Here is a 1133640-nt window from a genome sequence, read left to right on the forward strand (position 1 = left end):
TTCATTGCAATCATATTATTTCATCTATATATGTTTAATTTGTCAAGTCTATTAGTTATATCTAGCTAAAGCAATCTATTTACACTTAACCCTATACCACTCTGGTCAATTTTGAGTATAGATTAAAAAAGGTTTTTTTTTTTTATTTGTATAGAATCTTTATAAACTTATTTGGCAATATTAAATGGCTTGTCAATTTTTTCTCTGTACATGATCTTAGTAATATAAAATTAGTTGGATTTGAAATCGTATATTCGGGACATTTTGTTTTCAAATGGCGCCTTCTATCTGTAGATAGTAAAACACTTGTATCACGTTTATTTACCAATGTCACTAAGGTTGGAAAAGTTTTTAAATTTATCGGTCAATGCCAAATTAACGACATAGTCTCGATTGATGCTGTTCTATAAAATTTCATAAATGGAATGTAGAAAAAATAATAATTTTAATCTCAACTTTTTTTTTAATTCAATCTTTGCCAGTTTTTTTTTTTAGTAGTCTTAAAAAAATATTTTTTAGTAACAAAACGTATAATTTAAAATCACGCTTAGGTAAAATAAGAAAAATAAAAATTATGAAGTCGTAATCAAAAACATGAACTAATTTATAAAAATAAAAAAAAGCTATACAATAGCAGTCAATAACAAATCATAAACGAAAATTTCAACAGCATTCGACATGACCTAGAAACTTATCAGTTCGTCAATGGACGGTTTCAAACATGCGAAAAAAAATAGACACTTAAATATTAAAAAAAAAGCCAGCGCGCACACTGTTAATTCACTTAGTTTATTAGTGCCGGCTATTTATACAAATACAAACAGCTCGACGCAAATACCAGCATTTTATTTCATACTCGACCAGAGACTAACGTGCGCGTGATCATTGTCAAACTCGTGTGATTACGTTTTCAAATCGCGAAACATTGTGAACATGTGTCATTGTTAACAATTATTGATAAACGGAATTTGTAAGTATTATACGATTTATTATTACTACATAAGGTCATTAATTTCATAAATATAATTTTCAATTACGTATAAAATTAAAACGATACGCGTAAAATAAAATTTAGATTTTTTTAATTGAAAATTGGATCAGATATTTTTTTAAATTAATTTAATAATATTTGTTTTTGTAATATCATCGTGTTCGATGTTATGAAATTTTAAGTCGATATTAATACAAAGTAGTAAATTACAATAATAAATTATTTATATTATAAATAAATGATAGGAATTGACAGTGATTTATAAATCGAAACATTATTAACCGTAGTAAGCGATTATGTATAAAATAATATGTTTATGAAAGAGTTTCTATTACTTTTAGACGATTTCAGTTTTTTTTTTTAAATAAACGTCAGCGTAATGAGATTAATGGCGCAGGTATTACAGTACTAGACCACTACTGACCGGAGGTGAATGACCTCTTACCATTATATGGCCTATTTTCTAGGCGAAACGGCTTCCATTGAAAAATAAAGTGGAAGAAAAATATCGATATATAAAAAAAATATTACAAAAAATTTAACGAGTACAGTGAGAGTTATATAACAAGGAACATGTTTAAATTATCTAATATTTTGATATGGTATCATATGTTTCTCTTATGTTTTATCTGTCAATGTTTTTTTTTCCTTCTTGGGTGTTCTGGAAATATATCTACATATATTTAAGAGATAAGCTCGTCTTCTTTACTTAGTAACTCATTTTTATGACTTTAATTTCGGAAACTTTTTTTTTTAGTCAATGAAAGTACTGCAAAATTTTTACGCACTAGGCTGAACTTTTCAACCATTTGTAAAATACATTCAGACGGTAATTTTCAATTGATAGTCAGTCCTGAAACCAGAGAATTATGACATTTATTAATTTAAATACGAAAATAATTTAATCAAGAGGAAAAGTAAGTTCAACATAGGATTTTTAATTAATTTACGCATCCTACAAAGCCTATTGACTAAAAGACAATGTGACATTACTTGGTGGTGGTAGAGCTTTGTGCAAGCCCGTCTTGGTATTGTAAATTTAAGAATGGTTAATATTTCTTACAAATCAAATGTCTATAGACGATAGTGACCAAGTGGTCACCATAGATTTTTAAAACAAGATATAAAAGGGCGTATAACTAAGTAAACATTACAAGTAAAATATTTTAGCATCAAAAACGTTGCACTCAAACCTTAAAATACAACCTTGAAATTTTACTCTCATAGCGACGTAAAGTGTTTCATTTCAAACATGTTTTTATTCCTTACGCACCGGTTTACAGTTAAGTATGTACGCTCAATATATTATCGTTAAGCTTTGTGTTATTAAATCATTATAACTTATTCGATAAATTATTTCATCAAAATCGATATTTCATTATGGATACATTATCTATTCTCCTCAAATCGTAAGTAACTTCTGTTGTTCAAGATGTTTTTGAGAAAAGCAGGTTTCCTCACGATGTCTTGTGCTTAAACCACTGCGCATCTCATCTCGAACTCTTCCGTACCAGTAGATAAAGGAATAACATTAAAACAGCATGTCTCGTCCATTCAATAGACGCATTAACTTGCAACGCACATCACTACTACACGTAGTATTATTGAAGTAATTCTATACCCGTTTCCTTATTATCGTTATTTATTACTTTTATGTTTGAACACGTTTACAATTTAATTCTTAGATTGTATCTGATAGTATTAAACTTCATGTTTTTAGTTACTTGTTGATTAATCATTTCTATATAGGCTTAAGTATATTTCCAACATTTACCTTCGATCTATAAATAGATTTTATATGAATAATAATGTTATCTTCATGTTCTAGATATTTAACGTAACCATTATTCGCCGTATTGTAACTTAGTAACCGTAAATGTAAGATTATTAGGTTATGGACATCAAAAAATATTTACGAAAAATAGCTACAATAAAAAGTGATCCAGCATCCTCATCACTACTACCATAAATGCTGGTTCTCTTTTAGTTTGCAGGTGATATTTCAACAAATAAATTACAAAAAAATATATTTTAAAGTCAATTAAAACCAAAAAAAAAATTTAGTCTCTGTTAATTAATATATTTTTAAAATATATCAAACAACAAAAATATTCCATCTAATAATAATACAGAAAACAAAAGCCATATCTATTTTTTTGTAAACTATTATATTCAAGTTCCACCTGACAGTTCGAGGTCATTGACGTTCCAATGTTTGTTGTGATCGCATAATAATTATTATTGGTCAGAACGTAGGATTCGTCGTATATTTACTATCAAAGGGCTGTGAATAATATAATTGTAACGATCTTTGCCTTCATTACATTCATTATTTCGAACCAAAACATAGAATGGAAACAAACAAAAGAATTTACAGTACCAACAGTGAACATTAATTTTGAAAAGAATTAATAGTACATCTATAAAAGCTATTTCTAAACACAACGTTGAATTTAAAAGTTAAGGGATTTTTTTACGAGTTAGATACGTAAGTGAGTTTTTAAATAATTATACCAGAAATAATTGTAAAATGGCCTTTTTCTAAGTAAGTATCACGCGAATGATACCTATATATAATAGTGATCAGCGGTTTTCATTTAATAAAAATAAACTTCTTATCAACTTTAAGACAATTATGAGATGTTCCCATTTTATTTATATTTTAGATTATATACATGGCATTGTTTACTACTAAAAAGTTGCATGCACAATAAGCATGCTCTATAATAATACTTTCGTACTTATTTTTGAGCATGAGCGCTTTACATTTGGTCGATTAAAGCGTGCTTTGTCAGTAGCATGCTCTTTTCGTATACAAATGCTACTTAATGATATAATCGGGTCGATCGCGGGACGTAAATAACATACTACAAACATCAATATATTAAATAACATAACAACACGTGCAAACCTATTTCCGTTAGTAATGATAAACAAAGATTTTAATAATATTAATTAAATTTAAATTAATGTTCAATATTATATGGAAAATTACATTGTAAATTTAAAATAAATTTTCCGATCTACGGGGGTCGTGAATTATTTACATATCATTGATATAATAATTAAACAAATATAAATTAATGATTAGATAATTTTAGATTTATTAAGAGCTAACTAGCTTTATGACACTCAATGTATTTACTTTGTAAATCAAGCGGCTATTAGTCTAACTGATAGTAACAAGCATGTATTTCATTTTATCATAGTTCTAGTATAGCATTAGCATTAGCAGCCCGTAAATGTCCCACTGCTGGGATAAAGGCCTCCTCTCCCTTTGAGGAGAAGGTTTGGAGCATGTAAATACATACAATACATGGCGATATCCGTGGTCGAGTAGTGTGTAAACCGGTTTTCATGGGTACACCACTCGGGGGCACTGAGTTCAATTCCCGGCCGAGTCGATGTAGAAAAAGTTAATTAGTTTTCTATGTTGTCTTGGGTCTGGGTGTTTGTGGTACCGTCGTTACTTCTGATTTGCCATAATACAAGTGCTTTAGCTACTTATATTGGGATCCGAGTAATGTATGTGATGTTGTCAAATATTTATTTATTTGCATTGGATGAACAATTTGGTTAAGTTTATTGTTATATATAAATTCTCAAAAGGATAATATCTAGAAAGGTTTTGATAAAATTGAATGAAATGAGCACTTGATAACAGAAACGTGTGCCCTCTGCTCGTGTAATGTTATGAGATTAAAGTAAAGGGCAAGTTAAAATGTTTGCTCTGCAAAAGTTTAACATCGCTGTTAATATTTATCTCCTTTTAAACTTTATTGACTATTTAATACAATAATATATCTCAGCTAATAAACATTATGTTCGTTTTATTTTTTTAATTAATCTTTTTTGTCTTTTTTTATTATATCTAAAATATTTATTCGAGCTCTACGTTTGGTGAAATTTCATCCGACACGTGCATACTTGTTTGAAATAATTAATTTCACTGATATAACATAGAGTCTGTTTAAATTTGGCTTACAAATCAATTACATATTCGATAACGGTATTTTACCATGTTCACTATTCAAATGAATACACTTATTGATCTATTAATTCGTTAAAACGAGGACCTATTCCTTAAATTTTTGGTGAATAAATAAAATAAACTTAACAAATTATTATATTATAATTTTCTTATGTCTGTACTCACACAAGATATAATGCACGCCGATAATTTTTATTAACTAATACGAGCGTAGAAGATCATTGGTAAGTTTGAATTTTTATAATAACAGTCAGCTGTTTTTTAATAAGTCTTGTCTAATTTTTAATTAATATCCGTTGAACCATCATCACAATTCGGTTTCCAGAATATTAAATTATTGAAACTTTCGATTGGTTCAGATAGCTACTGAATTCCATATGTACGAAGTAAATAGCATAAAAATAGATATGAGATAAAAATAGCTTTATATTTAATTAAAAAAAAATATTTTTCTTCCAATAAATAAGACGTTTTATTTCAATATATATTCGTATAATTATATATCCGAATTAAAATAAATAAAACTAAATGTACATAATAAATGTATTTAATACAAATATATTATTATTATTAGTAAATAAACCTTATTACTATTATTCAATATGAGATTACGCACTAAAGTATTTATTTTATTATTAAACGAATATTTTCGAAGATATTACAGATTTAAAATGCAGGGACATAGCGGTTTGTATTGTAAAATGACAAAAAGCTGTGTGTGTGTAAGACATTCTGTAGTATATTTAGTATCAGCATTGCTCCCATGCGAAGCCGGGGCGGGTCGCTAGTTAGATTATAAATAAAAATTAAGTACATTATTCCTGATCGCATTAGAACACTCGCCATGACTGTGTTACACCAATTGAATTTCGTATACTTTAATTTTCTAAATGTGGAATTCGTTCTCAGTTTTTTTCCGTAATGATTTGTAATTCCCTTCGATTTCGTTAATCTTATAAAGCGATTAATTTCTTTTTATGTAGGAGAAGTTGAAAAATTCTAAAGATTTTCCTTTTGATGTTTGATGAAATTGAAAACGATGTCGTACCGATTGCATATTACGCGTAGGTATTTCTTATATATTTTGTTAGGAAATTTAATAAAAAATACATTTTCCAAGAAGTAAGAAGAAGATAATTAATTAAAAAATATAAATAATTACGTAATATATATTCTAAGTCAGTAAGAAAATATATTTTCTGTTAAGTCGGTAAAGATCGTGCCTCAGATATTTCACAGTTATTATGGGAATATAAATTATGTTGTAATTGACCTTCAGACCGTTCTTAAGAAAAGTAAATGACACATTTACACATTATACAAACGAGTATTATTATAGATATTCCGAAAAAGTTTCAGAAAAATTTAAAAATCAATATTATAACATGCCTTTATAAATAAAAAATATTGCCCAATACAAACAGATGTTTTAAGACTAAGACAAAATGGATTCCTTATTAAAATCGTAAGTAATGTATAATATTAATTCGGATACTTCGCTAACAAATTTTATACGTTACCAACTCCATTGATTCAATTAAAATAGTAGAGTACTCACTGACGCAAACGAATTGTTTATCTAACCAAGTTATTTCAGATATTCCTGGAAATACTTTTATATCTGTTTATATTCAATTTATCGAATCGATTTTTTTAGAAAAACTAGCAGCTTAGTCAGCTCACCAGTCGAATATAAACCAACTAGGAACTCTCAAATAAACACAAAACATTTTATCGAAATCCATCCGACCGGTTAAGTGGAGTTCACCATATTTTTAAACATAACTAGCTGCAACAGACGTGACGTCATTATTCAAAAAGGGAAATGAAAAGTCTTGTGGTTAAATAAAGGGAAAACTGATATTAATACATTGGTGTATGTAATCACGTTCATTTTAAATATAACTATTTTTTTATGTACATAAACGTCATTAAAGTTCAAATTTAGATAATAGATTTCTGAGACATCTCACTTTTCTCGCAGCACAGTGAAATCAGATTAAGCCGACCACAGGCATCGAACCCTAAATAAGATTCGCCGAACGAAGATTGAAGATCGAGAAAGATATCGATCTTTAATTATATAATGTCTTGCTCTTTAAATAGCTTCTAAATCAGCTATGATAAATATATATTTTTTAAATATATTTTTATTTATAATAGTTAGAGTTAGGCATATTGGGAAATGGGCCACCAGTAGGCAACTCGTTACTAATATAACTTTGGGAACTAAGACATTACGTCTCTTGTGTCTACCCTTATCTTTCAAATTGCAATACAGCGATACTAAGTATTGTGTGGCGGTAGAATATATGAACAATACATACCCCATCTGGGGCTTGAACAATGCGCTCGTAAACAATCTCGAAACATCATTTATTTGTGAATGAATATATCTAACGAATATAACAAGCGAGTACGACTTGTCAAAGTGTTCTTTGTATAATTATTTGTAAATAAGAATAGTATTAGCAGACAACTAATGAAACTTTGGCTCTTTGCCTCCATTTTGATCTCCAATTGTAGCAATGACGAATGATAATTCGTAGGGGGATTCATAAAATATACATCGAATTATAATAATTGGGTTTTTCACAGTTTTATCTCGTTTTTTTGTAAAATATTTACATTACTGTTAAGTCTATGTTGACGAAAAATAGCAAAGAAAATATTTTAAGCAGAGCAATATGTACAATGTACTCGTACAATGTTTGTAGATATAAAATAGTTTTGGGGCAAATTTGCTTTGATATTTTTGATACAAAGAAAAGCATTTTAAAATAATTTGCGTTTAAGTATAATATCAAAATCAAAATAATTATGTACTTTATTCAAGCAGAATATTAATCATTGAAAATATAAACAAATTCTAAACGAATATTAAGTTAAATACTAACGAAGCCGCAAGCAAAACTTGTAATAAACTATCCAATTTAAGTATTTTTTTTTTTTTTTTTTTTTTTTTTTTTTTTTTTTTTTTTTTTTTTTTTTTTTTTTTTTTTTTTTTTTTTTTTTTTTTTTTTTTTTTATTTAAGTTTACAAAACTGACTTACAACTAGTGCATACAAAGTAATATCTAAGCTAAACAGAGTGTAATGAAGTTGCAGTCTTCTGGATGTAAACCTAGCATGCTTTAAAAAATATGTAGCTTAGTTAACAAGAACAGTACTTGTGTAATTACTGACTAGTTAATTTTTTAATTATTACATAAAATAATGTGATTTTGTTTTAAGTTTATTTTTAAGAGAACCAACAGATTCACTGAAGACATCTAAGTGTTGACGACTACAATTCGCAAGCGAGCAAATACGGTAAATTGGCGAATGTTGGCCAAGATTTGATTTGACATCAGGCAGGCTAAATATTTTACGATTTTGTAAACGGCTACCTTGACGCGGAATGTAGAAACTAATCTTAGCAAGTAGATCAGGTGCATCAATATCTCCATGCAATAATTTGTATAAAAAAAGAAAGTCGGCAGCTTCTCTTCTATATTTAAGAGTTTGCAGTTTATAATTAATTAGGCGTGCGTCGTAAGAATTAAAATTTTTAGCATTTAGATCTGTGTACGCTAAGTAATATAGAAAACGTTTTTGTACACGTTCTATTCTATCTGAGTGCACCTCATATCCAGGATTCCAAACAACTGAACAATATTCTAGGATACTCCTTATTATACTATTGTATACTAATATTGTCAAGCTTGGATCCTTAAAGATTTTCATTAATCTTAACACCAGACCAGATACTTGCGAGGCTTTTGATATGATGGAATCAATGTGACCTCTAAAGCTTAAGGTGTTTTCTATTATCACCCCAAGATCCCTAACATTCGTTGATTCCGTAAGAGGCGTACCGTCGATGTAGTAAGTGTGTTTTAGTGGCTTTCGTTTTCTACTAAATTTAATATGAACACATTTATCCTTATTTAGAGTCACACGATTTGCAAGACACCAACAAACAAGGTTGTCGATGTCACTTTGTAGGATTTCGATATCCTCTAGTGATTTAATTTCCCTGTATATTTTTAAATCATCTGCGAATATTTGATATTTAGATTTAATTACTTTTCCAACATCATTAATGAAAACAAGAAAAAACAAAGGTCCTAAGTGTGACCCTTGCGGTACACCAGAGGGTATTTTACATTCAAAAGATTTAAAACCTTTAATGGCAACTAATTGGGATCGATTCTTTAAGTATGACTCACACCAACGCAACAAGGAACCATGAATACCCATACATTCCAATTTGGTTAAAAGAATGTCGTGGTGGACTAAGTCGAACGCTTTTTTAAAATCCAGATATATAGCATGTACCTCATTATTCTTATCTACAGCTTCAGAAATATCAGATATGTAACTAACTAGATTAGATGTTGTGGATTTATGTGGACAAAAGCCATGCTGGTATGAATCAAAGTAAGGTTTTAAATGAGAATACATCTTTTTTTGAATTAGTGACTCAAAAACTTTCCCAAAAGTAGATAGTATGGATATTGGTCTGTAATTAGAAATATTATTAATGTCTCCAGATTTATGAATTGGCGTTATATAAGCAACTTTCCATTTAGCTGGGAATATTCCCGATTGGAGTGATTTATTATATATTTTTGTAAGGGGGTTAACTAAAACTTTAGCACAATTTTTAATAAATGTAGGTGATATTAGATCGGGTCCCGCCCCTTTATTGCAATTTAAGGATAGAAGTTGTGTTTTAACCTCATGATCTGTTACAGAACATTTGGCGTATGTGTTATTTGTACATTCAATACCAGTTAAATATTTTGGGTTGAAAGGTGGAAACTTATGTGTGGTATCATAGATCGACTGAAAATTATAAGAAAAAAGATTACATATTTCCTGTCCTCCTGTAGCTTTTCTATCATTTAATATCATTTGATTGGGAATCGACTTAGAATTGCATTTTCTGTCTTTAAAATATTTCCAAAAATATTTAGGATTGTTGCGAATATGGTCTGATATATTTGTTTTGAAGAAATCATAGCATTCAAATATCATTTCGCTTGAGCGATCTCTTAAGAGGTCGTAAGTGTATTTATCCATAGGATTTTTATACTTCTTGAATACTTTATGATATTTTGATTTTTCCTTAAGAGTACGTATAAGAGAACGTGAATACCATATGGGATGCTTGCCATCACGTGGTTTGGATTTTGGGGTATTTTTGTAAATAACATTTAGTAAAGTCTCATAAAAAACTTCTATCATTTCATCTACAGAGCTACAATTTTTCCATAAATGTGCCCAATCAATGTTTGAAAGTTCCTCAATAACAGTATTATAGTCACAAAACGCAAAATTATATTCAGGTTCAGTATTTCTTTTAAGATGGTTTTTTTTAGTAGAATACTGTAGGTCTATTAATAAGGCTGGGTGATGACAATCAAGCGGGACTAAGGGTTTTTCTTCAGATACTGTAAGAAAAGATGGATGTGAGCTAAGAACTAGGTCGAGAATTCTTTCGTTATAATTAGAAATTGAGTTGCATTGATGTAGGTTGCAAAATAACATTGTGTCAATAAATAAAGAATCCACGTTATTGTTTGTACGAACAGGTATTAGACTACGACTGTAAGTGCTATATTCCCAGACAATATTGCTCAAATTGAAATCCCCAATCACCACGTTTATTGTGCCGTCATCGGTGTTAGAGTTAATAACTTGTGCAGTATTTTTAAGAAAGTAATTAAGTTCCAACTCCTTTACTGGAGGTGGAATATAGACACCACAAATATTAATTTGCGCCCTTTGACCTATTTTAAATGAAACCCAAAGATCTTCACATATAGATTCCCAAGTGTTTTTTCTCAGACTCTCAAACTTTTTGTGTATGGCAATTACAACACCACCACCATCTTTCAAATAAGATGAAGTTGTACTGCGATCGCGCCTAAATACTGAATACCGAGTGTCAAATAATTCATGATCAAATATTGTATCATTCAGCCAAGTTTCCGTAAGAATTATGACATCATAATCACAACAGAGAACAGATAAATAGAGGTCTTCAGTCTTGGTCCGCAGGCCCCTCACATTTTGATAAAAAATTTTAATATTGAATTTTAAAACTAAAAAAGCACAATAAATACTAATTCAGGTATAAAAAAAAAAAGTAGAATAATATAACTATAAAATTACTTAAGACTATTTAAAAATTTGGTATTTCTTATTAAAATTGCAGGTGAATGCTTATTTTTACGAATATAAATGCGGCTATTTCGGATCCAGACAAACTCGTATTTCTTCTCTTTTGCGATTAGTCTCGTAGCTGCATGAAGTTTTTTGTTCGTTGGGGATAGGTGTTCACTGACGTATATTGATTGCTTATCACCTGCGATGCCTAAGTGAGTCGAATTGAGTTTGTCGTTTTCATTCTTTTTGTTGAAATTTTTTACCGCTGCAAGTATAGTATCACGGATGCGCGGGCTGGTTAGTTTGACTATGATATTGCGAGAGCGCTTAGAGTCAGAATTAACCTTAGCAACGCGATGGAATTCTTTAATATCACTATCAGCTATGTCACACGAAACGACTTTAGTGAGTTGTTTCACAATAGTAAACAGGTTTTCAGACTTATGCTCCGGAACACACTGTATTTCAATATTACAGTCTCGAGCACGCTGCTCAAGCTGTTCCATAAGGCTGGTGACTTCGTTAAGTTGTGCACGTAGAGATGTGCTTTCTGTTTTTAATTGAGAGATATCCGTTTTGTAACGATCGTTAATGAGTTGTTGTTCGTCAAAATTATCAGATAAAAATTGCACTGTATTAGTTACTTGATCTAACTCCTGTCGCATTATAGAAAATTTGGAGTTTAAATCTCGCACTTCACCGCGAATTTCACTTAATTTCGTATTGAAATCGTTTAGGCTTAATTGTTGGTATTCAAATTTTTCATTCATTTCTCTACGAAGATTTCGAATTTCTTGAAGAATAGCATCTTGGGTGTCTATGTTACTTACTAGGGAAGCTGGTGAATCTTTTTCAGATTCTTTAAAAATCTTGCCTTGATCGGAAGGAGAATTTTTATTCCCTGATTTTGATTTCGGCCCTTGACAGATTGGGCAAACCCATTTAGCTCGGCTCGATTGTGCCTCATTGAATTTAATACAGTCTACATGAAATTGACGGTTACATGATGTATTTGTACATTTAACTCTCTTCTGAGTTACAAGTAAACTATTGTTACATGAGTAGCACACAACCATACTTATAAAAAAAAAAAAAAAATTTGGTCAGTGTATTCAGGATTTGATCTTCGTACCCCTTGATGTCTTTGAATTTAAGTCACTCTTACTTGCGCGCTGCCATTTATGCAGATGGTATAGGATTCGAAAATGTTGTTCAGTAGAGTACTTAAGCTTTGCGGCAAATAATAATCAGTGCCAAGTGGGTGGAGTAAAATAACTTTGTTCCACTAACACTTAATAACAGCAACTTTGGAAGATAGTTTTAGGTACAAAAACTGCACTTTTTGGACACGATTGACATGAATTATAGTTAAACTAATTATAGGCACTATAGTCAATTGCAGACTTTACACTAAAAGCTATTAGAACTATTTTATTTTATTTTTTCAATCGGCACAGGTACAAACTGATGTTTACACAAGTACTACCAAACGATGAATGAAAATATAAGGAAAGGTTATTTATTAATTAAATCTTTTATTGGTTATAAAATTTTATTCTTTGTTACAATTCTCCAATGAAAACACCATGTTGTGGTAAGTAATATAATAAAATATTACATTACGAAACGATTCGCCGAGGCCGCTTGGTCGTTGACCAACTGACGAGTTCAACTTGCAAGGCTGTCGTTATGATATTCACAATTTATAATGACTGAATGATCGAGTGACAATAATAGCAGCAGGTTTACATTAAATCGGACCGACATTCATCTCGCTGACCCGCTGTCATCCCTATTCAAACTGTTTTAAATATTTATTTATTTATTTGCTATATATCGTACGTCTATCGGTGCCACGAAGGCAATTAGCGATTTTTTTAAAAAAAGACTACTAGCAATACCCTAAATTAATTAAGAAATTACTAATATTCCTATTTGCCCCACCAATATCCCGAGGGGTCAGGATCGATCCTGTGACTTTTTACATCGCTAGGCGGCCCGTAAACCATTGAGCTGTTGACGCTTATGTACTACGTGTAAGTACAGGTTGGCATTACGTCAGAGCGATTTTATCACTTGATAGTTTTCGACTTTTGCTGTTATCGATACCAACCTCGTCAAATATACAAAGATCATGTTTACATTACGTCAGGTTGACATTTTTATCGCAGATTTTTACTAGCTCTCGGCTATTTCTATTCACAATATATATTATAAATATACTTTTATATATGCGAGATCCCCAATTGTTGACGAGTGCGTTAAAACGAAGTACATTCCGCCGGAACGATATTTTTAACACTTTTTTGTTGCCTATAGTTTTATTGGATACGACTTTTGTAAAAAACTAACCAATATTTATATCAATATGTGTACATCGTTTGACGTGATGTGAACCAGCCCTAATGTTCAATTTATCATTCGCAATTGTAAATTTATACTCAGTATAGCGTTTATTCGATTATTTAAATAGCGTGTTTGAGTTGATTTTTTTTTTATTTAAGATAAGATAATTAATAGTTTATTAATATATTTATGTTATTATTTCAAAAATATCATTAATATTTTTTAGAATAAATTTCGACATAGTTATTAACTGGGATACTTATTGAGCTTACGAATAGGTAACTGTTTTCAACTCGTGGATTTCAGTTTGTGACGAAAATGCTTCAAGAACTTGTATACAATCTCTTACTGAATCTCACCAAAGGATGAAAAATGTAATCCTTGGAATTCCAGTTCGTAACAAATTACATCAAACCGATTAAATGGTTTAACTTTGACAGCGTAACAGACGTACAAAGTTACTGTCGCATTAAAAATATTAGTACAGCTAAAGTAACGACTGTATCTCATTTGCTGAAGAAAGTTACCAAAATAATCAGTAGAGACAATTAAAATGTAACATATATTATTACAATCAGTCTAAATCATAATTAAAATAATGTGTTTTGTTATTAAATAAAATCAGTAATTCCTTATATCAAAATTAATTTAATATCGTGTCAATTAATAATTACAACAATTCAATAATTTAATTTCCATTGTCATTCTAACATAAATTAATTAACTGAATGTATAATTCTGTAAATCGCACGGTAGAAATATTATAAGCCTTGGCGTTGAATATAACGTCAACGGCCTTTGTATCGTGTGTACCTTCATTATAATTATTCTATAAATAAAAATAAAAAATATTATTAATAATTATAGTCAACTAGACATTCCTTTCTGATAAGCCTAATTTGTCAGTAAATACTCCAAGCCCCAAATCACAATGGTATACTGACAGTTCAACTTGCACTTACAGTAAATGCCCTTAGGATTTCAAGAGACTGGCCCAAATCTTGTGCTTGAAAATCTCTTTTACGTTTACGAATATTTGTTGCACTACACATATATGTACATAAGTAGGCGTATTGGCAAGTGGTGGTAAGGTATATGATTGGGAACTAAGATGGTACGTGGCCTGTAGTTACACTTACTCATCTTTCAAACTGGAACACTACTACTAAATCTTGCCGGTACTGAGTATTGCTGTTTGGCAGTAGAATGTATCATGAGTGTATCATAGAAGAGCTTACACACAGCCCTACAACCACAAGTATTATGCTTCTGAAACAACTAGTGCATACATTTTAGTTAGTTTGTAGTATTTTTTTCGTGATGCAAAGATCGAACAAACACAGCCCACAGTTAAACAAGACTGACTATTAATACATTTGACAGTTATGTAATAACTTCATTAATTCAAAAATTTGAATAATGTTCTTAAAATTAAAAAAATAATAATTAAAAAGCATTTTTCGGTATTTAATATTGCTTACTTAGTTTACTTTCAATATTTATTTAAATATCATGTCTTTTTTACTCTTTTTAAAGTTAATTTTAATATATACGTATATAATTCCGTTATTTTATCGTAATATAGCCTTAATTCTTTTATATTTTCACTATACAAAGTTACTGTGACCGGTATGCTAACCTTTTATTTCTCGTTCTGCTTAAATCTTTTTAATGACTATATTCATTTAGGTATAAATTTAAGTGGTGATAAAACTAGTGGTTCTTAATCCAAGGTCGTAGATTCAAATCCGGGTAAGAACTTCTAGAGATAAAACTGTTTTCATACATTTCGTAAAAAATAATTATAATAGTCTAAGTAACAACGGCCGATTCAATTGAACTTACGGATTTCCTTCACTAGCACATCTAGAATCGAATCAAACTCCTTTATTCGATATGAAAGTATTACACTTACATATTGATTGTCAAATTAAACAACTGAAAAGAACCGACGAAAGAAAATCAGTGTTTTTTTGTTTTTTTTTGTTAAAATAGCAGACTAACAGAATTAATTGGTGGTAGGGCTATGTGCAAACTCGTATGGGTAGGTTGGTACCTATCTTGGTACCAATTAACAGTACTCTGTATTATTGTGTTCCGGTTAGAAGGGTGAGTGAGCCAGTGTAATCACAGGCACAATTGACATAACATCTTAGTTCCCAAGGTTGGTGGCGCATAGTTGATGTAAGGAATGGTTAATATTTCTTACAGCGCCTTTGTCTATGGGCGGTGGTGACCACTTGTCATCAGGTGGCCCATATGCTCGTCCGCCAAACAATGCCATAAAAAAATAGTTTCATTCTCAATCTACCGATCAGCTGTTACAGTGATAATTCAATAACATAGACATTATATCGAAAATTTTAAAATAATCATTTAATCAACTACACCAGTCTTACTACAATAATACGATAAGGATCTCTGTTGACGAATACTTATAGACTTTTCCTCCTTATAAAGATCAATCATCATAAAAAAAGATATATTGATTGAAGCGTGAGGCGTTTTTGTCAATCGCTTTGTTAGATTATTCATTAACGAACGGACTTTGTATTACGATTTCGATTCGCAAACCTTGAACTGAATAATATATTAAGCGATAAATTGAACTTTTCGATTTACGATTCAGTCGGAAAATAAATTTCGAAATGTAGACAAGCGTCTATATACTGTGTCTATTAAAAAATTCGCATTCTAAATTTGAATATGTAAATTGTCATTCTATTTTTGTCTTTGTAGTCTAAAATACATGTTCGATTTTTAACTGACCTCGTAAAAGGAGGAGGTTCTCAATTTTTGGTTACAACATTTTTTTTTAATGAACTGGTTGTAACTTTTTTTGCATTTACTATTACTACAATGATTCAAACTACTTTCGAAGATCTCTTTAATTTCAAAAATATTTTAAAACAATAAAGAAACAAATCCAAAGAGTCCATTTGAGTAGGTACCACCAACTCATCAGATATTCATCTCAAGGTTCTTAATATCTTAGACATTATCTATGGGCACTTATTATGAGGTGACCAGGAATACTATACTAGAAAAAAATTTTTATGTTACAATTTTTACAGAAAAAAGATTACTTAAATAATAATAATACTTTTAGAATAAAAAAAAGTTAATTAAAATAAAACGAGAATAATAAGATTACAATGAAATAATTGTACTTAAAATAAATGAAATGTTTCCCAGAGGGAGAAACGACATTCAATCTCGGAAAAAGTGAAATTGGAAAAGTTTTAAAACATCGAGTTCGGAAAAACTTGTACCTTATATAAACAATTTAAAAATCGTACTTACTTTTCTCAATATTAATTATGATAACAAAATAGAAAAGTAATTTTACGTGAGGTAGCGTGTCAATCAAATTACTTAATAATTAAAGTGACAGCACTTTGTATTCGCTTTTGTTGCTTCTTTATAATGTTCCGCTCTAACTGCATTTTATTTTATAAACACTAGTGAACATCAATGACTAGTTTTTCATGACCAGGAATGTTTTATTTCAAACGTAAACATCTAACAATACTTGACATCATCTTCTTGACTTCATAAATTACTATTACCAAAATTTTATATATCACAATCTTCCTATTAAATGTTCTGTGCGTGTGTATGTCACTGAACTCCTCTTAAATGGTTCCAACAATTTTGATGACATTTTTGTATATAGTTAATGTGTCCCTAAATAGTTGAGTTTGGACCCAGTCCAAAAAGTAAGTAAAATTCGTATTTTATGCCGACGAAGTCGGGCCGAGCAGCTAGTTATTTGATATTTCATTTAAAAAATAGTAAGTGTTTATCTTGTATTACACTATTTGCCTAGTCATTAGCAAATAAGGCATGTTAAAGAATATTATATTTATCCCACAATAATAAATATTTTAATATTATAAATGCAAAAGTACAGTCTGCCTGTCTATTACACTCATGGCTAAGCCACTGAATCTTATCTGCTTAAATTTGGTACAAAACAAGATTTAACCCCAAGGACAGACATCGGTCTGGTGATGTTTGGATAAACAAGTTCTTGAAGTATTTTCGTCATGAACTAAATTCGAAATGAGCAAAGCAGTTAGTTATTAATAATAAAAACATCAAGGTTTACTATATTAAGTACATAGTTCCAATAATAAGAAAAAGTAACTACTGAATTTTTTGTCTCTTGATAGAATTTACATTCAAAGGCGGTTTTTTAATTATATCTAAGTTAGAGTAAAATAAGTAGGTAATAGTGTGAAAATAAGCATTAGTTTTGTCTTCTAAATGCTATTATTATAATACTAGCCTGCTTATAATAAAATAATATTCTAGGACAGATTGCCACTATAACAGTTAGTTTGTTCAAAAATATTCCATTAGTAACAATTTAACCCAAAACCTATTCGCACTAATCACGAGGCCAAAGATCCTATTTGTTTACATTAGCAAAACAAATTTTATAAACTTTGACCCTTAAAACATCAGAAAGATAAGGTTGAAATTGTTTATTGATGCCTCACACAAATTCTAATAATATTTTTTTTATTTATTTTAAGGTAATAAGAAAATGGCGTCCGAAATGACGTTCGCTAATGCGTCCACGGACAGTGGACTGTCGGAAATGGTAACGAACCACTTGAAAGGCGTTGGAAGAATGTTCTACTTACACTCGCCAAAGGAACAATTATATCAGAAACCAGAAGATGTACCGAATTTTTTTAGACAGGTAAGTCATTTCCACTTGTCTTTCAAATCCTGTTTTTGTAAATAAGAAAGGTTTGTTTTAGTTAGGAGTGAAGTATCACCATGATCCTATTTATTGGTCTCTAGCGACTGGCCCCGGCTTCGCACGGTTGTAATTTATTAATAAACAATGTGATATGAAATAAATATATTATTTATACTCTATAGCTCAGAAAGTTCTTGGTGGTAGGGCTTTGTGCAAGCCCGTCTAGGTAGGTACCACCCACTCATCAGATATTCTACCGTCAAACAGCAGTACTTCGCTTATTCGTGTGTCGAGGTATCTTAATAAATAATCCTTGGTTATACCTCTGCTACCGCGGAATACTGTTCACGTGTCATTACGACGAACGAGTCGTTAGAGAGACAGATGCGGCGGATGTCTTTGCTCGCAGAGCGATCAAGCGCACCGGATGAGAACCCGTTCGAGGAGTCCATTTAGCAATCATTTTATTACTAATGGGAACGAATAATTAGTGATCCCATCCCTTGCAATATAAGCAAGCCGACTGGTTTTATTCCAGTAAAATAACCGGTTATCGATGTACAGAGGCATATTGAATAACATGTAAGCTAATGAAAAAGTTCCTCTTCAATATTCTCAATTAAATTGACGTTATTCATAAATAAATCACTATTTATATTTTTATTGAGAGTTGAAGTATCATCACGTAATGTCTTAAGTCTTTGTAAGTGTTGAAAATTAAGCCACTTGCATTATATTAAAATGAGTACCACAGTTTTTATTTTAGTTGGAGTTTGATAAAACATTGCGGATTGGTGATTGAAAATTTGATAATAGATGCTCCCAAGCAGGAACTACCACTAACAATACTTTTAACAAAACCAGTTATAAAAAAAAAAAAACTGCGTTATATTAGACGAAATTCTTTATATAAACACGAAATATCATTTTCTAACGTTATTTTATAATAGAATACGAAACAAACTCATAAAATACCTTTACAAAGACACGTGTCTAACATCAAGGATATAATTTTGTAACGCTTAGAAGAAATAATTTAATCAAAATTCAATTTTAACGTCTCCACGAAGAAAATAGACTCGCGCTCTATACATCTGATGAGATTATTAACCTTTTTACTCTGTCATGAGCGAGCTAAAGTACGATATCCATTAAATCGTAACGTTATTTGTCAGACGATTCCGTACAATCATATAACTAAGTACAGTTATAATAGTATTTGCTTTAAGATTAACTTGTATTATTGTTGTTAACTTGTATTATCATTGGCTCACATTGTCGATGTGCATTGCCGTCTTTACCATAGAAAACATGGTACACGTGCCCAGGACCCCCTGAGAGGGCCCAGATGAACCAACAACTTCTTTCACACGTTTGTTCTCACGTTGACTGCTATATATATTTTTGAAAGTGATATATTTGTAAGAAATAACTAACATATTTATCAAAAAAGGCTATAAAATAGCCATAAGATTGTACAACCAATCAGATTCCTACGAATATACGAAAATTACCGCACCGTTTATTTGAAGGTATACATAAGGACTTGCCATAAGCAAATTATTTGTACATAGTAGTAAATTCATGGTGCCCAAGGGCCCCAGCATAGCTTGAGATGACTCTGTCAATGTGCTACTGACGCTGGGAACTAAGATGTTATACCTTATATGACTGTTGTGTACACTGGCTCACTCATTTGTTACTAATCCATACAAAATAAAAAAGGACCGTGATATATGACAAATACAACAGTGAACTTATATGGCTATTATTTTTTTAATGTGAAAAATCTTTTATCGCCTTTGGGTGTGAGCGGCTCGGACGTCGTGACCACAAACGGCATGATATATATGCGTATGCGTGCCTTTATACTTAAGAATAATATATACTTCGTAAAGGAAACTCATAGGCTATGTTTATTAATTTTATTCGATATTTATTAATTGGTTTTCTTTATTCTCCTTTGAAGTCGGTTAATAAGTGAATCTTAATGGTCAACAGGCATAAAGATCCGAGCGCACATCGACGTCTAGCGAGACTTTATTATTAATTCATTTTCATAAAATTAACAAATAAATCAATTAATTATGTAACATGCTACGATAAATTATTTACGTATTTACGAGAGCATAGTTATATAAGTATATATAAAGTTATTTCATATAAGTTAGATGTTATAAGTAAAACATGATTGTACGGCTACAGATAATGAGGTCTCGGGTGGGTAACCCAAGTCGGGTTTATAGAATTTTCGCTTTCCCGTCGATAAAATCTCAGAAGGACGTTCAGTAGGTAGTTGGAATTTCAAACGTTCCTTGAAAAGCATGTATAGTACGTGGATTCCGGGCCCGATTTCTCACCGGTTGGGTCAGATTGCAATTCTATCGTACTATGAGCGGGAATATAAATTGCAACCGTATTAACGCCAATGGTCCATAGTCCGCTATTCTCCGTCAAGAATGTCACCGAAGTCGAAGAATATAAAAATAATACATACAACTTAAAGTATTAATTTGACATAAGCGAAATAATCTGAGCCCTCTCGGCTCAAATAACATACAAAATTAAAAAGAAAAAGCAAATATCCCACTGCTGGGAAAGAACCTCTCCCTGTTGAGTTTGATTAAGGTACGAAGCTTCTTGCACTACTGTGCGGATTGCCCGATAGTTGACACACATGTGAATTTCATCCGACACAAGCCAATCATACTAACTTATAACGGTTACGATACGCTCTCGATTTTAATTCGAACCAAATTCGACCAAATCGCAACTAAATCGTTGATTTAATACAATATGAAAATTTTTGAACGGTAACGTGACATAACGATTACGTTTTGATTCGATTGCAATAAAATAATAATTCGCTATCAAAATTGTCCCGAGTGTCCCCACACATGGATGTATCCATGTGTGGGGACACTCGGGAAATAAGTAATAAGTTAGTAATAATAAATAATAAATAAGTCCAAGAAATATCAATGGTATTTTCGCAAGTTTGAACACGCAGCCTTTAAAAAGAATTCGCGTTTTCTAGCTAATGTGCCATCTCAGTTTCATTATTACATTTTACATAAATTAACAGCCTGTAAATTTCCCACTGCTGGGCTAAGGCTGCCTGCCTTTGAGGAGAAGGTTTGGAGCATATTCCACCACGCCGCTCCAATGCGAGTTGGTGGATACAGATGTGGCAGACAGACATGCAAGATTCCTCACGTTTTCCTTCACAGCCGAACACGAGATGAATTATAAACACAAACTAAGCACATGAAAATTCAGTGGTGCTTGCCTGGGCTTAAACCCGTAATCATCGGTTAAGATGCACGCGTTCTAACCACTGGGCCATCTCGGCTCAATTTCAGTATATCATTAGCATATTTATTTAAATACTTTTAAATAGCTATATATGTTTGAAAATTGCGTTCAACGGTCCTCTATTAAAAAGTCATTACTCGCTGTACAAAAGTGTGCCAAGCGTTAATATGAACAACAAATTCGAGATTAACAAAAAACAAATCAAATTGAATATAAAAAAACACATAAATTAATACTAGTTTTGTAATTATTTCGCATTACAAAACATTTTTTATAAACGAATTATCGTTACGACGCAAGATTGTATTAATTTAATCTGGACAAGTTGAACCGCAAGGTCATAATCATATTGTAACCAGAATCGCTGGAACTTTCTAAAAATATAAAATTTAAAGAATTTTAAAGGAATTATATCGTAAGCTAGCTGCTCTGCGCGGTTTGTCGCGTCAGTCGATCCTCAGAATAATTCCACTAAAAAAATTGTCACTGTATTTTGGTTCAGTCAAAGTTGGATCGGCAACGTATCTAAATTAATAGTATTCCTCCCTATTGTTGTCTTACACTATCTTAATGTTCGTGATACGATTGACAAGAATTACCTTTTTTTTTAATTTTACTTGTAGTTTAACGGTTTTTAAGAGGTTCACCTTCATGAGCTAATAGTTTCCTCAAGAATTGGGCTTTCAGAAGCGATAAATAAATTAAAACATTTTAAGGCTGATCGTAACAGAGATTAGCGTATTAAAACAAAAAAAAAAAAAAACAAAATAGTAGCGCTACGACTTCTTACGAGATACGCAACGCAGCGCCACCTACCCGGTTCAATATCAACTCTCCAGACTCCTGAAACACGCACAAAAATATTTATCCGAAAAGAATAATTATTTATATGACAAAAGTGGTTGATACGACTGGCCTTGCGTTTCTTTTCAATTGAATATTTTTGTATACTATTATGACGCTCATGAGCAAACGTAAGGATACAAAATTTACATGACATTTTATTACGCTCTTGCATTCAAGAGACAGATCGCGCAGGCCAAGCTATAATTTTTTTTTGTCGCAATTTGAGCTATATTAACCAAGGTCTGCAACATTTTTTTATTATATATATATATTATATTAATTTTAAGCTCAACACAGCGTTCATTGAAAACTATTTTTTCTTACAATTAATTTATTTTTATTTTAAATGACGTGAATAACACTTTTTTATCTTATTACAATTTGCGAATATACGCGCGATTTTTTTTTAAGCTAATTGTCACAGTTTTTGTCCAGTACATTGGCAATAACAATATTCGGTCAAGTTCGGGTCATATAGATGAAGGGTTCAGTAGCTAAAATGAAATAGTAGTAAGTAGTCTATAGCTAAAATAGTGCGATGACCTATTACACTTTTTTATTGAAAAGTGTATATATAACCATGAAATGGCCCAGTGGTTAAAACACTTGAATCTTAAGCAAAGATTGCAGGTTCAAACCCGACAAGCACTAACTATGTGTCTAATTTATCATGGGATTACGGCGGCTTAAGAAACATCGTGAGGTAACCTGCATTAGTCGGAAAAGTCTGTCTATCATTTGAGCATCGTGGTTTGAACCTTAAGTACCTCAAGGGGCGAGGTGCCTGTTACCATTGGAATATTTACAGGAATATATATAACTTATTATATTTTATTAATAATGTATTGTATAGTACAGCAACATCCCATATTATTGGGTTCAAATCAATTACATTGCGGTTGGTTGACAGAATTTCATTCAGCATATACTGGTTTTCGACGACATCTTAATTCACAAAGTCCGCATGTAAAACCATGATCTTTGTATTAAGCCCATGTATTCTAAGGACTGAGTTACTCCGGCTTTAGTTTAGACGCCATTAACGTCATTTTTAAATTAAAAAATCGCGGATCCCTAAAACTGATCCGGAGTTGGAATCCAAAAGAATTAATGAATAATTAATTTACATTCAATGTGTTTACAGTTTTTTTATTAATATTATTCATGACACGTATGTCAGGAAAACAATAGTGCGCAATTGGCACAGACATGCAGAAAAATATAAAAAAAACTTCTTTAAAAAACTTTTAATGTTATCGTAAATTAAAATTTTATTTTTAATATGTAATACATGTTCATAAAAATGCATTGATAAATAACGTTATTTGTTAACGTTAAAAACAACTGAATGGTTCGTTGAAAGCAATTTAATAACACATTATACATAATCAGTTGGCTCTGAAAAAATACGTTATTTTTTTACTTTTTAATAACGAACGTAAATCGTAGAAATGTTAACGTTGTAACGTTAAAAGTAACAATATGATTCGTTCAAAACGGAATGTCAAATGAGTTTCCATTTATTATCGTTTATAGCACATTTTATTCCTTAGACTTCTGACCTAATTACGATTCACGAACGACACCGGAAGATTAAATGGACCCGATCTTTTCAAATTTAAACGTAACTATAAAACGAATACCATGTTCTAATATATTGGTTGAGAATGAGCTTAATATTAAGTATTCTATCACAATTAAAAAATATTAAAAAAAAAATAGAAGCATGGGGCATATTTTAAGAAATTACAAATATTTCTATTTATCTCTCCAATTAAGGTTGTGTTAGGAATGAGGACGACAATAGCTCGGAATTGAAACTGCGACTTTTTACATCGCTAGGCGCCACAAATCATTGCGCTATTGACACTTAAAAATTTAAATTACCTAGAAATAAACTGACTAGAAATGTCTTAACATCCAAAACCAGCTTAGTGATATTTATAGTACACCTAGGTCAAAATATTCCTCTAAAATATCCGTTATAAAGAGTCTCAAAAAACAATTTTGAATCAGCATATTACGGTATTGAATTAAATTTAAAGCTACTACCGGTTCGGAATGTATGTACCGAAATGAACCGTCAAAAAACTCAATAGTTACTCTTTCCCACATTTCTAATTACTGAGTTTATGTTAATAAAGTACAATTAAATTGAATGACCACATAGAGATCTTGGTAACTCTTCCTTTCGTTAGAAAAAAAATGATATAACGTAAGTCTTGTTTCCATGTAAGAATTATTGTGTGACTATTTGAAATTGGAACAAATTTACTAAGAACATTTCGCAACTGAATCGCTGTTCTAAATTTAAATTAGCCTTTATGTCACATTTGAAAACGATGACACGAATATCTTAGGTCTTCTAAAATTAATTAAATGTATTTCTAATTGCTCTTGACATTGTTTTTATTGGGAACTAGTTTTCTATTGATAGTATTCACATTAAACACGTATGTTGCACAAGGCCTTGCATATAAACGAAGATTATTATAAACGAAAATAGTATTCATGATAATTTAATAAATGTAAATAGGTAAATGAGTTCGTTAGCAGTTATAACATAAGTAGTAGTAAGCTTATAAATGTCCCACGGCTAAAGCCTCCCTTTGAAAAGACTTGGAGTTAATTCCACCACTCTGCAATGCGGGTTCGACACATGTTATGAATTATAAACACGAATTGGCACGTGAAATATTGCTTGCCTTTGAACCATTGGTAACCACTGATCATATTGGCTCATATAAACATCGCGCATACTACTTCCACCCACATGGTATTCTATACTTAAATGGTACCACGAGTTCACCAACACCATCATACCAATATTAAATCAAATCAAGTTTATTCAAGTAAACTTCACAACGAAGCGTTTTTGAATCGTCAATATTAAAATACTACCATCGTTTCGGAAAGCAGCCTCCAGCGAGAAGAAACGGCAAGAAACTCGTATAGTTCTCTTTTCAAATAAACTGATTTAAAATGCTGTTTTTTTACAATAATTAGTGTCTTGTGATGGAAACTGAGCCTAAATCCAGGCGTTTTTTTCTAAAAAGTTCTCTTTTAATGAATAATAAGACTTATTTATTAATTTAGTCTTAATAAACTTTTTAAATTTCGTAATTAGTTAAATACGTCGCCGCTCTTTATATTGTATATGTACGATTAATCTTTTGTATTATTAATTGAGGCCTTGTATCAAAAACTTCAATAATTTCAACAACACATCTATTAATAAACCTAGCCTACCGACCCAACTTCGTTAATTTAAAATAAGTTAATTCGTTTATTTTATTTCTTAATTTATGGATATGGTCAGACTGACCGAATAACATTCAGCCTAGGAATCCCATACAGAAAAATCAATTTATAGACAAACAAAATTTAACAAACAGGTCTGCCTAGATGATCACGACAAAAATTTGTTACAAAAATAAGACGTAAAACGGTTGTTAAACTTGTTTTTTAAAAACTTATTAACGCGCAAAATATAGAAATAGTCCAGAAATATACAGAAAACATGCTCTTATAAAATGTGAATAAAATTTTGAGCCGGAAGATACAAAACACGTTTGAAGCTAATAGTAAAACAAAGGAAATAATAATTGAATAATAGATTAAAATGATTTATATTGACATAATAATTATGATAATTACAAAATATATACAATATAAAAAAAAATAATAAATAAAAAAACTGTAATAATTCTCGAAATGGTGTTTGCAGTTAAATATTCTTTAAGTGTGATAACTGTATTAAATTTTAGTAGATTCACAAGCTAAAATTGCGCTTTGATACATGAGAGAAATAAGATAATAGCCCGAAAATAAATAAATAAATTACAGAGAAAGTAATAATTTAGATTACATTTAAATACTTATAAATAATTAAAGGTGACAATAATTTCCCGTCAGGTAACTAATGTCTCTTTCCCGCTATATGGACAAATATGTCAGCATATTGTGTGTACAGAGTGATTAGTGAATATTTCTGGCCGTGCCAGCGTCTAAGGGCTAAAGAATAAGTCACTTATATCATTTTCTCGCTAGCCGACATATATATATGTTTTTCTTCTTGTATTTATATCTCCAAAGACATTTTAGTGTGCCAGTATATTTTCACTAGGCAGTATAACAATTTAATATAACGATTAAAAAAAAAAATTATGCATACATTTTCGTATCCGACTGTACTCGATTCTTCAATAAACATGACCTAATTGATTTGACTTTTCTGAGTATTAATTAGTACACAATAACTGATGACAGATTGCAATTGTTTTCATTTATTAACTTGACACTTGGCGATGTGTACATGTGTTAACTTTCTGCTTAACAATTCGATTAATTATTTATCGAATTACTGTTGGGTGTTTAATATTTGCTGTATTATTATCATGCATGATTAACAAGCATATATTTTATTGTTAAACTTAAACTTAAATTACAAATATTTTTATAACGTACTTATGTCCGAGCATATAATAACTCCTTGATATAGACGGATGTTTAAATGTATTATATAATTGTTCGAAAGAGGTTTATTTCGAAATAATTATATTTAAAATCCGTAAAGATAGATTCGAAAGATGATCACTTTTGGATATAGACGATGGAACTCTTCAATAAATATCAGCAAATCTAACACGATTGCTGTTATATTATTGTTATATATGAGTATAGGCTATTGAAGTTTTATTTTTGTTATAACTGTTTGACGCTTCCGAAAACAATAAGGTTATGATGGATCAGAAGAAAACTTATCTTTTCTCAGCTATAAACAATAAAAGATAGTTTGAAAAAAAAACAAAACATTTTAATTATATTTGTTATCTAAAATTCATACAAATATTTTATACTTAAAATTATAACTAAGACACATGATGAAAAGCAATTAAACAAATGTGAGTAAAACAAGAAAACATTATCTGGCATCAAACATTCACATGTGTGCGTGGTAATCGTTAAAAATAGAATAAAAATGATTGATTACCAACAAGATATACTATGATTGATTGGTGTATAACGTCTGTATACACTCCATCTTCATTCCTTAGCTACAATGTTTGCTCTAAGCATTCTATAAATGAACCATTCGCAGTAAGTTCCGCCAATCGTCTAGAAGATAACTATTTTGAATTTAGAATTAAGGGAACATTTCATTCATTACACTACGACGTCCATCCTTTTTACTATTTTCTATACTTATATGTACATTTTACATATATAAATATCTCTGTATCATTTATTAACAAGGTATTACCTGACGTGAATTGTAATGCATATAAATTTGATTGTGAATATATTCAATACGTAACTCTCTCGCTACCTATTGTACATTGATAGAACTGGACAAAATCTTTAGGCAAAGGAGTCTGCCCACTACAACTTGTCATACCATGATCGTGCTATGAAAGTATAAAGTATAGAAATAAGCGTCATACTTATAGCCCACTAGACCGTATAAACAGCGTATCATACCCGAGTATTACAATTTTACAAGCACTTTTGAATCGTCATTTAACAGACCATATTAAGTGAAGCGACCACCGGTTCGGAATTCAGATTCTACCGAGAAGAATCGGCAAGAAACTCAGTAGTTACTCTATTTCAACATCTAGAAATACAACGTCATGATAGTTAAATACAATTATTTTTTAGCATTTTTATCATTTTATCATTAGCAGCCTGTAATTTTCCCACAGCTGGGCTAAAGGCCTCCAAGACCTTAAATACAATTATATATGTATGTAATATATCCTGCCATGAACAAGTATATTGACCACAGTATCAGCGTATAATATACGTGTCAACACATATCTTTATAGTTCCTTTTCTTCAAGTTGCAGTAGTTCATTCGTGTTTTCACATGACAGACGCATAAGGAAGCGTGAATACTTTTTTTTATATTAATAAGCGGTTATATCCCGTACATTGCACGGAGCACCGGTAAATATTCTTGCCGGCAAGTGTTGCCGCTCCGTGTAGGGCTCGCAGTTGGTGACGGAGCGTAGGTACGCATAGTTTTATATTTCCCAATTGTTAGAGTATTGTGTTTCCGACACGTTCCTAGCACGGTCATGGTATGACACGGTGTAGTGGGCAGACCCTTTAAATGTATATAGAAACGACAATTACTGTATAAAATTTTAACTCAATCGGATGAATGATATTTAAATGCATAGAACACGAATAAGATTATATTTTGTATGGAATATTAATCAAATAATACGTGAAGTGATTTTATTAATAGTATTTCTAAAAATAGAACAAACACAGCGTTGAACTTAAAACCTCTGTACATAGAAATATATAGGAATTCAGTCTACAAATACAACAATGTTGTAGTTATTATGAATAAATAATATCAGCTTTATATAACACATGGAAAATTGTTATTATATCGAAATAATAAGAGACAATGAAAACTGATAACCCTTTGTTATAGACGTATCATCCACGCGTATTTACTTTTATCTTATCTGTAATAATAAAATTATAATACAGCCCTGTTATTCCATACAAAGAAAAGTGTCTTTTTAAAATAAAATAACACAGTTTTGACGCAAAAAAGGTTTTATTTTCTAACACATACACGCATACAAGTGCACGCTTCAATAATTTTTTTTTTGGTTTGTCTTAACCTCTCTCTCTTTTTTGAATTAACGAATACATATTCCAAATTCAATTTAAGCACACTCACACACTCACACTACATGTAATTCATAATACTAGTGTGAGTACTCGAAATTCAACCATAATCATAATTAGGAAAAAAAAACAAATTTGGATTTGTAAATCGAACTGATGTTCATATTAAGCAAAAATAAATTAAAATCGGTTGACAAACAGTGGAGAAAGATGGCTGCGAACTTTTGTCTTTGTCTATTGAAACACATATTTAGTCTCAGGCTTGAATGAAAAATGGTCGAGCATGTAAGATTCGTCGATATCGTGTTCCGAAAAGGCAATATATCAGTTCGCAAATATGTACTTATTTAAGCCCGAATAACTTACAACCAAATTTGAACTACAATCCACCTTTGATCTAATCCTAAAAGGATACTATTTTCGACAAGGCCCTGCTATATTTATATTTGTTTAAAAGACGTTTTCAATGAAATAAATATAAATTACATTCAACCTTTTCTGTTCGAACCTCATTCTTCCTCATTAGGATAATGCGGATATAATTATGTTGAAACTGCTTTGTGTCTTAGAATTAGATCTGGACGTCTTCCGTTATATTATTTTGGTCATCTATTAGGCCCCCTATCTGAGATGTGGGAATGTAATAACATTTTATCAGTACCAGGACCTAATTAACAAAACAAAATTGTAAAGTCACTGATTCTATTAGAATAAAGGAAAAAAAGGTGTATAATATATAATTTCAATAGAAATTAAAAAAAATATTATTAATTATGGCGACGAACCGAGATGCCCTAGTGGTTAGAAAACCTGAATTATAACCAGTGGTTCAAAACTCGAGCCAGAATTTTAATTTTCGTGTACTTAATTTGTGTTTATAATTTATCTCGTGCTCCGCGGTGAAGGAACACATTGTGTAATAGCATGTTTTGGATGAAATTAAGAAGAGGACTTAGCCCAGCTCTGGGTCATTGGGCAGTTACTTTTTTAATTATCATTTTTTTTATTTCTACTCTGCAAGTGTCTATGGGTGATTTGATCGCTTAGATTTCATATAGTATTCGATAAAAATTTTAAATCTAGTGATTTATTTATTTCATTAAATAATATCAGATTTCATCCAACGCATAATTAGATACTGATAAAGTTTATTATTTAACATTAATTTATTTAGTGATTCTAATACAAGAAACAAAAACAATTTATAAATTTAAATAAAATCGATTAAGTTCCATTAAACAGCCAATCAGATTCCAGTATTACTTTACCAATTGCATCTCATTTAGTCTTATAAATAGCTTCGTCGGGTTCATCAACGTCAGTTCTCGTTCAGCTCAGGTTACAGCGGTTTAAACACACCACAACAGAAACTCGACGCTTTGACGACAGTTTATATAAATTATGTGTTCTTACGACCTCATTATAGTAAATTACTTTATCGTATCAACTTTATAATTAATATTAAAAATTCAAACGAGATTAATAAACGCGGGAACGATGAGATAAAAGTAAATGAATAAATACAGTAATAGACAATTTACGAACAAAATAAATCAATTTGACGAAATGTTAACTTCTTCTTAATCTATACTAATAATATAAGCGCGAAAGTAACTCTGTCTGTCTGTTTGTTTTTTTACGTTTACGGCCGAATTTGATGACATCATCAAGCATGTTTGAACAAACCAAGCCTCAAGAATGGGCATAGGCTAGAGGCCTTTTAGGTCTAAAAAGTTCCAAAACGTAAACGAAGCCGCGGGCGACGACTAGAACGTAATTATATTTGTCATCTGTCCTACATAACATAACATAACATACATAAGCAGCCCGTAAATGTCCCACTGCTGGGATAAAGGCCTCCTCTCCCTTTGAGGAGAAGGTTTGGAGCATATTCCACCACGCTGCTCAAATGCGGGTTGGCGGAATACACATGTGGCTGAATTTCGTTGAAATTAGACACATGCAGGTTTCCTCACGATGTTTTCCTTCACCGCCGAGCACGAGATGAATTATAAACACAAATTAAGCACATGAAATTTCAGTGGTTCCTGCCTGGGTTTGAACCCGAAATCATCGGTTAAGATGCACGCGTTCTAACCACTGGGCCATCTCGGCTGTCATCTGTCCTAAGCTATCCTAAAGTTTTCATGCGATTGTGATGAAATTTGATTGTGATAGTTGATCTTCGTACGCCCGAAAAGGTTCCAAGCACAAAAAATAAAATTTTTGTTTGTATTGTCCGTCAATGCAAACGTCCCTTATTTGACTGGTATCTAGTTAGAAATAAAATGGTATCTTCGATTATAAACAATTGAATTATAATTTAAATCATCCTCAATCCTAAAAATATCCACATTACGCTAACATCTACGTATTTACCTAAGCTCACAGATAAAACAATGTTTATACCATTCGCTACACAAATACTATGATAAGATCCTAAACCCAGCCGTAGTTAACATTAGAAGCACATATTATTACATGAAATGAAAATACAAATCAAATAGGCCTTTATAAACTGTGAGTAACATAATAATGTAAGATTAAATTAATTATAAACCTACTAAAGGTTCAAAACATACAAAGAAAAACCGTCAAGGATATAACATAGATATACATGTATACATAGAGGTATGTATATTACCTAATAACTGGAATACATATCATCGATTCTGTTATGTATTATCAATGTTATTATGTGTTATATGATCACAAATAACGGCACTTCATGTTAAGTCCTAAGCAACGGAAGATAATACAAAAAACACCAAACACAAGTAGTATTCCCTGGCAGTCAATTGAAACCACGATAATTTCAATATCATCCTACTATACTTTTATAATGCTCAGAGGAGCAGCGGATAAAGTCTTTCAAAAAATAATAAAAAATGTGATCTTCATTGAACGATTGGCAGGGTCGCAACAGGGTAGATTTAGGAAAGGGCATCCTGGGGGACATGAAAAGTCAGTGCTTGACGGATTTGTACTTACGTTTTTCGAAAAAATCATATTAACAAAATAGAAAAATTAAGTAGGAAGATATGTTTGCTTGTATCACGGATATTGAAATTCAATCGTTAGTTATAAAAGTTATGACGTATCGGAATGCCTCTTTAATATATAATTTAAAACCGGTATGATAGAAATTAATTTGAAAATAATAATAAAGGACACTCCCCTGACGACCTCCATGGTCGAGTATTGTGTACACCGGTTTTCACGGTACGCCACTCCGAGATCCAGGTTCGATTCCCGGCCGAGTCTATGTACAAAAAGTTCATTAGTTTTCTATGTTGTCTTGGGTCTGGATGTTTGTGGTACCGAAGTTACATCTGATTTTCCATAACACAAGTGCTTTTGCTTCTTACATTGGGATCAGAGTAATGTATGTGATGTTGTCCAATATTTATTCATTTTATTTATTTCCCCTGTTGCCTCAGGGTCTCCGGGACTCTAAATCCAACCCTTCGCAGCAGAAGTGAAACATCGTAATCGATACTTCTTGTAAGAGGTTATCATTATTATTAAACAAATCGAAAATTAATAAAACTATAGTCTCGTTAGTAATTAAATAATCTTATTAATATAATAACATATATCCAAAAACTATATAATATACTCACCGGGCACATAAACGACATCGGAGAGCGAGCGTAACGGCTTAAGACAGCGACATCACGTTTGCCGTCACGGCATAAGTCAAATTAATTGAATATCTCGAATTTAAGAAAATTAAGGACAATATCGTGTTTGAAATATTTATACACGCCTAATAATTATTATTTCTTATTGTTTCAGTCGTATCCATACTTCCTTATATTTATGATAATAGAACATATAGTACTGAGGCTTGAAGGGAAGAAAGGCATCCGTCTCAACGACGGCATAACCAGCATATCACATGGTATTATTCAAGAATGTGGAAGGTGAGAACTGATAACTATTTATTTTAGTAAAGCTAAAAACATTCCTTTACACCAGAAACCTGGTACATCTTCCTTATCTTTAATTTTTCCTTCCAAGTATAAATCTCATTAGTGTACTATAAAATGTAGCTTGTTTAGATTCAATTGGAACTTGATTGGTACAACACTAATATTTTCGGATTTCTACCTACTGGTACATGGTATTTTGGTATAGCGAAATTTACCATACTTAATATTGCATGATAAATTTATAATTTATTTGTACTATTATCCTTTCCTTTAATCCGTGAGAGTGATTTCGTGAAAAGCGATATTTGATTTGCCCAGAATTAGCCGTGATATGTTAGAAAGCCATATACCGAAAATATATATTATTAATAATTATTAGTCAAGCTTATAATAATCAAACTTGTTGCCATCTCCACGTTACACAACTTCAACTGATCTAAGGCTTGCTCGCTGTAGTAAACGAAATAGGTATTATTTCCGATCTGAACTTTCAAGGTCACGGGTTCGAACTAAACGTGACCATAAACGTGATCGTATAACTGCAATTTTATCTATCTTGTGTTATTTATAAAAAGCCTTTTTCTGTTATGAGTATCGAATTGAATGTTCTACTAATAAAAACCGAAATAGATTAACAATTAAATAATGTACGATATTTGTAATTAAATTTACGTTATTATTTGTTTTAGGTTAATATGGCGAGGAGCAGAGTCATATTTGTACACCTGGATATACTCAAACTTCCGACTTATTGAACTACCCTGGGATAATACTCTGACTTGGTACGCGGCGGCATTAGGCGTCGACTTCTGCTATTATTGGATGCACAGAGCATGCCACGGTGAGATTTAATTTATTAACATATTATTAATGTATGCTATTATTACAATATATTTTCTATTGGAGAGAAGAGGGGAGGCTTATTTGATTCCACATATTAAAATGTGATGGAAATTCATCCCGATAGGTAGAATATTAACACAATTACTTGGTTTCAGGCCTTGTTCTGGCATATTCTGACGCGAAATTATTATTATATATGATAATAAATTCGGAACATTCAAACCTGTCCAATAATTCATAATTTTTTTTTATTTTGGTTATTTACAACAACGTAATATGAACTAGTGTTAACTTTTTTTTTTTATAGAGGTTCACATCCTGTGGGCTCAGCATCAAGTACATCATACGTCTGAAGATTTTAACATGGGCGTTGGCATACGTCAGTCAGTTCTTCAAGGATGGTGTGGATTTGTAAGTACTAATATTATGAGGGCGGTCCTTCGCCTGTTACCTATAATGTGACAATCTAAGACTCGAATTTGAGCATTCGCCTGCAATCAATTCAATTCAATGCAATCAATTCACCGGTAACCGAGAAGCTATCTGGAAACCGGCTGTCTTGGTATGGGCATGTTATGCGGAGGAATGAGGACCATGTTGTGAGAAAGGTTTTGAGTATGGATGTGGATGGATATAGAGGTAGGGGACGACCCAAGAAACTGGATGGATTGTGTGAAAGACGATATGGTTAGAAAGAATGTTACTTGTAAGATGACGTCTGACAGAGAAGTATGGAAGAAGAAGACATGCTGCGTCGACCCCAAGTAAAATTGGGATAAGGGCAGGAGGATGATGATGCCTGCAATCAATTCAATTAATCTTTATAATATCAGACACACTTGTGCTGATCACTGTTATATAAATAAGGTTTTTTTTTTTCAATATTATAAATTCGGTACTTGGTTATCAAAGTATTGTATAGATCTATTCACTCGAATGCTAACGCCACCTTAAACTTTAGGCGTTTTAATAAAACAAACTTAACAAATATATCTTATCAAATTTGAATTAATTGACTGTTTTTCCTCATAGTCGACTCATGAAGGCTTAGACATCTTGATATTATCAGTGTCACTAACACCTACGAATGCACGTCGATAGTAATTTAGTAAAGGACGCGTCTTAATGAGTGAATATATCTATCTGCTAACAGATACCTATCTAAATGTTGTTGCGAATCTTTTGTTAGTATTCCGAATAACATAGGTTTGAATACTTCTCTGTTTTTTGACATTCCAAATTTGAATGTATTTATTCATTGTTTTTGTGGAATACGTGTGTTTTTTGTACCAGTATTTTTGAAACTTTTATAAAACCTCATTACGTAGATAGTAGAATGATAAAATGTTGTCTTTTTTTACGTAGGACGTATTTATTTAAGTTTTTTCTTAAAGTTTATTGTAAAAAGGATTGTTTGAATATAAATGGAAATCTTAATATTACAGTTGGATAGGTTAAAAATAATCTTAAAGAAATAAAAAGTTAAGAAAAACATTTAATATTTAAGAATACTCAGTTCGTTTAAATATCGTTTCTAAGTATCATAACCTCGACAAAATTATATTTATAGCTTTATTATCATCTTAGCTTATCTTAGCATCTTAAGGAAAATGTAAAATTTGCATTTCTCATACAATTCACTATTAGTTAAATACCTTCATTGCTAAACTACTACTGAATACGTTCATAAATACATTATTAAGAATATTAAATAAGGATTAATTGATGATTCATTATTTTCCAACAGATATTCTACCTTCCATTAGCACTGGCGATACCACCCGCTCAGTTCATAATGCACCACCAGTTCAGTTATCTGTACATGTTCTGGATCCACACGGAAGCTATCAAGAGCTTGGGACCCTTGGAGTATATCCTGAACACACCCAGCCATCATAGAGTCCACCATGGTGAGTATTCAAACTTGCGTAATTCGTTTTTTTTATTTTATTTCATATTGACAGACGGACTAGTAAATGGGCCATCTTATAGTGAGTACGCGGTCCATAGACAAGCAATGTAAAAAATAATAACTTTATATCGCCAATGAGCAGCCTGTTTAAAATGTTGATTTTAAGTACCGTCTGGGTACTCACTCATCGAAAATTCTACCGCCAAGAAGCAAGAGTTAATAATTTTGTGTTCCGGTTTTAAGGGTGAGTGACCTACCTAGTTTAACTACAGACACAAGGGACGTAACATCTTTGTTCCCAAGGTTGCTGGCACATTGTCAATGTAAGGTGTAGTTCAAAATTGTTTTGAGTGGTACACCAAGCAATTTTATATTAAAAACATGTATTTATTTTGCTAACGGTGAAAAAAAAAAAGTTTTAAAATAATCCTCTTTTTAAGATTTTGTTACCTAAATAATAAACGAATACTAAAAAAAAACAATACAAAAAATATTTTCTAATTTAGCTTTGAAAAAAATGGCGAAGGTGCATTCCATAGTTCATATAACTTTATTCAAAATAAATGAAAAAGAAACGGAGCTCGAATTGCTAGAAACAAATCATCACGAGTCGCGACTGCTGCAATTCAAATACAAAACAGCATTTCACTCTTTAATAAAACAACGTTCATTTTCAAATACTTAATCGTTTTATTGTTATTTAAAAATAGAACAACGGTAAGAACCAAAGAAATAAATTTCCTTAAAAATATAATAACTATAACAACCTTGCACCGAAATATATTTTTAAAATCACTTATAGAACACATGACTGCCTCGTTAGCTTACGTATGAGATAAGACTCAAAATGCTCAGAAAATTCCGACACTTAAGCTCTTTCCGTCGTGTTCTATTCGCTGTCCCTTCGGATACTGAACGTTAAGTAGGAATATATTTCCACGTGCTGAAGAAAACCACTCCTAAATCTAATCACTGGAATATTCGACACTTATTTTTCGTCACTGTCATTTCAGCTTGTTAATTTATTGGTATATCAGTTATGCAAAAGAACTCGATAGACCAATTAATTTATAGAATGACTAGCAGACCCGGCCAGGCGACTGCGGCTTCGTTATACGTTGAATACAATATAATTCAATACATAACGTAGCCATAATATTAATGTTTAGCCAAAACCCTTCAATGAATCACGCTGTATAATGGTACAAATTTCACGTCAATACTCAGTGGTTTTTGCGTGAAGCGCGTACTTGATTAATTACTTGATAATAAGGTATCATCTTAATGTTCTTAAATTTATTTGTATATGCATATTTGTTTTAATAGTTCGTATTTTTAAATGACCCTGATTAAGTATTTATTGCTATTATTATTTCCTTTATAAATCCCTTAATAATAATTCGAAATTTAAATGTATCTCCAACGTAAACCGACTGGTACGGAAAGGTTGCTATAAAATAATAGTTATCTTGCAATAAAAATAATATGAATAAAATCACCAACAAAAAGTATTCACAACTTCAAATCTATATATAAAAGTATCTAAATGTTAAAATAATGATCTTATATAAATGCTAACACTTAACTTAACATTATATACCGTACTATATATACCGTAACTTAACATTACCGTTATTGAAAAACGTCGCGTGTAAAATTGATTTCAATTTAAAAATAGGAAAAGTAGTCGTTACCTCTTCTATTTACTTGTATATTATATGTTATAAATGTTCTACATTATATTAGGTACCATAGACACTGCAGATCGTTAATATTAATATCGAACTGATAAATCTTAGAAAGTAATCACTTGAAATTCTCTCCTGTAAAATATATGTAGTTCGACATACGACCTTTTGTATACTAAGTATACATATTTGGCATGCAGGTTATTTTATTAATAATATTTATCATAGCACAATCAGCTGTTTCCCGATGTACTAAATATTTACAGCCCCATACGTTACAGTCAGCTACTTATTTATGGTATCGAAAATACATTGTAATGCAAATCAGACTCTATTGGACTCAGTTATTTGTACCCACGTAGTGCTTATATCATTATCATATAAAATAGTGGAATTTGATACAGTAAACTATTATGTAACTGAGATTTTACTTGGTCACGTGTTCCCTAACTTTTCACAGTCAAAAACTCGTCTCATGCCCGATATCATAGACAAGGTCATGCAACAATTAAAAGTCAGAAGAAATTATCTTGTATACGTTGAGAGAAATTATGGTGTAATGGCATAATTTTTGAGATGAGTTGAGTCGAAAGCAAAGATACAGTTACAGCCAGTAAATGTCTCATTCCGCGTTAAAAACTCCTCTCCTCTTGAAGAGAAGGTTTTCAACTTCATTCCATGACGCTACTGTATTGCTTTTTACAGAATTCTGTAGCACAGCTCCTGTATGCGGGTTAACGAAGCCGTGATTTAATGTTGTTACAACACCAGTGTTATATATGTTTATGTACAATGGCTGAGTTTTCATATACTTAATAAATATTTACACTTCGTCTCGTCTCGCTTTCGATATTGACTTATATTTAAATTTTAATCGAAACCAAAGGATATTTATAGAAATTAAATAGATGATAAAGATACACCTGAAGTCACATTTGTAATACTATCATCCTAATAGATATCTTTACAAAAAAGGTTAAGATGTTCAGAAATACCTCATATCATATTTTCCTACCGAACAACTTTTACACTTACAGTTTAATTTAATGGTTTTCATTATTCCGTATTTGCAGTAATAAAAATTTAATTTGTTTCTGACAATTATTTTGCTCAAAAGAAGCTAATTAATTTATTAACTTGCTAACCTCGACGAAGTATGGAAAAATACAGTGTGGTTTTCTTTTGGAACTACGTTTCATTACTGGGTTTGCCGAAGCAGTTCATATTTGAACGAATAGTTTGAAAGTTATTCTTGTAAAATAATTTCCAAAATTACAGCAGTGAATCTATTCTTTCTACGTTAAATTATCAGTCGTGTGCGTGACACAACTTCGAGTAAAACAGTAAAAAAAAATCAAATTATATTATATTTATTGTTTTTTTTTTTAAATTAATAATTAAATTATTTAAAGTGAAGGGATGCGTTTCGAGAGAATTTTTAGTTTTATCTATATACGAATTATTAATTGCACAGAACTTAACATTAGCGGCCTGTTAATTTCCCACTACTAGGCTAAGGCCTCCTCTCCCGTTGAGGAGAAAGTTTGGAGCATATTCCGCAACGCTGCTCCAATGCGGGTTATTGGAATACTGTGGCAGAATATTAAGAAAAAAAAATCAGTTGGAAAAAGAACTTTATTAACATTATGTATCCTACATATACAACCTTAAACATCTATACTATGTATGGATGTGTTCTGGTTAAATGTTCAATTTCCTTAATCTACTTTTTTAAATGAAATATTGATAGTATAAAATATAAAAGTAACTAAATTTAAAAATCATAGTAAGAATTTAAACAAATCTATTTTACACCGGGAATAAGCCGATTCCCGTGACTGCAGTGAGGTAATACAATTTATCAATAGTGTTAAGCGCTGTCTAAATATACAGTAGAGTGCGGTTCGTAAATGTTCCAGAATGTGTCAAAGCTATTTTCCTTAACTAGAATGTAAATATATCATCATCATCAGATTAATCTATGAAAGAGAGAAGAAAAATCATAATAAAAGCCGAAAAATTGATAAACGACACAACAGCTTAAAGTCACATAAAGTGGTTTTAATACAAATTGAAAAAATATTTATTAATAAATATTTGGTGTAGTTGAGTACACCCACACAAATACACCAAATATTTACTATGCTCTGATTTTCATTGCCATTTTTTTTTGTTTTAGGTAGCAACAAATACTGCCTTGACGTGAACTACGGTGGAGTCCTGATTGTTTGGGACAGGCTATTCGGAACTTTCAGGCCCGAGAACGACAAAATTGAAATCGTATATGGACTTATATACAACCAGCCCTCTTTCAACCCAATGTATTTACAAGTACGTACAACTTTGATACTTATTTATAAAAGAATAAAGCTCAAAATTGGTATTCCGATATAAAGAATAATTTTGGTGTATTATTCATGATTTAATGTAGGACTTTTTCTTGCTCGTACGTCAAATGAAATTAAAACGTTATATGGGTTTCAAAACGTTCGAACATAAAACATGCTAATGGCACCCGCTTGGCACGATTGGCTTGACATACATATTTTGTAACGTATTCCACGCTTCAATCGCAGAGCGTTCAGTGTACTTAGGTTATAGGACTTTGTGCAAGCCCTTCTGGGTAGGTACCACCAACTCATAAGTAAATACAGACACAAAGAAAATAACACCTTAGTTCCAAAGGTTGGTGGCGCATTATGTATGATTAATATTTTTACAGCGCCATTCTCTTTTTGCGGTGGTGACCACTTACCATCAGGTGGCGCATTTGCTCGTCCGCCTACCAATAATATAAAAAAAGAAATAAAAAAAAAAATAGAACAGTTACTCTTTTACAATTAAACGTAATATAACTACAAGGACGCTTACAAAATGTCCTGTCATCTTCTTGTGAATTTCGAATTACTAATGACCGAAAGAGACAAATATATGTGTAACGATTGCTGTAACGCCACTATTCACACCATTGACATAGTCCATTTATTAAATTGATAAAATGTATATCATTTTTAAAGAGAAATTTATACGAGGTGATTTTTGAAGTAATATAATTGATGAAAAAAATATATAGACTCTCGAATTTGTCGTAAAATACTTCTGATTGTTATTGTTATGATATGTCTGATATATATATATATATATAAAATAATTAGAGGAAAGGACCCGTTCTCATTGTTTTTTTTTTTAATATGCGTGACACGCAAGAACCTTTTTGAAGATCAAACATATTTAAGCGACGAAGCGCATCATCGCGGCACGATCGCTTTCACTTGACGTGAAGTTCATTCGACCCTTTATAACTATTAATTTGCGTTAATAATAATTAATCTACTCGTCGACGAAAGAAAATATCTCAATTTAAATCAGCAAGCGTTTCCTCACGACATGACGCTTACAAGTTTCGGACATTTGCTGTGTCTAATATAAAAAATATATCTAAAGCCGTATGCCCCAAGAGAGTTAAGTAAGTTTTATAAATATCTTTACAATATGATAATCATTTTCTACAGATATTCTACACGGGTTATGTGGTCGAGAAGTTCCGTCGATTAGAGACGTGGGGGGATAAGATTAAGGCCATTGTCTGGGGTCCGAGCTGGGAACCGGGCACCCCGAGGCTTGGAGACGAAGATATGAAACTTGATGTAAGTATTACAACTTTCATTATCTCTAATACTACCAAAAGAAAAAAGTCTTACGTATTTTTGATAGTTATCGTTTTTTTTTTTTTTATTTTGACATTACTAAAAAGATCTAAAACAATATAGCTAAATATGACACCGAGGCTGAATAAAATTAAATCAGTGCTCATTCGTTTTGTAAAAAAAAACTATTCCGTCTTTTTTTTAATCTATTGATAATCTCTTATGAAACTTGTTTATTTATAGATGATTTATATTTGAAATTTAATAATTTTAGATCGAGTTAAGGGAGAAATACGACGTATTTCTACCAGCCTGGTGTAATTTCTACATCGTCTTGCATTACGCTGTGGTTTTGTACGGCTTCTTCGAATTGACTTCCAAGTATATGGTAAGTTGAAAACCGTTTTATTTCAAGATTATGAACAACATTCGTATAAAAATATATTTTGATCAAGGGGGCTCTTATAAGCACTTTTGGATCATTTTTCAGGGTTAATTTAAATAAGTTCTTTAATTTTCCGATCGTAAGGCAAAGGTTCTGGCTTAAGGACGAGTGAGAATGTATAATTACGGACACAAGAGTAGTCATAGTTAGATAAAGTGGTTTTTATTTCTTACGCAGTCACTGTTTATGGCTGCAGGTTACCATTAAGCATCAAGTAAAATGTTTCGTCATCTTTTTTTTTTTGAAAGGGTATGATAGATACGGACAAATGGGTCAGCTGATGGAATGTCATCGCCATCATAGACATTTCCACCTGACATCTCCAATGCGTCACCTACTTTAGGAAATAAGTTGTTGTATCCTTTGACTGTGGTTTGACTGGCTCACTCACCCTTCAAACCGCAACACAACAATGCAAATTAATGCTGCTTCGCGGCAGAATATATGGTGGTCCCTAAGGCCAAGTTAAACTAAATACAGCGTGTATTATTCGGAGAGGTAGATACTGAATACTCAGATAAATCAAAACATTGAATATTAATATTAACTAAAAAACTGGTCGTTTTGCAGTTACGAAAATTTGTATTCTGTTTTGATTTTGTATTTACTTTTATTGCTTCATTATAAAGCTCAGCGCACTCCATCTAGTTTTTGTTGTATAATTTCAGACCGACCATTAATGGTTACTCTAGAAATCGATTCGTCTTCCATGATACAATATTGTAATGATTGTCTCCAGGGAGACACATTCCAAATAGAATTCATCGGCTAGAATAAAATATAATGCCACTCGAATTCAGTATTAGGAGCCAGGAGTTTCGAAATAGGACAGACAGTTTTAGATTTTATTTATTATTACCCACACAAATAAAGGTTACGCAGTACAGACATCATTTAAAGAGCAAGACGAAAAGCTTCTATTAAATTTAGTAAATTTATATGATGAAACGATTTAAGTACAGTTCAATGAACAATTTGAGTTTGTTCGTTTCGTTCGGGATTTGAGGTAATTAAAACTTCGTTGAAAAATTTTATTCGAATTCATATCATATAACTTTTAATTATAGTACTTAGTACTAAAATCAAAATTATAATTTAATTATACTATATTCTCGAAGCTATCTGGAAACCGGCTGTCTTGGTATAGGCATGTTATGCGGAGGAATGAGGACCATGTTGTGAGAAAGGTTTTGAGTATGGATGTGGATGGATATAGAGGTAGGGGACGACCCAAGAAACGATGTATGGATTGTGTGAAAGACGATATGGTTAGAAAGAATGTTACTTGTGAGATGACGTCTGACAGAGAAGTAAAGAAGAAGAAGACATGCTGCGCCGACCCCAAGTAAAATTGGGATAAGGGCAGGAGGATGAGGATGATGATGATATTCTATTTATAACCTGAGCCCTAAATTTTTTTTTTTTAATATTGACAATCAAAATTGATATTTGATATATATTCGTAGAAACGTAAACATATTTTCTAGAAATTGCGACAAACATAAAATTGTTACTAATATGAAACATTCTAAACACTTTTGCAACAGGATTTTGATTTTTTTTACTTGTTCACAGGGCATGACGCCATTATCGGTGATAATCTTCGTTCTCTACGTAATAGCATCCCTTACGATAATAGGGATGGTATTAGACAATTCAAAATACGCACCTATGTTGGAAGTACTGAGATGTTCAGCGTTGGCCTTCCTCACTAGGAGTATAGCCACGAGCCCGGCCATCACGGCTCTTCAAGTATTCTACGTAACATCGGCTATGTTCTGGTGTTTGCATACGTTGAAACTTCTCGAAATCAAGAAGAAAGTTGACTAGTTTATAATCATGAAACCAAAAGACAATTGATATTTAACGCTTTGAAGAATATGCTTTTTTTAAAGACCTTTTGATTTATTAAATGATTAGATCTTGAATGTAATTGCATTTAGAATTCCTTAGTATATTAATTCTGAATGGTAACAAGGATTTACATATTTTTTTTTGTATAAATAAAACAAGTCTAACAGTTTGTATTTAACAATTTTAAAATTCTGAAAATCATCCATCATTAGTATTAATTATAAATAAATAAAAAAATACTTTTTGTAATTTTAATGTATCAAGATTGTTCGAATCGAATTAAAAAAAAAAAACTATTCTTTGAAATTCTTATTTATTGAAGGACTACAGTAAACATTAGTTGTATTATTATTCTCACGTGCCAAATGTTTAAAAAACAAATAAGTGTAATTTTATAAAATAATCCTATTTATAAGTTACTGCCAAATATGTACATAATTAGGTCTAATATATAAATAAATGATAACGTTTAAATAACTAGTCGAATATTTCGTTTCTTATCATTGCACTATGTAGACTTCGTTGTTTTACGTGTGTTTTTCATTAATAGTAATAGTTATGATTGTAGCATTTGAAAAAAATAATTTTTGATTGGTTAAATATTGTTTTCATATCATTGTGTTATTTAAGCGTCGAATTAATTGATTTGTATAATTTTTAGTAAGAAAATAAATAATGTGAAATAAGACTTTTTTTTTTATTTATAAGCACTTTTGAATTATCATTTAGCCAACTATTTTAAGTAAAGCTACCACCGGTTCGGAATGTAGATACCACCGAGAAGGACCGACTACAAACTCAGTAGTTACTCTTTTTCAACATCTAAAAATGCAGTCATGTTAGTTAAATACAGTTATATAATATGTACGTTATGTTTCCTGCCTGGAAGTCAACAAGCATTAACTCCACGCTTTTTTATCATATATATAATCTTATATCGAATAATATATTTATTATTATCGAATATTCATTAACAATGGATTTTTTACAAATGATTTGAATTTATGAAACGGCAATGTTAAAAGTTAAAAATCGATCGTCCAAACGGGAATATCACAATACTAAATATTTCAGTTTTTCGGTAGAATATCTCATGAATGAATACCTGAAGTACCTGAATAGGCAGTATACCACAAAGCTCTACCGCTAAGCATGATCACAGAGACCATTCTCGATGGAAATTAACCAACTTCGAATTAGATATACTCGTAATAACGCTTAAGTGTATGCGCAATGCTTTTGGTGCAATGGGATGGCTATCCAACTTAACCGGAGAGGGTTCAGGAGCAAACCAACGGCCCAACGTGTTTTACATAAGTACACCTAATTTAACATTCAAAGATAAAACATTTTCTACCAGTGACAACGTAAAATTTAAGTAAAATAAAAGCTTCTATCATAATGTGTTAAAGGAAAATGTCTCGTGCTGTACATTTCATAACTAAAATGAATAAGTTTCGCTAAATGCAAACACAAATGTGTTTGTAAGTATATAAGCCATCATTGCAATTGTAAATGGCATATTTTGATGAATAATCCGATCTATAGTAGTATCTCAGTAATTACTGTAATATTGTAAGTAATTTTCACCAAACAAGTCGATACAGTTAATACACGAAGAAAAGCTAAGTTATTATTTATTTATTTAATCTAATCGTAAACAAAACCTACTAATACTAAGATATTCGCCAGTTCTTTTAGCTTAAATCCACATTCCGAACTGGTTGTAGTTTTACTTCAAACTCTTAGACTGAAATGCCGATTCAAATGTTTTTAATACAGCCTGCTTAAATAAAGTATGCTTTGACTATATCTCTCGAGATTGCATTAAGTTATAAGCAGGCGCTGTAAATAAAATGTCACAGCAACCAACACACAGATCAATTGCACTTCTGGGCGTACAATTGGGTGCATAAACTTACGTACACGCTTTTTTCCTTCAAGGTCATAAACCACTAAACCGTAATCTGACACAACAGGAAAGAGTTCTGGTTTTTATGTTAAAAGAACTGTCAAGTTTTAATTGCAAAATTGATATTTCAAATACAGAACTTTTGTTTCGAGGTATATTACTTGAAGGATATTTATGCCATACTTATTTGAAGAGAGTATACAGGAAATAGCGAGTGCCTATGTGAAAATGATGCCAGTGTCTCTTCCATTACATTACATTACATCGGTATAAGCTGGATGCGTTCAAAAGTTAATTAATATATATATACCAATACGTCCTAGTACGAGAGACTTGAACAAAAAGAAAAAAAGAAAGACTTAGACCGAGAGAAACAATTTAAGAAATTTCGTACTTAGAATCAATTTTCTGCCCTGTAAAGTGCCTCTCTATCATTCAAGGTTGGCCGCCTTTTGAACTTTCCTTAGATAGCTAGAACATGCCTAAGAAGTTCTTCTAGCCTTTGTTGCGAAGTCAAGAGTTTTTTTCTGCCAACAACTCATTTGCCTTGTATTATATCCATTATTGTTAATTGCAAATTGTAACGCTCGCAATATATTAATCTAAACGTATATTGTTAATTTACATAAACATTAAAAGTTTCATCATTAATTTGGCTTAAGTAAATACTTAAAAATTAGATAATTTAATAATCGATCACACCTTTTCAATCTCGAATGACATTAAGAGATTTTCAACCTTTAAAAGGTGGTACAGAGTGATTGAACACTCACTAATTTACACCCTACTCATGAACTACTGATGTAAAAAGGTTCAAGAATAGCCACAGATTAAATCAATTCATACAGATGCATTAAAAATAGTTACTGTATAAATCTTGACCAAATGGAATGTTTTTTTTTTTTTTTATGGCATTAGTTGGCGGACGAGCATATGGGCCACCTGATGGTAAGTGGTCACTACCGCCCATAGACAAAGGCGCTGTAAGAAATATTAACCATTCCTTACATCACCTATGCGCCACCAACCTTAGGAACTAAGATGTTATGTCCCTTGTGCCTGTGATTACACTGACTCACTCACCCTTCTAACCGAAACACAACAATACAGTGTACTGTTATTTGGCGGTAGAATATATGATGAGTGGGTGGAACCTACCCAGACGGGCTTGCACAAAGCCCTACCACCAAGTGAATATGAATAGTGAAATTTAATTGTTATTACAGATCCATAGAGAAGAGAATTTAGGTAGGTTTGATAGGCCTTCTCTTAAAGACGTGTAAGGACGCTTTTCAATGAAGCTTAGCTAAATAATCTTTTGGAAAATTAAATAGATTTATTTATGTAATTTTTATGTTTAACAGATCTTTTTAAAAAAAAATCTGGTACAAATATTTCTTAAGCATTAAAATGCTATAATTTTTGTTACAAAGAAATTGATTATTCACTTTACCAAGATCTGTAATAGTTAAGTTCTATATCGTATTTTGAATTAATTTCGAATATCTGTAATATGCTATTCTGTGTACATTAAAGCGAAAACCCCAAACGAAGCAATTTGTAATCTCTTCCGTTCACAAAGAATTTTCTATTACGTTACAAATTAAATTTTTGGAACACCTCAAAAATAGCTTACATGGCTAACGAATATTCAAACTAACTTTGTTAGAACAATTTGTCGAGATGGAATGTCGATATTCAAATCAGGGGTCGATCTACCAGGAATTTGGAACGTCTTATATCCAAATTTTTTTTCACAGAGTGAAATCTTCTGGAAGGTCTCCTAGAGGGTGGGATAGACCAACGAAATAATTCTTATATATTTGTGTAATAATAGACACGTATTAAGTCCAGAGAAAATTCGATCTACTTATATTTGTATCAATTAATTAATTATTCTACCCTTACTTATCGCCCAACAATATCGAATATCAATAACCCACAAAAGCTTATCTTCGTGAATCCTTAGTAAATATAACAACCATTTTCCATTATGAATCGAATAGTATTTAATTTGATTTCGGTCATCAAAATTTAACAAAAGGACTAGTCGTTATAAAATTTTAGATTTTTTCAGGCAATGTGTTCCGCATACTTTTTTTTTTATTTTAGCCAGTATGAAGACAAAAATACTAAGAGAATTCCCATTTTTTCAATTACAAAAATTTCGAACTCACAAACCTTTATCCTTATTTATACTCTTAAAAGGCGAATTAATAAAGAAAATTATCTTGTGCTATCCTACTTTATATAAATACTCTGTGACATGTTTCCTAAGTCACTGATTTAGGCACTGCGTTGTCTATCAACCTCTAAATGTTAAACTTATTGTTAATATTTGATATACGTGGTAAGGCTTTGTGCAAGCCCGTCTGATTAATGTACCACATGTCATATATTGTAGCAAATAGCAATATACTGTATTGTTATGTACCGGTTTGAAAAACGAGTGATCCAGTTTAACTTTAGGAATGGTTAAAATTTCTTATGGCACAAGTCTATGAGCGATAGTGACTACTTACCATCAGGTGGCCCATTTGACCGTCCAACTAAATATTGGACAACATCACATACATTACTCTGATCTCAATGTCAGTAGCTAAAGCACTTGTGTTGTGGAAATCAGAAGTAACGACGGTACCACAAACACCCAGACCCAAGACACATAGAAAACTAATGAACTTTTTCTACATCGACTCGGCCGGGAATCGAACCCGGGACCTCGGAGTGGCGTACCCATGAAAACCGGTGTACACACTACTCGACCACGGAGGTCGTTGTCTACTTACTTACTTAATAAAAGTAAATAATCTAAAGACCGAATCCTTTTTATAACAAAATTTTAGATAGCAAGAATCACAACTTATAATAATCGAACTGACTTCACTCCGGTACAAGCTCTGGTTATAGAAAGCGTACCCGATGTCTATAACCAACAAACGCTTCCTTAGAACACTTCTCTTTTCAAATCAATCTTGCGTTCAGAAACAGGACTAGGGACAGGACTCTTCAAAATATATTGTACTATTGAGATGCTCTTTCAACAAAGGTCTCTTCATGTTGGTTTTGTCATATATTATATTATCTGTAATGTTAATTTTCGTAATTAAATATAATCACAAAACTTAATTCGATAGTTAAATGTTTAATATTATAATCACACTACTGAGCCTTATTAAATCAATAAAGGAATCAGTACTTGAAGGTTTTTCCGTCAATCTGCGGAACCTTCAAGCTATTATTGGTATGGATGTTAACATGGAGCTCTCTATATTTACTCTGAATCTATTCAAAAGTTACTTATCCTGTTTAAACATAGGAGCGGTTCGAAAATAGGAATGTTTCTGACATTCAAATTAACCATTACTTAGATTCAATTGATAAAGATATAACGCGTTATAAAGAGTTAATTAGTTTGTATTAAAAAATTATAATTAATTTTATGTAGCATTAAATAACTAGTTTTAATTACAAAATGTATTACATCCGTTCTTGAAATTATATCCCGCAATACATTCCCGATAAAAACAAAATAACGATATTATTACGAGTGGTATAAATACATTATTTTCGGACTTAAACCGCGATCATGACTTTTTGACAGTCAGCTTCTGTCCGAGAAGGATGTAACTCTTTTGAAACGTCAGTCGAAATAATTAAAAACGTATATATCGGCGGAAAATCACGTATTTAAGAAAAACACGTGCCCGGAAATTATTGTTTTAATTATTCTTAATAATTTAAAACTGTTTGATTATTAAATTAATTAATTAGTTTGAAATATTTCACCGTCCATAAATAGGTGTTATATTGAGTGAATAGTGCCCCCACCCATTTTTTTTATAAAAGGCCGCACGCCAGCCGGTATCGGGAGGCTTGTTCGAGCCGTCGGAGCGATCGGACCTCCTCAGCTTAGAATAAATCAGAGAAGAATATTTCCTGTGTTTAATTTCATACTTTCGAGGATGGATATAAATCCAAACCCTGACATTCAGCAATGCTGACGTCATGTTTTTAAAAACAAACCGGGACAAGCCGTTCCGTCATATATATAATAACTGAAATAATATATTAATTTGATAAATAAATATTGAAAAAGATTAAAGTACACAATGATACTGAGCGTTTGTAATAAAAGCTTATATTAGTTTTATAAAATCGTTGATACGTTAGTTAATAAGTCTAGATGTTAAGAAGGCGTGTATCTCCACCGACGATTACAGTTTCAAGCCCGGGTAAGCACCGCTGAATTTTCATGTGCTTAGTTTGTTTAGAGCCGAGATGGCCCAGTGGTTAGAACGCATGCATCTTACCCGATGATTGCGGGTTCAAACCCAGGCAAGTACCACTGACTTTTCATATGCTTAATTTGTGTTGTGAATTTTCATTAATATTTTTCTACTATCCATACTTGTAATAGTATTTGTACGTACATAGACATACATTTCTAGAAATATAACAAATCATATAATCATCATTTTAAATGAATATTACAAAATATATATTTGATATCGTATACGGACAACACTAAGAAATATAAAAATAAAATATATTTAAAAGAGTATTCAGCTATCCACCATTGGAACAACGTGGTCGAATAAGCTTCAAAACCTTCTCTTTAAAGGGAAAGGGGCCATCCCAGTAGTAGGACATTTACAAGCTTTTACTTTTACTTTTAAAAGGGTAATTCAATCAGTGCACAAAACAATTTGTGATTATTAATATTGAATTTGGAACATAAATGTTCAACGGCGCGGAGGCAAATTACTGTAGAAAAGATTATAATAAAAAGAGAAAAAAAATAAGGCATTAGCTTAATTTTGTCATTCTACATCTAACAAAATAAAGAAAACCCTGCTTTAATACATCCTTTATATATTTTAGTCGGATATTTCGTGCGAATAATCCATTGTGACGACGTACCTTGTTCCTTTAATTACACTGATTGGGTCTCCTTACAAACCGAAACGGAACATACATAATTGTTTCTAGGCAGAAGAATAATTAGTTAACATCGTGCTGTTCCTTCTGGACTAGTTGGAAGGTATTTAAAGAGACTGTGTAAATTTCGTACAGTAGATATGTAATCGATAAATTTAATTTCATTGAAGACTTTAATTCGAATGAAAGTATCTACATATACCAGGAATTACGATAAAAGATTGAGGCCTAGACATTCCTGTTTGACTTACTATAATTACGGTAATTTTTACGACAATTTTTTTATTCACTTTGTACGATTTTAGTAGCATTAAATTTCAAATGAGCCGAGATGGCCCAGTGGTTAGAACGCGTGCATCTTAACCGATGATCTCGGGTTCAAACCCAGGCAAGCACCACTGAATTTTCATGTGCTTAATTTGTGTTTATAATAAATTCATCTCGTGCTCGGCGGTGAAGGAAAACATCGTGAGGAAACCTGCATGTGTCTAATTTCAACGAAATTCTGCCACATGTGTATTCCGCCAACCCGCATTGGAGCAGCGTGGTGGAATATGCTCCAAACCTTCTCCTCACAGGGAGAGGAGGTCTTTATCCCAGCAGTAGGACATTTACGGGCTGCTAATGCTAATGCTAAAAATTTCAAATGACTATTACAGCACAAATTTGAACAATAATTGAATTGAAAAATAAATACAATTATATTATTAGAACAGTGACCCACAATCAACTCACTTCACTTGATTATCAATTACTTTAAAAGAGACACAGTAACTGTTTACTGTTCGTAAAAATTTGCAAATGATTTCGCCAACAACAATCTATAAAGTTCATAAATGATTAATGTGTGGGGAAGAGTTAGCAAACTTTTTTCTCGTTTGTGTTTGTGATCCACTTATAAACAAACAATAATTTTGAATGGATCCTTAAAAACTGTTGACAAACTCGACTTAGTCGTGTTGACTGACACATAAATTAACACGCCTCAAGGATACAATTTGTCTTTCGTGAAAATACAAATTTAAAATATAAAATCCTTTTATTTAATGCAAATAGAGTATTTTTTTGTATTCGTTTAAATATATGCAAAATATGTTTTTATACTGATTTTAAAAATGAATTATTTGCGTAAATTTGAAAGTTTCAGTTGCTTTATTAAGAAGATAAAATATTTGAATTCAAAAGACATTGGAACATATAAGATTCTTATGAATAAAAATCTAATATCATAAAAACATTAAATAGACACTAAAGAACACTCTCTGTTTGTTATTGATTTCATAAAAACTTATGAAACGTCATTAAATTTATTAGCTTCATTCCTTTATTACATTTGCTTGGTTCCATTCCTAACTTAGCAGAAGTTTATTTATTGTGAAAAGACAGACGGACTAATGGTCCACCCGATAGTAAGTGGTCGTCATCGCCGATCGAGATTAGATATTTAAAAGAAATAACCTACTAGCGAAACAAATTCTTCAAGACTAGCTGAACCCGCGGCTATACCCACGCGAAATTTATAATACATTATATCGCATGCAAACCGTCACCCCCATTTCAGTTTCGAGTTGAATTACGTCATTCCCCGGAACTCAAACTACCTTCATACCAAATTTCATCTAAATCTGTTCAGCTGTTTAAGCGTGACCAAGTTACAGATGGAGTTATTTTCGAACGAGTGTTTCACTGACTGGTATGTCCGCGAGGCAAAATTGAATACTATTATGTTAATAAATCGATGTTTAATTTTGACAACGAGATATCAGTCCATATAAGTAGGTAATATAAATATACTTCAATATTGTCATTATACACGATATCGTTGTCAACTAATCTAGGGAAATTTTAGCATTAGCAGCCCGTAAATGTCCTACTGCTGGGATAAAGGCCTCCTCTCCCTTTGAGGAGAAGTTTGGAGCATATTCCACCACGCTGCTCCAATGCGGGTTGGCGGAATACACATGTTGCAGAATTTCGTTGAAATTAGACACATGCAGGTTTCCTCACGATGTTTTCCTTCACCGCCGAGTACGAGATGAATTATAAACACAAATTAAGCGCATGAAAATTCAGTGGTGCCTGCCTGGGTTTGAACCCCAAATCATCGGTTAAGATGCACGCGTTCTAACTAGTGGGCCATCTCGGCTCAATATTTACGGAAAATATTTAATTAATTGCGGACGAAATTATGAATTCCGATAGCTGACATTGTATGTTAAATTAGATATTAATATACATTTATAATACATGATTGAAATATTATATCTTAGTCTTCTAGATCTAAATCGAATGTCAGTTTGTAATTCGAACAACTAACATTTTTACATTTATAATTTATAACAACATTGTTAAAGGAAAATATTTCGGGTAAACCAACAACCCGCAATGGAAAAGAGTGACAGAATAATTTTTTTGGGCAATCTTTAATTTAACTTTGCTTTGAAATAAAACTAGTTTTTAACGGATTTAATCGCGTATATTAATTATTTTAACATCCCGACGTTTCTGTTCGAATTAAAAATAAATATTATTGGCGTTGTAAATGTGTAATAATCACGAAAATCTAAGACAACATTAACTTTGCTTTTTTAGGACTGTTCGTAAAAATGACTGTAAATCTTGCTATAACACAACATTTATATTCAACAAATGAAATTGTAATAGACGACAAGTTTTTCAAAAACATATTCAAAGTAAATTTTAATACAGGATATTTAAGGTAAGGTTCAACAATCAAATATAAAAACAGAATAGAATATTCTTTGATTGTACTTGTACTTGAGTTCATCGTTTTCACATAATGAAGCTTGAGAAAACCTCACTGAACTGCCTAAAAGTTGTGGGCACAAAGCGCTTTCTCGTTTCAGTCCACGCGTTACTCTGAAAGTCGACGCACGTTGCGACTCACTTTCACGAACTTACGATATTTGTCAGGAATATTAAATCGACGGCAAAAGATAAAAGTGACTTTCTTCATAGTTCTACTATTATAGTGTTTATTATTTTTAGTGGATATTTATGGTGAGTATTTAGTTTTATTTTAACAGCCGATGCGAGTACATATCCCACTGCTGGGTTAAGTCATTTCTTTTTTGAGTTTGACTCAAACATAATTCCACTGTCTTGTTTAATAATAATAACAGAACAAAACGATACATAAAATTTATATTTCTAATAAAAAGTGTAACTGCGCAATTTTTATACACATATATAGTTTAATTTTTAATTGTAATTCTTGTGAGACTAAATAAAATAATAATAATAAAGAAATTAAATATTATGCTTACAGAATAAGATAACATTATTCTTATTATTAAATAAGATTCTTCTCTCATATTGATGTTTGATTTAATTTATGCGTAACGTGCGCAGATTTTGACGAGAATTAACATAAGACATAAAATATATAGAGATACAAATTCCATATGTCACTCGGATGTTACAATATGTTAGAAATATACTTCTCATAGCTTCTCGCAAACATAGCTTAACGGATTCAAATTATACATATTAATCTAACACTTATTTATTTTGTTTGACTCAATTGATAATAACTTAAATCTTAGAATTTAAATAAATTATTTATAAATGTAAACTGTTTTGGTTTCTGAATTATTTAATGTTTTTTATATGCTGTAATCACAATAGGACTGTATGTTTCCTTAATTAAATATATGTAAATACCACACTAAGTATACCATGGAAAGTATTGATAGATTGTCATCAATTCGTATATTAATTTTTGAACTCAATTGGAAGGTTGATCTATATTTTGGAAGAGATTTTTTTTTTTGATATTACATCAACATCGGTACTACATACGTATAAATGCTAAATGATTAATCAAAAATCTGTACTCAGTTATTTTATTATAATTTTAACGAATCGGCTTATTTAATTTTAACAATACCAGCCAATAAAAACCTTAAAATTGAGTCTATTTACTACAAATATGCACATTTGTATACTTTTAAACATTTTTTACAAACATAAATATACTTAGATCGTAATATCTGTTTCAGCTCGCACATCTATTGAATTCAAATGACGATATTAACGCGTAATCAATTTAATCCGACGTTGCGTCACACTGGACTATCGATTTTGTTAGTCTGAAATACAATGCAATAATATATAATGAGGTTTTATTGTACACTTGATGATTTTCGCTTGTAATGGCGTCTTATATGTGTGTGTAATCCCAATCGCATTGTGGTTTTTTTTTGTACTACAACGTACTTGTATATAGTTGAGTAGTATGAGACACAGAACACAGAAGTGTAAGTGCATATACTTTTTTGATTTAGCGAACGGACAAATGGTACCACCTGATGGTTAGTGGTAACCGCCGCCTATAGACCATACCGCTGAAAGAAATAATCAACATCCCTTACATCACCTATGCGCCACCTTGGGAACTTAGATGTTACGTCCACAGACATTTTTAAATTTGCCGTTTCATAAATTCAAATCATTTGTAAAAAAAACATTCGGATTGTAGGTTCTTCTCGGTAGAATCTACATTCCGAACCGGTGGTAGCTTCACTTAATATAGTTTGTTAAATGACGATTCAAAAGTGCTTGTAAAAGCCTACTTGAATAAAGTATATTTTAATTTTGATTTTTGATTGTACCTGTTGTTACACTGGATAGGTCACCCTTGAAACCGGAATACAATAATTTTTAATTAAAATATCTGTTAATTTGGAATTAAAATATCTGATGAGTAATACCTACCCAAACAGGCTTGCAGTAAGTCATTGAACAGCCAGTGAACATGTGCCACGTGTGTTCTATGCTTTCTTTGTTATAATCCGTTGGAACAACTTTGCGATACGAGTGTTGAGACATCAGATGCATCAGCACAACGGATTTAATTACTTTCCAAAGCAAGACATTGTAACAGAAACACTGCAAACTAACTATCTCTGAAATGTTTTCAAAGTGAACCGTTTTTGGTTTAATATCTCAACTTTTATAAACTTCCTAACATATTATGTTGTTTTGTTTTTATAAATTTGATAGGTTGTGTACAAAATGTATTTTTTTAAGGTTGTAATAATTCGCTTAACAGTTTGTACTTAAAGAATCATTATAGAAAATACATTTAAAATATTAGAAACATTTATTGATTTAAATACATATTATTATGTAAATGTATATTTCCTTCAAAGTCAAACTTCAAAATAGAAGTGTTACACTTACTTATTGATAGTCAAAAATCTGCCACCGATTCGTTAATTAATACCTCGCTCCTGAGAAGAACCGGCGAAAGAAATTCATCGAGACTTTTTTTTTATTAATTTTTACAACTATTGACAATAACAATCAACATATTTTCATTATTTGAAACAGCCTGGAGGCACACACACTCTTTAACGATTCTCTTAAATTTTACAATCGAATATTTAAAACGTATTGCCTTGCCAAGAAAACATGCCCTAATGATATATAGGTATAAATGTTTTAATTAATGAAGAAAAACTATCTATCGAATACGAAACGCGAACGTAATAAACTACAATCTGCGTCCGAGGGCGTAAGCTTGTTAATACAATGCAAGACTCGTCGCAAATCATTGATTGGAAAGTGGCACTCGACTCGTATCTATTTCTATCAACTTCCATCAGAGAAAAGTCCCTTTATCAGTTAATCTAATTCGAGGCGCTCTTTCCGTGACTTTACTATATATAATTTACTGTTGTATTTGAGAATCTTTGGTACATTTAGTCTCGATAAAAATAATACAAGTTCGTACGTTTGCTTCGCCCTCGTATGGGTGGGAGAGTCTGATGTCACAAATATTTTTTTTTATTTTTTTTATTGCTTTTCATTTTCAATATAACAAAGAAATACCAAGGAGGCGATCATATTTTAATTCCCAATGTGTTTTATCATCCAAGAAAGTAATAATAATATATTAATCTTTTACACAAACATACCTTACAGCGACAGAGGCCTATTAAACGATCATATTGTAATACTGTGTGCATTGCTACACAAAAGAGTTTCAGACTCAATACAGTCTAGCAAGACAAGGTCGCCTATCCCCTTAATCTCAGATAAATACACATGCGGGTGAATTGCATCCAGCACAATTTTTCTCACGATGTTTTCCGAGTACGAAATTAATTGAATACACAAATTAAGGCGTATGCTTAATTTCAGTTCATTTAAAACCTTTTTCTCGGCAATTGTATTCCTGACCCTATATGCATACCAAATTTAACCTATTTTCAGAGATAATAAGCTGAGGACAGATAGAAAAATCATAAAATAAGAAAAAATATATATATATGATATTAGATAAAAGTTTTTTTGTATACACAGAGTTTATGTTCTTTTGACAATTTGGACAACGGTGACTTGTTTTAATGAACGGCTATTTTTACTCGAGACAATAGAACATACACATGCATTAGCATTAGCAGTCCGTAAATGTCCCACTGCTGGGATAAAGGCCTCCTCTCCCATTGAGGAGAAGGTTTGGAGCATATTCCACCACGCTGCTCCAATGCGGGTTGGCGGAATACACATGTGGCAGAATTTCGTTGAAATTAGACACATGCAGGTTTCCTCACGATGTTTTCCTTCACCGCTGAGCACGAGATGAATTATAAACACAAATTAAGCACATGAAATTTCAGTGGTGCCTGCCTGGGTTTGAACCCGAAATCATCGGTTAAGATGCACGCGTGCTAACCACTGGGCCATCTCGACTCTATACACATGTGAGTGAATAAATATTGGTGAACTCTATACCGACTTTACAAGAGATAAAATAAACAATTGGTCGACTTTTTTTTAAAATACTTTATTGACCCCCACGAAGTAAATGGGACAAAAGGCGAATTTAATGCCTGAAGACATTCTCTGCCAGTCAACCTTTAGGTCAAACAGAAAACCATGAAGGCGGTAATTAATAAATAATTAACAATATATAAAATTATAAAAAAAAACATATACTTAGACTTTTTACACTTAGACTTTAGTTGCTTTAATGTTTAAATATTAATCATTTTATTTTATATTTAAGTATTTATATAGAATATTAATATAGACAATTAGTCACAGTTCGTCACAGATACATAGAATACCAGCGTTGGGCTTTGGAACCCAACTTGGAAGTCAAATCACAAATGGTACACCTATTTAAGACTCGATTGCTGTTATCGCTTATCAAATCTCTATTTTTTTTTATCTTTGCTTTATTTTGTTTTTTTTTTTAATTTTATTATTAGTAGCTAACGATTCCTTAATAAGAAAAAAAAAACATGAACTTTTGTCGCTGTAACAAATTCGATCGATGTAACTGTACGAGTTAGTCTTCAGATACGGCGGACTACGGACAGCTACATTCAAAGTTTACAGTCGCTCTCAAATATACATTGTAATAATATGATATTGCGAGCCGAGATGGCCCAGTGGTTAGAACGCGTGCATCTTAACCGATGATTTCGGGTTCAAACCCAGGCAGGCACCACTGAAATTTCATGTGCTTAATTTGTGTTTATAATTCATCTCGTGCTCAGCGGTGAAGGAAAACATCGTGAGGAAACCTGCATGTGTCTAATTTCAACGAAATTCTGCCACATGTGTATTCCGCCAACCCGCATTGGAGCATCGTGGTGGAATATGCTCCAAACCTTCTCCTCAATGGGAGAGGAGGCCTTTATCCCAGCAGTGGGACATTTACGGGCTGCTAATGTAAAATAATATGATATTAGTTTTCACAATATTGTATTTAAAGTAACAAAACTTTAAATGAACAATGACGAACAAACATATTTACGTATATTTTTGCTAAATTATTTTACTTACTAACTGTTTTACTATTTAGTATTAGTGTAGTTTCTTCTTTCGCGACGTAGGCGCTCCGTGAGAAAAGATTTTTGGGAATTTCAACTTGAAGGAATAACTTTTAAACAAAAGCGGGACGGACAGTTAGTAAAGTGATAATAATCTGTCAATGGCCAGCTTCTGGGCTAAGGCGTCCTCTTATTTTTTAAGAGACAGCTTGCAGGGTATTTCGACACGCTGCTCCAATGCGGGTTGTTGAATAAAATTTATAATTTAATTGAAATTAGATACATGGAGGTTACCTCGCAGTATTTACCATTTCTATCGAGCACGAGATGTGTTAAAAAACACAAATTGTACACATGAAAATTGAGTGATGCTTGCTTGGATTTGAACTCGCAGTGGGTCATCTCGGCTTAACGGATAGTTTGTATTCATGTAGTGGCAGTCTTGAATACCAATTATAAGCTTGATGCGTGTTATTGTTTTGTGAACCAAAACATCTAAAAATCTGTTATATAATTGCTACTGTCTTACAACCTTACTATATGATATATTTTTAACAAACTTTCGAAATTCGAGCACTTTTATATGATGTTAGCAATTTTTCCAATGCAAGTATCGTCTGAGGTGTTTTTGTCCTTGTATTTTTGACATTCAATAAGTAAGAATAATGCTTCTATATCGAATAGAAATTTACAATTTAGTTAAAACATAATTATAGAACCGTTTTATCGTCCCCGCTGGTGACTGGAGCGTTGGTTATTTTTTATTCAAGAATGAGAATAACGTTTAAACGAAGAAATGAAGGTAGAATTCTTGCAAACAGTCTACACGGCAATTTGTACATTGGTATTTTTAAATTAAGGTTTTATAAATAGAGTTTAATAATTATACTTTACTAATTTCTCAATACAAATGATTCCAACTGGTCTCACCTCGACACATAAATAATTGCACTTAACGAAACTTATTATCTTAAATTATAACTTTTTTGGATTGGTGCTTTAATTTTCCATGTAACTTTTAATTTATGAAACAGTGTAATTATGCATTATTCCAAGTACAAAATATATCGATAATATTTTTTTAGTGTTGCCTTTGCTTGATAAGAAGTAACCACCACCGACTATAGACATCTGCAACACCGATGGGTGGATTCCTGGCATTTAAGAAATGAGTAAATCCTTTTTGATGGTTCCCAAGTTAAATCGGTGAATAGAATAAGTCCATATAACGTTTATAAATATATTTTTACCAGTTACTAGCCAGCTTTTACGCTTGCAAAGTCAAAGTCAACAAGGATTTGAGAGTGAGAAAATGCACACATAACTTTTCTAATATTTTCTGAGTAGTAGTCTCGAGGAATTATAGTTACGGCTCAAATTTTCACCGAACGATGTTCACATGCCAAATTATATGCATTAAAGCCTAACAAGCAATCTCACAAACAGTTATATAAACTACGCGAAACCGTATAGAAATAAAAAAAGCAGAACGTTCGAATCCACGATATTTATCCAATGTAAACACACAAGTTCATATTGATACGCAAATATTCACATTTTATAAGGTCAATAAAAACTCCATGAATTTTCTATTACGTACTGAATTGCGTCCTAGCAATATTTATTTTACCTCGAGCAATAGCCGCCGTTCCCTTTGTGTGGACGTCGGTTTATATTTCCCTGGATACAAAATTAACTCAGGTTATCACAATCGCTAAGTTTTTCGCATCTCATACCCTACAAAGGCTTTCGGATGAGGCGTCCCCAACGTTCTGTTTTGTTAATCTGTTGTCTATCTTGATAAACACTTCATTAACAATTAATTTTATTTGTGTTCTACTTTCAAATTCTGTTTTATGAGGCTTCAAATGACAGCAAAGAAATGTATCAAATGCCTTTTAAAAGTTTATATTTGCATTAAAAAAAATTTACAAGTATTCGTGTAACATTAGCAGCCCGTAAATGTCCCACTGCTGGGATAAAGGCCTCCTCTCCCTTTGAGGAGAAGTTTTTAGCATATTCCACCACGCTGCTCCAATGCGGGTTGGCGGAATACACATGGGGCAGAATTTCGTTGAAATTAGACACATGCAGGTTTCCTCACGATGTTTTCTTTCACGAGATGAATTATAAACACAAATTAAGCACATGAAATTTCAGTGGTTGAACCCGAAATCATCGGTTAAGATGCATGCGTTCTAGCCACTGGGCCATCTCGGCTATAATAATAACAAATTATTTAAATAAGACACAGGTAATGAGAAATATAAAAAATATTTAACAAATAAAAATATTTAAAAAAAGAATTGTTCAAATGTGAAAAAATAAAACAATATTAATAAAATACATTAACATGCTTCGACAGCCAATTTTAATAATGAATAATATATATTATTAATAAAAGTATATTCATTAGTATTAAAGTTTACAAATCGTATATATAGGTATTTCAGCTCGCAACTTTGCCTGTTAACAAAGTACGACTAGCGATAAAACAAAGCATAACTTTACAGCAAAATAAACACAAAAACAATAGAGAAATGTTTTTTTTTTATTAAAACTAGATATTCATTGTACTACTAGTTCATTGAAATATGTATCCAATATACATAAAACTTATACCAGAAGAGACAATACGTTTCATTATACAGTTTTAGCCCGCGGCTATACCTGCATGTTAGGGATAATGGTACTAGGTCTCAGCTATAAGAAAGTAGCCTATGTCCTTTCTTGGAGTTCAAGCTTGCTTCATACAAAAAATCATTAAATACGACTAAGCCGTCAAAATCGTAAAAAACAGACAGATTTTCTTTCGCATTTATAAACATTATATATAATAACATCAGTACGTACATCAGTACGCTTAAATGTTTCGACCACTTTAAATTTAAACAAGTGCGAATTTCATATTTTTGTCGGTTTTAAGTAAATAGCGTTTGACATTGGCTTTACTTTAAGCAGACGCTGACACAAAAATAAAGCTGCCTAGTATATATCAGCCCTAGCAAATATACAGGCCATTAGTTTAATTAATACAGCGACCTAGATTAGCACGAAGCAGTGATAAAACTAAGTCACTGTTAGCGAAAGCTGGGAGCGGCGTCAGTAAATTTCGCTAGGCAATGAAATCGATTGATGCATTTGGAGTTACATCATCGCTTTTTAATTGGAAAGCTGGAAATAAACTCTGCGAAGTTATAGGAAAACAAAGACGTTAGTTTTTATGTCGTGAATTATATAAATTTGTAGTGTACTGCTTAGTCTTTGGTTGGAACATGAGAATCTTAATCAAATCTTGCGGTCATATCCGGGTTCAAACCCAGGCAGGCACTAATGAATTTTCATGTGCTTAATTTGTGTTTATAATTCATCTCGTGCTCGGCGGTGAAGGAAAACATCGTGAGGAAACCTGCATGTGTCTAATTTCAACGAAATTCTGCCACATGTGTATTCCACAAACCCGCATTGGAGCAGCGTGGTGGAATATGCTCCAAACCTTCTCCTCAAAGGGAGAGGAGGCCTTAGCCCAGCAGTGGGAAATTTACAAGCTTATTAAGTAAAAAGAAAATGTCTTTCCAGTAAGTTAGCCAGGATTAATTAGGCGCATTGAACTTATCAATGTTGATGTGAGTACATGGTGAAAAGTACATAAATGCGCTATATTGATTCGTAAGTAGCAGTCTGTTACTAAAAGACTTTTTGCAAAGGCTTCCTGAGGCCTAAAGTCCTTTTGAGAAGATAAGTAAATTAATCGACAACGCTGCTCCAATGCGGGTAGGAGGATACAATACAAATTGCAGATTTTCATCCACCACGTGCAGGTTTCCTTACGATATTTTCTTTTCTTCCTTTCCTAGCATGAGATAAATTATAAATACAAATTAGGCACGTGAACTCAGATCTTAAGTTAAGATGTTGAGATGATGTCTTATAATCATTATGCCATCACGGCTCATCTTCTTTTATCATATTTTAAGCTCGCGACAACTTCGTAATGTTATCAAAATTAAATTATAAATACATTTTATTCAAGTAGGCTTTAATGAGTACTTGAATTGTTAATTTTCAGATTCATTCAAAGAAATGGCAAGATACTAAGTTAACAAGTAAAGCAAATGACGTCTGAGCAAGTATATTACGCTCATCCTAGTGTATAATTAATACAGGTCGTTAGTTTCACCAGAAAAATTGCCCAGTACACACTTTTTTTTTCCTTTCAAAGCAATTAGTAGATTTTAAATGACAAAATTTTTACAACTCTGAATACTCATTAGTAAAAGAGGTTCGTCCGTAATGAGTTTTAGCTAAATTTAGGAACGTAAAATTTGTTACTAGGGTTTTATTTTCAGTAAAGTGAAGCGTTAGCTATATTGTTGTTTTTTTTTTTAATATTTGAGACAATTTTTTTATTTGAACATGTAATTGAATATTACAATTTTTATATTCACATAAAGATTTCGCTCTGAAGTGTAGTGGCTAGTTTATCAGGCTGTAAATCCAGAAGTCCTCGGTTTAAGTCCCGAGCCAATAAAAGGTTGACAATGTTTACCGTGTGATGGTCAATATTTAAAGGCAATATCTAGCGGCTCAACTCTTAAAGGTCGTGGTGGATGTGTGAGGGCAAAAAGCTAATAATAACAATTACAGAGGGTACTTTGCATATATATTTCTATTGCTAATAAATAATATATCTATATACCATTTATGTCTATATTTTTTGGAGGAGAGGAAATGCTGTATATGGTATAGGTTGACAATTTTTCTTTTAAGTTATTTCGGTAACTGATGCCAACAAGAAAGGAATTAATGAAACTCAAATTTAGAACTCGCTTAAAGGTTATATAAATCGGGTTCTGAGAATAAAACACCAATATCATCGAGCAATATCGCCATATTGTACCGTCAGATAAGCTGATTGGGTAAGGTAAGCAAAACAAATTCTTGATAAAATATTTATTTTCCCCAACGCCATTAACAAACAAGGTTATATCTAAAGCTTATTTCAACGTTATTCTTTATGTATGTTTGTATCATATTAAGTCCACTAAAACATAAATATGCTATAAAAGCTGTTATAACTATATTCGAACAAAATGAAAACCTCAAAATATTATTTATTACATTTTTTTTATTTAATATCAGTTATCAATATGGCGAAATTGGAGATATTGCTCGATTATATTGGTGTTTTATTCTTAGAACCCAGTTTATATAACCTTTAAGAGAGTTCTAAATTTGAATTTCGTTAATTCCTTTCTTGTTGGTATCTGTTACCGAAACAACTTAAAAGAAAAAAATTGTCAACCTACATCATATACAGATACATTCTCAAATACCTTTAAAAATATGAAAAATATTATAAGTAATATAAAAAAAAAAAGAATTAAATTATACAAAAAAAAAAACGTGGTCAATATTTTATTGCAAGCGGTACTTTTCTTGAGTTAGTTCATATGTCAAGGCCATTGACGTTTCGATTTAGATCACACACCTATTATACCCAGACACGAATACCATTTTATCTTTTGCAAAATAATTGCAAACTTACATAAAAGTACAAAAGTACAAGCGACAGAAACAGCAATCTAATCTAACTTGAATTAAAGTAAATAAATAATCATATAAAAATATGTAGTTTTTTTTTAAATAAAAAATAATCTGTCTGTATTTATGTCTGTTACGCTTTCACAGCCAAACTACTACACTGAATGTGATGATTTTTTTTATGTGAAGCAAGCTTTAAACTCAAGGAAAGACATAGGGTATTTTTTAATAGCTAACTCCTGACGACCAACCCTTAAAACGCAAGCGAATCCGCAGATGACAACTAGTCTTTTAATTATTGTTTGTATAAATGTGTAAATTGTTGACCGAACTCACTAAAGTTGGCACATAATTTTATATGTATTAAATCTTACAGAAGCTTTTATTTTCTGATTTGCAGGATCAGTGAGCCAGTATATCTATAGATACAAGGAACCTAACTAATCTTAGTTTCCAAGGTTCATGACGCATTGGTGACGCAAAGGATGGTTAACATATCCTACAGTGCCAATATCTGGGCTGTGGTGATCACTTACCATCAGGTGGCCCATTTTCCAGTCCGGCTAACTAAAATAAAAAAAAATAAAAATAATCTTATGTTTAGTTGCTCGGCATCCGATCGCGTTACCCACGCATATACACAGATAGAGCAACGACGGAATTTTGCTTTTCTAATATATTAACTTAAATTCGCCTGACGGAGTGAAATAACACAATCATATCATAGATTAATTAATCACGAAGCCCCATAACATATTTCGAATCGTGTTACGGTATTGAATCAAGACGCAGCTTTTGCAGAAATGCATTTAAACAAATTTAGCAGGAGACAGATAAAATTACAGTAGTGTGGATCGAGTAATTGTATTGCAAGCCGTGCCATTAGCGCTTTCAATTTAAGATGCAATTAATTATACAAATGGATAGCGATTAATTCCATATAAACCTAGCTTAGAACAACAAACGGTTATCTTGTATGCAAATCGTAATTTAGCAAATGGATAATAATAATAAGTCTCAGTGGAATCTTGTTTTGATAACGTTAAAATCTCGCTTTAAATCGAAATAGGTACGAAATCTTCTATAGAAAATGTATTTTTTCTAAACGGACCAAGGCAGAAATATTCTAATATTCATTTATATTTTAACCATAGATATCAGAATCGAATAGAAGTGACATTCGATTTTTTAAATCAATGTTAACACGAATGTTATGTTGGTTGTTGTCACGGACCATACTATGGGTTTTATTAACATTTATAGAGGAACTGAACAAAAACAAAAGAACTCTATAGAATTCAATATAAAACTTCTATAATATATTTATATACTAATTTTTTCAGCTTCACTTCAGGGGTTGTAGTTGTTAAGTGTATTTCGTTTATTCTATTCCAGACTACAATCTATATCTGTGCTAAATTTCATCTAGATCTGTTAAGCCGTTCTGGCGTGATAGAGCAACAAATATCCACCCAAACATTCGCATTTGTATAAGTAAGAAGCATTTTCCGACTAAAATGTCTTATATAACGCTATAAAAGGACTTGTTAGAATCCATCAATATATTAATATTCTCTGTAGCGCGGTTCAAAGGTATATGCCACAAGATAATATTATTATCTGAACAAAAATAGAAAATTGATATCCATTATAAAAATCATTACTCGAATGTCATGTCAGTATTCTCGTTCCATTTCGTTCGTTCGTGGAAAATTTAAAGGTCAAATTTGAGTGTTACGTTATGTAACGTTCAGTTAAATTTTAATAACAGAATGATTTTACTTCTGTCTCATAATTCAGTATACAATATATTATTATTATATTTTTTTTTAAATTATAGAAGTTCTTGCATCAGCTGATAACAATTCCAAACATCGCCAATATGCAGCAGCCAGCAACATTGGATAAAAAGGAATAATTTCCCTCCCTTGTGACTGCTATACTGGCTCACTCACGTAAATATTGAAAATTGTTTCAATATTTTAATTTTTGTGCTCAGTATCCACTGCTTCTTTTTGATCGTTGGTATTTCTCTAAAGAGCTGATGACTTAGTGGAGAAATAGTTTTATTTCACAATAAACAAAAGACAAAACGTATCTCTTATAGTCCAGATACAAACTGTAATGTATTTACATAGAATATTGAGCATGTAAAACAGATTCGAGGTCGATTTTGGAAGGTCCATCATTGTACATTGAAAATACACAGAATTTATTTCATTCAAAACTAATTAAGTCTCTTCTCCGGACATTCAGATCACGTTCCGTAAAACGGGTACTGTGCAATGCTTAAGCTTAGCATTGTTCTTTGTACGTCACGAATATTTAAACAGATTAGTGTTCTTATGAAACTTTTGGTATGTGAAATATATTTCTACTAGACTGTACAACGTACATGCATCAAGAAAAGCAACGATGGCATTGAGCGTCATCCGCGTATAAGTGCATCTTGGGTTGCAATGCTACAAAACAAGTGTGTTTTGTACTTTGTATAACTTAATTTAATTCTGTGTATAATAAGATTTCACGTGTTCTTTTTTTTTGAGCTGTCTATTACAAAATTAAAATCTCATGTCAAAACAACATTGACAAATAAGGCTTATTACTCGATATAAGATTATATTAATGATAAAACAGCTCGGACTTAGTATTAGTTCATTTTAATTATTATCATACTAATTAAAAATGGTGGAAAAGATTAACTAATTAGTTTATTGTCGGTTCTTCTCGGTACAATCTACTTTCCGAACCAGTGCTGATTTTATTAGTCTTTTTTTATTTGAATTAAGAATATTTCGATTTAGATTTTTATTGAAATTATATATTTTTTCTAGCTAGCTAGCTAAAAGACTAGAAATCTCGTGGTTTTGGTGGTGGGAAAATTCTCTACCGGAACATTAAATGTTATTGAGTTCTACCACAAAATTAGGAAGCTGTCAATTTTGTACTCCCGTTTCTCTAAAAAGCACTTAAAACCCTTAGTCTACTAATCAAACCATCGTACTCCAAAAACATTAGAGAGAGGTAAAATATATTGGTTAACTTATTAGTGCACTATAATAGCCCACGGTTTTTCCTGTAAGTGAAACAGGAGAGACAGGTGTTAGGTTAGTTTAGGGTTTCTGTGCCCCAAAGGTATTTATACGTGATGACCGGTTAAGGTGAGAAGCATAACAAAAGAAGAAACAAACTAATTTTCGCATTTATAAAATTAGTTAGGTTTTAGCTTGCCACGTGAGAAAACGAGTTATACCCCTGCATGCGACCTTTCTTACTCTTTCCTTTATATCTGTCTGTTTGTATTACGCACGGTATATTTTATATAACGTTATTTAAATTCATTTCTTTATTATTGTTTAATTCGCATGGGATTTTAGTAACGTATAGTATTTTATATTTCATGCCCTTAAATTCACAAGCATTGATAATTTATTTTATTGTTTCTGTTATCAATAAATAATATATAGAAAAAGCAATTCTTCGTTCCAATTTGGTGTCCCACGACACATCTCGTTTTCTTTTTCCTAATTAAAATTTACTTTCATTATACCCTGTTCAAGTTAGCTTGATCTTTTTGACAGACGGGCTAGTGATGAGAAACAGAAAATATAACATATATAAAGCAGTCGATGGAATGCGTACTTCAAATTAGAATTAAAAAAATTTAACTTATTTTTCTAAAAAGAGTTATACCAGCTAAAGACGCCCCAAACACTAGCCAAAGAGACACCAACCAAAAGGACCTCGATTCGTAACAATAACTTAACAATGATCTTTAATAAAGATATTTGTAGCAGTTACTGCCTGTTATTCGCGTCCATACCGTCCGACCGATGTAACATTGTACAAGCGTCTATTATTTTCAGTGGTTCTATTTAAATTTTACTTTGAATAATATATAATAGAAAAAGTCTCAAAATTTTCGAATAACGCTTGAATCCTATGAATTTTTTGTATTATATGTATTTTTCTAAATATTTTTATAATTTTTAAAATCATTAAATTAAGAAAATAATATGTTCGTCATTGCAAAATTATGTCGATTAGAAAAATTTACATCTGTCAAAAAGATCAAGCTATATTGTACAGGGTATAGCAAAATAATTTGGTATAAAGTACCATCAATGAGTCTTTAGCATAACACTTAGAGTATAATTTCTTCAAAACATCGTTGAAGCGATTATAACTGGAATCCAGTTATATATTTTATTTTACAAAACTACTCTGGAAAACCTCTAACAAAGGATTAAGAGAGAGAAATCCCAAGACGAATAAACTTAGGTCTTGGAGACTTAACTTTGGTCATCCTCAAACTTCGCCTACACTTTAATGGTAAAGGTCCATTAAACAATATTATTGGTAGCAAGATTTGCTAACAAGATAAGGCTTTAATTAAAAGTTAATACTTAGGAATAATATAAATTTTAGATTACTATAGATATGTTATCCTTAAAATATAAAGAACAATAAACTAAGAAAAAAAATCGACATGTTGAAACCACGTTCGCTATTTCTTAATTTTAGTCTAATTTTTCTCCCCAGTGGTTACAAGAGATGAATTGGAACTGATGATTTCGAGATTAAACCCGAGCCAGCACTTCTGATATTTCATGTGCTTAATTTGTCTTTATAGTTCATCTCGTGCTCGGAGAAAACATCGTGAGGAAACCTTCATGTAGGATGAAAATATGTTACGTATCGATCAACCTGTAATAGAGGTTGAGTGAGTTCCAAATCATTTCTCAAAAATAAAAGTGACCCTAGCCTAGCAATAAGACATTCACAGGCTGCTCACTTTACTTTATTTTACCCTACCCTCACCTCACCCCATCAAATGAGATAACCCACTTATCTCAGCGCAGCAAATAACAATGGTGTTTTATGACCTAATTATACATACGAACAATTCTTTATAACAAAAACCTATTCAGTACTTGTCCAGTCAATGCGAGGGAATTGTTAACCTGCATTTCTATAAATACCAAAACTGTGAAAGTTTAAATTGAATTTTTGTTTTGTTAACTTTTTACTTTTAAATTTTATTTTCAAATGTACTAAAGATAAATTGTTGCTAAAGGACACGAGGATCTTTTGCATGGTAGCATGTGTTAACATTAAAATATTAAGTATTCTTTATATAGTGCCAATTATATAAGAGCCGAGATGGCCCAGTGGTTAGAACGCGTGCATCTTAACCGATGATTTCGGGTTCAAACCCAGGCAGGCACCACTGAAATTTCATGTGCTTAATTTGTGTTTATAATTCATCTCGTGCTCGGCGGTGAAGGAAAACATCGTGAGGAAACCTGCATGTGTCTAATTTCAACGAAATTCTGCCACATGTGTATTCCGCCAACCCGCATTGGAGCAGCGTGGTGGAATATGCTCCAAACCTTCTCCTCAAAGGGAGAGGAGGCCTTTATCCCAGCAGTGGGAGGTTTACGGGCTGCTAATGCTAATAAAAAAAAAATGCCAATTATGTAAAAATAATACTTTTTTTATTTAAATTCTTAATCCTTAAGATTATTTACTTGTACTTAGTATCATGGACTCATCATTATTTCCACCGTCAATCATTAATTCTGCATTTCATTGTGTCTGTATAAAGAGTAATTACGCCAGTGTGATTACAGGCACACCAAATCTCAGATCCCATAGTTACAAGCACATATAAATGAGAAGTGTTTTTATCATTGCAGAGTAAGTTGACGTGCCCTTGTTTGTATGTCTGCTGTCTTTGTCTTTGTCTCTTTTATTTAACAGAGCTATTGCGGCTTTACTAAAATCCGCACAATGTACAAATATACTTGTAACGCGATAAGCTGGTGATATACTTGTGACTATTGATTGATGATATGCCACAACTGTGTCGTGTACACTGTGCTACTGTTGTTTTGTTACTGAAAATCGAACAATTATCGATCGAAAATCGTTTTTTTTTTTTTATGGTATTGGTTGGCGGACGAGCATATGGGCCACCTGATGGTAAGTGGTCACCACCGCCCATAGACAAAGGCATTGTAAGAAATATTAACCATTCCTTACATCACCTATGCCCCACCAACCTTGGGAACTAAGGTCCCTTGTGCCTGTGATTATACTGGCTCCCCTTCTAACCGGAACACAATACAATGTACTGTTATTTGGCGGTAGAATATCTGATGAGTGGGTGGTACCTACCCAGACGGGCTTGCACAAAGCCCTACCACCAAGTTCTTGTGTTTTATGTATAATAAGGATTGGTTTATACATATTTTAGTGCAGTATCTGTTATTGAAAATAAGCTTATCATCGAGTACCCATTTGTTCGAATGCCTGTTTAAAAAAATAAATATATCAAGTAAATTGATTTATACTTAAAACAACTGTAAACGTCTGAAATGTATTAAACATACTTTCTAATAATTACTAAATGCCGCGTTGGCTATAATTCATTACGGTCGTTGTTAATAGGTTCTTTAATTAAGTATGCTCTGCGATTTCATCCTACAGATTCCATTAAATTGTTGATTCATATCAAGATTTATTCATTTGTATTCAAGCGCTTTATAGTTCTTTATTTACAATTGCCATGACGTGATACCATCATGTCATACATGGAGTAAGCATATGTCGGATTCAGCTCTGGATCGTTCTCATCGACAGAAGCCAAAGTTATTTTATTAAATGTCTACAAATTCCACCTATTCCACTATTCCAATAAAATATGGACATATCTTCAGGAGGAACGATAATTTTTATCCCACAACCAAGTTCACCGAATAATGTTCAAGATAATAAAGAAAATTATTGGTAATATACTCGTCCAAATATGTATATTTCTTATGTAGAATTGAGACCAAAAATCACAAATCCGAACAACGCTGAATTATTCATAGTCAATTCTTCTTCTTTAGCTACAGCTGACTTACCGTCTAGTGGGCCATTCACTTATCTGTTTCCCTTGAATAAAGACACGCCTATGAAAACAGTTTTCCCAAAAGACGTTTTTATTCAAGAGAAGACTTTCTTTTATAACTACGAATATATAAACATGACTTTTCTCCGGAGTGAATCAATAAGCTAATATGGAGTAAGACGCTGCTCATATTTATGGGGTATCTCCGGAGCCTAAAAGCAATTTGTTACGTCAATTATATTTGATATGGATACGTTTAGAACATATTGAAACAATGAAATTGATATCAACAGAGTATTTTTTTAGTTTGTTTTGTTATTCATACTAATTGTGTCCCTTGGGTTCGAAGGGGATAAAATAGAAATCGACCCAGTGACAATATTGAAAAATGAGATAAATGGCATAATATGATGGTAAGTACCGGTATATAGCAAATAGATCTTATAGTCTTACGGACAATTCCTTATTATCTTATAATTGTGTCTGCGTAAGCTCTGGTAATGATGGTACGGTATAAGAGCCGAGATGGTCCAGTGGTTAGAACGCGTTCATCTAAACCGATGATTTGGGCCTAGGCAAGAACCACTGAATTTTCATGTGCTTACTCGGCGGTGTAGGAAATTCAGCAACATGGGTATCCACCAACCCATATTGGAGCAGCGTGGTGGAATATAAACCTTCGCCTTAAAGGGAAAGGAGGCCTTAGCCTAGCAGTGGGAACTTTACAAGCTGTTAATTGTAAGCTATGATATGGTGTACTCGTAAATACAAATTAATCACATGAAAATCGGAAATGATTGTCCGTATTTGAGCTCGTATTTTCGTGTAAAATCAGCTTTTTGTCCATTCAGCAATCTGGATTCATAAATAAGTAATTTAAGGTAAACATTTTCTACACAAATACTCAAAGTGCTCCTACTTTCAGAAAGCATTAGGCTCGTCCGTCGCTTCCGCCTGTTTTAGTGTTCTCCAATCATTTCCCTCAATACCTTAACCTAACTTACGATAATTCTGACAATATTGAACGAAACCGTCGCAAAAGCACAGACCTTTTCAGTCAATTACCGAACTGACGTAGGTATTAAGCAACATTTCAAGTAAAACATTCAGCTAACGGAAAATTTTACTGAAATTGTGTAACAAAATTTTATGTTTTATAAAACTTGCACAATGTTTTCCAAATCCTATTTGCCGTCGCTCATATTCCCTGCAATTTTACAGGTTCTTAAAATTTAAAAACGACGCGAACATTTTTATTCTCAGGTAAAGTTAAACGAAAGTCTGTACGTACACTGTATATTTTAAATTTGGCATGATATTTTTTACGTTACATAGATAGGCGTACGGCATGTGGACCATGTAATGGTAAGTGGTCGATACTGCCCAAAAACATTGGCACCGTAATAAATATTAATAATAACTCATAGTACCAATGCGCTACCAAATCTAGGGAACTAAGATGTAACCTCCCATGTGTCTGTAGTAAGATTGACTCACTCATCCTTTAAACCGGAACACAAAAATACTAAGTATTACTCCGATTTTAACATCTTATTTCAGTGCATTTGTGATGTAAGGAATTATTAATATTCAAAATCAAAATCAAAATATACTTTTTCAAGTAAGCTTTTACAAGCACTTTTGAATCGTCATTTAACAAACTATATTAAATGAAGCTACCACTATGTAGATTCTATCGAGAAGAACCGGAAAGAAACTCAGTAGTAACTCTTTTTCAACATTTACTTCGAAAATAATATATAAACAAAATTCTCACTTTTTGTATAGTATTAATTAATTTTTACCATCAATTTAAGCAAAGGTAGAATTATTCAACCATCACAAATAAAATATCTTACATTCGTCCATACATAATAGATAAAATAGGATTCCATGGAATGGTATTCGGCATCCAACTAATATAAAATTTAGCTGATATCGATTGAGCCGATACCTTATAATTCATGTGATGGCTCAGATATCCCTAAATATTTGAAATTTTCCCGCAAATACCTCGGCGAAGTGAGTTCGAGATCCGAATTACTTTATAGTTCTGAAAGGTCAGGTTGACACGAAAGGTTAAAATAGCCTTAATACAATTTTGGACAAGCTACAGATGCAATTTAAAAATGTCACAACACCTTTGTTTATTTAGTTTGCTTTTGTTAAACTAGTTATTGTATAAATCATGACCTCGTGAAATGGTGGCAAGAATGCTTTTGCCGGTGGGAAGACTTGGGAAGCTAAAATGTTATGTCCCTTGTGCCTGTAGTTACACTCACCTCGCCGCGAAGCTTGTCCTTTAGTTCATCTCAAACATTACTAATTTATTTCATTGTATCTGTTATTTAATACATAAATAGTGGGTCGCCCGTGAACCTTCGCGTTTATTCAAAAAAATTTTGCAGGTTTTGTTTTGATTTAATTTCGTTGTAAACTGCAAGTCACTTATCTCCATTTGGCGCCAAAATTATGAACAATTTTTAAAATGATATTTTTAAAGTAGTATTCAGCTAGAGTTGGAGTTTATCGATAACAATTTACTTTAATTTTGTTTACGAATTTTTTTTTATTTTTCTCATGCAGCCGTAGTACAGTTCTCTATTCGACAATTTAGTAATGTGTAGTCAAGAATTCTCTTTAATTTTCTGCACATCAACGGCTACAGCTTTAAAGAGCTGTATACAATGTGACCATGTATGTAATAAGACCATGATCATTTTTTTTATGTACAGCTATCGTCCCATAATCGGCTTACACTATTAATACATAAGATATATAGTAAAAGCAACTTCGATCCAACCGGGTATCAAACGACATATATATTTTTTATTTTATTTGAAATAGCCCGGTTTCGCCTCAGATTACATCCTCAAGATGCAATCGTCTAAAATTCATTAGTTTTGCAATATCCTTTAACGTTTCTTAACGATTGCTATAAATTTTACGATTAAATATATTTGAACGTTACCTGTTGTAAAATCGTATACTTTGTCTCACAAGAAATATTAACCTATAACTCTTTGTTATCTTGATTTAAACTATAAGGCTGAAGAGTTTATGTAGTTGAATATGCTCTTTTAAAGAACAACAAGTACGTTTTGAAAAATTCGCTTCATAATTTAAATATTCTTAAATGACGTGTACAGAAATACGCGTCGCATGATCGTGAGTATTATTTATTTATGTTTCCTTTTTTTATACCACTGCCATAATTAAAATTCTAAACGAAACGCTCTGATTGGTTTAGACAATATGTAAACTATGTACAGCAATTTCTTAATAAAAGGATATGTTACCTATAATAATATTTTCTTTTATATTTATTTACAAAATTAAGCATAGCTCCTTCTATCAAGTGAAGGCTACGCTTTAAACTGTCCCCTAGAGAACGCTTTCCTGTCTCATAAAAGCGTCCTATAGGTTAAACAAGAACTTTACCTGTTCCTCGAACTTTAACTCGATTGTCAATGAAATACATTTAATGGTTTCGGTATTGAAATATTGCTCTTATAAACTATACCTGGGCACAAATTTAAGAACCTATATATATATATATATATATATATATATATATATATATATATATATAATAGGTTATTAAATATTCGTTATGTACTGTACATAATAATTACTTTTCTTTAACAAAACGTAAACAATTCCTTCTATTTGCACTTAGTATCGTTGTGTTCCGGTCTGAATTAGGTTTGAAGAATTTGAGGCGATTGAGCCCACACAGGGTAGTGTACCTACAGGCTCAAGGGATGTATCATCTTAAATCGCAAATTTGTAGGCGTATTGACAATGTAATTAATGGTTTTTATCTCTTACAGCATCAATGTATATAGTCGGTGGTGACCACATACCATAAGGTGGTATCTTATAAATGTGTGTATTTTGTAGAAACCGACGGTTAAGGCTATGATTTATTATAAAATCTTGTAACAAAAAAAAACTTTAAACCAACCAAATGGATAATGCAGACATTTAAATCGAGTACGTAGGTACATTTAAACTAGTTTTTAGGTCTTAAAACCGCTGAGCGAACTTTCACAAAGGTTTTTCATTAAAAATTCACAATTCTATTTGCTCAGCGGAATTAATGCAGATATCATTTGTTTTTTTTAATTTAATGTAAAATATAAAACCGAATTCGTTACTGATGAGAATTCTTTTACGTAAGCTCCGCTTGGGTTTCCACACAATCATGAATTATTTACTGTAACTGTGGTAATTTATTGACTGCTTTGAATGCTTAATTAGTTTATTGGTTAGGTCAGAAGCTGTAGACTGAAAAGTGAAACCTCAGCTTAAACCACAGGACGAACCAATAAAGCTACAAGGTTATTCTGTCGCAATAGAAAGTGACGATGTTTATTATTTCGTGTATCCCAAAACCTTTGGAACAGTGTCGAGTTGCCCTCCTATTGGATTATGAGAATAAGAGAATAGAGACTATAGCTATCTTTGTCACTCATGCACATCTACCCCATATCTACTGCGTAGCTGGTGCCAAATAAGATTGTTAAAGTTTTGACACCACATATGTGTTTATTTTTTTACCCATAATAGTCTAACATTTGGCCATGTCTGATCTCATGTTAAGCATCGACATGGTCTATGATGTATCACGCATGCCATATCACATATCTGCTGATACCCGTTAACTCTAGATCTGAAGACACCGACGTTTTTCTATCGGGAAATACAGACTCAGACAATTGGGAGGGATCAGTACATGATTCACTTATTTCACGCACTAATAAGTTTTTCAGTTATTTTATTAGATTAACTTCCATTACTTGCGTTTCTGCTGATTTTAAATGGAACACCGTGGTTAATAAAACTCTATAATCTAAATTAAGCACCGTTATTCGAAAGAGGTTCTGCTCAGTAGGTAGAATAGGTTCTAAATATACAATGCTCAAATTTGACGCCAATTACTTATTAACAATTCAGATTGATAATATGTATAAATTCGCAAACTTAAATTATTACCATTTCAAAAAGTTATAGTTATAGGCTTAAGTCTCAGTATTTGCACATTTTTTTTATTTTTAAAATAGTTGTAATGGAATAGGCTTGTCCTCCATCTCACCTGATGGAAATTATAGATGAAGACGAAGGTGGTACACGCCCATCCAAAAGAAACCTGGTCAGATTTCAACTTATCAGGAAAAATAGACCCAGGTAGGTCGTTCCAAATCTTGGCGACTCTCACCAAAAACGAGCTATCAAACCGTTTAGTTCGACTTTTGGATATGTCAATAACGTATGGATGAAACTTTTGCCTGCGCCTAGTAGTCCGATAAAGGAATGGAGATGGCTCAATCAGTTCGAACAACATTTTTTTTTTTCGAGATATGCCTTAACAATTTCATTTGTATCATCAATTAACATATACACTTATAATTTACATACCAATTCGAAATGTTAATGCTAACTAGGGTCATGCTAAATAGAGCATTCAGAGAATTCTGTAGTTACTGTTTTCCACAAAATGAAATTAAATATATGTAGATTATATGCCCTTTATATAAAACATCTAGTCATTTACGACGAGTCTGCAAACCTTCGATGCTATAATAAAGATCGAAGACAATATTTTGTCACACTAAAGCCTCATGCATGCGAATATTCCCTCATATTCACGAATATTATTAATCGATGCCATTAAAGAAGACGGATATAGAACTCTTTATAACGAAGAAAATTTGAGAATACAATGTTCAAAGACGGATGATCTATAAGTTTGTCATAATTAATAAGGTAATGGAATATATTATGTATTTTATACAAGCATAGGAAATAAAATCATAGTTGACTTCGTCCAATTAGGACATTATAAGTACGTTTAGTAAAATTTATATCAAGAACTTTATGTTTTTTTTGTTATTAAAAATACGTAAGCAGGCTGAACCATACCTTACATCTTCAGTGCAGTCCCTTGTGTAGTTATTCTGACTCAATCGCCCTTAAAAGCGAAATACAAAAATATTAAATAATACTGTAACTCTAGGAAATTTTGACTTAGGGTTGATATTCATCTTGTTCTTGACGGTGAATGTCAACGTGGTCAACATGAAGGTAAACATCGTGAGAAAATCTGAATATGTTGAATTTAAATTAAATTCTGTCACGTGACGTGTATCAACTGACCCGCATTGCATCGGCGTGGAGAACTAATCTCCAAACCTTCTCCTGAAAGGAAGAGGAGACCTTAGTCCAGCAGTGGATTTACAGGACAAAATTAGAAGACAGTTCATAAAAATACGCAATCTTTCTTACAACATATACATAAGCTCACGTACTCACAAAGAGAAAAGAAAAGTAACCAATTATAAAGTATACCATTAGTTCCCAAAAGGGAATTCAACTCGGTCTAGCACAGGAGTAGCATTATCTAGAAAGTATTCAATTGCGATCGTGAACGGAACACCGAGTGCAATCATGTTCTAAATTTAAAAATAAATCAAACCTACATAATATTTGAAGTAACACAATTGTTCCTACTAAACGCCTGTAGATCATCATATATGCGTGTTTTACGCACGCACTATCATAATATTTATACTTTACGAGATATTTGCAAGGCGAAGTGAGCCAGAAATAGATGATGGTCTTCATATTTAACACATCAAGCATTCTCTATTAAATTTCATTGTTTGAAGCGTTATTCTTGGCTGTTGTTGATGGGTGTATCTGCAGCGACTTGATTAATCGTTAGAAGAAAACCAAAAAACCTAGGAATTTTATAACGTAACTATCTTTAGCCACTTCAACACTATGTAGTTACTATTGTGTCTAGTATGTTACTAGTTCATTATACCTACATGTCTCATTTACATACCTCTACTTCTTTTGAGTTTTAATTGAAGGTACGGTTGTATGCTGTAGGTTAGATTTTAATAAATTGAAATTTCGAGAGGTGTCGTGGGACATTTTGTTAAAAAGAAGTTAAATTCACTATATATTATGTTTTAAATAAAAGACTACCCAATAAAACAGAATACCAACGTTCAAGAATAATTAAATGATTAAAACAATAACAAAAAATAAGTTTAAATAATATTTAATAAAACTGTATACTATAGAAAGAGATAGAGAGAAAGGAAACGAGAGGGAAAGTTCTGCCAGTTCTCTACTGTAAGCCGTGTAGAAAAACTTCGTTCCAATAAGTTTCTAGTAAATGTAAATTAATCCAAGAAATGTAATCACGTTTTCTATATTTTATTATGTATAGATCCAAAAAAATTAAACATGCACAGTGACAAGCTCTCCAACATGCAAAGAATTTACATAAATTCAGACACGACACATTCGTACAATATGCATTAACTTGTAGCTGCAAGTGCATATGAAGATGTTATATTTCATAATGGCTTATTTAAAAATTACTATCTAATACAGAACTGTCAAATGTTTACTTTCTATCCTACTTAATCCAAATTTAATTCTTAATAATTCATATTAAAAAAAAAAGTAAACAAAGCTAACTTATTTGAACATTAAAATGTGTTCTTTTTTTAAATGGGTTAATAAAACTAACCAAGAAGTTACCATTGCTATTTAAAAAAAAGGTATGAAATTATTTTGTTGTGGTCTAGAATTATTCGCTATTATATCTGAACCAAATTTATATTGGACCTCATTTTGGATGACATAAAAATAATTACTGTAATCGGACATCGCTAAAAAAAGTTGTCGCTGTACGTACAATAAAAATTCTGAAGAATTGAGAACCTTTTCCTAAAAATAACATACATTGTTGTTGACAAAAGATTCGAAATATGACAAAAGACGATTAAAATTCGGTAGAGTACGAAACAAACATTAAACCTTAAGTCATTTAATTTTTACTGACAAAAAATATGATGTATAATTAATTATATAATTTTATTTTTTTTTGTTATTTATTTTATTATAACATTATAATATTATTGCCAATTGTGAACCTATTTGAGAATTGTCATTTATAAAGAGGTCATATATTTCAAGAATAAAAATCATCTCTATTGAACTTGAACGATAGGAAATTAGTCGACTCATATCGTGTTGTGTTTATTTTGCTAGATATCTTCGCCGATCGATAACCAATTGGAATGGTTTTTTTATTTTAGAGCGTATATATCGTCCCATTTAAAAATGCATCCAATAGGTGTAACAATAATGGACAAAAAGTATTTTCATTTTGCATCATAACAACCCGTCTACAGAGCTGCACTCACTTATAATTTACTAGTATTTATTTTGTTATTTTTATTTCTCCAACCTTTAAACATTATCTAAATTTGTAAGCTTTTATTTAAATGGAACATTTGTATTAAAATATACCCAACATCCACAGACAGCTGTAGCGCTGTGTTAATTACTTGGTGAAATAATGAATAAGCCTGCCGTATTCAAATCTTGAAGGCTAAGCCTTAAGAAAATGTTACCGGCTTAGCAATTTCACGAATAATTTGTACTGAAAATTGTTGTACGGGAAATATTTAGGCTTTAAGTATTTTCCAAGACACCGACACATACACTTTTATATATACATTCAGAAAAAATATAATCACATAATTTTTCTAACCTGAACCTACGACCTATTCTGGTTTAAAAAAGTACAATTTACTATTGTACATCGAATTGAGTGAAAATCTAGAAATAGTTTATTCGTATCATGTATGTACAATGGAACTGACAATTTTGTCTCATATTCTAATATTTCATAAATTCTAAGTATATGCAAACATCTGCCACAACTACCCCTCCCCCAATCCCACAATTTGGGTTTCAGTCACTATGGTTTGCTTCGAAATTTTTATAATCGTACTTATATTTTTAAAGACCTTTTAAGCAAAGCTGAAAGTATATTGAAACAATTTATCAATCGTGAGTAATCCATATTATTTATTATCGAAATTTGTATAACGTGACACGTTTACATGGAAATGCTTCTCAAGGAAGTCCTCTAACGATAATGGTATTCGTGAAAGCTACGTATTCGTTCTGTATTAGTGTGTGTGTAACTGTGGATAATGGATTCATATAAACACTAAATTAAAACAAATATATATAACTTATTGTAAGATAGCGACTAGTTAAAACCCTCAATTTATTAATAATAATAATAATGCCACCGCGTATAATCTCAAGGATTATTTTAACCCAATGACTTATTGATCCAACCCGGAGGTGGAAACAACTCTCGGTGGTATTAACTGCTTCGTTATTCTAGTGGCTAACTTATAAGGTGGCAGCTCTCGAATTCCTGGGTTCAAAGCGGGTTGAACCGTCAAGAAATTCTCCTTTGATTTTGCGCACGAACTATCTCCGGTCGTGTCAGCTTCGCATCCCATCGAGAGTGGAATATTGAGTGCCCCTGAGTATACGCACACACCCAAGCACTATAATATCCCCTGCCATGACCTGAATTGGTCAGGCAACCATTATCATTCCAGATCTAGTGCAAGAGACGATAACTTATCCTGAGGTTGTTTGACTAACCGACTATATCAGCGACAATAGATTTTAAATATTTTTCAAATAGTTCCCATGATGTATGTAAACTTGTATTTTACATAAGATGTTTCCAGAATTTTAATTCGATCTATTCTAAGGAAAGGTTTCCATTTGTTTGATGTACTAGCCCCCTGATATTTGAAAGGCAAAACCGATGCCGGCGGATACACTTAAATTAAAATATGTTATTAGTTACGGTAAAGAAAATACTTATTTCTCTACGGGTTAAGAAATCAAAGGAAAACTAAGGGCTTTTATTCTCTTTTGCAAAAAAAAAACTTTATGTATGTAACAAATAAAATAAAAATATTTTAAAAGATAAACCATTTTCATTCAAATTCATTTATTTAGTTAGAAATGAATCAATATCATCATTTTTTTATTTTTTGCTCAATATATAAAAAAAGTTGAAATAGTCTTAATAATAAAGGAGTTAAAAAAAATGAGTAGGAAGTAATGATGCTATATATAAAACCATTACTTTCTTAAGAAATCAACCCCGTGTCATTAGTTAATGCATTTAATTAAAATATTGCTAGTGTGAGGAAAAATATCCTGTCTCTCGTATCGAATAAAGACCATCATGACATGAATATTCATTTTCGTCCTTACTAAGAAAATAGTTATAATATATTTTGTCTTTTTTTGTCTTATGTTAAAGTTCTGATGGAAGAAAAAGATTAATCACTGTATATATTCACCGGTTAAAGTCTTGTATATATGAGTATAAGTACGTACTTATTATTAGTAGTTGGAAAGTTCTAAAAGTAAGTACCTCTAGAACTTTCCTTCGTTTCCTTTCCTTTTAGAACTTCGTTATAGTACCGCTTATAGTTTTATTCTTTAGTATATTTTTAAACATTTAACTACGAGTAAAACTTTAATTAGTCCTACTGTCGAAAAATATATTTAACTAGCAGTTCCCCGCTGCTTTACTGGCGTGGACGTTGAATATTTATATAATATAACTTAAAATATTACGTTAATTTAAGACCTCTTTGTATACCATATTGGTGTGTATTCCACCCCTTAGGGGTAGAATATGCAGGCTTAAATATGTATCTACTAATTTTTAAACAGTCCCCCAAAACTTTTTAAGTTACAAACTTTAGTTTCTAACTTAAAAAGTTTCTAACTTAAAAAATGACGGTTTTCCATACGAACTTTTAAACCCTTAGGGGTAGAATTTCCAAAAGCCTTTCCTAATGAGTCAACTCAATAAAACAATCCTACTCATCAAATTTCATGACCCTAACTTAAATAGTTCACTAACCTACTTATACCCTACTTAAATCAGTCAGTTAAGACATGTTACTTTATAAGTATAGATCAACATGTTCTCCAAATGACGTCTCTATCTAACTCATGTCTGTTGAGTTTTAACAATTTGCAAGTAACTTACCACCAGTTCACAATTATACTAATAAGATACGAAGGTAAAAATAAGCACAATTATGAAAAGGTAAACGAATATCATAAAAATTATAGCAAAAAATCTTGCTTCTCTAAACACTCTTAATTTAGTAAAAACTCGGCAGGAATAATTAATTTCTTATTCATCCTCGTTTTTAACGAACTCCAACTTGACGTTGATTTTAGCTTTATGAAATGTTTTTTTTTTTTAAAGTCTACAGATCTACATTTAGTCTCAGATGTCATACCTACTGATTTTATAAAGTAAGGCAGTTAATTCATCGCTTAAATGGAATAACTTTTCTTGGATTAATTTGATAAAGGATATTAAGGATACTAATACTAATTCTCTATTCGATCAGAAAACGTGTTACTCTAGACTAGAAACTAATTTAAAGATATTTTTTGATACATTAAACAAAATTATGAAGTTAAAACGTGCTCTCTAAAAGATTTCAATGTGAAGAATATTTGCGACATAAATAATATCCAATAACTGCAACTAAAATTTGAAAATAGAAACCATTTCTTTCGCTTTTGTATTTAAATAAAATGAACGCTAACAGACCTACACTCTCTAAATAAATCTGTTTGACTCGTTTCTGTCAAGATACCGAGTGAATTTTTCAAGTGTTCGTATATGACTACAAGGATGTCTACTATATTGTGTACGTTAGTGTGACTATAAGGTTGAGGCCGCATTGCGGTTTTTTCCAGCTAGTGGTTAACCGCTACAACCGCGAAACCGCTTGAGACACACGCACTACGATTAAAAACCGCGAAACCGCCCGCGATTCTCACAGTTTGAAGATGGATATGTATGTGTTGTTGCTCTGATATTAAGAAATAGAAAGAGAAGACGTCAGCGTACATTTCACAAATATTGGATTCATCCACTCACAAGCCGTAGATTTGAGAAATGATTCTCCATAAGAAATATCAAAGCTTAGAGAACATCCTGAGAAATTTTTCAATTACTATAGGATTTCAGTAAACAGCTTTGATAAGGTTTTACACATTGTGTGTCCACACATCACCTTGATCTCATAATCATCACGCGGTGGTCTACCGAATACTGACCGAAAACCGCCCGTGGTTATTGCAAGTGCGTGCGCGCCAACTAAATTCTATGGGTTACAAATTTTGTCGCGGTTTTTACCCGCGAGCATTTTGTAACATTTCGCGGTTTTAAAATCAGTCGCGGGTAAAAACCGCATTGTATTAGTATGCTTAATACACAAATTCACGCGATTAAAAACCGCAGCGGTTTAACCGTAGTGCGGCCTCAGGCTAAGGAATAACAAATACTTTCTTACGATAAGTATTTGAAACGGGATATTTACCATGTTTGTTATTTTTATTTGGTGGATCTCAAACATCTACCCTCAAACTTCAGTCTCGTTTAATAACATAACATAATAAAAATAACCATGTTAATTTTAAATCTTAAATACTTTATTTTTAATATTTTTGATACTCAATCACGCCGAACGGCTGAACGCATCTGAATTAAATTTGGTGCAGAGGTAGATTATAGTCTGAAATGGCACATACATTTTTTATTTTTACTGGAAATATGCCTAAATAGCCTAGGAATCTTATATATTAATAGCGTAAGTCGATTTTTGTTCCAGTGATTATGGCACGATAGCAAATCAGTAAGGGTCTCATTTAACCGCCTACCGATATCGTAAAAAAAAAACAATAACTTAAAATTACGGAATATAATAAGAGAAAAGAGGAATAAGTGTTAATATAATTTTACGAAAATCTTATTGCTCCCTGTGATCTCTTCCAGACAACCTTTGATAAGGGGATTTTTAAAATCAATAAGATCCGTATTTAACTAAAAGGGACTGTAGTCTATATATATATATATATATATATATATATATATATAGTATTTGTTGTTCCAATATATACATATATATATAATATTTGGACGTTGAAAATGAAAACAATATTTCCTATAAGTGAACGCTGTAATCTCCAGGCAAATAAACACTGCGTAGTTGAGCCCGAGGGCGTGATATGTTCATTTTTTATATATATGTACTAATATATTTAACTCCCTTATCTTATGGACAAGAGATCTTACTCCAGCAGTAAGATAATTACTAATTCTTACTATTTTATTATTATTAGCTCGTAAATAAGAATTTATTATTAGCACATTGAATGAAGTGATAAGTTGGTTTTTCAACAAGACATTACCAAGATAACGACAATTCATTTACGAGCTACGTGTGTAATCCGTAAATCGTATTAGCCCTAAATGCTGGCATTAAGATAAATATCTTCCCACCAATTCAATTTAAATTACACAATGGAACTGATTCCTTTCAGCCTCTAGACGGCACGTAATAAATTTTCCTCTTTTCTTTTCAGATGTGAAAGTGATCTCTTTTGTGGGATCTCACGATATTACCTATGAAGCGTAAATTATGTGCGACTCCAACTTTTACGTGTGACGACGACATGGAGCAATTAAATGTGGTAAGAGAAATACAATACATACATACATTTTAATTATATGATCTATATATAAATAGGCTAATACATAACAGTACCATTATCTTCTCTGTTTATATTTAAAAAGACCATATATTTTTCTTAAAATTTTTAATGATAATTATAGTCGAATTGCGACCTCTGGGACTTTATTACATACTCTACATCTCTACAATACATACTCTACATTATGAGAAGTTTAAAACAGTTTTGAGAAAAATGCTTTACGGTCAAAATATAAGTTATTTTTATTGTTCTTTTGTTTCTACGAGTTGATAATTATGTACCCAATATTCTTATTTTCATGTGGTTTCTTATACTAAAACATGGTAACATTACCAATATGACGTAAATCCAAATAATAATACTGAACAAAAATCCATTTAAATTCACCGTCTGTTCATCATACCTGCTGCTTTGTAATGTATAATTAAAAGGGCTTACTTGTCCTGTTCTCCACAACAGAACATCGGGCATTGTAACTAGGTTTGTCCTATATCAACAACAAGTATTTTCCTTACTCTTTCTTGAAAATATTTCTTATTATAAAGAAAATATTATTGGACACATATTAGATAGGATGTATGTTACGTTATTTGTAAGACCCTTATATTTTATAACTCAATTTCCGAATGTGACAGTTTTGTAAAAATATGTCGCAGTTATTCTCAATAAACGAATCGCCTTGAATGTTTTCTAATTACCCATTTTGATAACGATATATTTAAAAAAGAAATGTTTAAATATAGTCTTGAATTACTATCAGTATTTAAAACGGGAAATTTACCATGTTTTTTTATTTTTATTTGGTGCAGCTCGATAGTTCGACTTTGTCTACAAATGTCTTGTTCACGAGAACAATACTGATAGTAATAAAAATAACCTTGTCTTAGAAATAACAAATACTTGGTGGTAGGGCTTTGTGCGAGCCCGTCTGGGTAGGTACCACCCACTCATCAGATATTCTACCGCCAAATAACAGTACTCTGTATTGTTGTGTTCCGGTTGGAAGGGTGAGTGAGCCAGTGTAATCACAGGCACAAGGGACATTACATCTTAGGTCCCAAGGTTGGTGGCGCATAGGTGATGTATGGAATGGTTAATATTTCTTACGGCGCCTTTGTCTATGGGCGGTGGTGACCACTTACCATCAGGTGGCCCATATGCTCGTCCGCCAACCAAAGCCATAAAAAAAAAAATAAGACCAGAAGTTATTTGTTTAATACAAATTTATTTACTACCCTCAAGAAAACAATTTACAAAACGAATCTACTTTGAAAGCAATTAAATTTAACAAACCAAAATTAAATTAAACGAAAAATAATAATGAAACACCTCTGAAACTATTACAAAAATTACGGAACAATCTAACAAAAAACCCAACGGATAGAATGACGTTGCCGAGATGTTGACCCGATAACAGCCGAAAAGCAAAGAGAGCACAACCACACAACCGTCTCGCCCCAGCGCCGATGCAAAAGTGAAGCACCGCACGGTATTGCTCCGTTCTCGTGTTGCTATCCCTTCCACCTGACGTCATCGCGCCGATGTACTAGGTTGAGAGGGATTTTCCTCTAAGACTTGTTAATTTAAAATTATGGCATAATAATTATAGCAATAACTGAAAGTTATAAATGAAAGTACGGGTTTAATTGTAAAACATTATTTATTAACTCATTTAGGAACAAATAGTCAATAGTGTGCAAATGAATAGAATTAAAAATAGAAAAGAGTTACTCGATCTCATCTTTGCTTTGATTTTCTGAAGTTTCCTCAATAATAGATTCCTCTGCAACTGAAAAAGTGTGTACTTTAGGCTCGGTTCCTTCTTCTTCTAATCTGTCTTTATGCATTTTAATAAAACTTTCATGTGCATTTAGCGCTTGTCTTCGCTCCCTACCTTCAAACAAAGTATTTTCCCAAGAAAAATTAATTTTAAAGGGTTGGTCCTTAACCGTTTTACTAGCTGTATTTTTTAATTCTTCGTAATGGTCTAAGTACGATCGCTTAAGACTTTTCTTATCAAGAGATAGATAACTTTTTTTAACTTTCGCTTCTTTTTTGATGGCTTCTGGAAAGAGTATTGCTACGGTGTCATTAAAAATAGTTTTCTGATTTTTCATAATCTCAAGCATTCTTCTTTCTTTTTCAAGGCGCTGTGCTTCCAGCTCTCTCAACGGTTTTTCATGTTCAATTAATTCAGCTCTATTAATTCTTTTCTTAACAGCAATAGTTTTTTCTATAAGTTTCTGTATTATTTTTTGCCATCTTTCTTCCTGACCAACAACTTTCATTTTCTGTTGTCTTCTGGCTTCTGCTTCTTCTTCGTGTTTCCTTTCTTCTTCTTCTCTTAACTTACGTTTTTCTTCTTCTTTTAGGGCTAATAACTCACCTTCTTTTCTTTTAATTTCGAGTAAAATTTCAGGGTTATTTTTCATCCAATTGTCTTGCCATACTATGAAGGTCTGCATCACTTTAAGCTCTCGTATAAGCATACTTTCCATGCGACCTATATAAGCTGGATTTTCAATCATAAAAATTGGAGGATATAAAAACATTCTGAAAGAACCATTTACATCGCTTACTCCGATAATGTTTTTAGCTAACGGAAGTGTATGTAAGCTTACACTAGTAAGCATGTTGCCGGATAATGTTTGAATCGCTATCGGCTGATCGCTCCTGAGAAGCAAATCCCACGTTTCTAAATCTCCTTCAGAATTTGTTATAAATAGTAAACTAGGTTTATATAATGACCAAGTTCCATCGGTTAAACGATAAGGTCGCTTTTTCCAGATAAGTGGTCGATCTTTTAATTTATCAGACCAAATAGCAAATATTTTACCACCTACAGTTACTGTTATTTGATTAATAAAAGGATTTTTTTGTGATTGAGTTATAATACCATCATGTATGTTACATTTGAATTTCAAGTCGCAATACTCCGAGTTCACTACTTCTCCGGTATTAAATTCATGTCCTTCCCATGTGATCCGAGCTAATCCACCATGTTGAGAACCACAATAAAGGATAGTATTTAATTCAGATTCACTTTGTGGTAATATGTCACACTCAAAGTACTTTCGCCCCGTCCCAGTGTTTCTAGGAACATAATTATACCTAATTACAGGTAAATTCATCCCGAAACTTTGAAGGGGTAAAGTTTGTGGTTGTCCCGCTTCACCCAACAAAATCTTATAACATGGCTGCAAATTACGATCCAATACCTTATAAGGCGAAACATCAACTAATAAGCCTGATGGTCTTTTAAGTATTCTTTTAGATTTCTTTACTTTTTTACCCTCAAAAAGCGTTACGTTTTCTACAGATAAATTCCAAATCAGAATTGTACCATCTTCTGACCCTGTGAAAAACATAACAGACTTTTTACCATCACTTAATAGAGATGTTGTACCGGTTGCCGTGACGCTGAAGTTAGGAGAAAGCCAGTTAATCGCAGTGACTCGGCCATAATGACTTGTCATTAAATTACTCAAAGCAGTTGACTGTACAACAGCATTATCCTGAACGTTCTTCATCCATCCCATATGTGCATTCATAGCAATTTTATATTTTTCTCTTGTTTCGCTTAAAACTTCAATTTTTTCTACATTTTCTAATTTATTCGTTATATCCCATACCACAATTTGCCCATTAATGCAACCACCGACTAATATGTTCTCATCAAAAGGACAAAACGACAGTACTAGAACTTCCCTTGGTGATTCTAAGTATAATTTTGGTAATAAACTATCAATGTGACTCCATATCAAAACGGGATTTAGTCCATACACCGCTCTTTGAATTGGATCGGGGCGAAGACCTACACTTTTCATTACTGATGGTGAATCATCAGAATATGATATGGCTACTATTCCAGACCACATAGGATGAAAAACGGCTGATGATATATACTTATCTTTTGCTCTCACATCAGTAAAACAAACATACTCTTCGAAGGTCATTGTATCATAAACATCCATTGTTTTTTCTGCTACTAAATTAGGATAATCGTTGCAATAAATGTCCATTACTGTATTCAGTTCTACAATACTGTCCATTTCAGTTCTCTTTTCATTCATAAAGTTATTAATTTTTTTTATATACGAAGGCCGTCGCATACATTTTAAGGCATTTTTGAAAGCTTGTAAGCCAACGTCATCGGGAGGTTCTGTTATCTTTTCCTCTTCTTCGTCTGAACTTCTTTCTTCTTTAATTTTTTTTTCTTCTGGCTTATTTTGACCTACATCTCCACCGGCATCGGCATCGTCGGCCCCTCCCATAGCGTCAGCAATTGATTGAGTCCACATATTTTGAGGATAACGTAGTTCAGTTTGTGCGTAATTATGGATTTTAAATGGACTCGCTTGAGAAGCACAATCAACCCTACGTCGAAATACATTATTAAACTTTTGCCTATAAGGAGTCAATTCTATATACCCATCACGAATTGAACTGGTATCTCTTACTCTAAATCTATTAGGTTCATACTGTTTTGGAAACTTTGTTTTGATTTCTATTTCTAATAATGGTCTTGTATTTATGGGTTGTAATTCCTTTAACTCAATTTCACTACCAAGACTTTTCCAAGGTCGAGGTTTCTTCTGAACGGCTTTCTCTAATTTTTTCTCTTGTCTCTTTATAAATCTATCAGATTGCTGTTTACAATGATCTCTCGCTTCAGTTGTACAGCATACATAGAATTCATCAACATCGTTTGATTCATCCACAATGTAACCCATCAGTACAACGTCACCGGTATATTTATGTAAGTGCTCTTTCAGGGGATAAAATTCAGATAACTCGCCACCTATTTCAATAGTTTCCATTATCAGAGATTTATTTATACCTTTCCAAGGGTATTGAGCATTAACGTGAGTTCCCACTACCATTTCGATTTGGATTTGTGTTTCTTCACCAATTACTAGTCTATGTACACCTTCAACATCATATTTCGGTATGAATCTCTTTCTCCGAGGCAATGGTTGCGTTGATGTCATTTTTTCTGGCGTTCTTTTATCTGCAAATATTTATCAAAATATTTTTAGGTAAACAACAATATTGATTGCTGTTGACGTTACGCTTGAGTTGTAAATATTGACGTGACATTAGACTTTTTTTAATTTATATTATTGTAAGTACGAGGTCTTAGTTACTAAATTATTTAAGAGCTGCATATATATAAGTACAATTATAATAATAATAACTTCAACTTAAATAAATAATTATACAATACAATATTACCAGACAACTGTTTCAGGAACTGGTACCTTCCCTTAAATTACTACAAGATTTGGCAGTGTAGAAAAAAAAAAGTGTTGTGTGTTTGAAAACAAATAGACAACATTTCTTATTCTTATTTTCACATTTTTTCTCAATGTTCTGTGTAGGTTTAAGGTTCAGATTTTTCGTCGTGTATTTTAGAAAATAAACACTAAAAAAACATATTTTATAGACAAACCTTACAGATAAGACACAAGTAAATGTTACATATAAAATAAAAATGAAATTTCATAATGGATTTTTTTTTCGCGATGTATCTTAGTTCATAATTATAAAAAGTTCCAACATTTATATTTACATTTTTAATTCTCATGTCTATAAAATACACACGTGTTGCAATCGTTATCACTAAATTATATTTCCGTTTCCGAGACATACTTCTAAAACTTTAATATTCTTTCAGAGAATCCCGTAAATTTTCCTGTACAGAGAATGGCATTTTAATATTACCATTATTTCTTTCTCTGAAACGTGACATTTAAGTGTTCTCCATGTTCGTGAATAAAACATGTCAAAAAGAGTCGGCTTTTACCAGCCGCTGTAATTTATGAAATATAAAGTTAAATGTTTTACGCTTTTAGCTGAACCATATTATAATAAAATATAACTTTTATAGTTAAAATTCAAAAATCAAAACCAAAATGTTCTTTGTCAATATGCCATGGCACAGTAATAAATTAATTTAATTGAATAGAACCGGCAAAAACTCGGTAATAACTCTTTTCGACCATGTTAAATTGTATTTCAAATTTGTTGAGTTCAACTGTTAAATTAGAGCAACAAGTTGTGTTAAATAAAGGGACACAATGTTGGAATAAATTAAATTAACCTTTACCTGTTGTAATTTGCTCATTTTCAACACGTTCTTCTTCTTCAAAGCTAGATCCAGAAGAGTCAGTTTCGTCATTTTTGATAGTCGCTTTTGGATCTTCATCTTCTGAATCACTCATTCTTCGAGGAATACCTAGTCCTAAGAAAATATACATAACTTACATATTTACATATTCTACTCGTGTTTTCTTAACAGCGACCGCAACCTAGACAACACAGGGGATAGAAATCCTGAATTTTGACCGAATTTTTTTCGATAAACTTCAGATACGCATAATAAATTTTAATGTATGTGTACTTAGTACTTATATCTCATCTCGGGCTCATATCTGAAAGAAAACATGAGAGTCCTGATTGTGTCTGAAGACATTCTGTTACATGTAAATTCAAATACATAGTCGAGCCGCGGTATGAATTCTATCCCATTTTCCTCAATTCGACAGAAGGCCTTTACTCAGTAAAGGGAGATTTACAGGCTTTTACTGTACTGTATACCTTTTTTATTTGCTTTTATACGAGTCAAAGTCGACGACACTCTTACTCCAGGCAAAATAAAACACGTATGATCGCTCTTAAAAATGAAGTTTTAAACTGTACACAAATTTATTTATTTATATGAAAATATTGGTCAGGACTTCGATTATGAATATACAGTATATTTTTATTCCGTTGAACCCTTTCACTCTTCGGAGCTCTTTGTCTCGAAAAATACGATATGTATTTTTCGCTCCGGATGTAAGCTACTATCTGGAGCTGTATTTCTATGCCATTTTATTCAGTGATTTTCTAGGTCGTATATTTTTAAAAATAGTTAAAACTAGCAATCACAGTGAATTTTCACTGTGTTTTGTATGTTTAATTGCATAAGAGATGACACGAGGAATATTAGGTGTTTACACAATATATCTAACTGATAATCTTTCAGAATCTATTAGCCCGGAAACAACAAACTGTAGGTACATTTATAACATCTGAGTAGCTATTTTGTTTTTGACCTCATAATATTGTTAACAAAATATTTCTGTTGCAAACACAGAAGCAATTTATGTTATGAAAGAAGTTTCCAGAATATCAAACATACGATATAAAAACAATTCAAATAAACTTACCTATTTATTAATTATATATTATATGTATAACTTTACCAATTTATACGGTGCTATGTATACGTGGTACGTAATTCGTTATATCAAATGAATAGTGCCTAACAAAACTACAAGTGATGTGCGCATGCGTCAACCAGCTTTCTGTACCAGGCAGAGATTCCCACCGTTTTAGAGCTGTCCCCTTTTTAACGGTTAAACACGAGTAACTAGCATAAAAAGTTACATAGATTTATCGAGTCCTAACACTAAGGCACGAAACCGCTATCTTTCAAAAACTCTGTTAGAAATATATAAAGAAATATATATCTATATATAACGATACTCCATAGTAATTCCATACATCACTTATCGTATATCATTTTGTATAGTATATGTATATATGAATGTAATATTTGTAAAATTCATTTACTGCATGACTGGAAAGAATTCCAGATACAACGCCGTTTGAGGCATGGGGGGGCGAACATTGCCAACTTACGAACTCCGGGCTATTGACAATTTATTAACAGAAAACCCAACAACTTTTATGGAACCATTCCGAGCCTGAAACCGGACCTTAAATGTACAGCCTTATGCAGCTAGCCTAGTGGCTAGTGATCGAGCTATTTACTACTATGTTACTTATTGTACGTTTTAAAAGTTATATTATAATACATTAACAGCCTATAAATTTCCCACTGCTGGGCTAAGGCCTCCTCTCCCTTTGAGAAGGTATGGATCATATTCCACCACGCTCCTCCAATGCGGGTTGGTGGATATACTATAATAAACAATATATCATATCATCATAAATGTGTGCAATAAAATGTTCGTATTTCATCAGATAAATTATTATATAAGTTTGAATTTTGATCACACGCGATAACAGTAGTAATTGTATCGGCCATAAGGTATAGATTCCTATAACAGTGTCGCGATAAAAACTTCATGTTTGGATAAAATTTCATTGAGTTCAGACCAATGTTATTCCAAAAGATGAAACGCTTTGTGTTTTACATCTATTATTATTTTTTTAAATTGGTAGGCGGATGAGTAATTAGGCCACGTGATGTTAAATTACTGCCATCGCCTACAGACCTTAGAACCGTAAGAAATATCAATGCGCCACCAATCTTGGAAACAAACGGTGGAATATGTAATGAGTTTGTGGTACCTATCCAAACATGCTTGCACCTACCACTATGTTAACGGCTAACCACCATGACGGTGAATAATTAACAGTCACTGCATCAGTAGAAAAATCTTCGCAGTCCCGTAAAAAGGATAAAGAATTTTACATTTTCAAAGGAATAACTTATAATCATATATTATATGTTTTTTTGCTGAACCCATATACCAATAATGTTTGCACAGCTTGAAAAGTAAATATCGTTGATTAAAATAACGTTTTGTTTAATACTAATGTCATAATTTAACATGCTATCTTTAAAATCTGTAAAATTATTTAATATTGGTAATATTTACAGCGTTAATAATAAAAAAATTAAGGATAACCTAATTTATTTTCCATAGGCAGCTCTATCACACCGCAAAGAATCAGCGGCACCGCTAACAGCAGACAGAGACGGCACGATCTTCCGTCACGCTCTCACCTACCCGCTCGCTTTGGTACTTCGACTTCGAGTATTACAGGTAATCATTTTAATTAATTTAAGCCTTTAATTAAATTGAGGAACATATTGTAAAATTACTTTATACTATATTGGTTGTTCTATTATTTCAAGAGCGTTTTGTTGAAATTGATGGATATCGCTCAAATTATTGCGTTGTGTTATTGTTATTTAACGTTTAATAATAAATTAAATTAGTGGTGCTATTTCAATAGCACACTAGCGATCCGCTCCGGCCTCGCACGGGTGCAATGCTGATACTAAATATAGTACAGAATGTCTTACAACTTTTGCAGTTTTTCAGTCATTAGACAATACAAGGCGCTTTGTCCCTATGTTTTAAATCTGTAATATCTTCGAAAATATTCATTTAAATTACGTACTGTAAAGGGCCATATTGATCTATATTAAATGCATAATGTATTAAAGGTAAGTACTTAATTGGATAAGGATTAATGATGTATTGCTTAAAATCGCTTCGAAAATAATCCATTATTTCTCTTTTAAGGTGTACAATACTGTAGTACATTATTTTGATCTATCTCGTATGGTCCAACCAAGGCTTGCAATGTAAGTGTAAAAAAATGTGTTTATTTACGATATCAAATTAGAAACCTCTAAAATAACCAGTGTTCCTCTACTATACTGTGCATGTATAATACATATAAGCCATTATCTTAATTAATATATTTAAAAAAACGGATTAAAATCCGTTGTGTAATTTTAAAGATCTAAGCTTACAAGGGACAGACAGTGGTAAGTGGTGGTAACAATGTGTTGTTTTATACTATTTAATGATAAGTGTTGTCCAGCCGATTACGGTCATGGTGGCTAATCTCATGGGAGACCAGCCAACTACGGAGGACATATAATATTGCAATTTATTGGACAAAGTTCAAGGGCATGATCAACGGCTGTATGTGTTTTCCGAAGCAAGGGAATGTACACACTTACAATTTCCAAGAATTTGGACTCAGAATTTTTCGACAGAAAAAACCTAATAACTTTATATTGGCCGACCTGTTTGAACCCAGAACCTCGAGATCTGTGGCCGTCAATCCTTCCATTAAGCCATTCAATCAACGAGGCAATCATATAAATATATGTTGATGTGGCTCTAAACCAAATTCCTCTTTTTGGGTATTAATCAAAGTATTTTTATTTTTAATATTAATAGCTTACACTAACAAGTGGTCGTTGCAAGGAAGCGAAATTTTTCATGTTCCATGTGTCATTTCTTCTTCCCTTTTACACAATACTTCGTTCATAAATCAAATTTCACTCCGATCAAAACAATAAACATTTATATCATTGATTAAATAAATTTTAACCATTACTTACATCGTCAATGCGCCACCAACCATAAATACTGAGATTTTATGACCCTTGTGAGGTGATAGGGCTTGTGCAAGATCGTCTAGATAGGTAGTAACCACTCATTAGATATTCTACCGTCAAATAATATTACCTTATATTGTTGAGTCCCGGTTTAAAGGATGTATGGAACCACTGTAACTATGAGCACAAGGGACATAACATCTTAGTTCCCACGGTCGGTGGCGCATGGGCGATGTAAGCTTTGGTTAATATTTCTTAAGGCCCCGAAGTCTATAGGCGCTAATATACATTAAATAAACTATTCACCATCTCCATGCCTGTAATATTAAATTATTATAAAAAAAAACTTTAAACATGTAAACTGGTGAATTCTTAGTAAAATATTAAAAACGAGATTCTTTTAATTAATACTGAGTTGATTACGATTCGAGTCCCATTTAAAAAGCAATAACTTCGCTTAATGGTTCTTTGTTGCCCTAAAGTACTCTTATTATGTTTAAACAACTTGTTGCAATAAATAATGCGAAATTTTGGACGGTTTTTATTTGGAACGATTTAGGTTGGCGGACGGGCAAATCAGCCAGCTGATGGTAAGCGGTCACCACTGCCCATAGACACCAGTGCGGTAAGAAATATTAATCATAACTTACATCACGAATGCGCCACTAACCTTGGGATCTAAGATATTAAGTCCCTCGTGCCTGTAGTTCCACTGCCTCACCGTTCAAACCGGAACATAACAATACTAAGTATTGCTGCTTGGCGGTAGAATATACGAATGGGTGGTACCTACCCAGACGGGCTTCCACAAAACCCTACCACCAAGGATGGATGTTTATAACTCAATCACGCCAGAACGGCTGAACGGATCTGATTGAAATTTTGCACTGAGATAGATTATAGCCTAATACACGAAGGTCACTTTTTATCACAGAAATATTTGTTTCCTCGGGATGGATTTGTTATCTAACACATGCACCCCATTCACCCGAATAAGCCGCAAACGCAAACCTTGCATGCTAGTTGCATTATACAGTACACATCCTGTTACACGTAAACAAACAACACATGTCATATTATTTCATAGTAAACAGCTTGATTTAATTATAATTACAATTCAATAGCTCATGCGGATATTCCAGGAACATCATCGTATTCACGATCATATCAGATAATTGTATTGAATACATCTAGTATCCGATATCATTGATGTTGAATTGAAATAATAATTTGTATCTGTTTCAATGTATATGTTACTGTAAAAGCTTGAACTAAGGTAAATCTTAAGATTTTCCGGTATAAACTAAGATTTACCGACGTGAGTTTGTAAATGTAAGTATTTATTATAAAAGGACTTTTACCATTCCAACCTAACCTAATCTAACAAGTAAATTTTTTTTTGGAAAACTTACTCCATCAACTTATCACTAAGCACTTAAAATTAATATTTGACTTAGGTAACATACAAAGTGATACGTCTTTAAAGGTGTAAACAACATTAAATTAGAGTGATGGTAAAAGCTCGAATCCAAAAGTTTTATGGATATTTACCATTCATAATCGGTAAATCTCAGCTTTTACTGGAAAATTTTAAGATTTACCGTTGTTCGAGCTTTTACAGTAACATATATGCCGATGTATATAATTTGTTCAGGAGAAATATTGCAAGTTTTAACTTTCGATTTTTGCGTTGTTTATTGAATTGTTTTGTCGAAATTATGATAGTTGTACTATGATCACATTTTCTTTTCCTAAGAAGATGATAATCTCATGTTGGATCAGTTCCGATAGCCATTCATTTTTTATGAACATAACCCGATTCTATGCCCATTATTGACACCAGATATAGAAACACCGGTCCATAACAGAGACACGATTTTTTTGTACATAAAAAATGTTTTAATTATTTATAATTAGTTCAATAACTGACACACTTATCTACACAATTGTATTAGTTGAGTCAATGACAGTCACACTGTTAAACTTATTTAACTGAATAAACAATTTATAAGACAGAACTAGGGATCTAGTATCTAGAGCGAAACCTTAATCGTCCATCACCCAATCAATACTGTCAATTCTCCGTTTATATTCTTATGTTATTAATTGCATCTTGTGGCGATATATAGGATTGATTAACATCAGCCAATAAGAGTCACCAATTAAACAACTCATTAACAAATTAAAAAAATATTTAAAAATAAGAAAAGTAAAGAAACTTGAAGAACTTGACGATCCCGTGGTCGAGTAGTGTGTATACCGGTTTTCATGGGTACGTCACTCTGAGGTTCTGGGTTCCATTCCCGGCCGAGTCGATGTAGAAAAAGTTCATTAATTTTCTGTCTAAAAGTCTGGGTGTTTGTGGTACCGTCGTTACTTCTGATTTTCCATAACACAAGTGCTTTAGCTACTTACATTGGGATCAGAGTAATGTATGTGATGTTGTCCAATATATTTTATTTATTTATTTAACTGCGTGTAAATGTCTCACTACTGAACTGAGGCCTCTCCTCCCATTAAGGAAACGGTTTGAAGCTTTCTCCACCACGCTGCCCCAACGGGGTATGACATAACTTCAATGGACATGCAGGTTTCCTCACGATGTTTTCATTCAGCGCAAAGCACGAAATGAATTATAAGCATAAATTAAGCACTGGATATAATGGTTAACTGTTTTTTAACATGCAATCATATGTTAAAATGCAAATGTTCTAACCTCTGGACCACCTCTGCTTGTTTTTAATTACTTACGACAAATCAGCCTTAATTATTTTAGGCACGTAATACTTTGTAATAATTTCCCTAATAGAGATATTTTAGAAAATTTAAGTAATAATCACTAAGAGTATCCGTGTCGTGTAATCAATTTACGTCGGTGAGCGTACAGAGCGAACATATGTTAAACATTACGGGCCGGAAGAGAATTTCTATTTAAGAATTAAATTAAATTTGCATATAAAAAGCGTTGAATGTATTCTTTTGTGTATCGCATTGATCACGAGTGTTCAATAATATCAATCAATTGGTTAAAGGTTATCTTGTAAAATAAATATTTTATGTATTCGATTGCATATTAAAATACTATGCATATTACGTGTAACATTGGTGCAACAAGTGTACAGTGTAATCACAGGCACAAGGGACATAACATCTTAGTTCCCAAGGTTGGTGGCGCATAGGTGATGTAAGGAATGGTTAATATTTCTTACAGCGCTTTTGTCTATCGGCGTTGGTGACCACTTACCATCAGTTGGCACATATCATCCGCCAATCAATGCCATAAAAAAAAAACTTCACGTCACACTGTCAATACGAGCATCAGGGATGATCTTGTAACTTTTATAGTTTAGTAGGGTTAGTTAGCTTTTATAGACTAATGTATAAAATTTTACAAAATAATTGGCTGGCATCATTCATAAATAAGTGCTTAGTAAGTAGTAAGTACCGACAACTATGCAAGTCAAAAGAAAACTTCGAATCTTATTTAAAATTAGCTGTGCCCGCGACTTCGACAAAAACGAATTTAACAAAAAAGTTCTTGTTCAGTTCGCAGATTTTACTACTTATTAATTATATATTAGGCAGCTTTTTTGACATTAAGTCGTTGGTAGGAGGCACACGATGTGACCGCGGCTGGCTGGGCTGCTTGCTGTACTGGACATTGCAGGGTGACTTTATTATTATTTTATCTATAAAGCCTAAGTTACTCCTTATTATATCAGCTATCTACCAGTGAAAGGCCCGTCAAAATCGGTCCAGCCATTCCAGAGATAAGCCGGAACAAACAGACAGACAGACAGACAAAAATTGTAAAAAATCTTATCTTGGTATATGTACCGTGTGTATGCATTTAGTAAAAAGCGGTTATTTTAATATTACTAACAGACACTCCAATTCGATTATGTGTATAGGTAAATATAAAAGTTTGGATAAATTGATGTTTGATACTCAATCACCCACACACGCGATGCTGCAGGGGGAAACTTATTCTTTACATTATATATCGTTATATTCTCATTTTATGTTCTAACCTTAGCGGCTTCAAGCCACTTCAAATTTCTAGACTTTTTTTACTTGTGGTCTATTAAAGGCCGGTAACGCACCTGTAACCCCCCTGGTTTTGCAGATGTCCATGGGCGGTGGTAATAACTTTCCATCAGGTGAGCCTCCTGCTCGTTTGCCCCTATAACATTAAAAAAAAAAACTAATAGGAAGATATAGATATTTTCTTAAGTACAATAACAACAACAATAACTTGTTAATACAAATATATTTACTCTCATTATAAGCGTAACATTAAAAATACATTAAAATACAACCATAAATGCAATACATTTATGGTTGTATTTTATAAAAATTAGTATTCATAAAAATTTAGTCGAACCAAGTGAACGCATGGAATGAAAAGTGTTAGCTTTAATAGCAGGTCAAAAACCGAATAAGTGCAAGTGGTCCCCGTGGGGTATCCCGAGTGCTTAATTTGTGTTAACAATTCAACTTGTACTTGGTGAAAAGTGAAAAAAAGGTGTAAGGTGAAAAGTTCAGAAAATAAACAAGTGTCGATGGAATATTTCCAACAATCCGACACTCCAAACACAAATAAACGTGTTGCCGCCGAGCAGTAACACTCAGTATTCCAGTTTGGGATAATGTGCCAGTGTACTCCAGGCACAAAGGATGTAATATCCCATTTTACCCAAGATTGGTGGCGCATTTTTTATGTCAGAAATTATTAAAATTTCATATGTCATCAATATCTACGGCCAGTAATGGCCACCTTACCATCAGGCCCATTTGCTCGTCTGCCTACCGATGACAAAAAAACGATAAAAATTAATGGAAAACTACACAAATTATATAGTTTACAAACCTATATAAAAAAATATATAATAAATCGCGCCAACGGTTGCCAGCCGACCAGACAAACCGTGTCGAAGTATATTAAACTCCAAAAGATACATAAAATTTAGCCTTTGATTCATATAAGGAATACATACATATTTGCATCATCCAAACCAATTTTAATATTCCTCTCAACCCTAAGCAGACATCCTTTACATGTTGCGTATGTAGTAGACAGCGAAAATATAAACATAATTAAAAATATTTGTTTTTGCAATGTATGTTATAAAAATATGGGTTAAGTTGAAAACTTAATTTTTGGATTGACTTAATAAATTATACTAAAAATTAAGGAAAAAAAATTATTTCAACTAAAGAAATATACTTAATTAAAAATTAAAATATAACTCAATTGCCCTATTAATAATAATAATAAGTCCATCCATTTCTTCCTTACACTCTAATGTATAAGATTGTAAGCCTCCAACTAAGGTATAAAAACCTGTAACAGGGTCTTACACTTCCATAACTAACATCAGTTCTATACTATCTATTTACAAATGCATTGTAATTTTTAAGCTATGTATGTATGTTATTAAATATGTGTGCGTGCGTGTGTATATATGTACTACATTCGAAAAAATAATAATAATTAAATTGCTCCCGTACGAAGCCGGGACGGGTCGAAAGTAACATCATATTATAACAATTTCACACAGCATCACATTACTTGCCTTCTCTCCTGAAACCTTAAAGCCTCTCGTTACCACATTCATAATTGTATAAATTGATTTCTAGCTTGCTTTAATAATTTATATATCTCTCTTAATAAAACCAATAGTATAAAAAATAATAATAATGAAGTCACCTACCCGAAACATATATTAGATTAAATGACTTTACTAATTAATACAATAATTTAAAAAAATCTAATAACTTATTCCCACAAATGGACAAAGGCCTCCTCTTCTATTTAGAAAGTTTATTCTTCCACGCTACTCTGAGGCAGTTGAGGGTAGATTAACAAATCTAGTGAAATTGAATCGTACCTTTCTTTCAATAGTCGGAATAAAATATTTAAAACTGTAAAATAATGTGATGAATAAAAACGTTTTTGTTATGTTAGTGCTCAAGTATAGGAAACGTATTTTTTTTTTTTTTAAGAAATAAATATTTTAACCATAAAGTTGTTATACATGTAAAAAATATTAACAGACATTCATCTTAATCGCCGAACATGTAATGATTTATTAACATCAATACATCATATTTTTATATATATAATATAATATCAAACTGGGCAGTTTATGTATATCAATATGCTAATAGGAATGTCAGTGACATTTATAAAATATATTTGGAGGCAAAAAAATGAAAAATTTACGTTGTATAGGCTGACTTTACTGGCGAAAATGAATAAGCCCCTCCTGTCACCAGTGGAGACAATAAGACTGAGTGTTCAATTACTCCAAGTGTTTCTAATGCAAAAGGCACGAGATATAATTATGAATTATTATTATTCTGTAATTTAATTCATTAATATAAACTTTTATAGAGATAAGACGGGCAGTGTCCCTATTTTCTTGATTTTCTGCTTATAATTGTTTTTATTTAAATGTGGTGGTGCCACTCATTAAAATGATGTCGCTGTGTACCGGGTTGGAGGGTAAGTGAGCCAGTGGAATTACAGCAACGCGTACACAAGGGAGCATGCCGTTTGCCGTTTTGGAGTACGAACCGGTCTTACCAACAAAAAATAATATTAAAAAATATATAATAATATTATATAAAACCGTATATAATAGAAAGAGACAGAGAGAAAGGAAAGAGAAGGGAAGGTCGCCCGGACCGGTTAAGAAACGTTTACCAACGTCATCGTTTCGATATGTAACATACATTTCTTATGTAAAATCTATTTTAAAGCTCAGTAATATCCAACACTGAGCTTTTGTTATAACTCTTCACATATCCCATGAAATATGTATTCTTCCACACACGTCTGTGAGTCATATCGTATGATATTAAAACGCTAGACGATGTCCGTCATTTTAAATTTTATCCGCGTTACACTTTTAAATTCATGCTACTAAATAAATGGACAAGCTGATGGTAGGTGGTCGCCAACCTTGGGAACTAAGATGCTATGTACCTAACACTGGCTCACTCACCCGACAAACTGTAAAACAACAATACTAACTATTGCTGCTTGGCGGTAGAAAATATGATGAGTGGGTAGTACCTACCCAGACGGGCCTGCACAAAAACCTACCGCCAAGTAAATTTACGAATTAACAATAAATAGCTTAAGATTTGAATTAATTTAAAATAATATTTTGCAATAAGGACTATTCCCATTGGACAAGCGTTTAATTAAAGCCATTAGCTCAACGAAAGTTACTATAAATTATTCACGATTTCTATTTTCACATGATAATTTTCAAATAAAGTCGCCTTTGGGTATACTTGTCAGTTGGATAATGTTCGTATTCATTTAATTGAATCAAATTCTACCCACGAACGAATTTACCTTGTTGGAAGACTTCAAGCGCCGTCTCGACAAAAACTATTTACAATTATATTAGAAGTGCCCTTAAGGTATTCAAGTTATTTTCATCACAGTATTCTTTGATAGTAATCGACTTTAAATAAACACAATATGCTATCTCAGATTCTAGATAATGTTGATTCGAGATCCGATAAAGAAGTAACTATTAATTTAATTATTAAGTTATTTCTATGTAATAGAAAGAGAAGATGGTAAGTGATCACCACCAACCATAGACATTGATATTGTAAGAAATACTAACCACCACCAAAGTTTCACCAACCTTGGAAGCCAAGATGTTATGTCCTTTGTGCCTGTAGTTACGCTGGCTCACCCCTCAACGGGAACACAACAATACAAAATAATGCTGTTATTACCGTAGGTAATACCTACCACCAAGTAAAGTTGTTCATTTTTTTAATTGATACAGAACATCCACTACGTTTAAAAATGATCTTTTAACAAACTTTCTAAATAAAAACTAGTATATTTAAAAACTAATATAAAATTATATACTATAAAATTTATCTAATTCATTTTTTACTTTAAAAAAGACACATTTTAACGCATTCTTGATACTATGCAAAATGTAAATGTTAGTGAAATGGCTGAAATTATAACCACAAGCAACCGAAACTAGAAGGTAAAGTAACCTGATGGTGATATCCCAGAGGTACTAACAATCAAAAACTTCGGGATACGATAGTGGTTCATGTTTCACAACAAAGTTTGACACAAAATTAAACGAGTGATAAAACCCACCTTTGGCTAAGCTGCACTAAGCTGAAGCTTAGTCAACTTAAGAATCTTGATACTTGCCGCATGCAATTCTAGCTAAAGATCTTGGAAAACTTTTAAATAGTGTTTTTTTTTCTGGGAACAGAGCTGCACTTTGAACTAAGATCGCGTGTTTTATATAGATTTTCTAATAACATGAAGTGGGTGTTTAAGGTTTACAACTGATAGATTACAATTATTAAACTACTAGTAGATCGCCCGCGAAACCATAATGTTACTAGTATTAAAAATACGTTTCTTGTCTCTTCGAGATAAGAAAACCCCGAAATCATTGCTTGCCTCGAATCTTCCTCACAAATCCTATTACGAAACTAGGGGATCGGAATATCAAAGGGATTCATATTTTCCGACCAAAAAGAGGTTTGTGAATATGTTGTGATAAAAATGATTGTCACATTTCTGAATGTATTTTGTTCTGTAACAGCGGAATCTTTCATTTGTCCGTGATAGGTATTGTATTTTCATATCATATGTACTTCAGAGATTCAAGTGGAATAATAAATATTCTCGATATATTTTTTTTTCAATCGAATACTCATTGTTTTCCTGCTTAATATTAAGGCTGATAGTTCAATCACGAGATACACCTCAAAAACCTTCCGATACTACAAAAAAAGGAGTTAACGATAGGTCAAAACGAATCGTCTATCACTGACCGTGAATTGAATCAATGACGCGTCCAAAAATACAATGATATTTACGACTAATAAACAGCATTAAAGAACCTTTATATTTTGAAAACATACTTAATACTTTTTCCCAGACAGATAATCCCACGAGACAATGGATAAAATATTTAACGAAATATATTTGGAGGGTTAGACTTGCTTTTAGTTGATTATTTATTAATACTAAGTACATTTATATTATCATTATAAACAGAATAAGTGCCTCGCTGGTCTAGTGATATAAAGGCACAAATCCCGAGGTCATGGGTTTAAACCCGAGGACAGGCTTATGAAACTTATTGGATTTTTCTATCGCAAATTTTAGTAGCAATTCGGAGCCTGTATGTTAGAAGCGCACTACTGTGCATCGGAAAGTACCTAAAGCTGTTCAATTTGCAGAGTGATTCAAGAGGAAGTGGTTTATATGTTACTGTAAAAGCTCGATCTAAGGTAAATCTTGAGATTTTCCAGTAAAACCTAAGATTTACCTACATGAGTTGGTAAATGTAAGTATTTATTATAAAGGGACGACTTTTTCAGACTTTTACCATTCCAACCTAACCTAACGTATGTTACGTAAATCCTAAGATTTACCAAGTGTGTTTAAGGTAAAAGTTCGAATCCCAAATTTTTAATGGACATTTACCATTCAAATCGGAAAATCTTAAAATTTACTGTAGTTCAAACTTTTACAGTAACCTATATATAATACATGCATATTATCGTTGAGGAAAAGCGAGAATTGCAAGTTTCCAAGTCGGAAAAAAAAAGTTTTTTCTTTTTGTTTGTAACTCAATCTTAAAAAGGTATATACACCCTCATTGTATTTTGAAGTCGGAACGGTTGACTAGTATATTATAGAACATAAAAAAATCTGTTTACATTACATTACATTCAGATTAATTTTTTTTTAATTTTCATTAATGTACAATACCTTCTTTGTAATTTTATGTATTTATAGTATACGAAAAGCAAAAAGATAAATTCAACGAAAAAGGTAATGTAATTAAATACGATATTCGCGAAAGAAAGTGTAATAACACAAAACAGCCTTACCGTCTAACAACCGTTCTATTTTAAAACAACAAAAGTATAAAAGAACTAATTACTTTTTATGTAACGGTTTATGATACTTTTAAAAATATTTGGGTGATGCCCAAACAAATAATCTAAAATATTTTTCTCATAATATGAATAGTTGGAGGGTCTAGTGAGCCACCTAATGGTGAGTCACCACTACCTATATAAATTGGCGCTGTTAGTAGTGCTAACTATACCTTACATCACCAAAGCACCACCAACATTGGACACACCCTTCAAACCGAAACACTGTTGTCCGTAGAATATCTGCTACACCAAAATCTCTACCACCCAAGTATAATCTAGAATAAGAACAATAATATCTTAGCACATTGATATGTTGTAATAGATAACTAATTACTAGTCTTTTTTAGGCTACACCAAAACAGAAAAACTAAAAATAAAATAAATAAAGTTACTGAGACATACTCAGTATGAAAAGTCTTGTTCATCATGTGTGATCCAGACACCCCTAGAGGTTACCTTTGGATAATTGAAAATTAAAATTTGTTTAGACGGATTATTTGCCTACCAACACATACTAATACATACTATTATTTTAAATAAAAATACGATGATAGAAACTGTGGAAAATAACATTTACTTTAGAGACTTAGCCAGCATTTCCTACCTTCCAATTATTTGTCAAAGCTTGACAAGTGTCAGGTAGAATAAAGCTCCGTCAGAGGTGTCACAAGGTCCTCAGCAAAACCTCGCGGCCATTGTGCGGACATTTGCGAGCTATGGTCGTTAGATAGTTGCTTTTATAATATTCGTGGACCGTTTGATTTTATCATTAAATTATATTAGTTTCGTAATTCATTTCGGTTTTAGTAAGTGTAAGATTAGGAATAGTATTATAATTATATTATTTGTTATATCTGAATTATAACAAATTATTAAGAATAATCCAATTTCTGGTTTTTAATACTAGATGCTTTTTTACGAATAGAAAATAATATGCACTTACTTTTTGTTAAAAAAAGTCAAAACAAAAAAACTCTCATATCTTTTTTATATTTAAAAATGTTGTCAACATAATCAAAATATCAAGTTTTCATATGATCTTAGTTTATTCGTATACGAGGCCAAGAACTCGAATTCCTCCTTAAGCATGCAGAATCTCAAAACTCAACGTACAGAGGAGAAAATTTGCAATTTCCAAAAAATGAAAGCTCATAGTGAGTCATTGCAGTTTTAAGCAGAATTTTTGTATATTATGGTGTAGCTATAAATCCAGCTAGGTCTCATAAACACCAACGCCATCAAGAGATCTTTTTTCGTGCTCAACTTGTGCTACGAGAAATCTAGTTTATTTTCTTTTTATTTTAATTGACACTTTCGAAATTATTGCTTGACGTACATTCCATGGATGCGTCGACCGGAATTTCTTTTGGGATTCCTTTTTGACCTTTGACTAAAAACCTGCAATTTGCTCGCTAAAGGGATTTTGAAACGAGGCAATTCAGTAAGTGAGATCGTTCCAGTATTGACAGATTCACGAGTCTTGCTGATTTTTGTTGTATTTGCTGGCAGTTTTGTTTTTCTTTTATAAAAGCCTTTTAAATTAACCCGTTTCATTCTGAACCACTTCTTTATTTACATTATATAATAGCTCTTTTTCTTTGTTTGTCAAGTGGCATCAGGTGGCATCAAGTAGCTTTTGCCTGTTCGATCACCTACATCATAAAATAATGACAGTGGTCACTCTTGCTATTATATATTATATGAATTAGATACTCGATTCTCTCCTTAAATGAAAATTTTTGATATCTTGCTCTTGTTTCGTATAACATCAATTAATTATTTTTTGATATTGTATGATCCATTTCAACATCAACTTTCGAGTTTAGTGAATAGCGCCACAGATTAAATTGATAAGCTCCCAAATTGACATCCTACGCGTAATTTTGCTTGACTTGCAAAAATAAATCATTCAATTATTATTTAACTGTTACTAACGGAAAACGCTTACAATATCTAAATTGTATATTTAATTAAATTAAATACCAATTTGCTAATATGCTTCCTTGACAAATTTAAAATTTGCAGAATGCAATTCTTGCTTCTTATTTCTCCACGTTTTATTTATTTATTTTCTCTTTTTGGTGTACAATAAAGTGTAAAAGTAGTTTTGATGGTCTCAAAGCTCGTATATATTCTACTGCTGGACAACATTAAAATCTCTATTAAAGTAAGGGATTTAATACTAACACGAAATTGTAAATGAATCATACATTCCAAACTGGTGCTTTCATGTGTTTGAACCCGTGAACCAATTGAACTATATTCATCCACTTCTATATAAGCTCTATTATATTAAATAATCCATCAAATATTTCAACTCATAAATAAAATTTTCATATTGCATACTTAATTCCATATTAAAATATAATGTAACGTTAATACGCTGCAGAGGAAATTCCATTATAATAAATGAATATAAATGGAAAATATTAACGTTATTTATGGAGACTCAACAAATTGGATCAAGTTATTAATGAAATATAATCAAATTACTAAAGTAGTTAGCAGCCGCAGTCAGCAACATCGTTGCTTATTTTACTAAATGACAATAATATTTGTACCAATAATTTTAGAATTTGGTAAATTGAATTTCGAATATTATTTTTTAATTAAGTCTTTCAAGCTTCAATTTTGGATGTATTGGGCTCTAATAATTTAATCAACAAAGTAATTACAGCCTATAAATACATCTTTGTTGAACCAAGGCATCCTTTTTCAATTAAATTGCAATTTCAAATTAAAATTGATAGATACCCAAAACTAAACCCAGTGATTTATGTCCAAATTCGAACCCACTGTTTTTAAGTAAGACTTATTCAGATTAATTAATTAAGTAAATAAAAATACATTTTAAGGTTAAATTTTTAAACAGGTACTTATTATTACTTTAATCTTATTCAAAATGTCTATGCGTTTCCTTGTAACGAAACGAGAACAGTTCGTACGAACATATTTCTACCATCGAAGCAAAGCCGTGCAAGTAAATATTGGAATACTGAGTTCTTTTGAAGGACACATTTTATTTTATTTATTTGAGGTTCTGTTTTTCCTTGAAACGGCCAAAATACGGTACTCCCAAGTATATAACAGAGATTTAGTCGACGTTCCTGCTAGATATACGAAGTCCAGGATTCAGCTCCTCACAAAATACGAGTATGCTCAATTTGGACGTTTTTTATTCTATTACTTTAGTTTAAGACTAATTGTTTTTCCTTACGCGTCTATGATACAATTAGAATCGTGATCCATATATCTAAGAAAAATATTGCTCGTCATAATATCAAACCTTAGGAACCTTTGACAACTTCAAATTATGTATAAATATTGAAGATTATTTGTTTATACATATATCGTCACCGTAATTCAGTATTCCATTTAAGTGATTGAAAATGATGGATGGATTTTTTCTATATTTGCCAAAGTAAGAACTATTGAATCACATAACATTAATGATCACGTAATTATTTGTCTGTAATAATATTGGTCGCATACCGTCCATAAATACCATAGCTTGACAAATAACATCCAGACGTTTGTTATAAACAACATATTTGGTCGACAAATTCCAACGTATCTCTGCAATCTACGTCGGTACTGAAAGCATTGAGATATTTATACACATCAGCTATTTTCTATCAAATAAATTTTACATTAAATTCGTAATCATTTTAATGATTTCTTTAAAGGATTTTTTTTTTGTTACAGATCGTATGTGGCATATCTACTATGGTTATGGGCAGCGTGGCGTTTATAGAAGAAAGACAGAAATTCAACATGGGTCTAGGTATTCCCGCTGGAAGTCTCAGTGTTTTAGCTGCCGGTAATTATTTGTTAAAATCGTTTTTATTTGTAATAATTGGAATTCATTTGAGTCATCTGTATTTATGTAATACTAGCTGACCCTCCTTCGTGAGACTTCGTACTGCCATAATCGATAAATAAAAAAGCTAAGCTTTCGTATAAAATAAAATTTCAAACAAACAATAGGAATTCGTAATTAATAAAAAAAATGCTTGATGTAAATGAGGTTTTATTAATAATATTTTCAATTAATTAATATATATTTGTAGTATAATAGTAATTAATATATAATTTATTATTATATTTTATTTTTGGACTACTGTATTTGTCTTTCATGGATCAAAAATGAAAAGATACGACAAATTGCTTCGTTGCTACTTACATAGCTACCCATCTGGTACTGTGATACTTCATAATTTTCATCGGTTATAGCGAAGACGGCCATATCGCTACCTTTGCTAACATTACATATGTACTTTAGACTTCACAGAGTTACAATGTTCTACAATAATGTGAGTTTCAAAATCTTTGGACAATATTGGCGAGTATGGCGCAATCCAACGTTTGTCTACATCAACATTTTCTCCTTTTACCCTCACAACTTCCAATCGACCATTGTCCGCAACTGATCGCCGACGATACAATGAGTATCCATCATTTCCCGTGATAGTTTCAGCAATCAGGTCTCTTGGGAATCGCTTGGAACACTTGCTGTCGACCATACAGTTGAAAACTCTGCGAGGTATAGACCTTGCAGAGTTTAGATACACATAGATACATGGGTATCATGTGTTTGGTAACTACTGCATGCAATTTTGGGTCAACTGTTTCATAGCATTTATAATTAATGTATTTTTCTGATCGAAGCTGTCTTTGGTTCAAACGGATGTATGTCAATCGTTCAGTCTCAATTTTGGCATGCATGTCAACTGCAAACTGATGGAAAAGCACCTCAGAATATGATAATAATAAGATTTACTTCACCTTCACGGATCATGAGTCTTTATGAATAGAAATTCATAGCAATAACTTTTTGTGGGCACCTGTTTGGCATCAGCGCCTGTTACTTGTGTAACCATTTTTATATTAAAATGGTACCTATCTTCCCCCGCCAGACGATCAAAGGAGATTGTAACACATCATAAGTCCTGTGTGTTTCAGATACATGTTTCAAATCATTATTCCGACGATGAAGCACAATATCTCTAGATTGTAAATTTTCTCCTACAATGACATCATGCACTTCGTCAATGGTGAGCGAATTAAACCTCTTTGTGTGTCATCGGCCTCATCGGCACCGGCTCATCGGCAGGTGTTTTGTCAGCTCGAACGACATTATTATGGCTTTCGGATGGCATTCGATCCAATGCTCTTTTGAAAATGTTTACTAAATTGTAAAAAACTATTATAGTATAATAGTTTTAACCTTGAAAGTGGCCATGATGTCATCTGGAAACAGCTGTTATATTTTTGAAGAAGCCAAGAAGTGTTTAGAATCATTTCTCATCCCAGAAACTAAAGAGCGTAAGGGATCTGGTGGTGCGACCAATTGTGGAAATTTTACTTTGCCTCCAGCACAACATAATCCAGCAGATTTACCACTGTTTTGTAACATCTTACAATATATACCAATTATTGTCATTTCCCCAATTTTTACCGATTTGTCGGCACAATAATCTATTGCTGGATCACAGTGGAATGCAGGATCGTTTCAGAATCACAGGAGCACTGAGTCAGCGAGATCCCTCAATTTCATTATGTTACTAACATTTAATTTTATACGACTATTTTCTCGATCTGTTTCTTTCTGGTCATTAGTACGGTTAGCACGTGAAGTAGCTCTTCGCATATTTGATTGACTGCGACGACCTAATTCAGCTCATGTTCTCCTCAGCATCGTAAACAAATTAAGAAAAATTTTCGCGCACTTTGCGGTAAAGTGTCATTATCACAAAGTTTAAAAAAAGAGCACATCGCAAAGGATCACTGAAGTAAAAAAAAGTTCTCGCGCACGTAGTAGTAACCGTCACTCACAAAGATAGAAGCAAAGAGTCCAATAATATATAGGGGGATAGAAGGATGCAGAATGCACTCTTTGTCATAAGAGGAATCAATCGACAATAAATGTTCGATCTATTTGTTGGTTTGTTTGTTGGTTACCATGTTGCAAAAATACGATTATGGCGTCGATAATGACATCGATACCGAGCATTGATACTCAATGTTTATTGAACACTAAACATCGATGTTAATTGATGACATCGGTGTTTTTTTGTAAACTTTGCGTCGTCCTAAAGGGAAGAAATTATTAAATTTTAGAAATAGATGTAACTATGTTTTAAATAAACCAAAATCAATTTTAAAACATCTATGTTTTATTGTCTAACATCGATGATTATCGAAAATCAATGATAATCGGCCATCCCTATTTCTAAGGAAAAACAAAGTTGTTTTTATTAAATTCCTAGCGTTATTATCATACTTACTCACCTTCTAAACCTTCCCTGGACTTCCACAAATAATTCAAGACCAAAATTAGCCAAATCGGTCCAGCAGGTCTCGAGTTTTAGCGAGACTAACGAACAGCAATTCATTTTTATATATATATATATATATATAAGATAGCATAGTATGCTGTGTGAAGTTTGGTTACCTTTTTTTTTTTGTGGCTGGTTACCTTTTCTTTTTTTCTCGCTGGAAAAACGCGTTACGCGCTTCCCCCACGTGATGGAAAGTGGGGGGGGGGGTGTGGGACTCCCCGGAGCCCTGGACGCCGAGTGCGAGTGAGCCTCGGGCCGAGATGGACAAAATGCTGCCCGAAGCTCCATCGACCGTCCAGGATGAGGCCCAGATACTTCATCTGGGCCTGCACTTTGATCACCATCCCCCGGACGGTGATACTCGCCCCTCATGGGGGTCCTTGCCGTGGACCGTGGAACAGGAGGGCCTCCGTTTTGGATATGGAGACCCTCAAGCCCAGCGTTCCCATACGGTCCACGGTGAGAGCCGTTCCGACCTCGGCGAGGCGTGCCGCCTCCCGAAAGTCCCGCCCAGTCGCCGTGACGAGGGTGTCGTCAGCGTAGCACAACAACCCCATCCCGGGAAGGAAGGGAGCTCGCAGGAGCCAGTCGAAACCGACGTTCCACAGAATTGAGCCGAGAACCGACCCCTGTGGAACGCCGCAGCCTACCCGACGCCGGACCAGTGGCTGGTTACCTAGCCAACATTGGTGATTTGGTTCTCTGACGCCAACTGTATGTTGAGACGCTTACACGCTCGATAAACGGATTCGCTTACTTCATTCTTCTCCACCAGAACCTCAAGTCATTCTAACAAACACTAATGGACGAGCGATTGAGCCACCTGATGGTTAGTGGTCTCATTGACTAAAGAATGAGTGACTGGACTGAATTAATGACTAAGGAATGGTCAATATTTTTTACAACACTAATGCGCCAGCAACTCTGGGCACTAAGATGTTGTCTCTTGTACCTATAGGTACATTTGCTTACTTACACTTTAACCAAATCACAACATCCATTAGTATTTCTGTTTGGTGGTAGAATATTTGTAGCGTGGGTGAACCTCAATGAACAATGAACTTCTATCAATGAAACCCCTATGAAACTTTATATGTATAAATACATTATTTCAATATGAATTTCCTCGCACCGTTTTCCCTCAATCATGAAATCAAACATTTATATTAATTTACAAATTGAAATTCTCGTTAATCCAGCTTCGATTTAGGTCCACGTCTTCCGATTAAAATTAATATTTCAATACAGTAAGAAACGTCAATCCAGATTCATCAAAGCAAAGTTTCCAACCTTATTCTTCACGGAATTGCGATTGTATGTAAATAAATATTATTTTTGATAATGTAAGAGAAGAATTAGATACTTAACATATGTATATATTAATAAAAGCATTTAAGGAATTGAACAAATAACTGAGACGAATGTTTTAAATAAAAGTTGTGGAATATTTCTATTATTTTAGATTTAATTGTATTCGTATTTTTTTCCTCGAATAAAGAAAAGATAGAAAAAATTATATTTCCAAAGAAATCTTGTCCGTGACTTTGGTTTTTTTTTACGTACAAACATCACTAAAATTTCATGTGTCTTACTTGTGTTTATAATTCTGAAAACATCCTGAAACTTGCATTTATGTCACATCTGCAATATTATTTAATCCGCATTGGACAACGTGTTCCTTAAATAGAGAAGCTTCTCCCAGAAGTGGGATAATAACTGATTGTTATTTTTACTTTATTACTGATTAAATTTGCTTAAATTTACTATTTAATTCCAGCTCTCCCTATTTAATTATGTTTGTTTTAGCGAAAGGCACATACTAACCGCTACATGTATTGTTCAACTTACAAACCTTATTAAAGAACATCGTATTGCCTTGCTTTGTGTATTCATGTTGAATGTTTATATAATTATAATTATACTGGTCATTTCTCCTTCAATGAATTTTATTCACTCAGCTATGAATAATACTTATCAATAAATTAGTACATTCATAATTGTATGTATAGAGAATATGTAAATGTTCAACACTAATTATCGCATAATATAAAAACTTTATTTAAAAAAAATTTACATCCGAATGATTCCACTGGAAGAGTCAGCCTCAATTCGATATTCAAATTATATTTTTATTGCTTGTTTCCGTAATGTTGAATTTAAGACGCGGTGTTCTAATGACAAAAATTACATTTCGTTTGTTAAAATATAATATGTAGCTTAGGAGGTACACAGAGATAGATGAACGAAGCCTATGTTCATTTGTTCCTTTCGCGAAAATCATAACACCGGGAGTGTTATGATTTTGCTTCGTCGTAGGGTAAGAAAGATTTGCTTTACCCGTATTACCATTTCTAAATATACTTACAAGTAACTTTGTCTTTCCCATGGGAAGTCTTGTATGTTCCGAAATATATAATAAATCTACCTTTACATATAATAATTCTAGCGAGTTTATAATCTGTCGAACAATATTAACAACGACAAATATAAAATGAACTAATTTGTGTTAGTGCGTGTAGTTAAAATTGTAATTTCACACCGTTTATATACTAACGATCCTTACAATTTTACGATAACGTACATACATATCTCAGCATCTAGGATTACATATATAATTACATCAAATGTTATTCTTATATACTACAAACTTTTGCCTGCCCGCGTCACTGGAGACCGCCCACTTCATTAGACAAGGTTAAAAAAAAGGTAAAATATTAACGAAAAAAAAAAATTAATAGCCTATATCCATCTAAGGTTTTTTTAGCTTAGACGACCTCCGTGGTCGAGTAGTGTGTACACCGGTTTTCATGGGTACGCCACTCCGAGGTCCCGGGTTCAATTCCCGGCCGAGTCGATGTAGAAAAAGTTCATTAGTTTTCTATGTTGTCTTGGGTCTGGGTGTTTGTGGTACCGTCGTTACTTCTGATTTCCATAACACAAGTGCTTTAGCTACTTACATTGGGATCAGAGTAATGTATGTGATGTTGTCCAATATTTAAAAAATCTAAAGACGATGGATCGAAGGATCGAAGACGAAGTCCGCGTCGATGAAATATATATTTATAAAAAAAAACTATCATAATTATTATGCATCTACTTATTTATATCCGTGTATCCCGCATCGCGGATTAACATTCAATTAAGTAACACCCACGGGTCAGCCAACCCAGTCACCGTGACCTCATATTTATAAATACTCGAAATTTCATTTGTTTTCACGTGGGCTTGACTCGTAGGTATAATTAAATTTTATAAGTAAATATACCACGAATATTTACTTTAGCAAACACAAGTAACGTTAAACGTCACAGGTGATATAATTGTTTATGCGTATTGCAGTATACATATATATGATTTCGGGATAGGTTAATGTGATAAGCGAAGCGGGTCTTAACTAAATGAAAACGTAGTTGTGACATTTTGGTTTTATCTCAAGTTTATTTCACTGGCATAAATATTTTCTATATGAACTGTAACGTGACCAAGGCTTAATGAATAGAACTGGTTTTTGTGCATTAGATCCAATACTGTTTTGGTTACTTCAATTTGCGAAAACTCGCAATCGAGTATCTGAGTGTAGTAGATAATTTATGAATCAAATGAAGCTTTACAAAGTTATTTATAATAAACAATATAACGAAAATGATTTAGCGATTTCTAATTTTTCTATTAATCGTTTTTTTACTAACGTATTATAGCGTTACGTTTGTTCGTTCGTAAATTCAGGGTAAGTAGCGATTACTGGTTGAGTAGCTTTTGTTTTGTTAGGACTAAAATATTTATCATATGTAAAATTTAATGAAAGTAGTAATGTATTAATTAAATAAAATGATTCTGTATATTTAATCATTCTATTAAATCCATTTTCACCTAATATCTCGGATCTATCTAACGGAGCGCTCAAGCCTTAATCAGCACCAGCAGCATTAAACTATAAAACAGGTGACAGAGAAATCAATATATTTTCCAATTGATATAAAACTTGGATGTACAAATTCGAATAAACATTGGATATTTACATCGCATTGCGATATCTTTACGTTCAATTTATTCCCCTAAAGTGACGTTTCGAAAGTGCTTCTAAAAGCCAAGTTGAATAATTCAGAAAACTGAAGCCTCGGTCGTATCATTATAATAGATTTATCAACAGTATATGTAATTTTATATTTAAAATAATCTGTTAAATAAGAAAAGGATAAGACTTAGTCTTTTTAAATACCAGAGCTATATTATATGAATTTTAATTTATTATCAGAAGAATATTCGCACTCAATACTCCTTAAATTCGAAGACATCATTAATTAAAAATTATATAAATTAAGATATTGTTTATACATATAAATGTAAAGTTACTGTATGAAGTTTATGATTAACCTCTAATCGTCTATTAGTTTTAATTATTTCTCGCAAATACATAATCTATTAAATTTACGAAGGTCTTATGATTAATATAATTAGAATTATAAAGTAACTTTCTGTTATGCAGCTGTTTCAATACACACATCTCGCGGTTGGGGAGTCACTAGTGGAGCTGGCGCGGGAGCTGCAGTGGCACTGCTATGGGCGGCTTCAGGATGCCTTTTGGTTGCTTTGATCGTACAATGTTGTAGGACGATAATAGATCCACCAGGATTTGATCACGGGTAGGAAAATTATTGTTCTTTATTTTCACGTAAGATTTTATACGTAAACTAATACTACAACTAACGAACTATCAACTATTTAATTTTAGGTTTTAAATTGCTTTATAAGACTTGAAAAAGAGGATTAAAAAAAACATAACATTTACGATATAACATTACAGAGACGGTTCCGAAGAAGACTCGAAGCCATCATCGCGCGATTTAGTTGTAATCGCTTGTGTACAAATAACTTTAGCAGCAGCTACACTTCTCAGCGCAGTGGTATGCGCACGCATCGACTACAGTGCATGACGCGAGCCACCGGGCGCGCTTACGCGACGTCGCATAAGCGAAGCGCCCGCTCCCGCTCTCGCCTCCGCTCCTAACGTACCGCCACCCGATAACGTAGAACGCGAAAAGGGAGGGCGTGTCGCATGGCTTATATAAACTTTTATTATACCATTATTCATCGTACAGTTAATGGTTTTATTAGGTTGTGCTTGACGCGCAGTTGATGTGGGATTTAAAACTTTCGTCATATCGTTGAAGACTGTTAATTATGGTGATTATTATGACTGTCTTTGAGTAAACTTATTACAACCACTCTGTTTCACGCATCTTAATAACAAAGTTAAATGATATTAAATAACAAAGGTAGTTTAATAGATTTAGTCAAGATATTATTACATGTATAATTATTATAATATTTTGCAGTTTTAAATTATCTTTTAAAGATATGTATCTTTTAAATACGTAAATAGATGTTTAAATGTAATAAATATAAATATTATTAAAGTGTAAAATTTAATTAATTTTATATATAAGGTAAGTTTGGTTGTTTTCGTTTGAAGGTATCAAATGTTACTTTTTACTAATGACTTCATGTAATATTCATTATAAACGTCTTCTGGGCATAACAAGTTACTGTAAAAAACTCCTTTCTTATTTTTTTTTAATTAACGTAGTATTATAAATTTCCGAAATGGCTTTTACACCTCTGAATTTTTAAATTTGTTTACAATTCATTTCGCTTTCTAAAATGAAGAATAACATCCAATGAGGATATTTTAATCTTATGTTAAAATTAAAATATATATTATAAACATGGCTATACAGTTTTTCCTGACATACCACGGCCAAGAATAATTAGTGCGTGAAAAAATATACTATAGACGTGATAATTTCAATAAAATTTTACTTTATTTTTTTTCATAAAAGTCTAGTGCTATTAGTTCTGGCGCTGTGAAGCTCTGGCAATCCGAAGGGTTCGGTTAGTAAATAGTAATTGAAGATTTTCTAAAATAATTCTATGTAGGAAGTTAGGGAGTTAGTGTAACACTCGCGTGCCCAAGAAAGCACGTAAATTCAATGGTCCTATCCTCTATCGGTTTTCTGTTCCGTCTTACTAAAATAGTTTAAGACGTTTGCCTTACAGACTTGTACCATAGCATATTTCCTGCGTAGAACTGTCCTCAAATTGAAATATTACAATTATGATTTACTAAGTATAAAAAAAAAAGATTTATATTAAAATAATTTAGATATTATATAACATTTCAATGTATACTAATTGCTTTCGAAATATAAAACTAGCAGGGTGTAAAGTTTTAACACTAACCGATTACCAGTAGTTGAACAGTACTGCGAATTGTTACTTTATAGTAACAGTAGGTTTTCCTAGATTTATAATTGTATTTCTATTGTAAAATTTACTCGTATTTAAGTTTATTCTGTTTTATATTTATACTTGTATTTTTATAATAAAACAGTTACTTTGCGTTGGATTTTTATTTCATGTGTTATTTTAAACCCTTCTTCTGTTCATCCGTGGTTCATTTTTCAACCAGAGTATCGGAAGTGAGACTTATTGGATATAACTGGTTTTCCTGCCACCATCTATCCCACGATATATGTTTTAATTGTTTTTAATCTAATCAACTTAAAGTTAAATATTCAATAATATTAAAATCGTCTTAAATTATGAATTTGTTTACATTTTAGAAATGGCCTCATAAGAACACGTGAATATTTACAAAAGATTTTCAACCTGAGCAAACATCTCTAAGCATTTATTTGCTTAAATTTGTGTTTTCATATTGTGCTCAGTGGTGAAAGAGAACATCATAAGGAAACCTGCACCTATCAGATGAAAATCTGCCACATGTGTATCCACCAAAAAACATTGGAGAAGCGTGGAATTAACTCCACACCTCAAAAAGTGAAGTGGCTTTAACCCAGCTGTTGGAAATTTACAGACCGTTACACGTAACTAATTTTATATTTATTGAATAGTTTAAATTCAATTCAATTTATTTAAAAAATCCGTTCTTCCTAGCCTTTGATCTATTTGAATCTCCTAATTACTATTTGCCCAATCGATACGAAGGTCGAACATAAACTGTCAAAGAGTCCTCAATCAACAACTATTTTCGATAATTGATTTCGGTCAGTGAAAGTCTGCATACTTTAAGTTAATTTTTTTAAATGACAAATATCAACTTCACCATGTACCACCCACTCATCATATATTCTCTCCACCAATCAGCTCTGCTCTGCTTATTTTTGCCGACTTGTTTTTGCCAGCGTAACTACGGACACAAGAATATAACATCTTAATTTCCAAGTTGATGTCGCAGGCCGCCATTTACTTAACATCAGAAGACCCATTTGAATTCAATGAACCTGTTCGAAATAAAAAAAATAATCCGAAAATGAGTTTGATGTTGGTTTTACGAAGTTTCAGAGAAACCGATCAAAATCAATCAAAATATTCTCTATTCAAGTAGGCTCATAAAAGCACTTTTGAATCGTCATGTTTGAATTAAAAGTGTGAAGTGAAGTGAAGTGAAGTGTTTCCATGTATATAGGTATATAGTACGCTGAAATATGTGCAGACCCTTTGAAATACATCCCTCGCACTGTAATTACAGTGTCTAAATATACTAAACAGGTTCGACAACTTTTATAGGAAGGTATTTTAGTATTTATGTAATGAAACGCAGGAAATAATCACAGTAATTCATGTGTGTAACCAACCTCTAAGGGATTGTCATCTATAAATTTCTAAAACGATTTGATCGATAAGACATCACAATGCGATCTTTGTAAGAGTAGCTCGGTGAATCAATATTATCATAGAGAAACAGCCTTTTTTTAGTACAGTCGACTTCAAAAAAGAAAGAGGGTATATATATTTGAAGCTTATTTTTTAATATATGCAATAGATATTTTTTGACTTGATTTGGAATGCTCTTTTAAAGTGGAAATTCAAATTTGATTTTATTATTTTTTATTTTATCACAAAGTAGGTAATATTAATATCATAAAGTAAGTAATATTTTATGAACAAACAACTTTGTCTTTTGATAAAAATAGATTTTCACCAAATTACAATTCACACAGTAGTTCGTCCATACCGAATTTCTTAGGATTATAAATAATAATTAAAATTAATTCAGTACAATAATTTCGTTCGGTATTTTCCACTAGCCACAACGTTTTGGTCCTAAAAAGTTAATCCTGCTTTTAATTATCAGTAAATTGAAAGTATGTAACAATTAAGTTATTTTATGAAAAAAAAACTGTAAAATATTTGTTATGTTTTATTCCTTTCTAACCTTATATTTATAGAAATAAGATTCATTTTAGAACGTACTTATGTTAGTAACGATGTACAAATTGTTACTGTACTCGACAATATTTAGTAAATTAATTATTTTCCAATATTTTATGAATATTATATTCTTATTTTTCTTTTGATTTCTAAATAGAAAATATTGTATAAAATGTAAATTACAAAACATTGAATTCATAAAAAAAGACATAATTAGACTTCATTTTTACTTTTTACTTATTCATATTTACTCATAATTAATGTGTAAAAAGTTAATCTATGCCTTAATCAATCGATTGAAAGGAGATCGATATACATACAGTCCCGTCTGAATTTAAGATGCAGTTGGCGCAAAAAAAAACAGATCATCGCAAATTGGAAGTGGCCTAGCTCATAGTCAAGTCTTAGACCACGGGTGAGGTGCCATAGAAAGTTTCTTATAAAAGTTTTTGGGGGGGAGGAAAGACCTGAACATTGTTTGCACCTGAGCTTTTGTTGTAATTAAGACGAGGCAGCACAGTGAGGTGAAATTTATTTATTTAATTTATGAGTCTCAAACAAAAGATACACACTGAAGACATATTCCTCATATTAAACAATATGTGGTTTACAAGTTGCGCCTTCCATTATAAGAGACCAAATCAGGCACTTTTAAAACCCTCTTAAAAGGAGAGGCACCCTAGCAGTGGGCCATTTATAGGCGGTTACTTTAATCGCGTTCACCATTTAAATCAGGAAGACTATCCTTTTTCAATTGCATAGTATAATGGTCCAAACGGCCAACAGCGTCACCGGGAGGAAGGACATTATGTGCTATATATTACACTGTCATAAGTTTAAGCGCGGACGAGTATTAATGAAAGAGACATTTCGACTCCCAGGAAGATATCGCCGTGGTCCAGGTAAGCTATGACCAGTAAAGTAGTTTACTTCAACCGTAGGGTTGACTTAATGAAATCAAAATATACAATATTCTAGTAGATTCTTGCAAACACTTTTAAATCGTTATTTTACCGGATGGAGATTCTTTCGAGAAAACCGTCAAGAAACTGAGAAACTGAGAACAAGTAGTTTCAGGTAACAGTTACGTAGCTAATACAACCATTGAATTACTACTAATACCGTATCAAGTAATACTTACTTTTTTTATCATCTATATAATTATTTATCGAGTAAAGAGCCTTAATTAATCCAAGTTTTTTTCAATTTAACGCACATTTCTTTAATTTTAATTTAACACAAAGTTAATATTAAAAGCCTTTAAATTTCCCACTGCTGCACTGCACACGAGAGCCGAGATAATTGTGGTTAGAACGCGTGCATCTTAACTGATGATTGCGGGTTCAAAACCAGGCCATCATCACTGTATTTTCATGTATGTGTTTATAATTCATCACGTGCTCAGCGGTGAAGGAAAACATCGTGAGGGATGTGTGCAATTTCAATGAAATTTTGCCACCACTCCGCATTGGGGCAGCGTGATGGAATATGCTCCAAACCTTCTCCTCAAAAGGAGAGGACGCCTTAGTCCAGCAGTGGGAAATTTATAGGCTGTTAATGTAAGCACATGAAAATTCAGTGGTGCTTGCTTGGGATTGAACCCGTAATAATCGATTAAGATGCACGCGTTCTGTGAATGTGATGTTCATTCGAATGTGATTTTAATTTATTAATTGGCAATTCAGAGAAATTTTACTTTAGATAATGATATTGACGACCAAGTTAATAACCTCAATTTTATGGAAATAGCGGAAAATATATTTATAGTGAAAAGTTAATTTAGTTTACGCAAATCTAATAATTCTCACAATGGTCAGGCCAAGAGAATTCAATGAGAATAATTGTTTGAAACACAATTATACAGTGAATTAATTAAACTCCATTCGGTACATGAAAAGACCTTGTGTTAATACAAAACGTGTTTATTGTTTACGAAATGAATATAAATGAGAGAGAAATTCAGTTTTTTTAATTTCCTCATATCAACTCATGTTTTATTTGCTTAACAAATTTAGGTAAGCTCTTTCATTGTTAGGGAGCTGACGAGCAATTCGTTAAATTATTTGACGTAATTTCGTTAAACCATTCTTCGTTGATCCATCGTCGCTAGCTCGTTCATTTGCAGATCATGAATCCATCAAACCGCATTGGAGAAGCGTGGAATTAACTCCAAACCTTGTCCTCAAAAAGTGAAGTGCTTTTAACCCAATTATCGGAAATTTACAGACCGTTACACGAAACTAATTTTATTTTAATTCTGTGCTCGTTCATAGCTCGTTCATTTGCAGATCATGAGGTGTAGGTTTCACTAATCGAGCAAATAAATAGCCACCCGTTTTTTTTTCAAGAAATACTCATAAACTTTTTGGAGTTTTGTATTTGCCAGTATTATACTCCCTTGTTTTGGGAAAACCACGCGAAAAGCATGCGAATTCATCTCGTGCTCAAAACGTGTTAGATTTTATCTCATTGTCCAATGAGACGGCACTTGGGGAATAAAATTAAGAGAATGATTGGCTCGTTCATTACAAGACGGTAATATGATTGGTCAATTGGTGTACGCAATAATTTCCTGTACTACACTTATAATCGTAAGCTGTGCTTAACAAAATCTTGGTCAAACTTCTCTGGTTCAAGGAATTATTCATGCCATGTTATTGTCTAAGGTACACTCTATGTGTCTGATTCTATATAAATGTTATATGAACTGCACTCGTAAAATATACTTCGTAAATTTTATTGTCGGAGTCACGTTTTATAAATCACTCTATCCAGAACGATGAAGGAATTATGTAGTCGAAACAGATATAAAATGCATGATCCCTCCGGCTGCATCTTACTAAGGGAAATTATACAAAAATTTAAAAAAATAAATAATTGAAATCTTGTATCTTTAAATTTTTTTTAAGTTTTTCTCATAATATTAAATTTCCAAAACATTTTTGTGGACACCAACCTTGGTGACTGAGAAGTTATGTCCTTTGTGCTTGTAGTTACACTGGCTCAACTTCCAACCGGAACACAAAAATACTATATACTCTTTCTTATAAAATAATAGGTATCTCTATATAATATTCTTAGATATATTTATACTAGACTAGCGACGCGCCCCGGCTTCGCATGGGTGCAATGCTACTACTAAATAGTACATTATTTTGATCTATCTCGTAGGATGCAGCCAGCGTTTGCAATGTAAGCGCAAAAAATGTGTTTATTTACGACATGACTTCAGACGACATCTCTACTAAATTGTGCATGTATTATATATATAAACCTTCCTCTTGAATCAATCTATTCTTTAAAAAAAAAACCGCATCAAAATCCGTTTTGTAATTTTAAAGATCTAAGCATACATAGAGACAGACAGCGGTAAGCGACTTTGCTTTATACTGTGTAATGATATATATAATTTCTATAACAGTGTTCCTGATCTGAATATGTACAGAAGTGAATAAAATACAAGTAAGTTCTTATCCTTTATTAAATGTACCGAATGAATTATTTTATTTTTAACAAAAAGGTAATAAAACTTCAGGCAACAATAAGTTTTGTTTAAGGCAATAAAATTCGAATGTATAATGTGGAATAGATCGAGAGTCAGAAAATTTCAACAATAAATCACTTAAAATCGTCTTTACTTTTGTTGAAGTTTTATATTTATAGACAATCCGATTCCTTGGTCCAGTGTAAACTGTGTGTTAGCCCCGCATTGATACAGGCTGATTTTTTACTTATTTACATAGTATTTTAAATTAGCGTACATTTTTAAAGAGTCTAAATTACTCAAACACTTATTATAATAATAAACGTGTGTTAAATCAAATCAATTATTACACAAACATAAATCAATATAATTAAATTCATAACTGTTTGATCATCGAATATTAGTTTCGAAATTCAACAGTTACAGAAACTTTATAAAGGTATGAAATAAGCGACCCCGTCCAACTCGTAAAATCATTAAAATATTAAATGAAAATTTTCAAACCTACTTACTTATAAATCTTCCCATTCATTGTACAAAATTCTTATTTTCCAATAGAAATACTTCCAAAAAAATTAAGTACTTAAACTTTTATGCTCACTTAGTCAAAGAAACGGCGCGGTTCTTAAAATGGTCTTCTTAAAAAAAATTATACTTGTAAATCACCAACGGCCATATTAATTTAAAGTCAATGATTCACAATAAAGCTATGATATGCGAAGCAATAGAATGCTATACATTATTTTTGCTTATGGTAGAAGTATTAAAAAAAAAAAAACAACTTTTACTGGGTTCCTTAACCTCCACTAAATAATATAAAAACCAGTTAAATAGCCTAGTGTATAATATAATATACAGTTTGTTTTTAAGTTTAACGTTTAATTTGTGGGCGGGTGGTGCTCTTTGGCGAATGAATAGATGGATAAGGCTCTTAATATATAATGTGTATACATATTAAGGATTATTGAGTCTGACCCAGTTTAGATTAAATATTTAAAAACCTTAAAATTTAAAGAACATAATTATTGGAGTCCGACTTACACACAATCCAACGCTTTGTGCAATTCCTGGGCTAGTACCACCCAGCCATATATTGATCTCCTAAACTATATCAATTTTTATATGTAAAGGAACAGACTAACACATACGTATTACATACCAAAAAGTCAAAAGTCAAAAATCTTGAATCAATATAGAAGTGTTTACACTTGCTTATTGATTGTCAAAAATCTACCACCGGTTCGGAATTTAACACCTGAGAAGAACCGGCGAAAGAAACTCAGCGGGATATTTTTTTTGTTTTTTTTTCCATTTTGCATGTATATATTATAATTATATTTTAGTTATATGAAACAGCCTGGAGGCGATCATTTCATTCCCAAGGTGTGCAGTCAACTAAAAAGTCATTAGTGTTGTAATATCCTTTAGTTTTCACTGTTGCCAATTAATTGCCAGTCTGAGAATAAATATGATTTTTTTCTCACAAGCCTAATATTTTTGGGACAATAGAGACCACTTATAATCAGGTGCCACATCAACTATCTACTAAGATAAATAAAAAACGATAGGTGTCATAGGTTGCCTGGTTGGCACGAAATTGTTTTATATATATTACATATATATATTATTACAGACATATTTTATATTTATTACATATTAAGTAACAGGCACAATAAAATAAACGCAAAGCAACGTTTGAAAATAATTAAATGAAAATGATAAAATTATTATAAAAATTCCCTTGTGAATTAAAACAACAAAATAAAATAGTTTAAAATTAACTATTTTTTTCGTGTTCCTGACATCAAACCCTTTCATTTGATACCCATATCATGGGGGTGGATTTCAAACAGCCAGTCCGCCATCTTGGGGAGGCCACCATGTTGGATTTGTAATGACGTTTCTTAGCTAGTCATGTTGTCATGTATTGTCAGAGTTATCAGAAATCAGAGCGTGTGCAAAGTTTCATCCTACTCGAAGATCGGGAAGTGGATCAAAATAAAGATTCCAAGATTTTCTTACATATATAGTTACAAGTGAAGCTAATATAAGCGTGTTAAAAATAATATATATTTTTAAATAAAACCACATACGATAGAAAGAGACAGAGAGAAAGAGATAGAAAATTTGCGTGGTTTTTCTGAACGTGACTATTTTTACCAGTTCATTCTAATGTAAACCGCATAAAAGATCTTCGTTTCAAGAACAAAGTAATATAGGCAAACTATTTAACAAAGTTGAATCCTCGATGCATCAAACTTTACAGGAAATAAATTAGTATTTTAATGCGTTTGTAATTTGTGATTCAAAACTAAATAAGCACTTTCGAGTTTTTTATTACGAACTAATTTCATATTCGAATTTTCAAACTCTTAATTCCCTAATTGGGAAACTTTCTAGAAAAGTATTATTAAACAATCGGCTTTATTACACTGAAAACTGAAAACTCATTTATCGAATAGCAATTACGTGACTTCGCTTGGCGTTATTTAAATTTTAAAATATATTTCTATAATTTATTTAACTTTAATAGAACTTACCTATATCCTAATCCACTTATCTTTATTTTAGAATCACGTATTATATTATTCGGAATCAAAACCAAAATTAAATATTGTTTATTCTCTTTTGAATCATAATGTTACAGAGTTGAATTAAATTTAAAGCTTAAGTGCCGAAAACCTGACGGTAAGTGGTCACCACCGCCCAAAGACAATGGCGTTGTAAAAAACATTAACCATTCCTTACATCACCAATGTGCCACCAACCTTGGGAACCAGGATGTTACGTCCCTTGTGCCTGTAGTTACACAGGTTCACTCAACCGTCAAACCCGAACACAACAATACTGAGTACTGTTTGACGATAGAATATCTGATGAGTGGGTGGTACCTACCGAGACGGGCTTGCAGAACGCCCTACCACCAGGTAAGTTCACGCTTTTTTAACATTAATGTAATAATATTGCATTGACTAATATTCCTTATCCATTTTCATTATTTAATTTCACATTGCAAAAAGCAAATTTAATTAAATAGAAAACATATTAAATCAATGTTAAAAATAATTTTAACTAAAGATATCTGTAGACTATTTCAAGATCTAGGAAATCACTAGTCACCCTTGTTATCTTAACAATATTCTTCTTGGTATAATATATGTCTATTCGGAATTGGTAACTTTACATTCAGATCAAAAAGTGTTTACTAAAATAAAGTACAATTTTATTTTGATTCTTATTGTTGACGAAATACGAACTACACAAAAGTGTCGAGTCAACTGTGAATTTAACAGAAGATTTATGCTTCAACGTTATCGGTTTTATAGCCCGTTGATTTCGGAGTTCTTTGGGCTATTAGTGAATACCTTATCGTCAATGACGGATGCTATATACAATTGACCGAGGTCTATTTATAGTAATAGCCCGTGAATTATTGTCGAATGGGGGTTGATAGACACATAGACAGTAGATTTTTATTAGACACATGTAAGTATTCTCACGATATATTTTAAACTCAAATTAAGGGCATAAATCTTCAGTGTTGCCTGTCTGTAAAAAACAACAATAATTAAAAAATATATTATATAAGTCTGTACACAGCGAAATAGGTAGCAATGACCAGGGAGCAAGAATTCAGCCTTAAGTTATAAAAATAAATAACCACTTAAAAATTACTTACTACCTATTGACATTTTATTGCGTTGAATAAATATTGCTTCTATATACTAAAAAGCAAAAAGTATATAGAAATACATTTATATTTAATAAACGTCTAGTGCTCTTATGAATGTTTTTTTTAACCGACATTTCATTTAAATCTTATTTTTTTATACATATTTGCACTCAAAAGCTCATATTTCGAAAAACGTTTTAAATATATTATATTGAACATGCCACGGGCAGAGGCGCTACCTATAGTGGCAGTTGCTATAAATAACAAATAGCTAATATAACCTATAATTAGTATACATGATTGACATTAAACATTCTGTTAAAAAACTGAAAATTATAAGTTTATTATGGTGTAACCACCAACGGTAATTCTGCCTGTAATGATCGCCCTTGCATACACATTACACAAATAAATACTTTTTTATTTTTTTATATAGTTAGATATAGTTTGGCAGACGAGCACATGGGCCACCTGATAGTAAGTGGTAACTACCGCCCATGGACAATGGCGCTGTAAGAAAATATTAACCATTATTTACATCATAAATGCGCCACCAACCTTGGGAACTAAGATTTTTTGTCCCTTATGCCTGTACACTGGCTCACTCACCCTTCAAACCGGAAAACAACAATACTGAGTACTGTTGTTTGGCAGTAGAATATCTGATGAGTGGTTGATACCTACCCAGACAGGCTTGCACAAAGCCCTACCACCTATTAAAAAAAAAAATGTTTAGTGGACGTCGATTTAAAAAAAATGATTGGTTTCTTTAGAGAAAAAGACACAACATTGTTTAACGTATTACCTACTGTACATCATTTATAAGCAAAACATTTATTTTTATTTTAATAGTTATTTAAATAACACAGTCTAAACCGGAAATGAAAGGTAGAAAAACTTAGTATTGTTAAAAGTACGGATACAAAACTCCCTAGAATTTTTAATGTATACCAAGCGTTCGTAAGCCGCTCAACAAAATTTGTTATTCGGAAATTGCAAATTATCATAACAAGACTTTTGGTATTAACGTCACAGCGCTGGAATCATTTCATAAAGCGCTTAATGCTTTATTCAGTAACGGTAAACATTCATTCATTCATCGTTGTAACAAAAACAGCTTTCAATTATTTGCTTGGTGGATTCCAATTTTATAAACATACTCTCTACAATTTTTGGACGTTATCAACAGACTTGAATAATTAATTTTCAAAGAAAATCTATTTTAATTTAGCTATATATAACAGCTCGCTTCTATATATATGGATATGTGCGTTTATATTATATATATTTATTATGTAAATTATTTATATACATACATATAATAATACTTTAATTGGCAACAGTTTATTTTGCCCTGTACTCCACAATAGTATACAACGACCATATCTATGGTACGTGGTCGGCATATTAAATTAGTATAAACATGAGATAATGAGATTTTGTTTTTAATTGAAATTAACCCGAAAAGTAATCATAAAACAACCGCTTCAAACAAGTTAAACAACGGAGTCAAATCCTTTTTGTGCCTTCACGATACAACAGTATTACGCCGTTACAGACGAAGATAGAACTTTAGAAACATACATATGGTCCCATGTTGAGAACTGAACGCGAATATTAACTTGATAGTTTAATTAATAAATAAATTTAAATCTTCATTACAGAGTATAAAACAAAGTCGCTTACCGCTGTCTGTCCCGGTGCTTTGCATCTTTAAAATTACACAACGGATTTTGATGCGGTTTTTTTAATAGATAGATTGATTCAAGATGATTTATATGTATAACTTTTGTGCAGTATTTTTTGTTTTAGTAACTGATAAAATTCCTCTTAAATTTGCTCCACATAGGTAGTCCGGATTCCACTGCCCCTCATTATATAATTCTTATTCATTGATTTCTATTCTTATAAATGCCAATAGTAGCTCATTCGCTAAACGTCAATTTTACTTTTCTTTTTTTTTTTACAATAGCAGCCCGTAAATGTCCCACTGCTGGGATAAAGGCCTCCTCTCCCTTTGAGGAGAAGGTTTGGAGTATATTCCACCACGCTGCTCCAATGCGGGTTGACGGAATACACATGTGGCAGAATCTCGTTGAAATTAGACACATGCAGGTTTCCTCACGATGATTTCCTTCACCGCCGAGCACGAGATGAATTATAAACACAAATTAAGCACATGAAATTTCAGTGGTGCCTGCCTGGGTTTGAACCCGAAATCATCGGTTAAGATGCACGCGTTCTAACCACTGGGCCATCTCGGCTCATTTAATATATTTTAATTTAAAGTATATTTTCAAATTAATTTAATATTTATTTAAACAATTTCTGGATCTGGATTTAAAGTTTATCTGGATCCTGTGTCGATAATTCTGAGTTACGTATTTTAGACCTCACAAAATCTTTAAAAGAAAATTTGCTGTTATAGGTGTACATAAAATTTTAATCACATAACTTATTATTTTTTCCACAGTGGTCACAGGTTAGATTGTTTATAATTGATACATTATAACAAAATTCAATTTCAATACACGAAGAAGTCGTCTGCCTTGTTTTCCTAGTTGGTTAAAAATATTATTTTTTTAATTAATTGATTTTAATATAAATAAGCCATATTACACAATACAAGATTATATTAAAGATAAAAAAGCGTGGCCTTAGTATGTATTGATTTCTAGGCAGGATATATAAAAATGTTATTGTACTTTACTGACATACACTGTAATTATAATGGCAGAAAAGAGTAATTACTGCGTTTTTGCTGGCTCTTCTCGCTAGAATCTACTTTCCGAAACGGTGGTAGCTTTACATTTAATTTACCACTTTAACATAACGATTCAAACCTGCTTTTAGAAGCCTTCTTGAAATAAAGAATATTTTAATTTTGATGATATTCATCATTCATTCATCCGATCGTTTGTTTTTTTTTTACATATTTTTTTTTTAATAGTTCAAGTTCAAAATAACTGTGAAGTCTTATTCTAAAAACGAATATCGTGGTCACCTTATTAGTAATTCACAGACAGAGTTACTAATAGCTGCGTAGTGAGTGAAGGTGAGCTAACACCAGGATCAAACAACTCGTGTGTTTTCCTAAAATTAATTCCGTGACAGTTCTGTTTGTATGCTTGCTACATATCAACAGCTTATTAAATATTGTGGTGGAATCCGAATTCTAATTATCCCTTTTTAGCCTGCCATTTATAAATTGCACCACGCCGTAAGTCCCAACGTACAACCGAAATTGGTACAAAATAGAGAGCCAACTAAGTTACCACTTTTTCCTTTGTGTAAATTGAACACGTCTAGCTGATTGTACGTAATTGTTCTTTGGTTTGTAAACTAATTTCATTTAACTTTATTCATATTAAATTTTCATTAAGTTTATTATTCAATAAGCATTTCTTTATTTTTAATTTTTATTATTAAAATTAATAAATTAAGTATTTTAATAAACGATATACGTACCGGTAAGTTTCAAGTTTGTGAAATTTATTTCACATCGCAAAAGCGATTGAATAATTCATTTCAACGGAAAATGCAATAACGTTTTGATATTAAATTTGTTCAACCGCAACTCGCAGCTCAGTAGTCATAAACAGAATACAAATTAAAATTAATTATTCATCTATCGACCAATGATTACTTAATCATTCATTATATTAATATGCAAGTTAGATCTGTTGAACTCTTTAACTTTTCATATCCATGTACATATATTAGTAAGGTTAGATGGAAACTGTTTTGATACGTAATTTATCGAATACAAAATAGATATAAGGTAATTTCGAATCCCTGTGCTTAAAATAGATTGTAACTCAATTTCCAAGGATGTTGGAATTGATTAGGTAAGAAATTGAATACGCCGCTAATATATATGGGCAGTGGTAATGATTTACTATCAAGCGGGCCATTTGAGTGACAGTCATAAAAAAAATCTCTGTAAATTATCTAGCTATGGATAAGTGAGTCGAGATGGCCCAGTGGTTAGAACGCGTGCATCTTAACCGATGATTTCGGGTTGAAACCCAGGCAGGCACCACTGAAATTTCATGTGCTTAATTTGTGTTTATAATTCATCTCGTGCTCGGCGGTGAAGGAAAACATCGTGAGGAAACCTACCTGCATGTGTCTAATTTCAACGAAATTCAGCCACATGTGTATTCCGCCAACCCGCATTGGAGCAGCGTGGTGGAATATGCTCCAAACCTTCTCCTCAAAGGAGAGGAGGCCTTTATCCCAGCAGTGGAACATTTACGGGCTGCTAATGCTAAAAAAAAAATGGATAAGTCACATGCTCCCCCTACTTTGAACATTCGTTTCTTAAATCACACACTCGATGGACACGAGAGGACGCACATAAAATTCTGACAGTCACTTGTATTAGTTATCTTATTATAATTATAAAAACCACACCCACATATATATATCGGTATATATTTTTTTAAATAATTGCTACAATGAAAAAAAAAATACGATACAATAGGTATTAGTATGATTGTATTTAGGAAAATCGTAGATACGCATGCCGAGCGGGGATGCGAAGGACGCGCGGGTTAAATCTGATATTTTGCTGGCTTTAAGCGTGCTCCTAATGTTCAAGAAAATAAATTGTGACCGTAATTATATTTACGAGTGTCATACACATATTATATGTCATAACTACGACGTCAGCTGCGTGGCTAGCTTATTGAGGCTGCTCGGATCAGACGATATTAATGAATTTAATTGAATATTTAACGTCATTAATTAAATTACAAACATTAATTTGCATAGCCGAGTACCGACTGCGTTTCTTGTATTTTCTTTTACAAAATATGCATTTTAAGTTGATTGTAAAATTTAATTTGTTATAATCTTTTATATTTATGGAAAGGTGCTTGCTTGTAAGCAAGCACATTTCCATCGTTACTAGAGTAAGTCAAGAGAGAGTGTTTCAATAAAAAAAATCTATAAACTGTCTCGTTGATCTAGTATCTATATTTGTCGTCGCGGAGTGCGGATTAGAATAGCACTCCCAATCTCTTCCCGTGAATGTAGTAAGAGGTGACTAAGAGACTTTCTTGTGGTTCACACTGAACATGGTCGGAAGGTACTTTTTGGAGTGCTTGTCGACCATAGCGTTTAACATGCTCGGTGCGCTAGACCCTATGTGCCGAGAGGATAGAGACGCCGACCGCCTGGCAACGGAGATGTGCTAAGTCCATGAATATTGCTCGTCCAATTAAATCGGGTGAGTTGAGGGTCTTGGACCTGGATGATACCACGATGATTATGGGGTGCTACGTCCCTCTAAATAGGTCCCTCGCAGATTACGAGGATCCAAGATTTAATAAGGAGATTGATAAAGCGACTCCGGTCCATTCCCCCGGTTCCCCTTCCATAACCGATTTGGTCCGATCATGGTTCTCAGCCTCTATAGGATTCCGGGGTGGACGTTGGTATTAGCTTCGCCTTCATTGGGATACAGGTTGAGGTGGCTTTTTAACGGCTGCCTCCGTACTGCCATTATCTAGGGTGCGCTTACCGCCTTTGAACTTTCTGGCGGATATGGACGCGAGAGTCTATGAGCACACCTGCGTTCTCAGTCAGAACGGCAAAACCGCGAACCTTCGAGTGCGCTCGGAGCCATGTCGGCCTCTGAGGCTTGGATGAAATAAAGGGATAACTCACCTTCCGACTTACGCAGGTAAGTGAGAGGAATCCCATACAAATCGATACGAACTCGAGTTATATGGGATTCACGATACAACTATTTTATATAGAAGCTCCAAACGATTCCGAATGTTGATTCTACTGAAAATAACCGACAAAAAACTTAGTATTTTCCATTTATAATCTTATACGATTATATTTAAGTAAATATTTAATCCTAATATCCTGCACGACCTTCAACGAATTTCAACACCAAGCTCTTCTATCACCATTCACTTGTTTCTTTTTTAATATAAGGTTTTAAATTTAGCTACAATGATATAGCGTATTTTTATTTTATTATTACATTCTCATCGTCATTATCACCCTATGATATTAATATCAAAGTTTGTTTCGAAGTTTTAACATCAGTCATGCAACTAGAAGCAGCGAATTTATAAATAAAATTAAATTCCTTACCTTGTTACGAGTTTTCTTATTAATTTCAATAAAAGTTTTATCAAAGCAGCGAAGCCGTTTAATATTGCGTCAAGCTAAACCAAAGAAAAAACTTCACAATTTATTTATCCTTCTAATAATAATTCCTATTCAGATAAATGTTACTTGATTTAAAACTTTTTACTTAATTAATTGAAGTTTAAATTATAAGCTGTTCCCGCGACTTCAACCGCGACAAATTTATTATCTCTTAATGAGATTCAAAGATAGCTCTTTGTCAAATTTTCAGTGGCTAATGCCTGGTGAAACACAACACAAGAAAAGATGGGATGTAATTAAAAGCTATCATTGCCTAGTTAAATTGTTATTTAGAGACCACAAGGCAGCAAATAACGGATAGACATCAGGTTCATCCACACCACCTTAATGTACGGAGATCCACAACAGCGCGATTTTTAAGGCAGTTTCTGCCTCGCACAACCACTCTAAGGAACCAACTTTCGCCTTAGGCTTTTTCCTTACCGATACGACTTCAAGAACATTAAGGAAAGGATTATTACATCTATTTAATCCTTAAAGGCCGGCTACGCAGCTGCAACCAGGCCACCCCCAGCCCGTGAGCCTGATGTCCATAGGCGGTGATTATATATATATATATATATATATAAAATCACCGTATGTATATGTATATGTGTATGTATATATATATATATATATACATACATATATGCCATATTTTGTAAATAACAATTTGCATAAATCAAGTCTATATGAAAACACAATAGCAGGAAAACTGCTATCGATAAAAAAAATCCAACATTATACATACTACACTATCCCCTAACCACCCCCCCCCCCCCACTAATAATGCCATGAGACACTTAGTGCAATCCATCAAGAGTCCATATACATTACACTATCGCTAAATCACGTTTAACTTAAGAGTATTTTATGAGGAATACCTTTAGAAGATACGACACGACTTAGGAAAACTTGTCCTAGAACTTAAAGTAATATGGCAACTATTATGACAAAATGATTTATAATATACTTTTCCCGTGACTCCTATCACATCAAATAATATATTATTTATATTATAATATTAGGGTAATGGATACTGACAGAGGAAACCGATCGGTAGTTTTGAAAATTAAAACACTCGTACATGTTATAAATATGCTGAAATGTAGGGATTATCGTGTAAGATTTCTAAGCGAGTGGGGGGAGGGGCAGAACCCATACACAGAAGCAAATGAAAGCCATTAGCGAGGAACAATTCGGTATAAACAGCGATTCGAATGTGAAAACGTGAACGTATGATTATTATTTTACTTTATTATTTGGTAACTCATGGCATACCTAAATCTGACCATTGTATCATTAAGTAACTATTAATTTGATACCCAAGCTTAACTTTTTAACCACAGCTTAATAGCAGCTCTGTACGATGATATAGAAATCATAAATTGTTGTTTCAGAGAATATAGTAAATACACTACAGTAGCAATGCAAAATTAACAGAATTTTGAAATCGTAAATGAGTTTCGTTCATTCATTATCAATCCATTCCATTTAGTTCACTTAATTGAACAATAACTTCAACAATACAAAGCGTAAGTTTCCTACACAGTTGAGTCACTGTTTATGTCTTGTACAAAGGTTAATCTGTGTCAGTCATGACATTATCTTATACATAAATGCATATACGTATATGTATAGTAGTGGTACATATTTATAGCTGTTTTTTTATACATTTAAAAAACATTTCAACGTCAATTTAAAAATTACTCGTGGCTGTACACTTACATAGATTCAAGTAAAGTCGTTTGTGGCAATATATGTGACAAAATTTTGGTGAAAATTCCTTGCAATAAGACTTTTAGTTTCTAAATTATTCAGTAGATTTGAGTGAGCGTCTGTCAACCTTACGATAAAATATTTAGGCAAAGATTTTGGGTGTATATTTTTACTACAGTGAGTAAAAGAGATAGCATATCAATGAAAGTGGTAATCACGGTTGGATGGATGCGTCACACATTTGTAACGAAAATCACTTACTACTTTTTGTATTTTATTATATTTGAAATATATTCCACCTAATATAATTTGATTAATATGTTCTATCTTCATAATACTTGTCATAGTATTAGTTAATATTTGTAACCACACTAAGCGACTTGTAGTCGGAACTTCTTTTATCAAAATTGGGTACATTTGTATCACGTACGAAAAAACCATATTATAGCAAATGATTATATACCTACATTACATGTAATAAGATCTAGTTTTCAATGAACTTTTTTAAGATTAATTACATTTTGCCTTCCTTACCCACGTTCTTAAGAAACCTTTCTCACTTAGCTAATCAAAGGTAATTTGTTTTAACTGTAACGACACGTTTCAATCCAATTAATCGATCTTAGAGTAGCACTTGTTGAAAAAGGACTTAATTCCTTAAAGAAAAACTACTCAAACCAACTTTTAGTCATTATTTACTATTTAGAGTTTTTTTTTTAATTTAGAGTTAGTAATCCAGTAAATTTTAATTAGAAGTAAATATTCTCCCTTCGAACCGGACCAGAGGTAATAATATTTGGCTTTATAGTAAATATAAAAACAAAAATTATAAATTACAAATTATTATTTGCGTATTTTAAAATAAGTTCTACTAAGTAGAACCGTATAGTATACGTCTTATTAAATATCGCGAATTAGAAAATTAATAAAATAACCAATACCATACATTATTATATATAAATGGGAATAGCTCTTAAAAATCAGAACTAATTAATAGAAATTTATATATGTATATACAAGAACATTTAATATTGGATGCCGATATCCAAAGATATGTTACAATATAATTTATCAACGATGCCGCCTTTTCATCTCTGGTCGTGACGTGATGGGCTGACGGTTCCCTGGAAACGGAAATAAAATGCTTTGACATAACAAGACATGCGGCGAGTTATTGGTTCTCATTCCAGAAAACTGCGTTAAACGACTGCTTTGACGGTAAATACTGGATTATTTATGTGTTTTTTCACTGTTAAAAAGCGAAAGCGAAGAATGTAAATATAAATCTTGTTTACTGAACTCGTTTACTCTATTAATAAAATAATGCTTTATTTTAATTTGTTTTTAAGGTCCGTTTACGAATAAACGACTTATATCTTTATTCGTAACAAAATTATAATTAATGTGATTTCGATTTACAAGGAAAATTTTCAATAAATGTAATTATTGATAAAATCACTTTTCCGTTATTTATTTTTAAGGAAGAATAAATTAGTAAGCCAATTACTTTCTTAATATATTCAATATACGTACCTTCGATGTAGAGAAGAAATATATAACAGGGAACGTAAAAGTAGATTTATCACTCCATAATTAACACTTTTTCCCTTAGGAAGACTTAAATTATTCAAAACAACAACATGTACAGCGTGTTTCCCAGTGCTGGGCTAAGGCCTACTCTCTCTTTTGATGAGAAGGTTAGGAGGATATTCCACCACGATGTTCTAGTTTAGGTTCGTGGATTTAAATGTGGCAGAATTTTGGTGAAATTAACATGCATGTTTCCTCACGATGTTTTCCTTCATGAGATGAGTTATAAACACAAATTAAGCACATGAAAATTCAGTGGTGCTTCACTGGGTTTGACCCGGCAATCATCGGTTAAGATATACGCGTTCTAATTGGGCCATCTCGGCTCATTTAAATTATTCATTGCTTTAAATTATTGTTTTCACCATTCAAAAATATTGTTCATTCATTATTCTTCATCATGACACTTTTTCTAGTGAAAGGTTGGTCCCGTATTTGCCATGTAAGGAATAGTTAATATTTCTTACAGCGCCAATGTCTAGTGATGACCACTTAACATCAGTCCCAAAAAGGACATCATTATCCTCATTCACGTTCACACAAGTGAAGGTTATCTAATATATCTCTACGCTACCTTATACGCATAAATGTTCATCTTAAGAGATTATGTACATGAAATCGCGCAAAAAAAAAAATACTGTTGAATTTTTTTTTTTGTAAAAAATATGAATCAATTTCAAGAAAATACTTTTTTTTTTTTATCATAATATTTTCAAAATTATATTTTGGTCGAATAATGCTAGGCTTACTCACTTAAGATTTACGTAGAATATCGATCAATTTTCTTCCGAATATACTCACAAATCCTCTCCTAACCGTCGTCTTATAACCCCTGGTCACTGATGAATCGTGTCCATAAATCTGGCGCTTGAGGTCAATCAAGCCATGACATCGTTCTATATTTAACCCTTTTGTGTTATATTACTTGTGACAATCTCGGAGCGGCAGTCAGGGCTAACACTTCAGTCATTGTGTCACACAATGGCGGATCACATTCTCTAAAACACAATAGCGCGTATCTTATTTTGTTGGCGCGCTTATGTTTTCGCACAATGTCTACTCCTAACGATATTTTGAGTTTTACTAAGTACATATTATGATAAGAGCCGAGATGGCCCAGTGGTTAGAACGCGTGCATCTTAGCCGATGATTTCGGGATCAAACCCAGGCAGGCACCACTGAATTTTCATGTGCTTAATTTGTGTTTATAATTCATCTCGTGCTCGGCGGTGAAGGAAAACATCGTGAGGAAACCTGCATGTGTCTAATTTCAACGAGATTCTGCCACATGTGTATTCCGCCAACCCGCATTGGAGCAGCGTGATGGAATATACTCCAAACCTTCTCCTCAAAGGGATAGGAGGCCTTTAGCCCAGCAGTGGGAAAAATTTACAGGCTGCTAATGCTAATATTATGATAATACTTTATACTTCTACATAGTATCGAACGAAGTCGCTTTCCGCCGTCTGTACGCTAACTTCGCAACAAATATTGTTTTTATCAATAAACAAAGTTATTTAAGAGGAATGTTTATGTGTATAATACATGTTTATTAGTAGAGAAAAGCCGAGAATTTTAACTTTTCTAAGCGAAAAAAGTAAGAACTTTTATTTTTATATTTGTTCTTTAATCTAAGTTGCATATAGACCCGTATGATTTGCATGTACTACCGGGACGGGTAGCCAGGTATTAAATCGACAATAATAAAACTCGAGGCAAAATAAATCTGCCTATACTTTGTACTACCTATGAACATACATATTTTATCAGAGAATCGCAATACGTTTGCGTACCCGAATACACTTACATACATACATTTCCAGATAAACTAATTTCCGGAGATTGCTTACTAGCGAAGTCTATTCATCTGTCACTAATTAAAATGCCGATAAACCGAAACACAATATTCAACAGACCAGTTTATCACATTCAAAATTGATCAAAACTAAAACCTCGACAGTTTGTGAGACCAATATTGTTAAGAGGTAAATTTTCTATGTTTCCCTTTCTCGTATTTGCGCAGAACCTTATCCAATTAATAAAACATTTTTACATTATTATCATAGTTTTATACTAGACCTAACATTCGAAGCGTCCAGAAGATCTGTAGTCGTAACAGCAAGCCACGAGCAGCTGAACCATCACAGTAGTTGAACGAAGTTTTTTATAAGCTAAAGGTTATCTTACATTAACAGCCTGTAAACTTTGAATTTCGTTGAAATTATACATATGCAGGTTTCCTCACGATGTTTCCCTTCACCGCTGACCACGAGATGAATTATAAACACAAATTAAGCACATGAAATTCAGTGGTGCTTGGGTTTGAACCTGAAATCATCGGTTAAGATGCACGAGTTCTAACCACTGGGCCATCTCGGCTCTTATCTTATATATATTATCTTATCCATCCTAATAGGTGCTAGGATCAAAGAGATATATAATTTTATATTTAACATAAGGTTTTTTTTATTTTCCGAGTTCTCAATCGACCAATGTAAAGTTACAAATAGAGTTTTCTGCAAGTCATCCAAGTAAAACTAAGTTTTAACTTAACAAGTCGAGACGAGAATTTCACTGTTTCAACAAATCCAACGCCGCGCTACTTTATGTTAAGAAGTTGTTCTTAAAACTAAGAGAACTCGGAGTGTTCTGGTTGCGAGAACAATACACATCAATCGTAAGTGCTAGATAAATTTGTATTTATTTGGTGGTAGAATTTAGGCATGCCTGTTTAGGCTTATGCTTCTATTTATAAAATCAATTAATATTACAAAGAGTTCGAGTTTTTGTTTGGTTTTTTTATTTCGATTTCATACAAATACAGCTGGTCCGATTTATATTGAACTTTATTTTGTAGTTTCAAATCCTAACAAAGTTTATACAGTCGGGGCTAGGCCGTTTCTATAAAAAAATCCGCAGACATTTTTAACTTTGCCGTTTCATAAATTCATATCATTTATAGAAAATAAATTGGTAAAAAGGCATATTACTCGTTACAAAATTATATAGATGATAAAAAAACGTAGAGTTAATACTTGTTGACTTCCAGGCAGGATATATCACATACATATAAAAATTAACTAACATGGCTGTATTTTAAATGTTGAAAAAGAGTAACTATTTTGTTTCTTGCCAGTTCTTCTCAGTAGAACCTACATTCCGAACCGGTGGTAACTTCACTTAATATAGTTTGCTAGACGACGATTCAAAAGTGCTTGTAAAAGTCTACTTGAATAAAGTATATTTTGATTTTATGTTAGTGTTGCCATAGTTTTATGATGTGGCATATTTATTTAGATAAGTGAAGCTTAAGCAAATTAAAAATAATTCTTTATTTAAAAATTTAAAGTCAGCAACGGCAAATCATATACTATTAGTCTCTATACTTTGCAATTCAAACTAATGGAATTAACGCTTATAAAATAAAGTGAAATTATTCACGCACATTTTTAATGTTCATTATTCGTAAGTATGTAAAAAAGAAATAGTTTTACTTTTTTTTATTTATGAAACCTTATTGTATTTGAATTCCTTCGATATAGATCAATAAAAAAGGAACTGTCATTTTTACAAATAAATAAATTTAACAAAATAAAAGTGTTTTAAAATTGGTAGCTTTAATCGATTCCATGACATTTTCTAAAAAGGGAAATCCAACTATTTACCTGTAATCTTACTGTAAGATTTCATAGATGATTAAGTGGTGTCTCCGAGGCCCATTAAATAGTGTTATCGGATACTTCGTTTAAATTAGTCTGGAAGTTCCTTCAAAGCTCACTAATGACGCGCTCCCGTCGCAAGGGCGGGTATTAGCGACTTAGAAGAGAATTAATAATGGTCCAATTCATGAGACATTATAATAAATAGCTTATAAAGTATACAGGTAAAAAAAAACTTGAAATAAATTTTTACAAGTAATAATGAAACGTCGAGCGTTACCAATGGTTACTAAGTGTACAATATAGAGTACAATGCGAGTAAGTAAACACTGTAGTTGGATTATGTGACAGCATAAATACTTTTTAGTCCAACGTGCTGCCAGGTAAAATCCTCAGTTATACTGGAGAAAGTCTAAACTCTATATTTAAAATATCGGAACCCTTTATATTCGTTATGAGTCTCCATAAAGGATTTTCCAAAAAATTGGTACTTATTTACGTTATTATACTTATATTCTAAGAGGTGGACTTATAGTAAAAGTCTTAAAAGCAATAATTTACAATGGCAGTTAAAGCCTTTTTCGAATGATAAGAAACAAATACAATGCAATAGAATAGATTATTAATTGTTATATTGTTATTTCTATGTAATAATTGTCGGTTATTAATCAACAAATTTCTTATAAAGGTAGAAAAAAATTAAATCTTGGGAAGTAACAGCACGTAAACATCCACCAATAGATTAAAGTCTATCCATTTCTTGAGGATTATTCCCCTAAAGTTCTCCATTCGGATTGGCGGATACAGATGAGGCAGATTGTGTTTTTCTTTATACCACCAATCACAAGATGGGTTATAAATTCAGCATCTGAAAATTCAATAGTTCATCCTCAGATGGTTATCGTATTCTAATTACTAACAAATGAGCTCAAAAAGCACCTGAAATAATTTGGAATCCACTATATCCACATCTACTGACCATTATAGGTATACATAACATTATGCCAATAATGGAGAACGTAACGAAACAGGGTAATCTTGAATATTTTCACTAGTCCACTTGGATCTTTAAAATCAAAAATTAAAATTACTTTATTCAAGTAGGCATTTACAAGCACTTTTGAATCGTCAATTAACAAACTATGTTAAGTGAAGCTACCATCGGTTCGGAATATAATCTACCGAGAAGAACCGGCAAGAAACTCAGTACTTACTCTTTTTCAACATTTAAATTTACAGCCATGCTAGTTAAATACAATTTTATATATGTATGTAATATATCCTGCTTGGAAGTCAACAAGTATTAACTCCACTCTATAAAACCTATCAGGATCGAGAATTCCTGACAAACCGAAATTTCTCATTGAAATCCAGAATCTATTTTCATAAAATAATAGCGCTGATCAAATATATAACAAGCGCTTGCAAAACTTTACACGCCTAAAGGAACGTTAATAGTTTAATTCGGTATAACAGCTGCAACGAGGAACTCAAAGTTGGTTTGCGGTTTCCTCTAACTTAAGCCCAAACTGGAAGAGCGCTTCACCTTTGCTTAACTCTTAATTAGAGAACCGACGCTTGTTCAATATGTTAATATCCCACCAGATCGAAACAAAGTGAATATGTTTACAAGATTAATCTGTTTGTTCGGATATTAATGAACAATATCGTCAACATTACTTGGTCGTATAATACAACAATGTTTGGAAAATTATTCCCGAATTTCAAACAGATACGTCCATTTTTGTCTGTTTATTTTATCTTACATAACGTAAAAGAAACATTAATCTTCTTCTAGTTCTCCGCTTTATTTAACTAATACCCGGCCGCTGAGAAAATGCGGTCCTGACAGAACCGGCGAAGGATTTACGATAATCTATACTAATATTAAAAAGGTGAAAGTAACTCTGTCTGTCTGTCGCTCTTTCACTACCAAACCAATGAACCGAATTTGATGAGATTTTGTAAAACTTTAACTCCAAGGAAGGACATAGGCTACTTTTTTGCCTAACACATGACAAGCAACCCCTTAAACGGGAGCGAAGCCGCGGACGACGACTAGTTTCTATATAATTTATTTTCACTCCTAACAAATATTATTAAAAAATATTTGCACATCTTTTTTTTTTAGTAAATTGGAAAACGATATTTTTTTAAATCCGTACTTGACTCTATCAGTGTTGTATCTGTTATGTCATGTTTTTATTTTTATAATCATAATCATCTGAAAGACGTAACGAACGTCAACGGCCGGAACTTATCGTGTCATTACTCTTACTGAGATAAGATAGGGACGTATAAGGTTGGGCTGTACGTTTTACGCCCTTGGTAGGCACGCTCAAACGATCTCTAACAAACATTTTTATCAAATATTTATGACGATCTCATTGTTTTTTTTTTTTTATATACTATCGATAAGACTTAGTTCGCACATATGACGTCATGAATTAAATTCACAAAAACAATTTTAAAAATTTTAAACTAGCAACTCTGTTGTTTTGTTTTCCTAAATAATATAAAACCTACTCTAAACACCACACTGAAATATCTAAAATTTCCTACTTAACTTTTTCTGTGTCAATTACGAAATGACAAGCATATACGTATCTTCAAAATTAAATGAGTATTTGGAAAATTACATACTGTAGGTTTTGATGTTCATCTATAAACACACACACACGCCACACACACACACACACACACACACACACACACATACACACTCAATCACATATTATTTAATGATATAAAAATGTTAAGAGAGCCAATAATAATTAAAATTAGGTATGGACATAATCTCTTGCATCATATGGAAATATATGACTACGAATTGACATTGGAAGGACTGCAGATGACCTCAGCTTCAGACGGGATAAATGGCGTACCCTTTATCTACTAACCAAATTACTAAATATTCGTATTTCTTGGAGTAGTGGTGCAAAAAGCTTCATCAAAAGTATAACACCTCGCCTTATTGCCTCCACTGGTGACAGGAACTTCAAAACTACAGGAAAGCCTAGAGATCGGAATTGCAATTCAACGGGGAAATGCTGCTAGCATTTTTGCCACCATTCCCCGCAGTCAAAATTTATACAGTAACTATTTTTAATTCATATATGTATATATTTAAGCACCTAATGTTATCAATCCTTAACTATATTAAAAAGTATATAACAACAATGACTAGTCCAATTTTCCCAATTCATGATCAGAATATACGGATTTAATAATACGTAATTGCCGTAATAATCGGGCTTCCTTCAAGGCCATCGGCTTGGGGGGCGTTTTTTCTCGACTGCGTCAGACGGTTAATTAATAGCTTGTCGATGTATAGAAAATATATTTTGTTAAAAAATCTGAAAAGTCTGAAGTTTACCTTTAAATTGGAGTCTAATTGTGGATTTTTTAATACACACTACAAAAATATAACTACATTTGCTTTTTTTTTAACGCCGTTTATAAAATATGTGATATGCTACCTGAAATCCTACCTCTTACGCCAGGAAGGATATATTAATATTTTAATATATTTCAAAATAGGAGGAAGTTTTCTGTTCGTCTTTATTTATAATATATATAATTTTTTTATGTATATAGGTATATTTTTCTTGCAAGGCTCAGTATAGCTCTAAGCTACCAGCTCAATTTCATTGTTATTGGACAATGTTATTTTATTTACAAATCAACCAGGAATGAATGGTGAATTATATAATTTAAATTTAATTATTTTATTTAAATTCGAAATAATATATTTTGTAACCAATATAACTTAAATATAACACTCAGATTTTTCTCATAACAACGGGATTTAAATTTCACTTTATTCGACAAAAATATGATAGAAATATGAAAATAATTTTAACACATTGAACTATTCGAAGCACGGAACGAAACAAATTCTGGCTTTTATCGAGATAAAATACCCACCGTGCCTTTGCATACCAAACAGTTCGATACAAAAGATTTCTGAACTACAATTGATATGAATTGAAGATGAAGAATAATCAGTGATCAGATACAAGAGAGTAATGTTTAGGAGTCGTACTTCATTACTGTGTTATACTAATAGATTATGTTATATAATATTAATAAAAAAAAAGAATCATTATTTTGTAACGCCAATACTTTGGATTCAAATATATTCATCTTAATTGTTTTGTAGTAAACTAACGGCTCAACATTCCGAAAATCTGGGCTTAAATCCCGGACCTAACCGAGAACAAATTATTGAGTTTTTTCTCAGTAGTAGCTCGATATTGAGAAGTTGGCAGGGAAACACTGCGCGTAATCTCTCTCCGATAGTATCAGAATACCATCCATAAAAAAATACCAATAAAAAGTAATTCCACCAAAGGAAAACCGGCAAAAAAATCTATCAAATAATAACGATGTGTCCATAGCTTATCTATGATATATATACGAAAGGTCGAACGCTCACGATAACCATCATCAATCAAACCTTGATTCTCGGATATTTTGGATTAAATTCCATTAATAAGAATGACTTTTATAACTATCACATTATGTCCCAACGAAACAAATCTCAAATCTGTAAAATGGAATCTTTTGTGTGTGTAGAACAATATTTGCGCCTTACTGTTAAGACATTTTATAAATAATAGACATTGCTTCCACCAACATTTTATAAATTTTATGATGAACTGTTTTGAAGTATAATTTATATGATTAATCATTACAGCTGGTTAATGTTTACTTGGTTGTAGGCCTTTGTGTGAAGCTGTCTGGGTAGGACCGCTCATTGGGTATTCTACCGCCAAACAGCAATACTTAGTACTGTTGTGTTCCGGTTTGAAGGATACGCGAGCCAGTGTGACAAGGGTCAATAAATCTAGACACGCGGTAGCGTGTCAGCCAAGTTCTAGTAACAGAACTGGCGTGCAGCACCGTGTGTAATATTACACGAACCATTTGGAGCCACTTTTGACCTCCTCATAACTCAAAAACTGTTTGACATAAATGTGTCAAATTTGGCTCATATATTGAGACTCGCGAGATACATATGTGTTCCAAATTTCATGAACATATCTCAAACGGTTATTTAGATATTAACGTCTAAAAATCGTCATTTTTATCACTGACTGACCTATAGATCAAAACTATAACCTACTTCCAGGTGACCTAGAAAGTTGAAATTTGGCATGCAGGTAGATAATTAGGCCAATATAAAGGAAAAAATCTGAAACTGATGATTTTTTATCATTTCATTATAATTTTTCATTTTATTGGGTCTACAGGAACACTTATATACTTAGTTCCTGTAATAACTGTAATAAAAAAAATGATGTAAGAACCAGCAATCAAAACTTATGACAGCCGGTCTTAATGTGGATTTTAAGGTCTTCACGTGAATATATAACAAGTTGAAAACCACCCTTAAGTTTTTTAAATCCAAATATTTCCGTTTTATTACTTATTAGTATCGCCGACTTTGGTATTTATTACGTTATTAACTAGCATTTAACGCACATCAATGGTGCAAAATCTATATAAATACTTTAAAAACAAATAATAATAGGCATTTCGGTACAAGGCGCGCGACGTGACGCCGAAGCAGCGGGATAGAAGCGTTGCGATTAAACCTTAACGCGGACGTGTCTGAGCGAGTGGCAACCGCGCTCATAAGAATTATTTCAATGCCTTCCGATGGAAGCTGCCTAGTCTATTCGACTGCATATTTTTTGTTTGAGTATACTAGTATACAACAATAAAATAGGTTTCGTGAGACTGTAGTAGAGTATGTATATCGTAACAGGAATGATTTAAGTTTGTACTCTAGCGCTACAAACGGGGATCCTTATTGCTTGGAAGAACAGTATCGAGTGAGCATGCTGATGTCAGCAAAGGAGTGGTGAATGAGTCCAATGGAAAAATAGAGAAAGTACATTGAGGACGTCGACAACAGCAATAGCGCACGTAAAATAACAATTCAATTTAAACATAATTTAATTTGCGAACTAGAAGCCAAAGCAAGTCACAGATATTAAGTAATGTACATATATGTTCAAAGGAAACAATTCTCTATTTGCTTAGCATATTCTACTACTATACACAAATCACAAGGCCTTCGCCTTGACGGTGCTCTTTTCGACATAGGCTCCTCTATATTAAGTAAAAAGCAGGCTTACGTTGGCCTCTCTAGAGTTAAAAACTTAGATGGAGTACATCTTATCAATTTAGGTCCAAGTCAAATCAAGACACAAGAGAGCTCTATTGTAGAGTACAACCGTCTGCGCACATTATACCACCCCTACTTGGGCAAATTAAGTATAAACAGAAAACGCGTAAAAAATATCCGGACACTGAATGGGCAATTCACTCGAACATTTCAGAGGTACCTACAAGAAAAATAAGAACGTATCAAAAAAAGACAATTATACCCCGTAAACATAAGAAAATTGAATAGCTTAATAAAAACCATTTGGTATTAATTTTGTTATTAATAAGTACCTACTAATAATTTATATACAAAAAGTAGTGATATCCCATCAAAAACATAAATGTAAAAATGAGAGCCAAGTTAAATATTATGATATATACCTTGGTTGTTGTCTTCAACGACAAAAGAAGTGAGATCTAAATTTGTGCCAAGTTAAATAGTCCTTTCTGAAATTTATTTATAACTACATAAAATATCATTTCTTCTTATAACTTGGGGTAATATATTGTTGCCTAAGGTCTGACTTGGCTAGTTCTCATATACAAATTATATTATATCCTTCGTAAGTTCTAAGCCTGTTACAAATGCATTATAAACACAAATTAAGCACGCAAATATTCAATGCTACTTGTCTGGATATGAACTCGCAATATCTGGTTAAGATTCATGTTTTCTAGTGACTGGACCATCGCAGCTCTTAATGTACGTTAATACTAACTAAGCAATACTGAGCTGTCCTCCATTCTTCTTAGATGTTCTGAGTTATAATTTGTTATTCTAAACACAAACTACAATTTGTGTTTATAAACATATAAGAACTAGCTAAGTCAGACCTTAGGCAACAATATATTACCCCAAGTTATAAGAAGAAATGATATTTTATGTAGTTATAAATAAATTTCAGAAAGGACTATTTAACTTGGCACAAATTTAGATCTCACTTCTTTTGTCGTTGAAGACAACAACCAAGGTATATATCATAATATTTAACTTGGCTCTCATTTTTACATTTATGTTTTTGATGGGATCTTAGTTTCCAAGGTTGGTGATGTAAAGAATGGTTAATATTTCTTACAGCACATTGGTGTTAGACTTTGGTCTATTGGTGTCGGTGACCAGTTAACACCGGGTGACCCAAGTACTCGTCCGTCTACCAATTACATGAAATAACCTTTAATATTTCACGATCACGTTCTGTGTTGAGTTTGGAGTGTGTCCTTATAGAATAGCTCTACAGTTACTAAACTTTTATACAATATTTTAATATTCACTGTAAAATCGTGCCAAAATTCCAGGAACAATTTAATATTTCACACAACGTATGAAATTGTTTGAAGCATCGTTCATAAATGATTGAACCGTTATTAAATGAACTCATATCTATAAATGGAACCTAATGTAAAGCAAAATTTATTTAATATGCACAGTGTTTTATTATAAAAGAATCTTTTTCTTCAAATTTCTCATTCCCTTTTACAGATCTGATATATGTTAAAAGGCTTTTTTTATAAATCGGTTGTTTGTTATTCGGTTCAAAGGTGTTGGAGACCTTCTTATAGTGGTTAAGGCACCACCCCAAGAAGAATCCTAGTTCCATAAATCACACTTAAAATGGGAGGTCTATTTAAATTGGATAAATCGTGTGAACGTGATTCATTTTAAACGCTTACAAAGCTCAAGTGCTTACAGATGGAAAATGAGTTTTCTTAGCACTTTTACCTTGTTAGAAAAAAATCTTATATTGATGGATATAAAAGGAAACACGCAAAAAGGTTTCGTGTGTGACACGTGAGATATATAACGGTTTTGCGTCAAAATCTTTTACTAAAACGTTACAAAATAATGTTGCTGATATTGACCTCGTTATTATACTCTCAAAGAAGTTTATTTTAATATTAACTGATAGCTGTTGGAGCGCGTGAAACATTATAGTGTAGCTGTTTGCAGCTTTCAAAAGAGAATACAAAATCAAAAGCGAATACAAATTCCCCATAGTATGTGCTTTTGTAATTATTAATTTACGTATAAATTATTTGTGAATTAGAAATCTACCATTAATTATTAAATAAATAGATTTATAATTAAATCGATTCGTGTGGCGTTTTATTTTTTTTCGCTAAATATACAAACTTTGTAGAAGACAACCATTCGGGATATTTATATTTATATATATATAACACGACCTGTGTTACTGTAGCAGTAACAGTAAGAGTTCTTAAATGAGCCAATGTCGGTCCAAAATTTTTTTATTAAAAATACTCCAAAGGCACAGACAACTTGCCATAAATAAAAAAAAAGCCTAATCTATTGGGTAATGGCTTGTAGGCTTCTCAACGCTTGAAGATTATTCAACTGCAGATACGATGCGAAGGATGAGATTCCGATCGGGATTATTCTGTCTAAAGTCTGTGATGTTTGGTTTGCCATCTTCGTGTCCATCACGCGCTTTTATCACCTGGACAATCTCTTCCAACAGTATTATATGGCTTCTCAATATATATTAATGTAATTTAAAGTATGTTCGTAAATAGGCAAAAATATTTTTTAGAAATTATAACATATATTTGATTAAGTAAATCTTATTATTCATTAAAAAGGATACTTTTAAAAAAACAGCTGGATCTAAGGTCGGGTTTCATCATGGAAAACTAATTATTGTGTCTTAAATATGTTTATTCGAAAAGAGCAACTCTACGAGTTTCTTGCCGTTTCTTCTCGCTTGAGGCTGTCTTCCGAAACGGTGGTAGTATTTAAATATTGAAGATTCGAAAACGTTTAATTGTGAAGTTTACTTGAATAAAATTGATTTGGATTGAATTGAATTAATACGAGAAATAATTGACCAAAATTATATAATTCAAAAAGCGTACAATTTTCTAATAAAGAAGACGGTTATTATCTAGACACGCGGTAGCGTGTCAGCCAAGTTCTAGTAACAGAACTGGCGTGCAGCACCGTGTGTAATATTACACGAACCATTTGGAGCCACTTTTGACCTCCTCATAACTCAAAAACTATTTGACATAAATGTGTCAAATTTGGCTCATATATTGAGACTCGCGAGATACATATGTGTTCTAAATTTCATAAACGCATCTCAAATGGTTAGTTAGATATTAACGTCTAAAAATCGTCATTTTTATCACTGACTGACCTATAGATCAAAACTATAACCTACTTCCAGGTGACCTAGAAAGTTGAAATTTGGCATGCAGGTAGATAATTAGGCCAATATAAAGGAAAAAATCTGAAACTGATGATTTTTTATCATTTCATTATAATTTTTCATTTTATTGGGTCTACAGGAACACTTATATACTTAGTTCCTGTAATAACTGTAATAAAAAAAATGATGTAAGAACCAGCAATCAAAACTTATGACAGCCGGTCTTAATGTGGATTTTAAGGTCTTCACGTGAATATATAACAAGTTGAAAACCACCCTTAAGTTTTTTAAATCCAAATATTTCCGTTTTATTACTTATTAGTATAGCCGACTTTGGTATTTATTACGTTATTAACTAGCATTTAACGCACATCAATGGTGCAAAATCTATATATATACTTTAAAAACAAATAATAATAGGCATTTCGGTACAAGGCGCGCGACGTGACGCCGAAGCAGCGGGATAGAAGCGTTGCGATTAAACCTTAACGCGGACGTGTCTGAGCGAGTGGCAACCGCGCTCATAAGAATTATTTCAATGCCTTCCGATGGAAGCTGCCTAGTCTATTCGACTGCATATTTTTTGTTTGAGTATACTAGTATACAACAATAAAATAGGTTTCGTGAGACTGTAGTAGAGTATGTATATCGTAACAGGAATGATTTAAGTTTGTACTCTAGCGCTACAAACGGGGATCCTTATTGCTTGGAAGAACAGTATCGAGTGAGCATGCTGATGTCAGCAAAGGAGTGGTGAATGAGTCCAATGGAAAAATAGAGAAAGTACATTGAGGACGTCGACAACAGCAATAGCGCACGTAAAATAACAATTCAATTTAAACATAATTTAATTTGCGAACTAGAAGCCAAAGCAAGTCACAGATATTAAGTAATGTACATATATGTTCAAAGGAAACAATTCTCTATTTGCTTAGCATATTCTACTACTATACACAAATCACAAGGCCTTCGCCTTGACGGTGCTCTTTTCGACATAGGCTCCTCTATATTAAGTAAAAAGCAGGCTTACGTTGGCCTCTCTAGAGTTAAAAACTTAGATGGAGTACATCTTATCAATTTAGGTCCAAGTCAAATCAAGACACAAGAGAGCTCTATTGTAGAGTACAACCGTCTGCGCACATTATACCACCCCTACTTGGGCAAATTAAGTATAAACAGAAAACGCGTAAAAAATATCCGGACACTGAATGGGCAATTCACTCGAACATTTCAGAGGTACCTACAAGAAAAATAAGAACGTATCAAAAAAAGACAATTATACCCCGTAAACATAAGAAAATTGAATAGCTTAATAAAAACCATTTGGTATTAATTTTGTTATTAATAAGTACCTACTAATAATTTATATACAAAAAGTAGTGATATCCCATCAAAAACATAAATGTAAAAATGAGAGCCAAGTTAAATATTATGATATATACCTTGGTTGTTGTCTTCAACGACAAAAGAAGTGAGATCTAAATTTGTGCCAAGTTAAATAGTCCTTTCTGAAATTTATTTATAACTACATAAAATATCATTTCTTCTTATAACTTGGGGTAATATATTGTTGCCTAAGGTCTGACTTGGCTAGTTCTCATATACAAATTATATTATATCCTTCGTAAGTTCTAAGCCTGTTACAAATGCATTATAAACACAAATTAAGCACGCAAATATTCAATGCTACTTGTCTGGATATGAACTCGCAATATCTGGTTAAGATTCATGTTTTCTAGTGACTGGACCATCGCAGCTCTTAATGTACGTTAATACTAACTAAGCAATACTGAGCTGTCCTCCATTCTTCTTAGATGTTCTGAGTTATAATTTGTTATTCTAAACACAAACTACAATTTGTGTATATAAACATATAAGAACTAGCCAAGTCAGACCTTAGGCAACAATATATTACGCCTTTATTATTTTTATTATTTGTTTTTGCTTTGCTTTTTTTCGTTTCTTCTTATAAATATAATGACCAATATGTTCTAGGAACGAAAAATCCTTCAAATAAATTGCGTCTTCGATTCTCATGACGGATATTTTTTGCATAGATAATTATTTTCTATTACATAATAAACTTCGATGAAATGTCAACGAGGTCGGGGAAAATCGGTCCGAGCGCTTTCAACGACAAATACAAAAGTATTGTGCGAGTTCTATCGAAGCCTTTGAAAAATTTCTACGGAAAAGTCCGCAACAGGAACTGGTTACATTTTATGTGTATATAATAAAACTGCTTTTAAGTATTTAATACAAATTGTTTTACAGTAAAGTAAATGAACTACGGCCTCCTCTTAAGCAAAAGGTTTGAAGCTTCTAGTGTTTTGAATGCACATTACTGTGGTAGAAGTACAAATATGGCGTTGGGAACGCTGGTGAGAGCACAAATGGCGACTACCAAAGTCGGACTGCAAAGAGCAAATGGCGATTCATAATAGAGATAGTCCGATAATAAATAGTCTGTTCGAATACCATACAGAACTGCTAAGGAATCCACAATCCCCAAAAAACAAATAATTTAAATTAAATAAAACACTCAAAATTTAAATTGTGATGCTGCCAAGTAATAAAAATATTAAAATAAAAAAATATAAACTCCTGGCTTTGTATTAATTGTTAATGGTACCCCATTGTCTAAACAATTTGGTGTGATACGTCTTTACAAATTTTAATACATCTATCATCAAATGAAATTGCTAACAAATGAAATTCGTTCTAAACAACAATTCGAAACAATTGAACGTGTAATACAAAATAAATTACGAATGAATTTTGTTCGAAATTTAAATTTTATCAATAAAAACTATTTTTGCAAACCTAAATCCGCTCGTGTTCGTTCGGAATACCAAATCCCTTATTAAGTATTCTAATATTTAATATTCAATTGAGATTTTCGTAATCGCTTATTGATAATTTTATATTTTATGTAATTGTTTTATATTTCTTTGTATCGGAAATTCTTAGAACTCTTCAAAGAAGAATAAAATGTGATTTGTAAAATTTCTTAAACAACATAACTTTGATGTATTTTCGATTCGTCGTTGTCAATAAAATCCCCGAGGGATTTAATCCTTTTGAACGTTCTTTTAATAATATACATTTATGTGTCCATTTTAATGGCATATATTTACATTGAAAATTCATTATTGAGTTCAATTTCATTTTTAATTTCTTTTAGATAGCGGAATAACCAACCAAATCTGTGCTTTTTGGTACAGATTTTAATAAATAAGATTAAGATTAATTAATATAGCACCTTAAGGCTCTAAAATGTTTTTAGTGAATAAATAGTGTGAATATGTTTTTTTGTAAAAAGCCGAGATGGCCCAGTGGTTACAACGCGTGCATCTTAACCGATGATTGTGGATTCAAATTCAAGCAAGCACCATTGAATTTTCATGTGCTTAATTTGTGCTTATAATTTATCTCTTGCTCGGCGGTGAAGGATAACATCGTGCGGAAACCTGCATGTGTATAATTTCAACGAAATTCTGCCACATGTATATCCATCAACCCGCATTGGAGCAACGTGGTGAAATATGCTCCAAACCTTCTCCTCAAAGGGAGAAAAAGCCTCAGCCCAGCAATGGGAACTTTACAGGCTGTCAATGTTATGTAGGTGTAAAGTGCCCTAAGTCCACCTCTTCAGGGGCACAGAGTATGACAACGTTTAATGATATGGCAATCAGTCAGTTAGACGTGACACGCAACAAACAAATAAATTACTAAACAATCCCATTTTCACATTACTAGTCTAGCTTCCCTTAAACGAAATCACAGCGGGTAGTCGTAGTTTAATTGAAATACATACGTAAAGGTACGTCTTTGTATAAAACAAAACACTGCTCGTATAACTCAATTTCTCTTCGGTACTTTTTTTTTTCACGTGTTCATGCGACCGACTAACTTTGTTTGGCTTCGAAGCAATACGTCTTGTTATATAAGAACCAATATAGAATGTGTAAGATAATTAAGTTTTATACATAATAGACTTGCGACAATACTGTCAGTACAATGCAAATTTATTTATCATTGAACTCATACATACATACACAAATAGAGGCGATAAAATCTTGTAAATTAAAAATTCAATGTAAAATTTGGAAAAAAAAATCAATTAAAATATTCCATAAAAGGAAATTGCTGCGTTGCGGTAGAATATATGGTGAAGTGGTGCTATCCACCCAAACACGCTTGCACAGAGAACTACCAAAAAGTAAACAAGTTTACATACATACTTATAAAATAAATTTGTCATACAGTATGATAAAATAACTATCCCGAGAGCCGAAGTCGTGGACACGCATCTAGCTTACAATCCCAATCATTTCAAAGGTTAAAAGTTTCACAAAAATGCAAATAGAAGCGTAATATTGGTTTGATCGTAAAATGAAATAGGAATATTCCAATATGAAAATAGTAGCGATATTTTAGTTCAGAGTGAAGTTATTGAGCGAATCGTTTACGTGCACCAGACGTTACGTCTTTGCATGCATAGTTTATTTAATGCTATATTTATACACAAATATAAAAATCACATTAGTAGCGACCCGCCCCGGCTTCGCACGGGTGCAATGCTGATATTAAATATACTACAGAATGTCTTTATATACCACGTTCACAGATTTTTCAATCAGCTCATATTTAAGCTACTTAATTGGATAAGGATTAATGTTGTATTATTTAAAAATTCTTCGTAAATAAGTCTATATTTCTAGTAAAAAGTAAAGAATAAAATATGGTTATTGTGAGAAGAGATAGACATATACCATCGCGGACTTTTTTGTTGATCTTTTTAAGGTGTACATTATTTTGAACTATCTCGTAGGGTACAGGCAGCATTTGCAATGTAAGCGCAAACATGTGTTTATTTACGTTATCACATTAGAATCTTCCAAAAATTATCAGTGTTTCTCTACTATATTAAGCATGTATTATACATATAAACCTTAATCTTGAATCATTCTATCTAATAAAAAACACCGCATCAAAATCCGTTGCGTAGTTTTAAATATCTAAGCATGCATAGGGACAGACATACAGCGGATTGCGACTTTCTTTTAGACTACGAGTGATACGGAATATTTATTTGCGAGAAATTATTTAACATCGGATTATACAGTGAGGGAATAGGAGGCGCGCCTGGGTTTGTCCTCAAGTATGATTAGACGCCGCCGCCGTGGCCAGAACGATATCACCCTGTAAAAAGAAACTCGAAACCCCTTGTGGTGAAAATGGTGCATCACCGGCAGTTGGTTGCCAATATTTCACGAGTGAAATGCGAATGAATCGAATGAGGTGTATTGTTACAGAATATCATTGCATTGTATTATAAATGTAATATTTTATTAAAGACTGTATAACTTTTAAATTTTAATTTTGTAAATACCTTTAATAGTGATTACTTTGTTTTTGTGAATGCCGATGGTGTTTTAAATAAATAAATGATATGTCATTGTCGCAGAGGAACGTCACTCCGAACTTGTTACTTTGCATCATTACATCTGACTGGTCTTTTACTGTTTTGTCATAGTATATATTTTATACTTATTTTTTTTAACAGGAAAATAAATTTATTAACATACGAATTGATAACAGTAAGATATACAAATATTAATTATAAATAGCATTAGCATTAGCAGCCCGTAAATGTCTCACTGCTGGGATAAAGGCCTCCTCTCCCTTTGAGGAGAAGGTTTGGAGCATATTCCACCACGCTGCTCCAATGCGGGTTGGCGGAATACACATGTGGCAGAATTTCGTTTGAAATTAGACACATGTAGGTTTCCTCACGATGTTTTCCTTCACCGCCGAGCACGAGATGAATTATAAACACAAATTAAGCACATGAAATTTCAGTGGTGCCTGCCTGGGTTTGAACCCGAAATCATCGGTTAAGATGCACGCGTTCTAGCCACTGGGCCATCTCGGCTCATTAATATCATATAATAAATAATATATAAATTAATATCATATAATTTTATTTATTAATAAATAGCACACGTAAAACGTATGATGTGAAAAGAAAAACATAACGTTTATTAATAATTATACAATTTTAAAAACATACTTTTGTGGTAATTTCGTAACGTATGCATGAACACAGTTAAGACTGACAAAGAGATTATTGATCGTTCATGTTCAAAAATAGCTCTTTCGACTTCTATGTCATGTATCATGTCGAAACACATGTGACATACTCTAATCCACGTGCAAGTTAACTCACGATGATTTCCTTACTGCAAACCCTAAATTACAAGGACGAACTAAACACATAATAATTCAATAGTGCTCGCACGGTTCTAAACCGCAATCAAATCTTAAGATTCACATGCTCTAGGCAAGTTTGACGTTAAATACATGACATATATCAATATGACGTAACAAAGTTAGTTCCAGTATACCAATTAGCAGCAAATAGTACAGATGAAACATCTTTGATATATAGAACCAATTACTTTTGATCTATTGGAAATAAAGTCAGAAGTCCTTTTGTATGACACGACAGATGTGCTCATATTAAAAAGGAAACATCTGCCATATCCAATTAAGTAAAAACATACTTTATTGACTAACATACCTTATTGAACTATGTATAATATCCACAATTTATTGAAAAAAAAAATCGAAAAAAGTCAGAGCTTCCATTAAATATTCTAGTAATAGTAAAAATTTGTTGATGTCCCACTGATGGGCGAAGACCTCCTCTTCCTTTTGAGAAGGTTTGGTTTACTCCACCACGCTATTCCAAATAAATGTTGGTGGATACGCGAGGCAGATCGATCCACAACGTGCGGGTTTCCTCACGATGTTTTCCTTTATCACCGATCTTGAGATAAATTTTAAATAAATAATAAGCACATGAAATTAATGGTGCTTGTCTTGTATTTGAATGAAAAACATCAGTTAACGTAACCATTCACGTCTTGTAACTTCTGAACCATCACTTATTCTCTAATTTTGTTTAATAGAAAATGAATTATTTCACATATTTAATACTTATTTAGTATGTTTGAAAGCAACTCCATCTTTAACAAAACAAGCGCCCGGATGCAAGCAATGTTCTTACGAATTACTATCCCTATAAAAATATATTCGTGGTTCAATTCCGATGCCTTATGGCTTAACCAACATCGGTGAGGTGCCCAACGCGCTGAGTTTGTCGTTACCCATGCAACCTGTATCAAAACGGGTCTTCTTGAACGTGTTTTGTTTATTGTTAATATTACATGTTTTTATAATGGTTGTAAATATAAGTGTAGATAATCCCGAACGGTGATACGATAGAATATACATATAATATAATTACATAAACATATACATAAGCATAACATACATAAGCAGCCCGTAAATGTCCCACTGCTGGGATAAAGGCCTCCTCTCCCTTTGAGGAGAAGGTTTGGAGCATTTTCCACCACGCTGCTCCAATGCGGGTTGGCGAAATACACATGTGGCTGAATTTCGTTGAAATTAGACACATGCAGGTTTCCTCACGATGTTTTCCTTCACCGCCGAGCACGAGATGAATTATAAACACAAATTAAGCACATGAAATTTCAGTGGTGCCTGCCTGGGTTTGAACCCGAAATCATCGGTTAAGATGCACGCGTTCTAACCACTGGGCCATCTCGGCTCTCACATATATTTTACTAGAAAATAAATAGTGTCTTATCATTACAATTAGACGTTGACAGATTATGAAATGATTTCACGACAAACTGAACTCAACTGTAAGAATTTAGTTTCCAATAAATCTTTTCATTGCAGCGAATCCTTACCAAACTTGTCGCATAATACATGATTTATAGACTTATTGAATTTTTAGATATGAGGTCAGTAGCGCTACCATGTAAGAACGAACTCACCTCTAAATACGATCGTGAAATGTCAGAAATGATAAACGATAGTGACCATAAATTTGTAACGTTTAAAGGACACACTTATCAAAATTACCAAATCACCGTAAGTATGTTTTTAACATTTCACCAGTAATATGAAGTGAGTATTAGAAAATACCACTACAGTTGCCATAATAATGCAGAACAAAGATAAAGGAAAATAAAAGGACAAGGGTCTAGTCTGAAAGGGCTATAAGCGGGTGTCATGGATAAGATTAAACATGACATGACAATTATAAATTATGCCACGCTTAATAGTTATTCAATTATATTATATTGGAAAACAGCAGATACTATTATGGATTCGGTTGGACTAAAACTAAATTCTTGAGTTTTTCTGCCCAGAAATTATCATTACGTGTTGGTATTCCAAGCCGTCTACATCGGGATTTTTTTAAATCAAATTTATTCGTATTATATTTGCGACGTACATTTAACTCTTCTTACACCAGTTCTATACATATTAAGTCGAAGAAAGAGATCCAAATAAGACTGTTTTTTTTTTTTAATTTAAAGCGCACTTATTTTAAATAACTTATATTATGATTAGAGAAGTGACGAATAAAGTTCTCCCTCGAGCCCTCGTTTTTAACCTCTGAACCTGTGTTCGAGCCTTCGTTCAAGTTATTTTCTAAGTAACAAGTTCGAGTTGTCATCTTCGCCCGAGAAAGGCATAGCAAGAAGTATAAATCACTCAACACACCATCAATGTACAAATATGGGATCTAAAAATGGATCTTCCTTGTGTCTCAAGCTCCGAGCAACAAAGAGATCCTTTGTTGTTTTTTTGTAAATAAATTGACGGTAGAGCGGTATTAACCTAATACAAACCCGATCATTGAAAAATATCAAAATTCTGTTAGTCTAAACCTATCTGAATGATCCAATCAATAAGTTCCAACAAATGTTCTTAATTCTGTCGTATGAAGTCATTTTAGTATGCAGGGTCAATCGAAACTAGAGTCACCATAACTTCTATAAAATTTTGGTAAAATTCCTATTTAAGCAAATGCATATCTTTCTCCAAACTAACTATCTTCATTTGTACTTTTGCCAGGTAATAACGAATCATTAAAGTTATTAATCTGGACCTCGTAGACTATTCTCTTATTCGTAAGCAAAACTAATAGAATATTGACTATAGTAACCGACCATTAATAGTCATCGACGTCAAAGTTATTATAAAACGAGAAAAATATTAATTTAAGTACTAGAAATTTATAATAGTTGGTATTCCTACTTTGGACGAGTCGACTTCAGGAAGTCGAGTTGAGATACATTTTGCGATATCAGATCTGTGACCTTTTTACTTACGAAAAATTCGAATAAACTTCAATTTTTAGATGTTAAATAACTATGGAATAAAATACATAAATGTTGTATAATCTGTATTAAGAAGGAATCCAAAATACATTTTAAAACAATGTTATCCTTTGTAGTGGATGAATGTCTTAACCCTTTCTGTCGTGATAAATTTAACAATCAAAAGAATGAGACAAATAATTATCTATCGACTACATCTATCAACGGCTACAAACTTTGAAAACTTGATATCCATTCATACTTATACTAAATTCATACTATGAACGGTGATCCCCCCCTATGGCGGTTCTGGAACCATGAAAATTGCACATGAGTTTGTTACATACCGTGAGTAAGTACTAAGTAAAAAGTTTTGAAAAGCCATTTTTAAGGGAGTTAAAATGCAGATGAAAATTGGCATAGAAGGACATATTTTCCAGCAGCACGACCGTTGGACGTAACCGCTCACCCGCTCCCCGCACAGCCCCTTTTGACTTTAAGATACTTTTACTTCAAGTTAATAATTTTAGTCCAGTCATTATAGACATTGGGAAATGCAAATGAACCGAGAAGGCTGAAACTTGGATGTTATAGGAGGGGCTTATAAAAGCTTAACTTGAAATCGACATTTGTTCGTGCAGAGAATCCGAATTACAATTCAAGGATTAATCTAGCAGTAATTTATTTAACAGATTTGTAAAATAAATATGTTTTAACGCAATTATGAACACTGTTTATTTCAGTTATTTATCCCTGATAAGGAATTGTTTGGATTGATCCGTCAATTTCAATCCCTCCGCAAGTTTCATCAACACATTTCGTTTTCTGCCAAGTACAATCACTCTGTGGGACGAGATTTGACCAGCAGTTTTTCGGAACCAATACTACTTGGGAATCTTCAAGAACACCTACTAGGTTCTCGTTTGCCACCTATTTCATAAAAAAAACATTATCTTAATACATCAAAAAAATATTTCTATGTGGTCCTCTATGTGTTCCTAAACAATTCAACCTATTGTGATAAAACATTGGGTTATTACTTCAAGAGTACCTGTTTGTCCACAATAGTACGACGTGCGAACGCCAACAAAGGGTCTGGCGCTTATTTTACCCGTGCGAAGCCATGACGAGTAGCTAGCTTATGAATAAAGGATTGGTATAACTTCTTGAATTTCATTCATCAGAAGATTCATTCTAAAGATATAACACATGACGTTCGAAATTTTATGTTAATTTTTATCTCATAAAAAGTAAAGGCAAAGTTCAAACAAATTAAATTTTCAAACCGAAGAAAAGGTCCCGGGAATTTGTAACGCCATTACGGTCTATCGAGACCATTTGCATAATTTGTACTGTAATCGAGTTCACTTCTAACAACGTCCTTAAGTGGGATCTGTGATGTCTTATCTCTAGAAATAAAATTGTTAAAGTTAAAATGTAGAAGTAATAACGTGTTACTTTTTTATTGTAGGGAATTATAATAATAAGGGGCGATGACGTGATATACCTGATTGTTAACTCATTTTTTTTGTAAAATAAAAATTGGTCAAATGCGTGGGTTGTCTAGAAAAAAATATTACAAACCAAATTTATAAATGCCGCACCATTGGCCTAAGTACCCTTCCCCTGTTAAGAAGACAATTTGAAGCTCATTTTAGCTCGCTGTAACTGAACTTTCAACTGGGCTGTCCCGTTATCTGAATCCCACAAGGCAGTTTTATATGAACAATTAATATCATAAACGTTTTTTTTTTTTGTAATATTTTTAAGCTAACGATCAAAATGTGGGTCACTTGACGGTATGCAGTCACCAACGCCCATAAACATTGGCGGTGTAAGAAATAGATAATTATAACCTTTGTGTTGTGTTGTTACACTGGCTCACGTATCGTTCAAACCGAAACACAACAATACTAATTATTCCTGTTTGGTAGTATATATCTTATGAATGGTTGGTACTTATCCTAAATGAGTTGGTAAAGCTCCACCACCGGGTGCGAACGCCCATCCATATAGCCTATGTTCGCCTGAAGCTATAAACGAAAACTATATCAGAATTAAATATTCACCATATTAGCGATTTTTGCGTAAATCCATTTCTCGGATCAACAAACTTAACTCTACTATAATAATAAAAACTTAGATGTGTATACAAGTATAACGACGAACATCTCCAGTAACTAATGCGGCGGTTACTTTGAATATGTAACGATAAATTCAGCGATTACCATAACAATTCAATTCTTCGATATTTCCATTTAACGATCCGATTGAGTCAAATGCTAAAGGAATGAGAACTTCTTGAACTCCACTAAATAAGTTCTCCGTAAACTTTTCGGGATTTCATTATTTGACCTGATTTGCCACATGATAGTACTTTTATTTATTTTTACGTTTATTTAAACGGATTTTTATAACAAAGATAGTGACTTCGAAAATAGACAATTATTCTTGTCCATCATATACTCACTACTTTAATTCATCGAAATATTTAAAGAAAGGAGCACAACCAACATAGCGCCAAACAGCAAAACTTTGTATTGTTTTATTCCGGTTTGAAATTTGAGTGAGCCAGTGTAACATAACAACTTAGGTACCAATTTCGGTGACGCATTGGAGATATAAGGAATAATTAATTTTACTATGGCGCCAATGTCTATGATGGGTGGTTGGTTAATTGTGGCTCATTTTCCGGCTCGCCAACCTATTTAAAAAAAAAAACCAAAAATGTATTTTTTGATTTAACAATATCTGCGGAATCTTACAATCAAATAATATAGAGTTTTTGTTTTCAAGTAAATTATTTCATCATATCTCAAACTTTCAATGGCTAAAGCAATTTCGTAAGAACGAAATACAATTCTCATCTCAGTCGAGAGCCGGAGCTCTGACTTGACTTCTCACGAGCAGCCAACGTCGTGGTTTATTCTATAGCACGGTTCATTGGTTTTCAATGGAACGTTGTTTTTTTAACTTTTATTGTTGAGAAAGATTTAGCTATTTATAAATTTTAATATATCTACCTTTATATAAATAGTCAAGCCAATGAATGTGCATAAAAAGAGTAATCTTCTAAAAGCTGACAAAATTTCTTATACTTCGCCTTTGCATAGAAGGTTTCTATTTTTAAGTTTTCTCGAATTATCCATTTCTAAGAATCGACTATTAGCCTCGCAACGATGGAAAACTCATCGCTGAAGTTAAACATTCTGGCCCGCTCTATGTCTTCTTTAATCATTCGTTGACTGGAGTTTATCTATACTTTTATTTACTTACCTTTTGATTTAATTAATCAAATTAATTATAAATACAGTCTGTGCCCTGTCAAACATATCTCTTAAATGTATGCTGCTGGTCAAAAGTCTACTCTATTTTATGTTAAGGTTTTAATGGACATTTACGCTATTCCGATGGGAGTAGTGGACATATATGTAACAGATTTTTGTCCACAATGGCCCCATTCACAATATTTACCTTCAACGTCGACCACAAGCTGAAATATAAACGAAAATTGTAGTGTGCTTGCTCGGGTTTGAACCCGCAATCTTCCCTTTAGACCACTATACTGTATGCAATACATTTTTTTTGTTTAATTGTTGAATAACTTCTAATCGCCAGGGTGATTAGAAGTTATGTACACCATTAAGTTATGAACACCGGTTATATCACCGGTAAAAAGTATAAAACATGCTCAAAAATCAAGGAAAACTAATTCCAAGCTTCTGTGTCTGTTTTATACAGTTTATAGAATTTAAGATGTTTTCTCTTAATGATCGACTCAATATAAATTTACGATTTGATAAAATATCAAATCAAAAAACAAATATCTCACAAACACTACCTTCATAATATTTGAACAACGTTATATCACCTCAATGTTCACGAATCAATGAAACATAACCAAACATGCGAAATAAGCGAAAATAAAAGTTCCAATCAAAATCCAATTATCTGGGACGCATGTATTTCAGTATATCAATTGTATTGTTCCTCACAAACAGTATCAGAACGATCAATACGTTCAATTAAATTAAGTTCTCAATGAAACAATTGGAAACTACCATGAACTAGATAGAAGCTTGTAATTGGGTATAGTGCTCTGATGAGTTTTGTTAAACATTGTACGTCCTGTCTAACGCCATATGGGTACTAAGTAAATCTTTTACTTGTAGCTGTGTAAATATGTTATTGAATTATTTACAGACCCACTGATTTTCTTACCGGTTCGTCTTAGTAGAATCTAACCGCCTGAACATTTCTAACTGATAGTATTTTTTAATTATTTCTTACTTGTAGTCAGACTGGCAAATGGTCACCGCCGCCGGACGTAGATACACTGACACCAGTGTTGTACGAAATATTAACTTAACCTTACATCGTCAATGCACCACCAGCACTGGCTCACTCAATCTTCAAACCGGAACACAAAAATAATAAATATTAGTTTTTGCCGGTAGAATATATGATTAATGGCTACACAAAACTACCAAGTGCAAGCAATACCTACACACTTAATTTATCTCGTTAAATTACGGTACAAAACACCTTTTCGAATAAAGCATATTTTATTCAAATAAATTTCAGAAGTTCTTAGAAATATTTTTCAAATTGATTCAAGATGCTCGTAACATAACCAAGAATATTATTTGCATAACGGATCCTATAGTTTGTAGGTGTTTGGTCTTGTTGGAAATTTAGATTTAACGAAGAAATGTCGTTGGAATTCTTGGTAACATTTCATGCAGTCGTGAAATTTTTATATTTATTTACGACTTTTGATATATTTTTTAAATAAAACTAGAACTTAGATATAGCTATTAGTTTTTTTACTTCATTCGATACTTTACTCTACATAATATGCCATAGAAACATTAAATTGATATAGATCCATCGTCAGTCTGTCGCATGTGTGGCGCCGAGCGACAGAAACCTCGATCGCAAGGTTTCTGTCGTCTCGAGATAATATCTAAACAGCAATCAATTGGACATTATTACTTATTCAGCGTAATTATTCCATAGTAACTGCATTTGTCGTAACTTGTTTGTATAGCCTGCCTCGTTGGTCTAATGGCTAATAAGGCTGCATATTCCGACGACACCTCTGTTTGGGCACACACTTATGAACTATAATATGTCCTGCGAATTTGGCCTCCTTTGAGATTTTCTGCCGTGGCCGAAATCGGCCAAGACGAGTTCATCATTGTCGTACCTATTACAAAAACCGTGTTTTATATATATAATAAATACATTATATTGTATAAAGTTTGCCAAAATAATTAAGACGAAAAATTGTACTTAATTCAACAAAGAAATACACGTAGACGTTCATTTGTACGAAACTAAAGCTACGAAGGTGAGGAAACTTGTAGCATAATTTAGAAAGCTTTACTGATGTTGATATTATTAAGGAGTTTAATGTATAAAGTTGTATAATTAACGTCATGTTACCTCAGGTGGCTTGCATAAAGTATCGATCGATAAATATATTTCCGGATATATGGTTTTCGCTAACTTTCTACTTAAATTATAAATTTGCAGTCAAACCTTGGAACTGCTGGAATGCTTGGAACTCGAAAAAGGAAAGGAATTTTTATTTTTTGTTTGTGTATATTATTACATTCTGACTTTGCTTGTGGTACAAAATGGCAAAATACATTTATGGCATGATATCTAATAAATCTCAACAACGAATTATACCAAAATGTACCAGTAAATCAGTGCAACCTTCCCAAACTATTAGCGTTAAGCTATACATGGCAGCACGTGTAAATAGTGAGAGAATATTCCAAGTCTTGCTAAAAGTAACCGAACATTCAGGGGTCTAATTATGCAATTAATGAAATGAAAGCAATGGTCATAAAGCTGGTCATCGGGGCGTAATCGCAGGGCGATTAATCGAAGTTTTCGAGTAAATCACATTTTCCAAACGATCTGTTACGCAAGGATTCTTATAATTTCCGAAATTCGGAAACTTAATACTTTTTTCAATGGAGCTTCTACCAATTGATAATAATACCAAGTAGATATATATATTTCTATTTTATTCTTATGTCATACCAATGACATAAGAATAAAATAGACTACCCTAGACTAGACTAGACTAGTCCGTCTACCAAGACGGACGGTCAAATACGCCACCTAATGGTAAGTGGTCACCATAGATATTGGGGCCATAAGAAATATTAACAATTTTTAAAATATTGTTAATATTGGGAGCTAATATGTCCCTTGGGCCTGTAGTTACACTGGCTTACTCAGTCTTGATGGAAAAAATATTTTAAAAGTTTACCCAGTAATATTGGAGGCTTTTGACTAGCATTAAGCATTAACGGGCTGTTAAACATGTTACAAATGTGAAAAAACTTTATTTATATTGTTTCATCTTAATGTAATGTATGTTTTAATTTGATAGTTTTTCTTGCAAATGTCCGCCGTTGCGTCGATCAGGACAGAATCTTTTAAATATATTTTTTTACATGGCAGGCCTCGGTGGTAGGGCCACCTACTTGACATATATTCTACCGCCAAGCAACAATATTTTGTGTTGTTGTTTTGGTTTGAAGGGTGAGTGAACCAGTGTAACTACAGACACAAGTGACATAGTTCCCAAGGTTGGTGGTGAATGATTCAATTTTTTTCTTATGTCTACGTGTGCCTATAAATAGTCTATGTAAACAAATATTATACGTCATTAAAACTATTATGGTCATTCTGGATAAACTTAAAGCAGAAAGAACATTTAGTCTCAACGAGTGATTCTGTTGATCTTTGTTTAACGTACAATAAAAATAATGACAAGAGTTATTACGCACATTGTACTTGTGTAATTTAGACTAAAATATTGTGATATGTTATTAATAAATGTCTAAAAATTAAATATAGAATAAAACATTTCAATATAGAAGGTTCTCGACAGGGAAACATTAATAAAAAAAACAACGACTCGTCTTCATTTTCCACTTTATTTTCACAAGATCAAGAACATCAACAAATCTCTTAATAATTACAGTAACGAAGATCTACAGTACAGTAGCAGCAACTGTGCCGACATATTTACAATTTAAGCTCTTTGGCCTGTACAAAAAAATAATATACACAAAAAAAAAAAACATTAAAAATAATGTGAATAAACTCGCAAATCAATGTCAAGGTAACGAATTTAAAATTATTAATAAAATTTCAACGAACCATCTGAAAATAGCTTTAAAAACTAATATTAGAGTGCTTTAATGCAATACGGCTCCATACATTCCGTCGAATACTGCGATCGGTTTTATTGCTAAAATTTACACGAAATATTAATTTTAACAAATTCCACAATAAAAATCTACGTGTCGATAAAGAAACATTTAAACGTGATAAGAGAAGAAATAATTTGGTAAAACGCGTTAATCATTTACACGCCAATCAAAATTCGCCCCAATCACGAGAGCAATAAGACATAAATCGCGATGAATGTGTCCTATATATCGACACTGCGGAGCTATTCTGTAAAGCTGCGTTTCCACAAAATGAAATATGGCAACTTTTACATGGTCAACACTCATTGGTAAACATTTATTTGATACTATATCCATGTTGACGTCTTATCGTCGGTAATTTTGTGAACGATTGCAAACAAATCCACAACAGAGTGCCAACTATTTCAGTGAAAACGCATCATACAAATCATAATCGACACTCGATGACGCTCGACCCGATCGAATAATATTAATACCCATCTCAAAGTGACAACGCTTTTATCACGTAACACTTTTTGACATTTCACACGTACATCGTCGACATTATTTTTTTGTGTACAGAATAACTCCACCGAACTGAACGCACGAGATAATCTATCCTAATTGCAATTTACCGTAAAGTACGAAGTACTACAACAACGTTATTAGGCCGAGGAACTTTCTATATAGTTTAAGTAATTCATCTCCTGGCCTATAACGTTGTGAATATAAAGCGTAGACTACGTAGAGCAGGCACAGAAGGGTTCAGTACATTTGGCTTATACGGGAAACCTTAGGAATATCACATCCACTATAATCCCTTGGGGTCAAATAATTTTAAAAGCAATGGAATGTTTTTTTTTATTTACCTTGATACTTTGAATTCGATTTATTTTTTATTTTTATTACAAAGATATTATTGATATACGATTCGATGCGTATCGAATGATAATAATAATCGATTGTTTTGAATCGAATAAAAAACGATCAAGGTAAATTGTTATTACAACTTATTACCAATCCCCAAGGGATGTTAGGAAAAAAGCGACATTAATTACCACTAAATAATTACACTAAATGTTTATCCTACGAATAGCGTTGAGCTGAGATCTTGTATACTAATTCAATAATTTATTTTACATCTAATAAAAAAATTTACTATACTACGTTAAAATCGATAATCTATCGAAACGAAATCGAATAAAGAGAATCGATTCGTCTTTTCATTGTGAAAATTGTCACTCGAAAGTGATGTGAAATCTGCATTTCGATAGAATATCGATCGAAAATATCGACAAATTCGGATCGTTCCGCTATTTAATATAAACATATTGTGATGCGTTTCATAGTTATTTAACGACAATTGTGATATGAGAGACAGGGTTGATATTAAATTGAATTATATATTTTTTTTATAGGTTTCAAAGAACATTTATCCATAATTCAACCAATAAAACAGTGACATTTGAATTGAAATCTAAAATTTCACATTCAGTACTTTTTTTCACTCATTGTTCTATTCGATGAAGGACAATACAAGAGATTGTTTAAAATATATTTAAAAATCGAAGACAAAACATTTAAATCGACAAATCGCTAAGAAGTTAATAATATTCGTAAAAAAATTGTGAAAAATTCTTAGAAGCAATAATCATAATAATAAAAATATTTTCAATCGATAACGTCACATCACTGAAACTCGAATATTTGTGCATAGATTAAAAATTTCAATACAATATTATTTTGTCGCTTTATTTATTACGTATACATAAAAAAACGTTTATTCAACCAACCCACACATTGGAGCACCGTGGTGGAATAACCTCAAATAATCTTCAAACGGATATCTCAGTCCAGAAGTGGGACGTATAAATCTCTTACTTTGCTTTTTTTCACATTTGTTAAATTAAATCTTATCTTTTCATTTTGTAAATATCTTAAATAACAAATCGATATTTGAGATACAATAAAAATATGTAAGTAAAAAATTATTTCAATCGATATATTATGTAAAATTTGAACCATATTTACATATTAAATTGAATAATTAAAATTTTCTCATTTGCAAAGAAACAATGCGTTATAATTATGATCACATGATTATATATCGATCGTTCAAACTGGACAATTATACACAATTTTGCCTCTAAAACTTTAATGATTTTGTTTAGGATGAACTGAATGAATTGAACAATGCTGTCCTCTGTCGAATTTCAAATCAGCGACAGATAAGAAATAAATCAGTGTTTAACTTTATTCCCACAAAACTTACGTTTACTTTCTGCGTAACGTAAACTTAAACGTATGATTATGTCACTCACTCAAATACAATCTATATAAAGCCGTGTGCACACTTAAGTAACTAATTTTGTATGGATTGAATAAAAGTGACGGTTTGCTCTGACCAATACAATACAATAAGAACAGCAATTTCTTGCTTGGCCTTGGGTGATGAAAGAAATTGTCAAAGTCGATACCAGTCTAAGTTGTTAAGAAGAAAAATTGCATTGACTTGCCAATTATGTTACTTCATAAAAACCTTGTGTGGTTGTATTAAGTAGTGAAAAATATCTAGTTGATGAGTACCATTCAAAAAAGACGTATGGAAAAGCACCATTCACTTAATTTAGCATGACTTGAAGTGAATTAGTACTTAGACATCTAAGCATATTAATTAAGTGGCATTTAATGTATAAAAAACATTAAAATCTGGCCGTTGAGAGAATGGTTATCTGACTTCTGACCTATGGTCACCTAAAAATAAATAATTGTTTTCTAATTTGTTTAAAAATTAAAAGGACAATACGATAAATTTGTTTTAAGTTGTCAATATATCTCTTTAGTTATAAACATTGTTTACTGGGTATAAAGTTAAACACTGAGACCTCTTTTTCTGTCATCATTGATTTGACATTTGAAAGAAGAAGAGAGCATTATTTAATCTCCCTATGCAACATTTATAGGTAAATTGGCTAATCTTTTAATTATATTATTTATAAGACTATGGTATTTTTACTATAAATTCTTCCCGAGTACAAAGTTGCATCGTCCATTCAATTAGGGACTGGACAGGAAAATATTCTCTCAGAAACCGGACATTGAAGCATTTTTCAAGTTTAAGTAAATTTGATATTTAGAAATGTAGATATTTTATTATAAAATTGGATAAGATTTAATTATCACTTGGGTACAATTATAAAATTATGATTCAATATGATTCAATCAGAATTGGAATAGATATTTTAATTCTTAGACCAAAAGTAACCAACTAAATATAAAAAAAAAAATCATGAATAATTTCGACAAATATAAAATACACGTTTAAAACCGAACCACCTAGATTAGCACTTTCAAACTAAATTAAAATTAAATGAGCACCAAAAATTATAATTTAAAAAATTTAGTACATATAGTAAAGTTCAGCACCTCGGTACTAGTAAATTAAAAAAAAAAACAATTTTTAATCCGTGTCGAATCGAGCTACCGGTAGGGCAACCGATCCCTATCTTACCTAACATCACAAAAAAATGTACAAATAATTTCATTCAGTCGAAATTGGCTCAAAACTGATATAAAAAAAATATAAAGAAATTTGATAATAAACAGCGGCTTTATTCTTTATCTACATAGATTAAATAATTAATTTTAAAAAAGTGAACATAATACACTGTGTCTCTGTAAGAAAAAACCTTACATTACTTTATAAACTAATAGCTTTTTTAAGCTACATTTATACTATTATTTATGCAAATACTATGTGTATACTCGGTGATTTTGGTAACTACGTATGATGAATTATTAGACATCAGTCGAATTTCATATAGAATTCGATATCAAAAACTTAATACGACGTTTATTACATTATATTCTGGTGGCTCATTGTGAAAACAGTTTAAGATGCCTACAATTGAATGAAAATCTCCGAATCTCACTCATCCGCGTATTAAAAATGAACTTTGTATTAATTACAACGATGACAATTACGTATATAGATTAAATGGTTATAGTACATGAAAAAACAATATTTATTTTGATGTATAGAAACACATCGAACTTCTTATTACGTATGAGTCACCAGCTATCAAACCAAGTTCCAACATCCGAAACTATACGAACTACAAAAACGTAGAATTATATTAAAGATAATTACACAATGCTCCCACACTTGCCATTGGTTAGTGATAGGTTAGGTCCCAGAGGCCTGCCTAGCGTCTGGCTGAAGGAATCGAACCCGTTACTCATGTACTGGTTGTTCTGCAAGCCGATCAAAATCTCGACCAGTGCGTTCGAAGCGCTCTGCGCGTTCAATAACTCGAATATGATACAATTACATTCGGGATCCGGGATCTTCGTGCTCTTCGTACTCGAGCTGGAGCTAGTCGAATTGGTTCCGGAACTCGTGGGGGGGTTGGGGTGGAGCGGACAGGTGATTTGAAGATTTTTCGGGTACTGGGTGGGTATACCCGATAGGTGGTTCGCGGCCGCTCGGGCGTAGAACACGCACGTGTGGCCGTCCGCGTCCGGGAAGTTTGGGTTGCCGTTGTGCTGTAAAAAACGATCATGCTTTATTATTATTTTCTCTTTCAAGGTTAAGAGAGTTCGTTGCCTATGATTATGGACCACAATATTGCCTCGAAGTTTTCTTGGTTAACTTATATAATTTTTCTGTCAATTTTTTTTTTAATCAGATACAGTTGTTTATTTCCGTATTATTTATATATACAAGTGTCTCGGATAAAATGTTAGTCCTATTCTCTAGTCACGCGGGATCGTCATCCCATCGGATTGTGAGAAGTAAATAAGGCAAGAAAATTGAACAAAATATTTTTTTCCAAATTAATTCAAATCAGTACCAACAATGCATCAAAAAGTATTACAAATATAAAACTTCCTTTGCGACATCGTCAAGCACCTTCACTATATGACGTGACAACTATTCTCCATCCGAGTATAGCGTATGTGCATATCTCACCCATATGAGCAGCTGCGCGGCGGACAGGTGTCCGGCGGCGGCGGCGGCGCGCAGGGCGAGCGCGCGCTCGTGCGGCGCGGGCGCGCGCGGCGGCGGCGCGGCCAGCAGGCGCGCCAGCGTGCACACGGCGCCGCGCGCGCTGGCCGCCCGCAGCGCGTCCGCGCCGCCCGCCGCCGGCTCGCTCGACAGGAACGCGCGCCGCTCGTACTTCAGGCGGATCCATCTGAGACGATTAGAATCGCGTGTCATCCAGATGTTCCACATTTTTGATTCATTATTTCGTTGTTTACGTTTATTGTTCAGTACAAAAAAAAAAACAATTTGAAACGATATCTGAATGAATAGATATCACTTCTGCAATAGATAAAAATTACTAATAAAACACCTATTTCGAGAGTAAGAACTTATTGTATTTCTTTTGCATTTAAACAATTTATTGGTTTTATATAATATAATAAAGGAATTGATTTGCCAATCGGTCAATTATATTCAACGTACCGTTCTTTCTCTTCCCTCGTTGAAGTAGCTATGGGCTTGATGTGCCCCCGTAGATCTGATTCCCATATTGAATTAGCTAGAGCATTTCCCATCGTCACCATCACACTCACATGACCCAAGCTGTTGAAAATGAACAAAACAATATAGTCGAATATATAATATATAAGTTTTGATACTAACTCCAAGACGCTATTCGCGGATTAGTATCGTAGGAAACTACATGTGTCGGATTCGACACATGTAGTTTCACTCACAATGCTTTCCTTCACAGCCGAGCAAGATTACTAGTCCAGAATTGAACTCAAAATCATCGGTTACGATTCATTACTTATAATCACTGGACCATCACAACATTCTGGGCCGACAATTTACTTATATTTTGATGTACAAAGTAATCATCATTATTTTTAAATTTTTGGTTACATTTTTATTTTTAAATTTTTGGTTACATTTATAGGTAACACTTACGGCCACTCGTCCAAATCCAAGGATCGCACCCTCGATATATGCGAGCCGAGGTTCCTGTGTATACCGGAACACTCGATGCATATCAACACACCCAAGTTTAAGCTCGCCCAATCAGGATCTGTAGATCAAAATATACCGAAATTAAAACAAAGAATTAAATAAGAATAATTTATACCATTTATTTTAATGACAGTTTGAATCAGCAGGCCATCTTTGATCGGATTTATTGCTCAATATAATTTGTTTACAACGAATCATGGTGAGTGTTTACTTGACACTATTCTTACACAGTTTATCTTTTTAAACGTCAACGTGAAACTGAATGTCAATAGAATATTATATTTATCTATAATTCAAATATATAATTAACTTGTATGGATACTTAATTTTAAAATAAATAAATAGGCACTAGTCACTTCTCAGTACCGTGGTATTGTGTTAAATGTAGAAGTAAAATATTTATTTTTGAAGGAATTTTTATTCCTAATAATAATTGAAATAACAAGTGTACCCTGAGCGCCGCAGTCGCAGCACTTGTCGTTGCCCTTCACCCTGCGGATGTAGTACGTGGCGCGCACGTCGCCCGTCGAGTTGGCGCCCGTAGGCATCGGCTGGCGAGACGTCTGCAATTTTATAATAAAACATTTTAGTTACAATTCAATTACTTTGATATGGAGCTGGTTACGGATTGGTAAAGACTTATAAATATAGATTAAGATTAACTTCATCAGAAAAATGTATTTGTGTTAAAATGTGAATTTGGCAAAGTTTCTAATAATTATATTTTAAATATCATTTCATATCAAACGTATATTGAGTAATTCAGTTAAATTTCCTAAAACCTAAATATAATCATTTTGTAAGTAATCACAATCGTCATAAACGATGGGTGGGTGTGCTACCCACCCGACGAGGTCACAAAGGCTAGCAGTGACCGTGAGCGGCGCGGACTCACCCGTCCCTGCAGCGAGGCGAGTATCTGCGCCTCGACGGCGGCGACCCAGGCGTCCCGCTCGGCGGCGCAGGCGGCCGGGGTCCCGCCGGCGCCCACCTCCCACCTCCACCGCTTGCCGTCCAAGCTGACTATTGTGAATTCGCACGATGTCGCGCTTTCGGCATCTGTAATTATATTTTTAATGTATTTAGATTATGAAAGATATTATCTCTATTTAAATATTGATTAATTATTATATATCACGATCCGGCTCGAAGGACCACACGTGTGTGAGTAACTAAAAACCAGAAAATAAAAACAAGATTCATTTTACAAATTCGCAAATTACATTACCCTTAGTTTTCTCTTTTCATTATTATTATTTTTTAGGGTCAATGTTAACCAAAGTACAAAATACGACATACCTTCGTCACCATCCTTTTTAACGCCGCTGCTCTTCATGCGTCTGTGCCTCTTCTTGACATGCGGCGTGTCCTTGTCTGTTCCGTTGGTGGAGCACACTTCCACCTCGGAGGCGAGCGACTGTCGACTAGACGCGGGTTCCTTCATTGTATCGAACGCCGACAATAAAGCTTTATCTGTTGCTCGTGTTGGTTTGTCTTTGTAACCTGGAAGAGGAATAAAAACATGACGTCCGACCGACCATAGACACATAATCAGTTTTTATTTAATTACTCTCCACTCTACAATTTACTTTAACATTAAAATCAAATAATATTAATTAAACATTCCCTCGGAGATTTCACCAACAAACAAGCATTGCTTTCTCGACACTTAAAAATTTCCACTTGTCAAAATTCACAATTAGTTAAGTTGTTGAAGTGTCAAAGCTGAATAAGCAAACAAGAAAATGCATTCAAGTATTAACAAAGTTAGTATTGATTGTTATTTAATAGAACATACCTAGAGACAAACCTCCGATGCTGTCATGTATGTCCATGCTAGTGTACCCGTTGTATCCGGGTACCGTTGTGATAATAGACTTGGACCCTCGAGGTTTCTGTCCCGGAACCTTCACAGTGACGTACTGTAGTGATATCTCTTTACCGTTTACATCCTCCATGTAATCCTGTAAATAGTCACAACATTTCACATCAATCTGTATTAATATTATAAGTGTGAAATAAAGTCTGTCTGACAGTTTGTTACGCTTTCACGGATAACCGAATGAACTGAACCGAACTTGATGAAATTTAGTTTGAAGCAACAAGTCAGTAAACGCCAGTAAGCTGAGGGCAACAACTGCTAATAAATATAATATTACAGGATTTTGTTTTATATACCTCCTCATTAACTAAACTTAATCTACTTACATGTAAACTAGGGTGATAAGTTAATCTTCCATCATCACATAAAGTTACATATTTCTTCTTCCATTCCTTATTCAGTGCTTTACTGCTCTTTTTGTACAAATAGCCCTGTTTTAACGGTATCGCTCTCCCAGATCCGAGCTCCCCATTTTTTAATCTATCGTCCCCCTTTTTCGAGGGCGTGAAGAGATTTGATCTTCTCCTCGACTTCCTAGATGTGGTGGGAGTGGACGAAGGTGTGGGTAGGTCTTTGACATCCTTCGATGATTGTAGGTTGTCCAAGCAGTGTGGTGCTGTGAACTTGACATTGTTGTTCTCCGTTGCGATGGATACGAGACCTGATGATGATCCGTGGCTGCCGAGAGAGTTGCCCCATCTTGATGAAGTGTCAGAACCATTTGTGCTGTGTATTTCGACAACATGAGTGGATGATATCCCGCTGCTATTAGACGACGCGTCGAAAGACGAAGTGCCACGGTGAAGATGATGTGACGACGCGGATAGGGTATGGTGGCCGCGTGGGAGGGAATCCTAAAATAGAACTTAGTATTGTAATAGATGCCGTCATAAAATTATGAAAAAACGAGTATTTTTTTGTTCAAAGTTGTTTTTTTTATTTCACAAAATTTAATATAGTTCATAAACTAGATATTTTCTTTAAGCTTCGATCTTGAAACAGATCTTGTTATATAGCCTAAAAAGATCGATCCAAATGATTTCTATTTTTAAATTTTATAAATGTAGGCAAATGGCCAAAATGATCGTTAATCACCACCACCGTCCTTAGGCATTAGCAATATCCTATATATCACTCCCACTACTTAGTAACTAAAATGGGTGGTACCTATCCATACAGTCTTGCACAAATAAATAAATGACCCATAAATCTCTTCGATACTATAAAAGTATAATAATATAGATGTTATGAATGTGGAAAGAAATGCCTTCAGATAGAATTAGCAGATTAATATCTTAGAAATTCTTCCAACAGGTTTTTTTCAAATATTTGGCTTTACGATCAACTTTTATTTAAATTGTAAATACACTTGAATAACTTAGCAGTGTTTGCATAGATTTGTCCCTCTTATATTTGATTAAAAACTAAATAGACCAGAAATTCAAATACATTTATTTTAATAATGGTTTTTAGTTTATTCAATGAAAGACATATCAAATATTTAAAAAATAATACTACAAAGGTTAATTCTAGTTTTGAAATATCATACTTATTTTGAATCAAAGATAATTCAGATAAGAATTTATAAACTTTTTCTCTGTTATCATACAGATAACTTTACCATATGATAAACATTACCTTGAGTTATTGTATTCAAATAATCTCTGTTAATAAAATTATTCAAAGGACAAACAAAAGAAATTGATTTATTCTCATTTTGAGAGGATACAACATAGTGTTGTACGTTCATTATATCACTTCAGCATATGGGCAAATGGACAATCTTATGGTGAGTGGTCACGAGTTGTAAATATACATTAGCGCTATATAGAAATATATATATACTAATAATTTCTGTTATCAACAAAGTGCCACCAACCTAGGGCAATAAGATGTTATGTCTTTTGTGCCTGTAGTTAGACTGGCTCACTCACTGTTCAAACCTGAACACAACAACACTAAGTGTGGCTGATACTTGAAATATTTCTTAAATATAAGATAAAAAGGGAACAAAATGTATATAAAAAACCAGACATAGTGAGTGTCTCATACATACATCCATTTCTATCTATTTAATCTCCAACATTTCTTTAAGTAATTAAGACACTTAGAATAGGACTTTATTTTTGTTATATTATTTTAATCAGTGTACACATTGCTGAAGAACCAATTAAATAAATCATTTATTTATAGATATATTTTTATGAATAAAATTTAGTATGAAAATAAATTCTAAATCAGCAAAAGCCATAACAAATGCTAATAAAATTATATTCGGTAACAATTTAGAAATTCTCTGCAAATCTGTATGAGTTGGTATGACACACTTGTATGTTACTTCACTATCAAACATCCATACATTGTAAAGCTGGTAACCATCCTAGAACCCATTGTTTGGAAACCCTGTCAAAGTAAGAAAGGGCATTTATTTCTTACAATGTCTTTGCACTATAGTTAAGAAGTCATAATATTTAAAAAATAGTTAGTTCAGCGATTGTTCTTAGATATTTAATTTCATTAAGACATTTTATACTGAGAAATGGTAGGACTATTTCAACTATTGGAACTATAGGATTTCCATAAATGTTATCTATAGTAAAATTGGAGCTTTGTAGGTAATTAGAAATTATTATTTCATCCGTTATCTAAAAATATATCTTTAATGTTATTTGAAATGTAAAGTATAGGAAATAGTTCATTACTATTATTCATTTTTTTATTTTAATAATAGGCGTAATATTTAAAACCAAAACTAAGTCATTTATAATATTTTGAACACATTACAACAAGCTCTTACAGTTCATATGTAATCCCTGATTTTAATCTTATCTAGGTAATTATGATTTATTAGTAAATAAGGAAAGAATATTATTATTTTATTTACCTTGATTTTTATAATGCAATCAGTATTTTATGGTACAATATAATAATTCTGGCATGTTTCAACTCAACCAAATATTTTTATTTTATTTATAGAAATGAATAACACAAATATATTTGCATTAAGTAGTTACTTGATTTTTGTATAATTTATGTATTACTATAGTCTGGTATTTAAAAAAAAAAACTCATACGTCTGTTTTTGTGATATTCAACTTTCTTGTTTAGACCACAGTAAATATATATACTTAATAAGTTTATTGAGAAATATTTTGCTTTTTATTTAAACTTGATTCACAATCGAAATCAAGCAAATGATCTTGAACCTAAATCTTAGAATGAGCCTTAATGAAGCGTGGAAAACGTTCGCTTCTAAATACGAATAGTTTCTTACCTTATAAAGGAATGTTGAATGGTTATGGCTTGGTGAGTTTGCCACTGGCTGTGGAGTAACCGGCCTCGAACCACCAGACAGACATTGGGATGATGCCGATAATCTCGTACCAACTATCTTCTGACAAGCTGTAAATAAACACCAAGATATCACCACATAGGAAATCACCACGCAACGTCACTTTACAATTTTAATTCAAAACACGAAAACAATACATTCACAAACGGTAAAGATCAACAACACGAACATTCAAATTTAGCCGATTTTCGTCGGTCGCGTTCTTCGGCTCTTTGTATATTGTAGCATGAACTCCGACGCCTCAGGCTCGATATTGGCGACATGTTAGATTTAAAGATGAGAGTTTTCTCCATATCGCCATTCAGAATTCGATTGTTTTTTCGGAAAGTCATTCGCGAAACGACAGTTTACCAACGGAACGCTGCATATGGAATGTCAAAATATGTAAACAATGCGGAACGAATGAACGCGAAGAATAGAACGAAACGACCGCACACCCGAGAGCCGGTGTTACCACTGCGCGATACGATCTCCCCACGCAAAACTTCATCCACTATCCGATATCATCACGCAGGCCGGGCCGTAACGTCACGCATAACTAATTATACGCAAAAAAATATTATGTAATTGAAACGACATAATATATGACAATGTTAAATGAATATATTTGGATAAATTTAATAGTTAGATCATGATTATATCGATATTCATGACAACTTTCAAATGATTTTTTAAGCACATTTTTTCATTTTAAATTCCTACAACAAACATAGAAAAAAGAAAATACCTTTATTTTCTACTATAATTAATAAAAAACGAAGAATATAACATACTAACCATCTTGAAACACACGTTCTACGTTTAAGCCGTACGTTGCGCACGTCTCGTAGTAAGAGCACCTCCGTAGTTCATTCGACAATTTACGAGCGCGGTTGTCGTCCACAACGCGCGGACTGCTTTCACTTATGGCATCTGGAAGAGTAACCGATCATTAAATAGGAAATAATCAGTTAGAAACATCGAACAGAATTATAATATGTAAATCGGAGTTACGCGTAACGTTTTTATAATAAAGACAACGTTAAAATAAAACTTTCACTTGTCGGTTGGAGTAATTTACAAAAAAAATATGTTTTAAATATTATGTCATAACAAAACAAGAATACGTATATAAGATAATTAAAATCTTCACAGACAATAACAAACAATGGACGACCTTTGATTATTAAAATATAAAAAGTCACAATACTTGTGATGGAAGGTTAGTTACTTACCTTGAGTCCCAACTAGTATGATCGGAATTTCAGCTGAATTCCGATAGTGGGACATCTTATTGAAGTAATTCGAAACGGTATTGTAGCTGATATCGTTCTCGAGACTAAATACGAATATTACGGCATCTACCCAAGCAGTAAACTGTAACAATAAAAAATATAATTATAACAAATGTATCGTAAATATTAGCTTTGAAATGTTTCAACATAATTCAATTTATTTCAAAGGCTAATGTTATCAAAATTTCTTTGGCGAAAAAAAATATTTTGGAAAACCGTAGTAACAGCAGGAATGCAAAATTATACCTATAGAAAAAGCCGCACCCCAGGTTTTTACCCATAATAATTACGAGGGGTAATTCCGTTCTGTAAGGGTTATGGAATAGGAGTGTAATATTTTACACATATGACATCGGAGCGCTAATGCTAGGAGAATAACATAATAACCACAAATGGAAGGAAAATTATAGAGATATGAAAGTAGGTACTTTTCCCTGACGTAACAATAATAATTTTGGAATCGATTAATTAAACCAGGAAAAAGAAAACCGTTTGCGTAAGCAAATGCCGACATAAAGTGTATGAATAACTCAGTTTCCACTTCAAAAATATATGTGCGTAGGAGGGTGTCACCCCTTTCCTCTTCAATAGCATTCAACTGTGAAAGTCGAGTCATCCGTAGTGCGTGATGCTGATGAGAGGAAACTATAGAAAAAAAAACTGTCCTAAGTACTTCTATAAACGAGGCGCCATCAAATGTATGCATTGAATCAGACCCCCGTCTCAGCTTATAAATAAAACCGTCGAGAAATTGCAATTGAAAACATATTTAATAAATAATTTGGTAACTTAGGAATATAAAGTTAGATTTTGATTAAAAAAACAATTCAGATTGTTTAAATAAAACATTTCAAAGTGCTACTTATCAAACATGTACCTAAATTTTAACAAATTATATAAGCTAAAAACATTTTACTTGCAAGTATTACAAAACAGTATTTGTATAAACGAAACAGCCATTTATCAATTTTAATTGGAGAAAAAATATATAGATAATTTGTAATGAGCAACAAATTAACTAACAATAATGTATCTCACCAAAACATAACTGTGTAATTGTTTCACTGATTGTGTCGAAACGCTTTAATAATTCATAGGTGCGTGTTATAATAAAAAAACACTTCCAAATAGAATCGAAAAACAATCACGTTGTTAACAGTACTGAACACTGGAGGCGACTGGGCGGGCGGGCGGATTGGAGCCTAGGCGCGAAGCCTTCACGTAACTCTATCTCGCTTTTACTCACTGATAGACCTTTTGCAAGAGAGAAGGGCAACCTAAATGCATCGCTCCTGAACCTTGCAATGCTCCTATATATATATAGACATATGTGTATATAAGGTCAGATGATAGATAATGGATTTGCTTGTTTAATATCACATAACTAATTCTGCCTCTATAAAGATCAATGTACAGATCATTTACGTTATCTCAATGATATAACTTTATCATTTTTATGGTTTGATATAGAATATCAATATGTCAAATGACACGAGTTGATGCATAAATTGAGTGAACATAAAGTAGACCTTTTTATCCTCATTATTGATTAAACTATGTTTACAAATTACTTATTAAACAATGTCGAAGGCTGTCACTTGGACGTTAAATGAAAAGGAAATAAAATAAAATTTGCTACGACGTTTCAGGCTTGCGTGCACTCAATAAATGCGGCGAAGTGAAAAAAATATTCAAGATTTCGCCTTTAACTTCGATGAATCTTTACAAGGAAACATAGATAGACTTTAAAGAATAACATAAGTTATATTATTTTAATTTTTTTTACTAAAAGTAAGAAATCATTTTCGGATTCGTATTATCATAGTAACAATAAATAAGAATATTTTAAATTAACTAATGTCATGCGATATCATTCAGTAAATGTACCGCACTATCATTATAGTACATTTACTTGAGGACATAATGCTGTGCATTGCGGAAAAGGACGTTTTATTTTAGAACGAATTTCATTCATTTCGCCATTGTTCCGTTGATAGTGCACTATTCATTTTATCTTTTGAGGGCAATGTACCAGAAGGAGTATTGTTTGACAGTACATAATTTGATAACAGATTCAGTACTAACAAAATCCTTTCAACTTTATTGATTCGAAGTAACAACTCGAAATAGATTTAAAATAAATAGCTGATTTAAAAACAAAATCAAAAGATGTTTACTAAGCGTCTTTTTCGAGAACGTTATTTTCGCTATATCTCGCAACTACTATTGAAAGATACGACTACACCGACAGAGAATATATCGCTGTTCAATAAACGCGATGATCTGGCTTGAGACTTTGAGCAGATTGAAATGAAATTGCCGCTTATAAATAATTCAGATCTCGCATCAACGTGTCGACGGTAATGTAACGTAACTTGTCTTAATATTAATTTACATATCGAGTGTCATATATGTGAAAAATATTTTAAAATAGAAGAAAATACTCGCATCTTTAATTTCATACATTTCACGTGAAAGAAACAATCAAAAAGTAGTGTCATTTCAGTGGCACCGTAATTGCTTTACAAAGCTAAAAAGAAGTTGTGCATATCATTAAACTAGAGATCTTTTGTTACCTTGTTACAAGTAATCGGGAACAGGTTCCGAAGCCCTCACGAAACCGGGGTGAATCCCGAACAAAAGATCTTTACAATGCACGTACGTACTTGTTTTTTTTAAACATGAATAGAAAGAAGCAAGAATAATGCGGGCAGGTAACTTGATACTGAGGTACCCTTGTGGCTCTTGCCTACAACGTCATCCATAGTATGTGATACTGTGGCTAGGTTTTACTTTGTGGTCAGACTACTTCCGTTAAATGTACTTGTATAACTAAGATGCTTAAAAGTAACGAAAGGAATAATGGGAATTGAAATCTCGAAATACAAAATCTTAAATCATAATATTTTGCTCTATAAAAATAGACCTCGATAATAATGTAATCATTAAATCATTTTCTTAAGGTTATTAACCTTTTTTTAACCTTGAAACCTTTAAGCTTGGCATTATAATAACGACAAAGTAGTCCAGATGTATCTTTGTATGTATACTAAGTTCTCAGATCGTGATCTATAGTTGAAAAGATAAAAAATATTGAGCACCATTGGTTCATGGCTCATTAAGCCTATAGAAATCAAAACAAACGTGACATTAAATTGAGCTGTGAATTTTAACAGACATTTGATACAAGATAAACAACTTGAAGAGAAGTTTGTTTCTTTAATATTTATCACATTTAAATGTTAAAAAATCTTTCAACTCATTAATAACAATTATTGATGTTTATTCTGTACCTTAAGTAGATTAATATTCTATTTCTTTGTCTGACGGCTTGGATACAATTAATCACGAATATAAGTGCCTTAAAATAACAGATACTTCATGCAACAGTAACCAAGCACGTGTCGAAAATTATGCTCAATTAAATATTAAGTCGCGAGCGACGGAATGTGTGTAGTTAAAATAAATTACATCCAAACCGTAACAAATACTGCGGTAATAAATATAAAAACTAATTATGACATAATTAAAGTACCCGTCCTAATAAAGATGAATCTAGTACAGTTTATAATATCAACAAGAGCTTAGCAGTACAGTATACAACATTTAACTTTACAAATTTGTTAAAATTTCCACTGTAGGTCTAAGAAGGTCTTTTCGGGAAGCACAAAACGGGAAAACCCATTTTATCGAGTTACAACTTTATAACCGGGCGCCCTAACAACTACGAGGGCGGGAAGTGAATTTGATAAGCAAATATATCGCTAGATAACTTTATTACGAGCATTGAATATTATTCTGTTGTATTATTCATGTATCGCTTTATATCAGTGTAATGTAATTGTTTCTTTTGAATTATTGTTATGTGATATAATAAAAAAGGACGAAGTTCACCATAAAACTAAATTAATACTTTATATAAGTAACCGAAGTTGTATTATTGTTATTTAAAATAGCACATTCCTCAAATATCTTCATTATTAGTTTTTAAAATTTTCACAAAAGAAAAGGGCGAAATATATGTACCAGGCAACACTAAATTGAAGTGAGCAACTTAGTGTCAAAATAGCTTCGCCTAAGTATAGTTATTCAGCGCTTGCCATCTCAAATGAACATTAAAATTCAGCTCACGATCGCCATACCAGAGACAAACTCGAGCGTTCCATTACATTTTCAAATATTTGACCTTCGCCATGACAAAGTTTGTGAGTTGACAGAAAATGTTAAGTAGAAAAGTTTTTCAGTTTTTAGGATTGTACTAGAATATTAATCCCAATTGCAAATTTTGCAATCTTAAAATTATTGTTGTAATATTATGTTTTCGTCATACATCATGAATAATCAAAATTTTGTTTGTTTTGTTTTAAGTATAAGAAAGTTAAGTATTATTCTCAGTTGTTTAAAATAACTCGATCAAAAAAAAAAAAAATGAATTATGCACAATTCTATACATTTTTAGTAATAGTCATTTTAACTTGCTTAAATACATCTCAGATATTAAAATATAATTTAAATATTTTCGTATTATTTAATATTTTTTATAAAGTTAATAATAACTTGAATTAAATGTTGTCTCAAAAATATATAAGATAATAGTATTTAAAAAATATAGACTTTTCTTAACGTAATAATATATTTTAATTTTATTCTATTGTAAGTAATAAGTTGTTTTGTCAAAATGAAATCATTAATGTGTACAATTCTTGCAAGTGAATAACCTGTCAAAAGCGGGTCTTATCTCTTGACAGCTGAGCAAAGACAAAATAGACTCTTAAAATAATGAATATGGTAGGGAGTTCAACTCCCGTCCCAGACAGGGCAATGTACAATGAACTATAAACTTTTTATAGTCTATTAGAACTTTCACATAATCGTTTTGAAATTAAACTTGTTAGATTTAAACGTAATCTCCATTATTACAACAGTAAATATAAATAAATTCAGACTCCTTTGATGTATTCCTCAAATAACTTAAATTAAATTGTTGTACCTATAATTTACGTAAGCAATTTAAAAATAAAATTGTTATTTCTAAATTTTCTAACAATACAAATTCGATTTTTGACTTGTTTTATTTTAAAAAGGTGACTATTCAACATAATATTCTTAATTCAAAAATATTACTGGTTTTAATTTGAGAACACTTCTCATATACCTTTGTCAATATGAAATGAGTATAAGCTGGTAAAAACGTAGCTTATTTTATATTTTACCCATTCTTGTCTAACTTTCCGTTTAAATATTAACTACATACATAGATTTTTTTTTGCTTTTTTTGCTTCTAGAATATTCAGTTTGTATGCTTTGATTTAAGCTAATACTAGTCACATCGCGCATCCATTAAAGTTGAATAGGTGCGTAGTATTGCCAACATTTCGTTAAATCATTTTGAAATACTTCGACTAAATATTTTGTACTAAGCTTTTATAATAAATTGACAATCGCATTGATTTTATATTTAGTTTGAAGCAAGACTAAAATTTAAAGCAGGCGAAACTGCGACGCGCTACTCTCTCAAATAAAATGATATACTACTTACTACCTACTGAAAAATGACTGAAGTGATACGCGCTACTTCTTCTGGTTTAATTTGTATTATTATTGGTTACATTTTTTGTTCAGCTAGACATTAATATAGATTATTTTTTACAAGTACACATGAACTCGTATGAAAATAACTCGTTTATAAACAGAAGAAAATATTACACTGAATTATTTAAACAAATGTTAATAATTGTGGTGGTAATTTCGTTTAACCACAAAATGGAAAGTGTCAATATGAAGCACCGCTGTTGGATTAATCATGAATGTAACGTTCGATATTTGTATAATATATTTAAAGCCGAAATTGGCCAGTGGTTGTAATATGTGAATCTTAATTGAACATTACGGGTTCCCTGGGAAAACCCCGTAGACCGTTGTTTTTTTTTATATATAATACTTAATTTGTGTTTATCACATCCAATAATGAGACGTTTAGAGGCAATTTGGTCATTTATTTTGAGACGTAGACGACGTTCTTCATGATCTTTGTAAATCCATTAGGTTAATTCATAAGGTTCATTTATAAGGTCTGATGATGACATAATACAATCATTTTAGTTCTTTTTTAACGTATACAGGAATTTCAAGGTCTTACAAACGACTGTCTTATAACAGCTAGAAAACTGTCACATCAATTTGCTCATTGCTCGTCTTTTCGTTTTTATTATCTATAAAAAAAAATCTCCATAAAATTCTATCATCAAATGTTATTTTTTCGTCTCACAAATATGCAAATAGAATATTTAGCGAATAAATGTTCCATTGTTTTAAGAGCTCGCGTAGCTACCGTTTTTCCACCTAAGAGACGTATAAAATTTTACGCTTTTTGAGCATAGACACATTGAACAGAAATTGTTAGTAGAAGTAGCTTGTATTGATATGGAAACTTCAATAATGATAAACACAACTACACTTTATACATATAACATACTTATTTACATGAACATTATTTACGTGAATTTCTTAAGTATACATACTAATTATATAAACATATAAAAAATTGCTATTGAATAATTACTGCATGGACTGGTGAGCAGTATTGCCCCGTTGAATCGCAAATCCTCTGGACGAAAAATTAATCAACCCTTCCGACATATGTAACATAATATCAATAATATATTATACCATTTCTGTTTTCCTGTTCTGAGGACCAAACAAAAGCTTCATTCTCATTCGCTGCAAATGTATAATGCCGGAATGAGTAAAAAATTCGGAAACAAAATAAAATATGAAATTTTTGGCGACACCGCTACAAAACACGATCACTCGTCTGTAAAAATTCACTTCGTATCTCACTCGTGAAACGTTGTAACCGCATTGGCGATGTAAGGAATAGTTAATATTTCTTGCAGCGCCATTGTCTATGGGCGGTGGTTACCACTTACCATCAGGTGGCCCATATGTTCGTCCACTCACCAAAAACATTGTATATCACTCACTGACATTTCACAATCTACATTACCTACGTCCCTTCGTTAAAACAGTAGAAGTTTACAAATGAAACAATTGTTTCAACGTAAATATAATTACGATCGCATCCTAAATGTATTTTGTATGTACATTGGTAATGAAACAAATACGTCACATATCTATGAAAGCTATATTGAATTGAATTTTTTAATCAACGCTCACAAAGAATTCCTCAGAGAATTTCCTGACTGAATAGTTCATACGTTAGTTCATGTTTTGTTTACGAATCGGTGCGCTTGAGAATTGGAAAATGAATTATTAGATTTAATACAGATACAAATGAAGATATTGTTTTAAATATTCACATATTAATTTGCAATTCACAACTCTGAAATCGTCATTATTAGGGCGAGGTGTTCGATTCTATAATGATATACCCAGGATTTTCTTATAATATAATATTGGTCATGAGAGCCGAGATGGCCCAGTGGTGAACGCGTGCATCTTAACCGATGATTTCGGGTTCAAACCCAGGCAGGCACCACTGAAATTTCATGTGCTTAATTTGTGTTTATAATTCATCTCGTGCTCGGCGGTGAAGGAAAACATCGTGAGGAAACCTGCATGTGTCTAATTTCAACGAAATTCAGTCACATGTGTATTCCGCCAACCCGCATTGGAGCAGCGTGGTGGAATATGCTCCAAACCTTCTCCTCAAAGGGAGAGGAGGCCTTTATCCCAGCAGTGGGACATTTACGGGCTGCTTATGTAATGTCTTATGTTTATGCATCCGTTTTAGACGTTAGTCGTCAGGTGCTAAGTATGAAAAATAGCCTGCGTCCTTCTTAAGAGTTCAAGCTTCCTTCATAACAAATTTCATCAAATTCGGTTCAGTGGTAAGGCTGTGAAAGAGGAACGAACGAGTTACTTTCGCATTTATAATATAAGTGTAGATTATATATTACGTAATAATTCACTTGGTAGTGGCTTTGGGCAAGCCAGTCTAACACCCACACATCAGATATTCTACTGCGAAAACAGCAGTAGGTAATCAGTATTGTTATGTTCCGATTTGAAGGGAGAGCGAGCTAATGCAACTACAGGCACAAGGGACATAACATGTTAGTTCCCAAAGTTGGTGGCGCATTGGCGATGTAAAGAATGGTTATGTTTTTTCAACATTTACTAAAGAAGCAAGACATGTAGGTACAAGAATATATACATGATTAAAAACGTGGAGATATATTAGTTTATTTTAATACAGGATATATACATATAACTGTATACAGTTGCTCTGTATAATGATATAACCAAACCGCTTTCTTGTCGGATGTCCTCGGTATAAACTTCATTCCGAACCAGTGGTAACTTTACGTTTAATTAAATCTTGTTAATCACACAAATTCTCTTGAAAGCGTCTTAGTATTAAATTTATTTCGACTTCACAAAACACTAATTACCGACATTCACTTTGGATGTCAAAACTGAGTTTCCCGAATAAATTAATAATTTTTGATCTTTGTTTAATTAAATATAAACAAAACAAAAATTTCATTTAAAGCCTTCAGACTCATTTATTTTTAAACATATTGTTTAAAATTTTGAATTTCTCCTTACTACTCTTTGCCTTATAAACTGGAAGGGCTTTGAATGTACCCTGGATAGGTAAAACCCTCATCAATTATTCTACCATCAATATTTGAAGGACAAGTAACCCTTCGTGGAGGTTGTATTGTTTATTTTCGTGATAAGTTAATAGTTTAATTGTATTTACTTTAAATACTTATGGATTTTAATTTGAGAAAAATAGTATTACGTGTAACCCACTCATCAGATATTCTACTGCCAGCGATACTTAGTACTGTTGCGTTCCGGTTTGAAATATGAGTGAGTCAGTGTAAATAGAAGCACAAGGGACATAGAGCATAAGCCTAAGTTGGTGGCGCATTGGTTTTAAAAAGAATGATTAATTTTATGAGTAAAGTCTATGGGTGCCGGTGACCATTTGCCATCGACAGCCCATTTGCTCAGCCACATACGTATAACTTAAAAAATATGCTCGAAAATTTAGGTTTTATCAATGATGTTCTAGTTTATTAGAATATCATTGGGTTTTATTTAATTTAATTTTTCTTAAGTACATTTTCAGTCCACGCTCATTCAATGACAATGTTAATAAAAACCGTACTTACAAAGAATATAAAATGTAATTTTGGATATTGTTATAGGAATGTATGATTGAGTTTTCAGAATTAAATTATTTAGCATCAGAATCACGATCCATTTTAATATAATTCATAATCATGATATATTTAAAACGCTATATACATTTGCATGTATTTATCTATAAACAACATCACCCTAAAGCACGTAGGTGCTCTTTAATCGATCAACTTTTAAAAACAAATAAAAAAATTCCCTCATGGCGCCGTACAGTCGCCACGCGTGACCTGAAGGGTCGATTAATTGAACTATTCGAGGCTAATAAGAACCTTAAAACAAAACGCGGAAGCGCTCGAATTGAATGACGTAACAGTGGGCACATAGATCAATAATATCATGAAGAGGAGGTGACAATTGAGTTTGCCTTGATTGCAGCACGAAGCTTAGGATCATCAATGCAAACATGCATAAGCGTACGTATAGCAAAGGTACTTTTTTATTCATTCGACTCACCGTTTTCTATTTTTCTTTTAGTTCTACTACTTGATAAAAGTAACCTTTAGTTTAATCAAATTGAAACATTAAGCATTGTCTATATCCGCGTTAGCGGGCGCGTTTGTTCGTGTGTTCGTGTGTTCGTTTGAGTAGACATCGTAGCAGTTCACTATTTCATATAAGGATTAATATTCAGATTTAACTTTTGACAGTAATAAGGAACACTTTGGATTAAAAATTACATACTTTCAAGAAAAATGTTTATTTAATAATAATATTATTCAATTTGTATAAACAAAATACTTATTACAAAGGTAAACTACATGAAGGTTGTTCTTCTTAAATTCATCACTGTAATGATGTAGTGTAATAAAGATATAGCGAGATAAATAGAAGTGTGATAATATGGTTGTATAAAGGCGTACAACATGCAAGTGTTTGCAGTGCATTGGCAATGTTCCGAAAATGTATTTCCGTAGTAGGTTAAAGAGCAAAAGTTACATCTGAGTGTAACTTTTGCTATGTAAACGTAGTTGTTAAGCCAAAACGACAAATGAGAAAACTCTCCACACAAAACGATCGTGAAACGTCAGTAAATTGTTATGCGACAGTGACTATTATAATTATAACGTTTAAAGGATACAAGCATCAAAATAGAATATACCTTCGAGTGAGAAACTATGTGAGTTTTTATAGAATAACATTACTGAATACTTTTGTTTGTAACTTTTGTAAGTATATCTTTATAGACTTGTTGTAATATCAATAGTTAAATCAACCAAATAAAAACAAAAAAAGACACGAACGTTACACGAGATGAAATTGAAATCATTTGACGTCAAAAAACGTTTCAACCAAAGATTAAGTACACATTTAAAGCGTCGCATTCGAATTTGACATCGCTCAAAAATAGTGAATAAAGTATTCATTCTAATTATTTCGAAATCGATTCCACACATACACATAAAACCATGTCAAAGTAACTACGTACATATAAATAATAGAGCATCGGCAATTACTGAAGTGTAGAGACACAGACAATCGTATCTTATACATCGTCCATTACTATCGCCATTAAAGCTTTTACGTTCTACGTTTTCGTATCGATCGTTATAATTGACGAAAAGAAATAAATTATTTACTCGAATGTTGATATCGATTTTCAAGGTAATGTATTTGTTACGTTACGTTATCTAAGTAGACGACAAATGGCTGAGCGGACATAGCTTTTAGGAACGGAAAGGAAAATCCCCTGGGAGAAGAGCAGCTCAGGAACGCACGATTGAGAAGAACTTCTACCTTCCATGGAGGAAATCTATGTACATAAAAGCGAAATAGCACTCGCTGATTAATCATTAAATTTTAGAAACTGTAACACCTACAATCTTGAAATTTGTCAGGCAGGTTACTTATGTAGGAAGGTTTGGCAGGTAAGATGTAGACATCTGCTAAGAATGGATTTTACTCCGTTCTTAGCAGATGACAATGAAACCTTATCCATAACATAAATAATAAAACAAACTTTGAGGAAGTTTGTGTTTTATAAATTTCGCGCGGAGGTACATGTTCCGCTAGTTTCTTATAAATACAAGTGGAATACAATCACTCACATCATGTCTTAATCATCCTGTAGAGACAGCCGCCCAAAATTCTGACATAGGCATTACGCGCATCACGCGGGATGTAATTACTTAAACAGCCGATTACCGGCCGGCCAACTTAGATAGCGCGTATCGCACGATTTGGTCACTTTTTTATATCACATGTAATCATTTATAATCAAGAAAATGTACTAAAACCAAACCAAGTATTACTGTTTGCTGGAAGAATATGAGTGCGTACCTAACGAGACTAGCTTGTACAAAGAACTACCACAGATTTCACAACTCAATACCTTTGATTAAATATAGTACGGTTATTCTGAATTAAGGTATTATGGTATAAAAGATAAAACAGCGTGATGTTAAGTGTATATTTATTTACTCGCGGGACTATTTTATTTACCACTATATTACAATAAACTCGCACACATTATGTAAAGCTACCCGCAGAATAACTGTATTCTACCGGTAAATAGATAAGAAATTTGTCAATTTAAAAGTCTAATCGAATAAAGAATTTAAAAATAATTATAATGTAAACATTATCTAAAGAACTTAAGCCATTTCTATTCTCTGTTTGATCACTTTAGAATATACAGTGAGCCATACATTTAACATATTAAATATTCTTTGTGATGTCGGACCATAAGCCGGAGGGTGAAGAACTTTGATATATCACAGAACCTTACAAATTAGCTGTCGACTGTAGGGAGGGAAACTTTAACATCGTGAAATTATCACGCACACATTTGTAATTTTATACATAAGTACACTTACGAGAATTGACAGCAATTTAAACAGTCATTATGACTATCACATGTCAAAACGAACTATTGTTGTTAGGAAAGGCGAACTTTATTTTATGTTTTTGTTGTAAAGCAAATCAGATTGGCAAATGGGCAATCTGATCGTAAGTGGTCATTACTACTTATAGACATTGCATATAAGAAATATTAATAATTCCTCACATCACCAACATTGGGAACTAAGATATTATGCAATTTGTGCCTGTAGTTCCACTAGCTCACTCACCCTTCAAACCGGTACACTATATTACTAAATATTTCTGTTTGCCGGTAGAACATATGATGAATAAGCTAGACTACGAAGTAATTTAATTGTTAAAAACTAACAACTATTTCGGAAAAGCAGACCTTGCAAATTGAACTTAATATACTCAGCGGTTTGTTTTAAATTTCTTTTCTCAAATTGTGTTCTCTAGTTATTTCAAAAAAGTCAATTAGGAAGTATAATTTTATATTAAATAAATGTCTTTGTTTTGACCAGACCGACGGATCTGATATAACATCATCGGATATTATTAATAGTGATGCGATTCGTAATAAATACTATCAGATATAAGTCGATACAACAAAATTGATTTAGAGATTATAACATTTTTTATCATGTATCAAACTTACCAAATAAATGAGTTCATATCCAAATATGTTATATATTTATTGAGTCATAAATATATTTCACTGGAATATCAAGATTACACATAACTATTACCGTCACTCAGTAATTATTTACATTTTGAACAATTGTATTATTTGTCACAAAACGCACATTTAGTCGACCTGGTAAGACGCCACACATACATCTATTTAATTTTATCCGTCCGTATGAGACCGTGTGAGTCCGTGCGAGTGAGAAATCTGTCGTGTGTGAGTGTGTAACATCAAACAAAGAAACAACACACAACTTAATAAAAAACTTAAAAAAAAAACGATGGCCATTATTTTTTTATACTGGCAAGACCTCAACCTTCTATTTTTTTATTATCTTTATCTTAACTTATTTTTATATACATATAGCTTCCCGGCTTCACACGCGTAGAATATCTGCATACTACGTTTATATTATATAATCATAGTACATATATATTTCCCAGTCGCCACGATTTTTTCCGAGATAATTTTTTCATAACATCTTCATCAAACATTTTCATACATAAACTTAAATAATTATACACTAAAATGTTCCTAATCCATTTGTGATAAGCGTATAAAAATCCGTTCGTTAGTTTTAGAGCTTATCACGTATAGACAGACGACGCGACTTTGTTTTATAACATGTGGTAATATTTATTGGGCAGTGTAAGAACTAAGCTGTTTTAGCATTGGCTCATTCACTCATCCAACCGGAACATGGCAGTACATGTAATTACTGTTTAGCGATAAATAATAATTAGTTTTAACGAACCCAACCCTACCAAGTAAACTCGAACGAATCGAATCAATTTTGCTGATTACATAAAGCCCAGATTACACGACAAATCCAAATGAACACAACCTACATTACCCGACTACGGAATGTATATGATTTCAGATTTCAAGACGGCTATCATTACATACGATTACATGGATCATAAACTACCTATTATACTTTGTTGGTTGTTAGAAACGTCCTGTTCATATATAAAACTAAGGAAACGATTAATACCTCACAAATCAATCGAACAATATAACCAACAATTTAATAACTACGTTCAACAAATCCGCGTTCCGCGATTCACTCACCCACGAGAATTATCGACAAAAAAGCGAAGCCTCAGTTTGTCTACGAAACTAGGTCGCAATTACCGGTGTAAACGGGCACAATGCAGCCAGGACACGGCAGTTGAAAGGAAACCTCGGGCTTAGATTCAAAGACTGCTCCATATTCCAGGTCCATTCATCAGCTCATAATGGTCAGTTATTTTGCATCTTAAAGGAATGGAGTTTAATGAATGTTTCACATGTGAATTTTTAAACGAGCTTGTGACTTTGAACACAGATAACCCTATCCACATTTTAACCCTCCTCTTATTACCCTTAACTTTACAAAATAAAAAACAACAGCATTTTTAAATTAATATAGAAAGGCGATGCAAAAATCCAGCCAAGTGGGAGTCGGACTAGCACACGAAGGACGGTTGTATGGGAGCCCCACATAAATATTTATTTTATTCTTTTTTTAGTATTCTTTGTTATAGCTGCAACAGAATACATCATCTGTAAAAAAATCAAGTGTCTAACTATCATAGTTCATAAGATACAGCCTGGTAACAGACGGACGGACTGACGAACGGAAGAGTCTTAGTAAGAAGTTTCCGTTTTACTTTTTTGGCACGGAACCCAAAAAAAATGTTTAAACAAATATTATATTTTTCCTCAGTCTGAGTATTTTGATTATTCAAAAGGTGTTTATATTTCTAGTTTTTCTTGTGAGTAACGTCATATCTCGCAATACTGTGTGTGCATGGCACATAGTATACTTCGTTGCTATAAATTATAATTACCTATAATAATAAAAATACATTTATTTAAATTACTGTTCGCCATATTTATTTAATTATAACTCATTTTAATAAAAAAAAAAAATTATGATTCGCATCTAGCGGGCGTCCCATGACGGAACATTTTTCTAATTAACCTCTGACTCGTTTAATTAACTTTTAAAGTTTCATTGTTTGCGTGGATAATAATTGCATTTTCGATATCAAATCATCGATTTTGAAATTGCGAAATTTGCTAGAAGCCTTTGTATTATTCATGTTTTTTATTGCGAAGAATTATTAATATCGTAGAACTGCGCAGCTGTTACCAGTTGGCAGTCTTTGTTTTCAACCCTATCGCTGTGTACAAGTCGTGACGTCACAATATTACAATCTGACCCGGAGGGTTTACGCTTAATATAGTCCTCTAAATATAGGTCCCTGGTAGAGAACGACGTAACGAATAATCGCACTGCAATTTACTATGGTTATACTTCATTGCAAATTAATGTGATGGCAATACACAGTTATAAGTTTAAGATTACTTTGATCCGAGTGACGTTGACTTAGCTTCTCAGCACTCTGATGGATATACTTCTATTACTAAACATTTAGAATTATTTGATTAATTAATTCTAAATATTATGTTCTATTATTATCTATGATACATACATTAAATTATTTGTGTGAAAGGACAATCTCAGATATAAATCTTTTAAAAAATATAATTCAACCCAGACAGGTTATGGATCTAACATTAATTATAATACTTGTTTAAATTTATTTTATTTCGTTTTAAAAACAAACAGTTCCTACATAGAATATACACTGAACACAAAAGTCATTAAACCAACTGAACAAATTAAGTTGCCATAAATGTAACCTCAATATTTTCTTAAATATTTACAACAAAACGTTATTATTATAATATATTGAACTATAATAAATGATTCTTTATTCAAATATCCTAAAAATGGTGCAATAATATGACGACAGATATTATATCTAACTGATAAAAACAAAATTCGAATCAAACGTCAGTTACCTATTCACTGTTTACATCACTTACTGAAAATAATTATTGTAAGCTTTGTAATCGTATAATTACGATGAGCCGACGTGATCTAACAGTGCTCTGTAAAACCCCACTTCGTATCTCAATCGAGGAACGTCATAAGCCGACTTTAGGTGATATGCAATTTTTATACATAATTTAGAACTAGGTGTATAATATAACGGCTGCTTCACAATATATTTATGATAATATAATGTTTATACAGAAGAATATACAAAAATATTCCATAAAAGCTGATTACATTCTATTAATACAAGAAATAAGAGTAAACTTTAACCCCCTACTTTCCGTTTGCATACGGTACAGAGAACGTTTTTGGGCAATGTTATACGCATATATAAGATACCGGAAAATATAATAAAAATTACCATTTAAAAAGTGTATTAAGACTAAATTAAATTAATAAATAAATCTTATTATGCATTAAATGAATACTTTTTAGAAAAAACGTTTGGATTTAGACTCGAGTTCCATCATAGGACTAATTTAACACTAATTGTGTAAAACAGCATTGTAAATCTATTTATTTGAAAAGACCAACTATGTGAATTTCTTGGCGTTTCTTCTCGCTTCAGGCTGCTTTTCGAAACGGTGGTTGTGTTTAAATATTGACGATTCGAAAACGCTTCATTGTGAAGTTTACGAATATCAATATAAGTATCGAATTAAATACATTTGATTGGATTTGATTTATATGTGTATCCTTAAAAATTATTATTATTACAGTCCATGTCGCTTATTACTTTCTGTCATTTTACGATCGTTTTCTGCGGTGTGTTTCGAGTTCGTTCCTGTCGAATAGCTTTACTGACCACAGCTCGATTTTAGCCCGTACTCTGATTTCGGGTTCTGAAATTGTATTTAAAATTGATTTCGTTCCCGATGAGACGGAAAAATATTTTGGAAAAACCTGAGCAAGAGCATGAGCAAAATTTAACCGTGAATATTCCAATATTATACGTTCCATCTAGCAGTAGTTAGGAGTTCTATAACTTGGGGTTATCAAATATTTATGCATGAATAGGAATATTGGCAATTAAAAAAAAGAATTGTTCATATTCTTTTTTTGAAATAATTGATTTATATATTTGGCATACTGAAACAGCTTGATGGAGAAGTCAATTTTAAGAGAAGTGGTTATCACAACAGTGGGAGATTCACCGTATACTACATTACTATTTTTTTAAGTAAACGACAACGAACACAAAATAGCCTTCGATATGAAATACCAATATTATCATATCCAACTTTAGCCAATATTCCATTCCCAAGCGTTTTGCGGTAGTTTGGAATTTCATCAGTTTTCAATGGTCGTTGTTAACTAGACTTAAACAAGCTCATAGAACAATACTATATAGAATATACATCGAACAGGAGCGGTTATTTATCTTTAACCTAATTAAATTGGCATTTAATTAAGTCGAAGAAAGCGCTTTCGGTCGAATTATTTCAGTATTAAATCGTGGTCATAAAAATGGTAGCGTCATTTAAATTCTTAATTATAACTCTTTATAACAGAACAAAAATAATACATTTAAAACCTTTATCTACAGGCTACTAAAGGCTACTTTTTACGTATAAACATTCACCTTTGAACTAAACACTTGGGGCGGAAGATACAGAAAGTTAAAATGTTTTTGTTGCCTTTTATTAAGAGAATGTGGCGTTATAAACTGGGTCATACATCATACATGGTAAGTGGTGGTGATTATACTGGTTCGCTCGCCCTTCAAAACGGAAACATTGTACATCAACAGGAAGCAGAGACACCAGTGTCACAACGTGCGTGGGTAGTGTCCCCAGACATGCGAGGCGTACCTTTTATTGATGGCAATAAAGGACCAAGTATAACCACTACTTTTATTATATATTTTCATTTTAAAACATTCAAATTTCGAACGTGATTCTGTAACTCCAGAGACACATCAACGAAAAAAAAAAAATCAGTAAAGCTTTGTTATTAAAATAGTTCCGTTGTTCTTTTATTTATTTTATCAGATTTTCAACTCACTTTTCTCTTTCGTTTTCAATCAGTAATTGAAAATGTAGGGTCTACGATATTAATGAGACATGACATTAACGACCCCAGGGTAGACGCCCTCGAAACCTTCAGGTCGATAACATTTAATTTGTCTACTTGGTAACACTAATAAAATATTTATTCAATCAATGGACTATTGTACTTGGAACTGCTAAAAAATATCCAATGACTTCGAAAGTAAATGAAGACTTTACTAGTTCCAATTTAATCTCCTTGCTCAATCGTAGCGTTAATAGTTGCTGACTGATATAGTCACGGCGGTCTCCTTATTATAGTACACCAGTGTGAACAAACAGCATTCTGACATTACCTGAAATTGAGCGCATGACGGACGATTTTACTTGCTTTCCGATACGAAAGAGTGCAAACACTCAATGAATCTTGCTCCGAACTGGTATTGAAACCCAGGACCTCAAGCCTGAAGCCAACGAGGCAATAGAAATTTAGTCAAAATTTCTTCTGAATTTTAATATTTTTAATCACACAAGTTTAAACTAATTATCATATAATATTATAGATATATATTAAGAAAATATTAAGCATGCCTGCATTAACAGCCTGCATTAATAGGAGACGTTTTTTGTACCTATACCAAAAAAAAACTATAAAACCAATTGACATAAAAAATATACCAAACGATGCAGCACGTATCGGAGAAAGTTTAAGTATTTAATACGTGGCAAACAATGTTTGCATGAGGTTTTTAAAAAAAAAACTATGCCTACCGCTATGGCTATAAAAATATTAACCAAGAAGTTTTATATGTATTTTAAATAAATATATCTGGATAATAAATGTGCAAGTCACTGCAGGAGTACTGTACGTAAAATATTTCCTAGGATATAAAATATTATGCACGTTCGCTATTTGGGTTACACTAACACGGACGTCCTAATCTAATTCAAACTATATACCTGCTGATTACTCTATTAAAGTTAGTTTTGTGAACAAAAATTCCGAGAGTATTTCCCGACGAGACCACCAGATACTTAATATAAGAGTTTACACGTAGCTTGTAAAAAAAATATTTATGAATAATCGCTCGCTTAATTGATCTCTTCTTTTAAGATCTGCCAAATTAATGCCAGTAGAAATTACATTAAATAAAAATATACAATATATATAGTATGTATACAATTACTTAAAAGAACATTTTATTGTAAATTAGGAGACACGTCCACTGTGAGATTTTATAAGGACGAGGTAATCTATACTAATATTATAAATTTAAAAGTAATTCTTGTTTGTTTGTCTGTTGCTCTTTCGCGGCAAAACCACTGAACGAATTTAAAGGAATTAATTAGTTATGAAGCCAGCTTGAACTCCAAGGAAGGGCAGAGGCAACCAACCCCTAAAACGTGACCAAAGCCGCGAGCGAAAACTAGTAATTAATAAATTTACCGTAAAAACATATTAAGTCATACAACAAAGCATACGTTCTATTTTGCAAGTGAGTTTGTAGTCTAATAGTTTTTCATCATTTATTTATAGTACCTATAGGAATGCTACAATTCAAACTTCATAAAGCCGTCCTGCGTCTGATAACTCTTCAGACGTGTCAGTATACTGTCCCGTCGGATCATGATAGTAAAGAAATAGAGTGCACCTGTGTTTGTGCACACACTTACACACTCATAATACCTGTGACTTAGACAATCCTTAAGATGTGAATCCTGAAGTTTGGTCAAAATGCCTTTAAAAATCATCTTCGATGGGACATACTATGCGCGTATTTATCTTCCTAACGCGACAATAAGACAAACTGGAATATGACAAAGAAAAATTAGCGTTTGAAAACCGTACTTTTATGAGACTTACCATAATATTACAGAAATTACATTCGATCGGATTTCAATTAATTGTACGAACACGGCATCCTATTTGCTTATTTGCCTATCTGCCTTTATATTGCCAAGCTAACAATAAGAAGTAAAGCTTTTGTAAAATATACAAATAAATCGAAATAAAATAATAATGTTAAAAAATAATATACTCATCGCATTTTAATTTAAATAATTATTATATGGCAACTTTTATGTAGAAGTTTGAATAATCGATGGCACATGAATTTATTCACTAGTGTCAGTGTATTAAAATTCACATAGGAACAATGTTTTACGTAGCGTTTTATGTCGACGAAAGTGTTTTGATCTTTAAAGGTCATATGGAGTGCTTATTATTGTATACAATCAAGACAAATCTAATAACGAAATTGTTACAAATATTCCAATTCGTTTAAAAAGGTTTATTTCAAAAATCTTGTTGTAAAACTTTGTCTTAGAATCGGTTAACTTAAAAACGATATATGTATGTCCACATATGTGTGTCGCCATCACAAGCCACATAGTAACCTACGTGCTATAAATTCCCTTGTAGATCATCGTAGATTGTAAAATAGAAGCTATAAAATGTCATGGTAGTTTTGTGGCGATAAATAAACTGAAACAACCATTAAAACTCGCCACTTCCCTTTATAGCGCGAATCGATGAGAGTATCCTCTTGTCTGACACTCCATTCACACATACGACACGACAATAAGTGCATTGTACCATGGCCTTATAATATAAATACTAATAGTTAAATTAAAAAAAAAAAAAACAAATTCAAAATAAGAACTCGAGTCGATCAGAGGTTTGATTCTTGATAAATGAAAGTTATTACGCTATTTCCGTTTTTTTAATTTCAATCATTATATAACCAAGCAAAGATCAGACTTAATTTCTTATTTATTAATAAGTTCTTATTTTATTTATTTGTTAATAATATCTAAAATATATGAAGCATTTTTATTTATTGTACTTATTATAATTTATTATTTATATTCCAATGAAATAATTGTCAAGATTATTATGACATCTGTATTCATTTTTAGATTAAAAATTGAATATTTTCATAGTAAATTAATATTTAACGTGCATCTTGTTGTATTAAAATTAACTAGTTAGTACATACTTATGTATGGGTCAAACCTAACAACCGGATTCCACGCAACCGGTAAAACTGTTTACACACTTGATATCGGTGACAAAACAATCGTGTAATTCAATGATGAGACTGTTAAGATAAAATTTAAGTTGTTTTATGCATATGATATTAATTGACGTTTTACTAAATCTGAAAACGTTCCGTGTCAAACAACGAAACTGCGCCCTGGTTGCTCGCAGTAGGTCACTTAAGCTTAGAAGCGAACGTCTCGTGTCTTCACTCTGTAAATGTTTGAGCGGGGTCCCCAAGAGACGGGGTCCATTAAGTCTAACAAATACGCCACTTTCTCGTATTACGAAACTAGCTGTTTTACTCGTGTCTGCCTGCTAATTTACTCCGGATAGTTAAACAAACTTTTTACATTGAAATTAAAATCTTAATCTAAATTTCTTAATCTTAATAATAATAAAATAACAGCCGAAGAATGTTCGAAAGCTGGGCAAATCCTTCTCGGTGAGATAAGGCTACAGAATGCTGCTCCAGAGCTGCTCCATGAATTCACATGTGGCAGAATTTCATCACTCATCAACAGTATTCCTCCCTTCAGCATGAAATAAATTCTACGACAGTAAGACAAATTGAATGTATGACTTATCGTGTGCATGAAACAGGTATGTATGGACCAAATTTCAATTAAATTTAAAGAACAGTTCAGAATAAGAAGAGTTTATTAGCATAGGTTGCAAAATGCGAAAAAATATTTTTAACGCTTCTTAAACAACCTCGTTAGTACTTAGTGACTAGCATATAAGGACACCGATCCCGAGATTTCAGATTTCATTTCACGAGTCGTACTAATAAAATTTCAAAGGATATTTCTGCTAAGTAACTTGGTAACAACTAAAGTTTGATTGTTGGCGGTATTACTCATTCGTCTCGAATTCGCCATTCCAACTATTTTTTTACTATTGTATCGGCTGACGAAAGGTCAAATGGGCCATCTGCTGTTAAGTGGTCATCACTGCCGAGAAATGGTGACAATGACCACCATTCCTTACATAAATAATGCGCCACCAATCCCAGGAACTGAAATATTATATCCTCTGTGCCAGTAGTTTCACTAAATCACTCAATACAATAAAATAAGGTTACTCGGGGGCAAAATATATGATGAGTAGGTGATAACCCCCCACCAGAGAGACTCGCATAAAGCCCTATAACCATGTTAATAGGAACGGAGAGTGCAATTTTAGTTTGCGCACAAAATTGTCCTCTGTGCAGTTAGCAAGTCAAACATTAACTAGAAGGGCATGATGATGATATCTTTAATAATTACAATAAAACAAAACACGCTAACGTCCCCTTGTTCCAAACAGTATCATATTTCAACATGGCTACCAGGATCGCATAACTATCAGGATATGTCCGAACTATTAATCACATTACACAACTGGCTATAATCGACACTGGCTGCTCCCAAACTTGGCAACATAATCGGATCCAAGACAAATCAAGATCATATATTCTGTATCATATATCAGGATGTATTGGCACGCCAAGGAATCCAAACCGCATAATAGTACTTAGTTAGGATTTTATGTGAATTATTTAAAACCTTATAATAAGACCACCTAGCGGCTAGTTTGATACTGACCGTTTGGTCTATTACCGTACGTATTCCAAACTCAATTCATTGAAAAGAAGACGTTGCTTTTCTTTTTTATGGATGGTAGAAGAAAGAGAGAACGATAGTCTATTACCATATAGAAATTTCGATACTGTTTATATAATATAGGCACTGTATTTATTTATACCATAATTTTAACCAATGTTACTTATAATGAAATAAAGAGAAGTTTATGTAGGACACGGCATAATTAAAAAAAGTATAAAACAAAATATTGACAAAAAATAAAATAAAAACAATAAGCCAAGTATATACTCCTTAATCCACAAAAAAAACCAACAACAAAAAAAAGAAAAAAAAATGCAAATTTAGTACATATCTTTCCTTTTTATGAAACTCTTAACTTTTATCTCTCTTAATCATTTTCCTATCACAATTTTGTATTAATATCAGTAATCTGTTATCTCTAAAAACTGCAAACTTATCACATTAGTGAGAAAGATAAGTAACATTTACGGATGTATAATGATATTACAGATTAAAAAAGAACTTAGTAAGTAACCTAACCACCAGAGAAGTAAAAACAAATGAACAACTATGAAAACTAATTGACGCGATGTCATTGGTCGAGATCTTGGAATCTTTAAATATAATAATTAAATAAATCTTTATTATAAAAATTGCGAATTTTTTTAATATAACTTTGGAAATAAAATTAATGTGGATATAATTATTTTAGTGGAACAGTGTTATATTATAATTCCAGCTATATTAATCAAGAACTGTTTATAGTGTACAGCTGTGCTATTAGCAAACCGCGTGACATACGTAAATGAAAGGTTTGTTTAATTTTATTCCCTTTTCGATTGGAATAGCTTTTAAAACTTAATCATAGATGTATGCCTATGTTAAAGATTGATTAATAATTTCGAGAAGAGTCGAAATAGCCCAATGGCTGGAACACGTAAAGCTGATCGGTATGTTGCTGGTTCGAATTCCAGCTTAATTTTTGTTTACAATTCAGGTGGTGCACGGTGTTGTAGAATGATAGAAAAAGTATAGAAGAAGGTAAGCCGCATTTGTGCGTTAAGATTCTGTTAGATGTGTTTATAATTTATAAATATAATCTACTCGGGAGTGATGGGAAACAGCATGAGGAAATCAGACTATGGATGAATATTTGACATATGGACATCCAACAATCCGCACTGGAGCACCGTGAAAGCATGGAAGTAGCTTACTTTCTTCTTAAACGGAGAGCCTCAGCCCAACAGTGGGCCACTTACAGACTGTTATTAACGCCGTAGCAACGTCATATAATAAGTTCCGTATATTTTCGTTAAGAGAGACCAAGAACCATCGCCCACCAGTATTACTTTACTTTACTAAAGTAACATCCTAGACATCATTATGTACTATTGTGTAAGTAAATATCAGTTACGTAAGCTATTTTTGTCATTACGAACTATTTATATATTCTGTAATTTAATTGTTCACTGACCTGCATCTCCGGCGCGCCGCCCTCGTCCCTGATGAGTAAAAGGTAACTGTGGCCATCGATTATCACCTCCTTCTTAAAACGCCCGCCTAAATATATAAAAAAAATATAGTATTTTATTTTCAACATGACTATCTCCTACTTCGCACGGGTGAAAGTTATTAATTAAGAAAACCATATGATGTACATGTAGTTTAACATATGGCACTCAGGCGTAATATAGATTTCTAATAGAGAAACAATCTTTAGAATTGGATCATTAGTTCGTAGATTACCCATTACGTACAAACAAACGAATACCTCTTTATGAGATGAATTAATTAATAACGTAGGCATTATTTCATTCTTAATAGTTAGTATTTTAATAGCTGTTTCTATATAAATGAATGTTTTCTAAATTAGCTTTGGATATACGTATAAACTGTATAATGTATTTTATTTACAAAATAAATAAGATATATACTTCAGCGAAATTCACGCTTCCATTAATTAAAAATCCATTTCTATTAATTTCTTTTTTTCGAAATGTTATCACTTATCGGATTATACTACTCTCAAGGGTAGCTTACGAAGTTCAGCGAACTGCTGTTTTTTATTCAATTAAAAACCGGTATTGCCATCTATGATCACCGCACAACATTGCACGATAAAGCCGCAACTCAATAGCAGATGGCGCTAGAATCGAAATCCATCTAGTCACAACCTCCGCTAGGTGGCGTTATTTTATTAGTTATCAATGTTATTACTAGATGACGTTATTTTGATAGTTATCAATGTTATCACTAGATGGCGTTGTATAATTGTTATAACATGAAACATTTTTAAGTTAGATGACGGTTTATACCTTCAGGGCTTTCTTCTTGCATGTACGCCCCCGTTAGATATCTGTGGACCAAGGCTGATTTGCCACTGTCCGGGGAGCCTAGGACTCCTACACGCAACTCGGTAACTCCGCGTGACGCCGTCCATTCTTGACTGTTTACGAATGAATCTGAAATGAAAAATATAAATTGAAATTATATGCATAGTGACAAAGGCACTTTTTACTTTGTAGCAAAAGTATCTAAAATACATTTTTATTTATTATTTTGTTGTACGTGTAAATTACTGACCTACTACATTTCTATTTATTTACTTTAAGAAAATCGGAATGATAGATAAACAAGCAGATTTAATCCTCAGTTATCCGCACTAGTGTATTATAACACGTCATATTTATATAATTAATTTGTTTAATACCGTATAAAACAGGTTTCATGCCAAGCATTTACGAAGCATCATTAAAAAAAAACTCGTCCGTAACACCGCTTATCCGTTCATTACACACGTAACGATATAATTAAAGAATTGTAATTACACGAAAGAAATAACGGGTTACTTGGCAGTTATTATAATCTACTACTAACAACAGTAGAAAAAAAAATTAAAACAATTTTACTAACTACTTCTTAACTTGCTTGGAATTTCGTAAAATAGCACAAGTTTCTTAATAGGTATTCAAAATAGTTGAATGAAATTATTTTAGATTAATCAGAGAACGACTTTAATCTCGTAAAATAAGAACTTTCATTAATAAAAATGAAACAAAGGAGAAATAAATATTTTATCATATTATGTTTAATTCGGTTCAAAACATTGCGTAATTTTCGCCGGCGCAATCATACGTGAAACGTCATTGATACGTTTTCTAGCGAGACGGACGAACAATACCGAAGTTTAATTGGCGATTGTTAGAAATCCTCCAAGAAAATAGTGAAATCACACACTCTCACGCGCACACATATAAAGACTCACACAAAAAAACCAAACGAGTGAAGGATTATCATAATTGTACGAGGGTTTTGTACGAATTAGATTAGGAACACCCAACCCTATTATCAATTTTATATCAACAGAAAATGACTTCTCCAAAGTAAATGATGATGAAACGTTCGGATATTGCAGGTTGTCAAAAAAAAAAACAACTAAAATTTAGTGCAGATGGCGACACAGTGGTGTGGACTAAAAGAAAACTCAAATTATTGCTAATCCATATATATAGTTTATATGAAGCAGATAGAAAATAACTAACCCGTTTTAATGTCTACCTTATAATGGTAAACATCCTGAGTCCATTAAATATTACCTACTGTTTTGTTTTCTTAAGAAGTGAAGAAGACCGCAGTCTGGAGATCGGAAGTCGCGCAGTTACACTTCCTCGTCACATACATGACGCTATTAAAAGTCCTGCGGCCGAGATATCCGATCATGTCAGATTGACGTCTCAAGGGATTATGAAAGTGAAGATACGCGTAGATGTACATTAAATCTCTAGTCTCGTATATGGATTAATTCGTTGTAAGGGCGTAGACCCAACTCACACACAGCCTTCTGACGTACACTCAGATTATTTAATACTAGCGAACCGTCCCGGCTATGCACGGGTTTAATTTATTAATAGAGAAAAATAAATTGAAATTGGATCAGTAGTTACGTGGATTATCCCCTACATACAAACATAGGGATTTTACTTCTGTATTATATTCGTAGAGACTAATCAAAGATATTGAGATAATAGACAAGTACTAGTATCATAGAATATATATATAACAACAGAGTGCAATGTGTTTGAACGCGCCTGTGCATTATACACACACATATCCGTTTAGAATGTTCACAGAAACCGTAATCTACCAGAGGACATTATTAACATAACTGTCAGATGTGGATTAAGCATCGTTATAGAAGTGTTCTTATCCTATTTAACATCTAATGAGGTTAATGCGTTTGACACTTTCATGTTACAATAACATAAAAACCTTAATTTCACTATACACTATTGATAAAAAGCGTGTTCTTATTCAAGAAATATCAAACAGGATACACAGTTGGATGGACCTACTTTATTTTACAAATTTTAAATACATTTTTGGACACTAGAAGAGTAAACGCCACCGTCACAAAACATTTAATTTCAGTCAAACATTCTAAGATATAATTACAACCTACACTAACAGTAATTAACTTTAAAACTACGTTTATATTGCATCTTTAAATAAACTGAACATTTAAAAAAATCCTATAATAATCTTCATGTACTATTAACTTTCTCAAGCAAAATTAATACAAACAACATTAAAAACATAGAATAATAAACATGACGATGAAATACATAAAGATATACAAACATACATATTCCTTACAAATAAATATATATATACTAAGCTACCTATATATATATATATATACTACCTATATATATATATATATATATATAGGTAGCAGACGGATAATTAAATCCGGTACCCAACAGGCTGAGGTTCGGGGTGACAGGTTGAGAAACTGAAACTATTCTAGCCGAATCTAGTCTGCGAGCGATTTGCTATAGAACTCTAACCTCAGGTGGTAAGCGAAACTATTATATTTTTCTGATTACGTCAGCCGATGACGCAATAAGCGATCAATGAGCGTTTAGATCAAAATATATGTAATTAGTTAATCGGATCAGCGTTTCAGAAGCTGGTGATAAATAAGATATTGAATTATATCATACTGGGGACAAATTCTACTAACTTATAACGGTCCCCGATTCCTTGCCTCACATAATTAAACCTCAGCTTAATCATGACTGAGGACTAATTCTACTTATATTGGACATTTGGAATACGAAAATGGCTGGACGGCAACGATTACATTTCGATTCGATTGCGATAAACTGTCGATTTGTTGGTAGAATTTCTGCCCTGGATTATTACACCTTGCGTTTCGTTTGCGTCAGGGTTATTGTGAAACAGTTTTATAACAAATGTATTCCCCTGAATTCTGAAACAATGGAAAGGCATCGAACTCGCTTCTGTTTCAAGTGAAGAATATTCCGATGAGACGTTTTTTTAATACCACTACCACTGCTGAATTAATGTTAGGCTTAGCCTCCTTCTCCTTAAGGAAGAAAAGGATTACTAGAATTATAAATATTATTAATATATTACATATTACTAAGCAACATATCAATAGTGAGTATCTTCTGATATGTTGGTATAAGTTTCAAATTAATCGTTAATAAAAAAAATCAGTAAAATTAATTTCAAATATTGTTGTAGGTGCTGTTTTTACACTGCACGTTGATATTATATATATTATATATAAATTACTTTAATTATCAGTTATTAAACGAAATAAACCTTCGGACATAATGAAAGATTTTATACTTTTATATAATAGGGTTGACAAAACAATATTTCTCAAGTTGCAATTATTTCGAATACGTATTCAGACAAACATACAAACGATAAAGTTGTGACAACCCTGTTACCGCACGCAGTACCTACATTATAATAAAATCATTTCACACATTTACGATCATAAAAATCCCATCGAGTAGTAATGGGCGGGTTAAATTTGGTATATGAATGTTTAATGTGACTCCCCGCAGGTTTCAGCGTAGGGTCCTTTAGACCCGGTGATTTATTAGTTGGCAATAAAATTAATTTAATGCGGGAACTTCATGTAATGATATGTAAACAAAATTATCGTTGTAATGACGGGTTAGTTAGATTTATTTTATAATCTACAATTATATTATAAACGTGAAAGTGACTCTGTCTGTCTGTTATTCTATCACGGACAATTCACTGAACTGAATTTGATGAAATTTCGTATGAAGCAAGTTTGAACCCCAAGGTTTTCAAGGCTTTAATATGTGTAACGCCTAACGACCAAGCCCTAAAACGCGAGAGATTATAATACTCTCTATTATGTTATCATTTTATAAAAATATATATTTATTCAATCAAAAATAAGGTCGAAGTAAATTTCTGAATATTTTATTGATAATCTTAATAAATTTGTTACCTATTACTTTATAAATATAATATATACTATTATTAGTATATATTATATTTATAATTTAAGACAGTTATTTATAAATTATTTTCTTACGATCGCTAGAGCCGTTCCGATCTAATGCGAGTATGACTCGGTTAGCTAACTAGAATTAGGTTTATCGTAGTTATATAAATAGTCTATGCCCTATAATAAACTACATCGGTCTTTATATATTATATATAGATTCGTACAAATATATCTAACTTGTTGTCGCCCGCGGCTCCGCTCGCGTATAAGGTTTAGGCGTAAACAAAGTGACAAACTTACCTTGGAGTTCAAGCTTGCTCTATACTCAGTGGTTAGGCCGCATTTACAATAATAGAGTAGATTATTCCGCTTGTATTTTAATAAAAATAAATTGATAAGTGACTTTATAATTTGTAATAATTATTGTATTAATAAATTTATTACAATCTATGTAAAATATTTCTGTAAAAACTTTATTGGTTTGTGTATTTTTATATGGTGTATTTACGTAGGAATTGTATACTAAAACTATTAAAATATATTTAAATTCAACGAATTAATTATTCGTAATACACAGAATAATCTAGAACAAGCTTAAATTAGTAGCAATGTTACCATTATGGTGCACTCTCTTGAGAGGAGCACTCGTTTAGGCGCGAAATTACTCATTAGTGCATTCGCAAACCATTTCAGCACATCAACACACATGCATAACATTTAATGAGGGCATACTCCATTATGTTAATATTACTCCGTTCGTATTCGCTTTTATTACTTAACCAGTAAGGTTTATAATTGAATAACAATCCATTAACACAAATTATACTCTATATTGAAATGATATACAATTATACATATATAAGTTTACACACAGATATTTGAATTGCATAATTATGTATGTATCAAGTATTTGGCAGTAGCTAAATACTCCGTGATACATTGAAACGCTTATAAGTCTAAACTTGGGATATTTAAAGACACAAGGGACAGAGCATTTTAGTTTCCAAGGTTGGAGGCGTGTTGGGGATGTATGGGATCGTTAGAGGTCGGCAGAGGTGACCACATACTATCAGAATTAATAAAAAACATTTTAAAGGATATTGAAAGGTGAGACAAGGTAAGTAAATATATATATATATATTAATATAAGCATAATTTACGCACGTGTTGCTGGGCTGGATTTGAACAGGCGTTCCTCGTTAATGATCCTAAACTAAATGTCAAGATATTTCCCATTATATTCAAAACAATGAGCATAATATCATCGATTATACGCTCCGTGATCCCGGCATTGAAATAAATAGGTTTGGGTAAGGTCTTCACGAGGCCGTTCATTGTCACACGAGGTCAAGTATTGTTCGAACTTTTAACTGATAAATTACCAAGTCTTTTGAACTGGCTAGAAATATGCTTGTAAAAATCATTTAAAAAAATATGTCATTTTTATTTTGAACCGCAAAAAAAAGTAGGTTTCGACAGTAATTTAGCAAATTAATACATCTTGTATCGACCGATGACCATTAAAAGTGGACCATTATAATTATATCGGTATTTAATGAGTCATTGTTGTAACTCGCCGCTAGATGGCTCTACGACACATCTTCTATACCACGACAATTGGGATACACAGATAAGAGGTTTGCCGGTTTTACTAGTATAATCTATATTTGTATCATAAAGTGGGTGAGCTTGTATGGTTGAACGCGCTAAGCTCAGGAACTACACGGACGATTTGAATAATCCTTATTGCGATGGATAGGCCGTTTACTGAGAATGAGCTATTCAGCTTCATGCTCCGATACTAAGAAGCGAAGCAGACGCTACGTCAGTGTCTTGAATGCAAGTGAATACTTACGAGTACGAGTAGCGTAGTAAAATAATAATAAAGATATCGACTACCTACTTTTAATATCATCAATGGCAAAAAGATTTATTATTTTTAGCTAAATTAATTTAGTAGAGTATAAAATTATCTACAATTTTTGTCACAAACATGTTTTTATCGAATTAATCATTCATGAGTTTGAACGCAAAATGCGCGCAGCGCCCAGCCATACAACATAATGTACACGAGGTAAAACACAGATTTAGTACACTAAATACGACAAGCCGCCGACCAAGCGTGCCCAAAGTTTGTTCTATGCACAAACTTGACGCACTACTACTTTAGTTTGTATTCGTGTAATTGTGTCGTTATAAACAGCAAAACCTCTTCTAGTGTAGTAAATTGTAAAATAAGTCAAAGGATGAGTTAATATATTAAATAATTTTGTCGTTGAAAACATCTGTAATATATTATGAAGTTTAAGGTGACGTCATCGTAGGTATAAAAAAGATGACACCCTCGGTTTTCATCCTATTCAACACATGCGGTATCCAGCAAAATCTTAATCTACGATTAGCACCTATTGGTGCAAAGTTAGTAAAGGTGGTACTAGTTATTACTAGTAATGATTTATTCAGTAACTATTTTAAATTTTATTTGTTACAATTATCATATAAATGAATATATTGCTCTGTATGTCTTATTATTCGCAACTCAAGTGATAAGTATTATAACAGACTCAAGTCACTTAAGTGATCGGACCTTCGAGACGCCTATGAGAATGAATTCAGATAGTATTACACTACACTTTGAAAGCTTTTAGTGAGTATATGATTACAATCAATGTAAGCCTAAGAACAATTTTTATTTGGAGGGGATTTCCTTTTATGTGAATATTGAACGAGTTGATAACTGGATGTCTTATCATTTTAGCAATCAAATCTTTTTTAATACAAGTTATGATATAATAGGCCCATTAGTGCAGATTCCTTTTGACGATGAGTTTCTCGCCAGTTCCTCCCGGTGGAATCTTCATTCTGAACCGGTAGTAGCAATAAGGCAGATAAATTTTATTTATCTTGTAATATCTAATAGTGATTTTATAAAGTATACATTTGATTCGTTTTAATTCAGTCAATTTATTAAAATACCAGTTGTATGAGAGTACCTATATAGATTACACAACAATTGTCAGATATTTAATAATACTATTGTAATAATAATAAATTTAGTAGTGCAAATAGGAAATATTACAAAAAATAAGCTTATATACATATATGGGATTACAAAATAAGTATGACTATAATTTTATATTACTTTTAGCAAAGTACTCTATTTACATGTGGTTTGGCACTTTTCAAGAGCCGAGATGGCCCAGTGGTTAGAACGCGTGCATCTTAACCGATGATTTCGGGTTCAAACCCAGGCAGGCACCACTGAATTTTCATGTGCTTAATTTGTGTTTATAATTCATCTCGTGCTCGGCGGTGAAGGAAAACATCGTGAGGAAACCTGCATGTGTCTAATTTCAACGAAATTCTGCCACATGTTTATACCGCCAACCCGCATTGGAGCAGTGTGGTGGAGTATGCTCCAAGCCTTCTCCTCATAGGGAGAGGTGGCCTTTAGCCCAGCAGTGGGAAAATTTACAGGCTGCTAATGCTTGGCACTTTACAAAGAGCGACACTTATTATCCTCTATAGGTTATTTACATAACCTGTTAAAGAGATAAATATTTACAATTAATATAAAGATTGAGATAAGTTACGCAGTGAGAAAAAGATAACTTTCAAATAATCTTGATAAGATTTATTGAAAGTACTCCAACAGATACAACATTTATTGCGACAGAAATGTTTCACTCAAACTTTACACTCCGAACGCTGCTCTCAAATTTGACCTTGAAAGTTTACTATAATAACAAGCAAAATATCTTACTTTAAAATCTGTACCATAATCTGTGGTTACATGATAGGCATTGCCAAACTATACAGAAGCTATAGCAAAAAAGTTGATTTTATTTTCACTACGAATTGTCGCGCGCGGCTTCACTAAATAGTAGGCACAAAAAACCTATGTCCTTCGTTGGTGATAAAGCTTGCTTCATAAAAAAATATATCAAATTCGGTTCAGTGGTTTGCCCATGAAAGAGCAACAGACATACAGACAGAGCTATTTATATTATTATTATTAGTATAGATTAATAGAGATTATCTTACTGTTTATAGATACAAAGTCAATATACATTTGATTTATTATTTTCAATTAAAAAAAATAACAGTTTCCGAACAGAGTTCTAAGGACGAAATAAATTTCACAAAAACAATTAACGGAACAGCTTCCTATATAAAATAAATTCAAGAGACTTCTAAATTTAAATTTCTTTAGCTGACCGTTCTATATTTGAATACAGCTTTTGTGTAACATCTAAAAAATATTATTGAAGATTGACGCTACCTCAAGGGACAAATAATGCCATTTATACACATAAATCTGACACAACCTCTCTGTTTGATCAGAGCCGTGTGACATCAATGGTTCTCTAAAATAGAGCACGAGACACATCTGCCTCCTATTTGTAGGAAATAGTCCACTCCTAAGACCACGCACAAAAGAAAAATATTTGCCAAAAACTTTATACAAATTGACACTCTATACGAATACAATACAGCCTAGTATTCTACGAAATATTTTAACAGAGTAACCTATTGTTGTTCTTAAAGTGGACCCACGCTGTGATCTTTTCGATGGTCCGATTGATTTATATGATTTATTATTTGAATTGAAGTTAAAAGACAAAATATCGCAATGAACTGACACGGCTATCGACTTCATTAATGGACGCGAAAGGAAACCGCTTCTCATTGTGCTGTCATCTGCTTAAGTTACGGGCGATACGAAGACAAATTATTTGAACAACTGTCCAAGTTTAAACAAAGTGTTACGTCAAACATCGTTTCATTTACGAGTCGATGCTTGCTGAATGATTAATATCTAAGAATAGCTTTATCGTCAATCATTCGTTTAATAAATGTACTTATAATTGTGTATAGTCTTAACATTTACAAGCATATACAAAATTAAAATGTATTCTATTTATTTTACTTTGTAATTTCATTTGTTAAAGAGAGTAATTACTGAATTAATTTTTGTTTAATCTCGGTACTTCTCACTCCGAAACAGTAGTAACAGTCTTCTATTCTCTCTTGAGGAGAAGATTTGGAGCATATTCCACCACGCTGCTCAAATGCAGGGACAGGATTTCATTAAAATTAGACATGAAAATTCAATGGTTCCTGCTTGGACTTGAACCCGCAATCATCAATTAAGATGCCCCATCTCGGCTTAAAACAGTACTATGATCGTAACAGCTTCCGGAGTAAAATAAACAGCCAGTCAGTTTCTTACAAATAAATTGTTTGTTTTATAATGTTTCATGAAACACAAATACGAATTATTACGTATAAATAATACGGTACAATCTTAAGATTGCGTTATCGCATTGTCACAATACATACGTTTATTATGAAATATAACACACAGATTTAATAAAGTTAGGCATTTCGGAACTAAGTATTGGAGTTATTTGGCAGATGCGCGTATACCAAAGTGTTCGCGTGAAGATGGCATCCTGAAATTGCCTTTTTATTCCACTTTGAATATAAACGCCTGGCTTGACCTCGGAAGCCTCATAACAACGGATTAGGGTGCGGAATCGGAAAGAGGATAATAGGTCCATTTCACGCCACCCGACGTCCTTCCGGGCGTAAAGGGTAAAGACTCGGAAAAAAATATTTATCCTGGTTTCCTTCACGTTCGCCATAAGATCTATTTTTATTGCATAATTGAATATTATATAAACGTGTGAATAGCGGTAATTACGCTGCAAAATAAAATGTTCTTAATTTATTGGTCAATTCTTATTCAAAAAATAAATTTGATTATTTTTATTTAGGAGAGATTTACCTAATAAATTTTTCAAAAAATAGTCGGTAAGCTCTATTAAATTATACAAATATAATTAACTTCATACGTATTATAATTGATGCAATGCAACTGATTCCGTTTTAATGAATTTTGTCGAACATTACATTAAAAAAATTACTTGAATATATTACACCTTTAGGGCACGTACCTGCTTTTATTGGATACATTGAATTCTAAATAATACAATACATTAATAAGAAATCAATACGACTAACATATTAAAGCCTTATTTGCACGATTAAATTTAATTAAAGTCTAAGATTTATACGGGTATATAACTATAAATTCGCAGTATTTATACGTGGGGGTACGTGACTCGAGAAATTTGCTGCCAGGCGCCATCATTGTAATTATATCGAGACCGTATACTCTGGGGACAAATTGGATAATTATTTTACCGTATTAAACCCGTTGTAAATATATATTAAGGAAATAGGTTAATTATTAACGATAAATTTTAAATAATAATAAATATTATATCTTAGGGTGTACGTGACAAGTGTTGATGTTATCATAAATACTAGTTTCGTCTGATCGTTTTATATTACGAGATGTATTAATTATTAAAAAAGAATACTTACTAAACATTCTACGACCTCTATTAAAGTTCAGAAAGGTATATATCTAGATATATATAGCATTTTCAGTAATATTCGTCATCTGTATTGTTAAATAGATAATTATTTGCGTTGTTATCACGAAAGTGTAATTGAACGAAATAATCCACTGGATACAAACATTCCGTACTTACCTCTTGGTTTTCAATAAAAACGGCGTTTAATATTTTAGCTAGTTCGTTGGTATGATATATATATGTGTATCTACAAATTTCGATTAAAATTTAAAATATTGACTTAATCACAGTAGGACATTTGCAAGCTGTATTTAATATAGTATTCTGACATTTATTTTTTGCTGAGAAGGTTTTGTATTTTGTTTCTAAGAACAACTAAAAAGATAACAATCCCCTTATAACTGGTAGACTTACTTGAAGTACCGTTCAAGCACGTTTTTCCACTACAGTACAGTAATTTAGCAGAACAGTTGATACTTGTTTAGAATATACAAAAATTACCGTGTGTTTTATGCAATTATTAACATTGCAATAAGCGTCACTAGCTCAACGGTATAAGTTCCCTATCTAGCGATGGAAATTCGCAGCTTCAATCTTAAGCCGGCAGGCTCTTATCGTTAGCTTTCTGACGCAAGCTGTACTAACTGAATAGAAATGTTAGTAATGATGCGATCAAGTCGTTGCTTTAAAAAAAATACTTCCATGTAAGGTTAGATAGATAGATAGATAGATAGATAGATAAAAACTTTATTGCACACAAACATAAACAGGAAAAAAAAAAACAGTAATAACAAATATAGGTAAAAGAAAGTGGTGTACAAGGGCGGTCTTATTGCTATAAGCAATCTCTACCAGACAACCCGTAGTAGTAAAGAAGCAAAGTCAAAATATATGGGTAGTGCAAATAATAATAAGAGAAGCGAAGGTAATCCAAACAATTATAAAAACCTAACTACATACATACATACATATATATATATACATACATACATACATACATATACGCATAAATACATACAAATATACTAAATATATATAAATATACTTATAATATATACAAAATGAATTTAAGACATACATATAATGCACTGTAAATTTAAAGATCATCAACTTTAAGTAAATAATAATTGAATAAACGATTTTTAAAGGAGTTTATAGATTCTGACTGGCGAATATCTGAGGGGAGAGAGTTCCAAAGCTTGGCAGATTTAGCTGTGAAGGAATTGCTAAAATAATTGGAATGACAGGTCGGTAACTTAAGGCGATTGTCATTCCATGAACGGAGACCAAGGCTATGTGTTTGGCCTGCGCCGAGAAAACAGAAAGACTCTTTTAAATAGGAAGGAGAAAGAGGATTGTAAAGGATAGTGTAAAGAAGAAGGAGAATGTGAAAGTTACGACGGAGTCTTATAGGAAGCCACTTAAGTTGTAGACGGAAGGAAGAGACATGATCATATTTTCGTAAACCGAAAATAAATCTTATGCACATGTTTTGCAATCGCTCTAGTTTGTCAAATTGAGTTTCGGTTAAATCCAAGTAGCATTGATCTGCATAATCAAGTATTGGCAAGAGAAGAGCATTGGCTAAGGATTTCTTAATATTTATGGACAGAAGGTTTTTCCATTTTCGTAACCGCCCTATTGCAGCAAACAATTTACGACTTACCTCTGCAATTTGTGGAGTCCAAGAAAGGGAATTATCTATTAGAATTCCTAAGTTTTTAACAGATGGAGTGATGTTTAAAGCAAAGGAGTCAAATAGAATAGGAGGTAAGGCGTTTATATCCACCTTCGCAAGTTGTTTTGGGCTTCCTATGATGGTAATCTGTGATTTAGCCGCATTTATGTGCAGTCCATACGACTTACTCCAAGTACAGATTTTATCCAGATCGCAGTTTATCCTGTGAATAGCGTCCGTAATGTCAAGTGAAGGCGCAGCAATGTACAGTTGCAAGTCGTCCGCATATAGATGATAAGAGGAAAGAAGTTTAGGAAGAGAATTAATAAATATAGCAAAGAGAAGTGGTGAGAGGACACTTCCTTGTGGGACTCCACAAGAAAGTGGAACTAGGGTAGAATATTTATTATTAGCAACTACACATTGCCGGCGATTACCGAGAAAACTGCAGAACCAGGCAAGAGCACTATCGGAGACACCGATTGATTTTAGTATGGCAAGTAGCACATCATGATCAACGGTGTTGAAAGCATTGCTAAAGTCCAATAGTACCAAGACAGTCAGCAACTTATTGTCCATATTGAGACGAATATCGTCACAAACTTTGACAAGCGCTGTAACTGTGCTATGCCCAGATCTGAAGCCAGATTGATACCGACTGAGAGTATGGTTTTTAGAAAGAAAAAGGTTGAGTTGAGAAAAGACTATACGTTCTAATACTTTAGACAGGAAAGGAAGTATGCTAATAGGACGGAAATGTGAAAATAACGTAGGGTTATTGGTCTTAGGGAGAGGAATGACATGTGCAGTTTGCCATGCAATAGGGAATTCGTTTGAGGATAAAGAAAAATTAAATATATGAGAAATAATAGGCGTAATAAAATCAAGGATTAATAGGATTAGTTTTCGACTGATACCATCACTACCAGTCGCATCCGATTTAATAGCTAAAATATGTTTTTTTACTTCGTCTGGAGTGACAGGCTCGAATTTAAAAGGAAGGATAACGTCAGGAGGCAGGGAATTAATATTATTTAGGGTGACTACTTTGGCATGACTGTCTAATAATGCTGTAGCAGTGGCAAAATACTTGTTTAATGCATCAATGTCAATGCTTAGCGGCAAATTGCTACGTTGTCGGCCGATACCTAGGGAGCACAAGAATTTCCAAACACTGGCCTGACTTTTATTTTCAATAGAGTCGTGGATAAATTTTCTTTGTGCGTCTCTGCAGGTTTTGCTGCATCGGTTACGTAGCTTCTTATAATGCTCGTAATTAGCATCAGAAGGTGTTAGTTTATATTTTGATTTAGCCGCATTACGTTTTGACATCAGCCTTTTAATATCCGGGGTTAACCACGGAGCTGGAAGATGTTTGAGTTTGATTGGGCGGAGTGGAGCATGTTTATCATAGAGTTGGGTTAGTAAGGAATTAAAAATGTCAAGTTTATCATTAATAGAAGGAGCATTAAAAACCATATCCCAGTCGATGTCATTCAGGTCAGACAAAAAGCTTGTGTTGTCGAAATGTTTAAAGTTTCGACGCATGACAATGGTTGGCCTGGTTTTTGGGGGACGAATCCTGTAGGACACGTAAATGAGGTCGTGGTACGAGAATGCTTCGGCAGGGCACTGGCCATGCGTATCCACAAACTCGGCAGATGAGACGATCTTTAAGTCAAGTGTCGAGGGTGTGCAATTGGGAAAAAAGTGTGTTGCATCAGTCGAAAGTAATGTAAAATTGAGGCTGCTTATTAAGTTTTTAAGACGCTTGGCACGTGAATCATTTTTAAGGACGCACGTGTTAAAGTCACCCAAGATGATAGAGTGGTCGACAGTAGGACTATATAGTTCTAGTAGATTTTCCAAATGTTGAAAATAGTCTATAAGTAATGAAGGGCTGTAGAAAACGCCGAGCAGTATCTTTTTGGAGCCAAATATTAGTTCCAGAAAGATATGCTCGGAGAAGGTCGAGTATTGTGCTGGTGATTTGTCGATAATCGTAAAAGGAATATTGTTGCGCAGGTAAATTGCAACACCGCCGCCACCTTTTCCCACGCGATCATTTCGAATGAGGTGAAAATTAGGTAAAGAATAATAGGATGAAGGTAAATTAGGTTTAAGAAACGTTTCAGACACCAAAATAGCATGTATATTATCGTTGTTAAAAGAGGAAACAAAGTCTGCATAGTGTGAGGGAATGCTTTGAGCATTAATGTGAACAACATTGAAGTTTCTAGGGTAAGGAGAAAAGGCAGAATCAAGGAGAGAAGAAAGAGGCACAGAAGCACTATGAAAACTATTATCAGATGATGAGGAGAAGGAATGAAAGTTGTTATCGCAATCAGAATCAGAATTAACATTACTTTCGTTTAAACTCATAGAGGTAATAATAATACGTTTATAAAAATAATAATAATAGATAAATAACTAAGCGCTGAATAAAAATAACAATAAACAAATACGTAAAAAAAATATATATATATAATTTATTTAATATTATTTATAATGAACGGCCGGTCTTCACCCACCAGTTGCACGAGAGAGATTGCTTAAGGTTTAAATTAACCTCAGAAAACTAATAACAAACTTAAAAGTTAAAAATAAATAAAAAATAAAAAAATAATATTTTACAACAAAAACAAGAATCACAATAACAACAATAAAAATATATATAAAGAATTTTAAATAAAATTCTGTTAAAACAAGATATCTAATTCAATCTTCAGTCAATTTAGTTGTCTATGATATCTATATCTATGACACTTTAAAATCAAATATTGTAAAAGGACTTGCGTCCAGAGCCATAAAAATCGTCAAATACATTTGACGTTAAATGTCAAATAACTCAATGTTGACTCGATGTAAACAAGATTGAAATAACATTGAATTAATACGAGGGTGTTAAATTTAGAGCATAATCTATCTTACTGGCAAAGTAAATTAAGACAATATAAAATTTTAGTGAAAGTAAAAAAGAAAAATAATAATAAAATTAGTTAAATTATTTTTTGATAACCCTCTTTGAACGAGTTTGGTTGATAACTTTACCATCTTTCTGGCTTTGACTCGTCGATGGAAAACTTGCACCTGAGGTACTCGCAGCAGCAACTCCAGATGAAGAGGAAACAGCGTTGAGATCAGCCATTTTGAAGATACGGTGATGTGATCCGTCCGATCCAAGAACAACAATTTGGCCATCCTTCGTCCAACACTTAGTGACTCCAAATCGTTGTCTGGCAGCCAGGAAGATGTTATGCCTCTCCTTGGTTAAGAACTCCGACATAGTCACACCAGAATTCTTAAGTGCAGTTTTAGCGAACCAAATTTTGTTTCTTAACGCTAAATCAGTGAATTTAATCAGAATAGCCCTGGGTTTATCAGCATTAAATTGGCCTAAACGATGGCAACGCTTCACAGTGTCTACACTAATATCAGACAACTTTAGGTGATCATTGAGTGTCTTTATCGCTACCGAACAGACTTTTTCATTTTTAGTCTCTGGAATACCATGTAACAACAGGATTTTTCTGCGACTCCTCATCTCCATTTCTTCATACTTTCGTGTGAGGATATCGACCTGCTGTTGAAGACCATCAAGAGCAGTCAAAACAAAACTCCTAAAAGAATTGAATTGTGCAGTAATATTGGATGTCGGGCTGGTAGCTGGGATAGAATTCTGCAGATTACGCTGGAACTCTGCCATCCTAGCGTTAAAGTGTTCACTCAATTCGGCGATGCTGTTTTGTATTGAGTCCATAGTAATAAAATGTGTCAAATGTGATGATGTTGATATTATAAACCTTGAAATGTGCACAATTTGCTGAGGAATTTTATTCAGGAAAGTAGAACTGGCAGGTATAAAACCTTTAAAGCATGTTCATTAATAATATTATATTAAATATAATATATTTTTAATTATAAAAGGGAGCAAAAACAAAAACGATGTGTAACTTATTTCACTCCTACCCACGAAAAAGTCTGTCTTAATTTAATGATCATTTATAAATTGTACTATTAAAGTATTTAAGCTGCAACATACCCAAGCAAAGCGTACTATTCGTCAGCATATTTTAAATAGAAGCTATCTCAGTTTATTCGGCTGGTATTCCAACGACGTTACGCCTTAATTACACATAATAAGTTCAGCTCAAGTTACGGCTAAGTTAGACTCGCTAAATCTCTAGAGTAATGTGGAAATTTGTTTAAGTTTCGGTAAGTAACGAGGGAAGTGTAAATATTTCACTAATAAGTCTATTAAAGTTTAAACATTTACTTGATGTTTAAGTTCGAAATAAGTAACGAGGAATACAAAATTTAATTAATTTTTTATTAATTATACAATTAATTCTACATAAAAGTAATATTCGAACAAGATATTTGTGATTTGCGTTCAATCAAGTACACTCACTAGTCACTAGTTCACTTACTCTATTTTGGCTTGTTACTGTATATTAATTGTATCGAAAACAGAATTAGATGAGCTCTAGTTTTTTTTTACTAAAACTCCTATAATTAGGGTTGCCTTCGTTTCAACACTACTAATCCAAACTTATATACTAATACTAGCTGAAAATGCGGCTTTACCCGCGCGAAATTTATAAAATACAAACTTCTTTAGGGGTGGAGTTCCGTTAAATTCGCTCTTAGCGGATGTCTACATCCTATAACCAGCAAAATTTCAAGTTTGTAGGTTTTATAGTTTATGAGATAACGTGATTAATCAGTGAATGGTATGTTGCTTTTATATAGATTAAAAATGCGAAAGTAACTCTGTCTGTTACGCTGTCACAGCGTATGACGCAAGCTTGAACCCCAAGAAAGCACACACATACATTTTTATATCTAAAATCCTTCTCCTAAAACGTGGGCGAAATCGCGGGCGGAAACAATTAAAAAATAATTATGTTCTTAATTTGAAATTAAGCATTAAACATTGTCAACATTTTACTAGATAACTTTTTGGTCATCGCTCATCACTACTTCTAGCACCAATGAACGATGCTCCCTATTGCTGTGCCAGTGGAGTCATAGGCACAAGGGATATAACATCTGAGTTATGAATGAAAATATATGAAATGTTAACTATATTTCTAACAGTGCCAACGTCTCTGGGCAATAGTGACCAGCCACCATCAGATAACTTTTTCTCGATGATATATAAAAAAATCACGAACAATATAAAAATATACATAGCAAATGTTACATAACTTCAAAAATGTATCTTTTATTATAACAATATACATTTAGACACGTAAGTTAAGCAAACATAAATAATTTAATACAATTTTCATTACAATTTACATACTTGGCAGCTCCGACAGTAATTTCACGCTCCACGGAATCTCAAGCAAAACACGCCGTAGTTTTTATTCAACCCTTTCTGGTCGACTTTTAGGAAATGTATTGATAAATATTTCGCGTGAAATTGCTTCACGATTCGCAATCTTCGCTAATATTTGAGGCAACCATAGTGAATTCTGAAAGTAGAATTTTCAACTATTCATTTAATTTATTTCAAGTTTTATTTAAATGTAAAATAAATTAAAAGAAACAAGACACTGTAAAGATATATTGAAGAATATTTTGATATTAAATGTACATATATTTCCTTACATTGGGTGTTTTACCCTGGTCACGTGCCTCGAAAAGCACGGTGAGGTCAATGGTTGAGTCTGTACTCTCTCGTCATTTCGGATTGCGTGCCTACCACACTATGAGAGTACTTTTGCACATCAATATATTTTTCGATCACAACCAGTTCGTAATTTAGATTAAAATATTACTAATTGTTTAAGATGGATCGTTGTGAACAAAATTTTATTAGGAGGACATTGTTATGTATTGTGGTAGAATCATTCACAAATTGGAATCCATATATTTTTTACAACAAAACAATTACATCAGCTGTATAATGATAATTACTTTAACGAGACATTACTAATATTAAAGTCTGTGTCACGATTCTAAAACACTAGTTTATTTTCTCACGAAGGTCAATAAGAGGTGTGTTCATTCGAGTCACGCGTTTTATTTAGAATCAAATAAATAATAAAGGTATATATAAATTAAATCATAAATGGGCGTGGAACTTGACGCACCGCACACAGGCGGGAACGCCTTGACGGCTTTGAATTTACGAGATCTGACTTCTGAAATTATGAGAACAATAATAGAAGAGCGACGATTTTTTTTTAATTATTTCAGTAACGCAGACGGCGAAATCAATAAAACAATTTTTCCGCAGTGCACGTAGTAACTAATCATTTGTTACATACGTCAATAATTAAAGTGACAACACTTTTTAACGTATTAACATATAGCCCGTCGTTTCGCACTACCGGGAATTCGCATTCGCTTTTATTTTTGTATTCGCTGTTGTGTATTTGTTTTATAATCAGAGATTGAACAAATGTCGTTTGAAAAAAATAATTTAAAACTATCAAAGTACTATAACATATTATTTATGTATAATATTCACGAGAATTGGGCACGACAAAGTACCCTACACGCCTTTCCATTAAAAATGATTAAGTCTGCAAATAAAAAAAAAATGTCCAAGAGATAGTTTATAAAAACCTCAAGTCGAGAGCTGTAATTTAATTAAAACGAACAATACGCCCCGGTCGCTCAGATAAGTACATCTGCCCTGGTTTACCTGCAAGACATCTGGCACTGAGTTCTTTGTGCGATCCCTTCGCGAATAGATCACGAAATCTTTGTGTGCAAAACCCTAATCTTAATTAGTGACGTGGTGGTTAAGACTTACTTATCGATAAATAACATGTAATTTTTTTTTATTATAAGTATTAGCTCTAAATTTAAGAATTATTCTTATTTTAAAGATGACGAAAATATTATACAGAATGAATCATTCTACTTTATCTTGTCGTCTATCATCAATAAAATGAACAATCATATCACGTTTATGTACTTGATTTCATACACAATATCTTATTGTATTGTATTAAATTAAATATAATCTTAGATATTTGAGGTTATCGAACCTCTTTTGTTTTCTGTTTTACAGATAAGTAAAAGTAGGTTATTCAACTAAATAGATAAGATACAAGCTTTACTAAGGCTTTTCTGGACTAAGTAATCGACGAATCATCAAAATAACATAAAATTTCTGATTTGATGTAACAAATCACAAACACAAACATTGCTAACCAAAATATGACAATTTAATAATAGAATATTTTGGACGATATGACACATGCCAGTCAAGCTTTGCTTTCGTGGACGCATCATATTTAAAAGATATTAAAATATTATCGGTATATGTTTGAATAATTCAGGAGGATATTTTAGTGGAGATTTATAGCGAGTATCGATAACATATGCAAAACTTCACATCACTACATTTCTCCCTTTGCCAGTACCGCCTCACTCACAACTTTGTTCATAACTACATGTTTTCCGATACGTGAATTTTTCGGTCTGACGGATCATTATTAAGTCATTTATCGCCGGTTACTATGGCGACGCCCACATTTTTTTTCTCACATTCACGCGCTAATGATATGTTTTGGTTAATTTATTTATTTTATTTTTTATTAACAATGCACAAGCGAGACAATTGCATTCCGAAATATTATTTACATTTTTTATTTAAAATAATATTCGATATCTTGATAAGACATTTCGAATTTGGAACTTCTACTATAATTTAGTGGTGGTCTCCAAAGGTTATTCCCACTTACTGACCAGTTTTTTTGCAAATGGCAATACTTTATTTTGATCAGAATGTTTAGTGAGAAATATAACAGAAACAATAAACAGAAACAATAAACATAATTTAAATTTCACTTGTTAGTTGTACCAACTCATTAATGATTTTAATGATAATATCTGGTAACCTCTTAAAATCAGGTGGACTGTACATCTGCCTTTTTCATAAAAAAGTAGCAATTATTTTGCTAGTAACATATTCCATAAACAATACACAATGAATATTCTGTACCGCGGATAAAAAATATACATAAAACTACCAGTCTTTAAATTTCCTTCGTAGCAATTGAATGTCACATTCCAAATTAGGTTTAACTTAACGTTGGGAACGTTTATAGCGGTTAAAGGGCAGTTAACCGACGCTAACCACCGGTTAATGTCACCACTCCGGTTACCTGAACAATTAATTAATGTACTTGACTACTTGTGTATTTCTAAAGATTATTTCAACTTGTATACGTGACGCAATATCCGATCACTAACCGATAAATGTTTTATGCAAATTTGTAATTATATATTGTTTAATATATTAAAAATATTGAAGCCAAGTTAAACAAAACTTATTATACTTTTGTTGGATATACATAAGAACAATATGAACAAATAATGCTATTTAAATACTTCCAATACCAATAACGTAAGCTGTCGTGTGAAAAAAAGTAATTGTTCTTGCTTAGCAAGTTTAGATATTGGATGGTACGTTTTTATGATCTCACTGACACTCGAGGCGTTATCTGAAAGTATTATCGATATGGAATTAACGACGATGGCGTCGATTCTAATTTTACAGTACTATAAATATTCCGATATGTCACGTGTCGTGTTCGGGCTTAAAAAGGTAAAGTAGTTCCGATCTAATTAGCAAGGAAATTGGTAAATCAGATTATCATAAAATATAACAATAATACGGAATTCTCAAAATATTTTTACTGCTCGATAATCTAGTGGGTAACTGACGCAGGCGCAGATTTCAAGGTCATGGGTTCCTGTCGCAACATTAAGACAACTATTTTGGTCAAGTAAATTCCGCAATGGGTTCCGCTGTTACTGATAACAGCCTGAAATTTTAAAGCAGTCAGTATGTACACTAAAATTAAAGTAATGAGTGACTATATTTGTAAAACAATAGTATAAAATTTATTAAGAATATGTAGCAAGTATTCCCGCGTGCTCAACCTATCCTCAACTAGTATACAAATCGAAGCTATGTATTGAAACTGCAAAGCACGTGCTCGATCGTGCGATTTTACGAGTGAGTCGGCGAATCACAAACGATTTCCGTTTCCGTTAACTCAGCCACGTGCGCGCGACGAAACGTAGCTGCGCTTGCGCAGGCTATACGTAAGATTCTATTGTTGAACATGGTATGGTGTTTTTTATATTTTTAATGAGATGAGAATAATATTTACAAAGTTTCAAATATTATCCAGTATATTGTTGTTTTGTAACGCAAAATTACTTAATAATGATACAAATAAATTCATGTTATATATACCTACTTAATTACTAGTCTTACTTCACTGTAATCATGATTGACGTACATTAAAACAAGTACCTACAAGTAAAGCAATAAGTAAGTATTACGTTCGTCGGATTTTGAAATGTCACTCTGATTTCTACAAACATATTTCAATTTTATTAAATTAATATAGTCTCCTATAGAATATACATCGTAATTGAGCCTTATGTAAGGGCTAAACTACACTGTCTAGTGAACAAATGTCAGTAAATTAACATTAAAAAGAGCGAGGCAATGTTTGCGATGTTGAATGCGGCGCAACGATTACTGCGGCTTTACGGTGGAAAATGAGAATCTATGTACCTCTATGTAATATGTTGTTTGTTGTTGTATTTTTAATTTTATCGATATCGATATAATATAAAACTTTCAAATTATTTATTGCAGTTACATATTTTACAATAATTTTAGGTAAGGTAACACGAGATTTAAAACTAATGATTAACGTAAGTGCTAATACATAATTTAAGTAATTAAATTAATCCAATTACTAAAATAATAACTTTTATGTTCACCCGTTTAATTGTACCAAAATCTGTTTTATGTAATATTAATTGTCGATGCCAACTTTCAATTTGTAGCGGCCCATCACTAGTCAAGTGCAATCTTGTCCCGCATGGAGCCGTGTTACCATGTTCGTCGAGGTCGATATCTCGCTTGATTTGTCGACGTAACTACGGTTTTAGGGGTGAAATTTCTTTCTTTATAAATATATATTTTTTAAATGATACCTACGTACGTATGTGCTACATGGATTTCCCCGTTTGTTTTAGTGGCTATATATAAGGCCGCAGATGCCGAGGTTCTGGGTTCAAACTCCAGATCGGGCCAATAAAAAAACGGAGTCTGGAACTTCGAAGTATGTACACTTCTCCGAAAGTACATAAAGACGCTGCTCCTGCGTATGAACTCTTTCCAGTCGTGTCGAATTTGCCTTTCCATCGGACTATGATACACATACACATACATACATACACTACAGTATGTCACGCGTAGGTGGACAGTTCCCTTGAGATCAGCTGCCGTGGTCGACATCGATCAGGACATAATATACTAAGGGTAAGCTCTTAAGTATAGAACCGATTATTATGGCGTGATAAAATCAATTCGTTAGCTATCTTTTAAGAGAAGATATTAAACTGGAGTCGAATAATTTATATAATCTTATTTAGAGGACTGAGTGGAGTTAAAAGGTTCTGTTCAGTAGGACTATTCTATAAGAATACATTCGAAACTCAGCACAAGATCGCGACAGATCGAATAAGATTGTGAGTGTCAATAGTTATATACGACAGTGTTATACTTACTATTATATCATTTGAGCGATACATACATAGTACAATGTATGGTTTTTTAAAACATGTTTCCAGATAACGTTCAAAAATGTAATATAAATTAATTTATATCGATAATTAAAGTCTGTGTGTGTTTTTTTATAATGAAAGTAAATAATTAATAAATTGTTAGTAGGTACTTCCAGCAATGAAATGATTACCTCCTGACAGATACATACTAAACTATTATTGTAAACAAAATTGATTCCGTGGGGTTTCTTTGCTGGTTCTCATAATTTATCGCCAGTTGAGCGACAACCCTAACTTCCTCTCCGACATTCTGCAGCATCCGCTCCACGTTTTATTTGTTTTTAAATTGTCGGTCGCATTCGCATCCATATTACATAAGATAAATTCACTTTAATAAGCAATTTGATAAAGATTCTTGCATGCGTACAAGTCAAGTTTAATATTTTAAATATAACATTTTCTTCTTAGCAATAACTGCACATCAGTTAATTGAACCCCAAACATAACGCTTGGTTACACTGACGGAAGGAATACTAATAATAATTTAATGTGAAAGTATGTTTGGTTATTTGATACGCAAAAACGGATAGACGGATTTTGATGGAATTTGGAGTAGTAATAGGTTACCAATAGGTTAAGTACCACCTGAACCCTGACTGACTTTTGCTACATATTACTTCGTGGTAATTGCCAATGATATTGGACGATCAACCCACGCGATACTGCAGATTCGACCTTGAGCCTTGGATATCTTATGTTCATAAGACTATAAAAAGGTCCTTGAAAGAGGCATTTATTATATATCATGATAAGGTTTATACGATGGCATCAACTTACCCGCGAAGGAAACACGCGACGCACAAAAACGAATACATTTGCAACACTGATTAATTGGACCTTATATAGTCGAACCATTTATTTTGAATCGTCAACTTTATTGATAAAGATCTTACACAACAGTTACAGCAGCGTAAGTTTTATAAAAAATAAATATATTCGTGCCAAGTCTTAATTTTTTTTATGAGAATTTAAGCATAGACATTAGACTATTACACATAATTACGATATACCTATATAAATACTTATATATATTATATACTTAATAGATTAAATTATTCTGTTAAAAAACCTCAACCAATTATAAATGCATCAAATATAATATGCAGGACGCAAGCAAGACAGAAACTGATAGCTAAGTAAAAAACCTATTGAAAAAAATACTTATGTAAAAAAAAAACAAACATTAAGTTCGCTGGAATATAGGTTCAATAATCATTTTTGAATTTTTTTGTTTCAATTCCGTGTAGTAATGACAAATGTCGACCGATACTAAAAAAGAGGTACCTACTACAAATTTTCATATTCTGATGTCTTAATTGAATTGAGTACGAATTTAAACTATAATACGACCAGGTTTTACAATTAAAAAATATATTATAGATAATACGTTCTTTTTTTAACCATTCGAAAACGTCTCTTATATGGATCAAAAGTGGCTAACGGCTAATGGAGCAACTGAGGTTGGAATACGAGAAATACGAGAAATAAGTAAAAACTTTTACTTTAATAACGCTCCAACTGATATATCAAAACTTTCAACGTGAAATTTACCACGAAAAGAGAAAACAAGAAAAAACTTGGCTATGAGAGACAAGACGAGAAAAAGATCTCGACTTTATGAAAGTCCGAGGCGAGTCCGGACCGTTCAAGAGTTTTAAAAGTTCCTTAGCCATCTTATTCGTAGGCAATGGCTTGTTAAAATATATTTATATCATATTTTATTATAATATTTATAAAATATAAATGTTCAGTTTATACTAATAAGTGAAACTACTAAATGTTATTTCTATAAATTATTCCTTATTATGGCTATATACCGATGAATATAATAACATATATTCCTCAAACCCTAAAACCTTATTTAGATTCTAGGTTATCTGGAAGAAATCTCTTTAGAGATAGCTTTCCTTTGTAATACTTTAATCATTCTATTATATTTAAAAGAATAGTTGATTGTCATTTGATTTATTAACCTTTAAATGACTCTAAATTGTCAAATATACTTATTTAAAATAAGTTCTTCTCAGGTCTGAGTGGTTCCTTTTCGAACATATGTGCTAAGTAAGTGTAGTTAATAATGCTTCTATGTTTGAAAAAAAAACTAATAATTACAAATAATTCCGAATACGAAAATAAGCGTCATTTGCTTTGTTTTCCTCAATCTTGATGAGTTACGTCTTGAAAAGTCGAATTGGGTCACGTGACTACCGACCTCCATATCCAATGGCATTGCAATTGGCTAGACGTTCCATTTTCAAAATCACGCTGTATTTTCCAGCCTCCGATTTTTCGCATGCAAAATTGGAACGGTGCGCAATGCCCGCATCTTCTTGGTTCTTTTATTAAACGATGCTCTGTAATTCTGTGGACCGATACTACCATTTGACATCGAAGCTCGGTATACGACTTCAATTACTTTTTTCGAAGAGATAGTACATTTTTATTTTGACTCGAAAAAGAACTACTGCGAAATAATTTCGTTCATACAATCTTGCTAGAGTTGTTTCACGCTTTCTTTCTTGATCAGATAAAAAATATATATTTGGAGCAAGAAGTATAGTTTATAAATGTAAAGTTAATAGAATACTATTCAGATGGAAAAAAACCTAACAAATAATAGAAATAACAAATAATATAAATCTCGAAAATAAAATCAAAGTATTGTTAATTATTTTCACCATAGCATGTCCAAGCCAAATCAGAATTGGCTCTAACCTAGTGCCCACTTGCCAAAACTATTCATCAGATTAATGAAACTTATACGGTCAGTGATACTTAAAATGGACTCAATGTCATTGAATTCGTGACCAAATCTGCTGATTCATTGATTGTTTACGGCTATGAAATGCCAGTTAATTTAATAGCAGGTAGTGAATCGAGGAATCAGTAAATGACTCCAGCACTAGGTGCGTCAATAAATTTATTGGAAGGGTATAAAAGTTTTAGAAACTATATGAAACTTATAAATTGCGTTGTTGTGGTTTACATTATTTTTAGAGTTATTCTTTTTGGGGTTCCGTTGGAGTCAACTTTGTGTTCTTTTCTATTCTTCTCTGTCTAGTCATACTCTCGGCTCCTCCCTTTTTGAAATGTTTGTAAGATTCCACATTTAAACTATCTAAAAGTTCATCTCGAAGGCTTACCTCTTACTTACTTACGGCTTACTACGCAATTTATGTAGATACCGAAATTATCTATTTCTTATCGTCTTTTCTGAATTTTGCTTAATTTTAAGCGTATATTTGAAACTATTAGTTTAATTTTCTGAGGATTAAACTCATAACAGGTAAGAAAGTCATTAAAATACAATATTCTTTCATCTCGTAATATTTGAGAATGACAAATTCTAACGACGAATTACATAAAACATTTTAGGATATAAGAATGAGAACTATGATTAACGATATACTATAAAATACGATATGTATCTAAAATCGCCTTTTAATCAAAACCGACATGATCTGTGATATATCTTATCACGTACAATGGTCACGATTTGAAAGCAATTAGGCAAAGAACTAAATTCAACCGAAAATGATCGTAACGGCATTATTCGATAAGGTGCGCCTGATTAAATTAGAATCTTTTATTACGGTGCACGGTTAAATAGTTTAGAGGTCATATTTTTTGCTTCGTAAAGGTGATCTAATGATTACGATTCAATTGTAATCAAGTAATTATTGTAATGTTTTTTTTTTCTATGAAATACTTTGGCAGACGGGCAAATGGACCATCTGATGGATAAGAGGCCAACGCCCATAGACATTAACGTCGTAAGTAATTTTAACCATTCCTTACATCTCCATTGCCTCACCAACCTTTGGAACTAAGTTGTTATGTCCCTTGTGTCTGTAGTTACACCTACAGACTATTTAAGAAACATATGTATTTATTTAATATGATAAAATTCTTAACTTTGAAAAAATTTTATTCACATTTGTTATGTAAACAAAATCATTAACCAAAGTGACAATTATGTCATTACCTTGTATTTGTTTAAGTCATTTCCGTTGATAAATAATTCTTAGTATTTATAGACTAAAAAATAACAAAACCTTTGTGCAAATTAACTCCTACTAAGTAATTTTCTTGAAAGAATAGACTTTAAGCGAAACAGCAGTACAAAAGAATGTCATCCTTTGAAATTAGAGAATTTCTCTGTAAGTGGCTTTGTAGCGATGTTAGAAATTCCACGAGAAATGGAAAAGAAAATCTGAATTCAGCTCAACATTGTTTAAATTAGGATTTATTTTAGGTATTTATTATTTTACTCTAAATCTTTTAAATTCTGATGGTATAATATGGTCGTTTTTAACATAAGAATTATTTAGATAAAAGACTTACGTTATAATTACTATACAAATAATGTATACGTGGAATGCCAGAATTGAAACTCCAATTTTCTGAACCAGCATTTTCGTCACCGGTGGAGGCAATGCGAAAATTTATATATTTTAAAGAGATGGTTTGCACTATCACTCCAATGTATCGACGGTATATGTATTTATAAATGTAAATATAAATCTGTAAACGGATACATGCCCCGTGTAACGTAGAAAACCAGTCCATCTAATACTGTCATCATCACGATTAATTCCAGAGGAGATTCTTAATATGTGCATTAACGGCCATTTGTGCTCGAAGCACAGCGACGATTCCAGGTGGAGATATTTCACCTTAATTCCATAGACACAAAATTTATCTTCATTTTAGAGACCATGCAATTCCCAATCGTACTCCCGAATGATTCTCCAGAGCACCATAACACCACCGGTTCTATATCTTGAAAACCTTTTCAATAACATAACAGTCCTCTTGCCCCAATAAATTGCAACTTGAACTATCCCGGGACACCATTAGGGCACGAGAGGTAGCGAGTTATTTCAGAGTAATATGAGAGCACTTGTATGAATTTTGTCAGCGACGTTGAACGGAAGAAACGTTTTAGAAGTTGCTTCTACAAATACTTGTGTGACAACTTGAAATAACTATTGACTTAAATTGTGTAAACTGAAACTGTTTGTTTTGAAATAAGTGATTTTTATACATTTATCGTAACAAAAAATGCGATTTTTGTAATACGGATTCAGTGGAATTTTTTTTGTTATATATATAATTTGTTTAACGTTCAATTTTGATGATCTTGCAATGCAATCTTTTGCAAGCATCATTATAATTATTTATTTTATTACGGCGATGAAGGAAAACATCTTGAAAAAAACTTCTTGACTAAGATAAATTTGTGACAACATTATTATATCAAATCGAACTACAACAGTGAGGTGAAATTATTTTCCTTTTTCTTAAAATAGAAAGAAGGCATTTGATTAGGTTGAAGAAATGCCGTTTTCTTCGTACTGTTCCTACTTTTACTGGGTATTTATTATCTTCGGGTATTCCACAAACATGTTAGAAGTATCACGCTTATTATTGCATGTACATCCGATCCGGAAGATCAGACACGAGATTTACGATTAACGATTATATAAATCGTTGTAAAATGTCAAGGTTTAAATGTTTCACCAGCTTATCGTTAGAAGATCGAACACAGGGCCTGCCTCGGAATCGAGTTGTCAAGTATCTTGGTAATCTGGACAACGTTTCCAATAATCCCGCTATAGTTTTTTCTTTAGGCCGAGGTAAAACGAATCGACATTAAATGAATTTATTATGAAGGCTGGCCGCGCGAAAGTTTTGCAATTTTCGATAGAGGCTTTATGTAATAGGCGTGTTCGAAACCAATTTACGCGGTAAATGATCTTTTATATAGATATATAGATACGGTAATCAGGTACGAGTAGTCACTTATTACGTTTTGATTTCGTTATTCTAGTCTGATTTATAACATTTGATCGATACGATTTCCTTTGAGGAAAATCTAGAATATAATAATCGTATCTTAGATTTACTATTTCAAATATTATTACAAAAATATCATCTAACCGTCACTTGGAAAATATTGAATGAGGTTTATATCCCCATAAGATATATACATAAAAAATTCGCCAACTATATATTTTCCGGTACTCGCTAACGCGTCGTAAAACAACTACGTCCGTTCTGAAACTCTAAACTGAAATAAAACGAATGTTCAATATCTATAATGTAAATATATTTGTTCAGTTAATATCGGTTTTTTTTCTTTTCTGAAGTTTTGAAGATGTCAATCTTCAGAACTTCTCGAAGTCGCCGCTTCAAGTGGCGACGGCACAGTGATACATGATTTTTGACGACCTCCGTGATCGAGTAGTGTGTACACCGGTTTTCATGGGTACGCCACTCCGAGGTCCCGGGTTCGATTCCCGGCCGAGTCGATGTAGAAGGAATTCATTAGTTTTCTATGTTGTCTTGGGTCTGGGTGTTTGTAGTACCGTCGTTACTTCTGATTGCCATAACACAAGTGCTTTAGCTACTTACATTGGGGTCAGAGTAATGTATGTGATGTTGTCCAATATTTATTTATTTATACAGATTCCGGATTATTCTCCTAGGACTACTATATTTCCAGGAATTATAGTAAAATGAAGTCTACCTACGATTGAAGCTAACAAGGAGCTTAATTAAATTAAAATTCGTTTATATTGTGGGTGAGTATGTTGATCTAATCAAGTAAATATAGGTATACGAACTTTTAGGTAGCTATTTTTATGATCTATAATTTCTTTTTTATAGTATTGTGACATATCTATAAAATAAAATAATCTTCTAATGTTTTTTTTTTTTTTTTTAAATGTATATACCACCCAACATAGACATTGTACTGCCAAGCCTAAGTAATACTTAATATTTTTGTGTTCCGGGCTGAAGGGTGAGCCAGCATCATTACAGCCACAAGGAACGTCAACGAACATCTCAGTTCCCAAGGTTCGTGGTGCATTGATTATGTAGGAAATAGTTAAATTTGGTGACGTCATATCTATGGGCAGTGGTGACTACTTACGATAAGGTGGCCGTACAACAATAAGAAAGTCGTGGTAGCATTAAATAAAATCCTCTAAAAATATTGAAAATGTTTATAAAAGTTATTTAATTAGCGTAAATTTTTAAATCGTTTGTTACGATACGAACTAAATGAGATAATAAATAATATTTCGCTTTCATTAATAATTATTTTCAAATAAATGAAACTTGATAATGATTACGTTTTCATTAGCCGAGGTTGTCACGAGGGTGCACCCGTCCTAACACAGCCTGCCACAATTGGCCACAGTCCAATTGACTGAATTGGACATATTTGTTACATATTAGGTCATCTCGCTATTCTGAATTCAATGTATCCACGAGCAGAGATCGTTAATTGGCTCGGTTTTGATTTCATACTACCTACGCTCAATGTTGGTATATAATAAAACATTTATTAAAATAGTCTTGGCTTTCCGGAGTCTATTTTTCTCTTTTTATCGATAAAAGATAGCCCAGTTGGTGGAACATAGAACTGAAAGATCATGGGTCGAAATTCAGATGAAACTATTTTTTTTATTGCCTACGTCATACATTCTTCACCGTGTCATCACACATACCATCAGTTGGCCCAAGTGTCCCATCTATCTATATGACATACAAAAATATGATATTTTAATTCTAGTTAAATTTGTATTAAAATTAGTAAATGTTACCATTTTCAATGGATACCGATACAAATTTTGTATGTACATTTTGTTAATTAGGATATGATAACATATACCTATCACTGTTATATCATTGCAAATATTAAGAAATAAAAAATAGTTCTAGAACATAATTGTAAGTATAAAGTTTATAGAGCAGTTTTACTAATATAATAAATTTTATTTTTTGTGTGTTTATTGTTCACAACATCCGATTAATGATATATTTAAGTAACAACTATATATAAAAAATATATATGAAAATTACAATCCCAGGAAACACTATAATAAATAACTATATATCGTCAGTTGAAAGGAAGAAAAGCTGAAGCGCCAAAATTGTGCATTTGGAAAATGAGGTTTAAAGTTAAATTAATAAGTCACATAATTTTTATTAAAAATAAAATATGATAAAATTATAAAAATCGTCGCAACCACAGAGTTTACAACGGATAGCGATATCTAGATTAATGTCAATGTATTTGGATTTTTTCCAACCGAGCCGTTATTCTCACCGGGCATACAGCCAGCCAACAGAGATAGGAACATTGATTTTTATCTCCACATTTTGTTCAACTGTAAATTATAATTGGGAAAAAAATCTTATTCAAATACAGATAAGCTGAATATGGAAACGAATTTACATCATATCAATCCCATAATAATTACCAAACGCAAAGAAGAAAAAGTAGCATTAGCAGCCCGTAAATGTCCCACTGCTGGGATAAAGGCCTCCTCTCCCTTTGAGGAGAAGGTTTGGAGCATATTCCACCACGCTGCTCCAATGCGGGTTGGCGGAATACACATGTGGCAGAATTTCGTTGAAATTAGACACATGCAGGTTTCCTCACGATGTTTTCCTTCACCGCCGCTACCACCACCGAGCACGAGATGGATTATAAACACAAATTAAGCACATGAAAATTCAGTGGTGCCTGCCTGGGTTTGAACCCGAAATCATCGGTTAAGATGCACGCGTTCTAACCACTGGGCCATCTCGGCTCATTCATTCATAAAATTCAAACACTTCCCCACTGAAAAAAACCAAATAATACAATTTAAATTAACTTGGCAATGATTATATTACATTACAAAAGTTAGTAATTCGAAATTACAATTGAATAAATGGACGATTTTCATGCGTGTGTTTGATCAGTACAGTATCTACATTTACTCAGATGTTTAATACTAGCCTGACCGTGGCTTTGCCCGCGTTTGAAGGGGAATGTCGGTATGAGTCTGGTCGTTCGTTAGATTTCATACAATATTAACGAGAAATTTTATAAAACCGCTAGGTAGTCTACAATGTCAATTAAATGACTTTGCTAATGATCGAAGTAACATACTAATAAAAACTAAAACAATTGTGCTCGCGAAAATAATGGAATGAATTTAAAAGTCATAATATAGTTTACAATTTATTAGATTCTGGCAGAGTTTCAGAGCAACATCGAAGTTTCAGTCAAGTGCTAGACGCTAAGTTGACTCGAAATTACACTTTAGCAGTGACCTAAATTCAAGAATTCAATACAATGTACTCTGGCGAACTACATTTTATCAAAAATAAACTTGAATTTTACTAACGAGCGGCGGCGGTCGGTATTCGAGTTTTCAATAGAATGGTTCTGCATTTTAATTTAGTCATTCTTTTATTTAAAATTAAAAATACATAACAATAAAGCAAGCCTCAAAAAGATTTTATTTCGTCAAAAACAAATAGGTACATACGTTGAAAAATTTTAGACACGGACTCGTTGGCGTGAGAACTGAGAGCTCGCAAAAATGGCGGCGATGACACTGGGTTCTATTTTTAAAATTGAAATTTTTATCACATACTTTAAAGAACGGATGGAATTTGCAATACCGCGCTTTGACAGTCTTGATAGTCTGTAATTGAAATAATAGGAACGCGAGGAACATGTTTATGTTGGTTATCAGCGTTCGTATGGGTATCACAAAATACAATATACATATATAATACTGCGCAGTTATATTCATCTATACTTAAACTGAGGCTATTGAGATTCCATTTTTAAAAATACTCCCAATGTTTCCTACTTTTATAAATTTTAGGAAAAATTGGGATTTTTATGTATAAACGTTAAAAACTTATGTGTCGAAGGTAAATAACAAAATATATATATAATATAATTTATTAAGTCTAATTTTCGTATAATATCTTTTCTTTATTATTTATTTTCTTATTCCATACAAATATCAACCGTTAAAATTGAATTTATAAAATAAATTTTGAAATTATTTGGAACTGTCATAAATAATTAAATTTAGATTCGTCTATATCGGAAAACCATCGATTAATTATTTTCTAAGTTAACAATTTTCCTATGAAATCCAAAATGGCAAATCGATGCGGTATCGATATGATCACACGACTCGTTCACATATTGAGATGGAATGTAGGATACCTATGTTAATTTCAATGTAATCGAAGCGCGAACTCGTCGAGTGGAACCCGAAACCTGGGATTCTTGTTACCATCCGTATGTTTATATTTCCAGAGGAAACCGCATGTGAAGTGCTATGAATTGACCATTGAGTATATAAAACGTATTTTGAAGAACTGTAACATTTTTTTTTGTTTTATAAACAAAAGACCTGACTAATAATTAAATTTTATAATAAGTTAAGTTGCAATTTTAGTTTCATTACTTATTATTGTACATTTTATTGAAGGTAGGCAGATAGTACGATATGGTAAGTGGTCACCACCCCTAATAAAGATCGGGACGGAATAATCGACATGACCCGAAGGAGTTTAGACGCAGTACCAATAGCTTAACGAGTTTTCCGAAGTACGGGAAAGTACATATGTACTTCCAACTTTCAGACTCCGAACTACGACTGTTTTTTTTCTGCAGAATGTCCCTTTAAGTATTTAAGTTATTAGTCCTTTAAGTTATTGGGTAAACACACTCTAATATGATATAGGTACATATGCAAGAATAACTTTGTATCGATTATTAAAATCGATTACATGCACTTGTGTTTCTTCAAGAGGAAACTCAGAAACGAATTGCTCAATCGCCTCTGATTGTTGCTGGTCTATAATAATATTTAATATCCCAAACGAATTTCCGATTTCTAACATCGTTTAACAATTTTCCTTGGCCCACTTAACCCAACAAATAGATCGTAAATTTTTATATTCTAGAAAATACTCGATGTACCGGAAATAATTTAAAATTATTTACGTATACTGTCTACCTATCCTGTACGAAATTATTATCTTGTTCAATTTAATTATTTAATCCATAACTTGCGGATACAATGACAATATTACAAAAAAGAAAAACTTTGTCTACTTTAATTAAAATCATTCACTGAAGTATGAAAATATATCAAAATATATTACGAACAAAACCGATGTGAAACTCACCTAATATTGTTCTTACTGATGTCATTGATATGTAGATCAATGACAAGCGTACACAACGACTTTAACCGAAGATAACGATGCAAAACATTTAAATAAGCAAGGAATGTAAAATTGACACAATTTATTTTATTAAAAAAAACAATATATTCAAAAATCGAATACAATTTAGATCTATGATAGCGTCTCGAATGTCCCTGCCACATTTGACATTTCGTGTAGAAATCTTGGTGTAAAAATACTTCATATAAAACCACAACCTTATTACTCGACTTTAACATTGTAAAAAAAAACCATTAATTTTATTAAACGGGGTAATAAAAATACAAAAACAATCATTTCACTATTACGTGGCGACCTTTAGGGTTGGCACGCGCCAGCCAGGTGCAATCGGTAATTAGACGTAAATTGACGTTGGAGTCAGTGGGTGGAAAACGGTTATATTTCAACCCAATTAAAGCATGGAATGTTTAAGTTTCAAAAAAAAAAACAAGTTATATAAAAACTTTTTTTTAAATAATCTCATAGATCTCTCTATTTCATTCATACTCAAACGCATGTTTAGTAGTTTGTAATTTTTAATAGCCTGTTAACGTGCCTCTTCTTGAGGAGCTTATATCGCCACGCTGCTCAAACTGGGTTGGTGGATGTAAATAATTGTGAAAGCCTTTTCCGCTTGGAAGATCAATACAATAAATACATTTATTATATGTTAAGGTAATAAGTTTAGGATATTTTATGAATTAAGAAAATAAGATGACAATTCAATACTACAAAACGATTATCAAAATATTAATGTCAATTAATTTTATAATTATAAATTAATTTTATTACGTGGGGAGCACGTAATAAAATTCCTTGACTTGGCAGAGTATTATAAATACATGGCGTTAATTAATTTCTAGCCGTTAAAAAAGGGTTTATAGATCATGAGCACATAGTATGAATAAACGTCACCATTAAATGGTGATACTAATAAAATAAAAAAAATATATCCCGCTGAGTTTCTTTCGCCGGTTCTTCTCAGGTCCGAGGTGCTAAATTCCAAACCGGTGGTAGATTTTTGACAATCAATAAGCTAGTGCAAACACTTCTACATATTGAATAAAGATTTTTGACTTTGACTTTGACTTTGACATATATTTTTTTATGATTCTTTAATAAGCGATCAGCGAAGCAGGAATAAAGACAATCAAACCTTAGATTTACGTATTTCATACTATTTGCTAATAACAGCAGCATATTGTCCACTTCTAATTATGATTTATATATCTTTATTTATAATACAATATTATTATAACACTTAACTACATATCCACTTTAATTTGACTTCCAAAATTTCGATAACAATTTTGTCGACGTTCAAAACGCCTTTTTTCGCAAATCTATATTGTGTAGGTACTGTAGATTAATCGAGTTCTGGACCAATTAAATCGCGTCAATTTATTGTCAAATATAATTCATATGGCTTTTGTTCTCTTAGGTTGGTATAGAGTATAGATTTTTGTAAGAGACGATTTCTCTCTTCCACACGTCGTTGAATTTGACGTACGAAAGAACAAGACACGCTTGGTGGTAGGATTGAGTGGTACCCGTCTGGGTATGTCACTAGGATTTCTAACGCTAAACATTAATGCTCACACTGCTGTATTACGTTTTAAAGAGTGAGTGAGCCTGTGTAGCTGCAAGCACAAGGGACATAACATCTTAGTTCCCAAGGTTGGTGGCGCGTTAGTGTTGTAAAGAATAGTTAAAATTATGGCTAAGATGTTTATAGACGATGGCGACCACAAACCACCAGGTGGCACATTGGAATATGTATTAAAAAAATCGCTTTGTTTAACATTTAACCCCCTAAACAATATTTGTAGGTAAATATTTAAACACAAACAACACGTTTTCAGCTAAATTCATTTCGTTGACATACACAGAAATTATGAAGGAAGACAATAAAATATGATATACTGGACACATTAAGAGGGAATGGGGGAAATACGTATCGTGACGTATGCGTGACTGAATGCATTGCAATACAGTGACAAAGTCGTTACATTCAGTTTACATTTTATGACGTTACAATTCTAAAAACTACTAAATATATACTGCTGTGATTAATTCTTTATAAAAAAATTATATTAATTATAAAATATACTTTAATTTTAATTTGTTTTTATTTCAATGAAGAGACAAACTTCTGTGCATTAATAACAGGTATAATCTCTACATAGTATAAAATAAAGTCGCCATCCGCCTTCTGAACGCTTAGATCTTTAAAACGACGCAATGGATTTCAATGCGGTCTTCATATATAAAAAAAGTGATTCAAGAGGGAGAGTTTATCCGTATCATATATTATAGTAGAGAAAAGCTGAGTATTTCTACTTTCCTAGCCGGAAAAAAAGATTTTTCTTTTTTATGTTTGTACTTCAAACTAAAAGTTATGTATAGACAGACACTTATAATACCCGTGTGAAGCGGGTAGCTTAGTATCCTATATAGAATAATATACATAATTTCGTTCGAGGATTAGGCGGTCACCTTTTAAACCACAACAATGGCGGTAGAATATCTGATGAGTGGGTGCTACCTGGTTGGTGGTTACCCAAGTAACCAAATATATAAAAAAAAGATGCATATTCAACTATTATTTTTTTATTATTATTCTCTTTTATATAGTCATAAATCTATAATAACGTATATATATGAAACCTTCAAAAATGATAATTGTTTTCAAAATCTAAATTTCTTATGGGAATGTCTAGTGAAGAAACACAAACATCGCGAGCGATAACATGCGGACACCACATATGTTACGCATAAAATACTAACATGAGTGTGGACTCATTCTGATCATATTAAATATATATAAACATATACTAAGGTCCAATATAGATTAAAAAGGAAACAAGCCCATTTAAAATGTGCCGCCTTTAGACTGAATCGAATCATAGAACATTTGTAAACTAAACTAAAAATTATTTATTCAAAATTATACAGAAATATTATTCCACTACTTTGGTTCAGAAATGAAAATACCCTGACCTGAGAACAACCGGCGAAAAAAACTTTTTGTCAGATATGAGAACTGCATTAGTTCTTACATAAGTACTTACCAATATGTAATAAGTAGTAGAAAATACGATTTTCATGAACACAATCATTATAAATGAAAATAATTTATTAACATTCCGGTTCTCATAACCCTTAGCAACGAAATACATTTGAGACTGTGTTAGTTTCGTTTATATAATAAAATTATTTTATATATATAAAAGATTACTATTTAGATTAATATTTTGATAATATTTGCGTTACTATTACCTTGATTAACTACTTTATATATAAACAATTTTAGTACAATTCAAATGTTGCACGCACTTCGACATTGTACAATAAAATTAAAATCCACTTGGCTGTATATAAAACGACTGCTGCCTGGCATATGTGAGATAAAAAATATATATCTAAGGATAAATTGTATTAACGCTGCTAATACTTAATATGGTAATTACGTACTCAGTTTTAAAATTATATGGTTTCCATTATAGCTGAGCAAATTCAGCACGCGTATAACCTTGTAAAAATGTTAATATTTGTACCGAGTGTAATCATCAGTACAAATATACAATTATATGCATACATATCCACGGATAATATTAAAGTTTCATATGTTAGTTCGTAATTAACCAAAGGAAATTAGTTAGCTAGAGTACAATTTCTTTTGGGTTAGGTTAGCCACGAATCTACTTTTTTTTTTTAAATATTAAAATGAAATGTCATGAATGTGTATTAAGTACATTTTTTTTTCAATTGAATATACATGTGTAGCAGTGTGTAATATACATTTGTTACAGTAGAATTACTTTTATATAAAAAAAATTGCTTTAATACGGTTAAGAAAAATTGCATCGATTATCGAATTTATATTACAACTTAAATGTAGAGTATTATATATTTTTTTATATTATATAGGAATATTTTGAACAACATTTAACCAAATCACTGACAATATCAGTTCAGTAAATAATTAAACTAAACTATTATTTTACTCTAGATAACCATCGAAATTGTTATTATATTGTGTCAATTAACAAACTCGATAGATTTATTACTAATAAATTCAAATTAAGAATGCCATACATACATATAAGTACAAAAGAGGTAATATCGAATAGACTTTAGCTTGCATATATTTAAAAACAATGTAAGTCATTACGTTACTGAAGCAGGAGTTTGTCGAATTCAAAATGAACGACAAGTTCAGAAAAACTTGACGTTACGACGACCGAAAATGGATAACGCGAAAATAACTCAGACGATTTTTTTCTCCTCAAATTATCCATATACAATTTTAAAGTTGATAAGATCACGTTTTATTTTTATAACTGCACGACTGATTCTTATTCTTATTTATAATTGTTTAAAATATAAAAACTTTTTTGTGTTGTTAGTATTCGAATGATGTAACATGACATAGTTGTTGGATTTGATATTACTATTATCATTTGAAATTGAGATAGTACGAATAGACATATTTATGTATTGGACGCCGCGGGCGATATTAACAGGTAAACAACGTATACAATAATTATAATAAGAACAATCATTTAATTCCAAACTCAAATACTTGTAACTCTTTGGAACTTGTCTCGCCGCTCGACTGACAATTAATTTTCTTGTAATTTAAACAATCGGGAACTAGTTAAAATTTATTTAAAAACAATTGCTAATATACAATTATTATTATTATTGCTATGCAAAACTAATTTACGTGTTGTCTTACAATCCCTTTATTGACTTCATTAATAAACGTCTTGGAAGTAGTTAACAAATAAATTACTGCCATTAAAGGCCTAGGTGCCGGCATTAAGAAATAATAGAAACGATCGGGTTGAGTATCCAGCGATATTTCCAATTTATTTCATCCTTAATAATATTTTTTTCTAGCATCTTAAATATATAGTTTCTAATATTGCACAATGAAAATCTGATATTTTCATAAATAATAATGATTCATACACTACCACTCACCGGACTTCCTTTTCTCGTTCACGAGAACCAGAGACTTAGTCCTCTTGACCCTCAGAGACCTACGTCTTATGGAACGCATCAGAGCCTCCGGCATCCTAGAAAACCTCGGAGAATCCACCCTCTTCTCCGGCATAAAGAAATTCTTCACAGCCAACATTTTTCCTTACAAAACACGTCCATTAAGTGCAAATATCATTCCATAGTTCGAATACGTTTGTAAAACTGACACAATGTATACAATTTTCAATGCAATCGCATAAAATAACTCTATTTCCTTTCCGAGACGGAACCGATTTCACAGCTTTTTTATCACTTTTAAATAGCGATGCACTATATCCGTCCGTAACTATTGTTTGATATCAAAATCTATTGTGTTATCGAATCACGATTCGAGACACGCTAATACACTTATCCTGCCACCATATTTGGGAAGACACGATATTGTCCTGGTTAAAGTTCGATGAAATTCATTCTCGTCCGCGCGACACGTCTTACCTCGTCGAAGGCCAAACGCGAACTGGCTTATTACGTATGGCCGCCGAACATACCGGTACATTGTACGTGAAGATTATCTCTTATCAAGTTATTTTTATATTGAATATATTTTTAAAGGTCACGTGAGTAAATATTGTTCCTTATTATCAATGATTCAAATTAGCAGACTATCCGGAGATAAGTGTGTTAGTGGACGATTATAAATATCTGTAGAGTCGATATCATATTATACGCTGAAATCAACGACTGAATATTGAAGTTTAACTTTTATGTTTACGAATCATTTCATTTCTAATATGGCTTATTTCAATGGCTCAAATCGGTCTAATTAGTTGTTACGATAAACATTCCATTCAGTTTAATATTTCGGACGTCGCTCATTTCTGCGCGTGCTCTTTGCTTAATAAATAACACCAATAATTCATTTACCTCATTAAATCCAATGTAAGTACGAGTAATAAGCACGAGGGCTGACTAATCTGATATGAATAACAATTCAGCATTATATCATGACCTTGGTTTGTTGCAATATTCTTTACTATTAAGTTTACTTTATTTATTTTATACTTAAGTCCTACGCCGTATTTTTAAACCAGTTCTATCTAACTAATTGATATGAACTTTTGCACAACTTGTGCTAGTGTAATGTAATTTGTTCAAAATCGCGGTCGATATAAAATATTGTGTCTAAATTCTATTTACGTAATTGTATTATTTTTTAATAAATCTAAATATCCTTAAATACAATAATAAGACGGATTGCGCAAGGAATTTAAATGTGTCAAAATGTCTTTAGACAAGCAAGTTTGGTCACAATTTCTTCCTTCACCTTCACGCAGAAAATGAGTTGGCACATTAATCAAAAGTTACTATTACACCCGAGATCTTGGATTATGATCCAGATATTTTACTGGATCAACTCGGTTTGAAAACTTATTAAAATCAACTTTATGCAAACTTGACCCTGTAAAATCAATAAACCAAAACTTTCAAGTATAAAAAGAAATTAAAAATCAACCAGATCGAATATACGTTAATTACATTGGGTTTTACAAATACTTTAATAAACACAGCGGTTATATAAACGAATCTAATTATACATTGTTTGTTTCTGTATTGTTATCAGACTAAACCTTTTGCAAGAAAAGTGATAGCGAAATAATAGACAATATTATTCAAGTCACTGGTGATATAACATTATCCGAATGATGTTTACGTAATTTAATTGTAGAGAAGTCATCACAATCAGTTACACTGATAACGATAAGGTGATTTACCTTTATGTAATAAGGTAAGAGTAGAAAGCGCCCGCCTATATACAGAAGATGAAACCAATGTTATTTCACATATTACGTAAGACTTGGAGCTAGATATTTCTACGTACGTAATACTTGAGCAGTCACGGATACAAAAATGTTCATTTATTGGATGTATCAAATAAATTCTCATATGCATTTGACGACAAATGTTGACCTTCATCGTTCTTTTCCAAATAAAGTTACAAAAACTACGATTAACTTTTCCATACATATGTTTAAAGACCTAATAAAATATTCTATTAACGATACACGAATAACCTATTACCCAACAAAACTATTTAACTTGTGATGTTATACATACGACAGTTTATGTTAGAAATTAGCAGATTCCAATTTTATTTTATCAACAAAGTAAATGAAATAAAGTAGAACCAGATAATAGGGAACAGGAAATAAAAACGAAAGATTATTGTCAAGATCATACACTTAATACCGTTCTCATAGGTTATTATCTAACTCAATTGCATCAAGTCCTCCTCCACGTCGCCTTGCTATTTAAAGTGTAACAAATCGTTCTCGCTTACATTTGGGTCAGACCTCTAGAGGGCGTTCCTCGATTCAAGCAGGTCTGATATCATATTACTGTTTTAATATTCCATGCACCTCGCCCGTTGCAGCGCTTGCTTTAGAAAGCATCACCGACTTTCCTGAATCATGAATTATTTAACTTGTTTTTGTTTGATTTTATTTTATTCTATCTCGGGTCCTACAACTTTGTACTGTTGTCTATATTGATTACCTTTATGATCAAATTTGTTTTATTGCACTTATAGTTAACCTTTGTCAATTTCCTCTTTAAATTATTCGGTTTCATAGTAAGATATACATTTCTAAACAGATGTTTTTTCTTATATCATTGATATTTCCTCGTTATGTCTCAATAGGTTTTAATCACACTATAACCCTTATTTCAGCCTTATTTTACTCACCGAATAATTGTGTTTCACATATATTATTATTTTGGAAGACATTAATGTTAATCAAGTTACCGATGTATTCCCAAGCGCTTTACGCTTTGTTTCAACTTCAAGAATCGTGCAAATTCTTGTCGCGGCATCGACTTCACGATATTGCGCTTACCATTCCACCGCCTGTTTTATTACGAGACTTCGTTACTTCATTGGTGTCTTAAGAGCTAAATCACAATGAATTAAGTTTTAAAATGAGACAACTTTAAGAGGACATAACATCGAAAAATTCAAAATAAAATATGTTCTATTTGTATATCTAAATGATGCCTAACAATTTTACATACGATAAATAAATTCGGTATTCGTATCATTTACTCTCTTAAAACAAAAGTGCATGTATTTGTACTCACTTTGCGAAGTCAAACTTTGCCTTCGAAATGTTACATATTAAAACATTGCATCCATTATCCACCCTAGAAATGTTGAATGTCATTATCGTCGTTCCTAAATAAATTATCTTTACTATTAAATCTGTCCTAAAAATCATTGACGTTTTTATTATAAAGTATATTATGCGTTTGACAAATAGTGCATAACACTTATTTTATAGGCACTAATAAGGCTCTTACATGCACTAAAACTAGGTATTACGTGGTTACAACGCTGAGGCAACAAAACTGATAACTACAGTTCAAACAAGTTGTATACTAGATTATGAAATTTATTGCTATAACGTTTTAAATTCACTATGGGTTCCTTACAGTATTTCATGCATTTAGGGACATTTGTTAGGGTATAATTTAATGAAGAAAATATCACTTAATAATGTTTATGAATACCCAAATGCTTGGAACACTATGCTCTCCTTAAATGTTAACATTTACAAATAACACTAAGTTTTCGTTTGTAACAATCACTTCAATCTTTGCTTTTATTTTCTTTTGTTTTAAATACTATCGACTCTCTACCAGCTAGCCGAATTTAACTGATTTTTTTTTTTACATTAAGAACATTATTAAAGAAAATTCGATATTAAATATTACATCTCTTTATGCCTTATAATTTCAAAATTGTATATAACGAATTGTTCTCCATTTACCCGACGGAGCAATAAGTTTGCAGCATAACTGTAGAACTATTTGATTACAAAAATTTAGAAACCTTGTTAAAAATAAACGAACAAATACTTTTAAAAATATATATTTGCCAAATGAGTATCTTCTCGCAATTAATAACGCATAAAAGATCATTATTTTTCCGTAAAAGAACCAATTAAGCGGGTACCTACAATTATGGAGCTAATTATTTATCCCGATTTCGAGAATGTCGTCCTCCCACATCTGGATTGGGACTTGAACCGGTTACCGTATTCCTTGTTGAGTTGTAGCTTTAGAGTATTCCTTCGTCAACGAGATAATAGCACATATTTATTTTATTAGAATCTATTTAGATTTAATTTTAACTCATAATTATTTCGCAAAAAGTGATTCAGTTTTTTTGCTCCTAATAATTATTCTTCATGTTGATTAGTCGAGCAACACACTCTTTTTATCTTTTAAAATACCCCAAAAAGACTTCAGATAAGTACTTTTTTTAATACATGTACTTTTTTTCTATTAGAATACTAGATGTTTACAAAACAGGTTTTATATAAATCGAGATATTGTTACTGTTGATGCATTCGATGTTTTTACTTTGTATTATAAATTAAAAAAAAAAATTACATTAATATATCCAACGACAATTTAATATAAATATAAGCAGTCGTTTATTGTAACAGACAATAGCAAATTAATTCAAACAACTATTTCGAATACTAACTTGACAATCAAACCAGTGGTCGAGGGTTTAATAAAATAATCCCACATGAAACGAATTTTATCACCTATCTCATAATAGCAACAATCGAATTTTATTACCATCCCATAGGTAAGGTACACAATAAAAAAGATCATGTATCACAAAGAAGTACTGGGCCTTAAATACAACCTTGTTTGGCGCGTGGGCAGGAGTCAATGTTACTATATAATACTGGATTCACGCTCACGTGATTCAAAATACATAATTTAGTCTCAAAAACGTTCGAAGTTGATTTTCAAATGATATGTAGGCGTTTGGGTGGACGTTGCCTTGATTGTAATAGTCATATTTATTAGGAGATCACCCGTATGTTATGCAAGGTCAGTATTTGTTATGAAAACATTTTGATTGTCATTTTATTTTATCATCATGATATCTTAACTTAGCACTCATAATTGGAAACTAAAAAAAAATAAAAACATTACTAATATCTTAAGCTGATTGAAAAAATTAATGAAGAACAAATAGATTGAACTTCGAATATTCGAGAATCAACCAAATCAATAACAGAGACAGCGTTGTCACTAGCTCTCCTCTCAGCTATGTCCTCCAGTAATCTTGTCGACAATAGTACTCGACATAGTTGCACTGTACCTGAAACAAACATAATAGGTTGAATGTAGATACGTTTTCTCTAATAACAATCATTAAACCATCATCAAGCTAGTTCTGAGATCGTAAAACGAGAAAATAAACTCTAAGAAATGATGCATTTAAATTCTCATCAAACGTTAGTAAAAACGCGGTTGTATAGCTTTGCACAAAAGATTCCGTTTTATTGCTCCAACTCTGTGTACCAATGAAAGTTTTTACGACCAGTGTTAAAGAAATAAAACTTTATATAAATCTAATGTTATTGGCTTTTTTAAACATATTAAGCGTCAGTATAGAAAGTGTTTTAAAATAAAACGTAACATAAAAGTATCGTATATAAAACGTAACGTAAATCTAGACATTCTTATACAATACAAAATTTACTAATGTTATATTAGAAATATAACATATCTGTAACTTTTCAATCGGCATATTTTCAATAAATTATTTTTGACGTTTTATTGCAAGTCTTTTTAATTGCATTGTTAACGAATGTCGAATGCTCTGACTCATCTATAATAACAATATCAGAGGAATAAAAAGCACACCCTAATGTCACTTCTCAGAAACTCGTACGCTTTAATGATATGGAATTGCGCCAAAATATATTAAGGAGATTTAAGGCAAAACAATAATCCCTAAAGACGACAGACGTTTATTGAAATATTTTATTCAATGAGTTACCTATTTTGATTAGATTATTCTATGTTAATTAGATGTAATTATTCACATGTTTATTTAGGAGTAATATCATTTTTTTATTGTCGATTTTAATTTTATTATTTCTAATTTTAAGTCGTTTATTAATTTACCTCAAAGTTTACAAATTTTCTAATGAATAAGCTTTTCAAATTGCAATGTTTGTAACTTTAAAGATTAGAGAAGTTATTCTCTGTGTATATTTTAAATAAAATTTCGCTTACTTTATAAAATTTCTGTCATTTCAACTAGCCTTAAGTGTCTTCACTTTTAGAATATACTAATCTTTAATATAACATTTTGAATTAATATAGTTTAAAGTTAGGTAGATAAAAACTTTTACATTTTACGATACAATTAATAATATCAGCACATCAAATTAGTAAAGTGGAAGGAGTGTTTGTTACATAAAGCGAACTGCATTAACGCTAATATTAAAACCCGTAGTTACTACATCTAATATTTCATGTAAGTAAAAACGCGATAACGTTCTGTTTTTTTAAATCGCCCCACTCACCTCACCTTGGCATAAAGGCTACGACCTATTTTCACGTTTTCGCGATATATAATAATAACCGCATACATAATATTAACGACGGATCGAAAATAGAGAGTACACATTTAGCATTCTGATAGGCGTTATTTGTGAGCCAAAATAATAACTATGGAACATAAGAATTCGAATAATTAAATATCTCTTGAAATACATCTGGCGATTTCATTGTGAATAACTGTAGAAAATTCGAAATTTGAAACAACAACAAACTCTCTTTTACTTTTCGTGTAATAAAATGTATGTTAAAATACAAAGTCGTAAACCTAAAAGTCCAATTTGATTAAAACAAACCATATAATGCGAGTTAATGTACATATAAGTACTTGTAAATGTTGATAATAAAACGAACTATTTTCAGAAATACCAGCAGCATAAAAGAGGTTTTGTCCATGAAAGTTTTATACTTAAGATCAATAAAGAGAATCTTCGGGTCTAGATTGAGTCGCCATATTTCAATCGATATACTTAAATATGTATAATAATTAAAACAGACACAAGTATACTCCTTATTCCTTCAGATATTGAGCCAGTGTAATCACAGGCACAAGGGACTTAACATCTTAGTTCCCAAGGTTGGTGGCGCATAGGTGATGTAAGGAATGGTTAATATTTCTTACAGTGCCTTTGTCTATGGGCGGTGGTGACCACTTACCATCAGGTGGCCCATATGCTCGTCCGCCAACCATTACCATAAAAAAAAAAAGATAATCCAATTGACTCGACCGGAAACAATTCAGTTGCGGGATCAACGGCTTTATGGACCTTATGTACTTTGTAAGGGAGTAACATTGTCAATTCCCAGAAACCGAGCTCCTACTGAATAATTTCTCGAAGGAAAAATCCAATAACTTTTGATGCGGGCCACCCATAGGTTTGAAACCTGGACCTCTTAATTTGCTGCTTTATAATCTAGCACCAGCAAAGCTGTCAGATTTACATTACCATGTTACCATACCATCAAATCAATGCACATCATCTGATCTCTCTTAAAACGAATACCAAATTATGCTGGAATCGTTACTAAAATAAAGGATGTTTATAATACAGATACCAAGAAATAAAATATATGTAAGATTTGACGTCACTGTACAGTCATACTATATTAAATTTAGATCATTGCAAATCAAACATGAGACGAGAAAATTATTCTCAGACGCTACCAGGAAGAAAATAAAACGTCTGTATTTAATTTTTTGTTTGTTTTCTTGTTAAATATTATATGTAAATATTACGAACCGTTATTAACCCCAGCAAACTATACTATATATACTCCTATACTAATACTATAAATGTGGAAGCAACTCTGTCCGAAATTTGGTATGAAGCAAACTTAAACTCCAAGACAGGATATAAGCTAACACATGACAACCAACCCCTAAAACGAGAGCGAATCTGCGCGCTATATCTAGTAATAATATATATTTGCCTATTTAATTGAAGGTGTTTAACTATGAATATGTTATTTCTTCTTCATTATAATGATTAATTTTATATTTATCAGAAAGAGATATCACTATTTAATCAAACACCCGCTTGACGTTCACATACAAGATGGAAAACGTCTAAGAACACATTTCAACTGTATCTCAATGCACACGTTTTATAAAAATAAATTTAGAATAAAAAAAACTGACATGATAACAGTACAGATTTATCCCGAAATATATAAAGGTTACCGACTAAGAGAAAGATAAATAATATACTAAAAAATCTGTAAAGAAATAAATATCACAAGTAAATCAATATGCAGACACAGCGAGCATAAACTTAACTCAAAATCGAAACAGTCTTGAATAATGAAGGAAGCAACACAGAAATGTATCTAAGAATTAAACAAAATTTATTCCATTCCCATAGAATAGGATGTTTTTGCAATACGAGAATATCTCATCACCCTAACACGCTCCGGTCGCCATAAATATACCGTCATAATACTTGACACAATTGTCGGGGCCCGATTTCTTTACGAGCCAAAACCGATAGTATTTACGACCTTTTCTTTTCATCCGTCTTTCCAATATTAGACACGTTCCAATGCTTCCGATAGGAACGATTATTTAGTTAATTTATGAATACGAGAAATCATTCGAGCGTTATATCGATTATCGTTATTTAATTCGATTAACATTCTTTATGGTCGTAACTTCTTCCGAGTGGGTTATCGAGTCCTTTATCGTGTTCTTATGATCGCAGTAAATTTGCCTCTAGGTACATTTTTTTAGGTTACATGTATTTTGTTCTCAACGAAGGGTACTCTATTGTATAACATATTATATGAGTACGTTATCATCGGCTCGAATACCCGAACAGATTACAAAAAAATATAATTTATATTCAACTGAGAGCAACCCCGGCAAGAAACTTAATATGTATTTACTAATTTACTAAAATATATATCTAAATTATTTATAATTGTATTTATAAATTTTAATATTGTTTAATATCAAATAGCCTGTTAGATTCCGTTATGTTTTTATATAGTTTTACAAAAATTCACTAACATTTTTATAATACCTCTATTCGTATTTTTAATTCAAATATGATTCTTTATAATATTAAACTATCTTGTGACAAAATCGATGTGTTTTCTTTTTTATATTTATTGTTTACTATGCAAAAATATCATAATTAGCGCAGGAGGTTTTAAGCAAGTAGGTTGCAATAACTGGTTTATCGCTATAGCGATCTGTTCCAGGCAAACTTGACTAGAACAAAGCTATTGTAACATTTTATTATATTATGCAATTAGAATAAAAAAACAGAATATATTCAATAATATAATATGCAATATGAGGCAGTTTGAATTGAATAACAATATAAATTAATTGTCACGTTACTGAGAAATAAAAATACGTTCACGCAATATATGGTGACAATCAAAACCAATTTTCTGAATAACGCTATGTTGTGCGTTAAAGAGAAATACACGTGACTTACTAAGGAACTATCGTAATATAATAAAGTTGAAATCACCCAATTCTAACCTACGATTGTCGAAAAATACAAAAAAAAAAACATACGCGCAAAAAATATTATATCACCTCCTTCTTTTGAAGTCGGTTGGTAAATAGCAATTATAGACGCTAGACTTTCTCCGCAATGCTATTGTTGGACAGACAGGCGGGTAAAATATTAAAGTACTATGTGAATGATTAGTAACGACCCGCTGACGAGCAAAATTAAATTGCAGAGAAGGTTTTCAAGAAATACAATTAGTGTAATGTGTTTGTAGATTGTTTTGAAAACCTTTGTTTGTGCCTGTGTACGTGTGTATATGTCTATGCGAGTAAGTCTGTGTGCGTAGTAAATATCGATTATTTATTTTATTCATATGATCAGAAGATTCATAAGTTATATTCATTGAAAGCCAAAGAGGAACTCGATATATTACGCGGTTTTGTAATTCGATATTATATAGTCGAGGTGACCCAATGGTTACAATTTGGGAATCTTAAACGATGACTGCGACTGATTTTTATGAGCTTAAGTTGTTGTGTTATATTCATCTCGATGTAGGCAGTGCACGCATTGGAACGTCTGGAGCAGCGCGTTAATCATGTTCAACGTGATGATTAACCTCCAAACCTTCTATAAAGAAGAGGACGCCTTAGATTAGTATTTCATTACGGTACGGTACGTAATCAATAAACGAAATTTCATACGTCAACTGTCCTATCTTTATAGCAGCAAGTTCTACTAAATTAAAAAGCCGCATTACTACTTAAACGAAATACATACTTCAGAATCAGTTAGCGTAACAATACCTAATCCATAACGATATTTAAAACAATTGCACTTAAATGAGGGTTCGACAACGGCAAATTACTTAGCCGAAACGGTTTGACATCTGGTCATGAAATCGTAACTTATATATTACATAAAGCTTTTATTCTTATAACGATAAGGTCTATTCTTGAATATATTCAATATAAAATAGTTTATGCATTCGGGCGAAAAGAGTCACGCTAGGTGACAAGGGCGCTGGCCACGAAATTGTTCATTCGATGTAAAATTATGATCGATCGGTTTATTATACATATTGCGGTTTAGTCAGATAAGTTAGTTTATTGATTCTTAGGTAATATGTTAATAACGATTGTCGCTGGATATTTAACGCATCGACTGATCTGAAACTTAAATAATATTGTATGAAATCTAACGAACGACCAGACTCATACCGACATTCCCCTTCAAACGCGGGCAAAGCCACGGTCAGGCTAGTATTAAACATCTGAGTAAATGTAGATACTGTACTGATCAAACACACGCATGAAAATCGTCCATTTATTCAATTGTAATTTCGAATTACTAACTTTTGTAATGTAATATAATCATTGCCAAGTTAATTTAAATTGTATTATTTGGTTTTTTTCAGTGGGGAAGTGTTTGAATTTTATGAATGAATGAGCCGAGATGGCCCAGTGGTTAGAACGCGTGCATCTTAACCGATGATTTCGGGTTCAAACCCAGGCAGGCACCACTGAAATTTCAAGTGCTTAATTTGTGTTTATAATTCATCTCGTGCTCGGCGGTGAAGGAAAACATCGTGAGGAAACCTGCATGTGTCTAATTTCAACGAAATTCAGCCACATGTGTATTCCGCCAACCCGCATTGGAGCAGCGTGGTGGAATATGCTCCAAACCTTCTCCTCAAAGGGAGAGGAGGCCTTTATCCCAGCAGTGGGACATTTACGGGCTGCTTATGCTTATGCTTTATGTGTTTGAATTTTATCGGGTAAAGTAACAGAGGATGCTCTTCAATAAAGGTCATTCACGTATAATGCAATGGCTCCGATTGGACCACCACAGTGCGAATAACTTGGTATACTATAGTCATTTGTTTCTAAGTTATCTAAAATATAAATATTCAATTTTTCCGTTTCTGACAAACCAAGAGAAACCAATTGAACACTAATACTGATATTCGCAGTGTGTACAAAACGAATTGTTTCTGTTATTTTTACAAATATCAACTAAATTGCTCCTATTTCGTACTCCTTAGTAACACGTATAGAAAATACAGAGCTAAAACGACCCAGTGCTGGTACGAGATCCATTACAGTTCTACTAGATATGTATCTAACTTACATAGAATGATAACAATTGAAAAATCTTTATTATAAAATCTTAGCAACTTTTTAATGAGTTCAATATTTAGCCAGCAGTAACATTAAATGGTTGTTACTGTTATTACCAAATTACCAATAATATTATCAGAAATTCTAAACTAAAGTTTTTAAATATAAAGTACTTTCTGTTTAATATAACATTTCTAATGCGCAGATAATATATGTACCTAAATAGTTGCTACGAATTGAGTTCGAAATTAAAAAAAAAAAAACGAAAATGAAAGTCTCTGAATTCCATCAATATCATCAAATCCATATAACACATCTAATGGAGTCATTATATGCACCCTGTGAGGGCCAGCCCTCGAAATTGTAAAGAAACTTGCTTCTGATTGCCTCCCTCTGCACGTGGCTTTCCACCCTCTCATTATACCACCCCAGCTAGAATTACTTAGAAAAATCACAAGCCCACTTCAAATACAGACGACATCAAACCCTTGGACGAGAATTTATTTATACTTATCAAGAATATTTTCTATTTTACTTAACCGATTTATTTTATCTATACTTATATTCATTTATATATTTAAATTTAAATTGCAATGTCATTTCATGTAACTAATAATAACCAAATTATGAAAAAAAAACAACAACAATTTAATTGCGATTTATTCGAAATGAAATTCGTGGGGTTTCAGTAGCTAGTGAGTGCATTTTTTTTTATAACATTGGTTGGCTGACGAGCATATGGGCCACCTGATGGTAAGTGGTCACCACTGCCCATAGACAAAGGAGGACAAAGTTCATTTATCGGAGACTCGAATAATGAGGTAGTCAGATGTCAGAATGACTAAATCCTGAGTACTTACAGATACAAAAGATGCAGCTTGTTATATAGTTAATACTAGGATGAAATTTTAGTTTAGTTCATACGAGTTTAGTAAAAACCAAATATTTTACGGTAAAATTTTATCACTATCTTTTATTAATGATGTAGGTAGATTGACGAGCACCTGGGCCACCTGATGGTAAATGGTCCCCATCGTCCAAAAGACAATAGCACTTTAAGAAATATTAACCATTCCTTACATCGATAATGCGCCACCAACCTTGGGAACTAAGATGTTCCTTGTGCAATACGGGTGTCACTCAAAGCAATACGGGTTTTTGGCGCTAGAATATGTGATTGTTAATAATTGTAAAAAAAAGCTGGACACACCTCAGTAGTTCTTCATATCTTCTTATAGATATGTGAAATAAAATGTGTATCTGACTTAGTAATCCAATCGATCCCATTTATCACTTTAAACCTGTCCAAAAAAATTATGCTTGCGTCTTATTAAATTAAATACGCCTTTAAAATATCAACGACATAACATATTAGATAAACCAACGATAGGTTGTATCTGTTTTCGCTACTATATAAATTAGTCGTTTAACAATGACTTCAGTCATAAACATCCGATAGAAAAGGATGCTCCCCTGACGCCAGCCATTAAAACATAATCCAGGCAAATATAAACGGGCGGTTCTGACTGCAAGTGACGTGTCATGAAGTAGACTTGCACATGTATTATCGGCACCATCTCGTGATTCATATCTGACTGGATAAACGTATCTTGTTTCAGGGATATGACACACCCTCTTGTACTGACAAGTGCAATGCACCGCATGGATATGACATTTAATTACTATTAAAATCATGGAACAACAGTGCTGTTATGTGAGAACTCACTTGGTATGTCACTCGTGAAATATTGAATACCGATTTAATGTTGATAATCTATTTTGATATATCTATATTTATATGCATATCACTCTTTTGACATTTCACGATCGTGTACTGTTTTGATTGTCGACTTGAATAGCTTTACTGTTTCGGTTTCTATTATTTGGTTGTAAACATTCAGTAGTTGTTTAAATTAAGAAGGTAGTATGTTTTCATCTGGAATTAATAGATTAATAGTAACAAATACAAAACAAAATGAAGTTTAATGCTAATCTTATTGTATCTGATTAGAACCTGTCACTTTCATTAATATGCGATACAATCGTTTACAGATTCAGACTGCAAAAAAGACGGCATGCTTTAGATAAAAAAATTTAAAGGCACGGTTTACATTGATACTTATATTGAATACTTTATGAGTATATCAATGATTGTTTGCTACTGCTTGTTGTTTGAATAAACAAATATAACAAATGCGAAAGTCTGTGTCATCAAGTAAGTATTACAAATTTTATAAAATCTCGTGCAGTAGTTTTGCCGTCTAAAAGTAACAGACCAAGTTGTTCGCGTTTATAATATTAGTATAGAACTATAGATACTACATTATTCCACTTAAATACTTTATTATAAAATTAATTTACTTTCAAAGTTCCGAATACAACTTCGCCGAATTCAAAATTTCGCGAATCCGTAATTCACATCATAGATAATTTCGTCCAATTATATCGCGTCAGTTCAATTTTCAAATTGCTTCAAATTAATCCTTCTGTGCTTGTAATACGTTTTCAATATTGTTAGTATAACTTATATAAACCACTCTCCTACACTGTCGAGACGTCACAAACTAAACGAACCAACATTGACCGTTCAGAATAAACTTAAAACGGTTAATCAGACTTGATTAAAACGTGGTTTATTTTCCAGAAACTAAGGGAAACTTGAGCAGGGAAAGATCAGACAGTAAACAAACTATAAAGTGGAAAGATTTATTTAACCACTGAGTAGTTTATATTAACCCCTGCTCTAGGGGTGGAAAATCGATGGACTCTGGAAAAATAATCGGTGTGTGAAGAAACCGTCTCTGTACACGTGGATGGTTAACGCTGGGGAGCGAGAAGTGCGTAGCAAAATGAAAAGATACAGGGTGTTCGACTCATTTACATTTTTTTCATCGTCATATCTAATTAACTTATGTTTAACTGTATACCGACAATTCAACATTATAAAGGAGTTCTATTAATTTTGATCGATGTATTTAAATTGAGCTTTGTTGCAAAACGTAGACGTTTGAAGATAGAACTAAAGCAAGCATTGATTTATTAACATTTTTTTAAATGAAAATTTCCTTAGATGTGATTTGAATATCGGAAAATATTATTGGTTTGCATCGCATTTTGATTCAATAAAATAAAAAGTTAAAAAATATTAAACTAAATGCTATTATTTACGATTCAAGTCTCTTTATACATTTCCATTTTGCTTATGTTATTTGGACATTGGTCTTTCTTAAGGGTACCGAGCCAACAACGCAGAAAGTATTAGTGCCCAAATATGTAATGCGCTGTATTCCCTCACGATTATAGTCCGGTGTGACGAATACGACACGACCGGAAACATTTGAGGCGAAGGTCTAATAAGGTTTTCATGCTTTCAACAAGTTCCAAACTCAAACACGTTTTATGAGACCTACCCAAGATTTGAACTTCGAAACTCAAACCCCGTAGCTGCATAAGCTAGCCACTAAACCACCTCGAATAAACGGCCCATTGAACGTTACAAAATTGCTTCCTTTCCTAGTGACACAATTACAATATTTCTTAATGCATTCTTACCTAAATCTCATGTCTCTAACGACACGTAACGGTGACGTGACTTTCATAGGAAACTACGAATACAAGCAGTATTAATGACGTTTAAAGTTGCAACATTACGTCCAATATGCCAACGTAGTTGGCATTAAATATTTGCTCCATTTACGTCGTTTCATTTAACATTTGTTATATGAGTTGCGAAATTCTGATAAATGATTTTCGTCGTACCGCTGACACGTAGGGTAACAGTACTTATTATTGATTGAACAGACCCTTTTATTTTTTTTATAAAAAAAGATCGCTCAGAAATTCTATTAAAAGTAAGGAATTCAGAAAGCAAAGTCATACGTAACACTTAATATTTTTAGGACATGATATATATATTATAAAATTACTCAAATAATATAATTGCAAGGGAATCACATTTGTACAAAATGTGATTCCCTTGCAATTATTCTCAGAACGAAGGTCTTGCAATCATGATACACTACCAGGGCCTTTTATAACACTTGAAAAATACGGATTTGACAGATGTTAAGGCCTGCCTCTCTATATACTCTAGATACCTAGTTAAGGCACTCACAATATATTCACTCCACTTAAACTTTAGTAAGAGACATCTTATAATACCCGTTGGTACAGATCGAGTTTCTTTATTATTCTTGATATATTTTAGTATAATTGATATTATTAGTTATTTCTAGTACCGTAACGTTATTTATAAATAGTCTTTAAAGTACTTAAAAAATGCTCAGTAATTATATCAAGTAATGAATGAAGATTCGAGCCATTAAAACCACAATTGGCGAAAAAACTCAAGAGGTACTCACAACAGGAGCCCAATTAAAACGTATTTAAAAGCTAATCCCACACAAAAGAAACGCAGATACATCTGTAAACACACAACTAAATTTAGCACTTAATTCCGTTACATTACGGACTATAGTTGAACAGTACATAAAGACAACTATTTTGACGTGTCGAAGCGAAAACCCATTCAGTCTAAAGAACAACATAATTATCATTACAGACAATATGAACCTTATCACTATGCAAATAAGTAACAATACATACAGTGGATAACGTAAACAACACGTCACAGTTCATTAAAATTCACCTCGCAAAATAGAACTAATTGAATATGACGTTTTCGTTTGTGATACGACACTTGGGGCCAAAGATCAGAAGAACGAAAATTTTAGTCGTGTGAAATTTAAAAAAAACAGTACGAAGATGTAGTTTTTTTTATAAATTATAAAGTATAAAGCTATGTTAAATTGTTGGCCACATCATAAAAACTCGAAAACTACGTCGGCTTTAGTAGACCCCCCACATCTACATAGAGCTAGACAATAATGACCGACTTATTGGTTCAGCTAAAGTTTTCAATGATATTAATTAATTTTTGCTCGAATTTCATAAGTTTAAAAGTACACTTAGAAATAAGGAGTTACTTATATTTAAATTTTTTTGTATTTTTATGATATTTTTTTTTTTTTACTGAATAATTATACTTTGATCTACTTTTTTTTTTATGATGATATGTGGAGACTTGATAGGTTTTTGTGTCTTATAAATTTTTAATTATTTATTTACATATTTTACCGACAAACATTAATACTTAGTATTGTTGTATTTTAAGTGTGAGTTCGCCAGTAAAAAATAGATAATATATCTTACGGCGCCAATATCTATAAGCGATGAATGATGATGACTACTTATATGTAATACTTATAAACATATACAAAAAATAAGGCTGAAGAGAGTCTGTTCTGAGGTCCTGGTTTTAAAACCATTCGAGAAATATATTATATTTTTATGTCTATTTATTATATTGGAACATAAGTCTAGATCGGTAATTAATATTATAAATGCATGACTTGTATCTTTTGACATAAATACACATTGGCAAAGTAGACTATGCCGTGGAGTAGGATATAATACTTGATAATAAAAAAAAAATATAGAAGGCCGAATTAATTCCTTATATTTAAATTTTTCTTTAATTATTATAATTAAATATCATTAATCAATTAACCAATCTTATGTGAAGTTGTTCTTACTTTAAACATTATCAATAAATTATAGCAATAAAGATATATCCAATTTACCTACTTTTTATATATAAAGATACTCTGCTAATTTTATAAATATTAGAATAATTTATGTTTCGGTACTTGAAAGCTTAACAATGTTACAAAAAATACGATTTCTTATGAATCTATATTTACTTATCGTAATATCAATAATATAAAAACGTAATCCGTCTTGTATGTTGTTTGTGACAAATATTTGTATATATTTTTCAAGTCCATGTAACTTTGGTTTCTATTTCAACTGTAACCCTTTCAAACCCTTTCAAATTAGCTATTCAAGTCCAATGTTACCAAAATAACACGACCCGTTTCTGCAAAAGGAAAAAAAATGTCAAAACCAATTCGGTTGGCTTTGGGAACACGATCTGAAATTCTGCAAGAATTATTAAGGGGGGCGACCCTCGACTGCTCTATTTTTTATGCGACTCTTGCGAAGGGAAGGCAGGCATCGGAGATAAAGACGTGATTTACTCCACCATTGGATGAAATTCGCGAAGGGTGACACCCAAATTTTGTGGGACGTCTTAGTCGTGACTTTTTTCATCAATCAATGTTACTCTGAATGTGAAACCAAAACATATTGTGTTTTTTTATGTTTGGTCTTCTTTATATCGAAGAATTTTGAAAAAATAATCTCAATTGTCAATATTTATTTGATTGAAAATCGATTTGTCAGAAGCATAACTTTGCTCTAGTTTAAATAACATTTTATTATGAGTAACGGTTTCATTTTTGCAAAAAACAACGACTATGTATAAAAAGATTAAAAATATATATGATTTTCTATCGTTTATTTACAAGTTTCCTATGTTTTGTATAAATCTTTGTTCTTTTAGGTCGAAAGTAAATATAAACTTATGCGCTTAAAATACACAAATTTGACCAAATGAAATTAAAAAAATTAAACATTTTTTCACTAAGCGTCACATCTTATACTATGTTATCACTTATTAGAGTCTTCCTTTGTAACACATTTCCTTGTAAATATTCTCAATAATATTATTAAAACGAACACTATTTATACTTTACTATATTCGTACTTACTAATATTATCAAGAGGTAAAATTTGTTTGTTTGTATATATGGGAGATCCCCAGAACTAAAGATCGAATAAATAATAAAAAAGTGTAGACAGATAAGTCTTTTCAGCTATTCGAAGGTTTTTAGCGATTTGCGCCAGGATAGACTTTTGGTTAATTGCGTTTTAATATAGACGGTACACACATATATAGTGTAGTTGGTTAGTTATTTTGATGCGTACACACTTTAAATCTATGATTATTAAAGACTCTCAAAGCTGAGGACGCATCGAAAAAAATAGCAAGCAGTAATAATAAAAGCAAAAAGTAATGACGTTTGGACAGTGTCAAGCGTAGCTGTCACGTACACAAAGATAATAATGTTGTCTAAGTTTGTTTTAGTTCTTTTGTAATGCAACTGAATACATAAATAAACTTTAAATGTAATTTTAAAGGCAGTATCACACATAAACTATATTTTTTTTATTTATTTTGTTCTAAGAAATTCTTATTTGTTAATAACACATAAGCGAAGTATAGGATAGGTGGTGTTCAATAAAACACGAACGTAAATCGCGAACACAAATCAAAAGCCAACCAACACTGCTATCCGTGTTCAATAGATTTATGACCCGTATCGCTATTATGCCGAAGGTAAATCATAATTTCACGCCATCTATAATTTCGTAGTCTCGGATTTTTGATCTGATCGAAGGAGCTATTTTGCGATTACTGTAATAAATTTCAAGACCGTAACCTTCACTTAATATATTACACGTATACGTGAAACTTAAGAGCAAAGTGAAGTAACAGCCAGTTCCTATGCTGGTCTAATGTCTTATATTCCCTTGAGGAGAATTCAGATTTATGAATAAATGAGCCGAGATGGCCCAGTGGTTAGAACGTGGCATCTTAACCGATGATTTCGGTTTCAAACCCAGGCCGGCACCACTGAATTTTCTGTGCTTAATTTGTGTTTATAATTCATCTCGTGCTCGGCGGCGGAAGGAAATCATCGTGAGGAAACCTGCATGTGTCTAATTTCAACGAATTCGATTCTGCGACATGTGTATTCCACCAACCCGCATTGGAGCAGCGTGGTGGAATATGCTCCAAACCTTCTCCTTAAAGGGAGAGGAGGTCTTTAGCCCAGCAGTGGAAAATTTACAGGCTGCTAATGTATATATAATATAAATGAATAAATATGAAGGTTTCATGATGTTTCGATGGTGATAATAATAATTAAGGAAACGAAAATATTAGTTTATTGTCATGAATCAAAAGAACATATGGTTTAAAATCTTCTCTTTTAACTGAAAAGTCCCCGTTACGTTATTAAAATAAATAAGAAATATTTATTTTCACCAGACAACAATACGTCGTATTATTGTGTTCCGGTTTGAAGAGTGAGTGAGCCAGCGTTACGGGCACAACGGACATACCATCTTAGTCCCAAGATGGGTGGCGCTTTGGTGATATGAGGAATGATTAATATTTCTTAAAGTACCAATGTTTATGGGCAGAGAATATCATTTCCCATCAGGTGGTAAACCACCAACATACCAAAAAAATGAATGCTGAATCAGTTTGCTATATTTAATTTTAACGATTTAAATAGATCCTTCATCGAATTTGAAACAAAAACACTTCACCTGGCTCGAATTGGGAACTATAAATATGAATTAGGTTAAAGGTATTTGCACGCTAAACTCTAGATCTTTTTATATATTTGATTTAAATTTCAAACGCGATCGTAGCTTTTTATTCAGCCGGTAGTCAACTCGTGACAGCGCCAGATGCAGCTGTGTTGAAACGTCGAGAAAAATAAAAGATGATCCCTGTTAAACCGCGAATCTATAGTTCTATACTAATATTATAAATACTAAAGTCTAAACTAAACTCTTTCACGACCAAACCACTGAATCGAATTTGATAAAAATTGGTATGAAGCACGCTTGAAGCTCAAGAAGGACATACTACATTTTAATACTTGGTACTTGACCAAACCCGAAAACGCGCAAACTCGAAGTGCGAGCTACAACTAGTGTAATGAAGTATATTATATATTATATTATATTAAATCGATAAGATACATCACTAACACTATACTACATTCCCTCATTATTGATTTAACATTTAAAAAAATAAAACACAACATTGTTTTTACTTATTACCCGGAAAATTCATTTATAGGTTAACTCGATAATCGTCATAATATTTTATACATTTTTAGCATTAGCATTAGCAGCCCGTAAATGTCCCACTGCTGGGATAAAGGCCTCCTCTCCTTTGAGGAGAAGGTGTTGGAGCATATTCCACCACGCTGCTCCAATGCGGGTTGGCGGAATACACATGTGGCAGAATTTCGTTGAAATTAGACACATGCAGGTTTCCTCACGATGTATTCCTTCACCGCCGAGCACGAGATGAATTATAAACACAAATTAAGCACATGAAATTTCAGTGGTGCCTGCCTGGGTTTGAACTCGAAATCATCGGTTAAGATGCACGCGTTCTAACCACTGGGCCATCTCGACTCATATTTTATACAACAATACCTATATTACAAATTTACAAAGGCTATTAGTAAGGATCATATTAGCTTAAGGAATTTATAACGTAGCCGAGTTCTCATAAAGAAAGAAACCTCAAAAATAAAAACAAAATCTAAGTACAAACAACTAAAATCTCCAGTTTCTTAAACGTATAATACAAAACAAACTCAAACAACAAATATAAACATCTTAAAAATTGATAATACAATATTTTATTAGAAAACAGCTCAATTCCAATCTCACACAATCCCCCTGTAACGTCGGATTGCATAACGCGAAAGATATTTGACGCGAACACAAAGCGTCGCTACTGGATAAAAGTGCAAGAGACGGACACATTAATACGACCGACAACTAAGGCGCGGTTTACACGAACTAAGCTATCGCTGCGTTACCTTTAGAATTTATAATAGTTTATTAAAACTGATTATAGCTAAACTAAAGCAGACGGCGCTTTTATTCTAAACGTATGTAAAATATATGTAATTTATAATTTCCATACAATCCGTTTGTCTATCAAATATGACAAAATTATGATAGTTCATGCACTTCATATACAAACATATTTTATCGACCAAAACAAATGATAGTTTATTCGAATAACTTTATAGGAGCACTTTAAATCGTTACTTTACAGAATTGTAATAAAAACGTAATTTATCACCGCCTTACAATATAGATTCTACCGAGAAGAACCGGCAAGAAAACAACATCAATTAACCCCAGAATCAATCTTATGATAAAAAAAAAATATTTTAACAGGACTACTTTTTTAAATATTCTCTCATCACACGCAAAAAAAAAACATTTAAAAACGTTTGCGTTGCACTCGCTAAATGCGACTGTCTGTACGTAGCCTTATAATAAATATAACGAGGTTTTGTTAGTGGACTTGACAGATGTATGAAAGCGCAGTTTTACAAGAAAACTGGAATCGTGAGACTTAGCTTCCGCGTTAAACCGGTTCTAGCGCTAATAAAACTTACGGTCGGAATTGTTTAAATCATGAGAAAAATTTCGTACACTTTAAATAAAAGCCGTTTTTTTTAAAATTTATATACAGATACAATTACGCGATTCTTATTAATAGACATTTACGTATCACCTGTTATAATAATTAAAAAGTAAGTATTTCCAACATACTGTTTAACGAAACAGTTCGAAAATTATTGAAATAGAAACGAATTTTATAAAAAATAGAACATACTGTAATAAAACCAAATCGACTATGCATTTAAGACTACTTATTCAATCGTAATCGATTGATCTTATAAAGAATTTAATCTTGAAAAACGACAATCATTTTTATCGCCGTAAATCCAATTACAACACGCTCTATGACGTTAAATAATATTTGATAAACGTCCTTAAGAAATATTGTAACACTGAAGGGTCATGACCCTATCTTAACTGTCACGAGAAACAAAGGCGACTAGACTTAGAAGGTGGAATCGTATTTGACGTACGTCACGTCACTAGCGAAATGCATTTTTAATGGGCATTGAATGGAATTACACTATAATAGCTACTGAACTATTGTGTCGCTTTTTAAGAACCCTTTGATAAAATGCTACAGCAGAACAAATATAGTTTCGAAAAAAAAATCTAAACTCTATTTTTACATACAGGTTTTATTATAATCATTATTTGTGCAAACACTTTATAAACGATATAATGCTTTTGATATAAAAAAAAAAATATATATATATTCGACGCGCTATCAAACGAAATATCAACAATACCGTTTCATAACAATTCTTAAAAAACTTAAACGTAAGCTTTCGCCTACATAAAAATCAGGTACATATATTTAAAAAAGTTTTATATCAGTATATAATGTATTAATATATACAGGACTCGTGAAAACCAAACAAAATGGCCCGAAACTCAATCAACCTCCCGGTGTCGTTATCAGATGGAAATAATTGTATTATTATTCTTACGATAATAACACACATCCCAAACCTAACTACATCCGCAAAGTGTCAAATTTAAACATCAATTATAAATCGATTTAAATCGCATTCCAAGATTTGTTTGCACACTGACTATGTTACTAGCCGTGATGGTCCAGTGGTTACAATACGTAAATCTCAATCGAAGATATTTCAGAAGTTATTCAGAATTCATGAGCTTCATTTGTATTTATACGTAGTCAAGCGACCGGCTCTCCAGAAAAAAAAATCGTAAAAAACTTGCACGTGTCCGATAAGAATCTGTCATGGTTATCCACCAAACCGCATAGGAACAGCATCGTAGAGTAAGCTGCCAAACTGCTCCTCAAAAGGCTGATTACTTTACTATGACTATGTTATTTATATAATAACAGCTAATAGGGGAAGTGTAGTATTAGTAAGATCATTCTACATTGTCAGACATCACTCATCAACAAGTCCATCAGTGACCTCCCGATTCCTCAAAAAAAAGGAATGTGATAAATGCTGATATGCGTCATTGTCTACAATAATTATAACGTTCAAAGGTTACACGAATCAAAATAGCGTATTACAATTAGTCAGTTTTTATATTTCACCAGTGAGACGCGAAGTAAGTTCTTTCAGAATAGCACTATTCTTAACTCTAGTTCGAATAAAGGTATGTCTAACGTCATCGGATTTCGAGAAGGCTAGTGATGGATCTTAAATTAATCTATCGTCAAAAATTTTGGTTCAATAGTAGTTGATGATATCTTTTTCTAAATAATATAATTTACTTCCGTCAATCTACTATTGCAAAACATTTCAAAATATCACGGACTTTCTGTCTAGCACAATATGGCAGAAAGTAATTTCTCTAGTGTTCTGATACAAGGTATTTCTGTATTTTTTGACAGTTAAGAGTGAGCAATTGACTATTACAAAATACTACATCTTAATGTCAAATCAAAATGATCATCATAGAAATTTACAGCAGGGAAACGGATCAGTCACGTAATGGTTGAAACTGAAACTACGCACAAACAGCGCTAAATGTTATATTATGTGCTAATACAAGATGTGTAATAGAAAATGATACAACAGATAAAATATAAACAGGATATATTAAGCGAATGAACTTTGACGACCTCCGTGGTCGAGTATTGTGTACACCGGTTTTTATGGGTTCGCCACTCCGAGGTCCCGGGTTCGATTCCCGGCCGAGTCGATGTAGAAAAAGTTCATTAGTTTTCTGTGTTGTCTTGGGTCTGGATGTGGTACCGTCGTAACTTCTGATTATCCATAACACAAGTAATTTAGCTACTTACATCGGGATTAAAGTAATGTATGTGATGTTGTCTAATATAACTAACTATTCTGTTTATTACTAGCTTTAACAATATTCTCACAATTTCGATAATTTTGATATTTAAAAATTCCACGAAACTTTATTCAATGTAAACAATATTATAAAGATATTTATTCATTAAACAAATCAACATACAGCTACGTTAAAGGTGCGTCAGACAATATAATGTTAAAGTTCACGACACACTACACCGCGTAAATAACGATAGAAACCGTCGCAATTCATAGCGTCCGCTATTCAGTGGGCCAGATGATAAGAAATGTTAGCGAATTGTCTCTAAATCGTCGGGGATCGGTTCAATAATCTACTACGGGTCACGATTGAATAGGGATGCCATACTACTGGGATTTTGAAGATTTGTATCGTACTCTGCCTCGTTCTGGCTGTTCGGTATGCACTTTGACAATTTGAAGTTTATCACAGTCAAATAATACTTGTTATGTTACGAGAAAAGCGCTTAGGAATTAAGGTGAACCTGAATCAAAGATGGATGTATCACAAGTGAGAAAACTAGTGCGAAAATAACTAATAAAATGACGACGAAAATAAATTAATCGCACATATAACAAGTAAATGAGAAAAGAGTGATGACTATGAGGAAGTATTAAATACTCGAATGAGTATATAAATTAAAAAAAAACTAAAATAGGGCTGTAATAAAATATTGAGAGTGTCTACCGTCCGCTATTAAAAGCTCGATTGACGTCATAGCCTTTGAAGACGGACATTTGAATGTAATGAGATATTGTTCGATTTGTCAAAACAGATGCCTAGCAAAATTTATTCGCGGTCTCAGTTTTGATGATTTTAACAAATGGCAGCCCTGGAAGAGGTTACTCGATTGTTCGCTTCGTAAATATAACTCGGACATTTTGCCAGAAATATTAAACAATGAAACGATTTTTCATCTTATCATTGGATCAAAGAAATTTACTATGTATGTTTCATTAAATTATTTCTGACAGATCTGACGTTTATCCTTCTTGACTTACATATAGTATTATATATACGAATAATTGTGTTCGGATGTTTGTTGATTCTAATGAAGTTAAGGATATTGTCGATGGTGATGATGTAAAGCGGGCACCTGCAATAGCTCGAGTGAGGTAATGTTTGTAATTAATTAAACCAATGTTGTAGTCAAACGAAAAAAATAAATATATCTTTTAAATCAAAGTTACTTACAGTTACAAATTCCTAACGGCTCGGAATGTAAAGCAAAACTTACCCGTCATTTATGAGTAATAGGTATATCAAAAATATAAAAGGACCTAAAATTGTTTCACGTGGAACTCCTTTGGGATACACCTTAAATATATATTAATGAAAACTTTTTTGATTATTGTACTAAAGTATGAAACAATAATTTTACCAAGATATTACTTAAAAATACAATTTCAGCTTTAACTTTATTATAAAATTATTTTATAACTAATAGTAGAACCATCTGTTGAGATAATGTCTTCTTGTATTACTCATCTAAAATTAAACTTATAAATATTTTCTCCTTTATTCAAACGCTGAGTCTCTCTTCAACTCACATGCCAAAACAATTTCTGAATCTGTTATTTTTGCTCTTTTTTTCTAAAACTTAAGTTTAACTGGCACGGAATTCAGTAGCATTAAGTCTACAATACATACAATTCACTTTGTGCTCTAGATCAATCAATAAAAAAAATACATTTTGAGTAATATTTTAAGCTTCTTCAACGAATATTTAACAAACAAGTCATAACATCACGTCGTAATATCCTTGGCAAATTCTTATTTCTATGAACAAGTTTAAATTGTAATATTGATTCACTGACAACAATACTAAATTTTGTACATCAAATAACGCTAATAAGGAACGAGAAATCACAATGAGGATTACCGGCAACAAAAACTTGATGCTAATTCGAGCAGCTTACACGGCCTTAGGCGTTATGTGTTGTTTGACGCATAAGGGATTTTTACGCGGTATGGCTATTGTGACCGGCCGAGGGGAACGTTCTCTGGTTAGTTTCCTTGGCAACTTCTGCGTGAATTGTTTCCGACGTGATTGTTACCGCGTATTAAATGCGTAAATTCGTGTTCGTTTGTATGAACTGTCTCGCCGTATAATACTGTCTTCTTTTTTTTGTTAAGTTAAATTTCAAGGTCATATTGTAATGTAAATTTCATATATGCCGTATTAAATTTATTTTTTTTGGAACATTGGAAGTACTAAGCAAAAACAATGTGTGTGTTGTGCTTATGTTGGCATTTAATAAGTGCCTTTTGCGTTAGATTAACTTGTAAACATTAACTTAATAATCTTTTCTCATTAATGATAATTTTTAATCTGCTCTATCTTTAAGCGTTTCTTTTCACTTCTGTCAATCTGAACACACACGATCACGTCACTTTATACTTAGTGGTCCTTCTTTTTATATCTTCTCGTAGATACAACTGTTTCGCATCTTATTTACTCAGACGAGCACTAGTTCAACCATCACGTAACGTCCCTTATTAAAAATACACAATAATAAAAAAAATAACATTTTAATGCACATAAGTTTTTGTTACTTATTAGTAATAAAAGTTACAGAAAAAAAAATCAGAGCCAGAAGACGGTTATATTCATGAAATTTATAAAAAAAAACCCAATTAAGTGTTAACGGAGCAAACTAAATGCGTTTATTAAACCCATTACTAAAATATTTTCTTCTAAATATGTAATTATCATTTAAACATGAGGTATGGGATTCGAAACTTCATAATGTTGATTTTTTTTTTTGTTAATTGTATGCGAATTTGAATGGACAGCTTAAATATTATATACAGTACAATAGAACATAAAGTTAACATGCTTATATAATACATACATATTTTATTTTCACATACCACTTCGCTTTCTATTTCTAAACAATACAAAAGACGATATAAAAAAACTTCAATGTGGACGTAAAATAGAAATAATGAGAAAAAATATGGATTTTAGTTTAAACTAGTCACCGCCAAGTGCCGGGTATCAAAAGGTACCTTATACACCTTGGGGCTAAGCTATTTAAGCTAACTTCATACAAAATTCGATCAAATTCCGTTCAGTGATTTGTCCTTGAAATTGTAACAGATAGACAGACGGAGTTACTTTCGCTTTTATAATGTTTGTATAGATACTACTTTTCATTTAAGCGACGCAATTACTTGTAATACCAGAGAAAAAAATAATCAATGCTATATATAACACCCCACAGTAATATCTGCTGTTTAACCGTAGTAATAATTCACGAGTGGGTGGTATACATACTCTTACGAACTACGAACATAGTATTTCTCTATTTGATGGTAGGTATAGGCAGTCGGTGCCATATTTGAGTTGTGTTTTCGTTCGTAAGGCGTTATCTTGTGTTGTTCATCAAATCTCACGAATGATGAGTTGGCTAGTAAGTTATGTGTAGTTGGAATATTTTTGACAACAAGGATATTTAACGCACTTTTAATAATATATAATAATTCTATTATTTCAAGTTATTTCTGTGTATCAAAACAACCGCTTCGCTGAGCATTAATTTAAAAAAGGGAGAAAGAAGTATCAACGAGTCAACGGCAAGGTATCCGCTTCTAGAATAAAACTCCGCAGATATTTTTAACTTTGCCGTTTCATAAATTCAAATCATTTGTAAAAAAAACATCCTTAAAGACAGCATATTATTCATTACAAGATTATATAAATGATAAAATAGCGTGGAGCTATTAGTTTTTGACTTACAGGGAGGATGTATTATATACATATGTAATTGTATTTAACTTTGATGACTTTTTTTTAAATATTGAAAAAAAAAGTAACTACTGAGTTTCTTGCCGGTGGTAGATTCACTTAATACAGTTTGTTAAATGACAATTCAATAGTGCTTGTAAAGGCCTATTTGAATAAAGTATATTTTGATTGATTTATATGATCTACGGACCATTCCGCGTAGAATGTTCATAATCTCATACCTAACATCAGCTGTTTTCACGCGATTGAAACTTAAAGTAAAATAAACTACATAATATCGTTTTGCATATAATATTCTGTATATTATTTACAAACAAAATACAAATGAACACACAAATAGCGTTACAAATCACCGCACTTACACGTCCAATTGACCACCTTTCAAGATGGTACATGTATGTCATCCGAGATGAAAGAGAAACACGAATACATATTATTCGCAATAATAAAAGTAATCTATATAAAAGGGGTCGTATGATAATGAACCCACATTTCAAATGAGAAATTAGATTAAACCGTGAAATAAACATGCGAATACCCCCCTTAGATTACCTTCCGAGTAACCCGGTATGTGACATCGATTTAAAAAAAAAACATGATATTAAATTAATTCATAAACCTATGAATATTTGAAATTTGATAAATAAAACCTTTTTATTATTATTTTTTTTTTTGATTAAGTACAATAATAATAGTAATTTGTAATTAAATTACTTTAAATGCGATTTGGTGTCACTAACAATTACTTATTATTCTTTAGAAATAAATACTCATATAACATTTATATACATAACAATATTATCTCAAAAGATGTACATGTAGATTATTTTACTCGTGTAACTACAGGCATAAGATGAAAGGCAGCACAAGTGTTAAAACATCTCAGTTTCCGAAGTTGAGGTGCATTAGTTAAATAAATAATGATTAATATTTCTTATGGCGCAAATGTTTATGGAGAGTGGTGACCACTTATGGGTGGCCCATTTGCTCGTCCGCCTACATATGCTATAAAACTGATCTGATTATATGGTTGGTTAACGGTCACACGGACTTTTTCTTTAACAATTAGATTTTCTAGGCGCTTTGCATGTTATGCTAGTATTTCGATATTAATTACTAAATCTCGTCTCATATCTGTAAATAAAACGATTCTGATTTTTTCTCTTAAAGCATATTGTCCTATACAGTGTTCTTAAAGTGTGTTATGGAACGAGTATCGTGTAAGCCGTCCACTCGGACACAATTCGCGAATACTGGGGCCCACGGGGACAGTGCTTTGTTGTGTCACGGAACAGACCATTATATCGCGTAAGGAGTATCGTGTTAGCGACCATTTGATTGCTCCGGTTTACGTTGTATACATAGTTCTGGTTTTAAATACGATGTTACGGTGAATTATGATGTCCTGGTTTCGGTTATACGAATGTGTTTTAAGGATGGAACGCACCTGCGCGAATGAGTGACAGCGATTTCAACAAGAAATTATAAAGTTACGGTTATATATTTGCGATCAAAATGTATGCTATAATTTACAGTAGCTACTGTTTTAGTTGAGCGTAGGTGTGATAAGTATCGTATTATGTTTGTTAATTGACATCGGTTAAAAATATTGCACCTTGTTAAACTTGATTGAAATATTGAAACAAACAAACAACTCTACATAGGATCGATTAAGAACTAAAGCTAGTAAGTATGTATTTATATTATGTCGGTATAATATATTACTTTGGGGTACTACGTCGTTCGTCTTCTGGCTAACTGAAGCGTTTGATTCAAGCCTTGTTTGATTAAATTAATTTGGTCTTTGGGCTATGAACTTTCCAAGTGGCGGTCCAGGTTTTAACACTGGTCTAATCTAGTCAGCGTTTACACTCTCACGTCTAGGAAAGCATGTTCAGCCGTTAAGCCGTGACCAACGTCTTAACCCGGGATATATTATTTCGGATCTTGATATGGATACGGATATATGAATAATATTTTACCCGTTTCAGATACAGTTACGGACACGAAATTATTTCAGATTATCCGATGGTTCCGAATAATTCAGAAACGAATATTCTTACATTATTTAGAAAAAATTACAAGATATTAATTTCACTCTATTCTTAGGCTATTATTCAGTATAAGGCAACTATAACCAAAGGAAAAAAATAACAGCCTTGAAACACAAATAGCCACTATCTTTAAGTACTTATATAACATATAACTCAATGTAAAAGCAAAATTATATTATATTTTTTTCTATCGCTTTCGGTCACGATTACGGAGCTTCAGAACAACCCAGGTCCTAACCTCTGTCGAATTGTCGTTCCACTAAATTATGATAGTGTACACCGTTGTCTAGCCTTCGTTGACAATAGTCACCGTAAACGAAATAAAATCGTTCAGGATAATAGCTGGGGTAATAGTTGTTCGGACAATTTGTAATCATGGAGCTCGAGACTCCATTCGACTTAACAATAAATTTCAAACGAGGAAAACAATATAAACACGAGTTATAAAGATAAGCTTGCGTCCTTACAGGGACAAAGGTTCTATAATAAATGTAAATTACCATTTTTGTATTACTAAGTTATAGACCTAAATAATGAAAGTTACGTTAATAGGTATTCGTTGATTTACATTTTCATCAAACCAGATAATTTTATACGTAATTAAATTAATGAAAAACAGTAGGTATTATGTTCTGAGTTTCTTACAATCTTAGAAACTAAATAATGGTAGATTTTATATGTAGGTACATAAATCTTGCAAATGACGATTCATAAGTGCTTGTTGGAACATCTTTTATTAAATACATTTTACCTCAGTCAGTTTTATTAAATAATTAGTTGAAATATATTTATAATTGTAACAATTAATAATAATTTGATAATATAATACGTATATACAGAAAACACGATATTATATAAGAATTATATAATATCTACAAAAAAATTAAAAAAAGGAATTTTATGTAGTATACTTGTGATACACTCCACATTTTCAATATTATTTCTATCGCTCCGATAGCCGTGATCGTCTAGTGGTTAGGACCCTACGTTGTGGCCGTAGTAACCCAGGTTCGAATCCTGGTCACGGCAGTGTTCTCACTGTCATGGCGGAGCAATTATTTTTATTATTATTTAAAAATATTAAATTTTTATGAGTGTATCGGTATGAAAGAAACTTTACTTTAATATTTAATACATGATTTAATTTTTTTTATATTTATTTAAGATGATAGAAAATTACTGAGTAACACCTCACAAATCGAAAGCAATTTTACACTTTATTAACGAAAAATTTATTATATTATTAGCAGTATTTTTGAGTATATACGTTAAACATATTTTTATTGATTATTCTATATAATTCTTCTAACTCATCCTCAAATTGTAAAAAATAAACAAATACTCTTACACATAGTACATAAAGTATATTTGTTATAAAGACATTATTAAATTAAAGAAAAATAATAATTATTTAAATTACTAGTAGCGCTAACTACAATAAAACGTTGTAACTACTTCATTATAAACCATTACGACATAGTTGCATAACGCTCATCATAGATGGCGTTAGCTTCTCATATACTTAAACTATCGTAAAACGGTTAATAGGTGGCGCTGGTACATCAAAATAGCTCACAAATGGCTCACTAGATGGCGGGACAAGTCGTTACGATACAATTCGTATAAGTTTACTTTCTTTGGTCTGTGAGTTACAGTTATTATTATTTAGTTACTACCTATAATCTTTACGTTTGAGATTACATTACTTCGTGCAAACACATTGTGTTATTGATATTTAAATCATACAGTTTATCGTTGATTGCAATGCGATATACTGGATATTATTTAATAAAAACTTTCACACATATGAAATATGTATTGAAATGATACAATATAACAGATATATGTTTCTCTGTTAATAATTATGGGACAAAGACGACAAAATGTTTTGAAAATAGACAACATTGCACAATTTTATCTTAACGTTAATCTTTATTTAATCGACCCATAAAAATAATAATAGAAAAATCATTGATAAACTCGGCATATAGCTCTTGTATTGCTTGAGGTTATTTCAAACAAATTACAATACTTGTACTATGAATTGTCTTGTCATCAGAATTTTAGGGTTTGAAAATTCAGCTCAATCGGTAATACTGATTTGCAAGATGTGATGTAATAGCGTATCAACAGGTAAACTTAAATAAAATCTTATAAATATGTACACTCATTTTGATGGTATCATCGTACAAGTAAATATTTTCTTCTTCATAAGGTAATGGATTTTAAAATATAATAACATAAATAGCTTATTGAGGGTCGTGCAAGCCTATTTTGATCAACGAGACCCCGCAACGAGCTTTACGTAAGTGCGGTTAAATTTTTATTCCAATGTATTATATTCTCATATAGTTAAATAACCAAATATTAATAACTCTAAATGTCTCTCGTTCTTCTCTAATACAGGGTTTTGTCGGAATATATGTAGACTTTCAAATTTCAAAAAAAAATGTCCCATTAATCAATCAAAAAAATAATTTAGTTTATAAAATGCGAATTTTAATTATAAATTAACTTTATTATATAATAATGGCAATGACATTAAAACAAAACCATTTAGATATAATAAAACTAATGTATTTAAAATCGACTGTACTAGTTGTTGAATTTTATTAAACTAGCCGTACCTGCGGTTGTAACCGCGCGATATCTAAACACTTATCCATCAGCACACAAAACATCACCACAATATTACCTACCCAAGGGAAGAGTTAAAGAAGTAGCTTATATCTTTACCCGGGACTCAAACTGTTTCCATACCAAATTTCATATAAATCAGTTCAGCGGTTTAAACGAGAAGAGGTATCAGACAGAGTTACTTTCGCATTTATAATATTAGTATAGATATACATATATTAACAGTAAAGTAAGTTTCGTAATCAATATATTTACGACTATTACTATTTACATATTACGACTATTACTATTACATAAATAAAAATCTCGCTATCTGTTTGTTTGCTATGATAAGTTATTCAAATCACGGTGAAAAGTGGAATGTGTTTATTACGAATTAAGGGTAACGATGGCTCACGATATTTATATGCCAATAAAAAGCTAATTCCGAAGGAAAGAAACCCATTTCAACCTTATTAGATATTTACTTCTGGGATTACGATGGTTCGCCCTTTTCCTTTATAAATACAGTCTAATTAGTAGGCATAGGCAACCTTTATAAATATACATATACCTAAATATACATATATATGTATACAATAATTATTCTGTACTTGTGTATGTTTACTGAATTAATCAGGCTGTAGTGATTTTGATAAAAGGCAGTGTATATTTCAATGGATTTCTGGATTATTTCTATTAGACCCGGTAAGTGGCGATGTGATCGAGTGCAGGATACGTTTTATTCACTCAATACACAATTACAATTCTTATTTCAAGGTCGGAAAGGGTTTCTAGTGTGATATTTATATATTTTAATTCAAATCAAAACGTACTCGATTCAAGTAGACATACTTATTAATAGACGTGTCGTACATATCACTCAATGTAAGAATGAATAGATAGAAGGTAAAAATTGAGGAGTGTGCTCTTTTAGGGTTCCGTATCTAAAGGGTAAAACGGGATCCTATTACTAAGACTTGGCTGACCATCCGTCGATCTCATGAGATACAGCGTGGTCGATGGTTCAAGAACCATGATAGTAAGAAGGTTGAAATTTTCACAGATGATGTATTTCTAAATAATGAAAATGTAAAACAAAAAATACTATCAAACAGAATAAAATAATTATTTAAGGGGGCTCTCATACAACATGATATTTTTGCCGTTTTTATAGATAATGTTACGGAACCCTTCGTGCGCGTATCCAGCTTGCACCATTTTATGTGCCCATAGACATTGGTTCTTTAAGAATCATTCATCATATCACCAATGCGTCACGAGATGTTATATCCCTCGTGTCTATATCTACACTGGCCCACTCACCCTTCAAACCGGAACACAACAAAATTAAGCATTGCTTTTTGACGTTAGAATATATGATGAACGGGCCTACGGTACCTTTCGAGAAGGCCTTGCACTATATTCTACCATATAAATTGTTTTTGTGTACTTATAGTTTGTAATTTCATCCGCTTATTCTCAGCCTGTAAGGGTCCCGATGCCTCTTACCCTCATGAAAAGGTCGGAGCTTATTGAACAAGCTGGTCCAACGCGGATTGGTTATTACGATGGAATGGATTTGGTGGAATGTGTCAGAATGTCATCAGACACATTGAAGATTACTCACGATGTTTTCCTTTGCGATAAAATACCGTTTGAACCCGTAATCGGATTGGTTAAGTTATTTGTATTATTTAACATCATACCATCTCGGCTGATACAGTTACTACTTTCATTTTCATAAAATGTAATGTCCAAAACAATACATTAACTGTTACGACCGTGTCCGTATCTCCAACTTCCTACAAAATTTTAACAATGAATTCAGAATTTTTCTTTCTTCAAATGTGTGTGTTAAAATAAATGACATATTTATAGAAATTTATAATTTATAGTTTACACACATATAAATAATAATAATAATGTATTTTTTTTTTATTAAGACATAAATAAACTTCTTGTAAATATTATACAAGAATATAGTTATATTGGTTATTACCTACATATATGTTAATTAATATTAAAATCGTACAATGATCTGATAAACGAACGAACACCTGGATATAATCGTTCAATTTCATTCATTCACTCAATAGTTTTATCCTGCTACATTGCGCTACATTAATGTACGTCAAAATGTCAAATCGGAAAATATTATAGCAAATATTGAAATATCGGCTATAAATCACGTCCGCAAAACAGCAAAGTCACGTAATCGCGCGACCGACCACAACACGGCACATTTTATAAGTCAAACCATACTCAGTGACGTACAGAAATTAAAAATAATGTTCCCCTGACCGAATTTCAGCCATAGAGTCTATTCCCATGGGAAACCAGTCGGGCAGGGGCGGGTTTCTCATTCCATCCGACTAGGCCCTGGCTTGGGTCGGTAAAACTTGGTGAGATTTTTTTTGGATTTTCCTAGACATCTTGCCAAAATTATAATCAGATTATTACTGCAGTTTCAGAGAATAGGGGGTGCAATATTTTTTAGACCTACGTCAGCTCCACTCACTCTCATCGTCCGTCCCGATCTGACAGATGAGATGCAGGACCAAGATTAAGTCAGGGTCAACTGAGGCCCATCAAGTCAGGGTCCTCAGAATCTATTCGTATAAACAAGCCACCAGACCAATACAATTAGAGCTACTTATAATTTCTTAAGGAATCATACAATTTTTCACGTACACGTTTACGTTAAAACGATCGTGAAGCGAAATCAGCTATAAAAGTATGATCAATTGCACTGAAATCAAGCGAGATAACTACAGATTAAGGCTCAGTAGTTCAACGGTAAACGACTTCACGGAAATAGACATTTTAGAATTTCCGTAATAAGGTATTACTAGTATTTAAAAAATAAAACCCATGCAAGCTAAGCTTTTATTTACAATTCGCAGTGCTATTCAATGAAAACTGACGGTGAAACGCAATTTTGATGCTAATTAAATTATTACAATATTTAAATATGGAATGTATCATTTTTAAGAATTAACGGTCGTATTCTGAGTTGAGTTTCGAGTTCCTATAGAATATACCTTAATAAAAATCGTAAGAAAAATCATAATGTTCAAGATTTTCCAATCACGCTAATTGAATCTTTATTCGCATTTATACGATTTACACAATACCAAACAATAATTTGCGATCAATTTTAATATGACAAGCGACATCGATTCCTAATGTACGTGTTTTAGGGGTGAAAATACAAAAGCATTTGACATATTTAATGTGAATGCTAAGTGGTCTAATACTCCATTAGTGCGTTTATTTCTTTAGTTTTGTTTCTTGCTCGCTAAGCCCCGCTTAACCTAATTCTTTACTGCGAACACTTGTATTGCGAGTTCTAAGGCAATTATTTTCTTGTTTACAATTTGTGTTAATATTTTTAATATATTCAAGTTTTAAATACTACAACTAGTTACTACAACAACATTTAAATCTAAATTGCTGCATCGAATGACATATTTTTTATTACTTCATACACGGCAGGGTGTACTGGAAAGGTTTGCCTGTTTAGTTGAACTGCACAGGTAAACTGGAGCGTGTATGTTGCACAACTGTGCAGGTTTCCTTACCTTACCTTACAGGTAAAGCGAAAAAAAAAATGAATTTTTATATTATATTATTTTTTATTTAAATTATTAATTTTTTTTTTAAATTAAAAAATTTATAAGTGGGCAAAATGGGCTTGATGTTCGTCGACAGATTTCTTAGCGCAAATAAATAATTTATCGTAGCAAACTTTTTTATTTTATAAAAAAAATAAAATCCCGCTTAGTTTCTGTCGCCGGTTTATCTCGGGTCTGAGGTGTTTCTTTTCGAACCGGTGGTAGAATTTTGATAATCAATAAGAAAATACTATGTTGAATTTAAGTGGTTATTATAACCGTCTTCATCACAAGCAAAACATGAAATATCCAAAGTCATACTCGATATGCGATATTGACTTAAACAATTAAAACTTAAAGGTCAAAATGGCGTATCACCGTAATTTGGATTAAACTTAAAATATATATAATTGCTTACACTTTACCTTAAAACATTGATGATTTAATTTGTTGTCTATATCTTACCTGAAACAAAAAGAAAAACGAAATATTTACATATGATTTATAAATTTTAAATTCTTTTGTTCATATTCGATACGTGCTGGGATCGTATGTCCGATTAAGTTTAAATTCTGTGCACTAATTGTTGGTTTTACGTGAAGGTTTCTGGCTTATTTACAAGATAATAGTCATTCTGGCCGATTGAGGTCACGGTGGTCAGTTTCATAGGAGCCTATCTACGCAGTACATATTGTACTGCACAAGTGTGTGCACAAACATAGGCGCACTCTTTATTTCCTTACTCTCATAATCCTAATACATCCGAAACGGATGGAAAGAGTTCAGCCGCAGGATCAACTTTACGTACGACACTTCTGACTGCCACTGACTACGGGCTATTACTGAGAAGTTTTCGACAGAAAAACTCAAAAACTTTTAATGGCCCGATCTGGGGTTCGAGCCCAGAACCTCTGGATCTGTGGCCTTATATCTAGCCACTAGACCAACGAGGCAGTGAAACGTACAAAGGTATAAGTAGCATGCAGGTTTTATCAAATATATTTTTATTTTTGTATAACAAAAGAATAAAAACATTGCCATGCATTAGCAACCTACATTGTTTAATATTGTGTTAATATTATAACTAAAACGTTCTTACAGTCTACATCATGGGGTCTGTGGTTTATAGCATCAAGTTTATACGCGTTGATGTACGATTTCGATAATTCTATTCATGACCAGTTATAATTTTTTCTAAACGCGTAGATGTAGCCACGGTGTTTATAGTATTATAGGCTATCGACTACAGAAAACAAATATTGTATTTTTTGTTCAAGTTTTAAGGCAAATGAGCGACCTGATGGTAAGTGGTTACTACCGCCCTAAGACATTGACGGCGTAAGAAATATTATCTAATCCTTACAACACAATTGCGCTAATTTGCTGCTACGCAAATACTTTTTCAAATTATTTTATAAATATAATGATTAGCGACGTGAAAGCGACAATACAAAATATCGATGAAACATACAAACATACATACAATACAAACAACTAACAGACAGTCATATAATGTAAGATCAGAAATAAAATATCAATTAAAAATAATACAATGACAATATTCCGAATTTAAGTGACAATAACACACATTTTTTTTTATCAACACACATTTATATATCACACTGGCAGATAAAAACTGTAGTAACCATAGTAACGGCTGTTCCTATCTTTAGTAAGGAAAACAAAAGAGGTCCGTGATCGTTGGCTGGCCTCCTTTGACATTTAACAATAAATTTGTAAGACTCACAGATTCCTCATAACGAAATCAATGCAAAACGCAACCAACAATTTTAATACAATAGCGATACAGTATGCATCGCCATGCATTCATAGTGCTTGGAACACAAGTACCATGCTCTACACAAACCGTTCAATTAAGGATACCGAGCTGCGGTATGTTGGCAGACCGCACGGCTGTGTTCCCACTATCGTCGAACTGTGCCATAAAAATAACTACTTGCCTCGTTATTGTTTTAACTATTTGTGATACGGGCAGAGCTATGTCCGGTCAATATTACTTTCGACCGAAAAAATCTGAGGATAGTTTAAACAAATATATTACGCATCAGACGGAATTGATATGAAGTCGATGTATTCAACTGTTGCCAGTATTTGGTATGTACGTCACAAAAATCTAACTATAGTGACCAAACAATAGTAAAACACCGGAATGTCCGTTACGTCCTGCATAACCTAATATACACACATACACATTGACATACTCCAAAATTGTGTATTTTTTAATTCTATAATATGTTTATAGTACCTATGTTGAAATAGTAAGTTAAATCGTATTTTTTGAAGATTTTAGGTAACCGCCAGTAACCGGTTATTACCGGTTTTAACCACCACGATATAATATGAAAGAATACTTATCCATTCAACTATGAATTTGTTTCTTATCTAGATGTAAAGTACTTAAATTATTATCGTGTTTAATTGGTGTTCTCTCAGTACAGTTTTAATTTCACACATGTTCGTGTAGAAAGCTCAATGATTGTATTCATGCTCCATAAACATATATATTTTATGGGTTTTCTGTTAACCGAACAGTTAGTTTAAGTAGTTCACTTTATGGCAATTAACTTGTATTAAAGTTTATAAAAATTTAAATTATAAAAGTCTATTGACAGAGACCTGCTTTGATCTTTGACTTTTATTTATAATTGGTAGGAAGGCTTGCAAATGTGCCGCCTGATGGTAAATGCTTACCACCGTCCGTTAATATTGGCGTAGTATGAACTATTACTATATTACATATTTACTTGGTGGTATTACTAAGTAACGCGGTGATGAAGTGGTACATACCCAGATCAAAGCAGGTCTCTGTCAATAGTTTTTTTTTTTTATGGTATCCGTAGGTGGACGAGCATATGGGCCACCTGATGGTAAGTGGTCACCACCACCCATAGACAATGGCGCTGTAAGAAATATTGACCATTCCTCACATCACCAATGCGCCACCAACCTTGGGAACTAAGATGTTAAGTACACTGGCTCACTCACCCTTCATGCCGGAACACAACATTACTGAGTATTGCTGTTTGGCGGTAGAATATCTGATGACTGGGTGGTACCTACACAGACGGGCTTGCACAAAGCCCTACCACCAAGTAAACGCAACGTAGTTTAACGCAAAAACAAAAACACACACAAACGTACTTTTTAATTTTCGAATTAAATAGTAAAGTATACCGTTAAGTTTTACGGGCAGTGCATGCCAGTAACCAATTTCACTTCGAATTTATATCCAACAAAAACTCGCTATACACTTCGATAGACCGCATTGTCAATCAAGTATAAAATTGACTTTTGAAACTACGCAGAGTCACGCTCACCTTTGTTTAGAAGAGTTCTTTTATAGTCAAGATAAAATAAAATACTCAATGAAATAAGTTTTGCTCTTGTATTAATTGATGGTTCTTCTCAGTCTCGTGAGTGTCAGTCAAATGAAGTGTTATGTATTAAAAAATTAAATATATGTATGTATATTTGTAATAAATAAACGTATTCCGAACATGAGATTACCATTGATAAAATTCCATTATTAAAATAATATAATTTTGAACAAAAACGAAAATATCTTAATTGATAAATTGATGATTCAATTTTTATTTTATGATTACATATTAAACTCGTGTTTTCCATATAAATAACAAACAATTAACACATCATCCATTCCCAAATATTATGATAGTGCACGTATTTCCTTTTAATTAAAATATAGACCTTTAAATAGATGCAATACAATATAACAAAAATAAAATAAATAAATCCATAGGTTTTTAAAATAACGGATGATTCATAATGACAATATACTCGTTCAACCAATTACAAATGCGAAAGTAACTCTGTCTGTTACGTCTTCACGCTTAGACCGCTGAACCAGTTTAGATGGATTTTAGTGTGGAGATAGTTTGGGTTCCAGAGAAGGACATGGCAAATTTTTTTAGCTCATCTCACGAGGAGGTAAGAGTTAAACAGCAGGTATAGCTAGTTTATAACATATAAAATTATTTTTTGTGATTAAAATTAAAAAAAAAAAATTGCGGATTACATTTTTCACTGTTTATAGAAGACCTTTGCGGTCTTTTAATTCCATAATACAATATCTTTAGCAGACACGGTGACATCATCGAATAATACGTTCAGAATTCGTGGGTTTGAATTAATGAAACAATGCGGGGTAGCTGAATTGTTAGACGTCTGAATTTAAATTGGGTCTCTATTAACCATTTGTTTCCAATAATCATTTGTAATCATGAGTCTGTTTGTTTATTCGTTACGCTTTCACGACTCAACTAATGAACTGATCATCATAAAAATAAAATTTTAAATGAATAGGAAATAGGTAACCTAACCTACCTGTTGCCCCATTCCAAGCGAACGCAACAGAGACCAAAATAGCTACTACAAACTAGCTTAAAACTAAAATTACTTAACATTTTTATCCCGTTCAAAGTTCTTTGATCACACACTTTTTATCCGTTAATAAGGCTTTTACGATTATTTATATATATCTAGATAGCGTGTTGCATTACAAATGAATTCAAAAAAATCCCTACTTTATTATCTTGGTGTCCTCGACAGCTACGCTTGACACTCGCCAAATATCATACTAGTTTAGTGGTGTGCGTGTACTTAGTAGCCACAATTTTATCCGACGCGCTCTCAGCTTTGACAGTCTATCTAGATTTATAAAATTATCAAAGACATGGACGATAAAAATATTTTGTGCAAAGAAATAATAGAAAAACAAATGTTATGACTGTAGTGAATTGGCTCCAAATAAATGAAGTATTCTTTTGATACGTGTTAAGGGTCTATCCATGTGCCTTTTCATCTCCTTTATTTTAACATAGGTTCAGTTTCATAGCTAAGATGGCTTAAGTGGTTAAAACACTTAAATCTCGGGCTTTAACTCGTTTTTATAATTAATCTCATGTCAGAATCAGAAGAGTCTAATGAAATTCCATCAAACGAATCCGCATAGGAAAATGGTGTAATAAGTCCCAAATCCTCAAAAACCCTTCCTTACTTAGTTTATATATTGTTACATTTTTACTTTAGTTTCATAACATTTTAAAATGCCAATGCAAAAATTTCAAAGAATTGGCATCGAGCATCTACGTTTCTGTTATTGTAAGAATTTAATCGCATCAGCATTGGAATTACTCGACATTTGGCAAACCTTTGTGAATGGACAGCGAAAATGTCGGCTTCCCACCTTTTATGATAGCTGTTTGGAATTTGCTTAGTTAATATTTTATATTATCTTGGTATTTGTTTTATATATAAATCTTCTAAAAATGTCACATCAGAATTGCATCTTATTATTAAAGAAATATAAAAGATATCGATAATGTTATTAGTACACTTAAATTATAATCATAATATTATAAATGAATATATTTATACGGAAGAGTTGAAACCTGCAGAGAAATCTTTTAAGAAATTCGAATTCAACAAGTTGCGATTTAAAAGTTATGCATATTTCATGAACTTCAGCGAACTCAATACTCATCTAGATTGATAGTGCTATTGAACTTTCGTCTTAAAATAGATGAAAATGATTCTAAGTCTTTAACACTTGACACCAATGAAATTGGCGAAGACCGTCTTGGAGTACAGCCAATAAATGCAAGTCAAGCGCTGCAGCTATTAAACAAATCATCCAAGCAATGAACTGTTAAACGATAAGCAGCTTCCAGCGCTGCAGCAAATCGATTTCAGTTTGAGTTGACTCATTACGTAGTGAAATTGAAATGTTTGAATTGAACTTTAACTAGATTTTAATTGATACCTAAATATCTAACGAGATTTTACTTTTACTGAAAATTAATTAATAGATTAGAAAAGCCAAAGAATAAACAAGAATATTGTCATAAAATAAACAATAACTTATTCGAAGAACAATTACTTTAACTTTGAAATATAATTTTGCTTCGACATATTACGAAAAATTTCTTTATTTATAATTCTTGTCCTAAACGAGCTATTAATGTCTTACGTACCCTAAACCACTACCCCTAAGGGTAATACTACAAACCACTGCCATTGCTAATTTAGAAATACCCTGAGGTAATACCAGCAATCAGGAAAGCCAAAAAATTTTATTTTACAGACATTTACCCTGAATGTGTAGTCGTTTCACGTGTCACTAGGTGGTAGGACTTTGTGCAAGTCTGTCTGGGTAGGTACCACCCACTCATAAGTTATTCTACCGCCAAACAGCAAAAATTATTATTGTTGTGTTCTGGTTTGAAGGGTGAGTAAGCCCGTGTAACTACGGGTGCAAGGGACGTAACTCTTAGTTCCCAAGGTTCATGGCGCATTGGCGATGTGACGAATGCTTAATATTTCTTACAGCGCTGAGACGCTACCAACTTACCATCAGGTGGCCTACCTGTATCAAAAGTACGATGGAAACTTTTTATGTCATAATTAGGTGGACTGGCAAATGGGGTCGTAAGTGGTTACCACTTTTCCTTAATGTTCTAGCAACGAAAAAAAAGAAGCTGGATAGACTCTGTGAAGAATGACATGCGTCAGAAATAAGTACCTGAATGGTTAGAGATGGAAATAGTCTCATGGCAGTTCATTTCCGTAGTATCAACTTGCTGAAACTGTGTGACTTTTTCATAAATTAAATCCAATTAAAGCATGTTATTCAATTCTTATTTTCACTTCCTATATGAATAAAGTATTTTTACTATGATATTTATACAAATATTTATGGAAGACCAGCCCTAAATAAATGTACCCCTAATAATGTTGATCAATGGATAAATATTTGCAGATAAGATTATCACATAATCATTCTACCATTACTAAGATTGATTAATTAATTAACGTGAGTTTAACTTAACTTAAACGTAATCTATATTGTGAATTATAATAATAATGTTAAAGTCATTAAATTTTCGACGCGTTTGAGTATAAACCGTTTCCAATTTAGATCTTAATATCAATTTCAACCAAATGCCAATACATTGTGCTTAATATCAAACGACGGTATTATAATGGTTATTCGATATTCAACCAATATACAAACTTAATCTACTCAATATGCTATCACCAAAAACACATTGAAAATTATAATTTAACTAACTGCCCGTGCCGAATTCGCACGGGTCAAATGGGAATTTTATTTGTTTTTTTGAATAAAAACAAATTGATATGATTGCAGTGATAAACTCTGTCATCATAGATTTGTGATTTGAAAGAAGAACATAAAAATTAAAAAAAAAATCACCCCTTAAATTATAGGTGAAGCCGTTAATTTTAAATAAAATATGCTCTTTAAGTTAGAAACATTGAACACTATTTTTGGGCTACTGATTAAAAACGAGTTGATACGTATCTGTAAATATATTCAAATTTCACGCGAGCAAGGTCGCGGACAACAGCTAGTAATGTATATATCGCTTCATCGAATTATAATGGCTGTATTCTAAATTGGGGTTAAATATAGCAATTTTTACTTCAATACCATACAAACTTACTTATTCCATGTTCACAAACTTATGGATAAATGCTATTATTATTGTAAATGGGAACGAAATACATCCAAGGCAATATAACGTGATAATCTGTCGCACAAATTCCGTCGTTAGGAATACGTCCTCTTTCTATTATTTGTTCTTTAAATAGAAACGAGCTAACCTCGCTAACGGAGCCATGGCCTAGAAAGCATTTTCCATCCCAACCATTTATACTAATGCGTCTGAAATTCGGTTATCTTAGTAATAATTGATGTGACAAAAATTGTATTATAAGAAGTTTTCGTCTGAATGTAATTTCGTTGACTGTTTTGCTAAACTATCTTATATTTCTTTTAAAATTTGGTATACGGATGGGCAAATGTGGTAACTACATGATGGTAAGTGATCACCATCGCTCATAGATATTGGCACCGTTTGACATATTAACCATTCTTTACGTCGCTACCAAACTTAGGAACTAAATTGTTATATCCTCGAATTTCTCTCACAATTTAAACCGGAACCCAATTATACTAATTGCAGTTTGACGTCAGAATATGGTGTGAGTGGGTGGTGACTTGGCTTGCAATATGTACTACAAAGGTCCAAGTGCAATGAAAAACAAATAGAAGCAAATCGGTGCGTTTATTTAGAACGAATTAATGCCCCGACGACACGCAAGGGAACAGCCATTAGCATAAACGATGAGAACAGCAATCAATTCTGAAATAAATTGCGACATTATCCGAAATCGTTAACTCCAAAAGGCAATTCGATTTGAAACAAATTGTGATTAGATATTAATTCAACGTAGTTAACGGATTTAATTTCAATACATAATTACTGAAAGAAATATTTGAGCAATTTGAAATACGTTGTAAGACAATTCAGGTTGTTTTATTATTGAGATGGCGACAATATTTATAATTCATAACCCTACTAATATTATAAATGTGAAAGTAACTCTGTCTGATACCTCTTCACGATTAAACCGCCGAACCGTTTTTGATGAAATTTGTTATGGAGATATTTTAAGTGAACGGCATAGATTGGTTTTTATCGCAAAAATCATCCCTTAAGGCTGTGAAAGGGGAAAAGTTATTTCTTAAGTAAGGAATATAAAACTCATTACAATTCAACTTCTCGATAACTGAAATAATGTTTCTTTCGGCATTTTGATCTATCAGGTTAATGTATTATAAAGTTTTATTTTGCGCGTATAACACAGCGGGTTCGGCTAGTAATAAATAACTTTGGATCTATGGAGACATAGTTACGAAAACTGTCTTATACATTATATAAATGTCGCTCGCATACATTACTTAAATGCACATCACATTGACCTCAATAACTCAACAGGGGAAAGGGTAACTGTTGATTTAAAGTTTGCAGATTCTATTCAGACGCTTTGAACTATCGTCGTAACCACTCCTGGCGGAAGAGTAATGTTTGCATAGTTAACGATAGAAAGTTACTGAACTTTCGAACATTCATTAAAAATTTGACTGAAATTGGTAAGGATAATTAATAGGTATGATTGAATCTGAGAAACGATTGCGTCATATGTTTATAAAGTGCCAGAAATATATCATTTCGATGTCTACGATCTTTAATATATCTGAATCTTGGGATATCTTGTTAACGGATAGTCGTCGTAATAATTGGAAGCTTCTGTCGATAATAGGAGTGAAATCGTTGGACGAGTCATTAATCTGTACCAAAACATTACTTCTGGTTTAATGACTTGTGGTTTATGACAAAAGGTTGCCACAAAAACTGGGAAACCATTAATTACATATCTGATCTATGTGATAATTATAATTAAATCGATGAAGAAGTAACATAAGAGAAAGTTTTATAAACGTGTATAAAGAAATATGTTTATAAAAGTCACGTACTAATGAAATTGTAAATGAATATTTTAACAATTCTTATTTCGGAGAGTTGTGCCTTTCGTATCAAATATCAGATAAAATGTTCATTAGTATTCGACTTTCTACAAATCATACGACTTTTAATTTATTAAAATTGGTCAAGGTTCTCATTTGTAATAATCGAAAGTGGCGTCTAGATGGTACCAGCAATGCTTAGAACCAAAATATATTATCAGGTAAAAATAAATAACGGTAAGTTTTTTTGTAGGATAAGCCGAAGAATCACGATGGCTCGTTCCAACTCAATTTGCAGCGGATTTGTTTAGTTATTACAGGTAGTCCTAAAATACGGGAGATGCGGAAAGGGTAATAGAGGTTGAAAGTATTAGAAAAATAATTTTTACTGATACATATTGATTTCGACAAATTCTCGGTATATTTTTGACGGTTAATATTACTGACGACCAGCTATTAGAACACTGCAAAAGAAATAACGAAACACCAATTGAACTACATATTAAGAGCTATGAATGGAACACGCTCTGAACAACCCAGGAACATAGATCAATCTGGGCTGGATCTTTCAGGATTGGATTCTTGAATGAACAAGGAAGCAAGTCCGTTAAAGCGGACATCGAAAAAATCTAAACTTCAAGACCGATTAGGATAGAGACATCTAGTCAAATAATTCAATTTGATACGCGCTACCTGTTTGAAAATACAGTTATCCCACACAATTTAAACGCTATTTTAATTTCAGACAAATCAACTTTTACAAATGTAACTTCATTATTTAAAATCATTTTATTTCTAGCGAAATGCTTCAGCGAAACGTTTTTTTTCAGTAAGGAAAAGAAAGTTATATTTAATAAATTAAATACACGAATAACAATGTTGGAGCTATTAAATTTTCACTGCGTTATCGATGCCGCTTTTAAACTGTTTCCAATTTAGATCTTAACGACAATTTTACTCGTGACTGTGCACGCCTCGAGTTTGATACACGAGTCCAAGATGCTCTGAGAAATATTCCTTAGTTTTTGCTACGATACATCTTCATATAACAAATGTATCACCTTATGAATAGTTTTACAACAATATGATTTTCGAATATTGCTTTCATAATTGGAATTTGGAGAAAATCAATTAAATATATAATTAATTAAATAAATAGTTCCTTTAGACTACACTGAACGGTTCCTAATGTTCCCTGTGAAAAAAACCCCTCTAAACTACCCGGGGCATTTTTCAACATCAGTCACAAAGGAAATAAAACAGTTGAGTGCTGAAACAAAATGCAACACGGCAACAACTACCGGCACTTAAAAGTAGCATTGAAATATAAGCCTTGTCGTTTGGAAGTAGAATAATTGTGAGCGAAACGAAAATTTATCGTTGTTAAAAAACACTCCTCTGCTTCCGTGTCTACAGAGTTGTCGTTAATGGAGGTAGATGAAAGCACTAATTTTAATAATCATCATGGTTGGGAACGAGTGTTATCTGATGGTTCATAATCGATCCTTACATTGCTCTATTAATTATAATATATTAACTATTTTGTATTCACTTACACTGATTTACGTGTTGTCGAAGAAACAAACGACATCTGTTGAAAATAATTTAGCTTATTTTTAAAGATATTATAATGTCTTGTAGACCACAATGATTAATTTCCATTTGCTCATCTACCAAAGACAATGACAGAAATATCCAGTTCATTCTCGCTACCTAATTTCCATTTGCAAATGGTTCTGAAAGCTGGAATTAGTGCCAGTGTGTGGTTCAACCGATCGATCGAGTGAGACGGTTACTCGAAAGCCATTTTGAAAGCTGTTTGATTGCTCAATTCACCAACCTTCGTTTCAAGATAATTGCCTCTTCACATGTATTCAACAATTCACGTTTAAATCAGTCGTAATTAGGAAGACAGGCAGTAATTATCACTACCATAAATTTCTATTTAAATTTATCAAATATTTAAACTGAAATCTTACTTTGGGATATTTCAGTAACAAGATTAAAAATAAGAACTAACTTTAGTTGTATCAAAGCCGAGGAAACGTAGGGCAGAATTACTTACGTTTCGTTTGTAGAAGATTATATATGTATTTAATAAAAACTTAGAAATAGCTTATTTTTACGTGGTGGTTTTGTGCAAGGCCTGGGTAGGCGCACTATCCACTCATCACATCTTAGCTCCCAAGTTTGTGGCGCACTGGTGACGCAAAGAATGGTTAATATTTCTTAAAGCGTCAATGTCTATGGTCAATGGAGACAACTTATCATCAGGCCTATTTGCCCGTCGGCCTACCTATATAATATGAAATGGAATCCTCTAGTTAAAAAAGGAAAGAAAATCTTGCAAGTTACTAATCTATTGAAATTTAATATGTACTCTCGGATAAAACTCTCTTGATTAGGCTATACATTGTTCGAATAGCCCTTGGCTGTATTTGCCCAACCGAAATGCAGTAGGACATTTTAAGCGGAAGTAACTAAAATATAGGTACTAGGTTAACATTTTTATATTTGCAGAGTTGCTGGTTGAAATTATTAATGAAACCATTAAGACCATTATCAAATTTTTTCTTTCTTTTAAATTTTCTTGCCTCACAGTTTGTTTTTCATGAAAACAAAATTGTACTTGTATTCAGTAATTTTAATTTTTAATCCAGGGCATGATGTTCATTACCCCGAAGGTAGTTTTTTTTTTATGACATTGGTTGACGGACGAGCATATGGGCCACCTGATGGTAAGTGGTCACCATCGCCCATAGAAAAAGGCGCTGTAAGAAATATTAACCATTCCTTACATCACCTATGCGCCACCAACCGCGGGCACTAAGATGTTATGTCCCATGTGCCTGTGATTACACTGGCTCACTCACCCTTCTAGCCGGAATACAACAATACAGAGTACTGTTATTTGGCGGTAGAATATCTGATGAGAATTTTTTTTTTATCTGAAGATAAAAAACTTCCATTATCACAACTCATTGGCAAATAATTTTCATAAATAATTACGCTAGTTTAATGCTATGGTGTATAATGTAGGTACATATGTGCATTGAACACGTCTAAGATTTTTTTTCTTTATATTCAGGTTTCCACATTATTTAGTTCCTTTGGAAGATCACATATACAATTTGCCTCATTACTTCTCCAAATAACCACAATGCTCATATTCACACTCCGTCAGCGGGTAGATATTTACTACTCTTACTCTTTACCATATAACTAATCGAAATGAGGTTCAACGTTGTTAGTTAAAGTGGACTATTTTATATTTAACAATTTTTATTTAAGATTCACCGCTAACCATTAAGGTACCGTAATAGCACCAATAAAAAGTTACCTGTACGTCCAAATTTACCAATGAATTGCATTTGTAAAACTATTGTTACAGCTCGTTTCAATACGACTCGTTCGAACATTGTCCGACGCGAAATCTGACATTTATTAGTTACGGAGCAATAACATCACAGCTCGGGTGCAGACCATCAATTTAATAGAGCGGCCGCAACAATCCGTAACTTGGCCGTCTGGGAGCTATCACATTCACCTATTATATTAATTAATTTCGAGTACAAAGTTCGTTCCGCCGACACAACCACCCTTTGTTGCTTATTGCTTCTGCATGTTTATGGAATGTTTTGTTTTGTATTATTTATTTTCGGAAGGCAGGAGAGAAACGACTACAAACGTGTGCAAACCCTTCAGGTATCGTCTTTAGCACTAACACTATTAAACATATATGTACAAACCCACGAGTTTAAGGATGTCTAACCTTTCCATCTTGAAGCATAAATGTTGTGGACCTACCTAGACTATGCAGTGTCCTAATACTGTCAAAAATATAAATACTACTGTGACTAAGTAGAATCAGATCTTATTAATTAATGTCTATTTCGACCTAATTTGTTTTTTGCTTTCCAACGAATCTTCTAAAACCTATTTAATATATACGAGTACAGAATGTAGACTAATTTAATCGCAATAATTTTCACTAAAAATAACCTTTATTGTAATAAAAATATTAGTTAAATGTTATTCTGCTTTCAAGTAAGTCAGCGAAGACAAAATTGAAGATTAATTGCTTTCTTTTTTCAGTGGCAATTATTAAAATTAAGTCAACAATTATAATCTATGATTATTACTTTACCAAAATGAAACAAATTTATTCTTAAAAAGCGTAAGGGAATGAAAGTATTCCATTCCATTCCATATTGGCGTACTTAAGAAGACATCAGTTCCTATAAAGGGGATCTTCCCTTTTGCTTTTTAACAAATTGTAACGTGCTGCAGTGCTGAATTGAACTTTCCTGTTTCAAATTTAAAGTCTAATTTTGTTCCGAACAGAATTGACGTCTGAGGCTGTCAGAAATCACGTTTCGAGGATTATGTCACAACTCCCTCTTATAGTTTAAAGTGAGGGTGCAAACTTTGCGTTGTACATCTAAGGTGTGAAATTCATATAACGAATATACACATGTGTACATGCATATAATATGTATGTTATATAAATCACTATAACTATGACGATAATTAAGTATATTGAACGAATCCTATAAAAAGCATCTTTACTATTTTTTTACTATGTATCTTTACTCTTACATAAAGTTTATTAGTATGAAGGTTAATATAGAAATTACCAGTCCGATTTGAAGAATATTTTTCCGTTACACTATACATCTTGCTCCGAATAAGTAACTTTTTAACGTGAGGAGGATGAAACTGCGTGGAACAAAAAGTAGGTACATTCAAATGTTTAAAATAGTAATGCATATTTTTGACATATAATTAGTATGTCTAATATAAGGAGATTATTTGTATATTACCAATAACATAGTTCGCTTTTATTCAATTATTCAGATTGCTTATTTAAAAGTGTAATTCAGCGCAACGCGAATTCGTGCGAAAAGACGTCTCCCCGCCGTGGTTCGGGTAAACATATTTACATCACTTACGAATCAATTCGCAAGTTCTTGCGATGTATTGTGCGAGCTCGCTGCTTTCTGCGATGCGACGTTGCATTGCATTTTTGTGTGTCCACTGTTAATTATCTGAGCAATTAATTTTACAACTACATTACTGGTTAAGTAATGTATGAAACGTTCATGTTATTTGCTTGAGCAAGGAATAAGCTTAACACAACAATATTTTAGATCTTGCAACAATTGAGATAATGTATCTATTTCACCCTATTTCATAACCATATCTTATTAAATTGCATGGCATCATCATGTATTAAATTAACGCCACCATATTATTTTGCAAATCGTTGCAATAAGTTTGTAAGAATGTAACATTTTTTATTTTTGAATTGTTATGTTACATTTCATCCAAACAAGCAATGAGACGAAGAAAAAATCTGAGAGTTGAAAAGAGATATGGGCATATCAAATGTATCTACGGAGTAAACTAAATTTGATGTAACTGGAGTCGCGAGAAACAGCTAATTCATAATAAAGATCAAACAGTGAGATAATGGTTGACACAGCGACCACTGAAACCTAAAGCGCAATCAAAATTAGAAGTAATGATACATTTTAAGATAGCAAATACGGTGGAAGGCTTAAAATATTTTATTACGAAATTAATTGCTACGCAGACTTAGTAGAGTAATTTTGTGGAACTGGTTGTCGCACGCGACTTCGTCCTCGGTTTAAGGATTGGTCGTCAGGTTTTAAGTATAAAAAAGTAGTCTATTATTGCCTTCCTTTAGCTTAAAGCTTGTTTCATACCAAACTTCATGAAAGTCAGAGTAGCATAGAGAGTTACTTTCCCATTTATAATATTAGTATACTCGTAAATGATACTTTGAAACATTTTCGTACGAACAATAGCATGACTAATGCTGAGTTTATGTAATTTCATTTTCATAGGAAAAACGTAGTAAGATAAAGGTCATGATGAAAATTTTGAAACAATTGAATTCAATGTCTTTAAACGTCAATAGCGCAACGGGCCGCTTAGATCCTAATGCAAATGATAAGTTTAAAAGGAGGGGTATTTACCCCTAAGAATATAATAAATTTGGGTCATTGATTCTATTCTTAAAATATAATAAAACAAAACGTCCCTTTATAGACAAATTCCCGTTATAGAAATTTCATCTATCGAGAGAATAGTTCTAAAGATTTGAATATATGAAACATTTTCTTATGAGAATGCACACGAGCCGATTGTAAGTCACCTTTGTCACTTGAGTATACTGCACGTCGCCATTAAGCTGTACAAGATATAGTATAACGAGAGACTTGATACGTCTTGAGACTTGACTTTTAATATTTTGTACTTTTATTAAACCAAGCCGACATCATAAATTTTAGTGTATTGTTGTTTGAAGATAAACGTATCATATTAAGGAACAAAAAAAATCAGACAGGTACATACTTTTTATAATTAAATAAAATCTTAATATGAATATTTTAATAAGTATTGTTTAACAACTTGATATATAAGACGACGAATTAAATCTTAGAACATGCTAATTGATTAATTATATTTCGATTGTGCAAAAGTAAAGAGAAAAATAAACATTTTTTTTTACATTAACAGCCTGTAAATTTCCCACTGCTGGGCTAAGGCCTCCTCTCCCTTTGAGGAGAAAGTTTGGAACATATTCCACCACACTGCTCCAATACGGGTGGGTGGAATACACATGTGGCAGAATTTCTTTGAAATTAGACTTCAGAAAATTCAGAGGTTTTGAACCTGCCTGGGTTTGAACCCAAAATCATCGTTTAAGATGCACGCGTTCTCGCTCCACTGGGCCATCTCGGTTCCGAAAAATTAACGTATGTACTTATTGTTTATTTTTATCTATGAATAAAAATGCCATAAAAGATCTATCCTGTACCGACGAGAGAATAAATAATAATACAAATTTGTTCCGTATTCTTAAAAGGAATTTGATATGCGCTGCGCAAAAATGTTTTCACATTACAAAGTTGTTCCAAGCAGACTAACAAAAACTTTGATAAAGTATAATAACATTCCTTATAAATTAAGAACGCAGGTGGTAGAAGATGATTTTATGGTGGTAGAAGCGATAAGAGCCAGCTTATGGTGAAGTGAGGTAATAGTCTGTTTATTTCCCACTGCTGGGCTGAGGCCTGTTCTCTATTATATAACGGAGAAGGTTTAGCGCGAATCCACCATGCTGGATTTTGGGACAAACCCTGTGCAAACCACATACTGATTATCCCACGATGTATTCCTTCATCGCCGAGGAAGAGTTGAAATTTAAACACAAATTAAGCACATGAAAATTCCGTGGTGCTTGCTGTGGTTAGAATCTTGACTCGCAATTTTTGGTTAACCACTGGGCTCTCTCTAATGATGGCCACCCGAGATTATGGTCAAAGGCACTGGAAGCTTTGTAATTCGGTGCATTTCAAGCCAAAACCTTGTTAACTATTGTATTTAACGTTCACGGTACAACACACAAATACGTCTTTTGGAAATTATTTAACTGGTTATTACGTACTAGTTCGATGTAGTAAAAGTCAGTTACTGTATTATTCTTAGCCTTGTTTGATATCAAAGATAACTGACATAGCGATGATTTCCTTACATAAAGACAAAAGGTATTACAAAAGTAAAATAAGAGCCTTCAAATATCCCGCTGGTGGGCTATGAATTCCTCTCTTTTAGCAGAAGGTTGGAGCTTATTCCACCACACATCTCCGTTGAGGATTGGTAGATACACATTTGGCAGAATTTAATTGAAATCAGACCTTGCACATATTTCTTCAGAATGTTTTCCTTTACCGCCGATCACGAGAGGTTATATAAACAAATTAAGCCCAGTGCAATTCAATGGTGCTTACTTTGATTAGAACCAGCAATCGTCGGTTATGTTTAATATGCATAATTGCTTTGGAAAAAGATTAGATATTTCTAGAAAAAAAAATGGAATGTAAAAATAGATGATCGATCTGTACTATCTACATACATACATAATAAATATAAACGCTAACGCTATACTATTAAATATTATAATTGGAATGTCATCAAAAATATAAATTGCCAATTAAATATTAACGAAAGAATTTTAATAATTTATAACATTAATTATTGGTTCCATTTAATATAGTAGGCCTGACGGCGCCTCTAGGTAAGGAGTGGCTCGCTACTCAGGTGGGCAGTCGCAAGAGGTACCGAAATTTTTGAGGATTCTTTCATATTTTTCTCAATAAATGTTTCTAGTAGTATATAATAATTATTTTCGATAAGAATTAGATTGTCATTTCTATTAATTGCCCAAGTATAAGCCATGATTTTTCAGATGGAAGCCCGCCCTCGTCTTTAAAATATACATATAACTCTTATTTATCAAAATAGCAACTAAGGTAAGTACATAAACAAAATTCTATTATCTACGTAAGTACACAATGTAAACGAAGATACGAACAAAATATTGTAAAATGTTTGCAAAACATGTCAATTAAACTTTTCATCTAAATTGGACAACAGCTGTTCCGAGACATAATAATAAAGTTCTTCGAAATACAATTCATTTAAGGGATTAAGAACTTTATTGCCTTAAGTTTAAAGTATACTTAGAGCCACTCGTATCTTATTAAATTTTGCAAGCCACCTTTGTTTGAAAGTAAGAAGTTCCACGTTTTTCTTATAACGGTTGACGCGACATTATCAGATAAAACATTCTAGAAAGTTTCAACGATTTTCTACTCGTGAAATGTGTGTGAAAGGCGATGTGATTTTCGATAATTTGTTTTAGGAATATTTATTAAAGAAAGGTTTGGAATAAGCTTCGTGCCTTCTCTTCAAAAGGGAGAGGAGTTCTCAGGAGAAGCAGTGAGACAAGGCTGCCTGGTTAGGTACCAGCCACTCATACCTTGTTTTAGCGTTAAACATAACTAGCCACTTAGTATTATTCTATTTCAGTTCGCTGTTCGGTCAATTTTGATGGCACATTGGTGTGATGATTATAATATGTATACAGAATAATGATTAATCCAAGTTAAGAACAGGTAACTTTAATCAAGCAAGTAAACCCTATACTTTAGAATTAGTAAAGCTAGTTTAAGAAGAGCTAACGAGTAACAATTCAGTCTTTAGAATTAAGCATCGGTAATCTTAGACATTGCGGTTATCGTAAGTAGGTGCAAATTTAGGACCGGAACTTGGCAACGTTTTGTTCAAACTTCTCGCTATCGAAACAAGCCAACTCGAACTAAAGACAAAACCAGAGGTTTTCGGGAATCCGTCTGCTTTCAGTGAAGTTGGGACCAACTATTTATAGTGACAAAATTTAAACCTCTATCTAGTTAAGAAAATGGATATCGTAATCTTTCGAAATAATTTAATACTTTACAAATATTTAAGTATCTGTACAATTATTTCTTAAAGTACAACCTACTGAGGTAGATTTTATGATAAAACGGTATTTCCTAAAATTACCTTATATTAGAAATGAATGTAAGAAAAAAATCTCAATGGTTCTTAGAAATTAATAAAACATCATTGACGATATATTATAGCATGGATTTAATGAGATCAGTTCATTACGTAAGACGATTCAAGTGCTCTGTCCATATTGTGAAGGAAATCTGACCTAGATAAATCCTTTAAATTGCGGTATAATCTAGTTCACCTTTGATTCTACAGGCTATTCTAACGCATAGTATTAATTGATAAATATCGAATAATCTACCTGATGGTACGTGGTACGTCAATAAATGAGACATTGGGCGATCCTTATAATACAATGTTGTTATGCGAGGTGTCTAAGACGTAAGTTATCTAATGAGTCTGTAATTCACCTAATTTTGACAACGTGAGATGTACAATAATCGTACCATCAAGTATAAGAAAAATATATTAGGTATTGATACACATCAAATTTGTACACACAATCATTAAATATTGTTAAGTGAAGCAATATAATGTTTTATTTACAACAAATCAGATGACATCGCCTTTTTCATAAAAAGCTATTTTTTTAAAAAACAAATGCTTTGCAAGAATCTACTAATCCCTCTTAAATGAACATTTTGTGCGAAATAAAAGCTGGATGATATTCTAGCTCGTATTGATGTTTAATTGTAGACACATACGTTTCGCAGACATGGCACAATAAGTAATTGCCTTGGAAAGTTGTAGCTTTGTGTTCAGATCTTCCTTCATTACAGATATACTGCTTTGTGCCGTATTTTAACAGCCAATTAGTTGAAATGAATTGAAGCGTAATCAAATATAATTCCTTTTTCTGAGTGAATTTACTTTGAACCGCTTTAATGGTTTAGTGGCTTGCTTTGAAAGCTGAAGGTACTGATGTCATGGGTATAACTAAAGACCCATGTACACAATTAGGTACTTAATTGATGGTAGGTGGTCTATCACATTGACATTGGACCGTGAGGAATATTAACTATACATCAACGCGCCTTCAATTTGAGGAACTAAGATATTATGTCCTTGGACCTGTAGTTACACTCAAGCATGCCTTTCAAACCAAAACATAATAATTAAATTTGTTTTGCTGCATGGACCTATGTTTAGGCTTTTACAAATAATACCAGTAAAAAAAGTCGAATAAACTCACGTGCAGGCACAACGATCAATAAATAGACGAATACACTTTATGATAAGACTTCGATAAAGGAATAAATATTTTTATAATACTGAACCACAACCTTTCAATGTGAAAAGTTATGAAGAATAACCAAACGCCTGAAGCAACTTCCTGCTAGTTTCACAGTTATGCATCGCCGTATTTGTTGCAAGTTGCAACTAATAAGCCTTCTAGACTCCGGCAACGTCTCCGTTATCTTTACAAAGTTGCTTTATTACTTCTGACGACGTATGAGAGAACTTAAACAAAACCATTTTATATGATATTGTACAATGTCTATTTTAAACTTGAATTAGATAAGAAATAATTAATGAGAACCACTTTTAATTAGTATTATTAACTGAGCAATATTTTTTTACATTAGCCCAGTTTGTGGTAAAGGTTGATTGCTTCGTGGCTTGGTATACAGTCACTAAATCTTTGGTTCAATCCCCAGGTTAGGCCGATAAAATTTAATTTAAATATAATCAAAGGTGGAAATCTCGAGAACTTCATGCGTCGGACGACATTTTGACGGTTGGTATGTACGTTGGTACACCATTTCCCAATCAATGGGAGTTAGCTCCTTTATTCAAATGAATATAACTTCAGTTCTTTTGTTGAAAATGTCAGATTACTGTTAAGCTTTCGTTGATATATTTTGCTTTATTTTAAAATAAACAAAATAATGACCAATTTAATTAAAGCATTTAAGAAATATCAAATATTCAAATTTACATTAATCACCCCCTCATCAGATATTACTCCACCAAACAATAACACTTATTATTATACTTAGTAATGTTGTTTTCCAGTTTAAAGGTTGAGTGAACCAGTCTACAGGCAAAGGGACATAGCTTCTTAGCTTCCATAGGTGGCGGCTAATGTCTATGGTCGAAACCACACCATTACCATGAGGTGGCCTATCTGCAGAATTAGAAGAAAAAACAACCACATTGATTCGTAGGATTATAAGCTTCAAGCTCAAATTATACATCTATATAATTAGAGAGGCACGTTCATTGTATTTGTTAATAATAACGCATATCATTAAACGTACCCACCCATTGATCGCATAACCCTTCATTTGACCTTTTCATCGAGTGTCACGGATCGCTTCATAATCTGAGACAGTTTTGAGGACATTTGTTATATTTAAATTATTGAAGTGTATTCTTTATAGCCATCATATATAAACATCATGTAGCCATCAATGAAGTAACAACCGGTGAAGGTACCACCGCTAAGGTCAGGTTTTATCTTTTTAGTTGATGGATACGAATATACCAGTATCTCGTCTTCATCAGGTTTCTTTACGGCATTTTCTTGACGTCCGAATACCAGGATGGTTTGAATTATAAACATAAATTTGGGAATCGAACCTGCAACCAGCAATTTGATGAATATGATTATGATTGCGCCATTTCGGCTGAGTAGCCATTATGAACCAAGATTTAAAATTTTGGACGAATGTTTTAAATTTAAAATACAAAGTCAGACTAGTTAATGAGTAACATTTAAAAATATCGTTTTATAGCGACGCTAACGCGAAAGTATAGTATTATGTTTTCAAAGCAAAATACAGTAAATAAAGAGTGTTGAAGTTTGACGGCGCAACGACTAATGAATGGATGATACCTACTGGGCAACACTATTCAAACATTAGGTATATAATCCTATTCAATATTAAAGTGCAGATTTTTGTAATACTCAAATCAGAAAGTATAGGTTTTCTGGTTTGTGTTTTATATATTATTGTATTGTTTTTACAAATAAACAATTATTCTTTCCTATTTTTGAAACGAAGTAGGTACTTTAAGACCTCTTTTTCTCTTTCCTTTCTATTGTAAACGTTTTCATATAATAGATTTTAAAATAACATGGTTATTTTCATTACTATAAAAATTTGAAACGGGGTATTTATCATGTTTTTTATTTTCATTTGGTGGAGCTCGATATTTCGAGATTATCTACGAATGTCTTGTTCACGAGACTAAAAGTCTCATATCATTTGTCATTTATATATTCTTAAGCGTTGTTAATTTATTCCATTGGGTCTGTTTATTAATAGATAAATAAAGCGAAAATAATTTTGTTGCATCCGATCTCCCACGACAAATTCTTTTATTTTAATCGACTTACGTATGTCCGCTATCATACTATATATGACATGATAAGTACTAAATGCAGGTATAAATAGAGCTGACTTACCTAAAAGATGTATATTAACTCTTGCCTTGAGGTAGCCGGATTGTAATGCTCAGAAAACAAGCCGGAAGGACATACCACATACATAGATACAATATTATTAAAAATGGAAGATATTAAGGACATGGCATCGTAAAGGAGAGTATGTGGCTCATAAAAATTTACAACTGGGACTTGGATAACTACGTACTTGAAGTATAAAGATATCGGACATGAAACGTATAACATGACCAATGTAAGCAGGACAAAATAGCAGCATACCGATTAAATTCAATCATAGTTACAATAATTTGACGACCTCCGTGGTCGAATAGTGTGTACACCGGTTTTCATGGGTACGCTACTCTGAGGTCCCGGGTTCGAGTCCCGGCCGAGTCGATGTAGAAAAAGTTCATTAATTTTCTATGTTGTCTTGGGTCTGGGTATTCTGATTTTCCATAACACAAGTGCTTTAGCTACTTACATTGGAATCAGAGAAATGTATGTGATGTTGTCCAATATTTATTTATTATTTATAATTTCATAGTCTTGCAAATACAGCCGGTATTTTTTTTAGAGTTTTTCTTTCAAAAAACTCCGATTAGCCGCACGCGGTTTGTTTTGTCTTAGAAGATTTCAAGTTTATTCTGCCACGTTGAAATAGCAGAAATTTCCAAATGGACAAAATACGTAGAATCTGAACCCCTCACTGTATTCAAATCTGAGCGAGCACCACTAAGTTAGGGTTTTTTTTACGATGTGCTGTAAACGAAAACATCGTAACTGCATGAGTCGCCTGAAATTCTGTCGCATTCGTATACTCAGACCCGCATTCGAGCAGTCAGATGGAAAAAGTTATAAATATTTTGAGAAAAAAATTCTTAAAATAACGTCGTTATACATAAGACAGAATTACTAGACTATCCAGATTAATATTATGAATTAACGACTTTTTATTTAGACTATGCAAGTCTGGGGAGCTACCGTAATTTTAGTATTTAGTATCGTTGAGGTCCGGTTTTAAGGGTAAGTGAGCCAGTTAGATACAGGTATACGAAACAACATTTAAATAAAGGTTAATATTTATTACAGCGCCAGTCTATGGTCGATCTGCCAGTCAGCCTAACTATATAAATAAAATAATATTAACGCAATAATATATTATAAATCGAAAATAAAGTCCCATCATACAAATGTAGTGAATATTATTCATACAAATTATATATATGGGTTCAAACCTTGTTGGATCCCTTTAAAAGGGTTATTTGCTTTAATATTTCATGAGGTTTAATGTGAATCATCTAAGCTTAACGTGATTGTTGTTTTGCTTAACGAGTCGTTGAAATACTGAGACCTTTTGTATTTTCTTGTAAATTGTTTAATTTCTTGTAGTTATTTTGTAATTTTTATTAGCTATATCTTAATTGTGTTAAGTGAAAAATATTTATATTTAAATTAAAAAAATATATATAATTCATATTTTATCTTCTTACTTACTTAAGTTATGAGAAAATTACTGATTTCCTTGCAGGCTATTTTCGGTTGAATCTAAATTTTCAACCGTTGGTAGCGTTAGCAAATTAAATAAAACATTTAATCTGGTAATTGACATTTCAATTAAATTTAATTTTTTTGGTAAATAAATTTTGTATAATTTAATTTTGATAAAATATAACTATCAATCAAACAATCTACTTTTAATATATATTTAATATTTAACTAAATACAATAAATTTACATATTCTAACTTAAATTAAAAAAAAAAAAAAAAACATAGCTTATGAGACGTTTAAAATGACGCTTCCACGATCATCTGATTTAACTAAACGTTTGTTTGTTGATGAAATGAATTAGAATGACCTTGAAGTATTATTAATCTGGATTTTTGGCAATATGAAGGTTAAGTGAGTTCAATTTATGATGCAATTGTCAAAGGTGTATATGATATTTCTTTTCAGATACATACATCGATGAAGTTCTAATTATTTTCTATTTAATTAATCCTGAACTAACTTACTGTAGAACTTATGAAACGATTGAGTGCTTGTATTAAGTTTTTTTTGTAAAATAAATGTAAAATAAATCAGTCTTTTAATGTCCCATTGCTGGGCGAAGTTTCCATCTCGTTTATTGAGGTTTGCAACATTATGCTTCATTATGTTACTAACCATTTGCGGTTTGGTGGACTACCATATAATGGAATATAATATTACATTTTAAAAGATAAATTACAGCAGAACGCCGATTATCCGAATTAATTGGGACCGGGGTCGATTCGGATAATCGAACATAGACTGGTAATAAAGAAGAACGAGCTGTCACATATAGAATAAACCTTATCAAGTTTGACAAACACAGTTCTGCAACCATAACAGTTGAAATATATCTGGACTCCAGCGAGTTCCAACTTATTACAACAGCACAAAACAAAAATAATTTGGTTTAAATTTTTTACATTACGCTTAGGACCGATTCGGATAATTGGCGATTCGGTTAAGCGGCGTTCGGATAATTGACGTTATACTCTTACTTAAAAAATCCACCAGTTTGAAGTAAATTTTATAGTAAACGTAACGTGAGCAAGTGGGCAAACCGATGGCTAGTGGTCACCATCGCTGTAAGAAATAATAAATATTCCTTACATAGTCAATGTGCCACCAGTCATCAGAGCTAAGATGTTACGTCTCTTGCGCCTGTAGTTTAACTGGCTATTGCTGTTTGGTGGTGAATATATAAAGACGCACCTACCCAGACGAGCTTGCACAAAACTCTACCACCAAACGAAATATAGATTCTACTGAGAACAACCAGAAATAAACTCAACATATAAAGATAGTCAATATTTTATGTAATACTAGTCCCAACATTGACGAATTTCAAAATACCAAGAAAAGAAAATGCTCTGAAAATAAAACCACAACATACGTTCAACTGACTTACTGTATAGGTGAAATAATAGCCATTATACATAAAAGGCACGCTGCACTGTATTACTCTTTAAAAACGCCACACCTAAACAAGAAAATAAGCTCACTTATAAAGTAACATTGCACCACACAACCACGCCGCGTAACATGTAATGCGAGTTTATAATAAAATACAAGTATTATTCGTTTGTTCAGCTGCTCCACGTGTAGAGAGCTCGGGCCGGAAATGTTAAATTCTATACAAAATGTGATGACTTTTCCGACTAAGGTGTTATTTTGTCGACATATTTATAAGCGCACATATAGCTCTAACAATCATAACTTATACAGCAATAGCTTCCGCCCGCGGCTTCGTCCGCGTTTTCTCAGGTGTTGGTAATGCCCTTTTCTGTGCCCCTGACAATGTGCGTGTATAAATTTCATTATAACTACTTCAGTAGTTACCCATAACAAACAAACACACTTTTGCATTTACAACATTAATTAGGATTTAATCTTATAAATATGCCACCTAATGCAGCTTAGGAACATGCACAGTCTCCCATCGTTACTCTGTAAGAGCCGAGGTGGCTCAGTGACTATAACTCGTTAATCCTAATCGAAGATTGCGGTTTGAAACCCGGACTAGCACTGAGTTTTTTGTTTTGAGTGCCTTATTTGTGTTTACAATAATTCGTCTTGTTATCGGCGATGAAGACAAATTTCGTGACGATACGTGTATGAGTCGGATGAAATTTTACTACCTAGACTTTACCAAACCATATTGGAGCACCATTCTTACAATAATAAGCTCAAAATTTTCTTTAAGAGAAATAGAGCACATTCACAGGCTGCCGTTTGTTTAATTATACTGGCTCATTAAATAAACATAAATTCTACTAAGACATGAGACAAATCTAGTATGTGTAATGATAATTCTAATAATTTATTTATTTATAAAGACTATTTTTCTATATTTGTACATATTTTAAACCTATAAAAATAACAGTATTCTATATATTAATCCAGGACATATAGCTTATGCTTAATAAATGTCAGTATATTTATAAGTCACAATAATTTCTGACAGACAGAAAAAAACGTATTATAATTTTCTATTGATATTTCTATTGATGTAATATAAATTATATTTCTCATACTGATTTCTATTCATCATTTATATAAAAAACAAATGCAATATTGTTTAATATGCTATAAAATATAGCGGCGGCTACTGGCAATGCCGACAGAACTGGTAAATTTTATGCATTTTATACCCAAGAAAGTTTTATGAAAACTTCAAAACTTATCAACACTGGTCGAAGTGTATGTAACTTAATAACTTGGCTGCATTAGTCTGACAAAAACTACAAAGAAGGCTGTCAATTTAAAGTATTTATTTTTTTAGTTTCGGCTTTTATTTGTGCCAAAAGGGCACAGATTATTACTAACTTTATTCAATAATAAATAACGAGTTTGATATTTTACATATCAAACATGACCTGACATGACATATGTCAGACTGTAGTAGATTTATTTGTAGACGTTCTCAAGAATAGTTGAATTGTTTTAGAGCGTAATTCAAAAGTCAATGGTGAATTGACAGATAGCAATCGGAAACCGGATGGTTAATGCATGAAGAAGAGTTTCAATAGAAAAAAGCGTCAATTAGACAAATGTACTATCCGTAACCAAAACGAATGACTCTTTGAATATAGTGACCGGGCTACAAATCATACAAAAATGAAGACAGACTTAGGTATTTATTTAGATTAACTAAAAATTACACCAAATAAACCTTAATACAATATTTATAACTTAGTAGTAAATGAATTACGATTTAAGGTGGAATGCAGCGTTTGATAAGGAAAAATAAGGTAAGGCTTAAGTGACAGATGAAATACCACAACACATCCACTGTGCATAATTATAATATCCTTTATTTAAAACCAGCCGAGATCACATCGCATAATCATTATTCGGACAAAATAATTCGGGAAGCACGTGAAAACGGAATTTAATATTTAATTTCCATGGCGAATTGCTTTGTATTAAATAACAGCGCGAACAAGTAACAATGGGCGTGGAACGAATTCTACTGATAAAATATTCAGAGTGATGGAGGTACCCGTCTCGTGCGGGATGGGGGATGTTTATGAAAGAGAGAACTTCTTTTAACTATTATGTTATATATGAGAGGCATATATCTTGTATGAACGTGCTACTTTATCTCAAAAGTCAATATAATATAATAAATGTGAATTATATACAGGTAATTGCGCGAAGCAAACAAGAATAGGTATTTGAAATAAGAATTACTTATATAAATATGAAAATTATATGAATAACCTTTAGCCTCGCTATTGTAAACCGAGACGAACTAAACATAATCGATGTTTGGTAGCGAATTTATTTTAATTAGATTGTCTATATTATCTGTAGGAATTATAAGATTATTTTTTCGTAGAAAAAATGAACGTATTCGTTTAAAAAATATATTAATAAACATATTATTTTATATAAGATTTTTTAAACGGTAAAAGAGCTTAGCGTTAATTTTCGTTAATTTTAAAATGGAATACATTTAAGTGTATATGAGTATTACATGTTTATCGCTGATAAAAAATCAAGTATTGAGTTTCTTGATGGTTCTTCTTTGTAGAATCTACGTAACGGAACTAAATAGCTTTAAATTTATCTTTCACAATCGTTTCTCGATCGATTTAAAACTGCTTGTAAAAGTTTATTTGAAATAATTATATTATTAATTTTGATATATATTCTGAAAATGATTTAATTTGACATTTTAAATTCGATTGTCGAGTAACAACAGTAGCACAACACAAACTAAATGAATAGGATTAGAAGCTGTTCGAGAAACAAATTTTCCTACATAAGATAGTTTCAATGGATTTTATTTATTGATTTAAAAGGTGCTTCGATGAAAGTTTTACAGCGAAGGAAGTCGGTAACTACGCAGCGCTAAACAACTCGAATGAGTTTCAAAACTGCAAACAGTAACTGGAAAAACTTTGCACAAAAATGGTGTCACGTACATTTATTTTCTAAATTTTCATGTTTTATAAACATATTTTAACAAAGTTGTAAGAATATATAATTAATTAACAGATCTCAAATTCAATATTATACAAATAATTTAAAAAAAAACGTGCAGTATGTGTTGATTTTTTCATACCGAATATATAAATGAAACCATTTTTTTTAGTTATATTTATTAGCAACCCATTACAAGGAATTACTAATTTTATTTACATGAAATTTAATTGGTGGTACTGTAAAAGTAAATACTAAGTTTCTTCTCGTATAATGACCATTAATAAGATCTTATAAAAACTTGAATAAAGTAAATTATAATTTTGAATATTATGCGCAAACGAGCAGAAGGCTCACCTGATGGGAAATGGCCCATCGCCATGGACAATTGCAAAACCGGGGCGCTTGCAGGTGGGCTTTTAAGCAATGAATAGATCAGAACATGACATGCAAATTATATGTATTGCAAAGAATATAACATGACCGAAGAGATACCAAGCGCAGTATCAATGACTGTAGACACGGGCTTTCCGAGGCGCGAAAGTGTAAAACTGGCAATTTTGTAACTACATATAGGTAGTGAGAGCATCTTGAAAGAAAATAACAATATTGCTTTAAAAGCCTAGATGCAAGGGAAATTTAAAGATTCATATTAATAAAACACCAATGATGAAGTCAATGGAAAAATATGTAAGCGTAAAAATGAGGTTTCAAAATCATTAGAAGTAAAATTAGATTTATAAAACGAAAAACATCCCATTAAATATAAATCATCAAATTGCGATAATGTTACGGAGAAATATATTACCGGTAAAAGAAAGACCCTATCAAATGGAGATAACAGGATAAAAGCTGTTTGTTATGCAAATTGGCTGAAAGTTGACTTGAGAGGTCTACCTGAATATTCAAGGAATAAAAATACTTTCGAATTATCTTCGAGAGAGATGTATTTTATTTCACTTTCCATTTCTTTCTTGCATGTTATAAAATTTTACAAAGTAACGCCTAATCTCCTAACCTGCATGAATATTCAAGAACCAAATCTTAATCCATTTCTTCTCCTAATAATCTTATTTTTTATGCTTTATTTAAAGCCATTCTTCGGATATTTTCGTGTTCTGTGTAAATATTCTGTTTTGTTTATTTACTTTTTGTATTTTCATTATTTGCTATTTTTCGTCTGGCCGTGTATGTGTCATAAATAGAGTTATATTATATTTTATTCTAAATGTCGAAGAAGTTTATTTAAGCAATCGATCCAGAATAAATACTCATATATTTTCATTGCAGTAATTTGACTTATTGGCAATTCTCATCATCGGCTCGTGTGATAAAAATCTTAGAAGAAGAGTCGAGTCCGTTATTACGTCAGAAACGTTTAGCGATTGCGCAAGCGGTCAATGAGAAACGGCATTCAAAACAGGAAACTGACAGATTGCAAATGACAATGTTTAATAACCTTAAATAGACAGCGATCGTAAATTCCAAGCAAGGTTGCTTGCTAGATTGTTATCACTAGGGTTAGAAAGTACAATACAAGTTTTCTGAGAATTTATAATGAATCTTTTTATTATCTTACACAATCATTTTCATGAAGAACATAACGAGAGAAAAGGTGCCTTCCGATCTAGTTGATCGGTCTCGATCGAGATTGACTTTTGGTTATGCCAATTTGGTGTAATATGTAATTCGTATTTGAAACCATCCGATCGTTTTTACCTCAACAACAACATCTAATTAGACGATCGAGGTCTGTACAAGGGAAGAAGACCTCGGAATATTTCATTAATTTTTTTTAACTTTTATATATACTAAAATTTGGGACCCGGCCTGGCCTATTGAGTGACTAATTATCATCTACTGACCAAGTATGTTGTGATTTAAAAACTCTTTACAATTCTTACTTTTTACTCTTTTTACATTAATTTCATACATGTGCAATAGTTAGAACAGTATTATGTGTGAAATGAATTATTTATCACAAAAAGAATTGTGTTAACAAGCGTTGAACACTAAATTTAATTAGTGGATGATTGAATAAAATATTTCCTAGACGTAATTAACAGTAAAACACGTGTTAATGATTGAAGCGATAAATAGAATTGTCTGCAAGATTCCGTTATAATTACGAGCGGATATGGGCCAGTGGTTAAGATGTGAATCATAATCGCTCGTCCAAGTCCAGGCTAGGGCCACTGAATTTGTTTAGGTTGTGTTTGTAGTAATGTCGTATTCGGAAGTGAAGTAATACATCGTGATGGACCTGCAATTATATATGTTGAACGAAAATCTGCCACATGTGTTTTCCAAAATCCATGCATGGGAGGAACGTAGTGGAAAAAAGCACAAAATTGTATGGTACCAAATTTAGTTCTTAAAAAATTTAACTTTTTGATTTATATAATAATAAAAAAATATAGAAACGTAATTTACAAGTAATGACCTTAGAATGATAAGTGCCGACTAAGGAATTATTTCGCCCAATTTTTTCACAAAAAAAAATAATCGGTAAGCAGTACAAAAAAATAAAGAATTACGAATATTAACATGTTACATAGTTTCATAATAAAATCTTTGCAATTAGACGAAACACCTACGCGTTTAAGTACAAAAATATTTGTTGCAATTTTTTTTCAATAATAGAAACCAAATAAAAAATGTACACAGAAGTTCAATCACCATCACACAACAATATGGACTCAAATATGGTCCTAAAAGATATTTCGAAAAATGTATTGTGTTGCGCTGACCGCACAGGAAGTAGACCCATTCGGCAATACTTCGCCGATTGCTGTGATGAATATTAAGTCGTTGAATTACTTTTCCCATGGAATTTAAGTGCATTGCTTTTGATGTCAATTTTTAAAATTCAGTGATTGAATTTTCTCAGTAGTGTTAAGTATGCCTTGCCTTATTTCAAATAATTAGATGTTATTAAAAACTAAATAAAATCACAATTTCTGCAATATTTATGATTTTACTTCAACTAGACTCCAAGCCGTTATAAGCGTAACATTTTATGAAATCAAATATTCCCAATGTAAACCTTAAATTTTATAGATGCTTCTCACGTACCAAGTGGTTCTTAAGAGAGCTCAAAATTAGCTTCAGAAGGTAAACGAACGCAGATTTCTGTTCCCTAAGGATTTAATAATTGGTATTATTAGTATACTTAAACAAGAATCGTGAGCGTATTACTCTTATTCTTTTTTTTGACGTTGTAATTAACTAGACATCCAATAGATGTATCATAGATGTATAGCTAATAACAACGGTCTAGAACATTCCGTAAGGACCTCTTGTCATGTCGGAATAATTCCTATCTAGTCGTCTACTTATTAATATATATATATATATATATATAGTTTTATACCCTTAAAATAATATATATTGTATCCTAACTTTAAAATCTGTATTATTATCCTATAAATACGATCGTACAGAGTGAAACTGTTCGTAATTCATTGCTTAAACTTTCAGCATATTGCGGTGACCGATGATTTAGAACTGCTTTTTAGTAAAAGATATGATATATGTAAAAACTATATTTTTAATAATATAATCATACATTAAATAATCTAACTACATATGTATCTTAATTTTTTACATTTTCAGAGAATTTGTCTCCAACTCAAATTCCAAATGTTTTTCCAAAAACCTTGTTTCTTTATAAGATTAGGTTTAAGATAAACCAACGCGAGACGTGAGACGTGAACGAGACGTGTACGTAATCTGAAACGTTCTAATTTTTTATTTCGATTCTATTTTCGTCCAAAGTAAATGTAAGTAAGAAAAAAAGAATATAATAACAAGCCTCATATATACGATGACATCTGACATATATATGACGTCTTGCATCTTACCTTAGTGATAGATATATCATTATTATATTCTCGTGTAGAAGGTTCGCAGTATTATCACGCGCTCATTGGTCAAATCAAATAGCGCGCGCTTTCTCGGCTTCCTGTTAGACACTTCCGTCCCTTATAACGAGAGGCAAGATATTACACAATTAAAAACGTGAAATGTATAGGTTATTAAATCCTGGAGTCAATAAAGGTACGAAGTAAATCTAATTACCAAAAAAATTTTTTAAAATTTTACTTGTATTGAATTTAGAAACAACAATCTACGACATGTATGTCTATTAAAAACATAAAAATATTTAAATTTGGTCAAGGAAATAATTACTCAGACCTGAATTCGTACGAGATTTAATTTTCAAAGCAATCTCCCAATACAATTTTCATATTTGATCCTGGCAATGAGGTTTTACTTTGCGGGTTTCATTATTTGTATCTATCTTTTCCAGACAATGTGAATTTCAGCAACGTTTTCCTTTCTTCATTTGTACGTAATTATAGAGCCCTAAGGCAGATTAAAATTCAATTTACATTCAAGTTCAAATAAGAGTATTAGAGTATATTTCCCTTGTGAAGTATTTCTGCTTAAATTATTATGCGAATTTAATTAACTTATACTATAAATCTTTGAAGACTTATTATGCCTTTATTATTATAGCGATTTGGTATGCTTGAATTATATGTTATGTTAGTAGCAATGTATAAAATTGCGATAGGCTTTGAATTACAAAAAATATCAATTAAACTGTTCTCAATGTTAAGTATGCATGATATATTTCCGGTTATTTTGAACATTGAATTGTCTGGAGACACTATTAAACGGATGAGTTGTCTGTTAGCTTGTCCTGTCCTGTAACATGTCCAAATATTTGACGACGACCACACGCTACGATGACGTACTGAATTTCTAAATCACCCGAGAGACCTCGTTAAGAGGTTTCTAACACTCTCCAAATTCGTTCCCACATAGAAATTAAATACATTTGAATTTCGTCATAATTGATCATAATAAAGGAAATTTACTTATTAACCTTCACTAAAAAAGATCAAAAATAATTTTCAAGATAGGTATTTAATTTCTTAGAACGGAAAAGGCTTTAAGATCAAAATTTATTACAATCCTTTGCTCGTAATATTATTAACATTCATAAATGTATACCGATATTCTGATTTATCTTTAAACAAAGATTTTGTATTATAAGCATTATTTATTAATATTTTTTGTTCTATATGAAACAAATATCTATTATACTGTATAGAGCTTTGATTTGTTTCCTGTGTTTGATGTAGATAAGTTTTACAATTACTATAATATATATGTACACTTTGGTATGCAAACACTATAAAAGCTAAACTAAATGTTTCAGCAAAACTGTATTAATGTTTATTTGTGACCATCAGAACCCCCATCAATATGATGAGACATTTAATGGCACCCAACGTGGGGCCCTATAAACTTAATTTATGTGCATTGCGCGACATTTAATAAAACGACACGGTGGCACATTTACTTTTAGGATAAAATTTTCCTTGTTTAAAAGTAAAATATTTTATTAAAGAGGAATCCATAATCCATCCATTACTCATATTAAGCCACAAGAGTATTAAATTCACGCTTATCATATTTTACATTTGCATTAGCAGCCTGTAAATTTCCCATTGCTGGGCTAAGGCCTCCTTTCCCTTCGAGGAGAAGGTTTGGAGCATATTCCACCACGCTGCTCTAATGCGGGTTGGTGGAATACACATGTGGCAGAATTTCGATGAAATTAGACTCATGAAGGTTTCCTCACGATGTTTTCCTTCACCGCCGAGCACGAGATGAATTATAATCACAAATCAAGCACACGAATATTCAGTGGTGCCTGCCTGGGTTTGAACCCGAAATTATCGGTTAAGATGCACGCGTTCTAACCACTGGGCCATCTCGGCTTATATCACATTAATAATTTCAATTTAGCTAGTAAAACTGCTTAGCGCAACTACTTGTTTGATAATATTATGTACTAAAAAACCTTCCCCCAAATGCTCTACATTTACTGGTCTGAATTCATGTATATTGGTTTATAATAGCATTTTGAGTTAGGCATTACAAAAAAATAAATAAACGCCTCCTCATCAGTATAAATGTATTGATCATTAGCATTTACAAACGAACTAAAGTCGCCATATTTTCCTTTGTAACTTAAGGTATCCTGCCATTTGTACCGCTTTATGTAAATGTATAACATATGCTAAGTCGTCGTTTAAACTATCCATTAACATTTAAACTGCTCCGTCTGCGTACCTTCACGACTCTGTGCTTGTCTAGACCTGAACACAATAACATTTCAACGTGTGTAAGCACTTTCAATTAATGCTATTGTTTAGCTTAGATACGCTAGAATAGTAACTGTGAAATGAGTAAATTTTACTTAGTTTTGCGCTAAATTGTAACATTAATTACCTAGCAGTGTCTATCTTTTGTTTTAGGTACGAATGTGTATTTATAAATAAATCTGCCACCCAAACTAATCCCAAATTTTAAATATCCTAATGCAAAGATTGCTCGGAAGAAGTTACACATTTTAATTTAAATTATGTAATGTGGTGTACAATAAAGAGTATGTATGAATAAATTATATAAATAATAATAATTATAAATTTACTATTGAAAAATTAATACAACTAATAAACAAAAAAAAAAAACACTTTTAAAGGCTAATGTGAAGGCGGACGATGTTTTAGTGATACGTGTAAAAAATAATAGAGGAATGATAATCCACACATACACTCCGATACAATTGTTTTCAGTATACCAATGTGAATTATGCCAGTAGTACAGATAGCGAGCAAACAACCCCTAAGACACTGAACGTGGCGCGTGTTTCGGTCCGATAACAGCATGATCAATTCATATCGTTTCAAATTTTCTGACATGTTGCGTATAAAGGATACATCGCAGTTTCGTTGTCGAGGATCAATTTTTTTTTTTTTTATGGGTTTTATATTGCTGTAAACAACTCTGATGTATCAGGGTGTGATCACTTTATAATTTCCAATAGTTAAGATTACCAATACTTTTGTGTTTACTGATTTTGATACATAAATATATAAGTAGCATTTTTATCATTCATTCAATCTACATCGTGAGCCTAAGATCTTTCTTAAATGATATATAAATTTGATATGCTCCAATTTTTTTTATTAGTTATAAAATTGTATAGTTTATGTTTACAAAGACACCGAAATTTAGTCCCATGGGACGAAAATTGGGACATAAAGTTGGCAGGGAATTAATAATGCTGGGGTCTTAGTAGGTACTGGGTAACCTTTTATGTATAATATGGATAAATGTGATCACGTCGTATTTGTATTAGTTATTTTGAAAAAAATAGGAAGTATAGTTTAATTTATTTTTCTTCCTTTCTAGTCGAACACAGACAGTCCCTGTTAAATTGAACATGAATGTCTGGTCACCACAATGACTCTTACCATGCATACTTTCAAGTTGACGTGGAAAGAAGATTTTTGATTTACCTAAATATATTACTGAAAAGGGAAAACATTTATTTCACATAAACGAATCCGTTGGTTAAACTTTATGAAAATTAAAGCAGAAACTACTACCTTTGTTTTCAATTGAAAAATATTTTCATATATAAAATTTTAACAAAAGAAACCTCTATTTATTTTCAATCTACTTCCCTGGAACGTACAGTTTGTCTTTTTCGCACTGAATCAACTCGCCGCAAGCAATTTACAAATGATCTAAAACCTGGTCCTTTGAACATTGCACGCCACATTTTTCCCCCTCTGTAACCCTTAACTCTCCGATGACCTAACTGACACACTTCCCATAGGATACAAAGCTCAGACCATACGAGATCCTATTCCTCGGTATAGAGAGATTAAAATAGGATGAAATAATTTCAGATAAAAGAAGATATTTTTGAATCGAGAACATGTGGGTCACATTGTATGAAACATATTATAAATATGGACACCGTAATATTACCGAGAATTCAGTTCGTTTCGGAATGTGTTAGGTACACATTCCTTATGAAGCGAATGTTTTATGTTTATTGCACAAAGTTAAATGTGAAATATTCTGTCCAGCGACAAGACTATTAATAAAATTAAGTTAAGCAATATAATAATATTTTTAACAGAGTCTAATAATAATTATACTTTTACCATTTGAAAAACATTTATTTATTTATTGATCGTCGAAACACCATCGGCATATTCAAAAAATAACGACTAAAAGTATAAAATAAGTTCTTTTAGAGTATGATACACAACTACAGGCGTTAACATTATGCATTTATAACAACAAAACTAAACACTACCCTCCTATAAAAAAATATAAATTCTTAAAAAAAAAAAAACAAGAGATGAAAGAACATAAACTAATACAAATAATATTGAAATAAAAAAAAAAACAAATAAAAACACGACTTGTATTATTGAACCAAAATATAACCCGAGAGATATACAAGAGCTTGATGTTGGATGAAAATTTAATTTACAGGAATAATAATGTAACTTCCACTACTAAGTACTACGCCAAAGTATTAGACCCTATTACTAATCAAGGTATACATTGATTAATACATATAACTATACTTACGTATATTTTTCATTATCCCGTAGTCTTCAACACGTTCATTTTGTATTATTACGGCTATCAGAAAACTCGTTCTATCGCAGTGGATGTTAAAGGATACGGTTTTTCCCTTTTATTTTGCCGAGTGCATGGGATTGGCTGCGCTCCAGCAGGCAATATTAACTCATTCACGCCTCTCCGTTACAACACTGTCCTTTTTCGTTTTTTTGTTAGCGGACCTAACGGAAGGGAACTACGAAGTATGACCGCACATAACTTGTTATGAATTTTTGTGTACTGGAAAATCCTGAACTGTTTATAAAAAACTTTTTAATATATAATGACATCTTGAATCTCTCTCGAATACTGTATCTACACGGTGGGATGTTTCAGTTCCCAAGGTTGGTGTAGCATTTGTTATGTAAGAAATGCTTAAAATTTCATACGGCGCCAATATCTATGGACAGTTGTGACTTAGCATCAGGTAGTCCATTTGGCACAAAAAAAAACCATCAAATTATATTTACAAAAATAATGATATCTCTATCCCTGTCGTAGTAGACCCACCTCAACATTAGTGATACCTTCACCGAAGTACTATTGAGTTCTCGAGTTAACTATTTGATTATTTCAACAATCACAACAATATTGAATATTTTGATAGAACTAAACAGAGCAGTGACAAACATCATCATATAAACATGAGATGTAAACATAAACTTGTACCACAAAGTTTCCGATTCCGTAAAGTATTATTGACTTTCGAATTCCGAGGCGAGATAGTTTTATAATAAAATCTAAGAAGATTCCATTACATGTTCATAACATTACGAAATTTAAATCTTACGTTACAAAAACACAGTTATAAATAAGACCGATAATTTTATTCGATATAAAATTACATCAAGAAAGTGTTTGTTGATTTATATGGATAAAATAATTTACTGTTTTACTTGGTATCTTCCTATGAGCGAATCTTTCTCTATTGAGATACAGGGAGTGTATTTCATTAAACCTTCTTCCTGCCAAAGCTTGCAGAGCTCCTCACACATTCAAATTAATCTTACAATTGAAAATATCGCTCAATTTCAAATATCGAAACCTCTAGATTGATTCGAAACGAAGTATGTGTCCCTTAGAAAAATATATTGGTATGTTTATTTAGTTTCTTCTTTTATTCGAATATTTTTTAAAACATCAGCCAGTTCTATCGACAGTCATTCCAGTCCAAACTTGCAAGTAAGTTATTATTAAGATAGATATTATAAATATATATCCGTATAGGTGGCTATTAAAAAAATAACTCAAATTATTCATGTACTTATGGTAATACCCAATCGCAATAAATGTTATGAATCGAGTCGAGCTGGTGTATCGAATCTTTAGGTAGCGAGAGGTTTATCAAATATGTTGTCTTAACTACCGCACTACTAACCAATATTCATCGCACGAACATCGTGTTTTGTTGCGAGATTCCGTTCAAACATCATACCAATAATACAAGCTACCACATACATGTATCATAATTACATTAAAATCCGCTAAGCAGTTCTTTGATATGAGTTATTTTTCAGCTCATTAATCTAAGTCGTAATCAATACTGGTTGCATTTTTCTGAAAATTTACCGATGTTTTTATATCAATCTCATTGAATATTCGAATTCTCGTACATGAAAATGTATTTAAAACATTTTTGTAAAGATTTTGTATCGGCAATCTTTATAAAAAGTTTATAGATATATTATTAAAGAATGCATTAGCATTAGCAGCCTGTAAATTTCCCACTGCTGGGCTAAGGCCTCCTCGCCCTTTGAGGAGAAGGTTTGGAGCATATTCCACCACGCTGCTCCAATGCGGAATACACATGTGGCAGAATTTTGTTGAAATAAGACACATGCCGGTTTCCTCACGATGTTTTCCTTCACCGCCGAGCACGAGATGAATTATAAACACAAATTAAGCACATGAAATTTCAGTGGTGCCTGTCTGGGTTTGAACCCGAAATCATCGGTTAAGATGCACGCGCTCTAACCACTAGGCCATCTCGGCTCGGCTGAAGAATGGCTTAAGCCTTACGAATAAAACTAAATTTGATAAGGACCGATGCAATTTCGTAAAAGACTACCAAATTGCGTCGGTCGGATACATATCCTGAGATGATAATAGCTTTTTTTAAATTTGAAAGTCGACAGTGTAACGCTTCCGTTCCTCGGAATACGCGTATCGTTCGTACTAAGAATTCTTTCGTGTCGTATTGCTGTCTCATCACAGATATGAGTGTGCACTTGCGTTTCTCGCTTGAGAATGATAGCCAAGGCCGAAATCAGCCAGGACAACATTAACTTTATTATGTTACCAGGTGTGCCCGTGACTTCGTGCGCGTTTAAATTTAACAAATAAGTTATTTTTCTGTTCGCAGATTTTACTATAACTTAGTAATTCTACATTAGGTAGCTTCTGTGATATTAAGTCGTTGGTGGAAGGAACCCGACGTGTCGGCGGCGCGAGAGCTCGATACGCGCGATAGTGGTCAGTATTTCGACATTCCAGCGTGACATTAGAATTATTTTATATATAATTCTCAGCCTAAGTTATTCCTTATTACAATCAGCAATCTGCCAGTGAAATTCGCATCAAAATCGGTCCAGCCGTTCCAGAGATTAGACGGAACAAACATGCAAACACGAAATTTGTAAAAAAAAAAAGTTATATGTAACACGTGTATACATACATATGCATTTAGTAAAAAGTGGTTATTTTTATATTACAAACAGACACTCCAATTTTGTTATATTTATAGAAGATATAGATTATGAACGCTATTTTAAAGTCATAATATTATCATAATACGATATTCTTACTGGCTGTTTAAATACTTTTGCACCCATTGAAACTTCTATATAACCTCTTCAGCGTTCTCATTACATTAAATCGGTGAAATCATTAAACCTATTCATAAAATAATCTAACATTATGATACGTGCTTTCATCTGTAATTCAAGACCTCTCCACAAAACCGTAACAAATGGACTGTCAACCACAGCAATGTTAATTTTGACTTCACTGATATTAAATACCTCGCGAACTATTCCATAATGAGCGACCCTCGTTAACATGCCGCTAATGTTCGGTTTGAACCGTCTGTTAACTTTGTTAATTATCTCATACGTCTGATGTTTTGCCGATTTCACAGGTAATTCTGTCCCGTATTACTGTTATGAAACCCGCACTCGTAATAGAAACTTTGCTTTACTTATTATTGGTTAGGCTTTGAACACACATCTAGGTAGGTACCAACAGTCAACACTTATATACAGCCAAACGGCATGTTGTGGTTGGACATGTAGGATGAGATAAAGCAATTAAAGTACCAAAAAAAATAATAATCATTATTTGACAATTCTTAAGTTAACAAGTCTAACTAGTGAGAATGTATATAAAAAAAACGTGTCAGAAACTCTCGCTCTACCAAAGCGTAGTAATTTAAACATATAAACATTTTTAAAGAATGAATATTTCAAAACCAAGAAACGGAGACAAGAGATATACCACCTTAGTCCTCAAGGTTGTGGCGTTTTGGCGATGTAAAAGATGGGTAATATTTCTTACAGTGTCAATCACTATGAGCGGCGGTTAGTGCTTACCATGAGGTGGACTATTGGCCAGTGTCCCTGGCTGTATTTAATAAAAAAATGGTTGGTTAATACTCTTGCATTTTCAACGACAAATTGTTCTTTTTCTATATTATATTATTTTGCGAGTAAACACGTACGCGAGTGACCTGATGTTAAATGATAACCGCCGCCACGAACATTTGCACTACCAGCGGAACCGCAAACCGTAGCCGGCTTTTGAGGAAATCCTATTGTATATTATTTACATGTCGGAATAAATTACAGTGAAAATATTTTTTGATTAAGATTCCAGCGATGTACATTTTGTTAATTTTTACATTTGTTTCAAATGACGTGAGCATATGATTCATTTTAAGATATATATCGAAGAACTTTGTGACTATGGTATGAAAGCTATAATATAACTGAAATTTATATTTGTAAATTTATTAGTGTTGTTTGGTGTTTCTTATGTATTGATATGATGATACCTATACTAATGATATAAAGAGGTAAAATTTTATTGTTTGTAGGTAGAGGGTATATTATCAAATGATTCGAAGATAAACAATTAAATATAATAAAAAAATATGACATTACAAGAACGATTATCGGGTATAAAATTTCGGTAAAGCCACACTGTTATAATTCTATAGTTATTTTACAAAAAAAAAAATAGTTGGTAGTTTTTACGCGCAACAATATAGCAATGATAAAATTCAGTTTTGTAAACTTACTACACAACTTATACTACGACTTACTGTAAGCATATTTTTAATATTAATCATTACATTAACAATACGTGAACACATTAGAGAATGGGCATTGATGAACAATTAATTACACGATATAACGAATGTAAACTAGTGCCATGTAAAGTATATATATATAAACGTCATAGAATTTCTACTGTAACTGCTTACTGAGTTCCCTCAAATGTTTTGTTAAATTATGCGAATTATGTATTGTATAACGATTTTTAGTCTTACTCATATATTATTTTGTAGTTATAAAATAAGTAGTTTTACAAGAAATTTAATAATAATATATTTATAATTCGATGTGTACATCTCGTGTTTGGCGGTGAAGTATAAGTTCCCTAGGAAACTTGCACATAACAAGCCAATTCAAAAGTTGATGTGACAAGGATGGTACCTACCCAGACGGGCTTGTACAGAATCCTACCACCAAGGCATTTAAGAATTCGTTTAAATTCATAGTTCCAGTTACTTTGTTGAGTAGTCAACCATGTTTATGTAATTATGTTATGCTGTTACGGTGCTAATGAGGTTGTCGCGGCACCACGCTTAATGTAGGGCGCACTCATTTCTACATTTGACACTTTGAAGAGAAGTGGACTTTTTAACTAGACCTAGTTCTGTATGAGAAACAAAACATTGCCATTATTTTATGAAATGGAAATAAAAAAGTTTGTACAGTTCTAGCACTTCTTTTGAAATTCTATCCTCGCAAATTCGTATTACTGGTTACTAGCGGGCTTCATTCGCAAACATAAAACTCGCAAGAACAATTCGCTGTTTTATTAAAATTATCCTATTTCATATACTATAGGTACAAATGCCGCAGAATGTCAAAGTAAAAATCTCATTTTCATTCATCACGTTTGAATTTAAAATTATCAATGTCATTTTTGTACTGGTTTGCGCCCGGGGTTCGCTCGCTTATGAACTGGTGTTCTAAGTGATAACAGGTGTTAGGTACCCTGTTTCCTATTTTATGTCTGTCTGTGTTAAGTACATGACACGTGAAAACGTAACAAACAAACTGACTTTCGGATTTATAGTACTAGTTGGGCTGTTGATTGATTCCATGTTACTACACACACTTGGCAGTAACTCCTGTTAGTCAGTTCATCAAAAAATGTATAAAGCAACATCAGATGTACGCTCGGTCACATGTCGTTGCCGTTAATATATTTTGTTTGGACAGGAGGAACATTTTGAACCGACGCATTTCCAATATAGTTCTTGACGGTAAAATATCGACGAAGCGATTGAATTTTAAAAGCCATCAAATTTATCACGAACTATTACATATTACATTAACACGGTCTGTGAATATGTTACGATTAAATTTAACTCGAGAAATTATTCGACGATTATTTTACAATTAAGCTCTTAATACTTTTTGGGTAACATCAGTTATAATTATTTATATAATATTCTCATAGGTAGTGTGGGCGCTCGCCCGTCTACTAGACTTTTAATTACAATGACTTATTACTTATTTACGGAAAAAATGCCCATAACATATTAGGTACCTAGTGAATTTATCACTGAGTATTCACAAGTAGTTACACGTAATCCCATATCTGCCCATGGTGTCGTTTCCACCCCACGGAACAACTCTTTCAAACCTCTTTCAGAATCAGTATTTAGAAATGTTAATTGAAGCTACATTAAGGGTTTGAATAAACAGCGTAATATGTGAATTTTATGAAGATAGGGTTAACATTTGGCGCAATATTATAAATCTTAAGTGATTATTAGAGCAACTTATTATGTTACAAAAATGTATTACACTTTTAAACAGCACTATATTATCGTAACTCGCTTAGCCGTTACAGGTAAAAACAGGAAAAACTTTACGTCAATAAAAAAAAATACAATTATATTTTAATACCTTTAATGGATCAGACCAACAGCTCTATAGAAAATGAGTATTGAGTATTTTCCTGAATAAACGTTTGATGGATCAGTTCACACGAGACGAGATAAAATATTGTATATCACGTGATTGATCGACTGTGCGATAGGTTGCCATTGAAAAACTTTCCCAACTAAGAGGAAAGTATAATATTAGCTAGGGAATTCTCATAACGTGATAACTTAATGAAACGATCTTTGGTATCTAGTAAAAAAAATAAATTATTATTTAGATTGTAGCCGATCTATGGATATTACTTTTAGTTTTGGTAATAAATCGGGATCGTGTTTATAAAAATTTTACTGGATTTTTCAGAAATTAAAAGCCTAATTCAATCGTTTACTAACACAAATTTGCTTTATGTTCTAGACGCGACGAGCCATATTTATTGATTAATTCGGTATCTACTCTCTTAAAAGTTTTTAAAAACCACGTTAAATAATGAAATAAGTCTTATAACACCTTATTTGAATAGGAATTAACACTAAGGGAGTTTGTTTACGACGTCAGTCGCTTGCGCTACGTGATCTCGCATAGCTATTGAATTTAAGTGTCTGTTTTTTGTTACACAAATATAAAACCACTATGTAAGCGTTTTAATAGTCGATTCATACGATTTACAACGCAAAAGCACAATGGCGTTTGTTAGCATTTCGATGACACCATTGCCCGTATATTTAAGGAACATTCATGATATTACGAGTGATAGAATTGTATATGAGCCGCAATCCAAAAGCGTCCCAATAAAAAAGGTTTTGTGCGTTTCAAACAAGCATATATGTGATATTTAGTAACGAGACGTAACTCGGAAACGATCGCGTACCGATGTCCAACATATAGGAAACGGGCATTAATAAATACAAGCAAATCTTTTCGCATCGCACGACAATTTGTAGTAATATTATAAATGCGAAAGTAAAACTTTCGCTTCACGTTTAAGCCGCTGAAATTTAGATAAAATTTGGTATGAATTGGGGGGTAAAGTGCTAGGTGACTGTTTGTGTGCTATAAAGTTTTTTAAAATCGGTAAAGCCGCGGGTTCAGCTAGTTTCTATATATAGCACAGAAATTTATATTGAATTTCATTATTACGAAAATTTCAAGTCAAAATCGCACTTTGAACTTAAATTATTCAATTTATATAGGCTTAGGTGATCTCATTTTTTCACCCGCACGAGTGTTACAAGGAAAAGGAAAATCAACATTAATAAAACTCCAGCTATATCCGTCGAAGATAAAGGTTGAACATCTCATTTCCTCCAACATGGCCTATTTGATGATAAATTGCGCGTGTCTTTAGACAAATCGAAGTGTTTCAGATATTTTAAGATAACGTTGTGATCGTCCTCGAATCATGAAATACTTTCGAATATATAACATAAATTCGTTCAGTTATTTGAAATTATGAACATGAAAAATTTATAGATTACATTATTTACTTTTTAATTTAAACGAATAAATATTAAAAAAAATCCTTACCATTAATTACAAATCCGCTCTATAACGAACACAATTTATTATACTGGATTGTATTATCAATTGCACCAAATGACCTTTTTTTTAAATGTTGAAAAAAAGAACTAGTGCCGAGTTTCTTGTCAGTTATTCTCAGTAGAATCTGCATTTCGAACCGGTGGTAGCTTCACTTAATATAGTTTGTTCAATGACGATTCAAAAGTGCTTGTAAAAGCCTACTTGAATAAAGTATTTTACATACATTACATATTTTGATTTTGAAAACTGTGTACAAAATTTCATTTTAAGTATTTGTGTAGAATTTATTTAAAATTCAATTTATTACTGATTTTAAAATCAAAGTTTACTATATCAGCTTTAAATACATGATACAAATTTTGTAAAATTACGTTAAAAAAAACTAAACAGTTGTTATAGAGCGTTATTATTTCAATGAACGCGTAAATATTTAGTAGAGGCGAATGAATGAATTTTAAAACACTTGAGTGAACCAGTAAAGTCAAATATAAACTAAACGCTGTTTAAAGCTTGTCACATTTCAGTTCGTCGTTCCTTTGTCACGGTCGTTTGTTTGTTTATTGCCCTCACACCTGGAAAGGAATCCGTTCAACAAAATTAATCATCCGTCAACCCCTAGAGCTACGCCCTGATTAATTACGCTCGCGACAATTACCGTCAAAGCCTCCCCTAATGTGATCGGTGATCTCATTCGGTTCGTATTCATGAGATACACTTCGGGAAAATACGTTTGAATATGTTTGTTTTATCCCTTTTGCTGTTACAAAACGCGTCTAGTATTTTAATGATCAACTGAGTAATGAAATCATTTTGAAATAAGTTTATTAAAAAAAAAAAAACTGTAGCAGGACTATGTATGTATATTTTAAATCGAAAGTCGATGTATTAAACGTTCTGCTCAGTCGCAGGTACATCACTGTACTTAGTTATTCATAGTCGGTATAGTAATAAAATGTATATACATAATCGAAGGAATATTGGCTTTGTATTTCAAAGCTTAATCCCGATAATACTGGTAGTTCGAGAAGCTTGTTTACGGGTCAACGAGAGTCGAATAATCTGGGTGTCTCGTAAACAAAAGGGTTAATTATAATGTCTTTGTCTATTAATTGTAGAGTTACAGTGATCGTTGCGACTATCGTTTATCTTTGACTTGGTGTGTACTAAGCTTTAGCAATAACACACAAAGAGAATATCATCAGACCTGTCTTTACATACGACCCAATAACCATTTATTTAGCGACAACTTGTTTTCATATTCGCTTTTTTTCTATGCCACCAAGGTCATAAACATTAGCGTTTAAAAAATATTAACTATTCCTTACATCGCCAATGCGCCACTAACCTTGGGAACTAAGATGTTATGTCTCTTGTTCCTGTAGTTACACTGACTCACTCACCCTTCAAACCGGAACACAACAATACTAAGTATTGCTGTTTGACGGTAAAATATCTGGTGAGTGGGTAAAACTTAGCCAGATGGGCTTGTACAAAGCTCTATCACAAAGAAGTGAATTTAGGGCATCATTTACAATCATAAATATTGGATATTAACGTAATAATAAATGTTACTCAACATATGTACGATATCCTTTTTTTTTAGCATTAGCAGCCCGTAAAAGTCCCACTGCTGGGATAAAGGCCTCCTCTCCTTTTGAGGAGAAGGTTTGGAGCATATTCCACCACGCTGCTCCAATGTGGGTTGGCGGAATACACATGTGGCAGAATTTCGTTGAAATTAGACACATGCAGGTTTCCTCACGATGTTTTCCTTCACCGCCGAGCACGAGATGAATTATAAACACAAATTAAGCACATGAAATTTCAGTGGTGCCTGCCTGGGTTTGAACCCGAAATCATCGGTTAAGATGCACGCGTTCTAGCCACTGGGCCATCTCGGCTTACGATATCCTTACAAATACCGATTTATTGAGGCAAAAATATTATAATAAGATAACCGCACTTACAAATATTCCTAGACAAAAGCCGAAGAAAATTAAATTGATTTAAACTTACTGGCAACATCAGCTTTAAATAAAAGTAGGAAGACAGGAAACGACAAGACTAACAAGTGTTTGAGATAAAGAGATGGGCCGATACAACGATTCAACAAGTGGTTTACATACTGACCTTTCCCGAGGCTAATGTCTATCGTAGTTTTTTAAATTTACCAAATTGTTGATGTAAAAGTCAATTTTATTATCTGTATCGCGTATTATTTTCGTTTGAATTATTCTGTGCTCTCACCGAATCGAACGTGAGGTTGAGGATGATTAATCTACGTTCCTTTTTTAAATGGTGATAACGTTTCATATATAAACATAATTGTTTGCAAAAATGATTAATAATGTATAATCTTTTTTTATTTATTTTTAATGCTCACTGCCTGGTGTTGACGTTGCATTATAAAAAAGTTCTTTCATTATTTTCTGTTACAAGTACTGACTATTTACAACGTTGTCACAATATTTTTGTAGAATTTCTGAGACACTGACAAATTCATACTACGTTTGAGGTTTCGTTTAATAATAATCTCGGACCAACTTGTTCTGGATTAGTTAACGATTCTAAAGGCTGAAGTCAATTGATTTATTGCCTCTTGATGGTCACGTGGTGATTTTTAATATGGAGGAACTTACGTGAGGTTTAATATGTTTGCATTTTTATTTTAACATTTTACACGATTTTTTTCATACCGTTTATCAAATAATTGTTAAGTAGTTTCGTTTTTAATGAAATTTCCTCAACGGATACTTTTATAGTAAAACAACATATGAAGCTAAGAAAGTATGCCAATCTGGTCGCCTTATTTTAAAGATTCGATTATGCAAACTGCAACGGCAAAGGGATTTTAATACCATTTTCCATGTATCTTAGCATGAAGACTGGTTGAAGACTTTCATCTTAAGGCACTGTGGGATCGACGATGTGAAGATTCGTCGTAACTTCCCAAATGCTGCCCAACCTAACTGAATTCTTCCTTTCAACTCGTCCTCAAAGTTGTTTCTACCTAATCGCAATGTCTGCCCGAGGTAGACATATTTTTGAACAACTTCGAGGACGGTGCCGTGTATCGCAATCGGTTCCAGTAGAACATGTTCATTGAACATGACCTTGGTTTTATCCAAGTTCATCCGTAGGCCGATGCGCATAGAGATATTAGCCAGCTCATTCAGTATTTTTTGTAGGTCCTGCAGCGTTTGTGCCATGATGACGATGTCGTCTGCGAATTTCAAGTGAGAGATGTACTCGCCATTGATGTTTATGCCACGCCCAGTGCGTGTTACCCGTCATGACATACGGAGCCGAAACGTGGACACTCACGACAAAGCTGGTCCACCGGGTTAAAGTGGCTCAGCGTGCTATGGAAAGGGCTATGCTCGAGTCTCTCTGACGGATCGCATCAGAAATGAGATGATCCGTCAGAGAACCAAAGTCATCGACAAAGCCCACCGGATTAGTAAGCTGATGTGGCAGTGGGCCGGCCATATTTGTCGTAGTTGTTTTAGAGTGGAGACCGCGTCTCGGCAAACGTAGTGTAGGACGTCCTATGACATTGCGCGGTGGAGTGACGATTTGCGCAAGACGGCTCGCAGGAGCTGGATGCAAGTTGCCGAAGAAAGACCACAGTGACGTGCATTTGCCTATGTTCAGCAGTGGACGAAAGCGGGCTGATGATGATGATATTCATAGAAATTTGGGTTGTAGTTAAGTGTAACATAGAAGCTATTTTGGCTTGACACCCAAATGAGTAAATCCATATATAATTTTTGAAGCCGTATTTAAATATAAATAAAACAGTAACCGAGAAGCTATCTGAAAATCGGCTGTCATGGTATGGGCATGTTATGCGGAGGAATGAGGACCGTGTTGTGAGAAAGGTTTTGAGAATGAACGTGGATGGATATAGAGGTAGGGGGATTGTGTGAAAGAGGATATGGTTAGAAATAATGTTACTTGTGAGATGACGTCCGACAGAGAAGTATGGAAGAAGAAGACATGCTGCGCCGACCCCAAGTGATTTGGGATAAGGGTAGGAGGATGATGTCTCTATATAACATTTGAATTATTACTATTAATACTCAGTTGAAATACTGTATTCCGTTAATTTATCATTCAATTGACGATCACCAATTATACTTACCAGCGTTGATAGAACAAATTACACCAGTTTAATTAACAAGATCGTATTAGATTACCGTTTACAAAGCATCAGTATTCAGAAGTAATTATCGGCCTATCGAATTGCGGAAGCGTCACATTAATAAGCAATCGGATACCGATCGATTGGTTGGCTTTTACAAAATAATTAAGTTCAAGAATAATGTTTACAATTTGAAGATATTATTCTTGTTCCAGTCGGTATTACTAGACATCGGTAACTTTAAATATCATTAGCTAATTGATCTCTAGTTTCCGAAACGCTTATTAAAGCGGTTAAGTGAACCTCTGAGAGAGTTTCAGCCGAGATGTTCTACGTTGTATTGAAGTTTCAGATCTTATTTTATTCAAGTTATCCAAAGCCCAGTAATACAAATTGGAGGTTAACCTAGGAATTCAATGAGGTACATAATAACGTCAACGTCTTCATCGTCTTCGTTTTCATTTTTTTTTAATAAGATATTTTAAAAATTATTGTTTTCTATTGTATAATTTTATTTACTGCCTTGGTGGTCTAGTCGCTAGATATGTGGACGTAGATATCGAGGTCCTGTGTTCAGACCCCAGGTCGGAAGAAGAAAAAGATATTGGGTTTTTAAATCGAAATTTTCAGTAACAGCCCAGAGTCTGGAAGTTCGGAATGTGCACACTCTTGCCACAAAGGGAATAGAGCTTGTATCTGTCTCTGCGCACACATTTGTGCACTATAATATGTCCTGCGTAGTTTGCTGATCTCCCCTAAGATTGTCCGCCGTGGCTTAAATCTGTTAGGATGGTCAGTAACAAAATGTGTAATGACATGAAATATTGGTGAATATCGTGTTACGTAATTTACACAAATTATAATATTTCTTGCCCGCTCTCGGTGGTGTCTACACTTTGAATCGATAGTAACGTTTGACTTTTCAAACAAAATATAAAATATATGTACGTAATATGTTCTCATGAAACAACAAATTGACGTTAATAAAACAACAAAAATCTTACGCAATAAATGTTTATGACTAAACATCAATGTTAATTTTGAATTATGGGGCAATATAAAAGTGATACGAACAAAGTTTGCGTATAGATGCTAAAGTTTATTAATAAAATATTGTATTTATATTTACTAGTTGAAACCTTGTATTATATGAAAAATTGTGTCGTGGGACGCACGTTTGGAAGTTTCTTTTGCTACTGTGAATTAAATAAGAGACACGATGATAAAAAAAAAACTACGTTTGAGAATAATTAAATGACAAGAAATATTTTTTTTATCAAAAAAAGAGTTATAGATCAGCTAGAGGGGCACATGTGGTCACGTCACGATTTCTGCCAGTTCGCTCTACTGTAGGCCGCGTTAAAGAACTTCGTTCTAAAAACAAATTAATATAGGAATACTACTTACTAAAGTTGACTCCTCAATGCATCAAACTTTACAGGAAATAATCTATTTATTCTATCTATTTATTAAACATATAAACCCAAAACAAAATAATACACTTGCTCAAAAAATAGTCAACTATATACAACAAGATAAATTAAAAAGTGATAGCTTAGATACAATGTCACTCGCATAAATTTAATTAAATGTTGTAGAATTATTGAAAAGTGCTTTTAAGATACCTTACATAAATAATATTTTGATTCGAGTGACGAAGATAAAAGTCAATTATTTAAAAATTTCAAATATTCAACTACAAGGTGGATGTTGAACAAAAAACGGAAATGCTTATTAAATTGTTGAAAATAAAAATATTGCGAGGACGACGTTTCTCGTTACTTATTCCGTTTGGGCGATTTCTCAGCGTATTGTTCTTGGGGTTCACGGGAAATTTTAATATTATTTTCATTTAATATTTGCGAAGATTAAATTTTTAAGAATAACAATGAAAAAGTTTGAAGAATAAAACGAATAAATGCAGAGATCTGAATAGTGTTTACTTTTAATTTTAAATTTAATAATTACTCAAACCCTTTAACTTGTTGTTAGGTAATACAAAGGTTAATGGGAACAGGTTTAAATATTAATAAACATAGGAAAGTATATTTGAACGATCATTGATTTTAATTAAGTAATATTAAAAAATGCTCGATAAAAGTATTTAAAACCAGAAGACATTTCCATGCTTCAACCATTTTAATTTCTTGGGAACTTTTTCAATATTTCTTCGAATTGTTTGGTTCAGCTTTGCATACAGATTCTAGCTTATTACCTCTATATTTTAACGAAATACTTTTGTATATAAAATTATTTTAGATGTATAATGCCTCTCAATATTACATCACGCATTATTTGAATCAACGATTCTCTTTCCGAACATAGAACATTCGATCGATTTTATTTTTTTTAAAATAAATAATCGAAGGCACTAAATTTTCGGCTACTCGAAACAACTCAATATATAAAAATTCTATATTCAAAACAGAAATCAATAACACAAGCGGAATGTGGCCAATAAAGTATCCAATATATTTCAAAACGTGTGACCTAATTTCATTCGCAAGTGGAAAAATTCGATTCGGAACAATCTTCCATTGTACCGTATAATCACATCAAGAGTTCCCTTGCAAGTAGCAGGTGCAATCCGCGAATTGGTCTCATAAATTGCGAACCTCATAATACCACCCCCGTTTTCCAATTTCGCATATATTTTCCCACGACAAAAACCGTTTTGTACAACATTCCTATTTTATAGTGTGTATTTTCCTTAAATTAAGGCAATTTTCCCCGTGATGATCCAATTTGAATTACAGCGCTGTCCCTTAATAAAATATTGTTCACGGCTTCTGGCTGTCTCTGATAAGCAAAAGGTATCTCGAAGTATTTTTAATATTAACTATTTGAAAATAAGCGTTTTCTCGCAATAACATTGCGCTATTGCTCGATTTCACTGAACTAGTTTGAATATTATTGTGATTGCCTCTGTTTGCAATTCTTCAATACGTTACCGGACCCAATATTCTATACATTTTTGTTTTCTGTTTCGAGTGCTGAATGCACAAAAGTTGCCCCTTTTTTTGTAGAGTCGATTTTGAAAAACAGCGTAATTCATTCAGTATCTAATATACAACTATTATACAACAAAGACACATTAAATAAAGTAAACCATTATGTGCCTATTCTTAGAATAAATAAAAAAAATTCAATCCCAGGGACACCAACAATCATTTTGGAGTATTACACCAAAACATTGCAAGGATCTCCATGGAACAATGGGCTTAACCTACATTCTAAAGTCATTCAATCCTCTTTTTATGAACCGCTCATTGTTCTAAAATTCTTCATTACTGTTTAATTATTCTCAAAATTTTAGTCTTTGTTTTGTCAGTCACAGGGTAAACAATTTGGAGAATAGATCATAATTAGTTGGCTGAAAGTACTAGAGTGTAAGCGAACATTGTGTGGAGTCCGGCGTATCTTATCTCTTATCTACCAAAGGGAAATTCCATACAAACCTTGAATGAACAGATTTAAGCTTTGGGGTTTGGTGCAAATGAGAGAAGACAGCGGTATTTATGACTTTTTATCGCCGAGAACCTTAAAATCAATCGGGACGTGCCATATTTGTTTTGTATATGTTACATAGTACGTGAAAAATTGTTATTTATATTATTTATGATGTATTTATTCTCTTCATAGCTTTACGGTTAGCATTGAGAGAAATTTGTTTATTACTTAAACCGTAAGACCTTAATCCTGTTCGCTGATACAGGCGTCTCAGGCAGAATCCTAACTGACAATGGTTTGCCAACAACAATATCTATTGTCAGCAATGGAAATATATCTTGGAAAAGATGTTTTACCGTGTGCGTTTAGATTTCGAATGTGTATTAATCTTTTATGATTATATAAAGCATTTTTATGTTAACGCTTATATTTTTAGATTTTTATTTCCCTTCCAACTTTACACTAAAACGTTTAAGTTTTCCGCCGGGACAAGACGTCCCGTACAGAGTGACGGACAATGGAATACAGACATCTTTTGTTTCTTATGACAATACATAGACGAATAATTGGAACGCAACTGTTGCAATCTTGCTTTTTTTACAGTTCCAACAATCGCTTTTTCAAAAATTCATGTAACAAAGAAAAGTTTACCTATTTCTTTGTAAAATCAAAATCAACTTTATTTGAGGACGTTTTTGTAGTTTAAATTATCTATTAACAAGATTTGCATTTCTAAAGATAATAGTAGAAATCATTTGGCAGCAATTTATGTAAATGGTTGCACACTAAATTACATAAAAATCAACAATTACTCATTTCTTCATCTTTCATCTATGTAAGTTACACTTTGCCAATTTCTTTCACCGGTTCTACCCTGGTGCGATTTTTATTTCCGAATACGTACATTTTTGACACTCAATAAGCAAGTGTAACGGTTCTATTGAATAGATTTTTGATTTTGTCATTGTATATTTATCTTCGCAAAAAATATTTACCTATGGCTTTTAAAGATTTTTTTTCATCACGAATTTCATTTTCAAACAGTTTTTTTTTATCTAAAACCGAAATTAAACAATAATAATCAAACAAGTTTTAGATCATCGACTACGCAACACCGACAATTGAATTTGAGTGCCTTTCGTATGTATACGTATAATAAATAATGTAACAAGATCGCTGAAAACATGGCAATAAATCAAGATATATTGACGGGTATCCATGCAAAATGTGGTCGTGTGTTTCCGATATAAGCTTTTCAATGAGGAAAACACGCTGTGAATTTTGATAGCGGGAAGAGGGGCGTAAAATTGCATTTAGGTGTTGCGTCCCGTGGTGAGGGTCGCTTTATTTATTTAAGTCCAGATAGATGTCGCCACTTATAATACTCGTGTTGGAGTAGTTGAGCCGAGGAAAGGTGCTTCGATTTTTTTATATAAATTCTGTATAGGTATACATATACCTAAACAATTATTAGTATATCTTTGCTTGGAAATGTTATGATTTATGATGAAATACGTAGCTTATTATGCTGTAATTAAATTGTTATCTTAAACCTATCATAAAATATTGATAGATATCAAAATATATTACTACACTCTTGATTAATCATTAAGTAACCACAAGTAAAATATGTTCATAAATAAAGCCTACGCGTTAAATATCAAGATACATTTCTCAATAAACATTTAAACCGTAATCACAAACCAAACCAACAAACATGCGTTTATTTCTATATTCAGAAACGCCAGTTTGTGCATCATCCGACACCTACAAATAACGCCCAAATCATTTTAATTATTCAAAGCGCGTCTAATATGTTTCACGAGCTCATTTTAATATGTTCACGCGATTTCGACACTTTACTGCTAGTAATAGGAATCATTTTCGTGTATGCATATTATTTTGGGATGTTAAATTATTAATACCTAATCTATGGCGAGTAATGTGAATATAACGTTGCCGAATAGCCTTCAAATGGCTCGAAATAATTACACGTTAATCAATATGTTAGAATGCCAATGGTTACTGAATATCATTACTATTGCATAGTATTATACGTATTTAATTATACTATATTTACAACCACCAATGTTATATGCCCGTCGAGGGAGATAACTATATATCAAATATTTATTGGAGTTTGGAATTAATGTCGAATAATGTTTTGAATACAATGTAATGAATGTATATTTAAAACCAGCTAACGCCCGCGGCTTAAGCTTAAAAAGAAGGCTATGTACTTCTTTGTAGTTCAAGCTTGCTTCGTATAAAATTTCACCAAATTCGGTTTCACCGTGAAAGAGCAACAGATAGACAGATAGTCAGTAAGAGAACAGAACTATTTATATATTATACGTTGACATATTTGCTTGTCTGCCTTAAAGAAGTAATAAATAATTTAAAAGGCTATTTTTCGTCCCATCACGTAGTTATCAGCATATTTTATGTGTGTAAGGAATGTAAGTAAATTCATAAAGAAATATTTCTCATAATATGCAGTGCATATAGCTTGTTAAAGCGATTCAATGCGAACTCCTTGAATACCCAATACATACTCGAAGCATGCTTCAGTAAAGAGTCACTTCACTGCACTTCGGTGAATTGTTAGAACACAAGTTTAGTTCATAAAATGAGAAATACAATATAAATAATCGATTCTTTAAGAATGGGAAATAAAAATTATACCAAAACATGTTTTGAGAGTCTAAAAAAAGAACTATATTTTATTATGAGTTTTTAGAAATCACCTGGTTTAGTAAACTTCTTAAAGGTGGTCGTAAGGGTACATCCCGACATAATCCACATTTCCAAGCCCGTTGTTTTAAATATAACTATCAAGATAATTTTGTAAGATGACATAGAGAGATAGAGAGAGGGGGAGAAAGAAAGAGAGATAAAGCTTTAGACAACTGAAACTTGTAACTGCACAACTTATCATCAAAAAGTTAGATTATAAGGATACATAAGCCGGTAAAATTACAAGCATGAGGGACATTAAATCTTAGATCGAGTGGTTTTGACCACCAAAGCAGTTCTTTATATTTATTTGCTCCAATTCAAAGCAATTTATATTAATTTAAAAGGTACAAAGGACCGATGTTTATTTTCACCTTTAATAGTGTATATTCGATACCAAGACAGTAAACTTTATTTACTGATCATCAAGAGTGTAATGGTTAGTACGTGGTTGGTAGTTATCGTTTACAAACAGTTTTATTATGACTCTTTTTAATGACCTTTTAATTACCGTCGCTTTTATTGGCGTAAACTTTACTTGCTTATACCTACTTTATTTCTAAGCATATTTATATGAATGACCCCAATTAATATTATAAATGTGGAATAACCTCTTCACGCTTAAACCGTTGAACTGATTTAGATGAAATTTGGTATGTTGAAAAATAGTTCATTATTCTCTCGTAACTCAAACAAATTTGATAAAACAATACAAGCAAATAATCTCATCATTCGTAAATTCGTACATTAAAAGATTATTCAATTATTTAGTAAACAATTTGTTCTGATCCTTGCTCAAAGAAAGCTAGCCTCGTAAGTGTTTATTCGCAATAAGAACTCGCATAGCCTTTAAATTGCCTACATCAATCGCAGCTAAGACAGTAAATACTTATCTAGGACTAGTCCTTATGTCGTCGGCATAGAGGTCAGAATGAAATAAATCCATCTACCTGTTCACTTTGCTAACTGTATTTAGTAAGTTCTGTTTTCTTTTCATTGTATCATGGAACTCGTTAATCCGCACTTAACCTAATTCTTAGGTTTACTAAGCATCTGTGCGTGGTTTCTGATACAAGAAACTTTGTCTTATGTTAGCTTGGTACATTATAATGTTATTAAATTAACTTGTCGAGATTGCCTTTCTTGATATACTTAATTACTTAACTGTGTATTTATTATACTTTTAAAATGTAATTGTAGAATATCCTATAGAAATTACTTTTACTTTTTACGAACGTCGTCGTCCATAATGAGCTATTTAAATTTGGATGATTACAATGAGTTTATTCTCGGTAAAATGCTAGTATATTTTGTCACAATGTTCAAGGTCTAATATCTATTTGATTTACCTGTATATGCTTTGACGTGTCAGGGCAGATCATGTCCTTAGAAGAACTTATAACTTCTTTTTTATTCTTACAACTTACAAGACTGAAGGCTTCGACCATGGATTAAGATAATGCAAGGGTGGTGCGAATTACGGAAAGCATGAGCTAACATTTAACCTTAAAAAAGTAAAATCACGACCAACATATTCAGTTTCCAATATATTTAGTACTAATACTTGTTAAAACTAAAACAATATATTAATCAAGTATCAGTTTTGAGCACTCATTGTTATTTCTAACTTTTTTTTTTGTTTATATTTGGAATAATTTTCAAGGTCTTGTATATTTTGTTTAATCTTGTGTAAGGCAAAGCGAAAAGCCTTATAAAATACAGGTATGCTATAAAGAAATATATTAAAATAAAGATATCGAAAATATGCTATTTTACAATTAAATCACGATAGCCTACACAGGTATGCCTACAGAATTTCTGGGTTCGTTTAATAAAACCGTAATACCGTAAAAAACTCACTGCGAAACTCCAAGCTTTTGTTTCATCCATCCACTATCGAAACTCCAATATTGATATTTACCTGAAACAAAAAGAGAGTAACAATAAAGCTATGGAATTGATGTTCATACAGTTTTGGCTGCGTGGTAGTCTCTCTGATAAGAAATAATAGTCCGTAAATGTGCCATTGCGGGCTATGGGGTCCTCTCCTTATGAAGAGCCTTCACGTTGAAGCTTTGAAGCTAATACCACGCTGCTTGGAGTGAATTATTTTATCGAAGACCATGAAATTAATTATAACACAAGTTAAGAGCAAATATGGCTTGGCCCGTTACCTCGATTGAGAAACACGTGTAACGACTGGACCATCTGATATCATTTACCACAATTATTATATAGGCATTAAATAAGATCACGGATGATACATACCTGTTCGTTAACCGTTTTTCGATCCTTCAATTTCTTTTAAATACTTTTATGGACATAATATTTTACCCTTTCACAGTACAATGTCCAGTAATGTAACTGTCGGCCTCAGTGGACCCATATGACGGATGCTGTATGACTTGGAAGGGTTAATAACTATCCAGCGTACCCTATACGTATCTTTTTCTGATGTGTTTGAATGTGATCCAATGTGACCACACTATTTATTAATAGTCTTATAATTTCTTCAAATTAGTTTTAATGTGATGTTTTAGTAAAAAAGTAAACAACAAAAAAGATTTGATATGTATTTATTTAAATTAATTAATAACTGCCAGCGTTTTTAAAACGGGTAACATGACGGTTTAAATCTATGATTTATGTTTAATAATAAGTTATAAGCATTAATATTATAATAAAATTAGTATTTGTTAAGTAATCTATGATTTATCCGATCCTGCTATCTCAACCCACGCGTCTATTTTATTAATTATTCAAATATGTCATATCTCTTAAACTGTCCAAGCACCAACGTTTATATAAAGAAACAGATAATGATTCATACAGATATATGTCGCAGCCAATTTGTTAAGCTAGTTGTCTGCAGCATATAGGTACATATTAAAAAAAAAATCTAGCAAAAAAAAGTCTATAGCTAATTTACAAGAAGTATATAAAAAGTAGAACTAACAGTATAAATATCTCGCTGCTGGGCCTGTTCCACCTTTGAGGTTTGGAGCTAATTCTACCACGCTGCTCCGTGCGGGTTGGGGGTTTTACCACCGAGCACGAGGTGAATTATAAACATAAAATAATCACACAGAAATTCAATAGTGTTTGCCTGGTCTTGAACGGTTAAGATGCAAGCGTTCTACCACTCGGCCACTCGGTTATCATTTAAACATTGATCTTTTCACTAGAATTGTAAAAAATTATTTATTTCTACGTTGATATACCTAATAGCCTTTACTTCACTTAAAATATAATGTACTATAAGTATACCATAAGTCCGGTCTGGTACTAATAAACAAATTATCAAATAATTAAAAAGTGTCTTGAAAAATCTATAAGTTCTTGCGTGCGGAACACAAACAAAACTTACCCCTTTATAATATTAGTGTTATAATTTTTGTCGGCAACATGCCGTTTCCATTACTTTTGCCGTCTTTACAGACCATTTGCGACCCGAAATGTTTTTAATTAACCAAAACAAACACCGCAACCGACTAATTACGCATTAAAAGACTAAACCGTACCGAATCGGCCTTGGATTTTTATAAAAAAAATAATATAAGTTTAATATAATAAGATTCATAATAATCTGGTAATATTATCGTCATAAAAGAGATAGAAATATTTTAACAATTAAAAAATATTGTAATTCTCGCTGGTTAATTTCCGTAGAATCTTCATATCGACTGATAGACCTTTATTAGTAAAATTTACGATGGAAAAATGACTGTAATATCCTCATTAAACAAAAGGATATTTTTGTTTAAAAAATCATTATGTTAAGAATTTTTTCATCACATTCGAAGAATTTTAGCCGAGTTCAAATTTAATTTCTGTGTATTTTCTCGGTGTCTTACCAGTTTATTATTATTAATTTTGATTATTCGATTAATCGAAGTAGGTGTGTAGGAAATCAGTTGTAAAAAACAATAGTTTTATATTGAAAATAACATTTTTAGGCTTTAAGTGTGTACGGAAGTGTGTTTTATACGCAGTTATAATTTATTCTATAGTGTATTTTTTTTTTATGGCATTGGTTGGCGGACGAGCATATGGGCCACCTGATGGTAAGTGGTCACCACCGCCCATAGACAAAGGCGCTGTAAGAAATATTAACCATTCCTTACATCACCTATGCGCCACCAACCTCGGGAACTAAGATGTTATGTCCCTTGTGCCTGTGATTACACTGGCTCACTCACCCTTCTAGCCGGAACACAACAATACAGAGTACTGTTATTTGGCGGTAGAATATCTGATGAGTGGGTGGTACCTACCCAGACGGGTTTGCACAAAGCCCTACCACCAAGTAAATTCTATAGTGTAGTCAGTTTTAAAATCGAATTGTCTTAGAAAAACTTGTTTTTTTTATTATAATTTGATATTTGAGTAAAACTTATTCTGGCTCATTATGAAAAAATATGAGTGACTTTGTAACATACCTACACAGAGCACAGGTTGATATGAAAACTACATGTAGTGAATCGCTAAACCGCAAATTAAGTGTCAAGTCACTCGAAAGAGACAACTTCACACCTTATCTGATTTAACAATTTTTCTTTAATATTGGACAACAGCACATACATTACTCTGATCCTAATGTAATTAGCTAAAGCACTTGTGTTATGGAAAATCAGAAGTAACGACGGTACTACAAACACCCAGACCCAAGACAACATAGAAAACTAATGAACTTTTTCTACATCGAATCGATCGGGAATCGAAATATATAAATAGAATCGAATGTATAAATTTGCTACTGGATGTATAATATAGTATAGTGGTGGTGAGAAAAGAAGAATATTAATTTATCATAGTATTTTTTTTTTATTTCATTGTTTATAAGAATATTATTACATTTAACTATTTGAATATAACTTAATACTACGCACCATTTTTATTTATATAAATTAATCTTAAGTAAATTGCATCAGATATCCAAGCCTTCGATATTCATGTAGCTCTACGTTAAAGGTTTCTTTGACTTCCAAAAAAGTTTCCGCAAACACAGTATAATCCCATCGCAATAAAGGGTATCTCTTTCATCCGTCTCGCTCGCCGACGTAAACATTTTTATTCATTTGCAAACATCGCTCAGGTCCGGTAGGATTTGGGTTGTATTGTTTGAAGTGGACAATATATATTTACACGATAAACAAGATACGGTTTAATTAATTGTGCGATCATTTTATGGATGAAGGCAATTCAAGGGTTAGCTAAATGTTCGTGTCGCAAACACATTTCCAAATAGTTGTTACCCTTTATAATAAATAAGGTAAACGTTACATTTTACATTTTTGCCTAAAGATTTATTTAATTAATTAAAAATAAAGCTGTTTTAGTATTTTTATATGCAAACGCATCACAGTTGTAGTTGACGAATTCAAATAGAACTTCGTCAAGTTAGTCAGTTTCCATTACATAATAAAATAACATCCTTAAGTTCAATAAAAAATATGAATACTATTCGATCAGAACGCTTTTGCCGGTGCCGAACAATTACCTATTGATCGGCGTTATGATATCTGATGTCGGTTCGTACGGTATGGAAACATTTTTCTTTACGATTAATTAAAATAATTGTTCTAGCCTTAGACTTTGATATCGTTGTAAATATTTGATCCACAAGAATTTTGAAAGTAAATTTATTTTTTTCATACAAAGTGATTTAAAACACCATACTATCGAGACATTGTTTCAATAAAATCGAATCAAAGTTGTAAACATAGCAACAGTCATTCGTATCTTATTTCGTTTGGTTGTAGAAATGAAATAATAAAACAGTCGAACACCGGCTGTTGTCCGCGTCTCATAAGGAATATATTTATTTTATCTCTGTTGCTACCTTTTATTGGTATTTTGGGGACAAAATATCCCCATCAATAAATATACAATGTAGTTCAATTACTATAAATATAAGTGACTTTTATTTTGTTAAAGTTAAAAAAAATTTTACGTATTCACTCTGTATTAAATAATAAAATATTTAGCTTTTAATGGATTCTGAGACCACAAACACAAAAATAGCACTCGTGGCTTCGGAGATACAAAACAATACAAAAAACATTTAATGGAGGTAGACGAAAAATATCGAAGCACGCAGCGCGGCTAGTTTTCAGTCAGCTGGTGACCTGGCTCTATCATAACTTCGGTTGAAATAACTTAAGAAAATTTAACCGAGGTTACACCCGAGTTATGACATTCATCAACTAACAATAATATTATAAAAGTTTATGTATGTAAAACCATTTACTTGATATGACCGTAATTTTACTTATTTTGCGATCTAAGCTAAGCGCTTGTTAGTCACGAGAGGCTGCCGCTGCGTTTGCGTTTAGTAAATTAAGTTTACTAACTTTTTTTTACTGTATTACATTTGAACGTCACAGCGAGCCTAATTTTAGCCGTGCCAAATTATATTGCGCGTATTATAGTACCTACTTATTGCTAATTTAGTCGGTTTCGTTTTTCATTAATAATTTACGTTAAAAAATCTGTTGAGTTTTATTCATTCTTAATGATACCATTGAAGAAAATACCCAATTTAAATATATTCACAAAAAAGGAAATTATTTATGTCTGGTAACATTTTATACGTAAAAATATTCATAGACATAATAAAGTAAAACAGAAAATTACTCCCACGTGATAGTTGCCGACATTTCAACTGCCCTCCCTAAAAAACATAAAACGCGACTCCGCCCTTTGTTCCCTGTTAAGCTCGTAAAGGGAACCCTTGACGAAGATTTGAGTCATTTTCATGCAGGCCCGCCTTATCTCTAATAGCTGCACATAAAAGGGTGTACGTGGCACTAAACCGCACACTGACGCAGTGTTCACCTGTGTGCGTATTAGTGCCTTTTATACTACCTATAGTGCCTATTATAGACTGGAGACCTTATTTTATTTGACGCTCAGTCACACGCACTTGTTATATTTAACGATGTAAAAGATTCAAAATGTTACAAATTTAATAGATCACCGATGTTTATCGAAATCGTCTTTGTTAATTTTACGATGCGAAATCTCGCGAAAAGCTTTGACAGTTATTTTTTTTCTCTACGTTAAATTATGAAACTGTATACTGAAAATATATAAAACAAATAACCGTGTAATACTTAAAAATTTAAGATATGAATATCCATAGTAAAATCGAATTAGTTTTTCCACGACTAAAATTTTATAACTTCAGACACCTTTTTTGCGTCAGAAGTTTCAATTGAATGCTACATTTAGTCACTCAAACTTTCGACCTTGGAATTCTAACCAGTATCGCGCCCAAAGAAGTTTACTTCAAATATCAGACAAATAAAACTTACCTCTTAAAAATACAGTATGACGAGACAAATACTAAGAGCAATATTGTTTAAGTGAACATTCCAGTAATCCAGTTGGATCCTACTTATTGAAGTAGAGCGCTAATTTCTACTATACACTGATTCCGAAACTGCGGAACACTGACGAGCTCTAGGAAGTCTTGAGGTTGAAGTGGGCTTTGTGAGAGCGAGAATTCTGAACAATGCTCGTCAGTTGGTATTGGATGTTTAAGATATTGTTACATCGTTCCGAGTGAATTCATTTACGTACATTTTGTGAAAACTTTTTTTTTTACATTATCAGTCTGTAAATATAGTATATATGTACTCGGATACGTTGCGAAACAATATTTTTAAAATCTTATTTTATGATTACAGCTTTGATATTTAACTTATTTTTATTCTGAACTTAAAGTGCCTGGGAGATCAGATCACATTCAGTATTTTCAAATATTTTGTAAAAATATAAAAACTTTTTTTCACACAGGTATTACTGACCACGATAGTCGTAAAAAATAATCTAACATTTCAAATTTAGAGATAAAAAAAGGATCACTTGAAAATAAAGATTACAAGAACAAGAAGTTCAAGCTTTTCGGTTAAAATTGCGAAGCGCAGCTGCTAATATAATAATATTATGTACCTTCTCCAAAACACGCTACATTTTCTGGTATAAGTATTATGTATTTTTAAGCACCTGTTTTTTTTTGAATAAAGTATTACTAAAACAACTTCACATATATTAGTATAAATATACCAGTCACCATTTAATGACACAACATTCGACTCGATATATTTTATCAAACGAACATATAATACAGGTTTAACAGCTGTTTATTTATTCGCACGAGTCACACTCGAAACCCGAGACAAATGGAGCCACGCTGTCTGCATGATTGATGTCTGGCATCGAGACAGACCCATCGCGCCACAGCCCGAAAATCACTTTGGTGTTATATATATATGTAGATAGAGCTGTAATAAAAAAAATCACCTACCGTTGACGTTTCGTTTTTGATCCATTTTATACATAGGATATGCTCGAATAATTTGGAATAATACGGTTTTTATTAAAACACGGTATTATAAAAACATCAAAATAATATATCTTGTCTTTGAATGATCACAATTTAATGGTAAAAAATCTTAAAAATATATCAACGGACAACATCGCTTTTTATCCTATCCTGGGGGACATTTTTATAATATCCTTTTTAGTTACATAGTAGTAATAATAAATAGTTACTAACTTTCTGCATTTTTAATTTTATACGTTTTTAAGATTACTACGAGCAAACTCAAGTCAGATTTTTTGGCTTATATTACAATCCATTAAAATTAAGTCATTTTGAAATCACAGAAACCATATTAATTCATTCCTACTTATGTAAGGTCTTAAAATAAATTTATATAAAACCAATATTGATTATAATGTACAATCAATTTGATAGTACATTTTTGGTAAACAAATGTATACATTCAATTCCATGATAATCGCCCGTGGCGCGATAGAAATAAAATAAAAGAAAAAGAACTTTTTTTTATATTATAATATCAATAAGATAATATTTATACGTCGCATATTAATAATAATTGAGGACTAAGAAATGATTTGTAAGTTAGGTGTACAAATTGTAAAAGAATAGTTCATTCACTAAGCCCTGTCTTGATTAAAGGTCTAAGACAGGCGTAGAAGGTCTCTTAAAAGACTACAAATAAAATTAAAATATTTACTACTAGTTGAAGTCTGCGTTTTCTCTCGCGTTTAAGGGTTTGGTCGTAAAGTGTTATGCATAAAAAGTAACCTATGTTCTTCCTTGGAGTTTGGAGTGGTTTGATGGTGAAAGAATGACAGACCTACTTTCGCACTTATAATATTAGTACAGATGTATGCGTGTACCGATGGGAAATTGTAAATAATATTGTATTGCATTGAATAAAAATATAGTATGTGTATTAATCACAAAACAGTTGAAGTAACCAAGGCATTTAGCACAATCTCATCAGTTATAAGCCGTCCGAAACAATTAAGAACTAAACCTAAAATTATCTTGAATAGCAACTGAAGACAAATTTCAAACCTAGTAGCAAAAGGGTTTGTCTACTCGAAATGGCCCGTTTGCTTTATGTACCAAACGATAGGGCTATGTTGAAGTCTGTACGGCGAGGTGGAAAATTGAGGTCGTTTTTTGCCACAAACATGAATCGCGTCTTTTTTCGAAGTAATTTAATTCCCGTGTACACGAGTATATTTTTAAAATAAAAATGAGTTTCGTGGTTTATATATAGTTTACGTATAACAATATCGTTCATATGAATTCTGTTTGGCCTTGAAAGTGTAACAGAAAAAAAGACAGAGTTACTTAATATTATGAATATGATTCATAATATCAGAATTACTAACAAGATTACTTGCATTAAAACATCGTTAAGGATTCAATGTAGATAGTAAAAGTACAATAACAACTTGTAAAATTCTCACTGCTGGTATAAAGCCTTTTGAGAGAAATTTTTAGAGCTTATTCCATTAGACCTGCTAAACAATTCATAAAATTGAATCCATGTTCAAATAAACTGTATCAGCCAAATCATATTCCGATGTTTTAATGCAAGTAATCTTGTTAGTTATTCTGGTATTATGAATATGAATGACAATATTAGTGTAGATTACGATACCTACTTTAACTACAATCAAAAGACTATAATATTATAATCTTAATTCCATTTTTCCTACTGTTGATACTAATTTCACTATCGTTCAATATGTCGTATAAAATAATTTTACATATACTTTGTTACATATAAATACGTTAATATAATAAACCTCAACAAAAATGTTTTTCTGTAGCATTTTATAAATGAATCAAATAAAATATTAAGCAAAATATCCGACAGTAGCAAGAACTTAAAAGGTTTTCCACGAGGTTTGCAGAATGCCTCTAATAAATCACGCCGTATAAAGGCGGAGGTGAAACGTTTAAAAAATGTCCAGTCATCCACCAGCTTTATACTAAACAAGGGATACAATGCCGAGCTCTCAAAATAACTGCTCGAGCTACAACATCTAATTCGTTAAGGATTTTTATAAAATTAGACAGATATCGAAGACTTTCTTGGTTGATCAATTGATATTTTATACTTAACATGATACGATGTCCTCCTACGGTCATGGCAACCGTTCTTAGCGGAAAGTAGCCAGCTGTATATTATATAGTGCACATAAGGCAAAGGTCCAGTCAAAGTTGTTCTCTATATTCGCTTACTCCCTCGTTTCGATGGGAAGGCAATACAACGGAACCGAAAATAGATTAGGTTCAGGACCAACAGCTCTAGCGATATTCCAAACTTCGGTATTGAGTCAATGACTTTGTTTAATCCGACCCTAGATTTTATTCGAATCAGGCATATTATATTAAGTAAATTTTGTTAACATTTTGATTAGTCGGTGTAATTATTTTTTATCGCTCTGTCTTTCTTTATCGCTTTTCTTCTTAATGTATATGGAATTTCAAGTTTGGGTACAGTATTTTGTGGAACTTATAACAATCCGCTGTTATAAGTAACTAACCCACAGAAACTTTTTACGTCTTACAATAAATAGTTGATGACGCTACATAAAAAAAAGCACTTTTAAGACTAAATATACACTCATTATATAATTAAATCTATTATATAATGCAGCTTAGCCCACGTTTTAGCATTACAGGTGTAAGGTTGTCGTAGATTTTTGGTATAAGCTTGTCCTTCCTTGGGGTTCAAGCTTGATTCACACCAAATTTCATCAAATTCGGTTTAGAGGTTAAGCCGTGAATGCGTAACAAACAAACATACATAGTAACTGTCGTATTTAGAATCTTAGTATAGATATTGTTTTATAAAACCAGATGCTTCTGTTTCTGTCTTCTGTTCACGCTGCTGCGTGATGATTAATTATATCAAACACTACATTTGTGTAAATCCAACGCAAACACATATGCACATTTACGTTCTACAAAGAAACTCCATTTAAAACCCCCCTCGTTACTAAAAGAGCGTGCTTATGCCGAGAGAAAATCTTCATGCGAGAATGACACATCAATTACTATTCAGAAAGAAAATTATACACAACATATATTTACAAATAATATATTCTATTTAGGGCTTTGTGCAAGCCCGCACAAGTGGTACGTTACATATTCTACCGCCAAATAGAAATACTTAGTATTTTTGTGTTCTAAATTTGAATGGTTAGTGGGATATAACATCTTAGTTCCCAAGGTTATGGCGATGTCAGGAATTGTTAATATTTTTTACAGCGCCAATGTTTACGAGTAAGTATATATATATAATATAGGCTATTTTTGTCCTATTAAAATTGCATTTAATCCAGCACTTAACAGTATTAGAGTCGATGTAAGTTTGTGAAATCAAATTTAGTCGCGTTATCGATGAATATGTTATGAATGTATCTCATTTTTGAATATCTCCAGGGAAAACCGTCATCTACCTTAGTGGACAGTACTCTGTATATTGATCTAGGATATAAGACTCGCCGAGTTTAATTTTAATTCGTGCCTTGGTGTAGACGTTATTTTATCTGGATATCATAACATTCTAATTCTCGCCAGCTAAATTAATATTCTAAGAAAATATTCCAATATAACACTCATGGTTTCTATAAACGTGCATTACTATAGATTGAATCGAATACAAGAAAATCAAAGTAGGTAACGCGCCTATTTCATTAGTAAGGCAATCAGAACATTCAACGCCAAGTCCCAAAGCAATCTGCCGAGTGATTGCGGAACACGCCCAGCGATGGATAGAACATTAATTATTAACACCGCGCAGTCTCATTTGAGATGTATGGAAACGATAAGGGAATAAAGGATACAATGCAATGAGTTTTTATGTGCGTCGGGACGTATGAAATATTTAGTCGAATATTAAAGGACATAGAAGATTTCAATTTTGGAAAATGAGGTAACATCATAATAATAGTAAATAATTAGGTCCCAAACATGTTCCCTCTTTGCGGATAATTAAATTAAATTTTGATTTATATAAATGTATAGGTATCTATTTCGATATAGATGACCAGGGAACGATAAACACTAAACGCGTTTCTATATAAAATTTAATTCAGCGAAGTACAACCATACAAAAAAAGATTACTCCAAAGTAACACAAAGTAATTCATCAACAATTATTAGTTAATTTTCAGTGTTCAACCGTAACCACGGGGGTATATTTATCTAATGTTGAAGAACAATGAGAGTCCCTCACGGCAGGAAGTAACGCCTTAACGCAATTTCACCCCTCAAACACATCAGAATTCACAACGCGCTTCAGCTTCAGCTTCCTTCATCAAGGGCTTTTCAATAAGAAACGCGTCTACAATTACGCGTAATATAAAATCATTTACATCAAACCTATAGAAAAATCTATTAACTACCGTACATTTCACAGGTATATAAACCTATCACATAAAATACCTTTTAGGTAATATATGGTCAATTTTGAGCAAGTTCATTTCAAATGACTAAAATTTACCATTGAAACAGAGTTAAAATACCTTTAGATAGTTATACAATCGCATGTCATGTTCAGTCACGTCGCAACAGAGATTTTAGTACAGGTCCAAGAACCAATATTCCGCTTGAGGATTCAGTTTAAGCCTTACAATAGATGACATCGTGTACGGTCCCATTATATGTATGTCTGATCGTGAAGTCTCGTTTATACGTGAATTTCGGAAGAAGCTCTAACCTATAGTTTGTTTTTTATTACTGTCCTGAGATAGCCAAACATTTTTTGTTTATAATTAAACGTCATTGACCTAAAACAATTGAATGTTACAAAAGGCGGACTAAGCGATATCTAGGCGTTATCCACCAGATATCGAGGATAGCGGGAAATCATAACAAAATACAATTATAAACAAAAAAATGCGTTTACATTTACATTAAATATATTATTTACTTTGTACAGACAGCTTGTTTGATTATTCCGATTGCTGCTATATATTGGTATCACCTTGGTACCCAAAAATATGTTATACAAAAAATATATCAAAGTCGTACATTGTAAGCAATATTTGTAAAAACTTTGATTGTATTAAAATACTTTCAAGCTACTTTTTTTAAATATTTATCAAAATCAAAAATCAAAATATACTTCATTCAAGTAGGGTTTTACAAGCACTTTTGAATCGAACTATCGCCGGTTCGGAATGTAGATTGGGCTATTTCTTAAGACATACACATATACTATCGTGTACTTTTTTAAGGTGTAAAATACCGTAGTACATTATTTTGATATATCTGGTATGGTTTAGCCAGCGTTTGCGATGTAAGTGCAAAATTGTGTTTATTTACAGACAGGCAGACAGACAGCGAGAAGCGACTTTGTTTTATACGATGTAATGATAAGCAATACGAGTAATTTTGAATATTTAATTCATCGATCAATTCCTGTTCACATCGTACTAGAGATTAAAGTTTAGAAAGCTGAAACCAATATCCCGGCCGCAGACTTAGTTTTTCGTCTAACAATAGAGCATGTCGTGTGCTCTCCCATTGTATGCCCGTCTGCCCGGGACGTCCCGTTTGAACGAAACTCTTTGGTGTGAGTTATAAGCGAAGAAGTTGTAATATAAAGGTTGTAATATTGAGAACGATTTTAACGTTGAATTTTTAGTAAAGTATATTCTACATTTTTTTAAATGTATGTAATAATAATAGTTAGATATTAATGTAAAAAACGACATTCCGGGCATATTCATGAATATTGTTATAAAATGCAAAATTAAATTAACTGTAATGTAAATATATTATTTATTTTAGCTGACTAATATATTAATCTTTTTTTCGTTGCTCTTGAAAACTATTTTAAAGTATAAACATTCACTTATATTTGATCTTAATTAGCTATCTTTTTCAGAACATTGTCAAATCGGACTTGAACTATACAAAAACTTTCAAATGCAAAACGATAAAATAACCGTTCGGAGAGAGAGCTCGTACCAAGATCCGATAATTTGCAACGTAATATTGATTATCATCGTCTCGTTTCTGCAAATTTGCGTCCCTCGCCTCACCGTAGTGGCAATATTAAATTTCCTGTCAAACGGCACACCGTCTAATGACGAATGCAAATGGCCACGGGAGGCGCAAGGAGGCGCCTCCTTAGGGATTGCACGACGCCATTGGGAGGTTGTTATGAATGATTTATTCCTTGTAAAATATATTTGCGGATCGCTGTAATGTTTCAGAGGAATTGGCAAAGAATTTAACGATCCGGATAAAACAAATAATGAAGTTAAATCAAATGTTTTGGAAATGGAATATTTTATTAAACTTGTACCATTATTTGTGTTTCCGCCGAAGGGATTTAGTTTATATAACCCTAAAACATCCCCTGTATCCGAGGACCGTGTAACATATTACAGGGCGAATTGTGATTCAAATTGGATCAGGCGAGACGTTAATTCTTAGCAGAGTATACTAAAATGTTTCAACTGTTCAAAATTTTATTTTTAATAAAGATTCAAAATCGTTAAGAAGAATTAACAAGAAGTTAAATTATAGGAGGTATATTATGTATCTCATAACTAACAGGCGATTCTCTGTGAACTCGTACTCTGTCTCATCATAATTCTCCTGGTAATATTTAACATGTTTAAAAAAAAAACAATTTTTACTTGTTAGATGTTCAACGATTTACCCTGATATATTAAAAGTGCACCATAATTTATTGCTTTTTTTACAAGATTACAGCGATTACCGTGGTGGAAATAGAGGTCCTAGTCAGTCCATCAGTCAATATGAGATAAGAAATTTATTATTAAACTAAAGGCGAGATTACGTCTACACTGGTGGACTCTAAAACTGTATAATGACCAATCCCCTTACCGTATACATTTAATATGCTAATTACACAAACGTTACAAAGTGAAGCAATGAGGCTTTTAATTGCTAGACAATAATTTACATTTTATATAAATTAGGTATTAGCTACACTGTATAAGAAATAGTATGCATTACCGACATTAATTATTTAATAAAGAAAATATAATGTAATACAAAAATATTCTCTCGGGATCCAGAAAGAAAAATAATACGGAAAGAAGCAGAAAAAAGCCATTACTGGATACAGTCGACTTATTAATTTGAAAATTTAAAAGGTACTTTCCCTTTTCTTATTAGATGTCGGTTTTATTTTAAGAAATCAATACATTTAGGACACATATTAAACGCATATACCTAATTTTAACGATTTTTTTAACATTTCGTTACACGTAACATTTTCTTTGGTTTCACGATTATTTTTCAAAAAGATTTTAAGTAATGTTTTTAAAAAAGATCTTTATTGCTTATTCCAAAACGTTTCAATATTAAACAATTACAATATTATTATTTTTTACACCATTAGAACAAATTAATCACAATTTCGTTTAACGACAAGATACAGATTTAACGAACGACAATCAATTTTATATTCAGTTTACTATACTGATATGGAGAGTGGGTATGTGTTTGATTGTTAAGAATTCCAGTATTGTGTTATATTATATCAGTGAATCTATAAATAAACACAGCTAGTCGACGGCCTTATCAACTGTAAAGAATTGCACATTATTCTATTTGACCAATTCAAATTTGAGTGAAATACGTTTTTAAGCTACGGGTACGTATTATCGGTTGTGACAAGATTTATTGGTTCAGTTAAATAACGTTTGAATGCTGACACTTCACGTCAAGTTAAACTTTACAATATACCCTTCACTTTCTAGCATATGAGTTTTAATATCATTTATCTCGCTCGCATCACTAATTTGCACGTGAGTGGTTGGGTGGTTGCAAGCGGTTTTCGATTTACCGACCACTCGGGGTCATAAACGATTTCAAAGGGTGTATGGAATACGATTGCCGATTACGCTTTGTCGTGTAGTGCCAATTGGATTTGAGTATTCCACATTATTTGGGCCTTTGTGAATAGAAAATTATGATGATGGAGTGATTTTGAAGGTACGAATTATTTTATTGACAAACGGAAAACGTAAGTTTTTAAGCCTCATTATAAAAAATGAAGGTGTCGCGGTTAGAATGACATTTCAATTGCTATATATTAAGTAGTAAACGTAATAGTAACAGCCACCATTAAATTAATTAATAACGGTTGATTATTATTAATGAAGAAATGGTTATAAGATTATGCCATTAACTGGCAAATTTATTTTTAAAGTCTTGGTAAATGTCTTACTTTTATTTCGACTCATAACTCTTCAAGAGATGATTATTATTTTTTTATCTCAACTAATAGTTAATTAAAATGACTTCATCTTCAAATCATAATCTTCATCAATGTATCAAGTTGTCAAAGCGCTATAGTTTTAAGTAGCTTTTATTTAATGCAAGAGGTCTCTCGTTGCAATGTACGGGCGGTCACTAAAGTTATAATAGGATTATTGTACGGCAACAAAGCGATCTAAGCAGATTGCAAGTCAAGCATCTATTACTAGTTAGGATAGTGCTAGTTACTTTATAGGCTTATGTTATTAAGTCGTTTGAATTAATTTGGACATGCGAGTGTCCATTAAATGTAATTGAATGTAACGGCTTGTAAATATCCCACTGCGGGAATAATCAAACCACATCAAGTATTTTAAAATTGACGACCTCCATGGTCGAGTAGTGTGTACACCGATTTTCATGGGTACGCCACTCCGCGGTCCCGGGTTCGATTCCCAGCCGAGTCGATGTAGAAAAAGTTCATTAATTTTCTATGTAATCTTGGGTCTGGGTGTTTGTGGTATCGTCGTTACTTCTGATTTTCCATAACACAAGTGCTTTAGCTACTTACATTGGGATCAGAGTAATGTATGTGATGTTGTCCAAAATTTATTTATTTATTATTATTTACAAAATTACGCTTTTGGTTGGCCTGTCTGGGTAGGTACTGTCTACTCCGCAATATAATTAGTATTATTGGGTTCCGGTTGGAAAGACGAGTGAGCCAGTGTAACTACAAGCACAAGGGAGATATTAGTGGCCTTTTATTATTGAATCGGTCACTCTTCAAAACGGAACACAATGACCCTAAATATTGCTGTTAGGCGTCAGTATATCTGATGAGAGGGAGGTATCTACTTCTATACAAAGTTCTACAACCAAGAGAAATGTATGCTTTAAATAATGGTTTTCTTTTTAATAACTATTCCAATAAAGTCTACATGTGCGAAAATGCTCTCGAGTTTATTTTATATTCAATATTTTATAGGTCTTCTTTAAAAGAAAAATCTGTGTCAAGGGTATAAAATTTCATTCTCACTTTGGAACCTAAAATCCGATTTTATAGTGAGATTTACATAATGAAGTCTGTAAGAGTAAGTGCCGGTCGGAATTCAATAGCCAACTCGGTTTTAATGTTACCATATTTTTCTACCGATAATCTCGGAATATTTTCTTTTAAAATATTTACTGCTATTGATTTAATATAGAATTATACACATATTTGGTTTCAAAATTGCATTTTTTTATAAACTAGCTAATAAAAAAAAATATTGATAATTATTGAATTTCTTGAATATTTTCGTTAATGCCAAATTAAAAGTAATTGGGTCTTCTGTAGAGACGAGTCTCGAAGTCTGGAAGTTGCCTGTGTTTAATCTCCCTTGCCACGGAATGCACTTAAAGCCGTTAATCCTGAACCTGAGCTGATTCTTGTCGTGACGGAATGCCGTCACGTCGGAGCGTGATAGAGAAAGTATAAAGAGTGCACTTGGGTTGAGTGTGTTTGCGAACATACTTGTGCACTGTTAAGTGTTCGGTGGACTTGGTTAGTCTTGTGAATATAGTATATCGAACAGGAGGACGTCATAACCAACAGAATACATTTCATATTTTAATTAGATCTCAATCAGTGAGTCAATATTAATTTAATTTATGTACGTCATATCTTATATTCGAATAAAGTAAGCGACTTGTCATTTTAGATAAAAAAAGTAGATCAATTAATCACAAAGTTTAATATGATAACTAATCATTTTTATTGAGACGCTTTTAAGGTAATTGTCGCGAGAAAACAATTAATCAAAACGGAGCTCAGAGATTTAACGGATGATTAATTTTAAGGGGAAGCGATTCAGGTGCTCGGGGCTATAGAAACGATATTGAACTCAAAATGTTTCGTGACAATTGCGAGGCATATTGTCAAAATAAATAATAGATTAGCCTTATTTAAAATTAAATGTATTATTGTTTTAAATTGGAAACATTATAAATGTAAAGGTAGGAATGTTTATCCGATTAAAGAATAATTTGCATCAATTTTATTATATATACGTATAGTTTATTAACCCCATAAAGAAATCAGATAACGCTGAAAATATAACAGGTGGATCTTAATCCAATTTGTTTTTCTTTTCAATGCAATGATTTACATTGAAAATGCGGAATGGACTGAGATCTGAATATGATTCTTGTTTATACTTTTTTACTTATCTATGAAAAGCGATATAAATTATTCACAAATTTAACAAAGTTTCACTTTAAGTAATAATAAGTAAATATAGGTAATTTAATTTAAGTGAAACGTTGCAAGGTTGAAAACAATAACACGTAGTTTCCGACTTCCCAAAGTCAATACTTGAGGCATGGTATCCGTTTCTATAATAAGATTCAACAGTTATTGTTACCTTAAGCTATCTCTTGTCAAAAGTACGTTAATGAATACGGCGTACTATTAAATTAATGATAAAAATAGTGGTCTTAGTATTTGTTAATCCTCAGGTAGGATAAACATAATTGTAATTGTACTTGATTGGAGCTCTAAATTAAAATCGTGGAAAAGAGTAACTCTTAAGTATCTTGCCGGATGTTTTCGGTAGAATCTACTTTTCGAACCGGTGGTATCTTTACATTTAATTCAATACTATAACATGACCATTCAAATGTACTTTAATGTGACCATTCGAATTTAAACAATATTATATAAAAGTAAAGTATATCCTCTAAATAAAATAAAAATACATACTTATCACTTTAATAAAAGACTAAAAAAACATTTACTCTAAATCTAGAAAAACAAAACACAACTTAAAGCCGATTTAAAAGAGTCAGCATTTTAAAACAAACTTTAATATTTAAGTAATAATTTTAAGAGACATCCACGGGAATACGTTGAGTATTTAACTTTTTAGTTATTATAAAAATAATATATGTACACATAAAATAGAGACAAATGTACGATATTTTTGTAATCAGTTTTTAAGCATTCTTCCGTTACATTTATTATATATAGCGTATAATTAAAAGCAAATATCTAGGAACTGAAGCTGAGATGGCCCAGTGGTAAGAACACGTGCATCTTAACCGATGATTTCGGGGTCAAACTTAGACAAGCACCACTGAACTTTCATGTTCATTCAATTTGTGTTTATAATTAATTTCGTGCTCGGCGGTGAAGGAAAACATCGTGAGGAAACCTGCATGTGTCTAATTTCAACGAAATTCTGCCACATGAGTATTCCACCAACGCATATGCTCCATACCTTCTTCTCGAAGGGAGAGGAGGCCTTAGCCCAGCAGTGGGAAATTTACAGGCTGTTAATGTAAACAAAAAATGTCAATGTAATAACTGAAAACGAACGACAAATGACTACGATTTAAAACTTGACCGATAATGATATGATTTCGGTTTAAAACTTGACTAATAAATAATGTATGGGTACTAATTCAGAGGTCGATTCTAAATTTAAGGAAAAAATTGGCTTTTCAAGAAATTCTCAGTAAGTTTTAGTTTTCAGACGTAGGAAGTTGGTAGTGATCAATCTGGTCGGTTCACACCTCATCTCTCTCCGGTCTTGTCTGAATAACGCTACATTGGAGTGGAGACAATAAGGCAAGTAAGGCTGTGTATTTGAGCAAAGCCTTTGAACAGAAATCAGTGATCGAAATTTGGACCGACGAACCTTAAAATGTTCTTTATATTTTCAACTGTATGTATTCCAAGATATACAAAGCTCAAAAACTGTTTCGGGTTTAATCCTGGTGTCTTGGACATAAATTTAACGTTTGCCAAAATGCTCGATATGTAAAAAGTTAAAAGACAAGAAGAAAATATTAAGTACACATATAATATATTACGAATAGAAATACCACAAATTGCTTTAAACTCCACCACATTTGAATGCACGTTAAATATATATAAAGCGAAGTGCATTTTCATAATAGTCCCAAAATTTTAAAGGTGTCCTAAAAGGAAAATAGGAATAAAATAGTGCTGGGGTGAAAATGTAAAGAGCGTTTCAGTGGAAGTGAAAATGTTTTTGTACAAAAGGAGTATTTGTTCTGGAACCGACTGCTATCTTTGTTATCATTTATCTCAATGTTCATTAATTCAGCAGAGTAATGAAAATCTACAACTAATTGCTTCGGATATATGTTACTTGTATTACAATATTGTACCAAGTTGGGTACTTGGATTGCTAGACATTAAAAGATTAATTACTTGGTATAAAAATTAACTACATATATACGAACCTGTAAATAACAGATAATTTATACGAACAGCAAAGTTCGCCTTTGGATTTTTCTTTAATATTTATTATAGTGTTTAAATTTATGCCAGTACTGTCTGGTGAAAAACTACAAAATAATTTTAGCTACATTTTCAACTCCACATACTGCATACAATTTATTTTACCGTTGTTTTTAAAGAATGGTATTGATATGATCCCTGTGCATGCATATGCGGGATCACGTAGCGGCTCTCAGACGCACTTCGTTTAGCACTTTTTTACACCACTGTACACAAACGCTTCTAATATTCATGCACGTCGAAATATTTTCAATTCAGAAATGTTATGCTATTTTTAAATTATTTTTAAAAGAATATATAATCGCGTATTTAAATATAACAAAACGATTTACAGTCCCCTCCTTTTTAAAATTATAATGACGTCACATTTAATATACTTATATTATTAAATAACTAAATTATACATTTATATTCATAATAGTTGCATGAGGAGCAACAGGCGGCTTCAATGCTAAAGCAGAAATCTCTTCCAGACAACTCGGAAGTTTGGACAGTGGAGTGATTGTAAAATATATATGCGAATAGGAACAGTAATATCAAATTACGAAAATTAATTAATTTTCTCGTTATAAATTAACGTGACGCTTGTCTTAAGAATGGATATAATAAAAACACAATAGATCATTACGAATTTGACATAAATACTATAAGCGCTTTTATCCTTGTATCATTAAGGATCAATTTAAGTTACACACCTGCGTTTGAAGAGGGAAATAAATCAAGCAACAACGGTATATTAGGATTGCGGCAACAATTCCATCCCATCAACGTCCGACACCAATGGGTTAAGATTAATGTTCCCGAAACATAAACAGGATATTAGCCACTCTTCATTCCCTACTCACTATGGATACTGCGACCACACTTTTGGAAAATTTCGGACTCCTTTCAGATATTATGTGGCAGTTGAGCGAGATCATACATTAATATATCGCTAACTCGACGGTTCCACTGCTGACGATACCGCAATATATTTAAAAATATGTAAACTGCAAAAGTTAAATTGTTAATTTTGGATTCTAATCGTTTAAGAATATAATAGAAGCAAAGAATGATTTTATTTTATATCATGTGACATCGACAAATCAATCAAATAAATTCATAAATCTATCAATTAATAAAATTGAAACATCACTAGCGCAATGGTTAAGGGGTTGTAAATTAAATATTGAAGTAACATTAACATAATTGTATTGTCATCCTACTGTACATCTTCAAGAGGGACTTATCGGCCGTCAATCCATTACTGCAAAGCAACATTTTGCCTCCTCACCTCGTGATCCATTAAATGATGTCCGATAATAGTCTTAAAGCTACTTTTATAACAACAAAATATTCATTATCTATATTAATAATTTCGTGCAGGTCTACGATATATCCTATCCACCTCTATCTATCCACAATCATAGATCGTTAAAAAATTATGTTTTTTTAGTAAATAACATATATCAGCAAAATTCGTATAATCGAGATATTTCGATATTAAATCTATGAAATTTAATGACACGAAGTTCAAAGGGTTCATGTTTGACGTTTACGAGTGCATTTCGAAAGTAAAATTATATTTATATTTGTTTAATTTATTTTTTTTATCGGAGCGAAGCCTATCATCTAGTTTATTTATAATTAAGCATGATTAGATACGTAAATTATTAGTAATTCTGTCATCATTTCAGAGTTCTGCAGACGTTGTATTTTGCATTTGTCCAATGAGGCACTTGATGATGCCACTGCTCAAATACATTACAGCCGTATCAAATTTTAAAAAACATAGTAGCACCATTTATAGGTACGATTAACAAAAAACTAATCTAATTTAATCTAAAAATTTCCCCATATTTCCAAGAAATTAAAATAATATAACTTTATCACAACCTACTTTTAAAACTTACATGCTTTAATAATTATAAATGAACTAAAGTAGTCACGGAAACTACATAAAACGGGCTATAAGTAAAACGGCTTAACAAGACTTTGCTAAATAATTTAAACTACCATTTTAATAACAATGCGGTATGAACAGGTTGGTTTAGAATGAGCACAGGTGGCAAGTAAAGCCGAAATTATTAATGGGACCTCCGCGCAAGACGAAAATAGCAGAAATAATTTTGAAGTTAAATAACATCTCGCGAAATGCATCAATTCTTAAATGTTATCCTTTGATTCTGAGGTTTTTATGGTCACACTAATGACAATCATTATAGATATATTTAGATGAAAGTTTGTATATTATTAGCATTAGCAGCCCGTAAATGTCCCACTGCTGGGATAAAAGCCTCCTCTCCTTTGAGGAGAAGGTTTGGAGCATATTCCACCACGCTGCTCCAATGCGGGTTGGCGGAATACACATGTGGCAGAATTTCGTTGAAATTAGACACATGCAGGTTTCCTCACGATGTTTTCCTTCGCCGCCGAGCACGAGATGAATTATAAACACAAATTAAGCACATGAAAATTCAGTGGTGCCTGCCTGGGTTTGAACCCGAAATCATCGGTTAAGATGCACGCGTTCTAACCACTGGGCCATCTCGACTCTTATTATTAGTTTGTATATATATAACATAATTATTATACATATGGTAAGAGGGATGAGCGTGTTTGGTGATAAATCGATGTCACCTTTAATTTGAAAAATATACAATTTTAGAAGGTATATCTTGTGTTTTATTGATTGGTTCAATTTTATTAGCTAAACGATTTAAAAAAAAGAATAGCATATATTTAAAAAAAAAACAAAAATCTATTGCATACGTCTAACAAACACTGCAGAAGGTAATGTCGCTGCGGTAGTATATTTAATTTAATTTATTTTTCAGGAGTTAATAACGATGATTTATTTTTGTACACGACTGAGTCCGTTGAGGAATGTTTGTTTCACTTTGCATATATTGATTATATATTATTGAGCCGTATGAGTACATACGGCTCAAAAATTAATTGCAATTGCTTATAACTTAATAGTGTGGGTAGTCGAAGTGTATTTGTTTTCAAGCATAACGTTGATAATTTCGAAACAGACTTACATACAAAACTCGCTGAAGATAGCTCCAAGTTCCCGGCGAAGTGAGTTTATTAACGAGAGGCCATCGCCCCGGGTAAATAGTCTAACAGGGAACAGGTTAATTAGCGTATTTATATTAAATGAGATACATGACTTGGTCGAGTCTGCTTCATATTTCAGAAGAGGTGAAGTAACTTTCAGCGAGCCTTGCACTAATGTTTTTCATATGCAAGTTATGTTCAATGTTTCAGAATCGAACGGGGAATCAAACTAATTCAAAAGTTTTATACGCTTCAGTATTTTTAATTATTAACTACAATAACGTTAACTGGAGGTTAAAAACCGGACAATCATCGCGGTGTTTTCTTGTATGTGCTTAATCTGTGTTTATAGTTAAACTTGTGTTCAGGGATAAAGATACATCGTGAAACTGGTATTCTGTCCGTACCTGATGAAAACTTGTATCTACTAACCCACATTCGAGTAGCCTGGCGGAATAAGTTTTAAACGTTCTCCTCAAAAGGAGATGAGGTCTTTGCTCAGCAGTAGGGTATTTAAAGGCTTATATGTTTTTATTTTACTCGTAGAGCTCAAGATATCAACTGCAATAAATTAAAGTAAAGATAAATACGAAATGACAGAGTGATATTTATAAACATAGGGCGTGGTTAATTTAAGTATCACCTGAAGAAACAATCTCGTTCACAAACACAGCAATAAAGTTGATCACCGGGGAGAGCGCGTCCGGTCTATTTTAATTCGCATCCTGAGCGCTACGTACCGATTCCACTGGAGGTGTGAGTGGAACATCAAGAGTGCATTGTGACGGAGAAATGTGAATGAGTTACAATAAGTAACGAGTACAATCGTATGGGCAACGGGCCAATTGTTACACTTGGGTAAATTATATCGAACGGACCATGTACGAATACTTGCCAATTTGAGCTATACGGTTTAAAAAAGCAAATGAAAACCTTAAAACTACACAAATAATCTCACATTGAATCAAATATATATAATGGAAATGTGTCAAAGACTTTATATTGTTAAGAAACGTTGTACAAAAGTGAAAAGTAGAGAAAAGGTGTCTTACCATTGTCAATGCTGACTAACGATTATTTGAAGCGGAAGGGGCATCCAGGTAATCTTGTATTGAAAAGAAGATACTTTTCATCAAATAAAATGAAATAAGTATATAAGTACCTTCAACGACGATCTCAACTCTAAATTCTATCGAGTTTGGCAGTAAAACCGAAGATATTTGCTCCGAAAAAATATTTCAATAAGACACATGCTGGTCATAGCCTATATTTCTAGCAGCCTCGTACGGTACCATATTATGGCACTTAGGGCGTTCCGAGCAACATTAAATCATTGATTTAACTAATACACATTCTTGGTATACTTTTATTTACGTGTATACGTAAACCTTCGTTTACAATGAAGCTTACCATAAAAATAATAGTAAGTTCCGCCCATCAATATGGGCATATACATAATACAACGATATTGTAATAAAAGTAGAACGTGTGGCCTCAGCGTTAAACGTAACTGCGTTTCAATAATTCAGTAAGCGTGTGTCATGTTACAGCATGAAATGCGGATCAATACACTCCATGTAAAAAGGCGAACCAATAAATAAAAGAAAAATAAACCATCGACTACATTACGCACACATTGCATGAAGATTGAGATGATGTATTCGATGGTAGGCTTTATACGATACGTTACAAGAATGTTCAAATAGGATTGAATGATTTGATCGCAGATTTACCGAAACGGTACGGAAGAATTCTGTGTTTACGGTCCCAATGATTTGCTTGCTACGGTAATCGAAATAGTACAAAAAATTTGGGTAAACAAAGGAATAGATATAGGATGCTTAAGATACATAGTGACTGACACGTTTGAACATATTATGTGTAATTTATAAAAGACAAATTTGAAATAAAAAAGATAGATTTTGTATAACTTCAATGAATGAGCATTATTGTAAAGAATTGCTTATTATTTTTTAAATGGTCTTTAGAGACAAACTCAATATGAAAAAAAAAATAGCCGGGCCCTTAAAACAAAATAACTGGATGATAAATGTTGACGCGGAAGTCATTCAGACGTAATAGCGAAATCGCCCGAGCGACTTGGTCGCGATAATCGAACTGTAAGTTCTATTTTTATTATTTCGAAATACACACACATTCTATTGATTTAGTACATTTGAGAAATAATTGTTTTACGATGTCTATAATAACTAAAATTATAACAAATTATTACTAAGAACCCGAAATTGGATCAAATGCTATACGTTTGGCGTGTATTGATATTAGCATAGAAGCATCTCTGTAACAAAGAGTCACGTCGCTTGGAAGCTGTCCAGGTCTGCTTTATGCGAGAATATGTATGACTTGGCTCTGTTTGTATCTGTTGCGTACGATCGATCGACATTTTAAAGTCTACTCTTAAGAAACATTTTCTGTGAGCTTCAATTTAAAGTGAATTCTAGGATAAAGACGTTAAGAAGTTTGATGTTATATGATACTTGAACAATGAATTGCAGAGGCAATAGCAACAACAATCATAAAATATAGGCATAAATTTTAAATTATATATTTACATAAAATCTAAAAAAAATATTTTATGAAGGATATTTTCTAATAGATGCAATAATGACTTGTACATGATAAATCAAAGCTAATTACTTTTTTAATACAGATAATACATATTTAGAAGACAATTTTATAATAATAATATCATAATGCGTCCTGAATACACTAAGGAGGAGAGGCACTCATTAATTACAATTAACAAAATTGTATCATCACAAGTATAAAAATAATACACAGCTTGCGTTTTAATTGTAGATAAACGAGTGTGGGTGATCAAGTTTGAGACCTTGGTATATTCCTGAAGGCGTTATTCGAAACGTTTGCGAAAGCGAAATTAATATTTCAACGCCCAAACCTAGACATGAATTGTGGGAACCGCGGTGTATACCAAATATCACTTTACTTTGAACTATTAAATATATAGTTACAGTGCTATGGCATGACTAAAACGCTTTGTAATATAATGTTAATGTACTCATTCTGTTAACTAATTACAATGTACTTATAACCATAAATGTTAATATACATTTCATTTCATTAAAATTTAAAATGAATGTTAAAGATAATAAGTGTAAAAAATGTTTAATTTTGGCTACGTTTTAAACATCACTCGAAAAATTTGTTTACTTTATATGTTTACGCTTCGTACTAATATATTATTATTAATAAAAACCTAATTGAATTGAATATTAATTAGATAATATTAATAAGTTCAGACTGCTTGAAGGTTTAATAACTTCTCACGAAAGACAAATTAAGATTATTAAGCCCCACGTTGGGCGCCATAAAATTGCTCATCATATTGATGGAGGTTTTGATGGTAACACATAAACATTGAAGCGTAACTTTATTTCTTGGAAGACATATCATATCTAATGTTTGAAATAATTCTCGTAGTTGATAACAAGTAACTTTTTTAATAGATAGACTCTTAAATAAATTGGATGACATTGTATGATGCTATATAACTATGTACGTCATACTGAGCGTCATGTAATTATTAAAATAAATGTTTTTTATAAATTAATAAGTTAAATTTAAATTATGAATATTTGGTAATTTTACCCATTTTAAATATCAATAAATTAAAAATGCAACCTATTTTTGTATTGAAACAGCGCAGGTTTAACGGAGAATACAATATTCTGCACGAGCTGTTAAACAAAGTATTGTTTTGAGTTCACACCTCACTGAATCCGCAGCTTCATTATTTGTTCTCTTATCCAATATACAGAGTGTATTGAATACAAATGTATCCATTTATAAAAACATATCTAAAAACAAACCAGGATTATATAAATATTTTAGTAAAAAAACCTCTATTTTTCTTTCTAGTGGGTATTAAATATTATCGATTTCTATCATTTTTACTTGCATAGAATACGAGTACTTTGGACTCTATACAACTATAAAAAGGAAAAGTTAAATGAATTTATCATAAATATCATTTAAATTATGCATTTTATTCTATATAAATTAAAAATGAAACGAAACGAAATATTTTTTCTTTGTGTGCCAATCACGTGAAAACTGTATCGCACGAATTGTCCGTAGAAATATGTGTATATGATATTTATTAACATTTTGGAATTCCGTTGATCCTTCACGCGATTGTTTTACATAATATTTGAAAAAAAAAAATCAATAACAAAAAGTGTATATAGCGAACTTATTTAGACATAATATGTCTAGTAAAACTAGACATATCGTTAAACTTAATCTTGTTAAACAAACTGTATGTCGTACCCAAAGGGTCACCATGATATACGACAGCTATTTGTAATTTATGCAAATGTTAATTAAAAAACTGAGCATGACGGCGATCATGAAACTCGACATATTGCGATCAGAACAAATATGGCCGTCAAAACGACCTCACAAGTGACCGCATGTGAAATTAAACGTTTGTATTCTGCGGGCAGACACCGTCGAGAGCAGACGGTAGGACGGCTTGAAGTTTTTAATTACTTTTATAATTAAATGCACGTCGCATGTAAATTGTTTTTAGTGGCAAATGGAATGGACAAATGGTTAGGAAAAAAATATGTCTATGGTTCGTATTCTTCAGTTAGCCTGACAACTTGGTTAATAAAAATTATTTTTAATTTTAATTAACGAATTTATCATGGCAAATACCTAGTTCAAAGGCATGATACGGATTATATCAATAATGTCTAGGAGCATACGACATTTTTAAAATATTATAGGTATATAAGATCCAATTTTGTAACAAAGTCCTCGTCAAAGAGTACTTTAATATACATTCTCTCGGTATCGATGGAGTCGGCGTTCTCTTTATAATTGCAAATTATTTATTGAAGATAACTTTTAATTATCTAAGTAACGTAATAACTTTACCTTTTCAAAAGTTTATTTTAATAAATTTCAATATTTTTTTTCTCTTCTCAAAGTTTTCATTTAAATATAAATAAAAATCTCCAAGTTTTCTATGTCAAAGTCTCGGCTTATGTGAAAATTGCTTTCCGAATAAGACGAAAGCTACTAATAACGAAGGCTACGCTGTGAAGCCTCTCATATGCCGCGTGATCAAAAGAAGATCGGGAATATATTCAGAAGATTTCTTTGAAAATTAAGTGTCTGGTTTTGATCTTTACGAAATGTCACAGCTTTTATCTAGGCTGAGTAATTAACGCCTAATTGTATATGCTGTGTAGGAATGTTTTATATATGTATATTAAGTCTGTGAGGGCCAACTGTTCACAATGAATTTACTAAAAAAAGCATTCAGAGAATCGCGTGGAAATACCTCGTTAAACATTTTTCAATTTATAAACTTCACATTCACGAATCACATTGTTCACAACAATACATTCCATCCCATTTCATGTTCGAGTACTCTCAACTTGTATTTTACTATTTTGAACAATATTCTATTTCCATTCTATTTACTGTAAATATTATTATTTTATCCTTTGTAAAACTACTATTCAAATGAAAAAGTTATATTCGTTGATACTTGGGTGATTTATCAGAATTGTATGTATTATCTAGTAGTTTCCACAAGTTGACCATAAATAATATGTCATAACGGAACGTTGAAAGTTTGCTTCATAAATTGCGGTATACCCTGTTTTTACTGCTTTGTATTTATGTATTTTAGTGTATCAAATGATATGATATATTTATTTACTTTTAGTAGGATGAAGTTGCGTGAAATTATGTCATAAAATAGTAAACATTTAATTTCTATATTTATTCCCTCATAAGAAGCAGGTGTCTTTAATTTATTACTTTAAAACAACATTTTATTCCAAAACGTGATACAAAACGTCGTTATTACTAATAAAACAAAAAATCGATTCTATTCGTAATCTGATTATATTTTTATTGAAAAATCGAGAGGAAAAACCTGAAATAAGAGCCCATACAATCAACCTGTCGAATAAGTCTAACAATTGCGTTTCTTAAGCGGACGAGCAACGGAAAGCCGAAGAAAACCACCGAGAGCTAATTTTGAACCTTCCTCAAGACCTGTTAGGACGTGATGCGCATCCTTACACAGTAATAACGTTTATACGGACATGATGAAACGAGTTTTAAAAGCGGTGCTGAGTATATTGCTTTACCCACTTTTTTACTTGAACGGATATCGATGTTGTCGAAGATTTCTCTTCGAAATAAGTGCATAAAACCTCATATTACTTTCATTATACACCAATCTGATAGACTAATCTTATACGTATGCGCCTTACTGCAAATAACATTAAATACCAAATTCTAGACTTTGAAGATCACAAAGCAACAGTGTTACCGCTGTTACCTGATATAACAATACATATCACTTCTTACGAAAGTGATAAATTTTCACAGCACATTAAAGGCAACGAGGAAAATACAATTCATTGTAACCACAATACCTTCTATTAATTCTGAAGACTTCTAAATAGGGAACAAAGTATAGTAACGTATTTGTACCATAAATTGGCAGGGCATTGCGAATTCAATGGTTATTGAATACATTTCATATTCATCGCGGCAATCGGTTAGGGATAGCCGAATAAGGCGGCTTCCTGCCCGGCAAACGGAACACAATCAACATTTCATAGCCGTTTATGGAGCAAGTTTAAGATTTTTACTTACCAAGTTTAGAGGTCAATGCGAACCTTTTTTTATAAGGTAAAAATGTTGTTACGTAGACATTACTACGAAATTTATAAGCAGGCATTGCGAAAATAGGAAAGATAATTGGTTTTTAAAAATAAATAACCCTATGACTTTTAAATTTTGATAACTGTATCGATTTTAGTTGGTTGAAATATATTACACAGTAGTTAAAACCCGCCTGGTCCAATTTAAACATCAAAATTTAGCCGCTCAGGAGGAGTTAAGCGGCATACACGCGGAAAAAATTAATTGTGAATATATATAATTTATATATATGTAACATTATCAACTGCACTAATATCATTTCTGGTTTAGAAAACAATAACCTTAACTATTATAGAAGACAATCTTCGTTTACTGTCTCTTTTATTTTGCCTTTATGCAGCACTGCATTTTTCGGACGTTTAGAAACATTTAAGACGGCATTTCAGCTAACATTCTACGAAGTTCTATTAGCTTTGCATTGCTAATTTTACGTTTTCCCTAATGTTCGAAACGTGAATCGTTAAACGAGTATTTGTTAAGGACATGAACGTTTAGAAATAGAATTAAAAATCTAACGTAAAATAAAATCAGTGCTATAGTAATAAGTTAAGATTACATCAAAAAAGTATGATGAACATTTACTGAATGGAAATTTAATTACTAATTAAATTCCAAAAAAATTATAGCAACAAATATATTAAAGGACAAGACAAGATTATTAACAGTATTTAAAACGGGATATCTACCATGTTTTTTATTTTTATTTGGTGGAGCTCGATATTTCGACATTATCTACGAATGTCTTGTTCACGAGACTCAATAAAAATAACCATGTTAATTTAAAATCTTATAAAGACAAGATTAGACACAATTTTGTAAAGTTTTTCGCTTTCTTTTATGTTCTAGTATTATAATTATCTCAGGTTCGTTGTATAGTCGATAAAAATGATGCCAAATTATATCAATGTATGAACGTGACAGTTACTCTGTTACAAATCTTTTTGCAGTAGTTACTATCACTGTGGAATAATAATAGTTACTTAGTTGACTTAAATATTATATCTTTTACCTGTAATTATATTCGATCACTTTTCAAACCGGAACACAGAAATTCGACGTATTGATGTTTGGCAGTAGAATTACTGATGAGTGGGTGCCACCCACTCCGACGGGCGTACATAAAGCAATAACACCGGTTAACAGTTCATAATAACTCAATAGTTTTCCTCGAACATAGATAATGTAGAAAAATTACCCAGAAACTACTAGTCTGTTGGTTTTTAAATTACTTGAAAAAGCAATCAGTGAACTGCAATTTTTTCCCGAATCGCCTTTGCTTCCAATGTTTGCCGTTCGCAATCTCATTGGAGTTGTTTAATGTTGCGTAGTCGCTGAATTCGATGAGAACTTTCAATGAAAACAACTTTAACGAAGTGAGTGTTTGGGATTGCAGTTTCCAAGATAGAGAATTCGTATAGTTTTATTACTAACACTTTGGTCTTTGTACGGATTTTCATTTTCTCTAACAATGAAAGAAATATTTCACAAATTTTATGAATTAACAATTGTTTGAATTTAGGTAAATATACTCGTCATAACAGAGTAATTTCAGTTATTTATTACGCAAAATACCGTCAATTCATTTAATGGGGGCTGAAATAAAACAAAAAAAAAATCGAAGATTCGAATTTATTCGTTAGTTTCTTTAAATATTAGATATCAATCACTTTCATTATATTTTAGTGGTACAAAGTTCAAAGTATGTGATGAAAAAACTCAACAACAAAACAAGACAGTATAATAGAATATATACCTATATTACTACAACACGGCTTTTTTATTCTACGAATATTATATATACATATATATTAGACAACGTACATAAAAAACTCGAAAATATCTAAATATTGATCAGGTACTTTCCATGAATGCAGATAATTTTGGAGTATATTTTACCACGCTGCCTCACAGCGAGCTCTTTAATCGACAGATTTCCTAACAATGAACTCTAGCGCCGAGTACGAAATAAGTCAACGAGGCAAACACTTATATCAACAATCAAAGGTTAATATATATATATAAAAACAATAATAATTAATAACAGCAATAAGTGTTTATAACAGGTCTATCCTAATTGAAGATTGAGATTGCTAGCCTGGGCAAGTACTAAATAATTGTTACCTGTGTTTATAATATATCTTTAGTTCAGAAAAACGTTGTGGGTAAAGATAAATATACCACATGAGTCTCTTGTGTATTAACCAACCTGCATTGGAGCAGCGGCAGCGTAGCAAAATAATCTCCAAGCCTCCTCAAAAAGCCTCCGATCCGCAGAGCGACATTTACCCTGTTATTTTATGTGCCTATAAAATTCGTTTCGGTATTTTAATATAGATCTGCTATATTAGATCCATGCATGTTTTCATCTTTAAAATGACCTTGAAATTAGGAGTGTTCTTTATATTATTGAAGATAGGTTCGCTACCTCATATTTTACTTGTATATGTCTCGTGAAAAATACTGTTTTCCCTTGTCTGTGGTATTCATAATATACCGCTGCTTTCAAGCACAAAGGCTGAAGCTTTCTAGGAATTTTCACGTTTGAAACAAAGGCATGTTCGTACTTGCTCCTTTTAGTTACTGTTTAAAAATATTATATTTATATAATTATGAATTGATTAAACTATACATAATGTATACATATACTTACTCGTATCATTGCATTTTCATTAACACTTTTATTTTAGTAAAAAAAAACTTCAGGATTATCTGATTTTTAAAAAGTATAAAACATGATTTTTTTTCTGATAGTACAAAAATGCTAATGTAAAAATAGATATATTTTTATAATATAATTATACGCGATAGAAATAATATTTTTTAGTAAATAAAATTTTGTTGTTCATTTAAATATAGTTGATTAAAAGTGTATATGAAGGTAATAAAAAACAAATAATTATAGAAACAGTTTTTTACAAAATGAATTAAACAAAAGTTGATAATGCAGACAGTCTACAAAAATAAAACGCAACCACAACAAACAAAATAATTTCATTCAAATATTTAATATATTAAAATGCCTCTGTAGCGTTGGCTAAAATTTTGTACAAATAACCGAGGGCAACACTCCGGTACTGCACAAACACAACTGAACAAACTTTAGCATTTTATATTATATATTAAAACACTGTAAAGTGTGAAGCATAAAAAGTTTTAGTTTAATTGTATATTAGTGTGTTAAAAATGTAGCAGAGTAAATTATTCTCAATGGAGATAAGTAAAGTGCGCGGGAGAAATTATTATGCCAATGAGTGCGTAGAAATACAAGTTTATTTTCTTTTCAATGTCATCATTTGTTATGAACATCAGACTGACGACTTCTTCATCGACGACAGATGATTTCCATTTTTTTTTTTTATGTAGGTACTATTTTTTTGTTTTTTCTACAACATCACATAAATTACTCTGATCCCAATGTAAGTAGCTAAACCACTTTTGTTATGGAAATCAGAAGTAACGACGGTACCACTAACACCCAGACCCAAGACAACGTAGCAAACTAATGAACTTTCTCTACATCGACTCGGCCGGGAATCGAACCCAGGACCTCGGAGTGGCGTACCCATGAAAACCGGTGTACACACTACTCGACCACGGAGGTCGTCAGATTTCCATTGTCCGTTTGGACAGTAATCCGACACGATTGGAAAAGTTTTGTTATATTTAAAAAATGGAGATCTTTAACATACTTGCCTTCTTAAACGATCGGCTTAAAGTCATCAATAAAATATTTCATATTTGGTCAATCATAACTCATTGACTAGTAGATTAGAGTACTAAGAAAACTTATTTCGCGTTTAAAATTATCCCAAATATTGATTTTATTTATCCATAGTATATGTTGCCTTATGTTTGATTTGAAATATGCACAAAATCGTCATCATTGTGCGATACAATTTATGATATTTTTACTTTATTAGTACATAAACACTCTTAGGTTCGATGATTTAACAGCTCGTGTGTTTTCATTTCGTAGTCTATGAGTTTTCAAAGGGATCCAGTGTTATTTATATAAGCTCCTATGTCTTAAACTGCGTAAGTCACAGATCCGCTTATTGCTTATTCAAGAGCTACCGCAGAGTTATCTAAACGTACGCTTTCTGTAATAAACCGTTCAACCACGAAACATCTTGAGAGATACCTTTGAGACCTTTGTCACTTTGTTTACATTGCTCTCTCGATGTTTTCTCTGTTCTTATTACAAAAAATATTATGTGTATTATTTTTAGGTAGCGAAATAAATCTTCTTGAAATATCACTATCCAATTCTAATAAGTTATTTTTGTTATGTCGACCTTTCACATTCTCTTAGAATTTATGTTTGAAATCGATTTACATGTGTATGAATAATATTGATGCGAATTATTAAAAACATTTAAACAAAAGAATAAAACTGGGCTTACTACTCTACTTAAAGGCTTTTTGTTTTCATTCAATATTGAAGTAAATGGTATCATTGAAAATTTATTTATAGATAAGCCTCGACTTAACTTTTAAAAACATCCTTTACGGACATAAGATACTTCGAAGTCGCTTGAAGAAGACACGAGAGTTCGCAATCAAAAATATTTTGATTGTCGTTTTCTTGAAACAATTGAAAGAATTTTGCTTACAAAGGCACACACTTGAGCACTACTACGTCAGACATAATCATATACCTACCTACCACTTAGGTACGTAGGTATATGATATACTTGGAATAAATTACAATTTATCTCCTAAACTCATATTCTTGACGTTATAGCGTTAATAAATAATTTATTAATTTCTATATTTACCGAATGGTTATATGAATATTCATATCATAAGCAATAAAAATTATATTTAATACTAGGCAATTAATTGATAAAAGTCATATTATCGGTCGTTCAACGACTGACCTTAAATACATTAGCTAGAACTGATTATGAGAGCAATGATGTATTTTCAATTATGAATATCGAGGTCAAAACAGTGGAAATAGATTACAAATGAACACAAAATTGATTTAAAATAGAATTACATTTCATATTGACTATAATTATTATCAAACAGAAACGAAAAAGAGAGCCGAGATGGCCCAATGGTCAGAACGCGTGCATCATAACTGATGATTGCGGGTTCAAACCCAGGCAAGCACCATTGAATTTTCATGTGCTTAATTTGTGTTTATAATTCATCTCGTGTTCGGCGGTAAAGGAAAACATCGTGAGGAAACCTGCATGTGTCTAATTTCAACGAAATTCTGTCACATGTGTATCCACCAACCCGCATTGGAGCAATGTGGTGGAATATGCTCCAAAACCTTATCCTCGGCGGGAGAAGAGGCCTTAGCCCAACAGTAGGAAATTTACAGGCTGTTAATGTAAGAAATGAAAATAAGTTTTGCTTCATTCTATTTTAGTTTTCTTGGTGTTAGGGCTCTGTGTAATAAGCTATTCATTCCACGCCAGTCATGTGCCCATTTGCCAGCTTGCCTTCCAAGTTTCAATAAAAATCATAATAATACAGAGTTTAATATATTGTTTCATAAAAATCATGTTTTTATCAATATTTTAATATAATGCGTTTAGAAAAGTAATATTGAACTAAAGTCATAAATACAAGTGATGCACGACGATCACTTGGAAGGTCAAGCAGCGAGGGTATTGGGTAACGCGGTCAACGAACGAACGATTCGTTGATACATATTTTATTATTCGTTGTAACTATGTATCGGTTTTTGATATACGATATTATTAACAGATGCTTTAAAAATCTCAAAATGCTTCATAGGAGAGTTGAGAATAATTCAAACATCAAATTTGAATGTAACGCATGTAAGGTCTCATAACGAAATACCATTTTCTGACGTAATTAATTTTCACCACTGTAAACAGTTCTGAGTTTAATATATTTTCATTTTTGAATTCTATGATAATATATTTCTGATGACTTTCTAATATCCTTATTTTCCTTTCTAATTATCTATATGAAACGAAGTAATGAAAGATTTTAATGTGCAATTCTTGAATTTTGAGCTGTTTGGTTCTATACAACAAATAATATTACCATATAGTTTTAAACACTATATAAATTGTTGTGTAACAATTCGGTATTATTTTTTACAATTTCGTACTATTGATTCAAGAAAATTAAAATATTTCAATCTAATATTATTTGAACTAGTTAAATTTTAACAATTTAGTTACAAGTTCTTATAATGTAGAGAAAGTTAAGAAACGTAAAACTGTATTTGAAAGCACTCCTAGAATTTCAGAGTTGGATTTGACTTTCCAAACTCAAAAAATAAAAATATATATTTTTTTCTGATTGTTATAAGTAGTTGGACCGGTAAATGGGTAAATGGTCACCACCAGCATTTTTTACATCTTCAATCCCAGCGTTGGGAATTAAGAAGTGATGAGGGGGGGATGTCTGTAATTACACTGGCTCACTCGACTTTCAAACCGGAATACAAGAACGCTGCGTAGGTTGTACTGTTTAGCGATAAAATGAGTGATGAGTTGATACTTACTCAGACGGTCTTCCACAAAGGCCTAAGAAAGTAAAAAAAAAATCAAAGTACTAAAACACTAAGTCATCAACGATCAATATTTTTCTTCTAAATAAAGGCAAATAATTCTAATAACTTTAACTGGTGTAAACTGGTTAAAGTAGTCATATGGTTTTCCTTGAACATTTTAATGTCGTATATTGTGTAACCGTTCAGGTGCAAATTATATGTCAGGCGGGTCTATTTCTAGACTCATTAGCACGATCTTCATTTAGCACAGTGTACCTACATAATAAAAACTCTCAACCAAGTGAATAGACTATAATAAATAACATTCTTATGAATGAAAACTTGAATGTGTATTGAGACGTGTATGCTATTATATATTTTAATATTACTACCCACAATACGTCATTAATTATAAATAAAATAATCTATACATATAATAAAATTGGAGTGTCTGTTTGTAATATTAAATTAACCACTTTTTACTAAATGCATATGTATGCATATATTCAGTCTTTTTGTTCCGGCTAATCTCTGGAACGGCTGGACCGATTTTGACGGGACTTTCACTGGCAGATAGCTGATGTCATAAGGAGTAACTAAGGCTAGAACAATATGTATTCTGTTTAATTCAAATGCGCACGAAGTCGCGGGCACATCTAGTTATAAATATAATTAACTAAGATACGCGAAATGCTGTATAAAGAGATCTTATCGCTTAATCACGATTTCTTCAAGATATTTTCGATTAGAAAGTTTATATATAATAACATTCATATAAACTCTGTTTTATTTGTTCATGTATATAGAAGTATTATCATATTTTATTTTCTGTTTTAATAAAATGATTATTTTTAGTTTTTTACGTTTGTCGCCATTGTGAATATTTGATTATTCCAAAGATTGACTGGCATAGAAAGACTAAATAGAGTTCAATGTATATTAATATAATTCGAGGAAAATCAAGTTGAATAAATAAGTTAAATAAATCTTTAAGTTAGGATACCCATGATCGTTTAGCAAAGTATTCATATTTATGATAAAATCTCTCAGACACTTATACTTTGCTTTACCAATTAATAATAAGTCTGATTCACGTTTATAACAAAGCAAAACTTACGACACGCGAGAATTTAATTATGATTAGCATTTTAATTTAAGCTCAACCTACGCGTAAAATCGATTCGTTTAACCCATATAGTTTTCATTCGTTTTCCCCACATTTCTCCTTTACAAATAGTTGGTTCTAACTTGTCACTTAAAACGGTGCTAAATTTTCAAACTTTTGGGTTTTGTGAGTTATTCCGAAGTGAGTTTAGGACCGCTGTTAGTACGATAAGAAAATCAACGACAAATTATCGTCAATTTCGTGTTTAGTTAGGACGTTTTTGATCGATGCATAATTATGGTAGATTTGTGCCTAATTTTTGTCGATATTCCTTTTTTTAATTAATTGTTATTAATCTAGCCGAAGAACCGATTAAGTCGAAACATTTTTTCATTAAATCACAAAAAATACTGTTATAATAAGTATATATTAAACATAATTTATTTTTATATTCCTATTTAATATTAGCATAATCTTTATCTTCAACTACGAGTGGGGACGATAATAGTCCAAGAGTCAGATCGAACCTAACACTTTTACATCGCTATGTGGAACTTAAACCGTTGCGCTATTGAGACATTATTATTTTCTCTAGCGAATTAATTTCTAGAAAACCAACACTCAGTACAGGATCACGGAGAAATCAGTGAAACTTTTTAAACAAGCTTTTATTAATGTGGACAAAGTATTGTGATCATTAGCTCCATTACGAAGCGCATAATTGTACGACAATTAATTTACTTCCAACTTTGAGAGAATTTACTTAGCCGCTAATTGACTTTCATTTTCGCTAACTTTATAAAACTTAACAAAAACAACAACTTGAGTACGTCCGTAACTTTAAAATAAAATCAAATATATAATACAATCTATACTAATATTATGAAACACGAAAGAGAATCTTGAACAGCAAGGGAGCAGATAGCCGGAAGACCAACTTATAAAACGTGAGCGAAGACGCGTGTGACGATTAGTATAAATATAATTGACTATTCACAATGGAAGAAATAGTGACAAAAGAATGTCTGTTCTCTTTAATAGGAAAATCCTTTAAGCAGCAATGGGATCTACACGACATGTTACATACTTTACGTTATATATAAAACGCCTTTCGTAATGCCAGTTCAAACGTCAAACTAATAAAATACTGTTGTAGAATTCACGAGTTCCAACCAGTCACGGGAAGGAAATATTCTCAAGCATTTGCCTCATGCGCATCTTTTATTCACTGAATATTTTATAGAATATTGGACATATCTCTGTCTTTCAAAAAAGATTCTTACAATTCCTTTGTTTATAGAATATGCTTTTAGATTTTATGTGACTTTGTACAGAATAAGCAATGGGCAGATTGATAACGTGTATTATTTATACATTCTAGTGAGGGTAGCTCTCTGGTCTGGACCACTTACCGAATATTTGCTGTGCAGTTAAACTTTCTTTTGTCCCTCCGTTAAAGGTGAATGACCCGGTGTAATTATAGAACTGCAAGGGATGTGACGACTGAGTTCTGGGTTTGACAGAATGTTGAACTGTTTGCTAAATGCTATAAATTTGCCAATTCCCATTGAAACAGGTAGGAATAACTGCCAAACTTACTCGTTTTCTCATCGACCCAAGAGAAGATAATCCCCAATTTTTTTAATTCTCCACATTCTAATTCCTGTCTTCCATAATAATCTTCTTTTTAGTCAGCTATGTATATTTAAATTTATTCAATTACTTTTATATTTATTTATTTATAACCAACCATTTTATTAATTTACCACGTTAATTTACTAACTTTCACTAAATTAACTGCTGTACCCGCGGCATTGTTGGCGCAAAACAATATGGTATTAGTCGTAACAAAAAAGGATACAAAAATCTGCTTAAAATAACACTGTTATGCCGGAAATTGAAATAGACGCTCTAATTAGATAGCTTTTCAGTACCAGCGAGTCATTAGACGTTCAATCTTGATGAATAACAATTAGCATTTGATTGATAAGAAAAGTGTAAACACAAATTAATTAAAAATAAAATATGAACTACTTGTAACTTTTCCTGAACTTCTCATAAACTAGGATAAAAATTATAATACAAAATTGACAGTGAAAGCATGGCTCCTAAGTCAATTATTACAACAAATGCAAAATTATCGCTTTGATTCGACCGTTTTCGAAAGATTTCGGTAGACTCAGAGAGCATAACGACACATCATTGTTTTTGCATCTACGTGGAAATACAAGCTGGTTTATTTAACACATTCTAGCACCAAAGCGACATAGACGTGCCTGCGATTGAAACGATTCCGTCCTACTCGAGCGCATAACGCACAACTTTGCACATTGAAATTAGCTATTGAATATGCTCGTAAGCTTTGGTATCGCATACACCGAGCATATCGATCAGAATACGTCCAGTTTTACTTTTACATACAGCTATTCTATATCTATGTACATATATCCAGCGATTTTAGAATTTAGGTACGTGAAGCATGAACGGAATTTAATAGAATAACTCAAAGGATGTTCCGGAGTTTTAATTAATATTTCCATCATATATGTATTTATATAACAAGAACATAACATCATCTCAAGTCTTCCAAAAATCTTTTAGCTATAACATTATATTATAATGAAATTTCTCTTTCAAGTTCGTATTAAATTCTTCGGAAAACCCTGTAACAAGGCATGTTTACGTTCTTATTTAATCTTGTGTTCGACAAGAAAATGTTCTTTTAATCACATGCTTACCGTATTCGAAGGTAAGCATAAAGGTCATGGGGTGAAATATTAAGGGGTATAAATAATAATAAGTGTTAGAAGTTATATTATATTGATAAACAATAAAATTCACCAGTTAGTGATGTTAGTAAGTTGCGTAATATATAAAATTATATACTGGCAACCAAAGACATTGGATGTTATTAAATTAATCAAAAAAAGCCCTAATTTATAACAATACCTATTTCATTATTTATTTGTACATATTACCATTATGAAACACAATAGGACATTTCAAATGCCATCTAACAGAAGTTACTAATGATAAACTAAATATACCAAGGTATGTTCTGGACAGTTCTGAGCGTGGGAATTGCTATTTTCGGCAGTACATATTTCAATATATGAAATTTCTTTAGCAGGCATTTAGTTAAACGTATCAGATCTATTTTATTCATTAGATTAAACTGACATTAGAGAAAAAAAGACACAATTATTTAACTAATCACTGCTGTAAGCTGTTCCTATTTATGCATCATCTGGTAAAAAATAAAAAAGTACGAAAAGCCAACATTATACTGGCTAGATTCGAAGTAAAATTCTTAAGGAATCAAATTAGACGACTGAAACCGTAGCCAGACAAACGGAACGTTGAACATCATCGTAGCGGAAATCGAATCGACGTGTTTGCTGATAATTTAAAACAGACTTGCGACGCAAATTGAAATGGAAAGTAAACTTCGTTTGCGTTCTTACTTCTCGTCGAAGAAAAACTCAGTATCCTTAGAAATATGGACGTCGTTTCATTTGTTTAAACATCTGATTTCAATCGTGAAATCATAACATAATCGTATTGGAATAAGTAAATTTATAAATATAAAGGTAGTACAAAGTTTTTGAAGTAAAAAATCTGACAATTTCGAAAAGTTTAGAAGGATGGTTTAATTTTTAATTTCAATCAATGGTTCTTTGAAGCGTATGGATAACTGATAAGTAAAAAAACCTTTTACAACCTTTAAAATTTATGGGCTTAAAAATTGCAAATACATCAAACGTGTTAAAAAAACGAATGAATTGTATTAAAATACGTAAATCAATCAATTCCAGGTATTTTGATAAAGGAGTTGTGTAATAATTCTTCAAATCAGAATAAAGTTGGCTCGTTGGAGGCTAGCGCAGGTGTGCCGGATTGCTAACAAATCTGCAATTAGTCTCACTGCGTCCCAGTATCCATCTCAACTGTAGCTCTACTTTAAGAGCTCAGGTTTAGATTGTTAGTTCTACTTGAATATGACATATTGTCTTTATTAATAGATCTTTGAAAATGTACAGTGTTTTAAAAAATAATCTTATATATCCGTCATATTATTTATATTATATTAAGACATTATTAAATCAAAAATCTAAAAAGTTGTCTGAGAATTTGTTTTTAATAAAGTTGTGTTGATATGCAAATGACACAGTATTGAAAATTATTAAAAATAAAACTTGATACACAAATATTATAACTTATAAATCCAAAAAAATATATAAAGTTAGCCCTTCTTACCTGTTTGTAGTATTTAGCGAAGGGCGAGAACAAAGGGGGATCGTTATGTCCGTAACATGCCTTTAATCCTTAGTTATTTTCTAGTTACGCGGTTTCAGTTTTCCTTCAAGGGTCGACGAAGGGTCGGATTGTAATGTAGCGAAAATATTGTATAATTTTCCAGAACCAAACTCAATTCTATTTGGAATTCGTAAGTGAAATATTTACCTTTATTAAAGTTGTATATGTGAACATATGATGTTATTTCAAATAAGATATTCATATAAATCTAAGACGGTGTTCATTAAAATATATGTTTCAAAATGGATGTTAATGGAGTCCTCGTATTTTGCTTGCATCCGGCTCGAAGGACCAACTTTACGTAGTTCAAGAGCGTTTTGCTGCAACGGAAATTACAAAGGATGATAATTCTACTTTAATACAGTCACGTAAAGTTATGGGAAGACTGTATATTAAATAATACTAGTGTTACAACGGTTCTGTTAAATATTTTGAATTTAATGTACATTAAAATTGACTGTAGTTTGGAACTTATTGAGTTACAAGTTGCATTATTTATTAATACTGACCAAATAGATTGGTTGGTTGTCATTGACCACAAGGCTGGCTAAGATAGACTAATTAAGAATGATTAATCAGTCTCGTAGTATTAGTTAACAGTCTGTAAGCAGTTCATTTCAGATAAACCAAACGGGTACTGATTAAGATGTATTTTTGTAACATGATACGGTTCCTTATTCTCGTCACGATTCTTTTTAAATGCTTTCGCATTAATTGAAATTTCGACATAATAATGTCCATTATTTTTTTTTTCTATATGACAAGTTACAAAAATAGAATGAATAAATATTAATATTTTACGCTTAACCACCATCTTTTGCGTTGAACCCACAATTACGTTGTTTATTCCAATCAGTTTCACGTTGAATCTGTCAAACAACAACAGTTTCCTTATAATATAAAGTTCAGTATCAGCTTTTTTCACCATATAGTTTTATAAAACAGGATAACAGATTGAATTTATAACACATTTCACTGATCGCAGTGGATTATCACGAATTGAGTAAAATATTTAATCGATTATGAAAAGGTAAAAATTAATTAAGAGCTTTTGTATTTTAAGCGGTTAAAAAAAACATCATACGCTTGCCTAAATTAATTAAATTTTGTCAACCCGCAATAATTATCCAAACCTTTACTGACCATGTTATTTCAGCAAAATTGAACACCACATTGAGAGTTTTACCTGAAACAAAATTAAACATTTTTATTATTATCTACCCTCATAAAATATTGTTTTATGAGACAAGTTATATTTATAAGGAAAATAATTGTAAGTAATTAATATAAAATTATAATCTGTGCTGTCACGAATTTATATCGAGAGAAGCGAGGTTTTTCTTCTGGTAACAATTATGTAAGTAGCGAGTTGTATATACTTGAGTATATAAACCAGATGCGTAGGTCCAATAACAGAGTCATTTGGTCCTCATCTACCTTTAACAAATATTAAACCTACAAAAATAATTCTGGCGTTTTTTAATAAAACTTTGCAAATCAATAAGTATATTATGCCCAAAAAAAAGTTATTTAATTTCAAAGGTAACGCGATAACAACGCTAGCAAAGCCGCAGGCGAGAGAAAGTATGAAACGAATACAAAACCATCAAAAGTCCAGGTTTTTTGCCCAAACTGGTCGTACGCACCAACGACTCGACAAAGGTTCAATTTTTTAGTGGTTATTTTGTAACAGGATTCGACGCTGAATAGGACCGCAGATGCAATTTTAAAATTCTCGTTATCGAGTTACTCTCCTGACTTTGGAGCCGAAATCTATTAATATATAACTCGCATTTTCAACTTCAGCCAAATTGTTCAACGTTAAAATGAATTTACTTTAATGTTAACAGTTTAGGGATCTTTAATATGAAAGACTAATACATTTGTTTTGTTAGCAGTTACTGATCTACGCAAAATAGTATGTTTTTTATTAAGAGATTATACTTAAGACCCAAAAAACTTGTTTAGACAAATGACATAGAAACGTGAACGTTTTAACTGGTGTATGGAATGTCTATAGCTTTCTGGGGCACAGCTTTATCCTAAGATTACTCTCATTTCTAAACAAAAACGAGGAATGAGAACATATACTCTAAGCATGGGACTCCGAGTTATCTTTATTGAGACGACAAAATACGTACTATGCGTAAAATTAAACAATTGTAAAAAATCGAAAAATAAATAGTTTATTTACATGACCAAAAAACTAACTCACTTCTATGGCAAGTTTTATTAAAAATATGTGTTAAGTGAATCTAGCTATTTCGATTATAAAGTACAAATCAAACGTCCGATGCTCCGTGTATCTTCAACGATTTAATAGGAAAGAATTTCTCACGATGTTTTCCTTCATCGCCGTGCACGAGATGAATTTTAAAAATAAATGAAGCATGTAAAAATTCAGTTGCCACGGTTTGAATTTAGAACCATCGACTAAGATTCACCGCACCCCTGAACAATCACGGATCTGTTAGAGGATAAATAAAAAAAAAATGACAAATAAAAACTTAAAATAATAATTGAAATTGTTTACATAAATTAGCAGTTTATGTAAGACACGTCAATAAAATATCACGTCAATATTTGTAAAAACCGTATAATTTGTTTCCATAGTATTTAATGAATGGCAATTCTGTTAATTTATAGCCTATAAAAGACACACTTAGGCTATTTTAAGAGTCATCAAACGCTAAATAACGTTGTTAACGAATAAAAGCAGAAGAACTAGGAGGAACTAACCGTAAAAACGTTAGATAAAATACGATTACTGCGCCGATTGAGAAGTTTTAATTGTATCCTGTACCGTTTCGTTTTAAAATATTTCAGTTAAAATCGTAAAACGAAGTTGGAGGTTTAACAAAGGACTATATAAAACGCAAAATTTGATGAAAACTTAAAAAGTAAAAATGCAAATCCAGTTTTTAGAAATCATAAAACTATAACTAAATTGGTGAAATAAAAAACCAACATGAAGATATTGAAACAATTGAGTTAGCTCTACTGGTAAGAAACACTCTAAACTGTAGGCCAGACAAGATCGAGAAATATCACGCCTCCCTATCATACCATAATTTTTTTATGTTATGATAGGTAGGCGGTCGTGCAAATGGGCCACCTGACGGTATGTGGTCAACACCGCCTACAAACAATGGCGCTATCAGTAATATTAACCATTCTAACTAAACTAATGGGACGTTATGTCGCTTATGCCTGTAGTTACACTGGCTTACTCATCCTTCGAACCGGAACACAACAATACTGAGTACTGCTGTTTGGCGGTAGAGTATCTGATGAGTGGGTGGTACCTACCCGGTCCGGCTTGCACAAAGGCCTCAAGTGTCATATGCGATATTGACTATAACAAATATAACATTTAAAGTAGGTATAAACACATCCATTAGCGTATCACCGCGAAATGCTAGTCCTGCTTCCTGAGTGACAGTGACAGACCGGACAGATTCAAACATTTTGAGTATTTGTTACGTGCGCGGCGGAATTCGCGTGCGTTATTCACTAACTCATTCGCAACTAGCGTCCCATCGCCATTCAGAAAAAACACGACCCAACACTTGAGTTATAATAAACTTAAAAATCTTTCTGATTCATGTCTTACGCGACAATGTCGAAGTGTACACAATACTCTTATCACCTAAAATTTTAATACGGTTGACTGTAGAAGTCATTTCGTAATAACCTTTTTAACGCAATTCATATTTTTCGCTACAAGCATATTGTAATATAAATTTGATAAAATATTGTACAAAGACCCTTTCCTGAAGGTATCAACTTTATAAAATCATTTGGCCAACCATATTGTGAGACTCATAGAATGAGGCTCATTTATATCAGATTGGATTTTTTACCGAAAATTTCATCAGTCGTAATTAGTTTGAAACTACCTTTACAGGCTTTTAAAATATCGTTACTTTGTCACAATATGTATATTAGCCTGCAATAAGTCGAGTCAATAAAATAAGGAAATTCAAATAGAGAAACACGTTAGTTTGTACGTTCCGTCTTTTCTTATTTAAAAATATATTATTGAGGCTGTAGTTGGTACGAATCTGCAATTCGGTTCCAAGCTTATCTGTCTAGATTAAGAGTGATTTATTCCAGTTAGCTTCGCCATTTATTTGGACACATACTGCTAACTTATTTTATAGAAAGGTCTATTGGAATACCAATGAGTACCAGAATCAAGAGAAGAATGCATTGGAAAGTTTATAGGAAACCCAGTTCATTTTATTTATTTTATAAGTTCTATTTAAATTGTTGAATTTAAGAGGATAGATTGTATTGAATTTCACTCCTTCTCAAAAATGTAAACTTATCTTCTAATAGTGATTTGTGAGACTAAAAATTTTAATTCACTAGCTAATGTTGTGTATTTAGGATTCATGCATTTGGAACGTTTTTCTTACGCTGCAATGTACTTGTGGCGTATGACGTACTTCCGTTCTCGTATAGGACGTTTGAATCGTGTCTGTGCTGTCTTTTAAAATCAGCCAAAAATACTATCACCTTTGGCTCGTGTTCTTAAAGTGTGTAAAAACAAAGAAAGCGCTCCCGCGAAGAATAGTGTCTTAATGACTAAAGCCAGAATTTCGAGGTAACTTTTCTCCATCTTTATTCATCTAAATACAGTCCACTGTCCTATCACGAGTGCTCAGGTGAAGGTTTAAAGAAAATTGCGAATCATTTCCTACATGACATGCATATATTTAAAATGACACACGCTAATGTAATGTGTACTTTATACATTCTTGTAACTACATATAAAAACCATATAATATATAATAAAGCGATCACATAAGGACATAAACCATGAATACAAAATTTTCCTATTTCTAGAACTCAAGTATTAGTAAATCCAATAAAGTTTATAAAGCAAGGTACATGATGAAAGTACTACAGTCTACTCTGTACCTTCAGCAAGTTAAGTAAAAAATGCTATTCCATAAACAGTTCCCACTGAAACATCAACAACTTACATATTGACTAAAACTTCTCGTGAGAGCGAAATAATTTTGTGTATGAAGGTATTTCATTAGTCTGCGTTGAAATTGAGCATAGTTAACGATGTGAGAGTCACTTTAATGTGTCGAGTTGTACTGCAGCGCGGAGATTAAATGCCGCTGAAATAGTTGAATAACCCGAACATAAACGTATAAAAAGGTTCAAAGTGAACGATTATCTCTGAAAATGTTAATTATTTATTTAAAAGGTTGCAATTCGTCCAATTTTTAGAGTAAAAAAATGTTATAAAGTTTATTAAAGTAATTAATACTAATAAAACTTTATTTTAAGCTTAATTTTTACAAAAAAAATGCAGCCCCGACTTCTCATATATTACGAATCGTGAGTCAGATTTCTCCTCAAACAATCACAATTTTAAAATACAATTAACATCTAAAATTTACAATGTATACATTACATATGTAAATATGTGTGTGTGATTATTTATTATGCTTCAAATTCAGCCCATGAGTAAAATATATAGATTGATATTGAACCTGCGACTAATATTAATGACAACCACATTCGGACTATTCATTGCAGACCACTGCGCTAACCATTCGCCGAATTCAGAAGCAACGACGACTCACCTATTCAAAAACCATTATCTTTTTCAGTTTCCTACTCTTTTCTTCCTCTCCATAGAATGGGTAAAGTATAGTCTATTATATAGCAGTGTACTTCCTATTTTTTTTTTATTAGATTTTTTTTAAATATATAATCTGAAAAGGAACTGAATTCCAAAACAGAACGAAATCTAGTTTGGAATTCAAGGCTGGTATAAAAATTGTAAAAAAAAATCAATTAAAATTTGACAACTCATTCGATAGATAGATCAAATGCGACCTTATGTTCAGTAATCACTTCCACCCTTAAAACTCTACGAGTATTATTTAAATCAACCCTTAAACGATCAATAATATTATACATATATATTATTGTGTAATACAGAGTATTAACGCTTTCTTTAGCGAAACCGAAGAAATAGTGAATGATAAAATATTTTGGTCATGAACCCTCGACATAAGGTAAATTAACTCTACATAACGTAATATCTTGTTTACCGCAGGCGTTACACGAAGGGATAGGGCGTTATAATATAATTTGTGAAGCCCTAACAAATAATTTATAGGGTACATTATGAAATTATGGTCCCGAATAGTTTCGTTACTCCTAATCTGTGTTTATTATTTTATTTGTAATGTGCTGAAACGCTAGTTGTAAGCGACCTAATTTGAGAGAACGTTTGATTTATAACCTCGTTTTTTGGGTAGTTTATATTAAATGTATTTATTATTGCATTATTATTGCAGTATATTCGAAATATACTAAATACGTTTTGTTTGTTCAGACGAATTCAATAAAAAAATAATAAGATATTGTGTAACAGAAAACGGAAACGTAGTTTTTAAAAAAAAGTGGTTATTTAAATATGTTATCTATATTAATATTATAAATGTGAAAGTAACTCTGTCTGTCTATTATAAAATAACTGCCAAACCTCTGAATAAAATTTGATGAAAATTGATATGACGCAAACTTAAACCCCAAACAGGAGGGACATAGGCTACTTTTTTTATACCTAACACCTGACGACTAACCCCTACAGCAAGCAACGGGCGACAACAAGTCTTTATAAATAAATTTTCACCACATACAATTTCAGTATCCAGTACTTCAGATGAATACTCACAGGTTGGTTAACACTGATGGTCATTGCTCCGCTCCTTAGAGTCATAGCACTGTTATAAACAGAGGACAATAAAAAAATCTAGTACAGCGTAAATAATATATAGACTATTTATATAAAACTTGCAATATATTTGATACATCTTCGTTACTTAAATAAGAGAATTAACTAGCATTCTTTATCGCTTAATTTACAGTACGATTTTACACTATTTAGAAGCAATTTGTAAGCTGAGTCGGAACACCTCGCAACACCTCGCTACCTCTTCATTGTTTAACCGCTCGTTATTCAAATGAATCATGTGCTCAGCTCTGAGTTTTAAGCGATTATCATATTTATGACGCAAATAAAATCCATAGCTTTTAAAAGATATTTAATCCGATTAAAAGCAAATTTCGTTTTTAAAATACTTTGAGTGGATAATGGGGGTTCTGTGCAATGTGTATTTAACACAATAATACTGGTATTAAAATATCTGCTTAATGGGAAGCAACGCAGATTTCTGCATGTTTATTGGAAAAAAAAATGTTTAAGCTTATATTTTTAACTTAAATAAAATTAAAAAATAGGTTCTCAACTATTAAAAAAAAATCAGGTCCCCGTCATATGAACCTGTATATGAAAATGATGATTTTTTTTTTTCAGATGGATAGAAGATCAGTAGGATTCAGAAGGATATCACTATCCATTTATTTAAATTCGGCGAAAAAAGACGAAAAAAAGATTTTATATTATTTATCTTCTAAGAGATTCTTTTAACATTTAGTATAAAAGTCGATTAAGTAATAGAATATTATACGCGCTCGACATGGAACAGCTTTTATTTTCTTTGTAAAAAGGAGTATGTAGGTCACAATCGACTGCCTGGGTTTGTTTACATACCAGCTTTGTTAGTTACCTACAATCCTACGAATGACTAATAAAAGCGTTATAGTATATTTGAAAAAATATAGTCGGATTTTATACTATTTACTGGAACTTGAACCTAAAGCGGGGTGGTAGTACCACTACACCTAAAGTGAGTTACTTGGAAAAGAGGTTCCATAAATTTAAGTTTCAACTCCTTGAAGTTGTAGAACAATAACTATTTTTGTTTATTAGAAAATACATATATTATATAATGTACTAGCTATCGCCGGCGACTTCGGTCGAGTTTTAGTTATTGATCATCAAGCGTTACACTTAAAATACCTATCCTTGGGAGTTTAAGCTTGCTTTACTTTCGTTGTGACAAAGTAACAGGCAGACAAAGTTACTTTCGGATTTATAATATTAGTATAGACTACTAACGAATAATGACTATGTCTAAATATAAAAAGTTTTTTCACAATCTAAGTTGCGATGCCGTACCCGTTGTCCTGTAATTAAAGTCCCAACAATTTAGGGTTATGCCGGTTTATTGGATGATGTCATGACATTCCAGGGAACAATGGACTCGTTTCGGATCCCACCATTCATCTTCATTAGGCGAACGACAAAATCCGCTTTTGTATTTTTTCAGTTTAACTAATGTTTAAAAATAATTTTATATTCCAAGTAGTACTGCAGAGTTCATTGATCTTTTATAAGTATATTATATTTTAAATAACAGCATCAAATGTCTAGTAGATAGCCTTACAAGGCTGCATATCCCGAGGTTTTGGGTTCAAAGAAGTCGAAGAAGAAATAAATCGGAAGCAAGCAAAGTCTATACTGCCGTATCTCATGTCGTTGTTCCTGAGACCGAACTCTTTACGATTGTGTGGAGTTCCTTCCCTTTGGATTGTGAGGGTGAGGATTGAGAAAGCATTGTTTGAGCAGTCGGATTATAACTCACTGCATAGTTGGTCAATCTCCATTGAAACTGAAATCTATTATTAACTATAGATTAATAAAGTACAAATATATCTAGTGTTCGAGTATATAACGTCTGTCTGTCAGGATTCATCATTACGTATACAATAGGTAATTTTATGACGAAGGTTAAATACATCACTACTACTACTTAAATACATGTGTATTGGTGTATATAAATTTATATTTCTATTTAATTTATCTTGTACTGTTGATTTACCTAATAAAGATAAATAAAAATATATGCAAGGCAGGCGACGTTCTAAAGGATGCATTTCTTACTTATTGACCTATTCATATATGACCTACATATTATTATTTATTTACTCAATTCTAAGGCTTAATTGATTATTTTTATTAAGCATTAGTTCTGTTATGAACTAACATCAAATGTGGGTAATTTTCCAGGCCCCAGTTATTATTCTAAGGAATTGGAATAATAAGTAAGCCAACGGGACGAGTTAGAATAACTTACGTAACCAAAAGTTTGGTGGCAAGTTTGTCTGAAGTTAGTAGACATCCTACATAGCCTATTCTAGTGGTAAAGATAACATCTTATATTTACATATTTTGTGCTGCACTGCTGGACGAAAGCCTAAACGAAAGAATCCTCTCACATTAATCCCACACCAGCCACCTTTTTTAAAACATCGGTCCACCTCGGCACAGTGCAAACGTAGGACACACTACGTTTGCCTAAGCGTGGTCTTGCATGATTTGCTAAATGCTTTGCTATATTATACATACAAACAGCTCTTGATTAATTTATCTTTATAAATGTATAACATAGTTATGTTACACTGAAATACTTACACAATTTAATTTTAATTCCAGAATGCCGTTAACAACTTTACCGAGATCAAAATACTACTATAAACTTTTTACGACTCCAATATGGGACTTTGGGAAATTGTATCCACTCATCCTCTCACTATCCCATGAAGCATTTACTTAGATAATGCTCAAAATGTTATAAAAAATGGCCAACTGCCATCCTGCTTTGTATAAACACCAATTGTTATCCGACCGTATAACATTTATATATATCAGATGTGATGGTCACGTGACAATCTTCTACTTCAATGGTCTCTTATCTCTGCGCGTATGAGTTAATAATAACGACTGCGATTAGTAAAGATATAACCAGACGTTGAACTTTATCAAGTTTATATTTAAACTAAATATTAAACATTATAAATTGTTCTATCAATACCAACGAATATATATAGATATTTTACTTTTAGACTTGAGATATATTTATTTATGTAGTATAATATATTCAAGTTTGTCTTACATGCACTTTTGATTTGTCGTTCAATAAGATCTTTAGTAAATGTTAATCGACTTTTATACCGTCTTATAATATTGAAATAATAGTGTATATTATAACTAAAAGAGTGATGAACATGGGCGTGCATGGGGAGGGGATAGGACGACCTAATAAGACATGGATGGAGTGTGTGAGTGATGTGAACGATCAGATGACGAATAATAGAAGAATGGTCTTCCATTCCAAATAGTTTGGGACTAAAAAAAAAAGAGTGAGATAGTTATTTAACATATTTTCAGTTCAAGTATTGGTTTTTAATACAACGTTTTTGAAATCCGTTTTATACAATTGTCTACGTTTTTTAAAATGATTTTATTCACACAATAATTGTACCATTGTTTCAAAGAATGTTTAACTTGTATAATTTCACTTTTACTTGCGTAAACAACTTTTAATTTGAGGGTCGAATATGATAAGAGAGTATGAGTAAAAATTCATTGTGTACACTTAATTAAATGTAAACAGTTAAACAATACGCGTTTTCATTTAAACAATAGAACTCACGGTTTCATCTCACGTTATAAAAAACGAGGTCGGAAAAAAACAAAATAAAACAAAAACTCGATCGACGTTCGTCATTTAGTTACGTAGTTTTAGTTTTTAACGACACAACCGATCAACATGCACATTCACATTCACGATACCTAGTAGTACAGAAAAGAATATGGGTTACCTGTACTGTACGGTCCTCTTACTTTACACGCGAACGAAGCCTCGGGCGGAACTACTAATATTCATATTTCGATCGTGGTAGATATTTAAATGCGATTTGCATTTTAAAATAATTACTTGTTCGACCTTTATTTCGTTGGCATTATTATAATTAATTTATTGTTTTAACAGTTTGATAGCTTCCTTATACGTAGTTTAGACTTTAAGCTGCGTCATAGTACTTGCCTTTTAAGATTGATCCTTGTTCTGGGATCAAAATTTATGTTGGACCAAAGTAACCTTAACAAATACATGGTTACTCTTTGAATAATGAAATTAATACACAGATGTATTAATTTCAATCAAACTTCAGATTTTTATGTATCTGATAAATTTACTTATTTTTAAAGTTTTAATATACACTAATCTCGCAACTTTAGACGTCTCCAGAATTCATTTGTCTGTTTTAGGAGTTAGAATATGACTGTACGTAAATTCAAAGATTTCATTGAATCTTCTTTATATTTATATATCAAAAAAGGTCAACTTTCATCCGACACCTTATTATAACATTAGGTATGAATTATGTCGTTACTTATTTGCAAACTCGAACAAGATTTATATGTAGATTCAAATTTTATGAATGTCAAAAGGACGATGGCATATCAGGATGCCACATAACTTTTAAATAGGTTCGGCATATAATATGAAATTAAAAAAAAATATTGTAGAATCTAATTCAGGTAGTTTTAAATGGTATATCATATAATTTTTACTGAGCGTTTATCACAACGTGCAATACTAAATTTATAATGATTGCTTTGACTATTGCCAATTCATTTTCCAATATTATTAAAATAAATATCTACTGAGTAATGACAACAACGAACAATAGGAAAGTATATTCGTTCAGCTAATACATTACTTTGATTTAATAATTTTGATAACTTTCTGTCTTCACAAGTATATGCAAATGATAATAATAAGCATTAAATCTATACATTTAATAAAATTGGAGTGTCTGTTTGTAATATTAAAATATTCTCTATTTACTAAATGCATATGAATACACGGTACATGTACCAAAATAACATTTTTTATAATTTTTGTCTGTCTGTCTGTTTATTCCGGTTAATCTCTGGAACGACTGGACCGATTTAGAAGGGATTTCCACTGGCAGATAGTTTTTGTAACTAAGGCTACTTTTCTTTTAGAATTATATATAAAATAATAATAAAGTCACGCTGCAATATCGAAATACTGTCCAGAACTGCGCACAGTCCTTGCGCATGTATACTTGTATATATATGTCACGTCAGGTGCCTCCTGCCAACGACTTAACATCACAAAAGCTGCCTAATACAGAATTAATAAGTTATAGTAAAATCTGAGAACTTTTTTTGTTAAATTTAAACACGCACAAATTTGCGGGCACATTTAGTCTGTAATAAAAAGTACTATTTTAATTCATTTCCTTAATGTTAATTAATATAAACCTCATTTATTTAAATAAAATGTTTTTTTCAACTTATTCCATCATTGACTGTCTCAAAGATTCATCCGTTCATAATGTTGTCACTGGTACTCAAATTAAACCTTTTCGTATCTTGTTATTGAAAGGTATTAGTCATTCTAACGATCTTATTGTTAGTGTCGCGTGTACTGCGCTCGCTTAAGTATTAGAAATACCTAAGATAGAAAATGTTTATCACACGTAATGTAAACATACATCAAGGCTTCAAGGAATTTATATGTGTTGTATTTAGAATAATAACAACAAGGTTAACTCTATTGTTATATATTAGATTCAAGATTTATTTAAATAACACAGTTGAAACGAAAGACTGATTTATCCGATTTTCAATAAATTTTCAGCTTTACAAAAACTTGTTTACATAGTATTTAAAAACTTAGTCACTTTCCATCGTCTGTACGCCCGGATCTTTTACACTATGCAACGGCTTTTAATGTTGTTTTCATCAATAAACAGATTTAATCAAGATGCTGTTTTCGATGTGTGTTCGTGTTCGTTAAAGAGTGAGTGAGATAGTGAATCTTATGTTCCTTGTCAGGTATAAGTACATGGGATTGTTGTGCGATTCTCTAACTAAACGCCATTATTATAAAAAAAAATATCCTATATAATTCACTGCTTTTTAAATTAACAGTTTATTGAATCTTAGTAAGTATTATTAAAGATATTTCAGATATTTACTTGGTGGAAGGGTGTAGGTGCTAGCCCATCTGGGTAGGTACCACTCACTCATCAGATATTCTACCGCCAAAGAGCATACCTTGTTTTCCGGTTTGAATGGTGAGTAAGAAAGTGTAACTACAGGCATAATGTATGTACACGATAATGTTGGTGGTACATTGGCTATGTAAGGAATGTTTAATATTTATAACAGCGCCATTGTCTATGGGGGATGGTGAACACTTACCATCGGGTGACATATTTACTCGTCTGCCTACCTTTATCCTATAAAATATATTACATTAGCAGCCTGTAAATTTCCCACTGCTGGGCTAAGGCCTCCTCTCCCTTTGAGGAGAAGGTTTGGGGCATATTCCACCACGCTGCTCCAAAGCGGGTTAGCTCGACTCCAAAAAAAATATATAAGACATTTTTTGAAGCTTGTATACGCCAAAAATGACAAATGAATGTATCAATTCTAATTCTACAATAAAAAAAAAACATGTTTTCGTCATGCTCGAAATTAACAACTCTCTATAATAATATTAACCTTAAACAAATAAGAACCGCTTCTAATAATATTCTGAGAAAATAAATCATTAAAAAAATTGGAGCTCATAAAATAAAATTCCCATAATTATTCACCCTTAGTGGTATTATTTCCTAAAATTGAAATTGAACTAAACGGGATTATTCTTTAACGAATAGAAATGATAATAATTATTATTTACGATTAAGTAAAACATTACTTCTAAAACACTGATTTTTGACATATTATTTCCCTTTAATTATTTTTACCAATAAATATTTTTTTTAATAACAATAATCTTATTATTAAAACAATAGTTTTACCAAAATAACTATAACGTTGACGTACTTTATCATCACGTTTGATTAAAAAAACTATACAAATGTATACTATATTGCATTCTATGGGTATAAGAAATAAGCTTAGTCCAAATAACCTCCCGACTGTGAAATCACGGGTACACCGTTTCTTGAACGGTAACGGTACGGTTGTATAGAACTGTTAAATAAGATTGCTAAAGTATCAGCACACGTTATTTACCTACTTATGATCACGTGCTACTATATCAACGTCATGTATATGATATTTACGTTTTTAATTCTAGCTCTGTATATTTATATGCATTTATAATTCAACAACGCGTAAATATCCCACGGCTTAGAATAGCCCCCTTTCTCCTGAGAAAAGTCTTTGAGTTTTATTCCTTCAAGATACTCCAGTGCGGGTTTATGGTTACATGTGACCGAACAGTAATATAAAAAAGCAGTCAATTGTGTCAGAAAATATAGATGTAGAACATCATATGTGTATGTGTATTTGACACACTTTACTGTGACAAAAGTTCAAAAAGAAATTCGCGATGGAATTATACTAATTTCTTTAGTTATAATTCGATATACTTTTAGTATATTCCCTTACAGTCTATAGATCATACTATGTCAGTAGCGGTATTACCAAGTGCCTCGTATATATATATATATATTATAGCCAATTGAGAGTGCTCCTGTACTCATGCACACCCCCCTGCACTAAACATATCCTGCGCAGTTAGCTAATCATAAGTATTGGCTGTTGTGACCTAAATTTATTCAGTAAGCCTTTATTAAATATATTATTTATTTTATCATACAAAGTAAATATAAAGAAAGAGAGCAATGTTAGATAAAATCAATGATACATGAAGCTCAAAGCCATTGTAGATAAAAAAAAAAAAAACTAGAGCTGTCGTGGGACTCCCGGTTGGAACGAAGTTCGTTTCGCTATACATTATTATACTATTTAAAAATTAATTTGTAATGAAATTACCGACAGTATAATATCTTCCTGTATTATTAGTAGCTTTTGTTTATGCTCAGTCAGCAAAATCTATCGCAAATTTCAAGAATAGTAAAAATAATTATTTATACACATATTCTGATATCTTACACTTGCGGTTTTTAATCTAGTTTTAAATTGTTTGGAGTGAAGTGACACGTACGAAAAAAACTCAGTTCCAATCAGACAAAAAATTATAACAACTACGAATTTTTCTTCGTAAAACATCGAAACGTTCGCTACTTCGCTTACGATCGACACGATATTAAAAAGATCATAAAAAATACGAGTATACTTAAATAAAATTTCTGGATCTAATTTAAAAACCAAAAATAATCATACCCGCTTGATTTACGTCGCAATAAAACAAAGTTTGAATTTAACGCGTTTTTGCAATGCTTACTCGTGGGCAGAACCTGTCGGTTTAATAACGTTCATATTGACCTAATAATCCCAACGATTTTGGCCCTTATAACTATCGTAAAAAGACGCCTTTTGGGTGAGAGCGTTTACTTGAAAACAAGATTTTGTTCGGGCTAAATAAATGTGGTCACAAATGAGTGATCCTCCCACGTGGTGTAATACAATATTCAATCGGTAGCTCTACGACGACTAATATACTGATGACAAATAAATTGGTATATAAGACTTCTAGCCGGTTTAAAAATAAAATTGTGTTAACTAGAGAATTTACATGGTACCTTAAACATATATGTCATAGTTTTGTTTTTTATGTATTTTTGATACTAAAAACTTTCACGAGCTTTGGAACAACCTGAGTTATTATTTATCAATGTGTTTCTATTCACGAGATAAAAATATGTCGTGGGCACATAGTTCAAAATTAAATCAGTAGCACTTTTGTATGGTTATCGTGCCTAATTTTTTTTCTTAAAATAAGACTTTATTTTAAGAAAAAAACTGACGTACTAAATATAAAATTATATTATTCACTTCATTCAAAACGACAACCTGAAGAAATTACTATTAGATAATATTTATGGCTTACAATAAAGTTAATAACATGCTATTTTTTTTTTAATAACGTAAATGCGTAATTCCCGACGTGTGCTATCATCTAATGGCTGTATCCCAATACCCGGATTCAAACACATACGACACTTTTATTCTGAGATAATAAAAGTATTTACTTGGTGGTAGGGCTTTGTGCAAGCCCGTCTGGGTAGGTACCACCCACTCATCAGATATTCTACCGCCAAATAACAGTACACTGTATTGTTGTGTTCCGGTTAGAAGGGCGAGTGAGCCAGTGTAATCACAGGCACAAGGGACTTAACATCTTAGTTCCCAAGGTTGGGGGCGCATAGGTGATGTAAGGAATGGTTAATATTTCTTACAGTGCCTTTGTCTACGGGCGGTGGTGACCACTTACCATCAGGTGGCCCATATGCTCGTCCGCCAACCAAAAAAGTAAATCTCAGTGGTATTCAAAATAAAGTATCTTCATATTTACGCGATTCAATTTAGCGACCATTTCTTAACGCACCATCTAGAGATGGTTGATGGAGATGCGTTAGAACGCATCACCATCCTTGGTCCACGCATTCATGGTACTTGAGAACAAATTGTATTCTCTTGAGCTTGTAGTTACACTGACTCACTCGCAACCGAAACACAAGAATACAAAGTATTGCTGCATGGCTTTACGTGCTCTACGAGGCGAGAGAGATCAGTAAGGTATTTCCACTGAGCAACTGCAAATTACATTGTCAGCAGCCGTACAACCCGTAAAAATACTAGATCAAAGACGTTTGAGGACATAAATTTAAAGCACATATTCAATATTGATAACGTATTTACATTTTGATATAACCCGTGAGAAATTATTACGATAATCTAAATCTGATATAAAAAAAAATACTATAAACTAAACTACTGTATTCTCACACAAGTTGTAAAAAAAAGAAAATGCTCATGAGAGCCTGTATAAATAATATTTTGATTTGGCACTACGGGTCACCTCGTGCGGGTCGTTTCGACGAATTGAATACAGCGCGAACGAATTCTTAGGCAACATTTTATCAATAGAATTTGAACATTTTATTCTTCATTTTATAATAATTCTCCACAATCTTTTGAAATGTTTTCAAGGTGGGATAGAGAGTTCAACAAAGCTATGATTTTTTATTATACAGGCAGATGACTATACACTAGCGCTGTAAAAATATTAATCATTACTTATATTGTAATCATTGGTTATGTAAATTTCTTACAATCTTCTTTAAAATTTTATATGGCGCTTAGATCTATGGGCAGTGGTGACACTATCAGGCGGCCATAAAATCACCAATGCACTACCAACCTTGGGATAATACTGTCTCAATCACCCATCAAACTGGAGTACAACAATAATAAGTGTTGCTGTTTTGAGGTCCTATATCTAATGAGACTCACTTATACCTACATACACAGACGGGCTTGCACAAAACCCTACAACCAAGAGATTAAATAAATAAAATAAAAGGACACGATAAAGTCGATAAATGGCTATTTACAACAAAAAAGCTTACTTACAAAAACACAGACATTATGGCGTCAAGGTTACATAATTTCTGCAAACAGTCTATTGAATATAAACAAAAATTTCAAACACGGGCATTTGCTTCCATCGATACCGGTCCGAGCAAACATCCGAGCAAACTGCTCGCGGCAATGCATCATTGATTGTATTGATTCAACAATACGACCCTAACCGCCAAAAATGTGTACATTTTTCGGGATAAACACCGTTCAAACATCATTTTAAAACTTTGATCAGAACGGTTATATGGTTAAACTATATACCCTTCCTATTTATTGGTATATAATTAAAATAAAAGGGCCGTTGAAAACGATTTGGCCAAATATATAGAACACGTCAATCGAAATCGAAGAATTTATTCGGCTATCACCAAGTTTTTATTTTCTTAAATCCATCTCGAGTTCTTTGGTGAAGTAAAACATCGCATGCTTTCCTATGCGGGTAGATACACATACCGCACTTCACCGTACTGGAACAGCATATCGGAATCACCTGTTAAACTATGCTAGCAATAATAGGAGTAGACCTGTCTACTGAGTTGGCTCATGATGGATGCAAGCATAAATAAATGGAATTCGAGACGGATACATTTCGCGTCATTTTTACTAATCAACACCATTGTGGATTTGTATAAGTCGGCATTCAAACCTTATACACAGGAGAGATATTTTCTTAGTAAACGTAAGGGGCATTTACTCGCTTACTACAATGTACTTTAATTTAATTATATATAACATCCCCTGAAGTCTAGTCCAGATGCTCGTTTCATTTTATTAGTATTAATATTTTTTATTTTATTTTCAAGTACCTGCCAGAGCTAACATTTGTGCTTAAAGTTGATTGACTGTTTATTAACTTTGTACTTTACACTGTAAAGTTAATAAAATGTTCTTTGTCGTTAAAGGTTACGTTTTTTAATTAAAGTAATTTCGAACGAAAAAAATTATAACCGCCGTAAAAAACTTGTGCAATGAAAAATTTCCTCCAGATGCTTAACTTATATTTGTTCGTCTAGCCGTTAGTTAAACTTTACCTCTTTCGCCTGTTTAATCTAGAAACTATATTAAGAAAGTTTAAATTTAAACCTCAAAAAGTAATTCGGACATTTATTCGACCGAAAGGTCTATGAAACTGAAACATTATTATGCACTAGTTACACTCAAGTATGTATTGTATCGTTTACCAAATGAAATAAAAAATTTAAGCTTAGTTCACCTACTAAGTACACCGACTACGTGATACCATAAAAAATTGGCCTATTGGGAATATTCTTTTATATATTTAATTTTGTGTTTATATTCAACACAGTTTTTTGAGTTACGAAATGTTTGTTTTATTCTGCATCTTGCCAACAATATTTGAGGCCTTTTAGCAAAAAACATAATAAGTTTATATTTTACTTTTACGCTTTTGTCTTTTTATAAATCGGTTAATAAATCATTTCCTTTTTTTATAAAAGTATGATTGTTTATGAGTCCTAATTACTGTAATTAGGTAATAAATTAACAATACATCAATAACGTAACGTTTGCTCTTTGCCTAGTAATATATATTTCGATCGTTACGCACGATTACACATTGTTGTAACAAAGTACGAGTTTATTGACCGTGGCCTCGCTAGAATTTGATTACGTCCAACGCACATGTTGTAGATTTATATTATAACATTTAACAAAGCAAATTTTCAAACATATGTCATTTGGATAATTTGAAGTTCACCGAGATCGACACTCGTACACGTCGGCTAATCTTAAAGACCAGCTAATTGCGCAGGAAATTTTATACAAGCTTATATTACTTGTTAGTACGGTTATAGTGTGTAAACCCATATGAATAGGTACTACCCACTTAACACATATACTACCATCAAAAAGCTATACTTAGTATTTTTTTGGTTCGGTTTGGAAGGTGATTGAACCAGTGCCCAAGCACATGCACAAAGTAACAGTAAAATACCAACATATCACTTCCCAATGACTTACCATCAAGGGGCACGACTGCTATTAATATATATTTTTTAATTCAAAATCTTTTTATTACTCTACGCCGAGATTTCATATAAATACTTTGGTATCAGTGGTATCTGTAATTTTATAGACTATCCACGAGACCAACTAAGCAGTTGTCACTTATCCTACAGGAGTCTACAGTTATTTACTACATTAGACAAGCCTAAAATTCTCAGTAGTAACCTGGATAATGTAAGTATTGTTTAAATTTATTTTATTGGTGATATAAGTAAAGGTCACGTGATGAACACATGGTTGATCTCTACCTAGATGGACCGACCTCATTAAAAACAATTGAATCACAATAGTCCATTGCAATCGTACAGATGTCGACAATTTGACCAATGACAGTCTCGGTTGAATTATTGCCCTAGCGAAAATAATCTATTTGATTTTGAACAAACACATATTATAGTATCGTAATATATTTCTAGGCTATAAATGATACTTAAATTAAAATAATCTTTTCCATTCGACTATTTGCGTGGCTTTTCTATTATTTATTTTCTTCGTACCAAGTTTCTTAAATGATGTCCAAACCTCGATAGAATATTAAATAACAGCCGATTATAAAATTAATTTTAAACAAAAAAGTATTTGCTTGGCTTCGAACCAAATCTTTAGTCAAGATTCACACGTTCCACTGAACCATTTCAGCTCACCTCCTCAAGCATTTGAAAAATGTAATCATTGAGCTTAGCCAATAATAGAACGTGTTTATCAGACGATAAGTAGGGGTTCCATGATTTTTACATGTTGGTACATATGTTAACATAAAGAAGCTCATTTTGCAAAAATGAATTTGTATTGAAATGAGCATTTCTGATTTGTAGGGTGAGTGAGATGATAAACGATTTAGATTTATGGAAAAAAAATGGTTTATTCATATACGTTATGTGTATTTAGAATTCCTTCGTGCACGGCGGTCGGTGAAGAAAACATCGTAAGGAAACTTGTATGGCTTGGTATTCGCCACGACCATAATTCGTACCGCAGCAGTGTAGTGGAATACATTCCAGAGTATCTTTTTAAGAGAGGCCGTGTCCCATTGCAATTTTTGTGACACTTGCGGACTCAGATTGATATTATACGTAGTCAGCCAATATGTAGGCAGTCGTAGGATCAAATATACTTAAATTCTTTGCCTAATAATACGATCACAGTAGAATTAAATAACCCAAACCGCCAACCACTTAGATGGTAACATAACGATCATGCCTATGGAACCATTAACAAAAAGTACACATCAACGGCCTTGCTTACAAACGCAATTTAACGAGTGTGTAGTTAAACACATACTTATCTCTTTTTGTCATCACTAGTTCGGCATTCGACAGAAAAAGACAGCATTATTGACCAACATACAATTATTGGTAAAGCCGTAATTTTAGGTACATGGTAATATACTTTTGTAATACAATTACGAAGGTAATTACTTTTTATTAACAATAATCTGGACTGTCAAAGTTGAATGTTATATTTAAGTGCACAAAATAAATTCAGTTGACAGTGAATCCAATTACGATGATAATAAAAATCAAGAAACCGAAGAGAATCGCACACAACCACATTCACACGAGAACACCGCTAATGATCAATCCAGTTTTTGGACAAAAGACTTAAGACTGAATAGAATCAAGTAACGAGAGCCTCGTGAGGTTCTCAGGTTAATTGGCAACACCCCTTGACCCTAATACTCAAAGGATACAGGATCAAGTCCGATAGAGAAATAACTTTTGAAATTATTTTTATATTTACATGTTTAATATAGACATTTAAATCAAATCTACAATTAGTTCCGAATCATTAAACGCATATTTCCTATTATTAATTTTGAGTCCAATATTCCGAGTTTAGTTTGCTATTCACAATGAGAGCTAGTCGAATTTTGTAGCGTTGAATTTTATGTTATTACTGTTTAGAGCCGTACAATTGCCTCAATGGGCCTCGGTTAATGTTCTGTAACGATTCACCAGCTTACGAACACCCATTTGTACTTTACAAGATTTTCCAATTTACTCTAACTCCGTAATGGATGGAGCAATGAAATGTTATTGAATATTGCCATAACTTTCTCTTCTAAAACACTTCGGTGAGATCTTTTTGTAATAAAATTTGTTTAACACACCGTTCCACGTTTTATATTACTCACGCGTGCTATGAAAATTTCAAGGATATTTATTATTGTCTGAAATTGAAATTTAATAATTAATATTTTATATGCTAACCACTTATATTACCGCGAACGAGATATAATTTGTATTGCGTTTCTGATGGTGAATGTTTTAGTGTAATTACAGGCACCAGAGAACAAGACATTTTATTTTAAATAAATTAATATTATGTCGAAAAAACAAAGATATATGAATAGGAAAGTAAGTAAAATTCTGTAAATAATCTAATGCTGGGCCTCATCTTTTTTAAATTTCGTAGAGGTAGGACTGACAAATGCTGTTTAGCTGTAGAATATAGACAGACTTGCACTGTACCTGTTTTTAGAATGTTTTGAGCTTATGCCACATACACACACACACAAACACACACGGTAGATGCATTTGGGGCAGAATTTTATTTAAATTTTATTTATGACACTTGCACACGCCGTTGTCGTAAGACATTGCATTTTTTAAATTAAAAATTGCCAAAGAAGTGATGTCACTGCTGTAATTCTTACAAGGAAAGTACTTTCGGGAATTAAATCAAGCAAAAAATCACCAAATTGAACGAGTCTGATTTTATTAATTTTCATGTCGGAAGTATTTAAGAAGAAACTTTCACTTTTATCAGTGACTGTTCCACCAAACCAATTAACTATTGTGTAAGCCAGTGGTGTTCGAACCGTGATCTGTTGAAAACTATATTAGGTACTACATGAAGGCACTTTAAGTGCTCCTTGAGAAAAGTTAAGTAAACATTTAAAAACTTTTACAAAATGCTTTTACTGTGTCTCTTTATATAAAGCATTACAATTTCTTAACTTTGTAACAGAAGCTGCTCAGTAGTCAGTACCCACTATAGGATATGAGTTTTGTTTTCTATAATGCATTTATGGTCGCGAGAATTCTTCGTTTTATTTTATATTTTTGTGTGTGTTCGAGAAACTTAACATAGACATTTAGGGTTACCGTCAACTACAAAAGTAATGAGAGCCAAGGGTTTTTACATAAGGAATATTTTTTGCAGTTGATATACGCGACGATATATATCTATATCAAAAATGCTTAACTTTTACTATATTTCAACAAATATATTTAAGAAACTGTATACATATTAGTAATTTTATATATATATTTAGATAAGAAAACAAGCCACAATGACACAGTGCTTGGAACACATAAGTCTTAACCAATAGTTAGCAATGGGAAACGAATTCCATGTTTTTTATCATTTGTTTATTCTTGTATTGTGATTTGTGTAATAAACCTAACAAGATATCAAATGCAACAGATAAGTAAAGTCAATATTCGTGTTTCATTGCTATAATTGACATTGAGATAAGAGATCGGATACGAATGTCATAGACTTGAAGTGCATTCGTTTTATTTACATAAATATTTTTTTGTTATTAATAATAAATCGATACGGTATCGATGTTTTCTCGAATAGTTTTGTATTTTTTTTTATTTGATTAAGAATGTGCTCCTGAATCGAATACAAAACACACTACACAAGAACATGAAATTTACACTTGTATACTTGTAATAACTCTTAGCTTTTTTATTATATATATAATGTTGTAATAGGTAATATGTTTTCTTATTAATGATTTTTATTTCAATAATACATTTGAGCGTTCTCTATCAGCCACCTGTGCCATTTCATTCAAAAGTTTATTACTCTAAGAGTGTTTTTCCTGCATTATACAGTTATACAAAGTTTTACAAGACTAAATTCATATAGCTGATCATCATCAAGATATCACAATGTGCTATTTAATAATTATTAATAATTATTAATAATTATAACATCTGAAGAATACACGCATCGAAGAATCATAACATCGTAAGTCAGTTCCCGACATTTCACGAGTGAGATACGAAGTTCCAGAATAGCACTGTTGTGCATGTCACCGACGTATTTAGCACTACCTGCATAAAAGAGGATGTACTCGTAAGTCCGAGCGGAAGTGACTAAAACACGTAATAACAATGAATTGAACAAAGAAATATTACACAATACGGCACCTAGGTTAGAGTTATTACCGTTTTTATTAACCGCTTGCCGCTCCATTTGCTGCCTTACAATGAACTCGGTAAAAAACATTTTTAATGTCAAGTTCGTGCGTTATAGTTGTCTGTTAAATATTTTTTAATCTGTATTCAATGCTGTCATTTAATTTGTTCATTCGATTCGCTTCGATTGAAACAAAACGTAGCATTTCGTCAGGCGATTGTTTTTTTTTAATGATTCTGTCTGACGATTTTTTTTTGCTTGTTCAGCAGTTATTAGGAGAATACTTTACACAATCGAAGTGAAAATACGTAGTAACAGAAATATACTAAAAAATTGTGTACATCAAGAATTACGCATTAAAAGTTGTTACGTTCAAAGTATTTTTTTTTAAATGGGCCTTTAGAAACTTTTATTAAGCTTCATTTGTTAGTGTGTCATTTATTTGTGTGAGTCAAACCTGGCACATGAAGTTTGTACAAAGCTCCATATGCAATATGGCACTATCTGTGCTTTGCGATGATAATACTACATATTTATGTAGGTATAAAATAATTGGTTATTTTTAAAATCCATCGCAATTGTTTGACATTCGACGTATTAAACCATTTCCGTACTTTGCACTACTTTTTTTAAAATTTCTTGATTGTTCATTGTTCATTGATGATTTTGTATTTATTAACAAATTTATTAATAATTATATTTTGAATACAATAAAATCTTTATTGTGTTTTACCCGTATTGAGACATCATTTACCTCTGTAACACTTGTTTTTTCTAGGCGCAAAATAAAGTGATGTTATAATATCGAGAAGGTTTTTTTTTTACGTTTTAGTAATTGCTTTGATTTGTTGAAAATATTTTCTTGAAACACTTTCGAAAATCATCCATTTTTATCGCATTTAAAATATTACTTAAATTTCATTTACTTTAAATTAGTGGCTGACTATATATACTTACTACTCTTTTAATGGTAATGTTTTACTATACTGTATATTCGCTATAACTTTACAAGCAATTTCGTATTTACGATTCTAACATCAATTTGACTAGACAAATACAAACATATCACTTGCCAAACAATCAAATAACTAATTTACCTCTAAATCAAACAATTGAGTCTTTAATTAAACTCTACTTTGCTTACGGTAATCGATAAATAGGTTATCCAGCGTGTCTTATCAAAACACAGCGTCAGCGTCGCCTTAGAAACGCGAGATAATGCGGACGTAAACAGAGCCGTATACGGCGTTACTGACTCAAAGATGCTTCAAAACCTTACCTTCTATAGCGACGACGTGGTCACGAATCTGCTGGGCCAGTAAAGGATCAGGGACGAGCTCGACCAGGTCGTATAAAGCGTATATCGATGGGTGCACGCTCTCGAACCTTTGTATCTCCTGTCGTATGGACAGGGACGTGTTCAAACATGCCTGTGTGTGCTGCCGGTTGCACATAGTGCTCCTGAAGCCCAGCATTGAGCTCGAATATATTATAAACACACCACAACACTACACCGGACGATGCTTTCCCATTTCAATGCTACGTGAATGGCCCGCACATAGCGGACCAGTAAACTCACTTGTTCTGTATTATTATTTATTTTGGGATGAGAGAAAACGTTAAAACACTTGCCTCGATAGTTCTAATGATAAGAATGTTGATGTAAATAAAGTAAACAACCAATCAACACACGATGCACTGACAAGAACGCGAACAGACCACCCCGGCGGCGGCCATTACCGAACTGTGACATTCCAGACGCGTCCTAAACGTGATCCGTCAAACATATATTTTATTATCAGCGCCATCTAGGTTTACACGACAAAATCACTGCTGTGAAACTGCATACATTACTACAAAGGATTTGGATAAGATGGCGCTGTTTTAATATTCACTTCTTAGTTTAAGATATTTTATAAATTAATTTAATAAAAATTATATTAAATTAATGCATAAACAGTACAAATTAACTATGTCAGGAAGATTTACTTATTATTATTTTTAATACTTAATTAAATACGTAATTGATACTTGTGTTAACCGACGTTTTCGACGACATTTACCTATCATCTTTAAGCTTTAAGTTTGTGTATTATAATTATTAAGAAGATGCTTATCATTGTTTACAGTATTTTATCTTATCTGATTCGTTTTTATCTAATTAGCAATTTAATCTCAACCAAAAATTTATGAATAACATAATGACGGCGTTATTAATAAATTTTATTACTTAATAATACTTACGAACTTGTACATCTTATACAGAAGTTAGTTTGAGTAAAATCCCTCATTGCTACTAAGTTTTCGACCTTCCGAGAATATTATAATTAAGGAATCTCTTTGATTTCGAAAATTACGCTATAATTTTCGCTCTTGGTGAAGCTCTATTTACAAAGTCTTAATTAAAGACAGTTCTGAATACTCTTATTTCATTAGCCTTAGGTAAGTGTCTCCATTCTTTCGTTTTTTTTTTTTATTATTATTAATTGAATACAGCGAAAAGGACGTAAAACCAAAAGACGTTTTTTTTTTTTCAAATCAGTGATCTTATTACCTATTAATAATATAATTGCGAAAATTTTATTAGTATTTGAATGTTAAATACCTTGGAGAATTAAAGTCATTTTAATAAGAGAATAAACAAAAGCGTTGGAATAAAACTTACGACACTTTGTTAATTGTACATGATTTGTATTAATCGTTAATCTACACGAAAGGAAGCAGGCGGAGGGCAGATAAATAATTAATTACACTAATGAGTTTACTAAAAAGAAATCAATTCGTTTTTCTTAATTTAAAAGTGTATATTAATTGTATTATTGAGCATACCTGATTTTAAAGTAAATTTAACATTTTCAATTTTCACTTTTAACAAACACTAAAAATATAGATATATATATACAATAATTGTCTATGTAAAAAACAATAATTTGACTATCGAAAAAACCAGAAGTATCCAAAAATATTAAGCTCAGATAATTACAATTAATTTCCAGACGAATTTTCTATGTTTTCACCGACTAATGTCGGCAGATATAAATTCTTTGTAACTTCAGCAATAATATCAACGTATTGCCTTAAGGTTGGTTTAACGTTATCGTGACGGTATTCCACAGGGAATGCCAGTATTGCCAGGCAGTAAATTGTTTGGCAAGTCACAATAGAAAAGCATTGTATGTAATATTAATGAGCAACGCGCGCTGGACCGCGGCGGTACGTGAGCTGATGTAATTATTATCACGAACAAATATAGTACATTCTATTACAATACTATATTTTATAAATATATACTAGCTGTATCTCTTACTTTACAGTATTACTATATATAATTAGATATACGTATGTCAATGAAATTGTAGAAGTACAATTTAAATATATAAGTAACGTTAATTCGTATTTAATTATTAATTAAGGTTAGCGTGCTAAAGATAATTAAAAATGTAACGACGTCATAGGTGATAAGCTTAGTTAACGATCTCCTACAATATTTATCATATGAGAAACATTACTGTAATGGAAAAAAATACAATAGTCCGCTGAATTACGTACTTTCACAGGATTTATTAGGGCGTTTTGGTTCACTCTGCAGTCTGCAAAGAGCCGCTGTTTGCTAAGATTCAAATTAGCAAGTATTAACGAGCCTAATGGCAATGTAAAAGTCACATGTTGTTAGCTATTTTCGACCCCACGTCTAGGATAAGCTTTACGCTTGATTGCGTGAATAGGAATATAAGTGACTCTTCAATAATAATTAAATTTCTGTTAATAATTGCATATTATATCGACTTTAAACAATCACTGATACGATATATCTGCATCGTAAACGCATATAATCTTTCTTTTTTCCCTGGACCTATTTTTGTATTTTTGAGGTCGGCTCTGCATGTCTTTTCCTTCGATTCTCCTCGTTTATTATCTTGCTCGTTGACAAACATCTCTCTCATTAAGCACTCTATCCGTTACTTCTTAACTCGTCCTCTCCCCCTGCCTCCCTCTACGCTCATGCTCGTTACTGTTTTAGTTACGTGTTATTATATCGTAAACGCATATATAAACATAAATTTTATTATATAAAGTTATATATAATATTTATTAGTTTATGTAAAGCAATAAAATATTATGTACAATAAAATGCAGGATTTTACTGCACAGAATATTGTTCGAGTGCAATTATTGTTTATTATTTGTTATGTAAAATATCATTATTTGCCTTAACCCACTAAATGATTTACAACAACTGGCGTTTTATTAAAAAAAAATTGCCAAGGTCGTTTATTTTCATTGAAGAAAAAAATGAAATTCGAAAGACCAGAAGACCAAGTCCAAATTTGTCACAAATTATATTAGAATCACTGTTAGAATTGCGTACTTATAGAATGGATATTATGGGTGTGATACAGGGGTCCGAGAGGAGTACAGGGGTCTTAAAAATCGTATAAGCATATAAAATTGAAAACTTTCTAAAAATTTACAATTTCCAGAATGTAATAAATGAATAATTAATTTCTTAAATTGTCGTTCATTCGAAATTATATTCGTTTACTTGTTAAGTCTCCAAAATTTATCCAGGGACAACCACAGATAACTTAAATATAATTAACTGGTCAATTTGATTACAAGAATTCATTATCTGTACATCTATTTTATATTTAGAATATTCATTATCTGTACATCTATAAACCATTACGTGCCGAGTTAGCGAATGATGTATCCGCTATTTCCACAATGAATACCCACAGGTGACTTTCAATGGCATATAATTAGTACAATCCGCTTGGATTGTGACTATTCAATCAATGTAGATCATTGTAATGCGTCAATCGAACCTTTAGCTGGAATGACTTAATAATACAACTAGGAGAGAATTGTTCGCTTGTAGTGGCGCTTAGCTTATAAATATAAGCATCCTACATTAATCACAGCTTAGATATATTTGATAGAATATTTTTAAATATTCCTATAAATTCCATTTATGTTGTAAGCCGATTTTTTTTATGATGTAGCTTGGTGGACGAGCAAATGGGTCACCTGGTGGTAAGTGATTGCCACTTTAACTTTGACTTTGACATTGCCAATGCGCCACCAGACTCAGGAACTAAGGTTTAAACTCCCTTGTGCCTGTAGTTACACTGACCCACTTACCCTTCAAATCGGTATACAATAATATTGAGTACCTACTGCTGTTTGGCGATATAATATCTGATGAGTGGATGGCAAATAAAAATATTATTTTTAGTCTAACTATATATTTGATATATCGATCATTATTTTGACGATCTGCCTTCCTGCACAATATAAATAGAAATATTGTCGTGTAAAGTAAAGTAACAGCCTATAAATGTCTGCGCTAAGGCCGGTTCTTCCTTTGAGGGGAAAATTTGGTGCTATTTTCACCACATTGCTTCAATGCGGGTTGGTACACATGCGGCAACAAATTAGACATATGTAGGTTTACTAACGATATTTTCCTTCGTTACAGAGTATGAGGTGAATTATAAATAAAAATTAATGACATAGCTGGGCTTTCGAGGCTCGACTGTGATGGAACATCTACCTTGATAATTTTGTTACGTTTACGTATAAAAATATATATATATATATATTGACAATTTAGTTTTATTTATTAATATCTAATTAACATATATACTAAATAAATCTTATTATTCATTAAAAGAATACTTTTTAGAAAAAAAACTTGGATTTAGGCTGGGGTACCATCACAGGACACTAATTGTGAAAAAAAGCATCGTAAATATGTTTATTTGAAAAGAGCAACTATGCGATTTTATTGCCATATCTTCTCGCTGGATGCTGATGTCCGAAACGGTAGTAGTGTTTAAATATTGACGATTCAAAAACGCTTCATTGTCAACTTTACGTGAATAAAATACATTTGATTTGATTTGATTTAACAAGACTTTAATAGTCTAAGCTTATTATTTTATATTCAAAACTTTACTACGATGATTTTATGACTTTACTTTACATTTCAAGGATTAAGAAAATTACGTTTGCGGCCGACAGAGGCTTTAAAAAAAAACGAAATCATTTTTAAATTAACTTTAATTATATTTAAACTTATTACAAATTAATCCTACGAACGGCGATTCCATTTCAAAGTGAGAATATGGAATAAACGTTCTTACAATTTTGTTATTAAAAATGTATAACTTTGTAAAATGGTTACATAATTGCTGCATTGACAATTTGACATATCAAATATAATTCAATAGAAATGTAACGTCGGCGTTCTTCATTCGATAGTTATATGTAATTAGCAACAAAAGATTTTACTTGAATACAAGAAGAACAATTCAAGAAATTAACTTGGTGGTTTTCTTTAAATAATTTATTTTTATTGTTATTGTTATTGTTATGTCTGTAACTTTGTTCTATCTATCTATAATTAGTATTTTTTTATGTGCTGGCATATTACACTCCCAGACAACAGCTTTTAGTAAGCGTTGAGCCATAAAAAAACAGAAAAATGATACCTTAGCTCAATTGCTTAATTTTACTAATACAACAGACTGACCCTTACATACATATTCACAATTCTAGTGTAACCTACTCTTAACACCGCAAACTTGCCGCTAATTTACCTATATCTCAACTGGCTCACCCAAACAGGAACAAGGCAGGTAAAACTATATTTGTCGCGGTAGAAAAAAAACGTTTTGTATTGATTTAATTTCATTGTAAACTGACGACGTCTGTCCGCACGTTTTACATTTGATTTTATTTAGCACAGCCATAGCATAGCCATAGCGCCGCTCTCTATCCGGCCAGTTATATTTTTCCGCTCTCTAAAATTAATTATTTGTTAAATAGTAACAATGTTTATTACTTTGTAATCAAAAATCCTCGTTATTTCATGTACATCTACAGCTGGAACTCAAAATAAGACCATAACCGATCTTCTACATGCAGCAATCGTCCCATAATCACTGGGACAACAATCAGCTTACACTATTAATATATAAAAAGATTTTCTAACTGTTAGCTTGTAAAATAGAAAATTACTTACAAGTTTGTTTAAAATATTACAGATGACCATTTTTGGATGAAATATTACGAAATATAGTTCATACCTAATCATGTTTAGATTTTGTCTCACATAAACCCTTAGCACAAACTTAAAGTTTCAGAACGTATCACTTTCTTTCTTTCCAACTTAAGAAGAAACTACTTCAATTTAAAATTCATGTAAAATATATACACGGCTTCAAATAATATTAATTTATTTTTATTTGAAAATAATATTATTTCAGTTGTACGCATTAAGTTAATAGTATGTTGATTTATAGTTTCAAGATCGATGGGGTTTTCGTATTGTTTTTAGAATTAATAAAATTATAATGCTAGCATTCTTGCCACCATTTCACGCGGTCATTATTTGTACATTATATATTTTAAGTTTTTAGTACTATATAGTTAAGGCCTTAATGTAACTAATTGTAATGTACTTTACATATTGCTTCCGATAATGGTCATGACGTAAAATGAGTCAACAGTAAACAGAACAGTTATAGTTCAAGACTGTTCAAGCTGATGCTAAAAATTGCTAAATGAGTAATTTTTTTTAAAGTCATATTTCAGTGTAAGTTAATGTATAGTTTTAAATTATGTTGTCATTCTTTTTTTTAATTTATATTTTCTATCTTCAAATAAAAGTTATATCGATGAGGTGTTTGTTGTCATTGGTTAGTTTCATTTATTTATTATTCACTTAAGACACTCAGGAACAGGTATTTTATTTACCTGCTTACGTACTTTAGAATGTTAGAATATAATATATTAGCGCATGCGAAACATTTATTTCGAGTGCTATAAAACTAGCATCTTGGATTTTATTTCTTAAATAACTGTAGAAAATAAATCAAAGTTATTTCTGTTCTAAAACCAAGTTATGTACTTCAAAATAACATAGCATATCTTCAACAATTGTACAAAATTCCTTTAAAAGTATTTTTTAAGTTAAGCCACATTCAAATTTTTTAGTAAATCCTACAGTTATATTGAAAAGTTAGACGGTTAAGTTGCACACTTTCTACAAGTTTCGAAGCGCTTATCTCACCAACTTAAATATAAGAGATAAGCCTAAAACTTATTTTTTAATGTTTGTCATTTTTTTTATCACACATTGCGAGTGGTTTAACGAGCAATGTTTGTTTATGGTGTTCAAATTTTACAGATTCATTCGGTTGTAATGTTAATGCATTTCTATGCTAAGCCAGACCCGTTTCCACACCCAGGACTGGCTCCTGACAAAGCAGCTCTTCAAGGCTAAACAACTTATACACGAAATTTTGTGTCATTATTTTCAAAATATGTTTTTATTATCTATTAATTTATTATATCGTAATTTCGGTAGACCTTTTGCTCTCTTTTTGGAAATTTTCATCAAAATTTATCGGATTCTAGAAAAATCCTTCCAACCTAATTTTATATACATACATCAATGATTGTACATAAACATAAAACAATGAACCACTTCTATCCTTTACGATTTTCCTTGAACATTTAGCCTTAACGTGAGATAAATTGTTATTAAATCGATGTTGTGATTGCTTTAAATGATCTCTGATTATTTCGTTTTTGAGGTTATTTTTTTTCTTTTACTATACAAGCGTTTTTAAACTGTAAAAATAAACGATTAAAATAAGATACGATTAGTTATTTTTGTATACTATTCAAAAAAATAAATTTATTATTTTCTGTAGTTTACTAACTTAATATAAAGTATTTTTTATTTATATATGTTTTGATTAAATTAAAGCTCTAATATACTTCATATGTATATGTCACCGTAAGATAACAAAAATGGTTAGATTACAATCTGACGAGACAGATTGTAATCTGTCGAAATATTGTGAACTGTGAAATATGATTGCAATTTAACGTATTATTTTTCGCTATATTGTAATCAATAAAAGTAAATAAAGATTTATTAATACATAGGCAATACATATGACCCGTGTTTTGGCTGACACACACACTTATTTTTTTTTAACAAGAGTTAAAACATATTAAGATATATTTCCCACATGTAGAACATAATGAGGAGGAGAAAGTGCCCTTATATAAACGTATTATCGCATTCACGCGTTCTACGATATCAATTTCATTGATTCAAATAGCAAATAATTTAAATGAATTAACAATATACTATTATATTATATAATTTACATAAGAAATATTAAAATAGGCTTTAACTATATATAAATAAGAATTAACTGTATATATTACGACCGCCTGGAATGTTGGCGAGAATGTTATTAATATTTCCCTTTTCATTGTTCCAGTTCCGATTCTCTGGGCAAAAAATCAAGAAGCCTTCCAGTTACCAGAGGAGGCAATAAGGCGAGGTGTTGTACTTTTAATTAAAGTTTTTGTACTACTAATCTACTAAGGTGTTTCAACTGCAAATGGTAGAAGTAACGAATATTTGGATCGCTTGTTCACTTTAGTGTTTTCCGCGGTGACTCTGGCTCTTAACACTGTTTCCCTGATACGAGATGAGGGCCAACATATAAACACATATGTAGCATCGCATTTGAAGGAGCGTCGTCGTTCCCAGGTAAGGCAGTCCATCATCAAAAGAGAACCGTGGCGGAAAAGCCTTCCTGAATTTCCTGTACAAGAAACACTATGTAATCCGAAACACATGTATGTAAACACACTATGTAACTTTCGTTCCACATAGGCATGTATCCTCAAAGCACAGCGATGTGCCCAGTCGAAGACCAATTGATATTCAGAAACATTAATTGTCTAAAAGTGTCGCAAGATATTCAGACGGTGACCAGACCAGACCAACCATTCACCAGACACTTTAGTTGCTTACACACTAAAAGCCTGGCTCGATTTTTGGCACTTGTTAAATTTTATGTCAAACTATGTAATGTAACGTATCGCAATGGCGAATTCCAAAAATTGTATCTTGTATTCTTAGGGTTATCGTTAACTTTTAGTTTTCTATTGCCTTTGTAACAGTGGCTATGATTTTGACAGAATTTGATTTTAAAATCTGTGCGCAAAGGCCTGAAATGCCATGTATAGAAGGCAGAAATACCGGAAGGGCACCATTTGAAATTTTCCTCACATCGATGCCATTATATGGAATGGGAAGTGTAGTTTCAGTCCAAGAATACTCATCCATAATTTTAAAATTTGTACATGACATCGATTTGATTGTTAAGGCTGGATTGGACTTGCGCGTAGAAAGTACATTAATTAAACGATAAAGAATAGTCTAGTATGCCTTCATCAAACAGTGGTGCACCAATTAGGCAACGTGTATCTTTATGATAAATTTTAATGCTAGATGCAATTCAATTATTCAGTAACGAAAGTTCCGAGGGACATGACATCTTACTTTCAAACGTTGACGGCGCATTGACGTTATAAGGGATGGCAACAATTTTTGACAGTGTCGACACTTCCAACAGTTGGCACATCTGCCAGTTTATCATCCTATTTAAAACAAAAAAAGATTATTAGGATTTGTATAGGCTACCTCTCTATTGTAATTCGTAGAATAGGAAAATTAATCCATGATGTCAATATCATATATTATTTTTCCTTTTGTCATCAAGTCTTTTCAGAGTGTTTCACGCGTGTTACCTCATTCTGCAATCACAATACGCTATAGTTTTATAAAGAGCAATTGTTTACTAATATAACAACTACATATAACTAAACTATATAATTCAATTATAAAAACATGCAATAAAATCAATGAAGTAGAGTAACTACGGAGTGACGTTAGATATACAAGGTCTTTATACAAAAACAATACTAGCTTTATAATTCTGTTTATATTTTACTATCTATCCGTACCGGTTTCACATGTGAATCTATATACAACTTTGAGATTGAAAAACAAATGTAAAAAGGACAATTCTTAATTTTTCGAGCTAGGAAAGTAAATTCTCGGCCTTTCTCTACCATCATATGCATATTATGGTAGAGAAAGGCCTATTATTAGGAAGGATTACTCTATCTAATGGTGAAAACCACAATAAAATCCGTTGTGTATTTCAAAAGATTTAAGCGTACAAACTGCGGGAAACGACTTTGTTTTAAAGTATGAAGAGAAATTGAAAGTTTATGAGAGCCATATTGAATAAATTATATTTTGATTTTACTTGATGATAAGTGGTAAAATAACAGACGGGGCACAGAAAATGATATTTTGATGATTTGATTTGAGACTACCAACTACTCAAGACATACATATCACTCTCACTCTCACTCTCATTTTCTGATGCGACGGCTTCCGTCGACGTTCAGGCGCAGAACCAACGGTTTTACTTACTTTCGTGACCCAGGGATGTACATTGTACACACTTCTAATTTCTAAACTGCTGTTACTAAGAAATTTTGCAATGACAAACCTCATTAACTTTTTATCTGTCCGAAATGAGCTTTGAATCCAGGACTAGACCTGACCCTCCCCCAAATCCACGCGGGCGGAGCTGCAGGCGAAAACTAGTCTTCTATATAATCACGAAATGATGATAGATCTATATAAATTGAAGCTTCCAAAACCGAGCACGCTACTAAAATTTACCGTTTAGGAATTTCTAGAAGGAATCAATAAATGGAATCCAATAATTAATTTCTTACTGTAAGAAAACCACATTACTATAATGTATGTCATCCAATACTCTATTATTACAACTTTAAGTTATTGCGACACGCCTTGAATTCAGACAATTAGCTAAATATAATTGACTTACAACTATAAAACAATTGTATATTGGTATGTTTTTGTGTTTACCTTTTTTATAGTCACCTCGTTGATCTAGTTGCTAGATCCTGGGTCCAAGCTACAGATCGGGCTGATAAAAAGTAAAGAAAATTTTTCGTCGAAAAGTTCTCAGTAACAGCCTAGAGTTTGGAATATGAAGGTTTTGACATTGCAGTGCCTCGCAAAACACGGAATGCCATTGGTCGTGCACCTTAACTGTTTCCAGTCGTGTCGGATTAACTATCCCATCGGATTATGAGAGTGAGGGATTAGAGAGTGCACCTATGTTTACGCACAGACTTGTGTCATCTGTTCGGAAAGAAACACCTTAGACCTGAGAAAACCCGATGAAAGAAACTCAGCGGTATTCGCAGACACGGAGCCCATTGCCTAAAAAGTTTCTCGTCATTAAATATAAAATTAATACATTTTAGGAGTTATTTGTTTTCCGACATCGTTCGTAAATTTTACGAACAATATTTTGTGGATAATGGAATTTACTACAAGCTGGATTCCTACCTGTAATCGGCAATAACAATAGCTATTTCCATAGTTACCAAAGTGATAAATAATTTACGCATTTCCTATACGATATTCACCTTTACATTCATTATATAGCAATTAAGGTTATAGATAAAAAAATTCAATTATAGTCCGAGCGACTACACCCGCACTCCTCTCAATGACCAATTATAGCTCCGAATAGCTTAATGAAGTAATAAAACTGCGGTTATTTCTTCATTCTATATCAAAAGATAAGCGTTCACTCCTCCAGCAACGAAATTTGCTCCAACTATTAATCAATCTAATTCATCCAAGCTTTCGTATTGCAAACTGAATGATATTGTGATAGACTCAGTCGTGACTCGGTTGTCTTGCGGGTTGGACGTGTTGCCGGTGCAGTTCAAAGTGTACAAACCGCCAAGATATTGTTCTGATGACGTCTAAATATAATTGGTACAACCGTCATGTCTAAAGTCAAGGTAATCAAAATGATTCTAGCGTTTCGCTTTCGTTCATATTTACGTTTTGTTTGTGTTAATTAAATTTTGTTGATAATTTTGTATGTGATAGATATATATTGTTTTGATCCAAGACCTTGAAAGAGCGTTTTAAATTGAAATATTTTTGTCAATTGATCGAAATTAAATTCTGAATTTAAAACGACTAGTTACGTTACCTTTGAATTGAAAAATTTTCGTTACACAAGGAATATAAGAATGCTTATACAGATCATGGACTTCATGAATATGCGCATATTACTTATATTAAAAAAATCATCTAAAAAAAAAAACAATTGGTGATTCATTTTCTGATCCAAAAAAATATAACTAATTTTCTTATTTTAATTCATAGTCACGGATTCTTTAACTATTTCCTCGTACTTGGAAAAAAGGCGATTAACAGGTTTTGGTAATACTTCATTTATTGTGGTTGCTTGCAATTAATTATTTCTAATTTGAAAATCGATTAATTACAAAAGAACAGTTACTGTTTTGTTTCTTTGAGTGGAAGTAACTCTACTCCCTGTACAATTGATTACAATAAAGAATAAAATAATGTAGTGGATTTAAAAATATAGGCAGAGAAAATGTGAGCCTAGGTTAAAGAACCAACCCGATATTATATTAACTAGTTTGAAACATTTTAATACGTTTGAAATAAATTAATGTTTATTTATAAAGGCACAAATTAAAGTTACGTATATAAAGCTTACCGATCAAGCTTCATTATTAATTTATTTATGTTTAGAACTATACAAAAAAGGATACTAGCAAACCTTATTTTTAAGGAATCGCGTATTTTCTCTTACAAGAAAGAGTACATTATTATATTGTATCATATAATAATATACATATATATAGAGTGTAGATACAGTTTAGCCCAAGGGATGAGGGAAGTCCAACTGTCATGTTCACACTTTTAGGCTGCTTTTAAGCCATTCGACTGTTGAAATAATGTCAAAAGTGCACGAAATTAAAAAGAATAATAATATGGTAGGACGTTTATAATACGGCTTAGCCTGTTACTACAGACGATGATGGGTTTCTGAGCGATTTTGGCCACAATGGCCATTCTTAAAGGAGGCGTTTGTGATAAATTTTATAGTATATAATGAACACAAACACTAGCACCCTGGATATTAAGTCATCACCGCCCATAGATATAGGCACTGTAAGAAATATTAACCATTACTTACTCCACCAAACATAGGAGATAAGTATTTTTGTGTTACGATTTTAAGGGTGAGTGAGCCAGTGTAACACAAGGATCATAATAGATAGTAATTATACTATGTATATGAACCAATACATAGTTCCCAAGGTTCATGGCGCGTAGGCGATGTAAGGAATAGTTAATATTTCTTACAGCAAAAAGTCTATGCACAGATAAATATTAATTTTAAGGTAAGGACCGCTCACCGTCAGGCGACCCATTTGCCCGTCCGACAATCTATATCGTAGAAATAACATACCAAGTACTCGATTTTGACTAAAGATAAGTTTATATAAAACTAAATGTGCAATTCGGTTTCATTTCCCTTAAAGGACAGTTATGTGATATAAAATCAGCCAATGGGCTATTGACATAAAAATAAACACATAACTTTTATTATTCCGACCGATGGCAACGAACTAAACACATACATACATCTCAAGATTCAGATCAAATAGCATTCGCTAAGGTATATAATGACTAAATAACCAACGCGTAAGAGACACGGCAGTTAATAGCCCACATATTGTTTCAACAACGATAGCCGAGGTTACTGGGAGGAACAGAAACTAGAAACTTGATTATTCACATTTTAAATTCGCCACTAGTTCTTCACAGAAGTAAAACGTAAAACTTCATACGGTGATATTTCTATGTATGCTTTTTCTTTAAAATACAATAAGTCCTTTTTCCAGCGAACATTTCCAGGCTATAAAATTAATAAACTGTCTAAACACTTAAGCTATACATATAATAAAATTGGAGTGTCATTGGAGTTGTAATATTCAAATAACCGCTTTTTACTAAATGCATGTGTATGTGTATGTATACACGGTTTATTTTAAAATTATATATAAAATTAGAACAATATTTTAAGTTTTTAAGTATTCAATTCAAACGCGTGCGAATATTATTTACTAGCTTTGCCCGCGAATCAACATTATTCAATAACTCGTATACTTTTTGAAAACGTTACTTTCTCATTAATAAAGAACGTTAAAGTTATACAATGTCGTTTAACGACTTTTGCAATATTATCTTCATATTTTATTGTTTTAAAAGAACATTTTTATTGGAATATTTATTTTTTACGTAGCTAATGATATATCATAATTTTAAAACGGCATATATACATACATATATGCAATCAAATATTACTAAACGTAAGATTTGTAAATATTTATCTGAAATGTAATTTTGATTAAATTTAATTGTCATTTAATATTTTGTTAAACGACAGTATTTGTCATAAAAATATAACATAAGCAGCCCGTAAATGTCCCACTGCTGGGATAAAGGCCTCCTCTCCCTTTGAGGAGAAGGTTTTGGAGCATATTCCACCACGCTGCTCCAATGCGGGTTGGCGGAATACACATGTGGCTGAATTTCGTTGAAATTAGACACATGCAGGTTTCCTCACGATGTTTTCCTTCATCGCCGAACACGAGATGAATTATAAACACAAATTAAGCACATGAAATTTCAGTGGTGCCTGCCTGGGTTTGAACCCGAAATCATCGGTTAAGATGCACGCGTTCTAACCACTGGGCCATCTCGGCTCTTATATATTTATTATTATTATATTATTTGTCAATAGTTAGTTAATTGCAATACTTTAGACTATAACTTCGTGACAGTAAAATAAATATTTTACTTTTAAATTTATTACGCTGTATGTCTGTTCGTAAAAGTGCATCTCTATCATATCTAGTTTCTTGTTATCAGGTTATTTAAAATTGAATCCAAATTTGAACCTAATAAAGATGAAATAAATATACACATAATTTTAATTGTATTGTCAATTACGAGCTGTTTAAAGTTTCAATCTTTTTTGTTTCATTCTATTAGGAATGATTAGCATTTAGTTCTTAAATAATGATACATAATTGTACTAATCGAAATTGAATTAAACGTAATGTTTACAGCGTTTCCTTGTAATTGTAATTCTCATTATCTGTACGAAAAATGGGGGTTGATTTATGGTTTAGAAATATGTTCGCACTTTTCATCCAAGGTCGAATGTTTGAAATGCAAACGGCACAAAGATATAATTTGGAAATCTGTAATTGATCGGGAATTTCGTTTAAAATAGATTTTACAGAACCGACAAAAAACAAATACGAAAGCGAGAAAATTAAAAATATGTTAAAATTAACCCGATAACAATATATATTCGATTCGATACATTATTATATGCTATTTGGGATTTTATATTACTTAGATACTAGAATACTTTTGGTACTGGAAGCTATTAGTTTTATTGTGTTGTTATATTTCATTAACAACTAATAAAAAAAACCCTGTGAAGACGTATTAACCGTGCCATTGGTTTATCTTCCTATTGATTGGTTTCATGTATTTTTTTTATTGAATTTTTATTTTTTTTTCTTCCTGTTATGTGTCAGTTTTTCTTAGTAGAATTCTGATTTACTAGTCTGATCTGAATCGTGTACAGTCTGTCTGTCTATATGGCCATGATGAGATAATGCTATCAGGTATGGATTGCCATTGTAAGGTAACAGTGAAGTATCTCCTAGTAGTTGTTTGTGCCTTATTCGCTAATTTCTCTGCCGCGTGGTTACTGTCATTAGTGTTATGTTCGACCACATGGCTAGATTATGAGTCCAGAGATCCCAAAGCCCCAGGTTATGTTAAGTGTTGGTTCTGTACCTAATCGCTTTCCGGTTGTTTTTGAATTAAATGCTGCCAATGAATAATGAGGGCCAAGATATAGAGCGCGCATACTCGTGGACAGTAATAGCTATCCAGCACAGTTCCGGATTTCCCGTTCGAATTTACCAACGAGTTTCGAATTTGTGCGTACGGAATAGTCTCCCGGTGAAGTTTGACAATATAAAGTGGCAGCAACGAGTTTAAATTGAGTAAATTGTTAACGACATCGAATTCAAGTGAACTCTCGATGCTGATCGATGGTCGTTGCGATTTCCGATATTCCGATATTTTGGGGAATTGATATCAGTTTTCTAATTTACATATGTGTGAATATTGGTAGCAGATAAAATGGTTTTATATGTACTATAAAACTATTTAAAGTTAGGCTCGAGCACTTAGTGATATAAACAACAATAAGTAATATTGTAATAACTAAATATTGTTATTATTAAGGAAAGCTCAGTGGTTAAGGGAAACTTTTTCTTTACAATATTTGAAACGCACTGATACGTAACATTAATGAAAATGACGAAAAGAAAAGACTAAATTACATAAAACAATACTATCTTCCCAGATAGGAAAGTAAAACGCCTTGGCATTTAATTAACTTCGCATCGAATCGAATAGTTCAAGTTCTCAATTCCTGGGCTAAAGTGTAGGATCGCGTGTCACTTTCTCTCAATTGTAGCAATAATCTACTTAACCTCTGGTCGTTGACCTCTTCATTGCAAGATCAGGGCTGTCAGATATTAGACAATAGCATTATGTTCGTTATTAATAAACCCTTAATTTTTAATAAAATCTTTTTCGTTAGAAAACATACCAATTCCTTTGATATATTTTTTTTGTAAAAAGACTTTATATTAGTTGTTTTTGTTTTTTTGGCAGCCCTAAAGTTACAGGCCCTGTCACAAGGGAATCGCAGCTATGTCATACCTATTTAGGTCAAAGGCTCGTTAATGTGATTGACTGTGTGAACTTGGCTTATATCTGAATTAGAATAATCGATAACTGTTACCGTTGGATGAGAACAAGTTAGTAGCTGAACAACTATATTAGCTGAACCTGCGGCTTTACCCGCGCGAAATTTATAAATCACAAAATTTCAATCCCCATTTTACTCCTTTAGGGGTGGAGTTTCATAAAAACCGGCTCTTAGCGGATGTCTACAATCTTTAAGGAACCTACCAGCCAGATTTCAAGTTTGTAGGTATTACCGTTTTTGAAATTTCGTGATTAATCAGTGCGTGGTATTTCACTATATATATATATATATGTAGGTATATAGATAAAATGCGAGAGCGTGATTTGCAGTTTATGTTAATCGCGAAAATAAACACAGCGGTTTATTATGTCGTGGAAAATGACAGAATCAAGACAAATATACATTCATTCATTTCATTGAATAATATAATATTTATTTATGTTTATATAACAATATATATATACATAATTTGCATTATCGAAATATATAATTATTATTATATGCCTTTATATTATATCTGCACATAATTGCTATTATCCACCAACCCGCATTGGAATTTAGTGGAATGTGCTCTTAACTTTCTCTTCAAAAAGGAAGAAGATGCCTTAGCCCAGCAGTGGGAAAATTTACAGGCTATTGCTATCTATCTATCTAGGAGTATAATTTTTATTTACTGTTGGACCCCATACTAGTAGCCCTGTATGCCAGGCGTTTGTATATGTCGCAGGCAACTAAATTAATAAGCCAATTAATTAACAGCCTAGCCTTTTTACTAAGCAGCGCAATATCGTCTGTTCCAATCGAATAAAGATAAACAAGCCCTTGATTTACGTATGCCACGATTTGTTATAGTTCAGCTATATTTTGCACTACTAATATTACTTGACCAATATATTTTTATTTATATCAGCACACTATTCCTTTAATATACTTATATATACTTTAATTTGACTACCATTGCCTTTTGATTTTGCTTTACAAAATTACCATTTTTTTTTCAAATCCATAATGAATATCATAGATTTTACAAGCTCACCGTGACTCGGTCAATAATATCGCTTAAATTAAATATCAAATGTTATTTGTTTGGCTTTTGTCCTCTTGGGGTAGGGATAGACATTACCACCTTTACCATTGGGCACATGAGGCACGTGCCCAGGGCCCCGAAGAACCAACAATTTCCTTCAGACTTTGGGCTTACGTTGACTGCTATGTATATTTTCGAAAGTGATTTGTAAGAAATAACTAACATATTTATCAAAAATGTTCGATAGTCAACATTAAAAGTAGAAAGACGTGCTCTTCATGATAGAAATAGATATACTATAAAATAGCCATAAGATTGTACAACCAATCAGATTCTTACGAATTTACGAAAATTACCGCACCGTTTATTTGAAACTATACTTAAAGCCTGGCTATGAGCAAAGTATTGGTACGTACATAAGTACATGGTAGTGATAAGTACATGGTAGTAAATATCTACCAAAAGGGCCCGAAAGTTTGGGTGCCCAAGGGCCCCAGCATAGCTTGAGACGGCTCTGGGGATAGACTATTAGATAGACACGGGCTTTCTCACCCAAACCGGAATACAACAATACTAAGTGCAGTTTAACTCCAAGTAGAAGGTTGATGTTTTCTCAGAACAACTCGCAATCTGTCCTTAGGAAAAAGGATTACATTAGGTTAATTACACTAGCACGCGATCCCACTCTAAGTATACGGGTGTACTTTAAAATGTACCGTTTTTATGTCTCCAATATCAAGAGTTTCTATAGTTTGCAAACTTTTTTTTAATATGTAAATTTTACCTTGTATTTTTTATAGCTGTTAGGACATACTTATATATAAACACATAAATACTTTTTAATTGATAGAAAATATGGCTGGTAACAAAATAGACGACATTTTAGTCGTTGAAATAGTCGGTTGTTATTTTTATTTATTTTAGACAGTCCTACGAAAGAATAGGACTCCCGATGATAAAAGGTCACCTGCATTCTTAGAAACGGGGATAACCCGCCATAACGCTAACGTATACTCTATCAAATGACATATAAAAAAAACGACTTTGACATTGATTTAACGCGATGTTGATCATTGATCGAGATATTGAATAATCAATGAATTCCATATTCATTATGATTTCGTGAATGACATGCGTTATCAAGAGGGGGGGGGGGGTGTTGAAGTTCTATTCAGGAATAATTAAAATTATAGTGAAATAAATAAATGAAATGGATTAGTCTAGAACTACATTTTATTATATAAAACTTCCTGTAGTGTAATTCAGGAGAACGTATGTTATCTAAGGTTTGCTTATCTCCTTTTTCAATAGGCTATAGTCAGTACGGTATACTTATAATATCAATATTTAGTATTGTTATGTTGTGTGGCTCACCCACCCTTAGCTTCAAAGGTTGATGGCCCATTGCTCATCCACTTACCAGGATTGCACGTCCTATATAATAAAAAATAATAATTAATGTTATTAGTAAGTGCGTCATTTTAGCGCTGTTCTTTGTCAATCGTGGGAAGTTACGTGACAAGTCAACAAATCTTAAACGCGATCATTCGATCACGTTGAGAATGAAAAGATGTAGTAATTAAAGTTTTAATCGATATAAAATTGTACTCAACTGTAAAACACGATACAAACTATATAAATAATACAACTACATGTTACTTTTTGAGTAACCTTGGCCGTTAGTTAGAAGTTCGTTTAGCGTTAATACTGAGACTTAAATTAAAAAATTATATAACCAAAAATTTTAATTTTTGTACAGTTAAATTAATATTATACGGACAATATGAAATTGTTCTATAGAATCCAAATAAACAAATAATAATTTTCTGTTCTTATATAATTCTTAATTAGGCATTTTTTTTATTTCATATTATTTCATATAAAACTGAACAAAACTACTCTTACCTACAAATTTATAAAATAAATCATCTCAATCATAAATAAAATCTCAATAAAAGTTGCCCTACCTATTCAATATAACATAAAATACTTTACTTTACTTGGTGGGCTTTGTGCAAGCCCTTCTGGGTAGGTACCACCCACTCATCAGATATTCTACCGGCGAACTCAGTAATGTTGTGTTCCAGTTTTAAGGGTGAGTGAGCCAGTGTAACTACAGGCACAAGGGACATAGCACCTTAGTTCCCAAGGTTAGTGGCGCATTGGAGATCTAAGGAATTGTTAAAATTTCTTACAGCGTCTATGAGCGGTGGTGACCATTTGCCATCAGGTGGTCTATATGCTCGTCCAATCTATTCCATAAAAAAAATGTATGTAAATCTTAATAAAAAAACTTCTTACTAAAAATTTCGAGTTGACTTTTCGTGGGGAAATATGGAGGCTTGAAATTAATCCTCCAATTCGAGTTAGTACGATACACACGTAGCAGATTTTCACCAGACTCATTCGACCTCAGAATGTTTTCTTTCACGGCACGAAATAAATTATAAACTCAAGTAAGCGGCCATCTTGACTTCCCTTAATAACACCGAAATGCTTATTAAACAAAGATCAATCACAAAGGTCCTTGGATAGCGACCAATGCTACGATTTCTCATTGCCCAAGTTTCTCAATAATACGTACCGACGCGACGTGCGCGCTACGTAATCCTAATAATGACTTCGTTATGAAACCCGCACTTAATTTTTCCACCAATATTGCTTTCATTCTATTGTGTCAGTCAAGCAGTTGAATCTGTGTCGTAATGGTTACATTTATATTATATACAAGAACTTGAAATTCACTCTTATCACGTAAATAGTATTAAATTAGAGCAAGTGAAACTGTAAAGCGCAACTACTTAAATAATAATGTTTGTGTATACTGTAACCTTCGAGAAAAAGAAACGAACGAAATGTTTTAGGTAACAACGACTTTTAATTTATTAATATAGATAAGTTTTAAATATATAGTAGATAGCACTTCTGGATATCAAGCGGATATCGTTATTTGAATTCCGAACAAAAGGCATTGTTTGAATTTTCATGTTCCATCATGCGTTGTTTATATTTTAATTGTACTAGACGGTAAAGGATGATGTCGTCCTGATCGGTTTCGGTCACGGCGGCTAATCTCAAAGAAGACCAGCCAATACGCGGGACATATAATAGTGCACAACAGGCACAGGACCAATGACAATACGTATTTTCCGAGGCACGGGTATATATGTACATACTTTCAAGTTCTAGACTTCAGGCTATTACTGAATATTTTTTTATCGGGCAACCTGGGCTTTGAGCCCAGCACCTATGTGTCTGTGGCCTTATATGTTTTAGATGAAATGATATATAATATATCTCTATATATAGTTACCTGAGAGAGAAAACCTTAATTAATGTTGCTTTGTAAATTACGCACATTACATATTATAATGCTGACTCTTAATACATTTTCGAAACCGTTTATTTAATTTAAAATTCGAACAGAAGTTTTTTTCTTAATATATTCTGTTTTTCTAAATCGACTCAGAATTAAATATGCATTTATAAATAATAAAATAATATAAGTTAAATAATTTAAGCGGCACTTTGTTATAATTATTCGAAAATGAATTACTACTTAGCATATAATTGGAGTGAAGTAGAAAATAAAACATACAAAAGCGGCAAAGTCGTGATAAATATTGTGTACAATTGTTATTTGTCCATAAACCGCACGGTCGCTTTCAGGCGAGCGCCGACACTTATGTTTATAATAAAATTACATATTTTCTTTTATTTATTTAATATCTGGCAATATTTTCAGTGACCTATTTAATTCTGTAGTATCATCAGTGTACAATAAGGTCCTCCCAAATCTGTACGCACTTAACTTGAAAACTACCGAACGGATTTTTTATACGGTTTTTACTAATGCATGGAGTGATTTATTTAGGTGTATAATTCATAAATATTTCATGTAAATTGGATGCAATATGAAGGTGACTGTTGAAGTCGTCGGAAAATAAGATGCCGACCGATAGAGATGTATATTATGTTATAAACGTTATATGTAGCCCGTAGTCTACCCGTGCGAAGCCGGGTTTAAAAGTTTTCCGGTGTTTTCCGGTTTGAAATGGTAATTAGTCAGTGTAACTAAAGGCACAAGGTACATAACATCTTAGTTCCCAAGGTTGGTGGCCCATTGTCGATGTAAGGAAGGATTCAGGTTGCCCATGTAACCAACCGGCTACCTATACCATAAAAAACTGTTATTTCTCTAATGCCCCAGTAAAATATTAAAAAGAACAAATATCAGGAATATTTGTTCTTTTAGTCCTTCTTTTAAGTAATAAAGCCGTCTAAACTGAATAAATATTCCATAAATATTTTTAATTTCATGACCCGTTAGTCCATAGTAAACATTTCATGAACAATTTGATTTTATACGCTCCGACGTTTCGAGGACTTCAGATTTTTGCATGATTTCAACGAAATGAATTTATCGGGTGCACCCAGCCGGTGTATGGAAATGAAATGGAAAATATTCATGACGTTCGCCGGATCTCATTTTTCTTCGTCCGCTCTTGCTTGCCTGTTTAATATTTAAAGAATACATGAGCGCAGCGACTCACTCGCTCTCTGCGTCTTGATTCTTGAACTACATTTCTCTTTTATATTATTTTCATTTCGCATTTTTCATTCATTGCATACAAAACAACAATCAAGCACAAAATGTGCTTCTACATTTCGAGTAATATGAATTACTTAGAAAAATGTTCAGGAGCTAAACTTACCCAGCAACACATGCTGCATACTTTTATAAATATATATTAGTACTGTTTATATTATATATACATCGGTAATCTGACTTTAAATAGTATAAAACAAACTTTGTTTATGTCTGTTGCATCACGTACATTCGACATTCGTACCATTAGAAATATTAAACGTACTTCATATCACCAATGCGACACCAATCTTAAAAAAGTGGTTACGTCCCTTGTGGCTATAGTTATACTGGCTCACTTACCCTTTAAACCGAAACAGTAATACTAAGAATTGCTCTAACAATATTTTTTTTACATGAGTACTTAAAATTATTATTCTTATTTGTTCTAAAATATATAATATATAAAGATCTTCTTAACATTTTCTTGCTAAGCGCACTTCTCGCTTTCTTTTGCAAATTGCCATGCAAAGTCGGAACGATTCGCTAGTTTATTAAGATATTTTCTGCTCAAGACCTTAAATCAACAAATAGATACTAGCATAACCCAAATAAACATGTAGTCTTTTTTGTTTGTCATGAATGGGCAACACGCAAATAGGCGATATGAGGGCTTTGTCAACAAACAGTGATATTATATTGTAGACATTCTAAATATAATGCCTTGTAGTTGTTTGAGTTGTGACTGCCTATTACGGATGTCCTCGATACTTTTCATACAGACATTTACATTAAGAGCCTGTAAATTTCCCACTATCTGGGCTAGGGCCTCCACTCCCTTTGAGGAGAAGGTTTTGGAGCATATAGCTCATAGGAGCACATGCAGGTTTCCTCACGATGTTTTCCTTCACCACCGAGCACGAGATGAATTAAAAACACAAATTAAGCACATGAAAATTCAGTGGTGCTTGCCTGGGTTTAAATCCGTAGTCATTGGTTAAGATGTACGCGTTCTAACCGCTGGGTCATCTCGACTCTTTTCACACAGGGACACAAGTAATGTTAATCATTATTTTGTTTATTTTAATCGCACTTACGTCTTGACCGCACGATTGATTTTGGATCCACGACTGTCACACTAAGACGCGACGTATATTGGAAAAAATATTTACTGTAAATAAGATGCGATTATACAATATATAGAATGTCGATGTAGATATATAACAATTAATTAAAACTAATTATGTTCACAATAAAATATTAATAAAAAACGAAATATAGGCACGGACTCAAAAGGATATAGATAGAAGAATATTAAAAAAAAAAAGATTATAATATGGTTGTTAGTGGTTGTAGAACCTGTGAGCTATCTCTTGTAAAGGGATGAGAATCAGATCTCGCAAGCAGCCTCAGGAATACAGCGTTGCGTAGACCTGGGAGCTAAGGACTTGACCCATTCTCAATTCTCACTTTTTCTAATACTTATGTATTTGTACGGCTGCTGCTCTTTGTAAAATAGAAGATATTCTGTCACAGTACAACAAGATTTCTTATTGTTGTTGTTGTTGTTGTTTACTGATTTCTCGTTCAAGTATAATTCAAGCAGTCAGTTAATTAAACATTCAGCGCCCCGTCCCGTCGCAATTTTCACAACAATGGCTGCCCGCGCCATTACGCCTTATCGGCACGATGTCGCGATGTCGTAAACAGTTGACGGATTTGTTTTTGATAAATTGTTGTTACACATTCAGCTTAGATTGATATATTTTTTTATTTATAATAGGTAGGCAGACTGGCAAATGGATAATCTGATGGTAAGTTGTTACCTCTACCAAATAGACATTAGCGACTCTGGGATCACGGTATCATGCCAAAGCGATCCCGTGGTACCCACGGAAGGTACGGTGAGGGTACCGCTGGTTTTGATGGTCTTCCTGGGCTCCGGCGACCCACATACCACATACTTAACGTAGGTATGTGGGTGGTGTGCGTAATGTTTTTAAAAAGAAAAAAAAGGGTCCGACCATACGACCTCACTTATTCTCTTATCTTAATAATTATAATTTACTTAATTACTTATAACATGTAATCCATAAAAAATAATAGTTTGTGGATTTTGCAGAAATATACGTGTACAATTTATATCTTGCCTGACAAAGAAGGGAACTCAACCCGGAAGGAATTTAAAAGTCAAAGTCGAAGCGAAAACAGATTTGCCAATTCATTGGCAGGTGTTAGGTAGCCTGTAGTTAGGTTATAAGTTATGTCTAATATTTCCACAAGCCTGGCTTACATGGAATACTATAGAGAAATAAAGTTAAATATATTTTATTATTTTAATAAATATATTAAGTTAATAAGATTTTTTAATTTCATTCTTCAGAATTCTGATAGGGTCGCCCGTGTTAGGGACCTGGCTGGTAAAAGCCATGACGACTGTATCACCAGTACTAGCTGCGAATAGCGTTCTCCTAACAAATTATGACCATTGTTCAAAAATTATATAATCATCTATTTAAGTAACATCCGAGGCTGAAGTTTTTTTATGTAAATGTTAAATGTTTCATTGTTTATTAACATTATGGGCTCGCTTCTAGAATTCATTGTGCATTTGATTATAGATTATTACAAAAGAGATAATGCAGTTAGTACTTTGTATGTAGGGCTTGCATATCTAGGGTTGCCACTCTATTAATTTATTGTACATATAAAATAAGGGAAAAAAAACAATTGTATCTCATGAGCGTGGTCTTATTATTTTTTGATTCTATATATAGAGTCGTCGTATATTCGTAGTTTAACGCAATTCAATTAACGTTATAAATATTTAATGTAATATTTTTAACGTTATTTTTCTGTTCGTTACATTCATTTTATTCTTAAGTTAGTTTTGGAGTCAAGACGCCTAAATGGATAGTCATGCATCATTTTAAAAAAGTGGTCCTCGATTTCTTGGTCATAGTTTGTGCTTGTAATTTATTACGTACTTGACGATAAAGGTAATTACTTACCATCGTGAGGAAAGGACCTGTTTACGAATAATAATTTTCATTTAGACTTTCACTCTTCAGAGCTAGCGTTTAGCGTCTAGCGTTTAGCGGTAACAATATTAGTGGTTTCCTGAATTTTATTCGTTATAGTACGGAAATAACTCATCATATTATATTAATAATATACTTAAGAAGGACTAATATTATAAGGTATTAAGAGGTAACATTTATTTGTTTTTATGTAAGAAGAAAACTTGGAACTGAGTATCCAATTAAAAAAAAAACAGTCATTATTCTTGAGTACTTTGTGGTATAAATAAATGAATTAATTAATTACACTCGTTCGAATCAGGGAGGGTTACTAGTGTCATATAAAAAAAGTTATTTTAGATAGTAATCATAATTTCCCTTCAACATCGAACGAATGGTGGCTAATTTTCAGGCGTCGTATTTAAGCGTAAAATTATATTTCTTTTTATATTATAATAATGGTATATATGTTCCTTGTTTTTATAATATCTTATGTTTTTTTGTACTTATATGATTCTTCATTACAAGCTATTTATACGTTGAATTATATTATATAAAAATGATTAGCGAAAAACGTTCTTTGAAAATATTGCAAATTTCATATCAAACCATTAGCGTCTTTCGAGTTAAAAAACATCGATTCTTTTATATATAACCATAGATTAAAACGATGAAAGTAAGATCATTTATGGCTATTAAGCGAATAAAGTGAACAGTCAACTTAAATACTTTCCTTATTTAATTCTTTTGATGTTAAAGTAAAAGCCGACAAGCAAATAACACCACGTATATACCACTTATCCTCCACACGTTGTGGTGATCGGACAATTAATATAAATACGCTAATTACACGACGATCTGTTAATTACCGCCCTTGAACATTTTTGTTTATTATAAATAATAAAAAAGCCAAGTAAACAAACTTTAACGGCAAATTGACGCGATATCATTGGTCGAGAGCTTGGTTAATCTATGATATTTACTATTGATCGAAACTGTTGTCGAAATCTTGGAAGTAAAATTAAAGTTAAAATATGTATTTAAGTTTAATAGTGTTGTATTATAAATAAAGATATGTTAATCATAAACTCTTAGTAGTGCACAATATAGCTGAGCAATTAGCAAATCGCACAAAATACGTAAAATTACTGTTTTTTTATATTTTTGCCTACTTCCATTGGAATAGGCTATAGTTTAAAATAGTCCATAGTTTTATAGCATCAGTGAGATAAATTATATTATAGTTGATTAATTTATTATACGTACATGTAGGAAGGTAGGTATATGCGTTTATAAACGCCAGCCCTGTTTAACGTAGCGTGCTGATGATCATAATAGGCGATGCGATTACCGGGCACATAGATTGTTCACATACATATAAAATAGCTTATTTATATATGTAGTTGTATGTTAATTATTGCTCAATGTTTTTTTTGGTTAGAACACATATATATTTGCTATGTATGATACATAAACTATGCTACTATAAATGATGGCACGAAAAATTCATATATATATATATATACCTACTTGTATTAAAAAATATAAGATGAAATCGGCTGTTATTTTTTTTAATTTCAATGGTGATCCACACACACATAAGTATTTATCATAAACATAATAACCACCAAACAAATCGCCAAACAGCGATTTATTCCAAATGATGTTAGGGTTAGAAATTTAATTTCAATCAAATTTCTCAAAAAAAAAAATATATCCCGCTGAGTTTCTTTCGCCGGTTCTTCTCAGGTCCGAGGTGCTAAATTCCGAACCGGTGGTAGATTTTTGACAATCAAAAGCAAGTGTAAACACTTCTATATTGAATAAAGATTTTTGACTTTGACTTTGACAATAGAATTATATATACTTACATAATTTCATTGCAATTTCATTTTGTTAAATGACTATATTTATTACACTACTGGCTACTTTGTCAATGTTACTACTATTGTGTCAACGTTATTGGCCAAGCTCAGGGACCCACTTGTTGCTTGCTAACCAGCAGCATAACACCAGTAACCAGCAAACAGTACTACACAGTATTATTTTGTTCCGGTTTGAAGGGTCAGTAAGCCAGTGTATTTAAAAGTGACATAACATCTTAGTTCCCAAGGTTGGTGGCACATTGGTGATATAAGGAATGTTTAATATTTCTTATAGCGCCATTGCATGTGGGTGGTGATGACCAATTAGGTGGCCCATTTGGTCGTCCGCCTACCTATATCATAATAAAGAAATATAAAAAAATCAAGTAATATTTTTAATTTAAGTAACGCCATCTAGCTGACTCACATATTACTAATCGATAAATTGCAGCCATTTTACGACAGATGGAGCTAAAACTGGTTCTCATTGAATAATGTATAAACACATATAATATACCGAAAAATATTTTTGCAAAAGCAATGAATAATTATAATATAATTTTATAAAAAATGAGTAAGTACCAATTCTAGTAAAACTACTTTTATAAATATAGTACTATAAACTTTTAAAAGATGGCGTTGTGTTGAGTAAAATATAATCATTATACCAATAAACTTAAAAAGTAAAGTTACCGTTCTTTGTTTCTTAATTTGTATATAATAAAAATAATAATTGAAATAAATCAAGATTACCGTTAAGTTAAATCAACTAAAGCCGGTAATATTAATTGCGAGTTTGCAACGATTATTACAACTACATTATTATTTAGTATATTTATTAGACCTGGATTTACTTTTCTAAAATTACTGGTCTAAAATGCAAGATATTTTTGAAACGAAAGGAACGTTAATAAAATAAATTTTGCATTAGGTACATACTTTTTTATTGGTTATCTTTTAGTATAAATTCTTTCAATAATCATACATTTCGACTTTTTTATGAATTGTTGCGTATTTTCTGTAGATATATTTGAAATGTATGTCATCGCCATTACTTCAGTCGTCTTTATTAAAACATATTTATAACACAAATATCGGGACATCTTGTGTAAGTCGAGGCATCAGTCTACTCTATGTGGGACATCTCTAAATATCGGGACTATGAATGTTTATATATCCGAATGTATAGTATAGTGCCAAGGAATTAATTTTTCGTTCGTCTCTTCTCTGTCTTTTAAATTTATCTACTTTATAAAGACCTAAACATCACTCCTGCGTTTGACAAAAATAAATGTACAGTAGAACCTTGTTTATCCGAACTAAATGGGACCGAGACTAGTTCAGATAATCAAAAGTTGATATAATCGAAATCCTGCTATTTTGGGACAAAATCAAACAAAAATAACACCTTTTTACATAAAATAGTACAGTATATTAAAATTTAATATACATATTAAAAATATATACGTTTTTTACATTGTAGTAATATAAAACACCTAAAAAAAGTCAGATGCTAGTTTTATAGTATTTTTTTTGTGAAATCGTCATTCTTACGGCTGCAACGCGCGAACGTTCGGATAATTCAGGGTTCGGATTATCGAGGTTTTACTGTATTATTAACTTATGCAATATCAGAATTGGATCAATATACAACTTTATCAATATCGGGTTTTACCTTTTTAGTAACGGCGTTTATTTCTTTATTTCTTTATTTTTCTTTACAGTTTATTTCTTTGGTTTAAAGAAAGATTCCATCTTATCTATATATTTAAAGGCGTCGGTTATTACTTGGCAAAATGTTTCAACGCTATTACATTTAATTGCCACAGTACAATCGTAAGCAAAAATACCGTTTGATGTTTTGTTGATTAAATAATATCATTTACATAGCAGATAAATAGAATAGGCCCTAAAATACAACCTTGAGGTACAGTTTCTTCTTATACTATCTTTAGACAGTAAAAATATCTTAAAATGGACTAAATAAGAGTCTTTTAGCACCAGGCTCCCAACTGATAGTTATTAAACATTATCTTAGGTACCAGAAAACATGACTCTAGTTCGAAAGAGGCAAGAGGAAGGGATCTTTGATTTTGCTTAATTGGAATAACACACTAATAACAAAAGATGGGCGTCATCCACCATCATCAAAATCAAAACATACTTTATTAAAGTAGGCTATTACAAGCACTTTAGAATCCTCATTCAACAAACTATATTAAGCGAAGCTACCACCGGATCGGAATGCAGATTCTAAAGAGAAAAACCGGCAAGAAACTCAATAGTTACTCTTTTTAAAGGTTTAAAAATACAAAAATATGTTAGTTGTTTACATGTATACATGTGTACATGTATATAATACATCCTGTCTGGAAGTCAAACAGGTATTAGCTCCACGCTTTTTTATCGTCTATCATTTGGACCAAAAAAATGTCGTTAATGTCCACTGCGGAATAAAATGCTACTACTACTAAAATGCTAATGTACATACCTATGTAATATCGAGAATAAAAGTGAGGAACAAACAACAAACGCTTCAGTATACCTGTATCGTGTTTACATTTTAATAACTTGGCAGTTTCGTGATTTTTTTTAAACTGAAATGGTTTCCGCTATACAATTGTATAACGTGGGAAATATGTCTTTCTTATCTCAGGTTAAATTACGTGTTTTATGACTGTGCATATTTATATTCTAATCTAAAGTTTTAATATTGTCGTATTTTAAAGTTAAACCTTGAATAGCTTTTGAGAAAATTTAAAACGCTTTATCCCTGGGGAGGGAAAGGGTATTTAAATCGATATAATATCAGTATATTAAAATGGTAAGTTGGTTGGTATGGTGAGACGATTCTTAGATGCATCGACCCGTGTAATATTTTGAGATAGTAATAAATTTTAATTCATTAGTTTTAAAGTTAAACAGAACCGATACTCAGCACTAAAATAAATAAAGAATAGTCATGCGAAATATTCAATAAAATATTTTTAATTAGATGTGCTCCCTTTGGGGGCGAAAGGGGGCTGTTTCACCTGATAGCAAATAATCAGTAACGACCATTTTACTTTATAAGTAATAAATATGAGCCGATTCTTATTCCGTCAATGTATCTCGGCTCGTTGTACTGAAATGCAATCGAAAAAACATAAAACAGCGTACCGAGTATTCTAGTACAAAGTAATACAAACATTAGTTCTAGCGTAAAATAAACAATGCACAGTAATGCTGTTTAAATTATGAATGGGTTGTATCTATTGCGCCCATCGGGTGCCGGTACAAAGCTACACCATCATACATTTTTTAAGTTTCTAATATCATGGGCGTAATTATTTATTTAATCTATAAAGAATCAAAAGAAATCATAGACTTGAACAAGTGATATTACATATATCAATGTAATAATTATAAAATGAACCAATATAGCCTATTGCCGTTTGAGACACGAAGTGAGTTCTTTTAGAATACTAGCTGCTCGTGTCGACTTCGTCCATGTGAAATAAGTATTTTATTTACTTCCCGATCACAGCGCCACCTACCTTAAATATTCAAAGACTCACTCGAATAAATCGTAGAAATTGGTTCAACCGTTTAGTTTCATACACACGATCACACACGTAGGATCTGTACGTGTATGTACCTATTACATGTTCGTGTGCGTGTGTAATATGTATATAAAAAGAATGTATGTCTTATAAAAGGAATCATACATCTTAATGCTCAACATTGTTGTAATTGGTAATTGTGTCGTATAATATTTTGTTACTTGTAATATAAACAAATAAACCTATCGATATGACACGTGTAAAACCACGGTAGTTATAAAGGGGATATCTGTATTTTCATAAATATTAATTACTTAGAAAACTTCGTATTAAACAAGAAACTTGTTCGAATTAAGTGTATAAAATTTATCTTATTATGATTATTAAATTACCTAACTCCATTTTAAAATAAATATAACCCGAAAGCGATGATTTGGATATTAATATTTATTTAGTCATAATGAACATTTAGAAATATGTCTTTTTATAAATATTTTTTGTTTAATAATACATATCTTCACTAGCCGAAATACCTATGTCCCACAAACCACCTATTTTACCCACTCGAGGGGTATATCAAAAAAAAGTAAAGCCAAGTCATTCGTCGAGACTAAAACTATCTTCATAGCAAATAACATCTTAATCGGTTCAGAGGCTTAGCACGAAGAAGTAACAGACAGAGTTATTTTCGCATTTATAATATTAGTATCGATTTGTTCTGTGATCGTTTTTTTTTTATAGTAGTTTGCCATGACAAAACATTAACATACCCACGGCTAATTTAAAAAAAAAAAAATAAATCTGAGGAATCTGTTTCGTACCTAGCAACTTCATAGTTGTATTAAAGGGAAAGTTGGCAATCTATATTTTTCCAATTCCTCGTGTGATATTCTTTTGACTAACATCGAGAATTAATTTCATTTATAATAAAACATATATGTATTGGTTATTCGAGATTTCGCTGAGCAACCTTGCGATTTATCGCCCATATTATATAACAGTTAATCTTTGTCACCATCACATAAGAGATAAAGTAATAATAATTATAAAAAAATCTTATACCATATGTTAGACTTTACATTTTGTCTACAGATGTCATCACAGTGGGTCGTTACTTCCCTAATTATTCTTATTAGTTACCCAAAACATGTAGTCCATTCCGCAATTGAAACGGTGTAATAAAACACGTGTTGTATGTATGTACAATCTGACGAGATAGATTGTAATCTAGCGATGTTTGTAATCCTACGGTGACATACATATATATTGTGTTTTATGAATCGATGTAATTGCCATTAAGTATGTGCAAAACAATTGCTAGAATTAGTTAACGTTTGGTCAGTGATTTCGTTTTCATAAAAAAAATACATGTATCACCAGTTTCTGCCGTAGCTTTGCTCACGTGAGGAGGAGGTTATGCAGTGTTAGGTACTCTTTTCCGGGATAAAAGGTGTAATATGCTATTCAAGACTTAAATCCGTCGCTGTACCAAATTTCATTTAGATCCGTTCGGCCGTTCTGCTGCGATTGAGTAACTAACATCTATCCATGCAAACTTTCGCATTTATAATAAGTATTAGTAAGATGAATTGATTTTTTTTTTCTCAGCATGATATCCGTTATTTATCTCAAAAAATAATACTTAATTGTTTTTTATAGATTTCAATTTCATAATATAAAAAACGCTTACGATACAAATTTCAAATATATTTTTTTTTTATTACAACCATAATTGCAACTTTAACGTACATTTGCTTATAACCTTATACCACTACCAAACCAAACTAAAAAAATATATTTTTGGCTAAATGCAATTTTTTAAACACAGATAATTGTATTTTATTGTAATTTAATTCCCATACAAACTTTGACGTCTACATTCTATATTTCTACATTTTGTAAACTGCAATCCTTACTATAAAGTTTTATCTATATAATTTAAAATATGACACACTTAAATACAGTCTTCCAACTCCTACTCCAAGTCTAATCCCTTGGGGAATTCATAAATAAATAACTTACTAAGTGCTTCTTCTCGTTCAACTTACTGAAACTACGGAGTGTACTTAGTTTTAATTGGTGGTTGAGCTTTGTGCAAACCGAACTGAGTAGGTTTTACCAACTCATCACATATTCTACCGCCGAACTGCAGTACTTAGTAGAGTTTTATTTCGGTTTGAAAGGTGAGTGAGAAAGTATAAGTACAGGCACAAAGGATATAACATCTGGGATTCCAAGGTATGTGGTGCATTGGTTAAGTAAGAAATGGGAAACATTTCTAGCGCCAATATCTAGGGGCAATTGTGATCGCTTACCTATAGGTCTCTCATTTGCTAATTCGCCTTTTGATATTATAAAAAAAAAAATCTGTCACAAAAAAAATATAATAGGAGAAAAAGTTCCAAAGTATTTTCAGTGACGATGGCATAAGCTCACAACGGATCTAATTTCTAAAGATGATATTTCAAGTAAGCACCAAAATGGCATAAACAATCATTTAATTTATGATGACGCTGATTCAGATCTCAATACTGTATTTACTCTTTCCGTATTTTATTTTATTATTTACATACAAATAAAATAATATTATTATCAATTTACTTTAAAAAATACTATATCATTTTAGTTCGAATAAAAAACAAAATTATCAAAAATACCTCATCATTATTCATAATACATACATTTTATTTCAATTCTGCCACACGTGTATCCACCAACCGTCATCGGTGGAGCGTGTTGGAAGACTTCCTCCTCAAAGGGACAGGAGGCCGTAGCCTAGCATCGAGACATTTAGTGGTTTTACTTTTTTCACAAAAACAATCTTATTTTACGTATGGCATTTTTATTATTAATTTAATCGAATATACCTTATACATGGTGTTATAAACATTGCTTAAAACATGTAATGTTGCGCCCGTGTTGTCAGGTACTCTTGTCTACTTCATGCCTACCGCTATGAGTCAGCGGCTACGCCCACGAATAGTCCGTACATTCATGAATAAATTATCATTAACATTTAAATAAAATTATAATAAATGCAATGTGTATGTAGGGAAAAAATATTATTATTATTTTGGTTTAATTGTTATTATTTATCGTAATGCTTATATTTTCATTACATAGTATAAAACAAAGTCACTTACAGGTGTCTGTCCCTATGTATGCTTAGATCATTAAAATTACACAACGGATTTTGATACGGTTTTTTTTAATAGATAGATTGATTCAAGAGGAAGGTTTATGTGTATAATACATTAACAAAAAATTTGAGAAACACTGTTATTTTAGAGGTTTCTAAAGTGTGTCATAAATATACATGTAACTTTTTTTGGGCTTACTTTGCATCGCTGGTTAAACGAGACGGATTAATGTAATGTACTACAGTATGATATACATTAAAAAGGTCTTCAAAAAGAGTCTGGGATAGTATATGTCTATTTCTTAGGGATAACCCACAATAGCCGTTTTTTATCCTTTACTTTTAACGAGAAATAATGGTTTAATTTCGAACCGATTTTAAGCAATACAGCATTAATCCTTATCCAATTAAGTACCTCTATCTATATTAAATACGTTGTTAATTTAATATAGATCAATATGGCCCTTTACAGCATGTAATTTTAATGAATATTTTCGAAGATATTACAGATTTAACGCAGGGACTCAGCGGTTTGTATTTTCTAATCACTGAAAAACGGTTAACGTTGTACCGTTACAGAATGTCTTATTCTGTCATATATTTAGTATCAGCATTACAACCGCGCGAAGCCGGAGTGGGTCGCTAGTTCATAATATTATAACCAAATTGTAAGGTGAAGCAATACATAAATTTTATTGAAATTCTGCCACACGTGTAGCAGCTTTTTTATGTGTAGTAGCTTTTTTATTATTAATTTAATCGCTATACCCTATACATGGTGTTATATACATTGGATGGATACATTACAGAATAAAAAAAATAATAAACGTAAAAAATGATTTGAGATCATGACATCAAACAAATATAATTTGAGTTAATTATGAATAAGACTGTACTTAGCAAGAACTACGTATAATATTGTGTATGCTTTACTTGTGTGCTATATAACGCACTTGTGTGCATAACAATAATGAGTAAAGGGTTTATTTGCGATGAAATCAGGTAATTATGGAAAGCTAATTATGTGTATTACAGTAAATCTAATTTTACGCATAAATTTCATTTTTTAATTTTTATATGGACTGAATAGTCTTTACTGAGTCCTTTTCAAGATGTCGATAAAAAAAAACCAAATAAATCAATTCAAAGGTCATTCTAATGTTGTAAGTGCGATTGAAATAGTTTTGTTAGTTAGTTAAAATAAAAGTATTATTGGAAAAGTGCATCAACATTGTCAAGAACAGCTTAGCTCAATGACTAAAGCTACATACTGTAAAAAAAAAAACCTTAAAATATTTGGCTCCATGATAAAATACCTTTGCAAATCATTTTTAACAAAGGAAAGAATTAAAAAAAAACTACACTGTTATCATTCAAACAGTCAACATATATAATTAATTTTATTAAAATACGTAAAAACTATGAAACTTTGGTATTTGACAACTCATTAAATAATTCGAAGCGTTCCTAATCCATTACCCGTTACTCATGTTACACGAAATTCATGTTAAATTATTCCTTTTGGTGTGGTCATTAATGTTGAAATTTGCGTGTGCCGATTCGGTACTTGTTTGTTTGTTTTGTATACATCCACATGTGTGAGTAGGGTGACTGTGAAGTATCCCTTTTTTGCGAGACTGTTGTACTTAAAAAACTTTATTACTCCATTACATTACCCAAATTATAATAATAAGTGATTTATTATTTTAAGAATATTTCAAAGTGTAACATCTTTAGAATCGTTGCGTTTCGAATGACGGTAAAACAAAAATATGCCAAGACAAAGAACGAAAATAAAAGAAAACAGAATAATTTGATTATCAAGTTTTACTTCTTCTATCTTAAGTACATTTTACTTTAATGTATATATAAAAGTAAAAAATAAATTAAACATTTAAAAAGAAAACAGTATTTTGTTAAGCTCAAAAATAATGGTGACCCTATACGTGAGTGGTAGCCGAGGCTGCGTTTGCGCTCAGTCATCGGCCGGCCGAAGACGGCTGCGACTGGCCGTTCCATATCGAAGCACGCAATCACAACACACGAGTTCGAATTTCGTTTCTTTTTTTTAAATTATAATTTGTGCCAGTAACAAAACGGTAAGTTTTGTTTTTAAATTTTACACCCGTATATTAGTTGTATTTGAACTCAAAGCATTTTAATTGGACGTATATTTATATTTAGTGAAACTTTCTCTTTGAATGCGTATATTTCACTTTACGTACTAAAGTAAAATATTTAGACCGATTAAGTAAAACAATAGCAATAGTGATGTTCTATGTTTCTATGAGTCAGTACGGTACAGGTATTTTAGTCATAACTGCAAAATTTACATTATAATAGATAACTCTATTTATAATTTAGGACTTATACCATTTTAGTGCTTGATCTTTCATTTAGAATATATATAACCATATCTCCATTTCGCTTCCAAATTTACAAGTAAATAATATTTTTGTGTTTTGTGTACAAAGTAACATAATTTTTTTTTTTTATTTAAATAATTATATAGTTTTGTACAAGTTTTATGGAAATAAGGATATACTCCAATTGTATAAAGATTTTATGTATTGTTCATAGAATTAAGCTATTCAATGTATTTATGTTAAGTAAATTATTCTACAAATACCCACATCACAAATATACTGACGACAAGTAATTTAAATTTATAAGTATTTTCGGCAGCACAAATTAAGCTGATTTTGGAAATATAGTTTACTAGTGGTCGCCTGAGGCTTCGCTCGCTTTAGATGTCGGCCATCAAGAGTTCAGCATAAAAAGTAACCGATTGGTTGAATCTTTCTTTATACCAAATTTCATCAAATTCGATTCACGGGTTTGCGCTCGAAAGAAAAACAGGCAGAAAAACAGAGATGCATCACTAGTATTTATATTCGTATACAGGCAATTATGTCTTGTGTGTGTTAAATATTTCTTATTTTAAAAATCTTTAAAAAAAAGTGTGCAACTTTCCGATCAAGTTTTACTCGTTCTCATCTGGATCGGTGCAATCCACTTATCACATATTGTGCCTTTAACAAGTAGTAGCTTTGTACTGTTGTGTTTATGGGTTGAGTAACACAGTAATACAACAGGTACAGGGACATCTTAGGTCCCAAATTAGAAGCCGCATTTATGATGTCAGGGGTGATTAATATTGCTTAGTGTTAACGTCTATGGGCGGTCATCAGTTACAATCAGATGGTCCATTTGCTTGTCTGTCTATTGTAAATAAAAAAAATCTTCAATTTTCAAATCAATCTCTGAAAATCTGTCTCTTATCCGCTATGATGAAGTCTATCTCATTTCGCGTCACAGCGTCGGGACTCTGCCAGGCCCACCTCCTATGGGACTTCTTCTTAAAGAATGAGTTCATCAAGAAGAGTCCCTGCATCTTGAGGAAGTTGACCAGCATTTGTCCCCTGTGATTCCATGTAGTCCGATGCGCAGCTCTGATCATTTTGCCGGAAATATAGTAAGTGACCGGACTCTAGGGTTATCGTGTTCTTACCCTATCTTCGGACTTCTGATAACCCTAAAACGTGCCAGTTAATATGGTCTAGCTCCACTTCCAGCTAGGCGAGGTGGTGTTCGAGTCTCAGAGTGCGTCCATTGTAACATGCCAAATAAAGTCGTTTGTGATGGTAGCCTACCGTCACCCGGGGATTCTTCGCACCCTCCGCCCCCCCCGTTATTGTTACGATGTCAAGATAGTTTCGAAAAAACTAGAATTTTATAGAACAGGCTTATAATAGGCATATAAATAGGCCTAGCAGATCTAGTAAGAATGTCTAGGTCAAAGCACTTGATGTAGTTTTAAAGTCAAGGCTCCAGGATAATACCTAAGAAAAATATGATTTTAGAAATGACATCAACTAACCATAAGTATAGCTGTAATAAAAAACTATTTATTTATTTAAAAGCACAAAACGTATGTACATATAAATTATATAAAAATTAACTAACATAACATTAATAAAATGCTTAATATGCATGTCAATTACAACTGTACACAGCCCATCAAAAGTTAAAAGTAACAAAAACTATAAACAAATTAAATTAAAAAAAAATGTGTGAATTAAATCATAATTGTTATAATAAAAACAGTTTTGGTTAAATTATATTATCTGATGTCGTCGAGAGTTTGAATTTTGTCCATAGAGTTGGTTTTAATGTACATAATTATCAAAAGGTTGCGAAACTCATAAGTCTGGTAATTTCAGCTTGTCAATCAAGAACCATTCGATAGGTGCTATAGTTGTCCTGTGTATTTGAGCGTCTGGTTGGGTGCGATCCATTCTATAACTATTCTTCCGCCTATTATCAATACTTTATATTGTTGTATTGAAAAACTTGTGAGCTGGTGGAATTTTAGTCACAAAGATTGTATTGAATACGGAAAGAATGTCATATATATTTGCAAAGCACTTCTACAGGCGAAGGATTTCCTTATTTGTGTCTTTCTTAAATCAAAACCAAACCAGAGATTTTACTAGACTCTCGCTATTCATGTATACTGTTTTATCTGGTTTTTCATTAATCTACAATATAAGTTTTCTATGTAGTTCTTTATCAAAGTTATTTCACTTCGAACACACATGGCTATTCCATTGTATACTTTATTCTGTCTTGTAACGTTGTAAGCGACTAGAGCTTATCCTTATTATGTCCCTTGGATTCCATTTGCTTCACTAATCATAGATGAAATAAACTATATGCTTTTAATTATAGTGTAATCAGGCTTTAAAATGCGTCGGCTAATAAAAAATAGTTTATGTCCATTCTAAATTCTCGAGACTATTTTCAATAAAAAAGGTTATTTTAAATTCGACTAGTAGTTCCAAAGATAAAGAGCTGCTTGTTCCTGAGATCAAACTTCAGTTTTATGACATTAATATTAAATATTATTTCTGAGGTGGTCATATTTTAATGGAAAAAACTAATTAATTTATTAAACCCAAGAAGTTGGGAACATTAATAATAATAAAGCAATTAAATTAAAGAGGACACGAACGCTTAGTCAGTGGATTTAATAAATAAAATAATTATAAAACAAAACATTGAAACGTATCAAATTGCCAGACGAAAAAGAAATGACAGACGACTTTTTTTTTAACTTTAAAACGATTGCGAATTAACACAACATCGATTCATCATAGTCGTTGATGATTCAAAACCTGTCCTAATTGAATCGCCTTAATATTGTATTATCGACTTAACTAGTGTAGGAACTTGTTCCGCTGATGAAAGTCGCACCTTGTGTCTAAGGATCGGGTACATTGATTCTTAAGAGCTAATTAAAAATTGATATAATATTTTTATGAAATCATCTTTTTAATGTACGCACAAAACACGTCATTGTCGAGAATAGAATATTTAATATGATATACATTATTATACTAGCGATCGGCCCCGTCTTTGCATGTGCAATTTATTAATAAACCCATACCTCTCGGGAATAATGTAGCCTTCTACCAGTGAAAAAACAAATAGATTGGATTATTAGTTCCGGATATTAAACCCAACATACAAACAAACAAATTTTACATTAGCAATATTAATATAAATTTGAAGAGCTTACACTTGTGTTTGAACAAGCATGTTACATATTATAGTTATAATGATTTCGAAACTCTAGCGTGAAATATCAGAAGGCGACATTTTAGGTTAGATACAATAACTAGATGAACCTGTGGCTTTACCCGCGCGGAATTTTACCCCCCTTAAGGGTGGGGTTTTGTAAAATCCGTTTTTAGTAATGTCTACACCCTATATGGAACCTACCTGCCAAATCATAAGTTTGTAGGTGTTATAGTTTCTGAGATTTCGTGCTCAATCATAAGCAGCCTGTAAATTTCCCACTGCTGGGCTAAGGGCTCCTCTCCCTATGAGGAGCATATTCCACTACACTGCTCCAATGCGGGTTGGTGAAATACATATGTGGCAGAATTTTTTTGAAATTAGACACATGCAGGTTTCCTCACGATGTTTTCCTTCACCGCCGAGCACGAGATGAATTATAAACACAAATTAAGCACATGAAAATTCAGTGGTGCTAGCCTAGGTTTGAACCTGAAATCATCGGTTAAGATGCACGTGTTCTAACCACTGAGTCATCTCGGCTAGGGATCAATCAATGAGCAGTATTTCGCTTATATATATACATAGATAGAATAAAAATTCATAAAAATAAATTTGTTTTAAAAATTTTCGCTGCTTCAATATTATTATATAGAATCTGCGAAAATAAATATACTCATAAATAACTCGCACATATGTAATATTGTTGTCATAAATAAAATTTTATATATTATATCTAGCTGCTCGTCCCGACTTAGAAAGGTTAAATAAGAATTTTATACCTTCTGTACGCGTGTTATAAAGAAAAACCAACAAATAAGCTAAGCATGGTTCTCAGTGTAACACAATCTTTATATTACTCGTTTGCATGTGAGCTTAACATAGCAGTAAAAAACGAAAGTCGTTGAAGACGATATGATCTCAGGACAACGACTCCATATACCTCGACTATCCTCGACCGGTTCCGCAATAGCCAATTTTAAAGGTCCTTTACCTTGTTATACAAACCTTTTGACACTCAACTCGGACTCCAATATTACAACGAATATAATATGTGTATATGTATGTGGGATTATAGTGAGTGAAACGTTTTAAAAAGAGTAACATTTCTTTAATAACTTCGGAATAAAAATAAACGCGTCTTACGTCTTACGTCTCGTATATAAATATATGATCTGTAATTGTGACAAATCCACCAGCATGATAATATGCGATAACTCTTATCACAGGGACTAATTGTCAAAATTGACGACATTGTTGCTTTACGGGGAAATGATACGTAGTATTCAAATGTTTTTCTTACAACAGATTCAGAAGAACTTGGTTTGGTAGAGATTGAAATATTCAAAGTTTTTGCGATATACCCGCATATTTTCATTCTTTTATTTTTGTTTCAATCTGAAATTACTGAACGTAACGGTCTGAGATTATTATCAATCGACGCGGAATAGCTTGTAGATGTTTTGAGGCTATACGTTATTTAAATTTCGTTGATCCTTTACCCTTTTCTTTCCTAATGCCTGCTAAGCGGCTAAAAGCTAGTATTAGAACTATATTATCAAAGTCCAAAATTATAATTTAATTCATATAAGAAGGCTCTTGAATGCACTTTCGAATTGACATTTCAGAAGATTGTATTAAATGTAATCCAGTTCAGAAATCAGTTTTATTTATATTTTTTGTTTTCTTCATATAATCCTCTGTATTTATTTTTTTATCACTTTTAATATTTTATCGAGTAACCAAAATTTACTTTATTCAAGTAGGCTTTTACAAGCATGTTAGAAATCGTCATTTAACAAACTGTTTTAAGTAAAGCTACCGCCGGTTCGGAATGTAGAATCTACCGTGAAGAACCGGCAATAAACTGAGTAGTTACATCTCAACATCTCATAAATATCTTTCGTCTTGAAAATAGTGCTCGTATTTTTTTCATTAGTACATGACGAATTGATATAATGTTGATTCCTCTATAGGCACCTGATAGCAACGTGTGTAAGAAATTGATTGGATTTGCTAGAAGTTTTTTTGGTTTTACGGTTTTTGTCGATTTTACTAATTAATGTTAGACAATATTGATGTTTATGTAAATGATAATAAGATATATGTCAGAATGTAAATATGTTGTATGCATTATTTATTTGAATAGATAACGTAGACCTTGTAATGTCGTTTCGGTTCGACGCACACCGCCGACATGGCTTTTATGGTTAAATACGTGTTTATAATAATGTTGCAAACTTTTAAATGTCTACATCATTATTCAGCAATGAACTCTAAAATATTAATTTTATTCCTTTGAATTCGCCTTCAGAAACTTTGTCCGTTTTGTCCTTTAATTTCCCCCGAACCCTTCTGTCCTGTGATTTTGTTCTCCATCTCATCATTTTGGTCTGGATTTCATAGATAAGACAATTATTTTACTTCATACTTTATTGTTCACCACAAAGATAAATAAAACAAAAACACAACATAGATACAGCCTAAATAGAAGTAGTATACAATTTTGGCAACCTTATCGCTAAATAGCTATCTTTTCCAGGCAACCAGGATACTTAGTATTATATTCACACACTCATAAATTAGTAAGTAAGTAAGTAAATCTTTATTTGGGACATACATATTTGACGAACATTGAAAACAAGAAACAAAATATAATAAAACTAATATATAAGTAGGTTAAAAAAAAATAACATAAAAAATAAAAAAAAAACTAAAACAAAACCAAAGTATAAAAAAAAAAATGCAAAACATACTTAGAACCAAAGACTTAATTAAAAAAAAAATAATTATATTATTTATCGACAAAAAATGATTAAATATTTAGATTCGGATTGTGTTGTTAGGAACGTTTAACGCAGATTAAACCGCTTGGAGCGTATCATATTTCAAAATCTTAAATTAAATCACACATTAAGTCACTAAATTAAAAAGCATTAAGATTCATTTGCAAACTTTTTCTTATTATGAGTTTATGTCAGTTATTGACAATAACAAAACAATATCTTGAGTAATATGTTTATTTTTTATGACTTTAAATAAGTGTTTGAAAAGTTTATTTATATAATTAAAAGGCGTGTAACGAACGAGTAAGTAGATATTTTTTATTGGTTTTGTTTTGAATGATTGCTGTAAACGTTCAACCCGTATATGTCTCGTCCTTAAACGTTATTTAGAGATCTCTTATTAGGATGAATTCAAGCTCCGCCATGATCGCAATGTCAGATAAAATCCGTCTTATTAGTAATTTATTCTACTAATATTATTAAATTAAAATCAAAACCGGTTGGAATAGAGAGTGCTTGTGCAGTATATACAATTCTAATAATTAATTCCTCTCATAATTTTATATATATATATAAGACTACAATATTGTAGTATTATTGTACAAGTAAAACTACAATATTTAAAATAGTTGTTTTCGAGCACACAAGTCATAACAAAATAAATATATATATATATATATATATATATATATATATATATATATATATATATATATATATATATATATATATATATATATATATATATATATATATATATTACTGAAGATTACACGGTTTATATAGAGAGGTAAATTTGATTGAACCTTTACAAATGTTATGTTATGACAAAGTTTTTTTATGAATATATTATAATATCGAATATAATATTGAGTATTTGATTGTTAGTAGATACTCAAGTGTTAATAAAGCTGTATGAAATTAAGTTGCATTATTAAATTCACACGCTATCAGATGAAGTTAAATGAAAGGTTGTTAAAATATCGGCAACATAAGTTCGATGTATTTGTAACACAACCTCTTTGCCTCATAATTTTCTACAATAATAAACAAAATGTTAACAAAAAAAAAAACTTGAAGTATATCCTTTCCAATAAAAAAACAATCAAAAATCAGGCCGCCAACGCACCTGCAACGCCCCTGGTGTTGCGGATGTCCATGTGCGGTGGTAATCACTTTCCATCAGGTGAGCCTCCTGCTCGTTTGCCCCCTAAAACATAAAAAAAAAATCATAAAAAATTGTTTTCGTGATATTGAGTTTACGTCCATTCATTTGTTATATCGCGATCATACTTAATGCAAATTTAAGACATATGGTATTCTTATAGATGCCATCATCAGAACTGCGACGAAATTGAAATGAGACTACACGGGCGACACTAGCTTTCAAATAAAAAAAAAGAATCATCAAAATCGTATTACCCAGTCGAAAGTTCTATGGTAACAAACATCAAAAAATTACACTCGAATTGTGAATCTCCTTCTTTTTTGAAGTCGTTTAAAAATAAGTTCGACAGAGGGCGTGATGTAAAAGATTTAATATGATTTATAAATACGTTCTCGTTATCTAGGCATATTTTAAAATTATATCTAAAGTTAAAACCAGTATCCAATATCGTGTAAAGTTAAGTCGTGTCGCGGTGTCTTGGTAGAATGTCACGTTTGATTTAGTGATCGGTTAATGTATAACGGTATAGGTTTGTATCTATCAAAATTGTATCTAATAAGTATTTTGGTTTTTTGCAGCTTTATTTAGTATTTACTTGGTGGTGGGCTTTGTGCAAGCCCGTCTGGGTAGGTACCACCCACTCATCAGATATTCTACCGCCAAATAACAGTACTCTGTATTGTTGTGTTCCGGTTAGAAGGATGAGTGAGCCAGTGTAATCACAGGCACAAGGGACATAACATCTTAGTTCCCAAGGTTGGTGGCGCATAGGTGATGTAATGAATGGTTAATATTTCTTACAGCGCCTTTGTCTATGGGCAGTGGTGACCACCTATCATCAGGTGGACCATATGCTCGTCCACCAACCAAACCCTTGAGACTCTACGAGCCTTTGGCTGCTCGTTCCTTGCCTTGTATTGCCTACAATTTTTTTCCATAAAATGTATATTAAATATATATTTTTTTAATTTCAGACAATGTTGAAGATCGGCGGCGGCGCGGTGCTGATCGCCGCCATTGTGGCCGTATTCGTGGTCGCCACACAAGGCCGAGATCCGGACTTGGAGGCCTCGGAACAGGAAGGCAGAGAGTATATCATGCATTTGGACAAGATGGCCGGTATGAGGAAGAATAAAGCCAGTCTGGCCGAGTGGGCGTACACATCCAATATCACAGAGGAAAATGAAGTGAAAAGGGTATGTTTACAGTAATTTTAGGTATGAAGTAAAAAGTACTAAGTAGTATTTTCCTAACGAGGTAAAAAGAGGTTTAGTTTCAAACATACTGTTCCTTTGTTTGTTAGTGGTTAACATGGTTCACAATTTCATGCAGCGATTACAGATTTTCTAAACATTAAATGACAATGAGGTGAATTATAAACATAGATTAAACATCGGTTAAGATTTAAATACTCTATCCTGTGGGTTCTTAGTTAAATAGTGTAGTTCATCATTAGGCAACCACAATCCACTGCTGGATGTCGGCCTCTCCCAAAGTGTACCAAAGCTCCCGGTTTTCCGCCTTCCGCATATATTGGGGTCACGTCCAACAATGCGTTTGGCGATCCGTGGTCTCCACTCTAGGAGTCCTTTGCTCGGACGTCCATCGGTCTTCCATATACGATAATACGGAAAACTGTAGTTATTCGATTAGTTGTATAAAAACTTGTTTTTTAGGCAGAGGGTAGATATATAGACCATAAAACAGATTATACTTAAACTACTTCAATTACGTTTCATTTATTATAATTGGATTAAACACAATACGCGTAATCAGCGTAATTTGAGAGTATAAGCAATCTGGTTTTTGTTGGATTTAATTATTAATAGCGATGATAATACTAATAATACTTTTTTTGATACGATTGAATTTACTTTTAAAGCTTGCAAACATGTTATATTGCTTTAATGTGAAATTGTATAAAGATATTTTAGATTTTTTTTCACTGTCAATAAATTTTCAGTAGTAATTGCTTTAGGAAACCTTTGCTCCAAAGCCGTATCTCTATCTGGTTGTATCGGATTTTCGTCTGATTTTATCACAATCAAAATTGTGAGGTATTAGAAAGTGCTCACACAGTCAGACCTAAATTTGAGTGACCTAAATTAGAATTTACTTCTTTTATACGACTTTCAATGAGGGTTTAAATTATATATTTATTTTAAAAAAATGTACCTATATACTCGTAATTTATAAAAAATGAATATATATAAAATACACATCTATACAATTTCTGCTCGTTTCGCTTGTTATGGTTTAATAATCTAAGTTTGTTGAATCTTTCAAATCGCATTAAGAATAGTTGGTTTATGATGTATGATAATTAAATAATATAAACAAAATACAAAGAGTAAAATTGAATGCACAGATTTAAATATTTGGTTCATAACAAAAAGATTAAATGACTTAATTAATTGTTTCAGATACAAGTTCAACTAGAACTGTCGAAGCAAGAGAAGCAAGCATGGGAAGAGACGAAGATGTACAGATGGCAAGACTTCCAAGACTTCTCACTTCGGAGGATGTTCAAGAAGTACAGTCAATTGGGCGTATCAGCGTTGCCCGATGAGAAATACAAGCTGTTAATGCAGTGTGTCTCAGGAATGGAGTCGAATTATGCAACTTCTAAGATCTGCGATTATAAGAATGCCACCAAATGCGACTTAGCTCTAGAACCAGGTAAATTAAATAACGTTATATTGTTTAATAATTACATCACCATAATTAAATGAATCTTTCAAATAATCGGTCGACTGTCTATGTTCAATATAACATTTTTTATTTTATGTTTTTAGAAATAACAGAGATCTTTGCAAAGAGTCAAGACCCTGAAGAGCTGAAGCACGCTTGGTTAGAGTGGCATAACGCAGCTGGGTCGAGGGCTAGAAACAATTTCACACAGTATGTGGAATTAGAAAATGAAGCAGCAAAACTAAACGGTGAATTTATTATACTTATAATGTAATCGACTTGTTGGCTATTTATAATAGATAGTATAATAAATTGTGTTATAAACAAATCACAATGTACGTTAATCTAGATGTATACACTAAACGATTAATTAAATTAACTATATTAGTTTCTTCAATCTGGATGAAATTTGGGACATCTCTATCAAAATCGATTGAAAACATTTTTTACATCAATGATTGAACATAAATGTATCGTCTCGTATGTCGGTGTGTCGTTCATGATTTATTTTTATGATATAAGTAGGTGAAAGGACAAATGTGTCACCTAACGGTAAGTGAGCAATGCCCATAGACTTCGGCGCTGTAAGAAATGTTAACCAGTCTTACTTCGCCTTACTGCAACCCACGTTGGAAACTAAAATATTATATCTCTTGTTAAATTGGTTCACTCACCCATTTAACCGGAATACAAAAATGCTATTTGGCGGTAGTGTAAATTGCTGTTTGGCGGTAGAATATCTTGTAAGTGGATGGTATCAATCCAGATAGGGCTTGCCCAAGCCTTACTGCCAAGTAAATGTTGCTTTTGCGTAGCATACTATGGCAGCTAAGGCACTTAAGTTGTTTTTATCCACTGTATAAGTACGCCCACCCAAGCGGCTATATTGGACCAGGCGGTAAAACTAGTTTAATAAGTATACGCACATGGTGAATGCATTAATTACGTGCTTGATTGGGTAATCAGAACCTGATCTTGAGTCGGTCTGTTCTGTTGTTTTAGCAACTTAAATATCCTCTCTGCAAAGATGATACGTGGGGTGTATTAATAATTCCACCAGAAAGTCTCAACAAAAACCAAAAGATACCATTTCGAAATTATATCAAGTACCACCTATTTGTAAATTCTTAATGCACGTGATACGGAGTAGTGTCAGAAAAGAGATATTACGTCATTTTTTATAATGGAATATTTACGACGAGACTTTCCAAGAAGTTCAAGTACAGATTCATATAATTTGCTATTAACTGCTAAGTGAATCGTATGAGCTCATTTAACCGTGACTTATATGGGCAAAAATTACGCAAAAGATTTACTGAAATTATTTTTATTTTTAAAATATCATTTTTAGAAAAAAAGCAAATAAGCGAAAACAGAAAAACCAGTATTCATAAAGATTTTATTTAAGATACATTAATGTTTTTATTCAGGATTCAAAGATGTCGCCGAATGGTGGCAATCAGAATATGAAGTTCCTGATTTCGAACAACAATTAGCAAAATTATGGGAGGACGTCAAACCATTGTATCAGCAACTACACGCTTATGTGAGAAAACGCCTTCGTGATAAGTATGGAGAAAATATAGTTTCAGCTAAAGGACCAATACCTGCACATTTGTTAGGTATGTCAAAATAAGTTACTTGTTAAATTCTAAGGTTTGATTTACTAATTTTTTTCTGCTTATTATTTAGTAATTTTAACATTTACGCCATTAGAGAGAAGCGAGTTTAGAAGAGAAGAATAATTGAAATGAAAAATAAAATAACAAAAACAAAATTTGGGACATATTTATTGGAAAAGAGTTATTGAAAGTTTTGTTCTCTTATATATTTGTTTCGTTTTCAATTGATACTTGAAGATTAATTAATTTTTCAGGTAACATGTGGGCACAAACTTGGAACAACATCGAGTCCTTCACTCGTCCATATCCCGATAAGAAAGAAATCGACATAACGAAGGCGATGAAAGATCAAAATTACACACCTCTGAAAATGTTCCAGATGTCGGATGAATTCTTTAGATCTCTTAATTTGACAGCAATGCCTGAGAAGTTCTGGAACAATTCTATTATTGAAAAGCCAACCGACAGGGAGATAGTCTGTCATGCTTCAGCTTGGGACTTCTATGATGGAGAAGATTTTAGGTAATAACGCTTATCTACTTCTTATAAAGGTTGGATAATAGTAAAACTTTAGTCCGAAGTTATTTTACATTTGCTTATAACGCTAGAACACGCCTTAAATGCGAATTTATTATTGCTCGAAAAAATGATGGATCTGCTTGGCTTCAGCCTCTTCAGAAGTTCTTAATTGATTTCCTTAAGTAGGAAAAAGGTGTCGGTATAAATGTTTTCCAAATTTTTTTCTTAACATGTCTGGCTTAATTTGAAGGATCAAACAGTGCTCAACAGTTGATTATGAATATTTCCAAACGACACATCACGAAATGGGCCACATACAGTACTTCCTACAGTATAAACATCAACCTGTGGTATTCAGAGATGGAGCTAACCCAGGTAATTTAGGTCGTAATTTTTGTTTCTAAATCCAGGATCAAAATGTGCACATCAGTGAATATGGAGCATTTGAGAGTAGTCCATCATGAAATGGGTCATATCCAGTATTACTTGCAGTACAGAGATAAGCCAGTAATTTTCAGAGCTGGTGCAAATCCAGGTGACTTTTGGAGTCGTTACTAACTTAACCTACTAAAACCGCAACATGTATCATTTAAAATTAAATTTAACAATATATGTTATGATGTTTAGAAAAAAATTTATGTCGTCTTTGAAGTTTCTAGTCTTAATACAATGTGGTCAATGTTTGCATAAAACTAAACTATGCCATTTTCATTATGTTCCACAGTCAGCCACAATCACCTGAACTAACATGATAATTTCGTGAGAAAACGCTCGTACGTTATATACGTAGTACCGTGCGTATTCATGACACTAATATTTGTGTTAATGTTATACATAACCGAGTATCATTTTTTGTTAACCATGCTTAAAATATTCTACCATCATCAGTATTTTGAATATATGTGCATTCGAAGCATTTAGTCAGAACTCATTTCAAATTCCTCATTTTTCTTTCAGGTTTCCATGAGGCTGTAGGTGATACGATAGCTTTGTCAGTATCTTCGCCAAAACATTTGAGACGCGTTGGTCTGGTTAGTGGAGATGCTGAAGACGAACAGACTGAAATAAATCAACTATATAAAATGGTTAGTATATCTTATCCCTTAACTAATTAGCTAGCTATCATTAATAAAGATATGCACTTTTTCTGTATATACCTTAACATGAATTTTAAAGAAGTACAATGGTTACCGAACGCGTCATTTAATCACCAAACGTCAAAATAATAATAAAGAAGGAATATTTTTTAAGTCGTAAGAAAAAGCAAAGTATAATAGCTTATCTGACACATGCCCAAGCACCAAATACATTTTAAACAGGAAATTTATTACATGAACACCCAGCTGAGAAGACCAGATTTCAACCGTCGATATATGGTTCAGAAGGCACTTCGACATGTCCTTCAGTATCTTTCATTTTATAAGTATTTCACCTGATCTATTTATGACTGCTATGAACGTGATTATTTTTATTATCCGGTATGATTTTGCCTTTGCAGGTTAACTGTAACATAATGTACTTACCGAGTACTGTGAGTTACAAAATTGGTGGAAATCGTCTTCTGTTGAGAAGAAAAATTATATTTGTATTATTCTAATGGCTTAAATTGAGTTATGTCATCGACGCCAAGTCGAAAAGATCCTAATAATAAACACACTCATCCTTACACACAGGGCATTGACAAGATCGTGTTTCTGCCGTTCGCGTACATCTTAGATCTGTTCCGTTACGGCGTGTTCCGCGGCACGACGAGCGCGGACGACTACAACTGCCACTACTGGCGCCTTCGCGACGCGCTGCAAGGCGTGGAGCCGCCCGTGCCACGCTCCGAGGACGACTTCGATGCCGCCGCTAAATACCACGTGTCCGCCGACGTCGAGTACGCCAGGTGAGACCAGGGGGCTGAGAAAGGCACACTCCTTTCTTATTTATAATAAGATAGTTAACAAGCAAATCGGCCACCAGCCGGTATGTTGGCAAAACCCTTAAAGCGCTATCAATCAAAGGATAAATTTAAATTTATTAATATTCATAGTCATTATATGTATATTGCAGATACTACGTGTCGTTCATTATTCAGTTCCAATTCCATCGCGCTCTATGTCAGCTCGCCGGAGAGTATGTGCCAGAGGATCTCACCAAGAAACTGGTTGACTGTGACATCTACCAGAGCGTCAATGCTGGAAATGCTCTCTCGTAAGAATTTTGAAAACTTTAGTTTTAAAAATACGTTATCAATGTTCATCTAAGTTTATTAAGACGTAATTAGAAAATCACATTTTATTCACAATTATGCTGTCAACATATTTCATTTTGAGCCCAACGTCCGAGTCCGACTTTTTCGATAAATAAATAGGTATCCTCAAAATTATAATATCTTTAATCGAACTTTCGAGAATTCTATCCTCTATCCCAAATATTATGACAAACGTTATATGAGAACTTAACGCTTCACTTTATATACTTTTATTGTTATATTTACAGCAACATGTTGAAGATGGGTTCGTCGAAGCCGTGGCCGGATGCGATGGAAGCATTGACTGGTCAGCGTGCAATGCGAGCGGACGGACTGCTGGAGTACTTCCGACCTCTGCACGAGTGGCTGCAGGCAGAGAATCAGAGGACTGGAGAGTTTATAGGCTGGGAGCCCAGCAAAATACGTATGTGTTCAGTGTTTTAAATTTTATTCAGAAAATTTTAACAAAATTTGGCTTAATAATTGGGCTTATATTTTTGATACACTTTGAATGCTGGTGACAATAATATATGGTTTTTGTTGTTTTTTATGGCATTTTTGCCACATGTGCAGGATGCTCAACTGATGGAAGATATAAAAACGACTACATTACATGCTTTTACATATACATTATATTACTTGGTTCGGGCCCAGGCTACCGCTTTGTCAAATTTTCATATTTGTGGTTCATTGGCTTAGCCGTGCTGGGCCAAAAAAAAATCAAACACAATTAGTATCATATTTATAATATTAATCGTATGAGGTACAACAATGAGAACATATGTGGTGTTGCAGAATACTGCACGGCGGAGCAACTCGCCGCGCTGGAGCAAGCGCAGCAGGACGGCAAGGACACGTGACAGTACTTATTTAGGATAATAGAAAAGTATTCATAATAAATGTTTTTGTAATATATTTCAACTGTTTTATTTCTTTCTAATTACCGCACTTCGAAATGACACGTTATGTAAACAAAGCCGAAAATCTTTTATACGAAGCTAAGCTCTTATTGGTAGATATAAGTAGTTAAGTATAATGGAGTTGTATTATGAATGAATATATATTAATCAATTAATATTTGTGTTACATAATAGAGTAGAGCTATTAGCAAATCTCATTGAATATGTAAATCTAAGGATTGTTTATGTTCACTCCTCCTGCCCTTGGAATATAGTACAGTGTTTATAGTTTGATCAGAGATTACAAAAGTTGTTAATATTTTACACCTCTGGATCTTTGAGCTGCTCATCAACTTTTAATGATATTTAATAAATAAAAGAATTCTACAGAATGTCTTCACAGTTTTTCGGACAACACAAACCGCTATGACCCTGCGTTTTAAATCTGTAATATCATCGAAAATATTCATTTAAATACATGCTGTAAAGAGCCGTATTGATCTATGTTAAATGCACAATATATTGGGCATGTAAGGTAAGGTACTTAATTTTTTATTTGATGCTATATTGCTTAAAATCGCTTTAAAAATAAGCCATTATTTCTCGTAAAAAGTAAAGGATAAAAAATGGTTATTGTGGGTTATCTCTAAGAGATAGACATATAAAATCGCGGTCTATATTGAAGACCTTTTTACGGTGTACAATAGTGTAATACGTTATTTTGATCTATCTCGTAGAGCTTAGCCAGCGTTTGCAATGTAAGCGCAAAAAAAGCGTTTCTCTACTATATTGTGCATGTATTATACATATAAACATTCAATAACTCTTGAATTAATCTATCTATAAAAACCACATCAAAATCCGTTGTGTAATTTTAAAGATTTAAGCATACAGGGACATTCAGGTAAGCGACTTTGTTTTATACTATGTAAAGATGAATGGTACTTACAAATTTGCCGTGACACATAAAAATTTTAACTAGTAAACAGTTTGTTCCTTATAAACTGTTTTGATCAAAGTTCTACCTATATACTATAGTTTATTACTTTCAAGAGCAAGTCTATAATTTAAACGTCTAATTGATAGTTGGTATTACTGGACGGTCTTCATAAAACGAGTCTAAGAGCCTTTGAACTCCTTCCCTACTTTATAAGGAAAAGTTAATGTTTATAAGTATAAAATACGTGTATTGAATGTTCAAAATGCAATTTGATACTTGAAACGACGAGTACTTGTGCTAAATATAATTCTGAGTTCATATTCATATAAAATGAAGGTAAAGAAATATCTTATCAAGTTCATCTGATTGACTAAAATGTTCAATTTTTTATTTTTATTTTAATACAAATTCGATTTTTTTTTTTTGTAATTAAACTCGATAAATGGGCCACCGCATTTGATGGTAAGTGTACAACAGCGCGTTTACACATTGGATCTGTAAGAAATGTTAACCATTCCTAATATGACCTACTCTTGGACCTAACATGTAAAGTTTGTGTTGATTTCTTCGTTTCAATGAAAGTTCTGTATGTACTGCCTATTTATCTCCCACTGTTCTAAGGTCTCCTCATCTTTTCAATAAGATAGTTTGGAGCTTACTCCACCACGCGGCTCCAATGCAGGTATATGAATACACGTAGCAGAATCTCATCAGCCACTTGCAACGTTCCTCAAGATGTTATCCTTCATCAACGAGTACGAAATGAATTATAAACACAAATTAGGCACATGAGCACTTAGCGGTTCTTGCTTAGTTTGAAGTCGCAATCTCCGGTAAAGATCCGTTCGAACCACTGAGCCATCTCAGCTTAACAATGACTGACATTAACTTATTTCAGAGATAACCTTAACAACAAAGACAAAAATAAACATATTGGATGTTTATCTGGAATAGATTATCGTATAGTACATTGGTATCATTAGTTATCTAGTACTTCATATATTCAAGATCACATCTCAGCTCAAGTAGTCCGTGTCGCGAGGCCGACGGATCAACTCGGTGAGTTCACTAATAAACTATTCACTATTCATTGCTAAACAATTGATCGGTTAGAGCTACCTTAAAAAAATTGTACGATTTCATAAATATCAGTCATATTTTTATGAATATAAGTATGTTATAATATTATACTGCAATAATATGTCATCAGATTGACGTTTGTGACGTCAGTATTCTAAATTTAAAGCGAGTGGAACTGCGAATCGCAGCTACTTTTATGCTTTAAATCTTCTCAAGTCGCGCAAGAATGTGGCAGATATAGAATGATACCTACTATTTCTATTAATTTACCTTGTCATTGATCTAAGCTATTAGTTTGTGCCTTTTTTATTATTATGAAATAGGTAGACGAAGGTAAGATATATTTATCGTTCCTTACATCTCCAATGCGCCATCAAACTTGGGAACTAAGACTGGTGCCTGTAGTTACACTAGCTTACTCACCCTTCACACCGGAACACAAAATACAAAATATTGCTGCTTGGCGTTAGCGTACATGATGAGTGGGTGGTACCTTCCCAGACGGGTTTGTACAAAGCCCTACCACCAAGTCGAAAGTGTCAGATAATACTTGTTCTATAGTGACATATCATATCTGTTAGTTAAAAAATTTATAACTATTATTAGTAGTAGTATTTATCTTTAGTGTCCATAATTAATTAGTATACATACGTATATTCACGTAAATAGGGAGTAAAAATGAACAAAATATTAAACAAAATCACTCTTAATTTGCTATGGCTGGTCCATTTGCTTCGGACACAATTCTCACTCGACAAAAGACTTAAAATTTTCGCAAAAATGAAAGACAACTGTACGTAATAATTCATTTGCATATAAACAAATAAGTTTGGAGGTAGAAGATTATTGTTGTATGTTGTATTATGTGTGTATTAAGTTTGTGCTGTGTTTGTTAAGCGTCGTGTTTTAGTGATTTAACTAAAATGCCTTGTGGATATTGTTCCGAAACTACGAAAAAGGTTTTACTCGTGAGTAAAGTAATATTCTTGAAGGTGTTCTTTGGTGTCGTCGTATCAAGTAGTAATCTTGACACCTTATCTATAATATACACGCTTGCTTTCGATTCTTTGATAACTTATGTCAATCGATAACAAACAAAATTTTAGATCTTGTAAGATCAATCAACAATGACAATTTTATGTGGCGTTTTAGAAAAATGAAATTGTTTATAAATTTAATCTTCGATAATTAATCATCGATTAACAATACATACTATAACTAATATATTACTTTTATTAAGTTCTATTATAACATATATTCTCTTAAAATATTTATAAAACCGAAACATTTGAACCATATCATTACCAATATATCAGTGATTGTACACTTTTATAAGATTTAGGGTTGTAACAATTTAAAAAATATGTATTTAAAGGCCGGCAACGCACCTGTAACCCCCCTGGTGTTGCAGATGTCCATGGGCGGTGGTAATCACTTTCCATCAGGTGAGCCTCCTGCTCGTTTGCCCCCTATATCATAAAAAAAAATAAAAATTATAAATTAAAAATAATATAAATAAGATCATGGAATAAGAATGGTCGATTCTACAAGAATTTTTCAGTTGATTAATTTAATCTTTTAACTAAATGACGTATTCTTTTCATTCAATATAGTGAGTGTGGCAACCCTATGTACTAACTCTCTCAGTTGTCAATCACAATGATAACTAATATAAATTCTAAGCTCACTTGACACATTTAACAAATTGAATAAAACACTTATAGGTAAACTATTATAGGTTGGTCAGAATAAAGGAATATAAAAATTACTCACTTACAGGTTTTTAAATTCTTATGCCACGATCAGGTGCTGTCGTTATCTTAGTCACTATTTTATTAATTTTGGATTAAGTTAGTTCATAGTCCGATGCTTAGAACTTTGAAATACGCGCGATATGAAAATTTACTGAAAAAGGCTATATATACTATGAATAGTCGCGGCTTCCATCCGCGGAAAGCTATATTAATGGGTCTTTTCTTCAAAGTTTTTGTTGGTCATGGGAAACGACTGATTTTCCGACGATGGTACCATAGGTAGCTCATGCTACTTCTATGAATAGCAGAGTAGCTTAGTATAGACTACCCTTACGAAAAAGCGACCCATGGGGTAATTGGTGGAGGAACCTTGATCTCCTTTAATTGGTGAGAATTTCATAATCTGGCGCGTTTGATGAAAGGCAGAAACTCTGATTTTTCTGACAAGTTTACTCTTCTCGACCCACCAATAAAATGCCTTCGGGCTATGGCCATGCGAAGTAGAGTACCATCCTTTCCAAAAGCCTAGAACTCTTTCTAACAACGCATTGGAGAGACGTTGTGGAATGAGTTCGAAAATCCTCTTCTTTATGAGGCTTTTACCAAGCAGCGGGAAATTTAAGACCTATTACTAAAATCATATACGAACGTATTATTTATTTTGATAGGCTAAAATAACTCACCTTAAACTAATTTAATTATTACTTTAATTTCTAATATAGAATGGAGTGACGCTTTCATTAAATTCAAATTTTGTCTCTACATTACAAACAAAATTGTACAGTGTTTACCAAGTTTAAAGACTGTCTTACATAGCCTATACCAATCACAAGAGGACAAAATACAAATAAACAACATTTGACATCGAATTGAAGCCACATTACTGGTCGACGGCTTGCATAATCTATAATAATCAATAAAATTCGGAAAACATGGCATTTTGGATGTCAAAAAAGCTGTTATCGGAACTTTGGAAGATAAATTAAACTGTATATAAGTTAAGTGGAATAGTGTTGTATTATAAGTAAAGTTTTTTCATTAAAAGAATACTTAAAAAAAAAACGCCTGGATTAAAGCTCGGGTTCCATCACAGGACACTAATTATTGTAAAAAAACAGCATTGTAAATCTGTTTATTTGAAAAGAGCAACTATGCGAGTTTCTTGCCGTTTCTTCTTGCTGGAGGCTGCTTTCCGAAACGGTGGTAGTATTTAAATATCGTCGATTCAAAAGCGCTTCATTGTGAAGTTTACTTGAATAAAATTATTTTGATTTGATTTGAAAGATAAATCAAGAATTATTACAAAAGATACAATAGAGCTGAGTTAATAACAAATCGCATGTAATATGTAAATTTAAGGTTTGTTTATCTTTATCTGCTTGACAATTTATTAAAATCATAAAGTGTGTCAGCTGTATAGGTATTTTTTTTTTAGCATTAGCAGCCTGTAAATTTCCCACTGCTGGCCTAAAGGCCTCCTCTCCCTCGAGGAGAAGGTTTGGAACATATTCCACCACGCTGCTCCAATGCGGGTTGGTGGAATACACATGTGGCAGAATTTTGTTGAAATAAGACACATGCCGGTTTCCTCACGATGTTTTCCTTCACCGCCGAGCACGAGATGAATTATAAACACAAATTAAGCACATGAAATTTCAGTGGTGCTTGCCTGGGTTTGAACCCGAAATCATCGGTTAAGATGCACGCGTTCTAACCACTGGGCCATCTCGACTATGTATTGTATAGGTATATCGAAATAAAAAAAAAAACTAATTATAAACGATACAATACTTTATTCTTGTTACAGATAACAATATTTGACGCTCTAGTATTTATTTTTTGTCCTCGCACCTTGACCGGATAGTTTTTACTAGAAATAAACTCGTATTTATGTACTAGTAATCAAATTGTTTATTCAGTATTGAATATTTGTTGTGTAATCTTGTCTCAGTGTACCACAGGTAAATAATAAATATGCTTATTGAATTTCAAACCACAATTATATATAAATGCAGTCGATAAATTCAATACTATGGACATTTTTAATATAAATAAGGTGTCTTTTTTATATTTGTTTATATATAAATATCCGTATATTATTATGTGTCATATAACTGTCATAACGTTGTATTATATAAGCACTCTCAATTAATGTTTAATTATTTATTGAAATCGGACGGAAAAATCTTGTGAAGAATTTGTTCAAGTAAGAAAAATATTTTTCAAATTGCTAGTATATACAATATTGTAGTTTTTTTTATTTAGACTAGCACATGTTATCTTGGTTTGTATGACTATGGGGCTAAATTCGTAGCTTGCATTAATTCTATGTTCAGAAATCGAATTCTTGCATGCGAAAACGATGAGTGTGTCAGTAAAATTAAAGGTACAATGTCATAAAAATTGAGGTCGCGGTCTAACCGTTGCAAGGACGCACGTCCACGTCTAGTATTTCTTGCATAGCTAATGCATATAATTAGCTTAAATTTAATATCAAGTACTTACTTTGGCTTAGCTAAAACACTAATATAATCCGATTTGATTTGAGTGAGCAAGTGTAATTACAGGCACGAGGGTTCAAATCTTAGTTCCCAAGGTTAGTGGCTCATTAACAATGTAATCAATCGTCAAAATGTCCTTTGGCATTTTCGACCACTCACCGTCAGTTGATCCATTTGCACGTCAGCCTATGTATATAATTTAAGAAAAACATATTGACATTAGAGTACTCGAATAAACTATGAACAACCAAATAAGAAATCCTTAACGGAGTACTTTTTCCATCATAAATTCTCAAATATTTCCCAACAAAATATACTCTTTGATCTCTTACAGCTAACAGCAGTACTATTCTGTAATTACTTCGATCTCACTCTTGAATTTTTGAATTCCGCTTTTCGGTTATCACTGTATATTTGAAGAGTAAGATACAAGTTAATATTTAAATCGTCATCATTGTCGCTTACCACTATTATGTAGTGAATTTCCCATTTGTTCTTACAAAATAATTATACAATTCAAATTAGTTTATTTCATAGCAAAAATGGCACATAATCGAGATCTTATCATGTGTAATTTTAGACAAGTTTAATGTTAATAGAACAATCAGTAAAGGACTCAGTATTGTCACCAACAACACTTGACCGTCCTATTCGATTCTTAAGCATCTTACCCTACAAGCATTCATATGTTTTAATTTATCTTTAATTATATGAAAAATCAGAAACGACCTATATTTTGTCCATATCAAGATCCTACTTACCTCTATGTTAAATTTCATTACGTTCAGCTCACTGGTTTAGTCAAGATGAGGTAACAAAGAAACATTTAGCAACTAAAATATAGTCGTCTTGATAATGTTGTCTTAGATTTTCGCGATTATTACACATTGAAATAAAACTAGTTTTTAACGGATTTAATCGCGTATATTAATTATTTTAACATCCCGACGTTTCGAGCACTTTGCAGTGTTCGTGGTCACGGGCAGACTGTCCGTGACTAAAAACTAGTCATCTTGAAATTACAATCATAATATTAGAATTGTTTTAAAAAATTTAAAGATCATTCCAGTAACTATTATTTATTAATCAAAGACAAACGAAGCGGTACCCTTTTTGCTGTTTAAGATAACAATCATATGTATATTTATTTATAATAAATACACCAGTACACAGAATATTTATTTATTATTTGTTTTATTTTATAAATATTATAGTTCTGAAGTTTAATATCCAATTCACAAAAATCTCCTATTTTCATTCCATGCGCGACTCTCTTTTATTTTTTTAATAATCGTTTTGCGCGGGAAATTTTCTTGTATTATATTTTAAAGCCATACGAATGACGTTCGAGTTATCGATTACACTTTTATGAAATCGGTTACAATAACAAAATATGAGTTTATTAAATATATAATTATAATATAAATGTAACTACATAAATAAGTATTTCTAACATTTATATTATAGAGATTTGTTTTTTTTATGCAAACCCGCGTTCTACTGACCTAGTTATCATGTATCGTGGAAAAAAACCTTGGCATACAATTAGGTGTACGACGTTTTTCTTTTATTTACTGATTTAAACTAATTTGTATCTAGCTACTTCTCGACAATATTTACCTACAAGGAACAAGGTGGTCACATCCTATGTTGAACAACAATTAGATGGTTCAGTCAAATGTAATTATGTAAAATTTCCTTGTAAGACTATCGTGTTTTAATTCATTTTATAATATTGTGATACAAAACGTTGTAAGAAAAGAAAAGGAGGAATGAAAGGAACATTCGTGGTGGAACTCTTCGTGCAATAGAGACAATTGTACTTACTAGTACAATTGGTTGTTACCATGAAAAAATGAATGCTTAAAGAGTTTTAGCCATTAGGGGATGGATATAAAAATCGGGTTGAAAGCAGAATACTCTTATTACATACACAAGAATGAATGTATATATAAGTATAGTATACGCGTATCCATGTACAATTTACTTATACTATACACATTCAACAATGTTTCAACAACAATGTATATAGATAATACAAGAACATGACATTCACGCTTGTCGCGTCAATAGTCAAAAGCGGAAGTAACCGCGAAGTACCGCTTTATTAATGTTAGATGCTAAAGCCAAATACGAAATATGTTGCTTCTCATATTTTTTTAATATAATATAATTTAGGAAGGCGGGAAAAAGGCACTGTCATGTGTTCATATATTATGTTTATATCTGCTATGTACACCCCTACCTTTTTCTATCTCTGCTTCTTTGAGAGGTTGCCAGGAAAAGATTGCAATTTTAGCGATAAGGCCGCTCTTGTGCATCTTTCTTGAACGTGACTAAAGTATGTGTTTATTGGTGTACAATAAAGAGTATTTTGATTTGACTTAATTCGAAGGCTAATGGGCTTCCTCACATTACTAACTTAGTTTACAGCATTCGATAAAATTTATTTCATGAGATTTAATTTTACAATTGACAGTAGGTACATACAGTTGCGCAATTCATGACAATATCTATTTACTTTTTATGATTATGAATAATAAGATATTATATAAAATTGCACTTCGGTATATACGCTTGAGATGAGTGTGAGTGGGTTTCTTCCTGACTGGTCTGTAGAAGCCAGGCTGGGTACGGGCCTCTAGGATATTCGAAAGCCCAGTTCATACATGACGCAGTGGCTGCCTGAAGCTTGAGATATATTTTAGCATCATATTGTTGTTACTCGTCACTAGATGGCGTTACAACATAGCAATTATATATTCCCTTCAACGGTTTTTTTTTTAATTTGTTTGTATAAGCATTACATGAAATCTTCGTCTATATAAAAATCTCCTATATTTATTTTCCTAACAGATAATGTTCAAGGTCCTCGTAGAGCTGGCCCTTGTTGGGGCGATAGCCTCAGTCTTCATAGTTGCAGCTCAAGGTCGCGCTGCTGAGCGAGTAGCTGAAGAGGCGTCGGGGAGAGAGTATATGAGGAACTTGGATGAATTGATGTCTAAAGCTAAGAACAAAGCAACGATAGCCGCCTGGGACTACCAGTCAAATATCACCGCTCATAATGAAGAACGAATGGTAATACCATTTAGTATTAATTTGGCTTATAACTTTTTGAGTTGAGATTTAAGCTAAAAAAGTATTTCAAAGCAGCACTGAATTATCATACTTATCATTTACATCGCGCTGAAGGAAAACTTAAATTTAATCCAACACAAGTATGTTTACGACTTGTGTTGGATTAAATTCAGACACACGCAAGTGTTATGTGTAGCCCGCGATGGGGTGGTGAGAATTATTCGTTATGAAACGATCCTCATCTTAAAAATGTTTCGTAAGGCAAAGATGTATCAAATAATTAACATAAAAATCTTCTTGCTTATCAGTTACAAGTCTCCCTAGAAGTAGCAGAAGAAGAAAAAGAATACTGGAAAGAAACTATGACGTATTTGTGGCGTGAATTTGAAGACCCTGATCTCAAACGGATGTTCGAGAAATACTCAATTTTGGGTACAGCTGCTTTACCTGAGGACTTAAATCAAAGGTTGATTCAAGCTATAAGTAATATGCAATCTACTTACGCCAAAGCTACAATTTGTGACTATAAGGATCCCTCGAAGTGTAATTTATATGTTGAGCCAGGTACTTCCTTTATTTATTTATACTAATATTATGAAAGCGGAGTAATTCTATCTCTCTGTCTGTTACGCCTTCACGGGTAAACCGCTGCACAGAGTTTGATAAAATCTTTTCTATACTTAAAACCTACAACCACTCTTCCAAACACTTGGCCGAAACCACAGGCGAAAACTAGTTAGCTTATGAATGTCCTGTATAATTTTATATTTTTTTGTATGCATATTTTTAGTATAAAAAATTATAAACTCTACCATACAATTTAAAAAAAACACTCGAAACGTTGATCGTATGTCCTAGGTGAAGTAAATAATAATGATATAAGTAGAACGCATACATATGTACACACATATAAATATAATAAATTAAAATGTTATATAATTACAGAGATAACAAATATCTTTGCTCAAAGTGAGGATCCAGAAGAACTGAAGCATACGTGGTTGGAATGGCACAAGGCAGCAGGTGCTGCGTCTAAAAATAACTTTACTGAGTACGTCAATATGTACAATGAAGCAGCTAAGTTAAACGGTACGTTTATTTTATTTGTCATTTCAATATTTTTAAACAACATAGCATACAACATGTACAGCCTGTAAATTTTCTCACCTTTGAGCATTTCGTTGAAATTAGGCACATGCAGGTTTCATCATGATATTTTCCTTTACCGCTGAATACGAGTTGAATTATAAACAGAAACTAAGCACATGAAAATTCAGTGGTGCTTTAAACCCGCCATCATCGGTTTAGATGTACGCGTTCTAATTATGGGCCATCTCGGCTGTATTTTTAAACATTGTTATTATAATTTATTTCATTGTGTCTATTTTTTTAATACATAATGTATTTCAATCGGATGTCCTTCGACGAATCACCTTTTTTTTTACTGTATGTGATGTAATTTGTATACCCCTTATATTTTAGGTTTTGATAGTGTAGCTGAATGGTGGTTAAGCACTTACGAAGAACCAGATAGCGAAAAACAGTTCGCCGATCTCTGGGAGCAAGTTAAGCCTTTATACCAGCAGATACATGCATATGTCAGACGACACTTAAGACTTAAATACGGAGAAGATGTAGTATCAGCGAAAGGACCCATTCCTGCTCATTTACTAGGTTTATTTTTTTTTATTATTTATTGATTAAAGCGCGTAATCTAAGTTAACAAAAAAAACCGTCACGCGTATTCGTTAAAAGTGAGCTTTCATAATAATACTATTATCTACACAATAAAAACATTACGGTAAGAAATTATTACAGTAGTTGATACAAAATACAAAATTAACAAAACAAAACAATTATGTATTAAATTAAAGTTTTAAAAAGTAATATTTTAATAAAATTTAAGATATATTGAAAGTATCATGAAAAATATTGAATTCTGGTAAGACCAATTAATCGAAGCGGAATCGGACGAAGATAATAAAAATTTTTGGTTGTTTAAATATAATTTAATTTAAGGATCTTAGGAAATGTGATAATTTTGGCAGTACCTGTAACTGCCCTCATTCGTGTCGTCGGCCGTGTTGTCAATTCGAAACCAAATTCAATCAAAACTTTTTGTCAAAAATTCCACCATTTAACGTTTATAACTAAATTGAATCATTCTCTATCTAGAAAGAAACAGGAAATTTAGATATGTAAAGTATATACGTTACAGGAAATATTTGGGCGCAAACTTGGAATAACGTGGAGAAATTCACGAGACCGTATCCAGAAAAACCTGACGTAGATGTTACGGCAGCCCTCGTCAGTCAGGTACTTAATATTGATTGACTCGTTCTAATTTGTAAAATAAATACTTTTTATTCACTAAGTAAAAGTACGAGTATATTAATTCCACTTACAGAACTACACAGCTCTGAAAATCTTTAAAACAGCTGAAGAGTTTTTCAAATCATTAAATTTGAGCGGTATGCCAGATCTGTTTTGGGAAAGATCGATCATCGAAAAACCCGATGATGGTCGCGATATGGTATGTCACGCCTCAGCATGGGATTTCTTCGATGGAGAAGATTTCAGGTACCATTTTTTAGTTAAAATAAGTTATTGAGATTAAGAACTAGCTAATTAATTACATCATAAATTGAATCCCAACTATTCTAATTAAGATTAGAAATGCAAAATTGAGTTTGTTTGTTGAGATTTCATATCTTAAATACTCAACCGTTCACTATGTAAATTTGCGAACATGTTGTACAGAAAAGAACGCAGGATGCCTAACTCTTCCCCTCCTTCTTCTAACTTAAATTAGTAATTTAGATATCTTAAGGAGAGCCGAGAAGGGCTGGTGGAACACACAATAATCATAATCATAGTGGGTTGAAATCCGGACAAACACAACGAAAATTTCACTCATTGGTTTTATATTATTTTCATGTTCCTCGGTAAAGGAATCGTAAGAAAATTTGTATGGATACAGTTGTCTAATAAAATTATGCCTGCGTTAAAGCTGAGTAGGCAAAGTGGTGAAGAACGCTTCAAACCATCTCCTTTTAAAGGAAGGAAGTTCTGTGCTCAGTTGGATATTTACAGACCGTTAATTTTATATAACTATGTTTTTAAGGATTAAACAATGTACAACAATCACAAACGCCTTCTTCAAAACAACTCACCACGAAATGGGTCACATACAATACTACTTGCAGTACAAGGATTTGCCTGTAATATACAGAGCCGGAGCTAATCCAGGTATGTAAAAATAAATACAATATACATAGGTATACTGTTTACAAACTTAAATAAAATTTGTTAGAGTAAATCATTAAAATTAGTTCTAGTTTTACCTTATGCATAACATAACACGTTTTGATTGTTTTACAGGAGCGTGGGGCTCAAATATATGTATTGAACATTCTTGACTAAGTCGAAACACTAACCAGCGACCATGTCTGATGAATGACTAGAAACGAGTATTAAAAATCTTTCAGCTTCTGTAACAAATACAAATTTTATTTCAGGATTCCACGAAGCAGTTGGTGATGTTATTTCTCTGTCAGTATCAACTCCAAAACATTTGCGAGTCATGGGATTACTCGAAGACGGACCAGATGATTTGGAATCTAACATAAACCAACTATACAAAATGGTAATCATGAATATTTATTCAAATAAATCTACCCTAGCCGCGTAATATTGGATACACGAATTCATGCAGATTGACAATTTTCTGATTTTTCCAGGGCTTGGATAAGATTGTGTTCTTGCCTTTCGCATACCTTTTAGACTTATTCCGTTATGGTGTGTTCCGCGGTACGACCTCAGTGAATGATTACAATTGTCACTTCTGGCAGCTGAGGGAAACTCTGCAAGGGGTTGAACCACCAGCAACTAGAACTGAAAATGACTTTGATGCTGCTGCTAAATACCATGTATCTGCTGATGTTGAATATATGAGGTAAATAAATTTAAATTTGATATTGAATGTCATCAATTAAATTCGATAAATTGACTGCAGTAAGTCCAATATTATAATATAATGAAAACTTATATTAAAGAAATCTTGAAAAATCAATATTTGCGGCACTGATATCTGTTAGAATTTTTTATTTATATCTATTTATTTTGTTTTTACCAAAGAATAAGAAGCAAATATTAATTATGAAAATTTTATAAATTTACAATTCGATCAAGATTTTTATTACTAACTTTTCTCTTCTTAATAATACCAAATAGAAAAATATTTCCAAAAATAATTCCGTAGGCAAACTCCATAAAAAAAATGCGAGAATTGCCATTAAATTTGATGGTTATCCAACAATGTTAATATCATCATAATAAGAGGAGATGAAGATTTTGGTGTCAATTGAAGGAGACTTTGAGTGTGATCTCGTTGGGTTCGTTGTGTTGCGTTAGAGTCTAAACTAAATAATGAACCGGGCTGTTTATTGCAGATACTACATCTCATACATCATTCAGTTCCAATTCCATCGATCATTATGTCAGTTGGCTGGTGAGTACGTACCTGGAGATTCAAACAAGTTATTGTCTAACTGTGACATATATAGAAGCACTGAAGCCGGCAATGCTTTAGGGTAAGCCATTCAAATATCTTATGCATATTTTTTTATTTTTTATTGCTTTATTATCTGCTTATATTATTTTTCCATGACAATAGACTTACAGATTAGAATCAAAGCTGCGATTTTTACCCTTCGCAAACCATATTACCGTTGAACTATTGACGTTAAAAATTTAAAAATAAATTTTGATTGAAGTCGTGACCGTAAATGAATGTTTTATTTTAAATCAAAACAATAAAAGAAATCCATATTAAAACGGTTCTATTAATTAATGTTGTTATAAAATAGGCATAAAGGTAAAATGTTTCATAGAAGAAGTAGGCCGATATAATTTAACCTTTTAAACTTATTTCAATTACCATTTAATTTTACGACTAATGTTTGTTCGTGTTATATTCGGTTGTTTATGTCGAAACTTACTTAATTTTTCATAATTTTAATGTCAGTTTATGTATTTCTCTAATCAAATAAAATTTATTTTAGTAAAATGTTGCAACTCGGTTCTTCAAAACCGTGGCCAGACGCGATGGAAGCTATTACAGGTCAGAGGAAGATGGACGCCAGTGGAGTTCTAGAATATTTTGAACCCTTATACGAATGGCTGAAGGCAGAGAACGAACGTAGTGGCGAATACATTGGTTGGGAACCCAGTACTGTCCGTGAGTATCGGCTTTTAAAGAAACCATCAAGGGCGCGATGAGATCGTGAATGAAATATTTAAAACGTCATCTCTTTTTTTTAAGAAATTATAATCATTTTTTAGTTTGTAAACCATTGGTTAAAATCAGCTCATTTTAACTTTAATCTGAATGCTCATTAGTCGCTTATTACGTTATCGTCTTTAATCCACCAATGACTGATCAGAATTGAAGCCGAATTAGTTGTAATAGTAATTTAACTTGTACCAAACAGAAACTAGAAGTAAGAAAAACGAACTTGGTATTTTTATAGGGCTACATTTGTGATTTGATTTATATTCCTAATACGAAAAATATTCTTATTTTCAGAATATTGCACAGAAGAACAAAGGAGTATTATGGAGAACTCAGAGTTCCGCAAGAGATTAGTCAAATACGGCGGCGCTTAATCGTTAAGCAAAAATAAATTATTCATTGTTGAATTTATTTTTTTATTTTCTTTATGCAAAACAATACAATACAAAGTTGACTTCAAATAAAATTATAAAAATACTAACCTACCAAGTAATAATTTTAAATTTCAAACTATTATTAACCGCGATGTCAAGGTAGATATTGTATGATTTCCTTCTACTTTAAATAAGATTAATCATTGAAATTATTAAAACTCAGTTAAAATTAAATAATATTTACCCAGTGATGATATTTAGCTGACGTATTGCATATTTTTAGCACCAAAATTTTAATATATTGCTTGTACAACTTTGTCTGTCTGTTCGTCTGTTCGTCTGTTCGTCTGTTCGTCTGTTCGTCTGTTCGTCTGTTCGTCTATTCGTCTGTTCGTCTGTTCGTCTGTTCGTCTGTTCGTCTGTTCGTCTGTTCGTCTGTTCGTCTGTTCGTCTGTTCGTCTGTTCGTCTGTTCGTCTGTTCGTCTGTTCGTCTGTTCGTCTGTTCGTCTGTTCGTCTGTTCGTCTGTTCGTCTGTTCGTCTGTTCGTCTGTTCGTCTGTCTGTCTGTTTGTCTGTTTGTTTGTTTATTCAGTGGTTTAACTATGAAACCGTAACAGACAGACAGTTACTTTCGCGTTTATAATATTAGTAAAAATGGTTCAATTCAACTTGTACTCAGCGTTGCAGCGTAGGTCGACCTAGAAAATCTTAAAATTCACTGCTTAATATGGCGGATTTAATTTTGCTATGCAAAATTGTATCACCGTATTATATCGTCTGATTTTAATAATCAATCTCGCGAGATTTTAACCGATGAATCAACTTACAGAAAAACGTATACAATTTCCGTAGTTTATAATCTTTAAATTTGATTAGGTTTGAATTTTAATGATTTCATTGAAATTCACTTCGATAGGTTATAAACTACTGAAAAATAATTAGTTTAATTGTAAGCAGTATGTTACGGTAATTTTCAATCTTGTGAGATAGAATATAATTTAAATTCATTTACAAATTTACGGTGAAACATATAATTTACCCTAAGACACACGTGCCCAGTACATCACTATTGTCGAATAAGCATCTAAAGAATTTATTGGCTATTTGGTAACTAACTTTACATATCCAGTGGTATGTAAAGTTAGTTACCAAATAGTATATATGAATTATCACAAATTATTTAAAAATAAAATATAAAATACACTATACCTTTCATCATCGTTTGGTAGTACTTGTGTAAACATCAGTTTGTACCTGTGCCGATTGAAAAAATAAAATAAAATAGTTCTAATAGCTTTTAGTGTAAAATCTGCAATTGACTATAGTGCCTATAATTAGTTTAACTATAATTCATGTCAATCGTGTCCAAAAAGTGCAGTTTTTGTACCTAAAACTATCTTCCAAAGTTGCTGTTATTAAGTGTTAGTGGAACAAAGTTATTTTACTCCACCCACTTAGCACTGATTATTATTTGCCGCAAAGCTTAAGTACTCTACTGAACAACATTTTCGAACCCTATACCATCTGCATAAATGGCAGCGCGCAAGTAAGAGTGACTTAAATTCAAAGACATCAAGGGGTACGAAGATCAAATCCTGAATACACTGACCAAATTTTTTTTTTTTATAAGTATGGTTGTGTGCTACTCATGTAACAATAGTTTACTTGTAACTCAGAAGAGAGTTAAATGTACAAATACATCATGTAACCGTCAATTTCATGTAGACTGTATTAAATTCAATGAGGCACAATCGAGCCGAGCTAAATGGGTTTGCCCAATCTGTCAAGGGCCGAAATCAAAATCAGGGAATAAAAATTCTCCTTCCGATCAAGGCAAGATTTTTAAAGAATCTGAAAAAGATTCACCAGCTTCCCTACTAAGTAACATAGACACCCAAGATGCTATTCTTCAAGAAATTCGAAATCTTCGTAGAGAAATGAATGAAAAATTTGAATACCAACAATTAAGCCTAAACGATTTCAATACGAAATTAAGTGAAATTCGCGGTGAAGTGCGAGATTTAAACTCCAAATTTTCTATAATGCGATAGGAGTTAGATCAAGTAACTAATACAGTGCAATTTTTATCTGATAATTTTGACGAACAACAACTCATTAACGATCGTTACAAAACGGATATCTCTCAATTAAAAACAGAAAGCACATCTCTACGTGCACAACTTAACGAAGTCACCAGCCTTATGGAACAGCTTGAGCAGCGTGCTCGAGACTGTAATATTGAAATACAGTGTGTTCCGGAGCATAAGTCTGAAAACCTGTTTACTATTGTGAAACAACTCACTAAAGTCGTTTCGTGTGACATAGCTGATAGTGATATTAAAGAATTCCATCGCGTTGCTAAGGTTAATTCTGACTCTAAGCGCTCTCGCAATATCATAGTCAAACTAACCAGCCCGCGCATCCGTGATACTATACTTGCAGCGGTAAAAAATTTCAACAAAAAGAATGAAAACGACAAACTCAATTCGACTCACTTAGGCATCGCAGGTGATAAGCAATCAATATACGTCAGTGAACACCTATCCCCAACGAACAAGAAACTTCATGCAGCTACGAGACTACTCGCAAAAGAGAAGAAATACGAGTTTGTCTGGATCCGAAATAGCCGCATTTATATTCGTAAAAATAAGCATTCACCTGCAATTTTAATAAGAAATACCGAATTTTTAAATAGTCTTAAGTAATTTTATAGTTATATTATTCTACTTTTTTTTTTTATACCTGAATTAGTATTTATTGTGCTTTTTTAGTTTTAAAATTCAATATTAAAATTTTTTATCAAAATGTGAGGGGCCTGCGGACCAAGACTGAAGACCTCTATTTATCTGTTCTCTGTTGTGATTATGATGTCATAATTCTTACGGAAACTTGGCTGAATGATACAATATTTGATCATGAATTATTTGACACTCGGTATTCAGTATTTAGGCGCGATCGCAGTACGACTTCATCTTATTTGAAAGATGGTGGTGGTGTTGTAATTGCCATACACAAAAAGTTTGAGAGTCTGAGAAAAAACACTTGGGAATCTATATGTGAAGATCTTTGGGTTTCATTTAAAATAGGTCAAAGGGCGCAAATTAATATTTGTGGTGTCTATATTCCACCTCCAGTAAAGGAGTTGGAACTTAATTACTTTCTTAAAAATACTGCACAAGTTATTAACTCTAACACCGATGACGGCACAATAAACGTGGTGATTGGGGATTTCAATTTGAGCAATATTGTCTGGGAATATAGCACTTACAGTCGTAGTCTAATACCTGTTCGTACAAACAATAACGTGGATTCTTTATTTATTGACACAATGTTATTTTGCAACCTACATCAATGCAACTCAATTTCTAATTATAACGAAAGAATTCTCGACCTAGTTCTTAGCTCACATCCATCTTTTCTTACAGTATCTGAAGAAAAACCCTTAGTCCCGCTTGATTGTCATCACCCAGCCTTATTAATAGACCTACAGTATTCTACTAAAAAAAACCATCTTAAAAGAAATACTGAACCTGAATATAATTTTGCGTTTTGTGACTATAATACTGTTATTGAGGAACTTTCAAACATTGATTGGGCACATTTATGGAAAAATTGTAGCTCTGTAGATGAAATGATAGAAGTTTTTTATGAGACTTTACTAAATGTTATTTACAAAAATACCCCAAAATCCAAACCACGTGATGGCAAGCATCCCATATGGTATTCACGTTCTCTTATACGTACTCTTAAGGAAAAATCAAAATATCATAAAGTATTCAAGAAGTATAAAAATCCTATGGATAAATACACTTACGACCTCTTAAGAGATCGCTCAAGCGAAATGATATTTGAATGCTATGATTTCTTCAAAACAAATATATCAGACCATATTCGCAACAATCCTAAATATTTTTGGAAATATTTTAAAGACAGAAAATGCAATTCTAAGTCGATTCCCAATCAAATGATATTAAATGATAGAAAAGCTACAGGAGGACAGGAAATATGTAATCTTTTTTCTTATAATTTTCAGTCGATCTATGATACCACACATAAGTTTCCACCTTTCAACCCAAAATATTTAACTGGTATTGAATGTACAAATAACACATACGCCAAATGTTCTGTAACAGATCATGAGGTTAAAACACAACTTCTATCCTTAAATTGCAATAAAGGGGCGGGACCCGATCTAATATCACCTACATTTATTAAAAATTGTGCTAAAGTTTTAGTTAACCCCCTTACAAAAATATATAATAAATCACTCCAATCGGGAATATTCCCAGCTAAATGGAAAGTTGCTTATATAACGCCAATTCATAAATCTGGAGACATTAATAATATTTCTAATTACAGACCAATATCCATACTATCTACTTTTGGGAAAGTTTTTGAGTCACTAATTCAAAAAAAGATGTATTCTCATTTAAAACCTTACTTTGATTCATACCAGCATGGCTTTTGTCCACATAAATCCACAACATCTAATCTAGTTAGTTACATATCTGATATTTCTGAAGCTGTAGATAAGTATAATGAGGTACATGCTATATATCTGGATTTTAAAAAAGCGTTCGACTTAGTCCACCACGACATTCTTTTAACCAAATTGGAATGTATGGGTATTCATGGTTCCTTGTTGCGTTGGTGTGAGTCATACTTAAAGAATCGATCCCAATTAGTTGCCATTAAAGGTTTTAAATCTTTTGAATGTAAAATACCCTCTGGTGTACCGCAAGGGTCACACTTAGGACCTTTGTTTTTTCTTGTTTTCATTAATGATGTTGGAAAAGTAATTAAATCTAAATATCAAATATTCGCAGATGATTTAAAAATATACAGGGAAATTAAATCACTAGAGGATATCGAAATCCTACAAAGTGACATCGACAACCTTGTTTGTTGGTGTCTTGCAAATCGTGTGACTCTAAATAAGGATAAATGTGTTCATATTAAATTTAGTAGAAAACGAAAGCCACTAAAACACACTTACTACATCGACGGTACGCCTCTTACGGAATCAACGAATGTTAGGGATCTTGGGGTGATAATAGAAAACACCTTATGCTTTAGAGGTCACATTGATTCCATCATATCAAGAGCCTCGCAAGTATCTGGTCTGGTGTTAAGATTAATGAAAATCTTTAAGGATCCAAGCTTGACAATATTAGTATACAATAGTATAATAAGGAGTATCCTAGAATATTGTTCAGTTGTTTGGAATCCTGGATATGAGGTGCACTCAGATAGAATAGAACATGTACAAAAACGTTTTCTATATTACTTAGCGTACACAGATCTAAATGCTAAAAATTTTAATTCTTACGACGCACGCCTAATTAATTATAAACTCCAAACTCTTAAATATAGAAGAGAAGCTGCCGACTTTCTTTTTTTATACAAATTATTGCATGGAGATATTGATGCACCTGATCTACTTGCTAAGATTAGTTTCTACATTCCGCGTCAAGGTAGCCGTTTACAAAATCGTAAAATATTTAGCCTGCCTGATGTCAAATCAAATCTTGGCCAATCTTAGATAAATTTCACAATTAACCATACTGTCAATTTCAGGCGTTGAAGGATTTCTCACTAAACTCTAAATGTAGAGAGACTTACAAACAAACAATTGTCATTATTATATATATTATACATTATATATAAATATATTATAAATAAATTATTTTATCATTGTACCTACATGGAAAAGGGTTAAAAAAAAATATATATATCCCGCTGAGTTTCTTTCGCCGGTTCTTCTCAGGGCCGAGGTGCTAAATTCCGAACCGGTGGTAGATTTTTGACAATCAATAAGCAAGTGTAAACACTTCTATATTGAATAAAGATTTTTGACTTTGACTTTGATACAATTTTATTTGTATAGTCACTTATAAATATAAACAGCGATCAGTATTATAAAAAATCTTTATAGTCATAATACTTCTACATACAATAATGTACTTATAGTACAAACAAAAACTACATTACAATTGAATAACAATATAATTTCACATATAAATATGCGTGGGAGAAAAACGTTTGTAATAATAATTTAATATCATTTCCATGAGTCATATCAAGTGATTTTTATTAATTCCACCGTTTCTAAGATTAAGAGTTAATAAACGGAAAACAACTATTGTTTGATAAATAGTTTTTTGCTTCGAAATTATATAATTATGTCTATTGAATGCGAGTTTTGTTTCGTAATATTGAAATATTTTAAATGAAAATCGACCAAGTTATAGATTTTTTGAAATGGCATGACAAATGATCTTTTTGAATAAAGCTTTCTATTATAAAGTTTGACTGAGAGTAACGCAATGTTTACCCCTATTAATATCTTTAAAAAAATTGAAGCGATTTAGATGAAATTTGGTATGGAAATAAGGTAGGACATCCCTTGGGGGTGTGAAAAGTTTGTGAAATTGTGTATGAAGAATCAATCAATTTATGGATGGAGTATAATGGGGTGTAAAGGTTTGTACTATAAAGTTTTAGGAAATTCGCGCGGGTAAAGCCGCCCGTTCGGCTAGTAACTGTATAGTAAGATACTTCGCTATGAATGCTCCACTGATCTGACATGTTCTGTCACTTGAGCCTGTAGTTACTAGTTACACTACTTATCTTTATCTCTTCTCTCTTTAAATCTTACCTCTCTGAAAACCTAGATAAAAAAATATAATGTTTTGCAGTAGAGAAAACAGAAGTGCAGTAGAGTAGGTTGTACCCAGGTAGACAATCCCACAATAAGATCTACTAATAGTAAAGCCAACATTTAAAAAAAATATTTTATTAAACAAAATTACTATGTTGGTACATATAAAGTCATACTTTTTGCGTTATATAATGTTTATTGTTGTGTCTTTACATATATGATAGTTTCCATTATTATGTTTAATAATAACATAATTGTACATTAACATCGTAATCGATGATAAAACGTAGATATAAAATACGGTTTATGAATGATTGGTTGATCCGCCTCTAATATGAGATAACATTATAAACAGCAAGACCAAGCAATGCTATAGGACAAAAAGGTGCTTTTTCCTTTTAAAGATAAATGTTTGGACCTTATTATTTTATTGTTATAACTTAGTTGGCGAAACGTGCAGCTGGTTCATCTGATGGAAAGTGATTAGCACCGCCAAGTGACATCTGCAACACCGGGGGGCTTGCAGGTGCATTGCCGACCTTTAAAATGTACGGCTGAGAAAACATTCCACCACATAGTTTTACAGGTTGTTGGATACATGATTTTCCTGTAATGTTTTAATATAGCAACAACGTTACCAGAAGAATTTTACTCTGATTAGAACTCACGGCTCTTTAAAGCGCTGTTACCAAACCTCCTTACCTCCTTTAAATAATCAAACGATGTCTATTCAGTTTGCGCACGAGTGCCGCGTCTCGGCTCCACAGAAGCTAATGGTGTTTCAAGGCTGGGTGTTATTGTTCCAACAATAATCTTGACTCTATCTAAAGACTTATTCGTTTCTGAGGTAAAACTTGGTGAGATGATATTCAAATTTACGGTGGATTTTTTAATGCAGGGTTCCGTAATATCTTTTGCTTTTTGTTGTTCTTAATTATAATAATTTTTGTATTTAAAAAAGTATGTAACGATGGTTAACGATAGGGCTGAAAATATGTTTAAAATTCAGTTGTAACATTTGATCAAAACAACCCACATCTTAATTGTTTAGAAAACTGTACATGATTCATTTTAGAATATCTTAAACATTTTACCGTTGAAAATATCATATACAAATCTTCACTAATAGGTATTATTACACAATAGTTATCATATTATATACTTCATATCTTCCCTTCACAAGGACAAGGAACTAACAACAGGTCTATGCTAACCTTTGACAAATCAGTTGTTACCTAATGGGCGTCAAAGAGTGAACTGTGATGGAAACACTTGCTGCCGGGAGGAGCGCACATGTGCGCTTATATCGAACCAGAACATTTATTGTTTTATTTTATTGTTAAGTTTATTTTTTTTAATTTCAATTGTGCTCAACTAGATGAAATAATTAGTAATTAAATTAAACAACCTCTCGCTATCTAGCGTAGATAGCCAGAATTTAAATTCAAGTGGCAAATTTGGCAGTCAAAATTTTATAGAAACTAAAAAGATCCTACTCAACAGAGCAATCGTTCTTTGATGACTATTTTTTTTTTCTTGTCGTACGTTATTAAAACGTATCGTTAACACTGAAGGCGTGGTTGTCTAATAAACATGCATTAGTATACGCTTGGCAATTATCTTAATGTTTGTTCTCACGGTATATAAGAATAATAATAATCGTAATACTCGCTATAATTTTATATACGAAAGATTATCTTTAAACTTGTAATAATAACATTTTTATTTGAACATTGAGAGCTTATGTCATTTAATGTTGCGAGGCAATCACGTGTTTTGTTTATAATATAAATATGTTTACTTGAAGTGAATTTAATTTCGTCCTTATTGTTTTCAATAAAGGTTAAGAATGTTAGGTGTAAAAGTAGAGATTTGTTATCTGTTTGGCGTTTGATACTTGCTTGAGGTTAACCATATTTTGGTAGGTAGTTCCTTTATTTATTTATTGTAGAGTGAATTGCCAGAAATTATCATTTCAGGGAAGCGTTATGCCCGCTACAGGCGACCTTTCCCTCTGTTTCTTTTCTCTCTTTCCCTTTGTATTATATACGATTATATATTTTATTATTTAAACCTAATATTTGTTATAATTTTAATTCACACGGGACTTTAATAACTATTTTATTTATTGTTATTTAATTTTTGTTTTGTTATTTAAATGTTAAAGTTTTAATACATAATATAATATACCGATAACTATATCGTTCCAACTAGGTGTTCCACGTCACCTATATTTTTTATTAAACATACTATTATTGGTGTTCTCGTCTTAATTTAAAGGAAATTAAAGGACTTCTAACTTATTGTGCGTTTGCTACTAATTATCTTCGTCGTATGTAAGACGGCTAATTAATTTTCCATTAAAATACTATACAGTGAGTTCGCATGAGCGATCTTAGCGAGGATTCCTACTTTGCGTCTATATTCCTCGTCATTATCAACTATGACGTATTTTAACCTATATTCAGTGTAACATGTTTATATAATTAGTATAAAGATTCCGTTACACGATGTTTGTGAAGCTGTGGTCATCATAGGCAAGGCTTGAAGAAAGCGATAACAAAGCGAAAGCTAGATAACGTGACGAAATAGGGCGTGAACGGTAAAAGGAAGTCGTGTTCTACTTTGTTTTTAAAAATGTATTATGTCACCCACTTCACTCGTAAACTAAACTTTGGTAATAATCTATATATGTATATATAAATGAATCCCTATTTCCCCTGGTCAGGTAATCACGCGTGAACTGCTGGACCAATTTCGCTAATACTCTTTTTGTTGTGTTTTTATTATTAGAAGGTTTTTATGAGAGAAAAGTTGTGCGGAACATTTGCATTCATTTGCGTTTAATCTAATCGGCATTTATATGGCGTTTGATGTTACTGTAAATTGTTTAACAAAACGTGACAGAAAATAAAACTTTAAAATGTTGTTTATTAAATTGTGGCATTAGAATAATAAAAAATATTTTTTTCTTCATCAATTATACCAAATCGAATGCAATATTCATAGTTTATAAAGTACAGTTTCCCGATAGGCTTATTTCTTATATGACACACTTTTCTTAACAATGTTATTTATATATCGAGAGCATGTAAACTCTGAAATATTCATATTTAATAAATTCATAAATAGAACGAAGACACTACAGAGACAGTCGATTAAATGTTATTCGAAGATTGCGGGCTTAAACCTAAAAAGGTCTTTTTCCTCTGCTTGATTTGTGTTTATAAATTAACTTTTGTGACTGAAAATGTCGTGTGAAAAACTCACATATAAGTATCAAACCTCATTGGAGCAGCATAGCTGAACAAGCTATAACTCCTCCTCATGAGGAGAGTTACTTTAAGGATAGTTTTGATATCCAATTCAAACCTTTGAATGTCACAAATATTATATAATTACACTAGCTGTGCCCGCGACTTCGTATGCAAAATGTTTGTATTTAACAAAAAAGTTATCTTAATAGCTATAAGTTGAAGCTTAAGATTATTACATCGGCTATCTGCCAGTAAAAATTCCGTCAAAAACGGTCCAGCTGTTCAAGAGATTATCCAGAACAAACAGACAGACAAAATTTGAAAACAATATTTTGTACTGTGTAGATGCATATGCATTTAGTAAAAAGCGGTTATTTGAATATTACAAACAAACACTCCAATTTTATTATATGTATAAGAATAGGCTAAATGTTATGTATTATTTCCTATTTCCTACCTTTTATTTTTAATTTACTCAAAGTGAAATATAGTGTCGATCCGAGCGCGTTTAAGTCGAACGCTGCCACCTTAACACCTACATTACATGTGTCTGTTTATACTCATACTATAAAACAAAATACAAATGGGGCGCGTCGAACACTAGTGCTGCAACAACAAAAATACGATAAAAGTGCTGTCAGTTTAAGTATTTAAATATCGATAAAAAGACTCGTCGTTTCGCACTATTAGGTATTAGCATTCGCTTTCGATTTGATTTTGTTTCCTTACTATAGTGGTGGGCGTGCCATCTGTCTTTTGTTTTTTTTAATTTGATGTCTTTGTCATTATAGGAGAAATTTATAGTCACCAAGGCTAAGCTGCCTTCATATATATTATGATGCGGAGTAGATTGCATGGCTGACTGGTTGAGAGGAGCAAAGACAGCTGGATATGACGAGTGACGTCGAATGAGAACCTTGACCGGATTTGTAATGGTCTGAACCATAAACCCTAACGCTAATTGTAAAACAATGTAACTACGAAAACCGCACCTGCTCTTAGTGTCTTTACGTAATTCTCATTAATGAGCTTTCGTTTCACTGGGATAATACGTCGTTTCAAAACTTACATAAATTATCTGCTTTTGACAAAATTATTTAACATATTATTTGAAATATTAAGAATGACATTCTTAGTTTCAAGAGGAATGTTCTTTAAAAAGTTCAAAGGTTTTGTTTTTTTGTGGTAATTAAAAAATACGTAAGAATATGATTTTATGTCTTAGTCTAAATAAAAAAAAATGTTAATTATAAAATTGTGACTTTATAAAATGTTATAATTATTGTATTAAGTAAAAAATAAAGTCACAGGCCGATAGGTTAACATGCATGTTTTCTCACGAAATTTACGTGCAGTGGTGCTTGCTTGCGTTTGAACCCATAATTTACGGTTAAATTTTCATAGATAACCTCTGTTCACAGTATAAACTAGCTCACATTGAAAACAGATAGATTTCTTTGTCAGTTCTTGACGTTTGATTTAAAGCTGATTTATCAATTAATGAATTCAAGGCTTATATCTCTTGCAATCAAGTTAATAATATCAAAGAAGCATTTTATATTTTTAATTGTAGCATCTTGAAAAAAATAGTTCAAAACCTAGGCTTTTTAAAAAAAATCAAGAAACGATGGTTAAATCAAAACTCGAGATTTAAAGATTCATAATCTGAATCAAAAGAGTTTTGTTTGTTTTAAGGATACAGATATCCTTATTAAAGAGGTAAAATATTAAAATCAATATTCGTAGCAATTATTTTTGCCTACGTCTTACCCTGTGACGCACTACGCAAGGTCTTCTTTACTTAGTACTTAGTGTATGAACAAAGCTGATTCACACGGCCCCCGCTCGCACAAGCGGTTAAGCAGTTGTCGTCGCGAGCGCATTCAAGCACCACGCACCATTGGTCGCTGTTGATAACAACCTGATAAACTTCGGGCCAGTCAATCATGGCCTGTGCTCACAAAAGAATTGTTAAAATCTGGTTCCATCTTACACTGGTCCCGTTCCTTTGCTTCGCGGAACCTCAACTAGATCTGCCTCCATTACCCCAAGTGTCAACACAACGCAATCCATACGGCTTTGGGTTATCCAGTACACAATCCGTAAATCCACAAGGAAACCAGTTTGACGTGAATCGAAATTTTCAATACAGCACGTCTAGACCTCCAAACTCCGCGACTCCTGGGGTATACCCGGTTTCATCGACTCCCTTCAGCCGGATTAATCCAGATATAAGTAACAATGGATACCCGAGCTTAGATTACGGAAATGGCCGTAACCCAAGTTCCACGCTGCGTCCTTTTGATGACAGAAATCGTGATGATAGAATCGATACAACGAATGACGCAAACTTTCGGCGAAATGATCCTAATTTTTCCCGGAATGATCCCAATTACGTAGGAACGAATCCTTATTCGTTCAATAGAGATTCTAACACTAATACCATCGATGATAGATTGAACTACGCGAATGTACAACAAGTAAGAGATTTCCTTCACCGGGCTGACGATCAGGCTTCGAAGGAGTGTACCAACAATGTTGCAGCTCAGTGGAATTTCGAAACTGACGTCAATGACGCAACACAACACGCAGCTGTGAGTATTGATGTATTTGCCATTGTTTTCTCATATTTATGGAAAATAATTATAGGTTTTATAATTGATATGAACTAGTTCTAACTCTTATATAATCTCATAATAGGTAATGATAAAAAAGATTAAGTTAAGGATACGAGTTTATCAACTTATTACGCGTCGTGTCAGCTGCGGATGAATATATAATTTATTGAGATGCTCCCTTACAAGAACTCTTTACAGTCATTAAATGCATGTACTACACACTGGAAAAATAAATCTATTGACACCAGATTTGGAAAATAATGTTTCAATATAAATAAACTAACATTATTATTAAGATCAGTTGATTTAAATTATCTTTTATTTATTTTGTTGGTGATTGTTTCAGTATTTTTTTTAACGATTTTTCTCTTTTTCTTCCTTACTTAAACTCAGAGCTGTAGTAAGCTGTTAATGTACTCATGTACAGCTGTACTAGTGCTCAATTTTTGTTTGAAATAGATGGAATAGTTAGGATTATTTTCGTTGATCCTTTGAAGGGATCCTATATTATAACAATGAAAATTCAAAACTAAAAGAAAAACCCAACACGTTATTTTATAAGGTGATGTGTAATTAAGATTTTATCTGTAAACAATGTGGTTGGTCACTCCGATGATAAAAATACATAAATGCCATCATTCGTGAGAATTAAATGTATTTGTTCTTATGAATGTATGTATATTTGCGCTTAGCAACGGAACACATCTTAAGAACGTCTCTACTCTAATCTGAAATTGATTTTTAATTTTTCATTACAATTAAACTTAGTGTCAAATGATAATTATATCATATTGTTCCAGGAAACCTTTTAGTCAAATTGAAATTACAGTCATTGAGGTTGATCCCATGCGTCAAAAATCTTAGGAATTAAAATGTTATGTTCCTCGTGAAATTTTTAATAACTTAACTTTACCTAACTTCTTTACCTTTAGTTTTGAGCTATTCTCTTATCTTAGCTTTATGTAGTGGCTGTAACAGACAATGGATGCCCCGAAACACTATTTGAACCACCAACGTCTCTTGTAACATCGTGATATATAAAGAAACATGGTCGGGATAATTTCATCGCGAAAAGAAAAAATTAAAAAGAAGTTCCTTATTTTTTTTTTTTTGTATTTAATCAGTTTCATGAAGTTGCCAGGAATACTTCGCTATTGCAATAAGCTTAGATTGTTTAGATGGGCACGGTAAAAGTATCGTACTGTATAGCCAGTGCTATGATGTTGCATTGTGTCGTGTACAAAACGGCTTATTATTAATAAATTAATAATCACATTTATATTATTATAGTTCACAGTAATCACAATTACGAATTTAAATTTGTTTAATTAAATTCGTAATTGTGAACCTTTAACTATAGCGGACTTCCTTATCAAAATAATCTTTTTTAATTTTTTTTTAATTTTTTAAATAATAAACATTTTTGGATTCCTCGATACTGAATTCGATACGTAGTTTTTCTTTTTGTGATTTGTCGTATTATACAACTCATATCCGTCCTGTTGGATTAATCATGACATCACTCAGGAACTGCAAAACGTAGGTAATGACACCAAATTTATTAAAACACTATAGATGAGTTAGCTACACGGGATTAGACGAACATTTATCCATAGGCTAATAAAATTAAACCCTCTGTTTCGCTGTCCTTTGGTGAAGAACCAAAAATATTGCTCACGATAACTTTGTCTCCTAAACATCACTTGAAAAGGTTGAAGGCGCATAGTATACGATGATTTATAAGTAAAAGACGTAATACATTTCTGAAGAGCATTATACTCTATTATTGTTTTATGCCAAGGATTATTATTTACAATGTTCATTTTTTTCAATTCCACATGAAAGATTAAGGTCATGGCATACTTATGTAAGACTGAATGCTTTTTACTGACTCAGTTGAGAAAATTACGCATATGTGTATTAATGTATTTTGCCTTCATTATGGACATTGATATAAAATTATTCTCACATCAGCTGTCTCCCTCGGCTTAATCAGTACGGTACTATGTTATGAGTACTTGTCTGAAACTTACCAAACTTGTGGTAATTTAGGTTGTAGCTCAACTATAAAATATGCCGACATTATAAATTAAAAATAAATTTATATAAATAATAATTGCCAATGCCAATCACAGTCTTAATATTACGTATGAAAAGAAAGATATATTCAATGGGAAAATTGGAAATGTAAGTCACAAGCCGTATAGAAATGTATCTATTCAAATTTATACCATTGTCTGATGGGAAAGCGAGCCCGGAAACTTTCATGACCGGTCATTATTCATATGGAACAATACGAGTTACTTTTAACGCGACTTTGATCGTACGAGTATAAAATATTTATACAATACAATAAATGATTTTTTTCCTAGACGCAATGTATAAAAACATTTTCATGTTAAAAAAACAGCCGTAAATGTACCGCTTTTGGACCTCCTTTACTCTTGTAGAGGAATTGAGCGATGACATTCCAGACTGCTCTAATGCGGTTTGGTAACAGATTCAACACATGTAAGGAAACCTTACGGAATTATCAATGTCCCGCGCAGAACCTTCACGGCCTTGACATCTAAATTAAGGGCTAATCTTTGGCTGAATTTGAACTTGAAATTTTACGATTATAATTTTATGATTAAAAATTTATATTCCTATGTTGTACAGAATTCACTAGATTAATTATACAAATGTTTAAACAACGGATACAATATTTATCGTAATTAAAGGCAATAAATTAACTGAAAACCGCTTTGACATCGCTTTAAGTGTGACTCCGGATCAATCAATAAGAAATAAGCAAGAGCGATGACAAAAAAATATAAATAATTTTTTTTTTATCGAACTCGTAACCTTTTAAACTCGGTCAATTTTTTTGCTTTATATATAAGATCAATAGATACCATTTATAAGGTTTTTGTTAAACTGTGATGTGATTAATAATAATTATTTATAGGAAGTGAATTGCATAAATCGATACACGAACTACAATTCCCACGGTCTTATATAATAACAGACATACATAATAAAAAGAGTATGTACTATGTATAAACATACGTTTAAACGCATCGATGACTTGCTATGCTTTAAAACTTTTGTATATATATATATATATATATATATAGTCTTTATATATATTTATTGTATTTGTATGAAGACAAGAATCGCATCACAGATTAAATATGAATAGTATTTGCGCTGCAGGGCTTTAAAGCACCCATACTGACAATTTCTTATTATTTTTATGAAGTTGGTATTCGGATTATTTTTATGTAAAAAGGCCATCTGATGGTATGTGGTTACCACCGCCCATAGACGTTGGAACTGTAACATATATTAGCCATTTCTTATATCGCCACCATCCTTGGGTGCTAAGACGTTATGGCCCTGTAGTTACACTGGCTCACTCACCCTTCAAACCGGAACATAACAATACTCAGTATTGCGGCTTGGCGGTAGAATATTTGATGAGTAATAGCTACCCAGATGGGCTTGCACAAAGCCCTGCCTCTTAGTAAATAGGACCACAGGGTAATTAACCCTAAAAAAAGAACAAAAAAAAACTAAATGCTTTGAAAATGGAGTTTTAAAAACAGCCTAATTTAATTAAGTATTATTATATTTATATATTATTTACTATCTCCGAAAAATATAGCCTTCGTTAATTTTATAACTTAAAAGTTCCTTATTAGTCTACTTAGATATTTTTGTGTAAAATCTAAAATAAAGCCAAAATTTTTATTGAATCAAAAAATATCGAAGTATTGACAAAGTTTATTAAGCCGATTTATGTTACTTCAGTGTGATTGTTGATGTCAGATAGTTTGTATCATTGTAAAATCAGCGCAGTTGATCGAATAAAATCCGCACGTGTGAATGCGGCTTAAGATATACGATACCTATAAATTAATATATCACCGTGTTGAGCGACGCAAATACATTAAAACAGCTAATTATATAGTTGTTTAAAGACACATAATCACGATTCTGCTGTACACGCAAAGAAAAAAATAGAATAAACAAAGTTCAAAGCAATCAATATTGGAAACACCACCCGTTTTCTATTGTCTAATTTTATGACAATACGCAGACGGGATGTTGTGTCATTTATACAAAAATAGATACACTATGAAGCTTACAATGACTGAAATTAACCATTAATAATTGTTGTATTCGTGTTTTTTTTTACTTTTTCAATTACGCAATTATGTGGTTTCATTTTAACCTACAACATTTGAATGGACAGAACAGATAAATGTCATATAAAAAACCAGGTACGTAATCCGTTAAACAAACAGCCTATATAAAACCAATAACAGTATATACAGGGTTATTGGTAATTCAACGTATTCCCGTTAGGAGGTAATAGGGGTTACCCCTATTTTTTTCCACTTAAATGCCTTAAAAACAAAAAAAAACGAAAAAAATAATAATATCGTTTTCCATCTCGCATTATTAAATTTGTACCGATAATAATTATTGTTTTAATATTGGAAAATAACCATTGTTTAATCTTTTTTATTAATCAGAAGAAATCAATAGATTTTAATTTATACTTTTTCTTAAATAAATTTTCGAAGTTGCATTATCTACTTATTTTGAAAAAATCTAAAAAACGTGATAACTCAAAAATGGTTCACTTTTGCATAATGCATATGGGTGTTAAAAGTATCGCAAATAATTACCCCTATTACCTCCTAACGGGAATACGTCGAATTTACCAATAACCCTGTATATTTACCTTATAGATCAGTCAGAATAATGATTATGATGTTACCGGTAAAAAATGAACCAAATAAATAAATTTGAATTATTGAAAATTATATTTTTACACATTTTTCATAGTTAGAACGTTCGCTAATATTCTTTACGTATAGTAAGCATTATGTTTTTTTTCTAATTACTTAATGTTTTTAATGTATTTATGTACATCTTTAAGTAGATCTTATTAAATTAAATTAGTTACCAAAAACACGCTTCATGCTTTACGCTCTACATACGATAATAAGGAAACACGAAATGGCTGACCAATATGGCGGCGCCAATCAAAATGGCGGAACTAAATACCGCGTATTGTCGCCAATAAAGAGGACTTCTGACCTATAAGGTCTGTGACAGCTAGACAATGAGATAATACATTATACCAAGGCTTTATATTGTATTCAGTTATTAAGTTGTTAACTGAGGCTGTTTTTATGTTATTTTAAGACGTGGTTTAACGATTAATTATATTAAAATGCTAGCTACTGATTGTATTTAACCGTAATCTCAACAATTATAGGGAATAACTACTATTTTTAAACTCATTATTTTTCTTCTTTTTCATGAATCAATAGCCAGCCTTCTAAATCCTAATTTTTTGTTCAGACATTTGAAAGCAATATAAAAAAAAATTAAAACACAAAACATTAGCATTTTTTATAATAATTTTATATTAACAAGATACCTATTTCATTTGTATGTGAAATTATGGTGATATGTTAAAATTATACAAGTATATTATATACACAATTGAACGTCAGATCTCATAAATAGAGCTTGGGATAAAGGCATCCAGTTGGTACCTAATTATGTAAAAAAAAGTAACAAATCTTTTAAATTATTTAAAAAACTAAATAAAAGATTTACAAAAAGTGTTCTAGAATCGAACAAAAGTTACGTGACAGCACGTAATTGCACAGTTGACACGTGAGAAGGACGCCTTTATACAAATAATATTTAACAACACAATAATAAAGAAGAAACAAAAAATCGTACTGTTCATTATTGAATAAACATTATTATATTTTGTGAATACCGTCTACCATATTTGACATATTCCCATATGTCACAATGCTAAGAGCATATTCGTGGTAACTAATAGCTGGAGATACTCGTAGTTGGATAATTGAATAATTTGTTTTGTTGAATAGTCTTCATCATACTGTTTTTTTTTTGACGATGATTTATTATTAATTGTTATAGATATGACAGTATGCTTTATGAGTTTTTATATATATATAAGTATTTTTTTTTATTTACATAAAAACTATTTACATTTAAGCCTTCATTATGTACGAATAATAATTAAAAATAGTATCTTATACATGAATGGTAGCAGAAATACTAGCAGCATTTCCTCTTTGAATCGCCTTTCTTATAATTTAGGCAAAAAGTAAATCCGGTGACCGGAGGAGGTAATAAGAAGGTTTTATGCTTTTAAATAAATAATAATTCAAAATTCAAATATATATATATATATATATATACAGAATATAATACGATGCTCTAATGCGGATCCACATCCCTTCTTACACTGTATTCTATTATGCCAAGTACTAGATAACGTAAACTCACAAATTAGGCACACGAAAAATCTGTACCATGATCTTCAGTTATATAGAACTGTTTTTGCCAAAAGCTTTAAATCGGCTCAAACTGGAATCATGTTATTTAGTTGTAAGTACAGACTACTTGGTAGTTGGTAAGTTCACTTGTTACTAGAGGTGTCAATCACCAATACTAATAATAATATACATAGTAATTATTGTGTTCTAATTTGAAGGTTGAGTAAGCCAGTATAACTACGGGCTAACTACTACTATAAAAGGAGATAAAACCTGAGCTCCCTAGGCTTTTCACGCATTTGCAATCTAAGGAATGGTTAATATTTCCTATGTATCTATATTATATAAAAAAAGTAAATCATAATTGAATACCGCTGTGCCTACAGTTGATACATAAAAAAATTATAATGATAACAAGATTATGGTTTGATACTTTTTTGTACACCGCGCATGCGTACACTGTATTGGTGTATCGTACCTTCGCCTTGAACAATATTCTCACGGTCGTGACACTGAGCGCTTTTTACATAGTTTAGACATTGCAAAATTGTTATTCAGTAAGAAATTGTATCTCAGTACTTGTAATGACATAAGTTTTAAAATTTAAGTCCAGATAAATATTTTTTCACAAACCAATATAATTTTTATCTTACCTAATCGTCATAGGGAGTTGACTAGTGGTAGAAGTAATCATCAAATCTTATTAATGATTAAATTACTTCAAAAATTCAACAATTTTGTTTAAATTTAGATACTTTTGACATGAATAGTACAATTTTCATACTACCTACGCTATTTAGCCAAACGTTAATTAAACATCCATTGGATCATGACCTTGGATGTCTATATCAATATGATTTCAAAGAACATGCATTCTTATTTCAATGAAATAAGGTTGAAAATATATTGTTTGGTAACAAAACTTGCGACAAAATTACATAAAGGCGTGTGCTGCAACTGAAAGGTTTTCATTAATGATGTTAGCACTTCAGCGTTCGGTTGTACTTTTGTTTGTAAACTTGAACTCGATTCGCGTTATGAATGGAACAATTATTTGATTTTTGTTTAGTCACTGTGAAAATCTAGTAGTAAAAAAGTGTTATTGTTAAAATAATAGGCGGCTAAATTAAAAATCTCCTAAAATGTCTATCTGTATTTGATGCTATAGTATATTTTGTTACATATTACATAAACAATATAAAGCTTAAGAATTATACCATCCCATTTTCGGTGCATTTCATAAAGAATAGGGTTCGTTGATACGTTACCGTATAGCAATAATAGTTAATTATCCAATGTAAAGTACCGTTAACTGTCACTCAATTTATGAACATACTAATAAAAACTAAAGACAATGACCGAATAGTGTAAGATGTCCCTAAATTCCTATGTTTATGAGTTAAGATCTTTACGTACGAATAATTTTTTCGAGTTGATATCAATGCTTTGCAAGCACCACTAAGAGATCATGTGATAAGTTTTCTGAAGTCATATCAGTAGGATCATACAAGTGGCATGTGTCGATTATATGCTCTATTAGATTAAATGCCGGGTGACATCTAGACCCGTGTCACCCGGCTTTGTTCGCGTATAAGGGTTTCTTATTTAGGAATAAAACATAGCCTTTGTCCTTTCTTGAGATTCAAGCTTGAATCATACCAAATACAAATCATCAAATTCGACTCAGTGGTTTGACCGTGAAAGGGTAAAAGACAGATATACATACATATAGAATACTTTCGCATATATAATATTGGCACAGATGTATATCCAAAAATCCCCATTAAAGCGGCATAGTGCCTTCTCGGTTTCCGTCGGAATCCATTTTCAATTATATTTGGGGAGTAGGTATAATAAACTAACATCATATAAATGTGTTCCGTACATTTCTTTAAGGTTAAGAATAGATCACTGAAACTACATGCTAATAATAAGCTAAGATTTAGACATTATTATATGAAAAATAAGCCCTAAATATAACAGATGCTCCCCATAAATTAAGTCAAGTCATCCCAGACATTCGTCACCTAGCAATTTTAGTTTCAGTGTGTATTTTCATGTCCTTTAAAATAGCAATCAGGCGTATTAGACTTATGTCAGACATGATATCAATAACTATAGACTGATATCTGTACTACCCTTAACAACACATTAATTGTTATCTGAAAACTTTCAGAGACACGTAGAAGCACTTGTAGGGAATTTATTCCTATTACTCATTCAATCTGTCGATTGCATATTAGATTTCTATATGAGGAGGAATTATAAATCAACGCTTAAAGCTATAGGACATCTATTTATGAAAGTATTTTTTTAAAACGTACTTTTACATAACTAAACTAATATTCAATTGGGGACTCTTATACTTAAAAATAAAACGGAGCCAACCCTGCACGTTGAGTTGGTAGATGAGTTTAAAAGCGAGCTATTAACTTTTATATAAACGTGTAAATATATATATAAATATGTATGTATTTGTTGTTACGATTGTTAAATATGATGTAAAATTAAACAAAAAAAAAATACTTATTTTACTACGCACACAAACATATTAAACCTGTTTCTGTTTGTTTAAAAATTCTATAATTATTTCTAGCTTTACTTTCCGATTCATTGTTCTATGATATTTATTTATATAGTTACAATAATACCTTTATTGTAAAAGATATCAAGGAGCGAGATATTTTTAAATAAATGTAGTCACACTTAAATGCTAGGACACATTAATTAATTGAATGTACAATTTTGTAAGAGGAAATAAAGTTATTCATTAAAATTTTTTGTGTAGATTTTCCTCGAAGTTTTCCAGCAACCGTCACAGAGTAGAGTCACGGTACGATTGCGCAACACGGTGTCGTGTGAACGTCCTCTGTGTCCAACAATGGACGATGTGTGTGAATATCTCTTCGCATTGTGTGACCCGGCATTGGCGCTTATGTTAGATAATGTTTACGGTTTTGTTCATATTTATGTTTTATGGACAAGGGGTTGTTTAAATATTCTTTCATTATTTAATATTAAGTTTAATGTCTCCACTGAAAAAGTGACAATGTTGCTAGCATTCTTGCTATTTTACCACGCGCTATTATTCCTACTATATTTTATATAATTTTACGAAATATTCTTCAAATTTAATTTCTTACAAGATTTAATAGAGGTAGCTATTTTTAACAATCTTTTATGTTTTCGTACAAGCGTACAAATATTTCCTAAGCATATTTGCGACGTTAAAGCGTTAGGGCAGCCTAAGTATAACATTAATCAGAAATTAAAACAATTGAAACACAATATGTCTAGTTTCAGCCGGTTCATAGAATTTTTAACCTCAATGTTGATACGTCATCAACACTTAAGCTGATTTCAAGATCAAACTAATTTATTACCGTGAGAACTCGTATTTCCCTAATGTTGTAGCGTCTGTTTAATGAGAACATAAACTTATTAACGCATTTTTTAAAGATTTTTCAGGTCATTGTCACGTTTTGTTCATAGGTTGATTTATTAATTTAATATTAACAGAAAAATCTTAACTTATTTATATTTCAAGTATTATTTCAAGTATTTCGTACAAAAATATTAAACTGTTGCAATAATTCTACTAACATTCTTGTCCCCATTCCATTATTTGCATAGTTTAAAAGTACTAAAGTATAAGTATACTTTAGTACTTTTAAAACTTTTTACTTTTAAATAAGTACATAAGTCCTCAATATAAATAATTCTTATTAATGTAACTTTTTTACGATTTTTGTATTGGTAAGAAGCCAAAATAGACTAATGTCAAAACACGTCATAAAATTCGGTCAATTATAGCTAATTTGACCAAATTTTATAACGTGGGTATTTAATGTCTTATTTCATTTGGATTTGTATTGCATGTCTTAGAATAGGAAATGAGTTCTTTGAAGTTTGAAGTTTGATTAATGACATAATAGTTGAAAGTCAATTATTAAAATGTTGTGTTACCTATATGGAATTATTTTCCAATGGTCTTATAACCTTAGGAAAAATGAATGTATTGAAAATACCATACTAAAAATACCTCATTGGTATAACTAATATACCAACGAGGTAGTAACAAAAATATCCAATAACCCGCTGTAGAGCAAAATGGACTAATTATTTCTAAATTCTTCTACTTCACAAGTAAAGAAATTCCTACCTAAAAAAAGTTTGCAGGAATATTTGATAATACTTTAATTATATTGGACAATGTATCCAAATAGGGTAAACCTACCTAGTTAGCCTATTCGGTTACATTTACAGCGTATACATAAGTAGAAGTAGACAGTAGGTAGTAGTTAGACTTGTAAGGAGTATCAGCTATTTATTGCATCATCTATGCCATAACAATGCTATTGCCTAGATGGACTTTTTCCTCAGTTTTTCTATTACCTAAAAGCAGTATTTTATATTGTTGTATTGTATGATATAAACTGTAGTGGAGGCGATTGGTCATAATCGATTCCCTACAATAACGATATTATCCGTAAGTTTTTTAAATATATAAGGGAATAGAATAAAATTACAATGACAAATGTAAAAGAACAACCAGAACACAACAGTAACGAGTGTTGTTGTGTTGTGACAGAATATATGACGAGCGCGATGTACCTACCTAGACGGGCGTACAAAAAGCCTTACCTGGTAAAAGTACAGTTCCAGTTGGTGCAGATGTTATTGGTACTTTTCTTGACACACGGGTAGTTGATAATTGCTATTTCTTATTGATAATTTGTATTGCCTAGAATAGATTTGTAAGATAGGCTATCAACAATTCTGGTATATGTATTAAAAAAAAACTGATTAGTAATTTAGAACAATTATACTTGGTCAAATGGAAAAGTTAATTTGTTTATTTGAATTAAATAACAATTAACGTTACTATGAACTTGACCGTGTTATATGGAAACAATTGCGATTTTACGCGATTACTTTAGAGGTTCAATTAAAGGTCGACGATGAAGCCAGTGTCGTCGGAAGGCTTTGTATGAGATATATTAATCAAACTAGTGTTTGTTTCTTGTAGTTGTAAAAAAATATTTAAGAGAAAACCTAGATTATTTGCAGTTTGGAAGTAGAATTTGGATTTACATGGAGTTTTGCAAGCCCGTCTGGGTAGATACCAACCACTTATCATCAATTCTACCGCCAAGCAGCAATACTTGGTATTGTTGTCTCCGGATAACGAAGGTGAGCCAGTTTAACTACAGGCACAAGGCATAACATCTTTGTTCCCAAGATTGGTGGCGAATTGGCGGTATATGTAATGGTTAATTTGAAGATAGCGGTGGTGTTTAAGGGCGGTGGTGACCACTTACCATCAGGTAGTTCATTTGTCCGCTCGCCTACCTACAACATAAAAATAAATAACATGAATAGAATTTGTCGTTTTCCGTCTAAAGGTCCATCTTTAAGCTAAATATTCGTTCCTTGCTGATCCAAGGAAAGGTTCTCAAACTGTACTCCCGTCATAGCCACAATTCTGAAGTTTTGAATAATGTGAAATAAAATATCTCGTCTAATTTCAAGTTGAGACATTTTTTGTAACAATAACCGCTGATGACTACTCAGTATTATAAAAACTAAAATCTGATGGCAAAATATTATTACAAATGGTCTTAACATTAAATGACTCATTTGACGTGACAAATCGCCATCATCAAGATTATCACGCTATATCTGACTCACCTGTAATTGACCACTGTAATAAAAACGATATATAATTCTATTGTTTCCTAAGCGTCCGTATGTTTACATCGTATGATTTGGACTTGTCATTTAATTGAGGAAAGATCTCGACAATTGTCCAGGATCAAGGTATGCCTGTCAAACGAATCTCATAGACAACCATAAATAGACGGCGCAAACCCTTTGAAATACCGCTTATCAGATCTCAGCAATTATAATATTACATTTTATTTGTTAAAATATAATTGTATTTATTTACAATCCTAAAAAACAAATGAAACGCATTTTGTCCGTAAATATCAGACCGTACGCGAAATATTAATATTAATATTAATAACTTAGAATAACATTTACACAGTAACTATTTTTAATTCACATTTATTTATATTCAAGGTCTTAATGTTAATAATTCTTATATTAGTATCGACATGATAGATGAATGTTTTGGTATGTTTTTCAAGATATACCCGAAATATCTATATCATTATCAAAATATAAATTAAGTCGTAGGCCTTGTAATTTTTCGACTTTTTAAAAAATATATGTTTCCAGTTAAACAAATGATTTAACGAGATCTGGAAATTGGGGCCAAAGTAGTAAATCACTGAATCATCTGGTACTCGCGTTAGGAGACCCTGACTCTATAAGATTACATATATTTTTTAAGAAAAAAGCGATCCGCCCCGGCTTCGCACGGGTGATTTTTATAATAAAGAAAATGATATGATAAAACCTATCTACCAATGAAAAACCTTTAAAAAAAATTGGCGATTACCACCTACATACAAACGAACAAATTTTACCTATTTAATATATTATATCATAAATATTAGATAGAAGATACACATGATCAAATATACTATTATTTTTTTTTATAACATCAGCAAATGGAGCTAAATCAATTAGGTATTCATACAACCCCAAAATATCAACCTTCCGTTGCTCAATTCCCTTCAGTGTTATGCAAAAAATGACCTCGCCTTTCCATAAAAGGAACATTTAAATAGTTCACTTGACACGTCCGTCAATTCGTCACACGTATACTGCGATGGATGACCATGGTTTTATAACGCATTATGATGTCAAAAATGGAGCCCTAAATCTGTCGTAGTGACCTTAGAAAAAATGTATTATTGCAGATGAATGTCAATACTTAAAAAGTTATGCTTTAGTTTATATATTTTTATTTCATCAATGGAAGCAGGTAAACTAGCACCGTCAGCGCGACGTCAAACATGGGTGCTAAGATGTTCCTTGGTTGTTACACTGTAACACCCTTCACACACACTTTGAGCTATAATACAGCAATACTGTCCAACTGTAGATTAAATGACGAGTGGGTGATTCTTATCCAGACCTATCTGGGTAAGGTCCAACTTGCATAAACCCTTTTCACCGAGTAATTGGTGTGAAGAAAGGAAATATGTTCAATTTGTTATTAAGAACATATTGAGAACAGCAATATTTTTATAAGAAATTACCTCATATTTCTTCCTTATAATTTGTGAACGGACATAAGCTTCTGCTTTTGCGTGGGTCATTAGATTTAATAATAATTATTGTCATTGACACTGATATTCTAAGATTTTTTTTGTTTCATTGTGATTTTCGAGTTTATATTTTATTGAGCAGGGTCACATAGAATAGCTCTCCAAGGAACGAACTGCGGAGTTGATTCCAAGAAGGTTTACATTCACATCTGATATACAGATTTTTCTTTTCATATGAGTCGATATTTTTTAGGTGCAATTAAATAAATTTATAATAGATACACGCAATTAAGTTATAAACAAATCTCTGTTTTTTTTTATTCCAGCTCGATGCGCAGCAACGATACACATTGTTCCAGCGAGGCTTGTGGGAGGCAGCGCAGCATGTGCCTCGAGGAGCTATCAGAGACTTCGGCACATTCAGACAGCTACGTCTACTATCCACCATAGGCCCCGCTGCTCTACCTCCAGATCAGTTGGACAGGGTATGTCATTTACAAAGACTGCATTAGTATTTGTCATATATATTATTAATATCTTTCCGCTTCCTGATTAGTTTTATATATTCTGGAACCTTTTCTCAATAAATCGGTTATGACACGAATCTGACTATCCATAAGCCCGCATAGGAGCAGCACGGTAAAATATGCTAAAAACATTCCCTTCAAAAGAAGAGGAGTCCCAGCAGTGGGTTGTTTACTGGCTGTAAATTTACTTCACGATATTAATTTTACTTTTAACAAATAAGTTTGTTGCTTTTAATTTCATAGATAAGCAAATGGTTACTTATGAAATTACTACAATTAATATAAAAAATCATTTACAGTACAATCGCATAATCAACGACATGCTGGCTGTTTACAACTCAGCTGAAATCTGCGCTTATAACGAGCCATTTAAATGTGGCTTGCATTTACAACCAGAACTTCAATTCATCATGTCTCACTCCCGAGACTGGGATGAGTTGCAACACGTGTGGACGGAGTGGAGAAGAAACACGGGCAGACGGATTCGGGATTTATACGAACAACTAGTGGACTTGACTAATCAAGCTGCGAGACTGAACAGTAAGTGTATTGGTTCTTCAAATTTATTTAGTAATCTAAAAAAACCATCTAGAATACTGTTTTTATTAAATCACCAACTTAAATTAGTGGTAAATATACTAACTAATAAAAATATAAATAACTACTTCTGGACTTACTAGACCAATTTGGATATAGGGACAAATTGACAGTAAAAAAGTAAAGGATGTACTTTACTTTTTTTGTCTGTCTTTGTATGTAAAATTTAAGAATGCTAGTTTTTTTATGAAGTCTAATTTAAGAAGCCACAGATCATCATCATCATTGACACTTCCATATTTTGTAGATTTTAAAATGTTAATGCGCCTTTTTTTAAATAATAGCAAATGTTTAAAAAAATAAATTAAAAGTTTTAAATTGCAAGGATCAATTGATATTTATGACTTACGTGTATATTTTTTATTTACAGATTTCACAGACGCATCAGCGTTTTGGATGTTCCCGTACGAAACACAAAATATGAGGCAAGATGTTGATGAAGTATGGGAACAGGTGAGATTAGAACTATAAAATATTATTTACCAACCAATCATCTACCGTTAAACAGCAATATTTAGTATTATTGAGTTCTAGTTTGAAGGGTAAGTAAGCCAGCGTAAATACAGGCACAAGTAATATATTATCATCTTAGTTCTTTATTTCTTTTATCGCCAATGATAGCCTAATAAAATAAATAACATAAGCCTAATAATAACGACGACCTCGATGGTCGGGTAGTGTGTACACCGGTTTTCATGGGTAACGCTACTCTGAGGTCCCGGGTTCAATTCCCGGCCGAGTCAATATAGAAAAAGTTCATTAATTTTCTATGTTTTCTTGGATCTGGGTGTATGTAGTACCGTCGTTACTTCTGATTTTCCATAACACAAGTGCTTTAGCTACTACATTGGGATCAAAGTAATGTATGTGATGTTGTATAAAAAAAAAAAAACTTTTTTACATAAATATAATAACGGTTTTTGTAGTATTTTTATAATTTAAATATATTTATTCATTTGTTTTAAGATATATTTTATTAAGGACATTGAACTAAATCAACTAATATTGATTTGAAATTGATTGCAGGTTAAACCATTATACGACTTGCTCCACGCTTATGTTCGCCGTCGTCTGCGGGAAGCGTATGGCCCGGAACGTATTTCTCGGTCGGCTCCTATTCCCGCGCACGTGCTCGGTGACATGTGGGCTCAGAGCTGGTCTGGCATCGTACCTATCACTCTACCATATCCTGGCAAGAAACTTGTCGATGTTACTTCGGAAATGGTGCAACAGGTACTTTCACTACTTGTATGGTTTTTTTTTGTAAATTTCGAGTCATAGTATCAAAAATTACAAATAAAATAGAGTGCAATATTTTAGGTAATCATTTTCTGAAACGAGAGTCATCATCACACGTATAAAGTAAAACATAACCCGCATAAAATATAAATAAGACAATTACACTTTACTTCGTGAAAATTTTTAGTTACAAATTGAATGTACCCTAATTGATATTTAGATTGAAATCTATATTTTTATGTTTTATTAAAGGATTGGCTCTACGATTCGGTATTTGCATCTCTAAAAACTAGCCACTTAACCAATGAGGCGGTAAGAACATTATGATGTGACTGAATTTTTTTTCCAGGGTTACACTCCTGTAACGACCTTCCAACTAGCCGAGGAATTCTTCGTTTCTATGAATATGTCAGCGATGCCCGACGACTTTTGGGCACTGAGTGTGCTCCAGCAGCCAGCTGACAGACACATCCATTGCCAGCCTTCCGCCTGGGACTTTTGTAATGGACATGACTTCCGGTATGTTATATGATGAGAATAAATAAATAAGGAAGGAATATGCTTAAATCAATTGTTACTAGTGGTTACCATGTATTTTGGTTAAAATTCGACCAATTATATTTCGTCCAAAAACCGTCCTGAAATTCAGTAATCATATAAGTTTTATAACTTGTGTATATAGTTTTAAATAATTACTTAGTAATGTTCCTAATAATAAATATTTAATTCAAAATTACTTGTAAATTCAGAATGATGTTATATAATAACTAATTATATTTACTTGGTGGATGGGCTTTGTGCAAGCCCGCCTGGGTAGCTAACACCCACTCATCAGATTTTCTATCGCCAAACAACAGTACTCAGTATTGTTGTGTTCCGGTTTGAAGGTTGAGTGAGACAGTGTAACTACAGGCACAAGGGTCATAATATTTTAGTTCCCAAGGTTGGTGGTGCATTGGCGATGTAAGGTATAGTTAATATTTCTTACGGCGCTAATGTCTATGGGCGGGAGGGACCACTTTACATCAGGCGCAAATGCTCGTTCGCCAGCATATAACATATTTTTTTTTATATAGTATTTTTTTTTTACAGGATTAAGATGTGCACTCACCCTGATATGAAGGACTTGATCACGGCTCACCATGAAATGGCGCACATACAGTACTTCCTAGCATACAGAAACCAGCCTAAGGTCTTCAGAGATGGTGCTAACCCAGGTTAGAGTTATTTAATAATATTTGTCTAATGACCAACAAAGAAAGAACCTTCATGTGCATCATTTGTTAGGTATGAGTTATGCTTTTTGAATATATAATAGTATGTAATAGGCGCGCAGTGTGGTGGTACCTTTAAGTAAAGAATGGTTAAACCGAATGGCTACTCCTGGTACACATCAAAACCTAAACAAGTTAAAGTTTTCCTATGTTAGTAATTAACTAACAAATAAATAAAAAAATATTATTTCGTTCGTAAATAAAAAAATATTATTCTTAACACGATTTAATTCTCGGGCGAATACATATTTAATCATTCAAGTGTATGGCAGTTACAAGTTACAGAATTAATAACATTGTTACAAAAATAAATACAAGGAACACTCTGGTTAAGATTATAATATATTTTTAAGTTTGGATAAGCCGAAGGCTGTTAAAATTAGCACCAAGTTATGGTCAAGTGTAGGGGCTCCGTTACAGAGATCTGTGTTGCAAGTGCAGTATGTCACGAACAGATCGCCGTTGCCTGTTTGTCTCTTACACATGTGTACTCCTGTCTCTTCTTCGAGGAAGCCACACGTTCTTACAATGCGTAATTTGCCATAAACTGTGGAAACACAGATATGAGGGTAAGAATATTTTGTATAGATTAAATAATATTATTTTTATCTACAATTGTTAATTATGAGTTCTATTTTATTTTGACGACTATGTTTTTTTTTTTTAATTCGAATAAAGGATTAAAAAAATATTTTAAGATTAAAATGAACCCTAGTTTCTCGTTATCTCAACGTTTGTCTATGGTAATGGTTAGTATCAAATTATAGAGTTAATGATAGAATTTCCTACAGAGTAATTAATTATATGTACTACAAATTTATAATAACAAATACTCACTCTCCATTTTAATGACGCGGCAGAAAGTTGGCGCAACAGGGTCTATGTGTTCCGGGGGGTCTCTTAAGGAGCAATTCACGACCCCGAGGCTGAACGGGTCGAATTCCTCTCCACATCTAGGATCGAACGCGCTGTTACAGTCATAGCAGAATATTGAGGAGGCTGTGAGGATAAAAAAAATATTACTGGTAGCGAACAAATTAAGATTAATATTTAAGAACACTAATTAGGGCCCGCAGCTTTTCTCGCGTGTAAGGTATTGGTTGTCAGGTGTCAATCATAAAAAGTAGCCTACGTATTTTTTTGGAAATAGCTTCATACCAAAGTTCATCACAATCGGTTCAGTAGTTTGGCTGAGAAAGAGCAACAGACAGACTTACTTTTCTATTCATAAAATTAGTTGATGCGTAGGTCGCGGCTTCCAATCCGATTAAATCTGCAATGCTGTTATCAGCCGCGACCTTGTTTCTTTGATGCATGTATCCCTTTAATCTTATAATTTTATGTCGCATGTATATATATGTTCATAAATACAAGTTATAATGTGTGTTTATAATAACAAATTATAAGTCAAAACATCTAAGAAGAATCGAGGAGTCGTCAGTATTGTTTAGTTAGAATTAACGTACATTAAGAGCTGCAATTGTCCAGCCATTAGAAAACATGAATCTTAACCAGATATTGCGGGTTCATACACAGACAAGTACCATTGAATTTTTGGGTGCTTGATTTGTGTTTATAATTCATTTGTAACAGGTTTAGAATTTGCGAAGGCTATAATATAATTCGTATATGAGAACTAGCCAATTCAGACCTTAGGCCACAATATATTCTCCTAAGTTATAAACATAAATGATATTTTATGTAGTTATAAATAAATTTCAGGACTGACCATTGAACTTGCCACCCATTTAGTCGTTTCTTTTGTCGTTGAAGTCAACAACCAATGCCTATCTCATATTATTGAACTTGGCTCTTATTTCACATTTATGTTTTAATGGGATTCACATATCGCTATCTGATTCAAAAATTGAAAATCAGTTATTCATTAGACATATAATAGGCATGTTGAAAAACTAAAATATTTTATTGTTTTTTTTTCTTTTTATAAATAAATTAAATTTACTCGACAATGTCGCTGTGAGAAATGTAGGGGACTTCTTAGGCTGTATATTATTGTTCATCAATTAATATACCACTACAAAATATACCGAACATTGAAAAAGACCGTTCATCCGTTAGATGTAGATAGAATTTAAATTTGCGTTTACAAAAGTGCCACATATGTACCGTCAACATAAATAAATAGTCAACTGTAAAATATTTATTTTAAACACATTTGAAAAGTTCTGTTTCGGCTTAAACCCACCCGGATAAACCGTTTCTAATTTTATATTCTGTACTTTAATATATCCATGAAATTGTGACACAATTGATTGCTCAAGCAATGACCAACGTCTAAAAATAACACAAACAATGTAAAAAGTAACGTTCATTCTAATATTTTTTACTTTATAAAGTGCCTTTCACATCCTAACCTTATTAATAGGACAGTCAATATGAGTTTGTCTATTTGTTGCGATTTTACGCCTTAACTACTCAACCGGTCAGAAATTTTGCATATTCATTGTCAGGGATACAAAGAAGGAAATAGAGTACCCAATATCTAACCCCAACTCATTACGCGGACGAAGCCGTGTGCGGAAGCTAGTTATATAAATAAACCACAGTGTTGTTTATTTTCCCTGTACATTTCGGGTATTTAGGTATTAGGAAATATAATATCTGACATGAAACCTTATAATTATGTCTGAATTGGATTAACTGTTGTGTCATGTTGAACTTGGCTCGAATTTGCTACGTGACTGTTGTGACCATAAGTTCTAATAATAACTGACATTGAATTATAATTTGCAGGCCGACAAGTTCTTTCATATTTTATTTAAATGAGTTATATTTATGACTTAGATGAATGTATAGATTATCATAGATTTAGTGCATGGTTTTAAAAAAAAATAATTAGATTTTTTTGTTTTGAGTAAAAAAGAAGTAGGTATATTTTAAGTGTATTATTTTTTACCTGTCTCTCAGCTGGTTGATTTTTAAAATTATACGGAATGTGAATTGCGAAGATATATAGAAAAATTACAATAGAAAAATATGCCGATAATTTTAAGTAAAACGAAAAAAAAATTACATTATAAAGACAATTCGTCTCTTTCTATAATAACTGATAAGACATTTGAAAGAAGGAGACCACACTATTAATCTCCCGCTAAAGAATATTTCTTATTCATTATTAGTTAGTATAGATTGAATAAGTCAATTTACATTAATGCGATGCTAATTCAATATTTTATAGAGATTAACAATATATTTACTTTCTACATATAATATATACACGGAAGCTTTAGAAATAAATATGTAATGTTATATTATGTTATATTTTCTAAATTTTGCATTAATTTAAACGGAAATGAGCATTTATTAAATATACAAATAATTTATACAATAAAAATAGATAAGCTTTAAAACTATTGCAATATATATATGAGTTTTTGTGGCCAAATGTTTTTGTCAAACACGAATTACTTGAGAGTGTGTTGTGTAAAAATGTTCCATCCCACAGTAATACTAATGACTAATTAACTTAACTAAATTAATAAAGATTTTTAAAGAGAAAACCATTATATGGGCAGTTATACTATTATTTTAATGGCATTTACAGGAGCATATATTATGAATTCAGTAAGTGGTTCCCTTGTAAAAAACCTTCAACTTCAAATGATTATCGTTCAAAATATTGTATTTGAAATATCGTTAAATGAATCGCGTTTATGTTGGCATCATGCTAAATGTGAATAATACACTGAAAAGGGCTTTGTGCAAGCCCGTCTGGGTAGGTACCACCCACTCATCAGATATTCTACCGCCAAATAACAGTACACTGTATTGTTGTGTTCCGGTTAGAAGGGTGAGTGATCCAGTGTAATCATAGGCACAAGGGACGTAACATCTTAGTTCTCAAAGTTGGTGGCGCATAGGTGATGTAAGGAATGGTTAATATTTCTTATAGCGCCTTTGTCTATGGGCGGTGGTGACCACTTACCATCAGGTGGCCCATATGCTCGTACGCCAACCAAAGCCATAAAAAAAAAATACGAAAATTTATAATTATTACTAATGAATATTTAGTACGACGCTTCAGACAATACATATAAAGATACAAAGGTCAAACCTGTTAAGTAATGTTGAATAAAATTTAAGTAAATGTCCGAGAAATCATTTTGTAATGGTCATCCTATCAAAAACCGCTTTCGAAGGACATGTAATTCAATAGGACAACCTTCCTTTAGCAACTTAACCCCCTTCGAAGAGAGGTGATTACATTTTAAGCAATTATGAATATGTAAACGTTTACAACAATTAAATATTACAGTTAAAGTAAGATTATTAAATGTTAAGTAATTAAATTTACAGTAAATCTTACAAATAAATTTATCGTATAATTTTAAATATAAATTTATAAATTATATTGAATAATAAAAAGAAATGCTTACCAAATTTGAAGGAAAATATCAATGTAATTAATACTCCCACTACATTAAGTTTTGATAACATTTTTTCCAAACTGGCAACACTTTGAAGGGTGTATGTTTGACTGAATTACTTTGATGCCACGATAGGATAATTTAATTAACAAGCAACTGTATTCCACCGATAAGCTATATTTTTCATATTGAGATATATACTGAAGCAAAAAAACCTCGACATATAAAATTTGTATTGCATACTGTCACGGTGAGCATTGAATAAATCCGTAATGTGACAGTTCAAAATATCATAATTAATTTATTAATAGTTAAAATTACAGAACACAGATCTATAAATTAAATGTTTATCGTATTTTTATCTGTGGCAAGACATTAAATATTAGAGTCGAGATGGCCCAGTGGTTAGAACGCGTGCATCTTAACCGATGATTTCGGGTTCAAACCCAGGCAGGCACCACTGAAATTTCATGTGCTTAATTTGTGTTTATAATTCATCTTGCGCTCGGCGGTGAAGGAGAACATCGTGAGGAAACCTGCATGTGTCTAATTTCAACGAAATTCTGCCACATGTGTATTCCGCCAACCCGCATTGGAGCAGCGTGGTGGAATATGCTCCAAACCTTCTCCTCAAAGGAGAGGAGGCCTTTATCCCAGCAGTGCGACATTTACGGGCTGCTAAAGTTTAAAAAAAAAAATAAAGACATTAAAAATATACGATGACCAAATCAAATGGTTGCTGCTTTGTCGGATAAAGATGATGGTAAAGGAATTTTACATTTGGAACAATAAATCTAGTGACTTTTTTAAATATTTTGGAGGACTGGCAAATGGGCCATTTGATACAAAATGATCAGCTTTGCCTATAGACATTGCCATTGTAAAAAAATATAAATGATCCCTTACAACGTCAATGCTCGACCAACTTTGGCACCTAAGATGTTATGTCCCTTGTATAACTAAACTGCCTTATTCACCTTTTAAGCTGGAACTTATTAGGTATTGCTATTTGGCAGTAGAATATATGATAACCTATCCAGACTGGCTAGCAAAAAGTCCCTAGTTCTAAGCCACTTTTATTGGGATAGCTTTTATCATACACAAATAGATATTTTAATAAATTCAAAATAATTAATGTATTATCTTTGAAAAGATATTTATAGCAAAACTTTCAGTGGTGTCAACCTTTAATCCCATTGATATTAAGTCGCACAAAGGTGTCACACTGCCAAGGAACAGATTAAAAACTATCGCATCAGGGTTAAATAGATTAAAACAATTAATTAGATATTAACCAAGGAAATCTATTTGGTGAAATTTAATAATTTAAAAGTATAAATATTTATGAGCCACATATAATGGCTACCATCGCCTTGAGACCATAGATTCAGAATTAACCTTATAAAACCAAAGAATATCTCTTTAAATCAAAGTTCAAGTGTGAAATAACACGACTGACCGTTCAACCAAGGATAGAACGATACTTTCTATTACGCTTGGTGGTATAATAGTGGTTCCCAGACGCGTCTGCTAAATATCCAATCTCCGGTTACTTTTGTTTGGATTTGCAATATGCGATTGTGATCTAGGATTATTGATTGTCAAACACAGTTATTTGTTACATCCTTACTAAACATACGTCTATTTTATTTTTTTCTTTGCTATTTCTCTTCGATGTTTTCGTAGAATAAATAAAAAATATTTAAGTAAGTCCTTACATTCATTTATTTTTAACCTTAATGAATATAGGTTTATTAATTGCAATTTTAATCTGCTTATAATACGTTTATTTTCTAAACTTAAATATCAATATACGATAATACTTAAATAACCTGACCTCTTATAAGCAAAGCATGACATATAACTTAGAGCTCAGGTTAAATTGGGTAATATGTTATTACATCACCTGTTAGAACCGTGTCACTATCACATGCAAAAGATTCGCGTTGTTATTCCTAACATCTAAACCAATACATTACAGTGACAAAGTTTTAACTTTATTGTTGACACTAAACACGTATCGTCGGAAGTTTTGGGATATGTTAGCATTCGCAACTGCGTCTAGGCACAGATTTACATAATTATCTTTTCCCCATGTTGCGACATTTGGTTCAAACGTGTCGGAAAAGTATGATACAGCGATTCATTGCGCATGCGTTCGACTGATGTGGGTGAGTGATTTGCTGTCAATATAAGCAATTGACAGAAATATTCATTGATAGCTCAACCTAGTTGCCTGTAACATGACTTTTTTTGAAACCTAGTTCCTTTACGCGGCGTACAGGAGAGTATTGGCAGAAACATCACGTAGGCGACTCGTACATCTTTCTATAAATAAATAATAATAAATAAATAATGGACATCGATCCCCGGCCGAGTCGATGTAGGAAAAGTTCATTAGTTTTCTATGTTGTCTTGGGTCTGGGTGTTTGTGGTACCGTCGCTACTTCTCATTTCCATAACACAAGTGCTTTAACTACTTATATTGGAATCAGAGTAATGTATGTGATGTTGTCCTATGTTTATTTATTAATTTTTTATTTATTTATTGAGAGGACGGTTTTTTGTGAGGTTTTATTTTAAATGTATGTTAGTCAAGATAATGTTTATATATAAAGTCGTTACCTACATCTTTCTACCAAAAAAGTATAATTAGACTAGCTGGTAGTTCCCACTTAGCTGGGCTGTATTAAATATTCTGTCACACATGACTATTGCGAAACTGGAACCATCGACAGTTTTTCTGGCCTATCCAACATTGAAAGATTTTTCAAAACGGATCAGAATTTTTTGAGATAAGTGCGTTCAACCAAAGAAATAAACAAACTCTTCAGCTTTTAATTATTAATATAGATTATTCATACATACATTTTAAAATACATTACTGATATTTTTGAAGTCGGTTAAATACTACACCTCAATTTATTCTACACATAATAGTGAATTCACGGAAATTAATACTAACGATTACGGTATTGTTATGTAACTACGCGCATCTCGTTTGTGAGCATTTGGAGATCTAGTTATTGCAAGAAGTGGCTTTAGAAAGCTTTAATATTCATGTTAACTTTTTGAAATTATTAACAAAAAATAATTTAGTGTATATTACTTTCTCATATTTTCATATTCAATTATGAATAAAATCATAATACAATTATACATATTATGTAACAAATTATCTAATAATATAACCAAACGAAATCTCCTCTCGAGTCTCAGCCTTCAAACAGAACTGTAAAAATAGAATAGTTAAGAACAATAAGATATTTCTTAGTTAAAAGAATGATATAAATATTCCTAAATCTTAGTAATAATTATCGATAAATTGAACTTAATTTTGAATTGAAGAGACAAGATTTACATAGACATATCTAGATGGTCTACATCATTGTTATTTTTTTAAGCTATCGCGAGCAACGCGGTCAAGTTTAACAAAGTTTATTTGTGTTTAGTAGAAATTGCAAGTTGAATTACTAATAAAGACCGCGTATATGTTTTCTCTTTTATTGCCAGGTTACATCTGCGTTGAATGAAGACTGGATTCAATGATGTAATATTCAATAGAGCAGTTTGAAGTGTAATATTTGTTCCGTTGAATAAGGAATATTGCTTTTTTTTTTTAATGTTAGACCAAGAAAACATTGTCGGCATATTTGACAAAAATTGTTCATTATTAATTTCGTTCTCATCGCTGAAGTAATACGTCTGTGCCTAATATTCTACGCACCGTCTCATCAAGAGATGAAAAGATGAGAAGCTCGACAGTGAGATAAATACGGGCTGTAATTTTGCTTAAGTTTTCGTACCACATTTACAAAAACATCTGACACTATCAATTTCCGGACTATAATATGATAAACTTCGTGTTTTGAAAATATAATACAGTAACTATTTTCCAAATTTCTTCCTTAGATTATATAAGTTTTTTACAAAAAAATTCATCATAGTATTAAATTAAAATATGTCAATCATTAATTCAATCAATATGAGTCTTTTCAAAATTATTTCATCTTCACGAACCTGCTATCGTACAAAGAGGAGGACTTTGTCCACTGGACCATTTCCGCTGGTATATTATGATAGATAGCTTTCTAGACAGTATCAACAAAGATCTGGTATCATATCTCGGTGACCGGTTTCACATATATGTGTATTTATTGGATTAAAAAAAAACCGTCATTTCCGGCACGCGCCCGGCTATCGAGAACTTCTTCCGCGTTCGCTTTCTCGATATCTTTTAAGCTCTTATAGATCTATTCACAAATGATGGTGCGCCCCTCCATTAAATATAATCTAATTGGTATTTTTTTGCTATCTTAATAATAAATATTGGACAACATCACATACATTACTCTGATCCCAGTATAAGTAGCTAAAGCACTTGTGTTATAGAAAATCAAAAGCAACGACGGTACCACAAATACCTAGACCCAAGACAACATAGAAAACTAATGAACTTTTTCTACATCGACTCGGCCGGGAATCGAACCCGGGACATCGGAGTGGCGTACCCATGATAACCGCTGTAACACTACTCGACCACGGAGATCGTCAAATTTTAAGATTAGTAATCTCACGCACACTACGACAAATTATAAACACGCGTGTCACTCTTACCAATGCAATTTAAGGTAGAGGTTCTGCCTTCGTGAGTGAATAGATCTTCACGATTTCACCTATATGTTTTTGCTTAAATAAAGATGCGTCTTTTTTCGTCAAATGTTAAATAAATTATGCAAGAAAGAGATAAATATGTGTAAGACTGTTTGTCTTTTGTTTCATTTAATGAACTGATCACTTGGTATCAATCACATGTCAAGTCTATTTACATATACAGAATAGTATTAGTCATCCTTTTCTAATTTTCATTTATTAATTCTTCAAGTTTATCGATGTGTAATATCTGTCATTTCGCTTTCCAATTTGTGAGAGTGCTTTCGTCAAAAAGGACGGAAGTATGTAACAAGAAGCCGGGAAGTGCGCTCCATTTGATTTGTCCAATAACCACGCGCGATGCTAGAATTGACCGTCAATGGTACCAACCTTTTTTCCGAGAGGATATAATGTTAATGTCGCTTATTACCAAGGTGAGATGTCATACGTCATCATACGACTACTGTAAAGTTTGGTTTTTTATTATTATTTTAACGTTGAAGCAAAAAGGGATACGATAGTATATGTACATAGCTGATAAGAAACTTTTCTTATTTCGACAAATGAGGTTTCATTGTCTTCATCGCACACTCTATCTTTTTACAGATTACGGCTTTCGTTTTATTTGGAGCAACGCGCTCATACCGAAAGAAAGAGATAACTATTGGGCGAAGCAGTTTTCTTTCTAATTTAATAACGTTCTTTTTTTGAAATTAATTGTAAGATGAAATTTTTTCGATAGTACTATTTTTACTCTAGTCAAAACGAACAAATAAGTGTTATTATGCTAATAAATAACAAAATAATTGTTCACAGGTTTCCATGAAGCAATTGGCGAGACAATCGCTCTATCAGTATCTTCACCTCGGCACCTCCAGACTCTGGGCTTGATACAGCGCTCAGTGGATGACACGGCCCATGACATCAATTATTTGTTCACACAGGCTATGGATAAATTGGCCTTTCTACCCTTCGCCTTGGTTATGGACAAATGGCGCTGGGACGTCTTTAGCGGGGAAGTCAGAAAGGAGCAATACAACTGTCAATGGTGGAGGCTCAGGTCAGGAGTTGGCATCACTATAGCTATCCTTTACTTTCCATCTCTTTCTCATTTAGTAATATATTCTTGATCAAAATCTGTCGTGGGTGCTAATCTTAAATATCACATATTAGTTCTTTTGGGCTCCACATTCAATTACATTTTGTTATTATTTCATTCTTACTAAATAGATAATTTAAATACACATTAAGAAGGCCGCAAGATGAGACGATTATTATGTATTAGATAATGATAATTGCTAATAACGCAGTTCTAACGTAACGCGGTTACATACACACGCTTTGCTGCGCAAGGAAATTATGGTGAGTTGGGTCACGAGCGATCTATGTTGCTTCATAATTTAAGAACAATCTAGATGTTTACATTATAATTAAAAAAAAAAAAAAAACAAACAAATATATAACAAAAAAAGAGAAAATATTATTTCTAGATATGTCATAAAAAAAAAACATTTTTTTTTCTTTGCTTCTTTTATTATTATAAGTCGATACATAATAATTAGATAAAGATTTTAAAGCAAAACAAGACAATAGGAACCAGTAATAGTAACGGAACGTAATGTTTTTGACCCTAAGGTATTCAATTCAAAGAGAAAGCTGAGCAGATAGATTTAAATAGTGTAATTTCAGAACACGAAGTCGATACCATTAACTATTCAACTGTCTGGAATCGAAATTTTATACGGATTTATTGAAAATTTAAACAAAAGTGTTTTCCCTCTTGTTTTTTGATTAAGTTTACACATTTATTTCCATTATTTTATTTTACCGAAAATTAGTTAATATGTTTTATCGATTTAATTAAAATTTTGACTAATCGTTAATACTAACAGTATTTAAAATGGGATATTTAGACTGAACAGTCAGTCTCGTGAACAAGACATTCGTAGATAATGTCGAAAAATCGAGCTCCAACAAATAAAAATAAAAAACATGGCAAATATCGCGTTTTAAATACTGTTAGTAATAAAAATAGCCATGTTAATTTAAAATCTTATAATCGTTAATAGTTAATTTTGAATTATTGTTCATATAGAATGATTTACAAGAAACATTGTGAGTGTGAAATGAATAAGAAGCGACAATTGTATGACTATAATTTAGATAAAAGAAATTAATCGTTAAGATTACGATATAAATATAAATGAATCATCCTACTTTAGAACGAATAAAAGAAAAAAAGAACGTTATATTAGGTTTTTTAATAAGTACATATATAAGCCGATTTTCTTTATATCTGACTATTGTATTAGTTGGGTAGTTGGGACGGCTTTGTAATTATAAGTAAGCACTTATATACACAAGCACATAATATGCACTGTAATTTCAATAATCTTATTTGAGAGTAGTCGTGGTCAACATCAACTTTGAGGACATCGTAATTATTATCATTACAAATTCGAAATACATTTCATGTCAGCGTTTTCATCACAAAAACTCTTTTTAAGCCCAAAATGAGTCGTATTTAAAACCGCTACCTTCAATAAAATATCACATGACATTAAATCGACTCATTTGATTTATAAAGTTTAGTATATGATATCTCTATATTCAAGATCAGACTTGAAAAAATGCAGTAAAAAATTTTAGAATGTCCATCGAGCTTGTTTGTTCTAGAAAAGAATATGCAATCTTAGACGTTCCATACAATTAATTATAGATCGTGCAAACATTTGCTCTAGTTCGTATTGGAAGAGCTAACTGCGGTCGGAGCCCGGCCTTGACTCTCGAAAACGAAGTTGAAAGTTATATTGCGGTGCTCGGTATGGGCTGAAGCGGTTTTAATTTAAAATCTTTAAATCCATAAGTATTATCATGCTTTTTAGTTGTTATTACGTCAGAAGTTTGACTTTGGCCCTTCCAATAAAATCTTCACCAAGGCTCGAATCAATCAAATCAAATCAAAGAAAAATAAGACTTTGCAACAGAAATATAATTAAAAAAAATTAATAAATACATTTTCTATCAAAAGTTAAATAAAAGACCTGACATGTTTACTAATTTATAAATGATGATCTGAGAGGAGAGCCATACTTTCCACTCAATATTGCTATAGTAATTGGTTAAAATCTTTTAAATTGAATCCGTTTCATTTATTTCTAGTAACATAGCTTCTGTAATATAAGTCGATTCATATATATTAAATATAATTATGTAAGTCGGATGCGTGTATGCCTGATTGACAAACTTTTATATATCCATTTAATACAATATGGCGTATAAAATTACAATAAAATTAATATTGCGATTTTGTTACAATCTAATTGGTCTTACGTATGATAAGCTACTACTTAACTTTGATATAATATTAATGAACATTCCCTATCTGACTACTATTTGGAGAAACAATAGTCTTTGAAAGATAAACCATGGAGCGAAAAAAGCATATTTGTATGTAAGGATGTCTGTTACTCTTCCAAGCAAAAAATACTGAATGTATTTCACTAAAACTTTATAATAACATAGCTTATACATCAGCTTAACACATAGGCTAAAATTTATAAAGATATTGTTTGGATAATAGCTGACAACCAACCTCTAAATCGCGAGCGAAGCCACGCGAATACTAGTAGGTATTTAATAAAAAAAAATATGTCAATATGTCTCAGTGGAGTTTTTCGTGTTTTTAATTTGTAGTTTATAATTTACCTCTTATTTGCGAAGGATTGATTACAATATCATGTGGCAACCTTCGATCTGGTATTGATGACCGAAGGTGGCACACAATTGTTGCTTAAAATTTTGTCATATTCATATCGAATACGCTCTTGAGTAGCTTTATGAAAGTAGGTCCAACCTAAAAGTAGTAAAAAGAGATAATTCTTTGCCGAAGGGTACATATGAGTCAGTAAATATAGTACAGCCTACTTAGTAGGCGGTAGGACAATTTTGATATTATATATTATCATTTTGAAATATTAAAAATGATTATTTATATGATCGAAGCACTGCCAACAATAAAATTTAAGATGATTTCAAGACTACAACATTAATATTAATTCTTGTATTATATTTTTTATGATACAGGTAACAAATGGGCCGCCCATTAACTTTGGCGCTGTAAGAAATATTGACCATTCCTTGCATTGCAAATGCACCTCCAACCTTGGGAGCTAAGATGTTATGCCTCTTGTAGCCCTACCATTAAGTAAAAAAAAACACTAAGTCACTCACTGTTCAACCTTGAATTGAATAATATTTTAAAGTTTATCAGAAGAATAACGTATTTAGGTGATGTTAAAGTTTACACATAACAAAAAACTAATCTTAATAGTAATTTCGAATGTATATGTGTTAATGTTAGCCTTTGAATCTTTGACTGATATTCGTGTTCGTTTACAGAGAGCAATATGAAGGAATCAAGCCGCCAGTTCTTCGTTCAGAACTTGATTTTGACCCCGGCTCGAAGTACCACATCCCTGCCAACATACCCTATATAAGGTAAGTTTATTTTATAAAATTTAGATATTTTAATCATTAAATATTTTTATAGTACGACGATAAATCAAGAAAAGTAGGAAAAAAAGATAAATTGACATTAGGTTATGAAATTGAAAAAAGTAACAACAACCTGCAAATGTTTCACTGCTGGGGTAAAGCCTCCTTTCCCTTTCGAGGAGAAGGTTACAAGCATTATAGCAAATTACAAAAATTAAGCACATGAAAATCTAGTGACGCTTGCCTGGGTTTGAACCTGTAATCATCGGTTAAGATGCACGCGTTCTAACCACTGAGTCATCTCGGCTAGGGATCAATCAGTGAGCGGTATTAAGATGCACGCAATCTAACAACTGAACTATCTCGGCTTGAAGTTGTATAGTTTCTATAAAATTAACAATGATAAAGTCAGTGACTTTTTTTTGTTGTAAATTTTTATGACAGAAAGTTAATTTTAAACACGTGCCTGGAATGTGTAACGCATCTGTTGTGTTATGTAGAGCACATTCACTTCATACGTTCTTCTTTTGTTTCCGAGTCACACGTCAGAAACGCAATTTCGTAACAATTATTATGATCCGTTAAGTCACACCACATACTTGTCTGTAATCCGAAACAGTATACATAACTTGCATGCAAAATTCTACCGTTCCATTTTTACCTTGTAATCAATCTTAGAACGATTATTGATTGCAAAGCATTATTCGTTCTAATTATATTTATTAGTCAATCGTTCGATCGAATATTGATTCATATAAAGATATGCCTATGTCGTTGATTAAAATTCCTGTTAACTAGTTCTATCGTTGATGTGGATTATAGGCGATGTAAACAGCTAACGCATTACGTAAATTTTTATGTAACTCAAGTCAACGGACATGTTAATTTGGTTCAACTTCGCAATGAATTATTAACTCTTATAATAATGACTCATAATTATTATTACTTTTTACTATATAAGAAAGTGAAAATATTCACAACAGATATAAAACTAGTTTAAAATCAATTGTTCTTTCATAGAATGTAAAGTATTCAATATTAAAAAATTGTGTTGAAACATTTCAAGGTAGATGATTATTAATATGAATTTGATAAATAAAATGTAAATAAACGTTTTATAAATGTATATTTTAATACTTTCGGTATTATATGTACATATCCAGTCCTGTGTTTAAAATAAAAATACTTAATCGACGTCTAAACACAAATCAACATTAAAAGCTAACAAAAACAAAAGAGATCAGTTCTACTAGTGATGGTATTCGTGGCCACCCTCATAGCCGCCATAGTGACCTTCGTAGCCTCCTTCTTGGCTACCACCGCCTCCATGGATCTCATGATTCTCCTCGTGGATGATTGGAACTGGGACTTTGACGGTGTATGGCACGTGCTTCTCAACTGGGTAGGCTACGTGTTTCTCGATATGAACTGGAACAGGCCTGTCGACTAGGACGTTAACGGGGATTGGCACTTTCTTCTCTACGGGGTAGGGGATGATCTTCTCAACTGGATAGGGGTGAGGTACATGTACCTTTACTGGCACAGGCACTGGTTTGTCGACGTGTACGGGTACTGGGTTGTCAACATGAACCTTAACGGGGTAAGGTACTTGTTTCTCAACTGGGTAAGGCACTGGCTTCTCGACGTGCACGGGGTATGGCTTGTCTACGTGGACTGGCACTGGGTTATCGACGGGCACATGAACAGGGTAGCGGATGATCTTCTCAACTGGGTATGGTACGTTTACTTTCACTGGAACCTTAACCGGGAATGGCACCTCTTTTTCAACTGGGTACGGATGTGGAACTGGCACTTTCACGGGCACGGGAATATGCTTCTCCACTGGGTAGGGTACATTTTCATATACCTTGACAGGAACAGGTCTGTCGACATGTACCTTGACGGGTACTGCAACGTGTTTTGTCACAGGGTAAGGCTTGGAAATGTACTCGGGCACTTTGATGTACTCCTTGACGGGGAAGTGTACAGTTTTTACGACAGGGTAGGGTTGAGGTACTGGCACTTTGACTGGTACTGGCACACGTTTTTCCACGGGGTATGGAATGTGTTTTTCCACTGGGTAGGGTACTGGTACATTCTTGATAACTGTGATGGTTTTCTCATGATGTTCATGTCCATAACCACCATCCGAGCCTCCGATATCTCCGCCAAATCCTCCATGTTCTCCATATCCGTTGCTGCCCCCGAAGCCGTGGTCACCGTAATAGTCCGAGAGACCTCTCTTGTCCTGTTTTTTGTTTTCTTCAACCTGTTTTGGTTCAGCCTTTGAATCTTTTTCTGCCTTTTCCTCTGCCGTGGCCAGGCTTATAGCCACGGCCAGGATTAAGGAAGATCTCTGAAAAAAGAAAATTACAAAATATAACTAAAAATTGTATTACTCGGTATAAAGAATAATAAACACTATGAATATATTTCACAAAAAAAGTTGGTACATTACGAAATAACACAAATTAATTAATGGATTACATATATTTTTTTTATAATTTAATTTATAGTTATAATTAATACATAGATCGTATGCATATATCAGAATATATTTAAATTTACTAACCAAGAGCCTCATGATCGCTTTGTATGTTGTTCAGCGAAGGCTGCGCAGGAGTGTAGTGTGTGAGACGTAGCCCGAGGTTTTATACTGAGAGTAAGTTCTTTCGTTGATCAATGAGGCAAACACTTTCACTCATACAGCCAGCGTCCATGTGTGAGTGTATATGATGTTATATTTTTTTTACTGGCGATTTATAGTAAGAAAATTTGGTTTGTTAATAAGGTTTCTCAATTTTCTAGAGTCACATCAATTAAAGAACCGTTGAGCAAATAATTTTTAAATAATTATGATAATAGGTAGATTTTCCGAAGTGTCCTTGAATTATTTTCGAATTAAAATTAAAAAATAATTTAAATTAAAATTTTATTAAAATTTTTATATCAGTAATTTGACTACGGATTTATTATAAGACATTACGACATCTGAAGGCCATATCATAGTGTCGTGTTTCTATGATATTTAATACATATCGAAAGGTATATATATAAGGGCACGTTATTTATTTAAGTAAAATAAATGAAATGAGTGATTGATTGTTGATGAAAATAAATGAATGATTAAGAACGACACAATGTTTTCAAAAGACTTTAAATAGTAATTCTAAATGTACATCTGTTTATTGTCTACAAGTGAACTAGATTAGGGTTGCTATTAAAATGTGGTATAGAATTTCATTAGGTTTGGAAAATAAAATGAAAATAAATTTCAATTATCATTTAGTCATATTATATTTTAATATAAAGCTACCAGGTTCGGAATTCAACAACATAGAAAAATAATGAACTTTTTCTTCTTCGACTTGGCGTGAATCGAACCCAGGACCTCAGAGTGGCGTGCCTATGAAAACCGGTGTACACACTACTCGACCACGCAGGTCGTCAAAAACAACTTTGAACTACGTTAAAATTATTAACAAATTTTCCTTTTATAAATTATTTCAAGCAAACATTAATTAAATTGTAGCTCTATTTTTTTTAATAATTTTAAAATATAATATAGAGAACAACAATCAGACCACACAATGCATTATGTAAATAGTAATCTATAGCAACCTTTAATTACATACTAAAATATGTAAGTAAATAGGTCTATAAATCATAAATAAGTAATAATTTCTATCGAACATTCGACACGTAACCGAAGTAGAGCTGGGTAATGAGCCGACTCAGATCTTCCTACGATATGTAGCGTAATAGAGAAGTGGACGAACCCAAGGTGAAATACCTAACTTTGTTTTAATGACGTAATGAACGTTTTAAATATACGTAATATTCACGTTCAAAAACAAAATCAAAATATTTGGTAATACTCATCAAGCATCATTATTCGTTACAGTTATTTTACAAATTATTTTGTATTTTTTTATTTTTGTTTAAATATATTATTGACCATCCCAAAGTTAATGGGACAAAAGGCGGTCTTAATGCCTGAAGGCATTCTCTGCCAGTCAACCTTTAGGTCAAATAGAAAACCATGAATAATTAAAAGGAATTAACAATATATTCACATACTCATATAAAACTACATAAAAAAAAACATATACATACATATCCATATAGTACCTACAAAATAAATTTTGATCTATATAGTCTATCGTAAAAACATATTTATAATATAACACTAGTTAATTTAATCAATGTATTATTTTATTTATTTGTTCCGGTTTAAAAGGACAGTGAGCCAGTGGAAGTACACGCACAGAGACCCTTTGTTTTGCACAAAGAGACCCATAACATCTAAGATACTATAGTATGTGATTCACTGATAATATTCCACTGCAAAGCAAATGCCTCCCTCCCTTTTGAGGAGAAGGTTTGGTCCTTACTCCGCCACATAATAATACGCCAATACACTTGTCAGAGTCCAATACGTGCAGGTTTCCTCACGATGTTTACCTTCACCGAGCTTGAGATGAATTATAAATGCTTGCTCGGAGTTTCATCTTAGAATCATCGGTTATGATTCACGTCTTGTAGTCGCTGGGCCATCCCGGCATTAGATGCCATAGTTAGCGGAAATGTTCGAGAATTGGCGATCACTTATCGTCGGTCAATATATTTTGACGTTCGCTCGTTTGTTATCGAAAAATAATTTAAAAAAAATGAAAAAGCAAGACCTTTTGTTCTTCCTATTCTTTGTAGATAATTCATCATACATTTTCAACATGACAACATTTACAGCCTGTAAATATCCCACTGCTGGGCTTAGATCTCCTCTCCCTTTGAGGAGAAGGTTTGAAGCATATTCCACCACGCTGCTCCAACGCGGGTTGGTTACGGCATATAAATGTGGCAGAATTTCGTTGAAATTAGAAACATGCGGGTTTCCTCATGATGTTTTCCTTCACCGCCAAGCACGAGTTGAATTATAAACACAGATTAACCCCATGAAAATTCAGTGGTGCTGGCCTGGGCTTAAACCCGCAATCATCGGTTAAGATCCACGCGTTCTAACCAATGGGCCATCTCATTATAATAAGGTGTATTTAATTTTTTTTAACTTAATAATAGCATTATTGTATATATTCAGGTTAAAAACTTAAAAAGCCTTAGAATCTGTGTTGAATATAATGTACTAGTAGTATGTAATTTCATCTGAGCGAGATAAAATGTTTAACTTGTATTTACAATTCGTCCCGTGTTTGTTATTGAAGTAAAACGTCGTAACTCATGTACAATTGTGAATAGTTATAATTTTAGGCAACTATTAGATGCACTGCGTGATAAAATACCGTAGAACTAACTGCTATTATTGTCAGAGGAACTCGGCTATGTGCTGTTATTTGTATGTAATAAGAACCAAATACAGACTTAAAATAAACACTATACATGGTTACCGTTTACTAGTGCTAATTAATTTTCTATATTATGAAAACATATGTTTATAATATATATGTATAGATCTATTTACTAGTGAAAGTCCCCCCTTCCATACATTTTTGAATTATTTGGTATGAGTCGTCTCATGCACCCAAAGTACAGTTGTCAGCACGAGTGTCACTCATAATAATGCAAACCAATATTCATTTAACGTGGATTCGTGAATAGATCTATATATATAATACTCACTGATTAATCACAAAATCTCAAAAATTATTACATCTACAAACTTGAAATTTGACAGGTAGGTTCCTTATAGGGTGTAGATAGCCGCTAATTTTACGAAACCCTACCCCTAATGAGGTAAAACGGAGTTGTAATTTCGCACGGGTAGGTAAAGCCGCAGGTTCAGCTAGTTTTTATATCTGTGGCGTATAATAAATTATACAAATGTATTAATTGTATAACTAAAAGAGATTAACATAACTCAGAATATTTTTGAACGAATTATTAATTAAAATTCACATTTCAAATGTTATAGAAATTATAAAACGTATTAAAATTCAGTGTTATATAACAATGCACAAAAATAAATGTATCTTTGTTTACATTTTTTTAGAATGTAAATCTACTTTCTGGAACGCTGAAACTAAATACTGATCGCTCATTGGTCGCCTACCGTTTCATCGTTTGCCATCAACCAATGACAATTTAGATTATATTGCTGAAACCAACTCAGGCCTCCATACTCGATAGTTTAATTGCGATGTATCATACAACGTTTACAAGTAGGAATACGTAGGAAGTTCTATGCTGATTATTAAAAGTTTCAGGGAATATATAATATGTACGAAAAAATATTAAATCTAAGTAAGTAATTAAATCGATCGCCTTCTGGCTGTTTCTGTTACATTGAATATATGTAAAAAAAAAAAATTTACAAAAATCCCTCTGAGGTTCTTTCGCCGGTTCTTCTCAGGTCAGTGCATTTTCTTTTCCGAACCGGTGGTAGATTTTTATTTTACAATCAATATGTGTGTAATGCTTCTATATTCGTTTTATTCGACATTCTATAAAATTAAATTAAATATAATGCTAAAAAATCCACACGAGAATCGGTAGTCATAATTTTTCATTGATTAATAAATTTCAAAAGATTAGGAACTTCTAATCATAAGTCCATTTATACATTTAATATTTAATGATGAATATTAGTTACGTCATATCAATTTAAACTAAAGGTATCCTATCAAGTAGGCTCTAATAACATTAAATTAATTCAATTGCAAGTCGATATTGTATAAGACATTTGAAGATGCGGCTATACCGTATAAATACTACTAATAATAATAATGCATAATAATACTTTGAAAATTTATAAATTATATTAAGACACTGTATAAAAAAACAGGTAGGTTTCGTGACTGGTTTAAAAATGAAAATTACATTACATTACATTAAGAGCCTGTAAATTTCCCACTGCTGGGTTAAAGACCTCCTCTCTCTTGGAGGAGATGGTTTATAAACACAATTTAAGCACATGAAAATTCAGTGCTGTTTGCCTGGGTTTGAACTCAAAATCATCGGTTAAGATGTACGCGTTCCAACGACTGGGCCATAGAGCAGAATAATTAGAATCGATCTTATAAATCGCTAAGAAACTGGTATACCATTGATTTATTGCTGGTTCTAGCTGTAATTAAGTACTTGATGATAAAAGTATTGAAATAAATAAATCGACGATTACCTAACTCGCTAACTCGGTTATCCCTTCCTAACGGGTCAGGAGAGGTCAAATTGTAATAGTTATTAATATGTTCGTTTTTTTTTTTAATATAGCTTCTATTTTATCTACATTTTAATCTAAGGCTTATTTTTCAAAATAAATATATCTTACTTATGATTAAAATTGGAATATATCTAGGTCAAAGGTTTTTAGATATTTTAACATAGTGTATATAGTATTATTTTACAGGAATTTAACTGGTTTTTCTTTTTAACATATTGATATCTAATTTATTTAAGTTCGCGTAGATTAGATTTTCCTCGGAATTACGTTTTGTTTTCTTCTAAATCTAAGTTTGTGTAAAGAAACATGCTTCATGTCCATCAGGTCTCGCGCACACATACATCATTTTCATTATTTTTCTATTACTTATAAAACAGTTACTGTTTTATGTAATATACTCACAATTATGATATTTTAGCAACTAAGTTGAATTGAATGAGAGGTGATGAGATTCAAATATTAACATAAATTACAAAGCATGTGAAATGGTGAAAGCAATCATTTAGATATTTTTCGTTATTTAGTTATTAAATAAGCATATCGTATTATCAATCAACAGTCGGTGACATTAATCGCCTACTTATATATGTAAAAAAATACTTAAAAAAAAAACTCTATCTCATAGAGAACGTAAGATTTTTTTTTCTTTAAAAATCCTTCCTTACTATATTCTAATGAATATTGGTCGATTTATGTCAAAGCTAAAGAAAAGTAACAGCCTGTGTATAACCCCACTGGCTAAGGCGTCCCTTTTTTAACGGAAGGTGTAGAGCATATACCACGCTGCTCCAATGCGGGTTAAGTGAGAAGACAAGCGAGTTTTTATAATATAACCAATCTTAGGAAAGAAATTGCTGCAGATGGTGAACTCGGTTTTTTTTTTTAAAATTCGTTTATTAATAAAAATAGTATATCGTTAAGCGAAAAATATTACATACATTCTTTTCATTATTTAAGAATACACATTTTTTTTATATATTTAAATATTTTTAATTCTACAGCTTTAGTACACAATCTGCAATTTTTTAAGTGGAATTTAATTATTGCAAGAAATGTAGTTAAGAAAAATATAGAATTTCGACAATCAACAAGTTTATTTTCGGTAGAGTCTACTTTCGGAACCGGTGGTACCATTGAATACAAATCTATAGAGCCTACTTGATTAAACTATATTTTGATTTAACGAATTAAAAAAGTATTCTAATTATTTCGATAAAAAATTCGAAAGCTAGATAATTTTGACAACGAAGCGATACGCAGTACGATTTAATTTAACTATCCTTATACAGTGCATATGTATGTATTGTTTTGAATTTACCCTCCGTAGTTCAGCAAAGCTAGAAAGAGTAATGGATAACATACGTTATTCTTAACGTAATATTGTGACTTAAAATCTGGCCTAACTTTACGGATCGGGAGCTTGTTGTGACATTTTTTGGGAAGAATGTTAAAAGAAAATTATACAATACGTCTTAATTGTAAATACACGACGTCCAAGATTAACTATCTAATTCGATTTTCATAAATTAATATTTAAAAAATCGATAGTATTTTTTTTATAGTATTCTACAAGATTTGCCAATTGTTACAACTAAATCCACATTCGGGGCTAGTTGCCTTAACCTCAAATCCAGCAAAAAAAAAAACATCTGGCAAAAAGTTTAAATAAATTGTGTACATTCTCTTTTAAATTTTTTTTTGCTCGTTTTCTTTTATTGCGTTTTCGTTTTTGTTTCTTAATTTTTTGACTTGTCATGCTTCTTATCAAAAGCTGCCTCCCCTTCAAAGGCTTCCGGTGTGTCTAATAAAACAGTTGTTATATTTTTGTACAAAAGTTTTTGGAAAAGGCATAGTTATTGAAAGTAAAAAAACGACCGATGGACATGAAGCATGTTTCTTTACACAAACTTAGATTTATAAAAAACAACGTAATTCCGAGGAAAATCAAATCAACGAGAACTTAAATAAATTAGATATCGATATGTTAAATTCCTGTAAAATAATACTAAAAAGTAAAAAATAACAATTATAACAAATAATTGTATATATATATATATATATATATATATATATATATATATATATATATATATATATTAATACCTGGCTGAAACGTAGCTCATACACACAACCAATAGTTACGCCGACCTTGTAAATGATAGTACACATATATATGATAGGTTAGGTAATTAAATCCTATCGACCAATGTTCAAGGACTAGCAATTTTGCAGAAACTATTATAATAGCATTGGCCTAAAACCGACGATGGCCAATGTCTATTTCTATCTATATCTATATAAATATATCTGTTGTTTTGGAGAGCGCATCACGCGATAGTTGGTAAATATTTTAAATTTGAGATTTACACCATTATATTCTCACACGCAGATTTTTTTGGCTAAACATTATGATACGATATAATTCTACGTATAACATATCCACAGAGACGCGAAACCGGGTCTGCTAGTTAAGTATGATAATGAAGTACTGAATATTGACGATGTCCAACGTTTAGTTCCAATGGCCAATGCCGCAGGGCAAATAGTGGACAAATGTGTACGCAAACACAAGTCTCATCATTTCTTGGAACATCAAATTCGGCACGAACTGAAAGAATTTGGTTTACAAATGCCTTAACGTGCTACCTGAGGCATGGCAATCAGTGCCAATTTCCAAACTTCAAACTGAGAAATTCTTGACAGAATTACTATACCCGGTAATTGAACCTATATCCTGGGTCCTCGGGATCTATAGCCCTAATATTAAGCCAACACATAATAAACACGATACCAACAAGCTAGTTGACTAATACTTATTCCACGGTTTATAATGTTATAATGAATACAAGTTATCTGTTATATAATATATTTCATTACAAACTAACAAATAAACATCTTAACAATATAACATCAAAAAGTATCGCGCTCGCTTGAGCCTCTCTAAGCCGCGTCAGTGAGCTCGATTCTTTAATTATGCAATATTTATGAATTTCCGTAGTTACATTTTGCATGTTCGTTATATTATGAATTAATTCATTCTTATGTGATGTTTTTAATTAACGTTTAAATGTGAAATTTAACCGAAATCATAGTTGAATGTTTAAAAAAATTTTGATGTAACCATAATTATGTCGCTTAGGAATTTATTTAATTTAATAATTTTCCTAATAATTCGGAAGTACCTTTCGGAGGAATCTCATCTAGCAATCTGAGAGAAATGTTTATGTTGCACTAGTGTGTAACATAGTGCAATCCAGACAAAGACACAAAACTACTTAATTGTTTTACGTGCTTTCCGGTACACGAAACCTAGTTGCTTCTATTCAGTATTTTTTTTTCCTATACATATAATAAATTGGAGAGTCTACAAAAACTTTTTACTAAATGTATATGTATGTATAAACTGTAAATGTACTAAATAAATATTTTTTAAATTTTTATCTGTCTGTCTTTCTGTTTGTTCCGGCTAATCTCTGGAACGGCTGAACCGATTTTGACAGGACTTTCACTGGCAGATAGCTGATGTAATAAGGAGTAACTTAGGCTACAAGAATAACTTTTTTGTTAATTTCAAACACGCATGAAGTCGCGGGCACAACTAGTCATTAATAAAATGTTTAACGAAAAATTAATTAAATATTGTGTATTATTTTTATATTATTGCCTTGTTGCTCGGTAGCGTTTAGTGGATGTAAGCTTTAAGTAGTAATAAAGTAATTCTTACACAACCCTTCTTTCCGCGTTCGAGAATAATCTCATTGCTCTATATCGTATTTAAATATATAATCTGTATTCTGTAATACTTAGTCGCATTAGAACTGTTGTTTGGGAAACTATTTGTCTCAACTTTATATAACGCAATGATTTGAATGAATTAAAGGCTGTATGGTGCAATGCCAAGATTATGATAAAAGGTGTAAACTTTTTATAAAAAAAAAAAGTAATTTGTAACAACTTTTAAGCCTAAAGTTTGCATCAGATCTGAGTTTTTAACTTGCATACAAGATTGTGATGATGCATGAAGGACCGAGGAACATATAATAATAAACGCAAGTTAAGCACGTTAATAAAATGGTGCTCAGAATTTAATGAGCGATCTTTTGAGCAATCTCGGGTATTTTTTTTTAATGTTATATGTAGGCAGCCTGCAAATGGGCAATCTGATAGTAGATGGTCACCACTACTTTGAAATATTAACTATTTGTTACATAACCAATGCACTACAAACTTAGGAAACTGAGGCATTATGTCCCTTGTGCTTGTATTTATATTGATAAAAATAATCATAAATCTGTTGCACACATATTATAAATGAGGTCCAAAAATATTTTTGAATTAACGTTTGTCTTTTTATCTCATCACGCCTAAGATAAAATAAACTAACTTTAACAACACAACAAAGAAATAATAAGACACGCATCCTACTTTTTATTACGAGAAATAAAATCATCCATAGCGTATGTATGTACACAAATATATCCATACACACATATAAATTATTCATTTCGTTTAACGAAATAGTTTTGTACCTATTATGTTATTTAAATCAATCACACAATCGCGACTTGAAACGAAGTCACAGATAAAGCTAATCTCATATAATTATATCAAATAAATTATTATATTACGTTACATCAAAGCTAAATCTATATTCGTGAGATTTTACTATCTACTCATTTAATTCTATAGCGCACCCAATGAGTCACGATCGTTGGTGATCTAAGGCTTATTCTAGACGCGTTTGATCTACTTTATCTCAAACACTATTTTATTTTTACATTCCTTGAATTATATACAATCACTTTGGATTTATTTAAATTATTAACATTAAATATATCGTTAGTGCTGTCGCTTATTTTTTTTTTTGATTGTCACGATTTAATATGAATTATGACATAAATAGACATCGATTTGGTAGACGGAAGTCACTCTCACACAATTTTGTTGTGTTCATATTTTCTACATTTGTATAAAGCATATAGTTAACTCAAATATTTGACGAGCTCTGTGTTCACCGGTTTTCATTGGCAATTTATTCATAATACTATAAATACTGGATTCTGTATACGGAATTTAAACTTAGAATAAACTAACTAGTTACTACCAACTTTTAAATATCAAATGATTGCTGAGATTTTTTTGCGCAACCCAATAAAGTTTTATTGGGCCATTAAGATGGCCTTGTGGCAAGAACTTGTAAGTCTAAATTAAATTCCTGCATTTTCATGTGCATAATTTGAGTTTATCGATCATCCCTTGCTTAGTGGTAACGGAAAACATCGTGAAAAAACCCCCATAATTATTAGAGCAGTGCGATGGATGGTGAGCTTGAAACGTCATCTTAATAAGGCCTTATGCCCAGTTGTGGGAAAATTTAAGGTTGGTACATTAATTCAAACAAAACACAATCAAACTTATATTAATTATGTTTGTACAAATATTATAAGTTTTACGTTTACTAATTAGAAAAGGTGAGTTGAGATGGCCCAGTGGTTTGAACGCGTACATCTTAACCGATGATTTTGGGTTCAAACCCAGGCAGGCACCACTGAATTTTCATGTGCTTAATTTGTGTTTATAATTCATCTCGTGCTCGGCGGTGAAGGAAAACATCGTGAGGAAACCTGCATGTGTCTAATTTCAACGAAATTCTGCCACATGTGTATTCCGCCAATCCGCATTGGAGCAGCGTGGTGGAATATGCTCCAATCCTTCTCCTCAAAGGGAGATGAGGCCTTTATCCCAGCAGTGGGACATTTACGGGCTGCTAATGTAAAATGTAATGTAATTAGAAAAGGTAATATGATTAAGATGTCTCCACAAATTTGTTAAATATACTCTCTCAGACATTCGTAAAAACACACACTTTTATGAATAATTAATAATAATTAAAAACAATGTTAGTTACACGGGAATAGAGTAACGAATTATTATTGTTATTTTGATTCATTAATTCGTCTTATACAATATAAATCTGCCATATACACTTAACTACTGATTGCGTTTGATTGACAGAGGTGTGTTAATACAGCGTGCGGGTTTCTAAATAGTCTATTTGATAATCATTAATTAACTTTCAAATTTTAATATACATGTATACTGATAAACGAGGAAGCGTTTTTTGGAATGCATCACTGAAATAAAACTACTAAACAAATTTACATAAAACCAGAAGAAATAGTGCATTACAGAGTTCTAGTGTATAATATAATTTTATATGTAGATACGCTTCCCAATCAGCTCGATTAATTTAAACTATTGACGTGATAAATGTGAATATCATGTTCAATTTAAAATTATCCGAGAAAATAGAATTACAGATGCTAAGAAAGATGTTGAAGGCTTTTTTGGCTGACATTGATAGAGACACATTTTATGAAGATATGATTAGTTACGAAAAATGACGTGTTTTTATTGGGCAGGATGATGTGAAACTATTTAAAATAATTTTTGTTTTTGTCAAAAGATTATTTGATACTGCTTCGCTAGTAAAGCTATCACTCTCAAAATTTATATTTACATTAGTAATTAATAGATTAATAAAATTAAAGAAAATTGTTCTTATATTTCCTTCTAATAAGCCTAAATATGTTTGTTGTGATAAAAAATTAAAATAGATATGTATATGTAGTTATCAACATACGCATCTCTCTCGATATTACATACAGGCGTAATATTTTGCTGACCTCCATCCTGCAATGATGATTTGTCATAACATGCAAGTTCCATATCAATCGGAATCCCAGTTTAACGCTAATACAAAAAGTATAATAAACATAACCAACCTCTTTAGATCATTATTATTACTAAATATATAAATACCTGTCAGTGAATAATGACAGTTACCAATACACAGTAGCAATATAGCAATACCGGTTTCCCATAGTGGAATTAGATATTACTAAACTCAATATATTTGAAACATTATTGGCTAATGGCGGTTGCATTTAAGTATTTACGTTTATGACCAATAAAACTTGGAACAATACGTTGGTATTAATCGATAGTATTAATGTATTGCTTAATATACAATGTAGGGTACACTTTCATCGACCTTCAGTTTGAAATGGTCAAAAGCACTTAAAATGTCGTTCGATATTTAAGACCTTTTTATACTGTCCGATGCGATATCGTAGATATAAGTTTTGAACACGATGTGTTTTATTATAATAATAAAATATATAACAATTTTGAAGAATGCTCGACGTTGAACAGGACTTGACGCGTAAATTCAGAAGTCTTTTAGTATTTCTCAGTAAATAACGCGAATGAAACCGGAATAAATGATATCATTACTCGAAGGAACGAATAACGAACGCTACTGGTAAATTTATATTACGGTACAAATCAACCTGCATTAGTTCCACCGACCTACATTTGAGCAGCGTGGTGGACTCCAAATATTTTACTCAAAAAGGAGAATAGGTCTCCTAGCCTAGCGGTGGGACATTTATCGGCTGATACTACTTACTATAAGCAAAATTGCAGGCATACTTTATTTCTCATGTATTTTATACAAAAATCTTCTCCGAAATACTTTGCGACTATAGGTATAAGTTTAATGTACATTAAAAAAAACTTTTCGGTAATAATTTTTATTTCATAAAAATAATTTAAAAAAAAGCATCTCTTCGTTAATTGATATAGATTTATGATATTGTTTCCTCGGTCTCGTGATTTCGGCTTAAACTCTGGGTCAGTAATTTCTTCTAAGAGTGTACTTATGTTTACGTTTAATTTAGTGCACTACAATATGTCCTATTAAATGACAACATCAATACAATATTTTCTCATATATTTTATAATCTATAAATTAATCTCATTGCTAATGTGTGTGTGCGAAAAACTTTTACTCCAATTCTTTTTAAAATGAATACTTAAATGCACGAATATCGGATCGGATAATGTAAAAAGCTGTAATGGTGTGCGTGACTTACTACAAATGACAATCGGATATACACATTTTATCTAACTAGGCTATTAGTTTACGTAATATTCAGATTATTTTTATATGTATAGGATTGCCTGTCGGCTGTCCATGTACTAGTTAATCTAGTATCACGTTAATTATAAGTCATATTTATAAATATATATTAAATATCGGATAGTGTGACGCGGTTTTAAACTACATATGCGTGTGTACATAATTCACTCACACAGATACGCACGAGATTGAAAACCACATCTACCAATTACGAATACAATTAAAAATGTAACAATCAAATTGGATATAAAAAGTTTTCTTAGGAAACGTTTGATAAGCATGTCGAGTATAAACAAATTAAATCTCAGCTTTTCATTGGCCCTGGTTATTTTTATTCATATTTTCTTATTGAACATTAGTGAATGGCCTCTGCGTATTATCTAAGACTTATATGGAAGTCTTTAGGCGCTTTGGTAACTAGTTGAGTAGAACAATCTTCATATTAAATTATCATTATCATATGTGTGTGATGTCACACATGTCACAAGGGTCATTGAACGCAATCTTGTAGATTAAATGCACTGTTTATTTATTTCGTATAATTATATGCCATATATTATTCACATATTCTAAGTCAGTATTGTTGAGTTTAAGTATGTAGGCTGAATGTGCCAGCGTAACTACAGGCACAAGGGGCATAATATCTTAATTTCAATGTTAGTGGTGCGTCGGTATTGTAAGGGTTACTATATTTTTTACAGTGTCAGTATTTTATATATATCTATATACTGACACTGTGAAAAATAGGGCAAATAAGGGCAGTTACAATCAAGTACCAGTCTGCTTATTTATGGCTTAGATAGGCAGGTTAAATGGGCTACCCGATGGTGAATGGTCATCGCTGTTCAAAGAAACGGTGCCTTAAAAAATTTAAACCTTAAAATTTTCTACATAACCATTGCGCTTTTAATCTTGGAAACTGAGATGTTATGTTCCTTGTGTCTGTAGTTACACTGTCTCACTCGTTCTTCAAATCCAAACACAACAGTACTAAGTTTTGCGGATTTGCCGTATAATATATATAGAGTAGGCTTGCATTTGAACCTAGCATTTTGAGCACTATAGATCTTTCTACTAGACTAACAAAGCAATGGATGAATAATGTTTGAGTGACGTAACATGGTTAATATCGATACTTTTCACATTTCCACTGGTATGATTTAAATCGATAATAATAAGTCGTAGAACATTGAACAACGCGCTTAGGTAATCTAATTACGTAGGAATACCATGCTATAGGTACAAATTCAATGTTTGTTCGTTCAATAAAATAGATTTGACTTTTTCTTCTCGTTATTTTCTTAAATTGTTTTGATATACCCTTTAATCCAATGTGTCGTTCCAAAATGAAAAATTGTATAATTAGAAAAAAGTCATGATCACAATTTAATATCAAAAATAAATAATGACATACTTATTATACTTTTTTGTTATAAGCATTATATTATTTATTTTTATTTTAACTTCATATTTTTTATCTATAGTAATAAATAGGAAATATTTGTTTGTTTGTATTTAGGGAGTTATTTCCAGAAGTAATAATAGTCCAACTGTTAATTATTTTCAATGATAATACATTATTCCAGAATTGTATAGAGTATCAATCATATTTATATCATATAATATTCTTTATTACTAAAATATACCCGTGCGAAGCCGGGGTGGGGTCGCTAGCCCATAATTCTTCTGTAACCGATAACCGAATTTTGACTATTGACTATTTTGTTTATTTAAGTTGGATAGATTGGACTCGATACATGTCACTGTAATCGAGATTAAAAAAAAAAATGCCTAATTCACCCTTACGAAGTCGCAAGTCGAAGAGGGGGAGATATTATTACATGAAAAACATTTATTAAAACGAAACAATTGGCACACACCTCCACATTGTTATTTAATATTAAAAATAATACATTTATCGATATTTTATTTTATAATACATAAATAGTTCGTAATATCATTAGAGCACAAACAATTGATAATTAAATAACAACACTAGACAGTGACGCAATAGAGCTGTGATCGCGGCCGCACGCGCTTTCTTCCGTAAAATTTAATTGTGCCGATACAAGTACACTGTTGAAAAAAAACCTTATAACTCTTTTAATTTAATAAAACCTTCCATCTCTGTATAGGATTTCGTATAAAAGAAAAAGTTTATGAATATTACAATCGATATCACAACCTTTTTACTATGTATAATAAGTGTAGTAATGCGAATATGAAATACTGACTAATCTTTCCTACATTAGTTTTATTAAAATCTCAATTTACAAAACTTTTGAACGTAACTGTACATTACACTCGATACCAACTTGCGGTTGCAGTATTAATGAACTTCCCTACTTTTTATCGATATTATTACTACAACGAGTTACTTCCTCCGATTATCGATATGTTCCCACGACACAACACTACCTTCCTGTGTATAGTAACAGTAACCCATTTAACTAACAACGTCAATACATAATAATTGACACCGAATAAGTTTTTTTTTAATATAAATCGATGTTTACACAAAACGTTTTAATTTCTTTACTTGTAAATAATAAATAATAATAGGTTAGTACTTATCACACAAAATAACATTTAATACATATTAAAAAAAGTGCGGAGTTCGTTGATTTCCATTTGGACATCAACGAAAATATATGAATTTAATTGCACAAAGTTATATCTTTATAGTGTATACATTTCATTTGAGACAAAGTTTAAATACTGATATTTTGATTCTAAAATTAAAATGTCAACTATGTCACAATCATTGACATAGTTGAGAATCATTTAAATGGATATTATACTTCTACCGTACCAATATTTGACTTCAAGATTATGATACGAATTCTAATTTAATACACATATACAATACCTATATTTGTTTATGTAAATAAATAAAATCAATCGAAGGATTTTATTAAAAAAAGGAAAATCAACCTCACGATGTAATAGGGCAGCTAGGCTGTTTGGATCATTCTCCGAGTTATACAAAGGCTGTCGAGGTGGCTGGTGTAATTTTAGTAAGTAGTAAGTAGCTAGAAATTGGTAGGGTTTGCTCCGCAATTTTATTTTGTCACTCTGTGACTATGTGGTCCTAGCCTGCCAAAAGGTCGTTGACCGCTGCTATAAGCTATTATTAATTTTCAATGTAATATCGTGATTATACCATCAAGTAATTAATCAACTTTTAAATGCGTTCAACGCAGCGTAAAACAAGGTGAAAATACTCGATAATAATTGGAAACAATAACGATAAAACGAGTTGATTAGTTATTATTTTCCATAAGTGCTCAAGGTAAGCACTAACAAAAGAGGATATTAGGTATCTGTGAACGACGACAACCGTCATTTGCACCGTCACCGTAATTTTAAAATAAATAAAAAATAGAGTTTCTGTCACGGCATACTAGTCGATATCGCCGATAAGCAAAGACTAAACAGTTTGTTTTTTGATCAAATGGACCACCTGATGGTAATTGGTCACCACCAGCACCACCCATAGACATTGGGTTTGTAAAAGTAAGAAACATACCGTGCATCGCCAATGTGCTCCCAACCTGGAGAACTAATGCTTTAACACAAGCTCACTCATTCTTCAAACCGGAACACAACAGTACTAATTATTGCTGTTAGGCCGAAGAATATCTGATGAGTGGGTGGTACCTACCCAGACCTGCCTGAAATTGTCCAAGCCTACCATTAAGTGACCAGTACTAATTTTCCTTTTTCTTCTCTGTTTTCCAAGCGATTTTCCTATTTTTTGTTTGTTACCTATTAAAGCTTTAGCGTTATTAATAAATAAATGTTTGGAAATAATATTTCTACAAAAAATATATTCTTTACATGTTAATTCATATAGGTTTTCCATAAACACATGGTTGAGTAAACTTTCATATCTATTGGTAAACGTGACCATATATTTTTTAAAGCAAAAAATGCGGGCTCACCTTCATCGAGTACTTTTATTAGTAGTCTACCTTTATCTATCGATATGAATATAAGAATAGATAAAGTCAAACTAAATTTAAATTACTCGAATGTATACACTTTATTACTAAATCGTTTAGTGTACTCCTAACGACTATTGTGCAATTAATTATTTTAATTACTTTTTTAAACATTTCGCTCCAAATAATATAACATATTTGCAAAACATCAAAACAAAAGTTTTAAATATATTGCAATAAAATTAATTTTATTGTCTATTGCGTTGAAAAATTGTAAGTGTTTATTTGATTAAGACAGTAAAATAACATTGTGGTGATCACCTGCTGGCCGTAATGATCACGACGGCTATTCACAAAAGCGACTATCTGATTGTGCAGCACGTATTATAGTGCACAATTGTGTGCGCAATAAGAAGTACACTCGATTCCCTTACTCTAATAGCCCAATGGCCCAATAGCATTCCAACACGACCGGAAATATTTCAGGCGAAGAATCAACGGTTTTATATATATTCTGACACTCGGGAGCATAATTGCGGACTTCACGACTCTAGATTACTTTAAAATAGTTTTCAAAGAAAACTGTTTTTTAAATTTTTGGTTAAAACTAATTTAATATCAAAAGTAACGCTTACGTGTCAAATTGTATTATCAATCAAATAATTAGTTAGCATGTAAAACTTATTGGAAATGAGGCAATTCGGCAAAAGAACTTGCCGAGTTTATTTCGTCGGTTTGTCTCTAATCAATGTAACTCAAGTAAATGTACATACAATTTTATACACTATCAATTTTTGTTCTCATTCTTTAATGCTATGTGCATTTTTCGTAATGAGTTGAAACTATGAACACGAACAATTAAGACACCTGAAATATTCATAAAACTATAATATCGCGCAAGTTGCGTCAGATTTTCTAAGAGATTTAAAAGAGCATTGTATCCCACGACGGTAGCTAGTACTTAATAAATATATCGACTCTGACTTAAACTTACAATAAAAAAAAAAACTATCATGTAAATGGCTCATACTCGAGTTACTTATGAAATCATAGCGGATTGCAAAATTTACTTTTCCCATTGAGCGCTGTACACAGAGGAATTTACAATCGCTGGTTGGGATTTATATATTTTGCATTTATCGCTTCAAGCATAATTAAACATCATAGAAACAAAAAAAAAAAACTTTTGCGGCAATTTGGAACTAAATTTTATTGTTAACCAACAACACATAGTTGAGTAAACTTTTTGTTGGTTAAAAATGGTTCAAAATTCAGTTGCAAGTTTTCTCACACCTCTACTAAAAAGTAAATTTATTATTCTTATAAAAATATGTAAGTGACTTTTCGTGCACGATATAATATATTTAATGTATTATATCTGTTCATTAGTACCATAACATATAAAATTATAGTATTAGTAACTAAATATGAGCTCTATTTCAAATGATAGAAGATTTTTATCAGTTAATTTTAACTACATATTATATGGAGTTGCGCACGCGCAAGAAACAGAGCGCGACAGCCTTATACAAACGTCGCACACGATAATCTCGTTTGGAGATTGTGTAACATTCTATCTTAAGCCTACAAATATAACAAATAAACATACGAGAGAGACAATTAAGAATAATATGTTTTGTAATTATGGCATATGTATAAATATGGGATACGTGTGGCGTCTCATTGATGGTGTAACTGGTATAACTGTTCATATGACTGGTACTACTTGTACTAAAATGTACTTGAAGTGTCCATTTCTTAGGTTATTCATAATTAGGTGCCCCACTTGCACCTCTGCCTGCCTCTTTCGCCGGTTCTTCTCAGGTCAGGGTGTATCCTTTTCCGAACCGGTGGTAGTGTTTAATTTGACCATCAATAAGAAAGTGTAATACTTCTATATTGAATAAAGGAATTTGAGTTTGAGTTTGAGTTTTGCCATTTTAGAATAAACAATAGACTATCAAATCGATTTTAATCTACATTTAGTACTGTCGAATCGATTTTAAATTTAGTAAGTGCTTTAAATTTGAAGGGCATCATAATGCGCCAACTATAAATTTTCATTCCATCAACACGATTTGCTTGAGACAATATTTACATATACAATAGAATAGTTGTAGTATTCTCTTTAATAATTATACATTACTCGTTTTTACTCGCGACACTTATATTCTGAATAGGTACCATCTGAAAAAAATCTTGAATTTAACAAGTTTTTTTTTATCTGATTTTTGTAGCACGTTTCTTTAAATTGTTATAAATTGATTATTTTTGTTACAGGTAAGTCTGATTTTCTTCCATCATTATTAAGGTAAGTTTCTGCAGTAATATTATATACAATATAGAAAAAATAAAGGTCAGTGACCCGAAGAAATTACAACACGAATCAGTGGCGCCTTAAATCGAGAGCGGCGGTTAGCGAAACTTTTACGTCCAATAAACATTCTTTCACTCATGTGTCGGTCAGTTTCACGTAAGGATTCAATGTTTGTTACATAGATGGCATTAGTTTAGAATATTGTCTTAATTTACATGATATTAAACAAACGATTCTATAATATATACGAGATTTAAAGTTTGTATGATAACATGGACCATTAAAAAAACTTTCGATACATATATTAGTAAAGTAAAAACTGAAATGAAGAAATAGTAATAAAATTGTATTTATTATAATTTTTTTCATGAGTATGAACCTCTTGTTAATTATTTTTATAGTACGGGATACGGTAAAAAAACGCCACGCCACCTTCTTTGGGTCAGGTTACTGTATTCGCAGATTAGGCACGCTTAGTCGATTTCGAGAAAACGATGAAACTCTATGGAAGAATAATATATCCCTTTGTCTGTACAATTTTCTTGCCTGTCTGTTTCGTTGGTCTCTTATATGGGTATGTAGCACGAGATCATGGATCCAAACCTCAGGATGAGTAGATTTTATGTCGTGAAATCAACTTTGGTGTCTGCAGCATCAGTTGGCAGTTTGCAATTCTAGCTCTCCCGCATCTCTTAAGGCTCGTAAAACTGTTTATTAGTGTGCGACTGTAGCAATATGTGCACACACGTGTATATTATAATAATATATCGCGTATTGCAACCTAGTCTCTATTTGCGCGTGACACAAATATTTGTGTACAAACCCAACTCTCAGGCTATTGTCCTTCTATGCTTCATAGGTCATATCACTATGAGGGCTATTTAAACTACATAAATTACTATTAATTTGATAATTAAAAGACAATTAATTTAATTGTTTTTTTTTTTATATATATTCTTTTAGGAAGATAAATCAGCTTAACATTTAACAACATATTATGTTTTAAAATAAATAGACTTGATACATCATTATTATTGTCATGTTTATTTAATAACAAAGTTAAAAATATTACTTACCCGCTGCTTGCTTCGCAATATTTAATTCTTTGTGAAATAAGTTTTAATGCTTTTTTTTGCAGCTTACTAGAAGAAGCTTTACTTTTCTTACCGCTTATATTACTATTTAAATGACACCCGTTTTAGAATACGTTGCACTGTATTATAAATATTCATGGCAAATGCAAGACTTAATGCTGTGATATGCGGAAACAACCAGGCCTCCACGTGACTGTGGCAATTTTAATAAAGTCCTAACGGTATTCTGAAAATCATTGAAAGTAGTTTAAGAATTAGTTACTTCGCGAGATAATGCGACCTATTAGAAGTGGTGATAGTCATGGATCTAGAATAAAGTAATATAAACGTCCCACTGTTGGTAAAACGCTGTCAAATACTAATTACTATTGATTGGACTGGACTACGATATGAAATATAAATAATAAATATATATAAATGTCCTAAAAATTCACAACAGCGTGATTTTAAGATATTTTCTGCTTCGCACAACCACTCTGTGGAACCAGCTTTCGGCGGCGGTTTTTCGGAACCGATACGACTTGGGAACCTTCAGGAAAAGAGCGTACTCATTCCTTAAAGGCCGGTAATGCACCTGCAAGCCAATGTTGCAGATGTCCATGGGCGGTGGTAATCACTTTCCATCAAATGAACCTCCTGCTTGTTTGCCTCCAATAGTATGAAAAGAAAAGAAAAAATATAAAAACAATTTTTTGCTTGCTTAGATTCGAGTCCGGTCGTCGATTTGGATTCACGGTTTTTAATTATATGGACCACTAAGACATAATTTAGAATAAATATTATTATTAATAACAATATCTTATGTATTTAATTTTGATTTTATTTACATTTACATTTTAATAGTTGAAACATATTAATCCATATCAAAATCTTCAAGAAAAGAGCGTACACATTTCTTAAAGGCTGGCAACACACCTGCAAGCCCCCGGATGTTGCAGCTGTCCATGGGCAGCATAGGGCATTCACTTCTCATCAGATGAGCCTTTTGCTAGTTTGTCAACAGTACCATAAAAAATAGTTTCCACTAATCACAAAAAATATAGTAGTACATTTTTTGTATTTAGTAAGTTAACGCCACATATCGGTGGAAGAGCCTTATTTATGCAACGAAAACGAGAGTACAGTCGCAAGGAAAGTGAATCAACGGATTTGTGTATCGGGGTCATTACTGAGTCACTAAAGTGTGTCATACGTAGTAATACATGCGAAAGATATGTGTACGTAGTACAGTTACGTGACGTTGGTGTACTTAACCGTAACGCAACAAAATGGTGCTATCGTAAGATCTTTATTGCTCGTAAGCCCTTATTTAAATTGTTAGAAATGGTCACATGAGCACTTTTTTACCGATTTCAAAATAAGAAGCTTTTCAATGCGGTTGTATTTCATTGTTTTGTTTGTTACACCGAAACTCCTTCATTTAAAAACCGTTATGGAAGATTCATTATTTTTCAAGTTAACCCAATATTTATCGTTTGGTTCCTCTTAAATTTAAATAATAAATTACTGAGCTTGACAAATTACGGTAGGTTTTTTTTTATGAGCTCGAATTATATTTATAATTTATTTTATTATTATTAGATGTAGGTTCGTTTTCATTGTTAAAATTTTGTATACTTTATATACAAATGTACCTAAAGATGCACTCAACAACATAGTAGATAGGGCGCAGTGGTCGGAACAGGTGAATATTTATCGAAGATATCATTTTCAAATATGCTTAGGATTAGATCACGAGTTAGTTCCTGTCGGTAGAATCTACTTGGCGGTAACAAATGATTCAAAATATTTTTATGAGCTTACTGAAATAATGAATATTCTGATTTTTATTTCTTGATAAAACAAGGTTTGAAATGTTATGGAATTGTGGAGTAATGTATAATACAAGGAATAGAAGAACTATTGTACTTGTAACTTACAAGCTAGGCACAATATTTAAAATGTAATTAAACTATTTTTATACGAATGAAATATAAGCAAAATGTACATTTTACATTGAAATCGAATGTGAAAATAGAGTGTTAAATAGAGTATTCAATTATTTTTTAGTTTAATCATTAGTCTAAAATATTCACAAGAAACTTTTCATGATTCGAGTTTCTAACAAACAAATAAGTACTAGTTATTATTTGATGATAAGTTTGTGTTAAACTTTCCTAATAATCAATGATGAGTGATATACCAAAGTTAATTACATCGCAGCATGAAAAACGTACTGTGTAACGCAACGAGATAGTACACGAAGCGTGTGAAATGAACAATAATAACACGTCATGATATGCGTACCGTTGCAGAATTGAAACCGGTTTGAACTGGTATAACGAGAACGCAACGAAAACGAGAGTGCATCGAGATCGAAAGTGAATTCTATTGGTTTCCTATAAAAGGATTTAAGCAGCGTTCACACGAGATTTTTAATTAAGCTTTTAATTCTTTTAATGGTTTTCTAAAATTGATCAGTAACTGTTTCTTTTTATTTTCTTTCATATTTAATTTTTGTTTAGCAGCAAAATAATTTTGTTCAATAATAATTTATATTACTATGACTCTATTAAACATTTTCACTGTTCTATACCACTTTAGTGTTAAAATGTCAAACTATATCTTTTAAAATCTCAGATTTTTAATTAACCCATAAACTTATTTGACCCTCATACTATACGTAGTATGAGGGTCAAATAAGTTTATGGCTAACATTAATCTTAATATGTTATTATTTTTTTAACCGACACCTGAATTGAGAATAAAAAATCGAAAGTATAAAAATCTCCATTAATAAACTTGTCTTTGGTGTCGTGGAAATGTCGCGAGTGGATTAATTGCCTTATCACTATCTCGTTGTAAGCTTAGATGTAACTGCAAATTTTAATATGTCAGGTCCTAATTCCGAATTTTTGTTCAATAAATTCTCAGTAGGAAATTAGCACACTACCTAGGCAAGCATGGGAAGTTTTTGGTCCTCCAACTGATCTTTGACGACCTCCGTGGTCGAGTTGTGTGTACAACGGTTTTCATGGGTACTCCACTCCAAGGTCCCGGGTTCGATTCCCGGCCGAGTCAATGTTAGTTAGTTTTCTATGTTGTCTTGGGTCTGGGTGTATGTGGTACCGTCGTTACTTCTGATTTTCCATAACACAAGTGCTTTAGCTACTCACATTGGGATCAGAGTAATGTATGTGATGTTGTCCAATATTTATTTATTATCTCAATTCGTCGGGGAGGATTTCCGACCGATAAGAAAATGAAAAACAGGTGTATTCAAGTAGTAGTGTAGCTTTATAAAATACATTATTTCAGTGTTCGGGTAACTATTTTTTTCACTATAGAACAAATAATCCCAGTTGGCTTGTCTCTAGTTAGAAAGAACGCTATAGACGAAACAAATTAATCTGAAATATACATCAGTAAGGACTAAATATCGAAAAAAGTTTTTTTTTTTTTAATTTTTGGACAAAATATAAAGACAATTATGTAAATTTAAATTATATATTTCAATATTGACGATTGAACGTGTAGCAAAAATATAATGAAATTGGCATTAAAATGCATATAAATTATACCATGTTTATGCAATTCTTAAACTTAAACAGACAAGTATAGGTCATATGACAAAGATATCATTTATAAATATTAATGTATATAGCATTTGAATGTGGAATCATTTATATAATATTATTAATCGTATATATGTATTTATATTTTAAATTATTTCGTTTGTCATGTCATATATCAAAGTCGATTCGTAATCTTCAAACTGATAATTACGTGGGACGGACCCGGTATATTAAACAGATATATCCTTTCGATTTTGAGAAACATTGTCAATAATATTTCGGTAATATTTCTAAGTCAGACTTATCTTATTTTCAAAATGTCATAAGGTATGAAGTATTTTCAATGTATTAAATACCTTTGTCTTTACTTTTAATAAGAGTTGAATAGTGTTCAATATCATATTTGATATTTACTAACCCAGTGTTCTCGAAAAAGTTTTTAATGTCATGCGAAGTCGGTACGTAACAATACAAAGCATTGTATTAGTTTATCTGTATTATAATAGATCTTTTAATCTATTTCTTGATCTTATAAAAACGTTTTTGCAATGAATCTATTGTCAGGTTGTTTTTTAGTTCTCATATAAATGTAAGTAAAGTTCAATTTGTTTTTATTAAATACATAATTACACTGAGTAAGTGAATGATAGTGATCTGTATTTTTTATAATATTTTTAATCTATGTATACATCGAACCAGTAATTATCTAATTCTTTATCTGTGGGATGAAGTATAATTTGTCAAACATTTACGAAAAAGTACGTAACATTATTGGCAAAAATGGTGGGCTTGTTGTTGACATTAGAGTATAATCCACGTGATTTAATACGGGCAATGTTTTTGTATCACTTCCTCAGAAAGTTTTCCTCCTCAATCGAACACGAGTCTCCTTAAAAACAAATAAATGAAAACAGGTCCTTAATTTGTAATGAGTTTGATTTGAACCCGCAATCTTGTATTACGATTCATATTCCACAGTCAGTTCAAGACACAGTATCCTCAGTGTGTACAATTTCAATATATTTTTTCTAACTAATCATCGCCGGTGAAATCGTACCAAATACCAAGTGAATAACTATAAGTCTATGCGTGTAATCATTAATTATGACGTAAATGGTTTATGCACTTACATTTGGTGGTATTTTTTAATGAGTTTCAAGCCCGGTTTACTCATGGAAGGAGTCACAGCCCAGTGCAGAACTGTGACGGTGATTGGCTCATTGACGGTTACTGTGCGTTTATAGCCTCTTCATAAAATTACTATAATAAAACATAAATTTATAAACCATTTTAAAACTGCTTTTATTGTACAGATAAGTCGTTTTAAAGGTCATTGCTCTGTTCATAGTAATATAAAAAGCGTAAGTGCTCGTAAATATACCAGAGTAAAATCATGTATTCTTCTCGATGGGTACTTAGAGCATATTCTGCAACACTGGTATGCACTGGTATGAAGTTTTCATTTTTTTTTATTTGAGTATCAAAGTCAAAATTTTGATACTCAAATAAAAAAAAATGAAAACGTAGAGTTGCTTAGAGTTGAACCCGCAAGGTTATGTTGGTTGTCTTTTCAGTTTTCATCGGTCGCGACAATTTGGCCATAAAGATAGAAATCTTATGAGTTATTGTTTGAGCATCATATAAAATTTAAAAATAAATAACCAAACGAACGATTACTATAAACGACCGTTAAAAAATAATTCTCCGATTAAAATATTTGAACGCATAGAACTGTTTTAACAGTACAATAACACTTATAAAAAATTAAACCAATCGAGAGTCATTAACAACAATAATTATATAAATTTTAATTGGTACTTCGCTTTAAACGTGCGAATCAATAAATATTGCTTGAATTTGAAACGTACGAGAAATAATTGTATATAATATTTATATAGATCTAGCGACTTTTTATTATAGATACAAAATATGTTTATTCATAAAATAATTCTTACATTATAACATTTAGACCTAAATTAAATAAATATTGGACATCACATACATTACTCTGATCCCAATGTAAGTACCTAAAGCACTCTCAGACCCAAGACAACATAGAAAATTAATTAACTTTTTCTACATCGACTCGGCCGGGAATCGAACCCGGGACCTCAGAGTAGCTTACCCTTGAAAACCGGCACACTACTCGACAAAATTATATAGAAATAAATATAAAAATAGTTACTGTTTAACACACGTCCTGCCTATAAATGCTAGCAGCATTTTCGATCAATAATGAAGCAGACCTCTAGTCCAAAGTTGAGGCAATTAGGCGAGGTGTTATACTTTTAATAAAGGATTTTTTCACAACTAATCCAAGGTCCAAGTGTTTCAACTACAAAGTTATAATTATCTTACATATTAATAGCGTAAGCAGATTTTTGTCGCAGTGATTATGGGACGATAGCTGCACATAAAAAAATGATTATGGTCTCATTTTGAAGAGCTCTAAAGAAGAGATTTATTAGCCCTAAGCATAGCATAGGAATCAATAGCTCTAAGAGCTAATAAAGAAATAATTTTAGAACAAAGGATAAAAGGTACGAAAGTCCTAAATCGTTTGAATAAAGGCGAAGTATCGCGGGAGATCCAGTAGTCATTATATATAAAAGTAGTATATAAATATATAATATAACATTCATAATTCGAATCGTACTGCTTGAGTTATATAATCTAATTGTCATTGCCGTCGTGAAGCGATCAAAGTAAAGTATAGTCGGCGTGATACGTTAGGTAATGAATAATGCTATACTTAAAATAGATTCGAGAAATTTGTGTTAAAAATGTCTTATTCTCGCGAATATTTTCGTAATTTATGTCACATTTGTTGGTGATTTTTGTACGTTGGTGTTACGTAAAATTATTAAGTATTATATAATGTGCAATTACTTTTGTTTGAAGGTACACATATTAACACTATTGTACGTACGTATTATATAAATTTTAGTATGAATGTGCATAATTACCTATGTGGATTACTGTAATTGTTATATATTTAATAAACTTATTAGAGTTTGACTGGTATAGATTTTAGTTTTTATCATATATGTCGAATTTTATTATAAGAACTTTTGTCCAGTTTAAAAAGTGCGTAAGGTAGTATAGTTACATATATAACGGAGTTGTGATCTCGCATCAACCTACCAATATAATTTTAATGAGGTCATCTTGGACATTCTTAATCCAAATAAAAAACTACGAATTTTCCTAAACCAAAAACACACAAATGTTCTGAACTAAATCAAGGTTAACAAGTATAGAAAAAGATTTAAAATCTACTAAATTCCATTCTAATATTTAATAAAGTATAGTCCACACTAATAATAGGCCCACAACTGGGCAAAGCTTCCCTTACTTCCCTACTTAAGAGTAAGGTCGAAATTCGCTCAGTATTGATATAAATATGCCAAAATTTCCCGACGATTCCTTCCATTAATTAATGCTAGAAACGGTTAATATATTAAACACGTAAAAGTCCTTTGGATTAATCGGATTCGAACTCATATTATTCGGTAAAGATTAAGCCGTTCAATCCTATCCTATCCTGTTATATAAGTTCATATATGACGCATTAATTTGCTTAAACGATTACTACCTACGGTATAAAAATACGTGACGATATAAACTCGCTATAGTCTGTACACGACCTAATGTTATTTGTAACAATTTAACGTATTCATCTTAGAATTTTTCTCACATAAACAAATACGTAATATCAACGGGTGTAATGTTTTATGTCGCAAAATCAGTGATAGTTTGTAATTTAGAGTAAAAGCTATTACGTTCCTTATTGCCCTGTTATAAGAATTAATATCCTTTAAAGTTTCCACGGTTAGCTTATGAAGTAAGCGAATTGATATTATGCGTATCAAATCTCAATGCACAGGGCATGTTAGATTGGCTAATATTATTTACAAGGCGGCAGCAGGTGCTATATAGATTACATAGTTAACATATCACTGTTAGACGACTAAAGTAATATCGTACAATTACGTAGTATTCAATAGTGTTTCGAATAAATAACTCAATCATTACTGGATTCTAACTGCAGGTCAGACCAGTAAAATGTCATAGCCAGAAGTTTGGAAGCTTAAATTTGTTACATTCTCGTGCCTCGGAAAGCGCGTAGAGCGATTGGTACCGCAGCTAAACTCTCTCCAGTTATCATTTCCTTCTCGTCGGATTATAATCAATACTATAATTCGACCGGAATAAGGAGTAAACTTTTGTTTGATCTTATAAGCAAGTGTTACATTTCCTACAAGGTCAAAAATCGCTAGGAGTACATAATTATCATAAACCTGAATAGTTCCATTTTTATTCCACGCCTACCAAATATTTTTATTATGAAGATATGAACAAAAAATATGTATCGTGTAATATAAATTATGTACGCTCATTGCATAAATATAGTATAAGGAAGCCGATAGAGTTGTTTACAACGAGCCTATTATGATATAACACCATCTGATAACTCATACATTCGAACTAGTTCCTGAAATCAAACTCTATGAAAATAATAACGTATTCAAAAAAAAAATTGTATACAATTTTGATGAATCACGCTGTCAATATCCCACTGCTGGTCTAAGACTTAAGGGTGTTTTGTGTTTTGCACGACGCTGTACCACCACCCATATACTTAAGTCAGCTGATATTTCAGGCACATGCTGGTTTCCTTCATGTTCGATCAGAGAACTACAAACCTACATGAAGCACATGAAAAATAAGTGGTGCTTACCCGGCCTTGAAGCGGAAATCGCAGTTAACTCTATGGCCCTTACGACATTGCTTGACTGACATTTTGACAATTACTTCATATAAACATATACTTATACTAATGAGGCAAACTTCTACTAGTTTTACTTATTTATATTTTAAATTATCTATAGTCGGAGCTTTGATTTAGATATCGGTGAAATCTAAGCTGAATTTATGTGTTACGATTTGTTTTGTAAATCATAAAGATTGTGAGATAGTTGCTGTGCGTTTTAACCATCGGCTTGGAATAGATTCTACGGAGTTAAACCTTCAAGAAACTCTTTTCCACCAGTTAAATCACTTGTGTACTTTAATGAATCATAATTGAATTATTATTTATCCTGTATGAAAATCAACTAATGCACAGATATTCCGTTGATTAAGGTCACAGGATGCATAAAGCTAGATATACGACTATGTACATCCTATGACCTTTGTTTTTCCTTGCCTTTAAAGTAAACTAGAGACCATTACTATGCAGCCACTAAATCATAAGTAGAGTATTGATATTTGTTTTAAATATTAAAAAAAAATACTTTAACGGTGCCTCCATATAAAATGTATTTGTTAATCTATTCAAAAATAGAATGGTATTTCCTTTTTACATTCGCTTGGCGAATCAAAAGGATTATATCATTTAATACGCTTACAAAATATCCGCTATTGATTTCTATCGAGAAACAGACTCAGAACTTACGTATATTATTTTTAAAGCATTGACGTTAAACCTAATTAGAATGATGAGTTTACACTGTGTAATTCAAAACGAATTAACCTCACGTTGGAAATTTGCAAAATTTTGCATTAAGAACTGACTGTAATTATCGACTTTGACGCTGTGTTAGTAAACGCGTAATTTGTACTTGTAATAAATTATAGCTTATGCAAAAACCGAACTGAGGACGATAACGAAACGTCCAGATACCATATAACTAGTCGCTGCTATAATATTAAAGATTACTAAATATTCTGATGGAGTGCTGTTAACTTACGCATGTAACTATCAAATAAATGCACCTTTCAGTTAATTCACTTTACATCATCTTGTATAACTTAAAATCAAAAGAATTCGTTCTTTTCTTTAATTATTGATAGGATATGAAAAAGATAAGCTTTTACAAAAACAAATCTAATATACGTAAATATATAGGAGCGATTTGTATTATTAGACTTTCGCAAACCAACGGACTGCGTTTGTTGTCAAACGTTTCGACATTACTTAAACAGCGGCGATTCAAGTGGTTGGTTTGCGATGCGATACAAATCTGCTCTATATTTTTGTCGAATTTCGCAAACAGCACCGCGCTGAATAATTATTCAAACCCCTTATTAGAGACAATGGATTTGGAAATGAAATAGATTGTTGTCTTTTGGCAGCGCCAAGCATTTATTTCTTACAATGATAATTTTTCTAAAGAAACATTTCGTCCTATCATAACAGGTACATGTACTCAAAATTAAAAAAAAACGCAACATTTACCGATCAGGTTCACAAAATAAAAAAAATAATAACAAATAAAAATTATAAGAGAGTTACATTAATGCAAAGCAGTCGTGGGTCTTGGGTTGAAATATCCAGAGATCTGGTTGTCACCATTATTCAGTTTGATAATACTACCCAAGGCCCTCGGCAGCTGTTTTGTGCTAATCTTAGATTTATATATCACAATGCAGCGTCTGCTTCCTGCAGCCATTAGTAGCTACCATGATGTCCATACTCGTGACCGTGGTTGACGAAAACTGGGACTGGCACCTTGACGGGGTAAGGCACTGGCTTTTCAACGTGGACTGGCACGTGCTTCTCAATGTGGACAGGGTAGGGCCTGTCTACTGGCACATTGACGGGGAAAGGCACAGCCTTCTCTACTGGGTATGGAATGTGCTTCTCAACGGGGTAGGGGGCTGGTACGGGCACTTTTACGGGGTAAGGCACTGGCTTCTCAATGTGAACGGGTACTGGACGGTCGACGTGAACCTTGACGGGGTAAGGTACAACCTTTTCTACTGGGTAAGGTACAGGTTTCTCTACTGGGTAAGGTACAGGCTTGGGGATATGTACAGGGTAGGGCCTGTCGACTGGGACCTTTACGGGTACATGGACCTCCTTGACGACTGGGTAAGGTGCAGGTACATGAACTGGGACCTTTACGGGGTAAGGGACCTTCTTTTCAACGGGGTAGGGAGCGGGTACGTGCACCTTGACGGGAACATGTACTTCCTTCTCTACGGGGTAAGGTTGGGGCACGTATACTTTAACGGGAACTGGTCTGTCGACGGGAACATGTACTGGGTAAGGAACCTTTTTCTCAACAGGGTAGGGTTGAGGAATATGTACTGGTACTTTGACGATTTCCTTTACTGGGTAAGGAACGTGCTTTACAACGGGGTAGGGCTGGGGATAGGGTACCTTAACGGGTACATGAACTTGCCTTTCAACTGGGACAGGGATGTGCTTTTCTACTGGGTAAGGAACAGGTACATTTTTGACCACAGTTATGGTCTTGTGCACCTCTTCGTGACCTCCGTAACCACCTCCGTAACCACCTCCGTAACCACCGCCGTAGCTGCCACCGAAACTACCGCCGTATCCTCCACCGATGCTGCCTCCATGTCCGCCGTAGCCAAGATTGAAAAGTCCACGTTTCTCGTGCTTCTTCTCGTCAGATGCCGCCTTGTTATCGGTTACTGCCACTTCTTTTTCTGCTGCCTTGGCTTCTTCCGCGTGAGCGAAAGCCACGACAGCCACCAGACTGGCGGCCACGAGCTGAAAAAATAATAAAAATGGTTAATACATATTTATAGAACTTCCTCAACTATTCTATGGAGAGAGAATATTTTAACTGGTTGTTCGGGAAATATTTCCTGGTATTCGTTATTAAATTAGTTCAAATCATTTTCGATTAGGTAACTGCAGCTTGAGTATAATATAAAGATAAAGGTATCGGTCAACCGGTAAAAGCCCCAAGGCTTAATGGGCGTTAGTGCCTCGAACGACACATAAAGCTATACGTAATGTCCGTGTTATGTAACGTTAAACTGGGACAGGGGATCTAATCCAGAGGTTTGCACTATCACATTACACTTGCACAAGCACGAAAAATTTAAACACACCATGAGCTTCATGATGCTTCGTTTATTTGGTTGCACTGAAGCCAGCGAAGTCCTGAATGCGAATGATGCGTGGTAGGTTCCACCACGCTATATATATGCGAATTGAGCGGCCGAGCGATGAAAAAAAATGGCGCCACTCCGTAGGACTACTACACTTTCGCTTTCGAGGGGTATCGTTAAGCGTAAAGCCGAAATGCACATCGACTCAGTACTGAGATTCGGACCGGTTCTCAGATAACAGCTGTTCCTGAAACAGTAATGCGATCAGTCGCTGTCATCGGCGGACATTTGCATATTGCAGTATTTTATTACGATACTTATTATTTACAAATAAAACTGTAATACAGTAAATAAAATATTTAAGGTGGTACAACGGTAAGCTTGACAAATTAATATTTAAACATATCGAACTGTTCGAATGAAATTTAAAATATAATAAAGTGCTTAATAATCATTATTCAATTAATAAAGTAAATAATATGGTCAATAGTCATAATCATAATAATCCGTAATCGAAAAGTATATTTTTATATTTTATTATTAATAAATATATAATCATTTTTAGTAATATCGTACAATTATATATGGTATTTAATTATTTTAAATTTTCATAAAAAAAATATTAAGATGAGTTCTCAGAGTCCGATATTTTCCCTTTTTTATACACCTCAGGCAAAAAAAATATTCGTAATTGTTAATAACACTAAATATGGTTTTCATCTAAATAATGCGTATTGAAATCAGCTTAAGGTAAAAAATAATTGATCATTATTGTCTTACTACAGAGTTTCTTTTATTAAAAATCCGTCTTAGAAGTAATTCTACCAAGCTGTTGATAATGCGGGTAAATGTCCTTATGGTTGATAAATATGTGGTAAAATTTTATCCGATATTTTCCGTGACCTTAGCATGAGATGAACTGTAAGGGTTAATGCGTGCTGCTAGACAGGGTTTTGAACCTGTGATCCTCGGTTCGGTTTCACGTGTTCCATCCACTGGGTCATATTATCATTACCCATCACTGGAAACTTGCTTACTTTAAGGTAATTATATAATGATTTATAATATGTATTGTATGCTGTACAAATTATATTTGATTAAGAACTATTTTTAAATAACTTTAGTTTTTAAACCCAAAGTTAAAATATGGTTAAGAATCGTATAGGTTTTTAGTAATTTTAAAACGTATAATAATATTATACATATTTATTAAATCTATTAACAGATAATAAACAGTCGAATCGATAAAATTAATAGAGGTATTAAGTAAATAATGAATCAATAACATTTTAAATAAATAATTTAAAATTTTGACACAAAAATTAACACAGATTAAAAATAAAAATTGTTAATAATATAAATTAATCGATTATTTTTATATATTTGTTTATTATAATATACGGAACACGTGAAATAGCATTTCTGGGTAAAACATAAATATTAATTAATTAATGTTATATTTTGGGTAAGAGTAATAATTATACTGTGTGTTAATAAATTTTATGACTTCTGTCTCCATTCCGTTCACTTCGCGTCCTTTCTAAATAATACCGACTTTACAACGTGTGGGTGATCGGTCTATGGATTATATTATATGTAGAAAATAAACTTAGCATGTTAACAATCAATATATCTAAATAGTCAAATGATTTGTAAATACATTTTGAAAATTATTTTGTTTTGGATAAACAAAATGTATTATAAATAATTATTTTCAAAGTAAGTGGTATCTTACTTAAAAGTTTCCACATATACACAACAAAAACAGAGACTAACGTACTTATTATAAACATTGCGTCCACGTGAATTAATTAATGTGATAACTTGTAAACGTAACTGCCTATAAAGCTCGGCCTCCAGTCGTTTCGAGCTTATTCCACCACGCTGTTACAATACGGATTTGTGGGTACAAGAGCGGCAGATACATACATGCATGTCGTTTGGTATTTTCCTTCACTGTCGTGTTGACTTGTAACCAAGTTTTTAGCAGAAGCAAAATTAATCTGTTCCAGCTCAATGTTTTTCAAAAAGAAAAACGTTTAATTAAAAACCTGCTCGTAAATCAATGGATTAACTTATGACATAAGTTATAATAAATTGCAGGTGCCCTCTCTCATTCTCATAATCAATCAATAAGACGGCAAATCTGACTCGACCGGGAAGAGTTCAATCGCAGGCACGGAAGCGTATAACATTTCCAACCTACAGGCTCCGGGTTGTCACTGCAATGTTTTAGGACTCTATAATTTAGACCAATGAGATCCAATTGCAATTACAGCTTACTCCAATAGCAGGAGGAGTAGATAGAAATAAACAACTTTGACCTTTAATTGATATGACATCATTGATCGAGATCTGAAGTAATCTATGGTATTCATTATGGATTAGTGATGCCTATTAGCGTTTTAAATGTCAGATTTGCTCTCAGAACTTTGGAAACAAATTTATACAGGATTTAAGTCATTTTATATATTATAAATATGTATCAATGATTTGGTTAGTATACATAAATTTAAGGTTAGTTTATCCTTACTAATTTTATTATTCAAACCTAATCAAATCATATAATAAACAAATCTCAAACAAGCTCACAAAAGTACTTGAATTAAAATGACGTAGTATAATAAAATAGTAATGAATTAAATGTAAAACTATCGTCACTTTAGAAAGTAGATTCTAATGAGAAGATCCCACAAGGAACTCAAGTGAGTTTCTTGCCGGTTCTTTTCGGTAGAATCTACATTCCGAACCGGTGGTAGCTTTACTTTAAATAGTTTGTTAAATGACGATTCAAAAGTGCTTGTAAAAGGCAACTTGAATAAAGTATATCTTGATTTAGTTTGATTTGTAAATAGTTAAATTTTTCCATCATTTTAATTACAGAGTTTATGTTAGTGAAGTACCGTTAAATTTAAGTATATAGTATAATGGCTCAACTAATACTAAGTTCACCGTTTTTTATCATTAATACGATCTTATATTGAGTAATGTGTCAGATTTAGATTTATCAATAGGCCAAGTTATAAATAACTGTTGAAACATATTATAAAAACGAATACCGTACTCAAGCAAAGATGTATTGACTTTGCGAGGTTGGAATCTAAGTATTATAGGATACTCCTCGTGTATATAATGTACAAGATAATATATAGTGTGAATATAAATTATATTGTAGGGAAATTTACTTTTAAAATCGTTTTTCTGTTGACTTATTAATGCAAAGCCAAAACGAATGCTGAAATTTGGTATAAGGTTTAGCTTGGTATTTTATAAAGTAGAGGCCGTGTTTTATAATTGAATGGATTTTTGGAAATTTGATACGTAAATGTGGTAACTTTGTACACGTTGTACGAAGTCGGTATTCGCGGCTAGTATAGTATAGATCTTAATATAATGTTACAAGGCGGTATACATTTTTTTAAATAGTGTTACATGGCGAAATTACTCAATCATTATTATAGATACGTATCATTAAGAAATATAAAACCTTGAGTGAAGAAGATCATTTACACAATAAATAAGTTATTTTATTATTTTTAAATTATTAAATATATAATTTATTCCAAATACTGAATTAGAAATATATTTCAATATTAAATATAATACCTATCTATTAATTGGAATAAATAAAAATAACCAAAATTATCTTTACGTTTCGATTCATTCTTATCTTTTGTATTACTTGATTAAATGTATTATTATAATTATGTCGATGACGTGATGTGTCCTGCCTTTTCTTAGCCGGTCGTCAAACGTTGTATTGGGAATAGCAAGGTTAGCGCTGATATACATTTTATATGAAAGTATTTAGTGGAAGTATTTGATTGTAAGTGATCACACCATCGCCCAAAAATAGACATTGGGTTATAAGAAATATTAACCACGTCTGACATCGCCAGTACGCCGCTAACCTTGAGAATTAATACTTCATATCCCTTGTGTCAACACGTGTGCTGTTGTTACAATGGCTCACTCACCCTTCAAGCCGGATGACAACAATACTAAGTAGTACTATTTAGCGATAGAATATTAGATAAGTGGGTGGTACGTACCCAGACAGTCTTGCACCAAGCCCTTCTATTATTTAATGAAAAAATATTAACATGAAATGTTAGTCTTTCAATATTGAGGAAGTGATAGTACTTATTGGCAAACGCTTGACAATAGTCGCTTGTATTAACAACAAAGGATGCACTTAAATCCACCAATCCGAATGCGATTTGACGGATAACTCTTAAGACTTCTTCCGACACAAGTACTAGCACAGTTTTCACAAGTAACTCTTGCCAAAAAACTAATTGGATATAAGGAAAATTGAAGAACAGAACAATATCAAATTATTCTGTTTTATATAAAATATTTTATAAAAAAAAATAACTTTGAACACAAGTTAGCAAATTAAGGAAGTGTTTTAGATTGGAATAAGTTTTTCTGATTTCGTAGAAGTTTATATTTATTTGGAAATAGTAAAAACTAGTAATAAAAAGTTCAATTAGTGTTTTTGTTTAAATTATTTATTTGTATATATTTTTAATTTAAGATTATTTACCTTTTTAAAAAATTAAATATCATGCGATCGATACGGTCCTGTAGCCGAGTCAGTTAATTAAAATAAATAATATTTTTTAATTAATTTGTAATAAACTTTCTTTTTTTTTGGTTTCTAGATAGTTATAAATATACTTGTATATTTTATAAGTAATGTCAATATAATCGCCGGTAAATATCCGACTACCTTCTTTCCCTTTAAGATGGTTTATTATTTTACGTTTTCCTTACGATATTCTCCGTCACCTTTAAGCACGATTAAGTTATAAACTCAAACTTTTTCCTTACAAAAGACCTTAAACGATTTCATTATACACTCGTCGACAGAGTAGATTTAACCGACTTACAAAAACTCATCTAATACCGAGATCATAAAAATTTAAGAAACAAAAATCGATTCAATAAATGTGTGTCAACTTCCAACTTTTGTCGACTCGAGGCAAATCCATTTATTTATTAACTGAAATAATTAATATAAAATGTCAGGGAATATATCTAAAAGTGAACTGAATTCGTCAGAATATGTGTTATACATAACTACCGCCAAACAACAGTGCTCAGTATTGTTGAGTTCCGGTTTGAAGGGTGAGTGAGCCAGTGCAACTACAGGCACAAGGGACAAAACATCTTAGTTCCCAAGGTTGGTGGCGTATTGGCGATGTAAGGAATGGTTAATATTTCTTACAGCACCATAGTCAATGGGTGGTGGTGACCACTTACCATAAGCCCATATGCTCGTCCATCAACAAATGCCATAAAAAATCTTAAAGTTTATTTTTTATTGAACAACAATTGTTGGTCAACTATAATCGCGCCATGTGACCCTGCTAAAACGAAGACACGGACAACACTAAATTAAATATTGCAAATATTTGATTTCGTTCACACCTCTCATTATACGAAGGTCAATGTGCAAATGTGATTTAAATCAAATGGTCTCCTTTCTATCTTAAGTAAACAAAACATCGTGACATTTCATATCTTGTTTTAATTTTTTCAAGTGCATATGAACATTTTGTTAACTATATTTATTTAATAAATTTAAAGTAGTAAGTACTAATTTAGTACAATATGGTACGGTGCACATAAACCTTATCTCTTTACCCAAAATATTTGTGTGCAATTTCGAAATTTGAATGAAGAGAGTCATACGATAATAAAGCGCAAAATAAAATTTTTTGCTTACTATGCTAATCACAATTTAAATGAAATTGGGATTTTTCATTTGCTATATGTAATATTATTGCAAAAAAAAATTATTTGCGGTTCTTATTTCTCCCAAGAGAATAGTTTCAAATCAAAGCAAACATCCCTTATTAAATGCTCTTAAGATATATCCTTGAAAAATTATGCAATTAGGACGAAAGATTTTCCTTAACAGGAGGTTTATGCCTCGCTGTTCCACGTTATATACGGGAAATTGCTAAAATAATATTACGTATTTAATAACACTGACTCGTGTGAAAAACTCGTGATTTAAGACATAATTTGTCATGAATATTAAAATAAAATGCCGCACGGGATCAATTGACCTTTAGACAGACAGCTCGAATAGTGAACATTGCAAGAGACTATTTCTTGTTACAATATTTCCAATATCATTGTTTTTTTTAAGTTTATTCAGTATTTTTTTTAATTAACATGATAATTGTATCTTAAACAAATCACACATTCATATTCAGATTCGATAAGTGAGCAAATACTGCGTTTCTTGTTCTTTTATTTTAGTAGCTTTACATTTAAATAGCTTAAATAACTAATTACTCAATTTCGGGATGTTCCATAGACTAGAAACAACATTCCAGTTGGTAGGTTTATCTTTAATATTATCCAAGAAATGGCTATTCAAAATTGCTTATAAAAGCTTTCTTGATGACTATATTTAACCCTAGAGAAAAGGCGAACACATATTTTTATATTTTAAAAAAGGTCAAAATTATTGATCACTTAAAATAATCCAAAAATATATATAAAATAATAAAAAATAATTTTAGTTTTCGAATGATTTAATGTATATTTTTTCTTACTTTTGTCAATATGTTTGGATAATGTTATTTATTTGTTACCTATTAAGGCAACCGTTATATTTATTCTTATTTAATCAACGTTGCGCAACAAATCGTTAACGAGACGTAAACACTGATTAAGGAATCATTGACGACCAAATCAACATTCAGGTGAAACAAAAACATAACATTTAATTTAAGATTTTTTCATTTCAATGTAATCTTTCAACTGAAATAGTTAACGATATCTGCGTAAACAAATCTTTCAAAAATCAAAAAAGTCCTTTAGAGGAGACGTAGCTTAAGATTTAACTAGTTTCACAGAAATATAGCTTTATAGTTTCTAACAATAAAAGGTGAAAAAACTTATAAAAGATGGACCGCGCCCATGTAACTTATATATAAGTAAATTTATATATAATAATAATAAAAACACTTTCTATTTGTAAAGCAACACGGAATATTGGTATATAGGAAATGTATACTAGTGTAAATAATAATAAATGAAAACGCACTCAGTAAATAGTCATAGCATGAAATTGTTTAACAGCAGCGTTCTGCTTCTGTTGTATTTACAGTGACAACAAGATAACAGGGCACAGAATAAAAATAAAATGAAATCATCTAAAGGTCAATTAAATTAAGCATACGATTAAATAATAGTTATAAATTCGCATATAGACACTGACACCTTCAGAAGTATAAATAAGACTATATATTAGTCAATACACTAACTAACAAAATTGTATCGAGAATTTTATATCTCTTGTTTCTTTCATTGGCTAACATTTGTTCTTTCACCATTTAAACCGTCTTCTACCTATTCATATAATAAATAATTAACGATTGAATTTCTGATGAATAGATTTTTTTTTATGGCATTGGTTGGCGGACGAGCATATGGGCCACCTGATGATAAGTGGTCACCACGGCCCATAGACAAAGGCGCTGTAAGAAATATTAACCATTATGCGTCACCAACCTTGGGAACTAAGATATTATGTCCCTTGTGCCTTTGATTACACTGGCTCACTCGCCCTTCTAACCGGAACACAACAATACAGAGTACTGTTACTCGGCGGTAGAATATATGTTGAGTGGGTAGTACAACTAACTGGTGGTGTTGCAATTCAAATGAACTGCACCGCTTGCCGGGATTCCAAAAATCTATATTATTAAACGAGTAGACGTTTTTTGATTTATCCCGAGTTGTTCGGATAAATTAATAAATAATACACGCTATAAATCCCCCGACGACAGTTTTACTTGTTATTCAATGAATTTATTTTGTTTTTTTTTTCCTATTTCTTCAATTCTTATAATTAGGTTCTGCCACTGCTATTTCTTTGTTTTAGTTCGTTGCCTGAAAGAGATCGCCAAATCGATAAGGCTAGCTTTGCACGCTTTTAACCTACAGAATAACTTGTACTATGTGTTGTATCTTGTATTGTGTCTGTGTGCAATAAAGTTTATAAATAAAAAAAAAAAAAAAAAAAACTGACATTATAAATTAGTCTGAATCTAGTTTTCAATGTAGAAACAACGGCCACTATTTATTTGCTACTCGTAATAGTTACAGCATCGACTCATCAGTACGTTTAATAACCAAAACTGTACAAGATATTACGTTTTTATTGGTGTAAGTATATTTAATAAAAAAAAAAAACTGTACATATTTAACTCTTATGTAACGAAAATTGTTAATTACTTATGTATTTAATGATTGATAGATCAATATCACAATAGATCAAGTTGGTGATTTAACGAAAGGAACGAAGGTATAGATATGTCCGAGTATCATGGTATTTAATTATTAGAAAAAAAAAAAAAACAAAAATTTAACAAAATTTTTATTCCATTTTTAATTTAATTTGACTCATATTTAATTTAAAAATACTTAAAAAATTGTCATATACTTCAAAATACCAAATATTTTTAATGTCAGCTAAGAAGTAAAAGTACTTAGAAGGAATATCTTGTTAAAGCAATTAACTGTTTGCAATTTATGAGAATAACTTGGGAGTTTAATCACAAAACACGCCGATACGAAAATAAACGATTAGTCATTTATTTGAATGGAAATTAGAATCGAAAACGATTTGAACGAAAATAGTTTCAAGCAACTTAGTGGTAGTGTTTTGTGCAAGCCAGTCTAGGTACCTATTACGTATTCTTCCGCCAAACAGCAGTACTTAGTATTGTTCCGCTTTGAGGTAGATAGGTTGTGGAACAAACATAACATAACCAGGTACATAAAAATGTAATCTATTTTGTCTTAGTTTGGTGGGATTGACCATCCGTTAATAGTTAATAATCCTTACAGTGCCAGTGTTTAATGGTACTACACAAGTTATCTGCCAGTCGGCTTAACTTTAAAAAAACAATAATGATAATTAAAAATAAACTCGCATGCTATTATATTAACGAGGTCATAGGTGGTAGTTACAGTTCGTCTGACGTTAGTTCATTAGTCTAGTTTAACACATATTCTAATAAATGATACGTATTAACGTCTATTAATAATTATTAACAGCACGCACACTAATATCCGTCCGCGTATTTAACAGCAATTAATTCAACGCAAATACGCAATTTAGGATACAGTATGCACATTATCCGCTGTGATTGTACTCATTCTTCCTAACGTTGTCATCGTACTTATACGAATATACTAAATACGAAAGTTTGACTGGATGAAACTTCAGTTGCCATTCACGCCTGAACGGTGGAACGGATCCGAATGAAATTTGACATAGAGATAGATGATCGTCTAGAATAGGTTACTCTATATTCTACTCTTTATCCCTAAAGATCCCTAAAAATTTATTTGCGGGCGGCTAACTTCGCTGATTTTGATAAGTCGTTCTGCGTTCGCTTGTGAATTTTACCCAAAATAAAGCCCTTAACATAAATGTCTTACTTATACTCTTATTCTGGTCCCTGAAGCCGTGTGAAGCGAAGGAAGGATAGCTAATAAATATATAATACTAAAAGTATACTACAGATGTTGTTCTGTCCGTGTATAAATCGTAGCAAAAAAAGGTTACTAATACATATTTTTTTGGTCAACGCCCACACAATGTTCGCGAGGGTCTATAAGAAGAACCTCATCCCAAAATCCATACATGTCTAAATAGTGTAGATTAGTTATACGAAATATTTAGAATATGCGAAAACATTCTTACAAGATCTTGGGGCTTCAGGTTTAATCAGTGGAATATTCATGATAATATTTAACCATTTGTAAGAGAATTAAATGTTGTAAAAAATACGCGAACCGAACTCGTAAGTATTGAGTAATACATATAAGATACTTTAAACCTATTAAGGAGAACGGAAGAATTAAGTATTTTTATTACAGCATTGTATTATTTCAGGATATCAATAGTTACGCAATATTATACTGACGACCTCATTCAAAATAATTAAAAAGTAAAAAGATCTACTTCGGAGTTTTACGTTTCATAAATATTATTGATAAAATGACTCTTTATTTTGATTTAGTTAATTGTATTTATTTAAAAACTAATGCTTCAGGAAACATATTTTTGAATCGAAGTTGTCTTACGTCTTAGAGTCGAGTGAACTGGTACAAATCGTCACGCAAGGAAAAGCGTTGCCCCCTCCAAGTCATCATTCTCTCTTTTTCTCTTTCTCTCTGTCTCTTTCTATTGTGTATGGTTTTATATCACATTATTGATTTTATTATTTACGGGTTTTTTAATAACAATTTTGTCATTTTTATTTATTTATTATTAATAATTTTTTTATTGTGTCTGTTATTTAATGCATAATAAATAACTAAATAACACATTTCTTTTTTAAAACATGTTAAACTATTTGTTGAGAGCCTTGGGACTGACTCGTAAGCAATGGAAGAAAACGGCATGACGCACTCATATCCCTTTTTACCCCCTTTCCGCCGCCGCTTTCTATTCCCTTGGGTTATTATATAATTTAACACTATATGATATTATAAAATTATTAAGAAGTTTAAGTTACAACTCTTTACCATTAATTATAAATTATTTCAAAAGCCGTCAATTTCTTAACTGACTGACTCCCCCTGGGGAGAAGATTTTTTGGAGTTTATTCCGCCCCGCTGTTCCATTGCGGGTTACACATGCACGTCTCCTTGCGTTGTTTTCTTATGATGAGATGCATTACAAAGACAACTTAAGTACCTACATGGAAATTCAGTGATGCGTGTTTGGGTTTTAACCCGCAATGAATTTTAATGTTTCACATCGGCGGCATGTATTAGAGATATTTCTTTTCATTTAATAAACTGACAACTAAATAAGGGCAAAATCACGTTAAGATTTAAGAAATGCTTCGAGTTACATTGTTAGAGCCGAGTACTCGTGTTACACCGAATAACAATACCGACTACGTTTCAGAACAAAGAAAACCTTGAGCGACAATCGCAGAAACCAAGACATCATAGATGTTTACGAAATCGCGGCAATCTATATAATAAACAAGTACTCGTAATCTAATGTAACAATAATAAGGCGATGACTATATTGAAAAAAATATAAACATATTTTAGTGAAACCTCTTTGTGTGTTGAGCGGAAAATTTTAAAGTCGATTTTCACTGAACTGTATGTGTGTGTATGTCAAAATATCGATGAATTTGACAGATGAAGTGACAAGCATTGTATAAACATGATAAGTATGAACTTATTACACCGAGATTTCGACTTGACAAAGTTAGTTCTGAGGTATTCGATTTAATACGATTAAAATTAATGTTAATAAAAGATTAACAAACAAGGTGTATTTTATTTTGCTGGATTATATAATTGATATAAGGAAAGATACATAGATATCATGTTATGCTTACATGTAAATTGTTTTTAAATGAAAAGTGTAACTAGTGAGTTTCTTGCCGGTTCTTTTCGGTAGAATCAACATGAACCGGTGGTAGCTTAATGTTAAGATTTACCTCGTAAATTAAAGATTCAAAAGTGTTTTTCTTCTTTCAAAGAGTTTATTTGAATAAAATTTAATTTGTTTTTTTTTTTTTTATCTGTTATGTGATGATGATATTTAATTATATAAAGTACATCAATAGTAAAAGTATTTTAAGCGATTCTTAATGTCGCTCATTGTTAGATGGAGTTATTAAATTAAATGTATATTTTTCCTCAAATCATTTCAGTACTGGCGTTTAATATTTCGAAATACGAGAACATTCTTGTATTCGCTCAAATTTAATTAATTTACATTTTTTAATTACATAAACTTTAAAAGATGATTTTATTGTAATTACGATACCGTGTTCACTGAATCGCCCGGTAATGGCCGCTTCGCATTATTGTAACATAAGATTACACATACAATAAACGCGCTCTACATTTTTATATGTTACTTTAATAATTTCCTTCCAATTTCTTAAACGTTGGTCAAAATCAGATTAACTAATTTGACTTCATTCTGAACGCTCATTGGTCGGTTTTGCGTCATCAACTGCCATCAACCAAACACCGTTTCAAAATCTCAACGTTAATATGCAATAAGTTTTTCGTTTTTCTCTGCTGTATTGAAAACCAGGTAAAACTGGTTTTGGGTGGTGTGTAAAAGTAAATACAATACATTTACACAAAACTTTTATTTATTTATATTTTTAGAAAAATACTGACACCAACAAGCGACGCCAATATACGTTTCTAATTCCATATTATATCGGAGTAATAATGACTGCCTAAAATTTCCAAATATACAACACGCCCTCTTGATATTATTACTACTTCTTAATCAAGATCGGAAGATCGGAATCGCAATTCAACGAGGAAATACTAGCAGTCTTGCAACTATTCCACGCGGTCATGATTTGTGCAGTAGCCGTTCATTTTAGTTTGTGTTCCGGTTTGAAGGGCGAGCTAGCCAGTGTACAAGACACAAGAGATATAACATCTTAGTTCCCAAGGTTGGTGGCGCAATGATGACGTAAGAAATGGTTACCATTTCCTACAACTTTAATATGTATGGCTCACAATGGTGGTGACCACTTACCATCAACTGACCCATTTGGCCACTTACCATCAACTGACCCATTTGGCCGTCTACCTGCTTATATAATAAAAAAATACTTATTTCATAAAAAAATTAAAAATGAAAAGCTTAGTTAAGCACCCAATATAAATAGTATTTATGTATATATATTCAAATACACATACCAGGAAGGTCTTGAGCATGGACGTGAATGGATATAGAGGAAGAGGACGACCAAGCCAACGATGGATGGATTGTATGAAGGACGATATGGATTGAAAGAATGTTACTTGTGTTATGACGTCAGGCAGAGAAGTGTAGAAGAAGAAGACATGCTGCGCCGACCCCAAATAAAATTGGGATAAGGACAGGAGGATGATGATAAATTCAAATACACATAATAGAAACGATATTTAGTGATACTATCTATTGAAATAAAACTAATAATTTTACATATTACTTTTATTGTTGCCCATACATGTTTTTGTATAAATAGCATTTCATTACAATAATGCTATTTAATTTTAATCATGGTGTCGTCCCATGATATTCCTGACGAGCATGCAGAAACATATGTTATTGGCACACACGCCCTCCACAGAGGATGGGATGCATTTACTGTTGCACATGATATTACAATCGTTGTCATTAAAGCATGGCACGTAGGTACCTGAAAGAAACGTTTTTTTTTTTTATAATTTAATGAATCTGCCTATCACTAAAGAGTTTACAGCTCTTTACTCATGCTCGACTCATGCAGGCAACCTTCATAGATAGGAAATTCTGCCACATTTATCAATAGCATACCGATGGAATATAGAGCGTTGGTTTTCCACGATTTACTTGACAGGGTTTAGTGCCCCAATACGTACGAATGTAAACTTACCAGCCATAACATATGTAAAAGCGAGGATGGTGAAGACCAAAACGGCGAAGTACTTCATGGTTTATGTTGAAGCAACAAGTAATATGTTACAATACTTTTAAATAATCAGGCTGCTGTATTTATACAAACGTCAATGAGGCGTGAAAAATTAATTAAACTTATTCGAAATGCCTATCGATGATATTAATTTCAATCTAGTTTGCACACCCGACCTCTTATAGATATTCCATACATATAAAGAAATAAAGTTTCTTGTAGTTCCTTCTCTTCTTCTGTAGTCCTTGTAAAGTATGAGTATAAGTATTTGATTTGATATGAATATATCGCAAATCGATCGCTTCACCGAGAATTTATTATCCTGCTATATGATTTAGACTATATTTCACTGTGAATAATTTTAATTGCAAAGAAAAATATATGTTATATGATTATTTTATGTCGCCGGCGGTTTTGCCGAACCGATACGACTTTACTCAGAGGCTGGCAACAGCCCCGTTTGTCTTGTCTTGCAGATATCCATGGGCAGTGGTTGTCGCTTTCCGTCAGGTGACAATTATAACATAAAGAAAAGAAAAAAAAATATTGCATAACGAACTACATATAATACGAAATGATAATGTTACTTATGAGATGACGTCCGGCAGAGAAGTATGGAAGAAGAAGAAATGCTGCGCAGACCCCAAGTAAAATGGGTTAAGGGCAGGAGGATGATGATGATGATATAATACAAAATTATGATGACAGCTGAATGGTTCTGGATGCGATGGGTTTTAGGCAACTGCGAACTCAGAAAATCGTCTCAATCTCGTCACCGAAATCCAATACTATTAAATTATTTTATATTATATTTATTAACGCTAGCAACTTTCTTTTTTCGCTGGAAAAACGCGTTACGCGTTTCCCCCACGTGGAAGTGGGGGGTATGTGGGACTCGCCGGTGCCCAAGATGTTAGCGGCATACCGGAATACCCACTAAAAAACCAGCGGTACCCTCTCCGTCTCATCGGTGGGCGCCACGTGATAGCTTTCGCATGCTACCGTGATGCCCTGACGGTCAGCCTGCCTATGCGGGCCTCCAATTCCTAGGGGGATTCCCGGGGTACTGAAAACCCTCCTAGCCCCTGTGGCGCCTATTGCGGGGGGGCAGAAGGTACGCGTAGCGTTGTTTCGTCCTCCCCGGTCTTCTTCGGCGGATCGGGTCTGCAGCAGCGTCCACCTCCCGCTCCCGTTCCGCTGCCTCCTTCTGCGACATGACGTTTTCGCAGAAGGAGCGCATTTCTGACCAGCACGCCTCGCTATCGAGCATTGCGTTGATGACGGTCGGCAGCGAGAGGTCTCCGCCCAAAGTCGCCACCAGGAAATGCCTTTGGGGCCCCCACGCAGCACACTCACTCAGGGTGTGTCCACTGACGCACCACACTGATGGCAGGAGGGTGACACCTCCTGCCGCGCTATCCCGTGCAGGTACTTACCGAAGCATCCGTGCCCGGTAAGTACCTGCGTCATCCTGAATGTGAGTGTGCCACGTTTTCTCTTGACCCAGCGACTCAAGTGGAGACAAACCGCCTTCACTGTCGCCAGGCCTGCCGTGGGTGACCCCAGATCCTCCTCCCATCGGATGATCAGGGCTTGCTGGACTATGGCCCTGATCCGCCAAAAACCCGCCGATCCTGGACGGTCACGGCCGTTCCTCGCCTCCGTCCGGAACCGGACACCTATGCGAGCACCTCCGCTTGAAGTTCCCAAGGTGGATCACCCGCGAGAAGTGTCGCCGCAGTCCATGACACTGTACCGTGGACCGTGGAAAAGGAGAGCCTCCGTTTTCGAAATGGAGAACCTCAGGCCCAGCGCTTCCATCCGGTCCACGGTGAGAGCATTTCCGACTTCAGCCAAGCGGGCTGCGTCCCGAAAGTCCCGCCCTATCGCCGTGATGAGGGTGTCGTCCGCGTAACAGAGCACCCCTATCCCGGGAAGGACGGGAGCTCTCAAGAGCCAATCGAAACCAACGTTCCACAGGATTGGGCCGAGAACCGACCCCTGTGGAACGCCGCAGCCTACCCGATGCCGGACTAGCTCCCCATTGACCCCCACCCAGAGGACCTTCCGGTCCTGGAAGTACGCCTCCAACAGCCCCCTCATATAGGTCGGCACCTCTTAGTATAGAAGTGCCTCCCTGATCGTCTCGAATGGAAGACTGTTAAAGGCGTTCGCCACATCGAGTGACACTGCCAGGGCCACCGCTTCCGTGATCCGAGTCTTCAGAGCGTCCAGGGCGTCGACTTTTGATTGGCCTGCCCTGAACCTATACTGGGCCTCTGAAAGACCCGGATCAACCTCCTCAAGGTGCTGAACAAGACGGGCTGTAGCGCTAGCAACCTGCCCCGACTTCGCGCATGCACTATTTGTTTATAAAGAATTTGATATCAAATAAATATAATTTGTATCCTATAGCGCTCACGAATAATGATTTCTAGCAGTGAAAAAATGGAATTGAATCTTGTTTTGTTGACATGTGTATTGCACCATTCGAGCAGCGTGATGGAATATGCTCCAAACCTTCTCCTCAAAGGGAGAGGAGGCTTTAGCCCAGCAGTGAGAAATCTACAGGCTGTTAATATTACAAACTTATATATGTGGCTATATAAATTATAACCTACCAGATAATTAATGTTTCGAATCAATCAGTAGAATTAATTACTAGAAAAACAACGAAAACCTTGTTATATAACTATTATTATAATATTATATGTTAAAATATTAAATGATTTAAATAAATAACAGTGTTAAAATCAATTATTTCGTTGACCGTAATGCAATCTGAAACTTAACTAAATCTATTCAGTTACGGCGTTAGCTCGGTAAGTAACCAATCCATAACTTCGCAAGCCATACGCCATTTTAAGTAATGATAATAATCGTATTAACCCAAATATACAAAGTATACTTTATTCAAGTGAGCTTTAAATTATATTTAAGTAAAAATATAGATTTTATCGAGAAGAAACGGCAAGAAATGCAGAAGTTACTCTATTCCACCGGTTACATTGTATTGGTACGTTTAAATTAAATGTCTATATGTTCTGTATGAAAATCAACGAATATAACGTTTTTTTTATTATCTATATTTTATTAAGCATGTCTTATTAAAAGGAATGTAGACGGAAATAGGTCACCCTATGGTGGTCATCCCCGTCCATAGACATTGGCGTCTTGAGAAATTTTAATAGTTCCTAACATCTCCAATGCGCCACCAACCTTGGGAACTAAGTTAGACATCATGTATCTTATGCCTGTATTCTGGCTCACTCATCCTTTAAACCTCAGTGGAAGCTCAGGCTCAGTGGAATCAAACCCAACCGAGCACATGAGAAATAAATACATGATTTACTAATCGTAGTTATCATGTATTTATCTGTGCTATAAATATAAATTTACCTTTTGCATCGGTGAACATTGAAAGAAAATCTGCCTCATCATCATCAATTGAGATATTATTTTATTGGAGTTATACTTCTTTTGACGCGTTATGGAAAAATGTTAAAAGTGTTTTTTGTCATACGCGCACAGGGTGACGTAAATACTACATGACGAAGTCGCTCGCTAATCAGCCAATTCAATGTTACCACGAAAAAGGCAACTCCGCACCTTATATTTTCATCTCACTTTATCATGTTGTGTCTTATTTCACAATATTTATTTATTTACAAATTTTAATTGTGAATGTTTACATTTGTGACTAAGTTTTATGGTAGTGGTGAAAAAAGAAGAAATTGCATTACTTATAATAATAATTATTAATTTTATAGTAATTAATTAATTCCGAACCGGTGGTAGATTAGTAGATTTTGACAATAAATAAGCAAGTGTAAGCACTTCTATATTGAATAAAGATCTTTGACTTTGACTTTGACTTTAGGCAATTAAAAAATTCAAAAATTGTATAACTTCTAACACTTGTAAAAAAATACACGCACATTTTTATATATTTCTAATATTTGTAGTTATAACCTTTATCTACTTAATAAATTGTAAACAAAACTGACTTACACACAAAGAACGCACAATTTCTGTGCAATTTTTTCACAAAACTTCCGGAACGTGCACGTAAGTGGCACTTACGGGTTTTACTAAATTCCTCTCCTGATATTTTATCCAATATAGGATTTTAGGCGTTAGGATTATGTTTATAAGTTAAAGACAGTCTTCTACTTTAAAAATTAATTATCTAAGAGGGTGAAATTAGGAGGAAAGTTCGGAAGTTAGAAATTCCCTTATAAAGTAGACCTCTGCTTATGTGTAAAATACATTTGTAACGATGTACGTTATTTCATTTAAATCGGTCTATTGAGAACGCAGATTCTAAAAAACATCTAATATTTTAGAAATTACAATGGGATTATGTACAATGGTTTCGGATTTCTCATCGGGTACACGGTTAATTAGAAAATAAAATATACAACAAGTCGGTTCCTTAGTGGGATATTGGTCGAATCAAAAAAGACTTAACACCCTTCTTATATATATAAGTAGGATATTTTATAAAAAGGGTGTCAAGCCTTATTTTGATGAGGAGATATAATATCAATCCATTTTTATAAAATTATAACCAAAGTATTGTAGTCTTTAGATTTTATTGCAATATCTTTATAAAATTACTATAGTTTCATTATTGCTCGTAGGTCAGTATGTTGTCATTATTCGTTCCGAAAATCGGAATTCGATGCAATGGGGAAATGCTGCTAGCATTCTTGCCACAATTCCATGCGGTCAGCATTTGTGCAGGCCATGTTTCAATTTTGATTTATAGCTTAAACTTAAAAACGTTTATTCTGGTAAATTATTTACTTCGTCTTGAACAATGGATACTTTTAAATTATAGTAACTAATTGCTGTTTAATAAATATCCTTAAACAAGTTCCTTGAGGCGTTCGATTAAGTCGAAACATTTTTTTCAAAATTATTATATTATGCGGTTTTTAAAGAAATTTATAACAATTACGTTCTCCTTATACATAGAACATAGCATAACAGAATAAAATAAATTACATACGTTAAATCATAACCCCCATTAGTATATTGGAGGTACTCCAAAGTAACATTTTAGGACCGTTTTTTATATGATATATGTGAGAATTCATTATATTATCATTATATTTTTAGTATATTTGCTGCATTTGTTTAATTTATGTACATTTGTTAAATACAATCTGTATTATTCTCGTTTATAAAAAAAAAGTCTTTTAAAAATCTTTTTAAAAATCTAATTATTTTTCACAGAATTTGTCAAATATATCTATAAAATATATAACGTAGATAGATATGTGTGTAATAATTCCAAATTATATTCTGTTAAAATTTATGAGTTTAATTTCAAATAGTTACTATATTTTAAATGCTTATTTTTATATGTTAGCTTAAATTATTATTAGCATCACAAATTTATAAATTGCTTGCTGGACTTAAGACAACTGACTGATTTGATTTTTTAAATGAGCATTGTCATTTTAGTCAGCAAATATTACTATATGAAAAACATATAATAATATTTGCTAACAAGTAAAATAAATGAAAGGAAAAAGATTTGGAGACTTGTAAATATGTATATATTATCCAACAAACGAGTGTCTCGTACTGCATTTTTGAATTGAAGAAGTACGGAGATTTTCCTCCAAGTATGCAAAAATATATAAAACATGTCCTCATAAAAAGTATATAATTATAAATAACAATTATTTATGCATTTCAAAATCATTTATTGCGACATTTTTTTTTACATTTTAAATGTCAAAAGAGTTGTGATATTCAAGGGCCTGTTGCTATTAGTGGTACTAGTGGTAGTGGTCTCGGAGGGCTTAGCTGGTTCAGAAGCATGCAATAGCAGATGTAGTTGGAGCACACACCCGATGAAGAGTACGGGTCGCATTTTCGGTTGCACATTCGATCACAATCGTCATTATTGTAGCACGTCGCGTAGTTCGAACCACCGATTACAGTGCCACCTGCAAAAAATGATAATTTTAATTAAATTATATTTTATATATTGTCAAATTTTGATTTAATTTAGGATCCATGTAAGTTAATACTATCGGTTATTCGTTAATTTTTAAAGAGTTCAAGTTTAAGATTAATTGTATCTGTATGTAGATGTTCTTCGAGATACGAGAGTGTAAAATTGACAACTTAAAGACTCCAAACTACTGCTGGCAATTTATCAATGAAAAAACTGAATATCTTTTTAACGTCTCGACCCGAGGTTTGAAACTGGGAACACAGTGTCGGCCACCCAATAGCTGGCCACTAGATCAACGAGGAAGTCTCTCTTGAGAATGGCTAGAGAGCCCGAAATCAGTCACGACGAAATCATCATCTTTTTTAAAAGTAACCTTGAGCTAGTGAAGTTACATATACAAAGAACAAATAGATTATAATAATAGTTGGTCGTGCATTACTGGCGTAAGGAATGGTTTATGTTTTTTTCAGGATTATTGTGTATTGAAGACGGCACCACTTACTACGGTCTACATGTCTAAGAACGGTTTTTTTAATTCTATCTATTTACTTGCCATATATAAACTACTGACATCTTAAACCTGATTTGTAATAGAACACAAAGTTGTTAAAACGATACATCCAAAGGATAAACCCATTTTAAATAATAATCAGCTTTCTGTGTATCTTTCGTGTCACCATTTCTTATTGCCTTTTATTATTGTTTGATTATTTTACTAATTGCAGACGATATAATTCTCTTAGTAATATTTGAATGAATCCATCGGAGCAATCAATAGAATAACGAATTGTTTGAAAATGTTTGAAAATGTTTTTTAAATTTTAAATTATCCTTAATGTAGGGACTACATTAATTACTTTGTCTTTTAAATGTAAGTTATTATTTTGGACCTTAAACATTAGACTGTACAACACAAATCTTTGATGACTTTAAACGTTAATACCACAAAAAAAAAAGAAAGTAATTTAATATTATTACTTAAAATCTTACCGGGTGGTGGGGGGTGCGCCAGGATACTTGAAATTGCGATGATGCCAAAAATTAAAACTGCGAAGAACTTCATGATTTAGTTTTTAACAACACGCAAATATATCACAATGCATCTAAAAAACCCGGTAGCTGTATTTATACAAACGTCTCCTAAATAAGCATGGAACGTTTTATTGCATTTCTTCGAAACGCCTATAAATCACTTTTCTAAACTAGCTAAATGTTCCAACTACGACTATAATAATTTGTGGTCTTACAGATTATTATAGTTTTTGTCATAAAATATTTCAAAGAAAAATGAATGACTTATTTGCCATTTATTTACCTTTAATCGATGGGAACACGTCATTTCACCGCGTGCATCAGTTGTATTCGTATTAAAATATGTATTGAAGAGTTTCAAACAACAAAAAATATCTCTGAAAGCAATATGACCAATTTAAAACGAATTTATTAACGAAGTTTTTCTTATCTGCCTGAAATGTAAATGCCTTATGTTTGGCAATGTTACAGTACCTTAAAAATATTTTTTAGCGAATAATTAACTGCTATTTTTGTCTAATTTAAGTGTTGCCCATCCGGCCTTCTGTAAATAGTATTCCAGGCCTCTATTGAAAAATTTTAAAATCATATTCGGTCGATATCATAAATTTTACAGAGTCGATAGGGAGCTGGAAGTGACGATATCCCTAAGGAAGTTACTGAACAAACTCTTCATCATCTATGTTAAACTACACAGTTTGACACAATATTTTACAAGTGCAAAATCCGCGCCAGGCTTCTAGCGTCAACTAGAGTCAGGTTTCATACGTTATCCTCAAAAAATCTTAACACGCTTTTAGCCATTGAATATGTCCGCATATCAATAGGTCTCCAAAACCACTGTGCTTTAAGCTTAGATGCCCTTGTGGAAAAGAGGTGGACTCCTTGATATTATATGGTGTTTTTTGTCCAAGGATCAGGTAATTTGTTCCGCATTACATGCTGGCCGTATTATATCAGTATAATAGTGATAAAAACTGAATCTGCCTCGGAAAATGTTGAAGTGAACTAACCATCGAAATATTCGCCTCTTATTCCAAATTATCTCCATGACTGATTTCCAGTTGGAACACTTGGATATTTGAGTAATTACAAAAAAACATTATTAAAAGTATTGCCTCTACTGGTGATTGGAGAGCTCTTTCGTTTTTTGCCAAGAGAATCGGAATTGTGATTCAACGGGGAAATGTTGCCAACATTCCCCGTTGTCGTGGATTGTACAGTAACAATTTTTATTTATTATTTGTATAATTTAAACCTGAATGTTAATAATTATTTTATCATCATTATTAAATAGTATAAAACAAAGTCGCTTACCGCTGTCTGTCCCTATGTATGTTTAGATCTTTAAAATTATACAACGGATTTTTATGCGGTTTTTTTTAATTGATAGATTGATTCAGGAGAAAGGTTTATATGTATAATACATGCACAATATAGTAGAGAAAAGATGAAAGTAATTTTAGAGGTTTCTGAAGTGATGTAATAAATAAACACATTTTTTGCGTTTACATTGCAAATGCTGGAATGTACTACATTATTGTACACCTTAAAAGGTCTTTAAAAAAGTCAGCGATGGTATATATCTATCTCTTACTGATAACTCACAATAAAAAAAATTTATCCCTCACTTTTTACGATAAATAATATCTTATTTTTAAAGCAATTTTTTACAATACAACATTAATCTTTATCCAATTAAGTACCTTAAATACATTGTGAATTTAATATAGTTCAATATGTCCTTTTACAGCATATAATTTAAATAAAAATTTTCGAAGATATTAAAGATTTAAAACGCCAGGAGATTTGTATTGTCTAACGACTGAAAAACTGTGAACGTTGCAAGACATTCTGTAGTATTTTTAGTATCAGCAATGCACCCGTGCGAAGACAGAATGAGTCGCTAGTATATAATATATTAAAGTACAAACTATATTATACAATTTATTATACATAAATTGTTTAATAGACGATAAATCATATAATTACGATATTGGAATATTAAAAACCACTTATTATGTATAAGTGTTTTAATCAATTATTTCGTCTGAGTAAATGCAATCTCATACGTTAATTAATAAATTCAATTGCGCTGTTAAGTTAGTCACTAGCCCAACACGGCCAGGGCTACTTGACACTATTACGCATGGAACATCTTAAAAGTTACTCAGCTCCCTCAATTCAGGATAATGAAGGGTTATCATAGCCACTAAAATACCTGCGATGGCCTGGGACAATTTGTCTTTGGAGAAACGAGACAAAATCTGAATCTGATCAAGATCAATCCGTCGCTAAGATCAATGGATCTACGGGTAAGAAGATCGAGTTCTTATTGCTACTTTCCTGGTCCAACATAAGGTCCACAAATTTGTAACCTCGATAAATTGAAACAGGACACATTATCTAATGTATATTTTCGAGGATAAGTTTGTAAGCAGAGTGTTCTAGAACGATATTCATTAGAGAGCATTACAGTCAATTAATTAGCTTTTCACAAAATTATTTCTTGACCTATTCTGATTAGACCACTTACATATAAAAACAGTTCATTCTTTTGGGATTTATGAAAGGAAAGACACAGGCAGCCATAGGCGTTAAGCTTGTAATCATTGTTTTTAAAGATGGGATTTAAAAAGAAACATCAGCATTATCAGCCATTGTCAGTCCACTATCTCTGCCTGCTGCCTTATTAATGTACTCGGTTGTAGAGCTTTGTGCAAGCCCGTCTATGTAGGTACACTCATCACATTTTTTGCCGCCAGACAGCAATACTCGGTATTGTTGAATTCCAGTTACAAGGGTGACTGAGCCTGTGTAACTACAGGTGCAAGTGACGTAACATCTTAGTTACCACGATTTGTGTCGCATTATTATTTTAAGGAATGGTTAATTTTGTACTTGACTTTCATATCAACTATTCAATTGATTATATTTATAATATGTATAAATTCAGTTTTTGAATAAATTTTACATAATGTAATTTTCAAAATACAAAGTCTGACAAAATATTAATTCGATAAGAATCTAATTTAATCTTAATCAATTTTAATATGTCACGCTTCTTTAGGACATTAAATTAACAACACATTAATAATTCGATCTAAATCATTTATTTACTATGATTAAATTAAAAAAAGATACGTTTTTATTACGATGTAAACGGTTTAATGTGCCATTTGGTCGCTATACGTCGTTCGTGGTTAACGTATAAACCGCCTGGTTAGTTTCGCTTTTAATAATGGTGGTAAAAATACCACAATATAAAGGTTTTATTATATTCTTTCATTTGTAGCAATGATAAAAGTACATGTAATCTGTAAACTCAAGAAGGCAAAAAGCCTCTTCTAGAGAAACATGTATGCAACATGGATCCGGATATCTCAATTTCAATTGGAACGGTTACAATTTTATTTGCTCAAAATACGGCGTAATTGTGACCAAATTGACATTATTTGCTCTATTAAAAATAGTTGCTAGAAAAGGAGCTGTTCTCTGTATATAACTTAACGTATATACTTGTTGACTTCCAGAAAGGATATATTACATACATAAATGTATCTAACTACCATGACTGTATTTTAAAATGTTGAATAAGAGTAACTACTGAGTTTCTTGTCGGTTCTACTCGGTAAGATCTACATTCCTAACCGGTGGTAGCTTCACTTAATATAGTTTGTTAAATGACGTTTCAAAAGTGCTCGTAGAAGCCTACTTGAATTAAGTAATTTTGATTTTGATATTATACCAAACTAATCAAATAAAAATCAAAATTCGTGACGTAGACATAGCATGTCTACGTCACCAATTTATTTGACTGACCATGTCTCGAACGAAATCTTAATGTACTTTGTAAAATAAAATATTTGTTTAATTCGTTCTATTGACATATTGACTGTAGCTTTATAGTTTTTTAACGTATATAAATGATTGTATAGTCTAATTGATTAAATAAAAACATTTTAAAATCTTATGGAATTATTTATTTCCTTTAAATTATCTACTATAATTTCATCTTTGTCGTATTTGTAGTAGTTTGGTAGCACGTATACTGTTGTGTAGTATTTTTCAGTATACGATAGTTTAGATTATGTTACCTTTGGTATACCTAAGATGTTTTTTTTAAATATACATTAAAAATGGAAAAAACAAACTCCCTAATAAAAACTATGTAGATATTCCTGTCATATTGTGTTTTTCCTAAAGCATTCGATAAGAAGCACACAAAACGCTTCTATATAAACTTAAGGACGTTAAAGGGATAGCTCTGGATATCATTACTTATTATTTCAATGCCTATGCAGACACATAAGTAATATCTTATTTCATACCTAAGTCTCTTGGGTATGCAGTAAAAATGGGCGTTCTACAGGGGTACATTTTTGGTCCTTTCCTATTTTATATAAAAGAGATCTATGAAGTATTCTATATTAATGGAAGAAAATCGAATGTTATAGTGTATGTTTCTCAGGCTACAGTATAAATTAATGGCAACAGTTATGAATTCATATTCATATTGCTTTAATATTAATGATTTCTGCTAGTTTCGAAAGTAACTCTTTCTGTTACTTCTTCAAGCTTAAACTGCTGAGATAGTAAGTCCCGAGAAGGATATAGGCCATTTTTTTTAAATCACCACTCGAGGAGGGAAAATGAGTGGTCCTGGTTTGTGCGCTATAGATAAAGCCGCAGGTTCAACTAGAACTATTATAAAAGCCTGTTAATACATTTCTGTGTAGATTTATCTTTTCAACTTTTGGAACTTATTTTACCACGGCACTCAAATGCTTTTTGGATATACGTTTAAAGGATTTTATCCAATATGTAATAAAAAATTCAAGTACTTGCAAGAATGTTTTCGTTCATTGCCGTGCTAGAAATTTATTATTAATACAAATTAAGTAGATGAACTCTCACTGGTTTAGAGCATACAACCGCTGGGCTATTTCGGATCTACTATTTTACAAGATTCGGATCGGATACTACAGAAAATATATTTTAAAGACCTGCCATTTTATACAGATTTAATTTTCTTGCACGAAGAAAATAATATTCAAGCCTCAAAATAAATGAGGATAAGAGATCCCAATATTTACCTGAGCTCTTAACAAGATAATTATAAAGAGGAAAGTCGACATAAAATGTGTAAAGAATATATTAACACACACTTTTAATAAATTTTAAATCAATTTAATTCGACATATTTTAATAGTGCAAATACTTAATTAATTTCAAAACAATTTATTTCGACCGTAAAATTGTTAAGTATTAATTAACATTTTAAATGTCATAACATGTCTTTTTTTATTCAAGGGCGTGCCGATAACGGCAGGGATCCAACTCCTTGGTTTACGACCATGCAATAACAGATGTAGTTGGAGCATACACCTATAGTTGAGTACAAGTCACATCTTCGGTTGCAAATATGATTACAGTCGTCGTTGGTGTAGCATGTCACACCACCTAAAAGCAAAATGTAATTTTTTTTAATAAATTCTTCTGTCTGTTACGCTTTTAATGAAATTTGTTTTACCTTGAACCTCAAAGTAATATAATTCTAGCTAATAGCAAAATTAATACTGCTGTAGTCAGTTATCCTCAAAAGAATGATCAGAAGGTTAGATTTGACGTTAGGTGGATTGGTGATTTGACGTTCTAGAGAATGGATTGAAATTCAATAAAATATTTTCTTTATAGGCAAGGTTAGGTTGAGAATACATATATTATATATATGTCAGAAATCGTAACAAAGACAATCATGAAAATCATTCCTATATACGAATTCAGTTGCGAAAACCACTGTGTGGACTAAAGTAAGTTGGTGTCATCTATTGCGTCGATTTTTTTTTTTCTATGTAGCATTATTGTGAACTAATAGTATTAGAAAGAATATCAACGGTCAAATATTTGGAAAGATTTTTAAAAACGAAAAATTTAAATTATTAGTAATTAGTTTCCAAACGCGTTTTCACTCGAATCTGCTGGCATGTTGGTATTCCATTTTGTGTATCCATGAAAACTAATATTTCACACACACACACAAAAGGATTTATTGATTATTGTAAATGAAAACTTACTCTGTGCCATAACATTTGTTATAGCGACGATACAAAAGACGAATATGATGAAGTACTTCATGTTGCCTGGTTAACAATACTCTTATTGTCACAGTGTACAAACAATCCGCTAACAATGTTATATATACAATGTTTAATTAAGCATATAAGATTGAATTCAATATCGTCTAAATGCGTATCAATTTAATTTTTGATATTATGTTTATAGGCATAAAAAGCATTAATAAACGTAAGCGTACAAATCAATCCTAACCGCTGCCTCATATCAACGTCTGACGACTATGTTCAATCTAATCACGTGAATTCTTACTGGGATATCACTGTGTCTTTAAAATTCAATTCATATTTAATGAAAAAGCGTCACTAATACTCTTTGATAGTCACAGTCACTACTATAACAATGAAAAACTATTTTGTTTCTATTTTTGTAATAATTCACAATTTGCAATATGATACAGATGAGTAATTCTCATCGACTTAAAATCTTACTTTTATCGATCGCATTAAATCGCAAAAATCGATAGCACTAAATTGTTTTGAAAATGATACAATCTTTTAAGGCATTATAAATACTATAGTATGAACACACAGACGGATAACGTTATGTCTATTAATACTAGTATATATTAAAATAGTTATCCGTGACGTTTAAAATACAATAATGTCATTATTATTTTATTTGCCACGACACAGGTTTGCTAGTAAGCCCATATGAGTTGGTTCCCACTCATCAAATACGGCGCTAGAAAAGGGGACATAATATCTTAGCTCCCAAGGTTAGTGGCGTTATTGTTTAGTAAATGATAAAACTAGATACATTTTTTTAATAAATATTTTGCAAATAGAAGGAACAATAAATATTTTGCAATCGTTCCTATCATTGCAAAATAATCGCAAATGGGACAACGTCATAAATAAAAAAGGAAGAGATTCGAAATTCGAATGTTTTTCTTTTTCTTTTTTTAAATCGGTTAGACTAATAAATACGTGAAATAATTGATTGGCTAACATGAATCATTTTATAAAATATATTTGGTTTTAATAAAATGTTTCTCTCGCTATACGATCAATAACATAAAACTCGATCACCAGGAAGCCTTCTTATATTTCATGTTGCGACATAATAGATAGTGAAATAAAAATATATACATAGACAACATATAAATGTAATATAAATTCGTTTATGTGTATGTTCGTTGGTTAACCGTTCAATCAACCGTAACGAAGGTAAAGATTAAAGTACGATAATTACGCTAACGAAGTCACGAACTCTAGTCGAATTAAATTATCAGTTTAAAAATCCATTTTGAATTATTGCACAGTAGAGCTTAATGTAGAGCTCAACGATTTATGTGACACGAGATTAGCTACTAAGCACGGCGTTATGGCGCAGATGTAATTTTAAACACAATTTACAAATTAAATGATGCTTTGTAGATTACTGCCTTAGATCTTACAAAATTTACGCTTTTTTTTATTCTTAAAGGCCGGCAACGCACATGCAAGCCCCCCGGTGTTGTGACCTTCCTGCTCGTTTGCCCCCATAATTTTTATATATAATAACATAAAAAAATCTGATAATTAAGTTGTTTGTCTGTGTGTATGTTTTTAATTAAGATTACTAGCTGTTACTTCACATCTTTCAGTGTACAATATTAAACGATACAATATCAACGATGCCCTATTCAATGATGTAATAGACTTTAATGCCTAATTTTCTTAAAATCCATCGATCTGTTCGAACGATTTATAATATAACTAAGATTGTTATGTGGTTTTGAATTTAAACGTCCATTTCTGATCGAATTATTTGAAAACTAATCGCTGTGGCTTTGCTACGGTTAGACCTCCTTAGTATCAATTTCGAGACGAGATGAAAGGCGTAAATATTAATTACAAAATTCAATCTAAGCGCTGCTCAAAGCAACTTTCCTTGCTGCAGATTTCAGTTTAGTCATTAATTGTATTTAATTATATCTCACTTTGTATTTTCTACAGTAAGAATAAGCCTCTATTCAGTACTATTTTTTTTAAATGTTTGTTATGACATTTTCACCGATTGCATTGTCACGATTCTGGAGTTGTACCAGATCATGGCAAGGCACAAATAAACATCAACATATCATCGTCACATTATCTTAGGATTTATTTCAATTGTGATAATGAGCGAAAAGTGGGAGACGTTTTGTGCCTGAGCCTGATGGAAAGTCACCATCGCCGATAAACAATGACACTGTAAATATTAACCATTAATTATATCGCCAGTGCGCAACCAAATATCGGGCCTCAGATGTTATGCCCTTGTCTATAGTTATACTGGCTCAGTCACCCTTCAAACCGGAACACAACAAAACTAAGTATTGGGCGGTAGAATATTTGATAAGTGGATAGTACCTACCCAGACGGGATTGCACAAAGTCCTACCACGTGTGCACTTGTGCGTACGAACATAATATGTTCACGTTACATCATCATCAATAATGTATAATTATTCACATTGTTTTCCGTTTAACTCTTACTATTAAGACTTGTTAAAATAATGAACTTGATTTTTATTCACGGTGTCTTCTAAAATGTTTTATTTGCTTCGATTTAACACACATTGAATACACTCTGTATAAAAGAAGTAACTTTTACTTCGCTTCTCGTCACAGCTGGTTAAAATCATGAAACAAATATTATCCGCTAACTAATACTTTTACTTTTAAAAATAAAATATTAAGGTTAAATAATAAAAGAACAGTTTTAATGGTTCTTACGAAAATGCGTGCCTTTTGCAATGTCGCGTCTAAGTACGGCGTATGTGGAGCAAAACGGACAGACGTTCAACGATTCGCTACAAGCAACAAGTACAAGCGATTTCAATGTTCTCTATAGCCGTTTACCAAATATACTTAATTTACACTTCTTATAATGTATATTTAGATCATTTGATAAAAATTAATCACTATATAAATAAATACAATTTTATGCTGTTAACTGAATTATATAAACTTACTTAATCTTCTATAATTACCAAATTGTATTTGCTGATATATATATATATTATCTAAGTTTTGTATATAAAATACTTTTTGAAGTTATACCTTCTTATGGGAACAGCTTCGTTACGTAACGCGTTACGGCGCCACTCTGGCTTCCCTTACTCTAACGTATAAGGCAGGCTCCTCCTCTCTCACTCTAACCCGCAGCCCTAGCCGTATTTCAGACAGCTTAAATTATCACTTCTGTCGGCCGACCCGAGACACATACGTATTTGTTTTTTTAATAGTATTAATGTCAATTAATCGACTTATCCATGGAAGAATACGTTTCCGTAGACGAAATTACACCTCGCATTATTGCCTCCACTGGCGACAGAAGGGCTAGTTTTTGCCCAGAGGATCGGAATTGCGATTCAACGGAGAAATGTTGACAACATTCTTGTCACCATTCCACGTCAAAATTTGTAACTAACACTAACAAACAAGTTACTAAGTTAAAGCCTTAATATTCTTATGTAAGTAACAATTTAATCTGTCATTACATCCCAATCAAAAATATGGAGTACTTTTTGAAAATGGAATATTTTATCCTTATGATAATTTAGTGGGACATTGGCTAGGAAAAACAAAGTTTCGATATCCAATCGCGAATCGCTTTACACTTTCAACCGTTAGATTGGCAAATCAACAAGTGTAATACGAGATTACCGTAATTATATGAGATGAAATCATTGTATAGTATGAAATTTTATATTTGATGTAGTTTAGCGTTCCGAAAATAATTTTAACTAGAATAATATCAGTGTATGTAATCATTTTAATCACCTAAACAGTATTGCTTAAAGAATACAGCTCAGACAAAATCTGTAGTTATTTTAAATTAAACGTAAATGAGGAAAAGTGAACGGTATCTACTTTAAAAGTCAACAAAAAATTTATATTAATTAAAAATTATTTTTTTTAACAAAAGTAATTTAAGATTTAAGAAAAGATAATTTAAATGAATAAAACTCTATTTAGACACTCAAAATTATATCAATATACTATGAAATTATACATAACATCAACATTCAGCGTATACTATAAAATTGTTCTTTTTATTGTATATTTTTTTTTATTACAAATTTCATAGTGTAATATAGTGTTAGCAAAAAAAGCTTTTATTAATCATATAATAACTAGTCAATGACTATGACTCTTCATAGTCATTGACTAGTTTATTTTCGCCCAGACGATCGAGTTACGATTCAACGAGAAAATGCTGCTCGCATTCTTACCTCGATTCCATGAGGTAGTGATTTATACGGCTGTTATTAAATTCTGTACGGAATATACCTATTTAAATTCTTAATATAAAGCTGTCAAACATGTAGGTGTTATAGTATTAATTAATCTACTTAATATACTTAAATAACATTTATTCTCTATTCTATAAATACACTCATTTATTTATTTATTGGGTATTTTTTTAATTTCATTGTTTATGATTATTCAAAAAAAAAATGTACTTTATTCAAGCAGGCTTTTGAATCGTCGTTTAACATGATTCAATTAATTACTACCGGTTTGGAAAGAAGGCGCTACTTAACAAAAGGGCGCTCTTAATTCATTCGCCCTTATAATCCGAAAATAAATGAGGTGCAGGACAAATTACTGTATCCGCATAACCTACCAATTCGTTATCAGAATCCCTATTAAATGTTCATTCGCTCGGTCTGGGAATTGAATCCAGGACATCGAGAGTTACAGTCTTATAATTTGACCTAAATGACAATACATATACAGTTATATAACCTTTATAAAATGAAAGTAAATCCATAACGTAATTATATAATTAGTTACGAATATATATGTTTATTATATATTTCTTAAAGAATTAATGATCGGTACTGTATTACTTTAATATGATGACAAAAGCTCATTTATTATGAACATGAGGTATGTATGTATGTTCGGTGCTTGCCCGCGACCTTCGCTCGAGATCTTCTCGTACTACTGGGTCACTTCCAATATCAATTCTAAGGCAATTACACTGAATTTCTATTCAAAATTAGAGCACTTTCCGTATCTGTGTATAAAAGTCTAGATGTAGTACAACAGCTTGTATTCAAATAAAACTCACGAGTCTCATAATGTTATGACAGATACAGTTGTAGATAGGGTCCATTCACAATGTCGTAACTCCGTCACTCCCGTTAAACGTAACCTCCTTTCTTGTGGGTGTGGAAATGACCTTGGCGTTGCACAGTGCGCGTGCACATCATATAATCAATAAAAAGTTTCATTTGTGACGGGCGGTCCGGTTGGCTCCGTTAATAGTTACAACTTTAATTGCTTCATTTTTAATAATATTATAATCAATGTTATGGCGTAAAAGATTGCATGAATAGTTTACGAGCATAAATCTTGATTATTCATTAAAAAAATATTTTTTAACAATATATAAAACATACGTATAAAATCCATAATAAAATGCAGCAAATCTGTATTTAGCTATATATATTAAAATCATATTATTAAATTAAATAAGTTTTTGTTATTGTATGCGCATTATTGTTCTCTTTACAATTTTTTAGATGATAAAAAGTTTGTTTTCATTAATTTTCATACTAGTTTATTATATATGATTAAAAAATTACAAAAGAAACTGTAAGATTTATGCCGGTGCTTCAAAAAGTCGACTTTACGTACCGTTGATAAGTTTACTTAATCCTACAACTATTTATTCACCAACCCACATTAAAGCAGCGAGGTGGAATATTCTATAAGCCTTCTCCTCAAATGAAGAGGAGAAAATTTACAGGACTATATTCTTTTTTTTAGAAGAAGTTAGCCTCGAATTCGCGCGGGAAAATGAGATTATTTATGGTTAATAAAATTAAAAAATCTGGGTCTCGATTGCAGCGCTACGTATCGGGTCCAATATAAACTTTGCAGAAACTCACTTAAACACCCAAAAAAATAATCTAAAGTTCAGTACATACTCAAGTTCAAAAGATTTATATATATGTATGTATCTTTGAATGTATTACTAACTAGCTGTGCCCGCGACTTCGTGCGCGTTTTAATTTAGCAAAAAAGTTAATTTTGTAGCCTAAGTTACTCCTTATTACATCAGCTATCTGCCAGTGAAAGTTCAAGTCCATCAAAATCGGTTCAGCCGTTCCAGAGATTAGCAGGAACAAATAGACAAACAAACAGAAATTAATTGAAAAAATGTTATTTTGGTATATTTACCGTCAATACATATGTATTTAGTAAAAAGTGGTTATTTTAATATTACAAACAGACATTTCAATTTTATTATATGTATATTCAATTTAACGGCCAAGTGTTTGTTTAACTTTAAGCACACAATATCCATCGGAATATAAGTTAGAACATTAATTTAATACGTAGAGCGAAAAGAAAAAAAAAAACGTAATTTGAAAGTACGTGTGGCATACGAAATTTCGAAACCAAGTTGCGAGATTAAGACTGCAAACAAAATAAAAAAAAAAGAATTAAAGCCGTGTACACTTACTCGAGTTTTCCTTTTACAATTTAATTATATCATCACATATTATTAATAGCTTAAAATAAATTCAAATTGTATTTGTGCTGACATTATGTTTGTGAAATTAACAAAATAACCTTAACGTATTTTCCTTGTAACTCAACTGTTTCATTCAAATAGGACTAATTTCATATCTCTCCCTCGTGAAATATTGACAACCGACTTTATACTTATACTTACGCTGTTTCTTTGATGTATCTCATAGATATAAAAAATATATAGTCAATGTCACGTCGCTTTTTGACAATTACGACAGTTTTCTGCGGTCAGTTTCGAGTTCGTTACAGAATAGCTCTTCAATTTGTGATCTATGTTAAAAATTCACTCGCAAATTATAAAAGGAAGATGTCGTTATAAAAACACGAGTCATTATAAAGTATTAATTTTATATTATTTTGTATTAGACCTATTATCAGGATTCATTTAATTATATTTGGAGTTAAGATTGTAATTAATACCTAGCAGGATTTTAAGTATAATTCAATAAGCTTTGCATGATGATGTCACCCTTCTTAAGCCTTAATCTTATCTTAGAGATATTATTTAATATTATCTTAGAGATAACAAGCAAGTGCAAGCAGTTCTGGCGATTGCCCTAAAAAGATTTTTATACCTTTTGTGGCGCTTCACCGATGAACGACGACTTGACCATATCGAGGAGACCCAACGCGTGGCGCCCGGGTTTTTGCAGCCTCTCTGTTAGATAAAGATTGTCATATAGGACTGTTATAATTTTTGGTTGCTTTGAAACAAAGCCAAAATAATTTAAAAAATTAGAGTGTTAATTCTTCATCAAGGATGATGGAATCAAGATATGTTTTAAGACGACAGACATACGCACACATAACAACGTATATATTTTTTTCTTTTAAATATATTTCATAGATTAGTCAAGGTTACTAATAGTCGACATTTAAAAAAGCCTAGAGCTCATCAATGTCGCAATACTAGTATTATGGTATGGATGCACTATTGACTTTCCGTCTAAAATTAAGGCGTGGTGAATAATATTTGATTTTTCGAATTCAAGATGCAGTTTAATAGACATTCGATTAACAAATGTGCGTCCTTAAAATTAATTGAATTTTTTTGTGAAAATATAATAATATTTGAAGCCATATATTCACGAAAAGAGCATAGGGTATCATAATAAAAATACATTTATATTTAACAAAAAATAATTTTGTATAAATATTTATTTGAATAAAACCTAATGTATGTCCGTATATATAATGATTAGAGGTATATTTAAAAAAAAAAAAAATGTAGTATGTATGTAAAGAGTCTTGTGTCTGACTATTTATATGGGTTTATTTGAATAAAATGTAATACTGACTTTTAATTTTGACAAACGTACTTTCAGTGAATATCAGCAAAAAGTCATATTCGAGAACGTGTTTTGACTGTAAAATAATAATACTTTTATTTATTCCTAAACATATTAGATTGTACTTGATAGATTTGATTTATGAAATATGTAGGTTGACGTGAACACCATCGACAGACATTGACGCTGTATAATATATCCTTAGATAACCTACGCACCATCAACCTTGTGAACTAATATGTTATATCCATTGAATCTTTAGTTACAAGGACTCACTCACCCTTCAAAAATGAACATATCATGACTGGTAGCGTCTCAGCAACGTAACGGACTTGCAATATACTACAAAGTAGCTGTACTACTTACTCTCATTAAAAAAATAACATTGCCTGTTTTCATAAAATATATTTTTTATTATTTTTAATTTTAATATCAGGGCAAGCATTTTTAGCGAACATGCTATACGTTACATATATACATATTAAACTGGCCACCGCTATACAAGGTGTTTATTATCGTAATAACGTTTAAGGCAATGGATTCGTTCCGATTGCATCAAACATACAATCTTGATACGCAATTTACATACAAATGAATGTTTAAGCGGACCAACGTTTGTTACTTTCTTAATGATATTATAATAGTATTTGTACTTACTACGCAGGTACTTAGTTTCACTTGACGCTATTTGTGATAATAACGTCACGATATAATAAGTAATATACATATGTATATAGAGGTTTACATCTATATTTCAACGTGATGTCCGTCCTGATTTCTTAATTAATAATTAAATTATTAATTTAAAAAAAGAAACTATTTTTTATAAACAACACTACCTACCTAGTACTAAGTTACGAACCATCCAGACCTTAAAAGTACAAAAAAATATATTCCATCAAAATCAATGCAACTGTTTAGGGCTATTGTTATAAATATACGTACATCGCATTTATATATATAATTATATGAATTTCAAAAAAATCCGATTATTTATTGTCCTTGACACAGCGGTTTATACTTATTTTACAATCATTATCATTATATCATTAAGTGGGGGGTATGTGCAAGTCCATTTGTCCCTGATAAGATACAATGCAATCATGTTGCATTTTACTGTGAAGGGTACCAGCCAGTGTACAGACAGTGAAAGAATAAAAAAATATGAGTCGGTAAGATGTGCGTCTTATTTCGTTTTACAAACAGAATGATAGGGTCATCACTTAGAATATTTTAATTAAGAGCTACAGTTGAGCCTGAACTTTCGTCTCGCGAAGAATCATAATTTTAATAAGATTTTTTTTTAATATTTTGTATTTATATTGTATAAGTGTTTTTTATAAATATGATTTATTGTTATTTCTTCTATGGAACCTGGAAATTCATATTTTACATATAATTATTATTTAGGTATACACAGGTTATCTTTAAAACAAATATATATTTTTAATTTCATTATGTAGGTAAAGATAAAGGATTAATTTAATTACGAGGTAACTGAATTTTTATGTTAATTATTAATTACTAATTTATAGATTCGATCGAAACCTATCCACAATTAAAGATCGTTAAAAAAATTAATTTTTAGTCGACAACATATATTCGCAAAATTCGTATTATAGAGATATTTCGATATTAAATCCTTGAAATTCATGACATGACAGTTCAACGGGCGGCCATGTTTGACGTTTACGGGTGCGTTCAGAATGCTGTGTAAAAAATGGTTATTGTTAGTTAAACCACCTAAATAAAAAATATAGATGTTTAATAATTACAACGTTTATAAAATAAATATATATATATATAATATATATGTATGATAAGTTATGATCATCATCTACTATTATATATATTTTTGTGTAAATTTTGAGAAACTGTAACAAAAATGTTACAGTAAAATAAATTTATATCAAAACATACCCAATTATAATCGTGCAAGTTACGCAACGATGATATATAAATTTGGAACTTCAAAACGAGTTTAATAAGTTGTTCATCTTTGTAATGATATGAAAGGACGCCGTTTGAGCGGATATTGCTTAAACGTTGTGTAATAAAAAAGCGTCCGTCAGATTACTTGGTGGTACCACCCACTCATCATATATTTTACCGCCAAACAGCAATACTTTGTAGTGTTGTGTTCTGGGTTGAAGGATGAGTGACCTAGTGTAACATAGGCACAAGGGATCCCAAGGTAGATGGTGCATTGAAGATGTAAGGAATGATTAAAAATTCTTACAGCACCAATGTATATGGGCTAAAAAAATGTTTCAGTTGTTTTTTAGTTGTACTGTGTGACAACTGCAGTCACGTGTAAAGTTAGTTGTTCCTTATGCCTATATATTTAAATATACATAATAAGTCGGTATTCATATTAGACAAGCAATATTCATATTTATTATTAAAAAATGAAAATCTATACACAATAATGATTATAAAATTTATAGGAAAAACTTATCAAAATTAAGTATAATCTTGAGTCGGTTGTTCAAATAAAAGCCATAATTAAAAAAAAAAGTTGTCAATATTTCACATGTGAGATACGAATTGATTCTGTAAGAATTCAATTTTTTCAAATAACATTTCACAGTTGTGTTCTGCGATGAGATTCGAGTTTCTTGTTACGGAATAGCCCTACGGATCCCCTTTAATCATTTGTAAGATGACACATAATACATGTGATGTTCATCTTACTATCTATGCGTATCTAGGCGTTTCATATATATGTTATATAGATAGGAAACAATTGGACCACCTGATGGTTGGTGGTCACCACCGCCAAAACCAAGTCTTACATATTCAATGTGCCACCAACCTTGGGAACTAGAACATCCCTTGTGAACTGTAGCTACTCTGATTGATTCCCCTTCAAAACTGAACATAAAAAGTATCACTAAATACATTGTGAGTGGGTATCTACCAAAATAAGTTTGTATAAAGCCCTCCCGCGAAGTAAAAGGTGGAGTATGTATTTACACAGATAAAAAGAAGTATAATCTAACATCTGTATTTTTTTTTTCTCGAATTGTCCGTTGAGTAACTGTTACACCATTCTAATTTCTATCTCCTCACTCAACTGTGATGTTATTACTTGTGTAATGCGTTATGTTTGTAATGACTGATTATTATTTATGTTTTTAATAACACTATTTATTCCACATAATTAACAACTTCGTTACTGATCTTGATAGCGTTTGGACTGGTTCGATCTCTGGTCACTGTAAAATACTCCCGCGCTATCGGTGGCGGGTTTGATTCTCATTCGCGATAAGTTTTTTATAAGTACAGATTAATGGTGATCGGTATTTTTATTACTTTGAAACGCGACGTAAATAAATATTATACTCTAACTCTGTAAGTTGCTCTGTTGCAAGATGAATCCTTGCTTACCTTTAACAGATATTTGTTGATAGTTTGAGTCCGGGAAAGGACTAAGGATACTTTTTTAAATTCACCCCTCGAATTGGTAGCATGGGGGGTGACGTTTTGTGTAGTGTAATTATAGTTTTATAAATTTCGCGCGGCTTAAGTGCAAATTCTGTAGTATATATATAAAAATCTGTAAATAGCTATCCTCTGTTAGTCAAACAATTCTTTATTATTTGGTAACTACTAAGGAACATAAGAGTTGTCAATAGAAATGGAAATACGATAAAAAAATTCTAAGCTAATTTGATGTAAAAATTCGTGATATTTTTTTCTCAAAATTCTAATATTTCAATAACTCATCAAACGCTAGTCATCATTAAATATTTGAATTACGAATATACATCATCATCGTAAATAAATAGTATAGATTAGAATTAATAAAAAAAGGCGATTGTTATTCAATAACATTAATCCACCAACGTAAATTCATTAATCTCTATGAAGCAAGATCCGTGGTAAAGCGACTCTACATACCAGGTTATAATTTAACTTCTGAAATATGATAAATTATTATCACCTGTGGCAACATTTGTTGCTAATATTTAAGCAAGTTTTTCTTTGATTTCTTTCATATTTTTTTACTGATTTATTATTATAATAAGGTCGTATGTACAGCAAGGCATACAAATTAATTAATCACTGTATATTTTATTAAATAAATATTTGTTTTGCTTGCATTGTTTGAATAGAAAGTCATACATATATATTTATTATAATCTGAATAAAATTCAATTTTGATATTTAATAATAGTTTTAGTAAATATATTACTTTGTATTTCAAATATCGGAAAAGAATTTCTTACCAGTTCTTCTCGGTAGTGCATTCCGAACCGTAAAACTACCACCGGTTCTACGTTGGATAAAACTCTGTAAACTTATGATTTAGGTTTTTATATGATGTGCTTGTAACGCGTAAAAACGCTTACTTGAATATAGTATGTTTTGATTTGATTGAATATAAACTGTATATAATTAATTATGTGGAGCCATAAAATGTAAATTAATTAAAAAATTAAAAAAAATATATACATAAAATCATACTTTTTCTTCGATAAGAATCGATTGGCAATTCAGGAAAACTCCATAAATATGTCTCGTGTAAAATTCATATCCAACGCATATGAAGTTTAAGTAATATTTAATTAGCTTATGAAACCGTAACAAGCGTAACAATCATACTTTTTTATATATATGCCAATCTCTAAACGATTATGTAAATTATTATTATGAGTTTGCACGAATGTTCCTTGGGTTTTATTTCTGGTTTAATTTAATTATTTAAGATGTGAAGCCAGTGTTACTAAAGGCACAAGGAGATTATGTCGACGCCAACCAATGGTGTTTTGAGGAATGGTTGAATTTTCTTACGCATGTATATGGGAGTGATGCCTATTTCCCTTCAGATGGCCCAAGTAGGCTTTTACAAGCACTTTTGAATCATCATTTAACAAACGATATTAAGTAAAGCTACCACCACCGGTTTCGTAATGTAGGTTCTACCGAGAAGAACCGGTAAGAAAATCAGTAGTTACTCTTTTTCAACATCTAAAAATACAGTCACGTCATAAAAAAAAACCATACTTTTCTCGCACATTTATATTTATTAACGACCACGGTCCTCGTTGACCCAGATTAGAAGACGTAAAGCTGAACCAATGACTCCGAATTCGAACCCTGGTTTTTAATTTGTGTTTATAATTTATCTTGTGTCATTGTGAGGAGATCTACTCGTGTCAAATGAAAATTTGGCATATATGTATCAACACGCAGATATATCCAGATTCATTCATTCATTCTCTAGAATATCTCAATCAAATTAATTTAATTGCCAATGGTTACATGTAGCCCTCTGTCGGTCATTATCAAAACTGCAATAAACAATACTTTCACATCACACATGGTTATACGCTATAAAGCAGTTAACGCATAATTAAAATAGATGGCGCAACTGTCTAATAGATTAAACTCACGTTTTCTATTCGAACAATAGAACATGTAACATCGGCTGAATATTTTGCATCCAACTAGCTAAGACAAAATAGAGAAAAAAAAATTATAAAATTTAAAAATAGATTTCATTCTTAATTTTATGTTTTTTTTAATTTGAATTTATTTTTCACATGTTCCGGTGTGTAATAATCAATTTTTGAAAGTTTTTGATTAAGTTCCCCGTATTCTACATGTTCGATGGTTATCACCATGACCGGAAGATTAATCCAGGATTTACGAAGGAATTCATGAACGGTTGATTTAGATATCATTTTTAATTTGATAATAATACAAAAGAAGAGTAATACAACATGAATAATAAAAAAGTTTTAAAAAATGGTATTGAAAATTAATAATCATCTTCAATACAATTTTAAACTCAAAACTATTCAACATTTAAATTATTTAATAAAGCAAAAACAAAAACCGTTCTAGATAATTTCAAATTTCATATACCTACTAATTTACTTTACTATTAAATAATATAATAACTATTAATTGTAGAAATACTTACATCAATAAAATAATCTGTATTATCAATAATCTTCTTATCTAATGAAATATAGGTGAGAATGTATATATCGTCCATGCCCTATCTCCGATAAAAAAACATTTGAACGGTCGTAATTTTATCGTTAGCAGCTTGTAAAATTCCCGCTGCTGGCCTCCTCTCCTTTCAAGGAGAAGGTTTCGAGCATATTCCACCACGCTGCTCCAATACGGGTTGCTGGAATACACATGTGGCAGAATTTCGTTGAAATTAGACACATGCAGGTTTCCTCGCGATGTTTTCCTTCACCGCCGAACACGAGATGAATTATAAACACAAATTAAGCACCTGAAAATTCAGTGGTGCTTCCCTGGGTTTGAACCCGAAATCTTCGGTTAAGATGCACGCGTTCTAACCACTGGGCCATCTCTGCTCGTAATTTTATCAAGCAAATATATTTGAATTTATAATGATGTCCTACAAAAACGGGATTTGAACTTGCGACCTCGGAATCTTAGCTACTAAACCAACGAGTCAATGTATGGAAACAACTTGAGTATGAAATTGTAACTTTAATAGAAGTCCAATCATACTAGTTTATAAACTCAAACTATTAAGAATTTTGTATGCCACCTGATGGTTACTGGTGCATGCATAAGTACTGTAAGAAATATTAACCATATTTTACATCCTTAATGCGCAACTAATCTCGAAAACTACGATGTTATTTGCGCCCATAGTTACACTGGTTCTCTCGCCCTTCAAACCGGAACACAACAATACTTAGTATTAATTACTGTTCGGCGGTGGAGAATATGATGACTGATAGAGCTTGATACTAAAAATCCTAATTAAAATATAACGTTAAATGTAAAAAAAATGTATTATAAAAGTTTTGAAATATTCCGCTTCGTAATATTCATGACCTTAGAGGTCTTAATTATTTTTTTATTTCACTATCTTTTTGTCCACATTTATACACGATAGTATTTCGTGTGAGATCAAACACAATGGGACAATATGCTCATTGTTTTGCAGTAAAGTACGTCTGGGTGATTCAATAAGAACGTACTCCGAAGATCTTTACATCGTCGGATACTATGAAATATATTTTTTTATTCATTATTTAAAATGAATTGTCGAAATCAATTATTTCTCAATCATAATGATCCGTACATTATTAATAAATGAATTCGAAATTTGAAATAATTTTTAAATTATAAAATGAAATATAATCTGGTTATTATAAATAATAATGCTAATCCTGCAAGCTTTAGTCCGTCGATATTATCATCAGAGGTTTTAAAAGGATTAGATTATTTACATAAATTAGAATTATAAAACGGTCGATATAAACGCACCTTGGACTTGTAATAAGTCAATTGATATATAAGGAACTAAATAAATAGTATTTTACTTAAACATATAACAAACCTGTGGATATAAACGAACCTAAACAGTAGTATTACGCTCACGATATGCCCTACTTGTGTGAGGTCTACCATAGTTACAAATTGTTCATTTATCAAATAGTATTTAATTAAAGCATAATTCTACTAGACTGTACCACGACTTGTAATGTTTGTCTATAATTATAATGCAATTACATTGATAAATTATCCTTATTCTTAATAAAGGGGTAAAGAACGGTAACATTAACTTGGGTGTATAAAATTAATATATATATATATATATATATATATATATATAATTATAATTCGTGGTTTTAATACCTCATTAACAAGACACAAAAAAAAAAAAAATTATTCCTGTAAAATGAATCTTTAGGAGAGGAAAGGAAAGGAAGGTAAGTTTATTAATATAATATGCATAGTATAAGGAAATTAACAGTATTTCATATAACTAATCAATTTTGTATACTCACAAATTGCCAAAAAAAAATCCGCTGGGCTTTCACTGCCGGTTCTTCCCAGGTCAAGATAATTTTTTTCCGAATTGTTGGTGTTTAATTTGACAATCAATAAGTAAGTGTAATGCTTCTTTATTGAATAAAGTAATTTGATTTTATTTGGAGACTTAATATTTCATCTTACTCAACTGATAAAAGTACTAAACTTATGTACATACATATAGAAGATGCAGAGCGTTTAAAACTAGGCTTAAAACGCTGTGCAGTTTTTTAACCATTCTAATTTTAAACTATTGACGTGAGAGGCTTGAATCTCATTATCATGTTTTTTATGTTCAAATGATTTAAGTAAAAACATTTATATAGAAAATCTGTTAATACTATTATAGATTTACGAGCGTACATAATACGACAATTAACTAACTGTATTATAATTGTTATACTATAAAATTTGAGTTATAAACATAAAATCAATATTAATAAAACTTTAATATTTATGATAATATCATTAATATTTCTGCATACTAAATTGTCAAGAACGATTTGTATTTGTTTCAATTACTGCCATTGAAAACATTTTTTTCATAATATACTACAATTATTGTATACTGAAAATAATCATAAAAATTAAAAACTTTTTTTCATAATATAAAATGTAACAAAATATTGAATGTCGTTATCAAAACGTTTAAATTAAATATTATAAGAGTCATTTAGTTAATTATTAATAATAATAATAATGATTATTATATTTGCAACTATTTTTTTAAACGATTTTTCATTATAAATTTTATAATAAGCTATAATAGCTTTGATCTGTATCTGTGTAAATCTTATAATTATAGTATATAGTACCCATAGGGTAAACCCTTATCGTCTTCTGTCTATCAAGAATAGTAATAGTAAGGTCATTTAAATTTACTCAGAAAGCACATAACGTATTCCGGTATCAAAATTCTCAAAAAGATTGTTAAGGAACCCTTGAAGCACAAGTTCGACTAGCACTTGATCTACTATTAAATTAATTTCTACTAGTTTATTTTAATCGCATTTTAAAATACCACGTAGCATACCCAAGGTTGTCAACTCCTTACTTCCACGACTCTATATAGCGTGACCTCTGTCTTGCTTCCTGGTCAAAAAACATCGAACCTTTCTTTTACTCGAGCTCTGTTTCGTTAAATCTTTGTGCTCAATATAGCCACAAAAAGTTTTTATTTTCGGTTATATATAGAGTTTATATTAAAAATAAAACGAATAGCTTTATTATCTTATTTTTATTTATTTCGTATATTACAGTCGACTTAACCTATTAATGGTAACATTTGCATCACATCGTACACGTACCCCTGTACCTTCTGTACACTTATATGACATGAAATCTCATAGAAGGACAGTTTAAATAGTCAAAAGAAAATTTTGCTGTGTCCCGGCCGAGAGAGGCGAGATATAAATAGCGCTGGTGACGATAGCGGATGATAAACTAACTTAATTTACTTAGTGCTCGTAGTAGGAGCCTCCGAAACTCAAGTGGCTGTTGTGATCGTGCTCGTTGACGAAGACTGGGTACTTAACTGGTACTGGGTACGGCTTCTCTACTGGGACGGGAATGTGCTTCTCAATATGCACGGGGTAGGGCCTGTCGACGGGCACCTTGACTGGGACGGGCACGGGCCTTTCTACTTCAACGGGGACGTGCTTGTATACTGGGTAGGGCTCTGGCACGGGCACCTTGACGGGCACAGCCACGGGTCTGTCAACATGGACGGGGTAAGGCCTGTCTACTGGTACATGTACGGGGTAAGCGACGGGCTTCTCGACTGGCACAGCAACGGGCACTGGCTTTTCGACGGGGTAAGGAGCTGGTACATGTACGGGGTAAGGCCTGTCAACGGGAACCTTTACGGGCACACCGACGTGCTTAATGACTGGGTAGGGCTGGGGAACGGGTACCTTAACTTCGACGGGGTATGGCACGTGTTTCTCAACGGGGTAGGGCTGAGGTACGGGCACCTTGACGGGGTAAGGAACGTGCTTCTCTACTGGGTAAGGTTGGGGCACCAACACTTTGACGGGGTAAGGCCTGTCGACGGGCACGTGGACTGGGTAGGGCACTTTCTTCTCTACTGGGTACGGAGCTGGTACGTGTACGGGAACTTTGACGTATTCTTTAACGGGATAAGGCACATGTTTGACGACCTCGTAGGGTTGGGGTACGGGTACCTTTACTGGGTATGGCACGTGCTTCTCAACGGGGTAAGGTACGGGCCTGTCGACTGGTACGGCGTATGGGACTCCTTTGACGAGTGTGATAGTTCTTGTGACATCGGTGCGACCACCAAGGTCGATTCCGTAGCCAGAGTGAGCTAGAGTTCCTTCGTCGACGAAGTTGTAAGCGCCTCCGTGACCGTGACCGCTACCAATATAGCCGACGTCGAGACCACTGATGCCATATCCATATCCTAAGTTCAGGAGACCACGTTTGTCCAACTTTTTCTCGAGGCCCTCAGCCTTTTGTTCTGTAGATTTCTTCTCGCTGGCAGCTACTGCTGCTACCAGCAGAAAAACTAAACAGATCTGTGAATAATAAAAAAAAAATATTAGCGTGTCACAATATCAATTAGTTAAAATTGCGCATGTTTTCCGATACGCACGATGATGAAAATGCGTCCTCGCGTGTGCATATTTGTCGTGACATTTATGCAAATAATGCTATGGAAGCGATCAATCATGTCGAACCAACAAGAGTGTCATTATGTCAACAGCGATACGAAATTGCTACTAGCATTAAAGTTTTTGAGACAAAAAAAAAATGTTTGGTTTGTTTTTGCGGAACTGATCATTGAATGGTATATTTGACTTTATGACTGTAGAAAAATTATTATTATTAATACGGATAAAAGACATTTTTAATTTTAATTTAGTTGTACAAATGTGTTATATTAAATAATGTCAAAGAGTATGTTTAACCAAATCTGTATCGAACAACTTAACCTAGATTTATTCATTATGTAAAACAAACATGGAGACGAATATGATTGCTCCACTGTTGAAACAAATGTGACACTTATGACAAAATTAAATGCAATCTTTACTAATCCAGACGATAGGAGATAGTCTGTTACTAAAATTAATCTATCGAAATACTTGATATTCGCATAATTTGTTCATATATGATAATAACAAAACCAACCATCCACAAATGATTATTATATCTAAATTATATATAACTTTTATGAAGTATTCACTTTTAATTGTACTTTGACGTTGACGTAAATATGTAAGTTTTATCGTCAATATAGTGAAAATGATATAAAAACGGTAAAAATATCAGTCGGCTATTACGAAATCGATTGCGTTCGTGTCATCTGACAGAATGTCAAGTAGTAAACACTTAAAAAAATTACAATTGAACTCTTACGCAATAACGGAATATGAGAAAAACGTCACATTTTTATTGACCAACCTCATTACTTTAAATATGAAAATGTTGCTAGTATCAATAAATAAATTATTCTACTTATTAATGAATAATTTTTGATCAAAATACAAAATAGGCTGTATGTATGTCTTCAAGTCGCAATAAAAAAAAAACATTTAATAAACATTTATGCTTACGATCCTGGTTATAAGTTGCCTTTTAAATTCTTATACCATTTATTGATTTAAGTGTTATTATAATTGTTAATGTCGACTATAATTTAAACACTATAAACCGCAACAAAAAGTTTATTTCGTGTACTCTTATTATATGTATGATATAATTGAATAAAAAGTTATTATATATTAATAATGATTTATTTTAATTTTTTTACATTTTATATGCTTTATGAACTTAAGCAATTCGAAGTCTAAATAAACAGTACGCGTTAATTTGTTATTGCGTATGGGAAAATATAGGAGTCTTTCGCAACAACGTCCCACCATACAATAGATGGATTGTAAGGTTAATTCCGAACTCTGTTAGTTCATTTGTGCTTATTATTATGAGAAATGTTACATTACCACTTAGATATATAAGGGGAAGCCTTGACTCTTTGTATGAAACAAACAATATTTTTTTTATCGTTTGATTCTATTTTCAGAAGTAATATTCTTTTATAATAATAATGATACTAATTAATAAATATTGATGGATTAAATCATACGTACTAGCTCTTATCTAATTCTGACGTGTTTGAGGAGTTTTTTTATAGACGCCAAGCATCAAACGAGATCGACCGGTCTTAGACGCCTTTTAAGGTGAGCCAGGTTATACAGGATACAAATAAATGAGTCGTTTTGTAATATAGTATTCGCATTGAATGAATTTCAAATACTGACAACATAATTAACCTTTTTTCCAGTAAATAGTTAAACGTAAGTCATCTGTAAGTATTTTTGTGCGACGATTCGTGTTTTTTAAAAAAAAAATAATGATTAGTTAAAATTTATTTAATTTAAATCTACGACTACATTAGATAGATACATTATGTTTTTTTATAAAGTTTGTTTAAGTCTTTAAGTTTTTTTTTTTATTAATACGGTAAATTTATTTGAACCGTATTTATTCAGCCTAGACATTATAAAACAGACCTAGCTTACTCTAACACTAATAACATAGAACGTACAAAATATGAATGTAAGAAAATGCAAATATTTAAATATAGCCTTATAGCATAAGGTTTACGAAAACCAGTCGATACAGGACATTGTGTAAGGTATAATTTTCTCAAGTAGCGACAATTATTATAGGTTAATTTGAAACAGACAAACAAGCTATCAATTTAAGAATTAATAGTTTGATCGTTAAGACTTTTGTGGATAAACAAATCATTATTTTTAAGGCACACACATAAATGTAATTTTGTATAAATATTTTATCTTTATTTTGTTACAGCAGGACTCATTAGAAAACTTAGTTAAACGGTCTAGAGTTCAGTATCTAGAGTTTTTTTAATCTATTCTTTGTTGCAATTAACTTAGCTCCATATATTTAAACAACAATTCAAATAATAATGCATAATAGTTATATATTAATTTAAACAGCTCTTTGGTCTAAATCAATAAGCATTTTACATAATCCAATAATACTTCACCTATAACGTTAATATAAAACATTATTTAACAAGATAATATATTTTTTTGTCCTCGTTACGGGTATGTTACAGTGACTTAGGTATTTACGATACGATTTTATGTAATGTGTTAGTTTAGATCTGTTTATCCCGTAATTGTGTTACATAAGTAACAAGATAGCCTATAGCAACTTAATACCTAGGTTTCATGGTCTCTCTTCCTAGTTCGCGCCAAACCTGTCTTAATCAATGAAGGAAAAGCATTGTGATGCAATAGGTAAAGTAACGCATTGTTTAAATTAAATTTCTATGCGTTTATTTAATACATTACATCCTCCTTATTTGTTAGACTCTTTTTACATAACTAATGGAATGTGAATGAATATTTGTATCGTTGATAAGTGATAGAAAAAAAATGAAATTTACATGATTGGCCCTCAAAATAGTTTTTAATATTTGATAATTAATAAAATACTTGAATAATTCTTTTAATTAAAAAAAAAATACTTTTAATATTTTACGAATGCATTATATCCGAGTATGATAGTTAGGCGATAGTTATTTAAACGAAACGGAAACTATTGCGTTTCATTATTTATACTTGATTTCAGATTAAATTCAATTAGATCGTCGTTTAAGGAATGATATATTTAATAAAATATTTAGCTAAATATTATGAAATTATAAGTATTTTTTACAAATAACTCCGATTAATTTAATCATTTAACTTCTTAAGATTTATGAAACGTTTATAATTGGACGTTGAAACTTTAATGGCTGCAATTTTAATCGCATATAAGGTTTGACAATGACTACGGTAACGAAACAGATGTTTATCTAATCCGCAATGATCGGTATTATGTATTGCGTGTTGACTTCAAAAAAGTGTGTCATATCCCGTTTAGATCGCACACCGTGACGAGTTTCATATTAAAAAACTCATTGATACACAACACTGATCGGCTCGGGAGACACGGATTTACGATACACTTTTTTGAAGTCACTTCACTGCACTCACTAACACTTATAATGACTTTAATGACTTCACTCACCGTCTTCATTATGCCTCTTGAAAGGTGGTTGGAGTCGGGAATCGGACTGGATGCAAAACTGACGGTGCCTTGTGTTTTTATAGTTGTTTATTTGGTAGAACTTTCGCTAGCCCCTCTAAATGTTGGGACCGAGCGAGTTTTGCTACGAGAGTCCTTCGTACTTGTACGTTCGATCGACATGCGGGGGATAGACGCGCCGTGCGTTCGTTTATTAAAAAATTATAAATATTTTTTTTCTCTATTAGATGCGTTTTCGACCAGTGTGCGGTATTTTGGAATTTGGATGTTTTATAGTGTATGATTAGATCAATTAGAATATTTACGTTCGACTCATTAATTAAAGCATTTATTGTATTTTAATTATAATTATATTTTATTTTAACTACAACTAATAAAAAGTATGTTACTCAGTGTCTTTAAAACGTTACGGCTTTTGAATTACTCTTATTGTAATTGTTATGAAAGATGCTTACTTAGTCTCGTGAAGTAATTTTAGCAGATCTTTGTAATTCACAATATTTATTAAGAAATTTTTATTTTGTTTCACATATCGCGGAGGACTCTTTGAATATGTTTTTGTTTTAGTTTTTTTTTAGTATAAACATAGCAAAGGATCAACCTTTCGATTTGGTTGTAGGATTATGGCAATATTTTGTAGTTATATGAGGTTTGTTGGCATAAGGGATGCAAAGTTAGTTGGCTTACATCCTCTATATTAGTAGGCATTTGTTTTTTTGATACTTGTAAATTGACAATCTAATAATTTGGAGTGAATTACTGCTATGTATCTAGACTAAATATAAATACTAATTTAAATAACTAATGCTTACTTTGCGTAATATATGGCGTAATCGATTTATTTTTGATTCGCGTTACGCAAGTATAATATGATAAAATTTCAATAAATATTCAATCATCAAACATAATCTTTATAATATATAAATTATTATTAGGTATAAATGCGAAAGTAAGACTGTATGTACGTCTGTTACACTACATGACCAAGTCACAGAGCCAATTTTGATATCATTTGGTTCGGTACTCCGAACCGCTTGAACTCGGTTTAAATGAAAATAAAAACAATTATTAAATTGAAACTATACAAATGGCGCGACCGTGGGTTAACTTAGTTATTTCTACGTTGGACTTTTTAGTGTTTTTAATATCAAATTAAAATGTATACAGAACTCCTTAAGTTAACCTAGATTTCTTTGGAAATGCAAAATCATACTTTAAGAATAATCATTATCAATAGGACGAGAATGCACCAAAATATAAGTTCAACAAAGAGAACATAAATATAACGACGATTTTGATTTAAATAACTGCCAAGGTCGAATATATTATTATAATGAAGATATTTTAATTAACATAACTACCATGTTTTGAATCGTTACGAAATCGTCTGTAAGTTTTCATTTCTTATAAGATATATTAGATGAATATGTTTTGAATAATTATAAAGTATTATGAGGTTAAAATGTAAAAGGATGTTGGAAAGTAGCTCCTGACACATGAACTGAAAAAAAAAAACATTTTTATATTTAAGATACGTCATGTTGAGGGATGGGCAAGAAGAAAGTACCTATATTTATAATTCAATTCATCTCGTAATCGGTGGTAAGGAAAACCTCGTAAGGAAATATTTTTCGGATAAAAATCAGTCACATATGTATCTATATGTACATATTATGCCAGAAATAAAATTGTTACCTATATAGTTTAAAGATTATTTTAACATAGTTTCGTTGCTTTCACTTATTAACGAAAATAGCATTAAATGGATTGTTACCCACGACCGTATAAAGATCAAGTAACTTATTCATACAGACATTTAATCGTCTATGTCATTCCCACACACTCGCAAATTACAAACACAAATACACCCACATTAAAACGACTATTTCTCGTGAATAAGTTCTGAATTCCGATTTATTTCACAACGTCAGTTCGATTTTCAATTTTCGATTCGACCAATCACGTTTCCGTTTGATTGTTATCTCGCTGAAGGACTCAAAAATCAAAGAACATTGAGCTCGCTTAATACATTTAGTATTAAAAAATATTAATATGGAAAAACGGATGCGTAGAATTCTTTAACACATTAGTTTATTATGTACTTACTGTCTTTAAATGGTCAATAATTATCTCGTTGAATATTCATTAATTACGTGTTATAAGCTGTATCTTTGTCAGTTGACAGAGATATAAGATACAGATTAAATACAGTAATTAAAAGTAAGGTGAACTAGAAATTACGATTATTCCGTAACATAGATCGTACTACGTAATGTCATGACTCGGTGTGGTTAGAAAACCTATATTTAACGTCAAATATCTTTGAACATTGGGAACGCATAAATTTCTCCTGACCGAATAATAATAATAAACCCCAGCTAAGTAACATCTACTTTGCATCAGGAAAATATTATATGGATGGTATCACCTACTCATCAGGTATGCTGCCTTTAAGTTAGTGAGCCAGTGTAACATAACAAACACAAATTAAGGTTAGTTGCGAATTGACGATGTAAGGAATGGTTAATCTTTGCCTATCCGTCTATTTTATAAAAATAAAAATACCATAAACAAAAAATATCAAACAATAAATTACCACACAAAAAAAATGTCATATCATGAACAAACCTAGTTAAAATACTATGACAAATTTTGCAACATTATAACACATTAAACAGTCAATATTATGATGCTAATATGGCTTTTATTTTAATAGGCATAAGAGTCATTTGTACTGATAAAGATGCTACACGCTAGAGTTTATTACGTATGTTGCATGTGACCGAGTTCCCATTACATTGGAAAGGTGCTCTCAATGCGAATCAAACCTGAGACCTGACCGGTTCACTGTCCTTGAACTCTTCTGGCCCTAAATGGGTGCAATGGACTTATAATGAACATACGATGCCGATATAGAGAGTAAATCGTAACATAAGATTATTATTGTTATTTTAATTTTAACTTAGATTTATCGACTCACGTACAACACTAATTTGGCTGAAACTTAATTATAATAACACCAAACTGCTGTTTCTGTAAAAAAATACCCTGAATGGTAATTGAACCCGTGGAACACTAATTCTTAATAATACAATAATTATTCATCTATTTAATTACAATTATAAACAGGTTTAATCTTTTTTGCATTGTTGTCCAATAGTAAGACTTCGATAAAAAATGATTCAGCCTAATAATTGATTTTATTTAAAATAAATTGAATTTCGAATGTTTAATAATAGTTAAAAACTAACAAATTATAAATATAAGTTTATGACATTTGTTGACTAGTGTATTAAAATCTTATGTACTTTGGTTCAACAGCATTTTTCTGCTATTATTAAAATTAAGTAAGGCATTCATAAAAACTAACGTATCTCAGTTGGTCAAAAAGCGACGATAATACTTTATTAAAAAAAGTAAAATTGAGGATATAAAAATACTAAAATGTTTTGTCTTTGTCTATTTATATATGTATATTAATGACTTAACGTTTTAAATTTTGTAATTAACTTGACGTTACACAAAATAATAATCATCCGATATTTTGAATTAAAATTTATTAAACTAATTTCCCGCTCCGACTTCGTATGGGTAAAATGCATTCAAAATTCCACTTGCTTCCCTAAAATCCGTTCTTATTAATCGTCTACGTTGCGATAAGAGTATCTAGTTAAATTTCAAGTCCACTAAGACCTACAGTTTTGGAGATCACGTGATGAGTCAGTCAGGGGTTAGCTAAATAATGCAGATTCCAACTTTCATGGTTGAATTACTTTGTTGGACCATTTAAAACATGATTGGAATTTTCAGTCTTAACACCAACAATACTTTCTTTTAACTATTAACTCTTGATTTTTTACCAGGATTTGAACCTGTTACTTTTTGTTTAGATTCCATGTGTCTAATTAAGATATTTTTTTCGTATTAAGAGCGATTGATCTCGTGGTTAATCTTGATAAGAAACAAGGTTGAATTTCAGAGCTGAATATAATAAGTATGCATTAGATGTGTGTTAAAATCTAGGTCACAATTAATATATTTATTGAAATGAAGTATATTTTAGTAAAGGTGTTTTGCTTGTTAAATATAATTTAAGATGTTGGTCAAATGGGCCAGATGTTTTTCTAGCCAAATTATAGCCAGTAAGCATACATTACATTCGCCCTGAACATACATAAACACTGGCATCATAAGAAAGATGAACCACTTCTTACCCTGATGACACCACAGCATAATCACTAAGCTAGCTAAGTAAGGAACATTAACTAACCCGCATATCGTCAACGTACCAACAACCTTGGGAACATAGATTTTATATTCTTCATATACGTGTTACACCAGCTTACTCACCCCTCTAAATTAATAACTTCGAATAGACGATACCCAACCAGATCTGACAGCACAAAGCCCTACAATAAGTAAACTAAATTACAACGAATATTTTTTAACTGTTAAAAATAAAAAAAAAACTTCGATAAGACACACACACACACAGAGCCGGACCAACAATTTCAACTCCATCCTGATACAATTCCATCACCCTTGAAACCAGCTTCTGGCTAACAGGAGCAATACGTTAATAGACATACTAATTATGACCCCGAGTAAGTGTACTAATTAAAATTGTAGTCTTTATTATGTCCGATAATAAATAAAGTACAATCCACCCACGGCTGCATCCCACTGTGAGTGGTAGATATTAGGTACCCTATGAGATCAGTCCGGGTATAAGCTGGTTCTATGACAAATGTCGGACACGTGATTAGGCATGAAAGATATGAACTTGCAATTATGATGGGAAAAGTTGCCGGAAGGAGAGCTGTTGGGCGCAGAAAAAAGTCTTGGCTGTGCAATATCCGAGAATGGACGGAAATTGCGAGTGCTGTCGATCTCTTTCGCCTTACGAAGAACAAGAAGGAGTATTTAAAGCTGACTGCCAACCTTCGCTAGTCGGAGTGGCACTCGAAGAAGAAGAATGACAAATGTCACCAAATTCCATTTAGCCGATATGAGTGAATAAATCATCAATCATCCAAACCTACAATCTTCAACTATTCTAAACTGAAAAAGTAATTTTATATAGGATAGATATTAATGTTCCTAAAGAACAGGAAAAAAGGTAAAAAACATCAGCTTTGCAGTACCTATTTCGTTGTTACCTAATAATAAAACGACCATACAAAGAGTGTACCAAACTACAATGGACTTAAACGTTTTTTTATTTCTACGCCTACATCAATATTTCGAAAGGTTTTCGCCCAAGTTCAAGTTAATTGCGCAACCTTGGTGTTTTTTTTTTATTACTTGTTTCGTATTTGAACGTTTACTTTGTTTAAATGCCAATAGTATTTTTAACTACGAACGTTTTGAGATTTATTATACGAATTAACCTAAAGGTTATTCAGAAGTAACGGATACTTTTCCGAGTGTTTCATGGTCCACATTCACGATGCGTTATTTTATATGTAAGCAGACTGCCAAATTTGCCATTTTAAGTGGTCAACAGCGCTCATATACAATAAAAGCACTGCAATTTTTTTACCATCCTTTATATCATCAATGCATCATCAACATTGGGACTAAAATGGTATACCTGTAGTATACCTGACTCACGCATTCTTTATATCGGAACATAACAATAGTATGGATCGGTGTTTGGTTATAATATATAGACTCTTACAAATACCAAGTGACAATGCCACTAAATAACTTGTATATAAAAAGTAATACTCTAAATTAATCCAATAATTAATTTTCATATAATATGAAAAACGAAACTCCTTATAAACAAAGTTACTCAAAAAAAATAGTTCAATAACCTGATGTCAATATCGTAACCAGTTCAAGGTTACATTTACATCATTATTAATAAATCAAACAAACAAACGTGTCCTCAATTATATGAATCGTTTAATTTCATTCGTGTCGTATTAATAATATCGTTTTCGTTAGTTTCGAAAGAAAGAACAAGAATAGACATCAGACAAGACAATAATAAAATATATCGTAGTCTTTTTTATATTAAAAATGAAAAATACTCGTATCTTTTTTGAAAAAGCGCTTCAATATTAAAGACAAATTATATTAAATTACTGCGTTATTTAAATTAAATAGCATTCAGAATACGTTTTCAGATTATCGAATCATGTTGTTATTATAAATATAATGTTAAATTTATTTTATATTGAAATTTTATAATAAAAATAAAAATCGTAACTTATAAAAAAATATAGATGTACAATGTAATAAAACACAACAATGGTACACTTATTAACATTATTAAGACTTCAATTATTATACGGTATTCTACTTTGCACAAGTCCGTCTGGGAGGTACCACCCACTCATCACATATTATACCGCCATCCAGGAATACTTTGTATTATTGTGTTCCGGTATAAAGTGTGAGTGAGCAAGTGTAACTACAAGAACAAAGGGCATAACAACTTAGTTCCTTCTAAAGGTGCCAATATCTACCACCATCACATGGCACATTTGTCCGTCCACCTTAATAAAAAAAAAATATATATATAAAAAATAATAATAAACATAACTTGTCTGAAGTCTGCACATGTCTTATCATGTGAAGATTGCACTGCGGAAATTAACTTTTAAATGATTACAGCTAGGTCAAGACCAAATTTCTCACCTCTATGTTAATTTCTTAACACCACATTCTATACTATTAAGCGATAAGCTGAATATGTTTAACTATAGCTAAAATTCATAGTTTAGACGACTTTATATTTATTGGTTTATGTCTTCGGCTGCTGTAATTAGATTATTGAACTTTCAATTATATGTATGGTGATAAACAACCTATAAATTATGGGTATAAGTTATCCTTATTTCAAATGTCATCCAATTCTTTACAGCTGTTTTGCGTGATTAAATAATAGGCTCAGGGATTACAAAATGTGAGTCTTCACCGAATATTGCCATTGAGTCTTAATTAATTTTCGTTTATAATTCATTCGTGCTGGGCGACGAAGGAAAACATCGTGACGAAACATGTTGAACTCAGAATCAGTTCTGTGTTACTACAAGTCGAAATGACATATCATCTTAGTTCCCAAGTTTGTTGGTGCATTAGCGATGTAAGTGTGAGGGAGGTTAGATAATAAGGTTAATATTTCTTACAATGCAATGCAACAAAGTTTATGAGCGGCTTTTGTTTTTAAATAAAAACTAATAACAGGTTTGTTTTGTTCTTTCAGATTCACGATAGTTGCGTGACTTGATTTCAATATTAATAAAAACAAGTATATATTTTTATTTTTAGTCACAGAATTTATCTCAGCAAGTTTTGATGACATTTCGATTGCGACAGTAACAAGAACTATTTATATGCTAGTCTCTAGATAAATAGGATCTCATCGACGAATTCGAAAGTGTAATGTCAAGAACCGACAAATGTTAATATGTTTTATGGATCCTTGGCTCCTCTCATTATGGTAATTATTCTCTTCAATGAGGCATGCCAACAGAGTTCGGTTATATATGTCACATTCAATTCAACAGAACAGTAAGCTGGTTATCAAAATAATACCAGAAATTGCGTTTTTCCAGCGACAATAAAAATGGCAAATAAATCGATTTGAGATTTTAAATTTAGAACGTTTTTGATAATTAAAATAAAATAATAACATTTTACACGATACACTTGATAAACTTTTATATATCTTCACCTATTAGTAAATATGGGTCCTATCTTGCAATTGAATTATGAACCTGTTCCGTACGACAGATTGAGCTAAAATTTTGCATACACTTGTGGTGTTCGTTACTGCATAATAAATATAAATAAACTGCATTTCGTAATACAGATTAAATAAAATTTGTCTTGTTTTTTAAATAAAATTTTAAATTTCATTGAATTAACTTCTAAGAAAGAGTTATGTATTGATGTAGTATCTACAATTTGCAATTTAAGTTTCTAGTGAACTAGCTGATCCGAACGCAAACGAAATAAAATTACGAATCAAGATGTATGGATGTGATCTTATAAATACTACGTTAATAAAATATCAGAAAAAATTAATGAGTTGTTCTATGACTTTTAGGAATAATAATAAAATGATTTAGCATTTACGCATTATGTATCATAGAAAAGAACTTCGTCTCTTCCTGGGTTAACTCTAGTGTTTGGCTAGCATTATTCAATGCTGATTTGGAGTTTCTGAAATATTTTCTTGGACATTACCAATTTCACTCCTGGAAAAGTTCTGAATAAACTTATAAAGTCAATTGGTTCTAAGTCTGAGGAAACAGGGCTTTGGCCCTAACACCTAAAACTATAAATGATTTTCATCCCAAAAGTGTTCAATGCTAGAATTTGCACAAGACTTTTTGGCAAATTGTCAAACGACGATAATCTTGTAAAGTAACTAGTAACTAACAGAGTATTATCGAATACTCTGTTAGTTACTAGTTAAGTTCTCTGGTGGGCATCGGTAGACCTTGTAAACAAGAGGGTATTCATACTCATAATCCATTTTTTTTTTGTTAGTTAAAACAAATTTATTTTAAATTACACTGACAGACTCATAAATTGACCACCTGATTCCAACCGATTAAATAAAAATAATAAGAAAATATTCCATATATACTCCCTCGCTCTAATAGTTACATTATAAATGTTATACGCAACGGCTTTACTGGGATTTTTTCCATGTAAGCAACTCGTGCTGGCTTCTGCAATTGACATGATGATGGTTGGAAGATGAATATGGCAGATAACATGGTTACACATATTATAGTCGAACAGTTATGGTTATTCAGGGCACAGAAGGGTGAACAAACTTTCTCAAAAAAAAAAAATACAGTAATACTTGCACGTACTCAGTCAGGAAGGTTTATATGAGTTTTACATGATTTTTTATCTAATGTTATTATTAGAGTACATGATCACTTTAGGATTGGTTTGTAATTAAAGTTGGAAAGATGAATTAAAAGAAGTCATGTAACAAAATGCTTTTTTTTAACGGTACATACTTACGCTACTACTTCGCCATACCCATAACCAGTTAAGTCATTACACTTGCCAATTCCGTATCCTTGACATATCATAAGGTAAAGGATATATAACAGAGTAACAACCTCTTTGAGTTTACCTCATTTATAAATTCTTTAAATAATAAATAACGTTTTTATAGAGATTCGGAAATACTGGAGATTGAAAAAATACGTAGAAAATATTGTTTAAATTATTATTTGAACAAAAATATTTTAATTTATTTTGACATTTAAAACAATAACAAGAAAAAGTATATTTGAGACACGAATATTTCACAAAATCAATCAAAAAGAGCTACAATTTTTATTTTTGTAAATCAAATCTAAAAATGAAAAATAAAATAATTTAGATCTCATGACAATGTTCTCCTTTACCAAACATTGTATTTTAAACAAAATAAGTTTGTACTGACGTAGAAAAGTCCTGACATTAACAACTCAGTTTTACCCTGAGTTCAAACTTGTACCCACATTTTATATATTTGATCGAGTCGACTTACCTCTAATGGTTCAATGTAAACATATGTCAATATCAATAACTTAAACAGTTCATCTAATATTTGTAATATTTGCTTACATATAAACTACTAGTGAATAAAAAAACCAGTCAAAATTGACCCCTTATTGTGTAATTTCTGTGAATCTTGCTAACATTTCATGGGGTCTAATAATTCTAACATCTTCTACTATTGCATGTTTCATTTCAAGGTTAATATTGCGTTATGAACTATTATTTCTGAATGGACATAACCTACACTACTTTTCAGTTATTTTTTCTTGGATTGATGACGTGTTTTTTTTCAAATTTCTTAAATAAACTAGCTGTGTCCGCGACATCGAGCGCGTTTGAATTTTAGTTATTTGGACATTGCAGCGTGACTTTATTTTTATTTTCTACGTCATTTTAAAATAAAATTAGCCTAAGTTACTCCTTATTACATCAGCTCTTTGCCAGTGAAAGACCCATTAAAAACCAGGTTCAGCCGTTTCAGAGATTAGCCGAAACAAACAGACAGACAGACAGACAGACAGACAGAAATTGTAAAAAATGTTATTTTGGTATATCTTACACCTTTGGTAGCGTCGAGTTGCCACCCCATAAGACTATGAGAATAAAGCAATACATTGATGCATCTTTTTTTTTTTCTAATGGCATTGGTTGGCGGACGAGCATATGGGCCACCTGATGGTAAGTAATCACCACCGCCCATAGACAAATGCGCTATAATATATCTCAGCTTGCTATAATCTTTTGAAATATATTTTTCCTTTCTTGCGCGCAATAGATATTCTATAAGAAACATTTATATACATGTACATTTTACGAATATAATATATTATAGATATAATCTACATAAGGACTGTATTATGTGGAAAGCAACATGACTTCACTTAGTAGTAGGGCTTTGTGTAAGCCCGTCTGAGAAGGTTCCAACCCAATTAAAATATATTCTATATACATACGATGATGTCCCTCCATAACGTCTTAGTGGTGATGCAAAGAATCTGCAATACTGAATATCCTAAACGAAATTTAGCAATACTAAGATATTGCTATCTCATTTTTCTTTCTGGGGTGAAAGAGATAGCAACACCTATGTTACGTAAGTTTGTCAACCTGGTTGCAAACAGAGCAATCTAATTAATAAATTAAAAAAAAAAAACTCGCAAGTGTCATTTTATTACCAATTCGTCTTAACGAAACCTGTCTTAAATATTTTGTAACATTCAAACGAATATTTATTACAAGGAAGCAACGTAAGAAGATTAATATTATGCCAATAACTTGAAGCTAGGTCAAGAACGCGCCAGTCATCTTGAAATTGAGCAGAAACTTAAATGTAGACTATGTTACTATGTCTGGCGTAGTTGTGTAATACAAGTAAAAACTACTATATTTTTCATACGCAGAAAGCATTACATTATAAATATTTCGTCATCAAATTATATTTAAATCATAATTTAAAAATAAAAATCAACTTTTATATGATTTTTTTTCCATAAACATAAATCATAATCATCAAGGCAAGGTCTATTAAATATAGGAGCGTTACACTTGCTTATTGATAGTCAAAAATCACCGGTTCGGAATAAACACCTCCGAGCCGAGAAGAACCGGCGAAAGAAACTCAGCGGGATTTTGTTATTTTTTTGTTAAATGACATATTTCACAAATATTGTTTTTATACAAAATCAATCATTACATTTTCGTTATTGGAAACAGCTTGGAAGCTATCATCTTATTCTCAAGGTGTGCCAACTAAGAAGTCATTAGTTTTGTAATATCCTTTGGTGCACAAACGCTCTTCAACAAGAACTTGTTAAATTCAATTTCGAATAATCACCGGTTCCAAGTTAATATTGTTTGACTTATTTTAATTCTCAATTTACCAGCACATAATTCTAAAAAAACTATTTTTCATAAGGTAGAATACATCGATACTTTATAATTGAATCAATTGCGTTATTTATTATGTAATGTTAAACGAATCTCATCCACATGTAACAAATTTCCTTTTACTTAACTAGCTATAAACTCAATCAACGATCATTATTAATATATATGATCTCCAATTAAGCCCATATTGAGGCACCGTTAGTTCCATCGCAAACCCTTCGGGCAATTTTGGATATTGCAAAAAAATATATAGCCATATTATTATTTTTTAGTATCTTTTTAAAAAAAGCTTTCATAATTTTAGTTAAGTGTATTTTTGATCTAACACCAGAATAATTAGAAGCTGTTTCATTTGATATTTTGATTGTATGTAAATGTACTCATCAAACATTTTAACGCCAAGCAGCAATTTTTATTATTTGTTACGGCTTGAAGAGTTAGTCAGCCAGTATATGCACAAGGGACATCAAATCTTTCTAAATACGTATATGAGTGGTGACCACTCACTATGACCTAGGTGGCCAACTCGCCGTCCGCCTACTTATTTTATAAAAAATACACTCGCTTCATGACGCACGAGTTATTTTTTTCACGGCGTAATTGACTGTAACTAAAATTATTCAGTCATTCAAGCGTGTTTGACTACATAAGATTCAAAGAATTATTGTTATTATTAAAGTATACACAATTTTTCACGGTATTTTATCTATATATATATATATATATATTTATAATACTATTTATGCATATTTATATATATACGATATGATTTATAAGTTTCAATAACTCATAGGTGCTTATAACTAGTGCTGTAAAAGTCAATGTCGATATTGAAAAAAACAATGTTTATTTTAAATATACAAATTATTCTGAAATTACATAAAAATTACATTTGATTTCATAAACATTTTTAATATTAAACAAAATCAAAAAGAAATTAAAACGCATGTTGCGTGGATACGTGAAATTAGTAACAATTTGCCATGTATTACATATCATAATTATTGCAACAGGACGCTCAAATAAATACCGAAATAACGCATTACACACGCTCTAGAAACGACATTCACAGACGGACGATTTTTTATTTCATCACTACACTAATCGTTCAGCAAAGCTGTTCAGTTAGCTTTGCCCAATAATAAAATTAAATCACATAAATAATAAATCATTCATAAATTGATCGATAAAATATTATAAATATATGAGAACGCCTAGAGTTATTCTTCGATCACTGATACGTCACAATTGAGCTCTACGTTGATTTTAAATTTACCCGTACAAAATATTTCGATGTATTGTATCATATATTTTAAAGGATTAGTAATTCTATATTACGTTGATGTATTAATTGCATGTATTGACTTCCTCGTTGGTCTAATGGCTGGCTTATAAAGCTGCAGATCCCTAAGTCCTGTGTTCGAAACTGCACATATATATTCACAGCCGTTTTGATTAACCTGGATTGGATTTTGTTTAATTGTGTTTATCTGGCAGGAATATTTCTGTAACAGTTCCATATTTAGTAAGCAAAATTTTCCCTGAGTAAACAAAAGTAAAACAGTTTCCTAGTTTATAACTGGGTTCGGTAAATACTTACGTAGAACAAGTTATTGCGCTAATTATGATAGAACGAAGTATTCAGTGCAAAATAATCATACTAGTGTGATCTTTTGACATGCAAACTGTTACGAACGCGTTATGTTTGCTTTTCCGTAAATTATCGCGCGAAGTAAATAAAGTAACTTGCTGTTAATGTCTGAATGCTTGGCAAAGATCTGTTCTCCTCTTAAGGAAATGATTTGGAGCTTATTCAACGGATACACATATGGCAGAATTTAATATAATAGATGCAAGTTTCCTCATGATCTTTTCCTTAATTCGCAAACATGAGATATAAAGTTTATAAAATATTAAAACACTGAGGGTTTTTGGGTAATGTTGCTTGTACGTAGTGTGAATTAAAAATGGTTTCACAAAAAGAGAACTTTTAAATTGAAACGTCAAATGGAATCATACTTTCGAAATTAGAACACTAATCAAGTAAGGGTTACAATTTTGCAATACGCATAAATATTTTTGAAAAATCGTATATAATCTTCGAAATAACTAGTCCAAGTTGTAAAGTTTAAACGATATTTTTATCTGCCTATAGCAATTAAATTAATATAAATATGAATAAGCTTGAATTGAAATGTTGACATTTAATAAATATTAAAATGTAATAATATAAATAAAACGGGTTGGATAAATAAGGCAATAAAAAAAAGATGCTTGGTCCAGATAAAAAAAATGAAAGTGGCAACACCTTTAGTCGGTCATCTGTACAGCGCGGACGTAGAGGTCAAGCAGGTCACAATTACAACATACACCGTTACATAGGCATTACAAAGCTGTGATGGTCCAGTGGTTAGAAGATTTAAATCTTAACCAATGATTCTGAGTTCAAGCCACTGACTTTTTATTCACTTAATTTATGCTTATAATTCTTCTCGTACTCGATGGTGGAGGAAAAAATGAAGAGGTAAAGCTCATGTGGCGGATTAGAATCTGCCTAATGTTTCATCCAACCCGCATTTGAGTTCGTGTGGAGTTAGTGTCAGAGTAGGCTTCAAATCTTCTTCCGGGAGAGCAGGCACTTTTCCCAGTAGTGCAACATCTATTTACTGTTACTGATATATATGGTAAAGTTTGTTGATGAGATTATTGGCTTATGAACGACCAAATTACGTTACGTGCCTTTCATAACTCAACTGTCAACATACGTGCATACGCTCTACCTATTACCATATTCCTGGAACATTGGCCTTAAGATATTTCAACAATAAAATCAAGCTATTGTAACCACTAAACATTTTACTAGTTTTTCTTGGTTAAAAGTAAGTGATGCGCCACTATTAGTAGTTTTTATTAAGTGTTTTAATAGTTTTAATAAAATAGCTTATGGCAGCCGGGTCTCATTTGCGTAAAAATATGTCATACAACATAAAATAACAATACTCGTATTAATCATAAGGATGGTTTAAAACACTGATACATTTATTTTAATATTAACATATTTTGATTGTTATTTATGTAAAGAATTTCCTATAACAAAATTCCGCTATTTTATTTAAAGCGCCTTTAGCGCCTTACACTAATCTGGGCGAAAACAATGCATTCTATATTAGCGTGATGTTCGCTTTAAACAGATGATAAGATTGTTTCAAAATAATATTATGTATATCTTTTAATGGAACTACTTTGGTGTGTTTGTTTATATCTAAATACCAACATTACTCTACGCTCTACTTAACAATATAATTAATCATTATTTATTTTGTTTTGTTTCAGGTAAGCACATTTTTCATTTCGTGGCTATATAAATATTACTGAAAGATAAGTATTTTTTTTTTTTTTATTAAAACGTTAATCTAGTATTTCTGGCAACTTGGGTTTGGGTTAATCACGGAGTCTCTGAGCGCATGCTACCGTGTCGCCCGTAAACGCGCCTTCAAGCTAGAGATGTTCCCAGGGTACAAAGAAACCTCGTACTCTCGGCGACATTTACGGCAGGGGTAGAATATCTGCATAGCGCGAACGCATTCTTTATATTTTTAATTAAAAGAGAAGAGGGACAGTTATTTTTTAGTAACGTTGAGTATGTGTGAGTGTACCTTGTGGCCTTAATATAAATCTTATCAAACATTCAATTACAAATTGCAACAATGATTGATTCTACCACATATTTTGGTGTGAGAACGTTTTTTTAATATATGCATTGTTTTAATATGACCCAGTTTCTTATGAGTCTACTTGTGAAACAACGACTGAGATTTTTGAATGTGACGATAAATATTTTTAAGGATCGAATGCACTTAGCGACGAAATTATCGCGATCGTGACTAGGAAACATTAACAAAGCAACGTCAGATGCTGTCTTAGATATTGACAACTCTTGTCAACATCTGTGACAGCGTCTGCTAAATTTCCCTCAGAAAGCATGATTACTAACGGATTGGGATATCGATCTGTGACAGAAACAGAGAAGGCATCTTCTATGTGTGCACACACATATACATTATATAATTAATATTATACAGATAGACATACTGCGAAGGCCGTCTTAATGGTAAGTGCTCACGTTCTCCTTTAGACACCGGAAATATATGAAGTGTAAATACCAATAATGCCCCGTCGTTACCATATACTGCATAAAATGTATTTATGAAATAAAATCTTCCAACTTAAAAAAAATATTTCTAGTAAAAATGTTCTTTGGTTCGAATTTTAAAAGATTAACATATATTTCCTTTTGAATAAATACATACATTAACGGCCTGTAAATTTCCCACTGCTGGGCTAAGTCCTTCGCTACCTTTGAGGAAAAGGTTTGGCGCATATTATATCACGCTACTTCAATGCGAGTTGGTGGAATATAGTCGTACATATGGCAAAATTTCATTGAAACTATACACATGCAGATTTCCTTACGATGTTTTCCTTCACCGCCGAGCACGAGATGAATTATAAACACAATTTTTTTTTTTTAGCATTATCTGCCCGTAAATGTCCCACTGTTGGGATAAAGGCCTCCTCTCCCTTTGAGGAGAAGGTTTGGAGCATATTCCACCACGCTGCTCCAATGCGGGTTGGCGGAATACACATGTGGCAGAATTTTGTTGAAATTAGACACATGTAGGTTTCCTCACGATGTTTTCCTTCACCGCCGAGCACGAGATGAATTATAAACACAAATTAAGTACATGAAAATTCAGCGGTGTTTTCCTGGGTTTGAATCGAAATCATCGGTAAAGATGCACGCGTTCCAACCGCTAGGCCATTATAAAACGCAGTTATAGTAACATTTGCGCAAAAAAGCTCACATGTCATATTAATAAATTTGTTCACAAAAGCAAAAAGACGGACTTTGGTCCGTTATTGTCTACAACGGACCGTTTCTCAAGGCTCAAAGCCTTTCTTGATATTTCCTTTTCCGTTTGACATTTAAATAAAAAAGGTATGATTATATCTTTAAATATATTCGATTAATTTGATTTTTCTGATTTTTGTATCGTCTGTAAAACTTCAAGGTCGAATTTTAGTGCAACATTGTTATATATCACGATTCTAAAGCAAATGGTGGAAACAAAAATATTATTTCTATTGATCTATTTTATAATAAGCGTTATAAATTCTCATGAAAACAAAACTATAGCGATCTATATCAGAAATATCTGTTGTATAAATTAATAAATTAACTCATAGAACCCGTTTACAAAATATTACTTTTACACTTCATGATATAAAAAAGAACATTTCCAAATATACAATTGTCATAAAACAAAATCATTGTTAAGACATAAAGCCCAATGCAAACTATATATATAGTTACCTAGGTAAGTACGGATACGTAGTTATTTCAATAGTGCAGCATAAGATAGTGAGTGCATTAGTCAGCATGAATGCAAGTTAGCCCGAGGTCGTTTTATTTAAACACGAAATTGATATCTGGCGAAAGGACCTTTTCAGAGCAATGATATATTACTGTCCGTACACATTATCCTTGTTTGTACGGATTTAGTTAAGTGTGCAATAAAAACTAATGACCTGTTACGTGGTCGAGTTATTATGTAAATAATATTTCATATAGAATGTTTATTTTTGAAGTTATATAGCAGTTAAGTGTCAAGTTTTTCGAAAGAAACAACTTCACATTTTATTTTCATTCTTTATTTTATTATTAATTAAAATTTTGAATGCTTAAATTTGTAAATGTAATTATTACTAAGTAGATTATTATTACTGAATATAATTTGTATATATAAATAAATTCACTAACGTGTTCCCTGCTACAGTAACAGTTCGGGTGTTTCGCGCAACCTTGCAACAAACACTCGTGTGCAAGACGATGTTGCAGTATCAGCTAGTGTTACACATTATTGTGCTATGAGCCAATGTCATGTATTTTAAATTATTTACAAACAGGTGTAGCGACAATATCAAGTACACGTGGATAATTGATTTCTTAGAAATTATAACATGTTTCACTATAAGGTTAATTGAAGGATTTTTTATAAATAATTAAGTATACCGTTGTTTACATTCCGTTACATATAATATATATTATATGTAACGGTTATAATATATATTATATGTTCTAACAAACAATTGTAATTGTATATAAATCCGACGAGCTTTCAACGCACAATTTAAACAATAAGGCATGGTGAATTTAAACGTGGAAAATTGGAACCTTGAAACTCTAATTCATATTATGTAGAGTCGGACTTCCTCGTTGGTTTGGTGAACTTATAGTCACAGATGCTGAAGTCCTGTTACCAAACTTCACCAAACATTATCAACTTCAAACAAACGTAAAATATATAGGGATTTTTTTAGAGGAATTATCTGTAGCAGCCCGGGGTTCAGTCATTGGTCATGCGCCTTAGTTTCAGTCGTGTTGGAATTACATGTATATCTATACATATCCTTACATAACAAGTTAAGGGAAGTTTAGTTTCAAAAGGTTCAAATTAAAAAGGAATTTAAATTATCCACGTCTGAATTTCACGTATATAATTGATTTATGTTCATGTTAAATTCGACATAGTACATTAATTGGTTTTCCTGTCAATTAAGTTGTTCAAAGGAACTGTGACGTCATAGAACATATACTTATAATTATCGTAAAAGGGAGTTTTTCAAGGTTATATTTAAACTTCCGCATTGAGACTAATTACTCGATTTTACATATTAATAATATTTATTTAAATTGGTTACGATTATTTATTTCATATTAATATGATTTATTTAATAATATTTAAATTATTTGTGTATATTTAACCATCATACTAATAACCCGACAAATTTCACGTTTACGTTTTTAAAAACGTGAACTGCAAAAATCTAAGCAAAAAGTTTTTTAGCTTAATATCTATCTTTATATGAGAAACGAAAATAATAGATCACTTGATGGTAATATTAACCATTCCAAACATCACTTTGGCTCTACGAGATAAGAAACTCTCTAGGGGTAAGATCGACAAGACCACATAGTCTAAATCATATGAACGGAACGGAATCATATGAACGGAAGATGAATCGGCTGATGTCATTTAGCTAAACGGTGCCATTTGATAAAATGCCTAGGTGTTTTGTTGAATAGCTAATTTAAACAATTGGCTGCGACATATACGTTATATTTATAAATGAGCACCGTTTAACAAATACATACAAAACAATATAATAAATAACTATTTTATTGTAAAAATATATTTATCAAACTAATAATTACGTTTCGCAAATATTCACAACGTAATAAAAGATATGTCACGCGCCAGATTAGACATTATACGGTCGTTTAGCAATGTGAAAGTCGTAGATTCGATATCTAAGCCCTTAAGCTATTTCGTTCCCAATAAACAATACAAACATGGCTAATTAGCCATAAGTCCGCCCGTTGTACAACACATCAAATATTTGTATATATTTTTATTTTTTGTTTAGTCCTAGGATTTCTGTATTTCATGTTTGTGGTATGCAATAAAAAACATTATCTTACCTCTGAAAATAAGGTTAAAATATTTACACATTTATTATTATACTAATTTGAGAAACAATGTTTTCGCCGGTATTTAATACCGCAGTATTGTTATTAAATAAGTGTAATTTTCCTTTGAATAAGCGTGTTATAGTTAATAAGTAATCAGGATTGAATATCTGATATGTCAAAACAGAAACAAGCCGTCTGGTTACGTGAAAGTTGTAGGTTCAATTCCTTGAGCTTTTTCCGTAGTGAGGCGCGATCTTATGGCTTAGATGAAATATGCACAATTGGAATGATTTACAGACAAATATATTTGTAGAAAATCCATAAATTTTGAAATTAAATATATTATTCTCTGGGCTGAAGTGTACTCTGTTGTTAATAAGACGTAATGTCATAGACCACGACGCTGCATTACAACTCAAAACTGTAAAAGAAGAACGGATTTGTTACATGATATTGGCAAAAAATCTTCAAACACGTCTAAATTTCCTTACAAAAATTATTGTTTTTTAATATATAGTACAAATTAAATTATAAGCAAATAAAGCATAAAAATACTTCTTAATAAAAAGGTTCTTGCTCGTATTTGAACCCGCTCCGAATAAGATCATAGAATGCTAATAACAAGACTTTACTTTATAACTAGACTTTACGCAATTTTAAAAACGCAGTTATGACCAAGAAATTAATAACATCGATTCCTCGCATAAATCAATCCTTATAATACAGTGCAACGTTACAAATATTTAAGTCTTAATGACTAATACAGTTTCTAGGCCGACGGAAATATTATAATTATGGGAACATTGGTGCAGTGAGAATTCGATGGCGAACGGTAGCACAGCGAAGGTCGAATCAACGGACGTTACAACAGCCCGTGTGAACCGGTTAAGACATTAAGTTTTGCATGCAGGCATAAATGAGCTTATAGCAAAACGGATACAGATAGGACAGGCTTCATTGGTCTAGTGGCTAAGTTACAAAGCTCCAGATAACGAGGCCTTAAAAACCGGATCGAGCTCATGAAAAGTTATTGGTAGTCAATAGTCATAATCTACATATTCCCATCAGCAGCGCAGAGTCTGAACGTTAGAAGTATTTATGTATTCCCTTCATTCAGAACGCACGTAATACTCGTACTGTACCTAAACTCTTTTTGGTTGAATCGAATTGTCCCATAGGATAAATGATGTTATCCTTTCCGATTCAGGCCACGGTTGCCACGTAGGAAATATTATATCATTCAAAAGTGTGTGCAAACTCAGATGCATTCTCTTAATCCGACCCAGACGGAAAGAGCTCAGACGCAGACATTTATCATGTGAACAAACTTCTAATTTCCGGGCTGTTATTGAAAATTTTTTACAGAAAAAACCCGATAACTATTTACCAGACGTGTGATTTGAACTCAGGATCTCGGAATTTGTGGTTATATCAAGCCTAGACTACACTAGAACAACGAGGCAGTCACATACGATGATGAAGGGTGATAAGAGAGTACACTAGAGTTTGCGTACACACTAATACTTAAGAGACTTTACATATAACAAAAAAATATTAAAAATATTGAATAAATATTTTGACTTTGACTTTAATTCCTTGTTCATAGACTGTTGCGTATTAGTGTTTTAATAAGCTGCGCATGCTTGCTCTGTAAATAATATACAATTGATACCTGCGTTTATAATGATTTGTAATTCATACCGATATCAGCACACGCAAGCAATGCCATTATCATTTTTGTTTTTTATTTTATAACTATGCTCGCGTTTTGTTTACATACATTTTAATTAATATATAAATAAATTGGGAGTCCAACTTATAAGCGGATGCGAAGATTTAATTACATAGAGCGACCGCAAAAGTGTGTCCACTCCTTAATAAGTACGGACTATGTCGTTTCTTAAAGTCTACAAGTAAAGTGCCTGTAAATATACCACTTGTGAGCTTACTGAGCTTCTGTCGTTTTTTGTTGTACAGTTTTGGAGCTTATTCCAGCAAAGTGTTCTACAGCGCTGCGCAAATTAAGTACATGAAAATGTATTGATGCTTGCGTAGGCTTGAAACCCCAGTATTGAGTTTACATTTACGTGTTCTGACTTAGTAGTAAGAACATAGTAGCCTTTAAAGGCTGAGGTAATGTTGTCAAAACCTCCGCCCTTAAAGGCTTAGTATTTATTATTTATTACTTTATTAAGGAAAATAAATCGTATCGTATATATATCGTTAAACTGAGTCATACAAAATATAGTAGAGTTAAATAAAAACATCTACTCAAAGCAAACACAGGATTATAAACTTTGAGTTTCATAATGATTTAAAGTGGAAAAACTATCAAATAATACCTCAAAACGAATATAAAACAAACTCAAACTAACTAAAGTCAACGTTATATCGATATGGAATAATTAAACATAAGGAATACCTAAAAAAGACATTTCCAAATATTCGTCATCAATTTCGATCGAACTTGTAACCTTTAACACAGAACCAGTTGCAATGACGCCCACACCATTCAGTCTCATTTAAATACTCCATAATAAATTTTCAATATATAAACGACATACAGCTTTATGCACAAAGAGTTTTCATTTAATAACTAAAAAGTTACTTTTAATACTTAGCCGATAATAATTATTACACATTATTTATGACAATTACAAAACAAATCAAACTTATAAATACGATTTATAACCCTACGACTAATAATAATTAAGTCTCATTTTAATTAATACTTAAAATCATTTTATAATTACAATAATAAGCGGTGTAATCTAATTATATAGCAACAAATTCACATTGAACTGTTTATTTAATGCGACCTTAAACAATCGCCATTAAATTCGTAATAATTTAACTATATTATATAAAGCAAAGGTCGCGACTTACGGGACAATCTAATTTGTACGGTTATTCTCTGTATATTTGATTAAGACCTGAGATTAACCGCCAGTATCTAAAAGGTCAATCACAACAAAAATAAATTGAATTAAAGTGTTATTTCAAACCCTTTAATTGTATAAGTTTTAGACATCTATGTCGTTTCGGTTCTTAAAAGTGGATTTTACTTAATTGTGCTGTAGCAAAGGTTTTTTAATAAAAATACATATGAAGAACATGAATTCATAATTAAATGTAAAATACTTTTGATTGATTGACGTAATGTTAATCAATAAAATATATTTAAATAAAAATTACTTAACAAGTTATATTTGTTACTAGATTATGTTATTCTATTTTATAACTAAGCAATTTGATTTGTATTATCCCGTCTTATACCTAGTTCTTATTCAAAAAAATGTTGCCATAAAAATAATATTTTTATTCTAAAAAATAAAAACCTCTGCATCAAAGTCAAAAGTCAATAAAAATATGTATTAAATAATACAACGAAATCGCATGTAAAGGTTATTATTATATCTATACTTATACGTATATTTTTTTTCGTAGAAAATAAAAATAAAAAACAACTGTCAATCAAATGTCATATTTGTCAAAAATGGTTATGGACAGAGTGTTATACTGCAAAAGAACTAAAACATTTATTATCTTGGTGTGCATAACAGCTACGCTTGACATTCGCCAAACTTTACTAGGATACTGTCTTATACTTAGTGGCCATTGGTTGGCCAATTTTTTTTTTCAAAGCGTTCTCAATTTTGACTATTTATCTAGACATATATATGTCTCTATAGACGTATGAGCTGTCTATAAAGGTTTTGTTATTCTTTATATATTTCATCAAATTATTCGATCACCTGAGACATCTCCAATAAAATTTAGATCGTATAAAATCAATTTAAATATGATGACATTTTGATAACAAAGTCCTTTTGCCTTATTATCATATTTACAATAAATAGCATGAAACAGCTTCAACGAAGCTATTATTTATTTATGACAAATTGCTGAATTATTTTGATATATGCAAATGAATCCAACGCCATGCTAAATCAGTTTGTGTTATCAGCTTGTCATATTTTATGAGTGCGTTGAAAATTCCCTGAACATAAACATAATTCATACAAAATATAATGATAGGTTGTTTGAGCCAAGTACTCGGTAAATATTTGACAATTTATGTACGCGTATGTACTCGATCGAAGCGGGATAGTGCGGGAGCTTAGGCACTTAAAACTTCCCTTCTCTAGGTTAAGGAAAAAAACGATTACTTGTTATTTAAGTCGTTTTGTTTTTAAAAATGCATATAAGTTGTTGTCCCTCGCTACACTGTATTTGTTTTTAAATAAAATCTAGCAATGTAACAATTCACGGAGTAAATAAAAATATATATTTCAGACTAGCACAAAGCAAAGTCGGTCACGATATTCTACACACACAAGTTTAGGAGTTCAATTTTTATTTGATCAAACATCGATGTATTGAGCACTCTTCCTGTAGATATTAAATGACCTAAGAACAAAACGTACCAATATATAACAATACCTTTTGTAAATAAATATTTACGCCGTCAATGTATCTTTTAACAAGTAACGACAAATCATATGTGTTTTGATGAGTTTGTAATACGAATTAAGATTTTGGTGCATGATTTAATTTATAAGAATCTTCTAGAAGAATATTGAATACGAGGTCAATTCAGTTTAATTCTCAGCTTAGTATTTATTATAATATAACGAATATATTTATTGCGACGTTAATCAAAACAAACAAAAGTTAATGTAAAAATTCTAGACTCAGTACAACTAGAATAGAGCGAGGGAGACTGGCGCGCCCTTCGACCGGGTCCGGCTTCTAGTTCCGGTAGCGACCACTGACACACTAAATATGGAGGTGTCATTAATATAAAACAACTATTAAAATTGTATCGAGTACGTGTAATAACGCATTTTCGTAAAATGGTTCTTTGGTACTTCTTTATATAGACTAACATGATAATATATTTGTAATTTGAGATGTTTTTTAATATTTATTTGTTGATGTTCACACAGAAAGTATTTAAAAGTAATAATTTAAAGTTTATAATATAACAAGGCCTAAGTGCAGCAATGGACGTCCTTCGACTAAGAGATGATGAGATGAATATAACAAAACCTTAGTACCGAACGATTAAGGTCAAAGTCCTGACTCCTCAAGTTACAGCCTTTTATATGATCTTACTGGAAGTACCTACTCATTTACACGTTTCCCTTTCATAAAGTGGTACGTTGGACTCGCTGATGATGAGTGCCCAGGATAACTCACTAAAAAACCAGTGATACCCACTGCGTCTCTTGGGGTCACGGGCTCGCTTGCGCCTTCTTCTATAACGCTCTGACGATTGGTCCACATATACGAGCCTCCAGGCTAGAGGTGTTCCCGGAGTACCCATACTGTATCATGCCTAATATAAGTTTAAACAAATATAAATACTGAAATCATATAATTTCAAGAATCATTTTTACGCCTAATGATTCTTAAGTATTTGTTTAAATAGGATATGTGAATGTGTTATATGAAGGAAGTACGTTTTAAATTGATACAAGAGTTTTATTGTACTTGTAAAAGTAATTAATCCAATGCCAAAATAAATTATAATTTTATTATTTATAATTACAAGCTACTAAACCCCGGGTATTACAATTCTTATCCAGTTTAAAATGTGAGTGAGCCAGTGCTGCTACAAACTCAATGAACTAAATCTTTGTAAGATTGGTCGACTGGTCGTGTATGGTTTGAATAATATTTCTTATATTGTCTACGATTTGTTCGTCAGTCTGTGGTGATCATTTACGATTAGAGGACTAAGTTCTGTCCTATATTGAATAAAATAATATGTAAACTTTTTTTTTATAAACTCATTAGAATTAATATTGATCGTTTATATGGAGTGAGATTTGTATCAATTACCTTCTCCATATAAATGATCTGTATTATTGTTCGTAACTCCTCCAAGTATGACACACAGCAATACCGTACCAACAGTAATTAAAACTTCTTTTAAACTTTGATTATCTTGACTGATAGTGGAACTATAATTTGCCGGACCATATTGTTAATAAAAAAATGTTTCATTTCAATTATTTTTAACCTTGCCACGGAATTGTTTATCGAGTACAAGTATGTATTTATTGTTATTGATTTAAAAAAAGCAACTAATATTAAAAAATTGAAAGTAAACTTTAAAAATCTATGAAATTTTAAACATACTTTATTAGTTTCATTGTTATTCGTTAAGTCCAATCTCTCTTCAGTACTCTCGTGACGTGCTACTCAATCTCATACTCATATTGCAAATTCATTGAATAACTGGAATTAAGAAAAACAAAGAGTTTACTGTTTACTCTCCGTCTAAAAGAGCCATCGTGACGAAAATTATTCAGACTTCATCATCAAAATATTATTATACCGTAAAGAAATATATGGTTCAGTAAATAAGAAAATTAATAATAAAAATTTGGTGGGATTTGGTAGCACGGATGGGTACCGCCCACTCATCATATACTCTAACATCGAACAGAAGCCAGTGTAACTACATCCACAAGAGGTACCGGCGCAAGATTTATATTTATAAAGTCAGCATCCGCATAATAATAAATAAAAAAGGTTTGTTTTATGTAAACAACACTTTATGTCAATATGAAAGTAAAATGAACTTAAGCCTATTTTAAGTAAACTAATAGTTCAAGGATAATTAAAGGCACGCCTTCGTGAAATGTCTCCAGAGCATATGCGTTTCAGTCATAGGGTTGTCTTCTAAGTTCTAAGAAATTGTCATTGATTTTAATTTATGCAAAACTATACCAACGTCAATAGCAAAATGCCACCCAAAATCGAGGCTTAAACTTTTATAAAGTCAAAAGACAGCCTATAAATGTCCCGTTGCGGGGCTAAAGCCTTTGCGAAGAAGGTTTGAAACTGATCCATTCACATATGGAATAATATTATTGAAATTATACACATGCTGCTTTCTTGAATTTTTCTCGCGATGTTTTTCTTAACACCGAGTTGAGATTAATTATAAACAGAAATTAAGTTCATGCAAATCCAGTGGTGCTTGCCTGGTTTTGAACCCGCAATTGTTAGTTAAGATACACGCGTTCTAATCACTAGGCCATCAAAGCACATCAATTTTTAAAGCACTACGTAATTCTTTTAACTTTGGCGCCGAAACACCGGCTTTACGGAAATACTTATTGAGTCAGTAATGCAACACTGCAAACCGCTTAGACAAATTCTCGCCAAGAAAAATAATAACTATTTTTAGTTCTATATTTGAACCTCGGGACATACAGCTTAATCATATAACTAGAATATCTACAAGGAAGATAAATAAACACGTTACGATAAAAAATATATTAAAGCCGAATAAATTAAGACACGTGACATAAATAAATTATTTTGAAAGTAATATGTAAATTTAAAACATAAAATAAAACGAATACCTACCGTGTAAGTATTTTAACATATTAACGACTATCAACATACGTTAACGTTAATATGATACGTTATTTATTTATATATTTATTAACTTTTAAATGAAATTAGATAGAATTACGGCGACAGCGATACGAGGAAAATGTTATTGGATGTTAATGTTTACTGCAAGTATCTATTTTTAAGATTTCAATAGAATATATTTCTTCTTCATTCTTTAAATTATTTCTTGGGAACTGAAATTATGTCCCGTGTGGCTGTAGTTAGTACTGGCATCCTTCAAACCGGAATACAACACTACCAATTTTGGCTTTTTAACGGTATATGATATGATGAACGGATGGTTCCTACCAAGACGGGTTTCTACAAAACACTACAAACCAAGAACTAACTTTTATAATTAAAACCTAAATAATTGAATGGGTTCACTATAATTAATATCAAGTATTAGTCTATATTTATTAATAAATTGAAATCTTCATCGTCCAACTTTAAATGTTTACGGTGAAACGTCTCAATTATCAACTCGTTACAAACCGAAAAAATGTAATACACATTATAACTTAACTTAGTTTTGCTTGACAAAATAGCAAAATATGTTATTAATAGAAATTTATAAGAAATTTGATTGTCTTGTTGGTTCAGAGGTAAGTTTATAAGGCGGACACTGAAGTCCCGGCCCTAAACTATCGAAAGGCATGTTTAGTTATGGCTCTTGCGCATAAACTGTTATTGGTTTGCGTCCTATCGTGTTATAAACAAAAATTAAGAAATTCTATACAAACTCTCAGTGATAAAAGTTGATGCACCCGCTATTAAAAAAATAGGGCATTTTTCTTTAAAAATATTTTCATAAGGATGTCCTGTGATGTTCTTAAATAACTTAAGCTGTTTCATATACATATCAGTCGGTAAATCTGTAAAGTATCACTGAAAATAATATAAATTTATAATTATGTACCAATTGTTAAACTGAGATAATTTTGTAATAATAATAATAAAAATCTTAAGGCCGCGAGTAACATAATTTCGAAAGACGGCACGAGACGATTTTTGCTGGCCTTAGCCTTAAAACTATTTCATTTCGTTTAATTTATCATATTAACAAATTCTTGTGAGGAAATCATCTGTTGACGATCGCAAGTGAACGCGTTTATATGATACGACACGTTTTCGACACGATATTCTAATCATTGATTAAATAAAAATAATGATAATAGTTAATTGCGAATTCTGTAAGAGAATAAATTATATTATTTGAAGTGTTTTTTTTTTTTATATGAAAATATATTACGTGACTAAAATGGCTGGTGAAAAAGAAGCACTACTGAGCTTTTTGCCCCTTATTCTCGGCACATAGTACTTCATACCTTATCAATGCTATCTTCAATTCAATCCTTAAAAAAAATCCTTGTAAAATTACGATGCAAAACTATTTGTATGTGCCTCTTTTGATAAAACATATTTTTTTATTTGGATGCTTATTGATTAAAATTTTAACTTTGATATTGTAAGTGTAATGTTTGTACATTTTATGTGTAACTTATTGAATTCATAGCTAAACATTTCTGTCACGATGACGTTTCCATTAACTCAGATATACGAGTTTTTAACTGTTCAAAATTACTAAATGTACTATAGTTAAATATACGTTCTTTTTCAAAATTTATAAAACTTAAATATTATAAGGAAATTTATTATACTATTTAAAAAATGTCAATGTATTCGGTAACGTTCTTCTAAACTTAGAAGTATATGCTTTACTGACTAAATTTACTGGCATATCAGCTAAAATATCCGGTAATTATTTTTCAAACTTAAACTTAATTAAAAAGTAATATCCAGCAAAAAACAAGCACAATTATCCCACTGAGTATCTCTCACTGAGTGCCTTTGTTGTGTCTTTCCAAACCGGTAATACAATTTTAGCGATCAATAAGAAAATTTTTCACTTCTAAAGAAATTTGAATCCTCACGACAAAAAATATCGTAAGCTATAAACCACATCGAGATCTCAGCCAATACAATTATGTAATTACACTTACTTCTTAAGTGACCTGCATTTGGTATGTACAAAGTTATTCAGGTAAGGAAGCAATAAATTTTCTACGAATTATCAATATTGATAACATTTATTGACTACATATATTGACATATGTGAGAGTGTTCGCGTTTATGCTTCGAGGAAAGCTGACTGGGTACTCGGTCGATCAAGTATCAATTTATACTGTATCGATGTGTTCTGGCTTGAAATGTTAGTGAGCTAGTGTAATAGGATTTAATATCATGGCACCCATCACCCGTGACCGAAAAAGGCTCAAGCCTAGTAAGCGGTACATTGACGGTTGAAGAAACTGTGTCTAGTTGTTGTCAGCGTTGACATATCGTAACAAAAAGCATTTAAATATTTAATTATAATATTTAATTTAATATTTCGAAAAAGGAAGTCAAGTTCGTTTCTTTTATACTTGGCATTTTAAATTTAAATGCATCTTTCTTTAATTGTTTTGTTGCGAAATTATTTTGAAAATGTTTAAAATTTCGGATTGCTATATCAAATGGTGTTCTCGCTCAATGTGAATATTTATATCATTCAAAATTATAATAAAACCGGATTTTCCTCTAAAATAAAATTGGAACTTAATTAGCAGCAAAATTTGTGTAATTATCTTAAGTTGTCTATAAAAAATCAGTAATAGTTATGCTAAAAAATTGCAAACGCATAAATTGTCATATATTTTAGTGGAAACGCACCTTAAGAATGACGCATAACACAAAGCGGATAGTTTGGTTGCGGATTTTATTTATAATAAATACATTTTATTGACTATATAAAAAAATGCAGCAATTATTATTAATTAACATTTTACCTAAAAAAAAGGATGAGTTATTATTTGATTATATTAATCATATAACGACGCCTGAGTTTATAATTAAATTAGCAACAAAACAACGAAAATCTAATTTAACGTTCAGTTTTGTATTATCATTATTTTTTGTAATTCGTATAAAGAGCTAATTGTTGCTTTTTGTTGATACATCCTGCTAAAACCGACATTCCAAACATTAAAATTGGCAACCATACTTTATTCCGAAAACCTGTAAAATTACAATATCCCACCACTGAGTAAAGACCTCTTCATCTCAAGGAGAATGCTTAATCATAATTCCACCACGCTGCTAGAACGGAAAAGTATGGTTTGAAAGATAAAATTCAAGTGTAGATACATGGTGGTAGGGCTTTGTGCAAGCTCGTCTGGGTAGGTTCCACCCACTCATCAGATATTCTATCGCCAAACAGCAGTACTCAGTATTGCTGTGTTCCGGTTTGAAGGGTGAGTGAGCCAGTGTAACTAACGGCACAAGGGACGTAACATCTTAGTTGCCAAGGTTGGTGGCGTATTGGTGATGTAAGGAATGGTTAATATTTCATACAATGCCATTATCAGGCGGCCCATTAGTTCGTCCCCCGACCGATATCATAAAAAAAAAAGTATTCTAGACTACCTCAGCTATTTTTGGTTAAAGTATTTGTTCAATCAATATAAACTTAATTAAAATTGGCTTATGAGCCCATTTTAATAGAAATCTAACATAAATGAAAATAAAGGCAAATAAGTATAAAATTGCATGATATGTTTATTGTTATATTAACTTATTTACAACTTGAGATTGAGCAAGTTATAAATTTTTTATACTTAACAGCATACGGTAGCCGCGAAAGGTGTTACAAGGTCGGACTTCTGCGCACTATAATCGCCTGTTATTTGCTTCATAGTACCAATTGTCAACGATTATTATAATTTTTATTACATTCGTCAATGATACGTTTTAATAGCTGGTCAGTTTTAAAATGCTACACGAGTGAGAAGTATACGTTTTATATTTGTTTATATTGTCGTAGGTCTTAGGCCCTTTTGGGTAGGTACCCACTTATCATAATATTCAAATTCAAAATGCAATGATACATATTAAATAATAATAAATATTGGAAAATATCACATACATTACTCTGATCCCAATCCAAATAGCTAAAGCACTTGTGTTATGGAAAATCAGAAGTAACAACGGTACCACAAACACCCCGACCCAAGACAACATAGAAAACTAATGAACTTTTTCTACGTCGACTCGACCGGGACCTCGGAGTGGCGTACCTATGAAAATCGGGGTACACACTACTCGACCACGGAGGTCGTCATATTGTTGTGTTCCGGTTTGAAGGGTGAGTTAGACAATGTAACAATAGGCACAAGGGATATAATATATTCGTTCTCACTGGTGACGCATTGGCGATGTAAGGAATGGCTAAAATTTCTGACGTGACCATCAGGTGGCCGATTTGCTCGTCCGCCTACCAGTTTAACATCGTAATATGATTGTTTCCTTTTCTCCTCTTAACTTAAATTAGCCAAGGGTTACTTTCGCATTATATTTCGCATACATACTAGTATTAATACGTACTATATAGTGTCATTAAAAGAAAAAAAAACATGATATTTAATTACAGTATACAAATTATTAAATCCTGCTAACATTTTATATAAATGTGAAAGTTAGTTTATCTGGGTGTCTGTTACTTTATCAAACAGCTGAACATATATGGATGAAATTTAGCACAGAGTACAGTTTTAAAATAACGATTCGTGTAATATGGAAATCTAACAGAACATGTATTCATGTTTACATTGTAAATGACATAGAATGTTTACCGTAATACGTTCGACGAGCGTTATGTACTACAAAAAGTTTGCACGCCGTTGCGTTAAAATCGCATCGTGTTGCATTTGCTCCGCTGTTTAGGCATCTCGCAAACAATAACGAGTATTTAACAAGCATTTACGCTGGATATAGGTGGAAATTTATACTGCATAGAGTATTCCGAAATGCGTGACCTTATTACTTATACAATTGTTATTAAAATACCGTGTGAATTAAATTATAATCGGAAAGAAATAAAAGATAAGGAAAGGTAGAAAGGATAAACATATAGCACTTTTTACTTGCGTGACAATTACTGTCAGTTCACTCTTCGGTAAGCTGCGTAAAAGTACTTCGCAATTATTCTGAATTGTCAGAAGCTTAGATTTTTTTTTATGCCATTGGTTGGAGGACGAACATATGGGCCACCTGATGGTAAGTGTGGTCACCACCGTCCATAGAAAAAGGCGCTGTAAGAAATATTAACCATTCCTTACATCACCTATGCGCCACCAACCTTGGGAACTAAGATGTTATGTCCCTTGTGCCTGTGTTTACACTGGCTCACTCACCCTTCCAGCCGGAACACAATAATACAGAGTACTGTTATTTGGCGGTAGAATATCTGATGAGTGGGTGGTACCTACCCAGACGGGCTTGCACAAAAGGCTACCACCAAGTAAAATATAACAAATAATAGTAGCATGACACCGCGTAGAAAGTATCGTGGTCAGCCACCCGGCAGGTGCGATCGTGGGTCGTTTTAGGTTGTTAAGATATGAATTGAAAAAAAAATGTGATTTTTTATTGTTATCCCTATCAGCTTGTTTGCAATAAACCTAATTTAATAACACGCAAAAAAAAATGTTGTATACACATGTAAAGTCGATTCATACCGAATCGATATAGTACACACGATATTGTACAATGACTATAATGTCACTATGATAAATTGATTGTATGTGTGCGTTTATTTATGTGTGTGTATATTTTCAATAAATTAATGAATAAAAAAGATTGTTGCAAACTATTTTTCAGTTATATTAAATGTATATAATTAATAATTTTCAATATTATCATGTTTTTCAATATTATCATTTTTTTCTTTTCGTTTTATATTTGCTAATTTTGTAATAATAATGTCAATTAATTTAATTTCTTTTTAATAATGATTAATAAATTTAATATCTAATTTTCTAATTTTAATTAATGAATATTTGATGCATGCTGTGATTACCTATAAAAAGAAATACAATTATCATGAGTGTAAATTATGTATTAAGTACCTATGTAATACAATTGTAATTTCTGTTGGTGATCCTTTTAAAATAAAAAAATAAAAATAAAAAATAAAATATAATTCCCGGACGCCTACTACGTAACTTGTAGATCTTACGTAAAATCAGTTTTACGACTATTTTCTTATTACGTAGGTGGTATGTTTGGACCGCACATCTATATATATGGAGTGCAAAAGTGAGTAAACACAACCATTACCCTCCTTCCAAGACTGTAGGACAAAAAAATCTTAACGAAACGCAATGACTAAATATCTCAGAATAAAAAAATAAGGATAAATATTTTAAAAACGTATGTGGCAACTATTGATATACTATGAAATTTCTTTACCGTTGTGCTGAGAGAAACATCGTAAAAAAAAACAGATTGTAACTATACACAAATCTAAAAAGTTGTCGCTATTAAAAAATAGGTTACATTTATACCTCTCTAGAGCCGAGATGGCCCAGTGGCTAGAACGCGTGCATCTTAACCGATGATTTCGGGTTCAAACCCAGGCAGGCACCACTGAAATTTCATGTGCTTAATTTGTGTTTATAAATTCATCTCGTGCTCGGCGGTGAAGGAAAACATCGTGAGGAAACCTGCATGTGTCTAATTTCAACGAAATTCTGCCACATGTGTATTCCGCCAACCCGCATTGGAGCAGCGTGGTGGAATATGCTCCAAACCTTCTCCTCAAAGGGAGAGGAGGCCTTTATCCCAGCAGTGGGACATTTACGGGCTGCTAATGCTTATACCTCTCCATGACGTTTATTATTAATGGTTAATTCAGTTACACCTTACTATATTTAAATTAAGAATAGAATGGGTTTGTCAATAAATTAACTGTGCTGTGAAATAAAAATTAAAAAGTTAAACAGCCTAACAGTTGTACTAAATATTGTTGTGTTCCGTTTTCAAGGGTGAGTGAGCCAATGTAACTGTAACACAAGGTATATAACATCTTATTTCTCAAGGTTGGTAGCAATGCGGTGCTGTAAGGAACGGGATGAAATGCGGGCGGTAATGACCATTTCACCAACAAATCATAAAAAATAAAGTGTTAATTGTCATATCATAAACAAGATTATTCACAAACAAGATTATATTATAAATTATATATCTATTGTATATGTAGGACTAGTTTATTATATATCTGTACTACAAAGAACCTGAAACTATGTTTCACTATGATTATTATCTTATGTTTTTTTTAAACCGGTATTCGTAACGTCTGCTTATGTTACCGCACGTACTTAAAGGTGTACGTTTAACATATTACGGTATTCAGTTTGTATGGTCTCAGTATCAGCGTTTTGTCTCGCTAAAGCGGGTTTTGATTTCAATATTGATGTACTTGTTTATTGTGAATAGAAAAATGTTTTTTTAAGTGTATCTACAATACTCAATTCTAACGAATTGCTAATATTCCTATTTACCCCTACAATTAAGCTTGTGCTAGGAGTGCTTGTGTAAGAAGTTGTTGTCCCCACAATAACTTCTTATATGTTTTGTAGTATCTGACGACCTCCGTGGTCGAGCAGTGTGTACACCGGTTTTGGGTAATGGGTACGCGACTCCGAGGTCCCGGGTTCGATTCCCGGCCGAGTCGACGTAGTAGTGTTTGTGGTACCGTCGTTAGTTCTGATTTTCCATAACACGAGTGCTTTAGCTACTTACATTGGGATCAGAATAATGTATGTGATGTTGTCCAATATTTATTTATTTATTATATAGCATTGCCCTTTTAAATATAGAATAGAAATAAAAGAATATCTAATTAAAATTTTCATTTTAAAATTTTTGAATCCTAAATATTATAATAATAACAATCTATAAAATTACGGAATTACTCACGTAATTGAATAGTAATATCTCCTACAGAATTTTTTAAATGCAATATTTATTTATTTAAAAATGATGATTTAGTTTAATGGCTTAAATAAGTATATCTAACTCAAAAAGAAACTCTACTGTGTAAATAATGACCGTATGAAATAGTAGAAAAAAAAAACAAGCAGCATTTTCTCATTGAATTGCATTTTCGATTTGAGACGGAGACAATAAAATGGGTAAATAACATGTCCTAAAAAACTACGTGTGTTTGTACTAATACGCTAAATCCTTTATAATTCAACTGCTACTCAAATGGAACAAAGTTATATTAATATATTTATGCTACAGATAATACAATACAGAATAAAAAAATATTCACTATATTAAGATAAACAAAATTATACATATTTAACAAAAGTTAATTTTGTTTATACTATTGTAGCTGTCGACCGCGGCTTCGCTCGCATTGTATGGGTTGTTCGTCAGGTTCTACGCATGTTACAGGCATAAAAAATAGCCTATGTGCGTCTCGGAGTTCAAGCTTGCTTTATACAAAATGTCATCAAATTCGATCCAGCGGCTTGGGCGTGAATGAGCAACAGACAGACAGAGTTACTTTCTTTATAATATTAGTATAGATTATGTTTATACATACTATTTATTTCACATTCGAAAGCAACGAAAACTTATCATTTGGAAAACTACTAACGCTAAATAAACGCTACCACTAGGGATAAACCCCAAAAATTACATAACGTACTTGCAAATTACAGTATATACAAAGATAATTTACAATCGGACTGATTCGTGTGTTAAGTAAGTTTCATTGATTGATGGAATCACTTGTAGCACGCATTCTTGCGATTCAATTAACTGAAATTAATGTTTATTGAATAACGCGATTCTTTATTAGCATTGTGTTTATGTATGTGTACGTGTAATATTCTAAACACACATATAAATCATCGATTGTGTTATTTACAGAAATAAAAACCGCTCTTTGCGTTCAGTAATGACGTTTCATATTGTTATTTTTTTTTTTTTATTTAAGTGCGTTTATACAAATCGTGTTACCAAAATATCCCTTAGCATTATCCTAGTTATGTAATTATATTTATAATTTGATTTAAACGACAATCTTAATATGTATAGAAACTTTAAATTTAATTTTTAAAAATACCCTCAAATATAACAACAAAATACCAAAATAATCACTATGTTTTATATACCAACAGCTTTAAGTCAGAAGTATAAGCTATTGTGGTGATACCAATTTTACCCTACCCTACCACCACCACGTCTGATCAAGTGTCCTTTCCAAACCTATTTTAATTCCATTGCCCGTTTTCGAACATCTCAAACTTTCGCCCTAAGTTGGACTTCGATGCTCGGAATGTCGTCTTGCAATTTCGTTCTAAGCATAGCGGGCAATAATAAAAATACTTATTTACAAATATTCGTCCAACTTTCATCAGTCACATCGATCTGAATGATTAGCATTAATGTTACATGTGTTTGTTAAAATTAAGCACTTATAAGTTTTCTTAATTAATTAAATTAAACTCAAATCCTAATTATAACTATATAATTAACTAACTGTCCATACTGACTTCGTGCTGGCAACATTGATATACTTACATATATATTACAAGTTCCGCCTTCCCTTGCCCTTTAATGTTCGAAAATTTTTTGTAGCTTCTTCGTCGTAAAAGGAGTATTTATTGTAAACTTCAAATCAATGGGACCTTTAGTTTCAGAGATCTCATGATGAATCAATCATCAAATAAGTAAATAAATTTCTTACTCATTGATAGTTAAAAGGAAAACCAGGAGTTGAGAAGAATCGGCGAAAGAAACTCAGCGTTTTTTTTATTGTTTACAATTTTCAATAAAACAAATAAATAACAATCAGCCATCTCTAAATGAAATAAGTATTTATATATGTATCTTTATAATTTAATTTACCAAAAATAAAATTTAAATTAGACGATAAATGTAGCAAGAGAATTTATTGCATATTACATATATGCAAATTGAAGTGCTAATGGGATGAGCAATTTATCTAAATAGGCAATTAATATATCAGTATTGAGCTATAAAATCGATTCCAAATCGCCTTACTAATTACCTAGTAAATAGTAGAGTGACCAAAATTTGGAGAATTATCGGGATAGTCCCGAGTATTTATAAGCAAATGTCCGATTTTTTTATGTCGCAATTACAACTCGATAGTTATACAGTACTTTCAGTAGTTACTTGTTGGATACATATACATTGAAATAATAATTATTTATTTATCTCTTGAAAACCAAATTGCATATAGCATTTGTTTTTATTTATACAAGTAGCACTAGCATACGCACGATTTTTTCAGACCATATGTCTAAATCTAATTTGGGTCATTACTCCCCTCTCAATGGAATTATGAGAGCCTATAATTCAATAAGCGGAGACAATAGATATTTTCGTTAATATGAAAAAAATTTAAAATAAAATATTAACTATAATTGCTCAAAATTGTTGGTTAGATAGTTTAATTGTGTTCTTATCTTTATTTTAATTTATTGTTGTTTTGTAATAGTCTTTAATTAGCATTTTTTACCTTCCTTTTGTTGTCACTTAACTTTTATTTTGTGCATGCTGTTATCACCTATAAGTAAGATACCACTAGTCTTATTTTTTATTCATCTGTATTGTATCTGGATTGTTTTTAGTGTGTATTTTGTTGGTGATCTAATAAATAAATAAAATAAATAAATAAAAATAAAACTTGATATTCTTTTTATGCCGACACGTTTCATTTTGAATATTTAAGAATAGAAACATTTTAATTTGTATCGACGTAAACGCAAAAAAATATTTGTATCACTTGAAACGTTTTGTTAATGATGATTTTAAGCAGTAGTTCAATCTATCAATACCTATTAGATTGAACTACTTCATAATGCTAAACTATTTTACACGTTAAACTCCAAAAAATACATTATACAGAAACATGTAGGCACAACTTCCGGACTACATATAATAAATCAAATCAAATCAAATCAATTTTATTCAAGTAAACTTTACAATGAAGTGTTTTTGAATCGTTGATATTTAAATACTACCAAGGGGGGACAGAGAAAGGGACTTTCTGACTGTAAAAAGCACCAAACGGATTTTCATACGGTTATAACAATGTCCTGAGTTATTCTGAGGAGAGTTTGTGTGCATGATTTATAAAATTTTTGTATAATTTGGTTGAAGTACAATAATTATTGTTAAAGGTTATAAGTAGGGCCTTATTCTCATCTTACGAATCCGAGATGAGTAACTATTATACAGAAAACGCCATCTGTTGTCGAAAAGGCGAAAAAAACGTTTTAATCTTAGGAAGGTTTTAAATATAGGAATATTTAGATTGATTCGTCGAGAAGATTGGAATTCTGATTCGCGAAGAAATGCTTCTACCATCCCACACGTTTTAAGTGTACAGTAGCTGTTTTAAATTTTTATTTGTCTGTACTTACCACTTTAATGTATTTTTGATGTAAATAAAGTTTTTAAATATTTTAACAAGAAAACAATATAAATTTAATCATATCTTCCTCAGATACTTCGTGAGCACAATCCTGCAGTTCCAAATTCACCGCGCTCTCTGCTCAAGAACAGGCCAGTTTATCCCGGGCGACCCATCTCGTCCGTTGCACAAATGTGACATCTACCGGAACCCGGAGGCTGGAAGGATTTTGACGTAAGTAAACTATAAATAATCTAATAAGGCATACAATTCGGTCCATTACATTACATACATACATTAGCAGCCCGTAAATGTCCCACTGCTGGGATAAAGGCCTCCTCTCCCTTTGAGGAGAAGGTTTGGAGCATATTCCACCACGCTGCTCCAATGCGGGTTGGCGGAATACACATGTGGCAGAATTTCGTTGAAATTAGACACATGCAGGTTTCCTCACGATGTTTTCCTTCACCGCCGAGCACGAGATGAATTATAAACACAAATTAAGCACATTAAATTTCAGTGGGGCCTGCCTGGGTTTGAACCCGAAATCATCGGTTAAGATGCACGCGTTCTAACCACTGGGCCATCTCGGCTCTCGGCCATTAAATAGAAATAATTGTTAACCAAATCAGTTAAATATTTTATAATGTCTTTAAGCATAAACATCTCATTTATTTTAATGATGAAAGAAGAAAATCTAGTATTTAAGCACAATTATTTAAGCTCATCGATCAATAACCGTAGTTAATTGGCACTCGAGTCATTCTTTACAATAGTGGAATTTCTCTCCGATTTTTATACATAATATAGTAATATCTTCCAATTTTATGCAATTATTAACGAAGTTACATAAATCACTGCAATCAATCTAAACGTATTCCAGTAGCAAATATTTGTTAAAGCGTCAAACTCAAATACAATTATTATTAGCTTAATAAATAATAACTACTGAATTTAATTTCTGCGTGGCAGTATTGTTGTAATACTTACCTACGCATTTCGAAGTAATTCACTATTGTAAATCGATTTAATTTTACATAAACGCGGCATATACATATACAAAACTAATGTTATTTTATTTATTTCTATGTTTGTCAAGATATTATATTCAAGCTGGACAACTAACGTTCTTTGCTCTTCATGTGGGATAAAGTAATTTATTTCTAAAAAAATATTTTTTTTGTAAATTGTTTTTATTCTATCGGAGAGGAGAGGCAATGGGACTTGATCGTAAGTGAGTACCACCGTCCATGGATACTCATGATGATGATAATGAAACCATTGATGCATTGAACCAGATGATGGAACCATTCCTTACATTGCTCATTTGTCCCTTGTACCCGAAATTATATGGTTCACCCTTCCAACACAGCAATACTAATTTCTACTTTAAAGAACTGTTATATATAAGCCCTATAAAGATTTGCTTGCTTCTTATCTGACTCTAAAAAATACAATCCAACCGAAGCTTACCTACACGTTTTATTAATCAGAAATTCTTATAAGAGTCGAGAGATAATTAAAAACTCCATAATATAAACAAGAGCCTCAACAGCGCCGCATTTAAAAGATAATCATTAATATTCCGCAAGCGACTTAAATATGGTATTAAGTAACATTACCTAACTTGCATATTCAATAGAATTCCGCAGTACCAACTAAACTATTACAACTCTTTCAAACTAAATCACACAGCCTATCATTTTGAGACGTGTACTTGTATTACTTAACAAGAACCAGGATATTATGGAACAAGATTATTTTGAAACATTATTCAGTTATCTAATTTATCTAAACACGCTCGTGTTGAAACATCAAGTAATTTTCAATAACTTATCATTGTCAAAAATAACTGTGAATATCCACTTAAATTTATTCTGCACGACTAGTCCAAAAACTCAAGGTTATTCAAGGTAAGTAATTAGATTATTTGGAGTTGAAGGACCGATGGTCGTTAGAGCAGATGAGTCCTATAGTAGAGACGGAACCCTTAGCTTGCTTAGCTTGGTGGACCAATAACTTGAAGAAAATGACGAGAACCGACTGGAGGCGGTTAACAGAAAATCGAGAGTTTTGGCGCATCTTGGCCTATGTTCAACAGAAGATAAAGAATACCTAATGGAGATGATTAAGATCTCATACTGAAGAACCAGCAACTCACTGTTAGAAAAAAGCTTTTGCCTTTAAACTGTTATTTACACGATTTGTGATGTTTTTAACTATAACGATGTAAATTTATATTGTTTTTTTTTAGTACCTGAATACATGGTCCATATATCATTTGATATCCCACATGACTAGGGACTAACAAATCGCTTAAAACCGACGTACGAAATTGCATCAAAAGTCTATAGACATTATACCAGGTTTATATGTAGTATATAATATGGAGACGGTAGTTAGCGCAAGCGCAATGAAATACGAAAAAGAGGAGCCCAGTATAACCACATCTGCTTAAACATATAAACACACTACAGAAGAGAGTAAAAAAAAAAACACCTGATTGACCTTGAAACTATATTTCAACTCCCATACTACAGGATTTCCTAGTTACAATCATGAGGCATGTGAACGGCTATGATTAATATTTTATAAACGTGTATAATTGTGACCTTCGACAAAGTATAAGTGCGAATGTTATTGATCGTATTACGTAAATTGTTATACTTAAATGGGCAACGATTTACCGTCGCTATGATCGGGAAATGCGTAAAAATATTTTACTACATATTCGGTATGGGATTACTGCGTTCTTCTTTTGAAAGATACGAATAGATAAGCTTATCGTTTTGTCCTTGTTTCTCCGATCTAATCGTCTGAAATAGGCATATATTTAATGTAAAAGATGTATCACTAACAAATATATAAAGGCAATATTATATATTTTAAGACGGCCGAGATGAACAAATTATTATAACATAAGATTATGGATTCAGATCACACGAGCAATAATTTACATGTTCATAATTCGTGTTTATAATTGATCTCCTAATCTCGATGATGGAAAACATCGTGAGGAAACTGCGTGGTTAGTTGAAAATATATCTCAAATGATAAAACCAATTCAAACTAGAAAAGCTTGCGTGAAATCAGTATAAAACAAAAGAGGAAACAGTCGTAAACTTAATTTATCTGTTGTTTGGTTTTTGTTATCTGTACGTAAATCTGTGCAATTTGAGGAAGAATCTATTCATAGAACTTAAGACTGAAAGAAGATAACACTGAAGGAGGGTGGAATTAACAGTCACAACCCAACTTACAGTCTTTAGTCAGAACCTTGAACAGACTATTTGTGTCTATCTTTTAAGCTGTAATCTCTCATATCCGAAAGTCTATTTGTGTGTGTGCAAACTGAATTGAAATAAACTATATATAATATACATTATGAAAGTTATTCCATTGTCGCAGATCAAAGAGTGGTGTGTGAATTAAATGGAGAAAATAAAACGCGATCAATTGTCGTCTGACAGGAAGTGGTCACTTTGCTTAAGGGCATCATGCGGGTTTTATTTATCGTTAACTCGGTTAGCGTCAGCTCGGATTATCTTTTGTAACAGATCCGATGCGATTCGAAGTGTGATTTATAAAAATAGTTAGCAGATACTTTCATCGCGATTAAATTTGTGAAGAAATTTAAAATTATATGTACATAAATTTTTTACTCTTTTAAAATTTTATTATAGATGAACATATAGATGCATATGGCTGGATATAAGGTGGATAATATGATTTTGATTTACATCAATGTTTTGACAAGAATAATCACAATGCAAATATAAACTTAATACTTCGCCAAAAAAATGTGAAATACATTATAATAAAAAAAATATTAAACTATTTCGGTCTCTCTCGTTGATTTGATTGCTCGTACGACAAATAGATAATATTAGGAACACAATTGCTAGTTCTGATAACATTTAACAGCCACGGTGAGAATACTAAATAATGAGAATACTTTCTTTGTCTTCTAATCATGTAGTCCTTAATCACGGATCACAAGAATTAGTTATTAACACAAATTCGAAGGCGAGATGGGCCAGTGGGTAGAACGCGTGCATCTTAATCGATTATTGCGGAGGGTGGTGACGACGCTATCAGCAGATTCATCGGCCGAGCGGTGGGTGCTTCAGAAAGGACCATCCTAGAGCACAGCCTCAAGACATCTATACATAAACGCGAAAACATGCACGTTGCATGTGACTAATTTCAATGAAATTCTGCCACATGTGTATTCACCAACCCACATTGGAGCAGCGTGGTGAAATAAGCTCCAAACCTTTTCCTCAAAAGGAGAGGTGGCCTTAGCCCAGCAGTGGAAAAATTTACAGGCTATTACTGTACTATACTGATAAATTAGGAACATGAAAACTCAATGATGCCAAATAGTTAACTCGCGATCATATAATTAATAATGAAACCGCCTTAATAATTATTAATAAAATCATTAACATTTTAATTAATGTAAATAAATTTTAATTAACGTAACCGTAAAGATATAATCGAGTGCGGTGACTGCGTTTATTCGTTATGTCAAAATTTTGTAATTGCAATTCTGAAATAACAAGCTCGGGAGAACAGTCCAAACTTCCCGGTTGCACCAGTGACCGTATTACAACCGGTTGTGTACAATTATACATATGAAATCAATTGATGTATATCTAAGCTTAGATTAGTAAGCTGAAAAAGCTATTGGTCTGTTTAAATACACCAATGCCAGTGCGATTCGAATCGACTATTGTCTTACATAAATGATTTAGCGAAGAAGGTTATACTTACTGATACTAAAAATGCGAAATTATTTATGTGTCCCTCAGCATGTTACTCTTTCTCGGTCAAACTATGAACCTAAATCGATAAATTTGGTGTAAGGCAAGCTTAAACCCCTAGAGACAAGGTTTTTTATATTTATCCCAAAATTTTACTTTTGAGAAATGAGATTTAAAGTAAAAAACTTTAAGCCTCATTTTCCAAAAGCCACATTATGAGACTTTAGCTTTTTTACCTATCAACTGACAATATTTACAATGTAAATAAATTTATAAATCATGCATGTACAATGTACAAAGCACTTTTGAATCGTCATTTAACAAACTATTTAAAGTAAAGCTACCACCGGTTCGGAATGTAGATTCTACCGAGTAGAACCGGCAAAAAACTCAGTAGTTAATCTTTTTCGACATATAAAAATACAGTCATGTTAGTTAAGTACAATTATATATGTATGTTATGTCTCCTGCCTGGACGTCAACAAGCATTAACTCCACGCAAACACATTCCCTCTGCAAACAAAAACACAAGAATAACTAATGAATGGATGGTAGTACGAACCAAAGCCCTACAAATAAGTAAAAGTCAATATCTACTTACAAATCTAAGAGAGCACTTTATCTTAAAACTGAAACTAGTATATATGTATAATGTATATACATCCCAACTAAAACTCGCTGTTCTTACATAAACCTTTCCAGATGTTAAACCATTTGATTGCATTTGTAACATTCCTGCGAGCAATGCTCAACGTAATCTAGCACATTACTTGAAAACAACTGTAAACTAAAAAATATTTATTATGCAACATTTATTTAAAGAAATTACATAATATAGCATTGATAGAGTTCATTGACATGACTCGGTAAATCACTAATTACCAGTTCTTTCTCGTCTAATAACAAGTTGGCTTAATATATCATACTATAAGTTGGATACATAGGACATAACGTTATCTTGTCAGCAATATTTAATTTATATTTATTATTATTTAAAATTTTCAAAACACCTGCATATAAATTATAAAAATCTCATCTATTCTGGAAGAAAGCTTGGACCATATTCCACCATGCTGTTCCAATATATGATGATAGATATCCTTTTGGCCACATATCATCTGATACATGCAATTTTCCTCAATTTTTTTTCGCAATCTAATTCGTAATTAATTTTAAAATATTAGTAATGATAGTTATTTTTTTTACATTTGTGTTTTTCAATTCCGGGCTAAATACGATTAAAGATATTTTTAATACTTATAATTCCAACCTATATTTGGTGGTAGGGTTTTACGAGCATGTCTGGGTAGGTACCACCCACTCATATATTATACCACAAAGCTGCAATACACAGTATTCTTGTGTTGCGGTTTGCAAGATGTACTTCTTATAGCAGCAACCATCAGGTGACCCATTCGACCTCCCTACTTGTACTATAAAATTTTCACCTCTAGACAATATTCATTTCTACGTTTGCCTCTAAATTATGAATAAACGAAAAAAAAATCAGTTTTATATACGGTATAATGTTGTAATCAGTAACTCGTCTACATTGTAATTATTCAATTGATTTATAATATAAATTACGTACGGACATAAATAATGCAATTCTTACTACGGACCGATGGGCTATTTAATGATGTTAAGTAATGCCAGCATTTTTGTTATTACAAAACATATTAACTTGTTAAATGGAAATTTTATTATCAGGTCTAGGGAGCTCTCAATCACTGTAGTTTATTCATATTATTGATTGATTTTTTAGGGTTCCGTGCAATAGAACATAAATCCTTTAATATTGTTAAAATAAATAGAGAACAGTTTTGTATTTTTATTTTTAAATGAACTCATTTATCAAACCCATGACGATGTCCTTCGGAATGATTCGTCCACGGCTGTCATTATCAAGAGAGACTAGCCAACGCAGGACATATTAAAGTTCATATATATATGCGTACTATCATAATCTCCTTGGATGGCAATCCAACACGATTGAAAAGAGTTCAGACGCAGTACCAATGGCTTTGCGTGTTCTAAGAAAAGTTAGGTGCAGCTCTGAATGATCACATTTGACTTTGACTTTGATACAAAGTAAATTTCACTGACTTAAACTGACGTCAATTGAGTAGGTTTTATACTTTGGTACAAAAAATTACAAGTAAATATAATATCCGCCCAAGTGGAAAGCAAATTGACCACTGGATGTATAACCATCGCCTTGGTCACAGATTTACTAAATACGATAGCGTGAATAAAAAAAAATATAATTAAATTTTTAAATAATATATCTACATAAATAAAACAACCAATGTCAAATGGAAGTTGAGAACTGACTAAGTTGCTCTCAGAAAAAAATATATTCGAACTCCAAATCAGCAAATAACCTTGTTATAATAAATTAAAATCTATCATAATTCGTACAAAAACATGACATGCAACTTTGAATACAATTATCACAATAATTATAGGATGCAAGTATCAATATAGCATATCAACGTAGGTCAGTTTTTGACATACAACGGATATCGTATCCATTGCCTTGTCTTTGCATTGCATTATCTTGATTAAAAATGACAAATGGTTCATATCAAAATAGTGTTATTAATGCTCCAATTTTAACATTACACAAACTACTGTAAAACAATACCGTTATTGATACGTGTTATGCAAATTGGTAAACAACCTACCTCTTCCTTGATCGGTCTACTTTCTCATTTAATCGACACTGAGATTAGTGTACAAGTAAATGTATAGAAGAAGTTATGTAAGAAAAGGCTAAGAAATGTCCCAGTTTGAAGCTATAGTTCTAGAGCATAGTACGGGTACAATGAACTTATTGCTAAAATGCAAATAACATGATCATTAATCCAATAGATTTGTTCTAATACTCCAGACAGATTTTTTTTTTAAATAAACTTGGTTTTGGAGTGACTTTTAACTATATTAACTTATGTAAAAGCTATTGTTAATTAATGTACATATATATATTTATATATAAATTACATTAAATGATTGTATATATACATACATTAAATTATGAGTATACGTATATAAATATATAAAACGCGTAAAACTCAATACACTTGACAAAAATGAAACATTTTAACGTCAGTAATTTTTCACGCAGGCGTAATATATAAATCGCACTCATTCGACCTTGAAATTTCACTCACTTAAAAAAACTTATACTAAAGAAAAAAACAGCACAGCAATAGAAGTACTTCTTAAATACATTATAGCTTTCGTTCTCTTTCTCTCTGCGTCATTTATTTCTTCTTTGTCGTGTAAAGAAATGGAAACGCACTTAGTCTAAATGGTACGCCGTCCTTAAAACAGCTACACTCAATTCTGACAGGATCGCTACACCTTAATACAAATTATTTTATAACTTAGATTCACCCACCTGATAAAAAAATTCTAAAACCAATTTTAGTAACCATTAATATATCTCTATTATGAATAAAGTTTATTATTGTTATTACTCTCGTCTACATATCGATAAACGAGTCGCCACCTAAGAGAACTCACTTCAAAATCAATCCACAATAGAAACAGATCAACAACCAAAGCATACCACCAGATTCATTAAATTGAATCCGATCAATTTTTCATATTTCACGGGTCAAATCCTAAGCATTCAATCGGTTTAATTACAACGCCCTGGATACCATGCGAAACTTCACATTAATCAGTTAAATCAACCAGTTATAATGGTTTATTGCCGTAATTAGAAAAAAAAAATCGTAGCAATAATTATCATATTTTTATTTTACGCACTAGTAAAGGATATAACGTATATTATATTGCGATTATGTTTTCGTTTTATGTTTAATTGTTACAAATGATTAATAAGTTAACTTTCCACGCAAATATGATATGAATTGTTTGCTTTATTCTACGATTTATATGTATTTTAACGTTTATTCTTAATAGTAATAACATTTTCTTGGTGGTATGGCTTTGTGCAAGCCCGCCTGGGCAGGTACCACCCACTAATCAGATATTCTACCGCCAAACAGCAGTAGTCAGTATTGTTGTGTTCCGGTTTGAAGGATGAGTGAGCCAGTGTAACTACAGGCACAAGGGACATAACATTTTAGTTCCCGAGGTTGGTGGCGCATTGGTGATGTAAGGAATGGTTAATAATATTTCTTACAGCGCCATTGTCTATGGCGGTAATGACCACTTACCATCAGGTGACCTATTTGCTCGTCCGCCTACCGATATCATAAAAAAAATATATAGAAACGATTTATTTATTGTAACTGAAATATTTTATTAATTATTAAAGTCTAAGTGTCATTTTATTCTATGGTTATTTTATTCTTAATGTTAAAGTCCAGTATTGATTATGCAGTTCTATATAACATGAATTTCTCGTAACAAATGTCCTCATTTGTTATGAGAAAGTTATGTTTTAAAATTGAAACATGAGTGCTTATAAATTTAGTTATTAATATTTTATGCAAGCATAGACGTAAATGGAAGAATGTGTGTTTTAAATAGATTGCTAATTATAATGTATGTATAAAACATTTATAGATAGGATGAAACCCTTTTAGGGAGAAGGTTTGGAGCTTATTCCATTCCATTCCGATGGGTTGAAGGAAGGTTTTTCTTCAATGTCGAGCAATAGATATGTACTGAAAAAAAAATTATAAACATAAATTCAGCACATTAAATATTCAAAGGTATTGGTTTAAATCAGTAATCATGTGTTAATATTCAAGTGTTCTAACTAATATGCCATTTCGACTCGAATTTAGTGTCACTATTAAATTGAATCAAAAATAACTGAATATAATTTATTACATCCTAAAAAGATTATTTTTAATAATGACCAAATAAATTTTCTTCCAGGCGCATTATGGAGCGAGGTTCATCTCTACCCTGGTCTCAAGTTCTCCAAGAAACAATCGGCGAAGGCAAACTCAGTGGGGAAGCACTCAGAGACTACTTCAGACCACTGGAGGAGTGGCTCCGTAGTGAAAACTTGAGAACAGGAGAATATTTGGGCTGGAGTTATGATGGAGACTATTGCAAATTTAGGTAAGGCTATTTACTTTTAATATAGCTTAGTATCGAAGTCAACGTTAAAAATAAAAAAGGAGTCTAATCATTGCTAACAAAGGTACCAACATCACATTTTGTTTAAAAAAGCAAATTTAAATGAAGGTGTTTTTTTTGGCCGCCTTAGTAATCAGTCACCATTGTCCATAGACATTGGCGCCGTAAGAAATTAAAATTGTTCTATTCATCCCCTATGTGGCACCAACTTTGGGAACTAAGATGTTATGTCCCTTGTGCCTGTATCCACACTGGATCATTGCCCTTCAAACGAGAACAGAACAAATATATAAAATGATCAATGAGTAGTACCTACTCAGACGAGCTTGCACAAAGCCCTGCCACCAATTATTGTATTAATTTATTCAAGATTGTAACGTAAATTATACTTTTTAAAGAGCTTATTTGACAAAATATTTTATTTCAGCATCGAAACAGCTGGTCTGCAAGTGTATGGTGGGTTTTACAATGCAGCCAGCAGCATTGGAATCACCAGCTTCTTCACCTTGCTTCTGTCATCAGCTCTGATGGTCGTTGGAATGCATTGGCGGTGAAAGCATAATCGATCGTCTATTTTTGCACCATTATACATGAAAAATGAAGATTTTTACAACAGTGACATATTTTTATAGTAAGCTTATATAGGGTGTGTAATTTATTAAAGAGTTGCAATATTTTATCATTATTTTTTTGTGTAAATAAGGAATAGTTTTATAATATAATGTATATGTACAAATTAAATATATCGTTATTTTTCTCTATATCGTCATCATCGATATTAAAATATGTTCTTAAGACGTGTTATTGAGGTTAACCAACAATGATGTACGGCTGTACACTAACACATCACTCATGCAAATAAAAAATAATACAAACTTCTATGTATATATTTTACAAACATCTAATAAAATAACGTAGCATATACGCGTTAAAAAACTAATATAACGCCTTCCTGTGGAGAAGATTTCGAACTTAGACGGCCAGGCACGTCTTAATCCAGTACGTAGGAAACACATGAAACGCTTTTGACACCCGTTACCAATGATGGTCAAGTCTTGGACCACAACAACAACACAACTTGGACAACACGCTCGAGAAGGTCTTTTAAAATATCTTAAGGGTAGGGGAGATCCAGATTATTGTTTCAACCAGACTATTGTTTGTTGATTATTGTTATTTGGATAATCTCAGCTTTGATTCATTAAATATTTTATTTAACTTCACTTAGTCTGAGTTTGTGTGGGTCATATGAAACAACAATTAAACCAACACACCCGATCGAGATGAAACCTTTTATACGCATTTGGTGCTGGTCTCAACACAACCTAACATACTAAATATTATATATGATTTCGTTTTTAATATTGTTTAATAATTTATAATACGCATGCGAAGCGTATTATCTGCTGTAGGTTAGAAGCTTTATTGTTATATAATTATATTTATAATTAAAGTACTTTTATGATTCAATTATACCAGGGTCATTATCGTTAACATATTTATGACTAAGTTTGTAATCTTAAGTATAAGATGTATTTTTGTATATATCATATTCTGATTTCTGAAGACAATAAAGTATTCGAAGTATTTGTTTCTTTAACCAATTAATAACTCTGGACTGGTATAAAAACCTACCAAATATTAACCATTCCTTACAAACCCATACATAACAAATCTCCTAGATTTGTTATACATAACAAATCTAGGAGAATCATAATTTACATCCTCTGTGTCAATATTTATACTAGATTATACCCTATTCAAACTTGAACATAATAATACTAAGTAATGTTGATTTGTCGTATAAAAAATTTTGAAACAGTGTTACCTACCCAGACGGGCTTACAAAACCCTACAACCAAGTAAACATATTATTGCAGACTATTTTACCTCGACGTGATGTTAGAACAACTATTATAAGAGTTGTCGCACACTAGTTGGTCATAAGGTTTTAAGTATACCAAATTTTATATCCTTCCTTGAGTTTCAAGCTTGCTCCATACCGAATTTCGTCAAATTCGATCCAGTGGTTTGACCTTGAAACAGCAACAGCCGACAGAATGAATTTTTCATTTTTAACCTTAGCATAGATTAAGGTTTTGTATAACAAATTAAAAAACAGTTATTATGAATATTTAATATGAAAATTATTAGCGTACTAGATAAATAAATAATGAATAATTTTGAACCAATTGTAATAACCCAAGTCCAAGCAATAAGCCCAAACATGATGAATTATAATTCCCATTAGTCCAACCCCAATGCGGGTAAAGATTAAGTTACATTGAGCTACCATTATGAGTCAATTTGTCTACCCACACATCGTTGCACGTAGTTGGGTGGTCCGTCTTCGGAAGTTCCTTTGAAATCTCAAATCAAATCAATTCAGAATAATAGCCTTTATCCCAGCAGTGGGACATTTACGGGCTGCTAATGTAAAAAAAAATAAAATAAAAAGTAACATACATTAATTTATTGCTAGGAATATACTTCCTCGTTGGTCTAGTAGCTTAGTTCCCAAAGTGCTCCAGACCTCCAGGGAGACTCGATGTTAGCGTGACAAAAAATGGACAATTCGTCTACCGGGTCCATGTCAATTTATCTTTAAGAACTAAAATATTGGCTTGACTTCACAACCTGGTGAAGTAGTAAGCAGATAATATTTTAAGAAGATCAGCAACTGCTTATTATTAATTAGTGTTTGGAAATCAGACGCAAATTTCCATACTTAAATCCAATGTTCACATTTTTTGTCGAGTTTTGAACTATGGTAGAAATGTAGCTGCATGGAGTCCAATGAAACTAGCTAAATTTTTAAAAGTGGTCTATGAGAATAAATTTCAAGTAACCTCTGGTCTAGTAGCTCATAAGGTTGCAGATCTCTTAAACCTGGATCCAATTACCGAGAAGGGCCAAAAAAAAAATTCTCTGTCAAGAAATGCGGTAGCATAAAATAAAAAAAAAGCAAGGTAAAGCAGTCTTTCGCCTCAATTCTTTGCTTTCCTCAGTTTAACGTTTTGGGTTCGCATCACATCGAATAATGAGAGTGAGGGAATTGAAAGTTTACCAATTTTTGCTAACACACTTGTGGATTTTAATATGACCTGGCAGTTGAATATCCCTTTATATTTGCCACCGTGATAGAAATCGGTCAGAACAACATCACCATCAACGTTTACATAATAGCCTGTAATAGTTCCACTGCAGGCACTCTACTTCTCTTGTTTCTCTTGTCAAATTTTTCACAGCTTATTTCAGCACCTTCAAAAAACAAGTTCCAGAAATCCTCGCGTACCAGTATGTCCTTATGTCCTTCCACTGAAAACGATGTGAATTATAAACAAAAATAGAACACATGGGATCTCATCACCGGCTTTGAACCAGCTCACTCTTGCGCTTGTTGGGATATCTTTTAACATACTATGATAAAATATAAAGACGTTATACGGTATGCATTTGAATAACTAACGCATAATATAACGAAGGTTAATATTTATTATTGAAAATAATATAGTTTTAACCTATTGCATGTTTGTAATTATGTACATTAATAATACACAATAATTTATATAATATAATTACCCAGTCATTGACATACAAAAAATCGCAAACACGCATATACGATTGTATAAATATTAAAAAAAATTTATTATAGTAATATCAATTTAAAACTAACGGTTTTACATAAAAAAGGTTAAAGGGAGAATAAGGCGATTGGGTTTATTCGTCTCCTTTTTTCGTATGGTCAATCAATGATGACAGAAAGAGATAAATCTTTTATGTAAACTCTTACCAAACACCGTTAATCTATTATATTTATAGATGAAGCAAAAACTAAGTACGTTTTTGTATCCATTTCTACGTTTTTGTAGTAAATTATTTTTTTATCGAGTTAGTTAATATCATATAAAACAGTAATCGAGATAATAGAATACTTACGTTTACTTCCATTGTTTCTAGGTCGAATCAAAAAATATAGATTCTAGGAAAAATATATATGTGACGACCAACATGTAAAAGACTGCCAGCGACAAAATGATTTCCGAAGGAAAATTATACTACTCATCATTTTCTCGACGTAAACCCGAACTTTTAATCAAATTCGACGGGTAAAAATCAATACCACTTATTCGACATTTTAGTTTTTGTTTTTGTGATATGACAAAGTATCGTCCAGCTGAGCTTCAATTTTCTTATCATTCAAATCACTCATAAGTATTCACATACGAAGGCTCGACCCTTCAAGTACAACTATCGGCTATCATTAAAAAAAAAATCTTACTGTCAATGTTCTTACATTACTTGACCCACACCCATATTATGGTAACCACGAGCATCAGTCATACTTATTCACGCCGATAATTAAGCGTGGAGGGGCGCGTCTTTGTAAATAAATCTATAAGACCGATAAAAAATATAATATTTAACGTTTATCAATATAAACGTTGTAATCAATTATTCCCAAATCTAACTATGCATTCGTATAACTGACAATCTACTAGTGATGCATTCGATAACCAATATATACTAATATTAGAACGTTAAAGCGATTTTGTTTATTTGTTACTAACACTCAATCAATCGTTATATAAATATCTATGAAATTTCATACATACTCAGGGGTACAGAAAATGGTATAGGATACTTTATACCTGCCCCTCTTCCAGGAGCAACCGAAGCCACCTATGGAATCTATATGGCTGTATTATCGCGGATTACGGGACGATATTTAGTAAATTATTTAAGACGGTACCACTAATGATTTGACCCTTCTTATTATAAGCACTAATTCGCAGATCATATCATACGAGTCTTATCATTGTTAATATGTATATGTATGAAACAAGCACGCAAAAAATAATATCATTATTCCAAGAAGCGATTTAATTAAAAAAAATATGTGCATATTATATGAATCTCGAAATTGGATAAGCACACGCACACATATGACCAAATATACAGCACAAATGCAATGTTATCATATTATTTATTCATCACTGTTTATCGTAAAAGTGGATGGCATGAATTTCATTTGCTAACATTACACAATATATTCTATAAAGCGGTTGCAGTGTGGTGCAAACACTCATATTGAATCCAGCGCCCGACACCGTGTCGCCTCGTTTATTGAATTGCACCCTCCCCTAGTACAAATAGTGCAAACCAAAATAAACTATAATTATAGGCGAATAATATTCAAATTCATTTGAAAGGATATTTTTGTACCTCCAAACCAACGATGTTCTCCTGGTACAAAGCCTCCTGATATGTTTACATATTTTGCTCGTAAACACTTGTTTTGATGGGGGGTATGCATTGTTTTTACTACAGGGTTAACAACCGACTAAGCTTTCTTTTTGCTGACTTTGTAAAGATCTCTTGAAAATCGTCTATGGAATGAACATTATTTTATCTAGTAATTAGTATTGTGAAAAAAATATTTCACGTACATTAGAAGCTATATTTTGTTAAAATATTTAATGTTATCGAATCGTGAGTGTAGAGATTTAATATTTGGGCTATAGAATATATTTTCTTTATATTTTTTTTTCGATATTTTTTATTAGTTTTCATATCCAAGAATAAGGTTTTAATAAAATCCTGCTTTGTTATCTTCAGTACACTGCTCCTTTCTTATTGATTAATATTATTGATATAATTTTAATTGTTGTTATAGTGGACAAATAATAATTAATTACAAATGAGTATCATACTAAAACGTGACTGGATATTAACTTCAAGAAAACTCAATTGTTCTTTTCAAGAATAATATAAAAACTGATTAACGTAATTATCTTTTGTGATATAACAGCAATAAAACATAACTAAAATTCCCTACCAGGGAACCAACCAATGTTTAAAAAATTGTATTCAATCGCCCAAATAATTAAAAAATAACAAACAATAAAATAAATAATTAATTATATTTTCTTAACGGTTCCTTTTTTTTATTTTTTTTACATCATACTGATTTTTATAAATCTGTTCGCTTTTTTTAAAAATATTTCTGGCCCTAAATGCATTTTTTACTAACTTTTTCAAATAAGCCAAACGATTAAAACGAGTTTTTATATGATTTTTTTATATTCTATGCTCCTCCCTATTTCCAAGAAAGCAATAAAGGACGACCCGACTCTCCTATTTTTTCTACACACAGCGTTGCTATCTCTCCCAGTCGAGTCCCGGCCGTATTTCGGGTTACACATGTGACGTATCTCCATAGATCTCTGCCCGCCTGGTACTCATGTTTACTTATTGTGTAAAATTGTGAAAAAAAAACATTTTGTGTGGTTTTTGTGTGTAAAAAATAAAATTTGATTTATTAATATTTTAATGAAAAAGAAATTGGAACGATGTAAGTATAAAAAATAAGTAAATTTACAATTATTATTAAAAATAAAATTAGCTACAAACAATCGAGGTAGGTTAGCTGAGGTTAAAACTACGATTGTTTTTTAATAAAAATAAACTCTGTTTTGTTGTTTTCATAAAGATTTCTTTACAATTTTTTAATACTTTTTGGTTCCTATATCGATTAATTAAAAAAATAAAAGCACACATTGATAAATAAATCGAATAATAACAATGCAAAATACACACACATTATTGAATTTATAATTGTATGAATGAGTTTAACACCATTAAAAGAACAAAATACGTTAAAATTCCTCTTAATATTGTCGTATGAACTCGAAATATAGAGTTCAATTGACAGGATGTTCAAATTAAGTCATAGATTAATTGTCGTCACAGACATTATATTTCATTCATGAAACGAATGTTACACAACAATTTAAACACTGCAGAGAAATTTTGAAGAGTGCATTTTGTATGTAACTGCAGTAAAATATTTCTTTAGAATTCCTTTCAATGGAAGAAGGTAGTGCAAGAAAGTAAGCTGCCTGCAACTGTTTGCCTGTCTTTAGACGTTTTTCGTTTAAAATAGTGCAACTACAATCCAAGTCGTGGCGTTTTGAAAGCCGTTTTAAGTGTGGTCTATTGTTTCGTTCACGTTTTGTGTTTGTAAATATACAAAAATGGGCGCTTAAAAAAATAATGCCATTTTCTTTGTTAACAAAGCTTAGATCTCTCAGTAACTTTTACTATGTTTTAAATGTAATGTCTGATTTAAAATTCCATCAAGCCTTATTATATGTATTAATTTCATTGAAATTTGTATTCATTACAGTCAATTTCATTAATTTATTAACAATAAAAAAGTATATTTCCGTTTTTTTTTTTATAAAATTCATTTTTTTTTTTTTCAAATAAATAAATAAGGTAAATTATAGATAATATTTATTAAAAAATAATTTTAATAATTATTATTTGGGTACATATTTATTTATACCGTTGACTAGATTTAAATTATTTTTAATTTAAAAAGTAAATATTCCATTTCCAACTCGCTCGCCATTTAGGGTTTAGCAGTTGGGTGATAGATAAAAAATGTCTATGCTCATCCATCATTCATTCACACTCATCATTGAGTTCAAACTTGCTTCATACTCAATTTCATCAAATCAAATCAAATCGGTTCAGTGGCTTAGCCATGAAAAAGCAAAAGAAATACGTCATAGTGGTTACACATTTATAATATTACTATACAATTAAATAAACCCACACGAACCAATTGTATACACTAGAGACACAGACTAACACAACATTCAGTTTATAAAATGATACTATGAAATTCTAGATCAAAAATTGTATGAAATAACTTGACTGTTTTATTATGACTTAATCTGTGACAAAAATAAAACATGGACTCCAATACGAGCCGAGTGCATGGAACTATCGTTAAGCCAATTAATCTTTCATGACGTTCGCTCGCTTTAAACAGCTGTTTTAAAAATTAAACGAAATATTTAACCATGTAACATTCTCACACCATCGCAATTTTGGAACTAGAACTTTGTTTGCATATAACAATATTTCACTAAGTATAAAAATTATGTTAAGGGAACGAACTACACATCCCGGCTTTAAACAAGTACTATAAGGATCTATACATAACTTTTAGTTTGGAGAAAAAAAGTAAAAAGAAATCTTTGTTTAAATTGCCGACTTTTCTCTACTATATGCATGATAATATACTTCTCCGCATTAAAATCCGTGGCGTAATTTAAAGATAAACGTACAGACGGCAGGACTTTGCTTTAAACTATGTGGATATATTAAATTGTCACACTCTTGTCAATTAAAGTCACAAGTCTCAATTTAAAACGAGTGAATCTGCGAAACACAATTACTCATCTGAAAATGTTATATACTAAAACCTATTGCGCTGGGCACCTTAACACGAGTATGTATTATGAGAGACCCCATCTTAAGAATGCTATGTATACTGTGGTAAAAAATAAATATATTTCAGTTAGAACATTATAAAAAAACGTCTTTTTATTTATTACTTAGATCATGGTCACCCTCGTGACATTTCTCTGTTACGAGCTTCATTTCTTATTTGTTTTGATGATTATTTTTTTAATATATAAACATCAAAATACATAAATTGCATTAAGTTTTATGTGCCGTGCAAATGCACGGTATTTATTTTAACTTCAAAGTACGCTAATTAAGCGCTGAAATCATAAGTCAAAGAATATAGGTCGTTACTCAGTTTATACGGTTCGGTTTGCAAGAGAAATCAAAAGCAAAAAGCGCTTTAAGCGCCTTTGGATTACGCGTGTATTTGAAATCCGCTTTCACTTATCCTATTCAAATGAAACGAATAAAAAAAAGTCCATTGATGAAAACGTAAAACAAAATTCATAGAGCCGTTAGCATTGAATAAAACCTTTGATCTGTTTAAGCCGTTTTCCCCCTATGTATTAATAAATACCGACAAATAGTTGTGTTTTATAGCCAATTCAATTCAATCTGACAGACGGAAGGGGCCTGTTGAGACCCCCCCATTAGACCTAGTTAGACAAACAGCCCAATGACAAAACACAGCCAGATTGGTTTAAGCATTGATTGATAACACTTTTATAGTTTTTAAATTAGAAATAGCTTTCGGATGTGTAAATGAAAACAAACGATTTGTTTAGATACATCTCCCTTCAAAATACCTGTTTAAGTTAAATGTTTGGTACATATTGTATTATAATAATAAATAATTCGTTGATCGATACATACTTACTTGCTAGATTTTTTTATTATATATATTATATACATACTTACTTTGCTGATTTACTATTATTATTCTAACAGTTCATATAGCTTAACATTAATGTCTTCGGCCCCTTACGAATCTAATAATATAATGTGGTTCCGTGAGGGATCGTTTCTTGGGGAGCTTGGGCGACTAGCGCTTCACACGGAAACTGGAAGTTCACACTCCCGTGCCTGGATACGGCTTAGGGTTATAAAACAACCCGAATTGCAAAATAACCTTAAAGAGCCAAAAAGTATTTTTCGATTGCGGCCCAGACTTTAGGAGTTTAAGTTGTCTGAAAGCACGCCAATCTCTAGGTCCTACGCTTTATAGGATTGTGTCAGATTGTCGTCCCATCGTGTAATGACAATGGGGGAATAGATAGGAAAGCACACAGCACTTGTGCACTGTAAAATTTCCTGTGCAGAATCATCATAATCACTATATAATTATTTTTACCATTAATAGATTACATTACAGTTTAAATTCATTATCATTCAATATATTAAAATAAAATAGTAGTTAGTAGTTTTTTTAGCATTAGCAGCCCGTAAATGTCCCACTGCTGGGATAAAGGCCTCCTCTCCCTTTTGAGGAGAAGGTTTGGAGCATATTCCACCACGCTGCTCCAATGCGGGTTGGCGGAATACACATGGCAGAATTTCATTGAAATTAGACACATGCAGGTTTCCTCACGATGTTTTCCTTCACCGCCGAGCATGAGATGAATTATAAACTCAAATTAAGCACATGAAAATTAAATGTTGTTTGTCTGGATTTGAACCCGCAATATTAAAGCTGCGTTCTAACAATCGGGCCATGGCAACTCGATAAAATAGATAATATAAAGCAAATATTTAAAAACATATTTAATAAAAATTTACCATCAGGCGTTATTTAAACTAAATCTATTTTACATAATAATTACAAAAAATTATACAAAATATTAATTTTTAATTAAAATTATAAATATAGCTTATCATAAACTTTAACCAATATAATAAAAACATGCATTGTACAACAATACAATTATGATGTCTGACAGGCACATGTGCGAGACATACTTATGTTACACAAGTGTGTGTGCAAGTATACCTCTATTCTCTCACACTCAAAGAACGGCTAATCAGATACGATCTCACTCGATCGTATCTGATTAGCGCAGGCGCAGGACCCATGTCTTTATGAGCTTTCCGAGGCACGAGAGTGTAAACACTGCTTATTTCTAAACTCCAGTCTGCTACTAAAAATGCCTCGTCAGGAACACGTAATCTTATATATAAAGCTTACGCCGATTTTATCCTTGTGAGTATGGGACGTTTTAATGTCAATTAGCTGCTAGATGTGCAAAACATTACAGAGCATTCTTGATTGCAATTTACTTAGTTGTTACAATTCAACAGATAATTAATTTTAGAGAGCGGAATAAAGTTACTGGCGGAGTAAAATTAAAATATATGGTACAAACTAAAATTGTAATTGAAGTAATACGTTTTGGCATTAAAAAAAAAATTTAAATAAGGTGTCATAATTTTGGCGCCAAATGGAGATGGACTTTGCTTACAATGAAATTAAATCAAAATAAAACCTGTGTTCCAAAAAATTCCTACAAAATCTTTTAAATAAACGTGAAGTTTCGCGGACGACTTACTAGTAATTTTTACTGTCCCAACACAATTCTTGTATTTTATTAATAATACATACACACATACAAGTAAATTTTCTAATTATTTTAAATAAAGTTAAATAAGAAAATAAAATATAATAAGTATTATAAACGAGCCCTTAACTACTAACTCATACTAATCAAAATTAATCCAAGCAATGAGTGTGTGTCTGTGCGTATATGTTTCAGTGTGAGCGTTTGTGTATATATGTATATCTTAATATATGTATAAGATAGTATATTGGCATTAAAACTGGTAAAATTGTTTTTTTTTTTTTAGTTGAACAATTTTTAAAATCACCTTACCTAGATTAGCTTAAACAGTTCCTAGTTACTTAATTCTCTCATCTATAAATTTTAGTCTACATAGCTAGTATGAAAAGTTGTTTAAAAAATTTAATTAATGTGATTCTTATTTAATATAATTTATAAATAAATTTTCGTTTAATTTTTTTATTGTGCCTCTAGGTTGCCTGGAAGTGATCGCTGCTTTAGCGATAAAGTATTCCACCTAATGCGGCTTTGTACATTCAATAAATTACTGTGTAAATAGTTTGTTAATTGGAGTAAAATAAATACAATATGTTCAATAAAACACTATAAAAAAAAAACTCAAAGCAAAATTATTCAATGTCCGATACTTATAATGATATTGAATAATAGTATAGTTAACATTGACAATTTAGAAAGAGGTCGTCGCCTCCATTGATAACATCCTGTCGCATCCTGTCACCGAATTGATACACGCATGCGAAATAGTAACAACCAATTCCATTTAGAATTAAATGTAATTCTAGCTGCCCGATTTACTATACAAATATACTAAGGAAGCCAAGATGTACGAGTATTCATATATGACGTGATATCAGTGTCGCTTCTAGCTACTTCTAACTGTTTTCAGACAAATATATCATAATGTACCCATAACATACATACATAACATAAGCAGCACGTAAATGTCCCACTGCTGGGATAAAGGCCTCCTCTCCCTTTGAGGAGAAGGTTTGGAGCATATTCCACCACGCTGCTCCAATGCGGGTTGGCGGAATACACATGTGGCTGAATTTCGTTGAAATTAGACACATGCAGGTTTCCTCACGATGTTTTCCTTCACCGCCGAGCACGAGATGAATTATAAACACAAATTAAGCACATGAAATTTCAGTGGGGCCTGCCTGGGTTTGAACCCGAAATCATCGGTTAAGATGCACGCGTTCTAACCACTGGGCCATCTCGGCTCAATGTACCCATATCAAATTCTTTTTTTAAATATCGAAGCCCCGGCCAAAGTTCTTTTTAGTACATCAACACTTTTTTCTCGCAATAAAATCTGTTTGCGAAATAGTAACAACAAATTCTGTTTACAGTACATTTAATTCTAGCAACCCGAGATTACTACACAGATATACTAGTACATATATAAATTGTATTACGATATTAATGTCGTTTATAGATATATCCAACGTTGCCAAACGGACAAAGTGATAGCTTTGTTAATTGATTTGATAAATACTTACATAAAAATAAAATAAAATTATTTTATTGAATATCAAAGCAGTTTGTTTTGCTTACAGATTATCGAACATAAGGAATACGGTGCGTGCTTGTAAGAATATACTTGTTAAATTAGTAGAACGCTTAAACGCACACTTTTGGCTGAAGCTTTACAAATTGTTCAACATTAAGACAATTACGCTTTACTTGGACGCGCATTGTCTGACCCATAAAGTTTGTTCAAGTCATTAATTTTACTCCCAACGTCAAATTACGTCGCCGACGTCTGTTTGAATATGAAAACATTTAAGTTTTCTCTTAATATAGCAAGTGTTAGAGAACCTTTACAGCTTCCCTAGTAGTCTAGCACATCGATTGATGGTTATGAATTACGATGACGCGTGTTTAATCGTAATTATTGTGCAGGTCACGTCACAATGGTTTTATATATAATTTAAATGACACAGAGCATATTTAAATACTTATACCATTTAAACAATATCGCTAGTCATGAGACTACCACAATTTATGTGTGTGATAATATTTGTCAGAAAAACAATACCCAATATCATGAAACATCCATCACTTTTTGTATTATCGTACCTACTATGATTAATAAACGTGTTCTACGAAATAAATAAGTAAATAAGACGGATTTAATTTTATGACCGTGTCGGAATTCGTAACTCTTTTTATCTTGGCACACACATTTCGTTTTAGTAAATATCAGCTTCGTTATTTTTTTTTTAATAAGGCATCATTATTTTAAGTCCTTACATATGAAATTGGCATTTTGTACGGGAGGCATATAGAGTCAATGTTTTTTGTAAAATATATTTAATTAATCAAAGTATACATCTTTGTTGTCTATGCACTTTTGCCATCTCATAGGTAGTTTACTAAAAAACCATGGGGACGAGAATCAATAAACTATTTGAAGGCGGTTTGGACTGCCGCATCGGAATTGTTTTTTTTTTTCTTGTAAGAGTTGTCCAAATTCTGGAAAAAATTGTAATCTGTTGGGATAAGGTGCAGGGAGTACGGTGGATTACGCAGACTTTCCAATAGTAACTCATCTAACTTTGTGGCTGTTAGTTGTGCAGTGTGTATATCTTGCGTTGTCGTACACGTTAATACTTCGATCTATTTCTGCAACACTGGTGCCACGATAGAACTCGTACTCGTAAATATACCGATATTTCATGTTTTCCATTGTACAGCAATAAGCGACGCCACAGAAAAATAATGCTAAAAAAACAAATGAATGACTGTTTTCAAAACTCAAATGTACCAGCTATATGAATTTATAAATTTTAATTTGGAATTCTTAACCAAAGAGGAGACATTATATTTCAAATCAAAGTGGTTAGTACGACAAAACGCTAATTTCATATGTAAGGACCTAATAGTATGTACCATTAAACACGGATTTTTAATTATGTATTCGATAACTCCTTAAGTTAAACATATACGTGACTTCATTTACAATTCAATATTTGACTTCATAAATATAATGTCTCCATAATAAATATAGGTATAAATTTGCTCCTGGCCTAAAAAACGTTTTAATTTATATCCCATCCTAACATAAGATCGAGGAAGTAAATAAATTTACAAAAAAAAGATATTCATAATATATCCTGTGGGGTAAATATTTAAAGTTATACCAAAATCTGGTCATGGAGGACCAAATTGCGAAACATAAAATGCCGTTATCGTGTGCTAGGAAAACGAAACTCGTAGAATTTGCTAGTATTGTATAAATGCAGCAAAAGCAGCTTAATGCTACTTTCGTAGACGGCTGCTTCCGTAGCGTTTATAAAATACATAGTGAAGTTAAACGACGCAGTTTTACAAGCTATTTCCGCTGAATAGTGTTTGTACAAGTTTATAATGTAAATTTATAAAGTCGTTTATGGACTGTTATTTTTTAAATAAGTTTAAAATATTAACAAAAAATACATCCCTATACCGGTTGTTTTCACATCACCAGCATCAGGAACTATCGGGCTGATTTGTATAATTATTTTTCGCTAAATGATCAGTATGATTATAGAGATATATTACTTGGTGGTAGAGCTTTGTGCAAGCCCGTCTGGGTAGGTACCACCCACTCATCAGATAATCTACCGCCAAATAACAGTACTCTGTATTGTTGTGTTGCGGTTAGAAGGGTAAGTGAGCCAGTGTAATCACAGGCACAAGGGATTAGTTCCCAAGGTTGGTGGCGCATAGGTGATGTAAGGAATGGTTAATACTTCTTACAGCGCCTTTGTCTATGGGTGGTGGTGACCACTTACCATCAGGTGGCCCATATGCTCGTCCGCCAACCAATGCCATAAAAATAAGAAAAAAAAGAGGGTAGCTTTAGTGTGGTTCACGCTTCAACGATTGATGTTAATGATTAGGGCTCTGGACTAGTAATATATGTCAACAAAGATGACAGTTAAATGAAACGGATATAATACCTCAATTAAAACGGATTAATCCATGGAGCAGATAATCATGTCTTCTTCTATATGCTTATAAGTTTAGCAAGCATTATATACGCCTCATTCATGTTTGCAATGTACTATATGTCTTTTATATACATATTGTGTAAAAAATTAAACAATATGTATACAAAACACATATAGTAATTTTTATTTGTTTTATTATTGGATAGTATTTTTGAGTGTATACTCAAAAGAGTGAATTAAGGTTATATGTAAAAAATGTATGCGAATTTAAACTTTATTCATATAAGAATAAGAACAATGAAGCAATGTTGTAACGATATCTGTAAGTTCATTAGTTAAAAAAACATTTAAAAGATATTAGACCCTATTGAATAACTTTAAGGTTGAATTTAGGTTGGTCGTTATTCGATTGCAGTTAACGTACCCGACAAACGAATTAAAAATTTTTATCTCACTTCCCTCGGATAAGAACTGCAGATATATCAGAAATTTAATGCACTTATATTACTTATTAAAAAAGGTTAAATATTGTAGACAATAATATTAGTCCACGAATACTATATGACGCTGTGTTCCAAATTTATTTATTACTAGCTGTGCCCGCGACTTCGTGCGCGTTTAAATTTAATAAAAAAGCGTGTCTTTATTATTATTTTACATATAATTCTAAAATAAAAGTAGTCTAAGTTACTCCTTATTACAGATTCGGATTATCGGTCCAGCGGTCCAGAGATTAGCCGGAACAAACAGACAAACAAAAATTGTAAAAAATGTAATTTAGGTATATGTACCGTGTATACATATGCATTTAGTAAAAATGGGTTATTTTAATATTACAAACATACACTCCAATTTTATTATATGCATAGATGAATGTTATACACTACCAGCGTTAAGGGGGTATTGCCTAGGTAAAAAAGGTATTCTACGATTATATAAATGATAGAGCTTTCAGTTACTATTATGAATATAGAGTGCACAAATTTAAGTGTATGTGATTATTAAATTTATATAATTTTAATTGATGAAATAGCGTAATTACTAATGTCCTTACCCGGTCTACTCGGTATAAACTATGTTCTAAACCTGTGGTAGCTTTATGTTAAAATTGACTATGTATAATTAAAACCCAATTTTCGTATTGAATTAATTATTTTTTGTATCCAAATCGGTTCAATAGTTTCTAAATTATCTAATGTTAAGGCCTTAATGCTAAAGCATTAATATGAAGGCCTTAGTTACTGATGTCCGCCCACTTCCCGATAACTGTAGATTGTAGGCTTTTAATCATTATCAAAATTAATGATAGATTAATTTTAAACGATTTCTCCAAACACAAATTACCGTATACACTAGTAATTTCGGATATATAACAAAATGGTTTTATATTCCATTTAAATAAAACTTTCAAGGTTAAATCTGAAGTTTTCCCAACTAATTATCGCATCATCAATCGAAAACAAAAATAAAACATATAAAAAAAGAATCCCTAAAATGGTAAATAATTTATCGTTAATTACAAACGACATTTCGCACAATAACATTAACGAAAGGTCATTTAACACTTTATTTATTCTAAACCTTCTGAGTTGCCCATATCCTTTTAATTTGCGCCTTAACTTACGTCCTTAAAGATTAATAAAATCCTGACCCAGTATTTTCCACATAAAACTGCTGAACCGCATACCATTAACACACTAAAGCAAATTAGAAAAATTCAAATTAAAATACAATCATAGCATGCACACAGACGCAAACAATGTGTTGTTAAAAAAAGATATCAAATACTGCCATTACAATTCATTTGAATTTGGAAGAGAAAAAATATAAAAACTTTTTTTAAATTGAGTAAGACCTCGTTGGATTATTTAATAGAACCTAAGTTATATCATACCACTCACACACGAGGTCAACTAACTCAGGATGAGGGGTCTTAATTGTCCCCAACCGTTGTCATATCAGTTCATATACTCTTGTGTCGTAACTCGTAACTGACACAATTATTAACTGGCATAATACGAACAATTATTAACGTCTATCATTCGAGTTTTACTTTTTAATGCGTAAAATAAGGCCAAGTTTAGTTAAGAAAGTGAGTTTTTATAGTACGGGATTTTCATAGTTTTTGTAATTTATCAATAAATTAATATAAAATTTCAGCTGAAAATATGTAACAGCGGTGAAGTGAAGTCGAAATGGATGGAAAACGAATCGAGTGAAAATGCTTACAAATAAAACATGGAAAAGAACTTCAAAAACAATATGGTGTGTTGTGACAATTGTGGTGACGTTGGTGATGACGGAGGTGATAGCTTTAAGTGGACCGAATGTATGCATGGTGCAGCAGAAGTGAGTTATATATTTTTAAATTATTTTTTCCAGTTATTATACATATAAAAAATATAATAATTAATAGTAATTTAAAGTATTACATTAATCTCCCTAATAAAAATTTAAAATGACTAATGATGATATTATTTACTTGATTAAATACGCAGTACCTCTTTTGTTTACAAAGAAATAAAGCTATTTTTTTATATTTTCGACTCATATTATATATGTCACTGGTGCTGATATCCATAAATGCTATGTTTGTTTTTTATTTCATTGAATACTATTTGACCGTATAAATTTTTATTATAAATACTATAAATTATGATTGAGTTGTAATATTTACTTCATTTTCTTTTATGCTGTTATACTTAAAATAATATGTAAAGAAAAATTAAAAAAATTATCATCTGAATTTAAAAATAAAAAATGAACTTTATCTGAAATATTATAACAATAACTCATTTTATAAATACATAAAAGAAAGAGTATACTTTAAATGTAAGGCTTTCGAAATATCATACATACAAAATTTTTGAATAATAATATATTGACACACACTCATACATATAAACCAATCTATAGATCTTACCACTCACGACGCGCCCCTCTACTTTAAAGTACGTTGTTCATTAGTATTCATAGTTGATTGGTGATACTAATTTGATATCTTAGTGTGCGTAAAATAATTCACATGATAGTATATAATTAATTTTTGTTTTTAATTTTTATTTTTAATTAAACATTTCTAGTCTTTGTGATTGAATAGATCTCTACCTACATACATACAACACAACAGACTTGCTTACTTGTCTTCTGATTACAGATACAACATCACGAAACGTGTGAAGTACCGTGCGCCGATGTCCATCAGAACGTACGAGTGGTGCTTCTCCATGCCACCTAGATGCTCCAAGTGGAGTACTGAGATGCGCGACCTCACTAGACTTGAGGTACATCACTAAAATTTTCTTAGAAAGAAAATGTTATATTCAGAAGAAATTTATTTTTATAGCGTTTCTAATAAGTGTATAATATATTTTTTTTGGCTTCATTTAAAGTATTGAATTGTAGAAATATGCCACAATAGAACACATTTTATAAAAATATTAATTGCTAAAGACGTAAACAACTTTTGAATTATAATTTTAAGCAGCCAAGATGGCTTAGCGGTTGGGGCATTTGAATCTTAAATCAAGATTCCGGTACAAGCACGGTTAAATCCAAAAAAAAAAATTAATGTCGGTCAAATATAACCACTAACCCGTAGTGGAATTAAAGCCAAACGTTTAAAGAAACAAATGTCAAAACCCACCAATGGGAAATATACGACCTATTGGTTTTGATTGAAAAAGATAGTATCTATCAATAATTTAATTATTAACATAATTTTCACGACAAGAATATCTCAAAATAACATAAACTAATTTTAATATAATGTTATATAGTTTAGAATTGCATCGATTATACTTATCACAAAGCCTTGAGAAAACGTAAGGCAATCGATTTTAATAGTTGTTTATTAATGTTAGACATAAACAGCTAAGAACTGCGAAATATAAAATTAAAGAGAAAACCTTAGGAAGAAGGTCATAGTCACAATATTATAATCATTGTAACTAAATATTGTAAGATAAAGTTTATTTAAAGTTACTGAATATTATAGTACAAAGTCTGCGCCAGTTTTCTGAACGCGAACAAACCAAAAAAAATCAAAAGCTATGCATGAAGATTCCTGACATATTGTCATCGAACAATAATAAGCGTACGAGACGTCTAAGACACACATTGAATGAATTATTGGCTGGCATGTATTGCGGTTTGCAATACATGCCAGCCAATAATTAAGTACTTAACAACATAATATAATATCATGTATGATTAATAATATCAGATATTATAAACTCGATGGTTATTACGTTCTTTTGTTTGTTAACACATGATGACTAAGCTACTGAACCAATTCATATTTCATATGAGTGTGGCTTATAAGCTTGTTAAGCAGTGCCGGATTTAGCTTTAGCATCGCCTCCAGGCGCTGTAACAAATGCCGCTCCGTTATCAAAATTTTGAGATTCGATACAATTTTTTTATATAAACAAAATCAATAATTCGTACACGACAATTTATTATACATATTTTTTAATTATTAATATTTTGATAATGCGAATTTAATTTTTTTCACACTTTTAATTTTACCAGCGTGCACCTAGTGTAAATCCGAAGCTGGGGATACAGCTATTTTTAATTTACTAATATAGTATTTTTAGTTGTTTTTGTTTTTTTTTTCAGACTGAAGTACGCACAGCAGAGGTGGCTGTATGCTGTCCAGGATACAAGATGAAGGACGTCTCTTGTGTACCAATCTGCCCCAATGGAAAGACTGGACATGGGTGTTCCCAGGGTATATTTAAAAATAAACATTTCGTTTAAACTATGCGGTATTAGATTCCATTTTTTCAAAGACCTTTTAAATGTTTGCTTTTTATTAGATGCGTAAATTTCTTTTTTAAACAAATATTTTTATATGGAATACAAATTTAGTAATAAAGTTATTGAATTCTGAATGAATACGAGTATTACCAAATTATAATATATTTTAGTAATACTAAATGATTCTCCATGTTTTTATTTTTTAATTTTAAACAGGTCGAAGAACGTGCTTATATCCTGCCTAAAAATAAGTATTTAAAGTCACCCAAGTAATCAACTCATAAACATAGGCTCGATCTTAGACGGTTTTACCAGTGGATCTATTCTGGAAAAACAAACTCGAAACTTACATACGACATAAAATGTAATAAAATCTAAGAAGCCTCAATAATTCCATCAAACATCTTTCTCTTGAGACCTTATTTTAGAACGAATTTATTTATTAAGCTATATTATTAATATTTAAAGAAAGGTCATCCACGATTTTCGAGTCCCATATTGCTGTGTGCTCTAGGGCCTCTAATTGATGTTTGGCGGTAGAATAATCAACCATTCCCGCTATATCCTAGACATCACAATGAACTCTCTACTTTATCTTTGTATTATACCTCATACATAACAAACACACATACACACACACATACACACACACATACACACACACACACACACACACACACACACACACACACACACACACACACACACACAAACAAACTCCTCACAAAAAACACTTGCACTTTGTAATAATTATTAAGTTCAGTTATCTTTTTTTTTATTTGGTTTTACTTTATTTTCTTTGTTTTTTTTTTTTTATATTAATTAAAAGTTTGTTTATTCTTTGGTTGCTTATATAACATAACATGTTATGGAAGAGACACGAGTATGAATCATGCTTACTAGAGAGACCCAACCTTAAATATGCTATATAAACTGTGGTAACGAATAAAAAAAAATGTCATTTAATAGAAAAAAAACTATATATGTTAATAATAAATAACTGTATTTTTAAAATAATAATTATGCACATTACTAGGTAGCCCTAACTCCTCAATTAGATAAAAATGTTTCAGTAACTACTTAGTACCATACTTTGAGGCTTGAATTACTACTAAAGGTATTGGGCAAGTTACGAATGCATACAATCCACTAAATAATATATCCAAACATTGAAAGTTCAATGAACCCTGTACATGAATCTTTAAACTATATTATTAAATGGTAAACTTTTCAGATTGTCCTCCAAACAAATGGGGACCGAATTGCGTAAACAATTGCTCTGAATGTCTCAACGGTGAATGCTCACCGACTACAGGGGAATGCGATTGTGAGGACGGATGGCAAGGTGAGAGGTGGGTTCCCACTTTGGTATATAATAATAACATCTCACAGATACAGATTATAGTAATTATTATAGATACATAATAAGAATATCATTATAAAATTGGTAACAACGAAAAGTTTATACCATAAGATTTGTTTTAATTTGCCGCTAGATGGAACTGCGTTACATCAACTACCATACTGCTTCCATACTTGTAGTTGTGAGTTGTGTAATCGATTGTTGTTATGCATAAATAAATATTTGTTATAAATGGATGTCTGACTTGAACCGTGACTAATAGCGCTGCAACTGCTTCCAACCAGTTGTCAAAGAAACGTTCTATATTGATTTTTCTATAGAAATGTATTATATTTAGTAAGCTATCGGGTGTACAAGTAGCAATTAGCTCTATAACAGCTTTTAATTAAAAACCTAAAAATGTCAACATTACCATTTTGAAATTCGCAAAAATGTTTACAATATCGATTTAATTGCAATTCTCTCTATGACATTCAAAATTACATATTAAAAAAAACAGGTTAGGTATTTATAATAAATTAGCATCAATAAAAATCAAAAACATACTTTATTCAAGTAAGTCTTTGCAAATATTACATTATACAGAATCATACTAAACGTAAAGCTGCCACGGGTTCGGAATGTAGATTCTATAAGGAATAACCTGAAACAAATTCAGTGGTAACTCTTTTCTAGCATTTGACGTACAAAGTTATATCAGTTAAATACAATGAAATTTATATAATATATTATACTCCTTTAAAGTCAACAATTGAAGTCATATAAATAAAAAACATTAACACAATAACACTGAAGTTTTTAAAACTATGTTTCACTCCTATACTCATTAATAATTGTTTCCTTTACAGTTGTCAAGTCAGCATGTCTACAATTGCAGTACCACCCGCTTTGATGGAGAAATTACTAACAACTACTAAGTCTTCTGTTAAAACGTTTGCAACTACTGTATCAACACCTAGCATATCAACAACTAGTGTTGCCATAATATCAGAAATTCCCACAACTCCTTCCACTCCTCCCACAACAACAATTACACTGCCTACCACGAAGTCGACTTTATCAACAAAAAGTACAAAAACTACGGCGACAACTTTACTAACTTTGCTTTTAAAAACTACCACAGTCCCTGTAGATGTCAGTTTGATTACACAACTCACAACGACAAGTATGACAACTGAAGTACCAAAAAAAACTATAGCTAATTTCATCTATAATAGAACAGAAACTCCGATAGAAGGTACGTCAATTAACTTCTATACTGAGCATGTATCTTCGACAATGATGAAAATACCAATAACAGCTAAATCTCCTACGACTCCTTTAAGTTCTCCTACTATTCCTAGTACTACTATTGCTCCGTCAACTACAATTACCACGTCTACTAAGACAACAGCAACTTCTGCTGCCAATTCTAGCACAACCTTATCTAAAATAACGACAATTTTAACGACGCAAAACGAAACAACAACAAATTACAATAGTACAAGAGAACGTGAAAGCACTACAAAAACTCACTCTACTACGATCAAGTTTAAACCAAAGGAGATATGGATAAGACCGACACAAAAAGGTGAACCAACTTTTATTGAAAATAAAGTAAAAAATAATCATGAACTATTAAATACAAAAGTCAAGAGTGCAACTAATAAGAATGAAGCCATTTCAGAAAATACAACACCGAGAACTATTATAGTATCTATTATACCTACATCAGTATCACATGCAACATTTAAAAAGATAGCATTAACGACTGCTTCATATTTATCTAAGAAAACAAATATTTCATTAATATTCCATAACAGAACTGAACAAGGCTTCACTAAATCTATGACATCACAAGTATCAACCGTTACTCCATTTACTATAAAAGTACTATCAACAATCAATGCAAAAACGTTGGGCTCTCCGAAAACAACAGCTAACTTACCACAAAGTAATACAACTCGGAAAAGTATAGCATCCACATCAAAGAAAATACTTTTAAATACAACCATTACCGATAAACAAACTTCTGTAACTAAGGCCATTATGAATACAACCACGGCAACCGGTAGAACAACTAACAGCATGCCGAGCACGACGAATGGAGATATTAAAAAACTGAATTCTTCTACCTCTTTAACAATTAAACTTTCAACTAACAAACAAAGTGTACATACAAATATGTCACACGAAATAACAACTATACCTTCAATAAGTAAAATACCGAAACCGATATTTGTAAAGGACGAAGGAAAAAATAAAACTGGTCTCGTAAAAATATATACTAATGTGACAAAAGAACTACCTAAAGTAAAATTACCAGAAAAACCTATTAAAGTTTTTATTAAACCAGTGAAGGCTAACGTTACTAAAACGAATTTTACAAAAATGTTTAATCCTAATAAAATAACAACTCAGGAGCCACCTGAAGATGAAACTTTTCATATTTTAACAGAACCCGAACACATCACCTCAGTTATGAGTGAAAAAGATAAAGACCACACGTCGATGGATCTGATATCGGTGATAAGTATAGCCGGCGGTGTGATGATGGCTGTCATCACAGTAGCGATCGTCATTGTGATGATAGAGAGGTGTAAAAGGCCTAGATACGATGATGTGAGAAAAATGAATGATATCAGAATGCAAGGTATCGATAACAATGATGTTCCTCCTCCGTACGTGAGAAGCATATTCCATACTCCATTACCAGGTAAGTTATGCTGATTTTCAGAAATATTGTATTATTTCTATAGCTTAGTTAGTATCAAATAAATAATTCATACAAGATTGCTTATTGATTACCGATACATTATATAATAATTATATTGTTTACGTGTGAAAAAAATATGAATACTTGTTTGTCTTACCTAATATATGATAAATATATTACATATGTATAGAAAAATTAATAGTGTAAAGAAAAAGTTATTAATTTTGAGATCTTATTTCAGTAATATTTGTAATACCAAATTTCATCACATAGGACATCGGCCCATTAGCTCAGTTGGTTAGAGCGTCGTGCTAATAACGCGAAGGTCGCGGGTTCGATCCCCTCATGGGCCAAAATATATTTTTTAGTTCTTTATTATTTTTATTGTTTTAGATCCTCCGCATTTGGATAAATGTCATTACCAACCTATTTCGACTTTGGACAGAAATTTAAAACAATTTATGAGGCCCGTTGTCGTGCAAACCATTTCACCAGTTATGCTTGAAAATTTTAGAGGTAAGAACAATTTATTACTTTACCACATACATAAAAGGATATATACATATTTACAATATTCAAATTGTATTATTATAATTTCAGGGATTTTAGAATGCCACTATGATCATTTGCCACGAAGAAGCCACGATTTCGGTACCATGCAAACACGATGCTCAGTAACGCCATCTATGAGATGTGACGATGAACTCCTTAGACAACGACCGCTGTCGGTCGCCGACTACACTATTGAAGCTTTGAAATGCGAGGCAAAACTTGATGTTATAGATAACACGACTTCCGAACCTTTATATGCCGAAATTCCTTGTTGGCGACCGCCTTCTGAACATGCAATAGCTGTGGTTAACCTGAATGGAGAAGCAGTAACCGAATTATGACCGCATTAGTTTCAAATAAGAACTTAGTGTCCTCGAATTCCGATAGATGGCGTTGTTTACGATAGATATTAGAAAAATTAAAATTTTAGCGTAAATTAATTATTATTTTTTATTTGTTGTGCCAAAGACTAGAGTTGAGTGAATAACAATTATAATACATGTCTAATTATATAGTAATTATCTTAAGATTGATTTAAAAATAAATGATTACGAATTCACATTTTTTTTTAATAATACCTATATATATTTTTTTATTAATAGTGACTTTTGTAACATTAATTTTTAGCAATTATCCTTAGAACATGTACATCATACCTAAATAATTTATTTCATTCTAATTAATTATTTGGTATCTATTTAATCTTTTATGCCTCGTGGCGGGAAAGAAAATCTCGAGGCGCTTGTACCTAGGTCTATTGTCTGCATTTAATATAGGTACATATAATAAAATGTAACTGATATAAAATGTATTGCTAAGTATTTGTATCATAATTCCTATTCCATTATGCTATTAATTAGAAATACAAATCACAATAGGTGACAAGGTTTGAACCCAAAACACTCGTTTTCTAGACATAAATAATAGCTAAAACATCGATTCTAACTGATACTGTAAAACAATATCAATTCAAAAATAAAATATTCCTCGTTTTATAGTTTTCATATCCCTATAGACAGTATACACAGTCTAAAAGGAAATTTTAGAAAATTTCATACCATAATAACATATTACACAGAATTATACCGTGTTTGTGCTATTTAGCAAGATTCGTGGAAAATGATAACATGGTCCAAGGCCGGGTTGCGTGGGCATCCAATGTTATCACAGTTTCCGTCTACAACAGTTGCATTCGGATAAACGGAGACCTCTCGTGTGAGATTAAAATATAATACGAGAAAGCCAATGATGGCTGTTAATTTTATCGATAAAATTTAGTGATTATTACATTATAACTAATTTAAATATAAAATATAACTTATACCGATTTTATTTTTCATTATATTTTTAATCTGAGTAATGTGACTTACAGTACAGAGTATATATAAATTAAAAAAAAAATCATGCGCAATTCACTCAATTCAAAAGTTCCTTCGGAGACGATCAACAGGAAAACGGCTTATGTTTTATATTTCACTCGAACATTTTTTTACACGCAACGCACATTCATAAATAAATAAAAAACTGCTTAATAAATATAGTCATATTTATTTACTTTGAAAATGTTCCAAGTATGAAGTCATATAAGTAGACTATTAATTAAATATTCCATTTTAACTGACCTTAGAAACGTACCATATGATTCATTTTGTATTACAATATTATTAATGCTAAACAAAGTTAGTATTATCTCATCGCTCTTGTTGTCGGTGACGATATTTAAGCGTAGAATCAGGATTCCTTTAGCAGTACATAATTCAATTATAAAAACACTAGCGACCCGTCCCGGCTTCGTACGGTTGTAATTTAATAATAAAGAAAATTATATGATATAAATAAAATCTATACCCGATATAACACAGGAATCAGGCTTTCTACCAAAATATATTTTTTTAGGATCGGATCATTAGTTGCGGAGATTACCTCATATATACAAATAAACAAATTTCATCTCTTTATAAAATTAGAATCTAATTTCAAATGTTTTTTTTTTTTTATTCCATCACAATCCACTAATCACAGCTGTTAGAGCACATCAGTCCTAGTCTGGAGATAATCGGCAGCATAAGGACCCATACGGGATCTAATTTAGTACGGAACCAGGGTCTACGACACACTGGAGGAGAGGTGTGGATTAAGGTTGACTGGTGACGATGATAAATATCAGTTAGTTTATCATCTTTCGTTTGCCGTTTTTTGCCGACCAATTTATTTGGGACTTCTAGTCATATATAATTACTTCCTCATCCTCATGTTATCACTCACTGATTCAATCTTTTTTCTGTATTAATTTTTTGAATTTTTCAAAGAAAGTTGTCAGGTCTATTTATATAGGAGCTCTATATTCCAAGAGATTTGTATTTTTTTTATTTAGTTATTTCAATGTGTGTAAATTTTATATGAGATTTACTAGTGTGTGTGTGTGTGTTAAAATATATAATAATAGATTAGCACCAGAATAAAAAAGTAAATAATATTGTATTAGTATGCAAATAAAGAATAATTAAGTACTGTAAACTTAAAAAATAAATATTAGTTAATATGTTTTTTAATGATAGACAGAATGTTCATGATAATTTTAAAAGATTATTTTTTTAAAATTAATTTTAACTACAGAACCACTGGCATCTAACTAGGATGCAACATTATCGATATTTATGATTCGCACATCACAACACTCGACATACAAATATTAACCATAGTATCATTCAGAGAGTTATTGAGTGTGGAACATAAAAACGTTAAGGCCAAGGTAAGGAGATATAAGTTATTTTTATGTTATTATATTATTATTATTTAAGTCAATACTTTATTTAAGTAGAGTTATACGCGTGGATCCGAATTGTCTTTTTAAGAAGATTAAATGTAAAACTACCACTGGCTAAGAATTTAAATTATTTTATTAGAACAATAAGAATTTAATTTTCATATAAAATATATCAAGATCTACTTTATGACATACATGAATACTTTTTTTTTTTAAATTAAGTAGGGGCAAAAGACAAAGAAAATAATGACTGTAATTAATAATTGTATTAATTAATCAATATTGTGTGAACAAATGTGTAGGATTCATATAAAACGTTTAAACGTAAAACACAAAACTTTATATGTAAATTGTTTTACGCGGTACTAGCAAAGCTACCGGTCTCCATGTTTTTATTATGTAGTTATCATAATATTTTCACTAATTTAACTAAACGTGTCGTGTTGTAGGGGTTGGTCGTCGGGGGTTAGGCAAAAAGTAGCCTCTGTTCTTCCTTGGAGTTCAAGCTTGCTTCATACCAAATTTTATCAATTTCGGTTCAGTGGTTCGGCTGTGAAAAAGCTAGACAGAATTACTTTCGCTTTCGCACACAGGATAAAACATCAGTAAAAATGATTTTAGCATTGGACCAATTTTACTTCTTTATAATAATAGTAAAGGTATATAAAGTTTCTTACAATATATAAAGTACTGTACTAATTATATAACAAAAAGGTTTTATATAATTATATATAACAAAGTTCTTGTAAAACATAAAGTGGATTTGTTAAACAATTATCATGTTTAATTTTTTTTTTTTTAATAACAATTTTACACTTAAATTTTGGACATATAAATCGTCGGCAAATTTCCGCCAATGTACACAAAGTCGTAATGAATTTTACTCCTAAACCATCGTGAATCATTTCGTCCATTTGCGAAAATCGTCTAAAAATCTGTTCGGTAGTTTTTGAGTTTATCGCATCCAAACACACAGACGAAAGTAGCCTGATTTGACCATAGAACCTCGAGCTCTGCAGCCGTATAAACTAACTATTGGACTATCAAGGCAATGATTTACTGTATAACGATCGAGTAATAAACTCTTGGAATGCTTTTCGATACTATAATTTAAATATATTTTTGTTAAAATAGACAGAACACAAAAAGAGTTTTTTCTTTTTTATTATTTTAAGTATTTTATTAATAATACTAGTAGCTTTTTTGGTTTTGTTTTGAATGAATATGTGTCACAAAAATGCGTTAGTCTTGAAATGGCTGGTTGCACATAATCGTAAATCAGTGTAATTTCCTCAAATTATTTATTTATTCTTTATTGCCCACCAAAACTTAAAACTAAATTTGACATTTGAATCATTTTGTTTTAAGAAGAATTTCTATCTGACTTTGTAGCTGTAAATTGTGATAGCTCACTTAAAATGTTGTCGACCGCGGCTTCGCTCGCGTTTCAGGTATTGGTCGTGAGGTGTTATGCATAAAAAGAAGCCTTTGCCCTTCCATGGAGTTCAAGCTAGCTTTATATTATTGAAGTAGTTCTTAATAAGTCAATATAAAACTATGATAATGACATCAATATGTTTTTAATATTTTGTATAGTGCCACAGTTGATTTGCAGTAGTAATCAATTAGCGTAAGGTTTCTCATTTGTCGAAATTTTTCGAAAATTTCTCTCTTCACTTATTATTGATATTCGGCTTTTTATTTATACGAAAACTTGGTGGTCTGCGCAAGCCAGTCTGGATAGGTGTCTAATCATCAGATATTCTACCGCCAAACAGCAATAATTAGTATCGTTGTGTTTTGATTTGAAGGGTCAGAGTCATTGTAATTATAGGCACAAGGGACTTAACATCATTCGTCTCAAGGTTGGACACGTATTGGTGACATAAGGAATGTAATAAGCTTAAAATTCTCACGGCGCCGATATCTATGGGTGGGAGGTGACCACCATCGAGTGACCTATTTGCAATCTGTATACATGTCATGAAAAAAACATCCATTTCAGCAAGCCTGCACGTAAAGTGTCACAAAATAATCCCTTTCATAGAATATGCAAGTGTGCAACAATTTATTTTATTTTCGTTATGGCATATTTGATAGCACTCTTACATATTAAAAAAAAAATGTGTAAGGTAGAATTTCCTGACATCGGTTTTATTAAAGTATTTTTTTTTCTTCAAAATTATTATTAAAACATTTTTTTTTCACGTCTATGACAGATAATGTCTTTGAATGGATAATATAAAATCATATATAATTTATATATGTAAAATATTTCAAAATTTATGAAAAACAATTATTTAGTCGGTCGCCTGGAAGAGATCGCTATGTAGCGATAAGGTCCTTGTTTTATTTATTTGTGTTCTCTTTAAGTGTACAATAAAGTATAAAGTAAAGTAATTTTATTACAAATTTAAATACAATTGTCATAAAAAATAATATTTTTATTTTTTAATAATATTTTATTGTTATTAATTATTTGCATGCACCTAAAAACTATTTTATTTTTATAAGGTACACGCACCTTTTGTTCTACCAATATTATTATCATTAATGTAATTGATGTATTCTGACCGCGCAAAACAACTTAGATAATTATTTTAATGTTTATTTTAATCAATTATAATTATTTATTATGTCACAGATATTATGTACGTCATACTAATTGGCACGCTGTTGCTGAGCAGCGCGTGCGCGAACGACGATGCCCAGTACATTAACGTGAAATCCGTGAAGGGTGGTCACAGGGGCGGGGGAACATACAATTATAACCCTGGAGCCAACTATCCTAAGTACTCTATTGCATACTTTACATTTTTTAAATATTATTTTTAAAATTTTACAATGTCAAGATATATTTTCTGATAGCGACCCGAGCGGGCATCACACTAGAACAATCTCAATAAAAAAAAAAAGATATAAATAAAATTTATTTTCTACTTAAACAAAAAGAATCGTAAATTAGAGCATTAGTTCGGAAGATTACCCCCTCCATACAAAAAATTGAACCTCTTTATATATTATTATAGACTAATATAGATTCATAATGATGAGTTATACTATATTGGAATATAATAAATAACACTTCGGAGATTAGTATGTATGATTTTTTTTTATGTAAAAGTTGTTTGGCAAAGAGTTTGCAGTATAGTGTGTCTAGTATCCAGTACAATAGACACAACGGACTGATATTTTTTAAATTCTTAATTTAAATTAGACTTGCTTCCTTTGTGAAACAAATTCCGACAAAACATGTAAACAGTTCTAAATAATTAAATTAAATATACGTGGACGTTATCAAAAAATCCTAAATTCGTATATTACAAGCAGCATATATTGCCTTCAAACTGTCTTTTTGTTTTAAATAATTCTACTTTCATATTTTCCACGTAAAATAAAAAAAATAAACTAAAATAAACTCCATAATAAGTCTTCTTTAGAGAAAATATAAAATTTGTCTCTTGAAGAATATTTCTGGACAAAAGCTGCTCTTCCCAAGGCGTGAGGAAAATTTCAAGTATACGCAACACTTGAAATATTATTCACACCGAGGCCTTTGTTTAAAAATTTTGAAATAAAATCATATTCACACAACACACTATCTTTAATAAATGTCGAAAAAGACTGGGAAGCCAAAAATTTCGATGATGATATCCTAAAAATTTTGTATACTGATGGTTCATGCTACATACCTACAGTTGCTACAAATGTATTTAATAAATCCTTAACGCAAAAGGTTAACTAGCAGCTAAAGCTATTAGTCGAATTAATCATCCTTTTGTATCACGTATTTTTGTCAAATTAAAATGATAAAACTTTTATCCCTCGACATAATCTATTTCTATACCAATGTTCTTTCTATCTACCAATTAGGTGATGATGCTTATTTATAAACTAATCTATTAATTATTTTTATAGTTTCGGCAGCTATGGCTTGCGTCAGAATATGACACAACATGGCTATGGAGCTCAGAACGTCTCTCAACATGGGTATGGTGCCCAAAACACGTCACGTCGTATTGACTTCGAAGTGGGAGTTTGCTACATCGAAGTGCCGTAAGTAATATATAATTATAAGCCTAAATTCTAAAATAAATGTAAGCTGTAGAACCTGATAATTTAACTTTACTTAATTCATTTATAATTGCCACTGCTAGGAACCGTACACGTGTTAAGTGAAATTCTAAAACATGCGCTGTTAACAAATGAGGAGTTTTATTTGATATATATGGACTTTAGCAGAACCATCTAAAAACTTTAGGAATTTTGCGTTGTGCAGAATCCAGGTATTTCGAGTTACCAAAAATACAAAAAAAAAAGTGGAATACTATTAATAATATTACGCATCGCACACCAAAAGTCCGAATGCACAATTATTACCGATAAAGCTTCCATCTTGTGAGTCAGTAATTTACGTGAATATATTTTTGTATAACATTTAATTGAATCGAGCTGAAGATTTAATTTATACCAGTCCAATGTAGAATCATATTATTAATTCCTCACAATGTTCAGGAATCACGTCCTATGTTATTTTAGATTCTCAGAAATATAGGATATATTAAACGTGTCTAAAATTTCTTAGAACTGGTAATGAAGTACTGAAACCTATAATTCTAGACCTAATTAACATCCCATCATTACGCCCGTATACAATGTGGAGACAGAGACGATACGACAACCCGCTTTCCTCTATAATGTTATTAACAAACAATTAAACATTTATCCTATGACTAAACATTAATGTAAAAAATCTCTACGAGACTAGCTAAAAATTATGAGTCATGATGAGATTGAATCTCTCCTACTACTCCACGTGTCAGTACAGAACCAGGTGCTCTACACTTAAGAACACCGATCACGTACATAGTCAAGCACACACACACTAAATCACATAAGTCAAAATTCATACGTAGTCACTCTAATTTTTTTGCATATTATATGAAGAGTATAAAAACACCTCCACCCCCACACACCAGAGGGTCCTCTTCGCACAGGTGTTATTATACTTAAAAATATACCCTTTTGAGTTTGATTCGAGATTTTATGAAGTAAAATTAATTGATTCAATCATCAAATTTAATACGTATTACATTTTTACAGGACGGCCAGCTTGGTCCATGACCCTGCTCGTGCCCCAGTTGGTAATGGAGTAAGTATTATAAAATAATCAGTCTGCTATAAATAATCATACCTATAACAATTAAAATAACAATTATTAAACATTAAACTTTTTCCAGTCGAGACCTGACCTCAGCCGTATTAGATCCTGCTGTCAAGGATACATAAGAAATATCTACAACTTCAAAATCTGTGATCCTGTTTGCAGTCAAGAATGCGTGAACGGTCACTGTTCTGCGCCAGAAACATGCACATGTTTCCCTGATCATGTTAAAAATGTAGCTGGATTTTGTATACCGACCTGTCCCATAGGATGTCAGAACGGTCGCTGTAGTGGTGGCGAATGTTTGTGCAAGGAGGGATATAGGCTGGATTCAGAGAGTAAATTCTGCGTACCTGCTTGTAAGGAAAACTGTGGTGGTCTAGGTATAAATATTGACATACTATAATATATAACATTCTTGAGAAAACCAAATTTTAATTCAACATCAAAATTGAAATTCGAAGCATCTCAAACTTAGCACCCAACTACCGACTGTAAAAATCTAACAAAATAATTAATTACAGATGTCATATTAAAATTTCATTTTTAGGAAATTGTACTGAACCCAATACCTGTAAGTGTAGAGTAGGATATCAACCTACTCCTGATGGTAACTGCAGACCAGTTTGTGATAATTGCGTTAATGGAGACTGCGTCGCACCGAACGACTGCCGCTGCAAACAAGGATATAGCAGAGATCAACAAGGAAAGTGCACACCACAATGTTCTCAGTAAGTTTTACTCATATTCTTGATCATTTGAACGTAAGGTGTTTTTATTCGTAAGTTAAAACATCGGCTAAAATACCAAATTACGTCATAACAAATTAGAGATGAGACGGATATCCGGTAACTATCCGGTATCCGCCCTATCCGGCCACCATAATACTATCCGGCCGAATACCAGATAGCTACTATTCGAATACCGGATAGACATCCAGCCGAATAAAATAAAACTGGATAAAAGAAACATTTTTTTGAGTAATTCTTTAGTTAGTCTTAGTATCACTTAACTTAAATATAACTAGTTTTAGTTGTAAATTTTTAATCACACAATAGTAAATTAATGTAATACAAAAAAAAAGGAATGAATTAGTACTGATACTGCACTAAGGGCAAATTATGATGAATAAATACTAATTTTTCTGCATTAAGAGGTAGCAGACAGTTGCGTTTCTCTTCATAAATAAGGCCAGCTTCAGAAAAAAGTCTTTCGCTATACACCCTGCTGCAAGGTGCAGAAAGGTAGATTTTGGCAAACTTTGCTAAATTTGGGTATTGTTTGGCATTAGCTGCCCACAAAAAATAAGGGTCGCAATTGCAATCGGCTAAGTTTCGCCGGATATCCGGCGGCCGGATACCCGGCTATTCGGCCACATGGTCGACCGAATATCCGGTATCCGGCCAAACTGCTATCCGTTTCATCTCTACAACAAATAATTTAACTAAAAAAACAAAATGTATATTTTTAGAGGATGTCAACCAGACGGAAGATGCGTTTCTCCAAACGTCTGTGAATATCCAAATGCAGCAAGGCCTTCAAATACCCCTCCTCCTTTCCGTCCAACCAATCCACAAAACCGTCCCATCTATCCTGGTGGTGAATTACCTAGAGGGGACATAGGAGAGGATGGAAACCCTGGACAAAGGTACCCTGGTAAAAACAACACAGTTAACGGCACATACTCTCAAGATGTACCTAGAAATCCATTATACCCTGGAAGTCAAGTATATCCTGGCAATCAAGTATATCCTGGAAATCATGTATATCCTGGAAACCAAGTAAACCCTGGAAATCAAGTAAGCCCTGGAAATCAAGTAAACCCTGGAAATCAAGTTAACCCTGGAAATCAAGTTAACCCTGGAAATCAAGTTTACCCAGGATTTCAACCTATTCCTGGAAAACCAATTTATCCTGGAAACCAAATGTACCCTGAAAATAACATGAACCCAGATCATCAAATGTATCCAGGAAACCAAGTTTATCCTGGAATCCAAATGTACCCTGGAAATCAAGTATACCCGGGAAATCAAATGTACCCTGGCGTACAAGTTTATCCTGGTAGTCAGGGTTATGGCAATCGAGGCCAATACGATTATCAAGGTCAATTTGATGTTCAAAGTGGAAACCGCAGAGAATCCGAAATTCAAGGTCAAACTAGCTACAATCAATTTTCTGAAAGCCAAGTTTCTAGCCAATGCTCTCAACCGTGTATTAATGGCGTTTGTATTGGAGACAATATATGCCGCTGTAATCCAGGCTATTTATCTGATGCGAACGAGCCAAACAGGTATTTATTATTTTCTAAACGTGCACTAAACATACTCTCTATAACCAAAAGCAATATTAAGCAAATTCGTTAAAGCAAGCTTACTTACTATCTTTATTCAAATTTCCATGACGTCTTATCCGCCGAACTGATTATCTAAAATGCATATATCCCTACAACTAGATAAAAAGATAAATATGTATGTTAACACAAAAATGGCACTTAAAATCGATTATGAATTAATCTGAATACTATTTCCATAACCTTCAACCTTAAAATTTTACAGTATTTCGAAAATAAGTATTAGTTAGCGAGTTTTATAAAAGACGCAATGATTGATTAACGTTATTAATTGCTTATATTTTCTTATAGATGCATTCCCAATTGCCCTGGTGGTTGTCCCAATGGCATCTGCTCGGCACCTCACTTCTGCATCTGCAATGTTGGTTATTACAAGGACACCAGTGTAAAGGGTCGCCCAGCTTGCGTGAAACGCATTCGCCGATCAGTCGACAATAAGGAACCGCTGAACGTTGCTGAACTTCTAATATTCGATGTACCTGATTACTGAAGATTTACATACCAATATTTTTAATAAAGCTCTTATAATGGATATATACATTTGTTTTTTTTATTCCTCATAAAACTATATTGATGTTGGCGGATTATAGCAGAGCCTTTTAAGAAAGACATACTTTTCATTTAAAATATTTAGGCGACAATAGCATGACTATTATTTAAAAATAGTGCATCAGATAGGTTGATATAAGTGAATATATAAATAATATCGAGCTTATAAGTTTTACCACATAGTCCTTTTGCGTTTGTCATATCCATCCATATTGACTTGTATAAAAATGTAGTCTAAAAAGTAAGAAGGAGATCGCTCTATTAATAATAACTTTTATAAATACTTTAATTGTATTTTCTTTTTTTAACTCCTTCGAACGTCTTACATCTGCACTAAGATCTCCTCCTTTTGTAGAGAAGGTTTGGAGCTTACTCCACCGCGCTACATCCACCACATGCAGGTTTAATCGCGACGTTTTCCTTCACCGTAACGTTTAATTTCAATGAAATTCTGCCACATGTATTTCTATCATGAAATACATTTAAATTGCTCATTTCTCTTATAAGGGAAAGAAAGCCTTGGTCAAGCAGTGGAACATTTACAACCTATTACAGGTTACTAAATATTTTTAGATGACAGTAGAAATTATTAGATTTTATAAAATAATTACAAGAGCGCGCTGATCAAGTTTGGTTTACAAGTCCTAATAATTAATGATTTTGTATTTTATCATTTAATAAAACCAGAAAGTTTTATCATAAATGTATATTTATAAAATACACTAAATTACAACATCCATTAATATACTCAAAATAGATAAATAATAAATTAAAATTACGCAACAATCAATTCTCTACTTATACCAAGAGAAACTAAAAAGATAGAGAGAGGAGGTATAATATTTTCCGAATATAATTCAAAACGAACAATTATTAAAACAATATTAAATACCAACAATGTTTTACTAAACAACAAATTATATTATATTTAAAAACAAAATATTAATCGTTAAAAATAATTATTTGCAATATAAAGTATTAAAATCGGTTAGATGTTTTTGTTGATTCTTCTCAGATCTGAAATTTTGCTTTCCGAGCCATAGATATTTTTTTTGTTTTGACTGGCTGAATAATTTTTTATCAGGAATTCTTTTGCTAGAATAATAGACGTATTTTGAGATCTTTAATTTCGATCCTTGTGCATCATTTTTAAATAACTCATATCTCTCTGTATAGAATGACAAGCTTCATTTTCTCTTTCGCCTGAAAAAAAAAATCTATTAAGAAAAGTCTCAAATATCACGTTTTTTATTGTTTGAAGTTTAATAGAGGTAATGACAATTATGTCATTTACATTCATCTTTAACCAGGACGAATATTTTATTAACAAATCGTCACATATTAGCGCATCGTAAGCGAATCGAAACGTAATCGTTGCTATTCAGCCATTTTGACGACCTCCGTGGTCGAGTAGTGTGTACACTGGTTTTCATGGGTACGCTATTTTGAGGTCCCGGGTTCGATTCCCGGCCGAATCGATGTAGAAAAAGTTCTTTAATTTTCTATGTTGTCTTGGGTCTGGGTGTTTGTGGTACCGTCGTTACTTCTGATTTTCCATAACACAAGTGCTTTAGCTACTTACATTGGAATCAGAGTAATGTATGAGATGTTGTCCAATATATATTTATTTATTTATTTTCATGTTCTACTAACACAACAATCCAGTTATGGGTCGGTTGATGTTGGATCGGAATAGAATCGGAACATATCATAAAACTGTTATAACTTAGTAGAATTGGTTTCCAGTTTACTAAGCAAGATCATTCGCGTGAACTGTAACAAACTTAGTAGCAGGGCTTTGTGCAAGCCCGTCTGGGTAGGTACCACCCACTCATCAGATATTCTACCGCCAAAAAGCAATACTCAGAGCCAGCTACAGGCACAAGGGACATAAAGTCTTAGGTCCCATGGTCTATGGGCGGTGGTGACCACTTACCATCAGGTGGCCAATTTGCTCGTCCGCCCACCACCACCAAACATTAAACATATACTGTATATAACAGATGAACTAATGTTAGATAGGCCAAAAAATAAATTAATAAATTGTTTCATATAAATAACGAATAACCGTTTAACCAATTGTTCACCAGAACGTCCTTACAATTATCGTACCACATAAGATCATTTATAAAATTGGTGTAATAAATTTTCTAATTTGGGTGTTCGGATTTAATTAATGTCTTAAGTAGCATTTCTGTTTTATCACGATAGTATTTGAGGCAACCTCTCCTCATTTTGCCGCAAAGAACAAAAGCTCTGGCTTCTTATTTGAGAAATAAATTACAAATAGTAAAGGAAAGTATTGTAAAGTATTCCGTTATGAAATATATATTTTTAATTGTGTAATAATGAACTGTTACATTACAGGCAGGAAAAACTCTTAGTAAGTATTCTCTTTAAAATATTAAAGCAACCTCGTCCATAATACTTCATGCAATTTCCTCGATAAAAGCTTTATTGATTTTAAACAAATACTTTTTAGTATGAAACTAGTGCCATTGGCCGCCATTGGCTTGTAATATTTTCTTCCACCAATACTTTAATAAGCATTATTTATGTCTTAATTTCATTAGTAAACACATTGACATGACCAATAGAAAACCACTAGAATAAAATTAATATTTGACATTCAGCTAATACTCGTTTCCATGGCAAAAATACTCATTAACAGTACAACCTACAGATCATAAAAATAAGCCTATTATGCAATAATAAAATTATACCTTCAATAATATAACTACCTCCATGACACATACGCGCCACTGCTTTCCTTTTTACAATAAGAAGGATAAAAGCCAGTAATGTTACAGCAACCGCCGTTACAGCAATGTAAATCCAATAATTCGACCTGAAACAATAGAAGTATTCAGAATAAACAAAAGATAGGCTTATACTCAGTAAAGTCCTGGGATGTAATAATTATGTTATTTTTTTAATTTGATTGAACAAACAATAATTTAATAGGTGCTTTGTGCAAGCCGGTCTGAGTACGTACCCCGCCCATTATATATTCTACCGCCAAGCAGCACTACTTTATAGGTTGAATGAGCCAGTTTAACTTCAAACTCAAAGGAGATAATAACTTATCTCCCAAGGTTGGTTGCGCAATGAAGGTTTAAGGAATAATTAAAATTCCTTAAGGGGCCAATGCCTATGGATGACGATGATAACAATATTTTTATACCACATACACATATTTTTACTAAAAAAAATGTTGTTCGCAAAGAGCGTGCTACATACCATATGCTTTGTTTCTGATAAACCGCGTCGTTATTAATATGACGAGCTTCATCGATGGTTGACACTGTTACTTCTGCCTTTTCATCATTGGTTTTTCCATAATCGCTTGTCTCTGTCATAGATATCGTACTATCTTTTTTATCAATACAAGAGGAGTCGTTACATTCTGTAAATGCTACTTCTGTTGTGGTTGGTGATACATCTATACAATTTTCAGGAGCTACACAAATACCACTACAGTTTTTACATTCAGGAATACACAGTGAGTCATTCGTATTATCCATATTTATTTTATAGCCAGTGTGACACCGGCATACATCTGGTTCTATACAGGTACCAAAAACACAACCGCCATTGCAATACGGTTCACAAATACCTAAGTGAGTTTTATTCCAACCTTCATTACATTCGCACACGTCAGGACTTACGCAAGTACCGTTTGGACAACCATTGGAACATTGAGGGACACACGTTCCATTTAAATTTTTACTATAACCAGATTCACATTCACAAACATCAGGCTCGACGCACGTACCTCCTACACCACAGTCAATGTCACAAATAGGTACGCAGTCACCAGTTTCATTCTTATGCCATCTGTCATCACATATACAATTTTCAGGAGCTGCGCAAATTCCATGCAGACATTCTTTAGAGCACGTAGGAATACATGTGCCATTATGAGATTTTTCATATCCGGTATCGCATTCGCAAACATTTGGAGCGATGCAATAGCCCCCACCACAGCTTACATTACAGCGCGGTACACAATCATCTGAGCTATCTTTATACCAGCCATCATCACAAGTGCAGTTCTCTGGAGCGACGCATGTTCCGTGAGGACATCCATTTGAGCAATATGGTAAACAAAGATTACTTTCAGTTTTCCTATAACCGTTAAAGCACTCGCAGGTATCCGGAGCAACGCATGTACCGTTTACACAAGCTTCAGTGCAGATAGCTTGACACGTGGAATTAGTGAAAGTGTAACCGAAATTACAATCACATACGTCTGGTCTTACACAAGTGCCATGACCGCAACTCTTATGGCAAATTGGTAAGCAATTGTGTGGATTATCCTGATTGATTTCATATCCTTCATTGCAAGCACATTGACTCGGACTCTTGCAATATCCGTTTTTACATGTTGGTCTGCAGATCGGATTACATTTGAGCCTGGAATTAATTTTAGTAATAGTTAGAAATCGTAATATTTATGACATAAAATTAATACAAAAGTCAGACTAGATTCGACCAAATTGTTGACAAAAGTAGACCAAATATTTATTATCGATAGATAAAGTAAAATCCTAACTGATCGAAATATGTAAATCTAAGATATGTGAGAAAAAATCTTACTGAGGGTATCTAGTGACGCTGGATGACATTAATATGTTTATTAGACATTTTGTCTGTTTATGTTGTTTGGTAACAAACTGCTAATCTCGGAAACGGCTATACCGATTTGGATGCGGTTTTCACTGACTTAAACTGTAGTAACCTTACCATAAAGCGGTTTTTTTATTAAAATCGAGATGTTATGAAACCAGGGCTGATGAGGTTAACCTTTTTAAAGAGTTCCAGTGATGTTACATCATCCCCTTACATTTGAAAATAAATATACTAAATATGAATGGGTATGGCACAGTTGATTTTATGTTTATAGCGGTTCCTTCTCATTCCAAAAAAAAATCTTAAAAGCAAATAAGCGAGTTCAGTGCACACGGCTAGCATTATGCGGCTCTGTCGCGTGTTCGTAGCTGCAAAAGAATCTATGCTTTAATCCCCGACAGCACTACGTGTAATATGGAGTAACATACATTACACAGTTAGACAAATACTTATTGGGAACTACAATGCCACGACAGACTCAAAGATACACAGATATGTCAACCATATAATACTCCTACTTTTGAGGCTTAAAATCACGCGAACAGAGTCGCGGGCACCAGCTAGTTTAAAATAAAAATTTACATCAGAAAAGTATCTAATTGTAGCTAACGTAACAGATATATCATGATGTCTATTATGATGAGTACGCACCTGTATAAAAACAGGTCCGTGAATAAAATAATGCAAAAATAATAATAATAATGCATAGCCATCAACTAAATAACAATAAAAAAACAATAAAAAATTCAAGTATCGTTGTTATTTTTAAATTTGTTGATTTTATTTAATTAAAGTAACGTAAGGAAAAAATGTAAGAAAAACATGTGTATTCCCTTGATGACCTTATTTTAATAATGGTGGTCTAATCAATATTACATTATTTAATAATAGACTGCTTTTTTGTTGATTGTTTGCTTGAATGTATTAAAAATGTTAGATGATCACTACGAAAGCTAGCACACGTATTAATAACTTGTTATAATATCTACTGTGCTGTAACGTGCTGGATGGCGCCACAGCACGTCCATATATATGATTCAAACAATCACCATGACGATTGGATTGGCTGGGTAGTGATTTTCGGGTTTTGCTATTGTAAACGTTTAAAGGTGTATAAGCTTCCCTCTAAATTAAAAAAAAAAAAACGTTTCTGTGCTAATGCTCTTGTAATATAATAAATATATGATTCAAATTTCAGCTGTCTACGTTCGAGGCTGTGCGTTGATTGTCGATCAACTCAAAATATAATTATAGATAGAGAGTTTAAAGTATAAAAATCATGCCATTATTGTTTACATAAATAAACATATTTACTGTAATGATGTGTCATCCTCCATGTAACCAGCACAGCAGACGTCTTTGTTTTCCACGACCTGTCTCTGCGATTAAATAAAACAATTGAATTTTTTTTCACACAAACTAAGTAGTATAACTATGCAAAAATATAAATGGAATCAGCTTAAAAAAATCTTAGTTGCTAAGGTTGGAGGCGCGTTGACAATCGACAAGTGCTAGCGGCGGTAAACACTTACCATCTGTTAGACTCTTTGCAAGTCTGCCAACCATTTTTAAATAAATAAATAAACATCGCTCGGGCGTTTATCATTTGTCATTGGAATGTCCCAAAATATTTCAATCCATAATTATGATATCGAAAAATATGCTAAAAAGCGTTTGTTGATAAAACTAAGAAATGGATGACTTACCGGTACCATTCTCTGATCGATATAGGAGCGCCACCTGGTCTTGGTACATCTATACCAACAGTTACCCTGATAGGTCTCTTTGTAAGAGCGTATGTATGTTTCTGGAACCCATCGCATGAAACTGTAACAGATAATTAAACTATTTTATGCTAGGGGTCAGTACACCTGTAGTTATTTTATTTATGAAATAGATGGTCGGCCAGACAAATGGGTCACCCGATGGTAAGTGGTCCACCACGTAGACATTGGTGCCGTAAGAACTTTTAATCATTGCTTTTATCTACAATGCGCCACCCACCTTAAGAACTAAGTTAATATGTCACTATGCCTGTAGTTACACTGGCCAACTTACCCTTCAAACCGGAACACAAAAATACAAAGTATTGCTGCTTGGCAGTAAAATATATGATGATTGGGTGATACCTACCCACACGGGTTTGAACAAAGCCTTACCCAGGTAAGGATTTTACTACTACTTTTTCCTAAACAAATGTTCCTTGGGACTTAATTAAATTTAATCAAAATTTTAAAGCAATGTTATTACAAAATCGCATAACGTGATAAATTTTAGAGCCATTTAAAAATTCACAAGTTAATTATTAAGTTCAAAATTATCTTCGGGATACACGAGAGTTGATGCTTATGACATGTTCTACTGCTATTGGTATACAATTTATAGTTCAATAATAAATATAGTCATACAATCCTATATTTTCATGAACCTAATCAAAAACAAAGCTATTTTTCACTATGCCAATGGTCTGGATACCTATGCGAATGTGGTTCTTTGTAGCTCTAATATTGGTTAAGATGCTATGAATTATGTAAATTACTAAAGGTGCAAACATCTTCAATAACTTTCTTATCCAATGGGATGTCAATCCGACACGACCAGAAAGAATTTAAGCACAGGAACGTTCAATGTTTTTGCATTTTGTCCAAGGAAGTAAGGTGTACCAACTACCAAACTTAGAGCTACCGCTGAGATTTTCTTGATAGAATTTGCAGTCTTATAAGTAAGCCACTAGACCAACGAGCTAGTTATATTAAAATATATTAATTAGATAATACTTAATTTATAAAAAACGCACTTACGTCTGCCTTTCGGTACACAATTGGGTGTCTACGAACAATACAAAAGTCAGTATTAAACCCACACCAAAACACAGTTTTTCTAGTTGAAACATGTTACCACAAGAAATGATCTTATTAGCACCAGTAAATATTGTGAAATGATTAAAGTATAGGAAATTGTTCATTGTTCTGTAATCAGAGCAAAATGCCTACTGTTCATTATTTCTAGGGCGTCCATAAAATATAATATATATCTCGGCAATATACCGGGACGGTAAATGGCATGACGCTCAGTGGCGGCGTTAGACATGCCGCAATTGAAGAGGGGGCGGTCGACGTTTAAAAATTCCATGCCTCTCGTGCCACAATCCCCTAATACCATGCCCTACGCTTATTGTTAGAGTCGGTCCTTAATCATACCGCACTTACGATCGCTACGTACAAAAATAGGATGTATGTAAGTATTGCCCGGGTTGTGTTTATTACATGGTGGTAGGTACCACCCACTCATCAGAAAATCTACAGCCAAACAGCAGTACTCAGTATTGTTGTGTTCCGATTTGAAGGGTGATTGAGCCGGTGTAACTACAGGCACCCTTGTGCCTACGTAACATCTTAGTTCCCAAGGTTGGTGGCGCATTGGTGATGTAAGGAATGTTCAATATTTCTTACAACGCCATTGTCTATAGGCGGTGGTGACCACTTACCATCAGGTGGACCATTTGCTGGTCCGCCTACCGATACCATAAAAAAAACCTAAATGGTTAAAGCCGGCTCTGACGACGCTCTCGTATGGTTGTCTCTCCCTCCTCATTCGTGTACCAGGTACGTGTATACTATAGTCTATAATATTCACCGTTTCTTATCCATCTTTGTTTGTTTATTGGTTTTACAAATTATATTAATGATCATACCGCTAACCATCCCGTTTATAATAAAAATAGCATATATTATAAAAAAATCGTCTTTAAAACATGGTCACTATAATCATCGCGAATTATTCTAACTATATTTATGCTAAATGACAAACTGCGTCCGTTTTTAATATTTCCATTGATAAATGATTTGTCATCAAAACGATGAGAATAGTTTGATCAAATATATTCGATTGAGAATGTCTAGAAGTATTTTAAGCTTTTTATCATTATATTCAATAATAACAGTCATGTTGTTTGATGTTTCGTAATATCTGCGCGTCGGTCGTGTCGTTGTAAGTATGTCGGCCAAACTTGACTGCACTGAAGTTTTGTACGTAATTGTTTGATTATTATATGTATGAGTACTAAATTTATTTCGACTAAAGATAATTATGATAAACAAATCTGCTTAAGTGCAAAAATCAAAATAAACGTTCCGAATAAATAATTAATCATTAATAAATAATAATAATTCTATAGAGAATAACTCGGTAATTACCCTTTTTTGTGAATTATTGTTAATCACACAAATGTAATTTACAAGTAAATTTATGTTTTCTGAAAATTATAATTCTTGACTTGGTGGTAAGGGTTTGGTTAGGTACCACCGTTTAAAAAATAAGAGATGCATATTTCGCCTTACTAGTTTAAAAACCAATATCACTTATATTATTAGTGATACTAATAACGTTATCTTTATCTACTTATCATATACTATTAAGTTATCAACTTGTCTCTTGCAATTTTTATAAACATTTTTAGGTTTCGTACAGAGGAGTACAACAGAGTAGGTATCTGATAGGCTTGTAATTGGTCACTACAGCTCGTAAACATTAAAAAAGGGTATTTACCGAATTATCACTTAAATTGTCAATGCAACCATCAACCAGTCAGACATTGCCTTTAATATATTGTAGGCACAGCCTATATAAGACGTCGACGATGTGCTCATCATCCCAACCGACTAAGTTGTGAGCCGAAGTCCGATTTTATAGGAGACACCCTCAGGACGAACGTCACTCTCGAGCCCGAAAGGGCTCAAACTTCAAGGCTGAGTCTAGTACTCCCTCCACCGGTGACGCTGTAAAGGCCAGTAGGGCCAACAACACGACTACATACAGACAAAAAAATGTATTCGGGGGCATTCTTTCCTTAGTCATCGAAGGGTCCTAGAAGGGTCCTAGAAGGGTCATCGAAGGGTAATCACCTTTTTTTTTTTTTTTTTCGCTGGAAAAACGCGTTACGCGTTTCCCCCACGTGGAAGTGGGGGGGTATGTGGGACTCGCCGGTGCCCAACCCTCTCCGTCTCATCGGCAGGCGCCACGGGATCGCTTTCGCATACTACCGTGACGCCCTGAAAGGGTAATCACCTGATGTATATGTAATATAACTAAAAGTCTTATTATGTATAAACTATTATTTTTTTAAACATTAAAAACCCTCTTCTGGTCTCTTACAATATATTTAAATATTATTTTATTTTTTATCCTATTAAGGATAATTTGACCTATTAAGGTTTTGGCGACTCGGGAACAAAAAGGTTATGTTGTTTTTTAAGGTTAATATTGGGTAGGTTGGGTAACTCATAAAATAGGCTATAGTATTTAATATCACATAAACACTTTATAACTGTAATTGTAATAATCGATGTACTAGGTCCCTTAGAAAAGTCAAATCAAAAACTAACAACTCGTACATATTATGTTATTATAAAAATTGCTTTTTATCGATATAACTGCCAATACCTTCACCTATTTTAATAATTGCAAAATTTTGTTGCAATATATATTTTTTTTCATGCTATTTGTCTCCAACAATAATGCAAAGAAGAACAAATTCATTTTGTCAATCATAAAGCTACATAAATCTAAAAGAAAAAAAAATACAATCCGTATAATCCACACATCTCATATTCTACAAACAAACAGTAATATTTTTATAAGTACAGTTGTGTTTCCAAGTGTGAGTGACCCTGTATAAGTACAGACACAAGGAACATAACATTTTAGCTTCCAAGTAAAGTGGGCGGTTGTGCTTCCTTACCTAGTCTGGCGGTGGCCCATTTACCTAGTCTGCTTTTAAATAAATTTGAAAAAAATAACAATTATAGAGATATTTTTAAAAATAATTAAACATGATAAAATCTGATCCAAGGCCTCGTATCCTCTAGGAGTTCGAAGCTTATCCCATCAAGTCATGTTGATGTGATAAGGCGGATACACTTGTGGTACAATGTCATCCAACACATGCCACACTAACGACCACGAGATGAATTATACAGACAAATTTACTACTCAACTCAGTTGTGTTTTACGGGGCTTGAACCTATACCTTTACGTAAATTTTATAATATTAATACAAAAAAAGAAACCACAATATACAAATATCGTCTTTACATTAATTTTTAATACTCCATAATTACCGACATTAATTATTATCAAGGTAATATTTTTTTAAAGTCTATTAAGTATTAGTCTATTAAAATTTACAAGTCAAATTCTATTTGATAGAAATTTATACATAAACATTAAATAACAATTACACCTTATCATACATTTCTCATCTCACATCTGTATATTCACAAAGAACTTCCTAATGTCAATCACGTCTGTACACATACATACTGCATTTTAATAAAAACACTTAAATCTATAGCAGTTCCTGGCCATTTCCTTCATTGCCAGTTGAATTGGTCAATTTTGGTGACCTAGTTCGATGTTTTGCCGTCTTACATCTGAAAAAAAAAAACTTATTAAAAACAAATTTAAAAGTATAAATAGATATTTGTTTCGGATCAATTTGCTTTCGCCTAAATTCCCCAATTCTGGGCATAAGATTTCGTCTATATGAAATTTTGATTTTTCTCCAAAACATTGCTCTGCTGGAATTTCGTGAATACAAATGTCACAAATTATTATTACAGAGAATAATGGAAGTCGTTCCCTTGGTAGTAGGGTTTTGTTGGCGTTATAAGAAAAATATTACCAATTTCTATAGGCAGTGATTATCATCAGGTTCACCATTTCGTCTAGACTACTAATTTAAATAAATATAAAAATTTCACGAAGCCAACATACTCGTATATGAGACGAAAACCTTTACCATTTATATGATTATGTATAAAAAATGGTTATATGGAGGGTAACGGGCTTAGAATTAAATAAAAATATATATTACTGTATGTTTTAGCCTTATATCGCCGATACACTATTGTGGTAGCATAAATGAAGGCACCGGCGATGATCATGGACGATATCAGTATGGCGACAGTGTGTCCCGTTGACGAGGAACTAGAAAGTTAAAAAAATATATTTAGAATACTTATTACCAAAAAAAGCAAAAACAAATGAAGTATACATATTAGGACATATTAGGACTAAAGTACAGGGAACAAAATACTGGAATCTCATTGATCGACACGTGGAGCTGGAGATACCGGCGTGGAAGACAATTTTAAGAAATGGTTTGGTAAATGAAGTCATATTAACAAATGAGCGAACAACGGAAATTTCTTTTAGAGCTTGTTTCTTGGAAAGGAGTTTAGGTCTCTACGAAATGTAGACCATATTAATATATTAAACAACAAATTCAACAGGTTTTAGAAAAAGAATATAATCAACCAATTAAATAAAATATCTTATATTATATTCAAGTAAAGATTCCAGAAAAAAATTATTACTGGCTAAGAAAAAGCTAAGAAAGCTACTTTTTGGAGCGAGTACTGTTATCATAATTTCACAACAGTGAAACTTATTGTTTATTGAAGTAAAACTTGATTTCATAAATACCTTTTATCTTTTTTTTGATCCGTTGCGATCGGTGCCTTTTCTGCCGACCTTAATTTTACTTCTACTGTTGGTTCATCAATGTCCTTGCCTACTGGTTGCTTTGCATTCTTGCCTGCTGGTGGCTCCCCATCTTTGCTTACTGACGGCTCTCCATCATTGCCTACTGATGGCACTCCATCCTTGCCTACTAATGGCGCACCATCCTTGCCTACTGTTGGCGCACCAACCTTGCCTACTGATGGCACACCATCCTTGTCCACTGACGGTACTCCATCCTTGCTCACAGATGGCACTCCATCCTTGCCTACTGATGACACTCCATCCTTGCCTTCTGATGGCACTCCATCCTTGCGTACTGATGGCACTCCATCCTTGCCTACTGATGGCACACCATCCTTGCCTACTAATGGCACACTATCCTTGCCTACTGATGGCATACCATCCTTCTCCACTGACGGCACTCCATCCTTGCCCACTGTTGGCACACCATCTTTGCCCACTGACGGCACTCCATCCTTGCTTACCGACGGAACTCCGCCCTTGCCCACCGATGGCACACCATCCTTGCCCACTGATGGCACTCCATCCTTGCCCACCGATGGCGCAATATCCTTGCCCGCTGACGGCACTCCATCCTTGCCTACTGATGGCACACCTTCCTTGCCCACTGATGGTGCACCATCCTTGCCTACTGATGGCACTCCATCCTTGCCCACTGATGGCACACCGTCTTTGACCACTGACGGCGCTCCATCCTTGCCCACTGATGGTACACCATCTCTGCCAACTGATGACACACCATCCTTGTCCACTGACGGTACTCCATCCTTGCTTACCGACGGCACTCCGTCCTTGCCCACTGACGGCACTCCATCCTTGTCCACTGATGGCACACCATCCTTGCCTACTGATAGCACACCATCTTTGTCCACTAATGGCACACCATCCTTGCCCACTGATGGGACTCCATCCTTGCCTACTGATGGCACTTCAACCTTGCCCACCGATGGCACACTATCCTTGCCCACTGATGCCACTCCAGTCTTTACTACTGATGGCACACCTTCCTTGCCCACTGATGGCACACCATCCTTGCCCACTGATGGCACACCATCCTTGCCCATTGGTGGCACACCATCCTTGCCCACTGACGCTACTCCATCCTTTTCCACTGATGGCACTCCATCCTTGCCCACTGATGGCACTCCATCCTTTTCCACTGATGGCACTCCATCCTTGCCCACTGATGGCACTCCATCCTTGCCTACTGATGGCACACCATCCTTTCCCACAGGTGGCACTCCATCCTTGCCTACCGATGGCACACCATCCTTGCCCATTGATGGCACACCATCCTTGCCCACTGACGCTACTCCATCCTTTTCCACTGATGGCACTCCATCCTTGCCCACTGATGGCACTCCATCCTTGCCTACTGATGGCACTTCAATCTTGCCCACCGATGGCACACCATCCTTGCCCACTGACGGCACTCCATCCTTGCTCACTGATGGCACTCCATCCTTGCCCACTGATGGCACTCCATCCTTGCCTACTGATGGCACTTCAATCTTGCCCACCGATGGCACACCATCCTTGCCCACTGACGGCACTCCATCCTTGCTCACCGATGGCACACCATCCTTTCCCACTGAGGGCACTCCATCCTTGCCTACCGATGGCACACCATCCTTGCCTACTGATGACACACCATCCTTGCCCACTGACGGTCCTCCATCCTTGCCTACTGATAGCACTGGATCTTCTAGTTCTTCCGTTAAAATGCTGCCATGAAACTAGAAAAAAAAGAACATGTTGTTAATGTAGAAGTAGAATTTATCATGTAACTATACGAATAGTCTTATAGCCAAGTAGTAATAATTTCAAGTTAAACAAAAATTTTAACACAAAAAAACTGACTTCAAATAAAACACTATTCCAAAACAAATTAATGTGCACTAAAAAGTAAAAAAAAGTGATTGCGTATTCTTCTACTACTTAATATTCAACTTACTTTTTCTACTCATCAATATACGATCTATGAGTTTACCACGCGAGAAGATACCTACCCATTTTAAATCTAACTCAACGCATACCTATGAATAACAAACAATGATCTAAATATTTTTTAGAGTTCTCCTAAGTAAAATGAAATGAAAAATATTGGAATGTTTAAAAGTCGATTTACGATAGTATAATGTAAAAATAATATAATGAAAAAAAATACAGACGAATTCATAACCTCCTCTTTTTGAAGTCGTTTGAAAATATTATTTCCTGTTTCGAGTTTATATTTATATAAACAAAACGAGATTACTAAATCCTCAGGTTGCAAAACAAGAGGAAGGAGGAACACTCATAATTATAGTGAAGCAATAATATCGAATACAAATCCAAGCCGAATACAAACTCACAAATTTGTGTATTTATTAACAATGTTGTATGAGTATTAAAGTATGTCCCTAGTAATAATAGTCCCCAGTAGAAGGATCTTAAATTTATTATTTGATATTACGAAACAACAATAATTCACTCTACATCATACGCAACATAATTTTTGACGAATTACCACATTTTTTTAAAAAAATCATTAAGTCAAAGTTGTATACTAATACACACTAGTGACGTCACATCGACAATTCCAGGAATCGAGTATTCGAAAACGCAGCGGCGCCGAAACTTTTCGCAATAGAAAAATTTGTCGGACTCGTCGCAAAAAAGGCACTCACAAAGTTTTACATTTGTATGTGTCAAAACAATTTAAGGTCCTCGTACTGGGAACTATAAATATAATACTCGTATAGGAATGTCAACGATTTTTCTAATAGATTTTCATTTATTACTTAACGAGTTGACATTATTTGATTTCGATGATTAAAACTGCATTGTATTTATCGAAATCGGTTCAGTAATTTCTAAGTCATATTATGCTGTCTTACTGACGTTCGCTCACTTCTCGATATTTAGTACAAATGATTTGACAAACAAAGAAATCATTCTTAACAAAATGAAAAGCATATTAATTTTAAAATATTTCATAAAATAATATTACCGTTAACGAGTTAGACAGATGAATTTCGACCATAGCTTAGAATGCCAACACTATTTATATTTCGTAACAGAATATATTCTATAATGATTAAAATAACCCTATCGGGCTTTTAAATAAATGATAATATGGTACGTATATCTATCATTTATTTAAAAATGGTGGTAATAACGAACTCGGTCCTAAATAATAACTATTATTATCCAATTAACACTATTAATCAATACTGCAAATCATAAAAAATAATAATAAAATTATTATAAATAAGGTAATCAAAAAATAACACATAATCAAGACTTATGACAAGCTCATAAAAATCCATGTTGTTATATTTAGCATAATAATAAAATAAAATCTAATCAAAAATATTCCTATAGTAAATGTTTGATTATGACATGACATACAAACGTACAGACTGTAGTCGCTGATTAAATTAAGAGTTTTCTCAATTCAACTCAAACTTATTTTGTAGCGAAATTAATAAAAACAAATTAGTACAATAAACAATAATGTATTAATTACAGTAAATGTAACTGTATTAGTTACAACAATTAAAAAAAAAAAGAAACAATTTTTTTATTGACTATTCGTTAAAATGTATAATTAAATACATATGTCAACAAACTTGTACAAAAAAAAAATACAGTCGAATTGACAACCTCGACTTTTTTGAAGTCGGTTAAAAATATATTTTATATTAAGTTTAAAATTGCAACTCTAAAAAATGAAAACAAAAACTTACCGCTGTTAATATTAAACAAATTAAATGTAAACGCATTTTGAATTTGGGCGCTCACAGCAAAGGTCAATAATACAATGAAAACGTAACGCCACGAAGGACTAATCAGTTCATATGAGCTCATTATTACTATTTGTTTTTATTTATAATTATAATTAAAGCATGCTTTACAGTTAAATATTATTAATATAGTGTGCACGCAGCGATGATCGCTATAATCCTATTTTAATAGTAGCAATAATATTTTTATTTGGAATATTTATTAGCAAATCAATGTTCCAAAAAAAAATATTATTAATTAAAATTATAAATAATAATTGCAATAACTATTAACGATGCATTTTAATTAATAAATTTAATATAAAATTAACATAATTATGTTCTTTCAATTTGTTTAATAATGTTTTGTGTCTTTAAATGAAACGACAAAAAGTTTCGTAAAAAACAGATTTTTGTATGCACATTCTATTTATAAAAAAATATATAACCGGATTAAATTTATTTAGATAATTTATTCCTACAATTATTATTTTTTTTTTTTTGTTTTAAATATCTGCGAACTATTTATATATGTACCTATGAGTTAAAAACCACAGAAAATTTATTAATAACATCAGACCGAACATTAATTAATATACTCGTAAAATTGATGATTTTTAAGTATGAATAACAGTTGTGTTACCAAATTAATTGGCCAGATTTTAACCTTTATGTAAAGCGAATAAACATACGTAAGAATTTATCATTACTAGAGCTATAAATTTATTAAAATTTATTACAGGAAAAAAAGATCAGAATTGCAATAATTTGTAAATTAACTTCAACTTCATTTTCATTAACTGTATAGAACTCGTGAATTGTAATCAAATTATTTTAATAATCGTGTAAAATTCAATTAAATCTTTCGTATGCATAATTATATATAACTTGTCATATGTATATATATATTTATATTGTCTGCTTGCTTTTTGATTTATTTAGTTTATTTTTGATGATGGTTTAATAACACGTGCTTTTTGCTCTTTTCATTCTATCAAAAAATTTATTGGTTTATGTATTTGTTGTATTTATTTAATTTATTGCACTGCTTATTTCCTAAATTATAAATATATTGTTTATTGAAAGAACTTTATTAACTTAACTTGGTATATTTAAATATTTGAGAAAACTTACAAAAAAATGATGTATATAAGAAATGACTAGCGGATGCTTAAAAATATTACTGATAAATATTTTAAAATTACTTTTATAAGGTAGCATACCTTTATATTGTAAGGTAGCATTGCACTAGCGAACCGCCCCGGTTTCGCACGAGTGCAATGCTGGTACTAAATATACCACAGAATGTCTTACAACGTTCACAGTTTACACAGTTTTTCACTTTAGATACCTCTAAAATTATCAGTACCATTGCTATGTTGTGCATGTATTATACATATTAACCTTCCTCTTGAATCAATCTATCTATTAAAAAAAGGCATCAAAATCCGTTGTGTAATTTTAAAAATCTAATCATATACAGGGACATGCTTTTTTTTTACACTGTGTAATGATTATTCATAGATTTGTTTTCTAAATTATATTGATACAAAAATATGATATAGAGGATGAAAGTAAAAAATCCACTAGAATAAATAATGATTATTGTTATTAATATGCATTTTTTTTTTTTTAGCATTAGCAGCCCGTAAATGTCCCACTGCTGGGATAAAGGCCTCCTTTCCCTTTGAGGAGAAGGTTTGGAGCATATTCCACCACGCTGTTCCAATGCGGGTTGGCGGAATACACATGTGGCAGAATTTCGTTGAAATTAGACACATGCAGGTTTCCTCACGATGTTTTCCTTCACCGCCGAGCACGAGATGAATTATAAACACAAATTAAGCACATGAAATTTCAGTGGTGCCTGCCTGGGTTTGAACCCGAAATCATCGGTTAAGATGCACGCGTTCTAACCACTGGGCCATCCTCGGCTCTATATAAAAAAATACTATACTATTTTTAAATAATTACATTTTTAAATGATGTACGACAAATGTGTAATGTACGATAAAAGAACAAAATATACTCTGGTGTGGGCTCTTCTGCAAAGGAACGATTATTTGAAGAATACAATATAAGTTTTTTTTTCAATAATTATATGACAACCTACTTGTAATAAAACAAAAATACCTTCTACATAGTCATCAAACAGAAAGTAAATCTTAGTGACCTTATTCTACATATAGCTTCTTTATTTAAATATAGATGTTAAGCGTTCCTTCAAAATGAATTTTGAGCATTATCCGTTCATACTTTCAAGGTCACAAGGTCAGAAGTGCACATTATTATATACATTATTAATAACCATTAGCCAATTATTTCCTGCAGTATCGTATTTCCTCTCATTAGTACAAAATAAACGTATAATATGTAAATAAAGGAAAAATATTTAGAAATTTGACTTCAGGGTTTACCCATGACTCGAACGAAAATTAACCAAGTAGTTTGTTTGTTTGAGGTTCTTTTATCGATCAATTTTAAAAACCACACGTACTACGCGTTTTTTTTTAAATTAATAAGTGAAAATTTTAATATTATACTATCGGACTCCGTTGGTCTTGCTTATATGAGGCTATACGTATGACCTACAGGTCTAGGGTTCAGACACCGGATCGGGCCAGTAAAAAGTTAATTTTTTGTGTCGAGGAATTCTCAGTAGCATTTATTTGTATTTTATTCTTATTTTAATATTCTTTTATTATTTTTCTGTTGACACTATAATGCCCTGCGCAGGTGACTATTCTACCTTGGCCTGGGACCTGAAAAATGTAACTCACTGAGTTACGTTCCCATTTGTAACATTAGTATAGATTATACCAGATTTTAATATTAAAATGTGGATCGTATGAAAAGTCTAATCATGGGAACTTGGTCACAGCGAAAGCATTGAAAACAACTCTAATTATCTGAACTCACATTCAATCAATGATTTGAACGAAGGCGTTAGCGTTTGTCTTCTTTCAAATTTGTTAATTCAAGTATATGGAAGTTTTTCGAACCCTCTGATTTTCGTGCATTAGAGTAACCTATTAATGTCCTACTGAGCTGAGGTATTTTCTCATTGGGGAGAAGGTTTTTCAGTTCATTACACCATGCTGCTTCCACACACACGAAACACGTGTGTCTAATCTTCATCCGACATATAACATTCGTTTCACATTACCTATTTTCGTTCTAAGCTTCTATCACCAAAGGTTGTCTATGAGAGATCGCTATAAGCGATAAGACCGCCTTTGCGCACCATTTATTTAATGTTTTGTGTTCCCATTATGTATTCCTGTGTCGTGCAATAAAGTATTTTAAATAAACAAATAAACATGCGCTTTTACTTTAATCACGTGTATCATAAATTGAATTCAAATGATAATAATGAACTAATTATCTCTACCCACAATACTAAGTACGTGTTTGATTGATGTCTTTTAAATCAAACGCGATTATAATGTCATATATATGAGAACACAATATAGCGGACTGATAGCATTGCGATCCGCTTCTCGGAACTATATCAAATACGAGTGTTGTGGAACAATAGTTCTGAACCCGGAGGTTTATTTTAATAACTGAGCTAAGAAAGTTCGTAGAAAAACTTAAATTTGAATCGTAGATTGATGATTGCGGATTTCAACAAAGACACAGACAACACTAAGGTTTTAACCTTGGAAGTGAAGAAAAACATCGTGAGGAAACCTGCACTTGATAGCCGTTTTAAGACAACTGAGAGGAATAACCTCCAAGTCTTCTTAGGAAGAGAGAAGACCTTTTCTTATCTGTGGAATATATATAAACTTACTATAATTAAAATAAGAATGTAAAAGTGATGGCGATTCAAAACGTTTTAGAATACAGCTTAAACTTCTGGCGTTCGTAGTTATTTTTTGGACCTCAGCTAAGACATTTCAAGCATTATCATATTCAATTACGCATCAGATATTCTTCAGCCGAAGAGCAATGTATAGTATTAAATTGCGGTTTGCGGGTCGAGTGAGTCAGTGTCATATCATCTTAGTCCCTGATTTTGGTGGTGCAATGGAAATATAAAGTTTCTTAATATACAGTGCCAATGTCTATGGGCTGTGGTGACCACTTATTATAAGATGGTAAATAAAAAAAAGTTTAGTTCCATGTCAAATTGAATCCCACATCCATCGTTTAATTCGAGGTTTTTCTATTAATAATAATTTATTTTCTTACTTTCGACATTCTTGGTTACCAATATGATATTATTTTTTTTTGAAAATTTGTTTTATATATATATATATAATTTGTTTAGCAGAGAGTTATGTTGATTCACTAATCAAACTATGTAAATAAAAATAAATATTGGACAACATCACATACAGTACTCTGATTCCAATGTAAGTAGCTAAAGCACTTGTGTTATGGAAAATCAGAAGTAACGACGGTACCAGAAACATCCAGACCCAAGACAATATAGAAAACTAATGAACTTTTTCTACATCGACTCGGCTGGGAATCGAACCCGGGACCTCGGAGTGACGTACCCATGAACTACTCGACCACGGAGGTCGTCAAACAAGTGTGATCTTTAATATAACGTACGCGATACATAAGAATTACATATATGTGGACAATACTATATTTCCATGATTAACGTTACTAATCAATAATGAATATAAAGTAAGAAATTAAAGCTTCTTACAGTTGGATGAGTATCTTAAAGAAAAAGGAAAAGTTATAATCCCTCGCATTGCATAAGGCCAATTTCATCGTCAGAACTTCAAGTTTGCTCACTTTAACTTGAATGAATGTCTTAAAAAGTTTCCGACTCCACAAAGTCAATAAATCCTTCCGTATGTATGATTCCTCATAAATGTTGACCTTATAATAAATTTAAATGTTATTTTACAAAATAATTGATAGCTTCAGCATATTACTTAATATAAGATTATGTAGATGATAAAAATTAGTGAAATTCGTATTCATTGATTTCCATAAGGAATATATACATTTTATTTGTATAGAGTAGACAGTGAAAAAATTACCTAATTATTTTTAACACTAAAAGTAAATGGACTCAATTAGTGTTTTTTGTATTAATTAAATGTTATCACAGAATAATTGGCATTAACTTATATTCTGATAATAAATAAAGTGTCGTTTTTCCTGAACATAACCCTAAAACGCCGCAGCAATGCTTTGGACGAACGCAAAGTTTTACGCGATATTGCTTAAACTAGTATTAGTTATCACCAATTTTTCCATTAGTTTCTTAAATAAAGCCTGGAAGCTTAAGAGTATCTTCAGACATTTTGACATGATGACAAAACTTTAACAATTTAACATGGTCCGATTTACTGAACTTAACTTTTGATATAATATATCGCATAAAATAGATTCGTTATATTATAATATATCATGTAATTTCGTTTTTAAATATGCAGTAATAATTTAATAAAAATACACAAAAATAATAATCAACAATTCGAGGTCAAAAAGACCGCGGAATTAAAGGGTAGTTAGTTCAATAATACCCGTTTTCCTGTTCTAAATAATAAATAACTCATTTAGCAGATTGGGACAACTCTTGTAAGGATATAGAAACATTTCGACGAGTCTTCAGAACATGTTTTGAAATGAGTGAACCTTTGATTTCATTATCTCCTAATACCATTTCTTCCGGTGGTTGTGCTCTTGACTCTTGTTCTTATCTATTAGTCGATAGAATAAATGTTTCAGAATACTCTTACGAGTACACGAGTCACACTCAAGACACAGAACTATGTCCAGCTTGTAGTTATCATGTTTAATGGATTGATTAATTTTTTCATCCTTTTTTTTGTTTTATGATATAGGTAGGCGGTCGGGCATATGGGTAAATCCATCTGATGGTAAATGATCATCACCATTCTTAGGCGCCATTGCCTAAGTGTCACCAACACCAATCTGTCACCAAACTTGGGAACTAAGATATTATGTCCTTTGTGCCTGTAGTTACACTGGCTCACTCACACTTCAAATCGGTACACAACAATACTGAGTACTGCTATTTGGCGGTAGAATATCAGAAGAGTAAGTTGTACCCTGTTAAACCCTTAAACCGAGTAAGATACTACTATAATTTTAATTTGATGTTTAATGTATATATTTATATTAATTAGGCCTTATTGCCTCTAGTGGGGATAGGAGGATTGGTCCCTTCCTTTGATTCAACGGGAAAAAGCTCCAAGCATTCTTGCCACCGTTGCACGCGGTCATGATATGTAATGTAATATTTTTAATTTTTATTTGTATATAATGAAAACCTCAATGTTAATAAATTCTTATGTATATATTAATTATTATATAAGGATTCTTTGATTATTATATATTATAATATAAATATCGCCGCTACTAACAACCGATAAGATCAAGTTTTAGATAAATTTGACGATCAGTAATCGCTAACAATAATATAAAATACGTTGATTCCAGAGATAAGGAAAGAGGCACCGGAGACAATCGTCGAGCTGAGTCTCATTTTTGAAATTATATTATTGAAATTAAAAACCCAAAGATCAAAAACCTCTTCGTTGATTTTTAACTACCGCAATATATATATGATAAACTTTTTTCAGAGAGACAAACAGAGAGGCAAAGTTCCTGTAATCTAAGAGATTTGTGGTACAGTATATGGACGAGCGTTAAGTTCTGTCGAGACGACTGACCCTGTTTTTGAGATATATTATACTTCATCAATTCAAACATCATACAGTATTTATATTCTCATATTAAGTGGAGAGAAGACAGACATATAAAGCCATAATTAATGAAATATATAGTAGAAATAAGGCAGATTTTTTTGTGGTAGTACTTGATTTACAATGCTTAATATATTTTGTTTTGATTATGACTTTCCTCAGACAGCAGTTACAACGCAAGCGATAACATTACCGCAAAATATATTTTTTGGTCTGGTCGCATCCGTTATGACAACATTGACCTCTAATGCGGAGCGTCATGACAAAATTAAAAAAAATCCTGATGCTGTTTTCTGATGCGGGTATTCGAAAACTTTTCATTGTGACAAACATCTTACTTTGCAAAACATATTGTTTTATTAAAAATCATTTAACAAACATAGACTTCAATTGATCATATATTTTTTTTATGTTTACCTAATAAAAAAATTTAAAAAATAATGAAAAAAAAATTATATCTGTTTTCTGGAATGTCAAGCTCATTTATATAATGCCTTGATTTACTAAATAACGTGATTAATAAATCAATTGTTTGTAATTTTTAAATTGGGAATTTGTCATTTGTTTTTGTCACGATGACTTTGGTATTCTTTATAAATATGTTCATTAAATATACATCATTTTCAGCGTTTTAATATAGCTACAAGTGAGTGACTACTGAGTTTCGTGCCGATACGTCTCGGTAGAATCTTCATTCCGAACCGGTGGTAGCTTCACTTAATATACTTTTGTAAAATGACGATTCTAAAGTGCTTGTAAAAGCTTACTTGAATAAAGTATATTTCGATTTGATTTTAAATCATTTGAGTTAATTCATATATTGAATAGTTTATTTTTTTTTACATTACATTAGCAGCCTGTAAATTTCCCACTGTTGGGCTAAGGCCTCCTCTCCCTTTGAGGAGAAGGTTTGGAGCATATTCCACCACGCTGCTCCAATGCGGGTTGGTGGAATACACATGTGGCAGAATTTCGTTAAAATTAGACACATGCAGGTTTCCTCACGATGTTTTCCTTCACCGCCGAGCACGAGATGAATTATAAACACAAATTAAGCACATGAAAATTCAGTGGTGCCTGCCTGGGTTTGATCCCGAAATCATCGGTTAAGATGCACGCGTTCTAACCACTGGGCCATCTCGGCTCAAATAGTTTATTGTCTCACAACAAATATTATAGTGATCATCTGACTCTAGGAACATTAAAAAAGGATCTTTGTAGTTTTCAGAAAAAAAACCAATAACCACTATTTACTCGACTGCAAATTAATACGAATATAAACATGATACGTGATACCGATGATTGTGAGAACCGTTCGTTGATAATTAATAAATTTAAAGGTCGAAAAAATATAAACGGAACATTTTGTTTTGATTCTAACGCGCTAATTTAATTTAATTATAAGCACATAACTTTTTATACCTTTTCAAGCATAAGAAACCATCAAACGGGTACCAGAACACCTGAAAGGTGGGGAACCGGGTTATGAGGGTTTCTTACAAACTCAAACCACCGTGATGGCCGTCTTCAGCAGAGATCGATCAGGCTGCTGGATCGTGGCGATATAACGCAACCGCGGCCCCATTCATGTGCTCCACTCGCTCGTCGGATCTCAGAGGAAGGACACTAATTTAATCTAACTTAAAAGGTTATAAACTATTAAAGCTGTATGCATTTTATTATATTCAATGCTCTCTACACAATTTACAGCCTGTCTCGATCTATTAAACTTGGAAAGCACAATTAAGCTCTCTGTACGTACCTGTGTTCTTTCCTGCCGTGTCAAATTGTGTACTGTAACATGTACCTACAACCACCGTTCGCTAGTCACCCCAGGATGACATTAAGCTTTACAAACATCAGGAAATACATACTCGTAATTTATAGTTGGAGAGATTTTTTTTAATTTAAATCGGAAGGAAGGAAAGGCTTATATGCCAAAATGGTACGTTTGAAAATTGAGCTTTGCTAGCTTAACTTTAAAATTAATTTTCCAAGAGTACCATTTTGTTTTCAATTTAACAAGACATTTACTATATATATAGTAAAATTCACTTCGTGAAGATAACATACAGGGAAAAGTGTATTTGTTATACAGACTTCCTAGTAATGTTATCCGTAAGCCTGGGACTCAAAGTAATACGATAAGGGCTCAAAACATTCAAACCTTAAGAAAGGAGACATCGTTAACAGAGAGACTCGTGAACAAGACATTCGTAGATAATGTCGAAATATCGAGCTCCACCAAATAAAAACCATAGTAAATATCCCGTTTTAAATACTGTTAGTAATAAAAATAACCATGTTAATTTAAAATCTTATAGAGACATCGTTGTTTTAGAGGATCTTGTGCAGAATGACTATACTATGACAATACTGTAACTTAAATGTAGAATAGAATTAGGACGATGCTATTATCCCTCGCCAGGAACATTCGTTTGTATTATAATAATTCATTTTAATGATTCGAGCCTTACATAAGTCAGCAATGGCAGTTTTTTTTTTTTTTTATATTGGACTACATCACATACATTACTCTGATCCCAATGTAAGTAGCTAAAGCACTTGTGTTATGGAACTCAGAAGTAACGACGGTACCACAAACACCCAGACCCAAGACAACATAGAAAACTAATGAACTTTTTCTACATCGACTCGGCCGGGAATCGAATGAAACCATGAAAACCGGTGTACACACTACTCGACCACGGAGGTCGTCAATTAATCATTACAACGCGCAACCTGTAAATTATTTATTTTGTTATTTAAGAAGTTACACCATCAATTTATCACTAATTACTTAAAATTAACAACTTATGTGAGTATCATACATGTGATAAGTCTTTAAAGGTGTAAACAAACAAAGTGATACAATTTATCCGACAATGTCAAAACAACAACTCGACGGTGCGCGATTGAGTGAAATACGAACTCCAAATCGTTTGTCTCCTTAACCGTAATAAGCCTTTGTTCAACAGTTGCACATCCACCAGTAATAAACGTGTTTTAATTAAGGCTATCGTACACTCGTTACTTATTCCAGTAAAATAGGTATTCAATGTAATTCAATTCTTAGTTTTAATGGCCTATACCTGTGCCGGTATTAAATGTAATTCAGTGTCTCAAATCAAATCAAATCAATTTTATTCGAGTAAACATCACAATGAAGCGTTTTTGAATCGACAATATTTAAATACTACCACCGTTTCGGAAAGAAGCCCCCAGCTAGAAGAAACGGCAAGAAACTCTCAGTTTGAAAAGTGAGGCAATGCAATAACAACGCAGGAAACTTGATTTTTCCAGGAAACCATTCTTAGTTAAAGTTGGATGACTGTTGATACTATAAGAAATGATTAAAATTGTCAATAACAGCCCGGAGTCTGCAAGTTGGAAGTGTGTACACTCCTAAGAGACTTTGGTCTTCTACCTGAACGCTTTCAAGTCGCGTCGGACATGCTGACCCGAGATCGGATTACGAGTGTGGGATTTGAGAGTGCAACTGTGTTTGTGCACACACATGTGCACTAACACAGGTATAGTATGTTCATATGTATATATGAAATCGGTTAGGACATCATTATCACACATCAAGATATTTCTTAAGATACCTATTGGAACAGATGACCACATACTTACAGGAAAGCCATTTGCCCGTCACACTTCGTATTTACAATATACTAGTATATACTATCATTGTTAAATATATGCGAATTATTATTTTGTAATTGTATTTTAATAATAAAATAATTAATCTTTACAATCTAGTAAAATAAATATAATATGCGGTTTATGGAAATGCCTCGTATATGTTACCGTAAAATTGTAAATACATAGATTATAATCTCTCTCGTGTGATTATGAACTGTTGAAAGATTGTGAACCGTAACATACTGCTGACAATTCAGCGCATTATTATTCGGTAGCTTATAAACTATTGAAATAAATTTCAGTTAAATTATAAAAACTCAAACCTAACCGAACCGAAATATTTTTAACTATCGAAATTGTATGTTTTATTGTACGTTGAATAAACGTTGACAATCTTTCGACAGTTTACAATTGCACGAGATAGATTATAATCTAACGGTATTTACAATTTTACTGTGATATAAATATGTCATTATCAAAGTACCAAATTATATATAGGATAATTTTGTTACACTAGACGGTTTGATTTAGAAAATAAGTTAAAAAAATAATAATTCGTAATAAATATATTTTGTTATTTACAAAACAGCAAATCACAGTAAAAACATCTTTAAGTAGTTTGTCAATGGACAAATATTCAAGTCAATACAGTTATCTGCAAAAAAAATATCATCGCCAATAATGTATTATATTAAGTCAAATATATCTTAATTTTTAACATTATAAAGTCTGTCTAAATCTTTTCCTGTGTTTAATTTGATTAGCTATAATCGTTCGCAATCGAAAACATATTTTTGTATAATCTGATTCTCTGCATATTTCTGAATAGATCTCGAAAATAAATTATTTACATTAGATAAAAAAAAAACTTATAAAAATATTTTGTACATTAAACATTTTCCAAAACAATAGAATAAACAAAACTATATATATTGTACTTGACATACATCAAAAAACTGTTAGCAAGACTTCTCTGATATTGCTCCTCATTTATTTTATTTCGACTTATCGTATGTCAATTTTAATGAATATTTAATTATAAACAGTCCCAATTCAAGAATACAGCTCGATTTTACTGAGCCGACAATTTCGTATCACTATTCATTGAACATATATTAACGAAATAGGAGCATCAATGCAATTTTGTTATAGCCGATTATTTATTTATAAGTTCATTTGAAAATCACAGACCGTCACGTTTTTTTTTGTTTAGAATTTTTAACCTAAAACAATATATTTTACACGGGGATAATTCAGAGGATAATTATTTATTAGAATTTATCGTGTTCGAATACTATTTTGCTCGCTAAAAGCTGTTCGGCCGCTTGTGTCGTTTCGTCGTCTTCGTCTGCTTCTTCAACGGCTTCTTTATGTAGATCATTGAATTCGCTATCGGGGTAGCTTCGATTCCTCAAGGTATCCGGCACGGTGTAGACAACACTTCCATATGCGTTACCTTTAATTTGATAAGAAAAAAAATATTTGAGATATCCTAAAAACCGTAGTCTCAGTAGTATTATTAAGTCGTAACGTCATATCAATTAATAATACGAAATAATAAAATATTTAACTAATAGCATAACTTTGTAATAGTATAACTATGTTGCAAACTTGCAAATTGATAGAAATATTTAAACATCCATGACCTAATTGTTATTTGATAAACCTTTTAGGAATTATCTTAAATAAAATTTGTGTGACATCAAAACGCACTGAACATTAAATTTTTCATAAATCCCAATAAAATTATATATAGCTCATTTTATATTTTTATATATAACAGATATTTTTATCGTACATACCAGTGTCCACTGTTTTGGTCACGTATTCCTGACGTTTCCGCCACATATGCCCAATCACACCAATGACCAAAATGATTAGCAAGAGACCCACGCATCCTCCCAACAACCATGTTAGCTGCAGACCAGCTAACCTGTAACCGATCAATTGAATTGATTAAGATATTAATTTAAATATAATTGGCCACTGGGCTAGAACTCATGAATCTGAAATATCACGTGCTTACAAAAAAATCTCGTAAAATAAACATGGTGAGAATGTGTCGAAAGAAATTCTGTCAAATGAGTATCACCGTAATTGAGAAAGTTTATGACCAACGCTCAAATAAAGTCGAGATGTCACTTTCAACAAATTCTTCATTGTTTTGGCTTTTTAAAATTATTTGCTGTGCATTCGAATTCACTAAATAAACATAAATATGTAATGAAGTATGAGTTAGGAACTAATATATTTTCTAAATACTAAGTAACAACGAATTTATCAAGGAATCTTGAGGCTATTATGTTATATAGGCTTATATATATAGGCTTATATTATTCTCATTGCCCAAAGAAGGTTGTCTAACTTACCCAGTAGGCGAGGCAACTTTAGCGGTTTCAGTGTTGTAGATACAAATGCGGCCGTCCATACAGCGGCACTCCTCATCTGTACAATTGTGTTCACAGCTGTTGCATTCCACACTGTAAGAAACAATCTATATAATTAAAAAAAAACTTAAGACAGATCACAAACACAGGCACACCAATCAATATGCTAATGCTATAATGCTGTGTGGGTGGATAAGCTAGCTAATAGACCAATGAGGCAGTCCAATATTCCACTACTATCCTAGGCTTCCTCTTCTGTCAAGGACAACGTTTGAAACTTGTTTCAGAACAATGTACCCGTACTCATGTGAAAAAATTACATCCGACCGATGCAAGATTCCTTACAATGTGAACCTTCACCGTCGAGCATGAGACAGATCATATAATTATAAAGTATTATATGTATATACATAAAAAACGTGCTTTTTTTTAAATAGAATAATTCATCAAATGCTGTTAATAAAAAAATTACTTACATTGTTATAGGTTCGCATGAGTTATTTTTATTTTCAAAACCAGGATCACATACACATTCATCTGCACTATTGCAAGTTCCATTATTACAGGAACTTGCACAAGACTTGACGCAGACTGAAGAATCATCGGAACTCTTCACGTAACCATTTAAACAGGCGCATTCATTAGGCGATTTACAATATCCATTTTTACATGCTTTGAAACAAATCGCTGTGCATCTACCGCCCTCCATCTTGTATCCTTCATTGCAGAAACAAACTTCAGACGAAACACATTTTCCATTATCACAGTCTGAGCATTTTGGCTTACAGGTGAAATTATCGTTAGCTTTTTCATATCCATCCAGACATTGGCAAACATTTAAACTTGTACAAGTTGCGTTGATACATTTATGTGAACAAATCGGGTGACATTGAAATGGATCTGTATTGCTTAATTCAAAACCATCATTACATGCACAAGTGTTTAGTCCAGAGCAATATCCATTGACGCATGGTTGACTACACAAGGGTTTACATTTACCACCTACCATGGTGTAGTTTTCATGACATTGACATTTATTAGGGCCTACGCACTCACCATTGGAGCAATCATTACATTTTGGCTTACAAGTTGACTCGTTAACTGGTTCATATCCTGGGCTGCATTTACACATATTTGGTGCGACACAAGAAGCGTTAACACATTTTGACTCACAGATAGGGAGACAGCTGAATTTATCTAATGGATTATCTACATAACCTGGGACACATGTGCAAGTATCTGGAGCTGAGCAAATTCCATTAATACAAGTACTTGAACACACGGGCTTACAAATGCCACCTTTCATATTATAGCCATCGTGACAGTGGCATTCGTTTGGTCCAATACATTCACCATTTGAGCAATAGCTACATATTGGTTTGCAAATCGACGCATTAAATGATTCATAACCTGAGTTGCACGAACACGTATCAGGAGCTGAACAAACTCCATTAGTACAAGCAGTTGAACACACGGGCTTACATATTCCACCTTTCATGGTATAACCTTCATGACAACGACATTCATTTGGGCCAATACAATCGCCATTTGAGCAAAAATTACACTTAGGTTTGCAAATTGACGCACTAACTGGTTCGTATCCTGGATTGCATATGCATATATTCGGTGCTACACAAGAAGCATTTACGCAAGGTGAGTCGCATATCGGTCGACAACTAAATCTATCCAATGGATCGATTTCAAATCCCGAATTACATGTGCATTTATTTGGTTCTGAGCAAAACCCGTTATAACATGCACTATCACATTTTGGTTCACATCTTCCGTTTTTCTTTTCATAGCCGGTGTTACAAACACAAACGTTTGGGCCAACGCATTTGCCATTTTCGCATTCATCGCATATTGGGTCACATTCCGTTTTGCTTATCGGTGTATGTCCTTCTAAGCACCGGCAAACATCAGGCTCCACACAGATGCCATTAACACAAGGCTGTTTACATTCTGGTATGCATTCATACTGGCTCATTTTTGTGTAGCCGCTGTTACATGAACACGTGTTAGTCCCTGTACACGTTCCATTAACGCAAGGAAAATCGCATTTCGGTACACAAGCACCTTTATCGTTTAGTATGTCCGGTGGTTTGCACACACATTTATAGGGAGCAACACATTCGCCTCCTGGACAGTCATTTTTACATTTTGGTCGACATCTTGAGTTTTTATACACCCAATCATTACAGCATACTAATACTGGTTTCTGAAAATTAAAATCACAACATTTATACGTATACTATTAATCTTATCGATGTAACTTTCAATTATAACAGCAGGAAAACATTCGAGACTATTCTAAAAATTATATTCGAATATTTTTTTTTTTTTTTTAAATAATTTACTTATTTATTGATTAATAAAAATAAAAAACTTTTAAAATAAATTTATTGTTTATACTTACACGTAATCTGCGTCTGAAACAAAAAAATAAGGGTAATTAATTTTATTGTTATATGATATAAAATTATATTAATAGTACACCATCGAAGAATTGTTATGGTATACCGCGAAACCATTCCTATTTAAATTAAGAAAAAAACCATGAGGGTGGAAAAAGATTTTTCTAACTTGCTCTCCGTATATGTATTATCTTTGCCACTGTAAATAAAATTCGTTATTTATATGTTATTGTGTAGATTACAGCTTTAGTGATACGATTATTTATAAATATAGTTTTTCAAGTAATAAAACGATATGTAGTAAATCTGCTTGACGATAGATGTCGCTACAAGTTTGTTGAATCGCACTATCAAACTACACACACAATATTATACAAGGTTTACAATATTAAGTCGACTAAGTGGCGAGTTCAGGCTAGGAACTAAGCTGTAGCGTTTGTTTTTCAAAAAACATAATTTTGTCTATAACATATTCGGAATTGGGGAGGACGAATTACGGACGAATACGGATAGAAGAAATAATAAACAAACTTTTGAATTAAGTATTTCATGCGATTTGATAACAGCTGCGTAGCTCAACTGTAATGTGAACTTTAAGCAATTTTGATTTATTCTTTATTTAAAATACAACACTATTCCAATTAAATAACAGTTCCGATAACAGCTTCGTCGACACTCAAAAAGTTTTTTTTCGCAAAAACAAAATGAATATCATAGATTATTAAAGCTCTCCAATCACATCATGTTAAATTGAAAAAAAAAATACATAAATAATCATAAAAGAAATAATATCATAAAAAAAATCATAAAATGTTTATATCCTCTTATAGTTGTCAATCAATGTTTTCTTTGTAATGGCAAATTTGATGTAATTATTTGTGTGATTGCATCTACATAAACATAACGTCATTAATAAAAAAGAGGCTTAACACTCTCATCCTATTTACTTATCTCTATTATATACTATTATAAACTTTTACAAGTATACACGACTCTACCTACTGGAAGCCGGCTTTAATGGCATAGTAATATCAACAATACTCTAAAAAAGAAAAACAAATTGTGCATTGGGCTTATGCTTAACTTTTAACAGCCAGTTGGTAGGCGTGTATAAAAAATAAAATTAAACTGTCGAAAATAAACAAAATATTCAAATAAATGATTATATATAAAACAACGGTGACCAATACTTATTTATATCCCATCAGACTAATTACTGTAAAGATTACGGAAATAATTAAATTCGATTATATGGTTGTGTATTTAATATTGTTTAGTTTATAGTTTGTATAAGTTTAATATTTTGACAACATATTGACAATAATCTCAATATATGAATAAAAAATTTAACCATTTAGATGTTTTAACATGACGTGGGTTTAAATAATCACTACGACATTACATTAGTAGATACGAATTCAGCCGAACTATGCCGAGGTATTTCAGTTGTAAACAAAAAGAAATAAATATTAGTATTATATCGATTTATTAGAGTATTGATTTGTGGTTGAAAAAAACAACATTGCAAGAGTATCCTTACCTACCTACCGATTGATATCACAGAATTAACTGGTGCGCGTACGACCTATATCATTGCTACGATTAGTGTTTCTAAACAAAACCAAAATATTATGTATATTGTATATACACACACATATTTATAATTTATATCATAAATCAACAGTAACTTTCCATCGAAATGACGGTCAAGCTCAGAATACACTACCTACGGATATTCAAGTCTTTTTCTAGTTAAGAAAACTTAACGTTTTCAACAGTTGTTAGTTAATACAGTTATAACTTAGTATTGTTGTGTCTGCTTTGAAGGGTGAGTGAGCCATATCCACGGCTCCGTCGCCACAATGGTGGCGTACCACCGACGGCTCCCTTCCGACCACCTCGCATAACTTACTTACTTACAGGTACTTCGAAAAGCAGCCGTGGCCGGTTAGGAGTAAGGGGTGAGTGAGAACTATAGCCACATGCGACATAAAGTCTCAATTCGCAAAATTAGTAGAGCATTGATGATTTAAGGAATGGTTAATATTTCTAAAGTCAATGTCTATGGTTATAGCTGATCACTTACCATAATGTGGACAATTTGTTAGTTCGCCTGATTATATGACAAAAAAAAGCAAGTAAAGATCTCATAGATTTGTAAACTTGTTTGTAACTTCGTGCGGTGTTAATATCGTAGCGGGACATCATACAATAGACTACAGTCTATATAACCTTTCTTGGTAAATGACTGATACTCATTAAAGCAAATAATTAATACCCTAGCTAGGTGTACACTTCACTCACCTGATTGGAATCAATATATATATATATATATATATATATATATATATATATTTAAAGCCTTCAATCTCTCTATTATGATGAAAGTTTATTATTTATTTTATAAATAGACTCTAACTCAAATCCAATGGCCTAAAAGCTTTAAATGCGCTCATTCAATCGTACTCTTTAGCTATATATGTATATATCTATAGATACTATACACATAATACAATTATTATTATACAGTTAATCCGGTATCGATGTTTAGGTGTTTCGCAAAAGAAATAAACAATTAAATCTATTAATAACCTACACTACTACTAAATAATACATATATGTATTTATATATATAGATATATATATATATGATATATATATATATATATGTTACTCCATAAGACTCAAACAATGATACTAACATCATTGTGATGAAATAATCGATGATTTAAAAAATACTATGATTTTATAAAATTTTACGTCCGTTTAGCGTAGAGTCTTATAACATCCAATCTAATAATAAACGGAATGGCACATTTCGCAATGATTTCATAACCGTCAAAATAATTCAGTTTATAAATAACAATTAAGCACTTACGAAACGAGACAAACACCTTCATCTCCCCTCTTTAAGCACACACACAGCACAGGAAGAACACATATAAATATAATTATTTGGCACCGAAGTTCCATGTTTGCAATTACATTAATTACATGTGCAACGAGCGATCAATTCAAATACAGAATAATGTGCGAAGCTCGAACAATCCCAGATAGTCGTTATCACTTCCGTTTTTACAACAAAATATTCCACACATTAAATGTATTCCCACAACTAGATACATTTAAATTTTGTAACACGATTGATTCCCTTCGATGCAACGTTTAAACTAACCACTAAGTACCGTAAGACCTACCCCAAAATAATAAAATTAACGACTGTTCATATACAGGACGTTGTGCGTTGTGAATAATTATGTCGGGACAGTAAAAAAACGATTTAAAACCTCCTTTGACTGATCCGCCTGTATATAAAGTTCATACTTGTAGTGAAGGAAAGCGAAGTTTTCGCATAGTACCGCTTATTGTAAGAGAATACAGAGTAATTTATTAAATGTATCAGAGAAAGTTTTGTATTAAAATAATAAATTATTTAATGTTTGTTTTATATAGACTATTCAGAGGCTATTCTTATTATACTTTATTAAAATAATATTCCTAAGAGTCAAAGTTATTTATACATAAATATACCGGCTGTTAGTCCGTATACAAATTAAAAACTCAATCTCTACGAACATAGAAATTACCTGATTTCGTATAGCCGCCGTCGTGTTTTCTTGTTGGAATTGAGAAGATTATATCATTCTAATTCAAAAAGCATATTTCTCAAATACAATAAGCTATTTACAAACAAATGTAAACGGTAGTGAAGTAAATTACAAAAAATATATGTAAATGTATGACTCAATCTATGAGGATTGAATAAATTAAGGAATTCGTATCTATAACACATACATGTCATCATTTGAACAACCTCCGTTGTTTTGAATAAAACTCGGCCCAGATTAAAGAGCTATAAGAAACATATCAGGATTTACAACCGTATACCATATAATAAATTGGTATAAATGTAGACTATTTAATTTTATATCCTGATGTGATTAGTATACATACTTTGCCTTAAAATTTAAGCTACATCGGGTTTCGAATGACGCCAAGAAGTCTTGTGAGATGCTCTTGTGATATCGATATATTTTTTGATTTCGGTTTTGACATCAATAGCCAGGACCTTCGTTTCGGCCGGCGGAAACGGTGTAGGTACAAATTATGTTATGTTAACCTTACAAAGAGGAGTCTAAATTTAAAAAACGTAATTATTATCTACTATATACATCACGATTTCACGTCGGTACCGCGCCATCTTTGGATCAGAAGATCAAACGTCACATATAGTGATGTTACTCTGTAGAAAGTTGCACTGTACGTCGAGAACAATGACACTACGTATAACGCCGGTGAATTTATAGACATCCGGCGAATAAATAGATAAGAACGAGATGTGCATAAACAGACAATGTTCACACACTCACTATTTGCTTTGACGATTGCAAAAAGTTGTAAATATTTTTATAAAGTTCAATTAGATCTCGAAAATTTGCTACCAAATTGACAAAAACAGTTATTTTAGTTCCGTTGAGGTAATCTTTCTAGTGCACATAAACTGGTTCAGTAGGTAAGTTAAATGGAAAGCAGAGATTTTTTTTTTTTTTTAACCCAATAACTTTTTATCGGCCTGGCCTGGGATTTTTATCCCAGGACCTCAGGATCTACGGTTTACGGTCTAGACACTAGAAAAACGAGGCAGTCAATGGCTCAGGATAGAAACCTTATCAAGTTCATTGAAATATCGCAGAATTTACGTACATGCCTATGCATGTATTTGAGCCTTCAAAAATATATTTCATCAACGTATTATGTGTCGAAATAAAATAATTTATTCGAATATCCAACACTATCTGATTAACGATCAAATTTGTATTCCGTGGACGTTCCCTACATAGGTACTAAATGGGATGACTTTAATTGCCCACCATTTAAATTCCAACCATTATTTGCTCGACCTCGATAACAAATGCGATCAAAACATGAGTTTCGATTACTTTTAATAAGTTTGTTTTTATATCATTGGTTATTAAATGTGGGTAAGTGGCCAACACGCCCCATGGACATTGGTGCCATATGAAATTTTAAGATTATCTTATACAACAACCAAACCTTGAGAACTGAGATTTTACTTGGTGGTAAGGCTTTGTGCAAGACCGTCTGGGTAGGTACCAACCACTTATCAGATATACTATCGCCAAACAACTGTACCTGAGTACACAAGGGACATAACATCTAGTTCCCAAGGTTGGTGGCGCATTGGCAATGTAAGGAATGGTTAATATTTCTTACCGCACCATTGTCTATGGGCGATGCAGACTACTTACCATCAGGTGGCCCATATGCTCGTTTGCCAATAAATGCCATAAAAAAAGTGTTATGTCATCTGTGCCTGTAGTTACACTGGTTCTGGCCCTTCAAACCGGAACAAAACAATGCTAAGTAAAACTGTTTAGCAGTAGAATATATGACGAGTGGCCCACACAGGCTTGCACAAAGTCCTAACACAAAGTATAATATGCGCGTGATCTTCATTAGACAATTGTTTTCTTTGGATCTGACATTCGTCTTCGCTAATCTCTAACCAAAAGCTCAATGCTTATTACTATAGCAAATGATTTTATTCCCTAGGAGTTCGACTCGTGGAATGGACTATAGTTATTAAATATATCTTGATATAATATTTATAATGGATATATTATATCTATGTCATGACTCTTCTACGTAAAATAACATTGTAATCTGAAAGTTTGTTACTAAGAGACATCGTTAGTACCTACTCAGTTATTTACGACCAATAAAATAAATACGCAGTCGTTTGTGTAGCTAAGATTTTATATTTCTCCCTTCCTTCGTTACAAACATCCTTGTTACAGTGTATTTCAATTCAGAATAAAACTGTTTTTATAAATTTTAAATTTCATGGAACAGAGTAAAACTCAAACTTACGATATTAGACGCAATTCTAATCTGGCCGCAGTGAAAACTAAATATCAAGGTCAAGTTTCAGTATATAACGTTACGAGTTTACTGAAACGTTTATAATTTTTTTTGTTATATGCATCCGAAACTTCCGCCAAAAAAACAGCTTCATTCCGCCATATTTCTCACCATGAGTTGTAATTTCTCTTTTATTTACCTCTTTGGAAGAAGATATCTTGTTTTGCGCTGCGCTTTTTGAAATAACACATATTATCGGTTAAACTAACGCGCCACAATTGTCACGTTGACAATGACACACCAGAAACCTTAACACATCTGCCAACCACATTACAAGTTTCGACGATAGAATGAACAATGGAATGAACGAAGACGAACAAAAACAGGGTTTAATTGTTTCGAACAAAGTTGTTTTTTTTTAATACTTTGACAGAATTTAAACCAATGGAAGCGACAAATTCTGTCATATTAAATTTTGTTATTATTCATTTAAACGTCAACGTGAACATGTCGTAAGCCGGTTAATATTTTTTTATATTAACAACTCATGATCCTAAAAATTCTAGCTTGTATCGTAAACTAGCTGGACTTGCGGCTTTACCCGCGCAAAATTAATAAAACACAAACTTCCAAGCCCCGTTATACCCCTTAGGGGTGGAGTTCCGTAAAATCAGTTCTTAGCGAATGTCTATAAGGAACCTATCTACCACTAAAACTTACTTTATTATTAATAATATTAATAATAAGAATATATTAAAATACCAGCTGTATACAAAAAAAAACTCTTATCACCCGTGATTATTTTACATAATGAAGTCTTTATGCAATGGTTTTCGATAACATAATTAGAGGCTCCCTTGTTGTTTTTTCATTATAATAGTTAACTAATTCATTACTTATTTGATTATAACAATGTTACAGAATTATATTTTTTGTTAGATTTCTATCATTTCATATAATTACTTATTAAGTAATTATATTTTTATTAGAAATCGAACTAATACATGTCATAAAATTATGAATTAGTTATTATTAATGATTTGTTTGAGCTTCAAATACGAATAGGCAAAATGTTAATTGTTTCAAATGAAATCGTTATTATAGGAACATTGCTATTTTGGTTAAATTGAAAAGCTAATTGCGCCATTGGTCCAGTGGCTACCTTATTAAGCAGCAGATCCCGAGGCCTTAGGTTCAACATAATTTAATATGTATATCCGTATAAAACCAGAAAGAAATGTAGAGATCAAACAAACATTAGATTTAAGAATTAATTACAATCTAAATAGTACGTTAAGAAAGGATAATTAGTATTAAAATTATTCGTTGAGTAATTTCAAAATCAATCATAAAATTCTTTCTCTCCTTACAAACTAATCTTCTTAAATCTTAATGCATTTATTTTACCAATTTTAATCAATTGTAATCCTCTTGGAGCGATAGTGCTAATGTAACTACTGGTACAAGAAATATAACATCTTATTTCCAAGTTAGTGGTTCATTCGAAACTTATGGGATAGTTAATATTCCTCACAATGCCAACGATCATGGCTTATGACGATCACTTATTATCAAATGGTCCATTTGCCAGTACCCACTGGCCCTCCATAAACTATATAGTACTCAGTGCAAACTATTTCTTATTCAATGTAAATGTCCCGTTAATGTCCCACTGCTGGGATAAAGGCCTCCTCTCCTTTGAGGAGAAGGTTTGGAGCATATTCCACCACGCTGCTCCAATGCGGGTTGGCGGAATACACATGTGGCAGAATTTCGTTGAAATTAGACACATGCAGGTTTCCTCACGATGTTTTCCTTCACCGCCGACCACGAGATGAATTATAAACACAAATTAAGCACATGAAATTTCAGTGGTGCCTGCCTGGGTTTGAACCCGAAATCATCGGTTAAGATGCACGCGTTCTAACCACTGGACCATCTCGACTCTGGTATTTAATTAGTTTGACAAAAAAAAAGACCCGCTAAGTTTCCTTCGCCGGTTCTTCTCAGGTCAAAATGTTTCATTTTCGGAACCGGTGGTACTGTTTAATGTGACTATCAATAAGTAAGTGTAATTATTCTATATTGAATAAAGGAATTTGAGTTTGAGTTTGAAACACTCCAAAACTATTCAAAAGTATAAACTATGCAATACGCCAACAATGGAATTTATGATCTTATCACTTGAAATTACGATTAATATCATTTTTTTTTACTTTAAATTAACATGATTATTTTTATTCCTACAAGTATTTAATACGGGATATTTACAATTTTTTTTTTTTTTTTTTAATTGGTGGAGCTCGATATTCCGACATTATCTACGAATGTCTTGTTCACGAGACTGAACTATTAAGTACTTGTAGTGATATCAAAAAATCATCTAGACACGCGGTAGCGTGTCAGCCAAGTTCTAGTAACAGAACTGGCGAGCAGCACCGTGTGTAATATTACACGAACCATTTGGAGCCACTTTTGACCTCCTCATAACTCAAAAACTATTTGACCTTAGGCAACAATATATTATCCCAAGTTATAAGAAGAAATGATATTTTATGTAGTTATAAATAAATTTCAGAAAGGACTATTTAACTTGGCACAAATTTAGACCTCACTTCTTTTGTCGTTGAAGACAACAACCAAGGTATATATTATAATATTTAACTTGGCTCTCATATTTACATTTATGTTTTTATGGGATACTACTTTCTTCATTCAAATAGTTTCTTCAATTCACTTTCGAATCAAAATTTTTATAAGGTAAGTTTTAATGTACAGCTACCACTGGTTCGAAATAAATATCTCACAGAGTTAACAGGCACTAAATTCAGTAGTTACTCTATTTCACCAAAATATTCATATACATCCTTGTATGAAAATCGAAGAATACTAATTACTAACCGAATCTTATAAATGAATACTGTATTACCAAAATCAAATTAAAGATGTTTAATATGTGATTATCAATCAATCAATCAATCAAAAGCCAATCGTTGTCCACTGCTGAACATAGGCCTCTCCCAAGGTGCGCCAAAGCTCCCGGTCCTCCGCCTTCCGCATCCAGTCGGTCCCCGCCACCTTCATGAGGTCATCGGTCCGCTGGAGGGCGCCCTACGCTGCGTTTGCCGATTCACGGTCTCCACTCTAGGACTCGTCTGCTCCAACGGCCATCGGTCCTACGACATACGTGACCAGCCCACTGCCACTTCAGCCTGCTAATTTTGCAAGCTATGTCGGTGACTCCGGTTCTTTTCCGGATAATCTCATTTCTGATCTTATCCTTCAAAGATACCCCGAGCATAGCTCGCTCCATAGCCCGCTGAGCGACTTTGAATTTGTGGACTAGTCCCGCAGTCAGTGTCCACGTTTCGGCACCGTATGTCATGGCAGGTAAGACGCATTGGTTGAAGACTTTCGTCTTCAAACTTTGCGGTATAGACGACGTGAGGACTTGACGAAGGTTGCCAAATGCTGCCCATCCCAAGCGAATTCTTCGATCGGCTTCCTTCTCGAAGTTGTTCCTACCGACTTGAATGACCTGTCCTAGGTAGGTATATTCACTGACAACTTCGAGAGGTTTCCCTTCGACGTATATCGGCCCCGGCACGACATGCCTATTGAACATGACCTTGGTCTTGTCCAAGTTCATACCGAGACCGACACGCCGGGAAGAATCGCTTAGGCTACGCAGCATTTCGGTTAGCTGTTCCAGCGACTCTGCTATGATGACGATATCGTCGGCAAATCGAAGGTGTGAGATGCACTCGCCGTTTACATTGACTCTATATCCAGTCCAATCCAGCGTCTTGAAGACGTCTTCCAACGCGTTGGTGAACAGTTTCGGGGATATTACATCCCCCTGTCTCACCCCTCTGCGCAGTTGGATCGCCTTCGTCTTACAGTCCTGGATGTGGACAGTCATTGTAGCGGCGTTGTACAGACACCTCAGTACCTCGATATATCTCCAATCGATATGACATCTCTGCAATGAGTCGAGCACTGCCCAGGTTTCGATGGAGTCAAAGGCTTTCTCGTAATCCACAAAAGCCATACACAGCGGCTGATTGTACTCTTCGGTCTTCTGCACAATCTGCCGAACAGTATGGATGTGGTCTACGGTGCTTTAGCCTGATCGAAAGCCGGCTTGCTCTGGGGGCTGGAACTCGTCAAGTCGTCTGGCGAGACGGTTCGTGACGACTCTTGAGAACAGCTTATACACGTGACTCAGGAGGGAGATTGGTCTGTAGTTCTTCAAGAGGGTTTTATCACCTTTTTTGAAGAACAGTACCACCTCACTCCCGCTCCACGTTTCCGGGGTCTTGCCATGTTGGATGACAGAATTAAAGAGGCTTGCTAGCTCTTTCAGGACCGGAGTCCCGCCTGCCTTAAGCAACTCTGTTGTGATTCCGTCATCTCCCGGAGCTTTGTTGTTTTTAAGCTGTTCTAGAGCCGCCCTAATCTCGCCTTGGTCGACGACCGGGAGCTCCTCGGAATAATGGCGCGTAAGAGGGGCGCGCTGGTCATCAATACTGATTCCCACAGGTTTATCCGATCTTGAAGAGAACAACTGCCCATAAAACCTCTCTACTTCTCCGACGATCTCAGGCCTTGACCTTGGCCTTACCATTTTCAGTTTTAAGTTTCGTCAGACGCGGCCTCCCAAACTTGCGAGTGAACACTTTCGATCCCCGATTTTGCTCTATCGCAGCCTTGATGGCGCGGGTATTGGAGCATCGGAGATCGCGCCGCGTCAGCGTTTTTATTGTTCGGTTTAAGGCCTTATCTGACAAAAACGATGGTAGTTCTCGTCGTTTCCTCATGAGCTCGAGTGTCTCAGCAGAGAGTTTTGGTGCGCTGTCTCTTTTCTGTGGCGGAAAACACTTGCGGGATGTGTTTTGCAGTATTTTGACCAGCGTGTCGGTTTTCTCATCAATACTGCTTACGGTTTCCAACGCGGTGAATTGATTTTGAAGCTCCATTTGGAACTTTTCGGAGCCTTGAGCAGCCTGGAGCATGGTAGGTCGGAGAGTAGACCTCATCATTCGCGATCTTTCGGCTTTGAAGTCGATATCTAGAGTGCCTCTAACCAAGCGGTGATCACTACCGGTATTAAACCTGTTGATCACTGAGACATCTCTAAATATGTGCCTTTTATTCGAAATGATAAAGTCTATCTCGTTCCTTGTCACGTTATCGGGGCTTCGCCAGGTCCACTTCCTCTGGGGCTTCTTTTCAAAGAAAGAATTCATCAAAAAGAGCCCCTGCGCTTCGAGAAAGTTTACCAGCATTTGCCCCCTGTGATTTCTGCAGCCCAAGCCGTAAGGTCCGACTTTCGATTCACCTCTATCTTGTACTCCCACTTTAGCATTAAAGTCTCCCATAACAACATTGCAGTGGGCCTTCGAGGTGTTGTTGAGGGCCTTTGCGATGTCCTCGTACATCGCTTCTACCACATCATCAGAGTATGCCGAAGTTGGCGCATATACCTGTACGACCTTCAGGGAGAACCTGTCGGAAAGTTTTAGGACAAGGTACGCTACCCGGTTCGACACACTACTGATTTCTACAATGCTGCTAATGAGATCCTTTTTGACCAGAAAACCGACACCACCCTGGGAGAGTTTATCACCTTCGCGGAAGTAGAGTAAGTTACCGGACTCTAGAGTTATCGTGTCCTCCCCCTGTCTTCGGACTTCAGATAACCCCAGTATATGCCAGTTTATATGACTTAACTCTACTTCTAATTCGGCGAGGTGATGGTCCAGCCTTATCGAGCGTCCATTATACGTTGCCATATGTAGTCGTCTTTTATGGTAGCCTGCCATGAACCGGTGATTCTTTGCACCCCCTGCCCTGCCGATACCGCGACCGCTACCTTGGTCGGGCCAAGCGGGCTTGCCGGTAACTGGGGGCCTTTTTTTAAACGCATCTACCATTTAGGAGGATTTGCCCATACTCGCCACGCTGGGCAGGCGTGTTGGCGAGCGCAGTAGGGGGTAGTTGTTTACGGGGAAGACGCTGCTGCCCATCCCCCCTTTTCCCCGTCCCTTAGTCGCCTCTTACGACACCCACGGGAAGAGATGGGGGAGTGCTATTCTAAGCCCGGCACTCCACGGGCATCCGGCACTCCACGGGCAATATGTGATTAATGGTAAACTAATTGTTAAGTCAGTGGTAGAACTAAACCGCTAGTATAATTTTCAATAAATCTTATGAGAAAAACATGCAAGATTTAAACCACACAAAATAATATAATTTATATTTAAACAAACGTACAAGTGAATATATGGCTATATACTATGGCTATGGCTATATACTAGTGTCATTACAATGAAAGCCAATTCATACTTATAATTCATAATGTTTTTAGGCTAAGTTTTAAATATTACCATTGTTATTTTATATTTATTTAATTTACATATAAATATTATATAGTTATTTTATGTTTAAGTGTTTATATTAAATATTAGCGAAGATTGTCACAGCCCGTCATAAATACATAGGGTACCACTGAAAATCAGCGTTGGGAACCCAACGCGGAAGCTGAATGGTACACCTATTTAGGACACAATTACTATCATTGGGATGGGATGCGGTCCTTCTTTGCCTCCTACCCATGGGGGCAGGTTTGTTTCTCGCTGGATGATCCGAGCATTATTGCCGACTCTGTTGCCGATGTGGTGCTTCAGGGTATGGAACTGTTCATTCCGTTTTCTGCGGTGCCCATCGGTGGCAAGTCCCAGCCCTGGTTTGGTCGTTTCTGCAAAACGGCCTCACGCCGAAAATGGGAACGTTACCATGACTGGGCTAACGCATCAGCGTCTCGTGATGTAAAGACCAGCGCATTCAGAAAGGAATATAACTCTGCCTCTAGGTCCTTCAAAAATGTGATTGCTAAGGCGAAGACGGAGTACATTGGCAGAATTGGCGAGAGACTGGTACGTCTCCCTTCAGGAACACGTGCGTTCTGGTCTCTCGCTAAGGCTGTTCTTGGGAATTTCTGTCAGCCTTCTTTTCCATCTCTGCACAAGGACGGTGAGTCATTGGCCCATACCGCGAAAGAGAAAGCTGATCTTTTAGGCTCTCTCTTCGCGTCGAATTCGACCCTGGATGACCAAGGAAATTCACCACCAACAATACCGCGATGTGATACCACGATGCCGGAGGTTAAATTCCGGCAAAGTGCAGTTCGTAAAGCACTTTTTTACTTGGACATTCATAAGTCGAGTGGACCCGATGGCATCCCTCCAATCGTGCTACGGACATGTGCTCCCGAGTTGGCACCGGTCTTAACGCGTCTTTTCCGGCAATCTTACGCATTAGGCGTCGTCCCGATCTCCTGGAAGACTGCTTTAGTGCATCCGATTCCCAAAAAGGGTAACCGCTCAGACCCGTCCAATTATAGGCCTATAGCCATCACCCCCTTGTTCTCCAAGGTAATGGAGTCCATTGTAAACTGTCAGCTCCTGCGGTATCTAGAGGAGTACCAGCTGATTAGTGACCGCCAGTACGGTTTCCGTCGAGGTCGCACAGCCGGTGATCTTCTAGTTTACCTTACTCATAAATGGGCGGAAGCAGTTGAGAGCAAGGGGGAGGCATTAGCAGCCAGTCTGGACATAGCGAAGGCCTTCGATCGCGTGTGGCACAAAGCGCTTCTTTCGAAGCTTCCTTCCTATGGGCTTACCGGGAAATTATGCAGTTGGATTACCAGCTTTTTGGCAGATCGGAGCATCAAGGTCGTTGTCAACGGTGCATGCTCCGACCAAAAATTCGTCAACGCTGGTGTTCCACAAGGCTGCGTTCTGTCACCCACTCTGTTTCTTCTGCATATCAATGACTTGTTGCAAATCAGGAACATTCATTGCTATGCAGGCGACAGTACCGTTGACACCTCATACACCGGCCGTGCTAATATTTCTCGGGAAAACGTCGAAGAAAACCAGAACAAACTTGTGTCTGAAATCGAGTCTTCGTTAAACGAAGTCTCGAACTGGGGCCGGCTAAACCTAGTCCATTTCAACCCCAAAAAGACGCAAGTTTGCGCGTTCATCGCTAAAAAAACACCATTCGTCGTATCTTCACGATTCGAGAACATTCCGTTAGCCGCCACAGCTAGTATCGGAATACTTGGCGTTGATGTTTCGAGCCTCGTTCAGTTCCGCGGTCAACTGGAAGGCAAAGCCAAATTGGCATCAAAAAAGCTTGGTGTGCTCAGCAAGGCAAGACAGTATTTCACATCGGCCCATCGCCTAAGACTATACAAGGCGCAAATTCGGCCTCACATGGAGTACTGCTCTCACCTCTGGGCGGGTGCTCCCCAGTACCAGCTCCTTCCATTTGACCGTATCCAACGTAGAGCAGCTCGAATTATCGACGATCAAGCCCTTTCTGATCTGCTCGATCCATTGGCGTTGCGTAGAGATGTTGGATCACTCTGCATCTTCTACCGAATTTTCCACGGGGAATTGTTTGGATTAATCCCGGCAGCTGAATTCCATCTTCGGACATCTCGACAAAATTCTAAATTTCACCCACACCACTTAGATGTCCGTAAATCCACAACAGCGCGATTTTTAAGGCATTTTCTGTCTCGCACAACCACTCTGTGGAACCAGCTTTCGCCGGCGGTTTTTCCGAACCGATACGACTTGGGAATCTTCAAGAAAAGAGCGTACTTATTTCTTAAAGGCCGGCAACGCACCTGTAACCCCCCTGGTGTTGCAGATGTCTATGGGCGGTGGTAGTCGCTTTCCATCAGGTGAGCCTCCTGCTAGTTTGCCCCCTATACCATAAAAAAAAAAAAATCATTACTTACCTCTTTTTTTATATCTTCATTAGATTAAGTTACTACTTAGGTAATGAACAGAATTATTTTTAATTTTGTTTTTTTTTTTTTTATATATATTTACTTTTGTAATTGTGCCGTGTCATAAATATAATTAAACATTTATTTATTTCTTTCTTTCTTTCATACAAGATTTCATATAAAATTGTGTATACGTTGTGTCGCTCTTGGAAGTAGGTTAAAATCTATTACGGAATAGAAAAGGCGCCATACAGAGCTAATGAATAACAAAAACTTTGCGGTTGTTTATGGAATTTTATAGAATTTTCCTGCAGATAAAATATATGTTTATCAGCCATATGTACACGTATGTATGTTCGTACCGGTTAATTTTAAATCATCGAACAAACATTATAAGCACGAATTGATTTTATTTAAGAGTTCAGTACAAAAAACTATATTTTAAGAAAATATAAAGGAAACATTGCCGTGGTAATTTTACACGCACAGACAGCTGCACATAAGTTATATTATAGTGAACTCAAAATGCACAAAACGTATGCAAGCCTTGGAACACCTTGGAACCTGCAGCCACATAAGCTAGACTAGACCAATAAGGTAATCAAATAAAATATGCATTTCAAACACTAAAGCGTTTTGATTGGTCAATAGTTTAAAATTACTATCGTTTCGGAGCGTAGCCTTCAACTAGAATAAAAGGCAAGAAGTTCGCGTAGTTGCTCTTTTAAAATAAACCAGATTTCAATAAAGTTAGAATTAACAATTATTCTTCTTCTTGCATTTGAACCTGAGCTTAAATCCAAGCACATATTTATTCAAAAAGTATTTTATATTTATATTATGTATTTTATTATATTTTGTTAGGTTATTTTTTTTAGTCAGTCATGATTTAATTTACATTTATATGTATATACCACCGTAGAATTGTAAATACCCTTAGATTGTAATCTATCTCGCGAAATTGTAAGCTCCCGGAATATTGTAAACGGTGATTTAACTCGAAATATAACATCGATTAAAATTTCGATAGTTTATGATATTTCAGTTAGATTAGTTTATAACTTAATTGAAATTACGCATTTCGGTAGATAGTAATCTACCGAAAAATAACGCGTTAAATTGTAAGCAGTACATATGTTACGGTTCACAATCTTTCAACAGTTCACAATCTCGCGAGATAGATTATAATCTAACGGTATTTACAATTTTACGGTGACATATATAGTTTATATAATCTATGTACGTGGCATTTCTTTTTCTCGCATTTCTCGAGTACAATAATGACATTGTCTTATAAATAAATAATCAGCAGACGTGGAGTGAACAATGGATAAATATCATTAAATTTGATTCAACGGCTTTTATAAAAATAGAATCTGTGCTGACCTCCAATGAAAAATTGCATATTATTTCTATAAATATAAATTCGATAAAAATAATAATACCAAAAAATGTTCCTTGACCAATTTTCGACTAAGGCGACCAATTTAAATAAACAACTGAGCGGACATTTATTGCGTTCTTTATTGTTATTGCAAGGGACAAATAACATCGTAGATTCCATATTATGAACATATATATTTCTTAACAAGGAATTATGTATATTTGGCTCTCTGACCTAATTTCGGAAAGGCGTTCAACCATTTATCTGCCGAAGATATTATAATACAAGCGTGTGCCTCACTCTCATATAGGATGCTTTTGACTTGGTGGTAAAGTTTTGTGCATACCCGTCTGGATAGATACCACCCACTCATCAGATATTCTACCGAACAGTAGTACTCAGTATTGTTGTATTCTGGTGAGCGAACCAGTGTAACTACAGAGTAAAGAGACATTCATAGTTCTCAAGGTTGGTGGTGCATTGCCTGGCGATGTAAGGTATTATTAAAATTTCTTACAGCGGTATTGTCTATAGGCAGTGGTGATCACCATCTAGTGGCCCATTTGCTCGTCCGCTTATCTATACCATAAAATAGGACAGCATTCCGACACGACCTGTGATTTATATGATAAATTCATAACAGCACACAACAAAAAATAACGCGGATAAAAAAAAACACAAATTCCAATTATAATTGTATTCTAACAGTATTTAAAACGGGATATTTACCATGTTTATTTATTATTATTTGGTGGAGCTTGATATTTCGACATTATCTACGAATGTCTTGTTCACGAGCGAAATATCGAGCTCCACCAAATAATAATAAAAAACATGGTAAATATCCCGTTTTAAATACTGTTAGTAATAAAAATAACCATGTTAATTTAAAATCTTATAATTGTATTCCTTCGTATTAGTATTTCAATTGTGATACTGAATAAATAAAAAAATATATGCAGTCATATTTAACCAATTTATAAAGTACACAAGAAATGCACCTCAACACGTGTGCGGAGATTTGCATGCGACTTCACGTGCTTTCCAACGTACTAGAGTGTAACACTGACAGCTTCCTTACTTAGACCTGCTACTAGGAATCGACAGACATGCCTATTTAATTTTCATACGTTGATAAGAAGCGTATGAAGTCACCGCCTGTTACGCACTAAGGATGTAATATTATAACAATATTGTGAGAATAAAAATGCAATCAGAGTACAGTCACGCACGACAGAGGATACACGTCTGAATCCTCTTCCGTGGCGCAGAATGGCCTAACCGGACACGGTGACTAGATAATACAGATGCTTTATCAACTTATCTTTATTTATTAATACTTTATTTTGCGTACAATTTATAATTCATAATAATTTAAAAAAAGACAGTGCAATCAATTTATACGAATCAATGTAGACTTATGAAAGACTAGCCGAACCTACGGATTTACACAAACCCTCACAACCCATTTTAGTTCGAGGAGTGAATTAAAAAAAAAACCTATGTCCTTCTCCGGGTATCAAACTGTCTCCATACCAAATTTCACCTGAAATGTCTAACCCTGGCTTAGCCTCAAGAGATACATTAAAATTATGTATTAAAAAATTGTAGACCTCAAAAAAGCCTGAAGAAATATCCACGATAATATGTGTCAATCTTTTAAGAATCGACTCCCATTAATTTTTATATAATTCATTTTTATCATCATCATATACTTACATAAACGTATGTTGTATGAATCGACCATTTCTTAGAGCGCATCGAATCTTATGTATCTTATGTCTCTTGCGTCTGTTACACTGGCTCACTCATCCTTCTAACCGGAACACACACAAAATATTTAGTATTGCTGTTTTGAGGAAGAATATCTGTTGATTCAGTGGTATAAAGCCTTACCACCAAATACCAAAAATAGTAAAGAAAATTCTAAGAATTAAGTAATATGTAGGTAATACAAGAGGCTCATCATCATCTTCATCCTAATAATCAGCCTGTATTAATCCACTGCTGGACATAGGCCTCCCCCAAGGCGCACCACTGAGCCCGATCTTCCGCCCTTCTCATCCACTTCCTACAAAAGGCTAATTGCTAACTAACCATAGGTGGCTAATACAGGTATAAACCACAGATTACGTCTATAGAATAAATACTATAATGCTTAACATCTTACTAATATTCAAATGTAACTCTATCTGTCCGCCTGTCTGTTGGTCTTTCACGGCCAAACCACTGATCGATGATAATTTGATGACATCTGGTATGAAGCAAGCTAGAACCCCAAGGAAGGACACTATACTACAAACTTACAACCAACCCCTAAAACGCAAACGAAACCAAAGACTACATATACCTCATATAAAGTCGCATTGTACTATACATATACTTTATTTGAATGGTTAATAAACGTCACATCACTACGATTAAAAACATATTTGTTTTAATGCGTTTGTAAAAAACATATATAAATATAAGTATTAGATTTATGTTTATGACATACATATTCCATACACGTACAAGTAAAAATTCAATAAAAAACGTACACGCTTAGGCTAGCATCCATAATGTTCGCAACACGAATACACGAGCCAATATATCCAGCAGGTTAGTGAACCCGCAAACACACAAGCATTCTGATAGTTAATGATAATTGCCGGCATATTAATTTCAAAACGAGTGAATAAAAACCGACTTTATATTTTTGACATAGTTTGAACAAGAACAAGTATGAACTTAATTTCTTTATTATAAATAACGTTAAAGAAAAGTTTATTAATATTTAGAATACATAATCACTTCGCTAACACAATGTTAAGAAAAAAGTCGAATAGATTTTTTTTTTAAAGTACAACGCTTAAATTTAATTTCGGTAATAATATTACATTACATTAGCAGTCTGTAAATTTCCCACTTCTGGGCTAAGGCCTCCTCTCCCTTTGAGAAGAAGGTTTGGGGCATATTCCACAACGCAGCTCCAATGCGAGTTGGTGGAATACATGTGGAAGAATTTCGTTGAAATTAGACACATGCAAGTTTCCTCACGGTGTTTTCCTTCACCGCCGAATACGAGATGAATTATAAACTCAAATCAAGCACATGAGAATTCAGTGGTGCCTGTCTGGGTTTGAACCCGAAATCATGGGTTAAGATGCACGCGTTGTAACCACTGGGCCATCTCGGATCTTAAATTACAGTAATTCAGGACAAAACCTCAATTCTCATCGTGAAATATCACCTCAATAGGTACCTTATTAATTTTTTCAACCATTTAATTATAGTGTTTTGATATAACTTATTAATTACATTAGTAATTTTACAAAATTTAAAGATATGACATTGTTAATTTAAGCGCATTTAATTTTACTGCAGTAGTTAAATTTGTTTCGACCTTCCCCAGCACTTAGCAATTAATTATCATTACTAATATAACAAAATTATTACAATTAATATCAGAGCAGAATCACGAAGTATAATTATCAACCAGTATACCGAAAACTAATTTAATAAATCAATTAAACATAATCGCATTGATAGTGTTTTACCTTTTTAAAATCATAACCCTCTTTTATGCACAAGAAAATGAAGTTTCTGTTTGTCCAAAACTGTCCAAATTGAAACAGAAGGAAACTGATTAGCATAGCTACTTACATAATAATATTAAATACCAAAAACTTGCCCTACACGCGTTGTATCTTCTTATATAAATCGTATGTATATTGGTTTAAAATTTTTTTCAGAAATACGTTGCTTAAAATTGTCTCCAGATTTATTACTATAGATATTTGTCTTCTTACAAAAATAAGCTTAGATTTATTCATTGCTTCAAATAATGTCATTCACAACTTGTTGGAAATAAAAAAAAAAATCTATATTTAAACAGATTAAAAATAATTAAATTTAATTTATTGCTTAAAACCTTTGTAGATAAAAATGCTAAAAGTTACCACTTGATATTATGCCAATAGCCTCTATAACCACTTCCTTGGCGCCATCTGTCTTGCAAGGGACATTAACGTCTTGTTAGTTCTGATTCATGTCACCATTTATGTCACAATTAACATTATAATTAAGATACATACATGCAGGGTCGCCACTACTCACATACAAAATATATGAATGCAAACTTTTAAATTATTTGCATTATTTCATGACGATCGGTTGAAAAGACGAAAAGAAAAGATTAAAAATTAAGAAAAATTTTAAACGATCTCTTTATATTATTCAAGTGGTTATAAAAATATATATATAGTTAAATATATATATTTTTATAACCACTTGAAATAATAAATATTTTATTTCTCAGCAATTTTTTATCTCACAAAACGTCCTAATAGTCGACCAGCCTAGCTTTTGCCTTAAGAATTGCCATTGTAGTTTGAATTATCTATAGTGAAGGGAGAAATTCTTTGAACTCCTTCGCTATAGGCTGCTGTTCAGTCACAAGCTCACCCGGTATCGGAGCTCCTTTACGACCATCTTCATCGGAGATTTCCAGGGCGAATCAGTCGCGATAAGTTTTGTAGCACTTCAACAGATACCATCACCTTATCTCCCGAACTGCTATTAATGTATTTGCACTAAACCACCACACAATTTTGTAAGCTAAGTGGTTCTAACCCCCTTAAGTAGAGTAAAAAAAAAACCGTAGTATAACACCTAGGTTGAAAAATACCAACCTATCAAGACAAGAGCTATTTCTTATCTCATATATGTGAAAGTCATAAATTCAGATAGTTAGATATTATTTCATTGATAGATCAATAAATAAAATAATAACAATATCGAAAGGGAACTCTAGTTATCGGTGTTCACGACAGATGTCGCTAACAATAGATTATTATCTAAAAATAGCCTAACAAATCACGCTGTATATTGTATACGTCAGTAACCCCCCTTGACCCTGCAAGACACGGCGGCTAATAATCACAAAGATGCAATCAGTTCCATGAAGGAACCCTGGTCGAACCGACTACCGCATCAATCATTCATTTCGCATCGAATGCGTCAATGCTATTGCGCACGCGTCGTATAATAAACATCCTGTAACGATATTGACTCGCCTGACCCAAATGCATCTCGTGGACAATAGTAAAATTTGATACAAGGATCATCTATTTTAAATATTCGTCATATTTTTTATACAATATGAATATTTAACATACTTACTTAAATGGGTAATATATTTTATAAATATATTACATTGGGAGGGCATTTCAATTATTATAATAAAATATTTCGAAAGATACGATTTTAAAGGTGTGCAAAAAAACTAATAAACTTAGAGGTACTGTATTCTTTTGTCTTTCGTATACATTAATATATTGAGCCTAGATGACCCAGTGGTTTGAACGCGTGCTTCTTAACCGATTGCGGTTTTAAACTCAGGCAAGCACCAAGAGATTTGCATGAGTTTAATTTGTGTAATTCATTGCGTGCTTGGCGGTGACACAAAATATCGTGAGGTAATCTACATTTAAATCATTCAATCTAATTTCAATGAAATTCTGTCATATTTGTATCTACCGACCCGCTTTGGATCAGTGTGGTGGAAGCTCCAAACCTTCTACTCAAAGAAGAAAGCCTTAGCCCAGCAGTGGGACATTTAAAGGCTGTTATAATTTGATGTAAAAAGTATATCTGAGTAATAGTGACATGTCCCTCCCATGGATAGATGCAATGATAGTGACAAAAATTTCTTTTGAGATCTATTAAATTACATCTATTAAAATAAGTTAGTGCACTTCTTGCTAAATATAATCAGAATACTCACCCGCAAACGCCGTCTAAACAAATTCCATCATCATCGCAACTCTTACAGTTGTCCGGGCAAAGTTTGTGACAATTGTTACCGGTCACATTCTTCGTGTAGCCTTCGTTGCATTCACATGTATATGGGGCTTTACAAACTCCATTTTTACATCCATCACATATAGGCTTGCAGACACCGTCAGTCATATTATAACCGGCAAAACACTCACAAACGTTTGGAGTTTTACACTCTCCATGTATACATGATTCACACTTAGGTTGACATCTACCGTCAATTTTATCGTAACCCTCATGGCAGGAACACGTATCTGGTGCCACGCATATTCCGTTAAGACAAGCGGGTTCACACGTAGGAGTGAAGCAACTATTCTTGTGCTCCGGATGTAAAATTGCAGGAGGGTCGCACTGGCATACTTCCGGCGCGATGCATCTTCCTCCATTGCATCCTGTGCTACAGGAAGGCGAGCACGCGTCTGCTTGGCTCTCATATATCCAGCCATTGCAGCAAACTGTTTCGTTCTGCGTCTGCTTGTATGCCTGAAAATTATTAAATTATTACAAGATTAAACTTTATAAGAACCGAGATGATAATTTATCTGCAAACATTCAGAAAAAAATTTACTTTAGTCAGTCAGTAAAAACATCGTTTTATATATGTGTAGTTGTGTACCTTAACTAAATTCTTTATTATACTATTACTTATGTCAATATGATATAAAGAATACGCCGTATAACGCTAGTAAGTTTTTTTTTTTTATTTAATCAGACCAATGATTATCAGATGACTCATATTCTTAGACATATAAATTATAATTAAAAAAAACATTATTCGGTCAGTAATCGGTTCGTAACTCATCAGTGATTGCGCTCCGGGACGCATTGTGATTAGCCAAGCGACAAATTGTCTTTAACTTTTTATAATTTCATTAATAAATATATTATCTGTGACATTATGTATACCGTTTTGCTATGACATTGACAGCCACTTTGATTAACATGTAAGTGCATGATTACCATGTTTAATGGAAATACAGATTTGATAGACGTATTAGTAACATCCCAGAGCGTCTAACTATCTCGTTGTATACTGGATTTGTCTCCTATATCGTATAAATTTGTAGAAGTATTGCAATTCTGCGAAAAAGATTACAATAAATGTGAGCGTACGAAAGAGATAGCATGAGATCGGCCCATATTTATAAATCTCTTCTTTGTTGGAACAGGTTATACTAATAAATAAAAACCTACCTCAACTTTTGTCTTCACAACGATGCATCGTTTGGTACCGCACATTTTATTTATTCTGACTCTATAGTTCTTCGCCCTCGTTTTTCGAACGCTGAAAAATATAAGGTATTTTTTTTAATACGAATTTCTCATACTCTATGCAAATCAAATTCCTTCAATCAATAGAAGATTCCTTTATTCAATATTAAACTTACTTATTGATTGACAAATTAAAAACAACCACCGGTTCAGAAAAGAAAATGAAACAAGAATTACGGGCGAAAGAAACTCAGCGGAAATTTTTTAATTATTTCTTTGCAAAATTGTGATTTGTTTTAAATATACCTGCCGTAATTTCTTTATATATCTATAACTAATGAACTTATATTAATAAATTTTATAAAATATATTATTCATACTCTGAGAGATTTTAGAAATCAATTTATCAAAAAACATTTTAATTCGTTTGTAACAATAATAGTTACATTGAATATTGATAATAGTTTGTGTTATATTATACTCGTAATAAATAGACTATATAAATTATGACTCTAAGGAGCAAAGCAATCTCAACAATGGCATGTCTGATCCAAATTATAGTAAATTCGTCGAGGTGTGCTGATGACATACATACACAAATTTAATTTAATTTTTCGTCTTCATAAATCAAATAACGTCATAAAAAATAAATTAAAATCACATTTTAAAAAAATTAACTCGACAAAATATATGAATGCAACATTATAAAAAAGCGTGGAATTATTGTAGATTTTAATGCAGGATAAATAATTATAAAATTTTATTTAATTTACAAATGTATGTAATTGGATTTGGTAGAAAAGTGTAGTTCTACCGAATGTCTCGTCGGTTCTTCTAAATAGAATCTACTTTTCGAACCGATGATAAAATTGTAAACGTTTTTGTGATGTATTTCATTTAAATATTCAATTTACGACTTAAAATGTTATTATTCATAATTTCAAATCAGTTTATTTTAAAGCTATTAGAAATAATCGTAATTTTGGAAAAGGAAATGACTATATTTTTTCTGAAAATAATAATATGTAAGTAATTCTGTCTATCTGTGCAACTAAATCACTAAGACGACAAATAAAACATATTTTTTTTTATATTATACTTGGCATACAAAAAATTAAAACATGAAGAGTTGAATAAAAAAAATCTGAATATAAATCTGAGTGTTTACCTCCTTGATACCACACATACGCCTCGGTCGTTCGCTTTTAAAGCGTCAGTAAAAGTTACAACTTCACAAAATAAAGCGAAAAAAAATAAAAATGTAAAGTTCATTTTGAAAAAAATTATGTACACTTTTTGAATACTATAACTTTAAGTTACTATTCGTTTCGTTTAATTTCGTGTTTTTTTTTTTATATATATATTTATATTGTAAAACACTTTTTTATTTCGAATTTCGAACCATAATTTTTAAATGTTTTTTTTTTCTTTAACAATTTGTAATCGTTAACACCACCATTTCTGAACGGGGTTCGGAAACAATATGAACTATCACTGCGATCCATGAGCTTTACGCATCCTTTAATTATCACGCTACTTAAAATAACTTCTAGGTCGTTGAGATAAGGTATGAATTTAACTGAACAGAAAAAAAAACAAAGTTATCTATAAAATGTTTATCGTAGAACTTTAGGAGCAGAGCGATAAACTGAACATCATTTTGATTTAGAAAAGTTAATTAAATGTTCCTAAGATATTTAAGGCATAATTCATTATCATGATCTCGTGATAATAAATAATAATTATTTAATTACTAGTTCATTAAAAAAAAAACTGCGCAAGCGCAAAATCCATTTGCTCCTAGAATAATTACAATTCTTTAAAAAAAAAAACAAATAAAGATTGACAAGTAATTTATTTAAAAAGGTGATAAGAGGTGAACTCATGTTTCATATCAGATAAGCCAACAGAAGCAAAACCAATCAGCAACATGAGACAGTCATCATGATGAGTCTAGTCAACCAAGACGAATTTGCAAAGAGGTTGACTATAAATAAGAACAATATGACATTAGCGATGTCCATAAAGATGATGCCGCTTTGTAAGATCTACTTGTTTTTCACCAGAAATTCAAGTCCATGCAACAAAGAACTGTAACAGATTTACATCATAAACGTGTCCTTTTCACATTGTGTTTCAGATATTTTTAATAAAACGACTCGATAGAAACAGTGTCGTTTTTTTATTAAGACATATAGGGAACCCTTCGTGTTGATCCCATACGTTGATTCAGAATAAATACATTAATACTGAACAATTTGAGAAGATATTGGTTAGAACGATTTAATATTCCCCACAATATAAAGGCTTGATGATGATAATGAATTGAGATAATACTTCTCTCTATTAATAAAAACATACTACTAACACTGTCCCCAAATATTATTATGACTATATATCATAACAATGCAATAGTGTGCAAAGTAACTAAATGGATTTTGGTTCGTTCGTTCGTTCAGTAAATAATCAAAGTATTTCAAACGCTTCGATACAAATTTAATATAATCGCATATACATATATAACAAGAAAGGCGTGGCGTGCATTTGGAGAGGCCTATGTCCAGCAGTGGACGAATGTGGGCTGATGATGATAATATATAACAAAGTTAAGTTTTCGTCCGCGGTTTCGCTATCGTTTTAGGGGCTGGTATTCAGGTGTTAAGCTTAAATAATAGCCTATGTCCTTCCTTGGGATTCCAGCTTCCTTCATAACAAATTTAATAAAAATTCTCTTCAGTAGTTTGGCCGTGAAAGAGCAACAGACAGACAGAGTTACTTTCGCATTTATAATATTAGTATTATAAATGAAATAATTAACACATGATCAATAATACAATATGTAATCTTCTAATAAAATTATAATCATAACTTGAATAAATAAAAGCGGCCCAGTGCGAGTCGGACTCGCTCACGAAGGGTTCCGTACCATTGAATAGGTAAACAACAGTTGGCACACACATTTATTGATATCGAACAAAAATAGACAAAATTTTTTGTATTGGCAAACCACCTTAAATATTTATTTTATTTTGTTTATAGTATTTTTTGTTATAGCGACACAACTGTCTAGCTATCGCGGCACTTGAGATACAGCCTGGTGACAGACAGACGGACGGACGGACAGAAAGCGAAGTCTTTGTAATAGGGCCTATTTTTACCCTTTGGGTACGGAACCCTAAAAACAATATTGTTTTAACATATTTTATTTCATCAATGAGATAAAATATCTTGTTTCAATTTTTAATACATTTTTTTATCTTCTTCAATGTCAGAGCGATCGTATCAATTTCCTTGAGTGTTTACGGAGCTGTAGGGAAAAAAATACTGAACAGATTTCGAGTGTTCGTCTGTCAATGGACAAGACATACGGATAAAGCCTCATTGTTCTAGTATACTGAGTCCACAGAAAGTTTCGTTAATTCAGATCAATGACACACTGTGGCGTGAAATCATGCGGATGTCCCCTTTAAGCTTATAAAGTAACATCTCATAAAAATATATTACACGATTTTTGGCTTTATTTTTTATAAATTAAGGATTACAATTGCTTTTACTGAAATAACAAAAGCAATTTGGCACAGATCCGATTGTACCTGTGATGAAATTAGTATGAGTTTTTTTATTAGATTATTTTAACTGGTGTTCGTAATTTGAAATTCGACCTTTAATAAAATTTTGAAAATATTTTTCCATTGCTTATTTCCATTTTTTTTATCTGATGTTACTTTAGTTGATGGGAAGGATTTGACCATCATCAGATATTCTATCACAAAACAGTAACAATTAGTATTGTTGTATTTCAGTTTGAAAGGTGAGTGTATAATTATTAACTGCAGCCACAAGGGACAAAACATCTTAGATCCCAAGGTTGGTGGCGCACAGGCGATGTAAGGAATGTTTAATATATCTTACAACTCTAATATATACGGGCGGTGATGACCACTTACCAACAGGTTATCCATCTGCCCATCCGATTAGCTGAACCATAAAGAAATACTACCAGACAAAAAGCGGTTGATAAACAGAAGATAAAAAGGTACTGAACTGTTTTTTCTTTTTGTCTATTTATATAAAGATACTTTTATCAGGAATAAAGAATACAAGAATAATATATGACTATCCGATATTATTTAGAAAATTTAATTGATTCAATAAAATTATTTACATTGAAAATTTAAATAAAGATATAAAAATTAAAGAAGCTATTTCACAAAAATGCACACTTCACATGAATTGTGGCAAAAATTGCTAGCAGCATTTCCTGCTCGAATCGCAAGTTCGATGATCTGTGTTAAAATTAAACCAGCATGTGTCCAGTGGAGACAAAAAGACGGGTTTTGTTATTATTAAAGAGTCTTTTAGGCATTATTACTCCACTTTCAGTTGCAAGTGGCACAAACATATAATTTAGAATGATATACGAATACTTGCGCACCAGCATTTTTCGCTACGATTCTGACCATTAACACAATTTCACTGACACGAAATGGGGCCAATTTGTAAACGAATGCAAGCTTCGTTTCAGTGTAATTTCCAAAAGGATAGATACGAGCAGGAAGTCAAACCCTGTATCCATATATAAGTAAATATAAATTAATTAAATGATAAATTACAAAGTTATTTTAATTTATCATTTAAATATATAAATTAATTAAATGATAATATATTTAAGTTATATATATTATCATTTAATTAATTTATATCCCATCAAAAACATAAATGTAAAAATGAGAGCCAAGTTAAATATTATGATATATACCTTGGTTGTTGTCTTCAACGACAAAAGAAGTGAGATCTAAATTTGTGCCAAGTTAAATAGTCCTTTCTGAAATTTATTTATAACTACATAAAATATCATTTCTTCTTATAACTTGGGATAATATATTGTTGCCTAAGTTCTATAAGTCAGTCAGTGATAAAAATGACGATTTTTAGACGTTAATATCTAAATAACCATTTGAGATGCGCTTATGAAATTTGGAACACATATGTATCTCGCGAGTTTCAATATATGAGCCAAATTTGACACATTTATGTCAAATAGTTTTTGAGTTATGAGGAGGTCAAAAGTGGCTCCAACTGGTTAGTGTTCGTGTCTAGATTTACCTAGTTGGATACAGGGTTCGACTTCCTGCTCGTATCTATCCTTTTGGAAATAAAAAAAATAAATATATATAATTATTTATTCAATTTAATTTTTCCTTTAAAAATTATTTTATAAATATTCTTTCACAACACCTTTGAAACCTTCAAGAAAAGATCCTTCACATTAAAAGCCGGCAACGCACATGCCGCCCGGTATTGCAATGTCCATAGCCGGTGGTAGTCACTTTCGAACAGTTGAGCCTCCAGCTCGTTTACCACCTACGTCATAAAAAAAATAAAGGTTCTGCTTTTAGATATAAGCGATTTTTTTACAACATTATATTATTATTGAGATACTCTCAAATTACTATCTATACTCGGTTACCGCCACCTTAAGGTGTCTCAATAGATTAAGAAATTTTCTCCCTATTAAAACCAAAGTTTTGCTAGTGCAAGCCCTTATATATCCGATCATCGATTACGCTGATGTGTGTTATGTCGATCTCAATGATTTTTTTTTTGAACAAACTCGATCGCCTCATAAATAATTCCCTGCGTTTCATCTTCTGCCTTCGAAAATTCGACCACATTTCCCACTGTCGAGCCGAACTCAAATGGCTCCCTATCCGCCAACGCAGAGATTTACGGCTACTCTGTTCTCTTTTTTCTATTCTTTTTGACCCTCTTTCCCCTGATTACTTAAAGGATAAATTCAAATTTCTTTCTGACAATCACGTTCGACAGCTACGCTCTATTGATTCTCTCCTTCTCTCTTTTCCCAGTCACTTCTCTGGTTTCCTAACTAACGCTTTTTTTCTGTCCAAGCTGTCAGATTATGGAATAAACTTCCGGTAGAAATTAGAAAGGCTCCTACTAAGGCATTGTTCAAGCGTCGTTTACAGGATCATCTTATTAAAAACCTCTCTTAAGTTTCTCCTTCTTTCTCTCACTCTCGCTGTGTTTTTAAAATTTCTATTATGTCTTTGTTAATTATAAGTGTGTATTCTAATGCATATATATAATATTTTATCTATGTTTTTGTTTCATTATTATTATTATCGTATTTATTGTAAAATTTATTGTTACCGCCTTCATGACTTTCTGTTTGTCCTAAAGGTTGACTGGTAGAGAATGCCTTCAGGCATTAAGTCCGCCTTTTGTTCCAACTTTTGTTGTTGGTCAATAAAGTTTTTAAATAAATAAATAAATAAATAAATAAATAAATAAATAAATATACTAATAAAATTATATAAAGAGGTAAAATTTGTTTGTTTGTGTGTAAGGAGGTAATATCCGGATCTTATATCTTGCTTATTAGCCAAGCTATCACAATTTGTTATCTTAGAAGGTTTAATAATATATTTTTTATCTTTATTAATAAATAACACCCAAACGAAGCCGCTCCGGCTTCGTAGTCTGTTCGCTAGTATTTAATAATATAAAATGAATCATTTTGATGGTTACACATTAAATACAGGGTAAATTAGTGATTCTAAATGTAGTACTTTGAGGAAAATCCCGAAAGTAGATTTAGTTGTGTACGTCTTTAGCAGAAGCTTACATTATTTTATTGAAAACAAAATGTATTTTAAATGTGTTTTATTATTCTTCTTGGTGAGTAATCATTTTTATATAAACTAGGCGTGCATTCATATTTTTTTATTTCAAATGCTGTTAGAATAGGACCTTTTGGAATGGAGGACCTCTTTAGTAATGCATGTAAGTACCGTTAGCAAAACTAAGGACGTTTTTTTGTATTTAATTTATGGTTGTTTTCGAAACGAGTGCTAAAAGATAAGAGGTATTAATGCTCGGAAAATGCCGACGACACAAAAGTGATGTATCATTTGTTTTAAAAATGACGTGATGATGTTGAGTAGAAGAATGAGATATTTTTTTTTATATTTTAATACATTGCATGTCTTTCATATTACTTGTACAGTAATAATGCTATTTATTAACCTTGAACTTTTTTTATACTTATTTCTTGCTTGGGTTCCTTCTCAATTTATCGAATTAATTTCGGATACTATACACAATTAAAATCGCATAACGCAGTTCCAAAAGGTACCTCCTTAATTCTATCAGCATTTGCAATTGGTATTTTTTTTATTTCTATTCAATAATTACTGAGGCTTCATCATTCTGAATCTTTTAATTTTGCCTTTGAGTTAAATAATGATATAATTGCCAAAGACGGTGATGATGATGTGAAAAATCTGAAGCGAAGCTATTAAGGAGATAACATAGCAAACATATTATTAGTATAACTGATATTGTCCTCTTAGTTTGCGCCCTGAGTGACAGCGCAAAGCGCACGTGGAATCAGCCCCGACCGTAACAAATGCCCGAAATGTTTGTATTTATCCGGACCGCAAGTGGGCGCACACACGATCAATTAACTACTAGCGGATCCGTTTGCGCCATCAGTCAAGATGCACATTTGACCGATTTAACCGTGAACGATCCACGGTGGGTAGTCTCAACTTGTACTAGCTACCTAAGAAGAAGATATTATAAAGCACAAGTGTGTGCAAACAATCACAAATCTATTCACAGCCAACACTGCCAACCTGTAAACAATGAACCACGATAGCCCAATGACGTGATATGAATATGCCACGTATATCCTCCAAACCGCATTGGAGCGGCAAGTCGGAGTAAGTTACTTCTTCTAAAAAATAGCGAAAGGAGGCGTTTGCCCAGCTGGTGGACATTAACAGGCTGTCACTACTGTTAATACTCCAAACTACCAAACTGACAATATTAGCACCACGTTGTCCATTAATAAATTAAAAGTCGCTACTATTTGATGTTGTTTTAAACATCGATTAATTTAAACATTAAAATACAATAAAATTGAATATTAGCTTTTACGCAAAACTTCAACCTCAATTAAATAGGAGTTATCCGCCCTAAGTTTATCTCAAGAAGAATATCAAGTTTAGTTAATCAAATTCAGTTTATAATATGGTAAGTGGTCACCACTACCCGAAAAGTTTGGCGTTATATTAATTTATATTATACATTTCTTATATCGCCAATGTGCCACCAACTTTAATGGCAGTAGTTTCACTGCCTTACTTATCCTTCCAACCGGTACACGACGATACTAAGTATCGCTGATTGGCGGTAGAATATTTGATGATTGGTTGGCTTGGAGAAAACCCTGTACCAAGTAAATGTACAATGTACTTATTTAAAGTCAAGTTGGTGCATTAACAACGAAATCTTAACCACATATTGCGAGTATAAATCCGATATAATTAGCTTGATTTGAATTAACAATAATTCATCTCTTGTTCGGCAGTGCATCATGAATCATGCTCAGATGTTAAATGTCAACAGCATCGATACGTAGATACTATTGATATTTAATATTCCTTAGAATATATTATTTGTTGATATATTTAATATTATGAATCAGTTGTTTTACAGATTTATGTAACAGCTTCTCCAGCCATAGCTTCAAGCAACAATTGTAACGAGTTTACAATAACAGTCGATGAGATTGACAATGTTAATGATATAAGTACATTGTAAGTACTAAATTAATATGAATTATATCTTAATTCTATAATAATAATTAGAATGATATAAAGACAAATAAAAATAATACAGATAATACTAACAGCATATTAACGTTGAATGACAATTCCGATCCTTTGGGGAAAAAATAAAAAGCCCTCCTATCAATAGTAGATCATAATGTTCTTGATATGTATGTTATTTGTGGAATGTTTCTAAAAAAATTAAAGATTCTTTTTAAATTAATTAAATTGATCTCTAAATGAGAATCAAACTTATATTAATCAGTGCAAAGTTAGAAGAATCGCTTATCCCACTATCTGCCACACTCATAGTCCTTTAACGGTTATTTTTGACGAGTTCCTTAGTATAGATTTGAGACATTAAACTAACACAAAGACGCACTTAAGGTACTGCTAAATATCTCTCAATGTCATATTAGAATAAAATGCTTTTAAATATTTGAATCGATAACACTGATACAAGTTATCAAAGTTACTAAATACTTATTTCAAGACAATAATGTCCATAATATTTATAAACGTTTTTTAGGTAATAAATTAAAATAACGTAAAACTTTGAATCTTGAAAATTGTGCTTATTTCAATTCACTCGATTATTACTTTAAAACTAATTGTATCGTTTCAGTGACCGTGATAGTTTTGGCATATTGAACAATCTTACAAATCAATGCAGATTCCTAAACATAGCTATCGAGCTTGATTTATATAGAGATGAAAAAACATCAAAGCATTATGTAGATTTATATGGAGACGATTTACATAAAATTAACATCACATATCCAATAAATGACTACGTAAGCGAAGAAGTTGATTTAACTTCAAATATACCTAAATTATTTGAAAATCCACGCAACAAACCAACCACTCATGAATATGATGTAGCAGAAACTTACGAACATGAAACAACAACAGATTATCGGTCACATACAACAAATTTTGAAGCAACTGAAATAACTACGACAGATACAAGTGGTCTAGTTACAAATGACGATGGTGGTATATCAGATGTTGAGCAATTAAAGAAAGAAGATAATGGCAAGACTGCGATTATTGCAGCTGCTTCTGTGGCAGCTGTAGCGTCAGTTGCAGTTGCCTCATACTTTATAGCTGAGATGATAAAAACAATGTTACAATCAGGGAGTTTTCGTATGTATTATTAAATTTTCACTAATGAATACTAAATCTAAAATATTAAAGAATTATTTTGGGATAATATATATCATGTAGTCTTAATTTTAAATTATTGGATTTGCATACATAATCGGCGCTTCCTCTGCAGATCAGATCATATCTCACATTACATATTACATTAGCAGCCTGTAAATTTCCCACTGCTGGGCTAAGGCCTCCTCTCCCTTTGAGGAGAAGGTTTGGAGCATATTCCAATGCGGGTTGGTGGAATACACATGTGGCAGAATTTCGTTGAAATTAGACACATGCAGGTTTCTTCACAATGTTTTCGTTCACGGCCGAGCACGAGATGAATTATAAACACAAATTAAGCACATGAAAATTCAGTGGTGCCTGCCTGTGTTTGAACCCGAAATCATCGGTTAAGATGCACGCGTTCTAACCATAGCTCGATTACATATAATTTTCAAATCAACATTACATATAAGAACGTTAAATTGCATATTATTTTTAGGTTTCCCCGAACCCAACGCTTAATTACACTCAAAGTGATCTAAGTGAACGATGAAAGAAAACAATGGATATCAAATTGATTTAAAGAAGAAAATAAGTTTGGGTGCCATATTGAGGAATATTAATTTAAATATTTAAAAAAGGTTAAAAAAGAGGTTATCTTTTTCTATAATTTATCTTTATATCGCGAAAATAGTAAAGAGTTGGAAAGAGATAAAGTATAATAAAATAATTTTTAATAAAGAATAAAGCGAGTAGAATTTGAGGAATTTTTTTGATTAAAATACACCCCCGCTCTCTATCAACACTCCCTCATATATTTATGAAACAGTTACCTGGCTCGACTTTATACAAATAAGTTATGGTTTTAAATATAAATTAGATATATAATCAAAATCTATGTCTGTTATTAAACTCTAACCTGTTTCTATTTAATTTTTTTACTTAGCCAACTTGTGGTAAATGGTCACCACTACCCAAAGGCGTTGGTACTGTAAGAAATATTAATCATTTCTCATATCGCCAATGCACCACCAACCTTGGGAACTACGACGTTATGTCCCTTCAACCTTCAGTAAAAAGGACTAAAAAATATGTAGGAAGTATTTTCCAGTGCAACGTTACTCTTGCTTTCTGATAGAAATTATAAACACTGGTCATAGTAATGCTGGTCAGATAATTCTCTAATGTCGACCGGTAGGTAGATAAGGAAACTCTTGTGATGTTATTTTTACAAACAAACCCAATCAAACTTTAATAAATCGAGCACTAAAGATTAAACCCACAAATATTGACTTTCTGTTGGTTTACAACTGAACTAACCTAATTCTGCAAGTTTGGCTGAATTCGTATCTACAAATGTAATGACGCAGTGATTATTTAAACGTACGTCATAAAAACTCAGAGCGCTTTTTACGCTACGCTTTTCTTATTATTTTAACTCCCACGCAAACAATATCTTAAGTTCTACCAAAAAATGCTTACGGTACCTGTACGCTACTTTTAATGTCTTGATTGACTCACACGAAATTCTGTTTCATTTAATTTATTTTATATATTCTCAAGATCTCGACATATTTTATAATCACTACATTTGATTAATAATCTTCAATTATATTTTCTATACCCACGTTAATACACTGACAAACTCATAAACTCCGGAAAGGAAACGGCAATCAACCCTTTGAAAACAGGAAATGGGCCAAAGTTTTGTCTGCAGCTCACAGACAAGCTAGTTTACGTCACGCAAATGCGTGGACATCTTAATTCGACAGGAGAACAATGGGCCTCTATATTGTTCATTGAAGAGTGTAGGACATGTTTAAATAGTGCAAACGGTCTCAGAAGAGCCTATTGTTGACGTGGGGAGAGATATGCTCAAAGTTGCATTGAGGAGTGTGTCCCTTTTGGAGGCGATTCGTGTATAGCATACCATACATTTAGTCGACGAGGGTATTTCGACGATCGGGTGAAAGAAACTTGTGTTAATCGACAGGGTTCGTCAAAACGGCATAATGGTTTTGTCGGCACAACTATATAACAGATGTTTTACAAGTTCACGTGATACCTTACATGGGATTAAAAGGCGAAAATTTACTGTAATGCAAGATAATGCCCGACCCCACGCTGCTGCTAAAGTTCGACAAAATTGCGTAGAGGTACGTACGTAGATGATATGTACTATAAGTTGGCCAGCACGCAGCCTGGATCTTAATCCTGTTTAGCATGTTTGGGACAATTTAACAAAAGCTATATTATGTAGTGGGCATAAGATTTCTCGTATAGAAATAAAATGGAACGATTAGAACCTGTAATAAGGGCGAAAAAGACAATGCAATTACTAAAAGAAAAAAAGGTCTGTGCTTTAACTTTTTTGTTCTTGTAAAAACCAATTCTTCAATAAACCAACCAAATCCAATATTTATTACATTTATTTTTAAAAAATTGAATGGTCCTTTCCAGTATAAAAACAAACACAATATTGATATAACAATACGCTGTTATGAAGTTAACGAATTGAAATATAGGTTTCAATTTAAATTTGTATAAAAAGTTTGAAAATATAATGTTTATTTCAAAGGCTTTTTGAACTTTGAAGCAGTTTATGAGTTCGTCACTATATATTAAAATGCATATGACTAACACTTAGGCTGAAAGATATCTTAAAGAGATAAGATATGCTTTATCACAATTTAGGTATTCAAAACGACCAAAAATTACATTTATTTCATCCGAGATTCAAATCTGAGTCTTCTTTAGATGTTAGCCACCAATCCAACGACCTACTTTGATACCAGAATATTCAGAACACAAGGATTTTATATTTAGATAAAGGTTAATAACTTTATGCAAAAATTATATTTATAACTTTTATCGAACGCAAACTGTGATCTATTTTCAGAAAGAAAAGGTTGATTTTCTGTTGCTACATTTTTATGTTATCAGTAATAATGTATGGCACACATAATATATCATAATATTCCGTTTCAAAGATCAATGAACCTTTAAGAATTACAGGAGGAAGAGACGGATGGGACAATAATTCCATAATTGCCAGGTGTTTTTATAATCAGTGCTGGTGTTTATTTTTGGTGTGAATCAAATTGGTGCGCCTTGGGGGTAACTAATACTAAATTGTATGCCGTGACGGCAAACGGCATGATGCTCTCTTTTACCGCCATACTCCTCACCGCCGATCTCTACTCCCTTGCGTGACGCATATATTATGCCTATACTTGATTGCTTTTTATTATAATTAAATAATATGTTTATTTTATCAACGAAACTCTATGATTTATTTTACTCCATATTATTTTTTTGGTTTTCTTTAATCATAAATTCTATTATATTTACAACTACCAATAACGATTTTTCACACCTATAGGTGTTCACGTTCACGTTCACGGTGTAGTCACGGTAAAATTGTTTTACCTAAATTCTAACTATACCGGTAATTTAGTTAACAGGAGTCAGACCAAATAATCTTTTCCCCATCGATGTCTTTTTGGCGCATGCTCCAAAAAAGAAACCATTTAACAAGGACCTCTGATATAAGAACTTTGCACGTTTCCTCCGTCGAATAAGAAACGTTGGCACGGGGTGAGGATGGTCAACTTTGCCTGGTGGTGTGCAACTTCAGACAGGTTGATGTTCGACAATCATCGGGTCTCGTCGGCGACACTCGTAATAAGAGCCTCCGTAGTTTTTCCTAGGGCCGTACTTGGAGAAAATAATTTTGATATTTGAATTTTTATTATTAGACTTTTATAAGTCATTACTTTATCGTGTGATACAAAATAATAATTACCGTTACTTTATTTTATTTGCAGCTTATTAATATATATTATTAGTGACACCACTTAACATCAATGTATTGCTAAGTTCTGATTAAAACACTGAGTGACACTCACAATAGTGTTAAAATTAAAAGCCATCCTGATTGGGAACCATTACAGAGTCCTAGTATAAAAATTCATGCTTCTATAATTTTGCATCTGTCCGGCAGAGATTCCAAAGTAATTTAATTTTTACATTTAATTTGGTTTGATTTCGTCTCTGTTTAGGGGTGCAATGTTCGCGCATGCGCGTACGGTGCTATGCCACCGCCTCAGCCGCGCGCCCGATCAGCGTGCACACACACCCCTGTAATAACACATTTACCTCTTAATAACAAAAAAAATAACTCAAATATAACACAAAATTTAAAGCTCACATAGAAATAGTAGGAAATTATTTATATACGATAAAATAAGGCTTTATTCCACTCTGTCGCCGGTCTAAACAGTGCTGTGATGTGAGATGTAACATATAGTCGTACTTGATGATTATTTCGTTAAATTCGCATGATTTTGTTAACAAATGGATTGATAAAGACGGTTGATTTGTTTATGTGTTTTGTGTCATGAAGTGAGGGCCCGCGTCTTGCGTAACACTGCTCGACGTTTGGTAAGTCATTTAAAAAAAATCTTATTCAATCTGTTTTATTTTTAATTAATTAACAAATATTTGTATTCTTATGTAAGTGTTATAAAGTAAAATATCAAGGTTATTTAACAAATTTTATTAATATTTGTTTAGTAAAAATAAAATGAAAAATATTTATTTAATGTACGAAAAATAGCCTAATATCACAACAATCAAAATTTCAATCAATTACTGATTTTCCAGACTTCGTAAAAATTTAAATGAAAATTAAAAAAATACATTTGAGCAATATTCAAAAGAAAACCTAATATAATTTCGATAAACTTATAAATATTATTTAAGTACGTAAAATGTAATAAGTTTTATGAAACATTATAATATTTATAAGTTTGTTCTATTAAAAGTGAATGACCTAACGTACATACTACTAACTATACTTACTATATATATGTGAATAAAAAATCCTTTTATATAATCCAACCATACAAAATTGTGACTTTTGTCTAAAAGTTTAAATATCTATTAAAAAAAAAAAGTTACTGTTATATAATAATTATTTAATCGTACGTATCCTTTGGTATAAACAAAGGAGTTTTCGCGTGCCTTGGATTGGGAATTATTTCATCGAAATATTAGTGAAAAAATTAATGAATTTTAATGAAACATCTGAACTTGGCTGAATACTATAAAACAATTGCTATCCAAGATAAAGAAAATAACCGGGAGTTAGGTATTTTATCTTATATACGTATTATGTAATTATTGTACATTTTTCTTGAAAACCAACCGTATACATGTGCGATAATCCAGAACAATGTTTTCCATAAATAATGTTCACATTAGATCAACATTTTGAAACTTTTATGATTAAAAAAGTTATTTTGCAAGTTATTTCCAAGATCCAATAATTTCAAAGAAATCGTTATACATAAAATATTATCGATATTTTATAATGTCAGAATCCAAAAACTACACATTTTGATAGAATTATTCACGTTTTCCGGGTTTGTCTTTTAAAACACCACAGAGTTTAAGCACAAATTCCAAAGCAGAGTCAGTAAAAAGTAAGAGCTCTTAAATTTTCTTCACCTGAACAAAAGCGTCTTAATAATGCTTGGAGCTTATTCCACCACGCTGCCTAATGGACATGTTGATTATACATGTGTCAGAATTTTATCCGACACTTAAGGGTTTTCTCACGATGTTTTCACTACAGAGTACGAGATGAATTATAAACACAAATTAAGCCCATGAAAACAAAATGGTGCGCAAATTTTAACCCACGGTCCATGTTAAGGTCCATTATTATAGGCCTTGTCTGGTCCATTATTTACAGTAATAGTAACTGAGATAAAATACATAAGGTTTTTAATTTTGCACATAATAATAATCCAGCTATAATTATTGCTGTCTTTCTCTCTTACGTGTCGGACTAATTTACAAGCAATTATAATATTGTTATTATCGTACTGATTCTAGGAGGTTATTATCGTTTATGCTAAGGGAAAACAATATCATGAAAGTTTGATATATAAATAGTAGTTTAACATCGCATAATATATGGGTAAGTACATAATGCGCGTACCTAACTTGCTGGCGAGGCATTCGTGTTTGTACGAGTAATATAGTTAAACAACGATAGTCAACTGTTTACGTAATTTTAACGCGCAAAATGCGTATTAGCTGAAGTAAAACCTTGTTGTAGTTCTAAAATCTAGATCAACAGAGCTGGCTGACTTCAGAGCGGCAAACTAAGATTGTACGATATTTTTAAATATAATTCAACAGTTTAAAAAATATTATTAAACTCTTTTTTGTAATGCCTATTATTAAAATAAATAGTTATTCCAAAGCTCAGTTAAATCAGTTAAAACTACAACAGATTCGCAAAAGAGTACCCTAATAAGAACCCGCGAATATTTACAATTGTCAACGTAATAAAGATAAAGGAAGGCGACTGGATGTGACGTTTGTAAAAAAAAAAAAATAACTAAAACCTTCGTGCGAAGTTTCCAATGGAACAAATAGAAATAATTTTCAAACATTTAGGTAGTTAATTCAACTAACCTAGTTTACTTGCAGCGCGTCCTTGACAAAATACGAAGGTCAGGCAATTTTTCAATGCAGAAACAAGGTATTCAAAATATTGAGGGTAATTGCCGAATTACTTTTAACTACTTAAACTTTTCCTATTAATTTTGTTATCATTTAATGCTATAATTAAATTATGAGATAACTTATATAGACTATCGATATAATATTATATAGAGAAATTTTGTTTGTATGTGGGGGGTAATTTCTTGAACAAATCATACAAAAATATAGCAAAGGCTCTAGATTAGTTGTACTCTATGGTATAAATCATATTTATATCATAGTATTTTCAGTCATTTTAAAATTGTAATTAAATTATTAAATTAATAAATAATTACATTTGCAATGAAAAATGAAACGAAAGCACAGTCAGCTCCTGCAAATCTCATATTTCCAACATTTTTTTACGAAATAAATGTAAGTACTAAATACATTGTACAAAAACGAAATTATTTCCGCCTCAAAAATAAATAAAAAGAAATGGCCTACGTACATACATAAATAACTATATTGAAGTACGGAAACATTTGTACGAAAACCATTTGTCTTAATCTGTCTTGGCATCTTACATTATTCGCCAGAGGTCATACATTATACAAGACCCTCCAGCGAGGGCTTCTCGACGTCACTTAGGTCAAGTATTTTAATTAGAAGTCTTTAGATTTCGGCTTATCGCGACGCTTAACGCGCTGTAACCTTGTTATTTGAATGAACGAATGTCACCTTATAAGTATAATTTGATATAATTATGCACACTAATTAATTATGGAGCCGAGATGGCCCAGTGGTAAGAACGTGTTTCGTAGTTTTTCGCGCTTTAAAAGACTATAGTAATAAGCGAGAATTTTAAGTTGTTAGCAATATTTTAATGATTGTATTTAATAATATATGTAATTGATCGACGGAAGAGAATAACTACAGAGTTTCGGTAGAATAGTTTAAAATTAATTTAATCGAATAAACTGACGACTCAAAAATGCTTAAATAAATTATAATTTGATTTGAGTCGATTTAATTAAAATGAATAATTAATTATTTTTTTTTAATTTTCGAAAATTTTACACTGTTCGTCCAAGCCAGTATCGTGTCTGAAGAGACATGTTGACTAGAATATTCACTATGGGTAGAGCATTCTGCCATTTTATATAAGATAGTGCTAGTACTGATCAGTCTCCTTACCATCGTGTATATATAGTTAGTATATATACATATATTATATATAGTCGTTATACTAGGTTAAGTGAACCATCGCGTCAAATAAAAAATAATTGTCAAACGTACCATCGCTACTGACAGGTTAAATGTCACTCATTTTTATTCAAAAATAGAACACAATTGTGATTGCATATCGATTTAAGTTGTCACTATAAATAGCTTTGAAGTGAAGGGTGAGATTGAAGTGAGGTTGATTTGCGTTCTATAATTTTACGGGAGCGAAGTACAAGATAGTTGAATGTTTAATCAAAACCAAACAAATAAATACATACTCTAATAAACAAACATAATTATTTCCTAAATAAAAAATATATAATTTTTTTTCTTTTTAAATGGACTTTTGAATGAAAGGTAAACTGCGGTTTACGATTTATGTCGTATTAAAAAAAAATACTTACTAGATCTCGTTCAAACCAATATTCGGTGGAAGTTTGCATGATAATGTACATCACATTTTTTTTTCATTCTCTTATTTTAGAAGTTACAGGGCACACCCCTATTATTGTTTGTTTGTTCTATTTTTGTGTGAAAATCTTAATACAGTTCACAGAATACATCTACTTACTAAATTTCAACAATATAGGTTTTATAGTTTCGGAAAAGTAGCCGTAACATACGGACGGACAGACAGACAGACATGACAAATCAGGAAAACCACGAAAGAAATACATTTCATGCTCAAACAGCTCTGAAACATTGAATTATAGTGTCTGAATTCAATAAAAAAAATAAAATTAATGAAAGCATATATTTATTAAATTAATATAAGCATTATTTTTAGGTGTAGTTTGGCGGACGAGCATTTGGGCCACCTGATGGTATGTTTTCACCACCGCCCATAGACAATGGCGCTGTAAGACATATTAACCACAACACACTTTGCCAATGCACCACCAAGCTTGGGAACTAAGATATGTCCCTTGTACCTATAGTTACACTAGCTCACTCACCCTTCAAACTAAAACACAACAATACTGAGTATTGTTGTTTGACGGTAGAATATCTGATGAGCGGGTGGTACGTACCCAAATGGACAAAGCCCTACCACCAAGTAAACATATAAATTTGTTTTCTCATTATTATAATAATATCTAGCGACAAAGTGTGAATATAGTATAAGTAAAGCACACAAAATAGAGTAGACATCGACGGAACTACATACGGCATGACGGTCCCACGGCATACGAGTCGATTCTCAATTCGCGCCAATAGATGTATCGCATAAAAGATAGACAAATAAATTTCATAAAGATACGTATATTCGTTTAAATTTAAATTACAATGTACAAAATGAAAATCAGATAACGTCTATTAGAGATAAGCTATTGAACATAAGAATTGATAACATTAAGTGCTTAAATAAATACAAATATGAATTAAAAATAGTTACTGTATAAATCTTGACCGCGTGGGATGGTGGCAAGAATGCTAACAGCATTTCCCCGTTGAATCGCAATTCCGATCCTCTGGGCTAAAAACGAACCAGCCCTCCTGTCACCAGTGGAGGCAATAAGGCGAGTTGTTATACTTTCGATGAAGCTTTTTGCACCACTACACCAAGGGTCAAGTGTTTCGACAGCAAATGAAACAAAAAAGTAATTTAACATAAGCTATTTAGTTGCATAATAAATTAACTATATTACACCAAGCTGTTATATCATCACTAAACAACAGTATGCCTCGTATGACTTGCACAGAATTACTCGTATAACTTCACCAACGCTTTACCGTGAATTTCTACTTTTCATTCGATTTCAACTGTCAAAATTCCCGCTCGTACTCGCAATATACTGGAAACAACCAATCACGCTGTCAATTTTTAATGCCAGTCGGTGTTCGATGCTCGTTAACGGCGATGTTAAAAAGTCAAACTCACAAATTGTGATTCCGATTTCTGTCACTAGACAGCGCACTGTAAACGTCAACGCTATCGAATAACGGCCGTTTTCAATAAACTATCTATCCCTTGTTTCAGTAACTAAAGATAACCAAATCTATCCTTCTGCCTTTACTTTGTTTTCAATTACCTATCGACGGTTAGCATTTCCTATCGAAACTAGCTATCTGTCATCGGGAGGACAGATAGCTTACTAGAGATAGGAACGATTATACGATTCGTGCTTACCTACGTTTCTATATACGTTTGAAGTTACTCTCGGATAGACGAAGCTATCTCTAGTAACGTCAATCGTTTATCCGTCAAATTCGGCCGATCGACTTGAAATTTTTAAATATAATTGCTCTAATTTCTATTAATGATGGAATATTTTAGCAGTGATATGGAATTATTACAAATTATTAATGATTGTGATACGGACAGTGACAGTGATTCCAATATTGTGCGATCACAAAAGAAGTATAAGCCACGAATAATTACTCAATCTCTCAATTACTCAATCGGAACAAAGATATAATGAAGCTCATATAAAAACCAGGAATACAATAGAGCGGTAATGTTAACTAAATAATATCAGAGCTTAAGAAAGGTTGTTGAATATCATATGTACATATGTAATATTCATTTAGGTAACTTTGCAGATGCATTGGTGTTTGAAAGAGAAGATTCCCTATTCTAGCATTAAAATGCCGACTCAAAATTCAAAATTTGCAAGCAGTTATTATAGCTACTGCTGTGCTACATAATATTGCGAGGAAAATGAATTTACAAGAATTAGAACCAGAAATATCAATTGCAATTATACCAGAAGAAAATAATTTTGTTATTGATAACCATTTACCATCAGAATTTTCTTCTTCACGACAATCACTAATAAATTATTACTTTGCCAACACATGATTATACACATAAATATTAAATTTATTAGCGTTTTATTTATTTTTTTAATTATATAGGCATTTTACACTTATCAACAATGAAAGTCCTTCTTTTAAACGGTAAAACTATTTATTTAAATCATTTTTTAATTTTAAATTTTCTATTTTTGCGTTCTCTAACTCCACCTTAAGCTTAAGCAATTAAGATTTCTTTTTCCTCTAGTTCTAATTCAACTTTTTTCTTTTTAACTATTAGATATTCAGCTAAAGCATTATCTCTATTAATGCGTGCCTTACATTTTTCTTCTTCTAGTTTGAGTTTTTGCTTTGCTGTAAAAAATAAATAAAAATATTAATGATGGCCAACCAATATTTTTATCCGTACCATTAGAGATACATTCGTAAGGGTTAGGCAAGAGAAGTGTAACAAACCAATTTTTAAAAATGATACACGTATGGCTAGTAAATTTTACGAGACTCCAGAGGCAATCACCCCTATATTTGAGGCAAATTTATTGGAATAAAGTATCAGTAACAACTTAATACTAGTAATGTAACCACCAATTACCTACAGAACCACTTCCACTATTTAAAAAAAAGTTTTTGATTTTTGGGGAAGATGTCTCAACACAGGTTGTGTTTCAAAATTATGTATTTAAAATCATCGTCTGATCTCTGGTCATAGGTGCTGCCTTTGTTGACCAAAAAAGTTGGTTGGTATATCAATGATGTGATGAGATGAATGCAATGCAAAAATGTACTATTAAACATCAATATATTTCGTATATACTTACATGAGCCATTTTGTATCACTTATAAAGAAGCAAACATAAATTAATAACCGAAAACCAAAATTTAAACTTCAAACTGAAAAGACGTTTCGTTTTGTTATTGACATTACCGTGACTTTGTCAAAAAGAATGGAAAATCACACAAAACAAATACCTATTTATATATTGATATCTTTTTTTTATTCAAATTAATTTATTAATCAATTTGATATATGTATTGAATTAAAAACAAATAAATGAAAAAAAAAGTTTTGAGCGTGACATTGTTTCGTGGTTATCGTAAAACGAAACGTTCGAAGAAGCTAAGATAGGTGAGAGGGAAAAGTAATCTATCGTTGGTCGAAGATAAATGACACTTATCCTTGATTGTGAAACGCATATTAACGATAGATAAGTTCTAACTGTCAATCGGGGATAGCGATCTATCTGTAATCTTAGATAGGTTATTGAAAACGGACGTAAGTAAATAAATCCGCCTAACCGATACCGAAACATTTTATATGAACAAATTCGAAATGAAAAAGTGATATTCGACATTTCGAATAAAATTTTCATTTTGGTTAATTTGTCCTGCATGTGTCTAATTTAAACCTTAATTATGCCAAATGTGTATCCACGAACTCGTATTAAAACAGAATAAAGGAAAGCTCCAAGCCTTCTCCTCAAAGGTAGAGAACATTTAGCCCAGCAGTGAGATTTATAACGTTTAATTTATCTGACCTTACATTTTCATGACTTTATAAATACGAATTTCAATCTAAGACAACTGGTATTAAGTATGTCTTCTTTATGCCGATTAAATTAATATATTATATATAATAATAATAAATTATAAAGCTTTATTTATTCCATACATGCCTACATAGTTATGTTGCGCAGTACACCGTTACTGCCAACTAAGGAATCTCTAACCAAACCAAACCTTCCATGAGTTTCCAATAACTTGCTGATTCCTTAAATTTAACATTGTATAGTTTTAAGCGTAACAAATCATTACATGATTGGCATCCAATTCTGTCACATGTATTCATTTTATAATCAAGTTTTAATTTCTTTTTAAAATTCAATTTATTTTTAAAATATAATTTTTTAATAAATTTTAAAAATTTTTAAAAAGTTAAATTGAAGCTCCCGAAACTTGACTACATTATAAATAATAACAGTAATTAACAAATAGATCTCTAGTGGTAAAATTAATTAATGGACATTAAAATTATTATCAAATATTGAAATTAATTATGAACCATTAAATTCAACGATTGAACACTAAAATCAATTTTATTATTATTTAAATATTAAAGTTAATGAATAAATTGTATATTTTCCATGTATTTGTTGGTATTATTAATATCAACTAACGAATATGAGATATTAAATATTAAAATAAATTAGTTAGTTGTAATTTTTCCATGTATGGACCCCCTTCGGGTATAAGCCTCCTCCAAAGAATGCCAAACGCATCTTTTGCTGTCTCCATCCAGTTTCTGCCTTCAACTGACACTAATTCATCTTGCCACCTTGTGCATGGTCGCCCTCTGATTCTTCTTCCTTTTGGTCCTTTCCATTTTGTTATTGTAAATGTCCATCTTTTGAATATGTATCTTGCTAGATAGCCAGCCCATTTCCATTTTAGTGTTATAGTAAAGAGTAAGGCATCAGTCACTTTAGTGCTGCTACAAATATCCTCTGCTTTGATTTCTTAAGGTGATATAGTACATATATTATTATTTATAAGATTTTGTTTCACTTTAATCCTTATTTATTATAACGTCTTTTTGTGTTCATTATTGAAATAATTTTATTAATTTTTTTAGAACAATAAAAGTATTGTCATCAAATCATAAACATATCCGCAATTTTAATCACAATATTGAAAGAAAATATGCATATATATATATATATATATATGTATGTATATTTGTATTGGATCTTACGCTCACTATCCACAATAACAGATAGTACTTACTAGTATGTATAATGTCAAGTGCAATGATAATTAAATGCTTAGTTTCACAAATTGCATTACCCAAAGCTCCAAGTGACGTAAACTATAAGCCTTTGAATACAATAGTTTGATGTGAACGTTAGTGTATAGCGTTGAATATAGTACTCAGTCATTGGCCTGGCTCTGGTATATATACTGAAAAACTTTGAAATACTTTCTGTAATTTAGTCTAAAATAATCAATCTATATTAAAAAGCGAGACGTTTATTTGTAATGCCTAACTTAATTGATATTTGAGTAGCTGCGCTTAACAGTTAAACCCGGTTTAAATTTGAACTTTTGATATTACATGTGTGAATTGCATTTTCTTGTACAAATATAGTCAAAGCAGTAGACTGGCATAGCTTCCGATTTCAAACAGATATCTATCGGTCTCATACTGTATATACCGTGTTATTTTACCTCGTTGGTCTAGTGGCGAGATATGAGGCCACATATTACACTAGATACTGTGCCTCGGAAGCATGTAAAGCCGTTGGCCAGTCCCGTCTGAACTCTTTCCGGTCGAGTTGTATTTGCCGTCCCATCGAATACTTTCATAAATAAGTAAATTGAGAGTACACCTGTCTTTGGGCACATACTTGTGTACTATTTATATTGTCATGCGTGACTGGTGGCATGGCTGGTCTTCCTTGTGTGATTGACCAGTGTTTGGCCGTCGTGATTGAAATCGGTCAAGACGACATAGGGTGCTTTTACATGATTAGATCAAATCAAATCATTTGATTGTATATGGGTGAATCGAATTCAAAGTTAAAAATGAAATATTTTTTGTATTTTACACTATGTTGCCGATAAAAAAAATCTTTTCGTTTCCTTGTTTTTAAGTTAATTAATTACATTAACAGTTTTTATAAAATAATTTCTCTTTATGTTTCTACTATATAAAACGCGAAAAGAAAATGTAGCAAGTGTTTGACACTCGAAATCTCACATCTTTTGTCGCATGTCATCTTTCAAACTTTTTTTTTTTAAATCAGTCACTGCAGCGATGTTTTACTGCGGAAAAAAAAACAATGCTTAGTAATACATTACAAACACATCATCTTCAACACCTTATATGGATAATAGTCCAAGGGTGTATAATCCTAACCATTAATATACATAAATGTTAAAATTTATCAGATGCAAGCTTGATTTTCACTTCTTAAAATTCTAGAAATAGCTGAAGATAATAAAAAAGCGAGCCATTTTAAAGAGTAACAAAGTGCAGAGACCCTACATTAAGAGACCTCGACTCTTTCAGGCGTCGCTGTGGCATTTTAATTACACATCATCTTTTCTATAGCTTTCTCTGAAGTTTTGAAACAGCCAACAATAGCTCATTATAAGATAAAGAACTACTCATGCTTTTTGTTTAAGACTATTTGTTTTTTCATCACGAGTTATCTGGGACCATTTATCAATAGCATGATTATTTTTCTTCTTTCCCTGCGAGAAATGAGAAAAATGCCGATTTTTTTTGTTGAATTTGATTTTTATAATTTTGAAATAAATATTTTTTCATGCTAATTATCTCAGTTCTATTTGGAGATTTACTGACATGGAAATCTGAAAGAGTTATTTGTACTTGTGAATTTCTGAATGATGATATATTCAGGTAAATATTATCGTTGCGTCATTGATCTAGTAAGTGGTTGCGAATGCCGATAGCCTAGCCTAGGTTCAAACTCAGAACTGGAACAAAAAATATAGACTTTTCTGTCGAGAAATTCCAAGACTTCTTCCAAAAAGTTGGCAGTGTTAACACTCGCATGCTTCGAAAATTATATGAAGCCAATAGAACTGCGCCTGACGCGTCTCCGGTGTCGGGTTTCTATCCCATCGGATTATGAGAAGTAGGGAATGTAACTTTGTTTGTGCACATACATAAGCAACATAACATCTTCCTCTGAATGGCCGTGACCGATATCGGTCAAGAATCATCAACTTATATCTAAACATTACATTTTTTTTACACTAGCAGCCCGTAAATGTCCCACTACTGGGATAAAGGCCTCCTCTCCCTTTGAGGAGAAGGTTTGGAGTATATTCCACCACGCTGCTCCAATGCGGGTTGGCGGAATACACATGTGGCAGAATTTCGTTTAAATTAGACACATGCAGGTTTCCTCACGATGTTTTCCTTCACCGCCGAGCACGAGATGAATTATAAACACAAATTAAGCACATGAAATTTCAGTGGTGCCTGCCTGGGTTTGAACCCGAAATCATCGGTTAAGATGCACGCGTTCTAACCACTGGGCCATCTCGGCATCATCATCATCAACCATCAATCTTATAACAAACCCAATATACATAAACATTGATTAAAATTGTTATATGTGTTAATATGGTTTTACAACGTATAGTATATTTCAAGGTACGAAAAATAGAATCAAATCAAAGTCGCTTAAGGTATAATTTAGGCTTCTATTTGTTAAGTTTTTAATTTTTCAACTCTGACTGGTCTTTATGTAAATGATTAAATAGCTAGGCTATAGGCAAAACAATATATGGATATATCTAGAAGAAAACTAAACAACTCAAAATAGATACAAAGAAATACATACAAAAGTAGGGCAAATGCCTCCATTTTTCTTAACACGACACACATGTGTCATGTTCACGTGTCTAGTGGAATAAGCGAAACGAGCCGTGTTTTAATTATAGGTGCACATTGTTAATATATCAAGTACTATCTAAATCTACTATTGCACATGAACCGTCGAATTTCCGGTGGCCTTAGCCCACCAGTGGGAAATTTACAGGTTGTTAATATTGAAAGTGTATGTTGGAATAATATCTGATAAGAGCAACCTGACTGGCATTCACAAAGATCTATCACCGAGTAAAAATTTTATTTAAAAAAAAAAACATTTCTGACTAAATGTGATAAAAATACTCTTAAATAGAACAGATATAAGAACTTATTTTTATTCACAACTAACAACCGGAAAGTAGATAATTCACAATAAACTCTTGTCCTAATTTTAACTGACATGACACAACTAGGGAACGTTCTGTATTTGTCAATAGTCCGTCTCTTTTAACCAATATCATTAAAAATATAAATAACAGTAATGGCCCAATGATTAGAACACGAGAATCTTGTCCGGAAATCACAAGCTTAAACCTGCTTAATGTGTTTTTAAAAATCCAATTATGAAACCTGCATAATTCTACCATCTGTGCATGCACCTACTGACATGCGTGGTGGAAAAGACTCTTAAAGCTTAACAGGCCGTTACTTTACGCAGTTTACAACCAAGTCATAAATTATTCTCTCACTAACCAGTAGCACAATGTATTGCTGTATTTCAGCTCGAATAAGCTAGATTAATGCACACACATTTAGAGTCAATGAAAATGTCATCGGGAATCTATGACTTCTAATGCAGACTATATGTCTTTTAATTTTATTCCTAAATTTTAGGCAAAAGCCTCCTCTCCCTTTTGGAAAGAAGGTTTGAATCTCACCACGCTACTCCAATGCGGATTGGTGGATACACATGGCAGATTCTCATCCACCAAGTGCAGGTTTTCATAACATTCACGTCTTGTAACCACTAAGCGATCACGGCACACAAATATATTAATTTAAAAAAAAAAGTTAGGTTAATTACAATTTGCACAAGAGACATGAAATCATATTTCCTGTATTTCGTGTCACATTAAAGGTACAAGAAATAGTAAATCTTATAGTAGCATTGTTTGTGTGCGGTTGTAACGTGACCTTGCCCATCAGGTGGCCCATTTGCCCTTCACTTTAAGCACGTCAATCTAAGTTCACGTTGCAAAGTAAAATTTTAAATTAAACGAAAATTTCAAACGGTAAACGAAGAACGTTATGACATAAATGATTAAATATCTAGAGAAACATTTCCAAAGAAATCGCACTCGAGTCTTAAATTTTTCAGAAATGAATACTACTTTTTATATATTAAATTTGTTCACATTAAGTATATCTTTGAGAAAAAAAAATGTTAGTGTGAGTTCATTGTCTCAACTTATAAACAAAGCAGGTGTCACGAGGCGCGCGAAATATACTTTCTTCAAGTAGGCTTTTACGTACCCTTTTGAATCGTCTTTTTACACGAACATTTTAAATTTAAAACTCGTAATGCAAATAATTCTGATTATACTATTCGCTTTTACAACCCGCTCTTTATCCTTGTAAACATAGTTATTATCTCTTATGTAATAATCATCGTTACATTCCACATAATTATATTTTATGTAAAACTTAATTGGAATCCATTCCAATGTGAGTCAAAAACATAAAAATAAACAGAAATTGCTTAAAATTCTTAAAAAAGCATAAATCTTATAACAAACCAAATATACATAAAAACTTGTTAAAGTTTAATATCAAACGTGTAAAAACATTTACACAATGAGAGATTTTAAACAATAAACACATTGTATTGTTGTTTGACGAAATTCAAATATTGGCTCGCTTCCAACTGTTCGGTTTTCAATTGATGTCTCACTTATATCAGCCCGCAGCTTCGCTTTGTGTTAGCAAACTGTACAACATTTCACTTGGAGTATTATCATTATAAAACTAACACTATTCTTTATTATAATATTAATCTCTACAAATGTAATTATTGTAAAGGTGGGAACTGCGTCGTTGCTCTAGTTGGGTTTACTATAAGCCTGTAGATATATAGTTTATAGATTCAAATGTGTTGGGCCAATTAAAATTAATAGCTTTATTTAACAGTCATAATAAAATACCGGACCCAGGTTTTGCTACTAATATTTAATTTGTTAATATCGCCGTCATTCGCCATCGTCTCGATGTACCATGAAACAGTTTAAATACGTAATAACAAATATTTTAGAATTCAATACTTAAGAAATTATCAGTAACTGCATTGAGTTTGATTGATAGCAATGTTTACAAACACATGCCTCAGAAAACATCTAAAGTTATTGGTCTCTGGCTGGAACCCTCTACAGTTAGGCGAATACCAAGGAGATGCTGGACTACTATCTCATAATAGCGATCCATAAAAAAAAAATAACTTCTCAAGAAAAATCTGTCCGAATCCATTCAGAGCAGTTTAGAAATCTAAAATCAAACTAAGAACTATAAAGACCAAAAAAAGCGACTGGCACACATAAAAATAAAATTGTAATCCTCTAATTTTGTGAATAAAAACATGTAGGCAAATCAAACTGCCAAAATTCAATCAAATACCAAAACACCAAAGGCTGAACAACTCGTCTATGTAGATTAGAATGTCAAAATAAAAAATAAAAGCTGTCCAATCGGATTTTGTGAGAGAATAGTGTGTGAACATATGTTGTCGTACACACGTGTGTACTATTCCGGGTGTAGTTGGCTAGTTTTCATTTCTTTTAAACAGCAGTGGAGCATCTAATGGACAGACAGCCCCAGAAAGTGATATAAACATTTTTCACGGAAAAAGCAAGGGAACGAATTGTCAAAGGGAAACTTTACTTTAATTCAAAGAAATGCTTATACTTTTTGTTAAGAACATGGTGTATTTTTAATGGAAAAAATGTTACTTTTATAATTTTAAATTAATCTACTATAGAATTTGATGTAGCTAATAAAAAATATTTAATCTCATTCTTATCCTTCGTCAACGAGTTTGCTTGAAAATTTTCCAAAAAAAAAGTTTCTCAATCCTCTTTATAATTTTTTAACATATAACAAGAAGAAATACGTTCTAAATGAAATACGTTTTGAAAAGGATTTTATTTATATACAATATTAAAAATCATCTGCTTGAAACAAACTAAATTATATAATAGTGCTGTATGGAAAACTAAATTGGAAATAATATATTATAGGTAGGTGTTTGTAAGTGGTAAAGGTTCTTGGTTTGGTTGCACTTTTTCATTCACACGTAAATCGGCTTTCAAAATCCTAGCATTAAGGCTGATGCAATGCGTCACACTCGACCCGCTGCAGTGCCTCTTGCTATTTCAATAAACGACCTTAAAAATTCTTGAAATAGAGTCCATATTTAATTGCACTTTGTATAATTAAATTACTACGGTGACCCCGCTGAAAAATCCCGTACATATAATTACTGTTTTAAGAGTTGCACTTGTTTTGCTAGCGACTTAATTATCCATTCACGGTGCCTTGAACCGATTTTCTTCGATTTCATCAATTATATACAATAAAAAAAAAAACAAATAATACAAACGATATAAACTGTTAGGAAGGATACACATATATCAAATTAGTACAAAATCAACTATTTTTTTGGGAGACCATAAAGCAGTTTTATCTTTAATATCGCTTAGCATTGAAATTCGTTTGAAATTCAACTAAATATTATTAACTATTGGAATAACCTGCGCAAAGCTCAACCGTGCCATTGTTGTAGGAGTAAACCGATATCTTAACCTAATTCCTTGAAAAAATATTGGCTTAAAATATGTGGTTTTATTGAAATGACCTAGACCAAATAAATATATGTGGTGACTTTAATATTGTTAGATCAAGTATTCGATTTAAAACATTGTTAAATTAATATAATTTTGTAGATTTATAAGCCGATCAATTAGAACAAAGTTTTACATATATAAATATAATAATTGTAATATTAGAAGTACCAAGGAAATTACTTTAAATTTCCTGACCTCTACGAAAACTGCTGATCTGTGTAGTATTTCTGTAAAAACATCAATAAAAATATAATTCAATAACACCTGACCTTAAAACAATGTTTAATAATAGTTTTGAACGTGGTATTTTAACTTGGGAAATGAGTTGGTACAAACTTTTAATTAATCTCAGTACTACCAGTAGCAAAATCAATGAAATTGGCGCTCGAAATTTTTTCCGATTTCATAGTCTTTGTATTTTAGGTACACATATTGTCTTTACAATCGAAAGTACAAGTGTTCTAGGATCTCATTAAATACGGGGTTATACAAGGATCAATCCTTGTGTTTTTTTTCTTCCTCATTTACATAAGTGACTTATCAAACCGAAGTATTAAAATTAGTGTAGCAACACAATATAAATATTTATAATAGCATTATGGATATTCACAATACTGTTAATTATTTCCATCAAAACGTAGATTCAACCCCAATGTGGACTGATTCACACGTAAAAGATCGCCGGTGTCCAGTGGCAATTATTTGTTAAAATTATATTACAATTCGGACACAAACCTTTAACGAGCCACACAAAAACCCCTAAAAAAAATATTTGAGTTCTTTGCGTAAATATTAAGTGACAAATTGTTCAAAAATATTAAGATAAAATATTACAGCAATAATTAAATTAGTCGTACACGAATATAGCGTGAGTGATATTTTCTAATTTAAAATGTTCAAATGTAACTTGAAAGAACACACGACTTTTTTTGTATAATAAACAACATAGTATTATTCTTTACTTAACTTGTTACTAACACGCGATTTTCTTATTGTAAATATCAACTAACTTCAGTAGAAAGTTGTATATTTGAAAGATACAAGACAACAATACAAAGTTATCTAAACCTTTAATAAAATTGGAGTGTCTGTTTGTAATATTGAAATAACCGCTTTTTACTAAATGCATATGTATATGCAGGATACATATACCGAATAAACATTTTTTCATAAACAGGAACACAAAAATACCAAGTACCTATTATTGTGTTCCTGTTTAAAGGGTCAGTGGGCCAGTGTAACTACAGGCACAAGAGACATAACATCATAGTTCTCAAAGTTAATGGCGCATTGGCATTGTAAAAAATGGTTAATATTACTAACAACGCCTATTTCTATGGTGATCACTTAACATCGGCTATCTATTCTATAAAAAAGTCCGTCAGAGCAGGTTACTGTCGCTATTTTATTTTCTACAAAACAGTAACAATGCAAATTATAAAATATTTTGCGTCCCTCTACGCTCATACTCATTCTCATTCGTCTTTTTTCTTAATTTCTATAATTTTTAAAAAAAGGTATTCCTGTTTTTAGATAATACCAGTCAACTAGCCTTTCACACAATACTATAAATCTATTCACTCACGACGGCGCGTCCTCCTCGTTAAGTTAATATCGGCCTATTTTAGTAGATTTGAGTAACGCTCATACACAGTTGGCTACTAGATAACTTAGTGAGCGTGGGATGACTAAGATTTTTCTGTTTTTAACAGCAAAAAAATACAAATGAGATTATATTCGTCTTGCATATTTGCGTAGCTCATTCAAGATTGAATAGATCTATACTACAAAGAGAAAAACATAAGTGTTTGATAATATGTACGTATATAATATAAATAATAATTTGTCTTATAGAAAGTAAGACCACCTCTTATGTATAATGTCGTTACAAAAATTTATCCTTTATTTTATTGATTAATTATTGTTAAGGTCAACTTCATTGATTTAACTTTTCGAAGCATTTTTTATTATTTTTATTTGAACACAAAGGTCTCTTTCGTCGAGTTCTTTCGAAAAATGAAATTAATAGCGACGACGTTTCTTTGAGGTTTTTCTTATTTTTCCTTCATTTCTCTTGACTTGTTCTTATCAAACTTATATAATAATATTTAAATCGATCAATAATAATCAGAGAATATAGACATTTTATTTAATATAAAAATTAACTGATGTTATAGCTAAGAATAGCTGAAATTCAACTTTAGATTTAAATACTGAGATAGTCCTGATCATTTTTTGTTAATAAAATCATAGCTTGAATGTTAGTTGTGTTAATATTGGACCTGCACCTGATCTTTCCCCTGATCTAGAGGATCTAGAGAGATACTAGAACACACGCTTTACATGGTTCGTCTTAACCAAAATAAGGTCATATGGACAATATTTATTTATTGTACAGATCAGTGTGAACTATCTTACCTTGCATACTCTTATTAATGTATCGCAATCATTACATATATATATGAATTGTTTTAGATACAAAATAAACAACCCTCCAACCAATATCGGGTCCAAACACAAATGACACTAGCTCCGATAAAAAGTAAAAAATCGAATTAAATTACAAATTATAAATAATTTATAAGAAATGTGATTATAAAAATAGGGTTCACAAAAAATATTATCTCAAACATAATAATATAAATATTATAAAGTATTGAGTATTTTCGTGCTTTCACTTCTTTTACATAAATATCTTTTTTTTAAGTATAATAATAAAACGCAAAAACACTTTAAAAAATTACCGCTTCAGTGTTCTTGTTTTAAATGTAAATAAACTTGCACGAAACACTTTAACACGACTTGTTGAATATACCATCAACACATAATTAGCTTTATAAAATACTTCTCGACCATAAACTAAGAAATTAAATGTCAACTATTAATTATTACCTTAGCAAATTAAATATTACAAAGTGTACGATATTTATGAATGACTTTGTGATATTTTTAAATGTATCACATAATACTAATCACTTTCATAGTTCTATTTAATCATTTATCATTAGTACCATTAGTTACAATATATATAACTTGAGAAAAAATTAACCAATTATTTCTAAAAGGCCCAGTGCTTAGAATATGTAAAGAAGATAGCGGATTTTAGTTTAAGCAAGCTTTGCTAAGTTTAGATGATTTAATTCGTGTTTATAGATAAAATTCATGTCATGTTCGGTATAACACATACCTGAGTGAGGAGACCTGCACATGTTGGACAAATTTTAGCTACACGAGAATACATCAACCCGCATTGGACTAGCATGGTGTAGTATGCTAAAAATTCCTCTATAGCATATAAAACTATGCAAGAAATGGACATTTTAAGACTGAAACTTTACCTCACAGTAAAGGAAACCTTTGATCGATATATTTATTACTTGTATCTATGGTGTCTCGACGTTACTTACATTTATTAGCCAAATAAATAAACTGAAAACCGCAATGGACCGCTTAAGATGAAACAGATAAATTTAAGACAAAGCCACTAAAAGAATGTCCAGTGAAAATGGATACGAATGTGTTTTTGGAACCTTAGCGAAATAAAACTCGTGATTCGTCCCTTCAGTCTGTATACGATGTGGTTGTTTACTTTCGTTGTATAATAATAAACCCGCATCTGAAGTTGCGGGTCGACCTGTGAATTACTTCAGGTACGTTTGTACTAGTTCATTTTGTTTTTATTAAACTGAGAGATCGTTACTGTAAGATAAAAAAAAAACGAAATATTTATTTATGTTCTATTACTGTAATATAACATTTAAAAAAACTGCCACTTTCCTGTTTTTATTTTTTATTTTCTCAAATATTAAAACGTAATATCCTAAATTAAAAAATCACGCCTAACTTATTTTTAATAAGGAAGCTGAGGAAAAGCTACACCATTTTATAATTCTCAGAAATGGAGCGTATTCCAGATCATTATCATCATAATTATTTACGGCTAAAATTTTCTCGTGATAATTTTCATTGTATGTCATAAAATATTACGATATTAAATTTAAAATTGTCAATTCATTATATATTAAACAAAATAGTTTTTTTTTTTTTTGTATTGACATTTAGTCCTCAAATATACAAATATGAATTAAAAATAATTATTGTATATGTCGTCGATTACGAATAATAATTAGTAATTCAGTCGATTTTGTTGTATCTGTGGAGTGTGAACGCCATGACATAATGAGTCACGTGATCGGAATCGTTTGAAGGGACAACCGTCACATTTTTGAATTCTTTTGAAAGCGGCGATTCGGAAGCTAAATTTTACTATAAAGAGCGATACAGTTCGGACCTTCCAAACGGAACCGCTGGTTCACGAATTTCAGATAGTTATAATATACCTTCTTTTTAATTTGTGATTGCTGATTACCTACATAAAATACAAGAATTGTCATATTGTATCATTGTGATTAATTGCCTGAGACCTACACCATGAACCCTGAACCAGTAGTTCCTACCGATGACGGGCATGCCGCTGATCTATCGCAGTCACCTTCATATATATCATGACTGCGTGGAATGGAGGCAAGAATTCTAACAGCATTTTCCCATTGTATCGCAATTCCGATTATCTGGGCAAGAAACGAATCGGCTCTCCTATCACCAATGGAGGCAATAAGGTTTTATATGATTAAGCTTTTTGCACTGCCACACTTGTTTGGATTACCAAACAAGTCCAAGTATTTCAACAGCAAATGGGGCATAAACATAATTTTGAATAAGACACGAATATCTGGACGTTTGGTCGCTTCAGCTATTTCCGCAGCGTAACGTCAATGACAGGAATACTATAAACATACCTTCAAAATTATAATTTGAGAATAAACATTTGATATGCTATACTATGATCGTTATAGTTATTATAAGATTATCATATTTTTTTTGTTGTGATAGTATTTATAAAAATAAGCATTAAAGGAGTGCGCTTGTGATACGCGATACGAATCATTTTCATAAAATTTTACCGTAGATGTTATATGATACATTATACGCGCTAGCAAGCGTAAATATAGTATATGATGAAAACAATTAATTTATTTTTTGCAGCGCATCCCTAGCCGTGGCGGCGCGGTGATGTCGGCATGGAGGTGGTCGCGCTGGTGGTGTGTGCGTTGGTGGTGAGCGCCGCGCCCAACGCGACCCACCGCCGCGACGCGCACGAGCCCGTCGCGTTAGAGGAGGACGAAGACCACACACTCGACTACTATGATGAGAACAAAATCAATATATCTGGTAAGTCAATCTCTGTATATATTATTAACGGCACACAATACAATGTACCAGGAAATTGTCTCTTATGATTGTTCTCGACGATAGAAGAACTACGTACTTCTAAAAAAGGCTACATAAATATTTAATATCACCGATAGAACCTTAAAGTATGTTTGAAATAGTTCCGATGAGACAATTTACTTAAATATAATATCTAGACATCTATGCCTAAACAATCAGTCGCTATTTTCATAAATTCCTAATTCAATTGTTAAAATATATATATTTGCTTTATTAAAATGACGTCAGTTCTATTAATATAACATATACTCTGTGGCAACAGTCAAATTATACTATACCACATTTAAAATAAAACGAATGTGTCTGAAGTTAATAAATCTTATTGTGCAAAATGAACGGTTCTATAATTTTGCAATCTATCTTCGAAGGATCGACAATCCAACACGGACCAGAGATAAATAAATTAATATTACTTCAGCAAACTACTAAATTCTGCGTCACTACTGTAAATTTCTTGACATAGCATCTAATGATTTATATTTGTACGACTTGGGATTTGAACTTCTGACCTCAAGATTTGTAGCCTTCTAAGCAACTAGAAACTAAACTAAGCAGTTATATGTCACTTTGCTAACATAACGAGAAAAATCCCACTGATAGGTTAATAAAGAAAGTTAATATACAAATGTAACAAGTTCAACTTGTCTATTTGCGGTAACAGAAGATATTTTTTTGTCATTTGATCAAAAATTTATATCGTTAAGGTGCTGAATCTTTGAAACAAATTTTAACTTCTATAAGATTTTTCAAAGCGACTAACTTTTATCGTCAATGCCTTATAAAAAGAATGAAGCAAGACGTTTAATCCGATAGTTTAGTTCGTATAAATCCAGCTTAAAGTGAGTGGAAAAAGTAGGTTGCGGCCTGGTCCCCTCGTGTGGAGTACGTTTAAAGTCTCTCGTTACTCGGTTAAAGAGGCCTTGAAATTACTGCATTACACTTAGAAATAAAACCGAAATTTTAATTAGGAAAATTTTAACAGTAGTTTGTAATATTTGAAGTTTCACGAATCCAATTTTAATTTCTTCTCAAAGTGCATTTTACATCGAGTTGAAAACTTTTCAACGTGATCTTTGATCTTAATGGAAACTGGCTTACATTATTAGAGCAAACTGTTAAGTTAAATTAAATACCTTTTACCATTGAAACTCAAAACTAGTTACGAAGGTGAAGTCGAATTGATTCTCAATAAATATGGCTCGATTGTGGACAGTTTGGAAGATGCCATCCAGACCGTCTGAGGATTCCAGAATCCCACGGAGACCAATAACACCAAGCAAGCCATCTGGCACAAATTCCGAAATAAGTTATATATTGTCCCCAATTTGGTGTTGCCTGGTAATAAAAACATGCAGACACATTAAAAGAACGCAAATCAAATAAAATACATGATACAACAAAGGCTCGAGTAACATGTCTGTATAATAAATTAACAAAATATACAAACGACGATACCAAGCGACAAAAAAATAGGTGGATTAAGGGACACCTGGATGGAATGAGGATACTTTCGCTATGTAGTATGTATTAATTAACAGACGCAATTATGTATATTCACAGTAGCATTGATCACTTTGATAAAATCAGTGATAATCATTGTATGTGCACAAGAAGTAAGGATAAGCTTAGAACGCCAAGTTTCCGACTCCGCAAAGTCAATAAATCCTTCTTGGGCCAAGGTATCCGTTTCTGTAATAAAATTCCGCAGACATTTTTAACTTTGCCGTTTCATAGATTCAAGTCATTTGTAAAAAAATACATTGGTAAAGAAGGCATATTATTCGATACAAGATTATTATTGATGATAAAAACAGCGTGGAGTTAATGCTTGTTGACTTCCAGGCAGGAGACATAACATATATACATAATTGTATTTAACTAACATGAATGTAAGATGTTGAAAAATAGTAACTACGGAGTTTCTTACCGGTTCTTCTCGGTAGAATCTACATTTCGAACCGCTGGTGGTAGCTTTACTTAATATAGATTGTTCAATGACGATTCAAAAGTGCTTGTAAAAGCCTACTTGAATAAAGTATATTTTAATTTGATTTGATTTTAATGAAATAAATTAACAACGTTTGTGAATAATTAAATGATAAGAAATAAAATTGTTATTAAAAATCCTTTATATATTAAAGCAATAAAAAATGTTTCAATAACGTTATATAAAACCGTATATAATAGAAAGAAAGATGGAGGGGGTAAAGGTGCCTAAAGCTGGTATAAAGCTATTTTCCTTACGTGACGATTTCTGCTGATCCACTCTACTGTAAGCCGCCTAAAAGAACTTCTGTCCAATAAAATAACGAATAAAAAACTACAATCTTGTTGATACATTTCATTTCTTTAACACCTACATACGAATATAAATATATGATTTTACCTTGTTTATTCAATGTTTTTTTTAATATATTTATGCACACATTAAAAATAAATTATGCTTAGAATAAATAATAATAATATGTGCAAGAGCGTAAAAAGGCGGCCTTATCGATTTTAGTGATCTTTTCCTCTTTCAACGTAACTAGCTTATTTAACATAAAGTAAGCTTATTTGTTAAACTTAATATTATGTAATCAAAAATCACAATAAGAGTAAATCCGTTCTTCTCAATAGAATCTACATTCCGAAAGGTTGTAGGTTAACATTTTAGTTAACACTATACTGTACATGACGATTCGAGGACGAAAAATCAGGGAGAATGTCAACACATTCAACATATAATACCTGAGAAATTTCACAGAATGAAAAGCAATAGTTTAAATTTTCAAACCAGATGAGCAGTTTTATTTGAAATAAAAACTTCAATCAATTCGAAACATGGAACAATTAGTTCGACTAAATCCACGAGCCTAACAATTCTTTTATTTGCATGCATTTGATAAAACTAGGGGCAGTTTGGTAGTTGTGCAATCAATATGAGCATTTGGCTACCTGCCATCTGGCATACAAGCAGACCTTCAATAACGTCTTATGAAAACCACCAATACCAATTGTGTATGCAATGATATTCAAGCTTTTTGTACGGCATTGTCATAACAAAGCTATCTTAAAACGAATGGGCATGACCAGCCCAGTGGACAGCGGTTAGATCTTAGCAAAAGGTCAGAGAGTAAAATTCTGGCACACATATCTGTGCTATCCGCTTAATACGTTTATAGAACTCACCTGGCATGAAATCACCTGGCATTTCGAAATAAATTATTGAATACTTTTATGTACTTAGGAACAGCGTTTGTATCGATAGCTAGTTTTGAAGAGGCTCACCTTGGTGCCACGCATTTGTAATTAATTCTACCGAAAAACATATGTGCTGTGCTATGCCTAGTTTCCACGGTTAATGACCCACTTGAATTACACCCACCAGGTAAATAAGACCTATGATCCCACGATTATCACATTACACTGCATATATCAAGTAGATTATTAATACTTTTTACAGCGCTATTGTCTATAAACGAAGGCGACCACTTACTGTCAGGTAGCCTTTATGCTCGACTGCCAATCGAAAACAACTAAAAAAAGCCTTTTCAGAAGAAAACTCCTTTGTCCCGTACAACCACTTGTCTCTTCATGAATTTTATTTTCATGTGATGGATATATTGGACGATTTTTTTTTGCAAATCAATTTACATCGGGTCTTTTTTTACATACTTTAAGCTGGCGACCTTCAATTTAGATTTATGTAACACTCTCCAATAAAACGTTCCATTTTTAAACGTTTTATGTAAGGGTTTTATTTCTTTAATAATACATACGAGAACATAAATGTTATAAATATTCATTATTATTTTTAATCAATGTTACTCTTTTAATGAACGTTAAGCGTCACTGCTTCTTCCTCCTGGCTCATAACATGGAATTATATAATACATTGGAATTAAATTATAGTCTAAATTCAAATTCTTTCTCTATTAATGGGCTATATGACGCTTTTTTTTTTAATAAGACTGGTTGGATGTCTATTTTATGTAGTTATTTAGCGTTACCAAACAAACAAACGATCTCCTCTGATTTATAATAATAATATTTTTTATTTATTTATGATAGTGCCAGCGACTTTGTGCACGTGTCGGATTGTATCCTATACCATAACTAACCTGTATCTTTTTTTTATTTTCGAGAAAAAGTTAATTTATATAAAAATATATAAAATAAATACTATTTATAAAATATTAAATACAGAATTTATTTTTTAACTTTGCCAATGAAAAAGTAAGACTATTAACATAATTACATATATATAATTAAAAACTAGAATATGGCCCGATAATGTACTATACAAGATTAATTGGTTTGATAATTTTTAATACAAAATACATAAATTTAAAATTATATAATAATTTGAAACATTAATGATAGTAACAATAAAGATCTGTGTCGATTTCTCTATTAGAAAAATAAGTCTGCATTCGGAACTTGTAGTACCTTAGATTTATTAATTGTTGTTAAATAACGATTCAGAAACGGTTATAAGAGTCTAGCCTTGATTTAAGCATGTTTTGATGTCGTAATTGATCCTACAATTTATATTTCACTGCGCTGAATTTTAGTAACATCTAGTTCGAAACTGCTTCTTTGAACCTTATTTTTTCAGTAATACGTTCATTATTTTTCTATATATTAGTTTACTTGGTACCTTCCACTGGTCATATATTCTACCGCTAAACAATACATAGTATTCTTGCGTTCCGTTTCGAAAGTTGAGTGAGCCAGTATAACTACAGGCACAAGGGACGTAACATCTTAATTCCCAAAGTTGATGGCGCATTGGTGTTATGAGAAATAATTAGTATTTATTACATTGCCAATGTCCACTTTGCCAGTCCGCCTACGACATTATATATATATACGAAATTGTATTACTATAAAGGCTCTATTTAAGTTTAAATACATGTATAAATCGAAAGATTAACACTCGGTGAAGGCTGGCTTGTATTCAAATGACTATTCCAAAGCTATTCCATATAAAACGATGTTTAGTTGGGCTATTGTCTCATATAACTATAGAGTTTATAACTTAAACGAATGCTCTTCAGATTAAGAAGCCTTCAAAGTTTAAGTACACTCAAATCGAGTGTTATATTATATTGATACCTAGTGTACTTCTTATATAAAATATAATACGATTAAAATGTTGTGCGTATTATTCAAATTTAAATATTCTTTTATTTTCTTGTGGAATAATTGGGTTTCGAGTTTATTGTTTCTGGCATTTATGTATAATAACTTTATTCAGTTCCTGCCTTTTCATTTTTATAAGAAAGTGAAGAGGTATAAAATAAATGATAATTACTCATTCATTCGCTCTCTGTGCCCTTTCACTCGTATTCTATGAATGTAAAATTAAATATTTAAAACATCCGTCTTTTTAGTAAAGTATCCAACTAACGCTACGTCAATAGCTAATCTAGCTCGTGTTGCGTCAAAAATATGTAAAAAAAATGAAATAGGTACACGTATTAAAAAAAATAGAACTCTTGCAACATTTATTCATAAAACAGGTAAGTGGTCATTGTGGTGATAGTCGCCACCGATGGGTCAACAACTTTGGGAACTAAGATGTTTTAATAATAATAATAATGTTTATTGGACAATATCACATACAATATTCTGATCCCAAAGTAAGTAGCTAAACCACTTGTGCTATGGAAAATCAGTAACACAAACACCCACACCAAACACCAAAGACAACATAGAAAACCCATGGAAACCGGTGTACCAGTGTATTTGATATATTTATTTTGACCACGAAGGTCTTCAATTTATAAATTATGTCCCGTGTTTACACAACAATAATAAGTATGTATTAAAAATGTTTGGCAGTAGTAGAATATGTGATAATCAACGAAGCAATACCGCCAAGTAAAAAAAATATTCATTAAAAAATAGAACAAAATTTGGCCTGCACAAATTTTGAAACTTTGAAATTTGATAATATTATTATATTCGATACCAAGCGACCCTGGCTTCTGCTGAAGTAGAAACTTTAAAGTTTAGCTTAACTACTCTTAACTTGATGTTGCAAACAAAACTTTGACGAAAGGTAACTCTTTATGTTTGCTTTTTTTAGATATAAGCTCAAGCTTGACTAACAATCTTAATTAAGAATATTAAAAATGATATTATATTATAGTTTTATATCCTATGAGAATTGGAGCCAAACTTATTGTCTACATATTTGAGTGAGTGGCAGATATGTTATAGCTGTCAATGTCATTTATCTGTCAATTGTCTAAAAACTTAAAAAAAAAAAGTTATGTAACTTCGTCGAAGAACTACTTATATATTAAATGTATCTTCTTATTACGATTGATATTTAGATAGATTTTATTATAAGTTATGTTTTAATATTCTTTTAATTTACTAAAACTTTTAGCATTAGAGTAATCTTGCTTGTATTCGACTGGCATAAAAAAACTCATACCAATAATTAAAAACTTTATTAATTTGATAAAATCGTTTTTTTATAAAAACAATTTAGTTTTCCGTGTGAACTGTATCATTATTCACATTGTCCTAATCCTGAACAACGATAACAAAATTAATAGGTTACTATAACGCGAGGAAATAAAGCAAACGATTGATAAGCCCTGCCCACACGACACTGGCTTGCCCTGGTTACAAATGGCTTTGGAGATCTCCCTTTGTGGTTTAGACTGATAGCTTTTTTTAATGTTACTAACGCCTTTGGAAATCACGCTTTTACGTTAAAAATTCTTAAATTAAATTGGAAATTGCTTAAAATGTAAATTTTTATTTTTATCTTGTTTAAATGTAAATAATTAGTTCTTAAATTAGATATAACCAATCCAATACATCGTATGTGTTATAGCCGGCAATCCATTAAAGTTATTTTTATTTACTCCTTGAGCATACCTTCCTTCAAATTAACTGAAGTATACCAATAAAATTCTCATCTTAATGAGAAGGTTTAGAGATTATCTACCACGATGCTCTAATGTAGGTTGGTGATATATGGGGGCATAATCACACATGGTCACAATGCACGCCAAGTTCGAGAAGAATTATAAATACACATAAAACTCAGTAACACTAGTCTGGGCTTGGACCCGCAATTGTTGGTTGAGATTTCCAAGTACTAACCACTGGACCATATCAACTCTTAACAGCGATGTATTACTAACATTTATCGGACATAAATACGAAATACAGAACGAATAAATATTTAACATAATATTTAAACTGTGTTTTGCTAACATGGTTTTAAAACAAACAGTACCTACATTATTTGTTCGGTTTGAATAATAAAGCATATAATGAGTAAAAACAGTTAGTAAGGCGAAAGTTCTGATCTCAGTTTTAAGTTTCAATATCTACGCCCCCATAGTAGTTTATAACAGTATACTTTATATCCGTATCAATTATATTTTTTAATCTAATATTACAAATTTTATTTGTTTTTTTTTTTTTTGTTAAATTCAAGCTTTCATTGCCCGAAATTGTCATTGGTGTCCTACTTTACTACATATGTAATTATATGATTCAATCGTACTTACATACGTACATACACACAAGAACACAAGTACACGCATATACCCAATACATTCAGATGTGTGTGTGCACACTTATAAACACTTTTTTTTTTATTTTTAATGTAAACATCAAAAATCAATTATACAAGGATGAACCTTTACTTCGAGAAGGAGGTTTTAATAAATACTAATTTGGTATGCCCGACATTATTGTATAAATTTAATTTAATTTAAAGCTATTAGTTTGAATAATTAATATCTCAGTGCCAATGTCTATGGGTGGTGGTGACCATTTAGCATTGGACAGCACGTATAGATTGTCTTACACATTGCATGTATTATTATTATAAATTGAACAAAACTGTACAATAATCTTTAGAACACCCTGTATATAATGTCTAGTGTATATATGCATATCTATAGCTATGTATACTTTTATCTATACGAACTATTTTCTAACATACTGTAGTGATCAATGTTTGCAATGTTATTAAAAATACTTTTTTTCTGTCTCGTGTCGGCGTACTTATCCAAAACTAATCAACTTTTAAAGGTTGATGATTAAATTATATCTACATTCCTTAATGTATAAAAGAATACACTAAAATATATACTTTTTTTAAGAGACGGCGCCCAACCCACTCGGCCCCGATATGGCGCCTTCGCTAGAGCTGAAGAACTTCATACTTTGACATTCTGACATTGTTCTTAAGTTGTTGTAACATAGTGTTAGAAACATATAAATTTACTTTGACAAACAATGAAAAAACCGTTGTATTAAATAATTAGAAGCCATATTTATATTGTAAACTTTGTTTAAAATCTTGTAAGGTGAAAATTTTTTTAGCTGCAAAATTAGGTTCAATTCCGATGAAAATTGCCATAATTCTACATTCAAGATTGACACCAAAAGTTCCTTTGTTTGGTGTCAATCCTGAATGTACTCCTAAACAGATCTAGATCTCTTCACTCTCCAAGGCTCGCCCCTCCACGTTAAATTTTTATCGGCGTGCATTGGTATGTGTGAGAGACGATCGTGAGTGGCGACTCACCCACTCATCAGATATTCAACCGCCAAACAAAAATAATTTGTTTGCTGTGTTCCGGTTCGAAGGGTGTGTGAGCCAATTTAACCACAGGCAGGTAACGATGATGTATCTTAAAAAAATACTTAAATAAAAAAAATATATAGATTATTTAAATAATAAGCGCTTAAATACATGCAATATAAATGCATAATTCATGCAATTAGAACCGTGTTTAATAAGAATTTATTTTAACTATAATATTCAAAATCTGAATATAAAGAATACTTGGAAAAACCACGAAAATTTAAAGTTACTACCAGTCCGAAATGTAAATTTCACCGAGAACAAAACTTAGTAGTTTTTCTTTTTCGACATTCGTACTGACATTATCTTTTGAGTATAGTATAAATTTACATTCAAAAACAAAATTGAACAAACCGAATAAAAACGAACGTTTTTTTCCTAGAAAACCATTCAATATAATTTGCTTCCGAGGTGCACAAACGTCGAACTCAGTAAATGCACTCACAGACTGAAATATATAACCTCTTTTCTTAAGAAAGCACCGTGAAAATTTATTTTTGCATTACAATACCTCATTGCCGGCGAAAGGTTTCATTTAAATGAGAGCTCCGGTGCCAAACATTTTATCTTCGACTTTTGTTATCTATCCAATTTAATTTAATTGGTCTGAAATACGAAATCTCCCTTTAGATATCAGTGACCTATTTAGAGTTATGATAATGGAATCTTACACACTGGTTGTAAATGGACAATAGTTCATTCTAGTAATGTATTTTTTTTCTACGGCTGAAGTCGAATGAAGATCCGAAGTGGAATTTGTGGTGTTCAAACTCCAGTTGGAAATAGAAGTAACAAGGAAATGTAGTGCGATTTTGTTAGATTTCAGTCGTGAAATGTTGACAACCGAGTTACGTGATACGCCGTTTTGATACGTGTATGCTATATGTTTTATAATCATTATAGTCATTGTTGTATATCAGATTCGGACATTTTACGCTCTTGTTCTTCGGTGAGTTGTTAAACTGTTCAGTAGAGTGAACTGACAGAAACTAAAGAAAAAGCGTTATATAAATAAAAATATTGGACAACATCATATACATTATCTGATCTGATGAAAATCAGAAGTAACGACGGTATCACAAACACCCAACCCAAGACAACATAGAAAACTAATGAACTTTTTCTACATCGACTCGGCCGAGAATCGAACCCGGGACCTTTGAATGGCGTACCCATGGAAACCAGTGTACTCGACCAAGGAGGTCGTCAAATGGTCGTCGTTATGTCCAGGCAACCTTTCCCTATCTTTGTCTTTATCCCTGTCTCTTTCTATTTGGTTTATATATGGTTTTACATAACATTATTCAAACTATTTTTTTGTTATTGTAATGGTATTTTTGAAGTGTAAACTTCTTTAGCCGCGTTGAGCGCTTTTAAGTAACATTTTTTTTCTTGTTATTGAATTATTAACAAAAATTGCTAATTTATCTTAAGATTTAATGAATAATATAATGCCAAAGCAACTACATTCCAATCGAGTATCCCACGACACCCATTTTTCTTACAGAATACCTCTTGTATTTAATATACTTGAATTTTCATCGTGCTTTGTTTATCTTTTTGGAAAGCTATTAATTATCAGTGGTATTGCCTTAATTTCTCGCTCTTCTTCAAAGTAAAATTAAACAGAAATTTTCTGTAAAATATTGAATGGTTTTCAAAATTCATGGCACTTCGGTGTTATGAGGCTCCTGTGATGCAGCCGTTGAGTTCGCTTACTGTTAAATCCACAATCGCTTAGTCCTTGTTTTAGCAATATACGAGTAAACAATTTATTTCAACTCGTTGAAGTTCTTGAGAATCTTCTCATACAGTTTTATAAGGCGTTAAACAGTTTCCCGGATCCCATTGAATTACTTTAAACCGCTATACAATTAATTCGCTTTCAGCAACACTTCGAGAGCTAACTGTAAACAACATCGTTAATTAAATCGGCCAGCTGGTCATTATCGGAAACACCTGATACCTTAATGTAGGAAATATATTGTATTTTTTATTTTTACATAGGCAGGCGGACGGGCATATGGGCCACTTAAAGGTGAGTGGTCACCACTGACCATTGACATTGGTGCCGTAAGAAATTTTAGCAATTCCTTACATCACCAATGCGCCGCCAACCTTGGAAACGGAGATGTCCCTTGTGCCTGTAATTACACCGTCTCACTTCTCCTTCAAACCGAACACAACAATACAAGTATAGCAGCTTAGTGGTAGATTACATGACGTGAGTGGCACCTTCCCCAGACGGGTATACACAAAGCCCTACCATCAAGTAGTGGTGGGTGACACCTACCCATAATTCCAAGATTTCACTTGTTTCATATAAGAAAAGAAAATTTCAGAAAGGAATCTCTTAAAAATGCCCGTACCTTATTAATGTCTTTTAAGCGGTTATGTATGAGAAAAGAAAGATAGCGGAACATTTATTAAGTAAGGCTGAACGGGATATTTGACTACCACAATTTTCGCCAGAAATGTTTAATTATCTTGGACTGACAAGTTTACATATTAGCATATATTATGACCGTCCAGAATGCCTTTACCCCGTTACACATTGACAACTTGCGGGTCGTAAATTGAGTATCGTGGCGTGGACTAATTGCTAGCGACTCAAGCTCGCTCGTTGACACTGATCAATAACAGCGGAACTGGAACGTTGTCAAAGAACAAGAACCATTAACTGATGCAGTTGCAGTAATGGACGCATTAGTAGAGCAATTTTTTTCTAATAAATCAACGGCATGAAGTTCCTGGAAGTTAAGGCCCAATTTATGACATACAAGTAAAAGCTTTCACAGTCGTAAATTTTTAACTCTATGAAATAAATCCATTATTAGGTAGTAGAGTAGAAAGGTACCTATGTACCTACCTAGGTAACCTATTATTTCCAGGCTATGGTTGGTATTAAAATGTCTCTTCTAGGATAAAATACTGTACCCATTATTTATTTTACATCGATAGCTTTCGCGTAGACGTGAAACCAAAAACCACGTCTGGAAAAATATTTAGTTCGACTTTTTTCCCCTGTGCATGTGCAGAATATATTCCGGCACTTGAGGGTTTTATCGTAATAGTTCAACAATCTCATACGAAACAATATGGAAAAAGAATTGGAGTATTTCTGCTACTTTGCCCCACTTCTTATTCTTGTGCTGATTTTAAAATTTGGTCTGACACACGCAGGTGACCCAAGTCTTAGGCACCCGATTTTTAGTTTATACGAGATCGTATGATCACAAGTTCAACGTTCTATTCTTTTATTTCCTGTTCTGCGTATAATACCGGCCATCTCCTGGTAGTGCATTTTTTTAGACCGAGGAACTTTCTGGCGTAATGGCAACGGATCTCGATCCCAAAACAATATGAACTTCAACCTTACGAACTCACCTAGTTCGTATGGTTGAAGTATAAATCCATAAAAGGCATATTGCTAAAAGAGCGACCTCTTTCAAAGATTCTTTAGATGAAGAATACGCTATGATTGTATAAAGCGGATGACATCATTGAGTTCAAATTCTTATGTCCCTCGTGCTCAAATTTTCCGCTCGAACTCGCCACTGATTATAATAACAAGATTCAGCTACATTTGATATTTCATAGAATATAAAAAAATATCGTTATAATCTTAATATACAATTCCTTAGATATTTATTATTATACAGCATACATATTTTACAACAGCAACTGACTAACTAATGTCATGACTTTTTGAGTACATATAACTTCTTTTTATATTGTTAACTATACGTAGAATCATAGACATTAGAAATAATGGCCATTTCATTTAAAAATCATATTTATATATACTTGTATTGTGTAATAAGTAATATGCCCTATTGACTACTATTTTTAATATAAAATACAAAATTATTAATAGCAAAAGTTATACCTGCGTAATCTAATTATAGGAACCAATATCTTGTCTATGTACTGATTTTGCGTAGGATGCCTGTTAAGCAGAAAGTCCTATCACGTAGTCTGACATAAAAATAATAATACATTTTTCAGAAAAAAATCTTCGTTCTACGACTGTGACTATAATATATAAAGCAGAATGTAAAAATGGTCGCCTGTCAGATTTCGGTTAGGGCGACCTTTGTCAAAGCAGACGTGTGTGCGCAAACATAAGTGCACTTTCTTTTTCCTTTACTCTTATATATATACATATATATTATTTATGGCTTTTATTTGTGCCAAGAGGACACTGATAAATTCACCAATATGTCGTGCGATTCACTCGTATAATCAATTGGGCGCCAAATCCAACACAACCGAAAGGAGTTCTTGCTTTCCAAGGTATGGGGAGATTAATTTTATTGCCAGACTCCGTGTAGCTACTTACAATTTCTTGACAGAAATAGCCCAAACTGAGGCTTGAATCCAAAGCCTAGGAATCTGCTATATTCTAGCTAACTACTAGACCAACAAGGCAGTTAGAGTCAATGTGGAACATCGGACATATTGTTACGCAACTGCTTTCAACTCGCCAGTAAACGCATCAATGCTCACGATAACGAGAATTTGAAATAAATTGAAACCGACACCGTTATGTGAGCTGTTTTAACTTAGATTTTTAGAATTTACACGTTTACGTTTTCTAATATATATATATTTCCATAAAATAACATAATGTCGTTGTCCGAGGACAATATAAAATTTAATGTACAAAACGGTTTAATAACTAAAACTGTATAATATGAGAACTAAATTCAAAACGAGAACTAAATAAACATAATACCTTGCAGATTTTTTCTATAAGGCTTTATTTAATTTATAGCTCCTTTCGTCAAGCTAGCTATCTACCTAAGGTTTTCATCAGACAATAGAAAATCATTGTATAAACGCAGCCGAATTTTCTTTTATTAAATGGTTCCAGGACATACTGCGATGGAAAGTGATTTAATTAATTATCCTACATTCCACCCTCCCATCATATAATTTACCGCCAAACATCAATACTTAGTACTATCGCGATCTGATATAAAGGGTAAGTTGGCAAATGTAACTACAGCACAAGTGACATAACATCTTACTTGCCAAGGTACTGCGCGCGGTACTAGAGTTGACAGTATCATTGGTCAAATTAAAAAGCGGGCGCTTCCCCGGCATCCAATTACTCACTTTCTCTTTTTACGAAATATCTCTTACGAATTGGAAAGAAGCGAGTGGAAAGATCACATCAAAAGAAGTTTTGATGAGTATTATCGTGCCTTAACCGTAAGTCCGACTCGTATGACGTGACAGCAAAGAGCATGACACTGTCTTATGCCGTCACACCCTTTTCCGACATCATTTTCTTCTCCCTTCTTTGTGCGTTGCGCGTAATAACTTTGTTTCTATTTATTGTTATAATAATAAAAAACTATTAAATATTTATTTGACTGTGGAACCCTGTTTATTTATATTTAATATACACTTATTTCGATTTCTCACAAGCACCAGACGTATCGTAACAGCCATATTTTCATATTACAAGTTAATATTCTTTTAAAACGTAAAAAAAATAAACAAAATGTTCCTAGTAGCACATGACAAGATAATTTTACATACTGCAATTTTCTGCCTATTTGCCTCTTTATGGCTGCATAGCATGCAAAATAAATAGGTTGCCACAATTTGTTAGCCAGAAACCTCATTACTAATTAATGAACACGCGAAAAATCCGTAATACTGCACAAAATTTATCTTTATTCATAAAGTGTGGTTGTAAAGTTAATTCCAGACACATTATATTAGATGTTTAAGTATATTAAGTGTACTTACCGCTGTGCTATTTCTTATTTATTTCAAGGAATTTACTGTTTTAATTTCATTAAAAAGTAAAGTAATAAATAACCCACTGCTGGGCGGAAACTTCATCGTCTTGGATACACATGTGTTTTATACCGAGTACGAGATGAATTATAGACAGAAATTGAACATATGAAAAAGAAATAGTCCCTCAGTTAACTCGTTCTGGTTTCTAACTACTAACCCATGTCTAATGGCAACCGACCTTGTGAACTAAGATGTTTTGTCCCTTATGCCTGTAGTTACACTGTGTATTAATTTATATTTTGGTTAATTTATATATTTGGTTTATAATAATAAATTATTATTTAATATGACTCGGTTGTAGAGCTTTGAGCAAGCCCATCTGGGTAGACCTACCATCCACTCATCAGATAATCTACCGGCTAACATCAATACTTAGTATTGTTGTGTTCCGGTTTAAAGGATGAGTTACAGAAACAACAGAATAGAGATATAACATATTGGTTCCAACGCTTGGCGGCGCATTGGTGATGAAAAGGGCGATTCATATATCTAACGGCGCCATGTCATACACAATTTAATTTATGTACCTTGTGTGAAAACCAACGTATAATAAAATAACTCCAAGCTATTCTATCATCTACGTTAAAGTAGTAGTAGTAGTTAAAGTAGTAGTAGTACACTATAAAGATCCTTATTCATTAGTACGGTTCTAACGTTAACTTTAAATTTATTTATTGGTAAATACAAAATGGCCTGCGGAATTTCATAATACAGTCGAACATCCTGACCCAGGAAGGACGCATTGACTTTACCGAGTTGAAAACATGGAGTTAAAGTTTATATTATGTTTGTGACTGTTTCTATCATTGTCAACCTTTTTGATACGGACAATTCCAATAGCTAAGTTTAGTAGATAAATTACGTTATATACTTTTAACGTAATTTTACTACTGTTGTAGTAGTACACACACTAATGTGTGCATGCATACATTAGATTCTCATCTCTATACTACTACTTGTTATAATTACTGTCTTGTAGGTTTTAATATAATATATATTTAAACGAATTATGTAATCCCATTTTGGCTTTGGTTAATAGCATCATAATATGTAATACAATAATATATGTATATAAGATTAAATTCAAAAACAAAGTTACAGCCAGTAAATGTCCCACTACTGAGCAAAAGCTTCCTCTTCTTATGGAGGAAAAATTTAGGGCTTACTCCACCGTGTAACTACAATGCTATGATATTTGGTACTCATGAGGCAGATTTTGCCAATACGTGTAGGTTTACTCACGATTTTATTCCATCAACTCCGACTCCAACATCAACTGACTAACACAAATGAAGCGCATGAGACAGAGTGATGTTGCCTGAGTTTGAACCTGCAATCTTTGGTTTAAGCACCTGGTTTAACCAATAGACCTTTTTGCCTCTGAAGCTGACGGATTATCAAATAAATACATTTTAAAAATAAAGGTTCGTTTTCTTTTAACGCGCGTCAGTTCTCCTTTTTTAACATTATTAAAAATAGTTTTTAATTTGATGCAACTAATTAATTATAATAAAATAATAATAATATTGGTATTAATAATAAACATTTTAGTTTATTATTATGAATATTAGTTCATCTTTTTGTTTACTCACAAATTTAAAAAATCACAAATTAAATTAAACTTTTCACACCGCGCCAAGAGAAGGACAGCTTCAAGAAATCATTCGTTCGGTTGGGCGAAGTCCTTCTAATAATATATACTTTTAATAAAAACAGTTTATTTTGAGGTTATATAAGTTTAGCTGTCTTAGCTTTAGCTTGAATTCATAGTATGTATGCTAGTGATTTAAAGAAACACAAATAATATTACGAACATTTTTTTATCATCTTTATCGATAATATTACTATTCATGTTGTTTTCATAAAATATTTCCTGTCCCGACACGGGCTGATACTGTTCTATAATATATGTAAATTGTTAACAAAACGAGCGGAGTGAATATGATTCAATGGAAAAACGCGTGGATCGTTACCATCGATAATATATTTTGGGAAACATTTAGAAGACCAGCAAGTGACAGACAGTTGAGATTCTGCCTCGGAGACTAGAAGCGGATATATTATAGATATCCATATTACCGAATGTTCCATTGCAGGACGTTGGTCTTTGCTTTGAGTGGTTTCCGAGAAACGGTGGTTTGATTACTGCGAATTTCCGAAAAAATCGATAACTTTTAATCACTAGAGCTTGAATCAAGGACCTCGAGATCTGCGGTATTATAGCTGTCCTCTAGAGTAACGAACCAGTCGTGGTGATACTATTCTGGCATTTATATTTGCATACACTAACATTGAAGCAACGTGATGATATAAGATCAAACCATCTCCTCAACGACTGAGGGAGCAAAAGAGCTGTTAACTTTAATTAAACATCGTTCGCGATTCGATGTAATTTTATAGTTGCCAAGCTCAGACTTCCCAAGGTTAAATTAAAGATTTTACCCCGAGATATTTTTTATATAAAGATAATATATTAGAAATGGCATCAGTATCGGTCCGAGCAATCTCTCTCCTCGGTACTTTGCCTCAGAGCTAATACATATCACCACACGCCCAGGGACGTTTTTCTTATCTGTCGAGCTATTCTGTAAGAATCAAGTCAACGCTCATAGAACACGATCTTAAAATGTCAGTGTGATATACGACATTGACTTTAATAATTACAAAATTCAAACGAAAAAATAAATAGTTCGATTTGAATGGGGAAATGAGAGAGGCATGAATACTTTGTATGAATTTTACGAACGAATTCGGGATGGGCAACTGGAAATTTATGTAATAAATAATTTTAGTACGTTTTCACTTATCATCGTAAAATATGATACAAATAATATAAGCGGCTATTAAAAAATTTAAAAACAAAATAAAAAGGTACATTTATAACCAGTTTATATGAAAAGTAAATTTGTGGGCATTTTCAAAGGCAGTTGATGATGACTTCAGGCTCTAATCTAAACTCTAAAGTCTCTATAGAAATTGAGATCTAGAGGCGGTCAGCAAACCTCCTTCAATGAGCAGACTTTTATATGGGATTATATATCACGGCCAACGTTAATCCATTAAAGCAAAAATCGAACAGTTAATACTCTCTCAGGTTTATTTTATTTCCATCATTCGACAGCGTTTAATTAAAGCAATTGGTTAAATATGTTAGCTAATTTGTTATCATCGAATCAGAGTTTCGAAAAGTAGCTTTGATTTAATTTGTGTGTGAAATCAGCCAATCGACTGCAATTATTTTAAATGACAAGATATATTGTATAGTACTACATATAATTATTCCCCTTAAAATATAAAGTTCACTGATGAAGACGTAATGTATATGAGTAGCCTGAAAATTTAATTAAGAATTTATTAAATTCGCATGGATTTGTTTAATAAGTTTTAATGGAATCGCGAGAACATATTTGATTTCAAATACAGACTTTAATTATTATTTGTTATCATAAATTGTAATTATGTTATTTTTTCTTTTATCTGCCGCGTTTCGATAACCGCCGATATGAAAGTGACTCACTTGTCACTCACTTTATTGAAATAAATTGTCGGTTGAATGATCTGGTTTTGAATGAATTTTAATGTATTGTATTACATAAATTATTTTATAATGTTCATGGTGAACTGGCCCAATGGATAGACTACGATGATCAAAACAGAGATAATTTTGATACCTTGATCATAAAAAATTGAATGGTTTATAAGAATTAAATTAGCAAATATTTATATATGTACTATGTTCATATGTATCTCTTTAATTAAATATGTATTTAAATATATATAAATGAGTTCAAATTAGATCGCTCCGTTTTCAAAATACGGCTCAGAAAAGTTTCAGAGAGTTTTGAAAAGGAATTCGAAAATTACCTTAGAGATGGGAAAGTAGTAAGTAGCAGATGGACAATACTCTTATTGATATGTTTATTTAATTTAGTCTGAAATGAATATATTCATGGCCAAAAAAACCGAACCAAAGTAATACCGTACTTCCAATAAAATTATTATAAAAAAACGCCTACGTTATAGAAATAGTCATCTTCTAATCACGCGCTTGCACTATAAATTTATATTCGATCATTGACGTAGAAGGGAGCCAGATGAAAACTAATTCAACGCTAGTTTACAATAAATACTTATATTCAAAAATATTAATCTCATTATTAACAGACAAGTCATTTTATTCTACCATCTGTTCCAAGAGATGGACATTTCCGCATTAAAATGAATAACGAGGCCATGGAACACCGCACAAGCCAAAAATCCAAACTGGTACTTATAACCTTCTTTAATGAGAAAATGTGATTCTCATAACATTGGTACAAGGAACAAACACAATCTTATTACTCCTGTTACTGGACTGCATAGAGTCAGTAACTCTTTTGTGGGGCAATGTATACACTTCTACAACAGGATCCCAGAAAGAGTTCAAAATGCTTCTGTTGCCAAATTAAAAAAAAAATGGAACGCTTGTGTGCGAAAGGTTACTATACAATTCGTGATTTTATGTTTGATAGCACATCTTGGGAATGAAACGATCGCCTCCTGGCTGTTTCTATTCATACACAATTATGTCAAGTAATTAATTTGACGAAAAAAAAAAAGACCCGCTGAGTTTCTTTCGCCGGTTCTTCTCAGGTCAGGCAGTTCCTTCTTCCGAACCGGTGGTAGTGTTTAATTTGACCGTCAATAAGTAAGTGTAATGCTTCTATGTTGAATAAAGGAATTTGAGTTTGAGTTTAATGAGTACCTACACGAACTTGCAAGGTTCACCATAAAAACCCCCATACCTCAAAAACCGTTTAAAAATAATTCTAATGGCACTAATTACGGATACTATGAATTCTCATTTGATTTTGTTCCTCATCTGACCTCATTTTTCAATTATCATTGCGAATAGCATAACTATTTATTATTTAAATCGTATCGCAATGCTACGTTTGTGTAACAAAATAAAATATAATATTCGTGTTTCTGTAAATGTTAATTAGTGAACCTAATTAATATTCGGCGTTACAACTGTTTCCGTAACATATTGTAATGTGTTAACTGTGTCCTTCTGTTTCCAACGAGGTAGATTTATATGAGTGTGAGATTTATTACTATGAAATATATGTATTGAATATATACAAGAAGTTATTCCATGGAAGAGCCATGTAACAAAACGAACCGAACATTGACGAATCTTTTAGGCAAATATATTTTGATTAAAAGTTATTTTTGTTTTTAGAATTAAATAAAATTTAATTAAATCTTTAACTACTTCTTACTTACATAAACTTAGAAATAGAAAAATAAATAATTATTATTTACAATAGTACATTGATTAAACGACCCTTGATGTTGTATCTGGTTTCAATCCAATAACCTGGAGTAATCAATCTGGAAAGTTTTCAGGACAAGAGTATCTGTTTACCAGATAAAAGCGTCACTTTGCTTTGATTCTTATTTTTCGTCGTTTATCTGGACCTTTTGCCGATATCTCAGAGTTATTTGGTATTAATACCTATATTTTCCTACAAGGTTGCCTCAAAAAAACGTGACATGACTCTCTTAAAATAATCTTCGGAATTTTACGCAATTTCTTATATTATTAAAAGCTTAGATTTTTTAAAATATTGGTTAGATGGTAAGTATCGCCCATAGACATTGGTGCTTGAAGGACCATTCCATACATCGCCAATGCGCCACCAAACTTGGAAGCTCAGATATTATGTCCCATGTGCCTGTAGTTGCGTTGGCTCACACTCTCTTCAAACTAGAACACAGCAATACTAAAAATCGCTGCTTGGCGGTAGAATATATGGTGAGTGGGTGATTCTTACCGAGACCAGTAAGCACAAAGCCCTACTACCAAAAAAAGTTGCCGTCATATGGCTTAACAAAACACAGCTTTAAATTTCAGATTCTGTGATTGTCACACCAGACGAGTCATCAAAACATAAGTCAGTCAGAGAGAAAATGGCTACAAAGCATGTCTATCAATATTCTAGATTATATTCACGTCACCCCAACATCATTGACATCCCATTTATCCGCACAAATCACGTCGCTTCCACTTTTCTGCGAATAACCAAGGTGTGTAACGCTCTCGCAGCGTTGATGTTTACCGATCAATATAAGCCTACCCGACCTACTATAGAGTGAGAATGAATAAATTTTCTGGGCAAGAGCATTTTATTCCAAAACCACATCAATATTTACCATTAGGTATCATTGCGGCCAAGTGCAAGTTCGTATTTCGTCAAACATTATCAGGAATTATCAAATCATATTCATAATATCTTCTCAGTACTAATGATTTGACAATTAATCTGTCGGCATTTCATTACTCCGCTTCTTTTTTGTATCATATATTTCCAAAAAACTAATATATCACGATAAATGTTAAAGGAACTGGCCGATATTTTAGGACTTGCCACTATGTCCTCCATGATGGTAAATAATGAGCAAAGTCAATTTTAAAATCTGACTAATTACTGAAAACTCATTTCTAGCCTATTCCACCATACTTCTGATGAAAGACAAATTAGTTAATCTGACTTTGATCAGCGTTTCAGAAACTAGAGGATAGTGGCTTATATGATATCAAGACGAACACGAAGATTTTGTTTGAAAAAACTCGATAGCACACGTTCAAACGTGCTTGGCAAACAAGCCATCAATTGTTACAACAGATTTCGCACATATCTCGATGTGGAAATATCTTTCAGCTGTGGATATATTGAGAGTATCATATTTTTGTCTCGTGAATGTATTTGAATTTAGAACCGAGAAAAAGTAAAAAAAAAAATTTTATAAATTCTCATCCAATTGACACGGTATCATAAGTTTTTCATCTATTGAGTTTTATTTCAAAGACGTGCAAGACACCGCGACCTCGCTCGCATATCGATTCATCGCTTGAGTGCTTCCACGACATTGGAATTTTCTACAACTTCACTATCTCTAACGCTTATCTATGACTAAGTTAGTATCACTTTAATGGTTAAGTAAGTTCGCCAACGTTTTAAAGTATTCTTACTTAAACATAGTTTTAACACGACCCTACTGGACTTAGTTTAAGAAGTGTCTCACTTATTATATGCCTTATCATTTTATACATCTAAAAGGTACTTTATACCTAACTTTACGAAAAATTTAACAATATTATATTATACAGGAAAATCTTTTACTACATTGGAACGAATTTCTTTTACCCGGCTTACAGTTGAACGAACTGGCTGAAATCGTCACGTAAGGAAAAATCTTCATGCCCCTTTAGGCGACCATTGCCTCTCTTTATCTATCTCGCTGTCTCTTTCTACTGTATACCGTTTAATATAATATTTTAATTTGTTTTTAGGATTTTTAATAATAATTTAATTTCTTGTCATTTATACCTAAATTCTCAAACGCTGTAAATTTATTCCATTGTGTCTGTTATGTTATACATGATATAAAGAAAAAGCGCCTTCGTTTTAACAAGCTGGCCTCCGACATATATATATTTTTTATTAAAAGTTTATTTGCCATTCGATTTAGATGGGATAAACGAATCCGTCGTGGTGGATATAATTACTAAGTAATCAATTATTAAGTCGCCATCCAACAAGACATTACAATCTGTATTGTTATTTTCTGGTTTAAAGGATCAGTGAGCAAGTGTGAGGAATCATCTCAGATCTCATAGATTGCCTAAAACTTGAACTGGTTGTTTTCCCTTCAAATGACCTTGTATATGAGCATAGGTTACCGTTTACCATAGACAAAATCAAAATGAAAATAATATTTATTCAAGTAGCTACCACCGGTTTGAAAAGTAGATTCTACCGAGAAGAACCGGCAGGAAACTTAGTAGTGACTGTTGTCTCTACCATTTTAATTACAGAGTATGACAGTAAACCATTGACTGGACCATTTACTCGTCAGTCGTCTACCTTTAATGACTAACTAAATAAAACATCCGAATCATCCGATCCCCCCATTCCTGCAGTAAAACCTGCAGTCGCGTAGAAATCTCTCTTTAACGCTCATTATTAAATAATTATTACGCGTAACAGAAACGGTAATTAAGAAATTAAATTGAAAATTAACGCAGCGTGAAGTAATTAAACTGTACGACCGGCAGTAAATATATATCAATTTAATTGAATCACCAGAACCTTCGTGACGGTTCTGTAATTTTACAAAAGTTTTAACAATTTCGAATTTACGGTGTGATAGTTATTCTGTGGTCTTTTGGCACGCAGTTAAGAGAGTTCCAATGTAAAAACGTAACATTCGTTTTATCGTTTATTAATATTGATTATTGTCTCAATTGCGGGACCATAAACGATGTGTCCGCATTTTAATCCATTAAAAAACAAAAACACATTCCAATGTTCGTAGCTAGGCCCTTCTATCACAATTATTAGATAGATCAAATGAAACATGTAATGTCTATCTTGCAATTCCTACTTGTGAGTAAGCCAAAATTATGTAAATTATACGTAAGCAATTATAACATTACAATTAATGTAAAGATAAGAATATTTTTGTAACCTACCAGAGCAACAAAGCTAGCCAAGTGATTTTTTTGAAATAAAAGCTTTTAAGAAGAAAGAAAAATGTATTTTGGTTTTCCATTCGACCATTCCATATCCATTTCCGACAAAACATTGCATAATTTTTTGGCTTCTATGCATGAAAAAGATTTGCCTAGGATAGATCAAGTTTCTCAAAAGCTATTCGAATTTAAAGTTTTGGAGATTATGTCTCATCAATTCCAACACTAAACATAATTAATTTGATGAGTGTATTTTAAAGCAAAATAAAGTACGCTTTATATAAACAAAGTTATTAGAAGATTGTCCATAGGCTTACAACGTGACGAGGAAAGCTTAGAAGATTAAGATTATTAGGCGCTCGTCTTGAAAACACAATACCTTGAATTGGGTCAAGGTCACGGTTTTAACTCCTTTTCAAAGATTATTCTATAACAGAATAATTATTCAGTCCTTATTTATGTCACATTATCAAAAAATGAATCAACTTCGAAAGTATACCAGATATTCTACCGCCAAATAACAGTACACTGTATTGTTGTGTTCCGGTTAGAAGGGTGAGTGAGCCAGTGTAATCACAGGCACAAGGGATCAGTTCCCAAGGTTGGTGGCGCATAGGTGATGTAAGGAATGGTTAATATTTCTCACAGCGCCTTTGTTTATGGGCGGTGGTGACCACTTACCATCAGGTGGCCCATATGCTCGTCCGCCAATCAAAGCCATAAAAAAAAAAGTATGTTGTTCATATCTAGCCCATCCATAGTACCGTACTAAAAGCTGTACGCATGCAATGGATGTCCATTGATTCGAGGTCCATCTAAATATTCGACGCTTTACTCTTTACACAGAAACTTATTTTTTACCATTAAAATGTGAACAATATTGTCTTATAAACAGAGCATGATTTTATTTTACGCCTTATTGAAGTTTCCTCATTTGTTTCAATCCTGTAGCCGTCGTGGAAAATCACCATAATTAAATGATTTATTCATTTGAAATAAATGACTGTAAATCTTATTTCTGTCTGCTGTTATGCTCTGGAAATTGGATATTCGTGTTTTAACACATCCTGTTTTGGCTTATGCTATTAAGAATAAAAGAAGATATAAGATCCACATTAACATTTTATTAGGATGACCCAGAATTTGAAGCTGTGATGTTTGTTTAGGGCAGACTCTTGACCAACGAGGAAGTCATTTAAACTAAATATAAATATTTTTTCTCAAACTATAGATAAGTCAAATTATCGCTATGATAAATCCATAAAAGATATTCTGAAATAATATTTTTTAATGTTGTCAATATTATTCATTAGTCACTGCATTTTTTATATCAGATAAGGTTTAACTAACCAGAAAAATTTAATTATTTATAAGAATAAACTCAATATAAAAGATATACTTCACAAATAATGACCATTCCATGCAGAACCACAAAGGCAACTGAGAGGGTGTCATGGTAGCATGCGCAAGCGATTCCGTGATGAAACCTGAAGAAATTGAGTGTCACTGCTGGTTTTTAGTAGTTAATCTGGTATGATAGGCTCCAGACGTTCTAGACATCAGTGAGTCCAACATACCGTTTTACCAGGTCATTGGTGCTGTAAGATTATTAACTTTTCCTTGCATCTCCAAAACGCCACCAACCTTTACGAATATCACTTGAGCCTATAATTACACTCACTTCATAACGGAACACAACAATATTAGTTATTTCTGTTCGACGGTAGAATATCTGATGAGTAGGTAGAATCTACCCCGACGAACTTGCACAAATTTCTAAGTAATTTTGTTTTTAGAAAAATAGTTCTTAAGATTACCAACAAATATTACTCGAATGCTTACTATCTTTACTTGAACAAAAATTTCCGATTCCTAGACACATTGGTTTTTTAGTTGTTTTGTCAGGTATAGAGTAAATTAAATTACACAATTTTTTTATTTTATAAATAACATGAAGTCGACCAGAATAATTGGACATCCACGAACATTGGCAATACCAGATCTATTATGCGGAATAGTGACAATTCTCTTGAAACAACGATTGTTCATTTGTTAGCCATATTTTTATTTACGTGTAAGAGAGTTTTACAAATACGCTAACATAACCTAAAGGAGATTTTTCCCGTATGATCATAGTACTGAGAACACGTACATTACAAGGAAATTAGTTTTAATAACACATAATCACGTTGCGGAAAAAAACCTGTCGATTTATTGAGTAATTTATATTAGCAACTATAGAAACCTGGATACAATTTAATTACAAATGAAACTAAATAGAAAGAAATATAAAAACTGATTCTATCCCAGTCTTTTCGTTTGAAGAGTACGATCTGAATTAGGATAGGATGCCTCAGGCATCACAATTATTAAAGACGAAATAACCTTTAGTCGAATAAGAAAACGTTTTCGTAAATGATTGCTCCTGCATCTGTTGATTCATATAAGGTTAAACCCTGATTGATAGACTAAACAATATATCAAAAATAACATAAATACGTAATTAAAATACTTTTTAATTAATTATGTACGGTTATAACTTTAACATCCTAAATAATACTATAAATATGAACTTTCAAATTTAAAAAATAACACGGAAATTATTTAAAAATAAAATCGTTCGAGTTTGTTTCTTTATTTTATTGTTAAGTTTCAAGTCTACACTACTCTACCGTTTATCCTTAAATTCGCATACACGTTTTCAGAAGTATAGAGAAGACACCTTACAAGCCCTGTGGGTTATCGGATTGATATCAAATCAAATCAAAAATATATATATATCAGTATTATGGACTTATGCAGAAGCATATTACTCCATAATACTGATTTATCGACTGCGACATTTATCAATCCGCAACAAATATTTGATAGCAACAGTTGCTATGCTATAACCTTAATAGCACCACTGATCGCCTCACGCGGGTAAAGCCGCGCCCTAGTAGTTTTATAAAACGATATACTCGTATATATGTGAGCGCTGATTCTTGCTTTGTATAAAAAAAAAATCATTGAGTTTAAACCTTTCTAGTCATTGTCTCAGAATAAAGGTAAATTCAAACGTAGATATAGAGAAAAACGAAAGGAAAATAGTGTCCTCACGGGGAGAGCTTCCGCCGCTCGCTTCCGGTTACCTCACTTCCTTTGCATTGTTCCACGACCGACCAATATGGTATTACGTTCGTATCTAGAGTACAGTCGCTACCATAAATATTAACTTTAAAATATACGTAAACAATATTTTTCTTAAGTATTCACAACTTCACTTCAATTACTATTTGAATTTCCTTGCCTTTGTATTGTATGTTAATTTTTGATATTCTAAAATCTAATTATAAATTTCAATAACCAAAAATCGTCAATTCTGTTGTAAAGTTGAATACTTTAAGTTTTGAAGTAATAGTGAAAATAAATCTAAAACATACAACGCTCCGTCTTATTGCGTCTACTGACGATAGTAGAGCTTGTTCATTTTGTCGCCCAGATAATTGGAATTGCGATTCAACTGCGAAATGCTGCTTGAATTCTTGTCACCATTCCACGCGCTCTTGATTTGTAGAATGACTTACTTTAAATTTGTACAGCTCATAATGTGGATGCACCACCAACCATGAGAACTAAGACCATTATGACTTCAGTTACACTGGTTTGCTCAACCTTTAAACCTTAATACGACTCTACAAAGTATATCTTATTAGCGGTAGATTATATGGGAGGGACTTGCAGAAAGACCTACCAAATACTGTTTTAGTAAATGATTAAATATTCAGATGTCGCCGTCCGTGTTCCGTATACATAATTTTTTTTATAGTAAACACCAAAAGTTGTCCAAATTTATTTGATATGAATTATTAAAGACGGAAAAATCTGAACGATGTTCTTATTAGGGTTAGATGTTTGAGTCAAAAACTCAAACAACAGAAAATATCGAAATATTGACCGAATCGAGTTATGAAATATCTTTTATTCCTTAATAAAATTCCGAATACATGATATAGGTGACATAACATGATGATATAGATGAAATTAGGTCAAACTAAAACTCTCCATAAATAACATTAATAGTAAATTAATTTATATCTAATTCCATCTCACGAGTACATGTCTATAGATTCTATCAATACCAAATAGAGCGAATCGTGATTGCCTTTTTATGGTACAAAAAGGTGCTAAGCTATAGAAGTCCCTGAAGTATAAACATCTATAGAGATAGGTGCTTTACGACCTTCACTCAACTAATGGGTTTAAAGAAGTAGGTTATGGGTGCTATTTGCTTATAGCGGCATGAACGCGACTTATCCTCGTGAATTTAAATTATTATTATAAACCTACTTACCATAATTTCACCGAAATAATTTAGATTATGATCTTTAAAAATGTTTGAACAAACGGGTCTGGTTTACAAAGAACGGGTTTTCCGGATCGATACGACTTGGGAACCTTCAAGAAAAGAGCATACACAATACTTACAAGCCAGCAACGCACCTGTAAGCCTCCCGGTGTTGCAGATGTAAATGGGCAGTGATAGTTACTTTCCATCAGGTGAGCCTCCTGCTCGTTTGCCAACTATTCCATAAAAGAAACTACCATATTGTTTATTTATCGATACTATATTAATTTCCAAAAAGTTGTATGGAAGCTGAAGTACAAATCAAAATAAAATTATTCTCATTTAACATAATTCAAGTAGGCGTTTACTTCTGAATCCTCGCAATGTAATTTTTACTAAGTAACCGCAATGAAACTTAGTAGGTAGTCTTTGCCTAAGATTAAAAGATCGGTATTGAAGCGCGATCCAGAAACTTACAGTTAACATGCGCAGTCAAAATATTCACATCGTGTTTAATTTTTATCAAATCAAATCAAATATAATTTCTTTAATCAATATAAAAGCATTACACTTACTTATTGATTGTCAAATTAAACAGGTTCGGAGCTGAGGAGAACTAGCGAAGTTCACCAGCGAAAGAACTTCTCGGTCTATTTTTTTATAGTCAATTTTATTATTCGCAAATATTCAATTTGAAAGGAAATAGTCAGGAGACGATCGTTTCATTCTCAAGGGGTGCTATGAACCATAAACTCACTAATTGTGTTCCTAACTAACGTTTCAAAGTACGGTTCATAATATTTTGTTATTTTCGAAACGAATTTTGGAAAAAAAACATTATGACAGTTAAGTAAGAGCACCTCTGTATTATATGTTCGTAAATACGATGTTAGTTGAGGTAAAATATTTATTCTAACGTATAATATTTTTGTCCGATCGCGTTGCAGTGAAACATATGCACTACGAACTGATACAGTCATGCAAACCATTATTAATCTTGTAGTTAGTAGCGATTCAAATCTTACGATCGATCAACAATCTTACGACGGTCTTTCGTAACGCAATAAAGTTAGACCGGCTACAACTATACTAAGTGAGCGAAAAAAGTTTTTATGTCACTAGAAAACTATTAAGTTCAACTGTGATAATTAAGAGGTATCTCTTTTGTATTATAATTTAAATATTGTGAATATATTTTACATAGTTTAACCTTAGAATATACGGGAATACCTTTGTGTCATATTATATTCTATTTGAGAATAAATTGCGTTATTCAAAGTGAAAATATTTTTAAACACCGAATATAGAAAATATTATTCATAGACAATATTTAACTTTATAAATTCCCAACAGTCTTGTTAGCGCTCGAAGGTGTTAACACCAAAATTCTTAGTTGGTCAATATTATCAACTTACAACAAAACATAACGAGGAAACTTCGTTCAACTTAAAATTAATTAAAAGAGATGTAGCTATCGATGTCGATACTTCTAGTTTAAATAGTTCGATAATATCCAAGGCCAAACCCTAATTACTCTAATTGTCTAAACGGTGTCTTGTTTAATAAACAAAATATATGTATTAATATAATCGACATATTATATTACATTTTTATTAAACTGGTTAGGTAAAGAAGGAAATGTACGACCTGGTAGTCAATGGTCTCCCCCGTTCGAAGACATTGGCACTGTATCAGGTATTAAACGTCCTTTATATTGCCAATATACTAGCAACTTTGAGAACTAAGATGCTATGTAGCTTGTGTCAGTAGTTACACTGGCGCAATTAACCTCTTAACTGGAACACAACTATACTAAGTATTGCTTTTTGGCGAAAGACGTGTTGAGTGAGTAGTACTTATGCAGTACTTGCACAAAGCCTTACCACCAAGTGCTTCTATACAGTTAAATTAGCGATTAGTATATGCTCTTTTCCACGAATTTAACGGATCTTCCCCAGTGACCCCTTCGCTTTACATTTAATTTGCCCATAGAGAGCTTTAGCTTGCTATCAGGAGTCTGTAATTTGCATTGCGTTGTTTCTTTTATTCAGTTAAATTAAATTAATGTCACAAACATGTTGCCTGACACAGATCGCTATAAAAATAAGGTCCTTACGAGCCTTAATACTTTGTTTGCTTTTGTGTTTATGTGGAATAAAACAATTAAATAAATTAGATCCTGAAACAATGGTATCACTCTTCGGATATTTAATGATACAAAACGTGTCGAGGAAAACATTAGACTAAAGCGAATATTCTTGTATATTGAACTATAAAAACGCGACATCCAGTGTTGTAAATATTTAAGAAATTTTAGGTTACATGTATTTAGATACAATAATAAGTTATGTAATTATATTAAAAAATGGTTTTAACCACAATAAAATTAACTTTGCCTTTGCAATCATGTTAGTATTTGATTTAGCAATGACCTAGTCTATAGGTGACCAATAATTATCGCCTAATTCGTGTTTGTCAATATTACGTGCCTCGTAGAGCAAGTTAATAACGATGGCCAGATGATAACAGCTATGTATCGTGTAGATATAGAGCTGATCCTTTGTGTTTGTCCTCAATAGTCTAAAGAGGTCACTCGATTACTACAAGCGAAGGCTGCCTATCAATCATTGCCAGCTTCATAAACCCTGCTTTTAATTTTAACCCTTGGTTTTCAATGTTTGATGGAAAAAAGGTTTTAAACGAGTATTTACTGGATTTTTTTCTAATAAAAATAACGCATAATTTTAATTAATCATTACAAAATAGCGTACAGAAAATAAGCGAATGTATTCGTACAAAGTTGCATTAGGAACAACATGCAGTCTATTCGCTCAAACGGCGATTGCTTCCATTCAACCTTAATTGGAATGACGGTAAATTGGATGGAACAAAATATTATTATAAATACTCAATTAAATACATGTGCTAAATATGTACATTGAAAGTAAAGTACCTTCTAAACATCCTTTTTGACAGACGTCTCACTTGGGTACGATAAATAAATGAAGTAGATAGCAATATGCTTACAAAAACAAACTTACCTTACATTCTGCTTTTGACTGTCCTTTTCTGATTCTTGGCTATGATAACACATTAATTTCGATTAAATAAATTTAAGCGTCAACAAAATCTCTGTATAATATATTAATGTTTGATTTCCCGAGATAAGCAAGCAAACTAACAAATAACACAAAACTAATACCTTACTTGCCCTCCCAGAAATTTGTATTTTTTATCTGTATCTCTTCTACTCAAATTTGCTTAATACAGCTACTCTTCTCCATTACAAAAAGTGATTCAAGGTCCAAGTGAGATTCACAAGCAGTCTTTCTGATTACAAATGGGTCTTATTTTTGCTACCAACTCCTCGTCCTTTAACACAAAGTTATGCATAAAGCATATTTATAAGTGCTTATATCAGTAAATGTTGATTGTAGAAGAAATGAAAATTCTAAAAGTAATTAATAGTTTTATTAATACGCATTGGTTAGTTTAATTTTATAAAGTAACTGAATGAGCGTCTGGCATTATAATGTTACTTTAAAAATCTCCTAGCAGTATTTTTATAAACAAGTAGATAAAAGTTTTCTTTTCAATAAAGAAACAAAAGCACTGCAGAAACCCTGTTCTAATCTTGAAACGTGACCTCCGGTACTAGTTCAAGAACAAAGTATTACCTAAAATGCTAATGTCGCGTGATTTGTGAACTGCCTACGGTGTTAAAGATTAACATCTTATTACAATGCTTAGTTAGCATTAGTGATCGTTCTGACTGTTACCATAAAATGCGTACGTCGTAGACACCAAAAAATATGATGATGGACTTCTTTCCAATGTATACGACTAATCAACTATGCAGAAGATTTTTGTGTAAGAATATGTGTGCATATAAGTGCACTCTTTATTCCCGACTAACATAATTTGAAGAATAACAATCCAACACGACTAGATTTCAGGCACAGTATTAACGATTTTGCGTGCTTTCCGAGACTCGTGTATGTATGGTACACTGCCAAAAAAAATAATATTAATAATACCTATATTATTAAATTATAGCATATAATATTGTGTAAATATATTATAAGCATGATACATCGAGACGATTGCGCATAATGACGACATTAACAATTTATATATTAATACCATTAAAAGGCTCGTTTGGTATGATGCCAAAAAATTAAATCACAAAATCTGTTCTCGACAGGTGGCGCTGTAATGCAAGTAAAACTGAAATGACGCTATTTTCATATAAGCCATAACTTTAATAAGTATTTTTAAATTACTGTATTTTTTTAATAACTATAAGTGACGTCAGTTAGTTTATTTGAAATAAGCAATCAAAAATTATTTCTGAAATGTTTACTATCAGCCTAACCAAAGCTTAAGTAGTCTTTTAACCGGCCTCAAAAATTATTTGAGGTTATACGTTTATGAGGTAAACAAGAATAATTTAAATATCATTTAAGAGATATCTGTTAAGAGAGGTTTCCGGGTTATTCCGTGTATTTTTATTTGAATTTTATCTTACAGTTTTTCAGAAAATGACTCATGATAGAAAACTCAATTATTTTTCTTAAACGATCGTGTTTTAAAGTATTTATTTACTTTCTCAATAATTTGACAACCAATTTCGATAATTAATTACTTTAACGTTCACTTAATAACGTTCGCCAACTTCGTGATAACATTAGTTTAAATTATTAAACATTATATAAAGGTTAACTTGCAAGACCTCCCTTTGATATAGTTAATGTAAACGAAGTTACTGATGAAAAATAAATCTTACTAATTTGCTTCAATATCGTTCGTTACTTACAGAGAAGGGTATGTACCTTGGCTCACCGTGCGAGTACAAGTGCAATCCGGAGCTGGTGCACGTGTACTGCGAGCCGAGGAGCAGCTCCTGCCAGTGCGACCCCAAGCACCCAGTCGCGCTCGGCGTCGCCAAGGGATGTGCGAAACGTAAGCGATATACCAATTTCTTTTTAGATTAAAATGCAATTAGAATAGGATAACCTTTATTAGTGAAGAAGAGAAATATACATTGCAGATATAAATTTAATCAAAATAAATAAAATAAAACGTTGAATAATTGATGCATATAAGAAAACAAAAAAGAGGAACTATATATTAACAAAATATATATATATATATATATATATATATATCTATATATATATATATATCTATATTACATATACAATATTGCAATCTTATCTTGTTGCGATGTCTGCAACCGTAGTGTCCGAAAAAGATTTACCATTAGGCTTTTATATTGTTGAAAACCCAACGCTGCTTTTCAATGGTAGCCTTTGTGGCTGTGACGGGCCGTGACAAATTGATAAAATATGAATTAATAGTGAAGCTATAAAAAAATAATATTACAATGAATATAAATAACACTTTTCATTGTACACCAATGTAACTTATACATAGTATAATAAAGTCGGGGAATATGAACCAGCGATTGCCAAGCAATCTTAAAGTATAGGAGAGAAAAAGCGGTAGATGTGTGACTTATTTAGGTATACTCGTATATCGAGGAACGGCGGCGACCGTCCAGGGTTGGCGGAGGTCGGGCGGATCAGGGCCATAGCCCAGCAAGCCCTGATCGCCCGATGGGAGGAGGATCTGGGGTCACCCACGGCAGGCCTGGCGACAGTGGAGGCGGTTCGTCCCCACTTGAGTCGCTGGGTCAAGAGAAAGCGTGGCACGCTCACGTTCAGGATGACGCAGGTACTTACCGGGCACGGATGCTTCGGTAAGTACCTGCACGGGATAGCGCGGCGGGAGGTGTCACCCTCCTGCCATCAGTGTGGCGCGTCAGTGGATACGGCGTACCACACCCTGACTGAGTGTGCTGCGTGGGGGCCCCAGAGGCATTCCCTGGTGGCGTCTTTGGGCGGAGACCTCTCGCTGCCGAGCGTCATCAACGCAATGCTCGGTAGCGAGGCGTGCTGGTCAGAAATGCGCTCCTTCTGCGAAAACGTTATGTCGCAGAATGAGGCAGCGGAACGGGAGCGGGAGGTGGACGCTGCTGCAGACCCGATCCGCCGAAGAAGACCGGGGAGGAGGAAACAACGCTACGCGCACCTTCTCCCCCCGCCTCAATAGGCGCCACAGGAGCTAGGAGGGTTCTCAGTACCCCGGGAATCCCCCCTAGGAATTGGAGGCCCGCATAGGTGGGCCGACCGTCAGGGCGTCACGGTAGTATGCGAAAGCGATCCCGTGGCGCCTACCGATGAGACGGAGAGGGTACCGCTGGTTTTTTAGTGGGTATTCCGGTGTGCCGCTAACATCTTGGGCACCGGCGAGTCCCACATACCCCCCCACTTCCACGTGGGGGAAACGCGTAACGCGTTTTTCCAGCGAAAAAAAAAAAAAAAAAGAAAGGTATACTCGTATATGCTTAGTCGTTGTTTTTGTTATAGTTGCTTTTTGCAAGAAGAGTACTGTTTATAACGATTCTTAATGGTAGAATAATAATTTAGTAGTAATTAAATATAAACGCAATTATAGGTTGCTTAACTTTCCGTTTGATTAAATTATTTCAGAGAGTACTTTACTACTCCAAAACTTTTCGTAACCTACTGGAGTACCTAATCTGTTCTTGACAGTTTATTCGTGTCACATTATGTGTACAAGTGAGTTTAATTTCCAACAAATAACTATGTACATAGTTTAATATTCATGCTGCCTCATTCTCTTGACTACTGATCCCTAAGTTCCATATTCGAAAACAGCTTCGAACCAATAATAAGTCATAAGTTCTTCTCTAAAGTTATTCTAACGAGTTAGGAAATAGAAAGTATGTAATACTACTGTTATCGTCCCAGTGACAAGGAAAACATTTAAAGCCGTTCGTCCTACTCTGATCTTAAAATATGCAGACACACTAAAAACTGATCGTTAAAGTAAAGCTTAATAATAAGCTGTATCACTTGTAAATTTCCTACCGCTGAACAAAGCTCTTATTGAGTATGATTTGTTCCGAATAATTTCTTCACAACGTTTTCTTTTTAGCGATGTAATTCCTGTCTGGGTTTCAGTCCGTAATATTCGTTTAAAACTCACCTGTTCTACCTACTAGGCAATTCAGACTCATAATTGAGTTTGGGGCAGAATATTCATTAAATCATGTTTAGTTTGGCATGGATGACAATACGATGCACACTTAGGTACGTCTCTACATTACATGTAAGACGAAAAGGATTAAAATCGGTGTCTTATTTATTTTCTTTTACTACTACACAACGACATGTAACTATGGGAATATGAAATATTGGTTTGTAAAACTCAGTATTACAAAATTTTCTGGAACGATGGAATATGAATAGTTACAATACGTCACGTGGCTTTAGAGACAAGATTTTTTTATTTGTATAAATATGAACGTACCGCTGATTACTATGATCATATATATTTTTATAAAGATAACTACTACATTAAAAGTTTTTGTTCACTGTTTTTTTTTTGGTATGATTCTAAAATGATGGTTTAACTTACTTTATTTAAATCTACTTGTTTAGATGTTCTTAAAAATACTAATGACTCAACTATTTCCTTCCAGCAAAGAAATTGGGCGAACAATGCTTCTACCAGCAGACGTGTCGCGCGTTCGATCTCCACGCGTCCTGTGTTCAAGTCAATCACAACGCGTTCTGCCAATGTGATTCTGGCTACCACACTACTAGTCACTCACGTCCCACACATCGCGTTTTCTGTACTGAAGGTACGCTAAAGTTTCATTCCACCATCAAAGTGGATTAAAATAAATTCCCAAAATTTCTATAACATTCAAGTTCGAGTCAAATGTTCCTCGCTACTCTGTCTGAGTCAATTTTTTTTCTATAAATGCCTTTACTCATATGCTTATGCACATATTCTGACTTTAGACTACCTCTATGACAAATTTAATTATGATCAGTTCAGTGGTGAACAAACGAATAGAGCTACTACCGGTTATATAATATTAGTCTGATTCACGTTTTTTAGACCTCGTTCTGCTGACGGCCGACATGCCGACGCTGTTAGGAGTAGCTTCGGGTATTTTTGTTCTGGCCGGATTGCTGTGCATGGTGCTGCACTTATACACGAAGGCTCGATACCACCCGGCGCACCTTGCTGACGCCAGACTCACGCCACCCTGTTTATATTCGCTGAATGATACTGGTAAGTGGATTATATACTATTTTTTTACTTATGTAATAACTTAAAAATAAAATACTTATTAGAAGATTTTAATCAACACAAATATAAAGTATACGAATTTCATACAGGTGGCACATTGAGCGCGACACGTGCTTCGTCCCGCGCGTCCTCTCGCAGTGGCTGTACGAGCGGGACGCTGGAGCTGGACGCGTCCCGAAGGGAGTCCCGTCGAGCTGCGTCGCGCGCAGGTGCGGCGCGCACGGCGGCCATCTTGTTAATCTCGCGCCACCTGAAGGCCGTAAGGGACGGCGGCGCGCACCCGCCCAAGTGCGCCGCCAAAGGTGATCCGGATGATGTATGCAGCGCGGCCCTTTATGCACGAATCGGTGTTCGCCGGGCGGCGCAACCTCCTCTAACGCCTGGAAATTCATCTTTTCAATACAGTCGTGTTCCAACAAAATGAATAGAAATAGAGTTTGAAATACCACCAATAATTTATTAGTGCAAGGTGTTCGAGGAGCGTCAGCGTGGGGTCGCATGATGTTCCACGTCGCTCGTGTCCGTTAGATGTCACGTTTTGGTGTTAGCGGCCACCGAGCGACGGTCTGCGAGTGCACCATCACTTATCAAATCAAAAATTCAATTCAAAACTAAAAGTAATATTTTTGTTCAGAGAAATCCTAAAACATAGATACTATCCAAAATTCTGGCAAATAAATCTTTGATTTTTTTTAGATAAGAAAAACACTTAATTGTTATTTTATTAAGTTAAAATATAGCTAACACACAGAACCATCATTACTATTATTATATTTTGTTCCTCTACATGAAACAACAGTAAACAGAAAAGTATCTTAAACGTGAATTGATAGTGGTGTGCAATCGTTAGACGTAATACGCTCTTCGTGTGGCGCGAGCAGGATGGCCATCGTCCTTTCTCTCTTCTGTGTCTATCAGCTTTTGTATCGTCAACGAAACTGAAGGTGGCGTAAGCCTTATTACATTACTTATTACCACAAACTCTTTACAACTAATACATTCAATCTTTAACGATCACTATAGCACCATACAAAATGCTTTATGCTGCAAGTAATTACTTTCTAATTTTCCTTCTATTTTTAACAAATAATGAAAAAAGAAAACAAAAAATACTATTTATTGAGACAATAAAGTGAAAACCCGACTGCTTAAAACAAAGGAACTACACAAACAAAGCATTATCAAAACGTCTTGAATAAATTCGCGACGTGGCGTTTTATCTTGCAACAATTAGCTTGAAAATTTGGCTTTGCATTTTGCAAACAACCGACGTGACTTTTTAAGTTAAGGTTAGCCCAAGCTTCAGTTTCACGCAGAGCACGACGCTTCCGCTTTCCGTTTTCACGTGTTTTGCATGGGAAATGCTTCAATCGCACGTGGTTAATCTAACGAGTTTTAATAGCCTTTAATGGATAGACTTGCGATATTTTGTATTCGTTTTCCGTATTACCCATTTCTAAGAGAGCTTGAATCTTCGTAGATTTCACACTTGATACTTCAATTCACAATTCATCAGTTAAAATGTTTAGTTTGAATTTGACTCCTTTGTTAATGTTTTGATACGGAATGTACGCCTTACATGTTTGTTGTTGCCTACTTTGTATATATCGTGATGTGTTGAAAAATAGATGATGAAATAAACAATAAGAAGATAAGCTAGTAATGTTTAAAATTAACAAGCCTCTACGCTTTTAAATAAAGAAATTAAATCTAAATTCCTCACAAGAATATCACATAACTCCTCATAATGACTGGAATTTGAATTATTCAAAGTTTATAACGATTCGACTAATTGATGCGTGACTTTTCGTCTCATTTAGGTTCGCGACGTCCAAGTTTAAGCTCGGTGCAGAGCAGCTCATCGTCGATCAGGAGTTATAGCGCCAAGAGATGGGAAAGGGAAAGGGAACAGAAGGAGAGAAGGCAGATGAGCATGCGTCTCGCTCAGTTACATGACAAAATGGCAGCGGGCAGAGATCTTCCGAAACATGCGCCCACGCCATCTCCGCGCTCACCAAACAACTCCACCGATGGGCTGTTACCAGCTGTGTGTGAAATCAGAGAAGTATGGACATTACTCACTTTATCTTTTTTTACTTTAAAAGTCCTATATTACAAACGTAAAGTAAAGTAAAATCTATATGGTAATCAGTCCTAAAGTAACAAAATATACATCATTGAAATTTTAATATGACACGTTTGTCTAATTTAGGAAAAATCTTCGTTAATATTCACCTTGGTGAGCTAAAAAATTGCACTACGGAAAGATCGCTTGAATTTGAATATTGAAGTGATGCGACGTAATTTTAAGTGTAAAGGTGTTACATATGGTTATATTCAAGTATATATCTTATATAGTTTAATATACTAGTCGATAGCCAGTTAGTTAGGACATTTACATAAATAGTTAATAAAATGTAACTATTCGTAATCGACCAGTGAAACATCAGAGTTGTTGGGTTTTAGGATTAAGGAAAATCAATAAATAAATATATAGTAAAATAAACACTAACAGACCATATATTGTTACATATTTATTTTACTTCATATTTATACACATACATACATACATATATTTTTTACAAAACTAGGTAGATCAACATTGTTTTGCATACGATCCGTTTACTATAATCTACCGTCAATACTCATTGATATTGGTTAAAAAATTAAAAACACCTTATTAATATAATATTTTATGAAATACCAATCACGACAGTTTAAAATTTTTGAAATACTTCATTTTCTTATATTCGTATTCTTGGTAAACTTTTTGCAGCTGGTCACGAATTCAGATCAGCAATTGCAAGGCGTCGATGGACCGTGTTCGAGTTCCTCGCTTTACTGACAGCAGCGGTCTACGACCATCAGGTCGATAGACTCCCTGTCATCGGACGGCAACCCAGCCGTCGCCTGGATGTAGTTACACCGTAAAAACCGGACGATACGCGTATATGAGAACGAAGACTTGAAGTGTGAACGAGATACGAAACGCAATAACAGTGAAGTAAGGAGAATCAGCACTATTAATTTTATTTTTTCTCAAAACCCCAGGGAAATACCATATCGAAACATAGAATTTATTGTAAACATATTTATTTTTATTATTTATTTATATAAAACTTCAACGCTATTTTTAAATCACATCGCGATAGATAATAAGATTTCAGAAAGTCCGTAATAGTAAAGATTTACATAGACAGGTTTAAATACTAGTTAGTTGAAATAAATGAGCCACTTCTCGTAGTAATATTAAACGATAATTAATATAAAATGCATGTGATACAAACGAACCGTGTAAATAGAATATGAAATTATCGATATAAACGATATCTTAACATTAAAAGCTGATCATAAACTAGGTAACGATATTATTAAAAGAGATTTCTAGAAACGAAGTGCTTAAAGCTTCTAGTGAGGAGCTTTGCCGATAGCTATAGGTCGAATATATGTATTGGTTAAATAAAGTGTAATAAAATCGACTACATTTGTTAAAACGTTATTGTTAGGTATAGATGTATATTTGTTTGTGTATTTTCATGATTAAAATCTAGAGAATTATGTACATAGCCAGAAAAATATTATAGGCATATGTCAAAACTTTAAAAAAGTTAAAAGTTAAACATTATAAACTTATACAAAATGTCTAGTGATCTTAGACAAATCGGCTTAACTAAAACTTAATTTTGTTCTAGATTTTAATCATGGTTAAAAATATAAGTTAAAAAGTGTAAAGTTAGCGTTATGGTTTGCCTTTGTACAAATTTTGTTACTTAAATGTATGATTTAGGTGTTATTTAAGCCAAAGGTGTTATGTTCAAAGATATGAAACCAAATAAATGTTATTTGTATAAAACGTGTGTTATTTTCGTCGAGGTAAAAATCCAGCCAAGAATACACCTGTTAGTTTTCTCTCGTAACACACTTTGAAGCTAGTGATTTCGATAAAAATGTTTAACAACAGAAGCAAATACCTAAGTGTATTATTATTACTACTAAGTGTATAAGATTTATTTACTATATAAGTAATTATTGTAATTTAATTATTTGGCATATACCTTATTCCGACATATATAGCGTATTCCGTTTAAACTAATCGAAGACAATCAATTTAAAGAGACAATTTTACTAATAAAAAATATTCCTAACACTAAGGAAGAAAAAATAAACGTAACATTGAATTACTATTTTATTATAGAATAGTATAAATGAATCTTAACAGAAGGTTTAAATCGGGGCCAACACGACTGAGCCTCTAATTGACTTATTAGTTAATTAGAACATATGTTTTATCTTCTGATCGGCACGCAATCAATGTTGAGAAACCTGCAACCAAACCTGCAGACCAATACGCATCGAAGCAAACTCAGCCTTCTTATCAAGAGTAACGATATTTACTCATCTATTTAAAGACTTATTTTTCTTGTTAATTACATTATCTTTTAACAATCATAAAACAATACATAACGACGATCTAAGCCCAATCAAAACATTTTATTTATTATAGCAGCCCTGGGTTACTTATCAAGTGTCAAAATTATAAACTACCACAATATATTTATGTGACAATATGTTTTAATACCCGCTAGACATAGAATATTGTTTAATGTAGAAATATATATTTAATACATAATCATCATGCTGGTTGTATATAGTCATACGAATACGAGACTTATTCTTACAACGAGTTACCTTATAAGTGTCATCATGCCAAACTGGTTCTTACTAAGGAAAAATTCTTTTAATGTGACCTATCCAATAATTCCTTACCTTTAACTATATAATATTGTCTACCAAGATAAATATAATAGATTAAACCGTCTGTACATGAAATATTTTATTTTATATTTCTCAACACAAGCCAAAAACGTAACCTATCACGTTTTGTCTTACTAAGACTATACCCATAATTGTAAAGTTTGTACTGAATCCACTGAAGCCTAAGAAGTCCTAGGCGACGTCTGATCATGTTCAGATGTAAACGTAATACGTCGAAACTATTGAGACAGCTCCACTTTGATAGGCTGTATTGATTTCTTAGATTATCTACATCCATCAGTCCTCAGGGATTCCTGTCTGTAGATTCAGTCATCAGGGCAGATATAAGGAGAACTCCCCGAGGGACGTTTTATAAGTTTGGTCTTCTTTGCTTTTTTTCAGACTTCGTTTTAAATTAAGAATTTGTATAATAATTTTAATTTAACTAGGTGTTCAAGGGTTCGTCTTTGAAATAGATACAATTACTACCTATATTCATTGATGTGGAATTAGCTTCTAAAGTAAATACCTATTTCAATTTTATAATTAGAATACGTATTATCCACCAGAGGTATTCTAGGCATGTAAGAATCAAATTGTCTTTGAATAATGAAAAAAAAATTAAATTATATTATTGTTAAATATTTATAATTTAGATAAGATAGAATAATATACTATGAATAAAAACATGAAATGCAATAATTTTGTCAATAACTAAATCAGTCATCTTAATTATCTAATTCTAAAATCGTTAGATATGCGATGCCACGCTCAAATAGAAGCTATTAATAAATTCCGTATATTTTTATACAACTGGCATATTTCGTTGCAATGAAATATTCGGGTGAACTAAACTTTACAGCTGTTTACTAGTCAAATCTTAATGATTTATATTCCATTTTTAAGCACCAACAGGTCATTGGAGCCAACAATTTGATTATGTTTATTTTTGTCTTGACTTTTTTTTAAATAACATACGAATCCTAAAGTCGAATAAATAAATATTCCGGATTACACATTTGAATTCGAACTGGTTAAAATACGCGACCTATGTTACGACACAGTCATTAGCAAAGTACGTGCGAATAGATCCGTTGGCAAATATTTATATCTCATTGGTTAAAAAATAGCTCAGGATAACATTCTTATTTTAACCGTACGAATTTGCTAGTCAGTCTTATATAAAATTTACTAGGAAGAAAAACTCAAACTATTCATATAAATATATATTACCTATTAAATTATACTCAGACAATAATGAAAAATTTCATTCACTTCCTCTACTTTAAATTATATTACAAACTTGCAGCCCGTCCCAACTTACAGACGTACGGACAAAATAAGTATTTAATCCCGTAGTGTATATTCAGATGATATAAACACTCACGAACCGCTCTAAAATTTATCTTTTTATATCTAAAAAAACATGGAACATGTTACTCTACTATACAGATACAGATGAAACTAAAAATGATATTATATAGTTAAAACAACAACAAGAACAACATATCGGTTATAATGACCAAAATCAAAGGTCCCGGCTGAATGCTATATAACTGTCTTATAAAAAATATTGCTTTTTACGACATTGCTTACTACGACATACCGCATTAAACGACCACATTTGACTAATGTTTTCGAAAATTATATCAGCTGATCCGTATTGTAAACAATTTGAATAGTCACAATGTAAATGGTCAATGGCGTAAAAGTCTTAAAAGTAAACACGTGTCGAGTTTAGGCACAAATTAAAGGTTTAGGGTCTTTTGTAATTCTTGGAAACAAAACACTCGCATTTGTACACAAGACGCACCAAAACACAGTGTTAATTGTGAAACTTTCAACATGTCGGGAGCAAAAAGAAAACAGATTAATATCGAAAAAAAGTCGCGTATTATTTCAAAGTTAGAGAGCGGAGTTCCAAACAAAGACTTAGCAAAAGAATATGGCATATCACACTCGACAATTTACACCATTTGGAATAAGAGGGAAAAAATTCAAAACCTCTATGACAAAAACTTTTTGAAAATGAAACGAGCCCGTACAACGAAGCATACGAAGATTGAAGAAGCTTTGTTAAAGTGGTTTAAATATCAAAGGACAAATAATGTGCCAATAAAAGGATCAATTCTTCAACAAAAAGCAAACGATTTTGCTCAACGTTTTGGTGAAGATTTTGTTTGCTCGTCTAGTTGGATTCAACGTTTCCGGGCTCGGCACGGCATTGTCGGCGGGAAAATGAGTGGTGAAGCTGCCAGTGTTGATAAAGGTGCTGTAGAAGATTGGATGACGCAAAAGTGGCCCACGTAATGCGAAGGCTACACACCAGACGACATTTTTAACGCGGACGAAACCGGATTTTTTTACAATATGACACCAGACAGGACATTAAAATTCAAAGGAAAGAATTGTTCGGGAGGAAAAATGTCCAAGACGAGACTAACGATCATGGCTGCAGCAAATATGACAGGTTCCTGTAAAGCTTTTAGTTATTGGGAAATCTAAGAAACCAAGATGCTTTAAATCAGTTCGCTCACTGCCGGTAACGTATGAAAACAATGTGAAACCATGGATGACATCTGAAATCTTTGAAAGATGGTTGCGAGACTGGGACGCTGAATTAAAAGCAAACAATAAGAAAGTTCTACTTTTGGTTGATAATTGTCCTGCTCATCCAGCTGTTACCAATCTAAAGTTCATTAAACTTGTGTTCTTACCAACAAATGTTACATCTGTGCTGCAACCTATGGACCAAGGTGTAATAAGATGTTTAAAATCTCATTATAGAAGAATGCAAGTGTTAAAGTTAGTACAAAACCTTGACAGTAATAATCAGAACAGCTTTACGGTTCTTGATGCCATCTTGATGATATCAGAAGCATGGGAATAAGTTTCGCAGAAAACTATAGCTAACTGCTTTAGACATGCAGGTTTTAAAGATCTCCCAATAGTAACCTCAGATTACGTGACTTACGATGACGAAGAGGACAACATTTTTTTATTCCAATTAGCCCAAAATTTACGACCTGCTTTATCTACTACTAAAGCAGACGAGTTCCTTAATGTCGATAGGTCTATTGCGACTTGTGCACCGGCTACGGAAGATGATATTGTACGAGAAGTTCAAGAAGAAAATGACGAACAGGACGACTCTGAAGAACAATTTACAGTGCCAACTTTAAATGATGGTCTCAATGCTGTCTGTGTATTACGCAAAATTATTCTTTTTTATGAACAGTTTCACGTGCAGGGCAATTATAATGATACGCTGATTAAACTCCAACGTGAATCTGTAATTTTTGTTTGTTTGGAACACTCCAAAAATTACATATTTTATGCATACAGGAAAATTATATTGTTTTTTTCTTAATATTAATTTTAATAAACGTTTTGATTGAAATAAATGAAATATAATTTAATTTAATAAATTAATATATTTTGCCTATCCTATTGACCTACACATTAAATAATTCCACTTCATTAAAAAATAAGCATCACCGGTTGTTACGACTATCGGTTTTTACGACTAAATATGAGTAGTCCCTTCAATGTCGTTATAACAGATTTTGACTGTATATGTATTTTGCATATCAAGAGAAATTTTGAATAAACAAATAAAACCCATTAACCCCTTAAGTAATATGTACAACAATAAATATTAAATAAATCTTACAATTTATATTTATAAAGGTACACGTTATCTCATAATATAAAATATATAGAATCTTCAATGAAATGATATTTCATTGAGTGTTCTTATATATTAATAGCGTTATTATTATACGTAGCCCTCGAAGGTCCAGCTGTTTCTTCCTCATCATGCTTTTCTTTTAGTTGTCCTACATAGTTTGCCACGTGTAGAGGTATTAAAAATTGTGTTTTTTTTTTAAACAATAGTCGTAGAAAGCAAATGGTAACTTGTCCCCAAACGGTAACTCCTACCTTTTCTACCCGCTAAACATTCTTAATAATTTGGTAAGTTCTGTAGTAAGAAGAAGCGTCAGTAATGATTAAGTAAAATTGTAGGAATTGTAAAAAAAAATCGAAATAATGTTACTAGAAAACTAGAGATCATAAAAGTAAGGTAAACAATATGCTTTGGCTGAGTTAACATGAGCATTGATGAACCTGGTCTTTGGTCTGACTTTGGAGCGCTGTAACAAAACCAAAATGAAAAAAAATTGTAGAGCAAAATTTTCAGAAAGACGATCTAAAAATTCGTTCTGATCTAATTTTGTGCTAAATGAACAGAAAAAAGTTATTAAGCAAAAAAGATAATTTTTGAGCAAATTTTCTCACTTTTTTGCTTATAACTTTTTAAATTTTAAGTATATGGTAAAAAGTTATATAGACATAATTGTAGCCACAACGATTTGCTACAAATTATGCTTTTACAAATTTTCCGTCTAATTAATAGTTTCGAAGATATAGTTATAAATATGTTTACACCCCTTTTTTCAAGATGGCGGACGAGGGTCAAAGGCACAAACCCCACAAAATTAGGGTTAATGTTGTATTCAATCCCCATGCCCCAGAAATAAAATTGGGTCCTCTAGAAAATGATTATTCAATGTAACATTTAATGGACTATCCCATCAAAAACATAAATGTAAAAATGAGAGCCAAGTTAAATATTATGATATATACCTTGGTTGTTGTCTTCAACGACAAAAGAAGTGAGATATAAATTTGTGCCAAGTTAATAGTCCTTTCTGAAATTTATTTACAACTACATAAAATATCATTTCTTCTTATAGCTTGGGGTAATATATTGTTGCCTAAGGTCTGACTTGGCTAGTTCTCATATACAAATTATATTATAGCCTTTGTAAGTTCTAAGCCTTTACAAATGAATTATAAACACAAATTAAGCACGCAAATATTCAATGGTATCTGGTTAAGATTCATGTTTTCTAGTGACTGGACCATCGCTCTTAATGTACGTTAATACTAACTAAGCAATACTGAGCTGTCCTCCATTCTTCTTAGATGTTCTGAGTTATAATTTCTTATTCTAAACACAAACTACAAGTTGTGTTTATAAACATATAAGAACTAGCCAAGTCAGACCTTAGGCAACAATATATTACCCCAAGTTATAAGAAGAAATGATATTTTATGTAGTTGTAAATACATTTCAGAAAGGACTATTAACTTGGCACAAATTTATATCTCACTTCTTTTGTCGTTGAAGACAACAACCAAGGTATATATCATAATATTTAACTTGGCTCTCATTTTTACATTTATGTTTTTGATGGGATATCACTACTTTTTGTATATAAATTATTAGTAGGTACTTATTAATAACAAAATTAATACCAAATGGTTTTTGTTAAGCTATTCTATTTTCCTATTTCCTACGTTTACGGGGTATAATTGTCTTTTTTTGATACGTTCTTATTTTTCTTGTAGGTACCTCTGAAATGTTCGAGTGAATTGCCCATTCAGTTTCCGGACTTTTTTTTACGCGTTTCCTGTTTATACTTAATTTGGCCAAATAGGGGTTGTACTCTACAATAGAGCTCTCTTGTGTCTTGATTTGACTTGGACCTAAATTGATAAGATGTACTTCATCTAAGGTTTTAACTCTGGAGAGGCCAACGTAAGCCTGCTCTTTACTTAATATAGAGGAGCCTGTGTCGAAAAGAGCACCGTCAAGGCGAAGGCCTTGTAATTTGTGTATAGTAGTAGAATATGCTAAGCAAATAGATAATTGTTTCCTTTGAACATATATGTACATTACTTAATATCTGTAACTTGGTTTTGACTTCTAGTCCGCAAATTAAATTATGTTTAAATTGAATTGTTATTTTACGTGCGCTATTGTTGTTGTCGACGTCCCCAATGTACCTTCTCTATTTTTCCATTGGACCCATTCACCAGTCCTGCTGACTGCTGACATGAGCAAGCTTGCTGACATCAGCAAGCTTGCTCGATACTGTTCTTCCAAGCAATAAGGATCCCCGTTTGTAGCGCTAGAGTACAAACTTAAATCATTCCAGTTACGATATACATACTCTACTACAGTCTCACGAAACCTATTTTATTGTTGTATACTAGTAGTATACTCAAACAAAAAATATGCACTCGAATAGACTAGGCAGCTTCCATCGAAAGGCATTGAAATAATTCTTATGAGCGCGGTTGCCACTCGCTCAGACACGTCCGCGTTAAGGTTTAATCGCAACGCTCCTATCCCGCTGCTCCGGCGTCGCGTCGCGCGCCGTGTACTGAAATGCCTATTATTATTATTTTTTTAAGTATAATTATTTTGCACCATTGATATGCACTAAATGCTAGTTAATAACGTAATAAATACGAAAGTCGGCTGTATTCATAAGTACTAAAACGGAAATAATTGAATTTAAAAAACTTAAGGGTGGTATTCAACTTGTTATATATTCACGTGAAGACCTTAAAATCCATATTAAGACCGGCTGTCATAAGTTTTGATTGCTGGTTCTTACATCATTTTTTTATTGCAGTTATTACAGGAACTAAGTATATAAGTGTTCCTAAGAGACCTAATAAAATGAAAAATTATAATAAAATGATAAAAAATTGCCAGTTTCAGATTTTTTCCTTTATATTGGCCTAATTATCTACCTGCATGCCAAATTTGAACTTTCTAGGTCACCTGGAAGTAGGATATAGTTTTGATCTATAGGTCAGTCAGTGATAAAAATGACGATTTTTAGACGTTAATATCTAAATAACCATTTGAGATGCGTTTATGAAATTTGGAACACATATGTATCTAGCGAGTCTCAATATATGAGCCAAATTTGACACATTTATGTCAAATAGTTTTTGAGTTATGAGGAGGTCAAAAGTAGCTCCAAATGGTTCGTGTAATATTACACACGGTGCTGCTCGCCAGTTCTGTTACTAGAACTTGGCTGACACGCTACCGCGTGTCTAGATTTGAATAAACGCGATTTTCGCTGGAGACCAGCTAGTTATTTATGAATAGGACTTCCTACATTCATTGATTTCTTATTTATATTTTTCAGTTCATCAAACAGAACAAACATTAAACAGATTATCGATAGCCTGACAAAAAAAATAAAGAAAACAAAATACAATCTGTATTTTGTTTTCTTATTTTTTTTAATTATTAATTAACACTTTGATTGCCAAAGCTAAATTTGGAATTTTCTGTTAGTGGCCCATACCTTTTTTTTTAATCAATTAATTCTTAAGTACAGCAACTACTATTTGTGGGTGTGTTTAGGGTTTTAGTATAAATTTATTATATTTTACATAATATAGCTATATATCACGCGACGTCGCGTGATGGGCCATGTGCAAAGTACATTCGCGTCGCGTTATGGGATATTTCAGCAAATTTAGGGGAATTATGAGTTCAAATGTAATACAAATGAAACCATTTTTAGTATTAATTATTTTTATTTGAATTATATAACACAAAAAATAAGAAAATATCAAAGAAACATGGAAAATAAAAAATCTTCTAAGCATTTTGGACACCAAAGTCTATGCAGCAGCTTTAGCAAATAACTTCTATACTAAATTACTATTTACTAGGATAACAATTAGGAACATATTTTCTTATCAGTCTTAGTAAACAAATCAGATCTCAAGGTTTATAAAAAAATATTTGGTAAATTACTTTTTGGTACAAGTAACAAAAGGCCCAGAAATATTTTGAACTCTTCAACTGTCAAATCTTTCCATCCGATGTTCACTGGAACTTTTCATACGTTCGGCGTATCTGTTTGTGCACTCTACGATCATTCTCAAATATTCTTCATGGAAAAAGAGACAAAAGTAATCTATTGGTTGAGATGGCGGTTCTATATGCAGCTTTGACTCTCGAACGAATGGTATTTGCTTCATGGACGAACAAGAAGTACTCCAGTGTGAAGTTGAGCCTTCGATGGCAGGTTCAGGAGACTCATGTGGCAGAGCTGACTCTTCAATCGTTTCATTTAAGCCCTCCCTTTCTGTAGACAAAACTCGAACTTCACCAGAGGGCGACTGAACTCCTTCTTCATCTGACTCCAGGGTTGAGCTGCCTTCATCATCATCACCCAATAAAAAATCTTCGTCTTCATCACTTCCCATAAAATCATCATCATCGGAGTTTTCTAAAGCGTTGAGAATATCCGATTCTTGCAATAAAACACGTTTAGATTGCACTCGCGAAGGTATCTCATTTGGTCGTTTTGTACCCCTAGAGGTACCAGGTTAATGATCACTCATTATAAATATTAATTTATTATAAATATTATAAAATTTTAATACAAAATAACGTAAAATTTGTTCAAAAGCGACTAAAAGCAATCAAGAAAGCCGTCCGCACGAGCGGCGACACTTAAGCGTACTAACCAATTACGTAACACTAAAACAATCGCATGATTCTCATGGCCACGCCCACTTTACAATAGCTCAGTTCTTTCTCTAGTGGCCCATAACAAACACATTTGCGATAACGCTCCGGCCCATGCAATACACTGCATACAAAACTCTACGGACACTTCACGCGACGTCGCGTGAGGGGCCACATCGAAGAGTATTGGGAACACGCGACGTCGCGCGATTGGCAATTAACGTGTTAATGTAATTTTATTTGCATTTTTTTGCAATATTTACACTAACATTAGGGAACAAAGGCACGAGAGCGTGCCTTTGAACGTGATCTAAACTCAAGGTCAATTATTCATTGATATATTATCATCTTGTAGTAAAATTATTTCAAGTAGGATAAGGAGAAATCAAACGACAAAATAGTTATTTTTTTTATTTGCATTTGTATTTCAGAGGCGTTACAACACCACAATAGCATTAGATCTTAATTGTGAAGAATTTTGGAATGTATAGTGTTTAATCAACCTCCTCGATAGTGGGGCCAGCACCGCCTCCGGGAGCTGCACCACCGGCTCCGGGCGCTCCGCCAGGGAAGCCCGGCATACCACCTGGCATACCTCCTGGCATTCCTCCCGGTGCTCCACCGGCACCCTGGTACATCTTCGTGATAATCGGATTGCAGATGCCCTCCAATTCCTTCTGCTTGTGCTCGTATTCTTCCTTGTCAGCGAGCTGGTTGGAGTCGAGCCATTTGATGGTATCATTACATTTGTCCAAAATGGTCTGCTTGTCGGAATCAGTAATCTTATCCTTAAGCTTCTCATCTTCCATCGTGGACTTCATGTTGAAGCAGTAAGATTCCAGAGCATTCTTAGCCTGAATGGTTTCCTTCTGCTTCTCATCCTCGTTTCTGTACTTCTCAGCCTCGTTGACCATGCGCTCAATCTCCTCCTTGGAGAGACGACCCTTATCATTGGTGATAGTGATTTTGTTCTCCTTGTTGGTGGATTTTTCGACGGCGGATACATTTAAGATACCGTTTGCGTCGATATCGAACGTTACCTCAATTTGAGGAACCCCACGTGGCGCGGGAGGAATACCAGTCAATTCAAATTTACCGAGGAGGTTATTGTCCTTCGTCATCGCACGCTCACCCTCAAATACTTGGATGAGTACTCCAGGTTGGTTATCAGAGTAGGTAGTGAAGGTTTGAGTTTGCTTGGTGGGAATGGTAGTGTTACGCTTGATGAGAGTTGTCATAACACCACCAGCAGTCTCGATACCGAGCGACAGGGGGGTGACATCAAGCAGAAGTAGGTCTTGGACCTCCTCGGACTTGTCGCCGTGCAGAATAGCAGCTTGAACTGCAGCACCATAAGCGACGGCCTCGTCAGGGTTGATGGATTTGTTGAGCTCCTTACCATTGAAGAAGTCTTGAAGGAGCTTCTGAACCTTGGGAATACGAGTAGATCCACCGACAAGTACAATGTCGTGGATTTGAGATTTGTCCATTTTGGCGTCGCGAAGAGACTTCTCAACAGGCTCCATTGTAGATCTGAACAGATCAGCGTTCAATTCTTCGAAACGAGCCCTGGTGATAGAGGTGTAGAAGTCAATACCCTCAAAGAGAGAATCGATTTCAATGCTAGCCTGAGTTGATGATGAAAGAGTTCTCTTCGCCCTCTCGCAAGCAGTTCTTAACCTACGGAGTGCCCGCTTGTTGGTGGTAAGTTCTTTCTTGTACTTCCTCTTGAACTCCTGGACGAAATGATTAACCATACGGTTGTCGAAGTCCTCGCCTCCCAAGTGAGTGTCACCGGCTGTGGACTTTACCTCGAAGATACCATCCTCGATGGTCAGGATGGAAACATCGAAGGTACCACCGCCGAGATCGAAAATAAGGACGTTACGTTCTCCAGTCCCCTTCTTGTCAAGACCATACGCAATCGCTGCAGCAGTCGGTTCATTGATGATTCTAAGGATGTTTAAGCCAGAGATGGTACCCGCATCTTTTGTGGCCTGTCTTTGAGAGTCATTGAAATATGCTGGAACCGTGATTACTGCATTCTGCACCGTTTTGCCGAGGTAAGCCTCGGCTGTTTCCTTCATTTTTGTAAGAACCATTGAGCTTACTTCCTCAGGGAAGAAGGTTTTGTCTTCACCTTTGTATGCTACCTTAATCTTTGGTTTGCCTCCATCACTGACCACTTCAAATGGCCAGTGCTTCATGTCAGCTTGTACAGTGGCATCCTCGAATTTACGACCAATAAGTCGTTTGGCATCTGTAACAATGGAAAGACTTATGAGTAACCTGCTAGAAATCTGTATGTCCAACTTCTTATTGAGATATTCTCAGATTATACTTATCATTCACTATGTTCAGAGACTCTAGTCTAGTATATTGGGATATCATCATTAAAACACTGATGCGTCAATTCTCATTGCATAAAAATAAAATCTATGGAATGGGTATAACAAATATTTTCCTAACTTAATTGTTGGTTAGAGGTAACTACTATAATTACTAGTATCTATTCAATAATTTGCCAAGTTTTAATAAAAAGTAAATTTATTCCATGTGGAATTTCTAAATTGGCTTATTCCAACTATGGCAAATAACTAGACGAATGAGTAATCTGGTAAAATGTTAAGTAATGTTTAAATTAACAGTGATTCATAACATCTCTGCACTATCAGTAGTATGAGTAATCAAATTTAAGCAGGAAATAGCAACTCATATTTGAGATTAAAATCTTACATTTATTATAATTGCAAAATATTTCTTTCATGTATAATAAATCTACTCAGATATAAATATAGTTACTGTATCATTATTTATATTTTGTAATGGTTAAAGTACTATATTATATAAGCAACTTCTGCAGTTTCATTGGCGAGTGAATTATCAAGATATATGATTAAATAATTTAAAATAGTAATAATTATTAGAAACTTGTTCTTTGTCTAAGATTGAGGAAGAAAAAAAATACATTGTATTCAACATCAAGGTTAATTATTGCATTTCATTGTATAAAATTAAATCTATGCTTGGAGGTACAACTATTATTCGTTGTATTTGAATTGATCAGCTTACGTGATATTTATAATATAATCAGTAAACAAAATCATAAAATTCATAAAAAACAGAATATTTGATTCTATATAACAAAGCCAACTTCACTTCACTTATACTAAGTAATATATATCGTACCAAATCATTTTAAATTGAAAATACATATTTTATGCAATGTCATTGTTATACTATAATGGCATAAGTTATACAAAAAAAACTAAAACTTACCGAAGATGGTGTTGTTGGGGTTCATCGCCACTTGGTTCTTAGCGGCATCGCCGATGAGACGTTCGGTGTCCGTGAACGCAACATATGAGGGCGTAGTCCTGTTGCCCTGGTCGTTGGCGATAATCTCCACTTTCCCGTGTTGGAACACGCCCACACACGAGTATGTGGTACCCAGATCAATACCTACCGCAGGTGCTTTTGCCATCTGAAACAAAAGAAGAAATATTTAGATACCAGTCATCGAATAAATCATAATATCAGTATCATTCTAAATACCTAAACGAATATATAAGCTTAGAAATAAATGATTCTGATAACATTCATGCGTATCACAGTACGCAACTCGAGCTAGTCACGCTCACGCGGTAAACGCATGGCGGCCATAGCTCTATGAAGGCAAATAATCGATGAGGGAACGTTCTGGAAAGTCTTAGAATTCAAAGAATTTATTAAACCTGAATGTAAAACAAATGCCCGTCTTTTACAATGTAAAGGTGGTACGTACCCCCGCGTGTATATGGAAATAGCATCTAGAGAACCGACAATGTTCTAGAATATACGGATATAAATATCATTAAACTAGATATAATGAAATTAAATTCAACGTGATATAAATTGAGTATTTAGGTAAGTGGCAACGTAAAATAGAAAAAAAATATGGGTAATCATGGAAACGTTAAGTTCAAGGAACTTCCGTCGAGCTAAAACCTTCTGCTACAAATTTAGTATATAAATTCACCGAATTGCGCAAAACTTGCAACAAAAGTACATATATTACATATAAAGACAAATAACAGCTTAAAATAGAATACTCACTTTGTTAACTTAGCTTTACTTCTGTAGACTTAATAGTAGAACACTCAGCAAAGGTGCGCGATTGTCGGCCTCTTTTCACGAAATAAGATGGCGCCTGACGCGGCACCAGCAATTTATAAGCGAGCGCGTAATCACGACGTCACGAGTATTTTCTGGAATATTCCTGAGTGTCGACCAATCCGATCAAACCATTTTTGGCGGGTATTGCTGTGATTGGCTGAAATTGTCTATTCCAGAATGTCCATATTGAATTCAAGGGAGCTCGGCTAGTCAATAGTGATGTACATTCTTAGTTTTTATCGATACCTAACTTAATATTAAGCTATTCAGATTTACCAGTATTTGTATATCAATTTTATAAAAAATATAATCTCAAAATTCTTAGAAGTATATACAAGGATTTGTTCCTATTTGCAGTGATTTGCTGAACGCGTCATTATAGAAATATACAGAAGTCTTTAGATCTTTTATGTCTAGGTTACTACCGTTTTAAAGTACGTTAATTACTACCAGTTTATATGAAAGGAAAAAACTTAAAGTATAGGAATATTTTCAGTATATATTAAAGTAGAATAATCATATTTTTTTAATGTTTTTCAATATATATTTTTTATAACTTTTAGCAAATTTCTAATATTAAATTGTAAGGATTCACTCAAGATTTATCAAGCCATATTTTAATCTATTTCAAATTAAAAATAAATATAACAATCATTTTTTTTTTCATTTGTTACGTGTGAATTGTCTATTTTAATAACCTTTCTCAAGCAGTAAGGTTTCTCAATTATTTCTTTTAAGATCTTTATTTAATTATTGGTGGTAATATAATTTCGAGAATTTCTGTTTTTAGTGTTTGGTATATATTGTAAAGGGACATGAAAAGTAAAACATTCGCTTAAATTTATATAAAAAATATTGAATAAGATATTTACCACAGACAACACATATTCCGCTATATCGCATTTAACAAAGTAAATCAATACTTTAGGTAGGGTGCAACTGTTATGCATAGCGCATTGCGTATAGCGACGTATTTATATAATATAGCTATTACCTACAATAAACTTTATTATTTGAAGACGACATTTTTTATAAAGTATTTGAGGCTTTTTTCTCGCATATTAATGCTATCATTTTAATATATTTGAGATTCTATAAATTTGTAATGAAAACTACATTTTTGTAATTCAGTGGGTAATTATTAATAACATACTAGTAATGTTTGCAACATATATTGTTTTTTTTTTAATTAGCTTTTCGCCGTTTAATTTACAAAATGCTGCAAAATTCTAAATTACAGCCTTCTAGACTACTACTACCTTACCTAGAGTAGTTTTGGCTAAATGGCCATTTATGTCATTATTTATGTTGATAGTCTGGATTTAGGACCATGTCAGGATAAATGATTAAAGAATATATTTTATTACTTTTATTTTAAAGATATTCCTGTACACTGTGACGAACGATCGAACATTATTATCATTAATAAGGATTCCAAGTAATAGCGGTCACCCATTTCTTTAAAAATATATTATTTTGATTTTCAGACGTCATGCAACATCAATCAATAGCTTCAAATTATATTTAAATATTTATTATAATCATCAACTTTAATTATATTTTTTAGTTTTTTTTTTTAATTAAAATGTTTTAAGGAGTATTAAAAAAACCAATCAATTCAAAAACTTTTAATAAAACATTCAAATCATATAAATAACTCTCTCACGACTCATAATTAACTAAATAAATAACAAAATTATTTTGCAAAATTTTGATTTCTTTGTTGATGTTAAAAAAGTTGTTAAATATAATTGATCAATGATCTTTAACATTTCATAATATTTTAAAATCATTTCCTTTTGCCTTTAATGCTAACAATGCGTCATCTTAACATAAAATCGTATTTTTGTCTCGATTTTAGTTATAATATCTACTAATGTTGGTCTTTTGTCTATACAAACAAAATACATTGTAGATTAATGTATTAATTGTTGCAAAATCAAAACACTATTACTTATAATAAAAAAGTGCGTTAAAGCTTCTCAAGCTACTGCTCCTTACGTCCATTTTAATTTTATTATAAATTTAAGGAACGGTTATTGAATTTTGTTTTAAATTTATTTCGTCCAAGGACAGTACAGTTATAGTACATAACATTAGTCCTATGACAGTCCTATCTAGAGTGGATATATATAAAAAAAAGACAAACACCTTAATTTGAAGTAGGTCTATATGTCAATTAATTCCATTACTTCAGGCAAATTATTACACAACAATTGTACAAAAAAAGGCAAAATATTCTGACATGACTTTATAGAAATGTTAATATGAACATTTTCATTTTACTTATTTAATGAACAACTTCCGGTAAAAGTTACATATTTAAAACTATTATTGTACTCTAGAATTTACTATCCCTATAATTTTATAATTAAATCAGTTACAGGCACAAAATAAAGTAAACATATTAACATGGATTGCAGAACATTGGCAAAAATGACAATGTTTGAGATAAAAGATAAAAAAGTGTATATTTTTACATATTACTATATGCTATTAACTTTAACCATAGCATTTTTCATAATCAAATTATTAGGCTGTTAGAAAACTTCATGTCCACATCATTTTGGAGGGTAACAAATTTAAATTTTGTCATATATATACTAAGAATATTTGCAATACTGTTCCATAATATACCATCTTTTTTCTAAATGGTCATTGGTCAATTTCAGTTGTCAGCAACGCAACCAGTGATCATTCAGTATTTATTAAAATTGTTTATTTCAAGAACTAGTGATCAGACATGTCCTACTCCTGCTGGAAATGGACACGAACTTTTTCAACAACTTAATAAGATGACTATGTAAATAAAGCAGACTTGTTTGTCTTTACAGTATAAAACTACGACTAGATCGAAGATCATGAGATTCTGAAGTAAGTTTGGTACATGGAACCTAATGCGGTTGTAAGGAACCACGCAAAGCAGCACCACCAGGTAGCGAAACCGAATACACCGCGATAAACGTCCTCAGTAAACACCTGAAAATAAAAGTATAATTGATATATTTGTTCTTAATTTTTCATTTATAAAAATATATATATGTATATATAAATTCAAGCAAATTAAAGATAGAAAGTAATTTTTCAAGGCAATTTTAATAATTTGAATCCATAAACTAAGGGCACTTTGAAATTAAACCAAACCTTTTTAAGATATTTATAATAAAAGTAGAGGAATTTAATTTATATCATTGAAGAGGTGCCCACAATTATTAAAATCGTCTCTACCTTTAAAATAAATAAAATAAATACTGAAAATACATATTAATAATTAATCAAAGGCAAACCATTTTTAAATTTTCCCAAGCCATTTGAAATTGTTCCATGCCTTCTAAATTCACAACCGGTTTCTCTTCCACAATCATCTCCTCCTGTTTGTAAAATAATGCACTCCACGAGTACCCTCCCAGTGTCTTATACATCAGGGCTAAGTATAGACACATTATTATTGGACATATATATTGTAAAGCCACTACACATAGGTAGTAAAATACTGATGCTATCTGAAACAAAGACATATAAGCTAAATTTATATAATCTATTTCTTAGTATGTTGTAAGGAAGAGATATAAATAATAGTATAAGACTGTCTTTCTAATGTTTCCTTATCCATTAAATATACATTATTCAATTATTTAAGTATTCTTAATTCAGTGCATAATAATGAGTATTTAAACATTTAATTTTTTTTATATAATTTATAAGACAATTAAGGTAATCTTGTTGTATAACAAAGAGCTAAATACATAATCAATGGTTACTATGATATATAATAGTAGGCGCCATTTATGTTGACTATATCCTATCTCTTCAAATAATTTGTGAAAAGTTTACCTTTTTCTGCAAATCAATATTTGTTATTCTGCCTGCCTCCTTCTTTTGTACGTCTAGTCTACGTTGAGCCATGTCTAGATACGATTGCAGCAGTCTAGGCATTAAAGCGATTCGGAACAATACTGTGCCAATCACAAGTACAAGGCGGAGTGTGTCAAAAGCTTGATCTGTCATTCTGAAATCAAACGAATACAAGTCATTATAAGTGCAATAAACAAATATATAAGTTATCAGTTTCAAGTGTTACACATTACTAATAATAATTAAATATGATATTTAACATAATTCTTCAAGTTATTATTTATAATATATCTAACTATGAACCAAATAAAAAGTTTCATAATAATATTATTTTCGACCCGCGACTTCGTCCGAATGTGAAGGAGTCAAGAGATTTTTTTTATTAGACATGGCATTATAAGGCAGTATAAGGTGGCAGGCGAATACCTTAATTAGCCATTTAATTAACCACCTGGCCTTTATACTAAGTGCTACTATTCTAACAGCAGCCTAACAATCTGCCAATATTCACATGGAAAAATGTTTTGAAAGTTTTGTATATAAAATTTATTTTAACTAAATAATTATGTTGTAACCCAACCTAAAAAATATAAATGTTTTTATTTTCAAGTAAGTCTAAAGTATATTATTCTGTGAACAGAAGAAGTTTTGGCTGTTTGTCATTCAGTAAACTGTTATTAGAAAATCTAATTCAAATAGTCTGCTGCGATATAAGTATCAGATCTTAAAAAGTAAAACGGCTGCTCACAGCGGCTCCGTCATCCCCGAGAACACGCGGCCCGCCAGGTAGCGGCGCGCCACCGGCCGCAGCCAGAGCAGCGCCAGCGCCGCCGCGCAGCACAGCGACGCGCTCGCGCGACACCGGCACGCGCTAAGGAACATTGCACTCGTACAGAAGTCAATTTTTTATGGGTTATAACTAATTAGTATCATAAGTATAATAAAATTATCAAAAGAAAATCTTAAAACTAAACTAAAATTACTATGTAATAGAGAGTTCACTTATAACACAATGTTGTTAGTGTTTTTATTTTTTAATTCATTTTGTTGTTAGTAAATTGATTCAAGAGCACAGAGTCCGATTTAGAAGCTTATGATTCAAACCATAACCTCACTTCACCTCCTCACTATAATTGTATGAAAGAATTTTAGATATTTAAAATTCTTTAAAAACAAATATTGAATTTTAAAAGCAAAGTTATACTAATTTAGTGAAAAATTAAAAAGTGAGTGAAATGTATTACATTTAATGTACCTCATTGAATCCCAATGCATTCTTGCAACTCTTAGGCCTGGGAAAGTAAATAAAGTGCCAACAATAGCTGCCCACACTGCCAATGATAGTTTCAAAATCAACTTGGATGCTGGACCCCTGAAAACAAAGATTGAAGATTTTTTTGTAAATATTATATTTTTCTTGCTATAACATATTTTCACATCTTTTTTGCATTTGATATATTGTCCTAATTTCATTACATAAAAAATTGTCATAATATTGAATTTAAAACATATAAACATGCTATGTATTTTTTATCATTATTAAGGTCTTAAAAAAAGTTTACTTATAGAATTGAAACTCACACTGATGCTAAGCCTTGATTTTCCAGAAACTTAGATGCATTTTCGTAGAAGCTATCATATGCTGGATCCACACCAACCTCCAAGTTGCTTTCATCCACAATGAGCACCATCATAGCAATAAGCAAAAATACACAGAAAGCGACAATACATGTCGACCTTTCTCCAATGGATTCTTCACTTGTGAAATATTGCTTTGTTAGAGATAGAAGGATTTTACTGAATTTTCATTAAGGAGTTATTCATTTTAATTTTAGTCATGGTAGGACTGTACAAGCCTCTCTATGCAAGCATGCCTATGTAAGTAATTGCATAGGCAGCTTTTGATTTACTAGACAAACGCATAATTGGTTATAGGAGTATTAATCACTTTTATATTTTATACAATATTTTGAATATTTGTATTTCAGTTTGAAAGGCAAGTGAAATGCAATATTATAACATGACATATATTCATTTTATTTAAGGGGTAATAGTATATAGGATAGTATTTAAATGGCAATGTAATTGCGTAGTGGGCATGGTTGCCAGTCACAGTGAAACATTTGCTGTTGAAAAGGATACAATGAAAAGAGTACAACTAGCAGACACCACACCATACTTAAGTTGAATTCATCTTTCAAAGGGAATATTGATGTGTAAATCTGGAAATCAAAAATACATAATGTTTTTATCTCATACATCAAACAATTAATATTTAAGTATACTAGACAGTTGCAGTTCACTCATTGTAGATAAGTGCTTAAACGAAACCTTAAGATAATTAGTTTCAATTAGCAATGTCAGTGACACAAAAATGAATATTATGTAAGGAATGTATACATACCTCTGACATTATATACACAATACCTGTGTATAATGAAAAATCTACTATCCATAAGTATTCTGTGTAAAACCTTAAGTGAACCACATCCAAGGGAGTAACTGGAGCGATCTCTAACTGTATATCCAAGCTACGTGGTATGTGAAACGTTTCCGGCTTTCCATTTGATTCATTTTTCCCACCTTTTTTGCCTTTCGGCTTATCCTTAGGAACTCCCGCCAAAGCCTTTAATTCACTGTTATCTGGGTATAGATAGCGATACAATCCTTGGGAACATAATAGCCATCGTGCGAACGAATAATTACCAAGCTTTTGTATCACTGATACCATTATCAGTGTTATTACCAGCTGAGCCCCGAGTAAAGCCTAAAATAACATAACATCATAATAAAGTTTGTGTTACTATATTTTAAGGGAAACCCTGTCTGATTTTTGTCTAACATACCATTGCAATATGAATTTCATTGGCTGGTAAACCTCATGACCGTCTAAATTTAATAAATTATTTTTAATTCGCTCCGGGATCTATAACCTCAATCAGTACACCCACACACAATAAAGCGAACAAGTAATAAAGGTTCATCTATTTAATGTCAATTTGGATAGTTATATCTTAGCTTTATGCAAAAGAAAGAGAGATGAGTATAAATAAAGTGTCAAACATATTTCGTATTTAATTTATTAGGTTAGCATTCAAATTAATTTTGTATAACTGACTTTATAAATGTAACTTGCTTGAACAAAATTGATTTATGACTTATTTTAAACATTTTACTATATGAAATCAATGAAAATATTAAATACGAAATACCTAGGTGTTTTATCAAATAAGTTACAACATATAAATTGAAATTCTTATATATGTTTCAAATTGCTTTGTAATTATAAACTTTGCACTGGAATTGCGTTTTGTAATCCTATTTTCGTTATTTTCTATTTCTAGAATTAAATAGTAAATGAGGAAATATGATTTATCTTAACTTAAATTTGTTTCTAATTTACTTAAAATATTAAATCATTTAGCAAAGCACAATATTATAACATATTTTTTCTAATGGTATCCCGGTACAAATGTCGCGTTGCGCATCGATGACGAGTTCGCTCACTGGACAATCATATTGATCGGTTTCCATTTATTTCGGTGTCGTCGCCGCCGAAGTCCGTTCGTAGGCGGATGCGACGAACCTAGATAGATAGGAATTATTTTTTTGTGTATTGTGTTAAAGAAACTAACAAAATGGGGTCGTTGTTTCGGAGTGAGGAAATGACTTTATGTCAACTTTTCCTACAGAGTGAAGCAGCCTATGCTTGCGTGTCTGAACTTGGTGAATTGGGGCTCGTACAATTCCGCGACGTGAGTATAAAACGCCCTTTTTATTTTGAATAGTACAGGTTCAACCTAGATTGAATATAATGATATGGATTTTGCTCCTATATACTAAAACTATGAAAACTATATAAAAAAAATCTAGAGAGCGGATGACCCTAATTCACTTGCTAAATCTTTGTTATTCTCTAATTATTATAATGCAGTAGGGTTTGCTTGAGTTATTGGTTTTTTATTGTATTACTAAGTATATAATTATATACCACATTATTAACAAATTAGAAACATATATGTCAAATTTAGTGGTTTGGATTTAGAAAAGAACATGATTATGTAAAATTATACAAGTATAAAATAAATGCTTTAATTATATAGTTTTCATGTTAATTTCATAATTTTGGTTTTATATGAATTTTCTATCATTTTTTGTTAGTAAATATTTAGATACAATACTTATTCAGAATTCCCAGTGATGAATATTTTATCATGCTCCAACTGACTAGTCTAGATTACCAAGAAAAATATTAATATATCGCATGTGAGATCCTGTGATTGACTTAAAAGGCCTTAAGCATAAAATGGATAATTATGTAATAATTGTCTGTTTGAATATAATATCTCTTTTTTCTTTCAATTTAGTAAATTATAGATCTTAAATAAAAAAAAAGATTATGAGCGTCAAAATGAGGTATACACTGTCTTATCAAGAGATATCTTTGCCTAAAAATACACCATTTTAATACTGTAACATTTGGGTATTTTCCTCATAATGATACATAATTATTTTTAAGACTAATAAAGCACAAATATCACTTAAGAAATAGAATTAATTTAATCATGCCATAAAAATAATATTGTTTGTAAAGTATTAAAAGTAACAATCAAATTTGAACCTTAATACCAGAAATTTAAGTATATTATGGTTGTGAAGTTATTCTCACCCAAAAAAATCTGAATATAAAAATTGTGTCCTGAAATTAATTAGAATGGTACGAATAAGGATATTCTAAGTGTTATGTCTTAATGTTTAAATATACATTGTGATATAACTTTCCTTATATGTAACATTGTTTATTATTAATGTACCATCTTAGGCTTTGCTTTGATTTCTCATGTAAATGTTTCCTCATATTCATTTACATCAATAAATTATGGTTATGAATCAATATTCAGTGGGAGTGGAAAAATACAATTTTTGATAAGTATCTTATCAAGTGAATACTATACAGGAAGGATTTACTTACTTACAAAAATGTGGCTACAATTATTAATATATTTAACTTTAAATTAGCCTAAAATAAAAGTTAAAATTATATTAAATTATAAAATAGCATATCTTATTTATAAGCTGAATTTATGCTAATGTCTAAATGGATGTATCTACATAAATTGACTTCTATAACAGGTCTATAACTAGCTCAGAGTCAAAGACCTTACTTAAATGTAATAATGTAAGATGTTGTCCTAATAAAATAAAATGTAATTATTATGTTTTTATGAAAGTAATGTAAAAATATATCTTTATTTTTGTTAGCCTTAAATTTAATGTTGAATCAAGTTCAGTTTATATCTAAGACTTTTTTGTGGCAATTTAAATCTAATGTTTCAATGTATACATGCAAGTGCATTGTTGTAGCACTATGAATAAAAAAAAAAATTTACAATAAAAATATCGAAAAATATGCAACCTTTTTTGAAATATACTGAAAGTTATGTAATTAAATAATATTCAATCTTAAGACAATTTACAATAATGCCAACATAAACTTATATTAAAAAAAAACTTGATTGTAATCAAATCATGTGATTTAATTGATGTATTATGGCATTACTAATTCTTATCACTATTGATGAATTAGTTTTAATATATTTATCAGATAATTTTAAAATATATGAAATTGAAACAAGCATGAAAATGTTGTACTGTTAGACCAAGGCCTTCCTTTATTTATGTGACTGATTGTGAATATTCTCCCACTGAATTGTAGATACACATGGTTTAGAATATTGCTCGACATATGTAGGGCTTATTACAATGCTCGTGGGTTTTTAACCCAACATTTTTAGTTGTCATGTTTTGTCCAATAGGTCATCGGGCCCCTAAACCTGTGGTAATCACAAATGCATTTGTATTTGAAATATACTTAAATCACACTTTACACTAAATACTAAGCATTATACTTTCTTTTTATATTCCTATATCAATATTAAAATATAGTGTAACAATTTTGATTTTTAATACTCAGTTCAACTTAAATGAGCTTTGTAAGCTTCCAATTTAGAATTTTTGAACCTGTTGAAAATATCAACAGTCTATTGTTAGATATATTTAAAATTATATTATAATAAACTAAGTGTATAGATAAAGTTTCAAATACATTTTTAAAATACAGTACAATAAATATAACAATAAGAATTTACAAACAAATAACTTTGAATGGGGCTCTTTCAATGCACCTTTTTTTTGGCATTTTGATTGTCTATAACTGCATGCTGGCGTATCAGACTACCCAACTATATCAAATTATATAAGCACAGCACACAAAAATTTTAATGTATAAAAATATTAAATGTATTCAAAGGACAAATTAGATTATAAACATGTTTTTAATATATAGCTTATGTCATTATGGTTTAATAGACCAATAAATGCCAAGGACAGACATGTAGTTAATTATGTAATAGACAACGTTGATTATTGGTATTAACTCATTGAAGGGATTGAATACACCTGAACAAACTACTGAGCGTCCGCGTGTGAACATTGGCGTCCACGACACGGAATGTAATGATATAATGCTTTGACCACACCTTCGAAATTTAATAAAAGAAATCCGTTAAATATATGTCAATAATTAGACTATTTAGAATAGCAACTGACAGTATAAACTACTGTCAGTTGCTATTATAAAACGAAAAAATATTTTATTTATTTATGAAAATAAATTAAACAAATATTTTTTCAGCAAAATATAAACATCGCCCTCCCTTAGAAGGCAGATTCTAAATTATTATAGTATTTTTTTCGTACCTAAGATGAAATTCTAAAATACTAATACTTAAACTTTTTTTTATTTAAGAAATCTCCTTATATTTATGATTATAATCATAAAAAGATACTGTTGCTATTGTAGAATCAACCTTCTACAGAAAGTTCAGACAGTTCAGTCACCATAATTTCTGATCTTCTAATAATTCTGTTGGCTATTACAATTATCTTATATCATCGTCTAAATATGTACCAATTCAAGTATGTGGTACTTATAATGTAATAGATAAAAATATACGTCATACGTTGTGATTGTGTGTTCTATAATTAACTATAATTATCCATAATTATCCATGACATTTCTCAACAGCTAAATCCCGACGTAAATGCTTTCCAACGCAAATTCGTCAACGAAGTGCGTCGCTGCGATGAAATGGAACGCAAGCTTCGTTATCTCGAGAAGGAGATCAGACGCGATGGTATTCCGATGCTTGAGATACCAGGAGAGGTCCCAGAGGCGCCTCAGCCCAGAGAGATGATTGACCTTGAGGTAAGATAATACTTAATGCTGTTATATGTCGATTCAATTAAATTAATCACTTCAATTCTTTACGAACTTTATATTCGACCTACTGGTTGCTTAACCAGTAGGTCTAGGTCCAGGTAGGCTATAATCCTTTGTGATATTTCAATATGAAGGATTACTCTACTTAAAACATAAGCAAATGATTATTATATTCTTTGTGAAGCAGAATTATAATTCGCGTACTGTTTTAAGTGAATTCCTTTTCATATTGGTCTTGATACAAAAACATTTCTATTATAAAGTAATTTCAGTCTACTTAAATAAGGAGGGAATCTTTTGCTAAAACATTTAAGACCCCTGTTATTGCCTCGACTGATGTCATCAGGGCTGGTTCATTTTTCGCCCTACGGGTAGTTGCTCTTCGACGAGAAAGTGCCGCTACACTGTTACATACAACTACTCAAAGAGGAGCAGATATGATCCTCAGGATAGAAAACATCAAACTTAAAATTGCCGATTCAAATCATTACTGACGAGACAAGCAAAACGTTCTAATGCTTCATTTTTGTTTTCTCGTGTTCAACGGTGAAGGAAACACTGTGAGGATATATCTGTGATGGGGTAGAAGAATTGCTACATGTAAATCCTCCAATTTAAGACGAGGATGTGATTTTATTAAAAATAAATCCACAGGCAACCTTCGAGAAACTTGAAAATGAGCTACGCGAAGTTAATCAGAACGCGGAAGCTCTGAAGAGAAATTATCTCGAATTGACTGAGCTCAAACACATCCTTAGGAAGACACAAGTATTCTTCGACGAGGTAAGCAGACTATTTTTATAATGTGGTGTTACGATTACTTTGTCGTTTCGGATCACATGATTTGCTCTACAATTATCGATATAACACAACGTTATAATGTTAATCTATATTATGTGTGTTGTTTACGTAAGCCACCTCGTAGTTCAGTCTTATAAATTAATCGTGAGATAAGATAATTCACGCCGGCATATCCCCGTGAGGCAACGTTCAATTATTTATTGTTGCACTATCTATGTAAGTTTTTAGGTGAACATGCTGCATAAGTATATCCAGTCGTCGTTTTAAACTCTCAGTACCCAGCTCACATCAAATTATTATAAAACTTTTTATACTGACGGCATCTCTATCAAGATTTTAAAGTCGACAATATGCTGCTGTTGTAGAAAAAAACTAGCTCCAAGTCGATCGATTAAACTTTTAAACTTTTAAGTATATTATGATGTTTTGTTTTAATCATCTTCGTTGAGTTCAATTTTTTTTTATTTTAAGTCGATGTATCATTAAATACGAGAGAACCCCGATCGGCATTATATGTATAATCAAATGAAAAATACTAAATATCTCTTCGTTTACTAAAACACTCAGCACTGCCTCTATTTAAATATGTTAACACTGTCTGTCTTTTACGAGGTCGTGGGTCTTCTTCATACAATCGCTTTAAAGTGTGACATTAAAATGAACATCAAAACTACTTGAATATATTGCTAGGTATCTTAAATAAATTTCAAAAGTTCACAGTCATTGTCACATTTCTAATTCTAAAATAAAATAAAATTTACCAATATTCCAAATTGTATTTTAATTAACAATTGAATACATTTGAAAAATTTGTGGGGACGAAAGTATTTCGGCTATAAATTGATCGCTGTCTCAAAGGTTTTTAATCGGTATTAAACACTCCACCGATAATGTGACATTGACCTTGAATGCGCAATTGACCTTGGCGCCATTTTGGCGCTTGTGTGCACAAGATGGCGGACCCTTCGCGAGAGGAAGAACAAGTGACACTACTGGGGGAAGAGGGACTCATGGCGGGAGGGCAAGCGCTCAAATTGGGGTATGCAGATTAAGTTTAAAATGTTCTCGGACGTGCCCTGACTCCTGCGTTTTAGTAATAGGGGCGACGAATGGGAGTCAGAGCAAGTTATGGAACGATATTATTTTTGCAGCGCTTGTACTGTGACGCTGATACGGGAGTCTACCGCTCACCACTCAGGCAAGCATTGGAGACAGCCGGTTTATAGTATATTATCAAATTAACACCTCTTTTACTTCTTGTGTGATGGAATGATAGCTTAGTGTAGCACCGACATCACCTTATAATTCTCAATTTCTAATACGACGCTTATAGGTCTAGACGAGTCCCCTATCGAGTGCTAATCAACTGCTGCCTGAGTGAGTTTTAACTAACAAAGTTTTCGAAACCGATTTATTTTTGAAGTCCATCCGCGTGGTGAAATTTCGGTCTAAACATAACGATCGTGTTCTTTTCATACCGTCATGCTTTCTGTATCTGTTATAATGTTTGCATGCCATTTATGAGTTTTATCATGTCCGTAGATATTCACTTTTATTTTCAAAACAGTAGGTGATCACGTTGTTAATTAATCACAATTTGAAGTAGATGTTGAAACTAACAATATAAACAATATAAGCTTTTTGAATTATAGTAGTCATCGCAATCAAACAATTGAAGACGCGTTGGCGCTATTTTTTTACTACAACAGGCAATGAACCATCCACGGTGAAAATATCATATTTGTGGGTTTAGCTTTCGGCTTGTGTCGTGATTTGGGCAATGTCTTGTCTACATGTTTGTTTGTCCGCTAGCACGAGGGCGGTGCCAATACCACCGAATCGATGACGCGCGCACTGATATCCGACGATCCGAACAAACATATGGGACAGGTTCAACTAGGGTATGTATACGATTGTACATACGGTACTAGTTGACTCGGTGGGAATTACGGCTGACCAGCAGTAACCAAGCGATATTCATTAGTTGAACTTTGAAAGCAACGATCACTGCGATCAATATAATTATGGTTAGGGTGCATGATATTCAATTGATATGCTATCAACCGAGTAACCACTGCTTTTCAGCTGTATTTTACCAGCCTGTTTATAGCTAAGGGTGTCGTAAAGATATTGAAAGGAGCTAAATTATTGATCAAAATCTTAATTTGTTTATAAAACATCAAATTCATAAAGGGTCTACAGATTAGTTTTACAAAATATAATATAAGAATGTCCAATACTGAATAAAGAAATGTAAATATATTTGATTATATTATTCGGAACTAATTAAACAATATATAGTATGTCGACGCTCTTGGGTACGTATGAAATTATTTTTTTCACACGTCAACCTACAGTGATCAATCTAGATGTTTACATGAATTTGACAGTTTTATTATTTGATGGTAAATTGTATCTCCAACATAAATATTTACCATCGTTCATATTCTACAGTAAACGCGTCATATATTTAACTCGTTAATGATTTTAGCAAGTTCCTTAGTGCTTTGGAGAATTTTGATACTTGAGGTTATAATTTATTTAACATATTCTAAACGCAAAATTATGTTCGATCGTAGGACGAGTCACAAATCTTGCATGCTGAATTCTACAGTAAAATAAACATCCGATTGTTGAACTAATATTATTATCATTGAAATCACGAGACGTGATCGTTGTGATTTCTTTGATAATTTTTTTTTTTAAATATGTGATAATTGCTAAAAATGTTTTTGCTTGATTTACTCCTTAGTTTTCGGGATAAACAAGAGTCCTTGGAATTCCTGCCTTGGTTAGTAGTAATGTAAATTATTTGTAGTTGAAATATTTTACGGAGAGTTTGTGTTTGGTGGAAGGTTGTAACATTTTTGGTCCTGTTTTATATTTAACCTTCGAAATTGAAGGACATGAATTTGTGGTATTTTAACATATTATGGAATTAACCTTTGAATGTTGCTTAGTGATTGATAAGTTAAATATATCTACTTTGTATTATTTTTTTGATTGTCAAATTAATGACGATAGTAGAGATAATCAGGGTTTAACTGAACCCATGATAGACCACGTTTACAAGAAATAAGTTTAATTTTTAGCTAGTTGTCTACAAAATTTCATTTTTATGCAGTAAGAAAATTGATTACTCCCAGTTGACCTGATTCATTTCAATTTCGATGGTTTTATTAATTGTTTTATTAACATATTGTAAAGACATGCTTACTAACACTTCACCTGTAGAAATATTTTCACTCAGCGTCCCTACATGTATATAAATTTCAATTTGGACTTCAAGAATAGATAACGGAATAGGTGCGAAAATTGTAAATGCTGAAAATGTTACATTTTTCGTTATCATACGTTTTCTCAAATAGAATAAACCGTTCAATATACTTGAAAATTTGAAAACTGGTCGTAAAATGCTTGATTTTAATCTTTGACCCTTCTCATAAATGACTAGATTACCTTGTCCAGTTTATTCTATATGTTCTATCGCGATATTATTAGTCGCAGAAAACTTGTGACAACGAAAATTACAAGATACTATTTTCTCGATTAAGAATCTAACAGCGTCTTGGTACGAGTGTCTTAGTTATTAATTTTTGTTCTTTTTGATATTTATTCCTTTGTTTTCAGACTTATACTATACATTCAGAGCGATATTTTTTTTTACATACACAATATTCCGTTCCCATTTTAACCTTCAGATAGCTAAGTATGATGTCGTTAATAAATTATTTAGCTCCGTGTTTCGTTATCAGACGTGGTGTGACACTGTGTTATAATCTATGCAAACTCATTTGTTTCTTACGTACAAATTTTACTGCCCGTATTCTCAGTTGGTAAGCCTTTGACTAAAGATCGGCTATTATCATCACAATGCCTCTAGAGAGCTGTCAGTTTCTTGTAAACGATTTACAATTTGCTATCACATTTATCCATGCCTCGTTTGTCATTACAACTTTGAATAAAAAAGCTAAAGATCCTTGAATCAGAATTGAACGTTTTTTATTTTTATTTTCTCTTTAACGTGTTTTGTTGTAATAGCAAAAGAAATATGAGACGAATTTTAAAGTAATAGGTCCTTTTGTAAAATATCAATATATAACTTGAAATAACGTTGTCTAACATTGCAAGTCAGAATCATGAAGTTATGGAATTTTTTATCGTCAATTTTGTATCCAGTCGATAATATCGGTATGGTACTCGTGACCATTTGGTTGGATTAAATTTAAGATAGCATTATATCAAACAGATTCAAATTGAGAATGATACGAGAAAAGCATAATACAGCCAAGATAAGGAGATTCAGTGCAGCGGTAGATTATTGTAGAAAACAATAACATTGACTCATGTTTCGGTATTTTTATCTTCGAATGTTGAATTTCTGTCTGGTCTTTATCATTTGTGATGTATTTGTATCGTTTCTTTTTTGAGACGATCAAGTTTAGAGTTTAGCGCGGTCATAGATTTATTTTTTATTTTTATTATACGCAAAACAAATAATAATCATATAAATTTTACATTTAATGTTGTGAGGCTAAAAAAGTCAGTTCAGCATATTTGAGGCGAAACACAGCACTGGTTTTCAGCTGGTAACTTGACCTAGGATATTACGCAAAATCAATAAATATATATATATATATATATTTATTTATTCAAACTATGACAGATAAAAAATATGGAGTTATAAATTACATAGTCGGTTCGTATTTGTCGCAGGGTTGTTATAAAATCTGTGATATTATTTTCACCAGTGAAATTGCACGTTTGCACGAATGTTATTTAATGTCTAAACTTTTTATAGAATATGACTAATCATTTTCACTGTGCAGTGAACACGTACAGTGACGTTACAAATAACCATAACGTTCTATTGATTGAAGACCCATATTTAGGACATAATTATGAAAAAAGGAATAATTGCAATACTGCTAAAGGTGATATAAATATAGTTGTGGATAATCGGTTCTAATCTGTTAGTTCGTATATGAATGCGTGGGTATACTCATATAGCCCATTTTATTGATCAAACGATGCCAATCCTAGAATGTAATATATATTTCAGAATGTACATGATATATATTGTACTGGCTGCTTCAAGCGGTTTCACACTTGTTAAATGTTACTGCTTCACCTTCGTGGGTGGTAATGTTGTATAGTCTACTTGTTTCAGCTTCCCTTGCGTCTGAGGGGAGGTCTGGTTTTAGGTACCTCATGTCCTCTTCTGTACCCAAAATCCAAATGTAGGATCGTATGCGTGGTCTAGACCTGAAAGCGTGATATTATGTAGGTCAACTTTTCTATCCTTTTGTATCCTGTTATTAGCGTAATCAAAAAACTCTTCAGCTTGATAAGAAAAATTAGCGTTAAATTTCCCGACAACGCAAATGTTAGCAGGTTATAACAACATCTATCAAATGAAATGTTTAGTTCTCACAAAGGTTGTTTGAAAACAGTATCCGATACATCGGACGTTTACCTTTATTATCGTGAATTACACGTTAGCGATGATATGTTAAATGAAAGAAATTATATTTATATGTACAAGATCCGTTATACATATTTACATACGTTTTGTGCAATATATTTGTTTTATACTTGTTTCCAGTAAGTTTAAAAAATACTTAATCATCTACTGCTTAGTTACAAATGAAAGGTTAGGTTACTTACTTACTGCTAAAGGATATATCTAATCTAATAATAAAAATGATTGTATATCTTCGGTGTCTTTATTAAAAAAAAATTTGCCTTAACTTTGACAAAAAGAACTCACTTAGCGATAAAGCTCGATCATGTACATCGTCCATGTCTGATTTTTTGTTTTTAGTTTCTTTGTATACAATACAGTTTATTTGTATTGTATGATCATTGTTAATGATTGTGGGATTTGCTTGGTTCTCAGTGTATGTAATTATACTTACTGGCTCCTTGTTAAATGAAATGGTGGGTATTCGTTCTATAGACTTGTCTCTGTAAGACTTCTAGTGTCACGATGATTTATCATTTATTTATTGAATAATTTATGATTTATCGTTCAATCGTTCAATCGACTGTTATATATTTTAGATTTTCTGTTTCTCATCACTAGCTCGTCTTTCAAAAATATCAAGTTAACTTGAACAGGGTAGTTAGTATTTATATGTTTCAAGTACACAATTTTGTATATTCATATAAAATGACACGCTAAACTATTTTAAACATATGTTATAATTAACGTCAGTAATAATTATCTCGACTCGGGCGATACGATCGTCATGCAACTGTCACAACCTAATTTACGTTTACGTAAACATGTAGGTTTTCTCGTTAACGTTGTATTGTGCAATACTCTTATCTATATCATTTACAAGGCGTTTTTAACATCTGTCTATATTATTTAATTCTTTTATAGTATAGTTAATGCGTCATGTGCGTCATCTATGCGGCTTCAATTTTGTAATGTGTGTATGAGGAGTCCGTAAATATTATGTCTATATGTGTAAATCAAACCCGCACGCACACATGCATCCACGCACACGGCTAAAAATTCATCTCCGAATTCTATGCAATTGTATAGATTATGCCGATAAGAAATTTGGAATAAGATAAGTCATATGATGTAAGATTTTTTTTTTTTTTATATCAGGTAATAATGCACGCTCTGAATAAATGGTATAAGTTAGTGAACACTTTCATTAAGTTATGTTAATCATGGAGAAATTGACTTGATTATAAGCAAATTAAAAAAAGAAATTGTCGCACGTCGAAACCTTATCGGTATATCTTTTTCTTTTAAAACTTTCGTTATGGAAAAAGTAGTATTTAGTTGATGGCTCATTTAAGTACCCATACAGACCATACGAAATTAACTATGAACTGACGATAAATGTTACATGACATAAATGTTTTAATCATGTTAATAAATATATTGTAGTCGTTATTTATGAAATAAACATTATAATAACATTATAATAACTGAGTGTAACGTACGTCCCTTAATATTTTATTTATTGTATTTAACATTCTAATGATGACCTTCGTCCGGCGCCTGTCATACATTCCAAAAAGAGAAGAGACCCTAAACTTAAATAAAATATTACGTTACACAGACAGACTTGGTGCTGTGCCAAGGTGAAACGCCCCCTATATTACATCATTTGAAACGACACGTACAAACTAAATTGCACTCAAAATCCTTTGGGTAAATTACAAAATCTAACAACGCGCTTAATATTTCAGTAACGATTAAAAATCACCCTTATGTCAAGTGTCTTAGGTTGAAAATATATGTAATATTCAATGTATGTTTGAGGAAATCAGAAATAAACCAGACGAATGTAATTTTGTTTATACTATACGGTGGTTCCCCGATCAATTCCGAAGGCAATTCAATTTCACGCTCAACTGAATCCTGTTTTAATTTAAAATATAAAGACAAGATACAAGACGTAAATAAAGTATTTGATAAAATTTTTAAATTCAAATCAAACTTTGCCTTGAATTTGTGCCCGTTTCAAGTTACAATGTCAGAGACAGACACGAGAGAAAATGATACTGAAATTAAACGTCCATGAGTTAATACCTTCAAAACGTTGAGCAAATAGCGATAAAAATGTCGACAATTGTTTCCTAATAACCATATAAATCCAGCAAAATGTAGTTTAGGATTTCTTGTTTTATTTTTTGTAGTACTAAAAATATGAAAGATATCCAAAATGATATATTTTCGGAAATTTTGGAAGATTTTAAGTAAAAACTTTAAACATCAAATTTGGCTTCGATATAATGTCACACTACAAAATAATTAACTTTATTGTCTTGGTGTGTGTGACACCTACGCTTGATTCACGACAAACGTCATACTACTTTATCAGTGTGCGTGTACTTGCCAACAGGCCAACAGTTGGCTACAATTTTTTGCGACGCGTTCTCAGCGTTGACATAATTCTGTACATATTAATAATGATAGCTATTAATGATAAATATATGTATAATCATGCGGCAAGTGTTAACGACGTTAGCGGAACGCTGGAAATGATAAATGAGCTGAAATGACATCTGCATATTCTCTTTTGTTTCGTCCAAAGTAATTTACGATCGTTTTGCCGTTCGATTTACTCTAACTATTTAGTTGTTGGTCGTATGGCATTGTAATTAAAAGTTCAAATACAAATACAATTATGTCTGAACGTACGCTTCAAATAAAAACTGAATAATAAATAAATTATCAAACAACAAATAAATTATGATGAGTCCTTGAAGATCTACTGAAATCAAAATCGGTTAATCAACAAAAAAGTGTTACTCGAATATAAAATGTGTGCATGAAGATGAATTGCGAATGTCCTCCTTTTTTAAGTTAATTAAGAAATAATTAGTGTTTAAAATCCTTCTTATAACTAGCCCAGGATATTAAAAGACGTATATCGCCGAACTTTGCCCTTCAGTCGAATAATAAAAATATAATTATGTATAAAGCAAGGAAGATACCTATCAACGTACTAGGGAAACACGAACGTTAAGGAGGTTAATTTAGACATTCTGCAAACAATGCACATTCAGAACAAGCGTTACTCATTCCTTCACGTGATTACATGAATAAATGAAAGCAAACTGCATTGTCGTAAGCTGTTGTCATTTTATTATTGTGTTATAAAATATATTATACGTCATAAAATGTTAAAAACCGCAAAATAAAATTAACTATGATGTTGTAAAACGTTGAATGCATTTGTGACTTATTTATGAAGAATAAAATCAAAGAAGAATACACTGTCGATTTTGATAGCTATGTTATAACTGTTATTGCCTTGTTTGTTTAGGGGCTAGCTAATAAATCTGCAGAACCCGAGGTCTTGCGATCAATTGAAGCGCAACAAGACTACACTACACTATTGTTTTTATTGTAATGAACATCTCAGTAACTTCACAAATGTTGACGTTAACTTGTGTTTAAGCACATACTACTGCTGTATAATTTGTTCTTCACAATTGACTATAGGTACTTTCTCTTAAAAATGGTCGACGTGGCGAAATCGGTCAGTACATCATCATACAAAGTGATATATTAGAAAAGTTAATCTTTTTTAAATTTAAAACACGAACAAAGACATGCAAATGGTCGTAATTACTTATGTCAATGTGCGCTAAGACAGCGGCTTGCTGGACATTATCGATACACAACCAAACGTATTTTAGTTTACTCGTCATTCGACACGAAACGGACCAATAATGATAACCACCAAATATGACGTGATATTTCAATGGGTAGCCCGGCGATACTCAATGTAGTAAATAACTCTATCTCCTAGGTGATAAACTCGAGATAGTATTGTTTGCTGATGATACTTCTTTAATTTTTAAAATAAAAAGACGTCTTTCAATATATGACGATGTGAACAATACTCTCTCTGAAATAGTAAATTGGTTTAGTGTTAATAATTTAATGTTAAATAGTAAAAAGACTAAATGTATTAAATTCACTACTCCCAATGTAAGATGTGTCAAAACGAGTGTACGTTTAGATTGGCGAATAGACTTAGCTCTGCAGCCTATGCGGTAAAAAAAATTAGACTTTTGACTGATGTGGATACGGCACGCCTTGTGTACTTCAGTTATTTCCATAGTATAATGTCGTATGGCATCCTACTCTGGGGTAATGCAGCTGACATTAATACTATTTTTGTACTTCAGAAGAGGGCTATTCGTGCAATTTATAACCTGGTCCCAAAAGATTCGTTAAGAGGTAAATTTAAAGAAATTAAAATAATGACTGTCGCTTCTCAATTTGTTTTTGATAATGTTATGTATGTACGCAAAAACATAAATGATTTTCCCAGAAATTGTGACGTACATTCTATTAACACTAGGAACAAGAATAAACTTGTTACTCCAAGTACCCGATTACACAGGGTTAGTAACTCTTTTTTGGGGCAATGTATACGTTTTTACAACAGGATCCCAGAAAACGTTCAAAATTATTCAATTATAAAATTCAAAAGAGTCGTTAAAGAGCGTTTGTGTGCTAAAGGATATTACAACACTAATGACTTTTTAGTTGACTGCACACCTTGGGAATGAAATGATCGCCTCCAGGCTGTTTCAAACAACTAATATATACTTATCATTGTACCTACATGGAAAATGGTTAAAAAAAATGAAAAAAAAATATATCCCGCTGAGTTTCTTTCGCCGGTTCTTCTCAGGTCCGAGGTGCTAAATTCCGAACCGGTGGTAGATTTTTGACAATCAATAAGCAAGTGCAAACACTTCTATATTGAATAAAGATTTTTGACTTTTGACTAACCATAGTTTTACTAAAAAGGTAATTCATTTATTATCTATAATTCCAACCGATATGTTGTTTAGAGAGAGACGATTGGTTAAATAGGGGTCTTTTCCTTTCGAAAGCGATATCAGTGTTAGTAGAATGTATGAAATATGTGGTTAATAAACACCCGATGAACGGTGATAATAATCGTGTATCAAAACAATAATGAAAATGACTGACTGACATAATTCTTATAAAAATGTATACAAATCAATAATGAAAAGTGTAATGGAAAACTATGCTCGCCTAGTAAAATATTCAATGACAGATATTATATAAGTCACTGTCTTATTAGCATGATATAGCGCGATATTGACAGAACGTGAAATAAAATGTAGTTTCAAAGACCATTGTCACAAAATTTTGTAAAGCCATTGTGGGTTATTAAGAGATAAATTACCGTAATGAAGAACAATACGAGACCTTGCATTATGTTTAGTCGTTAATCTTCCTCTGTGCGAATCGTGTGTCGAACAATAGACGTGTCAAACCCTCAAATTGCATACGATTGAGATTCCAAACAAGGGATTGCGACTAAATTATACGTTAGAAGCTTATTTCGAAGTATTTTGTTCCACCGATTCTCGTCAAATAAAATTTTCTTCATTCAAGTAGACTCTTATAAGCAAATTTGTATTGTTATTTACTTCATTAAATTGCAATTGCCCATACAAAATGGTGTTTCTACCGAAACCTAGTATTTTTTTCCACCAAATATATGTCTCGAAAACATACCCAAATTCCCTGTCTCACAAATATGTTAGCATTATTGCTCTTAATAAGTTATCAAAACAAACTAGATTATCATATAAAAAAAATATATATTTATGGTTCTCCGGCTGACGAGGATTTAGGTCACTTATATGATTTCAAAGACACGTCTAATACATTGCAGGGATATTTATCGGCGCCATAATTGTTGATCATCTGATAGCAATCGATAATACCTTTGGGAATTTATTGATTATATGTGTAACTGGGGCGCTGTGACACGCTGACAGCTTTGTGGTATTATTATTATACTTTAACTAACGAGGTTGATATAGGCTGGTGCGATTCTTTAAGACAAGAAATTAATAATGTAGCTCAAAATGGTATATTTGTTTTTCAAAAATTACTTATAGAAAACTAGTGTCAAAATCAAAATCAATCTCTCATAGTTTAATTAATGATTTCGTTGTTAACAATTTTACTGAATTTTCTATTTAGGATCTTATAAATACTTTGTATTATACTTAGCGGAGTAAATAATTATTGTCGACTAGATAATGTTTACTTTTTATATTTTAATCATTCACCATAATGTCATTAATTATATACTTTTAATGATTTTGAAAAATAAAATGTGAGTATGTATCTATGTATTTCGAAATGTCAAATGTGAAACAATTTAAAATATAATTGATATTGTCCGTACAATTGAAAGGGCGGTACTTAATAAAAAAAGCCGTATCGTATAATCTGACAATTCCTATAACAAGTATAATATTAATAAAATTAAACACTCGAATGTTATGTAGTTATATAAGAGTTTCCTGTTTTAATGATTATATCTTTTTCAACATGTAATATAAGATAACCATTCGAAACGACAATCACGAAATGATAATTAGTTGCAGTTTTTTATTGACCATTAATTTTAATTACCACATGACTTGGTAATAAAGTGTAACTTAATTGGAATGGTAACTACGCAAAATATCCGGCTCGAAGGATCATTTTTTGAACTTATTCTTTATGACATATTCAGAGTTAGATACCAAGTATTTTTCGACGGTTCTTATTCTGAACGATTGATAACTTTATATTTAATAAATTCTTGATGTTTATGAAATGCAAATTCAGTTTGAATAATTTGGGTCTCTAGGGGGCGCGAGCCAATGGCCAAGTGGTTTTAAATTATTCAATTTAATATGTCAATTGTTGAAGTGATACATCGGTTACCTAATTTACCATTAACATACATAATGGCCTTTCATTAAACGATATTGACTATCTTTACGTGACATGGTCTATATGCGATGGTATTTTCTAAAATACGAACATTTTTAGCACTGAATATGGATACAACTTTTTTTTTTGATCGATCCTAAAGACGACGAAGGCGACTTACAAATATTATAGGATAAATAAGCTAAGAAATACAGTAATTGTTTGATTGGAAAATATTACACACTTAGAAAACGTAACCTCGGATATATTAATCACACATTGATGATTGATATTTAAGGAAGTACTTAATAGTCTTCTTTATACAAGAATGTCTATCCTATTTCATTGGAAATAGGAAAAAAGATAAACAAACCTTAGATTTATGTATTTCATGCGAGTTACTAATAACTCCGTTATATTGTGCACTACTAAGAGTTTACGATTAAGATACATTTATTTATATTACAACACTATTACACAATTCCAAATAACAAATTCCGATAACAGTTTCGTCGACATTCAAAACGCCATTTTTTCGCAAATCCATAGTGAATATCATAGATTAATCAAGCTCTCAACCAATGATATCGCATCAATTTGCTGTCAAATGTTGTTTATTTGGCTTTTTTCCTGTTATGATTGGAAAAGAGTATATATATATTAATGACGTTAAGGTTTTTATAAGTGTAAGGATAATGTAAGTATAAGGATTCCCTTTATTAATGAATTCAATTGCAATTGAAAAAAGTATAATTTGTTTTGTGATATTCCTCTCAGCTTAGATATATTACAGTTCAAAAACCAAATTTGCATTGTATAACATTTATGCTAAGATCATAAATAAGATCTGGTTTTTTTTTTTGTGTTTATGATACGAGGAATTGTAAAAAGCCCAATAGTACTACACAAAATACGACAGTTAAGTTGTACCATAAGAAGCAAATTTTACGTTTTCGAGTATAAACTTAGTAAAATAATTTTAATATCAGTTCAATGATGGGATTTCCCTGAACGTCAGAATATCGTATCGTCGGTTCATAGTAATTTTCCATTCGTTTTCGTATAACATTTATTTCCATTCGAAGTTTGATTTAAAAAATATATATATTAATTTGAATGCAACACGTTATTGGTCAGGTATTGAATTTTTATATTTATCGAGTGAATTTAAAAAAAAAAAACTCATGTATACAAAAAATAAACAAATGAAAGTGCGCCAATTTCTTATATATTTTTTCTCATCTCCACTACTTCACTCTCTCCTATATACAGCTTATAAATAATATTGATTTGCAAATAATCATGGTTTTCGTTAATCCATAGTATTATTTACAAGCTGTATTTATTGTAAATATATTAAGTTAAGTTATCAATTTAATTTGAAATTCTTTTTAAATTTAGAATACAATAACTAAAAATATTTTGAATATGTGTTTTTTTTTCTGTGATTCGAAATTTTTGTTTTAATATTTAGTCAGAAATCCCAATATGGTTTCAACAGTAACTAATAAATGTATGGTGAAATTACCTATTCGAAATTCAAAATTTTGTAATTTTTTTTACTAGAGATTTCATTTTAGTCCAAGTCACCAATATTGGGTAAATGCAGTAATTTCTTGCTTGTTCAAAGTTATTATTATCTTTATTACTTATTTATCTGTTATTACTGTTGTTGTAGAGTTCTATGTGTACGATCTCTACATTTCCCGATTCTAATGATCTTATTCGCTCAGTTTCGTCGCTGGTGTTATACTTCGTGAGCGTATACCAGCCTTTGAGAGGATGCTATGGAGAGCTTGTAGAGGAAACGTATTCCTTCGACAGGCTGAGATCGACACACCATTGGAGGACCCGTCGTCTGTAAGTAGCTTTTATTTCCTAAAGTAAAATTTCGTAGGTGTTCCAATGTTATTAAGACGAAATTATGTAGAATAATTGTCGGGGTCTGTTCTATAATCTATTCACTGAGAGGGTCTTGCACAAAACTCTAAATCCGAGGAAAAGGAGCGGAAATATAGGGTTTAATTCCATCATTTCCTCACGATGTTTCTTGAATTGAATTTCCCGAATTTGTATTAATATATGACTAATATTAAATTTTTTTATAATTTAAATGTCTCATGTTTAAATTTGAAGTCAAATGTTCGTCCAACGTTGGTTACGTTATATGAAATTATAAACATAATTGAATGACTGTTATCGAAAATTTCTTATTTCATGTTCGTGTTGTAACGGTACGAGAGGTTACATTATGGGTTAGGTTAAGTTAGAGGACTGTTTATTGTAGGAACAGTTAAATGGTCGATTGCCAAGGTCGAACCATGACGAACCTTTTCCGATTGTGTGAAATAATGTGCTGAACGGCAACATTACATATCAAACAATATAGCATAGTAATAAATATTTTAAAATGTGGAACAAATCAGATAATTAAATCCCAAAAAAAATGCAATCAGAGATTCAACGAATTATTCATTTAAGAAACTGTCAGTGTCGGCAAACATTTCCTTTTTCTAAGAATGATAAGAATAACAAGTTTTATTGTGTTTATTATTATTATTATAAAAATAAACATACCTTACTTATAAGTGTTGTGTTCCGATTACATTTGAGTCAGCCCAGGAGAAATAACATCTTAGTTCCCAAGGTTGGTATCAATGTTTATGCGGTGTTGCGGTGGGGACCATCATGGGGGCGACATTTGTCAGTCTGCCTGACTACCTTTAATAATAAAAAAAAATATAAATGATAATAACAAATCTCTTTCAGTCGGACCAAGTATACAAGTCGGTGTTCATAATATTCTTCCAAGGAGATCAACTGAAGACACGCGTCAAGAAAATATGCGAAGGATTCCGTGCGACGCTGTACCCTTGCCCCGAAGCCCCGGCCGACAGGCGTGAAATGGCTATGGGTGTGATGACCAGGATCGAGGACTTGAACACGGTAAGGAATTCGATTGTGTTCCTGAGTTTCATTTCGGTCGATTACTGATAAGATATCAAATTTAAATATACTTTCTTTAAGTAGGCTCTCACCAGCATTTCTTTGTGTTTAAATTAAACGCAAACCGTGTCGGTATCGTGCTCGGAATATAAATTCTATCGAGTAATACACTGCCAAAAATGGATTTTTGGCTATCTTGTTTGTTTAGTATTTGGTTGTTTAATGTTGTGGTCCGGTATGGATTGATATAGCCAGTGTAACCACAAGCACAAGGGACATTATAATAACTTAGTTCCCAAGATTGGTTACATTGGAGGTGTAGGGAATAATTAATATTTCTTACTGATGTTTAGGGGCGATGGTTACCCATTACCATCAGATAGCCTATTCGCTGAAAAAATACAAAAAAATTGAGCTTAAACTTAGCACACATAGTGCTTTTAATAATACAGTTTTGTAACGTATTGTTTTTCACTAAAAATGTAAAGTACAGAACTGATAATGCAAAAGGCCTTCTTTAATCTTGCTCCGATGCAAATTGGTGGTTACACATAAAGCAGAATTTACACGCAAATTAAGCACATCCAAATTGAGTAGTGTTTTGCTCCGATTAGTATTCAGCGCTATCTCGGCTTTTTTTTATTAAACTAAAACTTACTAAAATTAGTCAAATTAAATCGTACGCAAGGTATGTGTGATAATGACTAAAGTGATGGATTTTTTGCAAGTGATTGTTAAATGTAAACGTTGTTAGTCAATGTTAAGTTATTTTTGACTCTTAAGATCATCACTGCGTCAATCTCAAATTAATTGTAACTGTATAGAAACGAGAAACGTATTTATACCATAATAGCTTTTTTTTTTTTTTCAATTTAGATGCTATTCGCTTAATATGACTGTTGCTCCTCAGATTTCATTAATAACAATATTTTATAATTCTACAAAATAAACGTCATGTGGAAACTATTTTATGATCGTCATTACATTCCGTGTCACGTGGTTTACAATATCTCTGCGATATTGTAATACTTTAGACAATTGCATAATAAACGTTCTTAAATAATCGTCACAAAGCCTGAGGTGTGCGTCAAATAAATAATATAATAATAATCATTGAATTAGAAGCATATGCACCTGTTTGTTCCCTCAAGTGTGTAAATTCAAATAGAGATTATTAATATCGCATTAAGCTTGTATGCGAAATATTATTACTCTATTGCTACTTATGTTCCGAGAACTGCAATGGCCCAGTGGTTACGCGTGCATCTGAACCAATGAAAGCTGGTTCAAACCCAGGCAAGCACCAATGAATTTTCAGGCGCTTAATAATTTTATAATTATAAATTTATTGTTAAAATAATTAGAGATAAAGCTTATTATATAAATCAATAATGTAAGTATGATACAAAACGTATATATTTATTTCTTTGTATAAAATTGACTATGTGTGAGAAAGACAAAAGTAGTTTCTTGCCAGTTCCTCTCGTTTATATTTACGTTCCGTTCCGTCGGCAGTTTAAAATTCACTTCATTTCTTTAACGATTCAATAATGTGTATTGAAGTGTGACGATTATTTTTTCGTTTTAGATTTAATCGATAATAGATAAAATCGACATGCATTTTGAAGAGCAAGATTAGAGTTGTTCTCGTATGTTGGTTTTACCAATTGTGCAACGATGTGTGATCAATGTAAGTTGACGTAACGTGTTATTCTGGTGCTAGGTCCTCGGCCAAACCCAAGACCACCGTCACCGCGTGCTCGTAGCCGCCGCCAAGAACATCAAGAACTGGTTCGTGAAGGTCCGCAAGATCAAGGCCATCTACCACACTCTCAACCTTTTCAACTTGGACGTCACGCAGAAGTGTTTGATCGCCGAATGCTGGGTGCCCGCGCTGGATATGGAGACTATACAGCTCGCTCTGAGGAGAGGAACGGTAAGAGAATTCTTCTCGGAGTATTCTTTTCGTTAAGAATTTCTTGCTATTTTGGATATTTTTTGTGCCGCGTTCAAGAATCGATTAGACAAGGTCGTTTTAATCGACCGGTATTATGGTTAGTATCGATAAATGCAGATTAAAAGGTTGAGGGTAACAATGTAATTAATGATAGGGACATAATATCTCAAAATCCCGAATGTGGTCTACTTTTTTAGAATTCTTAGTCACACTCAGTACGCAAACAAAAAATATGTCTTTGCAAGTATTGTTTACATTATAAATATTTGGTTTAATAACACAGGAACGCAGCGGCAGTTCCGTGCCGCCGATCCTGAACCGCATGGAGACGCTGGAGGACCCGCCGACGTACAACCGCACCAACAAGTTCACGTCCGCCTTCCAGAACCTCATCTACGCGTACGGCGTCGCCACCTACCGCGAGGTCAACCCCGGTGAGCAGAATTATACTAATCCGGCCCTAGTTTTCTGGGTATTCGATTTGTCGGGATAGGATTAAAACATATAAATATAAAACATATTGACTATAATTGAAAATACAATTAAACAAGGTATACGTTGTATTGACGACTCTCCCAATGACTAACACCCGATCGCCGCCCGCAGCGCCGTACACGATCATCACGTTCCCGTTCCTGTTCGCCGTGATGTTCGGCGACCTGGGCCACGGCGCGCTCATGGCCGCCTTCGGCTTCTGGATGTGCTACAAGGAGAAGCCGCTGCAGGCCAAGAAGATCGACAGCGAGGTACCCTCCCCGCCCACTCGATGACTTACTAACTTATTAACGATTCCTCACGATCGATATCCTTCGTCAATGACCGAGCACGAGATTATAAACTAATTATAAACAAAAATTAAGCTTACGAAAAGCCTGAGGCGCTGGCCAGAGTTTGAATCCGCAATCATCGGTTAAGGTTTACGTGTTCAAACCCCGAGGCCCTCTTGGTTCTTCATTTAGCGTAACATAGTTTACGAACGAGAGTAATAAAATTAAATAATAGAGAGTAAATCTTACGTATAGACACTGCAGATAGATATATAGATCCGCGATGGCGCTTTCGGTTTTCCCCAACTTAATCTATCTTAAAAAAATAATACTGTAGAAAATTCATTAATAAATTACTATTGGCGAATTTTGATTGAATTTATATCATAATAAAAGAAAATTCTATATATAAATCCGATTTACGTATATTCTTTTTCCAGATCTGGAACATATTCTTCGGCGGACGGTACATCGTCCTGCTCATGGGTCTGTTCTCGATGTACACCGGCCTCATATACAACGATATATTCTCGAAAAGTCTCAACATATTCGGATCCTCTTGGCAGAACAACTACAATGAGTCCACGTTGAGGGAGAACAAGGCCTTGCAACTGAACCCTGATTCGGAAGACTATTTGCAGTACCCATACGCCTTCGGGATAGATCCTGTTTGGCAGGTCAGTATTGTTTATTAATCTTACTGCATATGTATTAAACCTAAAGCTGGGTTTACATGCGTAGATTAAAGGCTATTATATACCAATGGCAGGAAAAGTAAACCTAAATAAAATTTTGATTTTCTTATATGATTTTACTATTAGCTGTTCTATACTACGCTACAAACAGTTCTTTACTATAAATAATACAACTCTCTATAACTAAACTGTTCTCTTAAACTAGCTGTCATTAAAATTTCTATTATTTTACGTATCATCATTGAATACCACTTTCCATTGACAAAATAAAAGTTTAACTTTATAGTCACACAAGTTTTTTGTAACATATTATTTTCAAATGATTTCATAAATCCTACCTTGTTTAATTACAGTGAATAATACTAATCACAATGATTTTCGTGTGTTCCTTTATAGTTGGCCGAAGCTAATAAGATTATCTTCATGAACGCTTACAAGATGAAGATCTCGATCATCATCGGAGTCTTCCACATGTTGTTCGGTGTCTGCATGTCGCTCTGGAATCATATGTAAGCCAATATTTTTTTATATATTTGTATCTTACACACACAGTTACGCTTTCCTGCAATCGATGGAAGCCAATTTGTGACAAGGAACCGAAATGTGTTACAGGAACAGTGCACTACTTGATTTCACAAATAAGCGCGCTATACTTTGCTTGTATATATCTTGCCTGAAAGTCGACAATTACTCACACCACTTTACAAAGAGATAAATAAGATATCTCTTAGGGATAACGCGAAATAACGATTTCTCCTTTACTTTTTACGAGAAGTAATGGCTTATTTTCGCAGTGATTTTAAGCAATAAAGCAATAATCCTTATCCAATTAAGTACATTAAATACATTCCGAATTTAATATAGATCAATATGGCCATTTACAGAATGTAATTTAAATGAATATTTTCCAAGATATTACAGATTTAAAACGCAGGGACATAGCGGTTTGTATTGTCTAATGTCTGAAAAACTGTGAACGTTGTAAGAAATTCTGTAGTATATTTAGTATCAGCATTGCACCCGAGCAAAGCCGGGGCGGGTCGCTAGTCTTATATACAAAACAAATTATGTTGGTATATGTCTTTGAGATTAATATACTTTGGCACTGTTCGATCGATCTAAATGACAATTGCTACATTTGCTATATTTTAGCACATTCGTATTTGATACACATTTAAAGTTGCATCGTATGAGACATATTATGATAGGCTCAAATGGTCAAATAGGTTTGATATTCTTAATTATTTAGATATATTTCCCTGCCCACAGATACTTCAAGCGTCGCATCAGTATCTACGTAGAATTCATACCACAGATTATGTTCTTGACTCTGCTGTTCTTCTACATGGTACTGTTGATGTTCATCAAGTGGACCACATATGGACCTACGCCTCCCTACTTTGGTAGCCAAGATCCAGGTTAGTGTAACGGAGACGATGACGTGATATTATTAATTGATCTGTACTTCAAGTAAATAGGGTTGTAAATATTTTGTGTTTCCCAAAAAACACAAAATATTTATAGCTGTTAACATTGCACTAGTGCCAGTCGTACATAAACACAACGACAACTGTTGCTTTTATCAATGTGACGTCACCACAATGACTGACAGCGTTTTTGCGGGAATAGAATAGGTTTAAAATTTTATTTTTTTTATTGCAAGAAAACGTGTTTATTTCGCCGAATTATTTATTTTTGTGGCTTTTTATCAGAAAAATCAACATTTTGAAGTAGAATACCCTTTTGTATTGACTGTTAATCGGTAATTTTAAGGAATTTCATCTAATACAAGTCAGTGGTTTGCGCGCTAAAGCGAAGCAGACAGTCAGAGTTACTTTTGCATATATTTACTTTGAAAATCAGCATTTAGTGACCGATCAATTATTATTTGTATTTGTAATGTGTCAATAAATGTGGAACAGAGATCGTGAAGACGAGCGGCTTCTGCGCGCCGTCCATCTTGATCACGTTCATCAACATGATGCTGTTCAAGACGGACGCCAACACCCGCCCCCAGTGCGACCCCACCATGTTCGCCGGACAGATCGGCCTGCAGAAGGTAGGGAGCTTCCTCTGTCTGCCTACCTGCTGTTTATGTTTATATTACGTTGGTATGGGCCTATGCAATAATTGTATACGGTGAATGGTAACCTCCTACAATAAGTCTATACACTTTGTTTGCTGATGTGTTGCGATATGCGATATATTATATAAATGTAACATGAAAATTATAAGAATCTAGTGTCGAATGTAAAATACTTTTTTTGTCTATATTGGCTGTAATTTATGTAAGTTTGTGTTGTATAAATCTGAACTGTGTTGCAAGTATTCTAATGAATAAAATGTGTTTCTTTGTCAGTTCTTCGTGATCTTAGCGCTGATGTGCGTCCCCGTCATGTTGTTTGGCAAACCTTACTACCTAATGAAGGAGCAGAAGAAGCGTGATGTGAGTGTTGAAAGATTTGTTAATTATTTTTTAATTTTAAATATACTAATACTTGATATTAATTGAGAATATTACTTTATATTATGTTTAAATAAACATCTTGAAACAGGTTATATTATTGTGTACACATAATTAAAAAAATAAAATAAATAAAAATATTAAAATAATTGCATTGAAATAAATTCAGTGATTTCCTATGTAATTACAATGTAACTAGTTTTGGTCATATATTAACTTATATTTGGGACCCCTATTTACGACATGTAAGATAATAAAAGGTGTGCACCGCGCCCACAGAGCCAGGCCCACCAGAGCATGGAGGCGGCGGCCGAGAACGGCGCGGCGGGCGGCGCGCCCGCGCCCGCGCCGCGCGGACACGACGACGACATCACCGAGGTGTTCATCCACCAGGCCATCCACACCATCGAGTACGTGCTGGGCAGCGTGTCGCACACGGCCTCCTACCTGCGCCTGTGGGCGCTGTCGCTGGCGCACGCGCAGCTGGCCGAGGTGGCCTGGAACATGCTGCTGCGGAAAGGTACGTAGCATACGTGGCCAGCGCACGTGGTACCACCTAGATGAGCTTGGCGAAAGTAAAAAAATATATATTATTCGTTCAAGATATAACAAATGTTATGTGGTACCTTGCAGGTCTGAAGTCCGCCGGTTACCAGGGCGGCATATACCTGTACGTGGTGTTCGCCGGCTGGGCCGCCATCTCCGTGTCCATCCTCGTGTTGATGGAGGGGCTGTCCGCTTTCCTGCACACGCTGCGTCTGCACTGGTACCTATCTCTTTGCTCCCTCTAATTCTATACTATATTTCAATGGCAGGAGGAGTAAAAATAAACATAAAAGGTGTTAAAATTGTCCACATACTGTGATATATAATATTTTCAGTCTTACGCGTAACGTCCCCGTTAGACATCACAAGTGTTGTCTGCATAACAATCTGTCATCTAAACCTTTATTAACATAAGTTTATATTCGCAGGGTCGAATTCCAGAGCAAATTCTATTCCGGCGAGGGCTACTTGTTCCAGCCGTTCTCCTTCGAGGTCATCCTCGACTCGGCTGGTCAGACCGAAGAGTAAACATCAAAAATACAAATACACCTGTAGCCCGTTCTATTTAAGCTTTATTCGAGTAGATAATGCGCTTTAAATATATTCAAATGAAATAGCTGTGAACAATGTGTAGGTAACGATAATTTCAATAAGGATGTGTTGTTTAAAATGTTTATATCGGCAATCATATCATATATTATGTTCCTATGTGATTGCTTCGGAATGAGGACAAACACGCAACAAAATAGAAGGCCTTTTCTTTCCCCTCAAATCTCCCCGGGAACGCTGATGTGATCGAGAATGCTAAACTGCTCGCAGTTATTTTACAAGAAAGAGATTATCTTTGTTTAAGTATAATTGTTCATCTGTTTGAATTTAATACATAGATCAGAGAGGGGACTGGTTTATGCTACAGAGATTTATACTCTGTGATTTAACAAACGGCCTTGATGAATTTACCAGTTTATATAATTTATTAACTTATCTTTGATGTATCTTATTCGATGTTTGCAAATAGTGCATCGTATTATAAGCCTTAACTATAAAGCATTGATGTCTATATTGGAATAATAGATAGCGTTGCAGAGTATTTGGTATCCAATGGAAAAAAGATCCCTTTTGTATTTCTTTTATAACTCATTTTATAAGTTCAAATGTACTTAAAAACTTTTTGAATTCGTTTTTTTAACCGAGGCTCTCTTTATTTGTAAAAACATAGAAATTGTCGGTCCGTAGATCACCATGTAATTGTTATATCAACCTTATGACGTAGAAAATGTAATTTAGCTTCAGGTTTATCAATAAAAGTTTATTTCGTAGCACAGTATGGTTGTTTTATTGAAATCCTAATTTAATCTAAATAAATGAGGAATGCGATAATAATACATTTTTTGTAAAAAGTTCTTATTAAACCACATTTAACAATCAAACAGACAAATAAAAAGCGACACTGACCATAGACAAAATATGTATTTCAAATCTATTTATATTTTCCTATAAATCACCATTGTAAAAATATTTTTTATTAAAATATAAATAACAATGAATAGTGTTTGTGTACTTTCTAACAAAGCTTAGCTTTTATTACATAAAAATAAAGCAAATATGTTTAATAACCTTTATTTGATACCACCCGTTCATACGTTCTAACACGCAACACCAAATAGAAATACTTATTATGGCTGTGTTCCGGTTTGAAAGGTGGTTCAGTGTAAGTACAGGCACAAAAGACCGCAAATCTTAGTTCTCAAGGTTGGTGGGGCTTTGGTGTTATGAGGAGTGGGTAATATTTTCTAAACTGTCAGTATCTATGGGCGGTGGTGACCAATCACCATTCAGATTGTCCATTTGGACCAAAATAGCTATTGTTCTGAAAAAATTGTCAGTAAATAATTGTTTATTTATATTATAACTTATAATATTTAATAGAAAATTCCAACAATTATATAAAGCAAGAAAATACTGCGGCAATACTACTTATTTTTCGGTACATTATTTTAAATAATAACGATGAGCCTATAAATTAAGTTATGAGTAACTTAGGTACTGGTTCTAATCGTACTCTGCTCCTATGGTAATACTGATGTCTCCGGGAAGCACGTTTGTTTTGTGGTACCAGCGGTTCGTATCTACCACCACTGTAAAAACACGACAAATTAATACTGAAGCGTAACTAAAAATTCATGAAATTATAAAATACTAAGATTTAGACTTTAGAAAGTTCCATGGAAAACAATTACAATAATTAATAAAATATTAAAATTTAGCGATAAGTTAATAGTGTTCGTTCATCTACAATCTTTAATAAACATATTGGGCCTGTATCCACCGGCCAGCATAAATTGGAAAAAACTTCGTAAACGAAAGAATGTAACATATACAGGCTTTTACTGCGTGATTTTACAGCAAAGGCCTTGATGAGAGGTATCAGTGCTCACATATCTCGCCCGCGTGCACGGTGAAGGCGAGCGGCGCGCACGCGTACAGACACTCGGGCGGCGGCGCGAGCTGCCAGCGCTTGCGGCCGCGCACCTGCGCCTGCCACGACACGTGCCGCACTGAGTCCACCTGTCAGTGGTGCGAGACGCGGGTTACAACTCGATTGTATTCATATGATTATTCATACATATAAAAATCGTTTAACGTGTTCTATTAATATTATTAGGGATTACACGCAATATTTATGTAAATTTACTGTAACTTGATTCGATCTCCATTGGCTTTACCTAAAGTAAATTACAGTTTATTTTATTATGATATTTTTACATGCATATGAGCTCCTTGCCCTGGACCTCCCATAAAAATCCAATCTACCATATCGCTCTCAGCCGTCCTGGGCAAGAAGTATGGTCTGTTGTAATACTTTCTCAACGTTTTGGTCTCTTCCTCATAGCACGTACTCCAGCCCACGTACCACGGGTCACCAGAGAGATTAGCTCGCATCTCATCCATGCTGAATACCTCGCTTAATGAGTTCAAACCAGATTTGTAAGCGAAGTAGAAGCAATCGTTGATTTTTCTACCCATTTTTGTATTTCGGTAGAAATCAGCGAAAAAATTGAAATTGAATTTCTGTAAAAGAAAGTACCTAATCATTTAGTATAATAAAAAATGGTGATGAAAATTTACCATAAAATCGAACAACTAATATATTATTTATTATCGTTATAGTTAAAGCAATGGCTGTAGCAGTTAAAAGTTAATAGCTTAATTCGCCAAGTTAAGTGGGTTTCACTTTAGTGACTGGCGGATAAAATTTTTAATCGTTGTTCAAGAATTGTTATAAAATCGATAAGGTATATATAATTTAATTTCAAAGCAATGGGTTTGAAGAAACTATCATATTCTGATTTATTAAGAGTTCTAATTAAGTAAATAGTAAAAAGTAAAATTTAAAATAATTGCCCTGCAACTTAGTTTTTTTATATTTATACGTTACCTCTAGCGCTTCCCAATCTTTTGTAGCGTCTGTGACAATAACAGGCTTTGTGTTGTACGCGTACAAGTCTTCGAATTCCTCGGCACTTATGTTTGCGAGTCGCGTGACGTCATTAACGTTTATGCACATCGAACAATCCTCTGGTGACCGGAACAAAGACTTGGATTGCTCGGGTAATTTGACAAAGCACCCCTGGACAAAAATACGAGCGTAAATGTACTTAATAGTTAAATAATTCCAATTTGTTGAGTACTGTTTAAAAACCTACTGTTATTAATGCTTCTGAGTATATCCACCAATACCCTATAATGGATACTACAATAAACGCCAACGCAAAGTACTTTTTTAAGCCAACACATAAAGTAAGACATTTAATTTTACTTTTACTACCCGGAATATTTAAATTCGAAATAAAATAATTTTCAAGGTTTATTGCGTCGATTTTGTTTAATATTTTATTTAGTTTCAATTCCGCTATTTTAAGTTTTTTCTCACAATTCCTTTCTCGATCAGCAGTCATGTTATCAAATGTAAGAGCTAAGGGTGAATGAAAGTGGTTTAATCCTTCCACTGATATTTATAGAAGGATGACCACAGAGTTACTTATTTTATAGAACTGGAAATACATATGTACATTTTTGATATTTAATTTTTATCAAAAATAATCTAAATCAATATTTACTTTTTTCAAGTAGGCTTTTACAAGCACTTCTGAATCTACAAACTATATTAAGTTAAGCTATCACCGGTTCGGAATGTAGATTCTACCCAGAAGAACCGGTAAGTTTAGTACAATTATATGTATATATATATAATATGTATATATATATATATATATATATATATATATATATATATTTATTAATGTTTTTGTTAGAAATGATTTAAATGTATGAATTCTTCTAATTACCGACCTATTTAATGTTAACCAGCCATTAAAATCAAAGCTATATTTACTTATTTACATACGACACTAATTTGAACCATGCATTTTAGACTGAAAACGTAAATAATATTGTACCAAATATTATTTTGTTAAAATTATATCTATTTTATGTATAACGGGCGGGCCATTGCTCGTATAATATACGCGAACGCGAACGTTAGACAGTAAAATGCATATTATGTGCTATATTTCGCTATATGATATTTAACCTACAAAACAATTAAAAAAAAATCATCCATATCTTAGAACAGACAGTATTAATATTATTTAAAAGCCAAACCATTGAACCGAAATAAATAAACTATGGAGGAAGCTTGGAAGCTCATCATGGATGATGGTTGGTTATATATGCTACTTCTTTATGCCAACATCTAATGTGTACAATATGTTCTTATTTATATATAAAATTAAGAATAATAATATTTCTAGTCGAATATTCTTTATATCTTTTCCAGTTGTCTCACACCTAAAGTAACCTAAAGAAAGTCTTTTCTGGTTCAAATATAATTTAGGGGAAAATAATTAAGTAAAAACTTAAAATCCGTTTTGACGATATTTTTGGTAAAGTCTTTTGTTACTCTATTAGGTCTATGCGGTCTTTACGAAGTTTGAAACGCGTGTTAAACAGCGATGTGAGTGCAATAGGGATGAAATTGAAATTCATTATCAGGCCGCGACACCACAACTGCGTCCCCATTCAGCCCATTTAACGCATTGACGCTCCAGATCTAGGATGTCACTTTCATATAGGTATTTCGTGGTCATATAAGTCATAATAGTTTTTAATAAAGATCGTTTTTTAAAAGTTTTTAATCAAAAGCTAGATCAATACTTCTTCCTGAATACTTAGTTTATTTAATGACATGTGATATCTCCAAACAATAAATTTACCAAATGTTTATGTGTATACTTAATTATATTGGTTAGAAAAGACCCGGATTAAAGATATAAAGATATTTTTGACTGTATTTTAAAAATATATGACAAATTGTACAACAATGAAAACTTCAGCGGAATTGTCTGGGATAGATATTACCTTATCTGAACCATGTAATATATTGTAGTAATATGTATATCGTCGTTGCGCTTGCAAAAGTAGCTATGTGTTTCTTCTTATTTTTAGTTTGGTTCAATTTATTTCGATTTATGTAGCTTTCGATGTGTAAATTTTAAAACTTTTAAATTATTGAAGTTATCACGAAATTGTTTTTTCAGTACGTGCGTATTGAAATAACGATTAAAACGGCATAACAATCTAAATATAAGAAAAAACACATAGCGACTTTTGTAGGCGCAAAGACGATATATTGTAGTCATATGTTAATATGATACGCAAACGAAGTATAGTAATGCAAATATTATGAATAGTAGGTATAAAAAAAACGATGAGAAATAGAAATATATAAGTACTTTATTTCTATAATTTATTTAATTACAGTTACTGACTCTGGTAACTATTTTGAGAAGAAACACTACAGTGGAATAAATTCGGTAGGTAGGTTATAAAAGATTTTTTTCTATAAATGGTTTTATTTATTCGTTTGATTATTACCATCATTGGAAATACCAACGTTATTAAACCGTTTGTATTTCCCCGTGATTAAACTTATTTTGTTTAAAAATGCTCAGCATGCAAATAATTATCGTCCAAAGATTACGAGGACCACGAAACGCATGGTAGTTTTTATTCGTATTCGATATTGGTATCATTATTCGTATGTTATTTGCGATATTTCTTTTAGCGTTATCAAAGACTTTATGTTTTTGTATTGTGTATAATTAACTATAATTTGAGATTATTAAATAATTGCAATTTTTGTTTTATTTTACTTCTAATAAAACCTAGAATTCAGGTGCCAGTCAAGTATATTCTAATTTGATTTAGAAGATTGCAAAATTCCAGCTGTGTCCAAGCTAGTAAGTACTTCTGGAATTATTTTTATTGGGTCTTTGTGTACTAGAAAATTGAGAATATCTGCCGAAACCTGGAACTGACGGGTTGTGTGCCTCAGTCTAAGCCGAATTAAGGCCCAATAAGAATTTTGAAAACAAAATAGTTTCCAATTACGACGAGTAAACATGTTTAAATAGTTTTTTTTTAGTTGTAGGTTCGTAAGGACTAATGGGCCATCTGATGGTAAGTGGTCCCAATAGCTTATTAACGTTGACGAAAAACATTTTAGCCATTCCTTGTATCACCAATACGCTACCAACCTTGGGAACTAAGTAATATTATGTTCCTTATGTTAATAATTACATTGGCTAATTGTTCTTCAAACCAGAACACAACAACACTAATTAGTATTGCTGTTTGGCGGTAGGATATATGATGATTGGGTGGTACATACCCAGGCTGGCTTGCACAAAGCTTACTTACAAGTATCTTGTATTCAACTAAAAATTGTTTTTGTTAGAAAATAAAAGTAATAATCAAATTAAATATTTTAGGAGTTAATTGAGTTTAATTTGGTCCGCATTAAATTTTTCTGTAGTTTTCATAATAATTTTATACGACCATCGATGTCAAAAGTAAGTCTGCTCTCTGAGTAAGTCAAACAAAATACTTCATTTCGTATATATGTATAGTGCGAGAGCAAGCGTATATGTAGCTTTCCCATGCTCAACCAATAAAACTGAGAATTAGTTATTGGCAGAAAACCCTAATAATCATTTTCGATTCTATTTCACTTTTAATTAGTTGAAGGTAATTTATATTGTATTTTGTTTTTATAGGTTGTAATGTAAACGTTTTCTGTCGACAAAAACATTGATAATATCTAATTTAGTTATAATAATTTATTGGTTAATTATATTTTAAGGTTTTGTATACTATATATTGAGGAAATATTTTTAACTAAATTTATTCCAATCCAAAAAGCAAGCAATCGTCATTTCATTCACTCAAGAAGAATGACAAGTACTTTAGCTAGTGACAGCGGTTGATGTATTTTATTTCATTAATTGATTTTTGATTGAAAAAGGTCTGTAGTAAGTTATTTAATGTACATTTTTATCAATAATCTTAGTATACCTTAAACTTGTCCAAGTAGAATGGAATGATTAAATAATGTATTTAGTAAGAAGCTAGATTGAAAGTAGGATTGTCTTTGGTATATCTATATTATGATTTATAGCAGAGTAATGAAAATGTCAGTATGACATTAATAGTTTTGTAATGTCAATTTTATTGTCATTAATTTTTAAACTTCATCGAAACAAAGTTCAAACATACGCGTACAAATACTATAAAATGTTATTATTCTTAGAATAAATATTTATTGTTAAAATAAAATTAAAAAAAAATTAAGACATGGCGGCCATACTCGGAGGAGGACTCGGTGGTTTATCAACAGGTTATTATTTGCTTAAAAATAATATAACAAATAATAGTAATTTAAAATTATTTCTCGTCGAGGCAACTGACTATTGTGGGGGATGGATAAAGTCAATCAAAACACGGGACTATATATTCGAACAAGGCCCAAGAACAATTAGGCCTAGAGGAATAACTGGTCTCAATACATTAAATATGCTACAGGATTTGGGCCTCAGCGAGCATATTTCCTTTATAAAGCCCGACCATCCTGCAGCAAGAAATAGAATGATATATGTTAACAATACTCTTTACTCGTTACCTTCTAGTTTAAAAGGTGTTTTTCAAAAAAATGAACCATTTTCAAAACCTCTTATTTACGCAGCCCTTAATGATTTAAAACAGCCTCAAAAAGAGTTAAAAGATGATTCTATTTATAATTTTGTTGAAAGGAGATTTGGTAAAGAGATTGCAGATTATGCAATCTCGCCAATGATTTGCGGTATTTGTGCGGGAGACGCTAAGGAAATATCTGTTAAATTTCTCATGAAAACATTATTTGAATATGAACAAAGTTATGGTGGAGTTGTAAAAGGTGTCATGAAATCTATGTTTAAACCAAAAAATGAGGAGACGTTAGAATTAGGCGAATTAGCTAAAAGAGCACAGGAAGAGAAGTGGAATATTTACACAATTAAAGGGGGTCTCGATACCTTTCCTTTCGTCATGAAACAGTACCTGAAAGATAATAATGTTGATATACACTTAAATACCAAAGTTGAAGAAATAGAATTTATAGATTCTAGTATGGTTCAACTTAAAAAAAGTAACGGAGAAACAATGTCTGCGAGTCATGTGTATTCGTCTGTGCCATCACATATTTTAGCTAAGTTAATCTCAAAACAACATCCACAGCTATCACAACTCTTGAGCGAGACGCCATTTGTGACAGTTGGTATTGTAAATTTATATTTTGCAACAGAAAAACCTTTGATTGAACCTGCTTTCGGTTTTCTTGTGCCTCCAATTGAAAATTCACCAATCTTGGGGGTAGTTTTTGATTCATGTTGCATCCCTGACCAAAATGGTACTGTCTTAACCGTTATGTTGGGTGGTAGATGGTTTAATGAGAAATTTGGCTCTGATGTAACAAAAGATAGATTGTTAGAAATAGCTGTGAAAGAAATCAAATCAATTCTAAAAATAGAGGATAAAGTCACAGCTTACAATGTAGGTATTTTAGATAAATGTATACCTCAATATATAATTGGACATTATGACAGAGTAGATAGAATTAGAGATTACATACAGAATAAAAATTTGCCGATATCTTTAGTTGGGAGTAGTTATGACGGAGTTGGTATTAATGATGTTATTTATTCAGCTAAAACACAAGTTGAAAAAGATGTTACTAAATAATTTGTTATTTATGTGTTATGGGTTAATTGTAACATTTACGGGTTGAAGTAATACTTTGAATTTTCTTTATAGGTCTTCCAGAGATTAAATTTATAATATACATGATGTGATAAAATAGTACACTATTTATGTTTTTTTTTTTTTTTGTGAATAAATTGGTTTTTGTATTCAGCATTTTATTTATATGATTGATGTGTCAGTAGTTGTGTAACTTATAAATGACTTGATTGGTTTGATGATGCACGAGAATTCAATAAGCATCACCTGCACTGTAGTCAAATTATTATTGTATTTTATTATATTTCCGAAGACAAAGAAGTACCCCAAGGATAAAATCTCAGCAATTTTTTTTCTCTCTTAAGGTATTTAATTAGTTTTTCCAGTAATTACTGGTGCACATGATGCATCATAAAAGAATAAATTGAAACAAGATTAGCGTAATAAATATTTAATTAAGCATTTTCGAGCGATTCTGTTTACATTTACAAATAAAGCTGCAATTAATATAAACAGCTATAGAGGTGTTATAACATATGATTATATATAAAGGAATATTTATATACTTTTCAACTTTACTTATATAATGTATATTTATTATAAAAGTGAAATATATCATTACACACAGCTGGTAAGGCATGATATTTTCGCATATCAGGAGAACAGAGCATGACCTTTGTGTTACAATCTTATCTATCTTTTAAAACTTATAAAAAAAGTTACAAAATAAATTAGTATGATAAAAAAATGCAGTCAATTGCAATATGCGTAAATATAGGTATAATTATTGATGTTTTTACATGGTAACACTATTACTTAATAATACAATAATTATAAATGTGCACATGGGTTGAGATTAGCATCATTACTTTTAAGATTGTATTTAAAAAAAAAAAGTTTTGTACCAAGTAGTTCTTGAGCGAGTTTAGAGTATTTGTTGTGTTCACAACAAATATGTAAATAAACATCGATTCTTATCGATAAATTTCATATAATAATATAAATAATTACAAAAGAAATATACAATTATAACATAGCAATGCTGTACAATTTTACGCAACTTTATTATTGTATGAGAATTTATTAACCCAGGAATTGAAACAAGGACTTCTGTATTATGTGACCTAAGTTGTATAAGCAGTAAAAAGATGAGATTTAGATGATTATTGCCAGGATACTGTAATAACTGTTTAAAGCTGTTGTTACTCATGCATAACATAATAAATTCGAGATTAATCTGTTATCAACACTTGTACGCAGTATTACAATAACATTATATTGATTTCAGTAAGCATTAGCAGCCCGTAAATGTCCCACTGCTGGGATATAGGCCTCCTCTCCCTTTGAGGAGAAGGTTTGGAGCATATTCCACCACGCTGCTCCAATGCGGGTTGGCGGAATACACATGTGGCAGAATTTCGTTGAAATTAGACACATGCAGGTTTCCTCACGATGTTTTCCTTCACCGCTGAGCACGAGATGAATTATAAACACAAATTAAGCACATGAAATTTCAGTGGTGCCTGCCTGGGTTTGAACCCGAAATCATCGGTTAAGATGCACGCGTTCTAACCACTGAGCCATCTCGGCTCTCAATTTGATTTCAGTAAATGGATACTAAATATAAAGTTAATACTATTATTAATTAATATCAATACGGTTTTTAATTTATCATATAATACATTTAAATTAGAATAACTTTAAGTAAAGTAATATTTTGTAGCAAATAATGAATTTTAAGAATTATCTTCAAAATAAATTTAATATTTTTCATAATTCCAAAATGTCTTATTACAAAATTGAAATTACTTTTAGTATTCTTTTAATCAAAATGAGAGTGCATTAAAACACCGTATGCAGCTTATAATATATAGTTGGATCCACAATTCATTACTTCTTATAAAAAAATAAAATTTTCGTAACCGAACAATAAATAAATATAAGCAAACACATGTAACGTAGACTATTGAATTTGTAATAAACACAGTCGCAGTAATAGGACCCGACAAGTAGAACGCCGGTGATGTGGCTCGCCTCTACTCGGCCACGGTGCCCAGGTGTATGACGAGCGTGGCGTAGAGCGTGTGGTCGCGCGGCGCGGGCGCGGCGGCGGCGGGCGGCACGGTGTTGCGGTACGAGTACTGCAGCGCCAGCGCCGCGCGCGCCCGCCCGCCCGGCGCCGCGCCCGCCGCCGTCGCCACCTGCAGCCGCAGCGCCAGCTTGTTCGACTTGCGCCACATGATGATGCTGAATTTGTCAATACTCACATTCTAATTTGCCTTCGACTTGAACGGAAATTTTTGGAACGAGTCCAGGAGACCTATCTCTCTCTCTTTCTATTATACGTTTCTTATTTAAAATTCTTGTTATTTTCGTTCTTTACACGAGATTTTAATAACAAATTTGTTTGAATATTTTAGTTTGTTTAAATAACAAAAAATTACATTTTCAATTTGTGCCTTCGATAAAAATAAATTTTAGAAAAAAATTTAGTAAAATCTTGGGGGTTTCAACAACAACGATGGGGTGACTAAAAATAGTAACAGTGACAGATGGAACTCGTAAGTTTAAAAGTAAAATTATGGTGTGTATAGTAAAATGTGTGGTCGACGAATTAGACAATCACCGGACGAGTTAAAAGTCTGTTTTATGCACCATGCATTTCCGCTAAAATAGTCTGTTTGCAATTTTTCCGAAAGGCACCAAATATTACACGACATGCTAAGGTGTCGTTGACAACTCGGTGCTGCAGGCACTGCTGAATAAAGTGCAGCCCGTACTCACTCGCTGGTGTCGTGCTGCGGGTCGTCGTCGTACTCGGCGGCGTCGTCGCGCTGCGCCAGCGTGAGGCAGGCGTCGGGCACGCGCACGGCGCAGTCCGTCGGCAGCGCCGCGCGCCGCCGCAGCACCGCGCTCCACGACGAGTCCTGCCGAGTGCTCTATGTGTATATTATTCTACGCTGAGGCTGCGATTACGAAATTTCGAATATTCTCCTTTCTTAAGATATTTTAGGAAGTCACACGGGCAGAAGGACCCGACTTTGGTAGGACCTCCTTTACCCGTTTACTGGTCTTGCGTGATATGTAAATTACTCCTTGCGATAACAATATGACAACTTTGGAATGTAGGACGATGATGGTTACGACGCAGATTTTTTTGCTAACGTTCTTCTTTGCCGTGTTATCAGCTAAAACCAAATAATGTTCTTATATATGTTTAAAATACCTTTTCAAGATTCAGAGATTTCTCGAGCGACTTCTCGATGCTCTTGGGTTCCTCCCTCTCCTCGACTTCGGGGACGTCCTGTGGCTGCAGGAGGCGCACCTGCATCTCGTGAGCGGTTGGGTTGGTCAACTTTAACAGTAAAGCTGTAGTCTCTCCCGGTTTCACCGTTTCATACGAGATGATTTTCACTTCGGGCACGTGATAGCTATAAATATATTTAATAACATTAACACGATTTGCTTGGGATCAGGAGAACCCTGGCCAATTTAGTAGTGCACTAGTGTATCAAATATATGTGGACACTCTGTTTCTTCACTCTTATAATCCGATGGGTCCGTAAATCCACCACAACCGGAAAGAGTATGCACAAGCTCAACAGCTTTACATGCTTATAGGAGTATAAATATCCAGACTCACCTGTTAAACCCCGTAACTTTTAAATGGCACACGGGGCTTGGTTCCAGTAACTCGGGATTGATTAACGAGGCAGCCAATATATGTAGATAAATGCCTACTGACTCGTTTACCCACATTTGATATAAATTATGTAAAACTTGCTCATCATATCAAAAAATAACTAATGCCACGATAACTGAGCTTATTTAGTAAAAATATTCATCATATCATATGGAAGTTTTCTGATCATTTGTGTCTTTTTAAGCGCTTTTTGATATATGGTATGGATCGATGCTGGAATTCTTTCATAATTTTTCAAGCAAATCGATTGTTATTTGATGTTATTTTATATTGGAACTTAGAAAATATTAAAAATTGAAATAATTTGCACGATATGGATCGAGGAGACGGTAAGTGCGGCGCACTCACTAGGCGAGCAGCTCGATCTTGAACTTGACGGAGCCGGGGTTGTACTCGGGCTTGGTGAGGTTGTGGTCGCAGGCGCGGCAGCGCTGGCTGCGCTTGACGCTGAGCGCGCGCGCCGCGGGGTGCAGGCGCGCCGCGCTGCGCGGTTGCCACTCCGCCGCGCGCAGGCGTTGCCGCATCGACGTTACTGCCGACAAACCATCTCCGTGACGGAAGGACTCCAATTCTCTTAACGAGAACCATGTTGTTGCGGAGCTGATGCTTACGTGTGGCTAGATTTCATTTGTGACGGATTTTTACTCACTAAAAGCCTACGATGGTTGTCTTGCGCACAGGTCGGAGAGGCTAGGGGATTGTTCCGATACAAGGAATCTTGACCCCTCCCGAGCCATTTTCTGTTCGTGGCTGGGCAGAGCCCTGCTCAGAGAACGAAAAGTCGCAGGAAGCCACAAACTGAGCAGTTAGCATAGGAGAGAGGAAATCCAAACACGTAATTCTGCCGAAGAAGGACCCCAAGGCGATGCAAGTTAATATACATCTCCTATGTATTGATCCATTATATAAATTATATTGTCACTTACTTTGTTTCAAGTTAACCTCCTGAGTGTGATAGTCTTCTGGCAGCTCTTTAACTTCTTCGCTGGCTTGACTTGGCACGAAGTTGGCAATAGCTGACGACGAACTCTCGCTAGAAGCCAGACCTGCTATGTTGCGTGCCATTGCGCCAGTCAGACCCGTTTTATCCTGGTAATATCAACAGGTAATTTATTTCACCACTTGATTGAATTTGATCCAAGTCCAACATCCATTGGGCCAACATAAATTTAAGATTGGTTATTAAAATAATTCTTACGGTAAGGTTCATGTATTTCCCCCTGATCGCAAACTTCTTTCTCTCTCTGTCCAACTTCTCTTGCTTCTCTTGTTGAGCGATAGCCTTGTAGTAGTCAAGGAGTTGGTTCACTCGCGCCGCAAAAGGATTTGTCCTCTCAGGCCAACCCCCAGATGCTTAAAAATATATCTTATTAATTTTAAGATTACCAAAAACATAGAAACATCTAAAGTAATTGATAATACTCATACCGCTAAAGTCGTTTAAAGTTTTAAACATCAATTATGTTTAAATATATTGGAGTGCGAACATCGTCAATATATTAATTAATAAATTAAATATTAACAGTTGAATACCATTAAAATAGCACTGCATTTGCATTTGTTTATATTTAAAGTAGCCCCTTTGATACACTGTTTCATGATTAGGATTCCCAATTGTCCTGTATTATTGAGCATAGGAAATTTATTATGAAAACAAAAATAAAGAAGTGATCGATAACATTTAAAACCACAAAATAAAGCCTTAAAAATATTTTTGTTAATAATCTTGTTTGGATTAACAGCTTGACCTAAACATCAAGTACTGTTTTTAGTGCATAACATATCAAAGCTTTTATCCAACTGCATGGAATATCTAAGGTTTGTTGATCTTTATACATTCTTCATTTGATATAGGATAAAGATGGCTCACCGACAGGTTGATCAGGAATCCCAACATCACGAGAAGTCCATCGACAGTTGAAACATGATAAATAGTACATTTTCTTGGGTTGCTTGTTTTCAATTTTTGCATCTCCAGCAGCAGGGTCTTGCCGTGGTTGTGCTATGGTTGCACGTGTTGAGAGTGTATGAAAACAGCTGGGACAGTCAAAACAGCTACTACATCGATTCTTCTTAAGCCTTGCTTCAGAAGACGGCATATTTTCAAGACAATTTGCACAGTAGTGCGAATCTACCTGTGAATTGTAATTAATTATTAATTAAGTTTTTAGAAGATGATATATAAGATAAGAAAACATAGAAATGAAAATTTATATACAATATAAAAATTTCTTTGGATTTTAAAATAAGGTGTGACTCAAAGATATAGACAACAAATACATATAGTTATTTGATATATACATATATTTTGATGAAAAGTTAACTTGTCCAGGATTACAAGTAATAAGTACCAGTAAATGCAGATAAGATAAATTATAAAACTACTCATGGATTAATATCAAAGAATCATTTCAGTGTAAAAATAACCCTTGAGGCTTGAGGCCTACAAAATAAAAAATAACAGAAATGAAATGAAACTAGTTTTTAACGGATTTAATCGCGTATATTAATTATTTTAACATCCCGACGTTTCGAGCACTTTGCAGTGTTCGTGGTCACGGGCAGACTAAAGTCTCCAACCATCTTCTCTGCAGTCTGTGAACATGCTTCATCTTCTCTATTGAAGTTCGGATGTTTTTGAATTTCAATAGCCTCGCGTATCATTCTAGGAATGAATCTGTGTTCTCTAGCAAGGATCTGTGGTTTATCAAATCGAATAAATTGGTTAGGTTTATCCAGAGCATATTCACAGACTGCAGAGAAGATGGTTGGAGACTTTCTAACACTTGGGATCCACTTATTAAAAATTTAAAATCCCAAATCCAACAGACTGCAAGACCTAAAGATACAGTTAGTGCCTTCTGCGTGCAACCGGAACGCTACTCAAGATACCAATTAAGAAATCGTTGGCGGTAGTTGTAAATAATATTTCTTTTTAATTCGAACAGACAAATGTCACCTTAGTCTGCCCGTGACCACGAACACTGCAAAGTGCTCGAAACGTCGGGATGTTAAAATAATTAATATACGCGATTAAATCCGTTAAAAACTAGTTTTATTTCAATGTGTAATAATTGCGAAAATCTAAGACAACATTATAGAAATGAAATGGTTATTGCTTACATCTACATAATGATTTGATGAATTTAATTTAAAAATTATGACACAATTCATAATAAAATTTAATAATGAGCTACTCAAATTTATTTACAGATTTTCAAAACTGGATGTTATCACTCAGGTTGTACATACAGTAATACAATAAATAACAACAAAATAATTAATTGTATCCTTCTGGATGCAAACACAGAATGAGATATATAACAATTGGAACAGTATATTTTTCACTCAACTAGTATAGATACAAATCGTAAATTTAAATTATAGTCAGTATCTACGCTAGTTCAGTGCAAGGGTGCTAATTGGGTTTGAAATTATTAAGTTCCCTCACTTGTATAAAATTGAACATTTAGATTGTATGAAAAAAAGAAGTTGTTTGTAAGTAATCTATTATTTATGTTGTTGAATGTTTAGTACAATGCATTTGTTGGAAATAATTTAAGTTAAACCTAAGTCATTATATATCAGCCAAAACTTAAGTCATTTTTAAGGTCAGGTGTGGTGGGTATTCATTTTGCATATATTAACTCAATAGTCCATCAATTCTTTTCATTCATAATTTCTTAAGTATATGATTAAAATGTGTTGTAAGTTTACATTACATTTACATCGCTTCTATGCATATACTGGTTTATTTATTTAACTATAAATGTAAAGAGCTTGCTCAAAAACTTACTTCATGACAAATGCAAAAACCGCATCGTATCTTCAAACAATGTCGGCAAAAATATAGATTGGTTATAGGTTTTAGCTGTCCACAAGAACATACGTATTTAATGTAGTCCGGTTGGGTCAAATATGCCATTTTTAAGAGTTTTATTTACACAAATCAGTAAAAAATGGGAAAACTTTTTGAAGTTCCTATATGAAATATGAATATGTTGACTCAATCATCAATGACAATGACAATAGTTATTGACAATTGACATTTGACTAAAGTAACATACGGTAGAATATCATTTATACGTCAAATTTAGGTGTTTTCAGAATACAGATTACATTTTACCAATTTACTTTTTTAATAGGAGTTCGGATTCTCGTATTGTATTGGAGTAGTATCATAAAAATATACATTTTTAAGGTGAATTCTTACATAACCTTCTAAATCGTCATTTTATAACATTAATCAAATATAAAGTTATTAAGTTTAAAATAAAATTATTTACACATTTTCACCAACAAATAATGATTTGAGAATTTAGCTATGTTGACGTAACAAAAGATGCAATAATAATAGTAAAACAGCCAGACCTTGCTATAATATTATATTAGACGAGATATATTAGTATTTTATTAGTATAAAGTTCTGTATTTGAAAATCAACGTGAAAGAATAATAATAGATATGTGAATATCTATTCAAAAATAAATAATAGATAGAAGAAAAAGAATCATATCTAGATGGGCTAGATTGAATAATGTAGATGAATAATGGAACCTAGTCCTAACTTACCTAGGTACTTTAAACTCTATCTTCCCCTTGGGCTCCTCACCCCTTTGGTATTTCTTAATACTTTACCAGCCGAGGTAATACAATATATACAAGGGATCAGAAAATGATTAAAATAAGATAACATAAATAATAATGTAAGATCTTAATACGCAAGTCATCATTTTTTTTACAGAAATGTAAGTGAACTTTAATCTATGCTGATTAGCGTTTTACATACGCACATACTTTTACCAATACACAACAAGATTTGTGGTTGGTTACCAGAATCTGAACTAAAAGTTACATATATTTCGTTTTAGCCACAGAGACACTTTTTAGAATGGCGCTCTCCACACTGACTTTCAATTTTAGAGTATAACTTCGGTCAATAATACTGTAGGGGATAATAGCTATTACTATTTTATCCATTCATTTTGAAATATCTATCGAGACTGAAGCTAAAGTCACTGTTAAACTTTAAACGGTGTTAACGAGCAAAGTTGTTTTTTTTTTGGGGTTGAATTAGACTAGATTTAGCCGGACTTCAGTCATTTGTGGGATGGCATAAACATATATCAGTTTGAGACATTAGGCTAAAAAAAATCTAAATCAATTTATTTTTTTCAATTAGACTTGTTGTTGAGCACACTGTTTCTTGGAGGAGTGAGAAATTGGAGGAATACCTCTAACATTTCAAATGGTAGATCATCATGCTAGGTAACTCATCGGCGTTGGTTCGTTCAGGGAATGACTTAGAGGCCAAGAAGCTTAGGAGCAATAGAGGAGTGGAGGCCCTTAATTTTTTTTTTTTTTTTTAAATCGAACAATTTCATTTCCGTCGGTCCGGTTTTTCAATAACTCAATTACAGGTGACTTTTTTAAAGTAACTTTAAATTTGTCGGCACTATGTTTTTTTTTTTAAACTTCCTTTATAGGAACCCCTACGGAGGTGCTCCGGATCAGGCTCCCTAAATTCGGTAATGAGTTCGCTGATTCAACGAAGTTTTACAGCTTGGAACATCGACTCAAAGTAATGCCTGTCAGTCATCGTCACGTCATATCATCGACATCCCACTCATCCGCACGAAGCAAACGCTTCCTCATTTCTCACGGGTAAAGCCGAGCCGTGGAATGTCTTTCCTAGGTCGCTTCCTGAGAATAATAATCCATGCATCTTCAAGTCAAGAATTTAAAGGTTTATAATAATAATGACGACCACCGAGTAGTGTGTACACCGGTTTTCATGGGTAAGCCATTCCGATATTCCGGGTTCGATTCCCGGCCGAGTCGATGTAGAAAAAGTTAATTAGTTTTCTATGTTGCTTTGGGTCTGGGTGTTTGTGATACTTCGTTACTTCTGATTTTCCATAAGACAAGTGCTTTAGCTTGAAGTGCTTTTTTTTTATAATAATAATAACTTTTATTTCAGGTAAATAATCAAACCATAGTTAGAAATATGCATACACCAAAAATATTAAAAATATTACATTTATCGAAAAAATATAAAATTGAAATAAATGTATTGTTCCTCGATGAAGGATACGCCGAAAAAGGATAACTTAGATAGTCATCTATAGTAGTCAAAATAGAAAAGTACTCCTCTCAGTCTTTGTCAGAATGAAGCCGTCCTTGCTCTGAGAATGGCAAAGAAGTCAGCGAAGTTAGTTCTATTTTCGCTACACTGTATTTGAGTCCATGTTGTTTAGCAAACTGTTCACAAATACTTAGTCGTGTAGATAAGAAATTTTAGGCATGTGAGTTCAATCTACGACTGCAACGGTACTTTTCATTAGTTGCTATTTTAATAAGCGTAGATGTAGGCTAGTAGCGTGTGTGGTAAGCTCTTTATAAACGTGATTTTTTGTCTTAATAATGATTTAGGTACCTACCTAAAAAAATTGGTAACTAAATAAGTGATCTCGTTGGGATGCGCCTTTAGCCTTTTCCTATTCGTTATATTCCATGAAATCCATACTTGATCTTTAATAATAATGGGTACTTAATAATTACATAATGATTTTTAAAACATTTATCTAAATAATAACAAATATTTACTATTAAAAACAATAAAAAAATCATAATATACTTTATTCAACGATAACAACTTTAAGTTATACAAAGGGTAATATTTGTTTTCTCCGAATGAGTTCTAAAGTCACTAACATATATTTAAAATTTAACGAAGTACTTCATTTTAAACGTAAGCAAAGTTAAACAACACACTGCATTGTTATTTGTTAACATAGACACGTACAACAACACAAGTTACAAACTTGCATTATACGAGTGAAAATGGAGTTGCGATAATTTCTTACGTTGCAAAGTTACAAAGTCACTCAAGTAACAATAGGGTATTCTACTACGGTTCAAAAAGTACTTCAAAATTTTCATATTCTTAATAAAAAGCCCCAAAAATATATTTCGACAAAATGAACACGCTTTATTGCCATAAATTAAATTTTTAACCTTATTTATTTCCGCTAAAATGCTGTCAGGCATTTTGATGACGTCAGATTGTTAAAAACAACAGTCGTGTTTGTACGACCGGTACTCATTCAACGTTAACAGCTTAATATAGCTTTTAAATATTTAGTGTTTTTTAGGAAAATAATGAATTACAATCGCTGTCGTTGGAGTGATTTACAAATACTAGCATACTACAGAGTGATGTGCAAATACTAGCATTTAAACTCCAGAAAAGTTGTTTATCAAAGTGCCAGATGATATTTTACAGTTTGTGTCTATCTGACGCCACACCATAGCGGCTTGTGTTTTAATTCACGTGATATACAGACTAAAAATAACGACTTTTAATTTTAATTTAATAAATTAATAATGCTCTTTTATCTCAATATCAAAATATTTAATAAATAAAGTATATTTCTACATAATTATATTTTAAATTTTTATCAGATTTTATAATTTATTTTTCGCTACCGAAAATACCCTATTGTGAACTACCTATTAAATTTGTCTTGTATTTTAAGGTCTTAAAATTATTGTAAATGCCTGTACCATTTAATTTAAATATTTAAATTCTTTTTTTATAAAAAAGCAGAAATGTCGGTACTTATTTCAAAATAAAAATCAGTTATAGGTTCAAAACAATAATTGTATATTACTTTGTAATATCACATGCCAATTTAAAATATAATATCTCGTACTTAACTAGCTAATAATAAAAATAGTAAGTACCTATTAACATGTTTTATGTTGTCAAATTTCGAAATTACTTTATTGTACACAACTACAATAGTATTTTATCTACTTCATTGAAATTCAAGCTACGTAGATTACTAAACAGCTTTGTAATCAGCATGTTATTTGATGCGCCTGAAGTTACGCTCCCACCCCACGCTTGACCCACTCCTGTCAAACTGTGCTGAACGAAATTAACGCCTCGATTCCTCACACGAAACTCACACGTAACTCTGTGATAAGAATTACAAACTTTATTGTCTTTACAGGGTTGCCAATGTATTTTATTTCCTCTTACATATAAAAAATTAATATTTTTTTATAGTCAGCTACTCGCCTCGATATCATACCGATCTACGTGTTAAATTATCTTTAAAAGTTTATTGAATAATAAGATATAAACAAATAAATGTGTTTATTTAAATAACTTGTAATGAACACTTACACTACTCGTGTAAGTAAGAACATAGGTATGGAGCGTAAACAGCAATTATTGTTAAATTCACTTGAGGTATCTTTTTATTTTTTTCAAGTTACTCTAACGTGTCTACAAAGGGCTAAAATTAATTATATGGGTATTAGGTATTTGTGATGTAGGAAGCTTATGTTGTGTTTGCAGTCTTAATGCGCCCAATTAAATAAAATATGAAATGGTCTAGTAGGTACTTTAAAACTTAATACAAATATTTACACTAAAGCTTTTCGTCGTAAAACGCTTGTTGTTGTAGTTAATTTGATAATTTTTAATCAATGTTGTTAAAAAAAGTACATATAACCTAATTTCGGATAGCAACATTACTCGTCTGTTCTTTTAAGGCATGCCAACAGGAACCGTGAACAGCCTGACTGGCTTTCTAATGGCGTAATGTATTGCGAAACGAGGGATCCAATTATGTCACCAGTATTAATTACTCACGTTTTTTTAACTTCACATGGATTGACTAGATTCTCTCCGATAATAAATTGTTAACCGTAAAAGTCTTGTTCGAATTTGCGATTTTTAAATTAAATAATACTTAACATTTAGCAATCAATATAAAAAACAAGACATATTTAATTAGGAATGTTTTAATTAAAATAAATCGATTATCTTCTATCGTCTCTAAGTGGCATCGTAAGCTAAGGATGATTCCATATTGTTAGAAATGATAAATAGTTTTGTACTGCTACAATTCAATTATAACGTCTCCTAATTACTTTATCAATAACATTAGTTCAAATATTAAATATATTCAACTAATGTTAGTAAACTTTCACATTCTCATGATAATGTACCTAACTACACTTTACATAATACGTGGTTTGCGCGAATAATTAATTTTCTATGCCACTTAATTATTCTTTAAAATGTTTTTCGACAGATGAGTCGGTTGACTATATTTAATTGACATTAAGAGTCGATTCTTATTAATTTTACATAACGACCAATACAATAGCCGAAGGTCTTTATGACATTATGTTATTCAATAATATCAAAACTTGTAACGAAATAGTACCCGGATAAGTGACAAAGATAGAACTACAAAATGTATATATTACTCTATCTATCTCTGTTTGGCCCATTCGTAATCATCTGGTGGATATAACTATAGACTAGGCTATAGGACAGGCCTCTCCCAAAGTGCGGCAAAGCTCTTACCAAAACTTTATATTAAGTTAACAGACATAAAAATTTTATGAGAATTTAATTTGCAACAGAGAAAGGCCTGACCGATCGCTATCTTTAGCACTAATTGAATACTCGGTGAGGAAGATAGTCACATTTTACGGAGGCCCTATGGTGTGTTCTATGGGTATAACAATGGATTACGAATGGCTGATATAGACGACGAATGAGATTTATACCGTTAAACAAGCAATTAAAATACTACTTTAACTAACTCAGTAAAACATGTATAGCTACTCTGAATATTCTACTGCTAAGCAGCAATTTTGTGTATTTTTGTGTTCCAGTTAGAAGGGTGAGTTAGCCATTGTAATTACAGCCATAAGGAACAACACATCTCTCATCTCATCATCATCATCATCATCTCATCTCATCAACTCGAAACATCTAAGCTCCCAAGGTTGGAGGCGTATTAACGATGAAAGGAATGCTTAATACTTCTTACAACATCAATAGCTATAGTGATCACTTACCATCAGGTGGTCGTAGTGATATTACCACCTGTATAAGAGATACAAAACCTTATAACCTTCCCATACAATATAACATAATCTACGATTGTACTGCAATGTTTGGTTACGTTAATTCGGACCTTTTAAAATGTTCAAATAATAAATTTAATTTAAACACGATTGAGATCATTTCTATTTTTGTATTATATTACGAAGTACTTTCTGCGACACTTGAAATTTTGTTATATTGTTATTAAATCATATGTCATATCAGTTATTAATATTGTTTGCAAAATTGTAATCGCATTATAGGCCTTCTCGCCTCGCTTAGTTCTGTTCGGTTCAGGCTTCAGTTGGTTGCAGTGATTTATTTACGTAATACAAATTAATAAGTAACTCATAATTTATATAAAATTAATTGCTGAAATAAAAAAATCTTACCTAACACGTTAGTATAATAATAGTAGGTATATAATATATTTTACGTTCGAAGTACAAACGTAATTGTTATAAGGACAACATAGTTTCTCATTTTACAGCATTTAGCTAACTAGCAACTGCCTCCTGGTTCTGCTTAAACTAATATCTAGTGGTTAGCTTATAACGGGGCTTATTACCCGGGGGGTAAGGCCAAAAAATATAGGTATTTTTATAATAAATTCCCCGAGTCCGTATTACTTACACTATCGTGCCTATATGTCGCGGTTGGTGCTGCGCCTAAACTCTATTTACACGTATTGGATTGTCGTTTCATCAGATTATGTGAATGAGGATAAATAATATAAAGGTAAATATGCATGTTAATAAAAAAAGCAAATAAAGCTTTCTTTTTTTACAATATGAGTACGTATAGTAGAAAAGCGGACATTGAAAACAAATATTATTACGTATTAATTTTAAAAATACACAGAGTTTGATAAACTTAACCTCATTAGATGCACATTACGTCACATTACTTAAAGAAATTACCATGAAGTACTGATACTGGGTTTTTTTTCTTGACTTAAAACCTTTTTGTTGTTTAAAAACATGTAAATGACCGGTACTCGCTGAACAAATTAATTTTGTTAAAATTTAACGAAAATGTTTGATATATTTGAACTATCATCGTATGTTAATTTTATAAATGGCAATAAATAATATAGGTATATTTTACCGATGATAGAATCCTACGGCACCAATTCGCGTTTGAAAATTGCAAATGTAAAGCCACCTTGTTTGTTTTTATTTTTAAACTGCTATGTGATGAAACTGCTAATAGCAACTGTAAAAAACCGCAACTTCGCTTTTTGTGGTTGGTCGTCGGGGTTAAGCATAAAAAATTAGCCTATCACCTTCTTTATAACTCAGGCTTGTTTCTCTGGTTCTCTTGTTAAATTTGGTTTAGGGGTTTGACCGTGAAAGAGCAAAAGAATTAAACAGTTTCTTTCGCATTTATAATATTAGAATAGATTAGAATAGATTATCATCGGAAAACCAAGTAATGAAAACAGACACATAAAGCAGTCGTTATTTCTTCAAATTCTGAATAGAATATAATAATATCTGGAAATATAGTTTTCAGGTCAGAAATAACGAACATTTCACACAAAGGATACTAATTGCATAATGTAAATTTAACTAAAGTTTAATGAAAGTATTCTAACATTCATTTTCATGGCGATTTAGCTTAGGACGATAAATACTGTCAATAGACGTATAGGTACCTGGATTGACATAAAATCCTTCCTAAACTTCCTATGTAATCTATACTAATATTATAAATGCGTAAGTAAGTCTTATTTATGAACTGTAGTCTTATATAGAATCATTAAAAATACGAATTAACCTTCTTACGTATTTATATAGTAATATACATAGTAATGTATTCAAGAATTTAGGTGTGCATGTGTTATTATATTTGTTACATATAATACGGTCATCGCAGTGGTTTATGTGGCTAAGAAATCTCATCCCAGGGGCGCCCAGGGTAGCTTTCTAAAGGTTTCCACTGCACAAAAAAAGAGTCTATGACGGAGGACTCCGTACTAGGTAATAATCAGTAGTAAAATAATTAAATATATACATAACTTCTCGACACGTCTTAAACGAGGTTTGCTTTATTATTTCAAAGAATTTCACATGAATTGAAATGTAATCTTAATCAAAGAAATACTAAGTAATTAATTTATCGACTATTTATAAGCTTGAGAATTATGAATGGCATCTTGTTTAGATTTAGTAGTTTTATAATTACGTAATAAAACTCGGAAATATTGTCTTGTTAGTATATTGATATGTTAAATAAACAATTTTAATATCGGTCAAATTTGTGATCATTTAAAAATCTTATAGAGTCGATCGAAATAAGAAACGACCAATGCAGGTTTCAATCCGGATTAGAACCGCGAATTTTATCATATAAGCTAAACTTAATGTATACTTTATTTTAAACGTAAAGCTATAACTTTGTAGCCGACGCTTTCTTTTTAGCGTCTTTCTTTAATTGAGCCTGAAAGTCAAAACAATAAAAGTAATTTACATTATACGATAACAATTTAATTTATACAATTAACCATTGATATATAAAAATGCTATTGAAATTTGCCGTATTATACTTACGTCGATTAGTGAAGTTATGAGACAAATTAAATGTAAATCACATATTGTGTTGTATATAAAGTCATAAAAACAACAAAAACTAATCAATAAACACTTTTACTTACCGAAAATATGATATATCAACCCTTTTTGAACGTTCTTGAGATAATATTTTTACAATTTCTCGACGAACAATTCGGCATTTTTAATGAGCGTGCCGTAGTTCTTATATTCTAATGAGTGACACGGGCGATATCGGAGATTTGGTCGATTTCGAGACGCTAAGTGTGTATCTTGGATTTTTTTAGTATCATTACTAATATCACGGTCAAACAGTTCATATTTTTAAACGGATGAGCCACTTCATAATTTATTAGTTAGTAACCTTCAAATATTGTAAGAAGTTAACTTAGTGGCTGGGCTTTTTGCAAGCCCGCCTGTCTGTGGGCAGTGTTGACCACTTATCTTCAGGTTGTCCATTTGCCTCCTACATATAATATAAAAAAAAAAGTGTAAATCATCTCCGAAACCGTCAATGCCGTCGAAGATCTTATCTACCTCACTGTTTTACTCTGGTTCTCTCATTGTTCGAACGAGAACATGGCAAAGTATTATTATTTGACAGTAAAGCAACAGATTTGTGGTACCTTGATAGGAACGCCAGTAAATGTATCCAAATGCAATAAATTATTATTATGATCATGGAACAAGTAAGTACAACATAATTACCCACTGTAGCTATCGCTCATTGGTCGAAATTGACATTAATTGCTAACTAAAATCACTACATAGTATAAACAAAGTCGCATCCCGGTGTCTGTCTATCCCTGTGTATGCTTAGATCTTTAAAACAACGAAACGGATTTTATTTTTTTTAATTGATAGAATGATTCCAGAGGAAGGTTTTCATGTTATAATATATACTTAATATATTAAAGAAACACTGATAATTTTAGAGGTTTATAATGTGATCTCGTAAATAGACACATTTTTTGCGCTTACATTGCACTCGCTGGATGAACCCACGATACGAGATAGATAAAAATATGGTCCTACAATATTGTACACCATAAAAAGGTCTACAAAAATTCTGCGATGGTCTATCTCTTAGGGATAACCCCCATTAACCATTTTTTATCCTTTACTTTTTATAATGACTTTTTAAAATGAAGTGATTCTAAGCATGTATTGCATTAATCTTTATATTAAATGCACAATGTAATTAAGTACCTTAAATACATAGTGTATTTAATCAATAGATCAATACGTCCCCTTTACAGCTTGTAATTTAAATGGATGTTTTCGAAGATAATACAGATTTAAAATGCAGGGATATAACAGTTTGTATTGTCTAATGACTAAAATACTTTGTACGTTGTATATAAAGCTATTCTGTAGTATATTTAGTATCAGCATTGCATCCGTGCGAAGCCGGAACGGGTCGCTTGATGGTGCTCAGCTGGACGATTATCTTGTCATTATTAAAAACTCAATTTTCAAAAAAAAAGCATCATTTAAGTCAAACTTTGGCATAAGGTGTGTAGTTGTCATTGCCAATTGCCATTTGGCAGTATGAACTATAAATGTTAACTGTGAATATTTTATATTAAATACATATCTATACTAATATGTATCAAAATTAATTAATTTAAATTGTCTTTTGTTAATCGCCGGCAGACCAGTCGGGTTTCAGTCGCTTGGGTGAATAACGATTATAAGAAAGTATTGCGCAATATTATAAAATATTGATTTGCAAAAAATTTAACCTAAATAGTTGGACGTGTTTAATAAATTGGAGACGTTAATTTTGCATGTGTTATTTTTATTTCATCATATTTTATTAATGTGAAGATTTAATATGTTAATTATATATACTAGAAGACTTCCGCCTCCACTAAGTCAGTTCATCCTTCCTCGTTACCGTTATCGTTCCATTCATAAATTTCCATGAAGGATAATAATAGTTCAAATTTTTTAAATTATTACCTATGTAACTTAACAATCCCGAAATAGAAACTACTGAGTTTCTTTCCTGTTCTTCTCAGCAGAATCGTCATTCAGAACTAGCGCTAACTTTGAATTAAATTTAATCTTTTGAATTGACCCTCTTAAGAACTTTAATTGAAGTATATTTAGATTTCGATTAGTTTGACCACTATAAACTGTTTATTAAAGAATATTCTCGTTGTAACCTTACCTGCCAATTATGTTCATTAGTTACGTTGTCTTACCAATATAAAAATGTGGTGGTGAAGATTTAAAAATACGTATAGGTTGCTTATATAAAACATCATTGCTATCGACATTATTATATTTTTAATCCATCCAGTAACGTACATAGTAATCGGATCGAGGCTTAGAAAACGGTTGATCTTGGCTTTCGTCATTTACCTCCCAAAGGAAATTGCTCTGTAGGTTAATACTTGTGACCTTTATTAGCCAAATTATTTCTTAGCATTATCTTACACGCCATTTCATCTCTCTTATCTCTAAGCGCGCATCGATCAATGAGGTGCGACTATTTTATTTCTTAAGCGTTCGACTAGTGGAATGGATTAATGATTGTTTCTAGAAATCGTTTCATATCAACATACCTATCATTCGTTATTTATTTATTTATTAAGGACCATCAGCAGTCACTACACTTACACATGTTATACATATAAACATATTTATACTAAATATAAAGTGTGCGACTCTTTAAGACGGCCACAACATGCATTTTTAGTTACAATACACAGGTATATTTTTTACTAAAATAATTTTATTATACTAAAATACTAGAGATTAACTACTAACTAGATTAAATAAAGCAATAAAAATTATAATTAACAAGTTCTGTAATATAATTGATCACGTTAATAACATACAACAAAATAAAATAAATTCAATAAAAAATTAAGAGAATTAGTAAATAGTAATAACTTAAAAAAAATTATGTTATGAACAAAATAATTTCAATTTGAAATTAACAAAACAAGTTCAAAATACTTATGCTTCTCTCAGTTGTATATAACAGATTTAACCAATAGTTACCAGACAGCCGTTTCGATAACCACACCCGATTCAAATTTCAAGCCTTAGTTGTATTGAGGTCATGGGAAGTCGTAATATTTCCAAAAGCATAAAGTCGACGTAAAAGTTATGTCAGCTTGCAACTTTGTTTTACATCATTCATCGAGCTCATTACCTCTTAGAACATGTTGAAAAGCTATCGCAAATACATTTCTTTTTACCGGGCGAGCAGTTATAATATATTCATTCGAATAAAGTACAAAATGATTGATACCCATTCATTTAAATGAGTAATCTATAAATGTGATATTGTTGGCAAATATCTGAATTCCTAACAAGAAGGTTTGGAGTTTATTAAACTACGCACTGCGGGCTAGAAGACAGATCTAGCAGAACTTTGTATTTCTTTACTAACGACTTTTAGGTAACTACAAATTAAGCGTACAAATTCAATAGACATTGCACGGAATTAAACTCGCGCTTTTCGCTAGGGCATTGACTTTAAAAAAATATTTACAGTCTTGGTTAGACATAGTTAGAATGAGAGTATTAACTTATTTCTTTCATATGAAAATATTTGGTAATTTATTTGGTGGCATGGTTTTGTGCAAGCCCGTCTGGCTACTCACTCATCATATATTATATCTCCAAACAGCAATAATTAGTATTGTTGTATTTCATTTTGAACAGGGACATAGCATTTCAACTCCCAAGGTTGGTGGCGCATTGGCGATGTAAGGAATGGTCGACATATTTTACAGCAGCAATGTTTAACCATATTTACGTTACGTGCTAGACATGACGTTGACGTGGAATCGAAACATCATTTCGAAAAATCCGACATCCGTAACAGCAAAGAGGAATAATAAAATGGTGCGTAATAATATTTATCGTAGAATTAAGTTAGTCATAGTTTTATTTTTGTATTATATAAGGGAAACTTTCGAGAACTACATAGTCAACTTATTGACTCATTTCTTTAATTGAGATTTTAATTTACGTTTCCCTATGTTTTCGAAAATAATTAAAAATTAAACTCGATTACATATTAAGAATCGGTTGAAGCTTATGTGATAACATTCATAAGTACCTACTTACAGCGAACAGGTTGTACGCGTAACCTCCTTTGGTTTTGCTGACTTCAGATATTAAGTAATTAATGAAACCGAAACAGTTGATATATACTAAGTTGATTTAAGCTTTTATTATATGTACATAAAAATATGATAATTCTTTTAAAGTACGGATTTGTACTTCGCATGACATTAAACATTAAAGCTTATTGAAGGAGGCCGCATAGCAAATATTAATTTTAATTTCTCAATTTCTTTTTTCTTTTATGTCTCCTTATCCTTGTTGGCAAAGGTGTTACATTATATAGTCTTTGTAATCTATTATTTTATATTATGCAGTAACCTCAATCTCGTATAGAACTGTTGCAACGAAAAACACAAAATAGGTATTTAAAATTGTTCGTTTCCAATTTAATTTGAAATTTGGTTGAATAATCTACACTAATTTTATATATGCGAAATTCACTCTGTCTGTCTGCAGCTCTTTCACCGCCAAACCACTCAACCGAATTTGAAGTATGAAGCAAGCTTAAACTACAATGAAGGACTAAGTCTACCAGACGACCAAGCCCTAAAACGCGACAATTGCTGCGTGAGATTAACAAACCAATTAACATAGTTTTACATTTATTATATTGGTACGTATTAACTATTAATAAGTAAAACTATCAAAACTAACTAGCTTAGCCTTTTTGTGTTCGGAATGCTAGTTTAGTGATGTATCTCATAAATATAGCACCGAATAATAGCATTATTATTGCTATCGTAATAAATATGTAATTAATGTTGTACGAGTATAATTTGAGTGCCTAGTTTGTGAGTCTAAATTAAAACGACATGGCAATAATTATGCGATAAAATTGGCCTATGAACACTTAAAAGCCAAATCACGTCATGAGTTTCTTTTTGTATATGTCAATTGAATCTTTTTGTAGATATACGATGCCTCATACCTATTACAAATCCTGTTATTTAACCGATGATAATTTCATTAATTACTTGAGTTATATACTTTTCTTGGTGGCTCACCTGGGTAAGTGCCACCATCTTATTACAACGGTGAGTGAGTCAGTGTTATTACAGCCACGGGGGACATTTTAGCTTAACTCCCAAGGTTGGTGGCGCAATGTCGATATAATTAATAGTTAATGCTACCTACAGTGCTAATGTCTGTGACTGATTATAAAATATACATATTATAAAAAAAAAAAAACCGTTGGTTATTTCTTCTTCCCTTTTTTATTAGGCCTTAGCCCAGCAAAGCGGTATTAGCAGCTAGAGTGAAATAAAAAAAACAATATTTAAAATGCTAAAATACCCAATGCAACTAGAATTTGAATTCTAAATGTAGTAAATCAAAAAAATATCTTTTATTTATTATCTGTGTATTATTTACATATATTTAACTAGACCCAGCTTGGCATGGACAAAATAATTACACAAAATCGTAATATGTACAAATATTGGTCATCAAAGTTTTTTTTTCGACAACTTCAAAAATATTATCATATTCCTGCCAATTTGACAACATGAATCATTTCGTCCATTATTGAAAACCGTATAAAAATACGAGTAAGTACGTTTGAACGTTTTTGAGTTTAGCGCGTATAAACGCGGCGGGAGGACCTTATTTCAGTGACTACATTAATAAATAATGACTTCCAGTACGGCTCGATCCACTCATAACTAACTGTTTTATAATTAGCCATCTATTATTATTAGTAATTCATATCAAACAAGTCATAAAGTATCAAGTATTGCTGGATAGCTGAGTACGAGCACATACGAACAAGTTAAAACTGGGTCGTTGGTAAATCTCGATATGCTGTCCATAATGTAAATATTAATTGTTGCACTTTGAGTTTCTTACGTTTGGTGTAGCGTAAGAGGTGAAGGGATATAATATTCCGTACTCTACGAAATAAATTAAAAGTAATATGTATAAATAGTTTGTTTTCATAGCAAACTATTTTTAATTTATTTGTTAGAATCGAGCAAATGAGTCATAATATACTAAATGATTATCTATAGACACATATAAACCACTTTAATAAATGGCTTATAATCAGTGAACACCACGGGATCTAAGATATTATGTCTCAGATATCTTGTGACGGTAATTACACTGGCACCATTTAAACCGGAAAAAGGCCCTAAATAGTGCTAAACTGGTAAAGTAACTGGACGGCGGCCTGCGTTGTACAATAACCTGCCGCCAAATTACGACGAATAAAAAGACATGTTATGAGTTAAATAATGCATTACTGCAACAATACGCCAATCAATTCTAGGTCTATGGTAACTCCTCCAGACTCATCTATTTGCCAATATTGTAACCCTTTCACACTAAGATTAAATAAGTATTGACTCACCTGAAGACGAGCAGACCATTATTTATATATGGACCGTTTGTTATTATGGAATGACGAAAATGCTGTGGAAACAATTTTCCATATACATATTAGTATATTTTAGGAATTTTACTCTGTTAACTAACATCGTAACCCATTTATAGTAAGATCATTAAGCTTACGGTCCTAAAGATGGGCAGACACATTATATTTATATATGGTAACACTGGAATACAGCTCAATACAATTCGAAATATTCTTTCAATCCGTTTTTGTTTTAAGAAATAATTTTACGTGAGCACCACACGTTCATATCATTATATTAAGCTATAGAGTCTTAAATTAATAAGAATATGTTCGAAATTCAATTAACATTAAATGCTCTTGATATCAAAAGAGAACGAGAGGTTTTGTCATTAAGATAACTAACATACTCAGACGCGTTGTTATTACAGCGTTAAAATTACCATACTGAAGAGATTTCTCTACTATTTTCCTTTATTCTCCTCGATATAAGACTTTATTATACGAGCATATTTGCTATTAATTATCGACCAGTCCAACTGTTAAAACATTATTTTTTTGTCCTTGGCTCTCCTAACCATTTGAAGCGTCAGTAAATTTGAACAATCTCCCACGACATCGCACCTCCAGTTCAGGATCCACACCGTAAGATAAAACGCTCTGATTTCCTTAAAATTATATAAATATATATACATTATTATATAAATAATATAAATTCGAACTAAATATTTATATACATACTATGTACAAGTCTGTACAAAATAATAAGTATTCTTATATAATGGTTTTGTGAAATAAAACCTACTTACATGAATATCTATATATTCTTTATGAGTACAATTTTTTTTAATAGGGACTCTCGAACTTAATTTGGTTTCTGTGTATTTAGTCTAGACTTTTTATCATGAAGCACTAAACGTCTTAATAACGCGTTGAAATTTTTAAAAGATATGAAAAATCTGTTATAAAAATCAATACTTTATTCGTATAATTATTATATTATATATAAAATAACATTTGCTCTGTCATACAGTATCTACAATCCGCCGTTAAACGCCTAAATTTTAGACAGACAGATGCTGGTCGTTGGAGCAGTGTCCTGTACGTTAAAAAGACGCAAAATTGTTTGAGAATACTGTTGCCGTTCACGAGAAAACCCCGTACACTGTACATTCTACACCTTGTGCAAGAGGTTGGTTTTTCTGCGACATAAAATTTAGCGGATGTGTTGAAACCTGGGTTTTTATCCACACAAAGTTCATGACTGATGATGACTGATGACTGACCATTTGCCCGAAATATAAATGTTTAGTCCATGTCTTTGAATCGAAATAATAACTTTTTTTTCTATGTTTTTATTTCAAAGTTCCCTCAATGAAAAACCCCATAGATTATAAATGTATACATTCATGTATTAAGAAAAAAGGGTCGAGTGTTTAACGGACTATTACATAATGTAAGTTAATGTTAAGTGTACTCATATGTTATGGCGGTAGGTGTGCTGCCCGAGTGGTGCTGCTGTGCTTTTGCTAGTCAAGCGACACAAAGCTGACAAAGCCGTAAATGAATTTTCTGGTCACCCAGCAATTATAGTGTTTGTGTGTGGGTGTTGAATGTGTACTTATGTGTGTTGGTATTGAATATCGACATTATTTACATTTCAGTTGACCCGGAACAACTAATGTAAGATTATTGCAATGTTTAACTAGTTTAAACACGAGAAATTTATTTAAATATGGTAAAATAGTAGAAAATATTATAGATTTGCTAATATTCTTAAGTGATCGACTCACAAAATTATGCATCGCATAATTATCGCATAAGTATCGGCGACATCAAGTCTAGTGATAAGCATACAACACGAACTTTTTCGAAAGGCATATCAATATATTAAAGGGTCGAACCGGTCAGTCAGGCTGATTGATTAGGTGCTAGCGGTATCTGATCCGGGAGGGAGACCGTCGAAAAGGTCGTGATAGTGTTGTCTATTGAGCAACGACAACGAACGAGCGCGGCGCATTCGCGCATGCGCTGACATTTTCCCGCCAAGCGCGATTTGCGTACACGCGTTCAGAAATATTTTTTTTAATTAAATAAAAAAAAAAATTTCAACAGGAATATGAATGCCCGTTATTTATGATATGTCAAGTTTGATATAGTGATAAGTGTGTGGTCGTGATGTGGTCACCATGTGGGTGGCGGGACTGCTGTTACTGATAAGCGAGGTTTTCGCTCAAAATGGTAGCTACGTAGCTCAAAACGATGTGGTAAGTTTACAAAGTTTCTTTTAAAAATTATATAGGATTCAAAAAATATATATGTCTTTAATATAAATGTATGGAGCTATAAGTTTATAACAAAACGCTATGACTTTTAACAGTTATATTATTTAAGGTAGGTTAGAATATATATAAATATATTTTTTGTTATTTAACGATTCCATAAAACTAACGAATTTATACAATTATTTGTTGAAATAATTCACATAGTGGAAAATATTCAATGACCGATAATAATAAAAAAGTTAAACTACTCAATAAATATTAGATATTTATTAAAATAAATTGAATTCAATAGGTGATTAAATTACATTTGACGCGTAATAAATATAAAACGTGGATTAATTATTTCAAATGACATTCATTGCTATTTTAATATACTTATGTGACACAAGAAATTTGAATTGTGAATGTTGCCATTTAAAATAATAAATACTTAATTATTTTATAACAATTATAAACCGAAAAGGAATAAAATATATAAAACGGACTATATGTATGGTATTATTAAATAAATTAATATTGGCATCAGGTTTAAATATACATCGATCCCAATTGCACTGCAAGTACTGATAGTATTCGCGTAAATAGATTTTAAAATATTCGTGTAGTGGACTCATAATAAACTATGATATAAGATATAAAAAAAAGTATGTATATTAATTGTTCAAAATATGACCACTACGGTTTTTTTATAAATGCTTTGTTTATCGTTCCTGTCGTTTGCGTTATTGTGCACTGATAGGAGACACTTAAAATACAAAAATTTTTATTAGAATAATTATAATACTTTTACATAAATTATTAATATATATATTTCTTAGTTTTATCTAAAAAAAGAGAATATACAACACCAATAGTTTTAATTTAAAATTTCATTTCTTCATACGACCTTTTGACTTAAATGGCGCTCTATTTTTTTTTGCGATCTACAAATAAATATAAAATCAAAAATTGATAATAATTTTGAATGTTTACTTTTGTATATCATATTATATATTTTATGACATTTCAAACGATACTTTTAGCAATAATTAGCAATAATAAATATTATTATTACTAACAAAATAATATTCATTACACTTCGGACATTAAAGCTTTGATTTATAACAAAACTATGAAGTATGTATAACTGTAATAAAACATGGCACATGAAGTAATATTTATTTGTCTGGTAATAATTTTGATGAACAGAAAGTTAATTTTATTGATTACGTTAAATTCAATGAATATTTGCAAAAATATTTCCTATATTTGTCATAATCAATTTGCATTTTTTTATCTGTCGAGTAATTTCTTATTGAAAAAATAAATCTGTCAAATATATTTTTTTTATAATTTCTGACGAAGACTCAGTAAGTTCGTTATTATTTATAGTGTCTCAATTTAGCATAAGTTTTGTTGAAGTTTAAAACAATTTAATCCAAATTTATAAAATTACGGCATTAAAATTTCTCAATCAGAATTGTATAATATCAGCCATTGACTTTAATTTTATTTATATAACACATGAAAAATATTAATTAATTGTAAGTGTTCATTATTATTAATCGTGCTGGTTGTTAAGTACACAGTGCGCGTGCGTATGCGCAAGATATTACGACCCTACGCTATGCAAATCGCATAACAGAATTTCGCTTAAAATTCATGTTTTGTTCTGTTCTTGTTACATAGTTATATAATACAGAGAATTATTTGCGACTTTTTTTCCTCGTTGTTTCGATGAAATACATTTTAAAAGTCGGTTTTCAGAGTTCCTTTTGATTTAAGAACGTCTGTGTTGACAAAGACATAAAAATTACAACTTGTAAATTGGCACTAATTATACAAGTCACTTGCCGACATTAAAGTATTTTTTTTTTTAAATGCTTTGAAATAATTTACTTAAACTTAGATGTTTAATAATTGATTCATATACATTACAAAAGACTTTGTTTGTCTATTCATTTTAAAACCCCTTTTTTACAAAAAAAAAATAAATAAATATTATTATATTTTATTTTTTAAAATTATACATTTCTACTTCTATATGACTATATAAAACTTTTATATTGAAGAAAAAACTTAAAGAAAATAAAAACATCAAATTAAGCTAAGTGACTTTGTTTTATACTATGTAGAGGATTTTATTTATTTTAATATTGCGCTTCAATAAACAAAACGTATTATATACGTAACAAGGTACGGTTTAAATGATCAGAGTATACAAACTCGGATAAGGCAGCTTTTGGCTAAAGCAACGATCGCTATCAGGCAACCGTTGGGAAGAGGACCAATTGTAATTTATGTAGGAAATAAAATAAAGTACATGAATAGAACATATACATTCAAAAACAATTTATTCATGATATTTATAAATTAATTCATACATATATCCGCTATACAAACATACCTAATATATGTGTAAATCGTATAACACTAATAATATATAAATTATAATATCATCCACATGATATCGGTATTGAGGACGATGTTGTACAGTAAAATTTAGTTTTTAGTGCATATTAAATAAAAATGTTTGTCACGCCGAAATATAAATAATAAATATAATTTATTTTGTTAATAATAAACGCAACTAAGTAAGCAACAGTGATAGAGATGAGACTTGAGGCGAAGAAGCGAGTGACAGCACACGAAAGGGTCATGCCGTTGGCCGTCACGGCATACTAGTCGGTCTTTACCACGAGACCCGCCAATGCATACATACACATCATAAATTAGAAACTGCGTTCTCCATTTTGACCACAAAACAAACTACAATAAAATTATAATTGCTTTTTTTCTTGTTGATTTAAAATTAAAGCTGTTAAATTTGCACGGAACCTTTGATAAGCGAGTGAAATTCGCATTTTATAAATACGAAATGTAAATGTCGCTTGTACGATATTTATTATTGCATAATAAACGTGAATATTATTCAGTTTATTCTAAAGGTATTGCTCCGATTTCATTATTGAGCTACTTCCAAAAACGAACATGTTTACATTGCAAATAATTAATGTAAATATATTTATTTTTTATTTTTGAACGTAATTTATGTATGTTGTAATGACGATATTCTGTACTAATTAAAAACAATACAAAAACGTCTTGAAACAAATGTTTTTTTAATGTTTAAGAATTTATTTTTTCATTCGTTTTTTACAATCGTCGTTTTAATAGTTACATACTACAACTTTTTTATTATCTGTACATAATTAAAATAAAAAACTATAGCTTGGATTAGCTGGGAAGGATACATTTTACATAAACTTTATTATTTTTAACTTTGTTATTTCAGCTGTTTCTTAACTGTCCCTGTTTGTCACTGGTTCGTTTTTTTTTGTTGTCTGTATTTAGTTTTTTTTAATAATAAAATAAATTGACCCCAACTACACATTTTATGGCTTTTTTTATTTTACACTGTCTAAGTTATTCTTTGTTCAATATATAAAAAAAAAACTAAATATTTGTTCCTCCTGCGTTACCATTTAATTTAATATTAAGGTATTTAGTTCTCTTGATGTGGCGGGGGGGGGGGCATAATTTTTTTATAAGTTTTCTTAATTGCGTTTACTTAAACTTTACGTTGCATTAAAAACGAACTGTCGTTAAGCTTCTCTCGTTAACTTAAAGAAAACTGTCAACTTATTGCTTCCACTAGGGACACAGAAAGGATGGTTGGGTCATTTTTCACTCAGATAATCGATATTGAGATTTACCGGGGAATTCTTGTCACCGTTCCACGAGTCATGATTTGTACAGCAGCTGTTTTAATTTAGCTTCGTATATTTATTGAAAACCTCAATAATTCTTACGTAAAAAATAATTATTTGAATTGTTGTCAATATTTAATTTACTGTATTTCATTGCCATTAACACCGATTATGAATTAATCAACAAATTTGTATGTAACAAATATGTCTTAAATGTGTAACCTGTCTGACTATTGAGTTTCTTGTTTGATTTGTACCGTAAAATGTTTAAAAACATTTATAGACAATAAATAACAAAAGACAACTCGTCTGAGGAGATACAATAATGAATAAATTAAAATATAGGATATAAAACCCGGTGGTAGATTAACATTTGATTAGACTTATGAAATGACAATTCAAAGGGGTATTCAGTATTTGTACATAGTTACAACCAATCAATTCCCTACTAATGGGCAAAGAACCATTCAGATTACAGATTGTCGCTATGATATGCAGAATTTTAAATGCAAATTAAGTACATGGAACAATGTGATTGGAACACTTGGTAGTAGGGCTCTGTGCAAGCCCGTCTGGGTACGTATCACCCACTCATCAGATATTCTACAGTACTCAGTATTGTTGTGTTCCGGTTTGAACTGTGAGTGAGTCAGTGTAACTACAGGCACAAGGCACATAGCATCTTAATTCCGAAGGTTGGTGGCGCATTGGCGATGCAAGGTTACAGTGCCATTGTATATGGGCATTGGTGACCACTTACCGTCAGGTGGCCCATATGCTCGTCCGCCAACAAATACAATAGAGAAAAAGAAAAGAGAAAAACTCTTTCGGAGTTGAATCTTTGATGTTGCAGAGAAGTTAAGTTAATTCTTACACACATCATGCAAATAAAATTAATGCCTTTCGAGTATTATTTTTTGGGTTTTTGCTTAATCTCTGTTCATAATGAAATTGTTGAAATATTACTTATACTAATATTCCGAAAGAACAAAATTCTGTAATAATTCACTGAGTAACTTTGTAAATTAATTACGGTACTGTAATTTTCGTATTTATTTACACTCTGGGTGTAAGATCAAATGCTAATAATATGTAGCATTTTATATCTTATTTACTATTAAATTACTTTTTAATTCTATACAAAAACCTTTCGAATTACCTCCTTGATCTAGTTGCCGACAGTTTTTTTTCTGAGTCTGAGGAGTTTATTTTCGACCGGGGGGTATTAAATTGACAATCGATAACAATGCTTTTATGTCGAATAAAGATATTTGAATTTTAATTGATAAAAAATTTCATGTTGCATCCATAAATAACAAGTAATTTGATTACAATCTACAGTAATATTCTTATACACGCAACATCGAGTTATATCATAATATTAATATTTTTATAATTGCATTTATTATGAAATTAACGTTGATTTCACAGACGGTACAGACAGGTTATACTGAAATTATCATTGTCTGTTTCACATAATAAAATTAGCGACTTGCCTCACCTCACTCACCTTAACGTACAGCCGCACACATAGTATTTTCCAATATTATTACGCATATTGGTGGCAGATTCGATTTTTAAATTTAAATTATTAAAATATAATTTTGTTACGGACATGCTATTATTTCCGAAAAATCATTTTAATTTTAGGAAATTCTGAGGCATGGAAGCGTGTAACTGTGAACTTAACTCCGTCATTAAGAATTATTTATCTAAATGATTACTCATTGAATTAATGTTTGACGCAAAGCTTATTATATGTAGGTACCGATCAGGGCTTTTGTGTGCTAAACTGCTTTACTCGAGTTTTATTTAAAGCCATTTCATATATTGTACTGCCAAAGAGCATTACTTGGTATTGTTGTGTTCCGGTTGGAAGAATGAGTGAGCCAGTGTAACTATAGTCAAAAGGAACATAATGTCTTAGTTAGGTTGGTGGTGTATTGGCGAGGAATGGTTAATATTTTATACTTCAATTGTATTTTGTTAACGCAATTAAAATTATTCTTGGAAAATAATATTGTCGTTTCTTCTCTGTAGAATCTACATTCCGAATCGGGAGTAAATTTAATTTAATTCACTCTTGCAAAATTCAAATATAAGAGCATACTTGAACAATGTATATTATTTTTGCAATTACCTTAAATTGATACAATGTTGTAAAATTGTTGGTGACTTTCTCAACAACTGTGTACAGCCGAATGCTAATTACTTCAGTGGATCGGCACCTTTATATTATAAATGAAACGGTAAGTATAATTGGACCTTTATTGCATAATCAAAATTGAATCTTTTGTGATTGGATCATGTCTCGAACAGGATGCAGGGATTAACTGCGTTTATAATTACAGTAACCAGATTAGTTGTTTGGTACGTATGGTATAAATCAGTGAATAATTATTAGCCGTCGTGGTTACTTTGTAGTGTAATTAAGTTTTTTATAGCTCCTTACCGCTTTATAAGACAGGACCGAAGTCCTGTGTACAGAAATTATCTGGAAGATAATTATGTGTTTTTGTTAGAAAAAATGGCAAAGGGGTCAAGATCGATTCTGTGACATATATTTGTATCGGATAAGATACGAAAGTAATATTCACGAAAAAATTCACATAAACATAATTATATAAACGTCAAATCACATTAAAAAAAGAAAACAATTATTTTGAATATTTATTATTTTCTATATTGTTATTATTAGGGAACTTCTATTTAATTTCCTCGCTGATTTGAAATCATCACAGACGTGCAGGCCGTGAAGTCAAGCTATTATCGTCGTAATCTCGTTTATTTGAATCGTGACAGATAAGTAAATATCTACGTAGAATAAAGGAAATCCTGAGTGAGAGGAACGAATGGTTTCTATATTACACTGATGTATTTTTTAATTACGTATCTAGGTATATAAAAAAATATTAACTGTACTACCCGGCAGATAAAAAACATTTATGTTTATTGTATTAATATATAATTAAAATGAAATGATTTATATTATTAATAAATAAATATGGATAGTGTTGTTTGGTTATATTTATTAATAAATAAGAACGCCTTTTTTAATAACCCACCACACACAAATACATCAGTTACAAGAGATTTAATCAGATCCTTTGAATATTTTAAATTGATATATATATATATCAGATCCTTTGAATATTTTAAATTGATATATATATATATATCAATTTAAAATATTCAAAGGATCTGATTAAATCTCTATTAATTAATTAAAATCTATTAAAAATTAAATCTCTATAATAAATTATATATATATATATATATATATATATATATATATATGTATTATAAAGTATATATATATATATATATATATATATACTTTATAATACATAAAACAAATAAATTAAAGAAAACCGAAATTTTTTGTACGCATTTTACCTCCACGTAGCGTTTTTCCGTACACACGTACACACGTACGTATATTATTAGACTTGAAATATTATACAGTTGGTATAGGCGTGAAGGTACCTGGCGTAATTATCGATCATCAACATGAAGTGTCAGGTAAGTTTAATTGGACAATTGGCAAGCATTAGTTAATAGTCGATAAAGCCACTTATATGTATTAGAAGAAATTTCTTTAAAACCATCGTACAATTATATTAACTTAATTAATATTAACTTGGTGACACCAGTATTATTTCTTCTTCCAAACACGTAGGCGTCTTTTTTTGTCACATGCTGTTCAACTCTTACATATATACCTAAACCACGACAAACAATATCTCTCGACGTTCTCATCGATATTAAAATGTAAATCACTTCAGTAAAAAATTATATTCAAGGAAAAATAAGAATAAAACATGTTAACTGAAATTTAAAATTCCTTCGTAATGTATATTTCGTAACGATCGTACTGTGAAATTTACGAATGAACCATACGTAAAGTAAACATCACCTTTCATCACGCGATTAGGACAGAAAATCCTTAACTTTCAATAGCCTTGAAGTTGCAACAGATTTAGCGACTGTATGTTATTACTTTATTTGGTAAAAAGGTCATCGCGTCTGTAAGCAACGCATTACGAATGAGAATAGTTAAAATGAGCTTGTAGGGTATTGGTACACTGACATTGGGTTGTATATATGTGTTTTACTTTATGCAATGTGTGCAAGCTGCTCCGGATAAAACGGTCTTGAACATTACGCCCTGGAACATAAAAGAAATGGAAGCCCCGAAAAATTTAAAATATAATTTAAGAATTTTTCAAAAAAAAAAAATTATAATTTATTCAAACTATAGAATTGTAATTGGTTAATTTATAAATGGACTTTGTGAGTCTGAACTTTTTTCTCCACAATATAACGAATGTAACATGCCTATGTTATTTAGTTGGTGGAAAAAAGTAACTACACTAATTTTATTGCTGAAACTTCTAGAATCTATCCATGGTAACTTTAAATTAAATTTATTCTTGTATCATGACTATTCAAAAACACTTGTTATAGCTTACTTAAAAATTAATTAAATATAAAATACCTTCAGATTTGAGGCCTCTTTCACGGGGTGGCCTTAAAGCTAGAGCTCATGTCAAGTTATTCCTCCCTAAATCTGGCCCTGGGTACATTTAAAATTATTATTCCACTGACCATGTATAATTTTATAACGACTCATTTGCATCGACACTTTCGCACACGTTTTCGTCCGACATAAAAAACCGGCAAAGACAAGATGAAACAAATGATGTAAGAAAAAACGAGACATCAGTGTCACCGTACTCGTATACTTTGGTGTGCTCAAAGGCAAATAATGAGTCAAATTTACTTAATGCGATAACCATTTTAAACTTCAGAAATCTTATAGATAATTAAATGAAGTATTGAATTAAAGTACCTATTTTGGCTTCGCATAATTTAATATATTATTACGTTACGTAAGTACATATTACAATATGGTTTTGAACACAGTGTGCGGGCGAAGGATGGTGATATTTGCGTCATAAAAAATATTCCATTCGAGTAATCGAGGTGCTCTCATTCGTAAAATGAATGTCCTTCGGCAAAATTTTCAAGGTCACGTGAAAGTTGCAAGACCGATCTTGTCTCTTGATACTATGCGTAATATTGGTGTTGTTTTGAAGATAGACTATTGTGGAATAATGGAATACAGTAATCAAGTCTAGTTGTACGCAGCCTTGGTGTCTGAACAGGTTTTGCCGCCTATCGTATCGTCTCTTTTTTTGTCTCTATATTTTCTCCGGCATGTCTTTCAAATGTTTTTTACTATTGCTGTCAATAGACCTGTCAATTAGTATTAACCAAATGATAAGTTCAAATCGTTGACATCGTGACATTAGCGGAATTATTCTACACTGAAACCACAATAGCAAACATTAAAAAATATCTCATATTAATAAATGAGGAGATGTTTTTTTTGTATTAACTGAAAAAAATACTAAACCAAGCCCAATACATAACTGTCTGAAGATGTTGAACTTTGTTCATACGTTACCGCATTTTAATTATTATAAATATTGTTATTTTGAAAAAAACAGTTAATGTTGAGTTTCTTGTCGGTTCTGCTCCATCTATATAAAATCTACATTCCGAATCGATGGTTAATTTCGATTTTATGTAATCTTACCTTGAACAGATTATATAAACCAAGAACTGAGTAAATAATATTTTATTTTCATTTCAAGTAACTAATATCAACCAACTTAGATGATAATAACGCGATCTTTGCTAAAATTCTTTTAAACTTATTATTAGTATTTAAAAACAGAATGTGAGTTTTTTTTTAATTGGCAAGAAATTCTTATATCTTGCCAAATAAAAAATAGGGCCGTAGAGCGTATCATTAATACGTATCTCAAGGCTAAAACACTGTAATTACAAGTCTTTCACACGTTTTCATATGACTTTGCTTAAGCGGATATAATCGGTGAAGAAAAAACAAAAAAGAATTAAATATGAAACTATGTCTGAAATCCATTCATAGCTGACACTAAATACGTTGTCTGTTCTCACGTCAACAAACAGAACGTTAGGAATTACGTTTTTGTCATAATATTAGAATTATTTTTGTTGCGGATTGCGTTTTAACTGTTGTAATATTATCACATTATAATCACGGAAACCGTACAACAGTAATGTAGATGATTAATTGGTTATTTTTAAACGCAATAGTCATTAAACCTATTTACATGAGAACAATAGTGCCAACTGCCATGGTAAAGTACCGAGGCATGAGTTCTTTGTACATATTATTCGTGCTTCCAACTACAAAGCGCTAGATGAATTCTTGTAAGCACGAATCCGTCATACTCAATGGTGTTTGTCATAGTCGAGTGAAGTTAGCTCTTTAGTGAGTTAAGCTCTTTCGGTTTATTATAGTTTTATGTTATATTCACTTAGTGGTCGAGCTTATTCTACCGCCAAGCAGCAATGCTTAGTACTATTGTGTTCGGATTTGAAGGGTGAGCCTGTGTGTCTACAAGCATAAGCTAGCTATGTTATAAAATGTAAATGTACGTAATCATTTTAACGCGATATTACATTTCCACACTGAACTATGAGCGATAAGTCAAGCATCCAGTTCACCAATGACTCAATTTCAAATATAATGCCAAAATATTACCGGGAGGCTATTAACGTATAATTATGATCACGCGAATGTTGAACATAATTAATTTTTAAACATAACTTATAATGTAACGTGCATATAATATGCATTAATTATCTAGTTTATCTATTTTTTAATTTAAGATATGTTTTTATTTACAGAGTTTCGCTTTCATTGTGCTATTTTTAAATTTTTAACGTTGTTATACATTCTCACGCGTTTTAGACTAATTGTTTCTTTTCTTTAATTGTGTTTGTATTATTATCACTATAAAGTAATTGTCTTATTTTATTACTAATTATACTAAATACTAACTATTGTTACAGAGTCCTCCGCCATAGTTCTTACTCTAACAACAACTCTGGGGTACCTACTGTTAATGTCAATAGATACTCGCAAAATTAAATTTTAATATATAAATACAAACACTAAATATCAAGCATAATAAAATAGAAAAAATAAATAAAATAAATATACAATTTATATAAAATTAGTTTTCTATGATAAAACTCTAAGGGATATATAAATTAGTAAAAAGTAGTAAAGTTGTCTATGGCTTAATCTTATTGTTTTTGATGAGAATATATTATCTAGCTATGGCTTATACACTGGCGAACGTCTGACGCATGGAAAATTTCTCAGAATGTTTTTGGGATTAATTATAAGCACAGATTAAACACATGACCCAGTATCTACGGGGTCATCTTGGTTTATGTATATTATATTTATGTAAATACTTAATAATATTATAATACATTTTGAAAGGTTAAATCTCATGTTACAGGATAAACTGTTACGTATAAATTGTTTCAAAATCTTAATATTTCAAAAAGTTAAACCGGCTACGGGTCCGCTTCACTTACCTCATAATCGCCGTCTTTGCATCATGCTAACCTGTTCAGGGCATTGATATTTGGTATTCATTGTTTACTGTGTCTAAACTATTATTGAGCGAATTCAAATAATGGCAAATATAGAATAGAACAAGACTTTATATTTATGACAACAAATGAATTTAATTAACAAATATAATTTAAATTGACCCCGTTAAAGTAAACTCGTATTCGTGTTTTTGCATATTTGGTAATCTGCTTTTACTGTATTAATATGTCCTTGTATTCATAAACTGTATTAATTATCTATTGATTGCCCGCCTGGGTATATCCCACTCGTCACATATTCGTGTTCCGGTTAAAGGGTGAGCCGTGACTGGCGATCTAGTGTAACTAAAGGCTCGAGGGATATAATATCTTAGTTACCATGGTTGATGGCACATGGGTATTGGCATTAACAACAAAATACATATAAAATCGTGGCTGTGGTGGACTGTATGCAATACAAAATGAAAAGATTGCATGTTCAAACCCAGGCAATCACCACTGAATTTCCATGTGCTAAATTTGTGCCGATAATGCATCTCGTGCGCGACGCTGAAGAAAAACATCGTCAGGTAGGCCTGTATCTAATTTCAATGAAATTCTGTCACATGTGTGTACACTAAACCGCATTGAAGCAGCGTAATAAGCTCCAAGCCTTCTCCTCAAAAGGCCTTAGTCCAGCCGTGGGACATTTACTGTTACTTCACTTATGGAACCGTCGCGTAATATTTCAACTCCGTAGGATAGTGCTTTTAATTTAGCTTGAAAGATTTGACTCAACACAACTGCCAGTTAAATAAAAGTTTAAAAAAATAATAACGTATACCATAATGTTTTCAATTTACAATTTTTTTCTTTAATAAAAATTAAAAAAACTCAAACAGGTTTTTTTTCCTTTTTGGCCAGAGACCAGACCAAAACCTATAAGCTTGAATTGTTATGATGATGGCAACCAGCCAATACTTTAGATGGGAATGCTTTCAGTTGCTTTTTAGGTTGATTTCAAATTCTGTAAAATCTGAAACGTTCATATTGTTTATGATTAAATTTAACCGGTTTTAAAAAACAATAAATTTGTTTTTAATCCATATCATAAAATACATAAAATTTGATTTTTATCAGCACTTATTAGTAGGTAATTGTGCTTGCAAAATTTCGGCACAATTGGTTACAAGACTTTATCACTCATGATTAGGTTAACGTTAATAAAAACTTGTAAAAAAGCATCGTGATGTACACACTCCTCCTTTTTTATCGCTGGTAAAACGCGTTTTGCATTTCCCCCCAAAAAGGGTGGAGGGTATCTCGGCGGAACCCAGTCTTTTCGACGGGTGTCACATGATCGCTTTCGCATACAAAGACCATCATCAGTATCATAATTTGCGTCGAATAAAAACAAATAAAAAGTTATAATAAATATATATTATGTTAAATTAATCAGCTTTTTATTTCAACTAATTATAATATAAAATACATTTCTTGTATAAGATACGCAGGATACAGGATATAAAATGGATGTATTTAGGATATAGATCGGATATAAGAAGGATTCAAACAAACGTCCTACCAAAATATCTTTATGTCACTAATTTAGATTTGTTAGTTTCTTAGATTTGTAAATTTACGATTCATTGAATTTACGACCTACCGGTCAATTTTAATGGCAAAATAAACTATCAGCATTTCAAATATAATCCTTAGATATGTATGTAAATTTATAAAAAAAATAAACAATATTTGTTTTTCAATTTCAGTACTGTCACCTTTCACACTGACTAATATGTGTATGCACATCAATATAATACACGCAAAAGAATTGCTAAATTCTTGCTTATGTTCTAAACGGTAAGTTATTGATTGTGTGGTACCATCAATCTGCACACTTATTGCGGTATTAAGCAAGAAGGTATTATGAAATTCATATTTCCATATACAGTATCGCCGCAATCATTAATAAATATGTTATGTATTCGCAATAATAGTTTATTTAATTTCTTCTACAATTTCAATTAGAATATTATGAATATATTTTTATCGGTAGCCGGGCAATTGGGACATTAGTTGGTGAGTGGTTACTACTTCCCAAATACATTGTCCGCGTAATTAATTTTAAGCATTCCTTATATCACCCATGCGTTACAAACCTTGGCAACTGAGGTGTTATATTCCTTGTAAAAATACTAATATGTACGTTCGAATTACTTATTCCATGAATTATATGTTCTATTGCTGGGCAAAGGTGTCCTCTCCTCTAAAGGAGTTGGAACTTATTCGTGACACGTGGTCGAATTTAGTCAATCTAAAAACGAGATATTATTATGAGTCTAAATTATGGGCATGAAAAGTCTACGGTGCTAACCAGATTTGATTGCGTGCTCAAGTTAAATTCGCGTTCTATCCGTTGGGCAACCTAGACTTTTAATCATAAAGAATTATACATAAATTATCAAAGGGCATAAAATATATATGAAACGAAAATCTTTAGTGGCTTTTCTAAACATATAAAATTATGAGTCAGTATATTATATTTATATGTGACGATATTTTTGTCAATACTATCGATTAGAGCTCATACGACTTATATAAAAAATCAATATAAATTATATTGAAAATGTAATTGTAATTTAGAAGACAGGTTGAACATTGTCTATAGATATTAAAGCATAAAATTTTAACTACAATGATTACACGGTACAGTAAACAATCCTGTGTGTCTCATGTTACAGTTTATGCGATTTTCATCAAATTTATAAGATTAATACAATAAAATAAGGTTCATAATAGCTCGCGACTAATCAAGAAATTGGTGTTAGTATTCTTCTAACCGCTTATTATCTCGTACAACCTTTACGTAAAATTACGTTTATATTTAAAGCTCTTAAGCAATACGCGAATTAATATTATATTGTACAAAATGTACATAAGGAACATTGGTTCCTTAATGCCGAGAAAAGCAAGTGGAACACTTGATCTTTAACAGAACACCACTGAATTTTTAAAATCCTAATGTGCGGTCTAAGGAAACAAGTATCACATAAAATTCTGTATATCTGTGTCCACTCATGAGGAAAGGTGCAGCAGTGTGTACCTGTGCAAATTTATCAGCACCTTATCATTCTGAGGAGCTGTGTGCCTTTTCTTTAATCGATAAGTCTACGTGTTTAACCATAAAAAAAATATTGGACGTTTGTATTGAAATTTTGTATGAAGGCTAGTTTCTGAATCACGCTAGCGTTTGGTTTGCCCCAATATATATATAGGGTCTCGACAGTAAAAATATAATGTTGTAACTTTTGTTTTACTGCAATTACCATATGTTAATAATTAAGTACCAACCAAAATTACGGAAGTAGTTTTTTGGACCGTTAATGTACACTACGTTAGGTCCATCTAAGACCTATATTCTTTTTTTGATAGGGCCTCTTTTGTTTTTTTTTAATATTTCTTAAATTTTCCGATGGGTCTTAACAAACAAAATATTGGACCTTAAAGAGCCTACCGAAGACCAATCGATTAAGGACATTATCATTTCACAATTCCTCAGATGAGGTGCAAAGATAAATTAATCTTAGATTTACGTATTCCATGCGTTTTGCTAATAGTTCTGCTAAATTATGCCCTGCGAACAGTTCTTGGTTAATATATATTTTCTTATAATGCCATAATATTCTACTTAACTACATACTTCTTTATTTCGAAGGTTCCGATAATTGCTTCCCTTGTATTCAAAAGGACATACTATTTGGATAATATCAATATTTAGATAATTTGCTATATTTATAGTTATAAAACATATATGCTAGTAAAAAACTTCAACTGTCTTCTTCGAGTAGACAAAATATATCCAAAGCGACGTGATCAATGCATACTGTTACTATAGAATGTATTTTTAAATGGTCAAAGAGGTTATTTATGTCATCGCACGTATTTATTTTTTAATGTTTACGAAATAAGCGAGAACATAATACAACAAATTTGCAAATCGATCATAAAATATAAACGACGAAAGATTTACTACAGGAACTGCGGATTGTTATGTCATATCGAACTCAACGAAAACGTTTATTTTAATAAAAATATATTATTTTTACTTTAATTTAATAATGCGCATGGAGCTCAGTTATTAGTATGTTGGTACACTGTACGTGAGTTGAAATACGTTTTCGCTAACGCTTTCGCTATCTTTAAGCGTCTAACGTGGTCCCAGTAGAGCAATCTCTTTTGGGAATTGCTAGTTATTTAAACTTATGTATTAAAATATTAGAGACTAAAGTCCTTGAATCACAAGCGTTGCCTATTTTTTATGGGCCGTTGGCCATGACCAATATAAAAAATGTTAATTATACTTTCACGATGATGCATGATGCATGCATCATGATGCATGCATCGCCAAAACACATGTTATATCCTTTGGGTAGATACAAATCATATTGACTTACACATCCTTATAAATTGATGTTTAGAAGTTGTAATTGATAAGCGTGTAGTACCTACTCAAATGAGCTTGTATAAAGCGTTCGACGAAAATCCAAAGTTTCCTAAGTAAGGAGAAAAGTTATATGTACAACGCACTTACTCGATCTCCACCGAGATAAGATGTTCAACGGAGCTCTCATACAGAATCCCTTCTTAGCTAATTGTCAGTACTCGTTACCCAACCAGTGACCATGTCAAAACCACTAGGGCCAACCGCGAAAACCAATAAAAAAAGCTTTCCATATTACTATTCCAGATTCTATATACTGTTCCAGATTGTTAGTGATTGTGTAAGATTGCGTTAATATTTACTTTAAATCGTAATGATTTCTTAGATTATGGAATAAATATAAATACAAAAGTACTTTAATGAGCAGAGCAGAATATTTTAGAGACATAAGTAGCATCCTATACAAAAGTGCGTATTGCCCAATGACTTTAATTTTTCTTGTTTACCTTCTCATGTGAAAAATGTTAAATCTTACGATTTTATGTTAATTCAAATATAAACGATTTGTCAACTAAGAAATAATTATATAATGACTACCTTATCTATAGCTTAAGAACAGTAAGTTTTATAATTTTTTATGATGAATGTATGAAAAACTGCGAATTTACGACATACTCAATAACATGATACCCTACTAAATATCTCATACTTGAATTCCAAATGAAGGCTATCACCATAAAATCTGTATGCTTATTTTTATAACGTAGTTTTAAAGTTAGAAATTATTTAAGTAAGATTTTTTTTATGATATTGGTAGGTGGTCACCACCACCCAAAGAAAAAGGCGCTGTAAGAAATTTTAACCATTTCTTACATCACCAATGCGTCACCAACTTTGGGAACTAAGATGTTATATGTCCTTTGTGCCTGTAGTTACACTGGCTCACTCACCCACCAAACCGGAACACAATAATACTAGATACTGCTGTTTAAAATATATATTATCTGATTAGTGGGTGATACCTACCGAAACGGGCTAGCACAAAGCCCTACCAATATGTATTTATTAAAAATATACCGTCAATATATACATGAATATTATAATTAAATAGATAAATAAATAAGTAATTCTGACAGTTCTAGATTTTCACAAATTGTAAACAAAGAATTATTAGGTTTTTTAAACGATCCCTGCATAATGATGCAATACAGATAATGTCAAAAACACCAACATGAGATTGCTCTAAGCTGCTTCGCAAAAGCTTCGCAAAAGCTGAATGAATCGGTAATCACAAAAGATTAATGAAAAATTGGGACAACTTTCACCTTTACTGATTTCTGACCTTCTGGAAAGGTTAAAGGTTAAAGTATATTAAAGTCGATTTTTATCGAATCCATAAATACCAAAAAATTGGAAAGTTCCAATAACAAATAGTTAATTTATTTTATAAGAAAACTGCACCGATTCTGTGTATATCCGCTAAGTAGCTAATATTTGAATATAATAATGAGTTGCGTATATTCTAGTCTTACTATTACTTATTTATTAATTTATTAATTATATTTTTATAAAATTGATCAGTGGTTATTATAATCCAAGTCAAATTCAAAAAACTTTATTAAATATAATGTATAATAATATATAAATATAATATATTTAACAAAGTATTTTGACTTTAATTTTTGTCTATATTATAGAAGCATCACTTATTGATTCTCAAGACTTTTTTACCAAAAATCGATGGCAAAATAAAAAAAAATGTTTATTTTGTGTGCGCGACTGTGCATTACGTTTCCATACATTTTGAAATAAATTTAATGAAATAGATTGCGAACTAATTTAATACGAAATGTAATATATAAACATAAAAAAACTATATATATATATATATATATATATATATATTATACTTATATGATAACCTATATGTTGTAATTGAAATAAATCGGTAATTTTATTTTACTGTAAAATTGCGCAACTACATAGATGAATATAAGGGCGTTGAATGGAAAAGAGCAGTTTGGATTGGCCAAATCGTATTTCTGATAACTTAAAGCAAAACCTGTACATTCAATGGTGTAGCTTGCAGCGGCTACGACGAGACAGCATTTTTAAAGATATAAACGTATTTAACCGGTTTTTATGTAATCACACTTGTTGTTGCTTTTTAGAGATCCGTACAAAAATAAACTCTGATAAAAGTTCCGTTGCGAGAATTCATTATCCGCTGTGTATTGGGCTTGTATTAAATAAAAATAATAATTATTTTCACTTTATTTTAATGTGTTTACTTAATACACAGATACATAATATTTTTCACATTTTTTTCCGTGTTATATCGTCCACCATATTGATTATTTTTGCTGTTTTAAATTCTTTAATTTAAGTACATTTTATTGTGTATAATTATTAAAAAATACAATACAGCGTACAATATACAAATATAAATATTTATGTTTGGAACCATCAAAAACCGTGTTCGTCTCACAGTTGTCATTTTTCCCAGTTTGTATGTGAATTTCATAATAACGCCATTTAGAGATTTTCATATTAAATATATATTTTGATCCGGTTTTTACTGGATAATAAATCAAAGTGATCGTTGCTTGAATCGTTCGGGCATTAACCTTAAAGAAGTATTTTAAGTACGTCAAAAAAACGTGACACACACTTTTATACTTTTCTTATAATATTTAAGTAAATTTTATGGAAACTTTTATCACTACCTTTTACTTTTTAGAATGGTTTGAGTGTAAGTTAAGTATTAGATAAGAACCACTGAATTTTCACGTGTTTAATATTGTTTAAACTTCATCTCGTGCGTAGCGGTGGAATAAACTTCTAGCCTTCTCTTCTAGAATTGAAGAGGTCTCAGCCAATCAGAGACATTTACAGGCAGTTTGTTTTTTTACCATATGTAGGGTTGCGATCTACGTGTGTGTAACAGTTGTGTAGTTTTACTGTTACACACATCAAAGATCGCGGGTTATCTACCAGGCGAATAGTTGACGTCCTTTATTTGTGTGTGTTCAGTTGTGAAATAAATATTAAACCTTCGACTCAAATCGTATTCTTAATAAAATAAAAATATATTAATCTGAAAAAAGTCGCCTACTAAAAATACCTGAATGTCAGTTTTACATATAAACGTAACCATATCCAATATTAAATTGAGATTATATCACTTTGGAGCTATACTAAAACCAATGCACAAATTACCATAAAAATCGGTTCATAAATAAAAAAATTGTTATACCCGAAAAAAACAGACGTATTAAAAACTCTTTTTTGAAGTCGATAAAAAAAGACTTAACACCGCAAGAAGGCCTTATTGGGCTTTATTTAAGGCTTGTATGAATTAGTATTAGATAATTCCAAAAGCAGTAAAGCCTACTCGTTTATTCCGCAAACACTCAATTAATGTAGTCAAGTCATTCTACGGTTGTGAATTGCTCGTGCAAGAATCTTTACACATTATCTTCATTCAATTCATACCGTATAATTCAAATTACAACCTAAATAACATTACACATCATATAATTATGCATTTAAATGCTTAGCATTAAAGGTCATAATTATATGTACTGTTATGTATGTCAGGCAGTTCGTTGATTACTGTATAACCTGTGACGCAATGACGAGGCTTACATGCATACTTTTACAATTTTTACTTACATTTTTGGTGATAGGGCTTTGTGTGAGACCGTGTGGTTAGGTACCACCTATTCATCACACGCCAAACAGTATTGTTGTGTTCATAACATCTTAGTTCACAAAGTTGGTGGCTCATTGGTGATGTAAGGAATGCTAAAATTTCGTTCGGTACCGATGTTGATGGATGGTTATATTTATTATATTTATATATAATAAATATAACATTTATATTATATATGTTATATTTTTTTGTTATATTTATTTCTATTTTAGGGGATGGTTCGTCCGCATAAATATTTTATAAAATATAATAATAATCTATTGACGTTTGTTTACATATATTTTAATTAATTTAAAATATCACGTAAATATTACAGTTTGGTAAATGCGTGCCTCTTCTGAAGAACAAGGACGCCTTTATTGATTCTCAATTCACGACACTGCTCCTCTGTAAGGTGGTCAATATAAATTTGATTTCATTGAACCTACTATACACGTTTACTTGGTTTGTTTTTTTGCGGAGTACTACACGAAATAGAAATGCCAATTAGGTAAAAAAGGTAATGTCTGGTAGTACCTAATTAAAACGTTCAAACAAACGAACTCTTCCCCTTAATTATATATCAATATTGATATAATATATCATACAATAATGTAAACAGATTTATGACGTTGATTCATTTAAAAAAAAGCATTTCTACACATAGTCATTAATTTCATTCGTTTTATACATCATAATTTTCTGAGCGTTTCGTCAGTGAGTTAAACCTTGAGCTGACCGCAGTCATCTCGTGACCAGTTACTTTATATTCGGGTTTTAACCGCGATCATTGATTAAAACCCGTATATAATGTACTAGCTGAAGTCCATCCCGACTTCATATTGGTAAAATTATTTCAAAGTTCCCTCTTCCATTTTCCTTTAAAGTTGAAATTACCAAAAATGTTTTCTTAGCGGATAAAATGAATTAATGATTTAATATTCAGCTTTCTAGAGTCAGTAATTTTAGCTTTGCGTTGAGACTCAGTCAAGACAAACGATTTTATAAATATAGATGAATTGAATAGCACAATTGTTTAAAGTGTACTTACGCAATATTAAGGTCAATATATCTATAATTTCAAGCAAAAACCCTTACATTTGTATTTGTTATAGTGATGTCATTCCGCGGTTAAGAGATTTGTTAAAACAAATTGCCGTCAATGGTGTAATGTCGATGTCAGAGGTCAAGCTACTCGTCAGTGAAAGAACTTGCTACATCAGCCTTGTACGGTAATCTTTAATGATCTTTACCGACAGACCGACAGACCGTGTAATATTTTATTGATATATTATTGACGATTGTTTTAATTGAATCGAATTGCATATATTGGTATTTTATTACAATTAGTTAGCAAACAATTAAATCCAATCAGATATATTGTAAATAAGAACAGTCATCGGTCCTTCGTCTTGACTTTGATCTATATCCGGTCACGTTGTCATTACCATTACGACTTCAGACTTGCAAATATTCAAAACACGCATTCTTAGACTCCAAATATCACTGTTATGTAATTTCGGATCCTATTAAGAGATAAAATTATTTAAAGACCCCATATAAGGTAATCGAAATTGACGGATTGTTGTAACTTTGGTAGCTCATGCGCAGGCGCATCACGTGTAGCGCTTTCTCATTACACGTTTAATGAATCACGATGAGGTGTCGTTTGTGCACACATTGACATTTATTATGTATTATTATTCTATTCGTTGCTCGTGAACCGAAATTGTTCTGGGTCAAAGCCAATACGTAACAGTTTGGGAATTGGTTCATGGTGTGTCATATATTTGCGAATAGCTTAATGTCTTGATATCACAAGCCTTTCATTGTAATTCATCGGATGTTATTTATCTGTTTATGTGTGTGAGATTATGGGTTAGGTTTATTTCATTTGTTTGTACATTACTGAAACGGAATAAAAAAATTCAGATGTATTTCAAATATAATTTGCACCATCAAATATTCGTGAAGACAATACAATGATTGTCAAATCAAAGGAATTATAAAAAATAAATGATATTTTTTTGCAATCATTAATAAAGAATATTATTGTTAGAACAAATAGACTTAAATTTTACTTGTTAGTAGGGCTTGTCGTAAATGCATCTGGGTAGGGACCACTCACTAATATACAGCACTTTTTACTATTATTGTGTTCCGGTTTAACGGATGAGACAGTGAATACACTGGGTATTCACTGACTCGCCTTCCAAACCGTTCAAAGCTTCTTAGGTTATATGGCGCGTGGACGATGTTAGGAATGGCTAGTATATCTTGTATGTCTATGGACGGTGTGATTACTGTCAAACGGCCCAGCCACCTATTTAAATTGTCATTACGTCTACGTTTTATATTTATGAAATAAACCATATTATTTGTATTAAGTATAAGTATTAGTGTGTAACATTTGTATGTAAGTTTATTGGCTGCACCACCTACGCAGTTTATGTTCAATGAATCTCTCTTCGTTTGGGTGGTCTGGAAGAGCTGGCTAATTAGCCATAAGGCCGCCCATTGTACAACACATTAAATTTATACTATTGTAATTTTAAGATTTTGTATTTTGTGTTTATGGTGTACAATAAAGAATAAATATAATAAATAAAATATTATCTTCTAAAAGCAGCTAAATACATCTCTCTTTTGTGCACGAGATTTTTTTATATACGACATGAAAGAGACAAAACGTATTTTACTCAGACGATATGATGTACTGTTTAATACATAGAGCAATGCTAATATCGATCGAGTGAAGTCGTATGAAGCGAATTGTTTGTTAGCAAGTCGTTGTCACGTCGAACTTTCCAGATCGAGTGTGTTTGCATGCGCTGCGCACGAGTGTCATCGAATAAACCGTTTGTTATATAACTCTATCAATACTATTTCCTGTTGTAAATTAACGCTCAAGTGCGTACCCATATTTGCATTCTTTAATAAATATTGTCTTAGAGTTATATGATCGTAGGTTAGTTAATAAAATTTAGGATTGTTTCCACTAGGAGGAGATTATTAGCAACGAACGAACGATGTGTAATACGGATTCTAGCAGCGAGTGTTCTAGTAGTTAGCGTTGAAGATCGCTACTATAACAGTTGCATTTTTGATATACTCGTATATAAAAAATCGATCTTTTGTAAATAGCAAAAAAATCATGCATTAGCCTATCGCTTCATGACTAGCTTATAAGGCAGCTAGTCCGAGGCCCCGTTTTCAAATCCCGGGTTGGACCGATAACATGATTTAAATAGCATTTTGGTTAAATTCTCAGACGCAACCTGGTATCTAGTGTTAGCAGTGCAGGTAAAACCATAACTGGCTTCTGATTTTTCTGGATTTTCCGTCTTGTCAGGTTGTGGAATTATTAGCGGACTATTAAAAGTCCTGCGTACTTGGCAAATATCTTTTGAGTGTGGCCATCTTGGCGAACATCGATATATCATAGGTTAATACAGAATATTATCTGTACCTACATTTACGATTTTAAAAACATGAATATAAATTAATTATTCATTGTTCTTTCGCATTATTCAAATATATTTAAATTAAGTTTCATTACACATTCATACTAACCTAAAAACATTCTTAAACTAAGAATATTCATTAAATCTGCGTAATTTGTAATTAAAAATACTAATTATCATTTATAGCGCGAATTATAAGTGATTATAATTTAAGATGCAACTTAGAACTCAATGATTTATGTTGTTACTTAAAAATAGTCATGAATTATTAATATATGAGTAAATTATTCCTTGGTTTTCCTACGTCTGGGCAAATGACACTTTTCTTACGTGTAGAGATATTAGAGATTCCACCATGCTATTTCCAACACATGAAGGTTTCCTCGTGATGGTTATTTACTTATTTTATTAAAAATAGTAAGCCAACGGATATACAAAGTATCTTAATACTAAAAATGTCGATATTCGTATTGATAATAGATCTTTCCATATCGCAATTAAAGGCTGACTCAGCGTGCTTAAAATAAAAGTAAGTAGTACTAGTAAAACTATGGGTTGAAATACATATTAATAATATAATAATGTTTGAAAAATATTACAAACAAACTTATCTATTAGATCTATTCTTTCACTAATGATGATAACATATTAAACACAAACTAGGCACCTCAAAAGTCATACAAACTTGTCCGGGTGTAGGCCAGATTTTCAGGTAAAACCCTCGTCAGAAGCAAATCTTATCTATACTTATAAATGCGTAATTAATAAGTCTGTCTGTTACGCGTTTAACTTTTTAAATTTTGAAATTGAGCTTGAAGCTAGGACATCAGTTTTACAGTACAGTTTAGTACAGTATAGCATAAAACAGGCTCCAAATTTAAGACTAGAGTAGGCCTTGACCTAGCTGTTATAATACTTTTATGTAGAGTACTTTCAAGCGAGTGAAATCGGTCGAAACAGTTTATGTGCATAAATTCCATGATTATTAATAGTATAACTAGTTCAGCGGACGAGAGCGCCGAGATGGCCCAGTGGTTAGAACGCGTGCATCTTAACCGAAGATTTCGGGTTCAAACCCAGCCAGGCACCACTGAATTTTCATGTGCTTAATTTGTGTTTAAAATTCATCTCGTGCTCGGCGGTGAAGGAAAACATCTTGAGGAAACCTGCATGTGTCTAATTTCAACGAAATTCTGCCACATGTGTATTCCACCAACCCGCATTGGAGCAGCGCGGTGGAATATGCTCCAAACCTTCTCCTCAAAGGGAGAGGAGGCCTTTAGCCCAGCAGTGGGAAAATTTACAGGCTGCTAATGCTAATGCTAATGAGTTTAGCGGTATAATTAATAATACAATAATAACGATATTATAATGAATATTTTTAACAAATGTGTAAATGTGTAAGCTTAGTATTAGTAATTAGGCGAATGGAGAATGACGACTCGTCAGATGATGGCCTCTTTCTTTGTAATTGAGATGTTACGTCTATTTGCAATATATCATAAGTTAGTTCGTGATCGCTTGAAGATTACATCTTTAAACGTCTTTCGTCTTACTCACAAACGATTGTATGTAACCTCTATCGTTCGGTGTTTACATTTAAAAAAATATAAACAAAATAAATTTCATATACCGATTACTGATATACTTTATCATAACGCTTATTGAAAGCCTATGTATGTGAAAGGTGTTCGTGAGAAGTTACGGCTCATTATAACATTTATTATTTAATTGGTGGTAGGGCTTTGTATCCACTTGGATAAGTACCATCAATTCATTATATGTTCTACCGCCAATCAACAATAATTATTGTCGTGTTTCGGTTTGAAGACTGAGTGAGGCAGCCAGCCAAGTGATATAACATCTTAGTTCCTTAATTTCAACGGCTTGGAAACGCATTGGCCCTTAAGGAGTGGTTGAAATTGCGCCCATGTATATTATATCTATAAATAGTTATCTATTTAATACTTGGTTTAAACTATACTTAACAGAAAATAAAAAAGAGATTTATCATGGGACACTCCGTTATATATTATATAATGAATAACAATGATATAAATTTGAAAAAAATTAAAAGTAAAGTAACATTTTTTTATTAAAATTCCAATAAATTAAAACGTATAACAAAAAGAGACAGAGAGAAAGAGAGAAAGAGAGAAAAAGGCTCATAACGCTTTTTCTCAAATCAAAATTGAACCTTATAGCAATAAATATAAAGACAAATAAATTTACTTTAAACAAAACTACTTGCTTAAACTTACATACGTACCTAAGAAAATGAAGTTGTGTGACGTCATCAATTCTCTACGAGTCTGCAAGCATAATGTTTGTTAAAATTATAGCCTTTGCGTTTTGAATTTTACTGAGCCATTCATCTCCTCAGCAGTACAGAACAATACATAATAATACTACTATTGTTAAGTCAAACAATATATTTTATGTTTGTATTTACTAGTAAGCACTTAGGACCAGTAGTACATTAACTCGGTACAACTTTTATTAAAAATTTTTAGACGCAATTTATTTAAATCTATGAAATAAGAAATATCTTGTCGAATGGTTTCTAAGGTCCTGGTTTCGAAACCAGGGTTTCCCCAGAAGAAGGAAGTTATTGACTTTTTCTCTGAGGTAGCAAAGGGTTAAACTCCTGTGACTCGGAAAACACAAAACATTTTTATGTGTTTATTCTTTCACTGATAATCATAAGATATTACTGATACACAAATTAGTCACCTGCAAACTTATCCAGATGTAGGACAGATCTTCCGCTAAAACTCTCGAAAGAAAAATTGCCTATACTGCCAAACTACTGAACCGAATTTCATGAAATTTGGAATTTGAAGCAAGCACTAAAATTAAAAACCAAAATTAAACCTTATAATAATAAATGTAAAGAGAAATAAATTGACAATTAACTTAACTGCTTCTTTAAACTTAAACCTTTTTTCTTACTTATTTTGCTTATTTATTTTCAGTGGTCAGTTAATTATCCATCGCGGAGGTCGAACGTACGGCGGCAGCGTACATTCCCACCCTCAACGCCGTTCCCCTGTCAGGATTCCATTTCTTGGGGCAGAAGCAAACAGGTCCCCACGTCAGTGCATAGGCTAAGGCCGGGGGACATCGATGTTGTCGCTGCGATAGGTGACTCTCTGGTAGCAGGAAGTGGGGCGCTTGAAGAGTTCGCTCTTGGAGCAATTGTTGAGTATCGAGGAGTGTCGTGGTGTGCTGGTAAGTAATAAAACATACGCTTTGAAAATAGCACCAAACCTTTTTGTTCTTTATTTGAATTTTAGCGTTTTATTAACATAATAATAATACCTTTGTATTTGTTCCAATTGCTATGACAGAAATAATAGCCTAGCACCCAATAACTATAGAATTATGATTATTTACACAACTTTCTTTGTTTCTGCAGGAGGTGATAGTACATGGCGAGAGTTCCTCACATTACCAAATATTCTTAAGGAATACAATCCTAATTTGCGAGGTTACTCAACGGGCACAGGAGAATGGCTATCCAAGAACTCGAGACTGAACGTGGCCTTCCCCGTAGCTTCTGATCAGGATGCGTACAAACAGGCTAAGGTCAGCATCAAACTTTATCATAAAGATATCATATTGCACCAATGTTTGGGCAAACACATCTGTGTTTGCTCAAACATGTTAAATAATGCACCTGCATTCACATATCTATTGTACATGCATACATAAAAGGTATTAAAAAAAACGATCGGAATAATGAAATGTTAAAAAAGTTTATATAAAAGGAGTATTTATTATATACAAAAACTATCTGCTAGATGAAAATGTTTTGTATGTATATTTTACGTTGAATAATTAATTTTTATTTATAACATCACTAATTGGCCTGATACGTTTATAGACCGTGACCATTACTAACTGTACAAACGTGCAAGTGAGCACAATTTTTGTAATGATAATAAATTTTTTATTCCTTGTTTAATCTAGTGTATAATATTTTGTATGGAGCCGGTTTTATATATCGATTACATAAATAATTTACGCTCTAATTTCTCTAAGGCATTAAATATTTCAATGTTAACCGACAAGGTATTACATTACGGCTATAAGTTTTTATTTAATTAAAATAAGTGACGGTCTTTTAATTGTCTTCTTTGTTTGGGTGGATTACGAACTAGCCACTGTCTTTTGTTGTTTATACATGGAGCAGAATTAGTTTCAATATCAGAATTTAATTATGATTTATTCCTTTTCCTTCAAACAGTTCAACCACGAAGGCATATAAAGTCCAAAATTGAAACGACCGCGACGGTTCCGGTCAAGATGTTACCAAATAATTTCTTAACTTATACAATGGCAGCCTCATACGTATATATTTATTTATGCTTTAGTATACATCACAATAAAATAATAAAGAATAAAACAAGGGTTAAAAGGGTTATTAGGCAGAACATATTAACAATACTTCTCATTTCATAATGTTTTAACTGTTTTTTTTTTTTGGTAATTGTTAACTTAAGATTTTTTTGTTTACTGTATTAGATTTTAGTTATTATATAACTTATTATTATTATCTGCTTAAATTGACATTTAAGAATATTACATTCTTAGTCTTTTTCATAATTTTGTCACCTAGACTAGATAGAATAAAAGAGTAATTGCGTTTTTATTATTACCCAATTTCAAAACTTACCCATGAGTATATACATCAACAAAGAGGCTATTATCATACATACAGGCTAACCACTATACTTTTGACATAATATTAATAAAGATTACAATTATTGTAACTAAAAGCCACAACGCTAAAGCAAACCGAAACAATCAAAGTGATCACGATTCACCGTGCGAACTGTGTCAATAGGTGATGAACGAAACATGATCACGTAACGGATGTAATGCTTCTGATACTTCTAATGAATGATTACAAGATAATTACTAGATGTACCGTGTCCAGTGAAATTGATTTGTGATTATACGTGTTCGTATAAAACGTGTGAGATCAAATTATAAAAATTGGCCATACAATATTTTATTGTTGATATTATTTTTAGGGCTTTAAATGAGGACGAGAATAATGATATTGATGTTAGGCATCGTAATAAATATATTTTGGTATTTGTGCAAGTTACCCGGGGTTGATACCTACTAAATGGCTTCGTAAATTACCTTTTATAAAGCTCTAATCCAACAAAAGTAACAGTAACAGTAATACTAATCGCAATATTTATCATCTTTCATTATTCACCTTTAGATCCTGGTAGCACGTATCCGCTCATCACCCGACATAGACGTTGAACGTGACTGGAAGATGATCACGGTGTTCATCGGCGCCAATGACCTTTGCTCCGCCTCCTGCCTGTCGCCCGTCTCGTGGTCACCTGCTGCCCACGCGAGGAAACTTGCAAAGGCGCTCGATTACTTCCACATGCACCTACCAAGAACTATTGTCAACCTTATACCAGTTCTGGGTAAGTACTGCCTCCATTATTTCTCCTAGATTCAAATGTTTCCGCTAAAATAAATCAAATCAAATCAATTTTATCCAAGTAAACTTCACAAACACACGTTTTCGAATCGTCAATATTTAAACACAACCACCGTTTCGGAAAGCAGCCTCCGGCGAGAAGAAACGGCAAGAAACTCGCGTAGTTGCTCTTTTCAAATAAACAGTTTTACAATGCTGTTTTTCATAATTAGTGTTCAATCAGTCCTGTGATGGAACCTGAGTTAAAAACAAGCTGTTTTTTATAAAAAGTATTCTTTTAAAGAATATATAATTAATAAGATTTATTAATTAATTTCGTCTTAATAAACTTTCAATTTTTTTTTATGGTTTATTGATTATATACCGGATCTTATTATAAATGCGTATACCATTGCCCAAAAACGTCTGTACCGTATGCAAACGAAAAATAAGATTTACATGTTTATTCTTATTTGTTGTATTAATAATATATATATATCAGCTTTTATGGAATATTTATGTATATTCTTTTGTATGCACATTATATTATCATACATATATTGCGAAGCAGGCGTTAATACACCTATTCCTTTAAATTTTTCGCGTAATGATGTTCTAATAATTAAGTTTATAAATTGATCTTCTAAAGTTTTATATTTGTTTACTTAAAGAATGCCGTTTTTCAATAATGACGATTTAAACTTATGTATATAATGTGTTGTTTTACAACAGGCTATAACCAGTTCGATGGGTAATTAATTAACTCAAACTTTCCCTACGTCTAAATTATTCTCTCGTTTTTCGAACATTCCAAAACAGTATAAAATTATGCAATATTAACGGCAAATTTGAAACCTTTGATTGCACATTATATTCGAAGATTTATGTTCGTTAAAAAAAGTAAAAGTGATGACTAAAAAATAAATCTTTAAATAGCAATGAATAATGCAAACATTATTTAAATTGTATCTTACACGCAGTATTAAATGGTTTTTTGTATAATGAAGCAAAGTTTTCCACCAAAAAGTTTATATAGTTAAATGAATTTTATACGATTTAATGTATATAACCTCCATAAAAAAAATTTAATCCGCGATTTTATATCATCCATGTAATCTTGTACATATTAAAATTAAAATCAATTATTTAAAAAAAAAAATGTATATATTTTTTTTCTTTATTTTAAAATTTCATTTATAAGGTAACAACAATGTATGCACCTATGACCTAGGTACAATGTGACATTGTTAGATGGGGAGCTAACAAGAGTTTTATTAAATTTAAACAAATAAAATGTAATGAGACTATTGTAAAATCTTTTGTTAACATTTTTATAGCAGCAGCTAGAATAGAATATCAGGAAACATTAGTATGTTAAAACTGTACTTAATCATGTTTATATTTATGGTTATCGTTATCGTGTCGCCTCCTTACAAAAAAACATTCATCAAGCATGTCATATCATGTTTATCTATATTTTAGTGGAGTTAAGGAGAAATCTAATAAAAACAAATCGAGTAGTATTATTAATTGCTCTGAATAAAGCAAATAATAAATGCGTTTTTTATTATTACCCAATTTCAAAATTTACCCATTCGTAAATATATCAACAAAAAGGCTATTATCATACATAGTCTTACATCCACTAAACATTTGACTTGATTATAATAAAGATTAAAATTAATATAAATAAAAACCAATATAATTAATAAAATATCTGTCCCTGTTATAAACGTACCTGTAACCTATGTAACCTGTAATCATTACGAAAGAAGTATATATTACACTTTCTCATTTTTATATTGATAACTAGTAACGTTTTCATTGCAGATGTGTCAGTCTCAGTGAGGGTACTGCGTCCACTGATGTGTCGCCTGATGCACCCGTTGTTCTGCACTTGCTTTCACCGCGGCGGTGGAGAATTGCTCGATCTTGTTCGACAGGCGCGTCTTTATCAAGCGGCGGAAATGGCTTTGGTAAGTGATTGTGAATTATTTTTCTATAGGTATTCCATATATTGTGTTAAACGTAGAGATTTTCAACTTTGTTCTGATGACTAAACGTCAGATACCTACCATTGGGCTCTTATCGCTATAAAGTTTAAAATAAGTTACGGTAGATAACTTTCTAATTAAAGTACAACATAGATATGTAATCGGTAAACTTGATGTCTAAACGATTATATTACAAAATCAAAATATTATACATTCGTGCTATTTTATGAACCAATGTAATTATTGTTTTATATATAGATCGACAAATGTTAAACTAGACCCTATGCTGATACTGCATGTTACGTCAGAAATCTATCCTGGTCAAAATTATATTTTTTTAATTTAGTCAGACATCTTTATACTTCTAATTACTTTGGACAAATGTAAAAAAAGTTACTTTAATTTCATGTATTTATCTCAAAATACGATTACGCTATACCCACTTCCCAGATAATATATAAAAAAAAAACAAAACTGACCTAACTTAGTAAAATTTATTAGCCACTTGTGACGTTTTAGAATTAAAAATCATATGGAAAGGAATAGAGTTCTAGCTTAATGATGTTATTAATTTTCATATTGCAGGTGAATTCAGGTCGATACGACACTCGAGAGGATTTCACGGTGGTGTTGCAGCCGTTTATGCAGCTGTTTAACGCGCCGATGCCGCCCACGCAGCCGCTACCGCTCGTAATCCATCAGTCTTATATCACACACGACTGTTTTCACTTTTCGCAAAAGGGACACGCGCTCGGTAATATTTCAAATACTATTCTTAAATTATAGTTATATTCGATTGATTATATAATGCCAGCGCCATGGATAGAAACATCTCATGGACGCCGGTAATATCACGAGTACCTTTGAGCTTTGCCAATCAATGATTTTTTATTGGATTTATAAGAATACTAAATGAGGCGTCATATTCGATCAATGATATGATAAAAGCGCGTCGAATTGACTTTGTTCTATTTACATGAACGATCATTTAGTTGTATTACTTAAATACAACTTTGTCATCATATTGTCCAGAAACAGCAGCTACGGATTTTCTCGGCGATTTTTTTTATGATATACGAAGGCAGACAAGGTAATGGGCCACCCGATGGTAAGTGGTCACCGCTGCCCATAGAGATTGGCGCTGTTAGAAATATTAGCTACCTTACATCACCTATGCGCGGTGCGCCACCAACCCTCGTGCCTGTAGTTATACACAACAATACCGAGTACTGCTGTTTGGTAGTAGAATATCTGATGAGTGGATGGGAGCTACCCGGACGGGCTCGCACTTAACCCTCCCACCGAGTGAGTGCTCTGTCACGTGAGGTAACCCGGGTGGGTGTGTGCGCAGCGGCGAACCTGCTGTGGAACAACCTGCTGGAGCCGGTGGGCAACAAGTCGTCCGCGGCGCCGCCCGTGCTGCTGCGCGCGTTCCGCTGCCCCGCGCGCGCCGCGCCGTTCCTCTTCACGCGCACCAACTCCGAGGAGTTCCTGCGCACGGGCCGCCAGGACCTCGCTTTCGAGACGTGACACTTACTTAGCTAATTCATTCATTTCGTTCCGCTCTATCTCGGCGTTGACTCGTTTGGTGATAAACGTGGCTAACGGTCGAGTGAGATGTAAAGAAAAATAGAAACACTTTCATATTGGAGTGATTGTATTAATCTCGGATAGTACATTTTGTAAATATTAGAAATATCTATCGACGAATGTATTACGTGTGTGCGAAAGTTTGAAAGAAATATCGGTTGAATTGTAATCGGTACGAGTATGCAATAGTTCAATTATTTGAATACCTCATTACGTGAATAAGTAGATGAATTGTTTAAATTATATTCCGAAAGCCTTTCATCTTCGAACCTATGATCATATGTATTTGATTCTTTAGTTACGTACCAAAGGAGTAGTTGTAAATGATTTTGTAATCGTTTTAGTAAATAAAATAATATGACTAATTTTAGACTAGTGGTGGGACTGGTCCCTGATTTCATAGTCAGAAGATTTTTACATATTTAAATCATCAGAAATGGTTGGATCGATAACTTAACCGGTGTTTGAACAAAGACCAAGCATCATTGATTTTCACATGTTTAATTTGTGATCACAATAATTCATCTCACGCTCCACTCTGAAGAAAAACATCTTGAATTATCAATGTGTCCGATGAAACTTTGCCACGTGTATCATGTAAAGGAGCAGTGTGATGGAATAAACTTCAATCCTACTCCGCAAAAAGAGGACGTTATGTGATAGCGTAGTTTTATTTAACAGCTGTTACTTTAAATTATTATTATAATATAACATAATAAAAATTAACTCATGTACTAAAACGAATAAATTTTGTAACGTCGCTAGCATCAAAATATTGTAGGAAATATCAGGTCAGACGAATGTTTGAACTTAGGTTTTATCCAAGCATGTGAAGTTAAATAAAATAAATGTAATATTTTTTTTTTATATTTAATAAAACAATACAATTATAACAATTCCTGTAAGCATATTTGTTTTTTTTTTATATAAAAATATGATGTAAGTGCCATTAGAGATCGATGTACTAGGTGTTGATTTTTTATAAATTTATGGATGTTGGAATAATAATAGGATGTTTTTAATTCCACGCAGGTTATAAAGATATAATAAAATTGTTATAAAATATAGATCTTTCCTCTTATTTTTAACTCCTTTATAACTCCTCTACATTCAAAACCGCCTTCTAATATAATACAAGCAAAACAAACGCTGTATAAATACAGGCGTATATTACATAGTACTGGAAAATACAATAATAATTTTAGCATGTCTTTATAAAATAAGGATACGAATGAAATAAAGCTATGATTTTTATTGTTTGTCAAATATCTATAACTGGTTCGATTATAAGTAGAGCCGGCGACTAAAACTAAGCGGTATTGAAGGCCTTTTATAGTAGTACACTAAACACAATTGCTCACTCTTTTCCCATCTCTCATGGCTCCATTAATATAGGATTCCGAGACGACTTTACAATTCAGGTGCAGGATTATCGGCTTTACGTGCTTCCTGCACGAGCGTCCGACACTGGTCTCCTAACTTCTTTTTACAGATATTATAAATCAAATTAAAACATTCAAGTTGACTTTTGCAAGCAGTTTTAAGCCGTCAGATTTATTTTAAATGTGAAGCTACCAAAAGTTTTAAGTGTAGATTGTATTGAAAAGAACCAACAAGAAACTCAGTGGTTACTCTTTTCCAACATTTTAAATATGTACAAAGCTATGTCAGTCTAATACAATATAATATTGAAAAAATGCGTAAGAAAGTAGACGTGGGGTGTGTCATGTAAGAGTCATTAATGCAATGCTTGTGAATAAATGAATAGCAATTTACTTGGTAGGGCTTCGTGCAAGCCCGTCGTACGCACCGCTCACTCATCGCGTATTCTACTCCTGAGCCGCAATACTTAGAACTGTTGTGTTCTGGTTTAAAATTTGATGGAACCAGTGTAACAACAGGTACAAATCACATAACATCTAAGTTCCCAAATATCTTATCTGTATCAGCTGTTCCAAGTAAACCATACCATATATAAAGACTTGAAATTTAGAGGATCTTAGTTTTGTAATGTAAAAATGAATATTGATTTTGAATATTGGCCTCTTAAATCAACTTCATCCCTTTCAAAATGTCTTAATCATAGTACACCATGTCAAAATATATACGTTCTTGAGATTAGATAAAATTATTAGGCTGACACACAAATGTATTTCTTTGATCTTGCCGCTACCAAAACCGCGACTGGTAGAGCTATTTATAAAGCTATTGAAAATATATTTAGTTAAAAAATATATTTTCAATAGCTTTTGTACTCCATTGAAAATATATTTTTAAACTTCGATATAACTAAGTGTGTCTGCTTTGCTCTGTCTTGCAATCACAACTAGAACTAATCTTTACGATTCATTTCTTGTATGTTTTTGTATAGATTCCTACGCAATAACGAAGACGATCATCGTCGGTAATTTCACGGACCATTGCGGGTTCAAGCCGAGCCTGTCTGTATGTCGAGACAATAGCATTAGATTCGAATTATTTGACGAGCTCCCATTAAAAGTTATGTAAATCAACATTATCCAGTTACTATGGTTATAAATGTGAATGTTGCACTTCTAGAAAAAGTGAAGATGCAATTTGTGTTTGGTCTATTTGAAACCGAATGTTGGTTAACCAACTTATTTTTAATTGTTCTAATAATTATCTTTTGTCAATTATTATGAATGATATCTCTCTGATCTAGTATACCTAAACAAATATTATTTTTGGAAAATAATGTTTTTGTTTGGGTATACATCCCGTTTGGTTGCATAAAATTTTGAAAAAGAAAAATACTATTTTAGATTATTTATGCTGCCATTACTGAAAAATATTAATGATTTTGTGAGGAGATTTGATACTATGATATTGATACAAGGAAACACACTAATTACTCCTGTTCCACTATTGCAGTCTGCACAGTCAGTAAAAGTGGTGCAAGTTTCACAAAAGCATCCTAGAAAGCGTTAAAAATACTTCTATTGCTAAATTAATGGATGGATGTTTGTTTAGTATTTTGAATATTTTTAAACAATTATAAATTGATAAAAGATTACGCAGGTTCTTCGTAGGTCACCGTTTTTTCCGAAGCGGTGCTAGTTCTTTATTTGAAAGACAATGAGTACGTGTAAAACTATTTTTTTGAATGAATAAATTTGATTAGATTATTCTAATCATCTAACAAAGTACATTTTATCTTAGTTGAGGCAGTAGTACGTTTTCAGATATTTAAGCAAATTTGATTTTTAAATCAATCCATATAAAGGTAATAATAGCTAAAATAAATAGACCATATGGTTGCTCGTATAATTGAGTCTAGCAAACATCTATTTCACATATGGCGCCGAGGTAGGACAATGAAAACCAATTGATTGCAATTATTTTAAAGAGTTCTCAATTAATGTTTTTTTTTTATTTGTAAATAACGAATGGTATCGAATTACTATAGTTTATAATCTGTAACAAGCGTTTGTATTCTTCGCTCGCATTTGTTTTTTATATGCTTTTATTTAACTTTCAATGTAAGTTTGTTTATGTCAAATATTGCAAGTTGTATAGAACTTATTCGTCTCGTCCTGTCGTTGCAAATTTACGTGAAGTTACGATATCACTAAGTTTTTATATTATATTAAGCGTGACTTGATTCAACACCCAAGATTGGCAAATATTGGGAAGCATATGTAGCTACTCCTCCATATTTAACAGACACTACATTTTGTAGGAAGGCTTGTTTTTTAAAAGTCTATTATTATACTTTTAACTAATTTCATTCAATATTGGAGGTGAGAGACATATATGCTTATTTTAAAAGTGAAGCACCCATAGACATTGATAATCCTAGAAATATGAATAATTTGAACTATTGGAGAAGGTTTTGGAGTTAAGTCAACATCACATTTGTTATAATTTAATCCAACACGTGCAGGCTTACTCACGATGTTTTGCTTCACCGCGAACGAAATAAATTTAAAACACAAAATAACGCTCATGAAAAGTCAGTGTTGCTTTTCTGGGGCCAATGCCGCAATCAGTTGTTTTTTTTCACCTCCAGAAATGTGACTGGCCCCTAGATATGTCAGTGTCAGACCCTAGTGGGATTCTTAACCTCTAAAATAACTGCGAAGGCCATTTTCGGCATGAATCAAATAGGCTTCGGGTTCGTGTCGACTTAACGCATCCACAACCCCTCCCGTGCTCAGGGGGTGAAGGTGATTTTGCCTTCCCACACGGTTCACTAGTGTTAGTACGGCAGCGAGGTCATCCTAGCTTCTGTCCTTTTTAGGGCCACCTGAAATATTACACGCAAGGACTTGGGCGCGTGAGGTAAGGTCCTCACACGCGCAATGCCTTAAAGTATACTTATATTTATCCCTACTTTTAAAGCTACAGGTTTCGGGCACTCAATCACTGTACCATCTCGGCTCTTCTTATGAATCAGTAATATTGCTAGAGATACCAGATTCAATTTAAACTTAAATAAAATAAACTTGACGTTTTCTAAATGTATAATTGAATTTCGTGGTCGTGTATTTATTTCATATGACTGTAAATGGTTTGTAGGATATGAACTCGGCCAGTGGTTGTTTCTTTTTATATTTTATACCAAATACGTACGAGTGAGTCATGAACGAATGTCCAAATTATGATACGAATTTAATTATTTCGCTTTATGTATATAGCTTTATGTATATACGTATTAAAACAAGTTTGGTAGTGAATACTGCTTTTACTTAATACGAAGATCTAATTTAGAATATTTGTTTTCCTTCTGTCGTGTAAATAAAATTTGACAAATATATATGTAGTAGTGATTTCACCGAATAATCTGGTGAATTATACGTATATGATAAATTTATTAGGATTATTGCCAAGAATCATTTAGGTAATAGTATTGGTCTTAAGTACTAGAAATTTTGGTCACGGTGTCATTCTTTATATACACATACATTGCACATCTTATTGTGTGTATGTGTGTGTAATAATATATCTAATAAATTAAAATTTTAAGGCATGTAAAAAGAATTTTGTATGAAATATTGTTGGAACTCGGACAAGGACGCCAGCTATAATTGATGTGAACTCTAAAGTCTACGAACACATGTTGGAACACAGATTTGTGGAAAACAAAGTCACAACTAACATGGGATATAAAATGTAATAATAGTAAAAACCCTTATTTCACAGGGTTGGCAAAGGCTTTTTTGTAATGTTTTTGCTGGAAAAACGTGTTTACTCATTCCCCCTTCTCCTAAAATAGGGGGTATATGGGACTCACCGGCACCGAGTTCACTGGAATACTTACTAAAAAAACAGCGAAACCCACTCTTTGAAGGGGGTCATGGGATCGCTTATGTATGATACCGTGACGCATTAACGGTTGCACTGCCTATGTGAGCCAATATTCCCCGACGGTTTCTCTGGTATACCGAGAACCCTTCTAGCCTCAGCTACGCTTACTGCGGGGGAAAAATGTCTACGTTCTACTACTTCTCTCCAGTCTTCTTGGGTGAAGCGAGTCAGCGGAGGCACTCTTCTTACAAACCCGCTCCGCGGCTTCCTTCTGTCGTTTCGTATCTCCTTCCTGCACCTCTTGCTACCGAGCATGGTGTCTATAACGTTCGTCATTGATATACCTTCGTTAACCAACGCTGCCAGGGAATGGCACTGAGTCTGGGTAAAGGCCCTTTCTTAAGTATCCTTATTCCATCACACTGTTTCGCTTCGCTTTGGTCGCTTACGCGTGAAAGATGTTCATATGATACAAGTAAGTATACAAAACATTGTTGAAATTATAGAGTAAATTTATATAATTAAGAAATATAATTACTAGTAAGGCTTTGTGCCAGCCCGTCTAGGTAGATATTATCCATTTATATATTATTCTGCCAAACTTAGTAACAAAGTAAAAACTTAGTATTGTTGTGTTAGTCACTGACTACAAGGCATTTAACATCCTAGTTACCGAGATAGGTTACGCATTGTCATTGCAAGGAATGATTTTTTTCAGTGCTAATGTCTATGGCCTGTGGTCACCAATTGCCATCAGATCCTTTTAAATAAAGAATACACTAAATCCATTTACTCTTTTTCGGTTTGAATTTTTAATAGCTGAGATTAATTTGCAGACTTTTTTTGAACAGAATTGTTCCGCAGTGCAGGTAAAGTCATATTACTAACATAAAAGCTAGACAGGGCCTGAACTGACCTGGAAGAGACCTCTTTGAAAATTAAATTATTTTTGTTTTACCCTTAAATCACAAAATGATTTTTCTATCTAGAATATTTACTAGTCTGATACCGTCACCTAGTATTCAGTTTTCGTTGCGTATTCTATATGATTCATTGACCCTCCTAGACTAAAATAGTGTGAGACCGTTTTCTTGACTCTAGCAACACTAGACATTTCAATGAACTTACGATGTAAAATTATTCACAGCCATAAAATCTTAATGACTTACGAACGAGCTGAAATGATTATTATTATTGCCTATATAATAATCTCCACTTGTAGTTCAACTTCTTCCCCTAAAAACAGGTGAATATAAAAAGAAAAGTCAAGTCAAGTGTTTAAATTAAACCTGTATATTGTATGATCATGCCTTCCAGTCTTTAGAGTAAATTTAAGTTTGAGATCTTCTTTGTATAATGAATAAACATATATTAAAACTAAACCTATGACAAGTGAATATATAATATTGACACAGCTGCCAGTTCGAGCTTAGATTGGCTTCTGTCCCTGGCATTGAATGAAATATATTTTTGCTTTGATTTGAAGACTGAGTGAGCCAGTATAACCACAGACACAAGGGACAAAACATCACACATCAGTTCTCAAGATGGTGTATAGACGATATGTTAAATGGTTAAAAGCTCTTACGGAATCAATGTCTATGGACAGCGGTGACCACTTACCATCAGGTTTGCCACGTTTGCAGGTTCGTCTAACTTAAAAAAAGGTCCTTAAAAGAAGAGCTTTTTGCCCAGCAGTGGGAAATTATTGAATGTTACCATTAATTTGAATTACAAAGAATTACTTGTTATGTTTAACTGCACGTTTTAAACATATTTTGGTAACATAATATACGCTGTAAGTTTATGAGTCAAGTTCAATTCTAAGAACCTCTGTAAATAATACGGTGCAATGTTAATTAAAATAAGAAGAACTTCAACCTTAATCATGTTACATCACGTGATGAAATTAATTTAACTTGTATTCTATATAGGATACACTTATAATTAGCCACAATATTATAAAAAATGATGAAAATGGTGATGACGTCATTCTGCTCGATTTAGCTACGATCGCTCTGGATTTGAAGCCTGAAGAATAAGCTACTATATCAACAAAGCAGTTAATTATTATTATTAAGGTTTATTTAAATATTTATGCTTCTTACATTTTTTTTATTATACTAGTGTTAAAAGTAGAAATAGTAGTTAAGTTAGTAGTTAGTTTAGTAAGTAGCCTGTTATTGTTGCGGCTGGGCTATCCTTGTCTTCTTTTCGAGAATTTCTCCACCACGCTTCTCTACTGCCACATGCAGTTTCTTCACCATGTTTTCTCGTCACCGACGAGCATGAAATGGGCTGTTATAAACACTAAATAGAAAACATGAAAATGCAATGACGGGTGTCTGAGTTGGAACTCAGAATCACCTGTCAAGATTCACGGTTTCAAACCTCGGAGCTATCACTGCTCTTTTACATAATAAAATCAATGTCTGCAAATTATATATAAAGCTTAAAAATTAGTATTTAGGTTTATGTTTATGAGATAAAGACAGATTGCTCAAGACTGAAAATTCATCACCTAAAAGGGTGAAATAAAATTTGCGAAGTTCATCATTTAAAAAAATGATAAATAAGGAAAGGGGTAATTTATGCTTCTGTTTATAAGTAAAAGACGTTGCACTGTTCTCCTATTAGATATTTTATCAACGTCGTTTTATTAATCTGAAATAAGTATGTATCTAATAGGTATGTAGGTATGTAAGGACTAGACGAGCAAATTGCATTATATATATATATTTAAATTAGTTTAAAAGAAATATATTGAATTACTCTTGGTTATCTCTCAGATTGGATATTCCAAGCGGTTTCCCATAGAACTGATTTGTAATAAATAAGACTTCAAATTTAATTTTAAACATGATATGTTGCAATATGCAAGAATATTTATTTATATATGCAAACCTTTGTTCATAACTTGCATGCAAAAATATCTGCACCGCGTCTATTTGCAGCTACATAACAAAACATAGAAACGCAGTCAAAACAAAAATGAAGGGTCAAGGTTCCCTCCCTTGCAACCCCAGCTACCATTCATCTCATCCCTTTGATTAGGGCAACCACGTTTTTTTAAACATATTTTTTTTAATTATATATTTCGTCGAATTCCACTCTTATATAAAAATGTTATTTTTATTTATAATCCTTAAATATAAGAAAAGCTACTGATCTGTTTCCGCATCCGTTGGTGAGGTGGTCATATCCGTCTTTACTGTATAAAATTGTTTCTTACAGTGTCAATACATTGCCTTGCGTGTAATTACACTGGCTCACTCAGATTACCATACAGAAGTGTTCAGTAAGAAATCACTTAAATAAGATAATTCAGTGGTGCTTGCCTGGATTTGGAATCGCAATCTTCGTTTAAGATGCACGCAGTCTAACTACTGGGCCATCTCGGCTCTTGTGGTGTATGGTATGCTATTTCGATTTCGGATAAATTATGTGCATAGAAGTTAAAATTCTTTGATAATGTAAAGTGTTTCGGATAAGTCGAGAAAAATCTTGTTATATTCAAAACTGATGTTGGTCAAATTTTATTAATCAATTATTTAATTTAGCTTTAGGACACTCCTGGATACTCTACTATAGTCTGGCGATATACATGAACTTATAGCACTATAGGTATAATAGAGGCGATATTCTGGTCGCTTTCAAATATTGAAATATCGAATGCACTGATTTTTAGGTTTTTTTTTTTAATTATTTATTTAAGGGAATATATGCATATGTTCACATTTATGTGTTAAATTATGTAAAGAGTATTTAATCTTTACAACGACAATTCACAAAGACAATAAAGGCATCACTAATATCCCTATTTACCCCTCTTTTTAAGCTTATCACTTGTGTTAGGAGTAGGTACGACAACAGCCCAAGGGATCAGGATCCATCCTGCGACTTTATATATCGCTAGACGGCCGGTAAACCGTTGCACAATTGACGCTTCAAAAATATATTAAAATTAATATCATAATGTAAATGATTTGATAGTTAAAATTAATTAGATTTACATATTTATGATTATTTTTAATTATTGGTGTTTTAACTAGGCCCTGATATTTATAAAAAAAAAAAATTAAATGATGAGTTTTAAAATCGTATAAGCATTAATGTCATTTTAATTTTCATTTATTTAGTCAGACTTTTTTTATTATGGATATGGATTTTTTAATTGTTACGATTTAATTTGTCAATTTTTATCGTAATGTTTCTAACAAATTGTGTATCTAAACTATGTATCGAACAACTCCAGAATAACACATTCGCACCACCACGCGTATATAAAGCCGATGGTAGCCTGGTTTCGCCATCAGTCCGGCCCGGTGCGTTGCCTTGCGAACTCGCCACGCCACTCTTTTTACTGTCTCCACTCATTACATCAAATTTGACAAAATGGTGAGTTTTTGACACCTTCTTAAATATAATTTTCGTATTTAAGTAATTTCAAATGAGGAACCTATATAATTCCCGAAAATAAATAGAAAAGATTTTATTATTTGAACTCAACGATTATAGTAAAATAACCAAAATTAATTAACTATATTTTTATATTAATTTTGATTAAGGAATCCGACATGATCCTATCGGAAAATAATGTTATTTATTAAACGTTCAAAGCACTATTGAAAAAATTAAGCTCGATTATATATGACGAGCTTTTAAAACAAACTTCATTTCCAATTAAAATATTTATCAGTAAAACATTTTAAATTAGCATAAAAAATGCAAACAAAAAAAAATAATCGACTAAAATGTAAAGAATTATTTAATGCAAAATACAGGTTATCGTAATACATTGATATGTACAAAATCAAAAATAATATTGTAACATTCACACTGCTTAAACTTTGTACAGTAGACATTAAAATAATACGATTGAAAAACAAATAATCTATATTTTAATTTGGTTCCGTATCAAGGAAATACTACATAGTATAAAACCAAGTCGCCGTCTGTATGCTTAGACATATGATCAATTTATTATAATTTATAATCATTTTATTTATCTTTTAAATTACGCAATGGTTTTCATTAATGAATCTGGGGGAAGGTTTATTTGTATAACACATGCATATTATAGTCAAGGATTACAAGAAAAAACCAAGAAGTTCAAATTTCCTAGATGGAAAAAACAAGAACTTTTTTATTTATGTTTGTTCTTCAATCTAAAAGTTGATTGAATCTCATATAGCTTTATTGTGAAGATGGGACGGATATCTAGTAAATTACATAGTATCCTTTAATATATGTATCGGTAATCATACTAACTTTAAAATTAAAAAGGACTCGTATTATTGGATTAGATAGTGATATCAATAAATAATTAAATTTAATATAATTTATAAGCTATTAGTGATCGAATCAGCAAGAAACTATATCTTAATAATAATAAAAAAATATATATTATTTTTTATGTAAGCCGACCCTAACGACGCGACGTGTTTATAAAGGGCTTGGAAAAGCTTATGATATTTTTTTATAGATTAGTATTTCCTGACATTGTCACGATTCAAGGAAATGTTTCCGATTCGTTTACTGATCTCGCTTTTCGTTCATCTATTGTTTTAATTCTGTAGATACTATCATATTACCAATGTCCGTTCAGAAATATATAAGATTTAATATCATCAATGGCGATATACTATATTTATAATGTCTCCACTCATTACATCAAATTTGACAAAATGGTGAGTTTTTGACACCTTCTTAAATATAATTTTCGTATTTAAGTAATTTCAAATGAGGAACCTATATAATTCCCGAAAATAAATAGAAAAGATTTTATTATTTGAACTCAACGATTATAGTAAAATAACCAAAATTAATTAACTATATTTTTATATTAATTTTGATTAAGGAATCCGACATGATCCTATCGGAAAATAATGTTATTTATTAAACGTTCAAAGCACTATTGAAAAAATTAAGCTCGATTATATATGACGAGCTTTTAAAACAAACTTCATTTCCAATTAAAATATTTATCAGTAAAACATTTTAAATTAGCATAAAAAATGCAAACAAAAAAAAATAATCGACTAAAATGTAAAGAATTATTTAATGCAAAATACAGGTTATCGTAATACATTGATATGTACAAAATAAAAAATAATATTGTAACATTCACACTGCTTAAACTTTGTACAGTAGACATTAAAATAATACGATTGAAAAACAAATAATCTATATTTTAATTTGGTTCCGTATCAAGGAAATACTACATAGTATAAAACCAAGTCGCCGTCTGTATGCTTAGACATATGATCAATTTATTATAATTTATAATCATTTTATTTATCTTTTAAATTACGCAATGGTTTTCATTAATGAATCTGGGGGAAGGTTTATTTGTATAACACATGCATATTATAGTCAAGGATTACAAGAAAAAACCAAGAAGTTCAAATTTCCTAGATGGAAAAAACAAGAACTTTTTTATTTATGTTTGTTCTTCAATCTAAAAGTTGATTGAATCTCATATAGCTTTATTGTGAAGATGGGACGGATATCTAGTAAATTACATAGTATCCTTTAATATATGTATCGGTAATCATACTAACTTTAAAATTAAAAAGGACTCGTATTATTGGATTAGATAGTGATATCAATAAATAATTAAATTTAATATAATTTATAAGCTATTAGTGATCGAATCAGCAAGAAACTATATCTTAATAATAATAAAAAAATATATATTATTTTTTATGTAAGCCGACCCTAACGACGCGACGTGTTTATAAAGGGCTTGGAAAAGCTTATGATATTTTTTTATAGATTAGTATTTCCTGACATTGTCACGATTCAAGGAAATGTTTCCGATTCGTTTACTGATCTCGCTTTTCGTTCATCTATTGTTTTAATTCTATAGATACTATCATATTACCAATGTCCGTTCAGAAATATATAAGATTTAATATCATCAATGGCGATATAATATATTTATAATGTACCAAATTGTACCCATTATATTTATATTTCTATAAAGTCGCTAACGGATATAATTTTTTTAAATATCGAATTTTATGATGATATAATTAACTATTTAAATTTATATTAGTTAAAAATCGATTATTAACTTTGATATATTAATAACAGATTAAAAATTATTTGTGTAGTAGGTACACGTTGATGCCGTGGATTTATACCCTGTACCTCCTCGGTCAATAATTTTCGATATACGTTATTGAATATAATTATATTTAAATTATTTAAAACGAATTAATAGAGCGGACAATTACATCGATATAATATTTATACTTATAAAACGTTGAATCGATTTTATCGTGTCAGATCATTGGTTATATATAGATGTATTTTATTATACAATTTAATAGCTGTAAGAACTCATTTCGTAATTTACTCGTGTAATAACGAAAACCGACGGTGATATATTACTATTCTATTTTTGATTTTATTTATTTTTTTGAGATTGATTTTAAATATGTTTTCTAAATAATGCTAAAGGCTAAATTAAAAAAAAAGTTTTATTCTGTATAGAAAATTTGACTTTTGTTGCCAACACTAGACAGTAGGGTATACACGTATCGTATTTCAATTTTAATTGAAGAAATAGAAGGACGACCGGATAAATAGGACTAGACTTTCACTTACAAGGGTTCTAAAATATTTGAACTTCCCAGTAGCATCCCCATTGACTTATATGTACTACTATTATCAATGAGCATCCCACAAATTTGAAATTGGTAGTTACGAATGTTCACACTTATTTTTTTGAGGATATTTCATTTTAACAGATCATTTCCAAAATATATAAGAATTTTGCTTGTTTTCTTGATAATTTAAACGAAACACAATCCTTCTGATATATCAAAAATATAAAGAAATTTCAATTCCTAAGATATTAAATCTTCATTAGACATTGTCAATGAACTATGTATTTAAGTCAATCCATCATTGAAAAAGTGTTCTAAATTCAAATAAAAGTAGAAAAACGAAACGATAGTCATAATTAAATATTTGTTAAAGTTATTTTATACAGATAAATATAAATAAAAAAAAAATCATATAAAAAAGCCAAATCCAATCAATGAAATGTCAATGACCACAGCGATCTTCGATGTTATTCATTACGTATCGCCAGTATAATCGTGATTACACGACTAATACTCGCAAGTATGGTGTCGCATCGTTGGCTACAACACATGTGTGAACCCTGCTTCTTCCAAGCACAAATATATTTGTATTTAAATAGACACATACTAAGAATATTAATAATAAAAGCATCTTATTCAACTTCTTTCGTTTTAATCTTTTTATGTACGTACTTATTATAAAATATTCTGTATTTGTAAAAACAAAAAATATTCAACTGCATTCCATTTATTTAAATAAAACTTGATTTTTTAATTAAAAAAAAAACATTAGAATTTTTTATCCTACACAGATCATGTGACCAGTGCGATTCTATTATTTTAAATGTGGAATAATAAAAACGAGTTAGTTTTCCCTGGAGAAATATCTAGACTAGCGTATATACGGTATATATACGGTCTATGTAGATGAACAATAAAATACCCCACGACAATTTCGCTGCATTGTCGAACTGAATGCGAAACTAATACCTCTCTTTTGAGTACCTATTGCTATCGCTTTTTACAAGTCATCGCATATATTTTTGTAGTACTTCTGACACGTGCAACAAACGTTTTCCCCCTTTTTATGCGTTCGTATTTAGTATTTTAGATTGCTAAGGGTTTCGCACGATGACTTTATAATAATGAAAATGATATTCGAATTTCTAAATTTTACATTTTTGTAATACATATGTACAAATCTTTATAGCATTTTCTGTAATGATCTTAGCAAATGATTAGTCAGATTAGACAGCTTAGTCAAATGATAAAAAAATACGAAATTATTATGAATAGTGAGATTTTTTTTTATGGCATTGGTTGGCGGACGAGCGCAGGGGCCACCTGTGTGATAAGTGGTCACCACCGCCCATAGACAAAGGCGCTGTAAGAAATATTAACCATTCCTTACATCACGAATGCGCCACCAACCTTGGGAACTAAGATGTTATGTCCCTTGTGCCTGTGATTACACTGGATGATTGGTATTTACTTTTAAAAATGTACACCAATTTTTATCATTTTAAAAAAAGAGGTCATACATCCACGCTTTGAAACTTAATAAAAAACAAAATGTTTTTATTTTATACTCTGTGGTTATTGTCCTTAAAATCAATAGTACTCCTCACGCAACATTTTAATAACTATGTAGTTACAATTTAAATATTTAAATAGATGTATGTATAATGCAGTGTTTATATGTATGTGTTCTACAATATGAAACAAAGGAAAGATCATCAGAAAACGAAGCATTAAAGCTCCGCCTACTTCTATCCGATCATTGTCTGGACGAATATTACAGAGTGAATCATCTTCAATGCACCATTAACAGCAACATGTGCCATATTACATGCTGAGCACAGTATTCTATACTTAAAGAACAGACTCAAAAAGCAATTTTTTTTAGTCTACACACAGTTTTTTGCTTTAATTTTTTTTTCATTGAAATTTTTTATTACACATCAGCAAAGAAAAATAAATATAATGACAATCTATTTATTTTACACGAATACACATAATTGTGGAACTATGAAAGTACAAGGTGCTTAAAATATAAATCTATAGTACTATTATAAAAGCAAAAGTAACGCTGTCTATCTGTCTGTTGCTCTTTCGAGACAAAACAATTGAATTGAATTTGATAAAATTTTATATGGAAGCTTGAACTTCAGTGAACGGCATAGGATAGGAAGTTTTTTTGCCTAACCCCAAAACAAGATCGAAGTCGCGAGCGACAACAAGTCTCATATAAATCCATCTGGTAATCATGGTCGCTATGTACTCCGGTGTACACCGGAGAGAGGCGAGACTGGTCTGCGGTTAAATTACATGATTCATACACGATGAACTTAGAATGATAATAATTTATTTTTTATACTTAGACCAATTACGAATACAGATTATATTAAATTGCCTAATTAATCCTACAAAAAAAGGAAAAAAGAACTACTTGCTTTTGTTTTTATTTATATTATCTTGTGATTGTTATATTGTACATACAACCGTTATTATTACATAAGAAGACGGTTAATACTTTGCTTCATTAGACTGTGCGTGTGAACTAAAAGTTGAAAAAGCCCAAAAAAAACTTTTCTGCGACATTACGAATAATTTACGACCGTTGGACATACATTATCCTAAAAATAAGAAAATCAAGCAATTACTTGATTAGAATATGTTGAAGGCATTTACAATTTCTGGACTAAAATATTTTATGTATGGTGTAGTTTAACAACAACGAAAAACAATTATAAAATAAGCATTTTTGAGGTAAAATGTAAGTGTTTTCTTATTAGTAAAGGTCTCACGACCAAAATGCAAATAAATACTAGTAAACAACATCAATCAAAGGGTCCTGCCCTTAGTAAAGATGCTTGATGTCGTTGGCAGATTTCACGACATGTTTTACTTATTGAGAAAAGGATTAATAAAAAGACAAGGGCGCAAAAGTCTATTATAAAAGAAATAGATAATACATTAAAGAAGGTTACAGAAATACATGTACACTACTACGTACTACGTACAATGTGTCGCAAGTTTTCGATATTCTGTTAAAATTAACCTTGTCTCTACATTCTGTAGTTTTAATGCAAGATATATAAATAAATTAATTTAGTATTACTTGCCGGTCTTGCTTGTAAAATGAGTGAATTTTCCAGATTTAAGATTACTTGCAAGAGCATTCTTGAAAGTAAACTTGAATATGTTATAATTTAATGAAAAATATTAAAACTGCTTCCGGTAAAAAATTGCTCTAACAAAATATATCATCGAATTGTCTATTGTTTGTCAGGTTTTAAAAACTCCAGGGAAATTAGGAAAAATTAATTAAATAATAATGAAATTAATAACACGGCAAAATAAAAGACACTGCGTGACTAAACTCATCTGCACAAAATTGTTGCTTAATGGAAATGGAGTTAAGGTTACTGACCGCTTATGATAGACATCTTAATAGGTATTCAAAGCTAAAAAGAAATTTAACGTGTAATAATTATTGAATAAATTTTAATGTGGTGCTATCCAATTTATGTATTAAATACAACACAACAATACCAAGTATTGCTGTTTGGCGCCAGAATATCAGATGAGTGGGTGGTCCATACCCAGACTAGCTTGCACAAAGCCCTACCGCCAAGTTAAATATATATATATATATATTGTAAGAAGTTCCTTATATTTAGTGCAATGTGAAAAACATCATCTAATCATATCATGAGCGAATATAAAACATCTTACAATTGAATTGTACAATAATAATTATGGTAACTTACAATAAGAAACCTAAGAATATACACTACGTTTCGGGTTTGAGGCAGACATGAGGAATCAATTTAGTGTCCGTGTTTATTTATAAATCATAAGCATTTAAACTCAAATACTTTTATCTCTTTAGTTATGAAAAATTAGCAAATCATATACTAAAACGCCTGTTGAGTACCAACGATAAAGTATAAATAAATAATTTAAGACGCAACTATTTTTCATGACTAAATAATCCATGAGATGAGTTGAGTGTATTTGTACTACACAGAAACACTCAACTTCTTAAAAGGGGAGATGTTTTATTTTTAATCAATGATAAACACGACCGATTCTTATTACTGTGAATCATATTGAAGGAACATCGTAAGTCCAGATGATCTACAGCAATCGAAATATCATAAGCAGCCCGTAAATGTCCCACTGCTGGGATAAAGGCCTCCTCTCCCTTTGAGGAGAAGGTTTGGAGCATATTCCACCACGCTGCTCCAATGCGGGTTGGCGGAATACACATGTGGCTGAATTTCGTTGAAATTAGACACATGCAGGTTTCCTCACGATGTTTTCCTTCACCGCCGAGCACGAGATGAATTATAAACACAAATTAAGCACATGAAATTTCAGTGGTGCCTGCCTGGGTTTGAACCCGAAATCATCGGTTAATATGTACGCGTTCTAACCACTGGGCCATCTCGGCTCTCGAAATCGAAATCGAAATATCAGCTAAAAATAACACTTCGAAAAATTTACTACAATAATAAGTAAGTTTATAAGAGCTGAGATGGACCAGTCGATACGATTATGCGAATACTGATTTTTCATGAGCCTCGCGCTCGATAGTGAAGAATAATATCGTAATAAAGCCAGCAGCATATCCTGTCAGATGAATAACCACCAATCCAGCTTAGAGGAATAAGAAACTTAAATATATATTGTAAGAAGTTCATGTTTCTAAAGAGAAGCACAACAAAGCACTACGGCTAATTGCTTAAATATTGACAGAAATCCACATAAATACTCATGTTATCAATAGAAAAATAATATCTGCGTCTATATGTATATCATTAATCCATCACAAAATGTTGATATTAAACAAACCAACGTAATTAAAAGCGGCTTCTTTTTCCGACACTGTCCTTTATTTAGGGCTGAGTCGGGGAACGTCTGACGTCACCATGAAACATGAGACAGTTGCAGGAATAAGGTTAGTTAGTGCTAGCTTGTGTATCCTGGCGGAAGGGGGGGGGGGACAGTTGATATCATCGCTTGTGTAGTACTATTTTTAAATAAAAAGGAAATTTAATATCTTCTTATAATTTGAAATGTTTTGACTATTGTTGCATATAAGATTTAGTATATTCACAAATAAATGACATATATACAAAAAAGTTAATATTGCTTTTAAGATATATTTTTTAATCATATGTTAACATTATATGTCGTCGAAAAGTTAAAGCGACTTGTAATGTCTACCCTCTGACCAACCCTTCTGAAAACCTATACCTAGGGTGGACGTCTGGTAGTTCCCACTTTAAACATTAATTTTCGTCGAAATTTAGGGTGTGGACACACAGTTCCATAATAGAACTGATGTTCATGTCTTTTATTACGATAATTATTGGAAGCTTTACGAAATTATAAAAAATAAAATAAAAAGATAACCTTACCGTACATTTTGTCGTTATGGATGTATTATTACTAGTATTCACCGAATGGTCGAGATTCCTCCATAACCGTTATTTTGCATGTTTCGATCATATATTTTTTATTTTATTTATAACACTAAAACTCCTTAATAGCTACCAAACAAAATAATAAAATTTATTGACAAACAGAGGAGTATATTGTACTGAATTATTTTGTCTTTGCCTAATTAAATATAGAATAAATTTAAAAATATATTCAACTGTGACTAGTAGCTTTCGCAACTCATCCGGACAAAAGAAGAAAGCGAAGCTATCAGCCAACATGACGGCCCCACAATAGCGAATACCATGAACATTTCTTTTGTTGCCTTTTGCTTCTTATTGATATTTCTGTAAATGAGAAAATACGGAACGAACTAATTTAAGCCCGAGATACTAATAAGCTGCGAGTCTCCACCATTGTTTTCTTCCATGTGAAATATATGTACATATATATCATAAGTTTTTTTATTCTGTATTTTTTATATCTTGTAAATACGCAGTCTGGGAAATTGCCCACCTGATAGTAAGAAGTCACTATCGCCCAAGGATATTTTTGCCTTTACATTGGTACTGGAATATCAATCCTTTCTCTGACCCTTCAAATCGCAATACAGCAATACTAAGTATTAATTTTTACCCCAAAGTATAGTATTCCGTAAGAGTTAATTATTTTGAATGTAATCAAAATAGAAATGTCGCATGTCACTTTAAATTTAACGGTCGTGTACTGACTTTCGAGTTTGTTCTTTCAGAATAGCTCTATTATTCTGTTATCATATATCGGCTATACTAATTCTTGTATTTTACAAGTTTTAATTTAAAAAAAAAATAGCATTTTGGAGTTAAGTCCTGCGACTGAATTTTCCAGCAGTTTCACAAAATGTATTGTACTAAAACTAAAACTTAAACTACTACTAAAACTAACTTTGGCACAAAATGGCTGTGCCTATTTAGTAAAACTAATAACGAGACCAGATAAGGATAAGTTTATCCATAAAAAGCAGTCCTATGAGTAGACATAAAAGTAAAAATTATCAAAAGAATGAATTCAGTATATCATCTTGAACTTTTTAAGTGTTATATAACTTTTTGTGTATTGCCAGTCGACGAAGAAAATTAGTGAGTGCAATGACCCTAAGCCATGACTATTACTTGCAAACATATAATAACAGAGGCGGCTTATGAACGTTTTGAGACTAACGATTGATATGATTAAAATAATCGTCGTTTAGGTTTTTCCGCCATTGTATTTATCATTTATATAGATTTGTTTCGAAATAATAATCTTCAGATCTTCTGACTTTTAAATTCGTATAGTGTAATGAGATATATAATAGTGTACAAATAATGTTATTTAAGGCATATACACTTAGTAATACAACACATCCCCTTATCGTGTTGCTTTAAGTAATCCTATAGCGTGTTTGGAAAGGGATGGATAAGGAAGTCTACTTCCCTTGCCGACAGACAAATAAATGTAACGCTTTTTTTGTACTGAAATTCCGAAGTCTTACGCTACATATTAGCATTACAACATACTCTTTCTGAATTAGTTTCGCATTCATAAAATTATTCTGATTCTAAACATTTTCATGAAAAACATTAAGTATTGAAAAGCAACTCATGAAAGTAAAATGAAATGTGAATAAATTTACGATTGCAACAATTAAGCAACTCATGTCCAACGTGTCATTGTGACGAGAATTCATCCTCATCTCTTATGAATTGCAATCTGAATCCTCAGTGCTAAAAATACGTCAGTCCTCTTGTCAGACATTTGAATCGAAGAATTAAAATTATAATTATATAATTTTAAAATTATGGAAGTTTAATAAATCATTCATAATTATTAAGGTATATATATTTTTATGAATACATTACTTTACAGTGCGTTCTTTTATTTTTCGATGTAAGAGTTTAATCATTTCATACCGCCCGGAGCATAACGATGAAATCCAGGAATAGGTAAGACTGGTATACATCTTGGGAAGCGCAACGATAGACACGCTCGAATGCGCAGGATACTGCGAGTCTAGGCATTGAGACACCGCCACACAAAGTAGCACGCTAACTCGCGCGTACACATTTCTGAGGTTAAGTGAGCTCATGTAAAAAAGCACTGTAATTTCAGGTTATCTTTCAATGGAGGCATTATTTTTAAATATATTATTTTTAACATTACATTAGCAGCCTGTAAATTTCCCACTGCTGGGCTAAGGCCTCCTCTCCCTTTGAGAAGGTTTGGAGCATATTCCACCACGCTGCTTTAATGCGGGTTGGTGGAATACACATGTGGCAGAATTTCGTTGAAATTAGACACATGCAGGTTTCCTCACGATGTTCTCCCTCACCGCCGAGCACGAGATGAATTATAAACACAAATTAAGCACATGAAAATTCAGTGGTACTTGCCTGGGTTTGAACCCGAAATCATCGGTTAAGATGCACGCGTTCTACCCACTGGGCCATCTCGGCTTTATTTTTAAATGATTGGCAGTAAAAAGTTCTGTGCTCTTTGTTTTATCTAGGCACCGGTGATCACAATGTAGACACTTATCAATTTATCTTAATGGCAAAATATTTGACGTGTTCAAACGTAAAAACGAAATTATCTGAAATCAATATAACCCATTAAGAATATAATACAAAGACACGACCCATTTAATCTATAATCGTTTCAGTACGTTTACGTGTATAGCACGTAAAAAACGGAGCGAGTACGAGGTGGTACCACTGCCTGGTATCATCAATCAAAGGCCCTATGAAACCTATAGCCTTCATTTGTATAATATCTATTTTTATACAAATGATTTTTTGATTCTTAAATATTAAATGAAAGTGTTAAATAAAAAATACAATTTGGATAGCTAAATTAACATTTCATTCAAGACTCTAACTGACTGATACCGAAGATTGGTTTACATATACGTATATGAAATTCTCTTTTGCCGATGAGACACACAATTACAAACATATAACATAAGAGTAATAGATTAAACCCACGCCTCGCGCCTTAACGTCACTGGTTTGGAGGATGAGTATTGCAAATTAAACCAAGAGCTCAAATTACAAAATCAGCTTTGTTTCAAAAATTCGTCGTCACTCTAAGCCTAAGCGTAATTGTCTGTGTGTCGTTATGAATATATAGCCAATACTCATTTTATCGAAGGGCGAGCTTGAGGCCTAAATAAATTTAAAAATAAATACAAAATTATCCGTTCTAAATCTTCGAACTCATATAACAAAAAGACTAATACAGATGCGTGGGATTGTAATTGTTATAGTTTTACGATCTTGTCTCGTAATTGGAAAAGTACACCCACTTAATTGGTTTAAAATTGATTACGGTCAATTTATTTTACACCATTTAAGGAGTTAAACGGTAAATTGATGTAAGAAGCTTAATTAACGAAGTGGACTAAAAGAAACAGAGTTTTTGTAATTTAATTTGTCAAAGGAAAATAAAAGGATAGTTTATAAAGCAAAAGTCGTCGAATTTTCTTAAAAAAAAAATATCGGATTGCAAATAACTTGGCAACGATAGCTCCACTATAAGAAATGTACATAAGTATTTTTAATTAAATCCTGTATCATGATTTAAAGCCTATTACATTAGTTGTCGCGTTTAAAATTATTTGCTAATTAAAAAAGTTTAATAAACTTTTCCCCCTTAGCGATCGTTGTTCTTATTTCGTTTTGTTGCATTGAAAAAAATATTGAGAAGCCGATTATAGTAATCGTTGACAGCGAACGCTACGCTTGAGAAGTTCCAAACAAAAGGTTCGGCTATGCCGATAGCTGTGATACAGCTCCGTGACCAGCCATTGGAGCATTTCTTTGAGATGATAGATGCTAAATAATCTTGATACTTTATTTTTAAGAAGTATATTCCCTGTGCTAATTATTTATGACTTTAAATACTATGTTATTATTAACTTTGCCTATTATTACTATTTTGACATAAAATTTCAATTTATTGAATGGCAAAGATACATAAATATCTTCGATATTCTGTCATAGAAACGTGCCTTGACTATATGGACTCGGAAACTAAGAGAGTTTTGATACAACTGTAATTCATTCTTATTCCAAATTATGTATTTGTCCCATTTGCAACAACTTGGACCTTCAAGTGCAATAGTGCAAAAACCTTTATTAAAAAGTATAACAGGCGTTAATGATTTGTATTTTTATTTGTATTAATTGAACCCTTATGGTTAATTATTATTATTTTTTGATTAAATGTATAATTTTGTATAAATGTATATTATGTGGTTTGCCAGTATTCGCCAGTGTAACACCAGAACCGACGATTCGTTCGTCAATGTTATAGATACAAATAGGTATAGATCACGAAATAAATAAAACATACAACAATGTTCACTAAAAGTTATTTATACCATGAACTTTCATTGTTACTTTATTTAATATTTGAACAGAAACCTTGTCGCAGTAATCTGTATAAATAGCATATATGTATATTCCATGAAAATATAATAAAAATATACAACCTTTCCCCACGCTTTTTCATTACGCTATCAAAGTTTGAAATTACAATTGTGAATCAAATGTGTGATTGTTTGATGGTATACTATGATTATTATAAATCAGTTGAATCTATCAATAGTAAATCAAACATAAACACGCAGAATGCGTGCATCGAACTCATCAAGCATCGTGTACAAATACAAATGTATAATGGCATATTTCAATATTTCATTAACCCTATCCTCCCCCACAAACATAAAAAGCTAGGACTGAACTCATTCAACTAACATGATAGTCTCGTAATTTTTTTTTTTCGACAGTAACAATTTTATCTTTAATTATTTCGTTCAATGTAAAAAATACTATTTATAAATAAAAATTAATGCACAGTTAACTAATTACATTTAGTATGCAAATTAATGTACCAATACCAAAATTTTATGCAAAATTTCAGCTTAATCAGTGTTATGGAAATTGCTTAAAATTCAGTTGCGAGATATGACCCACACATACTAAGGAAATACATAAAATTTCTGTAAAAAATCGGCTTAATTTTTTTGTCTTACTCTATGTTTCTGCTACTTTTCAAGTTAAAATAGTAGGTATTTCCGTTATAGTCAAGGATTAAAAAAATATATATAAGTTGTCATTTTTATACATATATAGGTATATATTACCATAAGTGCCTCTTCGTTATTAATCGCTATAAAAGGATCGTTTATTTAAAATTAAATAAATCTCGATTAATATCTATAATTGTTATGTTTTGCCGTTTGACAAAGAATAGTATATATGTTGGATTTCAAATTATCATAGCAAACTAACTTATTTATAACTTTAAGATATACTTATTATAACAAATCGTACGATCGCTGAAGCGTATCGTGAAACAATTCATGCGTTGCGAATACACACATTAATCATTTGACAAATGAATCGAGATCGTTTGACTCTTGACGTTCAGTTTCTGGAGCACTAGGAAGTATAAATAATATTGTCTATCGTTAAACTGAAATCAAAACAAGACTCAACACGAGACTATATTTGCGTCTTTGTTTAAACATTAAAATCGATGTGTTACTTCTCGCATTATAACATATAAGAGAACTTATTTTATTTGATGTTTTATTCGTTACACACAATTTCAAAACGATTATATCTACTGAAGTATACATTCGAATGTTATAGTGAAAAGACAATTATTAAATATATATCCGAATAAGGATTACTAGTAACGAATTAAAAAATTACAAATTTTATTTAATTAAATTAAATTAAATAAAATTTGTAAAATTTTCTTATTACAAATTTTATAGTAATTTGTAATAAGAAAATACTTATTATGAGTATTTTTGGAATACACGTTCTATCGCGAACTTTTTGTTGGTTTTGAAAAGCTTAGCATATTGTCTTGATGTAACTGCTAATGTTTAGATAGCGTTAGCCATGTAAGCGTCCGAAAACAGTTTGTTTGATAAAACATCATAGTCCTTTTGCACATAATATTAACTAATTAGTCATACAAACCTTCTTCGTATATCGCTCTTATATATTATATTATTATTATTAGTAATAATTGTATCAAAATTCGTTGAGTGAAAAGAAGAAAGCGGAGATACGGATGGAAACACAAAGTAACTTTGTTCTATACCATTTATAGAATATAAATTAAAGATTAAAATCTATATCTGGCATCACCCAATTTCAACTTGTAGTCAGCTAATAAATAACATCGCGTACAAAATATGCCTTAAATTTTTAATAATACGTAAAGGTAAGTTCATAGGAAATGTGGTCGATATATTATACGAATATTTCTAAAAATAAAATAATATAAGAGAAACAGCTAAATTAAAAACGTATTGGCTCAGATGTGAAATGAATGCAAGTACCACTAAAATATCATGTGTTAACTTTGTTTTTACAATTCATCTTATGTGTTGCGGATAAAATTCTGCCATATGTTTATCCACCAACAAGCATTGGATTGTAGCGTGGTGGATTTGGCTTCAAATTATCTTCTCAATAGGAACCGACATTTACATATTGTAACTAGAATTTTAAAGATAGAAAAATTTCAACGAATTTATTCAACGGAAAGTACATAATTATTCAAATACAATGGAAGTCATACCTACGCTAATACGAAGGCAATTACGCGAAAGCCTGAATAAAGCGTGACATGTCAAAGTTAGGTCGGAGTGAATCGTAAATTCTTTACAATAACCACTATTATGCGTCAGCTTTCGACTAATAAATGAAGCTCTTTGTGAATATTTGTTACTTTGAAAAATTATCATTTGTTGGATGAGAATTCATTAGTATTGTTTATAGTATAATAATTATATTTTTAATACATGCATAGTTATGTTATGATACAGTCCTTAGCTCACTTAGTGACGTAAAGGGAAGTGAAGTGTTTATATAAAAGTAAAAAGACTTAGTATTCTTAGACTTAGTAGTTACGATATCAAAAGCAAGCAATGAACCAGTGGTATTGCTAAATTAATTATAGAACAACCACTTTATGGAATACGAATACGAAATAAAACCGATACGACATGGAAACAAGAAAAGAGCCTACTTACTTCTTAAATTTGCAGATGTCCATGGGCAGTGGTAGTCACTTTCCATCAGGTGGCGAAAAATATATTTATTATAAGCAAATAAATTGCAGTATAGTTGCAGTTCCTCATTCCTTGATAGATAATTCTTTGTAAATCCTAAAAAATACATTTCCTTCACAGAGGGAATGCATCTCAGTCCACATTGGCCAAGCCGGCGTTCAGATCGGTAATGCTTGCTGGGAACTATACTGCTTGGAACATGGCATTCAGCCCGACGGTCAGATGCCATCCGACAAGACCCTGGGGGGAGGAGATGACTCCTTCAACACCTTCTTCAGCGAGACAGGCGCTGGGAAACACGTCCCTAGAGCCGTGTTCGTAGACCTGGAGCCAACTGTTGTTGGTAAGTTTATATCGTAAGCTCGATCAATTTTGAATTAATTATGTTTAGCTCCCAATAGTATACAGCATCTATCCCTAACATACGTATAGCTTAGTAGATTTTTAGATAAAACATTATTTGAAATTAACATCATAGTCCACCGCTTAATTAACAGTCGAATAATTATTTAAATAATTAATAGTCAAATAATAAATCCAGATGTTCTACACACAATGCCATCGGTCTTCTTCATATTGACCAAAGATCGCTGGTTTCCAGTCGGCCTCAAACAATCTTCAAGCTTGTAACAATTAATCTCATAAACAGTACAGTGAATAAGCCAGCTCTCCCCTAATGTAAGAGATTCTGTCACATGTATTTGAGTCTATCTACCAGAACGCATTGAAGCGGTTTAGTAAAATTAGTTATAAACCTTAAGAAAAGAGAAGGATTGCTTTTGCTCGCTTATAGTGAATAATCTTTCCATTTATTGTGTCAAGAAGAAATCACTTTTTTTATAGTCTGCTATTGCCATCAAACCGTTAGTGAATCTTTTCAATATAAACAACACTGTTACAATCAGAATGTAATATCATACCACACCGAAGTCATTTAAATTTATTTTAAATAAATACGACTGAAGACGCAGCGTGGCTGAGAGCTGGAGATAATTGTACTGAGATTGAATCAGACAAAAACCTACGCGCAAATTATAATCTTAGGATGATTGCACACGACAGAGTTGTATATTTAAGGTATTAAATTAATTATGAAATATTTTTGGTCTTACAAACCTTACAAACATATATTTTTTATCTGTCAGTACTAATAATATAAATACAAATCTCTCTGTTAATCTTTTACGGCAAAACCACTGTAATAATAAATATTTTGACGACCTCCGTGGTCAAGTAGTGTGTACATCGGTTTTCATGGGTACGCTACTCCGAGTTCTCGGGTCCGATTCCCGGCCGAGTCGATGTAGAAAAAGTTCATTCGTTCTCTATATTGCCTTGGCTCTGGGTGTTTGTGGTACCGTCGTTACTTCTGATTTTTCATAACACAAGTGCTTCAGCTACTATTGGGATAAGAGTAATGTATGTGATATTGTCCAACATTTATTTATTTATTTCTTTGTGTCCAATGTTTTGCCTAGCCCTTAGCCTTGTAATTAGCCCAGGTATTGGGAAAAATAGACTACATATTTTGGTCCATAATAGGAGAGCAGACGAGGCGTTAAAATTTAAGGAAAAGTAAAACAAAAAAAGCTAGTAATAATATAAATAAATAATCAGTTTCTACACTTATAAGTATAGTAGGTACACAATATTCTTATATGACCCTAGGCACCAAAAGAAGATCAGTAAGAAAGCCTGATATCAGTGAATTTCTTGTAAAATATTACCTTGGAAAATGCTGTAAAGAAATCTAATACATACCCCTTTTACAATTTCGTTTTTTTAATATAATAATTAAAATTAAACATGTCTTCTATCGTTGACTACTGGGTTATACGAACGCCCAGGCTAAATATTACGAATTAAAATGCCATCGAAGCTGAAAATCAAATTAATAACAATTGAAAAAGAAAATGTCCTACAGAAGATTCATTTCCTAAGTTAATCAGCTAAAAATTAAATAGGTACATACTTATACGTTTATTGAACAACGAGAAAAGAAACAAAGACTTAACGTAATTTTGTTTATCATATGATAGGATGTAATCAGCCTTAAAGCTTTCAAAACCTCGTTGAAGAGATATCCGACGGGCATCGAACCCGCAAGTGCCCCGTTATTACAGCGCACCGTGTCATTACATCCAGACTTACATTACACCACTCCAATAGATACACCAAATTGTTTATGTATCTAATAACCGAACCAACGTGTATATAAAATAACCATAAGTTATATTATCAAATATAAAAATAAAATTTACTTACACAAAATTTATATATCAATTTATATAAGTTACTATCTTGCCGGATACATTGAAATGGCTCATTATCTTAAAACACACTTTTCGTAGAAGAACGAAATTAATTGAGTTGACAATCAGCCGTGAAATAAGATTTCTGATGTCTGTCTGTGTGTAACTTAAAAATAATCATTCGATTGAAATTTACCCATAATATGTTTTGATAATTTTTTTTTATTATTTCTACTAATAATTGAGATGATTGTATTGTGTATTAATTAAAGTTATTTATCTGCAAGTCTTGTGTAATCCTGCTGGTGGAAGAGCTCAGTGCAGCCCCGTTGTTCTTTTTTATATTTTAGTTCTTTATTGGCCTAGTTGTTGTATGACAGCCTTCTCCGTTTTCCACTTTAATAATTTGATATATTATTAAAAAAGAGAACGCCATAAGTAATATGATCAGAGATATATTTACTATATTCAAACCAACTCACGTGCTCATTTTAAATTAAAAAAAGTCTTAATATTTTGCTACCTACTAGATTTATTGGAATATTCCTATATTCACATAAAAAAGTGAAGAGAATTCTCGCGCTAATTGTTTCAACACTTTCTGCATTCGCGTAGTAAGCTGCTATAAAATTACAAACACATACCGCTATTTGAAATACATACGCAATGCACTTCGTATGTTATTTTTTAATATCAAACAATTTGCATAGAGCATTAGAAATTTAAGCCGATATGCTCGGCCAAGCCGCCAGTCCGACGATAATAACGTCAAGTCTTATAACTTAATATTTAAAAGATTATAATTTATAAAAGACATATATAAATAACTAAGGGATTAAGATGGCACCACTAAGTGCCTCGGACTCAAAAGCAGCTTTTCAGCCAGTCAGTTTTGATTGGCTGTTTTTGATTGGCTTGCAAATTTTAGAAATTGTTCCTTAAATATAGTAACTAATTAAATATGGTTTGAATTGAAAATAGATCCTTTATTGAGTACAATAAATATATGTATAAAAAAACTTTATACACAAACTGAAAATAAATACAATTCAATGACATTAACGGATACATAAAAGTATGTTTTTTACGTAACATGAATATGTTAATACAAGAAAAACCTTTTACGTTAACGAATTCACAAAACACGCACAAGCTTAAAATTATATTATATTATACTTATTAAAAATTCTATTACCTTGTCTCTGTCACACCCAAACCGAAGTTTTAAGCCATATACACATTTAAAAAAAAAGTTTGTATGGTAACAAATTTATCGATCCATTCTATTAAATATAACAATAATTATTCTAACCTTGGAGGCGGTTATCGTGCCACAAATTTCGAAGAAAATATATTTAATTTTTTTATTTATATAAAGAGGGTAAGCATTTTTTAATTGCCCACTTAGAAGGTAAAAGGTACAATGATTAGGTAATCAACCGAATTCAACGGGCAGTGCTGACATCTTACTATCAGGTGATAGTAAGATGTCACCACTGCCCGTTGAATGGTACTGTAAGAAATATTAATAATTCAATACCCAGGTCTTGTATTATCTGTAAAACGGGTGCATTGTGAAGGGTAACAGTTAAATCTACCGTTATGATGATAAAATTTAATTAAATATTGTTTATTTTTGAATAAAATCTAAACTTAGAAATTAGAAATAAATGAACCTAACCTAATAATGTGTACTCGTATGTATTGTTGCCGCACTAAGATTCCAATCTCGTATATAATAAATACCTACGTATAATAATGCCCTTATAGTAAATAATTATACTGTAAGGGCATCCGGCATAAAACATACTGTAAGGCAAATCAGACAGGATCATCATCATACTACGTTAACTAGTTAGATATATTCCTAACAGAAGAAATTAATCACAAAATTGAGTGCTAGCATTGCATGTGATTGGTAAGTTATTTCGTTGGAAAATTCTAAAATGATTATTATTGCTATAAAAGTATCGTACTTACAGAAATAAATGCGTGGAGAAAAAATATAATTATGTATTTTTTTACGTTTCAAGAATTTTTTATTATAATATTAATTATAAAGTAACAAATATATTTATCTAACATTTGTTCTTAGCAACTTCTAGTGAGTCACAAATAAGGCACGAAAGAATTATTTGAAAGATAAATCAAAACGCAATTACTTTCATGTCAGTAATTTATTTAAATACAAAATTATTCTCGTATAAAAAAACCTTGAATTTTCGGTTACGGTACGTTTATTTATTGAATACATTTGACAGTAGGGCTTTGTGCAAGTCATTCTGGATAGGTACCACTCACTCATTACATATTTTACCATCAAGCAGCAATACATAGTACCTACTGTTGTGTTCCGGCTTTAAGGGCATCTGAGTCTGTGTCTCACCTTTAGTAGGCATAACATCTTAGCTCCCAAACGTTCTTACCGTTCTTACCTAATGTATATAGACGATGATGTGAATTAATATTACACAACACCTTTATGTCGTTTGATATTTACTTTACTTTGATTATTTTCCGTTTATAAATAGTTTTGTTTATTAACATCTTTATTTATCGATACTTTTAACACATGCTAACAAAAGTTTTGTCGTAAAACAATTCTAAGATACAGCACTATTGTTTTAGACGAAGTCCGCACCGGCACGTACCGCCAGCTCTTTCATCCTGAACAGCTTATCACTGGTAAGGAAGATGCCGCCAACAACTACGCGCGTGGTCACTACACCATCGGCAAAGAAATCGTCGATGTTGTCTTAGATAGGCTGAGGAAGCTGGCTGACCAGTGCACTGGTCTCCAGGTAATATACTACACCATACATAGGTATTGACATAGCCATCTTGTTTTAGCTAGCTAGTTACGGTCTGTTACGGTGATCCAAACTAATGGATGAAATAAATTTGCATTTATGATTCATCTCGTGCTCGATGGCGAAAGAAAACTTCGTGAGGAAACCTGCATGTGTATAATTTCAATGAAAATTTGCCACATATGTATAAAAAAACCCGCATTGGAGCAGCGCGATCGATAAGGCTCCAAACCAGTAGTGGGACTGGGATTTACCCAGCAGAGTGACATTTACAGCTTGTTACTGTATTTCAATGTAAATATGAATAACTATTTCATAATTTGAATAAGAAAGTAATTCCTGACAAACTCTACATATACATGTATCTATTTTAATCGTTAACCAACATTCAATTTTATATGAACAAAAATATAAAGTTGATTAGTTACTTACTATTATTTAAAAGTATTATATAAATTAATTAATTAAAAACTACATACTATATTATTTTTTGTGGTCACGTATCATTAGGGATTCCTGGTTTTCCACTCATTTGGAGGAGGCACCGGTTCCGGCTTCACCTCCCTATTGATGGAACGTCTATCTGTCGACTACGGAAAGAAGTCTAAACTAGAATTTTCTATCTATCCTGCCCCACAAGTAAGTTCCTCCCCCTCTAAATATATTTATTTACACCAAATAGATTTTCCTTAAATTATGTTAATTTTATTACCAATTAAACTAATTTTAGAGAATATACTTTTATAAATGCAAATTACTGGCAGTTAGCAATTAACATTCAATCTCATTAAATTATTCTTAAGTTAAACAGTAAAAATCATTCCACATTGATTTTATCGTAACTTCTCTAGCATTAAACTTAAATACTTTTATTTAAAAATATATGTCCGTCATCACAGGTATCAACGGCAGTGGTAGAGCCATACAATTCCATCCTCACGACTCACACCACCCTCGAGCACTCGGACTGCGCGTTCATGGTTGACAACGAGGCGATCTACGACATCTGCCGCCGCAACCTGGACATCGAGCGTCCCACCTACACCAACCTCAATAGACTTATTGGACAGGTACCGTCAAAAAATAATTGTTACAATTTAAACCATTAGCTGTTATACTTAGATTATTATTATTATATCTAGATATAGTATAGAGTATTGCATTACAAAAGAACTAAAACAAACGAGCCAACTTTATTACCTCGGTTTACGTGACAACTATGCTTGACACCCTCCAAACTTCATACTACTTTACTAGTGTGCGTAAACTTAGTGGCCAACTGTGACTTTCATCAGATCGTGTCGTCGATCACGGCGTCGCTGCGCTTCGACGGCGCCCTCAACGTGGACCTAACAGAGTTCCAAACCAACTTGGTGCCTTACCCGCGCATACACTTCCCGCTCGCAACATACGCACCCGTTATCTCCGCGGAGAAAGCCTACCACGAACAACTCACCGTCGCAGAGATCACTAACGCTTGCTTTGAACCCGCCAATCAGGTATGTTCTTGTGTCTTCTAAATCTATTTGAATACATATATTTAGGACTAGGTATATGAATTAGTAAAAAGTATTTTTTTTAAGTTTGGCTTTAGTAAAAAGTAGTAATTGTCTATGCCTAAATCTCATTCTCTTTTATTAGTTGAACGCGCATTTCAGGAGATTAATTCAAGATCTCGTCTTTGTGCCAAACAAATGTTGGTGACCCGCCAAACTGCGATAACTTGAAGCCAATTTTTACTTCTCATTATGTTTATTACCAAATAAGAATTTTTATTTGCCTCATTTATATTTTTTGACAAATATGAGTACCTATTATATTCTCCTGTTAAATTTATTTTCGTCCTAACTTAAGCCAGCGTAAACGGTCGGCAGACGTTATCTGCCGCAATTTTGCGTATTATATGCTGAAACCATAAAACCTCCGAAGCGTGCTGCATATTCTGATATATATTTTATGTATTTGGGTTTAGTTTTAGTAGGGTTAGTTTTTTCAGGTAGGGAACTGAAAAAAACATCTCCACATATTTATATAGATACGATGTTATTTTATTTTTGTACTTATACAAATTACATTTTGAATATTTTCATTAGCAAGGGTTACATATTTATTTTTGCAGATGGTAAAATGCGACCCTCGTCACGGCAAATACATGGCCTGTTGTATGTTGTACAGGTATGAAATAAATCTCTTATTTTTATAAAGTTAACGTTCAAATTAAACACCAAATACCACTTGAGAGATAAATGAGACAATTTTTATGATAATATTGACACTATATTTTCTTTCATTATAGTTTAAAAAAACTTCACTTAAAATAACAGTAAGAAGGTTGTTCGCTATGCTGAACATACATGGTAATATTTGATCATGACTAGACTAAACTTTAGGTAGAGGAGACTCTAATTTTGGGCAAATTATTGACAAAGTGAATATGGTATGTAATGGTATAACCTTTTTTCAATGATATAGAGGTGACGTGGTACCAAAGGACGTGAACGCTGCCATCGCTACCATCAAGACGAAGAGGACCATCCAGTTCGTTGACTGGTGCCCCACAGGTTTCAAGGTACTTTAATCGGACTTCTTTAATCGATTTTAACATATGAAATAAAATATCTTCAATTCATAAAATGTCCAGCGACATTAACACTGGTTCAAAAATAAATAAGAGCCATAGAAGATTCGGCAAAAAAGTTTCTTTTGCCTTCCGTTTCCGCCCGTCACATCACCGGCGTTTTTTGGATGGAGGATGAAAGTATCCGCTAAAAGTATTTGCTAATCCAGTCTAATCTACCTCTATGCCAAATTTCATTCAGATCCGTTCAGTCGTTCTAGCGTGATTCAGTAACAAAAATCCATCAATCCTTACTTTGACATTTATAATATTTTTAAGATAATATTATTTTATAACAACCCTTACCACATTTTTCCGTAACATTTACAAAAAAGTACATTGTCCAAAAAAACTAAGTTTATTTTTGTTCGAGAGATAAAAAATTATTACGTTATTTAAATTATACGTATATACTGCGACAATCGCCCAAATATTTTAGTCATCAAGTATCTAATGCTCGTATTGCTGTATGGCAATGGCACGAAAAAATTGAGAGGCACTCACAAATTTCATCCTCTACCGCAAGGAAGACAAACGAAAGTCTGGGAAAATAAGTTTTGCCAAATTTTTATCTTGCAATTAACACTAAACATACAAACAAACAGGTGGGCATCAACTATCAACCGCCGACCGTGGTACCAGGCGGCGATCTCGCCAAGGTACAGCGCGCTGTCTGCATGCTGTCCAACACCACCGCCATCGCAGAGGCTTGGGCCAGGTCACTTAGATTACTACTTATATACCAATATAACCTTCTCAAATATATATTTTAGATACCATAAATAAAAGCTGCTTTTTTAAAATGAATTTATTTACTCCAGCATAAATTTGTTTTATAGATATTTTTGAGCTTTGTGACGCAACTTGTAGAAATGTGATTCTCATCAGTCACAAGACAAAACGACTCAGAATGATTCAAATTAACATAATTTTTTTGTTTCTAGACTCGACCACAAGTTTGACTTAATGTATGCAAAGCGTGCTTTCGTCCACTGGTACGTGGGAGAGGGTATGGAGGAGGGAGAGTTCTCGGAGGCTCGTGAGGACTTGGCCGCCCTCGAGAAGGATTACGAGGAAGTAGGAGTTGACTCGACCGAGGGTGAACTCGACGAGGAGAACGAATATTAGACGGAAATTTTAACCCAGTTTTGCAGTATCTTTAAATACCATTTTGGTAGATTTTAGATAACATTATGCTATACCCGATAATTTAACAATATAACAAGTTTTCATACAGTGATTTTACACTATATTTTAAGGTAACAAATATTAGTTATAAGGAAAAAGTGAGCGTGTCTGAATGTAAAATTGCTTGTAACACAGACTTTTGAAATAAAATTTCCAATTGTGTAATGTAAAGTTTGTGGCCTCGTACATTGTGAGAATTTATTTGCAAATGCGCATTTATTAATTATAAAACAAAACGTGATAATATTATCTAATATGTTGATTGGAATAAAGACTATTCATTTTTTAATAATAAGCTAATTTATAAAAAAAATATTATATGCTTTATAAAAGGTATGATTGAATGATAATTTATTTAATGCACAATAAAAGAATTTTACACTTATATTACGTTTATTTTTTTATTAACAGATATGTAGGAACACCAAGTACAATATCTCAGTATCTAACTGAAAACGTCCCATCAACAAACGCTAAATTATTTGTCACTGTCACACTAACCCATTACTCAAAATCGAGAGCGGGACAACATCAATTACAGTCTGCATTAAACCCATAAAAATAGTTAATTCATGATAAAAGTGTAAGGCGACAACAAGATTTTCATAAAATTTATCTGTTAATATTTAGAATAGAATTTTAAACCAATGCCACTTAAATGATTGAAATTTTGAACAAACTTATAGTTACTGTGACATTAAAATATCATAGTAAATTCTTATTGGTTATAAAAAAATAATTGAATTTGAAAAAATAAATAAAAATCATATATATTATTATATTATAAAAAATGACCGTTCTTGGTCTAAATATAGTCAGTTAAAAAAATCTACTTTATACTCCAACTTTGTACATCCAACAAATATAGGTACTGTGGATTTAGGTTACATGCGTGATGCGTTTATTAATAAGACCCTGAAATTAAGACTGATAAACCAAGTTTAAAAATAATCAACCCTAAGACAGGTAACATATTGGTGACATTATCACCAATGACAGGTAACATATTGGTGACATTATCACCAATGACAGGTAACATATTGGTGACATTATCACCAATATGTTACCTGTAATATACAATTTCAAGTACGTTTTCAAAGTAAGCAATATGATTAAGCCTTGCTTAGAATAGTTCAAAGAATACATAACCTAAAATGAACATCGATATATCTTCCTGTACCAAATTTGAAATAAAATGCATATAAACACAAAATATTAGAAATTTTACAAAAATAATAATATTATAGACTGACAAATTATAGAAAAAATATATACAGTACGAAATAACTGCGCACACAGTTAAACGATACATTTCTACACAGTTTAATAAATTCGTTTAATTCTGATTATGTATGTTTACATATGAGATCGCGGATTATTACTAGAAACTTTACAAAATGCGATTAATTATCACGTACTTATTGTTAAAAATTTTATACTTAAATATTTAATGACTTTTGTATTAGACGCGGAATCTGTTGTACACAATCTCTAAACTAAATTAATTTAACAGTTTTGACAGTCTTGCTATCTTTATCAAACCAACACACATGAATAGGATAGCAATATTTTTTGGCTGTTGTTTAGTGTAGATTTTGTACAACGACTTGGCACCATTATACAATACGGTAATAATAATAATATTTTAAAACATATATCACCAACACCAATTCAAAGCCTGTATCAAAATTACAATGTTACTATTATAAAAAAACATAATAAATTTAAATATCGAGCCACACGCGCCTTTGCACAATGTATTCTTATATATGCAAATATTATAAAGAGGTAAATATGTTTGTTTGTAAATAGGTAATATCCGAAAGAAATAATCCAATTCTAAAAAAAAATTCACTTGTAGAAAGCTCCATTATTCCTAAGTGTGTTAGAGTTTCCTGAGTGTAATAATCTGCACCCGTGTGAAGCGGGTGTGGGTCGCTAGTTTCAAATTAATATATAAATATAACTTATTTATTTTATACTGCTATTTATAGAAATATCATTTATGTCTGGTGGTTTGTAGATATATCAAAATACTATACCATAGCACAGACTACATATTCACAATTAGAAAAAAAATTAAACAGTTGTGACGCTATTATTTGGATAAGATGACTTAAGGAGCGCTCATTCGAATTGCCGTTTCGCAGTTTCTGACATTTTTAAGCTTGTGTGCGTGTAATTGCGTATGCAGCGTGTATAAGCACAACTAATCTAGTCAAACCAATCGATATAAAGAATCGTAATGCTATTCTCAATTTCACAGATAATAAAATGACATACGAATCATAATAAATTACTGAAATAATTATAATATATTAGACACAGTTTAAACTTTTAAGAAAAATATTAAAATCGATTGTCACTCACAGTATGAATGTGTGAGGCACGCTGTATGAAAATTTGGGATTTGCGTTTCATGTTATATGTACATAGTTTTCTATGTCTGGGTGTTTGTGGTACCGTCGTTACTTCTGACTTTCCATAACACAAGTGCTTTAGCTACTTACATTGGGACCAGAGTAATGTATGTGATGTTGTCCAATATTTATTTGTTATGGGTAAAACAGCGTTCGATTTACACCGAATTGTAGAATTTTTGAAAACATGCAATTTTAACAAATAATTTGTCAATTTTCAGTAATGTTTATTTAGGATTTTTCCAAAAGATTCTATTAAAAAGATATTAAACTTCTGTATAAAAGTTTAGTTTTAGTATTATTATATTTAGTTACTGATAAATATTTGGCTCACAATCTATTTAAAAAGTCTCGTGAAAACGGCAAATCCGACATAATAGCTCTTAATTAGCAGATATTGTTTCTATACATTTAATATGTACATGTTTTATCTAATATATACCATACAATCTATAATATAAACATTGGTCTTACTTTAGTTTTGCGGTTTAATATTTTCAAACCTCATTCCATTTTCTTTTTTAGAAATATTTTAAATATTTCTTCTTCTATCGCTACTCCCTCAATGGAAACAACAACATCAATTGTTTGTTTCAATCTAAAAACAGTTTATATATTTTGAATATTGTATAATGTTGTTTATTACTCAGGAAGTAAGTCACAGTTATTTTTACTAAGGAATTTTAATTTTAGAACGTACACAAACAATGCCCTGTCTCAGAGCCATAATCGAATTCTATTATATGTACCTATTAAAAAAAAATACAGAATTATAGACTTATGTATGTAATTATGTATTACATTAATTTCTTTTATTTCGATATCAATTAATGATTTACTTTGAAGTTGAAAGTAATTGGGCGTGAGCAAAGAAACTCTGTACGAACATATTTTTCCAGTTTTTTACATTATCATTTCCAAAGAAAACCATGAAGAATTGAAGTATCAATTCTAGTATTCATAATATATTTACATATTTTAGAAAATTCTACGAACGTCATATTTGCTATATTTAAAACTTTGTATCAAAGAGTAAGATTATTTTTAAAGTTTTTTTGTTACAACTATATACAAATTCATTTGATGAAACAGTATACATTTTTTATTGACATATTATCTTATATTTAAAAGTTCTTTTTTAATTCTTAAACATTTTCAAACTCATTTTAATTTATATTTTTGTTTTTTATTCATCTAATTATAAAAACATTTTTTATAATACTCCATAGACATTTAAATACACTTTATTTTATTTAAAGTTGTCCTAAAAAAGGAACAGTCACTACAATACAATCTGTTTACAGTGCATTATTTTCATGCTAATTTTATTTCCAATCGATGATAAGTAACCGGAACACTTTCTCTAAAGTAATTCAAACAAAATTTTTCTAAAAATATATAATTATATAAAAATAAATTTTGTCATCTATACTCTCATCTACTAACTTATGAGTATTATTCGTTACATATTTATGTTCGACCGAGGAAAAAATTGAATTCAAAATACTATAAAAGCAGGTTACAAAATTGTACGATTGATACTGAACGTGAACTTACAGCTCGACCGACGTCCGTTCGTGCTCACACGCGCCCCGCGCAGGCGCTCGGCAGCTAGTCGGGCTTGTGCTTGTGCGCGCGGGGGGCGGGGCCCGGGCCGCGCGCCGGCGCCGGGGGCGTGGCCGCGGTGGGCGTGGCCGCGGTGGGCGTGGCCGCGGCGCGCGGGAACCAGCCCCGCGCGCCCCGCACGCCTTCACCTGCCTCCGTCAATTTCTCGCCGAAGAGCCAGTGCCTGTAAAAATGGTTACAGATAGTCACCATCACACGGTAGGATCCGGACAGATTCAAGGGTGAGTCCGTGTAATCATGGGCACAGGGGCGAAACGATTCAATCAGCCAGCGCGTTAGCCAGCGTTATACCCTGTTCAAGTTGGCTTGATCTTTTTGACAGACAGGTTAGAGATGGAAAACAGAAAGTAACTGTGACGAGATGGTGTGGGTGTATTATTTGTGAAATTCTTTATTGCGAACGGCACGGAATTAAGCGACGGTGGGTCAATATTCATAGTGAGTACCTATTTAATATTACAGGGTTATTTTTGGACCTCCCGCCAAATTTAAATAGGTGGTTCAGATCATGAAAGTAAACGACTTTGCCACAGAAACACGGATCTAAAAGTGAAAAAGACAATTCATGATGTAATAATGATTTTTGTAATCGATATTTGTAACAGTAACTGCCTGTTGTCGTATGATCCGTCCGACCGATGTAACATTGTGCAAGCGTCTGTTATTTTCAGTGTTTTACTTTGAAGCATCGAAGTCTAAAAATTTTTAGATAACGCTCAAATCTTATGGGACTTTTGTGTTATAAGTATTTTTTTAATATTTTTAAAACCATTAAATCGAGATAATAATACGTCCGCCATTGCAAAGTTATGCCCAAAAGAGCAGCCAACTCGCACAGGGTGTGACGTGTAGACGTAGCGGCGGTACCGTCGCTGGCGCGTGGCGCGCAGCGGCTGCCCGCGGCGCAGCGGCAGGCGCGGCTCGTCGGTGCAGGGCGGCGCCAGCGCGGCGCGCGGGAAGGCCACGAGCGGCAGCCAGCGGCCCGAGTAGGCGCGGCTCGCCGTGTACAGGCGCGCGCGCGACCGCTTGTCCGCCTTCTGCGCGCGCTGCTCCACCTGCGCGCCGCCGGCCATGTTATTCGCGGAATTCTATTCACGAGGCCGCCCGGTGGGTTGCTCTAAGCGCGTACCGTGAGGTCGTATTCCCCGCAGCCGTCGAGCACGGGCCACCGTATCCCGTCGTACTGCGACCCGTGGAACAGCAGGTACACGTTCTTCTTCCACCCCAAATCGTAGGGAAACACGAAGGGAGGCAGACCCTGCTCTTCTCGTCTGCAGGCCGCCTTGTCTATGATCCAATCTTCTATTGTGGTCCGATTCCGAACTATGCCCCGTACCTGGTGATTAGAATATGTTAAAGATGGAGTACAAATGTTGGTTTTAATATAATGTGCAATTTCACCCAAAATATGCAAAATATAATAATAGTGTAGTGAATCAGGTAGGCGACGCGACAATGACTTTCGCTAGCGATATTTGTGAATTTAATTTAAATAAAAAAGATTATAAGGATTTTGAATATATAATTTCCATACTAAACAGAATTGAGGAATAAATAATATATATAAAAAAAACTTTGCCAGATCATATACACTCAACACTTAGAGATGGTGATGAGAAGCTATTCTACCATCCTTGGAGAACCTTAAAATTGTATTAATTTCGAATCATAAAAAATATGGATATAAAATAAAAATATTTTTTTAAGCGGATGTCAATCTAGACACGCGGTAGCGTGTCAGCCAAGTTCTAGTTATATTATACTATTTCCATTTCTTTATTTCCTCGATTACAGCTCCTGTGAAAACTTGAACGAGCGTCTTTTTTACATTAGGTATGCATTATTTTATAAAAATATGCGTTACACAGGTACAAGGTTATACAAGAGTCGGAGAAACTGATAAGGATGGAGCTATATCGATAAACGTAACACGATAACAGACCCGATATTTTTTTTACAAAATGTAAGAAACTCAACTACTGGATACTTTTGTACAAATTTACTAACTAATATTATATTTAATTACAAGATTTTACACGTATTAATTCTTGATTGATAATGCAAACATCTTTAAAATTTTCGAAGGTTTTTTTAAATTTGCCGTTTCATAGATTCAAGTCAATTGTAAAAAATACATTGGTAAAGAAGGCATATTATTATTTGATATAAGAGTATATTATTGATGATAAAAAAGCGTGGAGTTAATGCTTATTGACTTCCAGGCAGGAGACATAACATACATATATAATTGTATTTAACTAACATGACTGTATTTTTAGATATTGAAAAAGAGTAACTACTGAGTCTCTTGCCGGTTCTTCTCGGTAGAATCTAAATTCCGAACCGGTGGTAGCTTTACTTTAAATATGTTGTTAAATGACGTTATTCAAAAGTGCTTGTAAAAGCCTACTTGAATTAAGTATATTTTGATTTTGTAAAATAAGTAAGTATAGGTAGGTGGGTAGGTATTCGACAGTGAAACGAAGTAATTATTACGACAATATTATCATAATTATAAATATATATATATATATATTTGCATGTTTTTGTTGTATTTGTCGTTGTTCAAAATATAATGAATATATGCGATCGATATCATTACTTATTTGATCACAACACTACAACTATCAAATTAGAACTGTCATCGAGAAAATAAAGAAATAGAAATAGTCTCTTTTTTCGATCGTTGTATTTTTTTTAAAAATACCTGCAAATATAAAAGAGTCCCGACAGCCAAGACGACACCTATAGCCATTCCAGTAGCCAGCAGAGTGAGCAGCAACGTGGTCAGAGTGAGGTATATCATCGGCTCCTGGCCCGTACCGTGGTGGATGTACCACAGGCGGTTGATTGCGTGGTACAGGCATATGGACAGCACCTTTAAAATAGACGTTAAATAACTTAAACCACAGTAAAAGTTACTGGAATACGACGACTTTTCTAGAATAGCATTCTCTGTAACGTGCTTACGGTAGCCATTTTGTTGTGTTTTTTTTGTCTCTTATATAAACATGTTATTACTTTCGTTTATGGCGGTAGACTAGCAAATGGGTCTTTTGATGGTGACCGACTATGACACTTTTGCAGAAAAATATTAGCTAGACTCTTTTGTATAGGATCTGTGACCCTAAAATGGCTAGTATAATCGTTTTTACTGTCATTAATGCCAAAAGTATGGGCAAAGTTTCGCTCAATTATTTGAATGAAACTTGTTTAAAGTATTTCATAAAAGTATGTCAATTTATACAACGCGTGTAAAAAGGACTTACGATAGAAGCATGAAAACAGCCCAGTACAGCTGATATTAGGAACAATGTAAAGTAGCTGTGGTTTGCGTGACCAACACAACAGTTAATCCACGGGCAGTGGTGATCCATTTTCTTTATGCAGTAGCCACCTGGAACCATTTTTTTAACAGATTTTAATGTTAGTAGTTATTGATATACTAAACATAATAATATTTAAATAAAATTCAATAATTAATGTCTAATACAAGAAGTCTAGGAAATATTTACGTAATATAAATCATAACTTTAAGTTAACCAAATAGAATATATTGTGGTTAAAATAAATTTACATTTCCTGCAGTGGTGTGATCTCGGCGCTTTATATCCCTTGCAAACTGTACAATATTGCAGATAATCCGTGTCAGCCTCATTTTCCTGTAACAAGGACGCATATACATTTATTTACAGTTAACAATTATGCAAAAAAAAATAATTATATACTTATTATGTTTTTAAAAAGTCCAAATTAAAGTTGAGAGAATAAAATTATCTCGAAAGAATGGGCATGTTTTTTACTGACATTGTTCTTGGTGGTAAAGTCACACGTCGAAATAAAACTGAACCATGGCAGCAGGAGTGTTTAAACTGTATGGAATAAGCTTCAAGCCCTCTGCTTATGTTGTGGAGAGACTTTAAGGGACGTTACTGACTCTTTAAGGTATTCACTGAACTTAAGCGTTTTGATCTTTTTTATGAAAATCACTACCTATTTCTATGATTCATTTCTCAAAGAAGACAAGCTATCGGCGCGGGACATATTTTAGTATACAAGTATGTGCACAAACACAACGTTACTCTAATAACTGTACCCATGGCACGGCAAATCAGGGTAAAGTCAAATACAGAAACATTTAGGCTTTACGTGCGTCCGATACATTTACTCTCCGTACTCCGTACTCCGTACTTACAAATTTCAGCTGCTTTAGCGGCAGTGAAATTCTCAAGATATTCTCGACTGAAATATCTAAAATCTTTCTTTATTGGATCAACCTGGCGTTTAAAACCAAGACCTTGGGTGTCAACAACCGTATAAGCTAGCCGACACACCAAATCTATTACTATTTTAAGATTTTAACTATACTTAAAGTTTTACTCTCATGATCTTAAGTTTTTTAAACTTTAACCGTAATAGTTCCAAGATTCAAAGAGATGTGTATTTCCATTTGCTACCATTTAACTAGGAGTTCGAGATGACCGAGTTTCTATGAACGCGTGCATATTTGCGTTCAAGGAAAGCAACACTGAATTTCCATGTGTTTAATTTGTATTTATGTATTATCTCGTGCTCGGCAGTGAAGGAACGAAACCTGGATATTTTTGAAAGATAAATTGCACAACATGGTTCACCGACCCGCACTGCAGCAGCGTGGTGGAATTATATTGACCGGCACCCTCAAATCAGTTGTTGTTTAAATGTTGAAATAGAGTAACTACGGAGTTTCTTGCCCGTTCTTCTCGGTAGAATTTGCGTTCCGAACCGGGGGTAGCTTCACTTATACTCATATCAAATGACGATTCAAAAATGCTAATAAAAGCCTATTTGAATAAGTATATTTTGATTTTGTTGGACCCAAATGTGCCACACATTTAGGGAAGTATATGCCATGTATATACAAAGCGGATTTGATAGGTACTAACTATTTAAAAAATGCCATATATATGTGTATAGTATATTATATGTAGTAATGAACTTCAGTTTAATATTCATTTATACAGCACAAAATCAAAATATTAGAAATAACTAGATTCTACCGAGGAGAACCATTAAGAAACTTTAGTAGTTACTGTTTTGCACCGTTATAATTATGTATGTCAGTAAAATAAAATATATTTTTTTATAAATCCTGCCTAGAAATCAATAAGTCCACACTTTTTTATATTTAGTTGTCTTGTATTGAGTAGTAGTATTGAGTAGTAGTGTGATCTTTAAATTAAATATATAAATGTGCTGCATCTTCTGGCATAGGTTTTAAATATTAGTAGTAGCTTTTTCAATTAGACAACACAAAAATGAATTCTCCTCATTTATTAATATAGTCTATTTCAGCATAGCATTTACACTACAGGTCAAAAGTTTGAGAACACCTTAACTGAAGTAGGAATATGAATTTAAGCTTTATTTTAATATTTTAAGTTAATTTCTTGTTGAAACAATACATGTGTATGGTAATAACATCAAAATACTACTGAGTTTCTTGCCAGTTCTTCTCGATAGAATCTGAATTTGTGCTAACTTAACATTAAATACAATTTTATGAAAGATGTTTCTAAGGTGACTAAAAAGTATATTTTGATTTTAATTTTGAAATAAACAAAAGAACAACATTTTAGACATTTTTAATGGTTAGCTATTGAGTAGTGTATTTTTTAATATTTAGGCAATAATAGTTTTTAAAAGTGGTCTCAAATTTTTAGTGTTTAGTGTGTTAATAATGTTTATGCTTAATGTATGTATTTTGATTAATATAGCATACACTTACTGGTTTCCATCCCAAGGGCACAAAGCCTGGACCTTCGAGTAAGGCCTGTAGGAAGTAGTATAGAGTAGAAGCAGCTAAACCTAGGAACATAGCCGCATGTAAGGCAGCACCGAGACTTTCGTGAGGTGGCCACCACATCCCCATCAAATGTACCATTGACCATGTTATCAATTTGATTATACCTAAAAAGTATTACCTTTTTTAATTTATTTTCAAAAATAATGTTATCAGATCTAATATGGTGATTTTTTAATATATGATTAATATTATAATATACTATAGATTTAATATTATATTTAATACTATAACCGAAATGATGAACGGCATTTATCATATTTAATGCAAAGCATGTTTAATAAAAGGTTCTCAACATACTTAGTAAATTAATAAAATAATAAGGAAAATTCCTGTATGTCAACAAATATGAAAATAATGTGTTCTGTTTGGGTAATACATACATATATTAAACACATTTTTATTATAAGTTATGATGATGATTTTAAAATTCACTGAGAAGACTTTCCTTACCTAAAACTGCAATTGGACCCCAATGGCATAAGCGTCTTATTGGAGACGACATTATATGGAGATGTATTCATCAATGTATACCTATTTAAATAATAAATATGTACGGTTCTTAGCTTCATACATCATTAAACATAATAAAATTTACTTAGCACCTATAAATTCATTATTTATGATATTGAAACTTAACGTCATTTCATTAATTTAAAAATAATACATTTTTCGTATAACATACTTATTACATATGAAATTCGAAAAGTAAATTGTCCTAAAATGAGGAATATATTTATTAATTTTTACAACACCCGCTTCACAAAACTCCCATTTTTCGATAATCACCCAATGGCCAATATTGCTCGGACTGTCAGCTGTCACTGTCAACTTTCAAATGACATTTACTACTTGTTGCTATTAGCAGTATTTCACATAAGTAATATTGCATGGCAGCACTAAAACTAGTGAAAGATAAATGGTAAATCATATAACTTATACAAATTTAAACAATTAAATTACTTTATGCATTAAACATAATTACATACTACATATTACGATCATAACGAGACCCTTATTTTAACTTGTAGAATAAAATACAAAGACGAATGACTTTTTAAAAATCATCATTTTCTTATTTTTGGCAAACAACTATTAAGTTTTACATATTAAATACATTAAAAAATATATATAAAAATATATACTAACTTCAATGATCCTAAAAAAATCTACTATTCCTTTATTAACCGTTTTATTCTCATGGTAGATTTTACAATATAATATATGGTAACACAATATACCACGTCACGAAGTCACTTGTCACATCACATCGCGATATTTTTGTGGCTCTTTTGGGTGTGTGCTTTCTTCATGTGTGTTGTGCTACTTATGTGGATTATTAGGTGATACTCTTCTTTTTACTGGGTAAGTTTTGTCTGCTGTGACAAATTATATTTGTTATTGTCACAATTTTGAAGTTTTAACATGACGAACCATTCTTATTTGCGATACATCTAATAAACCCCCGCCGGTGAATACATATTTACAGTCGCCGCCCGTATACATCTATTTTATGAGAAAACATTAAGAATAGGCTGTAAAGTAAATAAAGATTTTATGCGCACATAACAGTGAATTCACATACATTTTTCTGAGTAAATGTCACGCGGCCTACGATACATGTCAACCGCTTTCCTAGAGTTGGAATTTTTGTACTCGAATGTTTTATATATGGTCGTTTCTCGTTTCAGATTGTTATCCTAAACCGCAAACATGCCGAAATCGGTAAGTTAGACTTAATTTATCTAATACGAACTTACATACGTTAGTTATATTGTATTTTCTAACATCTCAGAATGAATTCGGTCTCTGCGTGTTTTTACTGATTTCACCATTGCAATGTGATCAGACAGCATATTAAATCACTGAACGAATGTTAGTAAGCTCTTACTTACATGAATGGGAGTAAATTGTATGAATGGTTTATTTGATTATGTTGTGGTTGTATATGGCTGATCCAGTAAAAAGTAAAAGTGTTTGTTTAGCAACCATTGATAACAATATAATAACATCTGAGTTTAGTGATGATTATAATTTTAAAAATAATAATTAATTACTTAATTTTATTATTCATATATTTCAGCTAAAAATTGAAAAAAATACTTATAACCAAGTCTCTGATATCATTATAATATAAATATTGATAATTGTTTTGTAAATTTATACAAAACTTTCACAAATTAAACTTTAACATAAAAAAATATTTGTCTTCTTCAAAATATTCATATAGTTTAATTTAGCAAGGTGACACTAAGGTTAGCAAGTGTTGATAAGAGAACTAAAATACATTATATTTTAAAAACAAAAATTCTATTAGTAAATATACTATTGCAATCAGTTAAAAAAATGTATTCTTAGTTTCAATAATGTAGTCATTAATGTTATAAGATTTTTTTTTTAGTTAAAAAAACAGAACACAGCCCCTTATTTAACATTTTATTAAACAATTCAAATAAAAAAGAAAAAATCTTTTATATGACAATTATTTAAGTAAATGCTACATGGTACACAAAATTTATATGATTTTTTATTGAAATAATCTATTTGTTTTACAGATACTTGAATATGTTACTAAATTAATAGTTCCCGGTGGGAATGATGTGTTGGTTAGTCACTGTTTGGTGATTGAAGTTTTGTTTTGTTTTATAAATATAGTTTAGCTGACGGATTTTAGTTTTCAATTGTTTTGTATGCTAACATTTGCTAATTTTTTTTATTTTATGATGTTTTATTTTATAATAATAATCACAAGTTAATAAAAAATAAACATGAAACCACTTCAGCATGTTAAGTCATATTTAACTTATTCAGTTTATATGATCATGTACATTACATCTCAGTTTACTTTAAAATGTGCTCATTCTAAAGCGGTAAAGAGTTGCTTCTGAAGTAATTCACGAGCAGTTGGTTTTATGAGATTGTCAAACTTTTATGTTGACAAAAAAAAATTTTAACAATCCAAATACTTTTATTAATATTACATGATCTACTCAATATTGAGTCTTTTTATTTGCTTTATGTTTCCGATGAGTTATTTGGTTATTGGCATAATAATATAGGCCTTAAAAATACACCAGTATGATAAATATTTTGGCTAATGTCTAGTGGATGTGAGGTGTTCAAGTAGATAGTTCACTGGGCAGGTTTATGTTAATTTATTTTTATATTTAGTGACATTTGTTTATGTCAAACTAGTACAGATTATTTCACTTATGTCCCATAGGATAGAAAATATGTCTAAGAGTTTAATTGATTTATTTATATTTAATAAGTCATACCTTAAAAATTATTTAAGAAGGTTTTGTTTTTATATTATTATGTATATATAATAACATAAAATATATACCATAGAAATAATAATCACACCAGTCAAACGAATTGCATGTATTTAATATTTTGTTTTTTATTTTATTCTTTGCCATATTTTGATTTTCTTTTTTATCATCATCGTCATTGTAAAAAATACAGTAAACAGATTAAAAAAATAGTATAATACTTTATATACGTTTAGAGTGATAATATTTTTAAACGATTATAATACGGCTCCGCGCATTTCGTGTTATGAAAAATAAGAGTTACACCATGTCTTGCGGGATTTAAAAAAGAATACTCACGTATGCATGATAACATTCAATAATAATTCCTATAATCGTTAGTTTAGGAATCATAATCCCATAAATTAAATACTTTTTATTTGCATGTCAAGCCTTGAGACTTATTTTATTTTCTTATCAATTCAAACAAAATTCGATATTGAATAGTTCTAAGAATAAATACTTTAAGCCTTTAACCTAACCCCGAAAAGAAGTAACTTATTATAGGAATAAAAAAAAAAGCAATTTTTTCTTGTTTGTTGTATAATAATAAAAATTATTGTGCTAAGGAACCCTTTATATCGAATAAAATATATATATATTTGAATTACCGTGAATAATATAACGGAAAAACAACATCAATTATATTAATTCACGTAACTTACATGTACAAATATATATAATTTTAAATACCTTTCTAAATAACTATGCAAATATATAAAATAACGTCTTCAGCAAACCATTATGTAAATAAACGATTTCGCCAAATATATATAGGGAAGATAGATTATATGAACAAGTAAAGATTCGTGCCGTTTTTGTGTTGTGTAATTTCAAGTATAGTATTTTCTTAGCTAAGCGTGTGTCGAGCTTGCCATAGGAAGGAAGCTAGAAAGTGGGACACGCGTTATCTAGTTAGTGGACACTGCACCTATTCACTCGCCGACACCATAAACACATACGTACTAGAAATATTATATGTATAGATTTATGTACATGGCATAAACATTTTTTTTATTTTATTTGTTTGGTTTTTTTTCGTGTGCACGCATGAAATGTTAGTTCGATTTGCGTGAATCTTTGATATTATTAAAGTTTATATCTTTTATGAGTTATATTACCGGTTGTGCAACATTGCTTAGACCGCTCGGGTCAGTACCACCCACTCGTCAAATATTCTACCTCCAAATAGTTACAGTTTGAATTGCTCTGTTTTGGTTTAAATAAGTTAGTAAGTATACTTAATGACGAAGGGCATAACATCAGATTAGCAACGCAATTGCTATTACCATATTTGCTTCCAAAAATAAAATAATCAAAAACAAACATTTTATTATTCCTACGTTGTCAGAGAAATATCACTTTCCAAACAATATAGCATTCGTGCTAAAACTAGTATAGTAATACTGTACGAGATATTTATAGATTTTATTAGAAAAGTCTATAAAACCGTCTTAAACGTAAAATAATTAAAAACTTAATTGGCGCGGTTTTGTATCACTTAATCTTTACCAATTCATTCAATCAAATAAAAAGTAATTTTAAACAAACAACGCGTATAAAATCTGCGTTCTAAAATTTACGATTTAGGCGGAGCAGTTATGAAAAATGTTTGTTTCAGTCAAAAAGACTAGATAGGCTTGCGGGGATCCCTTGGCTCGATACTATATCATACGTATTAATTTTTAATATCATTACATTTAAAAATATCCTATGAAATATGTATTACTATTTAAAAGAATTCGTCATGAAGATACGTTATCTGCTCAACATTAAAATACCTTCTGTTTCTGGGAACGAAGAAGGTATATCGCTCGTATGGATTTATTTATAAAAGGATAATAGTAACAATGGATACAAATGTAACAGAATATTATCCTAAGCAATAGTTTCCCGTACAAATGCTGAGGTTCATGTAGTTAACATTATTTGATCGGATTATAGCCCTCATTTTTTCGATTGACATGTTCAATTGAGCCATCTCGGCGTACATCAAAATATAGAAATCAATATTTCTAAACTTTTCGTATTATCTGTAAAGTTATCGTCTTGTTTAACTACTAACATACACTAATACAACTAATACAGATGTTCCGGAATACATCTTACATACCATACTACATGACATAGCCTTCTGGCTTAGTGTCAAATATAATATATAATGAAACTAATCAATGACAATGAGATTTAGACAGAGATTTTACTAGTTTTTACGAATTGTCGGAAATTGTCTTCACCGATCATAATCTATAACACAATCGATACAATAGGTTTGTGTACGATCAAACGTATAGTTTTTGACAGGAAAATAAAGGGACTTTATTCCATAAAGTGGATTTTTTCTGAAAACATTATGTCTCTGGCAGATTACGACATGGACAGATGATCTTTAAAAACTAGGCTGTGCAGGAGATATTATAGACACACAAGTTCAGGAGTGTGTGTGCCAACATAGATGCATTCTTTATTCCTCTACACACTTTATAGAACTATAATGAAAAAGATCACGTTTCAATATCGTTCGAAAACGTGTAAAGTACGCCGCGTAAACTTGGCATAGTTACACGAACAATCTTGAAATCGGGTGTTCTTATGTCAATTCGAGCACATTGTGTTTAGGAGCTAAGGCTGTTGACTCATCTTTTAAATGCGTCACTCGAACAATTATCTAACACGCGGTGTATCAGACGCACTTCCTGCGAGGATCCGAGCTGTTAACAACAGGACATTGAAAAAACCGTGAACCCAATGTAGATTTTAGTATATAAAAGGTTTAATGTAATAATTTTTATACACATTAAGATTATTTTTTTTGTTCTAGGGACATAAAATCTTAAATTTCATAGTTACTTATAATATTTAAGTATGAACGGCGGTGATCATGCCGCCTACCATTTGATGACTGTTTTGCTGCATCTTAACTACAAAACAAACAAAATATGGCAAAAATTCAAGCCATAAGCTATACTTTAAATTTATCTTTGAAATGAAATTTTAGCGATACGTATGTTTTATAGATTAGAGATATTACGTTCAGTCAATAAATACAGTAACAATTCTATAGGATTGTTTGTTACAAAACTAAAATTATTTTAAGCACACGAAACATTATCGTTTCTGTTTAAAGAGACTACATTTAGTCATATTTATTACATAAAGATATTTCTGGGTTGCATTTAGCACTAATGCGTCCATTACTGCATTTGTACGTCATTTGCATCATCCTGTCAAATAATGGATATAAATACATGCAGAAATATATATTATGTATCAGTTTTTTAGTCGTAATAATAAGAGCTATTATTAGTGAGACTCATGCTAAGCGTTTTCTGAATGAGTTGCAAAAAGTTATATGATCGAAATACTTCAAGCCTTCTCGGTGCTATTTCCTCTTATCTAATTTACCTATACTCGAAAGAAAAATAAATATTTTCATTCACTCAATAACCCAGGAATGCTATGCATTTAATGTAAGATGTATTACCTATATAGGTATCTATAAAGTTCTCTTACTCACATGGTAATGGCAAAACATAACGCTATTTAGTCATCGATTGGATCACGATTCAATTTAGAAATAAAATAAAAAATATCAAAAAAAACGTGACACTGTAGGCGATCAACCGTACAGATTTTAACAGTACATGTTTGCGAATTAAAATCTAGCTCTTGGATACATTGAAAACTAACAAACTGATAGAATACTTACCGACTATGGCACGTTCGATGTAGGCTACACAATAATTATATACATTCTATTACATAGTACGAATACTTGTCGCCACTATACCTGTGTTTGCGAATTTGAAATATCCTATTATAGTCCTTATTATAAGTAACGTAAAGGCTGAGGTAGTGTACATTATAAAAAGTGTGATTTGGTATCAGGTGAGCGCGTCAGCCTTCGTCCTCGGGGCGCAGCGCAGACGCATCCCCGCAGGCGACCGTTCAGTTCAAACTCTACCGCCGCGTCCGGCAGACGCGGTTTTAGCGTCGTATTACCTTAAATCACCCCAGTAATAATCCTGTGTGTATGTGTGTGTATGTGACCGTGACTTTTGCACCAGTGTTACATCAAATTCAGCAAAATGGTTGCCGGCGGCAAACAGGTACTTGTTACATAACGTTCAAAGGACAATCAAATGGAAATATCATAAAGCATTTTAAGTGCATAGTTATGAAACATTTATATATACATATCTAAATTGTGTGTGCATTTATGTTCTCTTCTTAGAAATAGTTTGAATTTTTATTGCAATAATTTCACCACGAATTCACTATTGTTGGCTTGGCGCTATAATTCGAGTCCGTCCGCCATTGTAAAGTCTTTATAAAGTAAATTAGCGTGCACAATTCGTTCTTGAAATTCTTACCTAGCAACAGTATTAAATATATTTTTCACATCGAATATATTAGTTATAGACTCAATTCACAAGTCGAGGTGATGTCATCACGACGTCAGCCGAACATGAAAGATGGGACGGTTAAGATTTTATTATTTATTTTGCCGCAAACGGTTTTAACCGTCTTTTTCTCCCTGTCCTTGTCTTTACCACTCGATAAAGAGGGATAGAGGAGGTTTCCTGTTTCGCTAATGCGCCTTCGCTTTCGATTTCGTTCATGGAAAATAATTTAAGAGCTTGAACAGAAAACGAACAACGATTAAATCATAATAACCATAGGGGCCTTAATTATACGGTAACAATAGAGTTTTATTTCGTTATCGATGTTACCAGTAATTTAAGAGACCTGAATTTGACGGATAATAAGCATTAATCATTACAAACCGAAACTAATCGAATATAAAACAATGCGTTTAAACTGATCACGCACTAACTAGTAATTTTGATAACAAATAAAGATTGAGAATATTAACAATAATGACATGTCTCTTAGATTTTCCTTTTAAATAATTCATTGATTCTCAAATAAAAGATACTTAAATATTCTTATTGAATATTCAAGGATCTTCCTCATACAAGAGAATGATGTATAAATTGACAAAAACTTGAGCAAAAACATACTTATAACATGTTTCCGCTCAATTGTATCTTATTTAATCTCATTACGGCCTGTAAAGCTTTGACTATTATCCATTGTTTGGATTTTATTTAAAATGTGATTTGTCTCATACGACAAAAATATGCAATATACGTTTCCGTATTTTTTGTGTCCTTCATGATTATTTATATAATAATTAAAAAAAAGATGGTACTACATCACAATCATGCCCAATTATAAGATGATTACATGTTACAAAATAAGTCGATATTTTTAAAGTGTTCTCAACATGGTTTTATAAGACAAAAGTTAACAACGATATGATATAGATATGATCCATTATAAAATTTAAATAGCTTGGAGAGTAATTATCTGATTTAATACCGAATATCTAGTATGATCAAATGTTTATGTAAATATTCTTATGATTACCTTTTCTGATTTGACATGACCATTCTTGTATAATATCTTACCTATTTTCCGCAAAATATTTTTTCGGCGTATAGCATTCGTCTCTTGTAATAGAAAACCAGAATCTTCACATTTTTTTAATTTATTTTTAAAGTTAGATGGTTGTTTGGTATTTAGAGCTTGGTACGATATTGTAGTCTATAAATACAATTTAAATGATGAACCCAAAGCTTCAGAAATGACATCACGTCTTTTGTTTTTTACATCTTGTCAAATACGATTAGTAATTTGGACGATTTAAACAAAAGGAGCTGAATCTCTTGGGCAGTTATTACCCAATAAACTTCTACCATTGTTATGGTTAAACTTAGCTTCTATTGCGAACGGTATTGATTTAAGTTTTTAACGTATAATTAGAGTTAAGTTGTCACTTTAGGTGCCCAAGGTAAATTGTTACTTCAAACAATTTAAAACCCATTGCGATGTCATTCTTTATATTTTAACATCGAATTTACTGAAAATTATATTTAAAAAAAATGCAAAAGTATAATTTAAATAAACAAACACTTCTTTTCCTTACGTAATTTAATTTGTTTAAACTAAGACATATTCTCGTGTGACTCATACGTCACATATAATAGCAATTTTCTAATAAAACTACCTAAAAATTTCTTAAATATTTTGATGGTTGAACAAACTTTTATTTAAACTCACCTGTTAGCATGTGTAGGTCAAGTCTTGCAACTAAATTTTAAACTAGTTCCTCCAAACCCATTGAATTAAAATTGACAATGCAGTCAGTGACAATACAATTACAATACAAAGTATAAATGTTGTTTGACTGGCTGGTGGGTCTATTTAGTTTAGAAGGTGGTATAACCCAGGTTATTGGAGTTTGTTTACAAAACTCTGAATAGCATCGGAAATGCTTACACGTCCGTGTCTGATAAAGTATTTAAAGCCATTAGCAGTAGTAGTAGTAGTTTACATGTTAATTGGGCTTTGTGCAAGCCACTCATGAGATATTCATTCGATATTCGTAACATTTCCGAGCAGGTTTTGGTGATGTAAGGAATGGGTAAGATGTTTTATAGCGCCAATGTCTATGGGCGATGATGCCCACTTAAAATCAGTTTGCACTTTTTTGGCCAAAAAAAGCGCGTCACTATACTGTAAAAAGACTTGCATCTGAATTCTATCCGGTCTTGTCGGATTGCCGTCCCATCGGGTTATGATATTAAGGAAATAGAGAGCGCAACCATGTGCATAAAATTGTGCACTAATGTCTCCTATGCTGATATCCTTTGACACTGATCGCTTTAGGCGAAATCTGTTAGGTTACGGGCATCACTAAATATAATAAAGATAATAAACCTTTTTTAATTAATTTTATTTAAACCATATTTGATCAGCCGATGACAAAGTAAAAGTTTCAAACGTTAACATTATCTCAGCAGAATCGAAATCCGCGAGCCGCAACACATTGACGCGTCACTCATTCATTACTTGTTGTACTTGAAAATTAATTTGATGGTCGATATGCTTCGTGACCATAACGTTTCACGCCGTTTCACTTACATTTCGATTTCTTGAACGGTCGTAGAACGATCAATCTCCTGCTGATTATTCATTCATACAAATACTATTTAATTATTTATTATTATTATATTATTATTATATTTCAAAAACCTCTGAGGATATAAGCGCAGAAATAGTTGCATCAAATAAGGTTCTAGTATGTACGGCAAATGAACCATCATTTATGTAATTTCTAACTAAAGAACAGGAAGAACGAGAAATTAATGTGGCCGATAATGTTAGCCATATGACAGTATCACCTGCTCAATCCCACCTGTCCCTCAATTTTAAGCGCCCGATGTTGTAACGCTGAGCCTTTGTTCTGCCATTGACAGAAGATGATTTTTAAGTTACAAAAAAATGTATCTTCATTTAAATATATAAAACATCTACCGTTGTTAAACTTATAAGTTTTAGTTACGTTATTCAAATTGTAATACATATAATTTGTCTTGCTAATAAATAAATTAATCGAGACTAAGTTATCGTAAGTCTTAATAATGTTATTTTATCCATGCTTTACTTTTTTATATTATATTACCGTGGCAAACGGTAAATTTCAAATAAAACCTTTCCGCTGATGATAACAATCTTACTTGCAAATTTTTTTATATAGTTATAATTAGTTTTATGAGTCGACTTAAACAAATTGCTATTAAGGTGGGTGTAAATCGACTTGCCGAGAAAAATGTTTATTTAGAAGAACTATATTTGTTTAATATGTGCGGAGGTGACACCTGGTGCTATCGTGTTAATTATTTTACCTTGACCGTGTGTAATTTTTATACTTAGTTGCACCTTATATGTAGGTGCAACCTTTTTTTTTACATTTTATTCATCATCGTTTATCATTAGGAAACACATTGCAGTTTCCATGTCGTTTTAATTATTATATGTTGTCTTATTATATGAGTTATTATTTTTAGCTCCAATAAAACTACCGTATTATGATTTCTGAAGATTCTTTTTCTCTAAAATTTTGGTAGAATTTATTTGACTATAACTAACATTATGATTAATAATACGTTTTAAATTAAAAGAAAATTTGTCTTTAAAATGTTTTAATATTAAATGCTAAGTTATCAGTTTTATTAACTCATACATAAAATTCTGCGATCACTTTCATATTCTAGAAGACTTACCACCAATTAACTTATTATGAAAACAAAATTCGTCGATGCGATGAGAACATTTCGTGATATATTCCTCTTCGAGCATTACTTTCTATTAGGTAATTTTTACGTTAATTATTGTCATTCAAGTAACTGAAAAGTAACGATGACTTATAATTTCTAGACACGTTATTACTTATTATTTTATATCGTGTATTGTATTGCGACGTCATTTGTTGTCTAACATGACTTGATATTAATTTATTATGAAATCATTAAAATAATAAAAATTAAATTTTACAATACATGTTTTTGATGAAACAAGGTATTCAATTGTTTTGCCAAAAATGAAATGAACAAAATAATGTTTTTGACTTTTGTGTGAAATTAACGTTCGTATTGCTATTTGTAGAAGTTACTTTTATTAATCGGTCAATGTCGGATCAAGTAATAAGGTTAATAGAATGTTCTACCAATATTTTTGTATAGATTCTCTTAGTATTTGCTATCTTTTATCCTCAATGTTCGCTGTAATCTCAGAATTATCGCATCTCGTACGTGAGAGCAAGTGTGTCGGTGATATCATCTTCATATCTTAATTGTTTGCAAAGACTGATGCACTCCTCAAACACGCCGACGATATTTTTAGTACTAGTTAATATTATAAATTACTTTGAAATTGTTTATACGAGATCATCTCGTAGCCTTTGACTCATGTAGTTAGGATACCTCGATATCGCATTTGAGTAAGGGCCTCACCTAAGACGATCACGTCTTCTTGATTATAATAGAGTCTGTAATTAAATTTCTTTAAATTCTTGTAACCATGTTAAATTTTTTGTTCCGTAAAAAGAGAATAGGTAAATCGAACTTTAAGAAAAATAATAAAAATTCAATCACTGAGGTAAGTCTTATTACGTTTCTAGAATATTTGTTGTAAGTGTATATTGTAAGTGTCGAAGTAACAATAAATTTTCCGTCGTTTACAATGGAAAAATAAAAGAAGACCAAAAATATCTGGCGTAACGGCGCTTATAGTTTTTTTAGACCTTGCCCCCATGCCTTAGCCTCTCAGTGTACCCTTGAAGCGACGATCATGCTAATGTGTGTCGTTTAAATATCATTACCTTGTTAATGCAAGTATTTTTATTCGACTTTGACTTTTATTTCAGTTAATGCTGGTCAAAATTGTTTTAATTTTTACCAGCAGTAACTTAATTTATAATAACGTTAAAATACTTTATTTCTACCAATATTAAGGCCATCGTTAGTACTTACAGCACAGAAGTGTATTCGCTACTGACAGTGGAACCTGTCGGCAAATACCTCCGGAATATTACTGTAGCTAATATTTCATAATACTTAAAGAATGTACATTTATTTAAATCCAATTCGAAACTCATTAAAACAGTCTCTTCTGTTAAATGTAGGATACATTTAAACATTGAGAAAATAGCAAATTTTATTACAATGAAAATTCTAAATTCGCTTAGTAACTTGCGTAGGTTTGTAATCAGTAAATTGCTAGTCTTGCATAAACATCCGTTGGTTACTGCGATAAGTCCTAGATTGTCGCCACTAACTTATCTCCCGCTTACATTTTACGCGCTGATTCATCGCGTTCAAGATCAACTCCCTCTTTCTCATTCCTGTTCTCATTATGATATTTTACTGTGTTAATTAGTTTAAAATTAGATTTAAAAACTATATAATCATGGTTATGAATGTTGTCTTTAAAAAATAAAATCTTTCATTTAAGAAAACTGAACCGCACTTACCTTTTTTTCGAGGGAATTGATTAAATTAAACACGTATAAAAACTAATATTGAAAGCAAGTGGTGCAGCAAGCATAATAGGGGAGCCTCAAGGCTCATCATAATCGACCTCGTAGCGATGAATGAATGAACGCAAAGTACATTGTTGTCAGCCACCATTCGATAATATCACTCACGAGACTATTGTTCATAGATTTACGATTGCGTGATAAAGTACTACTTGGAACTAGAAACAAGTGACTATATAGCTTTAAGTTAACCTCTAACGAATCTATGTACTGTCACATGATATGTATGTAATTTAAACTCGGTGTTCTTAATACATTGTCATTGTCGATTCAGATACTCGAAGGAAAAATAATTATTTCAATTAGTCATTTATACAATTTCAATAATTATCATTCGGAACAAGGTAACAATTATTAGGTAATGAGGTATCTAAAACCATAAACATTGCTCTAGAACAGTTGCCAAATACAGAGATAAGATAAGGTTTCGAAGGTGAACCGCTGCTTTGGGTAGGTCTAATACATACATAAGTAATTTTTTACATCAAAATAAGTAGGGTAACAGCCTATAAAATTCTTACTTCTAGAAAAACTTTCTCCTCTTAAGAAGAAAATTTAGAATTTTATGGTGGGTCTGTGGTGTAGTTGTGGTCGTTTAATTTTTAGTTGGTAGAATTTCGTCCAACATACGTTGGAAATGGCCATGACGGTACATCTCATATTTTCTCTTTTCTTTCTCAAGTAGCTGATGTATTATAACCATATTTGATCTTCAAAGTTGAGCATTCAAAATCAATGTCGGCAATGCGCTTCTTTCCCTATAAGTGAATGTCTATTAATTATAATTAATATTAGATGCGAGAGCAGTTTGTAAATAACGATGACACAATTGCTCCGGAAGATCACATCCGTTTGGCACCAGCTCAACAGACTCGTGTAAATATAGATACAAAACAAATTGCATCTATTTCTGTTTCGGTTTCCTTTTTTTATTAACATTTATCTTCTGTTCATTCCACTTTGGGAATCATACTCACACTATCCAGTAACATTATCGTAAATAATATTAATAGCCAAGTTAGAACTAAAATAGTTTCTGATAATATAAGTATCTGATTTAATTTAGATTTTACTTATTATTTAGTTTATACGACCACAAATATTGTTAACGATGATTTTCGAATAGCTATTTACGGAACACTGTTAATGCAATGATCATAAAATCTCGTTACGTTTATGTTCTTTTTATCTTTTCTGTTTTTATTATTACTATTTATTGTTTGAGTTTATATTATAAGAGGTTTTAATATCGAATATTCTGCTTCTTGATTATATGCTAGTCTCTTGTCTATATAAACAATAATGTATAAGTTTTCCTTATTATTTGCAGCATTGTTGTGTTATATTTAGAATTGCGAATTATTTTAGGCACGTGATACACATGTTGAGTCAATCAGGAATACACACAGTAAATAAACTCAACGCGTCGTTCGACTTAATATGTATCAGAAAATACTAATGGTTTCAGTGAGGATTACTACTTTAATCTAATAAAACATAAGTGTTTGTTAATCTTTTATTATGTATTGTAGATGAACGTCCGGGTGACGACGATGGACGCGGAGCTGGAGTTCGCGATCCAGCAGACGACCACTGGCAAGCAGCTCTTTGACCAGGTGGTGAAGACCATCGGCCTCCGTGAGGTCTGGTTCTTCGGCCTCCAGTACACCGACTCCAAGGGCGACCTCACATGGATCAAGCTTTACAAAAAGGTTTGTCGACATTGCCTTTATAATATTCAAAAAAGAGTGGATTTAGAGTTCTTCTTTTAAATCTCCTCCGACAAAGATAATTTAAATATTGATTGCCTATAATTCTTAAAAAAGTCACGGTAGAAAACATAGCGTGACCAATCTAATTATTACGACCGGTTTAAATATCGTTTCTGCGAATAAAACACAAATGGTATTTCACGTTGATTGATGTATTTAGTGTATTGTAAGTGGAAACATTAAAACATTATATATTTAGTCAGCTCTGTCAAGTTCAAGTTTTTGTGTATCGCAATTGTAATTCCTGATAACATTATGTTCTGTTGAATTTATTGACGAGATTGTAACTAGTTTTGTTTGCCAAATGGCCGATTGATTTTGTAAATGGTCCGCATAAACATTTGCTAAGCAGAACTTATCTCATTTTACATTAAATTTCCTTAATGAGCGTTAGTTCTTTAAAAAGAAAGAAACAATTGCCATTTAGGTCGACGCGTGTTTCCGTCATTTTGTTTACGCACAATTCATAAACCTTCTGTGACACTGATTTTCCTGTATTTATCCTTAATCGACATTGACCCGCTAAACCAATGTCATCGTGTACAACTTGTACTGTACCAAAAATATATCATATACCCTCGTTAGCGAGGACGTCCGGTTGTCGGATTCGAAATTACTGTAAATCGTATATGAATATTCAACAAATTCGCACTTCGATCATGACTTTCTAAACGGTCAATGATGCAAATTAAATGATTGACAAATCGCCTTTTATTTGGATGAACTGATTGCTTTTCTTAAAGTGTGCTTCGTTACATCACGTTTGACAAAGATTTCGATATTGTATTTTGTCGTGCACAATTGTCCGTTTTCTATGACAGACGTGTCGTCGAATTCCGTGTTTCTATTCACTTGTGTTGTCTCAGTGAATGGGTAAACAGGTGTAATGTTACCAAACCTGTTCTCGATAGTGGGTTACGGTACATTCCTATTGGTTATGCGTATTCTATGTCAGATGAAAATCGTTGAATCCCAGACACGAGCTCAGCGATGCTGGGCCATTAGCGAAAACGGAAAGTAAAAATAGACGAATGCACGTTTTGTAAGTTAAGTCGAGTAAATAAAATAGTAACCGGATTTAGGAGTGTCTGTTATCATAATCAACAACTAACATGGTCACGATAAAGTGTAAAAATAATTAAAAAGTCAAGTCATTGATTACATTGTGATTGTGTAATATTATTTTACTTTTAAAAGACGACAGAGAGTAGGTGAATTTTGTTGTTCAAGTGATAAATAATATCTTTTTTTTATTTGACTAAAACTGATACTTTACGTAAGAATTATTTACATCGAGTATTAAAAATAGCTACTGTACAAATATCGACCGCGTAAAATTCTAATGCTATTACTATTTTCCCGCTTTTAACATTCTCTGGACAAAAATGAACAAGCCATCGGTATTAATGTTACGAGAAAAGGCGATAAGACGATGGTGTTATAAAAATAAATATTTAATTAAAATAATATTGATAGTCGGCTATTCTCCTTTAAAATAACTTCTTAACGATAACTCCGGGCTAATTGGTCTCGTGATAACAATGCGGAAATCGAAACTGGCGCGCGTGCCCTCGTGTAAACATTCATTGAGTTTGATTCAATAAACTGTCCAGTTGAACGGCCTATATCTCAAAATAAACAGTGTCGTCTGTACTAGACGTACGTTCTTTTTGTTTTAACCTTTGATGATGGTTTTAATTCGAGATTAAAGACTTTATTTCGTGTACATCGTAGACATATAAAACCTTCTTTTTTCGTAATTTTGACAACAAACATCTTTTATGATACACATTCGAGCAGATGTGCCGACAGAAACACTTGCATTAAGAGTAATAAAAATAAAATCCTGTGTATCTTTGAACGATTTTAACAAGTTTATTTTTTACTTTTGTTAAATTATGATAAGACTCAGTCTGCATTAAGTATCATAACATAATCTAACAATTTTTTTTTATTGTTTAGAGAAAAATATTTACAAATACGTATTTAAATCAACGCATTATCAAATATAAAAACGACGACTATAAATATTTGTGTAAAAATGTTGCAATTTATATGTATTCGTGCAATATAATGAATTAAAATCGACAATGCTTACTCATGCCCGTGGAAAGGCCGCAAATGTTTCTTATTATGCGAGGTTAAGCCCACATCGGATATGTTTTAGCATTCAGTTCATCCGTACAGAGGCAAAGGCGAGTGAGTCATGTGCTACAATAGTCATTCTTATAAATTATACCTACATCTCTTCTTTATTCGGTTTTAAACGACAAACGTCTAAGAACTATTATTATTAATAATACTTCAAAAAGGAAGTTATCTATTCAACAATTTTTTTTATTTATCTCTAAAATTTTGTTAAGGAACCGGTTTGGATGATTTTTTTTAATCTGTAGGCATAAGACCTATAGCATCTTAGCTCCTAAGGTTGGTGGCGTATTGGTTTGAAGTAAGGAATATTTAATATTTCTTAGTGTCTATGTCTATGTGGAGTGGTTAATACTTATTATCAGGTGGACCACTGCCCCATTCGCCTACTAACTACGTAAAAAGATACACGAAAGGTACCTTAAGTGTGATCAGAAAACATTGTTCTCTGTATGTTAGTCGATATTTCAACGATTTTTATAAACTCACATATATAAAAAAAACATGGCATAAACATTATTTAATATACAACCTGTGTGTACTGAGGTAATAAGTTAATAATATTACGTGATGATATTTATTGTTTGACTAATCAATAAGTTGTCGTAGCCTTTGTGAATAGTAAAAATAATCAGTCTAATTTTAGTACCCGCATGGCATCCTTTCTGGGCTGTCGACGTTCTATTCGTAACATGTACTTTTATTTGATTAATATAGTTTAATTTAAATGACTTTTGAATGACTCGGCTGGTCTCACAATACTAAGAAGTATTAAAGAAGGCTACGATATTATACCTGTACCCTGCCGCCAACTAAGAATATGAAGGGCCTTCGTGAAGCAATTTGATTCGACTCATGCATGTTTCTTCGCGATGTTTTTCCTTACCGTCGAACACGAAATGCCATATCATAAATAAATTAGTTTTTGTATATTAATAATAATTACAATTCCATTCAAATAATTAGTTGTTTAATTATTTATGAATTTTAATTCAAAAGCAGAAGAACTAAACACAAAAACTTTTGCAAGGCTCTGCTTTAATTACAAATCAAACGATTGACTTTTTAAAGTACGATGATTTATTTGAAGCTCGAGAGATTTTAATTGAAACTGTTGCATAAATACAGGAATAATTACAAAAACATATAAAGATAGTTATGTATTGGTGGCGAGGCATTGCGAAAAGTAAGCCATCAACCGATAAATGTACAACTTAGTGGGTCGCTGTATATAATAACTGCGGCGCTGAATTCATTTGCTAAACTTTTCTTTGCAAGAAGCTCTGTTGAAATTCAGCGCTCTATAAAAGCAGGGGATTGATGGAAAAACATGTAGCAGAATAACATTCGCTACATGTTACTACATAGAGATAGTCACACGATTTTCCTCTACCGCCGATTATGAGATCATTTTCAAACACAAATTAGGCGATATTCTACTGACTCAGCGATCTCGAACGTTAATTTTTTGATGTAAAGAAGTATATTTGTATTCTTTGAATATTGTAGTGTTACCAGATGTTGAATTGTGTAAATCATGACATGTTTATCGAGCATGTGGCACCAGCATGCGTAAGCCAAGGCTCGATACAAGGTAAATTGTTAATGCCACCGGATAGCTTACTGAATTCAGAAACACTTACACGAAGTCACTTAATATGTACAAAATGTTGTTGCTATATCTATTTGAGATGAACAGACTTCGACCCCGTTTGACCGATTACCATAACATTTTAAATTTCAGGGTGAAGGATAACACCGTGAGGAAACCTGCATGTGTCTACTTTGTATTATGCTTAAACCTTCTCCTTAAAGGGAGAGGAGGCCTTAGCCCAGCAGTGGGAAATTTACAGGCTGCTAATGTATAGACTCTAAATAATACCTATGACGATGTACGAAATATATATTCAATAAATTTATTGTTTTATAAAACAGTGCATTATGCAATTTATTTGGAAAGCAGTCGACACTATTCACAATTCAAATTCGATAACACTTACGAACTATCGACGCTTGACAGCGTAATTTATTACGTCTTCATACGCAAATTACATACGACACCGAATACGGATTTCCGACATGTTCATCGGAAGTTCATACACGTACCTCGCGAACAGCAATACCATAAGAACATTTCAGTGATCATTAAGAAAACTACACTGTTTCTGTCATTAGGAATCGATCGAATTTGTACGACTTAAACTTTACTTTAAACTGCTTTAATTTCAAATATCTTACCATTTCATTTGCCGTCACGTTGTTCTGAAGAATCTTAAATCGTCCTCTACTAAAGATTAGAACATAGATTAAATCTAACTATATGAACATCTATTAAAGATAGCAACAATTTCTTAAAGATATAGCAAATTCCTTTGAATGTATTTATTAATTATAGCTTAATATTATACACTTTTTTTATATTGTACACTTTCGGAAATGAAACTTGTTCTCACCCCCCTCTCGAAAATGACTGCAATAAAATCTTCGATCAGTTGCTATGGTAACGAAGGGAAATTTAACCTGTTAGTGTTAAAAATTATATATTTTAAGTAAAGTAAAAGTTATTTTGCGTTTACAATAATAGGGAATAGGGATTAAAGTATAATAATGGCACGGTTTTTTAATAATCTGTAATATTGTTTGTAACTTTCAGTTGCCTATATAAGTATATACATAAACACATATCAAATGAACACTACTACTACACGCTATTATTTATCGTCATCGTCAAACGATCGTTACTTCGCACAAACAATATATGATTCAATTGTTTGTACCTCAAGAATGTCATAGTAAAACTTACATCGAGTGCCTTTTTTATAAAATTATCGATAACATATAAATGTATGTAGTGTTATCAGCCGCAAGGTATTAATGTAATAGTTTGTATATCTTTTTAGGGTAAAAATTAGTTTTTGATTGTTATCGATCGTATTTAAGTGATAAACATACAATGTACAAGAGTACACCGCTATTAATGAATGTTCATTTAATATCAACTATAAGCCAATAATTTGAAGAGTTCCTCTGTAAGATTGTTTTTTTTTTTTTAAACTTAAATGCTATCAAAATAAGGACGTATACATTCAAATTTGTTCAGAATAGTTCCTTTTGATGGCTGTTGCTAATGTCTAACGTTTGTGTTATCATAGTAAATTATGTTGCATACTCCCATGCAATTCTATGAACCACATGTTCTATAGTATGTGATTTCAGAACACAATTACTACACCAATTACACCAGTACGTGGTATTTTATAAATAATATTTTGTAATGTTATTTTACTTGAATTTTTTTTTATCATGTTTACATTGTTATAATGTTTTATGTTTAAGTATAAATTTATTATGTAATATTAATGAGTATTTAATTTATTTCGACATATTTCTGGTAAAATTCAGTGTATTCAGGCTGACCTTCTAGTAAAGTATAGTAATAATTAAATCGTCGATGGAAAGGAAGAAAGGCTCAAGGGATAGTAGATTAAATTCCCACGTATTCCTTTTGCCGCGATTTTTTTATAATATTGCTAGGCAGACTGGGAAATGGGCCACATGGACATTGGCGCCGCAGTAATATTAACCATTACTCACTGCCACCAATGCGACCAACCTTGGGAACTAAGATGTAATTACACTGGCACTCGTTCAACCAACCGGAGTATACCAATACCAATCATACTGTTGCTGCTGCGTTTGCAGCTGGAATAGGTGATGAGTGGTACCTACCCAGACGGGACGATCCGGCACAAAACCTCTTTACCAAAAATTATTAATAAGTAATAATAATGTTTACTTTGAATGACCAAGAATTTATTTTTAACACAAATTAAATCCCTTGAGTCTCAGTTACTTACCAGGGTTCCAGTCTTTGGACAAAATCACGTGTTCTAACCAATGTGCCATCGCGGCCAGTCCTTACTCCTATAAAATTATTACGTTAAAACGTAGTCTACGTCCATTGTAACGTCAATTAGTCAAGCTATAACAATAAATATAGTAACTAGTCATTAATCGAAATCCAATATATACTTGTAAACGTTAGACAGACGTTTTTAAATCAAACAGGTTTTAAAATTTTCCAATCTAAGTAGTCGTTACTAAGCCATTTCAATGTTACAGTGTTAATCTGTAACGCCAATAAAGTCTCATTACAAACATGTCGTATAGGTACTTTGTTACAATGTAGCCTTACGTCATTCGACTTTTTTATTTGGTTATACAATACACCGATCGTTGTTTAAAATATGCTACATTTATAATAGAGAAGTTGATTCATCTGGTTTGTTCCGCTATGACTAATGAACTGTTTGATAAGGGATTTAAAGGGAAATCAATGTTATTAAATTAATTCAACGAATTCTTTAGTATCGAATCATTTGCACTTGTTTTTTACCTGTATATTATATGTAACGAATGTTAGATACATTCGTTACAGATAGTATGTATGTACTAGTTGCCTCGGTTTATTGTTGCGGTTATAAGATATATTTTTTATTTGAATCCGACTGAAGAACAGAAACTGTAGAACACCTGTACGGACTAAGAATTGACATAAACATGCAAGCAGTCGGTCGACTTGATATAAGCTGGTCACCATAAACGTTGCCTCTGCAAGTAATTGAACCCATTGCTTGTATATACCAGTTGAATCAAAAAGTTAAGCCCCCTTAAAAAAAGGAGTATGGAATCCTGACTTACGTTTTGTTAGTAAAATAATGAAAAGTTAACTTCTAAAACGCTTATTAACGCAATACTACAAACTTTAACTAGGCGAAAGTTGACCGAAACGTCCCGGCCCAACTATTTAAGTTTAAGATTTCTCCGAGAGCTGTGGAATCGTTATTCTAACTCAAAACGTTTAAATCTAACCACAAATGTAAAATGTATGTACTTATATACATATGTTTGAGGAAAAATTGCTATCATTTTCCATTAACATGATCGATGGATGGTTGAAAAAAAAAAACCTAGAATCTAACTCATATATTTAATAAATGAATGTAAACTAATTTTCAAACCGGTGGTCACTTTACTTTTAATTTTATTCTATAAAATGGCGATTCTAAAGCGCTTATAAACGCATATTTTTCTTTTTAGTACTCAGTAAGAAAAACAAAGGAATTAAGATTGAAATATTAAATTTAAAATATAATGCATATATTTAATTCGTCAGAAGTGTAATGTCATAAACATGATTGAGTCTCAATTATATGTCGGTAACCTACAAGCCTACACGTAAGTCACTGTAACCCCAGTTCCAATGCAACTATCAATGGCAGCCTTGCAAGAATAGTAAAAGTGATTTATTAAATTTAATGTAAACGTATACGTAGTAATCGCTGTTAATTATTATTTTCCTTTCCATATATATTTGATCGTATATATATCCGAATAAACTACTAGAAATCGACTAATGAAACGAGAAATATTCCTAGCCTATCCTATAATAATTAAATTCTTTTTTTTTTGTTATTATGTCAATGCTTGTATTTACAGCATGCTCCGGCGTCAGTCTGGAACTTACTTATGGTTATAATCAACATTTCTCAGTTAAATTGAAAAGAAAAACAATAGTACCTTTAGATGAGGATTAGAATTATTATTATTGATTAAGAATTTCTTGAATAAAATTTAAAATAAAACAAAAACATGCGTTTTTTTTGCCTATTTTTTGCAATGGCTCAACGATACATCTCTTAAATGAGATGAAATCCGATTAGTTGAATATTTTATTTTGTCCGAAGACAATATTACTCGATTTCTTATTCGAGTAAGTCAAATATTTGAGATTTTTTTCAAAATAATATAATAAAGAAGGATAAACAACACTAATTGAATATTTACCCCAACGGATTTGCGTGTGTTTGTAAATATACATAAATCACACATATATATCTATGTGTGTTCGTGTAAATCATGATTACTTTTATGTACATTAATATACAAGTTCATTACCCACGTAATCTATTTATGTCTTAATAGAATTGTAATTAAGAATTGAATTACATTAGATCCTATATTTTATTCGCTAAGCGAGTTCGCGAGAGTCTTATATTATTATTTTTAATTTGGACTGGTTTTCTTTTGACTCATATTGCGGTGGAATGCTTTAATTTTATTCGCATACCTATAATCCTATTAAACTATAAATAATAACTAGTTTTGCGCGGACACGCGTATTTATCTTGTCATCGCGCTATCATCCGATGTAACATTTTTAATTTAATTTCTATGAGATCCGGTTTTATCGTTGGAAGCTTTTATTATATAAGCTTCAATTCTAAACTGCTAGATAATCGCACATTAGTGAATCACTACATTCTGTTATTTGTTATGAAAATTAGAGATATACATAAATGTGGAATAGTATTGAAGAAAATATATTGAGTGTATAAACTTATTCAGAACAACCGTATTGTCGGAGTTCGCTCGATTTTATTTTTCATAAAGACAAAAATTTAATGAAATTATTAGATTGTATATTTTTATTAAAAAGTAGGTACCTACTACTTGATTAGATATCGGTATAAACATAGAATACTCCGGAAAAAGTTTGATATTGGGTATTCTAATAATTGGTTTGTAATATAATGTGAACGAAGCTCTCCAGACAGTATTTATTTTAGCGCAATTCTCGGTCCTAGCCAAATCCCAACAGACTCTATTCACATTTATTCATTATCCAGACGTTGAACTGTCTCAACGAGTTTGTTTATACTCTACGTATAGAACGAATTATCGAACCAATGTGTGTACGTCAATTATAGGCATATTTATTTAATATGTATATCTTAGCTTATAAAACAAAAGTTAATGCTAATTTTTCATAGGAAATCGTATGAAAAAGATATGAATATATACCCAATTCCAAAAATACGAAACTTAATGGAAGATAGCGGGATCGTCACAGTTTATTGTGAGAAAACTCGCATGTGAGGATTCTGCAAAATATGCCACATCAAACCAATGAAAAATGCATGCATAATCTAAATTGAACGCGGATGAAATTACGAGGCACAACTTGTATCCTACAAAGATATTATTTTATGTATAATATGGTAGTTTGTATTTGTTCGCCGGAGCGACGAACCCGCCTCGAAAACGCTTGATATGAGAGATAAGTCGCAAACACTACAGAAATTATGTGAAAAATCGTTTGCATTTATACGATAAAACAGAAATACTTCGTTGAACTCATTTAATTACTATCTAATGTTGTAATTATGCAGTTTTTAAATTATATTGCTCATTAAACACTTTTAACACTTAAATTTTAGTCTTACAACTCTTGTAAAAAAACTTCTACAAGTTCATCGTTATTTTTATATCCTTTATACAAAATATTACGCTTCGCTTTTATAAAAAAAAAAAAAAATGTTGTTTCAAATACAATACCAATTAGAGGACGTTTAGAGTCGAATTATATACACTTAAGGACTACGACACTTGTGATGTAGATTAGGTTCCAGTAGATCTGATGCACGCGATCTCGTTTCAACGCTCACGGAATGTTGCTTTTTGTCATCGGCGATAATTATGATTATCGTAGCATATGAAATACGGCCTCAATACAAGTCGTGCGGCGGCGCGGGCGACGGTGGCGGCGCGTCGCATTGCGTCACGGATACCCGAACGAATGCTATCTCGGAATATCGACGAGACGCCTCTTGACTCGAATTTGAAGCATCAATAACTCCTCGTGAAGTCGTAGGTTCTATATTGAGCTACGAACATTTCAAGAACAAACTGTGCTTTACTGGATAAGAAATAAGGAATATTACTAATCAATCAAATTTTGTACCGGTGCGATATCGTAACCGGTACCATAAACAAGTTTGTGTTAACATCGATTTGGAATTGATAGAATAGTTGAAGTCGCACATACTTGATGGCTCAGCAGCAGTGGATAACTGAATCAATATACATATTTTTTATATAATAATTATATTTTTTATATGGTGTATGTTAGAATTTGTACATCTTTGGTCAAATAGAATATGACAAATAAACTGCTTGGACAAATTAGTTTTATAGTAAAAGTGGTCGCTAATACCTAATACATGCATTTGTTTGGCTTCGCCAAATCGGCACATACGATGCGCGGTGAGCGGTCAACGAAGCGAGACGCTGCGCCCGCCTGACCTCGTTCCCACGACTCTTCATCACCAGGTGGCAGCGGTGACCTCTGCGATCTTCTCTAACAACTACTCGCGTCCTTGATTGGTAGCTTGGATGACTCACCGAATAAAACTACCATAAACGTTACATCTTTCCTTTGTTACATTTCTGATATATGATATCATAACCTAACGATTTAATGAAATTGTTTCACTCGGAATTGAGATGTTTATTCTGAGAAACAAGATTCGCGATAAAATCGCCTTACAATAACAATCTTGACATCTTTATGTCCAAAGTAATAGCGTATTTAATTTGAAGTGCGAACAAGTACCAGACAGCGAGTGAAAGTGCACTGACGCGCCCGGAGACGACCTTGCTGTGCCACGCACACGCGTACCCAACCTCATTTGCTCTGTAGTCCGCAGCACCACTCTGTAACCTGCCAACATACCAACCATGCAATTTATTATCAACGATCAGCAATTTATTCTCAACAATCTCCCGTAACTGAAGGAAACATGACGTCCGCTTATATAGTAAATTGTTTAAACGCTCTAAGTTTTAATGGATGTAATTGTTCCTAATTGAGGGTCGAGCAAAACGTCGTAGCGTTTGAAACGGGTTACGGAGGAAAAAAATGAAACGGTGTCTTCCTCGCACGATGTGGCCGAGATGCGACGCGCGTGCGAACGTATCAATGGTGAAGAGAAATGTCCCACACGTTCACGAGTTTCACTTACGATTTAAATCATTTCAATCACATACATTGCTGATTTGTCTCACTTATTTAGCGAAACTTCGAACAATTTCTCTCATATATTTGCAACCCGGAACTTTGTATTCGGAATAACACGAACTAACTATAAACTGATCAATTCATTCAAACGTAGATAGGAATGTGTCCGTAAGAACAGCTGATTTTGCCGTGAACGCGGTCGTGAGGTTGTTGACCATACTTTCGCCGCTGCCACGGTTCAGTGCTGTTGCATTGCTTAAACTTCAAGAACCTAAAATTGACTAGTTGAATAGAGAAATATACATCTCTTTATTGTTATGTATTTTTGACGGTTATGTACTTATTTTGCAGTTGCATTTGACACGAATTAATCGAGTCTATTGGTAACTAAGATCCTTGGAAAACGTATGAATAATATCAATGACAACGTCTGTTATAAATAAAAATAAATATATATTATATGTATGTGAAATTCCATGAAAAATATTGGACTTTACAACTATATTTCCTATAAGCCGGAAACAGTGGTGGAGAAAACGGCGAGGTGTGTGACGACCGCAGTTAGGAAGTTGGTATCACCAGAGGACGATGAGGATGCGGCGTTTGATAGGGCAGATGATGTGGTAAGGTCGGCGAGGATCTTGAGTAGACACGCTAAATTGAATGCTAGCCTGTAAACACAAATAAGCTAAGAATAATTAATAGTTTCTGAACTTCTAACAGCTAGATTTTCATTCGCAGTAATTGCGTCATGCAATCGTAAAAATCTTTAAGGTAAACTGCTACAGGTAAATGCTATTTTTCTTCTGCATAATGTTCTTTCCCAGATGCAATGTGTGATGTATAATTTTTATTATGTTTATTATTCTACTGCTGGCTATAATTGTATTTTATACTACATACTCTGTTATAAACATTTTATGCAATGAAATTATAAACGATATGTCGAGTTTTGTATGCTCATAACCTTTAGTTAATAGTGAAAGTATAGAATTTGAATAAAAACACCGCCTTCGTGGTGGATATTAAAATTTAATACAAAATAATAAGTGGATAAAAAATATGATTTTATTAACATAAATTTTAAGTTAAAAGCGATAATAATGATAAAAATATATCTATATAATTGGCCAGCATTCTTTAGCGTATGGCGTCATTTTACTGATAATACCTTATCAGATCTCGCAGACGACAATTTTCAGCATTGTAATGAAACTTCGTAAAAAACACTTCCTCGCAGCATAGGAGACTTCTAGCGCTAATACTTGTTTAAAATTGAATATTCACATATAACGATACCGTTTTAAATTCATCACGTCCACGTATTATCAATTGGAAATATCATCGATATAAGTATTCATTTAAAATGTAGTTTATATATCGATAAATGCTTTTTTTTTCTTCAAAATACTCCAAAATATACTACATTTATATTTTATATTGTATTTTACGTAATTAAAAGTAATGATAAATTTATTACCGCTATGATCGACTAATGCTGATAAAATATTTATCGCAAAATTCATTCATATTTTGTTAACGTTTTAGCTAAATTCTGAATTTAATCGTTTAATTATCACGCTACTTTCGATAACGTGAACGCTCGTTAGAAATCTAAAAATTTTAAATATTTTATGCCCCGTGGATTTGTCTTTTCTCTTATATTCAATACATATTCATTTGTGAAACTTCTGTCATTTGTTTCGAAAGGAATACATCTAAACTGTTAGATTATATATATCATTATAACTAACATTTAATTTTTATTCGATTGCAATAAATAAAATAGACGATAAAAGACTTAATTGACTTTCGTTTTGAAGAACTTGTGTTAATAAAAAATAGATAGTTCATTCACTCACGAAGGAGCGCCCACTACGTTAAATTATTATCGGAGTGCATTAGTATGAGTGACTCTCTTACTTAAATGATATCTTAGTGTGCGTGAGACGTTTGATATTAAAGACAGCAAAACATACAAATTAGCCTATATTTGTTTAGTTTAATTTGTTAAATATATATTATAATGTGGAGGGGCGCGTCCTCATAATTTAATAGTTATATATATCACAAATTCAACGAAGATTGATATTCTATATTGGTAAAGAAGTTACAACATCACGATTGTTCGTAAAAGTTTTATATATATTATGACACTATTTAGTATTCTTACGATGTGTTCGACTGTACACTTGCATGTTGTCCGCCGAAAAACTGGCGCTGAATTGTAATTAATTGTTGCCTTTTTAACGCTTTCCCTGGACCACTTGGGCACGCAACGAAGTCAGGGTCGCTACCATTCTCCAGATGGGTAAGACGAATGACTATATGTAATTGTATGATATTTGTTTTCATGTTATTTTTTTTTTTCATAGAAATTTTCAAACAATAAGTTTAGAATCTAGTTTAATATCTATATTTCAAAAACGTGTACCTACATTTACTACCCGTACAGATAAATAACTCTACCGGCGGGTATAGATAGCGACAGGGTGTGAGCGAGAGGCAACGCCATTTTCAATTTCGTTCTTTACCTGAGTTGTATACTCACTCTTTATGTACTACAAGCTATTTATAATATATAAGCTTCATGACTTTCTGTTTGGCCTAAAGGTTGACTGGTAGAGAATGCCTTCAGGCATTAAGTCCGCCTTTTGTTCCAACTTTTGTTGTTGGTCAATAAAGTTTTTAAATAAATAAATAAATAAAAAATAAGCTATGGAAAAGGTTAAGGAAGGTAATTCGTAAACACTAAACATGTTCGATGACTCAAGATTGGCCCACAGATGAGCTACAAAGTAATAAAACATGATACGATTAATGTACAAGTATATCCATGACGTCAGCCTCACGTTGTGATCAATATGCATGAGAAATAACGCTTCAAATCAAAACGTCATAAGTCAAAATCCCTAATGTGCCCGTATTTTCCGTTTTCTCCTTATATCAATGATTACGAATGAGTCCTTGTGAAGTGTCATTATGTTAGGAAACTAATGTGTACAATTTCGTTTCCAGGTGATGCAACAAGATGTCAAGAAAGAGAATCCACTACAGTTTAAATTCCGGGCCAAATTCTACCCGGAAGATGTCGCAGACGAACTCATTCAGGAGATCACGCTCAAACTCTTCTACTTACAAGTGCGTATTCACAGCGTTATATTCAGTACTTACTATGTAACCGGATATAATTCTTAGTTTGAATTAGGAGTTATTTGTTTTAGTTATTTAAACAGTCGTTTTGTTGGAATGAAAAATGTCATTCTTTACAAATAGTAAAAAATACCAGACTCATCTGGATCTAACAGGGTGAAATTTCCTATACAGGTAAAGAACGCAATCCTCTCTGACGAGATCTACTGCCCGCCGGAGACGTCAGTGCTGCTGGCGTCGTACGCAGTGCAGGCGCGCCACGGAGACCACAACCCCGCCGTGCACGGAGCCGGCTTCCTCGCCAACGACCGTCTGCTGCCCCAGCGCGTCACCGACCAGCACAAGGTATTAATCGACACACGCAATACTTATTTGTCTCTGCTTATAGACTGCACCTTTGCAATATCATGTAATAAACTAATTATTAATCAAAATAATAAGCTAAAATGCATGACATACATTTTTTAGACCGCTGATGCTAAATTATTTAGAATGCATTTATTGCTGGGATAGTTTCCTGCTATCATTTGAATTATTTAGGCGCTTACTTTCTCAATTACCAAACATGTACCTTACTTCAAATGTCATCATCATATACATAACATAAACATAAGCAGCCCGTAAATGTCCCACTGCTGGGATAAAGGCCTCCTCTCCTTTGAGGAGAAGGTTTGGAGCATATTCCACCACGCTGCTCCAATGCGGGTTGGCGGAATACACATGTGGCTGAATTTCGTTGAAATTAGACACATGCAGGTTTCCTCACGATGTTTTCCTTCACCGCCGAGCACGAGATGAATTATAAACACAAATTAAGCACATGAAATTTCAGTGGTGCCTGCCTGGGTTTGAACCCGAAATCATCGGTTAAGATGCACGCGTTCTAACCACTGGGCCATCTCGGCTCTTATCATATAATACAACATATCATGTGAAGTGTTTGACATAAAGGTTCATATGTATTTATGAATTCATGTCATAATGCATTTGTTATATGTATGTATTCACATAACTAACAACAAACTGACACAAGCCATCGCTGATAAAATTTCCAACTCTAACGAAAACTTTTCCCCCTCAGATGTCCCGCGAGGAGTGGGAGCAGAGCATCACGAACTGGTGGCAGGAGCACGGCGGCATGCTGCGCGAAGACGCCATGATGGAGTACCTGAAGATCGCACAAGACCTCGAGATGTACGGCGTCAACTACTTCGAGATCCGCAACAAGAAGAACACGGAATTGTGGCTCGGAGTCGACGCCTTAGGCTTAAATATCTATGAAAAGGATGACAAGTTAGTAAAAATATTTATGTGTCTATTGGTAGAGGGGGGGGGGGGGGGGCGTATTTGCTAGGAAACACTAAAGTAGTTACTCTACCATATTTACTTACTGTATCATTGATGTTGTGTATGCATTGTTAAAACATGAAAACAGTTCATTCAAAAAAATTGCAATTTACGTTGTGCTATATATATTATATTATAGAGTTTAGACAGAGATAGTCCAATGAATAGAACACGTGAATCCTTAACAATCATTGCGGATTCGAGTTAATTCTTTTTAACAATGTTTCACGTCGTTCTCAACGTTTAAGGAAAATATTGTGTGGTGTGCGTGTGCCGTCAGAAATGTTATCACATGTAATTCTCGGTAAATTGCGAAACAAGTCTATGTCCTGCGGTCAGGTATTGACGTTCTGTTACAGCTATTAGTAGAATTTTGTATTTCCGATTACGTTGAGAAATTAAAAATGTAACGAAACAATTTAAAAGAAATTAATTTTACCACAGATTACAAAATAATTTTGATGTAATATAGAAAAAAAAATTAAAATTAATTAGTGTTAAGTATTGTTTAAAACTGCTTACATGATTTTTCACGTCAATTAGTATAAATAAACAGTATAAATTACTTAATTACTAGTTTGAATGCGGTAAAGGTTTGGTATTCTATGCCCTTTTCTGTATCTCTGACAACTATATAAAAATTTAATGACGATCTGTTGAGTAGTTTCGACGTCAACAATCTTAACTCATTTGCTTTAAAACTATCAGTTTCAATTTAAACCATAAAATAAGATTATGTCCAGAAACTATTATTACAAAAATAAGCTATCACTTCAAGTAGAACGTAACAGCTGATATGTTGAATAGGTGATTACAGTAGTTTTGGCGTGACATAATCAATTGAGAAATAGATAAGATAATCGCGCGCGTCACAACTCGATCGAGATACGCCAAATCTTTTTACCGAGTAGGTACGTCTACTTTATATAAATGTCGAATTATTTCATGATTATAATTAGTAATACGTGAAAAATATTTTTGTCTGTCGACATTTATAACTATTATTATATTAAATGCTACTATCTCACTTACGATACTTGATATACCGTATTTTATTATCATGAAGGATGCCTCACAATCTTCGTCACTGAATCATTCCTTGAGAAGTTACTTCACAGAAACTGGAATTAAACATTTAGACAGTTACCTCATACTACAGTATCCGAGACCGTCTGCCTCTAGAGTGGCTAGTTTATAAGGCTGCTGGCTCCAAGGTCAACGATTCATATAGTAAAAATTATAAATTTTATGAGTAAATAAATTTTCAGTTGGTACTACCTCTTTGAAATCACCTAATATGTGGTTTTGCTACTGAACTCTAGAACCCCTATGAACTGAGCAGTAGATGTATTTACTTTTTACGGGTGATCCCTTACTATCGAGTCAGATATAGATATCGATCGAACGTAACCACAAGCAACTTCCAGACTGACGCCGAAGATCGGTTTCCCGTGGTCCGAGATCCGCAACATCTCGTTCAACGACCGCAAGTTCATCATCAAGCCGATCGACAAGAAGGCGCCGGACTTCGTGTTCTTCGCGCCGCGCGTGCGCGTCAACAAGCGCATCCTGGCGCTCTGCATGGGCAACCACGAGCTCTACATGCGGCGCCGCAAGCCCGACACCATCGACGTGCAGCAGATGAAGGCGCAGGCGCGCGAGGAGAAGCTCGCCAAGCAGGCGCAGAGGTGAGCCGCCCGCCCCCGCCGCCTGCCCCGCCGCCGCCCGCCGCCCGCCCGACTCACGACTTACGTTCTGTGCAGGGAGAAGCTGCAGCTGGAGATAGCGGCTCGTGAGCGCGCCGAGAAGAAGCAGCAAGAGTACGAGGACCGCTTGCGACAGATGCAGGAGGAGATGGAACGTTCGCAGGTAAGCACGGTCGAAAGATACGATTTCTTATAATTCTGGTACCAATTAAATTCGTGCATCAATAAATCTGATGACTTATTTGTGTAGGCGAATCTTTTGGAGGCGCAAGAAATGATCCGACGGCTGGAAGAGCAGCTGCGACAGCTGCAGGCGGCCAAGGAGGAGCTCGAACAGCGTCAGAATGAACTGCAGGCCATGATGCAGCGCCTCGAAGAGACCAAGGTACGTTTAAGATAAACGGTCCCGACCGTTGATATTCGATTATTTCCTTCGAGGCCATTTAATGATGTAAAATAAATGAGACTGCAATGTGATTATATAATAACTTATATTTGTAGAATATGGAGGCGGCCGAGCGACAAAAGCTGGAGGACGAGATCGCGGCGAAACAGGAGGAGGTGTCGCGAATCCAGCAGGAGGTGGAGATCAAGGACACGGAGACGCGGCGTCTGCAGGAGGAGGTGGAGGAGGCGCGCCGCAAGCAGGACGAGGCCGCGGCGCTGCTGGCGGCCGCCATCACGCCCACGCACCACCACGTGGCCGAGGCCGGCGAGGACGCGGGCGAGGAGGCCGGCAGCGGCTCCGAGGCCGGCGAGGAGGCGGGCGGCGGCGAGTTGGCGCGCGGGCCCGACGACCTCGTTGACCCGCTGGCCGAGCGCCGCACGCTGGCCGAGCGCTCCGAGCGCCTGCACAACCAGCTCAAGGTACGCCCCGCGACTCCGCGCGCTCCCTGCCGCTCCCTGCCGCTCGGTGCCGCTCACTGCCCGCTCTCGTTACAGGCGCTGAAGCAGGACCTGGCGCAGTCCCGCGACGAGACCAAGGAGACGGCCATGGACAAGATCCATCGCGAGAACGTGCGCCAGGGCCGCGACAAGTACAAGACGCTGCGCGAGATCCGCAAGGGGAACACCAAGCGCCGCGTGGACCAGTTCGAGAACATGTAGAGGCCGCGCTCGCCGCTCCGCCGCCGACCGCCGACCGCCGACCGCCGACCACCGCCGGCCACCACACGACAGCTCTATATATCATACGGAAGTTCGTACACACGGCGCGATTCGTCGGATGAGTCTCGTCGGTCGTCGACGGCCTCTCGGAAGGCGTACGCTCGTCGGTCGAGTCGCGCGGTCCGACGTCGCATTCGAGTAGTCGAGTGTCAAATACTAACAGATTTTCCTGGTTTCGTTCGAAGTGCGAAACCGCGAATTAATTGCGAACGGGAGGGGGGCGGCCGTCGGAGTGCGACCGACGTTGCATATTGTTCACACCGTCCAGGCGATATTTAGCTGTTTGATTGTCGAAAGAGGTCACCTTTATATTCTGTAATCGAAAGGTCGAATTAGAACGGTGCTTGCGTGTTTTTACAAATCGGATCCGTCGGGCGTCGTAGTCGGGACTATAAGTGTAAATATTGATTATTACTATTATTAATAGTAATTTTATTTTAGACTATAATGTGCTATAATAACCGAATATGTATACATTGTTCGAGGATGTATCTTCGAAACCGAGAATATTGAGATCATAACGGCACACAGATTCGTTTAATTAATGTAATTATTTGTAAGTGATTTGAATTTTATTCTATAATAATGATTATGTATCGATCGGGAGCATCTTGTGAGTCATAAATTAAAGCGCTGTGTGCTTCGTTTTACTTTAACTTTATCATGTAGTCGGCCTGTTAAACGTTTGTTGACGTTCGTGGGAGAGATGCGTGGCTGCCGGCGCGACTCGTCGAGCAAGCGAGGAGTCCTGTAGCACTGCGGAATATATCGTGTCGGTTGGAGCCGACGGCTATATCTTTATATAAATCTTAATCTTAAAAGTGTAAAACACCAATATTTTCGAGGATATTTAAATTTACAGCTAGTTTTGCTCAAAGTGGAACAAGTGTCCGAAGTGTCTTGAGAGTAGTGGGGGGTGAAAGGGAGGGGCGACGGCCCTTATTTATTTTTATAATCATTTATATTTTAGATATAGGAGTTAGCTTTCATGTGTAATTAATTATCGTTCGTTTCTGAATCACTTCGTTCCCTCGTTATTATTGCTCGATGTTCCGTATGTTTACTGATATTACGTTATATGCGATATGTTGTGTAGTTTTATATCGGTTCGCTGAACGCCACGTCCTACTGATGACTGCTTATATATCGGCCTACGTTTCTTAATTATTCATACTTAATTCCTGAACAAAATTCTAACCTAAAATTTAAATATTTAATTGTATGCTTATAGGATGTGTATAATGTTATTTTTAAGTGTATTAAAGGCATTCCATAAGTAACAATGCGGTGGCGTGTACTTGGTTATTGAATAAAACTTGAGAAAATATTAGTTTGAAATTATTTGTACGTGTTATTAACAATAAGTGCCATCCGTCGCATGTCCTGGTCGTTGCTCGCAGCCGGAATACAGCAGTATTGAAAGTTTATCTTGTAATCGTTTCGAAAATATACAATACCACGTTGCCTTTCAATATAGGATGAAATTTTTTTCAAATAAAATGTTTAAGTAAATAAATTGAGTTTTATTTCTGATTTACATTATATAATATATTATTTTCTTTATATATAATTTCATTACAACTTAAGGATAATTTAACAGTAACGAAAAAACATTATAATTTATTGTAATCATTAAAAAAATCATTGAAACGTAAATTATTTTTATTTACATTATGTACAAATTCTCATTAAAATAAGATCATATTTATTATTAAAGATATCCTTATTATATTGTTTAAGATATATCATTCAATAAGCATTTTCTGGAAATAATTTAAATAACATTAATTACTTAAGTATAAAAAATACAATCGAATTGATAACCTGTTTTCTAGAGTCGGTTAAAAAGTCTTTAGATAATGAAAAATGATAACTACGATATTACAAAGTGAGGTAAAAAATTCAAGTTCAGAATAAATATTGTATATCGGCAAACATCATATTTAAAACGATGACAGACCGCATCGAGACGTAATATAGAGTTACTCTCACCAAATTGTCATGGCGTTTTTTTTCGTAATTATATTCCAAAGAAGCAAATAAATATTATTTTGAGAAACGAAACTCGATGAGATTATACTGTTGTGTATGATTCTAGATATAAAAACAAATTCCTAATCATAAATTACTTATTTATTTTCCGTCCCTCTCGCACTGCTTGCAACTATTGCTGTTGTTAGAAACGCCATTGACACTTACAATGAGATAAAGTTAACATTTCATTATTGATTGACTTTTATTAGCACCAAATTACTTTTGTTAATCGATTAGGTAACGTTCATTGTGATCTTTTTCGATATCTGCCGATGCACAATATTTATTCTGAAGGACTTATACAGGTTATTTTTAAGTGTGAATATATTTAATGGAGAGAACTAAAACTGAAACTCGAATTTAAAAATAGTTTAAGAACTTTCCCACGAAGTCTACGTAGGATAGTTTGGCGGGAATTCTTAAATGCTTTATAAAGCTAAAATGCATGACACTGACTAGATTTTAAAAGCAATGATTTTTATACAAACATTTGTTATAAACACAAAAACCGCAACGTCGTATTAAATTCAAAATTTAAATTTTAGTTCAATAATAGCATTTATGCCCATAAAGTAATTCCTTTTGCATCTTCCATATACACAATTATTCCACAAAAAAAATTATTCCACGAAAAATTCTCACGAAAAGGTATACCATAATTGTCAATATTAAATTTCATACTAAATTTAATTTTGCTTACACATTTAAAAATGATCCTGTACACAGCCAGCAAGATTTGCTGCGGAATGTGGATGGTTAACCAACTTCATATCATTAGACTGTTTGACATTTTTCTCTCAAAAAACATGTTTTCGAAAAAAAAATTAAAAAGTACTCTTCTGAAGATATGATAGTATTGGCACCTCTACATTGTAGCCGTTTTTAAATATCCTACAACTCATTTCTAATGGACAGGTTTAGAGCTTAGTCTGCATGCGTCGCCCTCCTTTATTACAGAAAATAATGATACGAATCTAAAAAAATAAACAGTCTTTTTTATTGTATTCTGTCATCACCGCAGCCGAGTCGAATACATCCGAACCGTAAGGTCTGCGCGGGGGTCGCGGGGGGCGCTAGGGCGGCGCGGCGGCGGCGTGCTTGGCGCGCAGGTGGCGCAGCAGCGAGCTCTTGTCGCTGAAGCGCCGCTCGCACGCGCCGCACGCGTACACGCGCCCGTTGTGCATCATCGTGTGCCGGCTCAGCCCTGACACACCGCGCTCAGTGAGCAGTGGATACACGATAGGAGACGGGTTTATGGACTAGTATATCGGACGAAACGGTGTGAAATTGAGCGGACTGCCAAATCACCCGGTCACCTGGTAATAAGTGGTCATCGATGCTTATACACATTGGCGTTGTAAAAATATTAACGATCCCTTACATCGCCAATGCGCCACGAAACTTGGGACCTAAGATGTTATATGTGTCTCACTCGCCCCTAACACCGGAACAAAATAAAAAACAACTAATTATAGCTGTTTGGTGGTAGAATATATATAATATAATAATACGAATAATACGAGTGGGCGGTACCCACCGAGACGGGCTCGCACGGAGCCCTCCCACCAAGTATACAGGTACTACAAAAATACCATAATTGTTGATATTCAATATGAAATAAATGAAGATATAGGTGAAGTGCCGAGCTCACTCACCGGAGGCGTGCAGGAACACCTTGGGGCAGCGCGAGCAGCGGTGCAGCGCCAGCGCGCGCGCGTCGGGCGCCGCGTGCGCGCGCGTGTGCGACGTCAGCGCGCCGCGCTGCGTGAAGCCCTTCCCGCACTGCGCGCACTTGAACGGCTTCTCCTCTGCAACACGCGGACGGTGGAAGGGTGATGCGCGACTACAGTGATCGTCACACCCCCAGGGACGCGTTCGATCGAATCGCCGTACCTCCGTGCACGAGCTCGTGGCGGCGCAGCACCTCCCTCTGCGCGAAGGCGCGCGCGCAGACGGTGCAGACGTAGGGCCGCTCCCCGGAGTGCACGCGCGCGTGCCTGCGCAGCGCGCCGCGCGTGGCGAAGCGCTTTCCGCACTGCGGACAACGCGCGCGCTCGCTGTGCGCGCGCACGACAGCGGTCACTCGAGTGCATTACATTGATAACATCTGATTCGTGATCTCGCTGATTTCTAATGTTTTTTTAAAGAACTATTTTTAAAAAAAAAATAGAAATATATAATAATATACAAATATAATATTTTTTTAAAGAATTATTTTTTTTAAAGAACCAAATAATACGAGTAAAAGATAAGGCTCATGAGTTACTTACTCCTTTGGCTGCATCACATTCTTGTCAATATTGAGAGGATCAATATATTTAATTGTTGATTGAATATTTATTTGATTATTACTAGCTTCATTTTTAATACTATTTTGTTGCCCCTAAAACATTTTACATAAATATAATAGAATAATCAAAAACTATGCTTGAGAAATTATATGGTTAAGTAGCAATAACTAAATCAAATAAAACCTATGAGGAAAATAAAATTTGAATAAAGTACCTCATCAATTTCCAAAAGCTCTAAAATCATTTTTGTCTTGTCTCCTGTTTCTATTTCTATTAATTTCAAATTTTGATCCATCATCAAAGCTTGGTCACCATCTCTTGTTAAAATACCAAGTTCCGAAAGGATAGAAGAGAGAAATTCAGAAACATCTTGATTTTCAGGTATCTCGTTACTTGTACTCAGTTCTGTTGAAGGTTTCTATAATATAATAAAAACACTAAAGCATCTTATGTGCCTCAATCACTCAACAATATACAAGTTTACTAGTATCATAAAAGTTACAGGTTCGATAGAGTATCATTGCCCATCATATCTAACATATATAAATAGGATAAAATAAGTATATCTCGTATTATGTTAAGTAAGGCCATGGAAATTAAAGACCAAAGTGTGGTGATAAAAAAAAAATAATAAAATTAAGTACTGGCATTAATAATAATAATTAATATCCAGTTTTTTAGAGACTTTGTAAACAAGTTATTATTAAAGAGAATAGAGCATTATTCTATTTGTTGAATGGAATTTAGAGATTTCATGGAAAAGAGAGTCACTAGATCAGCCTATATAGTTAAATTGCATTTCCAAGGAGGTATTGAACTAGGCCTTATATAAATATTGAAACATTAATAATAATAGCTTATTATAAACCTTTTTTTTACAAATCTTATTATAATAACACTGTCCTTACTGTCAAATTAGTATAAACCATGCATCAGAAGTTCATCAGTGGCAGGATAAGTTCAGAAATATTGGTTTATTATTTAATTAGAGATCACAATGAATAGAACTTTATTCAGTTTCATATCTGACGATTTTGGTATAACTTACACTCCAAACAGTATACAATATCTGAATAGTATATTTACCTCAATATGTTCATTCGATACACAGGACAAACCATTGACATCTATATTTACTTCCAGGTGTTGTGTCTCCTTTACATCTAATGCTGGTTCCACATTGTCGCTGCCTAATCTATATGATAAGTTTTGTGTTTCATTCTGTTCTTGTTTTACTTTCAAATCAGTATCTTTTTTTGTTCCCGATTGTTTTACAGCTAAGAGATGAGATTTTAACTTTTGGTACGTCAGGACACATTTCTTTTTAAACTCATAGTAGTTATTTAACTCTTTATGGCACTCAGTACAAATCATGTCAGGCAGGCAGTCCTCACGGGTAATCTTGAAAATAATTAAAAAATATAATTAAATTGTTGGTATTAATAATGGGAAATGTAAGATTGTATGAGCATGTACCTGTAATCCAACACACATCATGATTCTCATTGTAAGAGAAGCACAAACATTATCAGTATCTGTAAAGATAGGAACAGTTTCTTTCACTTTTTCCAGGCACAATCTGCACATTTCATGAACACCCTCGATAAGCTGATACTCAGAACGCTTTCTGGTGTAAGTTCGCATTTTATATCTAGATTATTTATTTTTAATAAAATAATACTTTTAATAATATGACCGATAATTTAAATGAAATGCATCAGGTGATCAATTCTTTCTACACTACAGTTTTTTAATTACAGTATTCATTTAATAATCATTTATGTATATATTTTTGAATTATAATCGAAATAAAAAGCAATATTTTAGATTAAAAAACACAGCAAAGGACACATAGACAGATTCAAAATCTTGTTTATCTTTCAGTCAAATATATTAAATCAAATTGATTTGATATTAGATTGTCAGAATGACAAATTTCAATGTTGCATAGAACAAAAAATAAACTAATACGATTATTTAATTTAATATCTCTTTGTATATTTAAAAATAAATAAAAAAATTTGTAAGTTTGTATACATAAACTGACAATAGGTAAGGTAAGCATAAAAATAAAGTCTCGATCCGGCTCAAAGGATCAATATATAAACATGATTTTGAACGAGACAATTTTGCAGATGAGATTGTATAATTCGCTATGCAACATGTTTAATATACTAAAGTTATTTTTTTAAGTAGGCTCTTAATATGGCTTTTGAATCTTAATTTTATAAGAATATAAGGTCACATTATTAAATGTAAAGCTAACTCTGGTTTGTAGATTCTACTATTTTTAGTAGTTTCCTTACTGGTTTTATATTGGTTACTCTATTTTATTGAACATAATATATTATATTCTGTATAATGATCATTTCTAGATCTCGTGGCAGATGATACCACGTTATAGACAAAAGCCTTGCCAAAGTGTTGACGAGCGAAGCGACATACTCATAACAGAGTTCGTTTAACTTTCCTCCTTTCTACCATCTCATTTTGTGTTGATCCGACCGTTCCGTTAAACATTCTTACTTCACACTTTCTAACACATAATTTGTGCTTAAGGACTTCGTTTTTTTGTGTATCGTAGCTTTAGACTGCATTGTAATTTTTGACGTTCTTACAGACCGCCATTTCTCCACATTTTTTAATCAAGAATCGTAGAATACATAAAAAAATCAGATAAGATGTGATTTCAAATAGAAAATAAAAATATTTAAGGGAAATCCTTCCTTTAAGTTAAATTTTTGTCATGATGTAATTTCAATAGAATCATCAAAAATAAAATTATATATCCGTGAAAAGTCAGGATGGGTCCCCAATCATTTTACAATTAAAAGGTTAATTGCTCCAAGAAAACCGTGATTTCATGGTAATTTATGAAACTAATTGTTATAATAATACTAAGCAATTGTTATACATCGTTATACAATTTAACCGTAATTATTACAGAAGTGTATTACAACTTCTTTAAGAGAAAATATAGTACTGTTCAACAAAAAAAGGGTGCGATAGTTTTTATTGTTATTGCCAAAAACTTTTTTTTACTGGCTATCTTTATGCGTTTTCATTACGAAAATAAGAGAGAGCAAATCTTACTCAGTATATTAAAAGAAACATCAAAATTTTTAGTCTCGTGTATTTCTTCGTTGTTGTTGTTGTTGTATTTAAATCAGGTATTGCTATTCTAAAATGACGTAAAGCGAAAAGTATAAGAAAAGTATTTAAATCAATCGCCTTTGAGATTTCCGGTTAAACTTGACTAGGTTTCATCAGGCTCTTGCTTAAGAATGAAATATGTATTTTGTATATAAACAACACGCTTCAAAGCTCACAGATGTTTTCTTAAATTGAGCTTAGTTTGTAATTAGCTTTTATATGTTTAGGGAATCCAAAGGTACTATATAAATATCTTTCTTATAAATTTTACCGAGTAGATGAGTAGACCGAGTAGTATCACAAATATAACAATTAAACAATATAATTAATAAAACAAAGTCCGGTTCTGTGTTTTTCAAGTACGTTAGATACATAAAAAAATTTTTCACATAAAATAATTTATTACTGTTTCAAAACTAACTGGACACGGTATTATCTGAAATGTCTGCTTTGAACCAAAATAATATTCCGAATAAAACGACACTATTTTTTTCTAAAATGAACAAAATTTGGTCGATTGGGGGCTTACCCAATTTGTGGGTAGATGATGTGTACAATAACAAGATATATAAATATTTTCATAGATTTATAACAGTGTGTCTTTTTATTTTTGTTTCATTGAATATCGCTACATTATTCATACACACTTCTTTGTCAGATAAGCAATCAAATGATCGACTGCTCTTTGGATTCTCACATCCTATTCTCATAACATATTACATAGGCTTACAATACCATAAGGCAGAAATGAGGAACCTACTAACTAAACTTTGTATAACTTTAAAAAATATATACAATGATCCTGATGTAGAAACGCGCATGATTAAGAGGGCTGCTTACTTTTCCTTTGTTTATACTCTTTCTATTATTGCATCGTTAAGTTCTTATGGATTCGATGCTTTGATGCAAATCATTTATTCCGGTAATTATAATTAATATATAAAAGCTGATTCATTAAGAAACTGGTCCATAAAGTGTAAATTGTCGCTAAAAACGGCTACTGAATCCTAGATCAATAGTTATAGCGTACTAAGAAAAAGGCTATCGTTCCAATTCAATTGCAATTATATAGCAATTTTAGATAGTAGATACTCTTTAATTTTTTAATGATAGACAAAGAAGATGGGATATTTTACCTCGGATAGACTCTATTGCTTTGTTCACAGCCGTATTTCTATAAAGCTTAGACAGAACAAACTATTTTGAAGTATATCATGAATACTTCTTTTTTTAAGTTAAAGTTTTATATAAAAAAGATGATTCGCATCATCAATAAAGTCGACCCACTTCTGTCATGTAAAAGGCGACGGTAACATTATGCTTTATTTTGCTAGATGGATCGTTCATCACGGTGGTAACAGCCTGGCCCGATATTGAAGATAAAAGCGTTTCGGCGGATCTTGTGCGTATTGTTATTTACGTCATCTGGTGGATTTTTATGATAAGGGTATCAGCTGTCATGACATTAATCATAATGACTACGGTAGCTCTCAGTCATCAGTATAAAAACTTACAAAGTTACTTCTACAGTCTAAATGACATATTTGAAAATGATGGTGATGAGAATGACCTAAATGAAAAAGAGGCTAAATATGTCGAAGCGCTAAAAGTTGGTATAAAGTTACATTCTGATACGTTGTGGTAAGTTTGACAAATTTAGAAATGTTATAGATACTTGGAGTACAATTCTTATGTGAGTAGGTAAAATTATGACTTTGATAAAACTATTATTCTTTTTGTGATATTTCTTTGAATATACCCCAGATACTTATCGATTATGCAACTTTATGGTTTAATACTTTCCACTTTTATTAAAAAACTTTTTTTTAATTATTGTTTTTAAGGTGTACAAAACAATGTCAGGTGACATGCAGCGTAGTTATTAGTGGTCAAATTGCTGTAAACGTTACCGTTATTTGTCTACTTATGTTGCAAATGGTGGTAAGTGGCAAGAATAATATTTTTCTTCGGAATTCAAAACTGTTCAAAATTCTTTAATGCGTATATTTGTAGATTACTCTCAAATATTACTTTCCAGAACTCGGAACGTACGCTTGTGAACGCTTTGACTATCTTAAACACCAGCATAGCGGTCCTGGTTAGTACTGGTTTTCTTATGTGGAACGCTGGTGACGTCACTATCGAAGTAAGTTTACAAACCTTATTGGAAGATTGTTTAATTACTTATGTAGTGAAGCACTAGGTAGTGCTAGAGGCTAAAAAAGGGGATTAACCTGCACTGCTAGTGTATTTACACTATAGGCCCGCGTTATCTCTAAAAATCTTATTATCTTAATTAATCTTATTTCTTACAGTGCTATCATCTCTGAGCAGCATCCTCTATCATCAAATGGCCCATTTGCTAATCGATTTTAAAATTAATAAAAATGGGACAAATTTAATTGTTTCTTCTTCGAAATTTGTTTTTTTTTTCTTTAGATATAATTACCTATTTTACAGGCATCTCTCGTTCCAACGGCCATGTTTTCATCCGGTTGGCATCACTGCAGAAGCCCCACATCCGCAAGAATTAGGAAACTGCTGGTCGTAGCAATGACTCAGGGACAAGTAGGTACCAATGTCGTATGTAATTCCAATTTATCCTACATTAAGACTAGATCTAATATAAGAAATAATTACATTCCAGAAACATGTTGTATTACGAAGTTTTGGAGTTGTTGAGATATCATATCAATCATATCTATCGGTGAGTATAAAATATATCACTGAATGTAAACGTCGCACTAATTGGCTAATTTAAGAAGGTATGAAACGATTTAAACCTAGCTGCTTGTAGATTCGTAGATTTTCATATGGCTATTTTTTCACAATGTTTTCCGCCATTAATATATAAATACTATTTAGACATAAAAATTCAAAGATGGGAAAGGGACGGTTTCACGTGCTCTAACCACTGAACCATCTCTTTTCCTTTTTCTTAAAAATACATTGCAATGCATTTATATGATAGAATGAATTTAAATCTTGAACATGTCTAACCTCTCTATCTAAGGAAAATAATTTGACGTGTTGATAGTTTCGTGGATGATTAATACAGTGTTAATGCTAATGGTATGAATTAATATTTCCATTAAAAAACGGAAACAATCTTATTATGTCGTAAGATTTCTAGCGAAGCAGGACACGAGACTAAGGGAAATTGTATTTATTTTGATTTTCATGCTGGATCTCTCTCTGTTACCGCTTCGCGCTTACACGGCTGAACCGTTTAAATGTAATTTTCTATGTTGATTCTTTGAGTTCCGTGATAGAGTAAAAATGGGAGGTTTGTGTGCAGTTAAGTTTTATAAATTTCGCGCAGATAAAACCGCGGGTTTAGCTAGTATATTAAATGCGTATAGTATATTTCATTTAACTGTTTATTATAAACATAATCCTAATTATATTACTTAATTGGTGGAAAAAGTAAATAATGACTTCCATAACGATTCTCAATACTAGGATCTACATTCGAAACGGTGGTAGCTGTTTATTAATATTTTCGTTTGTAATGAAGACCAAAAACTGCCTGTATAATAGTCCCCAGTACAAGGGCCTTAAATTGTATTGGCACATACAAATGTAAGATTTGCTTTTCTAATGCGAAAAGTTTCGGCGCTGCTGCGTTTTCGAATGCTCGATCCCTGGAATTGTCCTTTCCAATTTCAGATTGTGAAATCTTCGTATTCGGCTTTTTCTATACTGTATTAAGGTAGTATAAAATTATTAAGCCCGTATGAAAACTTGCAATGTTTAATATTTTATTTTAAAATAAAAATATGGATTGCTGTTAAGCTGTGTTTTAATGTATTTGATTGCATGATATATTTTATTTTTAATTGTTACCTTCGACTCTTACGATAAAAATATACGCAAACATTTAAAGTTGTGCATAAATTACGTAAACTAAGGTTTGTTTATCTTTATTTCTACTTCGACTGGAATAGGCTATATATATTCTTGCTTTGAATAATATGCTTTATTTATTAATGTTTTTTTAATTGACGATTTAAATTTATGAATCGGCAAAGATAAAAGTATCTGTGGATTTTTTTTATAGAAGCAAATAACTTGCCCTAAGAAGAGTTTATTGACTTTGCCGATTCGGAAACTTGGCGTAAACAGCTTACTTCTGTTATTTTACTAAAATCTTCACTTCCTTTTGTGAAGAATATTTGGAGCTTACTCCAATACAGTAACCTAAAGCGAGTGCGTAGATACACAAGGGTGACGTAAGTAAATTTTTAATGTCCTTGCCCAACGTGGAGCGTGAACCCACGACTTTGAGATCTGTGGCTAGCTAACCAATAGTCGAAGCAGTAATTTTAAAATATAATTATTACATAATTAGCGCTAATTAAAATGATTTATAATATAACCTACTTATTATTGCTACCTGAGGGCCGTGATTTCCTAATAATTTATGTATCATCTGATACTTACTGCTATGCAGAGATGTAATCAAATAAAAAATAATTAAGAAGCTGATATTTAAAACCCTTTATTGTGTACTTCAAATTAGTTCCAGAAAAATGTTTGATGGATTGTAACCCATATCTGCACACGGGGTCATTTTCAATTTAATTAAAAATAGTACTTTCACAGCTAAAAATTCTAATTACTATTACAAACTAGTTCATGGTGTTTAATCAGCATTATATTTTAAAATCGACGGCAAAATGTTCGGGGCATATTTGAGTTAAATAATGAACAATAACCAAAGAGACCAAAACTTTCAATAACCACGAACATTGACTATTACTAATTTAATAACAATGTTCTTAGGTAGAATGGATAAGGGTAGAAATAATCTTAAATACTTTACTTAAAAGACTATTAAACCAAATAATGTAATAACAGTAAGTCCGGTTCTGTATTATCAATGACGTTAAATAGATATAAAATGAATTTCCTATGAGATATAATTCATTGCACCCTAAGCACTTACCACTACTATCTAAAATGTCAGTTTTAAAACTAAATTATATTCCAAATAAAACGACTAAATTTCTTTCCAAAATGAACAAAATTTGGTCTGTAGCAGGACTACCTAATTTGTGGGAATTTAACGTATATCATAAGAAATTATACAAATATTTTCATAGATTTTTAACACTGTGCATATTTATTTTTATAATATTGGAAATCGCGGCATTTTTCACACAGTCTTCTTTATCAGATAGACAATCAAATGACCTGATAATATTCAGCTTATCACACCTTGTTCTTATAAATTATTACGTAGTTATAGAATACCATAAGAAAAAGTTAAAAGATTTAATTTTTAAGCTGTGCACATCTTTAAAAAATGTGTACAATGATCCTGATATACAAATGCGAATGATCAAGAAGACTTCTTACTACACAATTGCTCATTTTGTTACAGTTAGTGTATCCTTGGGCTCTTATGGGTTTGATGGACTAATGGAAGTCATACATTCAGGTTTTTACAGTTTAAAAATAATCACCTAATTAGCGAGCTAGTTAATACAGAGAATGAATTATATCAAATCACACTTAGCTTTTTTAAGGATGGACGAAAATTAAATAATTCTTAATGCTTTTTCACGGCTGTTTCGGATGATTCCACAAATTGTATTCGTTTACAACGTTAGTGCTTAATCAGTGAAGTTATCATGTTACTGAATTATATACATTCTTACCTTAAAAAGGAAAGGAGGCTTTTGTTCAGCAAGTTATTTAACTTTACTATTTTTAAGACGCCATAGTATCTATTTAATATGGTCAAAGTACGACACAAAAATAACGTTAGCCTATATTTTGCCAGATGGATCATTCATAACAGTGGTTACAGGCTGGCCCGATACTGAAGACAACAGCGCTTCGGCTAACCTTATGCGCTTTATTATTTACATCATCTGGTGGATTTTTATGATTAGGGCAACGGCTGCCATCACGGTAATCATTATGATAACAATATCTCTCAGTCACCAGTACAAAAACTTACAAAGTTACTTCTATAGTCTCAATGAGATATTTCAAGATAATTGTGATGAAAATGACCTAACTGAAAAAGAGGATAAATATGTCAAAGCCCTTAAAATTGGTATTAAGTTGCACTCTGATACGTTATGGTAAGTTTGATAAAACGGGAATAATCATAAATATTACGTAATTTTTATTTTCAGTTCGTAATTCAGAATAGATATGTAGATTACAAGTTAGATGAATCTGTAATTAAATTATCGAGCTATTCGAACTGAATGTATGAGGCTAGTTTTTGTGGATGGTTTAATTTCAGGTTTACTTAGAGTTTTGTTATTAACAAATCCACTTTTAGGTGTACAAAACAATGTCAAATGACATGCAGCTCAGTTATCAGTGGGCAAATACTTATAACCGTGTCCGTTTTGTGTCTTCTGATGTTGCAAATGGTGGAAAGTTTTCAACAGATAGATTGATTTTCTTAATTAAATGAAATTATAATTATAAGCCGCGATGGCCCTGTGATTAAAACGCGTGCATCTTATTGATGATTATGATATACCCGATGATTGATTGACCAGGCAGCATCACTGAATTTTCATGTGCTTAATTTGTGTTTATAATTCATCTCGTGTTCGGAGGTGAAGGAAAACATCGTGAGGAAACCTGCATGTGTCTAATTTCAACGAAATTCTGCCACATGTGTATTCCACCATCCCGCATTGGAGCAGCGTGGTGGAATATGCTCCAAACCTTCTCCTCGATGGGAGAGGAGGCCTTAGCCCAGCAGTGGGAAATTTACATACTGCTAATGTATGTAATGTGTGTAATTAAAAATGTCTTGAATACGTATATATTTGCAGAATAGTTTGAATTATAACTTTCCAGAACTCGGAACGTACGCTTACGAACGTTTTGACCATTATCACCACCAGCTCAGCTGTTCTGACCAGTAGTGGCTTTGTTATGTGGAACGCTGGTGACATCACCATAGAAGTAAGTATACAAAAATACGCCATCTCTACATGTTATTAAAATAATTGCGTAGTCTTTCATGCATTTTGTGACTAACTGAGATGATTTTTTTGTTATCATATTAGATGATCTTTATTAAATACAAAACATGTCATTTATGTATATACGTACATGGTATTCTCCTACTTTTTTATATATTATAACATCCGTTTGATTGTCAGGCAGCTCTTGTCCCAACTGCCATGTTTTCATCCGGTTGGCAGCACTGCCGAGGCTCCACATCCGAAAGAGTTAGGAAGTTGCTGTTTGTGGCAATGACCCAGGGACAAGTAAGTGTGTTGAATGCTGAGAATTAATAAAGTAAACAGAGTGTGGAGAATTAGTTGATGAAACCAGCTCTACTTAGTGCACCGTAAACTTTAAATCGTTAACATTTAATAACCTTATGAAAATCGGTTCAAGATTGGATTTTACTCACCGAGTAACGAAGTTCTTTTACGCGGCTTACAGTAAGCTGAAATTTTGTATGTAAGCTAATATAAGTAAACAATCAACAAAAAAATTACAAAATTTGTGACATTTATCACCAAACCCCTTAAATTAGGGGATGGAAATTTGTATGTGACTTTCGCAATTTTGATGCTAGAGGTCGGAAAATTGATGTAGAGCCCGTATATTAATTTTAAGACCTCTACTTTTCGTTACTACAAGAACTATTGTATAACAGAAAAACAGTGAACAATGGGTACATTTTTCACCTCACGCCCTATGTGTACGTAGCGAAATGGACAAGTCACATGTATTGACTAAGGTGTAAAGTTTATGAAATTAGGGCGCGTGAAATTAGAAGTTCGGCGCAACGTGAGATCTCAGGGCCGGATCTACCATATGGGTTTTTGGGCTTCAGCCCAGGAACCCGTGGATTCAAAGGGGTAAGTCAAGTCAATGTCAAAAATAGGCGATAATGCGAAAGAATCCATAACTTTATTAAATTAAACAGATCATAAGGTTTACCGCCCAGGGGTCCTGCAATTAATCAAACCCATTTAATTCAAGTCTACGTTCAGATATGTCTTAGGTGGGCCCCTAAGTAGTGTTAGCCCAGGGCCCCCTAAACTTACGGTCCGGCCTTGTAAGATCTAATAACTTTTTGACAGTGCGATACATATGGTCGTCTTGGCAACATTTTACATGATTTTTTTACGGTGGAACTCTACTGTGCCTGTTATTCATTACAGAATATGTTATAGCGTTAGCAACTTCGTTCCAACCACTATCCCAACACACCATTCGTTTTTTGTTGCGCACATCGTCTGTTTATCTTATTTTTTTTTTTGGATTGAAGGCGTATGTAAATCAGGATTTCTAATTCATCTCAGATCTCATATTATTAGATGTAACAATTACATTCCAGAAGCACATTTTTTTACGGAGTTTTGGAGTTGTTGAGATATCATATACGTCATATGTGTCGGTAAGTATAATTATAATTTAGTACTAACAATATATTTTATTAAAATAGCAATCTAAAATATTTATAAATAACACTTAACTAAGAAAAGTAAAGTTAAAATTTTGTCAAATTAAGTAACTTTAGTTTTAATGGTCAAAATTTTAACTTTAGTATTAGTGGTCAATCAAACATATTATGTTTGATTTGATTGAAGATCTTCGTTGTATTTTCAATTAAGCTGCTAAAGAACAACCATTCAACAGAGCCTTTTAGCCTCTTTGTCGCCTACACGTTGAATACTTATTTTGCTGCTTGAGAAATTAATATTCTTTATATTGTATTCTGATAAATACACATATACAGCATTTTTTTATTTGAATAAAATAAAATTTGTTTGTTAGACCGATAGCGAATCATAATATGATAATTAGATTAAATATGAATAAACTCGACAAGTCGACTTAAAAATATAATAAGATTCACTTTTCATTTTCAGATCGTGAAATCATCGTATTCAGCCTTTTCTTTCCTGTATTAAACTCACTAATATTTGATGTAAATTATACATAAATATTTTATTCTTAAAATTCAATCAACAAATATAATAATAATTTAAATGTAAAAAATAAAATTTTAAAGTCGACTAGTTGTACTTAATTAAATAAACTGTCACCACTAACTTTTTAACCGACTTGAAAAAAGGAGGTTATCAATTCGACTTGCAGTTTGGAATGTTGTTGAAATTGCATATTATCCATATATGTTAGACTGCGTGAGTGTTGAAAGCTAAAATTTCAAAGAGTATCTATGTAAAGAGTATCTATGTAAAATTTCAAAGAATATATAGGACATTTTTTTATGATTTTATATAAAAAGAATCATATATAATAAGAATAACGTCCAGTGGCAGTCAAGTGGTTAGAATGCGTTCATCCTAATCGACGATTGCGGCTTCAAACCCAGACATATATAAAAATATCTGACCAACTTTTACAATGGAATCAGGTCTGAGGTCATGAAAAAAAAATCTACTGTTCCATATATTTGGCCATGTCTAAAAAAACATAAATTAATAGAATAGATGATGTTTTTCGAGACATCGATGTAGGTTTACTTTGAAGAATCAAAATCAAAATTATGAGAACTTTCATACCTATAAGTTTCTAAAACAAATGGAAACGTCGGGTATAAAAAAACAAATAATTTTCTGAGTCCAGTCACATTTGGAAATGCAAATGAACCAAGAAGGCTGATTAGTTGAATGTGATGTAAAAAAGTGTATTTTTTTATATACATACAATGAGAAAGGGGAAAATACCAAAGACATAGTAATTGGACGATAACTTTATTTTTCAGTCTCACCCTCGATATATCAATAACCATGAACGGTAGGTTAAAATGCTTAGTACCTAAATTGTAGAGCATAAATAAAGCAACAAAATAGTATCTTTTCACAATTCTCCTATCACGATGCTGAGTTATCGCAAAAAAACAAACAAAGAAAATAGATTTCAGAGAAAAAACGCCTTTAAAAACACGAACTCAAAAGCGAAAAAATATATTTTATACACACAATCTTACATGTAACATTTACATCTGCTTATAATATTGAAGTCGGCGGCTAATCCCAGTGATTTGTGCAATGTCCAAGGCAATCTTAAAAATTTATATTTTGTTTTTACTTTTTAGTGTTTTATTCCTCCTAAATACATTTGAACAAGGGCTATGCTATGATATGAAATGGATAGACAATGGATAGATGGAGAAACAAAATGCATAGACATTAGACAAACGATCGCAGCAATCGCAGGTCATTTAGTGTTAGCTATTGAAGTATATCTTCGAAGATCTTCATCAGATCTTACATTATAAACTAAAACCTTCGTAATTCGTGGTATTTTTTGTGAAAATCGCGAACAAACACATGGGTATATATTTTTTCACGCGTAGTTCGTATTGATAAGTACAATTAGGGGTTAAGGTCAGTGCTAAAGATAGGATATCTGCATCGATCTGAACTTGCAATTAAAGTTTACCATACTGCAAGTAAACAATTCGCAGTCTTACTACTTTCATCTAGATTAAAATTTGTATTAACTTTATTCTTTTTTTACGACCTGTCTCTGTAACCAATTGGAACTAAGCGTACTTACGACCCGCTAATTATAAGTAATATTATATTATCTATAATAAGCCACAGGTTCCTAATGTTTACAAAAGTCCACACACTTTACAACGTAGCCAGTTCGCATCTCGAGTTCCAGTGACAGTTATCTAGTAGAACAATTGGATCCCAACTGGTAAAGCGCGAGGATTCGCGCGCTTTTGCAAATAAATATGTTCGGCAACGTTGCGTGTTTATCGTTATATTAACGATATCTTTGTTTGATAATATCGTTCTGGTACTCGTAAAACATACAAAAGATAGAACGGTATGTCGGTTGAGGTACCTATAGCATTATAACGTTATGTTATCGTTATGATTTCCATTATGGACAACGTTTTAAGTCCCTTTAGTTAGTTAACAGGCTCATTATGTAATATTCTACTGTCAAGCAGTAATACTTCGTATTGTAGTGTTCCGGTTTGCACTTTGCACTAAGATGTTACGTCCCTTGAGCGCGTAGTGGCTGACAGTGGCTTACTCGCTCTTGTATTTGTATCACAACAATACTAAATATTAGTATTTGGCAGTAGAATATGTAATGAGTGTGGTATCTAGCCAGACGAGCTCCCAGTCTCCCACAAAGCAATTTTCAATAATTTGCCTCATTATATTACACCTTCAGTTTTTGGCTTGCGTTTAGACTTCAACCAAGAATTCGTGCATCGTACACTAACACAAAAAACACAAAAATATTATATATATATAAAAACATATTTACAAAAAAAAACTGTCTCATAAATACGTTAGCACTACATAATTTATGAGAGCTCAGCTGTTATGTCTGTAATACTAAGTATTCCAGTTATATTGTAGTGAGCTGTCATTATTCTATGTATTATTCATACAGTGACAATTAAGTCCACTTTCTTATACTGTCTCATTGTACCAATTAGCCGTATCAAGCAATTTATTTTAGCAATTTGAATTAATAAAATACTTATAACGTTACGTAACGTATACTTGAATGTTGTATGAGAAGGTAAAAATAAGAAATGTTTAGTTTATTTTAGTTGCCTGTTTTATTTTTGTTAAAACAATATGTACGAGTACATTATAAAGATACAAAAATAAATGCCCACATATGATTTGATATTTGTATAAAAACACAGCCAATGAAAAACATCTTCAAATTTCATAGCAATTTTTTTTATTAAAAACATGTAAAAATAGTTATAAATTCAATTTGTAGTAAATATTTATTGTTATGTTTCATATATAAACTTATTTTTAAGAATATTATTTATACAGTATGTCTATAAAAAAACAATATCAACTTAATACTATCATATAAGTAATAAGACACTTGAGATAGATATATAATTCAGTACATAATGTTACATTATTAAACTGATAAAGATCTTTATTTCGAGTTATTTCTCTTAAACTTTTAAGTATATAACGTACCCTGCATTACTGAAGATCCCAGCTGATTTTGACTTATAAGTATCCTTTATACAAGTTTAAACATTTATTTATAATAGCAAAAATTAAACCCCACATATTTAAATACAGTGCCGAGGAGATATCGTATATATCATGTTTACATTTTTAATAAACATGCAGGTTGTTTTTTAATAGTTTGATTTTTGACTTTCACTAGTATTTATAGATGGTACCTACTGCTTAAATGAAACAGCGCCGTAAGCAAAACAAAATTTTTCACCTTAATTAGTGGATTTTTTTTCTTCTAATCTAAGGACCACCCACAAAATATATCCAAAACCAAAGCCAGGAATTCATTTCGATGGAGGTTGAATGTTGAACCAGAAGAACAACATTATTTTAAAATTAGTTTCCGCCTGTGGCTTCGCTCGCGTTGTGGGGGAGAGGCCGTGGTCAGGTTTTAAGTTACACACACTCTTTTTTTTTCGAATAATGTAAAATTATATTTTTGTCGCACTTTTCTTCTTTATTTAGCGTTATGTACACATAATTGATAAATCCCCTAATTTTATTTTCATATATTTCATATATAGTTTCATAATCGATAACTTACTTCTTCTTAGTTTGCTAAAAACAATATAATAGTAATATCTGAAAGATCTAGATTTTTTTTTCATTATAGCACATCATTTTAAAATAGTAATTATCACTGACTTTATATATGGCAGGAGTATATTATGAACTATATCTATAGTTTAAAGTTTAGCATCAAAGAATTTGAGCTCTCTATCTTCTGGGAGCTTCTTAAAGTAGCTCTCAACATAATCATCATCCACTTCCGCTAAGGTCTTTGGCTTCCACTGGGGGTTGTTGTCCTTGTCGACAAGTAGAGCTCGGACTCCTATAAATAAATTATAAGATTTAAAATCATTAGTATTATATTCTTCACATTCAGAACATGAACATTTCACACTTGTCACATTTATTCATATATCATAATTGTCGAAATTAGATGCAGTTTAAGTGTGAAGCACAGCTAATTAAATTTTAATATAACTATTAAAATTCTTTTCGGAAACATACTAACCTTTCTGATATAAATAAATACATAATATACCTCATTATATATTAGTATAGGTATATTTAAAAAAATTATATATTATTAACATTTACTACAAATGTGTTTCTACATCTGTAGTAACTGTTAATAGCTACATGGTTTTATTCTCCAAATATATTGTGTACATAAACAGAATTTGATATGACCTTGTTTTTTATCTTTATCACATAAGAACGCTGAACAAACAAGAAAATTAATTTTTGTAACAAATTAAATAGCATTAACATATGATTGCTATTATATGATAATTATTTTTTTAAACAATATGCTTATTGAATATTTTTTTATGATTATGTATCTATTGCATGTAGTCAATATCATAATTTTTATGCTGAATATATACTGTATAAAATGAGAATTCACACAGACATAAATACGCATTAAAACTTTGGAAACCTTGTAATATGGGGCAAATCTGAGACACTCTGAGAGAGACTCTTTAAGATATTTGTGCCCATGAAATCAAGTCATCATAATATGGATTAAACAAAAGTCCATTTAGTACAATCAAACTCTTGGACCTTACTATATGAAGTTTTTCCAAAAAAATTATTTCCACATATTAGATTGAAAATATTTTTACCTTCTGGGAAGTCGTGGTTCTCAGTTGCTCGGCAAGCAAGGCGATACTCCATTTTAAGACATTGAGGCAGGTCCAACTGTGCCCCTCTTTGTAATGCTCTCATTGTAATTTTAAGTGAACCAGGGCACATTTGATGTAATGTCTGTAATATAGTACAATAACCACATGAAGTCTAAACTACAACTTATTTAAAATTAATTAAAAAAAAAATAAGATTTGAAGATTGGGTTCTTCCTGGCCCACTGTTTGAAAAAATTAAGAGTTCATGCTTTGACCACCACTGGTTTTCATGGGCTGAATTTATTTATAAGTTATATTTTGCTGAGTGGTAAAGGAGAAAATTTTAAGGAAATCTATGTGATCAATGAAAATCCACCATACTTCTGTGATGCTGCTTGTTGGACACTAAGTTCTAAACTTTCCTATCAAAAGTTCAGAAAGAAAAGCTCAACACTAACATTTACAGAGATATTTTAGTTTTCATCAATATTTTATTTTTATAATAGGTGATTATGGATTTGTTTAGAACTTCTAGTGATAGTTACAAATCCATAGGATAGGATCAGTAAGTAGTTCTATATATTTGTAATCCAAATTTAAATGTCAAACATTAACAAAGCTATCAACCAGAGGTGCATTTCAACTCACGCCTTTAATATTTTGACTACTAAAAGTTAAAGTTAATAGTTAAAAAAATTTAAAATATAACTGACCTTTATGGTCTTAACAGACCATTCATTTTGAACTTTTTCAAGTCTCTCAATGATCTCTTCGACAGTAGAAGCAGCAAAACAGTAGTTAATGTGTTTGATGTTCGGAGCTAGTGAAAACTCTTCAGGCGGTTCATTGAACTTGTTAAGTAAAGAATGTATTTCCATTTCACTGGTGCATCTTAGCAAAAGCTTTTCTAATTCATACAATCGTTTGCTAGATACAAAGTGAGTTGCTATACCTGCTTTTACAACGTCTTTGCCTTTTAACCTATCTCCAGTCAAACCCAGGTACAATCCTAAATTAACTTGCAGTCTTGGAAGGAAGTAAGAACCACCAACGTCCGGAAACAGTCCTATCTTAGTCTCAGGCATTGCAATCATCGTTTTCTCAGTAGCGACTCTATACCTCCCATGAACAGACATTCCAAGTCCACCGCCCATGGTGATTCCATTAATAATTGCTATGTATGGAATTTTATATTTCCCGATAAGATAATTTACATTATACTCAGTGTGGAAGAATTTTGGACCTTCTACCCTATCAATTGCTAGCTTCACGTCACCGCCAGCACAGAATGCTTTATCCCCAGCACCTTTAATTATTACTAAATTTTTACTGTTCTCCCATTCACGTAACTGTGGAAGTAACTTAGATACCATGGATGTGTTCAAGGAATTCAGAGCTTTTGGCCTATTTAAGGTAATAATACCTGCATTGTTAATTGTTTCAAATAAAACATCTGCTTCTTGACTCGACATAGTTCGTTTTATAAGAGATGCGGTTTGCGGTAATATTCTTAATTTAAACATCTGAAAAGAGGAAAGTGGAATAGCAAACTTATAATATGAAATACTTTAAGTTGTTAAAGGTTGTTTTTTTTTAAATATTCCACATAGGTAGCGCAAATATTGATATAATAACAAAGTTACCTACAAAACTAAGTTAAAGGCGAAAAAATTGAAACCCACAACACATTTTAAATGTTAGTCTCTGTAAATATGTGATTATATAATAATTACTTACTTTGAACTTAAGACTTGACTATATATTTAACAACAATTAATATTCATGAGTTGTACAACTTTAAAACTCAACAATAGAATAGTATTTGTCAATAAGCCAACAATTGAAAATGAAATAATCTTTTATATTATTTACCGTAGTAATTGATAATTTCAGTGATAAAAGGTATTACGAACAAGTACCAATTGGAACAAGAAATTAATAATTTTGTTATCTTATCTATCGTCTGTTGTTTTTTTTTTATACAGAAATTGACTAAAAATTTGAAGTTGAACGATCTTAATTTTCAATCAACTTTTTCAAGGTTGTCAGTTGCACTCTATAATAACAACAAAACGTTTAAGTAGTTTTTCCATTCTCTTTGATCACAAAAAGTTACAAAAATTAAAGTTTATCGTATGAATTAGATTACTAAACACAATATCAATATTTTTTTTATTACGCGGAAACTAACTTTAGAAGTCATTTACATATCTAAAAAAACATAATATATTTATTATCTGGTAATCTAGCTTTTAGTCAGTTTTAAAAGCACATATTCACATATTATTTTATATGAAAATTCACATAATTAATAACAAATTTCAATGATTAAAGTTAATTTATGGACCAATGCTAATTTTTATTATTAAAATGTTATAAAAGCTTAGATATCTATCCATGTTTTATGGATGTTTGTAACTCATTCAAGTCAAAATGGCTGAACGTATCTAAAAGAAATTTGGCACAGAGATAGATTTTAGTCCGAAACAGCACATAGCTTACTTTTTATCCCACAGGTGAAGCTTCAAGCTGTCGGCGGGAACTAGTATATGATAAATTATTCAAATGTATTTAGAACATCAATTACATTTAAGTTAAGTAGAGCATGATTAAATATACTAATTAATATTTGATAAATTATATTAGTATTTTTTTTTTAATTTTACAAAACTTTATCAAGGGGAATGAACCAGGCTAATTAGCATTAGCCAATAATTAAACAGAATTTGCTACCGGAACGTAACCGAAGCTGTGTTAGCAGCAACTATCAAGTAAAGGGACCGTTAGTAGTTTGAAACACAAAAATGGTGATAATGAAAAAAGTAACATACATAAAAATAAATAAAAAAGGGAAGCTCAAAATTTAAAGTGCCAGCATAACGTAATTTATTGTAATACCTAATTTAACTTTAAAAATACCAAAAACTAGGCTGTATGGTGTAATCTTTGCATTAAAGAAGGATCAGATAAGTTTAATAGATAATGTCATTCGTATTTTGACAATTCAGTTGTAAATATCGGAATTTTTATATTTATTTTCTATTATATCTCATAAGTGATGTTGTAATTTGTATACATCATATTTATAGTATTGTTACTTCCTATAATGAAATGGGTTTTTTAAGAAAAACAATAAATTGGTATGCCAAGTTAGCTCCCGGTTGGGGTCGTTCCTTACCTCCTTACGAACATGTTGTTCAAATCGGTGATCCGATATTACGTAAAGTCTCAGAACCAGTACCGGTAGACAAAATTAAAACTGATGAAATACAAAAAGTAATACAAAATTTAAAATATGTGCTCGATAAATATGGTAGTATAGGAATGGCTGCGCCCCAGATAGGAGTAAATTTAAGAATATTCGTTATGAGACTGACCGCGACGCAGATAGCGAAAATCCCCGCAGAAACGATAAAACTGAAGAATATGTCAGTAGTACCTCTTACTGTGAGTGAGTAGATAGTTAATTATTTATTATTTGAACAATAAATTAGATTAGAAGTTTAATTTTTGACTGCTTCTAGGTTTTCGTGAACCCTAAACTAAAAGTAGTCGATTATAATAAAATTATACACAGTGAAGGCTGTGAAAGTGTAAGATCATTTTCAGCAGATGTTGCAAGATATAATGAAGTCCAAGTTAAAGGTAAATAAATATTTTTATTAATGTAATATAAATATATCATAAATAGAAATTTTCTTTCTAATTTATAAAGCCATGGGCTAATAATGTCTGTTATCTAATTTTGTAGGATATAATGCAGATGGAGAAGAAATATTGCATGTGTTTAAAGGTTGGCCAGCAAGAATAGCCCAACACGAAATGGACCATTTAGATGGTAAACTATACACAGACATCATGGACAGGAAAAGCTTACACTGCATATGTTGGGACGAAGTCAATTTATCAAAAGGCAAGATTGTAATACCATTCTGCCCACAATAATTGTTAGTGTAAATGTTTATTGTTAGTAAATTATTAAAAAGATATGTATTCTCATTACAATATCTTGGCATCATCAATATACAAATATTTCATTACTTAACATTTAAATAGAATATTTGGAGTATTCTGTTTATACATTCTAAGGTGGATTAAATTCCCTCAACCCATTCACAAATGTGGGTGAGTGGACAAATGGAATAAGTTCGATATATACATTAAGATGATTCTTTAGACTCAATAAAATATGGTTCTTAATTAAATACCATGGAAGAACTACTGACATTTTGTGCTAAATTTGCAGGAGGATTGGCATGTATTAAATTTACCATTGCTTACTTCCCAACCCACATTAAAGTAGACAAGTAATGAATAATGAACTTGACTAAAAATTACGAAATTATGAGGACATTCAACATAATATAATAATCAAAAATTAATGTTTAAAGCAATGTTATTTATTCATATTTTTATTACAATGCATAGGTACTTATGAATAAAAGCTTAAACAACTTGTTAAAGAATAGTCTTTAATAAATATAATTTGTTTAATACTAAAGATAAAGAGTTATTCATGCAAAAGTAACAATAATTACATCTTTATACTATTCTAACAACTTTATTTAATAATTTCAATATTTTGCATAATTGTTGATACAAAGCTGCATTAAATAAAGACATTCAGATGAAGACATATTGTTGCCACTCAGTGTATTTTATAAAATATGTGAATAATATGTAAGTCATCATAGTAACCCATTTTCATTCTGATTTATTTACGGTATTCCATGTTGTGTGTTATGAATATTGTTTATTTCTAAATTGTCTATGGTTTTTTTTCAAATAGATAAAAGTATTTACTATAGATTATATAAATTTAGGTTCTGCCCAAAGGAGCCCACTGAGCACAGTCCAATATTAAGCGACATTTACAAACCAGCTTACATCATTTTTTATATTTATTCCATACTGAGTTGAGAGTTTTGTGCAGCAAGGTATTGACCTTGCTGCACAAAACTCTAACAGTAGAAAGATATGATGGTATTAAAAAAGTGGTATGCAACAGTCACAAGTAGCTGCAATTGGTGGCTCATTTATGAAGAACAATTTATTTACAAGAACTCTAAAATATTTTTTATTTAGGAATATCAAGTATGCAATTGGATCTAACACTAACAACAAAGTTATTACTGCAAATAAGGCAATAATTCAGGTTATAGTATAGTAGCCGTTATAATTTTCAACATTTGCTACATCTATGTTATTTAAACATTGATATAATTATTAGGAAACAAATCGCACACATTACATTTTATTGGAGTAAATATTTCTGATGTCTTTATATCAGTTACGAGTGCAACGAATATTGTGCTTATTTTTTTGTATAAATCATACTTTCTTGCTTATTTTTATTAACATCATTGTGCCGATAATATCGACGATAAATCCGCAGCGGAAAAACCGTGACCAGAATCTACAGGAGTCAACTTACTCTTCATAAACTCGACACCAGGAAACTTAGTGAACCAACTCATCATCCATACATTGGGTATGAAACATTTAAGAACTAATCGTAATCTCTATGCACCACAGTTTCCTTCAGTCATGACGTAAGCCCAGCCTTTCCATAAACCTACAATTTCCATCCGCAGCGAATATCCCAATGCATCAGTTATCTGTAAGAGATGGAAATCAAGAAATATTAAATACTATTATTGTAGTATTTTTTTTTTCATCCTAACAATAGTCAATCAAAGTAACAATTAACATTTTAAACGGTTAGGTTTTTAAAAATTTTAATATTTTAAAATAATTATTACCTACAAAGCAGGTAACCAAATAATATGGTAGATCGATTGAGAAGCAATCATCGTAAATATAATTCGATTTGTAATTGTTTTAAATGTATATTAGCATTAAAAGAATGGGAAACCAGATAGATTATAGACTAGCCAAAGTACTACATACTGTTCTCATTAACAATATAATTACTAAAAGAAATAACAATAAAATCTAAGATCAATAATATTTTAATCTAACCAGTCGCCAGTTTTCATAATAGATTAAGTTTTTATCTGTTTTGAAATTATCCTGATTAGACTGGATCTAAGATATAATGACGAGAAATTCGTCGGCGTGTTGATACGGCTGCGTGCAGATTTGAGTAAATCGCGTCGCGTCACCTGAGCGGGTTGCTGGCCATGGACGTGAGGCTGGTGAGCGAGGGCGGCCCGCTGGCGAGGCTGAGCCGGTCCGTCTCCTCGTCGGCCTGGTTGTTGCGCAGCTCCTGCAGCGTGTACACGAACTTGCTCCACTCGTCGTGGCGCGGCTGCGCTACGCTCTGCGAACCGCGAATGATGAAGTGAAAATACACATAAAAGTAATTACTATTAGCAAAATTGGTGAAATCTAAGAAAGGGCAAATGGGCTCACCTCTGCCAGCTCGTAGACCCATATCTTGCCGGCGTCGTCCCCGGCGGTGACGTGCTGGCCGCTCGGGCTCCACGAGACGCGGTTAAAGGCGGCTCCGCCCTCCGAAGTCACCGACGCGATCGGCACCTGCCACACGCGGTCCGTTACGTCGTAGCATAGGTATACATGTGATGCCATATACATACATTTTAAGGTACTACACGACAGACGTCAGTGGTCGTAGAAGTATGCGTGGTAATAATAGGCAAGCAAGCACCTCGGTGTCGCGGTTGAGGTTCCACAGGTCGAGGCGGCCGGCCGCGTCCACGGCGGCGAACAGCGCGGGGTGCGCGGGCGACCAGCGCACGTCGGCCACGTAGTCGCCGCTGTCCTCGAACGAGTACAGCGCCTTGTTCTCCTGCCGCGCGGAAAACTCACGGAATGCAGCTTATCGTTTACGCTGTACACTGCATTCTTAAATTGTATTATGACACCTATTATCGTGTAAAATCCTACTACTTCATTCGAAGTTACCATTATAATATTGCATCTTAAGTTCCGATCAATCAGAGTATCTATAGGATTGACCTCGAGTGGAGTCGAGGCGCCGTCTTAACTTTTTGGCGTAGGGGATATGTGACGAGAATTTGAAAAATACAAATGGCGGAATGCTGGCCGTGTGTGTGTGAATAATAGTATCGTCGAGTGGACGGACCGGTGTCGCGAACCCGACATCACGAACCTTGGTGCTCCAGAGCTTGACGCTCCAGTCGACGGAGGCGGACAGGTAGAGGTGCGCCAGGTCGAGCGCGGCGGGCGCGGCGTGGCACGACACGGCCGTCACGGCGCCCGCGTGCGCCTCCACGCTGTCCGACACGCCGGCGCGCTGCCCGTGCCGGCAGCCTGCCCACACGCGCCCGCGTTAACCATACCCTACAGCTGCGAGCCCCGGGGCCCTCCCATCGACACGAATCGACCGACACTTGTAGCTGTCGAGTCAATCTACCGTGAGTGCATCAGTTATTTATTGAATTTTTATTTCAAAACCTTCAAAATGTCGGTGTTTGAAAGATAAAGTAAGAGATCTTACATCACTAATGCGCTACCAACCCGGGTAGTGAGGCTGGCGCAGTTCCTGCAACCTGACTTATAGAATATATGACGAGTGGGTGGTACCTACCCAGACACGCTTGCGCAAAGCCTTACCACCGAGTCAAAGCCCTACTACTGAGTGGGAATTGGGCCGCTCACCGGTGTAGATGTTTCCGTCCTCGCTGCCCAGCACGAAGTTGTTGACGTCGGCGTGCGGGAAGTCCATGCACGTGACGGCCACGGCCTTGCTCTGGCGGTGTTGCAGCTCCAGCGTCTCCTGCGGCTGCGACAGCATGTCCAGCGACCACGAGCACATGCGACCGTCCGTCGACACCGAGATCAGGTTGTGAGCGTTCTGACTGCCTACCACGGATAGACAGTAGACTGGGTGCTGTATGAACAAACAAAAAAACAATTTGTAGAATTCTGAAAAATCTGTTTCATATATTTTACAATTACAAAAATCAGTATAATAACAATGATGGAATACTGAATGGTGAAGACCATTATAATTATTTATATTGGAGGAAAAACTATTCAGCGATCACTCACGGTGTGCGCGAGCGACGAGAGCGGCGTGCGCTGGATGGGCGTTCGCTTCTGCACGCGGTTGTCCCACAGCACGATCTGTCCCGAGTACGTGCCGCCCAGGATCAGATTCGGATGGAATCTACACGAGAGCCAAGCTTTAAACGACATTCAACCGAGAAGCAGAGAGAGCGAGAGAGCGAGAGGGGGAACGTGCCGCTGACCTCGCGAAGGTGGCGCTCATGACGGGCGACTGGCAGTGGAAGATGTCCTCGGGCGTGGTCTTCTTGAACTTGGTGTTCCACACGAGGCACACGCCGTCGGGGTCGTGCGGCGCGTCGTCGCTGTTGTGGTAGGAGGCCAGCATGAGCTCGGGGTGCGCGGCCGACCAGTCCACGCACGTGACGCAGCGGCCGCGCGACCAGCGCTCGTCGGCGAAGGTGCGCACGAGCGCCAGGCGCGCGTCGGAGCGGTCGTCCTGCGCGCTCTCGCCGTCGCCGCCGCCCGTGTAGTCCGTGTAGATGTCCACGCTCTCGGCCAGCGCGCGCTCGATCACGCGCCCCGCGCGGCTGATGAACTTCTGGAACTCCGCCGACAGCATTATCGTCTGCTTCTCGTCGTTGCTCAGCTCGCGCACTGCAACCGAGACTCTGCGTGAGCTACGATTTAACGCTTGTATCATCGATACCTCCTACGCATTGTCTTGTCGTCTTTTATCCCGTGCTCGATAGGTACCCGGCATGGGGCTTCAATGTGAACTACAATTACAGTTTGCTAGTTTAACGTATAAATAAAAAATTAAATTAGAAGTTATCTCAAGTGTCTCCTTCTCACCCTTCTTCTCCTTCTCCTCCTCCTTCTTCTCCTGCGGCGCGGCGGTGACGGCGGGCTGCACCTCCTTGACGGTGGGCAGTCCGTGGGGCAGGATACCCGGCGGGAGTTTTCCATGGAAGGCAGCTTCCTCGTCGTCACCTTGTCGAGCGCCGTCCCCGTCGAATGTAAGCACTGGACGGTGAATAAGAATGGCCCTTTGCGGCGGCCGGTGACGACTACGTGGCTACGACTGACTTTAGTTCTCTCTTTTATAATGTATTGACTATAACTTTTTGAAAAATAACTATTTTTTTTTTTTAATTTTAACTCTCATGATAAAAAGTCAGTCGTACTCTTTCTTTAATTCCATGAAGTCATTTTTTATCAATATGTATTAAGTTAAGGAGTTATGCACTGAACGTTACGACAAAAAAGAAATATCATCAATAGTATAAAACGACTTCATAAAAAAATTACGTGACTCGTGTATGAAAGGAAGTACGTGTAAATTGCAACTACCTATTGAACTACTAGCGAAAAGGGTTAAGATGGACTACGCTTAGTGTATGAGAAATTAAAATATGTAAGAATAAAAAAATCGTTAAAATCATTAAAAGAATAATAGAAAAGAAATATAAATTATAAAAAAAAATGGATTTGGAGATATTTTTTTTTATATCTTACACATTTTATTAGCTTTAACTTAAGCAATAATGAACCTCACGAAGTAGATGATTCAATGAAATACTACTCTGGAACTTCCTATCGCGATAAAAGATATTCATTAGTGTCCCATTGATAATATGAATGCAATAAATCAAGCCATAAACAATTTATGTATTTTTTTTTTTGACTAGTAGTAAACATCTACTTATATACGTCTTACTTTTTTATACTTATGATTATTAAATATATATTTTTTGGTGTGTAAACGTAAAACTATTATGATATTATGAATGGCTAGATTTATTTATCTTTAGCTTTTAATTAGTGCAAGCATGTTTCATTGCGGTTCGCCAAAGACATTGTGCATGTATTTTCATAAAATATATTTCAAACGTGACGTGAAATAAAAGAATATTAATGCTCTATAGTTACAGTAAATAAATTATATAGTTTTTTATAAATTTTTAGTTGCTTGCATTAATTTTTGGCATTCTTAGTCTATGGCAGTTGCAAACATAAATATTTACTGTATCTATTTACTTATTGCAAGTTCCTCTTATATATTCTTTAAAACAAATGCTTTGAATTATAAACGTTCGTGATTCGATAAAAAAAAAACCCGAATCAAATGCAGCTACAAGGCAAACACACTTACAGTAAGCTTTAAAACGTGAGTGACAGAAAGCTCTAAATAAAATCACGTTATGCAAAATATTCAAACTTCCCGAGCTCTCCACTAGAGAGATGAATTTTATAAAATATATACGAAAATAAATGATATGATGACTCGTGGTCATGCATACAAAATTTTCTGTCACATGCATATTATTTTATTTTTTTTATTGACAAAAGAAACAAGGCCGACATTTATATTTAGCATATCTTACAGTAGATAAAAAATATTTTCATAAAATAATAATTATAAAAAAAACTACAGACAGATTATAATATCGAAATTGTACTATAATGTTAACCCATACAGATCGATTAAGCGTGATCTGCTAATTGTCGCTAAAGTACAAAATGAAAACAAAAAATAATATAAACATACTTTTGTTTACATATTGTATATTGTAATAATTGCATTCAATTTACCGAGAAATATATACGTATAAAAAAAATAAAAATCTGTATGGGTCAACAATACGATTCGATCGTTAAGAATGTGCTATGTTAAATGTTTTGTTAGCATACTATATTGATAGATAGCGTTACATATATGAAATATATAAATAAGGAACAAACATGCTAAGTGACAGTGGCACAGGCTTCTACCAAGGGCAAGTTTAGTTCAATGATTCTTATGATCCAGATTTGAAACCTACCTGTGAACTCGTCCTCCCACTCTAAACCCGGGTTTAGATTGTACTCGTCTTGAAAAGGGGAGGAAACAAAAAAAACAATGTCAGTATTTATCGACCATTATAAATTATAAATTAAACTTTATACACATATTAGCGATTTGTGTCTGATATTATACATAATGAAACGCGACAACATTTGATTTAACTGTAAAACTGTCTTCGGGGAATTCATGTTTTTTTTTTAAATTAAAAATGGACATGGCGCTACAAACGCTGATGACATTTTATTAAAAACATTAGAAAAAATCTTAACACAAAAAAAATATTTAGCTTATAAAAAACGTCCATTAATTTTCTTTTTAAATATTGGTGATTTATTAACATTTAAATATTTAGTGCTAGTTAGTGGACTATAAAATGATTGCAAATTGGTTTTAAAGTATTTGTAATTTTGTTTGTAGGACTAGGTCCAATTCAAAGTATTAGTCAAAATTTCCAGTCCTAGAGTTAAATTAAATGAGTCGTTTGTGTTAAGACCTGTGCAGTGTTTGTTAGTGGAATCGAAAGGTTAAGTGGGCGTGAGATGATATGGCGATCCCCATACCACCACCATAATCGATACACATATTACATTTATAGATCATTATATTTCTGAACTAATAAATATTTGCGGCCTCTTTAGTGGTTTTTTTGACCACGTGGAGAACTCTGGAAGGCCACATTATTTTTATATTTTTTTAATCATATAATTTTTGGTAATGGAATGTACCACATCATACGGCGATGCATTAGTCCCGAGCGTTGCTTGACCACTATACGTAGATTATGTACCAGATTTCTAGATAGATATAACAATTGAAAGCTGAATACTAATTCTGGCTCAACATATCGAGTAATCTGGCTCAACCGTATCTATGAAATGTTAGTGAAAAATTCTAGAAGCGTGAAAGAGGATACTCTATATATACAGAATAATAGATGTCCTACCGACAGTACAACCGACACCATGTTATTTAACCGACATAACAGAGAGGTAATGTTAGGAGAATGATAGGAAGCGATCAGGGGGAATAATGACTTACCGTAGTAGTCAGTTGCGTGCGCTATATAAGGACAAAAAATGAAAATATTCCGTCAGTTTAAATATACACACTCTATATAAATTATATATTATAATGGATAATATTGTTTTTCACATATTGTATAGATATATTATATTGGAACTTGATTCGTTACTACTAATTTATTCATGGTTCTTAATTTTTAAATGTTAGTTTAAATTATACCATCAAAACTGAATAAAGTTCCACGATATTCGTTTAATATGTACGCGTTTCCGCCAACCCGCATTGGAGCAGCGTGGTGGAATATGCTCCAAACCTTCTCCTCAAAGGGAGAGGAGGCCTTTATCCCAGCAGTGGGACAATTACGGGCTGCTTATGATATTCGTTTATCAGTTTTTTTTTTTTTCATATTGATACTGGGAATTTATTTATAATTAAACAATAAAATGATATACAAAGTGCTTTTTTCAATTAATATTGTTATAAAAGCATGCGTTTGTTGGTCCAGTACAAAAAATGTCATGCGATTTATTTTTTTAAACATTTAATTATAAGGGGTCATCCATAAATACACGCCGCGAAATTTACACACTTATTCAATACTCTGTATCCATCATCACGCTTCGCCATTTTCCTTAACGCCTTTATTTAATTTTCCACTAAATTTTCACAAATTTTAATACATCGAGCCCAGATTATAAAAAAAAAGCAGATAAAAAATATCAGTATAGGTCTTCGCTCCTTTCATTTCTTTTTTTGCGCGCCTATTTATGGATGGCCCCCAAACATGGACTCCCAGAGATTATCACTTTCATGCATTAAATGTGGATCGAATTAAATCAATTGTAACAAACAAACACATAATGTGTAATCATCAATGACCGTTAAATTGTATATGTATTAAAAATAACTTTTTTTTAAAACACATTATAAGTAGGCAGTCAATGGCCATTCATGATTATTCCTTATTAAAAAAATATTGATGAGTAAAAGGAACAGGGCTTGATGTAACGAAATAAATTTTATTTTTTTTCTAACTATTTTATTTATATAAATGAATTTCAATAATATTCGTTATTAACTTTCAATAATCTACCATAGACAAAAAATATGCGTACGTTAAGAGAAGAGGAAGTATCGAAATTAATTAACTCTGTAGTATTGACAAAATCGTTTTGAAATCATAATGATAACTATATCGTCATAAATTTCATATAGCATAGACTTATAAAAAATAAATTTTCTTACTTTTTGCTTTTGAAGTATCAATTTCTATATATGTAGTATTGTATAACGTTACCAAGCCCCGCGTTAATGTTAATAAAGTCGTAATTACCTTTCCGTGGCCGCCACCAGTCCTCCATGTATCCTGCAAGCGGTGATGCATTGGAAGAGCAGCCTTTTTTATGGTAGCACAAACACAAACATTGCACCTAACTCATACAGTATTTACTTTTGCTTCTTTATTATTAATAAATTATTATATTTACGATTGTAATTTTTTTGAACGACGCAATTTTTGAACGATCAACAAAATTTTACCTTAACCAAACCTTTTTTTTATATATTGTGATTTTATTTTTAATTAAATGGCAAGGATAAAAAATTGAATTAAGAATTATAAAAAAAAAAAAAACAAACTTACCCTTAAGTAAGTTTATATGCGCCTTTCAGGCTTGTCCTTTTTCATGTTAACATTTATATTGCTGTTTTTTTTAAATAGGTATTTGACTGCATTAATAAATATCAATAATTTAAAATAAAAGGTATACAAACATTTTAAGGACGTTTTTTTCCAAATTCAAAATGATTACTTAAATATCATATCACAGTAACATAAATGATTGACCTACAATAAAAAAAAAAAGAAACAGTTGGCGCTTCCAGAACATACATTAAGCCAAAGAAAACAAAATTTTGCGTGAAAGTTCGTAGTCCGAATTTATAACTAATCATGAAGTACTAATAACAAGTTGAAATATTGCAACTTACTTCTATTCTAATAATTCTCTAGTCACTATCGTTAGGTATGTGTATATGTATGCGTTAACTGTTACTAATGCGAAATAATAAATCTATTTATTACGAAATAAATTCAGACTACCGTCAAGGCTAGAACAAAAAGTACGCGTGAAAAGTAAATACTGTTCTTGTAACTAAAGATGTCGTTGGTTAACACAAAAATGGTTTCATTTGCAAATATACATATGAGGGAGACATATTCCACAGATTATGAAATAACTAAAGCTAAGGTACATGTATACAATTATTATGCCATGGAACAACTAAAAAAAATAACGCGTCATTGATGAATTTAAACTATTTTTTTTTAGTGTTAGTCACAGTAATCCAATATTTGCAAATGACCTTGTTAAAACCATCACCCAGACATCACAGTTAAATTCATTAATATATTAATATTTTATGATACAAACACTCAAATAATTCTAAAATAAATATTATTTGAGAATTTGGTAAAAAAAATAATTTGAATTTTGAATCATTAAATAAAAATAAATAAGGTATCTGAATTGCATATTTAAAACCAAAATAATATTTAAAGTTAACAAATACAATTCAGTATTATTTCATCATCATTTCAAAATTACTTATTTGAAATATTTAGAACAATTAAAAAAAAATTAAATCATTGTTATTATTATTATTATTATAAAAATTGTTAATAATAAAAACCAAAACAGTAAGGAAAGGGAAATAAAAATTGAATGACTTACCATCACGCAACTCTGTAACGCCTGAGGCGGTGGTCTGCGTTTGCTTCGCATATGTGACATTTTCTTTCGGAGGAATGTCTGTTGATTGTACAGAGACAACTTGCAACTGTGGTGGCTTCTTTAAACCTCTAAAAACATACATTTGAACTCAAAATAATTTCATAGTGAACTATCACTATATTCAAACCATTTATTATAGTTAAATATAATTAAAGATGATTTGTGAGAATAATTAATTCATAAAATTAGTAGGTAAAAATGATCATTCAAAAACAATCAGCTTCATTGTCTCAAATCAAACCAAATTCATTTTTTCAATATAGAAGCAGGCCACTTAGTTATTAGTTATCAAATTAAACACTACCATCAGTTCTGAAATGAAAATAGCTTGACTTGGTGTAAGAAAATTGGTGGGTTTTTATATCACATAGGAACTAGGTAGGTGTGTTGTCTATCATGAACTCACAAACAAATTATGTAATATTTTTATACGCAAGTGTTCTTTTACAGTTGTATGTTTGGCAACAGGGGCACTGAGTGCTTTCTTGGATTGTTGTAAAACCATATACATTGCCATGAAATTTATTACAAGCTGAAAGGAAGAAAGAAGACTATAAATACCCATGTGGAGGTAGGCTAGATTTGTCTGTGTGTGGAAGGCTGGCATCTGGTGATGCAGTCTGTGGTGGAGTAAGAGACGTCATTGACGACAAAGATGAGAGTACATCTTTGACTGGTGCTACTCCCAGCGATGATAACATCTCATCCAGATCTCGGCGACTGTCCAGGCTTGATGCCGTTGATGCACGTTGCTGAAGAATGTATAAGCACATTTTAAGCATTGGATAATAGAATAATAAATATTGTTATCAAATATTCATATTACAAGAAATTGTAATTATTACCAAAGCTTCTTCAGCATCTTTTTGTTCCTTTTCTCTGCGGCGACGGTCTTTCTCTTCACGAAGAGCTTGAAGCTTAGCCTTTTTACGCTCCAACTCTGCTTTACGGTCCGACATACTGGACATTGTTGATTCTATTAAATAACACAAAAAGTATTAATAATTTTGTGAAGTTATAATAAGTACTTTACTTTAATTTCCAAGAATTGATTTTGAAATATTTTTTACAACACATCTGTGTGAATAGCATATTAGATAGATTATGTAAATGTTATAATAAAATCAATAAAGTGGAACTGAAGTGAAATTTAAAATAGACAATGTCAAGTTTGGTATTAAAATTACTTCAAGTTACTAAGATCTTAGCTTAATATCTTATTCTTGGTTGCTATTGTTTTACATAAAAAGTGATTGTTTAATCAAAGTGTGATTATTAAAGTATTGTTACAGTTAAATACATTATTTGGTTTATCCATTTAGTGTTGACTAAATCGAAGGGCCTTTTATCATGTAACACCATATCTTTTTAAAATGCACTTAAGGATTTTTATTAGATTTTTTAACAATTCAATTCATACATTTTGTTAGAACTAACTTACACACTTTATTAAGTATCGTTTTTCGTGATTAATCCGTATCGAATATGTTTTTATTAAGCAATTCGGGATCAAATAGATACCACTTGTTGCTCTAAGTTGAAAGTTCGATGCGGCGAGTAACTATTGATTTTTCAAGCGGGTTGACACTTATACAACTTGACAAACTCTGAGATCATTTGAATAATTATGACTCATAATAATCACAACAAACTTACCTTATAGGTGTAAACGAAACTGAAGCTTTAATACATGTTTAAACGTAAACACGGTAAAATAAATGCCGTATGAACGTGGCAGAAGAAAATATTGATTTAATGCAGGTAACGGGAAAGTTGGGAACTGCAGTAAGACATATATGGTAATAGGTGTAACCTTAAGGGACTTAACACTTTTTAGTAATAGACTCTTTGTCACAAACTTTAATTCACTTTATTTTAACTATGGAGAGATTTTATAATAGTTTATAGAAATTTACTTGTACCAGACAAGTCTGAAATCTGAATGATGTACAGAAGAAATAATTTTGAAAATGTTGCCACTTGCCAGGCCAGATACTAATTAGGATAAATTGAGTTTAAGCAACTAAAGTTTAATAACTACACACATAAATTCTATCTCATCGGTATTTATTTAATTGAGTTAAAGTTTTGTTATTAAATAATATAAATTGATACACACAGTAAATGACAAAAAGAAGTTTAACATTATTTTTATTATACTAATTTTTATTCTTAATGTCAGTGAAACTCGCATGTTCTATATTAATAGCAAGCTAAATTTTTATATTTTAATATATAATATATAAATTCGGGATTATACATATTTTGTATTTTTATGCACTGGTTTTTTACTTTAACTTAGCAATTTTACTAATTATATTTCTGAACGGAAATAAGTACGTTTTATATTACGATATTCGCACTGTTAATAGTTTTATTGGTCACATAAGGAACTCATTTATTTTAGCCAATAGAATCAATTTGAAGTTAACAGTGCTGTCCGTTTTGTTTTCAACTTTAATTGTTAATAATTTTACGTTGGCAAAGAAAACATTCCTCTTGGGTGTTGTCCGGCTTGACGAGTGTGACAACGCTGAACGTAATGATCAAACAATCTAATTTGATTCTTTGACTCAAGAAGTATTTTATTTTCCACGATCAGATCAATTCAAATATGAAATTATGATGAGCTGCTCAGTATTACATTATTTTTTGTTGTTCTTCTGCATCACCACATACATAAAAGCAGGTGAGTTACGGCAATGAAATTGAAATTTTTCGTAAACATTGAACTGATATACAATATGAATACATCTATAACGGAAATAAAAACCCCGGTTATTTGAGTTAAATATATGAGTATTATATAGTATTAAAGGTTATGTAGTAGAAGTGTAGTAGTATAAAAAGCAAATGAAAAAATCATGACGATAATTATTTGTTTTAGATTCAGCAAGATATTACTACGACTACGAATGTAACGAGCCTCTTGTAGAAGGTGCTAAACTTAGTGCTACTTCAAGTTTAAGGGAGAGAGGGCCGGAGAATGCTAAGTTGTATGGTTAGTTTCATTACTTGTAATTTATGCCACAACCTTATATACTTGTTATCATATGTATTTTATACGTAATAACTGCAATTATTATTTTTTATGACAAAAGTGCAAGTATTTTGGGTTTATAGAATTATACTGAATTGTTATAGTTTTGATATTTTATTTTTATTTTAAGTTGCAGTTTTAGAACACATTATGTGACATCAATGCTGCAAAGCTTTTATTTTATAAAGATTATTTAATGGATAGTTAGTTATTTTTTTTTGATGTGCATGTCTTAAACGTTTTTGTTTTTGAACAATTTGCAATGGCTTGTGTTATTGAAATTACTTAAAGTTCATTTGATATGAATAAACCCTGAATTAGGATTAATTCCTCTACAGGTCAACAAATGTTTTAAAAGAAATAAAAAATTGTCACCATTGTCAACTTGGACAAGGTTATTAAAGAATATTAGGCGATTAAGTACTTCTAACAATATGGACAATTTAAATGTAAGATGGGCTTTCAATGCTAGTGAATGGCAACCAACTGCAGACCAGATATTGGTAGCTTCAAGCTATATCCAAGCAGAGGAGAAGGAAAGAATTTCGAGATTTGTTTTCCAAGAGGATGCAAAGTCCTCATTGATAGGACGTCTAATGTTGAGAAAATTTGTTCATACTTCATCGCATATACCTTATGAAAATATACATTTTAATAGAGACAATCGTGGTAAGCCTTTCCTAATTGATGTAGGTGATACACCTATAAACTTCAATGTTTCACATCAGGGAGATTATGTTGTTCTGGCTGGTAATATGATGAAAAACATTGGCATTGATATTATGAAGATTGAACCTCCTGTGAACAAAAATATACCAGAATTTTTTCGTATAATGAAAAGACAATTTTCTGAATTTGAGTGGTCAAAAATCTTTAGTTATTCTACGGAGTTGAAGCAAATTGCTTGTTTTTATAGGATGTGGTGCCTCAAAGAGAGTTATGTTAAGAATATCGGCTTGGGGATTACAATTCCACTGAATGAAATAAGTTTTTCTGTTAAAACAGAATTGAAAATAGGTGCTATTGTCACTGATACAACATTATATGTTAATAATATATTAAAGGAAGATTGGTTGTTTGAAGAGACTTTGTTGGATGAAAAGCATGCTGTAGCAGTTTCTTTACAAGTGGATAAAAATGCGAAGATCTCACCTGTGTCTTATACATTTTTAACATTTGATGATATAGTTAAAGAAGGCAAACCTCTTACTGAGCCAGATACTTCATTTACTAATAATTTTCTTGCAAAAGAAGAGAAAAACAATTAAACATAAATAGGTGTATTAAGGAGTTGTCGGATTAAGTGTGTTTTTTGTGCAATGGGTTATTCAGATATACATAGTTTTAATGCTTTATTTTTAGTCATAATGGTTTTTGACATATTATAGAAATAAAATGATATAATAAAATAATATATTTCATTATACTCACTAACCCACCAATGTTTACTAACAAGAGGTAAATCTACAGTTAAAAAAGTAAATTTTAAATGAAAAGGTTTGAACGCGTGGACGGCATCAGAGAATGATTTCGATCAGCGACTTGTCATTGATTTGGGATCTGTGAAGAATATAACAAGGGTTGCAACTCAGGGAAGAGCCCATTCCAGAGAATTTGTTCAAGAATACCACATCAGTTATGGGTCGAATGGACTCGATTATGTACGATACAAAGCCCCTGGTGGTGAAGTTAAGGTAAATATCGAAAACAAGATATTCAGGGCTAATGTTAACAGGAATGTTTTAATAATAATTCTTTGCATGTCGTAGTTTAGATGCTTTACTATTATACACAGGCACTGGTAAATTAGTGGGTAGTTAGTACATAATTATTACTTTTTAGTTATTTTAAATGAAATATATACCTGCTTTTGTATATATTAACTCTTAACAAACTTTATAAATAATTTTGGTATTTTAACTGGATCTTTAGATAATAATTAATTAAAGATAAACATACATAGTTTATTTAACCATTTCCAAATATTCCTAAAGAAAGTCAGTTCATCTTATTTATCTATAAAGATAAACATCCAGCCGAGATATCAAATAATTTCATACTAACTAAAGTAGCACTAACATTGGTGAAGGCTCATCAGCATGGACCGCGATGGAGAGCTCGTACTACCAGCACCTGACGGTGAACTTGCACGCGCGTAAGGACCTCCGGGCGGTCGCCACTAGAGGGCGCTTCGCCACCGACGAGTATGTCACAGAGTACATGATACAGTACTCCGATGATGGGGAGAGCTGGCGGTCTTTGTCCAGAGCTGATGGGTACACTCAGGTGATTTACTTCACGTATAAAATGTGGACTTGTAAATAACTAATATTTATCTAAATTCACTTCTAATTTAACATATCTGTACATACATATATTTTCTTGGTGCTATTTTTGGCTATAGAATTTTTCTATATTATATTTTAGAATTATCTAACGTTACACGCACACGTAAGTAACTTTTCGTCCTTCCCGGATTTAAACAATATAATTATGGAATTTATTGGTAGGTGGATGTTCAAAGAACTTTTTTAATTGATTTAGGAATATTTTGTCCAGCTAGTCCAGAGCAATGGACATAACACAACAACAACAAGCAACACCTAGTTTTTGTTTTTTTTTAGTATCATGAGTAAACCTTTTCTAAGACTCTGTTAAAATTCTGCCACCACTGTTCTCCTCCTGACCAAGTTTGAAAACAGTCTCAAAGCAGATTAGCCTAAGCGCAGGAGATATTGTAGTGCTTAAGTATTTGTGCCAACACAGGTGTTATTCCCGTACTCTCGATATCTGATGATACGGCAATCTGTCACGACCACAGAACTTCCACTATAGCAGCGTGGACAAGGTCTAAACATTTACTTACTTCTTAATGGTAAAGATTTCGTAAAGTAAGAAAATAATCTATTTTAATAAAATCGAATAAATGATTTGGAGTTTAAAACATAATATGTCTATGCGTTCTAGATGTTTGAAGGCAACCACGATGGGAACACGGTGGTGAAGAATGAGTTCGAAGTTCCGATCATTGCTCAGTACATCCGCATCAACCCGATGAGATGGCGGGACAAGATATCGATGAGGGTCGAAGTGTACGGTTGCGATTATGGTATGATGTTTACTTTATAATTGAGTATCTATATGTATATAAATAAGTTAAGGGCTAGTGTGAATGAAAATACTCAGGACCCCTAACTAAAGCCGTTAATAAATCCATTGTGTTTCAGTTGCCGATACACTGTACTTCAACGGATCGTCATTAGTGAAGGTGGATTTACTCCGGGACCCGATATCGGCGTCTCGCGAGGCGATCCGGTTCCGGTTCAAAACGACTGTCGCGTCCGGAGCGTTGATGTACTCGCGCGGGACCCAAGGGGACTACATCGCGCTACAGCTCAGGGACAATCGTCTCGTACTTAACATTGACCTTGGTAATTATATTGGGCATAATTAAATCTCATTGCAAAGGCAGTATAGGTATCGGAACAGAACCAAGTGATGAACGCTGAGAGCTTTAAGTGTTTCCCTTCGCTCTTCATGAGGTATAAAAACGTTATATTTACTCAAATAACGCCACTACTTGTTTTTCTTGTATTACACAAAGACGTGTTATATGAAAGTCTGTAATTGCCACATTTTGTTTTTAAGGAGGATTTGAGCGTATCCGCTCATTCTGCTTTAATACGGGGATACACAAGGGGCGCATTATCGTTTACACCCGATTTTGAAATGAATTGTTGCTTACAAATGTTCCTATATATTTAATAATGTTTTTCAGTTCATCCGTTAATAATATACTTTATAACAATAGTTCTGACCAGTAATGAATCTGCAGGATCCGGCACGTTAACGTCGCTGTCGGTGGGCAGTCTGCTGGACGACAACATCTGGCACGACGTGGTCATATCGCGGAAGAGACGAGACATCGTGTTCTCAGTGGATCGCGTCGTGGTCCAGGGACAGATCAAAGGGGAATTCTCCAGGCTGAATCTGAATAGAGCTGTGAGTTACCAACAGTTGAAATTCCAAATACCAAAGACAAATATACGCACACTTGTAAAGTAAGCTTAAAGTTTAAGCGTAAAATAATATGCGAACAATAAGTGTAACACATATTTTATCCCTTAGTTGTATATCGGAGGAGTCCCTAATTTCCAAGAGGGGATGGTCGTGACGCAGAATTTCACGGGATGCGTCGAGAACATGTATCTGAACAACACTAATGTTATCCAAGATCTCAAGCAAGGTTATGAAACTGGTGAAGCGTTTAAGTTCCAGAAAGTGAATACGTTATACAGCTGCCCGGTAAGTTCATTAATTGTTTAATAAGTCTGGGTAATTTCGGTAATTAGACACTCATAAACGTATGTTATTTTACTGGTAAGGTTGTGAAAATAAATAAACATTGAGATACATGTTGGAGCTATATCATTTACAATTTTAAAAAACACAGTGTATGCATGGCATTAAGTAGTATGCATCAAGACCTCTATGCTCTCCTACAAATCCTCGGCCATTGGGTGACCATTGCCGTGCAGTGTATCAAGGCGCTCGTGTCGCAGGAGCCGCCCGTGGTGCCCATCACGTTCCTCAAGGAGGGCTCGTACGCCAAGCTGCGCGGGTACTCCGGCGGAAACACTCTCAACGTCTCGCTGGAGTTCCGCACCTACGAGCACCACGGCCTTCTCATCTACCACAAGTTCAAAACAGACGGATATGTCAAGGTAATTCATGCTAATATTCATTGCTGGCTGGCTGTTGGCCAGATTGGCCTCCCCTACCGGCTCTAGCAGTCTGTGCCTTGTTGTAGAAGTGTTTAATATTATAATATGTGATAAGGTGCAATACTTCACGAAGTCGAAAAACTCAAGTTCTAAAAAATAATTATTACGCTCTGCCAATAAATAATTTTAATGATAAATGGTCATATAACAGGTATTCCTAGAGGAGGGTAAGGTGAAGGTGGAATTATTCACGAAAGGCTCGACGAAGGTGAAGCTAGACAACTACGCCGAGGAGTTCAATGACGGTCGCTGGCACTCGCTGATGCTGACCATGGCGCCCGATAGCCTCGTGTTGGCAGTAGACTTCCGGCCCCTCAAAACCACCAAGCTGCTCAAGTTTATCACCGGAAGCACTTACTATATCGCAGGTGAGTTGTCGTAAGCTGGTCTACTTAGTCAGTAACATTTAATGATAGATTATATCGAATAAGAAGGATTTGGAAGAATATGTCCAGATTATATCATGCAAATTCACTTAAGATGGTATTTTTGTAACTGATATAAACAAAACAAAGTCACCATATTTCTCCAAATAATTAAATCATAAAGTCAGACGGAATTATAATTTAAATTCGTCGGGTCAGGTGGCAAGGCTCCTACGCGAGGATTCGTCGGCTGCATGCGTAAGATCGCGATGGACGGCAACTACCGGCTGCCGACCGACTGGAAGAAGGAGGAGTACTGCTGTCCCAACGAGCTAGTGTTCGACGCCTGCCACATGATTGACAGGTACCTCTTTCAGACACTTGCAACGCTATGATGCTATGAACGGCTCGGAGGCTCTTCGAGCTCGTCTAATATTGCAGAGACGACTAGAAAGATTAGGAATTAACGCAATGTATGTGTATACAAAAGTAAGATTTTACATGATGTGTGGTAAAACTTGAAGTGTAATACATATACAGGGGACCCGTGTGTAGTCTATGAGTGCAAAGGTGCAAACGTGTGTAGTCTAATTAGTGCAGTAGTACAGCGGCCTCTGTCGGCAGGTGCAACCCCAACCCGTGCGAGCACGGCGGCGTGTGCACGCAGAGCGCCGACGAGTTCACGTGCGACTGCGCCGACACCGGTTACGCGGGCGCCGTATGCCACTCGCGTGAGTCGCGCACCCCCCCCAAACATACACTCACACACACTCACGAAATAGCATTAAAAAAAAACAAAATCAAAATATACTTTTTTCAAGTAGGGATCTATAAGCACTTTTGAATCGTAATTTTTTTTAAAGTAAAGCCACCACCGGTTCGGAACGTGGATTCCGAGAAGAACCGGCAAGAAACTCAGTTTGGTCAAATATTCTATTACAAATGCGGCTCGATGATCCGGACACCTTCCAGTCCACTCATCGGTTTCGGTTCGTCTTCCGACGACGCAAACTCACCACTCAATTATTGTCACAAATAATACGACTGCCACTCAAAGTACTAACCGAGTGCGCCTGCGCAGCCGTGCACCCGGTGTCGTGCGGCGCGTACCAGCGCGCGGGCGCGGGCGCGGGCGCGGCGGGGCGCGCCGTGCTGCTGGACGTGGACGGCTCGGGCCCGCTGCCGCCCTTCCCCGCCACCTGCCACTTCTACTGTGAGTACCCGCCGGCCCGCGGCGCCGCTCGCGCCCTAGTGCCGCTGTGACGTGATCCCCCTGTCGGCAGCCGACCGCATCGTGACGGCGGTGCACCACTCGTCGACGCAGAGCACGCAGATCGACGGCTACCAGGAGGCGGGCAGCTTCCGCCAGGACATCACGTACGACGCGTCGCGCGCGCAGCTGGAGGCGCTGCTCAACCGCAGCCTCTCGTGCAGCCAGCGCCTCGAGTACTTCTGCAAGCACTCGCGCCTGCTCAACTCGCCCAGTTAGTCCGTTTCCTTTCCTTTCGAACTCTGCCCGTTCGCAGTTCCGCTTTGCACTCTTTGATACTTTTTTATATGAGTTTTCAGTATAATTAAACTATAAATAAAAATAATAAAATTAGATTTTAACACATGATAAAGTTTCGCCTTCTACTCGAGTACTTCAGAGATAACACAAATACCATAGAGTAAATTTATAGAATGCCATCTATGTATCCTTAGAATATCGATACAGTATCAAATGAAGTGTAGTGAATAATAATGTGATCTCCCCGCACGACCGGCAGGCACGGAGGCCGACTTCCACCCGTTCGCGTGGTGGGTGTCGCGCAGCGGGCAGCGCATGGACTACTGGGCGGGCGCGCAGGCCGGCAGCCGCATGTGCCAGTGCGGCGTGCTGGGCACGTGCGTGGACCCCACCAAGTGGTGCAACTGCGACGCCGAGCACGGCCCGCTCGCCCGCGACGGTGCGTTAGGAATCCTCCCACCCCCTTCCCCCCGCACTCCTGGCGTAAACTCACCTCACCGCACCTCACCGCACCTCACCTGACCGCGAACTAACCGTGATCGTTGTGCAGAGTTCCAAGTGGACGGGGGCGACATAACGGACAAGGAATTCTTGCCGGTGAAGCAGCTACGGTTCGGCGACACGGGCAGCCATCTCGACGAGAAGGAGGGCCGGTACACGCTCGGGCCGCTGCTCTGCGAGGGCGACGGTCAGTATCTAGGAACCGTTGAAGGCTAGATCATTCGCTTTTATGCCAAACTTTCACCAAAATAATTAGACCTAATATTAATAAGTTCGGTAGAAGTATCCGTCTAATCACTGCTACAGTTCTCATTGAAAGAAACTGCTCTTTAGTTTCGAACTCTTAGTAGTTCGGACGGACAAATGAGGGAAAGTAGCGCGTTTTCTCATCTCTTTATTTAAAGTATATTTACTAAAAGAAATGTTAATATTCTCCCTGTTAGATCTCTTCAGCAACGCGATAACATTCCGCATATCCGACTCTGTGATCTTGTTGCCAACATTCGACCTCGGGCACAGTGGTGATATTTACTTCGAGTTCCGCACTACACAAGAAAATGCTGTTCTTTTACATTCTAAGGTATTGTATTCTTAAGGAAATAATGATGTAAACACCCTAACTGTGTTCTATATTTCGTAATTTAAATAAAATTTTTTTTTATAATATTAATGATGGAAAAATGATCAACGATATTATTTTTGTGAATTTTAATACATTGTTTATATTAAATCATGAATTTGTATTAATGTTATGTTTTATCTATATAACTTTACCAAAAAATATGTTTCCTCTCAGGGTCCACAAGATTACATCAAGCTCTCGATCATCGGCGGCGATCAGCTGCAATTCCAGTTCCAGGTCGGAGATACTCCGCTGGGAGTCTCCGTGGACACCAGCAAACGTCTCTCCGATAACAACTGGCACTCGGTCTCCATCGAAAGGAATAGGTACGGACATCGAGTGAGGACGAGTGAATGCAGTCAGAGTACGATAGCATTAAACGCACGAAACCCGGGCGCAGGAAGGAGGCGCGCGTGGTGGTGGACGGCGCGCTGAAGAACGAGATCCGCACGGCCAAGGAGCCCGTGCGCGCGCTGCAGCTCAGCACGGCGCTGGCGCTGGGCGCCGCGCTCGACCGCAAGGACGGCTTCGTGGGCTGCGTGCGCGCGCTGCTGCTCAACGGCCGCGCCGTGGACCTGCGCCGCCACGCCCGCCGCGGTACGCGTCGCCCGCCGGCTCCTGTACGTTGCATTCCGTGTAGTCTGCGTCCTAACGTGTGCTCGGCGCAGGCGTGTACGGCGTGTCGGTGGGCTGCGTGGGCAAGTGCGAGTCGTCGCCGTGCCTCAACAACGGCACGTGTCTGGAGCGCTACGACTCCTACTCGTGCGACTGTCGCTGGACCGCCTTCAAGGGACCCATATGTGCTGACGGTAATGAAGCTTGCTCATACTGTCGATATTATCTATATACTTATTATTATTATTTTATACAATTTTGTTATAAATAGCAGAAAATGTTATTCGTATATATTATACATTAAACTAATTAGAAAAAAAGTGCTAAAAATGTTTTTAATAACAACTTAATAAAATTAATTTATTATCATGGCATGTATATAAATGTAATGTAAACCGATATAATTATCGATTCTTAGTCATCACGAATACCCCGTATCTTCATTTATATTTAAAGGTTTAAAAAGGGACAAGGTTTACAATAGTTACAAATTTAAGTATTTTTTTTATTTAAAATTTCAATCATGGTATTAGTTGAATTGGTATATTTTTTTTCAACATGAAAGTGGAATTTATCTATAGAATATGTTATATTATTGGTATATTCTAGAAATTGGTGTCAACCTCCGTCCAAATTCTATGGTGAAGTACGACTTCCTTGGCTCTTGGAGATCCACCATTAATGAGAAAATCCGCGTTGGTTTTACGACCACAAACCCTAAGGGTTTCCTGCTGGGATTCTATTCTAACATCTCAGGGGAGTACCTAACTCTCATGGTATCTAACTCTGGTAAGTTTATTTAGTTCATTTTATTTTATTCCATCTTAAAGTTTAAGCTTACTGAGCTCTAATATAAGGTAGAAGTTGTATCAAACTAATTGAATTAAATTCATGGGTAAATGTTTATTTGTAGGATGCCTGTGAGTAAATTCTTTGTTAAAAATTTTTCTAACATGTTTCTTATCTCTTCTTTTTTTTCTCAAGGTCACCTTCGGGTCGTCTTCGATTTCGGTTTCGAGAGACAGGAGATAATTTTCCAAGGAAAGCATTTCGGTCTCGGACAGTACCACGACGTGCGACTCTCGCGGAAGGATAGCGGAGCCACTATGGTGTTGCAGGTGAGACATTGGGCTTCTGAGACTTTCAAAAACGAATCACTCGTTCTTCTAATAACGCTTCATGTAATCGGTCGTGTGGCAGGTGGACAACTACGAGACGCAGGAGTACCACTTCAACATCCGCGAGTCGGCCGACGCGCAGTTCAACAACATCCAGTACATGTACATGGGCCGCAACGAGACCATGAGCGAGGGCTTCGTGGGCTGCGTGAGTCGCGTGGAGTTCGACGACATCTACCCGCTCAAGCTGCTGTTCCAGCAGGACCCGCCGCCCAACGTGCGCACCATCGGAGGTCTGGCCCAAACATCGTATAGAGATAAAACAGAATTATCTTAATTTATTTTAAATTTTGTTAATTGAATAGCAAGCTATGCACCGTTTTTTATTAGTTTTCGTTTGTAGCCTGTGAAATTTATTCGTGTACATGTCGCTAGGTGTGTTGCACGAGGACTTCTGTGGAGTGGAGCCCGTGACGCACCCTCCCGAACGTGCGGAGACACGCCCGCCTCCTCCCGCAGACCTCGCCTCCGATCTCGACTACCATCGCACCGACGAGGCCATACTCGGCAGTGAGTACCTATACATAATAATATATATTTAAATTTAATGAATAAAGAGTATTAATCAAGAGCTTTAGTCATGAGATTTTGATTATATTTGTTTATTAGATAATATGTTTATTTAATATGAATATTATTCTGTTTTACAGCGGTACTCGCGTTTATTTTCCTGTTGCTGATCGTAGTGGCGATAGTGCTCGTGCGAGCTCTCTCCCGACATAAGGGAGAATATCTCACGCAGGTAACTGTATTATTCTTAAACAAAATTATTTAATTTCGATTACGATTTTTCACTAATTTATAACAGCAAGACGGAGAAGTATACCGACCCAACTGAAACACATCAGTATAAAGTTGCGGTAGAAATATTCGACGAGGGTCGGCACCCACTCGACCAGACTCACACCCAGAGCACAGAACCCATAGACGGTCGCCGCCTACGAGATCGATGTCGACTAGTTTATCCTAAAATAGTACTCATACAGTAAGCTCTAGTGCTGTAGTGTTAATGTGTGTGTGTGCGTGCGTGTGCGCAGGAGGAGCGCGGCGCGGACGGCGCGGCGGACCCCGACGCGGCCGCGCTGGCCGCCGCCACGGGCCCGCGCGTCACCAAGCGCCGCGAGTTCTTCATCTAGCGCGCGCGCCGCCCCGCGCCCCGCACGCCCCGCGCCCCGCGCCCCGCCCGCCGCCCGCCGCCGCCCGTGCGCTTGTTTATACTTCTTATTCGATATTTTACAGCGACGTAAGTCACACACTATACAGTTCCTTCGCACGACTCCATTTAAACTGAAGCTCGGTAGCTTATGAAATTATTTTGTCTTACCGGGGGACTACACGTATGAATCGGATTCTATTGTGAGTTCGATGACTTACTTTTGGCATGAACACCGTGTTCGCAAGATAACATAATTAAATATATGAGTATCTGGTTTATTGCCTTCGCCTATATATATTTAAGATTAATTCATTTATATGAAAATTGATACACAGCTTAATGTCAATAAATATATATGTATTATACTTTAAATTGTAATACATTAAGTAAAAAATCCACACACTTTTATACTTAATTTACACTTACTAATCGCTACTAAGACAATCTTATAAGACAAACTTATATATACTAAGAAAATAATAGGTTTATTGTATTCTTCAATCGAATATAGCTCTTAAAGTCTCTCCCAAAAGGTGCCATTTGGCTACTTTTATAAATCTTTAACCTGAATCTTTTATAAATCTCATCTTAATTATTCGATATTCTCTCGCTATTATAAACTTTCAATCTTTCCAATATAATTCACTTTCATTTGACCGAACTGAAATTGACAAGTTAGGTATAAGTAAACTACACGCACTTCTAAAGCACATTAAGATTGGCGTTAAAATTATATTTTTAATAATAGTGCGGATTTCCATATTTTTTATTTCGAAATATATATTTATAAAATATAAATATTATACTTTAACATTAATTTTATTTTCTCGATTACAGTGTATTTTTATTATAAAGATTTTTCAGTAAAGTATTCCATTGACTGATTTTTATGTACTTTTTATTTAAGTCGGATTATTTTTTAATTCATATATCCTTGTGTATAAAAGCTTAACATCGCGTATGAGTATATAAAGGATTCGCCTTATATTTACGTTTTACGCGCATTATATATTATATAAAACAATACGATACGCAATGTTAGTTGCGTATATAATAAGCTTGAGAAACCTTTTTGCAATAAGGCTTTAATAAAAGTTACAAAATTATGACTTTTGGAGATAATCGCTTTGTATTGTATCAACATCAATATATACATACATAATTATAAATTAAGATTCGTTAATAATGACATCTAGATCGCTAGATTTAAAACCAAAAAGTGAGTTGATTTTGACGTCTCTGTGTTTATAGTCTGTGTAAGTATTAATGATACAAATGTTATGTTATATAATAATGCTGATTTTCCTGCACTTACTCTCTTATGTTATATTAATAGATATGTTTGTATGTGTGTGGGACACATACACAAAAAAACAAATAGTAAAACTATCATATTAGTAAAGTCATTATGTTAGTAACTGTATATGAACGCTGAGCTTAGGCCTCGAAACATAGAAGTTTCTTCCTTCACAAGTATCAGGTGAAAATGAAATTATAGTAAGCACATTGTAATACAGTTATGTGAAACTTAGCCATGTCAATTGATATTTGTTTCCTTTTTTAAAATTCACGAAAAAGAGATAGCATTACCCATTGAAGAGGTTAAGAGATAACGTATAGTAGAATCAACAATGTCATATAAACTATGCTACACTCGACACCCTGACGACTGCATATCACGGATTTCCATGTAAATCATAGAATGATTGAAATACCTTCACTTTGATTTGTAAAATATGAAATATTTTTTTATAAAGAATTGTCATCCAATTGAAATGAAATACAAATTAGTTGTAAGTTGTAGTTTAAGCTTCATTGTAGCAGAATCTCTTTTTGTCCTGTTTTATTTTTCTTTAATTTGAGCTTTTTGTTTTCCGTCCAGATGTGTATTTTTTTATGTATATTTGACTTTGTTCATTCGATATGATAGTTTGTATTTGATTCTCGATTTAGATGTTAGTTAAGTAGGAATTTATTTAATGATGTAACTAACTGTGGCACTGTAAGGTTTACATAAAAAATATATTTTAATTTTCTGATTGGACTTAAGATTTTTTTTAAGGATTATTCTTTTGAATATGTAATTGTCTTATTTGTTCTGTATTTATGATCTCATATAGCGCTCATGTGTTGAAAAAAAAACGGCCTAACTTATAAACATTGTTTAGATAAACACCGAGTTCTCTCTTTTTGTCGTAATCGATTTGTCATTAGTAAGAAGAGTACAAAACATTGCTTGCAAAATTTATAGGTAAAGCCGTTTTTATTAATTATATAACATTTCTTGTCTTTAGTTAACCAAATAAATATTTTCATACAAATATGGCGAAATAATTCGTATGGTTATGCTTATAATATCATAAAGATTCAAGTGCCACAGAGTATACACGTACTTGCTGAATAAAATATATCGTTTATAAACATCACATAAAAACTATTTAAGTTTATTATTTAATTATATGGGTATATTTTATTTAGCGACGTACGTGTCGGTACAGTTAGGTCACGTGCCTTATATCGACGGCACGGAACACGTAGTGCGTTGAGAGTAGAGTTTTTTATTTTACTACAACTGAGATCACGAAATAAATTTTTCAAAATAAATTTTATGTTTTATTTCTTATTGTTAACTGCTTTTAATACTTAAGAACATTAAATAATTGAGTTTTCTACAATTAAATCTATGATCCAGATAATACGGCAGTATTAATATATAATATATACAATGAGTTTCTTGTCGGATTTTATCTGTGGAATCTACATTCCGAACCGGTGATGCCTTAAGATTTAATTGAATCCTGTAAAATGACGATTCAAAATGGCAAAGGTGTACTCGAATAAAGTATGTTATTAGTGTCTGATATATGAAGTCGTTATGATTTATTCTCACAAAAGCATATTGCATCTCTCGCTTATGATTTATCTAGGTATAGAGATTTAAACCAAAAAAATCTCCAAAAAAGGTACGATAATACTTAAAACGAAAAGACCCACTCTGAATATTTAGTTCACAATGGCATTTAAAAATCGAAGGGAAAAAACAAACGGCAAGGACAGCACCTGTCCCAGTGACCCAGAGCGCACTAGAGCCGGAGGTGGCGAGAGCGCGCGCGTGCTCGATGGGCATATATCGCTCGCCTTAACGACCACTTGCACTCGATACGGGCTAGGGCTGCTACGAGTATCGATAGATTTTAGTGATTGAAACCATTCAAGGTTTTTTATAACGATATCAATGTCATTTTAGAAAATAAATATTTATTTCGTCGTAAAATGAGCGGATGCTGATTTTTTTTTAGTAATCGCGTCTTAAAACACACGGCAAAATCTCCTGCGGCCAAAGCTGCTCGCAAAATAAATTACCCGTATAGAGAATCTGATAACTAAAATTTAAAAACTTGAAATATTTTTTACCACTCATTATGATAATATATACTGTAAACGATATATACTAACGGCATTACTTATGATCGTTGTTTATCTGGTAATTAGTTAAATACATTTGTCTCTTTCTGTCACAATTGTTTTGAAATTCGGAAGAAGAAGATAGTTCTGTTTACAATAATCCCCCCCCCCCCCTAAACAACATTTATATTTTTAAGTAAGTAATTAAAACATCCAGAAACAAGTCCAGCCCTAGTGCTCACTTTCTCACGTAAAAGAGCCTGATGCCGGCAGTCAGCGCTTTGCAAACGGGTTAAGGGCTCAGGTGCTTAGCCGCGATTGTGTCTAAACGGCTCCCGAGTCGATACGATGACATGTTATGTTTTGAGAGCGAAACGAGGAGGTCGAAGAAGTGTATTATTAATATCTAATCGTTTTTGAATGTTTTGCGCTCATTTAATGCGAAACAATCTATTAGACTAAAACATTTTCTTTCTTCTTTCTTTCTTAACTTTCTTGTTTGCTTTATGCGCTGGAGTAAACCAGGTTGCTTGGAGTTCAATAATAAACAAAGTTTGGAGGAAGGGCTTAGTGTACGCCCTTCTGGGTAGGTACCAGATAAAATATTCTACCGCCAAACAACAATGCTTACGACTGTTGTATTGGCTACAGGCTCAAGGGACATAATATTTTAGTTCCAAAGGCGCATTGGTTATGAAAGGAATGCTTGATGATTTTTACAGCGACAAAGTCTTAAAAAAAGAGACGAATATTAAATAATATTAATATTGTTAATAGATTTACTTAATAAAACAAAATATGGCAAGTATAATTATGGGTACTGTAGTTAATTCATATATGTATTTAATTCGGAAAATTGATAATTAACATTCCATTTCCATTTCCATTCACATTTAATTAATAGTGTGTACACCGGTTTTCATGGGTACGCCACTCCACGTCAAATCAAATCAAATCAAGTTCATTCGAGTAAATTTCACAACGAAGCGTTTTTTAACTCTGAGGTCCAGGGTTCGATTCCCGGCCGAGTCGATGTAGAAAAAGTTCGTTAGTTTTCTATGTTGTCTTGGGTCTGGGTGTATGTGGTACCGTCGTTACTGATTTTCCATAACACAAGTGCTTTAGGTACTTAAATTGGGATCAGAGTAATGTATGTGATGTTGTCCTATATGTTGTCCAATATTTCTGAGGCATTATATAATTAAAAAATATATATATAAAGAGTAAAATAAGTATTAGATATATTCAACCTCTCATTATTCTAAGATTAGCATTCCTTAAATACTCACTGCTAAGTTCTCCACGAGTTCGTCTCTTAAGAAGGTTTGGAGCTTTTTGCCCTGTGCTACTCCTGTGAACTCTCACACGTAGATACAAATGTAGAATTACATATCACATAATATGTAAGATTACTTTTTATTTTGGACTTACATACCTTTGGGCGACTCCCTTCTTTATTATTATCCTATATACATATACGAGTAAATACGATGACTTCCTCTAATCGTAATTAAGGTTTAAGTTATTAACTTTTCTATGCGATTCACTTTATTCATTACATTGTTCTCTCGAGGAAGATGATGCAAAAAGCGATGTAACGAATGTTTATAGTACCTGTCCAAGTTACCTTCGTACCTTACAAGTCCCACGAGTAGTATTGTTGTTAAGGTTTACTGAATCGACGCTTGTTCTTCAGAGTCATATAAAAGGGCTGCCGAAATGCACAACTTGCCTATAAAAGAAAATAAAACTGTTAAAACATTAAAGGGATAGGGAGCGTGTTAATGTCATATAATACTAGGTAAATATTTTTGACCGATCTCAAAAAAAGAAGCTGATTTAAAAAAAAATCTGTCTGTTACCTCAGAACTCTGTCGTTTATAGACAGATATAGATTTTTTTTTTGTTAAATAGAGCGTACATTTCGTCTGATCCCATTTAAATTTGAAGAAAAAATATTACCTTCAAGGGCTATTATTATTTATGATTTTTACACACCAGCATTTTTACATAAATGGGTATTCATGTTTACAAATAATATCCTCTCATCATGATTGCGGTCGATTCGGCAAACCTCGTTGAATTCACTGGATTTGTTGTCACTTATTTGTGTGTAAGATAATACGAAATTATCTTCGAACAACTGATAATCTGACGATTGTTGGGGTTTATAGCCTAAAATAAGCTTTAAAACTACTTCTACTTCAAGCTGTAGTCTTAGTTTATGCTGAGCTTTGATAGTCAGTCCTTGACGTAATAATATATAAATGCTAATTTCATTGATATAAATCTAAGCTATACCATATATTTAAGCGTTATTCGTATATTTATAGGTGGGCAATGTTTATTGGATATCATGTGTTTGGATTGCAAAACCACGTTCGGTTTAGTAATCCTTATTAGGACTGATGCAAGTAAATAGTTCTCATGGGATAGTATGATTTTTTTAAGAACATACTATGGCGAGTGAGCCAGTGTAATTAAAAAGAAAAGTCATCAAGACTCCGTCTATCCCGTGGTTGTTAGATTATTTAACACGTGAAAAGTGGTTTATATTGGGTTAGAATGACGACTAAGAATATCAGACAGTTAAGTATATGCTCATATACTTTTCTAAAAAATTAAAGTATTTTCATACGAACTAATACGAACAGACATAGTGCTTGCTGATATTTCTAAAGTATTTCCTATCTAAGGTCTCAGATGTCTTTGAATTAATAATCATCTACATTGTTATTCGAAACATATTGAAAGTGTCCCCTATAATCAAGAGCTATAATTTTGGTCGGATTATAGGGAGCGAGCTTTAGAGGGCCTACCTACTCTACCTTGACGTGTAATTATGCTCAATTTGGTTGTTGTGGAGGTGTTTATGAACATTATCCGGTTCTGAGTAACGGTTGATTGTTGTTATTTAGTGACAAGATTAGGGCATCACCCACGTAATTGCATGTTCTTAATTGTAAGTATAATATTAAATGGTAATTCCTAGTTCTTTCATCTATGTAAATATTTTAAATTAAACTTTACAATGCTGTATGTTGAAATAAGTCTACCTACTAAATACAATTTGTTAAATGTTATTTGACTTGAAATTATATATATGTTTTTGTTTATTGCTATTGTTTTAATATAGTTTTTTTTTCAGTAATTGGTAATTATAGGTTAAATATATTATTTAACTATTTTTTCTATTGGATTACTTTTTATTTATCACAGTATATCTTTGCTGAAAACGTGCTGATTCAAATAAATTTCACTTTATTTCTATCTATATCATTCAGATGAACACATAAACTATTTAATTTAACTGACTGGACTATCTCAGCGGCAGTTCTTAACAAACAATAGTCAACTATCGAAGATTGACGTAAAGCCGGGGTAGTGCGTGTGAAAATTTCGAACCAAGTTTATACTAAAAAAAAAACAAAAAAAACCCATTTGATTACATTGTGTGTTATTGTATATAAGATATAGGTAATTGAATTAAAGGCTTTAGATGTACATTGAACGAAAAAGATAAAAACAGTTCTACTTGTGGAATAAGAGTATAAGACCTGTACAGGTATTTATGTTAAATTATTATAACTACTACGCTTAACTAACTCAAATGTATCTAATTGTCTCAAATTTGATAGTAATAAATATGCGTCAAATTTTGCCGCTACAGCAGTTTCGAACATTGATAGCGCCTAGTAATACTTAGTCGTTGCTGTTACAAATTCATTTTGCCAAGTTGTATCGAGTAAAATCTGGCGAATTGTTTCGTAAAGTAGACATTCAAAAATCGACGGTCCTCAGTTCAGTGTACCGAAACTTTTCCGTAATTATCAACTTCGCAATCCGCTTTAACTGCTAAGCGGCAGAAATTTGTTTCAAATTAAAATACGTTGCCACCTGTCTGAGCCGATTACTACTGACGGGACTTGTCGGGCTTCGAAGAGCTTACATTTTGTGATTTTGAGAGCAACCTCGATAGACTATACATATAATTAATTCTTAAAAGCCTGAGGCACGCACCTAGTAATTGAAACTGTAGTATACAAGACTGTGAAAACGCTTAAAAATTTATCAATAAATAATAGCACTGGTTGTGGTGAGATATATCTGAAATATATCTATATTTTATCAGGTGATGATGAATTAATATTTCATTTCTAGCTCGGCGATTATATTCGATGGAGAATCGGCATTTGTTGGACTAAATTCTGCTACTTGCAAATCCTGTCAGGATTTCAGCCTGTCGTTTTAGTATAAGCTCATCTCAGGAGACTTAGTTATGTAACATATGAATGAAACCAATGAAGGCTACTGTAAATATTGGAATTTATTCACGAGTCATAGTCAAAGTCAAAGTCAAAAATCTTTATTCAATATAGAAGTGTTTACACTTGATTATTGATTGTCAAAAATCTACCACCGGTTCGGAATTTAGCACCTCGGACCTGAGAAGAACAGGCGAAAGAAACTCAGCGGGATATAGTTTTTTTTACCATTTTCTATGTACAATGATAATTATATTTTAGTTATTTGAAACAGCCTGGAGGCGATCATTTCATTCCCAAGGTGTGCAGTCAGTGTGTGTGAGTTTACGGTAAGTCTATGTTTATCACACCCTACTAGTTGTATAGTTTGTTACAGTGTCTTAAAGTATATTTCTATTTATTTACAGTACGAACACTAAACGTAAAGCAATTTATGTATAAGTTATTGATAACTGTAGGTGTCGCTAAGACGGCGGACGCTTGCCGCGGCACGAACGTCGCCTATCGTCGCTCGCACGGTGTGCTTAGTGATTGTTAGTGTCGATTTACCTGTCTATCGATATATTTTATAACACATATAAAAAATAAAGCATCAGAATGTTAAGGCTCAAAACTTATTATATCACTCTGCTAGAATGCGGATTAGTGGATATACCAGAATTTCATCCGACACATGAAAGGTTTTTCACGATATTTTCCTGCACGGCTATCACAAGTTAATAAGAAATAATAATAATTGGAGTTGAATCTGCAGTCTTTGGTTAATGTTCTAGCCACTGGGCCGTTTCAGCTCAAGAAACATGACAGATTTGCTAAATTTTAATTACTAGAGATTTGACTTAGATAGATTTAAAATTCAAAATGTATTTAATTAGATTATCTTATAAATTATTATTATTAGCTGATCAAAGGACGTATTAATATTTGACTTTACCTAAGTAGGCTTACTTGACTTCCCACTGATAGAAAAACGTACATAGGTACCTAAAATTCAAAAGTAGGTATAAAAATGAATTGTAATAACTACCTATTATGGTACCTTTTAAACGCAAAAACTATTTTAAATTGAACTTTACTAATAGTAAATTTATAAATCAAACACATAAGTATTTTAATTTAAAATATAATTGTACGATAGCTAACAAAACGGTTCGACAAGATTAGATTAAATAAGAAAACAGAAAGCATTTTTAATTATTGCAAATAATAAGTATAAATTCGTATTTTATTATTTTAATAAGTATTATCGACAATTATATTTATTATCGCATCTCTAAGCCTGACACCTTGGAGGATATATTACTCCGTGCCACCGAATCTAATCACGATCTGACGGATTAATATCTCCCGCTATCGTGTGTACCGGCCCTAACCCGGCGGCCATTACACACAATTACTTTTAATTTTACAACTACGCTCATACTTATTACCGGGCGATAAGGTTGAAAATCGTTTATTTTTAGATATTCTTAAGTTTGCATTTTGAAGTATTGAGTGGGTGGCCCTGGGGCGATTCGGAAGATTTATTATAATACCTGAGTCTAAATTGTTGTTTAATGTACAGACGTCAGATTAGACGCGACTCAGCGCCATGATCTGATAAATGGATGTTATTATCTTAATTAGTATTGCGTAGGAAATTAATTTTCATATGTTTCAGGCAACAGTCCGTCAAGAATTAATGAAATAAACGCACAGGTTTGTTATTAATTTAGAGAAGAAAGAAAATTAAAGAAAAAGATAAAGTCATATTCATATTTTAAAGCAAAAAGTAGCGTCAACGTGACTAAACTATAGATGCTAAAAGAAGAAAAAAAAAACAACAACAAAAGACAAAAAAACGTAACAGTATTTAAACATTAATTAAAATTGTCCAAAACTTGAGCTACTATAATTCGGCTTCATAGCCAAACTTATTATTTTGTTAAACTTCCAAGCCGATAAAGAATTTCAACTCGGTCTACTTCTATTTCTTTTTAAATACTTAATTTTCATCAGAAAATTACCTTTAAAGTGTGAAGCTCGGAAACTTTTCCCATCTAACCGTATTACTTGAAAGACGACAATAATTCCCCATAAAACAGATCCGTCTTAAAACTTATTCTCATAAAAAGATTCAGCCAACAAAAGGTGGAAATTTTTATCCGAAAAGAGGCACCTGCTTCGCGAACTTGTGCAAAACTTCGCTAAACTTCGTCAAAACTTCGTACAGGATGTTGTTATCGGCCGGAAGCGCTTTAGGCGACTTCCTGTTTTGACGGACGTTAAAAAACATACCCTAACGTAGTTTACTGCTTTTAAAAAAGTTATTTCAATTTAAGCAATTATATCTTACAATGTAATAAAATTTTGCGTTTATTATTTACGCAATATAATTCAGCTAACTTTGCTCTATTTAAAGTGAAACAAAATGGTACTGAATAAAATAATAAGTAAAAGGTACCTACTTAAGTACTAAAAGCTACTTAAGGTCAGATAAAAATTAAAAAAAATTGTGTACTATTGGTTTCATAATGATAAATTTGTTATTGTTATTTTATAAAATAAATTAATTAGTTTTGCTTTTTTTTTTGGTTAAGTTCAAATTATATTTTATATAAAAAAAGAACTATTTAGTAGTTATTACAACATATTTTTGTCAAGCAGCTAGACAGTAAGTTACTTTTAAGTGTTTTGCATATGTGTAATTCGCTGGATCACATAAATATGTGATCGACACATGTACGGTAGATGTGCCTATCTTAAATAAAGTAAAAATAAAATCAAGAATCGCTACAATGACGCAATAACTGTAATCTCTCTAGAGCTTGTCGGGCTTTACTTGATAAATATTGGAATAGTTAATAATAATATCATCAATAATATTATACAATTTATTTAGACGAAAATGCTAATGTTTTTAAATTAACATGGTTATTTTTATTACTAACAGTATTTAAAACGGGATATTTACCATGTTTTTTAATTTTATTTGGTAGAGCTCGATATTTCGACTTTATCTACGAATGTCTTGTTCACGAGACTCAGTGTTTTATTATTGAATAGTTAGATTTATAGACTCAGAGTCTCGTGAACAAGACATTCGTAGATAATGTCGAAATATCGAGCTCCACCAAATAAAAATAAAAAACATGGTAAATATCCCATTTTAAATACTGTTAATGCTAATGTTATTGATTAAAATAGTAAATAATTAGTTCCTTTTTGATAAGATAAGATTATTCAAGAATATGTTTGTGATAGATTGAGTTGAAACTAAGAGGTGACTGCCTAATACAGAGTTCTACGCATACCCGTCTGATCGGGCTTTCTGCTAAATTATTGCTGTCATTCCAAAAATTCATGATTTGCTCTGTAGCTGATATTAAGTCCTCAATATATATCATTTTTATGTGTATACATAATGTTATAATATGTTTATCATCATAATTTAAACGATATTTAACACTTTATTCTACATCACGTTAAAAAGGGTAATTTAAAATATTAATAACCGAATAGTTGCTTATTTCTTGGAAATATTTGCTCCAGCACAATCCAGAAGGAAAATATATAATAAGACAAATAAGTAAAAGGTAGGCGTACAATCATACAAAAACATAAAATCTCTTGTATGTTAGGTACTGGGTGACTGAAGGCCAACAATAATTACAATTTTCCTATTTTTTTCATTATTATATTTTTTTACCCAGAAAATGAAATAAAAATTCTAAAGAATGTTAAACGAAAACAATTCACACAAAGGATTTCCTCAGAATTTCAAGATTCCATTTACACCTTAAGAGCACCTCGCAGACCTGTCACATTCACAACCACAGCCTACTTACCAACACTGTTATACCACGATCATAGCCTTATTGTGAGGACATAAAGTCCAATATCCCGCATTTCAATGTATTTGTTATTGTTTGTAATTTTCCCAGCAAGAAAATGCTCGTGACAAGTAAATTAGAAAATTAAGGGAACCTCGTCAAAATGTGCTTAACTTAAAAAGTAACGACAGTGTTATTATATCTTATAGATATAGTAAATTCTATTTGTATAGATAAAAATATATAGTTCAAGCAGAATCCTACCTATTGAAACTTTTTCATACATATTATAATCACAATATAATCTTATATAGAAACATCTTTCTACTGGCGTTTTCATAAAAAATTCAACATCATCAAGGTCGGGTGGGGGGTAATTAATGGCCGAAGTCGACAACAGTCGACAACATCCGACATCGCCCGACAAGGTGAAGGAAAACACTTTAAAAACTTTCCCACCCGCGAATTATTAATAGGTTTTAGGTTAGAGTAGCTAAGGATTCGTTCGTTATCCATCGATATATATCGATAATATTTTCTTTCAATATTCAACATTTAGAATGTAGCATGGACATTATTATCAAATATCTATAACCATCTACTAATGATTCCCCTTTGATTAGTCATAATCTCGTATCGATTCTTTCAGGTGATTGACGTACAAAAAAAGAAGTCAACACTAGATATTAACCATTCTGTACAACAGCAATGTGGCACCAACCTTCGGAACAAAGTTATGTCCCTTGGGCCTGTATTGAAACTATTTCAACGTTCAAACCGAATCACAATATGCTTTTTATTCAATCGATACTAACATATTTGTCCATCCCTAATATCTAACACCTTGCAACGATGTAAAAATTAAGAAAGAGAGATTTTTTAAAAGTCAGAGGCGACGGCCGAGTTAGTGACGCCACATTAATTCTCTCTGTCGATTACTTCCCGAGTTCCTCAACTTTCCACAGATAAAAAACCCTACCTGAAACTTGTTTGAAACGTAAGACTGACGTTTACTTACAGCTTAAGATTAATGATTTATACCTTGATCTGATAATTCACAAGCCTTATATAATGCAATTTTTATGTGTTACTAATAAACGCTGTACGAGTGTATAGAAAATCTTGTTCTCTTTCCACCATCAGTATTCTTACATTCGAAAGAAGAAGACAACGCTTTGTAGTATACATCTACGCAAAGCTTAGAATATGTTTCGAGTCAAATTACAAGTTCGAGAGCGATGTTCCTATATGCAACATTTCTTATATAAAAAACGTTTTATTTCTCTCAAGTGTAATCATTTAAGTAATTTAAATATTAAGCCGAGGAACTTTAGTATATTACCTAATTAAAATATCGTGCTTGGTAATCCCGGGATAATATAAAGCATAAACTCAAAATATAATAAATAACCTGCTCAAAGCCCATCAGTAAATTATGTTCTCCTTCAATTCTGGTCTAATTCAAATACTAATTACTTTAGAGTTTAGTCGTCAATGACAGTACTTTAGACCATTTCTTATACTCCATCAAATAAATTGTAAACTTAGTGTTTTGCGCCGGTTCTATCCAGAGTGAGTTATGTTTTTTTAACTAATTATAAACTTGTCAAAAATCTAAATTTTGACAATTTTTTTATAAATAGTTCATAGAATAATATACTATTCTATTAATAAAACAATTACTTATCGCAAGCACTATAACCTAATTCTGTAAAGATAAATTCTTAGCAGAATGCAATATAAGACAATGTTCTAGAGCTAGCGCAGTCGACAAATCAACGTCGCGCGTCGTTTACCGTCGGTTGAGTTTTCAATTTGTACTGTTTCACCGTAAGTGCAGTCTATACGCCACCGACTTGACATTACTAAGTTTGGAGAAGGTATCTGACGAGTTCGTCTCAAAGCCAAGGTTTTATTATAAAATTAATTATTATAATATAATAACACATTTTTGGTTATATGTAATACAGGGATTTTTATGCTTAATTCAGATACCAGTTCTTCGTATATTCTAGATTATGTTTTTTCACTTTTTAATTAGGTAAGGTCTGTTTTGTGAAGAGAAATAATAATAATAACTATATATATAAATATAGCAAGATTAAAAAAAAAAAGTTACGATAAGGGGGGACTTTTAATCGTGTTTATTATTGCCATAGAGTTGAAAGTCAGTGTTAGCCTTATTTAATCGGTAGTTTGATTTTATAAATAACTTAATATCTACATTTAAAATTCTAATTTAAAAAATAAATAAATAATAAAACCGTCATATTATACACAAAATTATATAGATTATACAATAACTTGCAATTAGTACCTGCGTGATATACCTTGCAATAAGTTACGCGTTTCAGCATTTTTAATATCAAAACAAAAGTAACACGTTGGAGATGATTTAGAGTCTACGATAGTTTTTTTTTCAATGAGTACGCTCATCGTATAATAATAATATTATACACATAAGTTTCATCTTTTCCATCTATCCACCCTTCTCTCAATCATTGACAGAAGTAGAGCAAACTCCTTGCACAAATCTCTTTGTAACACATGCCTCATCCGAAGTTCGTATATCTGCGGAACTGCATTCGCCTTGCCTGTGTAGTGTACACTAATGATAATTTATCTACTGCGACCTTCCTATCGTCGCGAGTCCGCACCGAGTCCTCTGCTAGGAATGCGATGGCTCTAGATTAAGGGACATCACTTAAGAATGTATACGTAATTCAACTTTCATAACAAAGAAAATAACATCATCAACATAACAACAATAACATCTTATTTAAATATAAAAATGAAAAGTATTTATTGTATAGAACTGTAGTATGGGTATTGGGGTATTATTTATGTTTATTATTGATATCAACATACAGGTATTGTCTTCCAATTTATTATCAGACGTCACATCACGTGTCTTTTCTATTAAGGAGAGTTACGTATATGTTTGTACTTCCAGACCGCATAATTATACATTTTAGAATCATTAATAAATGTATTAAGTTTTAATTGGACTCTACGGCGACGACTTCTTCATTGTCTCAGAATGCTATGTAGCAGTTGTCTTGAAGTGGTGTTAGAGGTATTCTTGAGATTCTGGATTGTTTACCTAAACTGGATGACATCGACCCGGTATGTACACAATGTAGTCATCTTTTATATGGATCGCAATTTTTAGGTTGTAATCCAGAATTTTCAGATTCGCAGATATTTCTAACTTTGCCGATTTATAAATTGAAATCATTTGTAAAAAATATATTAATAAAAAAACATATTATTAAATACACGATTATATAGATGATAAAAAAACGTAGAGCTAATACTTGTTGATCACCAGGCATGATATATTATATACATATATAATATTTCATGTAGTATTTAAATAACATAACTTTTTATTTTAAATGTTGCAAAATGCAACTACTGAGTTCCTTGCCGGTTGTTCTCGGTAGAATCTTCATTCCAAATTGGTGATAGCTTCACTTAATATAGTTTTGTAAAATGACGATTCAAAAGTACTTGTAAAATCATACTTGAATAAAGTTTATTTTGATTTTGGCTCGCCATTTTTAGCCTCTTCATTGGTCCCAACGTTAACGTTGGTGGATGACTTCAGATGCTGTTACTTTAATCTGCGTATTTATTCCACTGCTTTGAATTAAATTTTCATAACAAAATGTTTGCAAGCATTCCATACCGAAATGCTTGCGTGCATTTACGCAAGCATTTCAGCATTCCGTTATAAAATAGATAATCAGATACTAGATTACTAATTTACGTCAGTATCCTATGAAAATCCTGTAGAATTAATTTAATAAAAATATTTTAATATAATCACAAAAATCACCCAATAAGTATTGAACCAATAAATTTATATCTAAGCGCTCCCTATCTTCTGGTTACACAGAATCTTCAGAGATGAGTTTCTACCAATAACTTAATACAAGGTGAATGGAAGTTTGATAATGTCGTAAAAGACCGGCAGCCATCTTGAGATCGCGTAAACCTCTCAGGAGCCTTCTCAATAATCCGGACAATAAAGAAAAATTCCAACCCTCTTTATGAAGAGGTAAGTCCTCGACAAATTGTGTGACCATGAATGCAATGGAGACGTTAACGATATGTTAAATTTATTGTAAATAATACTTTTTAATATTTTTAAAATATAACTTAACTTGTAGTGATTCCTAGCTTATACAGTCAGTCTGTCTGAATGCACTCATCTTAAAATGTACTAATACGGTTTAAAATACATATTTTTTGCGTTAGATATTCATTGACATCTAAAGCCTAACATATTATATCACAGTACGATCTACGAATAATGCGTAACACGGTTATAATGCCAGGAGGGAATAATTAACAACTTAATATCTATTTATACTTATTGACCAACCAAAATATTATCAAGAGATTTTTACGAGATAATATTTTAACTGTTTTTTTGGCTTAATTAAATTGATATATGAACAACGTCTCCACGGCTGTTTCTGTTCTCTGTCGTAGGTACTGTAACAGACGAGCACATTGCAGGTAAAAGTCGCTATAAGTGGATTGCTCCTGCTTTACATGCAAATATTTTGTGCAAACGTCCCGTAAGGTTATTGCGAACGGAACATTATTTATGTGACTTATTCCGAGTGGGTACAGCGATTTGTTCGTTTTCGTTTAAGATTTTCGGATCTTTGTAACGTTTATATTAGTCGTAATACATTGATACCTGCTTTATAATTTTGTTACATTTTATTATTCAATATGAGAAAAATGTTTTCTACGAATTAAATAGCTCAATAATTATAATTAATTATTTCGTGGATAAGATTGGAAGTCTAGATATTTCTAATTGGTTTACATTATTACTATAGTTTTTGTATCCAAATAAAATATATTTTTTCTCGATTGAGATACGCAATATGCATATAGTAACATACTTTATAACATCAACACAAATCAGCCGATCGATCCATCAAACGCTTTGATATACGACAGGGCACAATCATCCGAGGTGGGGTCGCGTCATCCGTCAAGATTATTGCTATTATATGTTTGATACTCGCATTATATGTCATATTAACCATTGAAAGCACCTTCCGATAATACTCAGTCTTTCAATCGCAGTATAAGTAAACTAGTAATCAATTTGTATAATATATTTATATTATACAAATTGATTACTATTAAATATATTTATTTACTAAATATTAAAACAGTAAAATGTATAAAAGGATACAAACATAAATGTATAATAGATATATTTTTTTTAAGTTATACTTCATTTGGTGATTATGAAAAAAAGAGTTTTTTTATAGAGAAGTTTAATTATTTATTAATATTTATGGATATAGAGGTAGGGGACGACCCAAGAAACGATGGATGGATTGTGTGAAAGACGATATGGTTAGAAAGAATGTTACTTGTGAGATGACGTCTGACAGAGAAGTATGGAAGAAGAAGACAATCTGCGCCGACCCCAAGTAAAATTGGGATAAGGGCAGGAGGTTGGATGTTATGGTAATGGTGAAAAAAGAAAAAAAAAATGTTTTTTTTTTCTCATAATATAAATACTTATTTTATAGAACGAACACACGGACAAAAAGAACGCACGAACCTTTTTTTAAAATTGTTATTATTATATAATGTGCCATTCGCCTAACTAAACTTGAACCACTATAAGGGGTTAAACATAATTTATGTATGATTCAAAATAATAAAAGCATGACTTTATTCACTGTGTAAGCAAAATGCAAGAAACAATTCTACATTTCGAATAGAACCTTCAAGAGCATTTAACTGTAGTTTACTAATGGCTAGACGATTTAACTTAATGTATCCACCGTTTCACGCGGACGATACGACGTCTTAATAAGATCACATCAAGTCTCGGTTACCGGCCACTATATTTGCTCAGATCTTACTCTCTGGATGAGTAAGAATAACATCACATTTGTCTTAATATAAAATGTTGAAAGTATATTGCTATTTTAAAAAGCTAAAAGTATGATGCACAATTTATCAGGGATAAGAAAAAGTCTTACTGGGCAAAAATCTGTTAGAGCCCAGCCCAGTCCGCTCATTAAGGCCCAATGGGCTAAGACTACCTTGCTGTAAACAGCGTATCTCGGCTTCTGGCTATATTACAGTACAGTACAGAAACAATATACACCTGTGCTTAGAGCCATCATATTCCAATAATATCATATTATCACGCTAAAGCTGTAAATAAACACGTTGCGGAATTATTACAAACTTTTTTGTTATGTATAAAGTAATAAAAGTTCAATAATTCAAGGGTTTTTAAAAGATTACTCATTAGAGTCCATTTCGATTAATTTTGATTGACAGATTGAATTATTATTGAATACGAAATCTAATGCTTAATCGTTAATAATATACATTGTATTTCTGATTTGATTTTCTCGACGACACTTCCAGTAAATATTACTCTGTGGTTAAGATACCTGCTCTTCGATGCTTCAATGGACTAAATGAGATTAGTTTAATCCAGACCGGGCCGGTCTTATCCAGGTATTTGGCCTAAGTGGCTTTAGAGTTCTCAAGTTCGATTTAAGAGCTTCTCTAGTGAAGTTTAATAATTTATCTCGTATGATGCAAGAGGAGGAAGACTGCCGAACTTATTGTTTTTAGTTTCAGCATTGTTTTATAATGAGGTTATTTATTTTTATTTACATTATAAGAAATATAAAATAATACGTAAGGTTAAACATTATTTTTATTAATTGATTAATAATTTATTTTTATAAGACCTTCAACAATAAATAATAAGACGAAGTTCTAAAAAAAAATCGCTTGAATATTGAACTAGATTCTATTGACAAGAATCGGCAAGAAACTCAGTACCCTTTACAGTTATCCTTTTCCCACATTCGAAATTCAAATTAAATCAAATACAATTTTGATTTAAAATATTCTGCCCTGAAAGTGAATAAGTACGTTCCACGCCTTTTTATCACATTATTGTATTGAGTAATGTCCTTTATTTATTATTATTTTTATTTTACATAGGTTTTAAATTTATGAATTGGCAAAGTTAAAAATATATGTGGTTTTTTTATTATGGAAACGAATACTTTGCAGGAAGGATTTATAGACTTTGTTAAGTCGGAAATTTGACAGAATTTGGACAGTGGAATTAAAAATCTACAATGTAGTGACAACTTTTTTTGAAAATTAAAGTACAATTTATCCAAAACGAGTTTCACAAGCACTTTTGAATCAATCAAGAAGATTGTAAAGCTACCGGCTTGGAATGTAGACTCTACCGATAAGAATCAGAATGAAACTCATAATATGCAGCTATTTACATAAACATTCTCTATCAACAATAACATATCACGATTTCAATCTGTAAATTCAATTGCAAGTTTTATTTGATAATACAATCTCGTCTCTAGGAGTGTAGATGCCGTACAAGGTACGCGAGGTGTGGCCACACGAATGTCTCAAGAGCTTAGGTGTTAGCCGCCAAACGATGAGGAGATTTTATTAGACCCTACTTAATGGATCTCACTTGAAGAACTGTGTCGTTTGCCAATGGGTTCGAATGTCTTAAATTATATTTTAGTGGAATTGTTAGTGATACATTTATTTAGTTGTTGTATTATTAAAAAGAATACGTATTTATTTTTTATTTATGTTTAATGTTATTTTATTGTGTTTGTACAAATTTATAAAAATATATAGAAAATACTGAATTGTTTTATACATTAATAATTGTGAATTAAACTACGATTTAGAGCATGAATTTCTTAATTATTTTTGTTATTTTGTGTCGTCGACTATGGATAAGCGCTCAAGCAGAAGTGGCAAGGAACTTAAGGAGCTATTATAATGAGATGGCTATTAAACCCACCTCCCATTCAAAGGACGATCTCAAACGATAATCCGAGAATTTATTTAACGTCTTGAAACCTAGGCATACCTCATTGCATAAAATACTTTTGTTATTTTGTAATATGATACGATGGCATACCTTAGGAATTAATCAATTTCCAGGATATTTAATAGTATTACTAATAACAAGACACCATGATTGAATAAAAAAATAAACGTTTTTTTATTTTTAAGTATCGTATAAGATATTTATTTATAATAAAAAAATGTAATGTGTGTATGAGGTGCTGCCGAGAAAAATCAAGTCTGTCTTATATACAGAGTGCATTTTCTTTTTTATCTCATGTAGGTACGAAGTGTGTTTTACATAAAATTTATCTTTGAAATTTTATATATGTATAACGTCGGCTACAGACATTTTTCGTTTGTGGTTTTGATGATTTGAACACCACTATTGGCCACATTTTCACAAGCCGATCAACTTATTTTGTAAACATGTCAGTGTAGTTGTTTATTTAATTTATAGAAGTTTGTTCTATTGTAATTCGTAGTAAATAAAAATTACATGCAAAGTCATATTATTCCTTCACTAGTAAGTTCAGACTGCAGAATACTTGATATAAGATATTTAAACTGATAACAAAACCATTGAGTTCAAACATATAAATGATTTCCTAACCCCATTGTCCAGTATAAGCCGTTCGATACCACCTGTTCTCACAATTCACACAAAAATAACTCAGATGCTTTGGCTCAATTCCGATCTATTGTGAGGAAGAAAAATGCTCTTTTCTTACGGTCGTCGTCTTCCTATTGTGCACAGGTATTCAGAAAATTAACTCGGTCTAGACGGGTGACTAAATTTATATCTACAAAGTTGACTGGGCTTGTAACCTTGATAAAGACTGTACTGTTAACCTTTTTATTGTATTCGTTTTTTATTATAACAAATACTTTATCAAATATGATAATTACATTTGACGTATATCTTTTGCTTCTCTTACTTCTTCTGGGTTGCGATGGATTTTAGTTCGGTCTTTACTGAAATTGTAGTACTTTGATCTAGTTTGTATTCATATTAAATTTAATAACAGTCGTAACAATTTAGGGTTTTGTAATTAAGTGGTTAAAAGGTGCTTTTAGAGTTTAGATAGCATACAGTACTAAAACGAAATTTATAACTTACTCGTAGGCACCTACGATGTGGCTTCAACAGAAAAGTCTGCAACAACGTCTAATATAAAAAGGCATAGTATCTATTAATTTTTATGTTTAAAAAAGTAGGAGTATAATAATTATATTATACTAGTACGTAATACGATACATTTCTTTATTAATAACTTAAGTAATAAAAAAATATATAATAAAGATATTATAATGATTATACAACATGTTAGATCTCATGGTTGGAGTAGCTTTGATATTTTCTAAAGTTCCTATAGGCGATGCTGATCAAACCATAAGACGGAAATTTTGCCTGCTTCCTCGAAAAAAGCTCATATCTTTTGATATTCTGGGAGGTTGGATATTTTTTTAGAAATATATATTTAATAATGAGTAATTGATTGAACCTGGCTCAGTGAATATTAGACTAGTAAGCGAAGGCCACTGGTTGAATGAAATACTCGCAAGCTCCACCATTCATGCTCATGCGTTTGTGTTTATAATTCATATCGTTCTCGGCAATGAAGGAAAACTCTGTAAGGATGTATCAGCTCATATTTTAATTAACGTACATATCTCATTAGACCGCCAATCTGCATTAGAGCAGCGTGATGGAATTAGCTCCATATCATCACCTTCAGAAACTCCTCCTCTACTCCAATTCATCTCCCTAAGAGGACTTCTTTCCTTTCTTCAAAATAGGAGAATATTATAGACTGTTAGTTTTAATAGAAATTCAATTAAATCCATTAAAATATAATTATTCATATAACGTTTGAATTGTATTTAATAAATGCAAAAATATAAGGAAAACAGTTAATTTTCTTGAATAGTTCCGTACTGTGACTTCCTTAATGATTGCCGGAATGCGTTTTCGTAGAACAAACAACAGAGTTATAGGCAGACGATTGACCTTTGACAAACGTGATGTTATTTCAAATATTTTAGATTGTTCCATTGTCTTATGTACGATTAAGATATGTTAAATGCGTCTATACTACGTTCCAATTACGCTTATTGTTCAATTTCGATATTGAGAGATTTTGATCTGATACTGGTAGTCGTGAGTTAAATATTCAAAATTATGTTTATTTATAAACATATATTTACAATAATTTCGATATTCATTGTACAAGTAAAGGTAAATTTATTGAGGCAAGGCGAATGCAATATCCCGTTAGTAAAATTAAAGTGACAGCGCTTTCGATGTATTTACCCAAAAACATCGACTTGTGAATGTAATATTTTCTTAACATGAGCATTTAATCTAATTGTGTTATTATATTTAAAAAAATGACGACTGTTTATATTAAATTCAATATTATTGGGATATACATAACATAAAATTATTAATTTTAATTGATAAATATATTACCGTGATCACTTTGTTATGAGAACATATAACAAAAGGACGAATAACACATTACTAATAAATAAATAAATAAAAAATGTATATAGTTTACGTCAGTAACTGTAGTGAGTTCAATAGCTTATCGTATAGCGGCTAAATTATTCACAGATGTCGTTTGATCTTTGACACGCTTGCAGTAAATCAACGAGTGAGGCTTGTCGCGTCGCGCACACGCAATGAATTAGTGCTTTACCGGCTAAACGTGCATTGTTTTACCTATCCAAATAAGTTAGTATACTATAGCAGCGGGTTCTATTGGCTTATGAGCTCTATAGACCAGTGAACTTTGACGTATTTTATTCCTAGAGAACGATTATGTAAGGACAAAGTTAAATCTAACCGGATAACAACATGACGATATGAAACTCACATGTGATATATATATTTTTTTGCTAAATAACATATTTATTAATATAAGAATTGATAACATTAAGTGCTTAAATGTATACAAATATGAATTCAAAATTGTTACTGTATAAATCTTGACCGAGTCGAATGGCGGCAAGAATGCTAGCAGCATTTCCCCGTTGAATCGCAATTCCGATCTTCTGGGCTAAAACGAACCAGCTCTCCTGTCACCAGTGGAGGCAATAAGGCGATATTGATTATAATAATTATAGCATTTAAAGTGTATACGCATCATAATAGCGTCGGGTTTATTTACTACGAGTGAGAGATGATTATATATACGCTGGGGTGGAAAGAGTTCGTCGACCTAATTCCTTCTACTACTATTAACACAAATATTTGTTTTTGTATAATTGCTACTCAATCACGCTTGAATTGCTGGTTATTAATAAAATTTGTTATCGGAATATTTGAGTCGTAGATTACAATATACATACGTTTTAGGAGTTGCTAGTACGAATGAAAAAAACCTATGTCCTCCTTTGTGATTCAAGCTTGCTTTATAGCAAATTTCATAAAAATCGGTTCACCTGTCATATATTTAGCCGGATTGGCAAATAGGCCACTGCCCATAGTCATTGGTAATGCATAAAATCTTAATTATTCCTCATCCCTTGTTCCCGTAGTTATAATGGGTTGTTCATCCTTCAAACTGAAACACAAATGTACAAAGTTTAAAAATATCTGATAAGTTTTACTTGGTGGTACGGCTTTGTGCAAGCCCGTGTGGATACGTACCACCCACTCATCAGATATTCTACCGCCAAACAGCAATACTTAGTATTGTTGTGTTCCGGTTGGAATGGTGAGTGAGCCTGTCTATCTACAGGCACTAGGGAAATAAACTAGTTAAATAAAAATCATTTTGAACATTTGGAATTGTAAATACAATACAAACCTTTTTTTAGTGAGATGCATTAAACAATTCATGCAATAAAAAAACCTAAACTAAAAGCAAAAAGAAATTAAAAATACAAACAGGTAACGTAGACGGTTGGCGTCGGTCCAGGCACGCTGCGTGCTTTACAGCTGAATTATGCTGATATTGTTTATCTGACTTCGCTGCCTACCGCCTAATGTCTACTGTTTCCCTGGTACCGTCGAATATTTTATTATACTAGTAACACGCCCCGATTTTCCACAACTTACGAATAATGTCGTGAAACATACTATATATTTTTTTTAAGAATCCGTCGAAGCTAATATTAATTTAAAATAAATAAATGTTCATTATTATTAACAACTCCTAAAAATCCTTTATTAATTTTGATAAGGTGTTATTGGAAATATCTATGTTCCGATCTATATCACGTTGCCAATTTCTTAATAATAGCACTAAAGCTAGGCGATTGAGCTTTTGCTTGCCAACTAATACTAAGGGGTCACCTCTCGTAGACACCTCTTGTAGACATTTGACACTATAATGGGGCTTAGCCATTATCGTCATAAGTCTAAATCATTTATGACAAACAATTTACAGTATTTCACGAGTCTCTCTATCTCAAATTTCTTAAGATAGTGAGCAGTTATACTTCAAATAATACTTGTAATATGTGGGAGTTTATTCAGAAAGAGTTAAATATCAGAGGCCTTGACTACTTTTACATGGATGTAGAATTCTTGGCCACTTAACTCTTGGGATGGTAATGGCACGAACTGGAGTGACGATGACGTAATGCATTTGCGGCTCCTCTCGTGCGATTGTCAGCGTGCACTTGGCAGAACTCTAATCAGAGAGAAGGGAGAGACTGGTAATCCTGAGATCACGGGTTACAAAGTAAAACTGCAGCTTACTCGAAAGGAAACGTCTAAGGAACGAATTATAGCAGGAGTTCTCATGAAATATGTAATAAAAACTTGAAAAATCAAGTCAATTTAAGTCATTTATATATATTTAGTAATTTTATTTCGCTATAAATATAGATAATAAATAAAAAATAATTATATATGTATACATACATATATGTAGATCATCTGTAACTCTTTTCAAAATTCTATGTCTAAAATATGTGCGGTCTGTGTGTGTTGTGGGGTAAAAACTATGTTATTTTAATTATAACTATGCTTTTATTCGCTTAGTAAGCAGTGATCATAAAATAGAGATTCCATTTCACACCTGAGTGGAGTGTTGCACGACTTCCTGCCTCCTTCCGTTGCAGACAGAGGGATGTACGAGTATGAGTTTAACGTCTCTTAATGTTCTTTAACATGTGTTAATATATAAGATAACTTTAATAAAAGAGTTTTTATTTATTAGATCTCAATATAATAAACAGCCTGCTAGATTAAAATAGCTAGAATTATACTTCATTGTGTTTGTTTTTTTTTTTTAATAGAACAGGAAAAATCGTTTAAAAAAATAAAGTCTCTTTTTCTAGCCTCTTTAAACTTTACTTGTTTCTTAAAGCCTTATTGAGATGTAATGGCGTCAGCGCCGGAAGAGCCGCCATTTCCGCCCTCCACCTGTCGCCATTCGGTTTCCGGTTCGCTCCTTGACCGCACCAACAGCTGACAGAGTAACATTGATTTTGTTTCAAAATGTTTTGTAAGTTGCTCGTCAAATTATTTTTTCAGACGTAAGTGTAAGATTTGTTTACCTCGAACATTTGGATATTATTGTTATGTGATAAAATGTTTACTAAATTTGTATTACCCAATACAAAATAACATGTTTAATAATTTGAGATGAGTATATTTTATAAAAACAATATTGCTATCTATTAGGTAGGTATTTGCTGATTATTGATTAACATGTAAAAGAGTACTCTCTTGAACTACCGATTTTCTGATCAAAAGCTGTTATACACATTGTTAAGAAATTTTTTTTTTTTTTATATAACCTAAGTCAAGCTGGAAGTAAAAGTTCTGCTGCTGGCTGCTCATGGCACGATGCACTGTCGCGATCATTTAATCATGAAGGCACAGCGACCAAAAATAATAAAAGTTTCATCAAAATCGATGATATATTAGCTAAGTACGATTATATATATTTTTACATTTAACAAAGTTATAGCGCGATTTAAAATACAAGTAACGCCATCTAGTTTTACCAGAGTAAAACTATTTAACTATATCAATGAGTATTTTTGCTTTGCTTATAATAATTATATCATATAAATACGTACTACATGCTAATAGGTGTTATATGTAAGTAAGGGCTTTATAGAATAACAATATATTTAATATTTTAAATTAACGTGGTTATTTTTATTACTAACAGTATTTAAAACGGGATATTTACCATGTTTTTTATTTTTATTTGTTGGAGCTCGGTGTTGAGAGCATCTCTAAGCGGTCAAGTGCCAGGTTTTTTTTTTCAATTTGGATGGTTACGAACACATATAGTAAGAGATAGTGTTGACAGTTAAGCCTTCCCTATTAAGGGACATATGAGAAATAGTTCGTTTAACAAAACACAACTTTCATAACATCAATTTTATTTTTATTTCCTTATAAATACGTATGAATTTAGGGGAATATCAAGTACAGAACCATTACCACATATTACGGGCAGTTATCGCGAGCCCGCGGCGAGCGTACGGCGAAATTTTATTAGAGCACCGATTCAGTTGACAAAAATATTTTTTTTGTCACAAAATAGCAGAGATAAATACAATCGAAAATAACAAATTACTTGAATTATAGACAGTGTATTTATTTAATTAATGTTACAGATAAAATAATATGCTTAATATGTTATAGAAAAGTAGCGCCTCCGCTCCGATGATCGTATTGTGGGGTTATATTTCTATGTAAGTTTACTTAAAAATCAATCTAAAGCAAAAAGATTTTTTCAAATCGTATTGTTAGATTCTTAGATTAGCAAGTTCAATAAATTATAATAATAAATATTGGACAACATCACATACATTACTCTGATCCCAATGTAAGTAGCTAAATCACTTGTGTTATAGATAATAAGAAGTAACGACGGTACCACAAACACCCACAAGACAACATACAAAACTAATGAACTTTTCCTACATCGACTCGGCCGGGAATCGAGTGTTGGATCTCGGAGTGGCGCACCCATGAAACCGGTGCACACACTACTCGACCACGGAGGTCGTCAAACGTCAAAAATTTCAAATAACAGTTTAAATAAAAGCTTTAGCTTTATATATTAATATGGATATAGAAATAATAATAATTAATAGTATAGACTTGACTTGTTAAACTGTGACATCTTTCGATAGTATGAATAATGTTTGCATAAGAGAGGGAATATAAATTATTTTAATAGAGAAGAGAGAGAGAGAGAGAGACGATCGTATGTGCCGCTTATACACTCTGATCGTGTTTATTGAACAGTAATATACAAATGAAATAAAAATCACAAAAAATATATTTATTAGTGTATAAAAGTTATCACCTGTAATTTGAAAGCATTAAGTTAAATAATAAATAAATTACAGTAATAAATATTTTTAAAATAAATAAATTACACCAATAAGTCAAAAAAAGTAACTTCAGTTATTTGATTGATGGTATTTAATTATACCTATATATCACTTATTATTTCGTTAGTATCACGTAGAAGTCTTAGGATGCTTAATGTGATATGGTATTATTTGTAACGATATATACAAAATACCGCTTCTACCATAAAAATATTGCTGCAAGGAACTCTCGAGGCATTCATCTAAGCAGGCGAACAATAGCAACTATTAATATCATCTATCTCGTTTCTCGAATATTTAAGTGTCCATTTTATAAAATGATATCAGATAAAAAATGAAAAACTTTATATTTATAGGTGACAGTCTTAATAACAGTAGCAGCGTTCAGATTGCATTATTTACAGCGCAGGTAGTTTGGCAGACGGCCAGCAGATAGTACAAGATTTTTAAGCTTCTCGTATTTTAGTGTCATAAATTTAAAAACATAATTCGCTAAAAAATATGTACGAAAATACGCCAGCATTTCGTTCGGCGTCTAGTTCGGTCTGACATCGCTCGATTGTTATTGGTTGTTGCTTATTGTCGTTGCTGAATGCCGTTCGGTATAGTGAATAACTTAAATTATAATTTTATAGTCGTGGCTACGTTTCTCGGGTTAGATGATTAAAGCATATCGTTTTTGATTAAGAAATAGATTATCAGAGAAAACAAGTAGGCTATTACATCCAGTCGATTGAAGTTTCATCGGTGTTTTAAGTGAGAGCATTGTAAAGGTACAATCATTTGAGTACTGTTATATACTGTGTACAGGTTGTGTAAGGTCATAATTGGGTCGAGAGAAATCTATTACTCTATCTATACGAACTTATATCAAATCAATATAGCAAAAGTCTTCATTCAAATAGGTTTTTGCCAGTACTTTTAAATTGTCATGAAACAGTGTTAGATTGCATGTTAATGATTTATTATGTACGGTATGCGGATTGTACTAAGCAAATAAAATACATAGCCAACTATTTGCAATAAAATTTCGACGTGGTACATAATTTTCCGTTTTCTTATTGTTAAATATTTAATTTATCTCAGGCTGAGAATTTGTCAAAACTGTAGACCATTCTACTAATGATATATATGCGAAATTTTATATGTTTGAATGTTTGTTACTCACGCAAAAACGGCTGGAAGGTTTTGGATAAAATTTTATTTGAAGATCGCTTATATAACATACATAAACAGCCTGTAAATCTCCCACTGCTGAGCTAAGGCCTACTCTCCCTTTGAGGAGAAGGTATGGAGCATATTCCACCACGCTGCTCCAATGCAGGTTGGTGGAATACACATGTGGCAGAATTTCGTTTGAAATTAGACACATGCAAGTTTCCTCACGATGTTTTCCTTCACCGCCGAGTACGAGATGAATTATAAACACAAATTAAGCACATGAAAATTCAGTGGTGCCTGCCTGGGTTTGAACCCGAAATCATCGGTTAAGATGCACGCGTTCTAATCACTGGGCCATCTCGACTCGATCGCTTACACAGTGACCTAAGTCCTACTACACACGCGGGTCAAGTTGCGGCTGAATAATAGTATCGTATAAAGCTGTAAGAATTGTTAGTACCTGTTTACGTTTAAAGCAGTCTGTAACAGTTAAGCGGCGCCGCCCCATTACCTTACTCACTACTTATTTTATGCAGAATGTCATAAGAGACGGAACCAAGATTTATCTTCAGTAGAAAAAATAATTACGATCTATAATTAAAATTATACTATGAAAAATCTTATACTTTTGTTAAAGTTTAATCAGATATTTTATGGAAGACATCTTGATTTCGAAGTTTTAATATAAATTAATCCTATCATGACCGGAATAAATGTTGTGTATATATATCAGTATGTTTGTTTGGTTATTTGTAATTAAATTATATATTTTATATAGTTATATGATTATTTATATTTTGAGTGCTGTATAATGTATGTGTCGGAAAGAATCTCTTATAATGATAATTATTTCACTTACCTTTATTCTTATCAAATATTTTAAGAATATGATTACTTTATTACAAATTAAGTTTAATAGTCATTTTCATGTTCATTTTTTTGTAAGTTCAATTATGAAAAGTGACTTAACCGAGTAGTAAAAGTAGTGTCCTTCGTGTCTGGCTAAAATGTAATAAATTGTTTCTTTTGCATAAAACGGTCCTTTTAGACAACAAGCCTATGAGGGCCAATAAAGACACGGGAGGGCGCGTTAAGCCAGTCACGTTGTTTTTGTAAACAGGCTACCTTGTAGCTATTCCGAGGTTTGACTTTGACGTCGGCCGAAAACAAGGTTATTTTTTATTTTATTACGTTTTTAGAAATGTTTTTTAGGAATAAATTATATGGACTATAGATTACATCCATTATCAAGTAAAAATATAAGTTTGCAGGTCAACATACCGTACATCGTACACAATAATATTTTTTCAGCCAGTATAAAGTCATTTAACAAAAGCTTATCGGTTCGGAATTTATAAAGATTTTTTGTTTCTTATCGCCAATGCGGCACCAACCTTGGGAACTAAGAGGTTATGTCCTGTGTATCGGTAGTTACACTGACCCACTCACAAGGGCTTTTACAAAGCAAAAAACCAAGTGTGGGCGAAATCTACTGAGAAGAATCAGCAAGCAACGTAAAATATATTCAAATAATTATAAAAAAGGTTCTAGCACACCTAAAAGTCCTCTGGGGGTGTGGTAGTACTTGATTTTCGTCAGGTGAACTTCCTGCAAATTTTACCTTAATTCTAAGGTTCTTGTTTTTTTCTTTTATTGAAAATAATTAAAAACAAAAATCTTCACTTATAATGCCTAAAAATTAAAAAAAGTGAGTTTTTTTTTTATTATTTATTAATATAAAAAATGAATACCCGTATAATCCCAAGCTGTAGTGCCATGAATAGGTCCGTACCTTAAGACAACCTTCGAAAGAGAGGTGTGTAAGATTTCTATGTTATCTATAGAATACAATATCACTCCGATGAGTTAATAATTTAAATTCGCCCTAGACTTTCGGAATACATACAGCATCGCTATTGGCAATTGTCCGAAATGAAAATGACCTTCATGTAGGGAGATTAAAACATACAGACGGATAAATGTGAAGCAGTTAATATTATTTGTCTCGACGATCCCACAGGTGATTCAGCGACCCTTGCTAATTTGTAGCGAAACTTCGTTAGATCGGGAGGGGAGGAACGCTCATAATATGTTTAACTGCCTAATCTCTATAATAAATCTTTTTTACGATTGTACATTAGTTTCAAATTGTTTTTTTTTTTATAGACAATACTTAGTTGTGATATAGGACTCTTTAGGTTATAGTTCAGAAAAAGGAGGCAAGACGAGACGAGAGAGTAGGATAGAATAAAAGGAAATCGTCGATTGGTTTGATTGGTTCATTTGGTTATAGGGCTTTGTGTAAGTCCATCCTGGTGAATTACCACCCACTGATCATATTTCCTACTGCCAAGCAACACTTGGTATTGTTGAGTTCCAAGGCGCAAGGGGTATAACATCTGAGTTCCCATGGTGGGTGGCGCATTGGCGATGTAAGTAGTTATAATTTTTTTTTTAGGGTGTCAATTTGCTGAGCTGTGGTGACCACTTACTTTTATCTGTATTATATACTATTTATATACAATATTATTATTGTATTTTACAAATACTGATGCAATTCACTTTTTTAGCGCTTTTGACCTACTCACAAGTACAGTTTAATAATTTGTTAGTAAATTTATTAATTCTGATGCTCTGGTATGGTAATTGTATCTTTTTTATTTATAGAAACACGAGTCGCCAAGTTTTAATCATTAAGTTTTCTAAAATAGTGAGAAATAAGATGATAAATTCTTTTTTTTTTTTAGAAAATGTTTTATATTATTTTATAATTATTTATTTTTTATAGAAAAGAAAGATGACAAAAACATTTTCGATAACGCGAAGAATTTTTTTCTTAAATTTGCCGCCCCTGAAAATTTCTGGGCACTTGCCCTGAATGCCCCTTGTGTAAATCCTACACAGGCGAACATATTCATTTATATTCTGGCTCAGGATTTAAATGTAGGATCTGTATTATTATAAATAAATCACTATGGAACCGAGGCACTTTAAAAAATATTGAGTTTGGTAGTGTTATATTGCCGAGGCACAGAAAGCCCTTAAGGCCAGTATTCCTACGTCGAATTCCTTGTTGTTTTGACTTGTATTGTCATTGCAAAAATTAGAGAATAGTGTAAAAAATGCCATCATTCACAATTCAATCGTACTTTAAACTACACATTAAAAACTATGTACGTGTAAGTATCTCATTACAAAAACATAAGATAATTTGTATTAACAGTAGCTCGTTAATAACATTCAAAACGTCTCGTTAACGTGTTTATATGAAAATAAAGAACGAATGAAATAGATGGAGTAGCAAGGTGATAGTCGGTGTGGCGGTGAGCGTTTTATTTTTCCTCGTTAATTATTTCAGCTAACAAGGTGTTGTTTTTCCTTATTTATTGCTTTCTGAGCGACGAGCGTTTCGAAGAGGCAGCTAAGTTTGAGAAATGGCTGCGTCGGTACGCTTGAAAGAGTGTAATTTGACAAGAACTATACGAAGTAATAATATTTTGTGAGCTTATTTTTAAGGCGAATAGCTTTGGATGTGAGATCGTTTTATTTCTATATATCTAGATCGATAGACATTTCAATTTTCATAGTTTGCTTTATTGATTATATTGATGATAAAAAAGCGTGGAGATAATGCTTGTTGACTTCCAGGCGGGAGACATAGCATACATATATAATTGTATGTAACTAACATGATTGTATTTTTAGATGTTAAAAAGGGTAACTACTGAGTTTCTTGCCGGTTCTTCTGGGTAGAATCTACATTCCGAACCGGTGGTAGGTTTACTTAAAATAGTTTGTTAAATGACGATTCAAAAGTGCTTTTAAAAGCCTACTTGAATAAAGTATATTTTGATTTGATTTGATTTAATTATTGTGTTATTAATGTATATCTCACATAATTCATATTGTTATGTATGTATTCATAGTAAAATTTATCATTTTCATGTACGATATCTTCATCTCATCGTATATGTAACATATAAAATATATTGTAAAAGAAACGAGAAGTAAAGAAGAACATGTAACACAAATTCCTCAAACACTTTAAGCTTTGCCAATTAATAAATTTAAATCACATGTTTAGGAAACTTTGATTAATATGGCGTTTCTCGGCAAAGGATTATTCAGATGTTAAAAATGTGTGGAGTATTTAGTAATCTGTGTAACCGGTTATCGGGAAAGATTAACTATAGACTTATTTGCCGGTTCTTCTCGGTAGTGTTTATATTTCGAAGGAGTGATAGATTTGATTTTAATTTAAACCCGTAAAATGACGATTTAAAAGTGCTTATAAGAGCCTAGTTGAATAAAATATATTGATTGAATCAAAAGTTCCCTTCCCAATGCTTACTTTTTCAATTTATATGGTATATGTATATGAGATTTTTCTGCCATAATTTTAGTTTATAATAGAATAAACATATATATTATTAATTCTAAACAAATGTTGAGCCAAGATGGCCCAGTAATTAGAACGCGTGCACTTTAACCGATTATTGCGGGTTCGAACTCAGGCAAATACCACTGAATTTCGTGTGCTTAATTTGTGTTTATAATAATTTATCTCGTGCTCGGCGGTGTAGGAAAACATCGTGAGGAAACCTGGATGTGTTTAATTTCAACTAAATTCTACCACATGTTTATCCACCAACTCTTATTGAAGGAGTGTGGTGGAATAAGCACCAATCCTTCTTCTTAAAAGGAGAGGGGGCATTATTACTGTGTAAATAATGCGGGTTCTATTTTAACCAAGCAACACTCAGTTTTAATGTACCTAATTATCGGCTTAACGGTCAAGGAAAACTATGTATGGATGAAATTCTCCCTAATATACACCGAGCCGCTACGATGCAGCTTGTTGGAATAATCTACGCACATAAGAAGCCTATGTCCAGCAGTGGGACAGTTACGTACGTGTAACTTTTTATTTGTTTTACTGTTAACTTACTTCTTAAGGTGTTTTTAAATGAACTTTATTTCATAAGATCTTCATCAACAATGTTTCAAGATGTTTGAGATGCATCAAAATCGACAAAGATGCTGAAACATATTTATAAAATGATTTCTTATAAATATGTTTACCAAGCCTCGCGTTCACAAATTTGCAGGAACATTCCCTATTGATATAACATTATACAGGATTTTTATTATTACCTAAACTATCGTAAATAACTATCATCCAATACATTCAAATAAAACGTTTATATGGTTATAAAAATGTAGCGTCTTCACGCGTCGCCTCCCGTACGATAGAATGTTGTTTTTTTCCCATAAATTCATAAGTTTTACGAGTTTTGATGTTGTCGACCCTCCGTCAGAGAGCGCTTATGTCGCGGTTATGGACCCAGGTGGGGAGGGCCTTAGATTTATTAAAGGCTCTTCTAAAGGCTGTAGGAATATTATTATTGTGATGAAATTCTATGCCGCTGTGTTGAATATATGACTTGTTTTCATCTTTAATAATATTGTGTAAGTTTAATTAAAAAAATGCTGCATTTGACATTACAGATTGCGGAAGACTCAGAGCATTGACCTTAATTACAATTTTATAACTCAGAAAATATATTTGATTATATGAAATCCAAGGACGGTGAAGAATGCGCGATCATGACTAGTGTTGAGAATGCTGAAATACTATAATTACTTATACTTGTTTTTGTAGGAATTTATTTTTGTTTTTTACATATTTTAGAGTATGTGTCACTTGAAATATATTCACGCAACATTATCGACGTGCGTGATTAGTGAGAGTGACGCTCGTGCTTATAAATTGTCTTAGTGTGCGTGAGATGACTAATGTGAGAATAAATGCAGCAAAAAAAAAATCCATGTAAGATTATATTTAGTAATGCACGCCGATAATAAGAGAATAGATTTATATGAGGTAAGCTATGTCAACATTGATCGTTTACTTTCATAATGGTAATGAAAGGTGCAATGATTTTGAGCCAACCAAGTGTAACGGTGAAACTCAAACATTTGTCTAAGACAAGTTGACAACGTATCATATTTGCGATATTTACCTGTCATGTTCGGATAATTGAAGCAAATACGCAAACACTACGCTAAGTTAAGAGGCGCCATAAAATTATATATATATATTCTATGATGGGCAGTAGTCACCCTAGCGCTGTAAGACACATTCACCATTCTCTACATCGCCAATGTGCCAACATTGAAAATAAGATCATATGATCCTTCTGCCTGTAGTTACACTGCCTCACTCGCCCTTCAAACCTGATACAGCAATGCTAAGTATTGCTACTTGGTGGCAGAATACCTGACGAGTGGATAGAACCTACCCAGAGGGGCCTGCATCCCTACCACCAAGTTAGTTTGATAAATTAGTCATATATATTCAAAATACATTTACAATATTATTATTGTATATATTCACAGTAATAATTCAAGATAATTTTAACAGGATCATCGACAGTAATTTTATAAACACGAGACGTAAAGGTAAACTTATATCATCAACTTACCGTCACTGTAAAGTCAATGAATATTTTCCTAGAAGTATTTAACTTTTCGGTCAAGATTTATAATAAAATACGCAGATTTTTTTAATGCCTTGATATTCTGACTTTTAGGTATTTTTACATTTTTAATGTAGCCAATTTTAGTTTGTAAATAAGCACTCTTAAAATATTTTTTTCTAAAAGTCACTAAAGGTAAGGTCAAGGTTGTAATAGTTCATAGTTACAGGTTTTATAAATTTGATCTTAAAAACTTCAAAGTTTACGACGAAGCTTCGTATGAAAACCCCGACCGAGCATATATGCCAACACTGTTTCACGTTGAGCCGGGGAAGTTTCAAACTTTGCGATCTAATAAACGACACCTGCAGCGTGGAGCAAAAATTGTTTCGACGAACCTCATGAAAACTATTAGCGTATGTGCAGTATCTATTATATTACTTATTTATTAACAATTTCGAATGTGTTTAATTACGTGGATTATTATAAATGTATATGTGTAGTTGAGCCGAGATGGCCCAGTGGTTAGAACGCGTGCATCTTATCCGATGATTTCGGGTTCAAACCCAGGCAGGCACCATTGAATTTTCATGTGCTTAATTTGTGTTTATAATTCATCTCGTGCTCGGCGGTGAAGGAAAACATCGTGAGGAAACGCCAACCTGCATTGAGCATGGAGCAGCGTGGTGAAATATGCTCCAAACCTTCTCCTCAAAGGGAGAGGAGGCCTTTAGCCCAGCAGTGGGAAAATTTACTGGCTGCTAATGCTAATGCATGCTAATGCTATGTGTAGTTGAAATACATTTAAGTGAATAGGTGAAAATAAATTATATATATATATATATATATATATATTTAGCTTACAGAAGTGCAATAGATTAAAAAAAGACAAGAATATAAGTTGGTTTAAACAATTTACTAACAAACCAAATAGTTCTAACTTCGAATTTATCTTAACATATATAAATCACCAAATCATACATATTGAAGTAAATTACTTACTCAGTTGAGCTTACAAATCCAAATAAAACACAAATAACACTTTTAACAAATTACAAGTCGCGCCAATATTGACCTTACTGTTCGCGCCTAATCAGCAAAAGTAATGACGGCTTGATACAGTTTCGCGCGCTTTTGTTTTATTTATTTTTTTATTTTATTCATTCCAGCCAGTTGTATAGTTTAAGGAATCTCCTAAATATATATATATTAATTATTTTATTCTATTCTTTTAATTGTCTTGTGAAACAATACTTTATCAACAAAAACATCTAATTAGAACAACATATTAGAAACTATTTATACCTATTTTAGTTTTATTTATTTCTTATTTTATTTAATGTATCTGAACGTATATACAGTTATCAATTTATGTATGGATAATACGTATAATAATTTATGTTCGTTTAAGTATGTCAGTGTTCAATAGTTTTTATTTTATTATATTGCAATAAAGTTCAATAGCATTCATTTTCACGAGTATTTACAACTTTTCTGATACATTTTGAGGTTGACTAGTAAAGTTGGTAGAGAAAATTGTAGCGTTAGTACACCTTTTGTTAAATCAATTACATTGTGCAATAAAGTATATAAATATAGAATAATATCACCAACCGGTGGCCTAATTGCTTATCTTGTCCTTAAAAAAAATGCAAAGACATTAGATTATTTTTTTTAAAAAGGATATTAAGCAACCTTTCCTTTTTAAGGTATGTATACATATAAATTAAAGTCGTTTGCTTTGATTAATTAACTTTTTTTCAAATATTGTGTATATCATTGCAACTTCGCCCGCAATATATAAGATGTGACAGTGAAATATTTTTTCGCATTTTTGATGAATAATATTTTGTAAATTTGTAGGCACGTAGCATAGTTATGATAAAACACATTAGCGTCGTTACGTCTGCCAACAGGCGCTGATCAAAGGCCGCAGGGTGTCCACACTTTGAGCATAAACGGGGTTTAATAATATATATTTAATTATTATATTATTAATTTCTGTAAAATGGCATTTTCTCTTCTAATTTCATGAGTGTTTGAGTTAGAAATAGCACCAGATCTGACTGAGACTATTGGCTGTTCCTTAATTAAATTAACGAATTAAAATAATGAGTCTTTAAGAATTGTTGTTGTTTAATAGTCCGGAAATATGCATTTTTCCTATCAGTGCAATTAGTGAGTTAAATATTGATTTGATCTATTTGAGAAAATCAGGAGTTTTCAGAATTAAAGTTTATTGCATGCAGTCTTAACATTAATAGCGCTTTTTAACAGACATTTCTGTTATATTATCAAATTAGATATTACTGATTAGAATATTTATTTAAATTAAAAAATTGAAGCTTGGAATAATATGGAACAGAGTTACTTCCATCGTAATCTAAGACAGCCTAATCGTATTTCTTATGGCATTCAATTATTATTTAATTTCGTTTGTTAATCTTCTTGGTCAAAATCAAATCAAAATATTCTTAAAAAATGAAATTGTTTTTTAATTTAATTTGTTTCTATTAGGACTTAAAAAGACTATGAAATTGATCCGCGATCGAAAGTGTAAGAGAGTGCTGCTTTTTAAAGCGTTTCACGCTATACATGTTATTTTGAAAAATAACATGTTTATTTAAAAACTACAAATTATAAATTGATCGAAAATAATTAATAAATTGTAGCTAAAAAGACCACAAATAAAATAATTTACCAACAATTGTTCTCCTTTTTCCTATTAGTAACATATTTTTATTTAATATCAAATGTAATTATAAAATAAAACTGAAGTTTTGTAAATAGTTCCATAATACATAGTCACACTAGGGATACATCTTTGATGTTCCCCGCGCGTGACTGCTACAAAGGCCCAGTCGACTTTTGATACCGCACGTATATCTAACATTCGCCTAACGATGTCTTTGGTTGTTTTAACATGAGGATATCATGTATTACATTTAGCTTTAAAATATAATACAATATATTCATATTTTTTATCGTTTTATATAGTAGAACTAAAATTTAACCGAGGAATAAAACTTTTAGTGGTCGTGACTCGTAGTGTCAATGTTGACTGGTTTAGTGTTATTTAAAGTAGTAATTTTATTGTGCTATATGAAATGATTTTTCATTTTTCAACCTTAAATATTCAAATTGTGTATTGCAGATCTTCATGCAGATGTTTATTGAATTTATTAATATGTTATAAAGTCTATAAAAATTACAGAAAAGCATTGAGTCAGTATTTGTAGATTTTCAAAGTTTAGTTTGACATTTGTAATTAAAAAAATCTTCTTAACTTACTGTTCTGAAGGGTTTTTACTTACTTGAATAAACTTTGTATATTTTGAATTGAGGCATTCGACATAGTGACTGTTCTAATAAGAGTTAACATTATTTCCGAAATCTATATTTTATACATTATACACGTGGAAACCTCAGATCATAGAAACACAAGGGTTATGTTCTTTATAACATTTAACTACAAGTGTCAAATACAACTTTGAAATTAGGGGTGCTTTTAATTACAAAAGCTATTTTGTAAATTAAGAAATTTCGCACATATAAAAAATTAACCAGTCAGACTAGCTGTCGTTGTATGAAAAACAAATTTTGCATTTCTAAGTCAAGGTCAAGGTAACGTAAGGCCAAGCACATTGGTTGTAAGTAACACGTGGATCTTAAACAAATATCACTTTCATTGATCATATAATTTCAAGCCTTTATTCAAATTTAAATATTTGCTTATTAGTTTGTTTAGGGCTTTCAAGTTGAATTAGTACCACAACCTTTCATCCCACGGATTTCAAATTTTACATGTTGGTTTAGTTCTGATGATTCGACATGTAAAAACAAGTAAGAACAACCTAATTATACACCCGGAATTGGCTTCAGATGAAGGAAATCCTCAACGGTCGTCCATTCACACGATTTTTTGTATTTCAATTCATGATTTTGAAAATACTTTTTTCGTATTATTTTTTTTATTTTATATAAAAGTATTGGAACATCACGAGGTAACTTGTGTCGGGTTAATTTGATCACAAGTATTATATGTATTACAGAGTGACTGAATAGCCTTTTCATCTCTTTCTACAATAGGTAATGTCGCTTTTACCGCTCCCAGGAGTGATCGATAACATTTCTAAAAGCGTAAATTCCTGAGCTGAGTATTCCTATAAAGAACGATTAACAAATTGGAGGTTTGGAATTTGAAGTTATTTCTAAAATATATAATGTTATTGTTTTATATACCAAGAATAAAAAAAGACCTCAAATTGAGCCTTGTAGAACACCTTTTCTACGTACCGTTAAAATACTTCATTTGTTAATGCAAACTCATCGTATTCCTCAAGTTGAGTATGAAGCAATTAGATCGACAGCTTATCCTCAAACCTCAATGACAAATACTACAGCTAAGCCAACATTGATTATCAACGAGGCCCTCACGGATGTTCAATAAGTAATATTATAAATAATAACATCGTGCGACCATAGAGGTCGTCCGTTCAAGTCCTGCAAAGGGCAAGCTGGTATTATACTTCTTTGTTTTATATACAGGATACGATCAACATTAGTTTTGTCCTTTGTTAAATGTCAGTTGGCTTCTAATCGACGTGGAATGATTAGATTTTTCTTACGTTCTTCATTTACATTGTAACGAGTAATTAAAAATATTAATATAATATCTATACAAAATGATAATAAGTGAGTGAAGATTTTAACATAGATATTAATATTGAGAATGTTTTCTAAATTTGACAAATATAAAATTAAAAATTCAAAGCTGTCTAGTAGAGTAAGTACTCTGTGCAATTTCTACTGAAGAGATACGACATACACAAGAGTAGCTTTTTGTAGCAGTATACGCAACTGTAAGTGTATCATATAGTCTCAATATATTATAGTACTGCGGGTGGGTGGTGATAATTAATCTGGTCGAACTGATACAAAAAATATATTATACCAAAATAATATATTTTAAATTAGCATTGGCGTATGTTGTACGCAACGTTTTGTGTCAGGTTTGTATACATCGATTTAGGTAATTTTTTTTACGTTATAGGTAGACAGACCGGCAAATGGGCCATCTGGTGCTAAATGATCAACACTGTCCATAGACATTGCCGCTGGTAGAAATATTAACTATTCCTCACTTCGCTAATGCGACACCGATCTTGAGAACTAAGATGTTATGTGTTGGTAGTTACACTGTAGCTCTCTCATCCTTTAAACCGGAACCCAGCAATATCAAAATTTGCTGTCTGGCGGTAGAATATCTGATGAGTGTGTGGTATCCACTTAGATAGGCTTGCACAAAGCCCAACCACCAAGTTATTTTCTATGTGTGAAAAAACGTTTAGATATATCTTAAACTAAATTATAATACTCTTATCAAAATTTTTTATTTTTTTATTTTATTGTTAATCATATCTAGAAAAAATAGTTTGATAGATTCTTAGGTTTATTATCTCCTGATTGAATCACGAAGACTGATTGCAGACATACCACTTCTAGTGTTCTCTTCTCTGAGACTATACCGGTTTTGGGATTACACAAAGAGAAATGTTGTCTTGACCCTTACTTAACAAATAATGAGCCGATTAGCCTATGACCAATTTATTTGACGTTTTGTAATAATCTCTGCGGGCAATTAGCATTTTATATGACTATTTTGATAGAGGTTATATTCGCTTGACGCTTATATGTAGACAGAGAATTGTTTGCTTGTGTATTTTATTTAGTAATCATAGTATGGAGAAATGTTATATTACAAGATTATTGTGATTTGGATCGTTCTTTTTTTTAAATATCGAGTTAAGCAACACATTGAAGTGTGTTTGGATGTTTCATTAATAAGGGTTTAATTTTATTAATTGGCTTATGTTAATAATTATATTTTGTACTTTATAAAGAAATAGGTTTTATAACGACTTAGCACCACCTGTCGATGGAGTTGAAACCTTTATACTACTCAAATGTTACAATTTATTTAATTCTTTATCTTATATTTGTCATTAAAACACTCTGATCAGAATAAATATTAGTTAAGTTTCACTTTAATAAAAAAGCAAATTTATACACAAAATATCTATCTCATGACTTTTTATATCTGAATGACTTTTTAAAAATTTAGATGCAAAGGAATCTCAGTGTATGTATATTAAGTATAATTTCATCCACAAGGGACTTAACACCAGTTTCCAAGTTTGGCGCTGCATCGACGATATATGAAATGGTTAATATTTTTTTTCAGTGTAGATCTCATAACAAACCCAAATTACCAAAGGCTGATAAAGTTATTGGAATTTTATAAAACTTTCAGTAGCAGCCTAAAGTCTCCAAATTGGAACTGTGAGTGTTCATTTCCTTGTATCGGTAGCATCCAAAGTCACGGCCGTAAAGTGGGCCATAGAAGGCGAATACAGGTGCTCTATTATGATATCGTTCAAGCCGATTTTGGTCAAGGGTGGCCTTCCGATCGAATTATGATAGTGACGTAATAGAGTGAAGTACACTACAAGGAAGGGCCAAATATGTGCGGAAAATTAGCGTGATTATATTGAAATAATGCAATTGATGGTATACATTTTAATATTGAAGAAAAAAACGACATATTATCGACATGCAAAAATTTTTTTATCGTTGTCAAGTGATGGATGTTATTCGTTGCTAACGCTTATTGCGCATGCGCTAAAACACTTGTGTGTTTATGCACACACTTGTGCCGTACACAAATGTTCTTTCTATTTCAAATTTAATATGATCTCAAAAGTTGGTTAGGACTGGTCAAAATCGATCAAGAGAAATTAATGTACATCAATTTTATTAAATAACACGTCTTTAATAATAAAAGTTCACTTCAGTATCTTTTAGCTTGAAGTTATCACCATACTAAGACAGACGGCATACGGAGTAACAAAAAAAAAATAAGAGAAGCTATTTCTTATATAGCGCTATAAAGCAAAAAGTATAATTCAAAACGTAAATGACTAAATAAAAAAACTTATTTTTAATATAATTTTCAATTTATTAGTGAATTATTTAGTTCATCACCTTCATATAGTAGGTAATGAAATAAATAAATAAAACTAAACTAGATTATTTTATTACGAAATTGAAACATAAACCATCATATCGTAAAGCCAGCAATTTTATAAACTAAGTAATCATGTCCCTTGTGCCTGCAGTTACACTGGCTCACTAAACCTTCAAACCGGAATACATTAATAAGTATTCTTGCGGTTAAATATGTGTGACACACTTTTGTGAATGTGATTGGACATTATATTATTTAAATAATAACGTCTTGTAATGCAGTGATAGAATTGTGTGTGTTAACATATAAATTACTAAAAGAAATCCACTATTTGTTCAAATTGAGCCTCTAAAGACAACGACATTAAGTTCTGTGATGCAGCCGTCTCGTACGAATGATGTTCCGTGACTGTCTAGTTAGTGACTCGTTTCATTTCGTCTGAGCTTGTAAGGCTGAGGTAACACGTTAGATGAAAGAGCGCGTTTCCAGTGTCTTACGACTGGGATTATAAAACAACTTGAGTGCAACCAATGGCACAATTAATATCTCTTCATTAGCACTTATACATAATTTAGATTTCATCGTATTCTTAACGATTTCAGATCTTTGATATTTGATTTTCTGTTATTAAATACGGAGGCAATTTCAAAAAGACCGATTGAATAATTGCCGAACATCATCGAAGGTGCATTTAATTTAAATAATTTTTCGAAAAGCATATTCGATCAGTGACCTACTTAAGTGTTTAATTAAAAATTTTATCACTAATTATTTATACTCTTTATAAATGTATTTTTTTATTATTGTCAATGTTTTATATGTTATACTATTCTAATGTTCTACTTTGGCAAAACTCGCGATGGTATAAGTAAAATCTGCACTATCTACTCCGCGAATCATTTCAGTGACGTCACGTCCTGTGACAATGGAGTCGCGTCGATCACGCAGGCGGTGAATGGTTCCTCGTTCTAACGTGATGTTACAAGTTACAATTTTATCATTTTTATTCCCTAATTATGCAAGCGCGACATTCGCCGCGTGTCAAGGTGAACGCGTCGCGAGCGGGTGTCAAGTACAATATGTCACTGTGCGATATTTTATTAGAGATTCCTATACACGCTATGACGATTTCGTAGTTTTTTTTTATTTTAATTTAGAAACTACATATTATTGTTTTTAATCATTTATATTTTTATGCTTATTTTTTAAACGTCTATACTTGAATAGTATCGTACATAGATATTTGACAAATATATTTGCTGAAATAAAATACTGTAAATGTGTTTTGTATACTTAATACACGTTTTGCACTGAAACAACTAACGTTGTTGACAGAAAACCGAAATGGTTATCTAAATAATATTCTAAATAAGGATTTTGTAGTTGTAACAGTACTTAAAAATATATCTTCCATTTTCATGTATCTACTATAATTTTGTAGGTCTCTGTTATAACTGAACTGGAGAAGAACTGTTACTTATATTTTGAACTTATTATATTATATTAGTTATTGTTATTAAATTCAGTGTGTATCTCATAAACAGCTACTAAATTTTATTAAATAAATTCTGCTCACGCTTTTGCTTCTATTAGTACATGGCTACTTCCACCCAGGATATATTATATACATATATAATTGTATTTAACTAACATAAGTTTGTATTTTAAATGTTAGAAAAGAGCAACTACTGAGTTTCTTGGCGGTTCTTCTCAGTAGAATCTACATTCCGAACCGGTGGTAGCTTCACTTAATATAGTTTGAAAAACGACGATTCTAAAGTGCTTATAAAAACCTACTTTAATTAAGTATATTTTGATTTTGAGTACTAAACTTTGTACATGGATGAATAAGAAGTTATTTTGTAGAATTTTAATTTTATTTATTATTATTCAATGATGTAAGACAAATCGTACCGTGAACAGCCGTTTTATATATAATATATATTTATGGTCAGGGTGCGGCTAATTTGATTGGACATTATTACTGATCGTAGTTTATTATTAACAATATTTAAGACATGAGTACTTTTTATTAAATTCACAAAATTATATTAAAAATAACCGTTTCATTTTCAACATTTTTTATTAAAAAACGTATATACATACACACATAATTAATAAAATAGCTATACTTTATTTCTAAAGATTATTAGTCGTTAGTTGTTACTGCTAAATAAATAAATAAAATAACTATATTAAATATTTAGGTGTTAGTCACATTTGTAATTAATATTAAAAAAAAAGAACATAATTTTCTGTAACTTGAATCTGATTCTAAAAGCAGTATATATACGTAAGTTTATTGAAATATTTGTATATTATGAGGGATTATTACGATTCCAAGCGAATTCTATTAAATGCATAAATAATAGGAATGATTACCTAATGTAATTCTCATTCAATTCGACTCAGCAGTTTTTGTTATAATGAAATACAATCTAAAATAGTATCATTAATCTATAACGAGGTCACGATTGCACGTGAACTATATTTTTTACGTACGGTCACTGAGGCAGTGGCTAACTTGTTGTTGTAAGTGGCTTTTGCCGCGAGTTCGATTTCCGTTTATTATACGTTATAATTATAATGACGATTGACATTCATAGACTAATGAGTGTGACGTGATTTTTTTTTTATACTATTTATAAATTGACAACTACACTCAACCAAAGACCATCGAATGATGAGTTAGTCAGTTATATTAATTCTTAGTATTACACTATTCTGGTTTGAAGGGTGAGTCAGCCAGTGTAACTACATGTATAAGAGACACAATAATAAGTTCCCTAGGTTGGTGGTCAATTGGCGACCAACCCTTTCGATATGGTATAAAAAAGACCGATATTTTTTAAAATATTAGGGGTCCGTATTTGTATCTGTAGTATAGTAACATCTGTGGTATGTCTGGAATGCATCACAGACACGACATAAGGTGAATTTAAATGAAACTGGCGAGGGAATCCACAGATATGAGTTTGACGTTTAAAAATTATGACACTGACTTCTAAATTCGGATACATTTAGCGGTTACGTAAGACAGACTATAATATAGATTTGAAATGTAAAATATACTAAAGAGTATTTAATGTCTGTGTGTATGACAGAAAAACTAAGCTTATTAATTTAGTGTTGCCAAATAAAAACTCAGAATTTGTACAGAAGTTTTGGTTTTGCTAATTTAGTTATGTTTCTTGGAGAGTAAATACTGATTATGATCGTAATCATAAATCAGATAAAAATAATATATTTCTTATATATATATATATTTATATAAAATGTTTGCCTCATTACGAGTGAACTACATTTTTAGATGAATACTTCAACAAATTTCTGATTTAAAATTACACGTTGATTAATGAATAATATTGCGCAGTCTTTGTCTTAAGGTGTTAAGAGCTCACTGAATGTACACTAATGTTATAAATTCGAAAGTAACTCAGTCATTCTGGTGTTCTATTACAGTTAAACCAACAAAGTCTCTTTCTGTTTCCAACTGTGTCTTTTCTTACTCCTTCTAAATTACACAACGGATTTTGATTTACACAATAAAGAGCTATAAATGATAGAGGTAATTAGAATGATAATAATACTTTATATTAAATATTAGACCATTATCTGTCACTTTGTCTATTGAACATTATAATATTATATTTTTAATCTGGTAACATAGACATTGACAGATACTCGTCATGGCGGGAAAATTGAGTTACATATTTTTAACTGCGAATTGAGTGAAACATTATTTATAATTTTTATAAAATTATATAAGAAAACCTAACAAAAATCGTTTCTTTTTTCATTTCTGATTTAAGATTAAGTTCTTACAGTAAAAAATAGCTGAACTGTTACAAATCTTAAAAACCAGAAAATTGTAAGAGTTGAAACAGCCTACAATTTTCTGGTACAAAAACGTCTTTGTCTATCTTCTATCGATCTTTTAAAAACCTATAGGTTATTTGTGAAGCAATTTTTTCTAATTCATTATTAGCTCTTTAGTTTCAAATGCTATTCAAATAAGTGTGCGAGTCACCTTGGGAATGTACATGTACATGTCAAATGTTTACTTGCTAAGCGCACTTCTCATTTTCTTCATCAGTAAATTGCACTCGCATGAAGTCGGGGCACGTCGCTAGCTAGTGATATTATTTTAGATCTAACCATTACCACGTGAGGATTGAAGGGCAATTTTAATTGTATAGAATTAATAATATTGTGTAATCTACATTTAAATACGAGGCTAAAATATATTTTAGTGATTTGTGTGTAACTTTAATTATCTGTGCTTAGTTTTTTTTTTTTTTAAATAAGTCAGACGAATAAATTGGTCATCCGATGGTCACCTTTAAACTAATGATGATTAGTTGAGATTTTGAATAATCTATGGTATTTATAATAGATTGAAAAATGGCGTTTTGAATGTCAGCGAGGTTGTTACGAAAAAATCTTGAAGTAAAATTAACGTGATTATTTATAGTTAAGTGTTGTATAGCAAATAAGATATACTTATCAATAACTACTTGAAGTTCATGATATAGCAGATATTCTGTGATGGGCCAGCGCCCAGCATAGTTGGAACACGTGAAGCTTAGCCGTATGGGTTCATACCCAGGAAACCAATGGATTTTCATGTTATATTATTTTTGTACAGTTAATAACGTGCTTGGTGATAACTGAGCTAGAGATTATTAACCCATCGTCAACTTTACACGAATTTCTACTTAATAAACATGGATTTATTATTAAAAATAATATATTTAATATAAGCAACTGCCCTGTATCGGAATATATATATACCTATGTATATATGACTTATATGTATGGGTTTGAATAATTGCTAGAAGTCGCTTAAAAATGTATACAAAATTTGCGATTTTTCTCGGTGGAATTTACAATTCGAACCGGAGCTAACACTTGACGATTCCAAAGTGCTTTTAAGACTAGCTAAATAAAAATACTTTGATTTGATTAAAATAATTAAGAGTAGGCCACAAAATACTAACTAGAACTTGGCTGACACGCTGCCGCGTGTCTAGATACTACTCGTACATACTTACTAATCTCTTAACAAAGTTAACAGAGCTTCGGAATTTATTCAGATCTAAGGAAACACCCGCAAGAAGTTAAGCCGGTTTTGATTTTAATGACCATTCATATATTTTTAATAATTTTTATTCATAGATAATAAAAATCACAGCTGCTCATTATATTTTTTTTAATAAAGCCTATGTGTTTACAGAAAACTGTCAAATAATTTATAAGCATAAAATTTACATAAAACCTCATTGGGCCGTTAAATTTAGTTTAATAAAATAGTTTTTATATTATTTTAATTGTGTGAATATACTTAACATTCAGTTAACAAGAAAACATGTGAAGTAATATCGTATGAATTTTAGTGAAGATATATACATAATATTTAGATATTATTGCCTAGTTCAGACACAGATTTCATACTTGAATATGTCAGATTAAGTTTTATATTGTAACCGTTTATTTATTATAGTGATATGAAAAGACAACTATCTTTAATTTTATCAACGTCGTCTTTTTTTTTTAAATATATCAAGTAATTTCTAAAGTTACGGATGAAAAGCATTCTGCGAGATGATAACCTATTTTATTCAATGGGTATAGTGTACGATGTTTGTAGAAATATTTTGTGAGGGAAAACATTATTTAACTATTATATATCAATAAAATTTAAACATAGAATATACAGAGAAGATGTGTAAGAAACGGCCTTATTGCTCAGACAGCGATGCTCTTAGTAACTTAGTGCAGAGAAACAAATATAGAAAAAAGAAAGGTAGCGGCTTGTATGAAATACGTAAATATTTACATATTAAATATTTAAATCATTACGGCATTATTATTTTTTATTATAATGATGCACTAGCTTTATCCCGCGACATCGAACGCGTAGAAATTAAAAATAATTAGGGTAGGTATCTTAAGGAGCTGTATCCCATCGTAAGTATTGGGTCTTTGATCTGATTATGTAGGTAACAGAGTTGTTGTAAAACCATGATATTTCCTAAGATATTTATTGAAAACAAATTATTGTAAGGATATTTATTTGGATGATGAGTGATATTATTATGTTTATAAAACACCTAAGCAAATAATGAGCAAAGGAGAATGAGAAAAGGTTATAGTGAGCCAAACTGAAGGAACTTGTAAAGGGGAACAATTCTGTCATAAATGAGTTAAGTAACTTTAACTGTTTACGCAGCGCACGCGACGGAAGCTTTTAAAAGGAATAGTTTTCACTACACACGTTTTTACTAAATTTTTCATTGGCACTCCACTCTTATTGCTTGTACCGTTATGTTGTATAGCTTAAAGCCTTCCCCTACACATGACCTACTTGAGATTACTGCTTCCAATCAAACAAACTCTTTAGTTGTATAATCTTTACTTCTATACTATATATTATTTAAGATTATAAATGTGAAAGTAACTCTGTCTGTCTGTATGTCTGTCGCTCTTTCACTGCCAAACCAATGAACCGAATTTCACGATATTTGGAATGAAGCAAATTTAAACTCCAAGGAAGGACATAGGCTACTTTTTTTGCCTAACACGTGACCAAAAAGCCGCGGGCGATAACTAGTATTAGTATAGATTACTATTCGCAAACCATTTTGTAAAACAAGCGTTCATTTAAATTCACCTTTTAGTAAGTGTGGGTCAAATCTTGTAACTGAATTTTAAACAGGCTCCACCCTAACTGGTTTTGCTAAAACTTTTGCATTTACTTTTGGTGTTCGTGACAATACACGCGCAGTATAACAAATTCTAATGCGTTCAAAATGTCAGCCAAACGAAAAAAATAAATACTGTAAAATATTCTGAATATTCTAGAATACTGTTCTGGAAGCAAGAAGATCCACAATAAAACGTCTAGTTTCTGAAACTATGATCAAAATCAGATTACTTATTTAGCTTTAATCTGAATGCTCATTGGTCACCCATTACGTCATCGGCTGCCACCGACCAATAACCGTTCAGAACAAAGGTTCATTAGTTAATTAGACTTTGATCACCGTTTTGGAATTAGAGGTACGTATTGTAGTAGTTTTTTTGTACATTGCTAGACTATTTTTTTAAGATAAATAAAATTCTCATTTTTTTTTATTCGATGATTGCTTGCTTTTAATCGTACTTTGTGTTTTCAAGTCTTCTTTGTAAATATGTATGTAATTTATAATAATAATATCGTCCTTCTAAATATATTTCGGCTAAAGCAGCCATCTTAGTTTTGATGATGAACTCTATTTCCGTATTCTTAGAGCCAAATAAGATGACACCCACTCGGAACAGGACCACCGGCTAAGTTGAGTTATTCGAATTTACTAAATCAGAGAATACCTAGATAATGGAGTTCATACCACAGAAGTAAAATATAATCTTTATTATTTAAATTATTTCCCGGCTCAAAGGTGATTCGTTAAACTTTATGAAAAAAATATATCATTGAATTTTGATACACTCATGCCTTTGAAGGAGTAAATATATCTAATTAGTGACGTCACACCATTAACATAAATGAGTATACAATTTTCATGATAACGAGGAAGTGTTAAAATGGTCAAGTTTAATTTATACTCGTGGAAGGATAGTTCCTTTAATTTTAAACCAGCTTCGCTAATAGCGTATTTTTGATCTGTCGAGTCATTTTCTGTAAAATTTAATCGTGGAAGGAACTTTTAGGTTTTAGTATTAAGTGAATATCATCGCGCCGTAACCAATACTTAAAAAAATAAAGATTATTGTAAGCTTTAAAATCATATATAGCTATTTTTCTACAAGATGTCTCAATGGATTAACGGTTTATTATTTTTCCATCGGTATTAAATCAAAAATCAAAATATACTTTATTCAAGTAGGCTTTTATAAGCACTTTTGAATCGTCATTCAACAAACTATATTAAATGAAGCTACCACCGGTCCGAAATGTAGATTCAACCGAGAAGAACCGACAAGAAATTCAGTAGTTACTCTTTTTCAACATTTAAAAATAGAGTCATATTACCTCAAAGCTTTTTTATCATCTATATAATCTTGTATCGAATAATATGCCTTCTTTACCAATGTATTTTTTACAAATGATTTGAATGAACCGGCAAAGTTAAAGTTGCAGGTTCGATAATAACCCCTAAAGTTCGTATTCTGATACAAGTTTTACGTTTACCTAATGAAAAATAAATCTATGCAGTAAAGGTACAGGCTTAAATCTTCATAATTTATTTATGTAATAATTACAAAATTGCCTGTAGTTACTTCTGAATCGTTGATTGTCCAACAATTGCTATTTACCTTTAATAATTTATACGTAATCATATTCGTTTATAATGCCTGAAGCTACATTATTAGCTAATGAAATATAAGCAGGTAAATAATTTATTATTTGAGAAGAAGTTCTTACTAATCATAGTCAAAGTACATGTATATATATATATATAGGTTGTTAACCGAATTCAAAGAAAGAAGAAGGTTTGGTTGTTGTCTTTTTTTATTTGTTACCTCAGAAGTCAGTCATTTATGTAGAGATTTGGTAAATTCTTTATTTGTTTGGGAAAAATTACATACTGTTTTCCATATATGGAAAAACATTTTCATCTGATACATTCAGATTTCCGCCCGTGGTTTACTTCACCGCCGAGCAGAAGTATTTATAAGCATATTTATAAGAAACTTACTTATATAGTGCTTGCTTGGGTTTCAACCCGCAAGCTTCGTCCAAGATACACGTGTTCTAATGCTCTGTGGTATTTCATACAAATATTCGCAGTATGCCATACGTGGTACTGCGACGTCGTCCGATGTTGCACCAGACGCGTGGCGGCTAAGGAGACCAGGACGACGTTTGTATCGTAACGCCGGACCAGTAAAGCAGCTCATTTAAAATGATTTAAATGACAACTATTTATGTAACTCTATTGTCATTCAGATACTGTTGTGTCAATCTGACGCCCTAAACGCTGAACATTGCGTCGCAGCGGCGGCATTGCGTTATGGTTTGCACTCCATGAGTTAAAATGAATGGTGTGTGGCCTCACTCATAGACGATTATTGCCTTTAAAGAATAATATCCATTAACGGATATTTTAAATTATCTTATTTATTTCCTTAACCTTAAAGTTTGATCCATAAGTAAATGTAAATGGACACATATATAAAATATATTTATCTATTCTACGAAGACTCGTTACATCAAACGGGTATTTTAATAAATCATTCTCTGTATATCGATTTTAATTATTTATTACGCGATTTATTTCCTTAATATTCATTATGAGTCCGTCCTTTGATTTCTTCGCAATTAATAATTCAAATTTAGAATTATCTTGACATTTGATTAATTATTTTTTAATCGTTTAGTTTTAAGGTCGAGTTATTTGGTATTCGAATATAAGTCAACTACACTGGTTCGCACAACCTTCTAATCGCAATACAAAAAAACTAAGTATTACTGTTTGGTGTTAGAATAAGTGACGAGATTCTACCACCAAGTAAATTAAATATATGAGGTTTTATTTTATTAAATGTTCTTAAAGTTTTTAAATGTTCTTTATATATTGAAGACGTATTTTCGTCATGAACATAGAAGCATAATCTAAAACGTATTATCAAACCTCGGATTTTAAATCACAAGGTAGATGGAGTGCGTGCGTTTCCTGGTCGTGTGTGTAGTAAATTAATAATTTCTTAATACGTCAATAATTAATAATTAAAATGACAGTGCTTCAATTATTGACGTATTAAGAAACTTATTAATTTTCTTTGTCATATTAACAACGTCGTTTCGCACTAGTGAGAAATTGTATTCGCTTTTGTTGCTTCACTATAATGATCCGCGTACTCCGCCTTTTGTTTTCGAGTTTTGAATTTATGTTTATGTTTCAAAAGGTAAAAAAAAATTAAGTCAAATTATTGAGTACGCCCAGTATTTAACCTATAATTCATAAATAATATAAATAAATCTTCGCTTAAACTTTATCATTTGGAGAAGTAATCTCGCTGATATCACAAAATATTCATTACACAAGACCGAATGAATAGAATTTCGTTATATATATATTTGCTTTATTTTGATTATACATACCAACGCATTATATGGTACGCGCGTTACGCACACACAAGTTAGTAGGGAATAGTTAAGGAGGGCCCATGATGGCGCGGTGTCTTGACGTCTAACGTCACGTCGACGTACGATTCCGTCATACTCCCAAGGCGCGCTAATTAATGTTTCATAATAAAAATGCTTCGGTAATTATGGCTCATGCCTTATAGAATAACAGTAGTAAATCTGACCAATTAGTATAAGGCCCAATATTTTGTATAAATATCTTAAATGTTTAATTTTAATGAAGACACAAGACCTTGCCATCTTCACGCGTTGGCTCAGTGTTAAATTGCCTAAAAAATATATTATGCAAATGTTATTCATAATATATTATAAATTCTAATGGGCGATAAAAAAAATATTTGAATTTGGAATGTAAATATAGTGCTCTAGATACCGGATTAAATTGGTAATAAATATAAATTTTATTTTAAACGAATTATTATTTATATAAGAACATTGTTATAGTTTAATAATAAATTTATTTACTTTTCACGTTAATGCTGATCATCCTGTAAAAAGTTACTTTTACGAACATCTTACGTGAAATGTTGAAAACTTATTTACGCTGATACGCGCTGGTTTGTTGCTTAGGACAGACACGAGTATTATAATTATTATATTCAGATTTTGCACGATCGTATTCGGTGTTGAGTTTAGAGTTTGTTCTAAGAATTAAAAAGTAACTAAAAGTAAGGTTAAATAGAGTAGAGAGTGTTAAGAAATAACGCGTCTTATACTACACGTGACTGAAGTTAAACTTGCGTAAGGAACGATTCTATTTGAAATATAAGAAACCTAGAAACGCTTTCAAATAAACTTCAGCTTAACAAATAATCGCTACAAGTTTTCGAATAAATTTATTTGATTTTTCATTTATCATTGTTGAGAGTGAATCATACTGAATAAAAGATCTATAGATCCGTATATCACGTAATATAATATTTGACATCGTAACGTGTGCAGGTGCTTTGCGACACGCTGACGAAACGTATGGCATTTGCGCCCGCGCAGACGAGACCAACACTAAATGTCAGGCTTTCGTGTTAGATATGATAGTATAAATATTTGTAATAAATACATATTTTGACATGGTATTCAGTTATGAATACATATGTGTGAGTTTTAAAATAAATATTGCTATATTTGGAAATTATATCACGAATGTAATTAACATTTATTAAACATGATTGTACTTATCTTATAATTGACTGCTGGATAATGCCTTCATTATATTTTATGTTATTATGTAAAATTTTGTGAATCATTTTTTTTTTTTAATATTATATACTAAGGCAGCTTGATATCGACTACGTAATGAGGAGTCGTCACCATCGGCCATTATTACTGGCACAGTGTCGATACACCGTTAACAAAACTTAGATTTAACATCCCTCGTAACTGTGATAACACTTGCTCACTCACCCTTCATAGCAGACTTAACAATAAATAGTACTGCTATTTTTTTTTAACATTGATCGTTGGTTGTTTTGTGGTAATATGACATAATAGCCAACAGACATTGGCACCGTTAGAAATTTAAAACATTCCAGTTTACATCGCCATGTACCACCAACCTTGGGGACTAAGATGTTACTTCTCTTGTGCCTGTAGTTACACTGGCTCATTCGATATTGAAATCGGAATACAAGTACTGCAGTTTGGGGGTAGGATATCTGAAGATGGGGTGGTACTTACCCAAGCTAGTTTGCACAAAGCCCAAGTTTTTGTCCTTTACAAAAAACAGCAAATTTTAACAATCTCGGACATTAATTAAAATATGAATTCACATCTATAAATTATGCAACGAATCTTCATTTTTTTTAAGTGTCACGAATAACAAGAAGATAAAAATAAAAACTGGTTTGTGGAGAACAATAAATGCTTAAAATACTAATGTCCGTAATCTTAAACGATTATTGTAGCATTTTTAAAATATTTGACGGTAAAAAACAAAGGTTTTATATATCATTATTTCCTAACGCAAAAAGGTAATATGAACATATAAAATGTTATATGTTTGAAAATGTCTTTTGCAACATAAAAATGTATTTTTTTTATACCGATACTGTTTTTTTTATGTCAATATTAAATCCGTTATTATATTCAATTTAAATATTATAGATCTATTATAATTCGTTCGAATACTCCACTTTATTGTTAGACGACTTTTTTTGCATTTGAATGTTGATACGACCGTTTGAGAAGTTCATGTTATATAAGATACCATACATTCTAAGTGTGCTTTGAATCAGAAATAAGACGACTGAACTCAGGGTCGTGAGTTCAAATCCGGCCAAACACCTTTGCAAGTGATGTGGACTATAATTTGGGTCATTAATCTGAAGAAATTACCGTAAGCAATATACGTTTAGCTAATTTGAGAACTTGGTATATTAAACGTATAGATTTTATTCGCAATACCTAAATAGGCATAGTTGGGAAGTTCCATTATATAATTAAACAAGTTGTCACCCGTGGCTTTGCTTCACGGGTTTTTTGTCAGGTAAAAAAATAAGTCTGTCATTTCTTGGAGTTGGAGCTTGCTTTAGACGAAATTTCATCAAATTTGACTCAGTGGTTTAGCCGTGAAAGAGCAAAAAACAGACGGACACACAGAGTTACTTTCATATTTATAATATTAGACTAGATGTGTATTTATAATATTACAGTGTGGTTAGTTAAGTGCATAAACTAGTATCATATTATTTGAAACAAGTATAGTTTGCATTTAAAGATTTTTATCTTAAATCAACATAATATTTGACCTTTGCTGATATTTATACGCGATGTGGTAGGCTTGTAGTATTTATAGAGTATACCGAATTCGTGGTATTTCCTTACTAAGTTTTGAATATATTATAAAGAAGGGAGGCCAACAAATAAGCCATATGTTTATAGTGGTCACCACCGGCCATCAAGTATTCTCTAATAATAGAATCTAAGATGTCGTGTCCCTGGTGCTTGTATTTTCAATGGCTCACTTATCCCACAGCCCGGAAACAGTACTAATACTTATAATTAAATCATTGAGGTTTAGGCATACTAAAATTTATTCTTGGATTTATGGTAATATCAGTGCGCTCAAATATTAATTAGTGAGTTCACAGACCGCCTCTTATATTTAATATATTTAAAATTATAAATAACTAGCGACCCGCCCCGGCTTCTCACGGGTTTAATGCTTATACTAAATATACTACAGAATGTCTTACATGTTCATAGTTTTTCAGTCGTTAGACAATACAAACCGCTATGTCCCTGAGTTTTAAATTATAATATTGATTTAAATTACATGCTGTAAAGGGCCATATTGATCTACATATATTAAATCCACAATGTATTTAAGGTACTTAATTGGATAAGGATCAATGCTGGATATTGCTTAAAATAGCTTCGAAAATAAGCCATATTATTTCTCGTAAAAACAAAATGATAAATAAATGGTTGTTGTGGGCTATCCCTAAGAGATAGACATATACCATCGCGGAATTTTTAGAAGACCCTTTTAAGGTGTACAATACTGTGGTTCATTATTTTTATCTATCTCGAAGGGTTCAGCCAGTGTTTGCAATGTAAGCGAAAAAATGTTATTATTTACGACATAACTTCAGAAACCTCTAAAATTATCAGTGTTTCTTTACTATATTGTGCATGTATTATACATATAAACCTTACTCTTGAATCAATCTATCTATTAAAAAAAACCGCATTAAAATATTTCCTGTAATTTTAAAGATCTAAGCATACTTAGGGACAGATAGCGGTAAGCGACTTTGTTTTATACTATGTAATGATTGTAGTACTGGTTATTAGTTCTAAGATCAGGCTCTTTTCTTTTTAGAATCAGTAGTAGTTCTACAATCATGAATCTATGAGTAAGTGAAATGCTTCCATCTATACTAATAAATGAGCCGACGAGATACAGCGAGTCACTTGGACAGGATAAATCAGCATATTAAAACTACCTTAACTATTGTGCAATGTGTAAGTTTCTGGCATTTCCCGACAGTAAGGAAGCGAAATTATTGTACAAATTAACTAACAAATGCTTACGTTTAAGAAAATCAAAATGTAAAAAGTTTATTGTGTAACGAACAGAGCGACATAGTCACAAATGGTTACTCAGGTCTATAAATAAATAAATAAAAAAAAGGTACAGCGAGTTTTGGAGGGTTAAGTAGTGCATGGTCTAGCAGGATAACGACTGACGATGGAGTTAATTTGTATTTAATATTAAAAAACTAAATTAATTTATTTTTTATTAAATATAATTTTATTTCACAATAGAATTTGAAGTTGCAACACTCATCATTTAATTGTGTCTAACGGTTACGATATTTCAAAATTTTTAATCACATAAATGGTCATTAAGAAACAATTTTAAATTCATTTAATTTTTCCTAACGGTTGCTTATTTCGAGTCATAAATCTTCAATTTATTTTTCTTAATTAGTTAATAAAATGTAAAAGGATTAAAGAGGCGATTACAATACGACCTTAACACAGTGAAGTGACAAATATTGAAGGAAGTAGGTCAAGGACGCCACGCTTCTTATAAATTTAATTGACGTTTCACGAACATATATTAACAAACTGTATGGTCATCCTGAATTTGTACGGGCATTTTCACTTAACTCAGTAACACCTTAACTCAGTAACACTTTATTAGAAACTAGTTGTCGCGTTGCATCGCTCGCGGTTTAGGGGTTGGTCGTGGTCAGGAGTTAGCCATAAAAAATCTATGTCCTTCCTTGGACTTTAAGCTCGATTCATACCAAATTTTAACAAATCCGTTTCGTGAAAAAGAGCAACAGAGAGTCAGAGTTACTTTCACATTTATGATATAAGTATAAATGTTTTGATACACTTTTACGATTTATCTCTTAAAATGTCTTTCTAATATTTGAAAATGCGTCGCAGTCACATTCTTTCCTGTTTTCTTATTTATATTTGTCTATGGTATGTTCCATGTTTTATAAAGAAGATATATAAGGTTCTTGGTATGCATTGAAGACATCTGGTATGCAAGGTCACGAGTCTTTCTATTTAACGATTGATGATGAGGTTGAACGAATTCATTGCATACATTTGCGCATCATCTGATACCGAAGAACTATGGGGGCTTGCCATTAAATCGTTAAAGTATGAAATATCTAATCATTTATTTTTACATATATGAATAGAATTGTATGCATATATATATATATAAAATAATATAAAACTTAACTAAAACTGGTAAAAAGCTGTTAATTAATTAATGTAGATTCTACCGAGAAGAATCAGCAAGCTAGCAACTTAGTACTTACTCCCTTCTGACAGTTATTTTACATAGATAATTATTTAAAATTAAATTATTACTATTTATCTTGCTTGCTTCACATGTTTTTTTTTTTTCTTTTTTCTGGCTTTTATTTGTACCAAAAAGATTCACATGTTTTTATTATCTATGCAATATTTTATCGATTGACGGTAGAATACAATACACACGATTTATTATTGGAAACATAAAGTTCTATCTTTAAAAATCCAGAGAAAGTTTACGTACCTCGTAAAGTCATACACGCTGTACCTGCACTCTTTGTTGTCGTGTCAAATTCGCTATCCCATCGTATTATGGGAATCAGGGAATAGAGAGAGCATCCGTGTTTGTCAAACATCTGTGGACTTGTGTCTGACGCAATATGTTAGAATGTCCCGATAGTGTACTTCAAGAGATATCATGACCAGTTGTACGTCTTGGTAGAAACGTCCGTGGAAGTTAATTACTTGTACATGTCATTTCCGTTATTTTTACTGTTCCGTGGCTTGTGTTTGTGTATCCGTATTCAAGGCAAATAATCTAAGGTGAACGTTATTTAATATTTGTGTCATATTTATCTTCGTACGCATATTAATGGAATAAAATATTTGAACATGTGTAAATGTGTTTTGAATTTTGATTAAGCTCACGACCTTTGACACTATTAGGAGTGACTTATTATTTAATTAAATTATAAAAGTAATTAAGATATTTAAGAAATTCAATATAGGTGAAAAAATGCGAATTCAACGAATGCTCTTGAACTCTGTGGCTCCGACGGTTAGAAGAAAATAATATTCTGAGTGTTGCAAAATAATTTAAAGTTCTAATATTTTCTGTTATTAAATCAAAAATGTATTCCATTTTTATTGTTGACGCTGGGAGGCGTTAAACAGTGAAGCTCCTTGAGTAATATAGTGCTGAATCCCTCTAAACCAACTTCAAGCAATATAGTTTTTATACATATACGTATAAAATTGTAGTTAATTCTTTCAATGTATTGTAATTATTAGAGACAAGCAATCAATTCAAAAGTTGCACAAAAGTTAAATAATATTGTAAGGCGTTTTGTTTCTTAAAATGATAATTGAGAAATAGTATGTCAGCATTCCTCGTAAAACGTTAAGGATTTTAACGATTTGAAGGGTGTTATGCAAAAGTGATTCACGCGGAGAGTCCGCGACTGAAATGAATCAGTGTGTGGGGCAATCGCGCATCTTAGATCACAATGATATTGTGCGTGGGCGCCGACAATAAATATCTTGCATAATGTTGTCACTTGCTTATATTAGCGCGGTAAATACATTACTTATTGGGGAAAAAAATACGAAATCACATAACACAATTAATATGCAATTTTTATTAAAAGGATTGTTTTTACAATTTATTTGTTTATATGAAAAATATTTTAAAATGAAGCATGAATGAAATCTGAATGAAGATATTCAATCCCTAATATTTAATTTATGTTTTAACTTGTACTTAAAGTGGGGCTCTTATAGGAACCAGTTAAAACGAATACACAAAATTTTATAAAACAAAGTCCTCGTTATCTTTGTAGGTTTGATGTAAACTGACTGTTTTTGGTCACCACCGCCCATAGACAATCGCGCTGTATGAAATATAAACTTCCTTTACATTACCAATGCGCCACCAACCTGGGGAACTAGATATTAAGTCCCTTGTGCCTGTAGTTATACTGGCTCACCCACCCTTGAAACCGGAACACAACAATACTACTGCGTTGTGGTACAATATCTGATGAGTGACTGAATTGTGACTATGATCGTTGAAGATGGCGTGAACCGAGTAAAGCAATAGAGTCATATTATGTATTGTAATATAAATGAAAACCCTTCATCGAACCGTGCGAAGCTAGGACGAGTGGCTAGTTTTACCATAGAAGTTGCTTATTTAATGAACTCATTAGTTGAGTGATTACTTTAATAAGCCGCGGATTTTAAGACCTTGGAAGACCCTGGGAAGAGCCAATGTTTGAAAATTAACAGTGTCACATTAGTGCGGTGCAGTGTAGAGAGTACGTTAATCTGGTTGGTGTCACACCTTATCTTTACTAATATTATAAATGCGAAAGTATCTCTGTCTGTCTGTCTGTTACGTTTTCACGGCTACCATTCAACGGAATTTGATGAAATTTGGTATGCAAGCATGAATCTAAAGGAAGGATTTTTTATATCTTAAACGTACGACTGACCCCCTCCCCCCTGCTAGCACACCGGCGAAGCTGCAGTCTACTATAGTCTCATATGTCTGGTTGCCGACCGATCGTTCTATGATACTGGGGAAAAATAGAGTGCACCTGTGTCTGCGTACATATTTGTGCATTATATCATGACCTTGGATAATCTATGTTGGGAGTGGCTATGGTTGATGAATGGTGATGATTGACAAATTACCAGAGCAGAAGCTAGACTATCATCAACCTCTATTAGATATTCATTGTAAGACACATAGAGTACAGACATTAGTATAGTTGGAACTAAAAGCTTGATTATCGCGACCATCAAGAAGTTTTATTGTGTAAAATTAACATTAAAAAAATATAATACACATATGTTTGTTGAAAAATAAATTTAATCTCATTTAATATAATAGTTTTCAACTACAAAGTACTGATAGTTAAAGGTCTTAAGTTCAAATCAAGCGTGGAGGTGGCCATTGGGTCTCCGTTTTGATTACGCCAATTTATTTATGCACATGTATGGTCATAGTATTTTATTTGAGAATGTTGATTAAGATATAATCGGTAAAGCGAAGATAGGATTATGAAATTGACTGGAGAGGTAACTATGATATTAAACGGTCTAAAATTTTATTTCCGATAAAACCATAGTTTTAAAAAGCTCTCGTATTTGTCTGATAATTGTAGCTCCATCTCTTAATATTTTACACAAATAACTTACGCAGTAAATACAAATGTATATTAAAGCAGAAACAGATGTCAACTAGCACGAAATTTGAATGTATTTTATTGCTAAGTAGCATCACAGTATTATTTTTTATATAAGTAAAATAGTAGTATTGTAGATTAAAAAAAAGTCAAAGAGTGCAAGTACAAGTTGTGTTCAATTGTTTCTGGGGCAGTAAACGTCTATAGATGTTATAACAATATTTAGGTATTGTGTCTAGTCTACTGGGGCAGTTCTAATGTTTACGATTTATTCTGATAAAAAAAACCTTTGCTCAAACGTAACTGGCGACCACGTTTTCTATTTTATAAAGGTAACGTTACGTTCCTGATTCTAATCCGATCGTCCACAAAACCGCTACTGAAAGGTTGTGCTATTAGAATAGGAAAATGTTCAAACGGCAATTATTGCGTTACGATTTGATTGCGATAGAATTGGTCCCCTGTCTCTTGAAGTGTTACTTGAAGGCCTAGAACATAATAATTGTTTAGTGTATATGTATTATAATGGGTATGTAAAAGGTTTTATTCGATTAGTTTATTTATTATTTAGGCATTAGGTTCATATAAATTTATACATCTCGACTTAACCACAGCATCAAAGGTTAATTCATCAGGCTAATATTCAACGACAAAGTTTCATCAATAAGTCATTAGGATTTAATGAATGGCGCCTCGTACAATGTATTTCACATGTATTATATGTCTAATAGATTATACATTTAAGTGTTTTTTCTTAATCTTGCCATTAAACTCGGATAAAATAATTAAATATGATTAGAGGAAGCAATATATGTTGCAAATGTCAAAGCAACAGCTCTACTTGATTAGAAGTTATCTAATGAAATATATGAACATTTCATGCATTACTATATAGTCTAGTTAAATAAATATTTAAATCAAAATTTGATAAAGTTATTTCTTAAACAAAATATTTCAAACTTCGAGAACTGTTGACAAAGCTATTTCTAAATCTGGTTATTAAAAAAATTTACATCATTTATTTTTTACTATATTTGATATTCGCAATTTAAACATTAATATGAAAATTAATAAAAAAAAAATGTTTTTTATTATAAGTAAGTACATGTACTTCAGAGCTGTGTCTTCAGAGTAGGTAGCAATCTTGACAAATATCAAGCTATACTGAGCGTTGAAGTACATTATTATAAAACTACGATAAAGATAAAATCCACGTGATTTTTAATCGATTTAAAAAAAGAGGTTATTCTAAATCTCTATTTAATATGAATGCCTAAACCTATACGGTATTGCCCCACAATATAATTACTGATATATGCGTAAAAATAAAGTAATAATTATTCATTTCGAAATTATTATTTTTTTTTCCTTGTATAAAACATATTTTGATTCAGATTCCATTCCGTTCTAAACTATGCGGTATTGGTAAGACTATTCCGAAAAAGGTTTTAAATAGATTCAAATGGCTTAAAGATGACAAAATGATTTGACTACTAAGTGGTCGAGGCCGTGAACAGTCCTTATAAAGAAACAGATTAAAGATTATACTCGCTAGTTTGTCTTATTATTTAAAAAAAGTTATTTTGACTTTTAATCTTCATATCGAAAAAGACTGAATTAGTGTCGGTTTCATGGTCGTTTATCATACTCATATAATTTTGGTCAGTATTATAAAAACTAATGTTTTTTTTTTATTGTTAACGTATTATTATTATTCCTATTCTGATCGTCTGAGGTCAGATCAATTTTGTGCAAATGGGCAATTTTTTGTTTAATTTTTTTTTTAATGTTCTAGTTTGTTAATTGGTTGAACTATATCGTTAAGTTATTATGCAAAATAATGATTATATTGAAAAAGGTATCCGCTTTTAGAACATTCTAGAAAACGTTAAGAATTAATGTTTAATTGTAGATTCCAAAAAAAATTGTTAAAGTATGTTTTATATATGAATATAAAAATCAGGAGAATGTTATATTGCTTTGATTGATAAATAAACGATTTTAAGCACAACAGGGTTAATACACGAACAATTAGCATTAAATTCCAGTTGGTAGACAGTTCTATAGTATTTTATATTTTATAAATATATGCCTATCAGATATATGTTTATAATGAATAAGTCGTCCAGGAAGAGTTTAATATAAATAGTGTTAGAGAATTACAGCGCCATCTCGATGGCGCTATTATTTCTTTGTCTATAAGCAGATGAGCATCTATAAATATAAGGCAATAAATTAACTTATGTTTCTCAACCTCGAAGGCTGTTTAATCAAAGCCGACGTATGTTAATCTCCAGCCATACATTTATTTGACTTTGAGATTACTTCAGCTTTACAAATATTTTAAGCCGACTTTAAATAAGTATGCAGTTTGACAAATTTTTGCATGATAGCTTCGCCGAATATCGATCGATTTTGATTATATTTCTATATTTCGATAAAATAAGTAAGACTTGACTCAGAATTATTGTATTTGTATCATATTATTTTTATAAAGTTCTTTATGTTAAATATCATAATATTAACAACGATTCCATATTAAGATTTAATGTAATGGAAATATTTGTGTATATATTTTTAAGTCTAAGCGTACAAGTAAACATATTTTATAGTTAAGTTTTATATTTTATCTTAAAATTAATTTTATTTTAATATTTTTTTGTGGGTGGGTTGTCTGATCTCAAAGATTTAATTTAATTTATTTTTTGAAGTAGGTATTTTATTCTTCAATCGTCAAGAATAGGTTACGTTTTTAGGTTTATTTTTACTATATGAAAGGGTTATTGAATACGTACAAATCAGTAGTATATGGAAAACAGATGAAACAATACAGATGGAGTAACTATAATAATATAATTGTATGTAGCTTTCTTGATGGTTTTATTTTGCGGTTACATTACAAGACTCAAACTCAAACTCAAATTCCTTTATTCAATATGGAAGCATTACACATATTATAGATAGTCAAGTTAAACACTACCAATTCAGAGGTCGGAGATTTAAATTCCGACCGGGGTAAATTTCTCACCAGTAGCTTTGAATTATAACGTTGGTGATTTTTCACCGCTGGTCATCGGAAACCACGTTTAGCGGCTATATTTGGGCTTGATCTCTCCCTATCGTGTTATATTGCTGTCTCTTTGCGTATGCACCTATACTTTGACAAGCGCCTGTGCAATATAAGATAAAGGAACAATTGATGTTCGTATTAAGCACACTTGTTTACTTGCGTCAAAATTATTAATTTTTGAATCAACATTGAACTTAGGAAATATATGGATATGCATATTTAAATAGTTTTTAATATGCATGATCATATCCATAACTTATGTTAGTTTTCTGCTTAACACGGAATAATGGTCACTATGAGTATGTTCATAGTAAACATATTGCAATGACAAATTAAATCGTAAAAAAATAATTTGTCGCCGTGTGTAGGATGGTATTATGCATGACGACTTAAAAGGAATGAATGCCTTGAAGTTATCAGAAATCAAGTGATTTTGTACGGCCTTTCGATTTCATAATACTTAAGTAAAAAAAAATGATTTGTTTGTTGGTGGCAATGTGTAGCTTGTGTATTATTTGTTGTGGGTATGATTCCAATCAATTTCAATAGATTTTTATATATTTGCCAACGTAAATTTTTTAATACTTTTTCGACTTTCACATACTGCTTACAATTTAACGCATTAATTATTATTATTATCATTATAATCTATCGAAGTGAATTTTAGACAATTTATAAAAAAATCAAGTTTAAGCAACCGAATATATATATATATATATACATATACATATATATTAATTGCGTGGGATTGTCATTCTATTCGCAATTAAACATTTAAATCCTTATTTCAGATTGCTTTATGTAATATATCTATATCTATTTAGAAATTTTTGGCATCTGTATCTGAAATTTTTACACGGCTGCCCCAAAAGGAGTGTAATGGGTGTATGTACATACATGTGGGAGTTTCTTTATTCCAAGATAAAATTTAAAAGCCTGAACAGGTATCGGCGTTGTCTATATACAACATATATTTAATTGAATATTTCGGCTGTTTGATTTTTATTCGGATTTCAACAATAGAGGTACGATTCTTAAGGAGTGGTTTATAAGGAATTTTTAAGTATAATTGAATAAGGTTTTATGTATATTGATTGTTCTTTGAAATAAATGATGATTATTGAAGATGTCGGAAAAATCCCGTCGACTAGAACGACGTGTTACTAGTTGACAGGAGTTAAAATGTAAATGGTGTTCTACTTTGTATCCTTGGAAGCCGAAGCAAGTAATTACATAAATACACAAAATTAGTAAAATATTTATCATCAAATATTTTCTTTTTAGCGTTCCGTACCTAAAGGGTAAAAAGGGACCCTACTTGTAAGATTCCGCTGTCTGTCTGTCTGTCACCAGGCTGTATTTCATGAACCGTGATAATTAGGCAGTTGAAATTTTCACAGGTGAAAATATCAAATATTAAGAAAAAGGATAAAATAAATATTTAAGGGGGCTCCCTTACAACCGACATGTCGATGACATTTTTTTGGCGTATTATAGATAAAAAATAGTACAGAACCCTTCGTACGCGAATTCGACACGCACTTGATCGGTTTTTTAACTCATTATTTTTACCTTGATAATAATATTCATCAATATAGAAAAATCTTTAGATAGGTATAATCAATAATTATTATATTCAGTAATTTTTACAATTGTCAGTTAAAACTATTATCGAATGAAATCAAATATTTGAATATCGAATGTTATATAACATTTATATTGTTCAACATCTTACACAAAGAAAGACGATTCATCATTTTACGTTCGATGAGGTAATAACGGCATTTGAAGTGATTCAATACATGACATTAAGCCTATAGGAAGTTGATTAGGATCTTTCTTTTGTTTTCTATTACACTGATCCTCATTGTATCTCGTGAACAGACTTGCTAGTGGGCCACTAGATGGTGATTCGTCACCACCGACCATATATTTTGTCATTGTAAGAACTATTAACAATCCGTTAAATAGCCAATGTGTCACCATCTGTGGGAACTAAGATGTTATGTACATTGAAACTGTTACACTGGCTTACTTCTGCTGTTACTGTTTGGCGGTAGAATAAATGATGAGTTGGTAGTACCTATTTAGAAAGGCTTGCTAAGAGACTACCAAGTGTATTGGATATGAGTCTCGATCCGAAATAGAAAGTAAAATTCAATGTAAATCCCACTGCTGGGCTAAGGCCTCGTCTCCTTTTTGGAGGTGAAGGTTCGAAGTTTTAATGTACATTATTCCGGTGCACGTTTGTTGGTTGGATACACATGTGGTAGTTCTGACATACACCGGTTTCCTCACGATGTTTTCCTTCATCAGTAATACATATGAATCTGAAAATTTCGGTCTTGCTAACACGGGTTCGAACTCACGATCCTAGGTTATGATGATATGAAGATTCATGTGTTTTAACCACTAGACCACTGTGACTCTCGGCTTAAAAGTATGGCACCATGTTTATAATTTATGCTGACGAGGCAGTCTGAAGGTATAATAATAAAAAATAAATGTAAATGTAGCTATTTTGTTCAATAGGTATATTCTTAAACTCTTGCCTTTCAGATCCGTGTCGCAGATGGCCATAAATAAATATTGGACAATATCACATACATTACTCTGATCCCAATGTAAGTAGCTAAAGCACTTGTATTATGGAAAATCAGAAGTAACGACGGTACCACAAACACCCAGACTCAAGACAACATAGAAAACGAATGAACTTTTTCTACATATGTAGTATACTTATATAGTGTACTATACTTATTTGGCTGTATTATTAACTATATTAAAATGTTGAAGATGTCGGAAAGATATCCGGCTGAATGGAACCTTACTGGTGTGCGCCGAGGAAACCTAGCCTTATGTTTATTACCAACGGATTACTGTCGAATTTTGACAGAATAAACTTTGTTTTTTTAACGTGTCTATAATTAATTAACAAGAACGAAGTCAATAATTCAACAAGCCTATGCATTACATTCATATAAATGGTTACAATAATTAAACATATCAGTTTTATTGCATCTTGAAAACAGCTATGTAAAATGTAGGTCATAGCATATTTATATGTTACCTCTTCACAGGCAAAGGTACAGAGTTCAATTTATCACCGGTGAGTGAAAGGCGATTAAATTAAAACAAATGAAACGACTATTATTTTATTTAAATAAAAGTCGTCGCTAGTTCGATTTACATTTTGATAATATTTCGTAATCAAATTTCGAAAATGTTTTATCGTCGCAATTTAATTCAATCAAACTTATACTTGTAAAAATTTAAAATTAAATCTAAAATTAAATTAGTTGTTATAATAAAATTAATAAATAAGTTATCCTTCAAACTAACAGCATTATGTTAAATCGCAGCCGGACATGTCGAGGAACCTTTAGTAAAGAAGATCGCTGACCGAAGATGCCTCTAAAGTCAAATGTCACAACACGGCCTTGCCGTACGAGAAGACTCAGTATAAATAGTCAGCATCTTCAACAGATGAGCATCATTCGTTCGATTGCTTTGTAGTCAAACACACTAAAACCTTCAAAATGAAATCGGTACGTTTGTGTGTGTTTTTAACAACGGCTCAATCAAGCTTTGTTCAAATTCAGTTATTTTCAAAGTGTTCAATAATTGGATTTTTAATAAAAATGATTAGCATCATTCACTTGTGGATTTTTCATTGAATTTATTGTATTAAATTTAGTAATGGCTAATTTTGTTCTTTTATGTTACAGTTCATCGTTCTCGCTCTCTTCGTGGCCGTCGCCATTGCCGCTCCTGCCACCCCTGATGGCGATGCTCAAATCGTCAAGTACGAAAGCGACAACATTGGAGTCGATGGCTTCTCATATGCGTACGTAATAATTTATTATTAATGAAACGAAATTGCTTAAAACTTCATTCAAAACTGTAATAAGTATATTGTACTCAACGTGACGATTTGACGAGGTGGCCCAGTTCATCTTCAAATGTTTTGTGTCATGCGCTACTATGTTTTCAAGTGCATTTTTTAAATAGATTGATACAATATAATATTTATGTATATCGATTGAACCGTTTTATAATATATGTTTTTAGCATACATTAAGTTTTGTGATTGTTTAATTTACAGTGTTGAGACCAGCAACGGCATTTCTCAGAGTGAAAGCGGAGTGGTGAAGAACCCAGGAACTGAAGGCGAGGCGATCGAAGTTCGTGGCGAGTACTCTTACCCCGGTCCAGACGGCGTTATCTACCGCGTGAGATACATCGCCAACGAGTTAGGTTTCCAACCTGAAGGCGATCACTTACCCAAAGATCATTAAATCACCTTTAATAATCCATACATCTAGTCCAAAATACTCGTCCTCTAACCTCTCCCCACTTTCCTCGTTAAGAATCAATCGTTCAAGCGATTCTGTGATATGATTCCGATTTTGTATATTTGTTAATAAACAATTACGTTTTAATTTACTTTTGTATTTTATTCCACTACTTCTATTATTCCGTCAATAATATTCCGCATAGCTTGCGTTGTAAAGTCTGTTTAAAAGTTTAAATTAAAATTTTATAAAGAAATATGCTGCAGTTATCTCTGTCGAAGGCGATCGTATCATAAATACGTGACGTGACGTGATGTATATTGATAGAACACTAATTAAATATTATAAAAGTTAAAATAACAATCACAATAATTATTAGTACATACATTCTTTGTGTGAGAAATATTTTGATTAGTTAAAAATCATTACCTATTGTTATAATATTCCTTATTCGAACAACTACACAAATAATATTTTGTTAATTATATACATTTATAATGTACACATTAAAATGATCACAATATATAATTAAGGTAATGAAATAATGAAATCGACTCAATTTCAATCGTAATTCGAAATATATTTTAATACGAAGGGTGCCAAAAATAATATTTATTGAAGATCGCCATTTTCCAGATTAATTTATATATTAACCTCTGACATATCACAAGTTTGTTAATTCTATTTGAGCGCCTCTTGCCACTCACCTACCTATCAGCTAGCTCATTAATGTTATCCTTGGAATCCGAAATTTTGTCGTTCCTCGAACATGTTTAGATTATTTTATAAGTTTTGATGTCGTCATAGCTATTGTGAGATAGTTTGCTTTAATAATCGGTATAAGCTTTTTATTGGTAGGTTTTCTTGCAAGTTCGTCTGGGACCACCGGTTCTGTCACGGTTGCGCAACCGTGGAATAGTATTTGTTTATTTTTCTAAGTAACCGTTTGAATGGTTAGTGAACCAGTGTAATTACTTATCTTATTATAAATCAAGTGGTTGGCGGCGCATTGTTGGCATATGTAGTGGTTTATATTTTTTACAGAACTAGTCTTGGCCGTCAGGTAGCTCGTGTGTATTGTCTTCCTAATATTTGTGACATTTAAGTAGTTATAGAGGTTCTATCAAAACAAAATTTTAGAATTTGTGCTCCATATCATGTTTTATGCTACTGGCAAATATTTTAATGTTGGAATTCAAGTCAGTTTAATATATATAAAGCCAAGTTACCTAATATACACACATGATGCTTCCTACATGGTTTAAAATCTATTATAACTTAAATATATATACACTGGGACGTTCATAATAAAAATCAACTTAATAAAATAAAGTAGTTGTATTATTTCAAGTAATAAAACCTCAGTACATTTTCTTAAATTCGCGGTATTTAAATTGTTTTTTTTTTAGTTTTGTTATCAATAAAAAAGACTTTGGAAATAAAATACTAAGCTTAACTAAACGTTTCAATAATGCTAAGGTGGTGTGACCATTCGGTGAACACTGGTCAAAGTCAATTCTTGAAATCAGAGATTCGTGGAATTCTTAGTATTATTTTATTTATATGAGACGAGGTTGCACAGGTTGTTGAGACCACACGAATATAAATTGTGGGATTTAGCCGAGGAGTTCATACTCGGGCAAGCAACTGATTGACTTTTTAAATGATATTCTACCATCATCGTTGCAGCAGAAATGAAAGCTTCAAAATTTACTACTCAAGTCGAGCCTCAAAATCAATGCCCAGATTTGGGACAGTGGGACTTTCAAATACTATGAATAATGTAATTTTTTTATAATTCCTCTAATTTTGTAGAAAATCGAGTGAGTACTTTTTTTTCAATCTCGGGTTTAACTGTATTGAAAAAACTACAAAATCGTCATATATATTTCTTAAGAAACAATTAATCACAATTCTTAATAATTATTAATATCGACATAATTACAACAATTACTGTGACAGCTACATAATGAGATTTGCAAATCGATATTTGACCATTCCTAAGCTGACCTCTCGCCCTTAACCTTGTTGTGTAAGTGTTAAGTTATATATAAAGCTACTTCTACACAGAAAAATAAAAAAAAGTTTTTTAGTTTTTTTTTTTTTTTAATAATAAATTGTTTTCAAGCGAGAAGGACCCAGTGCAACTATAAGCACTAGAGACATAACATTTAGTTTTCAAAGTTGGTGGCAGTGGTGTAGCTAGGTGGGAAAGCTCACCCCCACATTCCATCCCTTCTTTAACTTATATTGCCCTTCAAAATGATAGATGGAAAAAAGGCTTGTGAGCAGAGTCGAGGTTTTCGTTGGTTTGTGAGCTGGCGAGTTAGCTGACCCGATCTTTTCAAAGCTTCGGTTAGAGGGCCCCCTAAACCCCGGGGCCCTGGTGCACTGGACCACCTGGCCCTACAATAGCTACGCCACTGGTTGGTTGCGCATTGGTGATATGAGGAACGATTAATATTTGTTACAGTACCAATGTCTATGGGCAGTGGTAATTATTTATTATCAGGTGGCTCATTTGCCAGCCAACCTATCTATATGATATAAAAAAAGACTCTGGATTTTATCTAAATAATATATACTTTCAATTTGATCTGATTAAGCCTATCGGTGAATAATCGCAATCAACAAAGGCTAGTTCATACTCATAAATCTCTTGAATTTTGTTTTATTTAAAGTGTTGGTATTGTTATCTTAACTTTGTTTTTTTTTTTATTGTGTTTAATAAAAATTATTATTTTTATTAATGTAACTAATACAGTGTAGAAGTGCCGACAAGCTTAGTTGTGATGTTATGTGATAGTACAGTCATATACTAAACTTTGAACATAGTATTAGTACAATTTCATTATATACAAGAATATATATAATTTTGAATACTCAGTAATTTTATAAGATGTAATTTATTATAACCCTACAAAGTTTAAAATGTTTGTGCATTCGAGAGGAACCAATAAGAGATTCACTAGTCACTCTATTTTATGTAATACAAGTCAATTATATTTCATACATCATCAACCAGGATTTTGTATTAGTCAATTTGCATAATGAAGATTCTCCTCGGTAGGATCCACATTCCTAACTCGTAGCCTTATGTTTAATTAATATGATAATTTTATAGAACGGCGAAAAATTGGTCGTACGAGCTTGAACGTTTAGAATGATCAAAAATCATGGATTATACCTAAAGATTGTTGGTTCAAGGGCGCTTCGCAACAAACGTATTTTATGTTCGAAGTGTTTTATTTTACATTTCTTTCATAATTGTATTATGTCTATAATTTGATTTACGTTACATTTATTTTGAATACATGTATTTATTATCAGACAGCATTAATATATCGTTGAGTTCAATGTATACTTATACATTAATATCTTCAACTAGTTAGTTTCATTAATTTTCTTTACAGCAGCCTGTAAATTTCCCACTGCTGGGCTAAAGGCCTCCTCTCTCTTTGAGGAGGTTTGGAGCATATGCCACCACGCTGCTCCAATGCGGGTTGGTGGAATACACATGTGGCAGAATTTCGTTGAAATTAGACACACGGAGGTTTCCTCACGATGTTTTTCTTCACCGCTGAGCACGAGATAAATTATAAACACAAATTAAGCACATGAAAATTCAGAAAATTCAGGTAGCTGCCTGGGTTTGAACGCAAAGTCATCGGTTAACATGCACGCGTTCTAACCATTGGGCCATTTCGGCTCGGTTAGTTTCATATATAAAGTATAATCCTTAGAGGATTTACTTAATTTATTTTAAAGAGTCATAATACATATTTACTTGTAGAACCTTGCGTAAGACCCTCTGGGCGGGTGCGATATTAGACGTTGGTTTGTTCTGGTTTGAATGGCGAATGAGCAAGTACGTATATATAAGGGGTATACCTAATTGGTGTATTGAGTATTTTAAAGAAAAGTATAAATTTAAATTTCGTGCATTAAACTAAATCGATTTCTATATTGATATGAAATTAAAATTATTTTACTTTCATAATTCATATTGGTTATGTTGTTTGCCGTCTTCGACAGATTGAAACCTTACAAGCGAGTTTAGAACTAATTCCAAACACATCTTTATTTAACGACACTAAACGATAGCGACGATCGTACACAATGTACGATCGTTCGACTACTTTAATTTTATATCTTTAATTTATAATTAAACTACAATTAAATGTTGATTTAAGAAATTCTATGTTTTAAGACTAGGTTTATTGTTGTAGTATGGTTTTCTCGGTCATTAAAAATATTGTACTTTATTAAATACTAGATGTGCCCGTGACTTCGTGCTCGTTTGCGACTTTATTATTATTTTACATATAATTAAAAAATAAAAGTAGAATAAGTTACTCCTTATTACATCAGCTATCTGCCAGTGAAAGTCCCGTCAAAATCGGTCCAGCCGTTCCAGAGATTAGCCGGAACAAACAGACAGACAGACAGACAAATAAAATTGTAAAAAATGTTATATAGAGTAAAACACGGTAATTTTAATATTACAAACAGATTTTCCAATTTTATTATATGTATTATGTACATTTTGTATGATTATAACATTTTGTATGATTTATGTACATGATGTATATTAGAATTTATTGATTGATTTTTAGAACACAATGGGTACTTATTTTAAATGCTCCGCGATACAGGCGGCTAACAGCTAGTCTATTATATATTTAACAATAAATAAGCTTCATAAGGTTTTTTCGATAGAATTCATTAAGTATAAAGAAGAAACTTCGCGTCGTATCGGATCGGATGATACTTAGTACGTTTGACACGAAACGAAAGTGAATGTCAAGGTCGGCAAGCAAATGAATTCGAGTGCCTAAAGTGTTACATAATTATAGCGCCTTCGCTTGTTCTAGGAATACGTTAGAGAATGTTTCAATTTAAAAATTATTTGAGATTAAATAAATTACACTACTAAAAATGCCTCATGGTTTTGCCCGCGATAAATTAGTGTTATAATATTAATTTACATTCATTATTTTTTTGTCCGTTTTGAACATGACCTTTACAAACAGGCAGATATATAAATATAAAACAATGGTCATTTTGAAATCATATAAATACACTTTTATTTATTTTATTCGTATTAATATATATTATATAAATAATATATCAGGACATGCTGTCACTGGTATAAAAAAAAATTACTTTTTATAGCATAATAGATAGTTCTGATACGTAAAGATAAAAAAATCGCTATATGTAATTTAAAATATATTTTTGACGGAATAATTTAAATATTTTACCTACGTTTTAATGAATATCTTCCAAACTTTTTTACAGTATTATTATTATTTAGATATTCAGACAAAAAAATGGACGACGTTATAGTAGGTGACCACTACCATGTACATTGGCAGTGTAAAAAATCTTAACCATGCGTTACTTTAATGCGTCACAAACATTGGAAACATGTTATGACCTTACGGGCATAATTACATGTAAATACTTACACATTACACTGTAAACTTAATATGATACTGGGGATATGGCTCTGTGCATATACCGCAGTTGTTACTATACATTGACCAGTTATTATAAGGTGGCCAGTTAGCTCGTTTGCCTACAGTTAATTAATTTGTTTTGCTACCCAAATAAGAAAGTTTAACTTAAAAAAAAATATCCGCCATCTTGGGTGTTCCGCCATGATGGATATAGAATGACGTCACACAGTTGACCATGCACTTCGCGTGTATACAAAATTTCATCTTATTGGATAAAGATATCTGCTTCTAAATTGAGTTGCAAGATTTCGCGCGTACATACCTGCATTGCATGTTAATTAAATTCACAACGACTACGTTTTGTAGAAAAATGCGTAGTAAGAAATAATTTATTTATTTATTTATTTATTTATTTATTTATACTTTATTGTACACCACAAGATACAGATTATATGTTACAAGAAAAATTTAGATATTATTGTAGAGTACAACGTGCGGCCTTATGGCTAAGTAGCCATTTCTTCCAGACAACCCAAATAATCAAACAAAGACATAGATAATACCATATAAAGAACTAATATTGATCATTTGAAATAATTATACTGTACTTAAATCTCATATAAGTTAGTGTCTGAGTCTAATGCAGCAACAACAATTAAGTATTATATTAATAAACAACTATTAAGTTTATTGTCGTCATCCACTGCTAGCCCCTCTCAAGGTTTGCCAAATCTCTCGGTGCTCCGCCTTTTTATTCGCTGGGAAAAAGCATTTTCGCGACTATGTGGAACTCGAGTGCCGGAATACCCACTAAAAAATCATTGGTGATCATTTTCTCTGTCCCTTCGAAGGGCGCCACGGGATCCCTTGTGCATACAACCGTGACTCCCGGCTCTCCACCTACTGCGTCATGCGATCTTATTAGTCTCCGTAGTCTTACTCCGTAGTCGTAGTAGTCTCCAGTATAGGACTCGTATGCTCAAGCGGCCATCAGTCCTTTGACGTACCTGACCAGCCCACAGCCACCTCAGTTTCTTAATTTTGCAAGCTATATCGGTAACTTCAGTTCTTCTCCGGAATATTTATTCCTGATTTTATCCTTCAAGGATACTACGAGCGTAGTCGCTCTATAGTACGCTGAGTGATCTTAAATTTGTGTACTAGTTTCTTAGGTGTTCCACGTTTCGGCATCTACGTCATGACAGGTAAATTAACACTTTCATTGAAAAATTTCGCTTTCATATATACATATACATCGATTTTATCGAATCTTGGTGCACATCCCAAGTAAATTCTTCAATCGACTTCCTTCTCAAAGGTGTCCTTACTGAGCTGTATGATTTGACCCTGGTTGGTATAATCATCCATATCTTCATGATTTCCCTTCGACGTATATCGGCCCCAGCACTACATGGCTGTTGAACATGGGAAGACTCGCTTAGGCTCTATTCACATAATTCTCACTGCTTGCATAGACTCAATACCCTGTCCAATCCAGCGTCTTGAACAACTCTAAATATATTGGTGAACAGTTCCCTTTAAAATAATCTTTAAGTTCATTAGACTAGATACGAAAAATATTATCCTAACGTATATTAATTAAAAAATAAAATAAATAAACAGTTAATATAAAAAGTCAAACTAGTATACTTATAATGTTATCTCGTAGTTATTATTAGCTACTTTATTGCTTAAAAAAATCTTAAATCTCGCAAAATAACCACTTTACACATAATAATAAATATTATTAATTATAAAAAATATTTTAATTAATATTAACAATAAATTAAGCTTCAAGCTTCTGTATCATCTTTGATATCGTTTCAAATTTCAAATTTCAAATTCAAAGGTGTATTATACAATTTGCAAAGTGATGTAAAACGTTACGTAATGTGTAACAGGCTTTAAACGTCCCAGACTGCTGGGCAAAGTTATGGAGCTTGTACCACCATGTTATTCATATGCGGATTGGTAGATACAAGATATACCATGTTCCTATTTTTGTATAAAATTACATATACATACTGTATAAATATTCACAAAACTGGAAAACAATAAAACTCTTACTTTAAATTAAAAAAAGAGATAAAAATGTAAATCAACTAACTTACTCGTAAAAAGTAAAACATGCCTAACAAGAATGCATCTAATTCCATATATCTAAAAGCAAACATTCAAATATGTATATGCAAACTAGGTGGATCACAATGAGGTATATAAAAGTGCGAAACACATATTTTAATCACAGTCGTTTGTACATCCTTGTAGACTACGAAGCCTAAACCAAACCAAAAGAATGAAATCCGTAAGTATTTACTTCTAATATATCGTAATACTTATTTTATACAGTTCACTATTTGGTTCAATTGTATACTAATTATTTAAAATCAACCCTATGTGTTTTAGCTTAAAGGTCAATGATTTCGTATTAAATTGTGAGTCCTGTCTGCGTGTGTGAATCAACAAAACAAAGCAGTTATAATATATAATTATAATAAGTTTGATAACAGGCAGACCGAAATTACAGTCACGTAATCATTACATTCCAATTTCGAGTTTACTTTTGTGTAATAAAAATTTAAACCGTATGACAATTGTTAGCATTGTTCAGAATCAAATTCTATATTCAAGTTCATCAGTCTTTTTTCTTTTTTACATGTGATTTGGCAGAATATTTTGCGCTCAAATAGCGAATGTAAACTCTAGAAAAAGAAAAATAATAGCATATGATATCTTAACGTCTAACGAAAACCTAAGATTTGCGTAATTGCTAATACTTACCGTATTGTGGAACGGTCCTTACCTGCGCCGAAATATAATTCGCGTTGACCTTTACCAATTGCGATTACAATTAGGTAAATATCAAAAATTACGACTATTTCTGTTTGTTGATTGACGTATTTGAAATTGAATAATAATAAGACAATGTTTATTCTGGAGGCAGGTATTGTTGGCATAACATTATAATTATTAAACAAAATACTACGAATATATTCTAAAGAATTTTCCTTTAAATATGTTTAGATCGTCAGTTTATTTTAACTTGTTTTACTAGAGAACCCTTTGCAACTTGTATGTATAATTAAAAAGCAGGACGGTTTAAATTTTTAGAAATATTTTATATTACATAAGTATTTATTTAATGAGAAAGCTTGCATTACAAATTACTGTTATTATGCATATACAATAGTTCGCTTTGATATTAATTGGCTAAAAGGCTGGTCTTGCCTTTCATAATCTAATCACCGAATAGGTCTTGATAAAATTATTTATATTATTATTACAAATTAAAGCGTTCCTCTAAATGTTTATATAATATATTAATACAGTGTATATCTAATTTTGATATCAACAAATCCGATAATTTTTATATTTCTCTAAACACCATTTAATCTTCTTTTACAGTTCATTGTTTTCGCTCTCGTCGTCGCCGCGGCGGTCGCTCTCCCAACCCAAATCGACTCCAAAAACGCCGTCGTCGAAAAAAATGATTTGGTAAACATCGGCGTTGATGGATACAGTTACGAGTACGTATTAATTACATTTATTAAGATTATAAGACTCATTATTATTAATAAACGATGTGCACGCTTTAGAAGTTTGTGGGTATTTGTGATGTTTTTGTGGTATTCTTTGATTGATATTCAACGACATCAGAGTCGCCGAGGCTGTACTCTCTCTGATCGAGCACGAAGCAGGGCCCGCTGGATTGCAGTAATTAGGATAAAAAAGAACTACCATATACAGTATTTTTATATATTATATATATAAAAATAAAATATTATATATATAAAAAAAAAATTCTGTGTGAGCCACGTCTTCCAAGCTCGAAGTCCAGCGAAGATCTGCTGATGTTCAGCAAAAATATAAAATAACGCCAATATTTATAAAAAAAAATGTGAAAAAAGGCACGGGCAACTGTGAGTCCGTGGAAGTTGTAAATTGAATAAAAAAGAAAGTCAACGTTTATCAATTATGATAAACGTTGAGTCGAGATAGCTCAGTGATTAAAGCGTGTGTACCTTAACCAATAAATGCGGGTTAAAACTTAGACAAGCACTATTGAATTTTTTATATAAAAATATGTGGGTTATATTTTCTTTCCTCACACAATTCTATTAATTTGTAACGAACGATTTTAATTGCAAATATTTTTTTAACTAGAGTCCAGACAAGCGATGGCAAGTCAGTTAAGGAAGTTGGGACCCTGAAGAACGCTGGAACTGAAAACGAAGGCATCGAAGTCCGAGGCGAGTACTCTTACTACGGTGTCGACGGTATTTTGTACAGCGTGACCTACATCGCCAACGAGAAAGGTTTCCAGCCACAAGGCGCCCATCTTCCCGTCCCCCAATAAATACATATCAGCGAAAATCAAAATGATCTAGTCTAAATCGACCATCAAGCGACTGTCATGTTGTTGGACTTGCACATAGTTAGGATAGTAAATATGTTTTTTTGATTCCAAAACATTTTCTCGTTTTATTACTGTGATCCCTGTTTATAATAAAGAGAACATGAAAGTCACGCCTATCACGTCATAACTTAAGCGGGTGAGACAGCAAAGCGTAGCTGAATATATAACAATACTAGCTGAACCTGCGGCTTTCAAAACTTCCGAACCCCGTTTTACTTCTTTCGTGGTGAAGTTCTGTAAATTCTTGTAAAATCCTTCTAAGTGGATGTATACACCCTATAAGAAACCTACCTGCCAAATTTCAAGTTTGTTATAGGTTCTGAGATGTCGTGATTAATCAGTGAGTAGTTTAACGCTTTCATATATATATATATAGATTGTATATAACCTTCTTCCAAAGCCGCTGCTTCTTCTGGTATAAGTTTTATGTCTATTGGTTTAGTAGTATTTTCATTTAGGTAATTTAAAAAAACCAACGAGCTCTTTTATTATTATATCTAGTGGATTATAAAACTTAAGTCTGAAATGGTACGAAATAATTAACATTAGATCAAATTACAAATCCTATTCTTTTATATGAAGATATTTATTCAAAGTCATGCTGGGATGCTACAAAAATAAAACAATTACCCTTATCTAAAACATGAAGATCTATTAGAATCAAAAAAGGAGTAAAAACATACAAATCCTAGATTTACGTATTCCTAATGATTTGCTTTCTTGATTAATGTATATTTTTATTATATAGGTACTTTATACATATAACGCTATGTGCCGATAACAGTTCCGTCAACATTTAAAACTTAATGTTTAGGCATATCATTATTAAATAATATATATTGGACGTAACGAGAGTATTTGGCTAAACATCTGCTCAACTCTTAGAGGTATATATTTGACAAACCGTGTATCCTTTACAAAAACATTGCAATGTTGTTGTTCTTCTTATTCCATACAAAACATTCATACCCTATTACGCCTACTTGAGTGTTAAATTTACAAAATCATTTTAATATTTTTCTTTCACTCATAAATAACAAACACCAAGGCCTAAATACCAAATTGCATATTTCTAAGTTCAGAAATTACGAATATCCATACAAACTTTCATTGCCTATTAACCGCTCACCGACATTCTATAAGGACCTTTTTTTTTGTAAATTATCATTCCGTTAGACCACCGGTTTAGGCTGTGTGCTATATGCGAGTCAGTAATTTCAAAACTTTATGAAGTAAATATATTTACATTTTTTTATCAAGTCGAAAGGAAAAGGTCTGATAGTTAGGGATACATGGTGGTGGAAACGAAGTGCAAAATGTACTGAAAGAGAAGAAAGTGAGAGTAAGGAATAGTACATAAGAGGAAGTTTGAAAGTGGCACCGGTAACCGAGAAGCTATCTGGAAACTGGCTGTCTTGGTATGGGCATGTTATGCGGAGGAATGAAGACCATGTTGTAAGAAAGGTTTTGAGTATGGATGTGGATGGATATAGAGTTAGGGGATGATCTAAGAAACGATGGATGGATTGTGTGAAAGACAATATGGTTAGAAAGAATGTTACTTGTGAGATGACGTCTGACAGAGAAGTATGGAAGAAGAAGACATGCTGCGCCGACACCGATTAAATTGGGATAAAGGCAGAAGGATGATGATGGTTTTTCAAAATAATGAATATCATAATATAAAGGACGACGAATAAGTTATATTATCCTCTGTTATTTTAAAATAAAGCCTTTGAATCACTGTAATAGCTATAGAACACCTGAAACTTAACTTACGATTGCAAACATCGTTAATTTCTGAGTTTGCGTAAACTTATTATTGCAATTAATAATGGTGAGGAAACCAGAATATTTCGGATATAAATCTTCAAAAATAAATTAAAAAAAAAAAACAATAATAAAAGGCTATTAAATTAATTTTAAAATAATTCGAATGCGTCCGTTATCTCCATCGATACATCTAGACACAATAGAAAATAAAAAAGTACGTTGTTTTCATTTCACTTAGCTTTCAAAGTACAAAGCGTGATTCTAACTGAGATAAAGACAAAAAGCATTCAGGTGAAGGCTTTGAGAGTCCTAACAATCCATTAGTCGTACTCACCTAGATCAAAGTTAATCAAAGGCGACGCCACAAAGGACAGAAAAGGAGTTCCATTGTGGTAAATAGACCTTTATAATGGCTCTGCAGAATGTATGCTCTACTTATTCAAAATATTATAATAAATAAATTTGTATGGCATTGAGAGAATTTTTTTGTTAATCCATTGGATTTGATAAATATATTACTATTAATATTTCACACAAATTTTTATTGTATGTCGTGACATATTTTGTAATAAAATACTGGTTTATCGGAATTTGTATGAATAAAACATCCTCAAAGTTTTTTTAAATGGCTTTTGATGTTCAGTATCTATTAATTAAAAATCATGCGAATCCATCGTGACATTTGATCGCCTATTTATTTGCTTCACGCGTCACATCATCAAGGTTTATATAATTAAAATATAACATAAGATCTTCTTCAATCAAAAAAAATAATTAAAACCTCAATTTATTTATATCAAGCGGCCTTTTAGTTTGCAAAACTTAAACACACCTTATTTGGACATTAGTAATTTATTAAAATGAATGTATGACTGTCACTGGGGGTTACCTAATTTCGATAAAAATTGTCACTCTTATTTTTCAACTCTCGTAAAGTAGAGTATAGTTCGAGTCTAGAGCAGTATGTAAGACTGAGATTACATCTGCGACATCAAAGAAGCTTTGATACGAGGTGTTAATGCACTATTGTTACTTACGTGCCTTACTTGTGCACCTTGCTTTAGGTAACGCAATTTTTCTAATGGACGAATATTATTTTATGATATAAGATATATGTATAAGTGATTTAAGCATACTTATGTGTTTATATATCTCATTGATTTTAATTATATTAAGACCTCTTTGTGACAGGAATTATCAACGATTAATATTTATTGAAATATATAATTCCAGCAAAAACTGGCTGACGTGATGCAATGCTGCCACTAAATATACTACAGAATATCTTACAACGTCCACAGTTCGTCAGTCGTTAGACAATACAAACTGTTATGTCTATGAAAATATTCATTTAAATTATATCCTGTAAAGGGCCATATTGATCTATATTATATGCACAATGTATTTAAGGTACTTAATTAGATAATGATTAATGCTGTATTGCTTAAAATCTCTTCGGAAATAAGTCATTATTTCTCGTAAAAAGTAAAGGATAAAAAATGGTTATTGTCGGCTATCCCTAAAAAATATACCATCGCGGACTTTTTATATTATTTTGATCTATCTTGTAGGGTTCAGCTAGCAACTGCAATGTAAGCGCAAAAAATATGTTTATTTACGATATCACTTTGGAAACCTCTAAAATTATCAGTGTTTCTCTACTATATTGTGCATGTGTTATACATATAAACCTTACTCTTGAATCTATCTATCTAAAAAAAACCGCTTCAAAATCCGTGGTGTAATTTTAAAGATCTATATTTTATCAATTTGTATGTAATATACGTTCTATATTCAAACTTACAAATTTTACTTCTTTAATATGTATCTTAGGTTTAGTCATTTGATTAAGAAAAAAGTATAAGGTTTCCTTCGTCAGTTAAAGGTATAAAAAACAAACGATCGAAGCCAACGTGATTTTGATTGTCCTCAATTTTTTTCACTTTCGCACGCGCCTCTAAGAATCGTTTAATGACAGGAAAATTGAAACTTTTAGACGTTTGCAGGAAAAAACTTCGCTAAGTATCGTAAAAAACGCGTTGTGGAGATAACGCGGAAACAATACCGAGGATATTAACGCGAATTCGAATATTATGCTCTTTGTGATTCTTGTAAGTAGGTTAATTGTTATATTTTGGAAAATATGTAAACTGAAAACAAGGTTTCATCTTCTACGATGAATATATATAAATTATACAATATATGTAATAAAGGAATTAAATATGGGGAAGAATAATGAGGATTTGATATTAAAAAAATGTACTCATTTAATCCGTCTAAATTAAAATGCACCATCAGCAAATATTATATGTTGTGAAATTCATTTTTTAAATTCATAAATCACAACACGGCCCATAAACGTGTTCAAGACGAGTTGTTTTAACAAATATTTCGCTTGTTCTTTCGTTACACGTTTACACGTGCCGTGTGGTGTAATATACAAGCGATTGATTTCTAGTGTATTTTTTCTTGTAAATATATATCTTTTTAAATATAATATCATTAGGCAATTGGGCCACCTGATGCTCAGTGGCCATCAATGCCCATGGACTTTACTGTAAGAAATATTAATCATGTGCCACCTAATTTAGGAGCTAAGATGTTATGTCCATTGTGCCTGTTCATTGTGAGTTACAAAGGTTCAACTACCCTTCAAATCATAACACATATATACTAAGTATTGCGTCGGAATATTTAATGAGTGGGTGGTACCTACCTAAACGGGCTTATAGGAAACCCTACCACCAAGTAAACGAACTACTAAGTAACATAAATTATAATAACATAGTTATGTAGAAAAGTGGTACCCAAAATTTATCCTTGATATTGATTTGAAATCAACGTAAATCCACACATATATTTTAATTTTAAGCAATAGATAAATATAAACCAGTATTGTCTAACGAAGAAATGTATATGACAAACTCCCTCTATTTTTAGCATTAGCATTAGCAGCCTGTAAATTTTCCCAATGCTAGGCTAAAGGCCTCCTCTCCCTTTGAGGAGAAGGTTTGGAGCATATTCCACCACGCTGCTCCAATGCGGGTTGGCGGAATACACATGTGGCAGAATTTCGTTGAAATTAGACACATGCAGGTTTCCTCGCGATGTTTTCCTTCAAAACCGAGCACGAGATGAATTATAAACACAAATTAAGCACATGAAAATTCAGTGGTGCCTGCCTGGGTTTGAACCCGAAATCATCGGTTAAACTCCCTCTATTACAACACATTGCAAGAAATAAAACTGTATTGAAATGAGTGAGATGGAAAGATAGTGTCGTTTCCTTTCATGTCGTCATATATATAGTTGTCACTCACAGCTTTCGTCGCGTTTTAGGGGTTGGCTGTTAGGTATTATGCATAAAAATGGAGCCTATGTTCTGCCTTGGAATTCAAGCTTCTTCCATACCATTCTTCCATACAAATTTCATCAAATTCGTACTAGTGGTTTGGCAGTAAAAGAGCAACAGACAGACAGAGTTACTTTCGCATTTATAAGATCAGTATATATGATTGGTTGCTGTCAATATACGTAATTTCGGAGCTCTATGATTGATAGATACACACGATTGCACATATAAAATTTGTATTTATTTCGAGTTGCGAAGTTTCATAACGAACACAATATAAAATACACATTTCCGCGAATATCATCTAACTTGTATTCGCATCCAGCACGTTCGGTCCATAGATCAAGCGCACCTGTAATATTAACGCGTACTATCACGAGCACATGGCGTCACGGCCAGGGGAAATGTATTTGGTTTTCAGTTATGTACACTTTTCAAGGGGAAATCATATAACAGTTTACATCAGCCTTTATGTTACGTAATGATATTGTAGGCAGTTATTTTTTAATTTATTGCAGTTGTAAAATGTTGTCACAGGTGCGGGAACAGCTTATCGGCATTTAAAAAGGAAAAGTGATTAATAATATAATTAGTCAGTTTGATTTTATCACAAAACAGTTATGTTTAGTTGTTTGTAATTTAATGTTCTATTACAAATATTTCCTCATCTTGTAGAAAGAATGATTCAGAGCAATCTGTGTAAAGCCCATCACCACTGACTATCTTCTTGGACCTACCCTTCACGAATTTCTGGTATATCAATAATTTGCAATGCTGTGTTCCTAAACAAAAGATAATTGAATAAGTGTAATACAGCACAAGGGACATGACATCTTAGATCAAATAGTTAGTTTCGAATCGATGGAGTGAGATATGTTTTATATTTCTAACTTTTCTTTATTTATTTATTTATTTAATATGGAACTCCAACACAGGTACATATGTAATACAAAAAATACAAGTTTAGACAATAATTATTATTAAATGTACCTCCAATTATAGGAGAACACAACATGCACTTATAAAGTATTGAACTCTAAAACAAAACTTAAGAAATAAAAAAAAAATAAAAAAAAAGCTAAAACTAATAATTACAAAACAATGAAATAAAATAATTTATCTATGGGATGAAGTAATTACTTAGTTTTTAATAGTTCCTAAAAAGAACTCGGCATTCATGAGTGAGGACATTGTAAAGCCAAGTGAAGCGATGACATGCGCTGGCTGGTAGTACAATAGAAGATGAAAATCAATTACGGCTGAGTTGCTTGCTTTGGTTGGTGATGATGAATGAGGGTCCAGGTGATTGCATTCATTATGTCAATAGTAGGCACATACAGAGAGTTTATTTATTTGTTTCGTATAGGATTACACCGTTGCTGAATATTCGGATTTTAGCTTTCCGACCGTGGAGAGTGCTGTTGAAAATAAAGCAGTTTAAATGAGCAAAGCGGGTAGTCACGTTATTCATCCCTGTAACATGCGAAAGCAATCCCATGACGCCCGCCGAAGAGATGGAGAGAATACAGCTTTTTGGTGGGTATGCCGGTGTACCATATCATAATCATATATCCCCCACTTCTTCATAGGGAACTCGCGAAAAGCGTTTTTCCAGCGAGTAAGAGAAGGTCATCACATTATTGAGAAATAAAAGAAAATCAATGAAATGTATATCAAGTATTGAAGACGGTGTAATAAACAATGTATGAAAAATATTGGACCACTTGGACCTTAAACTTTTTAACTTGTTCCAGTAGATTTGAGTTTAAATCCTTAAAATAAAAATAGCATAACTTCTTTTTAAATTTGTAATTTCAGGGCATTACCAAAATTATTCTGTAATTTGATAACATACAGTCAAGTGATCGAGCGTCGATAAAACCCAACTCCCATTGCAGAATAGTTGATTTTCTCTACCTTATCGAAATGTAATAAATTCTGTTATCCGTTTAAGAAGATCTATCGATAAATCGCAAAATCAACCGCCGAACTGCTACTTCGGACAAATTGAATAAAAAAAAATTATTCTTACCTTTTCGACGAATAAACGAAAAAAATAGAGAGAGGACCCTTTTATTATACCTCTATTAGGATAGGAATGGGTATCGAATTGGCTAATAACCGTTCTATCAGGTGAAAGGAATTCACTTTCGTTCGCTTCCTTGAGATGCTAGTGAAGACTGGCAGTGAGAAGTATCGATATCGAGAAGCGAGACATATAACAAATATCACGTACGTGACAACAAATACCATATTTGCATCGGTCATTATAAACTCTGTAAATAATCTAAAAATCAAGACACACTATAATATCCAGTTGTTTCTTATAGTGAAGTTTGGACGTTTTTTAAAATAAAGATGAAAAACCTAAAATAAATATTATAATAAATAAATTAAAGATCACTTACATTAACCGCCCGTAAATTTCCCACTGCTGGGTTAAGGCCTCCCTCTTTTGTGGAGATGGTTTGGAGCATATTCCACCACGCTACTCCAATGCGGGTTGGTGGATAACACATGTGGCAGAATTTTGTTGAAATTAGACACATGGCGGTTTCCTCATGACGTTTTCTTTCAGTGCCGAGCACGAGATGAATTATAAACACAAATTAAGCACTTGAAAATTCTGTGGTGCTTGCCTGGGTTTGAACTCGAAATCATCGCATAAGATGCACGCGTTCTAACCACTGGGCCATCTCGGCTTCTCCATAATTAAAGATTCCTTGAAAATATAAATTTATATAATAATATTTGTATTTTTTATGTTCATAGTTTGCTATGTGATGTAAAAATGTTTAATCTATAAGAAAATTAGCTAAGTCGATATGTTATTAAGGCGTCGCATCACTAGCACTTCGTCCGTTACAAACTTCGTCCACCTTGATAGCAGTTTTAGTACTTTCCACGCTGTTTTCCAACAATTTGGCTGTTATCACGCTTCTGTTCAAGTCATTCGACGGAATTTGTATTCTGTTGATGGCCCTCGATGACTACTAGAGCATAATTAAATGCATAGCTCGAGTAATACAAAATTTCGAATAAAATTAAATGACTTTGTATAACTGTCGTGTATTTTTATACGATTCAAAGTATTAGGAGTGGAAAATGCCTGTAAGTGTCGGGCTGTTGGCCTCCTTTCCTCTCGATGAGAAGTGGATAGGAGGCTGGTTGATACTAAAGATGTGGTCTAAAACATGCAAAATACGTAAGTCTGACGATATTTTCTTTCACTTTCAAGTACTAGGTGAATTATTAAGCATATGAAAACACTCCACTGAAGTTGAAAACCCAGCAAGAGTATAAAACGGTAACTCTACCCAATAAGACTCCTGCGATGGCCGTTCTCTCCTTAGGGGCGTTCGCCCCCTCGCTCTTCGATAGTGGCATACCGGCTGCCGTCCTCCTTAGGGCCGTCTGAAATAGGAAACGCAAGGCCCCTACCTCACGTGCTACGAACCCACCCTGTCTTTTAAGACCCCGGTACTAGTGACCCGCTCATCTAATCACTGGACCAGCTCGGCGCAACGATGCCCAGAAAGACTGTTTATTTTGTGAGCTCTTTGTTATTTATTGCATTTAGATTTGATTTAAGGTCACGTCTCATCTCTTACAAGTGATAATAATCTTTAAACATATTCACAAAACTGTTTGTTATTCGTTAAGTTTTAAATATGTTGTAATCAGATTTGATCTTTAATGAAACAATCGATAAAAAACGAGTTATATAAATGTTTTATAGCTCTTAGATATAAATTATTAATGAAGCTATTCTTGAAAAACAGTGACTACAATAAGAAAGAAAAGTTTATTCGAGTCATCACACATAACAGACAATATATAGGGCGATAAAATAAAATGAAGAGAAAATAGTATCAAATAATAATTGTCTTAACTGATAATTTACAAAATAGGTAAAGTAACAAAAGAAGGTGCTCCAATAAGGGTTGGTGAATTCACATATGGTAGAATTTCTTTGAAAATATGTTTCCTTCGCCTTCGAGCATGCAGGTTTGCTCACGATGTTTTTCCTCCAGCGCCGAGCACGAGATGAATTATAAACACAAATTAAGCACATGTAAATTCAGTAGGGCTTGCCTCAATTTGAATCCGCATTCATTGACTTAACCAGTACTAGAAAGAAACGTACAAATTTAATAAAAAATAATAATAAGATTATAATAAATATTTATATTAATTAAATTTAATTTAGTGTATAAAATATTATAAGGGTTCAATAAGATAAATTACTCTGTTTTCTGACTCAAGGGTTGTATTAATTGTAATTAATTATTTGATTAATTATATTTTTTGCGGTGACCTCACCTACGGATGTTGTAAATTTGCATGCAAATCTCATCTCACGCGTGTTCGCTTCGCCTCTTTGTCAGCGCTGAAAATTATCAGTTTTCCGATAAAAGCCCTGAGGTGTATTAAATTGAATTTAATGGTGGAAATTGAATTTACACGTAATAAGTATTATTTAGATACTGAGAACAGTCCTATTCAAATACGTCTGATTATTATAGCTAATGGATTTTAATGTCATAAGTATTTCTTCCTTTGTTTAAGTTCTAAAAAATCTGAAGCGTGTGTGTCCGTATGTATGTTCATAATTACATATTTTAAAATAACAATCAAAATATACTTAGTTTTAACAGCTTTATTATTTTATAATCAGCTTCGAATGGACTGACTCTTGTAACAGACACAAAAGTTACTATTTTATATGATAATGATTCATAATTTATAAATATTTATTGTATATATGCTGCATGAAAAATCACGAACGCTAAGTCAAATTGTGAGGGAAATTACGTTTTTCCTAAAAAAATGGATAAACATTATCTCTGGTATAAGAAAATAAGGATGGAAATTGGGATTTAAAAATTCTTTTAAAATAATATTTTTTAATAAATTTATAGGCAACAAAAAAGCTAGGAAAACAATAATATACGGACTTCATATCACGAAACCGTACCATAAACTAAACAGACCATAAAGTACGCACTTTCAAATGCCCAAACGAAAATTCTCATAGAAAATTTATTTAGTAATCAACATGCCGTGACCGAGCTGACTATACCGAATGGTTCCACTAAAACGGTGGCCAGGAAGGCTGTCTGCTTACCATATACTGGGCATAACATAGCGCTATTAATTGCGGTTTATTTGGTTTATACTGATCCTAGAGCCTTACAACCACCGTGCTAGCACTAACGATTATCTACCAACGAGATTTATTATCTTCTTTACTTGTAATGAAAATTGTTAATTATAAATAGTTCTTCGGTAAATCAGCTATTTTGGATACAGGCATCGTATTAATATCGTATTATTAATTATACAAAACTGTCATAACAATTCTATGTAAAGATTTAACTAAAAACAATCATATTTCTGAAATATGATTGTTTTTAGAACAATAGATCAGACATAATCATTTTGTGATACGTATGCAATATTAACTTCTGAGTCATTATTCCTCGATAGAATCCACATTCTGATCCTGGTCAATTCATCTTGTAAAATATCCATTTAATAGTTTTTACTTTATTCGATCCTATTTTTGTAACTTTGTGATACATAACATAGCGAGTAAGATTAATGACGTATTAATTTAATTAATTAACAAAAAAATGTCACGAATTGAGCTATAGCATGCTATGTATCAGGTAGAGAATGGTCTTAAAACGGTAGGCAATAAAGGGGGTTATACATCAAGGCACGGTCAGGTGAGTGATTCAGTGGACAAATGACCGGTTGAAATACGATAATGGGTGCGTGTGTCGCGGTCGCGCGGCCACTGCGTTTTCCAGTTAGCGGCACTGTGTTTAATTGTGTTTTGTTTCCGTTGATGTATTTCATGATGGTTTAACAGCAGCAAAATTAAGTGTGATTCGATGAGGGACATTTATAGAATGAAAAATTGCGCGGTTATGTAAAACTGTGACACAGTTTTGGTTTTGTTAATGTGTATCGATCGTATAGTATTGATAGCATATTTTTGAAGTTTATAATAGGAAGGAGTCTGTTAGAAATGGGGTCATGAAAGTTGGGCATGAGACATAGCCAATGTAAGAAATAGTAACGATTACTTACATCGCCAATGTGCCACCAACCTTGGGAACTTAGAGGTTGTGCCTCGTGCACTTGTAATTACACTGGCTGACTTACACTTTAAACCGGAACTAAAGCTAAAAAGAAATGCTAAGTAGTGACGTTTACGGAATAAGAGATGTAAGTAAGGACTGACCTACCACGTAAAACATTTAAAAAACACATTTTCTAATAACTTTTTAATGAATTATTTAATAAAGTTTACCTTTAGAATGAGGATTAAATACAGGTATCAATTATTTCTTAACGTAATTTAATGGTCCTCTAGTGTTTGAAGTAGTATCTTAGTACATCGTTCATCTGAAATCTCTTGTAAAAGGAATCACTAATTTATTTGAGTAACATCTACGAGATTAAAAATGTTAATTTTGGAATTATTCTCAGTAATTTATTCAGATCCTCCGGGAGCGCACCTTGTTGGAGGTACACTAACTATACAGGATGCTATAAATGATAGAAATAGTATATAATAAAATGACTATTAGTGAAATAGCTCACTAATTGAGATTAGTACTAAGATATGTAACATGTTAACTCTTAGAAAAATTTTATAGACCGAACGTCTCAGTTTTAAATGAACTCCCTTAAAACGTTGAGCGTAAATAAAAGTAAAAAATTGAAATAATTAGCATAGCAATCTTGAAAACATATCTTACTTTGTGGAATTCGGTGTTGTGTGAAGTTCACATTAATATATATCGTTGCAAACACGCACTTTCGTAGCTCAGATTTTAGTCAAGTAAATTCTTTACAGTTTATTATATTTGTAAAACATAGAACATCCTGTATCTAGTGGAAGCACTGAGCAATATCTCAATTAATCCGATGCAGATAGCTTAATTCATGCTAACTAATGCGCGACTCCATTCCTTTCTACAACCCTTCACCTGCCTTCAAGTATTGCGTTTAGGGTTAACATCCCTGTATAATTATAAAGATGTAATCAAGTTACAAAGAGAGTAAATTATTTTAATAAAAGAAAAATATATTCGGATAAATCAAAGTCGGTTATATTTATCTATCTTTAATAGATAAGTCACCCTTTGACAGAATAGATAGATTGGATAGAAATACAATGATGGTACTCACGAAAAATAGTTTGGAATCTTTGGTTCTGGTTTAGGAGAGATTGAAACTGTATGACAAAAATAGCATTACTTGGTGGTAGGGCTTTGTACAAGCCCATCTGGGTAGGTTACCACCACTCATCAGATATTCTACCGCCAAATAACAGTACTCTGTATTGTTGTGTTACGGTTAGAAGGGTGAGTGAGCCAGTGTAATTACAGGCACAATGGACATAACATCTTAGTTCCCAAGGTTGGTGGCGCATAGGTGATGTAAGGAATGGTTAATATTTCTTACAGCGCCTTTGTCTATGGGCGGTGGTGACCATTTACAATCAGGTGGCCCATATGCTCGCCCGCCAACCAATGTCATAAAAAAAGAGGACGAACGAACAATAGGTTTTTATTATGTCATATACAATAAAAAGTTATAACTTATACGTAATATAATAATGTAAAATTACAACATATAACTATTTAATATATTGTCTAACACGTACCAAGATCTCCAAAAAAGTATTTATATAATATGAATATCGAACGCTTCGTTCTTTTCAATGTACCAACAGCAGGAGGCTCACCTGATGGAAAGTGATTATCACCGCCCACGGACATCTGCAACACCATGGGGCGCTTGCAGGTGCGTTGCTGGCCTTTAAATGTTGCTTTTATTGATTTTATAATTTAAATTATAATTAATGTATTTTTTCATATTTATGCAAACATTCTCACGACGTTTCACTGTTATGTAGAACTTGAGATAACATTTCCATCCAAATATCATAAGAAAAATTTGAACATTATGATTTATGTGTTTTGCCAGTCAGGAACCATCTCGGAAATAGCTATCACAATACGACGTCACCAAAACGCAATTTATCACAGATAAAATCGAAGTAAAACTCTGCAAACTATTTCCAAACATCAGGTGCTCGGCAAATATCCGCAACCGTTGGGAATATTTTAATACAGTGCCCGCGGACCCTTCGCAATCATTTTATTTTCATACCGGGTCTCAGAGGCCCAAAAGGTCTACCTCTTCGTGATTTGCCATTCAAAGTGTGAGACGTGACGGCGCATCAGGTATGGGGATCGTTCGGCCCCTGTCCTATGAGGTTAAGATAATACAGTGGACGGATAGTGTTAAATTAAATCTGCTAAATCAATTTATTTGAGAAATAAAAAAGAAAATAACTAAATTACTTTTTAAGCGATGACATTCACTTTGACCAATACATTTTCAAGTTAATGAATAAATAAATACACACTTTTATTTAATTAGTGCGCTAAACTAAAATTTGTTATGACATATATTAGATTCTAAAATCACCAAAACTAAAAGTGTGTCCAAAATTTCAGTTCAATGCATTTGACATAAAATTCAGTTTTCGTTGACACATATGACATGAATTCAGAACTTATAACTTAATAGTAATAGAAACACCGTAAATTAAATGAAAAAAGAAATAAAATAATTCAAGTTACTTGGGGGTAGGGATTTGTGCAACCCCGTCATGGTAGGTACCACCCACTCATCAGATATTCTACCGTCAAACAATAGTACCTACCGTAGTTAGTATTGTTGTGTTCCGGTTTGAAAGGTGAGTGAGCCAGTGTAACTACACGCAAAAGGGACATAACTTCTTAGTTCTCAAGGTTAGTGGCGCGTTGGCGATGTAAGGAATGGTTAATATAACAGTGCCATTGTCTATGGGCGGTGGTGATCACTTACCACAAGTTACCCATATGCTCGTCCACCAACCAATGCAATAAAAAAAAAGATTTTCAATTGCATAGAAATTAAAATAAAATTAATTGAACTTTTTGTTGGTTTCTACTGTCCCGTGTAGATTATGATGAAAATGGTTCGTATATTTTGGTGTAGGACGTTTAAAAGGTAATGTAAAGGTAAAGGTAATGGGTTTTGATGTCAATGAATTATTAATTAGCATTAGTAATAATAAGCACATGTGATTATATTTTACACCTCCTTGGTGGTAAGTCTTTGTGCAAGCTCGTCTTGAGTAGGTAGTACAAACATCACATATTCTACCCAAAGCTGCAATACTGTGGATTGTTTTATTCCAGTTTGAAGGATAAGTAAGCCAGTGTAACTACAGGCACAAGGGAAAACACATCGGAGTTCCCAAGTTAATCTAAAGTGTCTTACAGCACCTTGGTGGTCACCATGCCCGTAGATGTCTATGTCTATATACCACTTTCCATCATATACACATTTTCCAGGCCGCCTAAATAAAATAAATTTAAATCCCGCGTTTTAGTAACTGATCGAAATTAAATAGAAAGCTGTCAACAGAGAGATCTATACTTTGAATATCCTATTAAGTTGTGGAAATACGTCAAGAAGCTAAATTTGAGTTACGTTGATTCCTTTCTTATCTGAAAATATTAAGGTTAATATATATGATGACCTGCATGATGTATTTAAAACAATTATAAGTACTAAAAACTTCTTAATATAACTTGACGATAACCTTATTTACCAGAGAACTAATAAAAAGCGTTTGGTTTTTGCCCAAAAACATTTTTTTATCACGACAACGCCAAAATTAAAACATTCAACAAAACGTACAAATAAGAAATGATTTCAATAGTATTCACATTACTATCTCATAGAAAAAGGGGAAAACTTTATATCGGTGAAGAACTACTCATACCTTTGCGGAAACTCAAATCTGGCGGGTTCCGTACGTGATCCGCTTCCCAAACTGTACCCTTTAATAAATCGCACTTTATTTTTTATAAAGCACACCTTGTGACGTCCGCCATGTTTATGCGAGCAGTGTGTCCGGAATTTGTGAATGGGACGCGGGAAAAGGTTGGCGATCTATGAGTTTTTGTTTTTTCAATTCTTTTTATATTTTTTTAATAAAACGATGTGTAACTTACGTACATTTGTGTTGCATAAATAATGTAACAGTGTGTAATAACCGACTATATTCGGAAGAGCCTTGGGAAAGGCATACACAGATATAAATAACTACACATTTTTATATCAATGTTAATAACAGGAGCCAAGTTTATTTGAATTTTACTTTTTATTGACGCAATTGGTATAGACTAAGATTGACTTGTAACGAGGTTAAATGACAATCGAACCATCCTTCAAACTTCAGCAGTTCTCAGTGAAACAAACACCTCTAAATCGCGTCACTTCGGCCAGTCCTGTGTGCTGTCTATTGCGTTGGTGTCTCTTTTCAATAAACGCTCGGATAACTATATTATATATATCGGAGCGTGGTTACTTTGGTTGTTGATTTGGATATTTAATGAATCGCGTAGTTGGCAATAATGTTTGATGGCTGATTTACTTTTAAGAGCGGGTCACCCCGGATGGAGTTGTAAGTGTCATGGCAACGCGAGTCGTTATGTTTTGACAGGCGATTCGAATGCGATGGTTGCTTGCAAACCCATTTGCTCTTAACCGAGATGAATTATTGTAATCTTTTGATATTATTGTGGTGTACGATTATTGAATCAATTAATACAGTGATTAGACGATATTAAATACGTTTTATTTTGTGAATATTTCCATTGCACGCCCACATAGTCTTCCAAATGTCGGATCAATCCCCGAACCCAACTTTTCGGCATCCTGCTCCTCCGACATATATGTATAATACAAATAACTATAACAGCATAAAGTTAGCATAATATGTATACCGATTAAACCAGTTACCATAAGAACAATATCTAGATACATAAAATAAATATAAAACTATAATTCTAAAAATATTTAGTATAATTAACAAGTTATACTTGATTCGACTAGTTCCGAATCGGGCAAAACACGTGCAATAAATTCGTCCACATTAATAAAACTTGATTCGGAGATACCATAAACAATAAAATGAGATCAAAAACACGACTTCCTTCAGCCAATCTTGTCATGTGTACAATCAAGGAGAAAAATCCAATACAATAAAGTGCTTATATTACAGTGCGTGCATCAGCAAAGCCGTAAAACTCGTCTAGACGAGTGATTTACGTTCACCTGAGCGAAGGCAGTTGGGGAAAAAATATATTTCACTCACATTTGAATTTATGCCTTGCCTGTACTCTATGAAGTTGTCTATAATAC

General features: G+C 32.4%; 36 protein-coding genes, 2 long non-coding RNA genes, 2 other non-coding genes and 1 pseudogene across 72 annotated transcripts; 23 read left to right on the forward strand and 18 right to left on the reverse strand.

Moving 5' to 3' along the window:
* Positions 1 to 818: 818 nt before the first annotated feature.
* On the forward strand, positions 819 to 43958 carry LOC125065356 (alkylglycerol monooxygenase-like). Its single transcript, XM_047672917.1, has 10 exons — positions 819 to 970; positions 18025 to 18194; positions 32808 to 32935; positions 33634 to 33785; positions 34095 to 34198; positions 35535 to 35697; positions 39567 to 39718; positions 40900 to 41034; positions 41309 to 41422; positions 43055 to 43958. The coding sequence occupies exons 2-10, from the start codon at positions 18036 to 18038 to the stop codon at positions 43307 to 43309; spliced, it is 1362 nt and encodes a 453-aa protein (XP_047528873.1). The 5' UTR covers positions 819 to 970; positions 18025 to 18035; the 3' UTR covers positions 43310 to 43958.
* Positions 43959 to 83789: 39831 nt separating this feature from the next.
* Positions 83790 to 115565, forward strand: LOC125065317. Its single transcript, XM_047672853.1, has 5 exons — positions 83790 to 83855; positions 92600 to 92719; positions 107701 to 107815; positions 114823 to 114979; positions 115141 to 115565. The coding sequence occupies exons 1-5, from the start codon at positions 83790 to 83792 to the stop codon at positions 115268 to 115270; spliced, it is 588 nt and encodes a 195-aa protein (XP_047528809.1). The 3' UTR covers positions 115271 to 115565.
* Positions 115566 to 167892: 52327 nt separating this feature from the next.
* Positions 167893 to 398584, reverse strand: LOC125065082 (centaurin-gamma-1A). Of its 2 annotated transcripts, none has more exons than XM_047672502.1 (15): positions 240326 to 240824; positions 201627 to 201773; positions 200786 to 200871; positions 177084 to 177225; positions 176647 to 176781; positions 175792 to 175919; positions 172844 to 173371; positions 172434 to 172599; positions 171935 to 172138; positions 171531 to 171694; positions 171087 to 171198; positions 170576 to 170693; positions 170108 to 170227; positions 169610 to 169832; positions 167893 to 169182 (listed from the first exon to the last, which is right to left on the reverse strand). In XM_047672502.1, exons 1-15 carry the CDS (start codon positions 240480 to 240482, stop codon positions 168784 to 168786), a joined length of 2829 nt encoding a protein of 942 aa, XP_047528458.1. In that variant the 5' UTR covers positions 240483 to 240824; the 3' UTR covers positions 167893 to 168783. The 2 variants fall into 2 exon arrangements, with proteins under 2 accessions (XP_047528458.1, XP_047528456.1); XM_047672500.1 differs by lacking the exon at positions 240326 to 240824 and adding an exon at positions 398136 to 398584 and having other exon boundaries at positions 167894 to 169182.
* Positions 271077 to 271148, forward strand: Trnah-gug. Its single transcript has one exon. It is a non-coding gene; the product is annotated as a tRNA-His (tRNA).
* A 10892-nt stretch (positions 398585 to 409476) lies between the features above and the next one.
* Positions 409477 to 449184, forward strand: LOC125065200 (angiotensin-converting enzyme-like). Of its 3 annotated transcripts, none has more exons than XM_047672699.1 (12): positions 409477 to 409594; positions 442176 to 442397; positions 443625 to 443880; positions 443997 to 444140; positions 445323 to 445514; positions 445769 to 446036; positions 446284 to 446408; positions 446991 to 447118; positions 447707 to 447921; positions 448089 to 448229; positions 448518 to 448693; positions 449065 to 449184. In XM_047672699.1, exons 1-12 carry the CDS (start codon positions 409580 to 409582, stop codon positions 449127 to 449129), a joined length of 1947 nt encoding a protein of 648 aa, XP_047528655.1. In that variant the 5' UTR covers positions 409477 to 409579; the 3' UTR covers positions 449130 to 449184. The 3 variants fall into 3 exon arrangements, with proteins under 3 accessions (XP_047528655.1, XP_047528656.1, XP_047528657.1); XM_047672700.1 differs by lacking the exon at positions 446284 to 446408 and adding an exon at positions 446444 to 446568; XM_047672701.1 differs by lacking the exon at positions 409477 to 409594 and adding an exon at positions 433625 to 433766.
* A 1957-nt stretch (positions 449185 to 451141) lies between these two features.
* Positions 451142 to 464221, forward strand: LOC125065111 (angiotensin-converting enzyme-like). 2 transcript variants are annotated; one of them, XM_047672546.1, is made up of 13 exons: positions 451142 to 451167; positions 458300 to 458521; positions 458830 to 459085; positions 459467 to 459610; positions 460004 to 460195; positions 460740 to 460837; positions 460929 to 461101; positions 461646 to 461770; positions 462040 to 462167; positions 462262 to 462476; positions 462973 to 463113; positions 463585 to 463760; positions 464109 to 464221. In XM_047672546.1, the coding sequence occupies exons 2-13, from the start codon at positions 458303 to 458305 to the stop codon at positions 464186 to 464188; spliced, it is 1947 nt and encodes a 648-aa protein (XP_047528502.1). In that variant the 5' UTR covers positions 451142 to 451167; positions 458300 to 458302; the 3' UTR covers positions 464189 to 464221. The 2 variants fall into 2 exon arrangements, with proteins under 2 accessions (XP_047528502.1, XP_047528500.1); XM_047672544.1 differs by lacking the exon at positions 451142 to 451167 and adding an exon at positions 452097 to 452156.
* An 11725-nt stretch (positions 464222 to 475946) lies between these two features.
* On the forward strand, positions 475947 to 637804 carry LOC125065330 (angiotensin-converting enzyme). Its single transcript, XM_047672877.1, has 12 exons — positions 475947 to 476699; positions 490551 to 490709; positions 491051 to 491291; positions 491719 to 491801; positions 492375 to 492581; positions 492937 to 493106; positions 493680 to 493804; positions 503719 to 503962; positions 507304 to 507402; positions 627402 to 627542; positions 636935 to 637123; positions 637569 to 637804. Exons 1-12 carry the CDS (start codon positions 476052 to 476054, stop codon positions 637693 to 637695), a joined length of 2433 nt encoding a protein of 810 aa, XP_047528833.1. The 5' UTR covers positions 475947 to 476051; the 3' UTR covers positions 637696 to 637804.
* On the reverse strand, positions 494072 to 498346 carry LOC125065334. Its single transcript, XM_047672883.1, has 3 exons — positions 498259 to 498346; positions 494699 to 494860; positions 494072 to 494408 (listed from the first exon to the last, which is right to left on the reverse strand). The coding sequence occupies exons 1-3, from the start codon at positions 498317 to 498319 to the stop codon at positions 494197 to 494199; spliced, it is 435 nt and encodes a 144-aa protein (XP_047528839.1). The 5' UTR covers positions 498320 to 498346; the 3' UTR covers positions 494072 to 494196.
* On the reverse strand, positions 508587 to 510023 carry LOC125065331 (proline-rich protein 4-like). The gene is made up of 2 exons (XM_047672878.1): positions 509972 to 510023; positions 508587 to 509755 (listed from the first exon to the last, which is right to left on the reverse strand). The coding sequence occupies exons 1-2, from the start codon at positions 509981 to 509983 to the stop codon at positions 508649 to 508651; spliced, it is 1119 nt and encodes a 372-aa protein (XP_047528834.1). The 5' UTR covers positions 509984 to 510023; the 3' UTR covers positions 508587 to 508648.
* Positions 539678 to 541385, reverse strand: LOC125065333 (skin secretory protein xP2-like). Of its 2 annotated transcripts, XM_047672882.1 has the most exons (3): positions 541342 to 541385; positions 540828 to 540994; positions 539678 to 540788 (listed from the first exon to the last, which is right to left on the reverse strand). In XM_047672882.1, the coding sequence occupies exons 1-3, from the start codon at positions 541351 to 541353 to the stop codon at positions 539924 to 539926; spliced, it is 1044 nt and encodes a 347-aa protein (XP_047528838.1). In that variant the 5' UTR covers positions 541354 to 541385; the 3' UTR covers positions 539678 to 539923. The 2 variants fall into 2 exon arrangements, with proteins under 2 accessions (XP_047528838.1, XP_047528837.1); XM_047672881.1 differs by having other exon boundaries at positions 539678 to 540994.
* LOC125065335 lies at positions 554298 to 554923 on the reverse strand. The gene is made up of 2 exons (XR_007119615.1): positions 554781 to 554923; positions 554298 to 554564 (listed from the first exon to the last, which is right to left on the reverse strand). It is a non-coding gene; the product is annotated as an uncharacterized LOC125065335 (long non-coding RNA).
* On the reverse strand, positions 567110 to 568050 carry LOC125065336. Its single transcript, XR_007119616.1, has 2 exons — positions 567900 to 568050; positions 567110 to 567285 (listed from the first exon to the last, which is right to left on the reverse strand). It is a non-coding gene; the product is annotated as an uncharacterized LOC125065336 (long non-coding RNA).
* On the reverse strand, positions 584807 to 589725 carry LOC125065332 (skin secretory protein xP2-like). Its single transcript, XM_047672880.1, has 2 exons — positions 589654 to 589725; positions 584807 to 586121 (listed from the first exon to the last, which is right to left on the reverse strand). Exons 1-2 carry the CDS (start codon positions 589660 to 589662, stop codon positions 585042 to 585044), a joined length of 1089 nt encoding a protein of 362 aa, XP_047528836.1. The 5' UTR covers positions 589663 to 589725; the 3' UTR covers positions 584807 to 585041.
* Positions 637805 to 653916: 16112 nt separating the features above from the next.
* Positions 653917 to 661805, forward strand: LOC125065187 (mucin-5AC). Of its 2 annotated transcripts, XM_047672681.1 has the most exons (9): positions 653917 to 654009; positions 654078 to 654266; positions 655075 to 655201; positions 656541 to 656652; positions 657916 to 658033; positions 658893 to 659281; positions 660482 to 660739; positions 661133 to 661255; positions 661340 to 661805. In XM_047672681.1, the coding sequence occupies exons 2-9, from the start codon at positions 654139 to 654141 to the stop codon at positions 661630 to 661632; spliced, it is 1548 nt and encodes a 515-aa protein (XP_047528637.1). In that variant the 5' UTR covers positions 653917 to 654009; positions 654078 to 654138; the 3' UTR covers positions 661633 to 661805. The 2 variants fall into 2 exon arrangements, with proteins under 2 accessions (XP_047528637.1, XP_047528635.1); XM_047672679.1 differs by having other exon boundaries at positions 658893 to 660739.
* Positions 661019 to 661092, forward strand: Trnai-aau. Its single transcript has one exon. It is a non-coding gene; the product is annotated as a tRNA-Ile (tRNA).
* Positions 661806 to 663961: 2156 nt separating the features above from the next.
* On the forward strand, positions 663962 to 672108 carry LOC125065160 (fibrillin-1-like). Of its 2 annotated transcripts, XM_047672634.1 has the most exons (9): positions 663962 to 664043; positions 666703 to 666850; positions 667977 to 668114; positions 669162 to 669210; positions 669299 to 669605; positions 669773 to 669953; positions 670694 to 671039; positions 671073 to 671512; positions 671864 to 672108. In XM_047672634.1, exons 2-9 carry the CDS (start codon positions 666708 to 666710, stop codon positions 672060 to 672062), a joined length of 1803 nt encoding a protein of 600 aa, XP_047528590.1. In that variant the 5' UTR covers positions 663962 to 664043; positions 666703 to 666707; the 3' UTR covers positions 672063 to 672108. The 2 variants fall into 2 exon arrangements, with proteins under 2 accessions (XP_047528590.1, XP_047528589.1); XM_047672633.1 differs by having other exon boundaries at positions 670694 to 671512.
* A 901-nt stretch (positions 672109 to 673009) lies between these two features.
* LOC125065163 (neurogenic locus protein delta-like) lies at positions 673010 to 679677 on the reverse strand. 2 transcript variants are annotated; one of them, XM_047672638.1, is made up of 6 exons: positions 679555 to 679677; positions 678460 to 678580; positions 678068 to 678132; positions 675362 to 676537; positions 674845 to 674969; positions 673010 to 673324 (listed from the first exon to the last, which is right to left on the reverse strand). In XM_047672638.1, the coding sequence occupies exons 1-6, from the start codon at positions 679644 to 679646 to the stop codon at positions 673245 to 673247; spliced, it is 1659 nt and encodes a 552-aa protein (XP_047528594.1). In that variant the 5' UTR covers positions 679647 to 679677; the 3' UTR covers positions 673010 to 673244. The 2 variants fall into 2 exon arrangements, with proteins under 2 accessions (XP_047528594.1, XP_047528595.1); XM_047672639.1 differs by having other exon boundaries at positions 673011 to 673324; positions 674863 to 674969.
* Positions 679678 to 682129: 2452 nt separating this feature from the next.
* Positions 682130 to 688132, reverse strand: LOC125065161 (elastin-like). Of its 2 annotated transcripts, XM_047672636.1 has the most exons (6): positions 688030 to 688132; positions 685791 to 686034; positions 685311 to 685502; positions 684239 to 685142; positions 683628 to 683740; positions 682130 to 683184 (listed from the first exon to the last, which is right to left on the reverse strand). In XM_047672636.1, the coding sequence occupies exons 1-6, from the start codon at positions 688063 to 688065 to the stop codon at positions 683144 to 683146; spliced, it is 1530 nt and encodes a 509-aa protein (XP_047528592.1). In that variant the 5' UTR covers positions 688066 to 688132; the 3' UTR covers positions 682130 to 683143. The 2 variants fall into 2 exon arrangements, with proteins under 2 accessions (XP_047528592.1, XP_047528591.1); XM_047672635.1 differs by having other exon boundaries at positions 682132 to 683184; positions 684239 to 685502.
* An 11493-nt stretch (positions 688133 to 699625) lies between these two features.
* LOC125065158 (neurogenic locus notch homolog protein 1-like) lies at positions 699626 to 727619 on the reverse strand. The gene is made up of 8 exons (XM_047672632.1): positions 727492 to 727619; positions 726306 to 726396; positions 725059 to 725594; positions 703221 to 703233; positions 701281 to 703022; positions 700787 to 700897; positions 700220 to 700350; positions 699626 to 699873 (listed from the first exon to the last, which is right to left on the reverse strand). Exons 1-8 carry the CDS (start codon positions 727593 to 727595, stop codon positions 699689 to 699691), a joined length of 2913 nt encoding a protein of 970 aa, XP_047528588.1. The 5' UTR covers positions 727596 to 727619; the 3' UTR covers positions 699626 to 699688.
* Positions 727620 to 732947: 5328 nt separating this feature from the next.
* On the forward strand, positions 732948 to 736814 carry LOC125065314. The gene is made up of 4 exons (XM_047672850.1): positions 732948 to 733022; positions 734847 to 734947; positions 735585 to 736105; positions 736605 to 736814. The coding sequence occupies exons 1-4, from the start codon at positions 732990 to 732992 to the stop codon at positions 736625 to 736627; spliced, it is 678 nt and encodes a 225-aa protein (XP_047528806.1). The 5' UTR covers positions 732948 to 732989; the 3' UTR covers positions 736628 to 736814.
* A 3397-nt stretch (positions 736815 to 740211) lies between these two features.
* Positions 740212 to 800385, forward strand: LOC125065193. Of its 3 annotated transcripts, none has more exons than XM_047672691.1 (8): positions 740212 to 740548; positions 760868 to 761053; positions 793208 to 793351; positions 795960 to 796121; positions 796385 to 796561; positions 796669 to 796881; positions 798400 to 798644; positions 799356 to 800385. In XM_047672691.1, exons 2-8 carry the CDS (start codon positions 760903 to 760905, stop codon positions 799422 to 799424), a joined length of 1161 nt encoding a protein of 386 aa, XP_047528647.1. In that variant the 5' UTR covers positions 740212 to 740548; positions 760868 to 760902; the 3' UTR covers positions 799425 to 800385. The 3 variants fall into 3 exon arrangements, with proteins under 3 accessions (XP_047528647.1, XP_047528649.1, XP_047528648.1); XM_047672693.1 differs by having other exon boundaries at positions 796669 to 796788; XM_047672692.1 differs by lacking the exon at positions 740212 to 740548 and adding an exon at positions 760554 to 760564.
* A 3630-nt stretch (positions 800386 to 804015) lies between these two features.
* LOC125065453 lies at positions 804016 to 805910 on the forward strand (annotated as a pseudogene).
* A 4178-nt stretch (positions 805911 to 810088) lies between these two features.
* On the reverse strand, positions 810089 to 813939 carry LOC125065192 (heat shock 70 kDa protein cognate 4). The gene is made up of 3 exons (XM_047672690.1): positions 813786 to 813939; positions 812970 to 813174; positions 810089 to 811950 (listed from the first exon to the last, which is right to left on the reverse strand). The coding sequence occupies exons 2-3, from the start codon at positions 813172 to 813174 to the stop codon at positions 810185 to 810187; spliced, it is 1971 nt and encodes a 656-aa protein (XP_047528646.1). The 5' UTR covers positions 813786 to 813939; the 3' UTR covers positions 810089 to 810184.
* Positions 813940 to 816687: 2748 nt separating this feature from the next.
* On the reverse strand, positions 816688 to 820680 carry LOC125065150 (transmembrane protein 161B). The gene is made up of 9 exons (XM_047672620.1): positions 820547 to 820680; positions 820105 to 820467; positions 819843 to 819922; positions 819282 to 819497; positions 818956 to 819072; positions 818449 to 818571; positions 817680 to 817854; positions 817133 to 817348; positions 816688 to 816824 (listed from the first exon to the last, which is right to left on the reverse strand). Exons 1-9 carry the CDS (start codon positions 820547 to 820549, stop codon positions 816705 to 816707), a joined length of 1413 nt encoding a protein of 470 aa, XP_047528576.1. The 5' UTR covers positions 820550 to 820680; the 3' UTR covers positions 816688 to 816704.
* Positions 820681 to 821182: 502 nt separating this feature from the next.
* On the forward strand, positions 821183 to 848720 carry LOC125065475 (V-type proton ATPase 116 kDa subunit a 1). Of its 5 annotated transcripts, XM_047673069.1 has the most exons (18): positions 821183 to 821455; positions 824788 to 824967; positions 825637 to 825765; positions 827596 to 827684; positions 828536 to 828574; positions 839755 to 839881; positions 840791 to 840967; positions 842691 to 842903; positions 843208 to 843358; positions 843531 to 843670; positions 844132 to 844368; positions 844783 to 844895; positions 845656 to 845804; positions 846309 to 846445; positions 846746 to 846832; positions 847130 to 847370; positions 847484 to 847616; positions 847825 to 848720. In XM_047673069.1, the coding sequence occupies exons 1-18, from the start codon at positions 821339 to 821341 to the stop codon at positions 847922 to 847924; spliced, it is 2559 nt and encodes an 852-aa protein (XP_047529025.1). In that variant the 5' UTR covers positions 821183 to 821338; the 3' UTR covers positions 847925 to 848720. The 5 variants fall into 5 exon arrangements, with proteins under 5 accessions (XP_047529025.1, XP_047529027.1, XP_047529028.1 ...); XM_047673071.1 differs by lacking the exons at positions 827596 to 827684; positions 828536 to 828574 and adding an exon at positions 826737 to 826822; XM_047673072.1 differs by lacking the exons at positions 827596 to 827684; positions 828536 to 828574 and adding an exon at positions 826935 to 827008.
* A 523-nt stretch (positions 848721 to 849243) lies between these two features.
* Positions 849244 to 851355, reverse strand: LOC125065365. Its single transcript, XM_047672925.1, has 5 exons — positions 851104 to 851355; positions 850836 to 851027; positions 850163 to 850468; positions 849835 to 849964; positions 849244 to 849534 (listed from the first exon to the last, which is right to left on the reverse strand). Exons 1-5 carry the CDS (start codon positions 851353 to 851355, stop codon positions 849449 to 849451), a joined length of 966 nt encoding a protein of 321 aa, XP_047528881.1. The 3' UTR covers positions 849244 to 849448.
* Positions 851356 to 854980: 3625 nt separating this feature from the next.
* Positions 854981 to 856613, forward strand: LOC125065181 (protoporphyrinogen oxidase). Its single transcript, XM_047672666.1, has one exon. It carries the CDS (start codon positions 855092 to 855094, stop codon positions 856511 to 856513), a length of 1422 nt encoding a protein of 473 aa, XP_047528622.1. The 5' UTR covers positions 854981 to 855091; the 3' UTR covers positions 856514 to 856613.
* A 1659-nt stretch (positions 856614 to 858272) lies between these two features.
* Positions 858273 to 864229, reverse strand: LOC125065188 (dynactin subunit 4). 2 transcript variants are annotated; one of them, XM_047672682.1, is made up of 8 exons: positions 864010 to 864229; positions 862084 to 862348; positions 861412 to 861566; positions 861140 to 861302; positions 860562 to 860745; positions 859737 to 859941; positions 859295 to 859449; positions 858273 to 858757 (listed from the first exon to the last, which is right to left on the reverse strand). In XM_047672682.1, exons 1-8 carry the CDS (start codon positions 864136 to 864138, stop codon positions 858547 to 858549), a joined length of 1467 nt encoding a protein of 488 aa, XP_047528638.1. In that variant the 5' UTR covers positions 864139 to 864229; the 3' UTR covers positions 858273 to 858546. The 2 variants fall into 2 exon arrangements, with proteins under 2 accessions (XP_047528638.1, XP_047528639.1); XM_047672683.1 differs by having other exon boundaries at positions 858274 to 858757; positions 859295 to 859437.
* Positions 864230 to 881241: 17012 nt separating this feature from the next.
* Positions 881242 to 913119, forward strand: LOC125065297 (phospholipase B1, membrane-associated-like). The gene is made up of 7 exons (XM_047672830.1): positions 881242 to 881390; positions 907118 to 907373; positions 907561 to 907730; positions 909382 to 909598; positions 911425 to 911570; positions 912174 to 912342; positions 912940 to 913119. The coding sequence occupies exons 1-7, from the start codon at positions 881313 to 881315 to the stop codon at positions 913116 to 913118; spliced, it is 1215 nt and encodes a 404-aa protein (XP_047528786.1). The 5' UTR covers positions 881242 to 881312; the 3' UTR covers position 913119.
* Positions 913120 to 922764: 9645 nt separating this feature from the next.
* On the forward strand, positions 922765 to 947750 carry LOC125065110 (tubulin alpha-1A chain). 2 transcript variants are annotated; one of them, XM_047672542.1, is made up of 10 exons: positions 922765 to 922844; positions 938727 to 938949; positions 943487 to 943659; positions 944179 to 944307; positions 944568 to 944738; positions 944964 to 945167; positions 945788 to 945843; positions 946141 to 946237; positions 946891 to 947003; positions 947230 to 947748. In XM_047672542.1, exons 1-10 carry the CDS (start codon positions 922842 to 922844, stop codon positions 947411 to 947413), a joined length of 1353 nt encoding a protein of 450 aa, XP_047528498.1. In that variant the 5' UTR covers positions 922765 to 922841; the 3' UTR covers positions 947414 to 947748. The 2 variants fall into 2 exon arrangements, with proteins under 2 accessions (XP_047528498.1, XP_047528499.1); XM_047672543.1 differs by lacking the exon at positions 922765 to 922844 and adding an exon at positions 924109 to 924136 and having other exon boundaries at positions 947230 to 947750.
* A 3811-nt stretch (positions 947751 to 951561) lies between these two features.
* LOC125065454 (palmitoyltransferase ZDHHC6-like) lies at positions 951562 to 958168 on the reverse strand (the record flags this gene model as incomplete). Its single annotated transcript, XM_047673035.1, has 8 exons — positions 957815 to 958168; positions 957287 to 957468; positions 955097 to 955181; positions 954789 to 954916; positions 954227 to 954397; positions 952649 to 952855; positions 952387 to 952574; positions 951562 to 951682 (listed from the first exon to the last, which is right to left on the reverse strand). Coding segments are annotated over exons 1-8 (1134 nt in total), but the record flags the coding sequence as incomplete, so codon positions are not given.
* Positions 958169 to 958605: 437 nt separating this feature from the next.
* Positions 958606 to 992101, forward strand: LOC125065108 (moesin/ezrin/radixin homolog 1). 3 transcript variants are annotated; one of them, XM_047672539.1, is made up of 12 exons: positions 958606 to 958726; positions 959053 to 959086; positions 959917 to 959967; positions 972154 to 972333; positions 986420 to 986542; positions 986729 to 986899; positions 987636 to 987847; positions 989329 to 989589; positions 989665 to 989770; positions 989858 to 989992; positions 990109 to 990474; positions 990550 to 992101. In XM_047672539.1, exons 2-12 carry the CDS (start codon positions 959075 to 959077, stop codon positions 990712 to 990714), a joined length of 1782 nt encoding a protein of 593 aa, XP_047528495.1. In that variant the 5' UTR covers positions 958606 to 958726; positions 959053 to 959074; the 3' UTR covers positions 990715 to 992101. The 3 variants fall into 3 exon arrangements, with proteins under 3 accessions (XP_047528495.1, XP_047528497.1, XP_047528496.1); XM_047672541.1 differs by lacking the exon at positions 959917 to 959967; XM_047672540.1 differs by lacking the exons at positions 958606 to 958726; positions 959053 to 959086; positions 959917 to 959967 and adding an exon at positions 964615 to 964784.
* Positions 992102 to 993866: 1765 nt separating this feature from the next.
* On the reverse strand, positions 993867 to 996977 carry LOC125065227 (GDNF-inducible zinc finger protein 1-like). Its single transcript, XM_047672734.1, has 7 exons — positions 996576 to 996977; positions 996186 to 996500; positions 995314 to 995517; positions 995079 to 995191; positions 994702 to 994865; positions 994464 to 994616; positions 993867 to 994012 (listed from the first exon to the last, which is right to left on the reverse strand). The coding sequence occupies exons 1-7, from the start codon at positions 996741 to 996743 to the stop codon at positions 993882 to 993884; spliced, it is 1248 nt and encodes a 415-aa protein (XP_047528690.1). The 5' UTR covers positions 996744 to 996977; the 3' UTR covers positions 993867 to 993881.
* Positions 996978 to 1000060: 3083 nt separating this feature from the next.
* Positions 1000061 to 1002046, forward strand: LOC125065206. The gene is made up of 5 exons (XM_047672709.1): positions 1000061 to 1000193; positions 1000291 to 1000398; positions 1000713 to 1000820; positions 1000900 to 1000959; positions 1001922 to 1002046. The coding sequence occupies exons 1-5, from the start codon at positions 1000179 to 1000181 to the stop codon at positions 1001961 to 1001963; spliced, it is 333 nt and encodes a 110-aa protein (XP_047528665.1). The 5' UTR covers positions 1000061 to 1000178; the 3' UTR covers positions 1001964 to 1002046.
* A 1225-nt stretch (positions 1002047 to 1003271) lies between these two features.
* LOC125065455 lies at positions 1003272 to 1007164 on the forward strand. Its single transcript, XM_047673036.1, has 7 exons — positions 1003272 to 1003637; positions 1004004 to 1004347; positions 1004554 to 1004647; positions 1005087 to 1005194; positions 1005395 to 1005502; positions 1006588 to 1006647; positions 1007123 to 1007164. Exons 1-7 carry the CDS (start codon positions 1003272 to 1003274, stop codon positions 1007162 to 1007164), a joined length of 1122 nt encoding a protein of 373 aa, XP_047528992.1.
* Positions 1007165 to 1009811: 2647 nt separating this feature from the next.
* LOC125065351 (3-hydroxyisobutyryl-CoA hydrolase, mitochondrial) lies at positions 1009812 to 1014000 on the reverse strand. Of its 2 annotated transcripts, none has more exons than XM_047672912.1 (4): positions 1013752 to 1014000; positions 1012593 to 1013402; positions 1011880 to 1012021; positions 1009812 to 1011077 (listed from the first exon to the last, which is right to left on the reverse strand). In XM_047672912.1, exons 2-4 carry the CDS (start codon positions 1013400 to 1013402, stop codon positions 1010932 to 1010934), a joined length of 1098 nt encoding a protein of 365 aa, XP_047528868.1. In that variant the 5' UTR covers positions 1013752 to 1014000; the 3' UTR covers positions 1009812 to 1010931. The 2 variants fall into 2 exon arrangements, with proteins under 2 accessions (XP_047528868.1, XP_047528867.1); XM_047672911.1 differs by having other exon boundaries at positions 1013617 to 1014000.
* A 765-nt stretch (positions 1014001 to 1014765) lies between these two features.
* On the forward strand, positions 1014766 to 1015901 carry LOC125065353 (peptide deformylase, mitochondrial-like). The gene is made up of 3 exons (XM_047672913.1): positions 1014766 to 1015326; positions 1015404 to 1015524; positions 1015631 to 1015901. The coding sequence occupies exons 1-3, from the start codon at positions 1014991 to 1014993 to the stop codon at positions 1015822 to 1015824; spliced, it is 651 nt and encodes a 216-aa protein (XP_047528869.1). The 5' UTR covers positions 1014766 to 1014990; the 3' UTR covers positions 1015825 to 1015901.
* Positions 1015902 to 1016301: 400 nt separating this feature from the next.
* Positions 1016302 to 1028470, reverse strand: LOC125065350 (cytoplasmic dynein 1 intermediate chain). Of its 9 annotated transcripts, XM_047672902.1 has the most exons (16): positions 1028152 to 1028470; positions 1027341 to 1027471; positions 1027057 to 1027247; positions 1026436 to 1026563; positions 1025037 to 1025069; positions 1023719 to 1023739; positions 1022658 to 1022705; positions 1020688 to 1020858; positions 1020078 to 1020489; positions 1019878 to 1019995; positions 1019485 to 1019716; positions 1018976 to 1019136; positions 1018511 to 1018651; positions 1018255 to 1018380; positions 1018005 to 1018162; positions 1016302 to 1017497 (listed from the first exon to the last, which is right to left on the reverse strand). In XM_047672902.1, exons 2-16 carry the CDS (start codon positions 1027461 to 1027463, stop codon positions 1017494 to 1017496), a joined length of 2067 nt encoding a protein of 688 aa, XP_047528858.1. In that variant the 5' UTR covers positions 1027464 to 1027471; positions 1028152 to 1028470; the 3' UTR covers positions 1016302 to 1017493. The 9 variants fall into 9 exon arrangements, with proteins under 9 accessions (XP_047528858.1, XP_047528859.1, XP_047528860.1 ...); XM_047672903.1 differs by lacking the exon at positions 1023719 to 1023739; XM_047672904.1 differs by lacking the exon at positions 1025037 to 1025069 and having other exon boundaries at positions 1028152 to 1028469.
* Positions 1028471 to 1028992: 522 nt separating this feature from the next.
* On the forward strand, positions 1028993 to 1041383 carry LOC125065078 (neurexin-4). 3 transcript variants are annotated; one of them, XM_047672484.1, is made up of 25 exons: positions 1028993 to 1029184; positions 1029383 to 1029496; positions 1031033 to 1031229; positions 1032503 to 1032644; positions 1032763 to 1032966; positions 1033371 to 1033537; positions 1033664 to 1033840; positions 1034098 to 1034259; positions 1034471 to 1034687; positions 1034904 to 1035048; positions 1035309 to 1035415; positions 1035766 to 1035897; positions 1035968 to 1036168; positions 1036454 to 1036633; positions 1036745 to 1036882; positions 1037139 to 1037275; positions 1037492 to 1037643; positions 1037718 to 1037914; positions 1037986 to 1038126; positions 1038542 to 1038721; positions 1038917 to 1039050; positions 1039133 to 1039343; positions 1039486 to 1039620; positions 1039761 to 1039852; positions 1040148 to 1041383. In XM_047672484.1, the coding sequence occupies exons 1-25, from the start codon at positions 1029118 to 1029120 to the stop codon at positions 1040244 to 1040246; spliced, it is 3828 nt and encodes a 1275-aa protein (XP_047528440.1). In that variant the 5' UTR covers positions 1028993 to 1029117; the 3' UTR covers positions 1040247 to 1041383. The 3 variants fall into 3 exon arrangements, with proteins under 3 accessions (XP_047528440.1, XP_047528443.1, XP_047528441.1); XM_047672487.1 differs by lacking the exon at positions 1031033 to 1031229 and adding an exon at positions 1031625 to 1031821; XM_047672485.1 differs by lacking the exons at positions 1033371 to 1033537; positions 1033664 to 1033840; positions 1034098 to 1034259 and having other exon boundaries at positions 1032763 to 1032797; positions 1034492 to 1034687.
* A 65065-nt stretch (positions 1041384 to 1106448) lies between these two features.
* Positions 1106449 to 1107501, forward strand: LOC125065235 (flexible cuticle protein 12-like). Of its 3 annotated transcripts, none has more exons than XM_047672743.1 (3): positions 1106449 to 1106541; positions 1106784 to 1106902; positions 1107161 to 1107501. In XM_047672743.1, exons 1-3 carry the CDS (start codon positions 1106464 to 1106466, stop codon positions 1107351 to 1107353), a joined length of 390 nt encoding a protein of 129 aa, XP_047528699.1. In that variant the 5' UTR covers positions 1106449 to 1106463; the 3' UTR covers positions 1107354 to 1107501. The 3 variants fall into 3 exon arrangements, with proteins under 3 accessions (XP_047528699.1, XP_047528701.1, XP_047528702.1); XM_047672745.1 differs by lacking the exon at positions 1106449 to 1106541 and adding an exon at positions 1106580 to 1106603; XM_047672746.1 differs by lacking the exon at positions 1106449 to 1106541 and having other exon boundaries at positions 1106775 to 1106902.
* A 7592-nt stretch (positions 1107502 to 1115093) lies between these two features.
* LOC125065281 (flexible cuticle protein 12-like) lies at positions 1115094 to 1117284 on the forward strand. Its single transcript, XM_047672811.1, has 3 exons — positions 1115094 to 1115117; positions 1116218 to 1116339; positions 1116977 to 1117284. Exons 1-3 carry the CDS (start codon positions 1115109 to 1115111, stop codon positions 1117167 to 1117169), a joined length of 324 nt encoding a protein of 107 aa, XP_047528767.1. The 5' UTR covers positions 1115094 to 1115108; the 3' UTR covers positions 1117170 to 1117284.
* The last annotated feature ends 16356 nt before the right edge of the window (positions 1117285 to 1133640 follow it).

Source organism: Vanessa atalanta, chromosome 7 (genome assembly GCF_905147765.1).
Source record: "Vanessa atalanta chromosome 7, ilVanAtal1.2, whole genome shotgun sequence".
Taxonomy (NCBI): Eukaryota; Metazoa; Arthropoda; class Insecta; order Lepidoptera; family Nymphalidae; genus Vanessa; species Vanessa atalanta.

Bases quoted from the DNA above. Each gene is read 5' to 3' on its own strand.
- LOC125065281 (XM_047672811.1), top strand. The intron at 1,116,340-1,116,976 runs GTACGTATTAAT...TTTTTTAACTAG, and splicing joins GTTGATGGATACAGTTACGA to AGTCCAGACAAGCGATGGCA.
- LOC125065181 (XM_047672666.1), top strand. From the start codon at position 855,092: ATGGCGGCCATACTCGGAGGAGGACTCGGTGGTTTATCAACAGGTTAT.
- LOC125065108 (XM_047672539.1), top strand. The intron at 987,848-989,328 runs GTTAGTAAAAAT...AGCAACTTCCAG, and splicing joins ATCTATGAAAAGGATGACAA to ACTGACGCCGAAGATCGGTT. The intron at 989,590-989,664 runs GTGAGCCGCCCG...CGTTCTGTGCAG, and splicing joins CTCGCCAAGCAGGCGCAGAG to GGAGAAGCTGCAGCTGGAGA.
- LOC125065078 (XM_047672484.1), top strand. From the start codon at position 1,029,118: ATGATGAGCTGCTCAGTATTACATTATTTTTTGTTGTTCTTCTGCATC. The intron at 1,038,127-1,038,541 runs GTAATGAAGCTT...GGTATATTCTAG, and splicing joins GGGACCCATATGTGCTGACG to AAATTGGTGTCAACCTCCGT. The intron at 1,038,722-1,038,916 runs GTAAGTTTATTT...TTTTTTCTCAAG, and splicing joins TCTCATGGTATCTAACTCTG to GTCACCTTCGGGTCGTCTTC.
- LOC125065455 (XM_047673036.1), top strand. From the start codon at position 1,003,272: ATGAACAAAATTTGGTCTGTAGCAGGACTACCTAATTTGTGGGAATTT. The intron at 1,004,348-1,004,553 runs GTAAGTTTGATA...ATCCACTTTTAG, and splicing joins TTGCACTCTGATACGTTATG to GTGTACAAAACAATGTCAAA. The intron at 1,004,648-1,005,086 runs GTGGAAAGTTTT...ATAACTTTCCAG, and splicing joins GTCTTCTGATGTTGCAAATG to AACTCGGAACGTACGCTTAC.
- LOC125065158 (XM_047672632.1), bottom strand. From the start codon at position 727,595: ATGAACTTTACATTTTTATTTTTTTTCGCTTTATTTTGTGAAGTTGTA. The intron at 726,397-727,491 runs GTAAACACTCAG...TATATTTTTCAG, and splicing joins GTATGTGTGGTATCAAGGAG to CGTTCGAAAAACGAGGGCGA. The intron at 700,898-701,280 runs GTAAGTAATTTT...TGTTTCTTACAG, and splicing joins TCATGCGAACCTATAACAAT to TGTGGAATGCAACAGCTGTG.
- LOC125065192 (XM_047672690.1), bottom strand. From the start codon at position 813,174: ATGGCAAAAGCACCTGCGGTAGGTATTGATCTGGGTACCACATACTCG. The intron at 811,951-812,969 runs GTAAGTTTTAGT...CCATTGTTACAG, and splicing joins CCCCAACAACACCATCTTCG to ATGCCAAACGACTTATTGGT.
- LOC125065317 (XM_047672853.1), top strand. From the start codon at position 83,790: ATGAAGCGTAAATTATGTGCGACTCCAACTTTTACGTGTGACGACGAC. The intron at 92,720-107,700 runs GTAATCATTTTA...TTTTTGTTACAG, and splicing joins TTCGACTTCGAGTATTACAG to ATCGTATGTGGCATATCTAC. The intron at 114,980-115,140 runs GTAGGAAAATTA...ATAACATTACAG, and splicing joins CCACCAGGATTTGATCACGG to AGACGGTTCCGAAGAAGACT.
- LOC125065206 (XM_047672709.1), top strand. The intron at 1,000,399-1,000,712 runs GTAAGTTTACAA...CCTATTTTACAG, and splicing joins CTGGTGACGTCACTATCGAA to GCATCTCTCGTTCCAACGGC. The intron at 1,000,960-1,001,921 runs GTGAGTATAAAA...TTCCAATTTCAG, and splicing joins CATATCAATCATATCTATCG to ATTGTGAAATCTTCGTATTC.
- LOC125065227 (XM_047672734.1), bottom strand. From the start codon at position 996,743: ATGCGAACTTACACCAGAAAGCGTTCTGAGTATCAGCTTATCGAGGGT. The intron at 995,192-995,313 runs GTACTTTATTCA...AAAATGTTTTAG, and splicing joins AGCTTTTGGAAATTGATGAG to GGGCAACAAAATAGTATTAA. The intron at 994,617-994,701 runs GTACGGCGATTC...CGCGTGTTGCAG, and splicing joins CCACGAGCTCGTGCACGGAG to AGGAGAAGCCGTTCAAGTGC.
- LOC125065111 (XM_047672544.1), top strand. From the start codon at position 452,112: ATGCCTTGTGGATATTGTTCCGAAACTACGAAAAAGGTTTTACTC. The intron at 460,838-460,928 runs GTACTTAATATT...TTCCACTTACAG, and splicing joins CGGCAGCCCTCGTCAGTCAG to AACTACACAGCTCTGAAAAT. The intron at 463,761-464,108 runs GTGAGTATCGGC...TCTTATTTTCAG, and splicing joins TTGGGAACCCAGTACTGTCC to AATATTGCACAGAAGAACAA.
- LOC125065200 (XM_047672699.1), top strand. The intron at 446,037-446,283 runs GTAATAACGCTT...CTTAATTTGAAG, and splicing joins TATGATGGAGAAGATTTTAG to GATCAAACAGTGCTCAACAG. The intron at 446,409-446,990 runs GTAATTTAGGTC...TTTTTCTTTCAG, and splicing joins CAGAGATGGAGCTAACCCAG to GTTTCCATGAGGCTGTAGGT.
- LOC125065475 (XM_047673069.1), top strand. From the start codon at position 821,339: ATGGGGTCGTTGTTTCGGAGTGAGGAAATGACTTTATGTCAACTTTTC. The intron at 824,968-825,636 runs GTAAGATAATAC...ATAAATCCACAG, and splicing joins GAGAGATGATTGACCTTGAG to GCAACCTTCGAGAAACTTGA. The intron at 843,671-844,131 runs GTACCCTCCCCG...TTCTTTTTCCAG, and splicing joins CCAAGAAGATCGACAGCGAG to ATCTGGAACATATTCTTCGG.
- LOC125065350 (XM_047672902.1), bottom strand. From the start codon at position 1,027,463: ATGTCCAGTATGTCGGACCGTAAAGCAGAGTTGGAGCGTAAAAAGGCT. The intron at 1,023,740-1,025,036 runs GTAATTACGACT...GTCCTTATATAG, and splicing joins CTGGTGGCGGCCACGGAAAG to CGCACGCAACTGACTACTAC. The intron at 1,019,137-1,019,484 runs GTGAGCGGCCCA...GCGTGTGGGCAG, and splicing joins GGACGGAAACATCTACACCG to GCTGCCGGCACGGGCAGCGC.
- LOC125065161 (XM_047672635.1), bottom strand. From the start codon at position 688,065: ATGCGTTTACATTTAATTTGTTTAATATTAACAGCG. The intron at 685,503-685,790 runs GCAAGGATGGAG...TGCCATCAGTAG, and splicing joins GATTGAAGTGCCATCAGTAG to GCAAGGATGGAGTGCCATCA. The intron at 683,741-684,238 runs GTATTTATGAAA...TTAACTTTCTAG, and splicing joins GATCAAAAAAAAGATAAAAG to TTCCTCGTCAACGGGACACA.
- LOC125065188 (XM_047672682.1), bottom strand. From the start codon at position 864,138: ATGGCATATTTGACCCAACCGGACTACATTAAATACGTATGTTCTTGT. The intron at 862,349-864,009 runs GTAAGTTTTTGA...TACAATTCACAG, and splicing joins GTTTTTGCATTTGTCATGAA to GTAGATTCGCACTACTGTGC. The intron at 858,758-859,294 runs GTGAGTACGGGC...TGACAAATTCAG, and splicing joins CCGCAGCACGACACCAGCGA to CATCATCATGTGGCGCAAGT.
- LOC125065163 (XM_047672638.1), bottom strand. From the start codon at position 679,646: ATGTTTCAACTAGAAAAACTGTGTTTTGGTGTGGGTTTAATACTGACT. The intron at 678,581-679,554 runs GTAAGTGCGTTT...TATCTGTTACAG, and splicing joins TTGTGTACCGAAAGGCAGAC to TTTCATGCGATGGGTTCCAG. The intron at 674,970-675,361 runs GTATGTAGCACG...CTATTGTTTCAG, and splicing joins TATCAGAAACAAAGCATATG to GTCGAATTATTGGATTTACA.
- LOC125065150 (XM_047672620.1), bottom strand. The intron at 819,073-819,281 runs GTGAGTTTCAAT...CTTTGTTTTCAG, and splicing joins AATCAAGGCTTAGCATCAGT to GGGTCCAGCATCCAAGTTGA. The intron at 817,349-817,679 runs GTAAACTTTTCA...TCTTTGTTTCAG, and splicing joins ATATTGATTTGCAGAAAAAG to ATAGCATCAGTATTTTACTA.
- LOC125065353 (XM_047672913.1), top strand. From the start codon at position 1,014,991: ATGGGTTTTTTAAGAAAAACAATAAATTGGTATGCCAAGTTAGCTCCC. The intron at 1,015,327-1,015,403 runs GTGAGTGAGTAG...GACTGCTTCTAG, and splicing joins TGTCAGTAGTACCTCTTACT to GTTTTCGTGAACCCTAAACT. The intron at 1,015,525-1,015,630 runs GTAAATAAATAT...CTAATTTTGTAG, and splicing joins TAATGAAGTCCAAGTTAAAG to GATATAATGCAGATGGAGAA.
- LOC125065330 (XM_047672877.1), top strand. From the start codon at position 476,052: ATGGCCTGTGCTCACAAAAGAATTGTTAAAATCTGGTTCCATCTTACA. The intron at 490,710-491,050 runs GTATGTCATTTA...AATCATTTACAG, and splicing joins CTCCAGATCAGTTGGACAGG to TACAATCGCATAATCAACGA. The intron at 491,802-492,374 runs GTGAGATTAGAA...AATTGATTGCAG, and splicing joins TTGATGAAGTATGGGAACAG to GTTAAACCATTATACGACTT.
- LOC125065314 (XM_047672850.1), top strand. From the start codon at position 732,990: ATGTATTTTAAATGTGTTTTATTATTCTTCTTG. The intron at 734,948-735,584 runs GTAAGTACTAAA...GTATCGTTTCAG, and splicing joins GTTAATGATATAAGTACATT to TGACCGTGATAGTTTTGGCA. The intron at 736,106-736,604 runs GTATGTATTATT...TATTATTTTTAG, and splicing joins GTTACAATCAGGGAGTTTTC to GTTTCCCCGAACCCAACGCT.
- LOC125065297 (XM_047672830.1), top strand. From the start codon at position 881,313: ATGTGGGTGGCGGGACTGCTGTTACTGATAAGCGAGGTTTTCGCTCAA. The intron at 881,391-907,117 runs GTAAGTTTACAA...ATTTATTTTCAG, and splicing joins ACGTAGCTCAAAACGATGTG to TGGTCAGTTAATTATCCATC. The intron at 907,374-907,560 runs GTAAGTAATAAA...TTGTTTCTGCAG, and splicing joins AGGAGTGTCGTGGTGTGCTG to GAGGTGATAGTACATGGCGA.
- LOC125065110 (XM_047672542.1), top strand. The intron at 938,950-943,486 runs GTAAGTTTATAT...CTATTGTTTTAG, and splicing joins CCTGGAGCCAACTGTTGTTG to ACGAAGTCCGCACCGGCACG. The intron at 946,238-946,890 runs GTACTTTAATCG...ACAAACAAACAG, and splicing joins GGTGCCCCACAGGTTTCAAG to GTGGGCATCAACTATCAACC.
- LOC125065193 (XM_047672691.1), top strand. From the start codon at position 760,903: ATGGAGGTGGTCGCGCTGGTGGTGTGTGCGTTGGTGGTGAGCGCCGCG. The intron at 796,562-796,668 runs GTAAGTGGATTA...AATTTCATACAG, and splicing joins ATATTCGCTGAATGATACTG to GTGGCACATTGAGCGCGACA. The intron at 796,882-798,399 runs GTGATCCGGATG...CGTCTCATTTAG, and splicing joins GCCCAAGTGCGCCGCCAAAG to GTTCGCGACGTCCAAGTTTA.
- LOC125065235 (XM_047672743.1), top strand. From the start codon at position 1,106,464: ATGCCTCTAAAGTCAAATGTCACAACACGGCCTTGCCGTACGAGAAGA. The intron at 1,106,542-1,106,783 runs ATGAGCATCATT...TTTATGTTACAG, and splicing joins ATAGTCAGCATCTTCAACAG to TTCATCGTTCTCGCTCTCTT. The intron at 1,106,903-1,107,160 runs GTACGTAATAAT...TTTAATTTACAG, and splicing joins GTCGATGGCTTCTCATATGC to TGTTGAGACCAGCAACGGCA.
- LOC125065334 (XM_047672883.1), bottom strand. From the start codon at position 498,319: ATGTTATCAAAACTTAATGTAGTGGGAGTATTAATTACATTGATATTT. The intron at 494,861-498,258 runs GTAAGCATTTCT...TTATCCTCACAG, and splicing joins GATATTTTCCTTCAAATTTG to CCTCCTCAATATTCTGCTAT. The intron at 494,409-494,698 runs GTGAGTATTTGT...GTGTTTCCACAG, and splicing joins CCGCGTCATTAAAATGGAGA to TTTATGGCAAATTACGCATT.
- LOC125065351 (XM_047672912.1), bottom strand. From the start codon at position 1,013,402: ATGTTTAAATTAAGAATATTACCGCAAACCGCATCTCTTATAAAACGA. The intron at 1,012,022-1,012,592 runs GTCAGTTATATT...ACTATATTACAG, and splicing joins GGTCTGTTAAGACCATAAAG to ACATTACATCAAATGTGCCC. The intron at 1,011,078-1,011,879 runs GTAAAAATATTT...ATTTATTTATAG, and splicing joins GAACCACGACTTCCCAGAAG to GAGTCCGAGCTCTACTTGTC.
- LOC125065365 (XM_047672925.1), bottom strand. From the start codon at position 851,355: ATGACTGCTGATCGAGAAAGGAATTGTGAGAAAAAACTTAAAATAGCG. The intron at 851,028-851,103 runs GTAGGTTTTTAA...ATTTTTGTCCAG, and splicing joins ACTCAGAAGCATTAATAACA to GGGTGCTTTGTCAAATTACC. The intron at 849,965-850,162 runs GTAAAAATATCA...CACCACTGACAG, and splicing joins GGCAAGGAGCTCATATGCAT to GTGGACTCAGTGCGGCACGT.
- LOC125065160 (XM_047672633.1), top strand. From the start codon at position 666,708: ATGTACGTCATACTAATTGGCACGCTGTTGCTGAGCAGCGCGTGCGCG. The intron at 669,211-669,298 runs GTAAGTATTATA...AACTTTTTCCAG, and splicing joins GTGCCCCAGTTGGTAATGGA to TCGAGACCTGACCTCAGCCG. The intron at 669,954-670,693 runs GTAAGTTTTACT...GTATATTTTTAG, and splicing joins TGCACACCACAATGTTCTCA to AGGATGTCAACCAGACGGAA.
- LOC125065082 (XM_047672500.1), bottom strand. From the start codon at position 398,331: ATGCTGGGCTTCAGGAGCACTATGTGCAACCGGCAGCACACACAGGCA. The intron at 177,226-200,785 runs GTCAGTGAACAA...TTATTGTTACAG, and splicing joins GCGGCGCGCCGGAGATGCAG to TTTACTGCTTGGGTAGATGC. The intron at 171,695-171,934 runs GTATGTCGTATT...ATATAATTACAG, and splicing joins TAAAAAGGATGGTGACGAAG to ATGCCGAAAGCGCGACATCG.
- LOC125065187 (XM_047672679.1), top strand. From the start codon at position 654,139: ATGCTTACAAATAAAACATGGAAAAGAACTTCAAAAACAATATGGTGT. The intron at 655,202-656,540 runs GTACATCACTAA...TTTTTTTTTCAG, and splicing joins GCGACCTCACTAGACTTGAG to ACTGAAGTACGCACAGCAGA. The intron at 658,034-658,892 runs GTGGGTTCCCAC...TTTCCTTTACAG, and splicing joins GACGGATGGCAAGGTGAGAG to TTGTCAAGTCAGCATGTCTA.
- LOC125065356 (XM_047672917.1), top strand. From the start codon at position 18,036: ATGGCGTCCGAAATGACGTTCGCTAATGCGTCCACGGACAGTGGACTG. The intron at 18,195-32,807 runs GTAAGTCATTTC...TTATTGTTTCAG, and splicing joins TACCGAATTTTTTTAGACAG to TCGTATCCATACTTCCTTAT. The intron at 33,786-34,094 runs GTGAGATTTAAT...TTTTTTTTATAG, and splicing joins GATGCACAGAGCATGCCACG to AGGTTCACATCCTGTGGGCT.